The sequence below is a fragment of the Canis aureus genome, chromosome 37 (genome assembly GCF_053574225.1).
Source record: "Canis aureus isolate CA01 chromosome 37, VMU_Caureus_v.1.0, whole genome shotgun sequence".
NCBI classification, from domain to species: Eukaryota; Metazoa; Chordata; class Mammalia; order Carnivora; family Canidae; genus Canis; species Canis aureus.
Genome location: NC_135647.1, coordinates 23,718,464 through 24,607,271, shown reverse-complemented (window position 1 = coordinate 24,607,271; position 888,808 = coordinate 23,718,464). Strand labels below are relative to the sequence as shown.

The following is an 888,808-nucleotide window of genomic DNA, read 5'->3' as shown; positions in this document are numbered from 1 at the left end:
GGCTCCCCCCCCCCCCCCGCCTGCCCTCGCGCTCCGGGTCGGGGTCTGCGGGCCTCAAGGGTCGGCAGCGGGGCGGGGGGGGGGCGCGAGGCCGCGGGACACGTGCGCGGGGTGGGGGGCGGTGCGCGCCGTCGGGTCCCCCCATCCCGGGCCCGCGCCCCGCCGCAGCCTGCAGGGCCGGGGTCCCGCCTGGGCCTGGACCTGGGCCTCGGGCCTCCAGCACCCTGCGTGCCGAGCGAGCCGGGTGCGCACACGGAGGGCGCCGCGGCCCCGACTTCGGAGATCAAAGGGGCGGCCGAGACGGGGCGTCCGCTGGGTGCAGCCCTGACCCGGAGGAAGGGCGGGAGCCGGGAGCAGGCGGCGGCCCGGGGTCAGGCCGCGGTCGGCCTCGCAGCGCAGACGCTGGGCCGAGGAAACGGGGGGAGGGGGGGCTGTGCGGTGGCCGAGGCCTCGGAGAGGTCCCTGCGGATGAGCGCTGGGGGGGCGCAGGTGGGGCCTGGGGAGCCACAGCCCCGACGGCGCGGTCCCCGGATGAGCGCTGGGGGGGCGCAGGTGGGGCCTGGGGAGCCACAGCCCCGACGGCGCGGTCCCCGGAGACGTGCTGGGCGCCCCGGGGCTGGGGGCGCTGGGGGGACCTGGGGGCGCTGGGGGCGCTCAGGGGGCGCTGGGGGGGTTGGGGTGCCCTGGGGGAGCCCTGGGGGCGCTGGGGCCCGCGCGGGCCGGGGCAGGGCGGCTGCGCCCCCTCGTCGCCCCCAGGGAGTCGGACCGAAGCTAGCGGCACCAGCACTCAGCGAAGCCCCGACTGGGGGGGCTGTAGGGTCACGGCGGGCCCGCGGGGACGCGCACGCGCACACGGCCGGTTTGTAAAACCCGGGTGAGCGCCCCCGGCCCTCCTGCCCCCGCCCTCGCGTCCGCTCCCGGCCCTCCCCCTCCCTCTTCCCCTCCCGTCCCCCCTGCCCCCTCCCCTCCGTCTCTCGTCCCCCTTCCCTTCCCCTCCCCTCCCCTGCCCCCTCCCCTCCCGTCCCCCTGTCCCCATCCCCTCTCCCCTCCATCCCCGTCCTCTCCCGTCCCCCCTCCCCTCCCCTCCTGTCCCCCTGTCCCCATCCCCTCTCCCCTCCCATCCCCGTCCTCTCCCGTCCCCCCTCCCCTCCCCTCCCGTCCCCCTGTCCCCCATCCCCTCTCCCCTCCCATCCCGTGCCCCCTCCCCCCTCCCCTCCCCTCTGTCCCCCCCTCCCCACCGTGCACACCCGGGCGGGCGGCGGAGGCTGCAGCGCGGGGTGTGGGAACCGGCCGACCCGGGGGCGTCGGTGGCGTCGGTCGGGAGCCAGGTTCCGGGCAGGACCCGCTGAGCTCCAGCCCCCCAGGTGCCCGGGCCGCCGCCACGCCTTCCCCGGGGCTTGGGAAGCTCCCGCATAAGGTCCCGGCGCGTGCAAGGCTCACCCGGATGCGAAGGCACAGGCTGGCCCCGCCGGGAGCCCTGCGCCGGGCAGCTGTCCCTCGGCCGAGCGGGCGTCGCTGGGCCCCGCGCGGGTGCGGGTGCGGGAGCGGGTGCGGTCGCGGGGGCCGCTCCGAGACCCGAGGGGCCCGAAATGCGGTCTCGGTCCGTTCCCTCCGCGGCCCCGCAGCGCTCGCGCCCCAGGCCCGGGCCGCTGCCCTCCCGCCGCAGGCAGCTGTCGGGGCCGGTCCTGGGGCCTGAGGGGCAGGTGCGGCCGCGGCGCGCAGGTCCCCGGCACCCCTGTCCCCAGCACCCCTGTCCCCGGGCCCAGGGCTGGGAGCGCTGCCGCGCTGCTGGGCGCTGAAAGCACTTTGGCTTTCTCAGTTTTCCCTGAAACGTGTATGTCAAGGTGGAAGACCTTTCCCCGAGCTTGAGCTGAACAGCCAAAGCTGGGAGAGCAGGAAAAAGGGAGGACGAAGTTGCCTGAAATTCAGATTTAAGATGGAAGAGGCTGTGACAACTGGAGGGAAGTCCACGTGAACCGCAGAGCAGAGAACAGAGATATGCAAACAAATATGTTCTTTTCCACCTTTTATTTATTATTTTTATTTATTTATTTATTATTATTATTTTGACTTTTCACCTTTTAAACCGTGGGAGACCAGGAAGCCGACTGAGCCAACCCCTTCCCCCCACGTGAGGCTTCAGGAATAGAGAGAAGGCTGCGTGCGACCCAAAATACTCGTGTCCTTCAAAAACTGCTGCTCCAGGCCACTTTGAGAAGAAGAATGTAACATCCTAACTCCACGGCAGTCCCATTAAACCCCTGCCCAGAATCCCTCCTGATCCTAAGGATCTTGTTATGGCTTGGGGCTAAGGAGCCTCAAAACACTGAATTACACGGGGCCACTGCAAGCCTGCAGGGCCTTTGAATGGCCTTGAGGCCTGCGTGTGGGGCGAGGGGAAGGTTCGGGGGTCAGGGGAGAAGAGGAGGTGCCTGTCCACCAGGGTCAAGGCTAATGTGTTGATTTGTGAGATTTGTGAGAGGACGTGTGTGGCCCTGTGCCGCTGATAGCAGGTTTGTGAGTTGTGTTTTCGAGTGTTTGTGAGTGAATGTGTTTGCGAGACTGCTGTGTGTGACAGTGCATGAGCTGGCATGTTGTGTGTATCTGTGTGTGTGTGTGTGTGTGTGCATGGGAGTGTTTGGCTGTGTGGCAACGTGTGCGATCATGCATTGGTGAGTGTGTGTGTGCGCGTGTGCCCACCGGCCCTCTCCATCCCGGAGCCCGGCCTTCCGGGGCCATCTGTTTCCACTTAGCAGCATCCCGATGGGGAGAAGGCCCGTCCTGGGGCCGCCCCGGAGCGCGCCGCCCGGTTCTGCTGCGTGGAAGGCGGAGGCGGGCGCCCTGGCCAGCGGGCCCTGCACCGCCGGGCAGCCACACAAAGAGCCCTCTTTCCTGCCGCCAGCCGCCCAGCCGGGCCCTCCCGGATCATAAACCTGCCGGCGAAGACATTCAGAAATAGTTCACCCGCGTTCCCGCGAGCATGTGCGAAGGCTGGAATTCCATTTGCTATAAAGTTTTATTTTATTTTCCTTGGAGGGGGAGTGAGGGGGAAAAGAAGAGTTCTGACCTAATTTATTCTAGGGCAGAATCTTGTATTTCATGCAGAAGTATACACCTGTACACAAAGCTCTGCGTGCCGCTCGTGGGCTCCACACGGGCGTCCACCTGCCGGGGTTCACTCAGCGCAGCCCCGGGCCGGGCTCAGGAGCGTGTGTGCCCGTGGGCAGGGCCGGTCTGCCTCCCGGACGCATCGGTGGAAATGGATCCAGTGACCTGAGGCCCAGCTTACACCTCTTCATTGTAATTTTTAATCAACACTGATGTAGTTCAAGTGCGCAGTGTCCGACATATATTAGGCACTTAATATAAATTGGTTGACTACATTAAAGTCAGATTTAAAATGTGATGTAGTCCTGAGAGGTGCTTGGAGTTGGTGTTGTGCGAGGAATCCGAGCCCATGAGGAAAGGCCTGGCCTCAGAGACCTCCGGGTAACTCGGGGGCTTTGGGTGGAATGTTCTAACAACACTTACCTCCAGGTTTCTCCTTCTGTCCCCCACCCCACCCCATTCCTCAAGACTTCTTCCGAGGGGTGGGAGCCCCGCGGGATCTAATTACAGTGGGGGGGGGGCTGCCTCCTTCCTGCGGGACCTGGGTTCCCTTCCGCTGCAGGGAGCGGCCCATTGTCACCAGAAGGGGGGATGGAAAGGTCGGGCAGGGACCCGGGACAGGGACGGGGCGGGCCCAGCAGGGCTGCCACCTGCAGGGGCTGGGGGGGGGGGGGCTCGGGGTGTCTTGCTGGAGCCCCCGTAGCGGCTTCCATCCCTCAGGGAACACACGGACATCCACTTAGTGCCAGTTCATAGAAAGACCATTTTTAATAAGAAAAGAGAAAAACAATTTGAAAGGCCCCGATTTCCGTGGTCAAAGGACATAATCTGAAGTACAGGGGAGTGCGGTGCTGACACCTGGCTGATCCCCCGCGGCGGGGGAGGCGTCGCCGAGGCCTGCGGGTCCGGCCCGCCTGCTGCGAAGGGCGAAGGGCGCTCCGGGCTCGGGTCGCGGCCTCGGGTCGCGGCGGGCCTCAGGCGTTCGGGTTGGTTCTCATGAGCTCCACGTCCGCGTCCACCATCTCCCGGACCAGCTCCTGGACCCGGCGGGGGGGTGGGGGGGTGAGGGAGGAGCTCGGGGCTCTCGGGCGGCAGCCCCGCCCCGGCCGCCCCGCGCCCTCCGGCGGGGGCACCCTGGGCACCCCCTTCCTCCCCGGCACCCCAGGCACCCCCTTCCTCCCCAGCACCCCGGGCACCCCCTTACCCCCGGCACCCCGGGCATCCCCTTCCTCCCCGGGCACCCCGGGCATCCCCTTCCCCGCCCCCCCCGGCACCCCCTTCCCTCCGGCACCTCGGGCACCCCCTTCCCCCCCCCGCACCCCGGGCACCCCCTTCCCCCCCCCCCCCCCCGGCACCCCGGGCATCCCCTTCCTCCCCGGGCACCCCGGGCATCCCCTTCCCCGCCCCCCCCCGGCACCCCCTTCCCTCCGGCACCCCGGGCACCCCCTTCCCCCCCCCGCATCCCCCCGTCCCCCCCCCACGGGCGGCCCCAGCCGGAGGGCAGGCACTCACATCAAAGGCGACCCGGGGCTTCCAGCTCAGCTTCTGTTTCGCTTTGGAGCAGTCGCCCTGCAGAAAGTCCTGCGGGGAGGGGCGGCGCTGGGCGGGCGGCGCAGGGCGCAGGGCGAGGGCCGAGGGCTCCCGGCCCCTCCCGTCGGCCGCCGCGCCCCGGGTGGGGACCTGACAGCCCCGCGGCGAGTGCCGGGGACCCGGGGCCGCTGTGGCCACTGCTCCGAATCCCTGCGCTCCTCTCCTCGGCGGGGCAGGAGCGGACACCCCGCCGCCCCCACCCCCGGCCCTCCCGCCGCTCCCCCCCCGGGCGGGGCGCACCGCCGAGGACCCCGGCGGGACCCCAGTGCCCGCCCCCTGCCCCCCACACCAGTGCACCCCCGACCCCAGTGCCCCCTCCCCCCAGACCCCAGTGCCCCGCCCCCTCCCCCCTCCGACCCCAGTGCCCCTGCCCCTTCCCTCCCGGACACAAGTGCCCCCCCACCCCGACTCCAGTGCCCGCGCCCGCAGCGGGCGCTGGTGCCCCTCATCCAGGCGACCTGGGGGGGGGGCCTCGAGCTCTGGGACCCCGAGGGCTCGCACGGGGGAGGGGGCTGCACACCCACAGGCACGTAAAAGGAAACCGAAGCTCACGGCCACCGCCGGGAGGACGGACAGGCCTGTGCTCCCCCATCCGCTCCCCTCCCCCCCAGCAAGGTGTTGGCAGGCGGAGCCGGGCTCCCGCGCTGGAAGGCCCAGCCGCCACCTGCCCCCGCGGGCCTCCACCCTCCTCACCCACCGAGGTGTCCGCGTCTACATGCACTACCGACCACGGGGTGGCCCCGGGCCTCGCCCTGCAGCTGCTTGGGGCAGCGCCGGCCCTTCCGGAGGCCTCCCAGGAGGGCGACTGCCTGCAGGACTGGCCGCAGGACAGGGTGCGATCCTGCTCGGCGCCCTCACCACCGCCTCTTAGTACAGGTCTCTGCAGACCACCGAGGAGAAAACCAAGATGAGAATTCCAGGATGATTCGGAAACAGAAAGAAAGGGAGGGAGGAAGAGAGGAGGAAAAGAGACCATTCTGGGGGGAGATGGGCATCGAGCTCCGCGGGTGCAAATGCTTTCATCCAAGGGTGCACAAGGCGGGTCCTGAACCCGGAAGAATGGGAGGCAGCCTGACGGGGAGCCTCAACCACAGTAAACACCCCCCAGAGAAGGTTCCCGGCTACACACAATGTTAGAGCCACCTGAACCAGCTGCATGGGGTGAAGGCAACAGATGGGTGATGCACCTGCTGCGGCAAGCCCCCCCCCAGGGATTTCTGTCGGAGTCCCCGAAGGGTAGCGGGGCAGGGGACTCAGGCTGACAGGGGCACAGGGGCTGGGCAGGGCCCTGGTCACGGCTAAGACCTCCCCATCCAAGGCTGTCGGGACGCTCTTGTGGATGAGAGCACAGCAGTCCGGCTTTGCGGAGCATCACCTGTGAGGCTGCAGCCCCCTGGGCCAGAGTAGGCCCCCCCCCTCCCGGGCCAGAGCAGCCCCCCACCCCTCTGGCACAAGGTCAGCAGTAGCCTCGCCTGACAGCCCTTCCTCTCATCACCAGGCATTTTATCATCTCACATCATCACAAGTTTGAAAAAGCCGAAGTACTATGGGAAGGTGTTTCGAGACAGCCACACCCCGTGGATTCATGTGACTTTTATTACAGTATATTGTTATAAGTATTCTATTTTATGATTCATTATTAATTTCTTATGTGCCCAATTTAGAGATTAAACTTTATCACAGGCGCGCAGGTAGAGGAAGAAACAGTGTATATGGGGTTTGGTTGGGCGTCCAGCTCTGGGCGGGTCAGGCATCCAGGGGCCATGGGGCTGGGAATGGACGCCCCTGGGGTGAGGGGGGCTCCTTACTGTGCCTTTGGGCCCCTTCTCTGACAGAGTAAGCTCAACAGCCCTCATTCTCCATCAGCCATCATTACTTTTTAGGCTTGAACAACTCAAACTCCCAAAGGCTTTGCATCTCACAATACGCCGAGGTACTGATTTCCTCTCCCGAGTGTTGATAATAGTAAAACTAAAGTTATTTCTGCTGCTCCTGACAGTCCATATACAGATTTTTCAGGAAAGGTAGGATACAGAAGTTAATAATGAGCAATTCAACACCGCATGGAGCTGGAAATACAAGTGGAAAAACAAATTAAATTCTCTTTCCTCTCCCTAAATAAACTTGTATGTACTTCCACAATACTTCTCTATTTTACTCTAAGCGTCACACAAAGATGGTCATTCTTTTCCCCCCGAGAGCTGTGAAACGTGGTGTCATGAAGCAACACCGCCCTCCCTCGATTCTATAGCCGTTGCGTAGCTCCAAGTAACGTGGTCAGTGTTTAATCACGCAGCACTTGCTGTAAATCAACCAGCACTGCATAGGATGCAATTCATGGCTCTGACCTTATGGTTAGCAAAACCCTAAAACCCAGTTTGGCTTCAAATGATCTCAGTAGGCTTGGGAAAGGGAGCTTTGTATTGTAATTATGTTTCCTGTATTTTCCTACAAGTAGCTCATAATATAAAAACAACTAGGGAACTACAATTAAGGAGAAAGAAAACTGGCTCTCCAAAGCTCAGACACAGACATCGCTACCATACGCCGTAAAAGTATTTCATTGAAACCAGAGACGCACCCTGTTCAACTTCCCAATTTAGTTTTGAGCCCAACTCCTCCGTTCCAGCCTAGCAGCTAACTTTAACCTTCTGCCAAGGCTCTGTCTCCCTGAAATTTAATTAGACCAAGAGCCCTTGTGAAGGAAAAGGATGAGGTTCCACCAGAACCAAGCAGCAGCTCTCTGCGCCAGCTGCCGGGAGCTAGCATCGAGACTTGTCCTGTGCCTCCCTCAACGTGGGGCGTCCGGCTTGTCCCACACCTCCCCTTCCCTGAAGGACCTTCTAACTTCCTTCTGTTGTGTCCTTTCGAGAGAAGAGGCAGCAAATGGTTGAGGCCGCAGGGTTTGGGGCACAGGGTGCACTTGGAGGGTGGCGTGGGGACGGTGTGGCACGGGAGCGCCGGTGGCTCTGGAATGACAGCGCAGACCTAGAACGCAGGGCCGCCTCCTTATGGAAGCTTCAAGAAGCTTCTTCGGCACGTGAAGAGAGAAGGGGCCCTGGAAGCTTGATCCCTACCTGGACGGACGTCAGCAACTAGCTGCTCTGCTCGCAGGACTGTGTGGAGCAATGGGGTGGCGGGGGTCAGATGAGGTCACAATATAGTTTCCTTTTACATTTCACAAACCTTCTCCACGAGGGCGTGATCAGCTCCTCGGGACGAGAGAGAATGATTCATCTATTTTTGTTCTTTGCTTCATTTTTGACAGTTCAGTTCCTTCTTTATTTATAGGCTTAGAGTCGTAGGATGACAACAGGGGCAAGAGCTGATTAAAGAGAAGATTTTATGTACAGTTTCCAAGATGGACTTTGTGCGCTGGGTGGTCTGGAGCTTTTCTTTAAAAAAAGAGACAATAAAGCTCTGGGAAAAATTTAAAGCATTTCTATGTGAATATGACATTTCCTGAACTCTGGCTTCTGGTGTCTTCAGTGTTTCCATTGCTGTTCCTTAGGTGAGCTATACAGTTTCAACATGTGATTTATTATTGTCAAATTCAATTAGGTTTAGCTGAGCATTTTACAGCAGCACAACAGCGTGAGCGAGGAGGAAACGTGCATGTCCAGATGCCTGGAGCCCCCTGTCTTTCTCCGGGGCTCCCTGATGACCGCTGCCTCGCAGACCTTCAGGAGCTGTCCTCGGCCCGCGGCTGTCGAGGCATAAACCCTACAGGCCCAATGCCAATGGCCCGGGTTGCAAACAGCAGCACGGTAGGAGGGCATGTTTTGCTGCAGCAATTTTTCAGGCTTTCCTGGCTTATGTTCTTGTTATAGTGAACTGATAAAGGGCCAGACCAAATCCTGGAAAAGTCATTAAGCCAGTTCCTGAGCCCACAGTAGTTAACATAAAATCCAGAAAAGGAGACACCATGCTGTGCTATTATCTTCTACTCAAACTACAGTCCCCTTTCCTCAGATCTCCTGGGTGCCTTTTTATCTCCATCAAGATAACGACACATCTTTAAATTACACCGGTTAGTTTTCTTTCCTCCCTTCACCCCCCCCCCCCCGCCCCCAGCCTTTTTTTTAATTTTGAGGGTTGTTTAACACATTAGATGCCTTTGACACCCACCCACTTTCCCTAAAATCACTGTGGGGACTGCTCTTAAATAGACTGATGGCATAGGATAACTTCTCAAAGTTCATGGAGTCATGCTCTCTGTCTCCCCTTTTCACTGCGGTTGTGTTGGGGAAATTTTAATATTTATTTCAAATTATGTGTTGGATACGATGTTTCTCAACAGGTCAGCCTGTGAGGTTTGCAAAGCACATCTGTTTAGGTGGAGAAACATTTTGAAAGCGTGAGCTCTTTTGGCAGGATGTTGTTAAATTTCTAATGTGCATATTGAAATAAATTGACTCTTGAGTGCTATAAATAAGGAGAAGATGTATAGACAGGGGATGTTAATAAAGAAAACTAAGACCAGTAAAAGCCCTGGTTACACATCTTCAAGAGTTTAAAATATGGAGCTGTGAGGAACACTGGATATTCATTTCTTTCCTTATACTTTTCAGAAAAAAAAAATTGAGGAATAGCTCAGGTTCCAAGGGAATAAAAGAATGAAACAAATTTGGTTCTTGATCTAACTTTATGCTAATGTGGAGTGAGCAGGAAAACTTTACTCTTGGGGAAATGCTTCTTTTTAGAGACGAAGAAATGCTAAGAACAAGACAAAGCAAAACAAAAAACCAAAAAAAAAAAAAAAAAAAAATCCAGCAAAACAAACCAGCAAAATGGACCAAGCCTTAAAGTCATTCAGAGTATCCCAGTCAAGATTCAGGACGTGCAGCCGGGAGTCGGTAAGAATGAGAAAAGTCTGAGAAAGTCTGCAATGTGGTATGTGTCCCACGGGGCAGTTTAAAGCCCTGCGCCCAGGAGCCTCCCCAGAGAGGGAGGGAGTCTCCGTGCGGAGGCCAAGGCCTAAGAACCGTATGGAACATTCCCCCCTTCGCTCCTGCTGCTGGCTATCAGCACAAACCCAAGCTGCAGCCAGGCCGCTCCTTACTGACAAGGGCCGATAAGAGACAAGAAGAAAACAGCGGGCTGTCCCGTCTGCTCAGGAAGCGGGACTCAGTGGGCCTGTCCCTCAGCAGCCCCCAAACAATGCTGGGGCTCAGCCTCAGGGAAATTGAGTCAGTCAGCACCCGCTCCAGAGCTACTGACAGAGGAGATAAAGTGGCAAAGGGAGCAAAACAGAGTGAGCAGACCCTGCACTGTGCCCCTGTCCTCAGTTCCCCGGGGGAGGCTGCTGGGGGGCACCTGGCACAGGGCAACACAGGACACCTGTGCACATAGACTGAGAGCCTGCGGAGCCCCCATAGCCTCATGGATGACACTTGTGCACCTAGACGGGCAGCTCGCGGAGCCCCCATCGTCCCACAGATGGCACGTGCACCTAGACGGGCAGCCCACAGAGCCCCCATCGCCCCACGGATGGCACCTGTGCACCTAGACGGGCAGCCCGCGGAGCCCCCATCGTCCCACAGATGGCACGTGCACCTAGACGGGCAGCTCGCGGAGCCGCCATCGCCCCCATGGTCACCTCCACCGGTGGCCTTGACTGTGAGCCCTGGTGGTGACCGTCAGGATGTCCACAGTGACCTCTTGGACGGTGCCTCCGGGAGTCTCTAGGATCCTGTGACCCCTCGTTGATCCCATTTTTCTGGGTTGGGGACCACTTATTTTCAGGTGATAACATATGTCATTTGGAATCAGGAGGTGTTAAGAGCTACCCAACAGAGGGAGAGAAACCCCCCCCCATCTGCGTGCAGGCCCCCCCACCCAGCCCAGCAGGGCCTCCGTGGGAAGTGAGTGAGAACACTGTCTTCCCCATGTGTCCCCGTGCGAACAGAGATGCGGGGTGGGGTGGGGAGGACCCAGTTAGGGGAGAACCCGACTGATGGCATTCACGGTGCCGCCTACGTATCGATGCTGCTTCCCTCCATGTGTTCTAAACATACGGTCAGCATACAAAGTGAGGTGGCGTTAGGCAAAGAGGTGACACGCACAGACAACACGATTGCGTGGGGGGAATGTAGGACTTAAACATGCTAACTGCCTTTTCAATAGTTTTTTAAAAATACGGCGGCAAGAGTCCCTTCAGGCAGTCATGCTGGAGACGTGTGTTGGCGAGGACAGTGGGCCATCATCCTGCGTGGAGTGCACACACAGACCCACAGGGTATCCATGCCGTTCCTGCCCCCCGCCCCCAGGCCCAGCTTCTCCTGCCGCATCTGACGGGGCACAGGCATAGGGTGGCCCTCCAGCAGGGTCCCCAGAACCGTCCGGCCACGTGCACCCTCCGGCCCCGGGGGCCCCTGGGGCCTGTCCTGTGCAATCGGGCTCTGCGTGAGCGAGCAAAGGAAAGCATTTCTTAGAAGCTGTGCCTTGTAGCTTTTGGGGAGCTGTCTGCTTGTAGGTGGGCGTTTAATCGGTTGCTTTAAATAAAAGCATCAGGGAGATTTTGGGGATGAAGTCTTGCATCATATGCATTACGAGGTGCCATGCCCTTCTGTACCTGTTGCACATCCCTAATTGTAATTGTAGAGTTAATTTTTGTTGTTGTTGTTAGCTTCATTTCTTGATCCCCGGTGCTTACAGGAGTATCAAGCTGGGGAAAGCTAGATTAAGTGCTGTAACCGGAGCCCTCTTGGTTCTGATTTCCTCACTGATCTTTGCTCCAAGCAGCTGATACGGGGGGCTGACTCACAGCTGTGATGCAGAGCCAGCTAATGAAAGGGAGATAAGATTGTTAGTGACCTCAGCATTCCAGGCTTCAAAGCCAGCACCATCTTCATTCGAAATTACTGGTTACTGTTAATAACTGGATCGAGGGTGTAAAGATTTACCCATGCTGGTAGGAGGTGACACAAACCCCGAGGAAAGGAGATAAAGCAGCTTTAAGTGGGCTGATTAAAGATTGTTGTGACCTAATTGGCGAGTGGCGCTCCGGAGCGCGAGGAGCAGGCTGCCTTTCTTTTGCCACTTGGAGGACTTTTTACCCTCAAAGCACTTTACATACATCAGCTAATTAAATCTCCAGACGATCACATTCAAAATGCAACTCAAGAGATCTTGCATCCGTTTCAGGTGGCTGCTTCCTGGGGACGAAAGCACCGCGCAAAGTGTCTGTGCGGGTGAAAGCCCAACTGCCCTGCCGCTTACCTTCAGCCTGCCTGTAAGAGGAGGCACCTCGCCACCAGAGAGGGCCAACTGGGGCCACGGGGACCCCCGACGGCGCCAGGGGAAGCGTCTCCCCTTCAGCTCGATCCCCTCCAGTTTGTCAGGAAATATGCCCTGCCCCTCAGAAAAGGCTCTGCCCTCCCTCTGGATATCAGTGCTAAGAATATTGTAAGTAATCCGAATGCCTCCACGGTAGAGATGGGGCATTTTTTCCTTTGGGGTTTTTCTCAATTTACATAGTATCATAGGTCACTCCAATTCAAGAAACTCACTTCAGTAATCCTTCCTTCTTTCAATTTATCCACCTGTCCATCCATCCTTCCATACATCCAACCATCCATCCATCCATCCTTCTGTCCATCTATCCATCCTTTCTTCCATCCATCCATTCATCCTTCCATCTTTCCTTCATTCCTTCCATCCATCCATCCTTCCATCCATCCATCCATCCATCCTTCCTTCCATCCATCCATCCATCCTTCCATCAATCCTTCCTTCCTTTCCTTTCCTCCATCCTTCCTTCCTTCCTTCCTTCCTTCCTTCCATCCATCCTTCCTTCTTTCCACCCTTCCTTCCTTCCATCCATCCATCCATCCATCCATCCTTTCTTCCTTCCTTCCTTCCATCCATCCATCCATCCTTCCTTCCTTCCATCCATCCTTCCTTCCTTCCATCCATCCATCCTTCCTTCTTTCCACCCTTCCTTCCATCCATCCATCCATCCATCCATCCATCCTTTCTTCCTTTCTTCATTCCTTCCTTCCTTCCATCCATCTATCCATCCATCCTTCCTTCCTTCCTTCCTTCCTTCCATCCTTCCTTCCTTCCTTCCATCCATCCATCCATCCATCCATCCATCCATCCTTCCTTCCTTCCATCAAACCTTTCTTCCCTTCCTTTCCATCCATCCTTCCTTCCATCCTTCCTTCCTTCCTTCCTTCCTTCCTTCCTTCCATCCTTCCTTCCATCCATCCGTCATCCTTCTCCCAACCAGAATAAAAATTAGATGGCAGGGTCATTCAAATGTACATCTCTAGATTCCTTCAAACATTCATTCCCTCACTAACTTGTTAAGAAATTCTAGGACTAACCTGGCAGCTGACAACATTCAAATTCTTGTTTTTCGGTTGTTTCTCTGGGGATTTTCATACTGAGGAGAAAATTAAGACACCTACGATGACGTTTGTTAGTAAGGGTTTTGAGAGGCAAAGAGTATTAAGACAGAGACTAGCTTCTCTATGATTTTTATCTATCCATCATTTCGTTTCCTATCGTCACAGTTTGTAACGAGTTTACCTGGCTGCTGGGGGTCTGTACGACATGTTACCTTGCATTCTTTCTTTCATATGTTTCTAAGAGGAACAGAATCCTATACCTGAATACATCTATTGAGAGATTTAAACAAATAATGTGATTAATGTCACAAAGCCCTCAGTGGTAGGGTTTTGGACGAGAAGCCAAGATTTTTGATTCTTAGTCCAGCGCTCAGAATGCTTAGTAGTTCAAACCCTCACTACAAAGTCCTATAAGCGATACACTTTATGCTTCACTAATTTAAGTGTCACAGAGATCTCTAAAGAATAAATACCGTGTCACATATGGAAATATCAACATACTCCAGCACTGAAGGAAAGAGATGAACAGAGGAGAGTAGGTCCAGTATGATTCCACGTGTGTGAAGTTCCAGTACCCGCAACCTAACTGATGGCGACAGACGGTAAATCAGTGGTTACAGGGGAAGAGAATCAACAGGGAAGGTGTGCGAAGAAACTCTTGAGTGATGTTCTTCATCCTATGGGAGTGTAGCACACGTGAGCGCATGCATTTGTCAAAATGGACCAAGATACATAGTGAAGGTCTGTGCATTTCCCTGTATACAACTTACATCTCGGCAACAAAAGATCTATAGGCACCACCACCAACACAGAGGTATTGCTGGAGAGACCTGGCGTCACGGCATGGCTCAACCACTTAGCTGTGTGGCCGTGGGGGGCAAGTTCCTCAGTCTTTCTGAGCCCCGGGTTTCAAATCTGGGGAAAACACCACCACCTATCCTGCAGAGTTGTGAGGAGTCAAGATGACACATGGACTGTAGCTACTACTACGTCTGATTTATTTTACACTGTTAGGGCTAGCTTTTGCAAGGTATAGGGAAAGCTATCCTTTTAATTTCTTGTAGTAACGTCATAGATGAAAATGTAATCCTTTTTTTAAAAAAAAGTTTCATTTATTTATTTATTTATTTATTTATTTATTTATTTATTTATTTATAGTGAGTAGTGGGATGGGCAGAGGGGAAGGGAGAGAGAGAATCCCAAGCAGACCCCACACTGAGTGTCATGACCTGAACCGAAATCAAGAGTCTGATGCTCAACCCACTGAGCCACCCAGGTGCCCCGAGAATGTAATTTTTTTAAGTGAGTTGTCTTACATGCTTCTATGTTACTTTAACCTTGCATGTAACCTGACTTCTCCTATTTTAGATCACCATTTTTTGAATAATTGGAACCAGAATATATAGGATTTTGTATTCGACTTTTCCCCCAATTATCGTGAACGTCGCATATGCTCCTGACTGTTGGTTGCCAAACGCTTATAGTGTTGGAGCTGGGGAAGCAGCCGTGGACAGGCCAGGCCCTCGCCGTAAGCGGATGTTCTGGTAGGGAGAGAAGGTCAAGAGTACAGGAGACAAGAGAGACCGTGTCAGCTCCAGAGGTGCCGGACTAGCAGTGTGGAGGAAGGCAGCGTGATAAGGAGTAGGAAGGCTGCGTGGGAAGGCCTTCCCAAGAGGGGACACAGGACTGAGATTCCAAGGACCAGACGAAGCCAGTCACAGTGAGTCCTGGGGTAGGAGGGCATCTCGGGGGCACCGCAGGCACGCGGACCCACAGGGAGCAGTACCCCGGTCCAAGGGTCAGAGACAAGGCCGCTGGGTCTGGAAAGAGTGACGAGGGGACCCGGGGCCGAGGCGAGGTGGGAGGGGTGGGACGGTCAGGCCTGCTGCGTGATCCCAGCCTTCCCCGGCAAAGCATGTTTTGGGAGACCTTGCTCCGGATCCTAAAGCGTCCGCGGCGGCCGGCCACCAGCGCGGGTGGGCTGCCTCGGCCAGTTCTCAGTCGGATTTTCAGAGGCCAACGCAGTTTTTTAAAGTGAGCATGGGCTTGACTTTCAGCTTAATGTTTAAAAGGGTGGAGGACGTACTTTTGTCTGGTTTGCTCCAACCCCTTTGCTCCCAAAGAAGCTGTCACTCTGGGGATCGCTGGGTGGCTCAGCGGTTTACACCGCCTTCAGCCCAGGGTGTGATCCTGAAGACTCGGGATCGAGTCCCATGTCGGGCTCCCTGCATGGAGCCTGCTTCTCCCTCTGCCTCTCTCTCTGTGTCTCATGAGTAAATAAATAAAATCTTAAAAAAAAAAAAAAAAAAGAAGCTGTCACTCTTTGATGTGCCAGTGCTACCCACCCAGAAGCCTCCGGCCACATTGAGGGGATCAGGCCCGGGCTCCTCCAGTTGGGGGTCAGGACCCTGCCCAGCTGGGCCTGGGACGCGGGGCCTGAGGGACCTCCTGGAGCAGAGGGCGGGAGCTGGCCTGCTGTGCTGGCACCTGTGGGGTGCGCGGGGCCGCCCGTGGACCTGTTGGCCCGCCTGCCTGCCCTTGCCCTGTGCGAGCAGAGTCCCCGCGACCGAGGGGGCCATCCACACCCGCTCCCTGTTGGAAGCCGCCTTCCTGTCCGCCCGTTCTCAGGGGACTGGGCGTAGCCCCGAAACTTGCTTGGGTTTCCCTTTTTCAAAAAAAAAAAACAGATTCTATGTATGTGACAGTTCCCTGAGCTGCAGGGAGACCGGTGTTCGACCCAAACCGCGGGGTTGGGCTTGTGCTCTGAGCCACTGGAGGCTTCGGGTGCCAGGCCCGAGCGCGGGAGGTTTGCACGTGGCGTGGGCACCGCGCAGGGGGCGGGCAGCACTGGGGCGGCCGAAGGCTCACTGCGGGGCTGAGCCCCGACCAGGCCCGAGCCAGAGCCTTTCGGCTGCGTCAAGCGCGTTTACAAACGCTCGCAGCGAGGTCACCTTTTCCCTAACCTCGCCGCCGCCGTTAGGGCCGACCCACTTGCAAGGAAATGTCTCGTACGTTCACCTGAGTGGCCCCCGTCCCTCCACGGACACACGGCCCTGTTGTGGCTCTTGATGCGATGCCCACGGCCCGCAGCTGAGGAAGTGCGGTTAGCTCAGGGGCAGGAGCCGGGGCGGCCCACGCCTCCCCGGCCCCGCAGGACGCTCCGTCCACGCCGCCCTACCCACACGGCCGCTCTAATCTCTGGCTTGTGGCAGGAGGAAGTCCGAGAGGCGGCCTTTCACATGACATCATAAAAGCCTGATTTATCGCCAGCCACCAAACATCTAGAAAATCATAACATCCTTTCAGGAAAATGCAGTGGAAAATAGTCCGCTTGGCTTTGATGGAGCCCTGGGGGGGACTCCTAGCGCGGTGCCCTGCACAGCAGCCCCTGGCAGGTGCCCCGCCGGCCCCGGGGCGGCCTCACTCACAAAGCCCGGCGGGGCCGAGCTGCACGGCTGCCACGGGGAGCAGGCTTTAATGTCGCAGAGAAACAAGGCCTTGGTCCCCGCTCCGCCAGCGGCCCTGAAGCAACACCGGAGCGTACGTGAAAATGCTCTGGAGACCGAGGCTCCACCCGGATGTGAGGAATTATCGATCACAGAAACGTAAAGGCCACAGCCCCTCCCAGGGCCCGCGGCGGGGCAGGGCCGGGTGCTGGGCCTCCCTGGGGCCCCGGCCGCTTGCTCCCTCTGCCTTCCTGGCACTGCCTGGGGGACACGGCTGTGCTTACGCTGCCTCCCTCGGAGGGTTTCCAGAGGACGGTCCTCCGTGCTGTCATCCCTAATGACTAAGGGGGCCAAGAGAGGACGGACAGGACACGCTGCGAACGTCGGGGGCTGTTGGGGGCACATCCTTCCATGTGCGGGCTCCCTGCTGCTTCTCCTGCTCCGTGGGCTGACGAAAGCACCAGGCAGGGCCTCACCCTCCCCAGTGTGCGGCGTGTGCACCTCACTCTGCAGAGACGCTCAGGGAGGGACGAGGCTGCAGTCCCGGGGGGTTCTGGACTCGGGCTGCGTCAGGCCCACGGAAGCTCACGGGCACTGAAAGTGGGCTCGTCTTTGTCGACTGACAGCAGTTCAGAAGGTCCTGGGCCCGAGTGCCAGCCACGGCAGGCGTTGTGAAGATTGGGGCAGGGCTGACGGGCCCACTCGGGGTGGGAGGGCTGGCAAAGGTGAAGGCCGGGACTTGGCTCAAGGTCACGCCCACCATGTCACAGCGACGCCTCAATTGAGTGGTTCGGGGACTTCCGCGGATCAAAGACTCGCGAGCGTCTACGCAGCCCCGTGCAGGGGCCTCGGCGGGTGCTCAGCGGAGGGGAGAGGCCGGCTTGGGGGTGCCCAGGGCCCGAACCCAGCAGCCCTGCGCCCCCTGTCAGCTCCCGGAGTGTGCCTGCCGCCCTGGAAAGGCCTCCTAGGGGTTGCGTTTGGGAGGACGGGGGTGGGGGGGGGGGTGGGGGGGGGTGGGTGCGCGCAGGGCTGAGGCCTAGCTCTGGCCTATGGGTGAGCTCCTGGCCCCGAGCTCTCCTCGTCTGTAAGTGAGGGGAGGGACGGACCCGAAGGACTTATATGGTTCCCCCTCTGAGGCCCTGCTCGCCGTTGGCCCGGCCGCTGGTGCCCGCACAGCTACGCCCCTGCATCCGTCCGCATGGAGCCGTTCCTTGGAGCCGTGGCCCTCGGGTCCTGTTCCAGTGGGGCCTCCGTCCGGCTCAGCCGCAGCCCTGCACTTCGAGTTCATTCCGGGCAGAGCGGGGCAGTGGGGGGAGGGGCTGGTGACCGAGTGCAGGGTCAGGTGACAGAGGCCTCCCGAGCCTGGCTGCACCTCCGGCCGGCGAGGCTGGGTGCTCACGGCTGGATGGCCCTGCGCGGGGGGCATGGGTGGGAGGCAGGTGGCCCGAGGGCGGAGGCAGGGATTGGGTAGTGAGGGGCTGCACAGGGCCCAGGGCACCCTGGGCCTTCCCACGGTCCCCACGGAGGCACCCCTGGACGTCTGGGGAGCTTGCCCTGTCGCCGGCCAGACTGGCTGTTTCCAGCACGTTGCCTCCCTGCCGGAGCACAGAAGCACGGGCGTGCGGGGCGAGTGGTGCTGACAGCGGAGCCGCTTGCCACGGACACAAGTCACAGGGCAGTGGCCTGTCCTGCCGCAGTGTGGCTGGGTCAGCAAGCCTTGCCCGGGGGCTCTTGGCCAGGTTCCCCTTCCGGGGCCAGTGAGCCGCCCCTGCTCCCAGCCCTGGCCGTTCAGGACCCGGGTGCCGGGCGCTTCAGCTGCCGCTCGCTGCAGAAGTCGGGGAAGCCCTGGGCCCAGTCACCAGTTTAGGGGTGGGGGCGCGGGGAGCCCTCGGAGCTGGTGGTGGTGACACCTACGTGCGGGCCCCTCGGCCCATCTGCAAGCGGGTGATCGGCCCAGCCCCGTGAAGCTCCAGGAGGAAGTGAGGCTCTGGGGAGAGCAGTGACGTGCCCAGTGTCTGTCCACGGTAGGGCCTGGATTCGAACCCAGGTCTCTCCGAGCAGGCCTGCAGGGTCACAAGAGGGGGAGGGGACCGCAGCCCTGCAGGACTTGGGGCATGGAACCCTTTCCAGAGTAAACACCCCTGAGCTGGGTCGTGAAGAGTGAGTGGGAGGGAGGACAGCAAAGGGCAAAGGTAAAGACAGCGTAGGTGTCGGAGCAGGGGGTGAAGGGCACAGAGGCGTTAGCGTCTCCGGGACTGGCAGTGGGGGCGCCGGGGCTCTGTGCCCCGGGCTGGGCCTGAGTGCGAGGCTGGCAGGGCCTCAGCGCAACCCCGGCACCCGCACTCACTACCCCAGCCTCAGTTTCGTTATTTTTAAATGTGTCACATGCTACCTGTGAGTAAGGCCGCGGCTGCGCCAGGGCCTGGGCCGCCCGATGCCCCACAGGCCGCCAGATGTGCCATGTGAGGCCCAGGGCTCCAGCAAGAGGCCCTGGGGCCGTGGCTGCCCCGTGCCCATCCTGCTCTTCCTCGTCACTGACCTAAGCCTCAGCCTGAAAAGCAGGTGCATCGGGCAGAGGGACTAGGCTGCGAACCCCGGTCCGGCACTTGTGAGATGAGCACCGCGCCCGGAGCTGTGGCCAGGACACGAGGGCGGGTGAGGCTTGGCCCGAGGGCCCACAGCTGTCTCCCGCCCACTCCCGGGCCCAACTGTCTGCCTGCCCCCTCCGAGCCCCTGCCGACCTCCTTCCCCATTACACCTGACGCACTGAGCCCCCTGCCCGGCTGCGGGGCTGCACGCACATCAGTGGGGGGAGCCCATGGGGGGAGCCCAGGACCCCGCGAGGATGCCGCTGAGGGACAGGGGTCAGGGACGCCGACCCGTGCCGGGCCGGGTGCCCCATAGTTCCGCGCCCAGGGCACCCCTCCAGCTGCCAGCCCTGCACACTCACTAGGTGGTTTCCAGCCAGTGTGTGGGCTCATTCTCCCGGGGACCTCAGGTGTAGGTCATCTCCATGTCGCAGATGAGGGAACGGGGAGTCAGGGAGTCGCCTAAAGTCACGGAGTCGGTGGGGATGGAGGGGAAGGAGCCTCGGCCTCCGGCCTGCTTCACCCTGCAGCCCTCTGCCTCTGACCACCGGGGCTCCTTCCCCCGATGGCATTAAAAGCCCCCCGCAGGCAGACAGCGGTTTGAGGCCCGCTGCAGGGATGTGCGGGTGCAGGTGCGAGCACCTGCGGGGCACAGTCTCCCCTCCGGGCGCCCGTCCAGCTCCTGTCTGTGCCCGAATCCTCCCAGCGGCCCTTGTGTGATTGCTCCGTCGTCGGCCCGAGCTCCGAGGGGGCGGGAGGCGCCTTGCGCACCTGCCCCTGCCCTCGGCACCTGGACGGTGCCCGGCGCCCAGGAGGCTCCCGGCGAGGAGCCGCGACGGATGCGGGATGCGGGTGCTCACCACCGGAGCGGTCCAGCCCCTCCCTCGACGCCCGCCTGTTCCCTCCCCTGCTGCGCCCTAACCATCACCGGCCCCTCCTGCCCCTAAAATCCTGGTCGACGTCGGTGCTTCTGTATTTTGTCCACGTCATTCATTTCCAAATCCTTCGCTGTCAGATTTCCGTCCCACGGCCCTCGGACTACGGGCACTGGATGACGGTCCCCCTTCCCCACGGACCAGCGACTCCCCGGCTGCAGCGTCCCTCCTCTCCCTGCAGCGATGCCCATGTTGTCAGAGGCTCTTCCTGACGTCTCTTCAGTTAGAAACCCCTATTAGTCGCCAAATAAAATCCAAATTCTCCCACCGACTTCCAGTATCTGACAACATGATCCGACCTACTTCTCCAGGTTTACTCCCTGCCTTCCGCCACGTCGACAGCCCAGCAGGCCCGCGCTGGCTCAGGATGCCCCCACCCCCGAATCTAGAAGCTCGGTGAAGCAGCATGCCCCATATGCCCCGCCCCAGGGGGACTGAGCGTGAGCACACCCGGCTCGGTGCCACGAGGCGGGAGGGGGCGGTGAACTCCCCGTGGCGCGGGGTCAGCCCCGGCCCTCCGCAGCCGGCGAGGACATGGCTTCGCGCGGCCGCCTGCGTGGCCCAGTCCCTTGGCTCTCCGGCTCTGGGTGTCGGCTCAGGTTGTGGGTTGAGCCCCGCGTGGGCTCTGCTCAGTGCAGGCTCTGCTTCGGAGTCTCCCCGCTCCCTCTCATCCTCGCTCTTGTTCTCTCGCATAAGCAAATAAGGAATTTACAAAAAGAGAAAGAAAGCACTTTGCTAAAAGGCGACAAAGACCTGGTGGGGGTGGGGGGAGCTGAGCAGGGGCCGGGGGACCAGGTCTTGATCCCTCTCCCGGGGAGCAGTGGCCAGGGACTTGGGGAACCAGCCTGCCCGATATGTGACTTTAAGCTGTCCTCTTCGTGAGGAGATGGCCTGTCTGCCGAATCCTTGCACTTACGGAGCATCCGATTTGCCACGGAGGCGGGACGTGGAAGACGCCGGGGATCGGGGCGCGGCTCAGAGCCCAGCAGAAGCAGCAGAGCCCCGAAGTCAGGTAGTCCCCACAGCCCTGGGGAGAAATATCGCCCTGCCTTCGGCGTGCAGGGGCAGGGATTTGGGCTGGGTTTTGTTTTTTTTTTTTTTTTTTTTAGGAACAGTCCCCAGTGGGCGGAAGGGTCTGGAAGCATCCATGTGGCTGAGACTCCAGTTACCCAAGCCGCCACGGTGCCTCCAGCTGCACACAGAAGCCAGTCACGGCGGCTTAGTGGCCCGGGTCGTGAGTGGGGACAATGGAGGGGAAAGGGAGGAGAGGAGGGGAAAGGGAGGAGAGGTCGGGACCCACTCTTTCGTGGGGCAGACAAGGCCCCGCAGAGAAGAGGGTGTCTGGGCTGAGTCCTGCAGAGTCCCGGATGCCTTCTGCGGCCACGTGGGAAGGGCCAGCCGTTGCTCCTTCTCGGGTGGCCTCGGCTCCGTCTGGACCTACATCAGACCCGTCTCTGGGGAGCCAGCTGAGGGGCCCCTGGTCTTCCCCCAAGGCCGGCTGCTCTACACTCTTCCCACTGACACAGCTCCACATGCACGTCCTTGGGGTGCAGGGGCTCCATGGGGGGGCATCTTCCCAGCACAAGGGACGCGGGGTGCCCACTGCCCCGTCTGCCTACAGCGAGCTCAGGACGCTGCCCTGGAAGGCGGACTCCACTCCTCGGTGAGAGGCAGGAAGGCCTGATTTGATGAGGACAGGCCTGTGCTCTAGGATCTGGCCAACGGTGTCCTCTCCTCTCAGGATTTTCCTACTATTGTTCCTTCCAGGTGACGATGTGGGCAGCGTGACTCCGCAGGAACGGCGGCCACAGGCAGCCCCGTCTCTAACCACAGGCAGCCCCGTCTCTAACACGCCCGCACATTTCGGCCTCCAGGCTCGTGTGAACGCCGCGCTCTCGGAGTTGCACACTTGTCAGGAGCTGCCTATGAGCTGCAGTCGGTAACCAGGAGGCTCCACAGGCCATTTCCACATCACCCCCAGGGCTGCCCCCAACGTCTGGCTTCATTTGATAACTAGCAATACAATGTCACTGAATTCACCTGAGAAAAACCTATAAAAAGCATCACTTCCGCTGAATCCTTATTCCTCGCTGTTCTAGATGAGAAAGTTTCCAAAGACTGTTAAAAATAGACAGTTACAGGGGATCCCTGGGTGGCGCAGCGGTTTAGCGCCCACCTTTGGCCCAGGGCGTGATCCTGGAGACCCGGGATCGAATCCCACATCAGGCTCCCTGCATGGAGCCTGCTTCTCCCTCTGCCTGTGTCTCTGCCTCTCTCTCTCTCTATGTCTATGATAAATAAATAAATAAATAAATAAATAAATCTTTAAAAAAAAAATAGACCGTTACGTTTTCCTCTCTACAAGGAAGAGCACGGCTCTTTCTTCCACAACCAGAATGCAAAGCTGTTTTGCATAGAGCGCTGAACCTGCTGGCTTCATGACCCTCACGTGCACAGGGAGCTTAGGTAATCACCGCTCCCCGATCACGAAACATCGCAACTACCAACAATTTTAAATGAAATCACTCTCGTAAAATAGCTGCATTTTATTGGTCTAAGTGTAAAAATACTGTGGTGGTTGCTGGCTGCCGGCTCCCTCTTTGGTGTTTCTGCAGGCTGTGGCAGAGAGTTCTTGGTGATAAAGGATCTAAAACCTAAGCCATCTTCTCCCTACGGCTCTTCCTTGACTTTATTGCTCTGAATCTGCAGATATAATATAATGGCTGTAAAGCCAACACTATACAGAATCAGAACCAGAGAGGACATGGCCTTTTCTTTTTTAAGGCAAGCTTTTAAAATACACAAATGTCATTAGAATTATTATTTTTTTAAAAGAAGCGTTAACTTAGAATATTGCTGCAAAACACCACTCACATGCCAGGTTTCAGATTTTGCTAAAAATCACCTGCCGTACAACGGCTTCGGTGGCACAGTACATCAGCCCTTTCTGGCCATCAGGGTCCTGCTGGAGACCGATACTGCGATGCGGCTCTCAGCAAATAGATCTGGGTACTAGGAAGACATGAGACTTCCTCGCTGTGGGGTTTGTGCACAGTCTTGCTATGACTCACCTCCCCCAGGTATGCATCACTCACCCCTTAACAGATGAGAAAACTCGGTCTCAGAGGTCACTTGGGAGCTCACATTATCTGATGATTTCTCAATCTCAGTTTAACATATTAGACTCACGTGTTACGTGACAACAAGGTTAAAAAGTTTGTGACGTTGTGTATGTAGCCTCTTGTCGAGCACAAGTAGTAATACATTTTGATTTTCCTAATAATGCATCCGTTAAACTAAGATTCCTGGAGGAAATGGAATCCTCTATTATTGCACCTTGTGACATGAAAGAAGGGTGTTACACAAGGCACGAGGGCAACAGATCCAAGTGTTCTTGCCCTAATTACTCCATCTTGTTCATGTGCAGGCCAAAGGGCGGCTGTCTTTCCTTTTGCTGCGTTCCAACTCATTCTCAAACAAAAGGCCAGTTATCATAGTGGGTTCTTCCTTCCAAACCATCTCTTCTTTATTCCTGAAGGAAAGCTTATTGTATCCTTCTCTAATAAAGACATTTTTACTGTGCTTCAAAGGTATCTCTTAGATGTTACGGTCCTAAGGCCTCTTTAGGAAAACAGTCCCAACATGTTTTATTTCTTCATGTGGGTGACTGGCTCCTGGTTTCACAGTTCCCCAAATTCATCTTCCAGAGCGCCCTAAAAAGAACACAGTGAACTTCCCAGCACGCCTCCTGGCCAGCGAGTCTGAGCCTCACCTTATGGAACAAAGGTCTTAGGTAACTACCTAGCGGCCTGGGGTTGTGCGAGCGACCGACCACCTGTGTGAGGCCTCAGTTCCTACAGCTGGGGAGGGGCAGGGCTGGATGTGATGTTTGGGGCGTCTCTGGGCTCTACAGCCTCTTCCTTCCCTGGCCTCGTTCTGTGGAGACGGCCGTCCACACGTGCACTTGTAGCGCGAAGAGTGGTGAGCCCAGCGGAGACGGAGAGGATTAACTAACGCCTCTCTCTTCTGACAGCATTCTTCTTTTTTTAAGATTTATTTATTTATTTATTTATTTATTTATTTATTTATTTATTTGAGAGCAAGAGAGAGAGAGAGCGAGAGAGCGAGAGAGCACGTCACAACCAGGGGGACCTGCGGAGGCAGAGGGAGAAGCAGGCTGCCCCCTGGGTGGGGAGCGTGACGTGGGGCTCCACCCCGGGACCCCGGGATTGTGACCTGAGCCTAGGCAGACCTCAACCGACGGCCACCCTGGCCGGCGCCCCTTCTGCCCGCGTTCCTAGTGACCAGCTCCCCCGGAGGAACACAACTAGTGACTCTACATTAACTTCCTTACAGGGCAGGAGAGGCTCCCTGAGGTGCCCCCCACCCCCACCCCGAGTGTGCCACGGATGGCGCAGTCCTGGGGCACCTTTTTAAGAATACGTGAAGGGCTCCTGGGGGCTCAGCGGGTTTAGCATCTGCCTTTGGCTCAGGTGGTGATCTCCGGGTCCTGGGCTGCAGCCCGCATCCCACTCCCTGCTCAGGGCCAGGCTGCCTCTCTCTCCTCCTCTGCCCCTCCCCTCCCCTTGCGCTCTCTCTCGAACTGTCTCTCAAATAAATAAATAAATAAAATCTTAAGATTAAAAAAAGAACATGTGAGATATGCCACAGTCCATTCATAACCAGGCACAACCAGAAAGGCTCCAAGGAGCCTGCCAACTCTTATATCATTTTAATCACCAACTAGGATAAAATACGAGAAGAACAGAGGGGAACCTCTCCCCGCTTAACTCCGTGTCTACTGATTAAATGTTTTATAGAATGATGGCAGTTTTTTGGGATTGCGGAAAAAAAAATGAACAAATGAATGGAACAGAGAAATAGCTAGCGACCTTGCCATGCCCCTTTGGGGAGGCAGGGCCAGTCCCACTGCCTGGGACAGAACCAGATCGACCATGAAAACTGGTGAGAGGCCTTCCTGGACCCCTCCTTGGGGTGAGAACTAGGCTTGCTGTTCAACAGGTACGTGTTTCCTTTGAGCACCTTATCTCCATAATTATGGCCACACTGGGTTTCACCACCATCCACAGTGTGCACACTCCCCTTAGATCTAATCAGGCAAGGAGCCACTTTGGGGCTGGCAAACTTGTGCCTGCTGTGGCATGCAGGCAACAGCCCACACGCACCCCCATGGCTGGTTCTCATCAGGTCTTAGCTCACTCCTGTCATGCAGGTTAGCAGCACTCAGTGACGAGTTCCGAGTCAGGCTGATCTAAGGGAGCGCCCTGGAGTGAACGGCTAAGGCCCGGTGCCCTCTTCTCAGGGGCTGTCCCATGTTCACATTCTAGGATTTGCACTTCTGATCTTTCCTGGCAAGGGACAGAGAAGGAAAGAAGACATTCTTCTGGAACTAACTCCCTTCCAGGATGCTCCAAGAGCCTTGATTTCTGGGTCTTGTGTCATCGAGGCCTCCTTTAAGTAGAAGGCAGTTGCGCAGCTCTGTGATCTGGGATTAGAACGCACGTGGATCTCTTGCCCCAGATACAGCGAGGCCAGGCTTGCTACCCGTCCCCCATCTCTGACCTCAGGGAAAGTGGATATAGATGTGGGCCTTAGGTAGTATTAGACAGGTGGGACTGCTGGGGGTTTCACGTTTCTGGGATGCTCTCTCTGGACCTCCCTGTTTGTCTTTATTTTATCTTTTTAAAAGATTTTACTTATTTATGGGGGAGCAGAGGGCGAGACTCTCAAGAGGACTCCCCTCTGAGCGTGGAGCCCAACTAGGGGCTCGTTGTGCGGCTCCATCTCACAATTCATGAGGTCATGACCTGAGCCCAAACCAAGAGTCAGACGCGTAAGTGACTGAGCCACCCAGGCGCCCCGATCCCGGTTCATCTGTAGATGGAAGTCAGGATCTCTGCCTCCCAGAGCCATAAGGGGGGCTAAGTGAGATGACACATATGAGCACCTGTAGAGCCGGGCCCTTCATGATGACAGAACCATTCTTCCTTCCTGTCCTAAGCAGAAAACTGCACATATGCCTTTTCTCCAAGCACACATTGGCCCAGAACCCCAGGAACTTCAACATCACATGCCCAACTGGCTGTCCTCTGCACCACACATGCTCGGAACCAAACATTCCTTGTTTTATGGTCTTTTTACTGATAGTGCTACAGAGCTCCAGAGACTAACCTGAGCATATTCTTGGCAGAACTGCCAGGTCTGAGGTCGGTAGGAAGTTTCCTAAGAAACTGGTTTTGGTTTGTTTGCCTGCCAGCTCAGACACTGCTTAAGGTGTCCTGTCTCTGTTCCCTTCGTCTCTCAGGCTTGCTTGCTTTTTATTTCAACCTTCTGGTTCACTTTTGGTCATGCAGATCACCAACCCCCTGGGTCCCTGGCTTTACCACTTCTTTCCGCAGGTTGTTCCACACCCAGCAGTCTCCCCGGGGTCCTCATGCTGGTCAGACAGGCTTTCCTTCTCTGACCCTCACGGCATCACCTTGATGCACTCAACCAGTGTCATTTCTCATCTTTGCTCTTGATGTATTCTCTAATTTGTCTTATTCAAATTGGACTGTAAGCTGCTCTAGGAAAAATATTCAGTTTTTCCATTTTCCATGATCAAAGATGGTGCTGTGCTTAAAAAGGGCCTTCAAAAACGAGTGCCAAAAACACAAATAAATGGGAAGACATCCTGCGTTCATGGGTAGGATGACTTAATATCGTTAAGATGACAACACTAGCCAAAGATATCTATACATTTAATGCAATCCTTATTAAAATCCCAATGGATTTTTTTCCCCCAGAAATAGAAATCCACACTAAAATTCACAGACTCTCAAGCGATCATTGAACAGAGAAAAGAATCTTGAAAAAGTTGGAGGTCTCACACTTCTTGGTTTCAAAACTTATTATTAGGCTATGGTAATCAAAGCAGTGTGGTATTGGCATAAAGACAGGTGAACAGACCAAGAGAACAGACTAGAGATACCGGAAATAAACCCTCACATACATGTCAAATGACTTTTGGCAAGAGTACCCAAGGCCATCCAATCGGGCAAAAGGACAATCTTCAACAAATGGTGTCAGGAAAGCTGGACATCCACACACAAAAGAATGCAGCTGGACTCTTACCTTACGCCATATACGAAAATCAACTCAAAAATGGATAAATGATCTAAACTTAAGATCTAAAATTATAAAACCACCAGAAGAAAACAGGGGAAAAGTTGCAGACATTGGATCTAGTAATAATTTCTTGAATAGGACAGCAAAGGCACAGGCAATAAAAGTAACAATACATCAATTGGACTACATCAAAATTTAAAAGTTTTATGCATTTTATCCACAATGACCAGAGTGGATAGGCAACTTACAGAATAGGAGAAAATATTTGCAAATCATATATCTGATAGAGGGTTAATATCCAGAATATATAAAGGCCTCCTACAATTCAACAACAACAAAACAACCCCATTAAAAAAAAAATAGGCAAAGGACTTGAATAGACATTTCTGCAACAAAGATATACTAAGAGTCAATAAAAAAACGAAAAGATACTCAACATTGCTAATCAGTATGGAAACTCAAATCAAAAGCATAATAAGATACCACCTCCCACCCATTAGGATGGCTACCACTTAAAAACAAAACAAAACAGAAAATAACAACTGTTGGTAAGGATGTGAAGAAATTGGAATCCTTGAGCACCGTTGGTGACAATGTAAAATGGTGCAGCTGCTATGGGAACAGAGTAGGGAGGTTCCTCAAAAAATTAAAAATAGAATTAATATATGTGCTGCCAAAGCGAGGACTTAAAGATAGAATTAATATAAGATTCATCAATTCTGCTTCTGGGTATCTATCCAAAAGAATTAAAAGCAGAGTCTCCAAGAGATATTTGTACATCCATCTGCATAACAGCATTATTCACAAAACCTAAACAGGTGGAATCAACGCAAGTGTCCACTCGTAGATGAATGGATAAACAAAAATGTGGTAGATACATGCAGTGGAATATTATTTAACTTTAAAAATCAAGGAAATTCTGACACATGCTACATGGATGAACCTCGAGTGAAATAAGCCAGAAACAGAAAGACAAATATTATAAGATTCCACTCGTGTGAGGTACCCAGCGTAGTGGTAAGATTCCCAGAGGCAGAAAGTAGAGTGGTGCCTGCCAGGGGCTCTGGGGTGGGGAGGACGGGGAATTATTATTTAATGGGGGCAGAGTTTCAGTGCTGAGAGAGGAACGAGCTCTGGAGATGGATGGTGGTGATGTGGATGTAGGTAATACCGCTGAACTGTGCCTTGGAAAATGGTTAACAGTAAATTTTAGGTTATGTACACAACATTAAAAAAGTACTCCATTAACACTCAACTTAAAAATGAATAAGTCATTACTGAATTTCTAACTCTCCTTTATCTTTTTTTTTTAAAATATTTTATTTATTTATTCATGAGAGTCACAGAGACTGGCAGAGGGAGAAGCAGGCTCCATACAGGGAGCCCGATGCGGGACTCAATCCCGGGTCTCCAGGGTCACACCCTGGGCCGAAGGTAGGCGCCAAACCGCTGAGCCACCCAGGGATCCCTCCTTTATCTTTTAAAAAGGGTCACACCAAAACTACTCCTTTAGGTGGTATCTGAGCTTCAATTTTTATGTCATCAGCACTTAGCACGGTGCTAGTTACGTCATGGGAACTCAGGATGCTGGTTTTTAAAAAAGTACAGGGATGAATACATGGATTCTGGTCATTCCTTTCTTAAATTTCTCTTTAAAAATTATTTATTGTTAACACATAGTGTTCTGTTTGTTTCAGGTGTACAATATAGTGCTTCAACACTTCCATAGATCACCCAGCCTTTCTTAAATTTCTAAAGCTACTCATTGAACTATTTCATGTTCAACTGATATGTATATAGATAAATCTCTCTCTATATCTATACATATATATGTATAACTATATATACACACACACATATATATGTTGATATACATCATATATATTTCTTTTTTAGGTGACGAATTTTCCATTTATATAAAATATTTATTTTTAATTATTTTTTTAAGTCGAAAGCCTTTAACATTTTAAATACAAAACTAGGAAGAAGAATATAATGAATGTACACGTGTACATATTGCTCAGAATCCACAATCCAGAGCTTTGTTTTTGGCCGTGACATAAGTTACTATAATTTGTTCAGAGTCAAGGTCACAGCTTTGTGTCGGGTGCATCCCAAGGCCCAGTGTCCTACAAGGAGCCTGAGATGGAGAAGTGGCTGGCCTCGATCACGCAGATGCTAGCCGTGAGACCCAGGACGCCTGTCTTTGTACCCCCAGGACATGACGACAACCTGCCAGATCCATGACGTGGAATCTCTTTATTTCCAGTTATTTACGCAAGTGACTTCTCTGACTAATAAGATTAAGCTTCCAACAAGACTTGGTGGATTTTTCAGATACGGTTAATTAAAATTTCCTTTAAAAGTGACCAAGGCTAGTGGTCTCCGGTCACTGGTATTTGAGTTCTGGAACTGTCCTCACCGCTGTCTCTAAGTGCTCAGTCTTGCTTCTGGAGCCCCGACCATCTGCAGCCTGTGCGAAGACACGCGGGGTCCGATGGCAGCGGGGCCTCGCAGCTGCGCGCTTCGGGAGGGAGCGTTACTACCTCCACCGTCAGTTACTACTTAAGTTGTTAAATTAGACCCAGATTTATCCTTTTCTTTGTCAATGAGGAAGCAATTTATTCATTTTAGAAAAATGTTTTTTGCCCTCCTCGTTTCTTTTCCCCTGTTCCCTAGGCAGATTTACCACCGCGAATCACAAGCCCAGGCGCACACGAGGTTGCGCTGGCAAAGAGTGCTGCAAGGTGAGTCAGCACCTACGGTAAGGGAGGCCGACTTGATTATTAGAAAGCATGACTTGATTCTTTTCCGATGCGGGTTTGGCTGCTAGCGGTCCACCGTGGCCTTCCTCCCCATGCCTGGACTGAGCGGCGGCCTGAAGGCCAGGGACATAGAGCGCACTGCTGGAGAAGGGCCCAGGGCTCCTTCCAGGGCTCCCTCACCAGGAAATCATCTACAGTATGTTCCCAAGGCACAAGGGAAGAGCGAGGTCGGGCCTCCCAGGAGACCATGCTGGAGGCTTTCTCTAGGGGGAACCGGTGCAGGTGTGCGGACGGACATCGCAGCGGGACCCTCTGCTCCATGCAGCACCCCATCCCCCTGAAGTCAAACTTCCATCCTGCACCAGACCGATCACAGACAAGAAGCTTGTCCGGCGGCGGGGTGTGCGTACGCCCGAAAACCCGTGATATATTGTAGCCTGTGGTCATTGCCAAGCGGCACTGCAAGAGGTCCGAGTGATTACGACCGCTGAGTTAACTCTCTGGTCCAAGGTTTGGTGTCGCAGGCTGACGGTGGGTACGGCATCCCCATCTCCCTCCTGGTGCATACGAGAAGGGTTTCGGCCTGCACGGGGCGGCCATCGAGCCCTCCGTGTACCCAGGCAGGCCCCAGGGAAGTGGCTCATCTGGTGATGTGGATCACGCAGCCGCGCCGCACTCCCCCAGTGAGGGGGACACTTGAGTGGGTTTGCTCTGCCACAGGAGGGGACTCGGGAGCCTGACTCACGGACAGCTGACATCTGACCAGGAGGCCATCAGATTCCTGGTGGGAGGAGGCCAGACCGCGCACCCACGAGCACGGTGGTGTCTCTGCCTCGGGGTGGTCTTCGCAGAGAGAGCTGGGAGTGAGGTGTCGGGGGGACAGAGCCAGGACGGAGCCTGTCTGGCACGGGCCTGCAGACAGAGTCCATTAGGCTCCGGCTGGAAGGGGCGCTTACGCGCTCGGCAGGTGCTGCAATGAGAGAGTCTGAGCCCGGAGACGCTGGTCAGGTCTCGATATGACAGCTACACGGCGGATCATAAAAACCAGATGAGCCAGCAGAGAACTGCTATATGGCAACTTGTGTCACAATAAAAATGTCAGTTTTCTGTATTATTTTACAACATCGACTTGCTTAGGAATGCTTTCAAGCAGGACACTGATACCCTCCACTGTTAAAAGCAGACCGAGGCGTTTACTACCGGTATTCACATGGCTCTTCACTACCTGGGCTTGTGAAGGAGGCCAGATTTCCTGGCCTGAGTATTCCTTCAGCAGCAGCAACCGCTTGGGCGTTGTAAAAGGTTTCCATCAAAAGTGAGAGTCACGGACAGGCACCGGGGCTCCTCATTCCTGCCTACTCGCTTTCTTACTCCCCTGAGACTTAACATTCTCTTGACTTTTTTCTTTACTCTTTGAAACGATTCCTATAACAAAGAGCTCAAGTGAAAAACCTACATTATAAGTAAAACTCTCCCTCCCAACCTGTATTAAAGTCTGAGATGAGCTCTGTGGACGGTGTCATGCTGGCCTGGGCCCGGACCCTGGGCTCCTTTCTTCAGTTACGCCTTGCACAGGGTTGGGGCCCCGCACCTCCCGAGTGTTCTCAGAGAATAATTCAAGGCTGGGAGTTTGCAAATAGATACCCAAATGATGATAGAGAAAACGTGGCCCTGAATTCTCAACCAAAAGACATTACTTTGAGGGCTATCTTCTCTTCAGTTGGGGTGGTCCCTCATGAACGGGCTTGGCTGCGATTCTTCATAGTGAAGAGGCACCTGATGCTGCTACCTCTCCGTGGGGACTTAGGGGGAAAATATCAATTACTAGCCAGCAGTTGCTTCTCTAATAAGCACACTTCGACTTGTTCACCGGTTGAAAGCTGAAGTCACAATTTGTGAAATTTCGTTTCATTTACAGTTTGCCCGCTTGGACTGAAGAGCATTCAGTACAGTTCGCTGCCTGCTGGCCAGGACACCCAGGGCTCCCTGGCAAAGCCCGAGGGTCTAACCACCTCGTGAGAAGGGGGGAATCTGTCACAGGCACCATGCGGCAGGTGGAAGACTTGCTTTTCCATTAAAAAAATCTTTATTTAAATTCAACGACATTAACATGTGCTGTATTAGCAGTCTCAGGGGTAGAACTTAGTGATTCATCAGTTGCATACGACCCCCAGTGCTCATCACAGCACGCGGCCTCCTTCATGCCCATCATCCAGGTCCAGGTACCCCGTCCCTCCACTCATCTCCCCTCCAGTGACCCTCAGGTTGCTTCCTAGAGTCTTACTGTTTGTCCATTTTCATCTTATTTTATTTTTCCTTCCCTTCCCCTATATTCATCTGTTTTGTTTCTTAAAGCCCACATACGAATGAAATCATATGGTATTTGTCTTTCTCTGACTTATTTCACTTACTCTTATGCAATGCTTCATGTACTTTCTGATAATCCCACTGCTGGTTGGGTAGGAACCTGGGAGATGGCATGCTGGGAGAACTTTGGGGCTGGCTTTTTTTTTTTTTACGACTTTATTGTCACATATTTTACATATCATATAATTCACCCATTTCAATTGTACAATTTACTGATCTTTGGTTACTTGAATAAATTAAGCAGCCATTACCATACAGCATTCTTAGAACACTGTCACCCCAATAAGAAGATTTCACAGGGACACAGTTGTCTTCCCTTGGGCCAAGGCTGTCTAGTGGGGGCCACCTCATCCACACCAAATCCTGATGGTGTGTATCACAATCCGAGCATCTGGCTGTGGGTGGATCAGATGTCGCATCAAAGAACAAGGGCAGGAAGGAAGGGCTGGATGGAGAGGAGATTAGCGGCTAGGTGAGAGCCCTGGGGAGGTCAATGCCAGCCCACGGGTGAACCAAAGGGCTAGTGTTGTGAGGTGGCGCCAAGATAAGAGCATGCTCCTTTTCCACTAGTTCTCCTCAGCCCCTTATAAGATCCTGGTTATAATAAATCTGTTTCAAGTAGTGGACGCTTTTACTCTGACAGCTTTCCATAGCAAACTTTAGAGGGCCTTTAAGAATAATCACTTGAAGAAGACTATTACTCAGGAAAACTGAAGCTAGCTGCTAGCAAAACAGATGATCATCACTGTAATGTCTATTTTTTAAAACAGCAACATCTATTTTCAATCCACTTTATTTCTCTAACAAGTTAACGTATGTTCACCAGAAAAAGGGAGTCCTCTTTAAACTCAGGCTCCCTGCGGTGCAAGCCCAAAAGAAGTATCAATGGCTTGGACACACACTCTATGAGAGCAGAGCGTGCTTGGCTCCATGCCCTAAGTGTGTGTCACGCTGCTCCTCCATCCCAAAGGACCTGCTTGTGTTCCTACAGCAGGTACTTAAGTAGCACCTTGAAGAAAATAACATGCATGCTGTTTTATGTACATGCTCCTACTTCCTTGCTTAAGCGTGCTTGGAAAGCCCCTGATAATCATATCTGGAGCAATCATGAGAAGGGCAAGGTAAAGCCACCAATCCATGTGCCAATTAAAATTCAAGGGGCCTTATTCAAGGGGATTGGAACAACTTTTTTTTTTAAGGTAAAGTCTAGGATTTTCAGCTTCAGGAGTTTTGAAAATCTTCAGTTAATTCTTCATATAAAAATCTGAAGAGTGGGACTCATAATATCTTTAAGATTACAGCACCCAACATCTAAAAAAAAAAAAAAAGAAAAAGAAAAAAAATAAACAACACCAACTATCCAGAAAAACTAAGAAAGCCATTTCAGCTCTTGGAAACTTTGAAAATACTGCACACATAGCATGTATTTGTCTGGAAAGGCTGATGAGGAAAAGAATATAAGGGGTCACAGTGGTACTTAAGCAGAAGAAAATGAAGATGAATGTTAATGAATGAAAACTAGGTAGGAATTACATTTTTTGTTAGAGTTATCAGGCACAGTGTGATCAAACCTGTAAGTTGTGGGACGTAGTCTGTCTGGCTCGCTTCTTCGATCAGATGGCTAAGAGCCACATCTCTAACAAGGCTGGTGATGGATTCCTTTTATTCTGATTATTAGCAGCCTCGGACCTGAATACAACCTACCTAATTGGTTTGTGAGATATATGCAATGGGGCATTACAGAAGATAATGGCAAATCTAAAATCCAAATCCCACTATAAAACCTTTTAAAAATAGACATGACCACAAAAGAGGGGTGCAAAAGATATTCATGCACAGCACCTGGAATCTTTCAGAGAGCTGCCTGGAAGACAAGTATATTAGGAACTCTCATTCTTTCCAGCACAGTTCCATGGATTTGCAAATAAATCAGTGCTGGCCACACCATATGGCCTCCATTTTCTCCCATCTTGACCTTGAGATATGGCCTGAGGAGACCGCAAGTCCCAGCAAGCAGTTTTCAATCTATATCTGAGCAGCACCACATAAAAGATGAAAGCAATTACAACAAGCACCATTTGCAGCAAATACCACGATGCAGTCCTCTCAGCTTCTGGAAAATTGCTAGGGAGCCCTGTAACTGGCCCAGCATTTGGGCACAGGCCTCACCGACATCTTTTTCAAATTATAAATCCATTTGGGCTAAATTCTCATGGGTTGTGCCTTAGATCCCTGAGTGGATTGCACAGCAGGTGCTATTAGAACCCAGTCGTAATCAGTGAGTGATGGTCCAGGAACCTGGGAAGGTTCTAATAATAAGCAAGGACTATCATCAGGATACTTAAACACTTAACCAGTTTTGCATCTTCAAAGCACTTTACAAACATTAATTAATTAATATACACTATCCACCCCTGTGATGTAGTTAAGTATTATTATCTCCGTTTGACATATAAGGAAACAGACAGGTTAAGTGGCTTGCTCCAGGCCACACAACGAGCCCCGAGTGGGGCTGGGAACACAAATTAGAAGCACCTGATGCAGACTTGCACCCAGGTGTGCAGGTGGCGTGGTCAGCTGGCCCGCCTGAGCCCTTGCTGCCCGGGGCCCAGGAGCGCCTCCGCCGGGGGCGGCGTGGAGGAGGCGGCGGCTGCTGATGGCCTGCCAGGGGACGCTGGCCCGCGGGCTGGCCGCTGGGCCCCGGCCTACGGCACCAGCTGGGGCCCCGCCTGAGCCCTTCCGACCCAGATTAGAGCTGGAGGGAGAGCCAGCGGGTGAGAGCCACGGCCTGGCTCCACCCGGGGGCGGGGGTCCCCTCACCTGCGGAGGGGCGTGGTGGGCTTAGGCTGCGGAGGGGGCGGGGGTCCCCTCACCTGGGGAGGGGCGCGGCGGGCTCAGGCTGCAGGGGGCTGGGGTCCCCGGAGGGAGGCACCTGCCGTCCAGGGGGCAGCGAAGGCGGGGCAGCTCGCCGAGGGCCGAGGTGCTAGGGCAGGAGGAGTGGGGGTGAGGGGCGGGCGGGGGGGGGGCCCCGGGGGTCCTGATGGAGGGGGCGGGGAGGGGGGCGCGCTGGCACCTGTCACCCAGGCCGCAGCCCCCCCACCGCGGGCACACATCTGGCTTCCCCGGGGACCCGGCATCACAGTTCCCGCCAGGGTGGGGGGACACCAGAACTTGTCCTTAGGAGTGTCGTGCTTTCTGTCGTTTCCAGCTACATTTATAAAATTCCTAAAACCCTTACTCTTTCTATTTCCATAAATGAAAGGTCAGATAACCTCGTGGTTTTCCTTTCACAGAAAACGCCACATGAGCTAGCTTGGTGCCCCCCAGCCGTCGGGGCTTCCGCCCGCCGAAGCAGGGAGCCATTTCGCCCGCTTGACATAAGCACAGAGCAGAGTCATAAAACAATAAAAGTAGCAAAGATGACAAGGTCCTAACAGCGACAGGCATGAAGAAATGAGGAGAAAACTCCACAAACCAGGTTCCAACACGCCTAATACCAGCTACAGGGAAGGCACAATCACCTATTCTTTTTTGGGATTAATTGAAGGGTCTTTTTTTTTTTCTTTTAAGTGGCAATACCCAAAACAAAAACTGAAAAGAAAACCCATCAAGCTCCGGAGCCATAGGTCTGGAGACGATCACTAGTTAGCAGTCCGCCCCACGTCCACAGACACACGATGGTCACCTAACTGGGGCTTGTGTCGTGAAGGGACTCCGTTTGAAGAGCAAATCTAAAATCCAAATCCCACTATAAAATCACCTTGGTGACGGGTCTACACGGTTTGGGCACCTGGGCCTTTCCGCGGTAGGATCCGCACGAGGCCTCCTGTCCTCAGTCCCCTGACCCGCCGTTATCGCCCACCGGGATCTGGGACCCACGGTCCCTTCCTCTTGTCTCCTGCCTGCCGACGTCCCCTCTGGGCCCAAGTTTACATGATGACCTGCGGGTCATGGTCCTGAGACAAGTGGATACAGAAAGAGATCAGAGGACAAAGGGGGAGGACTCTGTCGTGTGTCCCCTTTGTCCTCGCGACCTGACCCCATCCTGCCAATGGGAATGCGGCACCCTCGAGACAGGAGGTCGATCCCTACCGACCCATAACCCAGCAAAATGTCTGGAAGCCCCGGATCTGGCACTCGGGTAGGAACCCTCGAGAAAGGGGTGTTCTCTCTTCAGGCGGGGCTGGTTCAGCGAGCTGGGAAACAGGCTGCTGATCACCCCCCAACAGTGCCGAAGCCACCACGGCGTCATGCCAAGCAAGAGATCTGGAGAGAGTGGGAAGGGGGGTGTGCCGGCACCTGTCACCCAGGCCGTAGCCCCCCCACTGTCTCCTCCTCACAACCAGACGAGCTCTGATCCGTACAACCTGCTCCCACCGAGTGTCCCCACCGCCACCAGGCTCCCCCAAATACTAACGTGACCTTCTGCACCCGCTCACCCTATTGTGATACAAACTTGGTGATTCACAAAAGCAGTGGGTTCTCCCTGGGAAGAGGCCCGTCCTGGTGGACGAGGGCCCAGAGTGCTCATCCCGCCTCCATCACCTGCCACCACCTCACCTCGGCCTGTCAGCCCGCTTCCTCCTCCCTGATTAGAGATTCTAGTAACTTCCTAACAGATCTGCAGAGATTGAATGAGAGGAAACACAGGAAAGAACGTAAGAAAGGGCCACCCGGGGGCTCAGGCGGAGCATCTGCCCTCGGCCCAGGGCGTGACCCCGGGGTCCTGGGATAGAGTCTTGCGTTGGGCTCCCTGCGTGGGGCCTGCTTCTCCCTCTGCCTGGGTCTTCGATTCTCTCTCTCTGGGTCTCTCATGAATAAATAAATAAAATCTTTTTTGAAAAAAAAAAAAAAACAGAAAAAGAAATCTTTACCAGGGATACTGGGAAATGGTGGGAATCGGGGGTGTGGAAATCATGCAGGCAGAACATGCCAGAGTAGAGCTGAGGTGTTAGCTCAGAAAATGTGGCCCCTCTTTCCTCTGTGAGCCCAGCCCACCGCGGGAGCCCTCCAAGAGCACCCCCAGTTTCCTCTTGCTCTGACCCATTTAGCTGATGCCCCCAAGTTTCCTGAACAGTAGAAAACCACGTCATTGCCGCCCTCCCTCCACCGATGCTTCCTCAGAGTTCTCCCCACATTCTTCTGCATGTGGATGTCCAATTTTCCCAGCACCATCTATTGAAGAGACTGTCTTTCTTCCAGTGGATAGTCTTTCCTCCTTTATCAAATATTAGTTGACCATAAAGTTGAGGGTCCACTTCTGGGTTCTCTATTCTGTTCCATTGATCTATGTGTCTGTTTTTGTGCCAGTACCACAGTGTCTTGATGACCACAGCTTTGTAGCACAACCTGAAATCTGGCTTTGTGATGCCCCCAGATATGGTCCACATGCAGAAGAATGAAACTAGACCACTCTCTTGCACCAAACACAAAGATAAACTCAAAATGGATGAAAGATCTAAACATGAGACAAGATTCCATCAAAATCCTAGAGGAGAACACAGGCAACACCCTTTTTGAACTCAGCCACAGTAACTTCTTGCAAGATACATCCACGAAGACAAAAGAAACAAAAGCAAAAATGAACTATTGGGGCTTCATCAAGATAAGAAGCTTTTGCACAGCAAAGGATACAGTCAACAAAACTACAAGACAATCTACAGAATGGGAGAAGATATTTGCAAATGACCTATCAGATCAAGGGCTAGTGTCCAAGATCTATAAAGAACTTATTAAACTCAACAGCAAAGAAACAATCCAATCATGAAATGGGCAAAAGACATGAACAGGAATCTCACAGAGGAAGACCTAGACATGGCCAACATGCACATGAGAAAATGCTCCACATCACTGGCCATCAGGGAAATACAAATCAAAACCACAATGAGATCCCACCTCCCACCAGTGAGAATGGGAACATTAACAAGGCAGGAAACCACAAATGTTGGAGAGGATGCGGAGAAAGGGGAACCCTCTTACCCTATTGGTGGGAATGTGAACTGGTGCAGCCACTCTGGAAAACTGTGTGGAGGTTCCTCAAAGAGTTAAAAATAGACCTGCCCTACGACCCAGCAATTGCACTGCTGGGGATTTACCCCAAAGATACAGATGCAGTGAAATGGCAGGGCATCTGCATCCCAATGTTCACAGCAGCAATGTCCACAACAGCCAGACTGTGGAAGGAGCCTCGGTGTCCATCGAAAGATGAATGGATAAAGAAGATGTGGTCTATGTATACAATGGAATATTCCTCAGCCATTAGAAATGACAAATACCCACCATTTGCTTCAACGTGGATTGAACTGGAGGGTATTATGCTGAGTGCAGTAAGTCAATCGGAGACGGACAAACATTATATGGTCTCATTCATTTGGGGAATATAAATAATAGTGAAAGGGAATAGAAGGGAAGGGAGAAGAAATGAGTGGGAAATATCAGAAAGGGAGACAGAACATAAAGACTCCTAACTCTGGGAAACGAACTAGGGGTGGTGGAAGGGGAGGAGGGCGGGGGGTGGGGGTAGTGGGTGACGGGCACTGAGGGGGGCACTTGACGGGATGAGAACTGGGTGTTATTCTGTATGTTTTCAAATTGAACACCAATAAAAAATAAATTTATTATAAAAAAAAAAAGGCGTTCTCCCCACAGCAACGACATGTTGGCATGAATGTGGGCCGCACCATGTTATTCCTCCTGCCACAGTAATCCCACAGCTCTCTGTAACCCCCGGACACTAGCACCCCGACGCTGACCATGGCCTGTGCTGCCTTGTGAGTCCGGCTCTTGGTTATCTCCCCTGTCTCCTTCCCTCCTCCAGCACTTGCTTCTTCTGTCAGGTGCACGCCCCGCCCCCCCCGCCCCCCCCCCCCCCCCCCCCGCTGCTCCTTCAACTGGCAAAACATACACCTGCCCCAGGGCCTTTGCACTCACAGAGCTCCATTCCCCTGAAGGTCTGTGCGGCTCGCTCCCTCACTTCTTTTATGACTCTGATCAAATGTCTTCTTTTTAGAGAAGGAGGCCTTGTTTGATCACCGTTTACTCTGCTTTACTTGCCCTCCCATTAGTATATAAGCATCCTATGAGTAGGTAACCTTGCACCCCCAGGGCAGCGGGTGGCACCCAATGAGGTGTCAGATAAATGTTTAATATTTGTATGTGCCACCTATTATGGTTTCTGTGCAATAATTAGGCTAAACGTTGCTTACAAATAAAAAATAATCCATAGAATTCTTTCCTCTGGTGATTCTTTTTGTCAAATTAATTCTACGATGTTATCCTTACTCCAAAAAAACCAACTTTGGATCCTAATAATTGATTTTTAAGACCAAGAATCTGCCTTTGCTTCTTGAATCCTGTATCAGCCTTTGGGTGGACCCAGTAACGGCGTGGGCCACGTCTGGCTGCAGAGATGGCTGAGCCGTGCGTGCATCTCCTCTGTCCCCACGGCCCCTGCCTCGCCGCCAAGCTCCTCCTCAAATCCCACTGTTGTGCGTCATCCCGAGTAAGGTCCCCATCACTCACAGGGGAGGCGGGGAGCTCTCTCCCCTGGTGGAGAGGAGTCGTTTCTCCTCAGAGGAGCCTTGGGTGGATGAGGGTCCCATCCCCTTAGTAGTCCCATCCACTATGTCCGGCCCTGCTTTTGCGTTTACAGCACAGACAACCACAGAAAGATGAAAGTGATGCTCTCCTGAGGGTAAGCCAGATGGATACGGAGGGGTAGGATGTGTGACTCTGCCAGTATTGAAGGCTCGTGTGAACTATTCCCTGATTAGCTGCAGTTCCAGTCTAATAATTAAGAGAAAAATGCTAATATTTAATAGTATTTAAGCATAATATTTAATTTGGAAAATCCCAGTACAGCAGTAAAGAGGCTGCACATGTGGGCAGAGTTTTCTTTACCTCGTTGATATTGAAGGTACAGGGCAGTAAAAACATTTTGAAATTGAAGTTAAAATAGTCCTAACTGCAGAATTAACATGTTTTAGCTCAATAGTGTTCATCAGGCTCACTTACACATGACATATGTGCTGTGTAAATATCTACACATATCCTTCTACACACACAGTTGGCTTTCTACATGTAGAACCCCCTCGGACAGAGCATGATTCATGGACTTGGCAGTCGGGAGTTTATCTTTTTCCTCTATATTCAAAGGTGGTTTGTGCTTTTAAGGGGACGAAGCATATAATCACAATTACTTAAAAGGGTTTCAATCCCATGTGCGCGAGAGGTAACGCGCTGGCCTCAGGACTGAAAGCGATAACGAAATATTAATACAAAAGGGAAAAGGGGGTAGACCCTTGGTTTGTTGGTGCAAAAAGAGATAGAGGCTTATCTCAGGCTCACTCTATGTGTTACTTTCTCCCATTTTTCTTCTAGGGTAGGAATGAGTATCCGACAGGGCTATGCACAGATCAGGGTTTTGCTGTTGTTTTTGGTCTGGGTTTTCCTCTTTTCCTGGAACCAGGAGAGGCAGCCTCCCTTCCTCTTTGGTGGCCATATATTTCTGCTTAGCATTTCTCAGGCAGATGTGCTTTGTCAGTGGTTATTGAGTTGAGACTGGAACGGAGTAAAATGCAGAAGGCAATGACAGGATGATGGAGAAGGGAGAGAAGAACACACAGGTGTCTTGCTTCACGCAATGGCTACAGCGCTAGAAACACAGAACTTACACGCACTACACTCATGTCTTAAATGTAAGGAGGAAGGTCGCTCTCTGAAAAAGGATCCCACTGAGCCAAAAGGAAAACTGTTTTCTAATCTCATACCTCATTTATTCGGTAGGTTTGGATTTGTTATATCAGGTCGCATCATATAATTGGTAGAATATTTCCTTCTGGAGACCTTACTTCTAATTTCTGATGTGACCTAGAGGAGTTACACTTGACCTCTGGTCATATTAACAGGAATCGGCCAAATGGACCATCAAGGGAGTCGTGATAATGGCAGTTCCGTCCAGGTAGGACTTGGAGTCCACAGAAGGGCTCTGACATGTATCACTTATGATCCTCATAAAGCCGCTGGGGTAGGTATGCAGTAGGTTAAGTAGATTAGGCATCTGTCCCATATTATGGATAAAAATCCAAGGGCTGCATGAACTGCCTAAGGTCAGACAGCAAGGAGGTCCTAGAGGTGGGAATCACATTCTGGCCAAGGTCCTCTCACCTGCACCACAGGTGTGCATCTCTTTCACTACCCTCTTTTCTTTCTTTCTTTTTTTATTTAAAGATTTATTTATTCATGAGGGACACAGAGAGAGGCAGAGACACAGGCAGAGGGAAAAGCAGGATCTGTGCAGGGAGCCCGATGTGGGACTCAATCCTGGGACCCCAGGGTCACGCCCTGGGCCAAAGGCAGACGCTCAACCGCTGAGCGCCCCAGGCCTCCCTCTTTCACTACCCTCTTTATTTCTTGCTGTGTATCCGGGGACTAGGTCTCTTCTCCTATTAGAGATGCAACAACACCGAGACCATTTCACATTTGTGTAGCAAATATGGTAGATGTTAAGCATCAGAGAACTGCTCTTCCCACTCTCACAGCCTTATTGTACTACAGAGGTAAGTCTTTGCCACCAGTTACTCCAGTTTTTGTCTAGCTACTTGTTTATATTTGAAAAAAAAAAAGTTCTTGCAAATTTAAAAAGTTATGCAGACATTCAATGATCGAAAGGTACAGTGAAGGAAGACTTTAAAGACCTTAAGCAACGTGAATTTATATGTACACAATGAGCTTTTTATGTTAAGGGGCTGTGACTGATAACAGAATGAACTGGGTATCCAGTGCAGAATGCCCTGGGGTACGACCTGAACCGTCCCTTCCTGGAGGAGTTAGGTAGGAGGCATCTTCTATGACGTCTATGGCTGATTTATGACACATTCACATTTTTGGTCCCCAATGTCATGGTGTCTTTGTACCCTTGGCACAAAGTAGCTAACCGGAATGATGGTGGAAATCTGGAACTGACTTCATCTCCTCTTTGACAACAGGACCTGGGCTGGGCACCTCTGTCTGGCCATCTCATCTCCAGCTGGTTAGCAGTCATTCATGGAGCTCCCTCCGGGGAAGGGTGCCGCATATTCTGTTGAGCACAAGTACCCTCGGGGTCCTCATGGAGCAACAAGTCCAAGCCCGGCTAGATGAGCAGACCAGAGAGGAGCTCTCAATCACAGACCATTGTGAGCCTGTTCGCAGCTGTGCCCACACTGCACGTCTGCCATGGACTCAGCAAGGATGGTCGTCTTACGGGGGCCAGAGGCGGGGTAGGGAGGGAAGAAGCAAGTCTGCTCAACAAACTGCTAGATGGCTGGACTCGGATTGATCAAAGTCTGCCATTTTGCCTTGTCCATCTGGAACCATAACTCAAGAATGAAATTGCCCTAGGTTTTCTCCTCCCCGCCATTAAATTCCATTCAATCATAGTAGGCAAAACGCAGTCACGCTCAAGCAGCCAGATGTTATCATTACAGACCTTTCTTTATAAACCGATGCTGAAACTTGAGTGGTTGATGAGACCAGCTAAGCAGTTGTACCTTTGACCCCACTGCATTAAACTTGCCCTATCAATTTAAGCTTAGTATAAACACCATTTCCCAGAGCCCCTCATGAAGTCAGCGGTGAGAAGAAGCTGACTAAGCCTAAACATTTTTTAACAGCAATCTTGTCTTACAACACCAAGGGGATTTGCTGGGTATCTGGGGCTTTATAAAACCATATGAACATGCTGAAAGAATTAAAGTCCTTTAAAAATGAAAAATTGATGGTGACAGTCCTTTCTGAAGACCCGTTGGTGTAGTGGCAACATAGGAGTGAGTAGAGAGTTGGTCTGAAACACTTCTGCATTTTTTTAAGTGACATATTTTAAGAGTTTTTCTTCTTTCCCAAAGGTTTACTCTGAGGTGGCCATTCCAATCAAAGATGGAAAAGTGTGTCCCAGTTATCAGCAACCTGGACATTTTAAGAGACACTGAACATATTTATGTCCTGGTTAAGTTTTTTTCTAACGAAGATTGGGACCCTCTCTCCATGCAAGCGTTTAGATAATGATACCATAATTTTCCCCAAATCTGCATGCAGCTGACATTCGAGTCAAGTCGCACCCATATACGTGCCCAGGAAGAATGAAGGTAGTGACCGTTATGTTGTTTCTTATTTATTAATATCTCAAATGAATATGGATGAAACTTAGATGTTCCATAAAATATAAGGATATATAGTTATGATTTGTAAATAAATATACTCAATGTAAGGCTATTTCAAAAAAAGAAGATCAACCTTGGCAGTGTTTAAGGTTTTCTTTCCTTTTTTTTTTTTTTTTTGGTATGAAAAGAGTATCCAGTCACTTTGTAGCTTAGCTTCCAAATAGGTAGACTATTGTCACCTTCTGTTAAAATGCTACAATTGTACACGGACGAGCAGACGCATGCATGATCGATTATGAGATTTATCATAAACTCTAATGGAAATCACCTTGAAAAATATTTTATCGATAAGATAAAAAATCTTGGAATTATAAATTGTAAGTTTTTAAAAAATAGGCAGAAGATGCAAGTATTCTCAAAGACACAGGTGATAAAAAGGAACCCAAACTTCAAAACAGAATATCCTCCATTAAGGGGAAGAAACAGTATCAGCCTAGAAATAAGGTGTTTTGGCCTATGTGCTGCTTTCAGCCACACATCATGTGATTCTTGCTTCGACCACACAAGTACCCGGGCAGCAGCTCAGGACGACAGAGTCAGGGAGTCATCAAAAGGGGTTTTCCCACGGAGTCGCTCGTGTGAAGGGAGCGTATGTCCACGTCAGATCAACACCACGAGACATGAACCAGGAAAGGAAGGACGCCCCATGATCTTAAAGCCTAATACTGAGGCCCCAGAAAACATTGTCAAGTCTTGTTAGCTAAGGAGGAGGAGGAGAGGCACGGACGTCACGGGACAAAGGAGGAGGCACCAGGTGGGCCTGACGGGCCGGAGCCAGCGGGGGGCGATTCGAGAGCCGGGGTGGCCGCCGAGGACACGGCACCTGCTCTTTCTCCAGGCCTCAGCCCTGCTCTGTGCTTCCCACGGACACGTGTCTCTGGGATGCAATTCAGAAGTCTGCGACCTTGGAGGCTGTTCCTATCTGTGGGATTCAGCGGATGCCCGGAGCGCTGTGCAGCGGGGACACCGGGCTCCGTGAATGACCCCGTCCCCGCAACGGCTGGCGGAGGCCGTGAGCGCCGCGTGTTCCGCTGTTGAAGCGGGGCCGTGGGGGGCCGTTGCCATCGCCTTGCAGCGCCCTCCACCCCGAGGCGGCCGGCCATCGGGCGTCCGGACCCGCGGGCTTCGGGGAACCCCCCTCCCCGCTTCGCGGAGCAGGGGCTCTGGAGCCCGGGGTGCCCGAGCGTCGCGGTGCCGGGCAGGGTCGTGGGGCTGCAGGCCCGGGGGACAGGGCGGGGAAGGAGCCGGTGTGCGCGGTGAGTGGAGCAGCACCGGCGTCGCCTGAAGGGCTGGCCAGGGGTGTGCAGGCCCCTGGGGCGTCGTGGCTGCCGACTGACGCCGGGTGGCCCGGCCAGCAAGCAGGTCGGGTGTCTAAAGGGCACCGGGTTAGCCACGTGGGGCTGAGGCACAGAGGAAGCACGCGGACGGGAAAAGCCCTCCTTTATTTGCTAAGTTGGTTTGTAATTAAACGGGACATTTAAAATGCGGGAAACCCACCAGACGCCGCCCGTGAACAGCAGCCCCGTAAGGGCCGGGCCTCATTGATAAGCATCTCTCGGGTCTTTTGTCTTCAGCTGTATTTTTAGTTTTCAGCCTGCATTCCGTGATTCCAACCGCTGAAGTCATCCGCAGGTCAAACCATGGCCTGGGGTGAGTGCCTAGGACTTCGCAAAAAAATGCATCTTCATTCTGCAAACATGAAAACTCTTGCTCTGGGGCCGGATCCCAGGAACCACGCCTCTTACAAGGTGTTCGTCTCCCGCTCCCCGGGCTGCAGGGCTTTCCGACACGCCGGCTCCCGGCGCATGTCCGCGCCGCTCGCCGCCCAGCCCCGCGGGGCCTGCAGGAGGCGGGGAGCGGGGTGGCCCGACGGCAGCGCCCCGCCGGGCACCGTACCCCGCCCAGCCCCGGCGCGAAGCCTGGCCCCGCGCTCCTCAGCCCCAGCGGCCTCACCCTTCCCGAGCAGCCTCTGACCTGCGAAGATGCCAGCCTGTCGGGACCCGGTGGCAGCTCGTCGCGCTCCTGCGGGCGTCTCAGGCCCGCTCGTGCTGGCCCGTGTGTGTGAGTGCGGGTGAGTGAGTGTGAGTGCGTGTGAGTGCGGGTGAACGGCCGCGGCTCGCTCCCGCCCGCGCAGGGTGAGTGGCCACAGGCGGCTTCGGCTCAGCGGCTCGGCCAGGAAGGGCCGCGGCTGGCGACGGACACACTTGGGGCCTCCCCGGTGCAAACCGTGGCCCCGCGAAAGCGAGGTGCTGGCGGCGTGAGGCCGCGACGGCCGAGGAGGCGAGCATGTGGCCGTCCTGAGGGGCCGAAGATGAACTGGCCAAAGGCAAGGTCGCTGACCCACCCCCGCCGCACACCTCCTGGCCCTATTTCTACAGAAGAGCGCTGCATCCGGGTCACACGGTGCCCAGTGGTCACCCAGGGAAGTCGCATTTGGGTCTGGCCTTGGGGACGATGGGCGGGGGCGAATCTGAAGACGGAGGTGGTCTGGTGCCCACGCAGCCGGAAAGGATGAGCATGGACCGGACGGCCAGAGAAGGGGAGAGCACTGGGGGGCCGGGGGGCGGCGGCAGGACACACGTGGAGTTGAGGGGGTGCAGGAGAGGGGGTGATGGGGTGCAGAGGGAGTGGGTGTGCAGGCAGCAGGGGTGATGGGGTGCAGAGAGAGCGGGTGTGCAGGCAGCAGAGGTGATGGGGTGCAGAGGGAGCAGGTGTGCAGGCAGCAGGGGTGATGGGGTGCAGAGGGAGCGGGTGTGCAGGCATGAGGGGGTGATGGGGTGCAGAGGGAGCGGGTGTGCAGGCATGAGGGGGTGATGGGGTGCAGAGGGAGCGGGTGCGCAGGCAGGTGGAGGCGTCGAGGCCTGGAGTTCTAACTCCCGCAGCACAGTGACAATTCCTAGAAACGAATGTCGGTGGAGTTTCCAGTTTTGTGCGGAACCCTCCCCGTCATCACGTAAATGATTGAGACTGCTGTAAGAGGAGGCATCTCCCGCTGTCCGGGGCCCTTCCCGGGCTCCAGAATCAGATGCGGGGAGGGGATTCCGAGACCGGCTAAAGGGACCCCAGAGATGACACATGCGGAGGTTTCAAGGGGAGAGTGGAAAGAAGACCCATTCCACCTCCAGGCTGAAAACCTTCCAAAAAGCGCCAAGAACCTCATGCGGGCCCGAACACCTCACGGGGTGGGACTGGGTGCTGCGGGCTGCTGGGGGTGCTCATCCAGGGGGCACGTGGCCTGTCTCGCGCCGGCTGCATCCCCCCCCCCCCCCCCCCCCGGGGAGGCGCTGGGCCCTGCTGCTCGGAAGCCAGAGCGTCCCGGGCTCCCCAGGGTCCGTCCCGGGCGTGTCGGGAGAGAACTCGCTGGCTCCACGCTCCCCACCACGCCCGGCCAGACGTTTCGGCGGGGATTCAGAATGTACCACCCAATTCCTGATTCCATATTTTTAAACACAGCATGAAACGAGCCATCGATCAGCCAACAGCAGCTGGCAGGGGATCAAGCAGGCCCACCGTGGTTTGAACTTTCGTGAAAACAAATGAGGGCTGGGATTTCAGAGAAGCTCTCCAGTTTCAGGCCGTCACTAATACCGACTGTTTTCTCTCTAATATCTCAGGCTGTCCGGCCGGCTCACCCTCAACACGACGATGCCTGCACAGATCACAGGCCGCCTGGTTCCCAGAAATTATAGGGCCGAGGGATCGGGGCCTCGCCACATCCCTTCTTCCCTCCCCCACGGTAAAGATCAGCCTACAAGTTCCTCACTACGGCTTGAGTAGAGTTGTCAAAGGGACTTCCTTTTTCTTTTTTTTAATAGTCTGAATTTTTTTAAGATTTTATTTATTTATTCATGACACACACAGAGAGGCGGAGACACAGGCAGAGGGAGAAGCAGGCCCTGCAGGGAGCCCGATGTGGGACTCGATCCCAGGCCTCCAGGGTCAGGCCCTGGGCGGAAGGCAGGCACTAAACCGCTGAGCCACCTGCGCTGCCCCAATAGTCTATATATATATTTTAATAGTCTATATTTTTTAGAGCAGTTTCAGCTTTATGGGAAAATCACACAGAAAGTATAGAGAGTTCCCCTCCACCGTGTCCCTGCCATCCCCTTCACAGTTTCCCCGATGCCCACTGCCACCCGCATTCCAGTGGCTTGTTCCTAGCAGCCGACGGCGTGGACTCAAGTCCATGGGGGCACTGGGCTCCCTCTGTGGGCCAGGCGGGGTCGGGGGCCGAGGGACGCCCACCTCACAGCCTCACTGTTACAGCTTCGCCCCGGGGAATCCTGCCGCTTAAAGAATCCCTCCCGGTCTCCCCCTCAGGCTGTGACGTTTGCCTCTTAGCATAAATTACAGGCCACGCCAGACCTGGTGGCCGGCTACAAGGAGCCCAGGTCGGTGGCCGCTGGCGCCAGGCCTCTGTTTCTCGGCCACGAGGTAGGCCGCGTCCATGCCTGCGGCAGCTGTGCCAAAAACCAATCCCCAGCGTCCCTGCTGCTGTGTCCCCGCTTGGTCTCCGGGTCTCCTTACAGACTCCTCCAATGGCTGTAACCCCGCGTATGGTAGGGGAGCCTGCTGATGTGGGGCTAGCGTGTGGGCAGAGAGGAAGCACCCCCACTGCTCGGCTGGGTCTGTGTCTGGGCTGCGACCTCCCTAGGTTCCCGAGCTCCCTCCTCTCCTGCTGAAGTGCCACGGAGGCTGGAGGGAGGGCCTGGAGGGCTGGAAGGGCCTGGAGGCCCTGGAGGGCTGGAGGCCTGGAGGTCCTGGAGGGCTGGAGGGCCTGGAGGTCCTAGAGGGCTGGAGGCCTGGAGGTCCTGGAGGCCCTGGAGGTCCTGGAGGGCCTGGAGGGCCTGGAGGGCCTGGAGGGCTGAAGGGCTGGAGGTCCTAGAGGTCCTGGAGGTCCTGGAGGCAGGGCCTGGAGGGCTGGAGGCCTGGAGGTCCTGGAGGGAGGGCCTGGAGGGCTAGAGGCAGGTCAGCTGGCCCCTGGTAAAATCCGTTCCCTTGAGGAGAAGCCTGTGTAAGGAGAACCCACCTCTCTGGCCGCCCGTCAAAACGGCGACCTGTGTCCTCCTCCCGACAAAAGCACGAGGGTTTCTCTCCAATCTTTCTCCACTTCCCTGACCTTCACTCTGAGAGCCAGTAAAACTCATGGAAGCGTGAGCCTCCCCGAGTCCTGGGCGCCACAGGGCTTCCTCGTCAAGGCGTCCACGCTGGACCAGCAATAGGGGGCCAACCACCCGCCTGTGCCGCCCGGTGCTGGCCCGGGGTCTCTGGATGCACCTCTGTGCCCTGTGACCTCAGCTCCCTGCAGCCCCCAAGACGGGCCTGGATTTCCAGTTTGTTCACTTTCCCTCTTGTTGTGAGGACGGCGGTGGCGACATCTTCACTTCGTATGCGTCCGAGTGGAAACCAAGAGCGAGCTCAATGGACTTTTCTTTTCCCCTCAACTAAAATGCAACTCAGGTCAAACGTGAAAAGGAAACACGTGAGGCAGGGGCAGCGGTAGAAACCAGACAGGTAGAAGGAACGTTTTAACTCAAGACGCAATCAGAGGTAACAGATTAAAATAGATTTTATGATTCTTTTTCCACGTGACGTATTTATGGAGTTCCTGTAAAGAGGGAATTTTCTGTGCCAAAATATATTTTCAGGCGTTTCTTTTGATTATTTAAAATTATCATAAAAATCACTTTAAATATTTTCATTTACACAAGCGGTGGAACACAGCCCAGTCGGCCGTGTCACTGAACACCACGGGGGTCTCGTTATTGGTCTCAATCAAGAGCCCCCCACGGCACACCCTACTCCCCAGAGGGGGATTCGGATGGCGGAGTGACAGGCTGCCTACGGGAGCGCTCCCCGCCCGCGCCCACACTGGCCTGGCAGGGAGCGGAAGGACCACGGGGGGGCCCGTGGGGCAATGACGGGGCACCCAGCGGATGGAGACGCAGGCGCGCCCTTGCTGAGCACTCCACGCACGCGGAGCACCTGCGAGGGGAGCCAGGCCACTGCAAGTCGCCACGGTTCAGTGGGTACCGAAGTTTGATAATGTGCAGAGTGGTTTACTGCGATCAAATAATATCTTCAGCTCTCACAACAGCAAGATGCAGGAACTTCAAAGGGATTCCAGTCCAACTGGAACCATCATTACAAAACAAATTTTAGCTTTATTGTTAGCCAGACCACAAAAGGGCAGAGACGGTGCCAAAGTAAATGCTCTTGAAATCTCCTCTATATATTACCTTTGAACAATTAATTGGTCTCCTGGAGACAAGGGGGAAAAAAGGCAAAGAAAACAAAATACGAGACTGACAATGGAATATATTGTTCTTGGATGTTGTACCACGGGTAAGCTATGGTCCTGTTGCACAAATACCTGCCAGATTGATCATTAATTCCAAGCAGTCTTTAATTTTACACATTAGGCGAGGTGCTATAAACTGAAATTGTATTTGTTTTGCAGATCATGTTTTCAGCTGGCCACAGAGAGCAGATTCTACCGCCTAAGAGAATCTATCCAGCCGGTCACCAGACCGTCGTCACCGTCACCGAGTCTCGGAGGGGACCCTCACTCAGGAAGCCTTTCTCCGTGACTAACAGATTCCTCACGCGTGGGCCCTTCACCAACCCGACCGCTCCCAGAATCCGCCAGAGCGACAAGACGTGGTTCTGGGGAGCCAGGTCGGTGAACACGACAGGCAGGAGGCGAGTGACGGTGGATAAGTGGGGGCCGGATGCAAATAAGGGTTTGAAATGGTTTTGGAGGGAGTTCCCAATCCCAAATATCAGGATCCCTTTGCCTATGGTCCTGATTTCTCTTCTTAAATTTCGGGTCTTCTAAGGTGTCGTGCAACATAAAGCCCAGGTCAGATCTTAGCTCCGGTTCTTTACTGAGGTTCAACGTCTTACACCAGGAATGGCGCCCGTCTTTGGGTCCCCTCCCTTGGGAGCTGCATGGGGACGCACGACGTCACACTGGGAATGTCCTGAGAGCCTCACGTTGAAGGGAATTATAAAGGCAGAGAGAGTGTCATCGGTGGATACACTCTGGATGCAACATGTGAACTCTAAGACTACAGAGCAGCTTCCTACGATCGCCTCTGCTCGGAGCGCTCCCGCTCAGGCAAACTGCAGGTCTAGGGATGTGAGCGTGTCCATGGGGGCCTGTCACTGCTGAGGCTGAGGCAGGTGACCTAGGAGACTGCCTCTCAGGACAAATCACTCTGGAAGAGGTTTCCTAAAGAAAAGGCTCAGAGGTGGGCCGGGGTAATATAATTTAATTCTCGGTCTTCTCCCTCTGACAGTTTGCACTTGTTGCTACCTCCCTAGGAGGGCAGCTGAAAAGAAGGAAGTAACACACACACACACACACACACACACGCACACACACCCGCACCCACACACATGCACACACATGCACACACACGTACATACGCACCCACACGCCCCAGAGAGGTGATGGCACAGGGTGAGTGTCAGGGCTGGGAGAGGAATGCGCCTGTCACTTGACTCTTGGTGGGATCCTGGCACCTGCACCAGCTGGTACTTGTCTGAATGTGACAAAGGCTTCGCCTCCCTGACATGCACGACATCACACCGCAAAGTCTGTCACATTGTGGGCGAAGTCCCTGGTTTTTCAGCTGGCTGTGTTCGAGCATGCATACTCCCAAAAGGGCACAGAGAAAAGTGGCCCGACGGTGTTCAGAATCTGACGTCTGGGGAATTTCAAGAGGCTCCTTGCTCAGGACGGGGTGTGGCTGTGTGTGAAGGGCAAGGGGCAGCTGGCGGAGGTGCATGGCAGGGCTTTCACCAAAGGGCTGGCAGGGGCCGGTCAAGTCGCCAGCTCTTGGTCTCCTTGAACTCCGTAACACAGTGCTGGAGCTGAATCAGAAGAGTGCTGTGGACCTGCGTTTAGCATATTCACATGGAATTTTCTCCTTTCATTATTTTTTTAAGATCTTATTCTAAAGTAATCTCTGCACCCGATGTGGGACTCGAACTCACAACCCCAAGATCAAGAGTTGCACACTCTACCGGCAGAGCCAGCCAGGCATCGGATCTCTTTTTTAATAGAAAGATTACGGGATTTAGATTTAGAAGATCTGGCTCCAAATTCTAGACCCTTCACTTAACGAGCCTTTCAGCCTTCGGTATTTGACAATGTTCTAGACCCGTGCAATGTTCTTTTCCCCCCAAACTCTGATACTTTCTGAACACCTACATTTCACCTTCCCAACTGCAGATGTAATTGTGAGCGATCTGATGAGATTTATTTATTATATTCTAAGCTATTCTAGGGCAAATACAAAGAAAAGAGAAACAGGAATCTGTTTCTTAGCACACTTTATGAAATGTCACACTCTAGACAGGAAAAAGCCAATGTTGTTTTAAAGCCCAAACAAGTTGTGACCAAATTCACAACCAACATTAGGCAAACGGTGGGCATTGCTCATCAGCGTCACAAAGACTCCTCGACTAACAGGATTCAGGCTCTTGTGGTCTTTATGTCACAAAGGACAATTCATTTTAACCCAAAAAACTTTCAGCAGTTGTGCGGACCGGGGTCACAACAGGCCCACGAGGCCAGGCCAGAGGGCAGATTCATCAGCCAGGGACCGTGCACCCAAGGTTCGGGGTCTTCGGATTTCCCAGGCAGAGGAATCTGAAAATTTCTGCAAAACCTTCTGACATTTAGATTCAAATAAGGAAAGAACCACTATTTGTCCAGTTGGTCCTGAGAGGTTCTCTGCACGGGCAATGTTGATGACGTAACGAGAACACGTGCCACCGGGAGTGCACAGAAGCCTCACTCCGCCGAGTCCACTAATTTCCTTTCTGTTTGCAACTGGTTCCTGTAATATGCCTTTTACCCCACTGATGGCTCTGGTTTTAAAGGATTTAGGATATCGGCTTTAAGCCCTGTCACAAAGGACAATTCATTTTAACCCAAAAAACTGGCTAAAGGGCTGATGTTCGAGACACAGGAAGCCTGGCTTCCGTGTGGGCTTTTCTCTTAATTTCAGCAAACAGGGTGTGAGCACTGGCTCCTGTGTTCCAAGGAGGAGGTGAGTGGGTATCACACACAAATGACAGGATATGCTGATTTGGGGCCATAAAAGCTTGAGACATGAGAGATGTTTTCATCTCCTGTGCTTTCCCTAAATTTGATTAGTTAACAATTCTTTTGCACACGCTCAACTTTGTATTTACAACTCAAGAGATGAAGTAGTAGGCTCTTGACTTTTGACATGTAACTAATCATATTTCATCGGTCCTAAAATCCTCTAGATTGCCAACACAAGTTTTTCTGACTTTAAGTACATTTCGCAACTGAAAGAGAGTTGGTTTTTGGCACTGACAGGTCTGGTTTCATACGCGCTGGATCTGCTTTCTCTTAGCTACGTACGTACCTCACACAAGTCACTTGGTCTCTTTAGGTCTCAGTTTCCTCATTTGTAAGACGGGAAAACCAACGATAATACTTAAACGTCATCGTGTTGTTATGGGGCGTCACCGGAGTAATCTCTAAACACGAGGATGTGGAGCACCTGGAACTCTCGGGCATTGCTGGTGGGAAGTCAAAGGGGCAGAGCGACTTTGGAAAAGACTTTGGTAGCGTCCCGGGGTTAAATACACTTCCCATCTGAACTAGCAACCCCTGCACGAGTACAGACCCGAGAAATAAAGACACACGTATGCACACCACGTGCGGGAATGTTCTCAGCAGCGACATTCCTATCGTCGCAAGAGGAAGCAACGCAGCGGCCCCCGGTACGTGCCAATGCTCAACGAGCACCAACGAGGAGTGAGCTACGGGCTCCCTGGGGACGCGGGTGGAAGAAGTCAAACGACCTCCAGATGAGGAGTGACACCCCTCTAAGACACCCCAAAGAGGAAGAGCGACAGTGACAAAAAGTAGAGCAAGGGATTAGCTGCAAAGGAGCAGGACGGTGTTCTGCGGGAAATGTGCTCCCCCCCGCTGGTGCCGATGGTGACACGACTGTATTTATTGTCAAAAGTCATCAAATCGCACACGGAAAGTGAGTGACTTTTATCTCAAACAAAAGAGAGCTCATGAAAACTGGTGTGGGAGAGGGACAGGTGGAGCACGGTGCCTGGCATCTGGGAAAGACGGGGAGTGAGCCGCGAACCGGGCTCCGGGTACTTGTCACACTAGCCCTGAGCCTCCTGCGCTGCCGCCGCTGACCTCAGGCCGAGGGCTTCTGGCCCCAAACCGCCTTTTCTTTCTCCCCTCCCTCCCCTTTCTTTCTTCCTTGCCCTACCTTGAGAAACAGAAGGAAGAAGGTGGGGAGGAGACGTTGCTTAAGGTCTGTAAACCACCTTGGGTCATCTGGATAGAAAGTGACACGGGAGCGCCAAGTGTTGTCATTACTCTTCTGTTTTCAACTGTACAAATAGTAAAGGTCTTTGTTTGCTAAGCGGTTTTATTAATAAAGTAAGAAACCCAGAAGCCCCACACACCTGTCTCACCTTACAAGGTAATTGAGAGGCGAGCTGGTGACCTGTCCCCCGCCTGCTCCCAGGCTGCCGGGTCACGGACGCGCGCTCCGCCGGGCCAGGCCGCGGGCCCCTGGAATCTGAGAGCGGGGAGGCCTGGGGCCGGGCAGGAACGTAGGAGAACATTCCACAGCAAGAACAGCGTGAGGAGGGTGAAAGGGGACCGGGGGGCACAGAAGTGGATCCTTTAGGCTCAGGTCGAAGGGAAACTTACGGGGCTGTTTCACTCAACGTTTCTCGGCTTTGCTAATGAATATTGTCAGGTTTTTAAAAGCTAACAGGTTGTGACCACCTTCTCAACCTTAGCAGTGAGTTCTTAAATTCCACATGTGGAAGCCTTCTTTTGGCATTTACCCGAACCCGACTTTCCCCTGCCCATCCTGGGCAGTCGCGCCAGGAAGCAGAGGAAAAGAGCCACTCTCTGCGCCGAACGTCACCCCCCGTCGGGGGCCTCTGGGCTGGCTCTCCGTGCCCGCGGGTGTCGCCTGGAGGTGGCAGCAGGATGGGAGCCCCTTCCCGGCTGCAGGCGCACGGCTGTAGGGGGGAGCGGAGCCAAAGCGACTTTCTCATACCCTGCACTCTGAAACCCGAGATGACGCGGTGCTTTCCTGCACAACAGTGTGCAGCGTTCAGTTGCTGTTATGACTTGTCTGGTTCCCACAGAAGGAGGAATCCTGCCAAATATTTGTAATCTGCACTGAAGTATGCAATCAGGGAAGCCACACCCAGAAGCAAGTGCATGGCTGCGTAATTAAGATGATCTCGCCTGAAGACCAGATGGAAACACTGGTCGGGGGCGGGAGAGGCTGGTGAGCGAGCGTCGCCCACATCTCTAACGCGTTGACCATGGTTCTGTGCAAAACATCTCCTCCTCGGGCTCCAGGAGACGCGCATCCTTCTCTCTGCCCCTGATTCACTGCAGTGTCTTCTTCATACCAGTCGTTATCTAAGATAGTGCTTGTATCTATTTAAAACATCTGAATAGATCCCCCTGATTGGTTTGTACTTATGTCATAGGCCAGAATGGACTGCACTTATGCACAAATAATCTTTTTTCCTCCAAGTAAAGCATTTTGTCATATTTTCTATGACACCACTGGGTGAGAGTGCATGAGATACTGACGTCGGGCTGCGCTGACTGCTCCATGTGTCGGGGCCGGCATCACCACACAAAATAGTTAAAACTGCCCATTTTTCTGAAGTATTGGTGAGATAAAAGACTAAAGAAACTAATGTATCATCCCAGGATGCAATAAACATTTTTTAAAAATGAGATTATTTATGTTAGTAAAGCTGAAATCTAGTTTTTACAGTCCAATCACAGCTACCAGCAGCGCCATCTGTTGAAATATTGTAAAACTTCATTTCCTTCACCCCAAATCATATTTCAAGTAAAGGAAGATACAAATGGTTGGAATCGCAGATAGAACTGGAACCTTATGGAGTTTTTAGTCCATCCCCAGTTTTAGGCAAAATCACAACCGTGGTTCTTCCCAAGACAAACGGGAAAGAGCGATTTGCAAGGCCCTTACCCACCTCAGTGACCTCCGCAGCGCTCACCAGCCTCCTCGCAGTTGCTCCCATAACACGAAGCTAAAGAGCTCATGCTTGACTCCCATGCATTTCTGGAGGCTTCCTCAGGCGAGAGGAGAGCAGGAGTTGGGCAGCGTGTGGCGCACAGCCCCCCTCACAGGGACAGGACAACTGGGGCTCGGGGCTGCAAGGGCCCGGCCCTGCACATTCCAGGAAGGGGAACAAGGCCCCGGGCACTTGATCTAGGTCTTGTCCCAGGTCGGACGGGTGGCGCGTATCAAGGTCAGGCCCTGACTTCAGGCCCCAGGTGTTCTGAGTTCCCGCCCAGGGCTCTTGCTGTTGCCTTTCTCTGGTGGCGCAGGGGCCAGTGCCTAGCTCAGCACCCAGCCACCCAGCCCGGAGCCCTGGAGCAACCGGGCCCTGCGCACCGGGCTCAGCACTGGGCTGACGCTGCAACGGGGGAGGGAGTCGAGGAGGTCCAGGGTGGGCTGTGAAGAGGCTGCTGCTTTACTGAGGCTCCTCGGCAGAGCGACTCTTCTATGGAGACGGAGGAGACAGGGAGCCAGCTGGCTCTCCAGCTCCCCGAGGGAGCAACAGGGGTGTGTGCCGGGGAAGGGTCTCGAGCTGGCACCGGGGCGGGGTGGGGGGGAGGCTTAGGGCAGCAGGGGAGGGCACAGCAGAGAGGATTTGGACTTCATCTAGGGAGACGGAAAGCCACGGGAAGGGTTTTGAGGGAGAAGTAACATGATCTCCTTGCATTCTAAAAGTGTCACTCTGGCTGCTGTCACGAGAACCATCTGTAGGGGGACGAGTGTGGAGGTTGCCAGGCCACGGGGCGCAGAGGGGTGGCTGTAGGGGAGGCGGTGAGGTGGCCGGGCTCTGGGTTTGTATTTCTGCAGGAGAGCTCACAGTTGGCTGGTGGCTGAGACAGGGAGGAAGAGAAAGACAGGGGTCCCCGCTGACGCCGAGGCCCTGGGAATCAGCAGAAATACCCACGACATTCGTCGAGCACCTACTGTGTGTGTGCTATATCGTTTCTACCGGTCTCAGAAACCCGGGAGGGTGGGTGTTACAGATGGGGAGCGGCCTCCAGAAACGCAGTAGCTTGCTGAGGTCGCACAGGCTGGTAACCTGACTGGATACAGGCCTGACTCCACTTTTTGTCTCTCCCCCTTCAATCCGCCTACAGCAATCAAGCAATTCCAGTTCCCTCCACCTTCTCAAGTGACGTGTATTTCCACTTTAAATCCTGGAGATCGTTTCCTGAAACCTGTCTACAGCCTTCACGCACATCTTTAGTTGCTGACCTTGCCGCAGCTTACCACGGGCGTTATAAGGTCGGCCTCATAAATACTCGCCAAATTGGGAGAATTTATACTCCTGTGTACAGTTTTAGTTGATTTTTAAGATTTGGCTGTGATCGTCTTCATTAGAGACACAGGTATCAAGTAAAGCAGCAATTCTGCAAAGACAGCCAATTAGCTTTCTTGAGGTACATGCAGGTTTTTGGGGCAGTGCTTTTTCCGACTTTTAGCATCCGTCAAGGAACAGGAGTCCATTGCGGGGGGTAAAGTCAGCTTTCCACATATACACATAAGCTTTGGAAGGGAAATCAGTGACAGGACTTTAACATAAGGTCATTTCATAAGGTCACCTACAACCGATGTTAGAAAAACGCGTTATTTGTATGGTCATCGCTGCAAAGACTACTTTCTTATAAAATGGTCTCGTTGGGTGAGGGTTGTGTTAAGAAATGATAGTCTGAAACTATGACTTCGCTGCCATCAGCAGCACTAGTAGCCCATTACGTAGGGAGAGAAGCATTCAGTCTTTTTATTTATATTTATATCCGTCCATCCATCCACCCATCCAACCGCCTAAGAGACACAAGAGGAATGCCTTGGGGGTAATCACAGAAGGATTCAGCTACCACTTCTCTCTCTTCATTTGATTTTGCCCCACACCCAAGACTACAAACATTAGCCAACAGAGCCCATAAAATTACTTTAAGTGTAGGCTTTTAAAACTACTTTGCAATGAGCACTTAAAAGCTTTCACTAGCTATTATACAGTAACTTTTTATTCTCTGAATGAAATGTCTCATGACTAATGTCATCTAGCAATGTAGCAATCTAGGGACACTCCCCCCTGAGTCACAACCAGTGCAGAACTGAATAGAGGTATAATTTAACAAACTACACCCACACTTTTGAATCAGATACATTTGTGTCTTCTGATACAGACACCGGCTATTAGGAGTAAGCATGTTCCTGGCAGCCCCGCGCAGGTAAACTTGTAGCTCCAGTGTGGATTCCATCACTGACTGACGCATGTTTCCCTTTTCCTTCTGTGTCCCTAAAGGACTTCTCGTTCGTTGCCTTTCCATTGGAAAGTGCATGGACATCCCAGAGTGTCAGGCAAGTGAGGGCTTCCTGTCGGCCTCTTGAAAAGTTACAGTGAAGTTCAAGAAGAGCCAAGACTTCCTTAAGTCAAGGGGACCCTACGTGGCCTAATCTTGAGTGAGCATCCAAGCTGGCTTCCGCACCCCGAAAGCAGGTTGAAATACCCGGAGCAACGCACAGAACGCGCGCACGTCCTCAGCTCGCCTTTGTTAGGCAGAATGAACCCGGGCACCTTCAGAGCTGGAATGAACCGAGCATCGCTTCTGAAGAAACTGCCCTGGAAGCCTTGGTTCAGAGCATCTCCCGAGCGTCTCTTCGGGAACCCCCAACGTGAGCCCCAAGTCACGTTAGAGAACCAGCTCTGTGGGCTCCAGTCACGGTGCTTCAGGCCGGTTCTGCTTCAACAGCCTCGAGGTTCATAACGAGCCCGCAGCGGAGACCTGCCACCCTCGTCTTTGTTCCCATGTGTGTGCCAGGTGTCCTGAGACGTTTAGAAATAGGCCTCAGTGCCTGTTTCTTCCTGTTCCTTGTGCTTGGGGTTGGTTGAACTTCTTGGAGCTCTGTGTTTATAGTTTTCATGGAATTTGGAAGAATTTTTAGTTGTCGTTTCTTCATATACCTCTTCTGTTCTCCCCTCTTTCCAGAGACTCCAGTGTCCATCAGAGCTTGAAGTTGTTCCCTGGCGCTGATACTCTGCTCATCTTCTGGAAATTATTTTTCCTTTGTTTCGTTTTAGATAGTTCCTTATTGCTATGTCTTTAAGGTCACCGATCCTTTTCTTTTGCAATGCCTAAAACAATACTGATTCCATCCAATATAATCTTCATGCCAGACAGTATAGATTTCATCTCTGCAAGTTCAATTCGGGTGTCTTCTTTATATCTTCCGTCTGCCCGATTTTTTAAACTACATGAGTACCATTCTAAAAATTGGCTTAATGTCCCTGCCACTAATTGAAACATCGATGTCAGTTCTAGATTGGTTTTGATTGATTCTTTTCTCTCTTCCTTAGGGGACATATTTTCCAGCTTCTTTGCAAAGTTGGCAATTTTTGAGTAGTTGCCATACTTTGTGAAATTGGCCTTGTAGGTGGTAGATATTTTTGTATTCTTATAAATAAACTTGAACTTTGTTCTGGGACACAGCTGACTTACTTGCAAAGAGTCTGGTTCTTTTGGGTCTTCCTTTAAAAATGTGTTAGGCAGGTCTGGAGCAGGGCCCAATCTAAGGCTGTTGAATTCTCACTACAGAGGCAAGGACCCTTCCCAACACGCCCACTAATGCTTATGGGTTTTGACCTTTTCCAGTCTGGCTGGTGGGAACAGGCAATGTTCCCAGCCCTGTGTGAGTGCTTGGTACTGTTCCCTCTAATCCTTCCAGGTGGTTCTTTCCCAGGCTTAGGTTCCTCACATGCATGTGCCGATTGGTACTTTCCTAAATACCCCAGGGGAGCCTCCTGCGCTCTGGAGAAACTTGTGCAGTTCTCTTCTCTTTGCTACTCTGTCCTATGGACTCTTGCCAGTCTGGCCTCTCTGAGCTCTCATCTCTGTCTTCTTAACTTAGGGAGTCTGCTAGGCTCTAGCTAACTCTTGTCCCCAGGCTAGATCTTGGAAACTCTCTCAAGGGCTCAGTTCATTTGTTTCCCATTTTTCAGGGCTCACGGTCCTCTACTACCTGATATCTGGAGAGAACTAAAAATCATTTCCCCATAGATTTTGTTACTTTTGTTTCGTCTTGTTCTGGACAGGTGGGTAAATCTGGTCCCGGTCACTCCATCTTGGTTGGAAGTGGATGTCTCTCATGCTGTCACTTGACATGGCCATCAACTTGACAAGAGTTGACTTTGGATGACTTTTGCCTACTTCAGAAAAAAATCAAATAAAACTGCAAAGGATCAGGGCACCTGGGTGGCTGAGTGGTTTAGCATCTGCTTTTGGCTCAAGGTCCTAGGATAGAGCCCCCCCATGGGGCTCCCTGCTCAGCAGTGAGTCTGCTTCTCCCTCTCTCTCACCGTCTCATGCTCTCTCTCTCTAGCTTGCTCTCTTTCTCTAAGTAAGTAAAATCTTAAAAAAAAAAAAAAACAAACTGCGAAGGACAAAGGTCTTTCACTAGCGAGCATGGTTACTAGTTTATTTTCCCCTTCATCATTCACTGAGCATGTTCTACATACCCCCAAGTATGCTGTGTTTTATATACATTATCTCATTTCAATCTGTAAAACAACCTTCTAAAGTAAACACCATTGTTCCCATTTTAAATATGAGGAAACTGAGACTCAGACAGTAGACAACTTGTCCAACGTTCCAGAGCTAGTAAGTGAGAGGCTGAGAGCTGAAACCAAGTTTGTCTGATTCCAAAGTCTGTGTTCTTCCTCACTGTCCTCCTGAATGCAGTAAAGGGAAGACCTCAGACCACCGTAGTGTGACACAAGGAGAGCATTCCTAACACACGGAAGTGTACAGCCCCCTCCCCGATGACCCGAGGAAGCACAATGGTAACAATACTCTGTTTCATTGGCTCTAAGATGCAACTGATGGTTAGGGGCACCGCTATTTTTTCTATCCCAAAGAAAGGAAAAATCTGCCCGTTAAACCATGACATAGTGTTTTAAATGCCATTAATTTTAGGATTCTGAAGTGAATGTTTAAAAATCACATTTAAATAAAATTTAGGTTCAGATTTAATGTTTTTTAGGGTCATTTGTACCATCACATGGATCTCAACTTGAGAGCTGTTAAACTGAAAAAAAAAAAAATACGTAGGTTAAAATCTATACAATAGTGTAGTATCATTTACTGGTACCTACTATGAACCCTCACTGTAATGATTCAACAACATTAAAAGGTAGACATTATACTCTGCACTTCACAGAATAGAAACTGAGGCTCGGGCAGCCCCGGTGGCTCAGCGGTTTAGCGCCGTCTTCAGCCCAGGGTGTGATCCTGGAGACCCGGGATCAAGTCCCACATCAGGCTCCCTGCATGGAGCCTGCTTCTCCCTCTGCCTGTGTCTCTGCCTCTCTCTCTCTCTCTCTCTCTCTGTGTCTCTCATAAATAAATAAAATCTTAAAAAAAAAAAAAAAAGAAACTGAGGCTCAGAGAAGTCAGAAACATGTTCGAGGCCACAGAGCTAGTAGCTGGTGGTGCCAGGCTTTTGCTATTTATTGCACGCTTGTTTTTTAGAAGAAAATAAATCTTACTGCATTACATGTTTTGTAATGGCATGTTGATCCTGCACATGTGTGTATGCGTGTCTACACACGTGTGTTCCTGAGAGCACGCTGGGAATTAGATCTGCCTTAGCAGACGGTGAGGGGGAAGCAGGATCACTGAATGCTGGCCGAAGGAAATTTCTCATCTGCCCACAAACTAGTGAGTGACCAATCATGCCATAAATGTACATACACTTAGAAGAAGCTCAAAGATCACTTACAGTGGCAATAAATCAGTTTTTAAATTAAAACGTACATCTGTTCAAATGGAAAATCTCTATGGCTTTTATAGCTGCCTCCTCTGTGGTGGTGCATTACAGGCTCAAGACACTCTGTTCAGGGGGTCAGTCTGAGGCTCTGAGGCTAAGGAATATGTCTCATATGCTACACGGGGAGGATTCCGCTCCTAGGAGAGCTTGCTTTTGTTTGCTTGTTCCTCCTGCCCTGTCCGGTGTTACAATCAGAGAACAGAGTCCTTCGTCTTCCTATGAACACATTAAAACAAACAAACAAGCTTTCCTGAAGGTAAGAGTGACCTCTCAGGTTGGTCATTTACTGGGACTGACAACCGTAGCCTATAATGAAGCACCCAAAGACAGCTGATTTACACGTCGTCACTAATACAATATGCAATGTGCAGAATGCTTAAGAACTAGGCTGCGGTTTAGAATCCCCATTTTATTTTTTTTTAAATATTTCATTTATTCACTCATGAGAGACACAGACAGAGGCAGAGACCCAGGCAGAGGGAGAAGCAGGCTCCATGCAGGGAGCCCGACGTGGGACTCGATCCCAGGACCCCGGGGTCACAGCCTGAACCGAAGGCAGATGCTCAACCACTGAGCCACCGAGAAATGTCGAGAATCCCCATTTCTAATACGGGTTATAGATCTCCACAATGGGTTAGTATTAGAAATAAATGGATGTCTGAGCCTTTAGTAAGAATCTGAACCAGGGGTGCCGGGGTGGCCCCGTGTCGGACTCTTGGTTTCAGCTCAGGTCATGGTCTCGGGGTCATGGAATCAAGCCCGTGAGAATCAGACAGTGCTCCTCTCTGGGCTCAAGTTCCGCACTCAGCAGGGAGTCTGCTTGGGATTCTCCGTCTCCCTCTGCCCTTCCCCCCGCTCACACGCTTGCAGGCTCTCTCTCTCTCAAACAAATCTTTTTTAAAAAGCTGAATGGCTTTGAAACAGTAGAACAAAATGTAATTCCCTTTGCGACTTCACATCAGTAATATTTTCTATGAAATTACAGGTATGTTAATGCCAAGACCGCTATAGTCCTGGCCTAGCAATGCAATATTTTTAAATGAATGATTTGATTATGTTTCCTATTTCAGAAGAGTAAGGGGTGATAGTGATATACAGGAAATAGATTTTTTTTAAAGATTTTATTTATTAGAGAGAGAGAGAGAGATAGCCCAAGCAGGGGGAGCAGCAGGGGGAGAGGGAGAAGGAGCCTCCCAGGAGAGCAGGGAGCCAGATGTGCGGCTCCGTCCCAGGATCCTGAGCTGAAGGCAGACACCCGACTGAACAGTCAGGGGCCCCAGGACACAGATTTCCCAAATGCTAACTACTAGTAATCACAGAGGGCTCTCTCATGAAGTCGCGGACGATGCCTCACATGTCAGTCCTTCCTCAAAGTCTACGTCCGCATGTGCCAGGCCCGATGGAGCGTGGAAGCAGCCGACAGCACCCCAAGGCTACGAGCAGTAGCTGGGAGCCTCTGCCTGCAAGGTCCGTGTGTGGGGAACCTGTGCTCCTCTCCTGGTTCACACTGCGTACCTGGCACCCAGTGACCCAAGGCTGCTGCGAAGCCCACACTGTGCAGGCCAGCTGAACCCGACCCAGGTAAGAACCACGCAGCTTTTTTTGTTCTTGTTTCAAGTTAAAGCTCTGACAAACAACAACCAGAACAACACACACAAAAACACCCACAAAACCAACAAACTAACAAAACCAGTGCTGGAGGAAGTGAGAGGACATGATTTAACCCTCGTGCATCACGCAGGTGGTGAAGCTACGGGAGCACCACCTCGGCCCCCGAGAAAGGAAAGCAAGCAGCCAAGGGAGCGAGGCAGAAGCAGGCACAAGCGGACGAGCCTGCTCCAGGATGCCGCCTCCTGTTCTAGAGTTCCTGATGTCTGAAGCAAAGCAGGAAATAACCAGGGTGGAAAGCAACGAGGCGCTTGAACCTGCAGGGCTGACGGCTCCTGCCTGGGCCCTGCTGCACCCCGCGACCTGCGTCCTCGCCGGGACACTGCCCGGAGACCAGTGTGTGCCCCTGCCCGGCCCGGGGCCCTCCCGGGGCTGCTCTGGAGCCGGCTATACGCGCTGCTGACCCTCGGGGACCAGCGAAGAGTGACGTTCCCCCCGATGATTTTCTCCTGTTCCTGGCTCACGATGGCTACTAGAATCTGCCTTGTTCCTTCTTCACTTAAGCAAACGTTCCTCGGGTTGTTGCACTAGGTCTTTAAGGACAACAGAAGGTTCACGACTATTCACATAGGAGTTCAGGCCGCGTCAGGTGACCAACAGCTTGGTCCCGAGCGGAGCTTCTCGGGCTTTTCAAGACAGGCTGAGGTGGAGGCGCGGCAGGCATTGCCATCCTCACTTCACAGATAAGGAAAGGGAGGCTCCGAGGGTCAAAGGCGACTTGGTCCAGGTTATACGGGCGGCAGAAGCCGCAGGACCCACGGCCAGGCATCCTGACGCTGAGTCCGCGGCCCTCGACCGCAGCGCGGGCTTGTCGCCAGTAAAGTAAAAGAATGCGAGTGGTTGGAAGGACAGTGGTTACTAAGGAGACTTGGATTTCGTGTTCCTTAAGGTCATGTCAGGTAAAAGAACAAGTGTCTGACTGTGGCTCGGCCTCTTGCGAGACCTGTGACCCTGGGGAAAAGAGGGCCCCTCGAAGTACCCACTTCTGGGATACAGAAGTGAGGGCCGTTACCCGCCAGGGCCGCGGTGACAACGGACAAGCTGGCGCACAGAGGACGCCTGCTGCACGCCTGTCACGTGGGTAGGAGCGCCCGGCAGCACAGGGGCTACTCAGGACCAGAGGCTGCTCCGCGGGCTGAGCCCACGGGCCGCACGTCTGCACCTTGTGGGCTGCAGGTCAGCGCGGTGCCTCGGCGGCAGGGGCCACTCCAGTTCCAGCCGTTGTTACTGCCCCCTGGCCCGTGAGACCCGGGGGGGCACTCAGTCCTTCCAGTGGGGAGATGGCCCCGTAGAAGTGGCCTTCGCCGTGCGAGCGCCTTAGCTGAGCCGTTCTGGGAAGTGCTCTGGGAAGCTGCATGGGTGACTGAGACGGCCGGGCCCTCCCAGTTTCAGTCCAAGAACCCCCTCCGTCCTGGGCCAGCTGGGAGGGCTGCCACCTTATCAGTCAGAGAGACCCCATTAGTAATAACATTTAAAAAACCCTAAAACCTACTTGTTATATTTCTGAACAGAGACCAGTGCAAAAACCATGTGACCCCGTGTTCAAACCAGTCCCTGGCCCAACACCAGCGTCGCCTACCAACGTGGTAGATTCTGGGGCACCCGGCCGGGCCTAGTGGTTCACGGGCCTTGGGGATGAGGCCCAGGACTGCAACCTGCCTTCCGGGGGAGTCTGAGGGTTGTGCAAGTTCGAAGACAACCACTGGTTCACGCCGCAGGCCGGAGTCTGAGTAGATGCCAAGCAAATTGGAAACAAACAGAAGCTCCCGAGACAACATTTCTTTCCTCTGCACATTATCATGACGTCCGTTTGTGAGCATTCAAACGGGACAGAGAAGATACCAGGAAAGTGCCTCGCACTCCCTCGTTCCACAGTAGTCCAGGATCGCTTGGAGATTACCGCGTGCAAGTATCTCCAAAAAGTCGCACACCGACGAGAATGGCATCCTTGGGGCAAGTGCCCCATGTCACATCGTCTGTGGCCGCATGCGAAGGCCATTCATGCGTGTTCTAAAGGGAAAAGGGGAGACGAAGAGATGCTCCTCGCAGGCCCTGGCACTAGAATCCAGCCTCCTGTCCTCAGCGGGGGCTCCGGGGCTGGCTCCGGTAGCAACAGCCTCCCGGGGGATTGGAGCCCCGCCGCCCCAGCGTATCTTGGCTAACGGAGACTTCGTGGACGTGTGTACACGTCCGGACGCCGCAGTGCAGACGACATACATGTGGGATATTCCTGGAGATGAGGCCGGGGACCGGAGGGCCACCCCGACGAGGTCAGGACCCAGATCTTTCCAAAGCAAACTCGGTTTCCCCGCACTGCCCGTGGCCCCCGCGTGCTCACTGCACACGTGCATCGGGATCAAGAACGCCACCCTCCTCCCTGCAAGTGGGTTCGGCAGAGTCTTTCTTCTGTTTCCAGAAAGAGTTGAGTATTTTGCGGTCGCCTCTTTTATCTCTGGGGATTTTGCTTATTAGAAAAATACACGGAATCCCCCATCTCCTGACTGAGGCAGCGAGATGGTCAGGGGATGAGCAGACTCCTGTGTGCCGCTCGGGTCAGGTCCACAGAGTGGGGCGCCGTCTCCCCACTAGCACAGGGTGGGGGGCACGGGAAGGGCAGGTGCGGCCTCCGCGGGGCCTGCGCGACCTGGGGACACAGGCCTGGGGTAGTGGGGTGCGGCCTCGGAGGCGGCCTGGGCCTGGCTTCCTTTGTCTGTGGTAGGGGTGCACACTTCCTCAGGAAGGAGCAGATAAATTACTCCTTAGGGTTGTGAGGGCTTTTCTGTCACCTGGCCAAGTGGAAATTCCGAAAGCGGGACTCGTGGGCATACCCGCCAACAGCCTGCGATCCTGGCCAAGAAAACGCTCCGTCTCCACGTTCATGCCAAGCTAATGGGGAGCCCAGCGCTGGGACCCTTGCACCCCACGGACACCGGTGCTCCACGGGCTCTGCTGTCATTAGCTCTGTGCGTCGTTAAAGGTGCGGCCTTCCGGGCTCTCCCAGTAAGAAATGTGGCGGCGAGGCCACAGGAGCGAGAAGACGCCCCTCAGGCTGCAGAAGAGGCCCGAGGCTGGTCTGTATTTTGAGAACAGAAAGACCAAGGAAGAAAGTGGGAGCTGGGAAAAGGGGAGGAAGCCAGGGGCCAGGGGCCGGGGAGCTACTCCCAGGAGACGGGGCCTGTTGGGGCACTGCGACAGGGCTGCACCCCAGGAAGTGCGGGCGGGGGTGCAGAGGCTGTGCCGCAGCCAGGGAAGGGCTCGGAGCCTCCTAGGGCTGCCCCCCAAGCTCCCACAGACGAGGGGCTTCAGACAACACATCCTCTCCCAGCTCTGGGTATGGGCAGGGCTGGTTCCTTCTGGAAGTTCCTGGGGAGAACTGGTTTCCCTGCCTCTTCTGGCTCCTGGAGGCCCCCGGCATCCCTTGGACCGCGGCCCCGTCCTCTGCTTCTCTGAGCCCTGCTCCTGCCGTCCCACTCCCTCCTGGCCCTGACCCTCCTGCTTCCCTCTCATAGACACCTGGCGATTACAGTGGGCCCAGCTGGAGCACCAGGGTACCCGCCCCATCTCACGACCCCTAACCTGGTCACATCTTTGCGGGCTACGTCCACGTGGGGTGGTGCAGTCGCGGCGTCCAGGATTAGGACAGGACGCCTTTGGGAGGCATGGCTCTGTGACCCACGTGACGAGGGCAGAATGTGCACCAGTGCGGCCTCCCGTCCTCCCTGGTGCATCCTCCTCACGCACAGAACCAGGCTGGCCCGAGGCCACGCGGCCCGGGGGCGGGGGCGGGGAGGGCAGTTCACAGGGTCCTACACATCTGTAAACAACTTCCAATAGTCATTTCTGCCTCTTGGGCCCCTTGGTGCATTCTTTTCTACAAGGGAGGTCCCAAATGTATAAACTCCCACAAAAAAATGGATCTGCCTCCGTTTGTCTATTTTGTCCATCCAAAGACTCTCGGCAGGAAGCTGTTTAATTGGAAATACAGCTGACCCTCGACCCTCGAGCAACGCAGGGGTTAGGGCGCCAACGCCCCGTGCAGTGCAAAGGCCACATGGAACTCCTGACTTTGCTCAGACTTAACTGCTAATAGCCTCCTGTCGCCTGGGGGTCTTGCCAATGACACAGGTTGGTGAACGCGTATTTTGTACGATGCACGCATCGTAGACTGTGTCCTTACAATAAAGCCAGACAAAAGAACATGTTGTCCAGGAAGTCCTAAGGAAGAGAAAATACACCGACAACGCCATGCTATACTTATTAAAAAAGATCTGTGTGTAAGTGGACCCGTGCAGCTCAAACCCGTGTTGTCCAAGGGTCAACTGTACTGCGTTTAATAATGTGGCGGAAGTTTTAGGATGCGTGGAGGTGCAGGAAGAGAAATACTTCTCTAAGGAAAAATCCTCATGCTCCCACTCATTTATCTCAGTATAATTTTTTTATTATTATTTCTTAAGGAAACCTCACTTTTATTCTCAATGGCTCCTGGAAAGGTTTTAGTTTTATTTCTGAATTTAATTATTACGCTCCTTGGAGGAAGGAACATCAGCAATTCCTTCGTCTCATCTTCATATAGTTATAAAAGTCATCAGGAGAAAACTGAAAACTGGAAATTTGATGTTCAGACCAAATGGAGCTTCCTAGCGCTTCTTAAAGCAGGAGGGGAAGGGAGAGCCCCGAGCAAGTTGCATTAACTCAATTATTAGTTTCTCCCTGGGGACAGAGGGAGACAGAAAGCCTGTCCGTAGTCCTTTGGCTCCTAGTACTGTGAACGCAGTCAGAAGCTGCACAGGAAGGACCCTAACCACCTTTTAAATTCTTGCTGGTGGCTGAAAAGGAATGAATCAGAAACTGGGCACATGGATGTCGGGTGGAGGAGAAAGGCAGCGACCTCTAGGACAGCGGTGCCTGTCTCGGGTGCTTCGCGGGCGTGGGCCCCTCGGTCGGATGCACGTTCTACACGAGAGATGGAGCTGCCGGCACAGGACTCTCCGCCCAGGGGAGGGTCCTCGGGAGTCACCGGCTGTCGCCGCTCTTGGGCCACACAAGTGCCCTGGACGCAGGGGTCCACCCCAGCCCCGTTCTGGAAATCGGAGACTACGGCTGTGTTTTAAAGGCTAACTGGCAAACGGCGGCAGAAGCCAGGGAGGGGCCAGCTGTGACGTGTCCTATTCACAAATCAGAGTAGCAAATCCGGGGCCCGGGGGACTCTGGGGTGACACAGCCCAGGACTGACTGCGGCCCTTCAAAGGAGAGTGCTTCGGAGGGCGGTGGTGACGGTGGGGACGGTGGTGACGTCTGGTCCGGCCGGGAAGCCTTAGCTGGTCAGCGTGCAGGGCCCAGGGCGGCCGCTCCGCGCATGGACAGCCCTTTTCTGCCTTAACCCCGTTTCCCCTCCTTCTTTTCTCCCCCCTCCCCCCAGAGGACTGGGTCCTTCAGTCCAAAGGGATGAACTGTTTGCTCACTTTGGGTTATAATGAACTAAGTGACCTCAATCCTTCACAGAAATTGTATTTATTATTCAAAAACACGGGGAACCCTTTTTTCTTTTCTTTTTTTTTTTTTTTGGGGAACCCTTTTTTCATCGTGAATGTTTCAGGTATTTTCTTCCCACGGAAAATGAAATAAAAACGACAAAAGTCCTGTCTTTCCATCCCGACTTCTCTACAAAGTGTTCCTTCCCACTTGATTCAATACTCTCCGCTGATGGGTTTTCAGGTATGAAACCCACGCCCACTTTGACAGTTTTTCCTTCATCGACAGGGCAACTTCCTCCGTCAACTAAGGCAATTTTTGAACATAAAGACGAATCTGTAACGATTTACAGTATACGCGCCGCCGAAGCGAGCACATCTGTACGAGTTAAAGGATGTATGTTCACATTTATGAGCAATTAACCTTATTTTCTCTTATGCTCTTTGCGGTGACAAAATCAAAGGTAAAATAATTTATTCCATTACATTTTCTTACATTAGGACATCAAATCTAAGGTCACTGGGGTGGAAGTCTTATTACTTTTACATTATATGTGAATTTATAGAAGTACTTACACATAAGTTTCTTCCTTTGCGCACCTCTATAAATATTTCTTCCATTTCTATAAGCTTAAAGGAATCCCTTAAAATGAGTTAGTCTCACTTACCCATGATGGATACGACAAATGATCTCATTGAGCAAACCCTATTCTGATAGAGGGACAGTGTTTCCAGAATGGCTCCGAGCAGGTTCACAACGCAGGAGTCTGACTCCCATGGGGAGACGCGATGTCACCCAATGTCACCCCCCCACGAGACATGGCCCTGGGCTCAGGCCCAGGCCGACGCGCTGGTATCACCAACCAACAGCACAAGGCCGTCTACAAGGATGAGGTTCTGATTCTGGGGTACCGGGGGCTCTGCGGTGGGGCGTCTGCCTCGGGCCCAGGGCGTGACCCCAGGGTCCTGGGATCAAGTCCTACGTCAGTCCCTGCAGGGAGCCTGCTTCTCCCTCTGCCTGGGTCTCTGCTTCTGTGTGTTTCATGAATAAATATATAAAATCTTAAAAAAAACATAGTTCCGTGCTCCTCTACCAAAAGGGGAGCGGGCACTGCAGTGGGGAGGGGGAGGCTGAGCAAAGGCCAGAGGCCCCAGAGGGGCAGTGCAGGGTCCACCCGGCTGCTGCAGGCACCTGTGTGCCACCGGGGAGCTCTGGAGGCAGCCAGGGCATTGGAGGCTCTGGGCGACACGTGCTCGTGGAGAAGGCAGGCCCAGACGGTGGGCCCCCCATTGAAGACGGCTCGCTGGAGTGGGCAGCCCGACGGAGGCCAGGGAATCAGGGGGGACCCCAGATGGGAAGACACCACGGACAGATGCACGGCGAGGTCGAAAACGTGCCTCACGACGTTAGGAGAGAACGGCCTAGGTGCGCGGGCACAGCGCCCACCAGACGGCGGCACCAGCAACACTGCCCTAGAGCAGTGCTTCCCTTACCACGTCCACGTGGGACAAGAGAAACCAACGGACAGTGAAGGAAATCAAACAGCCCCGGCTGCACGCTCGGTGCACCAACAGTAGGGCTCTCTGGGACGAGAGCCAGTCTTCGATCATTTGAGAGGGCTCACACACACATTCCTTCTACCTAAAAAGCATCTTTACACCTGGATTATCAGAGGGCTCTGGTATTGAGACCTTTAATGATAAAACTCATGGTTAAAATGCTGGACAAAGCCCACGCTGAAGCTCCGTGACTTTTGATAGAGGTGCTCATTCTACAGGCAATTATTAAACGCCGCTAAAAGGCAAAGAGTTGGATATTTACACCCCAATCCACCAGTAGGTACTGGTCTCTCATTCTGTATCTGGCAGGACGCTGGGGGTACAAAGGCAACAGAACACCTTCCCTCCACTTACAGACTTAAGGTACTGTGGCGGAAAGAGACGCAGCAACCAGCAGTTAGGACACAGGTGTGCAATCCCTTCAGCGAGAGCTTTGGGGAGCGCCGTGGAGTCGAGATTGGCTTCCAGAAAGGCGATGTGGCAGACTGCACACAGCCCGGCAAACAGCTGCCCCGGCTGTCTGGGCCAGCCCCATTTACACCCGACCTGGTGTGGCATCCGGCCTGCACCCCTTCCTGCCTCTCAGGAGTGGATGGTGAATGGGTTACCCCAACCCTACGTTTCCGAATGCCCCCAGCAATGTCTGGGAAGCACCCCGTGATCAAATATGCTCATGTTTCATCAGCAAAGTTAAAATCTCTTTAGCGGAAAAGGTGTGCCATTATGAATATTCACACAAAATGACATAAAGAGGCTGTAAATAGTCTTGTGTCCCTTGGCGCCAGATTGTGCCGGGTTATTAGAAATGTGCTTTGTCCAGAATTTTCTGGATTTTGAAATTCTGGGTAAGAGGCTGTGGACTGCGGAGCGTGGCAGGCGGCACCTGAGGACTGTGATGTTACAGGAGAATGGAAGAGGGAACACCTTGCTCAGTCTTGGGAAGTTCCCAAGTTCCAGAAGGACTTCCAGAGAACCTGGGAGCCGAGGCAAGAGGAAGGCCGGCTGAGGAGAGTCTGGGCATCAGGTTTGGGGGAGGGAACGAATGTCCTGTCAGAGTCCCGGGAAGTGGCAAGGCATCCCCAGCCACCCCAGGGCTGGAGCCAGACAGCAACAGGAGGGGGGGCAATGAGGCAGGGAGGCCACTGAGCAAAGGGGGGTGTCAAGAGCTGAGGCTGGGAGGAACGCGGTCAGATCTGCACTTTCTAAACAAGCGGATGACTCCGAGCAGGGGCCAGGGGAAGGGGTGCAAGTGGGAGGTAAGGCTGGCTGCAGTGGACGGGCTGATACCCCCCGGGGATCCTCAGGGACTAGAGGTAGGGGCCAGGGAGAAAAGGGCAAAGCCCAGGGAGACAACCAGGATAAAAAAACCTGGATTTGTCCTAAGCTGAGCCCTTGAAAAACACTTGTCTCTTTCCTCATGCTTTTCTTCATGTCACCTGATGAGAACAGCTCTGAGATCTGTAAGTAATGTCTTTTTCTCCCGTCCATCGTAAGGTCATATATGTTCACCAGCAAATACTTGGAAGATCCAGAACATCGGGGGAAAGGCCCCTTATAGGGTCATCATCAAAGCGCAAGCAATGGTGACATCTGTGCCAGGATGAGGCCTGAGCACAAGAGAGGTCTCGAGACGGTGGCGGGATGATCATTTCCTTCTAACCTTTTCTTATGTGAGTGCAGGCTTTCTTCCGTGGTCGTGATCGTACTGTTTGTGCATTTTCAATACTGCTTTTTCCACTCAACATTTTATCTCAGGTCTTTTCCTGAGTTGGCCCGTGGTCTAAATGAATGCAACTTTTAAAGGCTTTGGTGCATGAGGTCAATGTGAAGTATCCCGCACGATCCTCTTTTATGACTCAACATTATGCTGCCCAACAGGGCTCTAAGCCCTCAGGGAATTATCTTAAAGGCAAACTCTCATGACAATATTTCAGGGGAGGCGAGGCAGCATTTGGCGTCTCTTCCTAGGCCCTCGCTTCTAACTTTCCAAAATTCTCTTGCTGTCAGCTGAACCCGGCATGGAAACATTTATAACTGGTGGTTTGTGGATAACAGACTAGTATTTTAGCAGTTAAGCGAAGCTCAAGTTTCAGTACCTCTCAAATGTTGTTTACCCAAAATTTCAATATTATTATTGGTTGGGAATAGAAGGAATTAAAATTACATCTCCATTGTGCCCACCAGAACCACGTCTCTGCTAACCATACTTTTTTATGTGACTTTAAGAAAGCAAAACCAACTCAGAAGGTTTCGAGGTCAAAACATGGGCCAAAAAGATTATGATTTTTTAAATCTCTATCGTTCCATCCATCCACCTATCTGTTGCTGAAAAATACTCTGGGTCTCATTGAAGAGGGACAAAGGGCCTTAAGGGTAGACTAAACGGCCACTCAGTTGAGAGAAGCAAGGAGAGGACAACTTGCGTCCCAGGGCAGCCCTCAACCAGAGTGACCAAAGCTGTGGCCCGAGCAGCTCTGCTGGCCGCCACCCTTCCCCACCCGCCCTACTCTTCCTGAAGGACTCGTGTCATCAGCCGAGATCTGGAATTCAGAAAGCGCGCCTCCAAAGAGAAAACAAGGTTATATATGGTAACCAGGCATACCTAAAATATTTGTATTAGTATTTTCGATATGTTTTGGGAAAATAGGCTTTCGTTTGGCAGGGCTGGGGCTCTAGTATCATTTGAAACATGCTTTATGTGAGAAAAATGTTTTTGAGAACAAACTCTATTATTACCTAAAGAATTCATAAGACAGGTTACGCTGTTAGTCCTCACACAGGTAATTATATTTTCCTAAACATGTTCTGGAATAAGATAAGGCATAAACAAGTAAAATAAGAATAAGCAAATACATTGTCCGATTTTAATGGCACAGAGAGGAAACACCCAGGAGCACCAAGTGGGAAAGGGCCATCCACACCCTCCTAAGGCTTGAAGGGCCATAAAGAGTGAGCCATTTGTTCGCCGTTCACCGAGAGTGTGTGAAGGAAAACACGGCATCTTTGTACATCTCACAGGTAGGAGGGAAACGACCAGGAGGCCGGAACCCTGTAGATGCTGGGAACGTCCGTCTTTTGCATTCCTAGCAAGCTGTGAGGCATGTTCAGAAAAGCAGAAAGTCGGGAGAAGAGGGCAGGGCGCCCGAAGAGCGGGCTTACCGTCGGAGCCCCCCGGGCACGGTCGCCAGCACGGCGACGGGGAGGACAGACATGCCATGTGCGGTGCGTCCACATCCCCGCCGCCCAGGAGTAAGTAAGTAGCCGGGCAGCGAGGTACGACATGAGCGTTGCTGCGACAGGTCAGAGCCAAGGCGGTGTGGGGGGAAGGTCCCGTCGCATCAGCCAAATGGCTGTCATACGGGTTGGACATCGGTACAAGCAGGCTGGGCTTTCTCCCAACCGAAGCCCACCCTAGGTGCTTCGGTAGAAGGTTCCCTGCACATTGAAACCTGCCAGTGTCCTCTAGGACCCCAGGGACGCGAAGGGAAGCGCCCTGCGGCCAGGCGGGCTCTGGTCTTACGGACGCTCCCTTAGCCCCAGGGGAAGAGCACTTGTGACTTGAAAAAGCAAAAAGCCACTGGGCCACATCTCCTCACGCAGATCTCGCTGGTTTGGGGTCTCCTTTCACCGTAAACCACAAGCACTCCTCAAAAACACTCTACGCAGTAAGTAAAAGGCCGGCGGCCACACACTGCGAGGGCAAAGAGCTGCTGTTGGGGGGGGTGTCCGTGCGCCCCAGCTGGGCCACGGCCCCGCCGCCTCGAGGACGATTCTTCAGGACCACTGGGGGAGGGGGGGGCGGCCAAACGGATAATGCCCTCTGATGGCCTGTGAACGGCCACAGCGCCCCAACGCCGCAGGTACACAGGACAGGTTTATGTCCTCTGAACAGATCACCGGACCCTGCCTGCTGGGTTTATAGTTTCAGACCATTAAGTAGGTGCAAACACGCTCACGGCAACAAAGCACAGCTCTGCTGAGAAAAGGCTGGCGAAGAGCTTCACAGGGTCACGGCGCCAGCAGCCCCCCTGGTGCCACCGCTGACGGCACCCAGGCTGGAAGGGATCAAGCGCAGGTGTCCCTAAAGGACAAGGGGCAGAAGGCAAGGTTTTCAGGTGACTTGGAACACATGGCCCTGGAGGAAAGGGAGGGAGGCTTCCTGGGGAACCGTGGAAACCGGCTGGGTCGCTCCACGCGGCCTGACCTTAGGCAAGTCACTCAGCCTCCCAGTGCCCCAGTTTCCCCATCGGAAATGATGCTGGAGAAGATAACGCTCCCCAGCACCTGTAGGAAATAACAATGAGGCTCTGTGTGAGGCCGACCACGGAGAGGCGAGGCAGGAGGGACCTGTGGCAGCAAAGGCCCATAGCAAGGCAAGGCGGCTTGCTCCCTGCTTCCCACTGCCCCCCCTCCACTGCCCCAGGACCTGGGAGATGCACCTGAGGTTTTTAGCTGATTTTCTCAAGAGCCGACAGAAAGGAATGAGTGATGTGACTCCTCCCTGTTTCCTGAGGCAAGAACTTGACTCTCAGAGCTGTCCTTACGCAGCTCTGAGACCCTGCTTCTGTCAGAGAAGAAAGGGAGAAAGAGGAATTTATGCTCTAACTAGGATTTAAAGTTGGGACTGAGGGTTATATTTCAAAACCAGAACTTGAAGTTTTGGGGAAAGGAAATGTCTCTTTTCTCAATGAAAATGGTCTTATAGTTGTAAACCTCTGTGGCTCATCTGGGACAGAGCACCCAAGGACGAAGAGTTTGTGCACCAAGCAACAGCTTGTGGCTGAACTGCAGAATCATTTCTGGAAATAGTCAATAAAATCACATTATACATGAAACGATAACATAAAACCCCGACCCATATAAGCTCATTTACTGTAAATGATTTCAGATCTTAAAAAATTGTTTTTATGTTGCCTAAATCCCTGAAGTCTGAGCCCATGATGCAGCTGGAAGCTTCCCAAGAATCACTGCTTGTCAACAGCATTCCTGCAGAAGTCGGGCTGTTCACCTCCACCCCGCCTGTCAAGTTGACTTTGTTTCTAAATGCTCCGCTTTACATTCCCACCCTCATCATCCAGGGAACAACGGTTCGTATATACGTGCAGTTTCCGAGCAGCTTAGCCACAAGCAGACAGCGTCGTCGGCCTGACAAAGAAAATCGATGGAAAGCCAGGGAGACAGTGCTGGGACGGACCCCGCGGTCTGAACCCACAGGAGGACGCTGGCCACACGGGCTGGCCGGGGAGGGGGACGCGGCCGGCGCCACACGTGCCACCGCGAGGATCGGGGCCGCCGGCAAGCCCCCGCTGGGCACTGGTGCTGAAGAGTCGCCGTGGAGGGAGCCTCGCAGCCCCGGCCCAGTCCCCGACCTGAGTGCTTACGATCACCCCACACACTGGCTCCACTTACAAGTCCGTGACCTGTCCCCCAGTCCTCTCCGGACTCCAAGATCAAGAGAGAAAACTCCAAGAAATCAGAGGTTTGGGACTTCGCGGCAGATACGGAGAACAGGGATTAAATCAGACACATCAACCCAGGCTCCTTGGCTGAGGGGCCCTCCCCGATAAGGACCGCATCAGCGGACACCCAGGTGGCAGCTTGGGTTGCAAAGTGTCCCCGTGTCTCCCAAGCGTTACCTGAGCCCCAGGCCCTGGGTGCAGGCAGCGCATCCCCTTCACCGAGGAGGCAGGGAGCCTGAGACCGCGTGCCAAGCAGAAGACGCCTCCCGCCGCCGTCTGTCTTAACCCCAGCCATCCCACGCGAGCGTTTTTCCTTGTTCTCTCCTTCGGGTGAACACACTACTATCATCACCAACGGTTTCCAAAGACAACAATAACTGCAAAAAGCACATTCTAACGTAGTTCACAGTGAGAGCGGAGGCACAAGTGTCACCCACACGGATAGCATGTGCAGAAGAAATAACGACTTCTCCTCTCATGATTAAAAAAAAATACACGCTTTCAAGTCCGTGATGCAGACCACAAAGTAATAGGGAATCGGAAATGAGAACGTCAGCTTCCTGGAAAAATTATAAAGAGGAAGGAAGGAAGGAAGGAAGGAAGGAAGGAAGGAAGGAAGGAAGTTGAATTATTAAAAAAAAAAAAGAGTAACATCATGAAAATGTAGAAAAGGAGAGGAGAGCAATTCTAGTAATGGGTTGTTTAGTTTGGATTTCAGCATTGGTCGGTAGCAGAATGACGTAAACATTTAGGTGGAGGACGGTTGACGAAAGAATGATCTGAATCCAAAGGACTGACAGGTGTACCTCGACCTATGGGATCGCAGTTCAGATGCGTGAAGGTGTCTCTGTGGTAGGAAGCTAGAAGGCAACGGCCACACCGTATCCATGCTTATGCCAAAGCGACGACACGGTGAACACAGGACTACATAGAACCGAGTCACAAACGTGGGACTGATAAATAAGAAGACATACGCCCATAGTGGGTGCCGTAAATGGTCAAGCAACTGGATTGTGTTTTATATTTCGCCGGACGAACCCAAATGACGGGAGGTTAAGCGCCAGCCTTTTCATAAATACGCTAAAGAAAACCATGATTAAGACCATTCCCTTGCCCACCACTAACCTTGTGGGACAGAGATGTCCTGGTTTTACTAATGGACTCTAGCATTTTATCATTCTGTGTTCTGTCTGGATGCGTGGCTGGTTGCTCGGCGCCACGTGATGATGACTGGGTGCAGGTCCTTGCTGCTCCTGGGCACCCCCCACCCCCACGCTAGGATCAGATGCGTGGGCGCTGTTGGTTCAGTGTCCCCTCCCTTTGGCTACACGCCTCCCACTGCCCTCCCTCGCCAGCTGGAAGAGGACACAATGCATTGGTACCAACAGCTGGCCCACCTTTAGGGCCAGTGGGAGGCGCTGATTCATGAAGAAAGTATTCCATAGCACCCACAGAGACCCGGGCTTTAGCGCCACGGGCTTCCCCTCCCCCACCCGCACGCTACATTTACAGATACGCCAAACCGTGAAAGTGGCTTGTCTTCCATCTCAGTTTGGCAGCACACGAGACAACGCCCTCAAAAACACTGGCAACTGTCTTGATCCATATTCTCCCTCTTTTCTTTTTCCTATTTGTCAGATCTGCGGATCCATCAGGGAATTATTCCTTTACAACCTCAGCATAAGTTAAGAGTGTCAGCAGGAGAGCCGTACTCGCCAGCCCACCTGTCTTTAGTCGGGAAGCACAACACAATATTAAGAAAACTATCCTGTGTGTGTGTGTGTGTGTGTGTGTGTGTGTGTGCGAAGGAATATTACGGGGCCATCAGAAAATGAAATCTTGCCATCTGCAGTGATATAGATGGAGCTAGTGTCCTATGCTAAGCAAAATGATTCAGTCAGAAGAAGATAAATACCATATGATTTCACTCATAGGTGGAATTGAAGAAATAAAAACAGGTGAACTATGGGAAGGGGGGGAAAGAGAGAAGGAAACAAACCATAAGAGACCCTGAATAATAGAGAATGAACTGAGGGCTGATGGAGGGAGGTGGGCACAAGGGGCCACTTGTCATGATGGGCACTGGGTGCTCTTACTAGAATTTAAATAGAAGTTTGAAAGAAGAAATCATATTTTTTAGGGGGTTGGGCGGAGGGGCAAAGAGAGAGAAAGAAAGAGAATCCAAAGCAGGCTGCACGCCCAGCGCAGAGCCCGACATGTGGCTCGGTCTCACAACCCTAGGATCACGACCTGAGCTGAGATCAAGAGTCGGACACTTAACCGACTGAGCCACTCAGGTGCCCCGAAGACTATACTTTAAAAAGTAGGTCTGAAGCTTATTCAAGTGCATTTGACTGTATTTTTCACCAAAATGCCTGCACAAAGAGGACACTGCAAGCCTTACTGGGAAAATGCCTGCAAGTCCAATGCGTATTTCAGACATTTAAAAAAAGTTGTTCTAAGTGACTATTATCTCTCTTACGTAGTCATATATTTAAATTTTAGTCTGCACTTAAAAAAAAAATTAAACCAGAAGAAAACACTGAAGAGTCTAAGTGAGGAGAGGAGGTGGAGACACGCCCCGGGTTTGTGGCTGATGGCCCGGTGAGGGGACTGGTCACTGCGCTGTGCCCCCCCAGGTCCCGCTCCTCCCAGGAGGCCCACACGGGCCGCGGAAGGAAGAAGGGTCTGGGGAGAGACGGGGAGGAGAGGAGAGGAGAGGAGAGGAGAGGAGAGGAGAGGAGAGGAGAGCCGCATGGAGGGCACAGCCGGAGACACGGGGATGCGAACGGAAGACGACTCTCGTTTTAGGGTCGACGGTCGGACGAAAGCTGCAAGTGAACCCAACAGAGTTCGCAGTAGCATCACAAAAAGAAAGAGAAAGAGGAAAAGGTATCTTCATCCTTCTTTGTTAGCTGGAACTGAAGTAGCTTATATGGTGGCTTGAGCACCTGTGTCTGCAGCAGAGCCACCGCAGCCCCACGGCCACCGGGCCCTAGGTGCTGCCCCACGGCCCGAGAGGACACGCGCCCCTGGAGACGTGGCAGCTGCACCGCCGCGGCCGGTGGACGGAAACGGGCAGGGCGAGGTCGCCAGCTTACGGTGCAGGACGCCGGGCTCGGGAGTGAGCGGGGTTGGGGCGACGCTGTGCACGGACGCCGGAGCCAGGAGGACCTGGTCGAGTCCCACTGCGCTCCCTCTGCCAGGCCACAATGTCCGCAGGCGACCGGCTGTCCGAGCGTCCAAGGCAAACGCAAGTCAGGGACCGGCCGTGTCTCTTCGGCGCCCCGGCTCAGCGAGTCCTCGACACACTCCCGACGTTTCCACGAGTGACTTCCGGTGATCGATCGCTCAGGCGCTGTCTCTGCTGACCTCTTTTTCCAAAAATAATGGCAACAACTTGAATCTAAAATGTGGTCTGACACCGCTTCCACACAGAACTAATTTCATCCTCAACAAATTCCACATAAAACACAGAAATGTAGCTCCGTGCCCTGGAGGGATGTGTGGGGAAACCCCCGCGGACTGGGACCGATCTTGGGATGTTGCTAGGGACCCACGCGTACAGGGTCAGTCAGCTCCTCTTGGGTCCTGACGTCGCCTTAGAATCAGTAATAATCCGGCGGCGAACTGCTTAAGACTTAGTCTCAACCTCGTTTGACTTCATAGAACACGCGAGGCGCACTCTTCCAGAAGCTAAGGCAGCGTCAGACGGTGTGAACCCACCAGCAGGTGGTGGCCCCAGGAAGGACGGTGGCCGTGCGTGTAAGGGCGCCGCGTGACTGGTTTCAGGGCTGGCGCCAGGGGCTCCGGGTGGCGCAGTGGGCCGAACGCTGCCTCCGGCTCAGGTCACGATCCCGGGTCCTGGGGCTGAGCCCCGCGCGGCGGGAGCCTGCTTCTCCCTCTGCCCCTGCTCTCCCAGGCCCGCTCTCTCTCTCTCTCAAATAAATAAGTAAAATCTTGAAAAAAAAAAAAAAGCCTCATGATAGCAAGAAAAGAGAAGGTGAAGTACAGGAAGAAAAATGCGGGAAGGAGAAAGCCAGGCTGGAGGCCCGTGGGGGGCCGAGGCAAGTGGGGAGGAAGGCGGGTGGTGCCGAGCCCCGTGCCCCCTGTGGCTGCTGGACAGGGTCTCCCCGCGCGGCCAGCTCCGTGCCCGTCCCGCGGGCCCCACGTCCGTTCCGGGGACGCCCGGGCCACCCTGGGACCGAGGGCTCCCTCTCTCTCAGGCCACAGGTCTTTCCAAAACCCGAGTCTAGAGCTCGCTTTCTTTTCTCGTTCCTTTGCCTCGCGTCCCCTCAGATGTCAGGATGGTGCATCCTTGTTTACCGCCCAAGTGCATGTCAGTGGGTTTTCGGGCGTGTACATCATGGAACTTTAAACGGACAATTGGCTGGAGCCGCCGTGTCCTCCTCCTCCTCGCGGTGATTAAGTATCGTCCTCGGATAGGCTGGCCCGCAGCCCGGGAAGCGGTGGGCCTCCAGGGGGGACACAGCCCCGCCGACACCTGGATGGTAACTCCGTGAAACTCAATCTAGACTCCCGCTATCGACGACTGTAAGATGATAAATACGTGTAGTTTTAAGCCCGCGACGTTTGTGATAACTCGTTACAGCAGCAATAGGAAGCCAACACAGCTTCTAGTGACATCCAGCTGGTTCTGGGAGGCAGGGGGATTTCTGAGGGAGGAGTGAAGGTGTGCAGGCAGGTGCATGTGAACATGAGCGACGGCCTAGTGTCCTCACCTGTGGCTGCTCCCTGGCCTGTTCCGGATCTCAGGGCCTGGTACAGCTGCTAGGAATATACAATTCAGGCCGGGTCAGAGGACAGAGTCACTAACTCAACTCCCTTTCACCGTGATCCTCATTCCTGCCATTGAATCGAGAAGTACAGAGCTGGCAGGTAGCAAATAACCTTTTCTGCATGAAATTATAGATACAAAACAAAATAAGTAAATTAAAGAGAATCTCGGAAGTCGAAGAGCTCAGAGTGTCCTTTCAGATGTCTCTTGACAACTAAGGACTTCACGGCAGCGGAGGATAATCGTAATTAATGATGATGACAGCAATAAAACTCCTAATACGCAGCACAAATACCTGATACTTCTATAAGCTCTTTCATCTTTAAGGATCCTGAAATGCTTCACAACCCGACTTCCAGGACATTATCAATCTGAAATCAGGTCTCTGCTTACATCTGAAATTCAGTTGTGCCCGGATGGGGATGGAGTCATCACCTGCCAGCTCATGTAAACTCTTTGGTATTAGCCCTTTACGTCCTTAGGGAGCCTTGAGGGCCGGGATCCTTATCCAGGGTCGCAGACACTTTAGTCTGGCTCCGGGGCTCTGGGATACAAATGCCTGATTTGTGAACTCTTAACCCACTTTTTCAAAGTAATGTTTCTGGAGCTTATCTCCCAGAATTCCAACTTGCCTGGCTTTGTGACTAGCTCCCTGTTGAGGCTCTTCTCTCCTGCCACCTGCCATCCTCTCTTTTGGGGAGCTCATCTCGGTGGCTTAACTCTTACCTTTGCGGGGCTGACCCTACACCTGACCTCCTCCCTTTACGCCAGGCCTCCAGCTCCAACTCCTGCTTGAGATTGCCCCAGGGGTATCCCCAGGGTCACGGAACTCCCCAACACCTCTCCCTGCACACCGAGCCCTCTTGCCGCGCCTCTGATGTGGGTTCTGGCATCGTTCTTTCCCACCTGTCTTCACTGCTCAGCCCCTCCGCCAGGAGCCACCTTCGGTTCCTGTCTGCTGTCCACATGTCACTGCCCAACCCATACCTAATCCTGTGGTCACCATCGCTGCAATGTCCTGGCATCTGTTGCCGTTTTAATCGCCTCCGCTGCCCTGGTTCAGTTAGCTCCTTGTTATACCTGCCCTTGACTGTCCCAATAGCCTCCCAGCTGCTCCCCCTCATTTGTCTGAGAGTTACCATTGGACGAGAACCTTACCTCATCCATCTTCACATTTCTCACAGTGCTAAAGGACTCACCTCCACAGGAGAAATTCAATAAACATTCTTTTTGAATTGAGTTGCTAAGACCTCAGTCCCTACAAGGATATTTTGTTTTATATATACTGATGTATTTTGGAGCAACAAAGGTAAATCAGGGTTGTATTTTATTTTTTTTAAGAGTTGTATTTTAGCTGTATCCAGTGAGTGCCCTCTTTTTAAAGGATTCCAGTAATAAATCCTAAAGTTAGAGAATCATTTAGTACCTACAAACCTATCTAGTTCTAGAGATAGGATAAGTTTAGAGATTCTTACACTGGTTTTTCATGAAGCGGTGCACATCTGGCTTACCCAGGGAACTAGCAAATTCATCACAGTATTACAAAATGTACAAGCTGGATTTTGCTAGTAAGGACAGCGCCTGTACTGACCACAGTGGAATGGGGCTAGGTATTTACCATCAGGCCAAGCACATGAAGTATGACTGTCCAGGAGGCAGATGAGAGCCCCTGAGTTAGACCATCAGCAGTGGATGTCAACCTGGGGGTTTCTGACAAAAGCGGTCAAATGAGTTCTCAACTTTGCTAACAGGTGTGACCAGTGAGTGAAGAAGCGAGTCGGCCATGAGCCAAGGGCCTGAGGAGTGAGGCAACAGGAAGCCTCCAGGGTAAGATAAAGACAGGGGCCCGAAGTAGACATACAAAGACTGAATTTCGGTAGACCTGGAATATTTGGTGTCCATCAGTGAACAAAGTACTGGGGGAGGGGCGGGAATCAAACTTGGTGAGGAATAATTAACCTTACGGGGAGGATAAAGCAGAATAGGTTGGAGAAATGAAAAGCACAGATAGTGTTATCTATGAAATCTCCATAAATAAAGATTTCTGAATTATAGTTATTTTAGAAAATAAATGTGGCTTGACAGAACAGGAAAAATATTGTCAATTTGTTTAAAAAACAAACAGCAAATGGGGATTTCTAAAATTCCAGAATATGGATCTCAGTGGCTAGACGAAAACGAAGAGGGAACAGGTGACTGCATCAGTGATGGATGGGCCTCCCATCAGTAATCCTACACTTGGAGTGAGCTGCGTCAGAGCTAGCTGAGGTAGAAGCAGGACACAAGTACTGGTTGTTCTTCCTAAGGAAAGGAACTGCAGAAGCTAAGACAGATTTCTGAGGTTTTGGAATTTCTTTTGTAGATGTCAAGAGATCAAGAATGTAATTATAAATGGGGGTAGTCATTAGCTGGACAGCTTTTCTGGAAACAAAATACAGATTTTTATAGGAATTCCTTATTGGTGCAGAGAATACAGCCATCTATAAATGGATACAAGAGAGTTTTTAGGACAAACACAAAAAATATTTTTAAATAAGGGAAAGTATATAGTTAAGTATATTCACATAGATTTTATGAATCTTTAATTACATTGTTCTAATCAGGATCTAATCCTGAGAACTTTCAAGGAACAGTAGGATGTTGGGAGCATTATAGTAAGTACACAATTACTGTTTCATTAGATATGAAATGCTCTTGAGGGGATAGCAACCAAGGAAAGAACACAGGCTTCAAGAGGAATGCTATATGCCCCCGGGGGCTCCGCATGGGATCCTATGAAGTATGGAAAACATACAGTGGAATATTTGAGAATCAACTGAAGAGACTGAAACTTAAAGCTCCTCTGGTTAAGTCCAAGGAAGGAAAAGGGCAGGAAAGGCCAATGTGATTAAGGAAGGATATAAAGATTAGTATGAGGAGCCTAAGAGGGAGGCTTAAAATATATAAACAGTGATTTAGAGATATAAACTATTTATAAAATACAAGTAGTAAGAAGTTCAGAGGAAGCATTATAATGGGACATTAGTGCTAGCATCCCACTCCATTGTGATCGCCGTAACAGCAGAGAATGCGAGGATATGAAAATTGGAAGGGATCTTAGGGAACAGCCTCTCCTCTTACAGGTCCAGGAATGCAGAAAGAAAGGGACTCGCCCTTAATTTGCTTGCTCTGCATCTTCTTATCCTGGCTCCCACCAGTCAAAACAAGGAACAAAGAAGAGGAGGAGTGGAGGGGTAGGATTAGAGCTCTGGAGGTCAGAGGATCAGGACAGGGCAAGATCAACTGGCTCTAACAGCACTGGAGAAGATGAAGGGTTGGAGTTGGGAGGATCTAATTTCCTGCCCTGGGAGGGGAAGTGTGAGAAGGTGGTGAGAACAGCGATGGGAGAGAAAGGGGACAGTTTCAAGACCCCCAGTGCCCACAGATGGAAATGAGGGAAGCTCTAACTGGTATTTATACACATCCTCTGATGACAGATCAGATTCCTGAGGTCTGGAAAGTGTTACATAGCATTATTCTAAACAGGGCTATGAGATAGAGCAAGCAATTATGGGCCATTTAACTTAACATCACTTACAGAAAAATATTAGGAAAAGTTTGCAGAGGGGACAACTCGACAAGCATATGGTAATTTGATTAGAAACAGGCCACATGTTTTTACTGAAGGAAGGTGTTGTTTTAACTAGCTTGTTGGACTTCTTTGAAGTTATTGCTTTCTCAAATCTGGATTTTAACTCATGATTTCTCTAATATCTATAAAGGATGGGGATACACATAAAGTATAAACAAAAACCAATCACAATCGAGGACAGTGGAAATACAATGGTAAGCAAAATGAATGCTACGGCAAATGACGTAGCAAGGAAAAATTTTAATTCACATCATCTAGTAGTATTTAAGTCAAGATATTTTTCATGGAAGATATGTGATTCGAAGTTTGGTCTGTGAATGTGTCCCCTGTGCCCTTTCCTAAAAATGCTCTGCAGAAAAAAATGATTTTTATTAGTTTCACTTAAAAAAAAAAAAAAAAAAAAAGCTTAGCTTAGCTTTTTTTTTTTTTTTTTTCACCCCCTTAAGTGGATTGACCTTTTGGTGTGGTTAAAAATTTGGCACATTAGGATGAATTTCTCATTAATCTAACCTTTGTGAATTTTCCAAGTGAAAGATTTTCAAACAAAACAAAGACATCTTCATGGTTATTTTAAATTAAGCAATAAATCAATATAATTTTTCTCATATTTGCATATTTCCATACCACTGAATAGCTACTGAAATCTTCAGTAACAGAATCAGAAAGGATGAAAATCAAGATAAAGCAAGAATAAAAATATCAAAGTACTTATGAGTGTTTGTCTGAAGCCTTTCTTATACTTTGTTACCTACTTTTTACCGGGTAACCTGTACAATGCACCATGTGTCACTCTACTTTTCTAAAGTTACTAGATTGAAGTAACTGATCCATACTTCTTTCTACCTGTACAACCTCCACGAGGGTGGGGAGGGTGTCTGTTGTGCTCATGCTGTATTCCCAGGGCTTAGCACAGTGTGTGCTAAATATTTTGGTGAGTGAATGAATAAATAAATAGCAATAACAGCATCAAAAATGGGTATTTTACTGTACGCCAGACACTATTTTAATAAGCATCCTGTATAACTGACTGTTAATTTTTCAACGCTTCTATGAGCTTTGTGCTCCACTATTAGTCCCATTTTTAAAGACAAGGAAACAGAAGCAGTGAGAAGTTGAGTAACTTGCCTAAGGTCACGCAGCTACTCACTGACACCTCATGAACTCAGGCAGTCTGGCCCTGGGGCCCACACTTAAGCACCACACTACTTGTTCTCCGTGAATGAACGCAGTCGCGACGGGTCTGTGTATAAGTGGCTGCACGCAGAGGAAATTACACGCAATTACACGCAGGAGTTTGAAGAGGCACAGAACTCAAGTGTTAACGTCACCATCACCAGATACTGGAATTCGGGGAGCAATGGGAGACTGAAAGACTAATTTCTAGGATCAAGATCTTCACAGAGGCAAAACTCTCCAAAGGAGACACAGAGATTTATAGGTAAAGAACCAGAAGAATGTGACTCCATTCAGCTCTAATTGGAGCTCGAGTACTTAGCTCAGAACAAAACCTTCCAAGACTTTCCATGTTGGTAACAGGAGAAAGATTTAAGGTTTTGTGGTGGCTAAATCCATGAAGATAAAAATTACTGGACCTGTGCAAATTTGTTCTCTACGGCATCTTGGTGGCCTCTTTCGGGTTAGTGCTGCCCTATGTTGGGTAAAGAGCCTTTTAAAAAACTAACCTGAATCTTATTAAAAAAAACAGCAACGGAGAGTTCTATTTTCCTTTAACTGTATTGGGATATTGATACCCTGAGACCTGATATGTTCTTATTACTTTTTTTTCCCTCCAAATGTTCTTGATTTTTTTTTTTTCCTCCCATCAGTCATTCTGGAACCATTTCACGCTCTAAGCTTTTGGCTTTGAAGTGCCTCGTGGCTCTTGGATGGTACATGATTAAAGCTGATCAGGAGATGAAACTTTTAAAAGAATTCAAGGAAGAAAGGAAAAAGCCTCTGCCACTTGCAAGACAGACTTACGACACTGAAATGGGAAGGATCCAATTAAGACACAGGAGAATTCATGTCCAGCGTACACCGAGTGCTGACAGGCCTCGGAGAAGCTGGCGCTTCTCGGGACTCCTGCTGAAAGACTCTAGATGTGTCGGCTATTGGGGCCCACACCTAAGTGAAAGCTCATTTACAAGTCAGTCTCCAGTCCTGGTCACCTTTCAACGGGGAGAAGACTATCGCCCCTAAGGCAATTCAACATAAGTCTGTCAGGCGGGTCCAAGTTTGGGGAAAACTCGCTGTCCTGAGGAATGAGGTTAAAAGTTTAGTCTCACTATACAAGACAAGCTTGTCCAACAGAATACTGAGTTGAAGTGGGGTGAACAAAATTAATGCAGCCTCAAGGCTTAGAGAGATGAAATGCAGTTGGAAATCCCACCTCGACAGGGAATCTGGGGTGAGAGCTCCATCAGTGCAGAAATAACGCAAGCATCTGGAGCAAGAAGCCACTCTCACGTTCAAACGGCATTAGTGTAAACAGAATCGCAGAACAGGTATGATGACAACATGGGAATGAACAAAAGAAACGAGAGGAGGGATGCAGCGTGGGGCAGGAAAGAGGGGTTGATATGGACTCCAGGGACCGGCTTGTTAGTCCAAGGGTTCTTTTCCTGTTCAGCAAATTCTTTTGTTCTGTGTCCTTATCAATCCCACACCTTGCCTAAGTAAGAATGACAGACAAGCCATTCTTAATGACTTCCTAGCTTTTGAAACTATTTTGGTGTCGGAGAGAAAAAGAACCATGTTTAAATTGTTACAGGGATTGAGGTTTCTGTTGGCCCAGTAAATTTTCCACTTGGGGGTGACCATTTTCGTTAGCAAGGACAGAAAGAGATTTGTCCATTTATGTGATGTGTGCCACGTTCCAGAAAAATGACACCCTTGCGGCACCTCTTTGGGGGCAGGAAGCAAATGCGGAGAGGCTAGGGGGCTCCTCGGACAGGCATTCCTTGCTGTGTCAGCAGGAGTGTGCTGGTATCTTCCTCCCCCAGAGACGGAGCACATCCTCTCCTTGGCACACCCACTTGCCATTAGCACAGGGAACCATTGTTCACTGTGTGTCAAAGACCCAGCCGCACCCTGTGCCAGGACAATGCACTGACTCTACAGCCCTCGTCTTTGAGCACTGCTTATTTCCTTTCCTTTTTATTTCCTCCTCTGTGTAAGAGTCCATGAAATGAAGTTTTTTCTTTTGTTTAAAACAATACATTTCAAAGGGTGGTTACTGATGACATAGTCACTTGCAGCCTCTCTTCGTTGGGGTTTTGCTAATCTCTGAGAGACTGTGCGACGGATAGGAATTTGGTTCAAAGCACAGACAAAACAGGTTCTATTCTCACGGCTCACGTACGTTCCATTAAATGACATCTGAACGTTTCTTTCTGAAGGTCCTGCTTTCTATCATCTTTAGATTATATTTAACATGTTGGGTTTCGTCACCGTAGTGTGAAGATAGCCCAGGTTAAAGGGACAACATCAAGCTAGAAAGTTTTATAAATTTAGGAAAAGAGGGTGTTATGTTCTAACAATCCATAGGTCATTTCTCAATACAGAAAATTTCTACATTCATCTGCTCGTCAGTCAGTGTTTATGAAGCACTTACTTACTATATGAAAAGAAATGTCCTTATCCTCAAAGAATGCACAGTTTGGTAAAAAGAGAAGGTCATGTCAACAAATGAAAACAATAAACTATAATAGGTGTTACAGCATAATTACGTAGAGCCTACAGCGTAGACACAACGGTGCTGGTAGTATATGGACCAGAAAAGGATTCATAGGCAGCGCAGCACGTGACCTAAATCCTAACAAATGTCCAGGGGGCTCGCTTACGGCTTAGGCGCGTGTAGGTGCATGTGCGTGTGTGCACACGTGTGAGTGCATGTGTGTCTGGGCAGGCAAGCAGCCCTTCCGATCCCGAGGGCCTGCAGGGCCTGGAGGGCCCGGGGAGCCACGCATCCTGCAGGTATCAGGGATCAGCTATCAGCACTAATAATGTGAGGAGACTTGCCTTTGACAGAAGTCTCCATTTCTCAAATCCACTACTTCCTTGGCTCAGGGAAGGAGGATGTCATGCTCTAACAATCTGTACGTCATTACTTCACACAGAGAACTTTTGTATTCATCTACTCATTAGTCAATATTTGTCTTCCTTCATAAAGCAATGGGTTTTGTGGTGAGAATAACATCTCAAATTCAAGGCACTGTATTCTGGTTTGGGACCTGCTCACCGAAGGATGTCAGAGAACCCCGTGGAGAGCTTTGAGATCCGCGGTGAGAATACCTTCCCAGCTAGCCAGCCCACACATGGCCATGCCCTGCGTGGCCAGGGGGGTCCTTACCACTTCAGTTGGTCGATAGTACTTGAGATCCACAGTCACGTGAATTTTGCCGGTCTCCTTACATCTGCCCACCTCATTTTCATTCTTCCCTTCCCACCTGTAAGGGAGATAAACACTTAATCAGCCTCTAATTGCTTGGGAGCATTTGCCGTCCTGGAGTCCCTCAGGATGGCTCAGCCTTCTCCCTGCAGGAGTGTATAAGCTCATTAACCACAGGAACACAAGCTGATGTGTAACCAGGTTATCAGGGCAAGCATGACTTTCAAAGCCTTTCCAGATCTGTTTCAGGAGGGCAGGGCTTTTTCCTTTCTTTTTAAGAAAATCGTCATGGGTCCAGAAGTGAGACTTTAGACATGAACAGATTAGCCAGAATGAGGAATTGGGCAGCCTTCAGGGATTTCAAAGATCTTGTACCTCTTTAGACTATTCTTGATAACATCAATTACTATGAAATAATTAATGTCTTCTGTCTCCCCCTTCGTTCTTTATTTTTTTAATTTGTGGTGATATTTTAGGGGTATTTATTGTAACTTCAATGCATTCCACTTGGGAATAAGTTTCACACCCTAAATTAACCATTTGTCTCATCTTTATCTTATATATAAGCTCCTTTGTTCTACTCAGCAGTAGGCCTCATTAATAAATCTCAGATGATTTAAACTCCAAAAGGTACACAATTGGTTTACTGCCTGCTAAGAGAGGGTATGTCAGCATCTCTGATTTAGGTACAATGTTCTTTGCACTTAGGTTTTTCCATCCTTAAACATCTACAATTGGAAACAGTAGCCCCCTAGAGTCCATAGGGTGGGTTGTGCAGGATACGCTCATAAGCTTCAAGACCTGCTTGCTGGGATTGCACTTTATGTTCTCATTTTTAAAGAAATGAAAGTACTGGTTTAGTGTTAACCTCTGGATTTCTATGATCTAACATCCAAACAACAGATGATACTATAAAATTAGAATTATTTTTACAAATGAAACTTATCATCCAAGAAAGAAAAGAAAGTGCAAAATAATGTTTGACTTCAATGCTTATCTTCGGGAACTAGTTCGCTCTATCAGTTGGGGATAAATCATATGACAACAGGACAATTTTGTGTGCTCCCTGGACAGAGTCACAGTGGGGATCAAAGGAAAGAAGAGAACATTAAATTAGTTACTTGACTATGACATTCACACATGCCATTGCAGATAAACATTAACTGCTGATCATGGTTATATTTTGGACACAGGTTGTGTATTAGAGACATAAAATGCCCTTACGAGATTTATTCCTGAATGGCCATCTGAATGTTCTATCCTCAGTTTACCTTTTTCTAGCAGAGGGATAATATTTTATCGTTGGAAAAAATTAGTTTATAAGCACATTGAATCTGCTGACGGACTCAAGGCAAATACAAAGAATGTCCCATAACACACAGAGAATTATAGTTTATGTTGAACAATGTAAAACTGTACAATTGGCATTATTCTCTGACTTTTATATTAATTAGTTGCCTCAAAAAGGGGTGTTTGGTAATTTATTTATTTGATTTAATTTCTTACTATTGATTAGACTAATATGGCAGGATCAGAGCTATGTTTTTGGAAAATTCACATGGAAATGGTATGTGGATGCCTTTAGAGCATGCAGACCAAAAATACTATAAAATGAGAAAACCTAAAGTGCTGATAAATCTTGTACATCTCTTTTTTAAAAAAGATTTATTTATTTCAAGAGAAAAAGAGAGTAAGAGAGCACCTGCGCACGAGAGCAGGGGGAGCAGGGGGAGGGGCAGAGGGAGAGAGGGGATCTCAAGCAGACTCCTTCCTGCTGGGCGTGGAGTGTGCGGGGGTGGGGGGGGGCCTCAATCCCATGACCCTGAGATCATGACCTGAGCTGCAACCAAGAGTCAGATGCTCAACCGACTGAGCCACCTAGGTGCCCCAACCCTGTACATCTCTTAAGGAAAAGACCAGATCTTGGCAAATATCTACTGTAAGGGAAAATAACTGGTAAAATCATCGTGTTTTTTTTTTTTAATTACCTATTTAATCCCATGGTTCAAGTGGCTTTCAGAAAGGCTATTTGGACCTCACAAGCATGTTTTATTTTTGTTCACATTGTATACCCACCAAGGGAAACCAGCTCAGCATGTGTATTCTTGACAGTATCTCCCACGAAACCAAAAGGGTTCACAAAACTACTGCTCATAGTTCTGCCGTCGTCCAGTCTGGTGGCTAGGTATGTGATCCACCAGGGGTCTAGCCACGGGAACACCGGCCTTCCTATTGACAAATCTGCACACGTCACCCACTTGAGAACAGGAGATTCAAATCTATTTTTAATTGATTTTTTTTAAGCACACATGAATACACACACATTTAAGTTGCTAAAGGCCTGGGGAAGACCCCGAGAGCTTTCCCTGCCTGGGGAGGGGACGTGGAGGGCAGGAGAGGAGTGAGGCGGAGCCAGGGTGTCTCCAGAGCAGGGGCTGACAGGCTGTTCCTGTGAAGAACCAGGAAGTAAATAATTCAGGCTTTACAGATCACATACGGTCTCTGTTACAGATTCTTCCTTTTATTCTCCCCCTTGTTTTCTTCCCCCTCCTTTTCCTCTTCTTCATCATCATCTTTTTCTTTTTTAACTACCCTTTAAAACTGTAAAAACATCCAACAGGTTGCATTGCTGGACCAGCCTGAATTTTCCTGTTTACTACTGATTCTCTTTGACTGCTCCGCAGCCAAATGCTAACATCTGGGACTTTAACAGTAGTTGAGATGGGAAAAGATTGATGGAAGGAATCTGCAACATAGATTGATAGATTGGAGTTTGATGCCACTTGGATACCTATAGGTATAAGCTTCGGGCACACAGGCCTCCTTGGCCCCTGTCTGAATACTGTCTGTCGGGCTGCCACCTTGCAAATGCTATCTATGGTCCCAGCCATCTCCAGGGCCATGACCCTGCCCCCACAATTAATATGGTTGCATTGAATGATCAGCTGTGACCAGGAAATGGCTCAAAGCAGAAGTGAGTTGGCAAAAACCACTTTGCAATTTGCACTAGGTCTGCATGAGGGCCATAAGGCAAAGTTTCGGCCAAGGCCCAAAACACATCCAGTTACAGCAATACATGAAACACTTGTATTAACAAGTAAAAGGTAACAGCTAACTTGTCCTAACAAGCAATGTTATGACTCAAAGCAGAGCTGGGATGTTAAGACAGGAAGGTGACTTGGCAGGGAATAGAGGATTCTATTCTAATTCATAGAATTGCTACCCACCAACTTAGATCAGCAGGTCTCTGAGCAGAGACCCCGTATGATTCAAAATTTTATAATACATTGTCCCGACTCCCAATAAGCATTACATTGCAACAGAAAGCATTCAAGAATAATGGAATCAAGCACAATAAGGCAAGATGAAGTGCTATTAAAATCTACTCAACTAGGAATTCCTTTAATGAAAAATAAAACAAAGTCAACTGTATTAAGTCAAGTTTAGGAGACAGAGTTGGAGTAAGGAGGGGACGATACACTCCTTCTAGCAACCTGATATCACAAAAGCTCTCAGGAATCATTTTAAAAAAATACTATCTTATTAGGACAGATATGGAAATAGGAGGTTGCCAGAGGCTAAAGTTTAGAAAGTGACATAAAGTAGTCCCAGAAGAATGATTAGGTTCTGGATAAAGGTGGTAGTTTGCACACTTTTGCTCCTTCCTCAGTTTATTCTGAGGAATAAACTCAAAAGGGCTAAAAGAACAAGAAAGAGACAGGAGAAACCAAATTCTGGAAGCTAGAAAGCCAGATGGATGAGTGTTAAAGGACTTAGCAGAAGCCCTAGAAAACAGACTCCTAAGCCAGCACTGGGGAAGCTGAGAATGAACCCAATTTACACTTGCAGAAGCCCTCAGATGTCAGGAAGTGAGGGCGGATTACAACTCTCCCTGAGAAGCAGTGTGTGCCCAGTCCCCTCCCAGATTCCACATCACTTGGCAACTCACCCTCCCTGGAGAACAAGGTCCCAGGACTGAAGGTCACTGGGCTGGTGAAGGGTGGGGTCACCAGGGCGAAAAGGAGGAAGAATTCGGTGAAGTATGTGTGCTGCGTGCTGAGACTCTCCAGCAGCACGCTGGCAGCCAGGCACCTCTCCTTCCGGGCAGGAGGCTAGGCTCTTCCCTGGGCATCAGACATTCTCCAGCTAACCGGTCCTGTCAGGTCTCCCGACAGCGACACAGTCAACCAGCTCTAACCATGTTCTTAGAAACTCCCAATTAGGTTTTTAGGTCTTTCATCCGTTTTGAGTTTATTTTTGTGTCTGGTGTAAGAAAGGATCCAGTTTTATTTTTCTGCATGAGGCTTTCCAATTTTTCCCACACTGTTTGTTGAAGAGACTTTTTTTTTCTTCTTCTATTGGATATTCTTTCCTGCTTTGTTGAAGATGAGTTGACCATAGAGTTGAGGGCCCGTTTCTGGGTTGTCTGTTCTGTTGCATTGATCTGTGTGTCTGTTTTTGTGTCAGTACGACACTATCTTGATGATTACAGCTTTGTAATACACCTTGAAATCCAGAATCGTGATGTCCCCAGCTTTGGTTTTCTTTTTCAACATTGTTTTGGCTACTTGGGATCTTTTTTGGTTCCATAAAAATTTTAGAATTATTTGCTCCAGCTTTGTGAAAAATGCTGATGGTATTTTGATGGGGATTGCCCTGGATGTGTAGACTGTTTTGGGTAGCGTAGACACTTTAACAATATTTGTTCTTCTAATTCATGAGCATGGAATCGTTTTTCCATTTCTTTGTATCTTTTTTTCATAAGTGTTCTATAGTTTTCAGAGTACAAATCCTTCACCTAGTTGGTTAGGTTTATTTCTAGGTGTCTTATGGTTTTTGGTGCAGTTGTAAATGGCATCAACTCCTTGATTTCTCTTTCTTCTGTTTCATTGTTAATGTATAGAAATGCAATTGACTTTGTGCGTTGATTTTATGTCCTGCAACTTTGTTAAATTCCTGTATCAGTTCTAGCAATTTTTGGGTGGAGTTTCTGTGCTTTCTACACAGAGTATCACGTCATCTGCAAAGAGTGAAAATATGACTTCTTCTTTGCTGATTTGTATGCCTTTTATTTCTTTTTGTTGTCTGATTGCTGAGGCTATAGGACTTCTAGTACTATGATGAACAACAGTCGTGAATGTGTAGGCCCTCACTTTTAAACATGAGCAGAAAAACAAGGACTACCAGATAGATGTGTGGGGAAAACTACATTTTTGAAAGAGAAATCATAACAGATGAATTGAAAAACAGCAACTTGGGGGACATAGAAACAGGAAAGGTAATTAAAAAAACAAAACAAAAAAGACAAAAACTCACATATTCCACCATTAATACCTCCAGAGAGAAGAAAAAATGCTAAAGAAACAAAAACAAGATACTATATAACAAAGGACAATCTGAGGGGGAAAAAAGAGATTTTAGAAATTGAAAAGTTAAAAATTCAAGAGAAAGATGATTTTGGAGACAAATTGAGGAAATTTCCCAGAAAGTAGAGAGAGAAAAAGAGAGAGAGAGAGAGAGAGAGAGAGAGACATGAAAAACTAGAAGGAAGATAAGAAAATCAGAAGATGGCCTCAAGAGGTCAGTATAATAGGATTTCCAGAAAAAAATGAAGCAGAGCAGAGCAGATAATTAAGTTAAATCAAGAAAACTGATCAGAGCAGAAGAACATGCATTTCCAGACTGAAAGGGCCCAAGAGAGTGCCCCAAATAATGGATGGGACCCACATCACATGAAATTTCAGACGCTCAAGACAGAAAGACTGAGAGACTTTGAGAGAGAACACAGAGGGACAGGGAGTGAGAGTGGCCCTCAGCCTCCCGTAGTAACACTGCAAATTAAAAGGCAATAGAGCAATGCCTTCAAAACCAACAAATATAGATCAGCTGCCTTAATTCTGAGGACAGAATAAAGGTATTTTCAGATACACCTCGTCAAAAATATTTGCCTTTCATGCACTATTCTTAGGAAACTAATTAAGATTTTGCTCCATCAAGGAAGAGTCTCTAAAAAAGATGCCAGGAAATAGAGGACCCAACTCAAGAGAGTGTTTGAGAGAACCCTCCCAGATGAGCATGAAGGCAGGTCGCAGAGTGCTAACCCTCCATCAGACTAGATGGGATGAGGTCGGAAGGTTCTAGAGGCCCTGCTAGAGGAAGACGTGACTGATAGAACAACCCATGGACCTGAACCCCTTCAAAGGCGATTTAGACAGCTGGGACAAGGTCTGGGGGAAAAAATACAGAAAATAAAGCAAAGTGGAAAAAATACAGAAAATAAAGCAAAGGAACACAAATAAGAATTATTAGCTCTATGGCAAGCAAATGACAATTGTACAAAGAAAAAAATAATTGTAGTTTACTGGAAAGAATACCATAGATCAGCCATGATAATGTAACACTGAATAATGTTAATTTTAATAATGATAATGTTAAGCTAGTCACAAATTACAACATAACAATAGAATATTCAGAGAATGAAGGGATGGGGCAATGGGAGGAACAGCAAACAAAACCATCATTTTAAATAAGAGGAGGCCAACAGTAATGCCTAGAAGGGGATAAAAATCAAGAACCAGCAATAAAAACATGCTACTTAGCAACACGGAGGGAAACGCCAAAGTGATCAGTTAAAAGAGCATAACGGGGTGCTATAGAATTTCCAGAAAGAGAACAGAAAGACAGAGAGGACAGTAATCTTTCTTGGGGTAAATCAAGATAATTTACCAGAGCAGAAAAGCATACATTTCCAGATGGAAAGTGCCCAAAGAATGGCCCAACCACAGCAAGAGCTGTGGAAATGCAGAAAAGGGGTGGATGGCAGGAGACCGCTGGGGTTTGTGACAATTCCAATGATTAAAATTTAAATCGTGTGCTGGTGTAACTGGAAGAAAGAAACGACAAGGAAGGAAAACATGACACAAACTGCTGTCTCTGACCACGACCGTCCCCAGCAGCTCCCTCCACAGGGCCCACAGAGCTCTGCCCCAGGGTTCGGTGCCCCTGCCTCCTCCCCTGAAGACCCAGTGCTTCCTCCACAGCTCCTCCTCCTCCCACTGTGCAGGAGCTGATGCCATGGGGCCTGATGGCTCAACACCCCAGCTCCCAACCCACCAACAGAGGAGAACACTCATGGGGCAGGTGGATCAAGTCTGCAAAGACCAAGGAGGAGCCACCGGGGAAGAAGCAGGCAAACTGTAGAGCGTCTGATCCCAGAAACTGCGGGAAGAGGTGTGTTCACCAAGGGAAGGGGAGCACACCAACAAGGCCAGATGATGGGGAGACGTCAAGGGCTGGAGAACTGAGACAGGTCCCTGGGGGGGGAGGGGGGGCGGAGGAGCTGCTTTGATGACGTGATGGGGCAGAAGGTGGACTGAGGTGCAGTGGAGGGAGGGGAGACAGTAAGAAGAGGCAACTCTTTGGTACATTCTGAGAGAGCAGGGGAAGGAGAGGAAGGAGCAACGTCTGGGGGAACGAGTGTTTGCAGGGGTGCATTGTTTAAAGAGGTAAGTTTTCGAGAATGTCAGGATGTTGTTGATGGGAAGAAGCTGTGAAGGGCGGCTGAGGGCAGAGAAGGGAGAGGCAGCTGCTAGTTTCTTGAGGAGGCGAGAGAGCGGCAGCCCAAGGCCGGGAGAAGGGCTGTTCCCGGAGGGGAGTCAGGAGACCGGTTAGTGGGAAAACAGAGGAAGGCAGAGTATAATTTTTTCTTAAAGATTTTATTTATTTGAGAGAGACAGAGAGAGAGAGAGATCATGAGCAGTGGAGGGGGCGGAGGGAGAAGCAGACTCCCCGCTGAGCAGGGAGCCCGATGCGGGGCTCGATCCCAGGACCCCCGGGGTCATGACCTGTGCCGAAGGCAGATGCTTGACCGACTGAGTCACCCAGGCGCCCAGGATCATAGTTTTAATCACAAACTTTACTCTGGGAAACGAACTAGGGGTGGTAGAAGGGGAGGAGGGCGGGGGGTGGGAGTGAATGGGTGACGGGCACTGGGTGTTATTCTGTATGTTAGTAAATTGAACACCAATAAAAAAAAAAAAAAAAAAAAAAGAAAAAAAAAAAAACAAACTTTACTCTGCTTTCTAAAAGACAACACCAGTGTAGAGGTCGTACCACGAACGGATGAGGACTTGCGTCGTACACAGAAGGACAACATTGCTTTTCAAATGTAGACTCCTTCGTCTCCATTTCTGCTCTGTCTTATTCCATTTAATTTATATTAATAATGATGATTGTTATTAAAGAAGGGGGTTCCAGCTCTTAAATGCCGTTCATGAATGATCAACCACAACAAAAAGTGAACAATTTAAATCCATGGCACCGCTGTCCCTGTCACTTGCTGCAGTAACGACTGCCTTCAGCACAAGGGCCTCTAGCGAATGCCAGGCCAGGGCGAATCCTGCACCCAGAGGCAGGCCCGCGGTCCGGTCTGCAGTTGATCCGTGGAGAGAAAGGAGTTTAGGTGGCTGAGCAATTCCGGGAAGGCCATCGGACGGCACCTCTATGTCACACAGTTGGAATAAGCAGATGGGTGTGGAGCCCTCTTAAAAGGTCACTGTCATTTTCATCGGGGATGCCCCTCCCAGGCAATATTACCAGTAAGAGTTGTTGACTGGTTAATGTTTTCCTTGCTTTTGCTTTCTTCTTTTAATCAGTATCACTGAGACTTAAATTGTACTTTCAAAGCGTCCGTATGCTTTAAGAGATCATGTTGGTGCGATTCATTCAATGAAAAAAAAAAAAAAAAAAAAAGCTTTGTGTGGTCACGTCTGATGAGGGCAGCTCGAGAGCTCAGATAGGAAAAAGCCCCGAGATTGTTCTTCTCAGCTGTAAAAAAGGCAGCGAAGGGAAGGTCAAACACATCGCCAGTTTTTAAATGAGCCTGGGGGTTTCTGTGCGGTCTTCGCATGGATTGCTAACCATGCTCTACCCACCAGCTTTATTTTTATTTATTTTAACTCTGCTGGGGCGTCCTGTCTACCCTTAAGGAATGCAGGTGGGCTTTCTTCTGTTTTACAGGAGTAAGTAAGCAGACCGAACGGAGGTCTGACTAAGGGGCTGTGATGGGAAGGTGCAATTTAAGGACTAGTGCTTGGGCTCTCCATGCGTCTCAGCCACAGCTTAGGGCCTCCATCATTTGTACCTCTTCTCCTCGCCCAGCCTTATCTATTCATCTTCCCTGCTCCCATTTCCCAGCAATCTTTGCTGAACACCTAGTAAGTGCCTACTAGGAGCACCGACCAAGCTAAGCTGGGTGCCAGAGACACAGGTATGAGCAAGTAAGATGGTCTTTGCCCTGAAGGGGCTTAAAGTCTCGTGGCAGATGACAGTAGAAGGTAGACAGGGTGCTCGTAGAGGACTGGGAGGGCACCTAGCAAGACTTGGTTGAGCGTAGGATGCTGGGCTGGGGAGGATGTCTAAGCTAAGACCTAGAGAATGAGTGGGAAGTGCGGCGAAGCGGAGGGAAGAGTAGGTGTGAGTATCTCTCAATATGCCCCAATGTGGTCAGGCTGGTCCAACCCAGTTCACCAGCTTGCCCATCGCCCACAGACAAGTTACTAACTCCTGCCTCCGTGCCTTTTCTCATGCCATTCCACCCACTTGGAATGCTTTCTCTCTTCTTAACTACCATCCATATCTGCCACGTTGGCCAAGAGCCTGCTTGAATCCACCTTTCTGCAGACATTGCTCCAATTGTGATCACGGCGATACTACTTCAGTGCTGATACGGTGGATTTGCACAATACCAACATCTATTTGTGTATGTTTGTAGGTAACGTGTTCTTATCGTCAGGCAGTTAGAGCCGACGCTTCTCAAAGACAAGGAAACGTCTTCTGATTCTCTGAGATGAGTTTCACCTTTGAGAGAAAAATAAAGTGGAAAAACTGAGCACGTTTATTGAGTGTCCACTATGTGTCGGGGACTTTGCGACTGTGCCGATGAGTTGGGAGGCCGTGATCTTGAGGAGTGCCGTCCAGCAGATGCACCCTAACCTCCATCCCCTGGCCTTCCACTTTTCACAGGCTTCCTCACCCTCAACCTCAAGGTGCCAGGGCCAGAAATCCCACCCATCGGGGAACGATTCCCAATGAGGGGGAGAATATGCAGGAGCACAAAAGGACTTGTTACCTCAGCCAGGAGGATTTTAAATGTACGGGTTTCTTTTAAAATGTACAATAATTTTTGCTCCTTGCTCTTTTTACTCAAAATGTAGACGGAGTGCCACAAACTAGGATAAATATTTCCACTGGCCAAAACATCTTTTTCTCCCCAGCACAGATGGTGGCGGCTCACAAGGTTGCTCACAACCCTCTTCTCAAAATTTAACAAGATTAATGACAGAAAATTAGTTAAGACAATTATTTGCCTGTTCGGTTTATGCTACTATCACTTTAACTGTCGGAGAAAAGTGCTTCCTTTTCGCATTACTTAGTAATAAGTTGATGGGAAAGTGAAAAGCAAAACACAACACTAAAAACAACCTCAACAGTGCACCCTCCTCCAAATAAACAAACACCCTGTAATGTTCTTGGAAGAACACATCTGTTGTCATAGGGTGCCTTCTCAATACAGGTGACCAAATGGGAACTTAATTGCCTAACACGTCACCTTAAATTTTATCAGGGTCGCATACTGATCTGTTCCCCAGTGTCTTCTATTCACCCAGACTGAAACGGATGTGCTATTTGCTAATAAATTCAAGGCAAAACTCACTCAGAGGATACCCATGATACAGGAGCAAATATTGGTGTCAAGTCAAAACATACAGATGGCAACACATTTTTCAAGCTTTTTCAGTAAAAATTACAAGATGATTTCAAATTACAAGATAAGAATTGGGAATAGATAACAGATCTTACAACAGTGAAGGTGAGACTGCTCTAGATACCGATTGGTGTATCTGATACGAAAGCCACGTGGTGACAAGGTGAAGGAAAAAGCTCAGTTTGGAGGAAATATCCGTAACTTTCCTTTAAGCACAAGAAGCACAGCTCGTAAAAACTGTGCGAGGGCACAACCAATGGCACCACGAATCAAGCTCCCCCTCGCCTTCTAGAGCCACTCCTGTTCACCAAATCCTATTGATTCTGTCTTTCTTGGGTCAACCTGACTCTGTCTGCCTCTCCACACCCGTGTAACTTAAGGTCCTTATCATCCCTCGTTAGCAGCTCCTGCGGGGAAGAAGCATAGTGGCTTCTCTATGGCTGTCGCAGCCCTGAGAGACTGACCCCCGATGAACCTAACCTGGGAACTTAGGGCGATAATGAGCACACCTGGAAGGCTTTTCTGGGCTAGCTGGCTTCTGGATATCCATTTGGGCTCAAGTAAGGAGGTATCATGGAGCGGCCCACTGCAGGCCAGCTGTTGCAAGCTGGGGGGACAACGGTGACCGCGACAGAGGTCTGGCCTGTCTCAGGGGCTTACAATTGCAGATCTCAGAGGACAGGAGGTACTCAAGGAGCTCTGAGTGGTGCAACAGCTGGCGGGGGTGGGATTTGCTTCTAGTGACAGAGCTTCAGAACAAAGCTGCAGATAGTGAGGATCACCCTTGAAAGAGCCTTCAAATCTTGCTTTTTTCACCAGAACTCAGACTCTTGAACCCTCAGAGCCAAGACTTAGCTTCCTTCGCTCCCTCGGCACTCCGGCGGGGCCTTCTCTTGCACAGAGGCACGTGGGCCTGGATCGGTTCTGTAAGCTGTCTGCCTATGACGGGACTCCGCGGTCAGCACGCGACCATCGCATCGCAAAGCTTTTTTGACGGATGTAAACAAGCAGGATGAAAAACGCGGTGTAAAGAGAGGCTTTCTGAGCCAGAAAACACTCACTTCATACCTTGGCTCTACCACTCACTAGCTGGGTGACCTTTGGAGGATGCTTCACTTCACCGTGCCTCAGTTTCCTTCTCCGTGAAACAGTGCCCCAGCCCTGGAATTAAACTGAACACCAGCGGGCAGCTAGTAGCACACGCTGCGGCTCACGCTAAATGATCATGAAGTGCTGCGGTGCACGTGTTGTCTCCGTCTGCTCAGCACTACTTTCTGCCTTTCTTCTAGAAATAACATCTCCCTTGGGGACAGACCTCGATCCTCTCCCAGTTAGACCGGGGATTTCTATGGGGCTGCCAAGCACAGAATTCCCTCTAGAACTTTGGCTTTACCCAACGGTCTATAGGTTACCACAGGGCCCAGTGGGGCCAGCCAGCATCCTTCCTCAGGGGGTTTCTACGCGGATGACTTTCAAAAAGTTTCCATTCCTCACTCATTGTATCAGTCAATGTCCCCAGAAATGCTGTGTGTGCTGCCCTAGGGCCGTGCTGAAACGATGGAGGCAGCATTCCAAGGAGCAGACGTCCAGGTCCTGGACACCCGTGTCCAAGGCTGTTTTGAGTGTAGTTCACTTACTTAAAAACAAAACAAAACAAAAAATTCTGACTACTGAAAATGTTCATTCCCTTGTCTCTCCCTCCTGGTATAAATACTTTCCTTATGCTTTAGGCTTTATCAGCATGGACATTTCACAGGGTAAAAAAGAATAAGAGTTTATTTCATATCATCCTTCATAACTTCTGGAGCTCAGTCGAACACACCTAAAAATAAAATGTCAAGTTTGATTCCTTGAGAAAACACAAACACAGAGTGCACATATTTTTGCAGTCTAAGATGTTACGTTGCCTCCACTGTCGAGTGGAGTATATTGATTTCTTCAAAAGTACATTTTAATAAAGCCTTCGGTGGATCATTTAAAAGCAATGTGAATTCTATATTAAAAAGGTGTAAAAAAAAAAAACAAACAAACAAACCCTCAATCCCAACATAAGTAATCCACAATGCATTTTTAAGTCCACAAAAGAATATGGAAAATCTTCTCAAAACATGAAATATCTTCTGTAAAATAAGAAATTGAGGGCAGAAAGATAATCAGGATGACTAAATTACATTGCAAAGGTTGTTTTCTACACTTTTGATTTTGGTTTAAATTTTCAACTTGCAGCATTGTATTTAAAACAAAAAAAGACCAGGGCACCCGGGTGGCTCAGCGGTTGAGCGTCTGCCTTCGGCTCAGGTTGTGTACCTGGGGTCCTGGGATCGAGTCCCGCATCGGGCTCTCTGTAGGGAGCCTGTTTCTCCCTCTGCCTGTCTCTGCCTCTCTCTCTATGTCTCTGTTTTTAAAAATCTTTAAAACAAAACAAAACAAAAAAAACCAAAAAACAAAAGACCATATCTTTGTCTTTGTCTTTACATTCTTTGTCTAATTAATGTTAGTTTCCTACGAAATGTTTTTTTATGGAAAACAAATGTATAAGTCAGCGAGTAAGGAAGAAAATATAAGTGAATGAAAACTGATTTATACAAAGTAATTCTAATTAAAATTTTTTGTTCTATATATTACAATTCAGAAACAAAATTACCTTAAGAACACTACAAATAGGACATTGGTCATGGGTTTATGGACTTTCACATAGTTCGGGGATTTAAGCAATGCCAAATGTTTCAAAATGTGACATGTTATAGGAAAGCATGTTACATTTTCCAAAAGATAAGCTCTTGGGCATTCTGCAATTTTCAGGTTATGTTATTCTGCGGAGTTTCCAGTCCTCTCTGGTCTACCTCTTTCAAGCCATAGGAAAGAAGAGAGGTGTGAATGACTCCTGGGTTTTAGTTTTCTTCATCTCATCTTAGTGCACTCCTGATTTTACTCACAGCAGAAATAGAAAGTCTAGAGAACTCTTTTTACATCAATTTATCAGATGATAAATTCAATTTGATTGCAGTTAAATTCAGCTGGCACTTAAGTCCTGGAGATGTGACGGATAGAATGGAAAAGGAAGAAAAAGAACAAACAAGTTGCAAGTGTGCCCTGGACTGTTCTCACGGGAGGCCCTGGAATTTTTAAGACTTTTCATTTTTAAGCAAGTGCTCCCCCCTCCTCCGAGAAACCCCCTATAACCAAATCCCCCAATTTCCAAAAATTGTTTTTCCATAATTGATTTAAATTAAACAGGTGATTTATTTACCAGCCGTCTGACAGTACAGTGGGGGTAGTAATCGGTTCGGAAGAGAAGGAGAACCAGATTGTCCCCTGCAGGAGCCCACGGGGCCGTCCACCAGTCACAGGCAACCCACAAGGCACAAAGGGATTAGGGACCCGACTCGGGGATTGTCACGCTTCCTGTCAGAGCGGAGATGCCACAGCTCCCTCAGGCTGGGCCACTGCAGGTGTGCCCCGTGGACCCGCAGCACGGGCATCTCTAGGATCTTGTCGGAAATGCAGAGTCTCAGGCCCCGCCCGGACCTACTGGTCCCAAATCTGCATTTTAAAAGAACTCCCAGGGATTCAGAGGCCAGTGAAGGCGGAGAACCAGTGCTCTGGGGCAGGCGGCTCCAGCAGAAAGGCGCTCTGATCCTGAGAATGGCCAGGTGCTTCTGAGAAGGGGCCGGCCGTCGAGGCGGGGACAGGGCCTCGCTGTGTCCCTGCCGGCCCTTCCCTGCGGCGGCCCGCTTGCTTCTGCACCGCCCACACGCATCGGCCAGACCAGTCGCCTCATCTCATCGCTTCCACATTTTACTTATCCCTTGTTCTCACTGTTGATCAACGTTTTCAATCAATTACCCGTTTTATTAATCACCAACACTCAGAGCTTCAGAAGCATCAGCCACTGTTTCAGGTGCTTCATGTACATTTAACCCGCTTAGTCCTTACTGGGTCCCTGTGAGGCGGGAACTCTGCTACCCCCGTTGCACAGCGGGGAAAACGGAGCCACAGGGATGGTGAGTGACCCCTTGGAAGGTCAGGGCTGGGGGGCCAGCTCAGGAACGTGGCACGGGGCTGTGCTTTTACGAGACAGTAGCAGCCACACAGTAGAGATACGGAGACGCGTCTCGGCCCCGGGATCCAGCAGGTCTGAGATAAATTAGACAGAGGCATGCACCCCGAACGGCCTAGAAAAGCCTGGCTCCCCAAATTACAATAAATCTACGAGTCGCTGAGGTACAGAGCTATCCCTGGCCTTCCAAGTTTTGTTCAGACCTCTGTGTTTGCTTTGCTCCTTGCCGCCCAGTCTCTGACTATGTGGATGCCGTTCCCGAGGAGGACCTGCTGGCCCGTCACAGCTCACAGCTGCAGCGGGGACTCTGGAGCCCACGGAGCAGCCCCGGCCCAGCACAGGAGATTGCCTGTGGCTTCCCCGCTCTCTTCCAGCTGAGATCGGTATGCTGATGCATGGGGCCCAGAGAAGATCCAGAGGAAGGAAATTGAAAAAAAACAAACAATAGAACATAACTTGCAGACAGCATTCGCAAAGCCATCATGATTTTATTATCTAGCCCTGAGAAGGAATTTTGTATCTTCGGATACAACTATGAAGAGCATGCACCCTAAGCGCCCTGTTCCCACCACCCCCACGGTGCGACGCAGGGAGACCTGCAACAGGTAGTGGCGCACAGGTGGCCAGGGCTGCCAGTGAGACGCGCTGCCACTCAGAAGACTCTTAGGAAAGGGCCAGGGAAAAAAAAAAAAAAAAAGAAAAAAAAAGGAAAGGGCCAGGGCCAGGTCTTCAGTCTGCCTAGAGTGATTAGCACCTCACGCACGCCAATCTCTCTTTTCTGGAAGAACTGGGAAAAGGCTTTTCGTTCCACCAAAATGTTATAAACCACTCAAAGGCAATGTTTAGCTTACCACCAGAAGCTTGATTTGTGGTTAGTCTGCCTTTTGAAACAAAATGAAGGCCATTGCCTGAAATTTGAAATAGAGTTTAGTGAGACTGACTCAACTGCCCTACTGGGCTCCTTGGAGAAACTGCCAACCGAGGCAGTACTTCCGGAGGAGGGAAGGAGTTCGCCGAACGCCTCCCTGTTCTTCAGGTTTGAATGACAGCAGGACACTTCCCAGCGGGTGATCCACAGAGCTCCTGTTTTTATAAGTGCTTAATATAAACTTAAAAATTAAGCTCGGAAAATGCTGGGTTAAACAAAGTTAAACAGTTCTTTGGCTGGCAATTCTCCAGGGGGGGGTCATATTCAATATTCTGTATTTTCCAAATGAACTAGACACGGAATGCTTTCATCGACATCTCCTGGAATAGCGTCCCACTTTGTGAGAGACTGTGCGAGGTCTGAAAATAGGCATTCAGCTCATGGGAGCACAGGTCAGAGCATGGCCTGGTGAGTGGAAACAGAACATTATCTTCAAGACGGGAGAACGGCCAAGTCTCATCCCCTTTTTGAAAGAGAGTCTTCTTTGGGGATTCATCTGTAATACTACCCCTAATTAAAAAAAAATGTGTAAGGTGACTTCTTACTAAAAGAGGATATAAGTTCCTCACAGACTATTTGGATGCAGAGCAACATACACAGTAGAATATTCAAGTTGCCCATAATTCCACAGTGTAGAAACTGCCATTGTTAGATTTTTGGTGTGTTTTCTTCTCATCTCAACAGTCATAGTTTTAGGGAGTTTAGATCACACAACAGACCTAGGCCTTGTATCCTTTTTTTTTTTTTTTTTTTGACTTAACATTGTTGTAATTGCACTTCATGTTACTTAAAGTCCTCTTAAGTGTTATTTTTAATAGTGTGATGACATTTGATGAAATTCACTTAGACATTCCTTGATGGTGGGCTTTTACAGTTCCTTGTTTTCTATTCCTTTTATTAAAAAAATCAACTATATTGAGGTATAATTTACAAACAATAAAATGCCTAACAAGTGTTTAGTTTGATGAGTTTTGGAAAATGCATACATTCATACAACCACCACCACAGTCAAGGGTTGAGACATTTCTACCACCGCAAAAGATTCTTTGCTCTTTTTCGTAGTCACCACCCCAAACTTGGCCCATCATACTCAGGGAACCCCTGGTGGGCTTTCTATCAGTCCAAATTACTTTTTCCTAGAATACCATATAAATAGAATTATATGGTATGTACTCTTTTGTGGCTGACTTCTTTCACCAAGCAATTATGCTTAGATTTCAAAATCATTAGATTTTAAGATTCATCCTAGACCTCTCCTTTTTGTAACTAAATATTATTCCACCGTGCGGATACCTAACGTTCATTTATTCGTTCACTGGCTGATTGAATGCTAGGGAAGGCAATGCGTTATTAGGAATAAAGCTGTCACACACGTTCATGTGTAAGTCTCTGTGTGGATAGACATTTTCATTTTTCTTTGGTACGCGTCTTAGAAAATTGCTGGTCACATGATAAATATAGATTTGGTTTTACAAGAAAGCCAAACTATTTTTCAAGGTGGTTGTATCGTTTAAATTTTGGTCAGTAATCTATGAGAGCTTGAGCTCTATCAACATCCTCATCAATACTTGGCATTGTGGTCATCTAATGGGGGTGTAGTGGTATCATATTGTGCTTTTAATGAGCATTAAATAGCCAGTTGACTAGTCTTGTTGAGCATCTTTTCATGAACTAAATAGCTATTTGTGTATTTCCTTGTGGGAAGTTATCTGTTCAGATATTGGATCCGTTTTTTGATTCAGTTATTTGTCTTCTTATTTTTGAGATATTAAGTCATCTTTGCATGTCTAGATGGAAGTCCTTTGTCCGATTTAAGTATTACACTTATTTTCTCCCAGGCCATGCTTTCATCTTTTTTTAAAAAAGAGATACAACAGTTGCCTTTACATTTTCTTAATGGTTGCTTTCAAAGAGCAGAAGTTTTTAATTGTGATATTCAATTTGTCAATTTTTTTTTTTTTTTTGCCTTTTATGGCTCCTGCTTTTGGTGCCCCAAGAAATCCTTGGCTTCCCCCCAAATTGATATAAACATTCACTGCAAAAACACAGAAATCAAAAAGCCATAAAGAATAACAAATTGCATTATATGAATATGTAAAATCTTTGCTACTTGAAAGGTCACTGTGGAGAAACTGAAAAGGCAGTCATGGACTGAGAATATATCTGCAAAACATAAAAACTCCTAGAACTTAGCCTAGTAGAAAAACAAGTTAAGACATGTTTGCTACCTTGAAGTTGCAAAGCCTTTCCCCTATGTTTTCATCTAGTGGTTTTTTAGTTTTAACTCTTATATTTATATCTATGATCCTTTATAATTAACTTCCATGTGCTGTGACTTATAGGTTGAGTTTCACTCCTCCCTCCCCTGTGTGGTATGGCTACTTGTGATTCCAGCACCATTTGTTAAAAAGACCATCCTTCCCCAATTAATTACCTTGATATCTCTGGAAAATTCAATCGGTAGTACAAGTGTGAGTCTATTTCTGGGCTTTGTATTCTGTTCCATTGATCTACAAATTTATTCTTATGTCAATATCATGCCGATTAAGTGTTAAAAGAAGTTTGATCTTGTTTTCAAAATGATTTTAGATCCTTTGCAGTTCCACATACATTTTAGAATAATCCTGTCAATTTCTACCAAAAAAGATTGTGATTTTGATTGGGACTATCGATTAATTTGAAGAAAATCTACATCTTATCAAATTCAGTTCTCTAATCCAAGAACACGGTATATCCCTCTATTTATTTAGGGCTATTTTGGTTTCTCTCATCAATGTTCCTTTCAGGTTGTAGTGTATAAATCTGTCATATATTTTATTAAATTCATCTCTAAGTATTTCACATTTTTCTGGATTGTATTATAAATGGTATTGTGCTTTTAAAAAATATCAGTTTCCATTGTTCGTTAGCAGTATATAGAAATAAAATAGATTTTTATGTATAGATTTTGTATCTTGTGACATTGCTAAATACACCTGTCAGTTTTAGTAGTTGTTTTGGTAGAATACTTGCAGCTTTATATATCATGCTATCAGGGAATAAAGACAGATATACATCTTCCTTTCACTTATTTTTCTTATTTTATTTTTGGCTAAGATCTTTAAGACAATTTTGTAAAAGGAATAATGAAAGCAGACATCCTTGCCTTGATCTTGATTTTTAGGACAAAAGCCTTCAATCTGTCAACATTTAGTATGATATTGTTAATTGTGTGGTTTTCTCAGAGGCTTACTTATCAACTTGAGGAAATTTCCTTCAGTTCTGAGTGTACTGAAACTTCTTTTTAAAAAAATAATAGTCACTGATTTTTTAAAAATGCTTTTTCTGCAACTATCAAAAAATCACATGCTTTCTCTTTTCTGTTTTTTAAAATATGGTGAATTACATTGATTTTTAAGTGTTAAATTCACCTTGCATTCCTAGGATAAATCATGGTATATCAATGTTTAATATATCACTAGATTCAATTTGTTAATATTTTCTTAATGATCTTTTTTCTTTGTTCATGTGGAATACTTGTCTGTATGCTTATTTTCTTGTAATGTTTTTGTTTTTACTATCAGGATAATGCTGGCCTCATAAAATGAGTTAGGAAGTATTCTCTCTTCCAAGTATGTATGGGAAGGGTATTATTTTCTTCCTTAAATGCTTGAAATTAAGTTCTCTAACAGAGATAGAACTAATATTTCTATTTTTTCTTGAGTCAGTTTTGGCAATTTTGTGTCTTTTATGGAATTTATCCATTTCCTCTAGGTTGAAAAAGTCACTGGCAAAAAGTTATTCATAATATTTCCTTATTGTTCTGTTAATATCTGAAGGACCTGTAGTGATGTTCCTTCTTTTATTTCTAATATATATAATTTGTGTCTTCTCTTTTTTCCTGATCAGTCTGGATAAAGGTTTATCCAGGTTGGATACTGATTATCACCTCTGTTTTTTTTTTTTGCTTTCTATTTCATCAATCTGTTCTTATATTTATCATTTCTTCTGTTTGCTTTGGGTTTAATTTGCTCTTCTTCTAGCTTCTTATGGTGGAAGTTTCTCATGATGGATAACTGGTTTGGGATCTTTCATTTTAAAATATTAGTGTTTAAAGCCACAAACTCTCTTTAAGCATTGCTTTAGCTGTATCCCACAAATTTTGGCAGGCTGTTCCCACTTTCATTTAGTTCAAAATATTTTCTAATTTCCCTTGTGATTTCTTCTTTAACCTGTGAGTTATTTAGAAGTGTGTTGTTTAGTTTCCAAATATTTGGGGATCTTCAATTTTTTTTGTTATTGATTTCTAATTGAATTTCATTTTGATCAGAAAATATATTCCTGCAATTTTAATACTTCAAAATTTATAAACTTCTCTTATGGCACTGACTATGGTCTATCTTGATGAATGTTACAAGTGCATTTGTATACATATGTATTCTGCTGCTCTGGGCTAGGTGGGTGGTATGTTCTATAAATGTGAATTGGTCAAGCAGATTTATTATGTTGTTCTGGTCTTTTCTATCCTCAAAGATTTTCTGTTTACTTGTTCTGTCAGTTATGGAGAAAACAGTGTTGAAGTATTCAAATATAAGGTTTGTCTATTTTTTCCTCAGTTCTGCTAGAATTTTAGAATTTTGAACTAATGGTAATGGGGTATATATACATTTAAAATTGTTATGTCTTCTGGGCAGCCCGGGTGGCTCAGCAGTTTAGCACTGCCTTCAGCCCAGGGCATGATCCTGGAGACCCGGGATCGAGTCCCATGTCGGGCTCCCTGCATGGAGCCTGCTTTTTCCTCTGTCTGTGTCTCTGCCTCTCTTTCTCTCTGTGTCTCTCATGAATAAATAAAATCTTTAAAAAAGATAAAATAAAATTTTTATGTCTTCATGATGAATTGATCTTTTTAAATTATGAAATGACTCAGTCCATCTAATTAAATTAAATCTAATTGTTACATAGAAGTATAGCCACTCCAGGTGTCTTATGATCAATGTTTGCATCTTTTCTCTTTTCATCTTTTTACTTTTAACCTATATGTTTATATTTAATGTGTGTCTCTTATTGATGGCATATTGCTTTTTTTTTTCAGGTGCAATAGATCTCCCTTTAGAGCACCTAATGGATGTAATTACCAATACAGTTACTATTTGTTTTATATTTGTCCCATCTGTTATTTGTTCCCATTGTCTCTTCTTTTCTTTTAGACTGAGCACTTTTTAGGATTCCATTTTAATTCCACTATTGTCTTATTGCTATTTTTTGTTTTGTTTTTAGTTGTTTCTCTGGAGTTTGTAGTATACACTTCAACTTACTGAAGACTATCTCTGAATAATCATGTCAATTTACATCTAGTTTAAGAATCTTACAAAAAAAAATCTTACAAACAATATAATAATGAAATGCTTCCATCCTGCCCCATACCTTATGCTACTAATGTCATATAATTTATTTATATATACTAGAAACTTCATAATATATTGTTACAATTTTTGCTTTCAACCAATTACCTTTTAAAGAAATTTTAAAATGAGGGGAAAAAAACTTTTATATCTTTCCCACATATTTACTGTTTCTTTTGATCTTCATTCCCCCATAGAGATCCACTTCTTTGAACTCGTATCATTTTCCTTTTGTCTAAATATTTGCTAACAATATACTATATCAGCCCTCTGTTTGTCGAAAATAGTCTTTCATTCACCTCCATTTTTGAAACAGTTTCCCTGGATATAGAATTCTAGGCTGTAGGTTTAAAGATGTCACTCCGTTGTCTTTTGTATTACACAGTTTCTGATAACAAAACTTTCTTTTATCTGTTCCTCTGTAAGTAATTCTCTTTTTTTCTCGGGCTGCCTTTAAGATTTTCTCTTTAGCGCTTTTTATCAGTAATTTGACTATGGTGTATCCTGGTGAAATTTTCTTTGTGTTTATCTGTTTGGGATATATTAGTCTCTTAAGGATCTGTGATTTTTACTTTTTTTTTTATACCAAATTTGGGGAAATTTTGGCCAATATTTAATTCTTTCTCTGTGCCCTATCCCCTTTTTCCTCTGGGACTGCATGTTAGGTGCAGTTAGGTGTTTGATATTGTCCCTGAGACTCTAGTTGTTGTTTTCTTTTTCCTTCTCCAGTCTTTTTTTTTTTTTTTTCCTTTTTTTTTGTGTTTCATCTTGGATCATTTCTATTGTACTTATGGTTCAACAATCCTTTCTGCTATAGTATCTAATCTGCTCTTGATGCCAACAGATGAATTTTTCATTTCATCTCTTCACTAAACTTATTTTTCTTTAAATATTGGAGCATAACCATTATTTTAATATCTTTGAATGTTTCAAACATCATCTCTATTATTCCCCAGACTGTTTTTACTCATTGATTTTTCTCTTAGTTATAGGTCATATTTTCCTGCTTCTTGATACTCTTATGAATTTTTTATTGAATGCTGAATGTTAAGAATTTTATGTTGTTGATTCTAGTTTTTACAGTCTTCTTTTGAAGAATGTTGGGCTTTGTTATGGTGTGGAGGGCTATTCCTTGTGCCTAGTTTGATCCTTTTTAATTTTGTATTTAAATTTTGTTAGCCTAAGTCTGTAGTTGCCATAACGCTCAGGATTAGCCATATCACTGACACAGAGCCCTCTAGAATCTGTATCACTTCTCTGATGAACAAGGTCTCCCCATTAAGGCTGGCTGAAATGCAAATGCCTCCCAGACTTGAGTAAGCTCTGAGGAATATTCAGTTTGTAGCTTCCAGGTAGTTCTTTATCTGAGCTTACGGAATTTCTTCTAGCACATCTACATCTTATTATTCAGTACAAACTGAATGGGGTCTTTATACAGATTTCTGGAGTTCTTTTTTCTTTGTAGAGCCCACCTTTCTAGTACTCTGCCCCATAATGTTAGGTGACTCAAACTCTCTGAATTCTGACCTCCACCTTTTCAAATCAGCAAAACAGTTGTTTTCTTTGTTGGTTGGAGCACCTTTTCCATGATCTAGGGTTGAGACAGTGCCTACAGGAAGAGGCCCAGAGTGATTGCAGGGCTCATCTCATTTGTTTCTTTTCTAGCAGGATCAAAGACCTAGACTACCTGTTGTTCAATGTCTAAAACAATTATTTCATGTTTTATGTAGTTTCCTTTTTTTTTAAAGATAGATGGTTAAATCTGATTTCTGTCATCCTAACATAGCTCAAAGTAGAAGTCCTTTCTTTTTTTTTTTATTTATGATAGTCACACAGAGAGAGAGAGAGAGAGGCAGAGACACAGGCAGAGGGAGGAGCAGGCTCCATGCACCGGGAGCCCGACGTGGGATTCGATCCTGGGTCTCCAGGATCCCGCCCTGGGCCAAAGGCAGGCGCTAAACCGCTGCACCACCCTGGGATCCCTAGAAGTCCTTTCTTATGTTTCAAAAATGAATCTCTGAAAACCGTTTGGCAGCTCCTCAAAAAAGTTAAGCATGATCACCATATGACCCAGGAATTCAACTCTTAAGTATATATTCAAAAGAACTGAAAGGAGGGACTCAAATGAATATTTGTATACCTACATTCACAGTAGCATGATTTGCAAGAGCCAAAATTTGGAAGCAATCCAATGTTCGACAAAAGATGAATGGATAACCAATGTAGCACATAAATATAATAGAATATTATTCAACCTTAAAAAGGGATGAAATGCTGATACAGACTACAACTGGATTGATTTTGAATACATTAAATTTTGTGAAATAAGCCAAACCTGAAGGAAAGATCTTGTATGATTCAGTTTAGATGAGGTACCAAGAATAGGTGAATTCATTGAGATATAAAGTAGGATGGTGGTTGCCAGGGACTGGGGCGGGGGGCGGGGGGAGGGGGGCGGAATGGCAAGGTTAATGTTTAACGAGTACAGAGTTTTAGTTGGGGAAGATTAAAAAATTCTGGAGATCGATGGTGATGGTTACATAACATTGTGAATATACTTAATGTCATTGAATTGTATACTTAAAAATGGTTAAAATAGCAAACTGTTTTATCTATATATATTTTACAATAAAAAATTACCAAAAAAGGAAAATTTCCATCTGTAATAAAGGATTTCTGACAATCTTTCAAACATTCTAATAAAAATCTGGCTTCAAAATTTGTGTAACACGACACATAAATGCAATGCTGCAATGCATGGTTACAAGCTAGATCATTTTGGCATAAAGTATAGCATTGGCCCAATTGGCAAAACTCAGATAAGATCTGAGGATTAGACAGTAGTAACTTATTATGAATTTCCTGATTTTGATGACTGTACTGTGTTTATGTAGGAGAATGCCATTGTTTATAGGAAATACGCTCAAAAGTCCAGAGTGATGGGGCATCGGGTTGGCAACCTAATCTCAACAGGTCAAAGATAAGAAGATTGTTTGTAATGGATTGAAATGTTTCTCTAAGTTTTTTTGTGGTTTCAAAATTTTAAAATATAGATGAAAGTATTAAAAACAATTGTATAATATTATCACACTGATTTGGTTAGAGTAGAATTACCTACAGTAAAATCACAGTAAACTGTGTTAACCATAGTAATAAGTTGAAATTTAAAAAATTGAAAACCTTTATAAATTTTACAAGAAGATAAACTATAACTGGGATTGGATGCAGTAAAGAACAAAGTCCCTGTTTCACACTGAAATTCCATGTATTGCTTTACAAGAGAGTAAAAAGGTAAAAAGACAAAACCAAGGTGGAATAACAAGCACATACACAAACTTGCCAGTAAATGTCTGATAAATGGCCAGAAATCAACTCATACTTACACAATAGTTTTTCCAATGTGCAAAAATGATTTCTCTACAAATTCTCGAACACTATGGACTTCCCCAGTAGCAATGACAAAATCCTCTGGCTCATCGTTCTGCAACATCAGCCACATAGCCTAGAAAGAGAGAAAGGCAAATCCAAGGTAGAGTTGTATCCAGTTGCCACTTGAGAAATATAATGTTACCAAAAACACGTAATTGGAGGGGTGCCTGGGTGGCATAGTCAGTTAAGCAACCAACTCTTGGTTTCAGCTCAGGTCATGATCTCGAGGTCTTGAGATCAAGTCCCAGACTGGGCTCTGCTCTCAGCACAGAGTCTGCTTAAAGTTCTCCCTCTCCCCCTGCTCCCCCACCACACATGCACTCTTTCTAAAATGAATAAATCTGTAAAACAAAACAAAACAAAAAAAAAACAAAAACAAAAGCAAAAACAACCCCACGCATAATTGGTAAAAGGTAAACTGAGGCACATTAAACATTTTTTCCCCAAGAGTTTACTGGAGCATACATCAGTTCAAATAAGGCAGCACTAAACCAAGGGTGGTTAGGAGCACTGCACCAACAGGGACTTGAAACAGGAGAGCAGACACTGAAGGAAAGTAAAGACATTATGTGATTGGGAACAGTTTAGAGTTGCCTTGTTTGAAAAAGCAGAAGGTTTGTGACTTGTTGTTCTTAAGTATCATTGTGCTGGTTTTGAGTGCATGGACTCTGGCTGAGGTTTGGTTCACTTACATAGGCTATGAAGGCATTAAAAGGCACCTCAGTCAAATGGCCTCCTTGTTTGAATACTTTGACATGTACGGCTAGAAAACGATCATGAATTTAACACCATATTCTAAACACAGTGGTTCTCAACTTTAATGTGCATCAGGATCATCAGGGGAATGTCTCAGCATAGATGCCTGGGACACAGAGGTTCAGCCTCAGTAGACTGGATGACATGTTTTAGGTATCTTGATTCTCACACAGTAGTCCTTGGGCTATGATTTAGGGCAAAAAGATGTTCAAGAGCACCTGTGGCAAAGAAACTTTTTTAAAAAATTTTATTTATTATTTGACAGAGAGAGAGAGAGCAAGAAAGCATAAGCAGGGAGAGGGGCAGAGGGAGAGGGGGAAGCAGACTCCCTACTGAGGAGGGAACCCACCTGGGGGCTGGATCCCAGGACCCTGAGATCACAACCTGAGTGAAGGCAAATGCTTAACTACTCACCCAGGTGACCCAAAACTTTTTGTAGTATGTTTAAGAAAAGATGAGTTTAAAAAGAATTGCCCAATTTTCCTTTATATCATGGGTGGAAGGTAAGAAAAAGTCATTTAAAGACAGATGATTTTCGTCAAAAGTAGAACCAAATTTCCTAACAATAAAGTTGGAAATTTTCCAGTGTGTCAACATCAAAAAGCAAAGTAATCAAGAATCATTAAAGGGAAAACAATTACATAACACACAGTACTGGCACTTTTAAAAAGTTATTTGAGTGGCAACGAGAATGTCTGCACCAGAGTTCGGGGTTCTTCAGGCAGCGTTTCAAGGTCAAGTGCTCAGTGCGTGCATCACACTGGTGCACGTCGTCAACAGGAACGAGAAGTCTAGTTGGGAAACAGGGCAGCTGCAGGTGTGAGGCACAAATGAGTGGCAAGGGTCACAGCCTGGCTCCACTCGGTTATAACAACGTTTACCAGTAGCACACACGACTGTAGTCTCTATAGTTTGGAACTCTACATTAATATTCATGATTTTGTTACACAGACTGAAGATGTAGATTAAAAAACCAAAAGTATAGCGCATACCTGACTGCGGTATGCCTCTAAGAAAAACCCAAGCCCAAAACAACAACTGGGTTTTTTTTTTTTTCCATCATTCTCACCCACTTTTCAAAATAAAATAGGTAAAAATAATAGGCACTTCATTAGAACACAGTCCCCAATATTATGTGTATTAAACTCTTGTTCTAACATTTAAAGAAAACTGTGCTGGTTACACAACCAGTCTCCCTCGCTGCCATCAGGTAAGCTGAAGAATCAGTTGCTGAGGCCAACAGGCAGCTTATTTTTTCTCAGAGGATGTAACCCAAAAAAGTTTAATTCCTCTTTACTCATTTGAATTTGCAGCATCCTTCTAGAAAATAAAAAATAAAAAACAAATATTTCTCTTTTACTTGAAGTTATTTCTTGTGAATATTTTGTATTTTTGGTCTATCCTATGACTTTTATTTATTTTTTTTATTTTTACTTTTTTTTTTTAAGATTTTATTTATTCATGAGAGACAGAGAGAGAGAGAGAGAGAGAGGCAGAGACACAGGGAGGAGCTGAGGGAGAAGCAGGCTCCATGCAGGGAGCCCGACGCGGGACTCGATCCTGAGTCTCCGGGGTCACGGCCTGAGCAGAAGGCAGACGCTCAACCGCTGAGTCACCCGGGCGCCCCTATCTTAAGACTTTTAAATCATATTTTTACTCTGGAAGATGAGACTTTTGGCAGTTTTATGTGTCTTGGCGGTGGGCACACCGGTGGGGGCAATGGCAGTAGACTCAGGTCAGTGACCCCTGGGAAGTAACTAGAGAAGCGTCCTGCCACTGATGCATCACCTGCAAGGGTCATTTTCGCATGAAGAGATGACAGCTGATGAATTTAGTCACAACACTTTCAAAATTCACACTAGTTAAATTAGTATTGATAATAAAATTTGATCATTCTTAAAAGGCACACACCGCAAGATGGCCTCTTCCGGGCACAGCCCAGGAAGCCTCTGTGCCTCCCCGCACGCGGGGCCCTTGCGCTCCAGGACGGCGCTAGGCTGAGAGGAGGCGTGGGCCGGGAAGGCGGCCGGGGGCCCCTGTTGTCGCGGGCCCGGGCACCGGGCACTGGCGGAGGCCGGGGGGGCCTGGCGCTCTGCGGCTCCCGCGGCCTGGAACGCCCTCTGGTCCCATCTGTCTGGAAGTTGGCCTCTCCGAGCGCCCCAGGCCTGGTCCCTGGGATGAACGCACCTTATGTCACTGAGTTGCCCTGGGACGAACGGCACAGGGTATCGCTGGCCTCAACTGAGCCTCCCTTCAGCCAACCTTCCCCAGCTGCGCTGACCCTCCCGGCTCCCCTGAGCGCACACGTACCCGCACACGCACGCACACACACACTTGTTTTGGCTGTCTTCAAAAATACTTCCAAAGTTTGTAGGAAAAACTAAATTATGCTTCTGGCTAGAATTTCTATTTGAACATTTTTCTGAGGGATTAGTGTATACACTTACATGTGTTTTACTCAAATTTCCATTCTAAAAATAACATTTAAAATAGGTCTTTCAGGACTGCTCAGCTTATTTTATTTCTTTTGAAACACTATGTTGCGCTAGAATGGTTTTGAAAAAATTATATTTTTAGTCATGTGAAAGAAGGCAAGAGCTTGCTAAAAATAAAAGGAGAAAATATGATTACTGGTTAATAGTGGATTACTTTAAACACTGGGCACAAGTTCCCTGGTACTTGTTTTGTTCCCCGACAGGAATCTGGGGATCAGTAGGAGCCTCTCACTTTCACTAAAGTGAGTGCCAAGAATCCGCTCTTTTCTTTTCCATCAGACTATCTGCGGCCTTTGACCTATCAATTTCTAGGCATTTCCTCTAAAGTTCATATTGTACCAGACTCCAGTCTGGGAATGGGAAGGGAAAGGATATACAACTCCAGATTTATTTGTTATTACTGAATAGTTTACTGGTTTTAACAGAGGGAAAGGGCTTTGTTTAAATTTCCACTGAGCATAATGAATGGTTATTGACTGGTAAATGAAGAACAGGTGACATTCTGGATTAGAAGATAAATGATCTTGTGTTCTGGTGTGATAATGGGTTAGTAATTTGCCACAAAGCCGAGGCCCAGTGCATCCCATCATGATGCTAGATCATGTCCAGGACACAAAGGCCCCTGTGTGAGAAGTACTCAGCCATTCACCTCCTTAGACAGCTGCACACGTTGATTTGGTCCATTTATTCTCTGATGGATGGTACAACTGAGGCAAAAGCTCACCACTTCTCACCTTCCTGTTCACATGCTGAACACATGACCCATGACACAGCCAGGCCACAATCTGTGATCAAATCACCACGCGGTTTTGGGTTCTGACTACAGAAACAGTTTTGAGGTTACGTGTTTTAGATGTCAGTCCTCTCTCTTTGTTTCTCAAGGAATGAAGGAGAAAGAGGAGAGTCTTCCCACATTCTTTCAGTGCCCTTTAAGGATATGACTGACTTATCCACTTCCTCAGATACTTATTTACTTTCAGCCGTGACCTGATCACCAGTGCAAACAAAAAAATCTCCTGCTTTTTAATCCATCCCACAGGGAGGAAAGACAATCAGCTAAGGAATGTACCGAGGCTTCAGATTCTTCAACATAAGAATGTCCCTTAATGGCAAAGGGACAGTGCAGTTTTCAAATCATGTCTCGCATTCACTGTGCTTTTAAGGCACATGAAGTAGAGAAGAAATCTGACACCACCCCATTGACATTTGAAGGCCGAGTGGAGGTAGTTATAAATATTAGCTAAATCTGGACATGTGTTCTCTCGTAACTGCGTAATTACAGATAGAACCTATCTGTTGTATAGATCTAATTTAAAGAAGTCAAAATAAAACTGTAGAAAATTCGAGTAAAAACACTGCCTCCCACAATCTACTCTCTCACCATTACAAATCATGAACTGCGAAGTAGGCAGCGAAGGACCAGTCTTCCTTCCTGGATTCGGTAGCTGCGAAGGCTGTTCACAGCTGGACCAGTGAAGGAGAACACCCAAAGTACATCACCACAGCCGACTAACTACACCTGATTCCATGCATGCCTTTTGGGGTGTGATGTGTGTTTGTCTTAAAAATCTGGATTCTACAATTGCTTCCACCTCGCCATTAACCTCCAGTTCAGTATCCAAGCCACAAACACTTATTAACTGAGCTGTCATCCATGAATAACAAGATTTGTTAATCAAGGTTATGTTTAACTATGCTTATTTGACTGCTGCTGTTTCAGCCCTGTGCTTTGTGCTTTATGTGCTACTGTCATAAAAATAATCTTAAAACGGAACTACATATATATTTATTTCAGGGGATAAAGTCTATGAAATAATTCTAATAAAAATCATAGGAATTCGAACAAATGGATATTAAAATTCCCAATAAAAAATGCCAACTACGGCTCCATTCACATACATTTTTGTCTTTAAACTTTGTTCAGTAGCCGTTTTCATGGCGACAGCCTGGTATTCATGGTTTGGGTTAGGACTTCCAGTCGTCTGGCCCTAGGTCAGGCCTTGTGCTTTGCAGTGCCCACGGAGGTCGGTCCGAGGTAACCCTCGGACAGGAGGGCATGGGAGACTGCCCACGACTATGACACAGTCGGGAGACAGGTACCACTTAACTATGTAAATTAAACTATATATTAAGAAAAACATCTTGCATAAAACCAGTGGCTGGCCTTGAGGACTTCTCAATCTATTAGTTTTCTTTATGGACAAAAATACTCTGGTTTGAGGGTTCCTTTGATTCAGAGCCCTCTAGACACTTGAAAGATACTGAGTTACTGAAGAGGAAAGGAATCATTAGATAATAAATTAATAAAAACAACAACAACAAAAATAACACAATTTAGAAAGCAAGAGAGCTCTTACTTCTAACTTTTGTTGGTAGCACATTATCCTATGTTGGTATAATATGCACCAAAAGAAAAAGGCTGTGCCAAAATCTGCCCTGCCCTTGGTGCCTTCACTCTAGCCAGGTATGCCGATCCACAAATTCCAAGGCTGGGGGTTAGTTTTTCTCATCCCTGAATGAGGACTGAAAACCTAAAAGCTCCAAGTCTTGTGTTAATCATTCTGAATCAATTTTTCAGGCATACAATATGCAGATTCAAGTTACATATTTATTTCTCCTATCAATCTTTGAGTATATTTCCCTCGTTTATTTGTTGCATTTCTTTTTCAGGCACACCAATTATGCTCATGTTGTATCTCCTTTCTTCTCTCTTCTATGCCTATTATACCCTCCCTAACCATTTTTACACTTGTTCTTTTCCGTATTATTTTGTATGGTTTCTTCCTGCCGGTTCACCTGATTGTTTTCAGTAACACTTATTTTAAATTTTGTTGCTAATGCGGCTTCAGTTTCTGGGCCAATTTGCTTTGTCTCTTCCCTGTCTTTCCTGATTATTTCCAGCTTCACTCTTTCATTTATTTTCTTTAAGCCAGGGGTCAGCAAACTTTTTCTTAAGGGGCAATGCAGTAAATATTTTAGGCTCGTGAGCCATACGGTACCCGACACAATTACTCAACTCTGCTACCGCGGTGCGAGAACAGCCAGAGAGACCAAACAGAAACAAATGGCATGGCTCTGTTCCAATAAAACACTATTTACAAAAACAGTCAACTGGCCCATGGACTGTAATTTGCTCATCTTTGCTTTTAGCAAACTGAATAAAAACATGTTGTGTATGATTTTCTGAAATCGATGGAAAGGAATGAACCGAGCTCCAGTCATGTATCTTTCTTTGAATAATACTCCTCATGGTATGTGCTACTCGTCTGTTTTGCCCCCTTTCTTCTCCTTGCAGTCCTCTCTTCACTCCCACGTCAGGTATAGATCCTGGGGGTAGTGTCTTCCAGTGATTATTAATACTATGTGAACAAGGCTGGGTATGTGCAGAAGAGTCCCCGGAGGAGGCCCAGGAAAGCACATCGAGGGCAGCCCGTGGCTGCGTTTCAACCTCTCTCGCAGCCCTCTGTTCCCTGCCCCGGACACGGCCGCCCTCCTTTCTCAGCACTTCGTCGGCAAGTGCGGCTCACAGAACAGTCCGTCCATCCCAGGCTGCCCTAGTGCTACCTGGCAGTTATTGCTTCCTTTCTGCCCCTCCCTCCAGATCACAATCTGCGTCGCCTCTCAGCTCGGAGGCTACACCACAGATGGCAAAACTGGTTCCTCCTCCAGTGGTGGCTCCCTGCCACTCTGCAGCACAGAAGCGGGCGTCTGTAAACAGAGTCTGCATTCCTATGTCATATCATTTTGTGGCCGTTTAGGATCGAAAAGGAACTTGAGCAAAATCTACAGCTTGTGTGTATGTTTGGCATAACATGTTCTGAGTGCACACGGAATTATTTTATTGATGTGACCATATAAATAATATGCAAAACGACTTTAGTGAAAATTCCACATACAAATAAACCCACTTGTCTCATGCTGCTTAAGAAGCCACCCTAAAACCTAGGGGCTTAAACTTCTTTATTGCTTGGGAGTCTGTGAGCTAGAAACTTAGGAGGGCTCGGGGCAGATGACTCATCTCTGCTCCCTGTGGTCGAGGGGATCTGACCCGCTTCCCTCACAGGTCTAGGTCCTTGGCACTAAATGTACCTCAGTTCTCCTTCATGTGTCCCCCAAACCTGGGGTCTCTCATCATCTTGCCCAAGTTTTTTTGCAAAGCAAAAGCTGCAAGGCCTCATGAGGCCTTGGCCTGGAAGTGACCCAGAGTCACTTCCTCTACATACCCCTGGTTACCCCGTAAACCCAAATTTTAGCAAAAGGGAAACATATCTCCCCCTTGATGAGAATGGCAGAGTCGCAGTGCAAAAGGTCCTGTCTAATGGGAGGCATTATTGTAGGCATCCCTAGAAAAAAATCTACTTGCAAAGGGCTATCTTGTGAAGACAGTAACATAAGCTGATTGTTTCAATACAGTAATGAAATGACCATGTTTGCCTTTAATATAAGCATTATTGCTTCAGCCTGTAGTTTCTGCATAGAGCTCCGTCTATCTTGAACACGGTGCGGTGTTAGGTTTCTGAGAGGGCAACAGTAACTCACAGACTAACACCTGGAATATGGAAACTCACTTTCAGGTCACTGCAATTTAACAAATGCTCTAACTTGGCCCTAACATCATTACTGTCACAATATACTTCCCAGAAGTGGTTGTTTCCTGGAGCGTGCCCAGCCACCTACCTCACCCAGGTGTTTCCAATTACCTGTTCCCACTCGCATACCCAGGTAAGCCATCCTAGAATTAGTTCCTGGCTCAGCAGGAACAATATAAAAGCTGTGGGCGCGCAGCCGGAAGTTACTCTATACTCATGACCACCTGACTGTCCATCTCCCTACTCGTGCTTTCTGGCCTGAACACATCCTTGGGAAGCCAGCTCTGACTCTTCTGTGACCTTATCCCTCAAGCCTGCCCACCACCTGGTCCTGTGCCTTGGTCTGACTCTGACCTTTGGAATCCAACTCCTGGGCTGGTTCTGGGCTCCCTGAGTAACAGGTCCTAGCGTCGCTATACCTCTCTCAGTTCCAGGTTTGATAATCACTGTTGCCAGTAAATAAAGACGATACACGCGCCCTATTATGTGCATTAGGGAGATGGAGATGGGACACTACCAGCTTAGTCTAAAGCAATGCTGCCCGATAGAAATACAATGTAAGCCACATGTTGAATTCAAAAATTTCTGTTAGCCACACTCCAAAAGTAAAAAGGCAAAACTAATTTTCAGGTTTCATTTAGCCCAATATATACAATATGTGATCATTTCAACACAAAATATCAAGATATTCTAAATTATTTTTCTGTGTGCTAAGTCATTGAGGTCCAGCACGTATCTCGCATTTATTTGCTGCATCTCAGTTCAGACTGGGCATGTTGGGTGTGCTCAGTGAGCACATGCAGCGGGGTGACCACCTGCAGATCAGAGGCCAGGCCCGGAGTCGGTCGGCCTTGTGTAGGGAGGGAGGGTCCAGGTACTGCGTGATGCTCGCCCTAAGTCTGTTTGCTCCAGCTGCCACAGCTTCTGGAAGGGCTTCATGGAGGCCCCCCCATCTCGGCAGCAGAGCTGTAGGAATAATCCTCCTCTCCTCCCCCCTTTGTAACTGTCTCCACCTCTTGACTTTCCCTGCAGTGATTTCATCAGTGGTATCAACTAGGAGACAGCCTGAAAAGCAGTGTGACCAGCTCCTAATTTATGAGCACCTATATTTGAATGTTTGCCTTGAACCCATACAAACGGGCAACAATACCACCTCTCTGGGTATTCAGCCTACCTGGGGAGCAAGTACCTAGAGAGCCCCTTACAGGTATGTGGAAAGGCAACGTTGAAGAGGAGAGGCAGGAACTCCTGAATTTTAGGGTGCATTACAATCACCTGAAAGGCCCGAACACAGGTTGCTGGCTTCTTCCAGCCCAGTTTCTCATTCACTAGGCCTGAGGTGGGGCCTGAGATGTGCATTTCTGAGAAGTTCCAGGGCTAAGCTGAGCCCACTGTCTGGGGACCACACTGAGAACCACTGCTTTTGGGTGGAGCTCAAATTTGGAATCAGATCCTCCTGTGTTCAAACACCGGCTCCAGGACTTAACCTGGTAACTTCTGGCAGGTTCTCTAATCTTCCAGTTCCTCAGAACAATAATAATAGTACTTACTTCATACGGTTGTTCTTAGGATTAAATAGGTCAATATAGGTAAAGTGCCTGGAACAGTGCCTGGGATATAGTGAGTGTTTAAAGACTATTAGGTATCATGATGATGATGGTGACAACGATAATTACGTAGCCTGCGAGGGTTATTGGTGCCTGGGAGGATCTAGTTTCTCTCCATGATCAAATTTTTGCACCCATATATGGCATGGGGAGGGAGGACTGAAAGGGTGGAGTGAACTTAATCCTGATTCTATTAGTCAGAGCCACAGAATTTTATAGCTGGAAGGGGCCTCAGAGATGTTCTCATCCAATTCAATTCATTTTAGAGGTGAAGCAACTGAAACCAGGGAGATTACGTGACTTAAAGTCACATACTTGGTTAGTAGAGCTGGGAGTAGACCCTTGATTCCCCTTCTAGCGTTCTTTTTACTGCATTAGATGAACACGCATCTTCATGTAAAAATTCAATTAGAAATGGTTGTTAGGAATAGCTGCACGGACGGCTGTGGGCTAGCCTGGGGACCCAGTTGGTATTCATGGAAAATGTGGGTGCGGGTGCCAGGTGCCGGGCGCTCTGCTACAGTCTGACAGTATCTCAGGGGAGGATAAACAAGGCGGATGCTACGCTTGGCTTATGGACCGCCAACATGTATATACGAAGAGTGTCTTAAAGTTCAACATTTGATTTAAGGAAGAACTCCTGAGACATAAACCCCAGCAGTACCCAGATGACAGTAGGTGTGGACGCGTTCTAAAACCTTTCTCCCAGGCGTGACTATCCTTATCCACAGCTCTTGCTGAGGGCGCGGGTCAGGAAGCAATGGGTAAGCCAGGTGGCCTGGGTCTAGACGGACTCTCCTCCCCACTCCCTTATCATGGATGCAGACCTGACGTCTTCTGGGCCAGTGAGAGCCTCCAAAGAGTCCAGCAGGAGACCCAGAGACTGAATGGGTGGTAGCGCACTGAGCATGGGTGCTGCACCACTGGGTCAGCCAGTGCCGCTGAGGCCAAGGGATGTCCTGCGGGAGACGCCGAGCCAAGCACAGACGCGTGTTTGGGTGGAGGAGTGAGAAAAGACAGACTACAAGGCTGGGGGGCAGTGAGTGGGGAGACGCACAGACAAACTGGAAAGCAGACTTCACCTCCCAGTTCCTGTCAAGTACCCCGATACTCTTACGATAAATCTCTTTTTCCTTGGATTTCTCTGAGTTGGCTTCTGCTTCTCGTGCCAATGAACTGAGATGATGACAGCTGCAGATGGAACAGGACTCTCGGAACTTTGCTGAGTCTGAGTGTGTGGGACCCACCACGTCCCAGGCTCTGTACTCGGTGCGAAGAGGCAGTTCCAGAGGCGACAGGGCACCCCTGGGGGCAGGCCTCCGAATCCACGCAGAAGGCTGCCAGGGGCCAACAGCAGCCCCAGCGACGTAAGGCCAGTGAGACAGATGCCAGCAGGAAAGGAGGCACGGGAGCGCAAGGGAGGAGTCGGAGGGTTCAGAGGACTCCTCGCCTGAGTCGTAATCCCAGCGAGCACACACGCTCACTGCCCGGGCCTGGGCTCCTCTGGAGACGGCCGGCTAGGACGCACAGACCATCTTTCCAACTGGGAGGCAGTGTCTCATTGAACCTGGGCATGTAAACTCATTTCAAACGTGTTTCTCCACAACGTCCTCCTTCACAAAAATCAGGATTTCAAATTGAAAGTCACTCTCTCAACACTCTTAAAACTACACTTGAATGGATTTGGATTTCATCATTATGCCCTTAATTCTGGGTTGCTAAATACAAGAAGATCCCAACATAAAGAGTGCTGTTCTTTTGGGAGGTCAAAGTGCCCTTATTGACTTGATCTTATCCATGAGCAGAACGCTTCTGTAATCATAATTATTTCCTAGATGCTGACTCTGTAATGTCCTTTACTGAATGAGATGAAAAGGGAAGCGTTTTATTTAAGACATTTACTGTAGCAGCAATATTGGAGCCTGGTGATAGGGGAAGAAAGAAACTCCACTATATATAAAAAGCAATAATTTAGGGACAACTTTCCCTCCAAAAAGAGTCCCTCCATACTACTGAAAATTGAACAAAAAGCCCCTTTGTGTTCTCCAAATAAAAAAAAAAATCAAGAGTGCTCCTAAAAGTTCAATTATTTTGAAAACACATAGATGGTGACAGGAGATTTTTGGAGGGAGCATTTATAAATCCAGGTGAAATCTAGAAAAACAAGCCTTTAATACATTAAGTTAACATTTTCCAAATATTTAACTTATCAGGTATTTGGAAATTCTAAAATGTTCAAGAAATATTTCTAAAAATCTTTAGTGAAGCTCACCTCAAATTACCAGACTCTGGAGGATAAACATTTATTTTTGGTGACTAAAATTTCCAGGAGTCTGACGAGTATCAGTGACTGCTCGAGATCCGTTATTAATATTAACAATAAAAAATTGTCCATTACTACGCAACTCCATAAGTAATGTCATTTAGCAAACGCTAAAGGTCAAGAGCTGAGGAGCAAGAGATCTTCTCTGTTACTATAACACAACATTTTTCACATTCACTTCATATGAATGAACAATGTCTTCATTGTTTTCCTGAACACTAATTTAGTGTTGTATTTTTTTGCTTGTGTCAATGAGTGTCAAAATATTGTTCTTTAAATACATGAAAGTATTTGCATAGAGCTTTATTACTGATCTTCAGATGTTAGCCAGGGGCAAAACACAACAGAGACGCTCCAGTTGGGAAATCTCACTACCCATGAAAAGCAAGAGTCTAACAATATTCTGCTTTTCTGCCAATTTTTTTTCCTCCCAAGTACACAATGGTTTATTTACCCCACAACTGGTGAGGTTGAAAGCAGCGTGGAGCCTGGGACAGCCCGACTTCCACTACAGGAGGCAGGGACTCCAGTTCCCTGAAAGTGAAACAGAAAGTCTACAAAAGGACACGAACCCCTGAAGAGGAAGCTCGGGGATCCTGGCGTGAATCACAACACGGTCTACACCGATGACAGAGAAAGCCAGAACCCCGGTGTCGCCCGACAATGAGTGGCGGGACCGGGCGGCCCTCCTCCCACCGGCCTTCCTGCAGCGCCCATCGCCGTCTGCGCCCACCCTGGTGCTGAGGGCAACCAGGGCCCGCTTCGGGGCTCCCGGGCACGAGGGCCTGTCCCGGTCGCAGCCCCCCCCCGCCCCCGGGCCCGACCCGGCGCCGGGACAGCTGAGCAAAGGCCACGCTCGCAGGCGAGCCGCCAGACAGGCCCTTCGAGTCAAGTGCCGGCTTGCAGACGCAGGAGCTCGCCGAGGAGACAACCGCCACAATGTGCTTATTGAGCACCGAGGGCTCCTGACGCAAGCCTTGGCTGGGGACCATCTGCGCCTCATCCCTTCAGTCTCCAGCTTTCAGAGCAAGAGAGCACTTGGGGAGCGGCCCCTACGAGAGACAGACGCTAACTCCACCGTCGGACCTCCCCCGGGAGCTGTGCAGCGCCTGGGTCCTCCAGCCGAGCGTGCTAGACGCCTCACCCGCACGGGCCTGTGCGCCCCTCCAGGGAACGTGACAGGGGCTCCGTCTCGTTGCACCTACTGAGAGTACAACGGTGTTTAGAAGCCCTCGACCTGATACCACTTCGAAACGAGATCTTTGTCTTCTCTGAGACGCTAGGTAATGTCGGTAGCTGTTTTGCAAGCAGCGCCCTCGATGCAAGGAGCAGCTGCTGAACGTGGATCCAAGAAGCTGGTAACTTCAAGCGCTAAGGTGTCCGCAGGCGGAATGTTCAGTGTGCCTTGACTGCTCTGGAAGATAGGCAAATCCGCAGCTCCCATTTCTACTAAAGTCTTTCTAAGATCATAGAAGGACAAACGCAAGTGGGTGAGGGTGACCAGTGCTGTCAGAGCTTCAGGCCATATTCTAAGACGTTGCCCACCGTGGGCCATCGGGTCATCCACGGATGTGACACTAAAATAAGGAGTCCTTTCCTGTTAGGCCAGCTCCAACATTCAGGGTGTGTCTTCTGGAATAAATCCTCTTGAACAAAATTTAAAAAGAACAAATTTAGTGCAAAGTCCAGGGAGAGGACCATGTAGTAGTAAGTGGGCTGAAGAATCAGCGAATTAAGTCTTTAAGAAAGACAATCAGTAAAGCAATTCTCCAAGGGCACGGAGATAAATTCCCAGTGTCTCCCCACAAGTAAACCAGCTGCCAAGTGATAAATCCTCTAGTCCCAGGGCACTATCCTCACTATCTGCTTAGGCCTCCAGAAGCATGTGTCCACAGACATTAAAGGGTTTGGTCAGGGAGAGAATGTACATGCTTGGCTGTCGTGACAGTTACACAATTGTTCCTGCCTTTCTTTTTCCTTTCAAATAGATTGCCTATGTGTGACGGACTCCAGAACAAACAGGGACGGGGGGAAAAAAATCAAGCATTGTATTTCTATCAGTGAAACGGACTGCAGGTTTACCCGGGAGGGAACATCCCAGCCATCCTGCTGGCCGGATGACCCATAAAGCAATGAGAACCAGTTTCTCAGTTTGCATGACTCACTCTTGTCTCCAACTCAATATCAGATTGGTTTAAAACTTTGCTGGCACCATTGAGAAAAAAGGACAAGTTACTGGATGTTTGCTAGTAATGGTTAATGCCCACCCCGCCCCGCCTGGGGGGCACAGATGTCCCGTCCGGTTGGAGGAAAGCAGCACCACCTGCTGAAACTCCCGTCCACTGTAGCTGAGAACAGCCGTTCCTCCCCAGCACCCCACCTGCCAGTCCGGAGGGTCGTGGGAGAACAGAACCGGGCATCACAGAACCGCCTGCTTCTCAGCGGATTCAGCTCCTCATGGAGCCACTAGAGGTGGAGGTTAAGACCGAAGGAGCCAAGGAAAGAAAAGTATTTTCTGTTATTTTTTTATTTTTTATTTTTTTTAATGATCTTATTCCCAGCAGTAAACAGTGCTGCGATCTTAGGAGCTTTTCCTATGAGCACCTGGGTACTTTCATACAAGATAGGAGACAATTCTTTAGAACTGGGGCTGTGGTGTGAGACTGAATACCAAACACACCCTGGAAATGAAGCCCTGGAGCTGGATGTGGGAGCTGAGAGAATCGCAGAGATGAAGGCTGTATGTTTATTCGCCTTTGCAAATGAACTGTTTTTACAGGAAAATAGGCAGTCATAAGGACAGTCTTAATATTATGTAGTGAAAAGAACTCGGACAGAAGTCCTAAGACTCTGGGCTTGTCACTTGAGGTCAGCCACTTATTTCACTCTTGATTTTCTTACACAGGTTACGGGGTTTTGGGTATCCCATTAGATAATCTATTGAAAGCACTTTGTGATCTACTGAATGTTATTGCTGTTACAAACGATAATATTATTGGAGAAAATTCCTGGGTTAATGCCTAAGAGATCAGTGTTCCATAACGATCACTGAGATATGATGTGATAATTCCATTGACTGTTATTATACTTAAAACACAGCATTTTTCAGTGAACTAATTCTTTAAAAAAAATGTGTTTCAGAACAGAATCTGGGGTTTCAACATTTCCATTCTTAAGAATTTCTGATTCCTTGCCCAAAATAGGTCAGTTATATTCAAGTTCTGAAAGAGCACAAAAATCCTGGCCACTTGTATATTTGTCTTATATGCGGGTTTCTGCTATTTCAGGAAAGTAGATCTGTATTATACATACAGGTAGATGTTTTAGAGGGGCTTCAAGTATTTTTTTTTCGGAATAGTTAGCTTCATTGATTGTTGTTGGGTAGTGTTCTTTTGTTCAAGTGTTCCTAAGCAGTACACAGTTGTTGACAGAGGTTTTTTTCCAATATGATTCTCAATGGAGAAGAGAAACCCATTAGTAGAGCCTGAATGGAGGAGTGATCAGAAGACTGAAATAAATGAAATCTTTAAAGGAACAAAATAAGACCTTTTAAAAGGGATCAGTTAACTGGAGATAGTGCTTTCTGGAACTGGGTTCTAACTTAAGCATAATAACAGCTCTAATGCCACCTTTTATTTAACATCATTTCCCTAATTATCTTGGTCTAAGTGTTTCCAAACTTCATGGTTTATTTTGGCCTCGGGAGCGGCTACCTCGGCGGGCTGTCTTCCCCAAGCAGGGGATGGTGGCAACATGAAGGTTAGGGGAAACGCGACCCTGAACAGGCAGCAGGAAGGCCGTGGCCTGGGAGGCTGCTGCGGACAGGTAAGGGGCCGCGGGGGGCAATGACCCGCAGGAGGAGGAGCGGGCCCACGGAAAGCCTCCGCGCCCCTCCTTCTGGTGGGGATCCTCAGGTGAGCTCCCTCCGTTCCTTACAAACGGCAGTCGCTTCCTGGTCTGATTTCACAGATGGGGAAACTGAGCCTCGCTGGGGGGCGCGGGTCACGCGGTGGCAGGAGCAGGAACAGAAGGCAGGTGTCCGGGGCCCGGGCCAGTTTCCCATGCAACGCACCTCGTCCAGATGCAGCCGCGGCCGGGTCAGGTTTGCAGGGCCCGGGGCGCACGGCTCGGCCTGGCGGGGGGCCACAGCCCGTCCCTGACCCCATCCCTGGCACGTCCCTGTCCCCGTCCCCATCCCATCCCCATCCCGTCCCCGTCCCTGGCCCATCCCCACCCCGTCCCCAGCCCTGTCCCATCCCCATCCCCACACCAGCTCTGCACTGGGGACCTGGGCCCAAGCTGGGGGCAGCCATGGGAGCGCCCCGGGCAGGGGATCGGCGGCCCTGCGTGGGTCCCCAGCGCCTTGACACCTTTGAGTCGGTGAATCATCATCATCATCATCATCATCATCATCATCATCATCATCAGAACAGAGACACTGGGACGGGGGAGGCGCAGCAGGTGCAAGCTGACCCCGGGGCCTCGGACAGCACTGCCCGGCTTCCGGAGACCAGGAACCTGTCCCCGCGGGCCCCGGCCGCGACAGGCCAAGCCTTGCGGGCCCGCAGCCCCTGAGGCCACCGTGCCGGGAGCAAAGGAGCCTGCTGAGAACAGTGCAGAAACGGGCACACTTCTCTGCCAGCATTTATCACGCACGTGGTCAGGAGGAAGCGCCCGGCGGACGGGCCATCTACTTGGAAGGCCGGCTCGGGTCCTGCGGGGCGCGGGCCAGGCCCCGGTCGGCGGCTCCTTACAGGGGTCGCGGATCTGAGATGCTAAACACTGGGAGTCACATTAAAAAAATGAAAACAACAAAACCCTCTCAAATTTTAACTGTCAGCTTCAACAGTGCGACGTGTCACCGGGACCAAGGGCGCCCCAGAGAGGAGGGCCGAGCGCCCCGGGGCGGCGGGTGCTCCCGGAGGGAGGGATCTGAGCCCAGGGCTCTCCTGGCACATCCACCGCAGGGCGCACAGGGCGCACCGGACTTCATTCGGTTTATCAGAAAACACGGCTCTCCCGGAAAACAGACTGAAGCTATCGCTCCTTGGTTAGTTGTTTACAATCTAGATGCCACATTTAAGAAATGTTTTCCTACTTTTCTGAAATTCTTCCTATAGGGAATATAAACCACAAAGAGAATACAGTTTTAAAACCGGAACGTACTTTCCAAGCCCCCTTCGCCCCAAATTTCATTAAATGCACAAGAGAAAACCCCCCTTTGTAAAACAGCTAATATGATTACGGAATAATCAGTTGCAGAGGCCGTGCGGTGCGTAGCGACCACCGCCACCCCGGGCCAGAGCGCGCTCGGCAGGAACCAGGGAACTCCGCGTTTGGAAAGTAAAAATACCAGCTTATCTAAAGTACATTTGGGGTTAAGAAAAAAAGGGGAAAAAAGGCAAGAGGACGCGCCAAGCAGAACTCCGCGGCCTGCAGCGCGGCCCGGGCACCTTTCGGAGCGGCTCCCCGCGAGGGCCCGGCTGCCACCTCCCTGGGGCCCGACGCCCCGACGGCCCTGGAGCCAGGCCCGAGGGGCTGAGAGAGACGTCAAGCAAGTGCTGAAAAGGTGCCTCGAGGATCTGCCAGCGGAGTCTGGGCGAGTTTCTCTGCAGATTCTCTGGGGGCTGCTGCTTTCCAATTTCTCAGGAATGTTTAATTCTCCTCATCCCTTCCCCGAATCCCTCTCTGGAGAGGTCAGGGAAGCCTGTGACATCCCCGGAGGGCACTGCCTGACTAAATTAGCATGAGATAACTCTGGACTCTCTTCCAAACATGAAAATACAAGGGAGAGAATTTCATTAAAAGCAGAAGACTAGGTGATCCAAGTTAATCCCCGCCCTAAGCCGCTGTAGACATGCTCAGTGTTTGTGTTCGACTCTCCTCTCTGCGACAGGGTTCACCGGCTCCACTGCCAGCGACGTGAAGGGCCCAACCTGACCTCAGCTGACCAAATCTCTGTTGCATAATAAAGGTAAAATGTGGGTTTGCTGGTGTTGAAATGCGTATTTAGCCTGTTTGTGTGTTACTATATGAAGCAGTGAGATCCCAAGGCCAAAAATAAACAGTTTGGTACTTCGGTCTTTAAATATCTTTTAAATTAGGAAACAGGAAGCTTTAATAGGTAACATGAGTCATTAACCATATGTAGGTGTGTAAACATGGGAATATCTAATGTCAATTCAGTAAGGCCTTATAATGTCATAGGGACATGCTTTCTATTATATCCACAAATATTTGAAAGAACACATTGTAAATATTTAGAATGACGGTACAATTAATAAGATCTGTTCAAAAAGTGCAAGGGCAACCATTTTATCATTTGCTCTAAAATATTTAATTAGAAGAACAGCTCTAAAAAGAGGTATCAGTGCAGCCCGTTTATGAAATAGGACCAACACATGATCCAAGAATTCAGACTTGGATGCACATCCCAGAGCTCTTCTGCTTCAACCAGGGAAGTACGACGTTTACGGATTCTTTGATGAATAAGTGTTTCTTGTTTGCTACTACACCGTAACGTATATTGTTTTGCTTTGATTTAAAAAATCTTTCGTGTCTTTTGAATATCCACAGTTTATTCATCTGTTGACATTTTGCAGACTAAAAGTTACGCCGTGCGCTTGAAAACACTCTGTGCGTGCCCTCGTAGACATTTTTAACTTTGGATTCCTTTTCATAGCCCTTGACCACTGTAAGAGATACAGAGAGATAATATTGCCCTGGATGAGGGACAATGGCCTACTTTGTCGGATTATACTACTTTCTACTACAGACAGCAAAGTACTCAGTGATAAAAATTGTTTGCTAGTCTCTTATAGTTTGCATTAGGTTATCTGCCGATGTAACTCTTCCCAGGAAAGTCCTCTATTTTGAGGACTAATGATTCTGTGTAACATGCCCCTAATTACTTCACTACAGCCTCACAACAATGACTGACGCCAACTGAATACGTAGCGGATGATGGCCAATCCATCCTACATTTATGGAGACAGAAGGCACTCTACCCTCAAGAAGCACCCACGGCAACAGAAGATATGTAATGTCTTCCGAGAAAATAAAGATCTCGGGTATCAAAAGTTGGGTTAGGAAACTCTCTCAAAGCTGAGGGGGAGGGGGCATTTCGTTATTTCCTCTTTTTTTTTTTTTTTCTTTTTAAGCCTGTGTTTATCACTTCTCAGCTGAAATATAAGCCACATTCAGACCGAAGCAATGCACATATGAATACAGGAAACGGTGATGGAATGGACTGGCGTCCTCCCTGCCCTTTTTTAAATCTACCATGGGCATTTTCAGGATGGCTGGTGTGACTCAGTGAAATCTGTGGCCATAGAACTGTGCTGTTAATTAGGAAATGGGAAGACTGAAGCCCAAGCTTCAACCTTGCTAGTTTTAAGCTCTAACAAACCAAAATCAATTAACTCAGACATAAAATGTTGACAGCCTTTAAGTCACACAGAGGTTAAATCTAACTTTCTGGTGATTTTGATGTTTTGTTACGAATGCTGAATAAAATCTTAAGAGATTTTGTGGCTATCTGTTTAATTTTTTAAAGCAGTAATTATTAACATGACTCATTATGTGGGTCATGGAATCCTCCGAGAACCGAAAAATAAGATGAATTCCTTCTTCACTGAAAAACTTGCATCTGTGTGAGCCCACGCATGGGCACGTTTTTGCCTGAGCTTTTAGGAGATTCACATATATTCCCTAAAGACCATCTCTGGACCCTGGGTTAGAAAACACTACAATTTCCACTGATCCTTTGCTCATAAAGGTCAGGTTTTAGGCACTGCACTGCGAGCTGTGTGGGAGATCAAGAAATACAGTGTATAGTCCTTGCTGCGGAGAAGAGGACCATGAAGTAGATACAGGTGAAGCTGTAGACACTGTCAATACAACTGCTTGAAAGCATTCCTAGGATGGCAGTTTCCTCGTTTGTGATCTGGAGTCCTGTGACAGTGACCCCCAGCACTGGGAGGGAGACAAAAGGAGTGAACAGTGCTTTCTTTGTAAGTGGCAAACCACTGTGCAAATGTTAGTTGTTGGTTTTATGAAGTCAAACTTGCCTTCCTGTTCTGAAAGCCAACCACTGAGTAGTAAAGCAAAAACCACTACCAGGAAAGTAGAAGTGAAAAGGAGGAGAATTAATCAGAAGCATCCATAATGGTCTTCTTAATGAGGGCAGAAGGTCATTCGGCAGAAAGCATCCAATCAACTGTTTTGAAAGGATTTTTTGAAATGATGATTCTTTAGGGGCACCTGGGTGGCTCAGTGAGTTAGGTGTCTGCCTTCGGCTCAGGTCAGGATCCCGGAGTCCAGGGATCAAGCCCCACATTGGGCTCCCTGCTCAGCAGGGAGTCTCCTTCTCCCTCACCCCTCTTGTGCTCTCTCTCGCTCTCTCTCGCTCTCCAAGGCTTTTAAAAAATAGAATAAGATGATGATTCTTTTAAAAAAATAAAGCTGCCAACATAATAAATAAAGAAGCATCTGCCAGGCTGTGTACAGCAGCAAAGGGCTCTGACTTACTTAATGCATTCTTCATTTGGTCCATAGACGCATAAATAAAATCAGCTAAAATTAAATAAATATTATAAGTAAAAGATATATAAGATATACTCACTTTTGAAATTCACTTATTTCTCATACATTATATGCTAACACACCTGTGCCTCCTCTGGCACTCAAACATTGTATTCTTCTGAAGCTAACATAGCTAAGCTTGAAAATATGATTAACCTGGGGCGTGTCAGCTGCAGGACAGTCAGACAAACCATATTCACTTTCAACTGAAGCCCGCTGAGGATGGCTTTGATGGTGGCTTCTTGTGTCTTCCCTTTCTCTTAGGACACAGTGAGAAACCATGAGGAAAGCCTGGGCATTGGACAGACCCTACGTGGAATCCCAGCTCTGTTACTTAATGTCTAGGAGGCTGGGCAAGTCACTGCAACTGTAAAAGAAGAGTAACAGTGCCTCTTGTGAGGGCTTCAAAAAAAGTAAATTGGAAAATGAATGTAAAGTGTCTATAACAATGGCCGGTACATAGTAATAGGTCAATAAAATGGTTGCTACCATTAATTACCCAGTTCCAATCCCACAGTTTTAGAGCACTACATGTTTCCTAAAACACCCGGCTCCCAGGGGCGCCCCCCCGAGAGCAACAAACTTAGAACTAAATAAGCACGTGTTATTGTTTCACTCTTATCCCTGAGAAAACCATGGATGAGATCAGTTAATTGATTTGCAAAGTCCCACAGTGGTAGAAGTAAGAAGTGGTCCAGTCGAAAACTGACGGTTTTATAACATCAGATATGTCCAGCCAGGAGAACATCCTTTGTTACCAGCATCTATGGGTACAGCGGGGGTAGTTGAGCCCAGCTCTATTCATATCATAAATATTCAACAGAAGGAAAAAGAGAGGAGCTCTCTGGGACGTGTGAACAAATAATATGGAGACGATCAGTCTCAAGAGAAACTTAAGAGTGTAGGAAAGACAAGGGAGATGAGGCAAAGAGGTTTTTGCTGGCTTCTAAGAGCAACAGCAAGAACAGCCGTGCAAGCAGAAACCTGCACTTATTGAGGTTTACATTTGGACAGACTAGGAGAATGATATTTATGACAACAGCACAAGAGTGCGTCAAGGTACACACTGCCCTTTTGTAATCTCCAGAAGCTCATGCTATTTTCACTTAACTGCTACAAGGAAAATAAAGCAGGAGACCAAAATCAAAACCCAATGTGCACTCTCTGTCTTTTAAATTCCTGAGGATGGGGCAAGGAAGGAATATGCTAAGGAAAAAGAGAAACGTGTTCTTAATGATTGAGAAGCACTTTTACAGTTCATCCCTGAACAACGCATGGGATGGGGATGCTGACCAACCATCCAGGTGAAAATCGGCATGGAGCTCTGGACTCCCGGAAAACGTAACTACGCATGGCCTGCTGTCGAGCAGAAGCCTTGCTGGTAACACATAGAGTGAACATATACTCCCTATGCCACCTACATTCTACACTGTATTCCTGCAACAGAGTAAGCTACAGATGTTAGGAAAAGCACAAGGAAAATACATTTACAGCATGGTACTACAGCGAAGAAAGTTTGTGTGTGAGTGGACCCACACAGTCCAAGTCCGTGCTGCTCGAGGGTCAACAGTACTTACTTGCACCAAGCCATTACACAAAAGGGTTCTGGGTGTCCCAGGACCCACTAATCAGAGCTGTACAAATGAAAAGAGAGGGCTGCCACTGGGACGGGCACGTGTGGCGTCTAGAGGAAAATCTGAGTGTACGTGGGTAACAGAAGAGAGCAATCCACTTTGAAAGAGGCCGGCTATCAGCTAAGAACTAGCGGTAAGCAGTTCCAACTGCTACTGGATGGCCTGGCCCAGTTCTCAATTAGTAATGTCCACCTAACATGCGAGTTCTACGCGGTCACTTCCTCTTGAGACAACGTGGAGAAGAAACTCTATTGAAGTAGTCGTATCTTTTTCCAAGAATGAGTTAATCAGACTGTAGTCTCCTTGGAAAGAATAGAGGAGATTTTAACATAAAAGGGTTCAGCTTGTTTTAAAAAAAATATCAAATCCATTAACAGTTTATGAGTATCTTTGAGTTCAAATATTTACTATTGGGTCAAAAGTTCAAATCGCTATACATGATACATTTTTGAAAAAACACATTAGTTGAATTTTGGACTAGTAGTTCAAACTTAAAGCACAGAGATGACTTTAACTATTTAAAATCAATATTGGAATAACATATAAAAATTAAAGAAAGTCGTGAACGAAGGCCATGACCATTGTTTTCTCTTGCAAAATTCCCAAAGAGTAGTGAATATGCTGGCGACAAGGCCTTATAAATAAATGAATTAAAAACATAAGAATTCTAGTTCCCTCTCCTCTCCTCTTAGCTACACTGTTAATATAAATATAGCTGCAGAATAAAGGATAGTATATTATCTGGTGTGGAGAGATATACTGTCTTCTTAATTCACTTGTGCCTCATCACTCCTGTGTCACAGGGTTTAGCCTCCCCCTCTTGTGGAAATAACATCCTTGTACAGCATCTATCATGCGGTCTTTCTGCATACATGGAGGATACACAGAGTAATGAGTTGATATGAGATATGGAGTAGATCCCATAAGTAAGAGAGGCAGGCTCTCGGATGAATTACGAGGGTTATTCCTTCACAGCTGCAGATAGTTTTCATATTTTGTAAAACAAAACATGATGCAATCTCTCACTAGGCTATTAAAGTGGATTAGGGCCCATCAGCATCCCCAAATGATGACTGTGCGTAAATGTGCAGACACAGACAAACACGGGCATAAACACATACTCCGTCCTGTCTCACCAAAAATCTAGGAAAGATGTTTCAAGCTATGGCTCACATTGAAAACACATGTGTGCAAGTTATACTTCGGAAAAGCGTGGTAACTCGCGTCAGGGTAGAAGTTACTTGACCCAGACTGAAAAAGGAATAGCTTCCAAAGTTTTATTTTGTGCTTATAAACAAATTTTCATATTTAATTACTGCAGTAATCCTTACCAGCTACTCTGATTGAATCATGCATTTTATAATGTTAGAGTATCACAAGACCTTAGATGACCTTAGATTAAGAAAAGGGAACTGAGTTTCAGAGAGTTGAAGGTGGAGCCAGAACAGACTAAGGAAAAATTTCTTTCGGACCCGGCACATAATTAATTGACCATTCCAGCGGCAAGGGGCAGGGGAGGGTACTGGGGATTTCCAAGGTGAGGCCACTTGACAGCCTCTTGTCCTTGGCCTCCTCCAAAGGAAGAGATCTGTTAGAGGAAACTAGTTAATTGAAGTCCATAACGTCTAATGTGATTATTAAAAATAAATAAATAAAACGACACAGGGATCCAAAAGCAAAAATACCGAGTCTTCGAGAGAAGAGCTGAATTCTGCTAGCAAGCTGATGCCCCAGCTGGAAGTAAGGAGTTTTATGGGCAACTGCAGTAAGACCCATGGCTCATCTTTGTGTCTTCATTTTCTTCGGTCTCAACAATGGTCTCATGTCTACCCGTATAGACTTCGGAGATTTTTGAAAGGCCAAGACTACATAAATGTTAATTATGACAATCACTACCACTCCATGGTGTGGCTGCTAGCTCAAAAGGCATCTTTGTGTGCAACAGGAAAAGGTGCTTTTTCCTTTTACTCAGTGGAAAACTTTAATTACAATAAAATGTGGATTGTTACAATATGAAGCTCTACTGCAACCTGCTGGAAAATTATCCTAATGAGTATGCAGATCAAAGCTGTCTATAAGAATAGCACACATGATGGACTTGAACCTACCATACTTTGAAGCTTCCCTGAGCTAATGTTTGGCAGGGCCTAAACACATCCCGTCTTTGAAGCCTGCGTGTAGAGAGAAATTCACTGACCGACCTGATGCCCTGCTCCAGAAATCAGGGATGGGGGGAGGCGGAGCCTTGCCAACTATCCGCCCTATTGCTCTGAAGTGAGATGAAGGGGACTGGACCATTTTTTTTTCCCTCTCTAGAAACTTATGTTGCTTACAACTCAAAATATTTTTCTCTAAAATACAGAGAAATTATCCTATAATTTTTTAATTTTATTATTATTATTATTTTTAAAGATTTTATTTATTTATTCATGAAAGACACACAGAGAGAGAGGCAGAGACACAGGCAGAGGGAGAAGCAGGCTCCATGCAGGGAGCCCGACATGGGACTAGATCCCGGGTCTCCAGGATCATGCCCTGGGCCGAAGGCGACGCTAAACCGCTGGGCCACCTGGGCTGCCCACTATAATTTTTTTTTAAAGTGAACGATAGGAGGTTGTTTCTATGTGTTGGGTATTTTTTTCATCAGATTTTCTAAAATGAATGTTTATTCTCCTCTGTCTTTATAATGAATAGTTTGTTTTTAAGAAATAAAAGAATAGTTTGTTTTTAAGAATAAAAAAATAGGACCCAGGAGGTTTGGGGGGTTTTATGGCCACTATTCTACTGAGGAATATAGCGCATGTTTTGTCACCTGGCCCCCCTTTGCTGAGTGTGGATAGGCACTTGCGTTGCTACAATCCTGGAACCGCATGGGCAGCTGGTAAATCTGCTAGGTTCAGGGAGTCAGTACCTCCATCAGTCCATGCCCTGAAAACCATGCATAATCTGGAATTGACAACACAACATGGTTAAGAAGATACTGACTTTTCTTAACCAGTCATGGGAGGACAGAGAATAAATACCATTTCTCTATTTCCTTTGAGTCATGGGAGAGCTATTGCCTTCCTTTTAAACTGATTATGCTAAACTACATAGATTTCCATTTAAATCTAAGGTATTTCTGTTGTTACAAAGCCTTACATCCCACACAGCATTTGAGGAATCTTAGATCCTTGACACTCAAAGAATAATCGTGGATTAGCAGCAACTGGCATCACCTGCGAGTCAAACATAAGGAATCTCAGTTTCTACCCCAGACTTCCTGGATCAAAATCCACATTTAACCAAATCCCCGAAGCATGCTTTAGCTCTTTTCTATCTGGGCACTCAACTGCCTACCCCCAGAACCTGTTAACACAGGAAATGATCAAATATAAGGGTGAAGATTGACACTCTTCTCCATCAACATCTGCAAAGTCATGGGGGACATGGCCCAAGGCTCATCAACCAAGGAAGCAACAACATGGAACATTTGTAGGTGGCCATCTGACAAAGGGTCACAGATGATAGGTGTCAGTCATTCACTAGTGTGAAAACAAATGGTTTAGACCCAAATTCTAGTCACCTCTTACTCTGGATAATCTGGCATAATAATAATAAAGCCCATGATGGACACCTTCCATGTGCCGGTCACCATACAGGCACTTCACATATGCCCCGAGGCTCGCAGTGCCAGCTAATAGTTTGTGTCGCTCCCATTTGATGGCAGAAGAAATGGAGATTGGATGCATTATTGTGCGAACATCATACACCTCGTCATTAGCCTGGGAATTTGTCTACTGTCTGCCCGCTTCAAAGGCAATGCTCTTTCCACTACTCTACACTGCAGCCTTGAAGTTCATGGGAAACACGTGAAACTTAAACAAAATTTTTTGATGTGGCAATTCTAATAAGTCAGGTTTGCATTTCTAAGTTCAAATGTACAGCTGAAGGCTGAGTCATCTTGTTCTGTGAAATTTAAAAATATATATACACACACACGTACAAGTACACCTCTGCACACATACACGTGTGTACACAGACATGCACAGAGACACACGCACATATATGCCTGTAAATATACACACACGTCTGCTCCACCTGGGAGACCCTGCTCCGCGAGTGCGTGTTACACCGTCAGTCTTACGAGAGTTTGCTACCATCAGAGTCCTGTAGTACTTCTAGGAAAGAGGGGAACGTTGTGCAAGTCTCTGCTCCTGAAATGCAGTAATACACACTCAGCAGCCATGTGTGGAGGAAAGAGAGGAGCTCAGCTAGATGTTCTCTGGACAAAATTCACACTTGTAGAACACGTTTTCTTTGGTGGGTGAAGAAGGGACAGCAAGAAGGTATAAAATGCCTTCCTCGTTTTAAAACGCAAACTGTTCTCTTCAGACTACTCACTGTGAATAATGAACCAGGGAATTAAAAGCTTTAAACCTGTTAAAGAAGCAATATTAAGTTTGGAATAAATATAGCTGAAATAATCCAGGCAGTTTTATGACCTTACACCCCAAATAAAGGTGAAATGCTGAATTCTTTCCCTAGAAATAGTGGTAAACACAGCTAACAGATGGAAGAGCTGAATGGAAATTTCAATAAAGAAGGCCACAAAGAAGCATTTGTAAGCTCAGGGGTGCATGCTTTAAAAAAAGACGCTGAAAAATGGAACTTTGTTTTATTTTGATAGAGTGCCAAAACAGTACTGCATTCCTTAAAGAGCTGAATAAAGGATCGAGTTAGACTGGCCTTCTCAACACCTCTCGAAAAGCCCCCTTGGGTCTCATTTTGCTGGGATGACTATTTATATGACAGGTAAGGGAATAATTTTGCTGGATTCAGTTACACTTGGGCCCCTGTGACCCCTGGGTCAAAAGAGCAAAGGCAAAAGTGACAATGTAGATAATTGCCTGTTTAGGATAATGGAATACTGATTGAAGTCAATGATTATAACACCTGAAAGATAAATGAGCTGATGTTAAAGGTTCAGTGGAGATAGCAGACAAGTGGAACAGCAGGCACGCAGGAGGGGCGGCCCCGAGCTGTGGAATTCCAGGGGAGGGGCCGGTTTCCTGACCTGGAACCTCTGGCAGCCTGGAGAGTTCCAGCATCCGAGATGGGCCAGTTGGTGAAACACGCCGTCCAACGGAGGGGAGCCCGGAGCCCCAGACCGCGGGATTAGAGTAACATTGGTGGACGTGGCCCTCCAGGAGTTCTCACTGTGGCCTCTGGAGGCCGAGATTCGCCCCAAATCCATTATTTCTGTCTGTCACTGGAGGGAACTTTCCCTTCCTGCCAGCCAGGAAAGAGCCTGCTGACGTCCGCAGGTCAGACCTCCAAGCCCAGCACGGCGGCGGCGGCTGAGTGGGGGGCCAGCGGTCCTGCTCCACTGGCACGACCTGGCCCCTCCGCTTCTCTCCCTCCCTCCCACCCTCTCTCTCTCCCTTTCTTTTCCTGAGAATGTTTGTCTGCCCCCCTCCCCCCGCAGGGCTCCTCCATCACCTTGCAGAGGCTGGCCCACCCTCTGGGCTCTTCCCGGGACCAGGCCTGTCCAGGGGCTCAAGCAACAAACAGAACCAAAGAGCAAAAACACTCCACTCCTTTTCCACCCCAGGCCAGAGCAGGGTGGCCACAGGCCAGGTGCCCCTGCAGGCGGGCCGGGGGCTCGGGGTTCAGGGGACCCGGGGGTGTCTGGGGCTCAGAGGTCCGGGGTGTTTGGGGGGCCAGGTTTCTGGGGGCTCTGGGGGGGTCCCAGGGTCTGGGGTCCAGGGGGCCTTCACTGGCAGGTCTGCCTTGCGGTCGACGCCGGTAGCTCCTCCGTCACAGAGTCTAGACGCCGCCTGGCGGGAGACCTCAGAGATGGGGCTCTCCTTCCCCTCAGGCCCAGGGCTGTCCCCCGACCCGGCCCTGACGACGGTCTCCCGACCAAAGCCTCTGGGGCTGGACGTTTCCCCTTTGCTTCCAGCTGGACCCACTGAGGCCCGCGGTCATTTACCTGGTGGGTGCAGGGCCTGAATTCCACCCAGATTTTCTGCCTCCAACTCCTCTTCAAAAGTGACTCAAGGGCCATGAGTGACTTGAGAAGCTTCTAGAGACCGTGACTGTGGAAGGAAACTTTCTGACCCAGCCTCCGATTTTCCAGTGAGAGACCCTGCATCTGACCCCTGTGGAGACATCCGTCTTCTTCTTGATGAGTGCATGTCTGTGTAAATAGGAATGTCCTTGGACAGGAAATGTCCTGAAAGTGCTCCTTTGTTGCTCTCCCCCCACCGAGAACCGTATGTAGGCAGCTGGGGAGCAGAGCTCAGTATGTGCGCTCATCGGTCCCGCTCACCGAGCGAGGTTAAAGAAAAATGTCACCGGTGGATCCAATTTCTTCCTTCACTTATCGAGGGCCCTGGATGAGTCAAACAGAGGTCTGTGGATAACTCTCAGACCCGAGACGGGCCACCGCCCCCAGCTGCGGGGCAGGCTCAGGAGCAACAGGCCGGCAGCCCATCCTCGCACGGCCGGGCAGGATCCCGACGTCCTCCAACGGGCCCACCGCACAGTCCAGTCCTGAGTCTTCTGGGGACACGTCCCACCAGAGTTCCCTCGGGCCACACAAGTATAGAGGAACTCCAAATATAAAAAGAGAAACACGTTTAATACCATCTGTCTGTCCACCTGCAGCCTATTGTCCACAGATATGAAAAAATACCTTTGGGTACCTGGATTCGAGGACACATGACTAAGAGCTTCGTTTCTGAATAACCATTTCTCATATTTTGGGCAAATCACTTCTCTAAGCCCCAGTTTCCTAACCTGCACAGTGATGAAGACGACGAGTAGCACAGAGGTTCTCCCGAGGACCGCATGAGAGCACCTAGCACGGCGGGGACACAGGGAGTGGAGCCTGTGGGGCCCAGAGGGCCGGGGGGACAGAAGGCGCTGCACACCTGCGCGCCAAGCTCCGTCCCTGCAAAGCCCCTCCGTGGCACTAGGAGCCCATCGCCCTCGGACATAAACCGCTTCCTCTTCCTCCCTGTTCCCCGGCCATGGGGCTGGATGTCCTGGTTAGGGGGCTTCCCCCCTGCAAGGGCTGGGGATGTGGGCGCCAGGCCCGGGGAGTCCTTCTCGGCACTTCCATGAGGATCCACGCTGTGTAGCTCTCTGTCCCTTCCCAAGCGTCTCACTCAGGTCACTACAGTAGCTCAAGGGTCTTTGGGGATGTGACTTAGAGAAAGACCTTGCCGTCCTGTTTTGCATTATTTTACTCGAGGGTGATTTTTCTTTTGAGCCAGAGGGACTGGATTGCAACCAGAGATTCACAAGTGTAAGGTCCACGGGGAGCCCTGACCTGCGGTAGACGTTATGATGCAGTATCATCTCGCCACATCATTTTTTTCATGTATAAAAACCATCCTATCAAGAAACCCAGCTTTACGTTTTAAAAACCAGAGCCAGGGTTTTCTTTTGCTGTCATATCCCATGACGCACACAATCGGAGTTTGAGGAATTACCTGCGGGAGGCCAATTTCTCTCCGCAACTGCTGCACCTGATGAAGGCGGACGAAGCCCCACGTGTGCTAGAGCTGCGCCAAGCCCAGGAGCACGGACTCGCGTGGGAAGACGCAGAGATGAGAGAAGGCCCACCACAGAAAGCTGGTTGGAGAAAGCTCCTGCCAACTACGCAACAGTGAGCAAATGGCCTTTGTTTCAGGAATTGGCGACAGGAACCCCACAAGGGAAGCCCCTGCCTTCCTGGTCCTCCAGGTGTCCCTGCTGCTGACTCAGGGCCCCGCGAGGGGCCGGGGCCGTGAGGGAGCTGCCCTCTGCTCGTTCTCTCTGGTGTGGGCCTCTCATGTGGGGTTTCTCTGAGCTGTGGAGTGGCCTCCCGGCCCTTTGCTGCTCAGGCTGCCTCTGGAACCTTCTGACTGCTTCCTTGGTGGCTTCGCTCCGAATCAGCCTCAGGGAGGCTTCAGACCCCACGTGTGGAGGTCAAGCTCCGGGCCGGGTTCCCTCCGCTGTCCTCCGCTGTCCACCCTTGTTCCCAGGCCGGGCCAGCCCACGTGAGGGACAGGGGCAGCTCTACCACGTGGACTGGACCTCGCTGTACTGTCAGTTTGGAGAATAATGTCCCACTGTGAATATCCTCTGGAATGAACCCTGCTGGCCATAACTTCCTTTCCTTTCAACTTCATACTGAAAGATGAGTCACCAGGTTCCAATATTCTTAATGGTTGTGGAGCCTTTTATAATTTTATAGTATTATAGGAATAATAATTTAGAAGTAGCGCAGTCCTCTCAAACCCACGCCCCTCCTCCCTTGTTTTTGGCAAGAGTTGACTTTCAGAGAATCCCAGCTGTCCTGAAATATTGATGAGCAGTAGAACGGGCTAACTTCAAACACAAACCCCTGTCCCACCCTCACAGCCAAGTTCAACAGACTGCACAGCAACAGGCTGTTGTGCTTGGATCAAAAGGATCTGAGAGTCTGGAGGCAGGCTTGAAATACAACTGATTTTATTACGAGTAAAATTAATTCAATGGAATTCTATTGAAACTGCATGGGGGGAAAGAGAATTTGGCCTGGTTTAGTCCAGACTCACAGAATTTGGTCCAATTCTTTCATTTATTTCCTTACTCTAGCTCAGCCCCAAAGAAATTCCTAGCAAAAAACCTAGTTATATGTACTTAAAAAGCAAGAGGGAAAAACAAAAAATCCAAACCAACCCACCCAAAACGTAGTTGTGTTCTGAGAGTCACTGTTTCTAGGTACACATAACCAAATGCAAGAATCTTCCATTCGAGGTTTGTGAGCATTCATTTTTCTTCTTAGTTATCCTGAGGAAGGACCGGATAACTTTTTAAAAAGTTATTAGATAACTTTGAAAAAAGACTTGGGATAGAAATACCCCAGGGCTAAATGTCTGATTCTTAAAGCTTACTGATTTTAACTCAGTCTTGGCAAAGAGACATTAGGAATTGCTAGGAAGGAATGAGTAAGGGTTAAACGGTGACATTACTAAATGCCTACAGTGTGCCAGGGACCATGCACAGCCACGTTTTACCTTGCCTAATTCTCAGAACAACACTGAGAGGGAGGCATGACGACTTCCCTGTCAAAAACCGAGATCAGAGAGGTTAAGAAAGTGGCTTGACTGGTGGAAAGACTGGGGACTTGATCACTCAACTCAAAGGATGTTATGAGCTCAGACACTCCTGACATCCCTTCTGTTGGGAAGTCCTGCCTCTGAGGTTGGGTGGGCTGCTGGTACAGGGGGTGTAGAGTCTTACTGGACCCTGATATTTTAACCGTGTGCTTGTGTGTTCCCCGCAAAACTATACACGTCCTGAGGGTGCTTCTCTCCCTGGGACCTGACCTCATAAATGTCGGACGAATGCTACATATTGCTCAGAAGCCACATGTCCAAAGAATTCGAAGGAGGGGCATAGTTCTCTTACTTTTTGGAGTGTAAAATCTGGATAAAGTCGTGAACTGAAATAATGACATGCATATTGCATAAAGTTAACTTTTCTTTTTTCTTTAAGAAGAGTTGTGACGTTTTACATAGGTAAGGATAAGGCTGTTGGAATAAATACAGCTTTGCTATCTTAAGAAGTTGCAATTGAATTACTACTGAATATACATAAAAGGGAGAAATGTGAAAACATCGGTACCGGCTATCTGATAATGCAGCTCATTCATTCATATTAATGAACTTCGAATATGCACCTGCCAGGGACAGAGGCATTCTAGTACTTAGCGACAGAAGAGATGTTAACATATTAAGGTTAGTGTGGGTGACAGATAAAGTCCTGCCCCTTTCCCCTGGGGCTATGGCCAGCCCTGGATATGTGATAATTGCATAGATGGGCTGGTCTTAAAAAAAAATAAAGATACAAAACCTTTCCAACTTTAGTTGACAACCAGTAAAATATGAGAAGTTAAATCTGCTGTAATAAAAGTCACATTTTGCATGTTATACGTAGGCTATTTGTGATCGCAAAAAAAAAAAAAAATTTCTGAGTGCAATAGTATGTGATCAGAAAAGATCACTTGTAAGTCTTCACAAACCTTCTTCCCCTATTACCGCCTGAGGATGTTCAGTGTTTGCTTGAACTAGGACTATCTGCTGCTGGAAGGAAAACTGGCTAAGGAGGAAAATGAAGAGGCCAGAGACAGAAGGAAAGAGGAGAGTCAGATTACAGGGAATTTTAGAGCACAGGGCACGTTAGGGTGGATGGATGAAGAGGATCTTTAACTCACTGTTTTGCAGAAAAGGGCAAGACCACTGTCACTGCTTCTACAAAGTTGAATTTTTGCTTCTTTTGGATGTGACTGACCACACACACAACAGGCTAGTTTTCTTTGCATTGGATTTATCACAGATGTGCCTTTGCAGATCTGAATAATCAATCACTGTAACATATCAATACAAATTAAAATTGTGCAACTAAATTTCAAACATTATAATTCAGAAAGCACACACAGAGAAAAAAGAGTTTCCTAGAGTAGCTTTGATACAGAAGTAATCAGTGTTACAGCATAAATTTTTCTCTAAAAAAAAAGCATACAAGATGTCTTAGTCTGATGAGACAAGGATTAAAATAAAAAATGTGCTAGATAAAGCTGCAGTAATACCTTGACGTCCTAAGAAGTTGACCTATTATTTTCTAGCAGAGACTTGTATTAGCTAAACAGGATTAGAAGTATAATTCATGAAGTTCTTTGGCCATAACAAATCCAGATGGCCTATAATTGAAAAACACGATTAAAAACATGTTTTTATGTATACTCTTAATAAATCTTTGGAATGAAGTATAAAAAAGTAAAAACAGAGCTATATAGATGGTGGGTTAATAAAAATTCTAATAATTAGCAAGAAAAAGTTGTTTTATCAGATGGAAGACATAGTGTTAAATACAGTTATAACAGGTTGTACTATTAGGCCTCATTTCCCTAAAGACAGTAATTTAACCATCACTATGGCAACTGAATGCCACGACGGTATTTTGTTGAATTCTCTTATTTCTAGATGACAGGACAGAAAAAACAAGATTCTCAAACTCTTAAGAAATTAAAAGATGCTTAGTTTTAAGTTTTAAGAATGTAGATAACATCTCATGCTGGAGAAATCAATTTCTGAGAAAACCGTACAGTAGTATTATAGGGGACAGGGCCTGCACTGGTCCGGGAGACCGGGTAACGCTAGACTTCTGAACGGACCGCTGTTTGCCCAGGTAATGTGTGCTGCTGTAACAGACAAACCCTGAAATCCCGATGTCTTAACACAGCCTTGTCTACCAGGAGGGCATAGTAACCCACAAAGGTACCTTACAATTTTCTACCCATGATAAAACAAAAAGGTAAAATAAATTTTAATATATTAATCTAATATATCCAAAATACTGTCGTTTCACCTGTAATTCATATAAAAATTGAGATGTTTTACATTTTCCTGTCCCTTTGAAATCTAGTATCTAGTTTACATGTACAACAATCTTATTCAGACTAGGCTGGTATCAGGCACAGGCGGCTAGAAGCCACAGTAACTGGATGGCAAAGTTTTAACACGAGAGAATCCCCTCTCCATCCTTGCTGCCTTCGGTTCATCCGAGTACTTAATGCTGCATATTAAATACAGCCTCCTGTATGTCGATTCAGGGACCAACGTCCTTCCATCTTGTGGATCCCTCCATCCCCTAGGGGCTCAGGGAGCTTCACTTCTGGTGGGTATCAGGAGAAGAGAAGAAGAAGAAGGCCCAAGAGTGACATGTCATTCAGCTCTGAAACAGTCACTGGCCCCACCCGGATGCAAAGGGGGCATTAGGAGATGCCATTTTGGGCTGAGTGGTCATTTTCCAGCAATTACTCAAGAGGAGGAACAGGGATCTACAGAAAACTGGCAGAGTCTAAACCCCCACGTTTTTTTGTTTGTTTTCTCTGAAGCAGAACAAAATGTGTGGTAACTCTATTTTTAAATTCTTGAGGAACCTCCATACTGCTTTCCAGAGTGGCTGCACCGATTTGCATTCCCACCAGCAGTGCATGAGGGTTCCTTACTCTCCACATCCTTGCCAACACCTGTTGTTCTTTTGTTTTTGACTTTAGCCATTTTGAAGTTTCTTCATGTTCCTAACACCATGACTGGCTGGCTTTATCAGAAAGGAGGAGATAAGCACACCGGCTTGGTGTTCACATGGCGCAGGGTCAGCAGTCTGGGTGTGGCTGGTTACGGACACGAGCCTTTGCACTATTGGTGAGGAGCCGCAGGTCCATGATGTGAAAGCCATGGAGGTGTGCTGAGCTGTAGGCATCTGAACTACACGCTCGGAGGCTCCTTTGTCTGAACTAGTCATCTAGTGAATGTTATGGTCACTATGGCTGAGTAACAAGTTTCCCCAAAACTTAGTGTCCTAAAACAATTATCTATTATGTTTATGAATTGTTCGGGTCAGCAATTTGGACAGAGTTGTCTGGGGCCTGAGCAGAGACGCCCAGGTTTGAAAGATGGTTCACTCCTGTGTCTGGAGGTCAGTGTTGACTGTTGGCCGTGAGCCCCGGTTCCCTTCTGTGCAGGGCTCCCCATGTGGACAGACTTGGATTTTCTCATAGGATGGGTGACTGGGTGACAAGAGTATGCATCTCATAACCACGTGTCGGGTCACAAAGGCCCACCCAATGTCCAGGGCAGAAGAAAGAGGCTCCACCTCTTGATAGTGGCGAGGTTCTGGAAGAACATGTGGGACTGAAAATATTGCTATGGCCATTTCTAGAAGCGTAATTGGCTACATTGAGTGACCATGCTGAGCACCTCTGAGCTTCAGAAGGGTTCTGGCCTCTGCTTACCATTCGACATTGAGCCATTCCTATGAAGAGGTGAAAACTTCCCTTGTGAGAAGTGTTCTTAGAAACAAAACTAAATGCCGGTGCTGATGAAGGAAATGAAGAGGTCCAGCAGAGATGGTTCTCAGCCAGAAAGCTTGAACCATTAGATAAAAGAGTGAGATGTTAAATAGAACAGTGGTTAAGGAGAACAATCCACCTGAAACAAATGTGCTGCTATTTCGGCATAAAGTTATATGTTGTCTAAGGGTTTGTAGACTGTGAAGGTCTTGGAAAGTCTGTCTAGTGATGTTCAAGGTCAAACTATTTACCCCCTACAGAATGATGTTATTTCAATAACTCCACGGAAATGGTGAAACAATGAGGCAATAGTACAGTTATATTCAGTTCACCAGAATTCAGTAAATCACAGCCATCAAGAAGTTGAAAACCATAATTTGGAAAGATGGAAATGACAAACAGCATCTAGTAGCACAGAACCTGAGCTGAGGGTGAGGAGTGTGAAGAGGGTCCGCCGGGGGCAGGCACCAATACAAGCCCTAGGTCAGCAGGCTCGGGTAGAGAGCAGGGCGCTGGGTTCTGGGAAGCAGAATATAGGGACTCAAGCAGAGGCCCCATCACACAGCCTGCGCACGCACAGCAGAGTCTAGAGGAGGACTGTGGGCTCAAGGGCAGGAAGGAGACCTTAGCAGCCCAGGCTCACGGTCCAGGCACTGGGCTTCAGCAAACCAAGTCCTATCCTTCGCCTGCTGGTGAGCGTGCAATTGCTCAGGGGCTGCCAGGAGCGCCGACTGGGCAGTCCTGCGCCTACACGCTGAGCACACAGAGGCTGAAAGCCTTTAGGTCAGACGCTCAGGGCAAGGCTACTCGCCCTCATGGGAGATTGGTTTTTGGTTGGGAGCGCAAGAGGTCTGGCATCTTCCAAATGAAACATTATATTTGTAAATTATTAAAATTGAGGAAATCCTATCAATAATTTGTGGTATGTTTGTCATTCTGAAAATTATAATTATTTTGGAAAGAATGAAAGAACCACTACTGATTACTGAAAAAAAAATAAACGGAGTCATTTGAGTGTCTTGTTATGATGTGTCAGTTAGAGATACTTTAAGATGTCTTAAATTATGTCATCCACTCAAGGACCCACAGCAATGTGCAATCTTACAGTTATTTAGGACTCTCCGAATTCATTTGTGTCCAATCCTGCAACCCAGCAAATATAATCCTGCAGTTATTCATGACTCTCCAAATTCATTTGTGTCAAAACAAAACTAAAGTTTCCCAGTTAATAAAAATGAAAGGCTAATAGACTTGAACATTTACTGCATGTTTTTGGGGTATACCTTAATCTCCTCCTTGGCTAAGTTGCCATCATATAAATCAGGCCCTTAAGTTATCATTGTTATAGTAGCAATAAAAATAATAATAAAAGTACTGTGAGGTCAGAAAATGTCAAGAACAGTCAGAAAAATGAGAGAGACATAAAACAAAGTATAAAAGACTAGCTAGGATTGGAAAAATTCAGGTACTGTACCTCCAAGTGTATTTCAGCAGGAGGTAGCTGCCACTGCTGTTTTATTTAATGAGTCTCCACATAAATCCCAGCTGCTAACCATGTGATAAGTCCATCTCTGCAAACAAGAGACCCCATTCTCTATCGGTGTGCAGTCCTGGCTGCCACTAATGGGAATTTCACTTACAATAAGGGAAAAACCAGATCTTGCAATGCTCCCCTGGATTTGTGTGGGGGTTTTTTGTTTGTTTGTTTGTTGTTTAAAGCATTTGAACATTAATTTAATTGGTTTGACCCCGTTTGTTTTGCAACAAAATTAATATGTAAAGTTCCTAGATCCAAACACATGAAGAAAGGAAGAGAGCAGACTCTGGATACTTGAAATATTTTTGCCGTGAAAAAGGCAGAAAGATATTTTCCTGAATTACCAAAGAGAGAATTTAGACTATAAAGTAGAACTAAAGCCTAAATAAATTTCCTAAGCTTCTGATAGTGGGCGGACAGAGAAGAGAGAGGGGCTGGTTTGGCATCTTTTTTGTAGGACATGCATACTTTGTCACCTTCTCGACGCCACGGCTTCGGGGGCCGGCCCACCCCCCGCGAGGCAGAGCGTGCGCAGGCCTGGGATGGAGACACACGCGTGGCCCGGGAGGCTCGGCCGGTGGGCACCAGGGTGGCAGGCGGGGGGCGGGGGCCCTGGCAGGTGACCTAGCCTGTCTCAGGCGCCCAGATGTCACACCGGGATAGGAATGCCCAGGGGTAGAGCGGCCCCGAGGAAAGGCTTGGCAGAGCAGCCCGAAGCAGGCACCAAGAGGAAACCGTGAGGCGGGGCCTGGGCGGCCGCTACCGAGGCCTGGCAGTCCGCAGGGCGAGCCAGAGTTGGGGGGCGGGGGGCAGGACCCAGAGGAACCGTGCGGGGAAAGAAGGGCTCGTCAATGCGCCCATCGGGTGCCTCGATGCAACGAAGTTAAAAAGGAGGACGAGGCGCAGGGAGGGGAGGATCACACGGGTGGGTTTACTTGGGGCTTCCAGGGTGGGTCAGGAGGCCCGCACGGGCTCACTCCCAGGCACGGGGGCTGTGTTGGGCTCCCCTGGCAGAAGCACCTGAGAAGGCTTGATGGGAACAGAAGAGGGAAGGGGGGGCGGCCGGTGATGCTTGCCCAGCAGCAATGGGAGGGAACAGTAAGGCCTGCAGGTGAGGACATCGTTACTTTGGAGAAGAGAGTAAGAGCTTCCGTCAGAACCCTACAGACCTCTCATTCCAGGTCACACCTCACTCTAGATAGTTAAGACATATCAAAGCTCCATTTAGCTCAAATGCTCCGGATATAACTTAGCATTCTATATTTTAGGTCAAATAATTTTAACTCTTTCAAAAACCATGTTTGATTTAATCAAGTATCTTGGATTTCTGGGCTTTCCTTCATTCACCCTCAATTTGTTAGTGCAATACTGCAACACGATGCTGATGCTAAGCCCCCGGAGTCAGACTCCGCAGATCAAAGGGCATAGGCCCCAACGAGAATGCCCCCACTTCTGAAGACAGCCAGTTCGGGGGTCCCCACGCCACAGTACTTCTCACCAACTGGTTATAAATTCAAGGTATTTTCATGACTCCCTTCAGGTTCAAGACTTTGTTAGAATGACTCACAGAATTCAGGAAAGTGCTAGTCGTATACGCGTATCAAAGGACTTCCTTTGTTATCATCTTGAGAAATCCCTACTTTGGTGTTTGTGTTAGGGCTCCCACCTCCTGAATCCTATGCCCTTCTCTTTCTTGGTTTACTTCCTTGTTTCAGTGGAGTATAACCAATACTTCTCTCAAAAGAGTGCACAGAGGATAATTTCTTTAAAAATGTTGCCTATTTGGGGATCCGTGGGTGGCTCAGTGGTTGAGCATTTATCTTCAGCCCAGGTCATGATCCCAGGATCCGGGATCGAGTCCCACATTGGGCTCCCTGCATGGAGCCTGCTTCTCCCTCTGCCTGGGTCTCTGCCTCTCTCCTCTGTGTGTCTCTCATGAATAAATAAATAAATCTTAAAAAAAAGTTGCATATTTGGAAATGTCTATAATATTCTGGCCAGATTTAGAAAATCATATCCAAAATTCAGAAGGCTTTGCTTCATTGACTTCTCATGTCGATGTTGGAACATACATACAATGAATGCACTTTTCACTCCTGACTTTACCCTTCATCATTTGTATGAAACCTGTTTGTACTACTGGAGGTTTTAGGATTTTCTCTGTGATCCCAGTGTTGAACATTTGCAGTAATGGTCTTGGTGTGAGGTCTTTCCTCGTTCATTAACCCAGACATTCACACAGCTTTTGTTCTTTCAAGATTCATATTCTTTAGTTCCGGGAAACTTTCTTCAAATAGTCATTTGATGATTTCCTTCTATTTTCAATCTTTTCTCAGCTTGAAATTCTTTTTTTTTTTTTTTTTAGAAGATTTTATTTATTTGTGTGTGTGTGTGAAAGAGAGAGAGAGAGCACTAGCAGTGGGGAGGAGCACAGAGAGAGGAAGAAGCAAACTCCCTGCAGGAAGTCCAACGTGGGGTTTGATCCCAGGACTCTGAGATCATGACCTGAGCTGAAGGCAGACGCTTAACCTACTGAGCCACTCAGGTGCCCTGCTCAGTTTGAGATTCTTATTAGATGCTTTCACTTTTCAGTATATCCTCTAGTTCTCATGTTTAAAATCTTTGTGTTGGTATGTACTAGAGCTTGGTTCTTGGTCCCCTTTCTCTCTGCTCACTCTAATAGTGATTTCATCCAGTCTCAACAAATGACTTCTTGATGTTACCTTGGGGTATTATGGGACATTTTCTTGGGCCATTATAAATTCCCAAATGCCCCATCTTCTTTGGTAGTCTCAGAACCCATGATAACATGACTATAAGTTTGTGATGCACTTCTCTACTCTAGAATGAGTTTAGGAATCTACGGGGTTGTTGTTGGGGTATACATATGGGTTAAGGTGAATGAGCCTAAGAGCTCCAGAGGCTTTCAGGACTGTTACAAGAAATTCTTATGGATTTTCTTATACCCTTCAACTCTCTATAAACTATATCTCAAAAAATTTTTAAAGATTTTATTTATTTATTCATGAGAGACACAGATAGAGAGAGAGAGTCAAAGACACAGGCAGAGGGAGAAGCAGGCTCCATGTAGGAAGCCTGACGTTGAGTCTCGATCCTGGGACTCCAGGATCACACCCTGGGCTGAAGGCAGACGCTCATCCACTGACCCACCCAGGGATCCCCAAATACATCTCAATTTAATTGATAAATTCCTATGTTCCTCTAGAGGAGGTCTGAAATCAGCATGGGAAACCATAAATGACCTCTTTCCAGAAGTTCAAGAAATGAGAGCTTCATGTATGCCTTAGATGTCCATTTACTTGATGAGCCTGTCCTTGTGTTAAGTGAATGTAGTCAACTCCGGGAAACTTGGATGCTTCTAAACCAACCCAAGTGAACGCTCAGGTACTCCATCCACATGCAGAGGTGATAGATGCAGTATATTGTGAAGGCAGCTAATCTTCCTCTTTTAAAATGCCAAAGGAAGTTAAAAGCCCTTTGGGGGATAATTACTATCCTTTCCCTTCCTGCACTGTAATTTTATGGTCACCTGGAATTGTGGGTACTCATTTTGCTTAGTATTCCTCAACATACACAAATTCTCTGCCCCAAGGCTGAGAGCTTTTCCCAAATGTTCAAGACTTAACAGAAAGTTTGACAGTTCAGGGCCAAAAATGCAGAGATGTTTGTACGCAGCTTAAAGCAGAGTATACCTGGGTCTCCCAGGAGCTGAAAGTGAAGTGATGGAAAGGGCTGCATATGCTTGTGTGGGAACGACTTACTTTTAAACAGACAGATGGAGAAAAATACTGCAAAACCAGAGGATGGGGAAATGAACACTGTCCCACAAGGGCATGTTTTCATTAGAAAGAAAATGAAACAAAACCAACAAAGAATCGTGTTTAGATCTACACGAGAAGGTTATTCTAATCTCCTGAAGTCAATTTCCAAGCCACTTTTCCAGTGCCATAACCAACACCTAGTAAGTTCTTTCTTCTTTTATGATATACCCATGGAGAGTCCCACAGTGAAATAACTACATTCCAAATCCTATTTCTTTATACCTACTCTACGCTATAGGTTTCTAAATCTAAGATAGTCCCTAAGAAGCCAGTTTATTGAGAAGAAAAAAAAAAAAAACCAGGAAAACTGTAGCATCACTCAGGTAGTACAAATATGTGGATAAACATAGATACATGTATAGCAGCAAAAATCACAGGGAAAGGAAATTGTGGCATTTTATGGAGAGCTTAGGTTTTGGTGGTTGAAACCATGGAATTGCCAGTTACGATGTTTTATGCCTAAGGTCAGGGTTAGAGGTAAGCTACTGGAAATATACTAGCCTTGGGAGAGCTTGTCCCCAGCTTGACTTCATGAAAAAGTAGAGTTTAGTTATCTCAGGATAAAAAAAGGATTAAATATCATTTTCACAGCTTCCCATCAACTCTGAATATTAATAATAGTACCCAAATAATTTTACAGATTAAGAACTCTATGTATTTAGTGAAAGGATTTTCATAATATGTGTATTATATATGACATACTTGACATTCTTACCAAAGGGATATAAAATCCTTTGAAAAGAAGGTAGAAATGTCCCATTCCAGACCAAATGTATTCAGATGTTAAATGGTCTAAATGAATGTATTTTTATACAAAGATTTCTATATGCTGTCAAAGACTCTGAGGAAGTGATTTTTTTTTTTTAAATAAGATTTATTCACCTACTTTAGAGAAAGAGAGTACATGGAGGAGCAGGAGAGGGAGAAAGAGAGAAGACACCCCTCTGAGCACAGAGCAGGATGAGAGGCTTGAACCCATGACCCACCCATGAAATCATGATCTGAACAAAAATCAAGAGCTGGATGCCTAACCAACTGAGCCACCCAGGCTCCCCTGACGTTTTTTCTTTTTTAAAGGAACTCTCAGCTATACCTAAAACCCATGAGGTATCAGAATTACACAAATGCATACAAAGTCAGTCTAACTGCTTAAATGACCATGTTGAACTACTGATTTTCCTTCCCAATATTCCAATCTCTTTTTCGATATCTATCTATCTATCTATCTATCTATCTATCTATCTATCTATCTATCTTTGAAATCAGCAATTAGAAAGACAATCTAGGTAATAGAGTTCCTCATAGAGAACAATTAAACGCTGAAAGAAAAACTTTCAGACTTAAAATTTAAAAATTTCAGATTTAAAATTAATAATCACACAGTGACAAATGGACAAATTAGTAGAAATTATGCCTTGAATTCAAATAAAATTTGGAGATGAATTATTTCTAAATTTGAAGTCCACATGAAATGTACCAATAGTGGAATGGGTTTTGCAATATAAAAGACATGTAAATAGATGTTCTTTTCTGAAAACAGTTCATTTGCATGAAAATAGTCATTCACATTTTATTACACTCAAGTTAAAAAGCTCTTTGATTTGGGATGCCAGAGGGACTCAGTGGTTGATCCTGGGGGTCCTGAGATTGAGTCCCACTGGGAGCCTGCTTCTCCCTCTGCCTCTCTCTCTGGGTCTCTTATGAATAAATCAATAAAATCTTAAAAAAAAAAAAAAACTCTTTGATTTAAAGATATGCAAGAAACATTGTAACATGACCCTAGAGAAGCACTCCTATGAGTTTTGATAATTTATCATAAACATACATACTCTGTATTCACAGTGACCCTCTTTCCAATGGCCGGCGGAGCCAAGGGGTGGGAAGAAGGTAGGGCCTGGCCTGTTCCCTTTTTTCTTTGTCACATCAGCAGAATGTCTGGAGCCAGAAAGTGGTAACCAAGGCTGGGACCTCAGAATGAGTTTTATTTATTATGAGTATATGTGCAGGGGTGCATGTACACCTCTTCGCTAACCACCACAGGACCCAAGAGGGCTCTGCAGCCAGGAACCATGGGCAGGGCCCCGAGGACAGATCCCAGCAATGGTACCTCCAGAAGTCCACCCACCTTCAAATTTTCTCCTTGAGGCTTACAGTGAACTGGGGTCCCTCTATCTTAATTTAGGAAGATTTGTAGAATATCTTCTACATATATAGAATATATAAAACTTGTTATTTTTCACTAAGATAGTACTCCAAAAAATAGGATGAAAAAGCTGATTCTGGTTATAGACTATACTCTTACCATGTGTATTTCAAATCACTTGGGGTGCTTTAAAAAATACAAATTCTTAGGCTTCACTCCTGCAGATTGCAATTAGGAAAGATGGTGAGGGGTCTGGTAATTCTACTCTTATAAAGCTCCCCAAGTGCTCTTAATGATTAAGCCATGAATGGAATCTCAAATTTGATGCTGTTTAGGAAATTTTCCTTGGGATACTAACTTCTCAAATCATAACCCTCAAATTTTAGGTAAATTTGGAATATTGAACGACTACGCATATATCTGCTCCTTTAGCAACATAAAAATTCACTGATTTACCTCATTTCAAATAAAAATAACAAACACAAGATATTGATTTCCTGTATTTTCCATTGTTTTAGTAGCAAGAAAATTGAGGAAACAAAGAATAAGATTTTTCCCTTCTTCAGTACCTATTAAGGAGCTCATTCCTCAAACTGTTGCGATTTTTACTCATTTAATATGTTCATATGGATTCTTTTCCCATTCATTAATAAAAAGACAGAGAGAAGTTATTTTGCTTCCCTTGAGACATGTTTATTCAAATGGCTCAAGAAAGTGAACGGAATGGTGTTACTGTACCCACATCACATGACTACTAGATGATAATTCTGTTGGGCTGAGGATTCTTTAAATTATAGCTGTCATGACAAGAGCACAGGGGTTCTTGCTAAAAAGAATTCTCTCATCTTCCTCTTTAGGTAATAAATATGTCAGACTTGCTTCTATCTTTTAAAGATTTCATTTTTTATTTATTTGAGAGAGAGAGAGAGAGAGAGAATGCGAGCAGGGGAAGGGGCAGAGGGAGACAGAGAGAGACAGAATATCAAGCAGACTCCCTGCTGAGCGCAGAGCCCAACTCGGGGTTCAATCTCACTACCTCGAGACTGTGACCTGAGCCAAAATCAAGAGTCGGAAGCCTAACCGACTGAGCCACTCCAGTGCCCCTAGATTTGTTTCTGTCTATGCCTGTTTTCTATGATTTGGAAAGGTCCTCCTCAAGAAGCATTTTGTGATGCTCTGATTTGTGTGATGCAAAACACAGAGGCAAGTGTATGTTGACACCATCATTACCATCAACCTCATAGATACTAACATTTTAAAATATTCACAGTTTCACGTACTTTACATTATATGTAATCCCCTATCAGAGTCCTATGAGGGAAGGACTGTTATTATGGTCATTTTTCAAATGGAGAAACTGAAGCACAAAGAACTTGAGAGACCCACCCAATATCTCACAGCTAGGAAGTGACAAAGCCGGTACCTGAACCCAGGAGGTCTGGCTCTGAACTGATGCTGTGGAGTCACGCTGCACGGGACATCTTGCACAGAGAACACAAGGTGCGCCGAGCATTGGAGTTCCCAAGGAGTGCTGCCTCCAGTCGCCCTCTATCATATAGACCCCGTACCTTTGGGGGTCTACCAGGACGGGCTTGGGAACCTGTCAAAATCCACGTTCTTTGATGACAGGCAGGGCACTGTGGATTTCTGTTACAACTTTATCTCCGCCTGACTCATTTTGGGGTATCGATGCCAGGAGTGTCACATAGTTATTTCCTGGTTTTATATACTCAAAAGTACTCCTGGAAAACTCTGTTCTGCAATTCTTTTACAAAGAAGTCAGAGGACACAAAGTTTTCACACTTTCCCAGTTTTGGTTTCCATCTCAACTTATGCCACTCGAGAAAAGCACTCATTCACTATCAGAGTTTAGAAATGTCATCAACTATGATGGCATAGTTGAAGGAGGCCAATCTTTTCCAAATTCTGATTTGGGAGATACAGCAATCACACACACACACACACACACACACACACACACACACACATCCCTAAAGGGAGAAGTTTTAAAATCGAAAATGCAACTCCATACACCTATGTTATAATTTTAAAATCTATGACTGTAATAGATAATTTTGAAAGAAACTAGATTTTAAAGGATATATTAAGTAAACCTTCCTGTACTCAGTTCTTCTCAGGTAAGAGCCCAACCTGTAGAACCACTGAGTCTTGTGTAAACCTTTTGCGTGGGAGGTTCTGGAACAGCACCAGGCTTTCTGGGAGCTGGTATGTGAGTGAGGAACATGGGGAGGGGAGTAACGAGAGTCTCTTTTTGATGAGAAGGGCTTTATAATTCTCCCTGCAGCCAGCAACCCACTGAATCTTCAAGAGAAAGCATTCCTCCTCTTGGTGTATTACGTGTTTGGGAGTCCTCCAAGTGAATGTCCCTTAAATGTCAAACAGAACCAGGGACTATAAAGTTCTGTTTTGCCAGCGCCTTCCTTGCAACCAGATCCCACTTTTTGGTTTTGGCACCATATACCTTGGAGAGTAAGAGACAGGTTTGTTGACACCTACACTGGGGGTGTGAACTGCAGGCTATGACACATCGATGGCAGCACAAACCTGCATTTTGCTTGCTTCAAAACATGCTTCTTACTTATGGGAAGTAGCCATATAAATTTAGTAAGGCAGGAAGCTGGACACAAATAACATAGAAACTCCCAAGTTTACTTCTGTCTCATGTATGGTGTTCTAGGCCCAGTCTTCATGTGCCAGTAAAGAGGCATTTCAATCACCACTACTTATTTTTAAATACAAACTTTCTAAACCTTTACTCCTAACAATCCCCAGGATATCATTTAGCCCAAAGATGAGTGAGGGAAGGGCCTCAAGGCTGAGGGGCTGGAACTAAGGAGGAGAACGAATGGGCAAATGGAAGCGAGCAAGGGTGGGCTCCTTACATTCGGTCCAGGTCCGGAGCTTCCCACTGCCAGAAGAGTCAGCCATCCCTTCCTTCTTGCCCTCAAATCCAGAGAATAAAACATAGGTTCTCTTTAAAATATCAAATTGCTCAGGATTTAATTTCCAGCGACACAAGTGAGTGACCTTGACGTGTTGGACCAGACGGCATGTGCTGATAAGCCAAAGCTTTAGCAAGGTAGTGTCTTTTAACAAAGGATGAAGTGTTACACAGTCCAGATGCACTTAACCTAAGCACCTCTGGTTCAGTTTCCATCTTCAAACTGTGATATTTCTGATGGCAATGCAGGGAAACTATCATCAGGAGAATTTTCACTTTAAGTTGGAAGGTCTTCATTACTGTCAAAGTAGGCTGAGGAGAACAAGAAAATAGAGCTCTGGTTCTCCTTCCATATTTCGTCCATTTTAGAATAAAGAGATCTCATGTGACCCTAACATGGAAGGGAAAAGGATCACGAAGGAGAAAAGTCCAGAGAAATTGCCTGAGGGGCTGGGGAGTGAGGGAGAATTAAAGCTGGAGAGAGACTCTGGAGAAGCCAATTCACAGATACATGCAGAATGGATCAAGCTGTCCCTTATTGTTACCATACAACCGATTTCAGAGTTACATCCTGCTAAGCAAACCCCATGGACTTCATTCCTAGATACAATAGTTTGGGGACTCCCTCTCTGAATAGAGAAGAAGATCCACCCACAACCTCAAATGCCTCCCACACATTGATACCATTTAGAGATTTATTCGAATTAACAAACTCTGCAAGGGTTAAGCTAATAGATCATTCACACCTTGGTGTTGATTTTTCTTTAATAATTAAAATCACAACGAGGTAAGACAGTCTCAGTGATTCAGAGCCTTGCTGTGTGGAAGGAGTAGGAGGTCAGGGGAATGCAGTAGGACGGTCACGTTTCCACCTGCTCAGAGCTGGCCTTTCACCTCTCTCCCCTTGGCTGTGGGGCCCTCCCTCCCTTCCTTCTTAATGAGGCCTGCTTGACGACACCCATATGGAGGCTGACTTTTGGAAACCATTCCTCCTGAACAACAGAGGCTCCTAACTAGGTTCGAAGTAAATGAGGTCTGGCTTAAGTACTATGATATATGGAAACGAAGAGACTTCTGATTCTGAGAACTCTGGGACTGAATCGTAGCAACTCGACTTGCCATTTATATTGATACTCATAAAAGTGTGATTCACTCATTTGTAAAAAGTGGATAATCTGTCCAGTGGGTCCTAGAGGGGCCACCATGAGGCCAAATGGCTATGGCATCTGTAAAGGGTCAGCACCATGTGCCCATGGCTCCTACTGAAGTTCATCTCCTTCTACTACAGCATGTTAATCATCAACCCTTGAGGGCCTGGGTAAAGGCAGACGCAGCCTTGTCCACTCAGCTGCACCACCTGAATGCCACTTTGCATCTGAATGCACAGCCCTGGGCTTGGGCCTCCAAGGACAGAGTCACAGTGGAAGATGGGGGGTATGGGAGCAAGCTTTGGGCGACAACTTCTGTGGGAGGGAGCTCTCAGATAGGTAATTCCCGCAAGGTCATGTCCTGGTTTAGGCCTGTGGCTCTGACAGGTCTGGGCAGTAGGCAACCACCACCTCGATCCTGCCCCTGGAAACGTATGCTCCAGGGCCACAGTCGACTTCCGGGCACTCTTTAGAGCACAGTCCCGACCACGAGATCCCACAGAATGCATAGCCTGCCCTAAGCTCAGAAACCCAAGTTCTCTGTAAAATTTATTTCCTCGTGCTTCAGGACCCATCTTAAAAATCACCTTTCGGAAGAAGGAAATATGCCTTCTGTGAAGAAGCTAATAAGCATGGTGGCCTTTCTGGAGGACACAACTCTACATTTCCGGTTTGCTCCTCTGTGCTTACAAAAATGCAAGCCATGCTAGCTGAGTGGAGGAGGATGGTCCCCTGTCGGGAGAATACTAAGTACGTAGATTACTGTCGCTGTTGTTGCGCAGGTTGCCGATCCTGGTGGCTACTGAGTAGATGAGCAATTAGTTAACCATTTTGTTGGACCACGAATATCAGAGATTCACACCCTTTGAACCGAACCTCAGCGCGGCAGTAAAGGTTTATAGCTATATAAAGCTGTCCAGCTGGAGTGCAAGCAACCCACCACATTTTCCATGCAAAACCCACTGGCATGATACATTCCCACCCCATCTTGCTCCTGTTGGCGACGCAGGGCAGATGAAGCAGATGTTTGCGCGGGAACTGTCCCAGGGCTTACTTCAAGAAGCTGTAGCAGTGAGCACACCTGAGAAGATGAGGCCTGGGTCCGGCCGGCGTTTCTCTCAGACTGTGTTTACGGGCACACAGAGCCACAGACTAGGAAGGACAAGGGCACCTTCCGTTGGTAAAAGGATGGAGTCCGAGCCACTTGCTGCAGTAGCGTTTAATTTTATCAGCTTTCCAGAGGGCACAGTGCAGAGCTACAGTATTTTTCGCTGGTTGAAGTTTTTCAGCGTGCTTAAGTATATCTCAGAGAAAACACCTCAGGTGAAGCTGCCCCCCTCCTCATGTCTAAGTGACACCGAGTACCCCACGGCTGACCCTGAAAAGCAAGGTCTCAGGCGCTGCTGGTAACAAGCTTCAGAGCTGGACATTTACCCCACCGTGTTCAACAAAGGCCCACATCTGCCTCAACAGGAAAACGGAGATGTGAGGAAAGTGAGAGAAAAAAAAAAATCGCAACAATTTCACTCGGTGATTCCAATGCAAAAAAACCCAACCCAACCCAAACCAAACCAAAACCCCCGCTTCCCAAAATACTGTAGCGGAAGCACAAGTCCCCCTCCGAGAACCTGAACTGCACGTGCCGCGGCGGCCTCTTCCTGGCGTCTAGGTAGCGGGACGCCAGGTAGCGCAGGGCCTTGTATACAGTCGGTGTTCAGTCAACGTTACTTGACTTGAACTGAAGGACAAGACAGAGTTCTGTGAGATTAAAAGGAAAAAAAGAAAGTTTCTACAAAGCCAGCATTTTCTGTAATAGGCATATCTCAAACTAATAGGCAGGAAGTATATTCAAAAAAAATGTTTTTGCTTTAGGTCTAAAAGATTTTCCTTTCCAACTATAAAACAGCTGAAATCATGTATCCTCAGCCCAATGTAATTTCACGCCTAATTTATGGAAACAGAATACGGCAGGCCTCTGAAGGCCGAGGGCAGGCGGAGGGAGAGCTAGTGTGACACGGGCGCGGGGACCTGCTCCTCTGCTGTGGGAGAGGCCCGGCCTCCTGCCCTCCCGCGCCGCGGCCAGAAAGAGCGCAGCCAAACATGTGCTGGGGGGGCCGCGGCTCAATGAACTTACTGTTACCTTTTTCCCCCCTAACATAAGTCTTCTTTTTCCTGATACTGTCTGAATGTGAAACATCTAATTTAATCCGTCGGAGGGCCAGTCTTCTTTTTATTTCCTGTCTGTACTGAAGCCGTCGCCTGTTTCAATTACGACTTTCTCCAGCTCCTACATTTCTTGGGCTCCAGCTGGCTCAAAGTGCACTTCCTTGGAAGGTAAAATGCACTAACTGTGCTGATCGGAGACTGATAGCTGGAGAGCCACAATATTTAATAGCTGCACTGATAAGGAGGTTTAAAAAAATCCATTTTTGAGCCTAAACAAAAGGATATTATGTAGCTGTATGTTCAATTAAGATCTAGTTAAATTCTTTTTTCCCATTATGTGGAACTTCATGCAGGCAGCCGACATAATTCATAGTGTTATGGCAAATTTCATCGGCACTGTATGTTTGAGAAATGTTTCCCTCCTGCTTTTCAGTTAGTTACTGCTGATCTGGGACCAGCTTGGTGCAATTATTTCAAAGAACAGAACTGTGGGATTGATACGGCATTCTTGCAAAACCTTGGCTGGCTAAAAATAAGACTGTTTTGTAGTCGTGAAGGCAAAAAACGTCTCTGGGCTGTAAACACCAGTCAATGTATTTCTTTTCTGCTTTATGAAAACCACAGTTTTTTTCTTTTTTCCGTCCCTCCTTACTCAGAGTGGCGTTTAATTACAGTTTAATCTCTTTCAGTGAGGAGCGCTGGAGACCCTGTTGTTCAACCACAGTATTATCAAGGCTACAGCTACAATTTATGGCAAAAAGTAGAGGCTCCCCTTACAAAATCGAAAATCCGCTCCCACCAAATAAATAAATAAATAAATAAATAAATAAATAAATAAATAAAATAGTTACTTTATTACTGACTCACATTGCAAATTTTTATGAGGCCCTAGAGATGCCAGCCCAATAATTAAAGAAATACCTGAGAGGTGTTGATCAACACTTACCCTGTTTAACTCTGCTGGGTCAATAAATCTGAAGGAAAACTTTCAAGTTAACAAGATTGTTTGGGCCTCCAGTTGCTGAAAGTATTCGGTTACACTGAGGGGAAATGAGGTGGGAGAGGGTGGAGGAGAGGTTCAGAAGTAAAACACCCCAACTCTCCACACTCGAGGTACAGGAAGTATACAGTAGAGTTTGCTGCAATTGAAGGAGTGAATGCAGTCACTAAATTATTTGTGCTGATCTGAGCTCACAGGTGTCACTGAGCGTCTGATTTTTAGTACGCATATTTAGAGAGTTGCTATGATCCTGGCGGTTTCTGTAAGTGTAACCTGGCCCTTCACCAGGACAGGACAGATGACAGGGAGAAGGCCACCACTCAAGTTTGAGATGAAATCTGAGCCAGTGTCAATTGTCTCCTTCACCGTCTTAATGCTTTAAGTGATCAGTTTGATTCATAAATTCGTTTTTCTCTAAGAAGCTGGAGCAGTAAGAACTTGCTCGGAGCCTGCCAGAGCAAGCCGGCTCCTTGGAGGGCCTCCTTTCACACACTGCCGTGGTTCTAACAGAAGCCGTTCTCGGCCCACGCCCTCAGGTGGGCTGTGCCCAGGCAGGGCCTCCGGCCTGTGCGTCCACCTTAACCACCAGCACTGGGGCCTCTGCCACCCGTGCTTCCACTGCCGCTCTGCTTTTCTCTGGTCCTTCTGGAATTCTGTGCACAGTCCTGCTCTTTGCTAACTGCCAGTGAAGCAGAACTTCAGCGCTTGATTCAGCGTATTGATTACACCGTGCTGACTAGTTCTCCTGCCACCAAAGAACACACATATCTCTCACATACTTTCATTTGAAATGACAGAAATTCATAATACACTACACTTGGCCCAAAAAAGAAGCCAATAAACCGAAAATTCTGAAGACCTATTAGAAATTTGCTTATAATCCTTAAAAATAGACATTTGCATGTGACAGAAATCTGTTCATTCTCTTTTATGTTTTTCTAAAACACTTCAACAGCATATGCTCATTTTCATGAAATATATTGCTATTGATATTTTCTAGGCTGAAGTCATTTCTGCCAAGCTTTAAGATATAGAATCTAGGATATCAGTGGAATATTTTTCTAAGTGCTTCAACAAATTAAAGTTTTTGTTTCAGAAAAAAAAAAAAAATATTGGCCTCCCAGTATCCTAGAGCTGTCCCTCTAAAGAAGTAGATGGCTTTCTGTTTCAAAGGGAAATTTACTCAGACATCGTACTGTCCGTAAGAGTGTCAACTCTCCTCCCTGTTTTCTCTCATTTTTGGAACTGATGGGTCTCTCTTCTGTCACAGAACTTGTAGTTCCATCTTTATATTCTTGGATTTCTGTAAGGTAACTTGGATAGTTTTTTTTTTTTTTGAGATGGTTCAATGTTAAGCTATCTGATTTAATTTAGTACAGTAGACCCTTGAACAACACGGGTTTGAACTGTGCAGGCCCACTTATATGTGAGTTTTTTTCAATAAACACAGTATAGTACTATAAGTGTATTTTCTCTCTCTTAGTTTTCTTAACATTTTCTTTTTTCTGGCTTACTTTATTATAAGAATATTCTGTATAATATATATATATGTATATATATATATAACATATAAAATATGTGTTAATTGACTATTTATGTTCTTGGTAAGGTTTCCAGTCACTTGGAAACCAGTGGGCTATTAGTTAAAGTTTTAAGTAGTCAAAAACTATACGCAATTTTTGACTGTCTGAGGGGTTGGCACCCCTAACCTCCATGTTGTTCAAGGATCAACTATGCTGATACAAGAAGTGGTCTAAACCATATATTTTATCTTTATTTTTGTTCAATGTGCATTTAAATATTACAAAATGTATTTTGTTTTCTAAGTGGGGGAGCACATATTATTAAAAATCTATTGTAAACATCCACATACATGCCATTTTATAAGGCTGCACTGCTCTAATGTAGTTGCATCAACATTCCGCTAGTACAGGGCCGTGGTTCTCAAAGTATGATCCAGGGAACCCCAGAAGTCCCTGGGATCCCTTTATTTGGCCTTGAGGGCAAAATTATTTTTCTAATAATACATTTTTATTATTTATTTCTATCATTTACATTACCATGCTATTTTTTAAAGAATTAATAAATGTCTAACTATCACAAATTTATTTTCTAACATGGTAAATGTTGGTAGACATAACCACAGAAGCAAAAATAGCTTGAAGTCCTCAATAATTTTTAAGATTGTAAAGAAATAGGGTGGGGTTCTGAGACAAAAAATGTTTGAGAAAGTCTGACATAGAATATTTAGATTGTTTCCCATTTGGGGCTACTGCATTATGGAGCTTCAATTTATATGGAAATGTGGATTTCTACATGTAATTTTGGTCTGTACATAAAAATGTATCTAGATAACCAACCTCATTCCAAGTCCATATCAGTTAGTCCCTTCTTTTGAAGATGTATTTAACTACTCAAAAATCAACATGAGAAGCTGGAAGAGAGTTATTCCCACTTTACAAAATAGATCCTGGACTTGCTATAGCTATTTAAGATACTGAATATGACTAAAAGTTCTTAGAAATTTAAAACTCTGTTCTTATAAATTGAAACTTTAGTTTTGGATTCAAGAGGTAGATTCCTTTGGATTACAGTATATGTTGTCAGGGTAAACCAACTCAGAAAAAGTCTTTTTAGTTTCAGCATGGGCACTCCATCCATTGTTAAAAGAAACTATGTGTGCATATACTATCTAATTGAGACCTGAGTCCGGTAGGCCCATTTGTAACTTAACATATTAGACCTTTGTAAATTCTGTTTCTAACCCTATCAATTTTATGTTTTTGGTACCAAAGCCTTCTGCTATTATAGCCATTAATTTGACAGAGATATATAACAAATTTGAATTTGCCTTGGTGAAAATTTGGGTATTCTTACATCTTAAAACAGGAAAAGGCTCTGCTGATATTTTCACACACTGGTATCTATAATTGAAGCATAGAGTTTTATTTAAGCAACAGTGATCTTTCAAAAATAGAACCATAAATATCGCCCACATTCACAAATCATCTAATGATTCTCCCTTAGAGTTGACAGCCAATGTTCAGTCTCTATGCACCTGTCAGGATTAGGACAAAAGACAGCTCATTGTTCGGTCCCTGGGGTTTTGTCAATTACTGATATTCAGTCATGATTTTATAAATATAATCTGTGTATTTGGTCTTCATTTAAGACCAGTGAACCTCAGTATTGGATGTGGGTAGAAGGCAGCAGAGGCAATTTGTTTGCTGTGGAAAAGCATTTTTAGCATTGTAATTATTTTGTTTTAGTCACAATATCTTTAAAATTCAAAGAACAGATTAGAGGAAATGGGATTTATTAACCAGGATCTTGTGCTTACAATGACAGATTTTTGATCTCCTATACAATCCCTTCCTTCTGCAATGTAAATCAAAGGGTAGAACAATGGACTGTGAACCCTGTGAAAGTAGAACCTGTCTTCACAATGACCTAATATGAACTCCTTTACAATTCACTGAAAGAATCTATGGATGAAAGAATGAATTTCTAAAACTCATTCTAGTTTTTAACAAAGACACCAAAGCAAGTTTTTAGCAAAGGCAGCAAAGAAATTCATTTTTTTAAAGATTTTATTTATTTATTCATGAGAGACAGAGACAGAGAGAGAGAGGCGGAGACACAGGCAGGAGAAGCAGACTCCCCACAAGGAGCCCCAAGTGGGACTCGATTCCAGGACCCCGGGATCATGCCTTGAGCTGAAGGCAGGTGCTCAGCTGCTGAACAGCCCAGTTGTCCCAGTACCAAAGCAATTCAATGGGAGAAAGGAAGATGTTTTCAACAGAGTTCTAGAGCAACCAGGTATGCATCTGTAAAAGAATGAATCTACACTCCTACCTCACACCATATACAAAATTACCTAAATATGAAAGCTATAACTGCAAAGTTTCTTGAGGAATCATCATGAATATCTTCATGACCATGGAGAGAAGCAGTTATCTTAAGAAAGACATGAAAGTACTATCCATAAAAGAAAAAAGAATGATACACTGGACTTGATTCAAAAGAAATCACTAAGAAAGTGAGAAGGCAATCCAGAGAGTGAGGAAAAAATATTCATATTATACATAACTGACAGAAGACTTTATTTCTAGACTATATAAATTAATAAGAAAAGCCAAGAGCCCAGTAATTTTCCAAATGAACACCATCATTTGGGGAAGTAGGATCAAAACAAGCAGTAGGGAGGTAACTTATATATTCATTCAAGCAAGTTTCTGCTACTTGATCCTGCATTAGAAATTGTGCACACACACAGTTGATAAACTAAATGGCAAGAAGCTTTCAGCTTAGTCAGGAAGGCAGAAAAGTGAGTGAGAAATTACAACACAGTGTGAAACGGCAGTGAAAGCCTAGATGGCACATGGCTAAGTTCAAGGGCAGCCCTGAAGGTCACATGACTGGTTTTGTTTCCTTGTACTTCCGTTTTCATTACTTCTACCACAGGTACTCTGGTCTTACTTGTCCATCTCTATTTTATACAGAGACATGAGGCAAAGACCATGGTGAGTTTTAATTAATTATCTGTAGAATGTAAAGACAGATGCAGAATTTCAAATGGAGGAACATTCCTGGAATTTCCTGATCGATCACTATTGAGTGTATGGATCTAGACCCAATGTATTGAGAGTGTTTCATGCCCTTAGGTATATAACTGAATCTCTCTAATCCTAGATGTGTTGGATATATGTGTATAACAAATACACTAAAGGAAGTACATTTCCAGTTTAAAAAAAAAAAGCAATAAAAAGTAAGTACTGCTGGATGTCACTATTTAGAAAAATATCAACTTACTTTGTTGAGGCTTTCAAGATTACCCTTTTCTCTAAATGTACTAAAAGGCAAAGGTGACAGGAATTAAACTGAAGCCAACATTACAAAATAACTACTGAGATAAATGAATAATTTCAAAAAATAAATCCTAACTTTGCTCATTCACACTTGTTTGTGCTAGGGTATGCTCTCTCCCCTCTCCCTGTCTATGTGTGTCTTTGTGCATCTGTGCACATACATATACATGTCTACCTATCTCTGTATCTGTATCTATGTCTCCCCTTAAGGTATATTTAGTTAAGTTTAGGTCTTTGTCTTTTTTCTTTTTCCAAGATGATTTTATATCAGTAATTTCCATGAACACATCTGGTGTTTCTTTATAGCCTGAATTTACTAAAATGTTATATCTCGTGAAGGAAGGATTTATGCTTTTTAAATAAAAATTCATTTTATTTTCTCTAGGCTCCTCCCTCTCTACTCAAAGTTGATGATTTCTTAAACCAAAATGGTTGGTCAGAATCCAATCAAGAATATAACGGCAACTGAGTAAATAAAACCATGAAGTAAGTGTAAAATATTAGTGTCCAGACATCTGAGATGTATGTGGCTACTATGAAACTTCCACAGCTGTACCGACCTGGAGCTCACATGGTTCCCCAGATTTAACAGGACCCATTACCAGTAAGAGTTTTATTTGCTTAATAAATTACATTCTAAAGCACAATAGCCTAGGTTCATAGCTGTAAAATTGCCAAATATTGTCAATGACCACTCTCTGGTCATAAATAACAAAATAATCTATGACTCATTGGATTTTTGATTCCCAGGGCAATTCTTTCTCGCCATTACTCAAAAATGTAAAAAAGAGCCTCTGCGTGGCATTTTATGGAGGTTATAAATTACTCAAAGGAGATGACATAGGACAGATTTGTAGGCCGAGTAACAGGAACCAGCCAACCAAATGTGTAAATTAAAGAACTAGTGACAAAGAAGAGGGCTAGTGAAAGAATTCTGAAATCCTAAGAATAGATCAGGATTAACTATGAAAAGAGAAGAAGAGAATGGAAGGAAAGTGATGCAAAAACCACTCGTGGAACATTTGTGCTAATGGTTCAGGGCAATGCGTTAAAATAATTGAACTGTCACCTGATGACTTCAAAGGGTTTACCTTGAAATATACTGTATATTTACAGTCTTATTTGGATATATGGAGGGGTGGATACTGATATCTAACAGGTGCCAACAGATCAACCTTGGAAGATTATTTTTAATGTGACTAATATCAATTTTCACATGTGGTTAAAAGTTCTTTCATTTATGCATCTACCACGTACTGAACGGTTGCTGTGTGCTTCCCCCCTAGGCCAGGGGCTCAGGTACTGAAGCTAATAAGGCACAGCCCTGCTGCCCCCTGAAGAGCTCCTAGTCAGGGGAAGAGGGAAATGGTTAAATCAGCAGTCACACACACAAGTCCTGAGCGACCGCAGGGAGGCCCCTGCGCGGGATGCTGTAGACCAAGGGCACCTACCCTAACTGGGCTGGAGACGGGGAAGGCAGGCTCAGGAGGAGGTTGCCGGGCAGGACACCTAGAGGAGGCCGGGGGGACAGTTGGAGAAACAGTTTTCTTGGCAGATGGAACAGGCTGAGTCAAAGAGGCATGAAGAGCCCGTCCGGGAACAGACAGGGAGTAGTAGTGAGGGGTGGGGAAGGAGAGGGGACAATCCCGGTGGGGTTTCCTCAGCCAGAGAGCGCTGGTGTCACCCTGCAGGCAAGCAGGGCAATGACCAGATCAGATTGGCATCTAGAAAGATTATTCCTTTAGCACCATGGCTAATTTCATAATAACACCATTTAATCAGTCAAGCATTTTTAGCTTTTAAACAGAACAATCTTGGAAACTAAAAATTTATCTTAAAAAAAAATTTACCTTTGTGCAAATTAATTATGAATACTAGAACAGAACAGACTTGATTATGTTCTTTTTACATGTACTGACCATGTAGGAGGAATCCAATTATTTTCTGTGGAAATAGAGGGTGTCCGTCCATTTTGCAATGATAGCTGTGGCACATGCAGAGATGTGTTGTTTTTTACATGTCTTGATTGCTCCCTCTCCTTTCATTACGATTTTTCCTTTTCTTTTTTTCCTCCCTCACTATTCTACAGAATGATTTATAATGGTTTTAGGATTCTGACACAAAAGTAGAAATGTGCTACATAGTTTGTCTTGTGTTAAGAAGATACAGTTTTGGTCCGCTTGATTACTTTGGCTGCAAAGACATTGCTCTGCTGGGTAAATTCTCATGCTCCGCTGAGGTTGAAATGATGAAATAATTATTTAAAAACTGCCATCTCTGTCAAAGAGAAACATGTCCTATTTCATAGGAACCATCCAAGAATATAGTGTTGAGGTCTTCTCTAATACTCAGCGTGATGCTAGGAAGGCTGAACTGCCTTGAATAGACATGTTGACGAACAAGTCACACAAGTAAGATCAGCTAAGTTTTATTCACATTTTTGTTTCTTACAATCCAGGTGGTATTGCATCTAGTAGGTGATTCAAAACATGTTGAACAAATAAAGGAAATGAGTACTGCTGTTCCTTACAGATCATTACATTTTAAATATAGCTTTTCTTAAAAAAGATTTTATTTACTTATTCATGAGATACACAGAGAGAGGCAGAGACACAGGCAGAGGGAGAAGCAGGCTCCCTGCTCCATGCAGGGAGCCCGACGTGGGACTCAATCCCAGGACCCCGGGGTCACGCCCTGAGCCGAAGGCAGATGCTCAACCGCTGAGCCACCCGGGCGTCCCTTAAATATATCTTTAATATCTTTACTGTAAAATTTTATGTGTACAATAGTAGCCAATATTTTGATTATCTTTTAACTAAAGACCTAACATTATATTTTGGGGGATTTAGTGGAAAGAAGTGTCTTGCCTCCTATTACAACCAGCAGGGGAACATCCACAGGCATAATCTTCATGCCTCATTGTAAGATGCAATATTGCTAATCCTCTACTGTCACTGCATGTAATAGGAACTCAATGTTTGATGAGAGTGACATACTGGTTTATATTCCCATTCTGCTATCTGCCATTCTCTGAATAAGTTTGATGGTCTATTAAATTAAGGGCAATGCCTTAAAAAAAAAAATTAAGGACAATGCCTAGGGGATTCTCTTTGAATATCTAACACAAACCCAAGGGAGATTAGGTACCTAACTATAAAATGTTTTGCTTCTGTAATTTTAGAATTAGAAGCTCTGATATTCATTCACCTTATTCATCCAACTAATGTTTATAAGCACCTACTATGTTTCCAGTACAGCACTCTCTATATAAAAATAATGATACCTTTCTATTGTCATGGGAATCACAGTCAAGTCAGAGAAGAGAATTATAATTCAGGTCTGATAAATACTAAAATACAGATCAGGGTATAATGCTTTGGAAGCACAATGGAGGAAGAAGTGATTTTGAATAGGATAAAAGGTTGGAGCAAAATTCAGAGGTAAACTTTTAGTTGAGGCCGTGGTAGGATGAAGAAGAGCTCATGAACCAGGGAGGCTGTGTTGCCCAGCACGGTAAAGGGTATGGCAAAGGTAAAAGGAACTGAAAGTGCAGAGAAGTTAAGGGAATGCCCAGTGCTCCTTGAGGTTCATGTAAAGAGCACATGAAAAGTAAGATCTGAGTCAATGAATTGGGACCACATTGATTATTTACTAAGGACTTTAAAATTTCCACAGCTAGTAATGAATCGAGAAAAGTAGGGAAAACCAGAGGTTCCCAGTGTGAGCAGCTGTAGAATCTCCTGGGAAATTCAGGAGGATATGAGGGAGAAAAAGAGAGGGGGCAGGAAAAGGGAAGGGAGGCTTTGTGAAGAAGACCAGTGAGAGGAGGAACAGCAGGGTGAGCTAGGGGAGGACAGAGAGAGGGGAGAAGAGGAGAAGGCCAGGAGGGCAGAGAGGAGCACACTAGAGTCCCAGTCCCTAAGTCCAGGTGGGCTGACCCAGAGGCTAGGAGCCAGGGCCCTGGCCCTGCAGCTCCAGTGTGGGGAGCAACCAGGTTTGGGACCTTAGAGTGAATTCTCAGACTCACTGGGAGGGAGGCAGGCTCTATTTTTTTTTTAAATGTGTTTTTGAAACAAAGTTCCAGTTGTATATAAATTTCTTAGACTCCAGGGCAAAAAGAATGTACTCTGGGAAGAGAACTTTTTTTTTTTTTTTTGCTAGAGCTTTCCTTGCTTTATTTATCTCTTTGATAATTCCCTGTAACTTTGTACCTCTGAAATGAGGTATCAAGCATCAATATATGTTTTTGAGAATCTCAGGAAAGAATAAAAACTAATACATAACTAATAGATAATCATTTTAAAGGGTTCTTTACACGAAAGGTCCTAAGAAAAACCCAGACCTCAACAGCCAAAGTGAAGTTATTTTAGGAACCACTATTCCTAAGTAATTCCTATCGTCATCTGACTTGAGAAAAAGAAAGAATTCTTATGGGCTTCTTTTTTCATTTGAAAACTTTACATGATGTCCCAGGAGAGAGACAGAATCATAAAATCCCTAAAGAGGTGCCTTGGGGGTAATTAGTTCTAGATAGCTAATAACGTATGCTTGAGAAAACAGAGACAGCTCCAGAGGTTTTAATAAGAGCATCTTTCCAAGGATTACAACATTCCCACAGGACACTCATGATCTTTGAGCAAGAGAGAAGCAGCAATTCACTGACTTTTTCTTTAGTCATGAAGTCTCTACTAACTTATGCTCTTCATGTTTGACTTACACAAAAAGTCCTTTTAAAATTTTTCTTAGCACAAGTCAACTAAATACAGAATTGTTCATCCTATTGTTTGAAAATTGGAAACTGAAATAATTTAGGGGGAATCACAGAGCAAATTCCATGCATCGTTTAATATAGATAGTAACATTCAGCTTCATATAAAGAAATATATGAATTATAAAACACAATTGCTTCACGCGAGCAAATTTTGAAAATCTGGCATTATGGAAGGCGGGCTGTACTCCCAAGGGAGCTGGGTGCTCTCCAGCAACCCGAAGCCCATTCATCCTTTTTGTGCTTCCATTTTCATTTCAACAGGGTCCCACGTATTGATGAGAAAAAACTAATTTGACCACATAGTTTTGTACCAATTCACAGTAGGAGTCTAGCATTAAAGTCTGATTAAATCTACCTTGGCTGCAAGAAGGGTTTTAGTGAGTATCACGACGGGGGAAGCTCTCATTCTCCTCATTCATCGGACTGTCTGTAGCAGAGACAGGAACTTTTCTTTTTTTTCTTTTACAAATAAAAAGCACCCCATTTTTAAAGGACTGAGGCTAGAATGGCCCCTACTTTTTTTTTTCTTTCTAGAAGAAGTGTACATTTTGGGACCAGAAAGACTATTGCAGCATTATGAAAAGTCTTATAATGTTTTCAACATTAATACCCAAGATAAGGGTACCCAGAGAAAAAAAAAAAGTGCAGCTGCCTTTGGAACATTCAGGACCACCCAAGCTGTATTCTCTAAGTTTGTTGATGTGCTATATGAGGTGAAAGAGCAATTTAAACATGTGGGATATTATGAAGACTTAACTAATGTAAGATTTAATAATATAAAGCAGCCACTTAATGTCTATAGTTTTAAAGAATTCTCAAGTGGAAGAAGAGCAGATTTAATTTGAACGCATTTTATGTTTTTATTAAAAAAAAAAAAGAACCACAGGAGTGTGTGTGGTGTGTACACATATATAGACAGTCAAAGTTCACTTATATGAAACAACTCTCCTTCCCAATTCAGTCTCTAAACTTGTTTATAGACAATCAATTAATCTACCGGCATTTATTTTATGATTTTGTAAAACTTCCTGATGTTTCAGTTTCCAATTAAAAAATGACAGGATGAACAGTTCTGTACTTAGTTGAATTGTACTAAGAAAAGATATTTATTTTAAATCCAATATGAAAAGAACATGTCACGTTTGGGCACAACAGCAGGAATGCAATAAAATATCATAAATTCTAAGACAAAACATATATGATCATGTTATGAACTGGCCCTCTGCTGTGGGTCAAATCCCCATGCACACAGTACATCTCTCCCATAGAAAGGTGGGGCTTTTCTGTATGCTGGAATACTTTAGATAATTTAAAACAATTTTTTTCCAGTGCATGTATTGCTGCAATAAAAAAGCAATTCACTTAAAACAAGAAAAATCAGCAATTTCCCTTCTGTTTGAGGCAAGTTTAAAGTGTTAGTCAGCCCTAGAAATACATTTCAACCCAACAAGTTATGAATGCAAACATGTACAGGATAAATGATATTTTCACAAAGTAAACATAGGATAACTTTGCTTTTGGTAAAAAATTTCAGTGTTTTTGTTTTTGCTATTAAATTCTAAGTGAAGGCTACTTGTGGTCCTGGCCTTACTGATCACGCATGAAAAGGTGCCTGGACACAGGCAACAGCCCTCCCTATACCTGCACTTGAAAGGAAACATTAATTCATCTTGGTGAATAAAGTCATGGAATAATCTATTTCTTGGATGAGTAAGAGAAAATTATTCTGGTTTTTTGTTTTTCTCTTCTGTGTTGGCCCACATGCTTTCAAAACACCTTTCATTAAAAAGGACCAATAAGACAAAGTTCAAATGAGATTTAAAGATAAACTCATTCCCATTCATACAAGGCAGGGAATAATTCTTTCAATTCCTCAACTCCTCTCCTATTTATTTTCCATCCTTCCATTTCTTCCTTTTTCTTTTTTTCCTTAAATAAACAGCACATGAGCAATAAAAAGGCCAAGGTAGGTTCTACAGATAACTTACTATTTAGGGAGTGCAACTGTTTTTGATGGTCCTCTGCCTGTTTACACCTTACATGGATGTCTAGCTTTTTATTTACTCTTCCAGATTTCTTTCACAAAAGACTCGGTCTCACAGAACATTGCAGAATAAAGAGGAAGTGAAAACTTCAGCTAGGAAAAAAGTCTTTGTTCATGACACCGAATACATCTCCTATCTCTAATATGATATACTTGCTAATAATGCCAACTACTTGCAATGAGAAATAAATAAGAGTGCTTCCTGTGCCACAGGTGTGGGCACAGAGCTGAGAGGGAGGCTTGCGCTCCTGGCGTTGACCTGACATTGACTTGGTGGGCAACAGGAGACAGAGTGGGTCAAAAAGTAATCATTTATTCACTTATCCTTTTGTGCAATATTTGTGAGAGCCTACCATGTGCTTGGCAATGCTATGGGTGGCATTTACGGAAGATCTGCTATGGACTAGCAGCTTTAATTAGCTGCGTTCATTTTTGTACCAACTTAGTAGAAATAATATTTTTACGACTTTTTATGGGGAATTTGGTTCAAAGTGCCTATTTAGCTATTTTAAATCACATCAATTTAGGATTGAGCTATGACTGCATCCCAATTTTATCTTATCTCAAAGCCCAGGAGCTCTTGGTAACCATATTACGGCGATTTCCACAAACACCACTGTTAGATGTATTCACCGTCTTCCAAAATATGTGTATCACGTGGAAGGTAACATGCCCAACTGCTACTGGTAATTCATAGTATATTGTTACTATGTCTTCTACTTTCCCGTAACTTTAATATAAAAGTAATACATTCTCATTGTAATAAATCAAAGGACACAGAAGTGTCTAAAGAGTTAACAGGTTTTCTCCTCCTCTTTCAAAAAAAGTTGAATTAAACTAATTAACCAATGCTTAAAGTTTGATATTTTTCTGTTCACATCTTTTTCTCTGCTCACGCTAACTGCAACAGATAAACACAGACGTGGTTTTTTATAAAGTAGTACAATTTTTCTTTTTCTCTTCTGACCATAGGATGACGTTTCAATGGGAATTTCAGTGGAGGGGTGGTGATAGAGTTGTGGAAGACCAAGGAAACTGCCAGAGGAAAGTAGGCATGGGTGGAGTTATCAGAGTTTAAATTTGATCAAGAAAACACATTTTTTTCTCTCTTCTCAAGCACTATCTAGAAAATTAGTCATTAGTAAATTAGTGGTGACTATACATAATAGCAGCGTCGCTATATATAAGCTGGTGTCTACACACATATATTTAATAAATTGCTCTCCCTCATATATAAATACACATGATGCTACTGATAGATTGCAATCTAGAACATGCCTTCCTGTTCCAATACAAATGGGTCTGCATTTTCTTTTAACTTGGCAGGGTTAAAAAACAGACTCGTCATAAGTGTGTAATGTCTTGAACTAAAATAGACTTCCTTAATGATTTGTTTTCTCCAATTTCACCACAAAATGTAATGCAGCCAACAAAAGAACTATTCTTCCCCCACGTATAATAACATGTTATTCAACAATCATGTAAGAAAGCCTATACATAAGACTGCCAAGGATCTGAAACTGAGTTTCTAACTGAAATGTTTGGGAAGAATTTTTTTTTTTTTTTAAGTTTCACTCCAAGGCTTTGAGTGAAGTGATGTAAATATCTAGGAATATACAGTTTTGCTTTACTACTGTAACAAGCTTACAGAAGTAGTTATGGTTTACTTTATAACATGGGTCACTGAAAACATTAACCATAAAAACATATAAAAATACAAACAACTTCTCAGTAGCCCATTTACTTTGTAGCAGAACAAACAATTTAATTGCTTCTGTCCCTGTAGGGGCGAAGAGCCCCTGATGCAGGGTCAGGAGTACCCCTTGGCTCTTGCGGAGCTTATAACCTGCATGTCATCCAGCCCGACTCTCTCAAGACATCAGAGGAGCCGCACCCCTGCACGCAGGTAAGAGCCCGGTTAAGAGAAGGAAAGGCAACTCTGGCTCAGTACACCCTAAGGAGATTCTAATAAAATTAAGCACTTTTTCCTTTCTCTTTTTAAAGGAGATCTGCAAAAGAAAGACCACAATGTTATAAAAGCTAGCAAAAGAAGGAAAAAGTGAATTCACTAGTTAGTTTTCTAAAGTACAGACTTAGTCTTATAATTTACCTTCAGGATCATGAGCCCAACAGAAAACCATAAAACTACAGAATATTGAAACATATAAATACATCACCTGAATGCACATTAATGAACGTTTATGGTATAAATATGACAATGGATATCAATTTTACCACAAAGGTATGTATCTCCTGAATCTTATATTTCTGGGAAACCTAACTGGGTAAATGAAAATGTAACCACCAAGGAACAGAGCCAGTGGATTTTAAACATTGGAATATCAAGGACGGATTGTTGTAAAGACTGAAAATCAGGTTTCTCTAAATCAAAGTTTTTTCCCAAATGGGAAAAAAAAATGCTACCTGGGGTGGTGGAGAAAGTAGTATAACCCCCCTCACATGCACACACACATTTATACCATACGTGTAACATACATATAATGGATGTAGTACCCATATACACATACACTAGGTCTAAAAAAAAAGCGGTGTTTTTTTTTTTTTTTTTTTTTTTTTTTTTTTTTTTGCATTTTGGAGTTAGGTGGGGAGCCTGGGTTTGAACCTCAGATCCACCATTTGCCACTTACACGGTCTTAGGTAAGTCACTTCATCTTTTGCCTCAGGGACGGTGTCTGCTCCTTGGAAGATCTCTCTTTACATTTATTTTAGAGTATATACTTTGGGTTAGGTTTCTCAGAGAGACAAGAACATGACAGGTAGAAGCTTTGGGGGTAATGGTAAAGAAAATAAAATAGTACGGTACAAATTAGGAATCCTCATGCTAAGTGAAAACTACTGCTGCAATTTTGAGTATGTTGCCAATGCGTATAACAATAAATACATACGTCACACAAGAACTTCAGTCTGGTACTAATATAAAAGCCCCCTGATAATATTACCATTATTTAGTGAAGTTGCATATTTCCTAATCTATTGTTATAGTTTATAAAGCTACACATCTTTGACTCAGCATTAATGAGACAAAACTTAGAAGCTTGAAAACATTTAGCGTAAATTGTAAATGGGCCAAAAGAACCTGGGGCAGTTATCTGCTATTCACGTGTTACTGAAAGAAGAGGCATGAACTTTATTAGGAAAAAAATAAAATGTGGATAAAGAATCTGTTGTAATAAAAACATACGCATAAAAAGTATTGGATTTCACAATCAAAATCCAATGAGAATTCTCCCCCTCTGGCAGTCAATCAAAAATTCCAGGAAAATAGTTTAAATTCCCTTCACAAAGTTCAAATGTAGCTATTGGCTATTAACTTGCAAATATAAGAACCAATACTTTGGTATAGATATCTGACCAATGATTGCTTATGTGCCCTATAAAATTCAGAGTATTTTTTTGCATTTAATATACTTAACGTGCAATTATGATTACAGCATCCAACATCTATTTACTTAATGTAATTCCATACAGATGTACTAGAATCTCGTAGAATTCTATTTAAGTTTTAATATAAACAGTTCACCTAGAAGGATAAGTGGTATTCATGATTATTTCTGAGAGAAGAATGTTCTAAAGAAGGGGATAACTTGATAACAAATTAAAGAATAAGTTCATTTCATTTCTAGAATTCTGACAAACATAACTCACGTAATACTCTATAATATAGTGTGCAGCTTTAAAAAAAAATCATGCATTCCCCTAAATTCCTATGTTAAAAATACAAATTATTTTTATTTGTATTTTTGCAGAGAAATCAGAGGATTTCTCTGCCTGTAAGCCTTAAGAACACCCTGTGGCTGGTCAATAGGTTGTTCCGCACACACGGGTCAGGGCCTTGGAGGGGGTGGGGAGCCTGACCCTGGGGCTCTAGCTCAGACCCCATTGTCATTGGCCTGCTTTGTGACTTCAGGGAAGTTGCAGGGCCAATATGTCCCACACATATATTTATAAAAACAGTCACACAAAGCAGTGACGAATGTTACTTCACTGTGTCTCACATACATAGATTCTATATATGGACACATATATTACGCCCAATTACGGCCATCCCAAAGTGGGAGGATCTTTGGAGAGAGGCAATTATTATAGCAAATGAAACAGGAAACGTTCTTTTTCATCGCTCGGGGAAACACAGACATTTGTTTCTTGTCTCCTGGCAAAAATAGAAAAACTCTCCAGGATTTCAGAAGTTAGTGGGTCTCCCCAGAGGTTCCGAGAAGAGCCTATGCTAAATGCTCCCAAGCTGAGGCAACCTTCCTGGTTCCTTCCCGGAGGCTCCGTGCAGCCTGAGCTGCCGGGAGTCACTGCTGCCGGAGGGAGGTGGTGGCAGCCGGGCGGTGGGCGCTCCAGGGAGGGGGCCTGGCGAGGCCGGGGCGGGCGGGGGAGGAGGGGGCGGCTGACATTTCTTTGGTAATAAAAATGCAATTTATACAAACTATAGGAGACTTGGTGAGAAAGTAAAAGAGGTAATTGTTCACATTCCAAACGTTTTAATATATAAACTGTGTAACCATCACTCATGAATAGTGCAGCTGCTAACAATTTCTGTTTTTTTTTTTTTTTTCCCCAGGATAAAAATCATGCCGAAGCCAAGAGATGTTTCTCTAGTGAATGATATGTTGAAACTCTGGTCAAAACATAACTGTGACATAATAAATTTTTAAGAAATCAGGAAAGCTTGTACACTGAAATTTGAAAGAAGACCCAGTTTTTACCCCAATTAGGAAAGACCACATTTCAGCTTTCACTACAGTGGCAGGCTCAGTCTTTGGAGGGGAAAAAAAGGCCAATTCTGCATGCACATCTGTTTCCAGTGTGATGCTGGTATGCAAACTATTGTCTATTGGAAGTGTGTTGTGGTAACGTTTGCCAGGGTTAAAGGCTGGGTCAATTTGATCAAGAAGCTAAAATTAGCTTCTGTGTGTTTTCCTGAAAAGAAAAAAAAAATACTGTAAAGCTCTTTGTTTTCCTTCAAGTGCCATTCTCAGATTTCAGTTTCTGGTGTGTAAACTACCAGGAAACAGACGGCTATGACAAGTGACTTCTTGTTCACTGCATTCTGCATAATGAAATGGTGCAACACGTTACCTGAGCTGAAGGACGCGTGGAAAAAGCAAGCATTCTGACCCAATTCAAATTTTCCCATTTAAAAATATTAACATTATAAAATTATTTAAAGTGAATGCATTTGGAAATTCAAAACCATAGCTATATTTTCAAGTATGTGATGGTTTGGCAAAGCCCAAACACATTAAGAAACTCATCATTCTGAGAAGTATTGGGGTAAGCTTTAGGTCACATATTCCTGGTAGTCTTGACAGCGCTCTGATTATTTTCATAGGAAGTGTGTTCCCTAAGACTAAAAAGAGGGAGCAAAAATTCATATAAAAATGCCAAACCAGCAATAATTTGACAAATTCAAAGAGCAGAAAAGAATCACACACACAAACAAAAGATGTGGTCGTGAGATGATTCAAGGAAAATATTAATATGCTTCTAGATAAGCAAAATTACTTAGACAATCACTTAATAAATATTCAGGTAGATGGGAGAGAGGAAGAAAGGAGAAATAAAATGATCTGTTACCGTTTAAAGCTGTGTGATGAGTGCACAAATAAACCAAAAATAGACCCATGCTTCAGCTTTATTCATACTCTCAGAGCATAAACTTTTTCTTATATTAGATGCTAACTTAGATTACAGTGATCTACTTTTACTTCAGTAAAATGCTCCTTTAATATTTTAACCACTTAAACATCATTAATTTTCAAAATGACATGATGGATAATTTAAAAATGATCTTTAATATAACACAGTATTTTTATTTTATTTTATTTTTTTGTTTTACTGCGGCTAAATAGTTCCCTAATAAAGAGAAGTCTGAGAAGAAATAAAAATATTTCCCTCTAAATAAAAAATGTAAGAGCAAAGTATTTCAGCCTAGTTACACCAACATGAAAATACTGTGTATTTGGGTCACCTGGAAGTACCACAGGACTTCCTTTTATCTAAACATCTTCTCAATTTCAGTGATTTTTTGCACTTTTTAAATTCAGAGCTTTTTAAAAAGATTTTGTATGCATATTAGAAATACGGGAAATATTTGGCAAAATTCACTTACATATAAAATCTACACATTTGTAAACTATACATAAAATAACCTAATGTTTACATTTAAATGCCTTCTTGAGCTTAACACAGAACAGTAGGTAACTACCAAATGCTTGATTATTTTTTTCCTTGGGTCAGAAATTACTGAAGAAAAAACCCCACTATCTATTTTGACATCAAATAAAACTCTGTATTATCTCTAATTTCTCACTACTCACTTTTCAGTTTAAAACCCACCCTCATCTCACACAGTTGTTTAAAAAAATGGAAATTAACAACAATAACTGCCTATCAAATCTAAAGTTTTTCAGATCCTATCTTCCTAATTGTATCATCTTAGACCCAGCTGACTACTGTTTTCTCTGAAGAGATTCCTTGGGGTTTTTAAGACGCAGTACTAGCCAAGTGCTCCTCAGCCTCTCCTGCACAAGCCTTGATGATTCCGCCTCCCCTCCTCTTCCTGGCACTTCCTAATGCTGTGGCCTTATCTTCCTTCCTTTTCCTTTTACATACTGCCTTCTGGTAAATTCATCCAACCGATATCTCGGTTTCCAGCATCAGAATCTCTAGCCTAGGCTCAGGAGGTCCACGGGTGGACTTCAGGGAGTCTGTTAGATGACTGAAATTATAAGAGAAGTATTGAGTAAATATCTGCATTTTCACTGAGAATCTAAAAATTTCATTGAAAGTTGCTCATGATTTAAAAACAAGACAAAACACAAGCTGAAAATCTCCTTTTCCAGAGCAGCGTGACCCTTGCTAATAGTCCAGCATCATCAGTACTTCACAGGCCCATCTCACCATCTGCCAACTCCTGAGAAAGCTGCTTCTCCTAGTCCCTTATTTGGCCATGGTACTGCCAAGTGCTAGCCCTCAGACTTCCTTCCTTTCTCCTCCCCCCACAGCGTCAATTAGCTACAAGTCCACGGGCTTCTCTGCAACGCTCCCATCTGTTTGCAACACCACCCCATCGGCCTAGGACTTTTAAAATACATGATGATTCTGCCTCCTGTCTCCTAGGCCAGGATGGCCAACGTTGCACAACTCCCACGGCCGCAGCTCATGCATGTAAATGGAAGACGTGTCCATGCGACATGAAGGAAGGCTCCTGGAGATGGGCACACGGCCCAGAGAACCCAAGTACTCATTTCTATGCCCTCCACAGCATCTTCCTCACTTCCCTCTGCAGTCTCGTGCTCTCCTCTACCTACTTTTCCTTCCACAATGAACCATTCACAGTCTCTGAATTGTCCACAATTTTTTTAAGCCTTTGTGCTGCAACTTCTGCTGATCCCTCTGTTACGGAAAACCACCACCAAATCCTAGTCTCTCAAAATGCCTGGAAACCTTGCTTCTGCGGTCGCTCCCATGAGGTTCTCAGTGCTTACAGGCATGATGTCTGCAGTAACACGGGTGTGGGCATCGCCTCAGCTCCAAAACCCAGCTCCAGCATGGGCTGTCCAAGTAGCTTTCTATCAACTACCTACACTTTCCACACTCACAGCCTCATTCTAAAGCAAAAATATTATTTAACATGCAGGGTGTCGGAATGGAATAATGCACATTATGTGTCTGGTACCTTTTAAGTGCTCAATTATTTTGTAGCTATTCTTCTATCCTCTTCCCTAGATTTTAGTACTGCATATTTGCTGTTTTCTAACGTCCTGAATATTGGGTTAGATATTGAGGGATGAATTATTACATTTAAATCACCTTGAGCACCTAGCGCAGTGCTTTATGCACCATAGGTACTGACTAAATATTTGATTATTTTTCTGAACTTTTTTTTTGTGCCAGAAATTACAGAAATGGAGAAGGGAGGGAGAAGAACTACACAAGGTCTTAAAAAATTTTTTTTTGACATCTAAATCCTTTACTTGTAAATAAATATGGAGTTAATAACCATTTCAAAGTTTCATGCGGTGGGTCCACCTGGGTGGCTCAGCCAGTTAAGCACCCAACTCTTAGTTTCAGCTCAGGTCATGATCTCAGGGTTGTGAGATCAAGCCCAGGGTTGGGTTCCTTGCTGGGCATGGAGCCAGCTTAAGAGCTCTCTCTCTCTCTCCCTCTTACCCCACCCTCTCTAAAAAAAAAAAATTATTGCATATGGGAAATAATGCCTGATATTTACACGTACCAAGCATTAGGTGAGACTATTCCTTTTTTTTTTTTTTTTTTTTTTAGGTGAGACTATTCCTGATCAAGTTTAACTTGTATAGCATCCTTTAAAATATCTGTTGTGAGAACACAGGATATACAGAAAACCTAAAATTTTCAAAAAACATACATTTTCTTAACTTTTAAAAAATGTACTAGACAAAATATATAATTTCAGACTTGCAAAATAGCAGAAAAATAAATTAAGAATTTGTTTAATTAAGCTATGTCAAATAAATGAAGAACAAGTTTGAGTAACTGTAAGAAGAGAATCATAGAATATCTCTAAGTTCAGAGCCTATGAAATCTACATTTATATATAGATACAAGATTCATATTAGCAAATTGTTTTCATGCAAATAGAGGCTCCTAAAATTATGTTAAGTGCTTAAAACTTTTTTGTAGGTAGATACCATTTTCATTCTGCTTAGAGTGTCAACATGCTAAGCACATACTTCCTACAAATATTACAAAGATATAGTTATAAACTCCAAATTAAAATATTATCACCAATTTCTCATCAGGAATCTCAGAGGCCAGAAGAGCCACTGGTTTGTATATTCAAAGTGCTGAGAGAAAAACACTGCTAACTGAGAATTCTATATCCACCAAAACTGGCCTTCAAAGATGAGAGAAATTAAGACATTCCCTGATGAACAAAAGCTAAGAAAGTTCATTATTACTAGACTTGCCCTGCAAGCCATGCTAAAGAAACGTCTTTCAGGTTGAAATGAAAGGAAGCTTACATAGTAACTCAAAGTCATATGAAGACACAAACATCCTCAGTAAAGATATATATATATATATAGCCATTATAAAAGTATTGTTGTGATTTTGGCTTTTAACACTAGTTTTATTTTTTTACATCATTTAAAAGTAAAGTATATAAAATAATTATTAATCTATGTTACTGGATACACAACGTATAAGGATATAATCTGTGACATCACTAATAGGGGTAGTAATAAAGCTGCAGTAAAGTCAAACTGGTATAAATTCAACTAGATTGCTATAACTTTAGGATGTTAAATGTAATTCCCATGATAACCACAAAGAAAATATCTATAGAATACATACAAAAAGAAATAGAAGGAAAAAGATACGGATTTAGTACTAGCTCTACCAGTTACTAACCATGTAGCATAAGGTTGGTCACTTAACTTTTTGGAATCTTGGTTTCCTTTTTTAAAATTAGGGTTAAGGGCAGCCCCGGTGGCTCAGTGGTTTAGCGTCACCTTCAGCCCGGGGCCTGATCCTGGAGACCTGGGATCGAGTCCCACGTCAGGGTCCCTGCTTGGAGCCTGCTTCTCCCTCTGCCTGTGTCTCTGTCTCTCTCATGAATAAATAAATAAAATCTTAAAAAAATAAAATAAAAGTAAAATTAGGGTAATATCATCTGCCATGATTATTTCACCAAGGCAGAAGGAGAACCAAGTGGTCTAATATAAGTAAAATGCTTAGTAAATAGTAACTTTCCATAAAGAATTTGAGTGATGGGAAAATACCCTTTATTTGAATTGCCATTGTTTACTTGAACCTGCATTTCTGATGTCTATAACATCTCTGCTTATCCTCCTCCATTCTCTTTATACATATAAAAAGAGGATGATAGGTAAGCCTTACTCTCTTTGGCTCAATGCCACAAATAGTAGCATTCCAGGAAAAAAAAAATTCTAATGTTCTTAAATCAAAATGACACATTCCATTTTTAATTATGTGGATCTCATGATACTAACTTAGGAATATCCATGTATTAATATCCACGTGTTAATAATCTTTGAACATATATGTTAAAAATATAAAGTATCAATTTGCCTTTCCTTAGTTCTAGCCTTTGGCTCAGAAATGTAATGAAGTGCACCTTAGGAAAATCCATTTTCAACTAAGGAGATATGTGCCTCCAGTGGAATGTAATTAACTTTTAGATGACTCTGTTACCATTAATACTGCAAAAGCTTACAAATGATTAAAAAAAACAAAGATCATGAGATTGCAGCAATTCAGTCACATGTTCAGTTTCCACTTCTAATTCTAGTTTTCTTGCTATTTCCACTATGTCTGTATGACTTCCTCCAATCAAGTCTTGAACCCTTCAAAGTCATCCATGAGGGCTGGAATCAACTTCTTTCAAAGCTCTGTTCATGGTGATATTTTGATCTCTTTCCATGAATGTTCCTAATGGCATCTAGAATGGTGAATCCTTTCCAGAAGGATTTAGCTTGCCTAGATTCATCAGAGGAATCACTATCTATGGCAGCCACAGCCTCACGAAATGTTTTCTTAAATAATAAGACTTGAAAGTCAAAATGACTTGTTGAGCCATGGGCTGCAGAATGGATATTGTGTTTAGTAGGCATGAAGGTAAGATTAATCTTCTCTACCTCGATCTGAGCTCTGGGGTGACCAGGTGCACTTTTAGTGAGTGAGAATATTTTGAAAGGAATCTTTTTTTTTTTTTTTCTGAGCAGTAGGTCTCAATAATAGGCTTCAAATATTCAGTAAACCATGTTATAAACGATGTGCGGTCATCTAGGCTGTTACTCTATTTAGAGAGCACTTGCAGAATAGATTTAGCATAATTCTTAGGGACCTTGGGATTTTAGGAATGGTAAATAAGCACTGGCTTCAACTTCAAGTCCCCAGCTGCATTAGCCCTACCAGCAGAGTCAACCTGTCCTTTGAAGCTTTGGGGTCAGGCACTGACTTCTCTCTAGCTATGAAAGTCCTAGTTGGCATCCTCTTCTAGTAGAAGCCTGTTGTGTCTGCAGCCACCTTCAGTAATGACCCTAGCTGGATCTTCTGGATACTTTGCTGCAGCTTCCACATCAGCACTTGCTGCTTCACCTGCACTTTGATGTCATGGAGATGGCGTCTTGCCTTAAGCCTCATGAACTAACCTCTGCTAGCTTCACACTTTTCCTCTGCAGCTTCTATACCTCCCTCAGTCTTCATAGACCTGAAGAGAGTTAGAGCCTTTCTCTGGATGAGGCTTTGTCTTAAGGGAATGTTGTGGTTTGATCTTCTACCCAGACCACTAGAACTTTCTAAATATCAATAATCGGGCTGTTTTGCTTCCTTATCATTCGTGTATTCACTGGAGCAGGACTCTGAGTTTCCTTCAGGAACTCTGTCTTTGTATCACAACCTGGCTGTGGTGCAACAGGCCTAGCCTTTGGCCTGTCTTGGCTTTCAACATGCCTTCCTCACTCAGCTTAATCATTTCTTGCTTATTTAAAGTGAGAGACGTGCGACTCTTTCTTTCATTTTAATACTCAGAAACCTCTGTAGGGTGATTAATTAATTGGCCCAATTTCAATAACGTTGTGTCTCAGGGAAGAGGGAGGCCCGAGGAGGGGGAGAGAAAGGGGAATGGACAATCAGTGGGGCAGTCAGAACACATATATAATACTTATCAGTAAGTCTGCTGTCTTATGGGTACAGTTTGTGCTGCCCCAAAACAGTCACACAGTAACATCAAAGGTCACGATCACAGATAACCATAACAAATACAGGAATAATGAAAAAGTTTGAAATATTAATGTGACCCAGAGACATGAAGTGAAAAATGCTGTTGAAAAAATGGCACCAGTAGATTTGCTCAACACTGGGCTGCTACAAACTTTGTTCATTAAAAAACAACAACAGCAACAACAACAACAAAAAACAGGCAATATCTACAAAGCACAACCAAGCAAAGAGCAGTAACACAAGATCTCCCTGTACAGACCCTCAGTCAATCCCCTTGATTTCAGACCTAGGAGTGATTTTGCCCCCTGTAATGTGTCCACTCCTAATGTAAAGTTTTTCTGGGTCTGCTGAGCAGATAGGCCTTGATCCTCAATGTGCGGTCCTCACATCAGCAGCACCCACGTCACCGGGAGCCTTGTCAGAAATACAGACTCTCAGCCCCAACTGAGACCCGCTGAAGCCAGGCTCAGAGCAGCTCACACACATGGTGAAGTTCAAAAACTGCTATTTAGAAGAAGCCAATTGCTTTTATTTTGATTAACTCATTAATATTCTTTGATCTGCTCTGTGATTCTTCTGATCTGTGTTCAGAAATTAGATGAAATCCCTCATCTGCTCCTTTCTTGATGTTGTGAGCATACAAATCTTTTATCCCTTTACTATCTTTTTAAGGGGACCTTAGGCAGTAGAAGAAACAAATGCTTGTGTCAATTCCACTTTCTTGAACTGGGGTCCTACCTCTCACATTATGGGGCTTTCTCTCAGTCACTTTACTTGGAACACCAAAATACTCTTTCAGGAAGATTCAGTAGCTCGACAAGGGCTCACTCACTATCACTTCTGAACACACATTGGATGATGATCCAGTTTGTACCCCTGAAGATAAGGCCTCATTATTGCTAGCTGCTCAAAACAAGCCTTTTAAAGATCGACTTAAAAAGAAGGATACAGAAGCTGGTTATCTTAGGGATTTCAAGAATGTTCCCATAAAGGATAAAAGGAAAAAAAAAACTAACAGAATGTTATGTAAGCAGATACCTATAATAGGAAATTAATTGTCCCAGGGCAGATTTTTGAAGTGCTGTATACAAAGTTTTTTTTTTTTTTTTAAAGATTTTATTTATCTGAGAGAGAGAGAGAGAGAGCACGCAGGCTCAAGCGGGAAGGAAGGACAGAGAAGGAGAGAGAAGCAGGCTCCCGGCTGAGCAGGAGCCTGACGCCAGGCTAGATCCGATCCCAAGACCCTGAGATCATGACCTGAGCCAAAGGCAGATGCTTAACTGACGGAGCCACCCAGGCGCCCCCGCACACACAGATTCTAAAAGTGCTGTATCACGAGCAGCTCGATGGAAGTGAGACGGTGTGTCCTGGGAAAATGCGTGGATGACCCAGGGGCTCTAGTGATGAGTAGCAACTACACCAGAGATGAAACTAAGAGCGGGAGAAAATGTTACTTCAGAAAGTGTGAAACTGGAAAAAAACATAGCATATATACTTATATATACATATATATACACAGATACGTGTATATGTGTCTGATTCTAAATGTTTGTATAATGAAATTGAAAAAAAAAACATTAGCTTTTACAAGTAGACATCTTCCTCTAAGAAGTCATTCACGTTACCTTCCTAACCTATTGTTTTAGGTGAATCTCCTCATTAGGTAGATGGGAGTATTACCTTATATTCAAGTCACTTTATACGTGGGCATGTTTCATACTTTCAATTCTTCAACAGACAGCTTAAGAGAAAGTGACGCTTGCCCAGGTCTAACTCACACTTCTCTCCTCTGTGTTCCTGTGACCCCTTTCAGGAGCCTGGTTTTAAGAGTCCTCTCACGTGGAGCTGTCATCACCGGCTACTGCATTAATCTCTTCTTCTAGACTTGCACTGTCCAATACGGTAGCCAGTAGCCACAAATAGCTTTTGAATCTAGGTTTAAACGGACAAAAATTAAATAGAATAGAAAACTCAGTTTCTCCATCACACTGGTCACACTTCAAGCACTCAGAATCCACATGTGGCTAGTGGTGACCGTACAGGACAGTGCAGATGTGGAATAATATCATCAGAGAAAGTTCTGCTGAAGAGAGCTGCTCTAGATCAGGGTTTCTGAACCTCAGCACAACTGACATTTTGGGTCAGCTATTTCTTTGTCACGGGGGTCTATCCTATGCATTATAGGATGCTTAGCAGCTTCCACCCACTAGGTGTCAACAGCATCACCCCAGTTGTGACAACCAAAAATGTCTCCGGACATTACCCCGATTGAGAACCACTATTCTAGACTGTGAACATCTTGACAAGAAGAGATTTGTTTGTTTAGCTTTGTGTTCCATAGAACCGAGCACGGCGCCTGGTGCACCACAGGGCCTCAATGTATGCTTAAGCATGAAGAAAAGAAGGGAGACAGAAAAAGCCTAAGAAATGGGTGTTTGCCACTTTAACAATGGTAAAAAAAAAAAAAAAAAAAGCCAACAATAAATATATTTTGAAATAGTTATCTTTGCCTAGAAGATAAAAGAATGCCTGGCATCTGTTCAGAAATCTACACTTCATAATTATCAGCAAAAAAATATTAACGATGCCTGACATTAAAATAAAATTAAATCCCCTGCACCAAAACCAGGGCACCTCAAAGATAACAAATGGAGATGACTATTAGAGCCTCTTGGAGAATATAGCAGGATTTACACTGGCGTGTGAAAATTTAGGCAGCACTCTCACTTATATCCAGAAAATCATTGGCCACAACTATGATAATTTTTTAAATTATTCTTCAACAGCAATTCTATAAACATGAATGTAGTGATCTTGTTGGCTTTATTTTGCTCATATAGATACAGGTTTCATGTTTCCGAATCAGAGCGTCCCAGCAGTTACCGTGGTAAGGGCTGCTGTACGCGGTCTCCTGACAAGCCACAAAGGTGCTAGTGGCCTTAGGGTGGAGGAAGTCCCACGGCGCTCTCCTCTCCACGCCTCCCCCCGCCGTGGAGGCCTCCGTAACATCAGGTCATAGCTCTCTCGTTCTGAGACCAACGGATTTGGAGAAATCCGTGGTTGTGTCCTGCTGCCACCTGCGACAGGCGGTATGGGCAGGAAGGCCAGCCCCGAGCCCTGGCGCTCACCAGTGTCTTTAGAGAAGATGATGGATCAACACTGGATGATGGATCACAGTGACACTGCTTTGGTGGCTGGGGAGGGGAAAGTCTATAAACCACAAAGCCCCAGATGCCAGGACTGCCTTTATTTGAGTATTTTATTTTATTTTTTAAAAACTTTTTATTTTTAAAGATTTTATTTATTTATTCATGAGAGACACAAAGAGAAAGGCAGACACAGGCAGAGGGAGAAGCAGGCTCCATGCAGGGAGCCTGACATGGGACGCGATCCTGGGACCCCAGGATCACGCCCTGAGCCAAAGGCAGAGGCTTAAACACTGAGCCACCCAGGCATCCCTTATTTGAGTATTTTAGAAAAGGTTATAAGGTTTTTAGAAAGGGATCTGGGAAGAGAACACAGTGACGAGAACTGTGAATCCCAGAAGCAGGTTTTAGGGGAAGCATGATTTAATGACGTAAAAACAAACACTGTAGATGCCATGTCACTGCGGGGCAGTCAATCCTTCATTCGACCTCTCCGAGGGTTCATCTGGACAAAGGCCTCCCTACTCCTTGTAGGTTTTTGATGAAATCCTGAAAGCTCTTCGACCACCTGTAGGGACTATTTATTTGAGGAGCTGAAACTCCCTCCTAGAGGTACCTCCCAGGGCCCGTTAGCACATAGCCAAGCGAGCCGCGGGACAAGCGAAAGCCCAGTTCACCGCATTCCAGCCACTGGCCGCTGACTTGCTCTCACCGCTTCTCTCTCTGTGCAGGACAGTTTTTGTAAATTCACAATTCTAAGGACGAGCTTCTTTATGGGCACGGTTAGAACACATAATCAGAAAGCAGTTTTGAAAATAACCTCAGAATTTTCATAAATTTGCTAAAACTATCACGTTGCATGATTTGGGTGGAGCCGATTGAAGACTGGGCTACAGGACAGAAAACTCCTTAGAGGTTCATTTTTATTCATAGCATTTTGACCCTTGGGTTGATACGATGACTTATTATTATTATTATTATTATTATTATTATTAATTTTTTTTTTTTTTTTGGTCTGGAAGGACACAGAAATGCCAGCACTGCTTGCCATACAGATAACACAAGCAATAATTTGGCTGCCATGACTTCCTGGACGTTCTGGAAGAAAAAGCGGTGAGTGAGAGAGGAAAGGCAAGGTAAGGGAGAGCCAGATAGTTGGGTCTTAAAAAATAATCTGCTACGAGAATAGTTAGCCTGACTGTAAACATCCAGCAAGAAAAAGAACAGTGAGCCTTTGCATTTAGAAAGCACATCTGCAAAAATCCTTTAGCACAAGAGTTAACTTTTCATTTCTCTCTTTTAAGTTGAACTTCATCTAATGCAGATCTGAAGAGCCCCAGGGAAAACGTCGGTGCTGGACCTGTGACGCCTACAATGGACTTTATCGGGTTGTGTGTCTGTGGCCACTTTCCAAATCACACACTCACCCAGCAAAAGGCTCAGGCCACACGAGGAAGGAAGTCTTCGGCTACTGAAGATCATTAGTAGCGCTGAGTAAAACCACTGTCAGTTGCTTGGGGTTGGCCTCTGATCACTCATACAAAGGACGGAAAATTGTTGGCGCCACTGGACCTCTGCCCAGCTCGGCCGGCAGCAGAGCATATGAAAGGCTCCTTCTTTAAGGCCAACGCGCTGGAAGGGGGCAAAGGGTGGCAGGGACCCTCAGGCACATTAATCAGCAGGGGAATCGGCCCCGTGTCACCTCCTGCTGGGCTTCACTGCCCGAACTACATGTGTCAGCGACTCCCAGAAAAGGGGAGGCCCCAGAATAACACTGGAAGCATCAAATGTCCTCCCTTCTCTTCATATGGAAAGCTCATCTCGGAGGTGTCAGGATAAAACATGAGAACAGCATTTGTCCTCAGAGACAAACACGAGTGATTCACTGTTTCACGACACAATGAGAGGAGGAGGACACTGTAATAAAAACTTTATAAGGTGAAATCTAAATCCTGAACGCAGTACACATTTAACAAACTTTTTTTTTTTTTTTCAGTTTTCTTCCTTTCCCTTCTCCTCCCCTTCCTGAGGGAACATAACACAATGTAATTAAACGGTAAATTACTTGAGAGAGAAATGTTTAGACTCATGACAAATCTTGGTGCAGAAAACAAAACTTCACACCCCACACATATTTTGGATGACCCAGTTCTCCCAGCAAAATACAAAGCTATAACCAAGGTTGTTTAAAAAACAATTTTCAGATGGAAGGGCAGTGAGCTGAAAAATCTTCATTATTTAAAAGTAAGATAATTTATGGAGGCAGAAATGAACATCAACCCAAGTCGCTCATTAAATAAATAAAGTAAATTAAGTGGTAGCTGGTTAGCTTTTCTCTGTTTCTAGCCAAGGTCTAAATGGGAAAATATGCTCTCCTTAAAATCACAATGTGCACATTCCATCAGATCCTTAGAACAATTCCACTATTCCTGTTCATTAGAAAACGAATACTTCTACACACAAATAGAATTGCATCATCAAGGCAGAGCTTGGGTTTTAGCTAAAACTTATCAAAAAAAGTTACATTATTAAGGGTCAATATTTTAAAATCTAGTAGTTGAAACTGAAAAGAGAAGCTACTGACTTGCAGGTTAGCATGTTTGGGACGCTCTGCAATTAAACTGGCTGACAGTAATTTCATCAAGTAGCAAGAAAATGAAAGATACTTTACAAGGTTTCATTACGGGTCCACAGAAGGTTACAAAACATTTAAATCTAAGAGAGATTCCATTTTAAATGTTCTCAGTGGTGGAAAAAAAAAAGCTGGTCTATTTTCAGGCACTCCTTTCCATGTGTCAGGACGGCCCCAGACCCACAGGGCTGCCCGTCCCCGCGCGGCGCAGGCCCGGCCCGGGGTAGCGAGGGTCGCGGGCCCGGACACATCTCCCTGCGCCTCCCCAGCTGGGACCCATCCTTCCGGAGCGACCTCCGTGTGCAGAGGCCGCGACTCCCTCCTTCATTAAATAATAAAACACAGCACAGCCCCTTACTTACGGTGCTTTCCTCAAGCTTGACTGAAGCAGCGGTGGCCGGTTTTTAGTACGCTCCTAAGTGGAACCCAAGGTTATTTTGTTCTTATAGAGAAAGGATGGAAAAACTTCTTACTAAGCTGTGTCACTGTGATACTTCCAGGAGACCTCGCTTTTAGAAATCAGGCGCTGCATTCCTAGGGTCAGCACCGCAAAGATCACCGACGGATATGAATTGTCCCCGTGCGGTCACCGAGCCCTGCCCCGCCCGGCCGCCCACCTCCCTCAGCCCCGCGACCACGGTCACGCAGCTTTCTAACCCTGCGCTGCGGACCTTCCTGACCTTCCTCGGTCAACTTAGCACATCTTGCGGGTGTTCCCGCTCCAGGGACAGTGTCCTTGTTCTTTCCTATGGCTGCGGGCAAATCCTATTATGGAAGCAGCATCGTTTCTGTGACTGTCTTAATTGAGGCATTAATCAGTTCTCTACTGATGGGCACAGGCTGCCCCTTCCCCTGCTCCCTAAAATTAAAAAAAAAAAAGTAAAAAAATTGGAGCAAAGTGTTTTGAGCTTTTAGACCTTATCTTGATTCTCTTCTTGAAATAAGAAAGAACATTTGATTACTCGGGTTTAATTTTTGGTCCCTGAGTTAGATCCAGAACCGACGTCTGTCATCTGTTGTAAACAATATGGAATTCTAGTTTAGTTTTTAGAGTTTCCGCAGGTGCTTACGGAACACCTACCACCATATGTGTGGCTCCTGGCACCCCCGGGGTATCAAGGGGAGGTAGAGATGGGCGTGGGGGAGACGACTCTAGAGAACAGCCAGGGTCCACTGGGGGTCTGTAATGTCGCTAACGAGCCACGCCACCGGGACGCCCAGGCGCCCAGGCGTCGCAGTGGCCGCTGCGGGAGTCCCTGGTTAAGTCAGGCCTCGAAGCCCCTCGGGACTGTTTAGGGTGGCAGGGGTCTAGGTCAGGAACCCTGGAATCCCAAGGTGCGCTCTGCCGTTTGCGATCTCGGGCAGGTTCTTTCCAACTTGTCCAGGCCTCAGTTTCTCGGAGGCTGGGAAGGGCCTCCCGTCCCACTCTGCAGGACTCCTGGGGGCCGGAGAGACCACACGCTGCCACCCCCCGGGGCCTCCCCGCTCCCACCTCCTGGCACCAGCGGCGAAGTGCACGTTGGCCTCCGTGTCTCTCTGACCGGGAGGGCGACAGGTCCCCAGGCGCTCAGTGCTAAGGGAGAGGACGTGCGGCTCCACACGAGCAGGGGACCCCAGGCCCGCTGTCCCCCGTGGCGGGACCGGGCGGACAGCTGTCCCTGGGCGCGAGGGCCCGGAGGCGCTGTGGGATGGGCAGCCTCGGGCGCAGCAGCCGGGCCGGGCGGGCCCACGCGACACCCCCCGCCTCTGGCCCCGCGGCGGCGCCACTGGGACCCCTAACCCGCAGCACAGCCGCCTTCTTTGGGGGAAGCTGTCATGTCTAACTCTGGGCATTTTTACCCTACTTTTATGGAAAATAATGTGAAACAAAGTGGGGGGAAAACAGAGCTCTGTCACAATGAAACGATAATAATCGCCTAAGTGATGTTCACGTTTAAATCAGTAAACTAAGTTCATGTCTACTCAGGCTTGATGAATCATCCATTTTATACATTCTTGGACTTCTCCCGTATTTGTAATTCACGTAGCAAGTGCAGGTGGGTGGGCATGAATATCAGCTGAATAGCTGATTGTGCTTTTTGATTATATTTCTTAGTGATACCAATTTGGTCACTTGATCAAAAACCACTCTTGTGACAAGGAAAGAAGTGTTTTAATCAGTTTAATGTTCCAGAGAGTCAGTAGGGACTTTTTCATTTGCTTTTTTTTTTTTTAATGTATTTTTGACTCCCTAACATCCTATCCCCTCTAAGAGATACAAGTCTCTGACCCCAGTGGTTCTACTGTATCATTAAAGAAAACTGCCTGAACTTGAGCTCAGATTTTGACATACGAAAGCCAGGAGAGACCAAATTAAATGCTCACAAATTGGTGTGTGCATGTTACCACATCACCACCAACTTAATGACTGCTGCAGCGTTTCACTAAACTCAGCAAGGCACAGGCATTCCTTGCTCTAATTTGTGTTTATGGTTAGATGTCTGTCAGTATTTTCTATTACATCGCTAAGTAAAGACATTTTAATGTTTCACCGAATCTGAAGGCATTTGGAGAACACTGTGTGTACTTCATGGCCAAGTAGCTAACGTTTTGCATTAGTGGAGTAAAACCCAGCTACTCCAGGTTGCAGAAAAATATTCCTCTTATGCAAATGACCCAGGAAAGAGAGAGTGGGTAAAGTGGCTGATGAACTGATTATGTTAACATGTGTTTCTTCACTGAATTGTCAGGTTCTCCCTTTTCTTTTTATAAAATTCTATGGATTTTTGCAAATCCCCTTCTTCTGCAGCCAAGCTCTCACTCAGAATAGAGGACACCTGAATTGCATAAATCTCTATCACAAAGTTACATTTTCTGTGCAGAGCAAGAGCTTGTCAGGAAAAAGGTAATGAAGAAGAATAGCTTAGACAGAGGGATTTAATGATATCCAGCTGCTACTCCATGTTACTTGCTGATAAGACTTTGTTTTAAGTTTACAATAGAGAAAGTTTGGGAAAAGGCTAAAAATTCATATACAGGAAGTGGAAGTCTTTATATTTCATTTGTCCAATTTCCGCTAACTCTTGCAATTATGTTCATACAAGGTTTAATCTTCAGAATGTTCAAATGTGTGATTGTAAGGTTTTACAAATAAAATTTAAATTGCATTCAAAAGTGTAGAAATATTGCACCTTAGGGAAAAGACACTTAACCTATTTGGGCTCACCACATGTTTAGATGATAAGATAAACCCGAGAAAGCACAGATTGTTCAATGTTTACTATAATTGTATGTCATTATTGTGGTGATGTTCCTGCACTTACGAAATGGCAGGGGGTGGGTGGAGGTGGGGGGGGGGAGAGAAAGAACTTTTCTCCACTGCAGGGGACACCGTCCCTGCTTCAAAACATAGAGTAAGTCACCATAAAATTAGACACATGCAGTCTTTGAAGAATGGGAAAATCCCAAACAAATGACACCTTACTGAAGCTTCAGATTCTAACCCAACGAGGACCTTTGCGATTCCCAGAGTGCTAACCCCGCGCTGCTCACAACCTCACAACAGACCCGGGTGCCGGAGCCACCCCTGAAGTCTGAACTCTCTAGGGGCAGGAGGATGCATTATGATTCACTCTTGTCTGGTAAAGGAAATAACTAGGACAAATCTCTGTGGGAGCAAAGCAATTATAATTCTCTCAAGAAAGAATTTCGGCATCTACAACGTGAACACTGCCCTCGCTGGATTTACTGCCAGAGGAGCCAAAGAGTTAAAACGAAGGAGCGATGTGCTTTCAGGCTAATGAAACCTTCCTGTCTGGAGTCCCTTCCCCAGTGAGTAGGAAAGGAACAGTCTGAATAGCTGGTGCTCTGTGCACTTTCCCACAGGTCTGGACAGGATCTCCAGTTCAGCATCTGCTGCTCAGGGAGGAAGAGGCGCACGGAGGGCAGCCGCTGGAGAGCCAGGCCTCCCAGGGAGGAGGAGACGGGAGCACCGCACGGACACAACCGGGGGCTCCCGTGTGGCTGGGCTGCCCACCACAGGCCCCCAGAGGCTGGACAAAGAAAAGCACTGCTGCTTCTTTGTTCTTAAAGGGCAAAAGGTACATGAAGGTCAGTGGCAGGTACCTATCTGGAGGCATTTTATGCTATTGGTACAACCCTCCCACAAGTTGAACTTACAGGAATGTTCCATCCTTGCAGGAAGTCTCCAGATACAGGAAAAGCTAATAAAATGAAAAGGGAGGAGGCTCTGCTTTCCTTCCCAAACTCTGCTCCTACAACATCTCACGTTACAAATTTGCAAACTAATTACTTAGAGCCAGACATATTAAAAAATTTCCCCTTACAACTAAGTGAATACAGAGAGATTCAAAATAGAGGACTTGGCTGCAGGCTTAGGGCTCTGAATTTAAAAGTCTAATTAAGGAGAATCGTGTTTGCTATGTAGTTCTCACAAACACTAGCATTATTGAAATTACTCCTAACGACTTAATTGATTTAACCAATACCTCAAGTTAGGCAGTAATTAGTTCAGCCTGCAGAAGCTGCAGTATTCAGTATTAGGAATGACAAGGTTTTCTATAATAGCTTTGGCTATTTTTTTCCTACAACATCAACTTACCTCCATGAAATTTTGCATGAGCTCTTTTCACTTTTAAACAGACATATCAATATGGAAAATAGCTGTAATGCTACCTTCAATGGGATGACTTCTTGATCAGCCTTAAGATTAGTAGAGGGGGTGGAGAAATTCTTCTGTCTCTTTCCCTTCGAGCTCTCTTTTGAAAGGAGAAAGGGGAAATGGCAGTATTTTGTGACTCATCCTTTCGAGCAGCATTCCAAGTGTGATTTACTTAATATAGCCCTATAAATCATCTAATGCAGAAATAATCTCAAGATCTGCATGTAAACACAGCTATTAAAATATTACAATTACTCTGTTTGCTTAGTGCACACAGGTATAGCTCATCTTAACGTAAACAGCTTTTTTCCGAGGTGGGGCACCTAAAGTAGCATCCAAATTATATGCCCATCTAAGAATGCTGAATTTAAGTAAAATATCTTACCATCTAAGTATAACAACAAGTGTGTGACTAGGAAAGGGACTATTATACCTTTGGCTGACATTTTTCTGCTTTCAATTTGCTGTACTGCTTTGGGAGTCAAATTCGCTAATTTTGTAGCTGGCTATTATTATACTGGCTGGTAATTACTAATCGCAGAAAAAAAAATTTCAGCTCAGAAAAAGAAAAAAGTGAGCATTTCTTTTGACTACATTTGTGGTAGGGATTTGCTCTGAAACCGCCACAGGGCATTTATTTTTAAACAAAAAGTAAGCCAGGGACCTACATATAGATGCCTTTTGGTAATACTTATTTTTGACTCACAAGACTTAGCGTGGTAATCTAACTGTAAGCAATCACCCTCCCGATTACTACTGGGTTAAAAACTGTAAGCCATCTACAATTACCCGCATGATCCCTAACCTCTGTAAGGTGGTAATCCAGTATTGGTTGTTAGCTGTCAAATTTATTTCCCTTTGGTGAAATATACCCTGGATTTAATTAGCAGTCATTCTTAATACTTTATGGAGCTGAGCCCAAGCTCTGTGGCTTTGACATTTAACCCCTGACCCTTAAATATTTACCAGCTTTTAAACTGGTTGTGTACAATTATCCCTTCAAGTATATCTCAGATCCATCATTTTGACCACTCTAGTCAATTCCAAGTTAGATGTACTCTCCCAACTGGTGCAATTCTCTCCCTGAAACGGAAAATAAGATCTTGTTGTTGCACAATGAGCTGTGTCCGGCAAGGCCAAGGCACTTGTCACCGGGAGCTACTGACGGGGGAGCGGCCTGGGCTCCTGGTCAGGCTGGCCGTGCGACAAGCAGGCGGCAGGGCCCGGTGGCTCTCTGGATTTTTCGTGAGTTCTGGGCCTCTGTGGGATGGTTTTAGGATCAGCTGCATCTTTCACTCACAGTCATGGAGGGAATACTCTGGGAACTGCTTTAGTCTGTTTGTTGTTTGAAATGCACTTCACTGAGGTATGCTGCGGGGAGGGTTATTTTTTAAGCTCCTCCTGAGTGTGGGAGGCAGCAGACACCTATGGGGAAGACCATGAGCCAGTGACTGCATTTTTCCTCCCCTCAGTTAAAGCCCCCACGGCACCTAGGACACAAAACAAGTGCTCTTCAGATGTTAGGATCTTGGGAACATATTTTAATCCAAAAGATTGGGAAAGAAAAAGCCCTCCTTGGGCAACAGCAAACTTTAAAAGATAAAACGGATGTTGTTCTGTTGAGACATTTCGGGACCTCACACCTGGAAGGTGCAGCTAGGCCGTCACTTCAGGAACGACGGCGCGGCTCCTGTCCCCTTGCCTTGGACACTTCCAGAACACATCGTGTCTGGCGTCATGTCTGGCAGGTTCTCGGTGGCGGGTGCCCAGTAACTGGTTTTGAATGGGTATTAAATAAAGACGCCGGTCACAACAACGGCTCCGCAAAGGCGCATGTGACAACCAGAGGTGCCGAGCAGGCTGGTGCAAGAGCGAGAAGAGGCTGGGGAAGAGCGCGACCCGGGAGAGCCCAGGAGCACGTGTGACCGAGTCCTCTCCAGCCCGGAGCCCCGTCCAAGCGAGGGGGGAAGAGCGAGAGAAGTATTTGCTGCTGCTCGTGGGGAGCCCATAAGCAGGGTCTAAATTAGGGCCAGATGCTCGTTTTTGGCTACTTTAAGAAACCAAAGTCTGGGTCAGCCGCGCTTCCAAGTAGAGCACGGAGAGAGGCTCTGCGGCCCGGGGCCCGGCTGACCCAGAGGCCTGCTTGCTGGAAGGAGCCAACGCGGCCCCGGCGGTGTGCAGAGCGGCCGCAACGTGCGGTCCCGGGGGCCTTGCCAGCACCGTCCCCCGGGTCGGTGCCCGGGTCGGTGCCCAGGTGGGTGCCCGGGTCGGTGCCCAGGTTGGTGCCCAGGTGGGTGCCCGGGTCGGTGCCCAGGTCAGTGCCCGGGGTGGTGCCCAGGTGGGTGCCCAGGTGGGTGCCCAGGTGGGTGCCCGGGGCGGTGCCTCGGCGGCCACGACCGAGCTCCACTGTATGCATAACGCAAAGTGGGCGGTAGCAAGACGCACGCAGGAGTCCAGCCTCCTTCCCGCTGCCCAACGCTGACACACAAGGAGAACCCAGGACTTCGGCATCAGAAACTGAACAGGCGCCACATTTTGAAGGCTCCGGAATTTGTTTTCAAGTTTTGTTCCCTAATGCTTCAGCAACGTGAAAGATCCTGAGCAGTGAAAGAACACGGCCGGTACGGCTCGGGCGCTTCTCTGTCGGGAGTGCCGAGGTGCTAAAAATACAACGGGGCCCTCCCTACCCTCCCTTGCTTCCAGAACACCTCCAGATATTTCAAGGCGTTCCTTGTTTGCAGCTGGGTCTTTCTTCGGCGCGGAGGTGGACTTTATTCAGGGAGGAGGTTGACCAAGCATATTTCAGTCGTTTGTAAGCAACATGATGCTGGAATAGAGTAGGTTTCTTCCCAAACTCTAACTACAAAAGGAGACTCACATGTAAGCCAGCAAAGTCACAGGAGCGGACAGCCAATACCACGGTTCAAAGGACCGACTCTCTCTGTGAAGATCAGCTAATTAGAAATCACCGACTCTTTCCTCAAAGAGTCACAGTTTTGTATCCTCAAACAAGTGAAATCATTCCATTAAAATGTCTCTAAAAACGGGGAAGGGGGAAGCCACCAATACTAGAATGGGGAAGAGAACAAATAAATATTAATATTTTGCAGGCCCGTCTCTTCTCCTACAAGGTCACTACTATAGAAGTTTCTGTGTGTCTGTGTCTGTGCGTCCCCATGTGTGCAGAGACATAATGAGAAATGATGCTCATACAAGTGGCTGCAGAGGCTGAAGGACCTGGGACTCGTCAGGTCCATCACTTGGCTCCTTGCTCCTCATTTCTTTACATCCCACCGGCCAGGAAGTCCTGCAACCCTGCCTCCGAAGTATTTCTCTAGAGATCACTTCCTCCCCATTTCCCCAACTTTAGTCTTAAAGCAGACTCCTTCCCATATCTAGTCTTCAAGTCCCATAGTTCAGAGCGGCATTCAAGCTGGGCCATGACATAAAAAGACCTCTTCCTCAGACTCGTATCTCAGTACTCTCGTTCTCTATAGTCATATACCTATGGTTCCCCCCCAAAGGCCTTGTTATTTCAGATGCCTGCATTTTCTGTACATGTTCTTCCCAACTACTTATAACCTCTTCCTTACCTTCTAACTCTACTTATTTTTCAAATCTCAGCCCAAAGATCCCCTCCTCCAGAAGTATTCTGTGGTGCTTCATTGGAATGGTTTGAGTGGTTTCCTACCTTCTCCCCTTCTAAGAGAACCCCAGTACAGACTGGGTATCCTTGAACCTCAGGGAAGCAGACCACAGCTCTGGTCTAAGATTATCAGAGCAATCCCCCGTATTTGACTAGCTATGGGCCAGGAACGGGATATGATTCAACATATCATATCAACCGGCCACTGAGATAGGAGACGTCTGCTGGGGAATCCTGGGAAAGCCACTGGACACCGTCTCTGTTTCTCCAGATGGGAAAGAACGTGGCTCTCACTGCTATTGGTGGCTGGCCCACAGTCACCTTCAGGGACCAGCCTGGGGATGAAGCTTATACTATGGACAGCAGAGAGGACACAGCCTGGGTCCTGGTCAACTACAGTCAGCCAACAGCAAAGCCCAGCCCACCTCTGGGTGTCAGGTCATGTGTGACAGTATATTTCCTTATGTTAAGACCAATTTGATTCAAATTTTCTGGTACGTCTAAAGCTAAAAGTATCCTAATTTGGGAGAAGGGGCTAGGAGGAAAGAGACAAACTGCCTTGGAAGGTTGTAATGAGGTACAGAGGTTCAAATGATGTATTTTTAGTAAAAGAACATCTAACTGTGCTACATGGTTGGGTTCTGCCCAGGTGGTAGGTAATGGATGGTACAGGTGATGAGTCACATGCCCATGTGCCAGTGCCACCACCAATGCCCAAGTGGGTGGCCCTCAGAGTGGCAGGAGGTGCAGCCTTGAGTAGGCGGGCCCACTGATGCACCAAGCAGGCCATGACCATGTGGGTCAAAAGGAGCCATCTGTCAATCCTTCTGGGTCTCCTGACTCCTATTTTAGAAAAGAACTACACCAATGTGTGTTACGGTAGAAAAACAACCAAAGCACAGTGACTGGGCCCTATGGTATGTAAGGCCCGTGTTGTTAAAGCCTACCCTGGCTGAGCACAGGGCAGCCACTGTCACTGCCATGCCCTACACCCCAGGGCCCTGCAACAGAAGAAGGTGTGGAGGGGTGCATGCCACCCTGCCCGCGAAGCCTGTCTGAAATGCTGGTGAGGGAAGATGCCAGCCTTCCATTCAGACTCCACTCCAGAGCCTTTTTCCTTATATCACTCTTAGGTTTTACTTCCAACATAAGTATTCAGGTGATTACAACAGCAACAAATATATTTATTGAGTATCCAGCTCACACTGGGCTCTGTATTAGTAGCTCTGTATATGCCAGCACACTTAATTCTCACAATGATCCTACTCACATGGCTTAGTACCCCCATGTTCACAACTGGTTAAGTGGCAGAGCTGGGGTTTAAATGCAAGTTCGCCTCTAAACCTTGTATTTTTCCAAATGTAGTGTATCGCCTAAATAAAAACATCCTTAAAAAAAAAAAAAAGCTCCAAGTAGAATGAATTTTTTTCAACTCAAAAGACTAGGGTGAGTCCTTGCTGAATGGATTATGTGACTTGAACCATATGATAAATGTTCCACTTTGGTCTCTAAAATATTTAATATCGCAGCAAACCTACTTCAAACTGTTTTTACCTATTTAAGGATTAAACTTAAAATTCTTGGCATACCATACTTTTTGCATTTAACTTGCATCTTGAAACTTAAATGCTTGGCATATTTTTTACATTCAGTTTGAATTTTTCTGAAATCACTAATAGTCTTATCATTGAAAAATTTTCAAGACTTTTTATCAAGAAATATAACAAATCTACACCTCACTCTGGAAGGATCTAAAAAAAAGCAGATTTTAACAGTGTCTTTTTTTATTGTTTAAAATATTTTGGTTGGAACTTATGGCAAAGATAATGAAAATACATGTTGCCTGTACTGTTATCTAGGAACTTTTAGTAGCTTTACTATACAAAATGCATCTCAGAATAACTTTTGGCTCAGGTCCAAATACATACTTTTTATAAATAGGTTGACTTCCCTCTTAGATAACTTCATTTAAGTAGGAATTAATAACAGAGGCTTCCCTTTGTAATCTTAAGGTAACATTTCTTAATGTGAATGGATAAGGACTAAATTAAGTGGCTCTCTCTAAATGAAATGGAAATTTGGTCTTAGAAGAAATCTGTAGGTTTTACTGCACAGCTCAGCTCAGTAAATACTGCTACAGCTCAATGCATTTAAAACATATATTCTTGATATTTTTCTCATGTTCAGACTGATTATGAAATTGACTCTGATTACTGAGGAAAAGTAGGACATTTGAAATAATGCCAAGATAAATTGTTTTCACATCCCTTGGCATTTTACATCTAAGATTGAGCAATTTGTCAGTATCATCATCTGACTCTCTAGCGATTTCTATATCATACATTAAAAGTAAAACAAGTGGCTTATATAAGGTCATAGTTGGAGTTAATGGCAGAAAGCATGATGGATCTAATATTCACGGTTTGTTATACCACGCTCAAGGTTTTGTTTATGCTTTTAGTGGAAGAAAAGATAAATCCTCTTTGCAACACTTATCAATGATGAACACAGATGTACACACATGTACACATAAACATGGTTCTCATATGAAATGCATATGGAGGGGATCCCTGGGTGGCTCAGCGGTTTAGTGTCCAGGGCATGATCTGGAGACCCGGGATCGAGTCCCACGTCGGGCTCCCTGCATGGAGCCTGCTTCTCCCTCTGCCTGTGTCTCTGCCTCTCTCTCTCTCTCTCTCTCTCTGTGTGTCTCCCATGAATAAATAAATAAAATCTTAAAAAAAAACAGAAAAGCATATAGATTATATCAGAATGATATGCTGGCCCATAGTTTTGTTTATTAGCCAGCCACTTCAGCGCTTACGAATATTAAATGGGTATCTAACATGACTGAGACTTTCTCAGAACGCTCTGTATAATTTTGGTCTGTCCACAGGGCGCCCTTCTAAGCCCTCACAGCAATATTCGTGCATGATAACCCAGTGGGGCAGGCCTGAAGCCCAGGCCTAGAGGGTGGGCGTCTGGGAAAGCCACTCGCCCGGTGGCTTCCTTGGTAATACAACGTGGAGGACTGAAGGAGGAGGCAAGACAACAGGACTCCTAATGTCATTTTATCTCTAAGATTCTTAAAACCAATAAAAAGAAACAAAACTACTTCAACACTGGGTTAAAGTGCCCACACTTTGAACCACAAAGTGTGGTTCAAAAATGAACCACAGTTCATTTTTTTTAAGAGATGAATAGGTCTCTCTTCAGAGAGAGCAGGAAAAATGGGAAAACTATGAGTCTGGTTGCAGTGGAGAAACCTTGTCTGGAAGGCATGGAGAACACGGCGAGAAGATATTCTCTACATCTTTTGAAATCCTACATTACAAACCTCTATCTCCTCCATTGGAGACTGTTAAATTGCAATCTTTATTCTGGAAAACTAGGACTGGGCAAGGAGAGCAGGTGATGAGAGTAAGTGAAAGGCAGAGATGTAGACAGAAGCAGGGTCATATCTGCCGCACAACAAAGCCCCGGGAGAGCATCGGAGCAGATATTTTTTGACATTTATAAGTTATACAACCTATATCTTTTAGGAAGTAACAAGTTTGTCAGTTTGGCTCTAGTAATCCAAGGCAGAAACCCTGGTTATGGTGGAAAAGACTCTAGGGGGAAAAGAGCAGCTGCCATCATTCCTGGCCCTTCAGATGTACTCAGTAAGCACTACTGTGTCTCTTTGATTGGAGAGATGCTAAATATCCCTGAAGAATTCTGGAAGATGCCAAGAAAGACAATGGGGGCAGTGGTGAAATTTCCATCCTTAGCAATGTTTAAAAGATCAAAATAGCAGAAGCCTATTCAATCTGTCTAGGTTTGTTTTTTTTAATAGATTTTATTTATTTATTTAATTATTCATGAGAGAGAGAGAGAGAGGCAGAGACACAGGCAGAGGGAGAAACAGGCTCCATGCAGGGAGCTTGATGTGGGACTTGATCCCAGGACCCTGGGGTCACGCCCTGAGTCAAAGGCAGACGCTCCACTGCTGGGCCCCCCAGACGCCCCCTGTCTAGGGTTTCGAAATGGCACTAATGTAAGTGACCCTCACATCTGCACCTGCATGGCCCAGTTCTCTTCCCCATTTCCCACACCTGCTAAATCTCTCCGGACTGACGCTGACTAGCACTTCAAGCTCAGCATGTACAATGTGGAACTCAGCTTCTTTTCTGCTGGATGTGTGTCAACCCATTTGTCTTCTACCCCAATTCATGCACCACATGCCCCCTGTTAGGTGGGCTTAAAATCCTAGAGTGATGTTTGATTCATCCTTCTACTCTGCCCCAGTATTATTCTAGGGTCGGCCTACCAACATCTCTGCCAACCAGGGTGGAAATTCTGATCTGTGCTGGTCTGAGCATTTGGGTCAGACCAAGACAGACAAGGTGTCCAACCTGAGAGTTCATAGTCTAAGGGGACGATAAGCACTGCAGGAGGAGGAAAGAGAGTGACAAGACTTGTGCACAAGACAAGAAGAGGATTCATGAGAGTGCGACAACAGGGGCCTTACGCTGAGCCTTGGGAACCACAGAAGACTCTCTGAGAAGTGACATTGAAACTGAGACTTGAAGGATGAGAGGTGAAAAGCAGTGGGTGGTCCAGGCACTGAGATTAGTCTAATCTTCCTGAAATCCGCCTCAAATCATGTCTCTTTCCAATCTTCATGGCTCTCAGCTGCCTACAAAGAAAAGCGGACTTCTTGGCTTTGCATCTGAATTCTCCATGACCAGGCACCAAGCAATCTTTCTATTTTCATCATCTAGTGTTTCCCTTCCATGTGCAGCGCTCCAGACAGAGCATTCCAGCCCCCGGTCCTTGGTCACAGTCCTGTTTCCAGCCTCTATCCCGTAGTTTATCTGATTCCTCCACCCAGCACCCTGGGCACCTAAGTGGTGGCACCCATGTTTCAACGTGCGGCTCACGTGCCACCTTCCCTGTACGCCTCCAGCTCCACTCCACGTACTCACTGCCCTTACAGCAGAAAGCACTCTGTTTGTGCCCTGCGCTCCCGCTGATACTCTCCCTTGACATTTACTGCTCTCAGCCTTGGGTCACTTAGGCAACCTGAAGTAACAGGGCATTTTCTTCTTTGGGTGCCAACCTAAAGAGTGGCTGTAAGTCCGCATCTGGAAGGAAGACGGTGACTTCTGTCCTAAATGCTGTGTGTGTGAGACAGCCTTTGAGATACCAAAGTAGGAATGTCTAGCGGGCAGGCTGTATGGGGCTGAGGGCACGGAGAAACCCAGGGCGGAGACAAACATTTGGAACTAGGGTGCACATGGCTGTTGGAGCCCCTCGAGGGGGAGAACCACTAAGGAGGGTGTGTGAAGTGTGGTAAAGGAGCAGGTAGGTGGGAATGGCCGCACACCTGTTCTCTCTTCTCCTAGGGCACAGCTTGTCAGCAGGGGCAGTACTGACGTGTGTGGCTGGACGGTTCTCTGCTGGGTGCTCCCTGTGTACAGCAGGACGTGCAGCAGCACGCTGCCTTGTACCCACCAGATGCTACTAGTGCTGCTCCCCAGTTAGAACGACCAAAACCGGGCAGCCCCGGTGGCACAGCGGTTTAGCGCCGCCTGCAGCCCGGGGTGTGATCCTGGAGATCCGGGATCGAGTCCCATGTCGGGCTCCCTGCACGGAGCCTGCTTCTCCCTCTGCCTGTGTCTCTGCCTCTCTCTATGAATGAATGAATGAATGAATGAATAAATAAATAAATAAAAGAACGACCAAAACTGTCTCCAGACACTGCCAGCCATCCCTAGGGGACATGATCACCACTGGTTGGAGAATACTGGCCGACATCTGTCAGTGGACGCTCTAAGGATGTTTGTTTCTTCCTGTGATGCAGTCACTTGATTAAATCGTTAAGCAAATACTGTGTGTCTATTACATATAAGGCGCTTCTGATAGCACTGAGGGCCTATGCTACATGCTTAATACAGATTTAGTAAATAAATGGAAAAGTATGCTACATTTCAGGAAAAAAATCTAACATGGATTTTCATAAAGAAGTATGACCACCAGAAGCATGTGAGTCAAATGGTTTAAAGTTCCTGCATCCACAGGCCACATATGCTAATGAACAAACAACACAGGGGAGCAGGAATATAGTGACTCAGAGTATAGGATCTTAAAGCAGATAATATAGGGTAAAGGAGCAAATGACGTCATTTCTTTTACTCTCCAGATGCAGAAACGTTTACCAACGTATTAATAAGCACAACAACATGAAATCTTCTTTTTTTGTGAATAACTTGTGAGTGCCCAGTGAACGTTCCCAGGTTATAGAGGATAAGATAATTTTGTCATTGCAAAAAAAAAAATCCTAGAATTGCTGTTGCTGTAGCTTTTCCCTGATTCGGACTTTCTTAAATCCGCATCATAACCTCCTCATTCTAAGGAGATTATACCATAAGAATTATCCTATTATTTCTAGAGCATCAGCAGTTCAGATGGAAGCTCTTTGCCATATTCTATAAAACAGCAACAGTGTTGGTATTAATGTGACACAGTTTTGCAACCCCTTCTCTTTATCTAACAAAGAACTTTTCAGGACCTTCTTCATGGAGCCAGAATTGCTCAGAAAAAGTGAGTGTTCTTTGCAAAATATGAAGTTCATTTTTCATAGTAAGGAAGTTTGGTCGTAAAGCACTTTTGTACCTAACACACTCGCTGCATATAAAATACCATGTGTTCCCTGTAAGTGATCCTTGCGTGTCCCCATGCAGAAGAGCGGGGACATCCTATTTCTCCCGGTGCATTTTCTTCCTCTCTGTCGCACGCATGCAGCTTCATGGGCCTTCCACTCCCAATAACGTGCCTCCCAATAAAGGCACAGGCTGGCAGCAAACGTATGGCAAACTCCTGAACGGCTTCTCCCTTGTGCCAAGCTGCTAGCGCACGTAAATACATTCCCAGACTGTGTTAAAAACGGGGCCCCCTTTTTCGGTTCAGCTTCAGTTTCTATTACCCCAGTTCTGTTCAGCAGAAACTCACTATTCTGAACATTAAGTGTCAAAATACGGGTCGTACGAAGGCTCTTCCGCGCGCACACGGTAAAACTTTCATCTAGGCCTCTCACTAATGCTTTTCATCTCTGTCAGTTTTCAATTAATTTACAATGCTGGTTTGTTTATCACCAGTGGAATTGGGCCAGGCCCTCAGTGTATTTGATGAGTCCTGCAATAACCCCGAATGCACCTGTTAATTTTGCCTCTGGGTAAACAGTTGAAAACTCCTCAGCTATTTCCTCAAATTGGGTGGAAACAAAGAAACATGAGATTAAAAAAAATGTCTAGATTAGGGAATTGGAGATGCATTAATTTAAAAAGGGAACAGGGTCAAAGTAGGGGCTAGGAGGCTAATAAGCACAGAGCACACAGCAAAAAGGCTCCCAGCAGGGTAAGAGTTCACTTAATTTATCCAGGCGATCTATTCCAGACGCAGTCAATGATACATTATTGGATCCAGACCTGCAACTGCTTCCTCAGACCAACCTCACGTAAGTGTCACTGCCCTCCCTCTTAGAAATATCGCTATTACCCAAACCTGTTCACAGGGAGGGCTTTACTCAGCTGGCAACCCACTAACTTTTGTTCTTTATGATGCTCCCTCTAATTCCCTTCTCTGCTGTGGGAATTAGGCATAACAACCACCATGCAAACCGCAGAACACCCAAGTTGATCCTACTCTACGAGATTTTTAGTACTTTATTACACCGAAAGCCAATCCCAGGGATAACAGACTATAAACAACAGCAAATGCTCTATCGAGCAGGCTGCACAAGGTTAAGGACTTTGAGAGATTTACTGGAGGGGTTGTAGAAGGGATGTTCCATCAATCAAATACTCTTTCTTACACTTTCGATTAAAAAAAAAGGAGAATGGAACACAAGCCAGCCCAGTTAAGGCATTTAAGAAACACTTGTTTGTTCCAAACAAGGAGGGGAAAGGCTGAATGATTACTGTCATTAAGACTGTCTTCGAACCTTTTAATTATTATTAATGTGGAGAGCTAGAAGACTGAAAAAATATATTTTATTGCAGCAGGAAATAAGTTTTAGGTGTTTGCTGATGTCATTTAAACATTTAAATATTTAAATGCATTTGGTGAACAATAATATAATCCTATACTCATATTAAAGGAGTTTACTGGAAATAACATACTTTATTAAACTTAGGAGCTTCAGGGCAGGAATTCGCTTCTTGCTCATGCCGCTGTCTAACAGTTTTAGAACACACAGAGTGTGCAGCAGAGCCCACACTGGATGGCAGGCCTTAATAAGGGGAATGTGTTTGTGGGGCTATAAATACGGGCCAACTAATAAGGAAGTGATCGCCAATAGTGAAGGGCCAGGAGCTTTCCCTCACCCCGGTGTTTACCACGAAACACTGCATTTTCAAAGAGTGGTAACAGAAGAAACTGAATTGAGACCTATCCACAGAACATGAACTGCTGTCCGTGACAATCTGAGGTGACTGTTCAGTCATTTCTGCGGCGAGGGGATCTCCCTCCCCAGCACGCCTTCCGTTCTTATGTTCTTATGCAGAACAAGGTTAACCCTTTCAGCTGACACGGCTGGGCCACTGCAGTGACAGAGCCAGCGGCTGCCTCCCGGCCTGCCCACCGACTCCAGAGAGGGCCGCCAGGGCGCTACAGGGTGCATGCACGCTTCTACAGAGGAAGCAGGTATCTTCTCCTCCGGGGCCACAGAGGATGCTCGGAAATACGGCTCTCCCGTAACTGGGACTCCAACCCCCGTGACTGCCCCGTGAACGCAAGTCACCCCTGAAGCAGCAGCAGCTGATGGGAACTCAGGGGCACTCGCTCTCCCTCAAGAGGTCAGAACGCCCTTGAGTGAAGGCGTGGACGCAAATGTGGACTATGCACGCCCAGAACTTAGAATCAAACAGTAAAGTAAATTTACTAGGGCTTCTTTTTGGTCAGACTCTTTCACGTACATTTTTCTCTAACAATAAAAGGGTTTTGCTTAATGACAAGTCAAAAATGGAAGTCAACGTGCATATGTTGAAGCTTTAGTGCCCTTTCCATTCTAGACACGGTGATACATTTTCTGCCCTGTGCTCTACAGAAACCAGTGTGAGAGCAGCATTTCAGTATTTTCTACAAGTTGTCCCCTTCATTAAAAGATGTTTTTCCTCATACCACGTGCTTTCATAGCTTTGCATTTTATCTTTCCCGTTCTCACTTCTTTCTCTTGACTTTCATTATTAACTACCCTCAACTACTTTTTCCATCCCTGGGGATGATGGAAGGACAGTAGAAAGTGGCCAACAGTCATGAGGTCTATCACTTGGAGAATGTTCTCATTTCTGTCCTTGCTGAGAGGAAGAGGGAATGCAGGTGGGGCTTTGCCAGAAGTCCTTTCTCCCCCGTCCCCCCCAACCAAGTGCACGTAGGGAGTTCTGAAAAGTATCCCGGACATGAAATATTGCCAATGCTAAGCACAGAGTATAGCGTCTTTTTGTAAAAAGTTGTCTCAAGATTACACAAGGAGATAACAGGGTGCGTGCATATGTGCGCCCGTGTGTGTGCACTGTGACAGCCACGTGTACGGAACAAGGCAAAAGTATCATTTCCAACTGTCCATAGAGCTACAGAGTCTACCAGGAAATTAAAATGTGAAGTTAGAGTAAAAGAAGTGAAGTCTATTAGAGAGAATACTTACCATTGGGCAATCATTTTAGTAGGTTCAAGACTCAGGTAAGAGAGTCTGAAAGATGGAACCAGAAGGCATGATCATCAGTTTGAGAAACCAATATCATGGGTGGTGAAACATACAAATCCTATGTGGATCAAACCTAGTTATTCATTTTAGCAAATCCCCTGAGTTGAATGAATGAGTCATGCACGTAAAGTGTATTTTTTATTTTAAATTATTTCCCCCACTCTGATATCAGTGCCAAATCCTTCCCCTCCTCAGTCCTTTAGCACCATTCAGAGGCAGACAATGCCACCACTGTTTTCAGAACACAGACACGGTCAAGAGTGGAATAATATAATGATGCCATTCGAAGCGGGGCAGCTAAGGTTGTGTCAGCATTTCCATTATAAAAATCTCTTCTCAAGGATTAATATCTCAGTTGTAAAAATTCACACCCAGGTAAAATCTGGTAGCAGAAACAATTTCAGTTACTAAAACTGGAAAATACACTTGCTCAAAAGCCGTATTTTTAGTGCACACCAAATTCTCACATAAGATATGTGACCCGAGAATTTAAAAATGAATGTACGTCTCTGTGTGTGGATGAAGCCACTGGCATTGAGGCTGACCTTGGTGGCTTTATTTTTCTGGAATTAAGGGCAAAAATACAATGTACTGAACTGGGATTTCAGTTATAAAAACTCAGATTTTGTTGTTATAAATACCAAAGCACACTAAGTCTCGTGACAGATTTCTAATATTTTCTGTTAGTGCCACCCTCCAGCACTATCTAATGCCCATCCATTCTCACTCAACAGTGGTTCTCAGCTTGGGGGAGATTTTGCCCCCCAAGGGAATTTGGCAATGTCAGCAGATACTTGTGGTTATCACAATTAGGGTTGTGGGGGCTATTCATGGGTAGAAGCCAGTGAGGCTGTTAAACAGAAAAGACTGAATTATCCGCCCCAAAATACCAACAATGGCAAGGCTGAAATACTCTATTCTAGAAGTGGTTCCCAAAAACCCTACTGCAGAGCCATCCTCTTCTAGTATATGAGCAAATTAGGTGCAAAGCTGCCCACAGCTCTGTTCCCTGCTCTTAGGAAACTCACAGTCTAGTAGGGAAGGAGGCCTCATTCACAAATAACCTAATTCCCAATGTCCTGAAATGTTTGTGTTGTTCATTCTTTTCTTTTCTTTTTTTCTTTTCCTTTCCTTTCTTTTTCCTTCCTTCCTGCCTGCCTTCCTTCCTCCCTTCCTTCCTTCTCTCCTTCCCTCTTTTAAACATTTATTTATTTGCGAGGGAGAGAGAGCACTAGCAAGAGGAGAGGCAGAGGGAAAGAACCCTCAGACTCCTCGCTGACTGAGGAGATCAATGTGAGCCTTGATCTCATGACCCTGAGATCATGACCTGAGCTGAAATAAAGAGCTGGACACCTAACCAACTAAGCCACCCAGGCGTCCCTTTGTGTGTCTTTTCTTTTCAGCTGGTAGGAGGAGAAACTTTAAAATCTCAGATTAATTATGCAGGACTATTGCCTTTACTATCATACTTTTCTTGCTAAGGAAAGATCTTTGGAAAAAGATGTTTTTCCAAAGCATAGACCTAATAGAAAATTAGAAAAGGAAGATGAGAAATAGGGAGAGGGATCCCTGGGTGGCGCAGCGGTTTGGCGCCTGTCTTTGGCCCAGGGCGCGATCCTGGAGACCCGGGATCGAATCCCACATCGGGCTCCCGGTGCATGGAGCCTGCTTCTCCCTCTGCCTATGTCTCTGCCTCTCTCTCTTTCTTTCTCTGTGACTATCATAAAAAAAAAAAAAAAAAAAAGAAATAGGGAGATATGCTAGGAACTGATGCTCATTTTTTTCAAATTTCTTTTTATTGGAGTTCAATTCGCCAACATATTGATGCTTATTTTTTATGTTTTCATTAGAGAGAGCGGAGTACAGCAGGGCCAGAGTGTGTAGCTGTCTAAAAAAAAAAAAAAAAAAAAAACCTAGAGTGTCTAGTTTATAATAGGTACTCATTTGGCATTTCAAAATCCTTCATTACAAAACAAATGAACAAAAGGAAAAAGAGAGAGAGAGAAACAAACCAAGAAACAGACTCTTAATTCTAGAGAACAAAGTGAGGGTTACCAGAGGGAATGTGGGGGGATGGGTGAGGTAGGTGATGGGGATTAAGGAGGGCACTTGCTGTGATGAGCACCAGGTGCTACATGGAAGTGTTGAATCACTGTATTGTACACCCGAAACTAGTATTACACTGTATGTTAACTGGGATTTAAATAAACATTTTAAAAAAAGAGAGAGAAGAATTGGATTAAAAAAACAAAAATAAGTGAAAATCTTTTTGCTTACTTTATGACACATAGCTAACTCACATATTTTATTGTATTTTTCTAATTCCCACATTTCAGCTATCTGTTAATCAGTCACTCAATCTCTCTACTTTTCGTCAGGACAGATATTAGGGGGCTCTCTATGCCTTGATGATCTACTAGGGGAACTGGGCAAGGAAAGCATGGACCAAATACACCCGAAGGAGATTTTCAATTCTGTGCTCAACCATTAGTGTTGGTATGTTCTGCAGGTACCATCGATTCGCTAAAACCATCAATCAAGCAATATATTTTGATAATTCAAATTTCAATCTCTTTTCTTTCTTATTTTTACCACCATTGAGGGGAGGACTGATTCCTAAAGAAAGAGTGAAGAAGCAACAAGCTAGAGGCTGGCAGAGTGAGCAGTTAACACTAAACAGAAGGGAGTTCTATTCTTGAATTGAGACAGACCACCGTAGAATCTAGAATTCACGGGTGCAGCAATGGTGGATTCCACTCCCTAAAAGACCACTGGCAGGAATGCGTGTGATCTCTTTTCTCTACTCTCTTGATAGTTGTCACGAGGGAGTGGTAAATGATGTCAAGCGCCAGAGGAAAAAGAACTGAAGGATAATACGTTACGTAAAATATTCAACCGGACCAAGCAATAAAAATATTAACTTTGTTAACCAAAATACAGTGTGCTAGCAAGAGGTCAAAGCAGCTTAGCAGGAAAACAATATTTTTCAGGACAAAATATATACAAATTCACCATTTCGGAATCGGAAACATTGAGAACAGAATTTAAATTTCCCTTTCTAACAATTTTAGGCGCTGTATCTCTCCTACTATGGTTACTGCTACTGTAACAGGCACATACACCCCTACATCTGCATGTGTGCACACTGTGGGGAGGGTCTGGAGTTGTGAGTTGAGACTGGACTTATAAACTAATATTCGTAGACACTAGGTGTGCCTGAGTATCCAATCTCTCAACTCCAAAATTTCTCCACAACAGTTTCAACATCCCCCAGAATTCTGGATGGCTGAACAATGAACACTTGAACACTTTCTGGAAATCCAAACCTCCCTGTAAGTGCACAGACCGCCGCAGGGGATAAGGCTTGTATTTCGGAGTACGGTTAGTGAGGATCAAACATGCTAGCTGTTGGCGGTACTGATAATGGTGTGTGTGTGTGTGTGTGTGTGTGTGTGTGTGTGTGTTTAAAATACCTTAACTATTTTCATTCCCTGATTCTAGTGAATAAAGTTGCTGAAAATGAAAACCTTCTTGATAACTCACCTGGGCCTGCTGCCACGTCACAGAAAGCTGCACTCTAACCTACCTGCTAGAGGTGGCCTGTATCTATTCCTACTTACAACTCAGCACCTCCACTCTCCCCCTTTACTTCCATAAATCAGAAAACTCCTCCTGGCCCTAAAAACATTATTAGCTACCATATGGATTGCCAAACTTTGCCACTGATGTAGACATTAGCTCTTCAAATGGCTGAGAGCTAACCTATCTGCACAATTTGCATTTTAATAGTCTGCAGCTGCAGCTGACTTGCTCACTTTATGATGGGGATGCCCCAGCTTTGCTCAAGAAGGCTACGCTGGCACGCTGCCCAGAGCATGACAGCTGTAGCTCATTTGGACACATGCAACAGAGTAGAGCCTCTTATTTTCAGCAGGGTTCAACATGTAGGGGGCTCCACCCCAACAGCTAGCTTAAAAGAGCTTAATCTAGAAGAGCTCCTTATCAGGCTTAGCAGTTCGGATACTCCCTTCTGCACATCTCACCCTTGTGGTCACTCCTGACAGACCACGTGGAAGTGGACAGGCTCATTCCTTATGTCTATCTTGGGGCTGAAGGACATAAATTATTATATGTGATGGATATTATTAAATATTAAATACTATTTATGAGTTTTTAATCACACTCATAGTCTAAGAAATTAAATGAAATCAGTCCTAGAATGAATATAGTTGTACCACATGCTAATGAATTTGACACTCTCGAGAGTTCGCTGTGCTGCTTAGAGGGAATGAACACAGTGTGTATACACACTGGCAGCGCCAGTGCTCAGCATTCAAATCTATCCTCTTGAGACATGCCTGAGGCTTTTGTCTTAGAAACCCTGGCTTCACCACTAAGTCATGAAGTATGAAAAGGATCAGGTCTTAGTAGGAAAAAACACATACATGGCATTCACGGTGGTGTGTATAAGTGGGTCTGGCTGTTTCGCATGTCAAGAACCCACCTGACTGTCCTATGTGCCAGGTTTGGTTCCAGGCATCATAGTGGGAAGCACAGGATTACTAGCAACAGCTTTCAAAGCCCATGAACAATAAATAAGGCCTGGGGACACCCAAGGTAGCAGATTCTGCGTGTGCTTATGCTGAATCTGGGCTGAGGAGGGACGCCCGCCCCTTCCAGTACCTCCAGCTTTCTACATTGTGGAAACTGCAGTTTGGCTCTGGCTAATAGTCGGTTGTTCAGGGTCGCAGTAGGGGCTAATTTGGAAAGTGATCCTATTTTTATCAGGGATGGCTCTTAAGGTTGAGTGCACTGGCTTTCCATTTGTGAGTATAAGAACTAAGCGGAATGCAAATGTCCCAAAGCCTACCTTCTTTGCTTATATACTACCAGGAATAAAATTTATTTGCATTATTCATTACATTTTATAATAGGACTGAGCCATGATGCATGTGCAGAATTCTTGGTTTTGCTTATTAATTCACATGAATGGCTGCAACCATTCTGGCAATCTAGAAGTTGCCACTGTTAGGAGTCGCATTTGTGTAGTTACGAGCAAAGCACACCGAGGCAGCCACCTATAAACATCTTGGGAAATTCATCACGCTAATTTTAAGATAAACCACTGCCACATCCACTACAACCTTGGGTCGTATTTATGAACATATGTTGCACCATAGGGTAAAGTGTGTATATTTATTAGAGTAAATTATGTATTATATTTATTATATTTATGAAGACCTATGTCATGTACCTAAGAGTATAGTTAAAGAGCTCAGAGATGGGAGTCCTACGTCTAATTAACCTGTAACTGCAGCTATCTCAGGATGTTGAACAAAACATATAAAAATAGACAAAAAGGAGCCATAATGTAAAATCTTCAAACCATAATGAAACCTAGAGAAAATTGCTTAGACGTTACCCCTCATTTCTTGCAAAGTAAGCTCATATTTAAGTTCAGATGGACCGGGTTAACAATCACTATTTTTACTGTTAAAATGCCCCAGGGAAGTTATAAACGCACCAAATATGCTGTTAACCTTCCTTTATATTGTGTGCAGCTGTATGGCTTTGTACCAGGGACCAAACTTCCTAACTGGGCCAGCAACGTGAAAGAGGCTTTTTTCCAAAACCTTTCAATAACAATGCTTTGCTTGTCACTAGATTTCCATTTCGTTTTCTCTACTACTTCGTACTAGTATTTGGTTTAGATTTTACTTATTCCAATTACTTTCTTTGATTGTCATTTTCACCGAGGAGCGTAATATATATTATCAAATAGGGATGAAAACAGGCGAAGAAACGTAATGCAGAGGAGAGTAGGCTCAAGTGCCTATTTCTGACAACCAGAGTCAATCAATACTTTCTTAACTCACCATCATTTTCACTGACAAGTTTAAAGATACATTTGTAACATTTCTGTTCCTTCCTGACATCATTAATATTAAGGATTATCAATTGATCTTATGAGAATTCAATAGACATGATGACTTTTATTCTTTTTTCCCTTACTGTCTACATGGGAGGTTAAAATCTATTCAACTTCTTAAAAGAGAATTTTAATGGTTTTAGATCATTTACAAGCTTTGGCAGGCTACATGAAAGGAGAAAATGTCAGCCATATTTCAGGGTTTCTTTTTTTCTCTTTTATTCTCTTTAACAGAGGACTACAATGAAATAAATCTAAAGCACTGTGGAGAGATTCTCTGGTCTGAGGAGATACATTCTGCTCTACGGGTTTATACTTTATGAACTTTGTACTCAGACCTATATAAAAAATGGTGATTCAGTTTAGGTGATCCAGTTTAGGCCCTGGCAGTGACTGACTGACCAGGATATTGTGACATGATTTTCCTTCTTTTTCTTTTCTTTATTCTTTCTTTCTTCTTTCTTTCTCTCTCTCTTAATTTCTTTCTCTTTCTTTTCTTTCTCTCTCTGTCCCTCCCTCCCTCTTTTCTTTTTTCTTTCTTGACATCCAGACTCAGCACTTACTTGGATCTGCAGTAAACACTGATACCTTACCAGGGAACAGTAATCCTACTAGAATCCCTTGTGCCACATTAGCCCTATTGATGGAAACGCTTTCTTCCAATGCCCTTGCTTGTACAAAGGCCATCTACAAATGATCTACTAAAATCAATCTCATGACACAGAACAAATAAAACAAAAACTTTCTTAGGCAGAAGATCAAATTAGGCTAGGCTGTAGTATGTTGGATGAAAAAAATAATACAATAAATTAGTTCACTTTGGTTGAGAATCACAACATCTTAGCTACGATGACCACCAATGAAATGAGTCTACCTGCCTTAACAAGTCCATACCTCCTCATGATACTGAACTCAGACTTCTGCTTTTTTAAGTAGGAAAAATTATCCTAAAATCTTAGTTTCTGAATGGACTGTCGAAAGACCACAAGCCTCAGAAGGGAAGTTGGGAGGACTGGAGACTACCAGTCCTTTTCTACTAAGTGGATGGCTGAGTGGACCTGCAGCCTCCTGAGGTCCCCTAGTGTAAAATCGGGGAGACTGCCCCGATGGTTTTTACAGCCCTTTTAACAGTTACATTTGAATTGTGAACCATAATGCTCGGTTGTATCCAAAGAGTGAACATCATAACTTATTTATTTATTAAATGCCTTCAAATATATTCAACCTTTATTTTAAGAAAATACTACTTAAGTGCAAATTTTAAGAGGTTAGAAAATCTTGTTTAGAATAATTAGACTAGGAGCCTGTAGCACAGATTGACCTATACTGACCAGATGATTGTCTTGCTCCCCACTAGTGTTCTAGACATCACATTTTAGTTAGGAAGGGAGACTAAGTAAGCAAATAACAGTTAACACACACACACACACACACGCACACGCATACAACACCTACTAATAATTTGTTAAAAAAAAAAGGAAGACATGAATTAAAAATGAGTCATTGGTCTCAGACTCTAATTATAATACTTAAAAATGTTGTAACAGAAGTCTGATATAGTTAAGACGTTATCATGAGGTTTTCTGTATTTTCTTTTTTTTTTTTTTCAGTTAAAAATAGGTGATCCATACAATGAACTACCACTCAGCAATAAAAAAGGAAAAAAAAAACTATGGATATTAACAATAACAGGGGTGAATCTCAATGTATATTCGGAGTAAAAGAACCTTAGACTGCAAAGGCTACCTGCTGTCTAATTACATTTAGATGGCATTCTGTGAAAGGAAAGACTGTGGGGCGGGCAAAGTACCTACAAGTGGGAGGGGGGAGGAACAGTTTCTAGGTGATGGACTGTTCCATTATCTTGATTATCTTAATCTTGATTGTGGCACTGGTTATATGACTATATGCAGTTTCAAAAACCACAGAACTGTACACTGGAGAGGGCATATGTAAGTCACACCTCAAGAAACTTGACTCAGAACAAAAAAGCTGTTATTTTTCACTAATATATGTATATTGCATCCTCCCCACCCCTCCCCAGGGGACAAGAAGAGTCTAAGATCTTAATGTTGTCAGCTGTAAAAAAAAAAAAAAAAAAAAAAAAGGAGGTCCTAGTCCACAGGTTGGATTTTTAGGAACTTGATTAGGAAGGTAAATCCAACCATACTTTTCAGAAGGTTAAAGTTAAGCTCTTTAATTTGCTGAGTTACACAGCAACGGAACACTGATGGGAAGAAGATAAGAATCTGAATGTTTCTGCTTTTATTATGATTACACCACCTGGGCAAGGTGCTTTTCCTCATCCTGCTGTAGTAGCTGCTGGTCAGTGAGCAGCACACTTGCATTTATGCATCTTGGCCCAGAGCCCACCATCAGGGCAATGAAATCTCAGGTCTCTCAATTCAAGAATGTAATTTACAGAAACAAGATCTGTCTTTCCTCCGCCTTCCAGTTAGTGTACTGTTAAACTAAATAAGACATCTGCTTCTGAGCTGGACTGCTGGAGGGAAGTTTTATGAATTACCTGCAGGGTAAAATGCACACAAGGTGAAAGCACCCCAGGATGTGAAGGACCATAAAACCAGACTGACATCTCTGAAGTCCTGCGCTCATCATTCATGCGTTGATGTTCATTTTAAGAGGCTATACATGTATAAAAATGGGAAAAGATGATGAAACATTTAAGCAAAAGTTTGTATAGTCAACAAATAGGACTGACAATGCGAGGGTCCTAAAACCAGAAGATTAACATGAGGCCACTGCTTTGCCTGTCCCTAAATTAGCCCCTGCCATTAACAGCTCTGGATGTTAAAAGTTTGTCTTACACACACACACACGAAGATCTTTGAATTCTTAAGATTAGGTTCGAAGCCTATTATTCTAGAAATAAGAGGATTTAAACCACACACACACACACACACAAAATGCACAATATTATTTTGACTTCTGGAACAACAAAGATAATTTCTATTTTCTCTATTAAATAACAGCCTTTCAAATGTGAAAATGTGGCTTTCAGTTCTCACTACAGGTCAAAACATATATTGAAGTAGTTTCCAAGCAATATTTAAAATTACCAACTAAATAATGCTGATTCCTTAACTACGGTCACCAAAAGTGTCATTCTTTGTCTCTCTGGTGGACAGCAAGTCAGCCTTGTGTCATGCAAAAACCTTAGGTGCTGAAAGGTTGAATCATCTCAAAAAACAAAGCAAAACAAAACAAAACAGCTGCCAAGAAGGCTCAGAATGCTATCCCAGGCTATGGCATCATCCCATCCCAGAGATGTGCACTCCTCAGGCAAGAGGAGCCAGGAAAGACCACTCCAGATTCATGCACCTGGGGAACAGCGGGAAGATTTAATTTGGCCACATAGCCAGCGGGGTAAGCATCTTAGGCCTTGTGTTTTAGAGGAAAATCAGGAGAACCTGGTTCCTGTGAACAGAGCAGCCTACAGGGCTGGATTGCCAGCCCTAAACAGGCTGATCCAATTCCTCTGATTTCAGGGCATGAAGCAGAAATGTTAGTGGCTAAAGGTCATCGCTGCAAACCTCCCCTCCCTCCCAAAAAGTGAAAAAAATCAAGAGGTATCCACAGGTCACAGGGAAACTGGCTAATTGGCTGTGAGTGGTCTGGCACTACACAGCCCTCCTCTGTGAAAAGATGGTGTGAGAGAATTTGGACAGATGCTGTCGAGTCCCTGATCACAAATAAGTTCAAGGGTTTATAAGCACCATTGGCCCTATTTGACTTTTCTTCTGAAAACGTTAGTCTAGATTACAAGGACAAAATACATTTTCCCTACTTGGTTGAAAATTATTTTTTGTCAAAATTCAAATTGAAAAGCAGATATTGTTGAATAAATTTAAGGACAGAGAACATAAAAGTTACACAAACCTTAAAAAAAGAGCTGCAAAGAGCACACTTGCTTCAACCACTTTCCCAACAATGTAAGTTTTAGTTATACTTTAAACCTTTGAGTACTTGATTGGGACTTACAGAAAACAACATGAAAGGGAAGGGAGATCATAATGATGAAAGAACAGATATTTCTACGCTAGGCCTTCTCATTCTTCATAAATCAGACCAATAAAAATAAGGTTTTGTTTGATGAGTTAAACTCATTTATTTGTTTTAGAGGCTGTGGGTGATCCATCACTATTGAAATAGAAGTTAAAGTTATTTTGTTTAATCTTTCAAACTAAAATAGTGGTTCTCCTTTTATACAAAACACACCTTGAACAGAAGACAATAGAAAAAGACAAAGAGTCCTGCTCCCAGTGGAACAGCAGAGCTGGAGAGCATGAGCAGCACACTCCACTGCAGTACCAGGTGCTGGGTACAACACACCAAGCTATTAACAAGAGTCTGCTGACTGTATGTAACAAACGTACCTCAGAATAATCCAGAACAAGGTTAACAGAACCTGAGACATTTCATAAAAGGAGTCTATGATTCATACATTTACACAAGTTGCTATAGCTTGTGCTGATTGGTTTCTGCCAAAGAATCTTTCCCAGCTGCACCCAACAAAATCCTCAATTGAGAACAATGTCAAATTAACTTGAGGACATCTAATGTTTTATTCATATATATCTTCCTTCGTAAATAATTCTGGATTTATTATTTTGTACCACAGAGCTGTACCATTTCTTTAGGCTACAATAATGGGCATAATATAAAATCTATTGGGGAAGAGAGATAATTTTTACACATGCAATGTTTATGACATTGTTAAGAATCAGTCTTTCCAAGGAGCATTCTCTCTTCCAAATATAAAACCTGCATAAACAACTTACACAAAATACAGGGAAGAGGAAACATCTCTGAAATTGGAGAAATTAAATATTGAATCTATAGGCAGTTTATTATGAGTAGTAACTGCTTAGATGCCAAACTCATTACGTTATTTTTAACACATAAGAAATGTAGAAAAGGAAGGAAAATGTTTGAGGGAATCTTACTTTAGACATTAAATTCTAAAGCTTCTTCCTGTTATCTGTTGCTTGAATGACCTTTATTATCTGAGTGATGGTAAAGGAGGTGGCACAGATCTCAACAATGGGTTGAGCGCATCAGTGAGCTCTTATGAGGCGTTAGTTTCTTTTTAACATATTGAGGAAAATCCATCATAAAAAGTTCTAGCAAGTCAACTAAAAAATGTTTTAGGATTTTGTCTTAGAGGGAATATTCCTATTTGGTTTAGTAGATTTTTGTGTGTAAGGAGAGTGGGAGAGTGGACTGGAAACAGGACCCATAAGCACTTGACCATACAACTCTAAACCACTATGTAACATGTCCACATATTAATTCCTTATCTAAATACAGCAAAACATTTTGTGTGAGTGTATGTGTGTTTTCCAGTATAAATAGGGGAGGGAGGGAAAACCTCCTGGTAATTTTATTTGACACCTCTAAATTTACACAAAGTATCTGGACAGCATTTTTTTTTCTTTTTTACTTTTAACAGCATGAGAATGGGCTATTAGTAATAATTTAAGGATTCTCACACCTAAAATCTTCTTTTAAATCTTATAAATTCACTCTAAAGCCTTAGACACATTTGCTTTAGCTTATATGATAAGAATATCTTTATATATGTCTAAACTCTACAGTAGTTTGATATCTATACGCTTCATCTTTGTCATTATTGTAAAGCATATATTTATCAATAAAATGCAAACATTTCGCAACATGTACATTCCTTCATATCTACATTTTAGCACCATCACAAATCACTAACCTTTGAAGTTATCAGAAGATTTAAAAATGAGTCTGAGACCTTATTTTCTAGTTGCATCCTTTGACATTAACCAACTTCAAACAAATTAGCCAATAAGCCAGCAAAGGAAAAGGGGTCATTTTCAATGGACAAAATTAAGTTATCTAAGAAGGCTAGATCATTACCTTTTATTTATAAAAAATGTAAGTCATTTTTTATGAAAATAAGAAATGTGCTTTTTACTTTATTATCAATTCAAAAACAATCTGAAAATAAGACCTACAGAAATCAGTTATTTATATAAACCTTCCTTATTATTTATTGGTATTAGTACATAGGAATGCTACTCTGAGTAATTTTTCAAAGCGGGGATTTGAGAAGTTATTGTTAATTTCTGTATTAGCAAAAAAGAGACTATATTTTTACATAATATAGTTCCTCACAGCACTTTTAAAAACAGAGGTATAAACTTAAAGATCTGTGACAAAGAAAAAAATAATAAAATAGCATTCAATTCTTATTTTCAAAGGTTAAAAGTAAATGACTTTTACTATAAATAAGGGATGTTAACAGAACATGTTACTTATTAGACTACTTAGTTAAAACTATGAAGCAATGGGTCAGTGAATAATGACCTGAATTTTTCTTTCTATACAGTGTATGTTAGCACATAACGGGGATGGAAACAAATCTGTGATCCCCATTGCTGGTCTCCGTTCATTTAGTAGTGTGCACTAAATGTGGCAAAGGTAGATTTGCTGGTGATGAACTCAGGATAAAATGAAAACAATGTGAACCTTGACCTTTTTAACACTACTTAAAAATCAGAACCAGACCCCTCAGCACACCACCCCATCGCCTTCAGCCTAACAGACTAGAAACCTGATCTCCCCGTCATCCGCCTTGGAAAGCCCCCTTGTCAAACTGAAGCTAAGCGGCAAACCTCTGATGCCTCTCTGTTGCTGCTGCCTCCAAACCAAAAGCACAGAAAGATGCTAAGTAAAGTCAAACTTCACGCGGTTTCTAGAGTTTACGACAATGTTGTATGTAAGAAATATTACTGAACTATTTGCCTCACCTTGTTTTCAAATTTCATTTGTAAGACACAATTTAAATAGAGATTTTGGCTAAACAAGAAAGAATGCTTAAATTCCTGCTGCTGGATCACAGAAATGCCATCTTCTGTGCTCCCCACAGCCACACTCTTCAGCCCTCTCTCTTCATAGGATTAGCCTGCGAAATCCACCAAATATCCAGTCTGCACTTCACAGAGACATACATCTCTTTCTGTAAGAAGTAATTCTTAACTATGGGTTTCTTTACAGCCTTTTCTTCTCTGTTTTGTCCTTGATTATAGAACTTTTTTATATCTGCTTTGTATTTCTCCAACCTAGAGGATTTGTAAAAGTAGAAAACATAGTAGGAAGATGATAACTATTTGGTATCGTGTCTAGTACACAATTGAGTTTATGTTTATTTCAAGGAAAAACAAAGATGACTGAAAAATACCTGTTTGTCCTCTATTTTCTCAAATTGGAAAACATGGAACTAGGCAAAAATGAGCTGAAATTTTACAATAAATTAAGCGAGGGTGATAAAATCCATGGGGGAAGGGGAGGAGATTAAATGACATTAAAAAATATCCAAGACTTCATTTGATTAACTTTAATCTAATTATAAAAAGTCACTGCTCAGTTCCCAACCAAACAAGGAGACCTCAGAAGGTTTAACCAAGGAAAAAAAAGGGGGGGGGGGAGAAAAAAAAAGAAAGAAAGAAAGAAAAAAAAGGTTGGTTAGAGAAGCAAAAATAATGCTGAATTAAAGCACTTGGAGGCCAATGGCTTTGAACCTGGGCTTCCCCAGTCATTCCAACCAGCGAGGCCGTCTGCAGAAGTTTGGGCTCCTGTTAACAGAGCCCTCATTGTTTCCCAGGCAGCTAGAAAAATGCTGCTTTATATCTCCTCACACCACAGGCTCCGTGCACAGCCCGAGAAAAGGCGGCTGAGAGTGTACAATCCACAGGAAGAAAAAAAACGCATGGGTATGTACACAACCCCTAACCTCCTCACCACCACCCCCACCCATGCGAAAAAACACATTTTTCTGCTATAAACTACCTCAAACTCAGTTCCTGGCTTACAGACTGTGGTAAAGGATGTTATGGTGGTGCATAATTTATAACTGGAAATTTCTGATTCATGTGGGATTTGGGGCATTTCTTTGCCCTTTACCCACTGCCTCTCCGTTTCCACCTCAAGCATGGGGAGGTGAAAGCCGTCAGGCAGTGGGGCCGATGCCATCAGGCAGTGAGGAGATAAACACTGCATTTTTGAGAGTGCAGTTATTCCACACCTGTTTAAAATGTTTATACAGTAATTAAAGATTAATGCTTATTCCAGACCAGATAAATATTAGACAGTGCATGTGTGTATATACATATATGAATTTGCAATGCTGCAGAGAACAAAGATTTTATTGTATCAAGCTTACTTAGAGAAGGGTACATGCTTTAAAAAAGCCTGAGCTTCACAGAGTTTACATTACAGAGGGGAAAAAAGGCTTAAAAATGTTAAGTGGTTGGAGCTACTGAGTGCCATACAGAAAGCAGGTAGTTAGTCGTGAGTATGAGCTAATTCTGCTGCTAATCGTTCGGTTTTCTATTAATAAAGAGTGGGCCTCAGTTTATTCCCAACCAGCAGTCAGTTCGATGGGGCAACTCTAACTTGCTTACTAAGTTCAACAATTAAAACCTGTGGAGGCCATGACAAAGAAAACGGTTAAAAAAAAATTTTTTTTTGATTGCTAACTATATGATACAGGTTTTACTCTTACTTTTGAAAAGGCAAGGCAATAAACTGGCTTTGATTAAGAGCGCTGGGCCATACTTCAGCATCACCAGCCTCAGAAGACAGCAGGAAGCCAATGGGAACAGAAACCGCAGAGCCTGTGGTGGTATCCTCTGCCCCGCTGCCTCAACGGCACCCCAAGGACTTCTGGGCAGTACATGCTACATAGTAAATGTGGCTGGTTAATGTCCTTTTCAGGAAGAAAAAACCACCTAGCACACAACCTCATCAAATGATAACATAAAAATATTTTTTACTTTTTAATACATCGATAGTTTTGTTAACTTTTTAATTAACACCAAAAAATCAGTAAAAAAAAAAAAAATCAGCGTCTTCCGGTTCATGCAAAAATATGCTTTTGACAAATTGTATGGATGCACTCAGCCACATTCCTCAAGTTATTTGCAACAATTTTGCAAAGATTCTCTCTGTTCCCATCTGATGATATTCTGGTGACTTCTTTAATGCACGGAAAAATCACTTAGAACTCAAAAGAGTTGTAATTTGTGACAATTTTTAAAGTAAAAATATTCACACATTGCATTTTCCTAAAGGGCATACTAAGAGAGTCAAAATAAGGATTACTTTAAAAGGTGGTTAAATAAGTCTCATAAAATAATCTTAACATGTTTCCTAATAAAGGTTTTCTCCCCTCTAAGATGTTAACAAGGATACATTTTATTTATACTATTATGGGATAATATTAGCAATTAGGCAAGTTTTAAAGGTAATAATAGGGTTATATCTGACAGATTTGGTAGAGTTTGTGAGCAAATATAGACGAGAATAATTTTGACCAATCTAGAATCCATTCATCTGGATTTTACAACACGATGCACTCAGGCCACCAGAACACTACATTCTAACACCAGCCAACGTACTGACACCCCCTCCCTGCCCCGCCTGAAGATGTAAACCTGAAGGCCTTCCCCCAGCGTGCACAAGGCGGCCCCATCCTAAAGATCCCTGGAAACCTGTGGACACGTATCTTGGAGAATTCAGAGATAAGAGGAATTTCCCCCTACTGCTTGAGTAATTTTGAATTACTAGAAAGTATGGCTTTAAGATATTTGATAGAAATGTCAACCAATCAAAGGGAATTCTGAGAAGACAAATCAGAATAAAAGTTAAAATTGGCTTATGAAAATTCAAAGAAAACACACCTTCAGGACTTCTGATAACAGAAGGTAGAAGGGAGGTGCGCGAAGCAAAGCACGGTGTCCCAGGCATCGCTGACCACCTCTGGGCTGATGTTTTCCCCCCAGACAGGTGGAGGCAGCAGCATCCTCCAGGATAACCTAACCTCTCAACAGCGGTTCTGCAATCACGAGATATTTACCCATTACTGGTTCACCCATCTCTTCTCAATGGGTCATCGGTAACCTGGAAAATAGTTTTCTATAGTAATAAATAGGAGGCAATATGCAGATGGCCCAAGGGACACAGCAGTCATCTGAGTTGAATTACTTAGTTTCATAAACCGAGAATACTTTATCACAAGATTGTCTCAGACTCAGGGAACAACAACAACAAAAAGATGGAAGGAAATTGAGAACACTACTTTGCAGAGCACTCAAATAGATATTTTTATATTCCTTACTTCATTTAATAATTTGAAAGACTCTTTAAGAATTTTATAGATGACGACATTTACCTCAGAGCCGTCAAAAGCGGCAGAGCTGGGATTCATTCCTAAATCTCTGAATTGAGTTTCGGTCTCCTCTGCCCAGTACCCTCGGCTACAAAGGTTACAAATAAAGGTTTTGTAGCGAAAGAATGGGTGGAGTATATTATATACGATGGATGAGTAGCCAGATACTCAATATCCAGGTAAAAAAGCTGAATAACCCAGAATCTAAGAAAGCAGTATTTTGTACACCGCTTGACATCAGGAGTACAAAGTTAGCATCGTCTAGCTGTAAGATAAGTAAGTACAGGGACGTCATACCCAACACGGTAACTAGAGGGAACAGGGCTGCAGGGTATGTTGGAAGCTGTAAAGAAACGTAGATCCTAACGTTCTAATCACACACAAAAACCATTTTTTTTCTTTTTTTCTTTTAATATCTATATGAGGTAATAGATGTTAAACTTGTGATCATTTTGCAATATACAACATAGGAGTCCAGTCATCATGCTGTCTACCTTGAACGTACACTGTGCGATACGCCTGCTGCGTTTCAATAAAGTAAACAAGAAAGAAGTAAGGAATAGGATCTTTATGTGAGTTTTAAGTTTAAAATGCTCACTTAAAACCAACAACTCATGATTTTATCTGCTTTCCTCCCCAAAATATTTCAGACATCCTATAATGCCAAAGTTGAAGCAATAACCCGAAAAGAAAATATTAGAACCGGGATCTGAAGCCATACTGTGACAGTAGGAGGAGAACACGGGGCCCCGGGCCTCCCTTAGGCTCTAAGAGGATAAGGCGACTGAAGCAAAGGAGGGAGCGCCGCCGGGGACGTGGTTCATACCCTTCGAATCAAAGGAAAATACTACTTCTTCAGGAATGCTTTGCGCTGGCAAGAGGTGCATGAATTCTTACACACGGACACTGAGTAACACAACCGGGAATGTTTTCAAAGGTGTCTTTGGAGATGCTGAACTGTTCCTTTAGTTTTTGCCTTCTGTTTTCCTAAATGGCGCCCCTAAATAAAAGGCAAAGGCACACATACACCATAACTGTAGGGCAGGCCATTCAGGTAGGGGAAGAGAATGAGCACGTGGTTCAGGTATGTTTCTCTAGGGTGATCTAATTCGGGGCAGATGAGGGTTTATAGAGCAAAGAAGAGGTTGGCATGGTGTCATACTTTTAACAGCAATGATTTCAGACTTGCTTTTGGCAGAGGCCGGGGAGGGCTGTCAAGCTCTTGCTCCCTGGTGAATGTCTGGTATGTGGGTATTCTGAATCGCCGATCTGTGTGAGAGCCATAGCTGTCAGATGTTCACGCAGTAACATTCTGACATGGCTAGGAATGCTGAAAAACCTGGGACCCCCTCTTACCTCCATTTGTTGGTAGGGCAGGAAAGTTGAGTGAAAAGCTTTTAGGCAGAAAATAAATCTTAATGCTGGAAACATAAAGAGCTGAGGATCTGCAGAAAAGGAAATCGGAGGACCCAAGGTTTGGAACCACCCTGTGGAACACAGACGACCTTCTCTTGGAACCTAGCGGGCCATTTCCCCTTCCATGCTCCGGAGGCCACCTGCCAATGACAAGAGGGGTCTTCCCCCAACTACGTCTCTTCTGTTCTTCCAGGTGTGCTCCTGCAGTAGGCACAGGCAGACTGGTTTCCTGGGGTGTTTGTGTAAGCCTCAGCATGGGAGGAGGGGGAGCCACTGGGGCTTGTCTGTCCCAGGAGGTCCTCCTACCACAAAGCAGGTGCTGCAGGTTAAGGTAGTCTCCGAGTATGCCTGTGGACCACTGGCTGCCCCCCGAGGACGGGTGCCCACTCTCTCTCGCAGGTGAGGAGGAGCAGGTCACACGTGGTGCTTGCTTCTCTGGGTAGAGGGGAGAACCAGGCCCTGACAGGCAGCCAGCCAGATACCACTGTGTTGCTGCCAACAGGCTCTCTTTGGCACTTGACTTGATTTAATTCAATGGCCATTTTTTAGTGGTTTCTCTTCAGAAATGAGCAGTAAAATCAATGCTAGTTTCTTTCAGCCCCTTCTCGTTCTTCATTCCTGGATGACAACCCTGTGCCTGTATGAGAGATTTGCATCTGAAGCTGAGACATACCTGCCATTGCACACGGCTGAGAAGAGCTAAACACGAGCACTGCAGCCAGCACGCACTTTCAGCAATGACTATGCACTCAACCCTTAGAAGCGGAACGTACACCAGTGCCAATCAATCCACGATCTCAGTCTTTCTCCCCCCACCCCGGCTGTGTACACAGCACAGCTGCAAAGCAGTGCAAGCCAAATTATCATTGTGGCTCTTCGCTCGTCACAGAGGAAGCCTCAGATTGGCTGCGTGTGTACAACCTCAGCACATTTTGTCTTTGAAGAGGAGGAAATACAGGCCAGTGCCAGTTACCTTGAGATAAATATTTTTAAGTACCCCTTTCCTTACACATACTCCTCTTAACAGAATCATTATTTTTGTTATACCCCAGATGCACCTATGAAAGGTAGGAAGTCACTTAGGAATAGTATTCAAAACTAATGTGAAACATACACGATTAGTTAAACTAAGCCATATCGATAGCTTTATTTTCCTATTAATTCACTTCTCATAGAAGGCACACATGATAAATTTTACCAATGAACTTATGTAAGCAAAACCAAACATGAATAGGGCTCAGGGAATTGACAATGTCACCTACGCTATATGCTGTAAAAGTGAACGTCAGGGTCAGCTGCAGACATTTACTACTTTGCATACAAAACAAATCCAGGTTTGCGTGGCTTCGCCTTATGAGAGAGTAAATACCTAATCTTCTCCAGACTGAACACAGCCATTCATAGCCCTAGTCCCCACCCCCCATACTTAAACCATTATCTAATTACACTGTGAACATCCAGAAGGAGAGTTACCAAGTACCCTGGGTTAAGAAAGGGCTGGCCAGGAAAGGGGTGGAGGGAAAGGGGAGAACAAACTGGAAACCCTCCAGCTGGGGCCTGTTTGTGACTTCTTGGCCTCACTGTTTGAGACTTTCTGGCATTTTTATTGCCTGTTGTCTCAGTGATAATGTGCAAGCATAGAGATATATTAAAACCCTAAGTAAATATATTCAAAGAGAGAAAAAGAATAGGGCATTAGAGAAAAGAGCAGAACGTTAATTTTGAAGTAACACATATAGAGAATGCAATATTTTAATTTTTAAAATTGCCATAAAAGTGTAAGTCAAGGCTATTAGTATTTCAATTGAGGGCTTTGGGGAGCACAGGCAAATAAATTATAAATGACATTCCATGAAACGCAATGCTAAAAAAAAACCGTTGGTAGGCTGGACTTCTCTTATCCTTGTTTGTTAACAGAATTATTTTTTCATTAAATTGTGAAAGGACCAATCTACCAATTTTCTAAAAGAAAAGCATAACCTCCCTCATTTCAGATATATCTGTTCTATGCTAAATACAACTCAATTGCTGTTCTAAGTTGCTGTTGCTAATAAGGAAAGCCAATTATGATGTCTTCTTGTAAGGATTTTTTAAAAAATAGTTGCAAAACAGCTCAATTCTTTTCTTATTAGTCACATAATACTTTCTACAAGAACACAGTTCAGATTAACAACATGGCAAGCTGCTTGCCCTTTTTTCCTTTTTTTTCCTGAATGGGAACAGATATATGATATTGATATCAAAGCCAGGCAGTCCAGATGTGCTGGCAACTTGTTAGTCTTTCTGCGTGGTGCAGTGAGCACCTTTAGATACCAGATTATGTATCGGGCAAATGAACTACTTAATTCTAGCTGCTGTAGCAGAGCACATCCCTCTGCAATAACTGGACAATCATCTTCCCACATCCCCCTTTTACAAAATAATCTTTCCTTTGCCCATCGTTCAATCTTTTCCGCTGCCTACCCTCTGTCTTCTACCCGTGGACAGCAATGCCCTTGGTGTGGCCCACGGCACCCAGCCCAGTGTCTGCCCAGGGCGGAAATGCCGGCCCGAATGCAGTGCTGAGCTACCGAGGACATCCACCGGGCTGCTAGCAGAAGCATCTTATTTTTCACAAAGGCAACAGATTATACTTGAACTGCAAAAATTCAATCAGTATCAATGATAATAATTCAATGCTTGTATTTATATTCTTTTGCCTACGACTTGCATGATGTGTGATATATATGCCTAATAACCAAGAGACGTGATGATTAATGCTTCAGTGGAAAGGCTGAAGAAGTGAACACACTGGTTTGTAACCAGACTCTTTTAAAAAACTTTTTTCCCCAATGGCTCTGTCAGAACTTACTCTTTATGCAGGGATATGATGGTCCTATGAATAAAACAGCCCGCATTTGCTGGCTACATGTGACAACATCCAAAAGGGGTACAATATATCACCAAAACAGCTCACAAACTGGCCAGTCACATTATTTATTACGAGCCACACATGTGACAAATTATTTAACTCAGTTGATCCTAATAAGTCAAAGAGCAAGCAATTAGCTAACTCAGTCAGAGGGCTGTTTGTGGCAATTTATAGATGCGCTCAAGCTGTCCCAGCACTTCAAAGCCCCATTAAGGGGAAACCTTTTAATGACTCACTTGAGATGACAAGTATTACACAGCACATATGGCAGCCAAGAATTTGGCAGCCTATTCTGTTACACGGGGCCTCCCCGCCGGCCCGGCCCGCGCCCCTCACAGCTGTTTACGTGTTTCCAGCCTGTGCTCGGCTGTGGTAAGCAGACGCGGGGCTGCAGGCCCAGGCAACAGTGTTCTCAAGAGCAACAAGTGGCACTGGGTTATTGCGTCACACGGGCTTCTGGGAACTGCTAAAATCTCCACATTTTTATGGGCCTGGGTTGAGTTATTTCATAGGAGAGGACAGACAGACATGGACGGACATGAGGCCTCAGCGAGTGGCTTATTCCAGCCCCGTGTCTCTGTGTGAACCTGACGGTACTAAAATCCCAGCTCGTGGAGGCAGAGGCGTGGGGGGAAGGAACTAACAGGAAGGAGGCCAGTATCACGCTCTGAAGACGAGAAGGGAAGGCATCGGGTGCTTATGATTCACCACAACGCCAACCGCGTGGGTCTGCGGTGTTTTGCGTCCTCACCTACTCCCACCACTTTTCCTTAAGACCAGCCTCACTTGGGCTCCATCCACATCTGCACCCCCAGTCCCGTCACCCGCCTCCCGCCCCGCCTTTGGAAGGGGCGTGCAGTCCACAAGTCGGCCGTTCAGTAAAGTAATGGAATTTTGAGCAACGATCTCTCAGAGGGACACTTGTGCCAGGGCCACTTGTTCCCTGGAAACGGGACACACAACACGGTTAGACACTGAGAAATGAGGTACCGGCTGACACTCTCAATATTCAGGCAGCACTGAAGAAACCAGCACTGCAGGAAAAGGACTGCAAAGGCCCAAGACGTTCACTACGTCAAGCCGAGAGGCCTCAGCACCAAAGCGGTGCACTTCTTTTTCAGCGATAACGTCCTACTTCTTGATCTGTGCCCTCAAGTACCTCAGTAAGGCCGCCTGCTGAAAGACAAGCTCAACAGTAGGAGGAGCCGGTGACAGCAGGAAAACACAACACCCCCTCGTACCTGTGGGGGGGCCACCGTGTCCAAGGAAAAGGCAAGCGGCTCCCTCCTTCAAAGCACCAGCATCCAGAAGAGCTCATTAAGTCCTTTACACCACACACGCACTTACTCGTATGAAACAATCAACCGATTGTGCTCGGGTGCTCCCCACCAGCCACGCCGGCCTGCAGCCCCGCTGTCATCACAGCTAGCGGGAGGTGGAGGCACGGTCTCAGGGCACACGGCGTGCCACCCCAGGGGACGGGCCAGCCACCTGGCCCGCGGCACCAAGAGTCAGTCTGTTCCTGACTCTAGGCTTTCACATTGGCCTGCTGGGATTTCAAGCTTGTTATTCTGGTTACACAGAAAAGCTCAACAGAAGAAATGTGAGGGTTAAGAGGTGACACAGAAACAGCAGGGAAGAGGCGGATAGTTCCACAGTTGCACCTTAAACGTCCAAATCTTCTTGCTTAGATCCCTTAGCAAAGAGGGAGTCACCTCAGTGGGTCACGTGTCCAACTCCCGATTCAGGCTCAGGTCATGATCCCAGGATCAGGAGATTGAGCCCCACATCTGGCTCCACACTCAGCAGAGTCTGTCTCTCTCTTTCCCTCTGCCCTTCCGCCGCTCATGCTCTAAACAAACAAACCACCTTCTGGGGCCCCCTGGGTGAGCAGTCGGCCAGGTAACCAACGCTTCTGCTCAGGTCATGATCTCAGGGTCTCGAGATCAAGCCCTTTCCCCACCCTGTCCCCGCCCCCCCACCTCCCACATTGGCTTCAAGCTCAAGGAAGAGTCTGCTGAAGACTCTCTCCCTCTTCCCGTGCTCACTTGCACTCTCTCTAAAATAAATAAATAATCTTGAAAAAAAAAAAAAGGCAGGAGTCACTCACCTTATATCTGAATCCTAACAAGATCCTGCTTAATATGGGGCAGCCTCTCAAATAAATCATTTTGAACAACTAACTGTGTTGGGTGGCTGAGCGAGAGGGAAGACATGTAAATTAAACATCAATCCTAGTTGCCATGCTTCAAGGGGGCATGAAACAATCTGTTTTAAAAATGAGGTAAAAAAAATAGCTGTAAAAAAAAAATAGCTGTAATCTGTGCAGGTGTGACCTCATAATTATGAGTTCGATGTCACCAATACTTTAGGAGGCACTTTAAAGAGCAGTATGTTAGGGGCGGGAGGATGGCTACCTACATCCACGCGGTGAATGGAAGAGCAGGTGTCCTCACGTTATGCACTGAAGGCCTGTGGCTTGGGACACACCTTCCTGTGGCAGCACCAGCAATGGATTCAGAAGTCCTGGATGCACGTGATGTGCTCTGAGAAACAGATGACTCAGGGGGCTGTCAAACATGTGTCTAAGGATATTGAATAAAATTGTTTTATAAAATATGAGCACAAAGAATCCCCACCATTTCTAAGTATCCAAATGTTATTTAAAGTATGGACATAGGGGGATCCCTGGGTGGCGCAGCGGTTTGGCACCTGCCTTTGGCCCAGGGCGCGATCCTGGAGACCCGGTATCGAATCCCACGTCGGGCTCCCGGTGCATGGAGCCTGCTTCTCCCTCTGCCTATGTCTCTGCCTCTCTCTCTCTCTCTCTCTGTGACTATCATAAATAAATTTAAAAAATGTAAAAAAAAAAATAAAGTACGGACATATACTCTATTTAGCATATTAAACACTTACAGTCATTTGACCTTGTCCACATTCCAAAATGTTTAATTATTTTGTTGGCTTAGGATATTTTTTTGTTTCTTTTCTTGGGAAAATATGTGATTGCCTCATATTTGAGGTTACTTATTCTTGGGCACATATAATCCAAAATAAAAAGAATATAAAACTGTAAAACAATGTAAGACTATCCAAAAAACTTCCATTGAAAAGGCTGTCTCAAACTAATTAGCTTGAAAAGTTTAAAAGAACATCAATTTTGATGTTTGTGATTCAGATTTCAGTTACAGAAAATATTGGTATAACTTCTGTTTAACTGAATGTGTTTTATCTTCACTTTTTAATTTTTTTTAAAGATTTTATTTATTCATGAGAGACCCAGAGAGAGAGGCAGAGACACAGGCAGAGGGAGAAGCAGGCTCCCTGCAGGGAGCCCGATGTGGGACTCGATCCCAGGACCCCAGGATCACGCCCTGAGTTGAAGGCAGATGCTCAAGAGCTGAGCCACCCAGGTACCCCTCTTTTTTCTATCTGCATATTTATACATAAAGTCTAGAAGGACACGTGCCAACACAATGTGTGAGTGTCAGAATTAAAATGATTTTTAATGTATATAAATGCCACAAGATACATTATAAAAAGACTTTAGTCAACACACACACACGTGCACGCACAGGACAAAACCCACGGCCCTCTGTTACTGACTCAAAAAACAATTCAAAGCCATTACACAGGTAGATCAGAAATCCTAGGACAGTTTCAGAGTATAGAACCTTGACTATTATTCTTAAAGTAACTACATTATATCTCAAGATACGCAATGTGTTGTTCCTTGTAGTACTGCCAAATATTTTCACAATTTCTATTTGGCAAATATTATGCCAAAGTAAACTTGACACGGTAAAATTTGCTCAAAATAAGAATAACACATTGTTAGTCTCATGTTTTAAAATATGTACTCAAAATAACCTTATGCAATCTTTTATTGTATCTTCATTTAAAAAAAACAAAGACGATGTGATATTAGTAAAGCTGAAGATCTGGTTGCCTGTGTGGTCTGTCATGCTCTGGAGCTGATGGCGATGAGGAAAAAAAAAAGAGAGAGAGATCTCTGAAATGAAACGTAAGAGACCATTTCTTGATTTATATAATCTTTAACCTAAGGGGTGTAATCCTTGGGACCTAATAAGTAGATTCTGAAACCGAGTGTGACAATTTGTTGAAGAACCAAAGCCATGCCCGGGGTAGGGGGCTGCTGACAGGCCGGTAGAAAGCGGAGGCCGGGGGGAGTGTAAGACCTGTGTTCACGCCTGGCCCTTGGACAATTCCTGAACTTGTGTGATCTTTCGGTCCCTCCTTCCCACGGGAATAGGAGCACCGACGGCGGCCCCAGGAGGGCTCTCCGAACACTGACGCGCCGTACAAGTACAAGCGCTCGGCCTTAGGACTGTTATTCCTCTCTTTGTTCAACAAACTCCTCCTGAGACTATACCACGAGGTCAAAATTCTTCCCTTCCTTATTTCTGGTGGCAAATAAGATCATTAATTCTCATATGTGCCGACGTCTCTAATTGTCTGCATCGCCCCTGCCCATGGTGGACAAACCAGGAAAGGGACCGTGTGGGACTGAAGAGCTGGGGGACGGGGCTACGATGCCAGGATAACAGGGCCTTCCGCTTCCACCCCGATTCAGAGCTGTGGTCCTCCGACCAACAGGGACGAGAAGCCGGCCTCAGGCTTTGGGGTCTCGGGCTGGCGGCCAGCAGGGCAAGGCTTCTCTTTTCCCTGCAGGGTCCCCTCCGAGAAGTCCCACTGCGGGAACCGAACGCCGTTCACCCCGGTGGCGGGAGGGTGGGATTCACGTCACCTCCCCGCGTCTCACAGATCCACGGGCCAGTGCTCTCAGTCTGCAGCATAATCCCAGCTGTTCAGCAGAACTGACAGGAAAAATTAAGGGAGTAAGAAAGGGGAAGGGTTGAAGGCACCCCCTCTCTCGTCAAGTCGTCCATTATCCTCTTCTGACGTTGGGGGTCTATAGAAAAGCACGTCCTGGAGGTGAAAACGCCCCTAGACACATCCAATCTGGGCCACTGGTCACACACTCAGACCTAAAGACTGAAATGGCTCGCAGGTGCACTGGCACAACAGACGCCAGGAGGCGGATTTTAGAGCAATTTCACATTTTTTGAGTAATGCCTCTCCCAGGGAGTAAATTATACAAGCTGTAAGACCGATATGCAAAATCTTTTGCTCTTTGAAGCAAACTTCCAGAAGTTAGAGGTCAGCCCTACCCACTTACCCTTTCAGCTCACTGGACCATGTGACTGGCTAACACTCTGTTCCCGGTATCCGTACCACATAAGTGTGTGCAGAATTATCATCGCTTTCCAGAGGCCTCAGTTAGTCCTTAGTTAGTAAAACAATCTCCGTTAGTTTATTACTCAGGGGTACCTTTCTATTTTTATGACCATGGGTATTCTAAGGGACGCTGTGATGTATGAACCCTCAAGAACGGAACCAGCAATCACAGGGGATTTCTTCATGCTCCAGAGGTACCCCCTTAGTGTAGAAGTAGACGTGTGACATCCAGCCCTGTGGGGCCGAGCTCTAACATTTCTACTGGCCACATGGAACTTTGTGTGAAAAAAGAAAGTTACATTCACAGGAGTGTGAAAAGGATGAGATGAAAAATGCCAATGTACATGGTTATAACCTTAAGAGATATTATTTAATCCTAGAAATGTGAATTGAAGTATAAACAAACCCAGGGCACTTTCCACAGACTCTGGTAGAGAACCAGGTAAATAATCAAATACATGGAAAACAGCATTTAAGAGTAACATTTATGTGATACTCGGGTGGCTCAGTGGTTGAGCATCTGCCTTCGGCTCAGGGCGTGATCCCAGCGTCCCAGGGTCGAGTCCCTGTCGTGCTCCCTGCAGGGAGCCTGCTTCTCCCTCTGCCTGTGTCTCCGCCTCTCTCTGTGTATCTCATGAATAGATAAAATATTTTTAAAAAGAAAAACATTTATAAGAGTCTAAATCAGTGAGTATTTTCCCAATAGATAAGTATGTAAGAGTGCAAATGATTGAAAGTAGGGTATGAAACAGTCCTAACTTTTTCTAAACATCCTTGGGCCCAGAGCTGTCATCACACTCACCACCGCTTATTGTAATTGATCTCGCTGAGCATGTACGGTGGCCATGCAAGGTCACAGGCTGCACTCTATTCATTTTGTTACCCATCTCCAGCAAAACAACAAATTCTCAATAAATGGGCAGTATTCAGTAAATATTTGCTATGTAAATTATTACAAAAAGTTGTGAATAAAGAAAAAGGAAAAACAAATTCAAGGATTCTCTTTTAAAAAGACTCATTTATTCATCTGGGAGAGAGAGAGAAAGAGAGAGAGAGAGAGAGACAGCATGAGCAGGAAGGGCAGAGGGAGAGGGAGAGGAAACCCCAAGCAGACCCCATACCCAGGGCAGAACTGATGTGTGGCTCAATTCCAGGACCCCAAGATCATGACCTGAACTGAAACCAAGAGCTGGATGCATAACCAACCGACTGCACCACCCAGGAGCCCCAAACATTCCTCCTAAAACCTAGTTATGGACATGGAAGAGGTAACACTTCACTGGGTATATTCTATTCGCAAAAGTATTAGGTACAAAATGTAGAAAATTATTTAGCCATTAGCGAGAAGGAAAATTTGATTGTAAGAGAGGAAAACCACTAAAAAGGTGACCAAGGAAAGCAGAGTTTCTCAGAGTTCTCAGAAATCCTTCAAATGCATACCTGCAGAGTTTGGACATTGACTTGTCAATATGGAAGCAAACTGGCTAGGTGAGGAAACTTCAAGTGAATTTGGAATTATGAGCCAATGTAGGCATTTTTATGCTAAATAAAAAACTAAATATTTCTCGAAGACACAAATTTAGTCTTCTTTCTCATCATATTACCCACATTTTTTATATTGAGATAATATAGAGAAGTTCCTTTCACTGTAGATTTTCTCTCATTTTAACTTCTTTGTGCTTAAGTAGCAGAAAACCTAGAACTTTCTGGAAAACACTCTGACAGACTGATTGATCCACTAACTTGCCAGGGCAAGCACGGGAACGATGGTGTCAGGTGGTCAATTTGGAACGTGCTGTACTTCTACAATGAGTCTTAACAACTTCATGTAGTGAGCTCCGGTCTAAATATTATGCACGAGACACAGAAGAGTGTTCCAAGAGGGGGCAAGTCCTATAGACACTGGCATATAGCCTTCCTAGGTAACAACGCTGTTGGCTCTGTTCTGCAATGAAAGGGCCTCGGGAGGCACTATTCATTTTGCTTCATGAACATATGACCTCACTCCACATCGGAGACGTGGAGAGCTCGGATAAACGTGAAGAGGGAGATAATGACCTAGTTTTGTTATTCAACACATATCTGAGTTGCTATGTGGGAATGTGAATAACAATAAGTGATGATGTATTTTTTCAAGAGAGCTTGTATTACAGGGGTAATAAGGGAGAGCCTGAAAATGAAAAGGAAGGGAGAGAAAATTTACAAAAGTATTTTACTGTTATAAGAAATTTTTAAAATTAACTGGGCTACATTGGGGCGTACCATTCTCGTTTTACCCAATATTGCTTAATACCCTTGCCTTACCTAGTCTTGTAAGCACACTGCTTTGGATCCTAGCTATTTTGGGTAACGCCCAAACAACTGCTAGAGTTGGTTATTTCTGTCAGGGTAACTAGAAAGTAGGCACTTACATGGTATATCTTTCAAAGCAAAGGTTGAAGGCAATATGGTTGGTACAGTATTTTCCCAATTACAACCAAATTCCATTAATATACTTAGACAATCATTAGAAACAAAGATAACTCCACCAACAGAAACAATGCCCCACATCCAGCTGGAAATCTCAGTAACTGCCTACCCATGACAAAGTCTTTGTCTGTATTCTGGTGGACACTGAAACAAAAAAAGTAAGATATATCCCTGTTAGATAGTGATAGTACTTAGTAGAAAAACTAAGCTAGTAAGGAAGGATATAAATTGTTAACAAGATATGATAGTAGAGATCAAAGAGGAACAGAAAAAAGAACATCCTAATATCTTGATAATTTTAGACTGAACCAAAGGTAAAGTAATTCCTGAAGTATATTTCCTAGATGTAAAATGATGAAATTTTTGAAATGGATGTTCCTCTCAGTAAAGAAGGCATTCATCTATTAAAAAACAAAACAAAACAAAACAAAAAACAGGCAGAAGGAAAAGAGGGGCATTGAGAAATCAAGTAGACTGAACATACTGGAGAAGCAGCCTTTTCCTGAAGGACTGGAACCAGTGATACAGACAGTAAACTTGGGACGTAGATCTAGAACATGGAAGAAATGAGTAGGGAGAGGAAACAAAAACAAGAGAATCCATACTATCCTACACTACATTTTTTTTAAATTTTTTATTTATTTATGATAGTCACAGAGAGAGAGAGAGAGAGAGAGAGAGGCAGAGACACAGGCAGAGGGAGAAGCAGGCTCCATGCACCGGGAGCCCGACGTGGGATTCGATCCCGGGTCTCCAGGACCGCGCCCTGGGCCAAAGGCAGGGGCCAAACCGCTGCGCCACCCAGGGATCCCCCTACACTACATTTTAACCTACTTGCAGCCAAGCCCCTGTTTTGGAAATCAAACTTGTAAGACCAAAAATTTTTAAAGATCATTAAGTGATTTAAAAAACCAAACAACTGAGATTGGATATTAAGATGGCTTGTTTTCTAAGCAAAAGGAGCAGGCTGAAATAGGTTTAAGTAATTTTGAATAAATTCCTGAAGTGCATTATTATAAATCTCTGCCACATGGCCTAGCAAGGGCAACAGGGACTAGTCAAAAGAAGTGAATCTGAATAAAGATTGTGTTCTACTTAAAAATGCAAAAATGCGATTAAAATAAGAGCCACGTAAATGAGACAATTTTATCTATCAAAAAATGCCTGTTCTGTTTTTCAGTAAACCTCTCATCTCTCATCTCAGCGTTTCAGCAGGACTGCTCCAACTCTCATCCCAGAAATCCTACTGAGTTTACTGGAAATAACAGGACTCAGATTACTCAAATGGCCAAGAGCATCTGCTTTCCTGCAAGATGCACAGCAGGATGAAGCAAAAGACATCACTCAAGATCTGGCAAGTCGACCAACAGTCAGACATAGATCTGGCAAGGATTATGAGTAGAAGGAAGCCTACATAACTTTCAAGAATCACAGAGAGAGAGCAGTGTGATTCCATGTCGTGTAGCTACAGACAAAGTTAGTAGCGTCTTTTCCCAGATAGGTCCTATGTCAAGGAACCTTCATCCACAAAAGATAATCAAAATGATTATTTTTGAATACATATATATGTATGTGTGTGTATATACATATGTTTATTTATGGGTGGTATTTTATTTTTAGAACTTCTTTTCTAAATCAACCAAGGAAGGCACTGGTTTAAAAACACGAGATGCCATTTTCAAACTGGAACATGCAGTTTATGCTGTGTAAATAAAGCATATTTATCAGGCAGCAGGGGTCTGAGAATGCTTTACAGTTCTCAGTCCCTCAAAACTGGAAGAAGAGAAAATTCATGCACAGTACCCTCAGTGAAGCTGACCAAAAAACTATTACATTGTTGTTGTTTTATGGAGATAAAAAAATTACTTAGAAATACACCTATTGGTTATAACTTAAATAAAAGCAAAATAAAATCATCCCCCATTTAGTTGAGCATGTATGAGGGTGTACATTAGCACATACACATACATTCAAATATTAATAGAAGACTGAAATGAAATAAACCAAAAAGTAATCAGAAGTGCTCTTTTGGTACTCTTAAGATAGGATGACAAGTTGACTAAAAAGTTTCATATTTTGCAATTAGAATGATTGTGACTTAGGATCACTTAAAAAGAAGAGAAATAGTGAAATGAAAAGATTCCACCTAAGGACTTAGGAAGGAAATAAAAACTCTAAAATTCAATCTTAAACTCAATGCCGTTAGCAACACCTGGCAAGTAACCTACATCAGCATCAGTGATCAAGAGAATCCTAACACAGTTTTTGTTGCTGATTATCTGACAAGCATGGCTTATAAAAATAGCTACGATAGGATCCGAAAATTCTGTGGCTCTTGAATTCATTACCTGATGATATCTAAGAATAAGGCAATATATTGAAATAGAAAAAAGTATGGGTTATCTAACTCAGAATTCCCTTGTCTTCAAAGTTATATATCTTTGAGCTTAGCTCCAGTTTTTTTCATCTGTTAAAAAAAGTTAATAGCATATCGTGCATACAGTTGTGAGAATTAAATGTAATAGTACAATGTCACTTAGCCTGGTTCATAGTAGCTCATAAAATAGTAGCTCTGCAGGCAGTAGCAGTACCATTACCAAGAGAAAAGGTGACTCCACACATGCAATTTATGACATTATAAATAAATACACACATTAGACCCTTTTTTCTTAAAAAATATAACTTTATGGAATTAATTATAATTTTCATTGGGCTATTTTTTATATATTGATCAGTGGATTTTAAAAATTAGTAATGAAGAAAAATGAAACACAAATTAAGTATCTTAAAGACTAATTTAAATAATAAAAAGATCTTTCCACATATATTACAAAATAGATTCTCAGATACATCATTTATATACTTTAAAATCCTATCTTACTGAAAAAATTTAGGGGAGTCTTTAATTTGCATAGACACACACACATTAAGGAACAGAGATACAACTAAAAGTCAACATTCTGGTATCTACAGACTTCTTTTCCTACCTAAATATGTACAAATTATTTTGCATATTAAGCCAAATGATTAAAAAAGTTCCATCATTAAAATATTAATTTTTAAATTTTAATATTCATTCGACTTAAATCTAAACTATACCAAAAAGCAATTTTGATCTCATGTTTTATTGCCTTATTGACCAAATAAAATTTATAATACTCAAGTGCATTATTACGTGTTTACTTAATCAAAACTACTCTTCAATTATTAAAAAACTGTTATCTAGTACTTCTAGCTCATTTATAATTTCTAACTGAAACAGTACCTATGTAATATTTACCATACAATTTTCAACTAGTGAAGATTTTGATACAATGGAATTATAATTAGAGCAAGAGCCTCAATTTGAGGAAAAGACCGTGATCAACCTGCACGTGGGAACTTGAATTAGTCATTGTCCCTCTACTTCCTTGCATTTTACTTTTCTCACCAACTGGTCTCAAGTACTCAATCAAATATCTGTGCGAAAATCAGAACCAGACAACCATTCATGAAACTGACACAGTTGAGAACTTCCTTTATAAGAATTATGAAGATCAAAAGAACACTGCCAACAAAGGAAAACATGATATAGGAGGGTGATTTATATAGAACTCAAATCGTTAACATTTAATAAAAAGCACAAATCCCAGAGTCATAAGGAGGAAATGATGCAGCATCCACCAGGGAAAGCCTACAAATAGGACTGGTAGTCAGTTATGTCTTCACCAAAGTGGCATTTTTGCCAACAAGACTCTTGGCAGCCCTTAGGGGGCTAAGCTAGCACAATTTACCAAATATGGTGGGGAATGTGAAAACATCACAGATATTAGCATTTATTTTTGAGACTAACATAATGCAGTCCACAGGCTTGCCATCGGAGCCTGCAGCCACTAAGTGATAACTGAAGCACTGGAATGCAAATAATCCATTGGTTCACATTAGTGTCACGCTCATTTGTAAATGTTCTCAGTCCTCTTCTGGCCCTTAGGGTACCTTACTTGCTTTTTAGGGGCATAACTCATGGGCAGTATATTTAAAAAGGAGTTAAACTGTGAGAGCACCAGTTAGCAATGATTTACTCATTGAAAAGTGCATTAGGCTACGGTGCCCTGAGCCACTCGACCTTGTAGCTGATCACTTCTAAATTGCTTGAATGGAAGTTAGTTATTTACCTACTGGCAATGGCCCAAGATTTATCTATTTAAACTACAAAGTTCTATCATTTATCTGTAAGCTCCCTACTCGATGTTAAATTCTGAAATGCTGATTTAACTATAGGAGGAAACTATGTTGAAACAAGTGAAAAATGAATATAGAACTCTGATAAAACAGGAAATATTTAAGCAATCTGGCACCTCTCCTCAGAGAAGTTAAAAGGATGGTTCAGATAATTTATGGATTTAAGGGGATAAAGCCCTTGTTTTAAAGAAATAGGGTCAGAAGGCCCAGAGCACTTGACCCACAAACGCCATATTGGACTTCTGATTCTGGAAGAGAGCACAACTCTGTAATTTATTGGAAAAACCTGCACGGAAATTAATTTACAGCCTAGTTATCTCTGTGCTACAGAGATAAATATAATTATTTCTCATTTTGAAGTTGAAAAAGGAAAGCTATCTTAGAATAAGTGGATCCTCCCACTCATTCTCTTTCTGCTTGTTTATCTTCATCATATATCAAGTGAATGTGTCTGCAAATCCAAGTAAAGAAGTCAAGTGTTCAATCTGAACTTCATGTCACTTTCTCATACCAAGGAGGAGGAGAAATGGTGGAGCAGATCTAAGGGACCCTGGCTGGAGACCACAAAGGCAAAGGGACGGAGCAGTGTCACGGGCCTGAAGACAACCTTGTGTTTTTAAAGGTCTCCGTGGAAAGCGACGAGGCAAATCACAATCGCTTCCCGGCTCCGGGCTCCTCGGTGCCGGGGGCAGCGAGTCCATCTGCCAGTCTGCGGGCTGCCCCGTCTCCCCAACACTTGCCATCCTCTCCCTCCTTCTAGGTTACCACCCACCTGCCATTCCCGAAGAGACACCCGTGCGTTGGTCTGGAGAAGGAAGCCCACAGACCGTCTGAACCACTCCGGGGCTGGGCCAGCCGGCCGCAGGCCGAGGCCAGCTCCGCCCTTTGCTCCTGGTCTACACCCCAAAACAGAGGACACTTCTGAAGTCCTGGGGCCACACTGACAAAGCCGACTGTGCGGGGCTCCCACACTGCTTCGATTACTGCGGTCTGCAGAAACGCAACGGCAGGGTGAGCCAAAGTGACTCCCTTAGCCGGGAATCACAGCATGCTCTGCAAAGTGAATGTTTTTGTAATTTATAAAAAATTTCCTGCTTGGTTATTTGTCTGAGAAAAGAAGAAAAGTTATGATACTCTTCCTCCCCTCCTCCCAAAAGGTAAAAGCAATGCCAAGAATGTCCCCTAAAAATATAACATTAATTTCCAACTTCAAGAACTTAACATACTGCCATCAAGTTGAATCTCCATCAGAAATCCATTAGTTATATACTTTTAGGACCTATCAAATCATTCTTTCTCGGTTGTGTAATTCTGTTGGAATTTTACTGTAACAAGCACTAAAATATCAATGGAAAAAGGATAATGACCAGAAATGGCACAGATTTTATTCTGCAATAAATCAAATAACTTCATCACGTATCAGAGAAGGAAAGGTAAACGTGAGTTAGAGACCTTGTTGCTGTGAACCCAAATAGGCTTTGTATTAAGACATCTCATTTACAGTGGTATAGGAATCCGACGGCTGCTTCATTAACAGCATCCTAAGTAAGGAAACCTGTTGGGATGACTTGTCAGTGCTTCTTACTCTGACACAGGAATTTTGCAGCGAACAATGACCATTTCACATGGTGCCTTATCTATTCCATTGCGATTAATTATGTTTTTCTTGAAAATATCAAGAACAAAAATGGAATTTTTAATTACATTTATCAATACCAATGACTGAGGAGCAAAGAAGACTAAAGTGTGCACGTCAGACGTAGTGCTGTTTGGTTATTGTAATACGAGATGAGATTTGACTCTTTGAGCAAATGGTAAACTTTATCATAGCAGCTTCAGACTTTAATTCGAATAAACAATTAAATCAGCAGAGTTCATTCTTACTAGTTAGCTCCCATTAACAACTGGAGAAAACCTTTCTTTCTTCCTTTTTTTCTGTTTGTTCTTAGATTTTCACTCTGAGTTGTGGTAATAGCAGCAGCAACGGATGCCACCACTTTAAATTACTGAGCACTGAACGATGCCCCAGGCTCTGTACTTGCGTGCGTGCACGTTGCCATTTACTCATCGTAACAACCACGTGAGGTAAGCAGCTCTATCTTACCCACTTCACAGATGAAGAAACAGAGGCACAGTGAGACTACCCTAGGTTGGAACCCGTGGCAGTCTATTCTAGGGCTTTACTCTTCACCAGTTATTTACTAGCTATATTTTTCAGTAATACTTTTCCAATAATTCTACCAAAACCCTTGCAAGCAGACATTATTGTTACATTTTAGAACTAAGACCACATACTTAGAGACGTTTACAACACTGTGCCCAAGCTCCTAAGAGGCAGCGCTGGATCCTGATTTACCAAACGATGGGCCTCTAGCAGAGAAGAATCCAGCCAGTGTTAGGGCACATATTTTGGAAACATTTTACAAAATGACAGACTATCGACAGGTGAGGTATATTTTTCATTCAGTTAAAAAAAAAAATAGACTTACACTGTAGCTTATGCCTACCTCCAAAATGGAAAGAAGGGGCTAGGGGCATAGAGGTGGGGGTACTAAGTGTTTATAGTGCTGAGATCCAGAGGTTTACTTTGTAATGAGTTTTCTTCTGCTCTGCACTAATTATCAGTCATTCCCTTCTCTGGCTCCTTTCCCTCTACCTCTGAATCTTAAGATTTTCCTTTCTAAACAATGTCATTATCATTATCAACAGCACAACCTTCCTTCAACCTCAGTAATTTCTTCTTTTTCCACCCATACTCTTTGAAAACCTAGTCTACACTACCTTCTCTAAGCCTTATTAATTAAAGCTTTGTATCTGGCTTTTGCCTCCACTGCACTTAACTGTAAAATTACAATCTCCCCAACATCAGAGTCAATTGCAAATTTACCTTTGAGATAAACTACCTCCTCTGTGAATCCCTCTTTCTCCTTGCCTCAATTATTCTGTACTGTTCACTGTTCCCTTATTCTCTCTCAGACCATTCTGACCTCTGTCCTTAAAAAATTTTACGGTTGTGTCCCCAGGTTCTGCATTCCCACAACTTCACTATTGTTACTCTGTGTTCTCCCTGGACATTTGATTCACTTCCTCAGCTTCGTCCACTCCTCTACACAGAGCTCCGTGTCTTTCCCTTTGGTCCAGATCTCTCTCCCAGGTTCCACTGGACTTCACCCTTGAATATGCTTTCAGTTTCTTAAGATTAACATTTTTGTTTCTTTTAAAAAAATCTTCATTGATCCATAATTCACCCACCACACAATCTACCCATTTAAAGTGTATAATTCAATGGACTGGAACATGTTCACAGCATTGTACAACCACCCGTACACTCCCAAGTTCAGAACATTTATCATCCCCAAGGGCAACCCCATACTGATTAGCAGTCACTCTCCATCCTCGGTCCCCATGCTGGGCAGCCACTAACCTACTCCACATCTCTACACTGTTGCCTATTCCAGACATTCCATATATACAGCTTCATACAAAATGTTGCCTTGTAGGTCTGTCTTCTGTTACTCAGCATAATCTTTTCAAAGTTCATCCTAGCTGTCACCTGTATCAGTACTTTGTTCTTTTTTATGGTGGAACACTATGCTGTCATATGGAGGCACAGCGGAACCCCATTATCCACAGTTTCACTTTCCGCAGCTTCCATTAACATGGTCCAGAAGATCAACCATGGCTGGAAGATGTTTCTCCTGACGTCTAGTCAGAAGGCCAACAGCTGCCTAGGGCTACATCTCAGTATCCACGTCATTCCTCTGGATTCATCCCATCACGTGGGCATTTTACCAACTCACGTCATCACAAGAAGAGTGAGTATAATACAGTAGATACTGTGAGAGAGAGATTGGGACCACATTCACATAACTTTTACTACAATATATAGTTATAATTATTCTAGTTTATGATTAGCTGTTGTTGTTAACCTCTTATGTGCCTAATTTATAAATTAAACTATGTTTAATATTTTGAGAAACTGCCAAGCTATCTTATAAAGTGGCTGAGCCATTTTACATTCCCACCAGCAATGAATGAGGGTTCAAATTTCTCTGCATCCTCACTAACACTTGCTGGGTCTGTAGTTTTGATTACAGCCCTTCTAGTGGGTGGGAAGTGGTTTCTCACTGTGGTTTTGATCTGCATATCCTTAATGACTAATGACGCATCTTGTCATGTGCTTATAGGTCATGTGAATACCTTCTTTGGAGAAATGTCTATTTAAATCCTTTGTCTATTTTTAATTGGGTTATTTGCCTTTATTATTGAGTTATAAGAGTTATTTATATATTCTGGTTCTTTATGGGACATATAATTTGTAAATGTTTTCCCCCATTTGGTGGGTTGCTTTTCCACTTTCTTGATGGTGTCAAGAACATAACATCTTTAAATTTTGATGAGGTCCAATTTAACTGTTTTTCCTTTTGTTGCTTGTGCTTTAGATACATATTTAAGATACATATTTAGATACATATTTAGGAAGGCTTTGCCTAAGTGAGGGTTGGAAAGATCTTCTCCCATGTTTCTCCCAAGAATATGATAGTTTTAAACTTATATTTATGTCCATAATCTATTTTTGAGTTAATTTTTGTGTATGGTATGAAGTTCTTTCCCCATGAATTGTCTTGGTATCCTTGTTGAAAACCAATTGATCATAAACGCATGGGCTAATATTCTAGGCATTAAGCCTTGATTTCTCTCCCAAAGCTAACTCCTGACTTTGTTTAAATGGCAACGCCATCTATTCTCTTGTTGTGATATGTGGAGTCATCTTTGATTCTTTCCTTTGCCTCCCATGCACAAACATTTGTCAAGCCACATAGTTTCTATTTTTGCAAGTCATTTTCATTTATTTATTCTTTCCTTTACATTCTCACACACTCCTAAGTCAAATGTTCACTACTGTTGGCCTCCAGACAATTGAGAAATAAATCCATATCTAACCCAGTATACTGACTACGCTGTTCCAAAACAAAGCTATCACATCTTTGATGGTCAAAGCAGAGGAGTCTAATCTGCTGGGTTGTGGAATGAACTGGTGCGATGGATGACTATGTCAGAGCCTAGTGGAGTCTAGCCTAGCCTCCAAACTTCTAGAATAGATTATGCCAATTTAGAAAAATGTTAGGGATTGTCCTGGATGCTTAGAATATGTCTGACCTATTTTAAAGCAGTTATTAACTTAATAAATATTTGAGCTCCTGATTTAGCCAGACGGGCTCATTTTTTTTTTCATCTTTGTATGACTATATCTAATACCTCTTCTAGATTCAGAAATGGCTATTGAGACCAAAGATCTCCACAAATGCAAATGACTACACACATTTAGTAGATATGTCAAAATGACACAGCTAAATGGATAAACTTTTAGAGTCAGTGGTTAACTTCTGAAGGTATTAGGCTTCTGAATTATTCAAAATCAGTGTTCTCTGCAGGAAAAAGATGTGATTGCTTACTATTTTATATCACACATTCCACAGTAGCAGAAGCAACACGGTAGAGATCAAAGGAGCACCTATTAAACTAGGCTCATATTTAAATACGACACTTATTTTCTCTTGGGAGATATAGAACTATATACCCAAAGAGAAAAACAATGACACACACACAATTTTTACCTAGAAGTACATCCTTCCTAGATGTTGAAATCTGCCAGGTTTTGGAATCTACAATCTGCTTGCATGAATTTCGATAACATATCTTTTAACCAAAGCCTACAATAAATCCACTTTTAATTAACCGTTTAACACCCCGTTTGAATTACTTAAAAACTAACTTTTGGATCTAATAGACAGACTGAAATTTAGCAGGGTGGCTAGAAGTTCAATGGTGTTTGTAAAAGGGAAGTGTTACTATTTCTTGCCCCCAGCCGCGTAAATGTGAACATTTGATGCCTTGGCCTACTTTGATTAGATATGCATTCTCACTCACAGCTGCAAACTGTTTCCCTTTCCTATGGCTGCTCCCAGATAAGACCACACAATTTTGCTTGCGCTCTAAACGTCACCCTGGCTACTGCTGCCCACTCCCCTCCAGCTGCCAGGGGAGAGCCCATGTTTATACCACTGCTGCAATAAACCAAAGTCAAGAAGAGAAGCTCCAAGGAGAGTGACAAAAGTGCAAGGCTCAGAACTGATTTTCAGCTTCAACTCCCCCGCCCAACTCCTCCCCATCCTACCTCAGTTGAAGAAAATGGAACCAGAGGCCAGGTAGGGGAGAGAGTTACAAAGGGCTCTCATCTCCTTGCTCTGTCTACCCCTGTCCCAACGTTCTCTGTCCTCTTCATTTTCATTTGCCATTTTGGGCTTTCTTCACAAATTGAATCCTGTTTTCCAAATTGGCCAGTGAAAAGTTTTTGCCATGTTGAAATCATTTCCAGAGCTAAATCGGGAAACCTAAGGCAGCCGGGCAGTCGTACAGCTGGCTGGAATGGGGTTGGCAATAAAAGGCAGTGTGAATAAGGTGCATTGAAGCTAAATTGGATTCATGTGAAGGGCCGTTTATTCAGAGGGGGGTGGAGATGGAAGGAGAGGAATTAATGAACATAAGAAATTAAATTAGCTCAAGCAACCCTTTAAAAAATATACTGAAAAATATCTGACCTGCCATGAACCTTTTTACAAACCTAAGACCTTTGGGTTTAGAACACGAGAGTTCAGTGATAATCCTCTCCAAAGAAAGCCCTCTAGAAGGAAGGCACTGGAGTTAGATAAGACGGAGCCTGAAGGCGGCTGAGGAGAATCTGATCAGGAGGATGGGAGGCACGGTTGTGAAAGTCTATACAGAGCTGAGAGACAAGAGGTTACCCTAACCGATGAAAATATTTAATTAACTAATCACAGAATACCTAACACAAAAATAAACCTGTCTTTTCATCTTAGCTATCACATTTTTCTTCAATGAAATGAAAAGAAATCATGACCTATCATGTTCTTAAAAATTATTGATCAATTTATAAGCCTAATGCTTTAATTGATTGCAATAATATTTTACTCACTTCTAATCTGATCTGACTGCCACTCTGAGGAAAGCCATGGGGAATTCCACTGGAAGAATGATGGTGCCGTTACAAGCAAAAGGATTTACAGACATAAATTAGTATTGTCCTATGAAAATAATCTCTGCAGAAAAATTTTCCTTCCCTAAATAACCATCTAATTTTGATATTAAAACGTTTAATAATGTCAAAACATTAACGGAACAGGAGGGAATAGTGATATTAAATATCTTAAAGACTGCTTAGTGTTTTCTTTACAGCGAAACACGTATTTATCTCATTCTCACCCAAATCTTTCTTCTCTTATTATATAGAAAGTAAGACGTTACATCTATTGTTTTATTTCCATTATGAGATATCTAGTAAGGGAATAAACATACCCAAAATACTACTACTTGGCTATTTTGCCAGAAGCTTTAGAAAGAAATAGTATAGAAAAAAACAAAAAAATCCTGATTTTTTTTTTTTAGAAATCAAGCTTTTATGCAAAAGATTCTGAGCTCCATGGAGTTTGAGATTATAGCAATGAACATGCAAAATATATTTGGTGGTTGGGCTATGGGATTTTACTTATTTTATATATCAGTAAAAACTTATAAAAAATTACATCCCCTCAAAATCCAAACAAAAGGCATTCTTTTTTCTCCATTAGGCTCTATAATTTATTAACAAATTTGATCTCTTAGAAGTATATTCATCCCCATTTGAAGGTGGCACATTCTGAACCTGTTCAAAGGTCAGAGAGGTTCCAGGAGTCCTTTGCAGTACATCAGTTTGGGACGGTTTGGCATGGTTTGGCGGTGGGAATAATTTTGTTCCATGGGTTGTGAATCTGGGAGGGTGTGAGGGTGGCACCGCTGGTCATGCTTTTTGACTCCTTCCCAGTGAAGCCTGGCTTCCGCCACACAATGACTAGAAGTCACTCTAGAAAAATGGACTGTTTTCCCCACTGTATTATTTCTCATTTTTTAGAATTTTGTGTCACTTATCATTCTTCCTTGCCCAAGATCAACTGGGATAAAATTAACAAAACGATCCCCAAGACCACCATTGTGTGGTGGGCAGCCAAAAAACAGACATCAGGTCTACACTGTCCGTTATAGTAACCACAAACCACATGTGACCATTTCAGTTGACTTCAATTAAAACGAACAGGGTTGGAAATTAAACTTCTGAGTTGCACCAGTCACACTTGTGGCGAGTGGCTACTGTACTGCACACGGTGGACAGAAAGCTTTCCTAACACTGTAGAATCTTGTACTAGGCAGCAGTGCTTTCCATTTTATTTCTTCCACCTTCCCTTATACAGCTTCTAGCTAATAGAGAGTAGAAGTGAGCTTGAGTTCTCTAGAATCTTTTCGGCACTAGTGTCCTGGCCAGGAGGCTTCTGCACACTTTGCCATTCACGCCCCACCTGGCCCCTCTCTGCATGTCCAGTCGTAACCACCAGATACAGAGATGCAGAGCTGGTTTCAGTTTAGAGTGCAGAGGCAAAATTGGCATTAGTATCTTTTGCCATTCATTTCTGTCTTCATTCTAAGTCAACTACTATTTCCTCAGCCACAGGTCAGCGCTGAAGGCACAAAAGGTTCCCTGCCTCAGGTAACACAATCAAGGAAGGATACAGAGAAGTAAAGCCACAATCAGAGAGTCATTTCCTAAGAGCCAGGACAGAGGCACAAGCGGAGTGGTGGGGGTGGGGGTGCAGGGAGCTTGGTCTGAAAGCACAAGCTCCGTAAGGGGCAGAAGCTAAGGCAGAGTTTCTCAGATTGGCACTATTGACATTTTGGGCTGGATAATTCTTTGTTACCCTAGGCCTGGTAGGACGTTTAGCAGCGACCCTGGCCTTGATCCAGCAGAGGCAATCCCAACTTGACAAAGCTAGACGGAGCCCACTTTCCCAGTCTGATATACATACCCCAGAGGTCCAAGCTCACAACTCCCCCATGAAAATCTTAGATTATTTGGTCACGGGATCCCTGGGTGGCGCAGCGGTTTGGCGCCTGCCTTTGGCCCAGGGCGCGATCCTGGAGACCCGGGATCGAATCCCACGTCAGGCTCCCGGTGCATGGAGCCTGCTTCTCCCTCTGCCTGTGTCTCTGCCTCTCTCTCTCTCTCTCTCTCTCTCTCTCTCTCTCTCTGTGACTATCATAAATAAAAAAAAAAAAAAAAAAAAAAAAAGATTATTTGGTCACAAGCCGGATGTGTGCCATGGATTCAAGGTCCATTTGAACCTGTGCCCTGTGAAAGCATTGGGCCTCCAAAATCTTAGGGTGAGAACTTCCTGGGTTCTGGAGGAGATAGAAGGTGAGCTAGGCTCCAGCTGCAGGCAACATGGAGGAGGAAGGACCCAGGCTCGAAGTCTTTTTGGGCTTCTCTTAGAATTTAGAAAAATACCTGGAGAGGGAGAAAAAGCCCTCCTGAGGTGAGCCATTATAAAGGGAATGGGTATGAGAGAAACCCCAGACAATACTTCTTTAATCCGTGTTGACCAGGACTAGTACTGCAAATGCCCAAAGGTGTACAATTATAATGCACTCCCCCAACACTGTATCAAAGTCCCTCCACAACTCTGTTCACAGGACAGATGATTGAGTAAAAACTTTTAGGTCAATTTTAATTATGTTCTTTCGCATGCTGTTGCACTGGAAATGCTCATGAAAATAATCGGGCAGGAAAAACCCAAGTATACTTTCTTTACTCCTCCCTTAATGACTTACCTACTACTGAAATACTTGAAATTTGAAAGCTTTCTTACATGAATTCATATCCCGAAGTCAAAAAGAAACTAAGAAACTGTTTTCATAGCTTAACTTTTAAATTGTGCTTGGACATTTTCTTTGGCTTTATAGAGAAAATATTTATGCCATGTCTAGTATACATTAAAAAGATATTATAAAAAATTAACATAAAGATCACAAAGAGTTGTGAGTAGTTTAATTTAAAAATATAGAGAGAATGTGATTTAGTGAAAGGTATCTTATTCTTTGACTTGACCATTCTGAATTTTCAGGGAACTGTATGCATTTCATCTAATATACATGGTTTAAAATGTAAAATGAATGTAATGTACTTGACTTCAGACATGGTTATGTATATTGAATGTCTGACGATTTACAGGTATGATTAGAGTGCCTAAAAACACAGCATGTATAGGCTCAGAGGATAATTGTACTGTATTTAGAATATGATGAAAAAAATGTGCTCAACTAGTTAAAATCTATCTATATCCAAACACTAGTATTAAAAATGGAAGTCTTAGAAAAAGCTGACTGCCAAAATCTCAAACATGAATGGGAAGCTGTTTGAATCATGTACAGATACACCTCAATTTATTGCAGTTTATTTCCATTGCAGGTTTTCTTTTTTTTTTTTTTTTTTTTAAACACATTAAAGGTCTGTGGCAACCCTGAGTCAAGCAAATCTATTGGTGCCATTTTTCCAACAGCATTTGCTCACTTTGTGTCCCTGGGTCACATTTTGGCAATACTTGCAACGTTTCAAAAATTTTCATTTCCTATTATATTTGTTATGATGATCTGTGATCAGTGATCTTTGATGTTACTCTTGTAATTGTTTGGAACACCATGAACCACACGCATCTAAGACAGCTAACTTAACTGACAGACATGTGTTTTTGGACTGTTCCACTGACCAGGCAGTCTCTTCCTCTCCTCTGTAGTCACTGAGATGCAACAATATTGAAATGAGGCCAATTAATAATCCTACAATGGCTCCTAAGTGTTCAAGTGAAAGGAAGGGCTAGTCCTATGTGTCTCATTTTAAATCAAAAGCTAGAAATGATTAAGCTGAGTGAGACTTAGTCAAGTGCCTAAGGAAGACTTAGTCAAATGCTAACAGAGGCAAAAGGCTAGGCCACTTACCCTGAACAGTTATCCAAGTTGTGAATGCAAAGGAAAAATTCTTGAAGGAAACTCAAAGTGCTGCTCCAGTGAAGACATGAATGATAAGAAAGCAAAAAAGCCTGTTCATTGATATTTAGAAAGTTCTAGTGGTCTGGGTAGAAGATCAAACCACAACATTCCCTTAAGATAAATCTCATCCAGAGAAAGGCTCTAACTCTCTTCAGTTCTCTGAAGACCGAGGGAGGTATAGAAGCCGCAGAAGAAAAGTGTGAAGCTAGCAGAGGTTAGTTCATGAGGCTTAAGGCAAGACGCCATCTCCATGACATCAAAGTGCAGATGAAGCAGCAAGTGCTGATGTGGAAGCTGCAGCAAAGTATCCAGAAGATCAAGCTAGGGTCATTACTGAAGGTGGCTGCACTAAACAATGTATTTTCAATATAGGGGAACCAGCCTTCAATTGGAAGAAGATGCCATCTAGGACTTTCATAGGTAAGATGAGAAGTCAGTGTCTGACCTCAAAGTTTTGAAGGACAGGATGAGTCTCTTGGTAGGGGCTAATGTACCTGGACTTGAAATTGAAGCCAATGCCTTTTTTTCATTCTGAAAATCTAGGGCCCTTAAAAATTATACTGAATCTACTTTGCCTGTGCTCTAAAAGTGGAAAAACAAAGCCTGGATGACAGCACATCTGCTGACAACATGGCTTACTGAATATCTGAAGCCTACTGTTGCGACCTACTGCTCAGAAAAAAAAAGATTCCTTTCAAAATATTCCTGCTCATTGACAATGCTTCTGGTCACCCAAGAGCTCTGATGGAGATGTCCAGTGAGAGGAATGTCGTCTTCAGGCCTGCTAACACAGCATCTATTCTGCAGCTAGAGATCAAGATGTCATTTTGACTTTTAAGTCTTTCTATTTAAGAAATACACTTCATGAGGCTGTGGCTGCCATAGACAGTGATTCCTCTGATGGATCTGGGCCAAGTAAATTAAAAATATTCTGTAAGGGATTCACCATAGACACCATTAAGAACATTCGTGATTCATGGAAAGAGATCAAAACATCAATATGAACAGGACACTGGGAGAAGCTGATTCCCACCCTCATGGATGACTATGAGGGGTTCAGGGCTCTAGTGGAGGAAGCAGCTACCAATGTGGTGGAAATAAGAGAACTAGGATTAGGAGTGCAGCCTGAAGATGTGACCAAATTGCTATAATCTCATGATAAAACCTGAATGGATGAGGAGCTGCTTGTTATGGATAAGGATGAGCAAAGAAAGTGGTTTTATGAGATAGAATCTTCTAGTGAAAATTGGTGAAGTGAAAACAAAGGATTTAGAATATTACATCAATTTAAGCTGATAAAGCAGAAGACTGACATTCAATTTTGAAAGAAGTTTCACTGTGTGTAAAATGCTATCAAACAGCATCACAAGCTACAGAGAAGTTCTTCCCGAATGGAAGAGTAAATTGATACAGCAAACTTCATTGTTGTCTTAATTTAAGAAATTGCCACAGCCACCCCAACCTTCAGCACCCACCACCCTGATCAGTTAGCAGCCATCAACGTCGAGCTTAGACCCTACCAGCAACGAGATTATGACTTGCTGAAATCTCAGATGATGATTAGCATTTCTTAGCAATGAAGTATTTTCTAAATAAGGTGTGTGTGTGTGTGTGTGTGTGTGTGTGTGTGTGTGTGTAGGGCTTTTTAGACATAATGCTATTGTGCACTTAATAGACTTAAGTGTACTGTATTATTTTTAAATACCCTGAGAAATAAAAAAACTCACTTAACTTGCTTTATTGTGATATTTGCTTTATTGTGGTCGTCTGGAACTGAACCTGTAATATCCCAGATGTAGGCCTGCAGGGTACCTGTGATACTGACCAAATAACCTTTAACGAAGGGCATGACTGTATATGTACGAACTTCTTTTGTAACTATTATGAGTTCTCAAAACCACTCATCTAAATAAATGTATATAACCAAACCTAGACTGACCACGGTATAATCTGTATATGTAAACACAACATAAAATTTACCATAAGTACCAATAAAACCTCCTTTATGGTCCCAATTTTGCAACTTTAATGCTTATCTTCTGATGAGCACGAAAGACACATACACTTTCTGGAATTCACGGGCAGGTGTCTTCAGGTTGCTAGAATGCGGCTGCCTTCCCAGCCACATCATCATTTTTAGAATGAGAATTTAGGTGAATCTTTGGTGTAGGATAAAAATGGCAAATGTCACCAAAAAAACTAAATAAAAAACCTCTACTAGGTTGCTAGTAGATGGCACAGCTTTGGGATACAAAGGTTCAAGAAGACGGCTGAGTTTCAGCGGCAGCCGTAAGCCACCAGCACAGGCAAAGACGAGAACGTGTGCACGGCCCCAGAGACAGAGCCCAGAGCCATCCGTGGCCAGGGGACCCCAGGACCCCACGGCCGGCACACAAGTGCAGATGAGTTCCGGGTTCACAGAAGGTTTGGTCACAGGCCCAAGAGCACTTTCAGCGTGTGAGTCCCCGACACCGAGAGGGGGTGTGTCCTGCCAACTAGTGTTCTGGAAGTCACGGTTGGTCGGCAATCCCTGTGGCCTGATGCTTTCTTTTTTTAGGCAACTACATGTGTTTTCATCAGAATGGGGTGCTTTAAGGTTCCTAAAAGTCTGACACATCATATGAGGCACACAGAGAGGCAAAGGGTGTATAAATCAAAAAGATACTGCTTGTATTTGCTGCACTGGGAGATCTCATGATTTCAAAGCATCCTGCAGGGTGTCCTGTAAAATGAACTTTTCCCTTATTTAGAAGTACTCACTTTTTGTAAATCAATTTGTTGCAATTCTCCCCCTTCCCCCACAGGCTAGGACACAATTCTAAGTCTACACAAATAATTCACATGTTCTAAAAAGACAGATGTTTTGAAGTTTTTGCTGTCATATGAAATCTCAAGCTTCTTTAACGGAAAAACACCGCTGAGCTAGTGAACCAAATGTGCACAACGACCAGGCCCAGACAGGGATCCTGGCACGGGAATCCATTCTCTGGACCAGTGTTCTCCATCTGTCTGAAACTGAATGATTCCCACCCAGCTTTTCACTGAGAAGCAGCTCCTGAACTGATACTCGATCCCCTGTGGAGGCTGGATTCCTATCAAGGCCGCTCCCTTCCCACCAGGACTCAGCGCACCCTGCAGCCTCCTCCTCCGGTCAGGGCTCAGGCTGGACCGCAGACCCGCCCCTGTCCCCCGCCAGCCCCCTGCTGTTGAAGGTCCTCAGGGCCTTTCCTCTCACTTATGTCCACAATAAAACCTGCTAAAGAAAAGAAGCCTTCAGAATTAAATTATTTGGGCTTTAAAAAAAATTAGACTTGCACAATACTTTAGAAACTACCTAGCTCAGTCTCTGTACCAACACCATCAACTTCTATCCTTCCAGATGCTAAGCTACTGAAGGTGGAAATTATTTTTTACAGAGTCGATCACCTGTGAGTGTTTGGTGAATAAATCAATGAATAGATAACTATTGCTTGAAGGTCCCAGCTGCAGTAGTATGAGTAAGCACAGCATGTTAATAAAAAGTCTCTTTATTTTCAAGGAAGAATCACTTGACCTTGTGCTTATTTTCAGCATAAGTGGTATTTACTGATCCTGAGGGATTATTACAGCCAGGGAGCATGATCCCTCCAGGAACTATGAGGAAAAAAAAATGTTTTGTTTTGTTTTGTTTCTTTACAATGGTTGGATTTTGGGGTGTGGGCATATATACCCCTAAATATTATGTCTATGTACAACAGTTTCACCTTAGGGAGTAAAGAAGAGACTGCTTTAGATTTCCTCAAGGAGGGTTTCATTAGAGAATTCCTGAAAGGAACTCGAGCCACCCCGGAAGTCCTAAGGTAGGTGCACCTCAGTCCTACTGAAGAGGTGCTGGGAGACGCATGTTGGCCTGATCAAGCAAACTCACAGCTGTTGGTCCCCGCAGGAGATGTGGAGGGATCAGCCATTTCTCCTAGACTTCATTTTCAGATCCCCGTCCTAGAGGCAGCGGCTGTGTCTCTCAGGACCTGGAAACTGTCTTCTTCAGAGAGCATCATGAGGTGGATTTCAAACAAATGAGTCAGTGCAGTGCAGTGGAAAACCACGAGACATAAAGCCAGGAGACCCGCGAGTCAAAGTTCCACCACAAACCATCCGACCCAAGTCCAGCCGTTCACCCTCTCAGGTCCAATTCCCTTTTCTATAAAGCCCCAAAACAATGGTGTCCACCCTCCTCATCTGAGGGTTGCTTGCTGGTTGTTCATTCAACAAACATAAACTAAGCATCAACACACGCTCGGCACCGTGCTAGGCCCTAGGGACTTGGCAAGAAGAATCACACATCAGCCAAGCCCTCCTGAGCCAACAGTCTAGCCTGGAAGAAAGTCTCTGAACAACCAACTACGTGTGTTTTGTGAGTTTCAAAATAAAGAACCAGGTGCAATGGGAGCTTGCGAACAGATTCTTAGACTGGGGGTTCAAATTAGCCTCCCAGGGTGAGGGTGCTCTAAGAACCCACTCATTTAATCAGTACTTCCGGCGAGCCTGTCATGGGCCAGAAAGTGGGCACGCGGCTGGGAATCTAGGAGTGGACAGGACAGACGTGGCCAGGCCCTAGTGGAGCTTACAACAGAGTGGGGGAGAAAGATCATCGCAGATCACACAAATAATTAATTACCATTGTGATAAAGGCCGTGAAAGGAAAGAACTGAGATAAAGTACGTAAGAGGGCTTCACAAACTACCACGTCCTTTATAAATGCTCCGCTCTGTTAAGAGGGCTGTAAGTGGCGATAGGAGAATAAAATTAGAAGGAAAGCTTCCTCTCTCCTTCTTTGCTTTTTTATTCCTTCTTTCTCCATCCATCCTCCCTATCTATAGAGCTGGTAAGACATCTAGTGTGAATAATATTTAAAGTGTCAGATTTAAATGTGACTAGTGTTATTTTTTTTTAATTTTTATTTATTTATGATAGAGAGAGAGAGAGAGAGGCAGAGACATAGGCAGAGGGAGGCTCCATGCACCGGGAGCCCGACGTGGGATTCGATCCCGGGTCTCCAGGATCGCGCCCTGGGCCAAAGGCAGGCACTAAACCACTGCGCCACCCAGGGATCCCGACTAGTGTTATTTTTTTCCAAATGTTTTGATCTAATACTGATGTACTGGAATAATTAACAGTACATAACTTTATTACTAGGAGGATATTTAAAGCCACTGTTTCCATGTATCATGGATGGCTATGTGGAGAAGGGGTAAACTGAAGAGTTGTTACAATTCTCCGTGGGGTAAACTGGGATAACAGTGACCTAAGAGATTTTTAAATAAGGGTGTCCATTAAAGAGAGAAGACCTTCACTAAGAAAACTCAGTGGTGCACAGAACTAATACAGAGAAAACCCTCAGGCCACTCCAGGAAATGATGGAAAAAAGTAGAACTTTTAATAAGTTTACTATAAAAAATATTAAATTTCAAAGCCAAAAAACAATCTCCTAAGGCTTCAGGAAAACCTTAGCTCAGACTATTTTGTAAACATGACCTAATCTTTATTGAAGACAGCATCAGTTGGGATCTGGCTGCAAAGAGGTTGGGCAAAAAGAACACGGTCACCTGTGGCAGGACACCCTGTTGGCAGTCCCCGAAGAAAGTCCACATGGCCACCCACACATTTCTAGTGAATGTTTAAGTCACTTGACTTTCTACACAAACTGTCTCTTCCCCAGGAAGGAGTGCTTTGAGAAGCAGGAAGCCCTCTTTGTGCCAAAGGAGTGGCTTGGAAGCCCTTCCCACCAGTTAGGGCCTCCCACCGGGCAAAGCAGGAGAGAGAGTACAATTCTGGGGGTGACCTCCTTGGGGTCTAACATGGGGTGGATGACCACCCAAGTGGAGGTGGTTCCTGAGCAGCTACAGATAACTGCTGAAATGTAACAATCTAATACTTTTATCACGTGGAGTCTACAGCAAACACTGCCAACAATGCATGAAGGAAAAAGCTGCCGGATACTTTAGCACCCCGTCAAATCAGTCTCTGTAACTATCCCCTCAATTTTAAGAGCTAAGCATATATTGCCACTAAAAATATGTTCATAAAGACCTCATGCTAGTATGATGTCAGATTTCATAAATGATGACATTTTTAAGATAACGTATTGAAGTATAATATGAAATTAAAAAGTACCTGTAAGATGAGCATATGGCTAGATGTATTTTCAGAAACTCATCAAGAAGCTTTATGGTCAACCTCCACCAATCTTTAAAATGATGTGACAATATGAGACAATAGTGGAAAGAAAAAAACGTAGCCAAAAGGCTGACAGGTCTTTTTATTTTTTTTTTTTAGCTCTGGTTGTACAACATTGAATAATAAATCATTGACTTCTTTTGGTCTTCATTTCCACGTCTAATCAGAGTGGACAACTTCTATGTGAACCTTTTAGTCCAAAATGTTATACATTGAAAAAGAAAAGTTATACATTGAAAATGTAGCCCATCCTAAATTTAAAAAAGTGCTTCTGATGTATCACTTCAAGAGTGTTTCAGGCAACTCATTTATGCTGTCCTAACATACTAGGGAGACAGGTTATGCTGTAAGTTGTCTTTCCTCCCTAGGCCAATTCCTCATATATCTAACTAGCAAGAAACATATGTCTTCAGCAACAATCAAAATTAGAGAGAGGGGCACAGTGTTGGCAGCAGAGCCCAAGCAGGCCCGTGGAGCCAACCACGTTTTCCGGAGGAGCTAATGTATCAGAACTGCAGGCTCCTTGATCTCTCTACCCCAAGTCTTAGCCACAGAGGGCAAGCAGGCTTGAGTCCGACCTCCCAGGCACAACACCTTGGGTTACGGACAGTCTATGTTATGTTAATTAAGGTACATTTTCCACCTATAACATAATGCTGACTTTTGACTAGAGCAAGCTCTTAAAATCAGTCTTTTCTGAATAGTGTGTGTTAATACCATTAACACAATAGTGTGTTAATACTTGGGCTTGGTAATAAGATGTTCTTGCTGGCACAGGTAGGGTTATTTTAACAGTGCACATGCTCACACTTATCAAAAAAAACTATATTAGGTCTAGTAAGTCAGCTTTTCACCTCAATGTGATTTAAAACACATAAGGAAAAATATATAATGAAAAAGATTATTCTAGGAGCCAGGCCACCTATTTTAGAGAATTACAGTGACTCAGATCTATTGAGGATCATCTAGAAACTAACAATCACCCAAGTAGAAAAAGTGATGCATCTTCTCCAAATACTGTATGTACTAGGAGATTTCTGTTGTTCTTCCTCTCAGAGCTGGAACGCTTTTAGGTAGTAGTTTTGAATGGCTGTCAGAGAAATCCACTGTGTCCTCTGGTATGCCATGGCAATGATGTATCAATGCACCCCTTATAATCAGAAAAGACACAGGCCAGTCTCCTGTCTATTCAGTCATCAGCAATACTGAGCTCATCCTGTGTTATCCAGTTCGACACTGAAGAAACCAAATCAAACACAGCACTATTGCCCTCAAAGGATTTGAAATCTGTCTGGATAGACAAACACACAAACAACTAAATAATAAATTACTACTATGGTGGCTGCATAAACAACCTTTAAGGCTAGATAGGAGAAAAGATCTATTGGGGTTTTTAAAAATATTTTATTTACTTATTTATTCATTAGAGACACAGAGAGAGAGGCAGAGACACAGGCAGAGGGAGAAGCAGGCTCCATGCAGGGAGCCCGATGTAGGACTCGATCCCGAGACTTCAGGATCACGCCCTGGGCCAATGGTAGGCACTAAACCACTGAGCTACCCAGGGATCCCCCAGAAAAGGTCTATTGTAAGTGCTGGGAAGAGTATAGTCCAAAGATAAAAGGCTTTAATTTTATTTAAAGGTGAAAATACTTCAAATTGAAATATAAAAGAAAAGCCTAATGGATTAGAAAAATCTGGAAGTTCCTTTACAGTATCACAGGCTAAGTCATATATTAATTGCCAACTGGCTCAAAGTTTTTGAAGTGTGTAAATTCAAGTTTGCATCGTGAGAGTCAAGTATAGAAGAGTATTTAAAGTGGGCAGTAGGAAAGGTCTATTTCTCTAAATTTCCCGACTCTTAAAATCCAATCAGTCTTCACCCTAGAGACACACTGACCTGGGCTCTTCAACCTCACACAGTGTTAGTCAAATTTAAATGTAGAATAAAAAGCAATGGTAAATATAAAATCTACTTATGGACTAAGCAATAAAGCATGAAATGGCAAACCTTCTGAAAATATCAATTATCTGTACTAATGGAAATTAGTTTGCAGTAATTATTTTTTTCTAGGTAACTGACTAAAATAAGAGATAGTCCTTGAAGAAGGCCTTAGAAAGCCAAATATCATGCCAGTAGATCCTAACAACCCAAATGATCTACCAGTCTTCAGTAATCTCAATAGAAATATGTAGGTTGATCATCTGGCAAACAGCTGAAATTGTTATTTCAGACAAATTTCAAAAGTATGCTAAAAGCCTATTTAAATTGCTATTTCAACCACAAGATATTCAGATTATAGGATAAAAATACTAAAAGCTATATGTAATCACTTATAATGTGGCTAATAAAAGTTCAGTAGTTTAAAAAATCCTTACAACTGGATATGATTGTATATTTAAATCGCTAGATCGAATAATAGATATAAAAACATTCAGATCACTTCAGTTGAAACTACAATGTTTTTCTGAAATCTGTTGAATTTATATGCCATTTCATTATTTAAATTCATAAGACACAAAAGTTTCATGTCTAGAATGTGAATATCAATATAACACTGTGAGAAAGTCTATCTTTCATTTCCATTGATAAGAGCTTAATGTTCAGGGGTATCTGGGTGGCTCAGTGGTTGAGCATCTGCCTTGGGCTCAGGGTGTGATCCTGGGTTCCTGGGATCAAGTCCCAAGTCCCTGCGGGGACCCTGCTTCTCCCTCTGCCTGTGTGTTTGCCTGTCATTTTATAATAAAATCTTAAAAAAAAATCTTAATGTTTATATAAACACATGTATATAAAATAGCAAATTCTCCTAGTCACAAAGAGCCTTATTTTTTCCAGTCAAAGTATTCCACTTATTAGCACCAACTGTCTACTATAGATTGTATAGCAATCAAAAGATTAACTGTTTCATTTATAAAGTTTTTCTAAATAACTATTTTTCAGATTTTCAGATATTCAGTACACATATTACTATAGAAAAAGACTGTTGATGTATTTTTAATCTTTGATGGTACTTTTTTTTTTTTCCCAACTTTAGAATCAAATTTCTATAGTGGTAAATGTTAAGTTTAAAGCTATACAAAAACATGGCCACTATGTATGGTTTTAAATTATACAGTAGGGCAGCCTGGGTGGCTCAGTGGTTTAGCACCTGCCTTCAACCCAGGGCGTGACCCCGGGGTCCTGGGATCCAGTCCTACATCGGGCTCCCTGCATGGAGCTGCTTCTCCCTCTGCCTGGGTCTCTGCCTCTCTCTTTCTCTCTCTCTCTCTCTCTCTTTCTGTGTATCTCTCATGAATAAATAAATTTTTTTAAAAATTAAAAAAATAAATTATGCAGTATATCTTGTTTTCTATTTCAAATGCAGTATTTTGTCTGTACATATGGAGAATTTGTGCATCTTCCATAGTCACTTTCATATAGACATGTTCCATGGGAATTTAAGCTATTGCCCTTTTCTGGAAGGTTATTTGGAATCATGTAGAACTAAAGAAAAAACTGAGAGTAAATCCTAATCCAAAACCTGTCCCTGACTAATTCATCCTTCTGTGAATAAAAGTACCTCAAAAGTGCTTTATCTGCACAGCTTCTTTGAGCTAAAAAAAAATTTATAAGTTCACTATGAACCAGGCATTAATTTTATCATTTTTTTTTCTTTACAAGGGAAGTTCCTTCACTTGGTTCATTTTGTCTCCTCAGTTAAAACACAATTTCTGAACTATTATATTTTCCTTCCACTTAAATACTGTATACACATAGCCTGACATAGATAGAATTTTTTCCTTGTTGGAGAGCTTGTTCTATTTCCTCCAAACCAGATAAAGCCCACTCAGATGCGTTGATGGGAGCCTCCCTCCCCCTTCGTGCCCTCCCAACCTTGGATGCCTTTCCCGTCCTCCTCCAGCGTATTCTTGGGTGGGCAGAAACCTGGGGCGACGCAGCCACCAGGCAGCTTGCTACTCTCCTACAGCACATCTGGGCTTTATATCAGGCCTTTAATTAATCCTCAGTGAAAGCCAAGCTATGACATTTTGACTGGGCAGGCTCCAGTTCTGGACAGGTCTTGATTTATTGCGACTGAGTCTCAACCAACTTTGATTTATTTCAGCTTTGGGGAGGAGGGCAAGCTCAGAACAGAAAAGTGCTGTTGAATGTAGAACACGTGATGTCAGCACAGGACCTCCAGACTTCCGAGGGCCCAGGGCCGCAGGACAAACGGTTCAGAAGAGAATGGCCTCTGAGAAAGCCATTTAAAAACAAAAATCAAAGATTTAAATGACCTAAAATCATACATAACAAAATAAATACAATCCTGGATGAGAGAAAATGGCTCCCGACCAAGCTGGCTGATTGCAGCAGGGTAGGAAGCCTTGGCCTTATCTCTTCCAAAAGGACAAATCCCAGGGGGGCATTAGTGCTAATCAGAGCTCTCATTTGCATGCAGGGAGCAGTGGCCCGCCAAGCCTCTCCTTCCTAGCTGGGGGGAAAACTCTCCGGGACCCATTTCCTGGTTAGCAACACCAAACATCTTCTGGCTGATTAAGTAAGGTCGGATTTCCCATGCTGATTTTTTTTTTTTTAAGAGGGACAGAATTAAGCCAAAAGAAGTCCCAGTTATTTGATCAAACAAAGACAAATGGGTTAGTAAAGTTAACTAATGAGTTTGCCTCTGTCAGGCCAGGCTATCCGTACGTAACACGCCCGGCTGACGCTGGGACAATGTGCTGAGCTCACTGCCATCTGTGTGAGCACAGCCATAGCAAACGCGACCCCCAAGGGCCAAATGAGTGTCCACAGATGGAGTCCAGCTAGTGCTTCTCTACAGCTTCAGCTGCCCTAGCCAAGGGCCTAGCACACAGCAGGGGATCCTAACGCAGGTCTCTGACTACTGACAGCCCTCTCCCCTCCCTGGGGGGCGGTGGGCATGGTCCCGGCCTAGTGTCACAAGAACACACCGGTGACCAAACACAAGTGCCAAAAATCATTACAGGCAAAGTTAACAAGTTCCCTAAAGGGAGATAATGGTAGGAAAATGGGTTGCAAACAAAAGAAGGGCTGGACTACAGGAAAGGGAATAAGGGCTTCAGAGAGGAGAGGGGCAGCATGGCCCAGGGGTGGGAAGCACATTCAAACTCCACTGTGACTACGACCCACACATGCTCTGCGCAAGTCACTTCACCAAGCTCAGCCTCCTTTCCTTCCTGGGCAAAATGAGGATAAAAACACCGATTCCATAGGGCAGCTGTGAGGAGCGGATGACATGCTCGTGAGGCTCCTACCACGTTCGACCCGGGCTCTCCTGGAGCTGAAGACACAGGTGGGTGCCGGGACAGGACAGGAAAAAGGGACCGGTGTTTACCTGTGTACCTATGGAGACGCAGCTGGGGCTCGGGTGGGGGAGCAGGACCCTCAGGGTGTCTGGGAACGTGTGCAGGAGCCTCTGAGGAGGACAGGCCAGGTGGCTGCGAGACTGTGCCCCCCACCACACTGCGGTATTCAGGGACCCTTTCTTCACAGAGCCACACATAAGGCTGTTCCTAAAGATACAATAATCTTTACCTAAAACTACTGAATGAGTGACGCTTGTGACAAGGATTAATAGAACTGTTGCTTTGTGATTAGACTTGAGGTTGAAGCTGCTAAGCCCCATTGTTAGGTCAGCAGAACAGTAGAGACCTTACAGAGGGCTATCACGTTTCAGAGCTGGCTTTTCCTAACAACACGCACATGCAGAGGAACCATCCTGTGGGTGGTCGCTCCACCTTCCTGCGAGTGGTCAGTCACCAGCTCGGAGGCACGGGGTGCCAGGACCTAGCAGGCCAGCGCCCAGCATGGCCTGAGACGTGAGTCGTTAAGCCGCAGGACCCTGAGGTGCTTAGGCTCTATTCAGGCCGCACCTAGATGCTACTTGTTGCAAATTAAATAACCAGGGTTGAGTGAACACATGCACAATGAAATGCAATTGTGTCACTGAAGCCAAGCATATTGTAATTCTTATGGCCTTTCCTTTTTTTAACCTAAAGGGAAAGTTATCTAAATACATCTATTCACTGATTTTGGAAATTAAACTCTTTGCTTCTCTATGATACTCTAGTTTCTCAAAGAGATTTTGAAATCAGAGAGGTTACAGAGCCTTGGCTGAGAAACGCTCTGCATTTACAAAACCTATTTAATGTAGGGGACCTGGGTCTGCAAACCAGCCTGTGAACACGGGGGTGGGGGTGGGGGTGGGTGGATTCCTGCAGCATTCTGTGCTGGAGAGGAGGGGAAAGGCTCTGCCCCAGGGCTGCCTCCTCATCACAGGGAGCCAGCAGGGCTGCAGGATGCTCCCCACACCACTGCTTGCAAGGTCCTTCTCACCAGTCATCATCTGTCCAGTTAACACCGAGGCAATAGCAAAAGGGTGGCCCCAGATGCTTCAAGGAGGCAGGAGGTGGGTGGCACCCGTCCTTCTGTCTGACCACAGAGGGTGAGTACTTAGGCGCACAGAAAAGCTATTGGTCAAGTGCTGCCCCCACTGACCATGGCACCATTTTCTTTGTCAATTTGCGAACAGGACAATGAAGACTGAGGGTAATATGTCCATATATGTGTACCTGCAGGCTCACCCAACATAATTTCCTGTTTTCACATATGTGGTTTCTCTCCCTTTGATTCTTGGCTTCTGCGGGAAGATGGCCATAGATGCACGGGTGTGAGTGTGCAACTGTGTGTGTGTGTGTACATCTACATTAACTCCCTGCCTACACACACTCCACACAAAGCAAGGGAAGAAGATGACAAACTAGTGGATGAGTTCTCACAAATCTAGGGCCACACCGTCCTGTGTTCCAATTTTCAGAGCAGAATTTTAGTAGAATTTAAACAAACAAACCTGGCACAGAGTAATAATTGTGACCTATGAATAGAAGTAACTTTCTAAAAGTATTTAGAAAGAAGGTTTGTTTAAGTTATTAAAGACAAGATACCTACAGTGAAATAAAGTACTATGAATACTCCTAGGAATGTCCTAACTTCAAGGGAGTCTTTTAACTAAAATAGGCATATCCTTTTCTTATAGGACACAGTGTATTTTCCCAGATGAGTGGGCCAATAATTTCATAAAGCAAATATCAGTGATTTGTTCACTGTAACAAAGAACACATAAGCTTTTTTTCACAGTGAGTCAGTTTGGCCCCTGTGAAGACATACATTTTACAAAAACACAAATAAATAAAAATTTAAATTAATAAGCAAGTATAAATAAGATGCTATTATTTACATGTTAGAGATAATATCTGATTAATAAATGAGCTATACCATTTTTTTTGTACATCCCTTTTCTTACATTTTTCACTTAAAAGCTTCACTTACAGTTTCTCTTTAAAAAGGAGTTTTTGTGTATTGACCAGTTTTGTTCTGAACTTCTTTTGGTAAAAAATGTTTATTGGAATAAAAAATTTTTCCTTGAGATACATGTAATTTTGTTTGTGACATAAACTTCAGTAAAGATGGTATCACTTTAATGTCACCCATCCCAGCTAATAGACCTAGCCAGAAAAGGGTGAGAGAGACCATTCCAATACCCGTCCAACTGTGTACGAGCAAAGAGCCACAGCAAGGTCCATACTTCTCCATTTCTCTTTTTAGGCTTTGAGCTGACAAGTAAAGAGTTCATGCTTTAGATTGCCATGGGTTTGTTTGAGAATCAGAGTGATGATCAGAGGAAGTAAATCAAGAAGACGAATGACCTCTTTGTTCCTTTCTGGATAGTTCTGTTAGCTGGGATGGATGACATTAAAGTGGTATCATCTTTATTGAAGTTTCTATCACAAATATGTTTTTTTTAAATACCTAACAATGAGAACAGAAATCCAAGAATCTGGAATCCTGAGCTAAAAATCGCAAGTTTGCCCCAGACCCACGGCTGACCTTAAAGGCAAGCCATTTTACCCCCCAGGGGTGTTAAAACATCTACATCTCTGTAGTGTTAGGAAAGCTATACCAATTTGTTCAAAAAAATTGTTTGGAATCCTTGGAAAAGAGGATGCTATGTAAATGGAAGAATAACAAGGATTCGCCTGAAACCTTGGGACATTAGTCACACTGATTAAGTATAAATGTTTTAATTTATTTGTATTGCTGTCCCTAAGAATAAAAAGAACACACCATGAGGCCTGCTGTTCCTTTTAAACACAGGGCTCTGGGGTTTTGTAACTAGCGAAGTTTGGCAGTCTTCAAAACTGAGTGGAAAGTGGAATAAATCACACAGAAAGGTGCAGCTACATTGTTCTCCAAAATTAAATAGATTCTTAGTCCGAAGTTAAAGCACTTAATTGAGTCCAGAATTCCACCTGACAACCGAGAGTCTGTCTCCCTCTGAATCACCTGTCTAAAAGGACAGTTACAAAGAATGTGTCGAGTGTAAATCAAACACCCAAAGATATATACATACTCTGTTCCCCGTGGCTAATCCTATGTCAACAGCTGCATGCCTTCCCAGGGCCTTTACTTTATAAATTCCAGGATTCTTTGGATTGCAAAAGGGATGCTGCTCTAAGGCTTAAACCGCTTCTCTAACTGGTATCCCCTGTACCACAGTGATTCCTGTATGAGTGCTTTTCCCCAAGGGTAATCTTATTCCAGGCCACTGAGGATACCCCCCCCCCCCCCCAGCATGGTGCTACCTGCAGCCCTTCAAGACCTCTATGAAACCTCTCCTTCTGGGGGTAAAACTGGGAAGAGAGACTTCTGCCTCTGTGCTGGGTCCCCAGCCGTCACGAGTAGGACAAGGGGAGGGCCAGTGATACCAAGTCACATCTCACTCCAGAGAAAACCGACAAATTGCTTCTCCCACACATGGCATCACACAATCATCCACAGAGGGATCCATATTCTCACAGGTGCCCTTCTCCAGAATTCCATAACACACGTACGAATGCTGGCTCTGAAATATGCAACTCTGTACATAAAGAAAGCAAACTCTGCATCTACAAATGTACACAGAATTTTACTGCAGTGCTCACTATGGTAGGAGCTAATGTGAAATGTGACTTGGAATGTGGCTAATCCGAACTGGGACTTGCTGTAAAGGGTACAGTATATTTTTACACAGATTGTAAAAACTTAGTAACAGACAAAAAACAAAGAATATAAAATGCCTTCAGAATATTTTATATTTTTTACACATTTAAATAACATTTTTGATACATAAATTTGGTTAAATAAAATATAATATGAAAATTAATTTCACCTGGTTCATTTTACTTTTTAAAATGTGGCTACTAGAAAATTTAAAATTACATAAAACTAAACGGCTTGTGTGGTTTGAATGAATATTTCTATTGGATAGTGATGTTCTTCTATAGAACCTTCTATCCTAATATGAAAAATAAATAAATAAATGTTAGCTTAGATTACTCCAGAAGAAGTGATGAAAATTGGGGGAAAAAGAGACGAAATCAGGCTGTATAAACAATTTGTCTCACTGAGGAATTTTACAGTGTCAAAACATGGAGGCACACACTCTGTATCACTGAAAACAAAACAAATTCTATGCTAGATGGTAAATAAGCCTTTAAAAAGTGTTTATTAAACTAGAATCCCAGGTTATGAATCTTATACTACCTAGGACTCTAGCTCCCTGACTTTAAAGGGGAGAAAATCAATTCAGGATGATACAGTGACTTGCTTGAGGCCCTACAGCTACAGGCCCAGGTCCCTGAAGCAGCAGGAGAGTGCTCTTGACCACAGCACGCGGCCTCTTTGTGTCAGGCCATGGAGGCAACTGCCTTCACCACAAACAGTTCTCATGATGAGAAAACAGTAGGTATAAACAAGTAAGGTTTCATGTTCTATTTGGAGATAAGTCCCACAAACATGTATCTTACTCTAATAAAACCAGCTCATGAGGTTAATGCCCTCTAGGAAATACATGACGGAAGTATTTTCTTGGACAAGTTGAGTATTAAGTGTTAAAAGTTGCTACTTGGTTTTGTGCTTTGAAGAAAAATCACTGCTAACTCTGGAGAAAGGGCAATGAACTTTATCACAAAAAAAAAAAAAAATCCGTGCATTACCCATTAGGTAGAATTGTTCTACAGCATTTCTAACTGTTGCAATGATTTTGGCATGAAGATGGTCTGGCTGATTTATTCATCCTAGTAACTGAAGTACCTCTTTCAAGGTGGTCTGCTATGGGATAGGTTCCCATAGTCTGGACTCTGTAGTCAGGGATACAGTGAGGATCTAGTTCATTTCTTAAACAAAGAAAACAGCAACGCGTACCATATATTTGATCTGAGTAATAGACAGGGCCATACAAGAGTAATGTTTCTAAAAGTAATAAGCTTTCTCCACATACTGATTCGAGTAACCAGAGCTAGGGAAACTGTCTCTGGGGACATGCTAATGTCTCCCAAAGAAGGCCAGTCAGAAAGTTCAGCTGTTCTATCTTTGGACCATTAATACTGGATGTTGAGTCAGGCTACATCCCAAAACACCTACAACTGAAAAGTAATTCTTCTCAAATGAAAACTGGCATATTAAGTGTACCCTCTGGGTTTGGGGAATGTTTCCCATCCCAAAATAAATTTTTAAGCACAAAGAGACAGTTAGAAATGGTCACTCCACTGATAACTATGTTTTATTCAGTAATCTGTGACATAAGGAAAAATGGCAAAAAAAGAAAAAGAAAGAGAAAGAACCCAAAAGTAGACCTTTATACTTTAATTTCCTTGTTCCTGTTCTTTCTCCCATTAAAAAATTGTGGAGTTTATCAAAAGAATGAACAAAAATCACGAGAGTATGATAGGCCTTCCATGTCCCACTGGCTCATTTTTAAGGGAAAAGAATTATAGCAGAGCAAAGATGTTGCCACATGTATACAATAATAGCATTAACCATTCTGACTTACAACATAAATTGAACCATTAAAGGATTTAAATGTTTCTCATTAATTTTTATTAGGCTCAATTTTTTTAACTTTTTCTCTTCCTCTTAAAATTAAAAATGAGCATTCCTTTCAACTTTGTAACCTTAGAGCAGCATTCAGGCAAAGCAAGGTCTGGGAGGGACAAAGACTAATATAGAAGGAAAAACACTGCAAATAACTGAATCCTCTAGTGCAGTTTCTTTCAGTGTCTCCCTTCATAAAGAACAGTAAGTCTGAGGTTATGGTTTTTAAACTTCACAGAAGAATCAGAGATTTCATAGTCCTATTCTTTTTTTTTTTAAATAAGCCTCAATAAATTTATTTTTTTAAAATTTTTATTTATTTACGATAGTCACACAGAGAGACAGAGAGAGAGAGGCAGAGACATAGGCAGAGGGAGAAGCAGGCTCCATGCACCAGGAGCCCGATGTGGGATTCAATCCCGGGTCTCCAGGATCGCGCCCCGAGCCAAAGGCAGGCACTAAACCGCTGCACCACCCAGGGATCCCAGTCCTATTCTTTTAGTATTTATCAACCCTAATTACCAAAAAGTGACCTAATTAAGTAATTTTGGACAAGGCTTTTTTTTTTAATCCTTCCTATGTGTAGGTATTAGGTTAAGCACTTTAATTTTATCTTATGTATTAAAATTTGTCCCCAGACATAATGTCTACTGGTTGATGAACATGATACCTATTTAAAAAGAGAGAAAGAGAGAGAGAAAGAGAGAAATACCATGAGGGTCTCCCTCTCTCCATAGCTTGTGTATCTGAGTTCCATGTAATATGGAAAGATGGATGGATGGATGATTGGATGGATGGATGATTGGATGATGGATGGAAGGAAGGAGGGAAGGAAGGAGAAAAGGAAGAAAGATAGTCACATATACAAATAAAAACCTTTTGATTCTATGTTACATCAAAAACCAGCATTTCAGGAAAGAGAAAAATAAGGGCATATTTGGTGAGAAATGTTTCAAAATCTGTGGAATGTTACAACATAAAAATACAGAGTTTCACCTCCTTATATACATACCTCTGTGGGAATAGATCAAATTCCCAGATGATCTCTGAGTGCACTAAAAGGCCAAAGCTACATTACAAATCACCTGTCAGAAGCAGATTTACCTTACTTTTGGTCACACAAAATAGAGAATCCTTTAGTCACAAAATTGGCTTGCTGTTATTGTTAATTTGATCCTTTAATTATTTGATCCTTTAAGGAAACTATTATACACAAATATTATTTAGCCACAAAAAAAAGAAGGAAATACTGCCATTTGTGTCAACATGAATGGACCTTGAGGGCACTGCGCTAAGTGAAATAAGTCAGAAAGGGAAAGACATATACCATATCATCTCACTTATATGTGGAATCTAAACAGAAACAATGAACACCAATAAAAAATAAATTTATTAAAAAAATAAATAAACAGAAACAGAAACAAAAACAAAAACCTGAGCTCATAGATACAGAGAACAGATCGGCGGTTGCCAGGGGCAGGGGTTGGTGGCTAGTGAAATGGGTGAAGGTGGTCACAATGTTCCATTATAGAGTTCCATTATAACTTACAAGTAAGTCATGGGATGTAATGTACAGCGTGATGATTACAGTTTTAATACTATATTGTATATTTCAAAGCTAGGAAAGTACATCTTAAAAGTTCTCACCAAAAGAAAAAACAAATTTTGTTAACTATATATGGTGATAGATGTTAACTAAACTAGACTCACTGTCGTGACCAATTTGCAATATATATAAATATTGAAAACTTATGCTGTATACCTGACACTAATATACAGTTGACCCTTGAACAATGCAGGGGTTAAGGGCATGGACACCCCTGCAGTCAAAGACGCATGTATGACTTTTGACTTCCTCAAAACTTAACCACGGAGAGCCTACTGTTAACTAGGAGCCTTTCTGATTACCATACACAGTCGATTAATACCTATTTCGTCTATGTATTATATACTGTATTCTTACAATAAAGTAAGCTGGAGAAAAGAAAATGTTATTAAGAAAATCATAAGGAAAATACATTTACAGTACTGAACTGTATTTATTAAAAAATATATCTCTGTAAAAATGGACCCACACAGTTCCAACCTATGTTGTTTCAGGGACAACTGTAATGTTACATGTCAATTATATCTAAATTTAAGGGAAAAAAAAAACCCAACTAGTTACTGTTAACTGACTCTTTAAGAAAACTTGCATATTGCAAGCATGTCCCAATTATATTTTCAATCACCTCAGCTTGCTGGCATACGTATATGGGTAGCCCTCTAACTAAAAGACATTTTAGAAGCCTTTTCTTCCTCAAAGAATAGAATGGTGTAATTCTTTTTAAAAGACTATATTTCAGTCACAGAAAAAAAAAAAAAAAGCTATGTCAAAATGACAATAATACGCATTTTTTTTCCACCTTGGAAACTTTAGACTTGAAAGAGGCCTATAGTGTAACTTTTCCATCACTCCTGTTGAATTCTAAGACCACCAGTGTAACAGCACCACTCGGAAAACCACAGGGCTGGCCTTGTTAGAATACACATAGAGTTGCTGAGGAACAGGAAACGAAGCCAGATGGTTCTGCTGAGGGAAGCACTTTTTTTTTCTTTATAAAACCAAAAAAGCACTAATAGGTCAAACTCAAAAATGCAGATATGGTAAAACGGAAAGCTAACAGGGAGATTTATGTAAATAAGACAAGCACAGTTTTGCATTATGTTCCCATCCATACCAGTAAATGGATGTTGGGGGGTGGGGGAAGGAAGGAAAAAAATAACACAGTAGATCTATACCATAGATCTGAATGGTTTTCTTGATGGGGAGAAAAGCTCCTAGCAATCTTTAAATAGGCACTGCAACAAAATTTTGGAAGACTATAGCATATGATTTGTGTTAGATTGAGCACCTATGAATTATCATAAAAACAATTTAAAAAAATAAACCTTTAAATCAGAGTCCAAAGTAACTACAGTCTACACTCTGGCTTCTTGAACATCCAGTTTAATGTGGTTGTTTGCAATTACACAAGTTCAACTGTGGTACAGGACTCAACCCAAGCTTCTGGGGTGAGGTGGGGAGAAGAGCCTCGTGCTGCAGGTCCCCTTCTGTCCCCTCTGTCCCTCTGCCAGTGCAGAACCATACCATTTGCAAATGCACACTTGTACACAGACAGGGGTCTCCCAGCACCCAGTCTCTTGTCTTCCTTGACCAAAAAGAGAGGCTGAGAGACTAAAAATGTAGCATCACGATCTCCCTTAGCAAGCAGGGGGGCCATGGGCCATGGCTCTGGCTAACAGAATGTTAGAGCTGGTCACCCAGAGATTTGCAGCCTTATCTTCCTTGACACAGTCCTTAGGGGATTTGCACAGGACAGCTGGGACCGCTGTCACCCTGGAGTCCCGAGAGAAGGAATGGTCAGATTTGGCCCTGGCATCTATGAATCGTGCAGTGTCTTGCACCTGCCTCTGGACTTGTAGTGATGAGTAAAGTAATGGTAGTAAGCCGTCACTTGTAACAGTATACTCCCCAACGGATGCATGAACCACCTAGATGATGAGTCTCCACAGCTATGACAAAATGCATCCTGGAGCCCTTTCCGTTGGTCATGTGATCTGATGGATGCTTCGTGGAAAGAGCTAAACAAGATTGCAGTTATGTTCAGACTCCGAAACAGCTTTTTTTTTTTTTTTTTTTTTTTTTACTTATTTGACAGAGAGAGAGAGAGAGAGAGCACACAAGAGATAGAACAGGAGCGGGTGGGGGGGCAGAGGGAGAAGCAGACTCCCCACTGAGCAGGGAGCCCAACGTGGGGCTCAATCTCAGGACCCCAGGATCATGACCTGAGCCGAAGGCAGACATTTAACTGAGTGAGCCAACCAGGTGCCTCTGAAGCAGCTGTTTTATCTAAAGTTGTTGGATAGCTCTGAATAATGAACTGCTTCACCTGCTAGACAAGGGCACAGGATCAGAAGATGTAGCAAATTGCTTCAGTTTTTTTTTTTTTTTAAGATTTTATTTATTTATTCATGAGAGACACAGAGAGAGGCAGAGACCCAGGCAGAGGGAGCAGCAGGCTCCACACAGGATGCCCAATGTGGGACTCGATCCCGGGACCCCAGGGTCACACCCTGGGCTGAAGGCGGCGCCAAACCACTGAGCCACCCAGGCTGCTCTGCTTCAGTTTTTAAATTAAAGGAATCAACGAAGCTGATCTGGTTTGAGGTGTATTCATTCTCAGGTATTCATTCATTCCATAAACACACACTGAGCACATCCTATGTCTCGGGCACTCTGAGGGGCACTGGGGGCTACAAAAGATGGTCAGCACGGTGACGGGATGTGGAGGGTGTTGCGTCTGTGAGAAGGCTGCCTGGCCAACTTGGGATAAGGGCCCTGGCAGCAGATACTCAAAGAGCTCTGAATAGAGGGTGACAGGACTACAGGGGAAATGGTCAATCCTTGTGGATAAGAGGCTGAGAAGGAGAGTAAACAAAAGGAGGCAGCTCAGAGTGACCCCCAAAGCAGAACAGAATTTTAAGAAGAAATGAGCAGACGGGCTAGCCACCTCTCTCTCAAACATGCTACACACATGGAACGTAAGCTATACTTAAAGATCTTAAAATTCCTGCCGGTACAAGAACCAATGTGATATCATACCAACTCATGTGATCATCATGGTTTTCATGTAGTTTAGCCTTTTACCATCATGATGTGTTTGCTACTCTGGTCTATATGGAAAACACAGCTCTAAGAAAAAGAGAGGAAGCCCACTAGCCACCTGTTCACAATAAACTGCTGTTCACATAGTGCCCAGCGCACGCCAAGTAAAAGAGGGCATGCGAGCAGTAGTTAATCAGGCTTTAAGAAAGCTTCCATTGAGCAAAGCTGGGTGGTTAATACTCCAAACACTGTGAGCCCTACCTGAGATGTTCTGAAGAGTGTTTGATAGGTCTCCCCCGACCTGCCCCCCGGCCCTGCCCACAGAGAGAAAGAGAGAGGGAGAGAGCCTGTGTGAGATGGAGAGAGGAGTGGGAGGATGGAGAGGAGAGGGACGGGAAGGAGGGCAGGAGGAGAAAAGGGGACGGACAGAGGGAGAGAGAAAGGGGAAGGGAGGGAAGGAAGGAATATCAGTGCACTGAGTTAGCAAAGATCCTACTGACATGCTTAACTGAGCCAACACAATTCCTTTGAGTCTCACTAGACCTCTAACATCCCGGAGCCCTATATCACGCGCAATTAAACAAGCAAACCGGTAATTCATTAGGGATAATTTTAATAGATGACTCATTTGGCCCGGCCAGTCAATGATGCTTTGGTTTCCCAAAGGCTCTAGCAGATAGTTAACTACAATGGGGCTTTCAGCTGCCACTGACAAAAGGCAATGGAATTCAAACCACCGATGCCATTTCTTCAAACTTCTTCAGTTTTCTTAAAGATAAGGATCAAATGAAATGATTTCTGTTAAACCTGTATTTCCTGTACACAGTTGATATCTTCTTCAAATTACATGATTGTACAACTATTAATACTTACTGTAGAGGAAGTCTCCCATTTAGGATGTATGACCTGGCCCTTTAACTTCTGGCTCTTCGCATGTTTTAGAGTTTCTTTCTAACTCATTTTCTCTTATTTGTGCTCCTTGTTTCACAGAACGGGTGGAAGGTGGGGAGTAAAAATGCTAGTTTACTTGTAATTCCTAGTAAAGGGTATACTTGTTACACGGTCAACTTTTGAAGTCAGTGAAACAAACGGCTTTAAAATCTCACAAGAATGACTCAATATACCAAGAGGCAACCCAGAAACGTGCTGTTTCACACCAAGGGGCTGCGCTGAAGAGCCAGTGAGACCAGGCTGGAACCCACTGTTCCATACAAGGCCAGGGTATCGCTTTTCAAAGCCAGCTTTTTCATATGGAAAATGCAAATAATAATTCCTGCTCTCCTAATCACTGACTGAGATTTGTTGGGAGAACTGAATCCAAAGATGTAAATGATAAGCACTACACAAATACAGGAGGATAACCTTCAGGGGGTTAAAAGAACGGTCTGGTGAAAGCTCTTTGTATTTTGTTTTCAAACCTGAAATTTAAGATCCAATGAAAATCAGCAAGTAATTCTTGACCCAAAGGAGATACTATAAGAAAAAGACATATGAAACCACGAAGCCTCTGGGATTCTGATCTTTGCAAGGAGAGAGAAGCTGGTGCCACACCCAGGATGAGTATTTGTATTGTGTGGACATGGTGACAGAGTGGCCAAGAGGCAAGGGCCTCGGTCACCTTCCTGGAATGCAACCTGCCTCCTCCGTGCTCCACCCAGGCAACCCACACACCATCGCCCCTGGGGCGGAAGCACACCTCTCCACTTGGTGACTCAGAGGCTGGAGGACGGACCTGGGAACAGGGATCTGCGCGGCCAGGGGAGGAAATGAAATTACACACTCGGGGAACCCAAAAAGATACCGTGGAATACTTTTCTTTTCTGCTAGCTGCACGGTTTATGTAGGTTTTCTACAGCCATTATCATAGAACTCCTTATAAGAATCTTTACCTTTTATATGTCTTTTTTTTAATAAAGATTTTATTTATTGATGAGACACACAGAGAGAGGCAGAGACACGGGCAGAGGGAGAAGCAGGCTCCCCGCGGGGAGCCCGATGTGGGACTCGATCCCAGGACCCCGGGGTCACGCCCTGGGCCAAAGGCAGACCTTGATCCCTGAGCCCCCCCAGGCGCCCCTTATATGTCTTTAAAAACAGTCTTATTAGAAAGTGACTTGCTCTGTGTGTGTGTGTGTGTGTGTGTGTGTGTGTGCGAGTGTTTTAGGGTGGAGGGATACAGTGGACTGGGGGATGGGATGGAAGAGTGAAAGTTTTCCAAAACAACAGAATCTGTGATGGGAATCCTGCTTTATCTGGAAGAATCCTCTATCAAATGAGAGTCTTGAAAACTGAGGGGAAATATAGTAAGGACCACACAAGTAAAGAGGTTTCTGAACGAGCAGATGTCAGTATTACCGGTCATACCGAGGGGCCCTTGATCTTGTAAGCTAATGCCACTTTTGTGATTATTAAAACTGTGTCTGGTAAATCAGGACCAGTACGTCATTCTTTCATTCTGCTGCTTCCATCTGCTCATATATCCTTCTTTTACAAATAGGAATAGAGTCTAATGATAGTAGAATCTGTAGATAATTGGGAAACTTACCACAGTGTGAGAACATATGGGCACTATTCAGTAGTTTTCCTTTACCGTCTGCATGCAACAAGAGAAAGCTACTTGAAAACATTACTTCCTGGAATCAAGTAAATCCACCACAGTTGAAAACTAAATGAGTTAAGGTCAGTATGGAATATCTCATGCTAAGGTTAGAAAACAATCTTTTAATAATGAGAGGAATAAAAAACACATTTCATATATACATATTCATTTTTATAAATTGTATAAATAAGTGGTCAAACACGGAAGGTATTTGCTGGGCATCTGCCATTCTGTCCACGCATGTTGGGAGGCGCGATTAAGATAAAGAGGAATAGAATCCAGCTCCTGCCTTCAAGGAGCTTCCTTGAGAGAGACATACTGGACAACTAACCACATCACATCCTGTGTTTGTGGAGAATGGTTTGGCTCTCAAAGATGTCGGTCTACTTGGATTCTTCAGGAAGTAATAAACAGTAATGAGTTAAACTTAACCATTCTCTTCGTAATAGGAGGAGAAAAAGCAGAAGTGATCTCAAACATTTTATGTGACTTTGAGAGGCAGCTGGGGAAGCTATACTAAAGAGTAGTTCCATCTCTTTCTTTAGGAGCTTGACTAATAATTTCCATGGGAGGCTCAAACGGACAATGCAAAGACAGTTTTGCAAGCGGTTCTCAGTTTTGCTTTTAAGTAATTCTGCTTTTGTAAAACTGCACTTATATAAATTAACTGGGCTTGGTGGAAGCCCCAGTCTATCTCTTCTAAAATGAAAAGGGGATCTTCACCTAATGGGATCCATCTGGGGGGCCTATTTAGCTTGCACGTATACCTCCAGTTTCTGGAACAACTGTAAAAGCCACATGGGAAAATCCTTTGGAAATTTGATCCCAAGAGGACGGTGGCTTTTGAATACTCTTAACCACGATAAGCACAGAGTAAAGAACACAGAACAAAGTCAATCACCTATTTTAAAACTAACTGGCAAGTCAAGGTGGCAGACATTGCATTCCTGTACAGGATCTATTCCCAAAAAGAGTCCAAAAACGTATCTGCCTCTTAGTCTCACAGTCGCTGCCCTGGGCAAACAATCAGTGGGATAGATCAAGTTATCCATCACAGGGATCACCCCTGAGCTCAGATCGAATTGCTCTACAGAGCCACCAGGTATCCCAACTTTCTACTCAAAAGGTAGAAAAAGAAATAACTGATCTTACAAATGCAAATACAGCAACACTCACAGAGGAGCTCAAAAATTTTTCCTTACCTAGAAAGAAAAGATAAGGAGAATCTCTGAGACTTCACTGCTATGTTTTCGTGGCAGAAAATAAGCAGAGATGTTCTCTAGCATGGCACACAGAAGCAGAAAATAAAATGCATGTCTTTGCCTTACAGAACATTCTATTTGGAAGAGGTTTTCTGCTTTGTGGCTTTGGATGTAAACACGCTTATAGTAAAGGGTTCCCTAAGGCCAAGCCTGGGAACCTGGAGCCTGGGCTCCTGATGGCAGCAAGAGGCCCTTAAATGGTCTGACAAAGCCACAGGAAAGGGGCACAGGCCCCGGCTCTGTGGGGACAGAACAAGTAATTTTAGTAAATGATTTCCTGTGAATAAAGCAGGTAAGCAGAATAAAACCAAACAGTACTCTAATTTAAAATGAACGTCAAAACGAGGATTTTGACTCTGTGCGTGTGTAAGGGTGTGTTGTGTGCTCATGCATGAGAGAGAGAGTAATTTATGGGCGTTTCTAGGCATGGGACGGACACAATGAAAGTTGGAAAGATTACCTTCCCTGCAAATAGTCTGTCCTTTCCAGAGTGTCCTAATGTAAAAAGGAAGCATTTACTATTAAAAATATATACCTTCTGTGGGCAAAATCATCACTAAATTTAGGTGATGTCATATTTTATAAGAGGCAATTACGTCTACATCACATGAACAGTCTTGTTATTAAAGTGAAATAGCCAGTTTTCCTTTGTGGGTGGAAGCAGATGAGAAGTGGGCAGCACCGGGAAAGGAGACGACCGACCCGGAGAAGCAGGGAGGACGGAGGAGAGTGTGAGGAAGGGCAGGTGGCCCAGGACGAGGAGAGGAGCAGAGGAGCGGCGCGGACTGGGCAGGCCCCGCTGGGGGTGGGAGGGAAGGCTCCCAGGGTCTCACGGCACAGCCTAGATGCACATAGGGCCTAGATGCACGTAAACAAGTGGGATAACCCAAGAGTAACAGGGGGCTTTTTGCACTGTTTTCCTAAGACTATTCTCAGAAATAGAACCATGACTTTCAGAGGTACAAACAGCCATTTCATGATCCACAGCAGTATGATGACACTTAGCATCAGTGGGAGTGAGTCAGGGTGGAGCACAAGCTTCTACCTTAATGTGGTTAATTGCCACCCATTAGAACTTAAATGGCATTTACACAAAGTTTCATAATCCATTTCCACAGGCACTGTACCTACTGAATATGCAACTCCACTCCATATTCATTTTCATTCTTTCTCTCCGCACACACACACACATTTGCCAACAACTACTTTTCTAGCTTGATGGCAGATGTTCAATTTAAAATTTTCAAAATACAACTGAAAACATGATCTAAAACTGCATCCACACCTCCTTGTCTCTAAACTATCTGTGGATGAAAACATGATGAATAATCCATCCTAGAAATTCCGCTGGTGTAGTCTTCATTCACTGAAGACAACAATTTAAACAGAGCTTAGAGTGTCAGGAATCTGGGGGCTTGGCCCCTCCTGTGAGGTCATCCCAGTCACTCAAGACCTGGCCAGAGGAAATAAGGCAACTAGGACTTTCCACATTTCTGTTAAGTGAGGCCTTACCTAAAGAGCACATTCTAGCACCACAAACACTTTAGAGGATTCAAACACACCAAAAAAAATGGAGCTACCCTCCTGAACAAAAAGATAGAGACAGTTTGCTGACATTGTTGCAACAATAAACTCCCCTTAAATAAAGTCTTAGACAAGTGTCTAGATGGCATCCTTTTCTTCCAGATTTGTGTGAATTAGCACAGGATGCAAAATGCTAGCAGCGGACTGCCAGGTGGGGAAGAAGGGAAGGCACAGCCCCGGCTCCTTCTCCGGGCTCTGTGCACAGGGCTTCCCTCAGCCAAGCTCGGTGGCTCTCTGCAGGTCCCTGCCAGCAGCAGCGGAGAATGACAGCTCTAAGGAAAGTTAGTCACGCAGGGGACAATGGACAGCAGGGAGGGACACTCAGCTACCCGACCCCCAAACATATCCTCTGCATCTTTGCCTAGTAGAGCCAACATTCTGGGCTGATTTGGCAAGATCTGATCGCAGCCTCAGCCACACCGCCCCTCCAGGCCTCTCCCTTCCCCCTGGACTATAAAGAGAAGCCGGAGAGAAGCTCACTGTCTTCTCGCTCTGGGAAATGCCTAGTCAGCCAGACCCCCTGCTTAGGTCGCGGCTCCCCTCCCTTCGATGTGAATTAGTGACTGTGAGAACGGCTCTGGTCCCAGGCCTGGGCTGAGCGCTGCTGCCCGTGGCACTGGCGGATCATCCCCTGGACTCCCCCACCCTCGATTCCTTCATCTCCAAAGGACTGTTGCACGTAGCGTATGAGATAATGTATGTAAAGCTCTCAGTAAGGTTTCTGGCACATAATGAGTATCCAACATTTGGCAATTTTTATTATTTTTTTTTCTAAAACTAGTTTTAAAAATTAATCTATGTTCCCTGCCAAAAAAAGAAGTAGGAGGGGGAAGAAAGAAAGAAAGAAGAAGAGAGGGAAGGAAGGATGCAGAGACGGATGGAGGGAGGAGGGAGAAAAGAAAGAGGTATGTGTGAGAAACCATTATATTAAAATTCAGATGAATCTCAAAAATCCTCCCCTAATAATTTGAATGCGGTGGATTGCCTTTGAATTAGGAGAACTCTTCAGGAGCACCTCTATGGTCAGTTGTTGGCAGTAAAACCACATGATATTTTTTTAGATTTTTAAGATTTTATTTATTTATTCATGAGAGACACACAGAGAGAGAGAGGCAGAGACACAGGCAGAGGGAGAAGCAGGCTCCATGCAGGGAGCCGGATGCGGGACTCGATCCAGGTCTCCAGGATCAGGCCCTGGGCCAAAGGCAGATGCTAAACTGCTGAGCCACCCAGGGATCCCGACGTCATGATATTTTTTATTTTTTAAATGGCTTTTCGCTGTGTCTTGGAAAATGCTCAGACTTAAGTCACTTGATTATCCATGTATCCCAAGAGCAAGGACCCTGTTATGAGTGGTAAAAACTTAAGATACTTCCAGTTCAGCCCTTATCAATTAGCTCACCTCTCAGTAATTTTTGGCTATAGCTGTGTTCTAGTTTTTTTCAAGGTGGGATCACACTGAAACCTTGTTAATCAAACTGTTACCATTAATTTTAAACATATGGTGCCATTTTCCACCTCTGCACTGTTAGATGTCAATATATGTTTTTTTTTATTAAGAGGGTGGCAAAGTTAAATAAGTTTGAGAAACCCTTTATTAATCTTATCAGGCCACAGTGCATTCATCTAGCCTAAGTTTTGAGAAGTTATTCCTCCGATAAAGAAATCTGCTTACCTTTGTGCAATTTAGCATTGTGCAGTCTTACCGGGTTTTAGATGAGGTTTAAAAGACTGTCATATGTAGCAACTAGAACCATGGCCATGGCAGGTCTGAACAGAAGATATATGGGAAGACCAACGCCCCTGAGAGAAGTTAGATATCCTCTCCTTGGTACTTTTCAGGCACTACGGGTACCACATTGACTACGTGAATTTGCCTGGATGTGGTATGCAGCCCCCAGCATGTTCTCATGAATACTAGGAATTGCTTCGATGTATGTGGAAGGTGGCAGGCATGAAAACAGAATGTGATGGTGTCATATAATTATTTAAGAAGATAAAAATATTTTAAAAGTTTGAATTGTCAGTTGACTATATTCCATAAGAAGGGTAAATTCTTGATAACCTGTGTTTGTGTAAATTGAGTACTTAGAACTCTGACCCATCAGCATTACAGTAGTTTTTAAACAGTAATATTTTTTTCTCAAATTCCAACAATAACTGTTAGACGTTAGTTACAGAATCTGGGTGGTGGGTATGTGGCTGTTCATGGTAAAATTCATTCAATAATCCTGTATGTTTATAATAAAATATTGGAAAAGATGTAACTGCATATAAGTTGTTTATCCTGAAGTACAATATAGTTTAAAACAGTTTTTATATTCTTTATTTCAAGTTGAAATACCACTTACCCACTCAAGTTTAAGTTATGAATCATTTTGATCTAGGAAATAAGACTAGAAATGGATGTTAATGAACCTGAATCAGCAACAGGAAATGCCTTTGTATAAACTGTTGCAAAAATGTTTACAAGAAAGAGGTAGATTCTAATCACGAATGTATAGCACATTAGTGCTAATTTTTTACAGGGTTGTTATTATGCCCTTTTCACAGATGGGTAAACTGAGATATAAAACCCTAAGCAAATCATTGACAGAGCTAGGATCTCTACACTCTCTGTCAAATGCTCTCTACTCATCATGGAAGTTCTTCCATAACTAAAAAAGTATAAGTCACTTCATCTAAAGATTCACCAGTACAAAATGTTTGTGTATAAAGGAGGAAGATTATATAATTAAAACGTATGTAAATAAGATGCTATTATGACTTGTCTGATCTGCACTTGCCAAGGCTTCTTTATTCTAAAGCTGATTATAGTGCAACGATGCAGATATACTTTAAACAAACAATGCTTCTCTTTTTTCATTCTTATGCTGTTGATTTTAATTTTGGCAACATCCACTTTTAGTCATAAGTCTGTGAGGTAACCTCATTTTAATACATTTAGAAATGCAAGGGATGGTAATATTTCTTAAAATGGAAACAGCAAACTATGAATTCTTACCTAATAATGACACTTTTTTTGGAAATCAAGAAATTTAGATTTCTTTCAGGACTCATAAACGGAAACTATACAATGCTTCTTACATCATCAACATGTGTTACTGTCTGAACCCCAGAGGAATCCTTAACAGCAAAACCTACTTGTATTGTGGAACAAATCAGGTCTTGAATGCCAATGAGAATGACTTAATTTCATATGTCTGTTTCTCCGTGAAATCTGTAAGTTTTATATTCTTACTGAAAGGCCAGAACATTTTACTCCTGCATGGATGCTGTGGCTTCTTGGGCTTACTGGACTGACACTAGCTTGTCAAGGACTCTTCAAAACAGCATTTGGGAAGACCTCTTTGAAGCCTTTGAGCCAAAATGTATATAAAATGCTTTTATTTTAAATGAAAACAAATGTGGCCCCTTTGTTTCAAGGTTGGAGCTACATCCTGGACCAGTGCTAGCCTCGGCACTTTGGGAGAGACAGCAGCATGGCCCTTCCAGCTCCACTGAGCTCACAGAAGACTTACTCATTACTTATGTATTTATTTAATAGTGTCGTACTTTTTTTTTTCTGGCCTATTTTTTAAAATGTCGGTTTTTTTTCGGATTGAAAAAGTTTATATTTATTCATTTTAAATACATGGAAACCATAGAAATATAAAGAAGAAAATAAACATAACCAGTAATAAGCATTATTAACATCTGGTATGCTGTTGCACTATCAAAGTCTATTTCTGAGACTCCCCACTGAGCGTGGAGCCTGATGCAGGAATCCATCTCACGACCCGGAGACCATGACTTGAGTAGAAACTCAGTCAGATGCTCAACCGACTGAACCACCCAGATGCCCCTATTTCTGAGTTCTAATAAAAACATCATTTTTTACCTTGGTGCAAAAAAGATAAATAGAATAAAATTTGATCTATTTGGTTCTGAATTTAGAGAACAAGACCTTGGAAAAGAAGGATACCTATTAGCTCTCTATGACTCTAAGTATATGCAGAACTAGAATGATATTTTTGAAAAAATAATGTATTCATTTTTATAAAACTTGCCTCATATTTTTTAAGTAGGTTAGGCCATATAGGCTAGACAAAACAGTCTCAGCATCTATTGATAACACCTCTTTTCTCCTACTTAGGATTTCTGGAAGTAAGGCCTTACATATTTTTTAATGTGATGTGCTTAAAATATATCTAAATGTCTACTGTCACAAAATGCCTCTTTGTAATGACAGCTTAGAAGAACATACTGAAATGATCAAATTGTTACATTGTTTAAAATTTAAAATTAGAGCTACTTTTTGTCCATAATATAAATCAGTATTAGGCGTTCAAGTGTACATTTTTAATTGTTATAGACAAAAATAATAACACTGCCGAGACTAACCTCTGTGTTAGCAAGTAAACTACTTGTTTGCTTTCCTTCATAAATGTTCAAGTTTCTTTTTGAATCGCATCAATGAACAAGGAAGCCAGATCCGGTTTCCCAGAGAGGAATCATTAAGGACAGAAATAGTTTCCTGAACTCAGGAAATCTGTAAGCACCTAAACAAGGACAAGCAGACTCCAGGGAAAAAGACAATGTTACCAACATGCTCCTTCATGTCTGGCCACAGAAACCACCATGGATACTCAAAAGCATAATGATCATGGAAAGGTAAAATATAACCATTTGCTTAAAGAAAAGTCGCACTACTTATACATGTAACACATCTAACTAACCCAAACCAAAATTTATTGTGCATTTAAGTCCCAAGAGTGAAAATCTGAATCTCCCTTTGACTATATTCACAGTACTATGCAAAAGTATCATTATTAACAACTCTCTACTTAACAAAATTCATTGGTGTGCAAAGTCGTACTTTAAGAAATGTGTATGATAATAACCAGAAACCAAATGCTCCGTAAGAATATTACTCTTAGGATACCTTGGTAGTATAATGTAAATCTAAAAGTCTTGGACTATACAAATTGAAATTAGGTTGTATTTCCTGAAGCTCTGAGAACTGCACCTTTAAACCTAAAAAAATTTTTTCACAGTTAGTTATAGGTCTATTGGGCAGGCAGGAAGGAGAAGGTGCAAAAAGAAGGAGAAAGAGGCTTTGGAAAGAAAAGCATTTTTTTCATCCATCGTCCAAATTAATGACCAACATTTTCATTTTAAATAACGAAAAGAACAATTGTGAGACGTTTCCACATTCAAGGAGCACTCAGTGTGATCTCCAAGTAAAGTTGAACTGTGAAGCTTTAAACTGAAAGTAGTAAGAGTTTAAACATATTTACGTTAGGAAAATTTTATAAGCTACCACCTCTTGTAGGTCATGCTTTTCCACTTGAGGCCTGGCATTGAAAACACCAGCTGATACAAGTATTTTTAAGAACATAATGAGTCGGTTCCTACCTCTACATAGTCCTTGGCATGGCCCCAATCTCGTTTGGCATCCAGATTTCCCAAGCTGAAACATTCCAGTTGTCCAAGGTAAATCTTAGCCACTGACCTGCTAATTTTTCGAGTAACAAAATTAGCTCCTAAAAAAGAGATAAAAGGGTGTATTATCAGTATAGTACATTTGACATTTAACAGTTTGGTGAACCAAACCCAACCTCAGCCTCTGGGCATGTCTTTCATTCTCTTCCCCCCTCCTTTAAAATAAGAATAGAAGAAAACGATCATTAACTGTCATTTAGATAAGTTAAGAAGCTCTAATTCTAAGTGTCACATCAGCTCTACTTTCATAACAAACATTTTTCTTTGGGGGACGTCTTAACATTCCTAATTTGCTGCTGCTATATGTGACCCAGGCATTAGGCCAAAGAAAAGCTATTGGAATGCCAGTTTTTAAACAGAAAATTCAAAAGGGTTGTATAAAGGGAAATGCCAGAATGGAAGACAGACATCTAAGACCACCCTGATTTTTTTTAAGAACATAAACAGCATATGTTCCTATTAATAAAGCTATTTTGGTGCTCATGGGGAAAGGGAGAGGAGAGTAACTTAGCTCACAGGGTATAACTATTTAAAGGAAACAAACAAGAAATGCGTTTGGGTTGCCAATAAGTGGTGATCATTCTCTAGAAACCTGCAAAGCTATCCAATTATAAATTATGACACAGTTCCAAGTCAAAAGTTTCTCTGTACTATACTGACTGAAATGCCACCTTCCAAATTCACTTAAGTGCTATGTACAGAATTGGCCTCCTGAATTCTGCATAAATATTTTGAAACAATTGATGAAAGGTACCATAAATTGAAGAAAGAAGTGAAATTGTTTTATGTTCTTTGGTCTTTAATGAAAGCCCCTACTTTTAAAAGATTACAGAGAAGGACAATAGTAAAAGACACTTCTGAGGTGATTTTACCCATGCCTCTGTTTCTAGGTAAGGTTATCACAAAGCACCAGGTAATGCCAAATTCTCAAGGTAATAACACGTATAAAGTCAATAATGGCTGCATACAGTTTAGATAATTATCATTATTTATCATATTTCAATAACTTTAGCTTTGTTCTTTTGCAGATTAGGCAGGGAGGTGAGTTATGATGAAAGCTTTTGGCTTCTAGAGAAACTGGCACAGGGATAAGGGGAATTTTCCTAAAGAGGTTTACTAAATTTTGGCAAGAACATGGCCCAGGGCAAGTGCAAACATATACTAGCTCGCTTACTACAAAAATTTGGTGTACACATTTATACCAATGCCATCATTAAAAATGACAACGGGGCTTCCACGGAAATCTAAATTTTCAGTTTCTGTTAGCAACTCATAGAGTACATTAAGAGATCCAAAGTTTCAACTTTCCATAGGAGTTAATAAAACACAGAGCTCCTTCAAAAATGAGCCTTTCGAAATGAAGAAATATTTAATAAGTGCAACCCTTCTCAATCTGCTACTACCCAATAGCAATATTTTATTCTCTATGGACTTGTAACAAATAAATTTAAATTTATAATTAAATGTAGATTTCTTGATATCTTTCTTTTTAATAATAGGACTATACTATCATTCCAAATACACTCAATAAACTCGTGATACCATATAATTAGATGAAGTTCCCAACACAGAACAGTTCAGATTATTCTCTTTACTAGTAAGCAAATGTTTGGGGCTCCCATGGAAGCATGTGACCACGATCAGGCAATCTACCTCAGCTCTACCCTTACTGTTTATTTGGTCAAACAGTACTGACTGAGCACCTAGCAAGTACTGAGCACTGAGCTGAGAAACTTGGGGTTGAAGCAGCAGCCCCGTCTCTCAAGTAGCACAGAGAGAATAAGACAGACAAATCAGTACTGCCGGAAGTGAGATGACAGATTGGCAAGCACAGAAACAGTCAAGTCTGGCTAACTCCGTGGCTGGATGTGGTCAGGAAACACCCACTAGAGAAGCAGCCTGCGCTCAGCCGCCTGGTGAGGTCACCGAGGGATTGATTAAGCCGTGAGACAGGGACACGCAAAACTGGTGCAGGGGCTTCTGGACAAGCCTTTGTCTTTAAGTTCCTATCAGAACCCTGCAACGATCATGACCTCAACAACTCTGACAATGGCTATCACTTCTAGCACTGCGCCGAGTACTATTTCATTGATCTATTATCTATCCTCACGATAGTGTCACACATTCTTGATTATTTTAGCTTTACGGTTAAGTTTTAAAATCAGGAAGTGTGAGTTTTCTGACTTTGTTCTTTTTCAAGATTGTTTTAGCTACTCTCAGTCCCTTGAACTTCTGTATGATTTTTAGGTTCAGCTGGTAAAGTTCTGCAAAAAAGCCCACTGAGATTTTGATAGGGATTGTGTTGAATCTGTAGGACAACATGAAGAATACTATCATCTTAACCATATCATGTCTTCTAATTTATGAACATAGGATGTCTTTCCATTTACTTAGGTCTTTTGAAATTTCTTTCAGCAATGTTTTGAAGTTTCTGGAAAATAAGTTGGTTTTGTTTTGTTCAATTTGTTCCTAAGCACTTTATTCTCTTTGATGTTACTGTAAATGGAACTGTTTTCCAAATTCCATTTCCAAATTAATTTTAAACATTATTACTACCGTTTGTTTCACTAATTAATTTTTGGAGAGGCTTAAAATTATTATTTTTAAAATTTTCTCTCTTCACTTTTATGCCTTATCATCTAAGAATGAGGTTTTTAGGAGATAACTATATAAAATCATTATATATTAGAGTGAGACTTAGAGGCCACTTTGCCAACCATCTCAAGTGTGCAGGTAGAGAACAAGAGGCTTAGTAAAACTGCCCAACAGTGAGGACAAGAAGGTGAGCCTGACCCAAGCTGTCTTGCTTTCCCACCTGGGCTGTTTTCACTGACACCACACAGTATAATGTAGGAGGTGTCCTTCCTCAGATTAGATTATTCAAGTGGCTGTGCATGATAACACATAGCAAAATGGAACTCTCATAATTATTTTAAATGCATACTTGATTTCTAATAGACTAGAAAGAAGATCTTAGCTAGGAAGAAGACCAAGAAATGGAAAGTTAGCCCAATGACCAAAGGCGAGCGCTCTTAGCTACTGACTATATGGTATTTTGCACCAACCATTCAACAGCTCTGAAGTTACAGTCTCTTCTGTAAACTACCAGTAGAGTAAATACTTGCCAAGTCAAATCAGGGTCTGCTAGTATAGATGAAACAACACTGGACAACATAAATCATTACTGAAATGTAAGGAATTAGTATCATCATGTCTTCATTTGTGAAGCAAGGATAATAACAGGTACTTAACATGTGGATTTGATGTTTAAGTGAGAAAATCTAGGTAATATGATTAGCAAATTCTCAATGAATGTTCGCTAGTATTATAATTATTACATTATACTGTTAACAGTATGTATAATTAAGCCTCAATGAAAAGTTCAGATTTCTTACTTCTTTTATGCCTTGGTCTCTTAATTCCCTGATTTTGAAAATCTGAGGTTGAGAACAGGTTTAAATAAAAAGCCAAAGTCAAATGTACAGACTTACACACTGAAAGCACTAATAAACATTTCTTCAACCATTGTAGGTTATTTTTCAATGTAAACTCATTAACATAGAAAAAAAAGAGTGGCTATATCAATGTATATCCATAAGAAAAAGAAAGATTAAGATGGATTTTATGTCAAATCTTAGTTCTAAGACTGAGGTCGTGAGTTTTGCTAGCACTGAGAGAATGAAAAGGACAGAATTTCCATTTTGCAATACAGCATACAAGAAAAACCACCATCTTCAAAAACATCAAGATATGCTGGATAAAATATTAGTATTATTTATTTAAATTCCAGGCTGAGTCTCCAAGAAGAACTCAAGTGATAGGAAAGCTCCAGGGCATAGATCTGGGTGGGCACGGAGATTTCTGAGCTAAGACCATGACTGGAATACCATCTCAGGACCTGGGAACAGGCTTTAGCTTTAATATGCAAGCTGAGGCAAAGGACATGGCTTTGGAGGTAGAACACTGAAGTAGGGTTACACACTATGTGAATTATTAATAATTCTGTTCTTTTTATATGTGCCATTATCTTAAACAAGCATTTTAACCTTTCAGTTGCCTTATCTATAAAATGGGATAATAATCCATACTAAGGACTTAATAAGACACTACAGTTCAAAGGCTGTAGAACATTCTCTCATTATAATGTACTTCTATTGGTTATAAATGTTTACTGTCTTGAATATTTTTATTGTGATCAATCTTTTAAAACAGTAAGACCTTTTTCTCTCACATTCATATTTATGTGACCTTCTCCACAGTTAGCCCAAGTCTGGGAAAAGATTAATACACTACTTCAAATAGTCAAAAAGAAAGTCAATATTCATCCCTATCATTCAAAATAGGATTCTGTACCACAATAGTTAAATTTGAAAACAACGTTTCACGGAAAAGTAATTTTCTAAATAATTTTAGTGTATCAAAAGCCAAGAGTGGTCACAACCCAAAGTTTCTCCCAGGTGCTGAAGGGCAGGCATGTGGCCATCCTGTGCAGTGGAGGACGCGAGCAGAGGCGGGAGAGGGAAGTTTTGGTGCTCCAACCTAGCTCCTTTGGGATAACAAGTACAGTACATTGAAGAATCATTGAGAGGAGGAGCTTTCAACCTGCTTTATGCTGGAGAGTCTGCAGAAATCTCCTAAGGACACCACCCAGACTGACCTGGGGCAGCTGTGTCAAGATACACTAAGGAGTGATGCAAGGCTCTCTTACAGGGCATGAGCAGCAGTATGAGAGCCAACTGGCCTGCCCCGCAGCCCTGAATGGGCTGGAGGTGGTGAGGGAGGATGCCTATAGTTGAGGCTTGGTGGTAAGACCATGGAGGCCACAGACTACAAGTAAGATGAGGCAGTGAGTCTACAGTCCATAGTGTCAGTGAGGGGCGGAAGGAGGCTAAGCACCCTAGGAGCCTGGTGGAGAGAGAAGCCCCTGAATTTTATCAGCAGCAGACACCAAGAAGAGCCATGCCTGGAGCTAGTGCTGCCTCCTTGGCCACCAGGCAAGGGAAGAGCTTATAGCAGCAAAGCTGCAGCTGAGGTTAGCAGTGTGCAGAGCGTACCATGTGGGTCTGAGGATGCCCAGCTCTGCAATGTTTGGGTAACTTTCTTAGATCTACCTAATTTTCCTTCAGCAGTCTAATATTTTTAATTCAGCCTTTTAATTCTTTATCTTAATAATTTTATATATATTATTTTATATATATAATAAATATATTTATATATAATTTATAATTAATTTATATATAATTTATAAATATAATTTTATATATACATAGTTTATATATATACACACACACACATATATAAAAACTTCTCTTTAGTTCTTTTTCAAATCTTCCTGAGCATTTTTATATTCTATTGCTGCTCATTTATTTTTTTATGACTTATCATTTTATTTACTTAGAGATGTCTTAGTAATTTTATATTCTGAATTTGATAATGCCAATATTTAAAATTCTTGAGGGCTAATTTCTTGTTGTTTTTTTTTCTGCTGATTTTAACTGATGGCAGTTTGTTTCCTTGTTCGTTTGATGACACTGAGAGTTCATATTTAGTTATCTTAATCTGCTGGAAACCAGAGGTCATGTCTGAGAATGATGTTTCTTTCTGAGGGGGTTTGCGTTTATTTCTGATGGGAGCCAGGAGATATTAACACCTGTAACCTTTATCCCCTTCCATGGTCCTCAGGTTAATATGCTCTGCTCTTCCACTTTGTTACTGTCTAAGGCCCCCGCTAAGCCTTCTAATTAAAGAGGCTGGGCATTACCTAAAGAGTTATTAAGATCACTGCATCAGGGGCCCCTGGGTGGCTCAGTCAGTTAAGTGTTCAACTCTTGGTTTCAGGTCGGGTTATGATCACGGGGGTCCTGAGATGGAGCCTGTGTGGGGCTCTGCACTCTTCGGGGATCTGCTTCTCTCCCTCTGTCCCTCCCCTCCACTCTTGCTTGCACACTGTCTCTCAAATAAATAAATAAATAAATAAATAAATAAATAAATAAATAACTGCATCACACTAAGTAAAAGGGATTTGATACTGCTTTGGGGTCTCTAGAGGTCCCCACCTACTGGCAGGAGGGAATTGGCAGGAAGATGAAGACAGATTTAAAGAAATAAAGATATTAAAATAAATTATTTGCTCTGCATATCTTGGACGCAATGCAAATAATTGTGCCACCCCCACATGTTTATTTTTATTTTCATACTAGACATTCAGGAAATTTTGATTTTTATGTTTTTTCAATGGAATATGCCTGTTCAATGAATATATGGGTGTATGTGTATAAACACAGACATATACACACATACATACACACACGTGTGTGTGTGTGTATAAACAACTAAACCTGAGATTTGTCTCACTGTTTTGCTTGTACTCTTTCTCAGGCTCAAACATAATTACTTTAAATGATTTTTTTCACATATCAGGCAAATATACTTTTTTTTCCTTATGAAATCCTGAAACAGAAGATCATCTTGTCTTGTGGTTCTTCCCCTTTACACTGGGCCTCACTTCCTGTGAGAACAGATGATTACGGCCTGCTGTGAGATCATTCCAGCACCAACACACAGGAGGCAGCTCAGATAAACAACTAAAGCCAAATTCCTAATTTCCTGGCTTTGTTCTTACATCTAATCCTTACATCAGTATGTGTGTGCACATATATACGTATTCCTTGTTAAACTTTCTGCTATAAAATCATGAAATATATCGACATAATATTCCCATAGTCAGATATCTTCTAAAACAAAAATTTAAGGAATAGAACTGACAAAATTTATAAACATATACTGTAAATTATCAGCATTTAACTTTAAAACATGACTGGCAGCACACTTATTAAAATTAAAGAATTAGATTATCTGTTAAATCACAGTCTTTACCACAATGCATTATACTTCAATAGAGGCTTTGTTTTTGTTTTTATAACATACAAAATGCAAGAATGGACATCTTATGATGATCAAGTGGAACTAAGGGAACAAACAGGAGGGATACACAGTAAGTCCTGCTGGGGATGACTCTGCTTATCACATTAAACAAAACTGCTTCTTTTTCAAAAGTATTTCATTATGGCCCTTCTGTTATACTAACTCCTAAGAAGCGAAGTAGCTATGAGCATGTGGCAGTTTTCATCATTTGTCCGCGTGCGTGTACACACAACATGATTCCTATCAGCAACCAAAGAGTATTTGAAGTGACCACAATTTGTTGAAGAAAAGTTCTATTTCATTGCTCAATGCTTCATCCAAAAGCTTTAGGCTTAAAGATTTTTTTGGAGTTAAAAGTACAAAGCCAGTTTGGATGATATTCTTTGCAAAACAGAAACCCTTCCAATTTATCCTGAACCTCACATGAACCTCCGCCCTGGGGCCCTGCATTCCCCCCACTGTGGTAGTCTCTGGCCACCCCACTGGGATCTGCCTGGGCCGTGGCTCGATGCAGACAGGGTGTAGAAAGAAGAGACACTGGGAAGGTCATGGCTGACGGAGCAGACTGCGGAGATCAGAGAGCTCATACCTCATTTGCTCACCGAGTCCTGCCAAGAGCAACACTATTTAACTGCAGGTACTCAAAATCCAACAGGCATGCTTAAAGGAATCTCAGGCTTACAAGAGGGCCATTCACAATGTGCATTTGTTGGGGACAGCTACCACCTTTTGGCAATTATTCATACACATGTGTTTAAAGAGAAAGATTCAAACTACTTTATTATTTGCATCAATGTTCGATGTCTTTTCTACTGAGAGTTAAGAGGATTCAAAATCATAAATCTTTATTTCAAGGTTTCCCAACTTTGGCACCGTTGGCATTTAGGGCCGTCCCGTGCATGTTAAAGTGTTAGCAGCATCCCTGGCTATCACCCAAAAGATGCTAGTGGCACCCCCTCCACAGCAGTGGCAACCCAGAATGTCTCCAGACATTGCCAAATTTCCCTTGGGGAAACAAGCTGCCCCCTCCCCCCTTGAGAACCACTGCCTTAGTCAAACAAACCAAAGCTGACAAAGACAAAATCCCACAAAATTAAAACAAATTTATATATAAACGCTAACCTTACCCACAGATACACTGTGTTATTTTAAGTCTCCCTCTTCATTTGATACGCTGACGAAACTATCAGAGAACTAATAAACATGAAATATTTAAATCATGATGAGACAGGGTGAGTCTTCATCGAGAGTCAAAGTGAATATATGAGTCTGGCCTCCTGAGGAGGGTGTAGGTGAAAGCACACATTTGGGAACCATTGATGTCTGGATGGTATTTCAAGTCCTGAAACCAGCTGAGACCACCAAGAGAGGGAAGTGAGCAAGAAAACAGAAATGGTCCAAGAACCGAATCCACTGACACTACGACGTCTAGAGGTCAAACAGATGAGGAGGAAGCAGTGAGGCTGAAGGAAAACAAGAGCATGGAAGAATCCGGAAAGTCTGGAAAGCGCGTGCCCAGGAGGTTGTTAATCACCACAACTGCAGGTCAGGGGGGAACACGGGGGACAGATGGAAAAACGAACACTGAGAATGGTGGAATCAAGGTGACTGGTGACCCCCGATCGGGGCGCTTCGGAGGAATGTAGACAGAGGTCTGATGGGTGAGAGGGTTCGAGAGAGAAGGGAGGAGAGACTGAGAACATTTTATTTCAAGAAGGGAGACCCAGCAGCATCTTCACATGCTGGAGGGAGAGACGATCCAGGGGAGAGGTGAAAACTGCTGGGTCGTGTCTTCGAGTTGGTGATGACCAGGGACGAGTGGACCAGGCTTGAGCTCCGACAGCTCGGCCAGGGCGCAGGAGAGAGGGCGGAGAGAACAAAACTTCAGATTAAAAAATGTGCAGATGTTCCCTCAGGGGGCGTCTATTCCCCCCTCAGATCTTAAACAAACACTCCCCTCTGCCACAGCACATACCCCTCCGTGGTGTCCATCCCACAGCCGCGCTGGACCTGCTCCCGGGCACAGGGGGCTCCCAGGCCTGCTCCTGCAGACCCCAGGCCGGATTTCCTTCCTGTCCCTACTATGAGCCACACCTCGGCCATCCTCTCGCCGATGCCCTGGATTCCTCTGCTCTCCCCGCGGTCCCACCGCACCCACTCGCAGAACCTCAAGTCACTGGCAGGGCCCTGCCTCCTGCGGCCTGAGTGTGGGGGGAACCTCTGCTAGGCACCCCCGACTCCAGCGAGGCGCCAGCTGCCTGCAATGGGTTTGCAGGCCCTGCGAGTTCCCATCGGGCGTTCCTCCTGGTCACCTCCGGGGATATAACCTTTACCTCAGTCGTGTCTCCTTCCCTCCAGCTGACAGGACCTCGTAGACGTCGCTGCTTGATGAACGGGCTCACCACCTGCGGGCCGCCCGGAGGCCCCTTTGACTCCCTCATTCACATCCCCCAGTCTACTGTCCTACTCCTGCCGCCGTGACTTCTCAGGGGTTCCTACAGAGGGCCCAATCCAGCCTCTACTAGACCATGATGGTGGTGGCTGCCTCACTGATAGAGTCCCCCAAAGAATATTTTTATGTTCCTTCATTCTTTGCATGGTCCTAATGGCGACAGCCCAGCTCTACCTTCTGACTGCACTGATTTACTCAAGAGCAGGCCCCGAATCCACACTGACCCAAAAAACCACAGCTACAGTGATTGCTTGAGGGATGGGCGCCTGGTCATGGCAGGCCAGTTAGAGCCCTTCCCTAGATCCCCTCCTAGGGAGGAAACCTTTTTACTTCAGCAGCGAGACTAAAGGTGGTAGTAACCTTAGTTCTGGCTTCTCAGAAGGAAATGGTTCAAAAAGATGAAACCAAGACAGAAAGCAAAATGGAGACAAGAGACTGGAGTTCTGGTTCCAGCTGTCACTAGGGTCAGGCCAGGCATACCTCTGTCATTCTCACACTTGGGTAACATCCGCCCGCCCTGCCCTCTAACTTCAGTGATTTCATTGAAGCCTAGTGTGAGTTTTGACATTTCTAAACCCAGATTCCTCACAGATGCCCAAGCCCAACTCAGCGAACAGCTTCATTGGTCCAGAGTCATGTTCTCTTCTGGATTTTACTGCTATCACATGCTCTTCTGTTCTGACAACGTAGAGTTTCTCAATGCAAATCTGATCAAGATCCCCTTTCCTCAGCGACAGCAAGATCCCTGGTGATCTGTCATCTTTCCCCTTCTAGCTTCTCCTCCTGCTCCTTTCGCACCTCACGGTGTCTCCAGCAACATCCAACTGTGTACAGATTCCTCAGCGAGATCCCTTCTCCTTCTCTGCACCTCCCCTCCTCTGTGAGAAACATCTTTATCCATATTTTGCTTCCCAACTGTCATACTTCAAGTACCACCTCGATAAAAGGATTTCCTGAGTCCTTCCCTCCCCAAGAGGTGAGCAGTCCCTCCTCCTTGCTCCTCAATCACCCCTTGCATTTGTCTATCTTCTTTTATTACACTTCATTGTAATTTTTAGTTTACTTATCTCCACTGTGAGATTTTTAAAGACAAGCATTATATTCTTCATCTCTTTGACCAGAGTCTAGTGTAGGGCTTATCACATGATAGATATTCAATAAACACTTTCTGAACAGGGAAAAAAAGGAAGTAGGGATATTCAACAGTTTAAAAAGTAGGATATCTTTTCACTGATAAATTTAGTACATCGTGAAGTTAGTTCTTTTATTTCTTTTGCCACAATTTCAGATTCTCAGGAATGATTAAACTCTTAAAGTAGCATGTTTGTTTTATAGGCACACGTACACCAGTAAGCTCAGAGATAACATTCCAGATACCAGTAAATGATGAAGAAGTTATCTGGTCATACTAGGCAGCTTCTCTCTCTTCTGACACCTTGGAGTCATAATTTCTTCTTACCCTCCAGGTTTGTCAGGACCTCTGTGGACTTTCACCTCTATCTACAGGAAGAGGAAGGGAGTGGGGAGAGGTAAGGGATGGAAGCAAAGGAATCAAATTGTCTGTTATGGGAGAATGACTCAATTTATATAAGAATGGAATAATAGACATGGGTATCCTTTTTTGGAAATCAACTCATTTTTATAGAAATGATTTATTACCATTAAAAAGGACTTATCCCACATCATTCTACATTATGTCTGAGCTGCATTTCAGAATTGGTACACAGAACTATTTTACAGAAGGACCGTGTTTGTACTTATATTTGACATTGCTCATACTTGAACTTCTTGGATTAAATTTTTTCTTTGGCTTCCATCTTGACTTAAGCAGTAAAGCAGGGCCACTTCATATAAATTTCAGGTTCAAAGTAACTTAAAAAAAAAACACTATTGGCTTATAGCCATTCCAGTGTAGGGCCTGCAAAGTAAGAAAATCTTCAAAAGGGCTTTGATTCAAATTCTTCTACTGATAGGAAATGGGGACAAGACAAATATCTATAAAATGAAGCAATTGTGTCTCCTTCCACAAAAACCTTACTTGGCATTCATGATTCAGTTTCTGTTATTCTCTATTACAGAAAAGATATGCATGCAGTACCCTAAAAGCAAATGAGTACAAATGATATTTTCTCACCCAAGGAAAGCAATTAACATTCTTCCTCTGTAATAACTTTTACTTAAAACTTGGTTTGGACTTCAGTTTATGAAATATTTTTCAAGAAGGGTCAGACTCCAAGGGTGAAAACAATGAGAAATAAAGGATGAGGGATCCCTGGGTGGCGCAGCGGTTTGGCGCCTGCCTTTGGCCCAGGGCGCGATCCTGGAGACCCAGGATCGAATCCCACATCAGGCTCCCGGTGCATGGAGCCTGCTTCTCCCTCTGCCTGTGTCTCTGCCTCTCTCTCTCTCTCTCTCTGTGACTATCATAAATAAATAAAAATTTAAAAAAAAAAATAAAGGATGAGTTCTAAGTATTGGTTACCAGTCAATAAATGCCACCATAGTTATCGACATGGAATAAATGTATAATATTAAGGAGTGGAAAACACAAGTATGATTTGTGTATGAAAGTATGACTCTCTTATTTGTTACATAGTCCCTCTCCACTACTATCACCTACGCTTTCTTGATATTCTTTATCTATTTGGCGTTCTCAACTAAAGGCCTAGGGAGTCTGATGAGCACATAGATGGCAGCAGCATATCTAAGGCACACCAGAGCAGTGACAGAAACCGTTTCTGAACTACTATAGAGAATGAAGAATAAGTTTCATTTTCTGGAAATTGGTAAAGATTAGGTAATGATTAAGTTAGTAGGATGGTAATGTGTCAACCTGGCTAGGCCAATTAGTGCCCAGATATTTGGCTAAACATTATTTCTGGGTGTGTCTGTGAGGCTGTTCCTGTTAAATTAGCATTTGATTGAACCGGTAAACTGAGTAAAGCACATTGTCCTCTGTAGTGTTGGTGGGTCTCATTTCATCTCTCAGAGGCCTGAAGAGAATAAAAAAGTGGAGAAAAGGAGAATTCCTCCTCTCTGCCTGAGTGTTTGAGCTGAGGCACTGGTCTTCTCCTGCCTTCTCCTCCTTACACTACAAGTGCAAGTCCCAGTCCAAGGGCCTTTGGACTCAGATTGGAACTACACCTGGATCTCCAACTTGCTAACATCAGATAAGGGCACTCTCGGCCTCTATCATGAGCCAATTTCTTACAATAAATCTGATATATGTACAGATATGTCTTATTTGTTCTGTGTATTTGGAGAACCTAAGGATTAGTGTTAGATAAGATTTTAACATATGCTGACACTAAAGTATACTACTATGCAAGGACATAAATTACTACCTTTTTTTTTTTTTTTTGCTCATGGAGTCTTGCCTTGAATTTTCAAGTCTGCGCAAATTACTCTTGAGGTCTTTGTTTGATTTGCATGAAAGCTATGTCTGTGAGCTATAAAACCCAATATTCTTCAAGTCAGTTTTTAAGAATAAATATTGTTACCATCAACAAAAAAGCATATTTAATAATCATTTAACAGTATATAAACAATATAAAGAATTCTAAAAAATGAGGGTAGCTGTCTTTTAGTAGAATTGTTGATTTCCTAATATATAGACTATAAAATAAAAACCACGAAACATAGTTTTTGAAAGTTAATAGACTTAGTTTCAAGATAGCTTAGTCTCATATTGCCCCAGTTTCTATGTCAGCTATGTGACAAAATTCAGGAAAAATAATTTGCTTCCATACCTTGCTTCATCATTTCACATTTTCACTGATTAAATTTAGGACTTTGCAAAACTACATAGGAAAAACTAGGAAAGTAAAGAAGAAACACAATGTTAAACTGGAATAAAGGTCTTGAGGAAAACTTTGAGGGTCAAAAAAAAAAGAGCTGAAGTGACTAGAATACAGCTCATCTGGAAAACGAAGCATGGCTGAAAAGACAGGCCATCTTAGGAGCCAGCATGATATAACGGATAATCACAGGGATTCTGGAGTCAGGCTGCTGGGTTCAAACCCAAATCTCATATTATTATGAGAAACTAATATAATCTCTAAACTTCCAGCTCTTCACCTATAAAACGTAATAACCATACCTACTTAATAGTTTTATTATGAGGATTAAAAGAAATAAGTGAAAAACATAGTACTGTTTACATGGTAAGGGCTAGGTAAGTGTTAGCTGCTATGTTGCCATTATCATCATTAATATCACAAATAGTCCCAAAAGTTAAGACTTCTTGAAAATGCAAGCTATTAGCTCAGGAGCCCTCTGTAGTTCTCAAGAATGGCTTGTGCTTAAAAATTTTGGTTGTATAAGCACTTTGAATCCAGTCAAGGCAAAAAGGAATATGCTATAAAAACATCAAGCTAGTATCCACCTTGCGGGAAGTGGCCACGGAGAGTGTTCATCCCATCAGGTGGAGGAAAGGGGTGTGAGGCGGTGCAGCCACCTTGGATGCTAACCGGGTAAGGCTTCAAAGTGAACAGGAGCCACCCCCAGAAGCCCTTCTCCTGATAGAGGTGCCAAATCCAGAAGCACAGCTCCTGCGGAGCACTCCACTCCTGCAATACTCACCTCCAAATTCATTTTCATAACCATCAACTGTAATTAGCTCAGTAGTATTCAATGTGTCTACAAAGTTCTATTTGTCAAAGAGAGGTATGCATGTCACTTTTTTCATATATTGTATGTTAGCTTATTTTAGTGCTGGCCATTGAAGAATATACTCATTTTTTAGAATATTTTCATTCCACTGCCTTTTATTTACTACCTATAAGAAATATTTCCCTTTGTTTGAAGGTTAAGGAAACATCCCCAAATGCCTAGCACTTCACATTAAATATTTATAGGCTTCTGAGAATATGCAGTCCAATGGCTGTCTACATGAGTATTTATTAGTACTAAAGGTCTTAACAATATTCATTTTGTCTTCTTCCAATAAAATTAATCAGTGCTCCTCTGAGAAACTCCTTCCTCTTCTTTAAAAAATGGTTTTGCTTCTTTTGTACAAATTCATTGTTAGGATTTTAAGAGGCACCTGGGTTAGGGTTGAGACATTTCCTGTGTACTTCAACCCAGCCTTCTTTAACATCTTGCGGCACGGGGGCTTCCCCTATTCCATTGATAAAGTTATGCCGCATGCCTACCTTTTTCATGGCCAGGAAGTGTCTCTTTGTGATCAGATTGTATTTTCACTTCCTTAATTGCATCCCATTATGGGCTACTTATCCTCATGTACATCCTGCTTTAGCGCCTTTCAAGAAATCTTAAACATACTAAGACTTTTAAAAGTTTTATTATAATGACCTGCCTATTCTGACAGAAATAAGCCTTCTTTAACATAAATTCTGCTTACTCCAGGAATTTTTACTCTACTCATCATTAGGGTCTGTCCAGAGCAGGAATGTCAATAGAACAATAACTGGAAGTGCTCATTAAGCCAGTAGTGTATGAAGATGGCAAAAGGATTTGTTGAGAATGGTTCAGCCCCAGACGCTGATAAGATCAAAGTACAATTTATTATCAAGTGTGTTTTGGTAACTGCATGTCCCAGGATTTCAAGAGCCTGTAACTATAAAGAAGGTCAGAACAGTATTGGGGTTCAACGCTTGCTGAGTCAGTACCCCTACCTGCTGAATCCCCCACAATTCTAGGAGTGCCTGGGGTATTTCAAAGATTCTCAAAACCAGTTGTCTAACGTTCTCACCCTCTTGGCATTTAACTTAGGGAGGAGCCAGTCACCAGCATCCCCCTGAGAACTCAAGCTGCTACATGGATGGGTTCCTGATCCTCTGAGAGCTCAGAGCTGCACAGGTCCTGAGGTTCCACGGGGTAATACATCTCCCTCAACAAGCTGGGCTTCCCACGGAAGTGAGGGAGACACCCCCTTCCTACCTCATGGCCTCAGTTCGTAATCTGATCCCCAAAGGAGTATCTCTGGCATTCTTAGGTCTCCAGTGTCACAAATTTCTTTGTTTAAAAAAACAAAAAAAGACTTTTCTGCCCTCTCTTTGTATCATATCTCCTTTCTCAGACCTAGTTATGGGTCTCAGCTTGGAGGGGCTGCCAATCTCACTCTTGATCTTTAGTTCAGGCTAAATTTAGATTACACTTGTTACAGTGTATTTGTACGTATCTAGAAAACTATAAACGATATTCCGTGGTTCTGGTAAAAATGTCCAATACCTCCTCACCCCCTAATACACACACACACAATGATCCTGACCTAAGGAACTTTCTGTTCTAGGCAAATTCCCTTTACTGTGCCCCTTGCAGGCTGCTCTGCCCTGCTGGGTTTGTTCCCAGGTTTATCATTATGTCCTTATACACTGGCCCAATGCTGTTTTTAAGCACTGAAGCACTATCAGCTGGTTTTTATGGGAGGTTTCAGTCTCCCCTGAGCTTCCCAGAGTCTGATTTTGGATCTGGAGTACTGCACGGCTCTTCTCTGATCTTTTTCTTTGCAAACAGTACTTTTTAAGGATTTTAAAGATTGTATTTATTTATATGAGGGAGAGAGAGAGTGCAGGAGCAAAGGGGAAGGTCAGAGGGAGAGGGAGAAGCAGACTCCCCTCTGAACAGGGAGCCCCACACAGGGCTGGATCCTAAGGCCCTGGGACCACCACCAGAGCTGAAGGCAGACACTTAACCAACGGAGCCACCCAGGTGCCCCTGCAGCCAGTATTTTCTTATAGCATAAGCTTTCTTCTGCAAAGGTGAGCAGAGAAAGTAATATAGAAGGCAGCCCTGGGGGATCCCTGGGTGGCTCAGCGGTTTAGCGCCTTCCTTTGATCTTGGAGACCTGGGATCCAGTCCTACATTGGGCTCCCTGCATGAGCCTGCTTCTCCCTCTGCCTGGGTCTCTGCCTCTCTCTCTCTGTGCCTCTCATGAATAAATACATAAACAAAATCTTAAAAAGAAAAAAGAAATTAACATAGATTTTAAATCCTCTATCTAGAAGAATCTTCTCTGCTCAGAGTTTAGTCTTTAAATGAACTCTGGGAATTAAACATCCCATAAACAGAAGTTCAGAACTTCTTACCAAATACTTAATGTTCAATATTCCTGTAGATTACTTTATCAGATCTTGTCTACCTTAATTACCAGTTACCAAGTTTTGAAAGTTTAACTTCCTTACTTGCTCAGGAAAGACAAGTTGTCTATTGTTTTATTAATTTTCTTTTTGTTATTCCTTTTTATTATTATTACATTTTAAGTTGTGAAGTGGTACATACTCACCTTCCTTCTCCAGATGCAACATTACTAGTAGCGGTGGAAATAATAATAATATGCTAGTAACGTCACCTACATTGTTTCCTTTAATACTCACAACAATCCTAAGTGAAAACTATTATCATCCCATTTTATGGATGAGAAAACTGAGGCCCAGAAAGACTGAGAAACTTGCCAAAAGTCACTCATTCACTAAGTAATGGAACATGGATAGAAGCAGTTGAATACTTCTATATCCTTACCTGAGCCTGAACTAGTTAGAAGGGAAAACAAAATTCCATAATAAATAGTGAAAAAGAAAGCTTTGATTCAAATGAAATTTGGGGAGAAATGGCAAAATATTTTGGAAAGAATTACAATTTATCTTATAATTTTTTATTTATTTTATTTATTTATTTTACCTTATAATTGATAAAATTTATAATTATACTTGTGTTTTTTCTTAGTATAGCCAAAAAGTAAAAAACAAAAAACATCCTGGTTTGTAATTCTTTCCAAAAGACAGTATTTTGTATTTTATGTAAGATTCTCACAGGACCATTAATAAAAAATATCTGAATCATTTTAAAAAATACTTGAAGGCTTCATTAATTTTCCCAAGGGTCTTTCATAGGTGTTTGATGTTTACCATAATCCTTCCATATTCATAATTTTTTTTACCTCCCTAATTTAAATGCTCACTGGTTCAACTACCAGAATCTCATTTGAAAACGGCCTTTCCTGTGATTCCAGCAATTCTCCAATACTACTTAAATTTTTTTTTCTTTTTCCAGTTCATGGATGTCTCAGTGACTAATTCATCTGTAAACATCACTAATATATTCTGTTTTTGGTTCAAAACCATCTCTAATTGGCAGACCCTCTGGGATTCATATTTCTCACTGTCTTAATTTTATGCCAATAGCCACTAGAATCCCACAAACAGGTTTGGCTCCAACACAGTCTTTCACCTTAGAAGGGGAGGAATAAAGAGATACTCTAGGCTCAGTACTGAAAATACAGTAAGAGAGAAGAAAAGAGGAAGGAAAAAGAAATATTCAAAATCTACTAGGTGCTGCATTAATCTTTTTCACATATGCTCTCCTATTTTACCTTTACAACGGACTCAAAGGTAAGTAGCCTGTATGGTCCCATTGATCCTCCCAGGGCACCCCCCTATCAGGCAGGCGCTATTAGCAGTACAGCGGAGGAAACAGGTCTCAGTAAGTGGCACAGCCCAGCAGACTCCAGCCAGGCCTGGCTCTCGATGCATTAAGGCACTCGTAACCACCATGTACGCGGCCTGCGTATACTGTGGCAGTTGCACCACGTGAGATCAGACAATTGTTAGTTTGGTTTCCAATGTAAATGTCACAGAAATTACAAAACATTAAAAAAATCAATTTAACAGTCTCAGAAGTCTCACCTCCATAGGTGGGAAGGACTTGACTTTGTAACAACCACCTCAATTACCCCAACTATTGCTTCAAAAGTCTTTCATGTTTAAGCAATTATACCTCATCTCCCCACAGAGAATAATACTGGCAAACAGCTCTGTGATCTCCAAGAGCAGATGTCATCTGTGAAGTATCACAGTCCACAAATGTAATAGTGAGCCAGATGATGTCACTTTGTGCCCAACTGGAAAGGCCACCTAGAATCCGGTGGGTCCAAGGTGAGTGGCCAACAATCTAACCATTTATACACAGACAAAATGGTATTGTGTAAAGCCCATTAATGTTCTGCTGAACTCGAGCGTGAGATTACTTCATCAACTGATTTCGCAATGGGCGGCCAAATTTATTTTTCAATGCATTAAGGCTGTGGTGCTCATCTAAAACAACCACAAAATAGTTTTAATAGATAGAAATACAAATAAAATATTGGGCTGTTGGATACTGGTTCGCTTGTTTATGATATTTCTGTAACTGTATGATTTAAACTGCTACTCAGACAAGTAATAACTTTGCAATTTTTAAAGACTGTTTTATTTACACATACATGCCCCCCTCCCCCCAAACACACACACAGATGAGTGCTTTGGCATGTTGAAATTAAATAAAAACAAATTCCAGTCATTTAATTTATATTCTGCATTCTATTATTCCCCTAAAGCACTAAAATATCTATGAATTCAAATAATTTTAAAGGAAAGTTTTCAAATAAAGTGAACATCTCACACTAATATTACTGTAATCCTATGCATTGAAAAATTATCTCAAATCTATTTTACTTATTGTTTTATATCAAAGCCAGAACACGGACTCTACAGCTTATTCCCAAAGGAAAGCTTTGTTCTTGTTATAACTTACAACAAAAGATAAATATGCTCATTTATTTTGGAGGTGGAAGGAAGGTCGTCATGGACCTACTTTGATGTGGTTCTGCAGACCATTCGGTCAAGAAAGTAAGAACTGAGCCCCAAATGATTAGGAGAGCCCTGCAATAACAGCTCTGTTCTCTGGGCTTCCCTGACTGGTGTTTGACCTGGCATAGACCAGAATACTTAAGGCCTAAATGGTTTCACATGGAGCTGCTTATTAAATTAGATGTTTTTTTCTCCTCCTGTGTTTAGGTAAATGCTCGCTAAAGCTCGATGAAGGATTTTCTGCAAAGTAAAAGTGATATGTAAAAAAAGAGAAGATTCCAGTCTTATAGATGACATTTATCTAGATTTGTGATTAACATTGAAGGGTAAAATTCTAGAGCAGGCTTTCTCACCCTTAACACTACTATCATTTTGAGGCTGGATAATTCTTTGATGTTGGAACTGTCCTGTGTATTGTAAGATGTTTAAGGGCATCTCTGCTGCTACCCTCATCTCCACTTGTGACAACCAAAAACACCTCCCGACATTGTCACAAGTTCTCTGAGGGGGCAAAATCACGATCTCCCCACTCTCATGTCTTCACCCTTGGTCCTTGAGAATTAGTCTATCTTCCAGCAATGAATAAAGAGCAATCTTCAGAAAAAAATGAAGGGGAAAATTATTTAAAATTTTACTGTGACTTAATCAGTTAATTTTATAGGAATTATAGTTTAAAAATATGAAGATGAATTTATAGTAATAAATAAGGTTAGACATTTTAAAAAGCAAAACACTTGGCAGAAAAAAGAAAAACAAAAAACCAAACAAGTCTAAAACTCAAAACCACAAGTTCATGAACCTTAAAATGTCAGATTCTCTCAGTCAGGTGAATACTGTGTTTAGACTGATATATATGATTTCTTATGAAGCCCATATTTAGAGGAATGTGCTATATCATCTAAAAATGGCTGAATATCTAAACAGTAGTAGTACACCATCCATTTGCGGTAGTCTTAAATTGCTAATTACAGGCATATCTAAAGTACTTTATATCTTCTTATTTTCATGATTTTTAACATATTTTGCATTAGTTCTATTTCCTTTCATTGCCAATTTCTTGGTAATACTCAAGTCATTGGCTTTGATCATATTTATATTTTAACATTATAAAACTAATGTTTTTTTATTATTCTGCTACATATCTGAAAGAATTATTGCCTTTAATTAAATTAATATCTTTTACAGAAAGTAAGAGCAATTGAGATGAATTTCCAACTTCTTCACTTGCTTCATTCTAAAATACAAGTACAGCTCTGCTCCATGGGGGTTGATTTGCTCACTTCCAATTCACAGTTCATATTCATGCTATTTCTGCAAATATGAATAAGGTTTATGTCATTCCTCTCTTCAGGATTATTTCTAGCTTTAGGGTTGACAACATGTTAGTTTTGTCACCTTGGACAACTCAACTTTATGGTGTTTCAGTTTCTTCATTCAGGAAATAAATGGGATGGAATGATCTTTAAATTCCTTTCTTTCTATCTCATAAGTTCTGAGGGTTTTGGAGGAGAATACATACAAGTGGATATCAGCTGTTTGTTCCCTAAAAGCTCTTTAAAAGAAAGAATATTACCTAATGGGTTATATAGACTTTTAAATTGAAGAATTAGAAAAAAATAAGTGTTATGAATTTTCACATACAAATAAAGAAATCTGTAAGTTAAACGAGGTTATTAGGTTAAACAAGGTTAGTCAAAATGTCTTTAAAAGTACCTTTAGAGTATTAGCTCACAATGCCAAATGCAACAAAACACCTACGAATACAGTATTCATTGTTACAATGCTTGATGATAATGACGATGATGATGGCCAAGCTATTTTGATTCCCTCAGTCGGGAAATGATAAAAAGTTCTTGATTATGAAAAAAATACAAAATAAAGTAAGCACATAAATGTGCTATTTATTAGGCTTTCTTGGAATTCTAAAGAAAACAGGAGTCCAGCAACTGAATAGCTCCTGGATCACAGAGAAGGTAGTACAGCTACACACTGCATGTGGAAGACAGCATTACTTAGGGGTCAAACATGGAAGGAGAAAGGAGAAAACCTATTGAGAAAAAAATAATACTTTCAGTAGAGCTGAGTAAATGTTCTAGTTTTAATCACTTAAAAAAGAAGAAAAAGAATGGGAAGAAAACAGAAGAAATAGTATTGTCAACATGGACCATGATTTCTAAATCATGGCTAAAGGGATTCAAAGGATGAAGCCAATCACTACTGCAGGTGACTCATTGCTAGTAATTTAATGGTGATGAGGTAGGTTCACATAGTCTCACTTTTAATCATGATGGCTACAGTCATTAAAGTAGGAAATCAAGTTTAATCATTTGAACTTTCTAATCTTCTGAAACTAGATGGAAGGATACCTCTCTTTGTTCACTCTTGAAGATCATACAAAATATGAAGGTTTTTTTTCAATATATTATTTTAATGTAATATGTTAATGTTATAATTTTTTTAAAGGTCAGCAAATTTGTATTTGTGACATGCTAAAGTAGTCTGCTAATATAAGAATAAAATATAATTAGCAAAATGGTTTAATTATCCAGGTGATGAATAGTAGGAATCCCTGTTATTTTACCCCTAAATGAATAAACAATCAAAACTAGAAATATTACTGTTTAAAAATGGGCTTGTATAAATAAATGTTCTGGTTTGTAGAATAATGTTAAACTTAAGAGATTTACTGATAAACAATATATTTGAAAAGAAACTCTAATGTTGTTAGTCTTTCAAAAACACTTAGCAATAAAAGCTAGAAGATTTTCCATACATGACATTTTCCTCACAAAAATTTAATAGCTCTAGACAATAAATACAGCCTTTATTTCCCAAAAAGAAAATATATAAATCTCTATTTTGAAAAGAAAGGTGTCACTATAGCGACATTTGCCACATTTACAGCAAACAGAACACTGTATTTATGTGCATAGAGCTATAGAGATATGTAAATGAAAGAGATACAGAATTTCTAGTTTGGAGAAACAATATGAGAGGCAAAAGCTTTTCAGATACATGTGCAGTTTTGTGCAATTTATTCATAAAGCAACTACACTTTACTGTTATATGTGTATTCACGGAACATGATACGTATCACACATTTTCATGCCTTTATGGACACATTAAGCCAAGAATTTTAACTACTATTCATTATTAATTTGTAGTAAATATTACTCAAGTGCCTCCATTCTATAAAAAAGCAAACCTAAAGCATGAGCATATCAACCATCTTGCATTAACTGAAAGAATGACTGAGGGAAAGAGAGCCCAAGTGTTTGGATTACTGGCTTTATTCTCTACAACAATAATTTCCAGTGGTTAATTCTGTGTCAAACACAGGTGATCCCAACTATTTTTAGAGAGATCCTAATCTTATAACAAAGCAAAATAAGTATACTTAAAAAGGAAATCATGTGGGGGTGCCTGGATGGCACAGTTGGTTGAGCATCCAACTCTTAGTTTTGGCTCAGGTGGTGATCTCAGGGTGGTGAGATCAAGCCCCACATCCTGGGCTCCATGCTCAGCAGGGAGTCTGCTCTCCCTCTCCCCTTCCCTTTTCCTCTGCCCCTTTCCCTACTCTCATGGGCTCTCTCTCAAATAAATTTTAACAAAAAAGAAAACCACAAAGAATTTGGAATAGAGAAAAGACATATAATTCAGTCAAAAATGTAATTAAAAAGTATAAAACTCAGGAGGAACGGTGCTGTTATGAATGAGCTACTGATCTTCAGCCAGCTTCTATTGATTTGGTTCTACACCTCAGTACTTTAATAGAGCACAACAGAACCCCAACTGACCCAATTACTTCAGGAATTTTGTTTAGGTTGGGTTAACTACTGACTCTCTTTCACTTTATTTTATTTAGATTTTATTTATTTATTCATGAGAGACACACAGAGAGAGGCAGAGACACAGGCAGAGGGAGAAGCAGGCTCTATACAGGGAGCCTGACATGGGACTCGATCTCAGGTCTTCAGGATCAGGCCCTGGGCTGAAGGCAGCACTAAACTGCTGAGCCACGAGGGCTGCCCTCTCCTTGACTTTAATATTTATTGGAAATCCTTTGCATAAGACTATCTTACTACCTTGGGAGAGATATTAAACCCCATTGAAAGTTTCTTGATGTTGAATAACTAATTATTCTATAGGTAAGGCCAGCAAATGTTTTGTCAAAGAGCAGACAGCAAATATTTTAGGCTTTGCAGGCCAAGGGATTCCACTGTGAAAGCAGCCATAGACAATATACAAACAGATGGGTATGGCTGTGCTCCAATAAAATTTTATTTACAAAAATAGGCTGGTGGGTTAGATTTGGCCCATGAGCCATTATTTTGCTAACCTCTGGTTTAGAATACCTTTATATTGAAAAATACTTCTTCCATACTTTTTAAAGTTAGAAATTCTCATGAAATGCTATTTCTGCAGTCAAAAGAGACCTTGTCAAATATTTTTCATTAGAGAAAAAGTACACAACCTAAAAAAAGGCTGCATCCGTTTGGGCTCTACTAACTGGGCATTTGTAATATATACCTTAGGACTAGATTGAGGTTTACCACTGCACTACTTTTTTTTTTATAAGATTTTATTTATTTATTCATGAGAGATACAGAAAGAGGCAGAGACACAGGCAGAGGGAGAAGCAGGGCCCCTGTGGGGAGCCCAATGTGGGACTTGATCCCAGGACCCCGGGATCACGCCCTGAGCGGAAGGCAGACACCCAACCACTGAGCCACCCAGGTGTCCCTCCACTGTACTATCTATAAAGAGCATTTGCTCACTGTGATAACAAGACAAAGGAGGACTAATATATAAGTGCTCAACCTAGTTAAGAAAATAAATTAACTTAAAGTACAATAGCAATTATAGATATATAGGCTTATTCATTAGAAATGCATTTTATTTATTGAAGTATAACAATGTGAATCTTTACTTCAAAATAGTTTGCCTTCAGCTATACCCTTATGCTTGAAACCAGTAAAACAATATGTATTTAAAACTTTTATATAAACTCCTACTGTTCTCTAATTCATACTGTCTGGCTTTCAAGTCAGTAAAGTTTTAATAAAACATGAAATATTCATTCATTCATTTAAAAATATTTATTAAATGTTTATTAGCAGATAGGCACTGTTTTATAAGCTGAATATTCAAAAAAACATTATAGACCTACCATTAAGGAATTCTCAGTCTGGTAGAGAATCTCTTTGGAAAATAATAACTGGGACAAAACAATAGTATTACTGTAGGTTTAAATTAATATGAAAATTTATTTTCAACATTCAAAAAATGCTGTAAGTATAAAGTATTAGATATCTTACCAAATAAGTATTACATCATTTCCACATATGCTATTATTTTTCATTATTTGATATTAAATGAAATAAAAAATGAGATACTAATTTTCAGATATATAACAAAAGAAAACAGAATGGTATATGCTACAAGGTCAAGTTTTTAACAACATTTAACAAAAGCCCTCAACGTAGAATATTACGTATAGAATAACCCTGTCTGTATGTTTAAGATAAAGACACTGGGAATGTTTCTGAAGGAGTTTTAGTGGGCCTGAGGACAGACTTGGCAATCACTAAGAGGAGGTGAGAGGGAAGAAAGAAGTATTAAGTTTAGAATAATTTTTTTAAGAAGTGTTTAGCACTGACAAAGACAAAAACTAGTTCTCATTACAACATATGCAAATACAGGATTTTCTTTTTTTGAGGGAAGATCATATTTTAAATGTATCTCTTCATTCTGCAACTAAGAATGCTTTTCCCTAACCTAACATGATCCAAAACAATTGACTTTCACTTATTTTGTTTTGCAGGTAGAAAAGTATGGGAAAAGCACAGAAACCCAAACGATGTGTATAAAAATGTTTACAAGGAAAGAGGCAGAGACTATCATTTACTGAAGGTGCCTTGAGCATCCTGCATACCAAATGCTGTGGGCAAGGAGAGCTAAGATCTTCCTTTTCCTTTTCCCTCTACTAAGGACACCTAGAGCCACAAAATTTAATTAAAGATATCTTTCTGGCTGCTTGTTAAGTTGTTTTCTTTCAGGGCAACAAGCATGACAGACTGGGTTCTTATGCTTTAACAGAGTATCGTGGGAATTTTTAACTTATGCTCTTATAAAATAAAAATGTATTGACATTAAAGATACCTTTATAAATCTGTCACTTTACTCTTTCCTCATGATTTATAGGTTAATTATGTAGCTATATAGTCACATAAAATTTCATTGAAAAAGTTATAAGCATTACTAGTCGTTGGACATGAAACAACTCATAACATTAGACTTCCTATTGATTCTCAAGCTAAAAGGCTAAATGATAGTGAAATTTCATAAAACTTCTTAGATTGTACAGATAATTTTCACTTTGTGAAGAATACACATATTTTGTAAAGATTTCTCATGCTTCAGCAAATCAGAAATAATGATGAGTACACATTTTCTTATTTAAAATCTAATATTTGGAACGGAAAAGCTAGCATGTTGCTAACAGTTTCAGCAGCAACCATGAAAAGCAAATAAGCCAATACAAACAAAATATGGTTTTCTGAAAGAAAAAAAAAAGTGATAATGACTTTAAATATAAGCACTGACTTCAAATTTATTTTACCACATACTCTGTAAGCACGGTAATTTCTGGATGCCTATTTAAATAGAATATAAAAAAAAGTTAGTGAATATCTAATGGACTCAAAGTAGAAAAACAGATTCTACAAGTTGAGCCTATACAAGTAAGAGTGATTTCCAGAAACAAGCATTAGTTTACTACTTCTTCTTTTACATTCATTTTAAAACTTCCTAATATTTAGGTTGAAAATGTGCTTGATAAGACCTACCAATAAAAGTGATAAAATAAAAACAGTGTTTAGTTTTCATGTTGAATAAAAAAACCCTAGCAAACATACTAAGTATGGATTTACATTTCTTCATTTACCACTTCTGACATTCACAATACAGTTGACCCTTGAACAATTTGGTTGGGTAACGGATGGGGACCCTTCATGCAGTAGAAAATATGCATGTAACTTCTGACTCCCCCAAATTTAACTACTAATAGAGTTCTGTTGACTAATAGTCTTACTGGTAACATAAACAGCTGATTAACATGTATTTTATACGTTATATGTATTATATACTGTATTCTTACAATAAACTTAGCCAGAAAAAAAAATATTAAGAAAATCATAAGAGAAAATATATTTATAGCACAGTACTATAAAAAAATCTGTGTATAAGTAAACCTGTGCAGTTCAAACCCTTGTTGTTCGAGGGTCAAATATAGTTAAAAATAGATGTGAAGTTTTCCCCAGTCTGTATAATATATATTCAGAATGTAACATACAACTGTTTTAGTTGTTGTTAAAGTCTGAAATTCTCTTGTCCATCAACATTTTTACTGACCTCTTCTAGGACTCTCATGATTGAAGAGAATGCCATTCACTGCAAAGAGATTATAGGCCTCCCGGAAATTCACCACAATCCAATAGGCGTAGAGTTTTGCTGCTCCTGTTAGAATAATTTTTTAAAAGCAAAATAAAAGACAGTGATTATTATAAAAGATGGTGTCTTTTTATAAAAGACAGTGATTTTCACCCATGCTAGAGAAGTAGCAACTTGCAAAAATTATAATTTGTAACATATTAAGATAGAAAAAATATGAGTCAAAGCGAAAGACAAAATAAAGGTTCCTTTGCCAGTTAATCATGTGCACAGGAAAATATTTAAGAATTTTTTTACTTTTGTTATACCTACCGTTCTGTCTTCCATAATCTATATGATTTGATGATAGTGTGTGCAATATATCAAGTTGACCTAAGGTCTTATTTCTTTTATCCTAGTTTTAAGGAATCAGAAAGTGAAAAAAAAAATGTATGAAATCTTAAGATTCTAGAGGCTTAGAAGTTTGGCCACTGAAATCTTTCATGAATACTCTTTTTACAAATACATAAGTTGTAATAACTTCCTTTTTAAAAAATATTTGAACCCAAGGAAACTTCCATTGGGAAAATAAAAAAATGAAACCTATCATTTCAGCAAATCTCATTAATAGTTAAGTAAAAAAAAAAAAAAAAAAGTCATGTGGGTCTAATTTTGCTTTCTAAGTGTTCTGTATGGAAGGGCTGGATAAACCTGGATCACTGAAGTGAAGTGGTAATTTCACCCTGGAGGCAGTGGCAGCAAATACGGAGAGTGAGCAGTATATAGAGTCAGGCTTCCCAAGATCTAGTCATCGTGGTCTGCTCTTACTCTCACACTCAAATGACTTCAGATGAGAGACAGGAATGGAATTCAGGCAGAAGCACACGCGTGCCTCATGCCAACAGAACATGGTGCATGCTCAAGGCTGGACCCGTGCATTCTCACCGTACGGTGACCGAGGATAGAACGGGGTAGTCTCCTTCTGGGGTATTTCTTGAACTTTCCCGTAGAGTTCACTTGTTGAGGCTTGGTAGAACTTCACAGAGTTGATAAGGCCACAGGTCTTCACTGCATCCAGAAGCCGTAAAGTGCCAACTCCATCAACATCCGCAGTATACTCAGCCAGATCAAAAGAAATCTGGAAATAGCAGGTGGAGACAGTACCACGTTAGTGGGTAACAGCCCCAGAGACACTGATGGTGGTAACAGACACATTTTACCATTTCACAGATTTGGAAATGTTATGTTTGTGACAAAATATTATTTTCTAATAGCAGAATAAGAGTGTGAATGTCCTCTATTTCTAACATCAAATGGCTGAATAATATCTTAAGAAATACCTATTAATTATCTGTGGCAAAATAAAGAACGATTCTAAGCTGAAGTCCGTAAGGCAGTGTTTCTCAAAGTGCAAGCCTTGCTCCTAAGGATCATCTCAAGGGTTTCTAAAAATTCAGAATGAACCAATCTCTTGGGGTTTGAACTCCAGGAAATCCACATTTATAGTGAGCCCCACTTGACTTTTACTCATGGAGCAGTTTAAGAACATGTGCTTTAGACACAGTTGATTCTTTAAAAGATTGTTTTATTTGCCATTTTTAACCTATGTAATCTTTTAATTATGAGACACATTGAATACAGTAAAATGCTAATGTATAGAACTGAATAATTTCCAAAAAGACAGTGTCAAGGAACAATTCAATATTTTGCAGTTTCTTAACATATTCCTTAAAAATAAATTTGACTGATATGTTTTTCTTAAATTATTTCTAAATATAATAAAAAAGTTAACCTAACATTAAAATGTCCTAAAATAGTAAGTCTGAAAATTTTTGTCACTGAGTTATTTACAGGCCAAATATAGCTGGGCACAATGCAAAGATGCTTCCCTACTGCCTGGTGAATGACCTCAATCTTCATCTGGAAAAACCCCCACTCTGGGGTGAGGAGGTTACTGGCCCACATTGCTGCTAGTCCCGAGGGTCGCCTGAGCACAAGCTGCAGCCTTGTCTATGCACAGGTTATTTAGGGAACTTGGGGGACAGCTGACCACAGACCGGACTCAAGACCACTACACACATGTCATCTAGGCCTGTGAGTAAAACTCACACTGCAGCCATGACATAAAAGAGGATAAAAATATGTTTCATCTCCAATCTTTTAAAGCCAAGAAAGCGCAATTTGGGGTTACTTTATTTTTTTCCAATAATAGTTCATTAAATAAAATTTACATATCATAAAATTCACCCTTTTAAATTTTACCAGCAACTTGGTGGTTTTGCACAATCATCTCCACCTACTAATTCCAGAATATGTTTATCATCCCCAAAAGAAACTCGGTACCCATTAGCAATCACTTGCCATCTTCCCATCGCACCCCCACAGCCACTAATTTACTTCCTGTATATATGCATTAACCTATTCTGGAAGTGGAATAGGATTCCACGTATATGGAATCATAACATGTGGCCTTTGTGACTGGCTTCTTTCACATATTATATTTTCATTTCTCTTGGACATGTACCTAGGAATAGAATCATTTGCATACAACATGTAACATTTTGAGGCACTGCCACACTGTTTTCTGAAGCGGCTGCACCATTTCACATTCTCACCAGCTCTAATTGTTCTACATCCTACTCAACACTTGCTGTAGTCAGTCTTTTTTATTTTGGACATACTAGGGAGTGTGAAACTGTATATCACTGGAGTTTTATTGTATTATTAAGGTATAACTGATATATAATATTATCTTATTGTCAGGTGTACATAATTATTTATGTATCATTAAATGATCACCACAGTAAGGCAAGTTAACACCCATTATACACAGTTACAAAACTTTCTGATAACTTTTAAGATCTACTCTCTTAGCAGTTTGCAAGTAATACGATACAGTCACTATAGTACACATCACCAATGACTTAATTACTCTACAACTACCAGTTTGTACCTTTTGACCACCTTCACCCACTTCACCTACTGTCTACCACCTCCACTCCCTTCTTTCTGGCAACTCTGTATCTATGAGCATATTTTCTCCATTCCTTTTCTAGATTCCACATATAGGTAAAATCATACATAGTTGTTTTTCTCTGTCTGACCTTTTTCACTTAAAATAGTGCCCTCAAGGTTCTTACGTGTTTTTGCAAATGGCAAAATGTCCTTCTTTATTTCCTATTACAAATATTCCATGGTGTGTGTATGTATGTATATATGTATATATATACATATATATGTTTGTGTATGTATGTGCATATATACATATATCTATATATAGATAGATAGATGAAAATACATATTTATGCCACATCTGCTTTATCCCTTCAGCCCGCAGTGGACATTTGGGCTGCTTCAATATCTTGGCTACAATAAATAATGCAGCAATGAACATGAGAATGCAGCTATCATTTACAGTTAGTGTTCTCAGTTCCTTAGGAATTGCTAGATCATATAGTAGTTCTATTTTTAACCTTCTGAGGAAACTCCATGCTGTTTTCCATAGTGGCTGCACCAGTGCACTCCTGTATTCCCACCAGCAAAGCACAAGGGTCCCCTGTTCTCCACATCCTCACCAATACTTGTTTTCTCATGACATTTTGATAATAGCTATTCTGATAGGTGTGAGGTGATATCTCATTGTGGTTTTGATTTTCATTTCCCTGATGATTAATGATGTTGAGCACTTTTTCATCTATCTGCTGGCCATCCTATGTCTTCTTGGGAAAAATGTCTATTCAAATCTTCTGTCCGTTTTTAAATCAGACTGATTGGGTTTGGGTTTTGTTGTTGCTGCGTTTTTTGTTTTTTGGTTTTGTTTTGCTGTTAAGTTGTATGAGTGCTTTATGTACTTTGGCCATTAGCCCCTTACCAGATACATGATTTACAAATATTTTCTCCCATTCAGTAGGATGCCTTTCCATTTTGTTGATGGTTGCCTTCTCTGTGCAGAAGCTTTTTAATTTAATGTAGTCCCATTTGTTTATTTTTGCTCTTGTAGCCTTTGCTTTGGTGTGAAATCCAAAAAATCATCACCAACACCAATGTCAAGGACCTGACCGCCTGTGTTTTCTTCTAGGAGTTTTATGGCTTCAGGTCTTGCGTTAAAGTCTTTAATCCATTTTGAGTAAATTTTTGTGTTTGGTGGAAGACAGTGGTCCAGTTTAATTCTTTTGCCTGTGGCTGTCCAGTTTTCCCAATACTATTTATTGGAGAGACTGTCCTTTTGCCATTGGATACTCTTGGATCCTTTATCATAAATTAATCGACTATGTGTGTGTTGATTTATTTCAGCGGTCTCTGTTCATCTGATCTATGTGTCTGTTTTTATGCCAATACTATACCATTTTGATTGCTATAGCTTTATAGTCTAGCTTGAAATCAGGAAGTATGATGCCTCCAGTTTTGGTTATTAGGGGGTGTTTTGTGATTCCATACAGATTTTAGGATTATTTGTTTTATTTCTGTGGAAAGTACCAATGTAATTTTGACTGCATTAGATTTGTATATTGCTTTGGGTAATATGGACATTTTAACAATCTTCTAATCCATGAATGTGGAATATCTTTCCATTATTTGTGTCTTCTTCAATTTCTTTTATCAATGACTAGTAGTTTTCAATATATAGGTCTTTCACATCCTTGGCTAAATTTATTTCTAGGGTTTTTTTTTTCTTCTCTTTGATGCAATTTTAAATGGCATTGTTTTCTTAATTAATAGAATGTTATTAATGTACAGAAACACAATAGATTTTGTGTATTGATTTTGTATCCTCCATTGTTACTAAATTTATTAGTTTTAACAGGTTTTTTTTTTTTGATGGAGTCTTTTCTATATATAATATCATATCATTTACAAATAGTGATAGTTTTACTTTTTCCTTTCCAATTTGGATGACCTTTTTTTTTTTCTTGCCTAACTCTTCTGACTAGGACTTTCAATATTATGTTGTATAAAAGTGGTAAAAATGGGCATCCTTTTTATCCCTGATATTAGAAGAAAAGCTTTCAGCCTTTCATTACTGAGTATGATTTTAGGTGTGGGCTTGTTATTTATGGACTTTATCATGTTGAAATATGTTTCCTCTTTACTTGCTTTGTTGAATTTTTATCATAAATGGGTGTTGAATTTGGCAATTGCTTTCTCTGCATCTTTTGAGATGATCGTGATGATTTTTTTCTGCATTTTATTAGTTTCATGTGTCACACTGATATGCTACTATTAAGCTATCCTTGTGCCTCTGCATCTCATGAATAAATCCCATTTGATCAAGGTGTATAACTTTTTTAATGATCATTAAAATTCAGTTTGCTAGTATTTTGTTGAGATTTTTTGCATCTGTGTTCATCAGTGATATTGGCATTTTATTTTATTTTATTTTATTTTATTTTATTTTATTTTATTTTATTTTATTTTATTTTATTATGTGGCATCATTGTCTGGTTTTGGTATCAGGGTAATGCTGACCTCATAAAATGTATTTGGAAAAGTTTTCCCCACTTCTAGTTTTTGGAAGAATTTGAGAAGTATTGGCGTTCTTCTTTGAATGTTTGGCAGAATTAACCAGTAAAGCCATCTGGTATTGGACTTTTGTGTTTTAAGAAGTTTTTGATTACTGATTCAATTTCCTTTCTATAATTGGCCTATTCAGATTTTCTGTTCACGATTCAGTTGTATTGGGTTGTATGTTTCTAGGAATTTATTCATTTCTTCTAAATTATTGATTTTGTGGGTGTTTAATTGGTCATAGTAGTCTCTTACAGTTCTTTTTCATTTCTGTGATTTCACTTGTAATATCTCTTTCATTTTTTATTTGTTTGAAACCTCTCTTTTTTTCTTGGTAAAGGTTTGTCATTTTGTTTATCTTTGTCATTTTGTTTATCTTTAACAAAGAACCAGCCCTAAGTTTCATTGATCTTTAATATTGTCTTATCTTTTCAGTCTCACATTTATTTCTATTCTAATCTTTATTTCCTTTCTTTACTTTTTCTTTTGTTTGCTCTTCTTTTTCTAGTTCCTTGAAGCTGAATTTAGGTTGTTTATTTGAAACTTTTCATCTTTCTTGAGATAAGCATTTATCACTATGAACTTACCTTTTAGAACTGTTTTTGCTGCATCTCATAAACTTTGGTATGTTACATTTCCATTTTTGTTTGTCTCAGGGTATTTATTTATTTATTTGTTTCTCTTTTGATTTCCCCTTTTACCTATTGGTCATTCAGTAGCATGTTATTGATTTGCTACATTTTTCAGTTTTTTTTTTTGTTGTTGTTGTTGTTTTTTTTTATTTATGATAGTCACAGAGAGAGAGAGAGAGAGGCAGAGACATAGGCAGAGGGAGAAGCAGGCTCCACGCACCGGGAGCCTGACGTGGGATTCGATCCTGGGTCTCCAGGATCGCGCCCAGGGCCAAAGGCAGGCGCCAAACCGCTGCGCCACCCAGGGATCCCCATTTTTCAGTTTTCTTTGTGTAATTAACTTCTAATTTTATTCCTTTGTGGTCAGACAAGATGTTTGATATGATTTCAGTCCTCTTAAATTTGTTTTCTGGCCTAACATAGAATCTCTCTTAGATGGAACTTTTATTATTATTTTTTTAAATTTTATTTATTCATGAGACACACACACACACACACACACACAGAGGCAAAGACACAGGCAGAGGGAGAAGCAGGCTCCATGCAGGGAGCCCGACGTGGGACTCGATCCCAGGTTCCAGGGTCACGCCCTGGGCCAAAGGCAGGCTCCAAGCCGCTGAGCCACCCAGGAATTCTCCTGGAGCTTTTATTCTTTAACCACATTCTGAAATATTGATACCCTGTTACTACTATTGGATATACCACAGACATTCTTGACCTTTCTTATGCCATGAATCCTTCAGTAGTCTGGTGAGGCCTATAGATACTCTCAGAGTAATGTTTTTGAAAAGTATAAGCAAAATACTTAGGATTACAAGGGAAAATAATTATATTCACATATTAATATAATATTTAAAAGCCAGGCTTGTGATGTGATATATAACGAAACCGGAAGTCATCACTTGTGACTTCAAAGCAGTAATGGACACAAGCGATACTTTAGACTTTTGTAGCAACTTTGTTGTAGTATAGAAATATCTATGGTATCCATTGGTGGAGAAGTCATATTTGGTGCTATTACTACCAAGGATTTTTGCTTATATTCAAAATTGAAAGAAATTCTAAATTTCAGATAGAATTTGGTAAAAATGAAAGTGCATATTTTTCTTATCCAAATTAGTATGTGCCTCCTTGAATTTTATCCATAGACGTTGTGGACCTTGGTTAAGCATCCCAATGTAATTAATTTCATGAAATAAGATTGCTGGTTATTTCTACTTATCTGTAAAGAACCTCTGCAACTTTTGCTCCTGAAAAATTGGATAATTCTGATTCTATTTTCTCATATAAAAATCATGACAGATCTTTCTGTGTTTATCACCAGCTGATACAACTCTGTAAACTAGAAAAGAAAAAGATGCCTGATATCGCTGATTTGCAATAACTGAAGTTGCAAAGTATTTTTAAATTAAAATTTTCTGCTAAGCCAAGAGACTTAGTTTAATTGTTTTCTTTTTTCTTTATTTTTCTTTCTTTTTTTTTTAAGTTGTGGCCTTTCTTAAATGAGAAATGAAGAGAAGTTTTAAGGAATGGGATCAGATATTCTTGGAGGATACAGGATATGGCAAAGAATTGTGATTGAGATTTCATTGCTAAAGTTGATGAAAAAGCCCATTCAGAAATGAAGATTTTCAATGGGACAGCTTAGCTTCCTTTTGGTGTTAGTAAATGGGAAGAGTTATAAGATTTGGTAAGGCATTATAGTGTGGTTGACCTTCCACAGCAGGAACTGTGCTCTCCAAGAAAGCAAAAATGTCAGGGAACTCCAAGAGTAGAGTACCATATATCTTTCTTACTGTCATTAGCAAAATTTTCAGTTTGCCTTTATGGGTAAAAATGTTAACTTATGAAAAAAATTAATGTTATTCATTCATTCGACAAATCTTTTCATACCCTATTTTGGTAGTAAGCATTAAGGATGACATATGGAAAACTCTAGTCCCTACAGTATGGCGCTGCAATGACTCATCAGATGTGTTACAGAACATGGTGCATTTAAGGGTTGTTCCTTTATTCTGTGTGATGAAAGTTCTGATCCCCTATGGGAGTCCTTAATCTCCTTAGAGGATTTCAAAAACTTAATGGAACCTACCTATTAATTTACATTGAGCAAAAATGTCTCATTTGTTTAGTCTGTCAGGAGTTTATTACTTCAGTGAAGTAATAACCTTATGATTATTTGATGCCCCAATTTGTAAATATAAAAGGTTTTGAACAAAAATATAAGTACAGCAGAAAAGTAAAAATTGTATAAGATGAGGTTTATAAATGTGAGGAATAAGAAGAGTTTCTGAGCTGGGCTTTGGCTGTGCTGGGAGCAAATAGATCTGAGACAGGGACTGCTGTGCATGGCAAGAAGCTCTGATGGAAATGATGCTGCTCCTGTGTTCTGCAACCTTCTTGCCTCCTAGGTACCTGCTAAATAGACTACTGACCTGCCTTTCAGTTCCAGAAAGGCCTCTCCTGGTGTTTACAAAATTAATGCCTACTTGTTTCCTGTCCTTTTCTTTCTCTAACCTGGAGACTTCTTATTTCCCAAATATGTGCATCTTCCCTTTCTCTACTCCTGCTGGCCCGCCCATTAGAATGCTTCCCATCTCCCCATCTGCACTGCTTATTTAGACCATCTCCTCCCTGATCCCTTCTTTGATTTGTCCTTGTCTCCTCACCTCCTTTAAGTCCCTGTCGCCCACCTGGCTGCACACACATTTCAGCCATGTCTCTCTCCATCCCTATTGCATCTATTTTGTAAGGTGGGTGAGGGGGACACAGATATGTTTCTTTTCACCTCTGTATTTCCTATAATTGGGACACGATGCCCTGCTGCTTAGGGAAAGTGCTTCTAAAACAGGGATGCACACTCTCTAGATTCCTCCGAGGAAGCCCCTCCTGCCTACTGACCTGCAATTCTTCTGATTCCACACTTGCTTTACTCTTATTGTGGCTCTGGTAAAACAGATTTGCCTTGAGTCCTAGCTGCTATGTAAATGCCAGCTTTCCTGGTTTTCTGCTAACTAAGAAAGACCGATTCATGATGGAAAGTAATGTTTTATTGTTGTTCTCATTAATTATGACTTTTTCTTGTTGTTCAAAGTCCTGAGGAAAATAGTGCAGCTGCTTCTATGGTCTTAGACATTTTCAGCCTACTGGTATTTTGAGTCTCTTTATGTCCCTGAAAGCAAACGTTAGAGGAAGTGTTCCTCTGGTCTCTGGTTATCTTTTCCCACATATGGTTATTTTGCCATACCAATCTTTTGTTCCAAGGCAACATTTTTATCTAGGAAACTCTGGCTCCTTCATTGAGATTTTAAAAATTTTATATACTTTATATTTAAAGTTATTAATTGTATAATAAGGTCCTTGAGGAATTACATGGCCAAACTTCAGGTTTACTGCCATTCATTCAGGTAATATTTCTGGAGCAACTGCTATGTGGCAGGGACTCTTCCAAGTGGTAGGAAGCATGAGGGGAAAAAAGTCACAAAAAAACCCAATAACCTGCTGTCCTGCGAGAGCGAATAGGCCAGCTAGACAAATGAAGACATGAACACTTACAATTAAATACACTGAGTACTCTGGAGAGAAGCATACAGTGAGAGGATGGAGTGAAGGGAACTATTTGTTCTAGATGGCAAGGTCAGGGAAGGCCTTGTGAGGGAAAGAAAGGAGGGTAGTGAGCCATGCGAATATCTGGGGGCAAAATGTTTTGAGTAGAGGGGATAGTGAATACCCAGGCCCTGAGGTAGGGCTTGCTAGAAGCATTGAGGGACAAGTGGGGCTGGGGTGGAGGCAGATGGGGAGCAAGGCTAGAGAGGACAAGTCATATGGGATTTGGAGGTGCATCATTGAACCATAAGGGCCTGGAAAGACAAATGACGTATGTTACAGGGTGTAAGGATGGCCACGTGGTCGAGGGCATATATCACAACATATATTACAAATAATTTTGTGTATCTTTAAATTTCTCAATAAATTTTTCTTTTTGTTTCAACTAAAAAACCTGAAGGAAGTGAGGCCTTAATCATCAATTTGTTATGAAATTCTCTTCTGTTTTTTGAGATATTTTTCCTAACTAAAATTGTTATTGAAATATGTTTTTCCAATTCATTTGACTTTAGAAGGTAATAGTTCTATTAATATTTGTAGGGTAGTTAAATATATTTCATTTATTTTGTTATAAATAAGTAGAACATTTCTTCAAATGGGTTTTCATTTTTAAATTTTAGATGCATTTTGACCTCTGTGCCACTCAAGGGAATTTTATGGTGAATGGAAATAGTCAAGGCCCTTGCCTCTGTGCAGCTCATAGTCTAGGGCATATTTACAGGAGCGGGGACTGTTCTTGTTTTTGTTTTTGTTTTTTTTTTTCATTCACTTCAGCTTTTGCTTTTAATAGATTTCAGAATTCTGAACATGTGTAGTCTTTATTTAATCTGTATTTCGAGGTAAGAGTAAAGAGAAAGTATGAGGAAGAATCTGTGGGGTAGTTTTGTTTTTTTTTTTTTTTAAAGATTTTATTTATTTATTCATGACAGTCACAGAGAGAGAGAGAGAGGCAGAGACACAGGCAGAGGGAGAAGCAGGCTCCATGCACCGGGAGCCCGATGTGGGATTCGATCCCGGGTCTCCAGGATCACGCCCTGGGCCAAAGGCAGGCGCCAAACCGCTGCGCCACCCAGGGATCCCTCTGTGGGGTAGTTTTGATAAACTATTCACACTAGACATTCTCTGATGACTAGAGCCGTCTGCCTCACTGTAGAGTAAAAAAATTAAGTCCTAAGCTAAGGTTTGGTGCAGGGTTATTTCCTAAGAATCTTCATTATGAAAAAGGGAAGCTTGTTAGCATGAGAGAATAAGGATCAAGGTAAGAATGAGTTCAACACTGAAAAGCCCAGTGAATGAGGCAGTGGGCCTTGCCTGAAAACTTCCAGAATGGTTCTTAATGAGCAGTCTCACAGGAAATATCCAAGAGGGCTGGAAGGTTCTTGGGTAAGGAATCACAAAGTGTGACATTTCCAACCTCAAGCATTCAATTTTGGTGATCACTTATAATAGGCAAAAATGGAGCATTCCAGTCACCACCATATGGAAACCACTCTACTAACCAGACACAGTTCATGTTCTCTTATAATAATCTAATATAAATAATATTTTGTCATCAGTAATACATTTTTCTTGTCCTACTGGATTGGAATATCCTCCTCCAGCTCTGCTTGATTCTCATGTAGTTATAAAATGAACATGTATTTATCATGACTTTGAAGAGGCAAAGGGCTTTAAGGATGAGGAATTATCATTATTATTTGACATGAGGCCTAGTACAGTGAACCCAGGCCTGCCATGATAATAATCTGATACAACCAAAATGCTTCTAGAATTTACATTCCAATCTGCAGTCTATGTAAAATTATGTATGGTATACATATGTAAAACTATGTATACCTTCAGTTCCTGTCTGGGTCCCACACAGACTTTTAGGGGCCATCTCTGATTTTCTTTTTGTTTCAAGAAAAGCCATGATTTACCACTCAGATATGAATGAGGATAACTCTGAGGATATCTGTTTATGTCTTTGGATGTTGATAAGAGCAGTTTGCTTTATATTTGAACTTGAATTAACGATTTTCCTTTGACTTTAGATACTTGTGTGGTTCTATAAGGTTTTGCTACTCTTCCCTGAGACTGTCCTGGTAGTGTGTTACAGATGAGTATACCCACTACAAAAGTCTTAGGCTATCTCAATGATCCATTTCTCCTACCCTGACATCATTAATTATGGTCTAAGATGGTTCTCCTTTACTCTGAATTCTACCTCTTTATATAGGTTAGTGTTTAAGCATTAAACCTTTGTCATAGTTATTATACTAAAGCTTTGCTTTCATATTTATATAGAGATTTGTCCATCTTCCTCTTTGAAATGTTACCTATTTCAATACTATTAAGTTATCAACCTTTTCTATCATTCTGGTAGCCTGTTTTCTTTCCCACTAGTTTGATATTTTTGTTTTGGTCTTTGTACATTTGACATTTAAACTCCTCATTAGTTTACATGCTATCTTTATTCAGTAAATAAATGAATGAAAAAAAAATGAATGAATGAATGCCAAGCAATGTTTCAGGCATGAGGGATACTATAGAGAATAAGATAAAATAACTGCCCTCAAGGAGGTTACCATTTGATGGAGGAGATGGATAATACATAAACAGAACGTTAAAATGAAGAAGAAATGAAGTAGTGTGGAGGCCTGGAGAAACATAGAGATGACAAAACATTAGCTGTTTAAGATAGAGAGGAAGGCAAAGAAGGCCTTTCTGAGAGGTGACATTTGAACAGAGGTAGAGAAGAAAGAAGAGAGATGTTGAAGAAGGAAGAGCACGTAAACATAGAAGGGACACAAGTATAAAGGCTTGAGGCAAGAGTGGGCACTTGTCTGGGGACAGCGGAATGGCCAAAGAGGCAGAGGGTCATTAGTGACAATAAGAGAGTAGGCGATGAGATGGAGAAGTACCTGGGGGTCGGGTGGGAGGAGGACTATAGTTGAACCAGTAGCTGCTAGGCTACTGCCATAGTCTTGACAAAAAGTGATGGCAGCTTATATAAGGATGCTATGGATGGAAGCAGGGAGAAGTGTGATTTCTGTGAACTCAAGGACAAGGGGAGTCAGCCATGAAACCTACGTTTTTGTTTTAAACAATAGGTAAAAAAAAAAAAAATAGGTAAATGGGTACCCTTTATGGAGAAGGAGGGGCCAAGGGAAGAACTTTGGGGACAATGTCCAGAATTCAGATTTGAGCCAGTTCAGTGTGGAATGATATGAAGCATGTCAAATAGACAAAAAGAAATGAGAGGCTGCTGCTCAGGGCAAGGCAGACCTGGAGATGGGCCTTTGGGGTCACAGGCAATAGTAATACTGAGGTGAGGCCCTAGACTGAGGTATCTCACAGTAAATGGGAAAGAGAAAAGGTCCAACACTGAGCTGCAGGACTGGAGTTGGGTTGACAGGACAGCACAAGAGCCTGGAAAGTTGCTGTCAGTGAAGTGGAAGAGAATTAGAAGCAGGTAGGATTCCAGAAGCCAAGTGAATAAGACATTTCTAGAAGGGGAAGGTAGGGAGTAATTCTGTAGGCTTGAGTTTTTTATAGTCTTATTTTTTTGTTCTCCTTATTAGGTAGTAAGTTCCTATTGTTAACTGCGTCTCCATGCCTCTGCAAAAGCAGCTCTGTTCATGATGAGAAACATACTCCATATTCATCCTATAACACTGAGAAATATGGAAGAAATAATGATAAAAAGTTTTTAAATTATTCAATCTTGGCTCCAAAATAGAACTATGCCTTAGTTCAGGGCTCAGAAAGCTCTTTTCGCAAAGGGCCAAATAGTAAATATTTTCATTTTTATGGAAAATATATTCTGTGTTACAACTACTCTCAGCTCTGCTGTTATAGCATGAACACAATCCTAGAAAACTTATAAATGAATGCATGTGCCTGTGTTTCTATAAGACTTTGTTACAAAAACAGGCATGGGAACCGATTTGGCCCATGGTCTGTGTGTAACTTTCCAGATCTCTGATGTTTTTGTGTATTTCGGAATCATACTTATAACCATGAGAAGTTTATCAAGTACAGAGTACTAGTCTGATTTTTTTTTAAAGGAAGTCAGTGAATTTGTTGCTCTGTATTATAAAACCTTGTGAACAATTTGATTATTTTATTAGCCAATCATGTTCTCCAGCATTTCTAACATCAAACATATGCTTAATTCTCGATGAACTTCCTTAAAAATCTGCACACATGCAACCATCCTGCCCTACAACTCCCATTCCCCTGCCTCATTTACTTTCTTCAGCCTGTTTTCAGTTCTTTTCCATGATTTATATCCTCTGAAAAAGGACCTATTAATTGTCTAACGTGGATATTCTAGCACAAGTAAAAGCTTTTAAGTTGTGCAAGATCTCCTTGTGCTGTGTTCCAGTGATAGGGGTATTTATATAATGACTTTTGCTTCACTGTGAATATAACATACAACTAAAAAATATATATAACTTTCAGTACAAGTATAATATGTGGCTTCAACACTTGCCTACAGCCTTCTATGCCTCAGTTTTAGTGTTAACTGTTGTTAGGATTAAATAATATGTATATGCAAAATGTTTAGAATGTATCTTTTCAATACTGAGTACTCAACATATGCTACCTTTTCTTATCGCTCTTTAGATAGTACATAAATAAATGGAAAAAAATAGGCAAACAAAAGGAAAAAAAAAACCAACATTCTCTTTGCTGTTGAAATTTGACTGACCCCATCAAAAAGACTCCAAATGACTGGATAGGAATTTATACATGAAGATTTAAGTACTGGCTTGACAGATCCTTAGTGTTAGAAAGAATCCTAAAGGTCATCTAGTTCAAGGTTTCTCATCTGCAATTCATGAATCCTTAGAAACTGTAGGCAACATGGCAACTTTCTGGGTGCATGCACACTTGCACATATTGCACATATGTATATTTATGTTTATCAGAGAGTCTGAGGCTTTCGTGACATCCTCACAGAGTCTGAGTCTCAGAAAGGCCAACCCCTGCTTTTGTGGTGAGCAACATTCTGGAAACAGAGGCCTAGATTTGTTGCTCCTGACTTCTAGTGTTGCTTTTATCAAATCCTTTTCTCTAAACCTCAGGACTGCTTTCTGTTTCTCCTACAATTGTTATAAACTTCCAACAAAAGCCCTTTTGAATTGTAAACTGTCCTGTAAGTGTATAGTTGTGGCACCGTACTGTGAGAAAACTTCAGCCAGGAAGGGTGGTTCGGTAGTCTGCTCTAGAGCAGAGCCTTGACAACCCCATCTCCTGAGGCCCACTCAGTGTACTGTCCCCTCAACATGGCACAACACCTTTTTTTGAGAACAAAATGGACCAATACCAAGACTATTCAGTGGAAAAAGAATAGCCTTTTCAACAAATGGTGCTGAAATAACTTGACATCTATGTGCAAACAACTAATTCAGACCTCTGACCCACAATATACATAAATGTTAGCCAAAACTGGATTGAAGACCTAAACATAAGAAATAAAACAATAGAACTCTAAAACATGAGAGTAAATCTTCATGTTCTTGAATCAGCAAAGCATTCTAAGATATGACACCAAAACACAAGCAACAAACAAAAAATTAGATGAATTTTGTGCTTCATAGGACATCATTAAGAAAGTGAAAATTGTTTGTATACCTTAAATTTACACCATGTTATATGTCAGTTATATCTCAATAATGCTGGTGGGGAAAAGTGAAAAGACAACTCTCATAAGGGGAGAAAATTGCAAGGCATGTATCCAGTAAGAGATTTTTATCGAAAATATATAAAGAACTTTCATAACTCAACAATAAAAAGACAACCAATCTTAAAAATGGGTAAAATATCTGAATAGACATCTTTCCAAATAAGATACACCAATGGCCAATATGCATCTGAAAAGATGCTTAACATCTTTAGTCATCAGGGAAATGCAAATCAAAACCACAATGAGAAATTTGTATGGAACCACGAAAATATCCTAATAACCAAAGCAAAATCTTGAGAAAGAACAAAGCTGAAGGCATCATACCTCTTGATTCCAAGCTATATTATAAAGCTATAGTAATCCAAATGGTATGGTATCAGCATAAAAACAGACGCATAGATCAGATGAACAGAACAGAGACCGCTGAAATAAATTAACACACACATAGTTGATTAATTTATGACAAAGGATCCAAGAATAACCAATGGCAAAAGGACAGTCTCTCCAATAAATGGTATTGGGAAAACTGGACAGCCACAGGCAAAAGAATTAAACTGGACCACTGTCTTCCACCAAACACAGAAATTTACTCAAAATGGATTAAAGACTTTAATGCAAGACCTGAAGCCATAAAACTCCTAGAAGAAAACACAGGCGGTCAGGTCCTTGACATTGGTGTTGGTGATGATTTTTTGGATTTCACACCAAAGGCAAAGGCTACAAGAGCAAAAATAAACAAATGGGACACATTAAATTAAAAAGCTTCTGCACAGAGAAGGCAACCATCAACAAAATGGAAAGGCATCCTACTGAATGGGAGAAAATATTTGTAAATCATGTATCTGGTAAGGGGCTAATGGCCAAAGTACATAAAGCACTCATACAACTTAACAGCAAAACAAAACCAAAAAACAAAAAACGCAGCAACAACAAAACCCAAACCCAATCAGTCTGATTTAAAAACGGACAGAAGATTTGAATAGACATTTTTCCCAAGAAGACATAGGATGGCCAGCAGATAGATGAAAAAGTGCTCAACATCATTAATCATCAGGGAAATGAAAATCAAAACCACAATGAGATATCACCTCACACCTATCAGAATAGCTATTATCAAAATGTCATGAGAAAACAAGTATTGGTGAGGATGTGGAGAAAAGGGGACCCTTGTGCTTTGCTGGTGGGAATACAGGAGTGCACTGGTGCAGCCACTATGGAAAACAGCATGGAGTTTCCTCAGAAGGTTAAAAATAGAACTACTATATGATCTAGCAATTACATGCTGAGTATTTATCTGAAGAAAACAAAAACAAATTCAAAAACATATTTGCACTCCCATGTCATTGCAGCATTACTTACAATAGCCAAGATATGGAAACAATCTAAGTATACATCAATGACTGAAGAGATTAATTATGGTATACACACACACACACACACACACCGAGGATTATTCAGCCATAAAAAAGAATGTAATCTTGTCATTTGTGACAACACCGATGAACCCAGAGGGTATTATGCTAAGTGAAATAATAGAGTAAGACAAATACTGTATGGTCTCACTTAGATGTGGAATCTAAAATAACAACAGCAGCAACAAAAACCAGGCTCACAGATACAGAAAACAGATTGGTGGCTGTAAGAGGACAGGGCAGGGTGGGGGTACGGAGATGAGGAGGGCTAGAGGGGGTTTGAAAGGTAGGAGAAACAGATGAACTGTTTAGGATTTTTTGGCAAAATAAACTGATTTTTTTTTTAAGACAAAAAGCCCCTAAATCCCTCAGAACCCCTATCTAGTCCATTATTAAGCTCTAATCAACCATTCTGGGTTCTGGATATGTATATAGCCTAATGCATTACTGTTACGTCCTTTTATTCTACAGTCTGAAATATTCAATAGATTTCTGACCTTGATGACTAAGTACCAAAACTATGTAACTACACTAAGGCACTAATGCAACACTGGAGTTCTACATGAAAATCAAAATGAGTAATCAAATTAGCATTGATACCTATTTTATAATTTTTATAACTTTAATCTTCCGAATTATTTTGATCACACATTCCCCAAGCTCTCCTGACAAAGAGTGATGGCACATGAGTGATTAGAGGTATTATTTAAACCAGAGGTACTCAACCAAGAGTCTTAAATATTAAACCAAGGGATTAAATATATTTGTTGAGGATAATCCAGAGCTGACTAGTATATTTAATACTTGCTGTCAGTTACTACTCAGATTACAGTAACTTGGGGTATTCTCTGTACAGAAAAAATAATGAATAGTTACTTGACTTGTGTATAAGGGGACTGAAGCACAGCAAACAGCTTGTAGTCCTCATCTTTGTCATAAAGCATTACTTCTTTTTTATGACTACTATAATTACATTCAGAATAACCCTACTACTAACATTAAAGTAGGAACAAAGCACTTACCCTCATACCTAAACAGCTTATCATTCTTTAATTTATAGATCATCTGAACCAAAAAAAAAAAAAAAAATGAGGATTTGCCAAAATGGTTAAGCGAGTCTGAGAAACTAGAGTTTTTCCGATATAGGTGGCAATAATGGAGGTGTCAACAAGGACACAGGAGGAGTTCATTAAGACAAGAAGTACAGCTGAAGCTTCTAGGACAACTAGGTGAGGAGGCTTTAACCCCACTGGCAACCGGCATATGCAATGTTTGTAAGTCACAATACAAGAGAGACCAAAGCAACATGCTATTTGGGTAAAGACACAGTTTTCTGTTCTTCCTTGCCTCCGTTTCTCTTGTCCCTTCTCTCTCTCTCATGAATAGCGTATACTCCATCCATCAGTTTTAGAAAGAATAAAACAGAAAAATATCCAAGCCATGGGAGAAATAAACCAAAGGCTTGTTTCAGTAAGTAATTCCTCACAGAGACCTAGAGGTTTTGTTGAAAAATATTTTACTGGGATGCCTGGGTGGTTCAGCGGTTGAGCATCTGCCTTTGACTCAGGGCATAAACCTGGAGACCCTGGATCAAGTCCCACATCGGGCTCCCTGCACGGAGCCTGCTTCTCCCTCTGCCTGTGTCTCTCTGCCTCTCTCTGAGTCTCTCATGAATAAATAAAATCTTTAAAAAAAAAAAGAAAAAGAAAAAGAAAAATATTTTACTGAAATTCCTGTGAAAATGAACTAGGGACTTAAACGAGAATTGTGTGGCAAACTGACACGCAAAACAGAGAAAACAAGGGAAAAGATGCATTTGTTAAAGCTAGAATAAAATAAAAATAATGCTCAAGAAAGAAAGAGGTGAGGTTCAAAGATAAATCAAAAGAGGTGCACCAGGAGACAGAGAGGGCTGCTGGGAGATGCAGGTAAAGAAGGAATGCAGGGGCCCCAGGAGGAGGAGGCTGAGAAAATCTGCTCTTGGTTGTTGTGGGAGACCCAGGGTGGGTTCTGCTGTTTGAAGCAGGTAGGAAGGAACAATGCCAAATACTGAGCGGTTCTAGATCTAATTCACAAAGTAAAATGCTGGCCAATCACTAAGACTGATGGGTGCTCAAGAAGCCCTGAGTGATCTTATAAAACTATATGCACTATGATGAAGATGCCAATAGGTTACTTATAGGACTTTAATGCATAAAAAAGGTAACTTGAGGTTTACACTGGAGGGGAATTCAAATCACCAGGCTGTTGGATGTTGTTTTCATAGTGAAATATCTGGCAAAATGTATGGTATGAGCAGAATCAGTGAATAGCTAAAGATATGTCACAGCAGAAAATAAAAGTGGCTTTGTGAACGTAGATACTGCCTCATTACTTTTGCAAAATTCTTTAAGGCAATAAATAAGCACACAGGCAAGGAAGAGTATGGGGAAAATCTTCACCTAGGTTGTCAAAGGCCTAGGCAAATACCATAACAAAGAAACCACAATAATTCTGCCCCTGGGAGAAAATCCTGGTGTCTTTTAGGCACCAACAGTGGGCTTGCTGCTCCATCCCAGTACCTCCCACCCCCAATCAGGGGCTTCTAGATAGAACACTAAAAAAAAGAATAGAGACATACAGGCAGAAAGAGCAAAATACAAAAAGTAGATCCTTCTCAGTGGCTAGTTCAGGGATTGTCCTAATTTAATGTTTTGAAACAATCTGGCAAAGGAGGTACACCGTAAAAATCTCCAAAGCTTCTGTTGTTTTTACAGAAAAATGGAAAGTCACACAAGGAATAGTAAATTGCAAGATTTCATGCGGCTGTTTAAAGGCGCTGAAAAATGGCAAGGCACTTCAAAATGGACCACATGGAGATTATGCATTTAATACAGGAAGGAGCAACAGAATGACTGGATCCACGTCCTTCAGGGTTCTAAATATTTCCTGAAGACATGAGGCTTTGGTTTGATACTAAATGGCCAATAAAAAGGGTGGAGTCTCACTAAAATAAGCAGCACCAACAGAGCAGAAAGCAGTGTTCTTTGTTGAAGATCAAGCTTCTTGCACTCCTGGGAGGCCATGAAATCCTGGTAATTGTATTTTAAGAAAGTCCTCTGAAACTCAAAGAATATCTAGAGCACTAGGAAAATGTTTAAAGGAAACAGCAGCTACCAAATGAAGAGAGGGTTAAAGAAAGTTAGACTTCTTTGGTTTGTGAACTCTCAGACAGGAAGTGGGTACAATGACTAAGGCTTTGTAGAATAATAAAGGATATGAATAGAAAGACCATAAACCAGCTCATTAGGAGTCCAGAAGGCTTGAATGAGGCACACCCTTCACTTAAGTCTGATTAAGCGCTAAATTAACAAAATAGAAGTCTGTCTTCAACTGAGTGATATTTGAGGAACAATTTGCTTAATCTTCATTTGGAGCAACTCATTCTATTGAGAAGCATATTATGTATAAAAGAAGCCACAAATTTTAGAACAAAGTTAGTAACGGTGATGTGTGCCTAGCTTGGTGCCTAGCACAAAATTGGCCTTCAGTGAGTTTCTTGAGGGAATGAACAAATAAGAGCAGACTATTTCTAGATCATCAACTATGGCAGAGATCCTCAGAAAAGACTGATTTCAAAATTGCTTCTTCCTCTATAGATGCCTTCTTCTAAATTCATGTGTTAGTTCTAATGATGAATCATTTCCACAACAAAATTATGGAACAAACCTGATGCAAGCATAAGATTAAGGCAATTCAGTAAGATGTATTCAAGTATTCTCCGGGAGGAAAACATAAGTGTTAATGCGCTTAATATGTGTTTAGCGGTATTAAACATTATTTTTAAAGTAGTATCTTTCTATAACAAAAAAGGCATACAAGAATGTATTAGCCACATACTTTCAAAATAAGAAAAAAAAATAAGTGCTGTGATTTCAGGTTTTTTCCATATTGAAATTGCTGGGGCATACAAAATTTAGATTTTGCAGGAAAACAAAAGTCACACTGAACAGGATCTATGTCTTACTTGCTTTTGAATACTATCATGATGATACTGGCTACAGTGTGATAGGACATCACTTCCCTGAGCTCTGTGAACTGATCCGAGAACAGCAGGGACGCTGGGGCAGGACAGACAGAATGATGGAAGAGAATAAGGACTGTACCTACAACACTTCAGGTAAAAAGAGGAAACGAGGACAAAAGGAAATGGGCTACAAAATAAAAGGAGAAAATAATCATTATTCAAGTTGTAGTTTAGTGAAAACAGAAACGATGAAAACAAAACAAAACAAAAAAACCCACAAAGAATTAGAACTTGTGAGTTCTCAGAAGTAGAAAAATACTAATTTTTGACAACAGTAATTCCCTTGTGTATGGGTGATTGGTACAACAGAAACTAGAAGAAAATGACACAGGAAGTCACTGAAGACAATTAATTAAAATGCTAGGGCTCTAGTCCTTATTTTGTCAAGACCAAATCACTCTCTTTAAGCACAGTTTCCTTCCCCTAAATAAAGTCTTTTCTAGCCCTTTCTCTTTCATGTAATTCAGGATACCAACACATATTCAGTAAACATTAATCTGACTAATATGAAGATAAGAAGAAGCCAGAGAAACAAATGTTCAAACTTCTATTCCAAATAGCCAAGGAGTAATACAATCAGGAGACCAGGCTCAATCTGAAGGTCAATGCCATCTAGGCACCACTGGCTTATCCTGCCCAATATACTGAAGTTGCTCCTGGTCACCCTAATATCCTCTAACCCACTTAACCCCTCGGTACCCTTTACCAGGTAGGCAACATTCTCCAAACAGGCATCCTAATCTCCTTTCTGGTCTTTTGAAAATCCACCCTCCATGCTACCAGAATTATCTTTCTAAAATGTAAAATCTTATCAGATCAAATTCTTCTAAAAGTATAATGACTCTCCATAGCTTTCAGATGAGGTACAAGTGCTCTATCTTAAATAATTCAAGTCAACATGGCAAAATACATGGCCATATTTTAAGGCCACAACCCCCTATCTATCCACTTCAAGTATTCACAGCAATGATGAAACTTAAGAGAAAATAATTAAAGATACATAGCTGTGTATTCCTAACTCGAAACAGAAGTTACTGAAACACAAAGTAAGCAGTAACTGAGGCTAAAGCCATAAACCTGTCGGAAGTCAGAGCCAGAATTAAGTGGAGGTAGAATTTTAGCTCTTGCAGGTAACTGATGAATAAGGCTGAAAATACCTAATGAGGAGGGACTCTTTTCTTTTTCTTTCTTTCTTTCTTTCTTTCTTTCTTTCTTTCTTTCTTTCTTTCTTTCTTTCTTTCTTTCTCTCTCTCTCTCTCTCTTTCTTTCTTTCTTTCTTTTTGTGGAAGAACAATTTTTCTTTTTTTAAATTCCAACATAATTAACATAGTGTTATATTCATTTCAGGTGCACAATGTCATGATTCACAATTCCATACCTTGCCCAGTACTCATCATGGTAAGTGTACTCTTATTCCACTCACCCATTTCATTCTCTCCCCACACTGAGAAGGGAATCTTAAGCCAGGCACGCCGCTTCAAATGAAGGACTGGGGCACAATCTCCAGCCCATGAGAAAAAATGAAAAAAAATCTCCTCCTAACAGCCCGAAACTATGAATCTTTAGTTTGTTTTAACATATAGCAGTGTCTAAAAAGAGAGGCACATGGTTGAACGCAAAGCTTGATGTGAGAGGATCTCCTGCAAGATGCCAGCCAAGTTTGTCCCTGAATAGGCCTACTAGATCTCCAATATCAGAGCTGAATGGAAAACTCTAAGCCACCAGGATAGAAGTGGCTCTGTGCTAGAATATTCAAGAGGCTGGGAGGTGGCAACCATAAAACCATTAACGATAGCAGATAAGGGCAGAAAGAGAGGAGAGGCTCCTTATTTAACATGGGCCAGCATATTGATGTTAAAAGAAGAACCACTAAGATCTACACTTAAAGGAAGAATTTACTCCAGAGGAAATGAAAACAGTATCACATTCTGAAAATGACTTTTAAATATATCTCTTTAATATTTCTTTTTAACATTGACTTTAAAATATATCTTAAAGAGATAATGAAAGAAAGAACATCAACTAAAAACAAGAAATAATTTTTTAAAACAGGCAAAATTGGGCAGCCCCGGTGGCGCAGCGGTTTAGTGCCGCCTCCAGCCCAGGGCATGATCCTGGAGACCCTGGATCGAGTCCCACATCGGGCTCCCTGAATGGAGCCTGCTTCTCCCTCTGCCTGTGTCTCTGCCTCTCATTCTCTCTCTGTGTCTCTATGAATAAATAAATAAAATATTTAAAAAAAAAAAAAAAAAAAAACAGGCAAAATTAAACAAGAACAATTTGAAAAAGACTCCAAATTCTGGAAATAAAACTACAGTCAGCAAATCCCAAAATATGAAGAAAGGAACAAATCTTTTTTTTTTTTTTAAAGATTATTTGTTTACTTGAGACAGAGAGAGAAAGAGAGAGAGAGAGAGAGAAGGGGGGGAGCAAGCACAGGGAGGGACAGAGGGAGTAGGAAAGAGGAAAGTAGCAAGCAGACTCCCTGCTGAGTGAGGAGCCCAACAGGAGGGTTGATCTCAAGCTCCTGAGGTCAAGATCTGAGCTGAAATCAAGATTCGGACCCTTAACCAACTAAGCCACCCAGGTGCCCCAGAAAGGAACAAATCTTTGGGAAATACATCTAGACATATCACAGCAAGAATAGATGCCAAAAATTGGGTACATTTTGTGAATACTTACCTTTCTTCAAACCTCAATATCCAGCATCATGTCGGAATGTAGCCAGAAAACATACAAGTTTCATCAAAAGAGAGAGAGAAAGGAAGGATGATCAGTAATGAGACAGGAAGAATTAGATTACCAAGACTCTTTAAGAACTGAAAGGTAACAGAAGTTTATCAGTGTTGAAATCTACCTTGGAGGAACATGGGCAAGTCAGATTTTGCAAATGGCACAGGTAGTATTTGGGAAATGGTGTTTTTCTGTGCTATAAGTAGGACTACTCTGTTCCTCCATGACTTCATGATACATAAAGCTTAGCTGGGGACAGCGGCATATTTATGATGATTAGAAAATTGGACAACCTAAGCTAGAGAGTACCAATTATTTCAAGTTTTAGCATTTCTTTTAGTCAAAAGAACATCACTTTCCTTTCAGATTTATTACAGTAAGACAAGGTCTTAAATCACAGGTAATTTGTAAATGACATTCTTTGTGTTCTGAAAAATTATCCCAGAAAAGGACCTTTGCTGGGACTTCTCTAAAGTAAAATGAGATACTGTTACCTACTTTACCTACCTGAAATTATTATGGTTACTTTCAAGATTAACTATGCAGGGAAGTACAAATACATTTTGGAACAGGGGTGCCTCCACCTATGCCAGACACTGGCACTGCATTGACACTCCTCAACTTACAACCATCGATGATTCAGAACTTTCGTTTGTGAAAAACTTCAGTTATTCCTGTTAGTTTTCCCTATGAAACCTAGTCTTTCACTACCTTACAGACAGAAAATATAATAAGAATTAAATAGCAAAGAAAGGTGTCTGAAGTTCCTCACCTTATGAGGTGCTACATAACCACAAAGTTTTATTTATAGTTTACTTTCAAACTTCTATTGGAAAGTAGATTTTACATAAATGTAATGAGGGGTGAAGGAGTGATCTGAAACCACAAGAATCACGATGACTCTAAACCCCCACCCCAAAACTTGGATCTTGACATTAGTTTTACTTATCTCTGCACTCGGTGCTACTAATTTAAGGATCTGGGGTGCTGTCAGAGATATTTGGTAAAAGCAACTGACCTTTCAAGATAATCTCAAACCGGGCAGCCCAGGTGGCTCAGGGTATGATCCTAGAGACTCAGGATCGAGTCCCACGTCAGGCTCCTACATGGAGCCTGCTTCTCCCTCTGCCTGTGTCTCTGCCTTTCTCTCTCTGCGTCTCTCATGAATAAATAAATTAAGTCTTTAAAAAAAAAAAAAGATAATCTCAAACCCACTATTCAAAACTTTTTTAACTTTAAACTACACAGTGTTTGAGAGTAAGAGGGCAGCAATATGCCACACTTTTGCAAAGGAGATTGTTTAGGCCCCACGATGGAAAAGCAGACCAACAGCACAGCCAGAAACAGCTTTGCCGTCTGAAACAACGCTGTACCCTCCACGGTGAGTGATACGGCAATGCTCTGTGAGCTCGCTTACACAAGCCAGATCCAGCTGTGCTAGTGGCTTAACTGCTACTCAGAAGTTAAGGGGCAGACCAGGGACTGGAGAAATCACCAGAGAACATTAGCATGAAGATGTAAAAAGATAGCCCATTCATTTTTCCTTATTTGTGTCAAGGGAAAAAGGAGAATGAGCCTAAATGTGGGAAAGGAATTTTTAAAACAGCTTTAAAACTATTTTTTGTTCTTTTCTATTTATAGACATACATTTAAAATATACTCAAAATTTAAAATCTATCTAAAGTTACAGTGTCTCTTTGACATGGAAGTTTCTCTCATTTTATTTTACTTCATTTTTTTGCTTCAGATACGGTGAGTCATACTGTTTATAAAACTATCATTTGATTGTTTTTAAGTATTCCTGTTCATTCAGTAGATATTTGTAGAGCAACTCATGAGGCTCTGGCACTGTTCTAAGTACCAAGAATACAGTAGTGAACAGAACAAGCAAAAATACCTGTCATTGTAGATCTTCATTTCTAGAGAGGCAAAGAAAATAGACAACATGGAGAAGTAAAATCTATAGTAAGTTCGAAGGTGATAGGACGTATAGGGGAAAAGCAAAGCAGGGAGTGGAGATAGGGAATGTTGGGTTATACTTTTAAATAAGGTGAGGCTTCACTGAGCAAAAGGGGTAAACATAACAAAAGAAATGTGTTCGCCACAGAAGAAGCTGCAGTCGTAGCAGACGTCACAGTAATAGTAAGTGTTTGAAGCCTGCCATGCGCCGGGCACTGGGCCAAGTGCCTTACCAGCACTCTGTCATTTAAGCATCATGACAAGCCTATGAGTCAGGGACTACTATTATATCTCTTTTACATCTGGAAAAAATGAAGCTTAGAGCAATTAACGAGCTTGCCTAGGTCACAGTCAGTAAGTAGTAGAGGTGGCATTAACACTAGGGAAAAAATAATAATATAAGGGAAACAACCAAACCACCAACCACCACACACAATCACACACACACCAACATACACCATCAACATACACACACAAGATTTTTAAATATTAAAAAAAAAATTAGGGACGCCTGGATGGCTCAGTTGGTGAAGTGTCTGCCTTCGGCTTAGGTCATGATCTCAGGGTCCTAGGACTGAGCCCCACATTGGGCTCCCTGCTCAGCGGGAGCCTTGCCTGTCGCTCCCTGCTGCTCATGTTCTCTTTCTTTGCCACATAAATAAATAAAATCTCTAAAAAAAAATAATAATAATAAAATAGATCTAGCTTTGAAGGAGGGATGGATGTAGATAAATGGCATGGAAAGGAAAAGATAATTAATACATATGAGGAGAAGCACAAAGCTTCTGGAAACGGTCCAGCAGACTCAGGCAAGCTGCCCTTGTACGGACAAGTCCTGACTAATGGAGAGCGATGCTGGGGTAGTGGGCAATGAAGATGGAAAGGGTGGTCTTCCTACATTAGGCTTCAGAATTTTCTGATAATAATATCCCTGAGAGTAGGGCTGGAGAAAGTCATTGAGAGTTTATTCCACATGACAGAATTGGAAGGTCAAGGGGGAATGGGATCCCAGCAAAATCCTACAGGTTACAATCTAGGGGTTAAATGCGATACACTTTAGGAACCCAAGCAAGTATAGTCAGAAAAGGGCAAGAAAAGATGTGGATAAAGTGCAATAATTAGAATCCTAGAGCTAAGAAATGGACACACTGTTGGTGCAAGGAGGGGTCGGAGAAAAGGTAAAGAAGCTGTGAGGGAGAAGAAAGTTACATGTGCAGATCCCTGGGGAACAGCAGGGCCTTACACTAGAATAGCCAGGCTGGTAAGGGAGGGGTCAAGGTTAGGGAAAAAAAGGGAGAGACCAAGGGCTTCCACTGGGGTAACAAGGGAACCCAAAGACTCCCAAGGAAAAAGGCTCTGCTTTCATACCTGAGTATTTTCACCCAGGGTGACAATTTAAGTTTAAATTAAAGAGAAAGAAAATTGACTCTGAAAACTTGAAAGAGTCCAAGAGACCTTGTCTAGTCTCTGAAAAAATATTCTGAGTGCCTAGAGCATTTTGGGCACTGGATGATGACTCACTTCTCCCCATGGCTCCTGCCACAACAGACTGGGGAGGGAAGACTGGGTAGACAAGGGTCCAGGGGCACCCGCTTTCACAAAGCAAGAACAACGGTGATCATGTTATGTGTGATGAATAAAGGCTGCTCTTCTCTTAGGCTTTCCTCCCCTGTTTCTCTCAGAATATGTGAATCACAAGAGAGATTCACAAAATAGTCCTAGTCCCCTCCTCAAGCTCTCCAACAATTAGAAACACTTATTTCAGCAGTTCCTTTGTGAGGAAGTGAGTTGCTTTTCTGGAAAACCAAAGATTAGCAATATAAGTATCTTTTAATTCTTTGTATTTCTAAAATGCCCCCTACCATTTAAAACACACCAGAAATAATATAATTTAACCATGCTTAGTATGCCAAAGCTATGACTATAAATATAAGTAAGTGACGTAAGTGACTTCTAAACCAAGTGTGCTTCATGCTCTGTGCTGAACCATGATAAAACACAGACAAAACTAGTAATAGCCCCTGCGTTCCTCTGCCCACGGGTCAAAAACCTGGCCCGCTGCCCCAACCTGTCCTCACAGACACAACAGGCCAAATGCTCAGATCTGTTACAGGCTCCGAGCCTCTGGGGTGTGGCATGTGGTTACAGCCGCAGCAAGTGTTTAGTGAATGAGAAAAAAAGAAGACTACTCACAATGGACAAAGTACCTCAAAAGAAAGTCACAGAGGAATGGTTAAGTTTTAAAGAACAAAAGGAAATAACAAAGAATAAATGGAAGGATCCATGGCATGCTGGGAAGGGATATATATACCAAAGGTGCCCAAAGTTCATGCTAGCCTGATTACCAAACCAGAAATGGAGGTGTTGTACTCCGGGAAACAAAGCAAGCTTCTGTTTCAGAAGTTAGATACAAAATGCCACTCCCAATATTTCCGTGCATTTGAGGCTAACCCTTCAAAACTGATGCTGCTTGAATAGGCAAAATTAGAAACTTTAAAAACCTAATGTGATCAGTTAAAGTTGTTTACTATTTTTTAAGACAAATTCGGGCCAGATACAACTTACATAACCATACACGTTGGGTATACGTTTATTCTCTCTTCATTAAGTGGTTTAGTCTTAAACCCAAAGTGGTAGGAAATGCCAAAGAGACCAATCAACCTACCATTCAAATAGTTATCTGTGATTTTTTTAATTATTATTATTCACAAATTTTCTCTTTTGGCACTATTCTTTCTTTTCCTGTTATATATAAATTAACTGTTCTTAACAAGTTTTAAGGTTCTGAATATTTAAAAAATATGTTACCCTTTAGGAAGAATATATGAATTCTAACAAGATAAAAAGAGCTTGAATGCAAAGTCCTGCGCATGGTACACATGCCTATGAATGAAGGAGCATCGGGCAGGTTCAACGGGGTTTAGCTTTAAGCTACTCGGGTCAGAAATATGAACTTGAGTTTCACCTGTTCAGTAGAGACCCGATGGTTGGAATCTATACATCTGTGGCCCTCGAGCAGCAGGGAAAAGGGTGTTTGGAATTCATCTTGGCAGTGTTTCCTACCAAGTGGAGGAAGTGGGCCTTTGTGGTCACACGAGCACTGCTCACCGCTCTCCCTCCTCTGACAACAGCAATCCTCCATAAATTGTTAGGGTTACAAGTGGGGCTGCTTACAAAACTGTATGCTAATGGAAGAATAAATGAATGTAAATACAATTAATATAATAAAAGGATTGGCTGAACAAAGTGACTCCACACTGGAGTTAGAACCGAGTACAATGGAGCCATTTCTCCCAGAGACTTAACACCTCGATGTCATTTTTTTTTCTGCTGTAAAACAGGGCTAACAGCATTTTTCTGTCCTATGAATCTATATCAGAGCTTAACAACTTAGAGAGATATTTGAGATTCTTTTATATAAGAACAATAAGAATGAAAAGAAATGGTTTTTTTCATACGTATCTTATCTTGCACAATACTACGTGATAGTTAACTAGAGAGGAAAGTACACAATTCAAGGTGTCAGGAGGGAAACTTCTGCCATCCTAAAATTCATTACCTCAGGACTAATTTACACAAATGTCTCCTAAGTTTTCTCTTGGTGCTCAGTTTTTTCCCTACCCAATTAAAAATGGACCTGACCCACAAATTGTTGCTAAGTCACTGTTTTTGTCTAGAAGCTACCAGAACTTTCATATAGATAGATTTCAAGGTAAATTTTAAGTTATTCACTGTGAATTTCAAGGTTTTCCATCATTTGACTCCATCCCACTTGTCGAACCTTACCTGTTAACTGTTGGGCCCATGCCTCCCAGACAAGAGGTCAAAGGGGTTCCTCCAGTACTAGTCCATGGGGGGCAAGGAGTACACAGATAAACAGGCCTTACTCATCCTCTCTGGAAACCTGAAGGAATGAGTGTCTGTTTTTTCACTATCTTGGCAAAATCAATAAAAAGAAAAGTGCTTTCCTGACATATATTCTTGATTTTAAGAGGTATCTTCCCCTCTTAAATTTAATTGGGATGTATAAAAACTGTATCTAAAAATCATGTTTACCTTGTAGTAGGCAACTATTTAAAGCTGCTGTAGAGGTTGTGTGAGCCGAGGTGTGCCAGGCAGGACTCCAGCCACCAGACAGAGCCTTTAGGCATCTCAGGACACCCCAGATCTGACTGGAATAGTTCCTTCACATCACTTCTCTCTCTGTCGCTCATGATACACCTTTCTGGTCAGTTGCCCTCTTTTATCCCTGCCCAGGCCTGGGCGCCCTCTGTGTCTGGAGACGATGAGGGGCAGCAGGTTGTAGATGCAGGATGCACCCTGAGGGCTCGATTGCCTGATTTGAAGTTCCAGCTCTACTCTTTAGCAGTAGTTCCATTTCATACATGTTGCTAAAACTTTTTGTGAACGCAGTTTCTTCATCTGTCAAAGAGGGGATATTAATATTACCTACCCTGTGAGGCAACCTAACTAACTGTGAGGAAATCTAACTGGTTCCCCATTGGTCAACTAATTAATCTATATTCTTACTAATATTGGAACACACACACCGTTGACAACTCCCAATTTCTCCTCATTTTTTTCTTTTTTTCTATTCTATTCTCTTTTTTTCCTTTCTATTCTAACTGCTTCGCTGCCAAAGAAAAGCGTAAGTGAATAGAGCAGTCGCGCTGTAAATGTATGGATATCAACGTAAACAATCATTCTATGTGATTTGTAGTCAATTCATAGACTATTAATTAGCTCCCTTTTAGGTTCCCTACCAATTCTCTTAAAGTCCTACCCTTTCCTTACCCTTAATCAAATCTGAGAAGGAACCTCAGTCATAGGAACCTCTGATTTATAGCCAGTTGGTCAGAAGTACAGATACTGGACTTGTGAACACCATTTATATAGTCCAAGGAGGGGGTCACTGGGACCCCTACTCTGTAGATGTTCAGTTGGAAACACAGGAAACAAGCTGAGCAACTGGTATCTGAAGTGGAGAGAGGGGTGAGATCTCCATTTCCCTTGAAGAGCGTCATTGACACTGCTTTCCCTTTCTGAAGCCTACAAGGGCATCTCCTTCAGTTCCTATTGCTAATTTCCCAGGCCAAGCGCACAACCATTGACCTATGCTCACCTCCATGCTACTTCTTGAGCCTGTCATGGAAATTGCTGACTTAGGGGCCTTGTCTTGCGAATTGCTTGTTACCTAAAATACTCTTCCTCTAGAAATCTGCATGGCCGAACCCTTCTACTTTATTCAAATTTTTATTCAAATGTTACCTTCTAAATGAGGTCCCAACCACCCATGTTCCATTCACCTCTGTCCCTAGAACTTCTGATTCTCTTGGTCAATTGTATTTATTGATCACCTTCCAAAATAACATATAATCTGTTTGCCTGTCTGCTTATTTAGTATTACATTAACGTCCACCTCACTAGGGCTTACATTGTGCCCTGATGCATCCCAAACACCCGAAACAGCACCTGGCACAGAGAAGGTGCTCAATAATTGTCTGCTGAGTCATTTAATCTATAGGAGACTATAACAGGCTTCTTTAGAGCATCCAGTCTCCAGCTTCTATCCCACCCAAAAGATCCTGCATACTGTCCACAAAAAGTACAGAGATTTTTCAATAGATCTTTATTTGAAATAGTTCATGAAAAAAAAAAAAAGAAGAAGAAGAACTACTAAAAGGAAAACAATCTATCAACACAGATATAAGCAGATCATCCAACTGCTTTTCCTGAAAAATTAAGTCCAGGTTCTCTCCCGGGACACTTAGAGCCCTTCACCTGGATGTTTCCACTTGTTACCACCGTGACCTCTTGTCTACCCCTGCCCGGACCCATGCACTATGTATGCACTGTACATTCAGTACGCCAAACTACTCTGTACTTTCCAAACAGGTTGCAGATATTCTCATTTCTAGGACTTTCTTCTCAGTTTTTTTGTTTGTTTCTTTGCAAAAAATGCTACTCTCACTTATATAATGAATTACTGAGCATCTCATCCCTTTTTTGGTCATTCTTAAGTCCCAGGAATGGAATTAGATATTTCTTCTTTTGTCACTTTTGATATTATCAATTTAACATATGACCCTACCACACAGACCTGAGAGCAGAGACCACCTCTGTCCCAGCACCTCTGCACAACCTGGCAAATCATAGATGTTTAATAAACTCCTGTTGTAGGCAGATAATGAAATAAAAAAGAAAATCTTACCACAAAGTAAAGGACTATTATCAAGAAAGAAATGAAAATATATTGATAGAGATTTTCTGTATGTATCCCTTTTGAATTGTATTTCATTATTTATTTATTCTTAATTCTCCAATGTTATCAGAAAACTCTATTTAATAAATGTTTACACAGTTTTAAGTTAAAGCTAACATTAGAAAATTTCTTTGAATTTATTCTCCAGACCTCAATCTTTAATGGTTCCTTCACTTAAAGGAAAAGAGCAAAAAGGGAAAAGAGGTTTGTATAAATTCAAAAGATTTTTTTTTTTTAAATACAGACAAAGACTTATCGTTAGTCATGTCTGGAATTTAAGTGGATTCTTTTTTAAAAAGCTAGCTCTAGCTGCCCATTTCCTGTGTTCTCTCAGTGCCAACAGTGCTGTGGTAACGAGAATCACTGCTCCATGAAGCTCTGCCCACCTCTGATCACCCACACCATACCTTCTACACTGACCTGATACATGTCATGGTAATACTTAGTTCCTGGCTTAAATCTTTCTCTTTCTTTATCTCTTTTTCCTTTTATTTTTCTTTCTCTTTTTCTTTTCTTTCTCTTTCTTTTTTCCTTTTTTGATATTTGAAGGAAATGGAGATGTTAACCTTTAGCATATTCCATTGTAGCAACTGCTATGATGACATAAGGGGAAGCTTATACAAAAAAAAAAAAAAATACAATAACTGGCTTCACAAGTATACACTATATAGTTAGTATCTATTTTTTTAAAGATTTTATTTATTTATTCATGAGACACAGAGAGAGAGGCAGAGACACAGGCAGAGGAAGAAGCAGGCTCCATGCAGGGAGCCTGACGTGGGACTCGATCTCGGGTCTCCAGGATCACTTTCTGAGCTGGAAGGCAGACCCCCAACCACTGAGCCACCCAGGAATCCCCTATAGTTAGTATCTAAATAAATTTCTCATTCATTCAATTTGTACTTATATTCTTTGGCTCCCAAAACATATAAATCCATACTGTCTATTTGCTTGGCATTTGTACACTAAAAAACATTTGATTTATTCTCCCTACACACATACACCTTTCCAACTATCACACCTCAACCAAAGCAAATATAGATACAATCATGACATAAAGTTAGTATGTGAAAGCGGAAGACTGAACTCTTAGGATATATTTACATCAGTTCTAAAATTTTTAGTGTTTCGTTCCCAGGAGGGAAAGAACATGCTATATTCCATAACTTGTGGCTTACAATTTTCACAAAGCATCAAGAAGCCAAATCATAAATAACTCTTCAACAAATATGTATGACATATTGCTAGGGCCAGGCACTGTGTACAGTTTGGGAATAGAAAGAGGAATGAAGCACAAACTCTGTCATTAAGGAACCTACAATGTAGGAGGGACACATATATACAAATAAAAATATATTAAAACCTATTTAATGCACCTCAGAATGATGACAAGTGTTAATAGCATAGAAGAGGGAGAGAGCAAGTAAATACACCCTGATGAGTCTGAGCCTTCAAGGAGGACATTTTAGTTGAGCCATGAGAGATTATAGGTCTTCACTGGACAAACTGGGGGAAAAGGCACCGAGAGGAAACAGAGTGCTCAAAAGCCCAGAAATCCCTTCTTTTAAAAAAAAAAAAAATCATATTGAAATCACCAGAGCAACTAAGACTAAGAAAAATATCAACAACAGTCCTAGAACACAAAGAAGGGCACAATCAATAAAAGAAAATTAAAGAATTTTTGAACACCATAAAGAATGTATGATCGATTGGGCAAAAATAATCCATGTTGAGTTACAAGTACCATGACAGAAAGCGCCAAGAGCCTTATAAGTAAGCCCACAAACCTAGAGAAACCTCTATGCCCGTAAAAGCAACAATCTGACTTACAACACAGCCAGGAAAAATTTGGCCACAGAAACTGAGTGGCCACCACCGTGAGGACCCTAGGTTTCTCCTGAGAGGCCAACTCACTATATAATGGCAGGTTGCAGGAAGCAGGGAGGGAAAGAGGGACTGTGACACAGGCAGCTCCCAGTCAAAGACAGTGATGTCGACAGAATGCAGAAATCCCCTCTTGCAGCCACCTCCACATGCCTCTGGCAGACTCCTCACTAGCTACAGCTCTAGACAGGCAGCCAATGACCTCCATCATCACCATAGATGCTGGCAACACAGGAGAGGAAAGGGAATAGAAGGAAGGAACAAACAGACTAAGAGAACATCAGAACCCTTAAGTAGTGGCTTGCCAAGTGTTCCAATGTTGTCTTGTGTTGAAGAAGACGAATCAATCAACTCCCACCCCCACTAATATCTCTACAGGTACCCACATAACTGGTTTACTGTAGATTCAGCCCTGGGGGAAATACAAAATGAAGTATTTACAATTGTTCTCCCACCACTGCCCCCAACTGTACAAGTATTCCTTTCCCTAAGCAAAACTCTCAACTGCATGTGGGCAGAGCAGTGCTTGCTGGTTTACTCTCAGATGTTATCCTTCTGATTTCCTAACTGTTCCTCCAGTGCAGGCCAGTCCTGTGCTCGGGGCACTTGACCTAGCTAGGCCATGCTCTGCTCTGATCCTTTCCAATACAGTACCTCTGACCGGAGAGGGGAACAGTACCTGGTGCAGAGACACCTTTTCCCAGTCCTGCTTAACTGCTTGGGGTTAGTTTCCTATTTTTTAGTGATCTCTGCTTCTTTGCCTAACAACCAGCTAGGTCATTAGGTGGTGGGTGCACATATGCTAGCTAATTCAGGCATAATTTGCTGGAGTGAATTCCTGGAGCAGGAAGGACTATACAGTTCCCTGAGGAATACTTCTGGCTTTGGGACAGCATTTTCTGATATGCTCTCCACCCCTAATAGCTGCCTCTACCAGCACATCCTCTAGTCTCCCCTTACTGGGGTTTCCAGACCAGCAAGAGGTTGGTTGGTTTCCAGACCAGCAAGAGGGTGGCTACTCTAGTGTTATCTTTTCTTTCTGCTCTACCATTTCTCTTCAGTTCTCTTCTTCTCTACTCAAGTAGAATGCCCTCATTAGGACTGGACTCATATGAAAGTGATAAAAAAGCCAAAAAAGAGAAGCTTGTACAAGATAAAGGTTTAATTCTCTTTTACTAACATAAATCCACTATTTGTTAGAAAAGACTAGTATAATATCTCCACAATTATTAAGGATGCCATTTCTTTATATTGCTCCACTATCCACATACGGCTTCCAAGCCTGAGACCAAAATGGCTACAAGAATTCTTGTCATCAAATCGAACTCTAATAAAAAAAAAAAAAAAAAAAAGAATTCCTGTCATCACATCCACCATCCCATCACAAGGACTCTCTCTCTTCCCCTTATAACCCATACACACACACACACACACACACACACACACACGATTATAGCCCTATTACATGTCATTTCTCCCTAAAAGCAATTTCTCAGAGCGCAGTCACATGTGTATACCTAGATACAACGGGAGGTAGAAATGTCATTATTATAGGACATGTACTCAGCATAAAAATTCAGAATTCTATTACTAAGAAGGGGAGAAAAGAAACTGGGGGATAACTTACAGCTTCTACCATACTACCTAACCAGAGTTCCAACCACGGAATGAGATGCGAGTAATTTTCTTAGAGCATCACCGATTTCCACAAGCAATTCTTTTGATGCCCACCCACTCTTAGCTTGGTCTGAGGAGGAATCAGCAGCAGGATTCTCCAGTAGGCTGAGGATTCATGCCTAATGATTCTTCCCCTCTTCCTACTCAATCTGTTTTGATAGATGGAGAGGAGGCTATGGGGTTGACAAAGAAAGTTGTGGCCGACAGAAAAGCTGGTTCTGATGCAGCTTAAGACCTGACAAAGGAATAAGGTCCCATTTGTTGATGGTCCTCTTAAATATATAAGGACTTCATGGCTCAAGGATCTCTGTACACAAATTACCACTTGTGCCGAAACAGAAAATGTCCCATTCAACACCCTGTGATGTCCTCCTAACAGGGGCTGTGACCTTCTTGTTCGTTCCCAGGCAACACACCTGGAAAGGAACCACCTTTTGGCCTGTGAACCCCCTGGAGCTCAATCCCAATGACCATTTGGTGGGAAGAGGCCCCTCGAAGAGCCCACAACTGCTGAGGGGCGCTTGCCAACCACTGACAATGATCAGTTCACACCTCCCTTCATCAAAATGAGTAAGCAATGAAAAATCACAGGGATAGGATCAGTATCCAAAAACAGTAAAGAGAGAGAGCAAGTGAAATAGGCAGAGGAAAAAGCCCTTAATCAGTATCCTCAGGGAGATCTGAAGAAATGCCATCTCAGAAGGATAAGTCTGCCACAAAAAAATAGAGAACAACTAAGGACTAAGAAATAGCTCTGGGAGATTAAAAACACTACTGCTTTGGTGAGATACTTACTAGAGACTTCAGGTAACCAAATAAACTACTCAAGAAAACCAAATTCTTGATTTAGAACACCAACTCAATAATCTTCCAGAATGTAGAAGGAAGAATGATGAGAGAACAAATAAGAAATCTAACTGTTGTATCCAGGAGATTCCACTGCTATGAAATTGAATGGGTGAAAGGGAAGAAGTAATTCACCAAATGGAAAATCTCCCAGAGGATAAAGGGCCCCCTAAGTGCTGGGCCAGAATACTGACAGATCTCATAACCCAAACTCTTGGTGGAATTTCTAAAGATAATGAGAAGAATCACTCTGAGCTCTCTGGTAAGAAATAAGGAAGGAATGGGAAAAAAAGAAAATAGAAAAGAAGGGAAGGCCAGAGAGGAGTGGGGAAGGGAGAAGAAAGAAGAGGAAAGAGTGTAAAAAGGAAGGAGGAGAGGGGAGAAAAGGGAAAAGACAATTCAAAAGGCCAAACATAGTAGAGCAATAATTATACAAATCTGAAAGGATTATGACTCCAGACTTGAAACAAGATATGATACTGAATGTGAAGATAAAAGGAAAGGATTTTTGAAAATGTGAAGATTTGGAAAGTATACTACCAATGCATTCCTGAGGCAAAGTATTACTTGAGAAAGTACCTAAAAAAAAATCCGAATAGATAAGTCAAGCAATGTGTGTCAAATAATAAAGATAATAAAGACTACGATTAGCCCAAACCATGTCTTAATAATTAATGCAGCTGTGGAGTTTACCTGCAATTATTTAGAAAGATTAGAATAGAAAAGACATAATGTAAAAAATCTAAACTAATATTTAAGATATACATTATTTCTACAAACAAGGATTCAAGTAGGAAAGAGTAGATAAGCAAAAACCATGCAGAAGATTTCCTTTTATCCTTGGCAAGGATGTGGTGAGATGTAGATACCATTAAATTCTTGGAATTCATAGTTTCAAATATTCTTATAATAAACCACCAACAAAATAGCTGGAATGTAGAACTCCAAAATCACTGGAGGTGGAATATAGCATCAAGAAAATTAGATAAATATGAGAATCAGAAACAGGAAAAAATAAAAAGCATTACAAGTTTTTAAAAACTAAAAATACAAGAGCAGGAATTAGGACAAATAGATCAAGAATCAAAATGATGTCTGAATGCCTTGAATTCTTCTATTTTAGACTAAAAAGTTCTTTGACTATTAAATAAGTTACTGAGATGCTATTTTCAAGATACATACCCAAAATATAAAGCAGAAAGATTGAAAACAAAAGGACAAAGGCTAAAATAAAAGTGGTAAAACTAACATCAAATAAAGTGTAATTCCAGAAAACAGCATTAATCAGGAAAAATATATTTTATCTAGTTAGATAACATACTTTATATTTATATATATATCATATACAAATATATAAATGCGAAAAAGATATAAAAGAATATATAAAAACACTAAAACTTTTGGATCACAAAGCAACGTAATAGTTTCCAAGTATATAAAGCAAAAATAATTAGAAATTTAAGCAGAATTAGACAATACAGTTTTATTTGCTGGATTTCTATGTAAACCTTAGAGTGTAAAAGATTAAGTAGTCAAAAATTAATAAATGAAAGGAGTTGAAGAGGAACAGAGAAAGGAAAGAGAGAGCTGGAGAAGGTACTATCAGGGCTTTCATTTTCCAATCTCTTATGTATACAGCTCCACCAGCATTAAAAGAGTGAGAAGCAAGCCAACTTCATGTAGCTATGGGAGAGGAGGCATGATCAGGACACAGCCTGTCACTTGGCAAATCCAGAATACAGACATCACAGCGTGGAATGGGACATGAGGAGCTTGGAAAGTTGGTTGGGATCCGATCAAGAAGCCTTGGATGTCAGGGTGGATAGTCTGTGTCTTTGCCAATAAAGGTGACACGCCCAGGTGTCTCTTGGATACACCCGGAAAGTGGGACTAGGATGGAGAACCGTGGCAGGGACTGAAGTGGTGGGCAAGTGCAATTGCCCAGGAGGTCAGGACGACCAGATTCCAGGAAAGCAAAAGTAATGAGACATGCTGAGCTCTGCCCCAGCATCCACTTCTGCTTACAAACTGAAGGTGAAATCTTACGCCTGCTCAATAAGTAACAGAACACACATGGCATTGGTCTTAAATTACCTCAAGGCCACCACAAAGGCACACAGTTTTAGATAGGGACACAACAATGCTAGGAAGGGAAATCCACTGCGGTTTTTTGTATATACACATGAAAATTAAATGCTTTCAGATATGCATTAATAACCTAGTATGTGCCCCATGTGTATTTTCATGAGCAGAGAAATTTATTTGTGTTTCAATTTGTTACTAAATTCCTATTATCTTTCCATCTACTTCTCTTTGAGGTCTGCTTCCTGTGGGCTTTGCCATCTCAGGTCTTCCCAGCGGTTATCTCTGCTTGGTCCATGTCTTCGCTCACTCAAAAACCCTCAAAGGCTTCCCGTAGCGGCTACACGCACTGTGATGTACTTTTCAGTGCCCTCCGGTCTAATTTAACATTCCAACCTTGTTTCCTACGACAGCCCCCTGGTATTCCTCCTTCAACCGCTGAAGACTCCTTTAACCACCTAATACACCACAACACACCATCTTTCAAAACAGTTTTCTCCCTTCAAGTAGCTTCTCCTTTTAAGTCTGTATTATTCATAACTCCAATCATACTAATAGCTTTATTAAGATTTACAGGTAAAATCCGAGTAAACTACAACTCGAGCTGTAATTACTAGCTACTAGCATTTACAGAACAGCAGGTAAGGATCAGGTACCGGGCTCCACTCCACATCAATGGAGTGGAGTGCATCAATCCAGGTGTGGTAAGAATCCTGCCAAGTCTGTTTTGTTTTTCTTTTTTCAAATTTTTAAATTTACTTTTTAATATCCATATATATTGTATTATTAGTTCCATGGGTAGAATTTAGGAAACTGTGACACAGAGGGGTTGAGGTGCTTGCCCAAAGTCACAATACAGCTAATGAATGGCAAAGCCATTCTGAGGTTGTACTTCCACCACACAATATTGACGTACAGTAAGGGAAGAACACATGACAGGTAGGTATGGAAGGCAAAGAAGTCTCTTTGAAGAGACATTGTTTGAAGAGAAATCTAAAGCTATGGAGAAAACAGGCCATGTAAGTATCTAGGGGAAAAATGTTCCACATGGAAGGTATTAGAAATGTAGAAGCTTTAGTGAATTCCAGGAACAACAAAGAAGTTAATGTGGAGGGAAGCAAATAAGGAATAGTCTCATGGGAAATAAGGTTAACAGAGCTAAGGGTCAGATCACTGAAGGACATAAAGGACAAGGCTAACATGCTATAAAAGATAAGGAAATTTCCTCTCCCAACTTTGTTCACTGATACTACTTTTTAAATATACATTTGATCCCTGACAAGCACTGGTTTGAATGGCATGTGTCCACTTACACGCAGATTTTTTTCAATAAATACTATACAATACTGTAAAGGTATTTTCTTTTCCTTATGATTTTCTTAATAACATATTCTTTTCTCTAGTTTACTTTATTGTAAGAATACGGTACATAATATATATAACATACAAAATATGTTATGTGTTAACTGTTTATACTAAGGCTTCTGGTCAACAGTAGGCTATCAGTTAAGTTTGGGGAGAGTCAAGAGTTATACACAAATTTTCGACTACACGGGTTCAGCACCCCTTAACCCCCATGCTGTTCAAGGCTTAACTGTCGTTAACACTGGTATTCTGTTTTGTAGACATAATTTGCACAGTTGTTCTGTCTGAATTAAGAAAATGTCAGCTTTATTGAAATATAATTTACATATTCACAATTTGAGATATACTTCACAATTCCCCACTTAAAATGTATGATTCAGTGGGTTTTAGTATAGTCATAGATATGTACAACTGTCAGCATGGTCAATTTTAGGGCATTTTAGTAATCTCAAAAGAAGCCCGTCCGTACCCATTAGCGGTCACCTCTGTAAAACAATTGCCCCCACCTCAAATAACTCCTGATCTATTTAATGTCTCTATTTTTTATTTTAAACATTTTTTTTTTATAATTTTTATTTATTTATGATGGTCATGCAGAGAGAGGAGAGAGGCTGAGACACAGGCAGAGAGAGAAGCAGGCTCCATGCACCGGGAGCCCGACATGGGATTCGATCCTGGGTCTCCAGGATCGTGCCCTGGGCCAAAGGCAGGCACCAAACCGCTGTGCCACCCAGGGATCCCTCTATTTTTTATTTTAAACATTTTACATAATGTGATCCTGCTTCTTTCACTTACTATAATGTTTTAAAAGTTCACCCATTAAAGCATGTATCACTACTTCATTCCTTTTAATGGACAAATAATATTCTATTGTCTAGCTATATCACATTTATTTACCATTCACCAGTGCGGTTGACATTTGGATTGTGGCTACTATCAATAATAGCTGCTCTACACATTACTGTACAAGTTTCACAGGGGCATTTGTTTCATTCCTCTTGGGTACATACCAAGGAGTGGAATTGCTGGATCATATGATAAGTATATTTAACCTTTTGTGATTGCAAACTGTTTTCCAAAAGGGCTACATCATTTTATGTTCCCACTAGTACTATACACGGTTCCAATTCTCCAATTTCTGTACCAACACTTGACATTATTTTTAATTCAAGACATCCTATTGAATATAAAGTGGTATCTCATTATGGTTTTCATTTGCATTTCCCTGATGACTAATGCCATCCAGCATCTTTCTGTGTGCTAACTGGCCATTTGAGTTTTGTTTCTTTTTTTTTTTTTAATGTATATTCAAATCCTTTGCCCATTTCTTAATTGGATTGTTCATGTTTTTATTCTTGAATTATAAAAGTTTTTACATATTCTAAACATACATTTTTATTAGATATATGATTTGTAAATATTTTCTCCTACTCTGTGGATTCCAGTTCACTTTCTTGAAGGTATCCTTTGAAGCACAAAAATTAACTCTGATTAATCAAAAGTAAAGTCTGATTTATCAGTTTTTTCTTGTTACTTCTGCTTTGGTGTCATATTTAAAAATCCACTGGCAAATCCATGGTTATGAAGAGTTATTCCTATGTTTCCTTCTAAAAGTTTTGTAGTTTTACCTTTTATATTTAGATGTTTGAAACTGACAAGCTGATTCTAAAATTCATACAGAATTACAAAGGATCCAGAGGAATGAAATAGTCTTTAGAGAATAAATCAATCTTGAAAAATAACACAGTTGGAAAACTTAGACTTCTCAAATCCAAAATATATTATACAAACAACAGTAAAGAAGAAAACACTATACTAGCATAAAGAGACATACAAATCAATGGAATGAAATGTAGACTCTAGAAATCAACTCAAGGGTCTATGATCAACTGGTTTTCAAGGAGGATGTCAAGACCATTCAATGAGGAAAGAACAATCTTTTCAACGTATGGTACTAGGACAATTGGATAACCACATGCAGTAGAATGGAGTTGAATCCTTATTTCATATCATATACAAAACTCCAAATGGATCAAAGGCCTGAATGTAGTAGCTTTATTTTTATATTTAAATTTATTCACTCTTTACCACCAATTTTTTTAAAAGATTTTATTTATTTTAGAGAAAGAGAAAGAGAGCACAAGTCAGAGGAGGGGCAGAGAGAGAAACAGGCTCCTTGCTGAGTAGGCAGCTAGAAGCAGGGCTGGGTTCCAGGATCCTGAGATCATGACCTGAGCCAAAGTCAGATGCTTAACCGACTGAGCCACTCAGGCACCCCTCCCACCAACCACCAATTTCTTTTACTCTGTTTTTACCTATTCAATTCTCTTTATTTTGATTCATCAATTTGTTGGCTGAACTATATTCCCAAGTGGTTTTCCAAGAAAAGTGCCTGGGTATTATATAACCCATGTTCTGTTTAAAATTTGTTATTGTTTGTTCTAAAATGGCCAAGAAGAGAAAGTGGATTTATATAAAGTTTTTAGGTTGCACTTTTTTTTACTCCACCATCTTCTAGAACCACGGGTTGGTTCATTCATTCATTCATTCATTCATTCATTCATTCAACAATGCCCTACCATATGATAAACAATAGTAGAAAGAACAGACAGTGCCCTACCTTCATGACTCATCTATCCTCCTGGGGAGAGAATAAACTATCAACAAAAGTTAGAGATTGGTTGGTGACAAACATCATGGAGATAAGGCAGGATGAATGAGGGATATACATAAATACTGAATTTAAAATAAAAACATACCGTCAAAAAAATGTTCCCACTGTCAAAGTTTTTCATAATCTCTTTTAACCTTTAAGGGTTCATTTAGGAACTAATGATGAATATAATAAAAAAGCATTAATCTGAAAATGAACTGTTCTTTCAATTTCACTATCATTTATTCCTTAAATTGAATATGTCTTGTTATGAAATCCTATCCTATACTAATATGAGGGACTTATATGTGAAAGAAGGTTCTAGGCTCTCAAGATCTATTTCATGACAATTTCAATGTAAATTAGAAACAAACATTAGAGACTTCCGACCCCAAAGTCTATAGAGATTCTTTTTATTTTTTTCTTTTTATTTTTTTTAAAGATTTTATTTATTCATGAGAGACAGAGAGAGAGAGAGAGAGAGCAGAGACACAGGCAGAGGGAGAAGCAGGCTCCATGCAGGGAGCCCGACGTGGGACTCAATCCCGGGTCTCCAGGATTATGCCCTGGGCTGAAGGCGGCGCTAAACCGCTGAGCCACCCGGGCTGCCTGAGATTCTTTTTAAACACTAATAGAAATCACTAATACTAAGAGAATACAACTGAACTCAACAACTACTTATTAGCACTGCATCTAAACAAAGAATCCAAAATCAATAGTTTTCTTGCCTTCACAAATTAGATAGTACTTTCCAGAAAAATTATTTTTTTTCCCAGAAAAATCTATTAATCGTACTTGGTTCTGGAAAAGCTCTTGGTATACAAGTTATTTTGAAAAGTTGGAATTCTTTTGAAACTACAACTAACAAAAGTCAGGAAAAAAAATAACAATGCATGAAGGGTCCCTGTCTGAATATGTAAAAAGCCATCTTCTACACTAGCATTTGATAACAAAGGCACATGTTTCCCAGTTAACATATGGAATATAAGGATAAGGAATAAGGAATATAAGAATAAAAACCAGAATCCATACACAGGATGACTTACTAGTTAGTCATAATTAATCTAAGTATAGAGAAAGCCATGTGATAATGTTGACAGATGAGGATTATGATATCACACATTTATGTGGCATCAGGACTCCACTGAGGTTTTAGGATGTTACCTTATGAATACCCCTTACATCCCTCCGAGACAGGACAGAACACATATTATTTCAATTTTGCAAACTAGAAAACTGTAAATAAAATAATGTACTTAAAATCCCCAAAACTCAAAGCACTGCCAAGCTAAATGACCAGCAAGTACACATCCCGAACCAGCCATAAATTTAGAAAGCACTTGTCACTTATACCCCCACTCATTCCTCAAAAGAATCTGTGACAAAAAATAAAGCAAAAAATTTCAAGTGGCAGCAGCAGCAGCAAATTCCAAGGGCACGTCTTAAGAGTAAGACTTGCTAGGAATGAGGAGCTACTCAGGACCTAACATTTTCCTCGATCTAAAATACTTGCCTTAAAATCTCAGAACAGTCACACGGGAATACAATAGAATTTAGCAAGTTACTGAATTTTGAAACCTGCCTCACAGTAAGCAGCGTAACATCATCTCAGGACTAAGTTGACACCTTCCAAGGTAAGGGAAAGCACTGCCCAGATTAGTGCCAGAATCCATTATTTTAAGCTGCTACTACACTAAAAGCCTGTTTATTATGATTCCTTTTCCAATGCTATGCTTGCCCCAAAAGATTATTTTACCCTAAATTTCTGGTAAAGATCCAATGTAGGCTTTTATATTTTGACATTTAGACATCTACCACATGTTAAACTAAGACCCAGTGATAGGTTCACATAATATCCTGCACCATATGCCACATAATTAAATCTTCTATTGCTACAATTCACCTTACAACAGTGGCCCTTCTCTTTTACTCAGAGATCAATGAAAAAAATTTAATCTGGATGTATTCTACAGTTTAAGCTATCTGTTAGCCCTTTTTAGAGAATGTCCATTGCCAAAAGGCTACAGGCCATCCCCTTCCATGAGATCAACAATTTGGAAAGTATTTATTAGTCATACCACACCTATTCCCTAAAAGGATATAGATTTAAAGCAGCAAAATTTCCAAAGGAATTTTTCTTGGTATAGTGGAAATCAGGAACTATGGAGGCCATCAAGGAGCCACTATTCATTTTCCATCACATAAAATAGGTACTTACTACAATCTCAAAACTACTCAAACTTTGAGAAGAGAACAAAGTCATTTTTAAGATCTTACATAACCACTTAGTAATTTATTATAATATTAGCTAATTTTAAAAATTAAGATTCTTCTTAAGTCCTTCCAAATGATAACAGATATTAGGGAACTTTCACAGCCCATGAGCTGCTGGAACTGGGACCTGATATAGACTTCACTTTCTGGGGTTGGTCCAGTATTGGTATAGACCCAGGCTTTCTGAAATATCACTGGGCCTCAAGACTGTTACCAAAGATCTAAACTTCTGGTACTGTCAATCACAAAACAAGAAAAGAAATCCTGAACACTTCATTCATTGACACTTCTTAAAATTCTGTGGGGAGAGTGCAGGAGTGATAGAAATAGGACTGTGGGATATAATAGAATGGAATATAAAGACTCTAATTTAAAGCAATTTTAAATAGGTTTTGGTATTTAATGCTATTCTTTAGAAAATTATTGGGCTGATGTTTGACATTAGCTGCTGAAAACTGTCTATAAAATACAGCAACTGGAATTAAACTAATAAAATCTTATACAGTATCAATCCATAGATTTAATAACTAGATAAGGGTGATTTGCAATGAGTGTATAGATAGTCTGTAAGTGAGAGCTTCTAAAGTACTTAAGAAGTACTTACAGGTGCTTATAAACAAAGTCCTGTTTTAAGTAGTTTGAACATTCTTGCTAAAATCTTGTTTGCACTATTAGTTTGCTTAGTGGAACTTTTTTTCAGAGACTGTAACAGTGAGTTTTAATAAGCCTTGTGTCTGGAATGGCTCAAATCCTGACTCAATGGGGCCTGGATTAATAAGGTTTTAAATTACCTCAAAACACAAGGCCTGTGCAAGATGTTAAGTATCACTAGGACTCAGGGAGTTCAACAGTATGGTCTAAGCTAGAGGTAAGAAAATTCTAATCAGTTAGTCTACCAGGGCCATTTATCCCACAGAAAACAATTACCCCTCTATGATTCCAACACTGTAAAGGGAAGAAAAGAGACAAATTTATAGGGCTTAGAGCACCCAGACAGGAGATAACATCCTAAATCAATTAGCATTTTGACATGTGATATTGAGTTTAGCAGTTTTCGTTTTTGGCAGCTTATTATCTATCAAAATTTTGGTAAGAGTGAGGAAAGCCTAAATCCCATACCCTGTCACTTTACTCACTCTATCAGGACCCATACCTCACCTTGATCTTCCATTAATCCAATTAAAATCTAACCATCTGTCTTCTTCATTGTATGAAGAAATGTACAGAGATACACTTCCAATGTATGGCTTCCAAATTCAGCTGGATCTTCAACACATCACAATCTTTCTGAATGTAGTTCATTCAATGGAACTAAAGCATGTCTCTTGAAATACACCCCCCCCCCCCTTGGTTTCTGAAACCACCAGGTCCTAATTCTTCTCTTGTGTTTCTTATCACTCCTAACTAGGCCCTTACCATCCGGGGTGCCCTTATGTCTTGGTATTCCCAGAAGCCATCTTTTCAGAGAACTCACTCTCTCCAACTTTCTTCACAGTCAGTTACCACTTAATACACTAATAACCTTCAAATCCTCATCTCTATTCAACCATCTTCTAAGAGTCTGACAAATATGTCCAAGCTGCCATTAGAATAACTCTGCTTGAACTTCTCTCACTCCGTTCATCCAGCTACACTGACAGAAATGTAGAAACCATCAAACCCATTCACTGGCTTCAGAGGCAAAAAAGAATTGGGTTCTAAATCTCTGCTTATAGCAGTATATTTCTTATCAACTGCCACAAAATAAAATTTGTATTTATTAATAGGTGAACCTAAAAATGAGTATTTTATGTAGCATTTTACTGTTTTATTTATGTATATTCTCTATATTATCTGAAAACACACCTTTCAACATCATTCCATTGTGTCTGCACACCAATACTTTTCCACCACCTCTTCCATTCGTAACCAAAAAATTAGCAAGGTATTTAATTTTCTCTCAAATAAATCAATCATCACAAAATTACATCACTTTGACCTATAAATTCATTTGTGTGAAGCCACAATACATGAAGTTTTTAGAGTGTTCTCTGTTTCTGTATTTTTATATCTTACTCATTCTTGGAGTCTGGTAATTATCTTTTTTCTTTAATGGTGATGCTTTGTGTTTATATATATAGACAAGTTAACTAGAAATTCTAGTTTCTGTAGCAGAGACGATTTTAAAGTCACTATGAACTAGAATGAAACAGTTTTGCTTTTTTTTTAATTCATAAAAGAATTAAAGGTGATCTTAGAAAATCAGATGGTTAAGGGGGAAAAACACCATTTATTATATAATGAGTATATTCATACTTTGAAGCTACAAAAGGATGAGATTTTTGTATAATTACTCCACCCAATTAAAATGTACTCAAAGAAATTTTAATTTTTAAAATGTTTTATTTATTTTCTATCATATTTTTAAAAGCACAGAGTACTCTATGCAAAACTTTCTTTCGTCACTTTTTATTTATCCCTAAAATAAACCTCAATAAATTATATAACACCAGATCAGTATTTTCCTTTTACACAAAACTTGCAGTAAGCATATTGCTTAAAACAGTTGTACATTTGAGGGTAAAATATTTGCAGTATGCCTCTATATAAAAACAGAGTGCACCGGGCAGCCCCAGCAGCTCAGCGGTTTAGCGCCGCCTTCAGCCCGGGACCTGATCCTAGAGACCTAGGATCGAGTCCCAAGTCAGGCTCCCCACATGGGGTCTGCTTCTCCCTCTGCCTGTGTCTCTGCCTCTCTCTCTCTCTCTCTCTCTCTCTGTCTCTCACTAATAAATAAATAAATAAAATCTTAAAAAAAAAAAAAAAACAGAGTGCATCACCTCGAGTTTTCAAACGTTCTGAATGATTTTAAGAAACATACTGGGGAGTTCCCATTGCGTTAAGAGATGAAGTGAAGGTAAATGTATATATTAGACCCTGCAGTAGAAGAAATTCATGATCAGGACAATTCAAATCAGAGCAATTACTGGCCTATATCCAAATAATGACAACATATAGATATCCAGCCAGAAAAAGAAATCTGTGGCACACATATATATATGTGTGTGTGTGTGTATACATATATATATATATATATATGAAGTTTTATAGTTTGAAATAACAGCATGACAAAAGTTTTTTTTTTTTTTCTATTTTCCACATTTCAAGAAAATGGCATATAGCTCCCAAGTATGGAGGGTTCAAGGGAATTTCTGGGTCTAACATTCCAAAACTAATTTTAATTTTTGCATTCTTGAAAAAAGATCAATGAAGAAAATAGGCTGTATTGGGGCACATGAGTGGCTCAGTCAGTTAAGCATCTGCCTTTGAAAAAAAAAAAAAAGCATCTGCCTTTGGTCATGATCTCGGGGTCCTGGGGTGGAACCCCATGTCAGGCTCCCTGCTTGGTGTGGAGTCTGCTTCTCCCTCTCCCCCTTCCTCTCCTTCCTTCTCCTGATCTCTCTTACTCTCAAATAAATAAATAAATACATACATACATAAAATCTTAAAAAAAGACGTAGGTTATATAAGATTTGAAAAGGAAGCGAGAAAAATAAATAAATGACCAAAACTCTACCAAAAGCCTCTTCTCTTAATAAAAGTGTCAACTCTAAACCAACTGAAGGGATCCTAAGAAAAAAACAGTGAAGGAAATAAGAGTAGGAGAGGAAAGAAAAAATAAGGAATTTTAAATGAACCAGAAGTTAAGCCTGGAAGTCTTAGATTTAATTCAAAGAACATGAAGACTCCTAACTCTGGGAAACGAACTAGGGGTGGTGGAAGGGGAGGAGGGCAGGGGGTGGGGGTGAATGGGTGACGGGCACTGGGGGGACACTTGACGGGATGAGCACTGGGTGTTATTCTGTATGTTGGTAAACTGAACACCAATAAAAAATTATTTTATTAAAAAAAAAAACAAAGAACACTGAAGTTCTTATGAAAGACAAGGACACATTCAAAGCATCAGGCAGGTCACCGTAGGATAAATCAGGTCTAAGGGAGGGGGCAATCCAGCAATGGAAGTTTAATCTGTACAAAACCTCATAAATGAAGGAGATAAAAATTGGTAAAGAAAAGATACTACAGGGCAGCCCGGGGGGCTCAGTGGTTTAGCACTGCCTTCAGCCCAGGGCATGAACCTGGAATCCTGGGATCGAGTCCCACATCGGGCTCCCTGCATGGAGCCTGCTTCTCCCTCTGCCTGTGTCTCTGCATCTCTCTCTCTCTCTCTCTCTCACTCTTTCTCTCACTCTCTCTCTCTCTCTCATCCTTTTGCCTGTCATGAATAAATAAATAAAATCTTAAAAAAAAAGATACTACAAATGGAAAGAAAAAATAAATATTAAAATGTTACCAAGCCACTAATCTCAATTAGGAATGGAAAATTAGGGGTGCCTGGGTGGCTCAGTCAGTTAGGCATCTGTCTTCAACTCAAGTGATTATTCCAGGTCCTAGGATCAAGCCCTGCTTCGGGCTTTCCTCTCAGCAAGGAGCCCGCTTCTCTCTCTCTCTCTGCCTGCCTCTCCCCCACCTTGTGTGCGTGCTCTCTCTCTCTCTGTCAAATAAATAAACAAATAAATAAATATTTTTTAAAAGGAATGGAAAATTAAAGCAGTTCTCCTATCTTAATCAACAAAATTCTACAAAGAATCAATTAAAAAATAAATGTTAAGGTACTCATCAAAGAGATGGCTTAGACTTATTTTGAACAGAGCCTCAGTGACAACTGGGAAAATATTCAGTGGTCTAATATACATGTTACTAAAATATAAGAACAGAATTTCTAGATATAATGGCTAAAAAATCATAACAGTTTCATGAAGAACTATGATTTGAACCCTTCAGATCCATGAAATCTAATGAACCCCTAGCAGCATAACTATTTAGAAAACCACACAGCACATTATAATAAAATTATCATAAACTGGTGATACAGAGAAAATTAAAGCAGAGGAAAAAAGACCTAAAGTAAAGCAAAGACAAGAATGACAAGAGATTACTTATCAGAAGATGTAAAATAGAATATAATGGAAAAAAGATTTTTAAAGTGCTGGAAGTCACTAGTATTTAAAAGAATTTTTAAAAAATGATATATCATAATCGGGGGGATATATTCCAGAGATGAAAGAATGATTCAACATCTGCAAATGAATCAGTATACCACATTAACAAAATGAAGGATAAAAATCATATGATTGTCTCAACAGATCCAGAAAGGTTGCTGTGTAAGGGCTCCAATTTCTCTACATCCTCATTAACCCATGGTATTATCTGACTTTTTGATTGCAGACATTTTCTAGTGGGTGTAAAGTGGCATTTCACTGTGCTTTTGATTCAAATTTCCTCAATGGTTAATGATGTTTTCGTGTGTTTACTGACCACTGGCAATGATATAACTTCTCTGAACTCACTTACTAGTGCTAATAATGTGTTATTGTATTCCTTAGGATTATCTAAATACAACATAAGGTAGTATTCATCTGCTAACAGCGAAATTTTACTTCTTCCTTTCCTATCTGGATACCTGTTCTTTTACTTGCCTAATTATTCTGGCTAGAACCTCCAGAGAAGCATTGAATAGAAGTGAAGAGAGTCCACAATCTCCTCTTATCTCTTACTTTAGAGGGAAAGCATCCAGTCTTTCATATTAAGTGTGATGTTAGCTGTGAGATTTTTGTAGATGCCCTTTTTCAGGTTGAGAAAGTTCTCTTCTACACACATGTTACACTGAGTGTTATTATCGTGAAAGAGAGCAGAATTTTTCAAAGGTTCAGTTTCCTGTTTGTCTTTTGAAGTGATTATGCGTTTTTTGTCTTTATTCTATTGATAAGTTGTATAACATTGGTCAAATTTTATATGTTAAACCAATTTTGCATTTCTGTAATAAATCCCATTTAGTCATGGTATACAATCCTTTTTATATGTTACTGGATTCAGTCTATGAGTATTTATTCAGGATTTTTGCATCTATGCAAGGGAGATGCTGGTATGTGTTTTCTTATGATGGCTTCATCTGGTTCTTGATATTTTAAATTACATATGTCACCCAAAATTTTAAACTGGCATTATGTCTAGAAAACTGCTTTAAGTATTAGGAATTTGTTTATCTACTGATGCTGTACACATTCATAATATATACTTCAAAACAATCTGTCTTTATAGACACTAAATATAAATATATACATACATCTCGACATTCAATATGTATGCCTAAAGGTTATAATTTAGGGGTAAATAAGTATGACATATCTATATATCAATGATCAGATATGCAGAATATTAAATAGCAAGATTTAAAACAATATACAAATAATCTTACTTTTTAATACTTCCTCAATTCTCCTATGTAAATTAGGGTAGAATGCTTCCAAGTGTTTTAAAATTTATTTTCAGGAAAGCAGAGTTTAAATCATTAATACATAGTGTATATGAAGCCAAATGACTGTTTTCATAGCTAGAATAAATGCCTAACAAGAAAATGTGCAGGATTAGGATGATAATAGAATAATCTGGAAATAACACATCTTGCACAGGAAGAAATTTTATTTGAACCATACCTAGACAGATTTGTTTTCCTTAAATTATAGATGGAATGTTAACTGAAAACAAAAAATTAAAGACTGAATATGTGCTTATCTACTGAGCATATCTGAAAAAATAAAACAAATGTGGGAGGTTTTTGAAAAATCATTTTTCCTCTAAATTTCTTTAGCTCTCCTACCCCCAGCTGAGACGGTCTTGTGCTTCCTCCTTTGCCCAGCTGTTCCTTGTGCATTTGGCTTTAATCAGGTGCAGAGCAGGAACTCAACATCCTGTTGCCTTACTCTGATTAGGAGGAGTCAAATTCTACAAATTGGCAGGTTTCTGCTTTTAGTGATTCTATTTGATGAATCATTTGCTTTTAAGTATTTGAAAAGGGCCATTAGTGAAGCAGCAGCCCAGCCTGTTGCTATTTTCCGGTCTATTTATAACCAGCCACTCCAAGGATCTAAGTGCTGACCCTCTTTACCTACTAAACCTAAAATTTAGGAGTACAGCAAAAAGGAATGGATAAATACCTACTCTCTGAAATAATAACAATAGTGATCAACAGCTAAGATGCTAGCTGTTGTGGTCTTAAAACAATTAAAATATTAAATTAGCAGACTAAGAGATCAAGGTGCCCTTTTCCTAATAAGCAAGACACATAAAATTTTAAAGGCTGAGTCCACAAACTCAAAGATCCAGTCTAGAAATACAGAAAATATAAAATTATTTTTATAGGAGTTTAAAAATAACAAGTATAGAATTAAAGATATGAAGAGAAAAAGAGCCAAAAATTAATATAATAAGTAAAATATTTATTACTCTCCTAGTCTCCAGACCTTGTGTTAATAACTTCAATTCCCCAAACTAGTCCTAGATATAAGATATTGAAGATACCACTGTCTTGAAGGGTAAGGGGTAGAACATGCAGCTATGTCCACTAATGACGATGTTCCAAGTCAGTTTCCATCCCCACTTGTCCATGGAAACGGCTCTGCACCACATCACACACTATACAGCCTGCACTCTGGAGCTCCAGTGAGGCTGTAAGGGGATACTAACAGCGCACATACCACCCAGCTGGTAGGGTGGCAAGGAGCCAGACTTCCTCAGCTGTATGTCTTGATTTAGAGGTTGTGAAATAGCAAAGTCTCATTAAGACTTGGCCACTGTCTCTTTCTCAACATCATTAGATTGCTAACACAGCAGGCCTCACATCAAATGGCCTTTGTGTAATCCTATTAAGCCAAAGGATGAGAAAAGCTGGACTTGAGGATGAGGGAATGCTTTTCATGGAAACCTGAGTTTCAGATCTATTTTATGGCCTGGCAGCCTCCCGGAGCCTAGCAAGGCAACAGAGTATGGAAAGACAACATAGATAACACATGGAAGCTGTGCCAAAACCAGGAACAGACAATGCCAAAAGGGCAGGAAATGGGGTCTAAAGAAACCAAAGTGGAGCAATTTTTTTTTTTTTTAAGTTCACAGGGTGGGGGTGGGGAGGATATAAAACAAATGGATCAGCCAGAGAATGAAGGGCAAAACCACCAAGGTAATAAACATAAATGGGTGGATACAGGACACAAACACAGAAGAGGAGTCCCTGATCCCTTGTGGGCAGCAACTTATGTTCTGAAAGCCACGTGATAACTTTGTGGCATATTTCTGGTATCCTTTTGCATTTGTGAGATTCATGAAATAAAAAGAAGAACAGTAATGCTACACAATACATTAATACAGAGCTTCATTGAGTTTTAAAATTTAGGGATCCCTGGGTGGCGCAGCGGTTTAGCGCCTGCCTTTGGCCCAGGGCGCTTTGGCCCAGGGCGCGATCCTGGAGACCCAGGATTGAATCCCACGTCGGGCTCCTGGTGCATGGAGCCTGCTTCTCCCTCTGCCTGTGTCTCTGCCTCTCTCTCTCTCACTGTGTGCCTATCATAAATAAAAATAAATAAATAAAATAAAATTTAAATTTTAAATGGAAGAAAAAATCGTATTTCAGATAACTTGTTAAATTCACTAGTGATTATGCAGATTACAAAATGAAAATCACCACCACATTTACCACAGTATAAAACTGAGCTTCTGAGGTACACAAGAGCTGCTATTTATATGGCACTGGTGCTGGTGCACAAAACACTTTAGACTAAAGTATGTGTTTTTGAATTTCACTGTGCATTTGAAAATATATGAGAATAGGGCAGCCCCGGTGGCCCGCGGTTTAGCGCCGCCTTCAGCCTGGGGTGTGATCCTGGAGACCCAGGATCAAGTCCCATGTCGGCTCCCTGCATGGAGCCTGCTTCTCCCTCTGCCTGTGTCTCTGCCTCTCTCTGTGTGTCTCTCAAGAATAAATAAATAAAATCTTAAAAAAGAAAAAGAAAAAGAAAAAGAAAATATATGAGAATAGTGTTCCAAAAAAGATACGATTCTGCTTTTATGTAAATAGTTTGGAAGTCAGTCAATTAGAAAGTATCCCAGTCAGATATTTTAGAACACACTAAGGGGGTAGCTGAGAGAACCCCTAAAACTTTAACCAGTTTTCCTTCTGAGGAATAATAGACTTATTGAGGTACTCATCTTTTAAAAACTGTGTGCTCTTAACACAAAATTAAGTGATTTTTAAAAAATTATTTGTAATTGACTTTGATCATTTATGTCTTTACATACATAGATCCGAGGTAGATTTAGCAAACATCAGGCAATATTGATGGGGGTATTAGAATCTATGTAAATGATGTAAAACTGTTTCCCAGAGGTGTTTCAAATAGTCAATTTGAATTTCATTTAAATTATATTGAAAACTATACTCACACTCCTATGTAAATTATATTAACATGTAAAATAATGGCAACTTCCTAAATATGTATTTATGTCGTCAAGTTAAACTCATTTTTATTTAGACTTCAGAATAAAGCTTCTCTTCTAATGTGTCATTAATTAAGATGGTGAAAACCTACAAAAGGATCAGACTTCTGTCTCTTCCTCACAATAACTATTTGTTGGACAGAACTCTGCGCTATCATTATCAGAATTCAAACATGAAAACTTGGTGGAAACTGATGAAACCCACAGAGCATGGCAGGAGCAAAGGTGCAACCCCTGTCTCCGGGAACCCTTCCATAGGCCAGATTACACAGAAATTGCTCAGAAAGCAGAACACCCAGAAGAATTGTCACTCCTAAAAGGAAAATAAGAGAACAAGAAAGACTCTCTAAAGTAAGCATACTTAAAATATTCAAAGACATAAGAGATATAAGTCAAGCTACAAAGTAAGAAGAGGTGAGTTGAAGAAAGCACCAAACAGAAATTCCATATAATTAGTAAAATTACAACAAAAGCCATCAATGGATAGGTAGAGTGGAAAACTATTCAAAAACTTGCAAAACTACCATTTAAGACTACAGGCAAAATCAAGATATTTTTAGACAAAGAGAGTTTATAAGTCATATACCTTCACTAAAACTACCACTGAAGGACCCACTTTAACCAGAACAAAATTAAGTTCAAAAAGCAGGAGCAGGAGCAGGATGGAAGAACTAAGAGTGAGCAAATAAACTCGTAAACATGAATAAATCTAAACAATTACAAGCTATATTTAAAAACAACAAGAATAATAACAATGATTAATTCCAAAGATATGCAAACTGGACAGCAATAAATGGGAACACGGAAGGGAGCAGATCAGAGTGTTCTGAGTACACAATGAAAACTGTTCATTAGGTTTGGATTTTACAACAAAGTATGTGTGTTAAAATTAAGCATAACAGCTAAAAGAATACAAATGGAAAGTCCTTCTGAACCAGTAGCTGAGGAAAACAATTAAAAGATTCATCAAACTAACAAAAGGGAAGTAACATGAAAAAAAGAAAAAGAAAAAGTTGAAAACACGTATTTAGAAATAAGCACCTATTATATATCAATAACAATAAGTGTAAACCCATTAAATTCTCCATAAAAGTTACAAATAAAATTGAAGTTACAAAAAAGAAATACCTAATTATTTTTCATAAATATACACTTAAATGGACATTGAATGGTTGACAATATAAGGAATAGAAAAAGAGGGACACCTGGGTGGCTCAGCATTTGAGCATCTGCCTTTGGCTCAGGTCATGACCCCGGGGTCCTGGGATGGAGTCCCACATGGGGCTCCCTGCATGGAACCTGCTTCTCCCTCAGCCTGCGTCTCTGCCTCTCTCTCTCTCTCTCTCTCTCTCTCTGTGTCTCTCATGAATAAATAAATAAAATCTTTAAAAAAAAAAAAAAAAGAATAGAAAAAGAAATCTCAAGCAGCTACTTACAAAAAAAAGTGGATTCAGTAATATTAATCCTTTTTGCTTTAATTCCAGTATTAACAATAATGAGGTATACCACATACTGTTAAAGCCACCCACCAAGAATATATGATAATCAAAAGCAAAGGAAAACAAATCCACAGTGATAGTGAGAGATTAATACTTCATGAGAATATTATAATCTTCAATGTAATCATTTAAAAAAAAAAACTAAAATATGGGCAGCCCCGGTGGCGCAGCGGTTTAGCGCTGCCTGCAGCCCAGGGCGTGATCCTGGAGACCTGGGATCGAGTCCCACGTCAGGCTCCTGCATGGACCTGCTTCTCCCTCCTCCTGTGTTTCTGCCTCTCTCTCTCTCTACGTCTATCATTCATAAATAAATAAATAAATAAATAAATAAATAAATAAATAAATAAATCTTACAAAAAAATAAAATAAAATAACTTAAATACATGAGCCTAATATTCAATGTAAGAAACAAAACAACATACCCAAAGAAAGCAGAAGATATTAAAATTGATTTTTTGGTGAGATTTTGAAATCTAATCTGTTTCCATTTGTATTCACATGCTGCTAAACCCATAAATTAAGGTCTGACATAAAAAGATACCAGAGTCTACTGAAAATAAATATTTAGAGCTCTAGATGTGCACACACATAAATGAGGGAGGGAGGTCTCTTTTTTTTTTTTTTTGATACTTGAAGAATTTTCAAATCAAGCATTTACTTAAGTTTATACATGCTGTTATTAAGCAGTAAATACAACTAACATATTGCATGAATAATGAATAATGACTACGCTGGCTCAAACAAAGTACTTTCCACCTTATACTGTAACCTTTGGATCTATAAATGAATGAATGAATGATCACTCAGAATGAACAAAGATGTACTCCATGCAGCTAGTTGCCAGATCAAGATGTTCTCTGGAAATGTGAACATACTTCAAGGTGAAGTCAATATTTGGAAAAACACGAAATGAAAAAATTGGGCATGTTCTTTCTTAATCCTGACAAACCTATATTGAAAATAATTCTTGCTTGAATGAATAATCAGCTCTGTAAAGAAGATGACTTCACCGGTCACATGTTAAATTATCAAATCTCCCTTACTCTAAGATGTTATCTTTTACCAAAAAAAAAAAAAAAAAAAAGTTTTCAAACCACTACCTGGCCACTAGGATTTTTTTTGACATAACAAAGTAACTTTTAAAATTAATTTTAAGATTGCTTAGCACATTTTGTTCAAGTGCTCACATTTTACTATTATTTTTTCAATGTAAAAGTTTTAACCCTCCTCAGAACAATCACTTTAGTTCAATTAGCACCATTTAACTGTCAAAAAAAAAAAAAAAACAGTGCTCAAAAGGCAAAGGGAGGTCAAAGGGCCACCACCTGGTCGTGGGCCACAGACCCCCTGGGCTTTCTGGCCATGTGGCTCTCTTTATCTCAGGGTGTAGAAAACCTCCCAACTTCTCTCAATTACAAACTCAGAAGGCTCCATACTTGGTTCTCAAGCATGCACTTCACTCCACATTCACTAGGCTCCATTTGTTCCTTTGCTGATTGCTGGCAACACTTGTCTAGCCCTAATACAAACATCTTCAGCATGCATCATGGGTTTAATGAAGTGGAAAATAAGGATCATAGGACTTTTCAAACACGAAGTCAAGGAAAAAGACCAAAGCAAGTTACACATGAAACATGAAAAGGTTTAATATTAATGCACAGACCACTTCTCTTGGCAAATGAAAGTATGCTATTCAAAACCACCAGCATCTAGAGTAGTAACTTTTGTTTTTTACATCCCTGGCTACAGGTACAACCTTGTCAAAGTCAGTTCTGTCCTTTGTTTGGACATGTTATCAGCAAAATGTATAATTTTAGCATTCACATGTCCTAAACTGCTCACAACCAACCTCAATACTTCCTATAAGTTCTTCATAAGGACTGATTTTGATGACTATATATACATCACAAAGTGAATTTCATAGGACCTAGTGTTGGTGGATGAGGCACTCAACTATCTGGCCACCAGATTAATTGAGATGTTGGTGCATATTAATCAAGTCTAAATTAAGCTTTTTTATAAAATGAATATAATATCTTCATTAATTTATTGAATGTTGTCTATGGAAGAGCTTTGTACTAATTCTAAGATGTTATTGAGAAATTGGAAATGAGCCAATAAATTTTTCCAATGAATATATAGAACATATAAGAAATAAGACATTAATAAGGTTAAAGAAAAAGAAAAAGAGACAAAAAATAAAAATCCCAGAAACTATGGAGTACATATTAGCATGCATATAAGCAAAAAAAATCATGGTAAACTAGAAGCTGAAACCAGAGAATATAAAACAAGAGTATAAAATAAAGAACTCTGTCTAAAATGGATTCATGAAGAGATGATCCTTGCTGGTCCTTCTGAAGTTGAGGCTTTCTGATTAAATCTAGAGAAGGAGTGGCATTCTTTTTTTTTTTTTTTTTATTTAAAGGAGTGGCATTCATGAGGACAATGTGGGCCACTAGGCAAGGCTGAGACAGAAGTGGGCAATTGTGAGCTAGGAGTTTATCTGGGGAGAGCAAGTGAAGGTGTAGGGGAAAATAAAAGGCATTCCAGTACGGTGTGATTCACAGGTAGAGAGCTCTGAGACCAGGACTCACTCTTGTTTCTTTTCCTTTGAGTTCCAGTACACTCAGAATGGGACTTAGGTGATTTTTCTGAAAGCAGGAGATTGAGAAAGATGATTTTTATTTGGATATATATAAAATATGTAGAAATAGAGGGGGGAATTCTTTTAAGAAAAAGAATGTCCAGGAGAAAAGTGTTAGGGTTTAGAATAAGGATAGGAAAGATCGATATAATGATAAGACTATCTGGCATATTAGTAAGAACAAACAACAGAATTTACTTCTGTCTGTATGGCAAACAGAAGACAAAAGATACTTCCAGAAAGAAATATAAGGAAATCAGAGGACAGGAGAGTACATGATAGTTATTGGAAAATAAGGTTAAGGTAGCATGACATATACAGACTTAACAGGAAGTCATAAATATATTTCATAAAGTTCATGAAAAGTTCTTTTAACAAAAAACAGATTTATAAATGAAATGTGAAAGCTTAAGGACATTATCTGCATAATCAATTGGCCTTCTATAGTGATATAATTAAACTTACTATCACTGCAGAATCCTTTTCTTCTATTCTTTTAGACTCAAAAAAAGTTTTCTAGTGTCCATAGTTGTTTCAACAAGTTTAAAAAAATTTTGAATACTTAAGGAAAAACAAAGAATTTGTGGCAAAAGAATACCCTTAAAGATAGCTACTATAAAAGGACCTAGTTAAAGAAGTCTCACTTGTAAAACAGTAATGTATATATTTTATAAGCTCTGCAGTAAATCCCTATTTTAGCTTCCTTTAACCAATATCTTTAAGTGGAAAAAGATTACTATCAGTAGAGCAAAGTCTTAGTCTGTTTAACACAATTAGTAACAATAAGTTAACTCAGTACATAACATGGATATAAAACGCCCTTATAAACTGAAAGCAGAACAGACAAGAAGGTAACTTAATTGAAGTTAAAACTGTTTCAGTTTTTGTGAGTGGAGAAAAAGCACACAATATTTTTAAATCCTAAATCATTTACCCTCTGCAATTATCTCATCTACCAGAATTCCAAAATCAATTTTAGTGGACTTTCATTTATGCTTTATAATAGGAAAAAATGACACATTTCCAAATTTAATTAACCAAAACAAAAATTCCTAGGACACCCCATGTAATTCTGAGTGGACTAAACAATACATCTTAGTCGCTCAGGACAAAAGGTCATTTGGAAGGGATGTGCCTTTAAGGGTTTACAAAGGCTTGGTCTTCAGTCCTGTAATAAAAGAGGAAGCACATCTCAGTAAAGGAAGGATGCCCACTTTAAATAAGGAAATGGGTTTGCAGGATGCACACATGCTGCTTTCTATTAATGATAAGCACAGTCTACAAAAAGAGCCTCAGACTGCTTTAACTTTCATGTAGAATACCTGCAGAGAATGCCTAACATAAACAAAATGACAAGTAATGTGTCCACTCACCATTTATTAAATGATTTATGTGTTCATAATAGAGGCTAGTAAATACTGATGACTATATTCCAGTTAAGAGCTGTAATTACTGGTGTGATGATTGTATGCCAGGATCAACGCCAATAATGTTTTGGGAGAGAAGCATACTTTAGAGGTTTATGAGGATAATTATACAAGATAGATGGCTTTGCTATGCGATTTTTTTTTTTTTTAAGCCAGAGGGAATAAGAAGGCAGGGATTTCTTGAGACCTTTATCTTAACTTTAAAAAAAAATATTGTACATATTTAAAGAATGTAAAACTTTTGTTAACGTTTGCTCTACGTCAAGACAAAGTAAATTTAATCAAAATCCTAATTAATGTTAATATAAATTTAATTCTGGGCCATCACCTTTTGCTTCTTCTGTCTCTCTCTGCCTGTCTCTGCCTCCTTCTCTCTCTGCTTCTCCTGTGTGTGAGACACACACATGAATCAGACATTCTCCAACTACAATAAAATATATTATAATCCTTATTTAATTACTCCACTGAGCAGGGAGCCAGATGTGGGACTCGATCCCAGGACCCTGTAATCATGACCTGAGCTGAAGGAGGACGCTCAACCGACTAAGCCACCCAAGGCCCCCAAAATATTTCTTTAATTTAACCATGAATTTTAAGTTCTGTGTCATCTGGAATTATATATTGGGATATGGAGGAGGCAGCATGAAATACTGTTTTCTATGCTTCAGGTCCTTTCAGGATTTTAATCTGATCCTGGTCAAACCCCTATTATAAAACAAACTGCACACATTTTATCTAACTGTTGAGCTATGTTTCTCCACGGAGACAACAAGACCATCAGGATAGTCCAGACAGGTGGACAGGCTGAAGGAGGGGGGAAATTCAGTGCCAACCGGGACCATGACATAGTCCAAGTCATTCTCCACAGCACACTGCGTACTTTGGGCCAGAGATCCCGTTACTACTGGTTACTGTCCATCTCCTCCACAGAAGTTTGTGCCTTTTTTAAAAGATTTTTTTTTTTTTTAATAAGAGAGTGAACAAGAATAAATACATACCCACATTTTCTTAAAATGTTTGTGGAGGTGGTACCCAGGAATTCCGGTCAAGTTTTGTGAGGCTGGAAAGCCAAAAGATAACTGAGGCAAGTCTTATTTTGCTGTTTGTAAACCACCTAAAGGATATTTTGCTATTCTTATTTCAGAATGTGAGATTTTCTAGGGAGAAGAGAAGACACACAACTTCAAATGTTGCCCCAATTTCTATTTTACACAGACTTGCTTTATACATATATAAAATGCTTTCTTATCTAAAATTTCCCCAAGGATCTGCAGCAAACAGTTTATATAACAGACTTGACCACAAGAAGTCTCAAAGGCTCTAATACTCTCCAGGGATCAATGACATGTGTGCAGAGAAGAATTTATAAGACTCACTATAACAGTTCCCCTGGAACTATTACTTTCTGATGGGGGAAAGTAATAGATATTTTTAAAAAGTAACACACTTGCCAAAATACGTATTGGCTCCAAAGAAGGCTGTATGCATTAAACAAACACAGTAAAGCCGTTGTAAAGTACAATACTAAAATGTGGATACACTGCAGGTCAAAACATATTCCTTGGAAACAGTAATATACAGCCTATGTTTCACTGAAATGTGAAAGCCTGGAACATGAATATTATCCTTGTGACTCAATATCAATACAATAAAAAGGCTTTTCTCCAATTCCTTTATTATAAACAAAATCAATTATTACCATGTCAACTCTCTCACACATAAAAATGATCGTATTACTTTCTACAGCAGGGTCACTAAATCAAATGCCTAGAGGGGCAAGCATGTAATACAAATAAGCAAAGCAGGGCAGGTGCAGGCTGTGGCAAACTCAAGCAATATTCTTCAAATGTGAATGTGCGTAAAGGAATCACCTTGTTTCAGTGCATAGCTCAGTGTAGCATTCTGGGGTGACGCTCAAGATTCTGCATGTCTAATAAGCTACTTGAGAAGCAACAGACTTGGGGGATCTTTTCCCTTTCTGCTAGTTTGCCTCAGATGGCAGGCTCCACACAGGAATGCAACCAGGCTCAGCGCTGACCGATTTCTCAAAAGAAGCCGGAAATCCACTCATTCAACAAATATGCCAACCTCATCTGTGTTCTAGGTATTTGAGGCACTGAAGATACAGTAATGAGCCAGACAATGATGTGTGCCTTCATAGTTAACTTAATAATAAGAGGAGAGAGACACCAAACAACATACGTAAGTAAAATGTACAAGCTAACAGCTTAGGAAAAATAGATAAAGCAGAAGAGGGATAGTATGTTTGAGGGGCTTGAGGGGTTGGTGGTTACAGTTTTAGATAGGGTGACCAGGAATGGTCTCGCTGAAAATGTGACATCTGAGTCCTTTCAAAAAGATGAAGAAAGCTATGAGGATATCTGGGGGAAGACAAAGCCAAGCTGTGAGAGCTGGGGTTAGAGCACTGCTGGTGCGCTCAACTGAACTAGTATGGCAGCCAGGTGGCTGAGAGGCAAACTGAGTATGGGAAAGGCCTGGTGCTTTACATATCCTCCTCTGATTCTTAAATGTTAAAAACTAGAAAGCATGACGTCTATGGTCATCACTTCCTGGCTTCTATAATTCCAGACTTTGAAAATACAATTAACATTTTAGTACTATGCTTTATGAAAAAAATTACTCTCTTGCCTAATTTCTTCTAAGCTCTTCAACTATAATGAAAATACATAATTTTATAATCAGACTATATTATTCAACATGCGTGTACACAAAGATCCACATAGCATAAGTGCAGATGTTAGGATCTTTCAGTGATCAAAGAGTGGAGTAAAATCCCAGCAAAAGATAATATTCAGTTGTCCTTCATCTATGAATTTGCTGCCTGTATTCCCTCATCTACAAGATAGATACCGTGAACTGTTTCTGTGGTGCTGGCGATAGGTTTGTATTGCAGAAGTATGTCTCTTCTTTAGTCGCTGTGTAGTCAATGTCAAGCATTTGAAAGGAGAGCAGCCCAGGTCAAGGATGACTTAAGAGACAGTAAATCTAATTTGCCTTTTATCTTCCTGATACAGAATCCTGTACAGCTGGAAATCACAAAGCCAAATCTAAAACCCTTCTCTGGGAAGTCTATAGAATTTCACGTATGTAATCTTTACACTAATCTCATTCTTGGGACTATCTTACTTTGTTATCTATCCTTTCCCATTGTCTCAGTTTCTTCCTACCAATATTAAATTCATTATCTCTTGGCATATTGTATGTATCATCACACTCCTTAAGTTTTCGTAAATCCTTTTCAAAATAAGTTGTGGAATCCATTCATTCATTAAATATTTTTTTAATAATTTATTTTTTATTGGTGTTCAATTTGCCAACATACAGAATAACACCCAGTGCTCATCCCGTCAAGTGCCCCTCTCAGTGCCTGTCACCCAGTCACCCCCACCCCCCGCCCTCCTCCCCTTCCACCACCCACCACTCCTAGTTCGTTTCCCAGAGTTAGGAGTCTTCCATGTTCTGTCTCCCTTTCTGATATTTCCTACCCATTCATTAAATATTTATTGAATGATAGATACTATTTTAGGTGCTCAGCATACATCAGAGAACAAAACAAAGATCCCTGCCTTTAGAGAGCTTACAAAAGTAGAAAGAAAGATAGATGATAGATAGATAGATAGTCAAACAAGAAAAAAGTAACTTGCTCACAAGAGTCTGATTTAACCAACAACATAGGTAGTAGTAGCATCTCTACTCTTCATTGTAACAGTGCTAATTCACTGCTAGTTAAAATGTCTTCCACAAGATCATGGTAAAAAGCAGTGCCAACATTTACAATATAACTCATCTTTAGAGACACAAACTAGTTCCTCTTATGGACTTGCTACATAATTCACTGACTCCTAGAAGTAGAGAATGTAAAGAAAATTTTTAACACAAATTTGAGGTTTTTCAAATTTCATTTTTAAAAATTCTAAATTAAAAGTCATAAAAATGATAGTAAAAAAAACTTAACATGTGGTTAAATTACTGGTATTTATTCAAAGAAAAAATATTAAGTCTTGCAATCAGTTGAATAATCATGCAAGAAAAGAAAAAGTAATGTCTTTGTAATTTAAGTCATTTCCATTACTAGATTATTTTTAATTGCTATTCTCTTCATTTTTAATTTGAGCCAAATCATATGACCAACGAAATAACTGCATAATCACTGAATCAATGATTCATCAAATCAATGAAATATTGAAATATTGCTGAAAGAAACCATAGATTATTTTTTTTAAGATTTTATTTTTTTAAAGATTTTATTTATTCACGAGAGACACACAGAGAGAAGCAGAGACATAGGCAGAGGGAGAAGCAGGCTCCCCACAGGACCCCAGGATGATGACCTGAGCCTAAGGTAAACGCTCAACCTCTGAGTCACCCAGGCGTCCCGGAAACCATAGATAAATAGCAAAGAACTGAGATGTTTGCCTTATATATATATATCCCTTTGAGTGCTCTTAAATTGGAAAACTAAAGCAGTATTTATTTCCCTTAAAAATTATAAAATTGTTTGATGAGAAGTGGTGGGGGTTGGGGGAAGTGGTGAAGGGAGCTCCATTATCTTTGCCCAAGGAAACCTTTATGGACTTTCTAGAAAAGATGTACATTGAAACTGGTCCAAGCACGGAAAAAAATTCTTCATTTTATCACTGAACCAAATGTTATTCTCTTTTCCTAAACCTTCTTTAGAGTACTTCTCACAGAGCAAGTGGCAATGTTTGATTCATAAGAAGAAATTTATCTCTGGAACGAATGGTCTCACAATATTAGGAGGTTCCTGGTAGTTAATTTATTATGGAATTGTCAGATGTTCACCAGCATTGTCTTTAATTATACCATTTGCCATGCAGTGTGTCTATACATGGTACTTTAGATAAAGCCTAAAGACACAGAGCAGTGGTACAAACCAGATCTGCACTTATTAAAATGCAGATCCTTGAATTCAATCTCTAAAGAATCTATTTCAGTAGCTCTGAGGTGGAGGCCTAGATGCTTTATTTTTGATAAATGCCAAGATGCTTCTAATACAGGCTCCTTATAAATAAATATTTTAGAATCCCTTATCTTCAGCAGAATGGGTACCCCTTGAGAGATTTATATATAATGGTCCAAAGGGATATGTAAAAATATAAAAGCTTTTATATTTATTTTTACCTATTTCAATTTTTGAGTTAAATAATTTATAACATACACAGTGGTACAGATTTAAAAGTATATAATTTATAAATAAATGTGCATGTAAAATGCATATATGTGTATAATAGGGGCTATGTGTTCAAAAATATCTTGATAATAAATATACATACTGACTCAAAGGGATACATGCACCCTGATGTTTACAGCAGCATTAACAGCAATAGCCAAATTATGGAATGAGCCCAAATGTCCATCTCATGATGAATGGATAAAGATGTGGTATACAGGATGCCTGGGTGGCTCCGTGGTTGAGTGTCTACCTTCGGCTCAGTGTGTGATCCCAGGGTTCTGGGATCGAGTCCTGCATCAGGCTCCCTGGTGGGGAGCCTACTTCTCCTCTGCCTGTGTCTCTGCCTCTCTCTGTGTCTCTCATGAATAAATAAATAAAATTTTTTTAAAAAGATGTGGTATATACATATATATGTGCATGTGTATGTGTATATAAAATGGAGTATTACTCTGCCATAAAAAAGAATGAAATCTTGTAATTTGCAATGACACGGATGGAGCTAAAAAATATTAGTCTGAACAGAATAAATCTGTCAGAGAAGGACAAATACCATATGATTTCACTCACATGTGGAATTTAAGAAACAACAAATGAACATGGGGCAAAGGGAAGAAAGGAAAACCAAGAAACAGAATCTTGGAGCACCTGAGTGACTCAGCTAGTTAAGTGCCTGACTCTTGATTTTGGCTCAGGTTATGATCTCAGGGTTGTGAGATCAAGTCCCACATTGGGCTCCATGCTCAGTGCAGAGTCTCCTCCTCCCTCTCCCTCTGCTTCTTCCCCTGTTATCTCTCTCTCTCTCTCTCATACACACACACACACTCTCAAATAAATAAGTAAAACCTTTAAAAAAAAAAAAAAAGGAAGACACTTAACTACAGAGAAGAAACTGATGGTTCCTATATGGAAGTGGGTGAGGGGATGGGTGAAATAGGTGATGCAGATTAAGAAGGGCACTTGAGATGAGCACCGGGGATTGTATGTAAGTGTTAAATCACTAAATTCAACACCTGAAACTAATATTATGCTGTATGTTAATTAGTAAATTAAAAAGTAATAATAATCAAGACTATTTAGAACCACACACACAAAAAAATGTACATTAATGTAAAAGTACAAATTTCCAGGTATAAGTTGAGTAAGTTCTGGGGATCTAAAGTATAGCATGGTGATTACAGTTAACAATCTGTATCGTAAACTTGGAAGTTGCTAAGAGAATAGATCTTAACCGTTCTCACCACAAAAACGAAATGGTACTTATGTGAGGGAATGGAGGTACTAGCAAATGCTACGGTAGTGACGATTTTGCAATTTAGATTTTTATCAAAACAACATCTTTTATACCTTAAACGAAGACAAAGTTTTACAACAATATCTCAATAAAGCTGGGGTAAGATTTTAAAAATAAATATTACAAAAAAATACACATTGATCTTCTATAATAGGAGTCAGCAGATTTTTAAGCTTTGCAGGCCATATCCAATCTCTGTTGTATATTCTGTGTGTGTGTTTTTTTACAACCTTTTTAAGATATAATAACTGCCAGTTATAAAAGACTGTATATGTCATGATCTATTTGTTTGAAATGCCCAGAACAGGCAAATCTAGAGAAAGAAAGTACATTAATAGTTGCCAGGGGTTTGAAGGGCTTAGAGAGAAATGAAGTGGGACAGCTAAGAGGTACAGGGATTCTTTTTGGGGTAATGACATTGTTCTAAAATTGATTATGATGATGGTTGCACAACTCCGAATTTTGGGCTTTAAATAAGTGAACTATACAGTATGCAAATTATACCTCAATAAAGCTGTTATAAAAAATGCAACAAACATTCTTATTTCAGGAGTGCATGTGGCCCACAGGGCCATAGTTTGCCAATCACTGATTTATACCAACAGTTCCCAAAGTGTAGTTTGGAAGCCCTTGAGAGTGCCCAAGATACTTGGAGGTGAGCTGCAAATTCAAATATTATCAAAAAATATTAAAATGTTATTTGTTCTTCAGTCTTGTGTTCTCACATGTATACATCAGAGTCTTCTAGAGGCTATCAGACATATGGTATCAAAACAGACTAAATGAAGAGGCAGATATGAGAATCTAACCAGTCTTTCTTCCCGCCTGGTATGTAAGCATAAGAATACCACCAGGAGACCATGAGGAAGAAAGTCTAGGTTAAGGATGGTTGAGAGGAAAACAGAAAAAGATGCCATCCTGATAGCACTGCACATGGCTATATCATCTCTAGTCTACCTTCTCAAAACTTCCTGCCTGAGAAAAGTAAATTTTCCAAGATTCTGAAACTTGAAGCTGAATAAAATTATTTATGTATACAGCATTATACCTCTCTAAAAGTCATATATAGAACATTGTCTAGCCTTAGCTGGCCTCACGCAGGTCATTCACTGTGCAGGCAGGCCTCGCTGTGAAGCAGCAAAGAGGTCAAATCAACTCTCCTGCCTTTAGATGCCACACTTTCTTTTCCTAGTGCTCTGAATGCACTGTTTGATCTGTATAGATGCCCTTCTCCTCATCTTTCAAAGTTTAAAGCTTACTCATTTTTCAATACTGAAACCCAACTAACAAGTCATCTCCTCAAAAACAGATCTTCCTTGGGGCACCTGGATGGCTCAGTCGGGTGGGCATACAACTCTTGATTTCAGCTCAGTTCATGATCCTGGGGTCCTTGGATCCAGGTCTATGGTTAGTCAGGCTCTGCACTCAGTAGGGAGTCTGCCTGAGATTCTCTCTCCCTCTTCTCTCTCCACTCACATGCACAAGAGCTTTCTCTATCTCAAATCAATCAATCAATCTTTTTTTTTTTTAAAGAATCACCCACTATTCTTACCTCCCATATCTGTGCCTCAAGTGGCATTTAATACTTTCTACTTTACATTTATACATTTCTCTTATAATTCCACTAAACCACCGTATTCACTTCTGTATCTCCACCCCCATCATAATTAGCACAGGGTTTTGCACTAAATAAAAGCTCAAATTAGTCAACTACATCAATATTACTATTCCTAACCGAGTTCTTCAGAAAAGAGAAAACACATAGGATAATGCAAAAAACTACTTAAAAATCCCTCTTCATGAGTCATCATCTCATGTCTTAGGCTAGTGTGGCCTACCGGAGCATCTCAGCCTTCAATTTATTGTACCATTAAGAGTTAAAGAACAGTGTTCTCTTTCACCCAACTTTAATTTAATATAAGTATTTTTCTGCTTAATGAAAATCAACTCAACCCTTAACTCCCTTTTAAAGTCAATGAAGGAAATCAGGGAGACTTAATTAAATGGTGAAATAAAGCCCTATTAAGGAGGATTTATGACCCTTCTGTGTAAAGTATTTAAGATAACAAGGTGTTGGTAAATTAGGTTTTAGCTGGATAAAGATCTAAATATATCAGTGTAACAGATTATGACGTTGTCTTTTATAAATGCACAACTCAGGAATAAACTAGATTATTGATTCTTTAATATGTTTGCTAACTGGAAACAGAATCATTGCTTTTCAGTGCCTTATTGCTAGATGTCAGGTTGGTTAGCTATCAGCACCCAGAAATCCAAAAAGCTATGTTCAACACAGGAGGGTCTGGCTCTGGGATCCTTTAGTACTTCAACTGCTCTAGGCTTCAGCTGTCCATACAAAGCATATAGATATTCCTGGCATCATTCATTATAGTATTTGTCTATTCCAAATAAGCAGAGCTCCAGGCAAAATGCCAAGAATTTTAAACAATAGAATCATATATGCTGATTAATGATAATTATCTTCCTATAAATGTTAGGAAGTAAATATAGGATACTGGGGGTAAGCAGTTATCCTCATGAAGATATTCTATAGGAAAAAATAAACTGTAAAGTAGGTTAAAAAAAAACAACTATATCATGAAAAGACTTCAGAGCCTTTAGTATACTAATGTATCCTATGAAACTTGCTAAGGAAGCAGTGTTCCCCCAAATGAATATGGCCACAATTTCCTTATGGCATCTTGAGGCAATTATACTTTCAGAAATAAGGTTTAAAATAAATACACACTAGATGCCTTAATTGCCACTTCTGTTCTACCTGGAATTATTCTCTGGAGGCAAAAATATACTGAGGTAAAAACATGAACTCATGAGATAAAAGGAAAGAACCCTCCGTAGCACCATGATTATCAATAACGTTTCTCCAATAAAAGGTAGCTCCACTTCCAGAGCTGGGAAAATAGTGCAATCATATGTGTGCTTACCAACACTTACTAGGCTTGGAGCTCTCACATGAACTGTGTCATTCCCAGACCCCTGCAACATACATCTTCTGAGTGCTATTTTTCAAAGACTGATTGAAAGGTTGATTATTTATTTACTTATTTGTTTGTTTGTTTATTTAGTTAAGAGCATAAGCGGTGGGGAAGGAGAGAGGGAGAAACCGATTCACCACTGAGCAGGGAGCCCAATGTGGGACTTGATCCCAGGACCCTAAGATCATGACCTAAGCCCAAAGCAGACATTTAACTGACTGAGCCACCCAAGTGCCCTGAGTGGTGACTATTTTTTTTATAAGAAAATAGGAGAGAGATGAAAATCCTAGCCAGAGATTTATAAATGGTCCAAAGGGTAGGCAAACCCGATTAATTTTCTATAATCAGGAATCAGTCAAAAACTGTGTTATGCTGCAATAACAGGAGCCTTCAAATTAAACATTCTCACTGAAATATGTTCCTTTCCACCTCATGCCCCTCACAAGTCAGCACACCATGGGGGCTCTGCTCTTCCAGGGACAAAGGTCCTACATCCTGACACGTGCTTCCATAACAATGAGGGCCTGGGGGAGATGAGACAATAAAGGAAACTGCCTCTGGAAAAGCCAGAGATCAAATGGGCTGAGAGGCTGCAGCCTACCTTGTACCCAGAACTGGAAAACTGAACATCTGTTACATCATTGCTCAACTACATTTTTAAGAAATTTCTACAAATTATGTTGTGAGGTGATGGAATGCTTGGATTTCTTGACTAGGAGAATCTGATTGTCTTGGGATTTGGTTCTGCTGCTCTCTAGTGTTTACAAACACTAAAGCTGGTCCTCCCTTACCACTAAGAGCTAAAAGTTGCTAACTTGCACATTATTTTTAAAGTAGCCTGAAATGAAGACAAAAAGATAACAAGTCAATGAAGGCAGGAGAACACGGGAAAGACAAAAGAAGGAAAAGCAGTGGCAGGGGAAAAAAAAAAAAAAAAAAGCTACCATAAGCAGCACAGCAGTGGTTTACAAAAATAAATATTTTAACCACTCTTTGCCACAATGTATATATAGATCACCTGCCTTGGTGAGCCATACTTTTAAAGTTAACCTTGAACCTTGAAATAAAGAGGAGGGAAAAAATTGGCTCACCAAAGAACCCCTTATAAATTAAACCCTGAAGTTGGACTCCGCCACTTTTCACTGAAGATCGACCTCCTTCCCTCCCCCTACCTCCTGACACAATGCTGTTTTTGTCCTCATTCCTGCATCAGCTGCGCAGTGCGGGGCGTACATGTTGAAAAGCAGCTGTTTGCTGACAGACTGTGAGCTGGGAAGCTAAAGCTAAGTGAAGTGGTTAACCCACATCCCTTCTCCACCGATAAAGTGCTTTGATAAGCAAGCTACATTGGCAAAAGCTAGAAAGGCTGCCAGAACAGCCACTCTCAGGAATGAATGCTGGCTTGTTTGGTAGACGCTTGATGCTTTCACATCCTTAGCATTCACTTATGGTCCCCAACCTCCACTAGGCTGGTATGCTTCATAGTGTTCTTTCAGCTGGCAGCAAGACCAAGTCTTTGATATGTCAGAGCAATATCCTGTTCATTCGGGGAAAACAAATATATATATATATCCTGCAAGAAAACACCTTTTCATATACTTTTTCTCAAAAGTATTTTTTCCTAATTCCAACTCCTATTGGAAACACATTATTAAAGAAAACACTCCCAACAGAAATATGCTCATCAGGCCAACGATCTCTCAGTAACACAGGGCCATAAATTTTTCTTCAACTTTTATTAACAAAATGAAATTCAAAGTTGAAAACTATGATTGATTTGTAATTCAACTACAAGTACCTTTGGACATACAGAGTAGCTAATTAAATGCAGAAGGCACGGAAGACAGGATTCCACACTAACCTTAATGAATATTCCCTCAAAAACATGCTCCTCATTTAAACTGGTAGACTGGAGGGCTTCAATTCCATTCACGCACTTTGAGTCAAATGGTTCCTTATCACCAGAGTAAGAAGACATGCTAAACAGAGGTGTTCCTCTCCTCTGTCCACAGAGAGGAAAAAGCCTGGATGATGGCAAGGCCTAGCCACCATGTCCATTGGAAGAATTAAATCAAAGGCTCAATAGTGATGCTAGTCCAATATGAAAATTTATCAACATTAATTAGTATCAAGTCATGTGCATATCATTCATTAGGCTGAAATCCTACTATTAAGTAAATAAAATTTTACAAACATGTTATTTAAAAACAGAATCAGTGAATGTGTAAAAATAGAAACCAGTTCCCATTGAGAACCCGTACTAGGAAACAATTATATCATCTATTTGACTTACCTGCTATCAGAAAAGATTGTTCTTTATAGCAAACATAAGAATATTATCTTTGTATTCAGTACTACCAGAGATGTACATTAATTTTTCAAGTAAACTAAATCCCTCGAAGAGCTGTATAAGACTCCATGAACCATAGGTAACAGGAGGCAAATTTACCTTCAGAATTTTGGCTCTCCAGATCTAAGGTGGAAAGCTGACATATGCTCAGAATGATACTACACTAGGTACAAATGCACATACATTTATATATAAAAGTACATGTAAACATGTGCCTATATAGACAGAATTTCTCATAACTGCAGAGCCTATTACAAAAGGTGAAAAAAATTAGGAAATAAATGTCTAAGAGACTGCTACAATGTGTTGCCCACCCCCCCACCAGCATGAAAGTAATGAATGAAAAAAATGAAGCATAAGAGAAAATGATTACTTCAGCTACCTGGAGAGTAGGATTTGTTAGGAAAAGGACCACAAGTAAAAATAACAGTACCCATAACATTTATCTCAGACCATTTAATTAAGCTATTTTGCCTGGGACATTTTTACAGAGCCATTTTGACACCAAGGCCATTTGACTGGGCTTAAAGAAAACAAGCCATTGAACTTTCAACTTCAAAACATTATCTACCAGCATGTGCTATAGACAGTTGATCCTGTCTGTGATCCTCACCTTCCCATCCTCAGGCCTGAAGGACAGGTGGAGAGCTGGAAGAGTGGGTTCAGAAGGACAAGCAGGCTCAGGGATATCTATTGAACATAGTGCTTAATTAATTTCTCTAAGCATTAATTTTACATCTTAATAAGACTTTGAAAAATAAATAGATTTGGAAACTACTAGGAAAGTTCAGTTAAGTAGGGTAGAAAGTATGCTACAACTAAGAGTAGACACAGAGTAAAGGCCAAGAAGGTAAAGAATATTGTTTAAAAAGAAAAATGTATTTAAAAGCAGAGGTGATAATGTCACCTGTAAATATGATCATTTCTCCACATGGCACATCCACATGTATCATATTTAGAACGTTTTATCCCAAGCAAATCACTTTAATAGAAGAGACTTTACTGAAAATTTGGATGAAACATCCTGATCAACTAGAGAGGTCTTTTTCTGACAGACGTAATATGAGATAACAGCAGAAATCATGCCAGAATGACTCTGAATTTTAGAAAAGGTAGTAAAAGGAAAATCAAAAAAGTTAACTTGTTTGAATGCCACATGTGCTTACATTTATGAGTGTTCCCATCTGTTCTACTTAACTTTAACAATCATTACCCTGATTATTAAACACTATTCAATAGTAAAGAAAATAACAAAATGTCAGTAATTACCTACAATGGATAGGGAATCATCCTGGACCCCTTTGTTCTACTTAATGCCCAACAGCTGACCTGTCAGGAATCCTCCCTGTTATACCTCCTCGATTATCTCTCAAATCTACCCCTACCCTCCCTACCCTCTCTCCCAAGCCATCTGCCACACACAAGGGTAGCCAGTTACTTTTACAGGATGCACATCTCTTCTCTACAGCTTACAGCATAAGAATTACATGGAAAATTTGTTCTAAAACAGATTTATGAGGCTTGCCAATTGAGATTCTAATAGGGCTTGGAATATAGGAACCCAAATTTTGATTATAAACCCCAGATGATTCTGAAGTAGGTGGTCCTCAGAATACTTTAAAAAATGCTTTAAAAAAGTGAGATTCAAACCCCTCATCATTTCCAAAACAACTCAAAAATATAGGGAATTTATTATATTTTCTTAAAAGCCAGAGGCAACAAAGCCTGCTAGCAATTTTAATTATTTGCTTTCACTTGAAGCATTTTCCTTATATTAAGACACTATATAAATGATAGTAATACCTATGCACACACATATACCCCCCTCAAAACATTTAGTTCATAATTCACCCTTTACTATGCTAAATTAATCACTCATATAACACTTTCCATAAGTTCCCTTGGTTCACTACAGTACTAATAAAGACAGTACCATGGTGAGGATAGAATATGTTGGAGATCTCTGGGTTTGATCAAGTCTCACACGTCGGAAAGAGTGACTAGAAGACAAAGTGGATATTGCAGCAAGCACTTATTTGCTGCTGTCACTCAATGCATTAGTCCATGAGAGCAGAGAGAGCCTGTCCCACAGGGACGGGACCGTCTTACTGTCTAATGTCCAAAAATACTTTGTTTCTGTGACCTAACAGGACTTCTACCAATATTAGCTAATTCAAGAAATATTACAGAAAAGTATTCAAGCATACCTCATAAAATGTAAACATACATGTAAGTCATTGCTATTAGATCTTGTTAGTAGTCCAGATTTTCTCAAATTAATTTTAATGATTTGTATAATTTATACTTCCCTAAAACTCATTTCACTAGTTTTTCCCTATCTCTTATCACATTACATGTAATAAAGTAGTTGATTAAAATAGTACTAGGCCAGCTCATTTTCTGACACATTTTTGATACTCCTTGAGGTAGTATTAAAGAAACATGGGCAGTGATTACGGTACTGAAAGCATCCCCACCTCAAAAGTCCATCATATTCTTTATATTAAATGGTGATCTGAAGAATTAATTTCACATTCAAGCAAAAAATATTTTTCTAGTTCTGTATATTTATGAGTGTGTATAACACATAAGCACCACACACATACAGGAATTACTAGAAAGTCTGACTATGCTGAGTATGAATTTTACTTTTTAGTTATGTTTGGATAAATTCCAGACACTAAAAAACCAGAAGCAGGCTGAAGATATACTACAATCAATACCCAATTCACACCCTAGATTACAGACTTATTATAATGGACATTTGATATAATCCACCAGAACACAAATCTGGCAATCCTCTTTAGATGATCTTGCATAGTGTGAATTGTATTAAAATCTAAGCACAAAGCTCTTGTGGCATCCTTGTAAACACACACAACCAATCTAACTTTATAAAACAATGAACTGGAAGAATGGGGAAGAATGCATGATCACTCCGTCTGGAAGGAATCTTTGCCTTTGTAATACATTAATTTGCTTGCATGAAGTTCCTCTAAAACATCAAATAGCCTGGCATGATTTTTTTAAATGCATTATATATCCAAGTCATCCACATAATTTTTGAGAATAAAATCACATAAAATAAGATTACATATATTGAAGATTTTCTTCCTATAAAGAATATTCCATCTGGCAAACTATATCTAGTCTAGAAAACTAGGCATCAAAGTTTGATAGCCGGACTTCCATTTCAGATACTTTAAGGTTTTATTTATTTATTCATGAGAGACACAGAAAGAGAGAGAGAGAGAGGCAGAGACACAGGCAGAGGGAGACGCAGGCTCCATGCGGGCCCAACTTGGAACTCGATCCCACCTGGGGATCACACCCTGAGCCAAAGGCTCAACCACTGAGCCACCCAGGCATCCCTCATTCCAGATAGTTTTAGATAAAACTATATCAATGTTTCCTAAATTTTTCTATCACTGTGTTTATACTGAATAACAACACTAAATTTATACAGTACAAAAACTCTTAAAACTAGTATCCAGTAAGTCAGTGATCCTTCTTTGAGTTTACACATTCTCACTTACTAATATTCCCTGATGGCCAGCATTGAAGAACTAATTCAAACTGCAAAGACCAAACAACTAATCTGGTAAGCTTTTTATGTCTTATATAAGAAGTATTTCCCTACCTTGAGGTTATAAAAAACATTCTACTATACGATGTTCTAGAAGATTATGCATTTTGCCTTTCACATTCAAGATCTATACTCCATCTACAAAGTTTTATGTGGCACAAGGGTTTTGTTATATGACAGGCAATTGACACACCATTTAGTGAAAAGGTGAGTCAGCCCCCAGGGCACTGCACCAAATTCCTAATACTCTGTTCCACTGGTCTATTTGTTACTCTCAGGCTAAGTGTTCAAACTGATGTGACTTAGATCTTAACAACTAACTAAGCAATTCTTCACACCATGCTTTTTTCTTCTAGGAAGTGTTGGCTCTTCTCTTTTGTCCCTCTGCATTCTATACAAATTTTAGAATCATGTCAGTTTATACATACACACACACTCCTACTGGGATTATAAATCTGAGATGAATTAGAGGAGAATCTGTATTTTTATGACACTGCATTGTCCTACTTAGGGTAGAAGTATGGTATTACTTCCTTTTGATTAGTTAGGCCTTCTGTAATCTCCTCTAAAAAATGTTTTTTCCTGTTATGATATCACATTTTTTACTGTACTTGATATTTCTCTACTATTGTGAAGAATATCTTTTTAATATTCTTACTGTTTTTTACTGTTGTATAAAAATGAAACTGATTTCATTCACTGTACTGACTTTCCATCCAGTAATATCCTGTTACGGACTGAATGTATTTCCCCAAAATTCACATGTTAAAGTCCTAACTGCCAATATCATGGTATTTGGAAGTGGAGCCTTAGAACGTAATTAGAGTTAGACGAGGTCATGTGGGGTCCTCATAATGAGAGTAGTGTCCTTATAGGAAGAGACACCATAAAGCTTGCTTTCTCTGTTACCTTGTAATGTGTGAGGAACTCAGCAAGAAGGCAGCCATCTGCAAGCCAGGAAAAGAGCCTCACTAGGAACCAAGTATGCCCTGATTTTAGACTTTTCAGCCTCTAGAACTATGAGGAAATTTCTTTTTAAGATTTTATTCATTTATTCATGAGAGACACACAGAGAGAGGCAGAGACACAGGCAGGGACCTGATGTGGGACTCGATCCCAGGACTCCAGGATCACGACGGGAGCTAAAGGCAGACATTCAACTGCTGAGCCACCATTTGCCCCTGAGGAAAATTATTTCTGTTATTTAAGGCACTCAGTCTATAGTATTTTGTGATGGTAGCGTGAGCTGAATAAGACAAGTATAGGTAGTAAAAGTAGAGTGTTGCTCTAAGAAATCTCTAAATATGTATGAGTGGCTTTACAGCTGGGTAACAGGTAGGGGCTAGAAGAGTTCTGAAGTACATGCTAGAAATATGAATAAGGGTGAATATAGTCACATCTCAGAAATGAGGATCATGTTCCCGGAAATTGGAAGAAAGATGATCCTTGTTATAAAATGGCAAAGAACTCCTATGTAAAGTGTCCTAGTGCTTTGTGGAAGGTATAATTTGCTAATATTTAACAGAGTTTATTTCTAAGCAAAATGTTGAAGGGATCAACAAGGTTCCTTTCGACCGCTTATAATAAAATGCCAGGGACACCTGGGTGGCTCAGCAGTTGAGTGTCTGCCTTTGGCTCAGGTCGTGATCCTGGAGTCTTAGGATCGAGTCCCCCATCTGGCTCTTCAAAGGGGAGCCTACTTCTCTCGCTGCCTATGTCTCTGCCTCTCTCACTCTCTCTTTAAATAAATAAATAAATAAATAAATAAATAAATAAATAAATAAATAAATAAATAAATAAATAAATCTTTAAAAACTAAAACAAAATGCCAAAAGACAGAGATGAAGAAGAAATTGTTAAGCAAAAAGGAATCAGAACTTGAAGATTTGGAAAATTCTCAACTTACCCACATTGCAAACACTCAGAAACTACATTCTGAGGAGCTGGACTATACCTGATAAAGAGTTTATAGGATTATATACACAAAGACACTGACGGTTTGAACTGAAGGGGATGGAGAGAGGACAAAATGAAGGCTATAGGACTTCTTGGATTTGACAGGATGGGAAAATAGTGCTATTCAGCTATTAATGTCTGCTATTCTTCAAGAAGGAGAAAAATGATACTGAAAGACTCAAAGATCATCAGGACCACCACCTTGATTTCAAAAGGCCTTAGGAATGGAGCCACTCTAAGTGCCATGAGAGTGGAGCTGCCTGAAGCCTTGAGGGTGGGAACCTGGCTAAGTAGACCGCTCCCATAGCCTCCAGTTGATGCTGCACCCCCGTGCACCTGGAAGACACCACATAGAACCAAAGAAAATTATTCTTGAGGCTTCAGATCTAATGGAATTTGCCTTGCTAGGTTTAGAACTTGCTTAGGACCCATCACCTCGTTCTTCCTTCTAATTTCTCCTTTTAGAATTGCTATATATTAAACCTCTCCTACTAACTATATTTTGGAAGCACATAGTTTGTCTTGTTTCACTCACTCACAGCTGGAGAGGAATTTTGCCACAGGATGAATCATTCCTCAAGTCTCAATCATACCTGATTTCAATGATATTTAGCCGAGACTTCGGACTTTAGACTTTAACTCTGGCCCTGAAATGAGTTAGTACTTTTGGAGTTGTTGAGACTGAGTGAATGTATTTTGCATGCGAGAAGGGCATGAATTTGGAGGCACCAAGGATGGAAAGGTATGGACTAAATGTGTCCTCTCAAAACTGACACATTTAAGTCTTAACTCCCAATGTGATGGTATTTAGAGATGAAGCTTTTGGGAAATAATTAGGGTTAGATGAGGTCATTAGAATGGGGCACTCATGAAAGGATTAGTGACCTTATAAGAAGAGATAACATAAAGCTTGCTCTCTCTCTCCTCTTACCACGTGAAGACACAGTGAGAAATCAGTCACCTATAAGCCAAAAAGAGCTCTCACTAGAAACTGATCAAGAATACTTTGATCTTGGATTTCTAGCTTTCAGAACTTTGAGAAAATAAATTTCTGTTGTTTATTAAAACTACCCCGGACTATGATATTTTGTTATGAGAAGCCAACGATTTTTTAAATTACTTTTAAAGCTCACAAGTGACATTGGTCTGTAATGTCCCATTCTCTTAACATTTTTGTTAAATTATACGATTTAAGTTTTATGCTGTTTCATAAAATGAATTGGGAAATATGCCTTCTTTTTATATTCCCTGGAAAAGTACGTATAAGACTGGTACTACAAAATTTGACTTCAGTATTTATCAAACCACATGACATATTACTTAGAGCAAATAAGTTAAGCACATGGTTCTATTTTTCTGTATTTACACATATTTTGTCTGCTTGTAGCAGTTGTAAGAAAAGTGGGCTAAAATCTTCTACTATGGTTACAATTTGTCTACTCCTCTCAGTTTGGTCAACTTCTGCTCTATAGAGTTTGATGCTAGTTTGCTAAGTACAGACACAGGTGGAGTTCTTCCTGGTAACTAAACCTTCACCGTTATGAAGGTAATATATCTGCAGCAATGCTTTTTCCCTTAAAGTCTCCTTTCTCTCTGATATTTACAAAGACTTCCCCAAAGAAGTTATAGTTAAGCTGAGAGTTAAAGGATGAGAAGGAATCTGTTAGGTATAGGAGAAAAAAATTCAGACAGCAATAAGACGGTCCTAGAAACAAGAGAGAATATGGTTCTTTCAAGGAACTGAAAAATCTTTGTTATCTAAAATCTGTTTGTAAGAACAACAGTTTCCATCCTACACCCCTTTCTTGATGGCGGACATTCTGCTCTAGGATTTACTCTGCTGTGTGATGAGAAAACACATGGTCTAGCCTGAGAAGTAAATCATGATTGCTGCAAGCCAATTATAATAATTCTATTCCCCTGGCCAAGGAGATATGAGGAAACACCAGGAAAAAGTTTTCTCCTCTAATAATACATTCCTGGAAGAAAACCTGGATGTCTGGAGCTATAGCAACCATTTTGTGATAATGAGGAAACTAATTCTAGAACCAAGCTAACATGATAAACCTGCCAGGCCTAAAAGATGGAAGGAGGCTCTGTCCATGTTGACACTACTGACCTGGCCCTGTGCCCAGACTTCCTGTTATGCAAGTTTATAAACTATTCATTGTTTAGGGGACTTTTAGTTGGGTTTTCTGCTCTTTGCAGATGATGCATCCTGTTATACAACTTCTTGAGTTTCTTTTATCCCCAGTTTTAAAAGACAAGAGATTGCTGAAGAATAATTTCTAAAACTGAGTAATCTCTGCATGAAAATATGTTTTTTATTTACTTTTCCCCAAAACAATGATATATATATATATGTTTCATGATAGTTCAAAACCTTAAGAAATTTAATTTTAAAATATTATTATAAAAACATAATACTACTCTATAATCCTTCAAAAGTAATTATCTAACAGTAAATTCTTTTTTGAGAATAAAGTTTCCATGTCAGGTCATGATAAGGTGAAAATATAAAGAATTAAGAAATAATACATAAAAAGGAATATAAGTAAATCCTTGGAACATACATGCATGATGTAGGCTAGCGTGAGGCATTTCATAAGAGTTAGGGCTTTTATGGACTTTTCTGTGATTTTCAACAAGTAACCAGTTTAGAAACAAGTTCAAGATAATTTTTCATGGGATCCCTTGGTGGCGCAGCGGTTCGGCGCCTGCCTTTGGCCCAGGGCGCGATCCTGGAGATCCGGGATCGAATCCCACGTCAGGCTCCCGGTGCATGGAGCCTGCTTCTCCCTCTGCCTGTGTCTCTGCCTCTCTCTCTCTCTGTGTGTGTGTGTGACTATCATAAATAAATAAAAATTAAAAAAAAATTAAAAAAAAAAAAAGATAATTTTTCATGAAAATTTTCTACATCCTCATTTATACCTATTGACTTTTTATACTTGTTCTATCAAATACTTGTATCATAATAGTTTAAATTTGAGATAATTATAGAAAAGTGAGGCATACATTTCTAATCCAACAACATACTTACTCAACAGACTAAAATTTTATAGCACATAATTTTAAGAAATAAGAGATTAAACACATTGAGAAAATTTATTTGTTCAGGTCCAAAATGATAAATAAAAAAATTTAAGTTTGTAACTATACTCACAGAATAATTCAAAATAAAATATTCCATTGATGAATATGCATTACTACTTAGGTTAACATTATGTATATCAAGTTGGGCAATTACCAAGGTGAATTAATCAGAGTTCACTTTTCCTATAATTACATATACAATATATACAGGAGTAAATTACTTATATATATATATGTCCCTCTTCCTTGGAATTGCTCGAATAATCAAAGCTTTCACAACTGATTTGTGAAAACTAATATTTTTTTTATTAGCAAATCAACTATTTCTATATATTAAAGAAAATATTTTAATTTTTACAACAAACACATCAAATGTATTCATTCATAATTCAGAATAAATTATACTCATAAAGGACATCAAAATGTCAAGAGTACATTCAGTTCTCATAAAAAATGAAATAGGCTGTAAACCCACTCTAACATGCGAAGAAGCAGAAATTTCATTGATCTTTCAACACAAAATGTAACCTTTACACATATCTCCATCATAAGAAACATTTGCAAGTATTAAAAGGAAGCAACCCAGCAGCATACTCTTCCAAAGGAAGAAAAAAATGCCTCTTTTTTTAAACTACTGGCAGATAATAACTATCTAATAAAACCACGGACAACATCAACAAAACAAAACAAACAAAAAACAACTGTTTAAAGGTATTTGAGAGCAATGATATTCTGGAGGGAAGTTGAGGCTCAAAGATAATGAATGGAATGACTCCACATGAAATTTCCTACTTTTCTTGAATTTTAGCCTTAGGACAGGCTCTCATTTGCACCAGAGTCAGCAAAACCTCCTACAGAAAACCCACTGCCCCACTGACTTGAGAACCAAAGGACAAAGTTTAGGGCTACCATGGCTCCTGGAAATGAGGTTGGCAGGAACAGGGAATCCTGGTAAAAGGACAAAGAAGAAAATATACAATTCTATGTACAAACTTTGCCCAAACCTCTGATTGACCTGTAACCCAGGATAAAACTAAAAAGAATTAATGTGATTTGAGATACTGCCCAAAGACACAGTTTTCAGTTTGAATCATCCAAATTATTTCTTGCAAAAACAGAAACAAACAAAAACAATGAAATAAACAAAAACCAACACTGTTAGGAAGAATATAATAGAATCCAGAAAGGAAAATCTGGCCTATTATCAAAAGATAAGCTAATCAACAAAGATTACTTCTGAGATGATCCCAGATGTTGACACTAGCAGACAAGGATTTTCAAGCAGCTAATGATCAAAGACATATATGAAAATACACCCAATTTGAATGAAGAGAAATCTCAGCATAAAAGATGAAAAGAAATATCATCAGAAAAATAGAACTTGTTTAAAAAAGAGAACCAAATAAAAACTCCATAATTAAAAAGCATCATATAGAAATGAAATGGGATTTATTATGTAGCAAGTGGGCTTAGCAAGCAGATAGGTGATGACAAAGGAAAAAGTAGGTAAAGTTGAAAATAAGGCAAAAGAAACTATGGAATCTGAGGGATGAACTGAGAAAATATTGAACAAAATGAAAAGACTTTAGGGGCCTGCAGGACAATATTGAAACAGCCTATAATTGGGTTCCCAGAGAGAGAGGGAGAGAAGAGAAAGAGAGTACAGGACAAAAGAAATAAATTTCCCCAGTAGGGTTAAAGTCATTAATTTATAGATTCATAAATTATAACAAACATGAAGCAGGATAAATACAAAGAAAACCACACCTAGGCTGTGTGAGTCTAGCTACCGAAAACCAATGATAAAAAGATACTTGCCTAACTGTCACTTGATTCACTGTTTATTATGACACAGTCTTCCTACATGTTGTCATGTCTGGGTATGATGACTCTAGTATTTGCACTGTCAAGAATCTTGCCTCAGATGTCAAATTATTTTCTCTCTTTCTCAACCATCTCATCCCTCAACCTCACAGGTAATCATGTTAGCATATAGGGCTAAGCGGTTGGTGGAATGGGAACATTAACTTAGATTTCCCTCATTTCATATGTTTCTTTCCCCATTACCTAAAAAGAACCAACCAACTCTGAGGATCACATACAGATCTGTGGATTAAGTATGAAGGAGTCAATACAGCACAGTAGTTAAGTTAATAGGCAGGGCTTTGGAGTAAAACATGTGTCCAAGTCCTCATTTTATAACTTTCTAGCTGCTGCAAAACCATCCCCTAAACAAATACTTACTATTACTACTGTATTATGCAGATCAAATGCTTATTAGCACCATCACTGACACACAGAAAATGTCTGGTAATTATTTGAAATTAGAATCATCACAATTAAGTGTAAAAATGAGACCCAAGATATTGTACTTTATTAAAACAAAAATTACCTCATCTAGGGGCACCTAAGTGGCTCAGTGGCTGAGCATCTGCTTTGGTCCAGGGCGTGACCTTGGGGTCCTGGGATCGAGTCCTGCATTGGGCTCCCTGCATTGAGCCTGCTTCTCCCTCTGCCTGTGTCTCTGCCTCTCTCTGTGTCTCTCATGAATAAATAAAGTCTTTTAAAAAATTAACTCATCTAATCATTTGCATTTCATAAAATAAATGTATCTAAGCCATCATCAATTACACATCAATTTTTTATGTAGTACACAGAAAAGAAGTAATGTTCCCAAGCAAACTAGAACATTACATTGCTTTGTCTACTGATTTAGAGATGATAATATGTACATCTTAGAAACAATGAAATAAAGCACACATATTAGCTTATTTGAACCTCACAAAGTCCTGTCAGATAAATACTTTTATCCCCATTTTTCAGATGAAGAAACTAAGGCCCCCCAAATTAAGTCACTTGTCCAAAGTCCCAGAGTTGGAAAATGGTGAGGCAGGATTCAAAGACTGGCAACCTGGCTTCAGACTTCGTGCTATTAGCCACTGTATGCCTCTGTTTTTCTTGGGTTCTGTCATTTATCAGTTTAAGTGTTCAACAATACAAAAGGATCCAAATTTGCACAGGCAGATGTCAGGTAATGACTGGGAGAAGGGGGCCACTCTGTGCCGCAAAAAGACACAATGTGGTATCGACTGTCACAGGATTCCATACAAGACCAGTGGTTTTCAGCTCTGGCTGCCCGGATGAATCACTTCAGGTCCCTACAAAACCATAGGTGCCAAGAAATAACCCCAGACTGACTTGAGTCAGAATCTCCAGGACTGAAATACAGGCATCTGTACTTCTCTTGCTCCAAGAGTGACTCTGCTGTACGGCCAGCCCTGAGGACCAACCCACTTCACTTTTGATTATTTAATTTTTCCACCAACACATTCTCCATTACTCTTACCACCAGATTGACTGTATACCAATTGAAAGTATTCTGATGTTAATATGATCTTAAGTTAACCTCATTGTACTTTTAAAACTAAAAACTTGTTCCATGTGCATTTGGACCTACTGAGAATAGGAATCTCCTATTTCTGCACAAAGGCAGCATTACCTGGGACATTTACTATGTGTTGAGATGATGAAAATGCAGCAGTGTCTAGCATGACTGGGTAAATGAAACAAAGTGCTTTTGAAGGAAACGACATCAGTGTCTTTGTCAAGCTCCCACCTTAAGTGACAAATGTTGATCTTAACCACTGGGGAATGCATTCTCAGACCAGTGGGCTTACTTTCTAAGGTTATCATCCCCAGCTCAACCACAGCAGACAGCAAATTGCAGTGACCTGCTTCTGTCTGTCTCCCACACTGATCTCTGAGCCCCTACAGGGGAGAGACCTCATGATGGTATCCTTTCTATATAGGTCAGTGCCAGGACAGAGTAGGAATTCAACAATTTCTGACTGAATGAGTGAACAAATAAACATTCTTTTCCTCCAGTTCATACTTCATACATCAGTGTGTGATATATACGGTAGACCATTGAACAACATGCGATTGAACTGCACAGGTCCACTTATACACAGATTTTTTTTCAATAAGTACAGGACAAGTATTGTAAATGTATTTTCTCTTATGATTTTCCCAATAATATTTTCTTTTCTCCAGCATACATACAACATACAAAGTGTGTGTTTATCAACTGTTTATGTTATCAGTAAGGTTTCCAGTCAACAATACACTATTAATAGTTAAGTTTTTAGGAGTTAAAAGTTATATGTAGGGATCCCTGGGTGGCGCAGCGGTTTAGCGCCTGCCTTTGGCCCAGGGCGTGATCCTGGAGACCCGGGATCGAATCCCATGTCGGGCTCCCGGTGCATGGAGCCTGCTTCTCCCTCTGCCTGTGTCTCTGCCTCTCTCTCTCTCTCTCTCTGTGACTATCATAAATAAATAAAAAATTAAAAAAAAAAAAAAGTTATATGTAGATTTTCAGCTGTTCGAGGGAAGATGATATTAGCACCCCTAAGCCCTGCATTGTTTAAGGGTCAACTGTAAACACACACACACATATATATTTTATGTATTTTAACATATATAGCATAATGTAATCATTCTTCCACAAATCTTAATCCCCAAGAATGCTGAACTATTGTCTATCTGTATTACCCAGTTCTCCCAAGAAATTAACAATTCCACTAATATCTACTCCCCAAATCATATTCATCCTTCAAAACACAAATTGTATTACATCTTTCATTTAAATATCTGCCTGATGCAAATCAATATAATGCGTTTTATTAGTCTACAATAGTAAAATTAAAAAGTATCAATGTAAGAAAATATGGAAACATAGTTCATAGAAAATAATTCATACAAAATAATTATTTTTATGTTTCATGGTGTTAATTAATGGATCAATATCAGAGTAGAGAAACACATTCCAGGAGAACTTTCTATGACGATAAAAACATTCTGTATCATTTATGTACAATAGCTATATGTGGCAAGTACACTTTGGGAATTAAATTATTTCACTTAAATTTAACTTAATATTCATTAGAATTTACATGTAAATAGTCATCATAGCTTCCATATTGGGCAATGCAGTACTAGAGGTATATTGGGGTACACCTTAGTACCCCAGCACTGGCATGATCTTCAGCCTTCACCTAGTCAATCTTTATATTAAGCCTTCAGATCAAGTATGTTAGTGACAGAAAGCTGGATGGTTGTTGATTCACTAGTATACAAGCAGGAAGACGAAAACATAATAAATTTTAATTAAATGAAGCTCACCATCTCAACCGTATGACACTGACTACCCAAAGAAGCTAATGTCATCATAGCTATATATAGATAGAAGCAGTTTCCAAAATGAGGGAGGACAGCCACTCCACCCTCTCCAGCCTGGCAAGTTGCATCTGGTTTATGGATTAACTCAGGGTGCCACACCAAAAGCAAGGCCTGCTCCTACTGGAGCTGGTCTCATGGAGAGAGACCAAGACGGGATGAGGAGGCTCAGAACCATGACTGGGGTAAACTGTAAAAAAAAAAAAATCCAGGAATAATTAACATGGAATATTCATAGGCCACAGTAATGATTATTGTATCTGGAAAAAAGTCAAGTAGAAAAGAGGTTTATTTTTTTCTTATTGCTCAGGTAAACCATAAAGGCAGATGTATTATGAGCATAGGAAGAGCTTTTAAATAGAGCTGAGCTATCTGAAGGTACAAGAAGTATCTCAAAAAGTAGTAAGTCACATATCACCAAAGATATTAGAATATATCTCCAACCACCACATTCGGTATCACTATTAAAGGGGCCTGGAGGAGGGAGAGACATATGGAGTGAAACACCAAAGTCTAAGTTTGTAAGTCCATGTAGAGATCAATAGACTAAAAAAAAAAGAAAAAAAAAAAAAACCAATCCGGTTTTCATAAATCTGCTGTACAAATCAAATGTACACCTGGAAGCAGATCTGGATCTTCCAATCCTACATCTATATTGTCCATAAGAACAGAGGTAGTCACATAGTCACATATTTTAAGAGTTCTTAATTTCATCTCAAAATGCTGATACCCATTAAACATGTTCTCATGTCCAAAGTTTCTTTAAAAGAATAGAAAGCTACCTTTGAGAATATGTAATTTATTAAAACCATTATTTTCCTTTAAGGCAGATTGAAAATCTAATCATTAAAATAATCAATATTAATTCATAATTTTATTTATACAGTTCATTATTCCCTTTCTTAAGTAATGTTCTAGAAAATTAATTATGCATTTATTTATGAAACCTTAAAATGCACTACTGTTCAAATCTTAAAAAAACACTGGGTTTCATCCTTGAATACTTTTTATCAACATCAAATATAAGTTCTGATAGAAAAAACCTCAGAGGTATTGACCTGAAAATTTTGTAGAGTAAAAAATAAGACTTTTTTAAAAAATGGAAATAGAATGGCTCCATTTTCAGTACTGATACTAGAGTCTGGCTCGGATTTTTAAAAAATTTATAAAATAAGCTTTACAGTTGAAATGACAATGAATAAAACAACCACATTTTCAAAATAAAAGAACAAAATAATGTATCAGTAAATGTAAGCCTCCCTCATTTTTTCACTAGGCCATAGCCTTTTAATATTCTAAACTGCTCTCTCTAGTCAATAAACCATAGAAGTGATTTTAGTAACATAAACACCTTTCATTTTTTAAATTTAGTGTATTACTAGTTTCAGAAGTAGAATTTAGTGATTGATAAGTTTCATATAACACCCAGTGCTCATTACATCAAGTGCCCTCCTTAATGCTCATTACCCAGTTACCCTGTCTCCCACCCACCTCTCCTCCAACAACCCTCAGTTTGTTTCTTAGAATTAAGAGTCTCTTATGGTTTGTGTCCCTTCTGATTTTGCCTTACTTTTTACTTTTCTCTCCCTTCCCCTATGATCCTTCATTTTCTTTCTTAAATTCCAAGTATGAGTGAAATCATATAATTATCTTTCTCTATTTTGCTTATTAGCATAATACCCTCTAGTTCTATCCACATCATTGCAAATGGCATGATTTCATTCTTTTTCATAGCTGAGTACATTTGCATTATAATATATCATCTTCTTTATCCATTCATCTGTCATTGGACACCTGGGCTCTTTCCACAGTCTGGCTACTGTGGACATTGCTGCTGTAAACACTGAACACCCTCATTTTACAGATTAAAAAGTAAGGTCATACAACTAGTCCCCCAAGTAAGGGTGTTACTTGGCATCCCACCTCCTGTACTCCAACACTCTGACCCTCTGTTCCTCAGCTATTCATCACAACTATCCCACTATGATCATTCTCCATAAAAGCTAGGTAGAAGGCTTCCACAGTGATAACTGTTTGCCTTAAATATCCAACAGAAAGCACATCTTAAATATTTTTATCTTATTTTCAGGTTCTTAATAAATACTGGTAAAAAAATTAACAGTAAAATAAAATGAAGCTGGTTTCTAATTTCTGTGAGTATAGAAAAATATCTTCATATATTCATTAAAAAATATTAATTGAGGGGTGCCTGATTGGTTCAGTGGGTTAAGCATCTGACCCTTGGTTTCAGCTCAGGTTGTAATCTTGGGTCATAGGATGGAGCCCAACATCAGGTTCCGCTCAGCAGGGAGTCTGCTTGAGATTCTCTCTCACTCTCCCTCTACTCACCCCCCTCTCTCATGGATAAATAAAATTTTAAAAGATTATTTTTAAAAATATATTGATTGAGCACCTATAATGAGCCACTACCACTCTAGGCTCCATTCTAGTATAGTTTATTCTAGAAGGTGCTACATAGACAAAATCTCTGTCTCTAGGGATCTTATAATTTAGTAAGGGAAGGACAATGAACAAAATAAACGTCAAGTATATACAGTATGTTTTAAGTGATACGTTCTGTGAAGAAAAAGCCAAAGGGAGCAAAGTATGGACAGTCTGTACATTGTAATCAGGGAAAGAGAACACCTCACTGAGACAATGACATCTAATAAAGACCCAAGAGAAGGAAACAAGCCGTGACAACATCTGACAGCAGAAGGAACAGCAGGAGAAGCTCGACTGGCATGTCTAGCATCAGCAAGAATGTGGCTGGCACTGAGGGATCGAGGAAGAATGGCAGGAAATGAGGACAGAGCCAGGTCCTATAGAACCTTGCTAGAACCAATCAACTCCCTGTACACTGCCTTCCACATCTACTCACACCATACTAGCTCATATCCTGAACCTCACAAATCTAGAAGGTATCAAATAAGAAGTTATCATGGCATTTTGAAAACTGAAGAAAACATTTTTCTGAGGTTTGGCAGTTTCCCAAAATCTATCTTCAACTGTAGTTATATTGTTACTCTGGAGAATGAAGGTATGTTATTTATTGATCAGTGTTATATATCACAGATCTTAGGTGGTTACCAAACCACATTATTGAAACTACCTCTTGCAATGCTTATTATGGATACTTACTACAGCTCCAAATTCAACAACAGGAGACAAGAGCACAGAGGAAGAAATATGCGTTGATTCAAATTCTCTATCATTAGTCATTCTTTATCTTCACAGTACATTAAAAGCTTTCAATGTTTTTATAAGTATGAATTTTTACTTTTAACACCTAGAACTCCTAAGCCAGCACAAGGTGGTGGGCTTGGGTTATTTCCTAGAGCTAAAAATTTGGCAGCTGAGTAAAATTGAGTTAATCACTCACTCACTATTTTGACTACAACTATGCCTAGATCAGCACAAGAAAGCAGAGAATACATTCTGCAAGCAGGGCTCCCTGCAGCTAGCTCTGAGGCAGTGTCACAAACGCAGTCACCTTAAGCAAAAGGTGTGATGAGTAGCACCAGAGCCTAGAAGAAGCATCCGCCTCACACACTGAAAGGAACAGGAGCATAAGAGGGGCACACTGAGAGAACCGGCTGATCATATTCAACAGAAATCCTTCTGAATCACTTTTTGCCTTCAGTAAATATAATCTATATGTTAGAGAAACTCACAGGACTTTACAAGTAGGTCCAATTCAAAAATAAAATTGTAAATATGCTGTGTGCAGTCTTGCATTGTTAGTCTAGAACATTTGTTGCTCTGGGCAAAAATTAGGAAGAAGGATTCCATATGCTTAGGATCACGTGGATCCTAAGATCCCAAGAACTGTGATATGTCATATGTGATACAATATGTGATAACCATATTATCAGTCTGCATGAATACAAAAAATATGTTGTTGCTTTAATGGATATATACATAAGGCATATTTAAAACTATGTGGCTGGTAAAAATGTTAAGGCTAATCATCTGAAAACCAAAAACCAAAACTAAAAACCAAAAATCAAATGGCAAAAATACCAATTTTCTTTGTTAATGATCTAAATCACCAAGTTTTAAATTGCAATACATTGATTTCTTCTTAAAAACAAGTTAGTGGGGTACCTGGGTGCCTCAGTCAGTTAAGCAGCTGCCTTCGGCTCAGGTCATGATCCTGGGGTCCTGGGATCGAGCCCCATGTCAGGCTCCCTGCTCAGCAGGGAGTCTGCTTCTCCCTCTGCCCCTACCTCACTCAGGTGCGCTCTCTCTCTCAAATAAAATAAATAAATAATAAAATAAAATATAAAATAAAATAAAGTAAAATAAAATAAACAAGTTAGCAGCATTAGTCTAAGACCTACAATCAGAGATAATGAGACGTAATGGAACGGATCAACTGGCAACAGGCTACAGTTTTAAAATTACCAACAGTGGCTCTGAGATGTGGAACAAATTAATCAATCAATTTTTCTGAGCTCGACCTCTGAAGTTTATCTCAATGAGTCCACTTAGCTATAATATGAAAATAATAATAGCTCCTTCTCACTTGTAAGGATTAGAGATGTAATATACAAAGTCTGTAGCTCTGAATAAATTGTATTATTATTACCAGTTTGCTTTAAAATTTGTTTTTGGTCAGATCCTAGGAATACAGCATTTGCCCCAGTGATCCAGGATGCAAGCTGTTACACGTAAGTCCAGGACCAAAGTTTCAGGAGAATAAAGATTTTGTCTGTCTGATTCAGTACTATCTTCCCACGCATAGAACAGGGCCTGGAATTTAAAGGGTAATGAATATATATCTTTTTGATTAGAAAGTAGAAAGAGTATTTTAGTATACCTTAGAATTGGTATCATCTAAACTTACATCATTTCCTGCTCTAATAATAGATTTTGATAATTCAGATATTAAAGATATCCAATAAACAAAAGATCTTTAATTTTTTAAGGAATTCATTTGCCTAAATCATAGAAATCATTTGTATTTTTTTCAATTTGCAAATAAACACACGTCAAGACATTTCAAACTTGAGACTTGAAAGACCAAGGAATCAGAAAGCACAAATATCCACAATCATAAACAATGTTTATGTTTCCCATAATAGGAAACTATGTAAAAACAAAAGCAAACCATAATAAATGCTACATATGATTCTAGTATTACTAGTAAAATCAAATGACAATAAATACTAATGTATAAAACACTCAAGAAAACGCTAACATTCTAGCTAAAATCTTCATAATGCTGGCTCTTGTGGGCACATTGCAAATTCAGAAAAGGAGGTTGATGCCACAATGGTTGTCAGAAACACGCAAGTCAAAACACAATCCAGAGGGAACAAAGTACCCGTGGAACCCAATGTTTCAGCAGCCCTAAATAATGTCCCACCTGTCGTCATGTCAAACAATTTGGCCCACTTCCATAACAAGACAAAAGTCACTTTTGTTGCATGTCAAATGCGCTGAGAGATCAAGTCGGGAAAAGCTGTTTGAAGGTTAGAAGTACTCTGAGCAGTTTTAAAAGAACAGCAATAAATAAAACTTGTTAATGTCCCTAACACTACTGGTCAAAACAGTCATGAGTTAACAGATGTTACTAGTACAGCTACATGCCCAGGTGATACCCACACTGAGTTATATAAATAGGTGACTTACAAATAAAGATACCAAGAATGAATAATTAATTATAGTCCATGTGGAAAAGATATCTCACAAATTTAAAACATCAACAAGTGGTACCAAATGAAATGGTTTTCAGAACACAAACAGTAGATCTCATATTTTCCATCACTTGAGAAGTAGACCCTGTCATAAATTATGTTTTTATACACCGAAGTGATACTGAAAGGTAACTCAATCTTAGTGAATACTTTAGTCTTCTGCGTTTAAAAAAATCAAATGGTTATTAGTTAATACTCATAACTGTATAAATATGGTTACTTTATTTTTCAGTTTGTAAAAATTTAGTCAAAGTACTCTGAAAATGAGTAGAAATACCAAGACCAAGAGAAGGTTTAAAATCCACATGGAGGTAGAGGAGGAGAGGGAGAAGGAGAGAGAGGGGAGAAGGATTGGGGGAGGGAGACCTGGGGAAAGGGATGGAAAAAGAAAAATATATTTTGACCCGCCACACTTACACACCTCAAGCTGAGGAACCCATTACTTTCCTCCCAGGGCTGGCTGACAGAGAATTTTGTCCCCATGTTGGGGAACCTCCGGTTTTCCCCCTTTCCTATGGCGGGCCCCCGGGCACCTGGTCCCACCCCACCCACTGCCCTCTCTTCCCCACAGACCATTTCTTCTGGCTTTCTTCACCGTCCCCCTCCTAAGGTAGGACTCTGGCCAAGTCGTTCAGGTTCCTCCAGGCCTGCCGCACACATTCACAAGTTGGGACAGTGAAGCTGGTGCGGGGAGAAACAAGTAGTCTGGCCTCACCAGCTTTCAGAACAGCGAGGCTGGTTTCACGTCAGGTAATTCTTGATGAAATCCATAATACTGCATTTATAGAGTGGAATATTTGCGGGGGGCAGGGGGGGTGAGGAGTCCTAAGCACTGATATTTCTATAAACTTCACAATAACTCTATGAAGTAAATACAATTATTATCTCTGTGTTACAGATTAAAAAAAAAAAAAAAAAGAGGGGCACAGAAAGATTAAATGATTTGTCCATGGTCACAAAAGCCAGAAGATGGAAAAGTCAGGATCTGAGCCCAGGACATCTAGCTTCAGACCCCAAGCTCTGATACACTACACCTGATTGCCCCAAAACTCTCTTCCCTAAAATTCTATTTAGAGCATATAAGCAGCAAACAAAATAAGAAAGCATAACAAATACAATTTGACTATAAATGATTTTCTATTAAAATTTTAATGAGATTTAATTACAGTTTGATACTGAAGGATGGCAAAATACACCACCCCAAAATAAGCTACTTTGGCATAAGGATTACTTTTAGCTAGAGATATTTGAAAAACAGCAGATACAAGAAAGAGTCCTCGGACCTCGGCTTTCCAAGCAGGAGGAAAACTCCCATCTAAAAGATGCCCTCCCTATACCAGGAGGAAAGGAACATTCTTATCACCAGAGATGTAGAGGCCATGAACATCTGTACAAACAGACCTTGGTAAAATCATTCTTACCTTTCTTGAGTCTCCCCATATATTTTAGTCATTTTTCTACAAATGCCTCTCTCCGTTCAACCTAGTATGGATACATTCAGGCTTAGCCACTTTTTTGGGTCATCGATTTCTATGTAAAAATCTGTATGCTTCTCATTTTAATCTGTCTTACATCAATTTGATTCTCAGGCCCAGCCCTGAGACCCTAAAGGGGTTGAGGGAAAGTTTTTCTTTCCCTACAATGCAAATCTTATAATAGATGACAAAAAAGCAAGACAAATCAAAATAAAATTATAAATGCATGAAAATCCAGGCTTTTGAAGAGAAGGTGGTTGTGATGTTGTTTTACCTCCCCAGGTTTCAGAACAGGCAGGGAAACCAATCAATCAAACAATTTTAAATGGCTTTTGGATCAAAAAAAAAGCAAAAATACAACAGCTGACATTCATAATTATATACATGTCCACATCTAGGAAAAGAAAGACATGATTTGATAGCAGTTAAGCAGTTAATGTGTTAAAGACCAGAAAACCTTGGTCTTTTCAGGGTGGTATAAAAATTTCAAAAGCTAAAAAGATGTCAGGCCACACAAGTAGAGGAATATTTGCTGGATTAGGGAAGGCAATGGCATTACTGGGTCCTCAGAACCCATTCTGCATAAGCACAAGTACTTGAGCACGGCAAGAAGCAAGGGAAGCCTGCTGGGTGAGGAGATTCTGGAACACTGTCAGAAACAGATGAGGGAAGGGGGAATGTTTATACATGGGAGAAGAAAGATTTACGTTAAAAGGAGAAAATTTATTCTGTGTTACTTCAGAATTAAGACTATGAATAAGTATCCCGGGCACACCTAAATTTAACACTTGTAAAAAAAATTTCCCCCCAAGTAAGAAATACCCAATAATATCAAAGGCTACATGCAAAGTGGAAAGCATGCAACTGGAAATATTCTATCATACAAAAACAATTCACTCAAAAAGTAACAAGCACCTGAACAAAGGAAGGCACGAAGGAAGCTTTGAGGGTAAAACTTTATCTACTCAATTTACTTGATAGGAGAAGCTCATATCCTTTTAAATAAATAATTTAGAAACAATATAACATTTTCATTGCTATAATCATGTTATGAATAAAGTGTTACAGGTACTCAAAGCAAGACTTCTATAGAGGCACTGATAATATTAAGATATACCTTGAACTAGGTAAATGAAATTATATGTAAGGTCCTTTTAATGTTTCCTTTTCAATTACATAATTTCTGAAGAAAAATTATTATGAAGTATACTCTTATTTTAACAAGTGGCAAACAATTGTTTTCAGGTTATCATCTCATATTTCTTCAAAATAAACTTGTATCTTAGCAAATCAATCCATGCACGTTATGGTTGTAACTGTACTGCCAACAATTCAACAAGAGGCAGTCTTCTATATGTGACATATATTTAAAACTAAGAGATTTGGGGACGCCTGGGTGGCTCAAGGGTTGAGGGTCTGCCTTAGGCTCAGGTTGTGATCCCAGGTCCTGGATTGAGTCCTGCTTCGGGCTTCCTTCGAGGACCCCACTTCTCTCTCTGCCTATGTCTCTGCCTCTCTCTGTGTGTCTCTCATGAATAAATAAATAAAATCTAAAAACAAAAACAACAACAAAAAAAAAAAACTAAGAGATTTTATAGAGAAAGCAGAAATTAAAGTATTAATACAAATTCTTGCCACTCCAAGCATCTTATTGACTTCTAGTTACTTTTGCACAAACTATATTATAATCATAATATGTCTATAGTTTTTATACTTTTTATTACCATTCTATTTCACAGACAATTTTAAGTCCAAATATCTTGTCCAAGTACACTGATCCAAACAGTAACAGAGTTATTAGGCATTGAATCTGCCTGTCTGGCTTGAAAGCCATGCTCTTACCCCTACCTTCCTTGCACACAGTAAAAGAGCCTCAGGCAGGGAGATTCAGCTCAAACTGTCTAGTCATTACTGGAATAAGATTGTCACTGAGAAAGTTGAAACTTAACTGTATTACATCCTTCCGGTTGAAAAGGAAGGTTTTATGTGTTTATTCATACATCATCCCTTAGTTGTTCATCAGATAGCTATTTAGTACCTACATGAAGCCACTGCGCTAGGGACAGAGAAGTACAAGACACAGTTTCCAGGGCAGTATCCTGCACTGTTTTTGTGCCATGGACATCTTTGACAATCTAAAATGGACATTTTCTCAGCATAACCATTTAAAGAGACAAAATAAAACACAAAAGGTTACAAAGGAAGCAAATTATATTGAAATACCATCGTGAAAATATTTTGAAAAGCAAATTTATGATATGTAATGTCCTTTATTTAAGATACAGCAATTTGACAGAGGAAGACACAGTGCTAAGGCTAGAAAGGTAATAAAATACACTAACCAACAATTCAGTTTATTTATTATTTTTTTATTATTTTTTTTAAATTTATTCATGAGAGACAGAGAGAGAGAGAGAGAGAAAGAGGCACAGACAAAGGCAGAGGGAGAAGCAGGCTCCATGCAGGGAGCCTGACATGGGATTCGATCCTGGGTCTCTAGGATCACGCCCTGGGCTGAAGGCAGTGCTAAACCGCTGAGCCACCTGGGCTGCCCCAACAATTCAGTTTAATATATATTTATAGACATGACTAATACTACAGATCTTTTAAAATAAATTAACAAAAGGAAGAAAAAATATATACAAAAGTAGGATGATTTCAAAAAGTCAATACTAAGTACACCAATGGCTGTCTAATCTGAACACGTTATCTAGTCCCAGTTTTCTTGACCTCATGGATCCTTAGGACTTCCTGGACCTGGGCTTCTAAGACCCTGCACTTACCTGTATCTCCTCCTACCCTTCTCAGTACTTCTTCTCTGTTCCTTCCCACACTAACTTGTCTTCTAACTTCTGAACACAGACATGTCCAAAGGTTTCTTACCAGAGTATGCATCACAGAAACAGTGCCTCATGGAGCACCATCTGGTAAGTTCCTGAGAGCTCTCTTGGTATTCATTTGCCACTACCACATACACTATAGTTAGTCCTCAGTCTTTCCTGCCAGAGAAGTCATGCCCTTGTTTTAGAAAAGACTCCTTTGGCCCCAAAGTAACAGATTTCCAGAGAACAGAGGCAAAGGTCACTCACCATCTTTTCCCAATGCCTTCCTCTTTTCATTGTCCACATATACAGAGCTGCTTTTAAGAATCTGATTTTTCCGCAAAGGCACCCTAACAACCCCACATCTCAGATGTTAACTAGGTCAAATTAGAATTATAAACCTCAAATTCTAAATTCCCACTCAATTTCCTACAATGGCCAAATTAGAAATCTCTAAGTTGCAGTGCAGAGAATATGAGCTGTCTTTCCTTTCCCTTACATAATCTCTCTCAGGCTGGTGAGTTGAACTTAACAAGAAATCTTAAGGACCCCTTTTATCCCTTTAGCATAAGTACAAGGAGAGTCAAGCCTGAGTGATGCACTCTGTGATTCCTTTCCCTGAATTCATCTGCCTTAATAATGAATTTCTTGTGGACAAAAACAATGCTATATATTTATGTATCCCACACAGCTGCCTCGTACATAATAGAAGCTCAATAAATGTTGAATGAGAAAAAGAACAAAGTAAATAAAGGAGACTAAAGATGTGCCAGAGGCTGGATCTCTAACAAAGAATAAACATTCCATATTCCTTAACAACTAAATTGAAGACTTAAAAAGCTGTGAAAAACAATAACACACAGGATAGTTTACTTTAAAAATAAAGAAGGAACTAAAATTTTAAACCTTAAACCCCAAATTCCCATTCAGCCACCATATTTGAACTATCCAAGAGAGTAAAGCAGCAAGTGATACAGTAAAGACTATTAATTCCAAGACGGTCCAACTAAGCTGTCCTTGCCTGTATTTCTTACTTTTAATGTGATCTTGAGCAGTTCAAACCACAGACCTAGGCCTCATTTTCTTCATCTCTAAATGCAAACACTACCATTAAGACCCCAAAGGGAAAAAAAATGCGTAAAAAGGACAGTAAAGCCTTCTGCCAATTTGTAGAACAACTCAAACTGTGAGTCACAGGTTCATGCAGGAAGGCGGTACCTGTAGTGGGGGAGGGGTCTGTGGGGGGCGGGTCATGGATACATTCTGCAGGTAGAACTTTTCCTTTATACAACAGGAAATGCATGCCATAGGGCAAAGCTGATATTAATGTATTTTAAAAAAACACAAATTAGAGCCCCTAGAATGTTTAATATCTGAAAGGGGGAAAAAGCCTCCTCTATCCCTAACCCTCAAACCCCATAACTCTCCGAAGTTCCAGCAGCTATTGTCCATGACACATCTTAAGAAAGGGGAGATACCCAAAAAGTTGGGAATATCTAAAGCCTTAGCCTTTTTTTTTTTTTTAAATTTAAATAGAACTGATCAAACATGGAAGTGTTACTGCTCCAAAATAGGCTGGAATTTCCAATTCTCTCAAAGCTATTGCACGTGAGCTGTAAATTTTGGTTTCTTAGCAGGGGGAAGTCAATTGTGGGAGTTATGGTTTTGTTTTTGAGTGACCAGTTTCTGCAAACTGAAGTTTAAGGAAAGATACTGGAAGTCATCCAAAATCAATCTTCTCTCAATTTCATTATTTTAGGACAAGCAGCAGATCCTTCACACTGCATGGAACAAAATCAATAAAAGCCAAGAACAACAGGCATCACTCTTTCAAGACCATTTCATCAGGATTTAGCAGAGGCAAATACAATGAAGTATCTGTAAGCTGCTAGAATAACAACATTTTCACTTTGTTATTCACTGTGCTCTAATCTGAACCCTATCTTCCTGTTCCAAATGCCATTTCAATATTTGAAATCTCTATAGCTGGTAAAATCACAAACACATCTGTGAATTTCTATCCCCTTAAATTAGATGAGTGTGTGACCTTTCTCTATCTCGGGTTCAGATATTCTGCATTAACATACTGTTTTCTTTTTGCATATATTCTTTTTATCCATCTGAGGCTCAATGACCCTTCCCTAGAAATATCAACTATCGGTTTTGTTTTCAACATTGGAATGTTTAGATTAGACAGTCAGTGCACAGGGAAAATTAATACAGCTCCCACCTGCCACAACTCATGTTAACTTTTGCATATGCCACTTCTGTGCTGAATGCACAAGAGCATCTCGGGAATAGCTCTGGGCTTGGGGGGGAGGCATCTTTTCTAAACATATCCAGTTACTCTTCATCATCATGGCATCCTGGGAGGACAGAGCACCAAACTATAGAACTTGAAGAAGCTACTCAGCAGATACATAAGAAAAGAATATATTTAGTATTGAAGAAATGGTATTCTGCTTCGAATTTCAAGCCTATAAATATGCTTATCTTCAGTAAATAAATGAACTTAGAAATAATTATACTGAGATTCCTAAAATCAGCCTCCCCTCCAAAATCCTTAATAGTCACTTACACAAAACAATACTGGACAACATGTCCCTTTTGGTCTTCACTTTTCCATTTTCTGGTACCAATCTGGAATGTTCTCTCAGGCTTTTGCATCAGGATGGGACAACATCTTCAGCTTTTATACTGTTTATGCAGTAAGTTTTTAAAATGTGGAAAAGTCCAAATAAAAAGCAACAAAGAATAGTGGAGAAACATGAAGACAAGGTTTGGAGTCACAAGATTGAATTAGAATTAGAATCAAACAGAATTTGATCTTTTGTAAATTTTAAGGTTAAACAATCCAATATCCCTGATTTATAACTGTTTGGGAGTGACAAAACGGCAGTTTTATATGGCTCAACTTACTAATTAATAGGATCCTCAACTTTCTGTAAGATTGAGATAATATCTCCACTTAACAGGTTATTGTATGAGCAAGTATCAGAAACCTAACCAAAAAATTTCGATATTTTTACTAAAGCTTTGTTTATAAAGTATATTAGTATGTTATTAGTATGTTAGATGTCAGAGTCTCAATGAGAAACCCACATTCTTTTTCTTAAAATTCTGAAGGAAAAAAAGAAGATCATGGTAAAATCAACTCTTTGTCAAGGAGAGGAGGAAGAGGGAGGGAGAAGAAGAAAAAAAGAAAAAACTCAGGAGAAATATGCCCTAGAAATTACATAAAGGCTCTCTGGCTACAAATAAAGTTTGCATAGTGATGAGGGCCTAGTTCCAGTGGGCAGCTAAGTGCCCTCTTTCTGCAACTCAGTACAATGGCCCTGCCCCCTTTACCTGAATGCCCAGACAACCTTAATGAAGCAAGCACTAAACAAAGAGCCACCACAGGCATTAGCACCTCCTCTTCTGGATTCCTCTAGACTACTTCTTTTTTGTCTGTGGATCCATATCCTTCAGCTCCACCCTCCTAACCCACAATCATTTGGATTTATCAACCATTTCTGCAGCTCACTCCTCTGCCCTAGGCAGTCCTCAAGGGCCAAAAATGTTAGTGTTTCATTGATAAGGCCAATCACAATCTCAAAGGGCACAGGCTACTACCTCCACACTTCCATGATGTACTCACCCAGTCTTCTATAAGTCTCTCTCTCTCTCTCTCTCTCTCTCTCTCTCTCTTTTTAAGATTTGATTTATTTGACAGAGAGAGCAGAAGCAGGTAGAGCAGCAGGCAGAGGGAGAGGGAGAAGCAGGCTCTCCACCAAGCAGGGAGCCTGACGGCAGGTCAATCCCAGGACCCTGGGATCAGGACCTAAGCTGAAGGCAGATGCTTAGCCGACTGAGCCACCCAGGCGCCCCTTCTAGAAGTCTCTTAAGAGTACAAATTGGAATTGAAGCCTTCTCCTCTTTTTCAGAGGATATTTACCATGAACAGTTCAGGGTAGGTTAGTGACTGCCTCCCCCACCCCCAGTTCCATCTGTTCTCATGAGATCTTTGGAAGTCCAGAATCAATGTGCTTATTCCTGAAATCTCTCTCCCTCCCCAGAGCAAAATGATATCCACATATCTAAAAAGGTGCACTCTTAAACATACTACCTACTTCAAAAGTATCTGACTCCCAAAGAGGAAAACAAGTGAGCAGAATATGGTATAACCACTAGAACAATACCCAGCTCCACCTCAGCACTGCCACAAATTTCAGATTTAGACACAATGGGAAACCACTTCATTGTTCTCACATGGTTGAAAACTATTTCTCTTGTTCATGCCACTTATGAAAAAAAATACATAGTAAAATGAAAAAAATTACATAGTAATAACATGCAGAAAGTAGTAACATTTAAAATGAAGAAAGATCAAGACACAGGATACACGTGTTGCCTACTTTACACAAACACAGGCAGACACACAGGCTCTAGCATAGAAAACACATGCTTTCCAAAAACCCACTGCTTGAACAACATTGACCATAGGACTCATTCATTTGCCATTTCTCCTGATGGACTTCAGATATTTTCTTTTCACAATCAGGGAAAGTAAGGTAGCACAAATGTAAATGCCACACACCTCTACTTTTGTCTAATCCATCTGCTATTCTAATCTTGATTCCCGAATGCTGATGACCTGTGACGACAATGAGGCACAAACAGCACAAGAGGACAAAATGCAGAAGTCGCTGCTGGCCCATTCGGTGCCTGGCTGCCAGGCATGACAGGTACCACAGCAGTCCCAGAGAGCTCCTCCCATCTGCCACTTCTGCTCACATAAACACAGGACACATTTTTCCCTATCACATCTTCTCCACAGTATAAGGAAAAAAAGTTTGTCATTGCCAAAATCTCAGTTCTCATTTTTGGTCAAAAAAATCATAAAATTGATTCCTAAAATTCAATTTTGAATCTTAAAATTGAAGGGGCTGAGAACATATAATCCAGTATTCTTCCAAACTGCAAGTGATGATTGTGGGTCATGAAATCAATTTCATGAATGGCATTTAAAAAAAGAAGACACTGGTTATATATATATATATATATATATATATATATATATATATATATGCTATATATAGCATATGTAACACTTTGTTTTTAATACACACAGACATACTAAAATGTTTTATAAAATATATTTTTTACTTAAGGTTACAGTGAAAAAAAAGTTTGGAACCAGTGATCTAACCCAACATTCTTATTTGACAAATAGTAAAATTGAGCTCCACACAATTATACAATTTGTTACTAGCAAGTGCTCAAACTTAACTATTCTTCATAAGATGTCTTTTTAAAAAGATCTTATTTTCTCTAATTCTTTTAAGTCCCACTAAACATCAGCACCTGTCTTAAAATACAGGTATTCACAATTTTTCAGATAATTGAGCACAAGCAATTTAAACGATTTCTCCAAATCACTTGGGAAATCTGGACCTAAGGATAACATCAAACTGAGGTTAGAAACCAGACACTGTGGTTTGTAATCAACACAAGATTAGATCTATTTAACATACAAAGTCTTCAACACAATGTCAGGAACTCAACAAATGTCAATTTCTTCCTTAGTCAGACCTCCTTTACTTTTCCATTATAGCTTGAGCCTAGACTGAGCCAGATCACCAAGACAATAGAGTATCTCCCATGACATCTAAACTAACTGCCCAAAAGCCACAGCTGGCATTATTAGACGATCTGTAACTTTTCAAGTACCTATGACAGCCCTAAGAAAACAAATCAACAAACATAGAAACATCTTGAGTTATTCTAATGAGCTATAAAATTAAATGAAATGGATAAAGAGGATCCAAACAACTATTTAGGAAGTAAGAATCTAATCATATATATTTAAACTGAAATGTCACTTCAGAGTATTAACCATATAACTCTTCTGACACTTAGGTTAATTTTAATTGCTTTGAAATACTGGCCTCAACACCTTCTAGGTTAGTAGGAGTTGAAGGTCACATCTATGCCCCCTGAAAGCTAATTTTCCCTTGATTTTACAATAAGGTCTCAGATTTCTCCTAAGTCTTTAGACCATTTTGAGTATTCTTAAATATAACTACTGTTTATTAGACAAGTCCATCATCAAGTAATTTTTAAATTATGATATATTTATCATTTGCTTAGTGATTCCTGACAGATACACTCGAGTGGAGGTCCATTTTTACCAAAACATTCCAGTTAATTGAGGGTTAGATATTCCAACATGCCATATTAACAGAAATTATTTCAACTTGCAGAGAAAGAAACAGCTAACACTAAAATAAACAGTATTCAAGATATAATGAATCATAAGTGAGTCAGTCAAAATTAAGTCTCAAGGACATACATGCAGGTAACTTACTTAGTCTTCATCATGTAACTTGAAACTTTTTCTTCATCCTCACAGGTACTTTTCACATAACCCTATGTATTTCCAAGTACTTCTACCTGTAATGTAGAGGTGCCTGTATTTCTGGGTTTGGGAGGTTTGAGGAAGGGGAAAGGTTTTCTGAATCATACAGACCATAATAAACTAGTGAACGAGAGGCAGATCTGTGAATACGCCATTTGAATAAGCTGGCTGGATGTATATTTGAGAAGCTGCTTATTTTTTCAAGTGGCAGATGGAGATCCAATTTTCCAATCTCTAAAATTGCTACCAGATCCTAGATTAGTCAATTACCCTTCATTTTACAAGTAACTATAATAAAATAATCCAAATAAAATTCTTGAATTCAACTTTCCCGAAGTAAGAGGGTTGGTTTACATATAGTTTGAGCAAACCAGAGAGGGCCATTCCCTTCATCAGAAAACTTTCTAACACTACTAAAGTAAAAGAAGCAGCATTGTAATTAGTCATATAAAACCATAACCAAATTCAGCAGTCAGTACAAAATCTAGCAACCCTATCATTTTTTCAAGGTTACACCAGTTTTTATGAGGCAAAGCAAATAAAGCCTAGGAAAATATCCTGAACTAACACATTCCCATTTAGAAAAGTTTGTCTCTTCTACAACAATGTTTAACCAACACCATGAGATCCTTAAATTTCTGAAAGCATTCTTTCTTGAAAGATGCAAAAATCATTTTTCTTGCCTTAAAAATCTTTAATATAACCTCAGGCCCACCCCCATATCTCCATCTTTTTCTCTTTGCCTTCTATCCATCTCCCCAGGTATCTGTAACATGGGTCATACTATTTTCATTTTCCTCTCACTTTTTTTTCTTTCGTCTATAGTTTCTTAACCTAGCAAATCAATCAAGCTCATTTTCTCACTAATAAAAGATGTTCTTAATTCATGATGAAATAATATCACCATGAACTAACATCATCCCTCAATTAAATGTCTATGCACCTACATTTTTAGCAGTCATATGTTCTTACTTCTAACTTCTCTTACTTTTTTTCACATGCCAATCTCATCAAAGAGGTTGATCCACCCAGAGGAAAAGAGATTTTGTCCCAAAGTCACACTTTCTTTTCTTCCAGAGTTGACACCTAGAAGAATACTCTACTGACAAAAGGTCTAACGCTATCTGTGTAGGCCTATTTACCCAGCAATTGTGTATCTTGAGGCAATAACTCTTTCTGAGCACTGGCCTTCTTGCCAGCTGGCAAAAACTATAAAAACCCTACCTGAATTCCCTGTCCTCTTTTCACCTTTCTAGAAGCAACACTTCTTTTATCATAAGACACAATTCAAAGAAGCAGCTGGTCTCACACTACAGAAAACCATGCCTCACAGTATCCTGGGTTCCCACCATCGTAAAGTAAAGAGATCCTTTACTAAGATCGAGACCTTTCAAGTCACACTGGCAAATCCATTTACGTCATGAGAGAAAAACCAATCAAGAGTAACCAGAGTAATGTCGTTCCTCCCCAAAGCTGCTGTTCTGTAGCTACCTCAGGGACTTTGAAACTTCTTTCCAGTAGTGATGAGGGCTGCTTCCCAGCATTTACATACTTTTCAATTCATATCATAGACATTTTAAAGAAAGTTGTTGATAGACTTCATTCTGCTGGTGCACATCAGTTAAATGTGTTTTATTTCCCTTCTGGGCTGTGTGCTGGCAGAGAATAACACAATGAAGAGGTGGTAGTGTGCATTTCCAGGCCCTTTATGGTCAAGATTATGAAAGAAGGGCTTTGACAAAGAATGTTCAGGCTGACTATAATAGTTTTCCTTTTAGTACATTATTGTTGCCATGTGTTTGCTGCTGTCTGGAGCAATAAAAAAGCTCTGAAATATTTGTCTGTGTCCTTCATGTACTCAAGAGTTTCCATAAGAGAAATCACTTGGAAAATCACAATATTGCTCCAAATAAAATATTAACATAAAAAACTTGTTGAAATGTTGAGCTAAAATACTAAAGAATTATTACCACAGATGTAATTTATGAGGATCTGAGTGCCTTAGCCTCATAAAGGCTTTTCCATTCCCACTACAAGCACATGTTTGGTATTGTTCTTCATACAACACTGATGCTGCCAACAAGAATGATCCGGTTTGGGGGATCCTCGGAAGTTCTGACAGAACAGATGAGAATGACAGAGAGCATTATATGATTCAATCCTGAATAAGGGCTCATTTAATAAACCAGGAGCCAGTCCTTATAATTTTACTTAAAGAAATTAAAATTATTTCTTTTGTGCATGAAAAATGTTGGCACTTTTTCCTTCTTTCTATCATAGATATTAATGATAAATAATTGTAGATAATTGTAGATTGGTTTCCTCCATTTGAAGGATTTGGCCTTGCAACTGCAGTAAGTTACTAGTAGGAGTAATTACCTATAGGAGAGAAGGTTAGCTCAACATTGGTAAAATAATCCTTTGGTATACATGAATTCTCTCCAAACTTAGCAGAAATCTTCCCACTAAAGAAAACTCCAACAGAAGAGACTGAATTTGATTTAGGGCCCATTTCTTCTACACTTTTCAAATTTAAGCACAGACTGCTAAACTGATCCTCAATTCCCAGAAACCATAGGAACTCAGTAAATGCTCTACTAACTATAATGAACTATATGCATTAGCACTTAACCACACGTGACTTTATAGGTTCCCTGAGTGCCACTGCCTCTCGTATGGAACTGAAAATAAGTTCTGTATCTTGAACTTTTAATAATCCCAAGACCTAAGACAGTCTGACTCTTTGTTCTTAAGTATTATTAACATCAAAGAAGTTTTTATTTTTGCCAAAATTTAGGTTGAGTAAAGTCTCCAGAATCAAGGTGGATCATCTATATTGTCCAAGTTCTGTGTCCTAAGATTCTTACTCTATATACTCTGTTGGCACATTTTGTTTACACAAGTAAGGTCTTTGTTCTTCCTAACCCCATGATGGCTGAAAAAGAAGCTAGAGATTTAACAATTAATTCAGGGTTTACCTAACTCTACTTGTCTGCAAAGAAATATAATCTACTCATATACTGGAGTGGAGAAAAGATGATGATTAAAAAGAAGGCCAAAATAAGAAAGTTGTAATAAAACACTCTGATATGCAGTATTAATTTAACAAATGATAATGCTTTAGAAGAAAAAGGTCAAGTGTCTTGTCAAGGCTACAAGGCTAAATTAGTGACAGCAGCAGGGATCGGGAAAAAAAAATTGCAGCTGAGATCTGAAAAACAACAACAGCAAAACACTCAGTCAAGAACAGAGTGTAAGGGATATGCCAAGTGTTTCATTAATACTTCTGGACTAATCTAAGTGACCTATTTATAAAATGGAAGGCTGGCTAGAAGTTAATTTCCTGCACAATGGCAATAATAGGAATCTGCTTTGCCCATATCATAAGGTTGGCAAAAAGATAAAAAGAGATTATGCATGGGGAAATGTTCCACAAACCATGAAACACCAATGAAAGTAATGTTCCTTCCATCAACCTTAACTCGCCTAGTAACTCACAACTTCTTTCAGCAAAGTTACCTGCTTTCCCAGTCATTAATTCACTCAGAGAACATTTACTGAACAACTATGATGTGTAAATCTCTTTATGAAGAGCCAGTGCAAATACTAAAAATAAAAGAACTCCTATTCTTCAAAGTGCTTATAGGTTAGTCTGTGATACAGCAATCTTGTATGGGAATGAATCATGAGTAAATGGCTCTCAACCATTTCCCAGTTCTCAATACCTTGCCCTATCTTTATTATCATAGGGAAATCAAATGGAATTTTCAGAGAAACTACTGGAGGACTGTGAGAAGGGGTTTAATTAGTCTGAAATGATTTACTATTGAATTTGGAAAGAGAAGGTAAAATTAAAGTCAAGCAAAATGTTCTAACAATGGCCTGTTTGTAAGATGGTGAGGAAGGATTTAACCAGAGCAATAGCACCAGAAATGAAAAACTAATGCTTTGAGAGTCTACCAAGTAGAGGATAATTTTCAGTGAAAATACTGTAAGCTGCTACAAAACTGAAGAAGGAAAAGTAGATAGGAAGAAAAACAGAAAAAGAGGAGAAAGAAAAAGAGAAGCAATACATGATGCAGAAGAAAGAAGAGAACATATGAGAAGGAGGGGTTCATTAGAAATTACTTTTTTCCTTGAGTGCCTGGTTATTTTTTGCTACATGCTGCTCATTGCCTTTGTAAAATTCTTTGTGAGGCTTACCTGTGGTAACTTCTTCCAGGAAGGAATTCTGTTAGATTCTGTCAGGAACCTGAGGTTTCTACAAGTCTAGGAATTCCTAAAACTAAATCCTAGGCTTAAAGTTTTCTGAACCAGCCAGGTGATGAGATTTCAGATTCTATGTTTGAAGGTCTACTTTTAGTTACATCTCAGTAATTTCCCTCCACCTCTGCTCTGCTTAGTACCAAAGCAATTTTCCTGTACAATCCCCTAGTAGTAAAGACAGGTTTATATTTAATTCATCCTAAACCTAAGGATGATTTCTGTCTCTCTCATCACACACAAGACTGTCAAAACTAAGTTCCAATTTGGCAAATGGGCAAATGCTCTCAAGATTAAAACAGCCTGAACATGTGACTTCCCTACTCTACTTTCCCATGAGTACTAGTTTGATAGTTGCTTACTATACTGTTTGTTCTTCAATTATTTTAAGCAAATTTAAGATATTTTTTATCACGTATTTCCAGTTATTTTAAATAGAAGATTTGATCCAAATAATCTAGCCTATAATATCCCTGGATATTGAACAAAACAATGAGTTCAAGTATCTATACACAAAAAATAGTGTAGTAAACTAAGAAAATATCTGGTCCAAAATCTTCTGGCAATGAGAAGGACACAAGTATGTGAAATTCCTACACCTAGGAAAGAATAAGTATTTGCAAAATTGAGATTAACAGATCCACTTGATAGTTATAAACAAAGTTATTTACCACTAAAAACTAAATTATTTTATTAGGCCAGCAACCAACAAATACATAGAAAATACTCCTAATAATGTATATCCCAAATATCAACAAATCTCTTGAATTTTCAAAGCAACATTCAACCTGAATAAACAAGAATAGATTTTGAAAAATCATAAGTTTATAAAATGACCTGTTTTACTTTGCTTTCTAGGATTTCAATTACAAGCTAGAACAACAAAACTGAAAAACCTTGTTTCTTAATCTTAATTACAGAGGTATAAAACCGAAAAGATTTTGGAATGGTACTTTGATTTATACTGATACTAGTTCAAATTAAAACAAATATTTTAAAATATTTGAACTCTTACTATGTTTATAATGGCATAAAATAATTTGAACAACTCCTCCACAACCAAAGTAGAATATATGCTTTAGAGCATCAAAGAAGGATTTAGCTGAAGTTTCAAGGTCTCATCACTTATTAGTTCAAACTATCAGCCTAATAGAACTAAAAGGAAAATGACACTATATCCATTATGTGATTTAAGTATAAAACACTGCCATGATAAATATTTGGAAATTCCAACCTTTTATAAAGCATACTGTATGTACAATATCAGCATTCATCCCTTTAGGGTGTACGACGTGGACTGCCTCTGGGGGGAATTTATCTCATTTCATTTTCATTCTACATTCCACTTTGGAGTTGCCAACTAAATTGCTTCTTGGTTTATAGTATAGAAAACTCCATAATGTTTAGCTGGAATTGCTTACTTTTAAAGTATGCTGATAGAAAACCCAATGTGGTCTGAAATATCCTCACCAGATGTTTGGATGGATGTGAAACCAACACATATCAAAAGGAGATCCAAAATACCATTAGCTGTGTAACACATAGCCTCATACATTTAACAAGTTCAACTGATCAAAACACATTAAAACGTTTTCAGGGAAAGTGAACTGAGTACAATTTCCATTGTAAGTATTCAAATTCTGTCCAGCTTTTGTTTCTCTTTTGTTTGTTTGTTTGTTTGTTACTATCAGGATCTCCATAAATGTCAAGTTATAATGAGTTACAACTACAGTTTAAGTACATTTAATATGACTGGACAATGGGATACTCTAAAACAGGCTTTCTCAATCTTGGTCAGAAATTTAGTCATCAGAACAAAGCAAATGATAGTCTTACTTCTCCAAACCAGCCAGGCTACAATCCGGTATTACGTATTTAATTCTGAGCACTACTATACCTTCAGAGAAATAAAAATAAATGGGATGTATTAAGCAGACAAGAATTTAAATCCACACAATATGAAGAAAAACTACAGGAAATAGTGTTTATGTCCATAAAAAGAGGTCAGGACATTCTCTGATGGGGGAAGGGTGTCTGCATGGAAAAATTTATTTCCAAATTAAAAGAGTAGAAATATAACAAAATAATTGGATTTGTTTTGCATGAATTCCTAAGGGAAAAAAAACTAAAAACAATGGATACAAGGTTACAAGAGGAGAAGTTTTTTAAATAGAATTGTCTGAGGATGAAATGGATTGTCAAGACAAGTAATAGCAGTCAAGTAGTTAAACTACTCTCTCCGGTTATACAGTTGACCCTTGAACAAGACAGGTTTGAACTGCTGGTGTCCACTTATACATGGAATTTTTTTCAATACAGTACAGTAATGTAAATGTATTTTCTTCTTTATGATTTTCTTAATTATTTTCTTTCCCCTAGCTCATTTTGTTGTAAGAATACAATATATAATACATATAATGTACAAAGATGTGTTAATCAACTGTTTATGTTATTGGTAAGACTTCCGGTAAACAGTAGGTTATTAGTAGTTAAGATCTGAAGGAATCAAGAGTTATATGTCTATTTTTGGCTACATGGGGGATACCCCTAACCTCTGGGTTATTGAAGGGTCAACAGTACTTGTTAATCTTACTGAGTATCCCATGCATGCACCATCACACAAACAAGCTCCAACTCATTCTGTTTTCTTTCTAAACCATTCCCTTCTTTGGCTACCTGGCAAAATACAACTTCAATCATTCTAGCTCAAATGTGGTCCCTGTTCTGTAATTTTCCCTGACATCATCCTTTCTACCAAACCCCTCTCATCCTTAGAATTAATCCTTCCCTCATCCAGGATGATGCAGCACATTTTGCATTCTTCTATTCCAATATTTGCCTAATCCGAATTATGATAACAAAAGATAATTTTATTTTCCTGGCACTTATGTATTACTTGGTTTAGTTTTAGCCTGTCATATTGTAGGCAACAGATATATCCTGAAATACAGATAATAGTCAAATACCATGTACAGAGTCAGGCTAGATAACTTTTTAAGACACTGAGATTCTATAGTTAGTTCTAAGAAACATAGAGACATGTTTAGGCCTCTTACTGGTAAATACAGATAACGTTCCATCACTGATACCCCTATCAGTGAGCATGGAAGAGAAAACTATCGTCAGTATACCCTTAACAATGAAAGAGAAAGACTCACAACCAACTGCATTTCTCTTGATAGTACAAACAAAAAGTTCACCCAGAACTCCATATAAGTAGAAGTTAGGCATTTTAGACATCCTTGAAAAAAGAACAGCTTTTAAGTTAATAGCAATACAAATGATATCATAAATAATGTAGAATGTTTGATAGATAAGATAGTGGAAAGTTGTCAGGAAATATAGAGAGATGTGTATTAAGTCAATGTTTATCAATCATACAAATTTATATTACTTGTATTATTATCATTTATTCCTTATCCTACTTCTGTGCTATGTCTTAAATTTGTCTACTGTTATATTCCAAAACTATGAAAGAAGGGCAAAGCAGGAAACCTCTACAGTCTCACTAGCAACTCCATCTCCAATGGGACCAGTCCTTCCAGATGTAACTAAATGTAACATTTTAGCCTATACTATTCTTACTGGGCTTTTATAAATCACTATTTTAAAATAAAAATAGGTTTACAAAGACCACAAAACATTTAAGGAAGACAAGGAAATATTTGGAAAAAATAAAAAATAAATAGACCTCCCAAAATGGGGGGGGGGGGGTGTTGCATTATATATTCTATTTTTTGTAAAATAAGAAAAAATACTGAAAAAATAAAAACATTGATTTGTCTTTTTTTTTTTTTTTGATTTGTCTTAAAAAGGAATATCCAAGGCATTTCATGTGGTCAGCACAGATTCAACCCAATCCCACAACTACAGCTACTAGTTAATGAGCATTAACAGTACCTACTATACACAGGGAGAGAATCCAAATAATAAAAATGCACAAGATAGAATTTTAATTATAATGTTCAATATAAAGTTAAAAAAAATCCTACATGATTCTTCAAATTGAAAGACTCTTCAAGTTTATGTAATCATAGAATGCTTGTGAAAAACAGAAAGAATCATTTTCTAAAGTTTTAATTCTAAAAAAAGATGCAGGGTGCCTGGCTGGCTCAGTTGGAAGATCATTCTCTTGATCTCAGGGTCATGGGTTTGAGCCCCACCTTGGGTATAGATAATACTAAAAAAAATTAATTAAATAAAATTTTAAAAAATTAAAGAGATGCAAAATTGAATGCATATGATTCCATGTAAAAGTAAACTAAGAATAAAAAAAACAGAAAAAAACCATAAACAGCAAAAAGTAGATTCCAGTGTTAAGATTTTAGGTAACTCTTTTCTGTTTTCCAAATTTGTTCTAATACTGTTACTTTTGTAATTTAAAAAGAATTTTTCATTCAAAAAACTTTAGAAGACCTGGTATAATGGAAAACAGTATTTAGGGTAGAAGACAGATTTCTCAGGAAACAATCCTGTAATAATTCCCAACAATATTCAAGCCTTGATGAAGTCCTTCATGCTACTCACGTACACAGGATAATGAAATGCAGGCCTTTGTTTTGAGAAAGCAGGGAGATTCTAAACTGGCTAAATGAGCACTCTGGAAGGCAGCTAAAGACCAATGTCAACATACGTCTACACAGGGGAGATTCAGTCGGATGCAGCAAGGGCTCTCTGCTCATGTCTGTTCAACATACACATCAGTGAGGTGGACCTGTGCTTAGAAAACATGCTGAGCACATTAGAGAATGACTGCTGGAAACAATGACAACTATAATGGACCCTGTAAGACAAAATACGACTTTTAATTTGGTTAATCACCACGGACTGGACAAATTTAACTTAGATCTACAAGACAGTAACTGAATAAAGACAAATCTGAAGGCTTCCAATAGGTCCAAGTATTAAAGTATAAAAATAAGGCAGAAGGAAACATGACGAATGGGCCAAATATCTGAAACAAACTTGGGCATTTTAATTTGCTGCTCAACAGCGCCGTATGACTGCCAATAAAGCAAATGTGATTCTAGACTGCACAAAAAGGGAAGATGGTAGCCCTGGAGAGCCAAATGCTTTACTACAAGGAACATCAATAAACCGAGCACTAAGAGAAAAAAAGGGCAGATTTTAAACTACATTCAAAATTTTAAGAGGAAGTTATATAAAAAGAGAGATACACACTTTGGTGTAGGTTGGGGGTCACAAAGAACCAGAATCTATGGCATGGAATATCAGCAAGAAGCAGATTGGGGCTTAACAGAGAGACCGTTCTGACAAGAAAGCAGTCCAAACATAGAGCGGGCTGTTGGTGAAGGCAGCCGGCCCCACGAATGGCAGTGCTCAGACAGAGGCATCACTGAGCTCATATATGGTCAGGGAAGCTATAGAAAAGATACCCACATGACAGAAAAGACAAGAGACTACCCGTAGAATCTCTTCCAACCGCTAGAGTCCCTGATTTGCTCAGCCAGTGGAGGTATGGTACTGGCACCACAACTATACCAACACTGAAAACAAAACAGAATCCCACGTGGAATTTTCTCATTAAAAATAAGACAAATGGTGATTTGCTCCAGTAATTTGGAAACTGTGAAACAGATGGCACACTCCCTCAAAGCACCAAACACATGCACCTAGCAGCTCTACAACATAGTACAGAATGTCATGCAGCCAATAGAGAACATTTTTCACATTTTAATATCTCTAAAACCAGGCTGCACCTTACAATCGAGGGTATGGGACAACTGTGGTCAGCCAGGTGCTGATCATGCTGGAGCTGTCAGTGCCTAAATCTACGCACAGCTTGTCATCAGTTTATGATGTCATTACCTTAGTTAAACAGTGAGCACTGGGGATGCCTGAGTGGCTCAGAGGTTGAGCGTCTGCCTTCAGCTCAGGGTGTGATCCTGGAGTCCTGAGATCGAGTCCCGCATCGGGCTCCCTGCAGGGAGCCTGCTTCTCCCTCTGCCTATGTCTCTGCCTCTCTCTCTGTGTGTGTGTGTCTCTCATGAATAAATAAATAAATAAAATCTTTTTAAAAAACCGCACTGAGGGATCATACACCTTTCCTTTAATTACACTATCATTAGCATTAAAACAAAAAATTATTGTACATAGAAGGGATCTAAAAATACATAGTGGGGCAAAAATTTGGTACTAACTTGAGCAGACAGCTGTCAGTGGAGTAATGTCTACAATTACATCGTGGTTTTTTTTTGCAAAGTAATTTATTTTACTTAAATTTTATTTTTGATATGTGCACAAGGTAAAATAGGATACAGATCTGTCTCAAATCTGAATGTACTTTGCAATAAGTGGAAAATAAAAGAATTTTAAGTGGTAAGAAAGAATTGTGTCATGGTTTAATTACAAAAGCTTATCTTTTCCTAATGGCACATAGAATAACAGTAACATTTCAAATCAACAGTGTCTTAGAGTCAATGAAATACAATGTATTTCTTGCAAATTTGGTGTCTATCTTATGCTACACAGTCTTTTATTTTTAAGCCATCTGTGATATAAATGAATTTTAGAATTGTATAGTTAGAAGGAAACTTGGAGGTCATTCTTAAACTAGTGTAAGAATCCTTTCAGCATTATACCTAATATAGTAGATGATAACTTTTAAAGAAGTTGAAAATTTCCTGCATCTGTAGAACCTAATAGAAAGTATGCAATCCAAAAGAGCATTTCTCAAATCACAGAAAGCACATCAAAAAGAAAGCATTTGACCTCAAAAACATTTAAGATTTATGTTCAATGAAAGAACCACAGACAAAGTTATCATGGAAGTGACAAACTAGAAAAATGTATTTGCAACACACATAACTGATAAAAAGATTTCTAGGAATTCCTGCACATCAACAATAAAAATGGTAGAAGGACTGAATGGACAAAGGATAAGAACAGGCATTTCATACAAAGGAACACCAGAATATCTAATAACCATAGACTATATTATTAATCAGAGATATAGCCATGACATAATTATTCTCTAATTTACAGATTAAAAAACACAATTTAGTATTTAGTAAAATAACACAGTCTATTAGAAAGAATCCTGAAATAAATTATTTTGTAAAGTAAATACTCATTTTATAGTTAAAAATTATAACTGTAATCTGTTTTTTCTCAATTAAAGCTTCTACACATCAGGTTGTCTTGAAGCAGTATAATATCTGTACAGAGAAATAAAGTGTATTTTATGATTTCCAAATAAAAATATATATATTTAACTCATTTTTCTTTTATTACTAGAATTTGCTTACGTTTTAAGAAAACACAACATACTTGTAAACTTGAGCACAGTTTTAGCACAACCCAGTAAAGGAAACATTCAGAGTGTCTGTTTCAGAAATAAAAATCTTAATGTTAACTGATGTAGTGGAAACCACTACATCAATGGTTTGCCATTTTATGGAAAAAGACAAGTTAGGTAACAGCTGTTACTAGGTCAAGTGCAATTCAAAATCATTAAGAGCAATGTATGGTTCAGTTCTAAAAAATACTTCAATAGGTTTTTTAACTGTTAAGTTTGCATACTGCTCAATAATTCTAGGACTAATCAAAAGCAAGGAGAATAAATAATTCTCACTAGCCTGGAACAGTAAAAACCTATTTGAGGTTCCCAATTCAAGCAGATAGGTAATAGTTCTAAACTACAGTTATCCCATGAAAGTCCCAATCAGGTCACAATGAACACATGCCACAAAAAGCTAAAATCAACTTTATATTCTAACTGTGTGTGTATACACATCTAGAGACTATTAAATTAGTGACTAAGTTCCATATTTTTAAATGTCTATATATTTAAAAATCAAAGAATAAGTTTTGTCTTTTTTGAAAAAGCTAGTTACTAAAGGCCGATACATAATGTGCATGTACTGTAGACAATGTGAATCTATTTAACAAGTTTCATCTTAATGTTGTCACGCTGTGCAAAAATACAAAGAAAATAATGCTATCTGAAAGGAAAAGAAAAAATAAACCATACAAGTTTGCAAGTCCCTGATCATAAATGGACAAAAGAATTTCAAGAATATTCAGAAGTCCAACAGAGGCTGTGCACAGATCACTGGATCTTTAGAATCTGAAAATTTTCTTCTATTTTATATTTTATTATTACAGATAAGTATACACATCAACCCCCCATGGAATAATGCCTGGTCTACTGTGTTTGGGAGAGAGCAAAACAGATGGTTCTAGTCAAAGCACTTTAACAATCCCCAGCTTTCCCACCTATCTATGAAGGGGTGGCAGTATGGGGGATGGCCAGGAGGCAGACGAATGTTGCCGGGACGAGAAAGAGGGTGGGAGTTTAAATCAAAAATAGACAGGTAGAGCAGTGAGGGGTAAAACTGAATGTAAATTATGGTTGGCTTTAAATATAAGAGTTTTAATGTTTTATTAGTAATAAATCCACCTTTTCCCCCTTAAACTGCTGTCACAACATGTATTAGTGGCCCCTGACAAATGCTTGAAATCTTTGCCATCATTATTACACAGGAAAGGCTTTGAAAGAATTCCAAGCAATCCATCCATGTCATACTTTGACAAAGCAAGTGAGAGGCAATGGGTAGAGAAGATTTAGCTCTGAATAAAGAGTGAGAAAGCCTTAAGTCTAGTCCCAGTTCTACCCCACATAAGCTAGCTGTGTCTGACCTAGGGCAACCTACGGCAAGGAGCTTCATTTCTCTGAGATTCAGTTGTCTAACATATAAAATGAAGGCATTAGACGACAATTCCAGTTAGAAGAAGGCAGTCAGCAGTGTAGATACTTAGGATAGTGATAACAAAAGAAATGCCAAATAAATAAACTGTTGCCATTAAGTATTGTGTATAATTAATGTTCAGGTATATTTCTAAATTTTGTACCATAGCTAAAAATAAATAAAAATAAATAAAAAACCAAAACCTTCAATACTCTACTGAAAGTATGAGAAAACACAGTATAAAGCTGATAAAATATTTCCTTATATTAGTAAAAACAAAAAAGCTAGGATATTAAGACAATTACAAAGAAGTTATTTTTGCAATTGCTCTTCAAATAATGGAAATTTAGTCACAAAGAAAGTAATCTACTTGAAAAATTTAAGCTTTTATTATAAATAGCAAAAAGACAAAGACCAATCTAAGAAGTTGTACGTAATTTATAACTTCATATAGAAACAAATTCTTAAATCCTTATGGTAATTGCAAAGAAAAAAGGTGGGGGGAAAATCTAATTTTTACATGATTATTTGAGTTACACTTACAGCAATCAATGCACAAAACTTTTAAGATTTCCACAAGTTATATAAGGAAACTAATAAAAAGCTGAGAGTAAATATTTTAGGAATGCCCTAATTAGGATTAATACAAGACTGATAAAAGCTTGAAAAACCAACCTAAAAACAAGTTTGCCACCTTGAACACATAAAATGTCCCTAAATGGAAAAGAAATCTGGATGATTAAAAATAACTGAATCGATGCTAGTTATGTTGGAATCTTTCACTTGGGAATACAGTACTTAAATACAATAATAGCTAAGATGAGAAGACATGCTTTTATTAGTTGTAGTATATTTCTCCGAATTTATAAACCCTAGAAATAAATAGCACTCCCTTATTCAAACAAAAATTAACAAAAAATGAAAACCTTGGAAATTAAAACTTTTATTTTTTTTCTGCCAGTAGATGAATTTGGACTGTGCTAATGAAATTATGTTATCTTTTAAAGATGCATTTTTTTAAATTTTCATTTTTGTTTTCTAAATTCATGCTCTATATCTAACCACTACATTTTGCACTATAAACTCCCATTTAGCATACATTTAGTAGAGCCCCCAATACTGGCATACTCTATTATCCTAAAAACCAAACATACTTTAAACTTAATTACTCCAACCAAAATCCCTCCCTCTCCTTCCCAAAAAAGCAACAATCATCAAATAGAAATTTATGAAAAGTTGTATTTTAATGAAATTTACTTGTAATATTTAGAAGCTTAGTTTCCATAATCTGCATATTAAATAGATTCAGGGCATGAAATAGTTTGGTTGGTTTTTCCCTGATGAACAAATTTGGGGCATAACAGATCCTACTGCAACTTCCTATAAATTTTAAGAAATAAAGACATAACTGCAAAAGCAAAATATAGAAACAAATCAACAATGGCACCTAAATTTATTTATATACCTCAGAATTAATATATGGAAATACGTATTACGTGTAAGAAAAATTAGCATGTAGTATTCAGAAAACTAACTTACTTTATTCACTCAAATTTCAATTTCACAGAAAATATTCACATACTAATTTTCTCTAGATAACATATACCCATGGTAACAGTGTGATCAACAACTTACAGAGCATTCAACTTTAGTCTGTACTTTCTGACAAAATGGACTATAATGCTTTTTCCATCCCAGAGTTTCCACTATTCTGTCTTAAATTTTTAAAAAGCTATAAGCCCATTTTAAATGCGGATGTCAAATATTTCTTGAAAAAGCCATTACATGCTCAAATCTGTCAACTGATTCTTCCTCAAAATTAGTTTTAGAAGAGATAGTTTGGACTTTTCATCCTTAATTTTTATTAATGTTTATATTTACATTAGCAAGACATAAAATTTATATTGATAAGCATAATACACTGCAAAAATAAATCATATAATCCTAAGATTTTAGGGCTGAAAAACATCCTGGAGAGCATATAACCCAACTCTTCTCTACTTCCCAAAGTCTCACCCCCTTTTACAGATGGGGAAAACTGAGGATCAGAAAAGTCACATGTCTTGCTCACAAGTTTTGCTTTTACATGACTGAAAACATTCTGACAAATCTAATTCCTTTTATTTCTCTTCATAAAGAAAAAATACCCTGTACCAGTATTTAGAATGTTTTACATTTCACTATATCTATCACATATATGGTCAATGAGGCTTAAATGAGAGAATAATTATATAATTAACACTGGGTTAAATATATAATATTGTCAATATAGTGAAATCCTTAGTTCATGTGTCAACCATGAACCTTTCAGATTCATAACAAATATCTAAGACAATTTGCAGACGTTAGTCATGTATAATCATGTGTTTTCTTAATGTTTTCAGTGTTCCAACAATCAATATTTTCATCATTATAGTGATGTTTCATTAAGATATATAAATATGCAAAAAAATAATTTAATTTTATGAAGCTCTATACATAAAGGTCTGAAGTCACAACACAATTTAAATAAACTACAAGACTATTCAGTAAGGGGTTTGATATGTGGCAACAAACATGTCTTTACCTAACACAGATGGAAGATGGCAAATATAAACTAAATGACAGCAACAAACCTATATAACTGAGAAATCAAGATACCACATAGAGCACCAGGTCACAGAGCTAATATTAAAAAAAAAATACTCAAACAAACATGTGATTAGAACAGTACACAAATGTCATGTGCTAACATCTGGAATTAAGATTGCTACAGTGGAGAAAATGAAATGCTCTTAAAAAATAAAGGCAAGCATTACATCTCTGAACTTGTTGTTTTACACAAGGAAATCTTACTGGAAAATTAATTTCACTAATAGTTTTGAATAAATGTAAGAAAATGAGTACAATGAATCAACACTTTGTAAACTACTATTTTATTATAAAAGAAGATAAAATTAAACTGCAACGTTTTTATTAAATATTTCATAAGCATATGAATTGACGTTAGGATTTCTTTTTTAAAAAAAGTAACAGTGTTTAATGTCAAAAAAATTCACTAACAATTTTTTACTTAAACTACAAAATATAATTTATGCTACAATATAAAGAATGAATTTTTAATGATTTGCAATTTAATATCTCCAACCAGATAACTGTGCAACCAGAATATTTATGTTGTCAGTTTAAATACATCTTTTCCCATATGACACATCTATAAATTCTTCCAGAACTAGCACAGCAGAAAACATACAAAATTAGAAAAAGAAAAATCAATGAATCTTGTCAAAAGAGAAAACTCAAAAAATGACAAGTTAATATTTTACACTTTGGAGATTTTCGTAACTATGCTTTATAGATTAGTCTCTGGATCTTATGCCAATAAAGTTGAACCACCAAGACTCATCATCATAAAAGATGTTCAACTTGATTAAGTAGAATCCTCAGGAAGAAACTGAGAGAGAAAGAAACAGGGAGTGAGCAAGAACACTAGAGATACAAAGGAATCTCCCACAAAATGAGAGAGCACGTCACATCAACGCAAAATTATCCTTCAAAGAATACAAACTATGGGCAATCCATTTATGAACTTAAATGTTCAGTGCAAAAATAAAGATGCGACCTATAAAAAAGAAAAAGGAATTTTTAAAAGGATAAATCTGGGGCCAAAACTGGACTTTAGAACATTTATATTAATTTTCCAATAATTATTAATACTTCATAAAAAACAATGGTTACATGAGAAAATATGCTTCAGGATTATAATCTCATCTATCATTTTAAATCATTTTTTGAATACTTATGTACTTTAAAAAACTTTATCAGATTTTTTAAAGCACAATTTGGGCATAATAAGAATGAAAAACTAAGAACTGTAAACACAAATATTTGGAAAGTATATTCCAAATAATAGAGTGCACTCTTTTTTTGATCAACTTAAAACCTATCTAATTAATTACATTAAAGTTAACACAATTAAGAAAAAGAAATCCTCAAGACAAGTATCACATAAGCTATTGTTATATTATTTGCAAGCATCTAAGACTTTATAGGATTTAGTCATTTTACAAATGTGAAGCCACCACAAGTTATAATTGGTTATAAGATGCCATAAATTTTTAAAGAACTATAACTCACATAAAGTCTATTTTTTCTAGTTGAAAAAGTATGTCAAAAATTATTTGTAAAGTATATCTTTTCTCAAATCCATTTAAAAAGTTATAAGCAAAATTTTTAAATTTTATTCATTCAACATTTAATTATTTATGTAAAATATTTACAAAATTTTATCAAAAAAATTGATGTGCCCATGCTAATATTTTTAAAAATCAAAATACTGGGTTTAAAAAAATTTTAAACAAAGTTCTTCTGTTACATTTGCCTACTTTAGACATGACTCTTTGAAACCAAGCAGTTGAAGGAAGTGGTGTTGCAATACTGCCCTTTTTATGAAAACTGCAGCAGTGAAAAGGTCACATAAATAATCTGCATCATACTATCCCATTAAGAAAAAGCACACAGTCTAAATCTAATACTGCCAAAAAGGGACAAAGAGTATGAAAGAAAAAGTATGCTGTCACCTGCAAAACGTATTATATTCTGGTTAAAAGTTGGTTCCAAACAGCAGATGTCAGTCTAAAACAAATTATATTTATATCTAAATCTAAAACAAATATATTTGATATTTTGATAATGATTTATAAAGAAATTTACACATTATTGTGACAAATCTGAACAGCCTTCACTTTGGTTTTAAGAATTGTATGACTATGCAAGTTCATCTTACAAAATTCCATTTAATTAAAAGCCCACAAAATTATGAAAAAAATTACCCCTACAATCAAATTGAAATTTTGATTAGTACAAATTTTTTTACTTCTTGTACTTATACAGCCTACAATTAAAAAAAAAAATCAGAGTAACACAGACCTATCTATGTGTACACACTGAAGTTAACAAAAGGGATTTAAAAAACAGAATATATGTATGGGGGTATCTTCTTTTTCTACCACTATGACAGAGTGTAACCATTTAATCATTAATAAGTAACAAGAAGCAGCCGGAATATGTTTTATGCTTCATTAAAACAACATTGAGGCCCATTACAGTGCACAGCAAATGGGGCTGGAAACCACCGCACACCCTGGCAAACCACATTCCCTTCTAACCTCGTTTGCTTGAAGCAGCTAGAGTGAATGGCAATATACTCTCAAGTAAGCCTTTATTAAGTATGAGAAATAAATTATATTAAGTGTTATTTTTTGAACCCAGAAATGAGGGGAAGGGTTGTTAAGATATCAAATTTACTAAAAAAATAATTATGTGAGAAATAAGTTGCTGTCACAAGAGAGACTTGCCAGACACTGCGTTTGAGCAAGTTGTTATACACACCTTTGGAATCAATTTTGTGACACAGAGATTAGTCTGTGGTACTAAATCGCATGAGAGTGGATCAGAAAAAAAACTAAAGGGTACGGAAATGTTTTCTTGAACAACATTACCATTACATTAGAGGCATTAAGGAGCCCTTATTATGTTTATAACTAGTAAGATACTGACATGATTCGATAGCTCAGGACATGTTACAAATTGCTTTTTTATAACTTGCCTCCGTATCTCAGGTTTCTAATAAATATGATTTTACTTCATTAGATCCCCATGTCTGTGATTTTACCAAATTTAATTCTACAACTTGAAAATTACCTTGGAAATTTGTGGGAAGCCACAGAAAGGTCCTCAGAAACAGACACATATTAAATATTAATTATAATGATGACTGTCATCTTTTATAGTGATTATGTCATTATTCAGGAATGCTAATTAAGACATAAAATGACTCCTTAATTGCAAACGCATTCTGAAGAAATATATATTTGCACTTGTGTGTTTAATAGCAAATCCAGCGTGGGGACCAGACCATAACAGACTGCAGTTCTATTTTCTAAAATGCTGACATTTGAGCAAATGTTCCCATGGAATGTTTGTCTGATTCGTGGACTGACATTTCCTCTTTGTAACTTGCTTAACTAAGAAGGAGACATGCAGGCCAAACTCTACAGTACCCTCAGGCAGCAGGCCATTACTTGCCGCTGCAACTTGTGTACGGTTTCTCTTTTACTTCCCTCTTTCCCTACCGCCCCTCAGCCCTGAGCTGTCTCTTTATTTTGACATGCATATTATCTTAGCTGATTTCTATCATCTTACAGGAGTGGATGACATACCTTAAAAGATTAAGCCTTCCCACCTGGGATTTGTCCAGAAATGCAGTGTATTATAGCTTCTCACAGCCTTCTTCATTCTCCTATATTCTTGTGTTATCAATAGTGGCTTTCTTTCTTATTTTATGTTTAACTACAGGACACAGGCAGCTACGTTGATAGAAGTCAGTTTATAGTGTCATTCATCTTTCATTATAAGAACAAGGTTGACTTCCGCTGTCTGTAACACTTTGCTGCCATCTATGTGTAGAAAAGAGCACAACACTCCTCCATGCACCAAAAACCTCCTGGGTTGCAAAAAAGAATCCCAACTCTAATCTCAACAGATGACAAGGGAAGCTTCAGGAGTAATTTGCCTCCCCCCACGACAATGCCGACAATGCCAAAGCTTACCAGGAATTTCTATAAACAACTTCCTAACACTGAAAGAGTAGTGAGGATGCATTATTTAACATAAACTAAAGCCAACAGTTTCATTATTGCTGCTGATAAATTTTAGCTAGTATGGCAACTTCTACAGTTCTGTTTGGAAAAGAAAGTGACAAGAAAAGGTGAAGTTTTAAGTCACTTAAATAATTACAATAAAATGAACGAACTTTTGCTAAAGTGCAATCTAAATAATCTTGCCAAACACTATAATGAAAAAAGATCATTTAACCAAAACAATCTCATAATATTTAATACTAAGTGAATGTAAAGCAACCAGATAAAAAAGTATTTATTCGCATTATTTAAACTATCAATAACTCAAGTACTGTGATTTAATAATTAACCATTTCCATTAAACACTCAAATAATCTTTTCTAAAGAAGACAGAGAGGGACGCCTGGGTGGCTCAGTGGTTGAGCATCTGCCTTTGGCTCAGGATGTGATCCGGGTCTGGGGATCCCTGTGGGGAGCCTGTTTGTCCCTCTATGTCTCTGTTTCTCTCTGTGTCTCTCAGGAATAAATTAATAAGATCCTTTAAAAAATAAATAAAAATAGAGAAGACAGAGAAATACATCAGAACCTGAAGAGCCTGTCAACCTCCCCGTTAGTATTGCCTATGTTGGTTTTCAATTGTCCTGACGAATGTCAGTTCAAAAAAACCAACAAAATCACTCCAGTGTGAGCCATATGGTAAAGGTAACCAAAACAAAGCAAGCAAACAAACAAACAAACAAACAAAACTTTCCTCTACTAAACCATTTAGCAATCCACACAGTGAAGGTAAAAATTGATATTTCCAATCAGGACTAATGATATATGTTAACAGTCATAAAGAATGTTCCTTAAATGTTGTCAATACTATTGATTTCTAAAAGACATTTTACTATTAAGAAAAACTGACACAAACAAAGCATATGGGGTTGGGAGTAGAAAGGAAACTCAGGAAAACGTTTTACTCTGATTTACCAAATAGAATGAAAAGCTGACCCTGACTGCCTCGCCTCTGCCAGTCTGCCATGTACAGTAACTGCAAAACTGCTATCAGCATAATCTTTGTCATTCAGAGAACACTTCATTTTAATCATCAACACGTTTCATTTTAATCTTCAACACTAGAATCCTAATATAGAAGTTGAGCTCATTGTTTAAGATTCAACATTTTTTAAGGAATTTTTGGTCTAAGTTGTTCTAATGACAAACTTAACAGGGTTTAACAAGCCATGCCAAGACTTTATGCATATTTACCTGTAAATAAAGCAAATTTAAACTCATCATGGATGGTTTTTTATTAACATTCATAAACAATGTACATATTATGTGAATGTTACTAAAGAAAATAACATAATGATGCCTACTAATCTTTCACGTTAGACATTTTTCAAAAAATGGAGATCTAAATTATAGCAATTTTCTTACAATTTATTTCTTTTTGGCACTGGTAAGGTATCCAATACTTAATAACTTAAGTAGAAATTAAAACAAAATTTACGCACTAAACTTTTTGAAATAGAAAAGGTTTCATTTTATTTTACTGTACCAATTTTAAGAATCTAACAAAGAGAATTTTATAAACTCCACTTTTACTAAAAGAATATAGTAGGAATCATATTTGATATCAGGCCATATGAGGTGTTTTAAAAGAGCAGTTCAGTTTAAGTTCTTAAATTTACACACAAGTGTTTTGTGGTTTTTTTTGAGGGGAGGGGACTACAGATACATCTAACTGTGACATTAAACAAAGCATTATCTGTATCTATCTTTATTTATAAAAATTACATATTCCAATCTAACTGGGAATCCAAAAAGTTTTCATCGTTAAAAATCCAAAACAGAACGTTTCACTCATAGTACCTAAACTATTTGTTTACTATTTGTGTTTTACAAATACATCTAGAAATGTATATTAAGATTTAGCTATCTGCATTAATTTTAGCTTCATTGTTACAAAGCTAAAATAATACTTAGATTTTATTTAATAATAAGTGGATTAAGAGTGCAAAATCCAACAAACATACCTTTGTGTGGTCCACTAATTATAAGCAAAATTCCAAACGTTATTAGCTGTTATCAAAATTACAATACCACCTAGATCTAATAAAACAGAACAATCTGTTTGAACAGGGAGAGGAGAACTTTCATAGAGTGTTCTCTCTCATATAAATTCTTAATGGACTATAAAGGACTTTTTAAGTGGTTTTAGATTTGAATTCAATTGCTCAAATCCGTAACAGGCTTCCAAAAAGAATTTGAGCCAGATGACACACAGGGACCCACAAGCATTATAAAGTCCTGCTCTGCCCTCATGAATGTAAGATAAAAAATGCTAAACTTCTTTCTAAGAATCATAGGATCTGGTTAGCCATATTTACATTCGTGGAGTTTATGCACTATAAGCATAAATGTTAAATTATAAAATGAAAAGGTTTTGTACTACAACAACTAAAGTTACTAAATTTATTAAAAATTCCGGAGACTGTGCCTACAGGTGATCGACCAGAGAATCAAACGAAAAGAAATGGAGGCTTAGAGAACAAATACAGCAAAACTGCAACTTTACTGGAACATAGAGGTTTGTATCACTCAAGACATCTATCTACGGAGAGTAAAATCATCCAGGAGTTGCTCCATTCATCTTGCTCACTTCACTCGTAAGGGAGCTAATTTTTCCAGAAACAGACACACTGTAGCATGCATGGATATTAGGTCTAATTGCAAACACACCTTTTTTAATAGATTCTCAAAGTTGCACTCACTGCTCTTTATCAAGTAAACCCTTCTGCTCATAAGTTACCTTCATAATTTCAATATTAATAACTTGCTAACAACTAGGGTGATTTTATGCTTCTCAGAGCATACACAAGAATTACATATAAAAAGTATTACATAGGAAAATATAAGAACTAATTTTAACCCTCATAAAATATATAAGCCAATACAATTTATTTATCTGCTAAGCAAAAGAAGTTATCTTCAGAGATCAAACAAGGAGTTATAATTTGTGTGTACTAATATATGAACAAAAATATATTTGCAATATTAAAAAGGAAATATTTACTTTTAAATCTTGGAAAATAGGTTAATTGATAATATAATAGTCAAATAACTGAATTGGCAATTTCTTTAAACAGAATACCCAAATAGGAACAAATTATTCATTTTGGTTGTCAAGCTATTGATTCTTCTGATTCCATAGTAGCAAAGATTATTAGCTTCCCAAAGCTTTTAAGGAAACTTACTTACACACCAGCACAGAGGAGACACTCAATATAAATTTTTTTATTGAACTATTCCAGCCAAAAAGGTTGTGATTATTCCTGATGACTTAGCACTACTGTAGATTTCTATTTTCCTTCTATACTAATTTTATTTTAATATCACTTACGTGCTAACATTTCACCTTGTACTGTTGTATTTAGGGATCTTCTTCACTATGCAAACACTACTCATATGGTATTAATTACAACCAGTTTCCTCCATCAAGGAAAAAAAATGCTTTTAACTCAAACCTATTGTATCAAAACTTTATTTCACTGTAATAAGTGGTGGGAATAAGAAGAGAGGTGAAATTTCAAACATTAGGAGCCTTATGTTCTCTTCCCTTGGTATTTCAGTGACATCTTTCCCATCTCAGTCTTCTTAGATTACCTGTACGACAAGAAAACCAAGTGGTGTCAGCCCTGGGCTCCAGCCTAGATAGTCGGCTCTGCTGCTCATCAAATGGAAGTCTTAAGCTGCGTTTTGTAAAATAAGGGCTTGAGCTGCCTCATCGTCAAGATCTATTCCACCTCAAAATACTATGGCCCATTTCATAAAAATCAAAGGGCCCAAACTATCATTTTCCCCTTTATAATATGGCATAACAAGTTAATGTTTCAGTGGCAGGAACTACAGGCATCTGAATGAGGAAAACATTCTTACATATAATTTCAAACAAACACAGATGAAACAACGAATGATAGTTAGATCCCGGTGTTACCTTAGGGGATTTGTTTCTCAGCATAATTTGCCTCATGTTAGCCTAAATTATAATGGAGAGCACACTGGGATTGGAGGTAGGGATACATAGCAGCCAATTATTTACATTTCCTGCCCCCCCCCATTCCTACTACATTTATTTGGCAGCCTTCTCCCTCACGATGGACTGTGCCACCGTTCCCTGGCGTTACTACTACAAAGAGCATCATCAGCAGAGCCTTGCTGAGAAGCTGACATTTGAATAAAGGTTGAGGGTAGTGAAGGGAACGAGCAGGTGGATATGCAGGAAAGAGTATCAAAATCAAAAGCCAGTGCAAAGGCCCATAGGTAGAAGCAAGTAGTAAGATCTCCAACCTAAGATAGGTGCTCATCTTGTAGATGAGTAAATGGAGACTTAAAAATGCCAAGCACTCTGCTGAAGTCACATATCTACCACATAATATGGCCACGATCTGAAGTCAGGGAAAAACACCAGGGCCCAAGGTCTAGGGTAGGCCTGGATCTAAAATGTTACAATGCGTCCTGGGAATTCTATCTGCACCCCAATTTTGAGAACTTTTGCATGTACCACAGTGTCTCATGAAAACCCTTCTCCCCGCCCTTCTGCCCTGTGACAGTCATCTATAGGTTTCCCCCACTATCCAAAAGTAGACCACTCTAGGAAACCTTTCATAAGCCAAAATGGCATAAAGTAAAGAAACAATTACCATTAATTTATACGGAATAATTTTTTAGCATTCCTAGACTCAAAAAATAACCTCTCTTAGGCTTTGCTGATACCTTAGGACACATCCTGCTTAACAGATACAGAAAAGAAATTGAGATAAAGCACAGATGCTCACAACACAAAACTAACTTGTTTTGATGCTGAGATGTTTAATGTAGTTCCTGGGGAAGAAGCATGATGTGGCCACTCTCGCTGCTTGGGGTGCATGCTGCCTCATGCAAAACAAGTGCTGAACACTATTTTTGCTATTTTCATAAAAGTGAAAATTTTCTTCAGATTTCTTGTGATTGGTGAATATAGGTACTAATATAGGTCCATCATAAAAGCAAAGTGGTATAATGGGATCTTTCAAAAAGTGGGGGTTGGGGGATGGGGATACCTAACCTTTTTTTTTTAAGATTATTTATTTATTTATTCATGAGAGACAGAGAGAGAGAGAGAGAGAGAGAGAGAGAGAAGAGGAGAGAGAGGCAGAGACCCAGGCAGAGGGAGAAGGAGAAGCAGGCTCCATGCAGGGAGCCCGATGTGGGACTCAATCCCGGGTCTCCAGGATCACACCCTGGGCTGAAGGCAGCGCTAAACCGCTGAGCCCCCACCCCCACTAGCTATATTCACACAATTTGATTTAATGAAATCTAACATGCAATTGAGTGGGACATGAAACTTGACCCTCACCCACATTTAAGGATATTCTCAGTTTCCTTCCTAACAGAAATAGCTAAGCCCCCCTCCCTGCCTACTCCTCATTTTCCCGTTCTACCCACACCTCCTTTTCAGCCTTCCCAAGATTAAAAAAAAAAGGGGGGGGAATGAATGATCAAGGACATAAGGACACAGAACAGTGCTCTCTGTCATTTGCTCTGGGTTTTTAATAGGCCACCCCTTACCCTTGCTATCATTATACAGCAAAGGGCCACACTGTTGCAATTTTATTTTGTTCTATAACTGGTTTATTTAGGCAGTAACCAGATATTGAACCCAGGCACCTGCCCTTTCCTAACATAATGTAATTCTCCAATGCATTTAGTCACCTGTCCCCTCCTCCCCTCAATGAGAGAAACCATAAGAAGTTTAGGCTTCCTGGAGATAAATATGGGGGTCAGCTCTCTAGCTATAAATTTCAATTCCCAGGACCAGCCAGGAAAAAGCCACTGGAGATGACAGTCTTTAACTCAGGTAATTAAACTTCTCAGTCTCCTTCCCAGGGGCCACTTGTCTAATTCCCATGCCTTTTTTTTAATTCCCAGCTTCATTCCCTAGCCTGGTTTTTCTCTCATCTCTCCTCAGTTATAACTTGGTGCCTGGCCACTATACTAGCCACTTGGTTCACAATCAACTCTGCTTCTTGTCTAGCTTCCTGGACTGGAAGTACCACTGTGAGGAAAATTTAGACTCAGCTTCCATGTTCACAATCTGCTGACTGGTCCCATACAACCAGACAAGGAAATCCCACTCACAATTCCTGCTCCTAATCAGCCATGCCTCAGTTTACCTTCTGGGCACTCAGGCCTCCCAACTGTCATGAAACAAAATTAAACAAATAGTTTACAGAGAATTAAAAAGGAAAATAATAAACCTTATTAGAGAGCTAGAAATCTAATGAAAAGTATAGAGTTATTCAATTTGCATAAGATAAAATTAAAGAAGAGACTTAATAATGGTCTTCAACACTGAAAATCCTTCTCAAAACTAAAGAGAAAATGACTTTCTGTCTCCACTGACGACACAAGGAAAAAGAAATAAGCTTAAGAAGAAACTTAGGTATGTGGGGAAAGAAAAATTTAAGGTGAGAACCATTTTACATTATAATTGTAATCATTTTCTTGAATGGTCTTTAAAATAAAGAATAGAAACGTCTGAGTTCCAATCCTGGACTGGCCAGCAACTAGATGTGTGATTTTGAGTAGATAACTTCATTTATAAAATGGAAACCATATGAAATCATTTCTGAAGTTCCTTTTAGCTGTAACATTCCATGACTGCATAATTTTCATTTCTTTGGGAAAAAAAATAAAGGCAATTCCAACATAACACTGTGAGACAAAAGGGAGTAATGCTGGACTAGATTGACAGTAGAAAGATTTCATCCAACAGTATGGTTTCAAAAATAAATGACATGAGATTACCAAAGAAGCTTGAGGAATGGTGGATAAATCCAAAATCATGACAGTAATGCACACTGAACAGATAAGAAACTTAAGACAGAAATTACTGAAAAACTATTATTTACACAGTTAAAAAAAAAAAGAACAATAAAGCAGGCTCTTGAAACATTTTCCCCATCAAAATGGGCAGAACTAAATATTGGATAATTTGTTCCTACTGGGATGATGTCATCATGCTAGGTTTAACTACTTTTAATAACTAGTACATTTCCGTCATCTCTCACTTTCTCCCACATAAGATCAAATCAGCCTCTCAATGACCCACACTTCATGAGTCATAATTTTTCTGTTTATGATTCAGAAAAATGTCTTCAGTCAGTATTTCCCAGACTGCTGTGGGTTTATTCCAAGAACCAATTTCATCTTCATTGGTTTCCTACAGGAAACCAGACCAACTTCCTATTATTTTATTTTCCTTACTTTTAGCATACCATAGCCCACAGCAAATTAACTGGAAGTGAGAGTGATAGAAGACTTTATCCTGCACAAAGAGAAGCCAACACAAACAATGCCTAGTCTAGAAGTCACAGATTCAAAATTAAATACAAAATGTGCTAATATTAGAACGTTCCTTCAAAAAAGCTCCAAACGAAATAATAAACATGTATTTTAATTACCCTTACTGCAGGTATTCCACTGTCAGAACTTTTGTTTACGAACTACTGTCTAAGAATACAATAAATCCTGCAAAGCTGATTAACGTGTGTGTGTGTGTGTATGTGTGTGTTTTCCATACAAAGCCCCTAACAAGCTGCTAAGAGGACAGATAGACCGCTGAAGCCCAAACCCGGAGCCTTGGAGCGGTCAGGGAACAGGGCAACACCCCAACAACATGGCAGTCTGTTATCCCCGGCTGCCATCACTCTAGCCCCTGCCCCACACCTGCTCTTTCTAGGACTAAGAATCAATCTGACACTAGATCACAGCAGAAATAGTAACATGGAACATGGATTTTTTAAAGGACATCCTAGCAGTGGTTTGTACTCATACTATTCCTCTAAAATACTGTTATTTTTCATGGACTACACAGAAAAAGATTTGTCAATGTGAACAGTTTTGGTATAAAAAATATATCAGATTCTCCTTAGACTCTTTCCATTCTCATCATTCCTGATAACAGGTACAGTTTTAGGCTTTAAAAACTCACAAGGTCACTAACTGGCAAGGAGCAGGATAATTTTACATCAAAGTCAAAAATTGATATATTAAAAAAGGGCCGAAGAAGAATGCATGTGAGGCACATATTAAATATGGATAAAACAAGAAGCTGGAAACATCAGAGCAATGGTTCTCAAAGTGAAATTCTCAGACCAAAGTCAGCATTACCCGAACAATCCTAAAAATGGAAATTCTCACCCTACTCTAGACCTAATGAATCGAATTCTGAGGAAGGGCCCTGCAATCTGCAGCTGATGCTAAAGTGAGCCTTATCTATCATATTCTCTTTCTTCCTTCTTACACCAGGAAATTTCTAGAAAAGAATCCACTCAACTTGCATTTCCCTCATAACCCCTCAACTTCTAAACTGCACCCTGGCTAACTCTTCTATCATATTGCTAAAATGTTCTTTTTAGAAGTATCTAGCACGGCTGATATTCCCTCCTGCTTGAAATGGTCTGATTTTTTACTTCTGTAACACAATTCTACTCTCCTGCCTGTCCATCTCCTACTGTGATCGGTGACTACTCTTCCTCCTCCCACTCTAAATACACTCAGGTCCTCTAGATTCAATCTTCAGTGCTCTACTCCTCCTTCTCTACCTGCCACCTTGCTATCTCAAGAATTCCCAGAGCTGACTTTACATCTCTATACCCCCAAACCTCACAATATATTTTAAACTGCCTGATGACCTGCTTCATCTGAATGCACTTCAAGGACTGCCAGTAGAACACATCCAAGAGGGAATCTCTCCTTTACCCTGCCTGACTCCAACAGTCCCTCCTTGAATGCCTGCTTCCAGTATTGGTACCATTAGTCATCAGGTCCCCTGGGCACTGGAGCATTGCTTTCCTGCTTCCCTGGCTCCCATATCTTATCAGCACAGAGGTGTCAGCCCTACCAGGCATCCTATGTCACCAACCTCATTCCCACCATCTTCAAACAGCTTCCTATATCTCTTCGGAGTCCTATTGCTAGACTTACCTGTAAAACTCATCTCCAAATCTGTTTTCCTATGTTCAAAAATATGCAGAGGTTGCACAAAGATAGCCCAACTTTGGGCTACAGAGCCTTACATCACATTTCTCTTCATTAAATTTTTTGCTCAGCTAATCTAGAATGCTCATCATGTTAAAACATATCCCAAGTTTTCTCACTTTTAACTCTTGGCCTTACTACCTCCATTCCAACTACTAGTTCCCACTTAACTGTGTCTGCAAACTTCTAGAAACCTTGATACCATCATAATCCCCTCAGACTGAAGTCCTCTCACCCTACTCTAAAAACTCAAAGATATTAGCGCCAGCCTCCATCACTTGCCACAAATCACTCCCACATACATTTAGAACTTCCACAACAGACGTGGGTTTTATATAATCTTTGTATCCTCCCTGCCACCACACATGGAAATATTTGTTGAAGGGCTATGACCTTACAAGCCAGAATTCATATTCAATTAAGCACCATTTCTTCTAATTAAATGGCCTTCAGGAGAGGCAGGCAAAACACAATAAAAACAGAAAAACTTCACAGACATAGCAACTTAGAATAAAATGACTCCATTTCCTAAGCTTTCTATACTTACAGTGCAACCACTCTAGAAAGATAACCACATAGTATTAGGCTCATTTCAAGAAGAAAGGACTTTCTGAACTACAAAAACTTTTTGGAAAAAGGAGAAGACTTACTTATTTAACACTAAAATGATGGGAAGACCTTCTATAAATAAATCTTCATAAAATTTCGTGCATCTTCCTACCATGCCAGTTTATAGCTCCAGGGGTGATAAACTATCCACAATCACAAGGGAAAGTTTTTAATGTAAGGGAAATGGAATAACAGCACATCCACTACAAAATACTCAAATTTTGCCTAGAAGATACTCTCATGTGGTCAAGAAGGCCAAGAGGCAACTAGAGAAATTATAATGTGGGAGATGGACTGATTGCTCCAGTCAGGAATGAATAGTCTTTATACCTGGAGTGACGAAGAGAGTGACTATTCCTCTACAGAAAAGGGAGGTGGAATCTCTCAAGGCATACTATGCATAAGATACCTTTTCAAAATGAGAAAATACATTCAGAATCATCTAGAAAAACAGTTCTGCTCTAAATGAAAGACTTTGATAGCTTTCACAGTCCAAAGGTTAACACTGGATACTGAACAGAATCATCAGAGGTTAAGAAAGTGGAAAAAATTTTTGTCTTAGCACAGATAAGAACTATCTTTATTGCCATGTAGCTATCCCTCAAGGTTAACATTTTAGAGAAAAATGTAAATTATGAGGATATATACACTTTTTAAATTTGATATCAATTTTAAGACTGGGTTTACCACTATGATTCTCTATGTTCTACACATGTGGTTTCATTTTATTTAGTTTATAGTTTCTTCCTTAAACTACCAGAGATATAAAACTGGCATATAGCTTCCATTCATTCTAAAGTTGGGGATATGAAGGAATACAAATCACCTTAATTATTTCTGAAATAACACTGCTAAATTCATTCATTAAACAGTAAAAAATACTGATAGATTCGTTGGACTTTTTTTGGGGGGTGGGGGCTCTTTTAACTTAGAGCTATTTGCTTTTATTTCTAAGCTCCACTATCCTGATTGAATAAGTATCTAAATAGAACTCATGTCATTGCTCGCTTTGGATTTCACTCACTCAAGTGAACACTAGGATAGAGCAACAAAAATTTGAATTAAGCAGATTGCTAGAGCCCCAGGGATGGGCTTCTCAGGTTTACTGTGATTTGTTCCAGAAAGAAAAACTAAAGCGAGATAGGTAGACTACCGGAGAATCAGAATTAAGGGAAAGAAATCAACATTAGCTGTATCATACTGGAGAGACAAAAGGTGAAAAAGAGTTTTTCTTCCCATGAGTTTTACTATTTACCATAAAAAGTTAATTCAATTAATTTTAACATATTATTGAACTCAAAAAATATTTTTTTCTCAGCCAATAATATAACCACTACCAAAAATTAGTATTAAAATAGAAGTCCTATTGTGTTACATTTTCCAACATTTAAACAAAACACTTCATTCACAATGTGATTTGAAATGGCAGAAAATAGAGTACAAGATCAACCCAAAATAAAAGAGTACAGCTATTTTAATGTTAGCAGTAACATCTCATATTGCTCAATAATAGAGAATACACTTTTTAAAAGTATTAGTATTTCTATTAGATTCATTAATTAAACCTGAAGACTAGGAGTATTGCCTGCATTAAGCAACAAACAAACAAACAAACAAACAAACAAAAGAAGGAACGGAAAAAACTGAAATACAGAAACAACTCAGGAATACAGCCAAAGAAATCTGACCGTAAAAATATCTTACTTACTTTAACGTGGCTCTGAGCTCCAAGATTGTAGATCTCCGTAGGCTTTACTTCATTAATGATCTTCACAAGACAGGTACTGTCAGTGAGATCCCCATAGTGCAACTTCATGTCTTTAGAATTCAAAAGCATACTATTAGATAGAAGAAAACATAAGCCCATTTTTTACAGTATCAAAATTGAAAGGTATATTCTGAAAGTATGAAAACCAGACTGGTTTCAGAGCAGCAGAGTGTAATCTCTAAAGAACCTAAATAGTAGAAAGATACTCCCACTTGTTTCCTATGTCTAAAAAGGATTTGTAAAAATTCAAACAAACTTTTTTTTAAAAAATCATATCAAGACAGATGTTATACAATTAATGTGTCTTATAGTTCCCAGGTAGTTGTAAGATGTGTTACATAAGAGTGAGATTCAGACAAAAACCTCACAAAAATGCATATATTCTCTAAAGAACTCTGTAATACACTGGTAATAGTGAATCAGATACTTTTAACTAGTGAGTTTTAAGTACTTCATAAACATCCATCTTTAAACCATCCACAAAATGCCTGATGTAGTCACGTAACTGATTAAAGGACAAGTAGCCTCTTCTAACCCTAAATCTCAGCAGATCCTCATGCTGATTTTACTGAGTTTGACACTGTGTAGATGGGCGATTTGCTAGCTTAATTTTTTTCATTATTTTTACATAATATTCATCTATGTCTAGAGTCAATGGCACTATCATTCTGCACTCTGCACAAAAATGATAATAATTTTCAAGGAAGATATACTGAATAACCTAAATATTAAGGTGAAAACCCTTTAGTGAGAACAACTAGGTCATCTTCCTGATGCCTATAATACCTGTACAAGTAAACCCAAATCTCTAAGCATTCAGTGCTCTGAAATGAATATAAAATGACTTAAGCTTTACAGGCTAACTGAATCATCCCTGCTAGTTGGAAAAACTGGACAAGGAAAAGCAGGCTGAACTTGGAGATAAAAACCCAGTGTCCTGGTCCTAGCTCTGTCTTTTCCATGGTGTGTGACCTCAATAAAGTTATCAGCTCTTTCTGCCTCCACTTCCTCATCTGTAAAATGGTCTCACTCATAAGCTTCAGAGCTGCTATGAAGAGTAAATGAGGAAATACTGTGGCCCTGCTGCTTAGACTATATGGCCACATGCAAGCAATCTTAGTAACAAAATAACACGTGACTGCAAATACTGACAGTAATCTGGAGAGCAGTTAAATATAGTTTTGATTGCCACCTGCTTTTGGACTTGTCCTCACAAATTATTTTAAAAATTAAATAAATGTACAAAGATCACTTAGCTTGATTACAGTAGAACAAACATAAAAAGCAAAGGGGCATTCTGTGAATATGGACCTGATCTTACTTGAGGGGATAAGGACACCTGGAGAAGGCTGATCAAAGGCATGTCTACTCTTGGGCTCCTGAGCAGCATCACCTGACCAATATCCTGTAACAGCCTAACCAAGATGACACTGTGGCCCAGGGGCAGCAAGCAATGGAAGGGCTTTCAAAGCATGCAGATAGCATTCAACGCAGGCAATTCACAGGTAAATAATTGATGGGCTTTGAGAAAAATGACATTTGAAAATAACATCATAATATAGGAAGCTACAGGAAGAAATTTTAGAAAAGAAAATGACTTACTTCCTTCGATATGAGCCTGGGGGTTCTTATACAGATGTTCAATTCGACCCGTATTGAATGAACTGGATCGCCGCACAATTCCATGGACCTGCAATTTTTATAGTGTAGAAAGATAAGAAATTATAAATGTGCAATGAGGATAGATAACTTGGCGGTTCTTTTGTAAATGCTTACCTTATGAAAAAATAACTATAACTTAGAAACTTATGAACATTATCCTTAAATTATTAAAAATAGTTCCACTGCTTACTTCCTCCCCAACCACTGCCCACCAGCCACCAGCATTGTACTTTCATCTCTCTGTGGTGTTTTCACTGCCAATCTCAACAAAAGTAATTAGATAATTATGTGACTTCACAGCAAATGCTTAGTTACAGATACTCAGATGTCTCCTTTTCCAAACACACACACACTTAGAGCCCTGTTGCTGACAAAATATCTCTTCAGTTTGAAACCGAAGACAGACCATGCGAGGCCATATCGGTTAAACGGCCTTGCAGCCTCTGTAACACAAAGCATGAGGCCGAGAGGCTCCTGCCACCACATCCTTCCAGTGTCCTCGGAGCTTTGCATCAGGGCACCTATTACATATGTATACATATATCTGCATCCACAAAAATAAACAGCAGCTGCTATTATCCAGCTTTGTGAAAAAGAAATAGCATAGATTAGGGACAAGACAGATAGTCTACTAAATTTAAGATATGAAGAAATGATTTTTAATTTTTTTTTATTTTTAAAAATTTTTATCTTTGACTTAACCATGTTAAGCGTGAGGGGAAAAAAAAAGTCCTTGGAACAAGAATGCATACCTGCCTGATACCGAAGAAAAGACTATTTGTGTCTGATACATAAAGAAATTGTTCAAGACCTGGTCTCACTTCCTTCTTATGTCAAGATTGCTCCCTTTGTGTTGCCAATGCTAATACAAGCTTATGTCACCAGCTGCCCAAGTTCCAGTTCTACTGGTGGCAGTTTTAATCCTTCACTTATTTTAGAAGTGTTCCTTCGAATGTTGGGTAGTTTCATTTGCAGCTGAATACACTTCTATATTTTAACTCAATCGTTTTCTGTCTGTTTCAAACCAAAATTAATCCTTGGCATGACTCAAATATTCCAAATGCCGGGGGGCGGGGGAGGTGAAGAATTATAAGCACATAAGACTTTCTTTCAAATAGAAAGACATGTCATCGTCATTTTATACGGCATACATGAGAAATTAACTTCTGCAAAGGATACAACACACCCACAATTAATAATTCTGTTGGTTAGCTGCTTTAGCCAAAGAGAAAAGCACTCATCCACACTATTTTCCAAAAGAACTAAGCCCAAGAAAATTTGGTAAAAATAAAAATATTTTTAAGAAAGGAACATCACAAATTTTATTGACATTTCAGGAGGCAAACTGTAAAATCTAGGAAACGTTAAATTGAGATTTGGGTTGTACATATCCACTTCTTAATTTAGAAGTAGAGAAAATAACACATCCAGCTTAGAATTTATTCTACTTCACAGTCTCTAATTTTTCAAGTTGTTCTTAATTGTAAAGTTGAACTGCTCTACAAACAATAATTCTGTTTAACAATTTTGTAATAAAAACCAAGTTCACATATCCACTTATATACAGCAAAATTGGTGTTTACCACCAAGTTATTTCTGAAATATAGCTTTCTCAGATATAAGTAGAACTTTCTCTCATTGAGTATAAATGAATTTCTATGCTCTAAAAACAGATAATTTAATTTTGACAATGAAAATAATAATAACAATAATAATAATATGATTTAGTCTATCTGTTCTTTTGATTGCTGGATTCTGGGTAAGTTACATATTTCAACATCCTGAAACAAAGAGAAACTCTATATACATACACCTTGCATACAGAGACATAAAAGGCTCTGATAAAAATATTAAATGATACTGATGGAGTCAGTATGAAATCAGACAACTATACAAAATCACAGCAAATAAATAATATGGGACTTTTGGGTCACACTTATAACCAAAGCATTAAGCACTAGGTTTTTTTAATATGAAAAAAATGTGTTTTAATTTCCCCTCACTCCCAACTTTTGGTATGTGTATACAGGGAAAGAAAGACCTGCCAAATGCTTAATCCATGACAGCAAGTATTATTCTAAGAACTAATGAAAGCTGAGTCTGTCTCCTTCAGAGACAGGTGAAATACAAACTTTAAGACAAGCCAAAATGTGTGCAAACTGGATAATCTAGTTAAGAATTTGAGATTAGCAGCTTTCTCTTTACAGAAGGGATGTATATAAGGTTATTGTTTGTTTTTATAAGGATTTGGGGGGAAAAGAGAAGAGAAGTTAGGAAACCAAAATGAAAAGATAAATGAGCTGAATAGGACTCCATATAAAATTAATCAAAATCACTATTATATTATAGCAGTTCAAAACATATAATTCTGAAAAACTGAGGTCTGAAACAGAAAGGAGTACTTTGACAAACAAATTTCACGTCCCATTTAACTAAGTAATGAAAAGGAGAATTTCAAGTTCTCTCAGTATCAGAACAAACACAGTTTGACTTCAAAACCTAGAGTCAGATTTGGCAATACAACAGAAATGCTTGCTCATTTATTTATTTATTACAATCTCAAAAACAGAAAATTGTTACCACTGGATTTGAAATCCATCAGTACATGTTTGTTTGTTATTTCAACAAAGAAAAATTATTACTAGATTTCAAAGTCTTTCGATGCTAGATTTCTTTTGGAGGCAAGGATGACCGCCCCCCCCAACCCCCAGGGATGTTTAATGCCACTTGCTTTTGAAAAGTACAAATTATATAGATAGCATCAATAGCTAACATGTACATGGGCAATGACCATGCACCAGATACTGATCTTCATAGACATTAAATCACTGATCTTTACAACAGTCTTCCTCATATTACTCCCATTCTACAGGTGAGGACACTGCCTGAGATCACACAACCAGTGGAAGTGTTCGTTCAAGTGTAGACATGGTCCCTCCTACCAACACTCAGTATGTTTTCAAAATGAAATCCATAAAAACTTTTGCCTTTTTTCACTAAGCCTTCTAGAATATTCAACAACCCAGAAAAAAATATTTTATAGATCATGAATGGATTCATAGGAACTCCATGTTCCAGCAAATAATCTCCCAGAGATAACAACTGGACAATCCTTAAGTGTAATTTCCTTTCTGTTCTCCTCATACTCCCTGGTCATAATTCCTCTCTTAAAAGGAAAACCCACAATTAACCTATTCCTTATTTTTAATTCTGATATGCTTTGTTGTATTTGTTACCATGTTATTTAATATAAATTTTTCATTTATTCCCAGATATACTTTTGCATTTAAAAAATGTGTTTGTCTTTTGTTTTTCCGGTTTCTCTGTGTTTTGGGTACAAAATGGATACAAAAGTATGTGTTGTTTCCTTATCTGCTAACAACGATGCATCATTTTCCCCTCGTGCCAACGTGCACAGGGCTCAGATCCTAGGAAATGTGTAACAGGCCTGCCTTTCACTAACGCTAATTAATAAATTGGGCTAAGGAGCCCTCTATAAAATCTGTATCCCTAGGCTCGTCACTCTCATATCAACTAAAGCCTCACAGGTCCTGCAGAGCTTCTCTGGTCTGTTTTCCATGTACTGTCTTACCTAATCTTCATGATAACCTTAGGAAACAAGTGCATTTATTGTAGCCATTTACCTAAGACACTAAGTCTCAGAGAGGCCCAGTGACTTGCCCAAGGCCACAGAGCCAGCCAGTGGCAAAGGGGAATTAGGACACAGGCTATCCAGCATCTGAGCCTAAGGGCCTCCTTGCCACAGTGAACTAGGTGGCCTCTTCCACCTCCTTTGCTCTGAAGCTGGTTGACGGGGCTTAAGGGAAAATTATCCTTTGTACTTCAACACCAGTAGAATTAAATATTCAAGGTTTTAAAGGGAGATTTTTTATAAAACCCGATTAATTCTTAGTTTTCCTCTCTATGAGATGGCACCTGTATTCTATAAATAATAAACAAGCGTTACATTCATTCTCTTTGTGCTCTCCTTAGTGTTTAATGCTAAGCAAAATTCAAGAAATAAGCAACATTAAAAACTATAATGTTAAACCTTTAAATAGTCTCTTCTCAGTGAGCACTGGGCCAGTGATAAAGCAATCCTTTGCTGTCTCATGTTAAGTCGTTCACTCAGAACATGACCAAATGCAGGATTCCAGAGGCCACACTAGAAGGCAGGGCCCCACAGCCTCAGGAATCCAAGGAGTGAGGCGCACAAGGTACTGAACCATTACTAATCGGTCTATTCATACATGATATTCCTCTTCAAGTCACATGCAAATGTCTATTTTTGCTTTAAAGTTAGCCAAGCTTATTATACTTTTACTCTGCTTTTTTGACTAAAGAAAAAAGTAAAGGAATATATGTAACTGTGCTATGCTAATTCTACAGATAGTGTTTGTCTTTGCCTATGAGGCCACACCGTCACTACCCCACCAACCTATCTCTGCTCTTCAACTTGCCTCCCTCCAGTTGAGTAATGCCTCTCCTCAGAGTCCATGCCTCCCCACCTTCATAATTAAAGGCTGACTTTGCCATTGCTGGACAATTAAAGTTCACCCCTTTCTGTTCTGGGAAGGACTCGGCCTCATTATCAAGCCTATTCACAGAATCTGTAGCTCTCTCTTCTTCCCAGTGTTTATTTTTCCGGTTTGCACTCTGCTACCCCAAAGTATATTTCTCAAAGACTAAATTCAAAATGATATGAGAGTTCAGAGAAGCAAAGCCCCACAAATTAAGGTACTTTAAGAAATTCTGTCGGGATCCCTGGGTGGCGCAGCGGTTTAGCGCCTGCCTTTGGCCCAGGGCGCGATCCTGGAGACCCAGGATCGAATCCCACGTCGGGCTCCCGGTGCATGGAGCCTGCTTCTCCCTCTGCCTGTGTCTCTGCCTCTCTCTCTCTCTCTCTCTCTTCCCGGTGCATGGAGCCTGCTTCTCCTTCTGCCTGTGTCTCTGCCTCTCTCTCTCTCTCTCTCTCTGATGTGACTATCATAAATAAAAAAAAAATAAATTAATTAATTAATTAAAAAAAAAATTCTGTCCATCTTCATCTTATGATTAAATGATCTTATTTGAACCTTTAGTTGTCCTGGCTCTCAAACCGTAAGATCCAGGAGAGCAGCATTAGCAACAACGGGGGGCTTGCTGGTTCCCAGATTCCTGAACCAGCCATCCTCCTTCATGAGGCCTCTGGGTGGCTCTGATGCACACTGCAGGTTGAACGCCTGCTGAGTTAGAAGTCTGTGCTCATCCAAATTGCTGATGTTGACCCTGTGGATTCAGGTACAGACAGGTGTCTCCTCTTACCCTACTGCATACGGTTTACTAACCCTTATTATTTTGTTCATGAGCAACCAGGGACTGCTGGCTGATAATTCTGAAAAATTTCCAGTGCAGCCTCTTGGAAAAATCATCCTCATATTTACTTCAATTTAATCACAAAAAGATGAAGTCCACACCACCATTAGATTTCCCTTAACAGCTTATCCTCCAATTATATCCATCTCTTACAATTGAGGACAGCAGCCTATTAAAGTTGAATACAACATGGATAAACACCTTTTCACTCCCCTATTCCTACAAAACTCATATTTCCCTGGGCTATGAGGAAGAATCATTTCTGATTATGTCTTGCAGCTCTGTACCCTTCCACCTATACGGTCTATACTATCTCCTCCTATAAATTTATGGGTCTCCCTCCTAAACTTCTCTTGCAAGTTATTGTTTCAGTGATTCATTTCTCCTACTAACTGTGATTTGCCAAGTGGGCCTTCTATTGTCTTTATCAGAATCAAATCTGCCCTTATGATTTTGAAGGCCTTGGAATGAAAACATTTGTAGCTCACCTGGCAGTCCCAGGTTCTCACTCCACTTATTTCTAAGTCTGTCATCCACGTAGGAACATTACTGCCCATCTTCTGAAGTCTGCTAGTTCCGCCACGAGCCACCTAAGTGTAGCTTTGCACGTCTCCGTGCATGTCTTCTTCCAGCCATTTCCAGTAACAGTAACAGCCCTGTCATGCTGAGGCTGTTCACCTTCTGCCATAACCGGATTCATCCCAGGCCCCGTCACTAGTCCAGCACATTCTCACAGTGACTACTCCCCCTCACGCCTCCATACCTGCTCCATTTTCCTCTGGACTAGCTGCACGCACTACTTGTTGCCACCGTCCTCATCTCATGTCTTACTCTCCTGTGTCCTCCTTGCAAGTAAATTTCAACATCCACGCAGTTTAAGCACTCTTTCTGACATACCACCTCACTTCTTCAAAACTGTAGTGACCATGATGGGGCTCAGGACATGCTACCCCAAAATATTGCACCTTGCCATATGGAACATTTTAAGCTGAAGGAATCTGAGAAAATAGTAAAAGCAGGAAGGTCACTCTATCCCTCCCCTTCTCCCTTTCTCTTCTCCCCTGAAAGTTATGAAACTCTCCAGTGAGAGGTGTCCTCCCCTATAACTGGAGAAAAGGAACATCCTTATCTCTGAAGACAGAGGGAGGCCAAGAAGAATCCAAACAAAGAGATCTTGTTAAGTTTCCCCCTGTTTACTATACTTACCTCATACTCTTTGACCTGTCATATTTCTCCACAACCATCCATTCTCCATCGAACCTAACATAAAAATACTTAGTCGTAATGGTTCCTCTGGATCTTCATTTCTCTATAAAGGTTTCCAGTCCCATAAAACTGATATTAAATAAGTTTGTATGCTTTTCAGTTTAACTGTAAGACCCAGTCAGGGACCCCAAGAGTTGAGGGAAACTTTTTCCCTCCTCCACATTAAACCAACAGTGATTAACAGGAGAAACTTCTACAGTTTTCTCAAACTCCATTTTCTCAAATCCCTTCAGCTTAAAATATTCACCACATTTTGGGGTAGCACATCCTGAAGCCCAAGAACTCTTACTAAGTTCCTTCTCTTGGTTCACTTGATACACAGTCAAATCACTAACTCCTCTCTAGCTACCAAACACCTCTCAGCCAGTGCCAACACCTGGAGCAAAGTTAAGTCCCTCTGCCAATCCTCCCCTTTTGGATTGATTAAAATACTAAGTTAGTGTAGTCTGAATAAATTATCAGTTTCTACCTAAAACCAATTCTTCTGTACTATGTATGATCTACTCTGAAATTTTCTGCTTTGCAGAATATGAACATATCACTCGCTTTTATAGGAATATTTGTGGATGAACATAGCGATACATGTATACTTTCCTAATTATATTTGTCATATTTTGATACTTTTGCAAGATATAAAACGAGCTGGTTAGGTTAGAGAACAGAAGGTGCTAAACATATCTACTATTACTTCTTAAAGTCTAAAAGTCAAGGTTCTCAGAAAAGATTATGAGTTATCACAAGAAAATTCGTTTCCTTTTCTTCAAATCCTGTTGGCGTTTAGATGCCAAAATCCTTGCTGCTGTTTTTCCATCTGTCCACAGTGTGTATTTTTTTAAACATACACCTGCAATCAGAATAATCCAGAGAATCCAAATCTATTAATGTAAACACTCCCAAATCAGGCCAGAGCATATGGGTCACTGTATGGGTTTTTGTTCTCTGTACAGCATGAACTTCCATACAGACGTATATATTTGAAAACTGTTTTCAAAAAAGTTTAAGACGTGCTCACGGAGTTATACCAAATTTAATACATAAAAACTCCCGTTTCCTTTAAGGAAAGCAGAAAATGTCGAAGGAGAGGACAAAAGAGGAGAAAAAGAAGACGACAATGACCATGACGCCAGCAGCAAACCCAGAAGTTTCAGCTTCCATAAAATATATAGCTGCCTATTAGAACGCAAAAACCGGAGTGTAAATGTTTCATTCAAGCTTGCCAAAGATCAGCTTAGTTTTTATTGCTCTGTGCAATTTCCGAATTAAGTGACTTCACTGTGAGTGGGACTTTTTTATGTAACACATTACATCATAAATTAACCCTAATAATGTTATAGCTTTTAGCTTACCCAGGTTTCTGCTTTATCTGAGAATGTGGGAAGCGTGCAAAGCAGTTAAGCACTAAGGAACAGGGGGAAGCCACCAGTGCTCACCAGCAGATAAATCGCACAATGAGCTGGCATGGTTACAAGCCAAGCGGCACATTCTTCCCCTGATTTTGATTTGTTATCGGAGTTTCAGTGGAAAACACACACAGGAGGACGGCGGCAGAGGAAGCAGGAGGCCACTGTGTCCAAGTGATTCCACCAGCCTGTGCTTGCTCACTGAGTCACTCACCTCGTAGCCTTTCTCCAGCAGGAACTCAGCCAAGTATGAACCATCCTGGGAAGAGAAGGAAAGTTGACAATTGTCAGACCCATCACGGCTAGCGCAGAGGGCCGCGAAGGCTGAGGGCGTTGAGGAGCACACTAACGGGGCTACGTGAACTTAAATTAAGGGTCAGAGCAACCGGAATAAAAATAATACAGACAATAATGATGGTAAAAACACAAGAGTTCCACTTTCCACGGTTCACTAAGCATTTTCATCATCAACATTATTTACTTGAGCACCACAGAGGCAGGGCAAGGCGTCATCATTGTCCTGTTTACCCAGTAAGAAACAAAGTCCAGGGAGATCATGTGGGGCAACGGCGAGAAGGTGACACTTCAGACGAGGCAGGTTGAGGTTTCGCCAGTTACTGGCCGCGTGAAATATGCAAACTCTGTGCAGCCGAGCAGGAGGCCTTGGTACTACAGGCACATAAAGCAGGTACCGGACTAATTCTGGGTGGTTGTGAAAAAGGAATCGCAGGGGAAGGAATGAGATGGGAGCTGTGGGGACGCAGGGAGGATGCGGGAGGAGACAGAGGACGCCACAGCATCACTAACGTTACTGGAAAAAGACGCGATGGCAGAAGGTGGGGGGGAAGCCCTTCTGGCACTGGCGGGGGCGGGCTTCTCACTCAAGAGTTCTGGAAAGTCACAAAAAAAAAAATGAGTTTTGGGGGTGGAGGGCTGTCAATATGACCAGATTTGTATTATTTTCGCTGAATATGTATGCAGACAGGCACTCACAGACCTTAGATAAAAGCAGGATGTTCACGTTCTGCAAAATAGAAAGGGCGAGTAGTCAGTCGCGTGGTGGACCCCCACATCGAGAGCAAGGTGCCCGAGTGAACCCAGGTTCTCCACGGGCCTTTGACGATGCTCGTTAAGCGTCTGTGTGAAGGGGCTGCTGCTCGAGCCAAAGCCTTCCCTGTGCCGCCTTCAGGGCGACGGTGAAGGAGCGTCGTGCGGTGCAGCCGTCGAGGGCCGAAGGGGAGAGGCCGCCGTCCGCGAGGCGCTGTGAAGGGCCGTGGGCCTGGCTCGGGCGGACGTTCCCGGACGTTCCCGGACGTTCCCGGACGTTCCCGGACGTTCCCGCACGTTCCCGCACGTTCCTGGACGTCCCGCGAGCGACCCCGGGACCGCCCGCCCCGCCGCCGGCCGCGCAGGGCCGCCATCCCTCCCGGTTCGGCATAAAGACGGGAGGCCCCGCGCCGACCGGGCTCCGTGCACCCCGGGCAACGGGACGGGCGGGTCCTCTTCCGTCTCCCAACAGGTCCCGCTGCGCTTCGACGGCTCCCACCGGATCTCTCGGAGAAGGAGAGGCGAAGGGGCCTCGCTCGTCGGTCACGGCCCAGTCGGCGCTGGGACAGGCCGGGGCTCGGGGCTCGGGGCTCGGGGCGGCCCAGGGAGTGTCCGCGACGTCCGTGCAGGCGACCGCGCACCGGGCCGGGGCAGGCGGCGAGCGCGAGGACCGCCCCGTCGGCTTCTGGACGCCAGCACGGCGGCTCGTAGGCCCGGAGCGGACGGACACACGGACACAGGCCTGCACGCTCCCCCCTGCCGCCCGGCGCACAGGCGGCGGCGCCGTCCTTACTCGGCCGGTGTGCAGGCCCGGGCGGCGGCGCAGGGGGCAGGGCGGCGGGGGCCGGTGTGCAGGGGGCGGGGGGCACGGGCTCGGGCTCGGGCTCGGGCTCGCAGCGAGGAGGGCGCGGCGGGCGGGCCCGGAACACGAGGTTCTGCGGGGCCGGCCTGAGGCGGGCGCGCGGCCCGCGTGGCCCAGGGTGTGCCCGGGTGTCCCCGGGTGCCAGCCCAGGCGCAGCGGCAGTGCCCGCGGCTCGGGCGCGCTGAGGCCGCGGGGGCGAGGGCGAGAGGCCGCGGGCGGGGCGGGGCGGGGCGGGCCCCCTTGGTCCTCGGAGGGCCGAGGCGGGCCGGGCCTGAGCGGGCCTGAACCCTGCCGGAGGCCGCGCGCCGCTCGCCGCCCCCCCACCCCCGCAGCCCGCACACACACTGCCCGGCCGCCCCGGAACACTCTGAACCAGCGGGCACTCGCTTCGCCCTCGCTTCGCCCTCGCTTCGCCCTCCCCTCGCCCTCCCCTCCTCGCCAGCTCTCCCAAGCGAGCGGGAGCGGGCCCGGGCCGAGCCGCACGACGAGCGGGAACCGGAGCAGCGCGGGCTGGGGCTGGGGCTGGGGCTGGGGCTGGGGCTGGGGCTGGGCCTGGGCCTGGCCGGCGGCCCCGCTGGGCGCCCCCTCCCGGCCGGCCCGGGCGCCCCAGGACCGCAGGGCCGCGGGGAGCTTCCGTCACACCAAGGCCGCGACGCCCCGGCAAGCGACAGCCCACGGCGGACCTCCAAAGTCGTGGCACTTAATTCCTCAGGGCGCAAGGCGCGAGGCGAGCCGCGTTCCCGACTCACTAAGGTGGTCCGTCCCCGCCTGGGCCCACGCCTCCTTCCAGAGAACTCTTCGGCCGAAGGGAGAATGTCCCAATCGTGACTTTGAATCTGATTCTGCGCCTGGTTACAAGGACGTCCATTCCGTATTTCGTATTAAAAGCCGCACAGACTTAAGTGATCGCCGTGGCCGTGACGCTTCCGAGCTTACTTCTGCAAGCTCCCGGCCTGGAAAACGAGGAGCCACTGGCGTCGGAGGTAAACAAGGCAACGACGGCAGCGGGTCTGCCCGCGGGACGCCACGAGGCGGGCGAAGCTGCGCCGGAATCCCCGTCGCCCGTTCTCTCGACCTACGAAACCAGCGCCTCCCTCCCCTCCTCCACCGGGGACCTGCCAGAACGGGCCGAAACTCAACAAGATAGTAAAAGACCAAAACAGACCCATTCCTAAACTCAACTGACTTACTCATTAGGGAGCGTTAGTGCTTCTAGTTTTGATTGACATCACGTAATTTCAGAACACTCCGGAGCTCAGAAGGTGGCGGCCGTGGACAGCATCTGAGATTTCTCAGGTCTCGTGGGGCCCTATGCACCACTCGGGAAGCAGCCCACTACCGTTGGGATTGGGGGCGGGTGTATTTGGGGCTCCAGAGCCACGAAGGTGGGGCCACTGCCCAAGGACCAAAAGTACCAAATTTAGATAGATGGACCTGATGCCTACAGTCCCTCTACCTGGGTATCTCTGCTTTTTTGCCTTCCATGAAATACTCAGAAATGTATATAAAAGTGTAAAGAATATTCTTCATATAAAAAATAAAGAATAATTCCAAAAGTTAATCCAATCATATCTTGACTATACCACTAAAACTATACATTTCTAAAATGCTGAAGGAAGAACAGAAAGTTTACCCCTTCTCCCGATGACCCCAGAAGGCTACACCAAGCCCTGAATGATCCTCCAAGGCCACATCCAAACACGTATATGCCAGGCAGCCTCCACCCTGCAGGGGAGACTAGCATTTCTCTTCTTCCTTCAAACATGGATGCCCTTATAGCCCAAAAGGACAAATGAAATCAGGACACTTTCTTATATGCAATTTGAGAACTTGGTTCCTCTGAACTGCATACTAAATCATACTGTGTGTTTCTGCCTAAGCACCGTTTGGCAGCTTCTTTGAACCCAGTATAAGATAAGTAGTACTGGGCTAAAGAAATCACGCCACTAATAAATGAATTTCTTTGTTTAGATCATCTCAAGCATCAGGAAAAAGAATATCCTTTTTGTAAGGAGAGAAAGCACTAATTTATACTGCCCTTTATGTTCTGTGACTCTATGAATTCTAATTACTCTAAAATAAGCATCTTTTCAGCTAATAGCAATTACAGTATCAAAGTAATCTGTACTCCCCCTCCCCCCCCCAAGAGAGATGCAAACACCTCAATGACTAACAGAAGATGCAGTTCTGAATTAGAAAGAAAATTTCCAGTGGAAAGATTGGCAATGGAGTATGAAGAATGCAGAAGCAGAATATATTTGAAAAGTATTCTCACCTGGCTCATGTATGTAACACGAATCATTGTGTAAAACCTTTGTCGAATTCACAGAATTCAAAACATCAAGGGTATTAATTAATCCAAATGTCACATTTTACAGATCAGGAAATTGGGATTCAGAACAGTTAAATGTTTAGTGTACAGTCACACAGGAAGTAACAGAATCTGCATAAAAAAAAAGTCTTCAGGCTCCCAGATTTCAGAATTTTTCACTAAAAAATGCTATCAAAAAAATCCAAACTGAAGAGGCTGAACTAATGTCTACAGTTGAAAACCAAGTAAAACACACTAATGCATTACCAAGGGAAGAACGAGAATACAGCAATTAATTATCAGTGGAGTGCAAACTAGCTGACTGTCGGGTAGACGGGAAACCAGGATATCATCAATATTTAAAATATAAAAAAGCCCCAATTCCTGTAGTCTTCTAAAGTGAGCAATTGTTTCCCCATAAAAGCTGCTGCCTCAGAAAAAGAGACTTTCACTCTCTTTGATTTACTTCCTGGTAGAGAAGAGCACTGTAATCCAGAAATGTTATCAACAAACTCTGAATAATAAAGAACTAATTGTGCCCAGCAGCTAAGATATTCTTTCTGTTTCCACCCCTTCCCTCTGACTACCTGCCAGGGAAAAGAGCCCTTCAAGCAGGTGTGAAGCGGTTGCACATACACCTCATACATATACATCGAGAAGGGACAGCAGCCCTGCTGCCAAACACAAGGCTTTCCAGGAAGCCACTGTGAGCTGGAAGGTTAAAAGCAACATTTTAAAAAGCAGCCAGATACCTCCAGTCATCCTCCATAGGACTGTAACGTTGAGTCTTGTGTCCATCGCAAATTTTTTTTTAAAAGATTTACTTACGAAAAAATATCAGAGGGAAGAAATGACCTAAAAGGTTAACTTTAAAAAACAGTTTTTTCCAATTTGATGGGTTAAAAAATAATGTTTTTTCCTTTCATTTTTTGGTCAGTATTAAAACTGAGGAGTTTTTTTGTTTGTGATGATATATATACTGTTTCTTCTGGGAATTATTTACCTCTTCTATTTTTTGTCCATTTTTCTAGGAGGCTGTATTTTGCCAATTTGTCCTTATAAGTATCTAGAACATAAATAAATTCATTAATTTTTATCTCTAATATAAGTGACTCAAAAAATCCTGTGAAACAGTCCAGCAGCTTCCCAGGGGCAGAACTCGTGTAATTAGCTGGTTTGAAACACACGTTTCTTTCAAATTGCAAATGATTATTGTACTGTCCTAGTTTAATGAGCAAGGAAGAATGCAAGCAGCAAAATTTGAATTCCAGCTACATTTGAACAACCCAGTATTTGTAATACCATTAATTTCAACACAGTAAAATAAATTTCTGTAATTAGGCAAATGCTTTAAGGGAAAATGGGATTAAGAGGCTAATATAAGGAGGTAGAAAGGAAACGGTTATTAATAAGGTATAGAAAGACAATTTTAATTACATAATTAGAAAGGCAAAACACACACAGATATTCCAACACAGTCCCAGAAATGTTTTAAAAGCCTCAAAAAGGAAATCCAAAGGCATTTATTAACAGCTGACTAGTCTGCTGGGGTACATACTACATAGACACATCAAGCTTGGGCCAACCTTTCAGCTCTACACGAACCAAGGAGGCCAAAAGAATACTCTATCCCACTGATCTGCTTTCCTTTTTGAAGTGTGTAAGGTCCTTTAGTTTGAACCTCTGCATTTCTATCTCTCTTACTCTCCCACTCTTCACTCAGGCTGAAGCTTTTATCCTCCTAAGACGATGATAAAAGAAAATAAGAAAAAAAAACTCTTCATATAACCTACACTTTCTACAAATGGTAATAGTATTAGTAACGATAGTAAGTGCATTCACAGCACTTAGGGTAGGCCAGGCTACCCTAGATGCTTATACTCCTTCACTGTAAATCTTCCCGATGGCCCTGCGTAGTAGACACTATTATCTCTCTTTTACAAATGAGCAAACCGACGTGAACTGAAACCAAGTAACCTGACCAAAATGTTGGTAAACAGAGCAAGGATTTGAAAAACACATACACACACACACACACACACACACACACACACACGCGCGTGCGTATAAATATTTGCAACAAATTATTCATATGACAATTTGCTTCACTAATAGGATCAATCACTCCATAATGATAGGCCTACTGATGTTTTAACATAAAATTTGGTCTCTATAGAACTCATTAACAATACAAAGTGTCCCAGATTAGTGAATATCAAACATCCACTTGGGCCATAGGTGTTATGGAATAAAGGACAGGAAGGAAATAAGAGATTTAGTCCCTGCCCGATTGCTCTGAGAAGTATCTGGGAAGCCAGGCATTTCCTGGCCTAGATAGGATTATGCTCCAGCACTGGCTCAGACCTCCACATTTCACACGCATCAGCAAACCCACACGTGGACAGATTGAGAATAGTAACCAGGTAACCTGTCCAGCTAATCAAAATGTTCTGCTATCAGGAACACCAGTAGATGCAATGACTCATGGACAGAGGGTGGCAAGGCTGCGTAGATAAAAGAAAAGCTATGAAATACTACCACACTGACCTCTTCTATACTGGATGGCACAGTGCCCTGGAGAAATAAATCACCACACTTGAGCATGAAATCAAGGTGGAAAAAAACAGAGGAAATACAAGAAACATATCCCTGTCAAAATCCTTTTAAATATCTGCCTAACTGGCTAGTTCAGTGCTGGTGTGAATAACTCCTTTCAAGTTTGGAACAATATACTACCTCAAAGTTTTTATAACTCAGGGTTCCACATACATTGATAAAGACTTGTATAGATCTGTCGGGAAGTTAATAATAAATTACCAGTAAACTTCATGCTTAAAGAATAATCTCTCTGTGGTAAATACGTATATACAAATTTTGAAAATAGAGTTCCTTTCTCTTTCCTTTTCCCTTTCTCATTATCTCTCAAAGTGACAGTCCATACAATTAAAGCCTGTTTCTCTGCAAAGTATATGCTTACGTAGTTCTATTCATCCAAGTGATTTATACAGGAAATGATTTTTTACAGGTACTCAAAACTAAAACAGTGCTACACTTTGTCCAGTGTTCAAGGCCACGCTTAATGAAAAACTTTAAATTTAAAAGAAAAAAAAAAGCCTTTGTACTGAAAAGAGAAGAATTATGAAATTTTAGTATTTACCTGATTTATTAACTCTTCCTTGTACATTTCTTTTTATAATTTGTGTCCTGCCTAAGGGAGGAAGACAAAACAAATGTCCTTTTGTTTGTAGCTTTTAAAAGGTCATAAATAACAAAAGAATACACATATATTGATGATTCTATCTTTCCCCATCCACATTCATTTAACAGGTCGCTCCTAAAATGCCACTGTTGGTAACAAGCAGAATTTAACTATTTACAAATGTCTTTTAACCCAGTTTGTTTCAGGGATAAATAACTGGCACAAGCCAGTGAAGACTGTCTCTAAAATATGTTTTTACTATGACAGAAATGTCACTTACAGACTCACTGATGCATTGCAAATCTGCTCTGTAACTATAGAATATGCATCACCCTGGAGACACTGTAAATCACTGAAAAATAATACAAAATAAGAACTGTGATTTCCATAACTTGAAATCACTGAAACAGATAAAATTCAAACATATGTATACAAGTGTAAATGGGCAAATTTCTAAGCATCTACCCAGAAAGCTGCTTATCATAATACTAAGAAAGCTAAAAAAAAAAAAAAAAAAAAAAAAAAAAAAAAAAAAAACTTTCAGAGTCAGAGGACAAAGAACAAAGTGTTGTAGGAATAATTTTAAATCACAGAGGTCCTACCGTGAACAAAAAATGTTGATTCCCCTGGAGTGTCCTGTCTGTGGGTAAGTTCAATTGTTAAAATTCAGTCTGTGGGCTAGGAAATCTCTCCACTTATTTGTTAAGTTGTGCTATATTATACTTTAGGGTTTACTACTCAGAAAAGTTATCAAAAACCATTTGGGCAGAGGAGGGGAGGCAGATCACATATTTAAAAATATGTGTCTCCATTATTCTTGCAACTCTTTCTCCAGGGTCACTGTTGTTTAGGCCACACAATCCAGGTGCGTTTCTAGATAGCTCAGCCCTAACACAGAAACAGAGGAGGGTGGGTGACAGGCACTATGGAGGGAACTTGATGGGATGAGCATTGAGTTATTATACTATGTGTTGGCAAATTTAATTTAAATTAAAAAAGAAAAAAGAAAGAGTAAGAGGAGTTTTTTGTGAGACACTCAGATGACAGTTCGAACTTCCATGGTGCTTATGCTTTTAAGCTGTTTTTATCTTGTCACTTTGTTTTCTCTCACCAGCATCAAAGGAGCTTAGCTCTCATTCAATCCTACACTTTTTAAAATCTTGACTTAACAGGACAAAAAAAACATGATCAAGATTGCACTCTATTGAAGACCAGAGTTTTGTAAGGGCACACAGGGGAGAGGGTCAGGAGGAGGGATAGAGACTCTCCAAGTGAAAATAATGAATGTCCACCCCATCAGGGATTGGACACAATCCCCCATCTTGGTCACAGCAGCACCAAAGTCCAAATTCCCAATTTTGCCAGGATCTTAGACTGAAAGCCAAGTGTCCTCTAGTTCAGCCTAACCTGATCATATGTACTTTTTGGTCTAATCTTATAATACTTAAATGTCTAACCACTGCTTTGTTTCCCAGCTAGTCTCTCTCCTAATATTTATGACTTATTTGGGAGACTTGACTACATTTTATAGATTTAGGTCATACATTTGGAAAAATTGTGAGTATTTTTTATACCACAGCACCATGCTTAAAACTCCCATAAACTAAAAAAAAAAAAAAAAAAAAAAAAAAAAAAAAAAAAAAACTCCCATAAACTATCACATTTTAATAGACATGGTTAACTCAACCTTACATTATAACACATATGTTCTTTCAAAATATGTATTATTTCTATCAAAAAATAATAACCTACATTTCTATAATTCCTATGGTTGCTAAGTACTCTATAATATTTTTCCTATTTATATCTCTCACAACATCCTGGTGAGGTAACTAATATTATTCCCATTTTTCCAGATTAGAAAACTGAAGTTCAGAAAGCTTAAATCCCTTGTTCAAGGTCCTAGAACTAGTTAAAGAACTTGGCAGTATATGAAACCAATTTGTCTAATCCTAAATACAGTGTTATTTCCATAATAATTCTCCTTCAATCAAAATAAAAGTGTTTCAACCAAAACCAGATGCCAATGCCTGTTTTTTAAAGCTTTTCAATTAACTAAAACATATATAAAACCTAAAAGTTTACTGAAAAATAATTTTTAAAATAAGTACCAATTACTTATTTTTGCAATAATCTACTATTATGAATGCTTAAATAATCCTCCACGTTCAAGTACACTAAACAAAATACTTGTGTGTGTGTGTATACACACAAGTGCACAGACTCAAAGGGATTTCTATGCCATTATCCTGAGGATTAAAAAACAACAACACAGCTCTTGTTAAATGTTAAAAGCAGATCCTGAGGCAATCAACCCATTGATAAGCATCCTTTAAAATATAAAGGACTACATAATGTGATATGGCAAATAAAAATAAGGATAAGATGTATTTTCTACTTTTAAGGAATTTACAATCTAGTGAAAGGACAGGAATCAAAACATCAGCATCATCATATTAGTGATCATATTAATGTTAACATCCACTCACTGTATTAAGCAGTGCTGGCCAATAGAAATATATTTTGAGTCACATGTGTAATTTTAAACTTTCTATGTAGCAAAAATTTATTTTTTTAATATTTTATTTATTTATTCATGAAGGACAGAGACAGAGAGAGAGAGAGAGGCAGAGACACAGGCAGAGGGAGAAGCAGGCTCCATGCGAGGAACCTGACATGGGACTCGATCCTGGAATTCCAGGATCACGTCCCGGGCTGAAGGCAGGCGCTAAACCGCTGAGCCACCCACCCAGGCTGCCCTGAGTAGCCAAACTTTAAAAACTTAAAAATAAATAGGCAAAAGTTAATTTTAATTATATATTTAACTAAATATATACAGAATGCTATATCAACATTAATAAAAAAGTATTGAGATGTTGCACATTTTTGTATTAAAATCTTCAAAATCTCTTATATTATACTTACAGCACATCTCAATTCAGAACTAAATTTTTAAATATTTTTTAAAAAAGAAAAACTGATTTGACTTTGGAGCAAAAGTTTGTCAGTTTAAAATCTGTATCTGTTCAAGTTAACTCACTCTTATGTCAAGGACCAACAGTGAATCCAAATTAGTATTTGCATACATGAAAAGCAACTCTAATAGTGTTCTTCAAATTTTATTTCTAGTTTTTATAGGCAGTTTATGCAATGCTGTTAATAACTAAAACCTTCTACATATTCAGTTTTAAAAATGTATAAAGTCATTATTATTGATTTATACTATAAAAACTTTAAATTTCAACATGAATTCTCACAACTCCCTAGCTAGGTCAGTAACTTTTCCTTTCCTTAGAGCTTCAAATTTAGTTCATTTATAGGCAGTGTGGTCAGACTGAGAAAACAAATCACACTGCCATGTTTTCTTTTAATTACTATTTGGTAAGCATTCCTTTTGTTTCAAGAAGGAAAAGAAAATCTTATATTGGAGTAAATATTACAGAAATCTTTTTAAAATTCATCCACAATTCCACCAATGAGTGCTGTCAAAGAGCAGCACTACCTTCATTGTCCTCCATTTCCTTCAACAGGTTTATAAACTGGCAATGATTCACATATTTGAATGTATAGACTGAAAACTTTTAACTATGATATGACAATTTTTTAAAAGTCTGCTTCAGAATATAGTGGAATGAAGCAATAAAAGAAACATCATCAGTCTTTTATTTTAAAATTCCAATAAATGCAGATATTTCACCTAACATACCTGGAGTCATACCTGTTGTGATAGAAACTAAATTTTTTTCATATATATCTGAAATTCTTCTTTGATAACAGAACATTCAAAAATATGCTACAGTTTGGTAGTTCTAACCACAAATTTACATCATTTTTTTGTAAATTTTTATTTTTTTAAAGATTTTATTTATGGATTCATGAGAGATACATAGAAAGAGGCAGAGACATAGGCAGAGGGAGAAATAGACTCCTGATAGCCCAATGCAGGACTCCATAGGGGATTCTGGGATTCCGGGATCATGCCCTGAGCCAAAGGTAGACATTCAACCACTGAGCCACCCAGGCATCCCTGTAAATTTTTAAATCCTTTAAGAAAAAGGATATCTAAAGTAGTAAGTAGACAAAAACTCATATATTCTATGCTTGTCTAAAGATAAAGGAAAGCACCTGGAATTTTTCAAATTTCACATCAATTGTTCTTTCATACTGGTAGAAAGACCTTGTAGAGGCAACTGATGATTTAATTAAATATCATTAAAGTTTTGTATATATATTTTTGCCTTTCTCATAATTTTCTAATAAAACTTCAGTAACAAATAATTTATTTTGCCATCTTCCCATCTAAAATTAGTTTTGTCAGTCAACAAAACTAAAAGACAACCTACGGAATGGGAGAAGATATTTGCAAATGACAGATCAGGTAAAGGGCTAGTATCCAAGATCAATAAAGAACTTATTAAACTCAACACCCAAGAAACAAACAATCCAATCATGAAATGGGCAGAAGACATGAACAGAAATTTCACCAAAGAAGACATAGACATGGCCAACAAGCACATGAGGAAATGCTCCACATCACTGGCCATCAGGGAAATACACATCAAAACCACAATGAGATCCCACCTCACACCAGTGAGAATGGGGAAAATTAACAAGGCAGGAAACCACAAATGTTGAGAGGATGTGGAGAAAGGGGAGCCCTCTGTACTGTTGGTGGGAATGTGAACTGGTGCAGCCACTCTGGAAAACCATGTGGAGGTTCCTCAAAGAGTTAAAAATAGAACTTGCCTACGACCCAGCAATTGCACTGCTGGGGATTTACCCCAAAGATACAGATGCAGTGAAATGCTGGGACACCTGCACCCCAGTGTTCACAGCAGCAATGTCCACAATGGCCAAACTGTGGAAGAAGCCACAATCCTTCAACAGATAAATGGATAAAGATGATGTAGTTTAAAAATGGTATATACAATGGAATATTACTCAGCCATCAGAAAAAAATGAATACCTACCATTTACTTCGACATGGATGGAACTGAAGGGTATTATGCTGAGTGAAATAAGTCAACTGGAGAAAGATGATTGTCATATGGTTTCACTCATATGTGGAATATAGGAAATAGTAAAAGGGACCATAATGGAAAGGAAGGAAACTAAGTGGGGAAAAATTAGAGAGGAAGACAAACCATGAGAGACTCCTGACTCTAGGAAACAAAGGGCCACAAAAGGGGAGGTAGGTAGGGGGATGGGGTAGCTGGGAGATGGGTATTTAGGAGAGCATAGATGAGCACTGAGTGTTATATGTTGGCAAACTGAATTTATTTATTTATTTTTTTTTAATATTTTATTTATTTATTTAGGATAGTCACAGAGAGAGAGAGAGAGAGGCAGAGACACAGGCAGAGGGAGAAGCAGGCTCCATGCACCGGGAGCCTGACGTGGGATTCGATCCCGGGTCTCCAGGATCGCGCCCTGGGCCAAAGGCAGGCGCCAAACCGCTGCGCCACCCAGGGATCCCCGGCAAACTGAATTTAAATAAAATATTAAAAAATCTGGTTTTGTGCATTAATCCAAGCCATTTTATAAGTGTTCAAAGTGATAAGTTCACATCCTATTAAATGTATTGGATATTTAATTGAGATTTCAGGCAATATTAATTCTTTTTTGATCTTTGAGATGAAACTTCAAGCCTTCTACAGATTTATTTTAAATATCTCTGTATATTACCCACTTTATTTTCTTTAAATTTTTTTTACACAACAGTTTTTCTGTTTTGTTCCAGTAGAGCAAATTGCAAATTAATCCTAGAATTTCCAGTCTTTGTATCTTCATTGCTCTGATCATAGTACTAGTTTCTGTGTCTGTACTCAATTCTGCAGCAGCAATGTGCCTTTGTTTTAAATTCTAAAATTGAAAAAAAAAAAATCTAAAATTGGCCTATACTTATTTTAACTGGAAAAAAATTATATTTTAATTAAAAATTCTATTTTAACTGGAAACAATTATATTTTAATTAAAAATTATAAACATTTCAATTTAATTACCAATGATGAGGTACATGTATCCCTGTAAGTCCTGCTGTCTGCATAAAATATTCAAATAAGCACACTACAATGTCAGATAGAATACAGAAATAAAACATCATTCTGAGAGCATAACTAGTTGACATAAAAAAAATCGGTGATGTGTTTAAGTGTGAAGTACACCAGTTAAACTGAAATGTAATCCTACCAAAACAAGAGAGTTGTGTTTAACAGAAATATGTTTTATATTGCTTCCATTTAAAAAATGGCATTTTCCATTTAAAAAAGCATTTCCTAAATCCTGTTATCCACATCTTAATTGTTCAACAGTCACAGATGGCGAATGGCTACAGTTTTGGACAGTATAGTGATAGACTGTGTTTTCAGCAGTTTACATTTATTAACTTATGTAATTCCCACAACAACTCTTTAAAGTATTTATTCTAATTATCCCCCATTACAGACAATGAAACTCAGGCAGAAGCAATTAAGTAACTTACCCAAAGTCATACAGCTATTAACCGGGGAGCCTGGGATTTAGACCCAGACAGTCTGACTCCAGAGATTCTTGCCACTATCCCACACTGTCCAAAGTTCAACAGAAGCACAGAGTTTCATGAGCGATGACACAAGAGGTGCAAGGTGTTTTAAAAATACAAACCAAACTAAATAGCAATTAGAAGTAGGAAGCCAAGACAGATAGGAAGACACTGTGAAGAGGAGAAAGATTTGAGCTTAAAAAGATAAATACTGATGAAAATGACAAGCAATTTTGTGTAAAGAGGAGTGACTGAGAAGTGTGAGTAGAGGGCTCCTTGTCCTGAATGGATAAAAGATAAGCAACTGTGGTAGGTAAACAATGGCCCCCAAAGGCATAGCCCTGACTTAATCACGGCAGTCTAGGAATGTCAGTTACCTTATGTCAAAAAAGTCATGTAAATGTGATCAAGGATCACGATATAGGAAGATTATTTTGGATTATCTGGGTGGGCCCTAAATCCAGTCACAAGCATCCCTGTAAGAGGCAGGCACAGATAGACTTCACACAGACAGAGAGGAGGCCCTGCGACCACAGAAATAGATTGAAGTGATGCAGCCACAAGTCAAAGGATGCCAGCACCTGCCAGAAGCTAGAGGAGTAGGAATGGATTCTCCTCTAGAGCACCTGGAGGGAGCCTACCCCTACCTACCCCTGATTTATGATTTCTAGCCTCCAAAACTATGAGAGGATAAACCTGTTGTTTTAAGCCACCGAGTTTGCAATATGCTACAGCAGCCCTAGAAGCCAGTGGTTACTTCAAGGCTTCTCAAAAACATTTAGCAGGCAAATGTACCTTGTGAGTCAGCAAGAAGGGAATCTAGGAAGCAGGGTTTCCCAATTTTTTAATGACTGAATCCCCACTCCCTCTGAGAGGAGGGCTGGTGGTAAAGAGAGAGAACCTAGTAACATCTGGCAGGTCTTAGTTTCTTACTAACTAGGTCTGGGAAATCCTGACCCAAGAGACATTCTGGAAGGCATGTAATTTAGGCAAGTAAGTATGAACTATATTCAAACAACAATAAAAAAAAATTTTAAAGGTTTTTAAGAAATGTTGCAAAAAGCCAACCATTTGGGGTGAGGAAATCTAGCACATTATGAATTCGGGTTCCAGGTGACTTCAAAGTGGCAGCGAACATGATTTTGGGAGAACAGGTAACCAGGTGAGTTAATCAGCTCAGTTAACAATACAGTAAGTTGTACTGCACTCCAGATGAAACCACCACCCCTAGGAAGTGTTTCAAGTCTTACGAGGGACACTGACTGATAAGCTAAAGTAGCTTCAGAGGGTGATAAATGAGAAATGGCATATTAAAGAAAAGGAGTGTTGTTCCCAGAGAACAACAGTCAGAGGAGAAGCAAAATAGCAGTAGCTTCACTTAACTAAAGGGCCAAAATAAAACAGAAGAAAACAAACTACAAAGGGGTCAGTAAAAGCCAAGAATTAAATACTCGAGGGGAGTGGGATCAGGCTCAGCACGAAGGCCTCCATGGATGCTGGTGTTAAAATGCTCCTGGTTGAGCTGGATACTCTTGCAGAGACTGGATGGCGAGTTATCAGACTGCTCTGGGAGGGCAGGGTTGGGAAGTTGGCCCACAAAACCAATAAGCTTCCTCCAACTCTAAAATTCTATGCTCCAAACTGGCCACAGACCTGTTTGTCACACCCCACATGCATAGCTGCAATAATAACTGAATAAAAAAATACTGTGTGAAGCTTGGGGTAAAATTGAAAATATTTCATTACTTGTTGTAGCACAGGCACTGACCCACCAGAATGGTTGCCAGCTTCTGTGCCTGTAAGGGGGTATCCACCGGATGAGCTTAACCTTCATAAAACTGTCGACAGTGACCTATAGTTGAATATGGATTTTGAGCAGGCAAGAACACAGAGAGAAAAGGAAAAAAAAATCAACACAACTTAGAAACTGTTTATTTGAATTGACAATAGGTCCCTGAGCTGAGGAAACCACAGGATGGAAGGGAAAGGTGACCAGGTAGGCTGGACGTCACCGTCTATGTACTGGACACCTGACCACAAACTCCCGGCGGCTGCACTCACAGCCCAGCAGCCACACACTTGGCACCACAGCCTCCAAGTGTCCTCTTGGCACCTTCTGTAAACACTACTTACACGCCAGGAAGTCTGGGTTTAGTTTTGGTTCCATTCTCTGTCTCCCTCTCCCTTCTTTTCCCCTACTCCTCTAACACAAATGTGGGTCCCACTGGTTTCAGGCTAATAATATCCACCACCAGCAACTGTCTAATAGGTTAACGCCCAACAATGGGCACTTGTATTTTCTTATAAGGTGAAGCTAAATTATGGCACTTGAACAAAGACTTTATTATCTAAATTTTACTGCATGTTTACTACAAGCCAGTTTCAATTTTACGTGTTCGTCTCTAGGCCCTAAGACAAAGGGGAGAGAAAGTTCATTTTAATATTTGAAGGAGTTATTTTCTAAACATATAACATATATAACATATAACATATAACATATAATATTTGAAGGAGTTATTTTCTAAACATTTCCATATAACAATCCTGGAAATAACAATTTCCAGGATTAGTCCTGGAAACTAATCCAGGACTTGTTACAGGTTGAGTGGTGTCCCCCTAAAAATTCACATATGAAAGTCCTCAGTCCCCAGTAGTTCATAATGTGTCTTTATTTGGAAATAGGGTCACTGCAGATGAAATTAATTAAAATGAGGTCACACCAGAGTAGGGTGAGTCTTAATCAGACTGGTGTTCTTTACAAAAAGGAGAATTTTGGACAGAGATACACACAAGGAAAACATGTGAAGATGAAGGAAGAGAATAGGGGTGATGCTCACCTAAGCCAAAGGATGCCAAATATGCCAAGAAACCACCAAAAGCAAGTGGAGAGGCCTAGACTAGAATCTCCCTCTCAGCCCTTAGAAGGAACCAACTACCTTGCTGACACCTCAATCTTGAATGGCTAACTTCCAGAACTGTCAGAAAATAAATTTCTGTTGTTTAAATCATCTGGTCTATGGTACTTTGTTCTAACGGCCCTAGGAAACTAATCCAAGACTCAAAAGTATTAAGGAGTGCAAACAAAAGGTTGGGCAGGGCCGGAGGAAAAGGTCAGAGGGAAGTTTCTGCTCTTTGCGCTTCTGGTTGACTGTCAGGAACTACCAGGTTCGAAGCCAACCCGGTCGTCCCTCCCAGTGCTCTGCCTGCCGGCCACACTGACCTTCCCTGGGCTCCACAGGCTGCACTTCCTGAGCGTCACACAGGCCTCTCCCTCTTCAATTCTCCTGACTACCCTGTCATTCACTGTCTACCTAGCAGGACTCGCATCATTCTAGATGTCGGTTTGACCATCGTTTCTTCAGAAAATCCGTCCTGATGTGCTCCACCCTGACTGAATCAGATCCCCAACCTGTTAGAAACATTCAAAGCGCACAGTTCTTTCCTTCACAGCTTCTGTCAAGTGTTTCATTATATGTCAGTGGCAATGGATTATGTGCCTTCCCCGCTGAACTGCAGGATCCCGGAGGACAGGACCACAACCACTTTGCTCATCAAGACCCAGGACACTGGTAGGTAGCTGGCACACAACACCTATTTGCTCAATAAAGTGAAATCCAAAGTCCTTGGGCTTCTAATCTCAGAGGCCCTCATCTCAAGCAGACATGCCAATGCCCTGTCTGCAATGTACATATCAAAAGTTATCCTATCAATCATCTTGGACTCCTTGTCTTACCCAAAATACTAATAAGACTCTCATCTTGGTAAGACTACCAAACTGAAACTGCTGTGCCTCCTGCCTTGCCTTTCCCTTGGAAACCCCAGTAAAGGCTCTGACCTTGTCTTTTCTCTTGCTTTTGGTTTCTGCCTCCTGACTACCCTGAGCTTTCTCCATTATGGCTTTGTGGGGTACGCTGTGCCTCCTTATTTCTATGACTTGTGAATATAATAAACATTTTTTCCCTGAGCCTCTCCTGTGGTTGTACCCAGCTGACCATCACATAAAAAACTACAAAACATTTGACTTTTTTCCACTTTAGTGAGATATAACTGATATACAGCACTGTATAAGTTTAAAGTCTACAACATAATAATTTGAATTATGTTGTGAAGTAATTACTGCAATAAGTTTAGTAAGCATCTTCTCATATATATACATGTACAAAAAATGTACAAAAAATATGTACAAAAAATTTTTTCTTTGTGATGAGAAGCCTTAAGATTTACTTTAACAACTTTTATATATACCATGTGGCATTGTTAACTATAGTCATTACATTGCACATTATAGTTCCAGTACTTATTTATCTCATAACTGAAAGTTTGTTCCTTTTGACCATCTCCTCTAATTCTTTCTCCACTAACCCCCTGCTTTGGGAACCACATATCTCTCATCTCTTCCTTGATGAACTTTTTTTTTTTTTTTTAAGATTCCAGAGATGACTGAAATCATACAGTATTTATCTTTCTGTTTGACTTACTTCACTTAGCCTAATATCCTGAATGTCCATTAGTGTTGTTGCAATGGCAGGATTTCTTCCTTTTCTATGGATAAATAATATTCATATAGATATGTATAACACTTTTTTTTATCCATGCATCTATCTATGGACACTTAGGTTGTTTCCATGTAATGGCTATTGTAAATAATATTGCTGTGAACATGGAGGTGCTGATACCTCTTTAACATAGTCAAGACATCTGATTTATTTTTTTTAAGATTTTATTTATTCATTCATGACAGACACACAGAGAGAGAGGCAGAGACATAGGCAGAGAGAGAAGCAGGCTCCACACAGGGAGGCTGATGTGGGACTCGATCCTGGGTCTCCAGGATCACACCCTGGGCCAAAGGCAGGCACTAAACCGCTGCGCCATCCAGGGATCCCCAGACATCTGATTTTTAATCTACATTTTGCTTCTTTCTAGCTGTAGGCCCAGACCTGACCTCCTCAAGACTCAGTTTGCTCAGTTTTCTCCCTTAAAGTTGGGACAATAATCAGACCCTACCTATAGGGTTGCTCAGAAGGCTAATGCTTATAGAATATTTCCACTAATTCTGCCCCATGATAAATATTGCCTGTTATTTTTATTATTGTTGTTATTATTATTACAAGCGTTGATAGATCCCACTCTCTCATCTATCACATTTTCATGTCTTCCAGAACATCAGCATATACTTGACACATGAATGAATGAATGAATGAATGAATGAATGAACAAATAAATGAAAAATATGTATTGCAAGGAAGATTGGAGCCAGGATATGAAGTGCCCACATTAAAAGTGTATACTTTTATTTGGTTAGGCTTTTGGGAATGGAGGTGATAATTAATTGAGAGCTTTGGCTTCTTTTTTTTAGACAGTTTAGGTTTAATCAGCTGGTGGTTTCTAAACTGTGTTTTGAAGAGCCTCAAGTTTGGCTGGAGGTAGGGGATATGACCTAGAGAGGAGTGTGAGGCAAAGTATATAGGAGGGACTCTCTCCTTTTCCACATTCCTTCATTGCTTTCCTGACATCCAAGCCAGATAGTTTTGTGGTATTCACTTTTGTATTATGTATTGGGTTTCTGCTTACATTTCATTGGAAAAGTTTTTTTTTTAATTTATTTATTCATGATAGACATAGAGACAGAGAGGCAGAGACACAGGCAGAGGGAGAAGCAGGCTCCATGCAGGGAGCCCGACGTGGGACTCGACCCGGGGTCTCCAGGATCACGCCCTGGGCTGAAGGCAGCACTAAACCGCTGGGCCACCCGGGCTGCCGTCCACTACTTTTTACCTTAAGTGGTAGATAACCCAAGTTTTCATTTCCTTATTATGCCTCAAAAATTACTGAGATATTACATATTATTTTGCATAATATCAAGTATTTCCTAATTTAAAATAAATATAATAGGGTACGTGGCAGAGAACAGGCCCTTAAGAAATTATAAAGGTTATATCTTAAGATGGAAGGGCTCAGAAGATGTCAACAGGCTAAGAAAGGGAGCTAATAGAGAGAGATGGACAAATGAACAGAATGGAAGAATAGCTACCATGTCCAGAAGGGACTCAAGAGCAAACAGGAAGGACAATGGCTCCCCCCAAAGCTGGGGAGGAGAACAGGTGCAGGTGGGAGATAGTTTAGTACTGGAAAGAGAAGGATGTCTCAGAAACTACATAGAGTCAAAGATGGTGTTTTGGAATAAAGAGAAAAATAAGACCTTCAAAAAAATTCTTTTGTTTTGATGAAACCTAAAAAAAGTTACCAGTTGGCCAAACTGCAAAAAGTGATGCTCTGAAACAAATCATGAAGATAATCAAAACAGCGATCCTTTAACCTCTGATACAGCAGGCTCTGCCAATATTAGAAAAGCAATCCGTCACACACACGTTCAGAGCCCCTAACTTCAGTAGTTCATGACACTGGTTGCTAGCCCAGAAGAGATGCGTGAGATACTGAACTTAAAGTTTCCAATGACTTAGTCCAAAAGTATTGGGATATTTTGATAATATTCCAAAAAGGGAAGGAAAGACTTAGACATCAGATTGCTATGACTCTGAAACCCTAGAATTAACCATCTTAGTCTTGCTTTAAAACCTTGAAACCTCTGCATCATTCTCAGGTCATCACTTTGAAGCCATCCACATTTGTAAGTCATCCCTCCCCTCGCCACATTGACGTATGCCGTCACCATCTACCTGGTAGGAACATCAACGATCTCGTATTCTTCGCAGAGATTCAATTCTTAACGAGATGCTTGCAAAGAAGATCATGCCACAAAACACAGAACTTTTTCTCTAAGATTTTCAAAGAATTATAAAGACTATCCAAGCCCACTAAATCTTCACAGAAATTCCCTTGAGCATACCAGATAATTCAGCAACTTAGAAACTAAAAGTAGTTACATTTCATGCATAATGAAACAGATGTGTTGCTGACAAGACGTCTTAACAAAATATTTATGTATTGACTCACATTTGAAATATGTTAGTGGTATTCCCTATTTAAAAGAATCCTGTGTAAAAGCCTCTGTAAAGGTTGTTGTAAATTAGACATTCTCAAAGTGGGACACCCATACCATAGAACTAAGCTCCCTGTTTCGGTCCAGTGTTTTGAAACACATTTTTACTATTCCTGGAAGCACTTGCACATTTTTGTCAGATGTTGAGTGAGCAACAGGGTAAATAACGTTTCAAAAGCATTTTTAGAGCAGTAAAACCTTAAGTTCCTTGCTAAAGGGGCTGATCCAAAATAAATTAAATGCTGGTGTGACTAAGCCGAGTGTGGTAAATTCTGATTTGTAGTGTGAAAACCTCCAGTTAATAGATCTATTCAGTGACTCAACACGCACTTCGAAGTCATAAGTAGGGCAGCAGAGTATAAATACAAGACTTAAAAGCATCCTCTGGGTCTGTGTTCACATCTAAGAAGCTGGTGGTTGAAAGCAGGGTTTCTCAAAGCCCTGTCACCCTCTGGCATGCTGCATCAGTTTTGTGAAAGAGGTAGAGTTTAGGGAGCTGTGCTTCACAAAAACACCCAAAGTGGACTACGTCCCTGGGAGCAACGTCCGCGGGTGTGTAGAAATACAGTGGAAAAGGAGGTAAAAACTGACTCTTGTGGGTTACACCGAAACCCTCAGATGCAACACGAAGGTACTGCTGGCACACGGGGCTCCGAAGTCATGAATCATAAAATTAGACTTGGAGAGGGCCTTGCACAGTAACTAAATCTAATTACTTCACACCAGTGAGGAAACCAAGACCCTAATAATATAAAATAGAGAAAGCTTCAAAAAACAAAACAAGAAAATCCTGTTCTTTTGCTCGCCCAAAGCTGTCTCAGACAGTTTAAGGAGGCAACCTGACTTTATCTTCGAGTACTTAACAGAGGAAAGGGCGGTAACTATTTTCTTATCACGTAGGAAAAATCACTGAAGAGCTAGCCAGTGGCTTGGTTTGAAGAGATAATCAATTTAGCTGACCTCATTAAAATGGATATAAGGACCAGATGTTTACCCTTTAATTTATCAATAACACCGCTACCAAGTGTTGGATCATTTATGCATTTCCTTCGGTTTGGAAATCTAATAGGTGGACGACACAATCACCACAAAACTCCGACGAAGAGGCACGCACAATGACCGTGCACGTAAGGATTATGTAAGGTGTGTACTGCAAAATGGCTTTTTCAGTCACCTGAATTTAGGTCCATTAAAGAAAACAGGCGGTGCAGAGTAGAGCAGCTGTCCCAACACAAGCAGAAATGGAGCTGAAAATATTCCCACGCCAGTTCTCCTGAATCCAGTCCATTTTATGCTCTTGCGTGGATTCAAGGAAACAGAACTACTATTTAAAAGTACATTTACAAAGAAGCCTTTAAAGAGCGTCAAAATAAATTACTTTGAAGTGTTTTTCACCAACACGCCTCCAGCTTTCCCTTCTTTTCCTATTTGCTGTTCCACAGAACCCAACTGCGACTATATTTAACTGACTTTACAAGCTGTGGGGAGATTGAGTACACAAGGCAGGTCCCAACTGGAGCTATGTGCATTAACTGGATCCCAAGGTTTTTAGGTTTGGGAGTTTTCTTTTTCTTTTCTTTTTTTTTAAGTGTCTTAAAATTACTTTATATCCTGGAAACAAGAAGAAATACTTAGAAGGCCCTCTTCTCGGGGTTTATTATGTAGACTGGGCCCTAAGATTTATTTTTTAGTAGTAAGAACAAGATGCTCAAGGCAAACACAGTCATGACACAACATTCTTCATTAAAAGTTTATATTTTATTATTTCTGCCAAAAAAGTCCATTCCATCTAGTATATATATCACTATTGCTAGGGAGAGTAAACACTTCTCAAATGATTTTCTTTTAGAAATAGGTATATAAAGATTAATTGTATTAGGAACTACCTAGGATGACAACAAAATCAAAACTTCCCACGGAGGTGAAATAAATTAATAATTTCACTGAGGTGAATCCCTCCCTGGCTTCAAAGTCTACTCCCAACAACACAAATGATCTCCACAGAATTCTAGTCGTGGATTTCAACACACAACTGGCTCTACCAATTATTACGTTATCCTACAGGAAAATCACTTACTGTTTAAGCTTTAGTTTCCTCATCTGTAAAATTAGAGCTTGAACTTTAAAATAATCTCTGAAATTATTTTCACCTATAAGAAGTTTCAGATTAGCAATCCACAATAATTGAAGCTAAATCATATTCAACAGACTTGCTATTTCTGCAAAACTGGTAGATATTTGGCCATATATTGAGTTCTAATCACTCAGTAAGTTTATGTGTTATAGTTAGCTGATATTTCTAAGTGTATCAATACCCCTTTAATTATTATTTTTTTTAATTTTTTTTATTTATTTATGATAGTCACACACAGAGAGAGAGAGAGAGAGAGAGAGGCAAAGACATAGGCAGAGGGAGAAGCAGGCTCCATGCCGGAAGCCTGACGTGGGATTCGATCCTGGGTCTCCAGGATCGCGCCCTGGTCCAAAGGCAGGAGCTAAACCGCTGCACCACCCAGGGATCCCCCCCTTTAATTATTAAGTGATATCTAATACAGCTTATCTCCTTCCATTCCATAAAAATTATAGAGACCACAGTTAAAGTTCATAGCTTCCAACTAGCTTGAATACTTAGGAATTTGGGGGGTTGTTGTTGTTGTTTAGATTTTATTTATTTATTCATGAGAGACACAAAGGCAGAATCATAGGCAGAGGGAGAAGCAGGTTCCTGCAGGGAGCCCGATGCAGGACTCTGGGATCACAACCTGAGCCAAAGAAAGACGCTCAACCGCTGAGCCACCCAGGTGCCCCGAAGATTAGCAATTTTGAATATGAATATAATTGGACTACCTTTACATTGGCAAATTTCCCTTACACACGTCTGAATTATTGGTGTTATTGGTGACCTATTATGATGTACTGAGACAATGTGTTTTTATATCCTTGTCTATAAGGAGTTTTTAACTTAAAAATATTTAATTTTACTTTCATTGAAGATTCCCCAAAGGGAAGTGTAACTTTCCAAAATAGTTCTGTCATGTAAATATGAATGAGTCAGAGTGAATTCTGAGTAAATAGAGTTTATAATAGATGTGCAGGATAACCATTTGTTGGCTATATAATCTTATGCAAGTAAGCTGCATTTCTTTGAAACTGTAAAACTGGGGGGATAAATTCTTATAATCAGTACGTAAGATAATGCATAAAGGCTCTTACTGTAATCTCTTGCTCACAATAATCTTCAGTATTAAGAAGTTCTAATAACAAAATATATAGAAAACCACTCATGATCTCTGAGAATGTATAATACTATTAATCTAAAACTGAATTTTCCAAATTTCAATCTCTCATTCTTTAAAAGCTTCATGACATTTATGCGCTGTTCTTTACGTTTTTGTGTAAATCTTTTGATGTGTCTTTTGTGTTTTATTGTGTGTTTTTGTGCATTTTGCTGCATCTTTAACCTCATTCTAAGCAAATGTCAACAATGGAATCAAACATTAGAAATAGGGTAAATAATTTTCCCTAAGATAAACATAAAACTATTGATTTCAAATGTACTCCTTAAAATATTTTGTTATCTTCCCAATAGTTTTGAGAAAGGCTGATCAAAACTGCCGTTTGCTAATCTGTGCTAGAATTCCAAATTAAAATTCACATATTCTGATAGGAACTCCACCATTCTTAGGCATCATACACAAACTGATAGATCAATGTCATAAACATAGTTTTCTAACATGAAAATATTAACGTTGTAAACAAATACCTAAATCCCTATTTTTATCACCTTATAATTTGGCCTTATTTCTTTAAGATTGGCATTTTAAAGTCCCTTTATTAAAGAAAATATATGTAAGTGTACCTTCCTAAAAGGGCTATTTTTAATTAAATTAAATGCATTAAGGGACTTTACTGGTCAATTTGCTTCCTGCTACTACTGAATGCAACTAAATGAAAAAAAGAAGATAAAAATTATCATTTTTCAGATGATATAATTATATAACTTTAAAAAAGGATCTATTAAGCTATGTGGTTACAATATTATTATTCAAAATCAAGAGTTTTCCAATTTAAAAATAATAGTATGTAAGAAAATTACACTGGGGGGAATAAATCCTATTTACACTAGCAACAAAATTTAAATACCTAAAAATAGGATTAACAAAACACTAATAAAATTATATTAAAAAAACTTTAGGCTCTTCAAAGCTATAAAAACAGAAGGTATTTTAAAATACTGAAGAGCAATCCTTGTTCTTGGATTAGAAGATTCACTATACTTAATCTCAAATTTGATTCAATGCCAGGTGACAGGGTTTTAGATAGAGGTGATAAAGTTATATTAGTCAAATAAATATACAAGAATAACTTAGAAATCCTGCAAAAGACTAGTCGTGGGATGGAATTAAGTTAGCCATTAAAATTATGTATTATGAAAACATGATAAAGCAGAGAGCAAAGATGCAACCAAAACATGGAGACAGTCCCAAATACATACAGAAATGTAGTATAAGATAAATATATTATATTTCAACCAATGAAGAAAAGATGAATTATTAAGTAAACGATACTGGGAAGTAGCATTTTTGAAAAAAATAAAGCTAAGCCCTATCTCATTCCTTACACAAAAATATATTTCAGGCACAACAAATAAAAATCGAAAATGAAATCTTGAAAATACTAGAAAAAGTATGGGTAAATATATTTATAATCTTTGATCAGGGAATATATTAAGCAGGACACAAACTCAAGATTGTGAAGAAAAAGACTGATAATTTGACTGACTACAGATTGATAACTTGGCAGATGAAAAATTTCTATAGTGCCAAAAGCTACCAAATAATTAAAAAGCAAGTGACAAAGTGGAGGAAAAATTACCTTCACTATGACAAATAGCTAATGTTCACATATACAAAGAATATGCCTAAGAAGAAAAACAAACTATCCTTAGGAAAAAGACAGAGTTATAAATAGTCAATCAGCAGAGAATATTTGTATAAATTGACAACAAATACAAACACAAAGATACTGACCCCTCCTCAAAATGAAATAAATATAAATCAAAATAAGATATTATTATTATGTTACATCTATGTACATAAATAAGAGTGTGTATTCCAGCAAGGGGCAGAATAAAACATTTATGCAAATCTTAAAAGAATATGCATTGATATGTACATAAAAATATTTCTCAAAAGATTCAACAAAAAACTGTACTCTGAGGGAAGAACAGAACAATAGGGTTGATGTGATGACAGAGACTTTCTATACAGTTGTTTGCCTTGTTCATAAAACACTTTTGTATCAGAAGTAAGAAAGTATTTATTAAGGCTACTTTTATGTTTTTACACATAAATATTCTCTATTCTTTGTATATATTCTCGCCAGTAATGCAGACAACTGCACATCACAATCTCAGTTACTGAAAATTTAAATGAAAATATTTGATATTTCAAGGTAGATTTTAGACACAAAAATGGAAAAAGCCAGGAAGTATATTTAGTCTTTCTTCTTGAATACTTGGCCAGTCCACATTTTTCTGGACTTAAAAGGAAAGTGGCTTATAAGTACATACGATGATCCTATTTGGAAAATCTTTACCTCTATTTCAGAAATTCTGTTCAATATCAAAATGGTACATTAAATTTTCTTTTCTGTTCAGATTGCTTTAATAATTTTCATTAAACTAAAACACAAAAATAATGTGTAAAAGCACTCTTATACTCAGAATTAAATTAAGATACTGGGAAGTGGTTAGGATCTATAATTCTGATTTTGGCACATAAAATAGGAAAGAAAGTCAGTGACCACAAGTATGCACCAACTCTTTTTCCAACTCAAATTCAGTAAAAGATTTTTTCCACCTAAACTTGGGCCACTCAACTTTCAGACATTCATTGTCTGGTGCCACCCAAACCTTTTTCTCTTGACTAATTCTGAGTTTATAGTATTAGATTAATAATTATAACATATCAATAAATGTAAGTACTGAAATGCCATTATATGAATGATCAGATTTTGTAAAAAGCCGAATTTTTCAAACTATTTATCACTAAGAGCCTGAACCTGAACTTCTGGCCAGACCCAGTGCTGTGCTGAATTTTATCTGGCTAAAGGCAAATTCAATAAAAGTCTCTTACCAAGGAGATGAGGGGGGGGGGAAAAAAAGAGTTTAGCTAGACCAAACCAGTCAATTCCAAAAGAGAACTGTAATAGGTTGAACCATATGAAATGTACCCAACTGAGTTTACCTTCAGCTGTTTTCCTATTTTATACTGCTTGATCTAATAGTAAATCTTATTAAAGAGGTTGATTATCTTCACCGTTTCTTTAATAGCATTCCTTTACTTTTTTCAACTTGTATGTAACATACTTTATTTTTGAAATATGTTTCCCAAACCAGAAGTGAGGCTCTTCCTTGTGGGATGCTTAGTCTCAAGCACTTCCACAATACTGGCATGAGTTTAGAAATGCTGACAGCTTAAAAAAAAAAATCTTTACTTGAGACTTTATATGTCCAATATGATACAATGCAGATGATTCAAACTATAAGGATATTTGTTATTTCCAATTAAGGATATTTGTTATTTCCAATTAAAAGTTTACATATAACCAAGGGTGCTTGGGTGGCTTAGTTGGTTAAGCTTTCAAGTCTTGATTTCTGCTCAGGCCATGGTCTAAGGGAGTAAAATCGAGCCTCACTTCAGGCTCCATGCTCAGCAGGAAGTCTACTTGAGATTCTTTCCCTCATCTTCTCCCTCTCCCACCTGTGGTCTCAGTCTCTCTCTCTCTCTCTCTCTCTCTCTCAAATAAGTAAATGAATCTTTAAAAAAAAAGTTTACATATAACTGAGTTTATCTTTATGATTTCCCAGTAATTGTATTTAACAGACAAAACACAAAAAGAGATGAGAAAGTACAAAAAGGACAATGATTTTTTTCTCCTAATTTGACAATTAAAAAAATCAGAAAATTGGACAGTTTTCAAAAATTAAGCCAATTCATAGACTGATTTCAAAGGTAATTATCATTTGGTTGGATGTCTTTTGTGGCTAAACCTTCTAACCAAATGCTCAAGATTTATTCTGGACCTCTCTCATAAATGGTTCCCCCATTTAAAAGAAAACATTTGACTTCCTTACCACCAATATATGACAGCTTAACATTTCAACCTAATTGCATCTGACTGACAGGAGAAGATTAGTGCGTCCCAAGCAGCAGATAAAAAGAACATAATTGTTTTAAATTTTTCAAATTCAGGCACCATGTTCATAGGAGCTCCCTATTAATGGAGCATTGGGGGATACCATATCTTTAAGAAAAATGAAGTGTGAGAAGAATAGCCATAATGCCAATTTCCTCTTTAGCAACAGCTCCATCAAAGTTGTTTTCTCTTTCTTCTAGTGGAGGGGGAGAACCAGGGTTTCTGATGAAAGGTGTTTTTTAATCAGTTTGTGAAGATTTTACAAATGTGAGTTGAAATTTATGTATTTGAAACCAAACACAATGGCCATAATTCTGAAAAGATATTTTAAACCAATCAACTTATAAAATCCAACTGAGCTATAAAGAAATAAACGAATCACAAAAGAAAAACTAAAATTATTTTTGGCATCTGTTAGGAGTGAGTTAAAAAAAAAAAAGAAGTGAGTAGTAGGGTTACTTTTTTTTAAAGTTTCAAGGAAGATGGGATACTTACAGGTTGTTGCTAAATGTTAAGAAGAATCTAAATAGATGGTATAGTGTTTTCTTCCTTTAAATCTTTTCAGTTGATGCCACTTCCAGCCACAGGACTTAGAAAATTAAATGTATAATTCAGTACCTTAAAAACTGGTTAAGGGAACTGACTGGTTCCCTCATATTTATAAGTTGCATGTCATAATCTCTAGGCAAAAGCATGAAGAATGGGGCACCTGGGTGGTTCAGTGGTTGAGCATCTGCCTTTGGCTCAGGGCGTGATCCCGGGGTCCTGGGATCGAGTCCCCACATCAGGCTTCCCTCAGGGACCCTGCTTCTCCCACTGCCTGTGTCTCTGCCTCTCTTTCTGTGTCTCCCATGAGTAAATAAATAAAATCTTAAAAAAAAGTATGAAGAATACTAGGCTCAGAGTAATTTTCAATTCTTTGAAAAACATCTTTCTGAGGTAATTCAATTATATGTCTATTCCTATTACTATAAATCTGAAGGAAAAAAGTCCTACTAAAAAGATTTTTTTTTTAATTAAGAGAACATAATGAAAACTTCTAAATCCTAGAAGGGAAAGGGCCATGTCATTTCAAAGCATATGCTCAATAAATAAATGAAATGAATGAGTAAATTAATGAGAACTGGGCATATAACCAAAGATTGACTTTCACAACAAACTAAAAAGGTTGGTTTTGTTTGTTTTAAATATGTCTTAGAGGAGCGCCTGGGTGGCTCTGCTGTTCAAGAGTCTGACTCTTGATCTTGGCTGAGGTCATGATCTCAGGACCCTGAGATCAAGCCCTAAGTTAGGCTCTGCACTGAGCATGGAACCTGATGAGATCCTCTCTCCTCCTCCTGCCCCTCCTCCTGCTCTCACTCTCTATCTCAAAAAAATAAAAGAATAAAATAAAGTCTTAGTCTTAGTCTTAAAATAAAGTCCTTGATACCTAATCATTTTTAAAGATTTTCTTTATTCATTTGACAGAGAGAGCACAGCAGGAGAAGTGGCAGAGGAAGGGGAAGGAGCCCAACATGAGACTCGATCCCAGGACTCTGGGATCAAGACTTGAGCTGAGGGCAGATGATTAACCGACTGAGCCACCCAGGTGCCCCTTGATACCTGTTCAAATAAGATTGTATTGATACTTCAGGGATTTTTTTAAAAGATTTTATTTATTTATTCATGAGAGACCCCAAGAGAGGGAGGCAGAGACACAGGCAGAGGGAGAAGCAGGTTCCATGCAGGGAGCCTGATGCAGGACTCGATCCCGGGACTCCAGGATCAGGCCCTGAGCCAAAGGCAGGCGCTAAACCACTGAGCCACCCAGGCGTCCCTAGGGGTTTTCTTCATCAAAAAAATCTTTATTATCATAATGTGGCAACAAAATAACTTTCTTCTTACAAGTCTAATGTTGAGTAAGAAACAATATGATTCACAACATCATTATTATAAAAAAATGAGCATGTTTGGGGTAGGTATTATTTTTGTCTCTGTGCATGAGCACTTTCTAATTTCTACTTTGAATATATTTCTATTTTCTTTGCACACACCAAATATCAACCCCAAAATTTGTTCAGTGTCTTATTAAAATGAGAACAAAAAACACTCAAGATTTTAAATGAGAGTCCAATGCCACAGCTTTGAGCATGTTGCTAACCTTGTAGAAAAGAACATAAGACTATAACCAAATTATTATTATTAAAGAAAAAAAAGAATGGATTCAGATTTTTTTCTCTACTTGTGCACACATTAAACTTTTATTTCTTGGGATGCCTGGATGGCTCAGGGGTTGAGCAACTGCCTTGGGCTCAGGGAGTGATCCTGGGATTTGGGATGAGTTGCATTGGGCTCCCTGCAGGGAGCCTGCTTCTCCCTCTGCCGATATCTGTTTCTCTCTCAGTGTGTCTCTCGTGAATAAATAAATACATCTTAATAATAATAATAATAAAATAAACTTTTATTTCCTTGTATTTCAGAGGAATTTAACTTCTGTGGAAAGTGCAAAAATGAGTGATAAACCTAACAACTCCATTAGTAACAGCAATACAGCATAGATTGTCTTTATAGACTCAATACATTCCAGAGTGGAGCTGCTCAAACTTTATTGTGCATCCTAAAAGAAGTGACATCTTGTTTAAATGCAAGGTCTGATTCCATCTGACTGGGGCAGGGCCAGAGACTGCTCTGGCTCTCTGGGATACAGGCTCTCGAAGGATAGTAGTGTTCATTTCTAAACCACAGTTTGGGCAGCAAGGTTCTAGAAAGACTTCCCCTAAGACAATTGCTTATGTAGTCAAGTACATTCAAATTTATTGTCTTCTTTTTGAATGTGGACATTATGATATGGTAATTTTTGTGGTGGAATGGGAGCCACCAGTCTCAGATACATTTTGAGTTGAGCTAGGAAACAAGCAAGTAGTTAAGAACTCTAAAGTCTCAACCCAATTGACCAAAGAAAGCTAATCTGCTGCTTTGAATAAAAAAGAACACACATCCTATGGAGAATCTCAGTACACAGATGTTGTTTCAACCAGACGCTAGTGCTCATCTTGTCGTGTGAGTAAATATTTTCACTGCCAAAAGGAAATCTACAGAGGACAGACTTGCCAAAGAAATTAGGGCTCCAATAATTAGCAAACCACAAGCCACTACTCATCTTGCATCAGTCAGAGATGAATGGGAACACTTGCAAAAGTTTTTCACCATTAGCCTGTTCTATGAAAAAGAACCACAGGGGTGAGGGGAACAGGAATTTTTAAATTCCTTTATTACACAACACAATTATGTGTTTCAGCCTAAACTAATGTTGGCACTGTTCAGCAGGATTTTTTCATTCCACAAGGGTAAAATGAGAAGCAGAACAAATAGACTGTCTATGTTAGCTTTTCCCAGTGTATCTAAGAGAGACATCTCTGTTTGGAAAGAGGCATTAAAACCTGCCTGCCTGATACAGTTCTGATTCACTATTGTCTCTAAGATGGTAGCTGAAACAAAAACAAACCTCAACCCCCAAGCCACATCAATCCTCCTTCGTCTTGAAAGCACTATTCTTTCATATTCAACTTCCACAGTGGCCTTTTCATCACCTTGCTGGTTCCAATTTTATTTTCCTCCATAGTAGTAATGTTGAAACACACACACACACACACAAATGGCTTATATGTATACATAATAGAAACACAGACCAAGAGACTATCTCATTCACATTCAAGTAACTCCTCTGGTAGTCAACTTAGAGTAAGAAAACACTTTCTAAAGTATGGTGAGAGCAGAATACAAAAGAAAAGCATAAAATGCTCTATGATGTTTGTTTGTTTCCTGAAAAATGAAGGAGTCTACAGCAACCTCGAATACATAATACCCACATGCCAAAACAAAACGGTGTTTCCCACATAGTAACACTTCAGAGGACCTTAATAAAGGAACTTCCAACCTTGATAAGAATCACAGATCACAACTGGTCGCTCCTTAGTAAAAATCCCCACTGGAAACCAGCTGGCCATTTGAATGCTACTAAGATCACTGTTCTGAATTCCCTTCACTGCTGGGGGGGAAAGGCAGGGATGAGGGTTTAGCAAAAATCCCTTCCAGAATGCTCCTAACCCTCACTCAAACCAGTACAACCAGATATGGTTACTATGGCTTTTCCTTCTCCAACTGGCATAAGTGGGAGCTTCTTTTCCTCACTGTGTCCATCTTAATTAATTGCAGTCCTTCCCAAGTCCTTAGTTGTGAGAACTATACCCGTATCAAGAAACTTCAAAGTTAACTCTGCAGGGAAAGAAATCACCAAAAATAAGCATATGGCTCAAGAAGATCAAATATTATGTGCTCTGGGTAAGCAGTGACAAACATAGGCACTTTGGCCATATTTTCTTAAACGGATTTTTCCCCCAATATTTTAGAACTTTACAAAATCTCTCTGCCACCTGTTAAGGTAAACCAAGCCCAACTTTGGGTACATCTATTAAATGTAAGCCAAAAAGTTATCTTAAAAAACCTTTGTAAGTAATAGGCACAAATATGCACTTTATGGTCACATTATAATAGTATCATGCATAGAAGTGTATAAATGAACAAGGAAGCCAACAAAAAAAATATTTGAGTATAATATAATTCAATCCTTTTAGGAGACAACTATGAACTAGTTAAGCCTAAATATTAACATATTTTAAAATAAATTTTAAAAGAGAAATGTAAGCTTTTCCTCCAATGAAAAACAAGTAGCATTGTATTTTCCAAAAGATTTTTACAGTAGTTTTCATCTTTATAATTTGCAACTTATGCCAAAATGCTGCATCTGAACCCTAAGTAAATTTGGGACAGTGACTCTTTACCAGAAGAAAAATGACAATGGCAGCTGACATTTATGGACAGTGTCCAGTTACTACTGTGTGAGCATGTCACAAGCACTTCTTTCATTTAATCTTCATTAAGATAAGTGAGCACTATTATGACTCCTCTTAAGAGGTGAAAACCATGCCAAACCCCAAATTTATTAATTCTTTTACATATTTTTGAAACTAATTCAATTCAATTTACCAAAACAATACAGATTACAAATTTCTATATTTCTCTAAATATATACTGCTAGTTATTCTTGCAACCTGAACAAAGACTACACCTTATGCTCTTTAAAACATTTTTAATAAACTTTGCCAAAAGTATTATGCTAATTTTAGGTGTGCCTGGGTGGGTTAGTCAGCTAAGCATCTGCCTTCAGCTCAGGTCATGATTTCCATGTCCTAGGTTCGAGCTCCACATCAGGCTCACTGCTCAGCGGGGAGCCTGCCTCTCCCTCTCCCTCTCCCCACTGCTCATGCTGTGTCTCTCTCTCTCTCCCTCTCTCTCTCAAATAAATATATAATCTTTTTTAAGTGAATTTTTAAGTGAATTTTTTAAAGTATTATGCTACTTTTAGAGTATAATGAATCTTTAATTCTTTTTTTTTTAATAAAGATTTTATTTATTTACTCATGAGAGAGACACACACAGAGATTGAGAGGCAGAGACACAGGCAGAGGGAGAAGCAGGCCCCACGCAGGGAGCCCGACATGGGACTCGATCCCAAGTCTCCAGGATCACGCCCTGGGCCGAAGGCGGCACTAAACTGCTGAGCCAGCCGGGCTGCCCGGAATCTTTAATTTTATGTATACTTTTGGTTCACTTATGCACTGAAACAAGCTATTTAAATAGTAATGAATGACTAATTGGGTGCTCACAGAGCACATACTGTATCCACTATCCTGCACATTATGAGTTCTGGGACAAAATTTATGAGTAAAGCAGAGGATAGAACAGTATCCTTAGGGAACTTCAAAGTGTTCCTTTGAGGATTTTGTTTCCATTTGGGTGTACTTGAGGATCTGGAAATTCATTTTCAACATCAACAAGGGTGTGCTACGAAGTGCTGACCCAGAGGCAACTGGGAAGACCCCAGATCTCTACCATGACCCTCGAGCACTGGCTTTTCTAGGACAGACAAGAACCTACCTCAGGCTGGTGAAAAAAGGAAAGACCTCGATGAAGAAACCAAAGTACCCTTTTAAGCAGAGTTAGCATTTCCCAAACTCTTCCTGCAACACAAAGAATGGCTAAAGGTTTGGTTTCAAAGAACCTCCGGGCTGTGACTCAGGCTGCTAAAAAGTCAGAAGAAGAAGAAGAAAGCCAAGACCTCAACCAAGCAAGTCACTAATGACAGGAGTCGCTGTCAATAAACTTAAAAGCAAGATTTGCCACAGATAAGCTACGATACAGCTAATTCATTCAGGAAAAACAGAGACCTGGCTCTGTGAGCATGTTTTACACCACAATATATTCACCAAGAAAAATAATATCCTGCCAAGGAACATCTTAATGACACAGGAAATTGTCTATGCCTGATAAGGTCATTGCCCTCAGAGGCAAAATCTCTTGAAACTAAGTTGGCCCCAGAGCCACACCAGGATATATATTCTAGTGTTGATAGATAGACAGACAGACAGACAGACAGGCATGCATACATACATACATATGGCCCATTTTCCAAGGATGGAAAGCCCACCTGACGATCAGTGTGGGTGCCTGGGCTCTAGTCATGACTCTGCCTGCAACTATGTGTCCTTGAAATCTTGAGTAAGTCAAAGTATATAGAGGCCAGGTTTTACACTGGTGAAAAGGAACAGAGTAGGGAAGTTTGGTGGTTCTCAAATTTTCCTCCCATGGAACACCGGTATTGCACAATTTCAGAGTGTGGTTTTCTGTAGCTAAAATCAAATAATAGGCATCTGTTTGCAAAGTTCTTTCTCATGACTGTTTTCTTATACTTCTGCGGCTTGAAACTACTTACCAGCTAAGAGCAAGCAGAAATTGATTACTAACAGAAAAGAATACATTTGTTTTTGTTTTCCAGTATCATTTGTTAGCGGTTAGAATTTTGAACTTCATATTTAAACTAGTTATATCTATCACTAATAAAAGTATTCCTAGTACAAATGATAGACTCAAAAACACCAAGTTTTCATGATGATCCACCACATACCTACACACACACACACACACACACACACACACCCCTTCCTGGTGCTTCGCTAGTGACCAGATTTGAGACTTGCTAGATTAGTAACATCTAAAAAGTGGCCCTAGATTGAGAGGAGAACACATATGTGATATGCAGTGAGGTGATGCATATGTCCTCCTCACTTGCACTACTTTCAGGGACATGGAGCTCCCTCTTGATCACCAGGTTTGGGGGCCACTGCAGTTTCCCTTCATTCTTGCCATCCTGTGTGCCTGCAGTCATCTTTCTCTATCACTTTATATGCACTTTATATCTAGGGAATAAAGAACTGGAGGAACAACAGTCCATTGATTTAGACAGTTCTGTAACTTTCTCATTGATTGCAGCACTACAATGCTGCTGTGAAACTGTCCTAAGTAAAGTGTGGGCAAGCTCTTAAGATGTCCAATCACACTGATACAGGCTAGGTTTATAATACCGAATGCTGGTGAGTATGTGGCCCAGACGACAACAAGAAACTATCCTAACAATTAACAGGAACTAGAAAAACCACTAATGAGAAGGGTATGAAATCATGTCATCTGCCTTGATTCTCAAGTAGAAAAAGGATCACAAGTGAAAAGTCAGATTTCTAAACCTAACCAGGTAATGTAGGATTCTTAAGGCTCAGAGAGGCAAACAGTAACTAGCCTATGTCTTCAGATATATAGGACCAACTGGATTGTGTGTGTCGTGTGTGTGTGTGTGTGTGTGTGTGTGTGTGTGTAGATTTATTCTAAAAAACTGGCTCACAGAACTATGGAGGCTAAGAATTACCAAGATCTGTAGTCAGAAAGTTGGAAACATGAAAGTGAATGGTGTAGTTCTAGTCTAATAGCCCAAGCCCATAGGTTCAAGACTGAAGAAGAGCTAATGTTTCCGTTTGAGTCCAAAGTCAGAGAAAGACTGCTGTCCCATCTCAAGGCATTCAGGCAAGAGGAGGTCCCTCTTACTTAAAGGAGGGTCAACCCTTTTGTTCTATTCAGGACTTCCACCGATGGGATGATACCCACCCACATTAAGGAGGGCCACATTACTCAGTCTACAGATTCAAATGTTAATCTCATCCAGAAATACCCTCACAGATGCACCTAGAATGTGTGACCAGATGTCTGAGCATCCTGTGGTCCAACTGAGTTAACACATAAAATTTATCATCACAAGTGCACTCCTTCTCAAGGTGGTACCCATATTCATCATACCTCCTTAAATCTCCAAATAAACAATAACAAATACATAATTCAGCCTAACATGATAAAACTACCTTATGTACAACTGAAAATGCATTAATCCCCAGAAGAGGAGCTAAAGTCTTTGAATGAAATTTGTTCTTCTCCTTAATAACCCATTAGGTTAAATACTGCTATATAAAATAATATTTAAATAAATATTATGAAATAAAGTCAATATATCTTGAGTTACATGATAAGGGAATAAGAGAGGGAAGAAAACAAAGGTATTTCCTATATATACAATATTTTTATATATATAGTGCATGTGTGTATATACACACAATATGCATATACACACACATGCACATAACATGTATATGCATTAACAAAATAAAGAGAAAATTACTCATGACAATTACAGTCCTTGTTTCTGTAAAGGTCACGTCACTGTAGCTAGTATTTATAACTACCTTCTTTCACTACCCATTCTGTATTCTTTTGCATTCAGCAAGCACCTCAGCTCATCATGGTTTCTTTACCAGGTGGGGTACCCCAAACCTTTATTCTTGAAGCTCCAGGCTATTTATAGTCTTGCCTGGATTGGGTTGTTGTAGTTTTCCAATGACCATAATACAGGGCATAGTAATACTAAGAAATACCCTGAGGGATCTTCTGTATTCAAGAGAAACTCTTCCTTGCCTCCACTATGAAGCAATAGTATGATTTCCTCTTGGTAGTCAGGATCAATCACTCCAGCTAACACTGTAACACCTTTCTTTGCCTGCTGAATCAGAGGCATGAAGAGTCTGAAGCGGCAGGTGGCAATCTTAAACTAGTTCAATGGGATCATTGTTGTGTTTCCTGTGGAAACATTCTTCCTTCTGGAACTAAGACTTCCAGGGTGCAGAGCATAAAATCGTGGGAAGAGGCATCAAGAGTTTTCACAGTAGGTCACTAGGGGCAAAAATGGGTGGTGCCGCTCCCATTTCCATCTCTTGATATCTGGACCTGTAAATCCTGGCTATGAGAAGAAACACCTGATTCAGAACATATACAGCCTTCTAGTGAACCTGGCTCAAGCCCCACAAGGTAATGGCACCTAACTGGCACTGTAACTGAGTTTTCAAAGACAATTCCACCATTCAGTCAAGGCAGTTGCTTCAAGGTACAGGAGAACATGATAAAATAGGTGAATTCCACTGACCCAATGATACAAGAGAATTCCTTGATCAGATGCAATGTTGTGTCGAAAACCATGATGGTAGATAAGGCATTCTATAACTCCATAGAGGACAGTTTTGGAAGAAACTCTGCATATAGGAAATGCAAATCTATATCCAGAGTGTCTATTGCAGTAAATGCTGCCTGCCCCTACCATGAGGGAAGCAGTCCAGTGTAAATAACTTCAATCAGATCAATCCCTAGTAGTTGGCTGATGACCCTAGGGAATGGTGCCCCATAAAGGGGCTCAGTGTTAGTCTCTGTTGCTGGCAAATTTGGACGGTCAGCCGCGCACATTTCCAGGTCAGCCTTGGCGAATGCAAATCCATGTTACTAAGAACGTATATAACTCCACCACTGCCACCATGACCACTTTGTTCATAAGCCAGCCCACCGGGTGATAACAGAGGTAGCTGGGGAAGAGGCTGACAAATATCCAGAGAATAGGTTATCCTATCCACTTGATAATGAAAATTTTCCTCTGCTGAGGAAAATTCATATGGGACATAAAATCCTTTTCTTTCTTTTTTTTTTTTTAATTTTGGCCATCAGAGACCTACTCACACATCTCTTCCTGAAATTTCTTTGTCACCAATTTTCCTATCATGTTCTCTCCAACTCCCTGACTATCCAGCCAAACCATTGGCCTGATGAACTAGTACATAATTGCACATCTGGCCATCTCTCCTTCCAAGCAAAATGAACCATCAGGTAATCTGCTCAAAGTTCTGCCCACTGGGCTGATTTCCCTTCACCAATGTCTTTCAAGTCTGTCCCAGAAAGGGACTGTACTGCTGCAGCTATCCACTTTCAGGGGGACTTACAAAAGTATCTGGAAACTAGGCCCAAGTCTTCTCTTCCTCTATGAGCTGATCATAGAGAACACCTTTCAAAATCAGATGCAATCGAGGAGAGAGAAGGCAGTATAATGAAAGCAGGGCCATGGGCACGTGGGTTACTTCTTCTTGTAACTTCTCTGTGCCCTCTGGGTCTTCTCGAGTTGATCTCATATATGCCACTTCCATCTGATGACACAGTGCTGTTGTGTATACCCAACTTTATGACTTGGTGGGTCAAATGATATCCAGCTCAGACTGCAAGGCTTATGGTTAAGTGTTCAGTCTCTACAAAGGTCTATTAGCAGACCAAAAAAGCTGTTTCTTATGTTTCTCAAGAGGATGGTAATTATCAGTGGATGACGGCAGGGCTTTGCTCCAAAATCCTATGGGCCTATGTTGCAATTTATCTATACAGGTCAGCCAAAGGATCCAAGCAGCATCCCTATCTTTCACTGATACTTCAAATGCCAATGAATCTGCTGGATCTATGGCCCAACTGGCAGAGCAGCTACATGAAAGCCTGGACCTATTGCAGAGCCTTATCTTCTTCTGGGCCCCACACACAATTAGTAATTTTTCCAGTCACTCAGTAAATGGGCCAGAGTAATATACCCAAATGAAGAATACGCTACCCACAAAATTCAAATAGGTCCAAAAATTGCAAGAAGGGCCAGATGCAACAACTTGCCCTTCACTTTAGAAGCAATATCTTTCATGCCCCATGCCACCCCTGAAATTTTAATGAGATAAAGTCCTCTGAATTTTAGTTGGATTTAGTTCCTACCCTCTAACAATCAAATATCATACCAGTAAGTCTAGAGCAGTTACTACTCCTTACTCACTAGACCAATGAGTAGAGTATCATCAACATAAAGGGCCAATGTGATATCCTGTGGAAGGGAAAGGTGATCAAGATCCCTGCCAACTAAACTGTGACACAGGACTGGAGAGCTGAGATACCCCTGAGATATATCCCTGACAGTGAAGGTGTATTGCTGGCCTTGCCAGCTGAAAGCCGAATGCTTCTGGTAACCTAATCCACAGGTATGAAGAAAAAGCATTTGCCAGACTAACAGCAGAATACCAGGGGGATGTGTTGATTTGCTCAAGCAATGAAACCATACCTTATACAGTAGCTGCAATCAGACTCACCACTTGGTTAAGCTTCCAATAATTTACTGTCATTATCCAAAATCCATGTCTTCCACCAGAACAAAGAAGCAAATTGAATATGACTGGAATCACTAACTCTGCATCTTACCTGTTCTTAATAGTGGCACTAATCTGTACAATCTGTCAAGGAATGCACTATTGGTTTTGGTTTACTATTTTCCTAGATAGAAACAGTTCTAGTGGCTTCCACTTGGTTTTTCCCATGACAGCGCTCACTCCACAGGTCAAAAGCTCCACGTGGGGATTTTGCCAGCTGCTGAATAGGTCTACTCTAAGTATGCATTCTGAAACTGGGGAAATAATCACAGGATGGGTTAAGGGATCCACCGGGCCCACCATGAAATGGACCAAAGGTGAAATTCCATTGATCATCAGACTTCTGTAAGTCCCAACTCTGACTAAAGGACCACAGTGACATTTTAGGTCTCTGAGAATTTAGTGTCAGTTCAGAACCTGAAAATCTGATTACTTCCTTTTACCCTAGTAAAAGGCCATAGGCCCCTTTGGAAAAGACTGGGGAAAAAATTAACAGTATAAATTTTTGGCAGTGTTGGGGGGGGCGGTGATTCTTCCTTAAGGGGATATAGCCTTTCTTTCATTTGAAGGGTTCAGGGTCTATATAAACTGGTTCAAGTCTGGAAACTGATTATGGGGATATGGCTCTTTATTTTATGATTCCGGTTAGACTTTTGTTCACTTGACCTAGAACATTTCTGCTAATAGAGATCAGGTAAGAATTTAGTAGGCTTCTTATCTATTTCACTTCTAGGAACACCACGATCAACTAGTCAATGCCACAAGTCTGTTTGATTCTGCTATCCATGACAGTAGTCATACCTACCTTGTCTTTGGGAGCTGAGTGCTGCTACTTGGCCCCTGTCACCCAGGATCCAGTTACTCACATGCACTTAAGTTCCCTTATCCACTGACCAAAGTTCCTACTATAAAGTCTGGCCTACAAGAGAAGAGAGATCACAAAGCTCTTCAGGATTTCCGGGGCTTCCCTCACAAATTTATTTCCCACAGTAGTGGTGAAAAGTATGTCTTCTGGACCTTCCAAGGGTGGGTGAGCAGGTTTAAAATGAAATATCTAACAGTTCTACTGTTCCAATTTCCCTAAGCTTTTTAATCCCTTCCTTTACACTAAACAAAGGTTAATCCAGCATTTTTAATTCACTCACTGTGGGCCATGTTTCCATCTAGATTTCAGCCAACCAACCAACCAAATAGTTAGAATTTCCCAAGTTACAACACTAAATGCAGACTTAAAATAAGTATGTTTAAGAGATAAAGAAATCAAATTTATCAAGCAAGAACAGGATATTGTGAAAACAGCTCTGGAAAAGAAACACGAATTCAAGAAACAAAAATATATACACATTAAGGTTAAAAGCTCAAAGATGGGTTGAATAGTAGACTTGACAAAGGTAAAAATGTAATAGTGATAATTAGCAAAGAAGAAGTCATCCGCAATGATTCATAAAGAGATGGACTGAAAATATGTAAAACAAATTAAGAAACATGAATGATAGACTGAGCAACTCCCATAAACATTCAATAGGCATATTGAGAAAGAAAAGAAAAGAGGGAAATGTATGCAAATAAACACTAGAATTACATTATCCAGAACTGAAGCCAGACAGTCATCAGAATGAAAATGTAGATCATGTTACAAGAAGAGTAAGTAAGAACAAGTCCGTTCCTATACATATCTTACCAAAACTCCATAAAGTAATACAAAATTCTTAGGGAAACAACGTCCTAATAGTTCCCAGGAAAATAATAACAATAAAAATAATAGCACCATTATTATTGTTTTAGCTGTCAAGGTCTATGTTCTTACTCTGTGCCAGGCCCTCTACTAAAAAAAAAAAAAATTACAATTTTTTTCTTTTAGTTTTAACCTCCAAAACAGCCTGTAAAATAACTCATTTTCTCATTTTACAGATAAAGAAACATGATATTATAACTAAATATATATAAATAAATATAAAAACTATACATAGATATAATTAAATTGTTTTCTTACTGGTCTTTCAACCTATATAGAGTCTCATTCCCGACTCTGATTTATTGTTCACCAGAATGTAATCTACCACAATGATCTTTTAAAATTCAAAGCCAACCAGAGTCGATCCCTCTTCAAATTTACAGTGCCCCTATACCAACAGAAAACCATAATTCTATGGGAAGATATGCAAGACCCTTACTGTTCCACCTCGCCTCTTGTCATACCCTTCCCTGAACCCCCCACATAGAATATACTCTTTCGTATCTTTACATGATCCTCTACCCACAATGCCTGCTCCCAGCAAGGCAGCCTGGAATGACTACGCCCAAGGCATCCCTCCTCTGAGAACTGCTAAATGTTAGCCAGTGTTGATGCAGGAAGTTAAGTGTATAGCATGATTATACTTCCTGGGCATGATTCCACACCTCTGCCCTGAGCAAATACAAACTTTTCTAAGGTGTCTCTTCCATCTTTGTGTTTTCTACATTCTCCTCCTCTTTTCCTTCCTTCCTCAAAAGGACGAACATATTAGCAATATTAATGTTCCAATTCCTTCCATTTCCCCTCTTCAGGTCTCTGAGGTTCTGCAAACTATAGAGATGGGAGAGTACAAAAGTCATTTACCATAATAGTACCTAAGATCAAGACTACCTTTTTTTTATTTGAAGATTTTATTTATTTATTCATGAGAGACAGAGAGAGAGAGAGAGAGAGAGAGAGAGAGAGAGAGGCAGAGACACAGGCAGAAAGAGAAGCAGGCTCCATGCAGGGAGCCCGATGTGGAACTCGATCCCGGGACCCTGGGGTCACGCCCTGAGCCGAAGAAAGGTGCCAAACCACTGAGCCACCCAGGTGTCCCTCAAAACTACCTTCTTACCTGACAGCTTCACTTGTACCATTTCAAGTCCTAAGGTTCCTGAGTAGAAGAAATTGGGAGAGAAGAAAGATTCACTTCACTAGTAACAAAATATGAGCCTCAGAATGTGAAGCCAGAACATTTTACATAATCTGAATGTTTCATACGCTGTCATTTTTAGCCTATGAAAATGCAAATATACGTTCAATAACCAGCATGTTGTATTTGTATGTTGTGATTCTCTGTAGAAAAAGCCCTAACTATACATTTATTCATGTATCAAATTTAGATTTCTACTACACTTTGTCTTTTTAAAATTTTTTTTTTGCTGTATTTTCTGAAGTTAAATCAATCATTACAGTCTTCAAATACTAGCCAGAACACATCAACAACTTATTTTAAAGTAAAATAATGGGCAAAGTTAATGCGAAATAAAGACTCAATTTCTTTTTTTTTTTTTTAAGATTGTATTTATTTATCTGACAGAGAGAACACAAACAGGAGGAGCAGCAGGCAGAGGGAGAGGGAAGAAGCAGGCTCCCATTGAGCAGGGAGCCTGATACAGGGCTCGATCCAAGGACCCTGACATCATGACCTGAGCCGAAGGCAGCTGCTTAACTGACTGAGCCACCCAGGTGCCCCAAGAAATCTATTTCTAAATATAAATTTAATGCAACCACTGTAAGCAAGATCAAAATTACGAAAGTAACTCTGCTGAATATTTAGAGGAATAAAGTTCATCAATCTTGATTTTCATGGATTTATGGTCAATAAAAGAACAAAAATAATAATTGAAATTTTAACTCTATATGATTATATTATATTGGCAAGACATATTGGGATTATATCATGTGAATACTTAAAGTTTTAAGTCCTAGATAGAGTATTTGAAAAAGATACTGACATTCAGGGAGAATTTGAAGGTAACATTTTAGACTCCACAATTAGCTTTCCAGAGGAAAAACTAAAAATCATTCACTTTCTTAATATCTGGCACAACTTCAAACATAGGTAGTGTTACATTCACCAGACATAAATCAGCTACAAGAAACTGGAAGGTACTTGAGGAAACTGAAGAGTGAAACTGAAGTTACCATTACAACAAAAATAGTTAACCAAAAGTCCAGTTGATATAAAAACGGCTTAAAAATCCTCACAAGAAATAGCTCACTAAATAACAGTATATGTAACAATTTAAAGCAATGAGACAGCCAAAAAAACAAATAATATATTTTTAAATCTGGGAAAACAGAGGCACCAAGAAATTAATGATCACAATTGCAATTCAATGAGGCCATTAAGAGTAACTTATTTTTCTCTTTACTTTCATAAAATAGTTGCAAAGACCTGTAGTTCTTAACTCACACTGTCCTGAAGCAAAGTATCATCCTCAAACACAGACTTAGGCAACTAAGAAAGAGCTCAGTCATGAGCCCTTCAGTCAGCAACACGGCCTCCCACCTACAGCCTGGAGAGTCCTCTCCTGGGTTAGTTGAGAATGTGCTCTCTAGTGGAATAATAGAAAATCCATTTTTCAGTGTAATTGAAAGAAGGTCTTGTCACTCCTAGACTGCTTTAAGTCCTTTATCCTGTTATTGTATATTCTAAACTAAGTAAAAAAAAAAAAAGAAGCACCATTTGCCCTGTCACCTTTTTTGGGAAGACTTAAAACTCTAAAACCAATACATATCAGACTGACAAAAATTACTACTGCTAAATATCTATCATTCAAAATGGTAACATTAAAAATTACAAATACACATTGGAAGGGAAATTGAGAAACTCATGAACCTGCGTTCAGGAGTCTGTCTTTTCGATCTGAGAAGTAAAGTATACGAGACTGTCATATAAGCTTCAAGGGTCTCATGAGCTTCATAAAATGGGGTGAAGAGCAGGTGAATTCTACCAAACATTTAAAAAAGAGTAAATACCTGTTCTCTTCAAACTATTCCAAAAAATAGAAGGAAAGCTTCCAAACACATTCTACAAGAACTACAGACCGGTATCTCTGATGAGATAAATCCTCAACAAAATATTAGCAAGCCACATTTAACAATTCATTAAAAGGATCATTCACCACAATCAAGCGGAATTTATTTCAGAGATGCACAGGATGATTTAATACTTGCAAATCAATCAAAGTGATACACCATATTAACAAAACAAAATACAAAAATCACATGACCATCTGAAGATTCAGAAAAAGCATTTGACAAAATTCAGTATCTGTTCGTGATAAAAACTCTCAACAAAGTAGGTTTGGTAGGAACATACCTCAACATAAAAAAGGCCTTATATGTAAAACCCATAGCTAACATCAATGATGAAAAACTGAGAGCTCTTCCTCTAAAATCAGGAACAACACAAGGATGTCCAATCTCACTACTTTTATTCAACATAGTACTGGAAGTTTCAGCCACAGTAATCAGACAACAAAAGGAAATAAAAGGCACTCATTTGGTAAGGAAGAAGTTAAACAGTCACTATTTGTAGGTGACAAGATACTATACATAGAAAACCCTGAAGATTCCACCAAAAATCTATTAGAAGTAATAAATGAATTCAATGAAGTTGCAGGATACAAGATTAATATGCAGAAACTGGTTGCTTCTTCATACACTAATAACAAAGCAGCAAGAAAAATTAAGAAAACAATTTCATTTAGGGACACCTGGGTGGGTCAGTCAGTTAAGTGTCTGAATCTTGATTTCAGCTCAGGTCACAATCTCAGGGTGGTGAGAGATAGCCCCGTGTTGGGCTCCCCGTGGAGTGTGGACCCTGCTTAAGATTCTCTCTCTCGACTCCTAACCCTGGGAAACGAACAAGGGGTGATGGAAAGGGAAGGGGGTGGGGGTGACTGGGTGACGGGCACTGAGGGGGGCACTTGATGGAATGAGCACTGAGTGCTATGCTATATGTTGGCAAATTGAACTCCAATAAAAATAAATAAATAAAATAAAATAAAATAAAATAAAATAATAAAAAATAAAAAAAATTCTCTCTCCCTCTCCCTCGGCCCCTCCTCCCCTCCTTGCTCACTCTAAAAACAAAAACGAAAAACAAAAACAAAAACAAACTAAACAAAAAGAAAATATATTTTCATTTACAATTGCTCCAAAAAGAATAAAATACCTAGGAATAAACTTAACCAAGGAGGTGAAAAACCTATACTCTGAAAACTATAAAACAATGATGAAAGAAATTGAACACGAAACAAACAAATGGAAAAATATTCCGTGCTCATGAATTGGGAGAACAAATATTATTAGAACGTCCATATAACCCAAAGCAATGTACAGATTCAAAGCAATGCCTATCAAAATGCCAACAGTATAATATTTCTCACAGAACTAGAACAAATAATACTAAAATTTGTATGGAATTACAGAAGATCCCAAAGACCAAAGCAATCTCAGAAGAATAAAGCTGGAGTTATCACAACTCCAAATTTCAAGACGTACTTTAATCAAAGCTGTAGTAATCAAAACAGTATGGTACTGGCACAAAAATAGACACACAGATCAAGAGAACAGAAGAGACAGCTCAGAAATAAACCTAACAATATACGGTCAATTATTCTATAACAAAGGAGTCAATACACAACAGGGAAAAGACAGACTCTTCAATAAATGGTTCTAAGGAAACTAGACAGCCACATACAAAAGAATGAAACTGAACCACTTTGTTACACTTTATACAAAAATAAAATCAAAATAAAGACCTAAATGTGAGACCTGAATCCATAAAATTCATAGAAGAAAACACAGCCAGAAACTTGACAAAAGTCACAGCAACATTTTTCTAGATATATCTACTAAGGCAAGGGAAACAAACTTTAACTACTGGGACTACACCAAAATAAAAAGCTTTTGCACAGTGTAAGAAACCACCAACAAAATAAAAAAAGGTAACCTATGAGTGGAAGATATTTGCAAATGATGTATCCAAAAAGGAGTTAATATCCAAAATATGTATTTTTTAAATTATACAACACCAAAAAAAAAATAATATGTTCTAAAAATGGGCACAGTAGGGGCGCCAGGGTGACTCAGTCAATTAAGCACCCCACTCTTGATTTTGGCTCAAGTCATGATCTCAGGGTCATGAGATCAAGTGCCACATTAGGCCCAGCCCTTAGTGTGGATTCTCTCTCTCCTGCCCCCTCCGCCCCTCTTACCACTTGCATTCTCACTCTAAATCAATTAATCAATCTTTTTTTTTAAAAAATGGGCAAAGTACCCTGAATAGACATTTTTTGAAAGAAGACATACAGTTGGCAGACCCATGAAAAACTGCTAAATATCACTAATAACCAGGGTAATGCAAATCAAAATCACAATGAGATCTCACCTTATACCCATCAGAATGGCTAGAATTTAAAAAAAAAGAAGAAGAAGAAAAGAAAAACAAACAAGAAATAATGAGTATTGGGGTGCCTGGGTGACTCAGTTAAGCATCTGCCTTCAACTCAGGTCAGAATCCTAAGGTCCTGGGATCAAGCCCCACATCAGGCTCCCTGTTCAGTGGGGAATCTACTTCTCCCTGTCTCTCTGTCTGTCCCTCGCCTCTCATGCCTGCTCTCCCTCTCTCAAATAAATACAATAAAATCTTTAAAAAAAGAAAAGAAAAGAAAAGAAAAGAAAAGAAAAGAAAAGAAAAGAAAAGAAAAGAAAGAATATTAGCAAGGATACAGAGGAAAGGAAGCCCTTGTGCCCTGTTGGTGGGAATGTAAATTGGTATAGCCACTGTGAAAAACAGTATGGAGGTTCCTCAAAAAGTTAAAAATAGAGGGGATTCCTGGGTGGCTCAGTGGTTTGGCACCTGCCTTCCACCCGGGGTGTGATCCTGGAGTCCCAGGATCGAGTCCCACGTTGGGTTCCCTGCATGGAGCCTGCTTCTCCCTCTGCCTGCATCTCTGCCTCTGTGTGTGTGTGTGTGTGTGTGTGTGTGCGTGTGTCTCATGAATAAATAAATAAAATCTTTAAAAAAATGTTTTTTTAAAAAATAGAAATACCATAAGATCCAGTAAGTCTACTACTGGGTATTTACCCAAGGAGGAAAAAATACTAATTCAAAAGATTTTATATATATATATATATATATATATATATATATATATATATATATATGCTAAATGTAATACATATATATATGTATATATATGCTAAATGTAATACTAATATATATATGTATATATATGCTAAATGAAATACATCAGAGAAAGACAAATACCATGTGATTTCATTTATATGTGGAATCTAAAAAACAAAACAAAGAACAGAAACAGACCCATAAATACAGAGAACAAACTGATGATTGCAGGGTGGGGTGGCAAAATAGATAAAGGGGAGCGGGAAATACAGGCTCTAGTTTTGGAATAAATAAATCACAGGAATAAAAGATACAGACAACATAGGGAACACAGTCAATGGTATTGTAATAGCATTATATAGTGACAGATGGTAGCCACATTTGTGGAAAGGACAGCATAACATATAATCTTGTCAAATCACTGTATGTGGTATACCTGAAACCAATGTAACAGTGTGTATCAGTCACACTTCAATAAAAATTAAATTAAAATAAAATTTAAAAATAGAAGACTGATGTGCTCTTATACAAAATCAAAAAATAACAACAAAACAGAAAGACGGGATAGAGAAAGAATTTAAGTAATTTGTTCAATACAGAGCCCATTTGGCAAGATAAAATGACATTTCTAACACAATCTACCAATCAGATAAATTTCACTAAAACCTTATAAGAAAGAAAGGTAGGTATGTAGAAAGAAGCTGACATGCCCAGCCATATCCAAACAAGACCAAAACTATAATATACAGAGGATTATTACAGAGTAAAGGGCTATGATTTTTAAAAACACAACAAAACAAAAACAAAACCCTTACAATAAGCAATCAAAATTAACAAAATTATGGTGAATATATCAGACATCACAAAATACTCTTCCAGGAGTCTTGCAATGAAAGATGAAAGGCAAGGATTAAACAAGAATTAGATTAAGGCAGCAAGAAGAAACCTTATGTTCGAGTTGGGAAATAAACATAAGGCAATCATTAGCAATATCACCATGACCAGTATTTACTGACTACATATATCAATGCTATTAGTTGGGAAACAAGGATTAAATAAGGATCAGGTTAAGGAGGCAAGAAGAAACCTTACCTCCAGGTTGGGAAATGAGCATAAGGTCATCGCCAATATTATCAAGACCAATTATACTGATTACCTCTATCAATGCTATTTTTTGAAAAACACCTGTCCATGGGTCTCTCATGTTTCTGCACATCTTATAAGCAGAGGTATTTGAGAGTCTTCTTGTCCCAAACTATCTTTTCAAGGATGTCTGTACAGTGAACAGTTAAAAAAGATAAAGTGTCTAATTCCAGAACAAGTTTGTTTATTGTCCATCATAAAAGATTCAGGTTCCCCAAAATCAGAGTTTCTTCCCTATAACATAGCCTACTGCATATACAGTTCTCACCTCGCCATCTTCTTATTGCCCTGTAAAAACTAGGACCCAGGAAATGAGCAAGAAAATGTGACATTTTGGTTCCTGCTATTGTTATGAGTAACAAAGCCTTTTTTTTCCAAACCAAGAGTCTCATTTCTTAGGCCAGTACCCATGAAACTGGCAGGCTAACTTGCTGGCTTGCAGATAGGACCCTTCATAGTTCTTGATGACCACAAGCATTTTATAAACATCCCCTGAGTATATCATCATCCTATAAGGAGAGTACTCCTACATTTTTATTTCATAGTTACATTTATTGAACAAATATTGGTCAAGTGCCAATTATTTGCCAGGCACTGTTTGAGGTATTGAAGATAGATCTGTAAAAAATACAGAGAAAATCCTTGTCTTCATGGAGCTTTACAGTAGATGATGAAATGAGGATGATGATGAAATTAAGACCCAGAGAAATTATGTACCTTGCCTAAGGTCAAGTAAGTAATACTTGTAAGTAATGCAGCCAGGGTGCATCTGAGCAATAGGACTCTCTGATCCTGAACTCTTAACCACTATACTATAGTGTCTCCCACACTGTGGTGATTAAAAAAAGACCTAGTCATGAGATTTCCAAAGATTACTGTACTTAGAATCATCTGGCACTATATCCTACTAAGAGAAACCATGACTCTTGGAATAAATATCTTCCCAAGTCTGGGGCAGCAAGAAAAGCCTAGCACATTTTGTTCTAGAAGAATGCAAAAAAGCCAGAAAGCTAATAACCAAGAATACTGGGATTCTATCTAAGACTCAAGCAGCCTAAATGGGCCTCCAAGAGGCCAAGTTGGAGCAATACTAAAGATAACTGCAATGGATTGAAAGCTATAAAATGTGTTCATTATATCACTTTAAAAATGTGTTCATTATACTTCAAAAAAAATTCCACATTGACAGGATGTGAGGTATTAATGAGATGAACTGAGTTTCCCTCAGCATTCGTATGTTGAAGCCCCGTTATCTCAAAATTGTGACTGTATTTGGAGACAGAGTCTTCAGAAAGGTAATTAAGATTAAATGAGGTCATATGGGAGATCTTAATCCAATATGACTGGTGTCCTTATAAGAAGTTATGAGGGAATAAACACAGGCTAAGGGACAACTATGTAAAGACAAAAAGAAAAGACAGCCATCTAAAAGCCATCCTCAGAATGAAATTAACCCTGACAAGACCTTGATCTCAGACTTCTAGTCTCCAGAAGTGTGAGACAATAAATTTCTGTTAATCTGTGTTAAACCGCTTAATCTGTGTTGTTATGATAGCTATGGCCAATTAAATGCACTAGAAAACCACCTCCTCAATTTGAAAGCTGGTAAGTAAAGAATCAAGCCCTTATTCCATCGTTCCTACATAATCTATAACTTAAGAGTAACCAAACAGTTGATAGGATCAGTTCCATTTTTTAATAAAAGAATTATAGCTAATCAATCAAGAAGGAATAACAGTTAACCCTTTAGATTTAGACAATGAGCATCAATGGCTGAAAAAATAACACAAAGAGAAAAAAGACCGAACATGACATACCTTCCTGATGGAAGTATAAAGCACTACCTTTTAAGTTTCTTGGGGGGAAAAAAGAACCCAAATCTGATCAAGCCTCTAGATTTAATTACCAATGTACAGGAAATACAGGAACATGTTAGACAACACTATAGGTCCACTATCAGTGAAATCCAGATATAGGAAACCCTCTAAGACAACAGATCTGATTTCTGCAACAAAGAAAAATCCCCAAAAAACAAAACAACAAACAAAAAGAAATGGAGGGAAAACCAATCTCAGTGCACAGACCTTATTTAGACACAAAATTCAAACAAACTGCTCCAATTATAATTGGAGAAATGCAAATATCGACTAGACATTTGATAATATTAAGAAATTTTTATTCTCTTTAATTTTTTTAAGTTTTAGTTTTTAATTTTTTAGGCATGATAAATAGTATCAGGCTTTTCTCTTCAGAGTCATTACCTTTTAGAAATGTATATTGTAGTATTTACAAATGAAACAAATGACATGATGCCTGAGATTATTTTCAAAATAATCAGGATAAAGAAGCAGGATCGATATAAATGAAATAAGATTAGCCATATAGTGATAATTAACAAAGCTACATAGATGATGGATATGGGGAGTTCATAATGCTTTTCTCTCTACTTTTATAATTCCATAACTTCCATTATGAAAAGATACAAGGATCTGGGGTGCTTGTTAAAAATACGTACTATAAGCCTTCCCGCTTCCCAAGATTCTTATTGTGGGTTTAGGTCTAGTTATTTGAATTGTAACCATTTTACCTAGTCATCTTAACACAGGTGTGGGAAAAACACCCGCCTAGAGGTTATACACCTGAGAGTAAGCAGGCTTTAGGTACTAGGAAATGCTTACACCAAAAACACACAAGTTCCTGGACCCCTCAGTAGCAATCAGGTTAGTCTACAACAGCCAATGCTGATCCATTCTGTCTTCTCCAGGAAAAGGAGCAAGGATTGGATTGACCAACAAGCCACTGAAATTAGCCTGAAAGTTTTAATCCAGTTTTCTTTCACAACACACCACACGTCTACTCTCTTTTCAGGATGTCTCATCCCTTCAAGTACAAAATGTGTTCCCTGACACAGTCCCCCAGCTTTCCATCATCTCCTTTTTTTTCCCCTTTTTTCCCCCATCGTCTCTGAAGATAAAAGAAAATGACAAAAACTTACCTACATGGACAGACAAGCAAATGCCAGAAAATGGCAGACATGTAACAAAATAGATGGAAGTAACTGGTTGGGAAAAACAAAAATAAGGCTTTAACTCAGAAAAGAGTCTAATTTATTTATCTCTGCATCTGCAGCAGGCACTCAATAAATGCATTGGGTTAATGAGAAAACTAAAACTAATAAAACAATGCTCTCATGATGGGTAGGGGGTAGGGAGATGCTTTCCTTTCCAGAAAAGGAAAATATGATCATCATCCTAAAGACTCAGAAATACCGCATCTAAAACAATCTACCAAAGGAACCAACAGAAAGTACTGAAAAATTCTTTAATCTCCTCATTAGAATGCAACAAGACGTATAGGTAAAAGGTGAAAAACGCCATAATGAAAGAAGCGGCTAGAGTAAAAATAGGATAAAGTAAAAAGGAAGATGAATGAAATAGGAGAGGAACTAAAATCGCAAAAACAGAATTTAAATCCCCACTAAAAGCAATGAATGGCAAAAGGGAAGTAAAAACAGATTCCAAACCGTAGAAGACATGAAAGATGGTACATATAACAAAAACAAGCCTTCCAACCCCCATGCAAAGCAATACATTGAAAATAAAAACCAAGAAGGTAGAAGAATGTCCAAACTTACCTGTTATGATGATCATTATAAACAAATTTAACTCCCCTCTATTAAAGCCTCTCAGATTAAGGGGGAAAAAATAGGACACTACCTCTCAAAATAAGCAGATCAGGTATATATCAAGCAAATAAAAATAAAAGAAAGAGGGCACCTGACTGGCTTAGTCAGTAGTGCATGCAACTCTTGGTCTCAGGGTCATGAGTTCGAGCCCCACATTGGGCACAGAGATTACATAAGAAAGAAAAATTTTTAGTAAATCAAAATAAACAGAAGAAAAAGGCAGTGGCAATATTAATAAAAGACAAAGTAGATTTCAAGGCAAAAACACTAAGCAGAACAGTGATTAGGATCCAACAGTCATGAATTTTTATGTGTAAAATACCACTGCACTGAAAAAAAATAAAAAGAATGAAAAGAATAGGAAGTAAAAGTTATTAGAAGTCCAAGGGAAGTTGAGCCTACAAAATCTAGTATCATTAAAAGAGCACACTCTCTATCTGATGTATTCTCTAGGAAAAAATTACAAAGAACAGAGAATTGGAATAATTGATAAAGTTAATGAGTTTGTATCAGATCTGTAACTCACCTATAAAAATACATCTTCCTTTTAAGCATCAATGGAACATTTATTAAAAATTATAATACATCAGGACAAAAAGAAAACCTCAGAAAGTTCTTAAGCGTAAATGACACAAAACCACAGTCTCTGTTTCCAAAGCAATAAAATTTTAAACAATAAAAAATATTAGAAACTTCAAAATACTATAGAAAGTAATGTATAGGACAAAAAAAATCTGCCATTACAGGTAAGATTAAAAATAACAGGACTACCACTTATGAACACTTAAAATATAAAATCAGGTATACTCTAAAGAAAATGTATAGCCTTAAAACCCTTCAATATTAGACAAACAAAAATCTTCCTGTCCACTTGCTAATACCTACAGTTTCTTCCCAAAAAAGGGGGAGAGGGTGGAAATTTTTCATTTACAGTAAGAAATTAAAGGAGTTAAAGCACAAGTGCATAGTTTAAGATAACACACTTTAGAATGAACCAGTTTTAGGCCACCTGCACCCAGCTGATGGGTTGATAAAATTAACTAATACCAGATGCCTCCATGTTTTCATAGGGCAAAGAGGTAAAGAGGGCAGGAAGGCAGACAGTCACAAGTTTAGAAGGGTTCAAAAAGTAGAGACTGAGGACATAGAAAAGAGTTTAATATGTATCTATTTTTCTTAGTATAAGTACTTTAATTCTAACATAAATTGAACCTACAAATAGAAGTAGACAAATAGTACAAGCAGAAGTTCTACTTTACATCAGTTATGTTGGAAAAATGAATGACTTGATTGCCGATAAGGTTGTGGTTGTTAATAGTTCTGATAAGAATAAAGGAAAATATCTAGGTTTGTGAAATAGTGCAATAGCAGTTTTCGTTAGGGAAATAAACCCTGTATCCTGATTATAAAATGGACTGTTTCCACATCTGCTGAGTATTAGGCTAACATTTCATTAGATTAGTTTTAGGAATAGCTACCATTCCTTAAACACCTGAGTGTGTGAGGAACTGTGTGATGCTTCCTGTCAACCTAAGCACCAAAAAGGACACGTTAGCATCACCAAATTACCTTGGAGCCAACCGAGTTCCATAAGGGCCAAAGAACACATAATTAGCAAAGGGGCAAGTCGGGATTCCAACCCAAAATCTCAATATATTATAATTATTAATTAGAACTATGTGGCTTAGTATCAAGTTATAGATAAATTATAGGTTCCCGGCTAACACTAATTAGTCATATGACCTTGGACACTCTTACTTATTCAATAAATACTTAATCATCTTCTGTGTGCAAGTTTCTGCATTTAGATACAAAGGCTGAGAGTTTTCAAATCTCAAAAACTGTGAACAAACACAGTATGCACCATATAAAAGTCCTTTTTTATAAAATAGGACTTTTCTCATGGTTGGCTAGATTTAGGAACCTGAGAAATAACTGCATTTTTGCTTCTTAAAAAAAGATGTTTTACTTATTAACATAAGTTAATTTAAAAAGCGTGAACTCAAAAAGAGAACACATCTTAAGCAGTATTAGTATAGCACATTTAGGGTAACAATTATTAACCTTTCGAAAGGCTCAGCAAATTTAAGCAATTTAACAAAAACTTGGTTTCTGAGCTTGAGAGAACTAAATCAAGGCACTGCTGGACACAAAGAGAAAAATCTTTGCCATAGAGACATGCCACCTTGGCCTTGAGGAAGGTAAGTTTCCGTGTAAAGAATGTCAAGCAAGATACATCATCAGATCCACTCCTCTGCAAATATTCCTGAAGGAATAGCTAGTGAGGCCAGCTTTGATGAAGACGAGGCAGGTCTTCCTCTTCAGAGACCAGAGAAGAGGGACCACCAGTCTACAGTAAGATGTTAAAGGGACGAAGTGGACACCTGGGGGGCTCAGTGGTTGAGCATCTGCCTTCGGCTCAAGGTATGATCCCAGGTCCTGGGATCAAGTCCCGCATTGGGCTCCTCGCAGGAAGTCTGCTTCTCCCTCTGCCTGTGTGTCTGCCTCTCTCTGTCTCTCATGAATAAATAAATAAAACCTTTTAAAAAAATTTTTTTAAAAGGACGAAGTGTAAGTCACCGAAGGATGGGCTTGAGCTCAATAAAGTAAGAAAAAGTTATTTTCCTAAAAGGGATGGGTCTGTGGTACAACCTAGAGAGATTAGAAAATAGATGTGAAGTACTGGCGATGAAGACTAACTCTGGACAATGATGTGGACAAAGCACAGCTGGCTCTGCAAGTCCAGATTTAACAAAATTTTCCTATAATTCCCCTTTCTAAAGTCTGAACATCCATATGCCCTGACCTCCCCCACTGACAATGATGTTCTGTGGCAAAACATATCCTTGGAAATATATTATTTATTAAAAGATAATCTATACTATGACTACATACAGAAAAACAGAGATGCCATTATCCTAAGAAATCTCTCTTGAAATCTCTCAACACTTTTTTCCCTGAATAACTACTTTGTACAGACAATTTACTATTTAGGATATAACAATGACTAAAACAGCCAGCTGCCTTCAAGAATACTACCATCTAATCCCAGAAATGAGAAATGTAAACCACCACAGTATACATAGAAAAGCATGATAAAGATGCTAAAAAACAGCCTAATATATAGAACAACTCAAACTTAAGTCTAAGATAATGCATTTGTAAAAAAGAGGCAGTAGGTCCACATAGGAAATTTAAAGGTTTCTTTAAACTTAATTTCAAGAAATTGCAGTATCAAGATACACAGAGAGTACTAAAGGGTTATCAAAAAATATATATTTATTTATTCATTTATTTTAAGGTTCTCCATCTTGAAATTAACTGCCAAAGCAAATAAGTTAAATCCTTACTTAAAAACAGAAATGAAGTTTAAGGTGATACACCCATCTGATCATACTGAAAGATACAATACAACAGCAGCACAATTTCTTGACAAGGGCCGATCATGAAGTATGGGTTAAATGCAGGTAGATGAAGCAATTCTTCTCAGCCTGTGGTCTGAATAGCAGCAACCAGGGCACCTCAGAACTGCTGAGAGGTGCAGGACTGAATCAATGAAAGCCAGAGAATTGGCAAAACTGGGGACCAGCACAGATGCCAGAGGTTGGGCAATATCAAGGCATACTTCAAAATATCAAAGGAACTCTCTCAGGGAAATAAAACAAGAATAATGTCAGAATCTCACCTTACAGAGCCCAGACCAAATAAAAAACACCTGGATCTTTCTGGAGAGAGACTAATGCTGCAGAGAAAGGTATATAGCAGAACTAATCTATTTTCTCAGTTCTCCTGGCCAGGAGCTAGGTCCAGTATAGTAACCCCAAATTTGGTAATAAATCTTGATCTTTTCATCATTCGAATTTTCTAAGGAAAAAAAAGGTATCAGCAAATACAATAATGGCTTGGCAAATAAAATTCAGGACTCAAAAGGTAATATAAAAGTCGAATTTTTCCTTTTTCTCATTGCCTTACAAAAAAGACAGTTGTGTGTGATAAAGCTATATGACTGCCCACAATATCTATCTTACTTCACTGAGTAACTTGTTCCTTATACACATAAACATAAACAAATGGCAATTAAATTAATACAGAGGGGGGACCCGGGTGGCTCAGTGGTTGAACGTCTGCCTTTTGGCTCAGGTCATGATGCTGGGGACCGAGTCCCACACCTGGCTCCCTCTGGGGAGCCTGCTTCTCCCTCTGCCTGTCTCTGCTTTTCTCTGTGTGTCTCTCATGAATAAATAAATACAATCTTTAAAAAAAAATACAGAGAAGGATGCCTCTTTGGAATAAATAAAAGCCAATGTAGACAAATTCTCCCAGTAATTCCTAAGAATTTTTCTGAGATTGCCAAAATATCTGATAAACAAAAAAGATTTCTTTCTCCAATGTTTTTAGACCATTAGAACCACTAAAGACTCCAACAAGCATACTTAATTAGGTTTCCTCTCCAAGACAACCATACCAATACTATGTAAGACAGATCTATGAAATTCCACTTTTAAAAGAACTATCACTTCTCATTCTTAATTCCCACCCATACTTCTTTTCAAAAAAGTGTCTTTCCATTCAATAAATGGCATCTCTATTCAACCAAATGATCAAGAAACACACTTAGGATTCATCCTTTATTCCTCTCTTCTTTTCATGCCCCAAATCTAATCCATCAGCAAATCATATCAGTTCAACTTCAAAATATCACACAGATTAGTGTACTTTTCTCACCCCTGCTACTACTGCTATCCAACCCATCACTACCTCTTGCCTAGACTACTAAAAACCGGCTAACTGGTACATTCTTTGTACCACTTGACCACTATAATCCATGTTGCAAAAGTGATAATGAATCATAAATGAGTTCATACCACTTTCTTTTTTTTTTTTTTTTTGAGTTCATACCACTTTCTTGAAAAAAAAAAACATCCAACAATTGGCACTCAAAATAAAAGGTAACCTTATTACCAAGGTCAAGAAGCCCTGAGAGGTAGGACGTTTGCCTACCTCCTAACTACCTTCTTATCATTCTCTTACTCATTATGCTCCTGGCTTCTTTCTGTTCTTAAAACATTCTAACTAGGCTTGTTGCACCTTGAGGTCTTTGCACTTCTCTTTGTTATGTCTAGAAGGATATTCTCCAACATCTTTAGATTTCAACACAAATCTCATTTTGAGAGAACCTGTCCCTGACCTAAACCATCCTGTTAACCCTCCAGCACAGTGCTTCTCAAACTAACTGTGAGGAAAGGAGGCTTTTCTTTAGATTTCTGATCTATCACGGAACTATTCTTTTGTAAAATACAGGAAAAATTAATTTCTTTTCAAAATGGAATTTGAAAAAGTCACACACAACATATGTTCAAAACTTTAATTATTAATAGTGTCCAATGAAAAATTTTCTCCATCACATCACTATGAATCTCTAAATCACTTTCTATGCTTATCCCATTGTGAACTGGCACAACTGTGAGATGAGACTATGATACTACTCCAGCATGTCGCTATGCTTTCCTTTGTACAGCACTTAGCACACTCTAGGACCATTTACTTGTGCATTTGTCTGTACCGGCCACTATTCTCAGCAGGAAATTGCAATAATGAAAGAAAGAGACAAGATCCCTGCTTTCTCAGAGCTCATGTTCTGTGGGGAGGCCCAGGGAGGGTTATTGGTCAAGACCACAAAGCAAAAACAGATCTGAACTCAGGCCTGACTCCAAGGTTTTTCTGAGTTCTGAAAAATACTCAGCACTCAGCTAAGCAGTGAAGTGTGCAAGTTCATATGCATCATCATCTGTTCCTGAAAATACTGAACTCTTATAATTGTATATCCTTCTTATCACTTCAAAATAAGTATCCATTCAGACATCAACTTTAAGGCCCATCAATGAGGAAGAATGAAACTACATCTTCAACCAGTGTCTACAGACAATGATACTCTGTCACTTTACTCATTTCCACGACTTAACTACAAAGATTTGTACTGTCTCTCCTGCTACTGTTATTCCACCCGACATGCAAGTTTCTTTGCCCACTTCCCAGATCAGTAGTAACAATATTTAGGATTTCTCACAAGACATAATTAGTGGCTCAGTAAAAACTTCCAGCTGCCACCCTAGGGCCATTTTTAGAGAACTGGGGCCATGATGATGTTATACCTATTAAATATATAACTCAAATTCCTTAGACCTCATTGGCCTATGATCAAAAATAAAATCCATTCAAAACATATTGGCCCACATCTATATGAGCCGATCCTGAAGCATGTAGGAGTATCTCACATATGCTCACATTCTTGCCACTCCTGTTCAATAAACTTACCAACTCCCCAAAACTCTCTAAATTGTTATTCCCATTTTTCAGATGATAAAACTGAGAACTAGATATATTTAGTAAATATCAGTCAAGAATAATTACTGTATATTTGTTAAAACTTTATTCTATTAAATACAATGTTATATCCTCACAAATAATTCTCAAACTTGCCTAGGCTTCAAATCAACAAAGCTACCATTATCGAAGCTGCCAGTGTGGTTTTAATACAACCAAACTAGCACTGAGTACCGACATTCTTCATGAAAAACCAAGTGCCTATGGATAAAAACTTTAAAAGAATATAGGAAAATGAAAGGTGTTCATTCTTCAAATTTAAGGGACTGTTATGTTTTCATGCACCATGTTATTAGAATATTACTTGCACAACAATTCAAAAACCGCTTGTTTATGTTCTTATAACATAGGACTGAACTTATCCCTAAAAATACCAAAAGTGTCAATTAATGGATCCTGGTGTAAATCTACCTATTCAGTTTAGTCAATTTCTAAAGTAAGGCCAAGGGCACTATTTAAATATTTCCATTAAAGCATCTGAATAAGGACGCCTGGGTGGCTCAGCAGTTGAGTATCTGCCTTCTCACTAGTTGTTGGTGTTCTAAAGCAAATGGGCACCTAAAACAAAGTCTTTACTTAAGTATCTGCCACATTTCACAAATAAATATGTATCTGTATACATTTATTACATATAATGTTATGTATGTGATAAATTTGATACTTTCAACTAAAAGTGAAGTCTACTATTAACCATTAGTGATACTCTATGTTTAAAAACAATGCTTTACAAACTTTGCCAGATCATTAAAATATCTTAAAGTATTCTTGCTTTTTTGGTAATCACACTTTATATCTTCCTATATATCATGTTTGCTTTATTGATTTTGTAACAGCATCATTTAAGAACTGAAATGTTCTTCATTCCCAAATTAACTTCACAAAAGAAACAAATAAGTTGGTTTCAGCTGGTCCTTTAAAGCACTGGGACAGGAAAGAATTGGTAAAGTATTCCTGACTTGAGCCAAGGACAGACCTATACATATTCTGCTTCAGCTCCCACCCTATTGGTCTAAGACAAAGTCACAGAGACCAGCAAGACCTATAAACATGCCGGGAAACAAGTTTCATTCTTTTATTCATCACCTAACAAGCAGTCACAGTTCTCTGATTTGATTTACCTGTGGCCCCATTAGTCACAATCACAAGACTGACTTTCATCCAAGTAGACCTAAGCTACTCCTTGGAGAGGTACCAAGCTCTTAGACAAAATACAAAATGGAAGGAGCACAAAAACGCCTCAAAGTCTCCACATAGAAAATACTCCTATCATGAGAGATACAGTGCTAAGTTCTTGTTATCCATCATTTCACTCAATCCACCCAAAAGCCTATTAGAACATTACCATCACTATTCCCATTTTTCAGAAGAGAATATTAAGGTTTAAAATGAAGGTAAGAAAATTTTGCCTGAAAGGACATGTCAAGCAAGTAAAACGGTGAAGATTTTAATCTGGGCTATGCTTTTTTATCTTTCACTATAACAGATAATCTAAAATGGCAACCATTTTCCAAAGGAAAAAGTAATGGTTTTCAAGCTGAAATTGTTTTATTCAAAGGGATTATCACTTTAAAATGTTTTCAATACAGTCAGTTACTAAAGAGCAAAAGCTGCATATTTAAACCAGCACTCTCATTTCAGAATCACTGAGTTCAATTCTTGCCCCAAAACACTAGAAAACAATTTCTACGTAATTTGCCTAGGAAAGCAAAGCAGGCTCCTTGCAGAGCTTCCAGCTTAGTATCGACACAATCACTTCTAGTCCAGACCCATCAATAACTGACAAATTACCTATACACTCAGGCTAGTTTCTCTTCTGGCTGACAGCTGGCCACATTCTTAGAGGAAACACACCCATTTCCACAGAGGAAGGAGGATTCAAAATAATGTGGTAATTAAGGTGCACAAGGGCTCTTACACTGCACACAACTGGAATACGGACTTTATTCTTTTCCTTGAATGATCAGAATTCTCTCCTTAGATATAAAGTCCAATTTAGTTAAGCTCATCAATGGTCAAATAGAAGTAATTTTAGTTTTTCCATATTTAATACTTCAAATACAAAGGTAATTTAAAGCTGCTTATAAAAACAGTATCAGGAACCTTCTTTTAGTCTCTCCAGCTGCCTCATTGAAATGTCTGAAACTAATCTATAATGGTCATATAATCAACCTCCTCCTTGAATTCCAAAATAAAATGTTCTATTTGGATATGGATTGGGTTCCTTGCTGAGATAGGAAAAGGTAGTAAGAGTTTTTAATTCTTATTCTTTGCAGCAATGAGATATTTTCCAGGTAACTTCAATTCTTTTTTTTTTTTAAGATTTAATTTATTTATTCATATTCATGACAGAGAGAGAGAGAGAGAGAGAGAGAGAGAGGCACAGACACAAGCAGTGGGAGAAGCAGGCTCCATGCAGGGAGCCCGACATGGGACTCAATCTGGGTCTCCAGGATCACGCCCTGGGCTGAAGGCAGGCACTAAACCGCTGAGCCACCCAGGCTGCCCCAGGTAACTTCAATTCTAAAGAATTCGACAAATAGCTATTGCCTCATCTACAATGACTGAGATTCTTCACAAAGTGCTGCAGGGGTATCAAGATAAGTAAGCCTCAATTCTCAAGGAGCTTACTGCCCAATAAGGATAAGCCAAAAATCAATGAACTGTAACATGCCACGGAGGCTTCAGAGGCAGCTGAGGGCACATCTGGTAAAGGAGGGACCAGGAAGCCTTCCTCAAGTACCTGTCACTTGAGCTAGGTCATGATGAACAGCGGGAAAGCAACAGAGCAAGACCCCACACAGGAGGACGCCACTCCCAAAAGCAATAATTGTGGGTACATGAGAAAGGTGAAGCAGGGTAAAAAAAACAATCATCCATTATGGCCAAACTTGTGATACACATAATAAAACTGTGATGATTTGTGGAAAATCTAGAACGCTAGGCTAAAGTGTTTAAGTTAATTCACAGTATCAGTACAAAAGAAAATGGGACCTCATATTTATATAAACTGGTGGGGAAGGCTGAACGCAGCACAATCCATGAGACTGCAAAATCTCAAGTGAGAGTTAGTGAAAATGTAGACAGGGACATGCGTAATGAGAAGGGACAAGGATAAGTCAGAAAAATAAAAGAACATATGTGATAAAGTGGTATGACAGGGGGAAAAGTAGCAGAAGACCACTCAAAGGGAACTGATATTTGAGCCTGGGTGATGGAAGACAAACCAAGCCAACAGCAACTAGGAATTGAAGTGAATGCAGGGCAGGGGTGGTGCAGAGGTCAGGGGTGTAGATGGTTTTTTAACCTGTGTCGATTTTGAGATATAGGGAGAACATCCAGATAGAGATATTAAGTGGACAACAGGAAATGCAGGCTGATTTAGTCTTGGGAGGGTTGATTTTCCAATCCATAGTAATGACTCCCAAATCTATATGATTTGTCACAATCAACTGGGGAGCCATTCAGAGCAAGGACCCCAGGCCTCACCTTAAAAAATCATGACTAAATAGCTCTCCCTGGGGCCCAGGAATACACAGTATTCAGAAGCCAAGAATGGAGCCATTGCTCTACATGACTGCTCACTCTACAGTTCCTAATCTCCTGCTTTATAGTTCTGAATATACTTCCAGAACACACTCACTTGGATGGCATTTGCAGAATGTGAAACCAGTACACCTCTCTGGAACACTGGAAACATACTTTCACATCTGAAAATAATTATTTCTCAGTCTGCATCCCAGTGGTTATGGGGAATAGCTTTGATATTCTACTACAAAACTGATGGTTTAGCTCTACAAGTACCAACCACTACAACACGAAGATCGATTCTGCTCAAACTTTCTGTGACCAAGGTAACTAACGATTCCATGACCACTAGGTTAATGTCACATAGAGCAAGCAGTTCTCTCTTCAAATGATGAACAAAAGAATAACGTGCATAATCAAACATAAGCCTTGTATAGATTTCAATAACTTCCCTTCGTATTTCAACAGAGTTCTCTCTCACTTTGAATCCTCTCAATACTCCTATCTCCTTTTCTCCTCAGGTTCAAGACAGAGGTGAGGTCACTAAGCTCAAGAAGGCAACTCAGCCAACTGAAAACATTCAACCTGCCACTTTTACTAAAAGTATAAAATGTTTTTTCATATTTTGTTTCTAAAAAAATAATCAGGGAGGGGGAAAAAAGATCAAGTATGGAATGAAAATCTGATATTACCAACCACGGGAATTTTTTTTTAATGTTTGTAATAAAAGAGCAAACATAGTTTAGTAATAGAGTAACCCTAACCCAATTTATTGCCTGTTTTCTCTCTTTAAAAAAATAATAATAAAAATAAAAGAGGCGCCTGGGTGGCTCAGTGGGTTAAGCATCCAATTCTTGGTTTTGGCTCAGGTCATGATCTTAGGGTCCTGAGATAGCCCTGCATCTGGCACCACACTCAGCATGGAGTCTGCTTGTCCTTCTCCCTCTGCTTCTCCCCCTGCTTGCACACACTCTCTCTCTCTCAAATAAATAAATAAAACCTTTTCAAAAAAAATAGTAAAAGACAATCTCTTTTACACAATCATTACCGATGACTGGAATATCTTTACTCAACATTTCTTGTTTAATTCTTACAGTTGTCTCATTTTGTAGGTAATCTCGTCATCCTCATTCTATGTAGGAGAAAGCCACACTTGGATAAGGTAAGTCTTATTTCTTGTAAGGGGTTCAGCTAGAATTCCTCTTGGCCACGATCCTAAGGGCCTACCACAATATAGGCAAGAATGTAAAGTAGGAGGAAAACAGCTTATTTATTTTTGAAATGCTCCATTCATGATTTTTTTCTTAATCTCACCTATGATCAAGTTACTTCACTTTCCCTTACACAACATATGTATGTGTTTTCTCACACGTAAGACTGAGCTCTCTCAAGAAAGAAAACAATTGTCATTCACCCTGGACTCTCCAGCACCTATCACTGCCTGGCAAAGAAGATACTTAACAGTACTGTTGAATGAATATGACCAAGTAATTTACTAGGGCTTTACCACTGGCTCTCACAGCCCACACTCCCATAGCCCTAAAGAACTGAAATCAATGGCTATCATTCCAAACCAATCTAAAAGCACTTTCCTTCTGGTGTGGGTTTGGTTTTATTATTGTGAAATATACTTTTGAATACTGGGATCTCTGAAACTACTAGGTCTCTAGAACTGTTACTGAAAATGGAAACTGCTTACAGTTTAAAAATTAGAAACTTTCCCCAAATAAAACGTGTCAAATGTGAAAAAAAGGAAAGAGGGGGGCTGGATATTTATGGAGGCATTCCTTGACAGAATCACTGGGGGATGCTGATGGCTTAGGGGATGGACCAGGAATGCTAGTGGTGCGGCAATGCCTGGAACAGTCCTGCATAGCCAAAGATTGTGCTGTGTCCCTCACAATTTTCAAAAGCCCTGTGCACTTAAAAATAAAAAACTGTTTACTAATTATCTGAGTAGATCCTAACAAGGTTTTTACATAGGCACAAAGTATGTTACAGAGTATGTGTTAAAGAAGTACCATTTTATTCCAAATTTACCCAAAGCAGACTAGTCAAAAAACGAGGACACTATGGCATGGCCACTAGTGCTTGCAGAGCTGCCACTGCCACTTCACAGATGTCACAGTTTGTATTTGTAGTCATCACATCCGGGTGGAACTCGACATTAGGTACACACGTCTGAGTCCTTCATCTTACCTTCTAATGCAACAGCATCTACACATTTATATTCAGAAACACAAATTCTCCTTACAAACTACTTTCATATCCCCTTTTAGATGTAGTAAAAACATTATATAGATTTTTTTAAATGTGTATAATTCTGTTACCCATGAATTTGACTTCAAGATTGTAAAGGCACCAAATATACATGAAATGGATGGCTGAAATAATGGAAACTTAGTGAAAGTGCTATTTAAAAAATGGCATATAAATATTACCTGTCTTTCTCAATTCAACATGATGTAAGTCAAGCTAGGTAGTTCCCAAGCCTCAGGAAATCCTGACTTAATCTCAGCTTTGTCAACAGTTTGGACTATGCGTATATGAGGAGAGGCACCAACTGATCAAGGCACTTTTGTATTGTATATTTAAGTTCTTTTCATATCAAAGCTTAATTTTTAAATTTATTGTCATTTCTGATGCAACATACAAAGTAAAACTAATTAGAAATAATTTCAAAGCAGGAGGAAATGGCATTAAAATACTCAAAACGCAAAAATTTTTTAAAACTTTGTAAAGAAATATGAAAAAGAAAAATATGCTTCACTATCCTTAAAGGTCAATTCCTCATGAGATACACATTTATAGTTGTTTAAACTCAATAAATAAATACTACATTTATAAGTATTATAACACTAAATATAAATAAGTGTTATAATATGATAACACTAAATATAACACCGATATAAATAAGAGGTAAGTAGGGTTAAAAAATGCTACACACATGCATACACACGTATATATACACACACTTTTTTGTTGTTTTATTTTCCTAATCACGGAGGAGGAAGAAACAAGCATACAGCTTCCTCTACACTGTTCTCCTATAGTGATGGTTTTTAAAAACCACCTCAGGGGTGCCTGGGTGGCTCAGTTGGTTAATCTAATCCTCTGCCTTCAGCTCAGGTCATGATCCCAGGGTGCTGGGAGGGAGCCCCATGTCAGGCCCTATGCTCAGCAGGGACCCTGCTTCTCTCTCCCTCTGCCTGCCAGCCAGCAGGTACTTATGCTCACATTTTCTCTCTCTGTCAAATAAATCAATGAAATCTTTTTAAAAAAAAATTTTTTTAAAGTACTAAGAACCAAATTAAGATGCTGTGCCTTGGCTGTTTAAAAAAAGAAGAAAAAAGCAGAATCCCTTTAACTTTATTATACAAATATTCTAAAATTAATCAAATACTTTGGCATTTTAAATCCTTTTCATCTGTTAGTAAGAACCTATAGAGTAACTGTCTTCTCATGTAATAAAAGTGGTTTCTTTAATTCCTCTTAAGCAATAGTAAGTCCACACCAATTATATGTTGATTTCTTAGGTCTCTTCGTTTTCTAAAGAATGGAAGCATAAAATAAGACAATATGCTGACAGTTTACACTTCAAAAGTGATATCAAAAGTGCAAATTTTATTTGCAACTCTGGAAAGTATATGTCAAAATAAACAAGTTATCATAACATTCTAAGATGACAACTTGGGGACACTTACTTCAGCCAAAAAGAAATGACGTCCAAGCTCTTCTGTAAATCTAAGTAAAACAGTGTTTGGGTCCGAACACTTACAAATCCTACTCAGTGACACGATCCAAACAGGCAAACTTCCGCTTTAACATTCTAAGATTGCGTGAAAAAAAGGTCAATTCTCACAACGGCTTTATTACATGCACTCTCTGAAGTGCAAAGCAACTACACAACTGAAGTGTAATTATCAAAGACGAAGTACAGATGCTATATGCGTGAGCCACCTGGTGGTTTACTTCCCTCACTGCATGGATAAACACCTGGGGCTACACACACAACTCGGAATTGGTCACTACATGAGGTTTTACTTTTGGTGCCAAGACCAGAAAGAATTTACACTTACCAAAATTTAGTAACAGTGTAGGACACAAGGCACAACTCTACTCAGAAGCACTTAAAAAAATTCACAGGGCTAAGCATGGAATACACACCTGAAAATTTACCATAGCAGGCCTCTATAATTGTTTTTATGTCTTTTCAACAGTGTTTGACGCCTACACTAAGCATTGAATCCAAAACAAAGTCAAAGTAACTGTAGATCACACAGCGGGCTTGCCTGTGGTTTATTTGCCTCTTGCCGACGTCTGGGCAGTTCAGAACATAGCAAATTTAACTTCTAACAGGGCACTCTCTTAACTGTCAGCAAGATGGCAATAGGTGCTCAGAGACATCATTTAAGAAACAGAGAAAAAAAAAAGAAACGGAAAAAAGTTTAACAAGGTATACTCTGCCAACAAGAGGAAAGTTGCAGAACGCCAATCTTTATGACTCTGACACCAAATATGTCAACTAGAAGAATTCCCAAAGAGATTCTTCTGGTGCTCAAATTTTTATAAAAGCAGAATAAATCCAAGTGTACCTTTATCTTAAAACATTATAGCCTAGCAGCTAGAAAGCATTAGACAATAGCCATGACAATCCTAATGATGAGGAGCACATAAAACTTGACTCTAAATGGATACCAGCCAAAAAAAAAAAGTGACAATTGGAGCCTCTTTAACTAGGGAACAGGTCAGTGAGGTGAACTGGGTACAGCAGCAGTCCCACACCCTTCCTCAGAGAGGCAACTTCCTCACTCTAAGTTTCAGTGATCTCTTCACTGGAGAACCAACAAAACTGAGCAGTGAAGAACGGCTATTGGCAAACTCATACATACATTATAAGCACTCTTCTCCATTACTGATTTTCTTGGGAGGCGCAAGAGGCACAGCTGCACCCTCTTGTCAAAGTGCTCTGTGCTCCTGACTCATCTCAGTGATTCAGGGCCACACAACTTGCCCAGTGGAAACACTGAACAGATCGGAAGCTCTCAAAGGATGGCTCTATTCATCTTCCAGCCCAGGTTCTTGGTGGAGGCGAGGCTGCTATTAAAAGACTAGTTTCCTGAGGAAGGTAGATAGTTTTAGGAAAAGACCATTTGGCTGCAAGGCAGACTGTTCTCCAGCTCTTCTGCCAACTGTTTCTCCAGCTCCCTGTGTGGTCTTGAGTTAAATTGCTAAACCTAACCACGTCAATGGCCAGGTCTGTAAAAATGACCACGTTTCCGTAAAAAGGCCTCCTTGGTTCTGCACCATTTGCCTTCACAGGCAAGCACCACAGCTTGAGAAGCTCTGGCTCTGCTGTGAGCACATCAAAAAGTGAAACATGCGCTCAAGACATTGTCATGAGACATTTCCTCAGTGCCAATCAAAGGGCCTCATTTCATTGAAATGCTCTAACACAATAATATGGCTTTAATTTTCAAAACTGCCTAATTCTAGGTGCTACTATGAAATAAACAGCATTGTGCAAAAAACACCTTTAATGTAAGGTCTGCAACAAGGCAGGGAGGACAAAAGAAAAATACTCCTTAAAGAAGCAATCCTACTCTTAGTCCCTTCTCCGTCTGCAGGGCCCAAAGGCAGATTTGTTTCAGTCTTTCCTTTCCTCAAGAAACCATTATTAAGAAACAACAAGGGTATCAGTAGAAAGACATGAGCTTTGGAGCCAGAGGCCTGGGTGGTTTAGCACCGCCTTCAGCCCAGGGCGTGATCCTGGAGACCCGGGATAGAGTCCCATGTCGGGCTCCCTGCATGGAGCCTGCTTCTCCCTCTGCCAGTATCTCTGCCTCTCTCTCTGTGTCTCTCATGAATAAATGAATGAATGAATGAATGAATGAATGAATGAAGGCCTGGGCTCAAATCCTGTCATTTACCATCAAGGAGATGGCTTCACAATCATTCTTGTCCCCATCTACACCAAGGATAATCCCACATCACCCACAGGCTCATCACCCCAAAGCAAGTGTGTGGAATTTACAAATTAAGTAGCCCCTGGAAGCTAAGACTGAGATTGGCTGATAAAAGAAGGAATAAACAGAACTTGCACCAAGAGCAAGAGAGTTAATTTCCTTCACCATTTTGAGAAATCTGGATCCATACATAGATTTATACACATATATGTAATATACATATATAATATATTCAAATAATATACATACACACATGTATGTAATTCCTAAGGGATTATGTGTTTTCTGAAAAAAAGAGGATGTCTTGTTTACAGGTGTCTCATCATTGCCTGCCTCATAACAGGAAAAAATAGTTGTCAGGAAATGAAATATGTCCAAAATACTAAGAGAGGCTTTGAGGGCCCTGCTATTAACTAATACACTTTGTTTCTCCTTTAGCAACACAGCTTTCAACCTGCTTATTTTTCTTTTCTACAATGTGACTGCATTTAGGACTCTTCAATGACTAGAAGGTCCAAGGTTACATCAATTTTTAATCAGGCCCCAGAAATCACTGGATTGGAAACAAAGAATGAGGGAAGTGAGCACAGAAGACAAGTGGGGCTACAAATAAAATTCTATTTTACTGATACAAGGTATTTTATAGAATCAGAAAATTATGATTGACCTTCTCAAAGTAGCAAAGATTAGAACTGTTATAACTCTACACCACATCAGAATAACTTCTATACCACATCAGACTTCTCATCAAACTCGAGAAAAACTAAGCTCTGTGCACTTTTTGTTGTCTGAAATACCAACAGCAGACATCATGGATCCTAAACCAGTAGAAATATACTAGTCTATACGGTGCCTCTAGCCTATCCCTATGACCACTCCTAGGGCGGGAAGGCACAGAAAAGAGCCAGCCATTTATATGAAGCTGATAATTCAGGTGAGGAAAACGTTTGTCACTGATACTCTAGAGAGAGAATATAATATCCTATTTCATAAAGTTAAATACCTGGTTTCTCACCATCTATTCATTTGGAGGTTAATTTGAATATTTTAAATATTCAGAAATGCAATTTGAAAATGCAATTCCTATGACATATTAAAGAGTTAATAATCCAATATTGTATATTTCTTACATAGTGGTAATGGTATATTTAATCTAATTTAGTTTGTGTTTTTAACTTTCATATCCACAATACATGGTGTTGTAATTTAATAACAGATTTTCCTAAAATTCATTTAATAAAAAAATCTGAGTTCTATGGATGCAAATCTTAGTACTATGGATATAAATAAGTATTATACTGAAAGCTCTCTATTAAAGACCTTCCTGGGAACCCAAAATAAGTTAACTTCCTGACACAACTCACTGGCAGCTAGAAATCTTTATAAAATGTAATCAGATTTCATTCCACTGGCTTCTCATGTCAACTGGAAGATAACAAACTTGACACTATGGCCTATAAAATCCAACCCAATCCATCTCCTACTTAATTCCTGTCTCCACAGGGCTCTCTTCTCTCACCCCCTTCCACCTGCCCTACTCACTGTCCCCTCCTTAACACCTCCTCCAGGCTGCTGGCTCCTTCTCTCCATTTTCAGCTCCTGTGATACCTCTTCAAATGGTCTTCTTACAACAGTCTAACGCAGTACCCCAGCCACAAGCCCAATTTACTTTCTACTCCTAACATTGTTTTCATGGTATTTATCACTTGGGGAAATTATCTTCATTTACTTCAGTCTGCTTCATTCAAGTATAAATTCCTTAACAACAGGGACTCTTATCTGCCTGTTAACTACTTTTCAGCAGCACCTAGAAACAGTACAAAGCAGATCCAGGAAATATTTGTGGAAGAAAAAAAAAAAGTAGAAAGTCTGAGAATTACGGAGTTCCAAAAGATAAAGGGTCAAAAAATCCCAAACAATATAGTAAATGCTATTCTATTTATTTCACACCTACCATGTATCAGACAGTATTCTAGGCAATAAGGATTCCAGGAGAAAATATAATCAAAGTCTCTAAACTTAGAAAGTTTGCACTCTAAACAAGAGAGATAGACAACCAACAAATGTACATGTCAGGTGATGAAAAGTAGTAAAGGGAAAAGGAGTGAAGAAGGAAGGGACTGATACTTAAAACAGAATTCAGGAATGGCCTCATGAAAAGATAACACTAAGGAAGAGAGAGAACAAACCACATGGATATCTCTGGTAGAATAATCCGGGGAGTGGGAACAGCGAGTGCAAAGGCCCTGGGGTGTGAGTGTGCTTAATGTATGCAAAGAATAGAAAGGAGGCCAGTGTGGCTGAGACCTGCAAGGGAAAAGTGGTAGAAAATGAGGTCAAAGAAGTAGCAGGAACTATTTTCCAAAAGGCTTTAACTGACTATACTAAGGTCTTTGGCTTTTTCTGAGTAAGATGAGAAGCCACCAGAGGGTTCTGGGGAGAGGACGACATGACTGAACTTAAAGGGTTCACTGATCACTACACTGCAGACAGATCATAGAGAGGCAAGAGTGGGAGCAGGGAGCCCACTAAAGAATCACTGCAGTAGAAGTGAGGGTCTTTGCCATGGGCTAAGTGTTTGGGACATACAACACTGATTTTAATGACTCAGAAAGTTTTGTTTTTTCTAAAAACAAAAGCTCTTTTCCAAATAACTAAGATTTCCAGGAGTGTAACCCCTAAATAAACAGAGTAGGCTGTTAGTGTGTATTAATCTCAACAATAAACATTCTCAGTGTTTATACAAACACTAACCACAAGAAAACTGAGTGGCAAAAAAAAAAAAAAAAAAAAAGAAAAGAAAGAAAACTGAGTGGCTAATTAATATTAGATAAAGTAGACCTCAAAACAAGGAATATTACCAGGGATAACGATGGATATGTCAAAACTCTGAGCAGGTGACTTCGCCAAAAAAAAAAAAAAAAAAAAAAGCAATTTTTCTTAAAGGGGTATGAACCCAATGACAGAGCTTCAAAAACACTCAGAAACAAAAGAAATGCACGAATTCATGCAAGATATAAATATACCAAAGTGGGAATAGGAACAGCGCCTCAAAGGCACCCCTGGAGTTTGTCTGTCAAACTCCAAAAAGATCTGGAGGACCCAGAGGCACAGGCCATGGCCTGTTATATTCTAAGCTGGGGCGGGACCTCTTGAAGACTCACAGGTCTGCTACGCTAGTAAGATTCCACAGGCGACGTGTTTAGCTTGTTCCCAGGCCAGGGGCAGGCCCGGCCGCAGCGCACCACAGCATACTGAACTAAAGCTGGGCAAATTCTTAAATGAGTGAACATAATAGCAACCACCTAAAATCCTGAAACTAAGCTTTATCTTGAGTCATACAAACTGTCATTTTTATGGGTCAAAATGGTTAAATGTCAGTAATTTCATATGGCTTAACCCAGTTTATTGAAAAGAACAACACAAATCACCTCAATTGGTGGCAACTTCATTTCTAACTGTAAATACTCAGCCTAACTTTTGGTGTAACAATTAGCATAACTATTCCTCAGGAGATGTCCTTAGCTTCATGTGCTCTATGTGTTGGGCCCAAGCTCTTTTTTGCGTTAACTTTCAGGTCAACCCTTTATGTAGATGTTCATTGTTGTAACTAGAAAAATGTCAGACTAGTGCAGGGGCGCCTGGGTGGCTCAGTCCGTTAAGTGTCTGCCTTCGGCTTAGGTCATGATCTCAGAATCCTGGAATCGAGCCCCATCAGGCTTCCTGCTCAGCGGGGAAGTCTGCTTCTCCCTCTCCCTCTGCCCCTCCCCACCACTCATGCTCCCTCTCTCTAATAAATAAACAAAATACTTTTAAAAAGTCAGACGTTAGTGCAGAAAATACTTTAGTATTCTGAGTATGAAAAAGATGTTTTTTAAACTATTCAACCGTATAGAGTAGTTTTTGGGGGAAAAACCCTTATAAAAACAGCAGTGTTTGTTTGCACTAACTCAGTAGCTATTATAGAGTATTTTCCAGTACCATTTATGTCACCCATTATTATTGTTGCTAATTAACATAACCTATACTAGATAATCACAACATGGCAAAATGGGAGTTGCACCTAGCTGGCTCTGGGTAACTTAAACGTGGACTTCACACACACATGTAGGACTACTGCCATAATCTCAGTTTCTCTTTGACAGGTACAATTTTCTCTGACACTAGTGTGCTTGAATGTCTGGTTTCAACTCAAATGTTTGTTTGACTACCTCATAATTCTCTCTGTGCCCTTTGGCTGGAAGGAGGGGCCTGGTTGTATAAATGGGAAGGGAGTCAACTGATGAAAACCAGGTAAGGTGGGAACAATCGTGATAGCCTACAGGCTCAGAGACTAGACTTGTGACCTATATCCTGGCAAAGAAAGGGAGGCCCAAAAGGAGCTATTGAATTGAACATGGCGCCAAGTTTGGTGTGGTTTATCTCAAGAGCATATATGCCTTCTAACGTGAAATTCCTCTTATTATATAATAAAGTCCTTGGTTCTGGACCATCTTAGATACAATGGTTGGAGCAGAGGAGGAGATAAAGAAGGTCCCCCAGATGGTGTGCATGATCCTAAAGCCTTTTTACACAAGTTCTGCAGAAAGTCAGCATGAGTCAAATAGTGAAGGCACCTTAATAGAGGCTGTGCACCCCCTTTTGCCATGAGTCTACTGCTGTATTTTCATTTGAAAGGTTTCTAAGAACTTTGCTTGGTGTGTCTTGAATGGTTCATACTTGTTAACTTTATAGGAATGTGTGTTCATAGGAAGCCTGTTAATCAAATTGCCAACATAAATTACTTTTCCTCATTTTTGAAGGCCTGTCCAATTAATAAAAGGCTGATGCTTATGTACTGAAGTTATTTGAGGCCACTGGGGGGCTGGAGGGAGTTACGTTTATTGATTCAATGTAGTCTTTCCTGTCACTTTGAGAACATTTATTCAATTTTGAAATGAATAATGATGGTAAAATTGGAAAAGAATATGTAAGAAAAGAAATTTATGAAAAACAATTCCCCAATTTAAAAATAATACTGCCTTCCCTGTCAGGCTTTGCTGCCAGCTGTTATTTAAACTTGTGTGCTCCTGCCCAGTGCAAGTCAGCAGCAGAAAGTCCTATATTAGCAGGAAACCAGTGCATTTATGATTGAGTTCCTGTTATTGACTTGTTCTTAGACAAAATGCCAAGTTTCTTTAGACTTACTACAGTAGGCCCACTGTGGAAGCCCTGGGTGAATGCTATTGTGACATTTAGACTACAATTTTTGTTTTACGTATCAATATTTTTTTAATGACTTTAAAAATGCTCCTACAATGTTTTCGGTAATAATTTGGAGAAAGTGTTGGACTCTAGAATGAATTTTTTTGTGTCTTTTAAACAGCATCTAAGTGGTATACCAAAGAAATATACATAGTTTAGGTTGATCCCAAGGATTCCACCATGTTTTTCCTCCTAGGTGGTGAATTTTGATAGAAAACACCATAGTGGCCCTTTTAGGTAGAAGGTGAAAGTGTGGAAGACTGAGAGGGAGGGTGGGGGAAACATCTTCACAATAGTAGAAGAAACGGAAATCTTAAATGTTTACATAATATCTTAGGAAAACAAATTCGTTTTGTAATAAAAATTATCACTAAGATAAAATGAATATGGACCAACACTTGTCAGCATTTAACATTTTTCTTAAGGAAGGAGGGTATGGGGTATAATTTCCCTGAGGTGAAGCTAAGGTATCTCTGAAACAACTTGCCTTTCAAACTTCCTTAATTTGAGTCACATGCATTCTTAAAGTTTTTTCAGGAAACAACAAAACTAGCATCTTACGTTGCCTTTCTATCCACAGGCTTATCCTTCCCAGCGTTTTCTCTAAGTGCCCAGCACACTTCATGTTTTAAGTTCCTATCATTACAGCTGTGGACTGGCCTATAACAAGGGTCATTTTCCTTTCGTCTTTATGTTAGCCTTTCTGCAACTGCAGGTAATTTCTGTATTGATGGTTTGGGATCAAGTTAGAAAACCAAGGATCATCATATAATCCATCTCATTATACTACTGCCAAAACCTGGTGAGCTACTCAGACAACTCTATAACTTGACTAGGGCACTCTTCTTTAGCTTATGCTCATGTCAGGGGCTGTTATCTCCTGCACAGTTATTACAAGACCTAAAACTATCATAACCATTTGTTTTGACAACAAAAAACAATAGTATGTGTATTTTGGCACAGAGCTTTTCTTAATATTGACATTTTTTTATGTGTAAAGTTTTACAAAGTAAAATGGTGATGACTATTAAGTGTTGACCATTTACCATGAGACAGGTATTGTTCTAAATACTCTAACATACTTTTTTTCTCATTTAATTCTCCCACTGATCTCCAAGTATCTCCATTTTGTAAATGAGGAAGATACAGTATACCTTGACAAAAGTCACTCTGACAAAAAGTGGCAGAGCTGAAACCACCAACTCGGAGTTGTATACCCAACTGTACGGTTCATCCTCTGCCTAAGTCACCATTAGTTGCATATAAAATGCCCTCACTGAAGGGTTCACTTCCTAAAGTCCAATCCTGTAGCAAATTCCATACATTCCTCCTCTAAAATATACAGATCTACCTTATTTTACTGTGTTTCACTCTACTGCCTTCAGATATTGAGTTTTTTATGAATTGAAGGTTTGTGGCAAGTCTGCATTGAACAAGTCTATCAGCACCATTTTCCAACAGCATTTGCTCACTTCCTGTCTCTGGGTCATATTTTGGTAATCTTCACAATATTCCAAACTTTTTCAATATTATTATATTTATTATGGTGATCTGTGATCAATGATCTTCGATGTTGTATTGTAATTGTTTTGGGACACCACAAACCATGCCGATATAAGGTGGTGAACTTAATAAACAAATGGTATATGTGTTCTGACTGCCACACTGACCAGCCATTCCCCCATCTCTCTCAGGCCTCCCTATTCCCTGAGACACAACAATATTGAAATTAGGCCAATTAATAACCCTACATGGCCTCTAAATATTCAAATCAAGTGAAAGGAAGAATTACATGTCTCTCACCTTAAATCAAAGGCTAGAAATCAAATGCCTTCCTTAGTGAGGAAGGCATGTCAGAAGCTGAGACAGGCCAAAAGCTAGGCCTCTTGCACCAAAGAGCCAAGCTGTAAAGCAAAGGAAAGATTCTAGAAGGAAATTAAAAGTGCTACTCCAGCAATCGCACAAATAATAAGAGAGCAAAACAGTCTTATATTGCTAATATGGAGAAGGTTTTAATAGTCTGCATAGGAGATCAAACCAGATACAACATTTCCTTAAGACAAAACCTAATCCGAGGAAGGCTGTAACTCTCCTTAATTCTGTGATGGCTCAAAGAGGTGAGAATGCTGCAGAAGAAAAGTGTGAAACTAGCAGACGTTGGTTCATGAGGTTTAAGAAGCCATAAAAGTTCATTTGATGAATCAAGGGCTGATGTAGAAACTGCAGCAAGTTACCTAAAAGAACTGGCAAAGATTGTTAATGAAGGTGGCTACCCTAAAGACAAGATTTTCAATGTAGATGAAACAGGCTTTTACTGGAAGAAGATGCCATCTCAGACTCCCATAGCTAGAGAGGAGAAGTCAAGGCCTGACCTCAAAGCTTCAAAGGACAGGCTGACTCTCTTGTCAGGGGCTAATACTGCTGGTAACTTAAAATTGAAGCCAATGCTCATTTACCATTCCTAAAATCCTAGGGCCCTTAAAGATTATGCTAAAACTATTCTGCCTCAGGGTGCCTGGGTGGCTCAGTGGTTGAGCATCTGCCTTCAGCCCAGGGAGTGATCCCGGGGTCTTGGGATTGAGTCCCACATCGGGCTCCCTGCATGGAGCCTGTTTTCCCCTCTGCCTCTCTCTCTGTGTCTCTCATGAATAAATAAATAAAATATTTTTAAAAAACTATTCTGCCTCTATAAATGGAACAAGGCCTGCATGACTGCACATCTGCTTACAACAGAATATTTTAAGCCCACTATTGAGACTTACTGCTCAGAAAAAAAGATTCCTTTCAAAATATGACTGCTCATTGACAATGCACCCAGCCACCCAAGAGCTCTGATGGAGATGTACAATGTGATTAATGTTGTTTTCATGCCTGCCAACACGATATCCGTTCTGCAGCCCACGGATCAGGAGTCTTTCAAGTCTTTGAAAGGGGCCTTTAGGTCTTATTATTTAAGAATCATATTTCATATGGCTGTAGCTGCCACAGACAGTGATTCTTGTGATGGATCTGGGAAAGTAAATTGAAAATATTCTGTGAAGGATTCACCATTCTAGATCCCACTAAGAACATTCATGGTTCATGGGAAAAGGTCAAAATATCAAACATGAATAGGACTTCATAAAGAGTTGATTCCAACCCTCATAGGTGACTTTGAAGGGTTCAAGACTTCAGTGGAAGAAATAACTGCAGATGTGGAAATAGCAAGAGAACTAGGATCAGAAATGGAGTCTGAACCAAGGTCCTGGCATTGAGCCCCACATCAGACTCCCTGCTCAGCCAGGAGTCTGCTTTTTCTCTGTCTGCCCTGTTTGTACTCTCGCGCTCTGTCTCTCCGTCTCTCCCTCTCTGTCTCTCAAATAAATAATTTTTTTAAAAAAGTAGATCCTAAAAACGTAACTGAACTGCTGCAATGATAGAGCTTAAATGGATAAGGAGGTCTTTCTTCTTGATGAGCAAAGAAGGTGGTTTGCTAGAGACAGTCACCTACTCCTGGTGAACATGCAGGTGATGCCACAGGATTTAGAATATTATATAAACTTAGATGATAAAGTGGCAGCAGGGCTAGAGAGAACTGATGCCAGTTTTGAAAGAAGTCCTACTGTGGGTAAAATGCTAGCAAACAGCATTGCACACTACAGTAAATCACTTATGAAAAGAAGAGTCAATCAACATGGCAAACTTCACTGTGGTCTTATTTAAGAGATGGTCACAGCCACTCCACCTTCGGCAACCACCACCCCGATCAGTCAGCAGCCGTCAACATTAAGACAAGACCCTCCAAAAAAAAAAAAAAAAAAAGACAAGACCCTCCACCAGATTACAACTCACTGACAGCTCAGAGGATAGTTAGCATTTTTCAGTATTAAAAAAAATAAAGCACTTTTAAGCATTTAAAATACTTAAAAAATTAAATTACTTTTAAGTTAACATATGGACAGCACACTTAACAGACTACGGTATAGTGTAAACATAACTTTTATATGCACTGGGAAAACAAAAAATTAATCTGACTCAATTTATTACAATATTCCTTTATTGTAGTGGTCTGAACCATGCCTGCATTCCAAATCTGACCTCTTCCCACCATGCCCTCCAGCTCAAGTCACAATTTTCTTGTGTCCGAGATACTGTAACAGCATGCTAACTGCTCTGACTTCTTCCACTGGGGCTCTCTGTAGTCTATCTTCCATGCAGCAGATAAAACAAGCTTATCAAATGTCAAATCAGATCATAATAACTCTTTTAGATAATACCTTCAATTTATTCCCAATTTCAATTAGAAGAAAACCCAAACATTCTGTCAGGTTCTTACAGGTCCTGAATGATGTGGTCCTTGTACATATCAGAAGCCTCACCTAAGAGGTTCTTACAAGGATGCCTCTGCTCTTGCTGTTCCTTCCCCCAGGAGCATCCTCAGAGCACTACACAGCTAGCTCCTTTCCACTGTCCAGCCTAAGCTTTCAGGGTTTCTATTTGGGAGGGCTTGTTTGCATGTGGGTGACAGAGAAGGTTTTTGATAATGATATCAATTTCCTTAATAAACATACTACTATGTACATGCTCTGTTTCCTCTGTGTCAGTTGATAGATTGTCTTTTTTAAGTAATTTGTCCATTTTTCACTGAATAGTTTGATGGTATAATAGAGAATATAAAAAGCACAGATATCCAAATCTGAAACCAGATTTCCCATTCAAAGAAAGTACTATTTCCTCTGTTATTGGATGGCTCTGTGTTCTTACCTGGCAAACTCCAGGGCTGACTCTGGGAAGGACTTGGAAGCACTTAGAGAGCAGCTATGCTACTCCCTCAAGGAGTATCATCTTTTACATGAATTTATGCATCTTTTAAAGTATTCATTTGTCAGTTCCATACCAAATGAGGGAAAACAACTTGAGCAGAGTCCAAATGGTCATTGTCATCAACTTCAAACCCAACCAGCCCACTGTTGCCTGGCCAACCTCACATGGAAACATCTGAGTGACAAGGTGCATAAAATCATAAATCAGTGCATAAATCATAACGCAGTGGTTAGCCTATAGCAGTCACTCATTAAACTATAGACTGTATGCAGAAGTTCTATGCAGGAGGAGGTCTAGGATGTGGCCTTGAGATTACAAACAAATGCCCAAGTTGATGCCAGTGTTGCTAATCTGGAAAGCATACTTTAAGAACTTCTGTTTATTTTTCCAGGCATATTCGTTCAGGAACGGTGCAGCTGATATTCCTTAATCTGAGGATTTCCTTACCTTCAACCTGGAATGACTGTCAGCAGAATCCATGACAGGAGGATAAGCATACTGGTTTACCCCCAGAAGTCTGCTCAGTGATGGTGTTATAATTATAATCATCTTGCTAAAGTTGAAAATGACCATGAAAACGTAAGTTACTCAGTAAGGATTAGACAGAGTTGTATACAAGTTAAAAGCTAACACATGTCACCTAAAAGAAGTCTGATGGCTGTTGGTCCAAGGCTGATGTGGCTATCGATTATCGGATCAACAATGAAGAGGAACCCAGGCTCCTTCTAGCTTTCTAACTAACTTCAAGTTTACCTCATCAACCAAAATTGCTGTTGGAGCTCCACAGGTCATATTCCACACACCAGGTAGCAGGAAAAAGGAGGGTAGAAGCTAAGGGGGCCCAACTCTCTTTAAGCAGCCATTTCAGAAGACCCACAAGACTTCCTCTTATATTCATTGGCCAGAACTCAGTCAAAGAATCAGTGACTGCTAAGGAAGCTGAAAATGTCATCCTTTAAGTACAGAGCTGAATCCAAATAATACAGTGATTGTGTCTATAAGGAAGAAGAAAAGAATGGCAAACAACTAAATGGTTGTCTATGCCACAATGAGAATGAAATACTGAGCATATAATGACAGAGTTTGGAATTGCAATAAGAGTTCCAAAATTTGTCGTGGATTCAAGTTGCCTACTAGCTTATCTGCATTTTTTTTCCTAGAACTGTTTCATTCCTAGCAGATGTACAATAAATATTTGTTAAAGGAATGAATATTATCTATAAGAGCAATTTATATACCATCATTAAATAAAAATTAAAGTGGCTCTCATATTAGATCCTTCCTTCTCTTCTATGATGAAAGGCCTTCTCCTTTGAAGGTTCTCCTGGGGAGACTGCAATTTTAACATTGCCAGAAGCAATTTTCTTAAGTACTAAGGGGAATTACACAAGTAAATTCCTCTGGGTAGCAGAAAAATTGAGAACATTTCTCTAAAATAAGATCTTGAGAACCAAGAAGCACATATATGTTTAACAATTTAGTAGCATTTTTCCAGGCCTGGCAGGAAGAAAGTGGGGAGATGAACTGGTAAAGGTGGACAAGTATTTCCTTTCCCAGATGAGAAAGAATCCTCCATCATCTTAGAAATATGGCCTGCTCTGTATCCAGCTGTATCATAACTGACCAGCGTGGCTGACTCATCAGCACTTGCTATTCCTGGCTTTATGGATGACAAACTTGCTACAAAGAAAGGCTGACCAAAGCTGAAAAGGAACACTACTAGTCCGGATCCCCAGGCCATATACCTTGCGGGCACAAGAGAATTACCTGGAGAGTCATACAGAGAATGTACATACTGTCTTCCCACCGCACCACAAGGCCACATGGATGACCAATCGCAGTCCATGTATCTTAGATGCTTATAGGAAACTGTCTACATGATTTTTCAATAACATATTCCCATAGGCTAATGGCAGCCTGACTGTAGAAGAGCTCGGTGTAGCTGAAATACCTAAAGAGAAATAAAAGAATTCTAGAAAATAGCATGCCCAAAATGTGGAATTTGAAAACCCATACTTTTAGAAAGACCATTTTTTAACTATTTTCTTCAAGTAATATCTGTACATGTTTGTTAAACAGCTATCACTAACTGAATTATAAGGCCTGAAGAGTGGATTTACATTAAGGAAGCTGTGAAACATCTATCTCAACACTATCTTCATTTAAGGAAAAATAAGGGTGTCTTGGGTCAACGCGACCTTTCTCAATAGCACAGGTAATAACCATCCCTTCCATCACTTCAAAATCACCACCACTTTTGGTCCTCTTTCTTTACAGTGCAGATCCCTAAGGATTCACCAAGCTATTACAAAGCAAAAAAAAAAGAAAGAAAGAAATTAATATCAGACAAGTCCACAGCTCAATATCCAAACTTCTTATAAAATATTCTATCCTTGAGATTACTTCCTAACTATTCTAGTGTTAAAATATCCTTTGTTTTAAATGATGGCAATATTTAGTATTGGTATATGGGAGGGTTTTTGTTTGTTTGGGGTTTTATTTTAAATATCCCTAGGTGCCAAAATAAGAGCACTGGCTGATCCGTACTGAACCCAGAATTAATATATATTGCAGAGTGGATGCTGCTAACGATTCCCTTCTAGATGTAATGTTCCACATTCCTCAGCTCAATGATTAATTACTGAATTTCTTCCTCCTCTAGGGGGAGCAGTGCCTGCACAACAAGCTGGTGTCCTTAGCCAACACCTCCTCTAATACAGGCAGACACACACACCCCTGTAGCCTGAGATTTTACAAGTGCAGAGTAAAAAGATAAAAGCCATGCTCAAATCCTGAAGTATAATGTACCTCTAATACACACTCTTTCTCTCAAAGAACAGAAGTAGAGAAAAACTTCGACTTCTTATATTTAGCATTATCAAACATGTGTTTATTAAAACCTCTAGAACCAGATAAGTGGTCATTTAAAAAGGACAAAATTAGATAAAATAATTTTTTAAGTTAAGGGGAGAATCTCTCTTGGGAGTTTTAACACATGATTTATCACAATGTTTAACATGAGGCTTAAGGCGGATTCTTAAACTGTTTCAGTAAAACAAGGGGGTCACTGAGCTAAGTGCCTAGCTCAGCACTTATAGCTGTGAGCCACACAGAATATATGCTCTTTACTCATCAGGACCCAAAAATCTAGTACATATAAGGATTCCTGAACAAGACAGCCTAAACACACACAAAGGTAACAACATTACACACACAGTAGAAAAAATAATAATAATTGTTCCACATCACAGAGAAACAAAGAGCTTCTATAAGTGGATTTTCTAGCTACTGAAAGTTAAACCACTTCAGATCCTCAATTATTTGTTTTATTTTAATTAACAGATATGTGTAGAACACTTCAAAAACATACTTCCTACTTTCCATAGATGGCATTTTGAGAACGCCGGCTCTGGGACCAGGGTGCTGGGTTAGTATCCCAAGTCCATGGTGCAACACTGCCCACGTTTATCTCTAAACACCTGTTTGCATCTATCTTAGTATTATTGGTAAAAGGATTAAATGAAATAATGCACATAAAGTATTGAGGACATACAGTCTGGCACACAGTAGTTGCTCAATAGATTTTAGCTATTATTAAGCAAAATTGTAGTGGTCAATGTTAACCACCAAGCTTTCTAACAAAATCTCCAATGTGTTTAGTCTTCCCTTCCAAGTGCAACTCAGCTCCAGAAGTGACCCAATAGATGAATGGATGAGTTAGGAGTACACATGAGGTTCAGTATAGACCAATGAATGACACAGAAAAGAAAGTCAGCTGGGAGCTTCAGGGAGTGGTTTTCTTATACCCAACAGAGAAAGACAGAAAGTGACAGGGACAAAGGAATCCCCTTCTTCTAAAACTTCATCTCTAGACACAGCACCTGGAAATGCTTTAGCCACTTTGCACCCTCTCATACCACATGGGGTTAATCTCTTCCACAGTACTTAGACTGTTTACTTGTTTATTATATGTCTACCCTCCTGCACCATCCCAGAAGTGAAAGGAAAGTTGTCTTCTGGGATACATATGTAGTGTCCCTTGCTAGAGTACTTAATTACTAAGGCCAGCAGACTCCCCGCCCGCCCCCCCCCCCCCCCCCCGCGCCGGCTCCCACCTCCAATCCTTAGCACCAGGCCTGAATGTTCAACAAATACTTGTTGCAGAAGTAATTAAAATACTCTTATTCCATGGCAAGGTATCTTTGACAAAGTATGTGTTTTTCAAATAACCTGTAATTATTTATTATTCTTTCTCCTATAATTCTCTAATTTGCATTTGAAACTTCAGACAAGAACAATTCAGTAGCAATACCTGTCCTACATGTTTTTTAAATAGGGCTTATGTCCCAAGCTGCTCCTTTTTTTAAAAAAAAAAAAAGAAAAACATTTTTATTTATTTATTCATGAGAGAGACAGAGAGACAGAGACACAAGCAGAGGGAGAAGCAGGCTCCATGAGGGGAGCCTGATGCAGGACTCAATCCCAGGATCACGACCTGAGCCTGGGATCACGACCTGAGCCAAAGGCAGATGCTCAACCCCTGACCCACTCAGGTGCTCCTCAAGATGTTCTTTTTTAATGAAACCCCTCCTCAAAAAAGTAGTAGACAATTAAAAAAAAAAAAAAAAAACCCTCCCAAAGGGCATGTAAGGTACCAAAGGGAAAAAAAGTTTCACATTAATATCCTTAAAGCCATCTGTCCTATAGGATCAGAAATCAGTGGTAGTGAAAAGGAGAACAGAAAATTGCTACAGAATCCTAAATTCCCACAAAATATTTATCCCCTTTGAAAATAAGACCACCAAGTTAATGGCTTCTAATTTTTTAAGTAAGCCCAAGTAGAAACTAAAGTCAACTTCTCTTATAAGACATTACACAGAAGTATTCCAAAACTACAACTTTCCTATCGTTTTTTCCAGTTTAATCACCTAAAATTTAATTAAACTTTCAACAATTGATCATTTAACCCATCCCTTTTGAATTATAGTTCATGCAATTAAACAAATTTAGAATTGTGTGGGGAATTTTAATATTATTTTTCATTTAAAACCTGTTACATTTCTCTGTAATTCAACTGATTAAAAAGCGAACTAGATGTGATATTTTGTGATGTGATAAAGAAAAGTTATACTACCTCTGACAGGAACTTTTTTTAACATCTGGATTCAATTGCAAAATAGCAATACCTCAACTAACTCCTTAAGTGGTTCAGATGTTATTTTCTACTTGGGAAAGTTAGAGTTCAAGAATGTCTTTCTCAATGACTTAAGTAGGACAGCATATAAACATATTCATGATTTGTAATGCTCCCAAACTTAGAGAAAATATTGTTCTAGCAGCAAGTATTTGGAGGACTACCATTTTGAAGAGTTTTGCCTAACGGGAAAAGAAATGAAAATCAAAAGAACAAAATTTCAAAAACATTATAATTTTTAGAGAATAAACAAGTTACAAGGATACTCCTTTATTACACTTAAAATTTACACTTAAACATGCATAATCTGTGATAATTGCACAGCCCCAAACTGATGCTTGGCAAGGGAATAAATATGATAAAATTGCTATAAAGATTATAGTCCTTAGAGAAAAATATCACTGGTAGTCTTGGCATTAGAAAGGATCTGCTTTAACAAAAAAAAAAAAAAAAGGAAAAGGTCTGCTTACTCTTTAATTATCACCTTTGTTACCATACCAAATGTATTAGCCTTTTGAAAATTTCCTATTCCTAAGAGAGAAAAAGATAGAAAGTGACAGGGACAAAGGAATCCCCTTCTTCTAAAACTTCATCTCTAGACACAGCACCTGGAAATGCTTTAGCCACTTTGTACCCTCTCATACCACATGGGGTTAATCTCTTCCACAGTACTTAATGACTACCTAAAATAGTTCTGTTTATTTGTTTATTATATGTCTACCCTCCCTGAACCATCCCAGAAGTGAAAGGAAAAACTAAGTTATAAACACTGAGTTTACCACTTGACAATAATCTTAAAATAATTTTGTACTCGAACAACTTGACATGGACTCTCATCTAAGATTATAAAAGCACCCTGTCCTCTTCTCAAAAAGTAAAAAAAGAGTTTTTTTTTTCTGAACTGTTGTTTTAAAAAAAAAAATCACTGTTTAAAAGGCTTTTTTAATTATAGTTTCTTCTGTATGCTCATTGCATTTTTTATTTAACTTCTCTCTCTAAAGGTTACTCCCTCTCCGAGTGACTTAAGGGACAGGTAAGTCAAAAATACTCCTTACTGTCCATTATTTCCCAACATTTTTGAACTCAATAAAGGGAACATGATCTTTTACTGCAAAGGTCTGTTCGCTACTTTTGAAATCATAAAACCATAATGCAAAGTAAAAGCTCATCATAATGGGGCAAATACCACTCAGGAAAACCATTTTAGAACATCTTAACTCAGGAATGCCTCAACAGATTTTGCAAGGAGTCCCTTGATTTATGGTAGCCCATGAACCATAGTGAAAAACATCTATAGCTCTAAATTCTAATTCCAGCTGCTCATTAATCTGTCATTTACTAATGGTGGGATCCCAGGCCTGACAAGCTTTGGGCTTCCATTTCTTCACTCATAAAATGAAAATAATACAGACTCAATGGCCCTAACAGGGAAGTTGTAGGAATGAGACTTAATGTGAATTCACTTTGAAAAAAAGAAAGCAAATAAAATACAAATTAATTTTGTCATTAAGGTACACCAAAAAGTTCTATATGGTAGGTGAGAGGGCAGGGGCAAGGACATACATAGAGTAAAAAAAAAAAAAAAAAAAACAATGACAAGTCTAGCAGAGATTGCTGGGCCACACTCAGGTGTGGTCACAGTGCACGGGAAAAGCATTTAATAAGCAACCCTAGGAAGCTACACCTCAGAATACTACCTACCGGTCACAGAGTGATAGGAAAGAGGAATGAGGCCTGCTGGAGGCCACAGGAGGACCAAATGCAAGGGGCTATCTCCTAGTATATTCTCATACATATGGAAGCAATCCCATCAAGGTGGGAACCTGGGAAGACAACCAGCTGGGACAGGTGGAGCTGCAGTCCTGACAAGGAGTAATGAATAATAGGCCAAGGTCAGGGATACTTTTAAAGGCTATACAGGGACGCCTGGGGGGCTCAGTGGTTGAGCCTCTGCCTTCAGCTCAGGGCATAATCCTGGGATCCCTTGATGGAGTCCCACATGAGGCTTCCTGCAGGGAGCCTGCTCCTCCCTCTGCTGGTGTCCCTGCCTCTCTCTGTGTGTCTATCATGAATAAAATCTTTAATTAATTAATTAATTAAGGCTATATAAAATGCAGACTTAAAAGCATTCTGAGGGGCAGCCGGGATGGCTCAGTGGTTTAGCGCCACCTTTGGCCCAGGGCAATAATCCTGGAGACCCAGGATTGAGTCCCACATCCGGCTCCCTGCATGGAGCCTGCTTCTCTCTCTGCCTGTGTCTCTGCTCCCCCGCTCCCCTGTGTCTCTCATAAATAAATAAATAAAATCTTTAAAAAAGAAAAAAAAAAAGCATTCTGAGATGAAGGAGGAGTCGTTAGATGTGGGAGCCCTAATAGGCTCAGCAATCTCAGATAAAGCATGTGGGTCATCACTGAGAATGAGGATGGGAGAGGCTAAAATTCAGGCTTAAAGAGGAAGAAGGACTGAACTACTATTCAGTTTTTGGTCAAATAAAACAAGCCATACAACAATTCAGCATATATTTATTAAGCTCCTACTGTGTCTAAAACACTGCTCTCAATGTCCCAACAAAGAGGCGAATAGATAATGCTCCCTATACTGTGAAGCTTCAACTAAAATCAGTGCTTTAGCAGCAACAGCATGATACTGTTATTTTTTTTTTAATCTAAATACAGATTTGAAGCAGGAAAAGTACATGGATCATTTTCCACCAAAAAAACAATGAGGCAAAGACTACCAAGGCTGCATCAAAAGGATGCACAGGACAAATGAAAAGGTTACCACAGCCATAGACGGGGCAATTTAAGCATCAACAAGTTTCAATATACTGAAACACACTGAATATATATAATTTCATGAGTTTAAAATGACACCAAAAGAAAAAATAAAATTGGTCACCATTGTAGGATGGTATAGACCAACTCATTAAAATGGGTAAAGAAAAGACATCATAAATAAAAATAAAAAAAAAAAAAAAAAAGGGATCCTTGGGTGGCGCAGTGGTTTGGCGCCTGCCTTTGGCCCAGGGCGCGATCCTGGAGACCCGGGATCGAATCCCACGTCAGGCTCCCGGTGCATGGAGCCTGCTTCTCCCTCTACCTGTGTCTCTGCCTCTCTCTCTCTCTCTCTCTCTCTCTCCCTCTCTGTGACTATCATAAATAAATAAAAATTTAAAAAAAAAAAAAAGAAAAGACATCATTTATTTTGCCTTTCCCATACACCAAGGTAACCAAACATGAGATTCTCCTTTTAGAAGTATTTCAGCTAATCAATACAGAAGGAATGACAGGATTCAATTATTACCCTTTTGCGACTGCTAATGAAATAATTGATCCAAACTGCTGATATTCAACAGTAGTTTGGCTGCTGTTACAAGAAGAAATCCAAGACATTATATGCCTCCTAGTAGAAGTACACAAGACCAAGTATTGGGTACTCTTATCCCCATCATCATCCTCATCCTCATCCTCACCACCACCACCACCTCCCCTGCCAAAAAACCAGGCTGAACATGATCAAGCCTTAACCTAAATATCAACTTACGGGAAATACAAGGGATGAAAAAACGCCTCAGGAATAAAATTGGCCTGAGTCAATCATTTGGAGACATGCACGTGTAATAATATGATGCCCACGATTTACTGTAAAAAAAACTTGGGAAGAAGGGGCCACGAAAACATAGATGAAATACACATCAAATAAATTCTGCTACAACTTAATAATTATAGCACCTAAGTGATAGTAGGTAGAGACTCTTTATACAATGATTCCTGCTTCAGTATATATTTGAAAATTTCTTTAATATACAGTTTAAACTACCATATAAAACTGCCTTGAACCATTTTTGGAATAAGACAGCATAATATAAATAAAAATTTTAAAGATTTGGGATTATTAAAATGCTTTTTTAAAGAGGATAATATGTACTACTTAAGAGAACTCATATCATGAAATAATTTTAATTTCTGATTTTATAGTATTTAAGTTTGGAAATATGTGGGTAACGTTTTTAAAGTGTGTAAAGAAAATAACAGCCAATGTCTTCATAATTTCTAGATTTATGATAAATATTTTTAATATTTAAAAAAAAATCTCCATTGGCTCAAGTTAGTATAAAACAGATTCTAACTTAATCACAGGAACATGCATGTACTTTAGTAGGAGAACTGTGAGCCTCCAGGATTACATGAAGGGGTATGTGAGTATGTGTGTATGAGTGTGTGTGTGTCTTTGTGTGAATGTGTTTATGTATAAGTGTGCACCTGCATGCACTTATTGCACTCATGCTTTTCCATGAGCAAAGAACCAGGCTTTTAGTGAAAAAGGTCTGTAACTCAAGAAGAGCTGAAAAAAAAAGAAAAGAAAAGAAAAGAAAGCTCACTTAGAAACTGCTGTCAACGCTCATACATAAAAATTTTATTTCTAAAAATAAAACAGAATTACTAAAATCGCAGATATCCTCCCCACAAGAGGCCTTTTCACACTGTATTTACCACATACTCCAAATACACTAAAAGTGCTTTAAGTTGGTTGAACGAACCATAGCTGTTTCTTAGCTCATCTGTCCTTTCCTCGTGCAGGAATGACCCCCACCCATTCCCTCCTCCTGGCCATCTAATTCCTACTCCTCTTTAAAGAAACTGAACTCAGTCAGCTATTACCTGCTCCAGAATGCCTGCCTTTCCTCCCACTGTGCCCCAAGGTCCTAGTTCCATATTCACCACCACTCTCACTGTGCACAGGGACCTATATAGTGTCGGTCCCTTCCACGAGACTGGGGAACCCAGAGGACACACCTGCCTTTGGTTGTTCACTGGGTACTGAGGGCCAGGCAGTGCCCCACTCACTGTACTGAGGGATGTGGATTAGAGCTGTCACTCTTGTCCCACTTGGAAGGCATCTCTGAGCAAGTAGTAAGTAGGTAAGCAGCTCAACCAGAGAGAGGGATTAAAGATCATTAGAAGGCAGTTTCTCTGAAGCCCAAACTGTGACACCTCTTAATCTGCTTAAAAGCCTTCTAAGCCTCTCTGCTTCACCTCCCTCCCATCTGACTCTACCCTTTCCTTCCAACCCACTTCTCTTCATTCTGCCAACAGTCCCAATCCTATTAGGAAAAATGCCCTTACCACCTTTCTTCCCTCTTTTTCCCCCCTATCACCTTAAACTCGACTACACCAAGAGCTGTGGAGTGTTGTTACTTGTGCCATCCCATGATACAGGCCTGTGGTATATTTCTAATATACTGTAATGTTTACAGAGTAGAACATAATATTTATATAATAAATCGTAACAGTGTATTGTATGTAATATAATATTTTAATATTAAGTGAAGGTTTGTATTTGTGATTTGTTATTTAATTTTAAAGGGGATATATACAATTTCACTAACTTGCTTTTGAACTAATAAGCCTTTTAACTGGAATAAGGGAGGAGAAAGGTCTTCCAATCCTGTTTTTTGTTGTTTTTTTTTTTTGAAGATTTATTTATTTGTTTATCATAGACAGAGAGAGAGAGAGAGAGGCAGAGACACAGGAGGAGGGAGAAGCAGGCTCCACGCCGGGAGCCCGACGCGGGCCTCGATCCCGGGACTCCAGGATCGCGCCCTGGGCCAAAGGCAGGCGCCAAACCGCTGAGCCACCCAGGGATCCCCCCAATCCTGTTTTAAATAGTAAACATCAAACTATGCTTATAATAATTTTGCAAATGGCTAATAAAGTGATGGTACCCTTGTGAGGATTAAACATGCAAAGATCCTGGCACATGTAGGGCTTGGCATATAGAAGCACTCAATATGTTTTAGTTGCTATTCTTATTCCTAATCATAGTTAGATTATAAGCAATGTGGCTTTTGATGTTAATAAGTGACATTTCAGGGCATTTTAATACAAATAAGTGAGCTTCTGCAGAGCAAAGCTGCTCTTTACTCTTCTCAGAACTCCTAGCTCCACCAGGGCCTTGCACACTTAGGCTGCTGAAGAACATTTACTGGATGAATGGAGTCACCTGGAGCCAAAGTCTACCAAGAGACAAGAGCTCTGTGTGTCCTTCTTTGAAAAGAGAGAAGACAAAATTAGCTTTATCCCAAAAAAATAAAAAGCCAAGCAATATTTTTCTCAAGTTCATTTAGACTCTGGAATTCATCTGGCTGTATCTGAAAGACAAGCTGACTGAAAGGAAATGCTCTCAGGTTCCAAAAGACCTGAGAAACAGTTTGTAAAACAGTATTTACATGTAGCTTTGTAGGCATGCCCCTAAAGTTCCTCAACAACCTTTTCCAAGAATACCCTTTTCACTGGCCTCCAATCAGGCCATCCCAAGCCTGATAAACCATTTTCTCACTTACCCCTCGTTTTTTTGTTTTGTTTTGTTTTAAATCTGCAGGGTTGGAATAAAACCCTCAAGGAAAAACAAGAAGAGAAAGTTAAAGAGTTATAAGGAATTTATCTGAATATGAATAGCAAGATAACCAGAACCCATCCTCTGGAAATTTGGAGGTTATATGACAAAAAAACAAATCCCACTTTTCTGTAAATCAATATAAGTTCCCTCTCCTCACAGATAAAATGAGGATAAAACAGGGGATGAAAAAATCTTCACCCACAGGAAGTTCAGGATAAGGGCAAACCAGTTAGATCAGATCATTCAGGAACTACAAGATATTCGAGTTTATACATTGCTTCTTGGATTAAGGGTCAGTCTTTACCAGAAATTAATGATTCACTTTTAGAACATACTTTCACATCTTGTAATGAAAAATAGGGACTTTTTTTTCTTAATCCAACTCAGACAGTACAGGACATTATCTTAATTTTTATCCTTCCCATATAATCTTCAGTATATTTAAATACGTTATAATTTTGAATCTTTCATATAGTTTAATGTGTGTATATTTTAAAGTGTTTCAGACTACAAGTGACCTACCATTTAATACTATGTGCCAATAACCCCGCAATAAAATGTTATCTAGCCTCATTCAATAAACTGAGAAACAGGTTCACAGAGGGGAAAGAAAGTTTATTGAAGGTCACAAGGTCATAAACTCCCAGAACTAAAAGCCTGTGCTCTTTATATCACACCATGTTACTTTTCATTCCATTTTCTACTTCTATGCACTCTTCATTTGCATAATTTCCTGTTAACCAATCACAATTCTTAGAATAACTACCTTGTTTTAACAGAACGTTTCACTCCCCTATATAACAAGTCCGGGCCCTCAGGTACACAAGCTATCTACTGGGACATTTGGGGACACATCTCAGAAGATGAACAAAAATTTAAACTGCTCAGAATTAAATGTTCTTTAGGTGTCTGCTGAGATGATTTTATACCCAAGATTATGTAATGTCCACTTTAAAACTCTTCTAGACCAAAACTCCTATAGCTGTAGAAAGTAAAAGTTAGGGCCTTGGGGACTAGTTTTCTCCTTGCCACAATGAGGCCTCCCTGAGAACCTTGGACTGACCTTAAACCCACCTCCAAGCAGAAGAGAGATGCCCTCCTACTCTGTCACTTGCCTCTGGTAGCCTGGCATCTTTAAGGTTCTACCATTCTCACCTCAAGGGTGAGTCAGTAAACATGAAAGACTGTACTTTCTTTCTTCTCATCATGTACTTAGACAACTGTTTATTGAAAGCAAAAGAAGGGTGCCTGGGTGGCTTAGCAGTTGAGCATCTGCCTTTGGCTCGGGTCGTGATCCCAGGTCCTGAGATCGAGTCCTATATCAGGCTCCCTGCAGGGAGTCTGCTTCTCCCTCTGCCTATGTCTCTGCTTCTCTGTGTCTCTCATGAATAAATAAGTAAAATCCTGGTTGGGAGGAGGGGGAGGCAAAAGAAAATGCTCTGCATCTAATCAGCGACATAGAAAAGCTGACTCCAGGTCTATACCATTCATTGCCATATTTATCCAAACTTAAAAATTCTCACAGAGGATTACCTATAGGAAATGGAGTGATCCACTCTGACACTGAGAGACAATTAACAGGAGAAACAGGCTACAGGTGGCTCCTCTGAGACAAGGAAATTCCCAGGTGAAGGACAGGGCCAGGAAGGAGGCTCACTTGAAAATCCATTTGCATTTTTTGGTACTTTAATTAGAAGAATTATTACCTACTCAAAAAAAAATTAGTAAAAATTCTTAACAATGCAAAATTTCACGAAAAGCCAGCCTATCCGAGAGCTGCAAACTTGAGTTGCTACAGAACTGCTTTAACTGCAGCGCATGCTGACTGACACTGCCATCAGCTGACAGCACAGTTATGTTGAGTGAGAAGGCAATGTTGCAAATCCCTGACACAGGATCCCCTAAACCAGGGCCTCTCAGCCAACTGCAGTGAAGACTGTCATCCAGCCATCATTTTAAATTTATAGTCTATCATGAACTGGTTCTTTTGTAAATACAATTCAAAGAGAATTAACAGGAAAATGACCATACATGTGACGTCAAAGGACTGTCAACTTGCTATGAGAGCTTCTAAAGTTACCATCATCTTCTGTATTTATGTTAGTCACACTTTAACAGCTCAAGGACCACACCCATGGACAGACCACACCCTCTGGGCACTGACTTAAACAGGGGACTAAAAAAAAAAAAAAAAAAAAAAAAACCACGCTCAATTCTGAACAATGAAAATTGCTCCTAAGCAGCACAGTTGCTTTCTTTTGTTTCTTCCAGATACCATAAGTTAAGGAAATAATTGTATTTCCTTCTATGTCTTGGTTACAGTAATCCTTCAAGACAAAACTGTGACCTTCTTCTAAGAAAAGATGTACAGAATTATGGCACCCAGTTAATCTCCCAGCTTAATGTCTGGCTTCACTTTAGAATTCCGGTTCTCATTTTTAATGTCACACTTTATCCAGCCATTTGACTTCAACTGCATTGTATGTTGTTATATTCATCAGGCTCCCTTGAATACAGTATTACATTATTTTTAAAAGCTTTATCTAAAATGTTATTTTACCAAATCATCCTAGTGAATTTTACAAAATGAGTAAAAGAATCAGTTAGAAACTCTTACTCAACATTATAGTCCCAAACAAAAACAAAACAAAAAATTACATCAGAATGTGCCATACAGTATAAGAGAAAAAAAAAAAAGAAACCACAATCAGCAGCCACTGGCAATGAGGCAAGCAGGAAACTTGATTCTGCCCCCTTAAGCGGCAGCCAGGTCATTATGAAGAAAAAAAGAAAATGAAACTTATAGGCTATAAAATGACAGGCTTTCTTTTTTTTAAGATTTATTTATTTGAAAGAGAGAGAGAAATACAGCACAAGCAGAGTGAGAGGCAGAGAGAGAGTGGGAGAAGCAGATTCCCCGCTGAGCTGGGCACCTGTTGGAGGCTCAATCCCAGAACCTAGATAGACATCATGATCTGAGCCAAAGGCAGATGCTTAACCAACTGAACCACCCAGGTGCTCCAAGGATAGGCTTTCTTATATAAAAAATAAAACATTATACAGCAATTCCACCTAAATTATTCTCCAAGATAATGAAAAACAAAAGAAAGGCATTTTTCTGACAGGGCTCACCTGTTGGGAGCTGATTGGCAAGAAACATATAACATGCTTTTGCTTGTTGTCAGAGTCATGACATGGGAGCTGCAAATTCTCAAGAAGTCATCAGACCAGCACTAACTGATCTATGCTCTGGTACTGAGTTTTGCAGTTTTTCAGAGTTTCACTCTAATCCCCTTTTAATTTGACTGCAGACCTAATTTCCCTTGGCATCTGTAACAGCGCCCTGGGGTTATGGATCTCACCCTACCGCTGTGACTAATGATTCCTGAATTTCAGTATGGTTCCAAAACCTCTGCTTTCCTCCACAACAAGTGCTTCCATTATCACTGCTTATCTTACATCGTTTGGCCCAAACTTCCTGTTTATTCTCTGATTCATTACACCATTACTAGGCACAGGCACCAGTGGTATATAAGCCGTGGAATGTGTGAAGACAACAGAGGCTTAGTCCTTGAGGCATTTTCTCTGTGTTAGGGAAGACAAGCACAGAAAGAGGACACACTACAAGGGAATGCTTCCATAATAGAGGTGATTACCAGCCAATTAAGAACAAAAAGAGGAAATGCTATACTGCTTGGGAAGGTCAGGGCAGGCTCAGAGTTGAGTACAGAAGCAAAGTTTTCCTGCTAATCAGTGGGCACCACAGTGGGTGTAGAGAGCAATCTGGACAGAGATAAGAACATTAGGGAAGTTGAGAAGGATATGGTGGCGGTTAATTCTTTGTGTCAATTTAACTAGGCAACGGTACTCAAATATTTAGTCAAACCCCAGTCTCATCGCCATTGCTGGTATTTTTTTAATGGGATCAACATTCAAATCAGTAGACTTTAATAAAGCAAATTACCCTCCATGATGTGGATGGGCTTCATCCCTCAATCAAAGAGGAAGAAGGGATTCTGCTTCCAAACAACCCCTCAGACTCAATCCACAACATCAACTCCTCCCTAGGTCTCCAGCCTGCCTGCCCTCCAGACTTGCGATTTACCAGACTCCACAATCCCATGACTCAGCCAATTCCTTATAATAAATCTCTTTCTGTATATATGCAGGCAAACAGTTCTGTTTCTCTGGATACCCTAATACAGATAGAGTGAGCTCCCATATGTCAGCATGCAAAATGAATGGATTACAAGGTGACTACACAGAGAGGAGGGGCATTGCTACAAAGGCAGGAAAGCGCTGATCACAAAAAGCCTGGACCCTAAGAGCTCATACTTCCCCTGGGGGCAAGAGAGAGCCACAGAGGGTTTTAGGCAGAGGAGTGACATGATCAGATGGTCATTTCGGCCAGCCAACGAGTGGAAAAGGAAGAAACTAAATGCCGCAAGACCAGGTAGGAGGTGACAATACCTACCTGGGCAGTAAAAGGGACAGAGTAAGTAACTACATAAGTCATGCTAACGGGATAAAACCAACAGGACCTGCTGGTAAAGACAGGAGCAGTGAAGGAGAATAGGATGACTGCACAATTTCTGACTGACTCCTGAATGTCCGTGGTGTGGCTCTGGATCAGGATGGGAATAAACAGAGAAATGAGCAGGAGGAAGTAAGAGGATGAATTCATCTTTGGACAGAGGGAATGTTCCCCTACTTGAAAATACTGAGGCATTTGGAATTAAGAGTATAGAACTCAGGAAACCAATCTGAGTTGGAGAAAGCAGACACAGAAAGTGGGCAGAGCAGAAAAGCCAAAGTGGGATCTTAGGATGCACCAGCCTTCAAAGGTGGGGTGAAGGTGAGAAGGAGGAGGAGGCCGCAGGACAAGTGAGGTAAAGGGAAAACCAGTAGAGGGGAAAGGGCGAGCAGAAAGTGTCTCACAGTGACAGCTGGAGCCATGAAAACAGGCAAGCAAGGAATGGAGTTACACTGGTTTAGGGATGAAAGGTCTTCGATGACCCTAGGTAATAATAATAAGGCTTTGGAGTATGATGGGAAAGTGACCAAAAACAGCGAGTTGAAGAGTACTTAAGAAAGACAGGAGTGACCCTCAGTTATGTGTAGCTATGAAACAGCACTACAGGAACAATCACAGGGTTAGCTTTCCTGACAGGTTCCTTTGTGGAACCCTAGAAACTATCCATTGCTGCCAAACACGGGCCTGGATTATCAATTTCATCCCCGTGCAGCTCTCACTGCTGGGGTCTCTGCGGCAGACCACTGACCACAGGGCAACAATGACCTCTGGCCATTAGACAACTAGGCATTTTCAGCTGGGGCATGATGCTGGAAGCCCTGGCAATATGCCAAAAAGTTGGAAACTATTTTCAATTTGCAACCAATTCCTACCTGATTAAAAGATCTCAATGATGCTCCTTATAGAAGAAATACATTTAGTAAAAGGGATCAGTGATCAGAAATATTTTGTGTACGTTTGGTATCGTGTCTTAGAGTGAAACTGATAAAGAAAAAATCATGAGTAGACCATTTGTTGACTGATATCTAATACCTTTATAAAAACATGTTTGTTTGGTCATGAAGAGTTGGTGGAGTATTCCTGTCAAAATTACAGCATATCTTCAGGAAAAGAATTCTGGGGCAAGGTAGACTAACGTTCAGGATAGTTACTAGTAAAAAATTCATGCATACTTACTATGTGCCAGGCACTGTGCCCTAATATGCATTATCTCAACCACCCCTCACCCTATGAGATAGGTAGTGTTATTACCCTATTTTATGAAAGAGAAAAATGGAGGCACAGAGAGAAGAACTACCTCAAAGCCACAGAACTAAAAATTGGGAAAGGGGCCATCCGCAGACAGGTGTGTGTGCACAATTTCAGACTCTGGCTGAGGTTAACAATGAGCCATTTTCCTATTGATTTTATTAAAGACGGAGGGGCAGAGCAATCCGCCCTCTTATACTTTCTCCTGTTCCTGAAGGCCCTGCGCCTATACCGCTGCTCTCTTCCGCAGTTCATTCTGATTTGTCCCACGTCTCTCTGTGTGAATGATGAATCATTTGCTAACTGCCAGATTTTCCAGCTTGGCATCTGGATCAGCGTGTTTGCTATAGACCAACATTGATGATCAATATCACAGCAAAAAGGAAGTAGAAAAGCACCTGTAATTACATATCAAGTTAGGGATCAGAAGGGAGTGATTGCAAAACCCCAACATAGAATAGAATAAGGAAATGCTTCAAGGGTAAAATGAGAGGGATAGACTCAGAAGTGCCAGCTTCTACCTGGACCATGACCTGCAAACATCATTAATGTTCCTTCCAGAACTATTTAAATAAGAGTCCACTGTTTGCTTCCAAAACTCTCCTAGGGCACAATTACCAACCACAAGGCAATCAGTTGAGACAACAGGAGGGCAAGGGCTGCCATTACAGCTCTCCTGCCATTTTTACTCCCTGCATGTGAACTCTATCCCGATATGATAAGCTATAACCACTCCAACCCTAAAGGCCTAATGTAAAGAACAGGGGAAAAAGTAGGGGAATGGGGCAGAGTAAGGGGGGAAACTGTAAATAAGAAATAGGAGAGAGAACAAATAATTATGCAAGGAGGCAGTCGCTAAAAGAGAACACCTAGCCTAGTTAGACGTATTACACACTGAGGGTTTTTTACCAGTATTTTACAACATTTCACCATGCCTATGTAACACAAGACCATCCGTGAAGAAGAAAACCAACTGAGAAATCCAGAGAGAATCTCATCCTCCAGCCACGTGAGGACTCGGTCTCCACTCACCTAGGATAAGGAGCCATCCAAGTGCTCACCCTATTCTGGACACTCACCAAAGACATACTTGACTTGACTTTTCTCAAAACTAACCTTGGCTGCAGAATCCTGATTTTTGGGTAGAAATAATATAAAACCTGTGAAGTTAGAGTCTCCTCTACAGTAGTAGCAGAGAATACAGTCCACAAACTTGGAAAAATATGTCAGAGTAGTTAGGAGGCTTGTGGGATGGTGATCATTAGCTGCACCTAAGAGGTAGATTTACATATGACAAATGTCTGTGCCACCAAATTGTGGCATTCCTGTACGTTATAATAAATTTAAACATTAGTAAGTCAAGTTACTAATGTGCTTTCACACAGTGTGTCATTAACAAAAGTTAAATAAAAAATACACCAAGAGCAATATTCCCAAACAAAGGTATCATGACCATCCTACCAAGCATCAACAGTAATGAATATGAATATCTCAATTGTCATCTTCAATAAACAGCACAGGAATTTAAGTTTTTGCATATACCATGTCAAAAATTAATAAACTCTGATTCTATTTACATTTATTCCCCTAAATTACATCATCTCACACAAAATAAAAAACCAATAAAAAGAACTAACACCTGAACTAAAACACACAAGCAGATATATGTGACAACTGTAACAGAGGCCAAAGAAGTGCCATGTGAATTCCAAGAGAAATCCTGAAGATGGGATTTTCCTCATCCCTAAACCCCAAGGTATGTCCCACAGTCCACTACAGGGCCCTTGCACTCCATCAGTACTCACTGACTCCTAACAAAGTATTCGGGGAAGATCCCACATCCTATTCTAGGCCAGTAACATTTGCAGAAAAGCACTGAAGCAAATCAGAAACACTTTAGTCAAAATAGTGGAAAAAATAATAATAATACCAATGATTACTTCTGACCAGTATGATTATAGGAGATGGTGGTTGTTTTTTTCCTAATACTTTATACCCTTCTATACTTTTCCAATTTTCTATAGTAAACATGTATTTTTTTTTAATAGTTGGGAAAATGTTAAGGAAAAAAAAATCAGTTGATCTTCAAGTCACTATTACAATCCCCTTAGATGAGGGCTTCTCTGCCCAAGGTCATTTTTCCCCCCAAGCTCACTTTTGAATCACTGGGAATGTCTTTAAAAACAGCCAAGTCCTAGTCCCACCCTAAACCCAGTATAAACTGAATAGGGGAAGAGCTAAGATTTTCAAGCTAATGTAGTCATCCTGCTGTGCCACCAACAACTATGCTTTACAGATGGTTCCTACTTCATCGCAAAAGGTAAATTTCTTTGGAGAGGATTGAAATTGAGGGTCAAAACACCAAAAAAAAAAAAAAAAAAGAGAGAAAAATTACTCTTTTGGAATGAACTCCAATCTAGAGATATAGCTGATTCTAGTGAGAATTTCAGTAATTCCTAGAGAGTGCATGGGGAAAAATGAAACCTCAGCAGGAAATACCAAGATGGATACAGTGAACGATGTAACAGATTAATCATGGCTGGAGCTAAAGAACTGGATTGACAGTATAGAACTTGTTTCCTTGAGATTCCAGAATAAAGAAGTGTTCTGCACATAGGTGAACCTTGGGTCACAATGGCAGCTGGATTTCAGTGGCCCACACAAGTGAGAAAAAGGCAGGGCCTGATCCCATATGGCCATATGTACATGGATGCTCAGAACTTACCCACAGCTCCCCAAACATGGGCCTGTTTCCATCCTCTCAGTTCTGGGCAGCATTTCCAAGCAACTTGGGTAATCTACACACTGCCATAGTCAAGGCATTGCCATGTAAGCCCTTGTCTCTAGCACATGGGCTAGGCCTGTGCAGTGCCCACACCAGGTAGCACCACATCGAAGGAAAGCGAGCAGCAACGTAAACCTGCCAAAGCTGAACTCAGATAAAATGTACACACAATTCACCTTCAGCAACTTTCCCTAAAGAAATAAGGGCACAATAAAAAAGAATGAAATCTTGCCATTAGCAACAATATGGATGGAACTAGAGGGTAGTATGCTAAGCAAAATAAGTCAGTTAGAGAAAGACAGACCATATGATTTCACTCATTCGTGGAATTTAAGAAAAAAAAACAGATGAACATAGTGGGGGAAAAAGAGAGGCAAACCAAGAAGGAGACTCTTTTTTTTTTTTTTTTTTTTTAAGAAAGACTCTTAACTACAGAGAACAAACTGACAGTTACTAGAGAGGAGGTGGGAAGGGGGAAATGGGGTAAACAGGTGATGGATATTAAGGAGAGCACTTGTGATGAGCACCAGGTGTTATAAGTGATGAGTCACCAAATTCTACACCTAAAACTTATATTGCACTTATATCGCATGTTAACTAGCTGAAGTTTTTTTCAAAAACTTGGGAGAAAAAAAGTCAATAAAAAATAAAATAAAAACAAATAAATATTAAGTGTAGAAAAAAAGAAACTACACATATGTATGTATGTTGAGTCCTTCAAGTAATGTGTTCTTTAATATATGAGTTTCCACACATGACTTTGCCAAATTCATCCCTGACAAAAATATTTGCATATTAACGCAATCTTACTGCAACTAAATGGAAAAAAAAAAACCTGTTGAGTTATGAAGAGAAATTTCAAAGCACACTTGGTTGTTCTATCTGAAGAAGGCAAAACTGCAACCCAGTGAGTCATATGTAGCACCTAAATATGACATAGGTCACATGTTTACCTTGTAAACCTGAGGGCTCATTCCTTCCCTGAGCCCCAAGAACAGCCCCTGCCACTGCATTTACTATGTTCCAAGATGCCTTTGGGGGCAACATCTCTGCCTCTTCCATGACAGCCTCCGTGACACTGCAAGAGACCTCTGAAGAGCCAAAGCTGATTTCCTCTACAGGGTCCTGCAGTGAGCTAATTCCTAAAATCCTTCCCAAATTCAAACTTTAAAATTATCCACATTAATGTCCTACTGAATTTTAGTTTCCATTATAAATGCTATAAATTTTAACTTCAGAAAGCAAAAAGTAAATTTAATGTCTTTACATGTATATTTACATCTATTTCCTAAAATGTATATTTAAAGGGAAGAAAAGCCAAATCCCCAAAAAAAGTTAACTAAATCTGCACTGTTTAAAGAATGAAGTAGTAATTTCAGGTTTCCTGGACCCAACCCTAACCCTCCACAGCAGTTCTGTGCCTTACATAGAGAATCTTCTAAGATTTCCAGTTGGGGATCCCAATGATTTGCCTTTTAAAAGAATTCTTTTCAAAACACTCCCTTGTTTTTAGCAATTAACAGTAACAGTATGTTAATAATATAAACTTTTTATTATGCTTAAACAGTTAAAAATCTGTATGTTCAAATGTCAATAAACATTAAAAGACAACATAAGAAAATACCATATAAGCTAAAATAATTCAAAAGTTTCTAAACTAGTCAAAATAGAAAAATGGATGAGACTGAAATAGCCTCCACAGGCCATGAAAAGCTGAAATAAAAAAAGAAACAATAGGGGCAGTTCAGTATTTATTCCAATTTCTATGTCTCTGTTTCAAGGTCTATATTTAAATGCAGAAAAGCAAAACTCTCTAATCCATTATGTATTATGTATTATCACTTCCCCTCAAAAACAACCCCCAAAATCTTTCCATTCACCCTTGAGAAATTCACTCAATACTTTTTGCCCCAATAAACCTGGGGTTGACCAACCAGAAAAACAAAGTCGAAAGCATTCAGAAGCTCCCCAAATCTTGATTTCAGTTTCAGCTTCCCAAGTTAAAGTAGAAACAACACAACAATAATTTGAATATTCCTTCCAAGCACAATGAGAGACTAAAGACAGCTGCCCAAACAGCTGGAAGGATTAACTGGGGATCCTGACTCTACTAGCTGCTGCTGACATTCTTTAGGAAGCAGGAGAATTGCCTAAAGAGTCTGCCCAGAATGTCAAAGAAGTGATTAAAAAAATGAAATCTCAATCAAAGAACAACCTAATGCTTACGGAACTCCTCTTATGGTGCTCAATATCAAATGCATACCAGGAAGGACAAAGTATTAGAAAGTACAGTAACTCTAAGTTCTTCCAGACAGCCCTAGTTTCCAATATTCAGCCCCACTCTAGATCAGATAGTCCTGAGATCATGTGTTCCACCTTGGAGTCCAGAAAAAAATAATGACTGCAGGCCAGAAAATTTATATTTGAGTTCTGAGAATCATACAAGTGAATAATTCTTTTAATAGCACAATATTCAGTGGTGGTTCCCAAATCAATAGACTAATCCTAATCCATGACACATGTATAACCCTTTCTTTGACAAAATGAGAAAAATGATCATACTAAAGTAGGTCACAGAGCAAAAGATATATAATTTGATGATTGTTCCTTATGCTGACCACATATCCTTCTTACATTTTAGTGTGTAAAATGTCTTTTTTTTTTTTTTTTTTTTTAACTAAATGACTGGTGGCAGATAGGAATTTGCTATTCTTGAGGTTCTTACCTTCAAAAAAGAACCTGGCCACCATTTATCAATATCAAGTTTCTATCTGTCAATAAAATCTTAAAATCTGGGAGCTGATAACATTCAGGACTATTCACTCATTCTTCTAGATGCAGAAAGATAAGAACACCTTATCCTTGATTCCTGATGCCACTTCTGAAACACAAACAAAAACATTCTCTTTCTTTCTTAGCACTCCTCACCAAGAAACGGACTTAAACCACCCTCATCAAAGCACATCAAAGCCTCACTGGTGTGATCTACTCACATGCACTCTTGGGTTTTTAGGAGGCTTCAAAACTCAAAAAAGAAACAATAGGGGCAGTTCAGTGTTTATCCGGTTGCTCTCTTACTGACCACAGCCTCACCCACCATCATATACTATCGATTTCCACCCTGGAATCATGTATAGATCTTACTGGCACACCATACAAATAAACCATTCTGCAGCCAACCGAATCAGAAATGTTTTAAAGCTACTGTGCAGACAAGGAGCTGAGAAACTTCACAACCAGAACTCCCCAGAAAATCACAAAGCAGAACATGTTCCACGAGGACAGCACTGCGGCAGGCGGAGACGACAGCCTCGGCACGGCTAGCACCCTTCGGGACAGCCTTCTCCAGCCACTGGTCCTGTCCATGCTGTTACCTCCCTGCCTTAGCTCCTTCCATGACCGCAGTCTCTTACTCCACTGGCTCTCACTCTGAAAAGAACCTATTTCCCTTCTATCAGGAAAAACAAAAACTTTCACTGACCTGGATGCCCTCAATAGATAAGAATCTATATCTAGTTCTTCTCAACCAAATCTTACAAAATTGTTACCCACACCCGCAGCCCCCTCCCACCTCCAGCCCCACCGTGCAACAACTCTGTATGTGATTGCTGCTCCCTTCTTAACTCTATTGAAAACCGCCAAATGATTTCTTGTTACTAAAACCAAAAAGCCCTTTCTCAGCCCCAATTCTTCCTGACCTCCCTTGAAGCATTTGCAATACAAAGCCTCCTTATTCAAAAATCAGCTCCGCAATTCCACTCCAGGAACTATGTCCCGGAGAATTAACAATAGGTGTCCAAACAGATCTTGTACATGAATGTTCAATATAGCATTATTTGCAGAAGCCACCTGTTTGCAAAAGGTGGAAACAGTCCATATGTCCTAGAGGAGATGAGCAGGAAAACCAATGTATGGGAAAAAATACTGAATGGGTACTGGGTTTCCTTCTGGGGTGATAAAAACATTCTGGGACTAGTGGTAATGGCTGCACAGCATTGTGAATGTACTGAATGTCGCTAACGGTAAATTTTGTAATTCCTGTGTTTTACCACCTACAACAAACACTCTGTCCCACCCCCAAGTCCATCCTATGACTCTGTACCTGTTCTCTGTTCTCTCTCCAGCACTACCTCTTCCCCCTCCTCTAATCCTGATGTATAAACATTTCTCCATCATACCCTCATTTCTTCCATCTCCACATGCTCCCTTTCAGAGAGACCATATCTATAGCCATAGCAATTCAACTGTCTACTCTAAGAAAATAACCACAGCAAGATTTGCAAACTTTTTCATGATAATGCCGGATAGTAAACATCATAGGCTTTTGCAAGCCACACAGTCTGTGTTGCAGCTATTCAACTCTGTGGATGCAGCCATAGACTGTAAGTAAAGGAAAAGATATGACTGTGTTCCACTGAAACGGTATTTACAAAAACAAGCAGCACCTACACTTGGCCCACAGGCCGTAGTTTCTCAATCCTCGCTCTAAAGTATGACATATTGCATTCCCATGTGCAGTGCTTCTTTTATGCAGTAAATACTTCATCCAGGACTTTTACAAAGGAGATATTAACTCCGGACATCACTCAATAAATATTTACTGAGAACCCATCATGTTCCAGGCACTGTGTTAGGGACACTGCAGTGATATACAGTCTTCCTTATGGACACTAATTAAATGTCCACACTGGCACCAACCCCAGAAATAACTGCTTCCCCTCCCCCTCAGTGTCCCCAATCCAACAATCCAATGAGTAGGTAAATCCTTTGATTCTCCTCATATAACTTTTTTACCATCTCCTTCCTATCTACTGCACCCTAGTCTTATGTTAAGTGCTCTGAAAATATTTCTTGAGTGAATGAATAACTATTCCTTTAGTTCAGATTCTTATCTCCCCATACCTGTACTAAGAAAATAAGTAGTCCTTCTTCCTCTAGCTGCCTTTCCAACTATTTTGTCTACTGCCTCCTCCTCCAATCAATATCCTAAAACACCCTCTGTCATATCACTTCTCTATTCAAAAACTTTTGATGGCCTCTTACTACTTCATGAATGAAGCTCAAACCCTAGGGTTTAAGCTCCAAGGCTCATCCTAATTCCATCCGTCATCGATTACGGTAGACTAACCTCCACTATTTCCACATGGCCTCTACATGTGAGTCAAATAACATGATCGGCATCCCTGGGACAAATTTTGTGCCTTTCTCCCCACACCTTTGGTCATGCCTCTCTGTCCAGAAAAGTCTATCATCTTAAAGTCCTGCCATCTTATAGAGTATATAGTTCAGAAGCACCTTCTCAGTAAGGTTCTTCTTTATTTCCCCAACCACAGTCCTGTCCCTGGATAAGTATAACACATACTTACACTGCTCATGTGGCTTTTCTGCTACCCTGTCTTACAGCTATTTTAGCACGTGCTGTGGTAATATGTTAGGTCTCCTCACGTTTAGGTATCTATTGCCGCATAAACAATATTATCACAAATTCAGTTCCCTAAAGCACCACATTCTTATTAGCTGACATTTTCTATGGGTCTAAAGCCTAGGACATTTAGCTAGGACTTCTGCAAGGCTACAAGCCAGGTGTCAGTACCATTCAAAGCCTGAGAGGATAGAAGGATCTGCTCTATTTGTTGGCAGAATTCGAGGATCAAAGGCTTTAGATTTCTTGCTGGCTACCACCCAGAGACTCCCTCATCGCCTCGATGTCACCCATAGTTCCCTACCAACACGGCCACTTCCATCCTCCAAGCCAACAAAGAACAATTCTGTTTTTAGATAACGATGATGATGATGATGGCAGAACAGTTTCATCATTTGGAGTATACTGTTATAAATCTCATACACAGACTTACCACAAAGCTCAGTGTTCAATATTTATTTGCTGAAATGATACATTAATGCTCCTTGTTAGGTAAGTTTCTTGAAAACAGGGACATTTTGTATTCTCCATAATACCAAAGGAAGGAGTATGTTATTTACCAGAAGACACTTAAATATATTTGTTGGAGGAACAACACATGGGTGTCCACTCTCACCAGTGTTATTTAACAGAGTACTGCAAGTTCTAATCTCAGCAATCAGACAACAAAAAGAAATAAAAGGCATCCAAATCAGCAAGAAAGAAGTCACACTTTCACTCTTCACAAATGACATGATACTCTATGTAGAAAACCCAAAAGACTCCACCAAAAAGTTGCTAGAACTGATACACGAATTCAGTAAAGTTGTAGGATACAAAAATCAACCTATAGAAATCCGTTGCACTTTTATACACCAATAATGCAGCAGCAGAAAGAGAAATCAAGGAATGCATCCCATTTACAATTGCACCGATAACCATATGATACCTAAGGAAAAAAATCTAAGCAAAGAGGTAAAATATCTGTACTCTGAAAACTATAGAACACTTATGAATGAAATTGAAAATGACACAAAGAAATGGGAAAACATTCCATGCTCATGGGTTGGAAGAACAAAAACATTGTTAAAATGTCTATACTACCCAAAGCAATCTATGCATTTAATGCAATCCCTACCAAAATGCCACCAGCATTTTCCACAGAGCTAGAACAAACAATCCTAAAATGTGTATGGAACCACAAAGACCCCAAATAGTCAAAGCAATCTGGAAAGAGAAAAGCAGGGACACCTGGGTGGCTCAATGGTTGGGCATCTGCCTTCGGCCTAGGGTGTGATCCCGGAGTCCCAGGATCCAGTCCCGCAGCAGGCTCCCTGCTGTGTCTCTGCCTCTCTGTGTGTCTCTCATGAAAAAATAAATAAAACTGTGAGAGAAAAGAAATGAGAAAGAAAGAAGCAAAGCTGGAAGCATCACAATTCCAGACTTCAAGCTCTATTACAAAGCTGTAATCATCAAGACAGTATGGCATTGGCACAAAAACCGGTACATGGAACAGAATAGAGAACCTAGAAATAGACTCTCACCTCTATGGTCTACTAATCTTTGACAAAGCAGGAAAGAACCCCCAATGGGAAAAAGACAGTCTTCAACAAATGGTGTTAGGAAAACTGGTTAGCTATGGGCCGAAGAATGAAACTGGACCACATTTTTATGCCATACACAAAAATAAATTCAAAATGGATAAAAGACATAGATGTGTGAGAGGAAACCATCAAAATCCTAGAGGAAAACACAGGCAGCAATCTCTTTGACCTCAGTTGTCACAACTTCTTACTAGACATGTCTCCAGAGGCAAGGGAAACAAAAGCAAAAATGAACCTTTAAGACTTAATCAAGATAAAAAGCTCTGCACAGCAAAGGGAACAATCAACAAAACTAAAAGGCAATCTTCAGAATGGGAGAAGGTATTTGCAAATGACAAAGCTGATACAGTGTTAGAATCCAAAATCTATAAAGAATTATCAAACTCAATACCCAAAAACAAATAATCCAGTTAAGAAATGGGCAGAAGACATGAATACACATTTTTCCAAAGAAGACATAAAGATGGCTGAGACATGAAAAGATGCTAAAGTCACTCATCATCATGGAAATACAAATCAAAACCACAATGAGATATCACTTCACATCTGTCAGAATGGCTAATATCAACAGAGGAAACAACAGATGTTGGTGAGGATGTAGAAAGAGGAACCCTCTTGTACTATTGGAGGGAATGCAAACTGGTACAGTCCCTCTGGAAAACAGTATGGATGTTCTTCAAAAAGTTAATTGAACTATCCTAAGATCCAGTAATTGCACTACTGGGTATTTATCCAAAGAAGACAAAAACACTTACTCAAAGGGATACATGTACCCCTATGATTATAGCAGCAGTATTTACAAGATCCAAGATATGGAAGCAGCCCAAGTGTCCATCAACTGATGAATAAAGAAGATGTAGCATACAGAACACACACACACACACACACACACACACACACTGGAATATTACTCAGCTATAAAAAATAATGAAATCATACCATTTACAATGATGGAGCTAGAGTGTATTATGCTAAGTGAAAGAAGTCAGAGAAAGACAAATACTGTATGATTTTACTCACGTGTAGATTCCAAGAAACAAAACAGATGAACACAGGAGGTTAAAAAGAGAGAGTTTGGCAAGCCATATAACAGATTCTTAACTACAAGGAAAAAACTGATGTTTGATGGAGGGAGATGGGCTGAGACATGTGCTAAATGGGTGATCGGTATTGAGGAGGGCACCTGTGATAAACACTGGTTGTTATATGTAAGTGATGGCTAAATTCTACTTCTGAAACTATTATTGCACTAGATGTTAACTAAAATTTAAATAAAAACTTGAAACAAAAAAAAAATATTTGTTGGATAGTTAAAAGTATGCAAAGATATCCAAGATGATGTAAATGAACAAGAGCTAGAACATGAAGGGATGGTAGAATTGAGGACAAATATAAATAGGCAAAAGCAAGAGAGAAAAGAGAATTCCAAATAAGTAAAAGAGATGGACAAACACATGATCTGTGTATTAGTTTCTTACTGCTGGTGCAACGAATCCCCATAAAACTAGTGACTTAACACACATTCATTATCTTATAATTTGGTAAGTCAGAAGTCTGACATGGATCTAAAGGGCTGAAATCCAAGTGTCAACAAGGTTCAGTTCCTTTCTGGATACTCCAGGGAGAATCCATTCCTTCATCTTTCTTAAGTTTCCAGAGGCTACACTCATTTCTTGGCTTATGGCCCATTCAAAGCCAGGAATAGTCAGTCAAGTCTTTCTCATGATGCCATCTCTCTGTTTCTGACACTTCTCCCCCTCTCACCAATTTAAGGACCCTCATGATTATATTAGACCCACATAAATAACCCGGGAAAATCTCCCTATCTCAAGACCCTTAATTTAACCATATCTACAAAGTCCCTTTTGGCATGGAATTATGTTATGAATAATGAAGTCCTTTGTCTCTGACCCAGGAGCATCATGTCTTAGGCCCTCATCCGAGGAACTGTAGGAGGCTCACTTGCTAAATCTTGTTATCATGTGATAACATACTCACAGGATCCAGGGATTAAGATGTGAACATCTTGGGTTGGGGTGGTAGGTATTACCCTACCTATCATAGTCTGTTTATGGAACAGTAAAGATGTTCAGTGTGGAGTAAAACACTGGTGACAGAAAGTAGAAGGAAATTAAATTAAGTTAAATCTAGTAGACTATAAAAATCCAGAAGACAGAGCCAAAAAGCCTGGAGTTATTTTGGTTGACAATCACTAGCCCCAAGACACTGGCAAGTCACTTAGTGACTCTTAAGTCTTGGTCACTCTTGGTCTTGGTCATCACATCCGTAAAATGACAGTAATACTTGCCCTGCCTGCCTCACAGAATACTATTAAGAACAAGAGAAACAATTTTTTAAAATGGTTTGAAAACAAATTAATATACAAATGTAAGCTTTTATAACTGAGATAAGAGTGAAGCAAAGTTACACACCAGCAGTTTAGAACAGCAAGCCGCACTGCTTCATTCCAATAGCCCTTTGATCTTGCTGAGCAATCATGAGGCCTGACTTACTTAGAAAAAAGGATTCCTTGAGTGCAAAAATCATATTCTCTGACAAAACATGCAAGTTGCTAGGATACATTCTGATGATAACATCGAAATTCATAAAAATCAAAACAAGACTTAGGGAACCTTTAAGGAAATCTGAAAAGACTCAGGGTTTCTGATCTTTAGGAAAGGGCTTATTACCACACAGTAGGCACTAGATAAAGATTCTCATAAATGATAGGAGTAATCCCAAAGTGAAGCTGAAAATTTAAAATAGGTATGATCTTAAAACGAAGCAGGAAAGAGCATTAAAAATAATGAAAGAAGTTTACTTTCACTCCATAAGTAAACAAAAATGAGAGATGGCATTTGTTCACATAAGGGCCCAATGAGGAAAAGAAGGTTCTAAGCTAATAGAGTTAGAACTATCCAGTTGGGATCACAGTCAGTGGAAATATGGATGTGGGCTCTTCCCAAAGGTTGGAAAAATGTTCTTTTTTTTAAAAAAAAGTTTAAGTATTCTCTACACCCAATGTGGGACTCAAATTCATGACCCAATATCAAGAGTCACATGCTCTTTCAACTGAGCCAGCCAGGCACCCCAGAAAAATGTTCTTCTGAGTTGGGGTTCTTCAGGCCAACTGAGATAAATTATATTAAATTTATTCAATGTTTCACCACACTACCCACTATTATACATAAAATATAAAATGCATTCCCCAGGAGCAAGACACATTCACCCACTTTATGCTAAGCACCTAAGTCCAGGTTATCATTCTGTACTTCAAAAAGAAAGGTAAAAGAAAGTGGAGATCCAAAACAAAGTTCAAGCTTCCCATGAGATATATGGAGAAATAAGGAAAAAACTCCTCTAAGCTGTCAAACTGGTGAGTTTCAGTTAACAGAGTAAACAGTGTTGAGAGGCAGTTCTTCATGGGTCTCACCTGTTTCTGCATGCCTTACAAGCAGACCTACGGACAGTGTTTGTTCAGTACTATCTTTGCAAGGATATTTGTAAAGTAGGTTGCCTTTTAAGATGAGTATGTTCTCTCTCTCTCTCTCAAAGAGAAGGTTTGCTATCTAGAAAAACAATGTCTTTCTCCCAAGCAAATATTAGGCAGATCTGCCAGCAGCACCCTTATAAAAGACTAGGGTTCTCCAAACATAGGGCTTCTCAACTATGATGCCCACCTATTGCATTTGCAACATCCACCTAAATCTACCACCTTTTTGCCCCCATGGGCCTTGGGAGGCCAAGAGGATCTGACGCAGACAGAACGCTGCAAACATGAAGTTCGTGCAGCCTCCTCTGTTATAAATAATGAAGTCCTTTGTCTCTGACCCAAGGAGCATCACGTCTTAGGCCCTCATCCGAGGAACTGTAGGAGGCTCACTTGCTAGCCCACAAGCAGGGTGAATCTCAGGCCTCTCTCAATTCATGACAAACTGTGGTTCCCATTCTTTCTCCCGGACTCGGTTCACTGCAACAGGAATCTATGCCACCCTTGCAGGTCTCTTGCAAGCAAAGATTACATTTTGAGAGATTCCACTTTAAGCTAAAATAAATATGCTTAGTTTTCCAACACTGGTCACCAAAAAAATATTACGATGCCCTACACCGATCTGTAAAATTCTAATTCATAATTTTTAAAGAGCAAATGTAAAAATATAGTTTAAAAAAAGGAATAATGGAAAATCAACTACTTTTGTGAAAAGTTATAAAACTACAATGCTCTTCTAAGAAACAGGAAATCATATTATGATAATTTTCTAAAAGACTGCTAGAAGTGCAAATACAAGGTTTTTTCACTCTGCATTAAGGAACATGCTTCTATTATATGCGACTGAACAATTCATTTCAGCATTATAATGAAATCCAATAGTCAAACACATACTATATAATCAAGTTCTCATGGCACAATTTCCATGTGTAATTATGAAGTATAAACACTTTATATAAATACTTAATAATACTTAATACTTTTCCACCTTTGAAGTTAAAAATAAGTCATATGAAAGTCAGAGAAAGAATCCCCTAAAATGTACATGTCATGAAATTCTTAATAGACACAGCATGAACAGTCTGAAAGATAAGGCACCCTTCGCAAAATTCCTTCATATAAAATCATCTAACTTCAATTCTGCATAACACAGTTCTATGTAACTGAGCATCAAAACAACATCCTAAAAGCAGAGTCATTTCAATGAATGGATTTATATACACAATTGTGTTACTATTTATGGTAAGTCACAAGATTTGGCAGGAAAACCATTTACTGGCTTGCCAAAGACTAAGTTTGGCACACTGGTGCCCCACTGCCAAGAACATTACCGGTAATTAGCTTTCTATCCCACATGATTATCTTCCAAGTATGCTTCACTCAGTCACTGCCCATGTACTGAGCTTGTATGGAAATGGTTAATGGAACAGAGCACCTTGCTTCCAATTCATCTGGAAGTGTGAGATTCCCAAAATTCTTCTTTCTTTAATGCTTTATTTATTCATGAAAGACACAGAAAAAGAGAGGCAGAGACATAGGCAGAGGGATAAGCAGGCTTCATGCAGGGAGCCCGATGTGGGACTCGATCCCAAGTCTCCAGGATCATGCCCCGGGCCAAAGGCAGACACTTAACCACTGAACCATCCAGGCCTCCTCCCAAAATTCTTTATGGAAAGAAGAAAGGAACAACAAGCTAAAAGTTGGAGGGATCTTGGGTAAAAACATGACATTAGGAAAACTTAAATAGATAAATAGGGAGGGAAAGCCGGAATATACTAGAATAACCTAGTTAACTTCAATCATGAAACTAAAAGGAAAAATGTTAGTTTTGATGCCAGATAGTTGGAAGCTACAGAAAATTCTGAGGGATGAGCAAGAGTACTGGTGACAAGTACAGATCAGCAGCATGGACACATGAGGGCTTTCCCACTCCACGGATGCTGTCCAGGTGGTTATAAGAGACTATGCGGCCATGATCTCTCACCTGCACCCCAAGCTTATTTTTTTTTAAAGATTTTATTTATTTATTTATTCATGAGAGACACACAGAGAGAGGCAGAAACACAGGCAGAGGGAGAAGAGGGCTCCCCACAGGGAGCCTGATGTAGGACTCGATCCCAGGACCCCGGGATCATGCCCTGAGCTGAAGGCAGACGCTCAACCACTGAGCCACTTAGGCACTCCCAAGCTTATATTTTAAAAAGCTTACAGGTTATATGAACTTGCTCTCACCTCAAATTCAAAAGGAAGAAAACTAATTTCACTGTCTTCCCCAGAAAACTGGCTTTCTTTCCTAGTAACTGCATTTCTGGCCAACCAGCCAGTCTCCAAAATTAAAATAGCCTTGAGATCTGTAACTCCTGCCCTTGCATATTCCCTATACTTAACTGATCACAAAGTCCTGTTGTCCCTTTGATTCCCTTTACTTCTCCACAACCAACACTGTTTACATCTATATTCTCATAATTACAAGACCTAGGTCTTCCTGCCTCTGTTTTGTCATTCAAATTCATTCTGTATTATCTACATCAAACTGCATTCTCAAAACACTTCTCCAAACCTTCTCTCATGCTTCCCAATATTGAGAACTTATTATACATAATAATTTATTATACATAGTGAATTATTTATTATATATAATAATAAGTATTATTATTTCAGAAACTGTGTGTTTGGTATTGTGTGAGGTATAATTATAATCATAATATGCAATCTGCATATCAATTTGTAATGTGGGTATAATTAACTGCATTTTAAAGAAGAAACTAAGGTTCAAGTTTATTAAGTAACTCACTTAGGGATACTCAGCCAGTAAATGGCAGATATTTCTAAATGTACTTTTTTTTAAATGTACTTCTCTTCAAAGTAGGATTTGAGCCCCAGTTTCAGACTTACACAAGGCTGAGCTCTTTCTGTCACATTACAATGTCTCTGTGTCCTACTGATTTATTTCATCAAATCTAAGCACTTCTGCCTTTGCTAAAAGCTGGAAATAGAGCTTCTACGATGGAAAAATAAGCATGAAAATAGTAACATCTTTAACCATCCTTCGCTGAATACAAGACTCGGCAAAAGAGTTCTATGTCATAAAGAATAAAGTAGTATATAGGTAGTCCTTAAGTAGCTCTCCTTTCTACGAGAAGGCCTCACAACTAATCCTGCTAACTACAACAGCATTTATAACCAGAAACTTCCAAGGTAAGTGATGCTCAATAAGTCTATTGAACTAATGATACCTCAGAGTATTTTTATTTAAGGAAATATCTTCTTGTGATTCTGTGACTTATTTATTACTGTCATACTACTTAACATGCTGTAAAATTACTTGTTGCCAACCAAACTATCATCTCTTGAAGACAAAATCATGTCCAGCTTCCTGGTGCCTATATCTCCAACACCTACCTCAACACAGAAGAAATCTCAGCAAATATTTACTGGATGAATAAAACACCAACTATTAAACCCTAAGCTCAAAATATAGATAATAAATAATAGAAATTTAAAAATCCTTCATCAAAAAAATCACTTCATTTCATATAACCTAAAAGGACAGCTCAGATTTTTCACTTTAACCATACAAATTCTGACAAAATACAATTACCATATGAATTTCTTTTTAGTTCACATGTTTAATTATAAACTCACTGAAGTTAATAATTCATTTTGGTTTTTTTAAATTTGTTTTTATTGAAGTTCGATTGGCCAACATGTAGTATAACACCCAGTACTCATCCCACCAAGTGTCCCCCTCAATGCCCGTCACCCAATCACCCCATCTCCCTGCCCACCTCCCTTCCACAACCCTTGGTTAGTTTCCCAGAGTTGGGAGTTTCTCATGATTTGTCTCCCTCTCTGATTTTTCCCACTCAGTTCTCCTCCTTTCCCCTATAATTCCTTTTACTATTTCTTATATCCCCCATTTGAATGAAACCATATAATGATTGTCCTTCTCCGACTGACTTACTTCACTCAGCATAATACCCTCCAGTTCCATCCACATTGAAGCAAATGGAGGGTATTCGTCGTTTCTGATGGCTGAGTATCTACTAACTAATATCTACTAACTAATAAAAAAGACCACATCTTCTTTATCCATTTCATTGTTTTTAAACAAATTCTCATATTGGCCTTACCTTTAAACTGCTTAAAAATAAGATATTCTTATTTATTTATTTATTTGAGAGAGAGAGAGAGAGAGCACACAAGCAGGAGGGAGGGGCAGAGGGAGATGCAGACTCCCCACTGAGCAGGGAGCCCAAATTAGGGGGGGGGGGGGATGCTCAATCACAGGACCCTGGGATCAAGACCTGAGCCAAAGGCAGACACTTATGTGACTGAGCCACCCAAGAGGCCCTAAAAATAAGATTCTCTTTACACATAATCAACTGTAATTTAGTGTTCAATCCTAAAGTCATAGCACTTTACACTCTGAACCAGTTTGAGAGATGATCAAATAATCCCTTCACAATAAGGATTAAGAAACAGACTCAGAAAAAATTAAGACTATCAAATTAACTAGTGTTAAATAAAACCTAGCCTCTGATTCTCAGTTCCATGCTCTTTCCTCAGTTGGTCAATTAGTTACATGTAATGTAAAGACATAAAAAACCTTTCCACCACATAACAGTCTTTGATCAAAGTAGGACAGTACTCAAGACATCTTATTTCCAATTTTGCCAACCTTCCTACCAGAACCACGATCACAGTTCAAAAGATTGAGTGCAGTCCACTGCCCACAATCCTCTTACACAGGTAGATAAGACTGGCTCCCAGATCTGCTTACACAATCAGTCTGTAAGACTGACCTGATGTCTAATCTGTTGGCCTTGCAGTACTTTTTAGCCTTGTGGTTGATTCCAAATACTATGGAACTTTCTGCCTCTGATAGACTCCCCATGCAAAAAGCAAGGCTAGATATACCTTCCTCATTCAGCTTTCTTTGCTGGAATTCAAGTAATTTTTTATTATTTTTTTAACACTGTGAAGAGAAAGTCCATTCTAATAATGGGGTTAAACATCCCTATTATGTGCCAGAATTATTTTCTACTTGCTAAAATTACTCTTCCAACCTGACAGCACAGGTAAATAACTTGCCCAAAGTCATGCAGCTTGTCAGTAACTAATCAGTAATTCAAACCCAAGTTGGGCTAAAAATCTAACATTCTCCTTGTTACAAGACAGAGCCCCAGTCTTCAGAGAGTTTGCAAGATTAGTCATCAATGTAGGCCCTCCAAAGCACTCATTAAAGATATGACAGCACATGACACAGCTAATAAAATAAAATGAGAGACATCTAATATAGGGATTAGTACAGGCTTATTTTCCACCTCTCCACAACTGCAAAAAAACTCTTGAATATGCTTTGGTTTTGTTTTGTTTTGTTTAAAGATTTTATTTATTTACTCAGGAGAGAGAGAGAGAGAGGCAGAGACATAGGCAGAGGGAGAAGCAGGATCCCTGCAGGGAGCCCAGTGCGGAACTCGATCCCGGGACTCCAGGATCACGACCTGAGCCTACGGCAGACTCTGAACCGCTAAGCCACTCAGCCGCCCAAATATGTTTTGTTTTTGAAATCTGATATACAACTTATTTATCTCTCCTTAGAATGTATTTGTTGATACTAATTACAAACTTCATAGAAAATAAAAATTAATGGGATTTACAATTCAGATCTAACTTTGCAAACATGACTAGAGTGATCTTTGGACAATAAATTTAACCACTATCCTCCTTGGGGATAATAAGAAAACTGCATCACAGAAGTGCTCTGTTGCTTCAGTAATAAATATAAACCCTGTGAACAGTGCCTGGCACAAAGTAGATGCTTAATACGTGTTCATTATTGCAATTACCATAATTATCATGACCATCAGCATCATCTAGAACACCAATGTTATAAGGATGGTCATTTTTGTCATTATGTTCATTGTTGTATCTCCTAGTGCCTGACACATAACTGCACTAAAACATTTCGTGAATACATTAATTATGATCACTAGTACTTCTATTACTAAGTAGAGGATGATTCACATCAAAATGTAATTGCCTCTGGGAGAAAAGATAAATTAAGCATGAAAAAAATTGCTACCTGGAAATTGAGAAGTATGAAATTGAGAACTGGTAGTAGCCAAATACAATGCTACTGGAAGAGAGAAGAGGGGAGCAACTCTCAATTCAAGAAAGCATCTATTCAGATTAAACTAATCCACCAAAGAAAAGTTAACTCAAAGTATTTGCTAAAATCATTTTGCAGGCCAAAACATTTTCAGGTTTAAATCAGGCTTCCCAAAAAATAAATAAATAAATAAATAAATAAATAAATAAATAAATAAATAAATCAGGCTTCCCTGTTCATAACAGAGTAGAAGAATCTAGAATAGAGGACTTCTGAGTCTCTGAAGGAAAATCTAATCTGGACCTTGATAGCAAGGACAATCCCCACAATATAGAAAGGAAAAGCAGTATTAGATAAGAGAAAAAAAAATGTATCTAAGGACACAACAAATGAACTGAGAACTATAACTCTCAAATCTGTGTGCAGGTAGAAGGATCCTTGGGAACAAGTTGTAGCAGCCACACAGGCAAGCATCTCAGCTTCTCAACCTGCCTCTCTCCATCATATTGAAAACTCAGACTATCTGGGGCACCTGGGGGGCTCAGTGGTTGAGCGTCTGCCTTGGGCTCAGATTGTGATCCTGGGGTCCTGGGATCGAGTCCCGCATCAGGCTCCCTGCATGGAGCCTGCTTCTCCCTCTGTGTCTCTGCCTCTCTGTGTCTCTCATGAATAAATAAATAAAATCTTTTAAAATAAGAAAAAGAAAATTTAGACTATACATGTGTTCATCAGAGCTTACAGACAAGCTCTCCGGGCACAATTTCATCCAGACAAGCCATCACCCAAGCTGCAGCTCCCAGAGACCTACCTGCTTCTGAGAATCCTATTAATTGGCTAATGACCCTTCTTGGCCCTCCACTGGAAGGTTTATGGGCAGGGAGAAGCACTTTGCTCTAACCATTTTCATCTCTTACTGAAAAGTATCTTAGAGAACTAAAAAGAACACTAGGGAAAGGAGCCATCAGAATCCTTCAAGAGACCTCAAAGAATGTAGTGCTCACCCCCATTCCCCACTCCTGCTCCAGACTTTTACTAAGATACAAACACTAATAATGTTAACATCACCTAATGGGCATAGTAAGGCACCAATCAAAATATATAGCAGTCTTTAAAAACAAACATCTTGAGAACTGTGAATTTCTGGAGTTTGTCAACAAACTTCTGTGAACTTATGCAGTTTGTCAATTGCCCAACAAAGATAGTCTGATGATACAAGACAGAGGTCCTGAGGAAAAAAAACTAGTCCACTAAGGGTTCTAAGGCAAGTTTGAAATTTTCCAAGTCTGTTTCCTTGTTTAATATAAGATGTACATTAAAAATTTGTACCACCTGGGGTTAAATGAGATAACCTGTGGTTTTTTTTTTTTTTTTTTTTTTTAAAGAAAGATTTATATATTTATTTTGGGGGAGAGGAGCAAAGCTGAGGGAGAGAGAAACTTAAGCATATTCATGCTAAGCATCAGATGCGGGGCTTCATCTCAGGACCCTGAGATCACCACCTAAGTCCAAACCAAAAGTCAGATACTTAACCATCACTCAGGAGCCCCTAAATGAGATAATTTATGGAAGGTTGCTTGGTACATTGCATGGCACATAGTAATCATCTATCAATGTCAATAATTTTTTTTCTGTACCATTACCCCAAATAATTACCTACTAAGTATCCAGAAGACATTTTGCCTCACTCTTTAAAATTTACAGACAAATAATTTTTGTTTAGTGGTAACTTTTACTTAACAAAAGTTTAGGAAAGGCTGCTTCAGAGGACAGGCAAGTTGAGAACTCTATACCTTAAAGAGCCATTCAGGATCACAAAAACAATTAAGTGTACTTTCAGTTTATCAAGAAATTAAGTCAGTTAGCTAACAAAAGTCACTGTCAATTTCAGCCTTGGGGTCCTGAAGCCAAACATGAAGATGTGCAGCACAGAGTTTTCCTGTGTCATGAGTAGATAAGGTAGCACTCAATAAGTCTGAGGGCATCGAAGGCAAACTACCAGCTTGGGACAGTATACAATCCTGAATGAACAGTGAATGTCTAAGGTCTCTAAAGAACAGGGATCCCTGGGTGGCGCATCCCTGCCTTTGGCCCAGGGCGCGATCCTGGAGACCCGGGATCGAATCCCACATTGGGCTCCCGGTGCATGGAGCCTGCTTCTCCCTCTGCCTGTGTCTCTGCCTCTCTCTCTCTCTCTGTGACTATCATAAATAAATTTAAAAAAATAAAAAATAAAAAAATAAAGAACATGTTGCCTAACATGAAAAAATGCTCAATATCACTGATCATCAGGGAAATACAAATAAAAATCACAATGAAATATCAACTCATACCTGTCAGAATGCCTAAAATCAAAAAGACAAGAAACAGCAAGTGTTAGCTGGGATGTAGAGGAAAAAGGACGCTTATGCACTGTTGGTGTAAATGTAAATTGTCGTAAACAGTATAGAGGTTCTTCAAAATGATATGATCCAATAACTCCACTACTGGGTATTTACCTAAACAAAACAAAAACACTAGTCTGAAAAGATATATGCATCCCTATGTTTATTGCAGCATTATTTATAATAGCCAAGATATGGAAGCAACTTAGTATCCATAGATACACAAACAGACAAGAAAGATATAGCGTGTACACACACACATACATACACACACACACACACACACACACAGGAATATAATGCAGCTATTAAAAGGGATGAGAGCTTACCATTTATGACAACATGGACGGACCTAAAGAGTATAATGTTAAGCAAAATAAGTTAGAGAAAGACAAATACCATATGACTTCACACATATGTGGAATCTGAAAACCAGAACAAATGAATAAACAAACAAAAAGCAGAATCAGACCTATAAATACAGGGAACCAATTGATAGTTGCTAGAGGGAAGAAGGATGGGCAAAATGGGAAAAGGGAAGTGGGAAATCCAGGCTTTCAGCTCTAAAATAAGTCCCAGGAATAAAAGGCACAGCATAGACAATGGTATTGTAATAGTGTTGTAGGGTGACAGATGGTAGCTACACTTGTGGTGAACACAGCATAGAGAGAAGTTTAACCACTGTGTTGTACACCTGAAACAATGTAACATTGTGTATCAATTACATTCAAATGAAAACAATGTGTTATCTAAAGTTAACCTCTTTCAAAAAAATAAATAAATAAAAAATAAAAATAAATAAGGTTAACCTCTTTCTTTAGTCCATATAATCTTTATTAATTTCCCTTTAGGGCACCCCAGTGGCACAGCGGTTTAGAGCCACCTGCAGCCCGGGGTGTGATCCTGGAGACCCAGGATCGAGTCCCACGTCGGGCTCCCTGCATGGAGTCTGCTTCTCCCTCTGCCTGTGACTCTGCCTCTCTCTCTATGAATAAATAAATAAAATCTTTAAAAATAATAATAATAATAATTTCCCTTTATAGATCCAATAGAAAAGATTCCTATTTAATTACCCTAAGCCTCTCAAACTCTTTGCAGGGTGCAAATATTTTGTTAAAATATGATGTTAAATGATACATAAAGTTACCTTGACCTTACATATTGAAAGAGATTTCATTACTTATTCAGGTGCATATTTATTATTATTCAACTTTCTAGAATACTATAATATATACTTTATTACTACATATAGGTTTTACTTCAATTTTCCTGGTTTAAAGCAGTCTCTCTTATTAGCAGAAGACAGTGTGATGACAATGATACAGAGAAGACTCTGGGCTTTTAACCCCAACACTACCACTAATTTGCTGTGTGACCTGAGGAAATCATTCTTTCTCAGTCTTCTTTCTTCCTCTACATAATAACTGTAATTTAACTCCAGTTCTAAAATCCCAATATATACACCAAAGGAATAGGTTTCAAATTTAGTGGTAAATATGCATATAAAAACAGTAGGAAATCCATCACACAAAACTGGACATGTTGCTTTTTTCCCCTAAAATGAACATATTCCAAGTCCCCTAAATCTAAAATTATAACAAATCATTTTATCTCTTAAACTGCAAATAGTCTATCAAGCATATACCATTCAATTCTGCCCAATATCTTGACAATGTCTTGCTTCTACCCAACCAAAAAGGAACACATCATAACATTTTATTCTCATTTCCACAGTCATCTGTAATTTCCAGGCAAGTCGTCTGCAACACAATAAACATCAACTGAACTGAAGATTAATTTAATTATCAAACATTTTGAATACCTACCCTGTACCAGTTATACTAGACATAGGGGATAAATGATTAAAACACTTTTTTCCTATCCTCATGGAGCCACAAACCTGTAAAGACATAACACATGTGCCATCACTCCCTCTCCCAGGTAGACATCACTAACCAATTATGGGCTTCTCCCTTAAACTGGAAAAAGCCATGGCTCCAGGATTCCATGTAGCCATTACCAATCAAATGGGATAGTTTTAATAGACCTCATCACATTTCACTAAATCTCCATTTACATAAGTGATTCTTACACCTATTGGAATGTAGAAATTTGTGGGAAAATGACTATGGATTAGAAAGCAAAACCAAAAGAGGTAACTTCCCATTTATCTATTATAATTCAGTTGAAGTATTATCTAAAAGGAGTTAAGGAAAACTGTGGAAAAAATGGTATTTCCTGTCAATTCTCAATTACCATTTTCTAATATGCTAAATTAACTCTTAAATGAAGAACATAAAGCCTGAAAGAGCCAACTGAGTCTACGTAATTAGGTCATCCAATTTACATGTTTTCTATAAAGGCCAAGATTCTTTCATAGAAGCTAGAGTATGCTCAAAAAAAATTAATAAAAGTAGTGAAAATAAAAAATAAGGCCATAAAAACAAAATTCTGAAACAAAATAATGCGGCTTAAAGAATCTGGCCTTGAAAACTCCAAGTGTCTTTCATCTAAGCACGACTTACCAAAAGGGTGTTATCTTCCAACCACAGACAAGTTAACTCTTCTTGACCATAACTATTTAAAAATAAATGCTTTATGTTCCATATGTCATGATGCAGAAATCTGGAGCCTAGAATTGGTATTTGCTTAAATGTTTGGCCAGATCTAAATCACTTCCCAAGGAAAATCTAGGCCAACTTAAAGGTGAGAAGGACCCCACTATGTCAAGTACTTCCACTTTTAAAACACCACTATTAACCTACAGTCAACATACCTGACAAAATAATCTACAGTTCCAAACTGCCTGCCCTCTTGGCAGAGACCAGCATGAAATTACAGATAGTAAAAAATATTTGTTTAAAAAAGGGAAAAATCCACAAACACTAACACTTCAATTATCTTAGTCTCTATCTACCAAAAGGTATGCTTTTGCCATCCATTAGGGAGTGATAAAAGTGTCCTAGGAGAGAACTGTCTTCTTTAAAAAACTACTACCAAGCACATTGTGCATCATGTTGTACTGCTGTCTAAAGTTATTTCTTGAAGAGCGTCGTACTAATAAAAAGTTTGACTCATCTATCTACTTTGTCTTGACTCGCAGGAAAGTCAAAGCTGAATTTTATGTCCACCTTGACAGCAGTTATTCTTAGCTTTGGGTTTTGGTACACTACCTCCACCTTCCTATTGCCTTAACTGCACACTCCTGTTTGGAGGGGTTTTGGCTTTTGTTTTTTGGGTTTTTTTTTTTTCATTCTTTGAAATGAAATGACATTCTAATGGTCCAATGATGTGCTTTTTATTGATGCCATTTCAGAAACTTTTTAGAAATGAGAAATAGGTATAAAGAATTTAATAAATTATATTCCCTCCATTATTATTACAATGTCCTCACTGTCCCCCAAACTCTCCCTTCTCTGCATTGTACATGCTGTTCAAACCAATACAGTCCCTGCTATTTCTAGCATTCAATGACTTCTCCCAGAATCCTAAAGTTGGATAAACCACTCATTTGGCCCTTAATACACTCGTAAAATACTACTTCCCTGCTTGTACAGTCCTACCTCACCACGCGTACAACACTATAATAGCGCTTCACTACTTGTGTTACGCTACTTCCCTGCTTGTACAATACTACTTCACTGTTTGTACAATACTACTTTACTACTTGCACAATACTACTTCATTCCTTGTACAATACTACAATACCACTTTACTACTTCTCCAGTACTACCTCACTAACATACTTGTACAATACTACTTTTTTCATGTGCATGGTCTTAGGTTCCTCAAAGACTGTAATTTCCTAGTGGGCAATGAGTATATCTTACATATCGTTATATTCACACCAGCATCAAAACAAGCCTTGTACCCTGCAGAAACAGAGTAAAGATGTGTTGTTAATAAGAGTAAGTCAACATATCTAAAACCCCACTAAGTAAAACTACATGGGAGATCATATGCGGAAACGTTTCTATCTTAAAGCAGTTTACAAACCAAAGAACTAAGATTTGTAAATTACCCACATAGTCAACAGAGATTGCATATGGTAAATACAAAGAAAGTTCCTGGAATGGCTGCATTTGGCAGGATTAACCAGAGTATATAGAGGCTTTTAGCTGAATGAAAAGGAGTAAGCCCTGTGAAAGCATTTAGCCACAAAATGAATCCAATGAAGTACAAAGAGATAGTAGTCAAGGAAGAGCAAGAATAGTTCCATATGTGTAGTAAAGAACCATAAGTATCATTAAGATAATGGAGGTGAGCTCTGGGGATGGCTGGTAAAGGGCCTAGAGACAGCAAAGCAAAGCCTAAGCCTGGTTTTCTTTAAGGGGAATTTAATAAGGTAAAAACTTTAGAAAATAGTTCACAATTACTGTATCAAGAATAGACAGGAGGGAGAAAGCTAGGATATGAAGCCTGGCAGTAAATACTAGAGATGTATAGCAGACAGGTCACTAAGGCTACCTGCCCTCATTCTCCAGGAGGAATTTGGGACAACCCAGTAAGAGCCAATCATAGCACAACTGCCATGAATATCCTAAGGGGGCAACGGTATCTACCTCACCTTCTTGAATCTGAGGCCTCTCCTTAAAGTAAAACAGTCCCTTTTTCACTTTCTCTCACTCTAACACACACACAGAGACATATTTTAACGCGTGCTGTTTACCACAGAAGCGGCATTAACAAAAGGGCTCTAAGTAAGTCCTTGGTTCAAACCTCAGCACTGACACTCGCTGGGTGTACACTTCCAGGGAACATACTTAACCTTACTTAGGCAGGTAAAAACTGGGAATAAAAATGGAGGGATCCCTGGGTGGTGCAGCGGTTTGGCGCCTGTCTTTGGCCCAGGGCGCGATCCTGGAGACCGGGGATCGAATCCCACGTCAGGCTCCCGGTGCATGGAGCCTGCTTCTCCATCTGCCTGTGTCTCTGCCTCTCTCTCTCTCTCTCTGTGACTATCATAAATAAATAAAAAATTTTAAAAAATGGTACCTGCCTCCAAGGTAGTGACATATAAAGTGTTTAGCAGAGTGAATAGCTCAGTAAGCTCTCACCGAATATTATTTTTTAAATGGACAATAATGTATGGATTTTCAGACCTCTTGTATTAACTTCACAGTCCTCTGGAGATCCTTGACACCCAGGGTGGGAGTCACTGTCCTAGAAGATAAATAGCAGAGCCGTAAATTCCATTAGCAAAGGATTTATGTGCAGCTACAGAGTTCAGCACTGTGCCAGGGGTACAGAAGCCAACACAACAACCCAACATGGAAAGGGACAATGCAGAGGGTAAATGGAGGAAAGAGGAAAGTACTGGTGCCGAAAGAGGGAGAAGCAGGCTCCATGCAGGAAGCCTGATGCAGGACTGGATCCGGGCTCTCCAGGATCACGCCCTGGGCCAAAGGCAGGTGCCAAACTGCTGCGCCACCAGGGCTGCCCCAAGCAGGAGTTTAAAGGTGGAAATGAAGTGGTGAGCCAAAGACCTCTGGTTAAGGCGTAGCATGCTAAACATGTGCTTAAGGAAGACTCCTCTGTGGCAGCCTATGGGGCACCCCTGCACCTCCATCAGCACTCAGTACCCAGTGGATGGCTGTGTCCAAAGCTCTAAATAAGGTCCCACTTCTGCCCTGCACGGATTCATAGTGCTGGTCACTTAAATCGGTATAAAAGCCATACCAACAGAGTTGCATGAACAGCTTAACTAATGTCTTAATGGTGCTAAAAAAATAAATAAATAAATAAAAATCTCTAACCTTCAAAAATTCATATAAGCTTAGTAAACGACTGAGCTTCAGATCCAGTCTAAGAAGTTGGAAAAAGGGAAATCAATCATGCACAGAAGAGTCCTCAGCATTAGAGGGGGGAAAAAAAAAAGTATGTTGGCTATTACCTGAAAGCATATATATATATATATAGGCCCTTGCCTCGATGTCATGGTTCACCTCCTCAACCTCAAATCCTGGTCCTATCCTATCCACCTCTTCCAGCAGTTTTCTTTCTTTCTTTCTTTCTTTCTTTCTTTCTTTCTTTCTTTCTTTCTTCTTTCTTTTTTTTTTAAGATTCTATTTATTTATTCATGAGAATACACAGAGAGGAGAGAGAGAGAGGCAGAGACATAGAGGGAGAAGCAGGCCCCATGCAGGGAGCCCGACGTGGGACTCGATCCCGGGACTCCAGGATCACACCCCGGGCTGCAGGCAGCGCTAAACCGCTGAGCCACCGGGGCTGCCTTTCCAGCAGTTTTCAAACAAAAAAAATTTTTTTAATTTAATTGTCTTAAACAAAGTAAGGTTAATAAGCAGAGAGTAATCAGATATGCAGTGGCTGAGGTTGTCTAATATGCTTAGACTCTACATCTGGCCGACTCCAGCCTCTCTTGTAAGGCTGCATCGCTTTGCGAGCAGGTTTGAATCCCAAACAGACTTTGACTTTCGGCGCATCCAACTCCCCATGCCTCATTTTCCACGTCTACAAAGTGGAGGTCAGAAGAAAAAAAAGGTGGGGGGGGGGGGGCCTTCAAAGAGTCCGCTTGCAAGAACCAGAGGAGTCACTATGAAGTCAAGGGAGGGATGCCGACGCAGCACGTGCCCGCCGTGGGTGCCTGCCGGGCGGGGTGGGCCTGCCCCCCGGGGATGTCCTCGTCCTGTGCACGGGGACGCGCGGGCGGAGTCCTTGCAGCAGCACCTGGGCCCACCTGCTGCGGTGCCCCTGGGGGTCAGCCGTCGGGGACAGCCGGGCTCGGGCCGCCCAGGGGCCCCCACGTGCAGGGCCGCCCTCCTCCTGCTCCTGCTCCTGCTCCTGCTCCCGCTCCTCCCCGCGCTGCAGCAGCTGCCCTCGCCTTGGAAGCAGCCCTGGGCTGGCGCTGGGCCGCCGCTGGACACGCCTGGAGGTGCTGCCGCCGGCCGCAGGAGCCCGGGGCCCAGGTCTGCAGGCGCGCTTCTCAGACACCAGCGCTTCCTGGTCTTGCTCGTCGGGTCCGGAACCCTGGGGGCGGGGGGCACCAGGCAGCGCGCGTCCCCTCCTCCCCGGCAGCCGCAGGTGGGCGGAGAAGCGGGGCAGGCCTCACCTGCGGGCGCACCTGGGGCGCGGCCAGGTGTGGGAGCCCGCGACCCCGCGACCCCGCGACCCCGCGACCCCGCGACCCCGCGACCCCGCTGCCGCCGCGCCGGGCACCTTCCGGGACGCGCAGCACGCGGTTCCTGCAGGGCGGGCAGCCGGCGCGGGGCGCACACGTGCCCGGGCAGCAGGCCCCGCCGCGGCACTCACCTGGCCCGTGATGCCGGTGATGAGCGCCACCCTCCTGGCCTTGCCCAGCTCGCCGTCCCCGGAGCCCCGCGCGCCGGCCGCCTGGGCCATGTCGTCCTGGAGGGCGGAGGCCGGAGGCCGCTGCAGCCCAGGGCCGGGGGTGCCCGCGCTCGAGTCTCCGCGCCCGCCGACCAAGGAGCGCCGCGCCGCCCGCAGCCACAGTCTGACAGGGGCGCCCGGAGGCCGGGCGGGGAGGGCGGGGAGGCCGGGGGGGCGGGGAGGCCCGGGGGGCGGGGAGGCGGGAGGGGCGGGCCCCTGCGCGGCGGCGGCGGTGGCGGGGCTGCGGGCTCGCGGGCGCCGCGTCATCCGCGTCACCCCGCGACGCGCCCGCGGCAGGCCACGCCCCCGCGGCAGGCCACGCCCCCGCCCGCGGCAGGCCACGCCCCCGCCGACCCGCGCAGCGCGCCACGCCTCCTCCGCCGCCGGCCGCGCGGGCAGGACCCCGAGGGAAGAGCGCGGAGGGAGGAGCGGGGAGGAGGGAGGAGCGGGAGGGAAGGAGGAGCGGGGAGGGAGGGAGAGAGGCGCGGGAGGGAGGGAGGAGCGGAGAGGGAGGAGGAGCGGGGAGGAGGGAAGAGCGGGGAGGAGGGAGGAGCGGGAGGGAAGGAGGAGCGGGGAGGGAGGGAGAGAGGAGCGGGAGGGAGGGAGGAGTGGAGAGGGAGGAGGAGCGGGGTGGGTGGGAAGAGCTGGGAGGAGGGAAGAGCGGGGAGGGAGGGAAGAGCGGGGAGGAGGGAGGAGCGGGGAGGGAGGAGGAGCGGGGAGGAGGGAAGAGTGGGGAGGGAGGAGGAGCGGGGTGGAGGGAGGAGCGGGGAGGGAGGGAAGAGCGGGGAGGAGGGAAGAGCGGGGAGGAGGGAAGAGCGGGGAGGAGGGAGGAGCGGGGAGGGAGGAGGAGCGGGGAGGGAGGGAAGAGCGGGGAGGAGGGAAGAGCGGGGAGGAGGGAAGAGTGGGGAGGGAGGAGGAGCGGGGTGGAGGGAGGAGCGGGGAGGGAGGGAAGAGCGGGGAGGAGGGAAGAGCGGGGAGGAGGGAGGAGCGGGGAGGGAGGAGGAGCGGGGAGGGAGGAGGAGCGGGGTGGGAAGGAAGAGCGGGGAGGAGGGAAGGAAGAGCGGGGAGGAGGGAAGAGTGGGGAGGGAGGGAAGAGCGGGGAGGAGGGAAGAGCGGGGAGGGAGGGAAGAGCGGGGAGGAGGGAAGAGTGGGGAGGGAGGAGGAGCGGGGTGGAGGGAGGAGCGGGGAGGGAGGGAAGAGCGGGGAGGAGGGAAGAGCGGGGAGGAGGGAGGAGCGGGGAGGGAGGAGGAGCGGGGTGGGAAGGAAGAGCGGGGAGGAGGGAGGAGCGAGGAGGGAAGGAAGAGCGGGGAGGAGGGAAGAGTGGGGAGGGAGGGAAGAGCGGGGAGGAGGGAAGAGTGGGGAGGGAGGGAAGAGCGGGGAGGAGGGAAGAGTGGGGAGGGAGGAGGAGCGGGGAGGGTGGGAGAGAGGAGCAGGGAGGAGGGGGGAGGAAGGGAGGGAGGGAGGAGCGGGGAGGAGGGAGGAAAAGAGGAGCGGGGAGGGAAGGGCGCCCCGGGCTCCGCCGCCCAGGCCGGCGGTCGCGCAGCTGCAGGAAAGGGACCGCGACCCGGGCTCCACGCCCCGCCTGCCCCGCCGCTCGCTCGCCAGGCGGGCAGTGGAGGGCGCGGGCCGTGGCTGCGGGGACCGCATAGCCTTGCCCTCCTGGAGCCCCCAGGGATGCGAACGGTCCCGAGGATGCTGAGAGGAGGGCTGGGCTGACCCTGCCATTGGGAGAAAGCCTCGCATTCCAGGGCGAGTCGGCCCGGGGCCGGGCGTCAGGTGCATAAAGAATTCCTGGAAGCCCCTCGCAGCGCCTTTTGAGGAGCGTGGGTTCGTGTTTCCCGAGGGCGCCAGCGTCGCGAGACCCCCCTGGGGTCCCAGCCGTGCAGAACCCCAGGCCTCACCTTCTCCATTTCCCCGAAGCTTGGACCCAGGCGCAAGTTTCCAAGCAGCTGGAGGCCAAGTGTTCCGGCTGGGGGGACCGGCTGGGGGGACCGGCAGGGTGCAAGAAGGGCCGGCCCACCCCCGTGCAGCCCAAGGGCTTGCTGACCAGCCTCAAGGGGCGGTGAACCTAGACGTGGCCAATTTCAAAAAAGGCAACCCAAATGCAAGGTGGGGCCCTAACCTGACGGCCTGCTGGAGCCAGAGACAGCTGCACATGGTGCAGAGAGGAGGGCAGAGGCGACTGAGGCGCTGGGGGTGGCGGGCGTGGGTCTCTAAGAGTGGGCTGGAAGCACGGAGGAGACCAAACTCCCCTAGTCCCACTGCTCTGCTCGCCTGTGCATTTCCTCTCCGTAGGACATGCCTCAGATCATCACTGCAAATTACAAGTGGAGCGGCTGGGACAGTGCTCAACCCATCATGAACTCAAACCCCCAAATCTGAAAAACTCAGGATTAATTCAAAAATCTGTCTCCCAAGCTTCTCAGGAGTAGAGCTTTATATAGAGACTTGTCTTTGGTTTCATACCCTGGCTCTCATCTGTCCCTTCTATATGGAGAAGGCCTGAACCAATGCGTGTTACCTGCAGAAGCAGAAGGCCGCCCTGAATGATGAATAGAGAGGCCCTGATGCAGAAGATTGTGAACACTTCCATTTAGGGCAACTCACTATAAGCAAGAAATGTCTTCGAGGGGTGCCAGTGTGGCTTAGTCCGCTAAGGGCCTGCCTTTGACTCAAGTTATGGTCCTGGAGTCTGGGGACCAAGCCCCACCTTGGGCTCCCTGCTCAGTGAGGAGGCTGCTTCTCCCTCTACCCCTCATCCTGCTCATGCTCACTGTCGCTCTCTCTCTCTCTGTCTCTCAAATAAATAATTTTTTAAAAAATGCCTTTGAAAAAAAAAATGCCTTTGAAATCTAGATTATCTTTAAAACTGATGTTTGTTTTAATATAAATATGATTTGAATTAATTTTCAGTTACATTATTTAAAATTTTCCCAAAAATCCTGGAAAAAAAGGGTTACTCAGAGAGGACATACCAAGTTTATCCTGCAGCTATGAGACCTCCTATCACACTACTGAGTACTGGACATTTGTCTTTCCTAGCAAGTATGACAGTAGAAAGAAAATATCATGTTGTAGGGCCTATAAATAATAAACACAAAATGTGGAGGGACATGGTAGTTCTGGAACACGATGGAAGGCTGAGGGAAAAAAATGAAGGATATTTCTCTGTAGAAAGCAGATAGGGCCATATATGGGTTTGCTACAGTTACTACAACAAAGTACCACAGACTGGGTGGCTTAAACAATAGAAATCTATTTCCTCACAGTTCTGAAAATCCAAAATCAAGGTGTTGGCAGGGTTAGTGTCCTCTACAGCCTCTCTTTTTGACTTACGATGGCAATCTTCATGTTCACATAGCACTCTCCCTCTGTATGTATCTCTGTCTGAATTGACTCTTCTCATAAGGACACCACTCATAGGATTAGGGCCCATTCAGTATGACCTCATGTTAGCTTACCTACCTCTGCTATGACCCTATTTCTAAATAAAGTCGTATGCTGGGGCACCTGGGTGGTTCAGTGGTTGAGCATCTGTCTTTGGCTCAGATCATGATCCCAGGGTCCCGGGATCGAGTCCCACACCAGGCTCCCTGCAAGGAGCCTGCTTCTCCCACTGCCTGTGTCTCTGCTTCTTTTGTGTGTCTCTCATGAATAAATAAATAAAATCTTAATTAATAAATAAAGTCACATGTTAAATTACTGATGGGGGAGTTGACTTCAACATACGAATTTGGGGGAGAAAGACAATTCAACCCATAACAGGTCCAGTAAACTCAAAACAAACTGCTTGGCCAATACTAATATCTCTGAGTTCAGAGGAGGTACCCATTGGCTTATTAGAGCTCTCTATTTGGATTGCAAAGGGCCATCTCATGTGTCCTTACACGGTGAAGAGAGAAGAAGACGTCTCTTAGAAGGGTGATAATCTCATTATGAGATCTCTGCCCTCATGATCTAATTACCTCCCAAAGGCCTCCATCTTCACATACTATCCTATGGTGAATTAAGGCTTCAATATACGAATTTTGGGAAGATACAATTCAGTTCACAGCATCCACCATACATATAATAATATGTTGAATAAGTTGTTTCACATCTTAATTTCTTGACATTGAGTAGATACCAAGTATTTTAGAGTAATGCCTCTGCTTTCCCCTTTAAATTATCTCTTCTCTTCTATTTTAATCCTTTTTTTTCCTTTGCTTTTAACTTATGGAACATTTGTAATATTCTTTTACTGTACATGAGGTTAGAAAACCAACAATAATGATCAGCTTGTATTAAGTGAGCAAGTAAGGTGTGTCTAATCCTACACCATAGCTCATTTCACTGAGTTTAAGTCTCCTGGAGATGCATCCAAACTGTGGAGATCAATGGTTGGCTCAGTGCTTTTATTGTGCTGGTGGATGTACCAGGAAATAATTTGGTTAGCCACTTACCTATTGAAGGATATAGGACTGTTTCCAGTTTGGAGCTGCTACATTTAAAGCTGCTGTGGACATTCATGTACAGGTTTCTATGTGAAAATAGTTTCCATGTCGCCCAAGAGTACAATTGCTGAGCTGTATGATAATTGCATGTTTATTTTTTTTAAAAGATGCCAAACTGGTTTTTTTGGCAAAGAGTTTGTAAACAGAATTTCTTGCACTAAATCATTTTCTGTTTGGAACGTCTACGGTAGTTTCCGTGCCCCACTCTACACTCTGGCTGACACAGGGTACAGACAAGACACAGGCTGCAGCCTCAAGGCTTTCAATCACAATTGAAAGACCAACGAAATGTTACTCGTGTGTGTATGACTGAGAGGAAGCATTATAGTAGGGAAAACATACAAGGGGGAAATGGACACCATTTCCTTTGTATTTCACCTCCACTTCAGGATTTATACCAGTTTTCCAGTCCAGGAAATCAGCAGGATAGAAAAAGTGACGTTTTTTTTTTTTTTTTTCTTTTAACTCATGAGAGACACAGAGAAAGAGAAAGGCAGAGACACAGGGAGAGGGAGAAGCAGGCTCCATGCAGGGAGCTGGACGTGGGACTCGATCCCGGGACTCCAGGGTCACACCCTGAGCTGAAGGCAGATGCTCAATCGCTGAGCCACCCAGGCGTCCCCTGACTTTTTCAGTTAAATCTTATAAAATCCAACTCCATTGGACATGGGACAACTTAGATCCCTGTTTTCTACTACGTATCTCTTTGGAATAATACTAAATTGTGTGAGTCTCTTATCTTAGAACTCATGGCAAAAGCAGCAGAGTTTTAGAAATAGAATTGAAAAGTGACAAGATAGATCTGAAACTTGTAAGGACTTCCTGAAATCTGTCACCTCACCTTTGGGCTATCCCATTCTATTAAGGAAATCACACCATGGCAAGTTTTATAGACTATATTCCTAGAAAAGGAGAAAAGTATTCAAAATAATTGGAGATGTGTATTTCTGATATCCTCATTCATGAAAGTTTCCATCAGACAGCTTTCTGTCTTCAGGCAAATGAGCATTAGAAGTAGGAGTTCTGGGCCCCACATATACCTCTCTCTCTAGTAGAGTGTGTGTGCCTAAAGTAATGTTGCCTCTCCATCCTCTGATTTTTAATTTCCAATTTTTCTAGTTGGATTGATAGTTTTCAAGCTAGAGGGTCTATTTATTAAGAAGTTTTCTACTCTAGTAATCTGAGTTTCCTAATTCACAAAACCCTAGGGATCTGAGCCTTGGGATCATTGCTGTGTTATCTAATGAGAATCTCCACTTGATACCTACAACATTGTTTTTCAATTAGTGGCATCAGACCCCAGGGAGGAAAATGTGTGAAGCTTTAAGCCTTCTTTGGCTCCTATTTTCAGCATTCCCCTCTCTGTATTTGAGAATGCATACCTTCTCCTCCCTCTCTTTGTGATATTTCCTAAAGACTTGCTCAATAAAAAGTGAATCTCAAAACACTCAAGATGAAGTAATACATTATTCTTTAGATTAGATGAGGTCATAAAACACTTCTGCTGGCTTATGGAAAATTTCCAGTTCCTGGCTACTAGTCTGATCCTTATAATATGTCAAAATTACTTCAAGGTTAAGATATAGCTCTCATTTTTAATTCTAAACATTCTAATTCCTGAGAAACTTGACCCCTTTGTACTAACATACTTAACATATTCAAGATGCTGTTATAAATGTCAAGCTCCTACCGGCGGAGCCCACTTTAACTAGCAATGGCTTCCCATCTTCCTTCTACTACCTGTATGCCAAGTAAAGTTCCTGGCTATGAGCCTGATATATATGGGCAACAGAGGAATGCTAGGATTATAAAGGCAAGCACCACAAATCCTGTGCATTAGAGAATTTGCTATAACTCCTTAGAGAAATGGCAAAGAGAATTTTGATCCTAATGAATTTTTTAAATGACCTTTCATTTCCCACCAAGAGAGAAATTCCTTCAAGCTCTGGGAGACAAGCCTTAAGGATGCCTCATTCTAGGACAGAAAGAGAAGTGAAGAGTATTTGGATTCTATCCCACATTGTGTCCTAATCACTACCGAGAAGACTCAATTTTGATGTGATAGTGGATGGAACCATTAGATACTCCTGAGATGCAGCTCAGGGGTAATATGTCCCAACTTCTCAAAACAAACTGTAAGCCCCCCCCAAAAAAGTCAGCTGCTCCTCCAGGAGCCTCACTGAAAAGCAGTAAGCACTGGTGGGGACAGAACTTTCAGCTATCAGCAAGCAGTGAGATAGTTGAGGCAAAATCAGGATCAGCCGTGGTCCTGGCATGACGACTGTGACAGCGGATAATCATCATGGCAGATACGATAGCTTGACTTCAAACACAAGAAATATTAAGCAAGTGTCCAGAGAAAGGAGCACCAGGGGGTGCATGTTGATTAATCTGAACTAATCAAAATCCCATTCTCCTTGTCGGTGAAACACTGAACAGACCAGCGATGCAGCTCTATCCAATGAGACATGATGGGTAAAATTGTTCTGCTGGTGAGTCCCCCTCCCCCACCTCCCATGGGAGATATCCTCAGTTAGTAGTGATGGTACTGTGCCTTTCTCGGAAGAGACCCCACCGAACCCTGCCTGATTAATGTTGTAACAAACTGCTCATGGTTCTGTGGGTAGATAACATGAGCAGGGATCTTCCGGTCAGTCCTGTTTTTCATGATGTCATCTGGGATTACTCACTGATGTTCAGATGACGGCTAGTGTACTCTAAAGGGTCCAAAAGTCTTCACCAACAGTCTGGTGCCTTAGCAGAGAAGCCTGGAAGGCCGGGCTCAGCTGAGCTCAGATAGCCAGGCCTCTCTCTCCATCTAGTCTCTCTATGTGGTCTCTATACAAGGTCCTGCCAGCATGATAAGCAACCCACACAGTGGGCCAGGACCACCAAGCATAAGGGCTCTAACAACCTAGGAAGAAACCTCAAGACTCATTATGATGGCTTTGAACTAGAAGTCTTCAATCACATTCTATTCGTCAAAGCAAAAAACTGAGTAAGCCCAGCCCAGACTCAAAGAGAGGGAGTTAGACTCCACCTCTTGATATGGGGAGCAGCATGAGTGTGCAAAGAGGAATTGATGGTGGCCCTCTTTGGAAACTGTCTACCTCCCACCATCTTTGAGCCATTCATTTGGTACCCCCTTCCTAATACAAAATGCACTCACCCTGTGTGTTATTTTCTATTGCCGTGTGGCAAATTGCTACAAACTTAGCAGCTGAAAACACATTTACTATCTCACAGCTTGTGCGCATGGGAGTCTGGGGACAACTTCGCTGTGTCGTCTGCTTCCCTCCAGCACAGTCCAACTGGATTGTGTTCTCATCTAGAAATGTGATGGGGGAAGAATCGGCTTCCAAGTGCATTAGGTGGGTCGCAGAATTCATTTACTTGTGGATGTATGACTGACAACTCTGGCTTTTTGCTGGCTGTCAGAAGAGCCCACCCTCAAGCCCTAGAGATGTCTTGCAGTTCCTTGCTTTGTGGGCTTCCTCAGTGTGACTGCTCACTTCATTAAGCCAGCAAGAAGAATCGCTCACTCCAGTATGCTAAGATGGAGTCTTATTTAAATATAATCTAAACAAGAGAGTGACATCTCATCACCTTTGCCATATTCTGTTGATAAGCAAGTCACAGATCCCACCCTTACTCAAGGGGAGGAAATCCCATGAAGGCATAAATATCAGGAGATGGAAATTATTGATCTTGGGGTCTGTCCACAACCCCTCCTCTTTGGAGATCCCAAGATTTGGTGGCTTAAACAAAAAGATAATGTATTGCTTATATTTCCATGTTCAGATGGAAAGTTTTCTACTTAAGATGACTTTTCTGATTCCAGTCAAATGGCACCAGGGCTGGAATCATCTGAAGGCCTAACTGGTGTAGAAGTCCAAGATGGCTTTGTTGGTCACATGTTTCACACCTGTATTGTGGTAACTTGCATGCAGAAGCCTGGCTGGGCATTTCTGTCTCTCTCTGCAGCCTCTCTATGTGGCTAGCTTGAGCTTCCCGAGAGGGTGGGAGTCTCAGAGTAGTCAGATTTATTGCATGGCAGCTGGCTTCACAAAAGTCAACATTTCAAAAGTCCTACTTAAAAGATTTGAGGCTTTATATGATCTAAGTTCATGCAGGAGTCATTCAGTGTAATTTTTGTCACATTCTATTGAAAATCAGCATAATTATAGCATTTCAAAAACTTTATTTCACAAGCATATCATCTAGATCCATATCCAGATTCCAGATGTAATTTTGACTAAGCAACCAAAGCCATGTTGGTGCATTATCCACTAGTTATTTAATAACCAGGCATCAAATACACATAGTCACCCTAAAACTGTATAACTATAGCAAGCCATGCACATGCATCATCCATTATCTCAGATAGCTTGACAGAGTCTAATACAAGACTAAGAAGTCAAGACATCACAAAAAGATCTGCTGAGAAATGGGTGAGGAAAATTTCATCTTTCTGCTTCTGGGTGGTGTTATGTGAAGGTATGATGCCTAGAGTTGCAGTAGCCACCTTGTGACTGTGAGGGGAAAGTAAAAATTGTAGAGAAGTGGGGCACCCAGGTGGCTCAATCAGTTAAGCATCCAACTCTTGATTTCAGCTCAGGTCATGATCTCAGAGTCTTAAGATTGAGCCTCATGTTGGGCTCCACGGTCAGCACAGAGTCCACTTGTCCCTCTTCCTCTGTTCCTCCCCCCACCGCCCCACTCACTCCCTCTCTCATAAATAAATAAATAAATAAATAAATAAATAAATAAATAAATAAATAAAAATAAAATCTTTTAAAAATGTAGAGAAGCAACTGAGAACTGCTGAGCAGCTATAGTAACCAATCCTGAAACTTCTTACCTCCAGATTTCTTGCTATGTGAGATGGTCAGTTCCTTATCTTGTAAGCTGCTTTAATGGAGTGTTCTGTTACTTACAACTCAATGTATTCTTATTGATACATATCTCCAGACCACCAAGCAGTGGAAAGGAAAGGAATGTGGCACAGAGGGACTTTAATAGCCACTATGAGCATAAAATTATCTAGCATACTGCCAGACTCACAGGCTGGGAATCGCCTCCTTAACTATTCTTTCTGAGGCCAGGTGTCCTAAGAGAACAATTTTGTTGTTTTGTTTCCTTAGAGATTTTTTTTTAAACCCTTTCTAATCCTTAAATATTCTCCCTTTTCCAAAGGCTGACTTCATGTTGGAAAACCAAGGTTATATTTTAGGGAATTTATCCATAATTATAAAAAAAACTGGTGTTGCCTCCAGTTTATTGAAAGGCCAGATTGAATATTCCTAAATATTCCACAGATTATTCCACAGATTATTACTAAACTCAGAATTAGAGTCAAATGACCTTTTGTGGAGTAGTATCTCAGTTTCCTAGTGCCTTAATCAAGTACCATAGATTTAGTGACTTAACACAAATCTATGTTTTCTCACAGTTCTAGAGGCTAGAAGTCTGAAACTAAGATGTCTTCAGGGCCATGCTCTCTCTGAAAACTCTAGGAGAGGATCTTTCCTAGCTTCTCCCTAGCTTCTGGTAGTTACCAGCAATCCTTGGGGTTCCTGGACTTGAAGATGCATTCCTCCAGCATCTGCCTCCATGATCACATGATGTTCTCCCCATGTGTGTCTTGTCCAAATTCCCTTCTTTTTATATGGACACAGTTATAGCAGATTTAGGGCCCATTCTATTCCAGTTCCACCTCAACTTAACTTGATCATATCTGCAAAGACCCTATTCCAAATAAGGTCACATTCACAAGACCCTTTGAATATGTCTTTTTTGGGGGGCAGGCTAAAACTCAACCCACAAAAGGCACTGGTGATGAGTGTATTAAAGGACTCATGTGATACTGGATATCATCCTTAATTGGAAGATTCTAATGAACTGTTGGCAGCAAAAAGGTAAGATTTGGAAAGATTGAATTTAAATAGAGAGATGAGGAAGGAGAATGCAGAATATAGAAGAGCCTGGGTGAAGGTATCTGAAGAAATAGAATTCTCTTGGGTGGCCAGAAAAATCGTGTGGGAGAGAATAAAGTCTTTCATTTATCCAGCACTTACAACTTGGAAGCCATGGCTGAAACACTGCATGTATTGTTTCATTATTTCTCACGACTCTAAAAAGTAGGAAGTATCTCCATTTTCTAGAAAAGGAAATTAGAGCATAAGGAAGTTAAGTAAATTGCTTAAAGTTTACTTAGTAAATAAATGGTAAGGCCAGGAACAAAATTTAATTTTTGTTCGACAGCCAAGTCCATGCTCTTTCCATTCACAAAAGTCATCCTGCATTAAGTCAACAAATACTTATTACATGCCTACCATATGCCACATGCTGGACCAGGGAGTAGGTGTCAACAGATGCTGCCAAACTGCCTTCAACAAAAGTAATAGTTTACATTTCCACTCACAGTGCATAAACGTACCTGATTCTCCAGCTCATTCCCCAAAAGGAATATTCAATCTGGCCTTCTTTAAAATTTGATAGTATAAGTGGTACCTTATTTTAATTGGCATGTTATTGGATTTTAATGAAGTTGAATATCTCTTCAAATGATTGTTTTACTATTTTTATTCATTTTTCTCTCACTTGCCTTGTCATACATTTTGTCTTTTGTCTATTCTTTTTTACTTATTTCTTTTCCTTCTTTTTTTTAGAGAGAGAGGAGAGGGAGAGAGAGAGAGTGTGTGTGTGTGTGTGCAAGCACAAGAGGAGGGGAAGGACTGAGGGAGAAGGAGAGAGACGTCACACTCTCAAAGCCCAACAGGGGGCTCAATCTGACGACCATGAGATCATGAACTGAGCTGAAATCAAAAGTCTGTTGCTTAACTGACTGAGCCACCCACGCTCCCCTTGTCCATTCATTTTCTATTGGGTTTATCTTCTTACAGATTTATGAAAGATTTTGATGTATGAAAGATTTTTAACACTCTTATTTTCTATGTCACAAATATATTACTTTCATGACCTGGCTTTTCATTTCCCATTTAGTCTTTAGTAAGTTACTTACAAAAGTATTTTTCACAATAAGATTATGGAACTGTTTCCCCTATTTTTTCTGTGTTTATATTGTTATGAAAAATGTAATAAAATACATTTTTTTTCTCAAATAACCAACTATCTCAAAACCATCTATTGATTAGTCTATTTTTCCTTTATTATATTTTAAATTACAATTTATATATGAATTTTATACTAGAATCTTATTTGTTGCATTGATTTAATTATCTATTCCTTTGTCAATACCAAACTCTTTTAATATAAAAGCTTTATATTTGATATAATATTTATCTCTTTATGAGTCTTTGTTTTCAAAATTTCTTTCTTCTTCCTACACATTTTCTCTTCCTGAAAAATATCAGAATCATCTTGTCAAATTCCTTCCATTTGAGACTTCTGGGAAGAATAACATTAAATTTATAGATTAATATAATATTTATATCTTTATAAAATGTGTTCCCACGCTTTAATTTAGGACCTTAAAGTTTTATGGTTTTTGTCACATAGTTCAAATACTTCTCTTACTAGATTCATGCCAAGGTTTTATAATTTATATTGTTATTGTCAGTGGAAGTTTGTTTTTCCCAATATTTCCTAATTGGATATTGCTAGAAAATAAAAAACTAAGACACAATTTCTATATCTTGATTTTTTTTCTTCGTAGTCTAGGGTTTCACCATAATCTGCATAGTCATATATCTACATGAAAATAGGAAGAGTAAATGCAAATGTCAAGGGATTATGAAAAGGGAAAAGTCTAAATTACCTGGACTGGGCCCTAATAGACTATTAAGCCTTGAATACTTATGTAGACAAATATCTACCATATTAAAGCAGTGTTATGATTAAGAGCTTTGGTAAAAGGGGCATGTCAGCCATGTAAAGAGGCCTGTAAGGTACATATATCTGCCATTTTCTCACTCTTATAAGGAGCTGACTATATGTAGGTAGAACAAAGAGACAAGCAGATTCCCCACTAGTGATTAAGGAACCAGAGACATGAAAGTGGTGGAAGAGAATGAGGCTTGGAATTCTAGAAATCCTTATGTAAATGAATGGAGTCCAAATGAAAAGATTTAGAGTCCCCACTTATGCATGAGATCTATGCATAAGACAATATGAAGCATTGAGTCTTTTTCTGCAGTAGAGCCTAGCCTTCACATCTGTCTGAACATGGGTAGACCTTGGATAAGAATATCCTGAGAAGATCCAAGAAATAAACTGTCCCCACTGAATTGAAATGGGGATTGATTGAAACTATCGTTAGCCAAGACATTACTGAACACTCACTGTTTGCCAAACTAATGGTGAATGAAACTATACCTGAGAAGGCTTGGTAAAGACTCTGGAGGAAGGACCATTTACCTAGTTGATTAATCTTAAAGTCAACTTCTCTCCCCCAAGGCAGTATAGGAACAGAGTCTTTAGGAGGATGACAAAAGTCCTGTCCTTTATCTTTTTAATACCACCTGTGTTGTTGGAGGAAACTTTAGTGAGGCTCAAAAACCAGAGGGAAAAGAATCTCAGGATGGTGAAGGGAAAGGGCAGAAATGGGAGGAGTACAGAGGTGAGAGATGAATTGAGGTAGATGGAAGATGGAGGTGGGCAGAAGGTAGTATTAGAAGTCAGGTCCCCAAACTGGGAAAGAAAAAATCCATCTCATAACTCAATTAGATATATGTATCTTTTTCTGGAGGAAATGTAAGATACACATATAGTCACCATTTGGGACCTGTTTCTTCTAAGTCTTAGGAGGTTTCTTCTTTTGAGGATTTCACACATTACAATAATTTGGGTTTCACACATTACCATAATTACCAAACCCGGTGGCTTAGTGGTTTAGCGCTGCCTTCAGCCCAGGGTGTGGTCCTGGAGACCCAGGATCAAGTCCCACGTCGGGCTTCCTGCATGGAACCTGCTTCTCCCTCTCCCTCTGCCTTTGTCTCTGCCTCTCTCTCTCTCTCTCTCTCTGTGTGTCTATCATGAATAAATAAATAAAATCTTTAAAAAATAAAATAAAAAACATAGTTTGGATAAGGGTGCTGACTTAGCAAGGTCTACATACAGAAGGAACTTGTATCTGCCTCAAGAATAAGACACTGATTTGCTTTAATACTGTAGATCATATTTGATTTAGGATGTCAGAAGTAAGATACTTGAAATAAAAGGGGACACAAAGGCAATCACTACTCCTGCCTCTGAGGGAAGTGCCTCAGGTGAATGAGGTGTGATACGGGAGGAAGCAGAGATATCCTCTACTCATCCTGGCACTGGCTCATCATTGGCAAGGAGGAACACTTCTAAGTGTGAGAGTTGGTGAACCTATTCAAATATCTCTTCACCCAGCCTCCCCATCAGTTCTCTCCCAAGTTCAAAGAAAAAGGGAACAGTAAGAATTCAAAGAGCAATACCAATCCAAGAGATCCAAATGAAAAAAAATACCTAATGGGGCAACTGAGTGGCTCAGTCAATTAAGCATCTGCCTTCAGCTTAGGTCATTATCTCAGGGTCCTGGGATTGAGCCCCACATTAGGCTCCCTGCTCAGTAGGGAATCTGCTTCTCCCTTCCTCTCTGTCCCTTTCCTCTGCTCATGCTCTCTCTCTCTCTCAAATAAATAAAATCTTTTTAAAAAGAGATAAATCATAAATCTAAAAAATAATAATAACAAATAAAAATAAGTTTAAAAAGGAACCTCATACTGAAGCTAGAATAGTATAGTGCATTCACAATAATAGCAGTGACCACAGTGACATTAGCAACAACAACATCAATCACAGCAACAATAATGAAAAAGTCATTATTGGTGACCTCTATCACAAATGGACAGATCCAGCAGGCAGAAAATCTATAAGGACACAGTTGACCTCACCAACACCATCAATTAACTGGATATAACTGATATCTATAGACTACTTTATCCAACAACAGGAAAATGCACATTCTTTTCCAGTTCACATGAAACATTCACCAATATAGACTTATCCTGTATCATAAAACACACCTTAACAAATCACATAATTTCTGCTCTCAGACCACAATAGAATTAAACAAGAAATAAGTAACAGAAAAATAACTGGAAAATCCCAAAACATGTGGAGATTAAACAACACACTTCTAAATAATACATGGGTCAAAGAAGAAATCTCAAGAGAATTTTTTAAGTAGTTTCAACTAAATGAAAATGAAAGCACAGGTTATCAAAATTTGTAAGATGCAGCTAGAGTGGAGCTTAGAGGGAAATGGATAGCATTTAATGCATATATTAGGAAAGAAGAGATCTAAAAATCAATAATCTAAATTTCTCCCTTAGGAAACTAGAAAAAGAATAGGAAATTAAATCCAAAATAAGCAGAAGAAAAAAAGTAATAAGAATTAGAGCAGAAATGAATGAAATTGAGAACAGAAGATCAGTAGAGAAAATCAATGAAACTTAAAAGTTGATTCTTTGAAAACATGAATAAAATTGATAAGGCTGTAGCCAGATTAACTCAGAAAGAAAAGAGGAAAGGACACAAATTTACAAATTACTAATATCAGAAATGAAGGAAAGAGCATCACTACCAATCCTATGGATATTAAAAGCATAATAAAGGAGTACTATATGCAACTCTATTTCAACAGATTTGCTAACCTTGATGAAATGTATCCTTGAAAGTCAAAATCTGCCAAAGCTTACACAATAAAAGATAAACATTTTGAATAGGCCTGTGTCTATTAAAGAAATTGAATCGGGGTGCCTGGGTAGCTCAGTGGTTGAGCATCTGCCTTTGGCTTGGGTCGTAATCCCAGGGTCCTCGGATCAAGTTCTGCATCAGCCTCCCTGAAAGGAGCCTGCTTCCCCTCTGCCTGTGTCTCTTGCCTCTCTCTCTGTGTGTCTCTCATGAATAAATAAAATCTTTAAAAAGAAAAAAAAAAGAAATTGAATCAATAATTAATAATCTTCCAAAACAGCACCAGGACCAGGTGGGTTTGCTGGTGAGTTCTATCAGATATTTAAGGAAGAAATTATACCAATTTTCTAGAATCTCTTTCAGAGGATAGAAGCAAAGGGGATACTTCCTATCTTATTCTCTGAGGTCAACATTATTCTAACCAAAACTATACAAAGATATTACACAGGAAAAAACCTACAGGGCAGTATTTTTCATTAACATAGATGTAAAAACTCTCAACAAAATATTAACAAACTAATATAACAATGTATAAAAGAATTGTGTACCACAACCAAGTGTGATTTATCTTAGGTATGCAAGGCTGGCTCAACACTTGAAAATCAATTAATGTAATCACATCACCTCAGCAGGCTAAAAAAGAAAAATCACATGATTATATCAATCGGTACAAAAAGGTATTTGCAATACAATTAATGCAATAAGACAAGGAAAAGATATAAAATGTACACATATTGGGAAAGAAGACATAAAGCTGCCCTTATTCACAGATGACATGATTGTTTACATAGAAAATTCAAAAAAAAATTGACAAAAATTAAAAAAGGAAAAACAAAGAACTCCTGGCACGAATGAGCAATTACAGCAAAGGTTGCAGAATACAAAATTAATATGCAGAATATCAGGAAATAGAAATATGCTGTCCAATATACCATCAATGAACAAGTGGAATTTGAAGTTAAAAACATGATACCATTTACATTAGTACCCCCTAAAATAAAATACTTAGGTATAAATCTATCCAAATGTATATAAGAACTATATAGGGAAAATTATATCACTCTGATGAAAGAAGTCAAAGGAGAACTAAATAAAGAGTTGTATTCCATAATCATGGGTTGGAAGACACAATATTGCCAACATGTCCATTTTCCTTAACTAGTCCATTGATTCAATGCATTCCTGATCAAAATCCCAGCAAGTTATTTTGTTGATATTGATAAATCAATTCTAAAGTTTATATAGAGAGGCAAAATACCAAAATAACCAACACAATATTGAAAAAGAAAAACAAAGTTGGAAGACTAACACTACCTGACTTCAAGACATATTATAAAGCTATAGTAATCAAGACATTGTGGTATTGGCAAAAGAAGAAACAAATAGATCAATAGAACAGAATAGAGAGTCCAGAAGTCAACCACATTAATAGAGTTAACTCATCTTTCACAGAGAAGCAAAGACAATTCAATGAAGCAAAACTATTTGTCTTTTCAACCAATAGTGCTGGAAGTCACATGCAAAACAACAAAAGAATCTAATATAGTCCTTATACTTTTCCCCAAAATTAACTCAAAATGGATCATAGACCCCTAAATCTAAAATACAAAACTATAAAACTCCTAGATGATAACACAGAAGAAAGCCTAGATAGCCCTTGGCATCGTGATGACGTTTTATATACAACACTAATGGCACAAGCCATGAAAGAACTAATTGATAAGCTGGATTTCTGTTCTGTGAAAGACAATGTCAAGAGAATGAGAAGATAAGTCACAGACTGGGAGAAAATATTTATAAAAGATACCTGATTGAGGACACACTTACTTTGTATATGTTTTTCAAAATATACAAAGAACTCTTGAGACCTCAGCAATAAGAAAACAAACAATCCACTTAAAGAATAAGCAAAAGATCTTAACAGACGGGTCACCAAAAAAGGATATATAAACACAAATAAACATATAAAAATACGTTCCACATCATAGGTCATTAGGGAAATGCAAATTAAAGCAACAATGAGATACCACTACACATCTGTTAGAATCGTCCAAATTCAGAACACTGACAACACCAAATGCTGATGAGGATGTGGAGCAACAGGAACTCTCATTCATTGCTGATGGGAATGCAAAATAATACAACCACTTTGGAAGACTGTTTGGCTGTTTCTTACAAAACTATACGTACTTCTACTGTATAATCCAGCATTCACATTCCTTGCTGTTTTCCCAAATGGATTGAAAACTTATGTCCACACAAAAACTGCACATGGATGTTTACAGAAACTTTATTCATAATCGTCAAAGCTTGGAGGCAATCAGGATGCCCCTAGTAGGTGAATGGATAAATAAACTGTGGCATATCCAAAAAAGATAATATTATTCATTGTTAAAAAGAAATGAGCTATCAATCAATGAAATGGCAAAGAAGAATATTATTAATGAAATGGAACAGTGGATATTAGTAAGTGAAAGAACCAATCTGAAATGACTACATACTGTATGATTCCAACCATATGACATTCTGGGAAATGCCAAACTATGATGACAGTAAAAAAAAAAAAAATCAGGGTTACCAGGGGTTGGAAGGAGAGGGGTGAATAGTCAGAACATAGATTTTAGGGGCAGTGAAATCACTCCATATGATACTGTAATGATGGCTACATGTCATTATACATTTGTCTAAGCCACAGGATATACAATACCAAGAGTGAACCCTAATGTAACTATAGACTTGGGGTAATTATGATGTGTCATTGTAGGTTCTCATCGACTGTAACAACTATACCACTCTGGTGGGGGATGTCAGTAATGTGGTAGGCTGTACATGTGAGGGCAGGACGTATATGGGAAATCTCTATACCTTCCTCTCAGTTTTGCTGTGAACCTAAAAAATTGTCTTCTAACAAAAAAGTCTATACAGATACCAATAGCTGCAGAGATGGCAACTGTTCCTCAAGGTCTCTAAGTGGCACACGAACATCTCTGACCATGGTAAGAAAAATATGGAGGATGCCAAGAACAATGCATGAATCATCTAGAACCCTCTCAGAGAAAGGAGAGTGACAAGGAAAGTTTGGGATCCCTTTGCTGCAATTGGATGGGACCCAAGGGGAAGAAGAGTCACACTGAAGTTATTACTGTTTTGTCGTTGTTATTGTTAACGCTAGTGTGAACTTCAATCCACCCCTGGCTGTATGCCCTAAGAAAGCAAAAGCTATGTACAGGGAATACTTGTCACTTAGGAAAAAGATGATTTCAATGGTTTAACAGATGTAGAAGTTATTGGTCATGAGTGTATAGTTGTTGGGGTCAGTGTATGAATACATGAGAAGTTACTAAAACTATTCTGTCTGCTTTTGTAGATGGTGAAATTCTCCATACTACACAGTTAACAACAATAAACAACTCTTCTGACACGGTGATAACTACTTTGTTGGAGTGACCTACCTTTGCCCTCCAAGCCTCTGCCCTTCGCTACTGATGGAGCACTCGAACAAAGGCAACAACTAACTGAAAGTCCAATGCAATGCATCATGTTTGCATTGGTGCATAGCACTACCCCTTTTTAGGTAACTGTTAGAGAATATGGCTCAGTTCTGAAACATAATGGTTTCCTACTACCTTCCTTTTTATTTGGAGACACCTGGCCTAAAATGGAAAACTGATTTATACATCTAGAGGTTGGTGGCAAAGCTGGAACCAATAAATGGTGGTGGATCCTTCTGCTACCCTGTGAAGATGTGTTCATCATCTTCTCTGCCAGGGGTTGGGGGGGCCTCATCATATGGGAGCTGGAGAGCCCAAGCATGGAGTGAAAGTAAGAAGCCATATTCCTGCTTTTTGGCACAGTAACCCAGTGACTCATCACCAATCATGATCAGATTCATCACACTTCCTTGGCATGGACTGAAGAGAGAGGTAGAGGTACAAGTCAAAAATTCCCTTCCAATATTTTCCCAAGGAAGAAGAAGGAAGAAGACACAGACTTGGACTAAAGCTTGGTCCATCCCTTGGACAGAGGCAGAAACATGGGACAATTAGTTTGCCTAAGAAGAAATACTATCAGAAAAAACATGGTCCTAGTAATAAGCAGCTTAACAGAGCAAAATGCGTTCTATGAGGACCAGAAAATCTGAGACTGCAACCCTGCCTACTTATATAATAATCTGAGAAAAGTTCCTGGTCCTCAACTTCTTTACAATTAAATAGAGAAGAAATTCTTCCCTTCCCCTTCCACTCCTCCCTCTTTATTTTGTAAGCATATGGAGACTAAGACACATGTCTTCCCCTCAAGGAACTGAAGTCTTAGGGGGCTGAAGAAAACCAATGTTTTTGGTCCTTTCTAAAATCTGAAATCTGTTGTTACTAAAAAATATGGTCTACCTTCTGATAAAGCCAGCTTTCCCTTTCAGTTATAATTAGTGTTGGGGAGGAAGAATTTCCTGTCCCATTCAAGGTCCTTCTAGTCTGATTAAGCACCAAATTGACATGAGACAGACGAATCAGAGAAAATCAAATGTAATGTCATACATAGAGGGAATCCACACACAGAAATTCCAAAGACTGTCTGGCAAAATGAGATATATAAGTCATTCCGAACTAGGGGGAAGGAGGTAGGGGCCTGGGACTTCGCAGGGAAGGAATGCAATTCACAAGGAAATGTAAAAAGAGTTCATGTTTGTAAACAAATGTTTGCTGGACACTCAGAAATAATAGGACTTAGAAGATTTGTTTCAAACAGGATGTGCTAGGTTCCTCCCTGTTTACCACATGTAGAGCACAGGATAATGAGTTATCTATGGCGATGCCTCTCTTCCTGGAGCTAGTCCTCTATCTAAATTCTTTTTAGTTAGTTGTGGAGGATGTAAATAGCTTTTCCTGAATCTACTGGGTTTTTGTTGTTTTTAAATTCAAAAATAATCTTTATGTCAAAGTAGTCCCTACGTTAACATGAATTTAAACCAACCAAGGCATAAATTGGACCAAACATTACTACTGTTTGTTGATATCCTAAAATAAGAATATTACTGGAACTTTCTCTTAATGTTCATTATATACATCTTCCAATCCAATTCTCAATCCTGTATTTGAACAACAGGATTCCAAATAAATAATATTATTGAGCGAATAAGAGTAGCTAGTAATAAATCTGATTCATTATTTTGTGTTTCTGGTTAAATGTGTTAGTTTTGTGATATATAATAAATACATATTTGGTCATCAACCAAAATATATTTCTCATATGCATTTGGTCTTGGTTCCATGGTTCCATGGTTCCATAGTTCCTAGCACAGCACCCAGAAACCATTGGAATTTCTTGAGCAACAAGAGCAATGGGAGTACCTATTTTCATGGTATTTGGTCTCTCATCCCCAGTTCTTGAAATTCACTTCAGAGCCATAAAAGTGAAATGGGTGCCTTGTTATTCATAAGCACAACAAGGCTTATGTTAATGAGGTGAATTTGTAAATCACCTAAGGATGATGAGGACTGATTGCCAGCAGAACCAACCTGAAATAAATGGTTGGAACTGTCAGTGCCATTCTTGATTTCCAGGGAGAGGAGCAGGGCTGGAGATTGAAGCAATCACCAATGGTGAATCAACTGTGCCTATGTAATGAAGCTTCCATAAAACCTTAAAAGGGTAAGTTTGGAGAGCTTCCAGGTTGATGAATACATAGAAATTCAGGGCAAGTGATGCACTTGCAGAGAACATGAAAGGTCTCCTCCATACCTTGCCCTATGCATCTCTTCCATCAGGCTCTTCCTTTGTTATATCCTTTTATAACAAACCAGTAATCTACTAAATAAAATGTTTTCCTGAGTTCTGTGAACTGCTCTAGCAAACTGATCAAACCCAAGGTGAGGAACGCAGGAACCCTCCGTCTAAAGTAGACTGGTCAAAAGCACAAGTGACAACTTGGACTTGTGGCTGGTATCTTAAGTCCTTGGAGAGGGCTGAACCCTTAACCTATGGGACATGACACTATCTCCAGGTAGATTGTGTCAGAATGGAGTTGAGTTTAGGACACCCAGGTGGGTGTCCCAAGCTGCTTGGTGGTGTGGGAAAAAACCCTCCACTACCACACTTTGGAATTGGTGACCAGAACTTCTAGTTGGTGTCAGAGAAATGGGATTTGCTAGAACAGCCTTGGTTCATAGAAACATGTGGTTTGTTGATATAATAAATATAGTGGGATAAGGAACCTTTGATCCAGGAAGGGTACCCATGGTATGAACACCTATCATATAAAAACTGCTGCTATACTCCTATTGCTTACTAATCCAGTGAGTAAACAGGTTTCCTGAGTTCCATGAGCCACTCTAACAAACTAATCAAATCCAAGGAAGGGATCATGGTAACCTCCAATCTATAGCTAGTCAATCAGAAGCACAGGTAACAAGCAGGGTTTGTATTTGGCATCTGAAGTAGAGGGCAGTCTTCTGGGACTGAGCCCTTAACCTGTGGAATCTAATGCATCTCTGGGTTATTAGTAACAGAACTGAGTTGAATTGCAGGACTACCAGCTGGCGTTAGAGAGTTGCTCCATAAGTGTGGGAAACCCCTCAAAACCCCTGCACTCACTGCACACACATTGAAATTGGGGGGCAGCCCGGGTGGCTCAGTGGTTCAGCACCACCTTCAGTCCAGGGAGTGAAACTGGAGACCCGGGATCAAGTCCCATGTCGGGCTCCCTGCATGGAGCCTGCTTCTCCCTCTGCCTGTGTCTCTGCCTCTCTCTCTGTGTCTCTCATGACTAAATAAATAAAAACTTAAAAAAAAAAAAAAAGAAGAAATTAGGTCCACACTTTTTAACGTATCATCTAAGAACGGTTACTACAACTTGTAAAGAGCTGCTGCCTGTCTGTTTAAAAATCCCTGAAAAAAAATCACATAAAGGGCTAATTCATGGGCATTAAGTGTAATGAGAATAAGTAAAAGGAAAAAGTTACAAAACATTTACTCACAATAGCATACATTTCACTCTGTTATGCTGGGAATTTCTTGTAGGCAAAGTTCATATGAACTTTGGAATCCAGCATAAACCTTTGATAATGTTCAGAAAAAAAAGAGAGACAGAGAGACAGAGAGAGAGAGAACACGAAATAGCAAAATGGTGAGAATCAAAGTGAATGGGAACTCTTGGTCAGTTAAAAAAATTTCACACCTCCCTGTCTTTTTCTGCCTCTTGATTCAAAGCTCTAAGGCATGTAAACACTAGAAATTAGTGTTTCCTGCAAAAGCCTTCTTGGATTATAGTAAATCAAAACTGAGTTCTTAAGGAACTAAGAAACTGTTGAGAAAGTAGAGCACCTCTGAAGTTATCAGCTCTTCAAAAGCAAGACTGCACATTTTGCTTCTTTGAACACACCCAAAACACATTGAAAGGATATTCAATAAATGCTTACTGAATTGAATCTTGATGAGAAACAGACAATGCTATTCTTCTAACTATTAGTCCTACTTTATGGGAGTGGCTTAAAAAATAATCCATTTAGATTATGACATTCCAGGTCAAGAATGTTCTCCTTCCTTCTTTCTCACTCTGTTTATGGAAGCCTTTTCAGCTTATTGTATTCAGTATTCCACTCTGCACAAAATACAGAAGCGAGCAATCAGAATTATCACTAAAAATTAAAAGCAAAAACAAGTGATCCTATTAAAAGTTTAAAAAAAAATCCTTTGTCAAGAGGAAAAACTTTTTTAGTGTTCTCTTCAAGTCCAATATAGGGCTTTGAGAAAGATGTTGAGCCATTTTCTTTTTGCTGAAATCCAAGAAAGACAAAAGGAACCTCAATTTAAACTTTGATTGAACATCTTATTTATTCAATATTCATTCAGAAAATATTTCTAAGTGCACACTGCATACCAGGCGCTGTGATAACTAGTTGTTAACACTGGCTTAGCTGCTGGAGTGAGCTACTAAAGAAAGCAGCATAATATGAATTATTGCAGATCTTTGATGAGAAGTGAGACACTCTCTATCCTGGAAGATTAACAGAAAAACAGGAAATGGAACTAGGAAAAACTCCCAAGGTGCCCCATCTCTCTCTCTCTCTCTCTCTCTTGAGGTGGGGAGAAGCAGAGAGAGAGAGAGAGAGAGAGAGAGAATTTCAAGCAAGCTCCATACCCAGTGCAGATCCCAACTTGGGGCTCCATCTCACCATCCTGAGATCATGACCTGAGTTGAAATCAAGACTGGGATGCTTAACAGACTGAGCAACCCAGGTGCCTCGATTCTGATTTTTAAAAAGATTTTATTTATTTATTAATGAGAGACTCTGTTATTGCCATTTGGGGAGGGACGAGTCATCATTGGTGTGTAGCTCTGTCTACAGGGCTCCCCGATCTCTGGTCGGTGTGATACCAAAACCCCATTTTGGTTAGGATTCTTTTGTAAGTACGTGTTGACACAGGACTTGAATGCAAGTAATTTATTTGGGAGGTGCAGGAAATACTAGCAGGGGAATGAGAAAATGATATACATAATGGAGGACAACCAGAAAGGGTGTATTAATAAGCTGACTACTGCTGTGGGTGACTGAATATGCTCACGAAAGGTAACTTGGAAGTGGTGCAGAACGCACCTTGTAGTTCTCTCACCCGGGCGACGGAGCACAGGTAGTTATCCTGCAACTTCCGTCAGTTGGGGCGTGTAGAATATTCTTCACAAACAGACGGGCTTGGAAGGGCTGGGGCATACGGAAGTGTTAAGTTCAAAGGCTACAGGCAGAGAACCAACATTATCTGCTACACAGCACATTTCTTTCTAAATGTCTTCCTGGAGGTCAGTACCAGACCTTGCCTAGTCTTGTCCCAACAAGATAACCACTTCAGGCTATCAAGTGTCACTGAAGAATTTTAGATTGTGAAGCAATAATGATCAGATTTGCCTTTTTACTGGCATACTCGCTGGATTGTAGAAGAAATTCATGATCGAAACCAAAAAGTTAGATAAGAAAATGTTGCTGTGGTGAGAGAAATTAGAAAACAAACTAAATAAATAAGTAAAAAAATATTTTATTTTATTTTTTAAAAGATTTTATTTGTTTATTCATGAAAGACACGGGGGGAGAGAGAGAGAGAGAGGCAGAGGGAGAAGCTGGCTCCATGTAGGGAGCCTGACGTGGGACCCAATCCTGGGACTCCAGGATCACGCCCTGGGTCGGAAGGCAGGCACTAAACCATCAGGGATCCCCATAAAACAATATTTTAGATAAGAATAAGAAAAATAGAGCAGAGAAGGGGATAGAGGGTATCAGGAGTTTGGGGTCAAGGGCTGTGATTCTAAATTGTATGGTTAGGGAAGATCTCACTGTGAAGGTGACATTTCCCCAGAGTAGGAAGTGAGGGAGTAAGTCATGAGGGTATCTGGAGGGGAAGCACCCAAGGCAGAGGAAAAGCAAAGGCAAAGCTCTGAGCCAAGCACATGCATATGTTCCCAGAGAACAGAAAAGAATCCAGAGAGACTGGAGCACTGTGAGCTGGTGAGGGGAAGGGGAACATGAAGATCACTATGGTGGGCAGTCTCCAAGGTGGCCTCAAAGATCCTCAACTCCTGGGGTTCCCTCTTTTCTGTGATTGCTCCCTTTAGTGAGACTCCACTGATTAGCTTCTACCAATAGAAAATGGTACAAGGGATGGGATGTGACGTCTGAGATTGTACCTTCTACTTTGTACATTCTGTGTGTGTGTGTGTGTGCGTGTGTGCGCGTGCGCACACGCATGTGTGATCTTGAATCCTTTATACTCTAGGAAACCAGCTTCCATGCTGGGAGCAATCCCTGTGGAGAGGACCACATGACATGGTAACGAGCTGAGGCTCTTAGACCAGCATCTTGCAAGGTCTGTAGCCTGTCAATAATTACATGAGTGGCCTTGGAAGTCAATCCTTCAGTCCTAGTAGAGGTTTGAGAGATTCTGAAATCACCAGGTCACGTTGGAATGATAGAGAGGAATGAGGATGAGTGACTTGGGGGTTTAGTCAATGACAACAACAAAGTTGAGAGCAAGTGTATGGTGTAATCTGCTGACAGGAGATCAAAGGTATGAGAGTTTAGGGAATGGAAAGAAGAAAGGTGACCAAGGGGAAAGAGGAATAGAGGACATCCCCCCCCATCTGTAGACCCACCGGTACAAGGATGTGATAGAGAAAACAGGCACCACCAGTGAGAGCCACAAGGGAAGCAGTGCCAACAGGTCAAGGCTAACTTTCGGGAAGGCCAGGTAGATGGAAGGTATAGGGGATTTTCACTGAGAACTGACTGTGTCTTCCAAACCAGAGTTTCTCAAACTTTTGTCTGCAACTGTATTATCCGGGGTCTTGTTAAAATATACCTTCCAATCCAATAAGCCTTGAGCAGACTCAGAGATTCTATATTTCTAGCAAGGTCTTAGGTAACACTGCCGATGCTAGTCTGTGGACCATACTTTGGGTACAGAAATTCCGAGGCTGATTTCTTCTCTCCCCTGCAGTAGTCACTAGCCATATATGGCTATTGAGCACTTGAGATGTGCCATAAGAGTAAAATACACATTAGATTTCGAGGATTTAGAGATGCCTGGGTGGCTCAGCAGTTGAGTGTGTCTACCTTTGGCTCAGGGCATGATCATGGAGTCCTGGGATCAAGTCCCACATCAGGCTTCCTTCATGGAGCCTGCTTCCGTCTCTGCTTCTCTCTCTGCGTGTGTCTTTATGAATAAGTAAAATAAAATCTTAAAAAAAAAAAAGATTTTGAGGACTTAGTACTTAAATATAAAACATTTCAAGAATTTCTATGTTGATTACATATTAAAATGATGAGATTATGGATATATCAACTTAAAATATCTTAAAGGTAATTTCACCAGTTTCTTTTTACTTTTTAATGTGGAGATTAGAAAATTTGAAATTATATATGTGGCCCCAATATCTTTCTCTTGCACAATGGTGCTCTAGAGAGAGAATGGGAGAGGTATGAGGAGCTAGAAAGAATGGGAATTGCAGTCAGATGAAAGGATGTATAGGGAAGGATGGAGATCAGATTCCAGGGGAGTTCTGGGCCTAGTGACATTAGACTTGATGATCTGAAGGCTCATGGTGGGGCCCAGGCAATGCCTGGGAACATGTACACATTTTTAAAAATACCAAAATAACTGGAAGTAGTTACACATTTCCACACCAAATAGTTAGACATTTTAATACCAAAATAAGTAGAATTTGAGAATGTCCACTGCTTGCAGAATTTGCTTGGAGCTTACCACGACCTTAGGTTCTATGGAGAGAGCACTTTTCTCAATTTGAAGTAGTATGATTGACTGAGGAGGTCAACAGAAGGTGTCCAAAAACTCTCAAAGGTGTCAACCACAAAATGTCACTTTGAAGAAGAGTTCAAGCAACTTTGTGAAAAAACAATTAATAATAATACTAAATAAAACTCTTCCAGAAATATCATTGGCCAGTAGTATTAGAGACAGTTCCAGCTAAGAAACTGATCAAAACATATGAAAATATACCAAGATATATACGAAGATATTTTGCTTATCTTATTTATCATGCACAGATAATTCACACAAATGAAAATACAGTCTCCTTTCACCCTACCTCACCCCACCCTTTCTTCTTCTTTTTAAATTTCAAGCTCTTGGTTGCAAATTCTTTGCTTTGATTCATATGTCAACTTCAGGGTCTCTGAAATCTGGCAGTTATTTCCCAACAAGCTGACAAAGTCTTTTCTCAGTGTTTAGGACCTCATGGTTCCCGTCTGGATTTTGCCTTTGCCAGTTGTCCCACTTTGGCGTTTCCAGTGTGTTTGCCTCTACTGCCCTCAGTTCTTTTTTTTTTTTTTTTTTTTTTTTTTCGTACTGCCCTCAGTTCTGGTAAAGCTCCAGACTGGTGCTCCAAGGAGCCTCATCTTGGCCCCCTCTTCCTTCCTTCCTATAAATTGGAAAAAAAAAAAAAAGAATTTGACCCCAAAAGGATAAGTTAAGTTTAGGGTAAACAGAGCTACATATGACTACAAAGAAAAACTGGGATTTACCCAATTTTTAATGTCAGTATCAAAGAGATTAGGTTTGCTGTTGTGAGGAGGAAATCAGATGAAGTTTATCCTAGCAGCAGAATCATAGACTGGCTGAACGTCTTAAATGATACATGTGTTTTTATTTTCCTGCTGCCTCTGTCATTTTCCTCAAAATGTCAACCTGCATCAGTGGCGGTGGCAGGTGACAAGACCACTTTCAGCTAAGATCTAAAGACCCTGAACACTAAATTTCAGAGTGGACTGTGAGACACATATGCAGATGACATGCAGAAAAGAGGGAGCAGAAAGCCAGTTGCATGACTTCTCAATCCCTCACTCTCTACCAAGGGCACAAAGGGACTAAGAGGGGAGACTGAAAGAGAATTTGAGGAGTATTTTGGAGAGAATTGCTGGTATCTTGTAGTCTTTACCTTTCTCCACATGGAAATGTCATTCCCAGGGTGGTAAGTTGTCTAAATTATCCTGAAGCTCCTAAACTCCTAAACCTGAGTTTATTATAATGCCAAGCACTACGCTGGTCATCGAGGATTCAAGCAATCATAACATTATACATCTGCCTTCAAGTATCTCAAGTCTTTTTTTTTTTTAAGTCTTTTTGGATAAGATAGAAAAGATAAATACACTAACAGATATTATTTTTCTTAAAAAAAAAGAGTATTTAAATGGGTATGAACATGAGTATATAAAGGAAGAAACATCTGACTTTGTCTTGGAACACTGGCAAAGGCTTCACAGAGGAAGTGGTATTTAAGATAAGCCTTAATGATCAGTAGTAACTTGGGAAGAGTAATAAAGGGAAACTAAATTTAAATTTAAAGCAAGAGCTATAACATGTGAAAAGTTTTTAAAAGCTAGAAGAGCATGATGTATGTGATGATTGATGAACAGCTCGATTCAATTGAGTTAAAAAGGGAACACCAGGATATGAGGCTAGAGAGACACACTATCACCAGATGGTGAAAAGGAACTTGTCCAGCCTGTTAAGAAGTTTGGATTTTATGCTGTAGGCAATAAAGAACTCAAGCTGAGGAGAACATAATAAAACTTGTGTTTAAAAAAGATAACCAGCTTCCAGATAGGACAGAACAGCTTGGACTGAACAATACTTCCTCTAAGAATAGTTAGAAAAATCAATTAAATACATAGTTTAGAACATTAGAAAACATCACAGTGCTGCTGAGGTAAGTAAGAATTAAAGCAACAAAATCTTGGAGAAGGAAGAACTGTGTCGAAAATCAAGTGGACAGTATACTTTTTTCCTCAGGGCATTTGTTGACTCTGGGTGTAGAGCAACAGACCAAGAATTCAGGCAAAAGGATTAAGGAAATGGGGTAGCCCAGGTGGCTCAGCAGTTTAGTGCCACCTTTGGCCCGGGGTGTCTGGAGACCTGGGATCGAGTCCCATGTCGGGCTCCCTGCATGGAGCCTGCTTCTGTCTCTGCCTCTCTCTCTCTCTCTCTCTGTGTGTGTGTCTCTCATGAATAAATAAAATTTTTTAAAAAAAGAAAGGATTAAGGAAATGATTGCCACTAAGAGCAGGCAAATCAACAAAGCTTTTCACAGTCTATACTAGAGAAACAGAATTAGAAATTTAGATGCTAAATTTTTATGAGAGGAGAGGTAGGCAATTTATTTTAATACTCTTGGATTTTACTCAAAGAAGTTGTGCTAGAATGGAGGCTAGAGGCCAAATAAAAATATCTGAAAGTAGAGCAAATGTTTTGGCAATGACTCCATGCTAAGAACAGAGTTCAAGTCCCCACAGGTTCTCAGAATACCTGGAAGCTATGATCAAATAGTAAAAGTTGAACTAGAAGTGGTTTGAGCCTAATTAGAACAGAATATTAATTGCCCATTTAATCTGCCAGCAAATGAAAGACTAAATCTTCTTTGAAGAAAGATAATATATTTTCAAACCTCTAAAAAAATTTTCATACACAATGCCCAACATTCAATAAAAAATAACTAGGCATGGCATACCTTAGGATTAAAAACAAGGGGAAAAAAGGACAATAAAAATGAATCCAAGGAAACTCAGATATTGGAATTATGTGTTTGTTATACTCATTGTGTTGTGTTGTACATTACACTCCTACTATTTATTTATCTTTTTTTTTAAAGGTTGTATTTTTATTTATTCATGAGAGAGAGAGAGAGGCAGGGACACTGGCAGAGGGAGAAGCAGGCTCCCTGAGGGGAGCCCGATGTGGGACTCGATCCCAGGAAGGGATCTTTTCTTTTTCCTTAAAGTATCTCCAGGAAGCTTACACTGCATTTCCTAGGCCCAAGCTCTCATTGTTGGATTCCCTTAATAGGAGTCTCTGCCCCTACAGCAAACCATTTCCACTTGCGAGGGAAGAGCAAGAGGGCATGGGGTAAGGGTTTGGGACAGAGTGGACATTGAGGCAGGAGGTAGTAGGAGGGAGGCTGGATGAAGGCAGGCACCACCACCCTAGCCCACTGCTCTGAAGCCTCAGAGGCCACTCCTGGGAGGGGAGCCACCCACCAGGACTTGGAGTCCACCCTGCTGGTGTGGTGCCCCATGCCTGGGATTATTTATGCACTGAAATTGCCACAGATGACCAATGTCAGCCTCCTGTGACTGTCGCCAGTGGCCTCAAGGAGAAAGCAAAACAGGAAGAATGAGAAAACCAGTTAAGGGGAAGCATGCAAGCAGTACCTCTGAACAATCAGATCTGATAGAAACATGACATGTTAAGATGATCTAAGGATCTTCTGCGTGCCTATTCGGAAATCAGTAAACCTGGGTTTTTACAACTGAGCAAACTACAGCTTGTGACATGTGACCACACTGTGGGGAGCTGCTTGTGAGCACCCATACCCTTGCCCCTTTTTGTATATAATCCCCTGTGGACTGACAAGCTTTAGAGCAGCTCTTTCAGAGCAATCTGAAACACTGTCCCTCGGGCTATAGTAAGACCATGAACAAAGCACTTACTTACCCATTTTGATGTTGGCTCTTTCCCCCCCAGTAGACAGGTTCCTCCCCTTCCCCTAAAATGCCTGCAGTGAAGCTTACTCCTGTCCTCTCCATGGATTATAGTACAGCAGCCGCCTTTCTCACCAGCCCATCGAGTTCCTGCAGGGGAGGCAAGGAGCACAGGAGAAAATGGGAAAGATTTTCCACGTCAGGCCAAAGCTTTTAGTGAGATACACAGCTTACTTGGTAAGCATGAAGAAATTGATTTGATATCATCAAGTCTACATTTTTTTTGTCCCCATTTTTTTGGTCTACATGTGTCTCTGTAAGCAGAATAACCTCAAAGGCTTGGGTGGGGTTGGGAGGAAATCTTTTCTTCTACCGTCTTGGAGTGAATGGCTGGGGACTGTGATAATAAGATTAATCAGAGAGAAGACAAAGTTCACGTATATGCACACTTGATAGTTTCTCAGTACTGAATAAGTCACTGAATAGCCAAAATAAAGGTCTAATATACCAACTCAACAAGGGGGCATTGAAAGCTTCGGTGGGGAGGCAGAGAAGGTTCTGTTGGGCTTTTTGATGCTCATGGAAATGAGGAGTGTGTCTCCACGGAAAGCTGAATTTGCAGAAAGGGGGATTTGTGACAGCTGTATGTTCCTGGAGGCCCTGCTTTAGTCAGAGGTGGGAAGTTCAGATAAAATTTCTTTCTTCATCTTCTGTAACTCAAACATTTTCACTTTAAAATAATCTTTAGGGATCCCTGGGTGGCGCAGCGGTTTGGCGCCTGCCTTTGGCCCAGGGCACGATCTTGGAGACCCGGGATCGAATCCCACATCGGGCTCCTGGTTCATGGAGCCTGCTTCTCCCTTTGCCTGTGTCTCTGCCTCTCTCGCTCTCTCTCTCTGTGACTATCATAAATAAAAATAAAAAATTAAAAAATAAAAATAAAATAAATAAAATAATCTTTATACCAACTCTTGGGATCCTAATGGGTCCCCACAATAGTAAGGTAAATGTGGCTTAGTCACATCTTAGGACCCACACATTCAAATTATTAAGGAAATAAAATGATTTTATTTCATGTATGTCTAAAAAGTAAAACAAGATATGTTCTCCACAAGTAGGTATAATACTCCATTCTTTATAAGCATGCATTTTATTATTCATCTGAAATTCAGATAAAAGCTTTTAACAGCTGGATATTTCATTTTTGCCTGGAATAATGAGGTATGCATCACCAGACAGGATTGGAATGTTTTTTACTTCGTTATGATTCCTTGTAGCCTGCCCATCATCAAGTCGTTGATGGCTGAGAATCACTACTGGATCAGGGGCCAGATTATCCATAATAATCTAATCATCAGCCTGTTTAGAATTTTAGTTTTATTCACTCAGGAGTGAGCTCTTAGAGATCTCCAGACTATTGTGAGAAATTCTTTTCCTTGAGTACTAATCCTAATGCTCATGAGATAGGATATCATCCTAGGGCATCTAAAAAATGTTTCTTTCAATTTTACTGTTTTAAAGATTTATTGAGTGCCATAGAACCAGAGACCTCTGGAAAGGTCTTATTACAAAAAGAGCCTCAGGGTTGAATAAGCCTTTTCCAAGATCAAGAAAATTAAGGATGATGAGAATTCAGGAAAAAGCATACACGAACATACATACATAAATCAGTTCTTTTTTATTTCAGTCTCAAGATGGTACCACTGGAACATCTTAACTGACATCTATGCAAAAGATCATATATTGGTCTTTGAAAATTCAATTTTAATATTTTCACTCCATTTTTTAATGATGTAAGGGCTCTTTTGGGATTCTTATACCAATATTCTATTGGTTTTGAAGTTTTATGGCATAAGGCTTGCCATTTTCCATACCAGAAGTCACTTTATTTCAACACCATGGTGTATTTCTGCTTGCGTACTGGCAAAGACAGTTGGAAAAAATGTGATATTTTATTTTATTGCTACCAGAAAATATTAGCCATAAGGCAGAAATGTGAGAAACCTCCCACTTTGTAAGAGGAATCCTGTCTATCAGGACTCCAGGCTCTATTGAAATGAGTGATGAATTTTAAAACTTTGTACCTAGTGCAGAAATTCATTTAGCTAGTACTATCATGACAAGAGAGAAGCACGCTGTTCATTCGCTCCTTCTCTCTTTTGGCTAGAACATGGATAACATGGCTGGACTCAAGGAACACGCAGGAATGAGGCGGTGGAAAGCCACGTGTTGAGGATGGCAGAGGGAAAAGGTGGAAGGACTCTGGATCACTGATGGTCACGGATCTGGCAATCCAGCCCAGGACTAAGTGAGAGGGAAAGAAAGAAATTTCTAATTTTTTAAGGCCAGCTGGTTCTTATACTGAGGAAGACATTGAAGAGGATCAGGATAGGCGACCCCAAAATATGCCATTGTGGCATAAGGGTTATTTTGAAGTGAAAGCAGTTGAGAAAAAGCAAACTCTTCTCTCTCCCTGTCTGTCTAAAAGCAGGACAGACAATTCCCCTGCGAAGGTATTCTTCTCTCTTTTTCCAGGAAGAGAAGAGCAGTCTTTATTACACAAGATGGAGATAGGATTGAGATGCGTCTGCATAAACAAACCTTACTAAATAATCTTTATTTTCCAAACACTTTTCTTTTGTCTTATAACTTCTAGGCAAACTTTTTCTTGTTGTTGTGTCAATTTCTTATTTAAATTGTAGTTAGTTAACATGCCTTGCAATACTGGTTGCAGGAGTAGAATTTAGTGATTTGTCACTTACATACAACAGCCAGGGCTCGTCACAAGTGCCCTCCTTAGTGCCCATCACTCATGTGACCCTCCTGCCCTCTAGCAACCTCAGTTGTTCTCTATAGTTAGTCTTTTATGGTTTTTCTCCCCAATTTTTCCCCTTCCCCTATGTTCATCTGTTTTGTTTCCTAAATTCCACATAAAAAGAGGATATCTAGAGATACATACTAAAAGTAAGTACATACTAGTACATACTTTTACTAGTGAAATATGGTATTTGTCTTTCTCTGATTGACTTATTTCACTTAGAATAATACACTTTACCTTCTGTGCAAATTTATTACCATTTGTTAAAATACTGTATAAGCCTCTGGGTCTGAAAACCTCTTTGGGATTTTCATTTCATTTCTGTGAGGCCCCCACATATATACACATATAATAAATCTATTTCTCCTACTAATCTTTGTCAGTTTGAGTCACAAAGCTTCATCACTGAATTTGAAAGAGTAGAAGAAAATGTGTTTTTTCCTCTGCCAAAACATCAGGGGAGCCAAGATACATGAATTTGCTTGCTCTTTGGAAGACTGTGCGAGGTAATGTTCCCATTATGTACAAAGATAAGCAGATTAGTATAATGAACTCAGTTTCAATGATCACCCATGACTAAACTGGTATCATCTGTACCCTTACTTTTTCTTTCCCCTCCGTAGTTTTTGAAGAAAATCCAAGTTATTCTATTATTGCATCCACAAATGTTTTAGTATGTATCTCTAGATATCCTCTTTTTATAAAGATAGTAAATCCTGCAATGGGGTCCCACCCTCATGACCTTATCTAAACCTAATATCTCCCAAAGGAGATACATAGTGAGGGATCCTTTCAACACAGGAATTCTGGGGGTGGGGTAGGGAGAAGACACAAACATTCAGTCCATAACAATGGAGATGTTTCTCACTCCTTTTTAATGCTCCATGATACTCTATGTTTTTTAGATTAGTGTTACAAATAGCCCTGCACAGAATAGCTTGGTGCATTATCTTTATATCTTTGCAAGTGTATCTGGGGGACAGATTTCTAGAATTAGGATTGCCAGGTCAAAGGGTTTCTGGAGGACATTGTCATCTATGGTCCTTGAATCTGTCCTCTGGGGGGCTAAGGTATATTATCATCTACATCACACCTCAAGTACGGGAGATAGAGAAACACATTAAGCCACACCAGAGGGATGCAACCGAGATGTTGATTGTCTGAGCCCTTGCTGTCTGTTGGAACATCAGCAAATCTGCTTCTCTGGGTGTCTACCTGCTTTGTGAGCTATATTTTAGTAGTCCCATGTGTCAACACCATCAGAGGTCCTGCTACTTCTGGGGGCACTGTGAGAAGCAGTGCTCCCATTTATCCCTCACAGTTTATATTATCCTTAAATGAACATTCTTTGAGATTTGCACTTTCCCCGGATTCTTTCAAACTAATGAATTCTGGCATAGAATAAGGAAGTACTTTTTCTCCCATTAGAGTGTTGGCTTTCTGGGGCTGCCATAACAAAGTACCACAAACTAGTAACATAGCAGAAATTTAGGGCATCTGGGTGGCACAGTAGGTTATGCATCCAACTCTTGGTTGTGGCTCAGGTTGTGATCTCTGGGTCATGATCTCAGGATTTTGAGATCGAGCCCTGTGTCCACATTCAGTGGGGAGTCCACTTAGAACTCTATCGCTCTCTGCCCCTCCCCCACTCATGTGTGCTTTCTCTCTCTCTCAAATTAATAAATTAAAAAAAAAAACAGCAGAATTTTATTCTCTGACAGTTCTGGAGGCGAGAAATCCAAGATAAAGTTTGCTTGGTTCTTTCTGAGGGATCTAAGGGAGAATCTGGTGTGGGATCTTACCTAGCTTCTGGTGGTTGCTGGCAATTTCTGGCATCTCTTGGCTTGTAGATACATCATTCCAATCTCTGTCTCTATCTTCTCATGGTGCTCTCCCTGTGTGTCTCTGTCTCCATTTTCTCTTCTTTTCTTTTCTTTTTTTTTAATTTTTATTTGAGAAGACAGAGAGCATGAGCAGGGGTTAGGGAGGGGCAGAGGGAGAGAAGCAGACTCCCTGCTGAGCAGGGAGCCCAATGCAGGGCTCAGTCCCAGGACCCTGAAATCATGACCTGAGCTGAAGGCAGACACTTAACTAACTGAGCTGCTCAGATGCCGCTCCATTTTCTCTTCTTATAAGGACACCAAGTGTATTGAATTAAGCGCCCACCCTAATCCAGGATGACTTCATTTTAGCTTAGTTACATCTGCAAGACACTATTTCCAAGTCAGATCACATTCTGAGGTATGAAGAGTTAGTATCAACATACCCTTTCAGGGGACACAATTCAACCCACAACAACTAGTCTGCTTTTATGTCTGCTACCCTGAGTAGCCCACCTCCGCCCTCACCCCACTTTCAATTTTGGGACACAAACCTTTGCTTGCTTTTCTAAAGGAATAAGGAAAATACTTCTCATTTTCCATTATGAGTATGCAGGAAAATGAGGCACAGCTTATTTTCAGAAATAAATTATAGATAACCACTACAACATTTTTATAAAATTGAAAATGTATTTATTATTTTTGATGAGTATAAGTGAGACACACAACCATTATAAAAATTCAATTTAGAAACAGCATAGAATATAAAATAGATTTGTCTTCTGACACAACAGAGGAGATAAAAGGAAAGAATAAATTGTTGATGTGGACTAGGTTATTCAAACCAAACCTTCTGAAAACACCTAAAATTTTGGATAAAAGATTCTTCCTTGATGTCATCAAAAATTTGCCAAGATGTAAAGAGAGGAAAATTTCCTATTTTTTTAAAAAAAGATTTTATTTATTTATTCATGAGAGACAGAGAGAGAGAGAGACAGAGGCAGAGGGAGAAGCAGGCTCCATGCAGGGAGCCTGACGTGGCACTTGATCCCGGGTCTCCAGGATCACGCCCTGAGCTGAAGGCAGGTGCTCAATTGCTGAGCCACCCAGGCGTCCCGGAGAGGAACATTTTCTAAAGGAAAACAGGATCCCAGGAAGGTAAACAGAGCACATAAGCCTCTTGGGTTCTCAGGGGCTGGTAAACTTGATCTTTGACTTTGATGGCCTCAGAAGGTAACAAAAAGCAAATCTGTGGTCAGCCTGAGAAAGGGAGACTGTCCTTACATTAAGATGGGGGCGAAAAGGGCTAGATCATGAGGTAAAGTGAATCAGAAGTGAACTTTCACCAAGTCTCTATAAGAAAAGTTGCCCTAAAGCTGAACAGAGGTGACATGGAGCGCAGGGAAATATATCCCAGAAATGATGATACTTAGCCCCACTCATGGATTTGCAGCATAAATTCATTTCTCCTGCATGGTCAAAATTATTTAAGTCTTGAGTTAATTTAAAAATTATTGTGGTACAATCACTTTGGAAGGATCTTTTTATTTGGTAGTTTCTTTTTATTTTTTAAAAAGTTTATTGGTTAAGCATCTGCCTTCAGCTCAGGTCATGATCCCAGAGTCCTGGGAGTGAGCCACACATTGGGCTCCCTGCTCAGCGAGGAACCTGCTTCTCCCTCCCCCTCTGTCCCTTCCCCTGCTTGTACTCTCTCTCTCTCTCTGTGAAATAAAGACATAAAATCCTAAAAACAAAAGATTTATTTATTTGAGAGAGCGTGGGCATATCACACAAGTAGGGGGAGGGGCAGAGGGAGAGAGAGCGATAAATCCTCAAGCCAACTCCCTGCTGAGCAAGCACAGAGCCCGACTCTGGGCTCCATCCCAGGCACCTGAGATCATGACCTGAGTGGAAATCAAGAATCAAACACTTCGATGACTAAGCCATCCAGGTGCCCCTCTTTGGTAGTTGCTTAGAAAGTTACCCTTGTACCTACCATACCATCTAGCAACTCTATCCTCAAGGAAAACAAAAATGTATCCATAAAAATACGTGTAAATTGCTGTTCAAAGCAGCCTTATTTATGATGATCCAAATCTGGAAACACTTCAAACAGCCACGAACTGGAGAATGGATAAAGAAATTATGATAAATTTATACCATGAATTATTACTCAGAAATTTAAACAAATCAAACTACTGATACATGTGGATAAGTCTCTAATATGCTGAACAGGAGCAGGCAGATACAAAACAATGCATACTATATACTATTTATATGAAATTCTAAAACAGGGTAAACTAATCTGTAATGGCAGAAAGCAGATTAGTGTTTCCTTAAGGTTAATAGTAGGAAAGATAGACTGGAAAATTTTGGGGGGGAAATGTCCTATATCTTAAGGTTGGTGGTGGTCACACAGTTGTAAACATTTGTTAGAAGTCACTGATATGTGTATAATTAAAGTATTCAAGTTTTATTTTATGTAGTTTATATTTCATCAACATTGTTTACACGGTTAAAAATTATTTTTTTAAGATTTTATTTATTTATTTGGGAGGGGGAGAAGAGCACGAGAAGGGGGAGGGGCAGAGGGAGAAGTGGACTCTGCCCATCAGGGAGCTGATGTGGGGCCCAATGACAGGCCCCTGGGATGAATGACCTGAGCTGAAGGCAGATGCTTAGCTGACTGAACCACTCAGGCAACCCTAAAAAAAGATTTTTAAAAATGTGATGCTGGACTGAAAGCCACTAGGTACTTGACACTAGGTAGAAATATCTGTCTCTTAGGCCTCAAAAAGATGACCACGAAAAATTTTTCATGGGCAGGACCTAGCACACAATAAAAAAAGAAGTGTCATAGATACACTGTATCATGGACAGAAATATAATATGTAGAAATAAATTTGCTAAGATTTTAAATGGTAAAGTTATCATAGATTATAAAACAGTCATGTTCATTATGTTTAAAGAAAAAAATGTGTGGGGAATAGATTACTATTAAAGGTGACCTGGTAAATGTAAAGAAGAACCAAATAGAATAAGAAATAGAAAATAGAAAAACTTTAAAAATTTGATGAATATGTTTAACAGAAGACTCAACTCTATTGAAGAGAAAATTAGTCAACTGAAAGATAGATCAGAATAAATGATCCAGAATGTAGAACAAAGAAACAAAAATGTACAAAATATGATAGAAGAGTTAGAAAGTGAGCTCTCAGATGAAAACTGGAGTTTTAAAAAAAACGAAAATAAAAACAAAAACAAAACAGAGAATGAGAACAGTAATATTTGAGATGATGGCTGAAGCTTTTCTAGAACTAATAAAAGATCAATTCACAAATTTAAGAAATCTACCAGTAAAGAGAAATCCTTATCTAGCTTCATATGAATAAAACAATAAAATAACAAAATCCTAATTAAATTGATAAAAGACAAAGACAAAAGGAAAATCATAAAAGCACATATATTCAAAATACAGAGTGAAAACAGATTTCTCAAAAACAATGTGGAAATCAGAAGACAAAGTGCTGAAAGATTATAGCTGTCATTCTTACATTGTGTAGTCAATGAAAGAGAAGTTTTCAAAAATGAGCTTGTAAAAAAAAGCATTTTCTGATAATGAAAACAGAGAATCCGTTTTCAGCAGGTCGTCACTAAAGGAAATTTTAATGAATATATTTCAAGCAAAAAGGAAATAATCCTAATGGAAGATTTGATGTATAAGAAAGAATAAAGAGTAAAGACAGTGGTGAGTATCTGGTGAGCCTAAATAATCAGTAAACAAATAATGACAATGTCTAGTGGGATTTGGAGAACAGGATACAGTTAACGTGACAATAACATATAAATCAAGAAGAAAGCAAACGGAATGATAAAAATTCTAAAAGGACAAAAGAGAAAAGCATTTAATAGATATTTCTATATTGAATCTCTCTATTCTAGGTACATTGTATGAGTGGAATTGTACAATCTTTTCATCTAGCTTATTTTATTTACCATAATATTTCCAAGGTTCATCCATATCGCAACACGGTCTAGGTTTTCTTTCCTGTTGAATAATATTCCATTGTGGGTATATGTGGATTTTATTTATACATTCGTCTGTCGGTGGACATTTTTTATTGTTAACTATTATGAACACTGTGCATCTTATTTTTAAGTTGAAAATATAACTGTAGATTTAAGATGAACAATACGTAAAATTGGCATATTTATATATGATCACTATTATGGCAATAATTAACACCTCTGTCACACTACTTAATTATTTCTTTCCAGTGGTTGAAATCATTAAGTTCTAATCTCTTAGCAAGTTTGGTGATTATAATACAATATTGTCTATATTCACACTACTGCACATTAGATCTCTAGGACTTATTTACTACTTGTTTCAAGTTTATACCCTTTAAGAACTTCTGTTCAATATCTCTACCCCTTACTCCCTGATAATGACTATTTTATTCTGTTTTTATAAGTTTGGTCTTCTTGGATTCCACAAATAAGTGATACCATATAGCACTTGCCTTTCTCTGCCTCACCTCCCTTAGCAAAATATCCTCAAGGTCCACACATATTACAAAAGGCAGGATGTCCTTCTTTCTCATGGCTGAATAATTCCATTGTATTATATACGATTATATATTCCACATCTTCTTTATCCATTTGCCCCACTGATGACATTTAGGTGGTTTGCATAACCTAACTATTGTGAACAACGCCTTAATAAATAGTAATATTTGAGATATAAATATAGGAGTGCATACATCTCTTCAATATCCTGGTTTTCATTTCCTTTGGGTGTATACTCAGAAGTGAAATTGCTGAATTAATGGTAGATCTATTTCTAATTCACATTGTTTCCATAGCGAGTGAACAAATTTACATTTCCATCAACCGTGTACAAGGGTTTCCTTTTCTCCACGTCCTTGACAATACTTATTTTCTCTTATGTTTTTTTCCTTATGTTCTTGACGACAGCCATTCTAACAGGTGTGAGGGAATATCTCATTGTGGTTTTGATTTGCATTTCCTTGATTATTAGTGACAATGAGCGTCTTTTCATGTTCCTGTTGGCCATTTGAATGTCTTCTTTGGAAAACTAGTTCTTCTGCTTATTTTTAAATCACATTGTTTTTGTTGTTGAGTTCTATGAATTCTTTATGTATTTTGGATGTTAAACCTTTATCTGAAATTTCTCTCCCATTCTGGAGGTTGCCTTTTAATTTTGTTGATTGTTTCTTTTGTCGTGCAGAAGCTTTTAAGTTTGATGTAGCCCCAATTTTTTATTTTTGCTTTTGCCGTTTGTGTTTTGGTGTCATACCCAAAAAATAAATTAACTGGAGACCAGAAAAATAATAGAAAGGATACACAAAACTAACCCCTGCGGGGAGCCCGATGTGGGACTTGATCCCAGGACCCTGGGGTCATGCCTTGAGCTGAAAGCAGACGCTCAACTGCTAAGCCACCCAGGCATCCCAATACCGTTTTTATTACTATAGTTTTGTAGTATAATCTGAAATTAGGAAGTGTGATACCTCTGGCTTGGTTTTTCTTAGGATTGCTTTGGCTATTCAGGGGCTTTTGTAGTTGCATGAAAAATTTTAGATAATTTTCTATTTCTAGGGAGAATGTTATTAACATTCTGATAGGGATTGCACTGAATCTGGCTAAATCTGGACATTTTAACAATATCAGTTCTTCTATTCCATGTATACGGGATCCCATTCCGTTTGTGACTTTTAAAATTTCTTTCAGCACAGTCTTGTAGTTCTTGTACAGATCTCTCATTTCTTTGGTTAAATTTATTATTTAGGTTTTCTCTTATGCTACTGTGAATGAGATTTTTTTCTTTTTTTCAGATGCTAAATTTTTAGTGTACAGAAATGTAACTAATTTCTGTGTGTTGATTTACATCCTGCAACTTTACTGAAATTGTTGGCTAGTTCCAACAGCTTTTTGGCTGGGTTTTTGATACACAAAATCATTATCATTTGCAAGTAGCAATAATTTTCTTCTTTTATTTCTTTGTCTTTCCTAATTTCTTTACCTAGGACTTCTAGCACTATATTGAATAAGAATGGTGACAGTAGGCAATCTATCTTATTCCTGATCTCAGAGGAAACACTTTCAATTTTTCACTATTGAGTATAATGTTAGGTGTGGGTTTGTCATAAATGGCCTTTATTATGTGAGGTATGTTCCTTCTATAGCCAAACTGTTGAGGATTTTTATCATGAAAGGATATTCTATTTTGTCAAATGCTTTTTCTGCATTTATTGTGATATTTATGTAATTTTTATCTTTTATCTTATTATTGTGATGCATCACATTTATTGATTTGCATGTGTTGAACCATACTTACATCCCGGGGATAAATCCTGCTTGGTCATGGTATGTTATCTTTTTAATGTGTTTTTGAATTTGGTTTGCTAATATTTTGTTGAGAATGTTTGCATTTACATTCTTCAGGGGTATTGGTCTGTAGTTCTCTTGTAGTGTCCTTATCTGCCTTTGGTATCAGGTAATGCTGGCCTTGTAGAATAAGTTTGGAAATTGTCCCAACTCTTCAATATTTTGGAAAGGTTTACAAAAGATTGGTGTTAATTTTTCATTAAATGTTTCATGGAAATCACCAGTGAAACCATCTGGTCCCAGGGTTTTCTGTGTTGGGAGGCTTTTGATTACTGATTTAGTCTCTTTACTCATTATTGATTTGTTCAGATTTTTTATTTCTTCTGATTCAGTGTTGGTAGGCTGTATGTCTCAAGGAATATATCCATATTTTCCAGGCTATCAAATGTGTTGGCATATAATTTTCTTAAAAGTCTCTTATAATCCCATATATTTTTGAAGAATCAGTTGTAATATCTTTTCTTTCATTTCTAATTTGTTTGAATCATCCTTTTTTTCTTAGTTTAGTGTTTATCTTTTCGAAAAAAATTAGCTCTTAGTTTTGTGTATCCTTTCTATTATTTTTCTGGTCTCCAGTTAATTTATTTCTGCTCTGATTTTATTATTTTCTTCCTCCTGCTAACTTTGGGCTAATTTGTTCTTTTTTTTTTTCTATTTTCTTGAGACAAAGTTAGAATGTTCATTTGAGATCTTTCTAATTTCTTAAACTTTTTTAGCGAGAGAGTGAGTGAGAATGAGGGCGGGGCAGGAGGAGAGGGAGAGAGAATCTTAAGCAGGTTTTACACCCAGCACTGAGCCTGACCCAGGATTTGATCTCATAACCCTTATATCATGACCTAAGCCAAAAATCAAGAGTTGGACATTAGCTGATTAAGCCAACCATGTGCCCCTCTAATTTCTTTCTTTCTTTCTTTTTAAGATTTTTATTTATTTGAAAATGAGAGAAAGAGAGAGTGCATGAGCAGGAGGGAAGGACAGAGGGAGAGGGAGAAGGAAGCTCCTTGCTCTGCAGGGAGCTGACTGTGGGGCTCAATCCCAGGATCCCTGAGATCATGACTTGAGCCAAAGGCAGATGCTTAACCCATTGAGCCACCCAGGCATTTCCCCTCTAATTTCTTTTTCTTTCTTTCTTTTTTTTTTTTTTTTTAAGATTTTATTCATTTATTCATGAGAGACACAGAGAGAGAGAGAGAGAGAGAGGCAGAGACACAGGCAGAGGGAGAAGCAGGCTCCATGTGGGGACCCCGATGTGGGACTCAATCCCAGGTCTCCAGGATCACACCCTGGGCTGAAGGTGGTGCTAAACCTCTGAGCCACCCAGGCTGCCCTCCCCTCTAATTTCTTAATAGATATATTTATTACTATAAACTTTCTTGTCAGAACTACTTTGGCAGGATCCCATAGGATATATGTTCTTTTTTCATTTTTATTTGTTTCTAGATAGTTTTTTATTTTCCCTTGTTGTCTTCTTTGATCCTTTGGTCATTCAAAATGTGTTGTATATTTTCCATCTTTCCTCTCATTGTTAATTTCTAGTTTCATACTGCTGTAGATAGAAAAGATAGTCTATGTGATTTTAATATTCTTTTTTTTTTTTGATTTTAATATTCTTAAATTTGCTAAGACTTGTTTTGTGTTTTGTGTCCTACCATATGATCTATCCTGGAGAAGGTTTCATGTGCATTGGGGAAGGATATTTATTTTGTTGGTTATGAATAGAATGGGTGATATATATATATATATATATATATATATATATATACACACACACACACACACACATAAATACATATATGTATGTATGTATGTATTTGGTCCGATTACAGTACAATTTCAGTAAATGTAAAGTAAATGTTATTGTATTATTCTCTCTTTCTCACTTCATATCTGTTATTATTTCCTTAATATATTTAGGTGCTTCAATGTTGGGTGTGTATATATTTATGAGTGTTATATTGTGATTGACATATGGATCCCTTTATCATTATATAATAACTTTCTTTGTCTCTTGTTACTGTTTGTGGATTAAAATTTATTTTGTCTGATGTAAGTATGGCCACCTCCACCTTCTTTTGGTTTCTACTTGCATGAAATATCTCTGTCACTTCACTTTGAGCCTATTTGTGTCTTTAGAGCTAAAACGAGTCTTTTATACACAGCATACTATTGGGACTTATTTTTTTAGCCCTCTAGCCACTTTATGACTTTTGATTGGTGAATTCAATCCATTTATACTTTGAGTGATTATTTAGTATTATCGTATATAATATAAATGATATATAATATAATTACTATTGCCATCTTATTGTTGGTCTTCTGGCTGTTTTTTTTTTTTTTTTTTTATCTCCATTGCTTCTTTCTTTCTGTTTCTCCCTACCTTTGAAAAAAAAAGAAAGTGGTGGTTTTCCATGATGGTATGTTCTGTTTCCCCTTTTTTAATGTTTTGTGAATCTATGCTAGATTTTTCCTTTCTGTTACCATGAAAATTACATAAAATATCTCAGAAATAAGCAGTTAATTTTATGCTAATAGCAACTTATCCTCATTCACCAAAAAGACCACCTTTTCACTTCTTCCTTTCTATAATTTTTTATGCAACAATTGATCTCTTTTTATGCTGTGTATTTGTTAACAAATTATAATAGCTTTAGTTGGTTTTAATAATACTCTTTTTTTCCTTTATCTGCCATAATATAGTTATGTGGTTAGCACATCATTCTACTATACAGTTACATTTTGCAAAATTCCATCTTTACCAGAGTGTTTGTATTTTAATGTTTTCATGTATTTTAGTATGTTTTCTGTTGCCAATGAGTGTCTTTTCATTTTGGCTTATAGAAACCCCTCTGAACATTTCTTGAAAGTCAAGTCTAGTGGTGATGAACTCCCTCAGCTTTTGTTTATCTGGGAAAGCCTTTATTTCTCCTTCATAACTGAGGAACAACTTTGCCAGATAAAGTATTCTTGGTTGGCAGTTTTTATCTTTAACACTTTGAATATATTATTCCAATTTCTCCTGGCTTAGAAAATTTCTGCTGAGAAATCCACTAATAGCTTAATGGTGGTTCCTTTGTAGGTTACTTTCTTTTTTTTTTTCCCCTGGCTGCCTGTAAGATTCTTTCTCTATCATTAATTTTTGGCAGTTTCACTAGAATATATCTCAAAGAAGTTCCTTTGCATTGAGATAATAAACTGTTCTATTAACTTATTGAAATTGTATGTCTAATTCTTCCCCAGTTTTGGGAAATTCTCAGCTTTTATTTCTTTAAATGAATTCTCTACCCACTTCTTTCTCTTCTGTTTTTGGTACATCAATTTTTCTTATATTCCTCTTTCTGATAGAATCTGTTAGCTCTGATAGGTTTCCCTCACTTAAAAAAAGTCTTACTTTTCTTTCTTCTTCTAAGCTGAATTATTTCTATTTTCCTATCGTCTAAGTCATTTATCTTTTCTTCGAGCAGATCTGCCTTGCTACTGATGCTCTTGATTGCATTCTTTATCTCATTCATTGAATTCTTCAATTCCAGAATTTCCATTTGATTCTTTTTATAATTTCCATACTTTTGGTAAAGAACTTATCTGATCATTTTTTTCCCCCTTGATTTCATTGAATTGCCTTTCTAAGTTTTCTTGCAGCTCATTGATCAGTTCCTTGTACCAGAAACTTGCTGGTGATTTATGACCATTATGGATGGATCCATAGATGCCAAGAGGCATGAGAGGAGCTATTAAAGCCCCTAAAGGAAAGAATTTTGGGCAGGAGTAGCACCAATGGGAATGCCTGTTATATTGTAATTTGGACAAATCATAGAGACTTTTTGTAGAAAGTATCATGTAAGGTGGGCTGATTTGTGAATAATAGCATAAATGGGCTTAGGTAAAATTTATAAATATATGTTATCTCCAGAATCTGAAAAGACCTAAATAACATTGGGCTTAATTTAATGTGGGTGCTTAGAGTGTCAATCATTTCTTGACAGTGTCGGGCATGGAATATCTCTTGATTTATCAATTTTCAAGAATTTAACCAAGATAGTGGGGCCTTGTAATATTCGGGGCAGTGGTCCATGCTATTTTTGTGAGCTCCTCTGTGAATATTTGTCTATCAGATAAATTTCCCCAGAGGAGGATGTCATTCATATGTTATAGCTGTGCTCTTGGAGAAAGTTGGATGTGGTTAAGATATTGCCTGCAAAGATTCCATGTTTTAAACTCTGCCCAAATCTCTCACTAATCCCCAAATCATGTATGTGCATTATGAACACAGACTCCAAAGAACTCCAGCAGCTAAGACTGAAGAAACTGAACTGAGATTTGAGCTGAGACAATCAATTTGTCCCAGTTTGCCCAGGACTTTCCTATTTTATATCTGAAAGTCCCACTTACCAGGAATCCCTATCAGTTCCAGGCAAATTGGGATGCTTGGTCACCCTAGCTACTTACTCAAAAGACTGGGTTTGCAGTTTGAATCTGGTAATAACTGCCTGCTAAAATAAACAAAGAAACAAACACACAAATAAACAATCACACTTCAGGAAGAGTATAATAAAATCCTGAGTTTCCACAACATAGCAATCATAATGATTAAGATACAATCCCAAACTACTATTCATGTGAAGAAATAGTCAAATGTAATTCATTTTCAGAAAACAATTACTGGAGACTAACACTCAAGGTGGCCAAATTTTTGGAATTAACAGGCAAACATTCAAAAACATGTATTTGGGGACAGCTTGGTGGCTCAGCAGTTAAGCATCTGCCTTTGGCTCAAAGGATGATCCTGGAGACCCTGGATTGAGTCCCACATCAGGGTCCCTGCATGGAGCCTGCTTCTCTCTCTGCCTGTGTCTCTGCCTCTCTCTCTCTCTCTCTCTCTGTCTCTCATGAATAAATAAATAAAATCTTTAAAAAATAAAAATAAAAACATGTATTTGGGATCCCTGGATGGCTCAGCAGTTTAGTGCCTGCCTTTGGCCCAGGGCATGGTCCTGGAGTCCCAGGATCGAGTCCCACATCAGGCTCCTTGCATGGAGCCTGCTTCTCCCTCTGGCTGTGTCTCTGCCTCTCTCTCTGTGTGTCTCTCATGGATAGATAAAATCTTTAAAAAAAAAAAAAAACAACAACATGTATTAACTATGCCCAATTTTATAAAAGAAAATACAGTCACAAAAAATGAAAAGATAGGCCATCTCAGAAGGGAAATAGAAACTATAAATTAGGGGCCCCTGGGTGGCTCAGTCAGTTAAGTATCTGCCTTTGGCTTGGGTCATGATCTCAGGGTCCTGGGATTGAGCCCTGCGTTGGCCTCCCTGCTCATCCGGGAACCTGCTTCTCCCTCTCCCTCTGCCTCCTCCCTGCTGCTCATGGTCATGCCCTGTATATCTCTCAAATAAATAAAATCTTTTTAAAAAGGAACTATAAATAAGAATGGAATAGAAACTCTGTCTTGAAGATAAGTCAAAAAAATTTTCCAATCTGAATAACACAGAGAAAAAAAGATTAAAAAATAATGAACTATCTAATGGATCTCTGATACAACACTAAGAAATGATAGAAATAGAATCCTGAAAAGAGGGGGTAGAGAAAATGAGTCAAAAATTTTTTTCAAGTTTGATGAATAAATGATTAGGTCAGTGAGTGTTACCGTGCTCACTGTTGTGCTTCCTCTCAGTGGTCTTAGACACATGCATTTTTTTTAATTAACAAGAAAATATTATTTTAAACAATTAGAGGGGATCCCTGGGTGGCGCAGCGGTTTGGCGCCTGCCTTTGGCCCAGGGCGCGATCCTGGAGACCCGGGATCGAATCCCACATCGGGCTCCTGGTGCATGGAGCCTGCTTCTCTCTCTGCCTGTGTCTCTGCCTATCTCTCTCTCTGTGACTTAAATAAATAATAAATAAAATATTTAAAAAAAAAATAAACAATTAGAAATGAAATCACTTAAAATGGCTTTTGCTCCCGGTGTTTTAACAATTTTTCTTTTGTTGGCAAGCCCCATACTTTCAGTCAGATTGGGTGTTAAGTATCAGGAAACCCTGAAGACTTTCATGTATTCATGTGTTAGAATTTACATATGGCCGATAACTGGCATTCACTGTGTTGTTTACCCCATTAGTCCCCTACTCACATTTTCTGCCCCCTGTAAGTGACCAATGGCTCCTCCTTTATTTATTCATTCATTCATTTGTTCATTCATTCATTTAGAAGTGAACATAACCTCAAGATTTTATTGTCTTTAGTGTCTTCATAATATATCAAAATAAGGAGCTTAGAAGTGGATCACTTGGCCTTCTCTCTTCTTATCTCCTCCCAGTTCCAAATGCTTGCATCTCTTAATAACCAGCATTCTCTTAGATCTGCAGTTGGGCTCAATATATTCAAGCCTCAGTACAGTTTTCTTTGTAATTTTAGCTTTTTTCCAGAAAGCGGCTTAGTCTGCCCTCCACAGCCACTCTGCTTCCTGTCAGAATGCCACCTTCCCTCCTTCCCTGGGCATAAAGATCTTTGCCTTTCTCGTGCTGTGTCATTTTATGGGGTTGGTTCTTGTCACACTTCCTGTACAAAGTCCAGCAGGTTTTAGGAATGTTCACCATGTTTGTGAGAGCGCTGTCTGCGCAGAAAGCTCCTCCATTATCTAGAACTTTCTCCTTGAGCAGATACAGTCGTATCTTTAAGACTGACATAGGCTTCAGACCATGGCGCAATAGGGGTGAGGAGGGCTCTTCCCATGCTCTTCCGATGTGTGGTCTGGACTTTGCCAAGTTGTTAGTGTTTCCAAGCACGACCGGTGTAACTACAAGAACCTTGGTGGGGGCTGCTCATAATTATAACCCATATTGTTTGTTTATTTACTCACTTAAAAAATATTTATTGAACTCTTAGTAAGAGCCCAGCTTTGTGCTAGGTGCCATGAATAACAGCAAATGCTCAGACCTGAGACTGGTATAGCACAAGTTATGTGCCAGGTACTATTCTAAGTGCTTGACATATATTAACTCAGTGAATGCATACTGTGTGGTAAGGACAGTGACAAAAATTGGTACCAGTTAACACCCTTTATGAGGGGTAATAAATCAAACTGACACCAACATCTGAATCCACCAAAAAAATGATTGAGAACTAACTTGATCAGGAGACGAAAGGAGTGAATGAAGGTGAAGGGCAAACAAGGACATAACCAAACTGCACCAGGATACTGTGCTGGGCACCGAGTGAGGATATGGGGTGCTTTGTTTGCATCCCCTACCGCTAGTTCTGGGGCTATGGGAACACCCTGCCTTTGGCCCACCCTGGACTCTGAGCACAAACAGCCTGACTAGAGGCAGAGCAGTAGTCCTCCCACTTTCCTGGGCAGGCCGGGGTTTCTGGTACCCATAAATGCCTGCAGCTCCTCCATAGACCATTGCAAGAGGGCTCACTGCAAGGCTGTTCTCTTCTAGATGAACCCCAGCTTGAGCCTGCGTCTGTGCAAGGCCAAGGCCAACAGATGGACATGCAGGTGAGCCTGTGGGTGGGCAAGTCGTGCAGTCCTTGCTGGGGTCTTGCACCTTGTGAAGCCATTCCCCCTGGGGCAGCACAGGCCACAGGACACCCCTGCCAGCCTGGGTGGTCTATCTGTGGTGGTTTGTTGCAGGGGCTTGATCCAGCTGTGGAAGGAAGGGGAAGATGATGAAAGGAAGGTGCTTTCAGACAGTATGGAGGCCAGCCAGCAGCAGCTGCCACCACGTCAGAGGGTGGTGGGCAGGAGGGACTCTGGCAGCCTGATGTGCTGGGGTGGGAAGATGATGCGAGTCCTTGGGACAGGAAGCACAGAGGACCACCAATCTGCTTAGAAAGCTCAGCCTCCAGTGTTTGGAACCAAAATATGGCTATTTTCACTATAAAAATCATAAAAACCAGATGGGAGAGTGCTTACATGTGGTGCATATTTGGGAGAAAGTTTATTTCAAACATCTTTGTTGCAAATGCCAAATGAATGTTGACATTTATTGAGTAGAAACAATCTGTGTCAGACCTATTGAAAGTCTCATTGCTCCTGTCCTCCAAAGAAAAGACACAACGAACTAAGGAAGTCCCATTGACAGAAACTGTGGTCGCTGCAAAGACAACAGGTTCTCCCACGGTGACATTTACAGCTCCAGGCACATCGTGGGACAGTGTGACTTGCACAGGGCACCCAAACTCTCTGGTAACTTACTAACCGTTCCCCTTTTTTGCCACTTAACTCTGAACTGACATTGGAAAATGGTTAGGCTTATGCACTTTTTGTAGGTTGTGTAACAGTTGTACAATGTGAATAGAATAAAATAAATGCATAAAAAAGTACGGGGAAGAAAGGATCATGTATTAAAGTATCTTGGAGCCTCGGGCCTCAAATGATAGGCTGACCTGACCCCACAGGTTGTGCGGGCTGTCACCATGTTCCACTGTGGTCCGTGGTCCCTCAGCAGCCTGCAGACCAAGGCTCACCTCAGGGAGGGGCACAGGGCTTCTCAGTTCAAAAGGGGATCACACCCCAGATTCCTGCCCTATTCTTGTTCCAGAGCCACTCCTTAGGGCACGCCACTGGTCTGACAACATTGTCTTCCTTTTGTCCTCCGTGGTGGGCGGACTGAAATTTCAGTGTGACATCCAGGAGTTGCCTGATAGGCTGGCAGCTGAGAAGACAATCAATGCCTAGAAGCACTTGCAGTCACAAGAAGGGATTACTGACATAGCAAAGGAAAGATTGCACAAAATAAGGATTTTACAGGCCTTCCTTTAGTGATTCTATCTCTGTAGCCATGGTTCTCAAAGTGTAGCCCTGCACAAGAAACATTAGTGTCACTTGGGAACATGGGCCTCTGGCAACAATCTAAGTCCCCCATGTGATTTTAGACTCTAAAGTTCCAGAAGGCATTTTAATCTTTCTTTGCATTGTTTCTTTCCCTGAAGAAGTCCATTTTATACCCTTCCAATGATATCTGGGTAGTCATACTTAGATATTTTTCTAAAATGCTCTCTTAAACGGTGAACTTTGGCTTTTCGAAAGGGGTCTGTGAACTTCAAATCCAGTTTATGTTTTATTTATATGCAACCATTGAAATAAGGAAGGTTTTACATTTTTAAAACATTGTTAAAAATAAAAAGAGGGGTGCTTGGGTGGCTCAGTCGGTTGACTCTTGAATTTGGCTCAAGTCATGGTCTTGGGGTGAGGGGATCAAGCCCTGTATCAGTTCTGTGCTCTGCACAGATTCTCCTTGAGATTTTCTCTCTCTCCCTCTGCCCCTACTCCTCTGCCCTCTTGCTTGTTCTCGGAAGGAAGGGAGGAAGAAAAGAAGAACAGAAGAAATGAGGAAATAAAGAAAGAAAACAAATAGGTGACAGATGCAAAATAGCCCTCAAAACCTAAAATATTTACTATCTGGCTCTTTAGAGAAAATGTTTGCTGATCCCTTCTTTTAGATTTCCTGAAAACCTTATTTACTTTGAATTAAACAGTCACATTTCTTCTGTAAATATGTTTTGACATCCAAAGTCAAGGTAGAATAAACTTGTTAAACAATGCTTTAATTTATAGAGCTGTATTTTTCTATTAGCGAAATTTAAATTCTGCACTGCTTTTTATAACTACCTATCCTCTGGTTGGAAAGGAACAGGATCCTGTATTTCACTCTCAATTGACAAATATTTATTGAGAGGACATGAAAGATAATAAAGTTAAATTTTTCTTGAGTCCTTAGAATGCATTAGAGTAGTCTGGCATGTGAATGAATATAAGCTCTGTGATCAAAGCCTGTACAATGAGCTTTGGGAACACCAAAGGACACTTATTTACTATTCTGTTACAGGGTTACATACTCACTAATTTATCCTGTGCCTTGATGATGGACATTTTGTTTGTTTTCAATCTTTTTGTTTTTCTATCAAAACAACATTACCATGCATAACCTTGTACACAGTTTATTTCATCGATGTAAGACAAATTTTCAGGAGTGAAATTGCTGGGTTGAAGTTTCTGTGCTAAGAGACTAAATACACCAATGGACAATGACCAGACCATTGTCTGTATAATGACAATCCCCTGCTAATATCATAATCAATGGTGAAAGCATTCCCGCTATCTTGGGGCAAGACAAAGTGCCCAGTTTCACCACTCATAATGATATAGTGCTAGAAGTTCTAACAAAAGCAATCAGGCACAAAAAAGAAATAAGGCATCCAAATTGGAAAAAAAAATGTTACTATTTGCAGACGACATGATATTATACATAGAAAATCATCAAGACTCCCCCATAACACTGTTACAGTTAGTAAAGTTGCAGGATACAAAGTCAACATGAAAAAGTCTATTGTGTTTCTCTATACTAATAATGAACCATCAGAAAGAGAAATTAAGAAAAAATCACATTCATAATTGCATCAAAAGGAATAAAATACCTAGGAATAAATTTCACCAAGAAGGTGAAAAAATTAACATACTGAAAAGTATGACATTGATGAAAGAAATTGAAGAAGCCAAAAATAAATGGAAAGATATACCATGCTCATGGACTGGAAGAACTAATATTGTGAAAATGTCCATAGTATCCAAAGCAATATACAGATTCAATGTAATCCCTATCAAAATTCTAATGGCATTTTTTATAGAAATAGAACAAAAAAAGTCTAAAATTTGTATGAAACAGCAAAGGATCCTGCATGGCCAAAACAAGTTTGAGAAAGAACAAAACGGGAGGTATCACACTTTCTGATTTTAAGCTATATTCCAATGCCATAGTAATTAAAACAGTATGGTATTGGCATAAAAACAGACACATAGGGCAGCCCCGGCGGCGCAGCCCGGGGTGTGATCCTGGAGACCCGGGATCGAGTCCCATGTCAGGCTCCCTGCATGGAGCCTGCTTCTCCCTCTGCCTGTGTCTCTGCCTCTCTCTCTCTCTCTCTGTGTGTGTGTGTGTGTGTCTCTATGAATAAAGAAATAAAATCTTTAAAAAAAACCAGACATATAAGTCAAGAAGACAATAGAAATCCCAGAAGTAAACCCATGCAAATGTGATCAATTAATTTATGATGAGTGAGGTAAGAATATACAATGGGGAAAGGATGGTATTCCCCATGAATGGTATTGTGCAAACTGGAAAGCCATTTGTGAAAGAATGTAACTGGACCGCTAACTTACACCAAATATGAAAATTAACTCAAAATATATTGAGTCAAAAAAACTTTAATGTAAGACTTGAAACCATAAAACTAGAAGAAAACAAGTGCAAGTTCTTTGACTTGGTCTTGGTAATGATTTTTAAAAACCTGGCACCAAAAACAAAGGCAATAAGAGCTAAAATGAACATGTGGTATTACATCAAAGAGTTTCTGCACTAGCAAAGGAAACTAACAAGATGAAAAGGGAACTTATTGAATGGGGAAAAATATTTGTAAATCATATATTTCGTAAGAGGTTAATAACTAAAATACATAAAGAACTCATATAATTCAATAGAAAAACAAAGCAAAAAACCCACACAGTTAAATGAAAAAATGGGCAGAAGATGTAAAGAGACATCTTTCCAAAGAAAACATGCAGATGGCCAACAAGTACCTGAAAAGTTACTCATCATCATTAATCATTAGGAAAATGTAAATCAAATCCATGATGAGATATCACCTACATCTTATCAAAAAAGAAGAAATAGTATTGGCAAGAAAAAGGGAACTCTTGTGCACAGTTGGTGGAAATGTAAATTGGTGCAACCACTATGGAAAACACTGTGGAGTTTCCTGAAAAAAATGAAAAATAGAACTACCCAATAATTGAGAAATTCTACTTCTGGGTACTTATTTGAAGAAAATAAAAATGCTAACTCAAAAAGATATAGGTACTCCTATGTTCATTACAGCATTACTTAAAATAACCAAAACATGGAAACATCTTAAATGTCCATTGGTGGGTGAATGAATAAGAAGGTGTGACACACACACACACACACACACACACACACAGAGGAATATTATTCAGCCATAAAATGAATAGAATCTTGCCATTTGTGATAACATGGATGGACCTTGGAGACATTATGTTAAGTGAAATAAGTCAGGCAGAGAAAGGTAAATACTGTATGATTTCACTTGTAAATTGAATCTAAAAAACAAACAAACACACACCAAGCTCATAGATACAGAAAACAGATTTGTGGTTACCAGAGATGGGGGGTTGAGGGGTGGGCAAAGTGTACAAAGGGGGGTCAAAAGTACAACCTTCTAGTTATAAAAAATTATTAAGTTATGGGGATGTAATGTATAGCATGGTGACTGTAGTTAATAATACTGTATTGCATATTTGAAAATTGCTAAGAGAGTAGATCTTAAAAGTTCTCATCAGAAGGAAAAAAAATTTTTTGTATCTATGTAGATGGTGACAGATGTTAGCTAGATTTATGTGGTGATCATTTCCCAAGGTATACAAATATTGAATCATTATTTTGTACACCTGAAACTAATATAGAGGTACTTGTCAATTATACCTCAATCTAAAAAAATCCAAAACCAAAAAGATAGAATTATAGGAGATTTTTCAGAATAGATGAGAATATACCTGAACAAATTTTGGAGGTAAAGAAAATGCTAATGGAACATCATCTCATTTTGTTTATGAAATTGAGCCTAAAAATGGAGACTTGCTTTGAAAACAGAAATTGAAACAGGAACTAGCCCCCTTTATCTGGACTACATCCTCTGGTAGAACAGTTTGAAAAGGGCTCTAGAACAAAAATGAGACAGGATCGTAGGTCAAGTGTAGCCCAGCAGATCAAACAGCTAGTTGGCCCACTCTCCAACTACCTACTGACAAAGATGCTTTTGATCTCCTAAACTTGAAGAAAAACCATCCTAGCTTACACACACACACACACACACACGCATGTGCATGCGCGCACACATATTCACTGAAGGCAAAGAAAAATCCCTCAATTCAGATCAATCATGATGCTCCAAAGAGGGAAAAGGGGAAAAATATCCTGCCAAACTCTTAAATAGTCAAGGTGAACTATCTATAAATATGGATGGTCGTCCTCATCAATTGTGGATAGGTGCTCTTACTACATTAAATCCGGCCACCCTTGGTTAATATCTTTCCTGGAGTAAACAGACCACACAGGGGGTAGAATTTCAAATAGCCCAGGATTTTCCCTATCTCTCAGCCCTGAACCAGTCCTTTCTGCCCTAGGATACCACCTCTGCAAATTTATTAGAGACTTACTCGCTGATGGATATTTGATATTAAACGAACACCAGAGGGACTATTTCTTGAGTTCCCAGAGGACTCCTGTGTTACAATCAAGTTGTGTCTGTTCTATCACTTTTCCCCTTCCATTATATTTAACGTGGACTCCAGATCACAAGCAATGTAAGCTTGGGGTAAACTTTGCTTAGGATTTAATAGAACACTTTGAGCTTCCTGGAGAAAAGTTAGTTATAATAGTTATTTAAACAACAGTATAGTATGTATTCCCAGTATAAAGGTTTCTAAATATTTGGTATCATTAGTTTAAAACAAAAACACCTTGGGAAGCCAGTACTCATTTAAGAAAATCTTCTAACCCTGGATTTTGAGAAAGAGATTTATATTTCCATTAAATGATAATTACAGGAACAATCTCAGCAGGGTTGATTGTAGCAAGGCTGGTTTTTCTCCTGTCTTTATGATGCTGTGGGGCAAGATGGCTAAACCCAACACATCTAGGAAACCTCAGGTAAGGCCCTGGGCCTACCTGGTCTGATGGGCCCACTGCTGACTGGCCAGCCTAGCTGATCATTGCCGGTGAAGAAGGTAGGTCCAGTTCTGTGCCCTCCACATACTAGCACTAAGAGACCAGGATCCAGGTTTTACATATAAAGGGTTGATTTGGAAATGTTGGTAACCAATTCATTGAAACAACCAACCAGCCCTGGGCGGGCAATGTAAAATGTGGGCAGGCCACATTTAGGCCGTGGGCTTCCTGTCTATTACTCCTTTGCAGAGCACCATGTACTTCCCGAGGCTTCATTTAAAGCTTTTGGAGCATGAAAATCTTCCCAGGTGCCCTTTCCTTCTTCTTCCCTGTTGGCGTTAGGGCACCTTTTGCTCTTACTGTTCATGTCATATAAGTTAGCATTCTGTTGAAAACCGTGCTTCCTGTGTGTTAGCCTCCTGTCACACACCTGCTCTGTACTGTTTGGATCTGCTCTCTCCTCACACCAGCTCCCAGTTTGCAGTACCACCCTCCACCCAGTCCCTTGGGGGTGGGGAAACTGCAATGCTCCTAGTCTCCTCCATCCTCTTCCTCATACCATCAGTCAGCAAGTCTTACCCATTTTGGATCTTAAATATTTTTTCACAACTGTGCTGCATCCCTAGGACTACTGTTTTAGTTCAAAAGAGGACCTTTAGCATTTGTCGGACCAGTTGCAGCTGTCTCCTAAGCTGGTCTTCCCACATCTGCTCTTGCCCTATGCAAGTTTATCCCCCCCAAAGCTCCATAATGGTATAGCGGACACATAAACCTGACCAATCTCTTCCCCATGTAAAGCCTCTGGAGTGATAAGAGGGGTAAGTTCATTTAGGCTCCATACCTTTCCCACCAAGACTCCCCTCCCGACCACTTCTTTTTCATAACTCACGTTTTTCTGTGGCAAGCCCATGAATAGCATGTCATCCCTTTAGCTGAAATGCCATTTCCATCTCTTTGCCTGTCTCACCTGTCAGGGATACTTGTGCATCCTGAAGTGTAAAGGGCTCTCCCTTGGGTTCTGTAGCACCCCTGGGTTCTGTAGCAGCTCTGAACACTCATCAGTCTGATTATTTGTTGTATCACATCAAATATATCTATTCCCTGACAGATTACTCCTTCATCAAAAATCCCCTTGAGGGCAGGGAATGTCACTTGCCCATTTTTTCCCCCATTACTTTTTTTTTTCAACATGTTGGATATCTTGAAATTCACTTTCTAAATTAAGGCACAGCAAACACCTAGGGCAATGTGACAAATACTAAGTCCTATGGTTGGTACTAGACAGACAGGGATCCACATGACAGCTGTGTGACTTCCCAGCTGGTGACCACACAGCCCCCAGTTTCCACTGCTGTGAAGAGGGAGTTCTCTGCATGTGCTGGGGCCTATGTATCTTATTCATTTTTATTTCCCAGTGCTAACACAGGTCCTGGTACATAGCAATGAACTGATGAATATTTGTTGGACAAAACTAGTCAAGAATGGTTGATCTGATCTCTGTGGCTCCCTTCCCCAGCAGCTGCTACCATTCTGGACTTTGGGCTTCCGAAGTGTCCTACCCTCACGTATGGAATGTTGGGGACTGAGTGTTTACGTTAATCTAAAATTCATATGTTGAAGGCTTAACTCCCAATGTCACTGTATTTGGAGAGGAGGCCTTAATGGGGGTAATAAAAGTTAAATAAAGGTCATGAAGGTGGACCCTGATCCAATAGGATTAGTGTAATTCTGAGATACCAGGGAACTTGGAGTTTCTCTTTTTGTCCACGTGTGAAGCAAGTAGGTGGTCAGCCATCTACTTACAAGCCAAGAAGAGCACTCTCACCTGCCAGAACTTTGATCTGGTACTTTCCAGCCTCCAGATCTATGTGAAATAAATTTCTGTGTTTAAACTACTCAGTCTATGTGGGTTTTTTTGTTTGTTTGTTTTGTTTTGTTTTGTTTTTAAATAGTGGCCCAAGCGAATCAACATAGGAATCCACAAGGAAAAACCAGCAAGTGACAAAACCTGACTCTTCTTCCAAATGCCAGGAGCTGAGATGACTTCTTAAGATAGAAAGTGTAAAGAGATAATGTACATTCTCTCATTTGGTCCAAGAAGAATACTACCATCTTTCAAACTACATGATAACATGTGACTGTATCTCAGTGATAGGTGGACTGGCCCTTGTAGTGGTTTCTATTTCAGTTAAGATTCTTTGGTTGCAAATGACTGAATTTTAACTCATATTCATTTAAGCAAAATAGGAGATTCATCATTTTACCTGGTTGGGTGGGTTAGGGGCAAAGCCAGAGGTGATCAGAGTCACAGATATTCTCTTAGCTCTGTCTCTTCTCCCCTCCCCCAGCTTCTCTCTGATTCTGCATGTCTCTTCTACTCTAAATAGGCTTTATCACAGAGCCAGGGCCAGGGCCATAGAGGATGCGGACTCTCTTCTTTAAAATCTTGTGATCAGGGATCCCTGGGTGGCGCAGTGGTTTAGCACCTGCCTTTGGCCCAGGGCGCAATCCTGGAGACCCAGGATCGAATTCCACATCGGGCTCCAGGAGACCCAGGATCGAATCCCACGTCGGGCTCCCGGTGCATGGAGCCTGCTTCTCCCTCTGCCTATGTCTCTGCCTCTCTCTCTCTCTCTCTGTGTGTGACTATCATAAATAAATAAATAAAAATTAAAAAAAATAAAATAAAATCTTGTGATCAAAGAAGAAAAAGCTCTTTCAGGCCAGGTACAGCTAAAAAACATTCTGGGATGCGCAGCAACAGCCAATGTCTAGTGCATATTGCACATTGTGGGTACGTGATGGCACCCCCTCCAGGCCATATGCTTTGAACAGACATTTTCTGGGCATACAGGATCATGGAAATTCCCTTTCAGGGGCACTACTGACCGATCATATGATGCCTGCAGTAGCTTCTCTTCCCTATAGAAGAGAAGAGGGACACCTGGCCCTAGTCCTGGCCCCATAGGATGTTTCCATGTTTGCCATGTGCAAGCCAGCATACACATTGCATTTGGCATTATGTTGGCATTTGTCTGGATTCATATCGGGGGAAAATTTTTTAAAGGTAAAATTTTGAAATATCCTCTTAAGAAGGGAAGACAGTGGCAGAGTAGGAGGACCCTAGGCTTGCCTCATCCCAAAAATATAGCTAGATAACTATCAAATCATCCTAAATACCCCAGAAATCAACTTAAGGCCTGGCAGGACAAAATCCACAACTAATGGCAGAGAAGAGCCACATCAAAGATGGTAGAAAGTATGGAGACTTGGTTTGGGGAAGAAACAGATCGTGGTTGCCACAGTGGGGAGGGATCCATGGTTGAGTAAAAAGGCCAGAGACAGAATAATATACAGGGAAGTATATGGGGAAAATGAATTCTCATAGTAGTTGCCTTGGAAAGCAAGAGAGGCTGAATTTCATGACTCCTGGCAACCAGGGGAGGCTTAAAACCTGGAGTTCTAAAGGTCAGTGGGCTTTGCTCAGGGACACCCCAGAGGCGTTGGGTTACCTTGGTAGAGAAGGCAGGGCAAACAGCCCTTGGTCATACAGCATGGAAACATGGAAACAGTGATCTGAAGAGCACCTGGGGCACACAGTGGGGAGGTAATTGACTCATGTTGGAGTGTGTCACAGAGAGGCAGCACACAGAGAGAACTGGGAACAAAGGAACTGTCAGGGCCATTTTCCTCTCTTTCCCCCTCAGCATAAACACAGAGCCACCTGGGGAAACCAACACAGCATGGGCTCTCCCTACCTAACTTGCTTACAGCAGCCCCCACCCCACCCCCATGCTCCAGTGGAACCGCTCTTCCCAGTCACACCTGCCTCAGTCCCAGCACAGACAGCCCTGTTCCCCAGAAGACCAGCCCAAATCCCTATTCATACTGTGTCTCCTGACTCAGGAGTTTTGGGCAATTCTGACAGCAGTAGCAACATATCTCATTTCACAAGCAGAACAGAGCACATTTAGTAAAAAGCCACCACATTTAGGTCAGGGACCAAATACTGACCACAATAGGCAAGGCAAGGAGAATCTCTGCAGATGACTGGCTTGAAAGGATACAATAGCTGAGGGCACACAGCACACCTTGGACACATCCTCTAAAGTACCAGGCCCTGGGAAAACAAGGGACACTACAAAGCAGGGCACTATGGGATCTCTTCTTCATAGGCCATTGCCCTCAAGAACAAGAGAAGTAGCTAATTTTCCTAATACATAGAAACAGGCACAGAGACTTAGACAAAGTGAGAAGACAGAGAAATGTATCTTAAGTGAAGGAATAGGACAAGGGCATGGCCAGAGATCTAAGCAAAGCAGACATAAATAACATGCTTGAAGAAATATTTAAAGCAATGATTATAAGGATACTCACTGGACTTGGAAAAGAGTAGAAGACATTAGTGAGACCCCTACATAAATTTAAAAAAACCTTGCAGAGGTGAAGGGCTGAATGCATGAAATGAAAAACATGTTTGTTGTATTGACAGCAGGCTGGTAGAAGCAGAGGAATGAATTAATGACCTAGAAGACAGAATAATGGAAAGAAATAAAGGAGAATAGAAGAGGGAAAATTATGCAAAATGGTAATAGACCTAAGAAACTCAGTGACTTCATCAACATAATAACACTCACATTATAGGAGTCCCAGAAGAAGAAGAAGAGAAAAAAGGGAACAGAAAGTTTATTTGAAGAAATAATGGCAGAAAACTTCCCTAATCTGGACGAGTAAACACATATCCAGATCCACGAGGCACAGAGAACTCCCAAGAGATTCAACAAAAACAGATCCACACCAAGACGTCTTATAATTAAAATGGCAAAATATAGTGATAAAGAAAAAAATTAAAAGCAGCAATGCTAAAGAAGACAGTTACATATAAGGGAAATCCCATGAAGCTATCAAGGGACTTTTTTTTTTAGCAGAAACTTGGCAGGCCAGAAGACAGTGGCATGATATATTAAAAGTGCTGAATGGGAAAAATCTGCAGCCAAGAATACTCTATCCAGCAAGGCTATAATTCAGAATAGAAGGAGAGATAAAGAGTTTCCCAGACAAACAAATGCTAAAGGAGTTTGTGACCACTAAGCCAGCCCTACAAGAAATATCAAAGGAGACTCTTTGAGTGAAGAGAGACCAAAAGTGACAGTATGGAGGTAGGAAACACAAAAGCAGTGAAAATGAGTATTTTAATAAAATATCAGTCAAAGATTCAGAAAATGAAAACATGTAAAATCTGATACCCTATACCTAAAACATGGGGAGAAGAGGAGTAAAGAATGGGTTCAAACATAAATGACTATCAACTTAATATAGACTGCTATATGCATAAGAGGTTCTATACAAACCTAAAGGTATGTCAAAAACCACCAATAAATATGCAAAGAATAAAGAGAAAGAAATCCAAATATATAACTAAGTAAAACCAGCAAGTCATGAAAGAGAGAAAGACAAGAAAGGATCAGAGATATATTCAGAAACAACCACAAGACAGGTAAAAAACAAAAAGGCAATAAATACATATCCCTTGATAATTACTTTGAATGTAAATGGACTAAATGCTCCAATCAAAACACATAGATAGGGTGTCAGATGTTTCCCTTGCCTTGGAGATGTGCAAGGTCCACAATAGCCAAACTATGGAAAGAACCCAGATGTCCATCAACAGATAAATGGATAAAGATGTTGCATATATATCCAATGGAATACTACCCAGTCATCAAAGAGATGAAATCCTACCATTTGCAACTACGTGGATGGAACTAGAGGATACTATGCTAAACAAAATAAGCCAATCAGAGAAATACAATTATCATATGATCTCACTCATATGTAGAATCTAAGAAACAAAACAGGATTACAGGGGAAGGGAGGGAAAATAAAACAAAGTGAAATCAGAGAGGGAGACAAACCATAAGAGACTCTTAATCATAGGAAACAAATTGAGAGTTGCTGGAGGGGAAGTGGATTGGGGGACAGGCTAACTGGGTGACGAGCATTAAGGAGGACACTTGAAGTAATGAGCACTGAGTGTTATATGCAATTGACGAATCACTGAACTCTACCTTTGAAACCAATAATACACTATATGTTAATTAATTGAATTTAAATAAAAATTTTAAAAAAGAAATAGGGTATCAGATGGATAAAAAAAAAAAAACCAAGATCTGTCTATATGCTGCCCACAAGAGACTCAGTTTAGATCTAAACACACTTGTAGATTGAAAATGAGGGAATGTAGAAACATTTATCATGCAAATGCATATCTAAAGAAAGCTAGAGTCATCATACCTATGTCAGAGAAAATAGACTTTAAAACAGAGACTGCAACAAGAGACACAGAAGGACACAATATAATAACAAAGGGGACAATACAACAAGAAGACAACAATTGTGTTTATGCACCCAACAGGGAGCATCCAAAGACATTAAATAGTTAATAACAAACATAAAGAAACTCATTGATAACAATACATTAATAGTAGGGTGCTTTAATACTGCACTTACACAAAGGGACAGATCATCTAAACAGAAAATCAACAAGGAAAAAAATGGCTTTGAATAACACACTGGAACAGATGGATTTAACAGATATATTCAGAGCATTTCACCCTAAAGCAGCAGAATACACATTCTTTTCAAGGGCACATGGAACATTCTCCAGAACAGATCACATATTAGGCTACAAAACAAGCCTCGGCAAATACAAAAAAGATCAAAGTCATACCAAGCATCTTTTCTGAACACAACACTATGAAATGTGAGGTTAACCAGAAGAAAAAAGTTGGCAAGAATACAAATGCATAGAGGTTAAATAATATGCTACTAGACAATGAATAGGTCAACCAGGAAATCAAAGAAGAAATGAAAAAGTACATGGAAACAAATGAAAATGAAAACACAATGGCCCAAAACCTTTGGGATGCAGCAAAAGAGGTTCTAAGAGGACGTACCTCAGGTACCAATATAGGCCCACCTCAGGAAGCCAGAAAAATCTCAAATTAACAACCTAACCTTACTCTTAAAGAGGTTAGAAAAAGAACAACAAATAAAACCTTAAGCCAGCAGAAGGGAGAAAATAATAAAGATTAGAGCAGAAATGAGTGATACAGAAACGAAGAAAGCAACAGAACAGACCAATGAAACCAAGAGCTGGTTCTTTAATAAAAAAATAAAAATAAATTGCTGAATCTCTAACCAGACATATTAAGGGGGAAAAAAAAGAAAGGACTCAAATAAATAAGATCACAAGTGAGAGAGGAGAAATAACAAAACAACATTGCAGAAATAGGGTTACAAGAGAATATTCTCAGACTATTCCAAAAACTGGAAAAGGAAGGAAAACTTCCAAATTCATCCTGTGAGGCCAGCAGTACCCTCATCCCAAAACCAGATAAAGGCATCACAAAAAAAGAGAACATAGCCAGAGAAAGAGAGAGAGAGAGAAACTTTCAACAACATAGGTTTAGAGGGAATAGACCTCAACGCAATAAAGGCCGTACCTGAGAAGCCCATAGCCAACATCATCCTTCGTGGGAAAAGCTCTCAGTCTAAGGACAGGAACAGGATAGGGATGCCAACCTTTACCACTTTTATTCAACGTGGTACCAGAAGTCCTAGCCTCAGCAGTCAGACAACGAAAAGAAATAAAAGGCATCCAAATTGGTAAGGAAGAGGTAAAACTGTCACTGTTTGCAGATGACATGACACTCTGTAAGGAAAACCCGAAAGACATCATCAAAAAACTGCTAGAATTGGGGCACCCAGGTGGCCCAGTCTGTTACGCATCCGACTCTTGGTTTTGGCTCAGGTCATGATCTCAGGGTCGTGAGATTGAGCTCCTCGTGGGACTTCATGCTTCTGAGCATGGAGCCTGCCTGGGATTCTCTATCTCCCTCTCCTTCTGCCCCTCCCCTGCTCTTGCTCTCTCTCTCTCCTTCTCTCTCCCTCTAAAAAACAACAGCCACAAACTAAAACGCTAGAATTGACAAATTCAGTAAAGTCTCAGGATATAAAATCAATGTACAGAAATCTGCTGGATTTCTTTACACCGATATTGAAGCGGCAGAAAGAGAAATTAAGAAAACCATCCCAATTACCCCAAATAATAAGATACCTAGGAATAAACCTAACCAAAGATGTGAAAGACTTGTACTCTGAGAAAGCTATAAAACACAGAAAGTAATTGAAGATGACACATAGAGATGGAAAAACATTTAATGTTCATGGATTGGAAGAACAAATATTGTCAAAATGCCTGTATTACCCAGAGCATTCTACACATTTAATGTAAGCCCTATCAAAATACAAACAGTATTTTCCACAGAACTAGTACAAACAATCCTAAAATCTGTATGGAACCTCAAATACCCTGAATAGCCAAAGCAATCTTGAAAGAGAAAAGCAAAGCTGGAGACATCACGATTCCAGACTCCAAATTATATTACAAAGCTGTAGTGATCAAAACAGTGTGGTGCTGGCACAGAAATAGGCACACAGATCAATGGAACAGACTAGAATCCCCAGAAAGCGGGGATAGTCAATTAATCTTTCTTTTAAGATTTTATTTATTTATTCATGAGAAAGGCAGAGACACAGGCAGAGGAAGAAGCAGGCTCCATGCAGGAGCCTGATGTGGGACTCGATCCCAGCACCCTGGGATCACACCCTGAGCTGAAGGCAGATACTCAACCACTGAGCCATCCGGGCGCCCTGTTAATTAATCTTTGTCAAAGCAGGAAAGAACATCCAATGGGAAAAAGATGATGTCTTCAACAAATGATGTTGGGAAAACTGGACAACAACATGCAGTGGAATGAAGCTGGACCACACACCACACACATAATACACTCAAAATGGAATAAGGATCTATAAAGGATTAGTATCCAAAATATATAAAGAACTTAAACAATTAATTCAACACTAAAAAACCAACAAATAATCAGATTTAAAAATAGGCAGAAGACATGAACAGATATTTCTCCAAAGAAGATATCCAGATGGCCATCAGGCACATGAAAAGATTCTCCACATCGCTCATCATCAGGGAAATACACATCAAAACCACAATGAGATACCACCTCACACCAGTAGGAATGGCTAAAATCAACAGCACAGAAAACAACAAGTGTTGGTGAGGATATGGAGAAAAATGAACCGTCTTGCACTGTTGGTGGGAATGCAAAACTGGTGCAGCCAAGACTGGTGGAGCTTCCTCAAAAAGCTAAAAATAGAACTATTTTACCATTTGGCAATCACACTACTGAGTAGTTACTGAAAAAATATTTTAAAAACCACATTAATTCAAAGGGATACATGCACTCCTATGTTTATAGCAGCAGTATTTACAATAGTCAAGATATGAAAGCAGCCCAAGTGTCCTAATCAAGTGTCCTTGATTAATGAATAAAGAATATGGGGCAGCCCGGGTGGCTCAGCGGTTTAGCGCTGCCTGCAGCCCAGGGCCTGATCCTGGAGACCTGGGATCGAGTCCCACATCAGGCTCCCTGCATGGAGCCTGCTTCTCCCTCTGCCTGTGTCTCTGCCTCTCTCTCTCTCTCTCTCATGAATAAATAAATAAAATATTAAAAAAGAATATATATATGTATACACACACATAATGGAGTATTACTCAGCCATCAAAAATAATGACATCTTCCCATTTGCAATGCCAAGGATGGAGCTAGAGAGTATTATAGTAAGTGAAATAAGTCAGCTAGAGAAAGGCAAATACCATATAATTTCACTTCTATGTGGAATTTAAGAAACAAAACAGATGAGCAAAGAAGAAAAAAAGAGAAAGGGCAAACCAAGAAACGGACTCTTAACTCTAGAGCAGAAGCTGGTGGTTACCAGGGGTGCAGGGAGGGTGAGACTCATATCCAGGTTTAAGGAAAGCAGCCGTTGTTGTGTCTCTGCCTCTCTCTCTCTCTCTCTCTCTCTCTGTCTCTCTGTCTCCCATGAATAACTAAATAAAAATATTTTTTTAAAAAAGGAAGGCAACCGTTGTGATGAACGCTGGGTGTTGTATACAAGTGTTGACTCTCTATATTGTACACCTGAAAGTGATTTAATGTTGTGTGTCAACTACCTAGAATGAAAAGAAAAACTTAAAAAAAATCACCCTCCTGTTTCTTTCTGGAACAGATGGGAAGATGAGTGGACGGGCTGAATGTTAATCAGTAACGGGTTGGAAGGCGCATGACGTAGGAGAAGGAAAATGTGCCAGTCAACGTGGGATCCAGACGTTCAGACCGTCTTGTTAGGGGGCCCGGGGGTAATCCACTTTAGACGCCTGGAACCCTCCCTGAGCAAATACTGGTTTGTGATAAAAACTTATTTAATGGGCCACAGAGTGTCCCATAAAGTAGAAGCCCTAAATCTAAAAACAACACTGGCTGATGGGAACGGATTATAATAAGGCAGTTCGATGTGTTTATACGTAAAGGTGTGAGAGTCTTTGTTTGTTTTATTTCAGGAGCTGGTGTGTTGTTTGTGTTTGGAGAGCCCAGCCTTGACCTGCCTGGTGTCTTCTGATGCTTTCTTCTCACCCCACAAAATGCAGGATCCAGGACTTTCTGTCTGGCATTGTTCTAGCGCCCATCGCTGCTGCTGGTCTCTGCCGTGATCAGCCTTCCCCAGTGGCATGGCCATGCCACCCGCAGGGGGCCGCATCCTGCCCCGGGCGTGCACAGGCTGGCCCGGCGGCCCAGGGTCCAGCTTGCCCCGACCAGCTGGGAGTGGTCCGAGTCCTACCCGTGATTTCCCGTCCCCGCTGGCTCTCTGGACAGCCCTACAAGGCACATTCGAGTGAACTTGCGTTTCCCCCTTACCTTCTGAGTTTAAGGAAAGACCTATTAATGGATCGAAAAATCACTTGCCTTTAGCTCAGCCCTGGACCTCTGCAGTCGGCCGCGAGTGGACTGCACCTCGCACGGCCAGCCGGTTCCTTGCTGTGTGGCTCTGGGCAAGGTGCGCGGCTCCTCTGGGCCATCGCTTCCTCAGCTGGAAACGAGTCGGTGGGGTTGAACGGTGTTGGGGGCCCTCCCCGCTCCTCCTGGCCCAGCACGCGGGCACACGTCCTCAAGGCTCTGGTTTTCATTTCTAAGTGCAAGCTTTTAGAGACCATCTCGGACTCTACTGCAAAGTCAGAGGTAAAATAATTAGGGAGCGAGTCTGTTGTTTCCTGTTAGTCCTCTCCTACCAGCCAATCCGCTTTGCAAAAGAGCTGATGGGCCTGGTGAAAGGGAAGAAAGAGAAACTTGGAATCTGAAACTCACGGTTTAGTCTAGGTTAGTTCTCCAGATTAGCTCATTAGCCCTCAGATCTCCGGGGAGGCTGAAGGCCGACCCCAGTGTCTTGCTGCAGGACAGCCCCCTGCCCAGGTCCGTCTGCAAGAAGAGGCTTGTCTTTAAAAGCCAACAGAGCTAATGATTTTTTTTTCTTTAATTAGAAATTTTAAAGTTAAAGTTTTTAAAAAACTTTGATGAAGCTCATCACGGCGAGGCCTTAGGGACACCGCGACCCAGGTTGTCATGCAGAGCGCCACAGGGTGCGGGCCGCGGCCTTGTGCTCTCTGCCCGGCGGGTGTGCGGTGCTTGTGCTTGTGCGGCGCTGTCATTTGGACCAAATTGTTGGATCTCAGGTTCAGGATTTTCCATTTCCTGGTGAAAATAGGGATATTTTAGCAACACTAAAGATGGGTGTCAGAGTCTACTCTAACTCTAAGCAGGCAACGGTTTCAAATAGAAAAATTCAATGTAATCTGTGGGGCTGGAGTCCATCTTCCTGGGACTTTCATCTTTCTGGGACTTTCTGGGATTTCTGGGCTTTCTGGCTTTTGCCTCAAAGACACACACACCCCACCCCTCGATAGGCTTTACCGCCCAGAAGCTGGTTGGCAGGAAGGCCGGCGGGCAAGTCAGGCCTGCTGCTGGGTACTGTACTGTTCTTGAGTTGGGAACATTCTTTTACATCTTAAATGGTCGTCTAAGGGCCCACATAATAGCCTGGATTTTGCCTCTTGGCTCAGAGGCTGGAATAGTCACTCCGTGGCCCCTTGGAGAAGAGCCCCGACCTCCGCCCTGGGGGGGATGGAGGGCTCCCTGCATTTTGGCAGAGCCCCCTGAAAGCCACATGCATTGCAAACCTGGAACCCTTGCTCAGAAACAACGAGAACCTTTATTCACCTGCTGCTGAGTAGTCACAGTCGCAGGTATGTCTTTGGCCACGGCCAGCTGTGTCATGTCAGGAGTGTGATTCCGAGTCCTGACGTCAGGGATCGTTGCGTGGGCAAGGCAAACGACAGGCTCCCCGCGGACGAGGTTCTATTAACTAAACACACAACACAAACACCATGGAGGGGAGTCTGTCCCAAGGTCCCGAACACCTGCAGCAGGTCCGAGCGTCCCTCTAGGGCGGCCTGCGCTGCCTCAGGTCTCGGACTCCAGCCAGAAACTGCACCTGGAGGCTCTGCAGGATCCTGGGAAAACCCGCCTGGAGATCCAGGGAGGGTCCAGGCCATGTCCTGGGCGAGGCCCACGGGAGCCTTTCTGACCACAAAACCCTGAAGTGAACACCCACAGGTCAGCTGAGGCCACGGCCTCCTGCGCACAGGGAGCCCAGAGACCTGGAGGGGCCGTCGGGCTTCCCAGGGGGGCTCAGGGCAGCCCCCGACCCGGGGAGAGGGTCCCCGAACATCTGGCACCCCAGGGAAGGTGGACTCCTCTGTGTGTCCTGGGAGGGCCTCTTGGGGACCGCGACAGCTGCGGCGGCCTGGCTCCCGCACGGTCAATACCTCCACCTGCTGGCCTCGCCGGGGAAGGCTGCTGGGGCCGCGCTGCTCCTGCACAGCCTGGGTGGAAAAGCATGGGTGGTGCAAAGCTCTATTACTCTAAAATTCAGCCTCTTTCCTTCCCCAGGACAATGGCTTTAACAAAAATGTGTCTCTATGTGCAAGTGTTCTTACACTGGTGGCTGTGGATTGGGATCCCATTCGCCTACACGTCACTTCCAACATGCTCCCAAAAGTCACAAGAGTGTTAGACCTTCTGTGGTGCCTTTAACTCCTGCTGAAAACACCTCCGGTTGCAATGCTTGTCGTTTCGTTTACAAAATATATATATTTGTGGAGAAAAATTAAGCAAAAGAGGGTAAAACTTCCAGCAGTCATTGGTGTCTCGCGTTGCCAGCACATTTGGTGGAGGAGAAGTTTGAAATTGCTGGTCGACCGAGGGTCTGGGGTTTCTAGACCATTGCACTTCAAGTCCATTCTTCACTGGAACAGAAGGCTACGATTTTAAGGACGTTCCGCTGATCTTGTCACAGTGGCCCTGATGTTTGTACCTGTAACGCCCTCCTCCTGCGGCCAAATACACGTGCTGCGCACCGCAGACTCGATTTGGGAAGTTACCGGAAGCAAACATCTTTGCCACCATCTCTGGCCCTCGGCTGCATTCGACATTATTGTTGGTTTTGGAATAGAGTACCTGCAAACAGCAGGAGCTGCACGGGAGGAACGCGGGCAGCATTGGGGCGGCTAAGACGGGCCAAATGCTTTAAAAGGAGGAGAGAGAAGGATTCATTTAAAGAAATTTCCATAAAAGCTCATATCAGCTAAAATATCGAAATCTGAACAAAATGATAAAAACCACACTTAAGTGTTCCAGCGTATGTAACTTGAAGAGCAGTACAAATGCTCCAAGCAGGGAACTCTATTCCTAAGCAAGATGTTAGAATTGCAAGCTAAAACACAAACAAAACCTGGGAAACTATGAACTGTAGCCTTAGACTTTAAAATGACTTTTATAATATTGGAAGTTGGGCGTAGATAACTAAAGTGTGTCTGTATGAGCACATAAATAAAATATTTTGGTTGAAAGCATTTTTTTTTTTTTTTGGTTTGTATCCATAGAGCAACACGATGTATTTTCAGCAATTCCGTCTCCTTGGACCCTAAGGAAGTTTTAAAATTCCTGGAGAATAGCCCAGAGTTTCTTATTCAGTGGTTAAAATCTCGTCGGAGTGCTTGGCATTTGTACTTCTTTACACATTAGTTCAAACTACTACTCACTAAAATGATGGTTTCTGAACTCAGTTTTTGAACTGAGAGATACCATAATAGCCACCGGGTCCAACCCTCTTGTCAGGGAAATGGAACTCTTAAGAGCCAGGTTAAGTCATCTAAGTATCAAAACATGTTTCTAACGGAGTCAGGACTAGGATGAAGGTTCAAGGAAGTAGTGGGTGTTCGCACTCTACTTCCTAATCGAATGAGTGAATTTACGTAGCACTAACCAAACTTTTTTTTTTTTTTTTTTACTGTTGTTCACACATTAATTGGTCCCCTCTTGTTTCCACCATTTTTTTTTTTACAATAATCTTTTGGGTTTGTAAATATTTTTAATTCACATTTCGGGTTGATGCATAAAATGTATAACATAAAAACACAATATGTAACTTCAAAATTAAAGTCTTATAGTGAAAGCTGAGTCCACAGATACACTTTAGCACCCTTTACTACTGAAGAATAGGGAGGGTGTGTGGCTGCTGCTGAATGAGGAAGAGGAGGTAACATCTTGATAACGATCATGCTCCTGAATAATCCTACTCCTCCTATCTTTTCTGCCCTCCGTAGACATGATCCTAAATGAAGAGCCTTGCTCGACAACTGTTTGTTCATCCATCCATCCTGCGTCTGTTATGTTTATTGAGAGCTGGTGATGGCAATCTCTGTGCCAAATAATATGTGGAAAAAAAAAACAAAGAAAAAATAAATAATATGTGGAAAGAGAACAAAGAAAATTTTAAAAAGGTGCTATTGTATTTCTCCTAATTCTCATTTTTCTTCTTGCAGATATTTTTAATCCCCTCTTCAAGCAGATTGGACTCTGGAGTTTCCTTGCTGTTTTTCTTCTTTTTAGTCCCATTCCCCTGGGCTCCTTTCTGTTTAGAAACAGCATGTTTTATTAGTAAGGACTCCTCAGATGTTTAGTTTAGATACATATTTAGAAAAAGCTGGCACATTGTATTTTCATATTAAACTAATATGGATTAGCCCATGTAGTACCAGTTGCATTTTTATCTCAATATTTTAATTTATTTTATTTTATTTTATTTTTTTAAAGATTTTATTTATTTATTCATGAGAGATACAGAGAGAGAGGCAGAGACACAGGCAGAGGGAGAAACAGGCTCCCTCTGAGGAGCCTCATGTGGGACTCGATCTCAGGACCACAAGGTCATGCTCTGAGCCAAAGCAGATGCTCAACCACTGAGCCACCAGGTGTCCCTACCTCAACCTTTTCAATATGCACAGCAAGTTTTTCTTCCTTCTCAAAAACATACCTTAATAATAAAGATTAATTTTTTAAAAAGACTTTTATTTATTAATTTGAGAGAGGGAGAGTGTGAGCAGGTGCAGAACAAGGACAAGCAGACTCCCCACTGAGCAGGGAGTCGGATTAGAGGATTCATCCCAGGACCCCAAGATCATGGCTTAAGCTAAAGGCAGGTGCTTAACTGACTGAACCTCCCAGGCGCCCCTAAAAATGAATTTTAAGTGCTCCAAGTAATGGTTATAATGTGGTAGATAATCTACAGACAAGTGTTTTCCCTCTTTTTATCTGGGATCTTTACTGTAACTCACTTGAAATTTTATTTATTTTTTATTTTTTATTATTTTTATTTTATTTTTTTTATTGGAGTTCAATTTGCCAACATATAGCATAACACCCAGTGCTCATCCCATCATCGCTTGAAATATTAGTCTGGTTACTTGGATGTTAGCAAGTATACATTTAGTTGAGACGTATGAACTGGATAAAACAATGTGTCATGAAGCCGTTGTCAGCATCAGTTGGAAAACAATAATGTAAACATATATACATGTATATACTTTCCTAAACAATTTGGAAATATATGATTTCATACAGTGAGAAATCCAGAGGTGAGAGGTCTCAGGTTCGGCAGCTGAGGAAACATCACAAAGAACTCGAGTGCTTTCCATTTTTCCTGGCATCTTCCAAAATGTAATAGTTAACTTTTGGACTCCCCAAAGGGATCTACACCCCAGTCTGTGGAGCTTGTGAACGTGGCAAGTAACGTTCATTATAAGAAATAACCTTACAAAGGGGGCTCCTGGGTGGCTCAGTCTGTTAGGTTCCCGCTTTTGATTTTGGCTCAGCTCATGATGTCTGGTAAGACCAAGCCCCATGTTGGTCTCTGAACTGGGCATGGAGCCTGCTTAAGGTTCTCCCTCTCCCTCTGCCCTCCCCACCCCCTCCTCCCCCACTTGTGCATGCTTGCTCTCTCTCCAAGAAAAGAAAAGAAAAGAAAAGAAAAGAAAAGAAAAGAAAAGAAAAAAGGTATTAAAAAATAGCCTTATTTTCTATTGCAAATTTTTGCCTGCATTTTCTAAAGCAAATGTGTTCATTGCTATGTTATTTGCCATGGCTCATGTTAAATACAATGTTTATGTTGCAGCATGCAAGCTGTACATGTTGTTGCCTACAAACCAAATCACATTATTTGGAGATAGATCAGAAAATGATGTTTTGAGCATTTGACATCCTAATGTCACGTTACTTACGTACAACCATTTCACCGGCTTGCAGCTATGTTTTAGGAGATTGGTTGAGGTTTGGGGTTGCCATGCAACGTAGTATAACTTTTTTCCATTTACGAACAGTGGGAAATAGACTCTTAGTGTTTTTTCACAGAACTTCTGATTTTCGGGAACAAGTGGGAACGCCGGCACGTCCCGAGTACACACATCTGTGCCACTGCCACTCTGATCTAAACCACTGGTTTAGCTCGGCAACTACAGTCACCTTCTATCTGATTGTCGTGCTTCACTCCTGCCTTCCCAGTGTCTGCTCCACAAGGCAACCAGGGGGACTTTTAGAAATTGTAGTAAAATATGCATAAGATACGTTATTTTAATCATTTTTACCTGTACCGTTCAGTGGCATTACGAACATTGACTTTATCACACAACCACGGCCTCCATCTATTTCTGGAACTTCAGTGCAAGGCTGCGTTCCTGGCATGCATGGTCCCACCCTCCACAGTGGCTCCCTCGGGGATGCCCCCAGGAGCCCGCGGCAGGGGCACGCGTGGGAAAGCACTGGGCACAGCGTGGCTGCAGGGACCCGAGGAAATGATGCACTTAGGGTGTTTCGGAAGAACTAATATTTAGAGGGTTAGGGACTGACGCTCTGTTATGTGTCATCTCTAGTATATCCCATATACATTAAGCATATTTCCAAATTCCTCACCAAGTCATAGGTTCACGACCAAGGCAGACTGTAAATGACAAGAGCCCAGTGTCACCAACAGTCCAGCTCTAGAAATAGGAGTAATGGAAACCACTTCAGACCTATCAGAATGGCAGCAATTAGAAGGATGGATGACTCAAGGCTTGACGAGGATGTGGGGAGACAGGGCGTTGCTAACGGGAGTGCAAACCGGTACAGTCATTCTGGAAAACTGTCAGTTCCTTTGTGAAATTAAGTGTGCATCTGTCCTCTGACCCAGCAATCCCACTCTTGAGGTTGTGCAATGCACTGCTTTCACAACTGTAAGCTGTGGCCCTGATTCAAGACCACAAAATGAACTGCCAGGGTATCTGGGAATAGGTCCTCCTGCTTGCCAGGTAGACCAAAGATCTAGGTCTGTCACAGCAACGGTGACTGAAAAAGAGAAGACATAAAATGAGTGTATTTCCAGGACTAAAAAGGAAAGCAGCCACCCCAGTGGGGGAAGCCTCAAGTCTCCGTGGACTCTAGGAAGTGCCTGAAGCGGTGTGTGCCTGTTGGAGGTGAGACTTGGGAAAAGGAGGCAAGGAAGGATGTGCGGAGGGACTGAATTCTGGGAGCCAGAGCCCTGGGAGACTGGGTGAGGGGACCGTGTGGGCTTAGCACCAAGGGGGCGTAGATCCTGCAGAGCTTCTGCCCTCGGAAGACCCGTTGGCTGCAGCATAGGTCAGCAGGAGCCAGCTCCGAGGCAGTGCAGAAGGACAAAGAGAACCGGCAACGAGTGGAGGCAGCAGCTGGGCAGTGGGGGCCTTCCCTTACTGGGAAGAAGACTGTGGTGGAGCCTTCCAGGATGCCCAGAGGATCTGGAAGAGGACAAGAAAGTGCATGTTTGGGATCCTGGAATTCCTGCCAGGCTGTAGGTGGAGGTTAGAACTATTTCTGATTAAAATCTGGAAAAGTAAAGTAAACGAGGCAGTACCTGTGGAGCGGTTCCTGTGTGCTGCCCTCGTTTAAATATCCATTTTCTTACTGGACAGCAACATGCAAAAGAATGAAACTGGGCTACGCTCTTACACGATGCACAAAAATACACTCAAAAAGGATTAAAGACCTAAATGTGAGACCTGAAACCAGAAAAATCTTCTTCACTGAAATTCCTGACTTCCCAGGCAGGAATGTCTCCGACATGGGTTGTAACAACATTTTTCTAGATATGTTGCCAAATGAAATCTTGCCATTTGCAATGACATGGATGGAGCTAGAGGCTATTATGCTAAGCAAAATAAATCAGAGAAAGACAATAGAATATTATTCAGCCATAAAAAAGAACAAAATCTTACCATTTGCAACAACATAGGTGAATCTATCTATCATCTATCTATCTATCTTCATAGAGTATAATGCTAAGCAAAATAAGCCAGCTGAAGAAAGATAAATACCATATAGTTTGACTCATATGGAATGTAAGAAACAAATGAAGAAAAAAAAAAAGAGTGACAAACCAAGGAACAGATTCTTAGTAGAGAACAAACAGATGCTAACAGAGGGGAGGTGGGTGAGGGATGGGTGAAATAGGTGAAGGAAATTGAGTACACTTTTTTTTTAAAGTAAGGTCTGTGTCAATGTGAAGCTTGAATGCACAACCCTGAGATTAAGAGTAGGATGCTCTACCGACTGGGCCAGCCAGGCACCCCGGGAGTACTCTTATCTTGATGAGCACTGAGTAATATATGGAATTGTTGAATCACTATATTGTACACCTGAAACTAATATAACACTGTAGGTTAACTACGTAGGAATTAAAATTTTAAAAAGATGCATCAATATAAAATCATTTTTGTAGAAGCTAACTTGTGATAGGAATGTATATGCCAGTATAAAAATAGGAAAATGCCTCTGAAATAAAAATTTTTTTAAATAAATATGTATCCAACATCATTTGTTGAAGAAGCTTTTTTCCATTGGATATCCTTTCCTGCTTTGTCGAAGATTAGTAGACCATAATGGATGAAAGACCTAAATGTGAGACAGGAATCCATCAAAATCCTAGAGGAGAACATAGACAGCAACCTCTGTGACCTGGGCTCCAGCAACTTCTTACTAAACACATCTCCAAAGGCAAGGGTAATAAGGCAAAAATGAACTATTGGGACTTCATCAGATAAAAAGCTTCTGCACAGCAAAGGAAGCAGTTGACAAAACCGAAAGACAACCGACAGGATGGGAGAAGATATTGGCAAATGACCTATCAGATAAAGGGCTAGTATCCAAGATCTATAAAGAACTTATCAAACTCAACACCCAAAGAACAAAGAATCCAGTCAAGAAATGGGCATAAGACATGAATAGACATTTCTCCAAAGAAGACCTACACATGGCCAACAGACACATGAAAAAATGCTCGATATCACTTGGCATCAGGGAAACACAGATCAAAAACCACAATAAGATACCACCTCACACCTGTCAGAATGGCTAAAATGCACAAGTCAGGAAATGAGAGATGCTGACAAGGATGTGGAAAGGGGAACCTTCCTGCACTGTCGGTGGGAACGCAAGCTGGAGCAGCTGCTCTGGAAAACAGTGTGGAGGTTCTTCAAAAAGTTGAAAATACAGCTACCCTATGACCTAGCGATTGCACTACTGGGTATTTACCCCAATGATACAAATGTAGTGATCCTATCCTAAGGGGCACCTACATCCCAATGTTTATAGCAGCGATGTCCACGACAGCCAAACTATGGAAAGAACTCCAATGTCCATTGACAGATGAATGGATAAAGAATATGTGGTCTATATATAAATATATGGAATACTACTCAGCCACCAAAAATGAAATCTTGCCATTTGCAATGACATGGATGGAACTAGAGGATATTATGCTAAGTGAAATAAGTCAATCAGAGAAAGACAATTATCATATGATCTCACTCATATGTGGAATCTAAGAAACAAAACAGAGGATCATAGGGGAAGGAAGGGAAAAATAAAGCAAGATGAAATCAGAGAGGGACACAAACCATAAGACACTCTTAATCATAGGAAGCAAAATGAGGGTCCCTGGAGGGAGAAGGATAGAGGGATGGGGTAACTGGGTGATGGGCATGAGTGAGGGCACGTGATGTCATGAGCACTGGGTGTTATATAAGACTGATGAAGCACTGACCTCTACCTCTGAAACCAATAATGCATTATGTGTTAGTTAATTGAATTTAAATAAAATAAAATAAATATCTATTTTTAAAATTAGATTGTGACTTTCTCAAAAGTGGAGCCCAGCTTTTATTCTGCATTGCATCTCCATGACTTGGCACAGAATCTGGGACACGGTGGTTCTCTGTAAATGTTAGCTGAAGGGGCACAGAAGGGGACAAGGCGGGTTGGAAACACAGACGGAGGCCAGACAGGGGGAGCAAATGGAGTCCTGGGTACTCCGGGGAAGTCCCCAAAGTCCTCTCTGTCCCCTTTCTCTTTAACAGAAGGGCCAACTGTTTAGCTCAGATCATTTGCTCAAACACTTGGTCAGGGTAGAGTCACTGTTTCTAAATATCATTTCTAAAGAACTAAAAAAAAAAAAGAGGGAAGGATAACAGGTGATGATTATTCTATAATGTACATGCTATGCTTCCTTTTAAAAAACCTTGGAAGACTATCTATTCCAAATCGCATTTTTAAGTCAGATTTCATAGCGACCTATTCTGATGTATCCAATGACCAGTACAGCTCTGGTTAGGAACTTGAATAATGCTTGCAAGTGGAAAAACAAATCACTCACATTCCAAGAGCTTTTGCACATAGTAGGAATTTAATTCACATTTCTCGGCTGACTTCTTTCCCTGGAATATTTATGCTTTCTTGTAATCCTTTGTGTCTGGCAGTACATAAAGAAAAGAGGGGTAATTTGTTTCTATAACTTGGAGGAGAAGAACTATTGAAAATTTAATGACTTAAGAGATTTTTTTTGTTTTGTATTTAAATTACACAAATCATTGCTAACAGAGTTTAGTTTTGACCTTTCTATGGTATTTGACAGAATCCAACTGAACTAAAGTCTTTAGCCCCAGAAAATGTTAGTCATTGGCATGGAGACTGTAGAATGGGTTAGTACAATCTATTAAGGTTGATTTATCCATTTTACAAAAAAAACAAATACAGATACATTCTTGTTAGACAGGCTCTGTTGAGCTTAGTGGTTAATGGTATTGATACAGACCCAAGTAGACCAAGGTTTTAGCAAGTTCTTAAATATTTTATCCTATCTTTGGAGTGAGGTGTATTTCCGTGTTTTCCAACTATGTTAATACACAAGAGCACTTGCAGATTATACGTGCAATAGGCTTTGGAACACTTGTCTACAGTTGCATACACTCTGTGTGGGGCAGACATCTCCATGGGTGACCTATATCTGGTTTACTTCCTACATCTGAGTACATAGAACTGCATTTCCTTGTTTCAGCATTTAGTCATAGCATATAATTTGCTTTAGGTCAACAAAATATAGTGCCTGATTTTCTAGCCTTTTGCTCACCTACCACAGTTATCATAGAAGCTTGGTCTCTCCATCCGTCTGGAGTCCCTGAATAACTAGGATGAGCAGAACCACTCCTCTGAGCTGTGCTGGAATATAATGATTTGTAGTAAGGAATAAGCTGAGATATTTAAGTTGTCTGTTAACTGCAGCATAACCTACCTAGCTAGTCCTGATCGGTATAGAAAACCAAGTATTTATACACATAAAAATATGCATATATGTGTATATGGGTAAAAATGTAGAGAGGTAAATAATAGGGATAATGTACATAGCAGAGCAGTCACCAAATTGTTTCCTTTCCTTCTCTGTGAAGTTGGGCACAAAGACAGGCAACATTGTTCAGCTTCTCTTGCAGGGAGGGGTTCTGGTCAATGAAATGCGGACAGAAGAGCTATCAGGCATCTCTAGGCCTGACCCATAGACCATCTCCCGTACAATTTCCTGCATGTTCTCTCCTGTTTTCTGCCATCCAGATGCAGAGAGTTCAAGGAGGCCTCTGAGGCTCTGGGAAATGATAGCACCAGTAGATGGAAGGAACATGGGTCCCTAAGTGACTGCAGAGAGCAGAGCTCTCACACTGCCCCATGGTCCATGGTGGGCTATGATTTATGATGTGAGTTATAAACAAACAAACAAACAAACCAAAACCATCTTTATTTGTTTAAGCCACTGAGACCTTGGAGTTGAAATTGGTAATAGTTCAATACTTTAGTTTGAAATGAGCAATAGTTGGATATTTCCTTAAAATAAAAGATACCTATTTATTTATTATTATTATTGTTGTTGTTGTTATTATTATTTATTCATGAGAGACACAGAGAGAAAGGCAGAGACATAGGCAGATGGAAAAGCATGCTCCCTCCAGGGAATCTAATATGGGACTCGATCCCTGGACCTGGGATCACACCCTGAACCAAAGGCAGATTCCCAACCACTGAGCCACCCAAGTGTCCCTAAAAGATACCTATTTCAATCTCAAACCAGCATCATGCTTTATGGAGGAATACAAATATTCTCACTAAAGTTAGGAACAAGACAAGGATGTCCACAATTACTATTATTAATTAGCATCGTTTTGGTGGTACTAGCCAATGCAATTAGATAAGAGAAAGAAATCATGGGTTTTAGCTATCCCAGGAAAAATTACAAGAGGCAGGCCCAAATAGGCAGGCCCTAAAACCTTCAGAGATTTCAGGTTTCAGTATTTGATAAAGGGGACATAAAATCCACGTGGAATAAATGGATCATATAATAAATGCTGTTAGGACAACAGAACAAATATCTGAATAAAACTGGATCCCTGTCTCAAATATTAGCTCCCTATAAATTCTAGACCCACTAGAGCTTTAAATGCTAAACAAATGGAACAATGAAAATACTATAAGAGATCATGAATTTTAAAAATAATCTTTGAAGGAGAAAAGTCTTCCTATTGTGATACAACACTTAAAAGTCATAAAACAAAGATTGTTAAATGCAATTATATATATATGTAGCATATATATATATTCTCCCCAGAACGATGGTCCTTTATATATTTATATATATTATAAATAAATATATATTATATATATATAAATTCTGAAAGTTCAAAAGGAAAAGGAGAAAATAGGAAAAATCTTTATAAACCATTTTATGAGCAAAGGGCTAGTTTTTCTAATATTGAAAATACTTCTTATGAATCAATTAAAAGAGTTTTCAACAACTTAATAAAAAAATGGGAAAAGGATATAAATAAGCAGGTCTTGAAAAAGCAAATACAAATCAATGTCTCTTTTCCCAAAACGTTTTTATTGTGGAAAACTTCAAATGTGTGCTGAAGTAGACAGAACAGTTTAATCAACTCCCCCTGTCTGTACCCATCACGGAGCTTCAGCATTTATCACAGCCAGTCTTATTTTGTCATACCCATCTACCCATTTCCCTCAGAAATACCATTTTTGACCTATCAGAAAGCCAGAGAGCCAGAGAGTTAAGAAAAAAAAGCAAACAGATTTTATCAGGGAAAAAAGTAAAAAAAGAAAAAGAAGCCTCATATATTGTTGGAAGGAACGTATATCATTTATAATCTCTAGGATGGAGACGGGTTTGCTTTTATCTATAAAAACAGTAAACACTTTGAGCATTTTTAATGCAACTCTACTTGCACATGTGCAAAATGACATGTCTACAAAGTTATAAATGATAACAGCCTCTGATTGGAAAAAACTTAAATGCTAATACTTTGTAGGTATGAAAAAAAAGGAGGAAATTGCACTGATACGGAGTGATCTCCAAGGTTTTTTGGGAAGTGAAATGCAAGGTGCAGAACAGGGTAACAGTGTAAACTTCCACTTGTATAAAAAAGAGCAAAAAACAACAACAATAAAAATTTGGTAACAGTGAGTTGTCCAGGCGTCTCTCCGGGAGAAAACTTGATAGCTCAGGGATAAGGACAGAGGACAGAAATTCAACTTTCCTCTAGGCTTTTGACTTACGTATCATTTCCAAGCACGGACTATTCAAACACAAATTTAAGTTAAAAATTAAAAAACATAATCTGGCAACCAGCACACTCTATGTTCAAGCGGAGCACGCTACTTGTCTCCTGTTGGCCCGCGGAGAGCCTGATGACGGCTCCTCTTTGGAAGGTAAAACAAACAAACAAAAACCAAATGACTCATTTAAAAAATATTAATCTTTCAAATAAAAAGGAAATTAGTGACCCCCGGTCTTGGTTTATAATTGTAATTATAACTGGAAAGGACCATCGGGGAGAGCATCTACTTGAACTAAGGAAAATAATAAAAATGAGAAAGTATTGTTCTAACTGAGAAATAAATATCCTGTGGAAGGCACCAGTGCCAGCATGGACACACACACACACACACACACACACACACCCCACACTCCTATCCTGGCAACTTGGTTCTCTTCCCAAGTAGAATGAAATAACACACGGATGCATGTGAGGCAAAGGCTGGCCTGTAGCGTCTCGCTTTAGGTCCCTTCGCCCAGCCTGGCTCTTAGGAGAGGCTCTGTTTGATCAAACCCCATGTGTTCTGAGCTGCATTTTATTTTACAGCTTTCCAAAGAGCTGTCCAAATGCTCCACCCCCTTTCCGCAGCGGAACCCCAGCCATCTCAGTGTGTGTTTCTCTCACCCAGCTGGCCCGACTGGAAGGCCTGTGCTGGGTGCCAAGAGGCCCCGTGTCCCCCAAGGAGGGGGTGATGCGGGAGGTGCTTTCTGTCTCATTCCATCATTGGGGGGTGCTGTCCACTGCCCCTTCCCGCACTCTCCGAAGAGTGGCCTGGCACCAGCCTTGAGATGCCTCTGCGGGTGGGTGGTTATGCTGCTTCAGATGGACTTTATACCTACATTTGTAAGATTTTATAACTCCTAAAAGAAATAATGAAGCCATACAATTGAGTGGTAGAAAATTTCCATGCAGCTACCCCCACGGAGAGCCCTGGAATGGTGCTGGCGCTCGCGGTAATCGAGGTCTCAGCATTTGTGAGGCAACACTTTTTTGTCTTGGTGCTAAGTGGCCCGTAGTTTTTCGTCGAGCCCTTCCCGCGTGCAAAGCTGTGTTCCGGGTGCTAGGGATATGATGATAAGTAGAGAGATAAGATCCAGGCCCTCCTGAAGCCAATAACCTAGTGATGCAAGATTTATGTTTCATGTTAAACATTCAGCGGAGCCTTGGAGAGGATGCTGTCCTGCTTGGATGGGCCACGCAGGCCGGTGGGCCCACGCCACTCACGTTCTCATGGTGCCGACAGATACTTTCAGCCCCATTCGTGTTGGTGGCCGCCAGCCCTCAGCTGAGCCCCTCTTTGAGTCCCGCCCTTGGCAGAGGAGAGTGGCTTAGGTCCAAGGGCTCATCTCTCTCTGGGAGGCATCTGCATCGCATCACTGACTGTCCGGGATGGGTACACAGCCCTCCCTCTGGCTCCTGGGACTGATGGTTTTTTCTTGTCCTTTTTCTGCAACTGACCTAATTCTTTTGCTAAGAATTAGAATATAATGACTTTGCTCATCTCTTAATCTTACTCTTCCTTCTGTGCGGATGCACTGTTTCCTAGAAATTCATGGGCCCGATTACAAATATGTGTTTAGACTACTTTTTCAAAGTTGGTGTCTCTTCTTACAACCATATATGATACTGAAACCAGGTCAGTATTTTAACGGTGGTCTTCCAGACTAGAACCTTATACATGAAAGCAAGCTTAAAGTTTATTTAAAGGAAATGGCTCAGAAACAAGCAAACATGAGGTTCGCTGCTGGAACTGAATTTATACTCTCCCACTTCAAAATACTTTTAAGACATGGTCACGGGGTATCATTCACACGTGCTGTAACAGCTTTGTTTGTTGCAAATGACAGAAAATGCTGGAACTGGCTTTAGCATAAAGCAATGGTTCTCAACTTGGACTGGTTTAGCCCCACAGGAGACATCTGGCAATGTCCAGAGATATTTTTGGTTGTCATAACTGAGAATGTGTATTTAATGAGTAGAGGTCAGGGATGCTGCTCAACATCCTTTTTTGCACAGGATGGCCCCCCCCTCCACCCACAAAGAATCATCTGGTCCAAATGTCAATAGAGCTGAAGTTGGGAGTCTCTGATGTAAATGACAGTGGCATCTCCAGGGTTCACACCCTCACAGCCTACCCTTCGAGAGAGGAAGGAATTTGCTCCTGGAAGCCCCCTCTGAAGGGATAGAATGTTCTTGTTTCCCACAAGTCCCAGCAAACAGGTGCCCCAGCCTTACCACCTCAGGTGGTCATGCACTCTCTGGCCAAACCCTAGAGCGGGACTCACTGACAGGTCAACTCAGCCAGGGCCTGATGCTGGAGCTGGCAGGGGCTGGCGGAGCCCCAGCAGGAGACTGAGATATTGTTTTATCAAAAGACAAGTGAACGTACATTCACTTTTAGCAACAGGGATGAGGGAGTGAGATGTCCCTTCTACTGATTGTACCAAGTAAGACTGGGACTTAGATGCAAGCACTCCGTAAAGTGCATTTTGGGTGTTTTCTCTACAGAATCAACAAAATATGCCTGAAGTATGTCAAAGCTGTGCTTCCCCGCTGGAGTCAGATTGCTCTAGCACCACTGAAATCTGGCTCTTTGATAAGCAGCCTGAGACAAGCGGGATCTGCGGCCTAAGGCAATTCTGGGCCATTCACTTATTCCCATTGGAACCAGGTGGACTCAGAAGGTCAATACTGCCAGAAGAATCCCTCTGTAGGCCCTTAGTCCTGTACATGTATGTGTTTACAGATGTGTGTACGCATGTGTTGGGCCGGAGATTGTGGCAAGTGTTGTTTCACCTAAAACTCTAAAACTTTCAGGATAGTGTTTTGCCATTCTCTTTTTTCTCCATTTCCTTTCTGCCTCCCCCCCCCGTTAAGAATTATTGCACACAATGAGAAATCATATTAATAACCGACAGTACTGAGTGCTTACTCCGTGCCTAGTAGAGTGCATCTTAAACACACATTGTCACGAGTGCCCATGCGAAACATATTTATTTCTTTAGAAGATGAAACAATTGGTTCAAGAGGTAAGACAACTTGTTCAAGACTAAGTGGCAGGGGGACAGTGTGGGGGCAGGAGAGACATGGAGAGTGAGTGCTCTAAATCTGGTCCAAGCCCTGTTGCTCGTTCATAGATAAATCCCCACCCTGCTGGGCTGTTTGGATGTGACCTGTTTTGGTTAGTGGAATGACCGAAAGTGGGAGTGACACCTGCTATTTTTGGAGGGTAGCTTTGGCAGCCAGACATGGTTCTCTGCATTCTCTTTCCTTCGGCTCCAATGATAGCCATGCTCCAGCTGGGACCCGCTCCATTAGCTGAGTCCCCGAGAGCTCAAGAGCACAGCTAGAGTGAGCTGAAGTGGTCATCTCCCATGATCAAGTGGAAAATCTCTGATGGAGTAAGTCCCCGAGATTCTGGGGTTATTTGTTATCCTAGCAAAATATGATTAATTTTGACTGATTCAAGGGCCCTTGGAACTTTTGGTTTTACAAGGTTTGGATGCCTAGAGTACAAAGCTGAGAGTGAAGCACGTCAAACAGTATTTTGGTAACTATCCCACTGGCCTCTGGTTGCTTATTGTGGAGCTGTGGTGTGCTGGAGGACTTACCACAATGAAGCTGTGGTGGTGTTGGGTCCCATGGTCCTTCACATCCTGGGGACCAGAGTGAGGGGGAGAGTAGTGGGCGTTGGGAGGTACAGTGCGGGAGGTACTAGGAGGTTCACGATCTGATTTCTATGTAGACTTTTTCCTATTATGAAAAAAATGAAGTAAGGATTTGTAGGATCTTTTATATGAGATAAAATTAGGTCCAGATGCTTTCCCTGGTCAATTCTTCCAAACATTTAAGGATGAAACAATAATGATGTTTCAGAAACTTTTCCAGAACATAGGAAAAAAGGGGAAACTTTCTCTTTTTATGATGCCAGTCTACTCTGAATATCAATACCTGAAAAGGACATTACAGGAATGGAAAATTATAAGAAACTCAGTTTTCTAACAAAATATTAGCAAACTGAATCCAGCGATATATAAAAAAGGATAATACATCATGTTCAAGTGTGGTTTATTCCAGGAATCAGAGCGCTTTAACATTTGAGACTCAATCAGTGTAATTCATCAGATTACTAGTAAAAAGGGGAAACCATATGACCATCTTGATGGATGAAGAAGAAAAAAAAAACTGGACTAAATTCAACACTCCTTCACGATAAAAACTCCCAGCAAGCTGGGAATGGAAACTTTCCTAATCTGATTAAGAATATTTACAAAAACCCCACAGCAGCAAAATTGCACTCGACGGTGAAACATGGGGCACTGTGGAGAGGCTGAGGCCTGGAGAGAGCCAGCCGCCGACACGCGCCGGAGTCCCCCAAACGCTCGCTTGCTTGAGGCGCTTGTGTGCGTGAGCGCACTTGGACACCCACTTACGCACCAGGTTACAAACCTCATGACACTTTTTCTCGAGAAAGACCTGGAAGCGTGAGTGCTTTCTCCCTTCCACGTCAACAGGTTGAGGTGTTCAAACTCGATGAAACCAAACCAAACAGGCCAAAAAGACACCAGACATGTGGTTGAGACTCCACGTATGGTGAAGCTGTTGTGGGTCGGTAGAGAGCAGTTTTCATCTAGACCAGTGATTCTCAACCTTGGCAAATGGCCAAACATCTTTTAGAGAAAAAAAATTTTTTTTCTCGCAGAATCTCCCAGCTTATAAATAAATTATCTTTGTTTTATTTTTTTTTATTTTTTTATTTTTTATTTATGATAGTCACAGAGAGAGAGAGAGAGAGGGGCAGAGACACAGGCAGAGGGAGAAGCAGGCTCCACGCACTGGGAGCCCGACGTGGGATTCGATCCCGGGTCTCCAGGATCGCGCCCCGGGCCAAAGGCAGGCGCCAAACCGCTGCGCCACCCAGGGATCCCTTATCTTTGTTTTAATACTTAAGTATGTACAGTTGTAAAACCATGTACAAGCCTTCTTATAAATTCCACACGTACATTATAACATTTTATAAGTTTATATTTATAAAGGTTTGTATCTCAATCAATTCTGTAAGTGACTCTATACCAAATCATGGCTTTCACTGTGAATATGGTATTGGCAGCTAAGGTTCAGTTTTTTCCCATTTTTAATCTGGTATGACCGCCGTATCACCTTCCATTCTCCCATCATTTCTCTCTACTCAAACCACTGGCAAGTGTCGCTGTGACACTCTCCAGTTGTCTGGCCTTCACTGGGCTCCATGCATCTTTAGATCAGAGGTGAGACAAATGCAATCTGCAAACTGTTTTTGTAAATAAAGTTTTATTAGAACCCAGCCATGCTCATTTTTTTCTGTGTTGTTTATGGCTGCTTTCATACTACATTGACCAAGCTGAGCAAATGCAACAGAAATGGAAAGGCCAGCAAGACCTGACATATTTTCCACCTGACCCTTTGCAGAAAGAGTTTGCATGCCCTTTATTTATGTGATAAATCTGTTACTTTAATAGCTTGTTGAAATTAAGGGAATACTTTTTTGGCACTAATGCCCTCATAAAGCCCAATGCAGAAGTGGGTGTTGGCAATGCTAAGTTATGGCAGGTGGGTATTTAGATGATTCAGAATATATGCACAGATTATTGTTTCTGGGGTACCTTAGATCACTTCATACTACCAGACACTAGGTGTTTAGCACTAGCATAAAATTAGAGGGAACAACTTACCAGCTAAGGCAAATTCATTTATAGTTGATCAGTTGATCTAATTTGTACATTGATGTCACCTACAGGTGTTTTCTTGGTCTATGTGAAAAATGGGTATTATTCAACAGACTTTATTGAAAATCTATTAGGAAACCAAAGATGAATCAGATACAGTTCTTGACTCAAAGTCACGTGGAGCTAGAATTTAGAGGTCTACTTTATTTCAACACTGGGAATTCAAAGTGTCCCTAACCCTCTGTGAACCAACTTTTCATGGGAATGTCCCATTTTTGGCCAGTGTAAATGACAGCTAGTTTGGCTTGTCTTCCACACTCCTATGTTTCTATTTAAAAACTACAGTTGATCCTTGGATAACATGGGTTTGAACTGCGCAGGTTCATTTATGGGCAGATTTTTTTTGATAAATATAGTACTGTAAATGCACAGTATATAATACATATAACACACAGAATATGTGCTTACTGGCTGTTTATGTGATTGGTAAGGCTTCTGGTCAAGAATAGATTGTTTGTAGTTAAGGTTTTGGGGAGTAAAATTCTATGTGGATTTTGACTATGCCCCAAGCCTCACGTTATCCAAGGTTCAATCGTGCTTCACTGGAGGAAAGTGGTCAAGGAAACAGGTCTTGAGAAAAAGAAGGTATTTTCCTTCTATAGTTTGAAAAGAGGTATTTTGCACACAGTGTCTGAATCTAGAAAGGGCATGTGCCCATCTATCTTTCCAACAAATATCCGCCTAGAGTTTTCTATGGCCAAGTATTTGGCTGGGAGCTAGGGCAACAGTTGGGAACAGGAAGCCATGCTTCCTATGCTTAGATAACATCCAGCCTAGGCCTGCAAAGGCTTTCTGCAAGTGTGGGAAGGTACACCCAAGCACTACGGGATCCTGCAAGAGGGGGAAAGTAAGGTAAATCAGGAGGCAGGAAAGGCATCTTGAAAGAAATCAGATTCGGGTTGAGACTTTAAATATGGTAGGAGTTAGATAAGCCAGCAGGATAGGAGGAACTCTGGAGGCACGATAGAGAGCCTGTGGCTAGGTATATTATTGGAAACTTTTGAGGAAGGAAAAGACGAAGATGTCTGTGGATATGATGATCATATGTCACTGAGATATTTGCAAACTCTTGCCTTTAAGCTTTTTCTTTTCTGGCCTGGGGTCCATGTCAAAGAATTTAGACATCGTCTTTGTGATAGCTCATTGCTTGAGGTCGATTGACATTTGATGCTACATCTTTTTTTTTTTTTTTTAAAGCCAGCACAGGAGGAAGTTATACTTTCCCACCCACCTAGTTTCCACATAATCTCAAAAGTAATAAAACAGACAGACCAGTCTGTATTTGCCAAACTCTCTTATGCTCTGAGCTTGTAATATATTGGCCTCTTTCTCCTTCCCTCAAAGAAGGAAACTTTGCTCTCATATTTCTTTCTGTGAGCAAGACAAATGCACACACACGCGTTTCACAGGAGTTTAAAAATGCTGAATTTCAAGTTCGAGAATGCTCCTTCATGATACTTTCTCTGCTTTCCTCCGTCAGGTCAATTAGATAACAGATGCCCTTGACTGAGAGTGGAAAGGGTACCTTACACTTTGGGAGATTTATTTTAAAGGAAATGCTTTATGAGTGAGGTCTGCTTGGGTGGACTCTACTGAACGTCTGTGTGGGACAAACTGTGCCCAAACTCTTTCCTGGAGCTGGCACGACAAGGTGCTGAAGGCGGGGGGGGGGGGGGGGGGGGGGATTTGCAAACAGATTAACTTAAAAGCACATCTTTAAATGAAGCTTTTGGGAAAGGCCCTCTGACCCCCTTGATCACAGTCCTGATCCAGCTTGCTCTCCATCACGTGGGCGCTCACGTTCGTGATGGGTGCACGTGGAAACTGGGTGCAGAGAGCAGGCTTTCTGTCCCCAACCTGGTTCTCTCAAACTTCCCAAGGCCCCTTGGGCAAGTTATTATATACATTTGGACCTCAGTTTCTCATCTGAAAATGAGGTGTTTGCACCAGATGACCGCTAAAGTCCCCTCTCGCTGGAACATTCTGTGAATGAATCTATTGAACATGTTTAAAATCCCTAGACAGATGGAAATGGAGGTCAGAAGTTTATTTAGTACAACATTTTATGGGGAAACCAGCACACTCACAAAAGCTCTTGTACTTCTTGCTACTGTCATTTATGCCAGTTCAGTGTTCAGCAACACTAATAATTTGATTTGGTTTCATCTTCTGGAAAATTGGGATTGAGGGCAAGCTATGAATGTGGGTGCAACGTCTAACAGGTGACATTCCACGGTTGTGTCCTCCCCACCCCCAAAAGCCCTTATCTGAAAGACCACTGTTCCAGAACACCTGGGGCTTCTTTCCACGAGCATCACGTTATTCTCATTAAGTGCAAGAACCTGCAACAATTATGTAAAAGTGTGCATATGGGGAAAATTCAGCACATTTCACAAGGGAACGGGTATACAAAGCCAGCTTTGAACCTGCAAATGTGGGCTGGCCGACATGCCACAGGTGAGAACGTGCTAGTGAGGGAGTGTCGACAGGCCTGGAGCCATTAATTCATGCATCCTCTGAGACACTTGGGCAATTGTTTGGGGTTTCCGGTGCTTCGAGGGCGGCCTCCTCCTTGGCACGTGTGGGCGCTGCTGGCCAAGAAGGGTCTCTTTTGCTCACTCCTGGTTTCAGGTCTTAAATCTCTTTTTTTACCTTTCTATATTTATCTCCCTTACTATCCTACTTTTCCTTTCTTCTCAGCTACTTTCTCTTTGGTTCCAAGGCAACAGACATGGACAAGTTAGAAAGAGTGGGGGGAAAAAAGATGTGCTAATTTATAGTTGATAGTCACTGATGTAGCCAGCATAATAGAAAACGCAGAAAAACCAGTCAATCCGTGTGTTTCTGTGCCTCTCCTGGGTGCGTGCCTGGGGGGGGGGCGGGGGGGCAACTTCTCTCTGTGATGGGACAAGTGGAAGCCGTGCGCTCCCACCCTGACCGCAGAAGTGCAGGTGCGAACGACCAGGGCTTTGTCTGGGGTACAAATTCCCCTGCCGGTGCCAGGAGCATGTGCCTCTGGTTGCACACACACCCTGCGCACATACAGGGGCACGCATGGAACACGCCCACCACACCTGCATACCTGGCAGCACCGCACCCCAACGACTATGAGCACACACACACACCCCACAGCGCACACAGGCCCACACGTGCACACACTTGAGCACATGCCACACGCATTGCCTCCATTCCCAGTAAGTACACACCTGGTATGCCTGTGCTCCTCCTGCACACCCAGGCACACTCAGGCACACATTGCCTGTGTATACATGGTGGAGGCGCAGAGACCAGGCCCCTGAGGACGGAGGTGATGGAGAGGGGGGGATGAAGGACGCGGACACAGGGCAGCGAGAGGGACATGGGCTGGGGGGGAGGATGTGGTGACGGGGGAGAGAAGGATGCGGGCGGGGGGAGGACGCGGTGACGGGGGAGAGAGGGATGCGGGGGGTGAAGGACGCGGTGACAGGGGAGAGAGGGACGCGGGGCGGGGGGTGAAGGATGCGGTGATGGGGGAGAGAGGGATGCGGGGGGATGAAGGACACGGTGATGGGGGAGAGAGGGACGCGGGCTGGGGGGGAAGGATGCGGGGACGGGGGAGAGAGGGACGCGGGCTGGGGGGGGACGTGGGCTGGGGGGGAAGGACGCGGTGATGGGGGAGAGAGGGACGCGGGCTGGGGGGGAGGTCGCGGTGTCGGGGGAGAGAGGGACGCGGGCTCCCCGGGAGGAAGCCTGACCGCCTCCCGCGGGTGGAGACCGGGAACATGCACGGGACCGTGGTTCCAAGATCTCGACATTTGAAACAAAGCAAAACACGCGTCGCCTGCCGCACCCTCGCATACGCGGAGCCCTTGCACACGCACGGGGCTTTTGCACACACGCAGGCGCTCTGGCACACGCAGGGCCTCGCACACGCGGGCGGGAGGCCCCAGGGTCGGGGTCGGGCGGGCCGGGAGCAGCCGCGAGGACCCCCCCACCCGGCCGAGCCCGCCGCGCCCCGTGGCTCCGGGCCCCCGGGGAGGCAGGGGCGCCGAGGCGGGCAGCGGCGGTCGTTCCCCCCCCCCGCCCCGGGTCCCCGCGGAGCGCTCGCCGGTCCCCGGTCCCCGGAGCACGTGTGCTCGTGCGCTCTGCGGCGGGTCCGGCCCTGCTCCGGGGCCGCACACGGGCCGCAGCAAGGTCCCCCAGGACAGCGCTGGACACGCTCGTCGGCTGGAGGGGCGCCCCGGTGCCGCGGCCGACCCCAGCGCCCGCCGGTGGCTCCGGTGCGCGCCTCTCCGCGGGGCGGCCCTGGCGCGGGCTCAGGGGGCTCAGGGGGCTCAGGGGGCTCAGGGGGCGCGCACCCCTCCCGGGGACTCGGCCTGCTTCAGGTGCCCGCAGGGTCCTGCTGGAGCTGCTCGCGGCCCTGTGGCCCAGGGCACACCCCTAAGTCATTCGTGAGCCTCGGTTCTGCAGCGTGGCCCCCAGCGAGGCTCCTGGGATGCCCCAAGACATAGGAGGGACGGAAGGAAGGAAAGAGGGAAAGGAGGAGGTAGTGAGGGTGAGAAAGAAGGAACGAGGGCGGCGAGAACAGGAGGGAGGACGGCAGGAAGATGTGATTTCCAGAACTGGGCTTATGGGTCCTGTATTAGAGTTGTCCCTGGGGGTGTTCAACAATGCCCTGGTGAGGAAGGCCTCCTGTGTTTTATTTACTAATTTACCTTAAGGATTGTATTTATTCGAGAAAGAGTGAGGGAGGGTGAGAGCTCAAGAAGGGGAGGGGGCCCAGGGAGAAGCAGGCTCCCCACCGAGCAGGGAGCCCAACCTGGGGCTCCATTCCAGGGCCCTGGGGTCATGACCTGAGCTGAAAGCAGATGCTTATCCAACTGAGCCCCCCCCCCCCCCCCCCCCCCCCCCCCCCGCCCAGGCCTCTTTTAAATGCACATAATCCAAGGGGTCTTAACACATTGAGGCAACGAGTTCCTCGAATATTTCGCTTTACAACAGTGGTACCTAAGACAATTGTGTAAGGTTTCCCGCTCCTTCTTGTGATACTTATCCAGCACCTGCCATATGCTAGAAGCAGCATGTACCTCTGGGGAGGGTACACCTTCATAAAGTTTTTGGGCTTGTGAGCTGCTGAAAAGTGGGCAAAGTTATGAAAAAGAAATATAAAGGCATCCTGGCTCTTAGTGGATTTTTGTAAACAGGTACAAACTACCAGCAATTTAATAGACTCTGCATCTACCAATACAAAAAGAATTGGTATCACCAAGACATACAAAATTTCATATAAAAACAATAAATGGTCAATGATAGAATTATCATTGTTTATTAAAATAAATTATTGATGACTATTATGCTGATAACTAAAAACAAATGATAGATGTAAATTCATCATTTCATTTCCTTAGTTACCTTCTGAGGTAGTAAACTCATTTGGCAAGTGACCCATCACAAAGCTATTTCCTTTTTTTTTAAATTTTTTTAAAAGATTTTATTTATTTATTCATGAGAGACACACACACACAGAGAGAGAGAGAGAGAGAGAGAGAGAGAGGCAGGGACACAGGCAGAGGGAGAAGCAGGCTCCATGCAGGGAGCCTGATGTGGGACTTGATCCTGGGTCCCCAGGACCACACCCTGGGCTGCAGGCAGCGCTAAACCCCTGTGCCACCGGGGCTGCCCAAAGCATTTCATTTTTTTTTAATTTTATTCATTTATTCATGAGAGACACACAGAGAGGGGCAAAGACACAGGCAGAGGGAGAAGCAGGCTCCATGCAGGGAGCCTGACATGGGATTTGATCCCAGGCCTCCAGGATCCCACCCCGGGCTCAAGGCAGCGCTAATCCGCTGAGCCACCCAGCCTGCCCACAAAGCTATTTCCAATGAGAAGCATCTACGATGGAACCTGCAGCCTTGTGAAATCAGCTTACACAATTTGTGTGTGTAGCGGAATTACAGCTTTTCCTACTACATTTTCTCAATGCCAAACTGTGTTTTTGACATGTGACATTCAGGTACGCATTCATAGAGCCCACTGGGCGCAAAGTGTCCAAGCCCATCCTATTCCTCTTCGTTGACATACATCATTGTAGCGACGTTAATTTGCATTATTTGAGATAACTGCAGGCAATCTTAATCTAACTTTCTGCCTCAGGACATGCACTGGAGGTGGACTTTAGGAACCAAGGCAGGAATGCGTCTTGAGGACTCAGTTGCATGTCCGTAGTGTTCCCTGAACAAAAAACCAAAAAGCTGCCTCATGCAACTAACTCCTAACTAAATTATTATGAGTTGTGGGGGAAAAATGGATTGATGTGAATTTGCTTATATCGTTATAAATATAAAGAAAGTATATTCATGGAGAGGACAAAGTGTCGACCTCTCTGCCCTGCCCTAACTGCACCAGGTGATGTAAAAAATACATCTATGTTTAAATGTTTACAAACTTTACTTATTTGGCAGTCTTCTCTTGCACAACCTCATTAAAAACAAGGGAAGAAGCATTTCACCGAGTGGTCAAGTTATGCAAACATGTAGTCACTCTTGTAAAATCCAACATACGAATCAAGTAGAAAAGTGACTGCCATAGTGGTGAGACCCCTTGTCCCAGCCTCCTGACTGTATAGACTTGAGCTAGTCACCTCCTGTGGAAATTTCCATTTCCTTATCTATACACTAATCTATCAATCAGTCAAGCAATAAAATATAAATGAAATAATCTATAAGAAACAGGCCCTATCTACCTCACAGGGTGGTTGTGAAGACCAAATGAATAGCTTACGAGTTAGTTAATATCCTGCTTTGTTCCAAAAAAATAAAAAGAAGGATGTAAACCACTGACTCAGAATGTGGGAGTGCTTTGAAACTCTAGCTCACTACAGATATGGTAAACATTCTTACCGATCCAGCCAGTGAAAGGGCACGATTCTCAACAAGACCAGGATTTAATATGTAGAATTTAGATACCGGAGAAAAACACACGGTTACAAGCAGTTTCCAGTTCTGCTCGCCTTCCAGGTCATTCTCCCAGTACGCCAGCAACTCACAGTAGAATAGTCTGCAGCTTAGACGCCAGGAGGGTTTTAGGATTTAGGCTCTTTAGGAAGAGCCACAGGACGCCCAACAGGCTATTCACCCAGTACTCTGTGCCTATACCGTGGTAGTTTATCAATGAATTGATTGTGATGTTTGCTTCATGTCTGTCTCCCCCATTGGACTATGGGAGTCACGAAGGCCGGGTCTGTGTCTGTTTGGCTCACCGTGGTGGCTCTAGAGCCTACTGTGTCTGGCGCATAGTATGCCCTTAAGCATGCTACTTGAATAAAGGAATAAATGAAGGAGTGACCGTGCGAATCTGTCCTCTTGTCCTTCTTAATTAGCAATGCTAGGGTAAGGCAGGCAGGCAGGCTCCATCAAGGAAAAACTAACTATGGTCAAAGGGAGGGAGCAGTAGGCCCAGAAAAGTGCCCAGGCAAGTAGAAAGAGCTCCCTGTCTCTATGCATATGCTTCTCCTGGCCAAGTGCCCTTCCTGCACTCTGGGTAATGTACATATGTTCTGGCCATGCTCTGTTGAACTCAAATTATAGTATTTTGTTCCCCTCTCCAAACACAGAGCCAATATGAATGGCTTTCCCAATAGCTTTAGTCAGTGGAAAGACTGAGCAATGTAACCCAGCCTGTGGCCAGCGAAACTTCAGGACAAGCAAATCAAATAGATAAAGCCCAGATTTTGTCTACATGGCAAAAATACCTGAGGATATATATATCCTACATGTACGTATATGTCTCCATCTGTGAATGGTTCCGTTGTGTTAAAGAATCAGTAAGGAAATAGCTGGTGGAGTATATAGGGTTCACACACACACATGGAATATATAGGGTTCACACACACACACACACACATACACACTCGCATACACACAGAATCAAAGAGTGGTGACTGGATCCCCTGGATGTATGATTAATATATGAATTACACATCACCCTTGATTTAGAAAATTATGAATATGGAATGTGAAGAAGCTGAGCTGGGGAAGGGACTATCATGATGGTATTTCTCTTTGGGTAGGAAAAAGCTCCTAATTTCACTACATTTTTTAAGCATCAACAATATTGAGTAATTATGCATAAATAGCTATGTCTATCTAATTTTGGTAGAAAACATTTCCTCCAAAGTGAAGTCGAAGTTAATATTAAAATGTTTTGAATAAGGAACTCATTCTTTGGACACTCTACACTTTCCAAAACCAAGATAAAAATGTCACTAAGGAAAATAATCCAATTGGATGAGTAAAGTGGCCGCTACCTAATTATTACCGATCCTTTCAGAAGGCACATTTAATCTTGAGATGATTATTTCAAATTTGACATCTGATTCTTTGTTGAAGTCATAGGCTTAGTGCCTGCTATTCCCTACTATGCTTTCTTTTAGAAATAAAAACACTAATTCTCTGAAGGAGTACCCTGTATTGAAATTAAGCAGGCATAAGGAACCCAGGAGTTACCGTCTTTGATCAGAGCACAGAATATTGCTTTATGCTAAAATGAGAAGTTTAAGATGTCTTTACTTATGTGAATTAAGAAATGAGGGCTGTGTTGAATATCATAACGTAAATAAAAGACATTCTTGGATCATACTAGGAATGCCTTGTTGCAGGCAAATGTCAAGTGCCGGAAAAATGAAGATAGATTGAACGGTCCAGGAAATGAGCCAGCACAGGGCTGATGAAGGACAAAGCTAGCCACCCTAATTTGATCCTGGACGACTTCTCCCTAACATCCTCCCCACCCTTCCCCCATCCTGGTGCTATAAGAGAGAGACGTAGTTTAACATGTGGCCAGTCTCCTATTTAGTTCCTGGCTTCCTAAATTTTGTCCCCCCACCCCCACCCACCCACAAAACCATTATCCCAATTACTGCTGTCTGTCCTGACTAGTCAGGGGTAGATAATTGAGGCTGCGTAGAAACCTTTCTCTCTTGCATCCTACTCAAACATCTATCCACACGACAGGGCAGCAACGTCTTATTACATAGAGTGGAATGTTGGGAAACCAGGTACTGGTCGTCAAGACAGCCCTGTCTAGGAAGTGACTAGCAGCCCAAGTCTGAATTACTGTTGGCAAACTTTGCAAGGCTGTTCTGTTCCAGGAATAGGGAGATGATGACCATGAAACTTGGAAAAATTGGTTTGGGGCAAATGATATGATACATGATACATTTTCCTGCTATGGAGAATGGCATGAACAGAGGAGGGAAAGGTAATCCAAGTGGTCTTTGGTTAAGAATGTGTTAGGCTCTGCAAGTCTGCGAAGGTATGTGCCCAGGGTCTGAAATTCACATGCACAGGGCAGATGTTTCAATTTCTGTATTCATTTCAGGAATGTGAGATCGAAAACAAAACTGCTTAGGAATTATCTGTGCGATTTTATGGTAGGAGTACTTACTGTGCTGTGACATTTTATGGGAAGAAATTTTTAAAAATACACGAATGTGAAACTTAAAGAATCCTAAATGTCTTTTGCCCCAAGAGAACAATTTCTTTGGTTTTTATCGTCATTATTATAATTCTCTTGTAGTTTTGGCAGTTGGCAATGTGAACTCCTGGATAAAGAGGTTTCAGTTTAAAATTACAAAATATCTCAGAGTAGTAATTCCACACCCATCTAGCCCACACTCCGTCCATCTATTTCCAACCAGGAGACTTGCGTGGGCCAGCTTTTTTGGATCAGTTTTCAATAGTATTGTTAAGTTGTCCAGAGTCCATCAAAATGCTTTTCAAACACAATGGTCGCTGCCTCATTATCAGTTGCTGGATGCCGTCAACTCCGGTCTCATGCAGGACTCTGACATGAAATAGAATTTATATATCCTTGATGAATAAATCCCTTTTTCCCCCCACTAGTCCCTATTTTTTTTCAAATAAAAGGCTTATTTTTTTAATGTATTTATATTACAACCAGTTCTCCAGTATGACTCCTGTTTGTTTGTAATGATATGGTCAGTATGGTTTCTGTTCATTCCTGACTTTCAAAGAACTCAACTGTGCAAATACCAGGTCATCTGCTGATTAGCCAGACAGGCTATGTGCTAATCCTTCTGTTCTCTGAAGAGGGCAAGCACAGATTTCACCTTCTGAAACATGTAGCGCATAGATGCAATTTTGAAATGAGATTCCAATAGAAATAAATATTAATGTTCTTTCCTCTTTTGTGTATGTTTGAACATTTTCACATTGAAAGGTTTAAAAATGTCTTGACATCTCACATGTCATCGATCCTCATTATTTGCTACTGAATTTGTGAATTCACCTGCTTGGTAAAATTTATTTGTAACCCTCAGATCAACACATTCAGGGCTTTGTGGTCATTCGTAGACATGCACAGAACATCAAAAAATTTGAGTCAACTGATGGACATGGTCCAAGGTGAGGTTGAGCAAGATGACGCTCTGACGCCTTGGTTCAGCTCATGCTATAAATAAGTGTCATTTTCATGGTCTATTTAGTGCCCCAGTTTCTGCATTTTTGTGCATTTTATTGGTGATTTTGCTATTTAAAGTGATCCCCAAGCAGAGTGCAAGAAAGCTGTGATGTGCCTCAGGGAGAAAACACGTGTTGTAGAGGCATTTCATTCAGGCGTGAATTCTAATGCTCTCAAGATGAGTTCAATGACAAGGACCAACATTACATTATTAAAGAAGGTGTCTTTAAACAACAATGCACATGAAAGGTCATGTGTTGATCTGCTGATAAAAAGGTGACCAGAAGCTCGAAGGAACGAACGGATCTTGGATTGCCCCTGGGAGCATTGGTTCAATATTGGCTAATTCTGCAAATAAAGAGACTCAATTGTATTTGCATATAAATGGAACTCATCTGCATCTAGGCCCAGTTGGTTAAGCATCTGACTCTTGCTTTCAGCTCAGGTTATGACCTCAGGATTGGGTGATTGAGTCCAGCTCTGTGCTGGGTGTGGAGCCTGCTTAAGGGTCTCTTTCTCCCTCTCCTCTGCTCCTTCAGGGCAGTGCTCTCTTTCTTTCTCAAAAAAAAAAAAAAAAAAAAAAAAAAAAAAAGAGAGAGAGAGAGAGAGAAGAAAAAAGAAAACCACACTGAAATGTTTGGCTGTGTTGCAAGCCAGGCCCCTAATGGTCTCACTTGCTATTTACTTGATTCGTTGTAGATATTACCTGATTCTATTCCTCAGAACAGACTCTTATCTGTGATGTTATCAAAATATTATTATTATCATTTTATTTTAATTATAACCTTCTTTCTGTTTGATAATTGCCTTGTAAACTCCCCAGTAAAGAGGTTCTGTTTAAAATTATGATTTCAGAAAAAGCTGGCAGACATATCCTCATTGTTCTTTTCTCAGCATTTCAGTGTCCAATAGACTGCACCATCTAGAAGATCAGGGAACTTGAGTCCTCCTGCACTGGTAAGATCTTATTTATCCCCTAGACCTGACGTGGCACTTGGCACCTAGTAGGTGCCCGATGGGGTGAATGGAGTTCTAATTAAATGTAGAGTTATAACATGTATTAATTTTAAAAACCTTACAAAATAAGTAGTGACTTACATTTAATGCAACAGCTGGGAAATGGTGCCCTTAGGGCAGAAGCTGTCTTAGATGTTTAGAGACTTGGTATTGGTTACAGAACCTATAAAAGGCACAAAAATTTTACCATAAATGTCTATAAAACACACATATTTCTTGTGATAAATAATAGAGCTTATGTATTTTACTGGTTTGGCAACTGACATCAATAACTGTCAATAAACAACTGAGATAAACTTTATTAGTTAGACACAGAATAGTGAAATATTGCCCAGGGGACAGAAAAGCAAATTTAAATGATGACATCCTGGCTTGGGAATGATTTCACAATTAAGGTAACTTCTATCAAGAGGGCAATATTTTCCAGCTGTTCTCTGCAACCTTTACCATTTACATTATATGCTTTATTTTTGTGGAGTAATGGAGGCAATTCGTTCTAAGTATTATAGTTTGTTCTGCATTTGGGCTTCTTAAGAACTGATTTTTTTAAATCCAGGCGGTTGAACAGGATATAAATGTAATTTTAATAATAGGAACTGAAAATTTAATAATATGGTATTAATCTTTAAGTATAAGTGAATAATACTAGTCCTCACTCACTTTACTTCCTACATAATTCTGGCCTATTAATGGAATTTGTATTCAAGGGAATGCTTTATTGCAAGATTTTTGTTTTTAAGTAAAGAAGTTTTCAACAGAAATGCAAATGAAAAAATAGAGATAAATGTTATGATACCTATATGGATTGATGGAGATATTTATATGAATACATGTATGATTAAATTGTTCAAAATATCCAGAAAAAAACAAAAAACAAAAAACAGAGAAGCAAAGGTGGTTTTTACTTGGAGCCTTTCCTCATTTCTTCAACTACTTGAGGCATTTATCTATCTATCTGCCATATATGTATATATATATGCCATATATATGTGTGTATATATATGTCATATATATGTATGTATGTATGCCATATATATATGTTAAAAGAACATGTTTGAAAAACTAAAAAGCATTTGCAAAATGTAAAAAGTAAAGTGAAACAGAAGCTCTCCCCACCAAACAGAAGTCAGACAGATGCTAGTCTTGCATACGAGCATAGTAACTGAGGGTTTGGGTTCATACCTGTGCTAATGTTGCTGAAGAGATGTTATACAATGGGTTAAATTAATTCTTTAAAAAATAGTGATGATAGTTTCCTCATGTTTTGTGGCACATTGATGGAAATATGGCTGATTTATGGCAATAAAAAGCACTATTAGTTATTTTATAGTCTGAGTCACAGAATCTTCACTGGAATGAAGAAGAACAAAATGTAATAAATGAACAGAGATGTTTGATCCATTAAAATGAGAAAATATACTTATTATACCTATATATATATATATTTAAATATTTTTTTGCTTAAAAGTTCTTTTCTTGGGACACCTTGATAGCTCAGTTGGTTAAGTGGTTGACTCTTGATTTCAGTTCAGATCATGATCTTGGTGTCCTGGATCCAAGCCCTGCATTGGGCTCCAAGCTCTCTGGGCCATCTGCTTGAGATTCTCTCTCTCTCTCCCTCTCCCTCTGCCCCTCTTCCTGTTCCTGCAATCTCTGTCTCTCTAAAAAAAAAAAAAAAATCTTTAAAACAAAACAAAAAAATAACTCCTTTTCTTTTATTTGGCCTTTCTGATCCTTTTTACATTTCTCCCTTTCTCTGGGCATACTGCCTTATGCCATCTGGGTCACTATCCGATATGTTTTCACTGACAGCCGTGCAACAAACTTCAGCCCTGACCAATCTGGGATGCAAAGAAAATCAGTTTTCTTTTCGTTGTTTGCATTTTGGAAATTAAACAGAAATAAACCCCAGTCTCGCTCTTCCGCTGGCCCAAACGAATTACTTTTTTTTGTTTTTTTGGAGTTCTTTCAGCAATGAGGAACGAAAGATTAAAGAAATGGGATATTCTTTTAAAAATTCTTTTTTTTTCCGTAGACACACCTTATATAACAGGCTATGTCCCTGGAACCCGCTGGTCTTGGGGCTGTGGGCACAGTGACTATTTCTTGGCGGAGAACAGATTTCAAGCAGGAACTTGCTCTGTAGTCACCCAACAGGGTCCAGAATCTTGCCTGCTCACAGGTGATGGGTTTTTGTGCCACTAGCTTCTGGAAGGCCAAGAGGAAGTACACACAGTATTTTTATTATAGGACTGTCCTTAAAACATAGCCCGAGGAGCCTGTGGTTTGAATTATAGAGTGTCTCAGGAGAACTTCTGGCATCTGGTTTGACAATCATCTTTTTAAAAAATGTAGTCTTTTGTGAGCTTGTGACCCAAAATGATATGGTAAAACTAATGCTGGAGACTCACAGTGGCTTAAGTTGCAATAGTTATGCAACTAAGAGGAGAGAATAAAGGAGTTTGGACACTGGATGGAATTTAATAAAATTTAGTAGAAAATGGAAGCCCCATCTATTGTCTACCGCATAATTCCCAGAACCTGCGAAGATGACCTTATTTGGAAAAAGGGGCTTTGCAGATGTAATTTGAGCTAAGGGTAAGGGTCTCAAGATGTGGAGATCATCCTGGATTATCTGGTAAATCCTAAATCCAAGACAAGTGTCCTCATAAGAGACAGACAAGGGGGATCCCTGGGTGGCGCAGCGGTTTAGCGCCTGCCTTTGGCCCAGGGTGCTATCCTGGAGACCCGGGATCAAATCCCACGTCGGGCTCCCAGTGCATGGAGCCTGCTTCTCCCTCTGCCTGTGTCTCTGCCTCTCTCTCTCTCTCTCTGTGTGACTATCATAAATAAATTAAAAAAAAAAAAAGAGACAGACAAAAGAAGAGGAAGCCATACAGCTGTGAAGGCAGAGATTGGAGGATGCAGCCACAAGCCCAGGAGCACCAGGAGCCGTCAGGAGCTAGAAAGGACAAGGAACGCATTCCCTCCTAGAGCTTCTGGAGACAGCTTGGCCCTGTTGAAATCTTGGATTTGGACTTCAGGCCCCCAGAACTGTGAGTGAATATATTTCTGTTATTTTAAGCCACACAAGTTGGGATGATTTGTTGTGAAAGGTGCGGGAAACTAATTACCTGTCTGTCTCCTCGTAATATCCTCCCTGTATTCCTGGTTTTGCCAGTTTGTTCTTACCTCTTAATTGTATATATTTAATTATCCCATGAACTGTCAAAATTGTCTACCTATTAACCGGAAAAAAAAATCATACATCCTAACTACGCTCAATTTGAAGCAACATTTGATTTCTGTACTCACATATGTATTTTATTACCTACATACCCATAGGTATCAAAATATATATAGATCCATGTTTAAAAAAAAAAAAGCTGCCTTTTGTGTCTATGCCATCTCGGGATGTTCTTTAATGTCTGTATTAGATTTCAAGCCTCAAAGCAAAGGGAACTAGACACCTCAGACTCCGCGACAGCAGCCCCGATGACAGTACCTGTTCTTGATTACACTTTTCAGGCCTGTCCTTTTGATTTAAAAATGAGTCTGAATGTGTGCCGAGAGAGTAACAGAACCGGGGAACCGAAGCCGGGAAACCTACTTCTGCTCCATCGTTCCTTGTTTCAGTCAATGACATGGGGACACATCAAGTCCTGCAGGCCCGCACCCCAAGGGTTTCCTATCCTGCACCCCAAGGGTTTCCTATCCTGCCTTCATTGGGTGCTTTCCGCCCCTAACCTCCCTCTCTGTCCTCAGTGCTTAGAGCTGGTCAGGCCAGGGCACTTCACCCTCGGTTACCCTGACCCTTCTGCCGGCCTGCCCTTCCCATCCTCCTGCCAGCCCACACGTGCACACGCACACAGGTGCATCCCGCATGTGAGCACACGTGCACACAGGTGCATCCCGCGTGTGAGCACACATGTCACACGCCTGCCCATGCAGGGATTCTGGAAGCCCAGTGGCCACTTACCAGCCAGCCTCCGCTTCTCCTGGACCAGCCGGGACAGGGCACAATGCACAGTAGGAAGGGGGACCTCAAGTGTGCACAGAAACCTGACCGCAGAGCTACGCTGCGGCTCCGCAATTCTAGCACTAGGTAGACGCCCAGGAGAAGGAAGACCCGTGCCCACGGAGTCCCCTGCGTGAGTGTCCACGGCAGCTTGACTTGGCCTAACCAGCCCGGCGAGGGTGGTGCATATGCAGGTCCCTCCTCCCGGGCGCCCGGCCGGGCCCGCCTGCACCTGCACCTGCACCTACACCTGCGTCCGTGGCCCCCGCGTGGGCCGTCCACGGGCCCACCGTCCCGCGCCAAAGCTGGGCAGGGAGGCTCTCTGGGGTGTGTTTGTGGATCAGCGTGGGCCCGATGCACCGTGTGGCCCCCAGGCCCCGCTCACAGAGGCGGGGAGGGCCGTGAGGCTCTGGCCACAGGCCTGCGGCTCGCGGGCAGCGGGACTCCTGAAGCCGCCTCTTCTCCGAGGTCTCTGGCTGCTCCTGCCCTGGTCTCCGTTACCTGCCCCTCTGCCTCTGCCTCTGCTCTGCCCCCTCCTCCAGCGCGGGCCCGCCTCACCTTCCCGGGGGCCTGACATGAGCCTGCCCGCAGCCTCCACGCCCCCCACCTCCGCCTCCTAACCCAGCCTGCCTGAGCCAAGTGTCGCTTCTCCTTAAAAGATGAGGAGGGAAATGACCACAAGTAACTTGCTGTAATAGCTCGTTTCCTTTTATTCTCATCACTGACGGATGAATGCTGTTATGTGGTTCCGAACTTGGGATGGAAAAATCCATTTCACGTCCCTGTGTGTCTGCACCTGCCGTTTCCTCCACTTGGAAACCTCTTCCCTTCCCCTCTCTCCCCAACCACGGCTCGTTTGTCAAGATCCCTTTCCCGGGGCCCACTCCTCCCTGCAGGCAGAGCTGGAGGCCGCGTGATGACACCGGAGGCAAACTCTCATGAATCTGAAACAAGACGGGCCTACGCTTGAATCTCAATCTCACCTCGTATGAGCTGTGACACCTTGAACAAGTTTCTTAAACTCATGCATCATGTTTTCTCCGTTTGTAGAGCTGTGAGGATTCAATGATGCGTTGAATGTGTTCCTGCCGGGCTCTCCAGCACCGCAGGGCCCCCCCCGCCGCCCCCGCCCCGGGGAAGGGTGAGGTGGTGCTGAGATGCGCTCCCCGTGGCCTCCCGTGGGCTGGAGCCGGGGCGGGGGTCCCCCAGGTAGAAGAAGCCTCCTGAGCTCACCTGAGTGTGTCACAGGGTGGGCTCGTTCTTTAGGTGAACAATGATGTGGAAAGACTGGGAAGCAGCGAAGGGATGTGCAAAGCACCAGGCGCCGGTAGGTGCCAACAAGTGGGCGCTCCTCCCTCCTGTTCCCGCCGCGAGCAGGCCCCTCGCACAGCCTCCCACATCCTCCAAGCCTCCGGCCTGTGCTGTGCTCAGTCGCTGCAGCCCCAGGGCCCAGGCCCGGCTCGAGCTCAGTGGATATTTGCTGAATGAATGGATCAGTGGGTGACAATGTCATGGAAGAGTCACTCGCTGAGATTTCCAGCCACAGACCTAGGAAGGCTGCGATGGAAACACCTCCTGTTTCTCGCCCACCCCTCAGCCTGCTCTTCAGGGCTGGCCAGTCTGCAGGTCTCCCCAGGAAAGAAGGCGTAGGCCTGTGCCGGAGCCTTCCACTTCTGCTCCCTGGCCGTGGGGAGGAAAGGGGACGCTGTCGGTGACAGGGGAGCCCAACGCGACAGGAGAAGGCAGGGGGCAAGTCTGCCCTGGCCAGGCCCGGGCACCAGGCCGTGCTCCTCGCTGGCTTCCTGCGCACAGGACTGGAGTTTCAATGTCTGCTGAGGTCTCTGGAGCACTCCTCCCGTCCCACGCTTGTGCTCCACAATCACCCCTGAGTGAAAATGAACCGATCTTCCATGAAGTGTCTCCAGAACACTCCATGAGGAAGGAAGTGCCCTTGAGCAGGGTCATTAGCACCACTTCTGGCTGAGAGGCCAATCCTTATGACCTTGCATGACCTTGAGGTGTCCCTGCAGGGAGGCAGTTTTCACTTTCTCCCAGGGAGAGCGGTCAGGCTTCCTGGATTGTGACCCTACCCAGGCCTCAGGTTTCATCCTGGGGGAGGGAGTTTGATCAGTGATTATTCCCACAGGCTGACTTCTTAAAATACAAAACTGTCGCCCAAGTGTTTCAGAAAAGATCTATGCAGTAGACACATGGGGCCTGCGTTTAGCTCCTGGTTAAGAGATTTCATGGAATAAACTTACTGACTTTGTGGGTTTCTTAACTGTCATAGGTGGATTATGGGATGGGATAACATTTTGCAGAAGGACAGCTTGCTCCTATCCTGCTCCCTCGTTCTCTGCACCCCTTCCACTGGTGGGTGCCCCCTTTCAGGAGCACAGGAGGGAGTAGCATGTAGAACGTCAGTCCTCAAGGTGGTGCTTGGGTCGTGCAGCATCCGCGTCACCTGGGCACCTGGTCGAAATGCCGAGTCTCGGGCTTTCCTCATACCCATAGAATCGAAGTCTGCATTTTGACAATGTGACTTGGGTGCACAGTGATGGATTAGTTAAGATGGGAGTTCTATGAAATATGCCAACTATTATCTGCCAGACTGGCTCTGATTTTGATCCCAAATCCTGCACCATAGTGACTGTGTAACTGCTCAAATTATTCTGTGTCTCCTTCAGCCTTGGAATCCTTATTTGTAAGATGAGCACAGAAGCACGTGTTCTGCACAGTAGGATGTGGGATGAACGAGTGACTGGATGTAAAGCTATGAGCGCCCAGTGTTTGGCAGTGGTAGCTATGAAAACGGTGATCCCTTCCTTTGCCCTCCTTCGCCATCCCGCATCCGGGACCCACCTCGGCAAGTGTCTTAGACTCATGTGTACCTATTTTCTCCACTTGTAGAGTTGCACTAAAGTAGACTTTCTGATGGATTTTGCATTTCAAGCAGTGGGTACCACTGTGTAACAGCCTGCATTTATTATTTCAATAGGTATTTTTTTAATTGATACTGTTGTTTCCACGCCGCTGAAAGAATTCATGAGTTTTCAACTTCTAAATGCAACAAACTTTTTAAAATACAGTCTTTAAAAGTGATGGTTCTAAGTTTTAGGTCCTCTGAATTAGTGTCTCCTGGAGCATAAGTCCATCTTGCCCTGGGTATCTGGGGATGAGACCACAGATGTCACAAAGGCTGTATCTCGTGGTGGGCAGAGGAGGCAGAAGAGGCACGGCAGGGCTGCAGGGCTCCGTGGCGGTGTCCACCTGGGCACAGCAGGCGCTGGCCAGGCCCCGTCCTAGCAGCAGAATTGGATACTGGTGAGACTGAACATGGAGGGAGGGCTTGGAGCACCCTCGCCCAGGGACATGCTTGTTCATCTGCAAATGCCCCCATGGTTCATTTCATGACCTGCGGTCCATTTTCATGAGTCTCTTTGCCTTGAAGACAATTTTCCATCTTTTCTGTTAGGATCTTTAAAGTCTTTGGCACATGGCTTTGACCTAACGGTAAATGAATTGCTTTGTCACTAAACCCTTGACACTTATCATGACAGATGGATTTTCTCAATAAGCAGTCCTAACCCAGTCCCCTTGGGCCCACTTATTTCACTTATATGGAGGGAACTCAATAAAAATACAAATTGGACAAATGCCTGTATCATCGTTATTGATTTCATGGTCAGGGCAGATGTAGGGAAGGGAACACAGTCAAGAAATGTGAATATAGCAAGGATATTTATGAAGGAGGCAGGAAGTCAAGGGGTGGAGGTGAATGGATAGGGATGATTTTTTTTTCATAATACTCTTCATATTTGGCTTGGAAATAAAGAATTCTAAGGCTACTCCATGAATTGTCATTGTGGTAGCCATTAAATTTTTCTTGGACAAAACCAACTGTCACAGGTCTTGGATAACTATTAGGAGTATTATCAGAAAGGTCAAAATGATACCTTGATTTTTTTTTCAGTATCACAGTTGGGTTTGTTCCAACCAGTCAGGCCATACTAACACTGCCCTGTGGCATCACCATTCACCCAAACGACAGCGTCTTGCTCCAGTGAGCCCTGTAGGCTGATAACTGCCAGCTGGGGAATAGTCCCCTCCCAGTTTTACCAGTTTAGTCTTTCATAACCAACTAAGACCCGTCTGGGTCTTAGCCTGGAGGGGCTACCGTCCACTCTGTGGGCTCCCGTATGGATTGCATGCTGGAAGAGAGTCACTTTGCTGTCTGGATACTCTGGGAGCCTGTGGCAGTTTTCTAGATGATAAAAAGCCTTCACTTTTTCTTCGCTGATTGGAATATTTCAAATGAACATGCTCTCTTTGGCCAAAATTGTATTGCAGTTTCCTTGATTCTCCATTTTTCTGGCCACATATCCAAAGAGACTTACCGCTTCTTATATATGGGCTTGAGCATCCACCCTATGCAATTCACTGGGAAAATCTCCCAGAGCTTAATCTCATCTACCTGTGTCCTAATATAAGAATGCCATGGGTCTAAGTTAGAAAACAATTATCCAGCCTTGGACTGAAATTAATGCCCAAGTTGGCATATATATATATATATATATTAATGGAGAGGATATGGATGATTTGGAAAAGTGGTCTGAGAACAATAGTAATAATACTCACATTTATTGATTACATACTATGTGTTAAGTGCATGAAATAGTTTTCACTTAAACTCTTTGGCCATCTAAAGCCAACATCATGGAGGTTTGAGTTTTTAACTCCCCTGCCCTAGAATTTCTTAACTAGAAGGCAACAGAGTCACGATTCTAAGAGTCTAAGTCCAGTGGACATTAGAGCTTCTGGTCTATTTGTCTTACCTATAACTAACGGGCAACGTGTTTATCAGTAGTAAGGATGATGCTGAAAACAATAGAAAAATTATAGGTCCTGACTATGTCTTACTTTTCATGTCAGAAAGAAAGATGGTGAGGGACTGGCATGTCTTCTATCCTATTTCGACCTGTCCACTGGCCTCCAGAATTTCCTCTCCTCTTGATTCCCCAATTCACTTTGTCTCTTTCCAGATGAACACAAACTCCTCTAGGACCCTTCCTGAAAATTCAGAAACTTTCCACAAGTTTCAGTAACTAGCTGTGGCTTCTTTTTTAATACTCATGGGGAGGCGGGTCCTGGAGTGCTTTAAAAGTGCCCTAATTTTGCCAGCAGACTGAAGAAGGGAAACTCAAGTCACTGGAGACAAAGGGGCAAAGCCACAGGTTTGGCGGCAGAGGGAAAGAAATGGTGTGTGACCAGGACTTAAGCCGTCTGTGTTGGCTCTGGATGACAGTATACTTTTGCTCCAAGGCCCTTAATTGGCTGATAGAGTGATTGCTTTGGCCAAGGGTCCAATTAATACCCAACATTTGAGGATTGGTTTTCCAACCCCAGTTGGATGAGTTTCTTGGCAAAAAAGGGTAACCACTGCAAATTCAATTCACTTCCTTAACTGTGCACCCACTCTATAATGTAAGGATATCGCTCTGTCTGGTTAATTCCAGACATGGCTCTGTGAGCAGATGGGGAATTTGGATTTTCAAATTTGAAAAAAAAAAAAAAAGCATAAGTGAGTGTGAGTTTTATGCAGTTACCTTGCTACTCCATCTTGTGGAAAATATCCTAAGTCCCAATATGGTGGAGGGCAGCACTGCAGTAAGCGAAGCCGTGCTTGGTCCCCAAATGCTCTGATCCATAGCCTGCTATGATTGGCCGTGGATCTGCTGAAATCTCCACTGAACCAGAAAATGAAGTCACTCAGCTCCCTTGTGTTGCAAGTGATCTGAGATGCCAGTGCGTCTGGGTCTTAGCCTGGAGGGGCTACCGTCCACTCTAGAACATGGAGTGGCCGACGTGGCTTCAGACCCTGAAATCTACCCAGTTGCATGTGCCTGATTCCGCTGCTTAATCTAGTTTATAAAGCAAGGGTGATAACTCTCCTTAAGCTTAGCTGCAAGGATTACGTTAAAGAATATACGTAAAAGCACCTTCAATTAATTGAAGGCAATCGAGGCGTTCAATGAATGCTAGCTCCCCTCCCTGACTCCAGGGAAGGCTGTCACTGCTCCGTCTACACTTCGTGCGCCTTCATTTGTTCTGCTGTCTGCGACGACCGCATACAGCCTAATGCCTGGCTTCTTAATAGCAGCCATGTAATAGCGAATTTCCAGTAAAACAAGCTTACGAGAGGTTGTTCCACTTGTTCGACACCCTAGTGGACCAGCTGCCTTAGCCTGACTTGCAATGTTCTTACTCCCCTCAAATGCATTGTGGGCTGTCCACTCATTACTTCTCGGTGTACAAGGTTTTGCCTTGGCCCCCCTCACGCTTTTCTCTTGCTTACCAGATGGAGTGAAGTCTATTTGTCAAAACATCCTTCCCCCCTACTTGCTTGGACCTGATTTTGCGAGCAGCAAGGCACTTTATTTGGGCTGCTGGAAAGAGCACTAAACCAGATGTTGAGGTGACTGGGATTTCTGGAAGACATGCTTTTCTCTGATGAGACACGTGATGCATGAAGTAGGGGCCCCTGGCAGGAAGCCACAGGCCCATGTTGCAGCACACGTGCTCACTCACGTCGTTGACCGCACGCTTCCCATCTTTGTCCAGGGGGCCAGCTACTTCAGGCTCTGCCTGCTAATCAATCTTCTGTGTGTTACCCAGACTAACCTGGCTTCCCTTGGTTGTGTCTGCAGGGGAGGGGGGGAATTCAGTAGCCGAGGGCAGAAGCTCCTGATTCTAGGGAACCCCCCAAGCCCTGGAGTTTGTCAGATGGTCCATTCTAGGTCTGTGTCATTTGGGAAGGGAAGGGAAAATAAAATAAAATAAACACAGAGAGGGGAGACAGACTGTAAGAGACTCTTAGCTACAGGGAACACACCAAGGGTTGCTGGAGGTGAGGTAGTTGGGGGGACGGGCTAACTGGGTGATGGGCATTAAGGAGGGCGCTTGATGTAATGAGAGCTGGGTGTTACCATAGCTGATAAGTCACAAAACTACCCCAGAAACTAATAATATGCTAACCAACTTGAATTTAAATTAAAAAAAAAAACTCACTGAAAACTCTTTCTTTTTGTTCTTGACTTCTTAGGTGATCAGTGTAGAGAGAGATCAGGACGTTCTTCAAGGGTTATTACCAAACCTGGCTTTGCCCTAGGACAGGCCCTCTCTGTTGTAAAGTGCTGTCAGTAGACGTTCAGCTCTGGGCATCCTGTAGAAGTGGGGAGCCCTGCGGTCTCTGCTTCCTTCTCCCTTCACTGGCTTATTAGCTGGAGCAAATGCGACTCTTTGGGGAGCAATAGGGGCATTTTACTTCGCATGCCAGATGTTAGTCTTTGTAAAATTGAGCCAAGTGGGATGAAAGGCATTTACTCATGAATTGATGCATTTAACCAACCGGCATTTGTTGAGCATCTATTATGTGCTGGGCACTCTGGGCACTAAGGAGAGAAGGGGGAACAAGACCCGGCCCTTACTGGAGGGGGGGATGGTGATAGAACTTGTAATGCAGTATGGTCAGAGTAAGCACTGGGTGCCATAAGTAGCTCTCTGGGGGTTAGGGGGTCTTTCCAAGAAGAGCACCTTGGCATAGACCTGAAGGATGAGAGGAAGCTGGTTGTTTATGGGGTGGATGCTGGAGACGTGCATAATGCAAGGGGGTTTACAGGTGAGAGCTCCAGACGGAATGGAGACTCTGAGGAGCCTGGGAGAAGCGTGGGGCTTCTGTGGAGGCCGAATCAGGGCCAGATACGGACTTTGTCTAGTAAGAGCCTCCGTGGACGGGTTTGCCAGTGGGCTCCAGAGCTGCGGTTTGTAGCATTGGCGAGGTTGCCTTTGCCTGTCATTATCCCCAAACCTCAAAAGTGTCTGAAGCAGTGAGATGTTCTAAATTAGTCTTTTGATGATGTGGATTCAGCCCTGTTCCATTCTTCAGAAAAAGTGGTCTTCTCCGCAGGAGACCCGGAATCTCCCTGGTAAGACCAGAGTTATGGAGGCCGCAGGCTAGACATCTCTGGGGTCACTGCAGAACTTCCCAAAAAATGCAGCCTGATTTTATAACCATGACCTGGTCTCACAGATACAGTGATGCAACCTTAGAGCTGGAATCTCTCTCTATGTGTAGGTGTATAGGGTGTGGGCTAATCTGGGTCTTCTTGCTTGACTATATACCACTGACACCTTTTACCTTCAACCAGTTCTCGGGGAATGCCAGGGTGACCAACCATCTCAGTTTGCCTGGGGCTGCAGGAGTTCTCCAGGTGCCAGACGTTCAGCGCTGAAATCGAGAAAGTTCTGAGTAAATCAGAATGAATTAGTCCCCCTCAAGGGTGCCGACTGTGCGCCAAGCTCTTCTGTGTTATGTGATCACGTTTATTCTTTAAAGCAATGCTTTGAGGTAGACGTTATTATTTCAATTTTAAAGAATTTGTAGATGAGAGATGAAGTGAGTTTCCCAAGGCTACTTATCTAGCGATAGAGCTTGGATTTAATTTAGGCTGTCTGCTTTAAAGCCAATGTTTCAGTTATCTGCTGCTGCCTATTAAATCATTCCAAAACTTTCTGGTTTGAGTCACCATTGGAAGGTTGTTAATTCATAGTTTCTGTGAATCAGAAGCTCAAGAGCCTCTTAGCTCTTGAGAAGGTTCTGGCTCAAGGTCTTCCATGAGGATGCAGGCCAGATGTCAGCTGGGGTTGCATGATCTGAAGGCTTGACTGGAGCTGGAAGGGCTGCTTCCAAGCTGCCTCCCTCACATGGCTGTTGGCAGGAGACCTCCGTTGCTCTCCACGTGGCTCTATGTCTTCACGACATGGTAACTGGTTTCCCTCACGGTGAGTGACCCAGAAGAGAGGAAGGAAGGGGGCACAATGCTTTTTGTTGCCTCGTCTTAGGAATAATGTACTGTCATTTCTGGAAGATCCTATTAGTGCTATAGGTCAGCCCTGCGGAATAGGGTAAGGGACCACTCAGACGGTGAGGTCCTAGGGGCATCCTAGGAGCTGGCTATCCCAGCCGGTGTGTGTTTCACATTTTCACGGCTGCCTCCACCTAAAGTGGATATTGAGAGTAGTCTGTAGGATAGGACATTGAAATTGTATACCTATGTGTACACATACACACACATGAACATTCATTATATATATTTTATTATTATATTCTATATTCTATATATATTATATAATATGTTATATATTATATAATTATTATTTCTATACTTGACTGAGTATATTTTCAGGATAATCAGCACCTTGGGAAGCTAAATATTTATCCTAGTGATGTTTCCATTACACCGAATATTTTTTAGTCTGCCACCAATAGACATAATTACATATAGAATTTATATATTCCATGGTATATACAAATATATATATATATACACACACACCGTCACCTGGAATTCAAATCAAGGAAACAGTGGGGAAGGTAGGGAGGCCAAGAGCACAGGGATGCCAACAGCAATGCTGGAAAGCAGGTAAATGGGGAATACTTGGAGCAAATTTTGCCCAGTCCTAGCACGGTGCCTCTGGGTGGTCCATATTAATTTAAAGGGCCTGGAAACCCATACTTTTAGGACTTTAGTTACTTTGTAAGACAGAGGAAGATAGTAGCACTTGTGCTTTCAACTGCATAGAGCTGTTGTAAAACACAAGCATGAAAAGCCGTACACAAAAATGCTTGGGAGAGCGTAAAGTCTTAGAGGAGCAGAAGGTGCTAGCACCCCCAACGGCTTAGCTGTTATCTCTGGAAGTGTGCCCAGACCTCCCACAGGGCAGGGACGGTGCTCCCACAGCCACGCACTCCGCTGCTTTGCAGCCCCTGGGAGACCTTTGAGGCGCATTAGCCGCACGTCTCGCTCCAGTTGTCAGGCACCTTGGCTGCTGTGTTTTCTTAAGCTCCGCTTCCATGTGCTGCCTGGAAGCGCGTGGTTCCGCAGGGGAAGCCGGGCTGCTGGCAGGGCTCTTTACTCGTGTCTGCTCGCTTGGGCCTGGATGTCAGGTCAGGTGAAGCTAGGTGTGCCCGAGGCCCGCCGCCTAGAGCCGGTGTGTACCCAGGGCTGGCTTCAGCCGCTGGGCCCTAGGGACGCGGGCGCACACGCTTCCAAAGGCAGCACCTGGAACATGCACGTGGGCCTGCAGCGCTGTTTGCACATCCCTGCCGCAACACCGAGGCCGAACAGGAAGAGAAGTGGGGTTCTTTGACAAACATTTCTTTTTCACTCCTTTTCTTATAAAATTATCCCCAACCTGTCCGAAGAGTCTGGCAGCCATTCGTGCATCAACAGCAGGCACTTTTACGGAGATGGCGTGAGCAAAGGCCCTGCTGAGCTGCACAGCTAACAGCTTGCTGTGTAACGGGGCTCGGCTGCGAGCCTCCAGCTGCCTCCTGAGGGCTCCCCGACTCTGTAGCTCCCTACCAGGCTACTCCCCTCTAACCTAAAAAGCCGTGTGCTGGGAAAGGTTGACAACCGTCTCCCGAGGGAGGGAACACCGCCCTGAGCCGTGCATTTGCCCATGTCCGTGGTGTAAATATTGCGAGCAGGGCCAGCACCGAGCCAGCGACAGGGCGGCCCAGAGAGCCGCAGAGCTGCAAGAGCCGGCTCCGGCCCGCTCTGCATCCGAATGTGTCACACACATCAAATGTGTCCTTTATCTATTTACTTGGAGGCAGCATGAGTGTGTCCAAACCACTAGGTGCAAAATGAAGCTGATAATCTCTCTCTGTGCCACACACTCAGCCTGGTCTTCCTCCAGGGTTCCCTATCTAAGCGTGCGGCGCCACCTCACCACCATTTCCAAGCCTCACCGACATCTCAATCTGTCTCCTTCTCCTTGGCCCACTTCTCATTATTCATCACTTGGATTATTGCCAAAGGCTTCTGAGTGGTTTCCTTGCTTCCACTCTTGCACACACACGCACTCAACCCATCTCCGAGCATTGACCGGTACAATCTTCGAGAAATGAAGTTCTTAGAGCGTCATTCCTCTGCCTAAGCACTTTAAAGGTCTCCCATAGCTCAGAATTATAATCAAAATCCTCAGAGTAGCCTGCAAAGACATGGAGGCGTCTCTCCTGTCTATTTAGCCCGATCTTGGGCTTTCCTGGCCCTGCGCTCCTTGCTCTGTCTGCCCTGGCCACACTGGCTCTCTTTCAGTTCCCCAAACATGCCAAGCCCTTTACCAATTCAGGCCTTTGGACGAAGTGTTCTTTTTGCCTGGAATTACTTGGTCTGACCAACTTTTTATTCTATAATCTCAGCTAAAGTTTTTCTTTTTTTTTTTTAAAAGCCATCCCAAATCTTCCAATTTGAAAAGATCCCTCTATTCTACATCATGTCTGGTTCTTGGTTTATGCTCCCAACAGCAGTGCATGAAAGTCCTGTTTGCCTCACATCCAAGCCAACACTTGATATTACCAAACTTCAAAATTTTTGACAATGTGGTATAATGGCACCTCATTGTGATTTTAGTTTGCATTTCCTGGGTTACTAGCACATTTTGGCATTTAAAATATGCTCATTGACCATTTGGATCGGCTGTGTGCAATGCTGATTCAAGTTGGTTGCCTATATTTCTAGTGGGTTGTCTTATTTTTATTGTTAGTAGGGTCATTTTATATATGATGGATAGTCGAGTTTGTGGGTTAAATGTGTTGCCAGTATTTTCTTCCATTCTCTGCCTTATTTTCTCACTCTTTTAAAGGTGTCTTTTGATGAAAATAAAGTTTTAAACTTGAGGTTATCAAATATTTTATATTTCTTTTCACTGCTAGAACTTTTTGTCATTTTAAGAAATTCTACTCATTAAGGGTCTGTTGAGCTAAACTCCCAATTTGTGTGTGTGTGTGTGTGTGTGTGAAAAGGTAATTATTTTCTCTCTATTCCCAAAAAAATAATTTGACTAGATAAAGAATTGTAGGATGATAGCAATTTCTTTTTAATATAGTGAAAACAATTTTCACTCTTTTTTGCTTTTGTTATTGCTGTTATGAAGTCAGGCTTCAATACAATCTCCTTTCTTTGAAAGTTTGTCTTTTTCCTCCAGCTCATATTTAAAATCTTCTCTTTGGGGCAGCCCTGGTAGCTCAGCGGTTTAGCACCGCCTTCAGCCCAGGGCCTGATCCTGGAGACCAGGGATTGAGTCCCACGTCGGGCTCCCTGCGTGGAGCCTGCTTCTCCCTCTGCCTGTGTCTCTGCCTCTCTCTCTCTCTCTGTGTGTCTCTCATGAATAAATAAATAAAATCTTAAAAAAAATCTCCTCTTTGTCTTTTCTGTTTCATGGTTTTATCATCGATATGTCTATCTTTGGATTTCTGTTTATCCCACAATTGATTGGGCTCCCTTAATCTGAGGGTTTGGTCTTTCGACAAGTCTGGAAATTTCTCATTTATCATCTTTTGGATATTGTCTCTTCTTCCTTCTCTTGTCTCCTACAGATCTCCAATGAATTGGAAGTGACAGCTCTTCATTCTCTCTTCCATCTCTTTGTTTCTCTGAGTTCCATTTTGAATAATTTCTTCATATCTTTCTCTCAGTTTAGTAATTTTGTGTTTGATTCTGCTTAATCTGCTGTTTAACATGCTAACTGAATTTTTATAAGTTATAAATGAGTTTATAATTTTCATTTATGAGTTTATGGAGTTTGTGAGTTATAATTTTCATTTCTGGAAGTTCTACTTTACAAATTTGATTCTCTTTACAAAATAAGCATGTACGTGATCATAAAAGAATAAAACGCTTATCAAAACATTAAAGCAGCAATGTCCACAACAGCCAAACTGTGGAAGGAGCCTCGGTGTCCATGGACAGATGATGGATAAAGAAGCTGTGGTCTATGTATACAATGGAATATTCCTCAGCCATCAGAAACGACGGATACCCACCATTTGCTTCAACGTGGATGGAACTGGAGGGTATTATGCTGAGTGCAGTAAGTCAATTGGAGAAGGACAATCATCATATGGTCTCACTCATACGGGGAATATAAGAAATAGTGAAAGGGATTATAAGGGAAAGGAGGGAAAATGAGTGGGAAAAATCAGAGAGGGTGACAGACCATGAGAGACTCCTAAGTCTGGGAAACGAACAGGGGTAGTGGAAGGGGAGGTGGGCGGGGGGTGGGGGTGACTGGGTAACGGGCACTGGGGGGGGCACCTGATGGGATGAGCACTGGGTGTTATACTATATGTTGGCAAATCGAATTCCAATAAAAATATACATAAATTTAAATACATATATATATAAATTTTAAAAAACATTAAGATACCTGTTTTAAATTCTGTTTGATTATCTCCATATTTAAAATCTTTACCTGATCTACTCTGATACCTATCTATCTGACACAGAGATGTGCCATCTACATTCCTATTCAAGGAGAGAGCTGATGCTCAGCTGTGGGAAGAAATGAAATCAGTAGGTAGCCTCCGTTTGCAAAGCGCTGTCTCACTGAGGCCATCCCCTCCCCAAAGTAGCCTGTATCTGGAGACAGAGTGAGGATATCAAGGTCTGGCCATGTTGGCCTAGTGTAGGATGACTCTGACGGACCAGTGCTGGGGTTGGACCAGGTTTTGCCAGCACTTCAACTTTCTCCTTCTGCTTAATCTTGGTTTCTCTCTCTCTCTTCTTTATAAACATTTTGTATCTGAAGTCCTGACCTGGCAGCTGTTTTCACAAAACCCAAACTACAATGTGTGTGGGTGTTCTGCTACTTCTTACTCATGGTACCTTGTCTCCTTCTGTGTTTACGTTTCTTGAAACTTTATCTGTTGGAATTCTTTGAGATTTGTTTTGGGGTTAAGTTCCCTTTGCGAATATATGAGATTTCTTCTATCTGTTGCCGGAGGGCATGACCAACTTGGGACCAGTTTAAGTTAAATTATCTGTCTGTGTTATTTTTCAAACCACAAATGCAGTTTGTATTGTTTGCTAACTCATGTGAGTGGAAATGACAGTAAAGAATCAAATAATAGGCATGTTCAAAATAAGCATGTTTCTCACTTTCCCTTTCTGTGCTGGGTGTGTTTCCCATTCACTCATATACTAAGTAGACATTATAGGCTCCACCTTATGTAGTGTTTCTCCAGCTTGGGTGGGCTAAAGTCTTAATTTCCTGTTTCTCATGCCACTGTGTAGTTCTCCAGTGGAAATGAAAGGTCATCAGAGTTCAGTACATAGTTTCAGGGTGAAAGCTGGTTTGGATCTTGCTTACTTTCCATGGTTCCAGGCTCAATGTTTCACTTTGGAACTGGAAACTCATGGTTCCAAGTTTCTTTTTCTTTTTTTTTTTTCCAAGTTTCAAAGTAAGATAGACTCCTCACTTTACTGCCAGGATGCTGATTCATTAAATTGCTATTTTCTTTTGTTTCATATTTATCCAGACTTTTACTTATTTCCTTTTCTGAACAGGGAGGCTGAGTCATTTAGGGTTTCTAGTCCACCATATTGATGGAAATAAATGGCTGGAGTCATGTTTAAAAGGACCTTACACAAGAGGGCAGTCAGTAGGGTTAATAGGATCCCAACAGAGAGAGTTTGCATTGACTGGATCATCAGAAACAAAGGGAAGTTGTAAGTGACTAAACAGAGAAAGTAGGAGGTTATTTGTGAGAGATCCACAGCTATGAAGAATGTCTCCGAAGACTCCAAATGGCTTCTGAGAAACATAGTTTTAAATGTACCCAAAGACCAGTGGTATGTGAAGATGAAGGTACTATCTGTCAAATAAGAGCTTCCCTGGCTCTGGCTTTCCTCTTTCCCTTATGCTTTATTTGATGGGGGAGCAGAAGTGGAAGCATTATGGTTAGAAATAGAGAAAAGAGACCCCTTGCCCCAAGGCCTCGGGATATAGCTGGGAGAGGGGAGCAGCTTAAATTAAACCCATGATGATTATAGGAACAGATAAAGCTGTTCAACAGATAAACTGTTGTTTATTTTTTACTGTTTAATGTGAGCAGATACACCATGGTTTTTGGCCGATATTCCACCCAGGCAAGGACAAGAACAAACTCTGCAGAACTGGTTGGAATGAAGGGGTTGGAGAATAAAGATATTTTTCTGGCAGAACCTGGTGAGTCTGCTCTTTTAACATTGAAACTGCCTACAATTCATACTAGAATACCAAGTAGTTGGAAGGAAAATGGGGTCAAGGTGGTGTTGTTTCAGTAAGAGGGGTGTGAATGCACACATACGTTGTTGGGACTGAGCCAATATGAAAGGAGGTGTTGAAAGGAAAGGGGAGGATTGTGAGGGACAGAGATGGGATCCTGAGCACAGGTAAAGGTACTAACCTTTGACGAAGAAGACGGTCGTCTTCTAATTTTAAAAGGAAGGAAGAGGAGGCATGAATATGCTTGTAAGTTGTCTGTATGTTCCATGGCAGAAATTTGAGGGATTTCTAATTTGATTACTTCTTTTCCTCTGAAGTGGGGGCAGGGATGCTTTTTGAGAGTGAAGGAAGGCCCAGGCAACAGGGAGATGAGTTTTAGGCAAATGTGAGAAAGGGCAAGTAGGACGGTAGAAGCCACTCAGCCCAACAAAAGCTAAAAATCACGAATTTATGGTGGAACTCGTCTGTGCCATGACCTGATGTCCTCCCAACAGCATGAGCAGCTTGGATGCAGGGCAGGAAGGGCACAAGTGTGCAGAACAGACGAAGCCTTTCTAGGGTCCAGAATCCTCAGTCTTGCATAGAATCTCTTTCTCCTCCTATAAGGAAAACACTTGTGTGTTTCTCCTCTGCTCTCACAATATTGCACTACTTCCACACTCTACCTCTGACGCCAAATGTGTGGCCATCATGCAGCTCCTGACACTAGCGGGGTGTCTCACAGTTCAGTTCTGACACCATCTACCTCCAGTTAGCATCGCATCTCGCAAGTGGTTAAGGGCTCCGTCCCACAGAACTACACCCACACCCCGCACTTCAGGTGCCAACCCCAAGTCCCATGTACTTCGGACCAACTGCTTATAAACTGGGGTTGCCACAGCCCCTTCGCATTGGGTTCGATAATTGGCCTGAGCAGCTCACAGAACTTGAGGAGACACTTATGTTTACTGGCTCATTGTAAGAAGATATGATGAAGGATATAGATGAACACCCAGACGGAGGACAGGTAGAGGGCAAGGTATGGGGGAAGAGCTAAGGATACACGTGCCCCTTCCAGGTGTGCCTCCCTCCCATTACCTCCACGTGTTCAGCAGCCTGGAGGTTCTCAGAACCTTGTACTTTGGGGATTTTATGGAGGCTTCATTATGTAGGCATGATTCACTGTTAACTTAGCATCCAGTCCCTCTTCCTTTCCCAGAGAACAGGAGGTAGGGCTGAAAGCTCTTAGTCATGGTTGGGTCTTTCTGGTGACCAGCCCCCATGCTGAAACTACTCAGGAACCCACCAGTAGTTGCCCCATTAGAATAAAAGATGCTCCTATCACCCAGGAAATGCCAAGGAAACTGTCAGGAACCAGGGACAGAGACCAACGTATGTATTTTCTATTATTTCGCACGCCCCCTTCCCTCTCTCCCTACACAATTTCCCTGTTTTGAAACTCCTTCTTCTGCCATAAGTTTTAATTCAATCAGATATTTATTTTTCTTAATAACATCCCAGTACTGTGACTTGATTGAGCAGGTTTCTCAGTCTTTCTCTCTGATACGTACACATAACTTTTCTTAGAATGCGTGATTTCTGAGCATGACAAAACTGCTCCAGTGAGTAATCATTGCTGCTAATTTTGTCCTCAAAGATTAGGCTTAACATCTGGGGATCATCTCACAATAACCTTCTATATGTTGGCTATAGGTGTAAGGAAACAAAAAAACTAAATAAAATGCTTGGTGGTCATACCGTAGCAAACCTTTGCATTTATCAGAGTCATGTGGGCACGGACGGATTTATGAGAGCGCAGGACTGCTGGGTCTTGTTCTTAGAGTTTCTTACTCAGTTGATCTGGGACGGAGCCAGAGAATATGAATTTCTCCCAAGTTCCCAGGAGGTGCTGTTCATCTCGGTTCATCCTGTGTGAAATAATAAGACAGATGATAATAAATCTTCACAATAATAATCAGGTAGTCCTCATCTTTGATCCAAACACTTTTATTCAAAGGCAAGCTTATTTATTTTTTATTTTTTAAAAGGTTTTATTTATTTATGAGAGAGAGAGAGAGAGTATGAGCTGGAGGAGGGGTAGAGGGAGAAGGAGAAGCAGATCCCCACTGAGCAGGGGAGCCTGACCTGGGGCTCGGCCCCAGGACTCCAAGATCATGCCCTAAGCTGAGGTCAGCTAACCGACTGAGCCACCCAGGCGCCCCTCAAAGGCAAGTTTAAAAGGAACTTTATCCAAAGGAAGTCATTTTTCTGGATTCTTCCATTTCTTGGAGAAGTGTCCTGCTCACTCGTTTCTATGTTGCACTTATTTAATCAAGTCTATAAGCAAAGAACGACGGGGGAAACAAGGGGACCTGGGACCCTAAAAGTGTGAAGGATGCCATCGGAATTGTGCCATCCCAGCCTCCTATCCACGAAGGTAGATGGAAAATGGCTAATGAGTTTTTGCTAGCATCTCTTTGTCAATATTGCGGATTTTAATGTTTAATGAAAATAAATGTTACAACATCTCGGTGACCCAAATCAACCAAAGACATGTCAAGTAAGTACCATTTTGATATTGACAATGAAATGATTAAGTTCACAAAAAATCAAAACATATAAAAATTTCCAACCCCCATAATCCAGAGAATTCCTGAAGTAATAGACCAAGCACAACCGTAACGAGGTACCTGGGCAGGTATTTTGGCTACAAATTCCTTGGAAACGGTTTAAATTTTATCTTTGGTCTCAAAACTCATGTTTGCAACCCACAGGTACTCTAAGAAAGTCACCCTAACATTTTTTGCTAAATGAGTGAAATTTGTACTCTAGAAAGAACTAAGAATACAGTTAAGAATAAAAATAAAGAGGTAAGTAAGTCCATGGAGTGAAGTCTTTGATAAACTATTTTGGGTTGTAAATGCATCAATCGGTTTTGTATTCGTTGTGATAACGTGTCCCTTTTTATGTGCTTAAAGGATTGAAAAGACTTAAACCCATAAACTCTTTGGAAGAGTCTGATTAATTTTTGATGTCAATCATTTGTTTAAATGTTCATTTCAGAGGAGTCGAATTTGTTAAATTTATAGGTTTATAGTTAATATTTAGTAACTCAGCTTTTTATTTAGTAGTTCATGGATCCAAATAGTACATAAAATGCTTAGCACAGGGTCATTTAAAAATAATCAATAGACAATAAAAAAGTATAAACAGTGATGAGAATATCTTCCTTTCCACAAATAAGAGCTGCTGCAATACTGGAGAATTTTCGGTGTTGAACAGATTGGCCAGGTGAGGAGCAACTAATTCTGTCTATAGAGAAAAGGGTATTATTTGTTGAATACGAAATACAGTATGCTCCCTATTCATCAGGAGGCTTCTTTCTCTCTTGACAAATTTTTGTTGCTGTGATTACTCTGCAGATTGACTTGTCTCTTCTTTTCACACAGCTCGCCGCTGAATTTGTAATTCTCTTCTTTTTTGCAAAGAGGTCATTATTACTGTGAGCATTTTTCAATTCCGTAAGAGAAGAGATGAGCTGCACGGTCCCTGGAATCTCGTAAAGGCATTTGGCCTGGAAGATGCTCCTTGGCCGTGTGCCGATAACAACGTATCATAGGGGCAACTTCCAGTTTGTCTAAAATGAGCGACTTGTATTTTTACTGTTTAATTTCTGCTCAATTATTCAAAGTTGGCTCAACGTTGGTCACAGGATGTAGTTTATAAAAAGGAATTTCCATGTCCAGGAAAGGAGGCATGATCATTGAAAGGTTCACAGTATAAAAACTGAAAAGGAAAAACAATTTCTATGTTAAAACAGATTTTATTAATTGTCGATTATTATTCTAAAATATGTAACATAGCCTCCTGCCTTATCAACCTGTATCAAGTCACTGAATTCACACACTCATTCTGGGAAGCCAGTTGGCAGGCAGACGTGGAAACTGCTGGCTCATAGCGTGGTGAGAAAACCAATAGATAGATGGTAATTTTGTTCTGTTTTATTTTCCTCTTTCTCCTCTCCTTTTCCTTGCCTCTTGCCTTTCTCTCCGTTTACCCACTTTCTTTTTTGGCTATTGAAGATTTATTGCCTTTCAGTACTTACAGATGATGTTTTCATAGGCTCTAATGAGGTCCCAGCAGTTTTTAACAATAACAGGACATTACTGTTTCTAAGATATATTATGTGTTTTCCCTCATCTTTCTCCCTTGAATGAAAAGCTTAGAAGTATGTTAACCCCCAATTCCCTTTCCTTTCCTATGATAAATGGCCTAGTTACTTAATAGGGCTAAATACTCTGCTATGACTTTTGTAATACTCATTTGAATAAAATCTTTAAAAGAAGAGCATTTGCGCGCTTTCCATGTGCTTTCTGGTTGAGTACGTGAGCATGTGCAAAGCACCTGTTTCTTAGGGGCCTTGGAAATCCCGTCTAGAGCCATCTCTGCTGGTTAGGCCTCCTGGCGGCGGTTTTCTGCGACATGTCCTCATCTTGTGGGGCACCTGTAAGGGCAACGCTCCCCTCTCCCCCACGCTCCCTTGTCATTCTGGCTGCAACCGCATCTGACCCCAGACTCACGTGGGGTCAGACTCGCTCCAAGGCCCAACTGGCCGGGCAGGTCCGGTCTCCAACAGCTGCCTCAGTGCGGTGCACGACCACGCAGATATTTTTTTAAAAGATTTTTTTGTATTTATTCATGAGAGACCCAGGCAGAGGGAGGAGCAGGCTCCCCGCGGGGGCCCCATGCGGGACTCGATCCCGGGATCCGGGTCACGCCCTGGGCCGCAGGCAGGCGCCCCGCCCTGAGCCTCCGGGCAGCCCCGTGAGGATGTATTTTAGGAAGAAAGGACACGAGGGGGAACCAGCTGTCCCCGCGCCTGGCGAGCGGCCGACCCCGCCCTGCCCTGCGCGCGCCCGCCCCGGACCACAGCTAAGGGCCCGCTGCTGCCGAGACCCCCGAGCCCCCTGAGCCCAGACCCAGTGCTGCCCGCACCCCCCCGAGACCCCCGAGCCCGGGACTCAGTGCTCCCCGCACCCCCCGCACCCCCGAGCCTGGCACCCGGTGCTCCCCGCACCCCCCGAGCCCCCCGAGCCCCCCGAGCCCGGCACCTGCTGCTCCCTGCGCCCCCCGCACCCCCGAGCCTGGCACCCGGTGCTCCCCGCAACCCCCGCACCCCCGAGCCTGGCACCCGGTGCTCCCCGCACCCCCCGCACCCCCGAGCCTGGCACCTGCTGTTCCCCGCACCCCCCTGCGGATGCCAGGTGCCCCGGGGTGGGGCCTGGGACCCTGCGCCCCACCCTCCAGCTGGCTCTCCACCGTGTTGACCTGTGTCTCTCCACGTGTCCCCCTGCAGACAAGCAGTCTGTCCCAAAAGAGGATGAAATGGAAAACTTTATAAATACTTCACTTGGTGGAAACAGGAAGTGGAATAAAAGTGATGCAGCTATTCACAGAGAACATGCTGTCATCCTCCCTCCAGAAATACACGCTGTTGGTTTTCAGAAAGAAGCTCCGCCTGCAGCCGAGCGGGGCAAGGTCGCAGGGTCTCCCCACTTCGGAGGTTGTTGCGCCGCTGCCGCTGGTGGCGCGGAAATTCCTGGGGTGGGCGAGCCACGACTAGGCGGAAACCTCTGCAAAAAACACATAGGTGTGTGTAGGTGTGTGTAGGTGTGTGTAGGTGTTTGTAGGGTGTGGAAGGGATGTGCAAGCGAGGCCTTGCAGGGGTGCGTGGGTCCCACGGCTGCGCCCTTACAGAGACGTCTCCGCATCGGTCATATCAGGGGCAGCAATCCGGGCCCAGGCCCTGCCTCCTAAATCGTGCCCGGTGTCCCTTAACCCTGCGTCCTCCGCACCGCTGTGAGCCGCTGTGTGAGTTTTCCATGTTTGCGAATCTCTTTCTTTTCTCTGTTGATGGAAGGTAGTTGGATCCCCTCCTGTGCTTTGCTTTCAATGTCTTGCAGGATGTTGTTTTGGTTGCAAAGTGTGAAGAAAAGCACGTGCTCACATAGATACATGTTTGCAAAACGAGTCCTGTTTTAATAGCTTTTGGAATAGTTATAAACATTCTTCCTGTGTCTTCATAAAAATTAAATGAATTAAAAATTAAATGATACCATTTAGAAATTAATTGTAATGTAGAATTTGAGACTATTACCAGTGAGTGTTGTGTTACATTAGCGCACACTGGTGTATTTTGTACTTTGGAATGAATAGCCTACCCACGAGTGATTTATATTTATTTATTTATTTTAAGCTGTGGTTAAAATATAGGTAACTGTCTTAAATGGTGGGCATTATCATCATCTCTATCGCAGATGGGAAAACTGAAGCACAGCAGAGCAGCTAACTTTCCGGAGGGCATACAGCTTAGAAATGATGGAGCTGAAATGCAAATCTAGGTGGTCAGGCTCCAGAACCTACGCTCTTACTAGCATTCCTTTATTGTGGATTAAAGCCGAACTAGAAAAGCCACCGTAAAGCACACCGTGAACACATCGTTGGCACTATTTGGACTTCATAAAAGATTAAATAGGTATAATCATAAGATCATTCCACCTAGTGATGAAAAAAGAAATGATATCCCTTCACACGCGTCTCCTGGCAGAGAGGCATGGAGATTTCAGAGAGAAGAGGCGCAGGCTGTGTGAGATGGAAGCCGAGATCTCAGTGAAGGAAGCCGCAGGGAAGGAATGCTTGCAGCCGCCAGAAGCCGAAGGAAGGCAGGAAACAGATCCCCCTCCAAGCCTCTGGAGGGAGTGCAGCCCTGCTGACATTTTGATTTCAGCCCAATGATACTGATTTCAGACTTCTGGCCCAGAAAATGTTATTGTCTAAACCCTATCTATGAACTGAAGCTGTAATCTTTCAAGGGCAGAGGACTGAGAAAAGGATTAAATGCCTTATCCTCTGTTTTGCATTAGTCTAGGTCAACAGTTCTCAAACTTTTTGGTCTCGGTACTCCTTTTCACTCTTAAAAATTATTGGGGGGTCCCAAAGAGCTTATATTTATGTGAAACATATCTACAGATATTTATGATTAGAAAATAAAACTGAGTAAATCTAAAATATTTATGAATTCATACAAAAATAAAATGGTGAACCTATCATACGTTGATGTAAATGACATAATTTTATGAAAGACGGTCATATTTTCCAAAATAAAAAGTTAGTGAGTAGAGTAGTCTTGTTCTCCACGTTTACAAGTCTCTTTCTTTTCTATCTTGGTGGAAGGCGGTTGGATTCTCTTATGTGCTTTGCTCTTAAGGTGCTACAATATGTTGTTTTGGTTGAAATGTATGAAGAAAATTGGGCTCACATAGATATGTTGTTGAAAAGGCATATGTCTTAATAGCCCTTGGGGTAGTTATAAATATTCCTCCTGGGTCTTCATAAAAATTAAATGATAACTTTAGAAGTTAGTTGTAGAGTAGAATCTGAAACTATTTCCAGTGAACTTTTGGTATCGTATTGCATTAAAGTATACTGGTATATTGCGTACTTTTGAATGGATATTTTACCCATGAATGATTTACATTTATTTATTTTAGGTTGTGGTAAAATAAGCATAACATAAAATTTACCATTGTAACCATTTCTAACTGCACAGTTCAGTTCTACTAAGTACATTCACATTGTTCTGCAACCATTGCCACCATCTATCTCTGGAACTCTTTTCATCTTGAAAAACTAAAACTCTGTACTCATTAAACAATAGTTTCCCATTCCCCTGTTCCCTTAGCCCATGGCGATCATCATTCTACTACCTGTTTCTGTAAATTCAAGCACTCCAGGTAACTTATCTAAGTGCAATCACACAGTATTTGACTGTGACACATGTTACAGCATGTGTCCGAATTGGCTTCCTTTTTAGGGTTGAATAATATTCCATTGTCTATATAAACCACATTTTATTTATCCAATGGTATCCATTCATGTATTGATAGATGCTTGAGTTGCTTCCACCTGTTGACTATTGAGAATAATGCTGCTATAGGCATGGCTGTGCAGATACCTATTGGAGATCCTGCTTTCAGTTCTTTTGGATACTCAGAAGTGAAGCTACCAGGTTATATGTTAATTCTGTTTATAATTTTTTGAGGAACTATCATACCATTTTCCTCAGTGGCTCTACCATTCAACAACCCCATTGAGAGAGTACAAGGGTTCCAATTTCTCTCCATCCTTTGCCAGCACTTCTTTTCCTTCCTCTTTTTGTAGAAGAAAAACATTGATTATTTGGTTTTCTTTGTTGCTGAGTTGGAGTTTTCACCTTCATATTAACTCTTCTTACATATATGATTTGCAAATATTTTCTTCCATGTTGTCAGCCATCTTTTCATTCCGTTGATTGTGTCCTATGAAGAACAGAAGTTTTAAATTTTGATATAGTTCAATTTGCCTGTTTTTACTTTTGTTGCCTGTAGGCTTTGGTATAATCAGGAAGTCCTTGCCAAATCCATTATCCTGAAGCTTTCCTCCTGTGTTTTCTTCTTAACAGTGTTATGTCTTACATTTAGATTTTTTGTGAACTTTGAGTCAATTGTTGTGTAAGGTAAGGGTCTAGCTTTTGCATGTAAATACCCAGTTTTTCCAGAACCATTTGTTGAAAAGACTGTCCTTTCTCCCATCGAGTAATCTTAGTAGCCTTGTCAAAGATCAGTTGACCATATACATATATACAAGCGTTTATTTCTGAGCTCTCTATTCCATTCCATTGGGTTGTAGATCTGTCTTCAGGTTACCCATGTATAATTTTGTGACATTATTTACTGATCACTTGGAAAACGTTCATTGAATTTTTCACATTTTCTGAGTGTTGGGATATTTCATTTACAGTATCAAAAAATCACATTCATTGGTATTACTACCAACTTCATCAAAAAGCCTTTAAGTATTGGTAAACTGCTCATGGTAGTAGATACATGTCTTCTGAAAGTCTAATTTTACTAGCTAGCTCAAATTTTATCATTGCCAACAACACTGACAATTGTTTTCCTTGTAATGAAAAGTTCACTGCCTTTACTTCAAGATAGTTTGTTCCAATTACCCAAATCTTAACAATCGCAGTTGAAGAATTAAACAAACTGATGCAGTTGACCATTTCCTCTGTTTTAAAACTTAGAATAAGTTATGTGCTATCAGGCTTCCCTGGTTTCTCTTCCCCCTTATTGATTACTCATTTGAAGCCTTTACTGGTGCTATTCTGTGCTCTAATGTGGCACACTGAGCTCTTGATCCTGGGTCCTCCAGGTCTTTAGATTTACTTTTTACATAGGTGATTTCATCCAGTTTTGTGGTTTTAGGTGCCACTGTAGGCCAATTATCTATCATCTATCTATCTATCTATCTATCTATCACCTATCATTTCTGCCATTCCAATAATCCAACTGTGTAAGGGACACCTCAACTTGGGAACCATATAGGTGTCTACAACTAAATTTGACCACAGCAGAATTCTTGATTTTGTTTCTTCAAACCATTCCTTTTCCGTCTCAGTAAATGACATAATAATCCTAGCCCAAAGTTAAAGTCATTTTTTGTTACTGGTGTATTTCAAATTCCTGGGAGAGAATTCCTGATCCAGCCAAAGGGCCAGGAACTACTCATGGCCAAAGCCTGCAGTTACATAGAATTCTATGGATATTTGGAGAGAATAAATAGCAAAGAAAACTGATGATTATTAAGAAGTAGGATGAGAACCAGGAGAACAGTAAGAGGAGAAGAGAAAATTTCAAGGAGGCAATCAATAATGCTGAATGCTTCAGATAGGTCAAGGGGAATAATTCATTCATTCATTCTAAATGAATTGCTTGGTCACTTACTCAGTGCTACACATTATCCTAGGCATGGTCCTAGAATGAGACCAATAATGTTCTTGCCCCCAAGAGTTCGTTTTTTTTTTTAAACTGACAGTGTACACACACACACACACACACACACACACACACGTAAGTATAGATAAAGACTAGAGTAGATGTGGCTCAGAGGGAGGCTCCCTTGAGGAGCTGACTTTTGAGTAAAGTCCTGAATGAAGTGAAGGAATGAACCATGGGAAGATCTGTAGGTAGAATGTTCCAGGCAGGGGAAGCAATGTACAAAGGCCCTGAGGCAGAAATGGATGTATTTGAGGAGCATGTAGAATGGTGTGGCTGCAAGGGGAAAAGTGGGAGGAGACAAATCTGAAGAGGTATAGGAACCAGATTACAAAGAGTTTACAAGTCATGGTAAGGACTTTGGGTTTTATTCTTAATGTAGGAGTCCATCGAAAGTTTGAGCATGGGAGTACTGCATCCTATTAAGATTTCTATACTACCTATCAAGTTACCACCAATTTAGGTTGAAAGCAGTTGAAAACAATACACACAAATTATCTCACAGTGTCTGTGTGTTGTACTCTGGGCATAGCTTAGTTGGCTCCTCTGCTCAGGTTCTCACGTAACTGCAATCAAGTTGTCCGCTGGGATGTGTTATTATTTGGAGGCTCAGATGAGGAGGGATATGCTTCCAAGTTCCCTCATGCTTTTTTGGCAGAATTCATTTCCTTGTGCCTGTAGGACTCATGATGACTTCCTTCTTCAAACTCAGCAAGGAGAGCAAGACTGTAGAGCAAGTGTCTTAGCAAGGTGGGATCTTATATGACATGGAATTCTATCATCTTTGCCATATTCTATCAGCTAGAAGCAAATCACAGATTCCAACCACACTCAGGGCAAGGGTAAGTACAGCAAACATGAATATGAATATCAGGAGGTGGGGTCATGGAGACTGTTTTAAAGTCTGTTCACCACATCTGTTATGTGTTTTCTGGGCAGAAGACATGAACAATTTCTCCAAAGAAGATCTGCAAACAGACATATGAAAAAATGCTCCACATCACTCAGCATCAGGGAAATACAAATCAAAACCACAATGAGATATCACCTCTCACCAGTCAGAATGGCTAAAATGAACAAGTCAGGAAATGACAGATGTTGGTGAGGATGTGGAAAAAAGGGCATCCCTTGTACACTGTCAGTGGGAATGCAAACTGGAGCAGCCACTCTGGAAAGCAGTATGGAGTTTCCTCAAAAAGTTGAAAATACAGCTACCCTATGAACCAACAATTGCACTACTGGGTATTTACCCCAACAATACAAATGTGGTGATCCTATCTGAAGGGGCATCGCACCCCAATGTTTATAGCAGCAGTGTCCACAATAGCCAAACTATGGAAAGAGCCAAGGTGTCCATCAACAGATGAAGGGATAAAGAAGATTTGGTCTATATATACAATGGAATATTAGCCATCAAAAATATGAAACCTTGCCATTTGCAACGACGTGGAGGATACTATGCTAAGCAAAATACGTCATTCAGAGAAATACAATTATCTTATGATCTCACTCATATGTGGAATCTAAGAAACAGAACAGAGGATCATAGGAGAAGAGAGGAAAAAATAAAACAAGATGAAATCAGAGAGGGAGACAAACCATAAGAGACTCTTAGTCATAAGAAACAAACGGAGGGTCACTGGAGGGGAGGGAGGTGGGCAGCAGGGTAACCCGGTGATGGGCATGAAGGAGGGCATGTAATGAACACTGGGTATTATATACAATTGATGAAGCACTGACCTCTACCTTTGAAACCAATAGTACATTATGTTAATTAATTGAATTTAAATAAAAAAAAAAAGACTTTTCAAGCTGATTTGTGGAGAATAGACTCTATGGTGGCAGTGAGAGAACAGTTTAATAGTCCACAAAGCCTAGTGACAAAAGGAAGTCTTTGGAAATTAGGAAATCACTGGAGGTGGTTTCTCAAAAAACATTCATTGAATCCACTATGTGAGAGGCACTGAGTTGGGTTAGGCATTAAATAAGGAAGTAAGATTTATCATTTCTGAGAAAATATTTTCTTCAAAGAACAAAGAACAAAAATTTACATTGGATGAGGAGAAGATAAGAATATGCATCGATAGCCATTTACAGCATTTTCATAAAGTTTGGAGGTGTTTAGAAGGAGATATGAGACAGTAAGTAGCTTGAGGGAGCAGAGCCAAGGGGGTATTTTTAAAAAAAGATTTTATTTTTAAGTAATCTCTGTACCCATCATGGATGCCGATCTCACAATCCCAAAATCAAGAGTCACACACTCCACTGACTGAGCTAGCTAGGCACCCCAAAAGGGTGTTTTTTTTTTTTTAATGCATTTTCTTTTTTCAGGCTAAATAGTAGAAACAGAAGAAAGACAAGGGTAGAAGGTACAATAGAGGGACATTCTGGAGAAGGGAGGAGATAGACTATAGGGCATGGGAAGGAATTATCTTAATAGAAGTGAAAACATCTCTTCTGAAAGACCGTAAAGACATTAATAAGGTTAGTAAAAGAGTAGAGGGAAATTATTGGACGGCATCTGTTCTGTCAACTCGGGGAGGAATGTTACCTACTAAGAAGTGTAAGGGAGAGTGTAGGCAGAGCTGGGTGTGGCCTTTATGGGAGAAAGGAAGGGGAGGGGGACTGACCCAAGATGAGTGAGAGCATTTCTATACAAGACTGTGGTTCCAGGTGAGATTTGAAAAACATGAATTTAGTGGTATTTGGAGGAAATTGAGGAAGAGGAATGGTGAAAAGAGATCATCAGGATAATCCAGGGTTGGAATTAACACAGGCTGGTGAAGCAGAAAGTCATTGTGGTGAGAGGTTGACCTCAGAAGAGAGGGACTGAAGTCCTGCTCAGGTGGAGGGAGGTTGTGTTCACAGAGGGCAAAAATCTACACTTCAGCATCTTTAAGGTAGAGTCATTTTGAATGTTAGTGGAGTCTAGTTTAATAAGAAGTGATAGGTTGAGTTAGTAAACAATTTCCTAAAAGAAATAGGTCTTGAGTCACACCTTTATCCCAGACACCATCCCATCCTTTATGAAGCACTGGCGGGGGTTTGGGTGGGGGTGGCTGCTGCTTGGTCCTGTCAGAGGCCACTGAAAGGACACAGGATTTCCAAGGACTCATCTCTGTCTGCTTAAATCTGAGTTTCTTTGGGTTTATCTGTCTCATCTATTAGGATATTAAAGGCTGATATGTGAAGGAAAGACTCAAAAGCTAAAACATTTGAAAACCACTGAAAGGTTTAGAGAGTGGTTGTGATGGATATGTGCATGGCTATAGACTACCTGGAGAGCTGCTTCAAGGTGCAGATTCCCCATCCTCACTACTGGGGTGTCTGATTTTCTGATAAATAAATAAATATATGTATATATATACATATATTTAAAGCCTTGACCTTTTTAAGGGCAATTATAGGTTCATAGCAAAATTGAGAGGAAGCTACAGAGATTTTCCATATGCCCCTGTTCCCACACATGTTAGCTTACTGTATTATCAATATCCACCACCACAGTGGTACATTTGGTTATAACTGATGACCCTACATTGTCATATTACCATCATCCAGAGTTCATAGTTTACATTATGGTTTACTGTTGGTGTTGTACATTCTATAGATTTGCACCAATGTAAAGTGGCACGTATCCACAATTATTGTAGCATACAGAGTAGTTTTGCTGCTTTAAAAAGCCTCTTTGTTCTACTCAATTATCCCTTCCTTGATCAACCCCTGGCAACCACTGATCTTTTTACAATCCCTTCAGTTTTGCTTTTTCTAGAGGGTCCTATAGATAGAAAATGCAGTATGTCGTCTTTTCAGATTGGCTTCTTTCACTTAGTAATATGCACTTAAGTTCCTCCATGTCTTTTTTTGTGACTTGATACCTTATTTGATTTTAGCACTGAAAGTATTCCATTGTCCAGATCGACTTTAGCTTTTTATCCATTCACTTACTGGAGAACATCTTGGTTGCTTCTAAGTTTTGGCACTCGTGCATAAAGCTACTATAAACTTCCACGTGCGGGTTTTTCTGTGACTGTAAGTTTTTATCTCCTTTGGGCAAATGCCAAGAAGCATGAATCCTGGATATCATAGAGTATGAGGTAAGTGAAGTGCATGAAGAAAGTGAAATAGACAGCTCAGGATGTGATCCCATGGTCCGGGGATCGAGTCCCCCATCGGGCTCCCTGCATGGAGCCTGCTTCTCTTTCTGCCTCTAACTTTGCCTCTCTGTGTGTGTGTGTGTGTCTCTAATAAATAAATAAATAAATAAATAAATAAATAAACAAACAAACAAGCAAATAAATAAATAAATAAATGAAAATGAAGTAGAATTAAGTTTTTTTGAGAGTTGGACATAATGAGATTATGTTTTAAGGAAGCCTGAGCAAGTCAGAAAGGAGCAAGGGTTGGGGATATATGCATATTTACTACTGAATTTAAACAAAATAAATGTAAATGGTCTCACTTGAGTGTGATGCCCATGAAGAGGCTGGATCAATGGATTAGATTTATCAGTGAGATGAAAGCATTACTGCAGTTTGGAGTTAGAGGAATTGAGCAAGAAAGAGATGATGGTGGTCAGAGATCAGAGTTCTTAATGCTGTTAGAAATGGTGCTTTCTTTAAGCGAAATACCTTTATAGCATTGTATGTATATTTATTGCAAAAAATCCATGGGTACATGGTCCCATGTGTTCAAAGGTCAACCGTATATTTAAACTGCAAAACATAGGACGTGTGATCTTGACACTTTTGAGTGAATTTACCAAGACAATGAACTATCTAATTTGAAATTCAGCAGTGTCCTGGATATTTCATGACATGTGGCCAGTGTTCAATGAAGAAATACAATCACTGGGGCAACATTCATTCCCATTCTGTTCCTTAATGACACCGATATAAATGGTGACACTGGAGTTGTAAATACAGTGGCCCTGTACCTTCTCAGAAGTACCAACTAGCATTTCAGAGCTGTCCAGGGGCAGGCATCACAGGAAGCTAGCATCCCCAACATAGGTGAGCAGACTGCTCACTCCTCTTGTCTGTCCCAATATCACCAGTTCCACCAAGTCTTGTGCCACAGGTGAAAATAATGTGATCGCTTCCCATAAGGTTTTTATTTTCAGGCTCTTTTCTACTCAAACCCTCATATATTACAAATGCCTGAGACCCCAGAGCAAATGAATATATCACTGTGTTTGATCTGATGACTGAATCAATAGAGTTGGGTGTGGAGAGGAGACTCCCACTTATACCCTCTGGGGCAGACACAGCCAGGAAAGGCCTATGCTCTCTATGTGTTCATTCCTTTTTCAATTTTTCCTGTATTTCTTGTCAGGGTCTGCTAGCCACAGAAGATTAATAACCTTGAATTCAGACTTATCGTCACCCTCTGCCTATGCTATTTATTTAATCACTTTGTATTGATAGTTTAAGCTGGATGGGCAGGAGGTCATTTTTCCCCCTCTTGGAAAGATTTCCAAGGGTATGGAAAGAGACCTAGAAAAACATCAATAAATTCTATTGACTTCATGTTTGCACTTGAGTCATGCCTTAGGGTGGGTGGTGGGTTGGGCACAGGGCTGGGAGGGAGGAGTGAGGTGGAATGAAGACAAAGGCTTGAGTCCAAACCAGAAGTCACATTATCTTGCAGTTCCTTTAACCTTTTCTTTAAGGTAAGACTTCACTTCTTTTCATACAAACTCAGGCCAAGCTTGTGGTCAGAATGTGCCCATCAAAGAGAGTAGGAAGAGCAAGAGGTGGGAGATAGTCTCCTGGCATTGTCCAGGCACGGTTCTCGTGTGACAAAAGTCCATTTCTCATGCCTCATTGGCTTTCCCATGGTATTTACTTCGAATCAGTAAAAACTAAAGCAGGCACTTGCAAAAAACTCCACCAATTTGATACCTTCGTTGGTGAGTTTCCTTTCTTGTCATGTTATTCCCAAGGCATTTGTTGAGGCACCTGTTGAGGCCTTGTTCCTGCCTGAACATATTTCTGGTGTAAAAACAGTTGCATTGACCCAGAGCTCCTTCCAACCTAGAGTAGAATATGTGTCTCATTCTTTCCCTTGGCAAACAGCAGATCTTTTCTGAGTCCTCCTAAAACCCATTTTTCATATCGTGTCTTATTTATTTCAAAGGCTATTTACTTTATTTTTTGAAATTACACAATTTAAAAAAATTGAGCTGATGTTATGAGTTCTTTAAGGAGAGGGCCTTCTGTCTTCTGCTCATTGAACTTTTGGCCAGTTCTTCAGATTTTGATGCACTTCTTTGGAAATTCGTCGAAATATATTTGATAATACCACAAAAACAATAGTAAATGGCATTACATTTAACTTCTTACAAGAGATTTGTTGAAAAATTGTTTATGATATCAGAGTATTTTGTACTTATTTGGTATCTAGGTGCTGAGAAAAAAAGATCAAGGGACAGACCCAGGATTTCCACTTCTGGGCAAATACCTCAAAAAACAAGTACTACATCCAAAAATACACGTGTCAGAATGTCCATAGAAGCATCATTCTTCTTCTTTTTCTCCTTCTTCTTCTTCTTCTTCTTCTTCTTCTTCTTCTTCTTCTTCTTCTTCTTCTTCCTCTTCTTCTTCTTCTTCTTCTTCTTCTTCTTCTTCTTCTTCTTCTTCTTCTCCTCCTCCTTCTCCTTCTCCTCCTTCTCCTTCTCCTCCTTCTCCTTATTCTTATTCTTATTCTTATTCTTATTATTCTTTCTTCTTTCTTCTTCTTCTTTCTTCTTCCTCTTGTTTTTAGGAGGAGGGGCAGAGGGAGAGAGAGAATCTTAAGCAGGCTCCAAGCCCAGTGTGGAGCCCAACATGGGGCTCAGTCTCACAACCCTGAGATCATGACCTGAGCCCAAATCAAGAGTTGGACACTTCACCTTAACCAAATGAGCCACCCTGGCCTCAAGGAGCTAGTAATCTAGTAAGAAAGGAAAGTATAAAAAGGAGTGATTTATTTGCATGTGCCAAGTGCTACTATGGAAGTATGCAGGAAGAGGAGTGAGAAAAAGATAGAGGCATGGGGAAGGAGAGAGGATAGAGACGCACACTAGTTCTCTTAGAAGAAGGCAGAGGGGCATTTCAGGAAAGAGACAGCACAAGCATGTCTGGTGTGGCCATGTCACTATCATACCACAAGACTGCCCTCCAGATCACCAAATCCAGGATGTATCTTCTAGCTTTCCTATTTTTTTTTTTTTTACCTTTTTATGGCATTTGGTTTTGCCAATTTCTTTCATTTTTAGAAACATTCTCTTGCTTAGTTTTGGTGTCAACATTTCTTATTGATTTCCTTTCTCCTTCTCAGCCATTCTTTTTCTTTTCCTTTCTGGTTCCCTCCCCCTAGTCTTGCCTTTTAAATTTTTTCTTTTTATTTTTTTATTTATTTATGATAGTCACACAGAGAGAAAGAGAGAGGCAGAGACACAGGCAGAGGGAAAGCAGGCTCCATGCACCGGGAGCCTGACGTGGGATTCGATCCCGGGTCTCCAGGATCGCGCCCTGGGCCAAAGGCAGGCGCCAAACCACTGCGCCACTCAGGGATCCCTAGTCTTGCCTTTTAAATGTCAACATCCTGCAAGGCCTGTCCATGGTCATGTTTCCTTCTCACCCTCATCTCTGGGTAATCTCATTCATCTGTGCTTATGGTTTTAGCTACCTCCCCATTCACAGTTTGACTCAAAACTTGGTATCTCCAACCTACATTTCCATCCTTGCCTTAAGAATCATATATGGCAGGATGCCTGGGTGGCTCAGTGGTTGAGCGTCTGCCTTTGGCTCAGGGCATGATTCTGGGGCCCTGGGATCCAGTCTCACACCGGGCTCCCTGCATGGTGCCTGCTTCTCCCTCTGCCTGTGTCTCTGCCTCTCTCTGTGTCTCTCATGAATAAAATAAAATAAAATAAAATAAAATAAAATAAAATAAAATGAATCAGATATGACAGGTCAACTGAACACTACTCCTCACCTATCCTGCAAACAGTTCAAAATTTAATATTTCTCAAACTAAGCTCTTCATTTTCCTCTCCATCCCAGCCTGCTCCTCTTTTTATTTTCCCCCATCTAGCAAATGTCAGTCTTATCTTCTCTCCCAGGCTCAGATTCTCTTCCTCTATGCTTCCATCACACTTTACATATACTCCCACCATGGCACAGTTGACTCTAAGTTCAAAGTAGTAAAAAAAATTGGTGCCACCATGGTGGTGTATTTTTACCTCCAGGAAGTCCACCTGGACTAATGGTTAGTGGACATGATGAAGCCAACATTCCTTACTCTTTTGACAGAACTTGCAGTTGCTTCATAATGTGCCTGTTCTCTTCCCCACAGCTCTGTGTGAACGCTGGTATTATGAATCCTGTATTAGCTTCATCCAGTGATTTGTGGTTTAGCAAATACAGCAAATCCTGTATTTGCTTCATCTACTGATAAGCCAAAAGAGAATGCACTAAAAAAAAAAACCACTTGGATTTGGCCTTGGACATAACTGAACCCAGAAGCTTCGATGGTGTCATTTAGATTTGGTCTCTCTCCTTCCGTCTCCTCTCTGGCTCTCAGATCTGCCTTCATACCCATTGGCTTAGCTCTCAGGTGGGCCACTGGAAGCTGTGGCGTTATATTACCTTAAGGATCGGCAGTTCCAGCAGAAATATAATGCTTTTTTCTGTGTCTCTCCAACAAACTTCCCCAGGCAGAGTCTCCTTGGCCTGACTTGACTCATGAGCTCACCCCAGAGCTAATCACCGGGGCCGCGGTGGGCAGGGGATGGATGTGCCAACGACCCAGGCCTGAGCTCTGTGCCTACCTCAGGAGTTGTGTGTTGAGCCTGGGGCAGGGTGGAACCTCAGAGGAAAATGGAGGTGTTGTTAGCGGAAGAAGGACTAAAAGCTGGCCAGGCCAAAAACGAAAAAGAAAAATAGAATACTTGTCTGTGAGGAGTTGGTGACAGTGGAGACTCAGGGCAGGGCTCTAAATTGGCAAAAACTGTGATCCCTTGGGCCAACCCTTCTTTCTTGATTGTGGTTTAGCCTCTGATTCACTCCACCTGTCAGGTTGTCCCTCCTGTCAGTCACACACTTCCTAGGACAGGTCACTGTGAGGGGAACGGGAATCAAAGAAAGAGAGCCTTTTAATCTGTATTTTCAATTCACCCTCTGTCTTTACCTGCCATGCCCTGCCTTGTGTCATGGGAACGGGGAACGGTGATGCAACCAGCCAGTTCTAGCCAGTCTGCGTGAATCATCTGTAAGTCATGCAGAACGATGATACCGAGGGGTCAGATTTCCAGGAACCGCGTCTCAGGCATCTTTCTTATTCCACAGTACCTGGCATGGGACCCTGGCTTCCATCCCTCTGCTGCTCACCCACCCCTCGAGCATCACTCAGACTGTAAATTGAAGGTCTGTGTGCAGGAAAGAAAGAGCTACTGCCCTAAACCCAAAGCCAATGTGAGTCACCGACGGCGGACGCAGCAGCAGAGCGACTGGGTAACTGGGGGATTTAACCAGAGTGCGCGGGGATGACCACGCTGGCTCTGTGCGCTCCTATCTTCTCACCGGTGCTGCTTGGTCTTACTGGGTATCATCCCTGTGTCTCGTCCCGGCTCTGTCCCCAAACTAACTTGTGTTTTCAGGTGTTCATTGACCCCTTCCTCACTCTCCACTTTGTATCACTAGAATGAGAATCTGGGACACAAGCACCCCTTTTAACTCGAAATGTTTCTATGATTCTGGGACATCTCATTTAGGAGAAAACCTACCACACGCGCACACACACACATACATACACCCCATATTCTGGAGTTGATTTGGTAAAAATCACCGAAAACCATTTAAAGTATCCAGTAATTTACTAGTAACGCGTTTCCTGATGAGGGGATGGAAGACCGTGGTTTCTCTCTTTCTCACTGATTCAATGTGTGCTGTTTCTTAAAATAAAAATCAACCTCGTATAAAGCTGCTGAAAGTTTTATGTAGTCTTAGCACACACCACACCTAAACTCAGCAGGACATTGTTTCCTTGTTAGAGGACACATAGCACAGAGTTCCAAATAATAGCTCAGTTGTCCAATGTATACTTAATGGATTAGCAAAGTTAACAAATGATATCTTATTCCTGGCTCCTTCTGCTGAAATGTAATACTTCCAAAGGCGAATAAACTGTTCCCACTTGGTGACCTTCCTTCTTTCAGGGAATGAACATATTTGCTTCTCTCAACCTAGGCCTTATCCCTCCCCACAGAATAAACCAAAACATCTGGAGATACTGTGGGGTCTCTTTCAAGAAGGCTGCACGTTCTTTTCGGCTCTTGCTTTTCTGGGAGATGAATCATGACAAGTTGAAATTAGAAGCTGGTGTTAGGGCCACATGTGAGACCAGTCTAACTGTCCCAAGGGGAGTCCCGTCCTCCTTTCTCTGGGTCCTTCTCCTTCTTCCTTACGTCTTCTCTTCTCTTCTTAGGTCTTTCCTTGCGATGACTCCCTGAACCTTGAGAATGCACGGCACAGAGAAGCTTCCCTTCCCTCCTCTCCCATTTCCAGCCAGAAAGAGGCCACCTGGAATTAGAGTGCAGCGTTGTGGACACCGGCTAGCTTTCCTTCGGGCTTAGCCTGAGGCCAGGGCTGCTGCGAAATGGGCCAGAGTTGACCTCACTACTAGTCATCCCTGAAGGCCATTGAGCTCTTACCTCGGGGTAGGGAGAAGTTACAGCCTGGAGACCCCGGAGCGGGCTGGAACTGGCTCGTCTGTCCCTTCCGTGATGAGGGGCTTTGCAAATGCTGCTGTGTGTGTCTATTGCCACTCCACACTGACCTCCCTCTAGTCAATGAAAGGGACCTGGTGGGCGTCTACAGTGTGGCAGGTAGGGGGCTCTTTGCAGACCAAAGCTCTAGAAACATTCAGGTGGACATAAAAGGGAAAAAGCCAGTTGTAGGACACCCGTAGAAAGGAGGTGGGGGACTTCTCAGAGGACTCTCCTCTTCAGCTCCCAACTGAGCGCTGCTAGCTGGGGTTCTTGTGGTCCAGCTTTCAGGGATGTTTGGTTAGAGAGAAGAAGGGGGAGTGAAACCCTTGCCTGGGTGCCGCTGGGTGAGGCATTCCAATTGCTATGTAGAGCTGGGGCCCGCGGGCGGAGAAGTCAGTGAGTCATAGGACGCTGCAAGGATGAAATATTCTGGGAAAAGATATTTTCCCTTGGGATATGGAGACTGCTGAGTGTGTGTGTGTGTGTGTGTGTGTGTGCGCGCGTGTGTGGTGAAAAGCAAGGTGACGGGAATAAAGAGAATGATGGGAAGACACTAATAATCGAGGTGGAGAAAGGTCTAAAGAGCCTCCCTTGTCTGCTTTGGCTGATTTTGCTACAGGTGGAATGTGAAATATGAACTGTTTACACAGCTCATATTTCCATGTACTAAGAAAAACAGAGAAAGCTGGGCACGGAGCTATAACTGAGCTCCCTTCTTCTCGGCTCCAAACCACTTCTTTAAAATGGACCGTTAGATTTTGGAGGAAGCTGTTTTCCACCAGCCCTAGTGGTGCTGGAGCAGAGCATGTGCCACCAGCTGAGAAAACAAACCCGAGAAAGAGAAAGTAGCCTCGGGTTAACGGGCGGGCCTAGGCCGGAGGCCTCCCTGGCGGCCTTCCTGGTGGGCCGCGGAGCTGGGGCCGGCCGCGGGCTGCGAGGAGGGCCCCAGGCAGGCAAGGACATCAAGAGATTTACAGTCTCCTGCTCCCCACTCGCATCTAATGGGAACCAGAGGTAGAACAATGAGGCAGCACATCGCAGGCACTAAGCAGAGGAGGCGGAGGCCAGCGCGCCTGCCACCCAGGTAGCCACTCGCAGGTCACGGGCCGCCAGGGACGCGGTGCTGCTCAGGGGTCCCCGCGTGTGCAGCTCGCCCGAAAGCCTTCACCTCTGGGGACTCCTCAGTGGGCTTTCCCCTCTCCCTCTCGTGCTTAGAAGCCTTTGTTTACCTGAAGAGACGGTCCATGCCTTTGTTTCCAGTTTGTTCTATACTTTTCTGCAACTGGGTTGGATTGAAAATCACTGGAGACCCGCGAACCCTCCATGCAGTGTGCATGTGAAACGGAAAGTGTTCGTACTCTTTGTCTTCCCAGTAGCTGGCGAGCTGAGCCCTTGTCTGCGATTTCTGAGTGGGCATGTTTTTTTGGCAGCCCATGGCCCCTCCCAGGGACAGGCTTCTCGTCTGACAGCAGATCCCTGTACTGAAGAGTAAATCCTGATTTTATAGCCACAAGTACTTCTCCTTTTTGCAAAGTCATACCTGGACTCTGGCCCTCCAGCTAAATTCAGGTGGAAGAAATCAGATGTTTATAAAACTATTCTAAAAAGCCATGCCTAACCTTTAAGGGGAACGAAAGCTCTAGATGTTTCATTAAATATTTATCACTTTTGGTTGGGGGGACGAAAGTCTATTTTTCTCTCCTAGGGAATTACCCAGAAGCAATAAAATGCTGTTTTATAACTGAATATTCTAGTTTACCTCTCATGGAACGAAGCAAAATAAATATAAACTTTAAAAATATGGTCACGGCCCATATATTTTAAAAAGTGTTGTCACCACGGACCAACGCAGCTCAAATATGTTTCTTTCATGTTTAATTGTATGACGTGGATAGATCTTTTCCCCCAACATAAGTCTTTTTTTCTACTAAGTGTCCGATTTCTGCTATAGTGTTTGATTAGAAAAAAGGAGTAGTAATGGAATCTTACGTCCTATTTAAAAAGTAAAATGTTATCAAAATTTAAGAATAGTTTTAAAGAATGACTTCCTTTCCCCCTTCGCCACTTGATTTTTCAAATTTTTCTTCAGTGGCTTTACTTTTGTTTGTTTTCAGGTTTTACTTTCCCATGGAATTTATACGTACCCTCTCGGTGCAGAATTTATCCTAATTTAAAAGCCTTCTCCCTATGTATTGAAGTATTATTCAGGAAATGGTATGAGGTCTGGGATAAGCTTCAAAACAATCCAGTGGGGTGAGGTGATGGGGGGAAATGGATGAGGATATAGGTGGAACCAGCTGGATGGTGAGCTAACCATTATTGAAGCTGTATGTTGGGCACAGGGAGATTTATTACTTTATTTTGTTTTAGAATACACTTGAAATTTTCCATAAAAATTGTTGTCCTCAGTTCACTCCAGGATTCACTTTTCTCTTTTTACTAGACTCTGGCTTGTTAGTCCATATATATTTTTAAATTTTCTAGAACCCAAGCATGTATTCTAGAAAGGACATCATTCTGCTCAGTTCACCGTCTCTGACAATGGCATTTTGGGAGCTCTGCCTGAAAATATCTCAACCTGATAAGACACTGCTTATCACCCTCTGTGTCTGTGTGTTCTTACTGCAACTTCTATCAGGCCACATGTAGCAGAGGGTAGCCCTGCGAAGCTCACAGGCCGAGGCTCTGTTGAACCAGAAGCTCTCTCCTTCCGGGTCCAGTTTTGCTTCCTTCTCTTCCCTCTTTTCCCCTTCTCCTTTCTCCCTTCACTATTTCTTCTTCCCATCCTTTCTCTTTTCTTCCTTTCTCTCAGTACCAGGGCAGCCCAATTTCCCATATCAGGTGTGGAAAAGTTGGCCTGTTGCTTTTCTCAAATTCAAACTCCTCCGAAGTAGGTATGCTAGATTCCCCAGCAGGTGACCACCTGCTCCGGTCTAAAGAATCTACTGGAACACTTGACACCTTGAAACAGATGTCTAGAGATAGCCCTTGTGACATGGGGCAGAGGAACTCCAAGGGAAAAACTTTGATCTCTATCTAAAATCAGGGATTAGATACGTTTGGATGAAAACGGTGGCAGGTGTTGGGGGAGGACATTATCAGCTGAAGTCAGAATGCAGAGATGGACTTTAACTTCTGAAAGTCTTTCCACTTTTCCAGCTTCCTCAGCACATGGTAAAACCCACTACTGTTCTCTTTACACAAGAGTAGGATAAATAATTAATAAAATAATAGTATCAGAATTCCAAATTACTTCAATAGGCAAAAATGATGACTAGACTCCATAAGGTAAAATGTAACATTAACAGTCCTAAATTCCTGCCTTTGGGTGAAAAGGAGTCATGGTAGTAGAGTAGTAAAGACCTGACATTATGCACATGCAAAGGATCTGGGATTTAGAAAAACATTAGTCTAAGCCAATAACGAGATGCAGTTACTGAAAAAGTGAACACACTTTAAACCACATTATATTTACAGTATCCAGATCGAGGGAGGTAATACTTTTGTATCATGGGCACCACATCCTGAGAGCGATAGTAACAGGTTTGGGGAACGCCAGAGGCATGTGAGTAAGAGGTAAAGGAGTCCAGAAATGATAAATTATGAGAAGTCATGAAAGAAAATGGATATTTCTCCCAAAGAGAAACAGGGGAATAGACGGACACAAGATTCTTGTGGAGGGCAGGGTGCAGGTTGCGGGGACGTCTGGGACAATGGAGGATACCCTCTGCTGCCTGGGTCGCCACTGCCAGTAGCTGCAGAAGCTGGAGAGAAATGTGAAGCAGCGACTCTGGGACTCTGAAGAGCAGGTAATAGAAGGTGTGTTGCAGGAGACCAGAATTCAAAGTACTACTGAGCTGGCAGCAAGATTCCCACCTCTTCCCTCCTGTTCTCTCACCGCTTGGTGCAGCTATGGGAGGGTGTAGCTGCAGGAGGGTAACTGAGGTCCCAGCTTTCTAGGTGGAGGACAAAAAGGGAGGCCCCAGGAGACTGGGAAGTACAGACAAGGCACAAAGAGAGAGGAGTTTGGGAAAGCAAACTTGTACAGTTATTATGAAGTCCTGGGCTCACCTCAAAGTCGTACATAGATGAATCTGATGCTAATCAGCATGCACAGGACTTTGAGAACCGAATTAGCAGATAGGCCACCATCCAGGTCACGGACTAGTCACTGTGTAGCGTGTATGCAGGATGGATCCAAATAACATTGCAAAGGCTTTGAAAATTGAAACCACGAACCAAAGATGGCAGGTTGGAACTTGCAGCCTGAACCTTCCCAGGGTGACTATCTGCTCAAACATAAAGGTCAAAAATAAATAAATAAATAAATAAATAAATAAATAAATAAATAAATAAATAAAAAGTCTCCATGTATTTAAACAAGACCCAGAGTCTGACAATAGTCGAAATGTCTAGGATACAACTCAAAATTACTTGGCATAAAAAGGATTTGAAAAATCTCAACTTTTGTGGCAAAAGGCATTACAGACACTAAAGAGATGACACAAATGTCAGAATTATATGACAAAGTATCAAGAGAAACTCTTATTAAAATGCTCCCAAACGCAAATTGTGAACATACTTGAAATGGAAAGCTAGAATGGAAAAACATGGCTGAAGTTAAAAAAATCACCAAATGGGCTTTTACCTTCGTTTTGAAGATAATTCATTTAATTGTAAATGCATATATATTTTTTTAAACAATGGCTCTTTTTAAAAATCCATTTGCAAATTCTTAAAAATTAACAATCAGCTCTTCTGAGCTGGTGCAAGCCAGCTCACAACACAACGGACATCGACCATGAGCTGTTTCAATCTGTTTTGGTGAACAATAAAATACCTCATGCTGAGAATTTTTTCTAGAAGTAGGTATTGTAGACACCAAGCGAGATGAATAAGCAGTTCTACCCGTAGCTGACTTGTGGTCCAGGGGATTAGTTTGGGAAATGCTGGTCTAAACAGTGTACCCAAGATGCTCTTATTGTTCGAGTACATTCTAATCTCTTTCGTTATATTGTTCCCTGGACTTTTTAACATTCAGTTTAATTGTAGGTCTTTAACCTTTTTGTTGTCTTTGCCCTCTTTCTACACTTCTCTCTTGGTATAAAGCAAGCTCTTGTTACTTTTGCTTTTTCATAGTTGCCAAGTTTGAAATATGGACTTACTGGGTAAAAAATCTTGGAAAGGCTGTCTTTTCTTCCTTATTTAGCTGAAAGAGGCTTTTCCCATTGCTGTCCCCCAGATTTAACAATACTTACACGTACGCCCTCAAAATTGTCTCTCACAATATCCATACTCTTTGCAGCTATTAAATCACAGAAAAGATGGAGACTATCTTGTAAGCTTGGCAACGCAAACTTCTGGGAAAACGTTAGACATCAGTTCCCTGTGTGGTGGCCTCCAGCCTCCATCTGTGTTGACCTTCCTCCCACCGTTTAATTGCTAGAGCCCCATACCCATGTTAACAAGAGTGGGAAGAGCCAAATAGTTAGCAATGATGTGATTTCCCCCCTTCGTTCTCAGATGGACAATAGATCACAGATACACTATCATCGGTGTCCCTGGATCTCATTTGGGAAACACTACTTTTTATGACTTTAGAATATGTTTATGTCAATGAATATCATCCCTGAACTACAGGAATTTGACTCAATAGCTAATTTCTCTTAATTTGCACACAGCTGTTTTACCTGTGTTGACAATTTTCCCGAAGAAAAATGTTGCCCCTTGTGGGGTTAAAGCCTCTTTCAATTTTGCCAGCATTTCAGAAATAAATGGTGTGCTAGTGCAAAGTTGCTTTTCAGTGAACCGTATGCTTGCCAAAGCTGCAAGGACTCCCACTACATCATGGATGTTAAACTGCAATCTTACAGCAAATGGTGCCTGAGGTTTAAGGCTGGCTGGAGAGAAAAATGAATGAAGGAGGCAACTGGTTTAAAACTAAAAATATGCCTACCCCTCTTTGGGAAACCAGTGTTTAAACCTAAAATGGTTGAACTAATTAAACTCAAAGCAGAAGCTGACTAGCACAAGGCACCATCTCTCCATCCCCTTTACGGGCACTTTAAAGTCGTAATTTAAACTTCGGCAAATTCGTTTTAAGGCAGATTTATTAACACACCTGTGGATTGCCAAAATTAGGTTGTTGGTTTGCTTACTGCACGCTTATTCAAGAGAATGGAACTGTCTCTACACACAGTGTAACTGGGCTGTGATTCGAAATCATTGTCTCTTCCTTATAAATAGTAATACACTTCCTTTAGACATTCTAGGTGTTTCAGAACATGTAGATTTGTTTACTTTCTAAAATTACTATTTCTAAAATTTGTGATCTCATCAGTGGGATGAATAAATTCAAGTTGAGCGTTATTTATTTTTGCCTTTTTTACTAAGATAGAGCCTGCAGGGCAGACAAGTGAGTAAATGAATTAATGAATGCTCTTGAGCAAATGGGTGGAGTGGCCACATTTACAGCTGAGCACCAAGGTCAACACTCTTTTAGGCAGTAATAGATTCACTTTTATTAGATAAAAACTAATTCTTTCAGGGAAAATAATCAGCTTAAAATTGAAGATTCTTCTTTCCCAGCCCACGCCCAAAAATATGATTTTGGACTTAGATCTACTTTAGGCCCATTCTTCAGGCTCTGATTCAACAAAAGTAGGAAAAACCTCATCCCAAGTGGGAATGTGGGGGTTGCTATCTTTTTCTACATTTATGTATTTATGTATTTATTTATTTATTTATTTATTTATTTATTTATTTATTTATATTTTATTTATTTATTTGAGAGAGAGAGCACAGCAGGGGGAGCAGCAGAGGGAGAGGGAGAATCAGGCTCTCTGCTGAGCAGGGAACCCGACTCAGGGCTCAATCCCAGAATCATGGGATCATGACCTGAGCCAAAGGCAGCCACTTAACTGACTGAGCCACCCAGGTGCTCCTTTCTCTACACTAAAAAATTCTTGGCTGGCTCAATTGATAGAGCATGTAATGCTTGATCTCCAGGTTTTAAGCTTGAGCCCCACATTGGATGCTCAAATGGATTTTTAAAAATAAAATCTTTTTAAAAAATTCAAAATCAGCCATAGTCAACATTGAAAATTGGTTCTTTGGTTGAGGCGCTGGGAGATTGTTAAAAAAATCTTCCTCTTGCTATGCGTAAGTCACAGATGTATGCATTTAGTCCATAAACATGTTATTTGTGGTATGAAATTTCATGGGTATTAATTAGGAAGAAGGGTCTACAAAGGCTCCTGAGAGGGGTAACAGTGAAAAGAAAATTGAGAAACACTGTTCTAAGACATCATATTTTTGATAACTTGCTATTTGTAACACTAATCATAGCTCAAAATCCAGGACTCCATTTAGACCTAAAAGAGATCCTCTCTAGGATAGGACACCGGGGTGGCTCGGTTGGGTAAGCATCAGACTCTTGGTTTCAGCTCAGGTCATGATCTCAGGGTCATGAGACGGAGCTTGTGCTGAGTCCCACGTCAGGCTCTGTTCTCAGCTCGGAGTCTGCTTGAGCTTCTCTCTCCCACTCCTTCTGCTTCACCTCCTGCTTATGTGTGCGTGCCTGCTTGCTTCCTTCCTTCAAATAAAATCTTTAAGAGGTCCTCTACGCTATCCAGGGTAGAAATTATAGGCGTATCAGCTGTTGTAATTATTTGTCAATCTCGATGGGCAAAATATAACTATTTTTATTTCAACTAGCATCAGGGCCATTAATAGTTTACAAATACCCATCACTCCCATGTTCACATTGACATCTTAGCTGTGTAAATAAAGTTCACGCCCACTAAAATGAATACAGTCAGTGTAATCTTTGTAAAAAGAAAGAAAGGCAAATCCTACCTCATTTATTTTAGGCGAAATTTGGCCTAACGTTGTAATAGACATATAATTTGTTAACAGTTAAAAAAAATCGAAGTTGTCCTCTTCCTTATAAAAAAACATCATGGTGAAATATATTATCAAAGCTTCTGGTTTTATTGCTGCTGTTATTGTTAAGAGTTGAGGCTAATCTTCTCTTTCATGGTTAGAGAATTATATCCCCTTTTAGTCCATGGTATCAACATTTGTCCAAAAGCAGTTCTGTTTTTGAGAGAGGATTGTCCAGGTGAGGCATAAGGAAAACAGAAAATTCTATTAAAACGAAATAAGAATCTGAGCTGTACGTTTAAAACAAAGAAGCTAGCACTTTCCAAGGTAAATGAAAAAGAGTTTATCTTATTTTTCTCAGAAAGGGAAGGTTTGAAAGCGAACCCATTTATGATTTCAAAGTCATGAAAGGATTGATAAAATAGTGATAGATCCAGTGTATATTTTATAGTAGCATGGAATTTGAAAAATAGGAACTCCTACAATATTATTTCATCCAAAGCATAATAAATATAGGGAGCAAGGTCACGGGAGTTGATGATTTAAATAAATACTGTAGTTCAAGAGACATCTAACATTGTGAGGAAAAGTTGAAAAATGGCATTCTGCTCCGCGTTTTAAACACACTCCTCCGTCATGATTAACAAGAAGATAAACCCAGTAAGGCCAGCTTTGCATTTTTCTTTTGGGTCAAGGAAGTCATTGAGATATAATTTCATGTCCTACTTTGAAAATTTGGGACTTAGTGTTATCATGATTTAGGCCATGTTTTTGATGGATTACCCTGGAAAGGAAAGTCGCTACGGCGCTCAGCCCAGTTAATTCCTTCGGAGAGTAGCGGGATGGTTTCCCAAGCCTCCCCTGTGGTGCTCCCCTGCGGTGCTCCCCGGGGAGAGGACCCTTCTGCTGGGAGCTGGGCGCAAGCTGCAGGGCCTCGAGGCCTCGGGGGCGCTCGCCCTACAAGCCGGGGGTGGGGGGGACACTGAGCTGGCTGGTGAAAGTAACAGATCACAGCCTGGCCTCCTCTCGGGAGGGACTGTGCGTTTCTCCACCCGAAGGAGCATCAGAGAGGAAGAAGATTCTAGATGGGGGTCGCAGGACACAGACTTCACGTTTGCAGCAGGAGCCAGGAGTCGTTCCGAGGGTTGCAGCCTTCGGCCGAAATCTTTAGAGTGGCCTCAGTTTCCCTGTCTGTCAGATAGGAAATGCCTTGCCCTCTTCCTCTTCAGGTAATGATTGATCAGAAGGATTTCACAGCTTAATACCTTCTAGACCCGTCTCCTTGTCAGTAGATGGGGATACGTCTGCGCGTCTGTCAGAGACCTGGAGGAGGTGGGGCCCCCGCGAGGCGCTCGTTGGCAGCAGCCACACCTGGGACTCAGCTGCAAGGGGTAGTTGCCAGGGAGGACAGGGCCCGGCTGCCGGGTCCGCGGTGAGCCTGGCTGCTCCAGGGAGAGGCACCCGCGGAGACCAGGGCCTCCACCCAAGACGGCCTTCACCGTTTCCCGTCGCTGCTCGCCTGGGCAGACCCTGGCGCATCGAAGCAGCAGCTGCCTCATCCAAGACTCTCGCTTCGGCCGCCGCCACTCGGACCTGTGTGTCCTGCAGGTGCCAGGTCCCGGCCTGGTCGCCGGGCCTCTGAGGGCTCCGGGCCCCCCGGCTCGGCCCCCCGGCTTGGGCCCCCCGGCTCAGGCCCCCCAGCTCAGGCCCCCCGGCTCGGGGCCCCTGGCTCAGGCCCACCAGCAGGGCCCCCCAGCTCAGGCCCTCCGGCTCAGGCCCCCCAGCTCAGGCCCACAGGCCGGACCCCCCGGCTCAGGCCCCCCGGCAGGGCCCCCCAGCTCAGGCCCACCAGCTGGGCCCACCCAGCCTCCCGGGGCCGCTCCCTGCGGCTTCCGGCCCGTTGGCGACTGCTGGGCTTTCAGGGCCTGGGACAGTGGGCACGCAGGGCGGTCTGGCCCCGTCCCCTGGTGCTTCGCTGGCCGAGGAGTCCCTGCGGCCGAGGGAGGCCCTGATGGGCCCGCCGCCCCCCCAGGTTGGTGTCGGGGCCCAGAGCACTTGAAATGCCTCCTGATGCTTCCCATCGGCCCGGAGCGTCGGAGGGTCGCGCAGGCCCGGCTCCCTGCCCCTTCCCGCGCGGGCACCCCTGTGGGCTGAGTCTTCACCACACCTGCCAGTTCAGTTCTCAGAAAGAAACATGAAGCAGCGAGAGCGAGCGACTGCTCCGATGACCACGAGGGAAGAGGCGTCAGTCAGGACAGGTGCCAACCAGGGCCCCGCGGCTGGCTCGTCCTCTGAGCCTCACGTCTGTACCTGGGTTTGGAAGAAGAGCAGGTAAACCTTGGGTCCCCGTTCGGTGTGTCCTGGGCGGGATCCTGTTGTTAGCTGTCAGCCTGGCTCCAGGAAAACAGTATTCCCTGAACAGAGCTTTCCGTAAAACAGAATAAAATGATCTCCGTCTGGTTTCTGGCAGCACACTAGGGTCGGAGAGTAAAGAAACCTGCCTCCTATCTTCTGCAAAAGCTGTAGAGCTGGCATGTCTCGCAGTGTTTGAAAATTCCCATTTTCCTGCAGCACAAGTAGGATTTTTGGTGCGAAGTCGCATAGGGGTTGTACAGTAAGGTCACTCTCAGTTTAGGTGCCCTGGTGATCTACGGGTAAGGGTTGCCAGATTTAGCAAAAAAAAAAAATTACGGGAAGCACAGTTAAATATGAATTTCAGATAAACACTGAATTTTTTTTTAGTATAAGCAGATCCCAGATATAGCACGGGGTATACTTATACCAAAAATTATCTGTGGTTTATCCGAAACCCAAAGTTGACCGAGTGTCCTATATTTTATCTGGCAACCCTTTTGGGGGTTCATGAAAATGCACTTGAACTGACAGTCAGATTTCCTTGCTTCTAGTTCTTGAGTCTTTTGAGCATGCAATAAGCATGCGTGTGCTCCTCCAGTTGATTGAGTTACTTATGCGACACGGAGCAGAAACTGATGCACGAGAAGCTACACGCGAAGCATTGCCATGGAGGAGCAGAACTTTACTGTGGGAAAGAATAAGGGTCTTTGGCGTTGAGGCTTCAGGAAGGGAAATGGAGAAGTGCCTTGCACAGATTTTAAGTGTAGTGGTTGAAAATAATATTCGGCTGTCACAACTCGGTTTAAAAGTGTGTCTTTCTCCCATTCTTGCCAGGCTCATGCCCTGTGAAACTCAGGCAGGGAGTATGTCCCATGACACCAGGCTGATTGTGGCCAGATGTTAATCTTGCTGTTCACTCCATTTTATTGTCGTTCCGTTATCTTCACGCTGCTGAACGATGACGTGCAGTGAAAGCCCTAATACACGGTAGTCAGAATCGTCAGGCTACAAGGTCTGGGAAGCCCACGTTCATCTTGAAAATATGTTTCAATACCTCCCACCCTTTTCTAAAGCCAATTCATCTATCTTCGTATCTTATAACTGAGAGTCCTTACATTCACACTCTGCAAAAACAGTCCCCAACTTCTGGGGAAAATATGTTGGTTATTATTGTTTTCATTATCGTACATCATGTTCATATTACGATGGGAAAGAGCCCTTTTTCCCTCAGAAGGGAAAAAAAGTTCCTGGGTAGGTGGAAACACATCCAGTGCAACAGCGCCGTCCACTGGCCACGACGGGGAAATGTGTGCCTTTGTGTCGTTGACCAGAAGACCAGGCCGCCCTAGGAGGTTGCTGGGTTAGAGGCCGCTGTCACTGAAGCCCAGGCGTTGGGGTTTCAGAGCGCAGGTCAGTGACCAGCACTGGGCCATTTTTGTTTGTTTGTTTTTAAACAGCAAGAACGGTATAAGGAAGCGTCCACCGACTCTCGGTGTAAATAAGAACAGAGCTCTAAATCATCCACGGGGACGATTTCACTATGAATGAGTATTTCGCCATGACGTCTTTGCAAAGCATGTAAGGCCCTTTGCTGTGGTTGCATTTTCCCTCTCCTTTGCATTGTAATAGATTCTGACAGACAAAAGAAAATTAAAATCAGATGCGGTGCTCGAAAGACCAAAGAGGAAGCTGGATTCTGTGCTGACCCTGGAACCACAGGCTTTGTGAGTTTCGTTTGCTTTGGGGCCAAGGGACAGACCAGCACCTTCATGTCAAATGCTGCTTGCTGCAGCCCACCTGGAAGGGTGGAAGTGTCTGTTCTACGGCGAAAGCACCCTGTGGCCGCGGCCTTCTGCCCAACATGCCCATCGCTGTGGTCCATCTCCCGTCACGGCCTAGAAGTCTCACCTGGTCTTAGACGTTCCGGCGTTCGGGGTGTGGGCACCTATCAAGGGCATCTAGTTCACCTCGTTGTTTTATTCTTTTGTAAGCCTGAGGCGACCTGTCTGCGGCCACTGAGTCATCCTATATTTGAACATTTTATTCCAACTAGCTGTAGTGTTGTCGTGTGGCTATTCACTTATTCTGACTTAAACTTCTCAGTTTGGGGAGCAAAATTAATTTTCGAAGAGACGTGAAGCAAAGGGCCGATGGTTTTAGAGGAACTTAGAGGGTGGGTCCTCAGGTACCTGGCTGACGCTGCCGAGACACTTGGTGTTTCGCTTCCAGAGTCTGCTTTATTCATGGAAATGCGTGAAGTTGCACCCCAAACAGATGAATGGTTAGTTTTGGTCTGTTGGTGAATTATTCTTCCATGACACTGGTATGTGAAGCGGAAGGTAAAGCATTACACTCAAGGCAGGTCTAGAACAAGTTTAGAGTTACTGGCTCCTCTAGGTACGATTGAATCGAAGTAACTTCATGGCCAAATTAATATGCTTAATAAAATGGAACGATGTTTTACTGTAATTAAACAGGAAGAGACACAAGCTGATAGCATCTCAGGTACTTTATTACATAGACCAGAGAACTCTACTAAACCTGTAAATTTAATGCTTTGGAGTCTTAGGTGCATAGAATTGAAGAACCTAAAATAAATAAATAAATAAACAAACAAATAAATAAATAATAAATAAATAAATAAATAAATAAATAAATAAATAAAATAAAATAGAAGAACCTGAAAAAAAATACCCCCCCCCAAAAAAAACAAAAACCAAACTTGAGTTGACTCTCTTTAAAAGGTAAAGGGTCCTTAAGGCATCTGCATGATTTCATCCATGCTGTGAGACATTTTAAATAAATTGGGGTAAGTAGAGGTGAAGAAACTAATCTCGTACGGAGAGGATAGTCGCTCAGAAATCTAGTCTGGAAATCTAGTTAGAAATTAGTCACAAGGAGCTCTTGGGATCCCTGGGTGGCTCAGGGGTTTAGTGCCTGCCTTCTCCCCAGGGCGTAACCCTGGAGTCCCAGGATCGAGTCCCACATTGGGCTCCCTGCATGGAGCTTGCTTCTCTCTCCGCTTGGTCTCTGCCTCTCTCTCTGTGTCTCTCGTGAATAAGTAAATAAAATCTTAAAAAAAAAAAAAAATAAAGAAATTAGTCGCAAAACCATCCTTTGCAGCCACATCGCTGGGTTTCTTTTGTCGCTATTGTTCCTGCGAAGCCTACCCGTAGGGCAACTTTAGCCTCTGGTTTTCTTTTTTTTTTTTTTTTTTTTTTGGGTAGCCTCTGGTTTTCTGAAAGGTGCCGCATAGGCTTCTTCTGTGTCCAATTTCCATAAAGTTCGTTTAGCAGTTCAAACTTTATTAAGACTCTTGACAAAAACAGCTGCTAGAATTGCAAAGGAATGTAATAAAAAACATAGGGTCAGAAACAACTAGAGTCTATAAAAGCGATGTCCACAGTGGCCAAGCCCCCTTGGGGGTGCAAACTGGTCACAGTCGGCCTGCACCGTGGGGACCCCCGAACGGGCAGGCAGCAGGGCACCCAGGCTCAGCCTAACCTCGGAGGCTCGCGGCCGCCTGCCATCCTCCAGCTGATAACCTAGGTCAGGCCCCGGCAAGATGCCAACCGCAGACCAGCCTGATGGGGGGCGGGGGGGGGGCACCGTCGTTTTACAGAGTGAGGAAGCACTGGAGCAAATTCATTTTATGTTGGTTTTATTGTGCAGTAAAAAATCTCCAACACGTACTCATTTACTAAAAAGAAAACAATAAATGTTCAGTTGATTGTAGTTTCCATATTAGCACGAAGGGACTTGAAGGGGGGGCCGGCCAGAGACTGGGCGACGCACTTGGAAATCTCGCGGAAAACCTCAGGTCTGCGTAGAAATAAATACGTGGTGGCAATTAGTGTCGACAATCCATCGGCTTCTCTGACGTGGGGGGACCTTTGATACGACTTCATGTCCTACCAGCACGACATCTAGATATTCCGGGGGAGATGGGGCCACGGCAGCTGGTGTTGCTTCCCCGAGCAACGTCTAATACTCAGAAAATGGACAATCAGGAAATGGACTTTGCCTTCATGGTGTTTTTTTTTTTTCCAGATTTTATTTATTCGCTTGCTCGTTTGCTTTTATTTATTTAGAGTGTAAGCAGGGGGAGAGACGGAGAGAGGGGGAGGGAGAGACCCTAGCAGGCTCCCCGCTGAACCTGGGCGGCCGCGGCCTCCGTCTCACGGCTCTGAGGTCATGGCCCGAGCTGGGACCACTGGTCGGACCGTCACCCGCCTGAGCCACCCAAGGGCCTCTGCTCTTGTGGTTTCGGCTGAAATGACAAATGACTAACTTTGCAGAGGCTCGTGTGTTACCGGCCAAGGGTGAACCAAAGCCTGTCGGCCTCCACCTGGGCCGCCCCGTCAACAGCGCCCGAGGGACGAGGGAGCCCGTCTGGGGGACTCCGGGGTCCACGTGCGGGCTGCGGCCTCCGAGTCGGGGGGGGGTGTGTGGCCGGGCCCGGTGGGGACAGGCAGGGGCTGCCCAGGACCGGCCCTTTCTGGCGGCTGGGCCGCGGCCTCTTGCTGCGAGCGTGGAGGGGTCGTGAGGCACAGGAACGGGGCAGGCCCACGCCCCCCTGCCTCTCGGTGACTATGGCCCTGTGGTCCCCACCGGGGCTCAGGTACCCGGGGTCCCGGGAAGGCGGGCAAGGGCCACACGGGCGCTTGTCGAGGTGGGGACGGGGAAGGCCGACGGTCCAGGTCTGCGGGCTCCCGAGGGCGCGAGGCGGGCGTGGGCCACAGCTGGCGGCCAGGACGCGGGCCCCGGCCGGTGGTGGTCCCCTGGGTGGGCGCTGCCGGGGTGTCCCCCGCCCGGCCCGTGTGGCCCGAGGAGGCCCGGGGCCTTGGCCTCCTCCAGGGTCGCTGTCGGGGGTGGCGCCCCGGCCCCCACGGCCGCGCGACCTTGTGGAAGGACGACTGGGTGGGGGTGGCCCAACCGTCCGAGGTCACCGGCGGGTCACAGACGGCACTTCTCCCCGAGCTGCGGGTCCTGGGCCCACGGGCCGCGTGGGGCTGAGAGGGCCTGGCCTCACGAGCGGGCCTGAAGCCCGGGGCCACCCCGGGGGGCCGGCCAGCGCCGGGCCGGGGCCTGTGGGCCTGGGGGTGGCCCCGGGGGCCGAGGTCGCCGGCACCAGGTCCTGGGGCCTCGCGTGTGTGCACGAGTGGGCCGGCTGAGCAGTGGCCGCGTAGTCGCGCGTGTGCCACGTACAGTTTCGCGCCTCTCCTGGAGTAAACCTCAGTGCCACCCTCCTCCCCTCAAGGGCTCGACTCAACGCCTCTTGGTTTCTTATTGATTTTTAAAAGTGGTGCGAAAGTAGACATGACGCGACACCTGCCGTCCTACCGAGCCTTCGGGGTGCGGGGCCAGGACGTGGACTCCCCGTGCCCCAGCGTGTCTGCGCCCACGGCTTCTCCAGCCCCACAGAAGCGCTGCCGAGGAGCGGGGACTCCCACAGACGCACTGGGCAGCGTGGGGCGTCGCGCTCGCATCGCCGCGGCCTGGAGGCCCGGTTCCCAGCCGGCGGGGCCTGACTCCTCGTGTCCTCGCCAACACCGACTTTCCGTGTTTTAAGAGCGCATCGCCACGGCGCTCCTGTGCGTGTGGCGCGGCGACTCGAGGCGGCCTGGGCTTGCATCCCCAGCGCTGAGCAGCTCAGGCCCCTCTTCACGGGCTCGCGGCCACTTGCATCTCCTCTTTGGAGGAGTCTCTGTTCAAGCCCTTGGCCCATTTTCGACTTGAACTGTTCGTCCTTTTGATGCTCAGCTGTACGAGTTCTCTGTACATTCTGGACATTAAGGCCTGGCCAGCGAGCGGATCCCAAATATCTTCTCTCATCCTGTAGGTTGTCTTTTCACTTCCTTAATAACATCCGTTGGGCCGCCGGGGGGCTCAGCGGTTGCGTGTCTGCCTTCAGCTCAGGCCGTCACCCCGGGGTCCCTGGACCGAGTCCCACGTCGGGCTCCCTGCGTGGAGCCTGCTTCTCCCTCTGCCTCGGTGTCTCCCTCCCACTCTGTGTCTCTCATGAGTAAATACATAAAATCTTTAAAAAAATAAAATAAAAATAAAATAACATCCTCTGAGGATCTCAGCTGTTTCAAAGCAGGTAAATGGGACTTTATTTTTCTTCCCACCCTCTCTCTGTCTACCCCTCTGCTCCGAGAGAGGCACACAATCAAGCCACTGTCGCAGGAGAAGAGACCAACGGAGACCTCCTCAATCTGGTTTTCTCAAAGAGGCCCTTTCTTTCCTGAGGGGATCACCCTGTAGAATAAAACATTCCTCATGGTGAATTAATCATTTCCCATTTGCGGAGGCTACTTTTCAAAGTAAATATTCCAATCATGTCCTCACTCCTGGGCAAAGTCCTAAGCCCTGCTTAGTAGCATCTGCTCTCAGCATCACATGTGTCAGGCTGCCCACATTCCAGGCAAAAACGCCACCCATGCAATCAAGGAGAAATGCTGCCTTTAAAACCTTCATCTCTCCACTTCTTCCTAGCGGGGAGGAGATGTGCGTGAGTGTTTTGAATTAAGTCAGGGTGTGGGAACCTAGTCCTGCAATAAAATGACAGGAACCTCAAAGCTGGGGTCATTGCAAAGGAGGCCGTTCATGTTTTCCATCTGAGTCCAAGCCTGAACTTGGCGCTCTGCAGCGAGTAGTCAAGTTTCATTAACAGGGTCAGGGCCACTCCAACTCCCTGAGCCCTTTCTCAGCCTGCTCTGTGCCCACACCTGCCACCAGTGCTCTCCATCAGCTACACCCAACTCAGTGGGTCCAGAGGGTGGCAAGAAAAGATTCGTTCTCTCAGGACTGTGCCAATAAAATCTGGCCAAGGTTTTCTCCTTTTTTTTCTTTTTTTTTTTCTACATTTGTATTATGGAAAATTTTAAGCACATGCGAGAGAAAACCTCCAGGTACTCATCGCTCAGCTTCAATAATTATCGAATTGTGGTTAGTTTCCTTTCAATTTTACCCCCAACCACTCTTCCCAGCCCAGCACCATTTTGAGGCAAATTCCAGGCTTCATATAATTTCACTTATAATGGTTTCAGATGGTACTTCTAAAAGATAAGGACTCATAAATCTCTTCTCACATGTCAACAATATTAACAGTGATCCTTATTATCATCTGACAAACCATTGCTTGCTCACATTTCTAATTGTCTCATCCACGGTTTTTAATTATTCTGCTATCAGTTTGTTTGATTCATGGATCCCAAGTAGGTTCACTCATTGCATTTTTCCAGATATTTCTTTTAATCAATGGATTTCCCTACCTCATCCCTCTCTCTCTTTTTCCCTTCTAGAAATGTATTTGTCGAAGAAACTGAGTTTCTCCAAACTGTCCTATAGAGTTTCCCATTGCCTCAATTTTGTTGACTGCGTCACAATAATTAACAAATATCTCTGTTAAATTGGTGTCTGAACCAGCCAGTGCTTTTGTAGGTAGCAAGACATCTGGAAGCTCAAACCCAGAGGTGTAGCTACACTGGGTTCTAAATAAATCAAGTTAGAAGCAGCACGTGGAGTGTTCCGGAGAGGGGTGCCTCTTTGCAGCAGAGGCTTTGGAAGTTGGTCTTTAGGAGATGTTTGAGAGTGGTGGTTCTCAGAGACGAATGTTGGAATTAGGAGGATGGGGGAGTTCAGATGGAACATCCACTTTGTAGCATTTGAAATTTTTATAATGAGAATATATTTAAACATTATTTGTGAGACATAAAAATGAGTATGAAAACAAAGAAGGAAAAAAAAAGAAAACAAAGAAGGGGGAAAAATGAAGACAGTCTGTTAGCTTGGCAAAGACTAGATGTACATGGGCTGGAGACAGAGATTTCAGCACGAGATGCGATACGAGAAACTGAGAGGCCCTAAGCAATGGAAAAAAACAGAAATTTGCTCCATTAGCCTCCATTTCTTCCTCAGGCTAAAGGGACAGCAGGGAGGAGGACCAGGGCGTTCTTTGGTCCTTCCCCTGTGCACATGCCATTCCTTGAGCACGTATTTTGATCCTCTACCCCACTGTCTTGTGCTTTCCCAGGATCCAGTGCCCTCACCTCTCACCAGAGATTAGATGCAGCTGTAAAGATAAGACATAGGAGTGACATAGAGATGAAAAGTCATCAGCTCTGTTGGAAAGTGTAGCTTGGACCTGGAGCCACAGGACTTTTAAAATGAATAGCCCTTGAGAAGACCAAATTTCCCTACCAGCCTCAAGCACAGCTCTCCACCTGCCACTGGATGGAGACTACAGAGCAAGACACCACCAGCCTGACCTGAAGCTGGAGAACCCAGAAGAGGCAGAGGTTGACCTGCCACAGGCCCTTCTCCCAGATGAACCACTTATACAAATATCTCCATAATATACCTATTCTTTGTAGAAAAGAGAGTGACAGATGGAGGGAACCTGAGAGAGTCTTCTCATATTTTTCTCTCTAGTGGAATGTATGGAAATTCCATTCCTGCTAGGAAAACCTAAGGAGTCAAGAATACATGTTTTCCTCAAAATAGCTTCTACACTTCACTTGACTAACTGGAAATGTCTTCTTCTCTTCTAAGCCTCAAGGGAGAAATAAAGTCTTTTAAAACAAAGCCTTTTGAAGACTCAGACTGCATCCCAACCACCACACTACACTACCAGATGGTTCCTTGGGAGCAATTCAGAAGTAAGCATATGGTCTGTGCCATGTTCAGACCCAGCTCTTCAGGTATTGAGATGTGGTGGGGAACCTCAAGGTGAATAGCATAAATGTCGATGACAGCTTGTGTGTGCATCAATAATGATGTACTAAAGAAGCAAACTGGACGCTAGTAGGAAACCCCGAATTTGGATATTCCTATCTGATCCAAATGCCTTATTTCGAAGGCAAGTCATCTTCAAATGGAAGACCCAGTACTGTTTTGCTGCATCTGGTTAATGAAATAATAAGTGTACAGATGTGTAATCTAGATCTACATAGATCCCATTGCACGTTCTAATCAGTAACCATCGAAGGTGTAGCTTACCGACCTGTCCGCTGTAGGTTGTGGGGGATGAGGGCTGTCAACCCTGAGAACTTAGGGGCACCCAGAGGACCTGCTGGTGTATCATATCACCTCATCAGGACACCAGGTGCTCAATTTTTAGGTGAGGAAAATACAGTCTGGTCACATGGTTGTAGCTGAGGAGCATGCCACACACCATTCTTCAAATCAAGTGTCAGTGGTGCTCAGTCAGAAACTGAAATGAAAAATCCCATTTGCTATGATTTTCCACATTTTTTCAAAGTCTTAAAACTATACTTTGTAATATTTCAAATACAATTTAAAACAAATCCAAAGTATATGTGTGTATATCTGTTCATTCATACCTGCATCCGTCAACCCTGAATCTGTTACAGGCTCGAAGGTGGATTAGATGGAACCTAACCATTTTTCTTTGGTGGATATTTCTTTATCACCCTGAAGGCCTTTATAAGAGCTAGTTGTCTAGTGAGCTTCACTCTTCTTCTCATCTTTTAAATTCAGTGGACATTTTTATTTACTTAATCAGTTGGTTCTTCAGGTCCTTGAGTTTTCACTGCTCTTTCCAGGCCTGGCATCTTTCAGGTCTTCCAGGCCACCAGGGTGCTTGAGTTTCCATCCCTAGACCCTTGAGAATTTCCAGGTCCGGAGGTCCCATTATTGTTCCTTTCTGAGCCTACATCTGTACCCCCTTTCTTTGTCTCATTAACTGCCATTGTTAGCTAATTTATTCATGTAAATGAAAGAATCTCAAAAGAAAACATACCAACTAAATCAGAGCAGAGCAGAGAAATAAAGGAGGAGTTTATGATAATGTTATGGTAATATAATTTTGATTGTTCAAAGGACATTATTTTTCCCCAAGGCTCTGAACAAAGACTGTTGATTTGTATAGATGGGCAGTACTCTGTTGGAATATTGTTATTTATTTTAATTTTATGATTGCAACTTCTTGGGTTAAGTCATCTCAAGGCACAAGTACAGAGGAATAACAATTAGTTAATTGAAATACGTGACTGGTATAAAATTACCAGTTTAAAAATCAGTAAAACATATGAAGATCTTTCTTATTTACACAAATTAGGATTGAAAGGTTATGTTGTCTTGGCCCGGCACCCAGTTGCAAAAGTAGAAGGTAATTCAACCTCGTATAATTCCCTAGTTCAAGCCGTGATGATAGATGTCCACTGCACTTATTTTATTTTGACATAGAGTGGCTAACCTAAACACAAATGTTTGATAATAACACTGCATGTAGCGGGCCTGGAAATATACGAGGCTTATTCACTATCTCAGAATCAACATTTTGCAGCAATAAAAGCCAGAGAAGGAGGAAGAGAAGAAGAAAGAGAAACAGAAGGAGAAGAAAAGGAAAAATCCTTGGCATAAATTGTTTATGGGCAGGCAATTTTTATTAAAACAAGACTTGGATCAACTCTGGAAAGCTTGATAAATCCCTGATAAGGTGCCCAGATGTTCTAATGAACTTTCTAGGGGGTTTTGTCATTTCAAGTTTATGTGTTTTGCCCGAGGGCCAAAGACTGGGACATTCTCTGCATCTGCTATTCATTCTTCAAAGGAGCCCCCTTCTCACCTCTGGACATTGAGTGCCTGCTGGAGAGGCTGCAAATTGGATCAGCCTGATAGAGACTATGGTCGAGTCTGGAAGCAGTATTCCTGCTCACTTTTCCAGGAACAGTGTTCCCAGGAAGAAGGAATTCTTGAGCCCCTTCCACTGCCTAACAGTGATGGGCACGTGTGCAGAGAGAACCCTGGCTCCTTCTAAAAATCCCATATATTTTCAAGTCTGCTCTCTGAAGGCCTGAGCAATGGGAAGATTCACTCAGACACCATTCATCCATGACCGGCTGGTTGATTTCCCAGGCTTTGGGGATTTAGAGATAAATAGAGCAGGGACTCTGTCCTTGAGAAGCTTATAAGCATGTAGAGGAAATGTGGCATCCCAGAAATAGGATAAAGGCATTCCTAGGGATCCCAGATCCTCAGCCTGAAGTTCCTATCATTAGGTTTGATAGTTTCTGACACCTGGGATTTCGTTCTCCTTATATGTGCATGGACGGCTAGGCCTGCTTAATTCATTTCACTGAAGAAAGATTTGTCATTAGTCATTTGTCCTTATCTGATTGCTCTAAATTTGTAAAATGCACAACTGGGAAGAAGAAAATAACTTAGATAATATGACTGGATGTCAGTAATCTGACCTCTGGAATAATTTTTTAAAGAGCTAAGTTCTTAAATGGGAATGGGTTCAAAGCATACCAAAGAAACTCTGTTGTACCCAACAAGCATCAAGTTGCATCACTGAAGTTAGAGGTATTTTACTTCAAGTGAAGGCATGTCCTGCTTTAAAAAGTTAGATCAGCCTTCATTAAATGCCAACTACAAAAAGGTGTATTCACATCAGAATTAGCTGGTCTAATTGTTCTTAATGCTATATTGCTGTTAGAGTCATTTAAGTCACTACTAGACAGTAGACCTGCAAGAGAGCTGAATCCCAAGATGACAAATCATTGTTACTTCAAAAGCCAACACCAGGTGGTTGGTAGCAGCTGCTTGGAGGTTGGGTCGAGAAGGATTCTGAGTTCACGTTGGAACTCAGTGTCAAGACTGATTTGTGATGTCTGCCGTGGACACGGACATGGGGAAGAGTGGCAGTGCCTCATATTTGTCCACTTCCTTTTGTTACGGAGAAGGAAACATACTTCTACAATACTACAATACTACAATACTTTTTGTATTGACTTACAAAAAGTCCCAGTGTGAGCTAGTTGCAGAGCTTGGGGGAGAACTTGTTTTCACCTGAAACGAAGAGCCAGGCAGAGAAACGGGCAGTCAGTATGATTATACTCATCCATCAGCCCTGGCTGTGCAGGGACACATCGTGGGCATGAAGAGAGGTGTTGGAGCTCCAGCTGAATTTACTCTCCGCCGGAGGCATTGTCTTGGAGGTGAATAGGGTCAGAGAGCAGAACTTGACCTGGAGTGTGGAGAATGAGGGGAGGGATGTGCTCGGGCATATGGGAGGGCTGAAAGTATTCCTTGCACGAGTGACTGGTGATTAGTCACACTTGGTTCCAACCCGGTTCCAAACCTGGCTTATCTTTAACACCCAGTCTACCTCAAGACAAACAATATAAAAGAGAGAAAACATTTTGGGGTCATTTGGAAATACGTCACAGCTCGAATGACAAAGGCAGAAACAAGCACTAGAGCCAGGAGAGGGACCTGGGCGCCGAGCCTCCTCAGCCAAGGCCTCCAGGGCTCTCTCCCTGGAGCAGAAGTGATGTTGTTAGACATTCCTCATCAGGATTTAGAGATTGATGTTTTTTTTCTACAAGTTCTTTATCCTGCAATATCTCCAGACTGGGTAGTTTGCCTCAAAATGTCAAGAAACATTTAGAATTCCAACATCTGAATTGAACTGAAAAGAATTGCATATTTGGGAAGAAGAAAGAATTCCATTGTGGGGTTTTCTACCCTAAGTAGCAAAATTTGAGGTCTTGAAAAACAAAACAAAACAAAAAAAAAACGAAAAATTATTTTGGATTCTAATAGAACAACAGACCAAACTATGAGACAAGCAAAGCACAGACCAACAAACACTCACTGAGTCTAAATTGCCAATATCTGCCTGGTCGAAATGATATCCCTGAATTCCATTCTGAATTTTTGGGGGGAATAAATTTGACCTGTATCATTGTTACTTTGATACATTCATATATTGTAAAATAATTGTAGGTGACAAAAATATTTGTCGCACTAAATCACACTGGGGTATCGTTGTCTCTATTTGTGATACTGCGCATGAGATCTCTACGGCTTCTTTACTATTCGCTGTAAGCTGGTCCCTTGAATACCTCCATCCTCTCAGAACCACTATTTTTAATTCTTTTGAAGTAGGTTTTTTGCTTTATTATTTTTATTTCTTTATCTTTTGTGTAGAGAGAATACAAGCAAGCAGAGTGGGGGGGGGGATGCAGGGGCAGAGGCAGAGGGAGAGAGAATCCCAAGCAGGATCTATGCTGAGCGTGGAGCCTGATGAGGGGCTTGACCTCACGACCCTGAGCTCGTGACCTGAGCTGAAATCAAGAGTCAGATGCTTATAACTGACTGAGCCACCCAGGTGCCCCTGTTTTGAAATGAATTTCCAAGAGGATATGGAAGGCAGCTTCTGATACTTCCATTCACTCCTGTCCGAGCGTGGGGGCTTTCCAGTGTGGATAGCCACCTGTGCTCTGATAAGATGCTCCTCTGAGTGCCCCCTACATCTTGGTTGCCCTTGCCAGCAGCCCGCATGCCCAACTTTGCCTGTCCCTTCAGACCCTGGTCAACGTCTGTCTCTTGTATGGAGCCTCGCTTCCTAATCTCAGCCGCTGAAGCTCCCTCCATGCTTTGAACAGCTGCCACATTTGCCCTGCACTTTGTTTTAATGTCACCTACCACTTGTATAATTTAGTTATTGTGGCCACAGATCTGCGGTGCGATGAGTAGATTGGTCTTAAAGTGCTCATGAGCTAACTTTGCGCTGATGAATAAACTCCGGTACGAGGCGACACCTGTATTTCTGCAGGAGGATCTTCCCCAACTTTGTGCCCTTGGGACCGGTGACTTTTTTCCCTGGCAGGGGAGACTTCAGTTTCCTACAGATCCCTAGAGTCTCCACGTTCCAGGGATGCCTGGGCAGCTCAGTGGTTGAGCATCTGCCTTCGGCTCAGGTCAAGATCTCTGGGTCCCGGGATCAAGTCCCGCATCGGGCTCCCTGCATGGAGCCTGCTTCTCCCTCTGCCTGTGTCTCTGCCTCTCTCTCTCTCTCTCTCTCTGTCTCTGTCTCTCATGAATAAATAAATAAAATCTTTAAAAAAGAAAAGTCTCCATCTTCTGGGTGGGTGATACTCTGTAACAGGTATTTAATTCTGTGACTACCTGACACCCCAAGCCCAGCCTGCCTGTTCCCCCAATGATAGGAATGCCTTGCCACGGTGGACCTATACAAAAGGGAGGCCATGCCATGGAGGGGCCCCCGACTAGACCCATACTGCACATCTGGCTGGGCCCTGGTTCTAGCACATCTTCCTGTAAGCTGTCAGGTGGTTCGGGGGGTCCTGTGCCTTCTTTTCTCTCTTTGACTCTTGGCTAAATAATGTTTTCTAGTGAAGCCTATTCCTTATCATATGTTGTGTAACTTCTGTACTTTCCTCAGAAGCTCTGTGCATGACCAGTGGAGACTCAGACAGGATCCCATCCTGCATGATGATCTCATTTTCCCTCGTGGGAGCAAAGTGTTTAACTGCATAGAGCCTTAGTAGCCCTTCACTATTCCCATAGTGATGTATTGGTGGGAAAGAGATGGAGGAGACGCCAGAAGAGCACAGAATTGCTGTGACAGCAACAGCCACAGCCCGATGAAAGGCAAGAGTCACACAAGAATACTTAGATGGCAAATTCACAAGATGAGCCCCAGAACTGAGAGCTGATCCTGACCCCGTGTGGCTTAAGCAAAGACACAGCATATCCGAGTATCATCAATATTATGGAAATACAGTTTTTTCCAGCCCACTATGACTCAAAGTTCTTAAGTCCTCTTACTCCGTCTGCCAGGTTGACCACTTTTCCTTCAATGTTTTCTTTGGCTTTGGCATCCATGGACGTACCCTAGTTTGATTTTGCCCACAGGCTAAACACTCTGTTTTTCCTTCCCCATTTGCTGCTTTTGACCTCCTTTCCCCTTCCTAGATGGCCTTGTGTGCTTTGCTATGGCTGTCAGTCCCACTCCAGACTGCATTTCACCCACATTCTGGGCTGAGTGGATCCCAGTTGGCATTTGCAGAAATTAGTCAAGGAGAAAACAAGGGGGTGCATTGAAAGGACCAAGAACCATGATAAAGTAACGCTTGTGGTGTTTCTAGATACTCAAGGGACATATGAGGGCGAAGTTACAAATTTGTGAACATTTGCAGAATGATGGGTTGCCTTCAGTGTAGGTGTGGTGACCATGAGAATGTGCACTACAGGCCTCTGACTCCAGGTGTGTAATGGGCCAGGGCCCAGCTGCGGCTCTGAAATCCATCCACCTTTGCCCCAAGCCCATGCTTCCACGGACTTCTCCCTGCCAGCGCCTGAGCCGCAGGGAGACTGAGGCAGCAGGCCTGTCCCTGGGAGACCCAGGACAGTTCTGAGGGGCAGAGTGGGCTGGAGGAGTCCCCACTGGCCTTAGGAAGCATCTTCAGTTTGAGGAACAGTCCAGGACACTGCCCCCAACCTCTGTGTCCTCCTTCCTCAGGGTCACCTTGCATCCCACTCAAGGTGCTCCCAGACTTACCTCACTCTCCCCATTTTTATAGGTGTTTCCCTTATAAAGTCTTTGCCAATCCCACTCTTGGACAGGAACTTAAGTGGAGGGCCAATGTCTGTAGAGCTATAAGATAAATCAAGTTTGCAAGACAATTAAAAATTCTTTCAATGTGCATAAGAGAAGTCTGATAGAAAACAGGTAAAGACTTTTGAAAATCATGTCACAGAATTTTCTTTCAGCCAGCTCAAGCAATTCTACTTTATAAAATCATTGTGGGGGCAACTCTTAGGAAATTCAGGTGATCAAATGAAGACTGTCTAGAACTCTGCTGGACATCCATTAGGTGTTCTTGGAACTGTTATTGATTAAAAATAACAATTTTGAGTTATAGGGTGAAAAGGCAGAGAAGAGCATTGGACTGTTCAAACAGGTGCTAACCATTTTTTTCAGCATGGTGTGCAATGGTTCACAGAAATGGGAAGAGGGGAACTCAGCTGGCCACCTCATAGGTGCAATTTTTCACAGCATCTCCATGAAGTATTTACTATTATCCCCATTTTTCATATATGGAAACTGGAACTCAGGGTAGTCATCTTACTCAGCCAGTCAGTAGGATTTGACTCCATGGCTGTTTTGCCTCCACTTTTCTGCATTCACACCCCCAGGGACCTTAGTAATTGCCCCTCTGACCTGGTGTCTGGACATTTGCCAAGTGGTTTTAGGAAGAGCAGCTCACTAGATGAGAAGACGCTAAAGTTCCCTGCATTGAGCAGATGGAGTCTGTGTCCCATCCACTTCTTTGCCTTCAGCACCCAGCTTCTGAGCGGCACAGGTGAGATCCTCCATCATGTTGCTGAGTTGGAGTGATTTGAGTGGCAATTTAATAGAATTTGCTTGATTGTTTTTTCTCTTTTGTTTGGGTGGTTCTTCTTCTTCTTCTTCTTCTTCTTCTTCTTCTTCTTCTTCTTCTTCTTCTTCCTTCTTCTTCCTTCTTCTTCTTCCTTCTTCTTCTTCTTCTTCTTCCTTCTCCTCCTCCTCCTCCTCTTCCTCCTCCTCCTCCTCCTCCTCCTCCTCCTCCTCCTCCTCCTCCTCCTTCTTCTTCTTCTTCTTCTTCTTCTTCTTCTTCTTCTTCTTCTTCTTCTTCTTCGGCTTGATTTTCCTTGAAGCTTTGAACTTGTGGGTCTTTGTTTTTTTCAAAGGCTGGACTAGTTCAGCAGCTACACGATTGCCACACTATGGGATGGTCTCCAAAAGCAGGCACAGTCACCAAAACTATATGCCCTGTTCTTTGGCCTGGAAAATATTGTTCTTCAGCAAATCAGTTGTCGATTCTTGTGGTCTGATTTGTACCCAACTGGCCCTAAGTAATCCTGATAGTCCAAAAAAATGGTACAACGTATTCTTTACCAACATACTGGGTGAAGTATGTCAATACCTCTTTAAAGTTGACCCTTACCTTAAGAGAGGTTGTTTTAAAATGTTTAAAAAGCATATTCTTTTCTTAATACAAATGAGATACGTTCATTGTAGAAACATTAGATATGCAGAGAAACAAAATGAAGAGCATTTAAAAGCATCGATAATTTCATCATCCAGGAACAACCATTATTAACACCTTGAGTCCTTTGATATGTCCCTGGCACTGACATTTCACATGGGTGGTTTGTGCTTTTAAAGTACAGAGCAAATATTGCTTAATATCTGTTTATCTCCTTGTTAGGCATAAGCTGATAAATTCTTCATATCATTAATGGAGGTATTCTGTATTTAAATATAGTTATTTAAATATTTAAACATTTTTAAAACATTTTTATATGTTTAAATATTCAAAGATATTTTAAACATTTTTTATCAGTTTATACACATGGTGTAATATCTTTTCTTGTTTTTACTTAAAATCATGTTGTGAACTTTTTTTAAAGATTCATAGATTTGTTTGTTTATTTAGAGAGAGTGAGAGCACACAAGCGGGAGGGGCAGAGGGAGAGAGAATCCCAAGCAGACTCCCTGCTGAACATGTAGCCCGACAGGAGACGCTATCTCACCAGCCTCAGATCGTGACCTGAGCTGAAACCAAGAATCAGATGCTCAACCAACTGTGCCTCCCAGGTGCCCCTTTGTTATGAACATTTGTCGGTGTGAATACGCGATAACCTACACCATCAATGTAAATGGTGGAATCAGAGAAGGTTCTATTACTTATTTAATCAGTCATCTGTTCCTGGGTATTTAGTTGTACATCCCACCCCCCACCCCTACCGTACTCTTTGCAATTATGAACCATGTTTCTAGGAAAATCATTTCATTAAGTCTTTAGCTTTTTTTCCCTAGGATATAGCCCTCAAAATAGAATTTCTGGGTCAAAGAGTAAGCACATTTCTAAGGCTTTACATACTTTTGCCAAATAGCCTCCCAGAAAAGTTGTTCTTACTAACAGCCGCACAATTAGGAGAGTTTCCATTTTTTCTGTAACACATTCCAGCACAAATACATATATATATATAGAATTCCCAATTTGATAAAAATTATTTTATTTTAAAAAATGAAGAATGCTTTTGCTCCCTTTTTTCCCCATAGTTGATTTCCTTAAAAAAAAAAAAAGAACCTGCTTTTCTTTTTTTTTAAGATTTTATTTATTTATTTGTTTATTTATTTATTTATTCATTCATTCATGAGACACACACAGAGACACAGGCAGAGGGAGAAGCAGGCTCCCCGCAGGGAGCCCGATGTGGGACTCGATCCCAGGACCCCCCCATCCCCACATCATAACCTGAGCCAAAGACAGACGCTCAACCACTGAGCCCCCAGGCGTCCCTGAACCTGCTCTTCTTAAGAAGTAATTCCTGAGTCTTTGATGTTTATGACTGGAAATGCTGTTTTAAAATATAAGTTTTATTATTATTCAAGTCTGGCAAGGTCAACAGATTAGACGACAACTGGCATTGAAAAGATTGTTGCTCACAGCTCCCAAGGAGGGGGGCTCATGTCCATGGCCACACCGGGAAAGCACCAGGGTCAGTCGGGAGGCAGAGGGCAATGTGGCAAGAGACCTTACTGTGGTTTCTAGGGGGGGACGGGGGATGGAGGAGACAGGGTAAAGCAGACTCAGGCTGACAACTGTCAGTGGGCTCTGGAGTGCAGGGACTGTCCCTAGTTGTCTGGTATCTGGCCCTGGAGGGCTTATGTGGGTGGAGGGTGGCCCAGAGTGTGAGGGTCCCACGGGGGGGTGTGAGCTCTGGGCTGGTCACCCTGCAAAGCCCGGCTCTGCCTTTACTGCCTCTAGGAAATGGCTAACCTTGGGGGGGGGCAGTGGGCCTGGAGGCAGCAGGGACCCACGATGCTCAAGTGTCAGGATGCAGACAGAAGCGGCAAGGCTGGTAGGGCCTGTCGCTGGTTCTCAGACAGGGTGGGCGGACAGATGGCACGGATGTACCAGGCGGTCTAGAGCAGAGTGGAAGGCTTGGGCTGGAAGCCCCGCTTCCCTGCAGGAGGGGCGCTTGTGGGCACCACCGCTACAGGCCCAGGCTGGAGGGCGAATGGGGACTGGCCTTCAGGATCCCCTGTGCGGCCACACCCGGGGTGGGGGCCAGAGAATGCCCCACCTCCTGCCACGGGGGCACTGGGGAGAAGGAGACGCAGCCTCATAACACATTTCTTCAAATGTGAGCTCGCTATTGGACCTAGCTGCTCTTTACCGTGGGGATGCTCAAAATCTCTTGGAAAACAGGAGGGTGAAGTCTTTTTACGGAGAGTTCATTTCTTCCTTCTTACATATTCTCGCTTTGAGATATTTCGTGTGCATTCTATTCAGCCACGGCTCTTGGCCAAGGGGTACCCCTTCACTCTGCTGCTATTTGAGGCCACGATCACTGCGAGCTGAGTTTTTTCGATTCCTCGCCCACTTTACCCGCTCCCGCTGAAAAATGCAGTTAATTGACGGTGAATTAGGCCACAGAAGCCTATTATTGGAAGTGATGGAATACAGAAGGATTTATGGGCTGGATTTTTTTTCTTCTTCAAGAATTACAAGTTAACCCCAAATTATGGCAAGAATTCTTAAGGTTCAATAATTAAAAGCAAAAGGCAGTCCCCTTGGAAAAAAAAAACAGTGTGGTCTGGAAGATATCTTTCAAATTAAAGCAGACTGTGTAACTCCCAAATATTATGGATACAAATTAGCTGTATTTGATCACTGATTCTTATTTACTCTAATTGTCTTCATTTCTGTGGTTTCCTTGTACATTCTGTTTAGAGCACACTTGGTTTAGTAGCTCAATGTTGGGATCTGCGGTGCCGGTGAGAGCAGGCTTCAGATTACGACAGAGGGAGGCCTTTGTCAGGAGATATGTGTTTTTCCTCAAAGGCATAGAAGTCTTATAAATTCAGACCAGAGATATGTTAAAAACCAACAAATTTTGTTATGTGAAATGTTCTGCTTGTTTCTTGGAATGATTGATGTGAACCTGAGAATTTGAAATTTGAGGAGCCAAGCAACCAGGAATTAGGACCTTATCTAAAATTTAGGCACAAACTCCAGACCACTGTAGTTGAGAAACCAAGTTAGAAATCTCCAGAGAAGTGGCTTTCCCACAAGATTTCTGATGCTTCTTAGTTCTGAATGGATGAGAAATATGGCAAGAATGTACCACTGCTTTTAGTGTCTTTTGTCCCTTTCTCTGGTTTGGGGTAAAAGTAGGAAACCAAGGGAGGCAAACAGACGAATAAACAAGTGTCCCTCAAGGGAACTATTTTGGGGTTTTGGGGCCATGCTGGTTTGGATTATGGGGAATGCTGAAGGCCAGCTCTCTTCTCCAAGCTTTTTTTCCCCTGTTCCCAGAACTTCTGCCTGTAGTGGATGTGGCACCAATTATCCCAGTAGATGGCTTGGCAAGCTCTCCCCTCTGGAGACCTGAATTCAAATTCTGGCTTGGTTCAGGAGGGAAAAAAGACTGGTGGTCTTGACCCAGACTCTTTTGGGCATCGGTCCATATAACCCTTACACACACACACACACACACACACATTCCACTTTGTTGAGTTGGTGGATGTCCCTAGGAAAGTCCCAGAACAGAAATGGAAGAAGTGCTATGTGGGAGATCCTTTCATCACGTTTGCCTCTAGCCAGAAATTAGTCTGTTGTGTTTGATGAGCACCATGCCTCAACCAAACACCCGAGTGCATTGGCAGGAATAAATGCTGTGGGATGTGTGAGCTGCACATACAGTGCCACATCCATACAATGGAGAGGAAGCAGAGTGATTTATGTGCCTAGGAGTCTGTGTGTGTATGTGTGTGTGCACATGAGTGTGTCTGTGGATGAGTGTATATGTGCTTATAAGTGTGTGTGTGTCATGGGATGATGGTGATTTTAGAGGGATTATTGACTTCAAGATGAATCAGAAAGCTGGTTGAGTATCTCTGACAAGTTAAGAATCCTTGCACCAATCTTCCTATGACAAATCGGATTTGCTCTGAAATGTTTGATTCCTGGGGAAATGCATTTAATTTCCTTGTCTTTGGACAGTGACCACAGACGTTCATGCATCCAGCTTCAAGGCCGGCCCCAGCCCAAGTGTCCACACTTGACTCCTGTGGCCACGTTGGACATGGCTGGATGGCCCTGAAGATGAGGCTTGCAGCGGGGGGGGGGGTGGGTACCCCTGAGGGTACCCCTCACCCCTGGGAGTAGGTGAGGCCACGGGGGCCAGCTGGCTCATTATATCCCTAGGATTCAAAGCTTATTTTCCTTTCTCCCTCTAGACCAAAACTCATATTATAGATTCAGGAAGAGTTTTTAATTATTTGTTTTTTTCTATCCATCTAGGTCAGCTGAATCTCACAAGGTTTTTGACTGGATTTGGAGACATATTTTGTCAATTCTAATGAGATTTATTTTGTTGTTGTCTCTTGCAGGAGGCAAAGGGGTGAGCGGAGAGCTTGGCCGGGAGAAGGGACGTGAGGGTTGCTAAAACTGGTTAAGAAAATGTCCATCCAAGTGTTTGGTTCTCTCATGGCCATTTGGGGGCCGAGAATTCTATAAAGATCATGAAGCTTTCCAACTGTTTCCATGAGGAATTTGTTTAAAATCTTTCCAACTGCTTCCATGAGGAATTTGTTTAAAAATCATACATAATTTAATAATATTTTGCTTTAAGATGGCAGTATTTTAAAGTAAATGTAGTTATCACTATGCCTTCTATTCTTTTAATTTTATTTTTATTTGCTAGAAAACTTTGCTGTACTTATTATTTATTTGGTAAATGAAAATAACCTTTGTTAAAAATAAATTATATTTGAGCTTATTATATAGCCCAGTATCCAGTAATAAAAATTAATATCTACCTCCCCCTCTCTCATTCTTTCTCTCCCTATTACTTGCTTAGTTACGTTATTTTAAGCTGATGACACTTATTTAGTTAGTTCTTGCTTGTCTTCAACTTGCAGTCATGTAATATTTCATAAAACGTATCTCGAAAAGTTTGTAGTTTATAGCCTGTAGATTTAGAGCCTCACAAAATCAATGATTTATTTAAGCTCGTTAATTTTAATTCTAGACGTGTGTCTGCCACTAAGGAGCTTATTAAACCAATAACCATAAATGGATCTGTTTATTCACTTTTGATGAAACGCACAGATCCAGCACATGTGAGTGCAGGTAGCACACATGCCTTTCTGCATCACCATTCAGAAGGCAATGTCTGTTTGGAAAACCGTATCAAAATTACATCTAACCTTCAATGAATTCAACTTTGTGAGCTTAGCAAAAAAAAAATATATGTATATTTTTTGGTCCCCACCAGCAGAGTGTGATTTCTAGGGCAATGCCCTCTACACCTAGGTCAACACCTCCGCCCGGCATTCAACCAAAGAAACAGCCAATGCTTCCAACAAGGAAGGAGATGCCCGAAGAGACGCCCCGATGTGGGGCTTTCTGAGGATTGGTCAAGGTGGCACCCTGTTTCTCTCTCGAGTACTGATTTTAGAAGTGAACTGCGGGTGAGATGCAGCTCTACCACAAAATCATTGGCAGATGGATGGTATTTGAAGTACAGTTTGAATTTCCTGGCTAGTTCCTTTCTCACGTCCCCTTCAGTGATGTTCCTTGATCCTTTTCTGAACTTCAGCCTGCACTCAGCATGTGCCCATCACCAGCTGAGAAATCCCAAAGTGAAGACATTCCCGTGCTAAAAAGTTAGAGCAGAAGTCAGCAGAGCTCAACAGTTCTAGTGCGGTTCAGGGCAGCACCTTGGTGAGAGCTGTTTTTGAAACAGAAAAGACTTCAATTCTGTTACGTGTGCAATTGTGGTAGAAACCTCTGCCTGGAAGGTCCCTGTTCCTTTTTTTTTTTTTTAGATGTATTTATTTATTTGAGAGAAAGAGAGAGAGAGAAAGTGGGGAGGGACAGAGGGAGAGGGAGGCACGCAGACTCCCGGCTGAGCACGGGCGGTGTGGGGCTTGATCACATGAGCGGGAGGCCATGACCTGAGCCAACGCCAAGAGCTGGACACCCAACTGAGCCACCCAGGCTCCCTGAAGGGCCATTCCAAGAGTTCTAAGGGGCAGCCACATTCTATTCAGACATCCTGCCTAACCTCACTGCCACTTTTCTGTTTCTGTTTTTGGAGGAACCGTTTCGTGAAAACGCGCCCTGCCCTGAGCTGTGCCGGACGGGAGCGTCGCCGTTAGCTGCGGCTGTCATGCCGTCGAGCATGATTTCTGCAGGATCTGCAGGATTGGCCTGCAGGATTTCTTCAGCTTATTAGTCATGAACTGAAGGCTAAAAACAGATCATTCCAAATTATAGAGTGAATCTGGGCATTTCTGAGTACACATGATAATGCATTTCTTTGGGCTGGATGATCTGAGTTGCCTTTTTATGGAATAAAGATGTAGGTGATAGACTGAGCCCCCCAGTGTTCTCTGTTGTGGCTACCATTCAGCAGTCACCTGAAAACCCAAGTCCACTTGCCTCGTGGCTGACCTGAAGGGTAACACAAGCATCGCTTGGCCTTGCCACAGGCGTACTCGGTCATGCTGACAGGCAGTCAGAGAAGTGGACGCAGTAGTGGAGGGCCTCTCGTGGTAGCCAGACCCCTCCCCGGCTCTCCAGAGGTTTCCCAGCAGCCACCGTGGCCTGGCCTGCTCCTGCTCAGCGGTGCTGGGAGCACCGTGCCCAGGAACAGGACCGCCGCATCCCACCCACGGGCCGCCCCGCCACGGTGTCCCGAGAGGCTGTGCTGGGCGCGGCCTACAGCAAGGAGGAAGGCACGGAGGAAATGCATGACCCACAGAAACTTGGCTTCACAGATTAAAGCCAAAAGTCGTACACACCTGTAATGGATCTGTGTCTGTGTATCGCCACGGGGGCTCTCCTCTCCTGGGAGCTGGGTGCTCTGGCCTGTCGGGCACTAAGCCATCGGCAGGCATCAATCAATGGACATTTTCTATATTTCTCCTAAAACATAGACAACCCTTGTGCCTTCCTGGTTATGAGCAGGTTGCTTTTTCCCCTTTCCTGGCCCCTCGTCACTCCTGGTTTATAAGCTAGTTTGCGGTGCTGGAAAGCCTTGGCCAACGTCAGCAGAAGCCATCCTCTGGGCCTCCTCCCCGGATTCTCCTGTCTCCTCGGTTATGACGAAAGAGCTGCATGTACACAAAGGGGCGAGGGGCTCTGCTCCCCTCCCGACTCACATTCCTGCTCCCAGTCGAGGCGCATCATGTGGGTTCACATCTGGGTTCCCTCCACGATGGCAAGAATTATGCTCCTGAACGTCTATGTGGGAGGAAAATTCATGCTTAAGGTTATGGGAAAAAAATCACGTAGGGGTGTACTGGACGGAAAAGTGTTCCCTCAGAATGCGTGTCCACCTGGAACCTGCAAACGTGACCTTATTTAGCAATAGGATCTTTGCAGGTGGAATCACGTAAAGATGAGGTCACGCCAAGGACGTGCCCTCGATCCCTTGTGACCCGTGTTCCTATGACGAGGCGTTGACACATGCCTGCACAGGTGACAACCACGCGGTGGGTGGGGGTGGCCTCTGGACACCCAGGTCTGCCAAGGCTTGGTGGCTGCGCCCGAGGGGTGGGGAGCCTGGGACGGATCCTCTGCCTCCGAGTCCCAGGGAACCAGCACTGCCCACACCCATGTCTGACCTGCAGCCTCCAGGACTGTGAGGGACGAGGTGGCCTTGGTCCTCGGAGCATGGGCGAGTGTGCTGCGCTGGCCCTGGGGCGCAAGGACCTTGTCTGGACTTGGACGGGGACAAATGACACACCGGGTAGAGAGATTGTCGGCAACGCTTCGGTGCACCCAAAACTGGCAGTCACGGGAGCTTCGTGCTTCCTGGCGACTTAGCATCCCTAGTTGATGGAGGCCTCTGAGGATCCCCTCTCCATCCTCCGTTGTCTCTCGTCATGTCAGATCATGCAAGCATGCATCCTCTTCTGGGTCTACTTGAGGTAGAAAGCGCTCAGCTGCCCAGCCGCGGCCCACCACGGCACACAAGGCCGCACCCCGAGAACGGGGCAGGGCTCAGGTATGGGTGAACCTGCCCTGCCTCTCTGGACCCCCTCAAAATGCTCTTGGAAATCCACAGCACAGCTTCGCTGTGTGCTGCATCTCCCACCCGTTCCCCAAGCCTCAGTTTCCTCTTTCTCTGTCTGCCCTGAGTGGCGCCAATGAGGCCGAGGCATGGGTTGCGGGAGTGGGGAGGGGGTAACACAGGTCGCAGCACGCAGACCCTGCGCACGTGCCTGCAGCACGTTCAGCGGAAGGCCCGCGTCAGCAGGATCACGCAGCGCTAGTTTTAGCAGCTCCAGAGTGGAAACAAGGATAAATGTGTTGTGATGGGTTCATCAAACGGAAGGCTGCATAGCAACGAGAATGCCACATGCAAAGACGCAGACGAATCTCGCAAACATAATGTAAAGCAAAAAAAGAAAAAAAAATTAGACACAAAAAACATGCTGTGAGATCCTATTCACACAAAGTTACAAACAGAAAAGCTGGAATTCTTGGTGTTAAAAGTCAGTGTAAAGGCTACGCTTGCAGGAGGGGTGACCGGGAGCATGAGGGAGCCTGGAGGGTGCCCGTGACATCCGTTTCTAGCCTGGGTGCTCTTGATACTGGTGTGTTCCTTTGTTTGAGGATTCATGAACTGGTCCCTTGCGAGTGGTGCAGGGGGAACGGTACTTGCTGGGGACCCCTCTCGTGCCCGGCCTCCTCCAGTCCTCCGGCGGGGAGCCAGCAGAGCTCAACCGGGCTGTGTAGGCCACCGGGAGCAAGGATAGAGACCACCGAAGACTCGGACGAGGACTTCCCAGGAAAAGCCCTCAGGTGTCCGGACTCTGGTGGACCACACTGGAGGGCAGCACACATCTTGTCTTTTTTGCAGCCACAAAACGGCCTCTGACAGCCCAATACACAGTGGTGGCTCCAGTCCACACTTGACCGTAGGCTTCCTGTAGATCCCATATCAAATCGGGTCTTTACAGGAAACATATGGCATCTGGGGCACCTGGGGGGCTCAGTGGTTGCGCACCTGCCTTTGGCTCAGGTCGTGATCCTGGGGTCCTGGGATCGAGTCCCGCGTCGGCTCCCTGCATGGAGCCTGCTTCTCCCTCTGCCTGGGTCTCTGCCTCTCTCTCCATGTCTCTCATGAATAAATAAATAAAATCTTTAAAAAAAGGAAACATGACATCTTCAAATTACAATATTTAAATGACGATTTTATGAAGGGACTATTTGTGATGTCAAATCAGGGCACCAAAAAATGGTAAGTAATGGTAACAGCGAGGCTGCGTTCCTCAGCCCGAAGGAGCAAGGGAGCTAGTAGAGGGCCGCCTTGAGAAGAGCTCGAATTCCAGCCCAGGAGACTTAGCGTGTCGGAAGCCACCCCTCAGGAAGTGTGGGGTGGGGGGGCACATACTTGGCCTCACCCTCCGTTGCCAGACCCACCTGGGAGTCAGAGGACAGCGGGGCCCTCTGGTGAGGCCTCTCCGGGCCAGTCTCCCTGGCCCGTCGCCGGGTGGGGACGGGCACAGCGTGGGTCTGGAGGGATGCACAGAGGACATCTGGGGCAGGCTCTGGGCTCCCTGTGGAAACCGTGGGTGGACAGCAGCTGGGGGCTGCGGCTCCCCCTAGGCCCTCCCCCTGCGCCCCGGACACCGGCTCTGGAAGCTCACAGCTTTGAGCGGAGAGCAAAATGGGTTTGCGTTTGCCAAAGTCGTCAGCTTTCGATACCATCTTGGAAATGTTTCGATTACGGACGTGGTCAAAAAAGGATGCACAAATAATTTAAGAATCAGAAGGAGTTCCTCGCACAGGATTACCCGAAAAGAAAAGCACACGGGTGAGTTTCTTTTTTTTTTCTTCTTTCTTGAAACCTCTCGTCTTGGAGTTTGTTAAGCACAAATGGAATCAGATCCAAGACCTGCAGGATAGAGGTCGTTGAGCAAGCTGGAGGTGGGTGGAGGGATGACACCCGACATCCAGGACGGGCATATTCGGTGTCAGAAGATTGGGCCATTAGAAATGACAAATACGGGGGATCCCTGGGTGGCGCAGTGGTTTGGCGCCTGCCTTTGGCCCAGGGTGCGATCCTGGAGACCCGGGATCGAGTCCCACGTCGGGCTCCCGGTGCATGGAGCCTGCTTCTCCCTCTGCCTGTGTCTCTGTCTCTGTCTCTCTCTCTCTCTCTCTCTCTGTTACTATCATAAATAAATAAAAATTAAAAAAAAAAAAGAAATGACAAATACCCACCATTTGCTTCACCGTGGATGGAACTGGAGAGTATTATGCTGAGTGAAATAAGTCAATCGGAGAAGGACAAACATTATATGGTCTCATTCATTTGGGGAATATAAAAAATAGTGAAAGGGAATAAAGGGGAAAGGAGAGAAAATGAGTGAGAAATATCAGAAAGAGAGACGGAACATGAGAGACTCCTAACTCTGGGAAACGAACTAGGGGTGGGGGAAGGGGAGGTGGGTGGGGGGTTGGGGGCGACTGGGTGACGGGCACTGAGGTGGGCACTTGATGGGATGAGCACTGGGTGTTATTCTATATGTTGGCAAATTGAACAGCAATAAAAAATAAATTTACAATAAATAAATAAATAAAACTTTTAGGTAAGACAAAAAAAGAAGAAGAAGACTGGGATTCCAGTCTCGGCCTTTCCCTGAAGCCTACAACCCAGCACGTCCACCCCGTAGCTCCAGAATCGTGGTGCACACTGGAGGGTTTTCATTTATTTGCTTTACACTTACCTTCGATTCGATGCTGTAGAAGAGCCACGGAGAACACTCCCCTGGTCATGGTTTACGTGCATTTAAAACATGAATTATTTTGCTGGCGTGTGACGTGTACTTAGAAGTGTGCCCACGTAAGCAGATCGCTGAATGACCTTTCACACCATGGGCGTTGCTGTGGCGACACCAGGCTTGTGCATCCTCAGTGGATGAGTCAGGCTGAGCGATGTGCGAGGGCCTGGGTGACCGTCACCTGGAGGGCGCGGGCCATAAATCAGAGCGGGCTCCTTGTTCCTGGTGTACTCAGAAAATTATGGATCTTCACGAGGAGAAAACTTATCAGGGAAAGATGCTTGCTTAGAGTTCTGGATAGGAAAGGAAAACAAGACGGTTCAGTGGGATGGAATGAACAGAAGACTATACGGGAAGAGTCACGCCGTATTTTATAGAAATAGTGGCGTATCAGCCATTTCTGCCCAACTTCCTTTACTTATCTGGAAGAAGCAGGAACCATTAAAGATGTCATGAGCAAATGCTGTTAATCCCAAGGCATGACTTGCTTGAGAGCAGAAATGTCAACAATTGGGGTGACTTTCGTGCAAAAAGAAGATGTGTTTATAGAAACTTAGCTGAAATCTCGAGGCTGACAATGGGCTTCATAAAAATGTCTCGCTCTATTTTTGCTGCTTTATCACCCAAAGTTCAGTACAATGAGTCAGAAGAAAAGCACCCTGATATATAGCCACTCCATCAAGTTCACTGTCACAGAGGGCCAGGGACCGAATGATACTGACCAGACCTTACAAGTATTGGATTCTCTTAGCCCATTAATAATATTTAGGGTGTGTGGTGACCACAGATGAAGTTAGGGTGGTGAGGCCTGTAATAATGAGCCTCCGTGTCTTGGCTTATCCCACTTTCTGGTTATAGTTTCCATATATAGGGTTACATAGTTGGCTAGCAAGCCGTGGCGGTTTGGATGTCACAGTGGCACCGTCTGACTTCCTCGTCGGCCTTCGCTTTCTCTAAACCAGATTCATCCCAAGACTTAAAAACCAAATAAATATTCCTTCAAGTGATTGCTACATTCCAGTTGTCATCCGGCTGGTAATGACTGGTTTTCAGTGTTTGGTGATGGCCGGGGCCTGGAATAGGTCGCGTCCCAATCCTCCGTGTCAGCACGGGCATCAGAGACCGTAAACCACGCTCCGCCCCGCGTGTCAGCGGCCGCCTCGACCCGGGGGCCTGCAGCTGGCACCTGCCTCGCCAGCCACGCGGTCACCCCGGTCACCCCGGTCACCCCACAGATGGCTTGCGGCTGCTCCCCGAGGCCGACCGGACTCGAGGGCCCACCACTAGCCAGGCTGCGTGTCCCCAACGGGGCGGGCCGGGCAGGCCTCCGGGCCGGGGCGCCCTCTCCGGGGGCCACCCTCCCGGGCCTGGGGCTCACGTGGGCCCACCTGCCTGGGTCTCCCCGCTGCCGCTGCACCGCCGTCCACCCTTTCTCTGGGAAAGAATGTTCGACATCCAAGCTATTCCAAGCAGCATCCTTGATGTCTCGCTTCCCGGTCCGCCTCGCACGGCGGTGATCGTTAGCTGTTAACTTTCCTGCCTCGGCTGTTTGTCTTGGCAGCTCCCCCTGTTTTGCTAACTGGACGGAATCAGGCAGAGGCAGCCTCCCCTGCGCCCACGGGAAGGGGCGCCATCCGTCATCCCCCCGCCCGCCAGCGGGACGCCCGGCTGCGGCCCGGGGGGCGGCCGGTGTCCCCCATCTGTCTCTTTGCCCTGCCTGAGCTGCGGCAGAGACTCCACTCCCAACCTTCCAGACAGACTTCGAGGCAAAATACATGCGGACAGTCAGTAGGGTTGAGTCAGCAGAGACTAATGGGGTCAGCAGGGGAGGAGAAGCAGGCCTGACACCTGCCAGGCCAGGCATCTCTTCTATGAGGAAGTACTTTTCCTCTAGAAAGCGCCTGTGTGGGAGGCGGTGTGTTTTCTACTTGGACTCACTCAAGAGGGTCGGGAGCATTAGTCCATGCAAACCTTTGCAGGAGTTCAGATCCTGAGGCTCATCAAAACTGATAAACACCATCCCGTGCTGAAGGGAAGAAGAATAGGCAAGGGGGATGGCTTCCGCATGGAAATTTTCTTGAATTGGGGGTGCAATTGAATATTGGGTTAGAGAGTTTGAAAGACAGAACACAGAGTACAGAAAGACGGCTACACTGGGATAATGGCCTGGAGGTAAATGTCAGATAGGATTCTCCTTCTATTGGCTTCTGCTGGGGGAAACAGGAACGATGAACCCACTTCACCCCAGATTGGCTTCCACGAATAAACCCACTTCACCCCAGATTGGCTTCCACATTTCTCTGGCTCGTGGTCCGTGTCTGGTACTAGTCTCCAAGAAATATTTGCCAATTGCTCCCAGTTGGGTTTCTTCATTATCTTTCACTTACAGTTTCCATATTTGACCACATATTCATTTAAACCTCCTCCAGACTAAGAGCCTTTGGACAACTTTCAAAGAATTTAGCCAAGATCATGTCCCTTGGACATCGCCTGCTACGGACCCTTCATGTCCATCGTGTCTAGCTGGCACGGGGAAGAGCTTGGCTTGAGCACGGTCTACACAGGAGTTGGAATCAATCTAGAGCAACAATGGAGACAGGTACTGGAAAGGGAAGAGAAGAAGAAAGACAACGTGTCAGCTTGGAGTGTTGGTCTCTGAGTCCCGGAATTGAAGGCGCTGTCGTAGGCACTCACATGATGAAATAGTTAGAGATTTCAACCCAAAGAGTTATCTCCATGGAAGGAAACGCCAGCAGGGATCCTAACAAGTGAGGACTGAAAGGGAGGGAAAGCCTCATTCTGGAAAACTTGTCTTAATAAGGAAAAATTACTTTTGTTAGGAAAAAAAAAAAAAAGTCACACAGAAGTGACAACATATGCGTGACCCACATGGAGTCACTTTCTGGCAGAGTTTCGGGATTTCCTTTATTTCAGGGCACCTGGGCACATTTTCTCTCTCATCGGATCATTTTGAAGGCATTTTCCCTGGCTCAGTCATTTACAAATAGACTCTCGGCTCTTCCATTGCCCGCTTGGGCGGCCGCGGGAGACCTACCTCGCCCCAACGATCTCTGTTGACTCATCCGTGAGTGAGAAGAATAGTAATCACTCTTGGAATTCCGATGGTAAATAAACGCGATGATATCTGGATAGAAGGCGCACATTTGCATTTTGCATCATCAGGCGCTCTATTTAGGGCAACAGAAAAGTGCTGACCCAGAAAGACCATGTTGTTCCTCTTCATCTCTTACTCTTGATCTTTAGGGGCTGAGGCTCCACACGTTCCCCAGTAGCATGTTTTGCTGGATCACGGGAGCCACAAGCGCCAGGCTATTTGGGGGAGCAAGAGGCCTGGTTCTGCTGCCCAACGGGCACAGGCGGATGCGGGGAGAAGCCTGACAAGGGGGCAGAGGGCAGGGCACGAGGGCATGGGAAGGGCAGACGCAGCGAGCAAGGTGCGGGGCTCCCGGCCCTGGAGCATCGCCGTCTACCCTGGCGCCTGGGACTCAGCCCTGCCCGTGTCCATCCTCCCCGAGGCCCAGCCGCCGCCACTTCATGCTCTTCCTGTCGGTGCTCGTCCCGCCCGTGGCGCTCAAGGTCGGCCGTCGGGGGCTGGCCCAGGTGCTACGTGCCCTGCTCCTGTCCCCTGCCGAGCCGGGCAGTGCTCCCCCCACACCCCAAGGCGCCCCCCAGCAGCGCTCCCACCACCGGCCAGGGCGCCTCCGGGGCTCCGGGGCTGGGGCAAGCGGAGCTGAGGCCTGCAGGGGCCCCACTGCCCTGCCTGCAGGCGCCTCCTCGGCGGGGCCCGGGCACCTGCCCCCTGAGCGCCAGCGACGGGCCACCCGCCTCGCGGAGCTTTGGGAAAGGCTCTCTGCCCGAGGGTCGAGGCTCACGAAGGGACACCTGCCAGGAGGAAGGAACCGGTCCTGCGGGGACATGGTAGTAACTAAATCCGTGTGTCAGGGCCGAGCTCTGGGCTTTCCGTGGGCCGGACCTTGAACGTCACCAGTGGGCCCTGCAGACGGGACCACGGCTGCCCAGGGCACGGGAGGCTCAAGGCCGTTTCACCGCTGCCCCCGGCTTACGGGAGGCCCAGGATTCCGGCTCCAGGCCCACCTCGCCACTGCACCAGTGGGCTAGGCATGCTTCTGACACATTTATTTATTTATTTATTTATTTATTTATTTATTCATTTATTTATTTCTTATTTTTTAAAGATTTTATTTATTTATTTATGAGACACAGAGAGAAAGAGAGAGAGAGAGAGAAAGGCAGAGACACAGGCAGAGGGAGAAGCAGGCTCCATGCAGGGAGCCCGACCTGGGACTCAATCCCGGGTCTCCAGGATCACACCCTGGGCCAGAGGCAGGCGCTCAACCACTGGGCCACCCAGGGATCCCCTGACATTTTTAAATGACTGACAAAAATTAAGATTATTTCGTGTCGCAAGACAGTTATAGGAGACTCAATTTCTGATGTTCACAGACACCGTTTTATCAGAACCCTGCCTCACGCGTTCAGTTTCGTCCTGCGTGGGCTGCCTTTGCTCTAGGCCGGGGTCTCTGAGCCGCGGGGACAGGCTCCAGGGAGCCACAGGCCTAAACCATTTACTACCCGACCCTGGGCAGGAACGTTTCCCAGGCTCTGCTCCAAACCAGTGGTTCTGCAGGGCGGGCGGACTGGAGTGTCCTGGAGCGCCTGTGAAGGTCACAGTGCGGCCGCCCCGCAGGTCAGTGGGTCTGGGCAAGGCCGCAGGTCGCACTTATCTCCCGGAGGATTTTCCGGGGGCAGCTCTGCCACCTGCACGGGCACCACGACGAGAGCCACGGCTCTGAACTGCCGGGTGGGGGGCACCTGCCTTCAGCTCAGGCCACCACCCGGGTCCTGGGATCGAGTCCACGTTGGGCTCCCGGCTCCGCGGTGACTCCGCTTGTCCCTCTGCCTCTGTGCTCGCTCTCACTTTCACACCCCCTCAAATAAACAAAATCTTAAACATAAAACACCTCCCCCCAACCCCACAGCCATGCCACGCCGCCTGTGCAGGGTCCTGCAGGGGTGCTGGGGGGGAAGAAACAGGATCCTGGAGTCCGCAGCGTTGCCCAGGGTACAGCCACCTTCTGGGGGAGTGTCCCCGGGCCTTCCGGCCAAGGGGCTGTGGCTCCGGCAGCAGCAAGTCGGGGACGGGCAACCGCCGCCCATGCTTCGTGTGACCCGACGGTGCTCACAGGGCTTGCTGCCCTCGGGGCCGCCGCCGGCTTGGGCGGGACACTCAGCGGCTGGGCCTGTCGTCCGCTGGATCCTGCAGTCATCACCCCCGCCGTCACCGTTATCCACGACATTTGTCGTGAGCCCAAGGAACCCACTGCAGGACTAGGGCTGGAGGGGGACGCCCGGGTCACAGTCTGGCATCCGCGAGGCGCACCGTGGGATGAGGCTGCAGAGCGCTGACTGGGGCGTCCTCTCCGAGGCACCCCCGGGGGCTTGGGCCGCCGCAGGACCCAGGCCCCAGCACCCCCCTCCCTGGGACTGAGGCCGAGGACTGCGGCAGGGGATGCACAGCGGAGATGAGGTCCGTCCCCGGGGCTGCTGTGCCCCTGTCGCCCCTTGGCCACCAGTCCAGGGCCCCCTCTCCCGTCGTCTGTGTCCTCTGGAGGCTTGCGGCCCCCTGGCTCCCCGACAGGTGTGCACCGAGGTCCCATGGCCATGTACTGGGCGACATTTGGCAGAGGGTCGCTTGGGTAGACACTAAATCCGAGTTGTCTCTGTGGCCGGGGAGGTGCCCGCCTGCCCGTAGCAGCGGCCCCAGCAGAGCGTCACCTGGCGTCCGGGCCACCACGCTCCAGGCGACCCGAAGGGAGGCGACCCTGGGGCCCTCGGAGGGCCTTTGGGATCTGGGCATCGGGAGGAGCTGAGTGTGGGAGGCACTAGGAGGGTCCACAGCACCTTTGCGACGCTGGCCAGTGAGGAGAAAGGGGATGCGGCAGCTCGGGGAACTGCTGTGTCCGTGCTGGGCCTGGGCTGCCCGGTGTCCTGGAAAGTACGTGTGTCTGTGAACAGAAAGATGTACCTTGAAAAGCTGCAGCCCTGGGGCTCACATGTGGAGTACGTCCAAGCCCTTGGGGAGGGCGGTTCTCCCCTGAAGACCACCCCCCCCCCCCCCCCCCCCCCCCCCCCCGCCGAGGCTGTGAGGGAGGCCTGTCTGCCCAACCTCCACCCTGCAGACGTGTAGAGCTTATGGGCATTTCCAGGAAGGGGGCGCCTAAGAGGCACATGGTAAATTTTCACGCGTTGATGTGTCACGTGAGCAAATCAGAGAGATTTGGCAGGATCCGTACTTGGGTTGGTGGGTCCTGCTGATTCACACAGATCTGAGATGCTGATGTGACCGTCCTGGGGGTTTTCCCCCCCGCTTCTCAAATGCCACAATCCAGGTGCTGCTCCCACGAGCACCGAATTCACAGCTTCTAGATCCATGCCCGTCACAGACCCTTTGCTTCTCTCTGGGCAGAACATCATGAGGTAAATATTTATAAAGTTCAATTAATACATTTCACGTACTGTTTTTTTATTCCAATAATATATCACCATATCTTTTCATATTTTCTTGGTATAAAGTTTTTCTTCCCGTCACGAAATGTTCATGGTGGTAGATGGTGGGATTTACAAAAATATTTTTACTTTGGCAAAATAAGGGTTTGGCAGCCCAATACCAGTCTCTTAAAATGTTTCCAAATCTTCCTTATCTGTGAAATCTAAGGATCTGATGACCTTTTTATCTCCAGTGTAACCCAAATTAAAATTTATAAAGCATGGTATAGTTTATATAACATTTCTGTATCTAATGTTTTTAAAGCATTAAGTTAAAAGAGCAGAACTTAATGACAACCATATAATAATTTTATGCTTTTTCACGACTGCCCTTGCAAACCAGCTTTGTTGGCTTCTCCTTTGCCCCGCATAAAATCTGGGATCAATCCTGTGATTTTTCTAATCATATTATGTCAAAAAAAAAAATTCTCCTTGGGTCAGCTCTAGTCAAACAGTTTAATTTTAATAATTAAAAGATTTGCTTTAATGCAAAAATAATAATGCCGAACTCCTGGTGTGGGGGAAGAAAATGCAGCAGGACTTTCAAAGCTCTGTCCAAATAACTTCCCCCTTCTGCTTTCTTCAGTGCTAACCACTGGTGTTGGGTTGAAAGTCGCAAAGCTTGCCTGGGCCATGGCCCCCTGCAGGTCCTGCCCAGGTGTCCGGGGACCTTGCTTGACATGTGGACACACTGGCCACTGCGGCGTTGTCCTCACCCTTCTGTGTCCCTCTGTTGTTCTTTTTGGGAGTTCTGAGGTTGTCTGTGTGGTTTGTTTCTTCTGGGTCTTTTTTTTCTTCGTATGTCAAATGAGGACGTGTAAATCTTCCCAGGTCACAAAGTGAGCTAAGTGTCACTAAAGCTCTCGCCTCTGCAAGTCACAGGGTCACGGGCCCACTGCGTGTAGTGCGAGGATAGACCTTAGAAGTTTTGGGCTAATTTCTTCATTTTACAGCTGACTAAACAGACATCCACAGAATTTAAGTGACACCACGAAAGTCAAGTATCTCTTCTCAAATGAAGATGGAGAGAAGCTCTTATAACACGCGCGTTGGTACAAACCCAGATTGAGAGGGGCCTGAAGTTTAAGCAATTTGAGAGTCCTCTTTCAAAAAGAATACATACAAAATTAAATGTGCAATTGTTATCATTCAGAAAGAAATCACAGCAGTTTACAAGTTTTCAAAATTTCCACAATAACACAAACAGCATAAAATCCAGGAAAATAATATCTTTTATGACTTTAACTTTACAATCCATCTCCATAATTGTTCTTTCCTTATACTTTTGGCACATATCTTCCATTTCCCCAACACCGATTTTATAGTATCATTTCTATAGAGAGACTCGTGATCTACCTCAGTCTTTTTTCTAGCACAAATGATCAAAATGGGTTTGCTATGGATAGTTCAGAAATTTTTCTTTCACTTTTGCAACTCACTATTGATATCACCATGTAAATTTCAGTGGTGTCAAATTTTGAATAATTTATATCAACCGTCTTTCATATATGAGCTGTAAGGTTTGAAAAACCTTTCCACAGACTGGCTTCTGACTCCATACTTTTTTTTTTAATTTTTTTAATTTATTTATGATAGTTACAGAGAGAGAGAGAGGCAGAGACACAGGCAGAGGGAGAAGCAGGCTCCATGCACCGGGAGCCCGATGTGGGATTCAATCCCGGGTCTCCAGGATCGCACCCTGGGCCCAAGGCAGGCGCCAAACCGCTGCGCCACCCAGGGATCCCCCCTTTTTTTTTTTTTTGAGTCCATACTTTTCAAACCTTGTTTCTCCTCCCCTCCCCATGTATTCCAGCGCCAGGCATTATAAGGACGTGTTTGGATTGTCAGATGACCTGACCCCGTATCTTCAGGTCACCACACTGAGTGTATCAGCTGAATGGGCTCTGAGCATTCCTGGAAGCCGTGTCCAGATCAGGATCCAGCAACAATCTAACTGTTCAGTGAAGTAGGTGATTGTAAACTTCTTAAATACACCCCATTAGACCCAAACTAAATGTGCCCCTACTCCCCAGTTATTTTGATTTGGGGCCTGGAATATCTGTGTAGTAGACACACAGACACAGACACAGAGACAGACACCACACCTTCGCAGCCCTGTGCTATGGGACTGTTCTCTGGCCCCATGAGGCGGTCAATGCCATCACTCAGACTCTCAGCTCTTCCTATGGGAACATGCAGGTGCCTTAAGGGGAAAGCACCTGAGACACAAATTATTTCTACAAACAGTTTTGAGTTACTCCATCTAGCATACAATAAAAAACAAATAAATAACCAGGCTTCTTAGAAGACAAGACAGCATGTACAAACATCTGCTAAAATGACTAATAATAGCAACAGAGCCCCAGAAACTCCAGATAGTAGAATTACAAATTTTAATAGAAATGGGGAACTAAATTTAATAGAAATAGAAAAATAAAAATTAGAAATACACACTTTACTGTACCTATTCCTACGATGTGCAAGGAGAGGAAGACAATATTAAGGATTTTGGCAGAAAGAATGTTATGCCACAAAAATCAAAAGCAAATTACAAAACTGAAAAAATTCAGCCACCAAAATTAGGAACTCATGAATAGAATTAATAATAGATTAGTCACAACTGAGGAAAAATTTAGTAAACTAGAAACTAGCTTAGAAGAAAATATTCAGAATAAAGCATGGTGAGATACAGAATGGAAAAATACAAAAGGGTTGGTAAGAGATAGAGGACAGAGCAATCAGGCTTGATATTAGGAGGAGTGGAGAATATGCAAAAGAAATTTTCAAGGTGATAGGACTGAGATCTTTCCAAACAAATTACAAATGTAAAAATTCTGGAACCTACCTTAAACCTCACAAAGCCTAGGAGAATATTATGTTTTATTTATAAACATCCCTACATACCACTAAAACACTTTTCCCCTACTTGTTTTAGCTATACTCTCTTTGATGACCTCTTCAAAAGGCAGTTTTGTAGTACCATTTTCTAAGAAAAAAACAAAGATAATTCACACTTTCTTTTAGCATGGTTGATTACATTTTAATTTTTGTTATTGAAGATTTGGAAACATTTCTTTTAGTTTTTCTGGTCATATTCAGTAAAGTTTAGGATTTTTGTCAAAATTTGGGAAAACTTTTACCATGTATGAACCGCAAAATTTCAGAGCCTTACAGACTTCCTTCTACACTGACTAATCGTAAATACTTTTTGAATTAATGATATATATTCACTAGTTTTATCAATGGCTAGTGATAGCAACCCATGAGTTTTATGCTATCTTCATTGATACATCAATGATGTATCTTCATCTTTTGTTTCAAATCAGGAAAACATTAAAATCTTATCCCTCTGTGGGCACTTGGGTAGCTTAGTTGGTTAGGCATCCAACTCTTGATTTCAGCTCAGGTCATGATCTCAGGGTTGTGAGATCGTGCCCCACCTTAGGCTCTGCACTGAGCATGGAGCCTGCTTGGGATTCTCTCTCTTGCCCTCTCCTTCTACCCCCCACCCTACCACCTCCCCCACCCCCCCAATAAATAAATCTTATCCCGGTGTGTTTCATATGGTTTCACATCTCCATTGATTAGGTTTTTATAATCCACTCTTATTCAAAAGTTTTACTCAGGGGATCCCTGGGTGGCACAGCGGTTTGGTGCCTGCCTTTGGCCCAGGGCACGATCCTGGAGACCCAGGATCGAATCCCACGTCGGGCTCCCGGTGCATGGAGCCTGCTTCTCTCTCTGCCTGTGTCTCAGCCTCTCTCCTCTCTCTGTGTGACCATCATAAATAAATAAAAATTATTAAAAAAAAAAAAGTTTTACTCAGAATTTATCTCTTCCTTTTGGTGAATTACTGCCTTTTGAATGACCTGATTTTTTGTTTTTCATTAAAATTCAGGTAATTCAGTTCTCTATATTGGAAAATTCTTATTGATTCCATTGAAAGTCTTTATCACTTTTGTTCATATTCTGTTGAATTTAATTTAAACTTTTCTTAGTTTTTTAATAAATTTAAACTTTCCAAAAGAAGATGCCTTTTGCATACATCCATATCAAAGCTCTATCACTCTCAGTTATTTTATTAAAATGTCTCATCTTTCAAATATAATAAAAATGCATTCACATTTTAACAAATATTCCACTCCCACCAAAAAAAATAAAAATAAAAAGAAAGCATAGTGAATTTTTGTTTTGACAGATATTTTTGATCCTGTGTGTACAATTTTATATGATGATGATTGAAGGAATTTTCCACAGAGTAGCTTCCATTTCTATACATGTGGAAATTTGTTTCTCTTCCACTACCCACAGCCAGATGCTGTAGGATATATTCTTATCTCTTGCTCTACATCTTCAACCATTGATACTGAGTGAGCAGATAGTGTGCAATAGAGATACTCTTAGAAGCCATACTAACTAGCAATAACAGTATGGAAGAGCACCTGGAAATCACATAAATTTATCTCATTAAATCCTAATTATAACTAATTATATCCCCAACCCAACTATCCATTAACTGGATCCCAAATAGCCTCTCACCCTGCAGAGGGGAAAGTGTGATTTACAGGAAGTAAACAGGGAAAAGACATTAATTTATTCTGGTTGAAGCATCTTACTCTTGTAAATTTTATTACATGTGAACATGTAAACATAGTGTTAGGGGCCCTCTTAAGAAATCTGCTCATTTGGACACCTTCCTGAGGTGTCCACCCAGGCCCTTGGAAGGAACGTATGCAATGAAGCATTCTGAAGCTTGAGCTTTGTTAGTTTTATAGTAAATCTGCCTTGACAGCTATTTATTCACTCATTTTGGGGGGTTAATTTAAAAATTTTCACTATGTAGAATTGGGCATTGGGAAGTATCAAGAGAAATCTAACATGTGAGTAATGCCTGTATTTTTGTTCCTCCTCTGCCTTCTCAATTTCCCTTCCTCCCTTTACAAAATGCTTACTTCTTACTCATTGTTCTGATGTAAAAGTCATCGTGAGCAACAAAGAAACGGTTCAAAATATTTGTATTGAGAACATGAATGACTTTAATGATGGTAGTAGGTCAGATTATTACTAATCCTTTCAATGAAGTTAAAGGAAGGACTAATGAAGTTATTAACTGATGGATCATTAAAAAGAGTTTTGATTATTGATCATTATGACACAGAACTCAGAAGTTCAAAGAATTCAATGCCATAGCCTCAACAAATATTCCGCTTGGTAAGCCTTCGCTTACCATCTACTTATTTATGCAAACATGGTGCTTTTTTACATGTGTAAAACCAGAATTAGGAAAAGAAGCATTGCCTCGTTTTTCTTATTCTAACAATAAGTCGTTTGCATCTACAGATACATAAATCCAATGAAAAAATATGCGCACACACACATACATGAACGTTTTTGAAAAGTCTGAAATGGGCAAAAATTACTGACTGTTCTTTGTAGCATACTATTCTAGGTTATCTCTGACTTCCCTGTCTTTCAGCTCCTTTGGAACTCTGTAAATTGAAGAAGTTACATGCTAATGCAAATGAATCTTGCCCAAAGAAATGCAAATGATTGTGTCTAATGGGGATGCAATTAATTATTATCCCATGGATATGGCATCTGTTTGTAAATTCATTTCAATGTGTGTGTGTGTGTGTGTGTGTGTGTGTGTGTGTTGAATTGTACTTTGAACTCATTGTAATTACTATCTTACTGGTTCCCTCATTGGTTAATGATGTATGAAAATAAAATCTCTCATTTTATATTTGCATGAGAGTCATGATGATTTTACATTTAAAAAATTTTAGTACGTATATTATGACAAAAATATCTTACTTGTATGATTTCTACTTTGGAACTTATTGAGGTTTTATTTTTGCCTAATAAATAGCCAGTTTGGAAGTTATGCTTTTTCCATCATAATATAGTACTTTCCTCTAAGATCCAGGGTGAATAACATGTGTTACTTCACATTTTTTCTTGAAATCCTGTTTAAATAACTTCAATTTCAAGGGCTGTATGGATGGAAACATGTTTCTAAAATGCAGAGAGAACGTGTGAATGACAGTAGAGGTATATGAAGACATTCTCAGAAACATCCAGTTGTCACCCTCCATTACTGTTTTGGGCTAAATGCAAAGACAGGTGACTTTTTTTAGTAGTGATCAGCAAATCCACCCACCATCTCCCTGAGTCATGATCTAATGTCTCCACAATCATGATACCTGAAGATGGCTCTTTCTGATAGCCTCTTACAGGAAATTTTCTGAACAGAAATGGTCCAAATCATATCTCTTATTCTGTTTTTCTTTTCTCTTTTTAAACTTCTAATATTTTTTTGAGTGAAACACATCCCCAATAACCATCTCCATCCCATCCCCCTTGTTGCCAACCCTGACCACTCAGAAAAAAGACAACAAACTCATAATTTACAAAAATCAGACTCAGAGGAGTGCTTGGTTTTGTCTGGAGCCAATTGATTGTATCCACAAAGTAACCAGAAAATTCCTCGCAGTATGTCCACTCCACAGCTAGGCAGAGGAAGCAAAACTCAGCCATGCTGACGTACAGTAACTTAGACTTTTCGGGAGATGAAATTCTCCAGAGTCATGGTTCCTGCAGCACAGGTATATGGGATACACAGCTCTTCTGATCTGATATGGTTGGGCTGAGATGGAGAAGGAAGGAATGGATGACATTAGATCCTTTTTCTCGGAGTGGGTTTTAATATAGAGCTGGGAGAGAGCAGAGGGTATTTTGGGATTGGCAGGAAATATTTGTGCCAAATAAATATGTGCCCACTGAGGGGGGGGGTGGCTGTATAGAGACAGCAAACAGAAAGGAAGGAAGAGTGCAGAGAGAAATGTGAAGGTGGCCACAGAGCACAATTCTCTGGGATCTCGGCCACAGCCCAGATGTCTGAAAAGTTCTCATGTCTTCTCCTTAAGTTGGGAGAATATATAGTGTCTATATTTGTCAGTGTAATATCTGCCCCAGGGCACATGCTTCTAATCTCGTTACACATGAGTTTGCCTCATCTCCCCGGGCTGCATTCTGAGTCTCTGTGAGCTCAAGGTCCAGCCCCTTAACACATTTTTCCCAACTCTGAATCTTTTCATCTGCTTCCCACCAAGTACTGGAGACTTCCAGGTGTTAATTGAAATGGCTGTGTAGGCACCAAGTTCAGGTGGAGCATGCTGATTATAATCTGGTTGGCTAAAAACTTGTTGGCAGTTTCTTTCTTAACTCCCTCATGCCAATGGAAAACAAGCCCACTGCCAAACCCCATTCAATAAGAGAACACTAATGAACTTCCAGCAATCATGCCATTTATGTCAGATCTGTTAGCTGGAGCCAAAGTTTGTTAGCTTTGATTTCTAGCCAGTTTTCATACATAGCATACATACAGGCACACACATATTTGGCATCATCTTCACTTCCCTGCTACCCATCTATTCCTGAACCCACCTTTTCACCAACCATCTAGAGATCTTTTACCTACTCCTAGAAAAGGTGAAGGTCCTAGTGTATATCCTCAGTCTTCTGATAATAGAGAGGCAGATTCTAACTTTCGAAATAAAGCTACAATTTATGTGAAGTTTTAACAGCAAGAATCTGGTACCCTATATGCCTCAGTACTCAGTTTGGGTACGTCAATGTGAAGAGGGTGTCTGCTCACCCTTTGGCCAGGGACATGCTGTTCCATAACAACCTGTTCTCCAGGATTAAAAAGCTCCGGTCTGTAGCATTTGTCCATATCTGCGGTGTAAATATTCCCTTCATGGCTGATTTCAAGCTATCGACATAAGGGCACCCAACATGGAGTTATGAAGAGATGCATATGCCTCTCAAAACTCGGTGTCTCTGGGTCCACTATGACTCTAAGTATCAATCAACAAGACAAAAGAGTAACAGAATTTATGGAGTAATTGGGATCAGATTTAGGGGCAGGGTGGGGAGGATCTGAAAGTGATTCTTCACATTCATATTTCTCCTAAATTATCTTTGGTAAAGTAAGAGGATGGCCTGGTAGCATCAGATGCACACCAGAATAAGTCTCCTGATCAAATAACAGCCATTGAGTGTCTTCTCATGAGATATACTTAAGGAAAAGAGCCAACAGAACGGGGCCAACCTGTGCCACCCATGGATATATACTCTGGAAGTAGCCCACCCTGGTTAGAACTTATGACTTGATATTCTTTATACAACAGTAAAGTGTTTTGGTGAAATTTTAGAATTTAGAAAAAAACCCCATAGATTAGATAATCTATGTTGCTGATAATTTAGTTGCTGTCACCTCTGTAAGACCCAGGAACCTCTCTTTTCCCAACTCTATAGGGGTATAACAGAAGTACACTAGATGATACATACTTTGAGGGCACAGCGTGTTCCGTTTTTTATGTGTGGACCTGTAAAACCATCACACCTTCATTTCCTTTTAAAAGTAAATCATTCTGTACTACTCCCTGAAAGAAACCCAGAGAAACCCAGAGATAAATATAACCCACTTATAAACATATTTTTAAAATCAAATAATGATCAATTAAGTGCCCAGGTAGTTTTGCATCAGGGAACATAGTGAGGAAGTCATATGAGGATATTTATATAGGGAATCACCAGGAATCCATACGAGAGTCAGACCCAATGAGCAGCTTCATGATCTGTGAGATGATTTTCCAAAATAGCACACAAGTACCTTTACAGAATAATAGATAATACAAGAAATAATAAAAGTAAAAAGAAGTCCCCAGATTGGTACAATAGCTGCATATTAAGCCTGTGCAAAAATACTTTGTGTTTACATGCAGCCTGGAGTGAGCTTCTAGGTGTACGTAGCGTGACCGTGGCTGAACAGCAGAACGCTCTTCTGTCTTGCGCGATGGGAGGTGATGATTCTGTGAGCCTGTCCTGTGCGTCACAGGACACCTACGTTCCTGCCCCTGCCCAGTACATGCTCAGAGTGCTCCCCTCTGATTATTGTGACAATCCCCGAATGCTCTCTCTACTCTTGCCAAGAGCACTGCTATCACCTAATACGTATTTTGCAGAAACGGTTCTTATGCTCGGGGTGTATTAGTCAAGTCACTTTCAGTTGTAAATGACATAAAGCTCCCCTCCCCACACTGGCTCGGATAACCCAGTAATTTGTCATTTCACCGAACAGTAGCTCCATGATGGCACAAGGGACCCAGGTTCTTGCTCCTGCCTGTCTCTCCATCCTCTGGCCTGGCTGCAGGATGGATGCACAGACCAGGCACCTGTGCAGATGTAGGCACCACCCGAGGAGAAGGAAATGACTCAGAGATGCCTCTCAGCAGGCTTTCCTCATCTACCAATCCTTCTTGAGGGGAAATGGGGCAATCACGATTGGTCAAGATGGGTCAGGATGCCCCCTAGGGCAGGAGATGAAGTCACTGTAGGAGGGGCAGACGCCTGGATAAAACGGGGAAGGAAAAGGGGGATTTGGGGTTCCGGTTAGGCAGTCCACAGTGTCCAGCATACCGAGAATCTGGCAGAGTGTGGACTGACCACTCGTACGGGGGCAGAGATGGGAAGTGGAGATGAATACTAGTGAGAGGCTGGGACCTTGAGATGTTGGTACATTTTAGAACATACAAAGAAGAGGCCAGTGCCAAGGGATGAAGTCATAGCTCTGATGGCCCTAATATTTTGCCAGCCCTCTTTTCCCAGTGACCAGATGGGGTGCTGGCGCTCAGACTTGTGGAGGAGGGCTGTGTTTCCTGTGTACCTTCTTCTGGGCAGGGAGGTGGGCTGAATCCTTGTTCTGTCGTAGGCTCCGCTTTTACCCTGGATCATTCCACAGTAAGTGCTTTCAGTATTTTGAGAATCAGCTGAAGGTGGCTGTGTCCCTGTTTGGTCCTGCCATCTATCTGTTCCTTTACACTACTTTTGGTCCACAGCCAAATTGCCAGCCATTTGTCACCCTACATCCACCCTTCCCCACCTGACTCATCTTCCTCCCTCTGGATACCAGGGGCATTAGAACTCCTACTGGGAGAGGTTGGGGAAAATTGTTACTTCAGACTTCCCCTTCTTGGAAAGAACTGATCTTGCTTAGGAAAATGCTGAAAGGGGCATGTTTGTTTATGGAGATGAGCGCATGGCTGATAAGGGCCCAGAAATAACAGATGGAGGAACTTTATGGAATTAGAAAAGAACAAGAGTGCTGTGGGTGCAGAGCCCCAGTAACAGCAAGAATGCACAAAGACAAGGTGAAGAAATGTTGAAAGGCAGTATTTCCACCAGGTTGGGAGACCACAGATGATGGGGGGAAGTCAGTCAACGGGAAGTTCACTGGAGCAGGTATAGGAAAGAGGGTTGCCTAATAACCCTTTGTCTGAAATCATTTGCTGTGCTGTGTTGTACCCACTCCATCCACCTCTTCTTTAATTTTGAGTAAAGCTTTCCTAGATACCCCTTGACGTGTGTGAGTGGCGTTCGGTGAAACCACAGGTGAAGCCTGTGGCCAGGGTTGGGTTCACATAGGGCAGAGACAAGGAAGCAGTCGGTGGAGGTGAGCTGTGAATGAGATGCAGAGGTCAGCAGGACAGGAGACTGGAACAAGAGGTGACCATGGGAACGTTACTCCCATGGAGTTTGCAGAAATCTTGAGTAGGGCCCTGGACTTCCCACAGGATGTGGGAAGGAGGCTTAGCCAATTCTATTTGAATCCTAGAGGACCTGGTGAGCCCAACCAACTCTTAAATTACACAATCTCCACCCTTCACTCTTCTGGCCAAAAGTTGACACAAAGGATAAAGAAACCCACCAAACCTTACTGTCACTGTAGATGCACACACTACAGCTGTGACAGGCACCTCGACTCCCATGTACCAATGTGCTGTTCATCCCACCCCTAGTATTGATAATGCTAGAGACTGCCAGGCACCAGGAATACAGGGGTGTATGGGTTCTAGTGTCCTCCTTTGATTTGTCACCTTGGACCAACTGCTGTAGGGGACTACATTCCTCTCACTATCCTTGTTATAAGCGGTTTGCTATTTTGTCTCCTTGTGACTGGTCGGCTGATTGGCCCTGGGAGTCGGGAAGCTTGTGTAGAGGAAGGGACATTTGAGTTGAGACCCAAAGGATGACTTGGTGTTGGCCAGGCAAAGAAAGGACAGGAGAGGACGCCGGTTTGGTGAATAACAAACAATCTGAAAGTCGCCTCAGCTCCACCGAGGTCTACCTCTGCAGTGACTGGATCGGACTTGAGGTGTCCTATAAAGTAAAAGAGTCTGCACAGGGATGTGGATACCAGGTCTATACACCTTCAGCTCCTTACAGAGGTTCATATGCACGCAGGCAATTGCACAAAACATTCTTTCTTGATCTTTCCTGCTTCCTCCACTAGGAAACTCCAGTAGGATGTGTGTGTGTGTGTGCACGTGTTTATGCATGTGTGACACTTATCTTGCTTCTTTGGTGTGGAAAGAATTGAGGATGGAGTGGGGAGGATGAGTGGAAGGTGTTCTGATAATTACACGTGTAGGAGGTTTAATGCTATGAAACAGCTGTCTGAATAGAGGCATGGGTGTGCTCTGAAGCCCTGTTGTCTGCGTTGGAAGCCTGGCTCTGGCAAGTTCAAGCAGTGTGGGCCGCCTCCCCTCTCTGTGGCTCTGTTTGCTCTTCCCAGGGGTGCTCCTCTGATCACATCCGTCACATAAGACGGTCGTAAGGAGGAATGAGTCAATGCGCGTGAAGCCTGTTGGCACCGTGCTCGGTGAGGACAGAGTGGCAGTGGGCACGTGCCTCCCGTTCAAAAGGCAAAGGCCTCTTCCTTCTGCTTCTCCTCCCACTGTACGCAGGACCTAAAGGTTGGGTGGCTTCTTGTGGAAGAGGCTGAATCAGGAGTCACCCAGGAAAGCTCAAAAGGCCCTGAGAAACCGCAGGTTGACATCTCCCCCCTCCCTGCCCCATGTACGTGAACAAGCATTGAGTCTAAAGAGGGAGACTCGGTTCATAGCCCTTGTCCTTCAAGGTCGTAGCTTCTCCATCTCTCAAACAGGCACACTTCGCTCTGCTGCTGCTAGCCGTGCCCGAGGGGCCTGGGAGCCGGCGGTCCACCCGGTGCGTGGAGGCGATCCTACGTCCACTGGCCACTGGGTGCTATCCTGCTAGGCAGTGAGCGTGTCTTCAAGAATTTCTTAAGCCCCATGCAGGAAAAGCAGTTGCTAGAATGTCTCTGTGAGGGCCGAACGTCTGGAGACCAGGCGGGGGGGGGGGTGGTCTGTAGATGAAGTATATGGCTGTTGTCCTCCGTGGTCATTGACAGTCCCAAGAGGCTACAATTCAAAGGCAAGACAGGAGGGACCTGGGCGGGCAGCTGCGAGTTCCAGAGCCTTCCAGAGCCGAGGGGAACGCGCAGCATCGCCTTTCACTGGTGCGATTTTCTTTCCCAGTGGCCCCGGGACAACTCCTGTTGGGGTGATTGAGGGGGGCACTTAAAGAAGGCAGCGCCCAGGTCGAGTTTCTCCATAAAACGTCCCCGGTGTAAAGTTAGCTGCACGTCTTTCAAACTAGCCACTCTGAATGACTCTGTCATTAGGAAAGAATTTAGTGGCTTTACATTTAATATAAGCTAATGGTTTCTGGAGGATTTTGAGCAGCGCATAATAAGTTTAAGCAGCCTCCTGAGAAGTTTGAATGACGTACAAGTGCTAAAGCACCTGAGAGCAGTGTGTCCACCATCTCTGAGAGCAAAGCATTTATTATTTGGCTTAGTCACTCACATCTGTCTGGAAAACGCGGCCTCCGTCCCTTCGCGCGTGTACGTATTGTCTTATTTCTCTCATCTTTGTGGATGACTCCTGTTCCTCATCCACAGCGTCCACCATGGTCGTGGGAGTGTCTCCATGTGTAGGGACAAGACAGAGGTAAATCCAGAGAGAGATTGATGCTCGTGGATGTACATACGGTAGAGAAAACACTTGATATCAAATCAGACTGCTGCGCCGTAAGTCACCGTGGAAATACCGCAGTGACGATCTGAAAGGCTGTCATTTAATTTTTTTCCCTGGTACTAAAATATTTTGGGTTCTACATCAAAGGTATAAGGACAAGCCATAATCTGATAAGTTTGTCTTCCTTCCTTCCTTCCTTCCTTCCTTCCCTTTCTTTCTTTTTTCTTTCTTTCTTCTTTCTTTCTTTCTTTCTTTCTTTCCTTTCTTTCTTTCTTTCTTTCTTTCTTTCTTTCTTTCTTTCTTCTTTTTCTTCTTTCTTTCGTGGCAAAATATATGCAACACAAAATTTACTACTCTAACCATTTCTAAGTGTGTAGTTAGTTGAGTAGCACTAAGCACATTTATATTGTCGTGCAACCATTTCAAAAATAGTTTTCATCTTCCCAAATGAAACTCTACTCATTAAATAGCTCTTTCATTTTGATTGAAAAGCAGGTAGAGTGCTGAGACGATAGATCATAGTGACACACTGAAATGCATGGAGGATCCTTCTGGAGGAATGCCGTTCTGGGTCATGTCCCTAAGGGAGGGTCAGCCAGCAAGGCAAGCTATTTGGGAACCCTGGCAGGAAATAATGGGAGTTCAGACTAGTGATCCCCAACCCCCATCTGGAGGGCCTGCACTGTCTATGCCCTCTTTGATTTTGCATTTCCTGCAATAACACTGTGAAGGAGGACAACCCCGTGTCCCTAGTGATGCTGGCAACTTCCTTTCTTTCCTTCAAGCTGACCCACTTGGAGGTAACTGTGGAATATATCAAGACGGTTCTCATTTATGGTTCGATGCTGGTACTTCAACAAATCATCTAAAAATTTGGCTATTGCCAAATTGCCCCAAAGAAATTATCTGTGAGCAAAGGGAAAAGTATTTGTCACTCTTAGCATGGTGAGTTTTCTCCAAAGTAAACAGCCGTGCCCTTCCAAAAATAACCAACCTGCCCATCGGGTTATATGTACTTACATTTGGTCTCAGCCATAAGAGCCAGGATTTAAGCCAGCAACACTGTGGAAAGGACATTTCATGGATGAAGCCTCTTATCCTGCTGTCTGAAAAAGGCTTCCAGGAGAAAGGATGGAGCCTCCCAGAGAGGAGAAAAGAAACAAGTGACTGATCCCATGGCAGGGATGAGGCAAGAGGGCCGTGCCAGTGGCCCTGGCCCCACCGCTTCACCCTGCCGTAGGCCTGGGCGCCGGCTGGTTTACGATGGCAGCCCCCAGCCGCCGTGGGTCTGCTGGCATTGCTCTGGGGGAGGAGGGTGTGCAGCAAGGGTGGATTATTTCTGGGGAGTTAAAAACATTTAGAAATTATTTTCTGAAACATAACTCTAATGTTTCATGTTTTTATGATCTCGAATTGCCTTGGGAGCCTTTCAGGGTTAGTGAACTCCCTGAGGGCATTTAGCAGCACTATGTGTAGAAATTGTGGTTTGCTGTCAGAATGCTTACGCATCAGCAATGCCCACCACGGGCTGCTGCCCTTCCCTGGCGGCCACCAGCATTGTGAAACAGCTCTCTCTGAGGATCTGAGCACTCACACGGGTTAGAAGAGGCTTTGGGGAAAAAGGGAGGAGAAATGAGAAAGGCACCAGCATTAACCAGCATTAAGTGGAAAGCCAGCCACTTTAGTCTACTGGTAAGGTCTTAGGAGTTCAGGTTGCCATAAGGAAAGTGTGGCTCTGAGAGTTTAGATATCTCGTTCAAAGACACTGGGCTTATGAATATGTCTACACGTGTGTGTGCCTGTCTCCTTGATGCCACAGACCGTGTTCTGGTAATCACCTGGTGCTGCAAAACCAGGTCAGACCCTCCAACCACATACATCTAGGAGAAGGAGCGTGTATTAGTTGTGGTCCTCTAGAGAGACAGAACCAGTAGGATATCTATCCACCTGTCTACATCTATGTGTCTATCCATACGTATGTCTGTATGTCTGTATCTATCCTCACTCCTCTCTCTCTCTCTCTCTCTCTGTATCTACCTATCCATTTGAGAGAGATTTATTATAAGGAATTGGCTTCTGGTGATTATGGGGGCTGACAAGTGAAGATCTGCGGTTGACAAGCAGGAGATCCTGGAGAGCTGATGGTATAGTTCTAGTCCAAGTCCAAAGGTCTGAGAACCAGGAGAACTGATGGTACAAATTCTAGTCCAAGTCCTAGTCCGAAGGCAGGAAGAGACTGGAGTCCCAGCTTGAAGACAGTCATGCAGAGAGAGTGAATTCTCTCTTCTTCAACCTTTTTGTCTTATTCAGCCCTTCAGTGGATTGGATGAAGCCCACTCATGTTGGGAAGGGCAATCTGCTTACCTCAGTTTATTGACTCACATGTTAAATTAACCTCCACCAGAAACATTCTTATAGATACACCTGGGATAATGCTTAACAAGACATCTGGGCACCCTGTGGGCCGGTTAACTTGACACATAGATCACTGAGTGCTAGTTACAAAAGGATTGTAGATGAATCATTTCAAGAAGAAATAGGCATTAAGAAAGTTACAGGAAAAGGCTTTTTTTTTAAGTTTTAGCAATAATAATACTTTACATTCGTATAATAGTAGACTTTATGGACAAAGTTAAAAGAGTTTATATAAATATATAGTTTTTTAAAAACCACCCTTTGAAGTCCAGTATGAATACTCCCATTTTACAGATGAAGACACTGAGGTCCAAAGAGACTGAGTAGCTTCCAGGAGATTGTAAATAAAGAGAAAGAACTAGCACTAGAGCCGGGTCTTATGATGGCTAAACTCTTCCTGTAACAACTACTTCTTTTGAGTAGATCGCTAGAACTCATATTAAATTCAAAATGATCAAAAAGGTGGTTAAATTATAGTTTTGTTTGTCTAAAAACTCTTTTTAAGGCATTTTTAAAAAAATATTTTTACTACTCAATAAGCTCAGATTTCAAAATGTCTAACTCTTTCCAGAACAGTCTTTGTTAGTGTCAGATGCTCTTGACCAATTTTTGCAATGTTAAATGTATAATACATTACACGTAGTTAAGCTATTTGCCACCAGTTAGGCAAGAGCATGGAAAACTGTCATTTTACTGGAAAAGAACATTTGCAGGTTTTATGCTATTCAATAAACATGGTATCCCTTTTAAGCATTTTCTCTTGTTCAACCTGTGCTCAGCACTTGAAGAGATTAAGAGAAGTTCTCTGAGTGGAGGGCAGCTCAAGTTCTTGGGCTGTGGAAGAGACCAACATCCTGGGGCTTTTGCTGAGCTGAAGAGCCCTCGCTGTCCCGGCCAGGGAGTAAGACAATGATTCTAACATGTGAAACCCAGAGGCAAATAGATTTCCCAGAAGAATCCCAACCGTAAGATGAAGGGCCTGGAGGAGTTATAATGAAGTGTCAAGCCTGGAGGGGAGGGAAGGAGAAGGAGAACAGTGTTGAGAGTGATTGATAACAGTTGGAGGTATCCAGATGTTTTTATTACTTTAAATTTTGCTCCCAGCATTGTGTTTGCAAATAGATTAGTAATGCCAGTTATGCTTATGCTTGACCTTTAACATGTTGTATAACTCATCATGTCTACCTCTGGCCTGGACCTCCCTCTGAGGCCCAGGCCTGTGTATCCCACTGCCCACTTGACATTTCCTCTGAGATATCACAGAGCAGCTCAATTTTGACGTGTCTAAGACCAGTCAGGTTTTCCCTTGAAAGCTTAGTGCGTGGCCAGCTCATTATCCTGATGAATGGCACCACCAGCTCTCCAGAGTGCAAACAAGCAACCCGGGAGTCATCTCTGGCTCCATGCCCTCCCCACCCCACACCCACTGCATCCCCATCCCCGTCTCCACCTCTCCCATCCAGGCCATCTGGGCCTTTCCTTTGGACTACTTGTAATAATAGTCTTCTATTCCCATTCTCTGTTGCCCATATGGGTTGAGCTCCCACCCTGAAGCCAGAATGGTCTTGTTAAAAATGAAACTGAAACTGTATCACTGCCTTTCCCCTGCCTTTGAGAGAGCACGCTCTTCACGTGGTGTCTGAGGTTGTGGCATAGCTTGGCCACGGCCTGCCTCTCCAGGACTGCTTGACCCACACTCCTTCCCCTGCATCCAGTCCTCCAGGCCCACAGCAGACCCTTACGCCAGGGCAGACCCATGCCAGCCTCTGATCCGCTGCTACAGACCTCCTTTATACACACACTGGTTTCTCTGCCTGGACGGTTTCTTCCTCCTTGCATTAACTCCCACCCTTCCTGCTCCTACACACCTCATCCCGGTCCCTGCTTCCTCTAGGAGTCCTTTCCCAGTGTCCCCATTGGCTCAAGCCTTCTGTTGGAAGACCTCAGAGCTCCCTGAAGTTCTTTTAACACACATTCGTGTGAACATTGAATGACGGTCTTTGCCCCTCGCATAGGCGGAGACAGTTTCTGGTTTTGCTCTTTATATTTTTGGATTGAAAGGATAAATAATAAGTGAACTCCTAACTGAGCAGGAAGTTGCTAATGGCTTTTGTTGTGGCCACCATGCTTACGAACAGCCTGGCTGCTCAGTCCCTAAGTGTAGCACATTCACTATGGCTCATTCTTTGCTCTAATTTAAACAAGATAAGAAATAGGTAAAAGGTTGTGCTAAGGATACCCTTGGAAATACAAACCCAACAGATGATGCTAAAAGGTCCTCTGGCAACTGGATCTCTAATATTGTTAATAAAATTTGATTCTGCAGAAATTAATTCTGAAAATATTTAACCAGACCTCTTAATGTCCCCTTTCCATCATTTTTAAAAAAGGACAGACAGAAGGGATTTATGTATAATTTCCTAATTTTCTAGTGATTCACCCCCTTTCTTACTTTTTCTCTTGCCCCATTTGTGTGTGTGTGTGTGTGTGTGTGTGTGTGTGTGTGGTTAGCTCTGTACAATTAGACCTATTTCGGGACCTGTCTGAGACAAAACAATTCACAAATTTGAAGAGCATCAAGTCTGAGGAGAACTTTGAAATATCTTGAATTCCAGAGTCATTCAGCTCAGGGTATCATGTCCATTTCTTCACGATGGTGAAGATGGTTCTTCACGATTTCTGTAAGTTTTAACCAGAATGTTTCCACATTACAAACCTGAAGTTTTGTGAAGAAATGTAGTAGGTTATACTAATGGGTCAGCAAATCTATCATTTTCCCAACCTGCTAGAGGTGAAAATTAACTTCTATCTAGAGGCATTTAGCAGGAGGAAGTTTAAGTTTTGGATGGAGCTACTTGATTTGCGAGGATTTGCCAGCACTTCATACCCTATCTGCATTAACGTTCTTAAATTACACAAAATTTACAAAGGCAATGGAAATGGGAAGGGATCACACATCCATGGGGACTTTGGTGATATTGTAAATCAGACACTCTGGCTCTGAGGAGTGACCAGACCTCTTGGCCTGTGGATTTTCGGAACATAATTCAGTCTCAGCCCTGGGTTCATCTATGTGTCTTCTTCCCAGAAGAGCAGGAAGAACATCCTGAGAGTTTTCAGATTACAGTTTATTAAAGTTCTTAAATCATCTCAAAAAAAGGAAATATGACCTGAGTAAAACAAGTAATTTTTCAAAAAAAAAAAAAAAATGACCACCAGAACAAAGCCTGATGTCTTAAGCTAAACAATTAAATGTGAAGTAGGCTGGAAAAAGCCACCCTTATACGAATAATAAGTGTATTATGCTTCAGAAACATGTCTGTGCATTCTCCGTATAATACCATATTAAGAAACTTGAGGCCAGCTTTCAACAGCTGAAGCAGAAGTTTCAACAATTTTCTTGTGAATTAGAATCATTCTGAATTAGCAGCTTGCTTCGACAGCCAATTTGGACAATTCGAACCTTAAATGGTGTCTTAGGTCTGATATATTTGCTTTGGCCATCTAGATAATTCTAAGTTACTAGACAATCACTCATGGAGAAATTGGGAAAATGCCCTTCTTCCATGTATGTCTTCTTTCTGGGCAAGCATTTAAATGTTAGATGAAAGAATTTGCCTTTCCTATGATTGAAGGGATGACTTCAGAAGGTCTTACATTTTTCCTCTTCATTCTTGAAATCCAGACAGCAATAGGAATCTCATGAGCCCTGGAAAGCCCCTAATGGCAATCGTGGGATAAAATGTTTTAATTGACAAAAGAGCCCCTTGGCTAAATTCTCGTCTTTGTAGAACTTGTCAAAAATATTCAGTTTCAAGCCAAAAACCTGCCAGAATGAAGGCCAATCATTAATGACACAAAGATTGGGAGAGCGGAGATCCGCTGGCCGCACAACAGCACATAATGAGACAAAATATGGTGGAGTCAACTCAGGGCAATTGACCCATGGCCAATGCTTAATAAGAGGGGCCCGCAATATCAGATGCCCCCCCCTTCACACTGGCATTTCTCACGCACTAGCAGTGATTTGTCTCTGTCATAAGAAACTAAAAATATGATACTATATTTTTAAATTAAGTGTCCTATAACTCAATTTTGGTTTTGTTGTTGTTGTTGTTAAAGATTTTATTTATTTGACAGAGAGAGAGCACAAGCAGTGGAGAGGGGCAGAGGGAGAAGGGGGAGCAGACTCCCTGCAGAGCAAGGAGCCCGAAGCGGGGCTGGATCCCAGGACTCTGAGATCATAACCTGCGCTGAAGGTAGACACTTAACCAACTGAGCCACCCAGGCGTCCCCCAAGTTTTTAAAAATCATGTGTCTCTACTGCTCCAGGTACAGGAGAAACTGGAAGAGTAAATGAAGCAAAGGATACTTAAGTTATCTGCTGAGTCAACCCTCCTGGGTGGGTCCTGTATATTCCAGCGGCAAACACTCATACACATGCTCTCGTGGTGGACCTTGCACAACTCATAGTGGATTTTCTGTAGGCTGTGCGTTTTCTCCAAGAAAAGTCCTTGCTTTTCTGAGTCATACATAGGGGTGATAAATAGGCTATTTTAGTTCTGCTGATGCAAGGTTTCATCCAAAGGCAAGGTTAAGACACATATATGTGAATGGACCCATAGACGATCTGCCCGACCTTTGGCTGAAGAGGCATTTTGCATGTTTATATATTGACTTCAACCGTGGAATCTATTCCCATCAGTATCCCTGCCCCCTTGTCTTATTCTGCTATACTTCTGAGCCTCCGTAGGGCAGGGTTAAAGTAAGGATGGAGTAGCAAAAGTAGAGAGTCCAGGTAGGGCTCATGGATTTCCAGAAAGTTTTAGGAGAAGGGAAAGAGCTAGATGGGGAGAAAGAAAGGCAAGCTTCGGTTTAGATGGACTTGAAGGAGCTTTCTGATGAGCTTGGAAAGAAGTCAGAGACAGGGTTTAGAAGTCGACCTGTGACTGAGACATTAAAAGAAAAAAAAAACCAATTTGGTAGGGGCGTCCGGGTGGCTCAGTTGGTTAAGTCTCTCCTTTCAGCGGAGGTCACGACCTGAGGGTCATGGGTTGGAGCCCTGCATCGGGGTCTCTACTTCACGGGGAGCCTGCTTCTCCCTCTGCCAGCTACTCCCCCTGCTTGTGCTTGTTCTCTCTCTGTCTCTGTCAAATAAATAAATAAAATCTTAAAAAAAAAAAAAAGAAAAAGAACAATTGGGAAAAAAGACTTTCTGGGGTCCTGTAATGTGCTTTACGTTCATTTGTTTTTAATCAAGAGAATCCCCTTTTGCATTTAAAGAGCTCCCAGTAAAATATATTTTTTTCTTAAATTTTATTTATTTATTCATGATAGACATAAAGAGAGAGAGAGAGAGAGAGAGACAGGAGGAGGGAGAAGTCAGGCTCCATGCTGGGAGCCCGACGTGGGACTTGATCCCGGGACTCCAGGATCATGCCCCAGGCCAAAGGCAGGCGCTAAACTGCTGGGCCACCCAGGGATCCCCAGTAAAATATATTTTAATTGCTTTTCTAATTAAAATCTTGGATGTTAGACAGTGTTTCTTTGTGTTTATTAACACCTTGCTGAGAATGGCTGGGAAAGTGTCCGGTTTACGCGGATGACATATGTCACCGAAGTCCCGTCTGCGGGAGGCTGAGCAGGAGCGCTGAGGGGGAAACTATGTCAAAGACCCAAATGCCCAGATGTTTGCATCCTGCTGCATTAAGCTTCTCCCACTGAGTCCAGTGTGTCAGTTGGGTAAATATCCCAAACCACCAGTGTCAAGGCTCCAAATAATAGTGGGAACAATTAAATCGGAGACGTAGATATGATCACGTTCACTCGTGCCCATTTCAGATAGGTGCACCCCTCAAAGTGAAATGGCTTGTTTTGAACCTGTGTGTGTAGCCGAGACAGGGCCAAAACTTTCATATCGGAAAATGCAATTTTTATCTTAAAAAAAAAAAGCCACTATTTTCAAAACCAAAGAGAGCAAAGTAAGCTCTCACACAAAGTGAAACGGTCAGTGTTTGCCTGGTGATTTTCCATCTGTGCCATAGCAGTTTTCACTAGCAATTTTTTTTAAAACACTGTCATAAGCAGAAAACAGGTTTGGCCAAGAAAGTAAACCGCCTTTCCTGCTGGTGATTGAACGTGACGTCCAGGTTTATAGACTCACAGGCCATTCACCCGGCGGGCGCCACGGAGTGGGGGCAAGGCTTGGCTTTGGAAGAGGTTCAGGGTGTTTCTAAAGCTCTGTCAGGAGCGATGGGGGGTGGGGGAGGTCCATCGAGGCCGCCCTGGGAACGTGGGCAGGTGCAGCAGGTGCCAGGTGTGGCAGGTGCGGCAGGTGAGCAGGTGCGGCCTTGACCTGTGGCCCTGCCCAGCGGCCTGATGCCTGCGGCCCGATGCCATGAAACCTTCCTTTGCAAACTTCAGCAGATTAGGGGCTTACAGGCACCCCGCCAGGAAGCCAGTGGCCGGCCGCACCAGAGGAGCAGATGTCCGGGTCCTGCGTGTCCCCAGCAGCTGTGATCCCTCGGCCTGATGCCTCTGCCCCCAGAGCTGCGGCACGCGGGGCACAATCTGCGTAAGGGCGCAGGCCCCCTGGTTTACTGTACCCTGGCGACTGGTCCAGCTGGGACTCCCCGCAGCCCGGCTCCCAGTGTCCCCGGGCCAGCCCCGAGGCGGAGCTACCTGCTGGGGGGGGCTGCTGGACGCTGGGGAACCAGTCACCAGGGGCATGCAGCTGGGGGTACCCCAGGCCAGCCGCTTGGCAACACCCCCCGCTGCTTCTGCAGCCCCCCCAGGCTGTTCATCACGGCATCTGGGACAGCTGCTCCTCTGACGAAGCCTGAGGACTTCTTCCCCCCCCCCGTTTTTTTAAACAACCCCAGTACCCGATGCTAAGGACGCTAGAAGGCCGGGAAGACACGCTGATTTGCTTTAGTCCTCGCGCGGGGCCTTCATGACCCTGGCTTGTCTTACTGTGTGCAGTTCCCCTTTCCTCCCTCATTTTAGAGGCAAAGTTTTCAGTGCAACCTACTCCTTGCTCATGTTAATGTGGATTAAAGCAAAACCTTCTCGAGAGCCAATCTAAGGTCTCCTGAATATCACTTAGTCATGCTCCTGACCTAATGTAATAGAAATCTCGAAGATGTTTTTTAAAAGAAGGGATTTATTTGGATCAGGTAAGGGGAAATCTGAGTGTAGGGGACACAGGACTAAGGTGCAGGCTCCATCCACCTCCCTTGCTGTGTGGCTTTTCACCCTCATGGCCGCAGAGTGGCTGCCACGTCTCCGGGAAGTGCATTCCAGGCAGGAAGAAAGAAGATGAATGAAGGGAAAAGGGCAAAAGGCTGAAGCGGGCAGGCCTAATACGTCTGCCCCTTTTAAACGCTTTCTGGGACACTCTGCCCCAACATCCACTCGCGTTGCAGAGCCCAGAACTGGCTCTCATATCCGCTCTTTGCTGCACACATTCTGTGGTTTTTATATTTTTATATTGGAAGAGGGGGACCATGTGTGACTTTTGAGTAGCTTTGTGAGGACTCTAGCACTGTTTAAAATGATTCGGAGGAAACTCAGGTCTTGGCTCCATGAACGTGGACCCGAGGAGCTCAGTTTGAATTAAGACTCAAGAACACCTACACATCGGGTGATCGAATGTCTGGGCTTGGCTGACCCGCTTTCTACTTCTGCCTGTGTTTCTGGCCTAATTGCTAATAGTATCTCCTTTCACCTTTTCCCCAACTTGTTATTATGAGAAATTTCATGTTACTATGAAAAAGTTGGCAGGATTTTACAGGAATACCTATGTGCCCACCACCTAGATCCGACCATTAATACTTTCTTACTTTCCTCCTTGTTTTATCTCTCCATCCATCAGTCTGTCTTATTTTTTTGGATGAATTTCAGAGTAAATTATGGGCATCGATATACTTCTCCTTTACTACATCATTAGCCAGGATTCTATATTTGCTTACAATGTGTTTTTTTCTTTTGATGTAAAATTAACATAAAGTGAAATGTACGTCTAAGTGTGTATTTGGTGAATTTTGGCAAATAAATGTGCAACCCAACCTCATATCAAGAATAAAACACTGCTTTCACCTTGAGGAAGTTCCCTTGTGCCCTCTCCCAGTTGATGTCCTTTCACCCACACAACCACCGTTCTGTGGTTGTTTTTGTTTTTGGTTTTTTTTCCAACATAGGTTATTTTACCTGCTTTAGAACTTCAGATAAATGAAGTCATATAGCAGATCATACTCTTTCGGGTGAGGCCTTCGAGTCAGTTGAAAACTTGTAATAATATTCTTGAGAATCGCCTGGGCTGTCGTGTGTTTCATTCCAGAAGCTTATTTATTTCACCCTTTTTATAAGAACCAAACCAACTCTGGATCCCAGTTGGATCAAAATCGCTCATTTTCAAGGCTGATTTTTAAAAATCTCTACAGGGAGTAAAGGCCTTTAAAACTATCAAAGGAATGCTGCGCCCTCTCTATGGCGAAGGATGTAAACTTCTAGAAACAAAGATCTTTATTTCACAAAAAGGAATGTGGGTTTGGGAACTTCTAAATGGCTCACTTTAAATTTAATGTCTCTCTAAGAGATATAAATTAGCGGCAGCAAAATATTATGGCCCTTTGAATGCTTCAGCCCGTGAATTGTAAATTAAAGTTTGTTTAGCCGTTTGGTAGGGCTTAACCATACTAGAAAGGGCTGTTAAATGCTTTACGGTATCTAAATGTACTTGCATGGGCACCATTCCTGTCCCCTGACACATTTTTGTTCGAGTGAGAAAGGGAACAACTGAGAATGCACATAAAAATATTCCCAGTTAACAGAAGTTTAAATGAATTAAAGAAATAAAGAACACACATGTTTGCATTTAGACATGGTAGATGGCCAATTTTTTCATGAAGAGCGCCTTATTACTTTTGCTCTAAGCGGTACTCTAAATGTTCAACATTTGACAAGGGGAATTTCCCTTCCCTTCTCTCCTTTCCCTACAGTATATATTAAACTAATTGCTTTATTTTAACAAGGGGGACCCTGTTTCCCCCAACGATCTTCCTGACCCCCGGCCTGAACTTCAACTCCGAGGATCTTTGCTGAGAGATAATTGCACGACCAATGTGATTTAATGCACTTTGGCTTAGAGCATCAAGTCTTCTCTGTCTTCAGAAACATTTTTAACTCTCAAAGGGTCAGATTCCCATCCTATATAATTCTTGGAGAGTCGTGTAAAAAATTTGGCCCAGCGTTTCCTTATCATTTATAATTTTCATAATAGTCTTAGAGTCACAAAACTATCTAGTGTTTCAGAGATGAACAATTTGCTGTTTTTCACGAATAAAAATTCTCCGAAGACTAATGTAAGGAATGCCAATAGGATTACAACTGTCACAGGGAAACTGTAAATAGAACTCATGCCATAACCTACAGTGCCCTCGTTGGAGATCTACATTTATAAACACCCAGTTCTTCAGCTTCTTCTAAAAAAAAACTCCTCATGATTAAACTGAACACATATGAATAACTGACGAGGAGATGAGGGGCTGGGCCTCCTGTCAGGGATGCGGAGGCCGCGTCGCTCTTCAGGGCTCAGATTCTCCTTTCCTGAAAAGTCCCCTCGGATCTGTCTGCTTTGAATTCCTGGGGCACTGGATTCTACGCTTAGGGCAACATGTTTTCCTTCCTGCTCCCCCCTTTTTCTTGGCAGGTTGCTTTGTGCGCTTGTGTACTTACACACAGGTGCTCAAAACACACCTGCGTGCCACCACATTCACCCGCATCCGACTCCTACGTGCAGACACACACACACTCAAAATCAGCAGAGTCATATTCCGTTTATTCACTCTCTAGTCCTTACTCCTTAAGGAAGAATCTTGCTCTCTTGGGATAAGCTTTACAAATACTTCTAATATCGGGCCGCCTGGGGGGCTCAGCGGGTGAGCATCTCCCTTCGGCCTAGGGCGTGATCCTGGGGTCCTGGGATCGAGTCCCGCATTGGGCTCCCAGCAGGAAGCCTGCTTCTCCCTCTGCCTGGGTCCCCGCCTCTCTCTCTGTGTGTGTCTCTCATGAATAAACAAATAAAATCTTTAAAAAAAAATACTTCTGACATTAAATCTTTTGGAAGGTATTGGGTTCAATCAATGGTTTTGAACATAGTGTATCTCATTGCAGCTTCAGCTAATGTAATAAGGAGGACTTGGCCTGTAAAGATCTGGGCCCTGCCCTGGCTCTGGCATTTTTTAACTAAAGCATCTGAGACAAGTTACTCCACCTTCCCAGGCTTCAGTTTTCTTGTTTTCTTTTTTTTTTTTTTTTTTTTAAGATTTTATTTATTCATGGAGAAGGCCTAGAAGCGTGCTCCATGCTGCCAGGTAGTCAGCTCCTTCTAGGCAAGGACTGTGTCTGAGGAAAGCCTCTTTACAATCCCCAGCAGAGTGCCGTGGACCCTGGAGAGCCAAACGCACGCTGGGGAGGACGGACATGAACATATCTTCCAGAAAACAGCAATGAAGTGGATTCCTCTAGCTCTGTGCCATCATCTGACCTGGAAGGATGGCCACTGGTGTGGGGGGCAGGGGCAGTGGGCAGGCCACTTTAGTCCTGGCCGGCTTTGATGCCAGAGCTCAGTCCTCCCCCCGGTAACCAGACAGTGGAAAGGCTGGCCGAGCTCAAGAAGAAGATGGAAGTTTCCTAAATACTTGGGGTCTTTTATGGTCGATCGTGCCAGTGATGCAGGGCGCCACTCACCCCCCTGCGGGTGACTCCACTGCGTCTCTGCAAGTCCTTGCCTTCCTGCCGTTCTCCCCGGGAATCCGCCGGAGTCCAGCAGGGGCCACTGTTCGTCCCTAGCATCAGTGACCATCGTGGCTGAGCCCCAGACCTTGGCCAACAGAGGCCAGAGGCCGAAGGAAGAGGGACACTCAGCCAGTGTCAACCGCTCTCATAAAACAACTGCTTCCAACGAAGTCGGTGGCGTGGCCCCTTGCTGGTGTCAGGGGGCAGCAGTTCCCTTCAGCTCCTTGCGCTCCCTGCCCCCGGTCGGTGTGTTTTTTCCCCTTTCACTTACCGACCCTGGCCTCCAGCCCCGTCTTGTCCTTGTTCCTCATCTCTGAATCATTTGCAACCATGAAATCCCCATTTCTCTCTGTGTTAGTGTAGTCGATGGACATTCAGTGGCAAAAGGCTTCAGTTATTATTTAGCCAATTATTTAAATAAGGTCGCCAGGGCTCGATGTCTCAGTGGGTCCGTTCCCCCGAGGCCAGCTGTGGTGTCTCCAGAATGCCCAGGCGTCTGTAACTGCAGCAGTCTAGCAAGTGCTTGGCATTGGGCACCCACGGAACAGGACAAACGTTTATTGGGATCTGTAGAAACCTACCACCAGCATCGGAAGAATAATTTCTGGAGGAAGTCTTGCTGACGGTGATGGGTACCTTCATCATCGTATGGAGGGTACCAATTTGTTCTTAAATGGTCAACCTAGCATCCTTCATAAAGCCTTCCTGGCTCCCCTCACTCTGCCCCTCCGCTCCTACAGGCAGATGAAATCTGTTCCTACATTTTGCCCTGACTTCACCCCTATATACTTGACTTGAACTTGTTGTAGTTATTTGTTTATAGATCTGTCTTCTGCTAGACCAGGGATCAGCAACATTTTTCTGCAAAGGGCCAGATAATAACTACTTTAGATTTTGCGGGCTACACAGTCTCTGTCTCAACAACCCGACTCTGTGGTTATAGTGCGAAGCTGCCATGGTCAATATATAAACAAATGATGTGGCCATGTTCCAATAAAACTTTATTTATGGACATTAAAATTTGCATTTCATATAGTTTTTACATGAAATACTATTCTTCTTTTGATTTTTAAAAATTACTCTTAGTGGGATCCCTGGGTGGCTCAGTAGTTTAGCACCTGCCTTCCTCCCACACGTGATCCTAGAGACCTAGGATCGAGTCCCACATCGGGATCCTTGCATGGAGCCTGCTTCTCCCTCTGCCTGTGTCTCTCTCTCTCTCTCTCTCTCTCTCATGAATAAATAAATAAAATATTTTTTAAAAATTAAAAAATAAAAATAAAAATGACTCCTAGCTCACAGGCTGTAAATAAACAGGCATCGGGCTGGATTGGGCCTTTGGACTACAGTTTGCCAACGCCTATACTTACTAAAGTATAAATTCTTTGAGGGCTGAGACTTTTCAAGCTTATGTATTCTAGAGGCTGACCCATGGCAGGTACTTAATAAGTACTTTTTATTTATTTTTTATTTTTTAATATTTTTTAATAAGTACTTTTTAAATAGGAGTAGACTAAAAACTTTCTTCTGAATCTATGATACAATACATGTTTATATATTGTATTATATAATAATCTATTATATTATACAAATATAATAATATAAACTTATTTTTGCCTAGTTCTTTACAAATACTTTCACAAACATAATTCTTTTTTTTTTTTTTTTTTTTTTTTTTTGTCTTTATGCCTGCAACATCTGCAGGAAATACAACAATCCTGTTTTCTGGATGGTGGAATTTATCTTAGGGTGCATTTTGTCTTTTGAGAACATATCGTATGAACACTGATTGTCCCATGGTGTCCAAATAATTACCCCTTAGAAAATGCCCTCCTGTTTTTGTTTTTTTTTTTGTCTTCTAAAAAATTTTAATTTACTTCCGGAGATGTTTTAAGTGATTTCATTAACTTAATAACGTATCCGTATAATGCAGCTTCTGAGTGACTTTGATTCACAGCTCGCCAAGAAAGTAAATTCTAGGACTCCTCAAGAACACGGAGTAGGCGAGACCTCTGGCCATCCTGCCTAAGGAGTATGACCTCTGGAGGAAAGGACACTGTCTGGAGGGTCAGATGGGACAGAGGTGCAGACGGTGGCAATGCTGGCTCTTCTCCACTGGCCGCAGAGCCCGGGCCCACTCTGCACACCTCGCGGCGGGCTCTGCGCCCAGGGAGGCCGGCGTCCAGGTGGGTCTGCCCGGTGGACCACGCTGGGGGGGTCGGAGGGTGGGCAGCAAGGGGCTGGGAGAGGCCCACCTCCTCTGGCTCTGCGGTGCCCTGTGCTGTGTCTCCATGGAGAGAGCCCACCCCCGATCCCCAGGCCGCAGTAGCCTGTCCTCCGTGAAGAGCACCCTCTCCTTCACCTTTTAGGTGGGGGTGGTTTCCCACCATTGCTTCTGGAGAACCTGCCTACGCTCTAACCTGTCCAAACCTCTGTCCAATAATCTCTTCATTGAAAGCTCTCCAGTTAAACCCTTTGACTTGCCATCAGCTTCCTGTGGGGACCAGCTAACCTGGCCATCTGCCATTATGACTGGGGGACCCTGGGCACTAGTTGGCTGGAGGACTCAACCTAGTAGCCGGGACTTCTGGAATTTTCCTGCTAAAAACTTCCTCTCTAGGCTACAGCTCTAGGCACTTTCCTTTATTTCGCAGAGGATCTGCCCACATTGCCCAAGAAGGAGCTGGCCATTGTGTATCCTACGCCGTGGCGTTAGGACCAAGTCCGTCACATCCCTCTCTTCTGGATTCAGCTGCCTCAGGCCACCACAGGGATTTCAGCTTCTCCGAGCAGAAAGCTAGGATAGTGCTTACTCCAGGCAGACCCCAGGGTCTTGCAGGGACAGGAAGAAGGTGTGGGGACACACAGATAGAAATACAGGGGCTGGATGAGGAGCTTAGAAACTGAACGTTGAGAAAACTGAAGATAACCTTTGTCTTTTTTTTTGGTTTTTATGTCCCTTAACATGTGTGAACTTACATGTCAGCATGATAAAGAAAAGACTGTGTTCAGGTAGCAAAGAAAATTTTCTTCATTTTTTTTTTAATGACTGCATTGATCTTCCTTATGAGACTTATTATAGATGGCAGAGAAAAAAGTGAACTTTTGTCCCATTTAAATTTATTTCAATCCAATAAGTTAAACAGTATTTTTATTTATTTATTCTTTTGTAATCAGGTATCTTCGGGGTCAGTGCTCAGGTTTTCAAATTCTTACCCTTGGTGTCTCCAGAATGTTGTCTGGGTATTTGGGAAAGGTGTTACGTGGCCCCAGAGTGACAGAGAAGGCTTGCACCCACATGTGGGGGGCTTGTGCTGCCGTCTTGCCCTTCTGCAGGGTGGTTTTCAGCAGCCTGCTCACAAGGTGAACTGCTGGCCTCCGAGGCTGAAGTGCAAGGCTGCAAACCTATGGAACCTGCGGCGTTGCCTTGGTTCAGGCAGGACTCTCACTGGTTCTGGGAGCATTGGCCTTTTCCCTTTGTTTGCAGTGGTCCTTCTGGCTTCAGATCCCCTCACAGTCAGCTCTAGGCAGTCCATATTGCAACCCCTTCTAGCCAGTTCTCTTGCCAGTCCCTTAGCCCCCTACTTTCTCACTCAGTGAGGCTCATGGGAACTCTTGGAGGCCATGTCCATCACTGGGAGCCAAAGAGAATTAGGGATCTAGCTTAGTCTGTTCATCATACCTGGCAGGACTTGGTACCACTTTTACTTGAATCAAGTGACCTAGAGTTGGCACTGGGGACTCCTCTCAGAGCTCCAAAGATGGAGCAAGGACAGATTCTCTGTGTTCTCAACATCCTCTTCATCTATTGGATGCTTCCATGCACCCCCTCCCCAACATGCAGCCCCCTTAGAGTGGAGGAAAAGGACTTTGGTTACCAAAACTATCACATCATGCCAATCTCCTTCTTTTCCTTCTTTAGTCTCTAGGACTGGCCTTCCACTCTTTCTGGGTGCCTGCTTCTTCTTTTGGGTTGCTAGCCTTACGGCCTCTTCCCCACATTTGGAGTTTCCTTCCAACCCCATGGAGAAATGCTATGATCTGAGTCTTTTAGATTTATTCAGTGTTGTATTAAAAGGATAGGTAAGGGGTTTTTCTTTTCTCTTAACAAATACATGTATTGGATGTCACAAGTGGAATTTTAACTCCTCCTTTTTTAGTTCCTTCAGTAAGAGCTCCAATTCTTGTTGTGACAGAGAAATTCTAAAAAAGCCAGAGGGGGGAAAACCTCATTAATGTATTTCAGAAAATATTATATTTCCTCTACTCATAAGTAAACAATAACAAAAATCTAGATATTTTAAGGACAACTTCAAAAATGTGGATGAGTCTCCTAGGTGGCTCAGTCTACTAAACATCCAACTCTTGATCTCCTCTCAGGTCTTGATCTCAGGGTCATGAGTTCAAGCCTGACACCGGACTCCACGCTGAGGGTGGAGCCTACTTGAAAAACAACAACAACAACAAAAAAAACCCTCAAAACAAACAACAAACAAACAACAAACATGGAAAGATGATATTGAACTATTCCAGATGGAAAGAGACAAAAGAGATCATCAGCTGAATGAAATGTATGAAACTTGATTGGAACCTTAATTGAAGGTGTAAAGAAAAACAAAAGTAGATATAGAAATATGTTTTGGAACAATTTGAGAAATTTGTGAATGGACTATTTAGTAAATGATATTATTAATCTTCTTGGGTGTAAAATTGGAGTTGTAGTTACATGGAAAAATGCATATAAGTATTTGAGGGTAAAGTAGCATGACGCTGATGGTGTATTTTCCAATGGTTCAGCACAAAACAAAATAACATATACGTAAACAACATATACATAAGCCATTAGCAATATTTTGAAAAGAATCTTTTTTTGTGAGCAGTAGGTCCCCACAGCGGGCTCAAAATAGTCAGGAAATCATGTTGTCAATGGATGTGCTGTCATCCAGGCTTTGTTGCTCCGCTTATAGAGGGCAGACAGAGTAGACTTAGCATGATTCTTCAGGCCCTTAAGGGCCCCGGGGTTTCAGGAATGGCAAATGAGCATTGGCTTCAACTTCAAGTCAGCAGCTGCATCAGCCCCTAATAGGAACGCCAGCCTGCCCTTCGGAATTCTACAGGCAAGTCCTAGATGACATCTTCTTCCAACATAAGACTGTTTTCATCTACAATGAAATCTGTGCAGCCACCTTCTGTAACGGACTTAGCTGGATCTTCTGGATAGTTCTCTGCAGCTTCTACATCAGCACTTGCTGCTCCACCCTGCACTTTGAGGTCACGGAGATGGCGTCTTGCCTTAAATCTGCCTTCAGACTTTCCTTCTGCAGCCTCCTCACCTCTTAGCCTTCACAGAACTGAAGAGAGTCAGGGCCTTGGTGTGGATGAGGCTTTGGCTTCAAGGAATGTTGTGCAGGTTTCATCTTCTGTCCAGACCACTAATACTTTCTCCATAGCAGCAGTGAGGCTGTTTTGCCTTTTTTTTTTTTTCAATTGAGGTATAATTAACGTACAGTGTTATATTCGTTTCAGGTGATCAATATAATGATTCAATAACTCTATGCATTACTCATCACGATACAGTGTATTCTTAATCCCCTTTATCCCTGTCACCCACCACCATTCCACCTCCCTTCTGCCAACCACCAGTTTTCTGTATTTCTTTTTTTAATCTTTTTTTTCTCTGTTCATTTGTTTCGTTTCTTAAATTCCACATATGAATGAAATCATATGGTATTTGTCTTCCTATGACTTATTTCACTTAACATTATACCTTCCAGGTCTATCCATGTTGTTGCAAATGGCAAACTTTCATTTTTTTTGTGGGTAGTAATATTCTAGTGTGTGTGTGTGTGTATATATATATATGACATATTCTTTATCCATCTAATAATGGACATTTCTGTTGCCTCCATATCTTAGCTATTATAAATAATTCTCCAACAAACATAGGGATGCATATATCTTTTTGGTTTTTTTTAAGATTTGATTGATTGATTGATTGATTGATTGATTCATGACAGACACAGAGAGAAAGAGGCAGAGACACAGGCAAAGGGAGAAGCAGGCTCCACGCAGGGAGCCCCATGTAGGACTCGACCCTGGGTCTCCAGGATCACACCCCGGGCTGCAGGTGGCGCTAAACTGCTGCGCCACCGGGGCTGCCCTCATATATCTTTTTGAATTAATGTTTCCATTTTTTGGGGGGGGTAAATATCCAGTAGTAGAATTACTAGATCATATGGTAATCCTATTTTTAATTTTTTGAGGAACCGCCACACTATTTTCCAGAGTGGCTACACCAATTTGCATTCTCACCGATAGGGGGGAATAGGCCTGAGGGGTCCTTTTTCCCCACATCTTTGGCAATACTTGTTATTTCTTATTTTCTTTTTTAATTCTAGTCATTCTGATAGGTATATGATGACAACTTATTATGGTTTTGATTGGCATTTCCCTGATGATGAGTGATGTTGAGCATCTTTTCATGTGTCTGTTGGCCATCTGTACATCTTCCCTGGAGAATTATCTATTTGGGTTCCCTGCCCATTTTTAATTGGATTATTTGTTTCTTTGGTGCTGAGTTTTATATGCTTTAAATATATTTTGGGTGTTAACTCTTATCAGATATATCCTTTGCAAATATCTCCTTCCATTCAGTAGGTTGCCTTTTTGTTTTAGTGATGATTTTCCTCATCACACAAAAGATTTTTTAAAATTTTAGTATCATCCCAAAAGTTAATTTGTGCTTTTGTTTTGGAGACACATCTAGAAAAATGTTTCTATGGCTGATGTCAAAGCAATCACTGCCTATGTTTTCTTCTTGGAATTCTATGGTTTCAGGTCTCACATTTGGGTCTTTCATCCATTTTGAGCTTATTTTTGTGTATGGCGTAAGAAAGTGGCCCAGTTTCTCTTCTGCGTGTAGCTGCCCAGTCTATCCAGCACCATTTGTTGAAGACAAGCTTCCCTACTGTATATTCTTGCCTCCTTTGTCATAGATTAATTGACCAAATAAACATAGGTTTATTTCTGGGCACTGTTTCGCTTTCTTAGCATCATAGATTCACTTGAGTAGCACTTTAATTTCCCTCAGGAATTTTTCTTTTGTATTCAAAACTTGGTAACTATTTGGTGTAAGAGGCCTAGATTTGGGCGTATGTCAGCTTATGCCTTTCTTGCCAAGCTTAATCATGTCTAGTTTTTTACTTAAAGAGAGAGATGTGTGGCTCTTCCTTTCACTTGAACACTTTGAGGCCACTGTAGGACTATTAATTGACCTAATTTCAATATTGCTGTGTCTCAGTGACTACGAGGCCCAAGGAGGGGGAGACAGATGGGGGAACCACCGGTCGGTGGAGCAGTCAGAGCACATGCAACCTTGTTATCAGTTAAGCCCACTCTTCTGAGGGTGCAGTTCGTGATGCCCCAAAATGTCACAATGGTGACATCAGAAATCACTGATCACCAATCACCATGACAAATATCCTAATAATGAAAAAGTTTGAAATATTGTGGGAATTACCAAAACATGAGCAAGAGACACGAAGTGAGCAAATGATGAATTGTTGGAAGAATGGCCCCGAGACACTTGCTTGTCTCAGGGTGGACATAAACCTTTAATTAAAAAAAAAAAGAAAAAGAAAGAAAGTAATATCTGTGAAGGGTAATAAAGCAAAGAACAAGAGAACAATGTATGCTTCTACAGCTACATCAGCAGTTAGGGCTTCAGCCTAGGAATTTGCGGGGAGGGATGCAAACATGCAGGTCATAACAGAGTCTCAGAGGGGGTGCTCCTGCCTGGCTTCTCTGAGCCCTTGGGGTACCAAGGTTGAGCAGGGTTTCTGGCTGTGGAAAGGGTCCACACCCCACTGGTCTTTGCTTGTCATCTAGGCCTCTCAGGCAGTGCTCCCTGCACACTTGGCCTCCCGATGTCCATCTCCTGGAGGGTGAACCAGCAGACAGGGGTGGGCACCAGGCCATTAGCCTCACTGTGCACATCTCTCATACGTGTCTCTCCTCCTGGGCTCCTTCCAGGTGCAACACCTTGCGCAAAGTGCTGTGTTGGAGGAGGCAGAGGCGGGGAGGGCCAGCCACAGATGCCTGCCACAGCGCACCTGGGCCCTCTCTGCTCCAAGTGAAAATGCTGTGAGGGATGAACACACAGGGTTGTGGAGATGATGGAGATGATGGAGATGAAATACTGGCAAACTCAAAGTGCTAAATAATACATGAAGAGTAGAAGAATATTTGGCTAAATTAATGGATGAGTTTTCCCCCACCCCCCATATTTTCCATCTCCTGTGTTATCTCTCCCCACACCCTCTCTCCCAACATTCCTGCTAAAGCCTTTTTCCTCACTGACAGCAGAGAACAAAGAACAAAAGAGGTAAATTCTTGGGTCTTTTCTCTTTTAGGAAGTGTATCTATCTGTTAAAATAACTCTACAAAAACATTTACAACGAAGAGTAAGTCAGTCTCTCCAGCTCCTGTCCCCCCAGCTACCCAGCTTCCCCCGACCAGAAGCTCCACTACTAGCTTGTCACCTAGGTACTCTACAGATGGGCCACACATGGAGGAGCCGATAGGGGTGCATCTTCCCTTTTCTTGGGCTAAGTTGTTAGCACATTAGACATATTGCTCTGCACTTTGCTTTTTTTTTTTTAACCTAAGATTATGCTTCTAACATTGTTTATATCAGTACATAGATGCCTTGTTTTAGTGGTACAACCATGAATCAAATCAATTTAACCGCTCTGCTATGGAGCTGGCTACATTATTTTGCTATTACAAGCAATCTGCCATTATCTTTGCATATACATAACTTTACATGTGCTTGACTCTATATGTATAATAAGTAGCTGATGCAGAATTACTGAGTCAAAAAGATGTATTTTTAACTTTTCCAGATATAGCCAGACATTCCCCCTGAAGCTCGGATTGTATGAGTTGATACTAACAGCAGCGATATATGAGAACTGCTCTTCACCTACATTCTCACCAAGCGGGGTGTTATCTATGTTGTTGTTTATTTAATCTTTGTTCTTAAGCAAAACATTACATCTTGGTGTGATTTTATTTTTATTTGTCTCGCTTTGAGTGAGATGGGCATCTTTTTGTATGTTTGAGAGCCACTTATATACCCTTTTTTGGTGGATTCTATTATTAATCATCTTTGTCTGTTTTTTTTCCATTGGTCTGTTGATCTGTTCTAATTGCTTTGTGGGAGCTCTTTATGTATTAGGGAAATTAATCCTTTGTGTTATGAGTTGCAGATGTTTGCCCTAGATTGTTGTTCAACATTTTTATTTTGTTTGTGAAAAGTTTTCTTTCCTGGGTATAATGAAACATTTTGTATATAATAAAATGAGTTTATGGGATGATTAAATAAGGCTTTCTTATTCTGAGATCTAAAAAAAAAAAAATCATTCTGTGCATTTTCTAGTATTTTTGGCTTTATTTTTCGTGTTTAAATCTATAATTCACCTAAAAGAATTTTTTCTATAATGTATAAATAGTTGTTTAACTTTATAGTTTTAACAAATAATTGTCTAGTTGGTCTGTTAATGAATAATCCATCTTTTCTCCACTGATTCTAAGTGCTACATTTTCCAACTACTGTATTTCTGTATTTATTTTGCTCTATTTTTGGATATTCTATTCTGTTTCATTGATCTATATATTTATGTACCATATTATAATTAATATGTTTCAATGTCAAATCGTGCTAATTCTTGCTTATAAATTCTTGGCTATGCTTGTTTTTCACATTCATTTAAAAAATTAATTTATTTAGTACAAAGTATCCCGTTGGTATTTTTATTGAGATCATGTTAAATTTATAGATTAATTTAGGGAATATGCTTTTTTGTTTGTTCAAGTCCTTGTTTTTTTTTTTCCTTCAGTAGCATTTAGGTCTTACAAATTTCTTATTCATTATATTCTTGGTATTTTTTATTGCTTTCACAAATGAGGTCTTTTCTTTCATCATATTTTTAAAACTTGCTTATTATAGAAAATTTCTACTCAGCCATTTTGTTGAATTTTATTATCGTTTGTAATAATTTTAGAATGACTCTGTTAGGTTTCCTACTAAAATAACAATACCATCTGCAAGTGATAATTATACTTTCCATTTTCCAATTTTTATGTCTTTATTTCTTTTTCTTACCTAATTGAATTTCTAATGTCTATAGAACAATTCTAAATAATAATGATGATAAAGGACATCTATTGTTTCTTCATTTTCTTACAAAGGAATCTCCTTATCAAAGAATCCATTGCCTCCTAAATTATTATTTTTTAAGTTTTATTTATTTATTTGAGAGAGAGAGAAAAAGAAAGAGAATGAGTGGAGGGAGGGGCAGAGGGAGTGAGAGGATCTCAAGCAGACTCCCTGTTGAGTGTAGATTCCCGAGGCAGGGCTTAATCTCACAATCCTGAGACCATTACCTGAGCCAAAACCAAGAGTCAGATGCTCAATTGACTGAGGCACTCAGGCACCCCCTAAATTATTATTCTTTCAATCAAGAATGGATTTAGAATTTTACCGATTTTTAAATTTTCTATGGAGACTATATAATTTTTCTTTTTTTTCTTTTTGTGTGTACATGTGTGTGTTTTTTTAATAAATTAATTTTTTATTGGTGTTCAATTTACCAACATACAGAATAACACCCAGTGCTCATCCCGTCAAGTGTCCCCCTCAGGGCCCATCACCCACTCATTCCCACCCCCCGCCCCCCTCCCCTTCCACCACCCCTAGTTCTTTCTTTTGATGTTTTCATGTGGTGAATAATATCAAAAGATTTCCTATTATTGAACCATCCTTAAATTCTTAGGATAAACCTACTTGTGGCACATTATTCTTTCAATATTTTTCTGGATTTTATTTACTATTTGAGAATTAAAGATTAATTTGTCCAAGACTGATCTATGGAAACCAGGTCTCTAATAAAAAGAGTTTTTCTTTCAAGGTACCTGGAAAATAGCTACAGGATAGTGTGTAAGCCATAAATTCCGGTCAACTGCAAGGCCCAGATCCTGGTTCCTGTTCATAGGGGCTGACATTTCCCTAAACTGAATACTAAGATGCCATATCCTGCTGCTCCCTTGTTCCTTCATATAGCTCTAGCTGCAAGATTTGAACTCCAGTTCCTTTCTCACCAGTGGAGGGTCTGATGCTTCCCTTTCCAGGTCATGAACCTTGACAGGTTAGAAGTGAAGCCAAGGTTTCACTGCCGCATCCTGATATTGCATCTTGTTCCTGATCACACCAGGTAAGAGGCTGGTGCTTACTTATAATTTATAACGTGGCATAAAAGTTCTTCAGCTCTGGAGTCAGGATGCCTGCCCAGGGGTGTCACCTCTGGCTCTGCCAGCGCACCAGGCAGTGCTTCAGAGTGTGATGCACAACAAAGGACCACATCTTCACCACAGATGCTATCTCAGGGTCCCCAGAGCCCACTGGTTCCGTGAGGCCATTTGTCCTGTTTGCACAACTTTGCGGATATTTCTCCATTGGTATTCATAAGTGAAACAAGCCTCTAGTTTTCTATTACGTGATAATGTTTGGGAAGTTTCCTTATCAATGTTATGCTACTTGTATCAAAAGAATACGAATGCTCTGAAACCTGATTAAATATGTTTGATAGAATTTTGTGACACTGTCCAGACTTGGTGCATTTTAGGGAACAGTAACTTTATGTCTTCTATGTTAACTGATTTGAGTGGATTTTTCAATTTTGGGGTGAATTCTGAACATTAATCACATTTATTTGTATGAAGTTTTAAAATTAGCTTCTTATACTTTAAAAAATTGGGGGCACCTGGCTGTGTCAGTCAGTAGGGCACCCAACTCTTGATCTTGGTGTCATGTGTGTGAGCCCCACATCGAGTATAGAGATCACTTAAAAAGGTTTTAAAAATTAGTGTATTTGCATTTCCATTTCCAATTCTTCATTTTTGTATTTCTCTCCTCAATGTATTTTTTAAAATATTTTATTTATTTGAGATAGAGAGATAGTGAAAGAGAGCAAGTATGAGCTGGGTGGGGGCAGAGGGAGAGGAAGAAGCAGACTCTCCACTGAGCAGGGAGCTGGAGGTGGGGCTCTGTCCCAGGACCCTGAAATCATGACCTGAGCTGAAGGCAGACGCTTAACTGAATGAGCCACCCGGGAGCCACCCCTCAAATGTATTTTGACTTGAGTTTTACCAAGCTAACATGTGGATCATTTACTGGTATTACTGCTTTCTGTTTTTTAATATATCCTTTGTTTTTATTTGTACAAATTCCTTCGTTCTACTTTCCTTAAATTCACTGTTGTTTTTTACAAGTTCTTACTCTGTATCTTGAATTTACTTATCTTCCATATTCTCTGTTTATTAATATAGGTATCTAAAGCTACTATTTTTCTCTGGGCACTGCTTTAATTGTGCTCCATAGGACTGATATAGGTTGCTTTACAAATATTCTGCTAGTTTGATTTTTCAGTGACTGAAGAATTAAGAGTTTTAAAAATACTTATAAACAGTAGGTTTATTTGTTGCCTAGTTTCTACTTTTATTATTAAATTCTCATTTTATTGCATTATGATTAGAAAGTGTTATTTTCATTTTTTGATTTAAAAATATGTATTGAGGTCTTCTTTCTGGCTGACTAGAGTCAATTTTTGTGACTATTACTAAGTCATTTGAAAAAAAGTTATTCTCTGATTTTAGGGTACAGAATTTGATAATAGTAATTACCGCATTATTTGTTGTTTAAATATTCTGTGTCTGTGTGTGCATGCACGTTTGTCTTTTTGATCTAAAATGAATGGCGTCTTCTACTATCAGTGAATTTCTACATATTTCTTCTAGCATTTCCTATAGGTTTTACTCTGAATGTTAGTGCTTTGCTGTACAGTGTGTATTCATAACTATTGGGGATTACAAACTCAATAATTATAAACTATATTTCTTTCTTTTTAAAAATATTTTGTTTATTTATTCATGAGAGGCACACAGAGAGAGAGAGAGAGGCAGAGACATAGGCAGAGGGAGAAGCAGGCTCCCTGCGGGGAACTCCGGGATTACAACTTGAGCCAAAGGCAAACCGTCAAAGACTGAGCCACCCAGGTGCCCCAAAGAGTATGTTTCTTTGTGGATTTGATGAAATTACCACGTTAGAGAATATGTGTTTGAGGCCATAGTTTTCTATCACAGCTGTTCTGCAATCACAGACCAACCAAGGCCAAGTAAATATAAGACTTTGATTCTTTTGGATTTATGATAGTAGAACTAAAATTCCTGCTATAAAATAGTGTGCTTCACCAGGTCTCCAAAAATGACTTTAGTTTACATAACAGTAAAAAAATTCTTGCATTTGCACATATTTGAACCTCCCTCAACACAACAAAACAAAATGAGAGAGCTTAAAGAGTACATCATTTACTGATGCTGATGAAACCACAGCTGGAATTTAATTTTCTTCCTTCCACTACCCTGCCTTTCCCTCTCAATCCTCACCCCTTCTACTGTCTTCTGACATATCATTTGAAAAAGTATGCTCTTTCTGAGGATGCTACCCTTGGCTCCTGCTCTCTCACAACCAAGACTCATTTGACATGAGGGGGATGTTGTACTACCACCACTGAATCCACTGATTATTCAGTGTGAGCTCCCGAAACTGGGTAAGAGCCAAATGCCGGGATGAGCTCTTTAAACCTTGCCATTTGACACATTCAACTTTTCACCTTTCAGAGTCTTTCACTTATTAAAAAAATTTTTTTAACTCTCACCAGTGCCACTCATTCCTATACATACATTTTGTAAAGGCAGTAAAATCCAAATCTGACAGGTTATCTTATCTTTCCAGATCAGATGAGCTCAGAGCAACTTCTTGGCCCTGACATGTTATGCAAAGGCACAAAGCCAACTTTTGAAAGCACAAATGGGGGAAATTTGGAAAAGAAAGGATGATGTGTCATAACCGCGAATATAACTTAGATTAATACGTCTTTGGCTTGGGACCTGTGGTTGAATTTTCTTATATGGCAGGCATGTATCGACATAGGATCTCAGAACACTTACCTGCACAGGGCAGACAGTGGTCAGGTAGGGCCAGGTACCACTGGCTTATTTTAGTCTTATTTTCACCTTTCTGTTTCCTAGAAAATGTGAGGACTCACCAAGGCACTCAAATCTTAGAGCAAGAGCACAAAATAGTTATGGATTATCCCAGATCAGGTCAGCTCACCATGGATTTTAAGCAAAATTAGTATCTTGGAGTTGACTATTGGAGTTTATGATTACTTGGCACCTAAAAGGAAAATAACCTAATGTTTTCTAAATCATAAGTAATTGAGGATTATAGATGTTTTAGTATTTTATATGGGATATTACATATTGGAATTTTATTTCAGAAATTTTAGCAAGCTATTAAATTAAGGATGGAAGAAAATCTAGGTTATTTACTTTAAAAACTTGGAAATATAATTTCAGAGTCATTTTATTATGTTAACTCATGGAGAATCATAGCAGTGTTACCAAGGGAAGGGAGAGGGCAAAGATCCTGTGTGTTTACTTAAGGACATTGGCTGCATTTTGGAATTATGAACCTGAAAGCTTGAAATCAATTCCCAGCAACATTCTAGAACCGATCACTAAATTAATAATTGTGAATAGAGATCACCCATGGAAAGAGTAGATCCCATCATTTCTTTTTCTGTTTGAGTTGCAATGAAGAACTTAGAGATGCGGGGATAAAGAATGAGCATCTCACATCAGAATTGTCATCAAACATTGACATTCTCTTTTGATAGCTGTTAAAGCCCAACCTGAATAAGAAGATAGATGATTCGAAAAATTTTTAAATATTTTTGCCTAAATAATACTGATGATGGCTCTTGTCGACTGGAAGAGATAGCCTATCCTGCTACCCAACAGCCTGTTGCTGCTAGGAGGCAGCACTCATTTCTTCATTCTTCTGCATGTGGATATACAATTTTCCTGACACCATTTGTTAAAGGGACTGTATTTGTTCCATGATGCTGTCTTGACACTTTTGTTGAAGGCCATTTGGTCATATATGGAAGAGTTTATTTATGATTTTTTTCTCTATTCTGTTCCATTGGTCTGTATGTCTGTCTTCATGCCATTATCACGTTGCTTTGATTACTGTGGCTTTGTAATATGTGTTGAAATTAAGAATACAATGCCTCCAACTTTGTTCTTTTTCAATATTGTTTTGGCAATTTGGGGTCCTTGAGCTTCCATATCAATTTTGGGATTTTTTTTCTATTCCTGCAAAAAAATCCTCACCATTGGCATTTTATAGGAATTGCATCGGACCTGAAGATTGCTTTTATTTAATGGGCATTTTAACAATTTAAGTCTTAAGTCTATTTCAACATATTAAGTCTTCCAGTTCATGAACATATGTCTTTTCACTTATTTTTCTCTTATTTAATTTCTCTCAGTGATGTTTGCAGCTTCCAGTGTACCAGTCTCTCATTTCAAATGTTAAATTTATTATTAAGTATTTTATTGCTTTGATGTTATTATAAATGAGCTTTTTTCTTGATTTCCTCTTCAGAATGTTCATTGTTAGTGTGCAAAAATGCTACTGATTTTTGTCATACAGTTTTTTTGAACAGGGAAATTTAAAAATCATTACCTAGTGAAAGAGTGATTACCTGCTAAGATGTAGAGAGAACACTAAAGAATATGTGAATAGCAGATGTAAGGAGAGCCACCATCTATATGGCTGAGTCACAGTACCCAAGGAAGGGATGAACTCGGGTAATACTCCCCCACTTGCAACAAAGGCACAGATTCAGATGTCAGTGAGAAGGTATGACATAGTTCCCTAGATAACAGAAAAATTCACTGATAAATTTCAGATGGGTCAGAAGAGATACACAGGGGTGCCAGCAATACACTGTGGAGGACGGGCATCTCTGGGTCTTCTGCACAACACTGGCAGCTAAGCTGTGAGAGCAAGATCAAACACCACAACCAGGAGGAGAAACCCCATTGTACTACAATGCCCTCTGCTAACAATGCAGGGCATTGTGCCAGGAGAAAATCTACAAAGACCTGCTCCAGGATTGCAAGGCAGGCAAAGAAGAATGCATCTGTAGTTGGGGAGGCCACAGTGATTCCTGGCATAGGCGGTGCTGGAGGCCTGCTTTCATCAGACCTCATAGACCACTATAAGGGCTTTTATTTACTAGGAGCAGATAGGGAGCCTCTAAAGAGTTTTGAGAAGAAAACTGACGTGGTCTTATTTATGCTTTTAGTAGGATGATTCTGTTTTACTAGCCTAAAAATGAACAAACTGAAGGAAGGAAAAGTGGAAGCACATTAGGAAACTAGTGTAATAATATTACAATAAAAATTTAGCATGTTATTTAAACATTTATGTAATGAAGTTATTCTCATTGGGACAATTATGATATCCTGCCTAATTCTATCACTGCTAACTCTAAGTCTAAATAAAGAAAATTATATTTTAAAGAATATTAAAAGAATCAATACCATGAAATACATGGCAATTTTTCTAGTAGGTGATTGTAATTATATTGTAATATAAACTCAAACTGATCCAAAGGAGAGGTTTGGAAAATGGCAGTGGAGTAGAAGGACACTAGGTTTGCCTCATCCCATGGACACGACTAGATAACTACCAAATCATGTTAAATATCCCCATACCAGACCTAAAGACTGGTAGAATAAATGCCACAATGAAATGTATAAAAGAGGCCACACTGAAGAGAAAGTGGAGATGCAGTTTAGTAGAGAAATAGATCATGATCTCCATGAGAGAGCCAGGGCCATGGAGAGGGCAACCTACAAGAACTAAAGCAGCACCAACATCCACTACCTAGCTTGCTTACACCAAGCCTCGCCACCCCCCCCCCCCACACACACACACTGAAGCAGAACTGTCCTTCCCCATCCTGGTTGCCTTGACCCAGCTTGGCAGGCCCATTCCCCCTGGAAGACCAGCCCAAACCCTTACTCAATGACATCTCCCAATTTGGGAGTTTTGCAGCACCTTGGTTTTGGTGATGGTGGCAGATCTCATTTTACAAGCAAATCAGAGCACACCTAATTGGCTAGTAGTAGGCCAAACACTGCCCACAACAGACATAGAGAGCCTCTGCAGACAAGGGGACTGAAGATAAAGCATCCACAAGAGAACAACAGAGCACATGCAGCAACATTGGAGACACCTTCAGAAGTTCCAGACTCTCGGGAACACGGGACACTACACAGCAGGGCACCACAGGATCTCTTCTTCGTAAAGTCATTACTATCAAGAACAGGAGACATAGGGGCCCCAGGATGGCTCAGTTGGTTAAGTGTCTGCCTTTGGCTCAGGCTGAGTCCTGGGAATCTGCTTCTCCCTCTTCCTTTGCCTTTTCCACAGCTTGTGTGCTCTCTCTCTTTCTCTCTCAAATAAATAATAAATAAACAAATAAATAAAATCTTTTAAAAAAGAACAGGAGACATAGCTGACTTTCCTAACACAGAGAAAGAGGCACAGAGACTTAGATGAAATGAGAAGACAGAGAAATATATCCCAAATGAAAAAAAAAAAAAAGGTCATGGCCAGAGATCTAAGCCAAACAGATATAAATAATATGCCTGTTGTAGTATTTAAAGTAATGATCACAGGGGGTGTCTGGGTGGCTCAGATGGCTAAGCATCTGACTCTTGTTTTTTATCTCAGAGTCATGAGATTGAGCCTTGCATTGGACTCCAAGCTCATCAGGGAGTTTGCTTGAGAATCTCTCTCTTTGCTCCTCCTCCTGCTTGTGACCACCCCCCCCCCACTCTCTCTCTCTCTTTCTCTCTCTCTCTCTAAAATAAATAAATCTTAAAAAAAGAACAAAGCAATGATCATAACGATACTCACTGGACTTGAGAAAAGAGTGGAAGACAGGAGCAAGCCCTTATCACAGAGATAAGGAATAATGTGGCAGAGATAAAGGGATAAACAAAATGAGGAAAATACTTGATAGAATGAATATCAGGCTGGAAGAAGAAGAGGGATGAATTAATGACCTAGAAGACAGAGTAATGGAAGGTAATTAAGCTGAACAGAAAAGAGAAAAAAGAATTATGCAAAATGAGAATAGACTTAGGGAACTCAGTGACTCCAGTAAATGGAGTAACATTTATATAGGAGTCCAAGAAGAAGAGAAAAGGGAAAGAAAATTTATTTGAAGAAATAATAGCTAAAAATTTCCCTAATCTGGGGAAGGAAATAGACATCCAGATCGAGGAGGTGCACAGAACAACAAAATCAACAAAAGAAGGCCAACACCAAGACATATTGTAACTACATTAGTAAAGTATAGTGATAAAGAAAAAATTTTAAAGCAGAAAGACAAAAGAAGACAGTGACACACAAGAGAAAATCCATAAGGCTATCAGGGGATTTTTCAGCAGAAATTTTCCATGTCATATAAGAGAGTGGCATGATATATTCAAAGTGCTGAATGGGAAAAATGTGCAGCTGACAATACTCTACCCAGCAAGGCTGTCACTCAGAATACAAGGAGAGTTAAAGACTTTCCCAAACAAACAAAAACTAAAGGAGTTCATGAACTCTAAACTAGCCCTGCAAGAAATAGTTAAGGAGATACTTTAAGTGGAAAAGAAAGATCAAAAGGGACAGTCTGGAATTAGGAAACACAAAAGCAGTAAAAATGAGTATTCCTATAAAAATCAGTCAAGGAACTCACAAAATAAAAGGATGTGACATATGACACCATATACCTGAAACATGGAGGAGGAGAGGAGTAAAGAATGGGTTCAGGGGCGCTGGGTGAGCAGTTGAGCATCTGCCTTTGGCTCAGGGTGTGGTCTTGGGGTACCGGGATCGAGTCCTAAATCAGGCTCCCCTCACGGAGCCTGCTTCTCCCTCTGCCAATGTCTCTGCCTCTCTCTCTGAGTCTCTCATGAACAAATAAAATCTTAAAAAAAAAGAGTGAGTTCAAACTTAAACAACCACCAGTTTAATATAAACTGCTATATGGACAAGATGTTATATGCAAACCTGATAGTAACCACAAACCAAAAACTCCTAATAAATATGAAAAGAATAAAGAGAAAGAAATCCATATGTATCACTTAAGAAAATCAGCAAACTATGAAAGAAAGATAAGAAAGGATCAGAGGAAATCTTCATAAACAACACAAAACAAATAATAAAATGACAGTGCATTTCTATCAATAATTACTTTAATAAATAGACTGAACAATTCAATCAAAAGACATAGGGTGATATAATGGATTTTTTTTCATTTTTAAAATTTTTCTTAAAGATTTATTTATTTATTTATTCATGAGAGACAGAGACACAGGCAGAGGGAAAAGCAGGCTTCATGCAGGATGCCTGATGTGAAACTCGATCTCAGGCCTTCAGGATCATGCCTTGGGCTGAAGGCAGATGCTCAACCACTGAGCCACCCAGGCATCCCAACAGAATGGATTTTTTTTTAAAAAAGGCCCATCTGTATGCTGCCTAAAGAGATACATTTTATATCTAAGACCTCTGCAGATTGAAAGTGAGGGAATGTAGAAACCTTTATCACACAAATGGATGTCAAAAAAAAGCCAGAGTAACAATATTTATATTGGACAAAATAGACTTTAAAACAAAGACTGTAACAAAAGACCCAGAAGGACAATAAAGGGGACAATCCAACAAGAAGATGTAACAACTGTAAATATTTATGCACCCAACATAGAAGCAACCAAATATATAAAACAATTTATAACAAACATAAAGGAACTAATCAATAATAATACAATGATAGTAGGGACTTTACCACCCCACTTACATCAATGGATAGATTATCTAAACAGAAAATCAACAGAGAAACAATGGTTTTGAATAACACACTGGACCAATGGATTTAGCTGATATATTCAAAACATTCCGTCATAAAACAGCAGAATATACATTCTTTTTGAGTGCACATTGGAAATTCTCCAGTATAGATCACATATTAGGTCACAAAATAAGCCTCAACAAATTAAAAAAGATCAAAATTGTACCATCTGTCTTTTCTGACCACAATGCTATGAAACCAGAAGTCAACCACAAAGAAAAATTGGAAAGACCACAAATACATGGAGGTTAAATAACATGCTACTAAGCAAGGAATGGGTCCACAAGGAAATCAAAGAAGAACAAAAAGTACTTGGAAACAAATGAAAATGAGAATATAATGGTCCAAAACCTTTGGGAAGAAGCGACAATGGTTCTAAGAGGGAGGCTAATAGCAATATAGGCCCCACTCAAGAGACAAGAAAACATCTCAGAGAAACAACCTAACCTTCCACTGAAAGGAGCTAGAAAAAGAACAGCAAATAAAGCCTAAAATCAGCAGACAGAAGGAAATAATAAGGACTAGAGCAGAAATAAATGATATAGAAAGTAGAAAAAGAACAGATCAATGAAACCAGGAGCTTGTTCTTTGGGGAAAAAAATCAATAAAATTGATAAATCTTTAGCCAGACTTATCAAGAAAAAAAAAAAGAGGAAGTGCTCAAATAAAATCACAAATGAGAGAGGAGAAATCACAGCCAACACCACAAAAATATAAACAATTATCGGAGAATATTATGAAAACCTATATGCCAACAAATTTGACAACCTAGATGAAATGGATAAATTCCTAGAAATATAAACTACCAAAATTGAAACAAGAAAAATAGGAAATTCAAACAGATGATAACCAGCAAAGAAATTGAATCAGTAATCAAACAACTCCTAACAAACAGAAGTCCAGGACCAGCTGGCTTCAGAGGCCAGTTCTACCAAATATTTAAAGAAGAGTTAAAACCAGTATAAAATAGACACACAGATCAATGAAAAGTATATAGAGAGCCCAAAAATAAACCCACAACTATATGGTCAATTAATCTTCAACAAAGCAAAAAAATATATCCAATGGGAAAAAGACAATCTCTTCAACAAATGGTGTTGAGAAAACTGAACAGCAGCATGCAGAAGAATGAAACTGGACCACTTCCTTACACCATACACAAAAAAATTCGAAATGGATTAAAGACCTAAATCTGAGACTGGAAACCATAAAAATTCTAGAGAACATAGGCAGTAGCTTCTTTTGCATTGGCGGTAGCAACTTCTTTGTAGATATGTCTCCTGAAGCAAGGGAAACAAAAGCAGAAATAAACTATCAGGACTTCCTCAAAATAAAAGGTTTCTGCACAGCAAAGTCAACAAAAATAAAATAAGAGAAAATGGGAGAAGATATTTGCAAATGACATATCCATTAAAGAGTTCATATCCAAAACACATAAAGAATTTACAAAATTCAACACCCCTAAAGCAAATAATCAAATTAAAAGATGGGCAGAAGACATGAATAGACATTTCTGCAAAGAAGACATACAGATGGCCAACAAGACACATAAAAAGATGCTCAATGTCACTTACCAGGGAAATGCAACTCAAAACTACAATGAGATATCACCTCACACCTGTCAGGGTGGCTAAAATCAACAACACAAGAAACAAAAGATACTGGAAAGGATTTGGAAAAAAGGGGATCCCCATGCACTGTTGATGTGAATGCAAACTGGTGTAGCCACTCTGGGAAACAGAGGCTACTCACAAAGTTAAAAATAGAGCTACCTTATGATCCAACAATTACGAGACTGCTTAGTTACCCAAAGAATACAAAAACAAGAATTTAAAGGGATACATGCACTCCTATGTCTATAGCAGTGTTATTTACAATAGCCAAATTATGGAAGCAGCCCAAGTGTCCATCAATTAATGAATGGATGAGGAAGAGGTGGCATATATATACAATGGATTATTCAATCATAAAAAAGAATGAAATCTTGCCATTTGTAATAACATGGGTGGAGCTAGAGAGTATTATGCTAAGCAAAGTAAGTCAGAGAAAGACAAATACTTTACTCATATTACTCATATGTGGAATTAAGAAAACAAAGAAAACCAACAAAAGGGGGAAAAGAGAGAGAGAGAGAGAGAGATAAAAAAAAAACAGACTCTTAACTAGAGAATGAACTGTTCCCACTTACCAGAGGGGAAGTGGGGAGGGGCAGCGATGGGTGAAATAGGTGATGAGGATTAAGAAGGGCAGTTGTGATGAGCACCAGGTGATGTATGGAATCGTTGAATCATTATGTTGTATACTTGAAATTAATATCACATTGCATGTTAACTAACTGGAATTAAAATTAAGACTCAAAAACATGTTTACTAAAATGAAAAAAATGGAACCAAATGAAACATATATTCAGAGTTTGATTTCTTTTTTGTTTTTTGGCTAAGTGACTTCTTAATATCTCTACTTCTTAAATTATTTAATCATTTTGATTAATAACAAATTCACACGGTTTTCAAATCAAATAAAATATTTAGCAATAAAAGAAAATTAAATATGGTGAGGTGACATCAAACCAAAAAAAAATCTGCACAAAAAAGAAGAAGCAGTCAACAAAAAGAAAAGGCAACCTATGGAATGGGAGAAAATATTTGCAAACCACATATATGATAAGGGGTTAATTACCAAAAAATATAAGGGACTCAAGTAAATGAATAGCAAAAAAACAAGTCATTCAATTAAAACCTAGACAAAGAGCATGGATACACAATTTTCCAAAGATACTCAAATGACCAACTGGTACATGAAAAGGTGTTCAACAACACTAATCATCAGGGAGATACAACTCAAAGCCACAATGAAATAGCATCTCACACATGTTAGAATAGGTATGATCAAAAAGACAAGAGATGACAAATGCTAGCAGGGATGTCAAGAAGAGGGACCCTGTGTTCTGTTGGTGGAAATGTACGTTGGCAGAGTCACTGGAAAACAGTGCAGAGTTTCCTCAAAAAATTGAAAATATAATTCTCAGATGATCCAACAATCTCACTCTGGGCATACATCTGAAGGAGATGAAATCATCACCTTGAAGAGATATCTGCATGCACATGTTCACTGCAGCATTATTAGTAATAGTCACAACTTGGAAACAACCTAAGTGTCCATTGATGAATGAGTGGTAAGAAATGGTAAAAAAAAAAAAAAAAAAAAAAGTAAAAAATGTGGTAGGAAATACACACACATACACACACACAATGGTATATTATTCAGTCATAAAAAAGGAAATCCTGCCATTTGTGACCGTATGGATAACCCTGGAGGGCATTATGTATTATTCCCGTTCAGACAGAGAAAGACAAATACTGTATGATCTCACTCATAAGTGGAATCTAAAAAAAAATCATACTCTTAGAAACTAAAAACATATTGGTGGCTGCCAGAGTGGGGGTGGGGTGGGGTGGGGTGTGGAAGAAACAGGTGAGAGAGCTCAAAGGGTACAAACTTCCAGTTGTAAGATGCATAAGTTCTGGGGGTGTCATGTGCAGTGTGGTGACCATAATGAACAATACTGTGTTGTATACTCGTATACTTGTTGAACTTTTAAAATATACTCTTGAATGTTGCCAAGAGTGGATTTTAAGAGTTCTCACCACATACACCACAAAAAATTATAACTATGTGAGGGGATGGATGTGTTAAGTAACCTTATTGTGGTAATCATTTCACAATATGTACTTGTTTCAAACCCATACATTGTATACCTCAGACTTCTACAATATTGTATGTCTAACTAAATCTCCAAAAAGCTGGAGGAAAATAAAAGGAAATGAAAATAAATGAAAAGGAAAGAAAGATATTCCTTCTATGTTTTTCTGCTACCCATCCCATTCCCATAATTTTTTTTTGTTTCTTGTGCAACTTTCTAGAGTTTTTAATTATAAATACAAGCAAACACAAATATACATTCTTCTCTTTCTGTTGCTACACAAAAAGGACATACTATACAGTAAGCTTTTTCACCTTGTTCTTTCACAAAATTATATATCTGGAGGTTTTTCCATATCAGTATATAAAGAACCTCCTCATTTTTTTTCAAATAACTACATGCTCCATATTTTATTTAAATAGTCCCTACTAATGGAAATTTGGGGTGTTTCCAATCTTTTGTTATTATAAACATGCTGCAGTGGTAAAGTTTGTAAATATGTCATTTCACATGTGTGCCAGTGTAGGATAACGTTACAGAGGGGATTAATGGGTAAAAGGGTAATATGCATTTATAATTTTGATAACTATCTCCGAAAGCAATTTACACTCCCATCAGCGATGTGTGACAGGGTCTTTTTCTGCGCAGCTTCACCAATGGGAAGTCTTAACGATTTTTGGATGTTTGCCAATGCGATTGATTAGAATATGTCTCGATGTGCTTTAGTTTGCATTTTTCTTATACCTAGCACAGTGAACATCTTTTCATACTTATAAGAGACAATTATTTTTCCTTTTCTGTGGATGGTCTTGTTCCTATCTTTTGCCCATTTTTCTACTGGATTTTTTGCTCTTGGCTCTGTGTTTTTAACCCAACTGAGAAATGCTAAGCACTATAAATTATTTTGGGTCTAAAAAATACCATTGCATTTTTAATGTTGTAAAACTTACAATAAGCCTGCCCTTTAAATACTAGTAAATATGTCTTATTACACTACAAAATAGTTTCTTTGTTCAGAGGTTGAAATTAGAAATTTCAAACATGGCTCATACGTATGTGTGTGTGCATATAATGATGCCCTTCTTATAAAGTCACATGAGGCCATAAAACCTTACTCCAAAAAGGGAAACCAAACTCAAATGAGGTCTCTGGAATACAGCTATTCTGAGGCTTAAAAATAAGGTCTCAGATTAGTCTAAGCATTGCTCAAACTGAAGGGGATAACATTTCTAATTATGTTAAGCCCATATGTTGAACAGTTTCCAGTCTAAATCATTAATATCAAACCAAATTCCTGCATCAGCTATTTGGATGGTGTACAGTGCATTATATCTATATTAAACTCCGTTTTATTAATAATTTTTAAATGCATAATAGACATCATGAAATAGAATGTGAGAGCTGTCATCTTGTCTAATCCCCTCAATCCTACATGGGCCATTAAAATGGGCTTTAATTTTTACCTCTCCCTCTGTTTTTCTTCACTTTTTAAATGCTTTTAGTATTTATCTTCATATCTGGTTATAAGATAAGTCCATCCAGTTTTGTGTTGCATGTTACTATACAAACCTAAGAATACACGATCTTTCTTGCCTAGTTTTTGCTTACTCTAAATTTTAATCATCATTAGAGAAAAATTCTCCAAGACAGTACAAGTTCTATTTTTTTTTAAGTTGATAGGATTCAGTTTTCCCATGGGTCAATTAAGGAGTTTTGATTAGAAGTCCTTTACAGTTCCCAAAGACCCAACCATCTGTGATTTTGTGAGAGAAGAGGAAGGTAGGATGATGGATTCCTCCATTTTCCCCAAGGAAAGGGCTGCCCTGCTTTGGGGCAAAGTTAATATTTCTGCATAGCTTTGTTATGTTCTATTTCCTGAGGTCATAACAGTCTGGGTTCCAATTACATTCCTAGAATAATGAGCCTATTACAGTAAATGAACATTTTCAAGTGCAACTGAATAACAATCTATTGAATGTACCGGCACCTAATAATTTTCCCCTTGGCAGAAGGAAAGAAGTAGGCAATTGGGTGACAGGAAGTAGTCTGTGAAACATGATAGAAAAAAGGGGGATGAGAGTTTAAGACGCTCTAACATCTCTCATAGCCTCTATTTAACCAAGGCTGCCAGGAGATAAAGGCTATGGACCCTTTTGGCAAATGAAGAGCCTCCAGATTGCCTCAGGGTTGGCTCTAACCTAACACCAGAAGTCACCTGATCGAAGTTTGTCTCCTTCCTCCTTTTTTAAAGTTATGATTGATATCATATGACAATTCAGTATCCTGACTTCATTGGATTAAAGCTATCACAAAGAATGGGGTTTAATTAAGTAGACCATGTTGAGAGAGTAAGTTTTAGGAATAGGCATTTATTTTAATGTTAAAAACATAGTTTTTAACAAAATATGTTCTATGTAAACATATTGCTTTTTGATTTCATAGTGTTTTCACATAGTTTTTATCAAGGCAACTTTGTGACATGTGTTCATGTCACATACGACAGGTGTTCCCATTAAAAAGGCAACGAGAAAACTGGTCAGTAACCAGTCCAATAGGAAGTCTTAATGGAGAAATTCTTTCAGTAGAATATAAAAGAAAGCCCCAAACCAAGGATGGAAAGGAGGAACAGTGTTAAGATATTGGATCACTGGACATGCTACCAAGCATTACATTCATTAAATTGATGGCATCAAACTGATTGAACAGGACAAGCAAGCAGTGGCTGGAATTTTGGAGGCATTGGTAAGATACATGTACTTCCAAAGGTGAGGAATAATACCCAAATTCAGAGGGCTTCCACTTGTGTAAAGTTATTAGGGGTCCAGTGGTCAAGATGGTGCTCAGATATCCTCTCCAAAGTAGCAGATAAAGTGCTATATCTTGCATCCATACCACAAATAAGGACGCACAATGTGTAGTCAGCTTCTTTGGGTTCTTCTGGCCACATATCACACTGACTACGTGCTCTGGCCCATGTATCGGCTGACACGGAAGGCTGCCAACTTTAGGTGAAGCCTGGAGCAGGAAAGGACTCTACAGTGGGTCATGTTGTAATCAGTTCTGCCATTGGGACCATGCTGTATGGCAGACACTATGATGTCAGGGCTGAATTCTGTGTGAATTTGTGTTAAATCCCAGTGGAGGAGTCAGTGTCATCTCTGGAGTCCTGGAGCAGGGCCATGCCAGTTCCATCACAGTGCAGAGTTGCACACTTTTAAGAAAAAAACCTCCTGAAGTGTTACTAGGCTGTATTAAAGATGGAACACTTAACCAGGAGACAATTATTAGCTTGATTTATCAGACCCCCCAGTCATGATATTGAATGGACCCAGCAGCAGTCCATCCCTAGATGGAGACGGTATATCTAGGATGGAGCCTAAGCAGGGACCAGAGGGCATAACAAGCTGCATGAGCGAGTAGCCCAGACCTGTATGTCATCAACTACAGTTGTCTACATCCTTCCCTCAGATCCTACGTAGGGCTTATGGGGACCCTCTATGACCAGCAGAAAGAAGAAGAAAAAGTCTGAGCTAACGTCTGAGCTCTATTATATATGTCCAACTTGGTATGTGGTAGCGAGCTGAAAATGGATAATGGCTTCACTGCAGTCACATCAGGGATGGCCCCAGACAGTAGAGAGGAAAAAATTTCTCAGTGGGCAGAGTTGTAAGTGCTGCGTCTGGTCATCCACTTTGTGGATGAAAGAAGTGGCCCAGGGTGGGAATATGTAGTTTTATGAGAAATGAAAAATGGTTTCATGACTGGTAAGGGGCATGGAAGGAAAAGAAAGGTAAGATTTCAAAGACAAGCAGGTCTGGAGCCAAGACATGCAGCTGGTTAACGGGCACAAAGAATTAAGATCTTGTATCACACATTGATGTCCATCATAAATCAGACACTCAGAGGCAGACAAATGACTCAATCAACTCAGATCAAGTGGTCTTCATCATTGGCTTCTTTAAAGTTGGTACAATGGCCCCAGGGGGCTCAGGGGCTTAAATTCTCACCTAACAAGGCCACTTAATGAAATAGCTTCTAAAGCCATTCCAACCCAACTTTGCTACTCAGTAGCTCTTTACCTTTAGGTGAGTCGTTTAACTGCTCTATGCTTGGTTCTTTCATACGAAAACTAGGTATACCAGTCAAGTTGCAGTCGGAAGGTAGAAAGTATACCAAGTACTGGAACCTTAGAATTTAAACTACTCTTTCTCTTGGTATAAAGGTAACTATGTAACTCTCAAGATAAAAAAAGAGAACAATAAGATATTGTGGAGAGAGTAATTTCAAAAGGCATCTACCAAGCCCAGGATTAGGATAATAAAAGGCAAAGTTTGAAATTGTTAACTTTAGAAGTTGGGGGGAAGAGTCCTGTAGTAGGCTGCAAGGACCGCCATAACAAAGCACCATGGACTGGGTGACTTCAACAACAGAAATATACTTTATCTCAGTTCTGGAGTCTGGAAGTCCAAGATCAAGGTGTCAGCAGGGTTTGTTCCTTCTGAGGGCTACAAAGTAGACTCTGTTCCAGACCTTTGCCCTAGCTTCTGGTGATTTGCTGACAATCTTTGGTATTCCTTGGCTTGTAGAAGCATCACTCCAATGTATGCCTCTATCCTCACATGGTGTTCTGTCTGTGTACATGTTTGTGTCCAAATTTCTCCTTTTTATAAAAACATGAGTCATATTGGATTAGGCTCCATCTTAATGACCTCATCTTAACTAAATACCTCCACTATGACCCTATCTTTAAATAAAGTCACATTCTGAAGGACTGGGAGGAGATCAGACTTTAACAGAATTTTTGTGGGGAGACACAATTCAACCCATAACAGGTCCTGTAGAGTAAAAACAGACCTCTGAGGAGGATACGCTACTTGGCCAGTGCTAGAATGTCTGAGTTCAGAGGAGGGGTCCATTGGCCTGGATGTGTTCAGGAGGGGACTTCTGAGGAGGGGACACTATCGGGCTGGTGTTAGTGGCTCAGAGGGGATGCAATGATGCTGATCTGTAAGTGTCAGGAAAACTTCACATTTGATTCATCTACAGCTTCAAGAAGGAAGGGTAGCTCCTGGATTGAAGAAATGCTATTGGAGTGACACCCAAAGGAGCTGCAAGTAGACAGGAAGCCACCAGGAAGGAATAAATTGCCCTTCCTGTCCTATCCTTCTAGTCTCTTGCTAGTTACTCCAGTGGGCAGAACCCAACATGGAGTGAGCTGGAAAAGCAGACATGTGGTTTCAGAGTCCCTGCCCCAGCATCACAGGGCAGAGGATAGAAGGAGGAGAGCTCAGTGGTGAGATCCAACAGTACAACCCACCCCACTGTTCACTCGCCATCCAGACACCCCCTGCTACTACTTGAACTTCCACACCTCATCAAAACAACTCCGTGTTTCCACCTGAGATCAACTATCTTTGGAACAAAGATATACTTACCGTCTCCCTAAAATGAGGAAAAGCAACAGTCATTGCACCTATCTTAGGGGGGCAGACATGCTGTCCATCTCTAGGCTGTGTTAACTATTCCTCAAATTCAGCAACAATACCATATAAGTGTTCTGTCACTTTAAGACTAGTCTAAACTTTTTTTACATCAAAAGCTGTATAAAAAATAAGTGACCACGGAGGCAAGAAGAAGAAAAAGTTAGTACACACGCACACATTTTGTATAAATCTACAAAAAAATGTGCATAGCTATTACCACCCCTGTTTCTGCGCCTAATCATGAAACCATAGTTGATCTATTTAAGGCATCTATGTTGATATGTAATTCACATATCATAAAGTTTATTCATTGAAATGTACAATTTGATGGCTTTTAGTATTTTCACAGAGCTGTGTAACCATCACCTCAAATATGTTAATCACTCCCTCAAAAAAACCCCTGTACCCATGAGCAGTTACTTCCCATTCACCCTTCCTCCAGGCTCTGGGCAACCGTGGACCTACTTCTGTCTTTATAGATTTACCTATTCTGAAATTTCATGTTTCATGTAAATGAAATAATATAATACACGGTCTTTTGTGGCTAGCTTTTTTTCACTTAGCATGTTTTAAGGTTCTTGATTTTTTCCATAGTTGATATTTATAATAGCTTAATAACTGGCACAATGGGCAATAGTAATACTTATTCCACAGAGTTACAAAGATTACACAAAAATCCTTAGAACAGTGCTAGACAGAGGTAGCACTTAATAAATTAAACCCATTATCGGTTGCTTCATTTGATGCAGAAATAATCATGGAGATAAACAACATGATATGCTGGCCTTACTGAAAAACCATCAAAAAACGTTTAAAATGTGAGCATTTTCAGAAGAGAAAGTAGTGATCACCAATATAGCTGGGGTGAATTGAGATTTTTCCTTTGTTTCTTCTGGATGGATCCCAAGTTTCATTATGTACTGTCTAGTTCAGCCACAGCATAAGGTCAACAGGCAGCTATTATACTCACAATGTTCTTCTGAAATGTAGGAAAACACTTTGAGTTATTGTATTTTTTTTCCAGGTTGTTGTAGTCTTATATTTCACTTCAAAACTCAGGTTCCTCAAAATGTGTTCTATATATCAGAACTAAAATGTGTAAAAAATATACATTATAAATGTGTTTTATGGTTCTTTTCTCACCAAATGAACTTACTGTCTGTCCAAGTCTTTGTAATACTCATATTAGAGAGTGGAAGGTGCTGTTCAAGGTACTTTCATGGAGAAGGTACTTAGGCTAGACTTCATCTAAATCTCACTGCTTTTCATATTCCTGATGCTCTACTTCTAACTTGGGGTCCCCTGGGAGGATTCCTTATTTCCCATATAAGAATTCCCAGTCCCCTATAAGGGCTCCCTGAAGACTCAGTCAAGTTGAACACTTGAGGCAGGGATACTAGCTGTGGGGTCTTGGGGATGGTGACTAACTTTCTTCAAGTGGGACCGAGATGAGCTCATGGCTGAGGCAAGGGCAAGGCCATTCTGAAGCCAGCATCCTTCTTAAGCTCTTGACAGATGAGCTGTGGCTGGAGAGGTGACACTGAGCTCCCAAGCCTCACACTATTATGATGGCTCAGTGTGCATTAGGTACAGCTTGACTCACACTTGTCCCACAAGTGCAGATTGTTGTCTGGACTCCCAGGGCACCCAGGAAGAAACATGGCAGCCTCAGATGCATGGGAGGAAACATGACTGGTTTCCCTAGTAACCATTTCCTTTATTGTATTTCAGCAGTGGAGACTTAAGGATAGTTCTCTTTGTGTATGGTTTATTGTTAAAAATTTTTAAATAAATACCTTTATTTTAATAATACTGTCTGAAATACCTCTCCTCTTTAATATGATATTTAGATTTAGTACAGGGAGTTTATTTCATTTTTATAAAAACGCTCTCCTTGGGTATTTAAAAGAATTAAACTGGGGAATTGTTTAATGGGTACAGAGTTCCAGTTTAGGAAGATAAAAAAGTTCTGGAGATGGATGGTGGTGTTGGTTGAACAATAATGTGAATGTACTCAATACCATTGAACTGCACACTTAAAAATGGCTAAAATAATGGATTTTATGTTATGTGTGTTTTGCAATATTTTTAAAAGAATAAATAAAGGCACTGAGTCGACCCAGACACAAAGGATTTATCCATTTACTAAATTACTTACACTTTGGATAGACACATAGGTCAATAGAACAGAACAGAAAGTCCAGAAATGAACCCACAACTGTATAGTCAAATTCATCTTCCACAAAGCAAAGAAGAAAATGCCATGGGAAAAAGTCTCGTCAACAAATGATGTTGCAAAAACAGAGTAGCAACATGCAAAAGAATGAAGCTGGACTACTTTCTTACGCCATACACAAAAATAAATTCAAAATGGATGAAAGATCTAAATGTGAGACAGGAAACCATCGAAGTCCTAGATGACAACACAGGCAGTAACCTCTATGACATCAGCTGTAGCAACTTCTTACTAGACATGTCTCCAGAGGCAAGAGAAACCAATGCAAAAATGAACGATTGGGACTTCATCAAAATAAAAGGCACAGCAAAAGAAACAATCAACAAAACTCAAAGGCAACATACATAATGGGAGAACATATTTGCAATGACATATCTGATAAAGGGTTGGTGTCCAAAATACATAAAGAACTTATACAACTCAACACCCAAAAAAACAAACAATCTGATTAAAAAATGGGCACAAGGTATGAACAGACACTTCTCCAAAGAAAGCATCCAGATGGCCAACAGCTATATGAAAAGATGCTCAACATCACTGATCTTTGGGGAAATACAGATCAAAACCACAACGAGATACCCCCTCACATCAGTCAGGATGGCTAAAATCAACAACACAAGGAACAATAGGTCCTGGCAGGGACGTGGAGAAAGGGAAACCTTCTAAGAGTGTTGGTGGGAATGCAAACTGGTGCAGCCGCTCTGGAAAACAGTGTGGGAGGGTCCTCAAAAAGTTAAAAATAGAGCTACTTTATGATCCAGCAACTGTACTACTAGATATTTACCCAAAGAAACAAAAATACTAATTTAAAAGGAAATATGTACCCCAATGTTTAGAGTACTCAACTACCTCTCCCACCTACCTCCTCCTGCTTCTTCCTAACTTACCGGGTCCAGCATGTTGGCTTTCTGCATCTCCTCAGCTTCCCAGACATACTCCATCCTCAGGGCCTCTGCCTGGAATGCTCTTCCACCCACAGTCAACGTCACTAATGCCTCTACCTCCTTCCAAGTCTTGATCAAACGTTACCTTCTTAAGGAGGTGTGCTTTGTCTACTCTACACACAATCTTTACATGACCCTGGCTTACCCTCAGGCATACTAGTTATTGTTTGCAGTCTGCCTTCCTCCCACTAGAGTGTAAGCTCCGCGGGGGCAGAGATCCCTGTCAGGTTTGTTCATCATGCTTCTTCTGCACAGGAACAGGGTCTGGCACACAGTGGGTGCTCCAAAAACATGGGACAGTGAATGAATGGATAAAAACAGAACTATCGTAATAGTTTTTGGTTTCTGCTAATCTTTATGTATCCCCTCATTTTGTGGTATTTCATATAATTTAGGTAGATATTTGTGTTTTTATATTGCTATAACAAAGTCTTTATCAAGTTAATGTGCACATAATATTTTATATCAGGAGTCAATCAACTTTTTCTGTGAAGGGCCAGATAGCAAATATTGTAGGCCTTGGAGGTCACATTCTGTGTCTTAGCTTGTGAGCTATTTCTTTTTAAAGATTTTGCGTATTTATCTGAGAGAGAGAGAGAGAGAGAGCACAAGTAAGGAGAGCGGCAGAGAGAGAAGCCGACTCCTCGATGGGCAGGGAGCCCGATGCGGGACTCGATCCCAGGACCCTGGGATCATGACCAGAGCCTAAGGCAGTTGCTTAGCTGAGTGAGCCCCCAGGCACCCCTGCTTGTGAGCTATTTAAAAACATGTATATGTATAGAAAAAAAATGTATAGATTCAGATATTATGATTAATATGATTACTCCATAATTGAACATATGAACTATTTCCAGCTTTTCACTATTACAAATTCTATGGTTCATAATTAATAAACTTTTGTCTGTTACATTTACTTAACATTTTTTTTCTATTTCATTGTTTTCCATATTATTTTCCCTTTTTCTTGATTATTTCTTTAACTGATTAAGAAGTAAAAGAATGATTTCTCTAACATTATAGCATAAACTATTTGGCCTTAAAAAAAGACTATCATTAATGTTTTATAATATAAAAGTCACATGTGCTTATTATACAGGATTTGGAAAACAGAAAAATTTGAAGAAAATTTACAAATCACAAGTAGATGTAGGACTCAAAGTAGCCATTAGTAATGCTTTATGGACTTTTCCAATCATTTTTTCTCAGTATGTGTGTGTGTGTGTGTGTGTGTGTGTGCTTTTAAAAAACCCCACAAAACCTGGATAATGTTATATATAATATAAAATTTTTAGTGGTGAATTTCCTCCTTCATCATATGAGCGTTTTCCAATATCATTAATGTTTTTCAATAATACCATTTAGATGGCTGCAGCATGTAACATTATATAATAACATCACTGTTACACTGTAAAAAAACTGTTTCTGTGTTTTCAGCAATGATTTTTCTGGGTTTCTGATTACTTTTTAGGACCAATTCCTAGAAAGGGAATTGTGTTTTGGGGGGTCTCTTTTTGACAAACATTTTTCCAGGAAGGATAGACTAACACATAGTTCTCTGAGCAATGCAAGGTAGAGAATGCTGCAGAGAAGACCATTCCCAGAGAGGGAGAGCAAAGCAGAGGGACACAGGGGAAGGTTGGGGCCAAGATCCTCTGGATCCCAAACCAAAATTACTTCCCACCCAGGGGCCACAGAGACTAGGAGGACCACTGAAATCATGTGCCTCTGGTCAAGCATTCATTTCTGTTGAACTTCTTTCTCTTCATTGAACTTCCTTTCTCTTCACTGAAATTCTCTTAAATATATCATGACCAGAGAATCCCCAAGGTGGGGAGCGCTTTTCCTATTGACTGTGTTTCTCCCACTGGATGTCTCCTGTGTTTCTGGGTGGGTAGGGGTTTGGGCCAATGACATATGATGAACTCTCTTGTCCTTCATACTAAAGGCAACCCTGACGCTAATTGAAAGATTCAACTTCCTGTTATAGGCGGAGCTACGTCCCCTGCCCCAAATTCACATGTTGACGTCCTAACCCCCAGGACCTCAGAATGTGACTGTGTTTGGACATAGAATCTTTAAGGATGTCATTATGTAAAAAGAGGTCATATGGGTGGGTTCTAATCCAATCTGACTGTTGTCTTCATAAGAGAGGAGATTAGACCACAGACAAGTACATGGAGAAGACGTGTGAGGACACAGGGAGAACACAGCCATCCACACACCAAGGGGAGAACCCTGAACACATCCCTCCCTCACAGCTCTCAGAAGGAATCAACACTTCCAGCACCTTGCTCTTGGACTTCTAGTTCCATAACAGCGAGATGATACATTTCTGTTGTTTAAACCTCCTCTGCTGTAGTATTTGTTTTGCAGCCCTGGCCCGGCCCCCATGCTTCGTCTTCCCTGGATCGTTGCAATGGCATATTCCTCATTTCTCAGCAGTCCATTTGCTACCCAGCAGCCAGAGCAATGATCTTAAATACGAATCTCAGCATATCACTCTTCAGCCTATGATCTTTTAGTGGTTTTTCAGATGAAGAGCCGAACTCTCATCATTGTCTCTCGGGTTCCTGCCAACTTCTCCAGTTGCCTCTTGGGTCTCTTTCCACTTCCTCCTTTGTTTCCTCTTTTTAGTCTTTAAATGCTGCTTGCTCCTTTCCCCTCAGGACCTTTGCACATGCTAGTCTCTCTATCTGTAGAGTCTCTCTTTGTCCCTTAGCTACCTGTGTTTTGGGTTCCACTCCTTTCAACCCACCTCAAAATATCCCTTCCTCAGAGAGGCTTTCCCCCACTTTATGATCACATAACTCCTTGAACATCTATTTCATGTCACATAACATAATTGTAATTACTCTAAATGATAGATTGTGGAATTAATCATCCCATATCTCTTTCTCCCACAGACCTGCACTGTGTAGAACTTTTACCACTATTGGAAATTTCTATCATCTGTGCTAACACAGTCACCACTAGCCACATGTGGCTACTGAGTAATTGAAATGTGGCTAGTCCATATGTGATTTTCATTAATTTAAATTTAAATTCAAGTAGCCACATATGGCTGGCCACCACTATGTTGGAAGCACAGTTGTGGGCTGCCAACTTCCCAGTGGTGGATGCCAATCTTCCTTCCACTGCCATGTCTGGCATTGTGCCTTCCCATTCAATTATCTGTGAATCAGTAAATGAATTTAACTAACCTGACTTTGATCAAGGAACTTACATATTTCAAACTAAATTGTCCTGCATAAAGAATATTGCTCTGACTGGCTTTGCATACTCAGCAAGACAAACTCTGTTCTCATTCCTCTGTCACTTTTTCCCTGTCTAGCAGAGAGATTTGGGTCAATGGTGAGTAACTTTCCAGGGTGTACTATGTAATCCATCATCTTATTAAAATTCACTAATTTCCCATGTGGCCCCTTGGTGTGGATCACGTGTACCAACAGTTTTTAGAAAATAAGACCAAGAATGGAATTATTAATCTGTTAGAGGCCAAATGAAAATCAAAAACAAGCTAGCTAGGTGAAAACTCAAAACAGCTAATAAAATTCTTCAAAGAAACAGGTAAAGATATTGGGCTTAAATCAAAGACTGATAAAAAAAAATAACAAGTTTGAAATAGCAGGACGACTAAATTAATTCACGTATCCAGAGACAACTTCAACAGACAACTTGCTCAGGCTTAAAACTAGGTACTCCCCAACAGAACTGGGTACATAATCTCTATAAATAAAGATCTAACTTCTAATTAGCTTACCAAATAAAATTAAGGACACTCAGTTAAATTTGAATTTCAGGTAAAGAATGAATAGCTTTTCTGAAATTCAACCTTAACTGGAAATTAACTGCATTTCTTATGTTTTTGGTTGCTAAATCTTACAGCCCTGTTTCAAATATTTAAGAGTAGAACAGCCACAGAAGATGAAAGCGTGCCAAATCAGAATATATATGTCATACCTTAGAATTAGGAAATAACTGAGTCTTTCCTCTTCCTTGACTCCCTCTTTCCCTTTGATAAAAACTCCATATTTTTCTCTTGATTACCTCCCCAAATAGTTTTAGCATATTTCAGAATGTTATTTTTGTTTTGTACTGAATTATAACTCTTTTGATCTGAGGGTTTCTGTTCTTTAAGAAGCATCAAGAAAGAAAGGTGATAGCCATAAAGACTATGAGCTCCTAAGGATAAAAGCCCTGTTTTAATAAACTTTATGGCCTCAGAGTCTAGCACAGTGCCTGCCTCAGAGTTGGCAATCAGTTGATGTTTTTTTTTTTTCTTTCTTTAGACACGTTACCATTCCGTTTACGTTGGATGTAGAGAAGAACTGAATTGTCACCAACACGACCATGTGTGATTCATCTTTTTATTCCCATTGTATGTCACAGTGCCCCAAATATAAGAGGATCGCCATAAATGCTCATTGAACTGAACTCAACTATTTAAGGCTGTGTGATTCCTTCCTATTAGGGTAAGTGTTTCTTGAGAACCACTTTTTATTATTTAGCATATCATGGAAATTTGGCTTTGCTAAACACCTCATAACCACAATTATTATTTTATTACTTTTTTATTCCTTTGGGTTTCTTGTTCACGGTACACAATGCTCTCTAGTGTGACAGATCTTGGCATTAGCAATTCCAAATCCCAGCTCTCTCTCATCATCTAGCCCAGTGTAATGACATGAGTACTTGAGATTCTGGCTGAGTAAGGAAAGTGGATATAAGTGAAGCAGACAAGGTAGAAATGAACAGAGCGACATCTGGAGAGGACCATAGCCAGGACTCAAATCGTGCCTGTCTCCAGCTGACCTCCACCCTCATTGATCAGCACATGATGGACCGTGGGACTCTTCACACAGGCTGGCAAGAGTCTGTCCCCAGTCAACCTCCAGTCCCTCCAGGTAGGCCACACCCAGGCATACTCATCAGCCATTTTCTCAAGCACTGTGGCTGTTTGGGTCTGATCTTACATCCCTCCCAAAATTATGAAATGTGCAAACTCTTAAATAATTTTGAAAACCTCTAATTTCTTTGAATTTTCTGCATGAAGTTCACATATAAGAATTCTAGCTTGGCCACAACCTTTTAATTAAATCAAAGATAGAAGGTAAATGAGAATACTAGTCATTTTACCAGGTGGTAAAATGTTTGAGTTTAAGGTATGCACACTTTTTCCTGGATCTCTCAGATAGATTTTATGGTTTTAATCAAAAGTATAAGCTTTCAGAATAATGCTAAGAGATGGTCCATTGAACTGCATTCTTAGAATATGAAAGACATCCAATCATTCTACAATCCCTACATTATAAACTTTTATGTCTCAACTATAGTTAATTTTCCATCACCCAAACTCTTGGCTGGACTTTTACATTTTCTCAATAATGACTTCTCTTACTTGGCTTGTCATATTAAATTTAGCAAAAACTGGGATGCTGATCACCTCTGCCCTAGTTCCTCCTCTATTAGGTCATTTCTGATGCTATCTTGGACTTTTTTTTATCATGTTGTGGGTCTCCCCATCACTGTGTTCCACGTTCATAAGAAATTGCTTTTTGGCTATCCATCTAGGCAGGCCCATTAGACCTTTCACATTAACTCACCTAAATCTGGAATCTAAGCCATTGGCTGCAGGAGATAGGCCTGGAGTTTGGTGTTTATTAAAATGCTTGTTGATATGCCTCACGACTCGTGAATGTTTTATAAGTGGGAGGTAGAAATGTTCCTTAAATGTTCATAAAGAGCCATGGCTTCAGTGATGAGTGGAAGGAGAGAAGTTTCCCCCTTCTCTCCTACACCTACCACAATTAGATCTTTTTGTGCTTTGCAAAATAATTGCATGGAACAAGAAGAAATGGGGGGGAACAAAGTTCAAAGATTTTCAGATTTTATCAGTGAACAGACCATGTAAGAATATTCCAGAAATTATTATTCTGGTAGACAATGAATGGCACAAATGTGGTGTGGAGCTTCTATCTCATATTTGGACATGGGAAGTTTCACCTGCTCTCTGCTTACCTCCCCTGCCTTGGTACTCACAGACCCTCCTGCCCCACATCGAAAGCTACATTCATGCCAAAAAGTCTCACCTTAGGCCTTCAACCACCTTTCCTCTGATTAAAACACCATCACTTCTTCTACACTTTGCCTGGCTATTCCTATTCATCTTTCAAGTCTCAGCTTAGGCGTCACTCCAGTGGGAAGCCTTTCTTTAACCTCCATGACTGGGTCAGGAAACTCTCCACCACTGGATCAATTTACCATTGAATAAATGCTAAATGAGGAATGAGACACCAGAAGTATACATCTCTTATAGTCAACTCTTATTGAACATTTGTACATCCATTTTGATTCTAGTTGTGTCCACTGATTACAAATCAAACTCTGAAGCCCAGTGACTTCTCCCCAGTACAGATCAAGTTGGAAGGCCTATGATCAGATAGCTATCAGGAGCAACATAATTCCAACCTCTGTGTAATTCCCACCAGAGACTCAAATGCATAAAAGTCAAACAATTTTTACTCTTGAGAAAACATCGTCTGTATTGATAGTAAGTCCACAAGAGCATGGATAGGTCAGCAGTACCAACAAGTGAAGTTCCATATTACTGCTAACTGTCCAATATCAATCCACAATACAGATAAAGCAATATGTGCGTGTGTGTGCGTGCATGTGCGTGTGTGTGTGTGTGTGTGTGGTGAATCACATGCAGCAATAAGGACTGAGAAATTTCAACCTCATGAAAGATGTAAATGGAAAAGATGTTAATGTGTGTGTATACACACACACACATACATGTGTATATAGATAGATGGAAAGACAGATGGGTATATAGATGGATGGATGGAACATATAAAACATGTTGAGGGAAGACAGCCTGTTTTATTTTTTTGAGGCTGATGATGAGATAAGCAAATTTGCCCTATATTTGTGCTTCATCTATTTTCAACGCCATCCAATGCTTTCAAGAACAGAAATTGTGTTTCTTTTATTTTTCACACTCCCTAAGACGGTGCCTCAGCACCTAGTTCATTGTGCCAAATAATGATGGTGATAATATCATCCAACGTTTATCCTGTACTTTGCAATACATTTCCACACTTTAAATCTCACTTGGCCTATGTATTCGAAGACAAGCTGCTTCTAGCCCCCACTGAAAGGGGGTGGGCTGCCAACCTTTCTTCCCTGCAATTCCCACCCCTGAGGCCCCTAACCATTACAGGGACTACCTTGCATGGCCTTCCAAAGACAATGTCCTAAAGATCCACATCTCCAAGAATTTCCTGAAGTGTATTATCTTGCTCTAAAAAATTTCTTTATTTATGTTAGCTCAGTCTTTTCCTCCAATGCTTATATCTCTGTCTATAAGACAAACCTAAAGATCCTTGCTACTCAAAGTGTGAGCCATTGACAAGCAGCATCAAGAGGACTTGGGGTCTTGATAAAATGCAGACTCTTGGGCCCCCCCTCCCACTGACCTACAGATTCAAGATCTGCATTTTAACAAGGTCCCAGCAGATTTGCATGCTCATTAAAGCTTGAGAATCTCTATTATAATACTTCTACATATATGAAAAATGTTTAGTATACACAGAAATTCTATTTTGTTGGTAAATGCAGTATTAGTCATAAGTATTCATCCTATAGATTTTGTCTGTTAGCTTTGCTAGCTTACTGAATACTAACTATGGTTCTAGATGCTTCTAGACTTGTAGTAAGTTGGGAGGAGTTTATCACAGACTGTCACCCACCTCTAATACTATAATGGACATTGGTTCTGAAGGTCAGAATCAGTGATTGGGTTTCAGGGAGTGTCAAGAAGTCAGAATATTAGGGAAAAGGTTTTTTCATCTTGTTCAGATATATTTTACTTCCTGAGTGATCTTGATTAATCAAGAGTTAATATGTTTGGGATAGTAATATGTGATAAATAAATGCAACTTTATTTACAATAGCTAGAAGACTAGCCTGTGATGGTCTGCTGTCCACATAGCACTTCATAGCACTTATGAAAAAAAAGAGAGGGGGGAATCCCTGGGTGGCTCAGCAGTTCAGCCCCTGCCTTCAGCCCAGGGCGTGATCCTGGAGTCCTGGGATCAAGTCCCACGTCAGGCTCCCTGCATGGAGCCTGCTTCTCCCTCTGCCTGTGTCTCTGCCTCTCTCTCTCTCTCTCTCTCTCTTTCTCTCTCCCTGTCTATCACGAATAAATAAATAAAATCTTTAAAAAAAAAAGAAAAAGAGAGGGGAAAAGACCTTTTTATTTGTCAGTGTGCATTTAAATTTTACTGAAAGAATTAGGAAGGGGGCAGGACTTGAATATCAAGTATTACTGATGGAGAGAAATTCATACTGGCAAAGTTTGAAACGTGTAATGGGGGACCCAAATCATGTTGCCTCAGCCCATCTGCAAAATGGACAGTAGTGATTTACGAAGGTCATATTGGGCAGTCCAAGCACCAGTGACTATTGCTGCCTCGCTCAAAGCTGGAGGTCATTCGATACACTTCTTTTCCATATCCGAGATTCCTAGCATGGTATTTGACGCACCAAACATGCTCATTACATACTTTTCATTTTCTTAATTTAAAAAAATTTAAATATTTTTAAAATTTAACAACTCAAAGTTATCTTTCAGAGAGTTTTGCTAATTTCAGAAATGTTTATTGGACACAGTTTCCAAAAGGGAAGAAGTCTCAAACTGTGGCCCTAGATCTATCTCTCCAGGCCAATCATATCAACTTCCTGAATATAAATTGCCTAAAAATGTTCCTGGAAGATCCATACGTATTTGCTGAACTAGCAAACAGTGAATTTATCCTTTTAAATCTCTTTACTTGCCTCCCGTGCGGAGTCCTGTTGATGTGGCATGATGTCACCTGTTGGGCTAGTTACACCCTGTTGGGCTAGTTACAGACACAAGGACTCAGTCTGCTAGAAGCTACTACCAGTCACTGGATCATTTCTCAAAACAAAGGCTGTATAAAGGTAACCAGAAGTTGAAAAAATAAGTTCTTACTCTACACAAATTTACTGCTGAGTCAGAATAGAACTCACACCCTTGGGACTTTCTTGATAAAAATTAACTCTCAGATTATAATATATTATTACTGTAAAAAATGGATAAAATATAGCAAAGTATTGAGGGAATTCAATTTCCTTAGACCCATTGTTGGGTGATAGCCATAGTTATGATTTAGATATGTGTTTTTTTACTCTTCTTTCTCTATGTACTTGTACATTTATAAAATCAGGCTCATTGCATTTCTGATTTTACCCTTTTCATCTAACATCGTAGTATGAAATATTTTCCTATATTAATAAACATTCTTTGAAAGTGCCGAAATGACAACTGTACATACACAGACACGAAATATATTTAATCATTCTTCTAGTGTTGTTATTCTAAACAACATTCGGACAACTCTCCTTTTCTCTATACCTTGTACGCATTTCTGATTATTTTCTTGGGGTAGTTTCCTAGAAAATAGAAAGGCTTGCAAAAGACCAGCAGTACACTTATAACCTCAGGTGGAGCTAGAGAAGGTAGCGGCTTACCATTTCAGCCTGTGCCTCAAGGACACATCCTCCCTTGCCTCAGCCTCCAAATGGCTTGGCTTGGGCCCATCAAATCTTTTGAACTTCTTTGTAAGAGTTTCTTAAATTTCTTGGCTTCTAAAGAAGAGAGAACCTCTCCAATATTGACTCCATAAGCTAAGGAGAAAAGGAGAAGAAAGTATATTACTCCTTGAAAGAGATGGTAATATATTTTCCAGCAATGTCATCTAATCTCACACATCTTTGAAGGACTAGTGTTAATCTGAAGTCTATTTGAATCCATAAAACGTGCTTTTTCTTTACAATGACCTTTTGTTGGAGGTATTCGAGGTTTGTTTTTATAAATCGTTTTACTTAAAGGAGAATCTCATTTTAAAATTATTTTAAAAATCAGTTGTATTGTATCAAGGGGTCTAGAGCAAAGGCTTGCTTTTACTGAATTTAGAAAATGCAAAAAAAAAAAAAAAGAAAAATTCATCTACCCTTTCTGAAATGAAATGACTTCCATCCTGATTGTAATAATGCATTGCCATACATGGAGGTATAGGATATAATACATATGCAAAGGATACACATATAATAATGTATAATCACATACACAAGTGTAAAGTAACTTGTAGCTCAGAAAACCTTGACAAATACGACCTTTTCTGATAGTCATAATAACAGAACCTCAGGTGTAGCGGACATGATTTCAATTTTGCTGGTGAAAATGAGCAAGCTTAAGGTGAAGTCAGTTGTCCGGGGTCATCAGAAGGTTCACTCATTACTAGGTGGACGCCCTGCCCCTGCCACCTTCCCAAACCTCCCCACCACACACACAACTGCCCTAAAACCCTCAATGAACTTGGTGACTACTCTTTAGTCTCAAAAAAGAAATAATATGTTTTAGCAGCCCTCTGATTAATGCTTGGTTAGTATATTGGTAAATATTTTAACCTGGATAAATATTGGCCCAAGCCAGTAGAATTCTTATAAAATAATATTTTTTCACAAAAGAAAAGGGAATGTTTTCTAAAAAGTGAAGGATTATTTGATCTCAGTTTCAGTTTCATCTTGCAGAACACAAAGATGAATCTCTCCACATCTCACAGAGATATTACAAAGACAGCTTAATTAGTGTGAAAACTGAGTATGTGTATACACACACACACACACACACACATGCGTGCATCTCCTGTTTACAAAAAGGATTTGACGTGGTTGACCCCACATTGGGGACAATCATAGTTTCACCAAAAAAGTCAAGAGCAAAAGAGGATAATAAAATTATGGCATCTCTACTACTTCTTTATTATGACTGCATGGTCTAACTCTGGGATGACAGCAAAGTGAGAATTTTCCTTCTCATCAATGACATTTGAAGATCAAAGTAGCGTGAGAAAACACAAAGGTGCTATGCGTTGATAAACATGTGACCTAAGTAGATACAAAAGGAAAAAGAAGACACTGGCTTGCCATGTCTGGGGAGTTGAAGGGCATGGCGCCGCAGGTGAAAGTATGAAATATAAAGTACATGGGGACACCTGGGTGGCTCAGCGGTTTAGCGCCTGCCTTTGGCCCAGGGTCTGATCCTGGAGACCCGGGATGGAATCCCGTCGCGCTCCCAGTGTAGAGCCTGCTTCTCCCTCTGCCTGTGTCTCTGCCTCTCTCTCTCTCTCTCTCGATATATATACATATATATATATATATCATGAACAAATAAATAAATTAAATAAATAAAATCTTTAAATATATATATATATATATATATTTAAGTATATATATATACTATATATAGTACAATCTCAGGGAGCACCGCTTCCGAAGTCCACAGCAGAAAATCGTATGTGCAGACACCCCGGAAACAGCTTCCACTTTCCTGGGCTTCAATTCCATTATCTGCCCCAAAGAAGCCAATCTGTTTTGTGGGTTGTTGTTTAACATGTGCATAGTTTATATGAGACTGCTTTGTTAAATTACTTCTGTAATTTCACCCAGTAAAATTCTTTAAATAGTGAACCTTAGAGAAAATTAATACAACGTGCAATACGCTGCATGTATACAGTGCAATGTAAATGCTTCATGATGGGGTGATGAAAGCACATCTGGGGTCTACAAATCGCCAGTTCTACCTCTGACTCAACCACCACAGAGTGAGTTTGGCAACTGTAATCTTGCAAAGCACAGATTTTTTTTTTTTTAAGTGAACATAGAACTCTTTCCGACAGATGTTACCTCTCCAAGCAACACCTGATCCCTAAGTCTCAAACAGTGTCAAGGCAAATTCAACATCTCAGGCATCAGGTCAGGGACAGACCTGCCTCCCCACCGATCCCTTCAGCCCCCAGGGACGGACCCGGGCCGGATCCTTGCTCGGTCCTGACCGGCCCAAATCCTGCTGCGCTGAACCCAGGATGTCCAGCAAGTTTCTTATGACCTTTCTAGATGGTGAGGTGACGACTTCAAAGTTTCTTCAGGGAGGAAGGCTGGCCACCGACGTCGGGACTGGCTTTTTCACGAAGTCCGTAGCTTCCCAGATATGTCTCGTTTAAAGTTCTAGAAGGGAAAATAAATAAATAAATAAATAAATAAATAAATAAATAAATAAATAAATAAAGATTTCTAGAAGGGGGATTCTTTCTCCATCTATCCCTCTCTTTCTTCTTTTTTTTTTTTTTTTTCCAAAGTAAAACATATCCGATCTCCTGAGCGATGGTCTGTGCCCACTGCCCACTGCGTCCAGGCTCCCCAGTGGCCTCTGCAGCTCGGGGTGGTGCCCCCCTCTGCCAACGCCTTCCCTCTACAACCATGGAAGTGCATTTCCATCTGGGTCAACAAAGGGCACTTTGTTGCAAAATATCCTGCAAACAAAAATGTATATACCACAGTGCACAGGTACACAACAAAATGTACTGGGCACTATAATGTGCAGATACAGACGTGCAATAAAAAGAACTAAATATCCCCCTCAAAATAAACGTGTGTGTGTGTGTGTGTGTGTGTGTATATATATATATATATAAATTTTTTTTGGCCTGGCTCCTCCTCCGCAGGTGGATGCTGGAGGAAGGTGTCCCCAGCTGTCCCGGGGCCTCCACCGGGCATGACCAGGCCGCCGTAGGGGAGGCTGGAACAACCCTGGGCCCGGGCTGCGGCCACGGGTCCTGATGGGGGGCGGCCTGGGCTTCAGGTCCCTCGCATTTGCCCAGCCATCTGCAGGGGCAGTGGGGGTCAGGAGCGCCGGCGACCGCTCCCTGTCACTTCCCAGCCGCCTTGTGGCCTAGTGCCTCAGGTGCCCCCAGACTTAGGAAGCCTTCGGGTGGGCTGCAGGGCGGGCTCTGACCTTCGAGCTGGGATCCTGGGGTCCCTTCCCGCTTAGGCTGAGCTCCCCGTGACTCACCTTCTCAGGAGGCACGGCAGGGTTTCCGGATGAGGCCTCCCAGTGCTGAGAGGGTCCTCGTGACTCCTGGGGCCCTATCGGGGATGCTGGGCCACCCCCCACTCACCTGTTCCCCTGGGGGCTGCTGGGCCACCCCCACTCACCTGCCACCCTGGGGGCTGCTGGGCCACACTCACTCACCTGCCACCCTGGGGGCTGCTGGGCCACCCCCACTCACTTGTCCCCCGCGGGCTGCTGGGCCACCCCCACTCACCTGTGCCCCTGGGGGCTGCTAGGCCTCCCCCTCTCACCTGCCACCCTGGGGGCTGCTGGGCCACCCCCACTCACCTGTCCCACTGGGGGCTGCTGGGCTGCACCACTCGCCTGCCACCTTTGGGGGCTGCTGGGCCTCCCTCACTCACCTGTCCCTGGGCTGCACTCTCGCGCAGAGGCCACAGGAAACCCACAGGCCTGTGTGACAGAGTGTGAGGGCCACGGGGAGCAGCAGACGTGACACATGCTCCCTCCCGGCCACCTGCAGCCATCCCGCAGCAGGGCCACATCCCCCGATGGGTGTTGAAGCCACCGTGGGGCGAGAACCTGCGCTGCAGGCACCTGCTCCACCCACACGTTACCCACACCCTCCCTTCATCCCAGGCGCTAGTTCACGCGTGGGTGTGACAGAGGCAAGGGAGGAGTGAACAGTGAAAAGGCCATTGTTCTGGCAGGCATTGCTCTTTCCCCATTACGGATTCCTCGGGGTGTTAAAGTGGCCTTGGGGGGGGGCGGTGCGTGTGTGTGACACTCGTGCTCTCAGTGCTAGCGTCTCTAGGCCTAAGGGGTCAATCCACCCTCCACACGTCAGCGTCCCCAGCTGAGGCAAGGCACTTTCTTTCAGCTTCAGTGATTCCCGTGTCGGTGGATAGAATGAAAGTTGGTGAAAATCTAATAAAATCATGTACATGGTACATGTTGAACACAGGATGTGTAGCATGCAGTAGCCACTAAATGTTGGAGGCTGGAGCCGCCCATAAACACTTTAATCAGGGTGGCCGTCACCTGCTCGCCGAATCTGCCCCACGTGCGTCCTTTTGCCCTTGTCGCCTGCTGCCCGCCCCCCCCCCCTCCACTGGTCATTCTGCACGTAATGCTCTGCCCCCAATTCCTGGAACTACTTTAAATGCTCTGTGCAGTGGAAAGATCCAGCAAGACTCTGAGGAAAAAGACCGTTGTCATTGGAATGCCAACCCCAAGCCTCCGAGGCCCCTGGCACTGGGCTCGCCCACCTGAAACCTTGCCTGGGCGGGGGGCTCACGTGCACGCCTCCCCTGTCGTGTTCTGGAAGCCCCCAGCCAGCACCGTGCCCTCCGGTTCTCTCCCTCGCTCACCTCCTGCAATGCGGTGAGTGGGACGGAGGGAACACGCGACCCCACTTCAACCTGTGTCCTCCCTCCCGCGGGGGGAGCACAGCGGACGGCGGGGCCCCCCGGCAGGCTGTGTGGGCTGCAAGGGGATCGGCACCCGCACCCCCCGGAGGACGCAGGGCCTCTGCTGGCCGTGCACGTCTGCAGGAGCTCCGTGATGACTTCCAGAGGGGGGAGAAGGTCAGAGCTAGGGCAACGCGACGGGAATCGGTGTAAATCAATTAGGGGGATTTGGTTCCACGGTCTGAATGGATGTCTTGTGTCTGAGGACAGAAGCGGGAACCAAGGCCAGGCCCCTGCCGCGGGCCTCCTCGGGCTTGGTCTTCATGGCTGTGGACAGGATGGCCTGACGACTTCCGTGGCCGGTTGGGGGTGGCCTGGCCTCCAGGACGCTGCGTGGGAACTTAATGATAAAGTATGGAGCGAAGAGCGTCGGGGTGATGCCGTGTGATCAGAGGCCCCAGACAGGCCCAGTCTCGGAAAAATAGCCCGTTGATCCCGCTGGTCTTTTCAAAGGCAACTTAGGAGAGGCTTCTGGACGTCTAAGGCATCGTTTGTTTGCAAGGCCCTATTTCAATTACCAGTCGGAGGCTAATGTTTCACAGGCCACATGTCTAAATGCTCACCTCTCCCCGCCTCTCCCGTTGTTTATGAAAAAGCAGAGCCCGGGACTTCCAAGCGGCCCAGGCTCCTGCAGAGGCCCGGCCGTCGGGGGTGGGAGCAGGGGAGGTCAGCGCTCCCGCCGGCAGGAATCTCCGGGCTCGCTGGAACCTTCCAGTGTGTGGGTGGTAGATGTATCAGCTGACAAGGGGAAGTGAGAGCGTGAGGGCGGCCACCCAAGACTCCAGGTCACCGCTGACACTCCTGACGGGGCTCAGATCTCAGCGCTGGGAGGGCACCTGCTTCCTCTGCCAAGACAAACCGCCCCCTCCCGCCCCGGGGCACGAGGCAGAGGAAGGGGGGCCGCGGGGGCGAGAGCTCTGGGTTCCGCTGAACCAGCTCCAAAGCCGCCTGCCAGGGATGCTCTCGGCGCTGAGGTGCGGAGCGGCCGGGCCCGCGGCAGGTTGGGGGCCCCCACGGCACCGGGGCACATTCTCAAAACGCGCCCTTGCTCTGGTGGTCCTCGGGCCCCGGGCCTGGCCCCACTGCTCTTGTCCTTAGGCCTGAGGAGCCACCTGGTTTGCATTCAGGTGGCCCGGGCTCGCCTCCCAGGTGAAAAGGGTGTGTGCTCCAGTGGCACTTCTCATTTCTCAACGCCAGGCCAGAAGAATCCCGCTTTCTCACCCAAAGCCCGCGGCGCGGGGGCAGCCCTGGGCCGCCAGCCTGGCTCAGATGCTCACCTGTTTGGCTGAAGGAGCACATGTCAACCGAGGCACGGGGACCGGTGTGGCTGAGTGTCCCCAAGTGCGAGCGGGAACTCCCGCCGCCCCACCCTGTCGCTTCCCCGCGGTGGGGACAGTGGCTCTGGTCCTGGCAGGGCCCAGGTGGGCCCTGGGGCAGGCTCACGTCGGGGAGCTGAGCACGTCGCGAGTTCACTGTCCCCGCCGGTTAATGTTGAGGGAGAAGAAGGCTCTGTAACGGGGCACATGGGGCCTGAGCCCTTACAATGACAATCTCCCTTGAGGCCACCGGATGGGGGAGGCAGTCTGCCGCCGAAACACTGCCTAGACGTGTGCGAGCGCCGGTCTGGACGGGGACAGTCACGGCCCAAGCTGAGCGAGGAGACAATGAGCTGGAGGCTCTTGGCAGGACGCACGGTCAGGCTGGCATGTCTGCTTGGAATGTCCCTCTCCGGGGGATACGCGGGGGCCACGCGGCATCCCTGGGGCCCGGATCCGCCACCGCCCTGACTTCTCCCCCTTCAAAACCACAAACCACATGAACAAACAGAATTGAATCTCCCCAAACAGGGGTCAGCAGACTGTGGCCAGTGGCCAAATCCAGGCCACACCTGTTTTTACCTATAAAGTTTTATTGAGACTCACACACACAGACACACACACACACACACACACCTGTGGGTTTAGGTCCTGCGTGCAGCTGCCTTGTCGGGGGCAGGAGAACCGGCGACAGAGACTGCAGCGCTGATCCATGTGTCACCTCCGGCTCCACGGAGAAGAGGCACCAAGGAAGGGAAGGGGCGATGCTCTCCGAACTGACCCAGGGAGGGGGGAGGCCCCAGGTCAGAGCACCCGGGAAGGCGCCCCTCAACGTGCTCCGTGGAGAGTCGGGTTTCCATCTGCTTCCTCCGGGTGCAAACAAGCCCTCCTCTTCGGTCCCAGAGAGTCCTGTGCACCTGAGGACGTCGGAGGCCCAAGGGGTCTCGCCTGGACAATCCCCTTGCCCGGCCCCTTCCTCCGCAGAGTCTGGGTGCCCCCCCGACGTGTTAGAACAGGACCTCTCCACCCAGTCCCTTGTTTCCTCCTGCTGGGAGCTGCAGGGCGCGGCCCACCGTGGAAGGCGTCCACACAGAGAGCCAAGCTCCGCCGTGGTCAGGGGTGAGCGGGGAGCTGGGGGCCACACCGGGGTGCCCTCCGCTGGGCTGCTGCACGCAGGGCCGCAGGCGGTGGCTTCGCTCCGGCAGGACAGTCCTAAAGCCATCCTGCCACACAGCCCTGCCCCTTCCGCTGGAGTCCGACCTTTAGGTCTTACAATGACGCACATTCACACAGCACAGCTGCCTGCGTGTGCCTGTTATCTATACTTAGGCTTTGATATCTGTACCTATATATTCAAAATTATAAAAATTATTATTTTTATATTCTTCGGCTCAGGGCTTGACCCCGGGGTCCCGGGATCGAGTCCCACGTCGGGGTCCTGCAGGGAGCCTGCTTCTCTCTCTGCTTAGGTCTCTGCCTCTCTCTCTCTCGGTCTCTCTGTGTGTGTCTCTCAGGAATAAAGAAATAAATAAAATGTTTAATTAATTTTAAAAAAGAATTGATGTCTGCTTTCTAGTTGGGCTAAGTTAGTCCCTATAAAGCAACATGAAGACACATTTTCGGACACTGAGCCGACCTCTATACTTTGACGATTTCCCCTTATGCATCACAGGGGGCTGTGGGGACGCGGCAGAGGAAGCCACACTGTCCTCATCACGCATTTCATCGGCTCCCCGGACACGTTTGATGAATGGGTTAGCAGGTAGCAGGGCGCCAGGGGGGAAGCCCGACGGCTGTTTATCGGGGTCCACTGGCCCTCATCGCGCAGGCTGCTCTCCCCCCAGCCCTGGAGGTGCGGCTCTTCCCATCAGCGCTGAGCCACAGGCCCCGCAGCTTCCCCCTGGGCTCCCCGGGGTCCCGGGTGTCATCACGTTCATCATCTTCGGCGGTGACGTGGTTGGCCTTCCCTAAGGAGTCCTCGAGATCCATCTCCCCTTCCCGGAGGGTCAGGGCTGCGGGGCCCAAGGGACAAGCCAGCGGGGACACGCGGCGAGAAGCCCCAGCAGGGATGCCACGAGTTATTCTTGCACCCCCGTGAAAGGGAAGCCTGACTTCCTACTCAGAAAAATAGGATCCCGTCCCTCAAGTCAGCCACGCTGGATAACATCTGGAAAGTGCTCAAAACTAGGTAGAAATCTTGGAATTTCTTAGTTTCTCAAACACACGCTGGCTTGTTTTTGCCAGCTTCATCTGTCAGCGGGTCCGCCGAGGGGGTGTCAGCAAGGTCCTTGAAGGGTTTCCATGTGCAAAAGCAGCTTGAAACGATACTATCTCGGCAGGAAAACAGATCTGCGCAAGGGTCAGCCATTTGAAGTTCTGATTTCAAGAGAAAAGGAGAAGGAAGTGTGGAAAATGAGGAAGGCATCTGACTCTGGATGAATGCGGAATTCTTCTGTGACTTGGCTCCCATTTTCCTTAGCAGACGGGAGGCTGCAGGATTCTGGGTTCACTCGGTGACAAACGGACCACACAAAACAAAGAAGGGGCAGGGCTGTGAACTAAGACTGTGGCTCTCGATAAGCTCTCTGGGGTACGATTTCAAGGAGTGAGTTAATGGCCTCACTACAAAAGAGTCCCAGGGGTCCCTGAAGCTTGACCCCAAAACTTGAACTCTACCTGAACTGATTTTTTTTTTTTTTTTGAGGTTTGAAAACATTTAATCAACTCTCCTCCCAGGACATTTGATTTCTGTGCACTCCTGCCCTTGCGGGCTCCATCTGGGGTGAGAAGTGCCAAAACCACCACTGGACAGGCCGCCCCGGAGGTATTTTCAGGACGACTGAAGCAGCAGGTAACGGAAATCTTATGAGACAGCTTGTTCTCAGGAGGTTTTCTTGTCCAGTTTTGCTGACCAAAGCGTCCCCCCCGGTTCGGATGAACCTTGAATTAGCAGCTGCACTTTGAAACACTGGTTCTTGGTTCTAATTGCAATTAAAATGCTTGGAAGCCTACTCCTCACTCTCGCATTTTGCTGGCCCTGGTTTTGTCCTGTGACATCAAACGCTTCCTGGACTCCCGAAAGCAGTTAGCTTCCCTTCCAGAAATGCTGAATTACAGTCGGATAAGTCATCTAAATGCTTTCAATTCGAGCCAATAAGCATCTATTTAGCATCAATAATATTCCCACCATGGGGAGTGGAATTAGGGATGGAGCCTGATACCCATGAATTCAAGGGATGGCCACACAAAAAAACAAGGCAGACACACAAAAAAAGGCAGACACACTTTTTTTTTTTTTTAATTTATTTATGATAGTCACAGAGAGAGAGAGAGAGAGAGGCAGAGACATAGGCAGAGGGAGAAGCAGGCTCCATGCACCGGGAGCCTGATGTGGGATTCGATCCCGGGTCTCCAGGATCGCGCCCTGGACCAAAGGCAGGCGCCAAACCGCTGCGCCACCCAGGGATCCCGCAGACACACTTTCAGGGCTGCGATAAGTAACACTGACAGCTCAAATTAGGGACGGTGGGAATGGTGGCCATTCCATTGGCCACGGTGGAGATGCGTCCGAAGCGAAGAGTGGTTTGCCCTCTAAATAACAGATCACACCAAGTTCTTTCCCCCAAATGCCAATTGTTTAAGGGAGTCGCCTGTATTGTTCAAACAGTCAAAACGTATAAACCGGAGATCGGCAGGTAGTTTTTAATGCTGAGCTCATTTAACGGACTGGGGCTTGCTCTCTGGAGCACTATTTCGAGAAAGATTCTTGAGGTTGTTCTTTGGTCTCGGCAGAAAACGGTGTTGACTAACTGGTTGTCGCTGGTGCCTTGCACGGAGGGAGAAACAGCTCGTGTGCCACAGGCATGCCAGTCCTCAAGTAGGCGAGACCCGTGCATGAATCAATGCAGAGTTAAAACAGCTCAACACACACACATACATACATATGCACAGAGGAAAAGCCAGACGGCATCCCCCCCAGAACACATACAGGTTTCTCTGCTGCCTGAAATCTTGCTTTATGCCCCTTAGCTGTTATGAAGGACCTACATTAGTACCCGTCTGCACTAACAGGAAGAAACGCAAAGAGGATTTTCACTTGCGTGGAACGGCAATTGCTTCTTTGCACCATTTTGTCTTAGGAAAGTTTTCGAAAGAACGCTCTGCTGTGTGATAGCGGGAGAAGCCAGGGTTGATATCCAGCTGGACCCCCCACTTTGTGATTTTATAAAAGGTCACTGCCGTGTTTAGATACTCTATCCCAAAGAACAATAAAAATAAAACCTTTCCACAGCGTTGTTATTTGACTTTGAAAATGAGCTGTGGCCTGTCAGTGCGTATAGACAGGGGGTTATTCATGAGCTTCAGATTTACCAAACAAGAAGTGATGGTTTCTGAGTAGAAGCCATAGTATCCGCCTAGAGATGTGGCATATGTGTGCTTGCTGAGAAATGGAATTCCCAACTAATTTTGGAAGATCGAAGGCCCAGCCAGGGTCATCCTGACAGCTGGTTACCAGGCAGCTTCTGGTGGTGATGGACAAGAGCGTATTTATCATCCCGGGGGTTCCAGAGAGAAAGTGGGATACCATGACTAGAGTGCTATAAAACTGTCTGGATATTTTGGGTATTATTCTTATTAAATTAAAGTTCTATTAAAGTGAAACATGTTACTATTTAGATTTCTGTCTGCTTGGCGGCATTTATTTCATAAATCTTGTAGGGAAAAAAATTGGCCCATGGAACTGGATGTTGGATATAGCGTTTCTTCGACATCAAGAAAATGGCCACACATTTTTTTAATTGTTTCCCTTGCAAATAATTTTTAAACAGCCTTACAAAAATGTTTTCCTTGCTTCACTCCCCAGCGAGTTAAAAATGCACACCCGTGGTTGCCAGTTGGCGTAGTCTCTTGTGATTCCAGCAGACAGCAATGGGAATGTATGAGGTGATTTTCGGGGGGTTGGGAGGACAGCTTTTCATTGCACTATGCAAAATGATCCTTTTTATTTTTCACTAATTCCTTAAAGCAAAAACACTTCCCACCCACAAGTGTTGCCTAATTGGGGGACATGGAAAATGAATGAAGAAACAAGACTCAAACAAAGAGTGTTTGCTGCTCTCATTTTAACACTAATTAATTATTGTTGTCAGTAAACTGAAAGTGTACATGGATTACATTTTCCAGAGTCTTTGCCTGGGCCTACAGGGGGTGTGGGGCATGTTGCTCCAGGCTTCAGATGGTGGTGGGAGCACAGTTACAACCAGCGGGAACTCTTGCTCACACACTCCTTCTGTATAAAGGATGATGTGTTTCGGTATTGGCTTGCGGTTCTAAAATGAGATGCTTTTCTATTTCAATTATATTGCGGTGGATCAAACATTACAAAATAAGCCTCAAATAGGAGTATAGCCTTACCAAAAATGAAAGCATATGTTTGAGTGTCCAAATACAATGGTCATATGTTGACACCTTGAAATACTCAGGCTGTCCCTGCCATGTTTGAGGCTCACTATAGGCCCACACCAGAAAGAAGGCAGAAATTCAGTTTTGACACATTCCCAGCTCTCTTGCATGCCTTTTAAAAAGATTTTTTTTTTTAAAGCTCTGGTCCTCTGCTTTTCCATCTAATGAGTGCCATCTTTTCCATTCTTCTCTCCCCCACCTTTAAGCGGTTCTGTGCTCCAGTCCACAGGGGATGTAATTATGCCTTGGGAAGACCACTGGGGATGGGGAGTTCTTTTATTCATTGATTTATTCAACAAATATTTGAATAAACATTTAAATATGCTGGGTTCTGGGCTAGGCACAAATGATGCAATGCTAAGCAAACCAGACATGATCTCTGTTCCCATGCTGTGTAGTGGAAAAGACAGACATTAATCAAATAATCACAAGAATGAGTTTATGACTAAAATCACAATAAGTACCATGCCATGAAGTAGAGGTGTTATCAAAGCATATAATGCAAGGGTTGATCTTGTCTGTGTGAGGGAAACAGGTAAAGGTGAGGAAGTCAGGGAAAAATTCTCTGCTTTGAGCAAAGGTTGGACAAAGAGTAACTCAGTGAATTGAGGAGGAACATCTCCACATAAGTAGTGTTTGCCTAGGGCTTAGGGAGTCCTCAGGATGCGGTATTTTCAGTGCTAAAGCTGGGGCAGTCCCTGGAAACCTACACTAAGGGCATAGAGGGTGCAAAGACCCCACTGCAGATAGAAGCATGGAGCATTTAAGGATTGGGAGGAAGCCTAAGGTTATTGGAAAAAGTTGGCTGTAGCTAACTCTAGATGAGATCCAATGAGAGAGACAGACAGGGCCCAGCCATGTAGCACCCTAGCGGGCACGTTAAAGTCTCTATTCTAAGGGCAACGTGTTTTAAGCAAGTAAATGACAGGGTCAGATTTACCTTTCAAAAAGTTCACTCTAGCTAGAATATGGGGACCATTATCATGCAAAGTTCAGAAATCTTTTCCTCAATTAAAGCTAGCTGTTGTTATTTGCAGTGGTGTGCTGGTAAGTGTTTAACAACTGGTTTTTGGTGGGGGGGGTTGGGTTTGGAGGGGGAGATGGTGGCAAAACCCTCATTGATAACACTTGTCAGTTTCCATGGTGTTCCTACCCTGGTTCATTTCAAGCTATCAACATGATGTCCTGAATGCAGAGTTGCCATGATGAGTGGGGAAGATGCCGTGATGGACCCCAAGAGCCATGCTACTTGATTCCCTTCCTGTTCAAACAGAATGCTATCCAAATGTCCAAAATATTTAAGCCTTTCCTCTGGCCCTTGAAGAGTTCTGACAGACACAGGAGGGGGTTTAAAAACCCTTCTACTACATGATGTGAAGATTCAGTAGGCATGGCCAGGCTTGCTGTGCCGAATCTAGAGAGTCCCAAAGACATGGAAAAAAAAAAAACAGAACACTGATAGAAATGTAAAAAACACATTAGGCTAATAAAAGTCTCTTTAGAAACCACGGAAACATTTCTGCAGCCTTCTGTGATGCAGGGTGGCCATCAGAAAGCTGAACACCAGATCAGTACGCCCTGACATTACCAAGGTTTCTGCCATCTCGCCTTGGAGGTTGAAAATTTTTGGAATTCCAACCAATATGTAAAAAGCAAAACAAGACAAAACAAAACAAAACCCCACAACACTTCGGGCTTATGATCTCTGTAATTTTGTCTTTTCCAGAGTTTATATAAATGGAATCACACAGTATACAGACTTTGAGACTGGCTAGAAATATGCATTTAATGTTCTTCTATGTCTTTTCTTGGCTTCATAGTTCATTCTTTTTTATCATGAAATAGTATTCCACTGTATGGATGCACTACAATTGGTTTATCCATTCACTTACTGAAAGATATTTCAATTCCTTCCAGTTTGAAGCAATTGTGAATAAAGCCCCTATAATCACTTACGTGAAGGTCCTAGTATAGGCATACATTTTCAAACCAACCCCTAAATACTTAGGGGTTCAACTACACATATTCAACTTTGTAAGAAACTACCAAACTCTCTTCCAAAGTAGCCCTACCATTCCTAATAGTGGGGAATGATAGTTTCTTTTGCCCTGCATCTTCACCAGCAATTATTATGCAGGGGGTTTCGGGTTTTGGGTTCAGCCATTCTAATAGGTGCAAAGTGGTATCTTGCTGTTTTAAAGTGCATTTTCCCATTGACAAATGGCATTGAACATATTTTCATATGCTTATCTGCCATCTATATATTATTTTAGGTAAAATATCTGTTCAGGATCTTTTGCTCATTTTTAAATTGACTTCCTTGTTTTGTATTGTTGGGTTTTATCAGTTCTTTGTATATATTTTGGATACAAGTCCTTTATCAGATGTATGTTTTGCATAAATTTTCTCCCAGGCAGTGGCTTGTTATTTCATTCTCTTAAGAGTATCTTTTGAGAGGGATCCCTGGGTGGCGCAGCGGTTTAGCGCCTGCCTTTGGCCCAGGGCGCGATCCTGGAGACCTGGGATCGAATCCCACGTTGGGTTCCCGGTGCATGGAGCCTGCTTCTCCCTCTGCCTATGTCTCTGCCTCTCTCTCTCTCTGTGACTATCATAAATAAACAAAAATTTTAAAAAAAAATTTTTTAAAGAGTATCTTTTGAGGATAAAGAGATGTAAACTTTAATAAACACTAGCTTATGAATTTTCCTCTTTATTTATGGATCACACTTTGATGTTATATCTGAAAACTCACCAATGCAAGGTCATATAGGCTTTTCTGTCATTTTTTTCCCTAGAACTAATTATATAATGTCATAATTTTGCATTTTACATTAGGATCTGGGCAGGGGTGGGGAGGTGAGGGGAACATATGGACATTGAACTCTTCAGAATCATTTGTTGAAGAAATTATGCTTTCTTCACTGAATTTCCTTTGATCTTTTATAAAAAAAAAAAAAATCAATTGACTATATCTGTGCAGGTTTCTTCCCGGGTTCTCTATTCTGTCTCATTGATACCTGTCTAATTTTTGGCCAATGCCATGATATCTTGAGTATTGTAACTTTATAGTAAGTCTTGAAATTGGATAGTTGACTCTTCCAACTTTGCTCTTCTTCTTTTGTATTGCATTGTTCTAGGTATTTTGTCTTTATATATAAATTTTAGAAGCAGTCTTCCAACATCTTCAAAGTAGCTTATCAAGATTTTAATTGGGATTACATTAAGTCTATACATCAAGTTGTAAAAAATTGATGTCTTAATATTTAAGACTCTTAATAGAGATTTCTATTCCATGAATATGCAAAATCTCTCCATTTATGATTTCTTTCATTAGCATTATAATTTATAGTTTTCTGCATATACATACTGTACATATTTTGTAAGACTTACACCTAAGTATTTCATTTTTTGATGCTTAAGTTTTCTTAATTTCTAGTTGCTTGTTGAAGAGAAGCAATTAACTTTTGTACATTGACCTTTTTATCCAACAACCTTATTCAATACCTGTTTATCAGTTTCAGGAGAATTTTTGTAGATTTTGTTGGTGTTTTATATAGGGAATTAAGTGATGTGTGAGTAAAGACAATTTTATTTTGTTTCCTATATATTTCACTTCTTTTTCTTGTTTATTGCATCAGCTAGGATTTCCAGTATCATGTTGGAGAGCGGTGGTGAGGGAGGACATCCTTGCGTTGGTACTGATCCATGAACATGGTATGTCTCCATTTATTTAGATCTTCTTTGATGTCTTTAGTTATCATTTTGTAGTTTTCAGCATACATATCTTATATGATTTATTATATTTACACTTAAATACTTACTATTTTTAACAATTATGAATAGAATTGTATCTTTAACATTTTCCTTGCTAGCATATAGAAAAATAGTTGATTTTTCTATGTCAGTCGTATATGCTGTGACCTGGCAGGACTTTATTATTAGGTTATTAGCTTATTAGTATTATTAATAAGTAATTAGTCGAATTAAATAAGTAATTTACTAATAAATTAGTAAAATTAATAAGCTAAAACTTTGGGAAGTTTTGTAGGTTCCTTAGGATCTTCTACACAAAACATCATATCCTCCACACACACACACATATTTTTTTCTCCTTTGTTCTGTATACCCATTATTTCATTTCTTTGCTTCACTGCACTGGCTAGAACTTCCAGTACTGTGATAAATGAGAGTTGAGAGACAGAACATTCTTTCTTCTTCTTGATCTTAGGTGGAAAGTATTCAGTCTTTTGCCATTAAGTATAATGTCAACTGTAGGATTTTTGTACATGCTCTTACCAAGTTGAGGAAGGTCTCTTCTGTTCTTACTTTTCTGAGCGTTTTTGTCATGAATGAGTTTAGAATTTTGTTAAATGCTTTTTCTTCACTGATTTACTTAAATATGTAAATTTTTACATGTTAACATAATGGATTACATTGATTTTTAAAAAAATATTTAAGCAATTTTCTATCACTATGATAAGCCCTACTTGATTAAGATATATGGTTGTTTTCTATGGGGCACCTGGGTGGCTCAGTTTGTTAAGAATCTGCCTTCAGCTCAGGTCATCATCCCAGGGTCCTGGGATCAAGCCCTACATCTGGTTGCCCACTCAGTGAGGAGCCTGCTTCTCCCTCTCCCTCTTCTCCTTCTCCCTCTGCCTTCTACTCTCTCTCTCTCTTTCTGTCAATTAAGTAAATAAAATCTTTTTGTAAAGATATATAATTGTTTTTATATATTGATAAATTCTATTTCCTAATATTTTGTTAAAGGTTTTTGCATGTATATTCACAAAAGATATTGATCGGTATTTTTCTTTTATGTATTGTATTTTTCTAATTTTGATATCAAAGTAATACTAACTTCAAAAAATGAACTGGGATGTGTATCCTCCTTTTCTATTCTCTAGAAGAATTAGCATAGAATTAGTGTTAATTCTTTAAACACTTGGTCAGATTCTCCATGAAACCATCTGGGCCTAAAATTTTATTTTGGAGAGTTTATGAATTTAATATTTTATAGTTACAGGACTATTCAAATTACCTATTTTATTTTGGGTGAGTTGTGATACTTTGTACTTTTTAGCAACGGGGCCATTTCATCAAAGTTGTCAAGTTTATGTATTTTAATGTCACCTCATTATCCTTTTGATGTCTTTAGGATCTCTAGTGATAATCCAAGTCATTTTTGATACTGGATAAATTCCTCTGTCTTTGTATTTTGCCTAAGTCTCAACCTTCTTCTCTGTGTTATAAAAGCCACTGATGTCTCCTGCTCCTAAAAGTAATGGTCTTATGAAGAAGAGGTCATGTAATGCCCAGGGCTGGGTCCTCCAGGGAGTGTCTCTGGTGTGTGCTGCATGCACTCTGCTGTTGTGTTTTGGCTACTCTATCCTTCAGACCAGTCGCATGTAGGGGCTCTCCCTGCCTGCTGTGTGCAGTGTTTGGTCCTTGGCCTGAGTGTGGCTAGTTTTAACTAGGTGCACTCTGATATGCTTGAGAAATGAGACTTGTTTCTACCTCCACTGGAATTGAGGCCCTAGAACCCTCTGGTTTGGTGCTGTGTTGTGAGCAGAGTTTTGTGCTAATGTTCTGAGTGGCAAGGCCCACCATGCTTGAACTGGGGCAAATTTGATTGAGAAGGGGTGTTCCCAGGGTGGGTCTTGGTTTAAGCAAGTTAGGCAGCCAATGTAGGCACTGGGCTCTTCCCACAGATGGCTCTGTGTTCATGCTGGGGCCGGGGGGGGGGGGGGTGTGCTGGCCAGCTCTTTTGTTCCAAAGAGGCATCTCCATAGGGACACGCTCTGAGGAAAGCAAATAATCTCCTCACTGTGTGTCCCAGGCATTCTTTGAATCACTGTATCCATGCTGTCTGCCTCTAGGTTGTTTGCCTACCTTCCCTTCAGGAACAGCGTGTTCTTCCAGGCTCTGCTGACCTTTAAAACTCCAGGCTTTAAGCCCTTCTGATTGCAAGAACTCACAAAACTCAGCCTCTCTCATTTTCCAAGCCATTGGCTTTGGGGAAAAGTTCTCATGCATTCCCCTGTGTGTTCCCCTCTCTCTCTCTCTCCTGCCATCTCCATGAACACAGCTCCTTCTCCTCCACAGCCTCTGTGATCCATTTTTCCCCTAAACTGCATTTCCCCTAAACTGGACTTGTTTGATGTGGGCTTGTCTCTCCCTCTAGTTGTGGAGTTTGTTCTGTCAGAATTCAGGTTGATTCCTAGGGTATTTAGGATGATTTGATAGTTATCTGTTTCTGGTCCTCCCAATGTGGTGCCATATTCCTCTCCTCCGTATGTTCTCCTTTTTCTTCTAATTTAAATATGTTAGTGATATAAATTCCCCTGCCAACAGTTTTAGCTATTTTGCTATGTTTTAATTTTCATTAAATTGAAATATACTTTTTAATTTCCCTTGAGACTTCCTCTTTTGAGTGTGGATTATTTAGAACCACCTTGCTTAGTTTCCCAGTACTTAGAGATTTCTCTTGATCTTTGTTATTGATCTCTAATTTCATTTCATTGTGATCAGCAATATATTCTGAATGATTTGAACTTTTAAAAAAAAGTTTTCTATAAATTGTTTCTTTTTTATTGAAGTGTAATTGGCACGCAGTGTTATATTAGTTTTAGGTGTAAAATATAATGATTCAACAGTTCTATATATGACTCAGTGTACTCTTCTACCTCTTGATGTACTCTTTATCCCTTTTATCTATTTTACCCCTCCTTGACCCACCTATCCTCTAGAAATCACTGGTTTGTCCTCTGTACTTAAAATTTCCTGAGTTTTGCTTTATGACCCAAGATATCTTGGTATATTTCTGTGGATATTTGAGAAGAATGTGTATTTTGTTATTGTTGGGGAAAATGTTCCATAAATGTCAATTAGAATTGGTTAGTTGATGGTGTAATTGAGGATTTTGTGTCCTTGATGATTTTTTGTCTAGTTATTATATCAATGGTAGAAATAACCATTGTTGAAGTCTCTAACTGTAATTGTATATTTTTCTAGTTATACTTCCCATTCTATTACTTACTCCTCCCTCTGCCCCCACTGCATGCACATATTTGACAGCTTTATTTCTTGGTGCATACATTAGGGTTTATATGTCTTCTTTGAAGATTGACCCTGTTATCATTTTGTAATGTACCTCTCTGTCTCTAGTAATTTCTTTTCTTAGAAATAAATCTACTTTATCTTGTAGTAATATAGCCACTCCTGATTTCCTTTGATTAATGTTTGCAGGATCCATTTTCCCATAATTTTACTTTCAATCTGCCTCTATTGGTATATTTGAAGTGGGTTTCCTTTAGACAGTATATATAGTAACTTTTAAAATTCAATCTGTCATTCTTTATCTTTTAATTGGAGTGTTTAGATCATTTACATTTAGTGTAATTGGTGATATGTTAGGGCTTAAATCTACTGTTGTATTTGTTGTTTTCTTTTTATTCTCTTCTTTATATTTTTCTTGCTTTCCTATAGAGTTAGATGAACATTCTTTAGTTTTCCATTCTGATTTATCTATATTTTTGAGGATATCTCTTTATACAGCTTTTTCTGGTGGTTAACATAACAATCTATGGTATTAACATTTTGTCAGTTTAGGTGAAGTTTAGACACCTTCCTTTTAGGTCCCCTTGCCTTCCCCCATTTATAATGTAATAGTCTTAAACATTTCATCTAAGTACATTTAGAATCACATCAATTATCAAACGTAATTTAGAAAACTCAAGAGAAGGAGAATGTACTGTATTTATTCATATTTTAGTCCTTCTGTAATTCATTTTCCCTGATGTTCCAAGATTCCTTCTTTTTTCTTTTTTTAAGAGAACTTCTTTTAGTCTTTATTTTAGGATAGGTCTGTGAGTAGCAAATTATTTTTATTTTCCTTCATCCAAGAATATCTTAGTTTCCCTTTCTTACCTGGAGGATATTTTCACTTGATATATTTCACTTGATATATATTCTGGCCTGATTTTTTTTTTCAGCACTTAAAAAATGTGCCACTTTCTTCTGGCCTCTATGGTTTCTAATGAGAAATATGCTGACATTTGAATTTCCCGCCAGAGATAATGTGTCATTTCTCTCTTTCTGCTTTCAGGATTTCCTTCCTTTTGCCTTAGTTTTCAGAAGTTTGACATGATATGTCTTGGTATGGATTTCTTTGGGTTTACCCAGGTAAGGACTTCCTCAATATCTTTAATCTGTAGGTATATATCTTTTGCCAAACTTGGGGTATTTTTAGCCATTGTTTTTTCAGGTGCTTTTTATCTCTGCCATCTTTGTTTTATCTTTCTGGAACTCTGATGACACAAATGTTAAATTTTTTATTATAGTTCCAAGGTCTGTAAGCCTCTGCTAATTTTTTTTCAGTCTATTTTTTTTTTCTGTGATTCAGTTTGGGAAATTTCTATCTTCAACTTCACTGAATTTTTTCTTTTGTCCCCTCCATTCTGTTGTTGAGGCCTTTCATTCAGTTTTTAACTTTCAGTATTGTATATTTCAATTCTAAAATTTCCTTTTGGTTCTTTTTTAGTTTGGGGATTTCTTGTGGCTGTGTGTGTGTGTGTGTGTGTGTATGCTTAGTCTTTTTATTTCTTTTCTGAAACTTATTTTTTCATTTGTTTCAAGTGTGTTTTTATCATGGCCATAAAATCTTTGTCAGATTATTCTCATATTTCTGTCATCTCAATAATAGCATCTATTGATTTTTTAATTCAAATTGTGATTTTTTTCCTGGTGCATGGTATGATAAGTAATTTTTGACTGAAGCCTGAACATTTTGTGTATTATGAAATTCTGGTACTTACTTAAACTCTCAATTCCATCCGGCTTTCTGTGACACTTCTCTGACAGGGAAGAAATCATTACCTTATTGATTGGTGGAGGTAAAAGTCCAGTTTCTCTACATGATACTCACAGACATTGTGAGGTCAGAGGAAGGAAGAGGAGACTCATTACTCTGCAGCATGAATGAAAGTCCTTGTTCCATCTGTGGTCTTCTCTGACATTACCCTCATGCGAAGTTATTGGGGTGAAAGACTGGGCTCCCAATGTGGCCTTTGCTATTGTAAGTAAGGCCAAATTTTTTTCTGTGATGTTTGGCTGGCATAGAATGGTTATTGTCTAAACAGCTTCCATCTTGATAAGCACCCTTTTCCTTGTCCTTTGGCTAGAGAAAACAGGCTTTTTTTGTTGGGGATTTTTTTCTGTGCCTGTTGATGTTTCTGGGCTGTTGCCTTTTTCCAGGTTCAGGGTTATATGAGGCAAAAAGAAAACCCAAGGAATTCACTGCCATGTGATTCCTTGGGTCTTAATGTCCTCAAATGGTGTGACTTCTTCTCTCCATCTTTCAGAATCTTCTTATCTTTGTTTTACATATAATGTCCAGAGTTTTTGGTTGTACTTCGAAGGCAGAATAGGGAAAAATGCTACTCCATCTTTCCAGAGACAGAAGTCCTTTTGAGTAATTTTTTGTCTTATTTATTTTCAAAATACAAAAGATGAATCTTCATTGGAGGAAATTCAGAAATTGTGAATAATTTTTAAAAAATCATCTACAGGGCAGCCCTGGTGGCCCAGCGGTTTAGCACTGCCTTCAGCCTGGGGCGTGATCCTAGAGACTCGGGATCGAGTCCCACTTCGGGCTCCCCACATGGAGCCTGCTTCTCCCTCTGCCTGTGTCTCTGCCTCTTTCTCTCTCTGTGTCTCTCATGAATGAATAAATAAAATATTTTTTAAAAAATCATCTACGAGTCCTGATATTAGTACCATTAGTACTTTCTTTTATTTCCAGTTTTTAAAGCTCATATATAAATTATAGATCCTTTTTATAAAACTAAAGACTACTATAAATTCATTTTTGTATCTTATATTTAATATTTAACATACTATGAGTATTTTTCTTACAAATATTCTCTGAAAACATTACTTTTTAATAACTGAATAGTATTTCAGTATGGCTCAATTTAACCACTACCCTGTTTTAGACATTTAATTCTCCACTTCCTAAATAATGTTATAATAAACATAACAAATATTATTAATACATGTTGTTTATTAAAGTTTATAACTCAATAATAGTAAAATAAATATACTTATTTCTTGTTTGCACTTTATATTATTTCTCCTTTTATATTTATACCTTGTTTGCACCTTATTTACCTGGATTCTTAGACAGTAAGAAGATACGTGCCATTTAAAATTTTTCACACACAACCAAACCAATTTTTAGAAAGGTCAAATGCATGTACAATTCACCAGAGCATGGAAAGCCTCTGCCACCATTGCCATCTTTGCCTATGTCTTGTAAAACCTACCAGGGATAACCACTTCCCAAGGAGACTGGAACCCACTTTGGTTTTATGGCATAAGGCAATGTGAGAGTTGTAGACAACAGTTGAAGTCATCCATATATAGAGATAAGAAGAAAATATTCAGAGACGTGCATGTGAAGGAAGCATTTTTTTCAACCTGAAGCCACAGCTGCCGCCTTGAACAGAGGCAGATGCCAGCAAGCCTTGGAGAATTGCCTAAAATCTTGCTTCACACCAGTTTAGAAACCCAGTATCTGTTTTGCGTTTGTAAATAACCTGGCAAGGAGGAGTCATGGCACTGTGAGAAGGGGAATGTGAATTGTCTCTGAGCCACCAAGAAATCTGAAGTTCTGTTTTCATAAAGCAACTATCAGATCTGTCAAACTATCTACCTCACTTCCGGATTCTTTTGAAAGGAGTTTAAAAAGGTGCTTGGGTATAGTGAAGGGATTGCAAAGATTTGAGTCAAAGTTCACACTTCTGCTCTTACTTGGCCAAGGTACAAAACCTTTCTGAGGCTTCAGAGTTCTACCTTTAAAATAAGAAGTTTGGGTGAGACACCCTGGAGGCCACTGTCAGCTTCAGTGTTTGCTTGTTCCATTGGTGAAAAGAACCCAGCAGCCAGGGTTCTCCAAGCTGCCCCGCCCTGCCCTGGTCTTCAGGTTTTCATCGACATAGTCTATGCCTACCGTCACCTCTGACTCCAGGTCATCCCATAAAACATGCCCTGCTTCTCTAACCCATTCTCAGAAAAGGAATCCTAGTCTTGGTCCAATTGGACAGGAGAGCAGACAGTCCCAGAGCATAGGATACACTTATTTAGGGGATCTCAGGTTCTGAGCAAGGAGTAAAGTGCAGAGCAAGGCCATAGCCTTTCACAGAGTCCTCCAGGCCTTGGCCGGGATTGCTGAATGGATGAAGTGTTTGTGACATGGTCCATGTTTCAGCCAGTGTGTTTACAGCTTCCACTGCCTCAGGGACTGGGTCCCCAGCCTTTGGCCAGCACCAGGCCTGGGCGGCAATACATTGTGGCCATGTTTTCAATGTGAGTTCAGTGGGCCTGACATGACCCACATTTCCAGTTAGCAGTCAGCTACACACCAGATTATCTGTGAGTGGAAACTGTCACTGTCTATTTCTGCTCAGATTTTGGCAACCACCCCTCGAGGGAACAGTGCGTCATAAAGACCTAACTGAAGTCAGGTTCCCTCTGTGCAGATAGCAGCGTTCAAACAGACCATCCATAAGGAGCCAAGCTTCCAAAGCATGAAAGCAGGCTGCAGCCGCCAAGGAGAGACATTCTGGCAAATGATTAGCATTATCTTCCCAGGAGAGCAAGTTTTCCCAAACTTGAGGTGGAGACAGAGCTGTGTAGGCAGAGCTAGAAGTGTGTTGAGACTGTGTAGGTGCCTAGACAGTTCTGGAAAAATCTGGTAGCCATATTTAACAGAAAACCAAAACAAAACAAGGTGTAGGGGTAGTAAAATGGAAATTCTTGGAAATGAAGAGAAAAAATAACAAGTCTGTATCCTCAGTCTTGACCTCTCCCTCTACCCTGGCTGCCGACTGCACAACTCTACTTGGCTTTTTCTGATGTCACCTCAGATTCAAATGATCCAAAACTGAGGTCATCCTCCCCCAAACTGGCTCCTCTTCCTAATTCTGTCAGTAAAACCACACTTCCAGACATCCAGACAAAGGTCTTTGGGGAAAACTTTGATTTTTCCTTTCTTCACATCAGATCTGTCCCTGGCCCTGCTGGTGATCATCTGTGTCTGGATGTCTCTTTCTCTGACCTTTCTGAGTCATGGTTTTGAAGTCATTGCTCACAAAAGTGAACAAAATTAAAGTTATCATATAAAAAAAGGAATGCCAAAAAGGAGAATTAACCAAAAATTGGAATACACCAGGGAATTTCCCATTTCTTCATCCTGTGGGCACCAACCCAGCCCAGGATGACACCCACATGACCCCTGGGGCCCCCTGAGCTGATGTCCCTCTGGCGTGGGGCCTGCCCTTGCTACATGGGGCCCTCACCTTGTGTCTGCCTTCTGTGCCCAGGTCCCTGACTTGAACTTTCTTAGCATTTGCCTGCCATTCCTGTTGTTAACCCATTCACCCACCCTCTTCCCTGCCTCCTGAAGTCTGAATATCTTTCAAAGCCCATCTCAAGTGTGCAACCTCTGCCTTGTGTGGGTTTCCTGACTTAGACCTGCCCTGAGACTCTATTGTACTCACAGCAAGGGCATGGGCTTAGGCCCCAGAGCCACATGACACCTATAAGTGGTAGCTGTGCCAAGTTACTTCACGCTTCAAAGCCTTAGTTATCCTATCCATAAAATGGGACTAATAATAATAATACCTAACTTACAAGTTTGTGGAGAGAATTAAATAGGATATGGCATACAATGTACTCAGTGCAATGTCTGACAATTGATTAATTGTACTCAACAAATTCTTATTGCCATTGCTGGACTTTTTCTTATTCTCCCAATTCAGCTTTTCTTTATTTGTTTTCATGGGACCATGTCTACCTCCACTAAACTGTAAATTCTTGAGGGGCAAAGACAATAATATCTTTCTATTATGTTCTTCCCTGGCTGGCACCTCTCCACAACCACACACACACTGGACATTGCTGGGACATTGCTGGGAAAATCCTGGGAAAAAATGCACAGCTGAGTAAATACTGGCCTGACAAACTTTTGCTCTGTCTGGAAGGTAGGAGGATGGGGTCCTCATTATATATAAAGATGAAGTAGGGACGCTGAGTAAAAGGGGAAGGGTCGCCAAGTAGGAGAGGTGGTGAGGAAGCTTTCCTAGGAGGAACAGTTGTTCAATCAAATATTACCTTAAGGAGGGATAAGATGGTGTGATTTTACTTTGGGAAATTTGTAAAATAGTGAAGGAACAACTGATAGCAAAATGGCAGCTTCTAGTTCAGGATTTCAGACAACGTGTGGGAGGGAAGGGGAAGAAAAGAGAATTTCAGGAAAGGTCCCAAACTGTTGTAATTTGGTGACTGCCATTTAATGACTATTTGATCGAGGAATGAAATACATAGTGAACTCCTCCATTTCAGAGTCACAATTCCAAAACCATTTCTCATCAAACAAAACTGAGCTAAAGGTTATGTTGAAGGAGAAGACAGTAGAAGGATATTAAGGACAGGAAAAATGAACTGGAATATTGAAAGATTCTTTTATCAGGTCATGCCTTAACACAAAATGAAAAGACAAGCAACAACAGCCCTCGGATCCCTCACTGGTTTCCCAGGCTGGGGCTTAACTGGAGAGTGAGAGTTCCTGCTTGTCCCACTGCTGTTTTAATCAAGCCCCAGAGCACTGATATTATCTCTTCAGATTTATTCATTTCTTATTTGTTTTCCTATCTCCAAAATGCCCCATTGTGTAGAATCTGGGCATGGCTACAAAGATTACCCCACAATTCTCAACAATGTCTACACTAATCACTACTCCTGACTCCCTCTCCCCTCCTCTTCTACCCGAGGATAATCAACAAACCCAAGACCTCATCATCAGTCAGAATCTACAGCCCCTTCCACCACAGCCACTACATGAGCACTTCAGTGAAGTAAAAATACAACTAGAAAGGCATATTTTGGGTGTAAAGACCAATGACCCTGGCCTTCAGCAGAAAAATAGAAGAAAAGGATCCTTCAAGGGAGAGGTCCCTCCACTAAAACACAAACAAAAACAAACAAAACCAAGAAAATCAGGAATAGTAGAATAATTAGTTACTTAAGGTTGTAGATGATTGTTTTCAGCTAAACTCATGTTTTCAGTACTAAATAGATGCGGGTTGGTGGGTGATGGAAGTGGGGGGGGGGGTTGCATCCTGGCTTGTGCTATTTGTGCAAATTCCCAGTCAGACCGAGCTGCTCAACAAAAGAAATAAGAAAAAATATATAAATGATTGTCCCAAGCTGGGCCTCTGGGTCACACCTGCCTTTAATGATGTTGGTTTTCAAAAATCCCGTTTGCCGCCAGAGTGAGTACTCAGTCACGGGCAAGGGCCACTGTGCAAAATAAGAATCAGAGGGAGAAATGTGCTATAGCCTATACTGGGTGGGGGGAATGGTGCCATTTCTAACTCTTTAAATAATCCTAGCCTATACCCTAATGTTAAAAGTTTCAAAAGTTTTACTATTTGGCAAACCTACAAAATTTATATTAGATAGCCTTGAGACCTGGGCACATCTGTGGGCTTAAAATAAAACAGTGTTTCGCTTGTCCCAGAGAACTAAGCCCAGAAATTAAATAGCCAAGTGTTGGTTATCGGAAGGACTATTACCTGCAGGTTATCTAGCATTAGCTTTGGCTAGCTTGGGGCCACGCTCTCCATCATTCAGCCCGAGAGTGCCAGGGAATGAAGCCCAGCTTTCCAATTCATCTAAGCAAGATATAACTGATATGGCCAATCTGCAAAAAAACAAAAATTAAAAGAACTCAGAACAAGAATCTACCCTCCACACACATGCAATGCCTTGTAGAGTCGAGTAGCAGTGCCTTCTGGATGATCTGCTACACTCCTACGCACGTTGAGAATTCACTATACGCTGTGTCAAAATTACAGTCTCCAGGTCATTGCCAGTGACCATAAAGTTCTGCCTTTCTCTGGGTTTGAGGAAAACATGTGCTTGGTAGCTTGCCAGACATTTATTGCCACAATCCAGCCATGTGCTGCCAATGTTAGAGCCAACAAGGGTGTCTGAAAATGTGCAAAAGTGTGTTCTCGTTGACTGCCTGGCACAGACTTTGCCTAGGACGGGGGAACTAGAAGTTTTCCTGCCAGAAACCAGTCCCCAAGTTAATGGAAACTGAGGGAATAATTTCTGATGCTCCTTTTGACTCTGCCAAGGCTAAATGTAGTTGTGGTCATTCCACCTGCAGTTCAAATACGTCCTTGATCTTAAGATCTCGGAGAGGTCTGGTTCTTAATAATTAAACATGTATTAATAAAAGCCAATGTGACGTACTATATCATGATATATCATCACGATCATCGAATAACATTGTGTTAATATTAATTATAGATTGGTGCTATATTATTACTTAATGTTATGTTTATGTTAATTATATATTAATAAAAAATGCACAAATATAAAAATTTGCAAATATTCTATCCCATTGCATTTGTGAAAGTTGACTGAAGCAGCATTAGTAGATGCTGTGTTGAGCCCTCCCGATGCTGTCGGTTGCTGCTGCTGGCTAACAAAGCTAAGCTGTCAGCCCTCTCCAGAAATTGCTCTTGGCCAAAGCCCACCACTTCACCCAAGTTTCCTGCCTTCCTCTTAGAGACAACCTGCATCCAAATGACTGGTTGATGTGGTGGTATTAAAGCTTGGTTTCCTTACCTCAGGACAACATCTCCTGTAGGATAGACTGAGACTTCCCTCCTCTGCCCAATCCTGCTTCCTTCTCTCCCTTCACAGCCGGTGTTCCTGAGAGCACTCGGTAGGAAACTTGCTGCATGCTCATCTTCATCTGAGATTCTGCTTCCTGAAGAATCTAATCTGCAGCCATTGGTCCCAGAAGCTGTCCAAGTAAGCCAGCACTCAATGAGCTTCTAGTGCTGCATCCCCCTCGCTACTGGCAGTAAGAGTCCTGTCACTGGTCACAGGTCCAGGATTGATGGTCTCTGGAATGGGGTCGTAAAGGTGAAACTCACGTGGCAGAGATTGAGGTGTCTTAGTAATAGAAAGAAGTGCACTAGAGGGTTCAGTGTACCAAGAGTTTGGTAAAAACAGAGGAAATAGAAATTATAATGACAATGCAATCAGAAGCTTATTGCTAGAGGCAGTGGAATCTCTAGAAAACAGCCACAGTAGATTTTTTGGAAACACCGGAAGGGATTACTCAGCAATTAAAGGCTGGGTGTGAAAGTCAGAAGGACTCCTTGGAAAAATACAAAGACACTCTCATGTCCTGCAGCTAAAGAGCAGAGGAGATGAGTACCAGGTTCAGGATTAACCTTAAGAATGACCAGAGAGGGCAGCCCAGGTGGCCCAGGGGTTTAGCACCACCTTCAGCCCAGGATAAAGTCCCACGTCGGGTTCCCTGCATGGAGCCTGCTTCTCCCTCTGCCTGTGTCTCTGCCTCTCTCTCTCTGTCTCTACTTCTCTCTCTCTCTCTCTCTCACACACACACACACACATTCCCCCATCTCTCATGACTAAATAAATAAAATCTTAAAAAAAAAAAAAAAAAAAGAATGACCAGAGAAAGTTGAATTCTCAACTTTGGCAGGTCTGCTAAGACAGGATCAAAGAAGTGTCTGGGGGGAAAAAATGACACTCTAAGTCATGGCTTGAGGACATCTGAGGGGATGCATTTGGAAATCTTGAATCCTCAGATTCCTTTGAGCCCTCTGGGCTGCCAGAAATGACCCACTTCTCTCTGTGAGAGGTCAGTGCACCTTCTCCTTAAAAACACCATGGAGGTCTCTCACAAGACCACATATGTCCCTCTCTGGATTCGCCTGCACTTCCCCTCTGGCCACCCAGAAGTTGAGTCACAACATAATCTGGTTGGAGGTGCCCTTGGCCTGTGAGAGGAGGTAAGGGACTATATATTTCCGAAGACAGCTGCAAGACCCAGCCAACAGGTGCTGGCAGAAACTGAGAGAGGACATATGGGGCTGGATATAAATTTAGTAAGGAAGACAATGGATACAGGGGAACTTTCCCAGATACAAGATTTGACACCCTGTCCAGGATCCTGGGATATGTTGCTAACATGCTAGTAGGAGCTGGAAAAAGTGATGGTCCACAGCAAGTAAGGTAGAAAGGCCTGAACTGCCATAGCACATAGCAGAAGAAAGAATTAAAAGACTCAGGAAATGAGCCTGCTAGAGTGGCTTTGTTAGGCAAGGCCAGAAACACCAGATGATCATATTCTGCATAAGAGATTTAATGAATCTCTGTTTACGACAGCACCAAAGAATGCACATCATCCCTGAAAAGCTTGGTGTCAGCTCTCCTCTGCAGGCCACACTGACCCCAGGACAGCTGGTAACAGACTGAGCTCCCTGATGACAATGAGGATGAAGCCACTGGAACAACAGAGGCCAAATGACAGTGCTTCACCATCAGTTATGGTGATTGTCATATGAATGGCAGGATTGGAAAGACACACACAAGGTGATAATAGAGTATGATGTCTCTGAGGCAAGAACAATGGGCGACCATCAAGAGGATTGCTCAATCTGTGTAACCAAAAGACATCAAAGATGGATGAGCAGGAGGCTAAGAACAGCTGTTGTAATAAACAGTCAAGGTCCTCTTGCCCAGTTTCCAGACTTAAGCCTACTCGTACATAGCCCATTGGCCGGAGAAGGACAAGGTTATCAGGATGAAGACCTATGACACCACGTCAAGTATATATGGTGAGGATTCCCCACCCTACTCCAAAAGGACCTATGGCCATTTAATCAGATAACTGAACACTGGGGAAATGGGAATGTCCAAATATTTTGAGGATAGTTGAACACAAGATCCAACTTGTATTAATACTCATGATCTGAAATGTCATTTCACTGCCCTCCCTCCCCATTAGAATGGGGAGAACAGAGGACAAGTAAGAAATGGACCTGACCCAGGTCTAGTTCACATGAGCCTATCGGCTCCACAGATACACCCGGTAGTCATTTTCTCCTCCCCTGGGTACATAATCAGAATGGACATATTTGATAATTGGCACAACTCTCCCTTTGGTTCGTTGGCCTGTGGAGGAAGAACCATCAGAGTAGGGGGAAGCCAAGTTGAAGACTCTGAAACTGACCTTTCCCCAGTGAAATCAGAAACAATATTCCATCCTGGGGGAATGGCAGAGAGGAGTATTGCCCTTAAAAATCTGAAAGACACAGTGTCGGTCGTCCCCAACCAAATTTCCAAATAGTTTACCAGTTGTTCTCCTCAAGAGCGGGGCAGATCCTGGGCTACTGCAAACTCAACCAAGGAGTCTCCTCACTTGCAGCTGCTGTGCCAGATATAGTATCTTTAAAAAAAGGAATTTAACAGTGTAGTCTTTTTCTATCCCTAAAAGGAATCAGAAACAATCCACATGGACAACAGTTTGAATTTACAGTTCTACCACCAGTCTATGATAACTCTTCTCCCTTCTGTCATGACCCAGTCTGAGGAGACATGGCCCATCTGGAAACCTGCAGAAAATCCCTAGTCTATTATACCAAGGACTTTTTGCTAATGAAGGTAGATAAGCAAATATGGTGAGTATATTGGATGCTGTGGTCAAACACAGCACTCTACAAGTTGGGAGATAAATTCTATGATGATTTAGGGGCCTACCACATAAATAATAGTTTTAGAGATCCAGGGGTCTGGGCATGCCAGGACATCTATCCAAAGTTAAGTGCACATTACTGCTTCTCACACCTCCTACCACAAAGAAGGCAGCACAATGCCTGAGAGGTTTGGAAGTCAACCTATTCAATACCTGGGCCATATGCCAGGGGTAGCAGTTTCCTAGAACTGCTGTAACAAGTTACTACAAACTAGGTGGCTTAAAACAATAGATGTGTATTCTTTCCCAGTCTCAGTGGCCAGACGTCTAAATTCAAGGTGTTGGCCAAGCTATGCTCCCACCAGATGCTCTAGGGGGAAGTCCCTCCTTCCAACATCTGGTGGCTTTGGTGCTCCTTGTCCATGGTCACATCACTCTCATCTTGGCGTCTGTTTTCACATGGCCATATCCCTTTATATTCTGTGTGTCTCACATCTTTCCTTTTTCTCCTAAGGACACCATCCAGTGGATTTAGAACCCATCCAAAATCCAGAATGATTTCATCTGGAGATCCTTAATTTAATTACAACTACAAAGACTTTTTTCCTAAGTAAGTTCACATTTAGTTACCAGGAGGTAAGACCTGGACACAGATCTTGGGGGAGATTCAATTTAGTTCACTCACCAGGTAACACAAAAAGCTTTCAGCTTTGAAGGAGTCCAGAGGGGGCTCTGGTGCAAGGAGTGGCCCTGCCACTTGGCCATATAACCTGGCTGACACTATGGTATAGGAAGTATCTGTGTGGGAACAGGTGCTGTGTTGAGTGTATGACAAGTCCCAGTAGGAGAATTACAGCATGGTCCTGAGGGCTTCAGATGAGGGCCATGCCAGCTGATGTGCGGAATTCCACACTTTGTGGAAAATAGCTCCTGGTAAGTTACCAGATCCTGGTAGAGCCAGAGAGCCAGAATTGGGTCACCAAGTGACCATAAAGCCAGCACTACCCATCACGAGCCATCAGATCCATCAAGTCATACAGTTGGGTTGGCTCAGCCAAGACATCATAATATAAAAGTGACGCTTCAAGTATGAGGCATGAGCAAGGCCAGAGGGCACAGCTGAGCTGCATGAGCAGGTGGCCCACGTCCCGTGTCACCCACTGTGTTACAGCAATGCCTCTCTCTCAACCATACCTCCCATCCTAGGGGAGGGAGTCCCTCATGACCAGCTGATGAAGGAAGGCAATACTGAGATTTGTTCAGAGGGTCAGCTCAGTATGTGGGTGTAAACCAAAAATAGTACCGCACTACAGCCCCACCCAGGGGTGGCATTGAGGGACTAGCGCCCCAGGTAAACTTCTAAGCCCAGCAGAGGCACCTACAGAGTTTGAGAGAATCTGGAATGGGGGGGGGGGGGGAAGAAAGACACTGTTGTTGCCTCCAAGGCTATAGTTTTTTCTACTACTTTCCTCTTAAAAGTTTCCCTGGGACTTGAGGCCCAGCAGGTTCATGGAAGAGCTGCTCTCAGAGCCTCTGTGACAAAGTGAGGCCCAGCCATGCGAGGCTTCTCCCCCAGAGGCCCCTTGGATACAACAGGTGCATTTCCTCAGCTGCTTAGGTTGCCACATGCAGACAGCTCCAGCTGGCAGCCTTTTCTAGGACTTATGTTAGGCCAAGATTTTGGACCTTGTACTATTGCCATTTGGGACTGAACCATTCTTTGTTGTGGGGCCATTCTATGTATCAAAGAATGTTTAGCAGTATCCCTTGTGCCCCCCCCCACATTGTGGCTGCCCCAAATTTTTTCAAACATCACCAAATGTCCCCTGGAAAGAAAATCACCCCAGTTGAGAACCACTGTACCAGGCTGAAGAGAGCCATCTTGCTGGAATCACGCCTCCTTCCTGGGGCAACCTGCATCTAAATATGGATCCCCCAGTCTGAAACTAACCTGGGACAACTCTGAAGGATTGTTCCAACCGCAGAGCCCCTGTGGGTTGCCCAAGGTACTTTTCTATTGACTTCTGCACAGCCCAACCTCTCCCTCTGCCCAAGCTTGCTTCCCTCTCTTGCCTCATAGGTGCTGATCCCAGGAGGACTTTCCAATTATTTTACACACAAATCTTCAGGAGTGGGCCTGAAGCTGTAATCATCTTCCACTTCTTTGGAAGCTTCCTTTATTAAAATGAATTGTGCGATTTGTCCTTGCTGTACTACTTTCTTGATGACAATATCAACACTTCCTAGCTCATCTTTGTGAGTTGATTCAATGACATTCAACAATTACAGTGTGGTTGCCATCTACAAGTTGCTGGGCTTGGGATTCATTGAAGGATAAGACTTAGGTCCAGGGATAACTGCATAACTTGCAGGGTCCCTTATTCAAATATTGTTAAGAGTTTCAAAACAGGGGATCCCTGGGTGGCGCAGCGGTTTGGCGCCTGCCTTTGGCCCAGGGCGCGATCCTGGAAACCCGGGATCGAATCCCACGTCAGGCTCCCGGTGCATGGAGCCTGCTTCTCCCTCTGCCTATGTCTCTGCCTCTCTCTCTCTCTCTGTATGACTATCATAAATAAATAAAAAATAATAATAATAATAAAAGAGTTTCAAAACTGTGATGCAGAGCATTAAACAAGCATGAGTCTCCTCTACACACTGGATCCTGTGTGGCTGCATGGATCATTTACCCATGAAGCCAGTCCTGTATAGGTCATGTTCTCTTGAGACTACCTTCTCACCAGGGAGATGAGTATTAAGCCATTAATTACTTAATAATTTTATTGCAATTGTGGGAAATGTTGTGTTGGAGAAGTGCAAGCTCCTATGCAACTTTCTGAGGAAGGAATCAGACCCATCAGAATGGCGGCTTTGCAGGAGACAGAGAGATTTGGGACCTATGAGAAGCCAGAGCCCTCACCCTGATTCCTCATTGCATCAGGAACTGCTTGCCTGATGATTGGCCAGCAGCAGTTTCTTATTCGAGACCATTCTTGTAGTCAGAGAAAATGGGCCACATACATATGGCTTCCTCCAAATGCCATACCACACTTCCTTCACATAGAAATGGCTCCAGGGGAAAAAAAAAAATCATTAAAAGAAAAAAATGTTGTTAAAATAAAGTGAATGGAAATATAAGGAGGTCCTTCACTGCCTTAAGAAAATAAACCAAAATCCAAAATATTCTGAGAAACACATTAGGGAATTAGAGGGGATCAGAAGTCCACAATAGGGCCAGTTATGTGTCAGGTTCAGAAACTGATTTAATTTTATGCTAACGGTAAGGAGCTCTCAGCTCTATTCCCAGCACTCTCTAATTCTGAGAAAGTCACTTCAGTTTTCTGTTCTTTGTCTGAATAATGAGAAAAAAATTTGGTCTGTCATTTTAGATTTCATGAGTATTATTAGGATGATTCTTTTAGGATTCTTTGAGCTACTTCTTCTAGAAACATGAACACCACACTTACTCCAAAACAAAGCAATCTAAGGTTAATGTACACCACCCAGCCACTCGCAACTGTGGTGAATTCAAACTCTACCCAACCCCCACTGTAATATAGAAAAAGGTTGTGTGTAGGGACCCAGACCTTCATAAGTATCTGTACCCTTATTTTCTGGTGTATAGGGATTGTCATACCTTCTTCCCTTGTCCTTGCTCCTATCAAGTCCACCATATCTGCTATGAATACAGATTTAAACATAAGTTTTTACATTTCGAAAAGTGCATACAACTCCTTAGTATATGATAACTGTAGTGTGTCACGTAAGTAAGGAAAGGGTGATTAATAACTGCACTAGGAAAACTACTTATCTTTCTGGAAAAAAATCAAGCAAGCTTTTTACCTTACTCCAAATATCAAAACAAATTCCAGATAGATCAAAGAGATAAAGTGTTTAAAAATGAAATCTTACAAAAGGTAGAAGACATTGAGATGATTACATAATTTTGGTGTTTGAAAAGCCCTTTCTAAAAATAACACCAAAGATAGAGATTGCAAAATAAATCATCAATCGCTCTGACTATATATAATAAATTCCATAAATCCCATAAGCAAAATTAAATGTCACTAAACAAAGCAGAAATAATTTGTCATATATATTCCAGACAAAGGACCAGTATCCTTTATATATAAAGAGCTCTTGCAAGTCAGCATGAAAATGACAAATTCTTTAGTTACCAATTCCACTTCTGAAATTCATCCTAAAGAAACAGGCCTGGATATAAGTATCATAGTACTTACCCTTAAAGTCCCCATGGAGTCATTTGGTCAGGGAATCTATCTTAGAAGAGAGTGAAGGAGATTTACATAAGTCTAGGGACCTGGCACACGGTCAATGGGGAGAGATGCTGATGGGAGCCACCCTGTGTGAATTATCAGTTCTTAGAGAAAGGGGGCTCTAGAGAACTGAAAGAGGGCATCAAATAAAAGAAGGTACACCAGAAGGGGTGTCTGACTCTAAAAACAAAGACCCCCATTCTGAGGCCCCAATAAAACAATTGTAAGACTCAGTGAAAGAGGCAGAAAAGACTGAAAATAATCCTCTAAATAACCCTATGACCTGACTAGTGTTAGTAGCACCACTCCCTTTAAAGTTCAGGGGACTAGAGCTGAGAAAGCTGTAGTTACCCAAGCCTTCAGTCTCAAAAGAAGGAAACTGATGGAGCCCAGATCCTTTGTTGAAGTTCTTTGCTTTTTTAGTCTGTGTTCTTTCTCGGTGCTTTAACAAATGTTCCTGCTTCTTTTTTTTTTTTTTTTTTTTTCTCATAGGACATGGTAAAAGAAGGTCTCTTTGTGGGAAACCTGCAAACCCAGCTTGGTAAGGGCAGACTTTCCTATGGAGGCTTTTCCCAGTTTCATGGGCCTCTGGACTGTGTCCGCTAACTGTTTCCAGAAACATACCCGAGAGGTCTGGAGAGTCTGAAAGGGGAGCTCTGTGTGTTCAAGGTCGGGTTTCATGTCACAGTTTTGCAGCTTCGTGCACAGTCTGGATTTCCCTTAATAAATTACAGGTCCTGCCACTAAGTTGTGAATGGAGACCAGTAATAGGTGATTTAGGGGTGCACGGAGGTCTCCCAGATTCTTTAAAATTCGGTTTCTTTTTGTTTGTTTGTTTTTACCCGGAGGGAGAAAGTTAGGCCTTGCGGCACCTTGAGGGCCTCCCAGAGATTTGCGAGCCCCGGGTCAGGATTGCATTACCTGATCTGAGCCCGTGCATTGGCTCATTGAACGATTAAAAAAAAAACTTCTTCTCATACAGACTTGTAAAGATCACAAAATTGGAAGTTAGCTTTTGCTTCCACAGCCCTTTATTTCCTCTCTGCTTTACCTGACCTACGGGGTATGTGAACCACTGCAAAATCACCGTAAACATGCCTCCCTCTTCTAGGCCAGCGACAGGCAAACCTTTTCCGTAAAGGGCCAGATAGCAAATATTTATTTTATTTTTTTTCATTTGAGTATACAGATAGCAAATATCTTAAGCTCAGTGGGGCCAGATGGTCTCTGTCACGATTCCACTCTGCCATTTGAAGAGGCCGGTCCTCAAACGAATGGGCGGGGCTGTATTCCAATAAAACTTTATTCACAAAAACAAGTTGTGGGCTGGATTTTGGCCCCCAAGCCATAGCCTGCTGACCCCCATTCTAGTCAAAACTCCCGAACCTCAGGTCGTTTTCCATTTATTCCCTCTCTTACTCATGCTTCTTCCAAGTTTTGTATAACATCTGGGATATGACCAGTCCATTGACTAGTCAAAAGGAGAAAGTTGGCTTTTGAGCAATAGAGTACTTAGTGAATCTGAATATGCCCCTTCTTCTGGGTTCCTGCCCCTAAGATGGGTACTTATGGTTGTTTCTCTAAACATCGATTTTGCATTTGTCACCCTGGTATGAAGTGACCGGTGCTGCGGAGATGGAGCCTAATGCATGGTACCACTGTGCAAGCCATGGTGTCTTGAGGTGAATTCCTTTTCTGGCCATTTACTGAGAGCTTTTACATTCATTGCTTTTAGCTACTATTTGCATTAAGTACATTTGCATGCAAATGGAAGTGCAAGAAAGAAACCATCCTAATCCCTGTGATCCCCTGAATGCCTACAACCCCTGCTGCTCCGAATGCTGCCACAACCATGCCTAATACTTAATCCTTACAGAATTGGATGGAACAATAGCTCCATTTATCGAGATCCTACTAAGCGCCCCGTATTGTTGAAGTTCATCCATCCTTATCATACTACATCATCAGCCTGACAACTCTGGAATCCACTTGCCAGAAAAGGTAATAGACTCAGAGAGGTTTGCTCCACTGTGGTACGCTTAACTCCCAGGCCCATGCTTTTTATTATTATATAGTCATTATTATTAATTTACCCATTTATTCCTGCATTCATCCACTAAATATTTATTGAACTTTTCCTATTTTGCAGACGCTGGGCCAGGCACTGGGGATATAGCTGCAAACAAGCAGACATAGTCCTGTACACCAGGACCTCTCAGATACTGACCCATCATCTCCCATAACCACATCATGACTGTAGCATGACCTACAAAAGGAAGTCCCAGGGAACCACAGAGGTATGTGGCAGAGGGACCTACGCACATTATCTTACCTCCCATCGAGAGGCAAGGTAATTTATTCAAGGACAGCAATTGCCCTTCTCTTATCTGCTACTTTATGTAACTGCCCTATCAGGACAAATAGTTCTGATTTTTTTTTTCATCTTCTCTATCTCAGTTTGCCCAGATGAGCAGTGTCAGAAACTTATATGTCCTGCCTCTGTGACAATATGTGAAGCCACCGGAAGTAAGGAGACGAACTTACAGCAATGTGGAGAGCCCTTAAAAGTGTTGTGTAGGGAGAGTAGTAAAAGAATACATTTTAGGGACCCCTGGGTGGCTCAGCGGTTGAGCATCTGCCTTTGGCTCAGGTCTTGATCCCAGGGTCTCCGGATGAGTCCCTCGTGGGCTCCCCACAGGGAGCCTGCTTCTCGCTCTGCCTGGGTCTCTGCCTCTCTCTGTGTCTCTCATAAATAAAAAATAAAATCTTTTTTTAATGCAATTTACACCACAATGTTGTTTATGTAAGTTAAAGTACATAAACCAACAAAACAGCCCAATATATTTTATAAAACGAACACAACTATATAAAGGAGGACAAAGCCAAGAAATCAGAGATAAAGGGGAAAAATAAAGCAAGAGACGGGGCTTGTACAGACTGCACCAAAAAATATGGTTGATTAAATCTTTGCCTGTGAGGTCCCCTGAAAAAAACCACAAAAGCAAAAAAAAAAAAAAAAAAAAAAAACTCCTTTGACGGCACAAGTAGCCTCAGTGTTGTACTGAACAGAAGGTGACAACCTTTAAATGCTGGCCCTTCACTTCAGGCAGAGAGCTTTCAAGATGGGAAAAGGGGCAGGAAAGAGAGGAGAGAGGGGGAGTCTCTCTATCAGGGGGAAAAAAGAAAAAAGAACAGTTCTCTGGGAACAGTGGCGAATGTTCCTGTATTTACATAAACATGGTCCCTTACAGACAAGGTCACATCTTCAGTACTTGTTGCAAATCATCCTTGCAACAGCCAGCAGCGTGCGAGGCGTTTGGGGTTTCCAAGTGTTTCAGGGATGATGGCGGTGACACTCTTGCTGGAAGGTCCTTCGAGATCCACTGGGCTCTGGGAAGCAGCAGCTGGTGTCGGTGCTGAGAGTCTGGCTGAGCCGAGCGGCAGCTGACAAAGGGTGAAGTAAAGAGGAGCTGGCTGTGGCCCCAGGGAGGAGAAAGCGGGGGCCCTGCTCCTGGACGGACCGTCCCCAAAGCAGCGCTGTCATTCCCAGTTCTTTGCGGTGAGCAAACCACTGCATTTGTTGGGAGACACCGCGTACATCTTTCCGCATCCCGCCCCCCGCCCCTACCCAGGGTGGGGGGTACCACACTTGGGAAGGAGAAGAATAAAGAACATCTCCCCCAGCACTTAGGAGCCAAGAAAATGAGGTCAAGTCTTCCTCTCGCCTTCAAATAAAATCTTGGACCCCCTGGCACTGGCACTTCGGGGGCTCAGCGAAGCTGCTTAATGCTGCGGGCGCTGCCGTGGGGGAGCCGATTTGTAGGCTAGAGACGTGCCGTGTGCCAAAGAGGGGTCACTTGTTTCTTGGCTGACCTTGGGCCTTGATTTCTCTCCAGACCAAGAGAATCCTCCCCTCGCTGCGGGCGGGCTGGCTGTCCCATCCAGCTCCTGCACCCAGCACGGCGGGCCGAGGCCCAGAAGGGAGGCCGTGGGGCAGCTGTGCGGAGGCCGCAGGGGAGGGAAGGGGGAGGCTGGAGCATCTGGGGGCCCAGGCGGTGTCTGGGGTGCCTGCCGCACATCCCCAGGGAGCCCGCGGCCCGCCCGGCCTCTGGCCGACCTCCCGGCCTCCCGGCCTCCAGGAAGGCACAGCGAGGCCGTAGCCGCCAGGCCTCCCAGTGACCCCCGGGCCCGCGGCCCCTTTCCCACAGCCCCCCCCCCCCCCCCCCCCAGAGCTCGCTGCAGCTCTCCGTTTATTTTTTCAGGTGAGTAAACTCTGTATCGAATGCTGGTTTCTCAGTTGCTTTTAATTAGGCTTCTGGGCTCTACGCTTTCATCTCGGTGAAACCTGCGTCACTTGTCTCCAGCCCTTTCTGGTTCCAAAGCCGTGGGTTTGCTTTCATTCGGCTAATTGAAGGCACGCAGGACCGAGAGGAGGGCTAATCCCCATCTGCCGACATCTCTGAGGGCTCTGAGCAGCCACAGGCCCAGGTGCCAGGACTGGGTGCGCTGCCCCGGCTCCTGGGCCCCGGCTCTGGGCCCCAGCTCTAGGCCCCGGCTCCTGGGCCCCAAATCCTGAACCCTGGCTCCTGGGCCCCAGCTCTAGGCCCCAGCTCCTGAACCCCGGCTCCTGGGCCCCAGCTCAGGGCCCCAGCTCTAAGGCCCCAGCTCCTGGGCCTCAGCTCCTGGGCCCCAGCTCCTGGGCCCCAGCTTTAGGCCCCGGCTCCTGAACCCCGGCTCCTGGGCCCCAGCTCAGGGCCCCGGCTCCTGAACCCCAGCTCAGGGTCCCAGCTCTAGGCCCCGGCTCCTGAACCCCAGCTCCTGGGCCCCAGCTCTGGGCCCCGGCTCCTGAACCCCGGCTCCTGGGCCCCAGCTCTAGGCCCCCACTCCTGGGCTGCTCTGCAGGGCCTACACCCGGCCAGGCCCAGCTGGGGGTGCAGACTGACCAAGCTGCCCCTTCCCAGCCCTCCTTCTGGGGGTCAGTCCCCAGCAGTGCCACCCTTCCCTGTGCCCCAGCCAGGTGCCCACTGACAGCAGCTGGCACAGCTGATGGTCCTGCACCACCAACTGTCTCATGAGACGGAAAGCCAGCTGCCAGGTGCTAATGTAAGCCCCCCAAAGAGCACTGACCTATATCTTTTAGCAAAACTTTATTAAATCCGAAAACAAGATACAAAAGATTCTATGAAAATTATATCCACGAAGGATATAGGATTTGTTTTTACCAAGACTGCGAGGTCAACAAATTTTAGATCCTGCCAGCATGATAAAAATAGATTTTCGGAGGGCCAAACAATTTATTTTTTTAGAGTTGATAGATGAGACTGTAGGCATTCCCTAAAGCTTCTACAAAATGGAAAAATAAGCCTACTTAGTCATTGACTTTAAAAAAATCAAAATCGTATCTGCATTTATGTCTCCATATACTGGGATCATTTTTTGGCCTTTTGGCTGAGAGCACGTGTACGTCTCACTGTTGTCCTCCAAATTCACTCTGGGAGACAAAAAGGTGTTAAATTACTAACTACTTCTAGTTTAAAAAGCAAAGGACTAAATAAATAAATAAATAAATAAAAAGCAAAGGACTTAAATGGATCCAGGACAAAGGCAACTGACAATACATCCAAATTCCATGTTGAAGTAGCCTTCATGAGATAAGAAATGGGAAAAATATCTGCGATTCATCCACAAATATGCTGAACGCCTAAATAGCTCCCACAGTTTCACGAACAAGGCCAACTGCCCAGTAGAAAATAGGGAAGAGGACACTTGACAGAAAAGATCACAGACGTGTAAATATATGAGAAGATGCTCAACCGTACCTGTAATCAGAAAAATTACACATTAACTACATTGGGATTCCATTCTCCAGCTCCCAGATCATGAAAGAAAGAAAGAAAGAAAGAAAGAAAGAAAGAAAGAAAGAAAGAAAGAAAGAAAGAAAGAAAGAAGAAAGAAAGAAAAAGAAGAAAGAAAGAAAGAAAGAAAGAAAGAAAGAAGAAAGAAAAAGAAGAAAGAAAGAAAGAAAGAGAAAGAAAGAAAGAAAGAAAGAAAGAAAGAAAGAAAGAAAGAAAGAAAGAAAGAAAAAGAAAAGGCTAATGCTATGGTTGCCAGGGAATAGGGGGAAAAGTCATTTTTAAAAAGCTGATGGGGATATAGATTGTTTTCAACTTCTACGGGAGATTTTGGCAATATTTACTAAAAGTATAAATGCGTATGCTCTTTGATCCTAAGTTACTTTTCTAAGAATTTATTTTATAAATGTATTCACTTAAGGGAGAAATAAAATACGTACACAGTTACTCATTGCAGCATTGACTACAATAGCAAAAGATTAGAAATAATCCTTCAATCAATAGGGGGCTAATTAAATAATTTACATTATAACCCTGCAGTGGAATATTATATAGCTATAAAAATGAGGAATCGGGGTGTCTGGGTGGCCCAGTGGGTTAAGCATCTGCCTTCAGCTCAGGTCACGATCTTAGGGTCCTGGGATCGAGTCCTGTATTGGGAACAGGGAGCCTGCTTCTCCCTCTGCCTCTGCCTGCAGCTCACCCTGCTGTGGTCTCTCTCTCTGTCAAATAAATAAGATCTTTTTTAAAAAATGAGGACTCTGTATCTCAGTATTAAGCAATCTCCACAACATATTATGATGTGGGGAAAACTCTAGGGACTACCGTACATCATCTCTTGTGAATACTGGAAGCCAGGTATACGGGTAGTCAGAGATAGTGATGAGGATGTTGGCAAGGACAGAAAGCAGAGATAGCCGGTGTCTGGTAACTACTGGGTTTTTGTTTGTTCTTAATAATATATAAAATGTCTCCAGAAATATATGTAAGAAATGTAGGTGCCTTACAAGGATTAGGGAACCCTCCCCATACACTCTGTTATAGGTTGGCCTGTGCTCCCCACAGAGCATGCTGACGTCTGCACCCGTGGTACCTGTGAACGTGACCTGACTTGGAAATGGAATCTGTTGTTTTAAGCCAACTGGCTTGTGGGGTACGTTATTACTGTAGCCCTAGGAAACCAGTGCCTACCCTTTTGTGATTTTTAAATGTTCAATCATGTGAACGTAATATCTATTCAAAAAAATAAATAAATGTATTGAAAATTTTTTGGCCAAAAGTAAGAAGAAATAAATTAAATGGGTTTTATTATACTTTACTTTTGATTGACTTTGTAAGACCATACAGAATTTCATCCACCTAGAATTTCATGAGATATATAGGAAATTCATTTCAATAAAGTCCACCGTACTCAGGCTAATCTTTTGAAAATGAGAAAAATGAACACACAAAACCCCAGGGGATGCTGGGCATTAGCGCTCTCCACCTCTATTCCTGAACACCCACCCTGGCAGCCTGCAGCTGACAGCCGGCTCTGGGTGGAGCTGTTCCTTTCTCGTTGAGCCGCCTTCTTTTTTTTCTTTTTTTATTTGAAGTTCAATTTGCCAACATATAGTAGAACACCCAGTGCTCATCCCATCAAGTGCCCCCCTCAGTGCCCATCACCCAGGCACCCCATCCCCCTTGCCCACTTATTGTGCCTTCTTACCACATGTTTTTTCTCTTCTTTTCCTTTTTTTTTTTTTTTTTTTTTGAGAAATGATGAACTCATTTGATAAGCAAGAAAATCTGCCTGGGCACAATCAAATGATCAGAGCTATTGGAAAACTCTGGTTTTGAGGGCTCCTGGCCACTGTCTGTGTCTGCAGCCACTACTGAGTGTGCTAACAGCAGGTTCGCCTGGCCAATGCTGCCTCGATGTTGGTATTACCAACTCCTGGGGCTCTTTCTCTGCTTTTAGAGGGAAACTGGGACTTCTCACAAACCTTCATTGAGTGTGTGAATATATATATATATGATATTATCTCTGATATTAGAAACGTTTCTATGATCACGAATAGCCAAGACACCAAAATGTCTGATCGACTCAATAAACTCAAAGAAAATCAGATTTTGACATTGGATGCTTAGCTGATTTTTCTTAAAACAGAAATCACGTTTAAAAAGTCTATGTATTTATGTATGTATTTATTTATTTATTTAGAGAGTGAGTGTGGCACGGAGGGGGGGGCGGGGTACATAGGGAAAGAGATAATCCCAAACTGACTCCCCACTGAGCACAGAGCCCATAGCTGGGCTTGATCCCATAACCCCAAGATCATGACCTGAGCTGAAATCAAGAGTCAGTCACTGAACCAACTAAGCCATCCAGGGACCCTGAAAGAAATCACTTTTTAATAGGAAAGTTTTAGATTTACAAAAAAATTATAAAGATGGTACAGAGTATTCCTATATACCCCACACCCAGTTTTTCATATTATTAACCTTATATTAATCTGGTACACTTGTTATAATTGGTGAATCACTGTTGATACATTAGTAACTGAACTCCATACTTTTTTCAGATTTTCTTAGTTTTTACCTAAGGTCCTTTTTCTTTTCCAGGATGCTATCCAGGATACCACATTACATTTTGTCCTCATGTCTCCTCAGGCTTCTCTTGGCTGTGATAGTTTCTCAGACTTTCCTTGTTTTTGATGGCCTTGACAGACTTGAGGAGTACTGGTCAAGTATTTTGTAGACTACCCCTCCATTGGGATTTGTCTGAATTTTTTTTCCTTTCTCATGATTAGACTGGAATTATGGTTTGGAGGATAGAGGACCACAGAGGTAAAGGGCCATTCTCATTCCATTGTACCAAGCGTACGTACTATCAGCCTGACTCATCACTACCGATACTGACTTTGATCACCTGGCTAAGGTAGTGTTTGTCAGGTTTCTCCACCTCAAGATTGCTCTATATCCACCTTCCTCCCCCACATCCACACCGTCCTCTTTGGAGGGAAGCCTCTATGCACATACGCACTGGAATGGTGAGAGGTTCTGCTCTACTTCCTTGAAGACATAATATCCACATAAATTATTTGGAATTTTGTGCACGAAGATTTGTTTTTTTTCTCCCATTTATTTATGTACTCAATCTTTTGTTTATATCAGTATGGGTTCATGGATATTTATTTTATACTTTGGATTATAATTCAACGCTATTTTATTTACTTAGCTAAATTTTTGATTAAATAAGATTATTATTTTGGCATTATGTATGGATCAATTTAGAACCCAAAGCCTACCACGCAACTGTATAATTTTTATGTGCTCTCTTTTCATGTGCTCCCATGGTAGCCATATTTCTAGTAATTCATTTATTCAGCAAGTGTGTACCATGTGCATCCACAGCGCTGCATGCTAGGCATCGGTAGTGAGTGGAGTAGATTGCATCCTGTGAGTTGTCAATATAATGTTTGGTTTATTTATTTTACATAGCACAGCATCAGAAAATCTGGGCAACAGAGACAATATAATTCTGTCCTCAAAAAAGCTCCAACAGTCAGTCAAACAGGCAGGATGCATGTCCCAAATCACGTTAGACCAGAGAGAAAAGTAAGTAAGGAATAATCATAGACCAAATACATATCTGATGTGCAAAGTTAATCAAGGGCCGTTTTCTTGAGGTAGCACAGGCTAGAAAAGTTAGAAAAAAGTTTTGTTAAAAACAAACTTTTTGTTAAAAAGAAGGTTTTGGGGATATGAGACAGTTGTTGGAAGGGACAATGGGGTTAGTAGATTTTTAGTACTTTTAATGATGGGATAGATAGACTTCTCCACAAAACTGAGGAAGAGAATGTGATGAGAACAAGACTATAGATGAGGAAGGGTCATCTGCCAGAGAAAACACTTCAAGGAACAGAAAGGCTACAGGAATTCCTCTTGGAGGGATGATGGATGTGAGGAAGATGTTATCTGCTGAGGATGTTGGGGAGAAAAAACACCCACATTCCTTTTTTTTTTTTTTTTAATTTTTATTTATTTATGATAGTCACAGAGAGAGAGAGAGGCAGAGACACAGGCAGAGGGAGAAGCAGGCTCCATGCACCAGGAGCCCGATGTGGGATTCGATCCTGGGTCTCCAGGATCGCGCCCTGGGCCAAAGGCAGGCGCCAAACCGCTGCGCCACCCAGGGATCCCCACCCACATTCCATCTAAAAGGGAATCTGTATCACCAGGTACCATGAAGGAATGACGCTAAGGGAAGAAGGTGTGCCTTAGTAGAGCAAAATAGTCAGTGAATTCCTTTTTTAAAATATCCCTTTATTAAAGTATAATTGACAAAATTGTGAGACATTTAAAATTACAATGTGATGATTTGATATACGTATACATTTTGAAAGGACCCCTCCATTGAATTAACATTTTCATCACTTCACATATTTACCTTTTTTTTTTTTTTTTGGTGACAACATTTATATTCTACTCTGTTAGCAAAATTCAATCATATATTCCAGTGTTTCAGCTGTAATCACTGCGTCATACATTATTAGATCCTCACACTTTATTGTCTAATAATGTATATCAGAAAGATTGATGAAAAGTTTCATTACATTTTTGAGAAGAGTAGGTAGGATAATTCCATAAGTCCAAGCTAGAGCTGCTGTGATGGTTCTCAGTGCAAAACATGTTTTTCATCCCTTCTATTCACCACATTTCACTACCCACCCTCCTGTCTTGGCCCCCAAGAGATCTTGTATGTTCAACTCCTAATATGATTACAACATGTTGAAGGATTGAAAGAAAAACACTGACATTAAAATATCGGAAAAATGGTTTAAATGGTTTAAATGTTCTTCGTGTACCGTAGCTCCTAACAATGGTTTCTTGCCTGCCAAAACTTTTACAACACTTTGTGCAGAGCAAATACATTGCCTAAAATATGTTTTCTAAAAAAAACAAGCTTAAAGAGATGGATGTTTTAGTTTTAAGTCTGAATTTGAAAAATAAATTTAGTACTTGACTGTTTTATTATTATTTTTTAACTATGGCATCCATCTTTCTTTGGGTTCTTTCCATCATCTGTGAGACATCCACCCTTGTGCTTTCCTTCCCACAGATTCCACCAAACAGATGCCAGACATAAGACTACAAAGGTATAGGCTTCTCACCTAGAGTTTTGCAAATATTTGTGAATTATCATCACAAGTCTTCCGAATGAAAAATACTAGCAATTTTCTCTTGGGAAGTTTTATGTGGAAACAGGTCTGGTCCCAACAAATCCCAAAGGCTTTGTTGCAGCCTCTGGCCACAAACAGAATGATCACTGTCAGTGTTTTCATACTTCCTCCTGGGGAGAGTCTCCAATCTGCTGAAATTCTTAAGTGGCCCCAGGCTATCCCTGTTCTCAGTCCACTGACCTCACATGGACCACAGGTGGCCATGGGGACGAGGGGATGCCAGGCTCCAAGTCTGATTTCGCTTTGTTTCTGAGGTGTTGCTGGTAAGTAGGAGTCTATTCAAAAAACGAACCCTCCCACAAACAAGCTTATCAGTGAGCTTGAGATCTGCTCTCTCCTCTTCCCTAAGTCACATAAGTACATCCTCAGTTTTTGAACTGAATTTTATAAATTCAGTAAATACAAATTTGCGTTTTCCTGATCATGAGGGTCTAGTTCCTAGGCCACTTACTAGTGTGCAATGGTAGTAGTGATTGATTAAGGAGAAGGATAGTTACAAATTGCATTTCTGCTATACTTTAGAACATACAAATTTCACTTGTCTTCTTTTTTTTTTTATTTTTATTTATTTATGATAGTCACAGAGAGAGAGAGAGAGGCAGAGACACAGGCAGAGGGAGAAGCAGGCTCCATGCACCGGGAGCCCGACATGGGATTCGATCCCGGGTCTCCAGGATCGCGCCCTGGGCCAAAGGCCCGCGCCAAACCGCTGCGCCACCCAGGGATCCCTCACTTGTCTTCTCATCTTGCATTTGCAACTCTTTCTTTACAGACTTCATCTTTGGTGTCAGACTGGCTAGAACGATCACAGCTAACATTTATAAAGTATTGATTGCATCCCAAGTTCAGTTCTATGACTTTTATTTGTACTAGTTCATTTAACTCTTACAATAACCTCTGACAGGCAAGATTATTATTAATCCATTTTACAGATGAGAAAAAGGCATAACACCTTGTCCACCGCCAAACAGATCCTAGGTCATCTGGTTCTAGAACCTGCGCCCATCCCTGCTCTGTTTTACCCTGCTTGGGTAACTTTGTGCTGTGTGAACCTGGGTGAGTTATTTCCCTGCTTTTATCTTAATCCTCTTACCTTTAAATGAGAGTAACACCTATCACATAGGGACTTGAATGACATAATTTATGTAAAATTCATGCTATGTGCTAAATAGATGTTAGATATTATTTTTGTTCAGGATCACATATTCTTTTGATAAACACTGAGCATACATTTTATTCTAAACGCTAGGCTTGTGCCAACAGTGCAATGGTGAATCCATTTCCTGTTGCGTCATAATAAATTACCACAAGTTTGGTGACTTAAAACAGCTCAAGGTTGTTACGTTACAGAAGTCTAAAATGGGTTTCACTGAGCTAAAATCAAAGTGTCAAGAAGATGATGTTCCTTCTGGAGGCTTTGGGAGAATCTGTTTCACTGTTTTTCCAGCGTCTGTTTTTCACCTGCATTCTTTGGCTCATGATTCTCTCCCCCCATCTTCAATGCTAACAGCGCAGGTTGTCTTTCTCACTCACATCTGTTATCCCAACCTCTGCTTTCACCATTACCTCTCCTCTCTGACTCTACTGTCCCATCTCCCTTATAGGGACCTTTGGGATTACACTGAGTTCACACAGATAATCCAGGATAATCTCTCCATCTCAAGAGCCTTAACTAAAGTATGCCCATAAAATCCCTTTTACTGTGTAAACCTGTGCACAGGTTTCAGGAATTCTGACATGGACATCTTTGGGGGCCATTCTTTTGCCAACAACAAATGGTAAACCAGACAGCCCCTGACTAGATGAGATTTACTTATGATCCCATTTCCAGCAAATAAAGGTAGAAATAAGAGATGAAATGGTTTTACAAAGACCATTGGAAAGGCTAGTGATGCTGAACCTTATCAGACTATTTTAAGGTTTTGGGAACCTGAGCTTTTCACAAAACACTTAAGATTACTCTCTAAAACCACAATAATACATCAAATTAAAAAGAAAGAAAGAAATCAGTGTTGCCAAGATATCTATTGCAATATTCTATTTCCTCATTCTTTTTTTTGGGAGGGGGGTCTCATTAATAATTAAAAAGTACTATTAACATGTTATTAATACATTAATGCTGGAAATACTATTTCCAAAATATTTTGAAAATATAACTAAAATTCTTAATCTGAAGAGAGAATTTTGCAGCTATTTTAGTTTGTTTCTATAATTAATCAAATTACTCTGACAATACAAAATTTCTACTTGAAAATAGTCAAAGCTAACTGCAAGACCATGGTTGTACCATTGTTAAAGACATTTTCCAATTAAATGCAGACTCAACCTTCTCAAGCCCCATAATAAACCAGTATTTTTCATATTACATGGTGCTCATAGAAAGCTCTTTATTATAATAGAAGTTCTTCTCTTTCCATTAATGAGGTGATTGAGCATGGACATCAGAACTTTGAGGTTTCAAGGTGCCTACAAAAAATATTTTTTTGGTGGGATGATGGTTAATAATACCTAAAGTCCAATGGGACTTAAAACAATAAATAAAATTTTTAAAGTAAGATTCTATCCACCCTGTTGTACTAATAATTACATTAAAGCCCTTCTGTTGTTGTTTAAAATATTCTCTGAAAAGCCAGAATCATTCAGAGCTGCTTGCATATATTTCATATAGCTCCCTGTTTGTCAATTAATGTTAAAATAGCATTCTTACTAAAGAAAAAAATGGAAACACATTAGCTACTGCTCTCCATACACTAAGCAATAGAGGACAGATTTTTCACGGATCAAACGTGCCCTTGAGCTTTTCAGAAATTTAATGATACCAGTGTTTCCCATTTGTTAGTTGGGATTCCTGGGACATGGAAGTTGGCTTTATTCTGATAGAGCCCAGCTGAGTTAGGTAAAGGCTTGTATCACATAGAAAATTCTCTCCACAAATTAGGAAAACAACTGATTCTCAAGGGCAGTTAGTATGTAGGTCAGTAAATTTGATGAAATCAGCATTCAGTTCAAGAACTGGAAGAGATTTAATGGTCATCCATCCTAACTTTATCATTTTCCTGAATGGAGAAAGTGGGGCCCAGAGAACTCAGGTGACTGACTGAGATCATCCTCAAATTAGTGGCAAAGCCTGAGCATGCCTGGAACCAGTAACTCACATCAATCCATCCTGGGTGCTGAGCTCAGTGGGAGGAAATTCTTCATTTTAAAAGGTAAATTTAAGATGTATGATTATCTTCTACTCACCTTCTCCTAAGGACACACTGAATCACAACTATATGTGAAAAAAATCTTCTTTAAAAAACAAACAGTTAAAAGGCTGGTTAAGTAGGACTAAATAAATGAGAAGAAAATCACCTTGAAGTGGATAAGAGAGGCTGGGACAAAATCTCATTAATTTGCCAGAAGTCCCACCATTGGCATGGTATCTCATAATGAGGAGGAAACTTGGAATACAACTTCTCCCTGAGAATTGAGGGGTTCAGACTCTCTACACCAGGCATCCCAACTTTGGGAACATACACTTAGGAGACAAGCTTCCAAAACATCTGGCTTGTGTCTCTAGAGGTCTGAGAAGCTGCTTTTAAAGGGTTTGCACAGTCCAATTTGCCTGCCCCACGGCCCAGCATTGAGGAAGCCAATGCTACCCAGACTTAAGTGAAGAAAGCTTACCTGTTTATATTCAAGTGTTTGCCTGAGGGGCAGGCATCTAATTGAACACACACATCTAGGGGTCTGCTGAAATACTCTCCAGGGACAGAAGATGGTGGTTGCCATCTTTGCATTCTGCCCTTCCTGTGCTTCAGAGCACTCCTGGAGGAGAGATTTCACACATGTGTGGTGCCCTGATTTGGGGGACTGCCACGTATGGGATTCCTTTTGATCTCCTGGCCTTGGAGGACAGGTGAGCATGCACTCTTGATCCCATAGGACTATAATAATTGGTGTCACCCAGAAAGAGTTCATATCCCTGTCTGGCACGAATTTTTCCATTCGCTGCTATGGTACACCTCTACATTGCCTGGCCATAGGGGCCAGTGGAGTTTATGCTTATGGATCTCATAGGACAGTAAACCAACAGAAAAAGAGTTCTTAAATAGCTACCACTCCCAGCATAAGTCAATAGGTCCAAAAGCTCAATCTTTCTGTGAAGGATGCCCATTAGTTGATCATCTTGACTATGAGTCAAAGACTAGGCTTCTGATTAGGCACACATCTTGGGGCTGACTGTAATTTTTTCCAGAGACTTCAGAGGGCAGGTACTATCTTTGTAACCACCCTCTGTTGGACTCTTGAATGCCAGTGTCTCCTTAAGGGAAGCTTCATATATGCCTGGTGCCCTGGTTTTTGTGTCTGGGGCTTGTGTCTGTGCCTTGGTTTATGTGCCTGGCATTTTGGTTTTTGTGTCTGAAGCTTCATATGTGCCCACTACCCAGGGAATGTCCCTTGATTGCCTAACTCTGGGGGCTAGGGGTCTTGCATTTCTGGGTACCACAGGACTGTGGCAATCAGAGAGATGGTTCTTGGCAGGTTACCACCCCCAGGACACTGCACACATAGTGTAGTGGGGCACAGTTCCCAATATTTCAGTGAAAGAGGCCTCTTTGTTTGTCCTGGACCTTTGACTTGAAGAGCAGGCTTCAGGTTTGGCACACACTTTTGCCCTGTGATGCTGCTCTCAAAAAACATAGGCTATGGTTGCCATCTTGCTGCTATCCCTCTACCCTACTTCAGCTCACTGGTATCACTCAGATAAAAGCTTATTCACTTTCCAGGAATCCCAATTTCTACAAGTGCCACTGAGGGGAACTTCCTGATTACCTGACTTTGGTGGTCAACAGGGCTTATGCTTCTAGTCCCAAAAGACTGTATATATTTGCATCTTTTAAAGCCAATGCCTGAGAATCTGTCATCCAGTCAGCTTGAATCTGGCACTGAGAATCTTCCCTTAGGGACAATAATAGATCTTGGCACATCCTCAACTACTGGGAGCTATTGAAAATATAATAGTCTGCTTAACAAGCACAGAGATTTGAGAGATAGCCAGAAGTTGAGGCAGGGCTAAACACCAAGTTTCAACTCCAACACAAGGCCACTCCTTCAAGACTGGGAGAGGTGGTTGTTTATCAACTGTACAGAAACCAATATACAGAGTCAAACAAAATGAAGAAACAAAGGAATATGTTCCAAATGAAAGGACAAGAGAAAGCCTCAGAAAAAAAACTTTATTTTTTTTTTCAGAAAAAAACTTTAATGAAAGAGGGAAGTCATTCACCTGATAGAGTTCAAAGTAATGGTCATAAAGATGTTCACCAAACTGGGGAGAAAAATGAATTGACACAGTGAGAATTTCAACAAAGAGATGGAAATATAAGAAAGCACCAAATAGAATTCACAGAGGTGAAGAATACAATAACTGAACTGAAAAATGTGATATGTACAGAACAGATGTATGCAGAACATTCCATCCAAAAGCAACAGAACACACATTCATCTCAAGTGTACATGGAATATTCTCCAAGATAGACCATATATTAAGCCACAGAGCAAGCCTTAATAAATTTAAAAGGATTGTAATCATATCAAGCATCTTTTCTGATCACAATAGTATAAAACTAAAAATTAGTTATGTGAGAAAATTAGAAAATTCACAAATATGTGAAGATTAAACAACATACTACTGAATAATTAATAAGCCAAAGAAGAAATTTAAAAATACCTTAAGACAGATAAAAATGGAAATGTAACATACCAAAAATTATGGGATACAGAAAAAGCAGTTCTAAAGGGTAGTTCATAGCAATAAATGCTGATCTCAAAAAACAATAAAGTCTCAAATTAACACCTCAAAGTACTAGAAAAAGAACAAACAAAACCCAAAGTTAGTAGAAAGAAGGAAATAACAAAGCTTAGAACAGAAATAAATGACACAGAAACTAAAAAATAAAAAATAAAAAAATAAAAAGATCAATGAAAATGAGCTGATTCTTTGAAAAAAATAAATAAAATTGACAAGTCTTTAGCTAGACTCATCATGACAAAAAAAAAGAGAGAACTTAAATAAATGAAATCATAAATGAGAATCAGTGTTAACTGAGACCATAGAAATACAAAGGATCATAAGAGACCACTATCAATAATTAAGCGTTAACAAATTGGACAACCTAGAAGAAATGGATAAACACCTAGGAATATGCAGCTTATTAAGATTTAATCAAGATGAAACAGAAAATCTGAACAGACCAATTACTAGTAAGGAGATTGAATCCTTAACTGCAAACCTCCCAACAAAAAAGTCCAGGACTAGATGGTCTCACTGATAAACTCTACCAAATATTCAAAGAAGAATTAATCCCAATCATTCTCAAGCTCTTCTAAAAACTATTCTACAAGTTTTGATAAGTTCTTTCTATAAGAGGAAGGAACTATTCCAAATTCATTTTGCAAGGCCAGCATTACCCTGATATCAAAACCAGACAAGGATGCCACAAGAGAAGAAAATTACAGGTCAATAGCCAAAATGAGCATAGATAAAAAATCCTTGACAAAATTTAAGCAAAATGAATTCAACAACACATCCAAAGGACCATATGCTATGAACAAGTGAGATTTATCCCAGGCATGTAAGGATGGTTCAACATCTGCAGGCAGTCAATACCACATTAATATAATGTACGATAAAAGCAAATAATCATCTCAACAGATGCAGAAAAGCATTTGCAATATCCATTAATGATAAAAAAATGTTTAACAAAGTTACTGTGGAGGTAATGTACCTCCACATAATAAAGGCCATATATGACAATCCCATAGCTAACATTGTACTCAATGGTGAAAATCTTAAAGTTTTTCTTCCAAGGTTAGAAACAAAGCAAGGATGCCCACTTTTGCCACTTTATTCAACATAGTGATGGAAGTTCTACCCAGAGCAATTAGTCAGAAAAAGAAATAAAAGCCATCAAAATTGTAAAGAAGAAAGTAAAGCTGTCACTATTGGTTGATGATGGGATACTATATACAGAAAATACTGAAGATTCCATAAAAAACAACAACAACAAAAAAAAAAAACCTGTTAGATCTACTAATTGAGTTCAGCAAAGTTTCTGGATACAAAATTAGTATTCAGAAATCTGTTTGGTTTCTATACATTAATAACAAGCTATCAGAAAGAGAAATTAAGATACAAATCCCATATACAGTTGCATCAAAATGGATAAAAATACCTATGAATAAAAGAGTTGAAACACTTGTATATTGGAAACTACAAGAAATTAATGAAAGAAGTTGAAGAAAACACAAACAAATAGAAAGATTGTGATCATGTGTTGGAAGAATTATTATTGTAAAATATCTATACCATCCAAAGGAATACACAGATTAAATGCAATCCCTGTCAAAATTCCAACAGCATTTTTCACAAAGATTGAACAATAAATCCTAAAATATGTATGGAATCATAAAGAATCCTGCATGGCCAAAGCTGGAGGCATCACACTTCCTGATTTCAACTATTTTGCAAAGACATAGTAATTAAAGCAGTATGATATTGGCATAAAAACAGACATATAGATCAATGTAACAGAATACAGAGCCCATATAATTAAACCCACACAAAAATGGCTAATTAATCTGCAACAAAGGGGCAAGAATAGACAATAAGAAAAAATAATCTCTCCAATGAATGATATTGGGGAAATTGAACACCCACAAGCAATAGGATGAAACTGGACTGCTCTTACATACACCAAAATTAGTTAAAAATGGATTGAGCATTTGAATGTAAGACATGAAACCATAAAACTCCTAGAAGGAAATGTAGGTGGTAAGCTTTTTGACATAGGTGGTGATGATGATTTTTTGAATCTGACACCAAAAACAAAAGCAAAAACAAACAAGTGGGACTACATTAAGCTTTTTAGTTTCTGCCCAGCAAAGGAAACTGTCAACAAAATGAAAAGGCAACTTACTGAATGAGAGAAAATATTTGCAAACCATATATCTGATCAGGGGCTAATATCCAAAATATATAAAGAACTCATACTACTCAATAACAATAATAGAATCCAATTAAAAATGGGAAGAAGATTTGAATAGACATTTTTCTGAAGAAGGTATACAAAAGGCCAAAAAGCACATGAAAAGATGCTCAGCATCATTAATTACCAGGGAAATACAAACCAAAACCACAATGAGATATTACTTTATACCTGTTCGAATGGCTACTATAAAAAAAATAGAATAATAAACTGTTAGGACGTGGAAGAAAGGGAACCTTTGTGCACCATTAGTGGGAATGTAAATTGGTGCAGCCACTATGGGAAACAGTATTGTCTTTCCTCAAAAACTCAAAAATAGAACTACCATATAATCCAGTATCCCATTTCTGAGTACTTATCTGAAGAAAACAAGAACACTAATTCAAAAATATATATGCATTCCCATGTTCATTGCAACACTATCTGCAATAACCAAGACATAGAAACAACCTATATATTCACTGATAGATGAAAGGATAAAGAATTTGTGGTATAGATATACAATGGAATATTACTCAGTTATAAAAATGAATGAAATTTTGTCATTTGGGACAACATGGGTGGATATCTAGGGTGTTATGCTAAGTGAAATAAGTCAAACAGAAAGATAGCATGATTTCACTCATACATAGAATCTAAAAAAAATTTTTTTTAATTGAACTTGCAGAAACAGACAACAAATTGATGGTTTCTAGAGGCAGAGGTTTGGGGATAGGAGAAATGAGTGAACTGTTTTGTTTTGTTTTTGAAATAAATTATATGAATGTAAAATAAAATAAAAGCTAAATTTTTGTGTTTCAAGACTTCTGAGCTTCCCGCATCTGTAGGGGAAATAGCACTTGTGTGTGTGGGTAGCCAAGAAAAAGTAGTAGTGTGAACAATATAGGGTTTAATGATGATATCAAGGACAAGAGTTGGAGTCAAGAAAAATATATTTTTTATTTCATTTTGAAAAAATTCTGGATGTAAGTAAATGCTTTAAATATGCAAATACTTTGCTTCCTCAAGTTTCTGTCTTAATTTATATGAATTCTATCTTCCCCTCTCTATCTCACTGTCACCCCCTGGACCCAGGCCCTAGTCATTCCCGTCCTCCCATAACCTAATTGCTTACCTTGTCTCTGGTCTGGTCCCTCTGCTAGCATTCTTCCACAAAACAATTTTTCTCAAAATGCAAATATGTCACCCCTCCCCTCCTTAAAGTCTCCATGTCTCTGAAATGCTATGATAATCTTCAGCACATGGGCCATCATACCCAAGACCCTACTCCCAAGCCACTACCTGTCCAATCCCATACCTTTGTTCTTTTCCTCAAATCGTAGGTGCCAGACTCTCCTGACGGTGCACTGTTAGCCACCTTGCTGAGTCTCCATACTCTTGCATATGCTCCATCCCTGTGTTAAGGCATCTCTACAATGCTTGTTGAATTTCAGCTCAAACAATGCCTCCTGGCCACTGCCTTCCCTGACCTGTAGACAGAATTAATTAGTCTCTTCTTTGAGCCACCATCGGACCCATATTGACCTCCTCTGCAGCTCTCGTGCCTCTGTATTGTGGTTGTTTACTTCTACAAACTTCAGGGTCTGGCATATAGAGGGTCTCATGGCATGTTTATGGATAAATGAAGACATTAAATCCTCTGAGTTTGGCTTAAGGCAGGAAGTGGTAAAAAAAAAAAAATCTCAGTTGAACAAGTCCTTCTGAAGGACATGACTAATTCCGAGGGCGGTACAACTTTTAAGAGCATCTTCCTGTGCTTAACTCGGGAGTGTTAGCATTTAGGGAGCCTGTATCAGGGCCCCAGCATTTCTGAATGGAAACAACATCCTGAGGAAATGGGTCCCTTTGGGGACTTTCTCATGTTTTGTTCTTTCCAGTTCTTACACATCATTGTGTATTCATGCAGCAGAAATGCACCAGATAGGGAAAGCTGAGAGCAGATGGACCAATCAATGGGTGGAAACATATGTTAGAAATCCAAGACAAGACATAAGACAGAATTTCCAGAGTAACTTTACATACAGAAGATCTTTACAGGCTCGGTGAATTCCTCAGCTCTACTCATGGGTATGCAAGATAATATTTTCTACACATATTCAATAAGAGGCTAAGGGGTCAAGCACATAGATTCTGGAAACAGACCAAGCTGTGTTCAAGTCCTGCCTTTGCCACCTGTTGAACATGTGACTCTTGATATGCAACTTCTCCAGGCCTCCATATTTTTCTTCCTTGAAACATGGTTGTTGTGAGTTTTGAGAAAGTGCAGGTAAGACCTTCAGCACGGGCCTGACATACTAGACATGATCAGAATGTTAAAAGCAGTGATGGACATTAAGTTGAATTTTTCTACTTCGGAACAATTTGCTGTTTTGAAATCTGTCTCCAGATAAATGCACCAGGCCTCAAGTGTCACGTTAAAACCAATACCAAGGAAACGTTAAGGAAATAATCCTCTTCTTGTGGGTTGTAGTTAATTTGCCTCAGTTAACAGAATGGTGTGAGTAGAATCCATTTAGTCACCTAAGTGACTGACATGCTAATTTTCCTGATATGTCAAGTGTTTTGATTAGCTGCTGCTGCATAAAAGTACTGCCCCCACACCCACCTATGTATGATCCCACCTATATGCTGCTCTGGAAAAGGGAAAACCGTAGAGATATTTGCCCAGGGTAGAAGGATGGGGGGTGGGAAGGATAAATAGATGGAGCACAGAGGATTTTTAGAAAGTAAAATTATTCTGTATGATAATGTAACAATGGACACATGACATCATGCATTTATGAAAACCCATAAAATACGCAACTCCAAGGGTGAATCCTCATGTAAACTAGGGACTTTTGTTAATAATAATAATGTACTGATATTGATCCATCAGTACAGATCCATTGATATGTAACAAATGTAGCACGTGAAAATAAGATATATATAATAAAAGAAACTATGTGCAGGAGGTAGCAGGTATGTGAGGAGTCTTCTCAGATCAATTTTTCAGTAAAGCTAAAATTTCTCTAAAAAAGTGAAATCTATTCATAACAATAATAACAAAAACTTCCCCAAAACTTAGTGGAAGCTGATTTTCTAAGAAAGGCCAAATAGTTTTCCCTTCTCAATACCGGGGGTGGCAAAGAGTTTGTGGTCATCTTTAATTGACTATAGCAAATTGGTTCATGTCTTAAGCAAGTAAGATAACTCTAGAAGATGGCAAAAAAGATGGCTTCCATTCACAAATCTGAGCAAGGTGGATTCCCCAGAATGCTTTGTAAAAAGTCTAAAATAACATTTACGGACCCCTGCCGTAACCCAGACACAATGTACAAAACAAAGGTTCATCAATGTGTTCAGAAAACTCAGTTGCTAGAAAACTAGAGGAAAATTGCATTGCTTCCAAATAATTAACAGGGAGGATGGTTTAAATTAATGAAACTTCTGAATTACGGTCTCATAAAAATGCAATATTATTATTTTTGAGCAAACGTTGTTATTAAACGTAGGATTACAGTATTTCTTACTGAGTCCTTAAATACTACAGCAAATGTCAGTCTCCCCCAGAAAAACACTGGGAAATCTGTAAAAACTTCCTGTGGCCTTCAGGACTGGTAAGTAGTTCTAGTCCTTCCGGTCACAACAAGGGTCCGGGAGTCTTGGTGAGATGCCAATCTACTCTAGCAGACCATGTGCCACTTCCTTGGTGGCCCCCTTGGGAAGCCTACTCATTGCCCTCCCTCCTGTGCCCCCAGCCTCATGGAGTCTTTTTTTCTAGTCTTACCTTCTTGCTTTGGCCGGAGCACATTTGCGTGTCTTCCCAATCCTTTGTTCTCTAATGACTTACGTTTCTTGGAGCACGAAATCCAGATGTATTCTTAGGCCATTTTTCTTTCTCATCTGGCATTGCCTCCTCCAAAGCAGTGAAGACACCCAGACAGATAGACACCTCAGCTAGAGCTGAGGACAAGAGAAAAATACAAATGCCAGAGAGGAGAAACCTATAAGGTTAGTATGTCAAGAATGTTAGACCTCCGTGCATAGTTCTGGAGCAAGAAAACCACAACAAGTCAGGACTCTATCATGGCCATGTGAGAAGCCCATTATTTCCAAACTCTGGGAATATTCTGTTAGAGAGGCTTGGTGGAATGAAAAGACCATAAAGGACGGCTATGCTCCTTTTCTAAACCATATACAAACCCAGTAGAATGGCAAAGCCTTGCAGTAGTTTGGAACATCCAGTAAAATTCAGCATCATGAAGAAAAGACAAGTGAGGACAAACTGGGGCTGAGAAAATACTATTGAGTAGAGAAATAATGAAATTACAGGGTTGGTGGGAAGCAGAGTGAACGTGCTGATCAAGATGGAGCTCATTTCAAAAATGACAGATGTGCTGAGGGACTCTCAAGAGGAGAATGGGGAGAGGGAAAGAGGAAGGGGGTGGGGACAGAGGAAGAAAGAGAGAGAAGGTGGAGAAGAAGGAGGAAAAGAAGGATAGCCAGAAGAGGGTGGCAAGATAGCCAGATGCTCTACGTAGCAGTTGGAGGAATTCTGGCAAATATTTTGACACGAGATAGACAGTATGAAGTAAGACCCAGCCCAAAAGGAGCCTTCTTTCTCTAGGTTGTAGGGGTCGGAAGTAAACAGAGAACCAAAAAAAAAAAAAAAAAAAAAACAGAGAACCACCACCAACGGGCTGGGATTTCAGTGGTTGGGGCTACAGGACAAGTTAGTCGCTGGGGCGACTCAGCCATACTGATTGATTGACATGAGACCAAGCGCAGCTCAGCCAAGCCCAGGTCATGCACATCAAATAGTGAGCTCTGCACCAACAGTGGCTCCCTGCCTTTGTTACAATTGACTCAGTGCAGTGAGAGTCGCTAGAAATCATACCCTAAGCCCTGTTTTTGGAGAGGGAACCTCTTCTTATCCTTTTTCTGAATGGTAGCAGCCAATTCTATCCATGCGAACTACTCATTCAACATGGATGAGCCCCAGTTCCTGGTACATAAGCAGTCGGGCAGCTGCAAAAACTTTATTTGATAAGTAAAAAGTTTATATTTAGTACATGAACTGCCTACAAATGGTCCTCAATCGTTTAGAGCATTTTATTGCTTCTATAAAGCGGGCAAAATATTCCACCTTAGGTGCACTTATTAGCATCGCCTTTACCCTTGGGGGTAACAAAAATAAACTTTACTTAATGCTTCCAATGCAAATCATGAATTTGGTAATCTACCTGCTTTTCTTTCTCTTTGTAATATTGCTGTTAGAAAGATATGCACCGATGACCTATGTCACAGAGTAATAATCACAAATGCCACTTAGATATACTATATGCTTTGAGGATATGACCAAATTGGTGCCAAATGGTAGGCGTCACTAGCTAGTAAAGGTCTTGCCACTAGAGCAGTTATTCAAGTTCTAAAAATTATTTCCATCTGAGGAAGGGTTGGGGGCCTAATATGACAGGAAGGGATGGGGTCCATGGCAACCTGATCTCCAAAAAATTGTCACAATTATCTCTTATGCTGGGGGTCTTGGCCCAGGTTCAAATTGACCAGGGACAGAGAAGGGCTCCCCTTCTCCTTGTTCTTGGGGGCATGGTTATTGTAGCTCCAGGGATTCCCCATGGTTAGCAAATTATAAGAGGCATGCTAACTGTGTGTGAGGTGAGCAGAGACTTGAAAAGACATTTACCTTAAAAACCCAATACCAATCCCCAATACCTGCCACACTCGGAGCAGAATTCCAAGATGGCCCCAAATGTCCCGTCTTCTGGTGTGCAGACACTTTCTCCTAGTCATTCAGTTAAAGACTAATCTGGATACTGCTATGAAGGGGTTTTACAGATGTAATTAAGCTTCCAACTCAGTTGGCCTTAATAGAGAGATGCATCCAGTGGGTAGACCACATGAGTCTGGGTGGAGGGATCAGAGATTTGAAGCATGAGAAGGATTTGAAGCACCATCACTGACTTGAAGATGAAGGGGCCTCATAGCAAGGAGGACAGTGACCTTTTAGAGCTGAGAGTGGCCCCCACTGACAGCTAGAGGGAAACAGGACCTCGGCCCTACAACTAGAGGAACTGAATTCTACCAACAGCAGGAATGAGCTTGGAAACAGGTTTTTCTACAGAACGTCCAGACGAGAAACAAGACAGGCCAACACCCTAACTTAAGCTTTCACCTGAGAAGAGAAGCCAGCGGGGTGGTGCTGGCCTTCTGATCCACCGACACCGTGAGGTGGTAAGTGTGTGTTGCCTCAAGTCACTCAGCTTGTGCTATTGCTCCACGACAGAAGGCCCACGCGGCCACCTTTGTACCTTTCTGTTTTGTCTGCGTCCTTCTGTCTTACTTACTCTCATTCTCCATCTCTGACCCACACAAAATAAAAGGTGAGCCCGACCAGTGAGAATGACTCCATCGGCCTCGGTCTAAAAGAGCAGGTCCCTTGTACATTTAACATGGATGGAATATCTCTATGCCAAGATTTTGGTATTTAAGAAACGTTTTTTTCTTAAGAAAACAAAACAGTTGGTCAACTGCATAAAATGCGGGCAGGTCATCCCAGGGACATAGCTAATTGTCCCCCCACAGCACCCAGCAGCCCTCAGGCTCTCAGAGTCAGGAAAGCGGAGCCAGGACAAAGGGGAGCATCTCAGGTACCAGAAACGTCAGTCATTGAGACAGGTAACATTTTTTTTTTAATATCATTCTTTTTTTTTTTAATTTTTTTATTTACTTATGATAGTCACAGAGAGAGAGAGAGAGAGAGGCAGAGACATAGGCAGAGGGAGAAGCAGGCCCCATGCACCGGGAGCCCGACGTGGGACTCGATCCCGGGTCTCCAGGATTGCGCCCTGGGATCCCGGTAACATTTTTAATTGTAGTGCAACACAATTAAATGACATAACATTTTCCTTTTAATCATTTTTAAGAACATGGTTCAGTGGCAAGCACCTGCGCAACTATCACCGCTATCCATCCCCAGAACACTTTTCATTTTGCAAAACTGGTACTCTACACCCATATTCTAGTAACTTCCCAGATAAATAACATTTTA

At 41.9% G+C, this 888,808-nt stretch overlaps 2 protein-coding genes, 4 long non-coding RNA genes and 1 pseudogene across 8 annotated transcripts; 4 read left to right on the top strand and 3 right to left on the bottom strand.

The window, feature by feature from the left end:
• Window positions 1-3,851: 3,851 nt before the first annotated feature.
• On the bottom strand, window positions 3,852-579,722 carry GMDS (GDP-mannose 4,6-dehydratase). 2 transcript variants are annotated; one of them, XM_077886286.1, is made up of 11 exons: window positions 579,463-579,722; window positions 454,981-455,025; window positions 446,686-446,773; window positions 445,024-445,133; window positions 313,296-313,488; window positions 312,333-312,437; window positions 285,870-285,997; window positions 112,904-113,022; window positions 88,348-88,444; window positions 4,621-4,689; window positions 3,852-4,145 (listed from the first exon to the last, which is right to left on the bottom strand). In XM_077886286.1, exons 1-11 carry the CDS (start codon window positions 579,550-579,552, stop codon window positions 4,083-4,085), a joined length of 1,107 nt encoding a protein of 368 aa, XP_077742412.1. In that variant the 5' UTR covers window positions 579,553-579,722; the 3' UTR covers window positions 3,852-4,082. The 2 variants fall into 2 exon arrangements, with proteins under 2 accessions (XP_077742412.1, XP_077742413.1); XM_077886287.1 differs by lacking the exons at window positions 3,852-4,145; window positions 4,621-4,689; window positions 579,463-579,722 and adding exons at window positions 44,929-45,168; window positions 455,760-455,904.
• LOC144306491 (uncharacterized) lies at window positions 125,556-132,245 on the top strand. Of its 2 annotated transcripts, XM_077885888.1 has the most exons (4): window positions 125,556-128,544; window positions 128,689-130,693; window positions 131,641-131,789; window positions 131,901-132,245. In XM_077885888.1, the coding sequence occupies exons 1-2, from the start codon at window positions 128,473-128,475 to the stop codon at window positions 129,292-129,294; spliced, it is 678 nt and encodes a 225-aa protein (XP_077742014.1). In that variant the 5' UTR covers window positions 125,556-128,472; the 3' UTR covers window positions 129,295-130,693; window positions 131,641-131,789; window positions 131,901-132,245. The 2 variants fall into 2 exon arrangements, with proteins under 2 accessions (XP_077742014.1, XP_077742013.1); XM_077885887.1 differs by having other exon boundaries at window positions 131,641-132,245.
• On the top strand, window positions 264,193-265,507 carry LOC144306387 (uncharacterized). Its single transcript, XR_013373453.1, has 3 exons — window positions 264,193-264,321; window positions 264,682-264,761; window positions 265,146-265,507. It is a non-coding gene; the product is annotated as an uncharacterized LOC144306387 (long non-coding RNA).
• Window positions 348,239-350,465, top strand: LOC144306507 (uncharacterized). The gene is made up of 2 exons (XR_013373595.1): window positions 348,239-348,868; window positions 350,245-350,465. It is a non-coding gene; the product is annotated as an uncharacterized LOC144306507 (long non-coding RNA).
• A 47,293-nt stretch (window positions 579,723-627,015) lies between the features above and the next one.
• LOC144306747 (ribosomal protein eL42-like) lies at window positions 627,016-627,340 on the bottom strand (annotated as a pseudogene).
• An 18,504-nt stretch (window positions 627,341-645,844) lies between these two features.
• Window positions 645,845-664,588, bottom strand: LOC144306632 (uncharacterized). The gene is made up of 4 exons (XR_013373728.1): window positions 664,511-664,588; window positions 662,411-662,552; window positions 646,684-646,828; window positions 645,845-646,158 (listed from the first exon to the last, which is right to left on the bottom strand). It is a non-coding gene; the product is annotated as an uncharacterized LOC144306632 (long non-coding RNA).
• On the top strand, window positions 662,076-679,363 carry LOC144306633 (uncharacterized). Its single transcript, XR_013373729.1, has 3 exons — window positions 662,076-662,200; window positions 675,920-675,982; window positions 678,078-679,363. It is a non-coding gene; the product is annotated as an uncharacterized LOC144306633 (long non-coding RNA).
• The last annotated feature ends 209,445 nt before the right edge of the window (window positions 679,364-888,808 follow it).

Excerpts from the sequence above, each read along its gene's own strand:
- LOC144306491 (XM_077885888.1), top strand. The coding sequence starts at position 128,473 with ATGAAGGTTAGGGGAAACGCGACCCTGAACAGGCAGCAGGAAGGCCGT. Across the intron at positions 128,545-128,688 it reads TGGGAGGCTGCTGCGGACAG|ATGGGGAAACTGAGCCTCGC; the intron begins GTAAGGGGCCGC and ends CTGATTTCACAG.
- GMDS (XM_077886286.1), bottom strand. The coding sequence starts at position 579,552 with ATGGCCCAGGCGGCCGGCGCGCGGGGCTCCGGGGACGGCGAGCTGGGC. Across the intron at positions 446,774-454,980 it reads TGCTGGAGAAAGGCTACGAG|GTCCATGGAATTGTGCGGCG; the intron begins GTGAGTGACTCA and ends TAAAAATTGCAG. Across the intron at positions 4,690-88,347 it reads ACTATCGACCAACTGAAGTG|GACTTTCTGCAGGGCGACTG; the intron begins GTAAGGACCCCC and ends CCCTCCCCGCAG.